Source organism: Ambystoma mexicanum, chromosome 9 (assembly GCF_040938575.1).
Source record: "Ambystoma mexicanum isolate Mex_15411 chromosome 9, UKY_AmexF1_1, whole genome shotgun sequence".
NCBI lineage: Eukaryota > Metazoa > Chordata > Amphibia > Caudata > Ambystomatidae > Ambystoma > Ambystoma mexicanum.
In genome coordinates this window covers 422,241,638-423,395,070 of record NC_090931.1, presented here as the reverse complement: position 1 = coordinate 423,395,070, position 1,153,433 = coordinate 422,241,638, and positions in this window count along the sequence as shown.

Here is a 1,153,433-nt window from a genome sequence, read left to right as displayed (position 1 = left end):
TCCTGCAGCATATGGGTCTGAGACAGTAGGCTGTGCTGCCTCCTCCACAGTGTCCTGCTCACCCTCCTGTTCCAGGCTCAAGTTTACAGCATGCCCATTCTCCTCAGATCCCCCACATGACCCTGTGAACAGTGCAACAATGGCCTCCTCTTCTACCACTACACCCAACCCTGACTCCTCAAATGAGACTTCCACGCTGAGTGGCTCCTCTGTGGGGATGTTGTAACTTCCCTGTCCCCCTGCGGTTTAGGTCTCCCCCTCCACACCCTTACCCACGTCATTAACCTCAACATCAGTACCATCAGACGAACTGCTTCCCCCAGCCACATGCCCCTCAGAGGTGGTGTATGATAGTGGGCATGGCCGGGATCTGCGTAGATGTCTGGAGGCCCCGACCCTCCTTTTCGGTAGTTCCCTCTTCAGTACCAGCGGATATTCTATGACAAAGAATAGAGGAGAGGAAGTGAGAAATATGTGTGTATACATGTGTAGTTCACACAATTGGCAAGGTAACATTCCACCATAAAATGGTGCAGTGCCACAGGCTCACACAAACACACACACACACACTCAAAATAATGCTACATCTGTGCACAGTATGTTCATGAAGTCCTTTGAAAATGTCAATTTACAATGATGAAGCCCACACATATGCACATGCTATCCTCACCTGTGACCACATTACCATGAAAAGTAAACCTTGCACATACATTTTCCAATGATGCCATGGCACTATTGTGTAGGCAGATTAACATAAATTGCACATGCCACAAAGTGTCCTTGACATTAAAATCATAGCTTAGTCACATCACAACTTGAATACATCATCCCTGACATTCCTACATGAATGCCTGTAATACATGAATCACTTGTCTGCATAGCATGTGCCAGCACCGCATCACCTTCAAAGTAGCTAGCACGGCCAGCAGTGCTTATTGAAGGGGCAGACATGAGTACTCTACCATGTAGCAAGTTCCGTAGACATGTACAAAAATACGACATAATAGTGTAGAGACAGTCTAGGGCATAAAAGGCATGGGGGTGCAGCACTGTTTGTGATAAAATAGCATAGGCAGCACCCCGTCCTGTGCACTCACAGGTTCACGTGTAAAACGAGTGTGTGTATGAACCTGCAACTATATCCTCCAGTAATCTATCACCTCATACATATTTGATTGTCATCAGAAGATAATTAGTGTCACCCTCCTACTCAATATTACTTCACAATTACCCCTCAGCTTGCCTCTAGCTCATCAAACGATGCATACATACTTCCACCATCAAAACATTTGAAAAATTGTCTAATTGACATAAACACACTATTCCTCTCTCAGCCACTGTTACACCCTCCCTTCACAGCGTCTTGTCTCACTGATGGCACATACAAATGATTGAATTCTTCAACTCCTCCTTCCCATTGCCCACTCATATTGCAAGCATTCGCCACACCTGTCACACCACATCAATGATGGTAAGCAATTGGACAAGGCAAGTGGCCAATCCTGGGAGGGAGTGGGACGTTCTAGTGACTGGGTGTGAGTGATACAGTGTGGGTTACTAGTTTGATGACTGGAGTTTGAGTAGTGTTAGGGAGAATTCTCTGTTTAGGCTGAATTTCCTAACCTAGTGAGTCCCCCAGCAGCTTTGCTGGATTTCTGGAGTTTGTTTTTTTCCATCCTGCCAAGAGTGAGACTCTTTTTCTCCCACTCTTGGACATAGATGTGTGTAATTCCTTTGAATGTCAATGTGTTCAATGGGCTATGGGGTCTTTTACTCCATAGGGTCTCATATGTTTTTCTATGTGTGTTACCCCGCACCCTCCGTGCCATAGCACTGGGGCGTCCAAGCGGACCTCCATCATAGACTCCATACCCGGGGACTGACTACTGTCTCCCCGGGCATGTAAAGTCACCATTGGCTTTACTAGACCTAAATTTACTAACAGAACTAGTACAAACCATCCTATTGTGGACGTACTAGTAGGGGTAATTCGATTACTCCTTGGCTCTGTTATTCGAGGGGGCACTGTCCCGTCCCCCCTCGTCGAGTTTTGGCTGGTGGCAGTGGAAACTACTTGTTATATTCGACCCCGAATATAACCTTATGGGATTCGTCCTCGTCCCATTGTTGGAGATTAATACTTTTTCTCGTTAATCTCTAACATACCACCGGTTTACTTATCTTAAATAAGTCTATCGGGTGGAATTTTCTGCCAGAACTCGGTTTTTGAAATGGCGTCTGTGTTCGTCTCTGTGACTCCTAAACCAAAGGTTGAGCCCTTTGTTCCACTTTTTGCGGGCCTCCGCACAGAGGCCCTCCAAAGTGGTGCCATTCTGTCTGGGTACCACAGGGGGTGTGGGAGGGGGTTTATGCACCCTGGACTGAGTTGCCTTGCCAACTCCAGTTGCACTCTGTTGTGATTGGCCCAAGTGGTGAGCCACCCCGCTCACCACTTAGCGTGTTTTGATTGACAGCTAGGCTGAATGAATGGGGGTTTTCTGCATAAAAGCAGGGCTTTTGGGACTGGATCTTCAGAAGTCGCCACAGGACCTAAGAATCCGACGAGGGTAAAGCTGAGCCGACCTGCAACAACAACACCTCCGGTGGAGTCCTGCAGAACTGACTCACCACTTCCCGATGACAGAGGAGATCTCTCCGCCAGAGAGTCTCTTCCCCTGACTGGTGGGAACAACCAGTCCCCTTTGCTTTTTCTTCGCTCCAGGAAGCAGTGGTCGAATTGCCTGTGAAGAGCACTCCGGCAACCGGATAGCCACTACCCCTGTACCGCGACCAAAAGGTGGTGCCTTGTCACGGAGCACTCCGCGGGTAGTCTCTTCCCTGGTGGTGCAACGATCTTCAACTTTCCTTCGACGACGAGATCATCTCTTCGCTTGGCAAAGACCCGACGTGCATCCACCACCAGGAACAACTGCCCCCGCCGGAGCTGTCTCTCCACAAACAAGGTACCGTGTACGCCTGGCTTCCCTTTCTGCCGGATAGAGTGAGGTGTCTTAATCCTCGCCTCTCCATTGGGTCGACTCCAAGCTTTCTTAATTTTCTGTTCTGAACTGGTCCAATCTTTCTATAACAATTTGCGATAAAGACTCGAAGCGCATTTCCACTGAGACACTTTTTGGGACATATCGCCTTGCCTCTCTCCGAGTGGGCCTGGCCTCTGAACTTGGAAATCTGCAGTAGACCCTGCCTTACTTGCCTTGCTTTTGTTCGTAAAAGTGTTGGTACCGAGTGATTTCATAACCTGCCTTTTCTCTCCCGTCCTAACGAATACTAGAGTGCCATCTAGGTTAAAGCATTCACCTCTGTCTGCAAATAAGTGGTGCAGTTGAACCTAGACTTGTCGAACTATTGTTAGGGGGATTGATCTTTCTCTTATAGTAATTGTGATTGAAGTTGTTTGCTGTATTAGTGCCAGAGTGTTTTTCATAGATGTGTTGTTATAAATAAATACTTATATATCTTTACACCGAAGCCTTGTTCCGTGTTTGCTTGTTCTACTGTGTAGATTGCCCTATGTTGTATACTCCACATACTGCCTAACTCTTCTTGAGGGAAGTCTGACTGCTCAGCCACAGCTACCAAGTGAATCTGTGTGGTACAGACTGCTACCAAGTGGGTTTACTGCCAAACACCTGTAGTCCTAAATCTTTTGCAGTGGTCCCAGAGGGAACTGCACAGGTTTCCGCCTAACACTGGTGTACAGCGGTGGGATTTGTATCGAGTATACAGTTTAGAGTGCTTTTCGACACTTTAGGATAACTAACCACAAAGCTTAGCACTAAAAAGCAACTTTCAAAAACATGTCTACTATGGAAGTTTACAGTCAAGAATCCTTGTCAGGTGAAAATACTGAGAGTTTACGAGCCCTCTGTAGACAAGAGAACCTTTCTGTAAAAGGCAAGAAAGTGGAACTGATAGCGAGATTGCTGGCGAACCAAAGTCTGGATACTGGTTCAGAGGAACCAACCTCTCCAGCAAATGTAGATAACAGTAATGGTGTTGATCTAAATCAAAGTGATGATAGTGATGAAGAGGCTGAAGAGGAAGAAGAGGCTAACGAAACTGTCTCCCCTGCTCCTCTGCCTGCCTTACCAGCTGTACCTACGGGGCCCATACCAGGTCCCACATGTAACCCTGCTTATTTTGAACTTGAAAAAATGAAGCTCGAATTAGAATACAAACGGTTCTTGGCTCAATCTGAAAGAAACCAAGAGCTCGAGTTCAGATGGATGAATGCCCAGGCTGAGCAGAAGCAAGCTGAGTTAAGGCTCAGAGAAATAGAACTTAATCACGAGTTAGAGATGAAAAAGTTGTCTGTGGAAAATGCTTCTCTCTCCTCTGATTCCTCTAGAAGCTCCAGTCCCAAAAGACCCCGGATGCCGAAGGAATTAGTGGGTATGTATGAACCGAGATTGGATGTGTTGGATTGGTTAAAGCTGTTTGAGTACAATCATGGGCTCAGGACAACACTGGGAATGATTTACTTCCCTGGTTGTTCTCTAGGCTCCCCCATGTTGCGACTGATGTGGTAATGGAGTTGGGGGAGGCGGATAAGACGGATTACGAAAGTGTGAAACTAGCTTCGATAGCTAGATTCGGGAAGACCACTTCCCAGTATCTTAAGAGGTTTAGAACCCTCAAAAAGCATGATGGTACCCCTTGGGCTACCTGGGAGAGTGAAGGGTTGAAAAACTTAGAGGGATGGATTAAGGGTTACAAAGTGAACACTTATGAGGGTATGAAGAATCTTTTTATGTTGGAGTCTATTTATGATGCCTGCTCTCCTGAGCTCAGACAGCACTTGGCTGATTCGAAGGAATTGGATTCCCGGAAGCTAGCTAAGGCTGCTGACTTATGGGTTGCCAACAGGGCTACTCATAAGGATTCTGGGGCAACTCAGAAAAAGGATGAGGGAAAACAGCCTAAGAAAGACTCAAAAGAGAATTCAAATAACTCAAATTCGAAAGAGGGCACCAAACAAAACCAGAAAGGTAAGCCACAAGGAAAACCGCAGCAGAATAGTGTGTCTTCTGGTGCCAAACCGGAAGGAGGCCAGAACAAGCCACCATTCCAGAAAGCATTTGGTAAATGCTTTGTTTGTGGCTCGACTGACCACTTGAAAGGAGATCCCAGATGTAAGGGTAAACCTTCAGGGGTCCAGCTTGTCTCCTGAGCCTTCGCTCCAGAGGGGGAAGTCCAAATGGCAAGTGGAAACTTTCTACTGCTAGCTGATGAACCCATTGGAGTCTCAGCCAGCGTTTCTTTAGTGTCTCTGGGGTTGTGCGAACAACAGAATTTAGATGTTTAATAATTCTATCTCCGATAATACAAGAGTATTATAAGGACAGTGTCCAGGTGAATGGCCAGGAGACTCCTGCCATTAGGGACACTGGGGCCAGCATAACTGTGGTGGATAAATCGTTTTTTCAGGCTGAGGATGTTGCTAAGGCACCCAAACGCCTCACCAAGTTAGCTGGAGGGCCTGTGCAGGTGCTTCCCCAATTACCAGTTCTCATCCAGTGTAACGACATGACTGTGAAGATCCCTGTCAGCATACAGAGTGAGGTACCAGGACGCGTTCTGTTGGGTAACGATTTGAAAACTCTTGGAGTTGTATCACACACCCCCAGACCTCCTAGTAAACGGTTACAGGAGCTAACCAGACCTGCAAGAGAGAGGACCATGCGCGGTACTCTCCAGGAGATAATGAAGAAAGAAATCACTCCTGCTCCACTGGAATTGTCGGCCGCTGTCTCGAAGAAATCAGAAGCGAAAGGGAAACCTAAGACTTCTACCCCGAAACCAGCAGCCAGCATTTCAGTGCAGCCAACAAGGACTTCCCCGCGGTTGTCCGAAGTTACACCCGTAACTCCACCTCCAGCTGAGGCTGAGAGGGAGGTACAACCCTGTGTGGTAGAATTAGACTCTGAGGAAGAGCTAATGGAAGGCCAGGACCTCATTGGAGATCTGGATCCTGTTGACCATCCTGAGCTGCAATCTTTACTGGCAGAAGGTGGACCCAGCAGGGCAGACTTCAGTAAGGGACAGAGAGAATGTTCAACTCTGGAAGGTCTTCGCCACCAGGCAGAAGCTCAGGCTGAAGGGCAAGAGCCTGGGAAATACAGGTTGCACTGGGAAGATGGCCTCTTCTACAGTGAACCGACTGAGTCTGCACCTGGAGACTACAAACGACTTGTAGTACCCCAAGAGAACAGACCACAGTTCTTGCAGTTAGCCCACGAGATTCCTTTGGCTGGTCACTTGAGTTTCAAGAAGACTAAGGAAAGGCTCTCTCTCTACTTCTATTGGCCAAAGATGGGGGCCGAAGTGGAAAAACACTGCAGGAGCTGCCACACCTGCCAGACCTCTGGTAAGGTTGGCTCCAAGAATGTGGCACCTTTAGTGCCTCTCCCAGTTCTGGGAGTCCCATTTGAGAGAGGAGGGATTGACATTGTTGGTCCCCTTGATCCTCCAACCTCCTCAGGCAACAGGTTTATACTTGTTGTAGTAGACCATGCTACTAGGTATCCTGAACCATTCCTATGAGGACTGTTACAGCTCCGGCTGTGGCTAAGGCCCTCCTTGGTATTTTTACCAGGGTCGGGTTTCCTAAGGAAGTAATCTCTGACAGGAGGTCAAACTGTATGTCCCACTACATGAAAGCCATGTGGAAAACCTGTGGAGTTACTTACAAGTTCTCAACGGCTTACCACCCACAAACCAATGGGTTGGTAGAACGGTTCAACAGAACCATGAAGAGCATGTTAGGCGCTTTAGAGGAACCCCTTAAGCGTAAGTGGGACCTTATACTGCCATGCCTTCTCTTTGCTTACAGAGAAGTCCCTCAGGAGGGAGTAGGTTATTCTCCCTTCAAGCTTCTCTATGGTCATCCCATCAGAGGTCCATTGGCCCTGATTAAGGAGGGGTTGGAGAGTGCTCCTTCCCCCAAGCCAGTCAGAGTGACTGACTACGTGATAGGTCTCCGGAGGAGAATGTCGCACATGATGACAGAAGCAAGCGATAACTTGAAAGCTGGACAAGCATTGGTCAAGCACTGGCACGATCAAAAGGCTAACATGGTTGAGTTCGCTCAAGACCAGCTCGTTCTCGTTATGAACCCAACAAGGCAGAGGGCCTTGCAAGACAAATGGATGGGACCTTTCAGAGTTGTGGGTAAACTCAGAGAGGTCAACTATCTGGTGGACTTGGGCAATCCCAAGGAGGCTCCGACAGTCTTCCACACCAACCGACTCAAAGCGTATGTCTCAAGACCTGATGTAGGAGCGTTGCTTCTAGCATCATCCGAAGAAGAAGAAGAGAGTGAAGCTCTTCCGGATCTCCTCAGAGGCTTACCTTTGGACGAAAAAATTGAAGGAGTAAATCTCTCTTCAAATCTGACACCCGAGCAACAAGAAGAGTGCAAATCTATGTTGAATCAGTTTGCCTCTATGTTCTCGCTTTCACCAGGCTTGACCCCTTGGGGCCAGCATGGTATACTCACTGGTGACTGTCTGCCAGTCAAAAGCAGAGGATACCGAATGTCAGAAAACGTACAAACCCAAATCAAAGGGAGGTCAACAAGATGCTTGATCTCGGGGGAATAGAGCCCTCTACTAGTCCATGATCTAGCCCAGTTGTGTTAGTACCAAAGGCCGGATCTAAAGAGCTTAGATTCTGCGTGGATTATAGAGCTCTTAATGCAGTCACCAAGACTGATGCCCACCCTTTGCCAAGAACAGATGAGTTGGTGGACAAACTTGGCGCAGCCAGGTTCCTCAGCACATTTGACTTGACATCAGGCTGTTGGCAAATAGCCCTGACAGACCATGCCAAGGAGAAAACTGCATTTTCTACCCCCGTTGGCTTATACCAGTTTAAGGTAATGCCTTTCGGACTGAAGAATGCACCTGCTACATTTCAACGGATGGTAAACCAGGTTCTGAATGGGATGGAGGACTTCTGCATGGCATACTTGGATGACATAGCAGTGTTCAGCAATTCCTGGGAAGAACATGTAACCCACCTGAGAGATGTTTTGCAGGCTCTTGGACGAGCCAATCTGACCATAAAGGCGAGTAAATGCCAAATTGTACAGAGTAAGGTAGTCTATCTTGGACATGAGGTAGGAGGTGGAGAAATAAGGCCTTTGCTCAGTAAGATTAAAGCTGTGCAAAATTGGACAACACCTACTACTCAAACCCAAGTGAGAGCCTTCCTAGGCCTCACTGGGTATTACAGGAATTTCATCGAGAACTATGGGACCATAGCTTCTCCACTGAATGTCATCTCCTCGCCCAAATTTCCTAAAAAGGTTAGATGGAACAGGAGTGCAATCAGGCTTTTGAAAACCTGAAAAAGGCTCTTTGCCAAGCCCCAGTACTCAGAGCTCCTGATTACTGCCAAACTTTCATTGTGCAGACAGATGCTTCAAATGTAGGAATAGGTACTGTACTCAGTCAACTGGATGGGAAAGGTAGGGAGCACCCCATTTGCTTCATCAGCCGCAAGCTGAAGGATCCTGAAACAAGGTGGGCAACAATCGAAAGAGAGTGCTTTGCTATCATGTGGGCTCTGAAGAAGTTTAGGCCATACTTGTATGATTCTACTTTTGTCATTCAGACTGACCACCAACCCTTGAGATGGTTAATGCAAATGAAAGGGGAAAACCCAAAACTATTGAGATGGTCAATCTGCCTGCAAGGGTTTGATTTCACCATTGAGCACAGGTCAGGGTGTCACCACCAAAATGCTGATGGTCTCTCTAGGATGTATGTCATCGACTAGAAATATGATATTCATCCAGGAGTGGATTAAATCCTCCTGTCCCTTAGTCTGGGGGGGGGGGGGTGAGTGTTAGGGAGAATTCTCTGTTTAGGCTGAATTTCCTAACCTTGTGAGGCCCCCAGCAGCTTTGCTGGATTTCTGGAGTTTGTTTTTTTCCATCCTGCCAAGAGTGAGACTCTTTTTCTCCCACTCTTAGACATGAATGTGTGTAATTCCTTTGAATGTCAATGTGTTCAATGGGCTATGGGGTCTTTTACTCCATAGGGTCTCATATGTTTTTCTATGTGTGTTACCCCGCACCCTCCATGCCGTAGCACTGGGGCGTCCTAGCGGATCTCCATCATAGACTCCATACCCGGGGACTGACTACTGTCTCCCCGGGCATGTAAAGTCACCATTGGCTTTACTAGACCTAAATTTACTAACAGAACTAGTACAAACCATCCTATTGTGGACGTACTAGTAGGGGTAATTCGATTACTCCTGGGTCTATTATTCGAGGGGGCACTGTCCCGTCCCCCCTCGTCGAGTTTTGGTTGGTGGCAGTGGAAACTACTTGTTATATTCGACCCCGAATATAACCCTATGGGATTCGTCCCATTGTTGGAGATTAATACTTTTTCTCGTTAATCTCTAACATACCACCGGTTTACTTATCTTAAATAAGTCCATCGGGTGGTATTTTCTGCCAGAACTCGGTTTTTAAAATGGCGTCTGTGTTCGTCTCTGTGACTCCTAAACCAAAGGTTGAGCCCTTTGTTCCACTTTTTGCGGGCCTCCGCACAGAGGCCCTCCAAAGTGGTGCCATTCTGTCTGGGTACCACAGGGGGTGTGGGAGGGGGTTTATGCACCCTGGACTGAGTTGCCTTGCCAACTCCAGTTGCACTCTGTTGTGATTGGCCCAAGTGGTGAGCCACCCCGCTCACCACTTAGCGTGTTTTGATTGACAGCTAGGCTGAATGAATGGGGGTTTTCTGCATAAAAGCAGGGCTTTTGGGACTGGATCTTCAGAAGTCGCCACAGGACCTAAGAATCCGACGAGGGTAAAGCTGAGCCGACCTGCAACAACAACACCTCCGGTGGAGCCCTGCAGAACTGACTCACCACTTCCCGATGACAGAGGAGATCTCTCCGCCAGAGAGTCTCTTCCCCTGACTGGTGGGAACAACCAGTCCCCTTTGCTTTTTCTTCGCTCCAGGAAGCAGTGGTCGAATTGCCTGTGCAGAGCACTCCGGCAACCGGATAGCCACTACCCCTGTACCGCGACCAAAAGGTGGTGCCTTGTCACGGAGCACTCCGCGGGTAGTCTCTTCCCTGGTGGTGCAACGATCTTCAACTTTCCTTCGACGACGAGATCATCTCTTCGCTTGGCAAAGACCCGACATGCATCCACCACCAGGAACAACTGCCCCCGCCGGAGCTGTCTCTCCACAAACAAGGTACCGTGTCCGCCTGGCTTCCCTTTCTGCCGGATAGAGTGAGGTGTCTTAATCCTCGCCTCTCCATTGGGTCGACTCCAAGCTTTCTTAATTTTCTGTTCTGAACTGGTCCAATCTTTCTATAACAATTTGCGATAAAGACTCGAAGCGCATTTCCACTGAGACACTTTTTGGGACATATCGCCTTGCCTCTCTCCGAGTGGGCCTGGCCTCTGAACTTGGTGATCTGCAGTAGACCCTGCCTTACTTGCCTTGCTTTTGTTCGTAAAAGTGTTGGTACCGAGTGATTTCATAACCTGCCTTTTCTCTCCAGTCCTAACGAATACTAGAGTGCCATCTAGGTTAAAGCATTCACCTCTGTCTGCAAATAAGTGGTGCAGTTGAACCTAGACTTGTCGAACTATTGTTAGGGGGATTGATCTTTCTCTTATAGTAATTGTGATTGAAGTTGTTTGCCGTATTAGTGCCAGAGTGTTTTTCATAGATGTGTTGTTATAAATAAATACTTATATATCTTTACACCGAAGCCTTGTTCCGTGTTTGCTTGTTCTACTGTGTAGATTGCCCTATTTTGTATACTCCACATACTGCCTAACTCTTCTTGAGGGAAGTCTGACTGCTCAGCCACAGCTACCAAGTGAATCTGTGTGGTACAGACTGCTACCAAGTGGGTTTACTGCCAAACACCTGTAGTCCTAAATCTTTTGCAGTGGTCCCAGAGGGAACTGCACAGGTTTCCGCCTAACACTGGTGTACAGCGGTGGGATTTGTATCGAGTATACAGTTTAGAGTGCTTTTCGACACTTTAGGATAACTAACCACAAAGCTTAGCACTAAAAAGCAACTTTCAAAAACATGTCTACTATGGACGTTTACAGTCAAGAATCCTTGTCAGGTGAAAATACTGAGAGTTTACGAGCCCTCTGTAGACAAGAGAACCTTTCTGTAAAAGGCAAGAAAGTGGAACTGATAGCGAGATTGCTGGCGAACCAAAGTCTGGATACTGGTTCAGAGGAACCAACCTCTCCAGCAAATGTAGATAACAGTAATGGTGTTGATCTAAATCAAAGTGATGATAGTGATGAAGAGGCTGAAGAGGAAGAAGAGGCTAACGAAACTGTCTCCCCTGCTCCTCTGCCTGCCTTACCAGCTGTACCTACGGGGCCCATACCAGGTCCCACATGTAACCCTGCTTATTTTGAACTTGAAAAAATGAAGCTCGAATTAGAATACAAACGGTTCTTGGCTCAATCTGAAAGAAACCAAGAGCTCGAGTTCAGATGGATGAATGCCCAGGCTGAGCAGAAGCAAGCTGAGTTAAGGCTCAGAGAAATAGAACTTAATCACGAGTTAGAGATGAAAAAGTTGTCTGTGGAAAATGCTTCTCTCTCCTCTGATTCCTCTAGAAGCTCCAGTCCCAAAAGACCCCGGATGCCGAAGGAATTAGTGGGTATGTATGAACCGAGATTGGATGTGTTTGATTGGTTAAAGCTGTTTGAGTACAATCATGGGCTCCAGGACAACACTGGGAATGATTTACTTCCCTGGTTGTTCTCTAGGCTCCCCCATGTTGCGACTGATGTGGTAATGGAGTTGGGGGAGGCGGATAAGACGGATTACGAAAGTGTGAAACTAGCTTCGATAGCTAGATTCGGGAAGACCACTTCCCAGTATCTTAAGAGGTTTAGAACCCTCAAAAAGCATGATGGTACCCCTTGGGCTACCTGGGAGAGTGAAGGGTTGAAAAACTTAGAGGGATGGATTAAGGGTTACAAAGTGAACACTTATGAGGGTATGAAGAATCTTTTTATGTTGGAGTCTATTTATGATGCCTGCTCTCCTGAGCTCAGACAGCACTTGGCTGATTCGAAGGAATTGGATTCCCGGAAGCTAGCTAAGGCTGCTGACTTATGGGTTGCCAACAGGGCTACTCATAAGGATTCTGGGGCAACTCAGAAAAAGGATGAGGGAAAACAGCCTAAGAAAGACTCAAAAGAGAATTCAAATAACTCAAATTCCAAAGAGGGCACCAAACAAAACCAGAAAGGTAAGCCACAAGGAAAACCGCAGCAGAATAGTGTGTCTTCTGGTGCCAAACCGGAAGGAGGCCAGAACAAGCCACCATTCCAGAAAGCATTTGGTAAATGCTTTGTTTGTGGCTCGACTGACCACTTGAAAGGAGATCCCAGATGTAAGGGTAAACCTTCAGGGGTCCAGCTTGTCTCCTGAGCCTTCGCTCCAGAGGAGGAAGTCCAAATGGCAAGTGGAAACTTTCTACTGCTAGCTGATGAACCCATTGGAGTCTCAGCCAGCGTTTCTTTAGTGTCTCTGGGGTTGTGGGAACAACAGAATTTAGATGTCTATAATTCTATCTCCGATAATACAAGAGTATTATAAGGACAGTGTCCAGGTGAATGGCCAGGAGACTCCTGCCATTAGGGACACTGGGGCCAGCATAACTGTGGTGGATAAATCGTTTTTTCAGGCTGAGGATGTTGCTAAGGCACCCAAACGCCTCACCAAGTTAGCTGGAGGGCCTGTGCAGGTGCTTCCCCAATTACCAGTTCTCATCCAGTGTAACGACATGACTGTGAAGATCCCTGTCAGCATACAGAGTGAGGTACCAGGACGCGTTCTGTTGGGTAACGATTTGAAAACTCTTGGAGTTGTATCACACACCCCCAGACCTCCTAGTAAACGGTTACAGGAGCTAACCAGACCTGCAAGAGAGAGGACCATGCGCGGTACTCTCCAGGAGATAATGAAGAAAGAAATCACTCCTGCTCCACTGGAATTGTCGGCCGCTGTCTCGAAGAAATCAGAAGCGAAAGGGAAACCTAAGACTTCTACCCCGAAACGAGCAGCCAGCATTTCAGTGCAGCCAACAAGGACTTCCACGCGGTTGTCCGAAGTTACACCCGTAACTCCACCTCCAGCTGAGGCTGAGAGGGAGGTACAACCCTGTGTGGTAGAATTAGACTCTGAGGAAGAGCTAATGGAAGGCCAGGAACTCATTGGAGATCTGGATCCTGTTGACCATCCTGAGCTGCAATCTTTACTGGCAGAAGGTGGACCCAGCAGGGCAGACTTCAGTAAGGGACAGAGAGAATGTCCAACTCTGGAAGGTCTTCGCCACCAGGCAGAAGCTCAGGCTGAAGGGCAAGAGCCTGGGAAATACAGGTTGCACTGGGAAGATGGCCTCTTCTACAGTGAACCGACTGAGTCTGCACCTGGAGACTACAAACGACTTGTAGTACCCCAAGAGAACAGACCACAGTTCTTGCAGTTAGCCCACGAGATTCCTTTGGCCGGTCACTTGAGTTTCAAGAAGACTAAGGAAAGGCTCTCTCTCTACTTCTATTGGCCAAAGATGGGGGCCGAAGTGGAAAAACACTGCAGGAGCTGCCACACCTGCCAGACCTCTGGTAAGGTTGGCTCCAAGAATGTGGCACCTTTAGTGCCTCTCCCAGTTCTGGGAGTCCCATTTGAGAGAGGAGGGATTGACATTGTTGGTCCCCTTGATCCTCCAACCTCCTCAGGCAACAGGTTTATACTTGTTGTAGTAGACCATGCTACTAGGTATCCTGAACCATTCCTATGAGGACTGTTACAGCTCCGGCTGTGGCTAAGGCCCTCCTTGGTATTTTTACCAGGGTCGGGTTTCCTAAGGAAGTAATCTCTGACAGGAGGTCAAACTTTATGTCCCACTACATGAAAGCCATGTGGAAAACCTGTGGAGTTACTTACAAGTTCTCAACGGCTTACCACCCACAAACCAATGGGTTGGTAGAACGGTTCAACAGAACCATGAAGAGCATGTTAGGCGCTTTAGAGGAACCCCTTAAGCGTAAGTGGGACCTTATACTGCCATGCCTTCTCTTTGCTTACAGAGAAGTCCCTCAGGAGGGAGTAGGTTATTCTCCCTTAAAGCTTCTCTATGGTCATCCCATCAGAGGTCCATTGGCCCTGATTAAGGAGGGGTTGGAGAGTGCTCCTTCCCCCAAGCCAGTCAGAGTGACTGACTACGTGATAGGTCTCCGGAGGAGAATGTCGCACATGATGACAGAAGCAAGCGATAACTTGAAAGCTGGACAAGCATTGGTCAAGCACTGGCACGATCAAAAGGCTAACATGGTTGAGTTCGCTCAAGACCAGCTCGTTCTCGTTATGAACCCAACAAGGCAGAGGGCCTTGCAAGACAAATGGATGGGACCTTTCAGAGTTGTGGGTAAACTCAGAGAGGTCAACTATCTGGTGGACTTGGGCAATCCCAAGGAGGCTCCGACAGTCTTCCACACCAACCGACTCAAAGCGTATGTCTCAAGACCTGATGTAGGAGCGTTGCTTCTAGCATCATCCGAAGAAGAAGAAGAGAGTGAAGCTCTTCCGGATCTCCTCAGAGGCTTACCTTTGGACGAAAAAATTGAAGGAGTAAATCTCTCTTCAAATCTGACACCCGAGCAACAAGAAGAGTGCAAATCTATGTTGAATCAGTTTGCCTCTATGTTCTCGCTTTCACCAGGCTTGACCCCTTGGGGCCAGCATGGTATACTCACTGGTGACTGTCTGCCAGTCAAAAGCAGAGGATACCGAATGTCAGAAAACGTACAAACCCAAATCAAAGGGAGGTCAACAAGATGCTTGATCTCGGGGGAATAGAGCCCTCTACTAGTCCATGATCTAGCCCAGTTGTGTTAGTACCAAAGGCCGGATCTAAAGAGCTTAGATTCTGCGTGGATTATAGAGCTCTTAATGCAGTCACCAAGACTGATGCCCACCCTTTGCCAAGAACAGATGAGTTGGTGGACAAACTTGGCGCAGCCAGGTTCCTCAGCACATTTGACTTGACATCAGGCTGTTGGCAAATAGCCCTGACAGACCATGCCAAGGAGAAAACTGCATTTTCTACCCCCGTTGGCTTATACCAGTTTAAGGTAATGCCTTTCGGACTGAAGAATGCACCTGCTACATTTCAACGGATGGTAAACCAGGTTCTGAATGGGATGGAGGACTTCTGCATGGCATACTTGGATGACATAGCAGTGTTCAGCAATTCCTGGGAAGAACATGTAACCCACCTGAGAGATGTTTTGCAGGCTCTTGGACGAGCCAATCTGACCATAAAGGCGAGTAAATGCCAAATTGGACAGAGTAAGGTAGTCTATCTTGGACATGAGGTAGGAGGTGGAGAAATAAGGCCTTTGCTCAGTAAGATTAAAGCTGTGCAAAATTGGACAACACCTACTACTCAAACCCAAGTGAGAGCCTTCCTAGGCCTCACTGGGTATTACAGGAATTTCATCGAGAACTATGGGACCATAGCTTCTCCACTGAATGTCATCTCCTCGCCCAAATTTCCTAAAAAGGTTAGATGGAACAGGAGTGCAATCAGGCTTTTGAAAACCTGAAAAAGGCTCTTTGCCAAGCCCCAGTACTCAGAGCTCCTGATTACTGCCAAACTTTCATTGTGCAGACAGATGCTTCAAATGTAGGAATAGGTGCTGTACTCAGTCAACTGGATGGGAAAGGTAGGGAGCACCCCATTTGCTTCATCAGCCGCAAGCTGAAGGATCCTGAAACAAGGTGGGCAACAATCGAAAGAGAGTGCTTTGCTATCATGTGGGCTCTGAAGAAGTTTAGGCCATACTTGTATGGTTCTACTTTTGTCATTCAGACTGACCACCAACCCTTGAGATGGTTAATGCAAATGAAAGGGGAAAACCCAAAACTATTGAGATGGTCGATCTGCCTGCAAGGGTTTGATTTCACCATTGAGCACAGGTCAGGGTGTCACCACCAAAATGCTGATGGTCTCTCTAGGATGTATGTCATCGACTAGAAATATGATATTCATCCAGGAGTGGATTAAATCCTCCTGTCCCTTAGTCTGGGGGGGGGGGTGAGTGTTAGGGAGAATTCTCTGTTTAGGCTGAATTTCCTAACCTTGTGAGGCCCCCAGCAGATTTGCTGGATTTCTGGAGTTTGTTTTTTTCCATCCTGCCAAGAGTGAGACTCTTTTTCTCCCACTCTTAGACATGAATGTGTCTAATTCCTTTGAATGTCAATGTGTTCAATGGGCTATGGGGTCTTTTACTCCATAGGGTCTCATATGTTTTTCTATGTGTGTTACCCCGCACCCTCCATGCCGTAGCACTGTGGCGTCCTAGCGGACCTCCATCATAGACTCCATACCCGGGGACTGACTACTGTCTCCCCGGGCATGTAAAGTCACCATTGGCTTTACTAGACCTAAATTTACTAACAGAACTAGTACAAACCATCCTATTGTGGACGTACTAGTAGGGGTAATTCGATTACTCCTGGGTCTATTATTCGAGGGGGCACTGTCCCGTCCCCCCTCGTCGAGTTTTGGTTGGTGGCAGTGGAAACTACTTGTTATATTCGACCCCGAATATAACCCTATGGGATTCGTCCCATTGTTGGAGATTAATACTTTTTCTCGTTAATCTCTAACATACCACCGGTTTACTTATCTTAAATAAGTCTATCGGGTGGTATTTTCTGCCAGAACTCGGTTTTTAAAATGGCGTCTGTGTTCGTCTCTGTGACTCCTAAACCAAAGGTTGAGCCATTTGTTCCACTTTTGGCGGGCCTCTACACAGAGGCCCTCCAAAGTGGTGCCATTCTGTCTGGGTACCACAGGGGGTGTGGGAGGGGTTTAGGCACCCTGGACTGAGTTGCCTTGCCAACTCCAGTCGCACTCTGGTGTGATTGACCCAAGTGGTGAGCCACCCCGCTCACCACTTAGCGTGTTTTGATTGACAGCTAGGCTGAATGAATGGGGGTTTTCTGCATAAAAGCAGGGCTTTTGGGACTGGATCTTCAGAAGTCGCCACAGAAACTAAGAATCCGACGAGGGTAAAGCTGAGCCGACCTGCAATGACGACACCTCCGGTGGAGCCCTGCTGAACCGACTCACCACTTCCCGACGACAGAGGAGATCTCCCCACCGGAGAGTCTCTTCCCCTGACTGGTGGGAACAACCAGTCCCCTTTGCTTTTTTTTCATTCCAGGACGCAATGGTCGAATTGCCCGTGCAGAGCAGCCCGGCAACCGGATAGCCACTACCCCTGTACCGCGACCAAAAGGTGGTGCCTTGTGACGGAGCACTCCGCGGCTGGTCTCTTCCCTGGTGGTGCAACGATCTTCAACTTTCCTTCGACGACGAGATCATCTCTTCTCTTGGCAAAGACCCGACGTGCATCCACCACCAGGAACAACTGCCCCCGCCGGAGCTGTCTCTCCACAAACAAGGTACCGTGTCCACCTGTCTTCCCTTTCTGCCGGATAGAGTGAGGTGTCTTAACCCTCGCCTCTCCATTGGGTCACCTCCAAGCTTTCTTAATTTTCTGTTCTGAACTGGTCCAATCTTTCTATAACAATTTGCGATAAAGACTCAAATCACATTTCCACTGAGACACTTTTTAGGACATATCGCCTTGCCTCTCTCCGAGTGGGCCTGGCCTCTGAACTTTGTGATCTGCAGTAGACCCTGCCTTACTTGCCTTGCATTTGTTCGTAAAAGTGTTGGTACCGAGTGATTTCATAAACTGCCTTTTCTCTCCCGTCCTAACGAATACTAGAGTGCCATCTAGGTTAAAGCATTCACCTCTGTCTGCAAATAAGTGGTGCCGTTGAACCTAGACTTGTCGAACTATTGTTAGGGGGATTGATCTTTCTCTTATAGTAATTGTGATTGAAGTTGTTTGCCGTATTAGTGCCAGAGTGTTTTTCATAGATGTGTTGTTATAAATAAATACCTATATATCTTTACACCGAAGCCTTGTTCCGTGTTTCCTTGTTCTACTGTGTAGATTGCCCTATTTTGTATACTCCACATACTGCCTAACTCTTCTTGAGGGAAGTCTGACTGCTCAGCCACAGCTACCAAGTGAATCTGTGTGGTACAGACTGCTACCAAGTGGGTTTACTGCCAAACACCTGTAGTCCTAAATCTTTTGCAGTGGTCCCAGAGGGAACTGCACAGATTTCCGCCTAACAAGTAGGATGTCTGAGAGACCACAGGAGGAAACAGCAAAAGGAGTGCAGAGCCATTTGGAAGGAGGTGGTTCATGGAGTGTATGTGTGCGAGAGGTGTGAGCTTAAGGAGCAGAGGTGGAGTAGGAAAAGCCGAATGGCAGTGGTGCTAGTGGCAGTGGTAGTTGTTAAGGGAAGTGGGGATGGTGGTTGCCGGTAGTTGCGGGTGGTAGTAAGTATCACTGAGATGAACTCGCAGTAGAGAGACAGAGAGCAGCAGTAGTGAGAAATAGTGTCAGTGGCAGAAAGGTAGTAGTAGTGAAAAGGTTTAGTGGTAGTGGAGGAGTTGTCGGAGCAAGGAGATATCTGAGGAGAAAGAGGTCTATTTGGAGGTGAGATCAATAGTGAGAACAGTGATAAGTAGAGGAGAAGTAAGATCAAAATGTGGAGGAGGAAAGACGGAGTTGGAGACTGGAGGGACATTAGTAAGGTGGGAGGAGAACAAGGCCAGTGAATTGAAGGGTAAGGTAATACAATGTGTGAGAGACAAGAGAGTGACACCAGACATAAGAAGGAACCATCCCTAACTCCCAAGAATACTAAGGGCGCTTGGTCAGGGATAGACTAGAAGGCCCAGGGATTGAGATAGCCATCACTTCAGGGAAGCCACTCACAGAAACAGACAGAACATCACACATATAGATGTCCCAACAGGCAATATCCTTACATTCCCGTGAATAACGGCTCAGCTAGCTAGGGGTTAAACAGTCAGGAATCAGATAGAGTGACAATCCTTGTGGCAACTTGGTTATATGTGATCTTACCACAAACAATTACAGAGTGGTACATTTCATTGCGGACAAAACACACACAAACACAGAATTAATCTTTAATTAGTAATGTTTGCACTGTTTTTCAGTGTTATTGTCTTCTCTGAAATGTACTACTCTGTTTTGTTTGCAATAAAATGACTAGATACCGGCAACTTCCCTTAAGACCCTTGTAGACCTTACAGTTCCACATGTGCACCCCTTTGGACTAAGTATTAGCAAAGTCCCACTTAATACTCTATGAACACATTTCAGATTCAGAATAGTCACTGGTGTTCAGCCCATCCCATGACAACATGTAAACAGTACCAATCAAATCCATAATGGCAATTAGTACCCGGCAAGGGCACAATCAGAATGAAAGAGCCATTCTGATTCGGCCTCACTGAGGCATTACCCGGCCGAGACGTCTTCGATTCTGGGCCAGGATTCCAGCTGCCTTGTCCTTGCCGGGGGGAATGGCAGCCCCTCAGCAAATGAGGAGGCTCGAAGTTGGGCCATCCCCGCTCCGAGCCTCCACACAGCTGAGAGGCTGCCTATGCCCCCTGCCGGGGACTCAGGTAAATCTTTTTTTCCCCTTTCCTCCCTCCTTCCACCTCCCTGCCCTGCCAAGCCCACTTACTTTCTATCCATTGGTCCCGGTGGGGGTTGATGGCAGCCTCCAGGCATGTGGATACTCGGATTGGGGCCATCCCTGCTCCGAGCCCCCATACGAATGGAGGCTTCAATCGTCCCCTGCCGGAGACCGCAGTAGATTTTCTTTTTCTTTTTTTTTCCTTCCCCTATCTTGGGAGCGGACACGTTGGGAACACTTCTGTTTCCAGCACGTCCACTCCCGATGTCGGCCATGGAAAGGGACAACGGGCTCTGTTTTCCCTTTCCCGGTGGCCATTTTCTTTGTCTTTTTTTTTTCCCGAAACACTGCAGAAAAAAAAGCTTTTAATGCCCCGGTCACAGAGTTCTTAACGGCCCTATAACTATGGGCCCGGGGCATTACCTGAGTCGGTAATGCCCCTGCCACTTGGGGCATATTGCTTTATTGTAACATTGGCTATACTTACTTTTCATTCAATGTCAAACAACCTCACAATATGCATCCTTTTCCATAGCATTCCCATTCCGCTCTACCGTTCTGTCTGTGCTGTGAGAACTTACCAGCAGCTTGGATCTGGACCTGCACATCAAAAACCTGGGCATGAAGCACTATATTGACCGTCTCCTGTATCCAGAGCTGAAGTGGCATAATGCGATGGCGGGTGGTAGAGAGCAAATCCGTGGTGGGTACTGCCTTAATGGCCACCCTCGCTTTCATCTGGCTCTGGATTTGCATGTTATGCCAGAGCTTATTGATGTTGTCTGGGGTACGGACTGCCACCCCTTCATGTTGATAGCAGCCACTATCTCTTCATAGATCATACAATGTCCAGTGGCCCCAGGCTGCTTCTGCGCATGGAAGTGGGACCCAAAATGTTTCAGGACCTGTTCACCTAGGATGCTAACTTCTGCTGCAGAGAATTCGGCAGCCCTCAGCCTTGCCACCTTGGGTTGCTGGGTGAGGTGGCAGACACGGCGGAGTTTAGGCTAATGGGGTGAAACAGGGTCCTGATTGCACCCGTAAAGAGGAGCTGTGATGTTGCTAGGGAGGTGTTGTTTTCCAAATTAGGCAGATGAGGTGGTCACAGAGTTTGCCAGGCAACACACAGAGGAACAAGCAGTGGACTTAAATCAGGCACTCCAAGGCAGTGGCAGTGGTCAGCAACCAAGATCAGGTTGCCACACAGAAGGAGTTGTTGCAGGCAGAAGGCAATGAGGAGTAGCAGTAGGCACACGACGTCAGAAAGCAGGATGAAAAATAAGGCACAGGTCTCATTGGGAGCTGAATGAGGCAGCATTGTCAGTTATCTAAAAGAAAGTCCCTTAGCGTGTATTTTCTGGGGGTTAGGCTGCACACGCTGCATGCACCGCGCATGAGTAATGCAAACGCAGAACACTACGAATAGGAGACACATGCAGACAGTGGATTTTCTGCCACTTAATCCTAATGGCACACATTCGCGGAGCATTTTGAATGACAGACACACAAAGGCAGGATGGCACACTTTCCATTTGAGTTACGCAAAGGCAGGGTCTGTGGAATTAAGGACATTTACTTATCATTCCACCTATCATGAGTGAGAGGGGATCTGATGGAGGTGGGGGACCAGGGAAGAAGAAGGGCCTACCTATGGTCATGGGATGAAATCAAAAAGTGGATCCTTCGTTTGACTTTTTTGGCAATCATTAATCTTTTAATTAGCCCAGGGACCCACAGCTATATTTTCTCGTATTGTGCACACATGGTGCAATTCTGACACACTGTAATCCCATCACAGTAGTCCAGTTGGGCTGCAGAATCTTATGTATCCCAAATGTTCTAATATGGCCGACACCATCTTTACTATTCAAGTGCATTGCCAGACTGCCCTGCAGTGACTGTGATTGGCCAGCTTGGGCCTATATAAACCAATCAGGGATTTGGCAGGCTGAGCTGGCCCTCTGACTAAGGCCCACCACTAGGCCCTCAAAGTCCTGCTTCTCCCACTTTTCACTAGCACCAACTGAGCCACAGCAGCTCCGGTGAGCCTTCCTACCACGAGGTGTTTTCTCAGACAACCACAGCAACGCTGTAATGCAAGTAAGCCCTGATGGTCATGGGGTGAATTCAAAAAGTGGTTCCTTCGTTTGACTTTTTTGACAATCATTAATCTTTTCATTAGCCTGAGAACCCACAGCTATATTTTCTTATGTTGTGCAAACATGGTGCAATTCTGATACACTGTAATCCCATCACAGTAGCCCAGTTGGGCTGCAGAATCTTATGTGTCCCAACCATTTGAATATGGCCAAAACCATCTTTACTATTCAAATGTCTCAGCAGCCCACCTGCAGTGACTGTGATTGGCCAGCCTGGGCCACTAAAAAGCAATCAGTGAGCCAGCAGGCTGAGCTGGCCCCCTAAAACCGCTAAGGCCGCTGTCTGGCCCTGTCTGGCCGGGGCCGCTGGGCCGCTTCGCTACGCCAGAGCTCTCTGCTGGTGTTATCATAACAGCAGCCTTGAGGTAAGATGTCTGTGCCCGCTCCTTACTGCCACCTCTCCTGTTCTCATTACTGGGACTGGGTCATGCCCCTTCCTCCTCTTCTCTCACCTCCCACACTGCCCCCCTCCTCTCACCTTCCTGCATTAGGGTCACAGCAGTCTGGCTGCCTTCTCGCTGATCCCTTGCCTCTCTACAACTTTTAGCTTGCAATCCTCTAACCTCAAAACTGCACTTGGAACCTTTACTCCCCACAATCCATCAGGAACTCACTGGACTAATCTGCCTATGACTCTCCTCTATGCCACCTATGTATCAAATGTCTATGTGCCTAGAAACACTTGTGTACAGACGCGTTATAAATGACATATTGTATCATATCATATCAGGCCCTGTTGCACCTTCTCTACCACTGCTTTACTTCTTCACCTGAAACTTACATCTTGCTAAACCTGCCCATTAATTATTTTGCTGAGTTTTTAGTGCTTTCCTGAAAAATCAAATTTAGATGGGTTTGTAATCTGCACACTGACTGTTTTTGCAGCATGTTAGTACTTTCCGGAAAATCTAATCTAGATGTGTCTGTAACCTGGGCACTGACTGTTTTTGCTGCATTTTTAGTGCCTTCCTGAAAATCAAATCTAGATATGTCTTTAATCCTGCGCACTGACTGTTTTTGCTGCATTTTTGGTGCTTTCCTGAAAATCAAATCTAGATGTGTCTGTAATCTGTGCACTGACTGCTTTTGCTGCATTTTAGTGCTTTCCTGAAAATAAAATCTAGATGTGTCTGTAACCTGCACACTGACTGATTTGGCTGCATTTTTGGTGCTTTCTTGAAAATCAAATCTAGATGTGTCTGTAATCTGCGCATTGACTGTTTTTGCTGCATTTTTAGTGCTTTCCTGAAAATCAAATCCAGATGTGCCTGTAACCTGCATGATAACTATTTTTGCTGCATCTTTAACACCCAGTGCATTTCTGGCTAAAAGCACCCCCTTCATCTGTGCCTGCTTGGCTGCTAGGCCATCCGGTGAGCCTATTTGTGATCTTTGTTGCCTCCCAGTCTATCGCTCACCCCGCTCTATGACCCTCTCTATCTCCCCTCTCTATTCCAACTGCTATTCTATAACCTATACTGTCTTTCTCCCAAAGTCTGAAAGTCTATCACTCACCCTTGTTAGCATCCGCAGGCCCCCCAGCCCTGTCTCTCTCTTACTCTCTGAATGCGCTCACCTCACCTCCTCCCACCTGACCTCTTCTTCCAAACTTCTCCTCCTCTGTGACTTGAACAACCATCTCGACTCTCCTGAATCAGACTCCTTACAATTCTGTGGCCTAAGTGATTCCTTCTCTAGCACTATTCTTTCTTCCGGTCTGACCCACTCTGCCGGATACACCCCGGATGCCCTTATCTATGGAGACATCCCTCTCTCTAACTTGGTCATCACTCCCTCTCATGATCTGACGACTTTCTGCTCTCCTCTCCTCCCTCTTGGGACCCCTCTGCCCTCTGTCCGGACCTTCCCCCAAACTGCCAGCATCCTTTTCCATCATTTGACCAATGAAGTGAGTGTCAGTCGCTGCTTTTGTTACCACTTTCATCCCCCTTCTCATCCCTGCTTCTGATATTCCCTCTCACTCTGTCCTCGCCAACCTTCACCTCTCCTTCTCCAACACCCTTGACATCCTTGCCTCTGTCATGAGGATCCGCCTAAAATATGCCTCCAAGTGTAACGGCTGGTATGACTCAGATCTAGCATCACTTAAACATAAGTGCAGAATTGCTGAAAGGAAGTTGCAAACTTTGCGTTCATCCTCTGACAAACTGGCATGTCACCTTCTCCGAAGGAAATATCGTTTCCCTAGTGCCAGAGTGTTTGCTGTGTGGGAAGCAGTCTGTTATAGCTGACGAACGGAGTGAGCAATCTGTTTTCAGTGAATACTAGTGGAGAGACAGAGCCTTATCAACAACGCACCTGCAACTCGCGGAGCGTGCAGTGCTAGAGTTTTTGGTGTTTGTGATGCAGTCTGTTAAATCGACGAATAGAGTGAGCAGTCTGTTTGCAATGACTACAAGTGGAGAGGCAGAGCCTTATCAACAAAACACCAGCCTCTCGCGGAGCCCACAAAGTGTTTGGTGTTTGGGAAGCAGTCTGTTACAGCCGACGAACGGAGTGAGCAGTTTCTTTGCAGTAACTACTAGTGGAGAGGCAGAGCCTTATCAACAAAACACTGGCCTTGCGCGGAGGGCGCGGCGTGCCAGAGTGTTTGGTGGTGGGTGCAGGTGCCTGACAGCAGAGGACTCCAGTGTGCACGTACAAGCAGACTACAATAAGTGTTTTGTCGCCCATCTATACAAATAGTGGTGCAGAATGCAGTCAAGCAGAGTGTTACGGTGGTGCAGAGTTGGGGAATTCGTGCCAGTCCGTGACACTTCGAAACAACAACTGCAGTGTTTGACATACTGGGAAAAGCGAATGCAATACCCAGGACTCAAAATTCGAGAAAGGGTACGCCTTATGTTAAATCAGTGACCCGTGCAGACACAAGCATGAGAAATGTTTTGGTACATAAAGCGGCCTCTCCAGGTGTTGAGGAGAAGGCAAATCAGGAAGTAAACACGTCCGCCTCGAAAGGGGGAAAACTCACTGATTATTACCCGGCTGATAAAGACCCTCTTGGCCAAGTTATGGTGATTGTAAATGAAGTTACTAGCGGTATCTGGAATGGCTCTTGTACCGACTTTGGCGGCGTTGACAATTCACTGCTAGCCAGGTTTTACCCGTTACAGGCAGCAGCCAGGGATAGTGGCGAAAAACCGGTAAACTAAACTGATGTGCAGAGCAAGGAACAAAATCAGGAGCCACCCCTGGTATTAGAGACTTCACCACCCCCCGCCCCCGTCACTCCCTCGCGAGTCCACGGCTCTCGGCATCGCCAGACTTATTCCATGCTTCATTACAGGAAGAAGTATATTCTAGTTTACCCCGCAGCAGTGATGCGCTAGAGCAAACAAGCTCAAATACAACAACCACTGGAGTAGTGCAGTTTGCTGTAAACATATTACTTAAGTTGTGTGGACTAATATTGGAAGGTGTACAAAGACACGGAATGTTCATTGTACAATGTACACTGGATGAAAACCGACTTGCAGAGTGCCAGCCCAGAGTCTGATGGCTGGCCCAAAGAAAAAACATCAAAACCCTGCCCCATTAGAAGCCTCGATCCACATGGACGACAACCTTCTCAACAATTTCATCTACTGGGCTAGAAAAGAGTGAAGGTTGGCAACGCGTGCACAAGCCTGTAATGGGTCGAGCCAAAACAGTGACTAATAAAGTCCCACCGCCCGAACCACTGAACTCCACCATCATTCCCCCAGTACCGTGGAACAAAAGAAGAGAGAAGAAGGAAATGGTGGGGAAGCAAAGGAGGCTGAAGAGATCCACAGGTACCTTAATAAGCCGATTAATGGGAGATGGAAACCAGCCAGGGGATTCAGAGGGAAATAAAGAAACAAACACCCCTTGTGCAGAACTATGTGACCAAACAAGCGAGGATCGAAGTGGTAACGCAAATACAGCAGCTGCCTGGGCCGAATACGGGTGGTCAGGCCGTCGCCCCCAAACAAGGGGGTATTTTAACAGAAGGTGCTCCCCGCACCTGGATGAAATGATATTCACTTTGGGACGTGGACAATTGACTTTTGCGGGAAATAGAACCAACTGATCGGACCTTTTACAAGTGTGTAATAAGGTCCTGGCCCTTAGAGTTTTGTCATCAGCTGATTTTAGTTTCATAGAACCTGTGGCCTCAGAGGCAGGAAATTATGGTTGGGTCCACTGTGTCTCGCCTGAGGTGACAGCTTTAGTTAGAGCACACCAAGTACCCATCGCCAGGACGGGTTACTTGGTTGATTGTGTAACACACGTCCCAGTGAAGAAACCAGTGGATATGCAGTCGTTCTCGCAGGTATTAAAAGGTGGCATGGTTGCTCAAACTAGCTTAGACAGAAGAGCTCAGCCGACATCAGTAATATATGAGGACCCAATGGGGTGGGAGTGGTTTAAAAAGTTCCTCATGGACAATTTGACTGAAAGCACATGAACATTCAAAGTGACGTCGTGGAACACCAGAGTCATGGCGACTTCTTGGATCAAAACGGTTCTTTGCCTTTATTCTGCCAGCATGATGTAATATTACTTCAGGAGACGTGGCTAATAAACCCAATCCATCTGGAGGGCTTGTTTGTTCTAGAGACTTGCTGACAAGGGCCCACGGGCACACCTGTACAGCAGACTGTTAGTAGGAATGAAACAAAGCCTATTGATAGAAAGTACAAATGTGCTGGCAGAAACAGAAAATGTGCACGCCATTAAGGTGATGGCAGTAAAAGGGAAATTACGCTTCAGTATGCTTTTGGTAAATGTATAATTACGAGTATGGAGGCAGCCATGCCCTTAACAAGGGCATGGCTGCCTCCATACCGAGTCCCAGTACCGGGTTGCTTCAATGAGGAATAACCGGGTCATTCCGACTTTGGAGGACCCGGTAATTCCTACTTGAAGGAACCCATCCCCGTTCCCATTTGAGCCCCCATAGGGGGGAGGGAGCTAATAGTGTGATGACAAAAAGGAAGGGAGACGCAAAAGGGAAAAACTAGCTATCGACTTTTCAGGAATGGGACCTAACAAGGTTGAATGGCAGAACATTAGGAGATAAGCCGGGGAAATGTATGTTGGCCATGAACAACACATCTTCCACTCTGGATTACTTCTTCATCAGTAATGAGTGTGTAGAGAGTGTAGTGCCCTTAGAGGTACGGGAGGCAAATTTCAGCGATCATTCCATGTTAGTATTGACTTTAAATATGGGTGAACCTGGACAAAGCCAAACGGGCGCTGGGGGGGACATGGATAAATAATTAGGGTTAGCTGGATGGCCGAAAATCGGATAGCGTGGACACAAAGAAACATTAGTTGGGCTGCTAGGGCGAAATTTCAACTATTTAGACACAAGTTGAATCAGTTTGCTATGTACAGTCTGGTTGAGATGGGCGACGGTTTGAGTTCACTCGCTTCCAAAGTCGTGTCTCTTGGAAAAAGGAATTTAATGATTTCACATAACAATCACAAGAACCCGTTTTACACAGCGTTGCAAGGGGAAAAACCACGACTACCTATAAATATCAGAAAAGTGATTCAGTTGTCGGGCCCCCATGTGAAAAGGAGGGCCAGTTAAGGATGTAACCAAGTGTATATAAAAAGTGGCTATCTAAATTGAGATTTTCCAATATAAATGCGCAGTGGCAGCAGATGCTAACTACCTTGTGCAGTAAAAACTCTAGAGACATCTTGCAAATACTGTCCAAAGCTAAGAGGGGTGGCCAACAGAAGTTAGTCAATCCAGTACTGGCATGGAAATGGAAAGACTTCCTTAAAGTTAAATACGTACAACCCAATCCTACGGCCTTTGAACATAACACTGGCTTTTGAACATTTCAGCTGAATATATCTACTTGGCCATAATACAACTAAAGGGCTCCCGTTCCTTAGGCCAAAACGGACTGTCAAACTCAGTCCTAAAGGAAAATCCAGCTGGTGTGTAAAAGAGGGTGGTGCCACCTTCATGGCAAAGTGCTATCATGCTACCAGTTCACAAAAAGGGGCATAGAGAGCAGCCTGAAATTTGTAAGAGGATTCAATTCAACACTACAGCTAAGTCAATGCCTAGTCTGGGATACTGAATGGAAACCCTTATTGATATATCTTTATGTCCAGTTCATGCGTTCTGGATGACTACCCCTATATAACACCCCTCTCTTGGAATCCCCCTGACCCCACTGAGCCAAGAAGTAGTTCTGTTTTGCAAGTTTAAAAGGTTTATTTGATAATTTAAAATATATATATATCACACTTTATAATAAATTAATAATTGAATAGCACACTTAATCTGATATGATAAAGATCAACAACGGAGAATCTGGCACTAGCACACTTCTTATAATCACTAATGAGTTGGCATGAAATGGATAAGGTAGCACACTGGTAAATAGGAACAAAAGTAGAAGGTGGTACAGAATGCTTTATGTAAGCTCAGGTGGATGCAATATTCAATGAATGCAGTACAGAAAATACTCAATATGATTTCAACCAAACAATGTAATCACTTTTCTCTGGCAATCCCCTCCCCCCCTTGATGCAAGGCAAGGAAATGGAAGGAAACACACAGTTCTCAGAAATGCAATCAAATGTGATTCAGTTCACCCCGGCAACTTGATTTTTACAGAAGTTGAAAACACAGGCCCAAATGCTTTTAAATGTGCTGGCAATGTAGAAAAAATATGCTAAAATGCTTTTAATTCCCTCTAGGAGGTTCAGGGTGAGTGAAATCAAGTTAATATTAGTCCAGGCTCACACTAGCAATGATTCCGGAATGATTGGCAGGTTGAACAAATTTCTGGCAAATGGAAGGCAAGCAGCAGCAGCTTTTTACACGTGAAGAAATTTGCAAATCGCGGCAAAATTCGCGAATGCGTGTTCCGCGATTGCGGTAAAACTATAAGGGGTAGGAATGTGGTTCTTGGTGCGATTAAAAGATAAGATTCTAAGCTTTCAGATGAAAGTTACTGCAAGTCTCTAGCACAAACGGTTGCGGAGATATGAGCGATTTTGTGAAGGTCGTTTTTCAGATTTGAAATTTTAAAGTTCAAAAAGACAAGTGCAGCTTGCGACTAGAAAAGGACAAGTGACAGCTTTACAAATGACAGGTGACAGGAGGCAGTTCTACTTAGATTAAATAGATTGAATTATATTATTTTAACTAAGAGATTGGTTCTGCACAGTTTTCTAGGTACTCACACTATATTCTTGAGTGAAATGGGCCTCGCCACGGATCTGGTCAGGGTTTTAGACTGGACTCTGGTCTGGTCTGGTCTGGCCTCTGCACTTCACAGTGATCTGGGTCAGCTCTCTCTGCTGGTCTGGGTCTCTCTGGGTACAGCACTGCTTTCTCTCTGGTCTGGTCTCTTAGTTCTGGATAGATTGAAGTATCTAGTTTGGCTCTCTGGAGGTTTGATGGAGGTAAAGTATGGATTTTTCCGGCAGAGCGTCCCGCTGCAGATGGAATTTGAAGGTCCCTATCTGTCCTGACTCTCTGCTTTTATGTGTTTTTGAGAGTGGGTGTGTGTGTTGCATCACTAGACTTGCCCCTCTCACTTGTCATTGGTCCAGCTTTCATTCCCCCCCTTGATTGGGGAATGAACTGTGAGTCAGAGTGATGTCATTTTATGGCTTGCAGAAAGTCCACTCCTCCTGTCAACTTACACACAAATCTAGATTTGAAACAAATACATATTTGCAGAGGTACATATTGTTTTAAAATCATATGCACCCATCATGCATTACAGGAGGTATCCCCTGTTCAAACTCTGCTCTTCCTGGGAGCTTGCATTCAGAAATGGCACATATTTCACTTTTTAACTGATTTTGCAATTTCTGACATTGACCCAACTTTACATACATGTGCGCAGGGAGTACGGACATTAACTGATGAAGTTTCAGATTTTTAACATGCATACATTTAGAGTTATCCCCACTTTTCCGCTGACACCCCCCTGAACATACCACCGGTTCTAAAAACCTCTTAAACTGTGGGCAGAAAAATCACAAGAATTATGGTATCATTTATAAATTTTCACATGTCCGCACCATGAGTTATTAATCTTTTTCTAAACAATATTCTGGCTACAAAGGGGTGTGGTTTTCTCTCAGCACAAGGTAGAAATACTGGTTAATCCAGTTCTGCCAAGCCAGCTTGCTCTCACAGGCAGTGCCCCTCCCAGCTCCTGCCAAGAGGAAGCTACATTTTACGACTGCGTAATAAAACCTTTGCCTGAGTGAAGAGGGCTTTGTTCACTCTCCTGCAGAGCACAGGTAATTCAATTATCAGATAGATGGCATATCCTTAGTGTGAGCAGCAAAAGGGCAGCTAGGCCTGGGAACACAGCTGTGACTCAAGTTTCACTCCCGATGGGGGTAGTTGCCAGGCAGAATTCAGTTCCTTAAGCCAGGTTTCAGATAAAATGTCACTTTTTGTTCCCCAGTTCCTGCATTCAAATAAAACTAAACATTTTCACATATGCAGCTAGAAGGCTGATTCTAAGTTTAAAACTATGACATCTAAACAATTGCAACCTATGTGACACTCAAAAGTAGGTCACTCATTTAATCTAAACATTTTCGATTTTAGTGTCTTTAAATCCAGTGCAACTTAAACTGCTGACTCCATAGCTCAGCCAGTTTTGTTATAAGCATTGTTCTGGGCTCTTCATTTCCCAGATTTTGTAGGCACACAAAACTCCATTCTACCAAATGTCTGCTGGTGTTCAGTGAATATTTTTCACATATTGCAATGTTTGAAATAGGCACTTTGGCTTGCCTTCAGAGAAACACAGGGTGGTTTTAAACTGCCGGCTTTTGGATAGTGGTGAGTACTGGTACTGCACCCATTTTTGGGATTTAAGAAAATGAATTCCCCACAATTCTAGGTTACATTTGGCAATCAGCATTGCCATTCCCAATGGTTTCAGACTACTGTGCGGGTAGTCCAATGGTGGTTTTAGGCAGTGTCCTTCTGTGCCCATAACATCGGCAAAAATGAATGGCAGCCTATTCTTCATGCATTTCCCTGTGCATTTTCTGGGAAGCTCTGGCCATCATGAGGTTTTCCATGTCAGTACTGCACAGTTTTGAGGTACGGCTCGGATGCATGGGTAAATACATCCCACAAGCCCCCCTCTTGCGATGGCCATTCTATTTCACGAATGGGACTCGCAAGACCTGGGATGTTTCCTCATCTTCTTCCAATAGATGGCACAGTTCAGCATCTTCTTCTCCATCCGGTACGGATCGATCGGTTCTCCTCGCCGGTCCTGATGGGAATATTGGGCGGTCCACTGGGCCCATTGGATCTTCGTTCCCGATCTCCGGATCGTCCTTCTTGGTTATTCTTCATGGTTTCATCTCTCCTAGGATGATAAAGCAAAAGCGGCAATATCTACTCATAGACGATTTTTTTTTTTCCACCACTGTTGAGATAGTGGGGCAGCATATGCATTTTATCATAACGAAACATTACATTCTTATTTTAATAAAAACAGTATGACTAAGAGACAGTTTCATACAAATCACAGTATGTTAGAGACTAGATGTGGTATGTTTTATGATTGGAACTGAATTAGTCTGATACAGTACCCGCTAGGATTCCAGAGGATTCCTCCAGTTGTTGCAGAGCGTGCCTGGGATGGCAACATTTCAACTGGTTTATGTGGACCCACTTGTCTTCCCCCGCTGCCGAACCGCCTTTGGGGATGCGGATCTTGTAGGCCACAGGGGAGATCTTGTCGATGATCTCAAAGGGTCCCTTCCATGTAGGCAAAAATTTGCGCTGCTTGGCCTGGTTCCTTTGGAAGTTGTATAGATAGACCCGGTCTCCCACCTGATATTCCTTCCTGGAAGTTTTCAGGTCATAATGGGTCTTCATGCTATCAGCTGATCTTTCTAGATTCCGCTGAGCATAAGCAAAAGCATGTTGGAGGTGTTTCCTTAAATTCTCCACATACTCATGAGTAGTGGAGGCATTTATCAGTGTCTGCTCTTGGGTCCTGTAGAGCAAATGCTGAGGAAGCACCATCTTGCGCCCAGTCATCAACTCAAATGGTGACATTTTGGTTGCAGATGAAGGGGTAGATCTGATAGCCATTAGGACCAGAGGTAATCGGATATCCCAACTTGGCCCAGAATCTGCCACAAACTTCTTTAATATGCTCACAATTGTCCGGTTATATCTCTCTACTGCCCCAGAAGAAGCTGGTCTTTAAGCAATATGCAGCTTTCTCTTGACCCCCAGTATCTCCCACATCTTTGTCATTACTTCACTGGTGAAGTGGCTACCTCTGTCTGACTCAATCCTTTGAGGTAGACCAAAACGGGAAAAGATGTGGTTAATCATCAAGGCAGCTGCAGTTTCTGCCTTGCAATTTGGGGCTGGGAGACATTCCACCCACTTGGTAAACAAGCATGTCACAGTCAACATGTACTTATTCCCCCTAGCCGAGCGAATCACAGGGCCTACAAAGTCGATTTGTAAATCTGACCATGGCAGTGTCATTCCCCTCTTTTGTAAAGGCGCCCGGTGTGTGAGGGATGTTGGCTGAAATTGTGCACACACAAGACAACCCTTCAAATATTGGTTGAGGTCCTGGCCCATGTGTGGCCAGTATGCAACCTCTCTTAAGATTTCCAGTGTTGTGTGAAACCCCCTATGACCGGCGGTGGCCGCATCATGGGCGTGACTTAACATCAGGCTTCGGAATGAGGTAGGAACCACCCACTGATCGTGGCCAGCTTTGGATTTCCTTACCAACAAACCGTCTTGGATTCGGAACATTTTTGGACATTTCATCAACACTCTTAGGTCCTCTTTCCCAATGTAATCGGTATCCGTCAGGGGAAAGTTCTCAGGGTCCTCAAGGTGCTGGTAAAATTTACCAATTATTGGATCCCCCTTCTGAGCGGTAATCAAATCAGCATCAGGGGTCTCCTGGCTCCATTGTGCAATTGAAAGGTCGTTGTGAGCATTTGTCTGGGACCTAGTGATAGCAGTGACCTGGATTTCCCCCAATAGGGACTCAATCTCAATTAGATCCCCTTGGATGGCCCCGGTTTTGGCCAGCTGATCAGCTAAGTCATTTCCAGTTTTGTCTGGTCCCTCTACTTTGGAATGACCCTTGATCTTTTTCCAGTAGATGGTCATCTCATTCGATGTGACCAGATCATCAATGTTTTGGATCAACTTCCCATGTTTCAAGGGTTTGTTGTTAGCACATAACATGCCTCTGGTTTTCCAATTAACCAGGTGCTCCACGAACCCGTTCCGTACATAATCCGAATCTGTGATTATGACCAGTTCGTGGAGTTGATGCTGGACAGCAGTGAGGATGGCCTGATGCACAGCCATCAATTCTGCCACCTGACTACTTCGGGGACCAATTTTGTATCCAGCGGAGGGTTCTGGGGACTCATTCACCCATGCATTCCCTACGCCAGCCACCAGTTCTTTCTCCCCGTCGTTGTCAACATGGTAAGAGCATCCATCCACATACACTGTGGGCATTCCCTCACACTTGTCCTCTTCAAAGACTTTGTGGGGGGAATTAAGGTATGCCTCCATGTTGTCCTTTATTTTTAGACTTTCGTCCTCGAGACAGTTTTCTCTGGCACAATCATGCAAGTCAGCCAGACCTTGCGCGAGGGGACTCTTCTTGTTTTGGCCATATCTGACCTCCACAGGAAAGCCTTGCATTGACAGAATCCAGGAAGTAATTCGGGAATTACTCACATTTCCGGCCCGGATTCTGTCACTTTGGAGATATTGCAGAGGCTGGTGTGGAGTCTCCACTATGATGTGTTCCCCCTGGATAAACGGGCGGTAATTCTTCAATGCCCACACCGTTGCCAGGAGTGCCTTCTCACAATCGTTGAATTTCTCCTCCACAGAGGATAACGTTTTGCTCGCATAGGAGATTACTTTATTGACCTTGTCATGCTTTTGGTATAATACTGCCGTCAAGCACGTATTAGAGAACCCTGTCTCCAGGAAGAACTCCTTGTTTCTGACAGGGTAAGCTAGGCAAGGCGCTTGTGAGAGGCTTCTTTTGAGTTGTTTTACCGCCTCGGCTTGTTCTGGACCCCATTCCCACTTGACCCCCCCCTTCAGGAGATGAATCAGGGGTCTGGTGATCTCTGCGTAGCCCTCAATGAACTTTCTGCTGTAATTAGTCAGTCCAAGGAGGCTCCTTAGTTCCCGCAGAGTTGTGGGGTCTTTCAGTTTCTGAAGTGCTTCCACTTTCTTTTCCTGGGGACAGAGACCCTGAGGAGTAATCTCATGCCCCAAGAAATTAACACGGGTTCTACACCACTGTGCTTTCTGAAAGGAAAGTTTTGCTCCGGCAGCCCTCAACTGTGTCAGAACATAACGGATCTCCGCTATGTGTTCCTCCACAGATGAACTTTTAATGAGGACATCATCTACATAAGCCAGGTTACCCCTCGCACCCAGGTCGGGCATGGCCTTATGTAGGAAAATATTGAACTCATTACCGGAGTTAAGGTATCCGAAGGGAGTCCGGGTCCATGTGTACTGCTGGCCCCCAAAGGTAAAAGCCAGCTTGTATTGGTCCTCCCTACTGACAGGCACAGTCCAGTATCCATTGGTCAGGTCTATTGCAGTGAATACCTGTGACCCCTGGATCTGGGCCAGCCCTTGGTCAATGTAGGGCAGAGGCCATCGGGAAGTATGGACCCGTTTGTTGAGCTCCCTGAGGTCAGCGCAGAGTCTCCACTGGCCGTTTGGCTTCAATATTCCCAGCACCGGATTATTGAAGGTGCTGTGGACTGGACGGATTATTCCCCGGGACTCAAGGTTCTTAATTATTTCAGTAAGGGACTCCATTGATGCGAGAGGCAAACGATATTGCTTCACAAACACAGGAGTCATGCCAGGGTCCGTGGGGATTGTTGTTGTGTGGATGTCAGTGCGACCACAGTCATATGAGTCTACCGCAAAGAGATCTTGGAAATCCAAGAAAACTTGTTTCAACTTTTGCTTTTGTTCCAGAGTCACACAGGCATCAGCTAGGTTGACTCTCTCTTCCACCATCTGCCTGAAGCCTGGAAAGACTTCTGGTTTGGCTATTTCCGCGGCCTCCTCCAGCTGGGTGGAGAAGTCCCTGGTCAGAGTGCTGATTTGGACCGGAGGCTTCAGGTGGGAAAGGCAGCCCTCATGTACCTGGAAAATCACCTCATCCCTCCTGAATTCACAAGTCACATCTTCCTTACCATAAGGGCAGGAAGTGTACACCAGGAAGTTCCCCCCATGCCGGGTAAAAATCCTGTCTGGTGTTGTATTGTCCTCACTGTCACTGTCAAAACAGTCCTTGGGGATTGGTCCTAACAGTTCATTTACTAAGTCGATGGAAAAATGTCGGTCATCGACCGCCATTCCAATAATGGTGCCTGCGGCTAGAGTAATACTCTTTAAGTCGCTGTTATCCACCTCTATTGGAATGGTGTCATGTTCTATGTTGACTAATGGTGTTGGGTTTACCCCCAACCCTTGCTGTTGGAGAGAAGCGTTTAGATGTATGTAAGCATCAGGGTTTTGCAGATATTGTCCTCTTTTAACTTTCACTTCCAGGGAGAATTGTCGGGTCCTTTCTGGGATGGTGACTTCCTCTTTAACCTGAATTTCAACTGCATAAGGTAGCAATTGAGCTGACCTAATTGCTTTTTCTGGATCATCAAAGCCCATGGGATTATCCGCTAATCGGGACCAAGCTTTGAAGTTTATTAGGTCCAAACTAATGGCAAAGCGATTGAGAATGTCACTGCCTAAGTAAAAGGCGGCAGTGACGTCTCGCACGACCCAACAATTATGGACTATGCTCTTGTTGCCAATGGAGATTTTGAGCATACACCTGCTTGGCAGGAGATGTTTGGAATTAGGTGCTTCCAGGTCCATTTCCCATTTGTCTATCAGTTTGAAGGGGGGAATGGCTGGATCTTTTGGGAGTTGGCGAAACATGGCTTCGCTGACGAAGCTCTTACCGTTGTTCACACACACTCGAGCGAGAACAGAGTCCTTCCCATCATTTAACTGAACAGGGATGAACAACTGCTCTCCAATTTGCTGAATATCAGCCAGGCTTTGAGCTGATTTCACATCTTTCTGGACTATAGGAGTGGGAGTTTCAGATTGTGGATTGGTATAGAATTTCAAAGTGTTTCCTTCCAGCGTGGAATACCACTTTAGACTGGAAGGAAGGTTGATTTTCAGAAATAGAGAGGACCCCCCATCACCAGTCTGTTGTCCTACTGCTATTACTGTCACGTCTGGAATTTGGTTATTCTGGAAGTGAAATTCTACTTGGTCAGATTTTTGTTCAACCATGTGGCAGGTGCCGTTTAAACTAACATGGTTGACACTCTGTTTTAATTTTATGGGTCGGCTAGTCTGGGTCCAGAGGACCTTGTTTACGCAATCAATTAGGGGTGACAACCTTCTCAGGAGGTCATTCCCTAGTAAACAAGGGGTGCCCTCTGGGGTCACAACTATAACCGGGTGTTTCAGCTTGTGTCACCCAATTTTAATGTCCAAATCTGCAGTCCCCTCAACGGGAATTTCCTTCCCGTCAAAGTTCTGTAGTTGTCCCGGAAGAGAGGTGAGAGGAATTTGGTAATTCTCTCCCCTTCCTGCATTCAGTTCGTCAAAGGCCCTTCTGGACAGAAGGGTAGCTTGAGATCCAGTGTCCACCAGTGCCGAGATTGTACCCTGCCCCTGTACTTGTACCGGGGCATAATATCTTCCCTCCTTCTCCTCAAGGGGGCACAGATAATGTACATTTTTGGACAACTGGTGGGCTAATTTTCTGGTTTTGGACATCGCGAGAAAAGAATTTTGGGCAGAATTCTGTGGAGAGCCTTGGGAATCTGAAAGAAAAAGTTGGCAACTGGAGATCAGAGCCATTGTGGGTTCCCCTGGTTCCGGTTCTGGGCCGCCCCCCCCTTTTTGGAGGCAGTCCCCAGGATGGGTTTGAACCAGGGGATTTTCTTGCTGTTGGTTCTGGGATGAGATGGTGGGCTGCGGTAGCTCAGTCTCCACATCTCCCCAGTCTGGATTTGCATTCCTAGGGACCCATTTTTCTTTGGGAGGAGTTCCCCCCTCTCTGAAGGAGAAGATCCTTTTCCCAGGATCCTCTGAGGATCCCTCTCCCTCAAATTGGAAGATCTGTACCTCCTCCTCAAACTGAGTCTGTTTGGGTCTTTTGTTTCTCCTACCCCCTCTCTGCTCCTTAGGAGGCAGACTTTCAGGGGCAAGAGATTTTGTTTCCGGTTCCTGGGTTTCCAGGGGCTGTGTACAAGTGAGGAAGGAAGCTTCCTCCAAGGCTTTACACCCCCCTTCCCCTTGTGCCTCCTCCCTGGGAACCGGTGAGTTATCGGGGTGCTGCCCCCGTCATTGTTCTGGAGCACCAGGTCCAGAGTTGGGTGCGTTCTGCGCCGGCACGCCCATCTGAAGGTTCTGCTGAGCCCTCAGTATGTGACCCAGATCCCGCGCCATGTTTTGAACCTGGCGCTCTAACTGGGAAACCCGCTCAGGCTGATACGGGGCCCTGTTTTCTCCCCTGGGATGATCCCGGGAAGGGTAGCTGTCCCTCCTCTGGTAATACCCCGGGTTGGGAAGATTTGGATACCCCTCCACCCTTGGCCTCCCCTCTCCCGGATTCAGTGGTCTGGGCTCAGGGAATTGGGGAAAGAAGGATGGATGGTTTTGGGGCTGAAAGTCGGGTGGATATCTGGGGAAAAAGTTCTGCCCAGGGTTTGGTAAATTTCTGCCCTCCTGTGGGAAGTTTGGAGGGAAGTTCCCTGGGTTAGGTGCTTGTCTGGATCCCCCCCCTTGGGCTGGAGGAGTCCACACATAACCCAGGATGGGTCGATTTCCCTTGTAACGGGGACTTACATAATCAGGAGAGCGAGGGACCCCATTTGTGGGGCTGCCTCCTTGGCTCCCTGTCTGTGACTGACCCGAGGACCTCCTGGGCCTAGCATTATTAGGTGCAGGCAGGTTTTTAGGCCCCCCCATCTCCAAATCCAAAACAGGGGTGACCTTTACCTCTGCCACCTTGGCAGCAGCAGGGGTGCTGTTGGCTTTGGGGTTTTTCTGGGCATTACTTTTACTATCTATCGGTTTCTGCACCTCATAGATCCGGGTAGCCTGTTCAATGACCCAGTCTAAAGATCTTTTCTCGTGAAAATCCCTCACGAGCTGGGTCATGATATATTTGGGCAAGGCATGGAAAAACGTATTTATAAATTCCCTGCTATCCGTGCGCACCCTTCTTGTGGTCTGTGCAAAAGCCCGCTTTAACTCCTGCACAAATTCTTGTGGGGCCTGATCCTCCCCACATTGCAAATTGTAGGCTGCCTTGCGAGCCTCTTGAGGATTTCTGTGAACAGAAAAATGTTTCAAGATGGCCGCCTTATAGGTGGACCATCTTAAATGATTTTGGTCCTCCAGCCCCGCAAAGAAACTGGAGTATTCCGGGGAGAAGGTCCACTTTACATATTGAATACAGCTTTGGCTGTCCTTCAAATGGAAAGTCTCCATCATTTGTTCAAACAACTCTAAGTGCTCCCAAACAGAATACTTAGCGTTCTTATGGTAAGGCGTGATGACGCTCCTGATCGCCTTAATCTGCTTTAAAGGGTCCTTAAGCAAGGCCCTTTTTGTCTTATTGGCCTTTTTGGTTCGGGTAACCCTTGTCCATTCTTCCTCGGACTCAGAGGCACTGCTCCCAGAGGTTCCCGTCTGTTCTTCCAGGTTTTCCCGGATTCTGCGAGCCTGGGAATGGCTGGCAGAATGTGAGGACCTGGTCTCCTGTGTCCTGCGCAGTTCAGAGGAGTCTTCAGATTCCTCCTTGCTGCCAGGATTTGATGGGTACCCCCTCCATTGACCTAACTGGGCAGAGGTTTTCAGGATGCCCTTAATGGGCCTACTCTCCTGGGGTTCCCCATTGAACTGTACTGTACTTGGGTGCCCATACCCGGATGCCCACCCCTCCATTCCTGAGTGGTACTGGCCTATGAGCCCCATACTCTTAGCTGGATAGTACTCTGCCATCCCTGTGGCCCTGTGCTCATGTGCGCCAGGGGACATGGGGGTGGTAGAGTCCAGGGACTGGGGGAGATGAAGGCCCCTGGGGTTAGGGCTCCTGCGGTTATGGTCAGGAGTCTCTCTTTCCCAGCGGACCTCATCTCTATCCGCCCCTGCTCCCTGTTGCAATGCAAGAGCCTGCATTTGTGCTTTCAGTTCCTCTGTTAAGGCCTTACTCGACTCTATCAGTTTCTCCTGCATCGCTACCTGTTGCTGGAGCCTCTCATTGTGCTGGCAGAGAGCCTCATTTTCCCTCTGTACTTCCTGGTTGGTCCTGGAGAACTGGGCCAGTCTTTGCTGCAGGAGGGTTACCTCCTGAGCTGTGTCCCTATTGGCCTGCTCCTTTCTTGCTAGAGCATCCTCCACCCTCCTGGTGTGCTCTAGCAAGTTCTGGTGTTCTTTTTGGAGGTCACCCAGTCCCTGGTGGGTCAGGTGATTTTCTTCCATTTTTCTTTTTAAATGGCAGACTTCCTGGCCTAAGGTATCCCTTTCCTGACTGAGAGCCTGCATCTGTGCTGCCAGGTCGTCCCTTTGCCGTTGAAGGGCACCAGCTTTTTGCCGCTCCTCATCAAACTCTGCCTGGGTATCCAGGTCTTTCAGAATTAGTTTGTTGCTCTCTGCCTTCTCTCTATCTAGGTGGCTTTGCAGAGTGACTACCTGCTCAGCACATGCCCTATTGAAGTCTAGCTGTTGCTCCAGCTTTTTCTGGCTTTGCAGTAGGGAGTCCAAACCTTCTTGGTGTTCCTTCTGCAAGGCCAGAAATCTGGTATCCTGTTCTGACTTTTCCTTTTGCAGCACATCCATATCCTCCTTTATTTTAGTGATGTACAGTCTGCTGTCATTTTCTGACTCCTGGCTCCTCTGCAGCCTCTGCTCAGAAGAGACCAGGTCAGATTGGACCTTCCCTAACACCATCTGTTGCCTATTTGCCAGATTTTGGCTTTCAGCACATCTATCCTGCATGTCTCCCATATATAGGTACAGGTATGCTGCTATCTTGGCAATCTTATTGTGTTCCTCTTTGGCTTTAGGAGCCATATATAGTTCGCTCAGGGCCACATGTAATGGACCCTGATCTCTATATATATCTGACCCTGTTTCAGTGACCTGTTGTGTGATTGCCTGCAACCACGTATCCTGGCCCTGTTCGGTCCATTCACCTCTCACAAATAGCTTATGCAAGAGGTGCTCTCTGGCCATTTTCATGTCTACTAAGGTCGTCATTCTAGAGATTGGTCTCTGTCCTGACTTACAGAAGTTTGTATTTTATTTTTGCAGAACAGAACTTTTCTTGGAGTGTCCCTTTTGAGGAATGCTTCACAGCGTAATGCAGCGTGGTGATCCGACCGGATGTATGTATCCCGCCAGTTAGCACACTGTATTAAGCTGCACAAGTGGTAAATCTAACCCAACGTCTCGGCTCGAGCCCCCAATTTGTAAGAGGATTCAATTCAACACTACAGCTAAGTCAATGCCTAGTCTGGGATACTGAATGGAAACCCTTATTGATATATCTTTATGTCCAGTTCATGCGTTCTGGATGACTACCCCTATATAACACCCCTCTCTTGGAATCCCCCTGACCCCACTGAGCCAAGAAGTAGTTCTGTTTTGCAAGTTTAAAAGGTTTATTTGATAATTTAAAATATATATATATCACACTTTATAATAAATTAATAATTGAATAGCACACTTAATCTGATATGATAAAGATCAACAATGGAGAATCTGGCACTAGCACACTTCTTATAATCACTAATGAGTTGGCATGAAATGGATAAGGTAGCACACTGGTAAATAGGAACAAAAGTAGAAGGTGGTACAGAATGCTTTATGTAAGCTCAGGTGGATGCAATATTCAATGAATGCAGTACAGAAAATACTCAATATGATTTCAACCAAACAATGTAATCACTTTTCTCTGGCAATCCCCTCCCCCCCTTGATGCAAGGCAAGGAAATGGAAGAAAACACACAGTTCTCAGAAATGCAATCAAATGTGATTCAGTTCACCCCGGCAACTTGATTTTTACAGAAGTTGAAAACACAGGCCCAAATGCTTTTAAATGTGCTGGCAATGTAGAAAAAATATGCTAAAATGCTTTTAATTCCCTCTAGGAGGTTCAGGGTGAGTGAAATCAAGTTAATATTAGTCCAGGCTCACACTAGCAATGATTCCGGAATGATTGGCAGGTTGAACAAATTTCTGGCAAATGGAAGGCAAGCAGCAGCAGCTTTTTACACGTGAAGAAATTTGCAAATCGCGGCAAAATTCGCGAATGCGTGTTCCGCGATTGCGGTAAAACTATAAGGGGTAGGAATGTGGTTCTTGGTGCGATTAAAAGCTAAGATTCTAAGCTTTCAGATGAAAGTTACTGCAAGTCTCTAGCACAAACGGTTGCAGAGATATGAGCGATTTTGTGAAGGTCGTTTTTCAGATTTGAAATTTTAAAGTTCAAAAAGACAAGTGCAGCTTGCGACTAGAAAAGGACAAGTGACAGCTTTACAAATGACAGGTGACAGTTAGGAGGCAGTTCTACTTAGATTAAATAGATTGAATTATATTATTTTAACTAAGAGATTGGTTCTGCACAGTTTTCTAGGTACTCACACTATATTCTTGAGTGAAATGGGCCTCGCCACGGATCTGGTCAGGGTTTTAGACTGGACTCTGGTCTGGTCTGGTCTGGCCTCTGCACTTCACAGTGATCTGGGTCAGCTCTCTCTGCTGGTCTGGGTCTCTCTGGGTACAGCACTGCTTTCTCTCTGGTCTGGTCTCTTAGTTCTGGATAGATTGAAGTCTCTAGTTTGGCTCTCTGGAGGTTTGATGGAGGTAAAGTATGGATTTTTCCAGCAGAGCGTCCCGCTGCAGATGGAATTTGAAGGTCCCTATCTGTCCTGACTCTCTGCTTTTATGTGTTTTTGAGAGTGGGTGTGTGTGTTGCATCACTAGACTTGCCCCTCTCACTTGTCATTGGTCCAGCTTTCATTCCCCCCCTTGATTGGGGAATGAACTGTGAGTCAGAGTGATGTCATTTTATGGCTTGCAGAAAGTCCACTCCTCCTGTCAACTTACACACAAATCTAGATTTGAAACAAATACATATTTGCAGAGGTACATATTGTTTTAAAATCATATGCACCCATCATGCATTACAGGAGGTATCCCCTGTTCAAACTCTGCTCTTCCTGGGAGCTTGCATTCAGAAATGGCACATATTTCACTTTTTAACTGATTTTGCAATTTCTGACATTGACCCAACTTTACATACATGTGCGCAGGGAGTGCGGACATTAACTGATGAAGTTTCAGATTTTTAACATGCATACATTTAGAGTTATCCCCACTTTTCCGCTGACACCCCCCTGAACATACCACCGGTTCTAAAAACCTCTTAAACTGTGGGCAGAAAAATCACAAGAATTATGGTATCATTTATACATTTTCACATGTCCGCACCATGAGTTATTAATCTTTTTCTAAACAATATTCTGGCTACAAAGGGGTGTGGTTTTCTCTCAGCACAAGGTAGAAATACTGGTTAATCCAGTTCTGCCAAGCCAGCTTGCTCTCACAGGCAGTGCCCCTCCCAGCTCCTGCCAAGAGGAAGCTACATTTTACGACTGCGTAATAAAACCTTTGCCTGAGTGAAGAGGGCTTTGTTCACTCTCCTGCAGAGCACAGGTAATTCAATTATCAGATAGATGGCATATCCTTAGTGTGAGCAGCAAAAGGGCAGCTAGGCCTGGGAACACAGCTGTGACTCAAGTTTCACTCCCGATGGGGGTAGTTGCCAGGCAGAATTCAGTTCCTTAAGCCAGGTTTCAGATAAAATGTCACTTTTTGTTCCCCAGTTCCTGCATTCAAATAAAACTAAACATTTTCACATATGCAGCTAGAAGGCTGATTCTAAGTTTAAAACTATGACATCTAAACAATTGCAACCTATGTGACACTCAAAAGTAGGTCACTCATTTAATCTAAACATTTTCGATTTTAGTGTCTTTAAATCCAGTGCAACTTAAACTGCTGACTCCATAGCTCAGCCAGTTTTGTTATAAGCATTGTTCTGGGCTCTTCATTTCCCAGATTTTGTAGGCACACAAAACTCCATTCTACCAAATGTCTGCTGGTGTTCAGTGAATATTTTTCACATATTGCAATGTTTGAAATAGGCACTTTGGCTTGCCTTCAGAGAAACACAGGGTGGTTTTAAACTGCCGGCTTTTGGATAGTGGTGAGTACTGGTACTGCACCCATTTTTGGGATTTAAGAAAATGAATTCCCCACAATTCTAGGTTGCATTTGGCAATCAGCATTGCCATTCCCAATGGTTTCAGACTACTGTGCGGGTAGTCCAATGGTGGTTTTAGGCAGTGTCCTTCTGTGCCCATAACATCGGCAAAAATGAATGGCAGCCTATTCTTCATGCATTTCCCTGTGCATTTTCTGGGAAGCTCTGGCCATCATGAGGTTTTCCATGTCAGTACTGCACAGTTTTGAGGTACGGCTCGGATGCATGGGTAAATACATCCCACAAAATTACCAGCTGCTCTCACTCCTAGATGTTTCAGGGAAGCTATTTTCATCATTCATTTTGGCGGAAATGCAGAGGTAGACCAAGGACCACAACATATTACACACTACATCGACAGGCTTTCGACCGGGATCGAGCACCAAGCATAGTGCGTGAGAAGGAAATTTAGGGCACTCCTGGAATTCACTGAAAAATACAACCTTACGGTAACAATGAACAAGACTAAAATAATTCTCGTAGCTGGGGGGGGAGAGATGAAGTGGGCACACTGGAATATGTGAGCAGCAACCCATACTTGGGGATAGAACCATCAGCCAGAGGTACTTATGATACGATCATAGAAGGGAACAGGCGAAAAGCGAGACAATTGACACATGTCATTAATAGATATGCCAGAGAATCAGGAGGATACACACCGGAGGGTATATTGAAGCTTTTTAAGCAGTGCTTCGTACCGGCAATCCTGTATGGACTCGAAGCATTAGCAATGGTGGACCTGGCCTAGCTAGGGGTACAGGAGGGGCTTTTCTTGAGGAAAATACTAAGCCTTCCTCCGGCGCGCTCTGTCGCTTTTCTGAGATTGGAATTAGGCCTGGGTTCCTTGAAGGCCCAGGAACAAACCTGCAGAGGTCTGCTTTACTTAAAATCTAGGAGTAACCGAAAGTGTTCCTTGTTGGACATACTGGGGAAAAGTTACAAAGTGGGTCACTGGGTACCTAAAAACAAATGTTACCGGATGCTAAGTGAGGAGTGTTTTCAACAAATTGATTGGTTTCTGGACTTCCAAAAGAGCTCCCAGTACGGGAAACAGAAGGGCATTTTTGTAAAGAAGATGGAAACGTGGGACTGGGCCAGTAACTATGTTGCACTCGAAAAATTACGAAACTATAAGCTGGTGTCGGGAGTCATGCAGAAGTTCCTAAAAAAACCTAGTTTTACGCTATAAAAAAACAGACTGCTGGTACGCAGTATCAGGATGCGACACAGGATAAATCAGCTCCCCCTGCTTCCCATGCAGGGGGTTTACACCCAAATACCAATCGACCAACAAATTTGTCGTACACGTAAAGATCCAGATAAGCCAGAGAATGCGAGACACATTTTGACCGAATGCGTCAAAATGAGCACAAGGCATATGTGCTCATTATGATATGGAGTCAGTATAGATTGCATTATAATGTCTCTGGTGAGAGATAAAAGTCCAACTCAGTATATAACTGAGGAATGTGTGAATGGGAATTTAATTTAGTTTAATCTTAGTAACTACTGTATATAGCGCAGTGTCAGAGCTCATGAAAATGCGTTGTATTGTATTATTAAAACTAGCACAGAAACGCACGTGTCTGATGACATCATTTTAAAATTGTTTGAAGAAAAGTAGCATTTTGTATTATATTTATTTTTGATTTATAGAATAATGTGACTGAAGCGGTACTAACTATTTTATAATTGACTTCATTTTTATGAGTAAATTGTTTAATGAAATGTTTTCTAAAAGTTCATTATTTTAGCTAAAAGCAAATAAATTATTATTATTACTGTCTATTCACTCCAAGAAGAGGGCCCCCATCCAAGCATCTACCTCTGGAGCAACTAACAATACGGCTGAACTTTTTACATTCTGCTAGGAATCCAACCACAGTCTCCACCTCTCTTCCTCCCTCCCATGCCCTCTGCACCGCACTGGCCTCCAATTTCTCATCTATAACTCAGGACATCCTGTCCTCACTTTCCTGCACCCCCACCACCCTCCCCCACACTCTCTTCCCTCCTGCCCATAGCACCCAATGAGGTCTCTAAATGTTTCCGCCCTATGAAGGTCTCATCCAAACAGGTGCTCCCCTGCTCCTCTAGAACTATTAAGGACAACATCTCCTCTCTCGTCCAGGCTCTGACCGATTTCTGAAACCACTCCTTCACCACTGCTTCTTCCCGCTATCCCTCAAGAACTACCTTGTGCACCCTCTCCTAAAAAGCCGTCTGCTGACCCTTTCTGCCCGGCTAACTATTTCCCCATTTCCACCACCCACTTCCTGGTTAAACTTCTGGAGCAGTCAGTCCTACCCCCACTGATCCTTCATACTGAACTTGCTGGTTGCCTCCACAATCATCAATCTGGATTCTGGGCATCCAGAGGTACAGAAACTGCTTTCCTGAGCATCCGTGAAGACTTGCTCACAAACCTTCACTCTAACTCTCCTGATGTTCTCATTCTCCTAGATCACTCCTCTCCCTTTGACACGATCAACCATTCCATCCACATAAAACATCTCTGTGAAAACCTTGGCATCACGGATTTGGCACTGGGCTGGGTGAATTATTTCCTCACTAACCGGCCCTCTCAGTTGCAGCTGGCCCCTTAGTCCTCCACCACTTCTCTCTCTACCTGCAGCGTCCGCCAGGTCTCTATCCTTTCACCATGGCTCTTCATTTTCTATCTTGCCCTTCTTGCTAATCTGATCTCCTCCTTCTCGCCTCATTTCCAGTGTTATGCTGATGACACAAAGCTCTCCTTCAAACTTCCCTCTACTACCTCCTCTTCCTCTTCCCTGATTGTCTGACCGCTATCCAGGCATTGTGTGTGACTAACGACCTCTGTCTTAATACCAGTAAAAGGGAGATCCTTCTTATTTTACTTTTTTCTTATACACCTGCACCCTGTTGTCCTCCTACCCTCTGGCTGCCCTCCTGGGCATTCTTTCTTCACCTTCCCTTGAGGCCAAACACTTTAGGGTGATCTTCGACTCCTCCCTCTACTTCACCCCTCACATCTTGGACCTTGCCAAGAAGGCCCACTTCTTGCTTCACCTCCTTAGAGGCAATATCCCTTTCCCCACCTTTACCGAGAAGCTCAATGTTTCCAGTGCTCTGGTCCTTTCTAGGCTGGACTGCTGCAACAGCCTTTTCCTCAATCTGACCCTTTCCTCCCTCCGCCCCATTCAGAAAATCCAGAATAGGGCTGCAAGCCCTATGCCTGGTCTCAAGCCCATGGGCTGCATCTGTCCAGCCCTAAAATCTCTCCAATGGCTCCCGGTGGCTGCAAAGATCAAATTCAAAACGCTCTGCATCCCCCACAAGGCTGTCTGGAGTCTGGGACCATGCTATGTTCAACTTTCTCTCTCTAAATACCTCCCTGCCAGAGCCCTCTGCTCTTCTAACTCCAATTCTCTGCTTGCCAAACACTTCTCCAAGCAGAGAGTTGGGGGAAGGTCTCTATCTTCAGCTGGTGGCTCTCTCTGGATCAGCCTCTCTGCCCCACTCAGACTTGAGCCAGACCTTCTTAAATTCTGGAAACATCTCAAAACTCTGTGTTTCTCTACTTCTTTCCCTCTCTCCCTCCCCTGCTAATCAACATACTGCCACAGAGACGGGTAACCAGGACCTTCATGAACCTCACTGATACCTGGCCCCTGCCCAGTCGACACCAGCACCCTCCCCCCCACACTACAATGTGGTCCCCCTCCTGGGCGGCTGTGCCCCCCACCCATGGGATTCCCCACCTTGCATTGAACCAGTGGTCCCTCCCCTTGCTTCTTCAGCACTTCATCTTCCAGGCCCTGACCAGAATTTACCCATTCCATCCCCCCTTTACCTCCCGACACGTTTTCTTCACAGCACATGCACGTCAGAATGCCACACGGCCTAGTAAGACCACAATTGTATACTTTCTTTCTTTATTATGTTTTTTCCTCCCCTGTTCCCTTCCCCATTTTGCCTTTTGGCACATTGAAACACTATTTTGTTGTACAGGCGCCTAACAAATGTTGAATAAATACATTTAATAAATGATGAATACATTATTTTTTAATTTTGAAACATCTGTCTAGCGTGATACTGTGATATTGTGTTCTTCTGAGAAGCATGTGGCATCCTGTTATTGCAACTACCTACACACACCTGACCTGCCAGTTTTGTGTGAGTGTAATGCTCACTCTACCACACAACATCTTAGAAAAGCCAAACGGGCTAATGGAGAATGCTACGTGCATGTCTCCAGAGCACAGTCAGTCGTCACCCAAAATATTGTGCAGCCTTTCCCGACATGTTCAAGTGCAATGAATACCTCATGACATTCTCATCAGGATTACCCAACTATCATGTATGTCACATGTGGTCTTTTAGTGATGGCATAGTGCCTCTGCAAAGGGTGACATGGATGTTGCGCATGACTGAATGGCCCATTTAAATGTCTGATGCATATGTAGCTGGCCAATTGTGTCTGCATGCAGTTTTGATTTGATGCATACATGTTTAGCTGGATAGGTCTCTGAGTATTGTTTTCTGACTTTGTGTGGGTGATGATGCAGAGGCAGGATGAGGAGGAGGAGCAACAACCAACCATCAGCACAGCCCAGGGTGCTGTGTCTGGTAGAAATCACCACCTGTTGCAGGCCGTCAACAGCAGGTCTGCAGACTCCTCTTCGGAGGATGCTGCCGAATCTGATGTTGAGGGCATACTGAGAGACATGGTGCAAGGATAATTACAGAGCACTACATCCAACCAGCGTATTGTATGTGTATCCACATTCAATCGGTTTAGTAACAAAGTCAGGGATGTCATAAATAAATCATGGTAAATTGTACAAACCAAATTCCCTTAATGGGGAAAACCTCTGCATGCATTCAAACGTGGAATAAACATTAAGGACAATTTGATGCATGCCTTATGTAGAGGACCAGTCCCTCCAACAAGCTTAACAGCTGTATGGGGCATGAATCCTGTGACGGGACACTTCCCGTGCGGCAACTGTGTATCTTGTGAATACACAAAAAAATACACTGAAGGTACATTTGAAAATCTTATGTGGAAACTCAAAAATTTCACAAATTGGGCCGCGAGGAATGCTGCCGCGGAATGAATGGTGCCAGTAAGGGACCGGCACCGTTCATTCCGGGCCGCAACATTACAAATTCTGCAGCGGGCCCCACTCTAGATGCCTGGCCAGACCAGACGTCCTTAGTGGGACCTGCTAGCAGACCAGGATGCTAACAACGGGCCTGTCATTAACAGGCCCGTTGTTTGCATCCTCCCCATGCCCATTGAGCCCTATCGGGGCTCAAATGGGAATGGGGATGCACCGGGTCCAGGTCCCGAGAGTGGGAATTACCGGGCCCGCAAAAGTCGGCATGATCCGGTAATTCCCTATTTCTGGGACCCAGACCCGGTACCCGGTTTGGGAGTAGCCATGCCGCTAAGAAAGGCATGGCTACCTCCAAACTGGTAATGAGGCCCCCATTGTCATTATAGAAACTGCACATACATGATTACATGTCCATGCAATAAAATATACATTGGCATGACAAGCTGCAATTCCACGATCATGATCAGAGAACACGGCTCCTGAATTTGTTCTAAAACGTTGTATCCTCCTTTGGTTTCCCATTACATGGACTGTGGCCATTATAATAAAGACATCACATGGATTATATTACAGATAGTCGAGAAGAATGTGTCACGACACATGACCTCCTATGTCACCTCGAACAAAAATGAATTTGGAAAACTAAGAGTCACATATCTGGCCTTTATGAGAACATCAATTGGGCACTATTGTAACTTGCAAATTCACCACAATGTAGTATGGCTTTGCCATTCTGTTATTACTGTATGGTATAGATTTAAGTGGTTAAACCATGGCAGCACTGAATGCCATCTAGCACACACACATTTATATTCAGAGATAGATATTGTGAATGTTAGACCAGTTTCTAATTCACTGCATTCATGCTTTGGTTAGTCCATTGCATCATTGTTTGTTTTTACGTGTGTATTTGTTGATTCATTTCATTGTTGTGCTTTCATTATTTCTGTTTATATTCAGGTTTCATTTTGATGTACATAATTCCATGCTCACTGTGCTCAGAGACAAAGCTTTACCTCACTGATGAGGCCCAACAAGGCTGAAACACGTGTATGGGGTTGCTTTTGGTACTCTTGTTCAGAGAGGAATTGCCATAGCATTTCGGTGCTGGACTGCCCATGTGGGCGGGACAAAGACTGATATGCAAATGCATATTTCACATCTGTAAAAAGTACAGTGAGCAAAAAGCGTGTGCTGCAAACTCTCATCTCAGAACAGGTTATCATGCCATGTTCTTTCTGGAGAGGAACGCCTGCTACCTTTATTGAAATAATTCCATGATGGGCTGTGCAGATGGGTTCCTCTAGTCAGAACCACTTGTGTTCATTACCTATTTCACATACATTACGATATTATGAGCAATTCAGTGTAATTCACGGGGTGAGATTAATCCGTCTCTACACTCTCTCTCTTTTATGGACATAATACAGATATTCTTGATTGTGATCACAGTTTCCATAGTTAGTTTACCATTGCCTCTCGCTATATGCATGAGCCGATGCTACGGGGGTATTTTGTATGTCCAATGCAACACTGCATTGCCACTTCAAAATGGCAGCCGGTGAGCCTCCACATATTTAACACCCACAATACAGTGTGGGTGGCTTCCACTTTGGTTTCCAGACTGTGGTCTCTGCACTGGCTGTGAACCACGGGTGCCCATGTTACAAACCGCACACCATTCATTTTCAGATATAGTGAGTAGATGTTTCTTGCTTTATTATTTCCTTGTCTATATATATTCCTTCATAAAACACAAAATACATAGTTGTTTTTGTGTTCTTGTTGCTGCTATGAATGATACGGATTGCACACTTTTGATGTTCAAATAATTGTAAGTATCTGTTCACCACTGGCAGATCATTTCTTTTTGTTTTCTTTTTGTTTTTTTGTTAACAAACATATATACCTTTTTTCGAGACACAAACACATTTTTGTGTGTTCTCGATGTATTTAACATTGCAGCTGCCATATTGTTGATGGTTCTATTTTGTCTGAGGTACCCATGAGCATCTTGTTCCAGTGTGCATGTCAGTATATTTACCCATGGCTGTGACTAATATATTCCTGCAACGCTTCCTTGAAACATTTCCTCAATCCTTTTTTAGCATCTTTTAATATGTTGATAAACCTGGTTTGTGTATATTTATTCTTGGTCCATTCCATTCATTTTATACATTTGTGGCATGTTTGAGGGTTTTGACTTCAATTTTATGATGGGCACATTGATAACATTGAGACACATGTAATAAGCTGACTTATAATATGATGAATATAGTATACTGAAAATCCATATGTTGTTTATACAGGTATAATAATTACCTACCCTGATGAAGGCGATAGTGGATGTTGCCGAAACTAGTTGGTGCTTATTGTTGCTACACTTCATATAAGCCTAAATGTTGACAAGCCTGGTTGCTAATTATTTTATTGTCTATAAAAGCCTGAATGTTGACAGGCCTTTTACGTGCATTGTACCTGGTGGTGGTACAGAATCCCACATATTGTTGAAGAAACATGTATTTGAGATTAAGCTATTTAGCTCAAATTATGAAATGTGAATGCATTTTAATTATGTTTGTATAATAATAAATTAGCCAGCTTCCACACACACTGAATGCGTTCAGCATCCTGTTTCTGAACAATTATATATGATAAATGCTGACCTTTGTTTAGGCATGTTCTTTATATTTTATGTTTTTAAATGTTTACATAATTTTTCTCCCTACAGAATCACTTTGTTTAGGTGTTCATAATAATCCCTGATATTGGGTTCAAGTTGGGTATCTCCCATTTCGATTAAGAAGGACTAGCACTCAGAAGTCCCATGCTATGGATCTCCTTGTGTTTCTTGAGGCTGCTGAGTCTGAGGAGGAGAGAATGGAGACTGTGCCCCTACCAGTGGAGAGCCCTCAATCAAGTTTGGCTACTGTGTCTGCAACATTGTCCTTTCCCATCCTGAAGGTAGCAGTGGGCGGTGATGGGAATGGAATGTATGTAGACCGCCAGACCATGACAGTGCACTCACTGAGACAGGGACGGGCTGTCTCACCCTGGCTTGTTAGGCCACCCATATATGGGAGACGTGTGCCTGCTGGCCACTTGGTGGAGGAGTTGCTGCATGCAAGTGCCCAACAGGGCGAAGTCCTGCAGGAGATGAGCAGGCACATTCATTGTCTGGCTGAGAATGTCATATCTTCTTTTTGCAATACACTTTATTTAGGCATCAGTAGGTACACAACATCAAAACAGTATCAATGCTAAATACAGCACTTCCTGTACATTATTGGTCTCTTCCACATTCTGTATCTCTAAAGTAGGTTGGCCCTCAGAAATGGTACATCGCTGAGGCAGCAACTCCAATAACCTAGAGGGTAGAGCATATCAAATCAAGCATTACCAGCATCAATGACATTTACATTATATGTAAAATATGTTGTCTTGGGAGATTGCTCAGGATAGCTCAGCGGCAATGTGCTCGCCTTGGAAACAAGATGACACGGAGCACCACAGGTTCTATCCCCGGGTCCGCACTTAGAAACCTCTGGTATTAAGCGTGTTACAAATAACCTATAATATCAAATATACATAGTTCCAGGTAGCTCTCTCATATGTTCTTATGGCTATAGGTCAGTGGGACTAACTCACTTAGCCATGCCTTGTGTGTAGGGGCTAAGTGTGATTCCAAAACCGCAAGGATACATTTGGAAACAACAACAAGGGAGTATGCCTGTCATTTCTGCCAGTGTGTCTGCGACCGTAGAGCAGTACTCCAACACGGGTGGACACAACCAAAACATATGCAGGAAGTCTGCTTGTGCCATATGACACTTAGGGCATGTATCAGTCGCAAAAGACGAGAATATGGCAACCTTTGCTGGTGTATAATGCAGCCGGTTGAGGACTTTAAACTGAAGCACGCACTATCTAGTATTTAGAGAAACTTCTTTGGTGCAGAGACAATATTGTGCCCATGTTGCGTCAGATAGGGCCTGACCCATGTCAGTTTCCCATTGGATGCGGATCCAGGAGTTAGTCCCCTGGGACTGTTGTGTTGTGCCATATAATGTCGACACCAGTCTATGACAAACTCTATCCTGTGTGATGAGTTCTATTAGTGTGTGCACCTTGGGGTCGCTTAGGGAATGATGGCCATGTACACCTGAAGGCTGCACTCTTATGGATGTATTGCAGCAGTGTAAATGTACAATTACCCAAGGCAGCAGTAAATTCAGGGATAGTAACAAACCTCCCCTCCAGGAACATATCCCCCATTGTGAGCTTGCTTGCAGTTTCCTATCTGACCTGTCTGACCTGCATGCACCTACCTTGATTACGAAGGATATCGGGAAAGACCCATAGGGGCGCTCTTCTACTTTATGGGGTCTCCAATCCCAGCCATTTAAACAGTCTAGACCAAGCACCAGCTGTCGTTTGGACAGGGTTGATTGTGTAATGATCATAATACTTATCATCAAATAGTAGAGTGCGCTGAATCTTTTTATCTCTACGTGCCGGTGGACAGGACACATTGCAATCCAGTGAGCTGCATATCAGGCTTGGGCAACCAAATAGTACAGCTCAAATTCAGGGGCCAACAGTCCTTCCTCGTCATAATGTTTAACCACGTCTGCCCAGGCCCACCTAGCGACTCCAGAACTGCAAACACATTTTGAGTCAATTGAGCAGATCGTGTTGAAGAACACCCTGCCCGACAGGCTGGTTATGTTCGTAAAGTAATAAAGCAGTTTAGGTAGAACCATAATCTTCTATAGCGACAAACAGCCATACAGAGAAAGTGGTAATCTACACCAAAGGTCCAGTTCTGTGAGAAGGGATGGGAGATAAGCAGCTAGCTTTGTTATCATATGGATACCTGAATACCCTAATCCCCAGGATATGGGCACCCTAATCCCCAAGTACATAATACTTCCTGGAGCCCATTAGATCCCTAATGTATCACCTTGCACATTTGTGTACACCGTTATGGGGAACAGTTCTGATTTGGCCCAGTTTATACGATACCTGGAATACTGCGAAAAGTCCTGTATTTTTTCAGTTTTGAAGCAGAGGTTTAATCTTGGATCATGAACGTAGAGCAAGACATCGGCTCTCATTACGATTTGGGCGGTAACCATGCCGCTATTGGCGGCATGGCTGCTGCCGAAATCGCGTTGGGGTCCGGGTCCTCGGAATGAGGTCTTACCGGGCCTTCCGAGTTCGGAAAGCACGGTAATTCCTCCCTCCAAGGACCCGGACACGGTCCTTCCCCATTCCCATTGCAGCCCCCAACGGGCCATTACGAGATGGCCCGTTGTTTTCTCCCTCTTCCCCTCGCGGGACCCGGTAAGCACGCCTGGTTTTCCCAGGCGTGCTTACCTTGTCCTGCAAGGGGAACTCGTAATGCGGCGGTACGGAGTGAACGGCACCGGCACCTTTTACGGCGCCGTTCACTCGGTACCGCCAGGGTCGTAATTAGGCCCATCATCTGCATATAAGGATATGATATGTGTTGGACCCTTAATATGCAGCCCAAGATGCCCATGCCTGGTGCAGATAAGCTACGCTAGGGGCTCAAAACACAGGGCAAAGAGAGGGCATAGCTCAGGGCAAGGCGTTTGTCTTGGAAGCAAGACAATGTAGTGCAACACAGGTTTGAATCCCAATGCTGCACTTGCTGGTATTAAGCATGTTATAAAAGAACAATTATATAAAAGAACAATTATATGGGGGGTCAGCTGACAAACTTCTCTCATACCCCTACACAACCATTTCATGGAGGACAACAAACCATTTACTTCCACTCTGGCTAACGGAAAATAATATAACAACCATACACAAAAAATAAAGAAATGCCCAAGTCCGTATGACTCCAGTACCGAGAATAAATAGTCACAGGAAACCGAGTGGAAAGCCTTCTCAGCTTCAAGAGTTGCGGCAACATCAAATTGTGATATTATACTGAATAGCTGTCTCAAATTCAGTGCCATCGACCTGCTGCGGATGAAGACTGCCTGGTCTAGATGGATCACGTGTGTTATCACTGGCAACAGACTACTCGCCAGAAGCCTGGCAAAAACCTTGATATTCATATTGGTGAGAGATAATGGCCTGTGAGCGCCCATACACTCCGGTGGCTTAGTCGATTTGACCGTTATGATTGCTTCGTGCAGGGTAGGAGGCAGTATGCCGCGCTCCATGGATTCATTCCATACTTGCAGGAGAAGCGGTGTAATAGCTTGTACTCCTCATAAAATTCTGCCACTAGACCGTCCGATCCAGGTGCCAGAAAGTCCTTGATTGTTACCGCAGTCTCTTCTACCGGGAATGCAGCATTCAGTGCCACTTCCTTTTTCACAGAGAGTGTCGATCCGTTTATTTGGGCCAGGTATACCCTCATATCTGTAGCAGAAGATCTATCGTGGTTTGAATACAAAGCCTCATAGTATCTAGCGAAGGCATCAGATATGAAAGTGCTGTCTGTATGGAGCCTGCCCGCATGCGTTTGGATTCCCATTATTGCCATGCCATTGGTACAAGACCTTATGGCCCGGCTAATGCTCTACCTGGTCTATCCGCCTCACTGTATTTTCGAGCCAATACGGGTTTGATAATGTCACGTGTCTCCCTCTCAGTTGTTATACGGAATTCTAGTAGTTCAGTTTTGATTTTTCCTTGAAGGTTTTCATCTCAATGTAATGTATGTCATACTGGTTTTCAAGGTTGCAGACCTTCATTTCCTTGCCATTCAGTTCAGCCCTTATCACCACCGCAGATGTGGACAGCGCCAATCCTCTAACAAACACCTTAAATGTTTTCCATAGGGTATAATGCGAGGAGACTGATCCCATGTTAGTTTCTATGAAGGTTGTGATATTATCACACAATGGCCCTCATTACGACCCTGGCGGAGGACCATGGTGCAATTTGCACCATGGTCCATGGCGCAGAGCTGCCAACTCCGCCATGGGGGTTGGCGGACTTACCGCCCCATTCCGACCTTGGCGGGGCGGTAAGTCCCCAATCCCCATTTACCCTTCCCCATTCCCATTTTTGCTCCATAGGGTATAATGGGAGTGGGGAAGGCGTTAATTACTCCACCGTAAATTACGGTGGCGTAATTAACAACAGGTCCCGTAGCGCCATGGATTTTTCCGCCCGGAAAAACCAGGCGAAAAAACCACCATGGCGCTACGGGAACTCGTAGTAAGGCGGAAAGGTACGCCATGCATTACGCTGGCGTATAACCCTTTCCGCCAGGGTCGTAATGAGGGCCAATGTCTGCACAGATGCATTATCCTGTAGTGCTGATGTGTCTAGATGCCATAGGGGATGAGGAGGGCGGTGCAAGCCTATACGAAGTGTCAGTACTATCAGTGAATGATCTGCGTAAGTTTGGGGCAACATGTGGCAGTCATCTATCAAACTAATCATAAAAGAGGAAACCAACATGTCCAACATGTCGATGTCAAGACATCATGTCATGCACCGAAGTGTAGTATGCTTAATCTATAATATTGGGATGTAGGATTCTCTAAGTGTCTGCCAGTTTGAACTGTTGCTTTCAGTGTTAGTTGGCGGTCTATTTGTATTGGTGCAGTAATCAGTGTCCATATTGAGGATAGTTTTGAAGTCGCCACCCCACATAATCGAAGGTTCTGCCGAAGCATCAAGTATCACAGCCAAATGTGTATAGAAGGAGGGGTCATCTAAGTTTGGGCCATATGCGTGGGCTAGAAGCACACCAAAGCCAGCTAATTTCCCTTGCAGTAAAACATACCTACCCCCAGGGTCCACGATGGATTGAACCAACTGGAAAGGAAGGGTATGATGGATAAGAGTTGTAAATAAAATCTTTATTTCGAAGTATCAAAGATTCATAAAAGGAAACATATGCAGACAATGCAATATACAACATCAGATTATACAGCTAATGATGAGTATAACAAAGAAATATAGTAAAATGGATCCCATAAAATGTATGACACTATATACTCAATCGTTGCAGCAATTTCTCCGCACTCAGCTGCAGCACAGCTTCTAAAAACATGTGCACAACTGCTGCAGCCGCTCCTGAACAAAGGGAGAGTATGAATCCAGATGCTTCTTTTATCATACAACATTTGTATTTCGTTAATAATAGAATTAAAAATGTTGACCAGGAATTATGAGAGAAATGGGCAAAAGAACACTAGATGGGCCAGGTCAACAGATAAAATAGCATTACAGAAACATTCAATGTTCAATTCCAGACCCGTACAGTTTCCATTCTGATGGGTGACACATGACATTATACGACTTGTCCTCTGATGGAACAAGACACTCCTTACTGGTTTGCAGCAAAACCAGTGCATATAATTAGCATTTAATCCACTGCAGCCATAAACACATTACTTAAGTTTTTTATTTTTTTTTATTTAAGGTGACCTCACCTAAGAAAATTCATGAATTTTTGCAGTACCCATGTGGTGTCGGATCTGATAACACTCGTCGGGGAGTCAGGAATCTATGGCATTTTGATGCTTTTGAATACCTTTTCCAAAGATAACAGATCTTGTATGATCTCGTGGGTTAGGTGATATTCAGTTTGAGACCATATTTGTTTCCAAAATATCAGAGGTTTAGAGCTAATAATATCATTTATATGCTCTAGTCATAGCTCTTGGTGTAAAAGATAAATTGGGGTGCTCTTTATGGCCCCCATTATGTTCTGCATAAAGCTATTTTGTTTGCCCTGAATCCGTTGTGAAGGGACAATCCCCACATCGCTACACTGTAGGTGCACAATGCTACAGGCTTAGCCCGATAGATGGTGAGCATTGGATTAATAGTTAGCCCACCCATCTCGGCTCCAAGCCTACATAGAGCACCACTTGCCTGTGTGAATTTCAGTGTTGCTGCAGAGATGTGGGCAGACCAATTTCCCCTGCTACTGAATGTCACACCTAAAAGTAGAATTTAGTCACCCACTCAGGTTTAAATCCAGATACATAAATATGTGGGAGATTCTTTGCCTGCCTGCTGACACTCATAACTTGAGATTTCTTTGTGCTCACCAGAAAGTCCCTGCAGTTCATGTATAATTAGCTCCTCTAGTGCAAGCAGAGTGCAGACTAATAGAACTGCGGCATCGGCATACGATAATACAGTGATATGTCTCCCTGCAACCTTTGGTGTATCCTTTGTGACTTTATTTAATTCAGTGGCTAAATTGTGGACATAAAGGATAAAAAATAAAGAAGCCAGGACACGCACTTGCCTGACCCCACATAACATGTCAAAAGGGGGAGATGTATTTTCCCCATTATCCAGCCTCACTGTTGCTTCAGAGAAATAAATGTGCTGAGGACAGGTGCCAGTAGGCCCTTTGTATGCAACATTTTCCACAGTTTTTCTCGATTGAGCTGGTCAAATGCTTGGCTGAGGTCCATGAACCCCAGATAGACTGGACAAGCTCATCCTTTGTTGTACTTATCCAGGATCAGACTAATGGATAAGTGTAAACACCCCACATGCCTGCAATTAATATAGGTACCCACTTGGGTGCAAATGCATAATGTACATTAGCTGTCGCATGCGTTTCTTGCAACATCAGTATTTGGGGTGAGTGCGGCTCGATTTAGGTTAACAGTTTCCTAGCTTTTGCTGGATTATTGATGCCCCTCACCTTCCAGCTGAGGAGCGTCATCGGAGCGTGCAGGAGCACAAATGACATTTTAGAGGGGTGTCAACATTGTGTCCCCCACCCATGCACAGAGCACTACAGTATTTACTATTTAGATAAGTTTACAGTCAACTTGATGCAACATATAACATTTGTAAAACCCAAACCCCCCACCCACACCATCAATCCCAATTTGACGGTGACACCCTGGTAAACCATAGACAGATGAACTTGAAAACCAAGGGGGCATAATGAGCATCGCTCCAACCTACCCATGCAGTGAGCTGGCAGCCCGACTTCTTGAAAACATATGAAGCACATACAAATAGCTCAACATAATTTTGGAACATTTACAGTCGTGTTACGTGTAGAGGGATGAAGTTGTGATACCCCGACCCGGTCGGCCATCCTATGCCCAACACAACTAAGATGCGTCCATGGGCATTGCCCCCTCCACCCCCACTGCTCTCAGTGTTCAAGACATACGCTTGGACCTGCCGCTGGGCCCACATCCAACACAGCACCACATTGGCTGGCAATACTGCCACACAAGACAGTGAATGACAGAACATCACCACAACCTCCGATCCCTCCACCACTGAGCACAGTAGAAGAAGTTGCCCCGGCAGCACCATTCAACTACGCCCCGCTGACAGGGCCTGTTACTCCACATGTTGTTTCCTCAATGAGTCACTCGTCCTGGGGTACCTAGGAGGTATTGTGGACTCGATGAAGGATCTGGCATCTTCAGATGACATGAAGAAATGTGCATGACCCCCAAACTGGATGCAGAGCTTTGATGCATGGCATATGGCACCTGTTGATCTTTTAGAAGCTGTTTAGCTGCATCGAACGATCTACGTGCTGTCTGGACGGCCGGCAAAATGTCAGGGTAGATTAACGTCTGGCTGGATTCAAAGCGTCGCTCGCCACTCTCCGTGGCCATTTTAAGGGTCAATTCCCTGTCTCTGTCGCTGTGCAAGTATGGTGTGATGTGGAGCCCCAGGCTTAGGAGGATGTTGTAGGGCCCTATGGGCTATCTCAACCAGGAACTAGGAGGAGAACAATGGTTTATTCAGGCTCACATGCAGAAGGCAATCGACAAACAGCTAAAACGGACCCACTGCAGAACCCTTAGGAACTCCAACAATGCGTATATTATTGCACCTGCACCAAGATTCAAGGTCTTTACACTTTGCACTTGGAGATGCCAGCTCCTTCTTGAGGGTCATTATTTTTTTTTATTTTTTTTTTATTCGTATATAATTGCATTCACAATTTTTACAAAAAGGTAATGTTGCTCAACTAACAAGAGCCACACGAAGAGCGACAGAGGAAAACAGAAAAGTGCAGCAGTCCCACAGTTGAAAACCAAACAGGGGGCGATTCCCGCCTGGTTTCCTCCTCTTCCCTGTTAGAGTGTTGATTCCAGGTCGGGGGCCTCGTCGTCGGTCAGCGTCGAGACTTTAGAGGCAATTGATTCTAATGCACATTCCAAAATTTTCACGGTCGCTATCGTCCATTTAGTTTTCTCCCCTGACATCAGCCTATTCCACCATGTTGTATCTGCATCTTCTAGTGTTCTAGAAAGATCTGTAGATAGGGTAGACAGGTATGTGGCTCTTGTATTACTTAACTCTGGGCAATATAACAGCAGATGTTTTATCGATTCAATCTCGTTTATTTGTTTGCAGAGTCGGCAGGACTTCTCGTTCGTTTGTCTTCTGATCGCCTGGATTTCCCGGGTTGGTAGGATATTGAAACATGCCCTCATGAACATTTTTCTTAGTTGCTTATTTGGAAGTTTGCTGCAGTATCTCATTGGTTCTTTTAACTTATTGAAGTTAGGAGGCAGATCTTTAGTCAGTTTGTTCTTCTGCGCTTTTTCCAACGTTTCTATCCAGTCTTGGTCTTCCAATTTTGACTTCACTCTTGTAGGGTTATTTATAAGGTCCTCTTCATTGCAGGCAATATCAGTGAGCTTTTATCTCAGATTGTTTGTCCAATTGTTTAAAGTAGCCAGGCTATGGTTTGCTATTTCGTCGGCCACTATCTTGTAAATAGGCAAGCTGTCCTTGATGAGAGTGTTTCTCCAGAGTTGCATTGCATTTAATTCCACCGTGGCTTCTAGAGAGAGTAGGCCTAAGTCTCTTCTGATAAGTTCCATTGCGGTCGCATTTGGCAGACCCAGGACCGTTTTCCAGATGTAACTCTCAAGTTTCCGCCATATGTTCTTAGGAATGTTCAGGGTCGCTCCCATGACATATGTCAAGGTTGACACCACCTTCCCTTTATAGAACTCAATCGTCGGGACCAGGGAGAACTTGCCATATTTTCGGTCTAACATTTTCATTTGGACCGCAAGATATTCTGTTTTTCCCCACAGGATCTGCTGCGTTGTATCTTCTTTTGCCTAATTATCGATGTGGACTCCTAAGTATTTGAAGCTTTGGACCACTTCAATTTCTACGTTGTCCAATGCCCACTTGTAGCCTGCAGATGTTTTCTTAGCCTTTTATCCAAATATCAATATTTTTGTTTTAGCTTTGTTTATTTTGAGGTTGTTTTGCTCCGTATATTGTGCCAAATTGGCGAGTTGTCGTTGTAAGCCGATTTGGGTTTGATCTAACAATATTAGATCGTCTGCCTATAGTAGACGTGGTATATTGGTCTTACCCAGCTTTGGAGGAAAAGCTCTTACTGCTTTGTCCGAGTCTTTAAGGTCCCCTAGAAAAGCAATAAACAATGCCGGGGCCAGAGGGCACCCTTGTTTTACTCCATGTTCCACCAGTATCTCTTGCGACAGCAGGCCTTGATTGTTTAGGCGCACTCTTAGCTTGGTGTTGGTATATAACGCCTTCAACGGTCCAGTATTTCCCTAGGGCAGTTCCATTTTTCCAAATTGTTCCACAGTCTCCGTCTGTCCACTCTGTCGAACGCCTAAGACAGATCCACAAAAGCCATGAACACAGTCGGGGCTCCTTGCTTGACCTTGGCTTTTATCAAATTTAAAATGAGGATGTTTACTGTAGTGCTTCCGTTCTTTAGGAACCCCATTTGAAACGGGTCATTTGCCAGTGATGAACTGGCCCAGCTACAAAGTGGGTCAGAAGGAGGGTGGCAAAAGTTTTGCCTATTATATCGAGTAGTGCAATTGGTCTATAATTACTCGGTTCTTCTCGATTAGCTCGTTTGAAGATTGGCACCACCACCGCGTTTACCCAAGACGGCGGGAGCGTTCTTGTCAGTCTACACTGTTCAAAGATGGTACTGATTAGGACTGCCCAGATCTCCGGGTTTTGTTTTAAGTCGATGTTACTTAATCCATCTGGTCCTGGGTCCCTGGATTTCTTTAAATTTCTTATGACGTTTTCTATGTCGACCTTTGATGTAATGTCGATCCAAGCAGTTTGCCCTGAGTTCCTGCTTCTTGGAAGATGTGATGGTTGTGCCTTGAAGAGATTTTCAAAAAAGTTCACCCAGGCCACTTCACTCACCGCGTTTACTATTTGGTTTTCCGCCTTCTTGTCAGATTTGTTAATGAGCGCCCAGAAGTCTCCAGTTTTTTTTGTGTTTAAAGCGCGCAGCATTTCCTCTGCATCTTTCTGGTACATCGCGTGCCTGTGACCACGTATCCAGTTTTTATATTTTGCACTTTCTTGTTTCAATGCGTTCCATGCTGTTGGCGAGTTCTCTTTTATGGTTTGTCTCTTAAGTTTTCTCAGGGTTCTCTTCCTTTCTATGACCTCTTTGTCATGTATATGTTTATTTGGCTTTTGCTTTTGGTTTTTACCCTGCGATTTCGTCCTGTACTACAATAAGAAAGGAACATAGTCCGAAGTTTTGTTCTTTTCTCCTCGTAGGGTGGCCTTCATTTTGTACTTTTCAGTTATGCATTCGAAGTTAGTTGCAGTAAGACGAATGCGGGTATGTTGGCTGTTTGCTTCAATGGAGTTGCTGTATCTCTCGTGATCCGGCCTTCTTGCTTGCCATTCTATGGCCACAAGATTATGGTCACTTTCTTTCGTTTTGGCCACTGAGTGGTCTTGAATACTTGCCACTAGACTGTTAGAGACAAATAAGTAGTCAATATTGGCTTTGGATGCGCCTCTTTCCCATGTGTGATTCCTTACCATCCATGCTTTCAGTGCAGCGACATTATGAAGATTTCTCACTTTCATAAGCCTCATCCTTGAATTTCCTCTGTCTTCTGCTGGGGATTTCAGCTTCTTACATTGTGTTATTACCTTATCCGTCCTGCAATTTGCGTTTAGATCTCTGCGGATTATTATATGCGCCGTAGGGTGATCCACCATGATGTCATCAATTGTTTTGCTACTAAATTGCAAAAATCTGCTGTCGTGGTTCTTTCTGGGTTCCAATATGCCGTTATTAGTGCGATTTTTGCTTTTTCCATTCCCTTTCCTCCAAGTTCTTCCTGCGCCCATGTCGCAAGGATTGCCAGTACCCCGTACGATTCGACTATGGTTTTTACTCGGGATATTCCGACCCCCGACTTTATGGCTATCAATAGCCCTGAGGATGGTCGTCCAAACAGGCCCTTTGAAGCTGGCGAGAATGTAATATCAAAGCCGTCTAGGGCCGGTTTTTTCGGTTAGCCAATGCTCCTGCAGGCATAGGATATCGAATGCCCCTAGATCCTGATTCTCTGGGTTTGTCAGGTGCCGGTGGCCCCTCGTGTTCCAGGAGGCCATGGAAAGAAAATCTCGCTTTATGGTCCCTTTCCTGGCTTCTTCCTTATTTTTTGGAGGCAGTGTATCTTTTGTCCCACCTCCTGGTGATTGCTATTTCTCGGTGTGTAGATTTAACGTTGCTTTTAGCCAGTTCCATGGACCTTTTGATGTTCTGTTTACTTGCGTCCCTCCCCTTGTTGTTTCTTGATCATTTTCTTTTCTGCCCTCTCGATACGGCACTTCTCTCTTTGTTTGGGGTGTCTGTGTCTTACTGGGCGATTCTTCTCTCCGGCGCTCCCTTCTGTCACGTGACTGTCCCCCCTTCTCCGTGTGCTTTTCCTTGCGATCTTCAGTTCCTTTAATATCTCTGCCTCTGTGTCTCTCATTCCTTGGTTCCCGCGTTTCCCACTCCTGGTGGCGACTGCTTTCATATCCTGTGCGGTACATCAGAAACTGTCTCTTTCTGTTATATAAGTCTCTCGTGCGGGATATCTAATGCACTTTATTTTCACAATTTTTCTTTATGGATAGCTCTTTCTGGTCTGTTTTGTTTAGTTCTAGTTCAGCCAGGGTATAACCTGCTTGCAGTAGGTCCTTATATGCTTCATCCGTGACCTCTTTTACAGCCTTACTTTTGATATGTAGATACGTTTTGGCCTTTTGGTCCCTATGGTATGGTTCTATTAATACAAAGTCGTCAGTCTTTAGATGTTGTAGACAGTGGATTCTACTTATTATCTGCAGTACTGTTTTTCTATTCAGCACTATGCATTTGGATTTACAGGACGTTTGCTCTAGTTTGAAGACTCTTAACTCCTTTTGGGGGTTAAGTTGGATCTTGGAGTGCTCTGTCTGTGTTTTGCTAGGATTTTCTCTGTTCTCCTTCTCGTCTCTTCTCCTTGCGATTTCTTCCTGCTGTTGCTGTTGTTGTTGTTTCACTGGGGTTGCACCCCGCTCGCAGTGTTTCTGGTTTTGTGGAGAGTCTTTCTCCTCAAGAGATGCTGGTGCAGTTTTTCCTGTCATCTTTTTGCCTCTTGTTTCTTTTCCCCTCGCCGGCTCCCATGGCTATTCTTCCGTCAGTCCATCTGCGCCTCTAGCGTTTTGTTCTCTTACTTCTGTGTCGCTGTAGATTGACAGGTTCACCAGGGCGCTTGTCCTCAAAAATTCCTCCGTCGTTTTGGGCGATGTTACTGTCCTTTGTTGGCTTTTCGCCCTGGGTTTGCTCCTGCAAGGTGGAGTAGTGGGGCTTTTTGTTAAATTAAAAGTTTCCACTTCCTTCGTTGTGATTGAGGTCTCGTTTTTCTTTGTATTCCTCGCCCCTTTGTTTGTGTCGTTTGCCAGCCGTAAACACAGTTTTTGCTTTTGTTTAGTCACTACTGGTGTGGTTTTTGCTTCCACCTTGGGGCTCTGGTTTTGTTGCGCAGATCGCTCACTTGTGTTTGTCGTTTTATGCTTAGTGAAAATTGGTTCCAATTCTCCACGCTCCTCCTGAGGAGTTGTCTGGGCGGCTCTATCCATAGTCTCTTTTACCGGCTGTTTCTCTCTTGTGACTTCTTTCCATTCTGCCTCTAGGGTGGCCCATTTTCCCACCCAATTTGTTTCCTGCTTTCTTGCCTTTGTCTCTATGGCCGTGATGTATCCCTCTAAGAAATCCATCTTAGTTAGAATTTTGCCTAGAATCGTTGTATTGTCTTTTGTTGAGTCTCCGATGGTTTCATATAATTTGCAAAATGGAGCAAGCGCGATTGTGAGCGCTGCCATAATTGTGGTCATATCTTGTTTTTTGTTTGGTGATGCTCTTTGATGGTCAGGTGCAATTTCACTGTATCTTCTGTGCTTTCCTGGTGTATTTTGGCCATCCCTGCTGGGGCAAAGGTTGAATTGTTGTGCTGAGATTGCTCCCAACGGTCGCCCACTTGTGCCTTCTACTGATTCAGAACTATTGAACAAAGGTCTGAAGGGATTAAAGTTTGGTGTTAATCCTTCCTTATCTGTTTTTTTTCTGTTTTTCTCCTCTTTCTATCATCTGCAGGTGGGCTTTTGTCCAAGATTGATTGCTCATTTGTGTTTTCCCATCTGAGTCTCGGCCATAGGTTTTCCTTTGCTCCAAGTTCATTCCAATCCCCCCCTTCTTATCAGCTCTTAAGTTACTTCTTTCTCGGACGTCGGGCTCATGTAGCACCCTCTGTTCAATTCTGGGCGCCTCGGGTGATTGGAGCTGTTTTTCGTATGCCTTCACCGATTTGGGCTGAGCAGTCCCCTCTTGTTGCAATTGTGGCTGGAGGCGGACTTCACTTGTTTCATCATTTATAACTGAAATCTCCTAACTAAACCTCTGCGATCGTTTTTCTGCCGATTTTCCCCTCCTCAAGATCGGACTTGCCGCTTGAGGGCATACCCCTGATACCGAGATACCTTCAGTGTTGCTAGAGTTCGGGCATGGGCAGCTTCCTCTAGTCTCTGTTGGGGGTCACCCTATAATTCGTCTCTTTTTGGGGAGATCATTGCGTCTTCATCTCTTTTGTTTAGGCCTCCCCTTGGAGTGCGTCTTACTCTATCGTCACCCGCTTGGTTTATCAAGCCGCTGGGCTCTGCGTTTTGTTTAGTATGTTTTTGGCTCTTGGAGTCTCTTTCTTTAGGGGTTAAGTGAATTCGTGTGGGTAATTCCACGAGGTTGGATTCATACGCTTCGCTTTCTACTGGAAGTGTCCCTCGCGTATCTCCTGTTGATAGCCCTCTCTCCTCATGTGTCATTATTGCTTCGGACTCCGTGTCTGTTTTTCTTGTGTTAATTTCCGGGAACGAGCCCTCGATTACCTCTAAAATATCAGCATCGGATATTTCATCGTCCGGGTCTAATTTTCATTTTTTCTGGTGGGTTTTAAAGAAGTTGAATACTGCATTAGCTAGTATGGGTTTCTGGGTCGTTCCCGTGCTCGCCCCCGGTTTTTTGACGCCCACACCTTTTAGTTTTTTTGCTTCTTTAGTACTTGAATTGGTCTCATTTTGCTTCGGCTTTCCTTCGTCTTGATGGTTTAGGGTTGAGGTGCCTCTTTGAGTTGTTTGATTTCCGCTTTTTTTCTTAATATATTGTCGTATTATTGCGATTGCCTTGTTGATCTTTTTTGGGCCATCGGGCGTTTCATCTCTCGAGTGGAGCAGATCCACCCATTCCCCTGGCTCTAAATCCTTTTCCACAGTGATGCTCTCAGAGAAGACGTTGTTTGAGGCCATGCTCAGGTTACTTTAGCCAGTCTTCCTCCATCCCGGCGCCCGCTGCTCTATTTTTGATTGCCTGGGATCTACTGCTCCCAACATTGTCTTTGAGTTTGAGTTCCATTTCTCGTTTTCTAATGCGGGCGTGCTAGTGTGGATTAATGCCTTGATCATCGACAGCGGTTTAACTGCCGGACCTGACTGCCCCCCTGCGGGTGTCCCCTTAGTTCCAGGGCTTTCTATTGTTCTTTTAATATCTATGCTTGGGGGTCTGGTTGGATTCGGGTCGGTTCTCCTTTAACTCTTGTGGTGCCGATCTTTCCGCTTGTCCTTCTTTTAATGGTGCCTCGATAGGTGTTGCTTGCACCTCCATCGCGTCTACTCCATTATTTCTCGATTGGATATTTTCTCCATGGTTCATTTCTTTGTAGACTTCCATGACCCCCCCAGCTTTGTTGGTACACATGACCAGAGCAAGGTCCAGGTCCGTCCACACTCCGGCAGGCTGAGCTGGAAGACCTCTCGCCCAAGCGGCGCTCTGGTCTTGTGTTATCTCCACCTCATCTGAGTGGTTCTGTCCGGGTACTACCTCAGACTCCTGCGGGGGGGTCATGTCTATTTCGCCCGTGTCTTTGGTCAGGTGTTGCTTTCCCCTGCCCTCCCCCCCTATACTGTGTCCAGGGGGTGGAGATGGGGCATTGTCTAACGTAAACTTAGTCTTTACGGATTGGATCTCAAGGTTCTTACCTCTTTTCCGCGGGGATCTTTTCTCTCGTTCGCTGTAAGAAGCTGACTTGACATTGCTCCACAGCACTCTTGTTGTGGGCGATGTTTCGGACGGGTCCACCCATTCTGCGTGCATCTCTGGCTCAGGCTCATTTCTCCCCGCTTTCGGTGGCGGCAGCCCTGCAGCCTGCATGACTGCAGGCCTGCCAAACTTTGCGAGCTTCGATGAGGCAGAATTAGATTCTTTAATGCGCTCCTCCAGCCCCAAACAGTCGCACAACAGTCCCTGGTCTTCACCCCTAACGGGCTTAACGCCGCGAGGGTGGAAGGGTCGGCGCTATAAGGAGGTGGCGGGTCACGTGATGAGTCACGTGTGTTGGTCGGGCCACGCCTCCTCCAGGAAGCGCCCAAGCACCGACAGAGCCCCTTCACGGCTCGTATGAAAAAAGAGCTGGAGAGCAGGTGGGTAAAGCGCTGATTCAGGGTCCTATGTTGTGTGCAGTCAAGCTGCACCCTTGCGGGTCATTATATCCATCTCCATTGCAGTCACCCTATCTTCTTTATCACTGATTCTGCTTTCCGCCTGAGTTATACACCCGCTCTACTTCTCGGGTTTGCTGTGGAAACAGCTGATATTGGCAGATAGGTCATCCAGTTTAGAATTCACAGAGGCAAATCAATACTGCATGGCCTCTACAATAGGATCCACTTGTTGTCCTGCCAGTGCTCCACCCCCCAGCAGTGTTTTTATTTGACCCCCTGCTGATGATTGATGTAGACCAGTAGCATGTGGAGACATCAATGAGGGCAGAGATGAGGACCAGAGATAGGGTTGATCCAGCTACGGGACATAGCCCACAGTCCACAACTCCACCAGATCCCTTAACGGAGTAGGCAGCCACCTCCTTTCTCTTCCACACTCACCCACATATATGGACTAGAACCTCATCACCACGCCCTCCCTTTTACTAGGAGGGTCTCTGTCTCTGCAGGGCTGGGAAGCACCACCCAGCTTACTGCGGCACTGCAGCAGCTACTTGCTGGCTTTCCCCCTGTCTTGTGGCCCTCCATCTTCTTGGGAAGCAGCATGGCCTGGATGTCAGGCCAAACCCCGCCCTGGAAAATGGTGTCTTTTCCCAGCAGCCTGTTGAGCTCTTCATTGTTGCCAATGGCAAGCTTTAAGTGTCTCGGGATGATGCAGGTCTTCTTGTTGTTCCGAGCAGCATTGCAGACCAGCTGGAGGATCTCAGCAGTTAGATTCTCGAGCACAGAATCCTGTTCAATGCAGCAGCTCCTCTTCTGCAGCAGCTGGTGCACACAGCCTGCTAGGCCTCCAGGGTTCCAGTGCACAACTCGCACAGTCGAGGATCGTGCACTGCCCTCATTGCCAGATCACAACCCTGGGAGAGACACAAGCAGGGCCAAGGAGGCAGGGGATAGCACAGCAACAGGTCCAGAGCCCAAGGGGCAGAAGCATCAGATGTGCCCAGCAACATGACCCGCTAAAACACATCCTGCCGAGGCCGTGAACAGCATGCCACGGCACAACTCTCCTCTTTCAGCTGGAGTGAGAGTAGAATATTCTGCCTGTCACCTCTTCCGGATCAGGGGAGCCCCCATAGAGGCTGCCAAAGTATATGTCCATACCCTGTGCTCAGGCTTCAAAGAAGGATTTATTACAAGTGCCGGAGCTCAACCTTCATACAGCCATTTTGTTTGGCACTCAGCAGTGCCCCCCAAGAATGTCATCTCTTCTAATGCCATGATGACTTCAAAAATCGGGCTATTGCGTGAGGTGATTCGTGAGAAGGTCCCTTCCTTGGGGCAATCTCTGCAGGAAGAGATGGTTACCTCAAGGGACCCCGGCAAACAGGAAATGTCTCACTTGAGTGTACTTCTGAATCTGCAGATGGACTCCTCAAGGGGGTGACACCGGCAGGCGATGTCCTTCTAGAGGGGCACTCTCAACTTGCAGATGGAGGCCTCAAAGGACAGCATGCATACTGACATGTTGGCCACTCCCAAAGTGGATCATCAGGGCCTACTTGCCATTGGCACACTCATGCATGCATCCCTCTCAAGAGTGGCCATGTCCAATGAGGACCAGGTTTTGGCCATGTGTGGTCAGAGTGCCCCATCAGTGTATCCTCTACAGGATGGGGCATCACATTGCAAGAGATGCCATTACCCATATCCCCACACACCCATCTCCTGTTGCCACCCCTCTTCTTCATGCCCCCAAATGACTACAAGGATGGGGAGTGTGGACTTTTTTTCTTTTTTAATAGCCCAGGAAGGACTTTTTTGTAGTTCAGCTGACTTTGCCACAGAGCTCTATGGGCAGTTGGTCGACTGCCTATGCTACTCTGCAAGTAATAGATCTGGTAGATTGTACATACTGACATGTTTAGTGAAGACAACTGACGTGGGTATTTTGCAAGGAACTGGCTTCCACATTCAGGTACACGTAATGTTGAACCATGATGTGTATGATATGTGTATTCAGTCTGCAGACTCCTTGAGCTATTGGTAATTAAATCCCCACTTTCATTTCAGATCACTTTGCACAGCCCAAACCCACACATCCTGCGAATACACCCAGGTCCCTCTCTTTCACTCCAAGTCCCCTCTGATGGACACTGGCCCTCCTAATGCAAATGCGGATGCACAGTGTTAGGTGGAGGTGGTGAGGGATTCACAACACACCAGCAATACCATGAAGTTAGGCTGTGCACTGTCATGCACAAGCTGACCTAGTCATTCAAATGGTTGCCTGACATGGCACGAGTAGGCTTGTGCATGAAAGTGCCAAACTGGTGATATATGGGTGATTGGCATTGTCACCAAAGATGGGAGTTCTCCTACATCATGGAATGGATTGTGGACTTTTGTTGCACCTCTGCTGCATGCTGGTTGTAGTTAGCCACCTCAAGGTGTTTATGCACATGAGTTTCTGGTGAAGGGACATGTACTGACTTATTTGTTGAGTGCCATAACATTTGCACTCCTGTCCTGTAAGACTGGCATGCCATATCCTGCCATGGTTGGGGTCAAGTAGCCACTCCATCATGCATGAGCATGCAGCACACCAGAATCTCAGATTCCACATAAGGGGACGATTCACCGAATTGCAGCACAATTAGTGTGTTTGACATGTTTGCATGTTGATGATGATTGAAGTATGCTGTGCATATCTGGGGAAATGCTGAGTTGCTATGTGTGATGTAGCTGTTGTGTCGCTTCTAGTGATAACTTAGTTGATATCAATGGGTGTGAGAACTTACATCACTTTGATGTATTTGGGTATTTAGTGTGTGTCAACATTTCTCCCTGGAAGCTACGGAGAACATCATGATGATAGGGAGATGGACATGTTTAGGATTGCTGAGACATACATGAGGTGTGAGGTTGGACGGGAGGGGTTGACTGGTGTATGCCCATCATGGGATGCACTGCCAATCAGGGAAGATTACAGGAGGGAGCTGCTCACACTGTGGCAGTTAGGGTGGTGAGTGGAAGGTGCATTGATTCTGGTGTGATGGATTACCTTTACCCTGGAGGGGAGACTCAATTGCAGTTGCAAAACTTTGACCGTGACTCTGCAGTGTGCAGTTTGGGGTACAAGTGTATTTGGACAAAGGCTGCAAAGGCTTATCTGCTGGTTTTTTCATTCATGTTCCAGCAGAGAAGTAGTATACTAATATTCTCACTTATGGTGTGTGATGGGCCTACTGAGATACAATATATGCAGTTGATCCATCTTTCTGATTGCAGGCTGACTGCCTTGTAGAAGAAGCTGCTAGATTTGGAAACGTATACAGACTTGCAATGGGTGACAGTGCAGGGCCATGAGGGTGATGTCACAAGGCCCCATTTGCTGGGTCCATTGATGGTCTGTGCATCTAGGTGGGGCACACATTTCAGGGGAAAGAGGTTAAGTAACTGAAGGCTTCAAAAACAAAGGGAAGAAAATAAGAACAGAGGGGAATTCTGCAAGTGGGTTGTCTATTTGCGAGAAGGCATGCAGTTCTGTGTTTTGTGCCAAATAGAAGATAACACAATCCAACGCTGGGTCCTGAGTTACATTTGAAGAAAAAACAGTGATTTTACCTTTCTTTGAATACATGAAGAAAGTTAGTTTAAACATGACATGTCCAGAAGTGAAAGAAAAATAGAGATTTGAATTATATCTACTTTAGGACAACGTGTGCACATTGAAAAAATATGCATATATTGTAGTGCGAGTTTACGTTCCAAAAGACACATCATTCCTTTGCCATGAAGCAGGCTAAGCTCTTCCAAGGAAAGATAATTGCTGACAAGGGTGAAAGAGTGAAGAGCCCTTGCAGGAAGCAGAGCAGCTTGCATTCCTAGTGGAGAAAAATAAAACAAGAGACGAGCAAAGGATTAGTTAAGTAGCTACATTTTCAGAGCAGTTGCAGTTTAGCTATGCATGAGCCATGAAGAACATGATATTATGACGTTTTTAAATGTTGTATGAGATCCCAGCAAAAGATAGTTAAGGTATTATGCATATACTTCTAGCCTAAATGCATTGTTTAGGTTTTAATTTTAGGCTGTTTTTTTTTTTTTTTACCAGTGACATCATTTTATAGACACCAGCAAAACTATGGGAAGATTAGAGAAATTATCTGTGTGTCTGTGAATTAAGGAGAAGCTTTGTGGTGTTAAAAGCTCAGAAAAAAATTAGTTTGATAGATGAAAACGATATGTATAAGTAGACATTGGATTCTTAAATAAGGTAGGAGGTGATTAGTGGATATATATATATATATATATATATATATTTATATATGAAACTTTTTGACTTGCTGAACACATGTAAAGATAAGGGACTACTAGAGAATGATATGTACAAGTACTTACATCCGAAATTTCCGGTGATGCCGACCATCTACTTTTTGCCAAAAGTACACAAGAATATGAGGAAGCCCCCTGGGCGCCCTATTGTGACACTCTCTGGGGCACTATATGAGAACACCTCAAAATTTGTAGATGAGACTTTGGTGTCCTTTGTGACGACACTCCCTTCTTATTTGAGAGACACTAAAGATTTTCTGAATAAAATTGATGGCATCAGCTGGGAACCTACGTACTTGCTTACCATCCTAGATGTGGTTTCCTTATATACCTCCATAAGACACGATGATGGGTTACGGGCCTGTGAATATTTTCTTCATACCAGGTCAATGAACTTTTTATCACACAGTGGCATGATACTGAACATGATTCACCTTTGCCTGACCAGTAACTGTTTTATATTTGATAAGGAGTTTTATGTACAGCTTCAGGGTACAGCCATGGGGACAACATCTGCTCCACCATACGTCAATTTATTAATGGGTTGGTGGGAGAAGTCTGTTGCATGGGGCCCAGAATACAACAGTTATACATCTAAAATAGTACTCTGGCTGCGGTATATAGACGATTTATTCATTATCTGGGATGGAACAAGCTCAGAGCGGTTGGATTTTGTTAAAAAACTTAACACCAATGAATTAAATCTTCAGTTCACAGAGAGCCACAACAAGACTGCTATCGTGTCTCTAGATGTTCTTGTTAAAGTTGCTCATGAAGAACTTGTGACAGAACTTTATAGGATTCCGACAAGTTCAAATATACCTCTACACGCTAAAAGCAACCACCCTACTTCCCTGGAATGGTCTATACCATATGGCAAATTTATCCGCATGAGAAGGAACTGTTCTAAGTTGGAGACCTTTGATGCAGAATGTGGGTATATGGCCCAGAAATTTAAACAGCAAGGTTACCCAAAGAAGATACTTGAACAAGCTTACCATAAAGCTAGGGACCAAGATTGCTCCTCATTAGTAACAACTAAAGTGGTGCCATTATCACAGGAATGTCAGAGTGAGACACGTCTCATACTTACCTATGGCACAAATTAACAGAATATACGCCAAATTATGCGTAAACACTGGCATGTTCTGCAACTGGATGAACACTTAGGGGCGATTTTGGGAGACAAGATGAATATTACATTCAGACGTTCTGCCTCACTTAAAGATAATCTTGTCTCTAGCTTCATGAACGCTTCCTCGCTTCCAAGAGGCTCTACTTGGCTTCACACATCAAATACAGACTTCCAAAAGTGTAGGAAATGTAAGGCCTGTCAGTTTGCCAAAGATGTCTCTAGCTATGACCACCCCATCTTGGCTAAAAGTGTTCCCATCGCATCGCAAATCACCTGTGACACTGAGTACGTGGTTTATGTGCTCGCGTGCCCTTGTGGTAAGTGGTATGTTAGGAGTACCATAGGAAGGCTCAAGCTGCGGATGTTGCAACATATTTGAGCTATTAAAAATGTTGATGTAACATACCCCATGGTCTTACATTTTAAAGAAGTACATGATGGAAAGCTGGATGGCTTTATATATTTTGGCATTCATATTATAGCCAAACACCCAAGGGGTGGGAACAGAGAATTGGCTCTGAGACAATTGGAAACCAAATGCATTCTTGATCTTGATACGAAGAAACCAAGAGGTCACAATTTAGATGAAGAACTCTATACCTTCTTAGGGTCTTAATTATAAACTTTTTTCTAAAATAATGCCATCTAGAGTTATAATGTTGTTCTTCCCTCTTGAAAATGCATACGAGATTCAGTTTCCTTCCTGTGCTCATCCCTTTATTTTCATTTTCCTTTCCCTCCCCTTCTTCTTTCCAACCTCAGCCATTATAAGAGCGCTTTCCTGTTAATTGCACTTCATTTACTATACCTGAGATTACATGGATACTCCTCTTGATAAACAAACATAGAAATAGTTTGAGATTATGGAGTTGACTGAGGACTTCTAATTAGATTTACAAAGTCTGGTGTAAGATATTTTTAGATGGCATTTGGAGATGATATTTCTATATGGTATTTTTATATGATCTTTTTTGCATCTCTCCCACTGATTCTTTTCAGCTCTCTCTATCCTCTTAGCTTTATTTCTACCGCTTCTTATTACACTTCCCTAATTCTATACCCCAGTGGTCACTAGGTTTCCCCTCAGGGTCTGTGGAAATGTTTGAGCTCGCACTGTTGATGCAAAGGGGGAACCTTTATGATTCAGTATATAGATTATTCTATAGGACTCATCAGAGTGTGATATTATTGCCCTACCCCTGGCATAACAGAGGAAATACTTCTGTTTTTAGAATTGTGATGTATTGTTTTTCATCAAAAAATCTTTTTTAACTTCTAATTTTGTTTCATGAAAGTGTGCCAAGGTTACATGTACAATAGGATATCTTTTATTCTGTCTCTTTGCCGTCATTCCTCTTCTTTTCCTGTCCTTGTATATATTCCTTCCGAATCCATAATTAGGATTTTTGTATTTTAGACTCATAAGTATCAAATGTTGTGTAATAATGCTGTTCTCTGTTATGTGGCTTTTGTGAATTATTTTTAGAGACTGGACTTTAGGTGCACTATGGATATCAGCACCTATTATTTGCTATTTTGCACAAGTCAAATGTTTACAGGCACTATGCACTTTATAGCTAGGTATGCACTTTGCACTTTATAGCAAAAAGACACTGAGCACTTTATAGGCTAAGATTAGTCTACTCAGAGTTATGTATCCGGGATGTTGCTGCTTTGCAATTTTGCACTAGGTAGTCAACTCAGTTTTAACGTCCAGCCTAATATCATAGGATATATTTAATATATGAATGCCAGAAACAGCTTTTGTTCACCTTCTGACGACAATTTAACACAGCATTTGGGTCTGTGCCAACATAACAACTACCGCAATAGATTTCAAATGCGGATGTTCGAGTAGCAAATATATAAAAGCTACTGGAGGTTTGAACAACTTTTTTTCGGAAGGCTCAGGGCAGAATTGCACGGCGTTTGAATATGCAGATATCTTGATGGCTGCTACAATAGTCACGGTAGCGATGAGACAAAAATGGCATGCATTTCGAGTTTAAATACGCTCAAAGTATGGTTGTCTTTTCAAAATGAATTCAATGCACTATGCGTACATTATTCTTGAGGTAATAACACCGACAACACGGGAGCTTACTAATTATTCTAATTTTCATTTCACTCTTAAACATGTGTAAAGAATAATTGTAAATATCGCTTAATAATGTGACTTGCACACAAAGAGGTACCTTTAATGTGCATAAATGTTGCAGCAACAACAAAGTTTTTTAAACATGTAAAGATGTCTGCCTTTGAACTGCAGCAAAAGCACTGTGTTATGAATGTATGCACTCAGTCCGACATGGATATCATAGAGACTAAATATCCTATTTAAAGTCACCTTGTTTATGTTTTCACTTTGAACGTGATCAATCGGTCTGTGTACCGTGAAACGCGTCGTTTCTGGTTTCTTTCCTTGCCATGCTGACATAGGAAATAAAGCACTGTCAGTCTGGTAAAACTTTGGATTGTGTTTTGACTCTGTGCAGAGAGTCACTATTGGCTTTCTCTGCTGTTCTTGGGAGTGCATTCCGCTGGCCTGCTTTTCCCGGTTCCATTGTGGATCTGGGGATTTGGTTTTCGTTTTTGAATATATATATATATATAATATAGGTAAATTAAACATACTTTGTGAAGAATAAGGAAGAAAAAAACTGTTACGATTGAAGAAAAAATGATGATGAAACGCTTTTTTAAAAGGTGTGATCTAAGACAGAAACAATAAAAATTCATGAATATGTGATCAAAATGAATAGGTATGGGTAGGGCTAGAGATGGTATATGTATATATATATTAGTGAAAAAAACTTTGTTAAAGGGACGTTATGGTTAAGTTGCGCTACTAAAAACCTATGAAATTCAGTGAAAAAACTTTGTTAAAGGGACGTTATGGTTCCAAGTAAAACCGAAAAACCCGTGAAATTCGCCAGTTATGGTAAGCTAAGCAACCATAACTCGCGCCACCACCGTGCACTGCTAAGACTAACGCCCAGGACATAAAAGATGACATCACAAATGTCATTGATGACATCACTGATGACATCACATGTGTATGTACCTCTCATGAAATATGTGTAGAAGGGATTCTTATTATGTTGCGAAAAAAGTGTCAAGAATCATTGCAAGAAATATACCCTAATAAGTGCATTGAACAATGCATTGATATAAATAGCATCCTATTATGGGGTTCTATCTAGTATACTAAGCTACTCATACAGAAACATAACATTGTGTGTAGCATACAAGATGAAGGTATGATATTCGTAATGTTAATATGTTGAATAATGAAATGATAATTGTTTTCTTAATAGATTTTTGTGTACTGTGAAATATGTAATAAGTAGCTAATAAAACCCATGTATTACATAATTGCATTACTATAGACAAAACACAAAGACACAAGAACACATACCAATATGGGTATATACAGGGAAAGTGAAGTTAGCAAATAAAGGACAAGTAGTAGCAGAAACAATTCATAACTTAACTGATTAGTTTCATGCAAATAAATGATTGTATACAAATATGACCATATATAGGGAAAGTACAGCCATAAAAAAAAACAACAGAACTATCAGAAAGTGCTCATAAGTCTAGTGAGTATCTTTATGCACAAAAAGGATTGCTGTCTTTCAAGCTTGTGTTTTCCCATATGTATATGTTTCATATGATGTGACTGTACTCTAAGGGAATTAGTGTAAGAACCTACTAGAAGGATATGTCTACAAATAAAATAAAATTCTTAGTTTCTGACTGTTACTAAAGAAAACCATGTGGCCTAGATATGTCAGCAAAAGAAAAAATAGTGAGCCAGACATGTGATGTCATCAGTGATGTCATCAATGACATTTGTGATGTCATCTTTGATGTCCTGGGTGTTAGTCTTAGCAGTGCACGGTGGTGGCGCGAGTTATGGTTGCTTAGCTTACCATAAATGGCGAATTTCAAGGGTTTTTCGGTTTTACTTGGAACCATAACGTCCCTTTAACAAAGTTTTTTCACTGAATTTCATAGGTTTTTAGTAGCGCAACTTAACCATAACGTCCCTTTAACAAAGTTTTTTCACAGAATTTCATACGGTTTTAGTAGTGCAACTTAACCATAACGTCCCTTTAACAAAGTTTTTTTCACTGAATTTCATAGGTTTTTAGTAATACTGTACACGTCTTCAAGATTTCTACTTGCAGCTCCATGCATATCCATATGCATGAACACAAACTTCAGGTATGCATATTTTCTGTATAGTAGATGAACACATTTTCAAACAGACTTTTACCTTGTAAAATCTGTAAAATCAATTTACTGTACTTTTTTCAATTTCCTAAAATCAACTATCACTTATAAACCTTTATACTCTTTACTTTCTTTATACACACACACTCAAATCATGTTAAACTAACATTTTTTAAATGAAATATATAGACTACATATATTCAAACAAAATTGCATGTAAACACAATCTATGTTTAAACCTTTATAAAAATACTTATACAATTTCATATTTTTTGTTTTTATTTATTTATTTACTTAATTACTTTAAATTAGACATGACATTGAGGCGCTATTATTTTTTTTTTGCTACAGTTAGTCATTCAATACAATTTGTTCATTAAGAACATATCATATGTACTGAACTGATGCAATGTATCTTATGTAAATAAATTAGTTTAATGGTTTTACAGAAGGCACTGAGGATTTCAATTAAAAAAATCAATATCTAAATTAAAAACACTGCTATATACAAACAAAGTTACTAATTTGAAGCTTTTACAATTGCAGTGAAGACCAGTTTCCTGAAAAGAAGCAGCCGAATTCGAAGAAGAAAGAAAAACTAAGAAGTTATCTGTTAATTTAAAAAAAAAGTAAGTAAAATTTCACCATAATATTTCTATTATTAATGAAATATACTATAACATTAATACGAGCTATTTTGGTTTCTAAAAATAGAGATTTTGTACCATTTTGTCCAAAAATATCCATGTCTTAAACAGCGATTTACAGCCAGAATGGCCCACAAGTTTCTATTTTTGGACACACAAATTAGCCAACTGAACCACTACAATTTTCATATTATAGAACAAACAACTGTTTAAATTGTATACATTAGATTTACTATTTCTACTTTTCCACACCACTAGCTTACTTTTTTTTGTCATCTGGACCCCAGTTTAGTAACACATAAATTCAAGAATACCTATCCCTACTAGTTTTAGTTCCCAATGCACAATCACACACCATTACATACATCTTTATCATCTTACTCAAACACTCATGCACACAGCACACATACATTCCAGAACACCCCAACCCATATCTTCTTTATTTTTTTCAACTGACCTTAAAGAATGCCTACCAAAAGTCAAGTCCGTAGAAAGCAACGCAAAAGTAGAGCAAATGAAAATAAATGTGTCCAACATAAGCATCCATCTCTAGCAGAATTTGTAAAAAAAGTTGAAACAAAACAGCTAATACAATCATTTAGTGAAACACAAGAAATTTCAAGTACAACAACTTCGCTTCCTCTATCGAAATGTAAAACAAACCAAAAAACAATTAACAGAAAATCAGCTATCAGTACAGAAAAAACTACTTCTTCAAATTTTAATGTAGTGCAAAGTAAGCATACCAAGAAAAGTATTTTAGCCAAAATATACCGTCACAAAGTCCTTCAAAATCTTATAAAAACAGGAGAGAAATCAGGTTCAAAGCTTAAAACCTATCGTAGGAAATTAATCTTAGAAGCATTGATGGACAGTGCAATTCTTCTAAAAAGAAATGTATTTATTTTACTGTTAAACAAAATGAAACCACTAACAAAACTAATAACTAAATTACAAAAAGACTTCTCAATAAGCGAAATGTCAACAGAAAGAACTTCTTAAGTATCTGCAGAAGTGAATGGAATCACACTACAAGCACAGAACCATATTTTAATGAAGAAGCGTACAAACAAAAGCAAACAAATACAATTGCCATAAATAGCAGTGGTCGAGGTTATGAAAAAGTGAATAATACCATAATGGAAAAAGAAGTACTCCCTGAAAACTTAGAATGGCCCCTCCATTCAACTGAATCAGAACGTCTAGTGTACAAATGGCCATGCACGTCAATGTGTAACATTCCCAAACAATGTTTCAAATCTTTACGCCAATTCCTCAATAAATATGTAAAAAGCAAAGACAAAATCAAAATTAAATTACTGCAAAATATAGATACCTGTCCAGTGCGCAAGTACACAGGACTACAAGGACATTCATTGGCCTGCATTACAGGACCTACTTGTAAAACCACTCTCCATGATATCAAAAGGATATCAACACATCATTCAACTTTAAGAAATCTAGTCTATAAACTGTACTATGCTAAAAGTCCTGCTTTAGCACTAGCAAAGTTAAATAACATCCTTCTACATGGTACAGCAAAAGACCTACTTGAAGAAATTCACTATATCCAGAAAAAATATTTTGGAAGTGAAAGCCATTTACAGAATGAAATAGCTTTAAACCAATTAAGCAACAATTCTACACATGGCAACCTTTTGGCAAACACATACAAAAAAGAAATACTAAAATTTAAAAGTACATCAGCTGAAGTACCAAACCATGTATGTGTATGTTGCCGTAGAATTTTTTATAAAAGTAACACAAAAACTGTGGACCTATCATACAAACTAGAAGACAATGAAGATTCTAAATGGTTTGAATTAGCTCTCTACCTTGTAGCAGAAAACAAATATGAAATAACTGAGCCCTTAATACTTTGCAGTTATTGCACTACAAAACTTGACAACAACCAAACTCCTTCCCGTTCTATCACAGATAATTTGGAATTATACCCAGTACCAAAACCTCTACAACAACTTAATTTATATGAGAGCATCATAATTCAAACAGTACACCCATTTCAAGCAATAATACGCCTTCAACCAAAAACAGCAAAATTACCTCCCTCTGAATTGGTAAAAGGCATTTGTGGAAAAGTAGTTTATTTACCATTAAATCTAAAAGAAAATGTGCATACTCTAGGAGTGCAACGTCCAATGCAGCAATCTTTAATTATATTAGTAAATGGAGTACCTACAAAGGACAAAAAAGTATGGCAACAGCTGGTAGATTTATATAAAGTTAGACAAGCCTTCCAATATCTTAAAGAGAATAATGAATATTACAAAGAAATTAATATTGAAGAAAACTTGAAAGATACAACTGAAATAATTCAAGAAACACAAGAAGCTGGTCAATTTGACCTACTAGATCCTGCTACAATATCAAATACTTTAGACCATTATACAATTCATCCTTTGCACTGTAATGACACCGTACAAGATGTACTGGAAACTTACCAAATGCGTCAAACAAAAGGATCGGCAATCAGTATATGGGAAAAAAGTATAGAAGCACATGCTTTTCCTCTACTCTTTCCTACTGGCAAAGGAGGAAGGTATGATGATAGACCTATTCAAATATCAGCTTCAGAATACCGCTCATTACGGATGTATTCTGAAGATCCCAGATTTAGACAAAATGTGGAATACATATTCCACCTACTCTTTGAAAGTGAACTAGCAACTTTATGTTACGGAGTTGCACACATATTAAAATCAGGATCACACTTTCAAAATATGACAGCTACACAATTATTAGAGAAAGTGCAACAAAAGGATGAGGTTTTACAATCAAATATTACAAATCTATTAGCAAATATGCGTGGTACTAAATAGTACTGGTTTTGACGTCATGGAGATGTACGTTGTATGATCAGAAACCTTGGCCCACCCATTTGGTTTGTTACATTAAGTTGTGCAGAATATGCATGGGAAGATTTGCATGATTTCCTACGCATATCAAATAAAAACAAAACAAACATAGATATTCTAACACCTAGAGAACTTTGTTCTTTGGATCCTGTTAATGTTTCAAGATATTTTCACCATCGCTTCATTGCTATGCTACATTTTATTTGTAATAAAACTGTTCCTCCCCTTGGAGAAGTGCAACACTTCTTTTGGAGAAAATAATACCAAGCCAGACGAGCACCACATATCCATATGCTTTTATGGATTAAAGATGCTCCTAAATTTGGTCAAGACAGTGATGCCACTGTTTTCCAGTTTATTGAAAAATATGTCACTTGTCAAATTCCATCAGAAGCCACAAATAGTGATCTTCGTGCACAAATTTTACAATTTCAAAGACACAAATGTGGAAAATATTGTCGTCGCAAATACAAAAACAAAGGCAAATACTACACCAAATGCCGATTTGGTTTCCCTAGACCAGTTACAAATACAGGTCAAGTAAACAACCTCATGTCTTCAGTTAGACATAGTGTTAAAGGTAAGTCACCTAAAAATACATATTACATAAAAAGAAAAGAAGAAGAAAAATATATCAATGATTATAATGCAATCATTGCCCACTTATGGAATGCAAACATAGATGTGCAGTACATTGCAGACAATTCTACTGCAGTTGCACGATATGTCACAGCATACTTAACTAAAGCAGAAAAGACAGAGCTCCAAGACCTCTGGAATGACCTGTCATCAGATAAAACAGTATCTCAGAAATTATACAGCTTGGGCATAAAAATGCTCACCCATAGAGAATGTGGATCTTATGAAGCAGCTGATCGTTTAACTGGTACTTCATTGTATGGTAAATCTGAAAATATAGTATGGCTAAGTCTTGGTCCAGCTAAATCTAGAAAAAGAGTTCTAAAATCATATGAAGATATAGAAACAATAGCCAAACATGATCCCAACAGCCAAGACATTTTAAAAAACAATTTATTGGACACATACTACCCAAACAGACGTAATACTTTGGAAAACATGTGTCTATACCAAATAGCCCAAAACTACACATACAAAAATAAAATGAAACCTGATGAAAAAAAAGGTAAATATAGAGTGACAGACTGTGAAGGCAGCTTAGTTAAACTCACTAAACCAAATTTAATTAATCATATCAAATTGTCATTGAAGACTCCTCAACATAAAGAAGTATATTACATGTTCCTGCTACAACTCTTCAAACCATGGAGAAAAGAAGAACAATTAGTAGATAACTATGACTCATATGAGGATGCTTTCAAAGCAAATGAAAGCACTTAACTGATGTAAACTTTACACAGTACAAAACAATGTTGCACAATGAACAGCAACATGAAGAAGAACTCCAAGCCCAACTAGATAAGGATACTCCTGACAGTAGTCAACCTTTTGTAACAGGAAGCCAAGAACCACTGGGAGAACCACTAATAACAAATGAGGCAGAATTAGCTATGATAGAAGTAGAAAACACCATGTGTCAGTATGAAGATAAGGAAGACTTAACTATACTACAATCAAAACTAAACAATGAGCAGTGAAGCATTTATCAGGAAGTAACAAAACAAATTTCACATGGTGTAAAACATGAAAATAAAGAATGTTCCTGCCATAATTATAAACCTATACTACTGTACGTCAGTGGTGAAGCTGGTTCTGGTAAAACATTCCTAATCAAAATCATTAGTAAGTTCCTTCAACAATTGACAAACAACAAACTGTCAGCTGTTGTCACTGCCCCCACAGGTTTAGCTGCCTACAACATAGGTGGTGTTACATTACACCGATTACTACTATTACCAGTAGAACACCAGAACAAATTAGACTATTACAAACTTTCTGCAGAAGCTGCAATGGAATTACGCAGAGTATTGAAACAAATGAAAATGCTACTAATAGATGAAGTGAGCATGGTCTCCAACCTGATGTTAGCTTTGATTCACCTCAGATTACAAGAAGTACTCAAAACAGACTATGAAGAGCTCTTTGCAGGAAAACTCATTATTGTTTTTGGAGATCTGCTTCAATTAACACCAGTAAAAGGTGAACCTATTTTTAAAACATTAGGGCACAAACTCTGCCGTAAAACTGTTGGCAGCATTGGAAGATTTCTGGTCAGAATGGTGCACAATCTCTATTTTTAGGCACAGAAATACCATGAATGCACCGTACAGTGCGTGTGAGTTATAAATCAAATATTATGGTAACAATCTACTTACTTTTTTTTCAAAAATGAGTAGTTTGCTTCTTAGTTGTTCTTTGTAAATCAAAATCAGCTGCTTCTATTCAGGAGAATGGGCTTCACTGCAATTGTAAAAGAAATAAATTAGTAATTTGGTTGCTATATAGCACTGTTTTCATTTTAGACATAGATTTTTTTAAATTGAAATGCTCAGCGCCTTCCTGAAAACCATTAAACTATATTATGACTAAGAGTAGGAAAGAAAATATCTTTACTATGGTTTGTGGAATTCATAATCTACCAACGTATACCATTATTCTTGTAACTAAGCTTTTCCACGTAATAATGAGTCATTGTCATCATAGCTCTCAACCATGTGTGTTGCAAAGGCAGGTGAAATCATCTGATTTTGTTTTTGGCGGGTGAGACGCCCATTGGAATGAATGGGCGTGCAGGAGGCTTGGCGGGTGAGTCAGTCCTTTACAAGGCGGATGACAACCGTCAAAAGCGTGTGAGTTGAGAGCTATTTGTCATAGCCTGCTTTTGCACGCAGCAGTGAGTGAATGTCATAGTCTGCTTGTCCTATATAAATGTATGTAAGTACTTATATAAACGAAAAAAATTAAAACCAATTATGTGTTTGTACAAATATTATTGTTTGAGATTTGATCATAGAGTGTATATGTTATTTTGTGTGATTATATGTCGTGTATATATTTTATTTCAAAAATGTTAGTTGAATAGTATTTGCATGTGTGTGTGTGTGTATGAAGAAATTAAACGATATAAAGGTTTGTAAGTGACAGGTCATTTTAGGACAATGAAACAATGATCGTCCATTCATTTTTTAGATTATAGAAGGTAAAAGTCGGTTAGAAAATGTGTTCATGTACTGTGTAGAAAATATGCATACCTGTACTTTCTGTTCATGTATATGGATATGGACCAAGCTGCAAATAGAAATATTGGAGATTTGTATAGTATTTCTCGTAGATTGTGGTTGTCAATGGTATGAGACTTGTGCTCCGAGAGATACACCGTACATTTGTAGTGCTGCTCTATGATGATGCAGTTACATGTAGAGTTATTGGATTTGATTGGTGGATGGTCATGTGATTGCTTAGCTACATCCAATGAGGGAATGGCACAGAGAGTGAAATCGAAATGGTAGTGTAACGCTCACCTGATTCCCACAGAGGCGCAGGTCTGGCTTCGAGTGCTGATGCTTCTTCAATGGTGAAGCGCAGGACTCTGAAGATGGACAGGAAGGGCCCTCTACTCTGGCTTCTCCGGCTCGCAGGAATATTCCCCTATGCGTGAAAAGGGAGTATAACCTACTGACTGAGTTATGCTCAAGCCTCCCACTCTCTTCCAACCCTCCACGATACCCTTCCACGATTCCCCGTGAAGTCCCACCTTAGGGTCAGGAAGGATGAGCTCTCCATCCTGCTTCTGATGCAGGGGCGCGTTGAAACCCAGTTACTTCACTGGATTGAGGATTGATGGGAGTTCAGGTAAGCTTGACTATTCAGGTAAGGCTCTGTAAAAGTTCTGTTGCAAGTTCAAAAGTCCAAGCTTAATAATAATGTTCATTGTCTTTTTGCAGCAAGCGCTAATGCTTATGTCTTTTTTCCCCTTAGGGGCCGGGGTTCGGAATGCCGGAGATATGGCACCGACCCGAAGTGACAAGTGCAGTTCCAGTTCCAGTAAATGGCAGGTTAGTTCTGGATGAGTGCTCGGGAACTGACTTTGCATACGCTCATTCAATGTCTTTGGGCCTCATTACGACTCAGGCGGTAAGGGTTTTACGACGGCGTAAACAGCGCCGACCCTTACCGCCTGAGTACGAGGTCCCTTAGCGCCATGGCGGATTTAACACCTGCTTATAGCAGGTGTTAAAATCCATGGCGCTAAGGGACCATGGAGTTAATTACGCCACCGTAATTTACGGTGGCGTAATTAACGCCTTCCCCACTCCCATTATGCCCTATGGGGCAAAAATGGGAATGGGGAAGGGGAAATGGGGATTGGGGACTTACCGCCCCGCCAAGGTCGGAATGGGGCGGTAAGTCCGCCAACCACCATGGCGTAAACATAGTTTACGCCATGGTGGTAAAGTCACGGCCCAGGCGGTAACTTACCACCTGGGTCGTAATGAGGCCCTTTGTCTTTTTTCCCCATAGGGGTCGGTGTCTGTAAAATGCCTGGAAGCGGCAAGACCCGAAATGAAATGGGAAAGACCCAACAGGTAAGTCGTATTCCCTTCCTTCTCTCACCTCTTATTCTTGTCTTTTTCTCTAGGCTCTGGGAAGTGGCTGTGTATCCGGATGATCACTGCTGAAGATGGAGGAACCCAGGAAAGGTGAGTGAAATGCAGCGCTGCAGCGATCGTAACGAAATGCTTTTAAAAATAATGTCTTCCCTTTCAGGATCGTCGGTGATGTCCCTGTGGTGCAGATTTAGCTGGTAAGGTCTCTTGTCTCCCTTTGCAGGTGACCCAGGATGCTGACAGGCGTGGCTGAAGTCCAGATGCAGGAGCTGACATGGTGAGCGTCCAGCTGCGAGGAGCAGAACAACGCGAAGCGTGAGTTGCTGATCGGGTGTGGTTCAAATAGCTTTGGAAGAAGTCCCAAGTGTGTATCCTTCCTCCGATCAGGTATGTATCCTTCCCCGACCACACCCGGGTGGAAAGTAGTCCCACAGGTAAAGTAGTTCCATTCAGGCCTCAAGAGGGCCTGGATGTGGCAGCATGGTCTGCATCAGGTAAGTGCACATTAAAACACTTGAACACATGTCTAGCTTTATGAGCCTGGCGCCTAAGGCGCCAGGACAGAGGTCCAACATGAGCCTGGCGCCTAAGGCGCCAGGACTGCGTCCAAAGGGCCCCAGCTTGGGCCCGCTGGCACTCCCCTGGGGGAAATGATGCCTGCCTCTGGGGTCGCTGGGTCAGACCTGGCTCCTTGGAGGTAGGCATCATGACAGTACCCCCCCTCAAGGCCCCTCCCAAGGTTCTTCCCTCCGGGGGTTTGGGCTTGTTCGGAAATCTCCGGTGAAACCTTTGTACTAATCAAGGTGCGTGGACATGGTTACTAGGCTCCCACAATCTCTCTTGAGGTCCATATCCCTTCCAGTCAACAAGATAGAAGAGTTTCGACTTAACCACCTTGGAGTCTAAAATGTCTTTAACTTCGAATTCTAATTCCCCTTCAATTTGAACTGGATCTGGAGGCTTGGACAATCGGGTTCCTGGTTGTACTGGCTTCAAAAGTGATGCATGAAAAACTGGATGAATACGCATGTTGTACGGTAGATCCAGTTTAAAGGCCACTGGATTCATTATAGCTTTGATGGGATAAGGTCCTATGAATCTGGGATTGAAGGTTCGCGGGCCCTTGAGGGGTAAATGTTTAGTTGCTAGCCATACCTGGTCTCCTACTTGGTAAGGAGGAGTTTTACTTCGGTGCAAATCAGCGTTTTCTTTATACTTTTTCTTGGCTTGCTGTAAATGAGTTGCAGCTTCTTTGAAGGCTCGGGTTATTGTGGAATGCAGATGATTTACTGCGGGCATTTCCAGGGTCAGAGGTGGATCTAGGTCAGAGGTCCGAGGATGGTGAGCATACAAAGTATAAAAGGGGGTTTGTCCGGTTCCAGAATGCACTGAATTGTTGTATGCATATTCTGCAATCCAAAGGATGTCTTTCCAATTTAACTCGGATTGGTGTTACATGCACCGAAGATATTGCTCGAGAGTCTGATTGGTTCTCTCGGTTTGTCTGTCGGTCTGGGGGTGGTGGCTGGTGGATAACCGCACATCTATTTGTGCTAGTTGGCAACACTTCTTCCAAAAATGTGAGATAAATTGACTTCCACGATCCGAGACTAATATGGAAGGGAAACCATGTATGCGAACTATATTCTCCAGGAATTCCTTGGCCAAGGTGGAAGCTGAAGGCAAACCCTTTAAAGGGATAAAGTGGGCCATTTTGGAGAATAGGTCCACAATTACAAGGATTGTGTTGTAACCAGCACAAGGAGGCAGATCTGTTATAAAGTCCAGTGACAGGGTGTGCCATGGCGCCGGTGGAATATCCAAGGGTTGAAGTAGGCCGGCTGGCCTTTTCGTTTGAGCCTTGTTTTGGGTGCAAATTCCACAAGACAGTACAAAAGACTTTATGTCTTTTCTCCAAGAAAACCACCAGAAGTGGCGTTTGATTTTTTCCTCCGTTTTAGCGATACCAGGGTGTCCTTCCATTAAAGATTCATGATGATGGGCAATAACAGGTTCTTGCAATTCTTTACTTGGCAGAAACAACCGCTCCTGGAAGTAGGGTAAGTCATCCTTAACGGTGTAATGAGGACCCTTTTGACTCCATTCCAGTAAGGTTGAAGAGTCTAGAAGTTGTTTTACTTGCGTTTGGATATCCTCAATTGTTTGCAATGAAGTTAAGCCTAAGATTCTTTGCTCAGGTATGATGGGCACAGGTTCTAAGCTCGAATTAGGTTCTTCCATGCCAATCCGGGATAAGGCGTTCGCTTTTCCATTCTTGCAGCCAGGGCGATAGGTAATTACAAAATCAAATTCCGCAAAGAATAGAGCCCATCGGAGTTGTCGTGAAGATTGAGCTTTGACCGTTTTTAAATACTGTAAGTTTCTGTGGTCCGTAATTACGGTGATGGTGTGTCTTGCCCCGAGAAGGTAGTGACGCCAAGCCTTGAAAGCAGATTTGATGGCCAGTAACTCTTTATCGGTAAATGCGTAGTTGATTTCAGGAGGAGAACATTTTCTGGACCAAAAGGCCACTGGGTGTAGTTGGTTAGTTTGTGGGTCTCTTTGCGACAGGACAGCTCCCGTGGCCGAACTGGATGCATCGGTTTCCACTATGTACGGGAGATCTGGGTGCGGGTGCTTCAATACAGGTGCAGAGGTGAATTTGGTTTTCAGGTCCTGGAAGGCTTGTTCGGCCTCAAGAGTCCATTCGAAGCGTTTGTTTTTCTTTAGGAGAGCGGTGATGGGTTGGACTGTTCGGGAAAATTCGGGATGAATCTTCGATAGAAATTGGCAAAGCCGAGCATGCTCTGAACTCCCTTCACCGAGCTTGTAGATGGCCATTTGAGGATGGCTTCCATCTTTCGCGAGTCCATTCGGACTCATTGAGGTGTCAGGATGAATCCGAGAAACTCAACTTCTGTGGTATGAAAAACGCATTTTTCGAGTTTTGCAAATAATCTGTGCTGGCGCAGTTTCTCAAGAACTGCCCTAACATGTTTTCTGTGATCAGATTCTGAAGAAGAGTACACCAGGATGTTGTCAATGTAAACAATGACACAGACATCGATAAGTTCCCGAAGAACATCATTCATAAAGTACTGAAAGGCGGCAGGTGCATTGCACAAACCGAAGGGCATCACCTGATATTCGAAGAGCCCAAACTTGGTGCGGAATGCAGTCTTCCATTCGTCGCCTTCTTTTATGCGCACCAGGTGATAAGCTCCTCGGAGATCTAACTTGGTGTACACACAAGCGTCTTTCACCTGGTCGATAAGCTCGGGGATCAAGGGCAGAGGATAACGATTCTTAATCGTTATTTGATTTAGGGCACGATAGTCTATACACGTTCTAAGGTCGCCTTCTTTTTTCGGCACGAAGAACAGAGCTGAAGAGACAGGAGACTTGGACGGGCGAATAAAACCATTGGCTAGCTACTGATCTAAATACTGACGCAAATGCAGGTTCTCAGGTTCCGTAAGAGCATAAATCCTACTACAAGGTAGTTGAGCAATGGGTACCAGATCGATTTGGCAATCATAAGACCGATGGGGAGGTAACGTGTTAGTCTGTTCTTTCTGAAAAACGTCTTGGAATTCTTGGTATTCTGACGGTAGCTTTACAGGGGTGGAAGTTGCTGAGTCTAGACCCATAGCTGGATTTCTTGGATAACAAGTTGGTTCACAATCAGGAAAACTTATCTTCTTTGCTCGCCAGTCAATTCTGGGATTATGTGTTTCTAACCAAGGAATTCCCAGAATTACTTTAAATTGTGGGGCCTTGATCACATCAAACACGATTGCTTCCCGATGTCCATCCTGACCCACCAGTGTCACTTCAACAGTGGAATGCGTTACAGGCCCTGAGGCTATTTCGGTTCCATCTACTGTAGTAATGACATCTTGGATTACTTTCGGGCGGAGAGGAAGCTTAATCTTGGAAGCCAATTCACGGTCTATGTAATTTCCAATAGCTCCACTGTCGATGTATGCTTTTATAGCATGCAACTGCTGAGGCTGTTTTGGGTCCACGAGCACCATTGGCATGACAAAATGCGAGGTCAAAGAGTTAATTTTCAAGCTCGGCAAGCGGACCCCTACGCTTGCCGGGCTAGGTCGTTTCCCGAATCAGGTGTCACTAATTCGTTATCAGTAGCTCCAACCACCTTCTTAAGTGGTTTAACTGGACAATTTCGAAGAAAGTGACCGGAAGTCCCGCAATACAGACAAAGTTGCATTTGCCGCCTTCTCTCTCGTTCTTTCTGCGTTAATGGTCCTTTAACACCACCGATTTGCATAGGTTCAGATACGTCGGTACTCTTGGAGTTAGCGTGGGTTTTGATCGGTGCTCGGTTTTCATACTTGAACCGATCTGCTTTTCTATTTTGAAGTCTGTGATCAAGTTGAACCACCAAGTCAATGTAGTCTGCGCAGACCTGGGGTGGGTTTACTATCTGAGCTAGAACATCCTTAAGCTCTCCGCGCAGGCCTCGATGAAACAATGTGATCCTTTTGCTTTCTGGCCATCCAGTTTCCACAACCAGTCTGTTAAAGGTGGCTATGTAGGACAGAAGATCCTGATTACCTTGTCGTAAGGATAGCAGTTCGTTATCAAGGGCCTGTCCTTGAGAGTGTCGAGCGAACAATCTTTCCATGCTGGCCTGGAAGCCCTGAAAATTCTGGAGAATGGGATCATCGTGATTTACCAATGGAATAGACCAGTCGGCAGTACTGCCACTGAGGTAAGATAGTATAAAGGCTACCTTGGTCTGGTCGTTAGGGAAGGCTCCGGGTCTGCATAGAAAGTGTAAACGACATTGGTTCATAAAGACGGCATATTTCTTGGGATCCCCCGCAAAACGTTCAGGCGGGGCCAAAGGCATGTGTCCAGGTAGATTAATTTGTACCGGGTTACTCAAACCCATTGATGTGGAAATGTCTCCGGAATTAGGTAAAGGAGTGTGCCCTGCCTGGGCCTGTAATAACCTTTTGGCTAGGTCATCTGTTCTTTCCTTGGATAAAATCAGTTCTCTTTTGAGAGCGTTAGTCTCCTGGCGGGCTGAGTGCACCTCTGCCCGTAATTCCCCCAAAAGCTGGGCCAGCTGGTCAGTCTCGGAAGTCTCCATAGCGCCCGGGTGGGAAATTATGGGTAGGCTTTGCGTTCTGTAACGCTCACCTAATTCCCATGGAGGCGCAGGTCTGGCTTCGAGTGCTGATGCTTCTTCAATGGTGAAGCGCATGACTCTGAAGATGGACAGGAAGGGCCCTCTATTCTGGCTTCTCCGGCTCGCAGGAATATTCCCCTGTGCGTGAAAAGGGAGTATTACCTACTGACTGAGTTATGCTCAAGCCTCCCACTCTCTTCCAACCCTCCACGATACCCTTCCACAATTCCCCGTGAAGTCTCACCTTAGGGTCAGGAAGGATGAGCTCTCCATCCTGCTTCTGATGCAGGGGCGCGTTGAAACCCAGTTACTTCACTGGATTGAGGATTGATGGGAGTTCAGGTAAGCTTGACTATTCAGGTAAGGCTCTGTAAAAGTTCTGTTGCAAGTTCAAAAGTCCAAGCTTAATAATAATGTTCATTGTCTTTTTGCAGCAAGCGCTAATGCTTATGTTTTTTTTCCCCTTAGGGGCCGGGGTTCGGAATGCCGGAGATATGGCACCGACCCGAAGTGAAACGTGCAGTTCCAGTTCCAGTAAATGGCAGGTTAGTTCTGGATGAGCACTCGGGAACTGACTTTGCATACGCTCATTCAATGGCCCTCATTACGACCCTGGCGGAAAGTGACTGACCGGACCGCCACAGCGTAAATAGCGTTTCCGCCATTGCACGAAGGAGCAAAGTGCGGCCCATTCCGACCCATCGGGCACGAGCACCACGGCATGGCGGAAGTGCAAAGTCCGCGATTGCGGAAATGACCCCAAAACGGCCCACACCGCCGCCGTACGGCGCCCTAGGTGCAATACCGCCACCCATCACAGCGGACACCGCAGTGTGCGCCTACCGGAAAGTACGGTGACCGTAAATATACGGAAACGGAAGTAAAAACATGGGCCCGGAACGGGAAACATCCCGCCGCACACCTATAAAACCACAAAAACCACACAACCACTAAAAACACTACCCCGAGACACACCCCAACCCGTCATCCACCCTAGCGAAACCAAGAAAAATGGGAAAAGTAGCGAAGAAAGCGTGCGACCGCAAGCGGCAGGTCCACTTCTCCCGTGAGGAACTCACCGTGCTAACAGAGACCCTCCAGGAGAATGCTGCCGTCGTCTTCTCCACGCAAATGACCAGGACGGCACTTGCGAACAAGAAGGCCATATGGGCTCTGGTGGCACAGCGGGTAAGTGCGATGGGGACCGCACCCCGCAACCCACAGCAATGCAGAAAGCGATGGGACGACCTGCGGATACGCTTCCGCAGCATACTCTCTGCCAACCGCAACATTGCCACAGCCACCGGGGGAGGTCCTGAATCACCCATCAAGTTGACCCCCTGGGAAGAAATCTGTGCCTCCACCATCGGAATGGAGAGCATAGAGGGAGTTGGAGGGATGGAGAAAGGAGTGCAGACATCCAAAGAATCAGGTAGGTGGGCCAGATAAAACAATGCTAAATCCACAATGTCCAATCATGTGAAGTACCATGTGTCCACATAGTGCAACAGAAACACATGTCCAGGAGAACGTCCACACACATCGCCCTGATAGCGCACTTTAAAACTCACAATAAATACATAAATAATCAAAAACCCCTAAAACACCCACTACACGTGCAGCAGGCACACCCTAACTGCAGGCTGCCAAACAACTGCACCCTCACTCCACACACAAATGAAAGCACCTCCAAGGCCCCGACCCTAATCACCCTCAGGTACCACCCCAATGCATGTGATACAATGCCATTCCAATACCCACAGACCCATTAATAACCCTCGCCCTCCTTTACTCCACCACAGGGTCCGATCCAAACAACGAGCATCAGGACACCCCTACCAGCACACCTGCAAAGAGGGCCAAGACCAACGGCCAAAGACCCTCCACCTCAGCTGCACGCATCAAGACACGGCAGCTGCACACATCAGGTGGCAGCACAGAGGAGGGAACATCAACAGGCACCCCAGCAGCCAGCATGCCCACAACACCACCACCACAGGTCCCCCCAACGGATGCCACAGAAGGCACTGCCTCTGGTGGCAGCAGCACCATAGGTGACACCCCATTGATGGCAGCATGCTCCGACACAGAAGACGGGGATGTCGAAGTCAGATCCATCCATGACCTGTCCCATTCCCCCTGTCTGTCCCATCCCGTACAACATGAGGATACCACGCAGGGGCACCCACAAGACGACGACTGGCCATCCCCCACAAGCCCTGTGGCAAGGCAACATGAGGTCAACAGCCCCTCTGTGACACCCCCGCAAATGGCCATGGCCCAGCAGAGGCAACAGTCCCTCGACCAGTTAATCGTGCAACAGCAGCAACTGGCCACGCTCCTCAAGGACCATGCTGATGAATGTGGGCGCACTAAGGCAGACATAGAAACATCAACTGAGACACTCAGGGCAGAAATGGAGAGAAGTACAGAGACACTAAGGGCACAAATGGAGAGTAGCACCGAGAGCCTGAGAGTCCAAATGGAGAGAAGCACCGAGAGCCTGAGGGGGGAACTGCATGCGACGTCCAAAGACGTATGTGCCGAACTTGCCGCAGTGCGCCGTGTGCTCACTGAGCTCTCACAAACCCTTAGGGACATGCATGGACGTGAGCAGGCAGAGACATCATCCGTTGCAAGTTCCGTCCAGGGCAGCCCCCAACGTAGATCTGGGAGGAACCTGCGCTCCACAGGCAGGGGTGCCCCTGATACCCACAGAGGGGGCTTGCAATAGCGACAGCCCACTGACAATGAGCATCTTTGGACACTGGTGTTCGGGGGGGAGGTAGGAGGGTGGAGGGGGTGTGTTGGGCTCACTTGGGTGGCGGGTCGATAGGGTGTTCAACATGATATCACATATGCCATAAACAGTGCACGATCAACCAATGAGATGTGTGGACAATGATCTTTGTGTACTAGGCCATCATAGGCGTACAGTCCATATTGTGCATGTACCAGACACACACAGTGCCACGAGTCCCGTGTCCATGTATCAGCCACCAGGCGTGAGTGCTAGAAGCATGCATCAATGAGATGCTGATGAATGTCACGGCCCTCCGGTGCCTCGCAGACTCCTTGAGGTGCTGCCACATCCCCACCCTCATCATGACCATCATCAGGTGCTTGCAGTTCTGCGTCAGGGGGCATGGGCACATTTCTACGTACGCACATGTGGAGCATGACACATGCCATGACCATCTTTGCAACCTTCTCATGGCGGTACAGGAGTGCCCCGCCAGACCTGCTGAGGCAGCGGAAACGAGTCTTCAGTAGGCCGAATGCCTGTTCAATGACTACACGGGTACGTGAGTGGGCATGGTTGTAGTCCTCCTCATGCTGGTCCCGTGGGTTCCGGACTGGTGTGAGGAGCCATCTCTTCAGTGGATACCCAGCATCACCTGTATGTGGACGATAAACGTATGATGTGGAATGCCATTGCTACGTACGCACACCCCCCCCCCCTTCCTGCCAGGTCATTGCCGCATCACATACCCCACATCATCATGCATGAAATGAGACTCACCGAGTAGCCAGGATCTGTTCCCTGCGTGTCGCTCCATGTAGCGTGGTATAGTAGAGTTCCTCAAGACCATAGAATCATGGGTTGATCCAGGGAATCTGGCACAACAATGTGTAATGATCCTGTTGGAGTCACACACCATTTGTACATTCAGGGAATGAAATTGTTTTCGGTTGCGGTACTGGGCCTCCATGGCATGTGGGACGACCAATTCCACATGGGTGCAGTCGATGGCACCAATGCAACCCGGTATGCCGGCAAGTGCATGGAATCCCACTTTTGTGTTGGTAATTTCCTGCTCCGAGCGTGGTAGAGAGATGTAGTCGTCTGCGTGCTGCAGGAGGGCATTGAGCACTTGCAATAGTGTCCGTGAGAACAGTGGCTGAGAAATGCCATGCAACTGTCCGACTGTGTGCTGGTAGGTGCCTGTGGCCAGGAAGTGGAGTACAGACACCACCTTCAGTAGGGGTGGGATGGCGGTTGGGCTATCTATCATGCTGACAAGGTCAGCGTGTGTCATGTCCACAATGGCGGCTATGGTGTCCCGGTCCAAACGGTAGAGGGTGTGGATCTGCTCATCAGTGAGGTTGAACGGATGTGCTCGGAGGCGTGGGATAGCGGGCTGCCTGCGTGGTGGTAGTGGCTGTGCTGGCGGCCCTTGCTGGCCCTGCCTTGGCCTCCTCCTCCTCCTGCGTCTCCTCCGTGCGGCCGGTTGTGGTTGGTGTTCGTCTTCTTCTTGGAGTTGGAGTACTTGCAGTGCTATCAGGTCCCCCAGGGCCAACATCGCGAGTCCTGCCGGTAGCATTTCGGAGTGGGTGTGGTTGTGGGAGGAGACTGGGTGTGCAATTTATTTGTTTTCAGGCTGTATGGCCTCCACCTGTGGTGATTCATTCCACCTGTGCAAGCTGCTCTCCCCTTTGGGCGAGCACGTCCCGCACACAACGCTGCAATTCGAGGAATGGCATCTTGCTATTGCAATCATGTATTTGTACCCGATGGCCAAGTAACATTTGTTGATATGTACATTCGGCTATGGTCCCATTGTTTCACATACAATCTTTGCAGTCACGAACAGACTTGTGATGGGTCAGTGGAACGTAGTACTCGAGTAACGGTGGGCCCTCATGCATCACTGTACCGAGTTGCAACGACGGGCGGGGCGTCCCATTAGTGGGTGAAGGCAGTTGCCATTTTCACACACAGCCGCACTAGATGGATTAATTTGTGATTTCAAACGGCCACAGATGCCTTTTCGACGTGATGTTGCAAATGAGGAATTCGAAGGGCGGCGCTTTCGGTTTTCAGCTAGCGGCGAGGAGATGCCCACAGGTCTGACTGCAAATATAACGTTCTATTGTTCAATGTCCTTGAGACAGGGGCCATGGCGAGGATGCAATGATTGATATGAATAGTTTGGGATGCGCAATAGCGACGTGGGCGATGAGGCCGGACGTTCCCAAATACATGTAACTTCACAACACTGGGATTACGGGCTGGGGCACTGTGGATTTTGCAGGCTGCATAACGCACAGACTCAATGGAAATTTCTAATGTTATGTGAGTAAATATTCAGGCGTTTTTATACCGGGATGAGGGAATGATGAATGGATGCATGGGCAGGTGATTTGATACAGGGTTTGCCATGTACAGGGCTTCTTGGAATCTATCCGCCTCCCCTGCGCTATGTGATGCAGGGCTGCCATAGTGGGACCATCGTCTATCTGGCCTTGTTGAGCCCTCCCTGTCTCGACGCGCCTTCAGACACTTGTGTCCATGCACGTTAACATTCCCATCTGATGGAATCTGTTTTGACAGACGCATGCACAGGTACACTCGTTTGTGATGGTGTTTACACCTCGATATAGATGGTTATGAGTCGCAAGTGGTTTTGGGGTGGTGATGATCCTTTGGAGTGGGCTAGCATGCATATGGCTGTGGATTTAGTGTGATCATTGAAGTGAGTTGTTCGAATGTAGTTCTGATGGGCATTCTGTTCTTTTTCTTTTCTTTTGGTTGACAGGTATCTCCTCCCCTTTTGCCACTGCCATCTGTATGCCACTCCTGCAGATGGCTTTTACTCCCGACACCTGCTGCTTCGTGTTAATCAGTGGAGCAGCATTACGATCTTATGGGACGATCGCCAATGGGCCACATGCCCTTACGCAGTACTAGTGGCTCGGAGCAACATTTCGGCCTTTCAGCTGGACTAGTGCCTCCCCATTGGGACGGCCCTGCGGTTCTGTGCGCTTCCATGTTGCCTTTTCGTACGTGAATGTGGCTCTGTGTACCATGATGGAACAGGGCGTCACACAAGTAGTAGCTGGTCATTCCTTGCGGATGCAGCCCACAATGGTGATATGTGTTTTGGAGTTCATGGACTAATGGCTGTATGGGCTTGGTGATTTTGTTGTGCATTAAATTTCTATTCTGATATGGGCCGTGTAGCGTTCTTCTTTGCGAGCGATGTGTCATATTCCTATTTGGGGAGCGATGTATTGTGAGGAGATCTGCATTGGGTTCCAGCTTCGGAGTTTAGTTGCGTGGTACTGTGCTGGGCGCGTTTGCCTACGGAGCCCAGTGAGGTCAGGGATGGGGGCTGCCAATATGACTGTTTGAATGTTGTCATGCTCAGGGGCGGGGGATTGGGTTTTGTGTAACAGATGCCGGTCAGCCAGGTGGACTGGTGGAATGTTGTGATTTTCGGAATATTGCTGGTCACAGGTGCCTGTGTTTGCGTGCGTTTCTGGGGGGGGGACTGTGGTCATGTCCATTGGAATGGCTTCTGTATTCGTGCCATCTGTGCCCTGCAGCTCCCATTGGCCCCTCTTGTGATTCTTTTGTTCGTTGGCATGCATGGGTGACTTGTACATTTCACTGGTTGCATTGTGACTTCATTGCACCTACGGGGAGTTGTACTTTGTGGGCAGGGAGCGGTGTACAGGCACTCAGTGGGGCCGTTTACGGTTGATTCGCGATGCCGTACTTCTCACCATGGCGGAATGGTACTTTCCGCCATGCTTGATGGCGTTAGGTACATGTCCGCTAGGGTCGGAATTCGCGTACCCTTGCGCCATGGTGGTATTTACGGTTTGGCATGGCGCGCGCGCGTACTTGGTGCAGTTAGCGTTGGCGTTCACTACGGTGTCGCTAATGGCTTCGTACTTTGCGGTGACGGGTCATAGTCGCACCGAGCGCTATTCGATGGCGTTATTGCATTTCCGCCATAGTTTTCCGATTTCCGCCAGGGTCGTAATGAGGCCCAATGTCTTTGTCTTTTTTCCCCATAGGGGCCGGGGTCCGGAAAATGCCTGGAAGCGGCAAGACCCGAAATGAAATGGGAAAGACCCAACAGGTAAGTCTTATTCCCTTCCTTCTCTCACCTCTTATTCTTGTCTTTTTCTCTAGGCTCTGGGAAGTGGCTGTGTATCCGGATGATCGCTGCTGAAGATGGAGGAACCCAGGAAAGGTGAGTGAAATGCAGCGCTGCAGCGATCGTAACGAAATGCTTTTAAAAAGAATGTCTTCCCTTTCAGGATCGTCGGTGATGTCTCCGTGGTGTAGATTTAGCTGGTAAGGTCTCTTGTCTCCCTTTGCAGGTGACCCAGGATGCTGACAGGCGTGGCTGAAGTCCAGATGCAGGAGCTGACACGGTGAGCGTCCAGCTGCGAGGAGCAGAACAACGCGAAGCGTGAGTTGCTGATCGGGTGTGGTTTAAATAGCTTTGGAAGAAGTCCCAAGTGTGTATCCTTCCTCCGATCAGGTATGTATCCTTCCCCGACCACACCCGGGTGAAAAGTAGTCCCACAGGTAAAGTAGTTCCATTCAGGCCTCAAGAGGGCCTGGATGTGGCAGCATGGTCTGCATCAGGTAAGTGCACATTAAAACACTTGAACACATGTCTAGCTTTATGAGCCTGGCGCCTAAGGTGCCAGGACAGAGGTCCAACATGAGCCTGGCGCCTAAGGCGCCAGGACTGCGTCCAAAGGGCCCCAGCTTGGGCCCGCTGGCACTTCCCTGGGGGAAATGATGCCTGCCTCTGGGGTTGCTGGGTCAGACCTGGCTCCTTGGAGGTAGGCATCATGACAGGTAGAAGGGCTGTACATGTTACGATACGTTCGCAGACATGGCGGTAGTTCTAGGACACCGCGTATTACATCCAGGGAATTCGGGGAGGGGAGGTATGGAAATAAGATTGGATGAAGCAAGGGATTGGTCAGTAAAGTTTAGTGAGTGTGTTGTGCTAGGAGAGGTTTTCTCAGATATTGTTTTTGCAGAGAGAAGAACAGATAGCTATGGCTGAGTGTTTCAAAACACAGATTGTATGGATTTTGGGAGACTCGTGGATTCATTGGTTGAAGGTGCATGCAGAAAGCTGTGGAGTATCTATAGATCTTGGATTCCCACATGTGGAAGTGCACTGGCATGGAGTGCGTGGAATGAAGTGGTTGGACTTACTACCTCTCTGTGCAACTTTGAAGATAGAGGAACATCCAGACCGAATTGTAATTCACTGTGGAGGGAACAGTTTAGGACATGTGTCTGGAATTTGTTTGCAATTTGCAATGAAAGAAGGACTTCAGAAGATAATAGACATGTTTCCAAATTCAAAAATAATTTTTTCACGGATTGCGCAGAGACAAGTGTGGCTTCGTTCTTTCTCACGTGGTCCACAAATGGAGAAAGCAAGGCGTAATGTTAATAAGGCTGTTTGTGCCTTCCTAAGAGATTTTGGCATGTCCTCTTTTAACAATGAAAATATTTTGTTTCGTAGTACATACATTTTTCGCAAAGCTGGAGTCCATCTTACTTTTGCTGGCAATCAGATTTTTCTGAGAAATGTACAAAATGCATTGCGACCTTTTTTAGAAATACAGCATTCGTTTTGAAGTACGTCTTACGTAGTTAAAATGCTTTACATTCAAACACCTCCCAAAGGCTCTTTTCAGAGCCACCACTTCCTGTTAGAGAAAAATGCATTGGTTTCAATAGGGTAGCAATGCAATTGTTTTTCTGTTTGCAGACCGTCCTCGGACTTTCAAGAAATGGAAATGGCTATGCTTTATGTATCTTCACTTCTATTTTTTAACTGTGAAAGGCGGCTCTGAAAAGAGCCTTATTTTTTTTTTTTGATTTTTGTTATTTTGTATTTTTTTTGTTCTTTTTTATACACGACACACTAGGAGAGGAGGGAAAGGAGGGTAAAGGGAGGGGGACACCAACCTAAGGGATAAGAAAGGGCGAGCTGAGAGTGGGTTTTATTTGGGTAGTGAGCAGGTCTTCTGGTGCTCTGAGACGATTGTCTCAAAAGCACTCCGAAGTCGCTCCCCCCTGCAGAGTACTGTGTCACAGTACACACATACAACTGTGACCCTCGAAAGGTAAGGGTCATCAGAATTCTGTATGGCCTCTGAGGCAGCTTGAGGAAGACGCTGTCCCACAGAGATGTTCCTTGTGGTGACAGGATCAGGAACGGAGGATGAAGTAGAGGCAATAAACCTACTACGCTTCTTGCAAGGTACAACCTTGCGAATGGCCCCAGTGTGGAATGAGCGCAGGTGTCGCTTCATGGTAGTGGTCCCAAAGCTATACGAACCATGCTTCCCGTGACTGAGTACCATTTTGCACTCATTACAGGTGACACGGTTCGCATGAGACTTAGTACCGTTTCCATGAACGGTAAACAACCGCCACACCCAAGATTCTTGCCGACGCCGGGTAGTAGGGATTTCCTCTACCTCATTCTCGTCATCCTCTTCTTCCTCCTCTGTATCCTCACTCCTGTTCCCCTCTTCAGGCCCTTGGCGAAATGGTGGTGGTGGAGGGGTTGGGGGTGGTGCTGAGGCAGATGTAGCACCATGTGTTAATAGTCGAGCCATGGATGTCATAGGATTGGAGATGGAAATCTCAAAATCTGCAAAGTATGCAGCAAAATGCAGTGTGCTCTGTGGAATAGTCAGAAACACAATGAGAATGTGCTCTAGGGCGTGGTCTTATATCGGGGTGCTTGTGCGCGGGTCGCAGACATGCGCGCCGTCCGCAAGACAGATCGAACATCAAAAAAGGTTCAAAAAGTTACAAAAACTGTGTGGAAAGTTAGGATTAGTATTTGGGATTTGTGGTATGGTGATTTTTTAATGAGAAATATTGTGGATTCCTTGGAAATGTACTTTTAAACTGGTCGGGGACACGAACAGTGTCCGCATTTAGTGCACGAGATGAGCGTGGGCGCGGTCACATGATTGTTTTGTGACCATGTTCGCTAAGGTAGCGGTTGTCCGCAGGACACCCAATGTATGGACATTGTTTTGCGCATGCGTGTTGATGTTCTGCGGACAGTGTTCGCGTCCTCAACTAATTAAAAGTGCGTTACATGTAAAACGAACAGTTACGGACAGACGTTTGTTCTTAGCACAGTTTAATTTATTTGCGACAATACGGACAGACATAGCATTTCAAGCACACCTCCATTTTCGTTTATTTACGAACAATTCAGGACACCACGAGTGTTCTTAGAACAGTTTCTGCTTGCTATCGAACAGTACGAATAGGGATAGCGTTCTCAAGGACACCTCCATTTTCGTTTATCTACGAACATTTCAGGACACTACGAGTGTTCTTAGAACATTTTCAACTTGCATGAGAACATTACGGACAGATGTAGTGTCCTCAGGACAGTCACATTTTTGTTTCTTTACGAACATTTCCGAACAACCGCGGTGTCCGTGGACACCTAAATTAGTTTTATCACAAGGAACCGAAAGTAATTACAACACAATATAAGAAAAGTAACTTTATTTCATATATATATATATAATTATGACTGGGAAGGTGGGGCAGAAACGGAAACAAAAACAGGAGAATTAGGGATTTCTAGATAACTGGGATCAGGTGAAGAAGGGAAGGAAAGCTCATCGAAACGCATTGGTCCATAGACAGGGTTTGGGGTTAACTGCGTGGGATAGGGTGAGGGGGGACAAGTGCAGGTTGGCCAATGGTGTGCTGTTGGGGGTTTCACATAATTTTCCACAAAGTTTTTCAAATCCATAAAATTTTGCATAAGGTAGTCCATTTTTTGATTAATCTGCTGTAGAGTGATATCCTCTGATTGTTGTTGTGAGATGCTTGGAATTTTTGTATGGCCTGTACTGAAAAAAATGTATATGTTAAATGTATACAAAATGATATTTATTCATTGGTTTATATAGTAAAGTGTGTACCATTAGGTGGACTATTTTCTAACATTTCCTCTCGTGGGAAATGCTCCTCTAGCCAGTCGAGAGTACTACACATTTCTATGAGAAAACAAAAAAGTAATATGTTTTTTTTTCTAATATAGAAAGTTTATAAATATATGAGTAAAAAGAAGTGCACTTACTATGTCTGGTGAGATATGTAATTAGTAGTGTATACGTCTGGTCTTGCTGTTGGTTGTGGAGCATCTGTGAGGTAATTATGGTGGAAGCCACTTTATCTTCTTTTGGTATATTCCATTTTAAAACATATTGTATTTACATTAATGTTTAGTGTGTTACATATATGGGTAACATTTTTTAAGTATTACTACATATACTTTGTATGTGTGCTGCTTTGTGAATTTGTTAAATGTTCCTATGTTATGATATAACTATTACACATACCTCCCCAGAGTTTTTAGGTGGTGGTACTGTTGTCCAAACATGTCTGCGGACCGTCAAATTCAGTAGAAAGGGTTCAGTATGTTCCATATTATATGTACATAAAGTCAAAGTTATTATTGTTAAGATGTGCTACTAAAAAAATATGAAATTCAGTAAAAAAACTTTGTTAAAGGGACATTATGGTTAAGTCGCGCTACTAAAAACCTGTGAAATTCAGTAAAAAAACTTTGTTAAAGGGACGTTATGGTTAAGTTGCGCTACTAAAAACCTATGAAATTCAGTGAAAAAACATTGTTAAAGGGACATTATGGTTCAAAGTAAAACCGAAAAACCCCTGAAATTCGGCAGTTATGGTAAGATAAGCAACCATAACTCGCGCCGCCACTGTGCACTGCTAACACTAACACCCAGGACATCAAAGATGACATCACAAATGTCATTGATGACATCACTGATGACATCACATGTGCATTTACCTTTCATGAAAAGTCTGTACAAGGGATTCTTAGTGTAATGTTAATAAAAAAAGTGTCAAAGATTATTGGAATAAATATCAAGGGCTAATCAGTGCATTAAGCTATGCACTGATATAAATAGCATTCTATTATTAACTTCAATCCAGTATACTAAGGTACTCATGTCGAAACATAGGCATTGTGTGCAGCATACATGATGGAGGTGCAATATTCATAAGCTTGCCATGTTGAAAATTGAAATGATAACTATTTTCATATTAGAATTTTGCGTACAGTGATAAGTAGGTAATAAAACCCACTTACTACATAATTACATTCTTATACACAAATCACAAAGAGACAACACCACATACAAATATGAATATATACAAGGGAATTGAAGTAGGAAAAAGAAACAGCAATAGTAGCAGAAAGTGTTCATAACCTAACTGATTACCTTTATGCAGAGAAATGATTGCTCTGTTTCAAAGCTGTTACTTACCCTATCTATATATATCACATGATGTGTCTGGACCCTAAAGAAAATAGTGTGAGTACAACATATAAAAATATGAGCATATACAGGGAAAGTACAGTAATAAAAAAACATCAAAAGTATCAGAAAGTGCTGATAAATCTACTGATAATTTTAATGCACAAAAAGGATTGCTGTCTTTCAAGGTTGTGACTTCTCCTATGTATATGTTTCATATGATATGACTGGACCATAAGGGAATTATTCTAAGAACATACTTGAAGGATAAGTCTACGAATATAGTAATTTACAATTTTTAGTTCCTGACTGTTACTGAAGAAAATCATGTGGCCTAGATATGTCAGGAAAGGTAAAAAGGGGGAGTTGGACATGTGATGTCATCAGTGATGTCATCAATGACATTTGTGATGTCACGGTGGCGGCACGAGTTATGGTTGCTTATCTTACCATAACTGCCGAATTTCAGGGGGTTTTCGGTTTTACTTTGAACCATAACGTTCCTTTAACAACGTTTTTTCCCTGAATTTCATAGGTTTTTAGTAGCGCAACTTAACCATAACGTCCCTTTAACAACGTTTTTTTACTGAATATATATATATATATATATATATATATATATATATATATATATATTCTTAACAGACCATACAAACATTGAAAATAGTACTCCAAAAGATACATTGAAAAAGACTCTCCAGCGCATGGAAGAAAAAATGGACATGCTCATGGCAAATTTCAACCATTTGAAATACTTTGTGCAAGACCACATAAAAAAAAAATTAAATACCATTGTCCCACATGTACCTGTCCTTCCTCTCCACATCCCAGTAAATTATCCCCAAACCCTCTCCACGAAGAAAAACGTTTTGATGAGACTTCCATCCCTTCATCTCCTCCTATCCATCCTCTTGAAACCCCCAATTGCCCTTTGTTTGTGTCAGTTTCTGCTTCCCCTTATCTTTCATAAATTGCACATCTTTATATAATGAAACAAAAATATTATATGCGTTTTAATTCAGTTCTTTTTTGTGTTTTTTTTTACAAAGGCAGATTGGGGTGTCCATAATTAACCAAAATGGGGTGAACTAAGAATACTATACCTGTCCGTACTGTCCGCAAGCAAAATGGAACCGTTCTTAGAACACACACGGTGTCTGGGATGTCCGCAATTAATCAAAATGGAGGTGTCCTAAGGACACTATACCTGTCCGTACTGTTTGCAGGCAAGTTGAAAATGTTCTAAGAATACACACGGTGTCCGAGATGTCCATAATCAAAAGAAAATGGAGGTGTTCTAAGAACACTACACCTGTCCGTACTGTTTGCAGGCAAGTTGAAACTGTTCTAAGCACAAACACAGTGTCCGGGATGTTCACATATATACAAAATGGGGGTGTTCTAAGGACACTACACCTGTCTGTACTGCCTGAAGAACATCTTCACACATGCACACCACATCCATAAATTCTCCGAACATCGTGCCTGTCCGTAACTGTTCGTCTCACTTGTGTCGCACTTTTAATTAGTTTCAGGAACCAAACACTGTCCATAGAACACCCGCGCGCATACGCATGACCGTTCCCGTGCATTTGGTGTCCTGCGGACACCTGTTCACTTCGCGGACATGTTCGCGACGCCATCATGTGACCGCACCCATGCTGAGCATGTGTCCTGAATTGAGGACACTGTCTGGGTCCCCAAACATTTTAAAAGTACCTTTTCAGGCAATCCACAGTATTTTATAGTATAAATTCACCAGAGCACATGTTGCAGAGAATGACTTAGACTTTCTACATACATTTTGGAACTTTTTGAGCCTTTTTGAGGTGTTCGATCTGTCCGCGACAGCGCGGGTGTCCACGAAGCATGCACCCGCACCCCTATAAAAGGCCACACCCCAGAGCTCATCCTCATTGTGTTTCTGGCTATCTGACAGAACACTGTGTACTTTGGCTGCCAATCTTCCAGATTTTTCTGAAACCTGATGGCATCCATGGCTCTTCTACTTACACCTGGTGCTACATCTGCCTCAGCACCACCCCCAGCCCCTCCACCGCCACCACCTCCCCAAGGGCCTGAAGAGGGGAAAAGGCGTGAGGATGTAGAGGAGGATGAAGAGGATGATGAGGATGAGGTAGTGGAAGTCCGTACTACCAGCACTCGCTGTGAGTCTTGGGTATGGCGGTTATTTACCATTCATGTTAACGTTCCCAAGGCGCGTAGGAACAAAGTCACCTGCAACAAGTGCAAAATGGTGCTGAGTCGTGGGAGGCTTCATTCATACAGCTTTGGTACGACAACTATGAAGCGACATCTAAGGTTGTTCCACAGTGGGGCCATTCGCAAGGTTGTACCGTGTGAGGGGCGTAGTAGGTTGAGTTCCTTTACTTCATACTCCGTTTCTGCTCCTCTCACCACAAGAGACACTCCTGTGGGAGAGCTCATCCCTCCTGCTGCCTCACAGGCCATTCACAATGCGGATGACCCTTACCTTTCAAGGGTCACAGTTTTGTGTATGTACTGCAACGCACTACTCTGCAGGGGGTAGAAACTTCGAAGTGCTTCCGAGACTATGGTCTCAGAGCACGAGAAGACCTGCCCACTGCCTAAGTAAGGCCCACCCTACATCTTCCTCTTTCCACCTGCCCTTTCTTATCCCCGTAGTTGGTGTCCCCCCTTAACCTCTTTTGTCCTCCTCTCCTAGTGTGTTGTGTGTAAAAATCCCAAAATAAAAAGCTCTTTTCAGAGCCGCCTTTCACAGTCTAAAATAAGAAGTGAGAAATAAATGGAACAGGGCCCTGTGCATTTATTTTTTTTAGAAGTCTGCGGAGAGTTCGCGAATATCTAAAATTTTGGGGTGCTGCCCTATCAAAATCATTGCACTTTTCTCTGGGAGGAAGTGGTGGCTCTGAAAAGAGCCTTTTGGTTGTGTTTTCTTGTGGTTGAAAAACTTGAAATAGTCAACACCTACTGCAAAATGGATGGCTGTAATTCCACAATTCCACAAAAGGACGCAATGCATTTTTTACATTTCTCAGAAAAAATCTGATTACCAGCATAAGTAAGATGGACTCCATCTCTGCGAAAAACGTATGTGCTAAGAAACATAATATTTTCATTGTGAAAAGAGGACACGCCAACATCTCCTAGAAAGGCACAAACATTCCGCCTTGCTTTCTCCATTTGTGGACCAAATGAAGAAGAACGCAGCCACATTTGTCTCTGCGCAATACGAAAAAATATTACTTGGGAATTTGGAAACATGTCCATGACCTTCCCAAGTCCTTCTTTTGTCGTAAATTGTAAAGAAATTCCTGACAAATGTCCTAAACTGTTCCCTCCACAATGAATTATAATTATGTCTGGACTTCCACATGAGGGAATCCAAGATCTGCAGCTACTCCACAGCATTGTGCATGTACCTCCAACCAATGTATCCATGAGTCTACCAAAATACAGACAATCTGTTTTCTGAAACACACAGCCATAGCTAACTGTTCTTCTCTCAGGAAAAAGACTTTCTGACAAACTCTCTCCTTACACAACACACCCACTAAACTTTACTGACCAATCAATTGCTCTGCTCTTTCTCATTTGCATGCCTCTCCACCTCAAAATCCCCGTATGTAAAACGTGATGTCCGTGGACTACCGCCATGTCCGCGGACATATCGTAACTTGGACAGCCCTTCTACCATTTCCACTTCACTCTCTGTGCCATTCCCTCATTGGATACAGCTAACCAGTCACACAACCATCCACCAAACACATCCAAGACCTCTATATCTAACTCCATCATCAGAGTTCAGCACTTCAAATGTACTGTCGATCACTCTGAGTACAAGTCTCATTTCATTGGAAAGCACCTACTACAAAAAACTACTGTACAAGTCTTCAAGATTTCTACTTGCAGCTGCATGCATATCCACATGCATGAATACAAACTACAGATTTTCATATTTTCTCTACAGTACATGTACAACTCTTATAAATGAATATAAACAGACTAACTGCCACTTCACCTGTATAGCCTATAAAATGAACTTATTGGCATTTTTCCCATCTGCTAAAATCAACTATCACTTCCAAACCTGTCTATCTATTTTCTTTTTTTTTTACACACACACCTATCTAAAAAATTATAGTATTAGAAGATGGAAGAAATAACAGTATAATTGTGGAAAAACACTTAGTAGTGTATCATAAAATCACAGCCAGTAAAATGTCATGCATCTTCATACACTCACACACATATACACGTTCATTGAAATGCTCCCACCTGCAATAACACCACTACCTGTAAATCACATCCTTCTACTTTATTACCCACAGCTTCAAAAATAGATATATTCCATGCTTTTCTATACAGTTTCTGTAATTTACCTAATAAAAATTGCAAAATAAATATGACATTATTTTTTCTTTCTCCAAACATTCTATAACACAGCTTTAAAAAACCAAGCACATTTCATACACTTAATATTCTACTCATTTACAAAGCATGTTGAACTAACATAATATAAATAAAATATAAAGGCTGCACATAGTCAAATGAAACTGCATGCATACACTATGTTCAGAAATCAAACAAGATTACTACTACAAAGACATAAAAATGAATCTCTCAATTAACATCACTGCTATAAACACACAAAATTACTGACGTCTTTCTTTTACAATTGCAGTGAAGACCACTCTCCTGGAAAACAGCAACATCTGAACTACAAACACCAACTACAAAGAAACCTACTCATTCCACAAAGAAAGAGTAAGTAGTTTATCTGCCTAGTCTTTAAATCTCTCCACAATCTTGCTCCCCATTATCTCTCCTCTCTCCTCCCTTTCTACACTCCCTCCCACTCCCTTCACTCTGCTGACCACTTTCTTCTCACTGTTCCTCCTTCCACTTGTGCCACATCCCGTTTCTGCTCCTTCCATCTCCTAGCCCCCCTGCACTGGAACTCCTTATCTCTCTTACTCCACTCTATTTCTACCTTTTCCTCATTCTACACTTTCCTCAAATCTCTTCTTCTCCATTCCCCAGCATGAAACCCCTCCCGCCTTTTTGCCCCCTCCGCCCTTGCCTTATCTCCTTAATCATCTCCCTCCCCTTGCCTCGCCTCCCATTCTCACCTTTAACCCCATCCGTTTCGCTCCTCCTCCTCTTCCCCACCCTTCCCTCTCTCTCACTCAACTGAACTACTCTCCTTCTGCCCTTCAGTTTAATTGGTCTACTTACTGTTTTCTTGGTCTGATTCTTAATTTTAAATTGCTTCCACTGTTACTGTTATAATGTTAATTGTTATATGTATCATCTTGTTATTAAAATATATTACTCAAACACACTGTGCAGGTGATTCATGTAATTTGTGCACCAAAAAAACGAAGATTTGTGTACCATTCTACCCACAAATCACCATTCATCAAACAGGGATTAGCATGCAGAATGGCACACAAATCCCCGTTTTTCAGAGCACAAATAACAATACTCAGCCCCTAAAATATTTGTATTACAAAACAAAGAATTGATTTAATTTTATACCATTTGATTTACTATTAGTGCTTATCCTCACCACTAGCTCACTTTCTACTGTCATCTGAACCACAGTATAGCAACACACAAATAGAAGAATAGCCTTCCCAACTAATTGTAGCTGCCCAATGCACAATCACACACCACCAGATACATCTTTACCATCATACTCAAACACTCATGCATACAGCACACATACATTGCACAACAGCCCAACCCCTACATTCCATGTTCTTGTTTCAACAGACCCCACAGAATGCCTACCAGAAAGCAAGTCCGTAGAAAGCAACACAGAAATAGAGCAAATGAAAATGAAAATAACCAAAATAAGCATCCATCTCTAGCAGAGTTTGTACAAAAAGTTCAAACAAAACAGCTAATACAGACATTTACCAAAACGAAACAATCTTCCAGTACAGAGACATTGCATCCATTATCAAAATGTAAAAGAAAACAGAAAATGATTAACAGAAATGCAGCTACCACTACTGCTAAAACTGCTCCTATAAATCTTGATATAGTAGGAAGTAACCATACCAAAAAAGTATATTAGCAAAAATGTTCCACCACAGAGTCCTTCAGAATCTTATAAAAACAGGACACAAATAATGCACAACACTTAAAAACTACGGTAGAAAATTAATCTTAGAAGCTTTGATAGACAGTGCAATCCTTCTCAAAAGAAAGTTATTTATTTACGTGTTAAACAGAATGAAACCACTAACAAAACTAAGTACTAAATCACAAAAAAGGCTTCTCAATAAACAGAATGTCAACAAAACTAACTTCTTAAATATCTGTGGAGGTGAAAGGAGTCACACCACAAGCACAGAACCATATTTCAATGAAGAAGCATACAAACAAAATCAAACAAACACAATTGCCATCCATAGCAGTGGACAAGGTTATGAAAAACTTAATAATACCATAATGGAACAAGAAATACTGCTTACGAAAATATCCCCAGAAAACTCAGAATCAATTCTCCATTCGACTGAACAAGAATATCCAGTATACAAATGGTCATGCACGTCAATGTGTAACATTGCCAAACAATCTTTGAAATCTTTATGCCAGTTCCTCAATTAGTATGTGAAAGGCAAAGACAAAATCAAAATAAAACTGCTGCAAAATATGGATACCTGTCCAGTGCGCAAATACACAGAACTACAAGGACATTCATTAGCCTGCTTTTCAGGACCTATTTGCGAAAGCAGCTTCCATCATATCAAAATGATATCAACACATCATTCAACTATGAGAAATCTAGTCTATAAACTGTACTATGCTAAAAGTCCGCTTTAGCACTAGCCAATTTAAATAACAATCTTCTACATGGTACAGCCAAAGATCTACTCGAAGAAATCAACCATATCCACAGTAAATATTTTGGAAGTGAAAACCACTTACAAAATGCAATAGGTTTACAACAGACTAGCAACAATTCTGCACATGGCAACCTTCTACTACACGCATACAAAAAAGAAATACTAAAATTCAAAAGTACATCCTCTAAAGTACCAAACCATGTGTGTGTGTGTTGCGCAGAACTTTTTATAAAAGTAACACAAAACCTATAGACATAACATACAAAATAGAAGACATTGAAGATTCCAAATGGTTTGAATTAGCTCTCTACCTTATAGCAGAAAACAAATACAAAATAACTGACCCATTAACACTTTGCAGTTACTGCACTACAAAACTTGACAACAATCAAACTCCTTCATGTGCTATCACAAATAATTTGGAATTATTCCCTCTACCAAAACCCCTGGAACAACTCAATATATATGAGAGCATCATAATTCAAACAGTGCGCCCATTTCAAGCAATAATACTCCTTCAACCAAAAACAGCAAAATGATCTCCCTCCGAATTGGTGAAAGGCATTCGTGGCAAAGTAGTATATTTACTTTTAGATCTAAAAGAAAATGTGCACACTCTCGGAGTGCAACATCCAATAGAACAATCTTTAATTGCCTTAGTAAATAGTGTACCTATAAAAGACAAAAAAAAATGGCAACAACTGGTAGACTTACATTAAGTTAGACAAGTCTTGCAATATCTAAAAGACAATAATGAATACTACAAAGAAATAAATATTGAAGAAATCTTAAGGGAAAAAACTGAAATAATTCAGGAGTCACCAGAAATTGGTCAATTTGAACTTCTAGATCCTGCTACAGTATCCAATATTTTAGACCATTATACAATTCATCCATTTCACTCTAATGACACCACAGAAGATGCACTCGAAACGTACCAAATGCAACATACGAAAGGATCACCTATCAGCATATGGGAAAAAAGTATAGAAGCACATGCTTTCCCTCTACTCTTTCCTAATAGCAAAGGAGGAAGGTACGATGATAGACCCACTCAGTTAACAGCATCAGAATACTGCTCATTACGAATGTATTCTGAAGATCCCAGATTTAGACAAAATGTGGAATACATATGAAAGTGAACTAGCAACTCTATGTTACGGAGTTGCACACACATTAAAATCAGGAACCCACTTTCAAAATATGTCAGCTACGCAATTACTACAAAAAGTGCAAGAAAATATGAAGTTTTACAATCAAGCATTAAAAATCTGTTAGCAAACATGTGTGGTATGAAAGAGTACTGGTTCCGATGTCACAGAGATGTACCTTGTATGATAAGAAACCTTGGGCCACCCACTTGGTTTGTTACGTTAAGTTGTGCAGAATATGAATGGGAAGATCTACATGATTTTCTTTGCATATCAAACAAAAACAAAACAAACATAGATATACTAACACCTGGAGAACTTTGCTCTCTAGATCCTGTGAATGTTTCAAGATATTTCCATCATCGCTTCATTGCTATGCCACACTTTATTTGTAATAAAACTGTTCCTCCCCTCGGAGAAGTGCAACACTTCTATGGGAGAAAAGAATACCAAGCCAGAGGAGCACCACATATCCACATGCTTTGATGGATTAAAGATGCTCCTAAATTTGGTCAAGACAGTGATGCCACTGCGCAAATTGTACAATTTCAAAGACACAAATGTGGCAAATATTGTCGTCGCAAATACAAAAACAAAGGGAAATACTACACCAAATGCCGTTTTGGTTTCCCTAGACCGGTTACAGAAACAGGTGAAGTGAACAACTTCATGTCTTCAGTTAAACATAGTGTTAAATGTAAATCACCTAAAATACATATTACATAAAAAGAACAGAAGAAGCAAAATATATCAATGATTACAATGCAATCATTGCCCTATTGTGGAATGCAAACATAGATGTGCAGTACATTGCAGACAATTCCACTGCAGTTGCACAATATGTTACAGCCTACTTAACCAAAGCAGAAAAAACAGAGCTTCAAGACCTCTGGAATGACCTGTCATCAGACAAAACACTGTCTCAGAAATTGTAGAGCTTTGGCATAAAAATGCTCTCCCATAGAGAAGGTGGTTGCTATGAAGCTGCAGATCGTCTAACCGGTACTGCTTTGTATGGAAAATCTGAAAATATAGTATGGCTAAGTCTTGGTCCTGCTAAATTTAGAAAAAGAGTTCTCAAATCATACGACGACATAGAAACAATAGCCAAAAATGATCCCAACAGCCAAGACATTTTGAAAAACAATTTACTAGTCACATACTACCCAAACAGAAGTACCACATACATTTTAACTATGTCATATGGGCACATTTTATGTCTGCGGACACCGTGTGTGATCTTAGAACAGTTTCAACTTGCGACAGTACGGAAAGGTATAGTGTCCTTGGGACACCTCGATTTTCATTTAATTACGGACATCCCGGACACCGTTTGTGTTCTTAGAACAGTTTCAACTTGCCTGCAAACAGTACGGACAGGTATAGTGTCCTTAGGACACCTCCATTTTCGTTTAAATACGGACATCCCGGACAACGTGTGTGTTCTTAGATCACTTTCAACTTGATGCAAACAGTACAGACAGGTATAGTGTCGTTAGGACACCTCCATTTTCATTTAATTACAGACATCCCGGACACCGTGTGTGTTCTTAGAACAGTTTCAACTTGCCTGCGAACAATACAGACAGGTATAGTGTCCTTAGGACACCTCCATTTTCGATTAATTACAGACATCCCGGACACCGTGTGTGTTCTTAGAACAGTTTCAACTTGCCTGCGAACAGTACGGACAGTTATAGTGCCCTTGGGACACCTGCATTTTCATTTATTTATGGACATCCTGGACACCGTGTGGGTTCTTAGAACAGTTTCAACTTACCTGCGAACAGTACGGACAGGTATAGTGTCCTTAGGACAGCTCCATTTTTATTTAATTACGGACATCCCAGACACTTTGTGTGTTCTTAGAACAGTTTCAACTTGTCTGCGAACAGTACGAACAGGTATGGTGTCCTTAGGACACCTCCATTTTCATTTCATTACGGTCATCCCGGACACCGTGTGTGTTCTTAGAACAGTTTCAACTTGCCTGCAAACAGTACAGACAGGTATAGTGTCCTTAGGACACCTCCATTTTCGTTTAATTCCGGACATCCCGGACAACGTGTGTGTTCTTAGAACAGTTTCAACTTTCCTGCGAACAGTATGGACAGGTATAGTATCATTAGGACACTTCCATTTTCGTTTAATTATGGACATCCAGGACAACGTGTGTGTTCTTAGAACAGTTTCAACTTGCCTACGAACAATACGGACAGGTATAGTGTCCTTAGGACACCCCTATTTGGGTCGATTGCGGACATTGAGGACCATGCGGCTGTCTGGGGACACAACGAACACAACAGGGGTGCCTGCCACCTAAATAGATACAATATTTGACCCATCTCTTACTCCCCCACCCTCTCCAAACAGTCTTACACGCCAACAAAATAATTGTATTTCACTACCATTTGTCACCGCGCTGTCCGCGGATGTCCGTGGATACAAGATGGTGGGAATTCCCAAAAATCCGACGCACTCCACGCTCTTCACCATCCAATCAGCGGACATGTTGCATGTCCGCGGACATGACGCAAGCTGATTAGCCAATCAGGACACTGTCCACGTGTGTCCGCGGACCGGACATAGATATCACTAATTCTTTGTGACCTACTTTTTGGTCCTTTTTTTAAAAACTACTGGACGGATTTTCACCAAGTTTACAAAAGCACACTTTCAGGACCAAGCCGCTGCTCCTGCCGCAAATTTGGTGAAAATCCATACAGCGTTTTGGGCTGTATGTGTGAGCAAAGTTTTTTCCCCATTCAGTCTATGGGAAAAAATACATTTTGGGACCCCCCCTATAACTTTGCCCCCCCCGGACCAAACCTCACCAAACTGTGCAATAAAATTCAGAGTGGGCCGTATACTTTTTTTGCAAAGTTTGGTGAGGATTAGTCCAGGAGGGGCGAAGTTATAAGCTGCCCAAAAAGTGCTCTTCCTATGGGAATAGCAACTTAACCATAACTACACGGCCACTACCGTGGCCGTGTTATATATATATATATATATATATATATATATATATATATATATATATATATATATATATATATATGAGAGTAAGTGGATTTTTGGGGATTATATATAAATGAAACATAAGCATACCTTGAATTCACAGGGCCCAAGAAGAGACAGGAAGGTTGCACACTATAAAACTCCATATAAGAGTGGTAAGGGTTCCTACTGGCAGGGCCTGGTAGAAGAGTGTGCATCAAATACCCAGAAGGGGTAATAAAAACAGAGGAGAATACATCCACTAAGACAGTCTAGGGGCACAAAGTGAAAGTGCACATATGTAAGGGATTATAATATGTTAGTATAAGAGTTTGCGTTGTGTCTAGACTAATAAATATAAGACCATTGTAACCAATTAAAACTAAAGTACTTAGTAAGAAGCTCCTAACCAAAAGATTGACGTCAATACAGGGGGTAAAATCAAATTAATTAATTAATAAATAAATGCAAGAACTTTAAAATATTAATATCAAAGCAACAATATAATACCAGTTGATAGAAGGTTTAAATAATGGAACAACAATAACATTATGACGTCAGGTTGATGGAGGAAGGTGTGGATAAAATATTCTGATTTTCAAATAATGAGCAGCAATGGATGGTGCCTGTTCAAATTGATCAGTGTAATATATTTGATAAAATAAAAGAAATGAATGAGAGGCCAGGAAAGTATGGCCAGCCAAGATTGACCTGTCAGTATGAGAGAATCTTTGTCAAAATTGCACAAATGAACATATGAGAGTACTAAGAACATTATTTTGTGTGTTTCGATGTAATCGGATAATCTAAATAACCCATAGAGGATCTTACTTGCAGTCTACAATTGCCTAAAGATCATTTAAAAGAGATGACTCATTTCTTTTTGCTCAGTATTATTATCACCGATTTCTGCAGGTTAACCATTCGATTATTGGCCTTCATGTAAGCAAGACCGGGAGGAGGAGAGTATTTAGAAATCTTTCAGGGTGCCAATATGTAGATGTGCAGGAGAGGTGTTCCTGTTTTGGGTAATTGAATCAGGAACAACTCCTTCCAATATCTAGCTGTAAGGAATAGGGGCATGATGTGTGGCCACCATGCACATATACTTAGGTGTGAATGCTTTGGTTTAAAAGGCAGGTGTGGCACTGATGGAGTGGTCGGATAGGGACATGTCGATATTGCTTAATTGTTGCCCATTGGCCAGGGCACTGTTCGGTGAACTCTCACCAAGACAGCAATGGAGGGGGGCCTTAGAAGTGGGTGCCATGGCAATGAATAGACAGACATGGAACAAGGTGATTCTGGGGTTAAGCTAGGTATGTGTTGTGCATGAGGTGCATGGCCCCAATATTATGTATGCATTGGTACATTGTTTTATGCAGGTCAGAGTTTGTTGTTCTATTTGGGATTAGAGTTATATGTTTGGACCTGCAGTTGGTAGTTCATAAGGTGGTAGTGGCCTTGAAAGGTGAAGGGGTGGTGAGGTAGTACTAGTTCCTCTGGACATAGTATTTTTTGGGAGTAGTCCACCGTCAGTTGTTTGAATATTTGGGTGAAGGTTAGGGTTTGGTATGTCATATAATAATATGTTAGGTGCTGTTCAAATGCCAGGCAAGGGGAGGGGTACTTCAACAGGGGAGGAGGCATTTCTGAGGATCATACTCCTGATTGGTAAGACAATCAGTCAGATATGTTTTACATATTGAGGGTTGATGAGAGGGTAATGGGAAATGGAAGCGAGTGAATGTGGGAGGGTGTGGCAGGGTATTTGCTTAATGATGTTCAATTGGTAATGTCATTGTGACTTCTTTGTTAGTCTGTGAGGCCATGTGAGTGTCCATGTTATCTGGATTTGTCCACTTGGAAAGTGACATTTTAAGTGCAATATCAAATCCAAATGAGTCGGCCCCTGTTTTCTGCACTTCGTGTAAAGGCTGTAGATGGGCAAAATGTGTGATATTTTGGTTATGGAGCACACGTTCTATGTCAACCCAAGAAAGTCTTGCTCCATTTTCAGGGTGTTGTTTATGGCCAAGCTACAGTTGTCATATTTTATCATAGAAGGCCATTGGGATGGGGGTTTGGTGTGTGTATTCCACACATTATGAACTTCATGTAAAGTATTCTTGAACTACATTATTGAGTGTGCCCTGTCCCTTTACTCTTTGGTCTGCTAAGGGAATGGGTACTGCCTGTGGATGCAGGCACCACCTCTGATGCACCTCTATTGGTATGCCACGTTGTGTGGCAATATTGTGCAGAATGCAGCATGCCAAAATCATTTTGCATATAATAGGTGGTGAATACAGCAATACTCCACCTTAGTGTTCGAGGGAGCGGAAGTGTGATTTCAGCACTCCAAATGTGCCCCTAGTGGCAATGTGAATCGTATTGTAGCCAACCTCAGCTGGGTTAGTGGGATTCCTGATGGGCATTATCATGAATGGTAATAGCAGGTAGGCACTTTGCCCTGAAAAATACTGAATTAGATTTTTTGTTATTTATGTGATTTGATAATTGTATGTATAGGATGTGACCAGATGGGTGTTTGTGCATGCGTTAAGGTTGATACTCATCAATGAGCCACTTGTTGCCAAAGGTTCCTGATGCCAGTGCCTGGTGGATGGGGGAATGACGTAATATGTAGCTGTCATGCTTACATCCTGGGTATTTGGCATTCACGGGCATGATGTGTCCCTTTGCATCACAGATGACCTGCACATTGAATGAATGCCATTTGTTCTATTCCGATATATGTAGTCTGTGTTTGTGGGGGTTGAAGAGCAACATGTGTGAGGTCGACGATTCCAAGTACCTATGAGAAGTGGGCAACTGCATGGAATTCCTGAGCCACTCTTTGCCTTGCCTGGGTGCACAGCATGTCTATATGGCTGTGCACATGTGCTCTAATGCAGTGCAAGACCTGGTTGCGGCTGCTTGATTCTGTGGGCTGGGAAATACCACAGTGGCCAGGAAGTGAAAGGCAGATATCACTTTCACCAGGGGTGGTACAGGTTATGAGCACATGGCGGATGACATCAGATCATTCTCCCTCTCTCTGACCAATTCAAGGATGACATGTGGGGGGAAGCAGTATGTGACATACATTTCCTAATCTGCCACCCCTAATATAGTTGTGCCTGTATGGAAGATTCTGGGCCTCCTTCTCCTCCTCTTCTCCCACCATTTAGTAATATGAGTGTGATCAATGCAGGAAGGGGCATGATCACATTATTTGCCTGGGATTGCATTGCCCTTTTTGGATTTAGGATTTAATGGATCAGTTCTACTTTACACCTGGTCACGGGTGGCAGTAAAATGTGTGGCCTTTCCAGTTAGCGCGGAACCACAATTTCATCTGTGAATGTGGGTATGTTTGCAATTGGTGGGACGTGTTTTCATGTACATTTGTGCAGTACCACCCTCCCCAAGCCCAACTTATTCTTCTTTTTTCTACTTTAATGAGGACCTTTGCATATTCAGCCCCTTCTTCCTCTTTGCGCTGATGCCTCCTTCGCACCTCGCGCAAAGCCTCAGAGCATTGCGCATTGTACGAAGGACCAGCGCAAAGTCTCGTCTATGAAACAGCAAAATTAGTTTTGCGTTGCACGTAGTGCACTTTTTAAATTTGCGCAGCTCAAAACTTTTTGTAAATAAGGCCCAATGTCTTTCTAGTATCCTAGAGCTGTTTCCAGAGGCCTGCTTCTTTTGATAAACATACAGAAATAGGCCTGTCTTTCGAGTCAGGGTAATCAAGGTGGACAAATATTTACTAACTGTAAAATTAAAGTCTCACTGTAACACATTAAGGGCCTAATTCATGGAACTTTTAGCACACTTTGCACTGCCAACAAACACGTTGAACTGGCCCTGATTCACAGAGTGGTGCAAAGTGCATTTTTGCGGAGCAAAGTCATGCCGCACTGCAAAAGTACTCTGCACCATGCTAGATGGGCAGTGCAAAGTTGCTTTTCTGTGCAAAAATACACTTTGCATCGATCTGTGAATCAGGGCTGGTTCAACGTGTTTGTTGGCCCTTCAAAGTCACTTGCATCGTGCTAAACGCTCCATGAAATAGGCCCTAAATTGGTTAGGAGTGCAGAGACAGACGCTGACTGTGAGATCCCAGAATGGTTGTGCCCTTGAGGGTCAGGCACCATGGAGATGCCAATGTATTCTAACCTGTTCTGCTCCTTATAAGCGACTACAACACATCTTTTCCTGCAGCCAAAACTCACTGGGAGAGGACATATATCATCTAGCCTGGCCATGCTACATCCATTGCTATCAATGGAAGTGGATAAATGATTCAGTATGTCAAGTTTTACAATGACTGCTTTACAGATACGTCCTAAGATTTCACAATAATACATTTGCTTTTCCAAGTTGTAGTCATACATAGGGAATTCTATTTTTAGATGGATGGCAGATCTTTTTATTAATCTTATTATACACATCTGATTGTTGTTAGTATTCTTGTCTATTATGCACTTTCATGGAGCTTGCCTTCAAAATAAAGCGCATGAACAGAACAGAAAAGACTTCTATACCCATGGTGAGAAGAGTCAACTAGCAAGACAGGACCGCCACAGCAGGCACATCTAGTAAGGAACCATTCACGGTCCTTTGTGTCCAGAGAAGTACATCTGCACCTGGAAGTTTGCAAAAGCTATGTGACGCCCTTAAGAGTCGATTACTTCTTCACCCCTTCCACCCCACCCTGACTCTCAAAGTGAAGTGAGAGCTCACCTTCTTTTTCCATCTCAGACTAGTCTCTGCTGACATTTTCTACAAGTCTCTGAGATCCTTCCAATCTCAGAGCTGGGCAAAGTCAGAGTGGATACATTGTGGATCGGCCCAAGTGCCCAGATGTTAACAGCTCTTATCAGCACATCTCTAAGCCAAGGCGAGGACATGCAAGGCTTCAAACATACGACTATTATGCATTTGCTTAAGGATTTAAACGCAGGCCGACATGCTCCTCTTTGGAATCCACTGTGTGTCCAGATGGCTTGAATCAATCATCACAGCCTAGCTCTTGACTCCCATAAAACAGTATTTTCTGCTAAGTGATGAAGTTGTGATACGCATTCTTAGAAGATGGCCGGGAGCCACAGGTACAACCTGAAGTATTTTTATTGAATTGTTTACAGATGTAGGATAGTACAGGCACCAGAAGTACCATAAGAAATACATTAGGTAAGGATCATCTACCACACACAAACACACATACACACACACACCCCGTTTCATACTCAGAACATTCATTCATGACATCACAGCATGCAAACAGGGAAGACAGAGTGAGAATAAAGCACATCATAGCAGATAGCCAATCGGGTTTGCACCCACAGAGCTGAGCCAAGACCATGGTAATGGACATCCCAGAAAAACTGCTCTCTTGAACATGCATGTCCATAACCTTCTTACCCTATTGACAGTCTTCAACAGTAAAGGTCGTAACTTTCTCATCATACAACTCCAAGAATCTATGGGATCCTGCGCCCCAACCTTATCTGGTTCTCATGATTCTTTGAGGCAGGATCTACCGTGTGAGGCTTGCCCCTTTAGCGTTCTGGGAGTTGCCTTCTTGGGTAATTGCAATTGGGCAGGCTTGACAAAATCACTCAATATCACCCCAGGCCTGTAAAAGTGCTGCTCGGTGACATGATACCAGACGTAAACCCTAAATCTAGGTTCATGTTTATTATTTCTCTCCGCACCATGGGGGCATTATGGAAGCACTTGCAGTGTAAGGTCCAATAACATAAAGTCTCCTTCTGCATGAATTCCCTCCCTGGGAGTGCTCAGGGACAGGATGACCCCAATGCATCATGCCTGATATATATAAACTAGAAATGTACAATATATTGATGTTCTCTTGAGGAGATAAGTGATTACTCAATGCTGTTTTTATACCACACACACACGTGCACTTGTATTTACATAATTACATATTTAGAAATGTGTGTTCCAGGCAAAATGTTTAATAATAAGACACATCATTATGGAAAATAATGTAAGGGAAGATAGCGAGGCACATTCATATTCACAGATGAATAAATCATGTAAATTATTTTTCAGAGAATAGAGTGCCGATGAAAACAGGTCATTTTAAAGAGCAAAGGAAACCGATCAAGCAACCTTTAGTTGTAAGGGTGATACTTTCATGAGGTCAGTGCATATTTAAGATTGTTGGGTTTCAGAACCACCTTTGCTTCTGTTTCAGGTTATCAGGCGGATGACAATTATTTAAGAAGGGGCCCCCTGTGATTGTGAAAAATAACACATTAAAAATATATCTTGACCTCAAGAACAGATCACTGCCGGAAGATATCTTTTTTTTTTTTGTTGGCTTTAGAGAGTCTGCACGTGTCATGCTGTAATCTTTGGTCTGTCTTGCCCCAGGTAAATTCTTTCACCAATCTTGGAGCCATTTAATGTATGAAAAGTTTTAAGGACATGACTTAGGGGCCCCAATTACAAACCATATGTTTCCTTGGCAAGCTCCGATAGATGTGCCCTTAATGGGATCTTTCGAGTCTCGCCCACCTGGCGACGGAGGAACCACCCTTGTGTGTACTGCCCTGCCCTGCAGGCACCACCATAGAAAGCAGCAGCACCAGTTTGGTGTAACCAGTTTTTGCAGCTGTGGCACCTCTGGTCCCCTTTGACTTTTAGACCTGCTTTTTTCGATGTGATCTTGAAGTTGTTTATTAGTTTAGCAAACACGGGAAAACAGATGTATCCATTTCTGGGGTGAATGGCTGTGTGGGGTCACTTCTTGTGACGTCCTTGTGAAATCCGAAAACAGAGGACAGGCTGAGCCAACGTTTCCGGGTCTTATGAGACATGTGGCCCAATTAACCATGTGCTTTATTTTCTATGCTGGGATGACGCTGCTGCCACCACTCAGCAAATTATGCACCCGGGGAAGAGAAGGAGGACACAAATATGGACCATAAACCAGAATCATCCAGGGGAATTACCAGTTCTATAGAAGTGTTGGCCAAATGGTGGATTGCAGAGCACCATTTGCAAACATGTTGGCTAAAGAGCCAGAGGCTTGAAAAACCTCTCTGAACAGAGCTCATTCAATATACCAAGATTTGAGGGTCTACCTATGGTTACCTGGCCACCCTCTCATCTGATATAAATGCTATATCATATCATATATCATATCATATCACATCATATGCATGCAGTGCATGTATTAGTCTTGAGAAGGGGGTCTGCAACCTGCAGATCTCCAGATGTTTTGAACTACCATCCCAATATCCCACACTGTTGAGCAAGTTGTCGAGGGATGATGGGAGCTGCAGTCTAGAACATCTAGCGATCCAAAGGTTGCATTTCTCTGCTCTAGAGCAGCCAATGCAACCTAAGTGCCCATCAAAATGTATGCCTCGTAGATGCACTGGATGCCCAACAGACACATGTTTGGGATTCAGGATTGACTTATAGTGTCCCAGATGAAACAAAATGAAAGCCAGAGTTAGAGTCCTCTGGAATTGCTCTTTCAAAATAATAAATGCTACTCTATGCCACAACCATAGCACATAGATAGAAGAAGGGGATGTGATGTTTATCTTGATATGAGTATCTACCTCATACCTCACTGACATAGACTAAAACTGGAGCATCTGTGAGATGCCCTTAAGAAAATCTTTGAGAATCACATTTACACGTGAGTCTCTCAGAGATGCTCCAGGCATCTGCAGATTGGTTCGAGTTTTAGGTGGTGCAGATCAGAAGTTCTCATATGCATCTTAACTTGCTCCAATGTAAATCTTTGAGAATCAGTCCCTTTGCTTTTGAACATGCTGGCCTGCCCTTAAGGTGTTCTCCCCTCGCTTACATGCTCTTAGAGATTTCAATTAAATGCAGCAGTGTCCTGATGAAGACTTACCATCCACACAGGTATCTCCAACAATACAAAATGTGTTGGAGATATAGAACGGGTTTTGGAGGTTAGGCCAATCAAATCGTCCTGCAAATCCCCACAAACCACCAACCCACATCCTCCATTCTGATCACGGGCCCTACACACATGTCAATGCTTAGATCCAGACTACCAGTCCCCTTAGTAACTACTCAAAACCACCTATCTCAGGTAAATTTAGATTACTCAGACTTGCCTCAAAATTGACAAATAGCTATACCTGTAATAGCTCAACCAACCAGCAGCACAATTATCAGAAACCCGTACGTGTCACTCAGCATCCTCCCTGCATAATAGGCTCAGCCAATACCCCTCCTCCACCATCCCCGTCACCACCTAAAACACCTCAACTTCACCTTCCACAATCTTCAGTCAATTACTCACACACTCTCAAAGGCGCACTTATTAATGTGCATTCCATAGGAGCACATGCCATCGAGACACACAACCTCATCTTAGACCATAAACTGGATTTTTTAATCATCACAGAAACTTGGCGCCACCAAGCATCAGGACCTCTACTAGCATTGGCTATCCCTCCAGAGTTTACAATACACAGAGCAGACCATATTACTGCTCAAGGAGAAGGCGTGGCTATCATTGCCAAAGATAGTTTAAACTTGAGAATATGCCCCATGGACCCTATAGAAGGCTAAAAAATGCTTCACGTAAAAATATTAATAGATCCTAAAACAACATTTAACTTCCTCGTCATCTACCAAGCACCTAACAAACCCAGCCATCCAGGGTCAGATATCCCTTTGGCAATTACCCCCTCCCTCAAACCCAAGACTAAGTTCATAATTCTAGGGACATAAATTTAGGGTTCAACGTCCCGCAAGATCATAAAGCAAGTGCATTCTGCTCAGCAATGCACGACATGAACGTCTCCCAACTGGTGACCGAACCCACCCATGACAAGGGCAGAATCCAGGACTGAATTCTGACCCTCAATGTTAGCTTAACATCTATCACCGCTATTAATTGGTCTGACCATCACCTTATTTTTTTCTTACTATCGACATCAGAGAAACTTTCCCCTTTCACGAACTCTATCAATCCCATAGAAACCAGAAACACACGTAACCTCACAGTCGAGAGCCTCACACTAGCGTTGGCAGAAACCCTATCCGGCACAAAACTCACAGACCCAATGGCTGATACTAACAGCATCGCCCGAGCCTACCACAATTGCTTAAAAAATATGATTGATCTCGTAGCCCCCCTCAGAACTAAAATTCCTTGCCAATTCAAATGCATCAATTTCTGGTTTAACCAAGATCTGATTTCCTTACAATGGCACAAAAGAGCATTAGAACATGCTTACAAGAAATCGCCAAGTGGAGAGTCGTATAATCACTTCAGGAAGTAAATGAAAATTTAAAAAAATCTGTTATTGAGCACAAGGCCAATGACTTGAACACCCATATTAATAATGCATCCTCCTACTCCGAAGAACTCTTGACGATCTTATGAGAATTGGAAAACCCTATTCCTATCACAAATATCCTGCCGATCAGTAAAGAATGCTGTGAGACTATTTAGGATGCGTTGACTGCCAAAGCTACAAGACGAAATCCTAGCCAAACAAAAACTTCTAGCCAACAACATTTCCTTAAAATTACCGCAGGACCCAAAGATAGGCAACCCAGAACTTCAATTCAACTTTTCTCAGGTCACCCAAGCACAAATCCAAGAGGTTATAGCCGGGCTCAAACCTTCGAACTGCAAAGGAGACTGCTTTCCAGCCAAATTAATCAAACAGTGTGCCTACTCACTATCCCCCTTCATAACAAATGTTGTCAGTGCCTCCTTCAGAACTAACTCTGTCCCTACCAGTATCAGGAAGCGTGTCACACCGCTCCTAAAAAAAAGTCCCTAGACCCCTCAGTGCCTACCAACTACCGCCCATCACCACAGTCCACTTTCTGTTGAAAATAATAGACAAAATCGCATATACACAAATCCAAGCACAATTAGAAGTTAATAACTTACTAGGAACCAGGCACTCTGGCTTCCGGCCCAATCATAGCATGGAAACAGCATTACTGGATCTTAAAATCCAAATGGATACCATCACGGATTCAGGCAACCTCTGTATTCTACTTCTATTAGACCTATCGGCTGCCTTTGACTTGGTGGACCATGACAAGCTATGCACCACACTGGCAGAAAACTTCCATCTTTTCCAAGATGCTAAAGCATAGGTGAAGTCTTTCTTAGCAGACCGAACTTCCAGAGTCACAATAGGCAAAGTTTCAGCAGATCCGATCCCAGTTCCCATCAGAGTTCCACAAGACTCTTGACTGTCACCCACACTATACAACGCCTATACCAAACTTCTCTTCGCTGCCCTCGACACCATGGGTGTCATCTATACAAACTTTGCTGATGACACCCAGATCCTAATACCTATTTCAGGGAACCACGAGCAAGACACAATCTTAGTAAACATAATCTATGCCATAATACAGAAGTGGATGGCAATCAACAGTCTCTGCCTCAATGATTAAAAGACAGAGATCCTCATTATTGGCTCTCCTCCAAAATCAACTGAATCCCCATTGAATACTCCACCATCACCATCGACGGCACTCCCATCCCCATCCTCAACCAGACCAAAACCCTGGGGGTGTACCTCGACTCAAACCTTACTATGACAAAACATATTAATGCACTCTCCTCATCTACTGCTGACACAGCTAAGCTAATCTCACTTAGTCGACAATTTCTGACCCCTCAAAACTGCATTACCTTCGTCCGTGCACTAATTCTGTCCAAACTGGATTATTTTAATGTACTACTCCTAGGCATGTCCAAAGCCAATCTGGATAAATTACAACTTCTACAAAATAAAGCCTTAAGAGCAGCCCTTGGCATTAAATAGCACAATCATATCTCAAAAATCAGAAAGAAAGCCCACTGGCTACCTATGAAATCTAGAATCCTCTTCAAAATGATGTGCATCACGCATAAATGCCTATCTCAGACTGCACCTATCTACCTATCTAACTCAGTAACGGCAAAGAAGTCGACAAGAACACTAAGATCTAATTACAATTCCCTACTTCAGGTTCCACAATTGTTTTTAAAGTGGGAGGATCAAGCTTTCAGGTCCTAGCACCGAAAACATGGAACTCCCTCCCAGTGCCAATGAGAGAGGAAACTGTGCACTCAAGCTTTAAAAAATCACTAAAGACATGGTTCTTTAACAAAGACTAGGGTAAAATTGCTCCCCTACCCGACACTGATGCAGATATAACCCATTGCCACCAACATTTAGGGTAGAGCTCTGTAGAGATCTATTGCGCTTGATCAATATATATGTATCCCCGCCTAATTTTGCAAACTGTTCTTGAATATCCATAGCTGTAGTTTTGATCTCATGTGTGTAACTTTGCCTGCTATGTAGCCAGAAATGTTATTCTCAAATGTAACTTACGCCGTGGTACCCAAGGGTTTGGGCGTATAACAAATGGCATACATAAATAAATAAATAAATAACGCGCTTAATACCAGAGATTGGTTTGTAAGTGTGGGATTGTGATGCAAACCTATGTTGTGCTCCGTTGTCTTGCTTCCAAGAAAAATGCATTGCCTCTGAGCTGTCCCCTCATCAAGGGGTTTTTACAAACTAATTATCCGAGGCAGTAATTGCTTATTTACCTGTGATTGAGGCTTTACTGTGGAGAACTGTTTTACGGCTACCATCTTCAATCCTGATTGCTGCCATGAGGAATGAGCTGGGAATGGTTTCATTAAAAGCCAGAGCTGACTGGAAAATACTATCCCTCTTTTGGAAAGTTCCTTGTCCCCCTGATCCCTCACTTTATGTGGAATTAAATAAGATGCTGGAGGCAAGAGGTAATACCTGGCATGTTATCATCCAAGATTACTGTAGTAGCCTCCTGGTAGGGATGGCAAGTTCAACATAAGACCTGATTTATTATCCAACTCAAAACAAATCTAAATCGTACGAGATGTATTGTATTGTATTGTATGGTACTGTAGCAATATTTATAAAGCGCCACAAAGGCCTGTTGGCATCTAGGCACTAATGGGACCAGAGAGGAGAGGAAGACGGCCACCTCTAAAAAAGCAATGTTTTGAGTTGTTTTCGGAAGCTTGAAAGAACGTGGTTGCTCCTAATATGGTATGGAAGAGCATTCCACCATGACGGGCCAACACGGAAAAAGATCTGCCGCCAACAGATTGTCACGATAGAGACCATGCATGCTTATGGTTCTCCTTAGTGCATCTTAGAGAAGAACGCAAGAAAGTGGGGACTTTGGCACAATTTCTTTGCAACTTATCCTTAGCCTGATAAGTCTATGAGGTCTATATTCGTCTGTTTTGGCTGGAATTTTATCTTGACTAAATCAATTCTGGTAGGGTATGGCATGCTAAATGAGGAGCACATTTCATGTTGCTTCTGTAATGAGATGCAATCTAGTGAAACTCTAAAGATCTTGTTATTAGTTTGCAAAAACCTGCAGGGACTGAGATGGAATTATTTTAAGAACTATCATGAAATGCTTTTAACTTTTTGCACTGAGTCACTTTGGTCAGCATGCATATCTGGATGCACTTCCTCAGTAGTAGCGGCTGTTACAGGTTACCTTAAAGCACTGAAGTTAGATGTGAATTTAATTCAGCTGGAAAATCCTGGTAATATGGCACGCTCTGTTCTTACGAGAATTTTAATCTAATTGGTATTTGAAATATTGTATTTGATAGACTTTTCCAAATGTGTATATTGTATGATTGTTGTATAAAAATGTAAAAGGTTGATTTTTTTTTCTCTAACTAAATAACTAAATACCATTTTGACAAAAAATTATCATCAACTCCCTATCAACAGAAATAAAACAATGTTATTTGTATCATTTCTACTTATTTTGCCATGAGGATTTGGAAATATTTGTCTCAGACTAGTGATGGGTCTTGTACCTCATCACACAGCTTGCCAGTGTGATTTATTCTTCACTGCAGTATACTAATACTCTATGAACTGAAACATATCATACCACATATCATACCATGAGGTGACATATTACAACATGATATGTCATGACATTATATATCATGGCGGCCTGGCATGAAACAGTACAATTTGATTTTTAAAATGTTTGAGAGGCCATCTACTAAGAACAAACTAAATAGCCTGTTCTATGGGATGGTACACACTCGGGAAGGACTACAATTATTCTTTTGATCTCACTATGTAACATCAGCGGAGGCATATCTATTGGTTAGTAATCTGGTGTTTCTCAGAAGGACAGTCAACACTGTAAAGCCTTACAATGATACAGCATATAATGACATATTATAACATAAATGCCAAGGTATATGAGGGTATATGACAAGGCAGATGGTGACATCAGACACAAGTCAGTATTCTTTCATTGAATAGAAAACAGGCATTACAAAACACCTAATGTTTAATCATCTCATAAAAATAAATTTATATAAACATTGAATCAAAGTGACTTCTCAAGTTAAACAAGGACATAACTCTTAAACAAACACAAAGATGTGGGAAGTGGAAGTCGAACCACCACACCCTCTAAACACATTATAATGTTAACCTTGCAGCCCCTTCCCCTTTAACTCACACATTCTGTAACACGTTCCGTCCCTGAAATGGAAGACACTACGGCTGGATCTACTACACGCTCCAAATGTCGTTGGCCACCGTAATAACCACTAAGGGCACTCTTGGCCATAGCAGCGATTCATAGTCTCTAAGTCTCTTAGAAGCTCTCCAACCTTTAAAGAGGGGTTTGACCTTCTTACGTCGCAGTACATTGGAAGAAAAAACTGAAATTGTACAACTGTTTCTTGGGCCTTCGATTCACACATGCAGGGTCACTTAACAGGTTCCAGTTTATTCCATTTATTTAAGGGGTGATATATACAAACAAAGCTTAAAAACTGGATGTGCATTGGTTGGCGGGGCATTTGCTCCTTGGCATATGCTGCGTTAGACTCCACATTGTACTGCAGCCTGGCGTTAAGACAGGCTGTGTGCAGAACCCCAATCTCCCGAAATCACAGTTTGCTTTGTATGCATCCTATCTGGGTACCTCACTGCGGTTGGCCAAAGCATATGCAATATCCAGTTTACACATCCAGAATGTAATAGGATTGAAGCAAGGTAGCCTCTTCCCTACTAGTCTATTTGCAAGTACCCAGAGATGATGCTTACAAACTGTGCTTGCTCCTGCTACCCAGGCACATAAACCACAGCAGAATCAGTGTTAACACTGCTTGCTTCTCTATGAGCCATTTCACAGCTCAACCTGTTTATTCAGTGAGGAACCTCCCTTTGGCACACCCAAAAGACCATATAAAAACACATTTCCATAGTAGCCAAAGGGCCTCCATTACGTTCTCCTCAATATGAATTCCTATAAAGGACTGTTGATACCTCTTTCCCCAAATGGCCACCAAATGACAATCATGGGTTTGGCAGGGAAATTAGCATTACCGCATCTCTCCCCTCAAGTAACTTGTTTCAGCAAAAGAGTACTCTTGACTGCTTGTGTGCACCACGAAACACGGGCTACAAAGCTTAATCCTATGCAGTAGAACGTTGCCACCTGCTGTAATTGAATCCCATCCTAAGTTAACTTGAATGCTACAGCTTTTCTTGGCACCTAACCATTATTTTCATTTTTGCCCCATTTATCACCAACCTCTTTCCTTTACAGTAGTCCTAAAAAGCCAGCTTCAGTGACATCAGACCAAATTCGGTAACACATTTGACCTCAGAGTTATCGTCAGAAAAGGAACACAACGCTGGTACTGCCCATTTTCACTGAGTCCACCATCCCACAAAGCAGGGTCCTGATTAATAATTTAGGAGTGCATTCAACAGGATGAGCATATGAACCTGTACCCGGCGCACCCACTTTTCATATTTCTAAATCCCTAGTTAAATTCCCAGCCTGGGTCACACCTCACCATCCCAACGTATCCTTATGAAGGGATCCTACTAGTGAAATAAATGCATGACCAAGCCCTTCTGTGTGCAATGCAGCGATTGGCACTGTTCCCTGATGGAACAAACTATGGACTTAAGTGATTACGCCTCCACTACCACCCCATTCCTGAATTCTAGACAAAATAATTAAATGAATATTTTTTCTTGCTTCAGCCTATGATCGAATTGGATAATAATTTGATAGGTCTGATGATGCTCTCTTTTTTGGTGATCAGTATAATAGCTGCCATTTAAAGGTGACCAAAAAGATCTGCAGGAATATTGTTGCAACCAGGCACATTACTGGACTTTTGCACCAAAATACCTTCTGTCACCCACCGCAGGGTAGCTGGCAATACTGCATCCAGAGCCCAGGGACCCTGCATTACTTAGATTATACAGATTGTCTTCTATCCTCCTCCCCCACTATTTCAACAACCTACATAAAATGTGTAAGCTAAGTATATTACTATTATTTGACATAATTGCATTTGCAGATAATCCCCATTCTACATATTAAGAAGCACAGAACCCCTTCACTGAAATTACATATATTGTGGTATAGCACAACCTTTCATATCATGATAAGTCATATCATGGCATGAGAAAGCAAAACATAACATGAAATCTCATGGCATCTCATGACGTAAAACATTGTATCATGAAATCTCCGACTGGGAGATGTGATGGCTTAGCATGACATGACAGAGCAGACACATCAAAAAAGGCTTTAATATTTCACATCCTGTCATGGCTTATTTTGATGTAGTTTGACATTAAACATCACAATGTATGACAGGGCATATCATGACAAACCAGGCCATTACTGATCATATTAGAGCATGACTTGACACCACAACGTGACATATCATGACATGTCATATCAAGACATATTGCAACATATCATGATTTGTCATTGGCTTGCCAATAAGTCATCCCAATAATATACTAGGACTACCTGTGGGACAGTCTTTGCTGCTCGGTCTATCCCTGCTTGGAGTCACACTACATGCCGAGTACCTGATTCACCATGGGGGAACATTAGCTTTCTTTCTTCCTGGCATGGCAACACAACGTAGAACCTAATGGGAGCGGCCAGTTAACAGTGGACAAAGATGAGTTAAGGCAACATAGTGGAAACCAGACATGATGTAGCACGTAATATACATTGGAAATTGTGTTCAAAGGGGACTAGTAGGGAGAATTCTCAAAATGTGCTAATTTCCCTTACTTTTTGAGACCCTCAGCATCTTTGCTGGATTTCTAGGATTTGATTTTTTTACCTGGGAAGAGTGTAAGCCTTTTTTTCCCACTCTTCCATGTATTTTGATGTGTGTTTTACTTTTATGTTCTTTGGTTGTGAGTTTTAAAACAACTCCATAGGCATCATCTTTTTCTGTGTGTCACACAGCACCTTCAGTGCAGTAGCAAAGGGATGTCTTTTAGACTTTCCAAGGTTTAAATACCTTCTCTGGGACTGACTACTGTCTCTTAGAGCATGTAAAGTTAAATTGACTTTACTAGTCTCTTTACATTTACTGACCCAGCACACACTATCTTCCCATAGAGTGCTGGGGGGGTTGCCTAGCTTCCTTTGAGTCAAAACACTCATGTAATAGTCAAATGTTACCCTTCCCTACTTTAAATGGCTGGTGGCAGTGGTTTAGATCAACTACCATGATTTTTCCCGACCGCTAGCAACGGTAGCTAAAAATCGGGTCAGCCATGTTTTTCAGTATGGCGCTCCAGACCTGTCTGTAAAAACAGACTCCGGTCAACTTTTTTCGCCATTTCTTTTAGGAAACGTCCTTCTTGTGTTTGTCTTTGTGCACCAAATCAGGTTTGGTCCCTTTGTTTGTTGGCCTTTGGCGGGCTTCAGTGCTGAAGACCTCCTCTGGCACCTGAGTGTCTGGGGTGGACAGGATGTGAGGGAGGTGCCCGAAACTCCCTGTGCTTAGTCTCCGAGTAGACCTGAATGCACTCTGGCTTCTTTGGCCGGCTGACTGTCCCGCAAGGACAGCCACTTTGCTTTGTGAGTGACAGCCAGGCTGGAATGAATGGGGGAAAACTGTTTAAAAGCAGGTCTCTGGGACTTGGAAAGCAGAGTCGATCACTGGAACAAAAGAACCGAAGACAAGCTAAAGGAACAGGACTGCTGCAACTCCTGGACCACTGGTGAAGCCCTGCTGCAGGTCTGAATTAACTGAAACTCCATCGACAGAGAAGCCCTTCAAAGTTAACTTCTTCCCTTGAGTTTGGTGGGGACAACCAACTCGCAAGCCACCTGGACACCGTCCCCATCTGGTAGAATTTTCATCAGAGTGCTGTTGAAAACCGGATAGCCAGTGGGAAGGAAACCAGCTCGTGGAGTTTAAGGCACTCACACCTTAAACCGACATCTTGCTAAGTTTTGGCCTCATCCTTGGGCAGTGCAGGAACCTCCTGACATCCTCCTTCTTGTCCCCACGACTGAAGCTCAGGAACAGCGAGATCTGCTCGAACTGCCAAGAAGAACTACCTCAGCTACAGCTCTTCTTCATTAACAAGGTACTGTGCAAACGCGGTCTGGAAATCTTTCCGGCCATCAAGAAAGTGCGTGAAACTTTCCTCAACTCCGAAGGCTTGTCCTTCCCTAAACATTCGTCAAAACTTTTGCCTAGCCAAATTCTCTAAACTCTGTGGCAAAGACTTAACCGTTATATACCAGAACTGTGCTATCCTATACAAAGACTCTGAACTATTGACTTTGTCCCAGGTCTGTTGAGAAGAATTGCTGGTTGTAGTTAACTGAAACCCTTTGCCCTGCCTATGAATGCATTCGGGCTGTCTATTCTTATAACCTTGTCTTTTTACCCCTTTATTAAGTATCTGAAGTGCCATTTTGCTCCCACTTCAGGGGAGCTAAACTTGTTCATTTACTTACCGGTTGTGTATTTGTGGTTTATTAGTGTGTGATATTGAGCTGCTTATGCTAGTGTAATGTTTTCCAACTGACTGAGTAAATACATGTATATTCTTTTACCAAGAAACCTTGAGTAAGTGTTTGTTTGAATAAAAGTATTTGTTGTTCCTTTGTGTAACTTCTTCTACTGCTCACTTAAACTCTTGAGATAAGTCTGGCTGCTCAGCCATCGCTACCACTTTACTGTGTAGTACAGGCTTGTACCAAAGGTGAAATTGTGCTTACACCTGTAGTCTTAATTGCATGTAGTGTTCCCAAAGGGTACTGCATGCGATTCTGCCTAACAGGGACCTAATGTAAACTAGAAAAGATGTGACAATGGGGCATAATTTAAAGATAACATCAAATTAGCTCATGCAGAGTAACTCACTGGAGAACTGTACATAATGAATGTGAATTGCTAATGATGTCCCAGCCAGGTTAAAGTATATGTACAAAAAAAAGAGAGAGAAACATGTTTATTCATAGAAACATTTGACACTAACTTGCCTCAAAATCGCACCCTTAAAATAGATTGACTAACACAATAGTCTCATCCAGTCTGATTTGGTAACAACAATGCCCGCGTCACCTTCCAATTCTCATTCAATAACATCATTAGTGCATGGATCGGTGTCATCACAAATGATATAATCACAACAGACACATTCTTTACACTGCTCTTGGATAATATGTACTGCAAACGTGTTAGTATTTCCAATTTATTTCGATTTCTGACAAGCTGCAAAGTTGTATGTATCTAAAAAGGAGAATTTCATGAGAGTGGTGACTACATTTCGGTGAAAGTGTTTAATACTGTACCCCTCATTTACTCATGCATAGTATCCATACACCAGGCCTTCCAGCTCCTACAACCCTCCTGAAAGCTGGCGGAAGGCTGGCGGGAAGGCAGAAATTACAGCACAGAGGGGATTTAGGACACTATTTAGATATGTGTATATCCAGCATCATTTGTTTCAATAAAGGGCAGGAATCATTCATTCTTAAAACACCTGGGGAAGTGAAATTGAAACAGGAAGCTATTAATGTCCTGGGATTTTAGCATTATTTAAATCAGCCTCTTCTTACATGAACACCGCGGTGTTGAGCATAACATCTAACATGTCTACTTTCTCGTGTTAAACAAGATACTGCAACATTAATAAAGATGACTTTAAGTCACAGTAGAGCTTGTTATTAAATCCTCCTAGACATCCCAAATTCTCTCCTTGGTAAGTGCCAGAAAAATAACATCTGCATGAAGATGTATTTTAAAGGCATCACTATACAGGAAACTGCAAAAGGCAATATTGTGACCAATACATAAAAAGTAGGAGAGATAGAGGGAGAGAGAGGTACTCGCTGCATGTACTCCACTCTCTACAAAGGCCCAACCCCAACTAGCTGTCCTAGTGTCAGCTTTTGCCTCCTCCTAAAGGCCGTGAAAATTAACCTGTGAACCGGGTTGGGAATCCCATCTTTGATAGAAATCCCATCTTCATTAGAATCATGCACAGAGCATCCAAATGCACTAGGTCAAAAGATGTTTGCTTGTTCAACATGGGTATTGCTGGTGGAATTTCTAAGGCACTGGCCTTCTCTGCTGAGTCAATCAGGTAATGTCTATGTAAGTTGCTGTCACAAAGCTCTCAATAATAGTCTCACACAGAATTGGATGGTTGAAGATAACCTTTGTTTAGGGATTGTTACACAAGCGGGACAATTAAGGAAATTAAAACTCACCAATGGGATGTATCCAGCTTGGATTTCAAAGAAAAAAAGTCTCAGCCATTCTTAATGTTCAACCCAGATATTCCTTAGCAGGAAATATGCTCACTCCTTACTCATTCACTCTTGGGGAAGGCGGAGTTTGAGTGTCCCATACTTATTTTGTGGCTCCACTTCCTTGGGTGGGGAAGGCAGAGTTTGAGTGTCGCATACTTATTTTGTGGATCCACTTTCTTGGGTTCTAGTTCTATGAATTCATGGTTCTCAACACCTGGCAGACCATTCACCTAGGCTTTGTACCCCAGGTGCACGTACACACCGGGTCAGTACAACAGTAGAGTACAACAGTAGAGATACTGGAAAAATATCTGAAGTTCCACAAAGATGCTGGGCTCCTGAGTTTCTATACAAGTTGGGATAGTGTGGCTTTGCCACCTCCCTGACTGAGGTTTTTGGCTTTAGTCCCCAACATCCCACTCTCTTCCACCACCATCATATGCTCAACAGTCTCATACCTAAGGGGACATTTCCCTTACCCCTGCCCTTCCCTTCCTCTCTCATTTCCATCTGCTTGATGCTTCACTACCTGTTTTTACCTCCACCCCTCCTAGGCTCACACCCCTCAGTCTTATGGTATGTCTTTTCCTCTCCCTCTTTCTTCTGGTCTTCTCCTGCCTCTTGACTGATAGTCCTCTCCTCCTTCTTAACTCCCCCTCTAGCCTCATTCTTAACACCGTCCTCCTCCATCCCCCATCTGATGTCGCCTCAATCTACCCCTGAACATACTCTTTCTCCTCTCCATTGATGATGTCTTCAACCTCCTCCTAACACACTCCTAATCCAATCCCTTAATGGCACCTCCAACCTTTTCTGTAGTTTCCTCCTTCCACACCGCCTTTAGATCTCCCTCCAGCAACTTGACTCCTTCCATTTTTTCCTCCTCAACATCTTCTTACTCTTTACTGCCTCATTCCTCCTCGCCTGTCATCTGGCCACATGTCTCCATCCGACTTCCTCCTGAGCCATCATTTTGTCTGACCCTTCAACTCTCTCCAAGTCTCATTCTCTGCTCTTGAAGCTGGTAGCATCACACAGCCCCCAGGTCCGCCCTGCCATCTACTCCAAGAGTCAGGCATACAACTTCTACATACTGCCAATTGTCATTCATTATTAAAAACTGCCTGATCCCACCCCACTAAAGATGGAATTATATCAGTCAATTGATTCAACATTTTCATTCAAATGTTCTGGTCAGAATTGAGACAAGTTATGGAGTGATTGATTAGGTGCTACACCCCACATTGCCTGCTACCCCACCAGTTTTAAATAATATTACTATCCTAACCATTTTGAATGATCCACATACACTTCACCCTGCAGCATTTCATCAAACAATTTAGTAAGTGGTTCATGCAGCTGGCCCCAGAATATTTTATAAAGCTCAATGCCAAACGATTCTAAAACACTTTGTGCAACTGGCAGCAGATTTCACTGTGCCTATCTTAAAAATAGGTATAAGGTATCTGTTGTGTGTGCTCTGGTGAATGCGTGGTTCATCTCCAAACAAACCTGATAAAAATACTTTTGTATGGTTAACAGCGCCTAAACGCCCATGTTATTATCATTTAATAATCTTGTTAATCTTGGTTTAATTGAAGAATATCATTTTTTTGTTTGTTTTCATATTGGTACTTAAACAAAGCCAGTGGCGGCTTGTGACTATCAAAGGTGGCGGGATGTTCATTTCTGTGGGTGAATTAGGGAGTGAGCAAGCACAGCGAGAGAGGTAAAACCCACACCAAGGGGGGTGAGAAGGGGTTCCCGTCCCCCGATGAGAACTTATGGTAAAAATGGCTTCCAAAATGTGCAATTTACTGTCCAAACCCACAGAAATATGACATAAAAAGCATTAGGTTGTGCCTCAATATCTTCTTTTGCTTTCACAGATGGCGCCCGAATAGGGACCCTCAAGATTGATGCCAGCTCGTTGAAGGTTGACACGGCTATCGGACCGAATCGGACGGTGACAAAAGGGGCCCCTTTCTGAATGAGAAGTGACACCTCAGCAGCGCTGCACGGCCCGATCCCTGGATGGTGAGAACGCAGACCGAGTCAGCATCTTGACAAGGGTCCACATATCGAGGCGGGCAGATTTGCCGAAATCACCAAACACGAGGTAAAATTTGTTAGATAAACTTTGAAATCCGATTGGACCTCCTTAGGCTTGATCAGGTGAGCGTGACCCGATTCTTAAGTATCCTGATAATTTGTTTTGGAGCATTGCACTCGCGAGTACAATTATTGACCAGGTAACACCAGTATTCTGACATGCCTGGGAAATTGTCTGCCTGCTTTAGGGCATTATTCCGCAGTGACAGACAATCTTTGGAATGTAGCCGTCCGGCGCCACAGGAAGGGTCGCCGGCTTGTACTACGTACTGTAAGCAGGGCATTGGTAGTATAGTGTTTAATGATATTTGGCACAGACAAACTAGACATGCTTCCAAACTTCAGTGGCCAATCAATGGTAGTTTTGAAATTCCTTGTATTGAATACTTAGAATCTATATTATTAAAGAAAAAGGCTAGACCTGCAGCATTTGACGTATTACAGAATTGGAAGAAAGAAGCGTTGCAGCAGCTTAAGAGTAGAGAAAAACATGTACGTCGTCATAAGACGAACGCCGAAAAAGCATTGTTGTATGACCAAGATAAACAGTCTGAGTCGGCTAGGAATATGGATAGGGTTTTCTCACTTGGTATCCAGAAAATCTATCCGTCTAAATATTTTCATGTTTCCGACAAACCTATCGATAAATTGTTAAATGAACGAAGGCCTGGTGCCACTGTGCCACCTCTGTATGTTCCTCTTCCTGCTGCTTTGCCTCTTCCTGCTACTATTCCTCCTCCTGCTCCTATCGTTCCTCCTGTCGTTCCTCTTCCTCCAGTCGTTGGTCCTCCTTTTGTTGCTGCTCCTCCGCCTGCTCCTCCACCTGCTCCTCCGCTCTTTCCTGTTGTACCATTGATAACACCTCAGTTGAACATGCCTACTCTCTCTCTTCCAAGTGGTCCTGCACCACTTGTAGTAGATCAGGGAGCGGGATCGAGAGTTGTCACTTGCAATACTGTACCTCCAGAGAAGAAACATGAATTGATTGCATGGGCTAAGCATTGTATGGAGAGGGATGATCAAGCTAATGTTTTTGCCACACTTTCTAATATGGACAATTTTCCTGAGAAAAATGTTTTCATTGAAGGATTAGGGATCCATTTGAGTGTAATGTGGGACAGATTAAACAATACAGATCTCCCACAAGGGTTGAGGGATCTGAACACCTTAGCGTTCTCTAGAGACACTGTGGAGAAGGTAAAAGAGCATGTTGAGAGGGTATTTGAGTATAGAAAGGAGTTGGAAAGGTTACAGAATGAGGATGAAGATGGAGATAGTATGTATGTGCAGAAACGGTTCCTTCCTTGTCGCAAAGTGATATCTGAGGAAATGCGAATTTGCATGAAGGACGCGATTAGATGGATCTCAGACGTGTCGATAACTCCAGTTGAAGTATATGACACGTATAGTCAGTATACGCTAGAAATGCAGAGGAAAGGGATACAGGTAATGGTAGAGTACCTGCAGGATGAATGTATAAAAAGAAAGATTTGTTGTCCCGCAGAATTATTAAATATTTATAAGAGGGCTTTTTTGTTTGACACTTCTCCAGCTGATTTAGCGCTCGATTTAGCTCTGTTGCTCAGTAAGCGTTCGGAGTTGCCTACTTCTCAGTTGCCTACGAGAGAGGTTCCTCCGACATTTGTCCCAAAAGGTGAGATTCCCGCTGATGTTGCAGCAGCTACACCTGCTCGAGATATTCCTGCACATTATGTGTCACAGTTCGTTCACGTCCCGTTCTGGAGACAGGAAGTGAACACCATTAAACAATCTATTCCCGATATCAGGGTTCTATAAAGAACAAGAGTCTGTTTTGCAGTCCTCAGTATTCACTTTAAGTGATATTGATCTGTTATTTCCCGTACTCCTCCCCATAGATTTGTGGAAACAGGTTAGGAGTATAGATGACGTACCAGGGCTAGGAGATACATGGGCTTACATAATTAGACTTGATGGAGAAAGGCCAGCTGGCGAAAGACCGCCTCAGGTGATACTAACTTTGCCTGACAGAATAGTTGCGAAATTGAAAACTATAATTCCTGAGAAGAGAATTATTTGGGACAAGCTTACCGCCTGTGTCTAAGGGAAGTCTGAGGGTGCTACCGAGTTCTTTAATCGGTTCGAACAGGTATTCTTGGATTTCAGTGGACAAGATTTAGGCACAGAGTTTGGGAAAAGATTATTTGTAGACAAATTTGTGCGTGGATTGCTGCCTGACATCCAGTTGCAAATTATGTCTTCCGAGAGCGCTTGGCAAGAGAAGTCTCAATCAGAAGTACTGCACATGGCTCAGTACTATGAGAATCGTGTCAATAATGAAAAAGAAAGAGTTGAAAAGAGAAAAGGTGATTTAAAGACAAAAGTATTATTACAGCAAATCGTTAGAGGCCCTAGAGGGGGTAATTCACAAACTAGAGGTCAGTATGTTCCACAAGGAAATGTGCCCTTGGGTCCTGTAAATATTAACCAGTGTGCCTATTGTAGGCAAGAGGGTCATGGCGTGCACAATGCCTGATCCTCCGACAGAGGTCAAATAACACATTTGGGAATATGGGTAGACGGCCTAGAGGTCTCCTGGGTGTAGGGGGCCCTAGTAGAGGTCAGTTTTCACAAGATTCACAGCAACCTTTATCACAGGATAATCAGGCAACAAGTGTGGATACTAGAAACATATTTGACCATCCTTCTGCTGCTTACCTCTCTGAAGAACTTCCTTTTGACGATATTCTGTTTCGTTAGGATTGCCCAAAGCAGGGTTTGGAACCTACGCCTATTCCCGTCAATCAGAAAGGTCCCTACGTTGAAATGTAAGTGGGAAATAGGAAACATCTATTCTTGATAGATACAGGGGCACAAAAGTGTTCCATTGATCATTCTCGGGTTCCAAACATTCCACTGTCAGGGCAAACCAATGTTTCTGTAGGGTTTTCTGGCACACCAGTTGTCTGTCTGGTTTCTTCACCGGTACCTATTTCTTTGGGTCTGTTTTATGTACCATTGTCCATTCCTTTTGACTTCGAATTGTGGAGAGAATTTGCTGGGGTTGAATCTGTTGAAGGAGTTAAATGCAGTAATTCATTGCTCCTCTGATGGAGTGTGTTTGACGATTTCACCACAGCAACTTTCTGTCTCTCAATTCTTGACTAGACCTTTGCCGCTGGAATTTAGTGATATTCCAGAGTGTTTATGGGCAGTAGACGACAATGATGTCAGTGTTTTGCAAATTGAGCCTGTTAAAATTGTTTTGAAACATGGAGTGAAGCTGCCGCGCATTCCGCAGTATAAGATTTCAGTTGATGGGGAACAAGCTTTGAAATGCATCATCTCCGATTTTGTACATCGAGGGGTGATTGAGGAAATTGCAGGTAGTTTATGGAATAGTCCGATTTTGCCTGTGTACAAAAAAGGCGATAATGCAATTTCTTTCCGTTTTATAATAGATTTACATGCCATCAATAAGATCGTTGCTCCGCAATTTCCAATTGTGCCTGATGTGACGACGATATTAACTATGATCCCGGCTTCAGCTACTCACTTTAGTGTTGTAGACCTAAGGAATGCTTTCTTTAGTATTCCTATACACAAGGACAGTAGATATTTGTTCGCGTTCACCTTGGGGGGACGCTCCTTCACATTTACCCGTGTACCACAGGGTTACACGGAAAGTCCTAGCATCTACAGTAGGGCTCTGAAAGAACAACTCGATACCCTTGAGTTGCCCTCTACTTGTACACTGCTTCAATATGTTGATGACTTGCTTTTAGATGCTGACTCAGAGAGTCCTTGTAAGGAGGGCACTGTGTTGTTACTTATTCACCTGGCTAAACATGGACATAAAGCTTCGCTTATGAAATTTCAATATTGTTGCCCAGAGGTCGCCTATTTAGGCTATCTCCTGTCAAAGGAGGTAAGAAGTTTGATGCCTGAATGGATAAAACTAATTTCTAGCATGTCTGTCCCAAATATGCAGAAAGAAGTTAGAGCCTTCAGAGGAATGGCTTCTTACTGTAGGCAGTGGATCCCCAATTTCTCGTTAACGATTAAGACAATATTGGCTCTGACGAAGAAGGGCATTTCTTCGCCATTGCCGTGGAACATGGAGCACCAGCGTGCATTTTATTTGCTCAAGACTGCATTGTGCTCGGCACCGGTTTTGGGCACACCAAATTATGAAAAGGCCTTTGTGTTGTTTGTGCATGAATGTGATGGATGTGCTTTGGCTGTGCTAATGCAGGAACATGGAGGGATGAATAGGCCGTGCGGTTACTTTTCTACCGTGCTTGATCCTGTAGCATGCGCTTTGCCAAGATGTTTGCGAGCTATCGCTGCTGCTGCGTCTGTAAAACAGAGTGAGGGAATGGTCCTAGGCCATGCTTTAACCCTGATGGTACCTCACTCTGTAGATGTTCTACTGAACAGAACTCAAACGCAACACCTCACTTCTGCATGGTTGACAAGATATGAATTGATCTTCTTTGCACCACACATCCAAATTAAGAGGTGTTGTGTTCTTAATCCGGCTGAACTCTTACCTTTTCCGCAAGGTACTGCTTGCAGTGACGAAGAGTCACATGACTGTCTTTACACTACCGAACAAGAGACAAAGGGTAGAATTGATCTAAAAGGTACTCCTTTGAACAATCCACAAGGGGAGCTGTTTTGCGATGGCTCCTGCTTCAAACTTCCGGATGGTACATCCACAGCTGCTTATGCAATCACTACGTTGAGCACGGTCGTGGAAACCAAGAGAATCACCCATAACTCCACGCAGGCCGCAGAGATTATAGCATTGGCCCGAGCTTGCGAACTTTCCGAAGGGCTTACCATGAATATATATACTGACAGTCAGTATGCCTTTGGGGTGGTTCACAACTTTGGGAGACTTTGGTCAGAAAGAGGGTTCTTAACTTCACATGGTACAAAGATCCAGCATGGCTCCCTGATAGTACGGCTACTCTCAGCGCTTGCACTCCTACTCAGTTAGCTGTTGTAAAATGTGCAGCGCATCAAAAGATTGTAGAAGATATAGGGAAAGGGAATGCTTTTGCTGACCAGATAGCTATACAGACTGCCACTGATCTCTCTTCAGACATGTTTACTTCAAGGGAAGCCACAAATGCCTGTGCTATGGATGAGGATATCGATTCTGTGAGGGATATCCAAGCCGATGCCACATTAGAAGAGTCTAACAAATGGGTTGAGGGCTTGGGGAAACTTGCCAATGATGGGTGTTGGGTCGACAGAGTCGAAGGGAAATGGCTACTTCCTGACGCATATATTATGATGATGGTTGTTATGGTTCATGGTCCCACACATATATGTGCCCGCAAGATTACAAAAATGTTGGAAAATGTATGGGTGAATGACAAAATCTCTAAGGTAGCTGAACGTTTTGTCCAAAACTGCATGATCTGTTTACACAATAATGTGGGAAAGGGAACGCCAACTCCTAGGGGAAGTTTTGGTCCACCTTCTGTCCCCTTCGAGGTTATACACTTTGATTTTATTGAAATGGAACGATGTAATAACTTGAAATACGTGTTAGTTGTCATTTGTGCTTTTAGCAAATGGGTTGAGGCTTTTCCTGTTAAAGACGCTACAGCCATGACTACAGCAAAGACTATGTTAAAAGAATATTTCCCAAGGTTCGGGCTACCAAGAATCATCTGGTCGGACAATGGTCCACATTTTATCGCTGCTGTAATTCTGCAGATATGTGCGGGATTACAGATCGATAAACGGTTACATTCGGCCAGACATGCTCAGAGAGCCGGACTAGTGGAAAGACACAACGGCATCATCAAAAACAAGCTTGCTAAGACGTGTGCCGGCACCAAAGTAAAATGGCCGGACGCCTTACCGATCGTGTTGTTTTCCATGCGTACAACCCCTCAAACTAAGACTGGGCTCTCTCCCTTTAAGGTGGTTATGAGGAGGCCTGCTAATATCTGGAACCTTCCGAAAAGCCGTTCTCTGCGAAATGTAGAAAATGTACTTCTTTCAGATTACTGTAACCAGTTGACTAAAAACTTGTATTTGATTTATCACCAGGTGCGAGAGGCTTTACCTGTACGATACGAGGACCCTGGTCACAGCATACGGTCCTGATAAAGGTATTCGAGCGATCCTCTTGCCTTGCACCTTGGTGGCGGGGCCCCTTTCAAGTCCTGGTGGTCACGCAGACGGCGGTGTGGGTGGCTGGCCAGAAAAATTGGATCCATGCAACGCACACTAAGAAGATTCCACACCCAGTGCCATACGATACAGAAGAAACAGAACCCCTCATCAGTACTGCAACCAACAATCCTGAAGCAGTAAACAGCATTGAGAGTGCTTCAGAGACTCTCCCTGAGCCCGTGGGGCCTGGGGAAACAGTCATGTTGCCTCCACACTCTCCAACAGTTTTGTTTCCGGAAGCTGTTGTTCCGGATCTTGCATCCTCTCTTGTTCTTGATACGTCACTTTGAACGGGAAGTGACAACACGTTGTTCTCAGATCACTAAGTACCACGAAGCACAATGTACGATCTGCGACCTAGGAAATAGACCTACTGCACGTTCGGCTGTGCGATCGAGGAAAATCAGCAAGGACTTGTGTTTTTGGCCTGATCTATTGTCTGTACAGGGATTCGGTTGGCTAGGGTTTGTGGAAGGACTAAGAAGACGCCTGGCCTGGAGGTCGCCAGCTAAAAACATTGGCGTGTTCATTTGAAGATTACAATGCCTGCCACCGCTACCGCTCGCACAGGACTAATAAGTGAACGTGTGACCAGCTGCGAAAAAGGACAGTCCGTAACATGGGCCCCGAAAACATATTCTGCTGTTTTTTGATAATATACATTGGTTTTATGATAGTCATTGTTTTAGGCTTCTGGTATCTAGAGGAAGTACATCCGCTTCAGAATTTGTTACCGAATGAAAATGTACCTACTGTTCCTACTCCTTTCATGCATCTGCACACTCTATCTCCTAGGGATTCTGAGCATAGACAGAGATATCGCAATGACACATTATTACTTATCATGAATGCTACACATGCCATCTCTAATAGGTCCAACTGTTGGGTCTGTCCGCATTTACCGCAACATGGGGATAAGGGGCTAGGTTGGTATATTCATTCTTTACCTTTGACAACTGCATGTTATGCTTCTCTTAGAGCACTATTCTTTGGTCGCTGGAACGATAGCATCTCAGGGAACTTTGATGGGACTAATTTGAATCAGTTTGAGAAACATGTTTTGACTCCCTTGGGAGGTTTGCTTTTTGCAAATAGGAGGAAGCTCAACGTTGCTTCTATTAGGCCTTCTGATAGACTGTCTCATCCTTTCCAATCTTTGATTTCCTCTAAAATGGCTCCTATAGGCAATAAGGATGCCACGCCTCCTTCTTACACTGTTAACCATAGCCCCGATTCAGTTTCTTTCTGCATACAGAGTAATGGTACTCAGTCAATGGGTGATTTTAAAGGTTGCGCCAACGTTGCAAATTTGGCTGGGGAAGACAGACCTTTGTATGTAGACGAACCTGTCTACTTTGTTTGCGGTAAAGTAGCATTTCCATGGTTACCCAGGGATTGGCAGGGAACTTGTTATTTAGGGATCCTGTTACCTGGAGTATTCATAGCCAGTACTGTAGAGGTTTCAAAGTCTCGTCCACGGCGGGACGAGAATGGTGACACTCCAGCACAAGTTCTGGGAGACGTAGCAAAATCCTTTGTGCCTTTTTGGAGATACAAATACTGAACTCAGAGGATATCAGGAGACTAGCGACAGTACTGGAGAGAACCATCAACCGGACCACTGACATACTCTATAATATGACTCTAGAACAGAAAGCAATAAGGTTAGTAGCACTTCAGAACCGGATGGCATTAGATGTCATCAGGCTGAACGTGGAGGGGTATGTAAATTAGTGGGGTCCGCTTGCTGCTTTTTCGTGCCAGATCCCCAACTATCTTCAAGGCAATACAGAATCTGCATGTCCTAAGTTCAGAAGTGCATGTTCCGGAAGGAAATTGGGATCTTAGCGCTTGGTTCTGGGACTTGGGGTTGGAAGGTACTTTCGTTCTTGCTGATCATTTTGGGAATTCTGTTGTTCCTTTGTTGCTGTATACAGTGTCTTCCTGGTATATGTTCGATGCTAGGGGGATGTTGCGCACGGTCGATGGGTACGTTATGATGAAAGGTATACGTCCCAGACAAAAACTCCAATGAATATGTTCTGAAAGAAATTCTGGTAACCGATCTAATGGCGATTGATATCTCCGATGGTGATTGAGGGTGTTTGGACATTGAGACGTGGAATTGTTCTTAAAGTGATTAGAAGTAGTTTAGCGCTTGGCATAGGCCAAAAGGAGGGTTTGTCGATCTGGAAAACATATTATACCCTCTAGATTGTGTGTATATATATATATATATTGGCCTAGGCCAAGTCGCTCTGCGAGGAAATCCGTGTTGCAAGGTCCTGACCTTAGATCTGTGTAGGCCGCCATTTTAGGTTCATCCGCCATTTTAGATTCTCTCTCTAAAGTCACCCTGTGTTCTAAGATGGTGAACAGTGTCGTTTTGAATGTAACATGGCCGTTCTGACCTCTGTGTGCAAGTTAATGTCTAAACTGCCTGCAGGCCAAATGTCAGGGTCATGTACTGAGACCTTGTCCTTCGTTGACCTGTGTATAAAGGATTACCTGTACCAATGTGATTAATCCATGAACATACATCATACACAATACTGTTTGAGCATCTTATGTGAACACATGTTTTACTATATTGTACAAAGTTATGTGCAGAGGCTCAACGCGAAATCCGAAGACACACTGTTGCTATTGTAACTTGTTTGTGAATATGTTAAGGATAACACCTAAATGTATAGCTGCATAAATTAGGGAACAAACTCGGCATGAACCCTAGATCCTAGATTCATTAACCTGCAAGTGGGTTGAACATCATATTTTGGGGTGTATAATAGGTACGACTATTCTGATGTACAGTCCCACTCACTTCCCACACCGAACGGGCTGGTATTCGCTGTGGTGAACTGAGGGCCTGATAGCTATCCGATACTCTGTTTCTTTGAAAACTGCTCAGTTACTTTGAATAAAGATCTGTGTATCTTTATAACTTGTGTTTGGTGTATTTCCTTTTGAAGGTACTCAGCCTCGATATCTACTTTTGCTTTCACATGACTGTACATCAGAACATTCGCTCTTTTATACAATTTTGTAACATGATGTCCAGCCCACCTACAGGTTAACCATTTCTCGGGCTAGAGGTTCATGCCGAGTTCGCTTCTAATTTATTCATCTATAGGCATATGGATTATTCCTAGTATATTCACAAATAGGTCAGAATGGCAACAGTGTCTTCTCTGGATTATCATTTAAGCCTTAGTACATGTTTAATACAATGTAGTTCAACAAGTGTTCATATTCAGTATTTAAACAACATTGTGCTTAATATATGCTCGCAGATGATTATTGCTGGCACAGGTAATCCTCGATCTACAGGTCAACGAAGGACAAGGTCTCATTTCATGACTCTAACATTTGGCCTGTGGGCAGTTTAAGCATTGACTTCATGTAGAGGTCTAGACGGCCAAGTTACAAACAGAAGAACACTGTCCACCATTTTAGAACACAGGGTGACTTTGGAGTGAGAATCAAAATGGCGGATGAACCTAAAATGGCGACAAAATCGATCTAAGGTCAGAACTTCGCAACGCAGATTTCTTCGCAGAGCGACTGGGTTTAGGCCAAGATATACAGTAAAGGAAGCACGATATGATATCCCGTTTAACAGGAGCACACGCCTGGAGCAGGTTAATATTAGCATCCTTGAGGGAGACAGATCAAGAAGATGACATGGACGTCCCGCATCATCCAAAGTATCGCTGTCAACGCACAGGAGTGAGAGTCGAAGAAACAGCAGTGCACAAAGAGAGACTCCAAGAAGTTTTACAGGCTGCCCAGTGCCTGAGTTTGACATCACAGGTGCGCCCCGCAATCCTCAGCCCTAGGTGGGACATGTGGGTGGAAAGACTAGAAATGTTTTTCGACACTACCAAGGAGACTGATGAAAAGACGATGTGAGCCATGCTCCTTTTCTATACTGGCAGGGAGATGCACTAGATATTTACAATGCTACGACCTTCTGATGACCTTTTTGTTGTGGCCAAAGAAATCCTACAAGAATTCTTCTGTCCACTGGTCAATCGCAAGCACGAGCGATTCTACCTGTGGCAAGCCCATCAGGAGCTGTCGGAGTCCCTTGATTCCTATCACCACAACACGCCAGCTGGCCATGACCTGTCGACTGGCGGATGCACAGATGAGATAAGGGCCCAAATTATAAAGCACTGTTCATCTGTGGCACTGCAGTGCCAAATAGTGAAGGAACCCCACATTGCCTTGAGCAGAAAACTAGAGCTTGGTCAGACGCAGAAATTGTTGGTGTCCAGAGCAGCGCAGATGGCAGAGGGGTTGAGAGCTGGCAGGCCGGAGGTGGTACATGTCATCACAGTGTAGGGGACATCAAAAGTCCAAGGGAGACACGACAGGCAAAACAGACAAAGCACACCAAGGCCACCAGAGGAACAACAGAAGTCCTGTGATGCATGAGGAGGGCTGTGTCCCATGATCAAGCATGCCCAGTGCTAGGGGCTGTGTATGGCCGATGCAGTAAGCTCAACCACTATACGTGGATGTGCAGGACCCGCTGGCAGGAAGCACAGTCGTCCTGCCCACACCCGACACCACCGAGACCAGGATATTGGCGTGGATGAGGACCAGCAGGCGAGTAGAGCAGTCCTGTTGAGTGTGAAAAATGCTGCCAAAATTGAGGAGGTGTTCTTCATTTCGGCCATCTGACTGGATGACAGGGGACAGCAGAGAAAGCCTTGCTGTTCCTTCTCTATCCTGCACACAGAACTGTCCATTCTTTTCGACACAGGAGCATCGGTTAACATGATACTGATGGCAAACTTCAAGAAGCTCAGCTCGATCCCCACGCTACAAAGGCCCAGAATCCAAATGTTCACATATGGGGGTTGTCTGCTCTCCCACTGGATGGCGTTTTCAATGGGATATTGAGCCATATAGGGGCCGCCACCGTTGCCTCTTCTATGTCACCTCTGTGGCTACAGACACATTGCTAAGCTGCTCAACAGCAGAGGTGTTGGGCCTGGTGCACTTTGCTTTCCTGATCTACCACCATGACATCAAAGGCCTGCTGGAGAGTTTCCAGGGCCTATTCAAGGGGAGGGATGCCTCAAGGGTCAGAAAGTGTGGCACACATGGACTCCACCATCCAGCCGGTCACTCTGCACCACAGGCGCATCCTGCTACATTTACAGAAGAAGGTGGGTCCGACGCAGTATCTGTCACCAATAGTGGTGGCAGCTAAGCCCAAGCATCCCAACGAGGTGTGCATCTGCGTTGATATGAGGTTTCCCAACCGCCCTATCAGGAGGGAGGGACACCCTATGCTGACTTTGGCTGACATCCTGGCAGACCTGCAAGGAGCGCAGCTCTTCTCGATGCTTGATCTCATAGCCGGATACCACCAGAGTCCCATGCACGAGGACTCCAGAGCTATTATGACGTCCTTGTCGCACATTGGCTTGTTCAGTTACAAGCACCTGAGCTTCATAGTATCTTCGGCGGCAGAAGTGTTTCAGCATGCTATCAGGGGCATGCTGGCAGGACTCACAGGTGTCCTGAATGTGAGTGACGATGCACTTATCTATTCACTATCTCCGATGGAGCAGTTGGTCAGGCTCAGGGCAGTACTCACTGGACTTTCCAAATAGGGTCTAACCCTGAACTGAAGGAAATGCCAGTTCAAGGAATACCGCGTGGAGTTCTTTGGATTCGTCTTCCATGAGGGAGGACTTTCACTGGACCCCAGAAAGGTGGAGGACATAAAAGTGGGGCCAGCACTCACCTCCCAGTCTGAAGTGCACACTTGCCTGGGAATGGTGAACTTTGCAGAAGATACATCCAAAATCTAACCAACATCACAGAACTGCTACATCTCCTGATAAAAAAGACCAGGATTGGCCGTGGGGAAAGGAAGAGCAGGTTGCATTTGAGGCCACCAAAGAAGCATCAATGTCCGACACCACAATGGCTTTCTTCAATCCAACCAGAGAGTCAGAGGTGATGGTCAATGCGAGCCCAATAGGGCTGGGAGTGGTGCTGCTGCAATTATCAGAGACAGGTGAGAGAAAACCGGTTGCCTATTCAAGCAAGGCGCTCACCCCGACTCAACAAAGATACTCACAGATCGAGAGGGAACCATTTGCGGGCCCGTGGGGGTGCAAGCACTTCCAGATCTACACATATGGGCACCCAATCACAGTGGTTACTGTTCAGAAACCCTTGGTACCAATTCTGGGTAGATCCACACTCAGGCCGCCCATCAGACTAGATCGCTGGCTCCTTCAGCTATAGGAGTAGAGAGTAACTCTGGTGTTCAGAGCAGGAGTGTACAATCCAACAGATTACTTGTTGTGCCAACCGAGGTAGCAGGAGACCCATGACCAGATGATCACAGATGACATCAAAGAGCTAGTGGCCATGGTAACACAGGCGGATGTCCCCGGCTCTATGTCAGTTGCCGACATCCCGAGGGCCACTCGCCAGGACACGAGAATGCAGGAGCTGATTGAGCAGCTGCGGGTGGGGCAATGGAAAGGATTCCTGGCTATGACACAACACCGGATGCCAGAAGCCCAAACATTCATCCAAGGGCTGTGGAGGGTAAGGAGCGAGCTGGCCCTTGGGCCTGAACAAGTCCTACTTTGAGGAACACAGTTAGTGATTCCCCTCACACTTTAGGACGAGGTACTGAAGCTGATGCACGACGGCCACCAGGGAACCAGTAAGATAGATTGCACGCCTGGGCAAGAAAGTGTGGTTCCCCGAGTTGAAGCGGATGGCGGAGGACGGGGTCGCCAAGTGCACGTGGTGTGAAGCGGCGAAACCACTGGACAAAGGGCGCCGCATTGTATTGCAGGAGCAAGCTGAAGCCCCATGGAAAGCGTGCAGCATGGATTTTGGTACTGTCCTCCAATCGCAGCACTTCCTGGTGGTGCTCGACAAGTTTTCGCAGTTCCAGGTGGTGCAGTTTGTGGACTCCACAGCGGACCGGGTGTTCATCCCTGTGCTAAAGGAAATATTTGCAGCATTTGGATTCCCCGAATTGGGTTGAACACCTTGAGCCAATGGGGATGTTGAGAGGTTTATGCAGACCCTCAACAAGTTGTTCCGCATTGCCCTTGAGGAAGGGTTGCCAGTCGAACCTGCTCTTGCTGACTTTCTGCTGGTATCGCACCACACCCCACTCCATGACATGTGTGTCACCAGTCAAAGCACTATTTGGCAGGAAGGTAAAATCAACCATTCTGGCACACATGTCCCGACAACCAGCGGTGGAAGACTCTATGACAATTCAAGCGAGGCACGAGCATTCCAATGCCAGGGAATCAGCTTGGCGAGGGTTGACGGCTCAGCCACTGGAGGTCGGATACTGAGTGCTGGCCAGAATGAGGAAGCCCAGGCACAAGTTGTGTCTGCTACATGATCGGGTCCCATGCACACTAAGTAACTGCTTGTTAGGGAAAGAGGATCACTGCAACCCTTGGGAGGGAGTCACTTGCCTGGAACAGCAGCTGCTTCACTCGCCTCCGGGAACCCTGAGTGGCAAAGATGCTGCAGGCAGTGGTCACGATGCTCCCGAGGGCCAGGGCGAGATTGAACATCCGACAGATGAGGAAACTGATGCCGGGGAAACCGGCCTGGGGTCCGAGGACAGCCCGGTCCCACCACCAGACTATGCAAGGTACACCCGACAAACCAATCACTGGCCTCCTGAGAGACTATGTGCTGGGTTGAGCATCGAGGACCCGCAAGTATCACTGATGATGTTATTATCTCCCCATGCTGCTGTTGTTCTTCTTGTTATGAGGGAGTTTGGAGGCGATGTTATGGCGCAGGCCGCCACCATGTCAGGTGGCAGCCACGTCATCAAGTGAATAAAGTGGGAGGTCTTTCCGCCTGTGCGGTAGATCCTCCCTGCAACCACTAAGACGACTTGGATCTCATTTGTGCTGCGCCGGTGACCCGGCCTACAATATAACAGCATCCAGTGTCAGAATGTCCTTGTGATTGCTTTCCAACTCTTGTTGTGGTATGCGTGGTGAGAGATGAATAGATCATTGAAGTGAATCATCTTTTGTGTTGTGAGCCACTTTAGTGTGCAGAGTGCTGGGTGGTGTGTTAAATTTAGGCTAACATTGTCTTATCAATCAACCCACACATTTGCCAAACGAACAAACTCCTAAAAACAACCCAGAGACTTGGAATTACCCCTCTGTACATGAAAACTCCAGTGCACACAATCCAATCACACTCAGAAAGCTGACACACACATATGCCAGTTGCTCCTGGTACTGCAAGCACCAACAGAAGAGCACAACCTCTATACTATCCAGTGATCAAAGTGAGTGGAATGGTCGTGAAAGGTGTTCCACTACTTTTATTTTTTTTCTGTTTACCATTCCTCTACTTTCTATGACCATATTCACCATTCTATATAGAGGAATTGCCCATTCATGTTCTTGTGCAAGTGTAAAGTTATAATAGGAGCCTTTATTACTAGTCACTTAGACTATTGGAATGCCCCAGCTGCAACACCTTGTCACATGTTGCACTATGCTTCCACCTACCCTCTCCCCTGCCGAGACCACAGCTTCATTAATTTTGTAGGTACACTTCTACCATTGATCCTATCCCTCTTCTCTGACTAACCTACCCTTCCAACTTTCTTACATACCGACGTGAGCGCCTACAGACCATGCAAATGGTAACAGTGCCAGGCATAAATTAACTTATCACAACATAACATAATAATTAATTACCTGAGTCTAAATGCACCACAGTGCATGGTAAACTTGACAAAGATTTTGATGGGGATTCATGGTTTGTCGATTGGGGACAGTCTGCCGCTCAATTCATGCGACTATCTAGTTATTATTTGGTCTCTGGAAACCAAAGATTAAAATGGACAGAGTACTTTGCCAATAATTGAATACAAAGAGCTGCTGTTCCACAGATCTCAAAGTTTTTTATTTGCCGACTCCGGCTATCTTTCCGAAAATAATATTGTTTTAAATCTCTGCAACACTTGCTCTGTCTCTTTTCACGAGTACCCTGCTGCTAGTTTCGATGGCCCGAAGCCCAGCCGAGTGGGCTATCCAGGTGACGTGGCTGCCTCATCAGGCCATCAACAACAACTTGTTCTCCCTGTGCTCATTGCAGCACACTGTGCTGTCTCCCTAGCGTCTCTGCTTTAAAACCAGTTCAACCTAGAGGTAATCTGCCACTAGCCTGCTAGAACCTTAGAGGAAAACATCAGCAGCAGTCCACACTAGCCACAATCCTTGGGCACCAAACTCTCTGCACAAAGCCTCCTCCATTACAGGTCACACCAAGGTTGTTCAGTTTTCCACCAGCATGCCCACTTTGATCACCCACCTTTCTTGTTCACCCACACTGAAGAGGCAGGATCAGGCATAGCTGGGTGTCTCACCACAGTTGTCTGCTTCCTTTTCCTCATCACCAAACGCCATGCAGCAGGCATGAAAGACTCTGGTGGGTATGGATTCTTCTGCAGATCATGGCATTGCCCATATGGCTTCAGTAGACTATGCTACGGGCAGCTTCAAAGATGGATGGTGCGTCTTACACGCACCCTGGATATTCGATACTGCAAGGCCACCAACTGTTGGCTAAGGCCATGCAGCAGGCAAGACATACTCTAGTGGGTGTGGATTCTTCTGCATATCATGGTATCACCCAGAAGTCTTCAGTAGGCTACGTTGATAGATCAGGATCATACCAAAATAAAGAATTAAATAATTTCAAATCCCAAAATACAGAATTTCGAAAAAAACATGTTACCCTATATATATATATATATATATATATATATATATATATATATATATATATATATATATATATATATATATATATATATTACACTACAAAAAAAACAAAAAACTTTGTTAAGGGGACGTTATGGTTAAGTTGCCCTACCAAAAACCTGTGCACTTCACTACAAAAAACTTTTCAACCTCCCCATTATGCTTCAAGGTTAAACCGAAAAAACCCTGAAATTCGCCAGTTATGGTAGGGCAACTTAACCATAACGTCCCCTTAACAAAGTTTTTTTTGTAGTGAATTTTACAGGTTTTTGGTAGGGCAACTTAACCATAACGTCCCCTTAACAAAGTTGTTTTTGTAGTGAATTTTACAGGTTTTTGGAAGGGGCACTTCACTTAATGGTTAGATTGTGATAATGAAGTTGGTGTGCTGAATATACACTGTTGTCATGTGATTTTGGGAGAAATCTAGGATAATGCACTTACTTGATGTACATGTATCATAGAACATACAGAACCCCCTCCCTATTGATATTAGAAAGGGACTGAGTGAGCACCTGTTTGCGGATGGGGCGGACGAGGTCAGCAGCACCCAAACAGGCAGGGAGTATCTGAAAATGTACTATTTTCTTACACAAAAAATGTTGAACTCAGAAAAAGGACTGGAAGACTTTAAGTATAAGTAAATAAATAAGGAACCTGAACGTGTGAAATAAAAAAGATGCATTTAATAGCCATGTAGAATGAAATGGATGGTACTATAAAAAAAAGCATGCCTCCATCGTAATTACTTCACAGAAACTCTGCAGCTGGACCAACAGTGGACGGACGCAGTAGGACGAAGGGAAATAACATCAAAATAGTAAGTGAAGGTCATTTTTTTGTATGTGTGTTTATTTTTTTTGGTATGTGGTGCAGAAATAATAATGCCTTTCTGTTGTTTTGACACAGAAATGACAAGTACTTTGGAGTGGTTGGAACAGTACTTTCCGCATGGAGAAATGTCAGAAGAGAGCGATAGCAATGGTACACAGCACTCTGCGTATGCAAAGTAATGGGCAGTATTTTATGGGCATTTAATAGATATATATTTATTTTTTTACAGACCAGGAAAGAAAAGAAGAAAGGCCAACAAACGAGACAGAAGAAGAGAGGATGAAAATGATTGAGCAGAAAATAGACACGTTGAATGAGAATTTTTAAATTTTAAGGGAGTTTGTGGAGGACTGTGTGAGAGGGAAAGTACGTTACCACTGTCCCACCTGTACCTGGCCCCCTTCTCCATTCCCTAATGAACCATCCCCAAACCTTCAAGAAGAAAATAGACGTTTCGACGAAACATCCATCCCTTCTTCCCCTCACAAATCTCCCCCTCATAACAAGCCCATGTTGAATCCTAATTCCCCTATATTTGTGTCAGTATCTGCTTCCCCCAGTATTTCTTTGGAATGAAAGGTGTGTGTGTGTTTGGAATGTTTTTGTATAGTAGTTGTAGTTAAAGAGGGTGAGGAATACATTTTTTTTTAAAAAGACTTAAAATGTTCGCGAACAGCGCGCCTGTTCGACTTATCCGTAAGGAATGGAATGTGGATGTTGTGAAGGCAGTACACCTACCCTTACTAATGTCAAGTGCGATGGAGTTGATGTTTGAAGGCACCATCTGTGCAAGTTGTGCGTACATAAACAGAAAGGGGTGTCCTAAGGACGTTATACCTCGCCATACCACTGACAAACGAGATAAAACATGTTCGTAGAACACACCAGGTGTCCGGGATGGAAGTGGATGAGCAAAATGGGAGTGTGTAAATGACAGTATACCTGTCCGTATGCTCTGGTGGCAAGATGGTGGGGTCCGTAGGACAGGCACGGTGGCCGGCAAGTTCGTAGTCAAACAAAATGGAGGTGTCCTAAGGACAATGGACCTGTCCGTACAGTGAGCATATCATGTACGCACATGCGCAGTGCAACCATAAGTACAGCGAACATCGCGCCTTACGTTAACTGTCCGTCTCACTTGTGACGCACTTTGATTTCGTTTGAGAACCCCAACACTAGCCTTAGGACACTTCTGCGCATGCGCAAGTTTGTTAGTCTGCATTTGCTGTCCAGCGGACACCCATTTCTGGCGTGGATGTGTTCAGGACGTCATCATGTGACCGCACCCATGCTGAGCATGAGGACTAATTTGCGCAGTTTGTGTGCTTCCACAAGAGTACAAAAGGAACTTATGCAAACAAGGCAAATTATTGTACAGTCTAAAAATATCATTTCACATATCCGAGACAATAGCTTACCTGTGGACATGTTGTGTAAAATTTTCAGAACGCTTTTCAATGATGAAGAAGGTCACGAGGCGCACCCCTACACCCCTATAAGTGGCCACACCCCAGAGCGCATCTTTATTGTCCTTCTAGCTATAGCAGATTGAGGTGTACTGCCTTTACTGCTGTAGTGACCAAAAGGAAAGTAATTGGTATGGCATCCATGGCTGCTGTTGCTTCATTCCCCTCTGCACCACCCCCAAACCCGGCACCACCACCACCACCACCTCCCCAAGGGCCTGCAGAGAGATATACGGGTGTAGAGATCGAGGAAGAAGAGGAGGAAGAGAATGAGGTGGAGGAAATCCGCACTACAAGCACTCACCGGGAGTCGTGGGTGTGGCGGTTGTTTTCCGTTTATGGGAATGTACCAAAAGCATGTGCGAACCTGGTGAGCTGTAACCAGTGTCAGGTGGTGCTGAGTCATGGGAGACCTAGTGCGTACAGCTTTGGTACGACAACCATGAAGTGACACCTCACTTCGTTCCACGGTGCAGACATTTGCAAGGTGGTGCCATGTGAAGAGCGTAGTCGATTGAGTTCCTCCACAGCATCCTTCGTGTCCGATCCTCTCACCACAAGAGACACTCCTGTAAGGGAGCGGCTCCCTCCATCTGCCTCACAAGCCATTCGCAATGCTGTTGACCCTTACCTTTCAAAGGTGACAATAGTGTGTATGTATTGTGACGCAGTACTCTTTCAGGGGGGAGAGTTTTCAAAGTGCTTTTGAGGCTACAGTCACGTAGCACCAGAAGATCTGCTCCTTACCTAAGTGAAGCTCACCCTATATCTTTCTCTGTGCACTTGCAATTTCTTATCCCCATGGTTGGTGTCCCTTCCTTACCCTCCTTTGTCCTCCTCTCCTAGTGTGTCGTATGGCCAAAAGCAGGAAAGTGGAAAACAACAAAAATAAAAAAAATTGCTCTTTTCAGAGCCGCCTTTCTCAGCTTAACAATAGAACTATCAAGTGACCGATGTAGGCCTCCGCACATTCGTGAAAAAGTTTGTGGACAGTCGTAGGACACACCAAAAAGGAGGGTGAAAGCAGAGCAAACCCAATGAAGTGGACGCTGGGAGTAAGTGGTGGCTCTGAAAAGAGCCTTTCGGTGGTGTGTTGTGTGGGTCAAAAACTGTGGATTGGAGAAAATGGATTGTCACATAGGTTATTGTGAATGCAAAAGAGGTTGCAATGCATTTTGTACATTGTGAAGAAAAATCTGATTGCCAGCATATGTGAGATGGACTCCATCTCTGCGGAAAATGAAAGAGCTGCCAAACAAAATGTTTACATTGTGAAATGAGGACATGCCAACATCTCTTAGAAAGGCACAAACAGCCTTATTCACATTGCGTCTCACTTTCTCCATTTGTGGACCAAATGCAGAAGAACGCAGCCATATTTGCCTTTGTGCAATACGGGAAAAAAGTATTTGACAATTTGGAAACATGTCCATGACCTTTGCAAGTCCTTCCTACATTGCAAATTGCAAAGAAATCCCAGAGACATGGCCTAAACTGTTGCCTCCGCAATGAATGATAAGTATATCTGGAGGATGCTCTGTCAGTAAAGTAACACAGAGAGGTACCAAGTCCAGCCACCTCATTCGATGCACGCCATGCCAGTGCACTTCCACATGAGGAAATCCGAGATCTGCAGATAGACGGCAGCTTTCTGCATGCACCTTCAACCAATGTATCCATGAGTCTCCCAAAATTCAGATAATCTGTTTTCGAGTACGCAGAGCCATGGCTGTGTGGTCTACTGTCAGGGAAAAGACGGTTTTACTGAATCTCGCCATTCAGAACACACCTACTGAACTTTATTGACCAATCCCTAGCTCCGCTCATTCTCATTTGCATGCGTCTCCACCCCAGAATCCCTGTTGGTGATATACTCAGCCTCCAAACTAGCGCCATATCCACGGATATATATGAGATCAGAGCGTGACAATGGTACGTTAAAGTATTATTCCCCTTTTTCCCCTTTAAGGCAGGCTCTGAAAAGAGCCGTTTTTTTTTTGTTCTTGGGCAGATGCCTTACAGACATCTGTGATTTTGTTTATTTTTTTGTATTTTTTGTGCTTACTGTACTCCGACAACCATTACAGAACCTTCTCTAAAGCAAGCCTTACATCGCAAAAGAATATGGCATTTCCAAAAGAAGATAGCGCAACACCATCTGCCTCAAAATAATCTGCATTACTTGGAACAATGTTATCGTGGCTGCAGAAAAACATACCAGCTCGTAACATGAAAACACGCATGCCGCGATTGATGATACACCTCCCAATACTTTGATATGGACAAAAACCAGAATTGTTGTCCCATTTTACTCTAGGGAGTAAATCAGAAAAAATTACTTTCGTTGTTGGGAAGATGTTCATGAGTGCTTCAACCAACTGTCCCAAATCTGCCAACAAAGTACGTGAACTCACGTAGCCCAAATGGAAAGCACCGTAGTGCAAATTACCACATGAGGAGTGGTCATCGTACGCATGTCTCTGCAAACTTGCAGAATTGCCGCAGCATTGGCATCAGTGTCAGTGCTCCACACCACCTCCACTCCTCTCACATCGAAATGGTGTGCCACATGCCTACTCTCGGCATAGTGTTGTAAGCCATGGACAAAAATGTCTCCAAGCACCAAAACCCTGACCCTCTCCACCTCTGCCATCTTCAGTATACGCGCTGTCTTTCGACACAAAAGAGTAATGTGAACATCTGATTGGCTGATGCCACCAGTCCCCTTTCAATGCAGGATTTGCTGTAGAAACCCGTATGTGACACGCCCTACCCATGGACAAGCATTGCCTACGTGCGGCACATAGCTCTTACACAGTCCTTCTACCCTTTCCACATCGGTAGCAAATCGAGTCCCTCAGTGGACACAACTAAGCAGTCACACAACCATCCACCAATCACATTCAACATCGCTAAATCTAACTCTGTCATCAACATTGCGCACTTCAAATGTGCTGTCAGTGACTTTGACTGGAAGTCGCATATCATTGCAAAGCACCTACTTCACAAACTACTGTACAAGTGCTGCGGATTTCTACGTGCAGCTCCATGCATGAGTATAGAGTACAGGTACGCATATTTTAATCAGAGAACATGTGCAACCCTTATGATGTAATTTAAATAAATGAATGCTGCTAAATGTGCATATGCAATACATGCCAACGCTCACCCTTTTAAGTGTAAGATGTCCGATTTATCATTGACAAACCGCACAACTTCTTACTGTCTTCCGCATAACCTATACATACATTACAAGCATGCCAGTTTAGGGCGAAACTGGATTTTGCATTTGAAAATGTCGGAGTTTTGTACTGTGTACGGCCTACAGTAATGGTATTTGCAATGTGATGGTATGAGAAAAATAAGCGCTCCCGATTGCTGTGGTGGTATCTCCCTCTGAGGGTCTTCCGATGTGTCAGCATCATGCTTATCATTTGGAAGTAGAACATTTTTAGAATGTTCAAGAAAAGAAGTTGCTGTTTCAAGTTTATGGCATTTCATTTACTAATAATGCTTCTCCTCACCACTAGGCCATTTTGTACTCTCTTCTGAAGCACATTGTAATAGTATACAAACAGTAAAATAGCCTTCCCAAATGATTGTAAGAGGCCAATGCACATTCACACACCATGACAAAGAGCTTCCCCATGAAACTCATTCACGCATGCACACAGCACACATACATTGAAAAGCAGACCAAAGCATGCCTTCTTTTTTTCAACAGACACCAAAGAATGCCTACCAAAAAGCAACTTCGTAGAAAGGAACGCAGAACTAGAGCAATTAAAAATAAAAGTGTTCAATGTAAGCATCCATCTGTAGTAGAGCTTGTAGAGAACGTTAGAACAAACCAGCTAATGCAGTCGTTTAGCAAAACAAAGGAAGCTTCAACTACTGAAACTTTACCTCCTCCATCAAAATGTGTCACAAAACACAAAAAACGTGGCTAAAAGTCAGCTACCAGTACAGCTAACAATGCTCCTAATAATCCTGATATAGTAACAAGAACCCATAGTAAAAAAAAGTATTATAGCAAAAATGTTTTGTCACAGAGTGCTTCAGAATCTACTAAGAAGAGGACCGAAATCATCCTCACCCCTTAAAGCCTAACGTAGAAAGTTAATCCTACAAGCTCTCGTGGACAGTGAAATCCTTCTCAAAAGGAAGTTGTTTATATTCGTGTTAAGTAGGGTGAAAGCACTAACAAAACTAAGTACCAAACTACAAAAGAAACTCAGCAATAAACGGAATGTGAACAAAAATAATTTCTTAAATGTTTGTGGAGGTGAATGGAGTCACACGACAAACACAGAACCATATTTTAATGAGGAAGCATACAAACAAAATCAAACAAACACATTTGCCATTCATAGCAGTGGACGAGGTTATGAGAACATCAATGGTACCATCATGGAACTAGAAACACTGCTTACAAAAGTATCCCCTGAAAACTCAGAATTACATCTTGATCCGACAGGACCACACCGTCCAGTATACAAATGGCCGTACACATCAATGTATGCCATTCCAAACAAAGCTTTCACATCCTTACGTCAGTTCCTCAATCTGTATGAATAAGGGAAAGACAAAAGTAAAATGAAAGTACTGCAAAATATGGATATTTGTCCAGTGCGCAAATACACAGTACTACAAGGACATTCATTAGCCTGCATTTCTGGGCCTATTTGTAAAAGCACCTTCCATGATATCAAAAGGATATCAGTACATCATTCAAATGTTAGATATCTAGTGTATAAAATATACTATGCAAAGTCCAGCTTCAGAATTAGGCAGTTTAAATAAAACTCTTCTGCATGGTACACCCAAATACTTACAAGAAGAAATTGACCGTATTCAGAGAAAGTATTTTGGAAGTGAAAGCCACTTACAAAATGCAATAGTTTTAGAGCATAGTAGCAACAAATTTGCACATAGCAACCTTCTATTACACATATACAAAAAAAGAAATACTAAAATTTAAAAGGGCATCGGCTGAAGTAGCAAACCATGTGTGTGTGTGTGTTGCCGCAGAACGTTTTACAAAAGGAGCACAAACAATGTGGACGTAGCATACAAAATAGAAGACAATGAAGATTCCAAATGGTTTGAATTAGCTCTCTACCTTTTAGCAGAAAACAAATATGAACTAACTGAATGCCTAATATGTTGCAGTTACTGTACTACAAAATTAGAAAACAACCACACTCCTTCATGTGCTATTACCAATAATTTGGAATTGTTCCCACTACCACAAATCCTGCAACAACTCCATTTGTATGAGAGCATCATAATTCAAACAGTTTGCCCATTTCAAGCAATTATACACCTTCATCCAAAAACAGCAAAATTACCTCCCTCTGAATTGGTGAAAGGCATTCGTGGCAAAGTAGTTTATTTGCCATTAGATCTAAATGAAAATGTACACACTCTAGGAGTGCAACTTTCAATAGAGCATTCTTTAATAGTCTTGGTAAATGGTGTACCAACAAAAGACAAAAAACATTGGCAACAACTGGTGGACTTACATTAAGTTAGACAAGCATTGCAATATCTAAAAGACAATAACGAGTACTACAAGGAAATAAATATTGAAGAAAGCTTAAGGGAAACAACGGAAATAATTCAAGAGCCATCAGAAACTGGACAATTCGGACTTCTGGATCCTGCTACAGTATCCACTCTTTTGGACCACTACACAATTCCTCCATTGCATTCCAATGAAAGCATAGATGATGCACTGAAACTTACCAAATGCGGCAAAACCAAAGGTTCACCAATGTGTATATGGGAAAAAAGTATAGAAGCACATGCTTTTCCTTTGCTATTTCCTACTGGCAAAGGTGGAAGATACGATGATAGACCCACTCAGATTGGGGCATCAGAATACCGCTCATTACGAATGTATTCACAAGATCCCAGATTTAGACAAAATGTGGAATACATATTCCACCTACTCTATGAAAGTGAATTAGCAACGCTATGTTATGGAGTTGCACACATTTTGAAATCTGGAACCCACTTTCAAAATATGTCAGCTATGCAGTTAATACAAAACGTACAGCAAAAAGATGAGGTTTTACAATCAAGTATAACACATTTGTTTGCAAACATGCGTGGTACAAAGGAATACTGGTTCCGACGGCACGGAGACGTGTGTTGTATGATCAGAAACCTTGAACCACCTACTTGGTTTGTTACACTAAGTTGTGCAGAATATGCATGGGAAGATTTACATGAGTTCCTACGCATAGCAAGCAGCAACAAAAGCAACATAGATATATTAACACCTGGAGAAATTTGCTCTCTAGATCCAGTTTATGTGTCAAGATATTTCCATCATCGTTTCATTGCCATGCTACACTTTATTTGCAATAAAACTGTTCCTCCCCTTGGAGAAGTGCAACACTTCTTTTGGAGAAAAGAATATCAAGCGAGAGGAGCACCACATATTCACATGCTGTTATGGATCAAAGGTACACCTAAATTTGGTCATGACAGTGATAGCACTGTTTTGCAGTTTATCCAAAAATATGTCACTTGTGAAATCCCTTCACAACAGACACATAGTGAGCTGCATGGGCAGATTGTACAATTTCAAAGACACAAATGTGGCAAATATTGTCGCCGCAAATACAAAAACAAAGGTAAATACTACACCAAATGCTGCTTTGGTTTCCCTAGACCAGTTACAGAAACAGGTGAAGTAAACAACTTCATGTCTTCAGTTCGACATAGTGTTAAAGGTAAATCACCTAAGAACACGTATTACATAAAAATAACAGAAGAATCAAAATATATCAATGATTACAATGCAATCATTGCCCTCTTTTGGAATGCAAACATAGATGTGCAGTAAATTTCAGACAATTCTACTGCTGTTGCACGATATGTTACAGCCTACTTAACAAAAGCAGAAAGAACAGAGCTTCAAGACCTCTGGGATGATGTGGCATCAGACAAAACACTATGACAGAAATTGTACAACCTAGGCATAACAATGCTTTCTCATAGAGAATGTGGCACTTATGAAGCAGCAGATTGTTTAACCAGTACTGCTTTGTATGGAAAATCAGACATCATAGTATGGCTAAGTCTTGCTCCTGCTAAATCTAGAAAAAGAGTTCTGAAATCATATGAGGACATAGAAACAATTGCCAGAAATGATCCCAACAGCCAAGACATTCTAAAAAACAATTTACTGGACACATACTATCCAAACAGGAGTAGCACTTTGGAAAGCATGTGCTTATACCACATAGCTCAAAATCTTGCATACAAAAATAAAAAATAAAACCCGATGCAAAGGTACATATAGAGTGACCGATTGTGAAGGGAACTTAGTGAAACTTACCAAACGAAGCTTAATTAATCATGTAAAATTATCATTAAAAACTCCTCAACAGAAAGAACTATATTACACGTCTCTGTTACAACTTTTTAAACCATGGAGAAAAGAGGAAGACATACTAGATAACTATGACTGCTATGAAGATGCGTTTAAAGCAAATGAAAGCGCTATCACCGATGTGAACTTTACGCAGTACAAAACAATGTTACACAATGAGCAGCAACAGAAAAGGAACTTCAGGCCCAACTAGACAAGGACTCTTCCGATAGTAGTGCTCCCAAAACGCTATGCCCTCCCCACAACCATCCTAATGATGTTGCATAGTACAAGTGTACCTACAGCTATGCTATGCTGCAGTAGTTTGTAGCCACAGGCTACAGACACGAGTGTGAGGCCACAGATTTATCAATGTATGGGTATACAGTATATAAAATCCATAGTTGCTTACAACTGCAGTGCTTATTGTTTTGTTCAAATACTCTACATCCTGCCCACTACTACCACACCATATGACATCCATTGGGGCATATAACTACACTATGTACAAAGGTGCTTTCAGGGGCATGGCCTTCGCCCATGCACCCAAGACTGCACACACTCCCCACAACCAGGCAATCGATATGCATTACTGCGGGTGTATCCAGGGGTGTGACATGCTGTGGTGGTTCTGGCCAGGGCCTACAGTCTTGGAAGTAAGGCCTTCGGCTTTCGGCAGACGGCCATACATCCAACACTCTAGGCCCTGGCCACAACCACCATAGCATGTCACACCCATGGCAGCGTACTAATGAATGCAATACCCGTAGGTAAAAGTAATGCAATTCTGGCATGTTGTCAATTTGTCCTTACAAGAGTTACAAGTTCCCTGTGCACTGCACGGACTGAAATGCTACCCTTATGACACCCCTCCTTTTCTGTGCGTACAAGGTCGCCATAGAAAATACAGCATGAAGAGGTTATAACTTTGATTTTGGGTGCATGGCCTTTGGCCATGCACCCAAGAGTGCAAAGTCTCCCCACAACCACCTCAGTGATGTGTGGTTGTTGGGGTTTTTCTATAGGTGTGGTATCCGTCAGTGCTTCTGGCCAGAGGCTGCACTCTTAGCTGTATGTCCATCGATATTACATGTGATGGGTGTGCAATGGCTTGGACGTCCAGTGCTAATAACTTTGTTCTTGGGTGCATGGCCTTTGGCCATGCACCTAAGATGGTACACACTCCCCACAACCAGCCAATCGATACGCAATACTACGGGTGTATCCATGGGTGTGACATGTTGCGGTGGTTGTGGCCAGGGCCTACAGTCTTGGAAGTAAGGCCTTCAGCCGACGGCCATGCATCCAAGACTCTAGGCCCTGGCCACAACCACCGTAGCATGTCACACCCATGGTGGCGTACTAATGAATTCAATATCCGTAGGAAAAAGTAATGCAATTACGGGATGTTGTCAATTTCAATGTTCGCTAACACCACGCGTGTCCGTACAACAGTTACAAGTTCCCTGTGCACTGCATGGACTGAAATACTACCGTTATTAGACCCTTCATATTCTGTGCGTATAAGGTGGCCATAGAAAATACATCATGGCGTACTAATGAATGCAATATCCGTAGGAAAAAGTAATGCAATTTTGGCATGTTGTGAATTTCAATGTTCGCTAACACCACGCGTGTCCATACAACAGTTAAAAGTTCCCTGTGCACTGCATGGACTGAAATACTACCGCTATCAGACCCCTCATGTTCTGTGCATACAAGGTGGCCATAGAAAATACATCATGAAGACCGACCGCCAGAACAAATGCATTCATCACCCAAGTCTTACTGTCTGAACCTTTCCCCGACGCTCTATGACACAGCAAAAGAGTTTTATAAATATAGCATGTTTCCGCTGGTTGCCGCTCTGCTATCGGCGGATCCAAGATGTCGGGTGCATCCAAACAATCTGACGCAGAACACGTCTCGCTGCAGCCAATCGGCAGAGACATTGCGTGTCCGCGGTCATGACGCCAGCCCCTTAGCCAATCGGTGTCTTGTCTGTGGACTGAACAGGGAAGTGTGAATGCGAAGCGGACATAGATATCACTAATTCTTTCAGACCTACTTTTTGGTCATTTTAATGATAAGTACTGCATGGAAGGTCACCAAATGTACACAATTTACAAAAGCACGCTTTATAGACCAAGCCCCTGCACCTGCCTCAAATTTGGTGAAAATCCATCCAACGGTTTGGCCTGTAGGCGTGCGCAAAGTTTTTTCCCCACTCAGTCTATGCGGAAAAAAGACGTTTTGGGACCCCCTCTATAACTTTTCCCCCCCTGGACCAAACCTCACCAAACTTTGCGAAATTCATAGTGGGCCATATACTTTTTTTGCAAAGTTTGGTGAGGATTCGTCCAGGCGCAGCAGAGTTATAAGCCGCTCAAAAAGTGCTTTTCCTATAGAAACAGCAACTTAACCATAACTACACGCACGGCCACTACCGTGAGCGTGTAATATATATATATATATATATATATTCAGTAAAAAAACTTTGTTAAAGGGACGTTATGGTTAAGTGGCGCTACTAAAAACCTATGAAATTCAGTAAAAAAACTTTGTTAAAGGGACGCTATGGTTCCAAGTAAAACCGAAAAACCCCTGAAATTCACCAGTTATGGTAAGCTAAGCAACCATAACTCACGCCACCACTGTGCACTGCTAAGACTAACACCCAGGACATCAAAGATGACATCACAAATGCCATTGATGATATCACTGATGACATCACATGCGCATTAACTTTTGATGAAAACTCTGTACAAGGGATTCTTATAATGTTGACCAAAAAGTGTCAACGATCATTGAAATAAATACCATGAGCTAATTAGTGCACTAAGCAATGCATTGATATAAATAGCATTCTATTCTGAAGTTCATCCAGTATACTAAGCTACTCATGTAGAAATATATGCATTGTGTGCAGCATACATGATGAAGGTGCAATATTCATAATCTTGCCATGTTGAATAGTGAAATGAATATCTGCTTTTTTATTAGAGTTTTGTGTACTGTGATACATGAGTAGCTAATAAAACTTAGTTAATACATAATTGCATTATTACAGACAAAACACAAAGAGACAACAACACATACAAATATGAGTATATGCAGAGAAATGATTGCTCTGTTTCAAAGCTGCTACTTACCGTATGTATGTGTATCACATGATGTGACTGGACTCTAAGGAAAGAAGTGTGAGTACAATGTATACAATATGGTTATATACAGGAAAGTACAGTATGACAGAGTGCTGATAATCCTAATGAGTATCTTCATGCACAGAAAGGATAACTTTCTTTCAAGCCTGTGTCTTCCGCTATGTATATGTTTCATATGATGTGACTTGAACCTAAGGGAATTATTGTAAGAACTTAATTGAATGATAAGTCTACACATATAGTATATTTTCAATGTTTAGTTCTTCACTGTTACTGAACAGAACCATGTGGCCTAGATATGTCAGTAAAGGAAAAAATGGGGAGCTAGACATGTGATGTCATCAGTGATGTCATCAATGACATTTGTGATGTCATCTTTGATGTCCTGGGTGTTAGTCTTAGCAGTGCACAGTGGTGGCACGAATCATGGTTGCTTAGCTTATCATAACTGGCGAATTTCAGGGGGTTTTCGGTTTTACTTGGAATCATAACGTTCCTTTAACAAAGTTTTTTTACTGAATTTCAAAGGTTTTTAGTAGCGCAACTTAACAATAACGTCCCTTTAACAATGTTTTTTTACTGAATTTCATAGGTTTTTAGTAGCGTAACATAACCATAACGTCCCTTTAACAAAGATTTTTTACTGAATTTCATAGGTTTTTAGTAGTGCAACTTAACAATAATACCTCTGACTTTATGTACATGTAACATGGAACATACTGAACTCCCTTTACTGAATTTGAGGTCCGCAAACTCTTCTAATGTCCGCGGACATATGCGGACAACAGCACCACTACCCAAAAAGTCTGGGGGGTATGTTTAATTGTTATATCATAACATATGAACATTTTACAAATTCACAAACCAGCACACATAAACATTATATGTAGTAATAAATAAGAAGTGTAACCCATATATATAACACATTAACTATTCATTGAAATCCAATATGTTCTAAAATAGAATATACCAAAAGAAGAAAGGTAGTCTTCCAACATGATTACCTCACAGAAACTCCACAACTAAAAGCAACAGCAGATCTAAAGACCAGTAAGAACACACCTTACCAGAAGCTAGTAAGTGTACTGCATTTTACTCATATATTTGTAAAATTTCTGTATTAGATACAAAAAAAGTGATATTATGTTTTTTTCTCACAGAAATGTCTAGTACTCTGGAGTGGCTAGAGGAGCATTTCCCACGTAAGGAAATGTCTGAAGATAGTGAACCTAATGGTAGACACTTTACTATATAAACCAATTAATACATATTATTTTATATACATTTAACATATACATTTTTTTTGTAGAGACCATACACAAATTGAAAATAATAAAGAAAAAGAAGTATTGGATAAGACTCTCCAGAACATGGAAGAAAAAATGGACCTACTCATGGCAAATTTCAACAGTTTTAAAAACTTTGTGGAGGATAACTTGAAACAAAAGACTAAATACCATTGTCCCACATGTACCTGCCCCCCCTCACCATATCCCAGTCAATTATCCCCAAACCCTCTCCATGAACCAAAACGTTTTGATGAGACTTCCATCCCTTCTTCACCTCATAAATCCCATTGAAACCCCCAATTCTCCTGTTTTTGTTTCAGTTTCTGCCTCACCTTCTCTGTCATAAATGTAACATCCATATAAAATAAAGTAAAATTATTATATTGTGTCCTAATTCATTTCTTGTCTTTTTTTAAAAAAAACAGTTCAGGTGTCCGCGGACAGCGCGGGTGTCCAGAATGTCCGTAAAGAAACAAAAATGGGGGCGTTCTAAGGACACTATATCTGTCCGTACTGTTCGCACGCAAGTTGAAACTGTTCTAAGAACACAGCAGGTGTTCGGGGTGTCCGCAATCAAACTACCACATGCGGTGTCCTGAAATGTTCATCAATAAACAAAATGGGGGTGTCCTGAGGACGCTAGACCTGTCCGTATTGATCGCAGGCGAGTTGAAACTGTTCTAAGAACACACGCAGTATCCTGAAATGTTCGTAAATAAACAAAATGGGGGTGTCCTAAGGACGATATACTTGTCCGTATTGTTCGGAGGCAAGCTGAAACTGTCCTAAGAACACACACAGTGTCCTAAAATATTCGTAAATAAACAAAATGGGGGTGTCCTGAGGAAGCTAGACCTGTTTGTGCTGTTCGTAAGCATGTTCAAACTGTTCTAAGAACACATCAAGTGTCCCGGGATGTTCACAAGTAAACAAAATGGGGGTGTGCTGAGGATTATATGCTTGTCCGTATTGTTTGCAAGCGAGTTGAAACTGTTCTAAGAACAAATGCCTGTTTGTAACTGTTTGTTTCACTTGTGACACACTTTTAATTAGTTTCAGGACCCGAACAGTGCCCGTAGAACACCAACGCGCATGCGCAAAACAGTTTCAGTGCATTTAATGTCCTGCGGACACCCGCTCCTTTCGCGGACATGTTCGCAAAGCTATCATATGACCGAACCCACGCTGAGCGTGTGTTCTGACTGCGAACACTGTTCGTGTCCCCGAACAATTTAAAACGACCTTTTCAAGCAATCCACAATATTTTTCAATAATAACTCACCATAGCACAAGTCCCACATAGTAATCCCGAGTTTGTATATACTTTTTGGGACTTTTTGAATCTTTTTTTGGTGTTCAATCTGTCCGCGGACAGCGCGCATGTCCGCGAACCGTGCACAAGCACCCATATAAAAGGCCACACCCTAGAGCTCATTCTCATTGTGTTTTTAGCTATCTTACAGAACACAGTGCATTTTGCTGCCAACTTTCCAGATTTTTATCTGAAACCTGATGGCATCCATGGCTGCAGTACTGCCACCTGGTGCTACATCTGCCTCAGCACCACCCCCACCCCCTCCGCCACCACCACCACCTCCCCAAAGGCCTGAAGAGGGGAACAGGAGTGAGGATGCAGAGGAGGATGAAGAGGATGATGAGAATGAGGTAGAGGAAGTCCCTACTACCAGCACTCTACTTCCTCTACTACATCCTCTGTTTCCGATCCTGTCACCACAAGGAACACTCCTGTGGGACAGTGTATTCCTCAAACTGCTTCACAGGCCATACACAATACTGATGACCCTTACTTTTCGAGGGTCACAGTTGTGTGTATATACTGCGACGCAGTACTCTGCAGTGGGGAGAGACTTCAAAGTGCTTTTGAGGCTCTGGTCTCAGAGCACGAGAAGATCTGCTCACTACCCAAGTAAGACCCACTCTACATCTTCCTCTCTCCACCCAGCCTTTCTTATCCCCTTGGTTGGTGTACCCCCTTACCCTCCTTTTCCCTCCTCTCCTAGTGTGTCGTGTATAAAAAAACAAAAAAAATATAAAACCACAAAAATAAAAAAAAGGCTCTTTTCAGAGCCGCCTTTCACAGTTTAAAAATAGAAGTGAAAATAAATGAAGCAGGGCCCTGTGTATTTTTTCGAAGTCAGCGGATAGTCCGCGAACATCTAAAATGTTGGGGTGCTGTCCTATCATAACCGTTGCAGTTTTGTCTGGGAGGAAGTGGTGGTGTTTGTTTGTGTTTGAAAAATTTGAAATGCTCAACACCTACTACAAAATGGATGCTGTAATTCCAAAAAAGGTCGCAATGTATTTTGTACATTTCTCAGAAAAATCTGATTGCCAGCATAAGTAAGATGGACTCCATCTCTGCGAAAAATGTATGTGCTAAGAAACATAATTTCATTGTGAAAAGAGGACATGCCAACATCTCTTAGAAAGGCACAAACAGCCTTATTGACATTGCGCCTTGCTTTCTCCATTTGTGGACCAAATGAAGAAGAACGAAGCCACATTTGTCTCTGCGCAATCCGTGAAAAAATCATTTGAGAATTTGGAAACATGTCCATGACCTTCCCAAGTCCTTCTTTCATTGCAAATTGCAAAGAAATTCCAGACACATGTCCTAAACTGTTCCCTCCACAATTAATTACAATTATGTCTGGGTGTTTGTTGCTCTGTCTCCAAAGTAGCACAAAGAGGTAGCAAGTCCAACCACTTCATTCCACTTACTCCATGCCAGTGTACTTCCACATGTGGGAATCCAGGATCTACAGTTATTCCACAGCTTTCTGCATGCACCTTCAACCAATGTATCCACGAGTCTCCCAAAATCCAAACAATCTGTTTTCTGAAACACACAGCCATAGCTATCAGTTCTTCTCTCAGCAAAAAGAGTATCTGAGAAACTCTCTCCTGGCACAACACACCCACTAAACTTTACTGACTAATCCCTTGCTCTGCTCATTTTCATTTGCATGCCTCCCCACCCCAAAATCCCCGGATGTAACACGCGATGTCCGCGGACTACCGCCATGTCCGCGGACATATCGTAACATGGACAGTCCTTCTACCATTTCCATTTCACTTTCTTTGCCATTCCCTCATTGGATATAGCTAAGCAGTCACACGACCATCCACCAATCACATACAAGACATCTACATCTAACTGCATCATCATAGATCAGCACTTCAAATGTACTGTTAATCTCTCTGAGTACAAGTGTCATATCATTGGAAAGCACCTTCTACAAGAAATACTGTACAAGTCTCCAAGATTTCTGCTTGCAGCTGCATGCATATCCATATGCATGAACACAAACTACAGGTATGCATATGTTCTGTATAGTAAGTACTAGTCTTATAGATTCAAATAAACAGATTAACTGACTTTTAGCTTGTATAACATATAAAATGAACTTACTGTCATTTTTTCCATCTCCTATAATCAACTGTCACTTCCAAACCTATCTTATATTTAATTTCTTTTTACACACACATTTGCAAAGCATGTTGAACTAACATATTAAAAGTACAATATAAAGAGTTAACATACTCAAACAAAATTGCATGCACACAATATGTTCAAATATCAAACAATACTTGTATAAAAACATAAAAATCAATGTCTAAATTAAAATCAGTGCTATATACAAACAAAATTACTAATTTGTTTCCTTTACAATTGCAATGAAGACCACTCTCCTGAAAAGAAGCAGCCGAATTTGAAGTACAAAGAACAAGTAAGAAGAAACCTGCTCATTCCAGAAAAAAAGTAAGTTAAATACCACCATAATATTTGTACTATTACTCAAACACACTGTAAGATTAATTCATGCTATTTATGCGCCTAAAAATAGAGATTGTGCACGATTCTGTCCACAAATCCCCATTTCTTAAACAGAGATTTACAGGCAGAATGGCACACACATTCCTATTTTTCGGCGCACAAATGACCCAACTCAGCCCCTAGAACAAACAACTGTTTTAATTGTATAGCATTAGACGTACTATTTGTACTTCTCCACACCACTAGCTTACTTTCTACTGTCATCTGAACCCCAGTTTAGTAGCACATAAATTCAAGAATACCCATCCCAACTAGTTGTAGTTGCCCAATGCCTACCAAAAATCAAGTCCGTTGAAAGCAACGCAGAAGCAGAGCAAATGAAAATAGAAGTGTCCAAAATAAGCATCCATCTCTAGCAGAATTTGTAAAAAAAGTTCAAACAAAACAGCTAATACAGTCATTTAGCGAAACAAAACAAGCTTCAAGTACAGAAACGTTGCCTCCTCTATCAAAATGTAAAACGAACCAGAAAACAATTAACAAAAATTCAGCTACCACTACAGATAAAACTGCTCCTATAAATCTTGATATAGTGCCAAGTAAGCATAACAAAAAAAGTATTTTCGCAAAAATGTTCCATCACACAGTCCTTCAAAATCTAATAAAAACAGGAGAGAAATCAGGCACAACCCTTAAAACCTATCGTAGGAAATTAATCTTACAAGCGTTGATAGACAGTGCAATCCTTCTCAAAAGAAAGTTATTTATTTTAGTGTTAAACAAAATGAAACCACTAACAAAACTAATGACTAAATTACAAAAAAGACTTCTCAATAAACGAAATGTCAACAGAAATAACTTCTTAAATATCTGTGGAGGTGAGTGGAGTCACACTACAAACACAGAACTATATTTTAATGAAGAAGCATACAAACAAAAGCAAACAAATACAATTGCCATACATAGCAGTGGACGAGGTTATGAAAAAGTTAATAATACCATAATGGAACAAGAAATACTGCTTACAAAAATATCCCCAGAAAACCTAGAATTACCTTTCTATTCAACTGTATCAGAACGTCTAGTACACAAATGGCCATGCACGTCAATATGTAACATTCCCAAACAATCTTTCAAGTCTTTACGCCAATTCCTCAGTCAATATGTAAAAGGCAAAGACAAAATCAAAATTAAACTACTGCAAAATATGGATACCTGTCCAGTGCGCAAGTACACAGGACTACAAGGACATTCATTGGCCTGCATTTCAGGACCTACATGCAAAACCACCTTCCATTATATCAAAATGATATCAACACATCATTCAACTATAAGAAATCTAGTCTATAAACTGTACTATGCTAAAAGTCCTGCTTTAGCACTAGCCAATTTAAATAACATTCGTATACATGGTACAGCAAAAGACCTACTTGATGAAATCGACTATATCCAGACAAAACATTTTGGAAGTGAAACCCACTTACAAGATGAATTAGCTGTAACAATTCTGCACATGGCAACCTTTCACTACACACATACAAAAAAGAAATACTAAAATTTGAAAGTACTTCAGCTGAAGTACCAAAATACGTGTGTGTATATTGCCGCAGAACTTGCTATAAAAGTAACACAAAAACTGTAGACCTATCATACAAAATAGAAGACAATGAAGATTCTAAATGGTTTGAATTAGCTCTCTACCTTATAGCAGAAAACAAATACGAAATAACTGACTTCATAATACTTTGCAGTTACTGCACTACAAAACTTGACAAAAACCAAACTCCTTCACGTGCTATCACAAATAACTTGGAATTATAACCACTACCAAACCCCCTTCAACAACTTAATTTATATGAGAGCATCATAATTCAAACAGTGCACCCATTTAAAGCAATAATACGCCTTCAACCAAAAACAGCAAAATTACCTACCTCTGAATTAGTGAAAGGTATTCATGGAAAAGTAATGTATTTACCATTAGATCTAAAATAAAATGTGCACACTCTAGGAGTGTAATGGCCAATGGAGCAATTTTTAATTATCTTAGTCAATGGTGTACCTACAAAAGACAAAAAAAAATAGCAACAACTCGTAGTTTTACATAAAGTAAGACAAGCCTTGCAATATCTAAAATACAATAATGAATACTACAAAGAAATTAATATTGAAGAGAACTTGAAGGATACCACTGAAATAATTCAAGAGTCACAAGAAGCTGGTTGATTTGAGCTCCTAGATCCTGCTACAGTATCCAATACTTTAGACCATTATACAATTCATCCATTGCACTCTAATGACACTGTAGAAGATGCACTAGAAACGTACCAAATGCGACAAACAAAAGGATCACCAATCAGCATATGGGAAAAAAGTATAGAAGCATGTGCTTTTCCTCTACTCTTTCCTACTGGCAAAGGAGGAAGGTACGATGATAGAACTATTCAAATAACAGCATCAGAATACCGCTCGTTGAGGATGTATTCTGAAGATCCCAGATTTAGACAAAATGTGAAATACATATTCCACCTACTCTTTGAAAGTGAACTAGCAACTTTATGTTACGGAGTTGCACACACATTAAAATCAGGATCCCACTTTCAAAATATGTCAGCTACACAATTATTACAAAAGTGCAACAAAAAGATGAGGTTTTACAATCAAATATTACAAATCTATTAGCAAACATGCGTGGTACTAAAGAGTACTGGTTTCAACGTCATGGAGATGTACGTTGTATGGTAAGAAACCTTTGCCCACCCACTTGGTTTGTTACATTAAGTTCACTTGGTTTGTTACATTAAGTTGTGCAGAATATGCATGCAAAGATTTACATGATTTCCTACGCATATCAAACAAAAACAAAACAAACATAGGTATACTAACACCTGGAGAACTTTGTTCTCTAGATCCTGTTAATGTTTCAAGATATTTTCACCATCACTCCATTGCTATGCTACACTTTATTTGTAATAAAACTGTTCCTCTCCTCGGAGAAGTGCAACACTTCTTTTGGAAAAAAGAATACCAAGCCAGAGGAGCACCACATATCCACATGCTTTTATGGATTAAAGATGCTCCTAAATTTGGTCAAGACAATGATGCTACTGTGTTACAGTTTATTGAAAAATATGTCACTTGTGAAATTCCATCAGAAGCAACAAATAGTGATCTTCATGCACACATTTTACAATTTCAAAGACACAATGTGACAAATATTGTCGTCTCAAATACAAAAACAAAGGGAAATACTACACCAAATGCTGCTTTGGTTTCCCTAGACCGGTTACAAAAACAGGTCAAGTGAACAACTTCATGTCTTCAGATAGACATAGTGTTAAAGGTAAATCACCTAAAAATACATATTACATAAAAAGAACAGAAGAAGAAAAATATATCAGTGATTACTATGACTCCTATGAAGACGCTTTCAAAGCAAATGAAAGCACTATAACTGATGTAAACTTTACACAGTACAAAACAATGTTGCACAATGAACAGCAACACGAAGAAAAACTCCAGGCTCAACTAGATAAGGACACTCGTGACAGTAGTCAACCTTCTGTAACAGGAAGCCAAGAACCACTGGGAGAGCCACTAATAACAAATGAGGCAGAATTAGCTATGACGGAAGTAGAAACACCATGTGTCAGTATGAAGATAAAGAGGACTTAACTATACTACAATCAAATCTAAATAATGAGCAACGTAGCATTTTTGAAGAAGTAACAAAAGAAATTGCACATGGTGTACAACATGAAAACAAAGAATGCACCTGCCAAAATTACAAACTTATACTACTGTACGTCAGTGGTGAAGCTAGTTCTGGAAAAACATTCTTAATCAAAATCATCAGTAAATTCCTTCAACAACTGACAAACAACAAACTCTCAGCTGTTGTCACTGCCCCCACAGGTTTAGCTGCCTACAACATAGGCGGTGTCACTTTACACCGATTACTACTCCTGCCAGTAGAACACCAAAACAAATTAGACTATTACAAACTTTCTACAGAAGCTGCAATGGATTTACGCAGAGTATTAAAACAAATGAAAATGCTACTAATAGATGAAGCGAGCATGGTCTCCAACCTAATGTTGGCTTTGATTCACCTCAGATTACAAGAAGTACTCAAAACAAACTACGAAGAGCTCTTTGGAGGAAAACACATTATTGTTTTCAGAGATCTTCTTCAATTAGGATACAAACTCTGCCGTAAAACTGTTGGCAGCATTGGAAATGTCAACCTTTGGCAACATTTCCAATACAGAGGATTAACAGAAAAGATGTGGCTATCTGCAGATCTCACTTATGCCAACATCTTAAAAAGTATTAGAGTTGGTATATTATCTCAAGATGCACAAGCAATATTGAAAACCCGGCACATTCCTGCACTTTATGGTGATAATGCATGTGCTACGGATGTTATGGAACAATTATTCCACAAAAATGTCAATTGAATGGCCTTAATGCCAACTCTTGCAAGCTGTTTCAAATTCAATTAAACAATGTTAAAAAAAGAAATGCAACCAATAATTGAAATTAGCGCCACAGACAAACTAGACATACATGGTATGACACTACTCATGTGTGAACAAGCCACAACGAGACTAAATAGTTTAGAACATTCAATCTCAACACAGCTGGATTGGAAAAAATATTAAAATTATCCTTAATTTGCAGAGTAATGCTTAAACGTAACCATGACGTGGATCAAGGACTAGTTAATGGAGCACTGGGTACAGTTGTTGGCTTTCAAACATACCCACGGGACAACAACATTCAGTTTGTCAATATTCTCTTTGACAAACTTTCAGAAGTGAAAAGGATAGGACGCTCAACAGCTCGATTCCTTCTCTTCAAAGACATGTATGTACGCAGAGAACAATTTTCTCTAACTCTTGCATACACAGTCACCATTCATAAATCACAAGGTCTTACCCTAGACAAAGTATTGATAGACATTGGTAACACAGTCTTTAAAGAACGCATGAGCTACTTAGCACTATCACGCTTATGTACACTTGAGGGTCTATTTCTAATCAACTTTGATGCAAGTAAAGTAAACGCTGATATTCCTTGCATTTTAGAATACAATAGACTTCGTTCAATATACACCCCCATCTAAAAACATATCCTGTTCCACAAAAAGTAAAATGTTCTAAAAGAAAACTAAATCAAACAGAAATGCAACAGGATGCCACTGCAAATCCTCCAAGGAGAATTTAAAAGAAACTAATACTTCATCAAGTACCACAATCAAAAAAGAAGCTATTAGGGAAAGTAAACCAGGTACTTCTTCAAAGAAGGAAGACAAACTCCAAAAAAAGCACTCAGATACAGAACTACCTGGTCCATTTAAACTTTCAAATGTCATTGGTGTAATTTGCTACACAAGGAAGCAATGAATATTCTATTTCAATTACCACCAATTATTGACAACATTTACTTACACAGTACAGACCAATTGTGTTTGCAAATGTTAGTACTTCATAGAAACGCAACAAACAATCCTGACAACACGTATAGTGTTTATGGAATAAGACAACAATTGGACTACTGTGCATATGGCCATGCTCCCAAGACTCTATGCCCTGGCCACAACCACCGCAGAATATCACACCCATTGAGTCAAACATTTTAACTATGCCATATGGGCACTTTTAATGTCTGCGGACATGATGAGTGTTCTTAGAACAGTTTCAACTTGCCTACGAACAGTACGGACCAGCATAGCGTCCTCAGGACACCCCCATTTTGTTTGTTTACCAACATCCACCGTCCTCAGGACACCCCCATTTTGTTCATTGACGAACATCCCAGGACACATGATGTGTTCTTAGAACAGATTCAACTTGCCTGCGAACAAAACAAACAGGCTTACCGCCCACAGGACACACCCATTTTGTTTATTTCCGAACATTTCAGGACACTGCGAGTGTTCTTAGAACAGTTTCAGCTTGCTTGCGAACAATACGTACAGGCGTAGTGTCCTCAGAACACCCCCATTTCGTTTATTTACAAACATCCCAGTACACTTCTTGTGTTCTTAGAACAATTTCAACTTGCTTGCGAACAGTACGGACAGGCATACCGTCCTCAGGACACCCCCATTTTGTTTATTGACGAACATCCACCGTCCTCAGGACACCCCCATTTTGTTTATTGACGAACATCCCAGGACTCATGATGTGTTCTTAGAACAGATTCAACTTGCCTGCGAACAAAACAAACAGGCTTACCGTCCTCAGGACACACCAATTTCGTTTATTTTCGAACATTTCAGGACACCGCGAGTGTTCTTAGAACAGTTTCAACTTGCTTGCGAACAATACGTACAGGCGTAGTGTCTTCAGAACACCCCCATTTCGTTTATTTACAAACATCCCAGGACAATTCATATGTTCTTAGAACAATTTCAACTTGCTTGCGAACAGTACGGACAGGCATACCGTCCTCAGGTCACCCCCATTTTGTTTATTTACGAACATCCACCGTCCTCAGGACACCCGCATTTTGTTTATTGACGAACATCCCAGGACACATGATTTGTTCTTAGAACAGATTCAACTTCCCTGCGAACAAAAGGAACAGGCTTACCGTCCTCAGGACACACCAATTTCGTTTATTTTCAAACATATCAGGACACTGCGAGTGTTCTTAGAACAGTTTCAGCTTGCTTGCGAACAATACGTACAGGTGTAGTGTCCTCAGAACACCCCCATTTAGTTTATTTACAAACATCCCGGGACACTTCATGTGTTCTTAGAACAATTTCAACTTGCTTGCGAACAGTACGGACAGGCATACCGTCCTCAGGACACCCCCATTTTGTTTATTTACGAACATCCACCGTCCTCAGGACACCCCCATTTTGTTTATTGACGAACATCCCAGGACACATGATGTGTTCTTAGAAAAGATTCAACTTTCCTGCGAACAAAACGAACAGGCTTACCGTCCTCAGGACACACCAATTTCGTTTATTTTCAAACATTTCAGGACACCGCGAGTGTTCTTAGAACAGTTTCAGCTTGCTTGCGAACAATACGTACAGGTGTAGTGTCCTCAGAACACCCCCATTTCGTTTATTTTCAAACATCCCCGGACACTTCATGTGTTCTTAGAACAATTTCAACTTGCTTGCGAACAGTACGGACAGGCATACCGCCTCAGGACACCCCCATTTTGGTTATTGACGAACATCCCAGGAGACATGATGTGTTCTTAGAACAGATTCAACTTGCCTGCGAACAAAACAAACAGGCTTACCGTCCTCAGGACACAGCCATTTAGTTTATTTTCGAACATTTCAGGACACCGCGAGTGTTCTTAGAACAGTTTCAGCTTGCTTGCGAACAATACGTACAGGCGTAGTGTCTTCAGAACACCCCCATTTCGTTTATTTACAAACATCCCAGGACACTTCATGTGTTCTTAGAACAATTTCAACTTGCTTGCGAACAGTACGGACAGGCATACCGTCCTCAGGACACCCCCATTTTGTTTATTGACGAACATCCACCATGCTCAGGACAGCCCTATTTTGTTTATTGACGAACATCCCAGGACACATGATGTGTTCTTAGAACAGATTCAACTTGCCTGCGAACAAAACGAACAGGCTTACCGTCCTCAGGACACACCCATTTCGTTTATTTTCGAACATTTCAGGACACTGAGTGTGTTCTTAGAACAGTTTCAACTTGCCTACGAACCATACGTACAGGCGTAGTGTCCTCAGGACACCCCCATTTAGTTTATTTAGAACATTTCAGGACATCTGCGTTGTCCGTGGACAAAGCGAACACAACAGGGGTTCTACTACCTAAATAAATACAACATTTAACCCATCTCTTACTCCCCCACCCTCCCCAAACAGTTTTACTCACCAACACACTCTACAAAATAGTATTTTTCCACCAAGTTTCACTGCGCTGTCCGCGGAGGTCCACGAATCCAAGATGGCGGGCGTTCCCAAAAATCTGACGTGCTTCACGCTCTTCACCGTCCAATCAGTGAACAAGTTGCATGTCCGCGGATAATACGCAAGCCGGTTGGCCAATCAGGACACTGTCAGTGGAGCAAACAGGAGTGTGTCCGCGGACCAAACATAGATATCACTAATTTTTTGTGACCTACTTTTTGGTCATTTTAAAAAAAAACTACAAGCTGCTGTTCCTGGTCCAAATTTGGTGAAAATCCTTCCAGCGGTTTGGGCTGTAGGCGTGAGCAAAGTTTTTTGCCCATTCAGTCTATGGGAATATGGGAAAAAAATAAGTTTTGGGACCCCCCCTATAACTTTGCCCCCCCTGGACCAAACCTCACCAAACTTTGCAAAAAAATTCTGAGTGACCTTTTTTTTGCAAAGTTTGGTGAGGATTCGTCCAGGGAGAGCGAGTTATAAGCCACCCAAAAAGGGCTCTTCCTAAGGAAACAGCAACTTAACCATAACTACACAGCCACTACTGTGGCTGTGTAATATATATATATATATATATATATATATATATATATATATATATATATATATATATATATATATATATATATATTCAGTGACAAAACTTTGTTAAAGGGACGTTATGGTTAAGTTGCGCTACTAAAACCTATGAAATTCAGTGAAAAAACTTTGTTAAAGGGATGTCATGGTTCTAAGTAAAACCGAAAAACCCTTGAAATTCTCCAATTATGGTAAGCTAAGCAACCATTACTCGCGCCACCACCGTGCACTGCTAAGACTAACACCCACGACATCAAAGATGACATCACAAATGTAGGAAGGAAAATCTTTTACCAAGATGGCCACCATGGAAAGCAAAGGCGGGTGTGTAAAGAGAACACAACAGGGCATCAGCGGGGGGTGGGGAGGAAAAGGAGGGAGGCACGGGGCATGAGCAGTGGGTGGGGGGAACAGGGCAGATACTGGGCATGAGGAGGGGTGGGGGGTACAGGAGGGAGACACGGGGCATGAGAGGGGGGTGGGGGTACAGGAGGGAGACATGGGGCATGAGCGGGGGGTGGGGGGAACAAGAGAGAGACACGGGGCATAAGCAGGGGGGTGGGGGGAACAGGAGGGAGACACGGGGCATGAGCGGGGGTGGCGGGTACCACGAGGGAAAAGCGGGGCATGAGCGGGTGGTGGGGGAAACACAAGGGAGACACGGGGCATAAGTGGGGGGTGGGGGCAACAGGAGACACACAGGTCATGAGGGAGGGTGGGGGGGTTCACGAGGAAGACATGGGGCATGAGCGGGGGTGGGGAGAACATGAGGGAGACACGGGGCATGAGCGGGGGGTGCGGGAAACACAAGTGAGACAAGGGGCATGAGCGAGGGGGTGGTGGGTAACACGAGGGAAACACGGCGCATGAGCGGGGGGTGGGAGGAACACGAGGGAGACACAGGGCATGAGCGGGGGTGGGGGGCAACAGGAGACACATGGGGCATGAGTGGGGGGTGGGGGAACACGAGGAGACACGGGGCATGAGCTGGGGGTGGGGGGAAAACGAGGCAGGCATGGGGTATGAGCGGGGGTGGGAGGGTAACACAAGGGAGACATGGGGCATGAGCGGGGATGGGGGGAACAGGGGAAACATGGGGCATGAGCGGGGGGCGGGGGGGAACGAGATGAAGACACGGGGCATGAGCGGGGGGTGGGGTGGAACACGGCACACACGGGGCATGAGCGGGTGGTGGGGGGGAAGGAGGGAGACACGGGACATGAGCGGGGGTGGGGGGAACAGGGGAGACAAGGGGCATGAGCTGGGGTGGAGAGGAAAAGGAGGGAGACACGGGGCATGAGCGGGAGTGGGGGGAACAGGGGAGACAGGGGCATGAGCGGGGGGTGAAGGGGAAGGAGGGAGACACAGGGCATAAGCAGGGGGTGGGGGGAACAAGAAAGAGACATGGGCCATGAGCGGGGGGTGGGGGAACAGTAGGGAGACACAGGGCATGAGCGGGGGTGGAGGTTTACAGGGGAGACATGTGGGCATGAGCGGGGGGTGGGGGGAAACAGGGGAGACACATGGGCATGAGCGGAGGGTGGGGGGAACAGGGGAGACACGTGGGCATGAGCAGGGGTTGGTGGGGAAAAGGAGGGGGACACGGGACATGAGCGGGGGTGGAGGTTTACAGGGGAGACATGTGGGCATGAGCGGGGGGTGGGGGGGAACAGGGGAGACACATGGGCATGAGCGGAGGGTGGGGGGGAACAGGGGAGACACGTGGGCATGAGCGGGGGTTGGTGGGGAAAAGGAGGGAGACACAGGACATGAGCGGGGGGTGGGGGGAACAGGGGAGACACGTGGGCATGAGTAGGGGGGAACGGAGGTAGACACAGGGCATGAGCAAGGTGTGGGGGGGAAAAGGAAGGAAACACGGGGAATGAGCGGGGGGTGGGGGCAACACGGGAGACACGGGGCATGAGCGGGGGGTGGGGGGGAAACGGAGGGAGACACGGGGCATGACGGGTATGGGGGAACAGAGCAAACACAGGGCACACACAGGGCATGAGGGGGGGTGGGGGGAACGGGGGGGAGACACTGGGCATGAGCCGGGGGTGGGGGGAAAAGGAGGGAGACATGGGGCATGAGAAGGGGGTGGGGTGGAAAAGGGGAGTCACGGGGCATGAGCGGGGGGTGGGGGGAACAGGGAAAACACGGGGCATGAGTGGGGGGAGGGGGGAATGGGAGGGAGATACAGGGCATGAGTGGGGGGTCGGGGGGGAACAGGGCACACACGGGACATGAGCTGGGTGTGGGGGGAACAGGGCACACGCGGGGCATGAGTGGGGGGTGGTGGGGAGCAGGGCACACACGGGACATGAGCAGGGGGTGGGGGGAACAGGGGAGACACGGGGCATGAGCGGGGGATGGGGGGTAACACGAGGGAGACACAGGGCATGAGCGGGGGGTGGGGGGTAACACAAGGGAGAAATGAAGCATGAACGGGGAGTGGGGGGAACAGGGGAGACACGGGGCATGAGCGGCGGGTGGGGGAACAGGGGAGAGAAGGGGCATGAGCGGGGGGGTGTGGGGGAAAAGGAGAGAGACACAGGGCATGAGCAGGGGGTGGGGGGGAATGGGAGGGAGACATGAGGCATGAGCGGGAGGTGGGGGGGTGGTTATTAACAGGGCAGACACGGGGCATGATCGGGGGGTGGGGGGAACAGGGCAGACATGGGGCATGAGCGGGGGGTGGGGGGAACAGGGCACACACGGGGCATGAGCAGAGTTGTGGGGTAACTCGAGGGAGACACGGGGCATGAGCGGGGTGGGTGGAACAGGGGAGACACGTGGCATGATCAGGGGGTGGGGGAACAGGGAAAACACGGGGCATGAGCGGGGGGTGGGGGTAACACGAGGGAAACACGGGCATGAGCGGGTGGTGGGGGAAACACAAGGGAGACACACTGCATGAGTGGGGGGTAGGGGGCAACAGGAGGAGACACACAGGGGATGAGGGGGAGTGGGGGGTACACGAGGAAGACATGGGGCATGAGCGGGGGGGTGGGGGGTAACACGAGGGAAACACGGCGCATGAGCGGGGGGTGGGAGGAACACGAGGGAGACACAGGGCATGAGCGGGGGGTGGGGGGCAACAGGAGACACATGGGGCATGATTGGGGGGTGGGGGGTACACAAGGAAGACACGGGCATGAGCAGGGGGTGGGGGAACATGAGGAGACACGGGGCATGAGTGGGGGTGGGGGGAAAACGAGGGAGACATGGGGCATGAGCGGGAGGTGGGAGGGTAACACAAGGGAGACATGGGGCATGAGCGGGGGTGGGGGGAACAGGGGAAACATGGGGCATGAGCGGGGGGTGGGGGAAACGGGATGAAGACACAGGGCATGAGCGGGGGGTGGGGTGGAACAGAGCACACACGGGGCATGAGCGGGTGGTGGGGGGGAAAGGAGGGAGACACGGGACATGAGCGGGGGGTGGGAGGGAACAGGGGAGACACGGGGCATGAGCTGGGGGTGGAGGGGAAAAGGAGGGAGACACGGGGCATGAGCGGGGGGTGGGGGGAATAGGGGAGACAAGGGGCATGAGCGGGGGGTGGAGGGGAAGGAGGGAGACACAGGGCATGAGCAGGGGGTGGGGGGAACAAGAAAGAGACACGGGCCATGAGCGGGGGTTGGGGGAACAGTAGGGAGACACAGGGCATGAGCGGGGGGTGGAGTGGTACAGGGGAGACATGTGGGCATGAGCGGGGGTGGGGGGAAATAAGGGAGGCACGTGGGCATGCGCGGGGGGTGGGGGGGAGCAGGGGAGACACGTGGGCATGAGCGAGGGTGGGGGGAACAGGGGAGACACATGGGCATGAGCGGAGGGTGATGGGAACAGGGGAGACACGTGGGCATGAGCGGGGGTTGGTGGGGAAAAGGAGGGAGACATGGGACATGAGCGGGGGGTGGGGGGAACAGGGGAGACACGTGGGCATGAGCAGGGGGTGGGGGGGAACGGAGGTAGACACGGGGCATGAGCAGGGGGTGGGGGGGAAAAGGAAGGAAACACGGGGCATGAGCAGGGCGGTGGGGGCAACAGGGGACACACGGGGCATGAGCGGGGGGTGGGGGGGAAACGGAGGGAGACACGGTGCATGACCGGGAGGTGGGGGGAACAGAGCAAACACAGGGCACACACGGGGCATGAACGGGGGTTAGCGGGGAACAGGAGGGAGACACGGGGCATGAGCGGTGGGTGGGCGGAAAAGGAGGGAGACATGGGGCATGAGCAGGGGGTGGGGTGGAACAGGGGAGACACGGGACATGAGTGGGGGGTGGGGGGAACATGGAAAACACGTGGCATGAGTGGGGAGTGGGTGGGAATGGGAGGGAGACACGGGGCATGAGTGGGGGTGGGGGGGAACAGGGCACACACGGGGCATGAGCAGGGGGTGGGGGGAACAGGGCACACGCAGGGCATGAGTAGGGGGTGGTGGGGAACAGGGCACACACAGGACATGAGCAGGGGGTGGGGGGAACAGAGGAGACACGGGGCATGAGTGGGGGGTGGGGGGTAACACGAGGGAGACACGGGGCATGAGCAGGGGTGTGGGGGGTAACACAAGGCAGACACGAAGCATGAACGGGGTGGGGGGAACAGGGGAGACACGGGCATGAGCGGCGGGTGGGGGAACATGGGAGAGAAGGGGCATGAGCGGGGGGGTGTGGGGGAAAAGGAGGGAGACACAGGGCATGAGCAGGGGGTGGGGGGAACGGGAGGGAGACATGGGGCATGAGCGGGGGGTGGGAGGGTGGTTATTAACAGGGCACACAAGGGGCATGATCGCGGGGTAGGGGGAACAGGGCAGACACGGGGCATGAGCGGGGGTGGGGGAACAGGGCACACATGGGGCAGGAGGTGGGAGGGAATAGGGCCACACGGGGCATGAGCGGGGGTGGGGGGTAACACGAGGGAGACACGGGGCATGAGCAGGGGTGGGTGGAACAGGGGAGACACGGGGCATGAGCGGGGGGTGGGGGGAACAGGGAAAACACGGGGCATGAGCGGGGGGTGGGGGGAACGGGAGGGAGACACGGGGCATGAGCGGGGGTGGGGGGAATAGGGCACACACCGGGCATGAGCGGGGGGTGGGGGGAATAGGGCACACACGGGGCATGAGCGGGTGGTGGGGGGGAACAGGGCACACACGGGCCATGAGCAGGGGGTGGGGGAAACAGGGGACACACTGGGCATGAGCATGGGGTGGGGGAACAGGGGAGACATGGGGGGTGGGGGGAAAAGGAGGAAGACACGGGGCATGAGCGGGAGGTGGGGGGGAACAGGGGACACACAGGGCATGAGCGGGGGCTGGGGGGTACAGGAGGGAGACACGAGGCATGAGTGGGGGGTGCGGGGCAACAGGAGACACACGGGGCATGAGCGGGGGGTGGGGGGATACACGAGGAAGACACGGGGCATGAGCGGAGGGAGGGGGAACACGAGGGAGACACGGGGCATGAGCGGGGGGTGGGAGGAACACGAGAGAGACACGGGATATGAGCGGGGGTGAGGTGTCATCTTTGATGACCTGGGTGTTAGTCTTAGCAGTGCATGGTGGTGGCGCGAATTATGGTTGCTTAGCTTACCATAACTGGCGAATTTCAGGGTTTTTCGGTTATACTTATAACCATAATGTCCCTTTAATATCCCTTTAACAACATTATATATATATATATTTCAAACTTTTATCACACCGACTGAACGGCGTGATGTTGAGCCGCACTCCCAGAGTGGGATTACGCTTTCAGGTTCCGAACTTGCATACCACAGATTGCACCGCAGTCCAAAAATGGTTAAAATTTCTTTATTAAAAAATGTGGTTAAAATTTGCATGGAAACTTCCAGCCCTCGCCCAGCCTGACGAAAGTCCTCCACAGATGACGCGTTTCGCTACTGCTTGTAGCTTGGTCAAAAGATCTTGCTAACATCTTAGACACACCTTTATTCCCTTTCCCTCGACGAACGTTGCTATTCTCACGTGATCAGGATGGAAACAGAGTACTGAATTAATTTTCAGACCGTCCTGCCCCAGATTCTACTGCCGCCATTACAGAGTGTAACCCACAGTGATCCGGCCTATAATCTACATATATGTTCCATTATGGAGTCTTATTAGTGACCCTGTTTGTTGCCGGCCTTATACGTTTTTTTGTTTTTTGGACCCAATGTGGTGGATACTGCATTGGCACTCTAGTTCCATTCCATTATATATCATATATTTCATTGAGGTGTCCGATGTGTTGTGACAGGTACCATACCATAATTCGGTTTGTGTCACATTATTCTTATATGTCTGAACCTCTAACACTGTCTTGCCATATTTTATTATCTAATCTATATGTGCAGATGTTATATAAAGTGCATAATGCAGATTCTTGTCGTGGATAGATTTTCTGCCTAACCTCATAGTTTCCTTATGTGCATAGTGCAATTCCGTACATCGGAAAAGAAAAGAAAAATGATATGGCGTTCTGTACATCTATACATCCAATGAACCATGTCAGTGTGGTAATGACTGATCTGGTACCTCAATGCTATCGTGCAGGGTGCACTCTGTCATGTGACATATCTCACATACCGACCTCAGGAATGAACAGGCTTAATACAGCCATTGTTCTTCATATATGTTTAGTGTAGAGTGCATGGTGCATCCCATAGTAGTTCTATGTTACTCATATTAATGTGTGAGCCTCTAGAATAAACTGGCTCAATCCAACCATTGTTCTTCATGTCAACTGAGCATATATATATATATATTACACGGCCACGGTAGTGGCTGTGTAGTTATGGTTAAGTTGCTGTTTCCATAGGAAGAGCACTTTTTGGGTGGCTTATAACTTCGCTCTCCCTGGATGAATCCTCGCCAAACTTTGCAAGAAAAGTATATGGCCCATTCTGAATTTCAAAGTTTGGTGATGTTTGGTCCAGTGGGGCAAAAGTTATGGGGGGGGGTCCCAAAACGTCTTTTTTTCCCATAGACTGAATGGGCACACCTACAGGTCAAACCGCTGGATGGATGTTCACCAAATTTGCGGCAAGAGCAGGGGTTGGTCCCGAAAGCGTGCTTTTGTAAATTTGGTGACAATACGTTCAGTAGTTCCTTTAAAACGACTCCAAAATATGTCTAAAAAAATTTGTGATATCTATGTCTGCTCTGCGGTCACACTTCCCTGTTAGCTCCGCGGACAAGATACCGATTGGCTAGGGAGTGGCGTCATTACCGCGGACAAGCAACGTCTTCGCCGATTGGCTGCAGCGAGCCATGATGTGCGTCAGAATGTGTGGATGCGCCCGACATCTTGGATCCGACGACAGCGCGGTCGCAACCAGAGGCGACATGCTGTTTTGGAAACTGTTTTGGTCTGCTACAGTGTTTGAGGAGGTCCAGAGAGTAAGAGATGGGTGAAATACTGTACTTGTTTAGGCGGCAGGTGTTAATGATGTGTTGCCAAGCCCACCTTGTCCGGGATGTTTGTAAGTACTGGAAATGAGGGGTCTCATAAGGATAGTACTTCAGTCTGTGCTGTGCGCAGGCAACTGCAAACTGTTCTAAGGACACGCGTGGTGTTAGCAAACACTACAATTGAGTACATGCTGTAATTCCTATTTTTGTTTGTATTGGTGTGCTACTAATTTATACACCGACATGGGTGTGATATGCTGCGGTGGTTGTGGCCATGGCCTAGAGTCTTGGGTGCATGGCCGTAGGCCGTAGGCCATACTCCTAAAACGCTAGGACCTGACCACAACCACCGGAGCATATCGCAGCTATACCTACACCCAAAGTCTCGCTTATTGATCAGGTGTTTGTGGGGAGGGACTAGAGTCTTGGATGCATTGCCAAAGGCCATGTACACAAGATCAAATTTGTACTTAGAGAATTTATAAGGCACTATGGGTGCGATATGCTGTGGTAGTTGTGGACAGTACGTAGAGTCTTGGCTGCATGGCTGAATGCCATGCACCCGAAAACACAGTTATAAGCACTGCAGTTATAAGCCACTATGGATTTCATATACTGGACACCCTTGCATTCATATATATATGGCCTTACACCCAAGAGTCTAGCCTCAAGCCACAACCAATGCACCATATCACAGCTATAGATACACCCGTAGTATCAAACATCAATTTACATAGTGGACTTAGAAGCCACAATGGGTGCAATATGCGTTGGTGGTTATGGCCAGGATGTAAGGTTTTGGGTGCATGGCCTTTTTACAAGCAGTGAAGTTATAAGGCACCATGGTTTTCATATAGTACATTGCTTGTGGCCAGGATGTACAGTTTTGGCTTCATGGCTGAAGGCTGTAGGCCGTGCGCCATACTTCCAAAGCTCTAGGCCCTGTCCACAACCACCACACCATAGCACAGCAATGCATACAACCGTACTATCGCTTATCGCTCAGATGGTTCTGGGGAGGGTGTACAGTCTTGGATGTGTGGCCAAAGGCCATGCACCCAAGAACAATCTTATAAGCACTGGCGTTATAAGCCACTGTACACCCATACATTGAAATATCTATGGCCATACCCCCAAAACTCTAGGTGTTAGGCAGAAACCTGCGCAGTTCCCTCTGGGACTACTGCAAAAGATTTAGGACTACAGGTGTTTGGCAGTAAACCCACTTGGTAGCAGTCTGTACCACACAGATTCACTTGGTAGCTGTGGCTGAGCAGTCAGACTTCCCTCAAGAAGTGTTAGGCAGTATGTGGAGTATACAAAATAGGGCAATTTACTCAGTAGAACAAGCAAACACGGAACAGAGCTTCGGTGTAAAGATATATAGTTATTTATTTATAAAAACACATCTTTGAAAAACACACTGGCACTAATATGGCAAACAACTTCAATTACAATTACTATAAGTAAATCAATCCCCCTAACAATAGTTCGACAAGTCTAGGTTTAACGGGACCACTTATTTGCAGACAGAGGTGAATGCTTTAACCTATATGGCACTCTAGTATTCGTTAGGACGGGAGAGAAAAGGCAGGGTATGAAATGAACTCGGTACCAACACTTTTACGAACAAATGCAAGGCAGGTAAGGCAGGGTCTACTGTAGATCGCAAAGTTCAGAGGCCAGGCCCACTCAGAGAGAGGCAAGGCGAAATGTCCCAAAAAGTATCACAGTGGAAATGCACTTCGAGTCTTTGGCGCAAATTGTCACAGAAAGATTGGACCAGTTCAGAACAGAAAGTTAAGAAGGCTTGGAGGTGACCCAATGGAGAGGCGAGGATTAAGACACCTCACGCTAACCGTCACAAGGTAAGCCAGGCGGACACGGTACCTTGTATGTGGAGAGACAGCTCCGGCGGGGGCAGTTGTTCCTGGTGGTGGATGCAAGTCGGGGCTTTGCCAAGAGAAGAGATGCTCTCGTCGTCGAAGGAAAGTTGAAGATCGTTGCACCACCAGGGAAGAGACCAGCCGCGGAGTACTCCGTCACAAGGCACCACCTTTTGGTCGTGGTACGGTTTAGTGGCTATCCGGTTGACGGGGTGCTCAGCACGGGCAATTCGACCACTACGCCATGGAAGCGAAGAAAAAGCAAAGGGGACTGGTTGTTCCCACCAGTCAGGGGAAGAAGACTCTCCAGCCGGGAGATCTCCTCTGTCGTTGGGAAGTGGTGAGTCGGTTCAGCAGGGCTCCACCGGAGGTGTCGTCGTTGCAGGTTGGCTCAGCTTTACCCTCGTCGGATTCTTAGGTCCTGTGGCGACTTCTCAAGATCCAGTCCCAAAAGCCCTGCTTTTATGCAGAAAACCCCCATTCATTCAGCCTAGCTGTCAATCAAAACACGCTAAGTGGTGAGCGGGGTGGCTCACCACTTGGGCCAATCACACCAGAGTGCGACTTGAGTTGGCAAGGCAACTCAGTCCAGGGTGCCTAAACCCCTCCCACACCACCTGTAGTACCCAGACAGAATGGCACCACTTTGGAGGGCCTCTGTGCAGAAGCCCGCCGAAAGTGGAACAAAGGGCTCAACCTTTGGTTTAGGAGTCACAGAGACGAACACAGACGCCATTTTAAAAACCGAGTTCTGGCAGAAAATACCAACCGTTAGATTTATTTAAGATAAATAAGCCGGTGGTATGTTAGAGATTAACGAGAAAAAGTATTAACCTCCAACAATGGGAAGAATCCCATAGAGCTATATTCGGAGTCGAATATAACAAGTAGTTTCCACTGCCACCAGCCAAAACTCGACGAGGGGGGCGGGACAGTGCCCCCTCGAATAACAGACCCAGGGGTAATCGAATTACCCCTACTAGTACGTCCACAATAGGATGGTTTGTACTAGTTCTGTTAGTAAATTTAGGTCTAGTAAAGCCAATGGTGACTTTACATGCCCTCGGAGACAGTAGTCAGTCCCAGGGTATGGAGTCTATGGTGGGGATCCTCTAGGATGCCCCAGTGTTACGGCACGGAGGGTGCGGTGTAACACACATAGAAAAACATATGAGACCCTATGGAGTAAAAGACCCCATAGCCCATAGAACACATTGACATTCAAAGGAATTAACCACATTCATGTCCAAGAGTGGGAGAAAAAGTGTCTCACTCTTGGCAGGATGGAAAAAAACAAACTCCAGAAATCCAGCAAAGCTGCTGGGGGACTCACTAGGTTAGGAAATTCAGCCTAAACAGAGAATTCTCCCTAACACTCGCCCCCCCCAGACTAGGGGACAGGAGGATTTAATCCACTCCTGGAAGAATCTCATACCTCTAGTCGATGACATACATCCTAGAGAGACCAACAGCATTTTGGTGGTGACACCCTGACCTGTGCTCAATGGTGAAATCAAACCCTTGCAGGCAGATCGACCATCTCAGTAGTTTTGGGTTTTCCCCTTTCATTTGCATTAACCATCTCAAGGGTTGGTGGTCAGTCTGAATGACAAAAGTAGAACCATACAAGTATGGCCTAAACTTCTTCAGAGCCCACACGATAGCAAAGCATTCTCTTTCGATTGTTGCCCACCTTGTTTCAGGATCCTTCAGCTTGCGGCTGATGAAGCAAACAGGGTGCTCCCTACCCTTCCCATCCAGTTGACTGAGTACAGCACTTATTCCTACATTTGAAGCATCTGTCTGCACAATGAAAGTTGGTGGTAATCAGGAGCTCTGAGTATTGGGGCTTGGCAAAGAGCCTTTTTCAGGTTTTCTAAAGCCTGATTGCACTCCTCGTTCCATCTAACCTTTTTAGGAAATTTGGGAGAGGAGATGACATTCAGAGGAGAAGCTATGGTCCCATAGTTCTCAATGAAATTCCTGTAATACCCAGTGAGGCCTAGGAAGGCTCTCACTTGGGTCTGAGTGGTAAGTGTTGTCCAATTTTGCACAGCTTCAATCTTACTGAGCAAAGGCCTTATTTCTCCACCTCCTACCTCATGTCCAAGATAGACTACCTTACCATGTCCAATTTGGCATTTACTCGCCTTTATGGTCAGATTGGCTTGTCCAAGAGCCTGCAAAACATCTCTCAGGTGGGTTACATGTTCTTCCCAGGAATTGCTGAACACTGCTATGTCATCCAAGTATGCCATGCAGAAGTCCTCCATCCCATTCAGAACCTGGTTTACCATCCGTTGAAATGTAGCAGGTGCATTTTTCAATCCGAAAGGCATTACCTTAAACTGGTATAAGCCAACGGGGGTAGAAAATACAGTTTTCTCCTTGGCATGGTCTGTCAGGGCTATTTGCCAATAGCCTGACGTCAAGTCAAATGTGCTGAGGAACTTGGCTGTGCCAAGTTTATCCACCAACTCATCTGTTCTTGGCAAAGGGTGGGCATCAGTCTTGGTGACTGCATTAAGAGCTCTATAATCCACGCAGAATCTAAGTTCTTTAGATCCGGCCTTTGGTACTAACACTACTGGGCTAGACCATGGACTAGTAGAGGGCTCTATTACCCCGAGATCAAGCATCTTGCTGACCTCACCTTTGATGTGGGTTCGTACGTTTTCTGACATTCGGTATCCTCTGCTTTTGACTGGCAGACAGTCACCAGTGAGTATGTCATGCTGTCCCCAAGGGGTCAAGCCTGGTGAAAGCGAGAACAGAGAGGCAAACTGATTCAACATAGATTTGCACTCTTCTTGTTGCTCTGGTGTCAGATTTGAAGAGAGGTTTACTCCTTCAATATTTTCGTCTAAAGGTAAGCCTCTGAGGAGATCCGGAAGAGCTTCACTCTCTTCTTCTTCCTCTGATGATGCTAGAAGCAACGCTCCTACATCAGGTCTTGAGACATACGCTTTGAGTCGGTTGGTGTGGAAGACTGTCGGAGCCTCCTTGGGATTGCCCAAGTCCACCAGATAGTTGACCTCTCCGAGTTTACCCACAACTCTGAAGGGTCCCATCCATTTGTCTTGCAAGGCCCTCTGCCTTGTTGGGATCATAACGAGAACGGGCTGGTCTTGAGCGAAATCAACCATGTTAGCCTTTTGATCATGCCAGTGCTTGACCAATGCTTGTCCAGCTTTCAAGTTATCGCTTGCTTCTGTCATCATGTGTGACATTCTCCTCCGGAGACCTATCACGTAGTCAGTCACTCTGACTGGCTTGGGGGAAGGAGCACTCTCCAACCCCTCCTTAATCAGGGCCAATGGACCTCTGACAGGATGACCATAGAGAAGCTCAAAGGGAGAATATCCTACTCCCTCCTGAGGGACTTCTCTATAGGCAAAGAGAAGGCATGGCAGTAGAAGGTCCCACTTTCATTTAAGGGGTTCTTCTAAAGCACCTATCATGCTCTTCATGGTTCGGTTGAACCATTCTACCAACCCATTGGTTTGTGGGTGGTAAGCCGTTGAGAACTTGTAAGTAACTCCACAGGTTTTCCACATGGCTTTCATGTAGTGGGACATAAAGTTTGACCCCCGTCAGAGATTACTTCCTTAGGAAACCTGACCCTGGTAAAAATACCAAGGAGGGCCTTAGCCACAGCCGGAGCTGTAACAGTCCTCATAGGAATTGCCTCAGGATACCTAGTAGCATGGTCTACTACAACAAGTATAAACCTGTTGCCTGAGGAGGTTGGAGGATCAAGGGGACCAACAATGTCAATCCCTACTCTCTCAAATGGGACTCCCACAACTGGGAGAGGCACTAAAGGTGCCACATTCTTGGAGCCAACCTTACGGGAGGTCTGGCAGGTGTGGCAGCTCCTGCAGTGTTTTTCTACTTCGGCCCCCATCTTCGGCCAATAAAAGTAGAGAGAGAGCCTTTCCTTAGTCTTCTTGAAACTCAAGTGACCAGCCAAAGGAATCTCGTGGGCTAACTGCAAGAACTGTGGTCTGTTCTCTTGGGGTACTACAAGCCGTTTGTAGTCTCCAGGTGCAGACTCGGTCGGTTCACTGTAGAAGAGGCCATCTTCCCAGTGCAACCTGTATTTCCCAGGCTCTTGCCCTTCAGCCTGAGCTTCTGCCTGGTGGCGAAGACCTTCCAGAGTTGGACATTCTCTCTGTCCCTTACTGAAGTCTGCCCTGCTGGGTCCACCTTCTGCCAGTAAAGACTGCAGCTCAGAATGGTCAACAGGATCCAGATCTCTAATGAGTTCCTGGCCTTCCATTAGCTCCTCTTCAGAGTCTAATTCTACCACACAGGGTTGTACCTCCCTCTCAGCCTCAGCTGGAGGGGGAGTTACGGGTGTAACTTTGGACAACCGCGGGGAAGTCCTTGTAGGCTGCACTGAAATGCTGGCTGCTGGTTTCGGTATAGAAGTCGTAGGTTTCCCTTTCGCTTCTGATTTCTTGGAGACAGCAGCTGACAATTCCAGTGGAGCACGAGTGATATCTTTCTTCATCATCTCCTGGAGAGTACCTTGCATGGTTCTCTCCCTTGCAGGTCTGGTTAGCTCCTGTAACTGTTTACTAGGAGGTCTGGGGGTATGCGACACAACTCAGAGAGTTTTCAAATCGTTACCCAACAGAACGCGTCCTCGTACCTCACTCTGTATGCTGACAGGGATCTTCACAGTCATGTTGTTACACTGGATGAGAACTGGTAATTGGGGAAGCATCTGCACAGGCCCTCCAGCTAACTTGGTGAGGAGTTTGGGTGCCTTAGAAACATCCTCAGCCTGAAAAAAAGATGTATCCACCACATTTATGCTGGCCCCAGTGTCCCTAATGGCAGGAGTCTCCTGACCATTCACCTGGACACTGTCCTTATAATACTCTTTAGTATTATCGGGGATGGAGTTATAGACATCTAAATTCTGTTGTTCCCACAACCCCAGAGACACTAAAGAAACACTGGCTGAGACTCCAATGGGTTCATCAGCCAGCAGTAGAAAGTTTCCACTTGCCATTTGGACTTCCTCCTCTGGAGCGAAGGCTAAGGAGACAAGCTGGACCCCTGAAGGTGTACCCTTACATCTGGGATCTCCTTTCAGGTGGTCAATCGAGCCACAAACAAAGCATTTCCCGAATGCTTTCTGGAATGGTGGCTTGTTCTGGACTCCTTTCGGTTTGGCACCAGAAGGCACACTATTCTGCTGCGGTTTTCCTTGTGGCTTACCCTTATGGTTTTTTTTGGGGCCCTCTTTGGAATTTGAGTTATTAGAATTCTCTTTTGAGTCTTTCTTAGGCTTTTTTCCCTCATCCTTTTTCTGAGTTGCCCCAGAATCCTTATGAGTAGCCCTGTTGGCAACCCACAAGTCAGCAGCCTTAGCTAGCTCCCTGGAATCCAATTCCTTCGAATCAGCCAAGTGCTGTCTGAGTTCAGTAGAACAGGCAGCATAAATAGACTCCAACATAAAAAGATTCTTCATACCCTCATAAGTGTTCACTTTGTAACCCTTAATCCATCCCTCTAAGTTTTTCAACCCTTCACTCACCCAGGTAGCCCAAGGGGTACCATCATGCTTTTTGAGGGTTCTAAACCTCTTAAGATACTGGGAAGGGGTCTTCCCGAAACTAGCTATCAAAGCTAGTTTCACACTTTCGTAATCCTTCTTATCCACCTCCCCCAACTCCATTACAACATCAGTCGCAACAGGGGGAAGCCTAGAGAACAACCAGGGAAGTAACTCATTCCCTGTGATGTCCTGGAGCCCATGATTATATTCAAACAGTTTTAACCAATCCAACACATCCAATCTCGGTTCATACATACCCACCTATTCCTTAGGCATCCGGGGTCTTTTGGGACTGGAACTTCTAGAGGAACCAGAGGAGAGAGAAGCATTTTCCACAGATAACTTTTTCATCTCTAACTCATGATTAAGTTCTATTTCTCTGAGCCTTAACTCAACTTGTTTCTGCTCAGTCTGGGCATTCATCCGTCTGAACTCGAGCTCTTGGTTTCTTTCAGATTGAGCTAAAAAACGCTTGTATTCCAATTCGAGCTTCATTTTTTCAAGTTCAAAATAAGGAGGGTTACATGTGGGACCTGGTATGGGCCCCTTAGGTACAGTAGGTAAGGCAGACAGAGGCTCAGAGTGGCTAACTTCATTAGGTTCACTTCCCTCTTCTGACTCATTATCAAGACTTTGATTCAGATCAATACAATCACTGTTTTCTACATTCGCTGCAGAAGTTGGTTCCTCTGAACCAGTACCCAGACTTTGGTTTTCCAGCAATCTCGCTATCAGTTCTACTTTCTTGCCTCTTACAGAAAGATTCTCTTGTCTACAGAGAGCTTGTAAACTCTCAGTATTTTCACCTGACAAGGACTCTTGACTGTAAACTTCCATAGTAGACATGTTTTTGAAAGTTGCTTTTTAGTGCTAAGCTTTGTGGTTAGTTATCCTAAAGTGTTGAAAAGCACTCTAAACTGTATACTCGATACAAATCCCACTGCTGCCATCAGTGTTAGGCGGAAACCTGTGCAGTTCCCTCTGGGACCACTGCAAAAGATTTAGGACTACAGGTGTTTGGCAGTAAACCCACTTGGTAGCAGTCTGTACCACACAGATTCACTTGGTAGCTGTGGCTGAGCAGTCAGACTTCCCTCAAGAAGAGTTAGGCAGTATGTGGAGTATACAAAATAGGGCAATTTACACAGTAGAACAAGCAAACACGGAACAGAGCTTCGGTGTAAAGATATATAGTTATTTATTTATAAAAACGCATCTATGAAAAACACACTGGCACTAATACGGCAAACAACTTCAATTACAATTACTATAAGTAAATCAATCCCCCTAACAATAGTTCAACAAGTCTAGGTTTAACGGCACCACTTATTTGCAGACAGAGGTGAATGCTTTAACCTAGATGGCACTCTAGTATTCGTTAGGACGGGAGAGAAAAGGCAGGGTATGAAATCAACTCGGTACCAACACTTTTTACGAACACATGCAAGACAAGTAAGGCAGGGTCTACTGTAGATCGCAAAGTTCAGAGGCCAGGCCCACTCGGAGAGAGGCAAGGCGAAATGTCCCAAAAAGTATCACAGTGGAAATGCACTTCGAGTCTTTGGCGCAAATTGTCACAGAAAGATTGGACCAGTTCAGAACAGAAAGTTAAGAAGGCTTGGAGGTGACCCAATGGAGAGGCGAGGATTAAGACACCTCACGCTAACCATCACAAGGGAAGCCAGACGGACACGGTACCTTGTATGTGGAGCGACAGCTCCGGCGGGGGCAGTTGTTCCTGGTGGTGGATGCAAGTCAGGGCTTTGCCAAGAGAAGAGATGCTCTCGTCGTCGAAGGAAAGTTGAAAATCGTTGCACCACCAGGGAAGAGACCAGCCGTAGAGTGCTCCATCACAAGGCACCACCTTTTGGTCAGGGTACGGGTTAGTGGCTATCCGGTTTCCGGGGTGCTCAGCACGGGCAATTCGACCACTACGCCCTGGAAGCGAAGAAAAAGCAAAGGGGACAAGTTGTTCCCACCAGTCAGGGGAAGAAGACTCTCCAGCCGGGAAATCTCCTCTGTCGCTGGGAAGTGGTGAGTCGGTTCAGCAGGGCTCCACCGGAGGTGTCGTCGTTGCAGGTCGGCTCAGCTTTACCCTCGTCGGATTCTTAGGTCCTGTGGCGACTTCTCAAGATCCAGTCCCAAAAGCCCTGCTTTTATGCAGAAATCCCCCATTCATTCAGCCTAGCTGTCAATCAAAACACGCTAAGTGGTGAGCGGGGTGGCTCACCACTTGGGTCAATCACACCAGAGTGCGACTTGAGTTGGCAAGGCAACTCAGTCCAGGGTGCCTAAACCCCCTCCCACGCCCCTTGTGGTACCCAGACAGAGTGGCACCACTTTGGAGGTCCTCTGTGCAGAAGCCCGCCAAAAGTGGAACAAAGGGCTCAACCTTTGGTTTAGGAGTCACAGAGACGAACACAGACGCCATTTTAAAAACCGAGTTCTGGCAGAAAATACCAACCGTTAGATTTATTTAAGATAAATAAGCCGGTGGTATGTTAGAGATTAACGAGAAAAAGTATTAACCTCCAACAATGGGAAGAATCCCATAGAGCTATATATTCGGGGTCGAACATAACAAGTAGTTTCCACTGCCACCAGCCAAAACTCGACGAGGGGGGACGGGACAGTGCCCCCTCGAATAACAGACCCAGGGGTAATCGAATTACCCCTACTAGTACGTCCACAATAGGATGGTTTGTACTAGTTCTGTTAGTAAATTTAGGTCTAGTAAAGCCAATGGTGACTTTACATGCCCTGGGAGACAGTAGTCAGTCCCAAGGTATGGAGTCTATGGTGGGGATCCTCTAGGACGCCCCAGTGTTACGGCACGGAGTGTGCGGTGTAACACACATAGAAAAACATATGAGACCCTATGGAGTAAAAGACCCCATAGCCCATAGAACACATTGACATTCAAAGGAATTAACCACATTCATGTCCAAGAGTGGGAGAAAAAGTGTCTCACTCTTGGCAGGATGGAAAAAAACAAACTCCAGAAATCCAGCAAAGCTGCTGGGGGACTCACTAGGTTAGGAAATTCAGCCTAAACAGAGAATTCTCCGTAACACTAGGCCCTGGCCACAACCACTGCAGCATATTACATAGCCACGGTAGTGGCTGTGTACTTATAGTGAAGTTGCTGTTTCCATAGGAAGAGTACTTGTTGGGTGCCTTATAACTCTGCTTCCCCATGGACGAATGCTCACCAAACTTTGTAAGAAACATTTATGGGCCACTCTGAGTTTCTTTGGAAAGTTTGGTGATGTTTGGTCCAGGGGGGAAAATGATATAGGGCGTAGTGTAAAACATCTCTTTTTCCTCATAGACTGAATGGGAGAAAAAGTTTGTGTCCGTTGACATGTGGCACTTTCCCAGATTAGTTGTGGAACAGTGTGAAGAACATCAGCTTTCTTCGGTGCCCCCGCCATCTTTTATTCATGTTTTGGTGTACGCGGAGATCACCAGTAACACATACAAAACAAGACAGCATTGCACTTTGCACACTTATGAAATACTATTTCAGAAGGTGACCTTTAAGGAGGCTGGGATGGGATGTGGCAGCACAAACTGAAAAAGTGGAGTTTTCTTGTCACCACAGTCATATGGTTAAATCGAAGTTGGTGCTCACTGTACCACTACCAATTAGTGCGTCTGGGTTACAATGTTTTTGGAATAATATTGCCGTCAGACTGGCGTATTAAGTTTTGAAAACTAAGCCCGCCATCTGCACTGTTTGCTGGAAACAGCGATTCAGGAGTTGTATGGGAGTAGCGGTTCTCATAATTGGATTTCAATATGTTGTTGCAAAGTAAGAATGTATTTGCCTTCTGAGTGAAGGTCACATGAGATGCTTTTATGGTTGCACGCTCAATAGGCCCACACATCTGAGTGAATGTATAAGGGGCAATTGTTTTTTGACCTTGAGCAAAAGGGAAACTTTAGAAGCAATTCAAGGAATGAAAGGTTAAAAAAAATAGCAATTGATAAGGTTATGTTTTAAAAACGTTTGTAAGGCACATGCAATATCAGTCCACAAAGATACTTCGGTGCAAATACGTTGGTGTCTGACTTGGCGAAAAAGAATGGAGGCAGTACATATTGTGTAAGTTTACTTTTCACCACTACACACCGACCCATGTTTTAATTTTAAATTACCGAAACTCTACTTGTGCCAATATAACTGAAGTATTATCTTTCTGAGCTGTTATATTTTTCCTCCAATAATGGAGAGTGCAGAGTTTCCGCATCTGCAGGTTATGACTACACTCACCCTTTTTTAGCGTTAATATTTCTTGTTTCAAATGTTATGTTTGCCCACTTAGCTTTGTGTATCACTTTGCACATTCTTTTGGTCTTGTTTGAAATCACGAGATGTAATTTTTCTTTTTTACGTGTCCATTCATTTTGCCTTCATAACTCATTTAAGGTCTTCATGTGTAGTTCCTGTTTTTTTTTTCCTTACGGCGCATGCAGAATCTCTGCGTTTGTAGCCTGTTACTATATTTACACATGGTCAATATTAACATTTCACTAAAATGTCATGTTTGACCACTTACAATCTGTATTAGAAATACAAAAAGTTGTGGGATCGCTAATAAGTTGCGTGCGCTCTTTTCCACTCTCAAATTTCAAAAAATAAATATAATGAAAATACGGAGGGGTCGGCAGCAAGTGATATCACTCCCTCAAACTTCCCACAAAGTTTGTACAAAGTAGACAAAGAAATCAGAGTTCGGGAGGATATCTCGCGCTCACACCAACAGCTTATTATAAGACCTATTATCATTAGTGCAAAGTTCTTCTGAAAAAGTACAAAAGTTCCTCAAATTACATAGCAATTGTCAAATATATTTTTTTAATTTTGATTTTCAAAGTGTAGAACAGCCGACACGTGTTTCGACCTTTGGTCGTTATCAAGGCTGTACAAATCATTACATTTGTTCAATATATCATAAAAAAGAAAGAGAAAATTCAAAAAACCATACCATACAGTGCCAACATGTCAGATCAGGATATGGGAAAATTCACGCCATAGGCAAGATATAAAATGAAAATTCAAAGAAAAATAAACAAAAGGCAATAGTTTAGTTTTTCCACCAAAATTATAAATACATAGATAAATAAATATAATAATTCTATATGTTCAACATAGTGTCCAATTGTCATCTAATTATATAGTAATACTCAAATCCAATATATTGGTTACACAAATTACTAGTTATCACCCTGTGACGCCATTCCAACATGACCAGAGAATATGTGAATGTTCCAAATACATCATTGCACAATAAAGTTGCAACTTACCCTCTCTATGTCAATAGGTTATATCATCTGTTTCTGTATAGTAGACCCTTTAGGTTAAAATTGAATAATATGAATTGCAAAAGCGTTTTATCCCATATTGTAACATGAATTAAAAATAAAAAATATAAAATATAAAATGTTCACCAACCTGAAAGTCTATGTTCCTAACATACCATATGTTCCAATGGTCTTAACACTCCAACATTTTTTTATCCAAAATTGGCTTTCTCCTACAAAAAATAATATATGTATTTTGGTAATAGTGCTTCCTAGGGTAAACTGGATCCCCCATGTGCTGTCATATCAAATATCTTATTGAGTAGGATAATATTATATTGTGTTCAGTTTCCATTTGCACATCATGAGTTACTAAAAGGACCTCCCTCAAACATACCAAAAGGATAGTTCAATATATCTTGTATTACAATTCTCCATAGGCTTACCTATACATGGGCTGGATCCCAGAACTTCAATATGCTAAGGGGGTCTCACAAGGTTGTCCTTCCATTTAAATGTATTGTCACTCGTGGAATCGCGGGCCGCAACGCGATGACGTCACGCGCACGCACGCGCGATGACGTCACGCATGCGCGATGACGTCATGCGCATGGCCGCGCGATGACGTCACGCGCACGTCCGCGTGACGGTGCCAAATGGACGCGCAATTAGCATGATACGGACAAATAGCATAGATTTTCCTAATTAGGAAAGCAACATCAAATTGCAAATAATTCTTATTCATTAACTATATTCACTAATGAGTGCATGGGATCCTCTATTTAAGCATTTATCACAGATTTCCCTGATTGGAGAAACATTAAATTGCCAATAGATCTTATTCTTTGACTGGTACCTATCAGTTACGACTACCCAATACTATAAATCAGTAAAGCTACTTCCACTCGAATTTTACTTGCCGTATTGATTAGTAGAAAATGATACAATAGAACCACACCTAATTCTACACTTAAATCCTCATGATGTGTAAACGTCCACCAAACACATAAGTTTCATTACAACCCTTAAATTATTTAAATGGTCTACACTTTCGCTAATGAGTACATGGGATCCTATAATTTCCGATCCCATATTTGCAAACCTCTGGTAAGGCTGGAACAACATCACAAGTTGCGATAATTACAATACGTGACATTACTAATTACGTTGGTTACATTGATTTATAAATCAGAAAGGAGAAAAATTGTCAATCAAATTACTTTATAAGAAAACATGCATTTCGTGGTCCTGATTGAGACCGACTATAGTACTCCTGAAATAACAAATTAATTTGCTCTCTTGTTGCCTGAGTTTGAGCCTACGATTTCCACCCCGTTTACCCAACTGCACTTGCATAAGACCAATAAATCTTATATCCTCCTGGCTATCCAACTGATGTTGCAACTGCCAATGAATGGACATTGGTGTCGTAGGATCACTACTTTTTAAACTAGCCAAATGTTCTCTTACTCGTATTCTCAGTTGCCGAATAGTACTACCAATATAAAGCTTACCACATGTACAAATAATGGCATAAACGACAAAACACGTTTTACAGTTAATAAACTGCTTGATCTTAATTGTCATTGCATTATCATCTGTAAAGGAGTCACAATTGACATGCGCATATTTACATTGGTTGCAATTGCCACATTTAAAGAATCCCTTCTTGCCTTTAAGCCAAGTACCTTCAGTATTATTTGTCTGAACATCCAAAAAGGAAGGGCTCAACTTCTGTTTGATACTGTGTGCTCTCGTGAAAATAAATTTGGGTTTCTCAGTCAAAAAGGGTAGTAGATCCTTATCAAGTCTCAAAATATCCCAGTGTCTGGACACCATTTTATACACCACGGATGAGTCTTGCGAAAATTGAGTTATTATTGAAATACAATCACTCTCAGGTTTCTCTTTTACACGGTCACATAAGAGCTCCAATTGACTACACTCTTTGTACTTGTCTGCCGCTTTCTTAATACATTTCAGGTTATATCCTCTCTTTTGGAATCTTTGCGTGAGCAGATCAGACTCCCTCTGATAATCCAAATCTGAACTGCAATTTCGCCTGGCCCGATAAAATTCCCCAGCCGGGATATTATCGATTGTTGATCTCTGATGACTACTTTTTGCATACAGTATTGAATTGACTTCTGTTGGTTTACGATATGTGTGTGTTTCAATTTGCCCATTATTCACAAAAATGTGCAAATCTAGAAAGTCAATGCTTTGTGGGCTCACTAGACCTGTAAACCTAATACCAAATTTGTTATGGTTGGTGTGTAGCACAAAGGTGTCATATGAAGCAGGAGACCCTTTCCATACAATTAAAATATCATCTATATATCTTCTCCATGCTATTAGATTCGTTTGAAAGATCTCCTGATTGTAAATATGTGTTTCTTCAAATTGGGCCATAAACAAGTTCGCCAAAGATGGCGCAAATTTAGCACCCATGGCCACTCCCTTGGCCTGTGCATAATACTGTCCATTGAAAATGAATACATTATTTCGCAAAGTAAATTCAAGAAAACTCTTAAGCATTTGTATATGCTGCATATAAGAAGCAGAAGAATTCCCAAAGGTGTAGTCAATTGTTTGAACTGCTAGATCATGGTCTATGCTAGTATAAAGCGCTGAAACATCAAGGGTAGCCAAAAGATAGTCTGATTCCCACTTAAAGGATTTGAAAAATTTCAAAACATGTGCACTATCTCTAACATAAGATTTCATTTTGAGAACATGGGGTTTTAAGGCTTCATCCAAATATTGGGACATACCCTCCGTGACCCACCCTATCCCACTCATTATAGGTCTGACTGCTGGTAAAGTTTCATACCTCTTGTGTATTTTAAGTGGGAATCAGACTATCTTTTGGCTACCCTTGATGTTTCAGCGCTTTATACTAGCATAGACCATGATCTAGCAGTTCAAACAATTGACTACACCTTTGGGAATTCTTCTGCTTCTTATATGCAGCATATACAAATGCTTAAGAGTTTTCTTGAATTTACTTTGCGAAATAATGTATTCATTTTCAATGGACAGTATTATGCACAGGCCAAGGGAGTGGCCATGGGTGCTAAATTTGCGCCATCTTTGGCGAACTTGTTTATGGCCCAATTTGAAGAAACACATATTTACAATCAGGAGATCTTTCAAACGAATCTAATAGCATGGAGAAGATATATAGATGATATTTTAATTGTATGGAAAGGGTCTCCTGCTTCATATGACACCTTTGTGCTACACACCAACCATAACAAATTTGGTATTAGGTTTACAGGTCTAGTGAGCCCACAAAGCATTGACTTTCTAGATTTGCACATTTTTGTGAATAATGGGCAAATTGAAACACACACATATCGTAAACCAACAGAAGTCAATTCAATACTGTATGCAAAAAGTAGTCATCAGAGATCAACAATCGATAATATCCCGGCTGGGGAATTTTATCGGGCCAGGCGAAATTGCAGTTCAGATTTGGATTATCAGAGGGAGTCTGATCTGCTCACGCAAAGATTCCAAAAGAGAGGATATAACCTGAAATGTATTAAGAAAGCGGCAGACAAGTACAAAGAGTGTAGTCAATTGGAGCTCTTATGTGACCGTGTAAAAGAGAAACCTGAGAGTGATTGTATTTCAATAATAACTCAATTTTCGCAAGACTCATCCGTGGTGTATAAAATGGTGTCCAGACACTGGGATATTTTGAGACTTGATAAGGATCTTCTACCCTTTTTGACTGAGAAACCCAAATTTATTTTCACGAGAGCACACAGTATCAAACAGAAGTTGAGCCCTTCCTTTTTGGATGTTCAGACAAATAATACTGAAGGTACTTGGCTTAAAGGCAAGAAGGGATTCTTTAAATGTGGCAATTGCAACCAATGTAAATATGCGCATGTCAATTGTGACTCCTTTACAGATGATAATGCAATGACAATTAAGATCAAGCAGTTTATTAACTGTAAAACGTGTTTTGTCGTTTATGCCATTATTTGTACATGTGGTAAGCTTTATATTGGTAGTACTATTCGGCAACTGAGAATACGAGTAAGAGAACATTTGGCTAGTTTAAAAAGTAGTGATCCTACGACACCAATGTCCATTCATTGGCAGTTGCAACATCAGTTGGATAGCCAGGAGGATATAAGATTTATTGGTCTTATGCAAGTGCAGTTGGGTAAACGGGGTGGAAATCGTAGGCTCAAACTCAGGCAACAAGAGAGCAAATTAATTTGTTATTTCAGGAGTACTATAGTCGGTCTCAATCAGGACCACGAAATGCATGTTTTCTTATAAAGTAATTTGATTGACAATTTTTCTCCTTTCTGATTTATAAATCAATGTAACCAACGTAATTAGTAATGTCACGTATTGTAATTATCGCAACTTGTGATGTTGTTCCAGCCTTACCAGAGGTTTGCAAATATGGGATCGGAAATTATAGGATCCCATGTACTCATTAGCGAAAGTGTAGACCATTTAAATAATTTAAGGGTTGTAATGAAACTTATGTGTTTGGTGGACGTTTACACATCATGAGGATTTAAGTGTAGAATTAGGTGTGGTTCTATTGTATCATTTTCTACTAATCAATACGGCAAGTAAAATTCGAGTGGAAGTAGCTTTACTGATTTATAGTATTGGGTAGTCGTAACTGATAGGTACCAGTCAAAGAATAAGATCTATTGGCAATTTAATGTTTCTCCAATCAGGGAAATCTGTGATAAATGCTTAAATAGAGGATCCCATGCACTCATTAGTGAATATAGTTAATGAATAAGAATTATTTGCAATTTGATGTTGCTTTCCTAATTAGGAAAATCTATGCTATTTGTCCGTATCATGCTAATTGCGCGTCCATTTGGCACCGTCACGCGGACGTGCGCGTGACGTCATCGCGCGGCCATGCGCATGACGTCATCGCGCATGCGTGACGTCATCGCGCATGCGTGCGCGTGACGTCATCGCGTTGCGGCCCGCGATTCCGCGAGTGACAATACATTTAAATGGAAGGACAACCTTGTGAGACCCCCTTAGCATATTGAAGTTCTGGGATCCAGCCCATGTATAGGTAAGCCTATGGAGAATTGTAATACAAGATATATTGAACTATCCTTTTGGTATGTTTGAGGGAGGTCCTTTTAGTAACTCATGATGTGCAAATGGAAACTGAACACAATATAATATTATCCTACTCAATAAGATATTTGATATGACAGCACATGGGGGATCCAGTTTACCCTAGGAAGCACTATTACCAAAATACATATATTATTTTTTGTAGGAGAAAGCCAATTTTGGATAAAAAAATGTTGGAGTGTTAAGACCATTGGAACATATGGTATGTTAGGAACATAGACTTTCAGGTTGGTGAACATTTTATATTTTATATTTTTTATTTTTAATTCATGTTACAATATGGGATAAAACGCTTTTGCAATTCATATTATTCAATTTTAACCTAAAGGGTCTACTATACAGAAACAGATGATATAACCTATTGACATAGAGAGGGTAAGTTGCAACTTTATTGTGCAATGATGTATTTGGAACATTCACATATTCTCTGGTCATGTTGGAATGGCGTCACAGGGTGATAACTAGTAATTTGTGTAACCAATATATTGGATTTGAGTATTACTATATAATTAGATGACAATTGGACACTATGTTGAACATATAGAATTATTATATTTATTTATCTATGTATTTATAATTTTGGTGGAAAAACTAAACTATTGCCTTTTGTTTATTTTTCTTTGAATTTTCATTTTATATCTTGCCTATGGCGTGAATTTTCCCATATCCTGATCTGACATGTTGGCACTGTATGGTATGGTTTTTTGAATTTTCTCTTTCTTTTTTATGATATATTGAACAAATGTAATGATTTGTACAGCCTTGATAACGACCAAAGGTCGAAACACGTGTCGGCTGTTCTACACTTTGAAAATCAAAATTAAAAAAATATATTTGACAATTGCTATGTAATTTGAGGAACTTTTGTACTTTTTCAGAAGAACTTTGCACTAATGATAATAGGTCTTATAATAAGCTGTTGGTGTGAGCGCGAGATATCCTCCCGAACTCTGATTTCTTTGTCTACTTTGTACAAACTTTGTGGGAAGTTTGAGGGAGTGATATCACTTGCTGCCGACCCCTCCGTATTTTCATTATATTTATTTTTTGAAATTTGAGAGTGGAAAAGAGCGCACGCAACTTATTAGCGATCCCACAACTTTTTGTATTTCTGTTCTGATTCGCTCTGTGTGCCTGCTGAAATCCACTACTGATGATGGCAGATTACATGTGTAATAGGGATGAAGACCGAGCAGCTCTTTTTGCACCAAGGGGGAGCATGTCGAACCCTTTTAAGAGTAGCTACACTACAGTAGAAACTCTCAAACAGAAATTTATTAGACTGGAACGTTTGTCGAAAAAAGAAATTAATAAGTATTGGGAACTTGCGTCTTTGACGAATTATTTAGAAAATAGTATTATCCCTCGAGGTTTGAGAGTTTTGATTTTTCCCAATTTTGACAATGATGAGGATGCTGATCTGGCAGATGATTGGGAGAAAAATCTAAATCAGAGTTCTAAAACTATGTTGGAATTACTAATTACCCATGCTACAAGAGAGCATAAAAGAGTTATAATATTAATTAATAAACTTAAGGAAGAAATAAAAACTATGCCAAATGCAGAAACTACTAAAATTAAAAATTATGAGAAAATGAATGAAATCTTGCGAGAATATCAAGATGATATTAAATTGAGGAAATTTAGAAAGTACTTCAGAGATGATAAGGATTACAGACAGGAACGTGTATATACTTTTCAAGCTAAATATGATAACATAATACCACAAACTAGACCTAGGTCTTCCAACACTACACCTGCCAGCTCAGATCCTGATTCAGAGGAAGAATTTAGAGAAGGTGAAGCTAATAATCAAGAAGATATAGAATCCACACGCAGTGGAGGCCAAAGTTTTTTAGAACAAATTCGCAGACACAAAAAGGGAAACATACGATTCATAAATTCAAAACAAGTCAGATTTACAATACCACCAATAGGCACTACACCAATACTAGGTGCCACACAAGGGGCAGGAGAGGGGGCAAGCGGAAGCGGGAGTGGAAACTCCGACGAAGATCAGGGTCGGCCAGGAATTTTGACCAGATCAAGCAGCAAGAAACGTCAGACGAACTAGGGAACTGTGACTTGGTTATTAATTTATCAGATAAATGTCTTTCGGAGGCTGAACATGCTGTGTTGAATAAAGGGTTTTCTTTTGCACCAGGTGTCAGAACGGATTTTGTGAATTTCCAGATAGATATTTTTAAATTTATAAGGAAATTGAAATTGAAAAAATTCTTTGCCACACAGGTACAAATATTTCAACCTAAGACCACTCTGAGCCCACTTAGTTCATATACTATTTCAGATATTCATAACATTACCACCTTGACTGCATTAGCTCAAGAAAGTACAGTGGATTTTGAATCTATTTGCACATCACTTGGTGTTAACACTAGACACCTTAATCTCAAAGAATTGAAGCTTAAGTCCAAATTTACACCTAATCTAGGAACAGAGAATGTAATTGAAACTTTCCATAAGGCAATCATTAAGGATATATACAAGCATATGGATAGCAGATCCAATAAAATAAAGCGACTTAAAACCAATATGAGTCAAGAGGAATTGGTAGCTTTAGAAGCTTTAATGAATGATAAGAGCATAACTATTAAAGAAGCGGATAAGGGGGGCAACATTGTGGTGATGAATACGCAGGATTATATAACTATGGCAATGTCTCATTTGAATACTCCACGATGTTACACCCCTCTAAAATCTAATCCAACGAAGAGAATTGTTTCTGAACATGTGGAACTAATTCAGCTATGGTATGATAGAGGCTTTCTAACAGAGGATGAAAAGAGTTTTTTGACCAATACGGAACCCACCATGCCCACTATGTATTTTTTACCTAAAATACACAAGAGTTATGAAACTTTACCAGCAGTCAGACCTATAATGAGTGGGATAGGGTGGGTCACGGAGGGTATGTCCCAATATTTGGATGAAGCCTTAAAACCCCATGTTCTCAAAATGAAATCTTATGTTAGAGATAGTGCACATGTTTTGAAATTTTTCAAATCCTTTAAGTGGGAATCAGACTATCTTTTGGCTACCCTTGATGTTTCAGCGCTTTATACTAGCATAGACCATGATCTAGCAGTTCAAACAATTGACTACACCTTTGGGAATTCTTCTGCTTCTTATATGCAGCATATACAAATGCTTAAGAGTTTTCTTGAATTTACTTTGCGAAATAATGTATTCATTTTCAATGGACAGTATTATGCACAGGCCAAGGGAGTGGCCATGGGTGCTAAATTTGCGCCATCTTTGGCGAACTTGTTTATGGCCCAATTTGAAGAAACACATATTTACAATCAGGAGATCTTTCAAACGAATCTAATAGCATGGAGAAGATATATAGATGATATTTTAATTGTATGGAAAGGGTCTCCTGCTTCATATGACACCTTTGTGCTACACACCAACCATAACAAATTTGGTATTAGGTTTACAGGTCTAGTGAGCCCACAAAGCATTGACTTTCTAGATTTGCACATTTTTGTGAATAATGGGCAAATTGAAACACACACATATCGTAAACCAACAGAAGTCAATTCAATACTGTATGCAAAAAGTAGTCATCAGAGATCAACAATCGATAATATCCCGGCTGGGGAATTTTATCGGGCCAGGCGAAATTGCAGTTCAGATTTGGATTATCAGAGGGAGTCTGATCTGCTCACGCAAAGATTCCAAAAGAGAGGATATAACCTGAAATGTATTAAGAAAGCGGCAGACAAGTACAAAGAGTGTAGTCAATTGGAGCTCTTATGTGACCGTGTAAAAGAGAAACCTGAGAGTGATTGTATTTCAATAATAACTCAATTTTCGCAAGACTCATCCGTGGTGTATAAAATGGTGTCCAGACACTGGGATATTTTGAGACTTGATAAGGATCTACTACCCTTTTTGACTGAGAAACCCAAATTTATTTTCACGAGAGCACACAGTATCAAACAGAAGTTGAGCCCTTCCTTTTTGGATGTTCAGACAAATAATACTGAAGGTACTTGGCTTAAAGGCAAGAAGGGATTCTTTAAATGTGGCAATTGCAACCAATGTAAATATGCGCATGTCAATTGTGACTCCTTTACAGATGATAATGCAATGACAATTAAGATCAAGCAGTTTATTAACTGTAAAACGTGTTTTGTCGTTTATGCCATTATTTGTACATGTGGTAAGCTTTATATTGGTAGTACTATTCGGCAACTGAGAATACGAGTAAGAGAACATTTGGCTAGTTTAAAAAGTAGTGATCCTACGACACCAATGTCCATTCATTGGCAGTTGCAACATCAGTTGGATAGCCAGGAGGATATAAGATTTATTGGTCTTATGCAAGTGCAGTTGGGTAAACGGGGTGGAAATCTTAGGCTCAAACTCAGGCAACAAGAGAGCAAATTAATTTGTTATTTCAGGAGTACTATAGTCGGTCTCAATCAGGACCACGAAATGCATGTTTTCTTATAAAGTAATTTGATTGACAATTTTTCTCCTTTCTGATTTATAAATCAATGTAACCAACGTAATTAGTAATGTCACGTATTGTAATTATCGCAACTTGTGATGTTGTTCCAGCCTTACCAGAGGTTTGCAAATATGGGATCGGAAATTATAGGATCCCATGTACTCATTAGCGAAAGTGTAGACCATTTAAATAATTTAAGGGTTGTAATGAAACTTATGTGTTTGGTGGACGTTTACACATCATGAGGATTTAAGTGTAGAATTAGGTGTGGTTCTATTGTATCATTTTCTACTAATCAATACGGCAAGTAAAATTCGAGTGGAAGTAGCTTTACTGATTTATAGTATTGGGTAGTCGTAACTGATAGGTACCAGTCAAAGAATAAGATCTATTGGCAATTTAATGTTTCTCCAATCAGGGAAATCTGTGATAAATGCTTAAATAGAGGATCCCATGCACTCATTAGTGAATATAGTTAATGAATAAGAATTATTTGCAATTTGATGTTGCTTTCCTAATTAGGAAAATCTATGCTATTTGTCCGTATCATGCTAATTGCGCGTCCATTTGGCACCGTCACGCGGACGTGCGCGTGACGTCATCGCGCGGCCATGCGCATGACGTCATCGCGCATGCGTGACGTCATCGCGCGTGCGTGCGCGTGACGTCATCGCGTTGCGGCCCGCGATTCCACGAGTGACAATACATTTAAATGGAAGGACAACCTTGTGAGACCCCCTTAGCATATTGAAGTTCTGGGATCCAGCCCATGTATAGGTAAGCCTATGGAGAATTGTAATACAAGATATATTGAACTATCCTTTTGGTATGTTTGAGGGAGGTCCTTTTAGTAACTCATGATGTGCAAATGGAAACTGAACACAATATAATATTATCCTACTCAATAAGATATTTGATATGACAGCACATGGGGGATCCAGTTTACCCTAGGAAGCACTATTACCAAAATACATATATTATTTTTTGTAGGAGAAAGCCAATTTTGGATAAAAAAATGTTGGAGTGTTAAGACCATTGGAACATATGGTATGTTAGGAACATAGACTTTCAGGTTGGTGAACATTTTATATTTTATATTTTTTATTTTTAATTCATGTTACAATATGGGATAAAACGCTTTTGCAATTCATATTATTCAATTTTAACCTAAAGGGTCTACTATACAGAAACAGATGATATAACCTATTGACATAGAGAGGGTAAGTTGCAACTTTATTGTGCAATGATGTATTTGGAACATTCACATATTCTCTGGTCATGTTGGAATGGCGTCACAGGGTGATAACTAGTAATTTGTGTAACCAATATATTGGATTTGAGTATTACTATATAATTAGATGACAATTGGACACTATGTTGAACATATAGAATTATTATATTTATTTATCTATGTATTTATAATTTTGGTGGAAAAACTAAACTATTGCCTTTTGTTTATTTTTCTTTGAATTTTCATTTTATATCTTGCCTATGGCGTGAATTTTCCCATATCCTGATCTGACATGTTGGCACTGTATGGTATGGTTTTTTGAATTTTCTCTTTCTTTTTTATGATATATTGAACAAATGTAATGATTTGTACAGCCTTGATAACGACCAAAGGTCGAAACACGTGTCGGCTGTTCTACACTTTGAAAATCAAAATTAAAAAAATATATTTGACAATTGCTATGTAATTTGAGGAACTTTTGTACTTTTTCAGAAGAACTTTGCACTAATGATAATAGGTCTTATAATAAGCTGTTGGTGTGAGCGCGAGATATCCTCCCGAACTCTGATTTCTTTACAATCTGTATTACTTTGCACTTTCTTTGTGTCTTTTTTTCAATTTTTTGCTAAAGGTTGGTTATTGACACGTATTTTCTGTTACGTTTTCTGCCCAGGTACATCTTGCTGTACTATCCGTGCCATGGTTTCCAGATGCCGAGTGACGGATTTTTTGGACGCCAAATACAACTGCTCATGAGCAGTTGCCTGTCCATCACAAGAATGTGGGAGGACAGCCCAGGGCCGCTTTGCCCGTACTCTGAACTCGCTATTCGGAGCAACATCACATCATTTATGGTGCTGTAGGCTGAAGGTCATGGCGCCTTCTTGGAAATCACTGTGGAAACAAAGCGGCTGCTTTAACCAAGAATGCATCATTTTTGTATGGGAAAAGACCAACTGTAATATTTGCAATGACGCCCTTAGAACCACTGTTAGCATTCCATTGCAAATGGGATTACTCCGGTGGTCTCTGACAGTTTCTTGTTAAATAAACCTACTTTACGAACTCCAAAATGTTCACGTTTTCTTTTACAATCCAGTCTATTGTTGCAAAATGTAAGTTACTACGTTGTACGCCACTGTGTGTTTATTTACAGGTTCTGCGTCACATCACGTTGTTGTGCTATTTGCAGGCTACCATGGAAAGGGAAGAGGGGCTATGTATGAAACAACCGCCTTCCCTTTCTATGGTGGCCATCTTGAAAAAGGATTTTGTTTTGTAATCTGACCCGCCAAAGCCGCGCCGGATTATAACCAGTAATCCTATTTTTTAGTAGCACACGTTACTGCTTTGCAAATCTAGACTAATACTGACAAAGATTATTGTGTCTATGTACTTTACTGAGAAATATGAAGTACATGGAGTGTATGCTATTTTTTAAAAATATTTATTTACACTGTGAAAGGTCGCTCTTAACGGAATATTTACTTTGTTTACAGGTGGCTTTATTTTTTGGTACAACAGCTAATAAGGCAATTTGCGAACGGCAATGAGCAAAGAGGCAACAAACGGTAATATGGGCCAGTAGAAGGACGGCGAAAAATGTTGTGCGTTTGTTATTTGTGAGGTAGCGGCACTGTTTCTCATGCTTCTTCATTATAGCAGTGCTGCTGTTTCTTGGGGAGGAGGGATGGCTTTAGCTGATGTCATTTTCAGATAAGTAGAACTTTTGGTAAAAATATATAATGTGTAGTGCATTGGTAATCGCTGCCTACCAATATGTGTTGGAGCTGTGTAAGGGAAATGTTGAAGGTGGACGTTCCTACATCAATATAAAATCTATTTCCACACTGTCATGAGGCATAGATCTTACAGTTAAGTGTGTACTGATTCTGGGACACGTCACCGTGCTGCACGCCAGGATATTGTAATGTGGCATTCTTCGCAAGGTGTGTACTGTTTAGCAAAAGAACCTTGTTAAAGGGATGTTATGGTTACGTTGCCCTACTGAAAATCTGTGACATCCAGTAAAAATGTCATGTCATCTTTGATGTCCTGGGTGTTAGTCTTAGCAATGCACGTAGGTCGTGCGAGTTATGGTTGCTTACTTTACTATAATTAGCGAATGTCAAGTGTTTTTCGGTTTTACTGTGAATCATAACATCCCTTTAACAAAGTTCTTTTACTGAATATATATATATATAAATATTACATGGACGCGGTAGCATCCATGTAGTTATGGTTAAGTTGGTGTTTCCATAGGAAGAGCATTTTTTGGGTGGCTTATAACTTCGCTCCTTCTGGACGAATCCTCACCAACCTTTGCAAAAAAAGTATATGGCCCACTCTGAATTTTTTTGCAAAGTTTGGAGAGGTTTGGTGCAGGGGGGGAAAAATTATAGAGGGTGGTCCCAAAACTTTTGTTTTTCCCATAGACATAATGGGAAAAAACTTTGCGCACACCTACAGCCCAAACCGCTGGAAGGATTTACACCAAATTTGCGGCAGGAGCGGGGGCTTGGTCCTGAACGCGTGCTTTTGCAAATTTGGTGTAAATCCATCCAGTAGTTTTTTTTTAAATGACCAAAATGTAAGGCGAAAAAATTAGTGATATCTCTGTTCGCTCCGCGGACGGACTTCCCGGTTCGCTCTGCGGACAGTGCCCTGATTGGCCGAGCGGCTTGCGTGATGTCCGCGGACATCCGAGTGTTCGCTGATTGGACGGCGTGGGGCGTGGAGCGCGTCAGATGTTTGATGGCACCCGACATCTTGCATTCGCGGACGACCACGGACAGCGAGGTGAAACTTGGTTTAAAAATTGTATTTAATGGAGTGTGTTGGTGTGTAAGAGTGTTTGGGGAGGGTGGGGCAGTATGAGATAGGTGCAATGTTGTATTTTTTTTATGTGCTAGACGCTTTTGTTGTGTTCGATTTGTCTGCGGACAACATGGCTGTTCTGAAATGTTCGTAAATAAACAGAATGGATTCGGTGTCAAGTTGAAAGTGTTCTAAGAACACTCGTGGGGTCCTGGAATGTTCGCAGGGGGTGTCCTGAAGACGTTGTCTGTATTGTTCATTGGCAAGCTGAAAGTGTTCTAAGAACACTTGCGGTGTCCTGAAATGTTCGTACATAAAGAAAATGGGGGTGTCCTGAGGACGCTGTCCGCATCGTCCTCTGGTAAATTGAATGTGTTCTAGGAACTTCCTTGTTTCCGCAGACATTAAAATGGTTGCAATGCTTGAATCTATCGGTGTAATATGCTGCGGTGGTTGTGGCCAGGGTATAGAATATTGGGTGCATGGCCATTTGGCCATGCACCGAGGACTCTATGCCCTGGCCACAACCACCGCAGCATATCACACTCATATGCCATGCACCCAAGAGTCTATGCCCTGGCCACAAGCACCGCAGCATATCACACTCATAGTGGCATATAACTTTGGGTCAAAAACAAATTTATAAGGAACAATGTTATAAGCCAGTATGGGTGTGATATGCTGCAATGGTTGTATTTATCATGTTATACTTACTATTTGGTTTAGTAACGGGAGCCAATGTTTTTCATGTTCATTTCTGTGATAAAAGAAAATAGCATGTTAGTATTAGTATTTTATAAAGACCTATTACATTGTACAATCAACATTGTCTTATTTTTTTTTACCAAACAGAGAAGAGAGTGGGCACCACCATGTATTCAAAAATGTTCAGAATATTCAAGTAAAAATCAAATGTTTCAAAAAAGAATATACATCCAATTGAAAAGGAGCTGGCTGTGACAAGTCTGGAGACACCCGGACTTATAATTGCAACACACGCTGGAGACCAAGTAATAATACTGGGTCACACAACCGCTCTCATATGGGGCCCAAGATGGGCACGTATTTATATCTGATTCACGACAATATGTTCAAGTATCCATAATATACCATACTTCTTAGAAAAAGGAAGATGAGTCTTTCTGATTCATATCAAAAATGATTTATCCATAGTAGTTCAAACAAAAAGCTATCACTAATAATCCTTAGTGAGGAAGCAATTGCCACAATCCACATGTATTAGACTAAAAAAGCCAATGCATTTCGGAAATTATTTCCTTCATCAGGGCGAGTCTAATTATATAAGTCCAGCAAGCAAGTATATAACATAACAAATGCAAGTATGTGACATACATTCATATAATGGTGACAATTCAAACAAAACATACATTGAAAAAAATGAAAGGAAACATACCAATCAGTAGATGTTTCATCATGGTAAATATCAATAGCAAAAAAGAAAAAAGAAAAAGAAAAATGCCGTAAGTGGTTTATAAGTTAAATAAATGAAACCAAAGAATATTAGGTGTGGATTTACCTCATTAGTGTGGTCAGTGGTGAAAAACAGAACGTCCTGTGTTCATGCCCACTCAGCAGTGGGTTGTAAATGACATTATGCACAAAGGCATGGAGAAAATCCACTCGTGCTTACAAGGAAACCAATCTGTGGATCATAAAAGATCCAATTATATACTGTGTTTTACACTCATACTTGGTCAAAGAGAAGGATTGTAATCAGATTCTTACCTTGTAATACACAGAGAGAAACGATCCTCCACTGTGAAGCTGCAGGGCAGTGACTCAGACTGCAGTGTGAAGCCGTTGTCTAGGCAACGGTTCTTTTGTTTAGCATGTGACCACCTCGTTTCTGTGAGATGCAGGTGGTCACAATTAATGATGTAAAATCGGCCAGGGCCCACAAAAATGACAAACCAAATATTTATGGGGCATCATCAATAGGTGCCCATAATTGTGATGATAAAATCCGAAAAAAATTTAACATTAGAATAATGAAGATAGAAAAAATACTGTCACAGGTCCTGTGGCTGTCTGGTCACAAATACTGCTGTAAAGTCGGCCAGGGCCCCCAAAAATAAAAAATGAGGTATTTATAGGGCATCACAAATGGGTGCCCATAATTGTAATAACAAATTCCCAAATTAAAAAAATTTATGAAAAAACAAAGTAGTAGTGATAGATTTATGCAGGTGGTCACAAATAATGATGTAAAATAGGCCAGGGCCCACAAAGATATCAAACCAAGTATTTGTGGGGCATCATAAATAGGTGCCCATAATTGTGATGATAAAATCAGAAAAAAATTTAACATTAGAATAATGAAGATAGAAAAAATACTGTCACAGGTCCTGTGGCTGTCTGGTCACAAATACTGCTGTAAAGTCAGCCAGGGCCCCCAAAAATAAAAAATGAGGTATATATAGGGCATCACCAATGGGTGCCCATAATTGTAATGACAAAATTCCAAATAAATATATGAAATAACAAGGTAGTAAAGTTACTACCTTGTTATTTCATATATTTATGAAACACAGAAACTGAGCAAATTGCACAATACTGTGGTTTGTCATCTACTAAATATGAGGGTAAAAAAAAAGAAACACACGCTGGAGACCAAGTAATAATACTGGGTCACACAACCGCTCTCATATGGGGCCCAAGATGGGCACGTATTTATATCTGATTCACGACAATATGTTCAAGTATCCATAATATACCATACTTCTTAGAAAAAGGAAGATGAGTCTTTCTGATTCATATCAAAAATGATTTATCCATAGTAGTTCAAACAAAAAGCTATCACTAATAATCCTTAGTGAGGAAGCAATTGCCACAATCCACATGTATTAGACTAAAAAAGCCAATGCCTTTCGGAAATTATTTCCTTCATCAGGGCGAGTCTAATTATATAAGTCCAGCAAGCAAGTATATAACATAACAATTGCAAGTATGTGACATAAATTCATATAATGGTGACAATTCAAACAAAACATACATAGTAAAGTTACTACCTTGTTTTTTCTTTTTTGCTATTGATATTTACCCATGATGAAACAACTACTGATTGGTATGTTTCCTTTCATTTTTTTCAATGTATGTTTTGTTTGAATTGTCACCATTATATGAATTTATGTCACATACTTGCATTTGTTATGTTATATACTTGCTTGCTGGACTTATATAATTAGACTCGCCCTGATGAAGGAAATAATTTCCGAAATGCATTGGCTTTTTTAGTCTAATACATGTGGATTGTGGCAATTGCTTCCTCACTAAGGATTATTAGTGATAGCTTTTTGTTTGAACTACTATGGATAAATCATTTTTGATATGAATCAGAAAGACTCATCTTCCTTTTTCTAAGAAGTATGGTATATTATGGATACTTGAATATATTGTCGTGAATCAGATATAAATACGTGCCCATCTTGGGCCCCATATGAGAGCGGTTGTGTGACCCAGTATTATTACTTGGTCTCCAGCGAGTGTTTCTTTTTTTTTACCCTCATATTTAGTAGATGACAAACCACAGTACTGTGCAATTTGCTCAGTTTCTGTGTTTGTTGCTAAAATCATTGGGTCTGTGGGAGAGAAAAAATCCATGGTGGATTAAAAAAAACGTTATCTGCTATGCTACAGTTTATTTGTTTGTTTGTTTTCAGTGTTTACTTGTTGTTTCTGGCTAATGCTTTATACATTGGATTGTTCTAGTTTTTGGGAGCAGTAAGATATTAGGTATTTGTTTGGATATTGTAAACATTTGGAGCAGTTAGATACCAGTAAGCGTATTCTAACTGTTTATTTTTTTATATAATTTCGTTGTGTTGATTTATCTGTTTGGATATTTCTAAATTTTGGGACAGTTAGATACCAATTGGCGTATTCTAACTGTCTATTTTTTTCTCTATTTGAGTGGTATTAATTTATCTGATTAGTTGTTGTAGCATCTTTGGGCAGTTAGATAGCTTTTGGAATATTGTGACAGTTTATATTTTTTTTACTACAAGTGTACTTAAGGTTTAAGTCCAGTTTAGTTATCAAATTTTGGTTTTAAGAACATTAAATAAGCATTTGTAAGATTTGCTGGTAATCTCTGCTTTAGAGTAACTGTACTATTATTACATTCAAACCATCCACATTTCTTTTTTATATATGTAGTGTAGTGCCGTGAATTGGTTGTGGCTCCTGCGTGGTAGATTATACCTATTGTTGTGAATGTTTTCCTACCAAGTGATATTTGACCATGTGTGAATCCAGTCAGCTTGCAGTTGTTTTTGGTACCATGTGCATTGTAATGTAGAAGCATTAGTATTACGTATTTACTATGTGTTTGTATTACTAACGTGGAGCGATTATCTGAATTGCAGGCCGAACATAATCTACCATGGTTTGCATTTTGTACACGTTGCTGAAATGGAACGGATTCACAATTAGGTATTGATATATACACAAAGCGTTCATTGGGGATTTGTTCTTGTGTCACATTGTTGCAGAGAGTGCATGTATGTTTCCACATGTATGAAATCTGGAAGATTTCATTTATAGGTATGTTTTTGTTTTCCAGTACTAATAGTAAGTACATTAGAAATTCTTGTTGATCGTCCTGTGAGTTTATAGTGAATTTCACCATTCCAGCACAGTAGTCCAATTGTTGTCTTATTCCATAAACACTATACGTGTTGTCAGGATTGTTTGCTGCATTTCTGTGAAGTACTAACATTTGCAAACACAATGGGTCTGTACTGTGTAAGTAAATGTTGTCAACAATTGGTGGTAATTGAAATAGAATATTCATTGCTACATTTGTGTAGCATCTTACACCAACTATATTTGAGAGTTTAAATGGACCAGGTAGTTCTGTATCTGACTGCTTTTTTTGGAGTGTGTCTTCCTTCTTTGAAGAAGTACCTGGTATACTTTCCCTAATTGATTCTTTTTTGCTTGTGGCACTTGATGAAGTATTACTTTCTTTTACTCTCTTTGGAGGATTTGCAGTGACATCCTGTTGCTTTTCTGTTTGATTTATTTTTCTTTTATAATGGTTTACTTTTTGTGGAACAGAATATGTGTTTAGATGGGGAGTGTATAGTGAACGAAGTCTATTGTATTCTAAAATGCAAGGAATATCAGCGTTTATTTTACTTGCATCAAAGTTGATTAGAAATAGATCGTCAAGTGTACGTAAGCATGATAGTGCTACGTAGCTCATGCCTTCTTTAAAGACTGTGTTACCAATGTCTATCATTGCTTTGTCTAGGGTAAGACCTTGTGATTTATGAATGGTGACTGCGTATGCAAGAGTTAGAGAAAATTGTTCTCTGCGTAGATACATGTCTTTGAAGAGAAGGAATCGAGCTGTTGAGCATCCTATTCTTTTTACTTCTGAAAGTTTGTCAAAGCGAATATTGACAAACTGAATGTTGTTGTCATGTGGGTATGTTTGAAAGCCAACAACTGTACCCAGTGCTCCATTAAGTGGTCCTTAGGTCCACGTCAAGGTTACGTTTCAGCATTACTCTGCAATTTAAGGATAATTTTAATATCTTTTCCAAGCCTGCTGTGTTTGAGATTGATTTTTCTAAACTATTTAGTCTTGTTGTGGCTTGGTCACACATGGGTAGTGTCATTCCATGTACATCTAGTTTGTCTGTGGCGCTAATTTCCATTATTGGTTGCATTTTTTTACTTAACTTTATTTCATTGAATTTGAAACAGCTTGCAAGAGTAGACATTAAGGCCATACAATTGACATGTATGTGCGCTAATTGTTCCATAACATCTGTAGCACATGCATTATCACTATAAAGTGCATGAATGTGCCAGGTTTTCAATATTGCTTCTGCTTCTCTAGAAAGTATACCAACTCTGATACTTTTTAAGATGTTGGCATAAGTGAGATCTGCAGATTGGCGCATGTTTTCTGTTAATTCTCTGTATTGGAAATGTTGCCAAAGGTTGACATTTCCAATGCTGCCAACAGTTATACAGCAGAGGTTGTGTCCTAATGTTTTAAAAATAGGCTCACCTTTTACTGGTGTCAATTGAAGAAGATCTCCGAAAACAATCATTTGTTTTCCTGCAAAGAGCTCCTCATAGTTTGTTTTGAGTACTTCTTGTAATCTGAGGTGAATCAAAGCCAACATTAGGTTGGACACCAAGCTCACTTCATCTATTAGTAGCATTTTCATTTGTTTCAATACTCTGCGTAATTCCATTGCAGCTTCTGCAGAAAGTTTGTAATAATCTAATTTGTTTTGGTGTTCTACTGGCAGGAGTAGTAATCGGTGTAAAGTGACACCACCTATGTTGTAGGCAGCTAAACCTGTGGGGGCAGTGACAACAGCTGACAGTTTGTTGTTTGTCAGTTGTTGAAGGAACTTACTGATGATTTTGATTAGGAATGTTTTGCCAGAACCAGCTTCACCACTGACATACAATAGTATATGTTTGTAATTTTGACAGGTGCATTCTTTGTTTTCATGTTGTACACCATGTGCAATTTCTTTTGTTACTTCTTGAAAAATGCTACGTTGCTCATTGTTTAGCTTTGATTGTAGTATAGTTAAGTCTTCTTTATCTTCATACTGACACCTGGGGGGTAATTCATAGAAATCGGCGCACAAGTGGCGCACGCGGCTGGCGCACAGTGTGCGCGTGCGGTAGTCTGCGCCAGCCGCGTGCGCCGAAACACATTCAGGCGCACAGCGTATTCATGGATTCCAACATCCACAACCAGCCGTGGCGCAGAGTGGCGCAGCGACCCTGCAGCAGCGTCAGTTACGCCCCCAAGAACGCCCCTCGCGCAGGGAAAAGCCATCAAAATCCCCAATCCAGCGCAAAGGGCAGCAGCAAACGCAGAGCGGGGAGCGTGTATTTCAGGGGTGTGCGGGTGTTCTCACACGCGATAGGCCTGGGTACGTGTATTACAGGGGTACGCGAGAAAATCCACACGCGATTGGGCTGGGTACGTGGATTTCAGGGGTGCGCGAGAAATGCTACACGCAATTGGCCTGGGTACGTGGATTTCAGGGGTGCGCGAGAAATTCTACACGCGATAGGCCTGGGTACGTGTATTACAGGGGTGCGCGAGAAAATCCACACCCGATTGGGCTGGGTACATGGATTTCAGGGGTGCGCGAGAAATGCTACACGCGATTGGCCTGGGTACGTGGATTTCAGGGGTGCGCGAGAAATTCTACACGCGATTGGGCTGGGTACGTGGATTTCAGGGGTGCGCGAGAAATGCTACACGCGATTGGCCTGGGTACGTGTATTACAGGGGTGCGCGAGAAAATCCACACGCGATTGGGCTGGGTACATGGATTTCAGGGGTGCGCGAGAAATGCTACACGCGATTGGCCTGGGTACGTGTATTACAGGGGTGCGCGAGAAAATCTACACGCGATTGGGCTGGGTACGTGGATTTCAGGGGTGCGCGAGAAATGCTACACGCGATTGGCCTGGGTACGTGGATTTCACGGGTGCGCGAGAAATTCTACACGCGATTGGCCTGGGTACGTGTATTACAGGGGTGCGCGAGAAAATCTACACGCGATTGGGCTGGGTACGTGGATTTCAGGGGTGCGCGAGAAATGCTACACGCGATTGGCCTTGGTACGTGGATTTCAGGGGTGCGCGAGAAATTCTACACGCGATTGGCCTGGGTACGTGTATTACAGGGGTGCGCGAGAAAATCTACACGCGATTGGGCTGGGTACGTGGATTTCAGGGGTGCGCGAGAAATGCTACACGCGATTGGCCTGGGTACGTGGATTTCAGGGGTGCGCGAGAAAATCTACACGCGAATGGGCTGGGTACGTGGATTTCAGGGGTGCGCGAGAAATGCTACACGCGATTGGCCTGGGTACGTGGATTTCAGGGGTGCGCGAGAAATTCTACACGCGATTGGCCTGGGTACGTGTATTACAGGGGTGCGTGAGAAATCCTACACGCGATTGGGCCTGTGCGAGTGGGGCAGTGTATTACGTGGGTGTGCGGGAAGTTGAAGAGGTGAATTGCCAGTGTGGGTCCTCCCAGGTCTCCCCTCTACCCCCTCCACGACCTCTGAAGGCAGCCCACACCACAGGGGACTACCCTGCACCCCTGGTCATGTCCCGCAGGCAGCCCATCCACCATGGGCATGCCCCCCAGCCAAGCCACATGTCCCCTTGCACCCCCACCCCCAGCACTGTGGGGCACCTGCCAGCAGGCCCCCAACCATGTCCCACTCATGTCCACTTGCACCCCCACGCCCCAGCAGGCCCCCACTCATGTCCCCTTGCACCCCCACCCCCCAGCACTGTGGGGCACCTGCCAGCAGGCCCCCAACCATGTCCCACTCATGTCCCCTTGCACCCCCACCCCCCAGCAGGCCCCCACTCATGTCCCCTTGCACCCCCACCCCCCAGCACTGTGGGGCACCTGCCAGCAGGCCCCCACCCATGTCCAACTCATGTTCCCCACCACCCCCACCCCCCAGCACTGTGGGGCACCTGCCACCAGGCCCCGACCCATGTCTCCCAGCACCCCCACACCCAGTCACCAGGGACAGCCTCCACCAGGCCCCCACCCATGTCTCCCACCACCCCCACCCCCCAGCACTGTGGGGCACCTGCCAGCAGGCCCCCACCCATGTCTCCCAGCACCCCCACCCCCAGTCACCAGGGGCAGCCTCCACCAGGCCCCCACCCATGTCTCCCACCACCCCCACCCTTCCAGTCACCAGGGGCAGCCTCCACCAGGCCCCCACCCATGTCTCCCACCACCCCCACCCCCCAGCACTGTGGGGCACCTGCCACCAGGCCCCCACCCATGTCTCCCAGCACCCCCACCCCCCAGTCACCAGGGGCAGCCTCCACAAGGCCCCCACCCATGTCTCCCACCACCCCCACCCCCCAGTCACCAGGGGCAGCTCCACAAGGCCCCCACCCATGTCTCACACCACCCCCACCCCCCAGCACTGTGGGGCACCTGCCAGCAGGCCCCCAACCATGTCCCCTTGCACCCCCACCCCCCAGCAGGCCCCCACTCATGTCCCCCTGCACCCCCACCCCCCAGCACTGTGGGGCACCTGCCAGCAGGCCCCCAACCATGTCCCACTCATGTCCCCTTGCACCCCCACCCCCCAGCAGGCCCCCACTCATGTCCCCTTGCACCCCCACCCCCCAGCACTGTGGGGCACCTGCCAGCAGGCCCCCAACCATGTCCCACTCATGTCCCCTTGCACCCCACCCCCCAGCAGGCCCCCACTCATGTCCCCTTGCACCCCCACCCCCCAGCACTGTGGGGCACCTGCCAGCAGGCCCCCACCCATGTCCAACTCATGTTCCCCACCACCCCCACCCCCCAGCACTGTGGGGCACCTGCCACCAGGCCCCCACCCATGTCCAACTCATGTTCCCCACCACCCCCACCCCCCAGCACTGTGGGGCACCAGCCAGCAGGCCCCCAACCATGTCCCCTTGCACCCCCACCCCCAGCAGGCCCCCACTCATGTCCCCCTGCACCCCCACCCCCCAGCACTGTGGGGCACCTGCCACCAGGCCCCCACCCATGTCCAACTCATGTCTCCCACCACCCCCACCCCTCCAGTCACCAGGGGCAGCCTCCACCAGGCCCCCACCCATGTCTCCCACCACCCCCACCCCTCCAGTCACCAGGGGCAGCCTCCACCAGGCCCCCACCCATGTCTCCCACCACCCCCACCCCTCCAGTCACCAGGGGCAGCCTCCACCAGGCCCCCACCCATCTCTCCCACCACCCCCACCCCTCCAGTCACCAGGGGCAGCCTCCACCAGGCCCCCACCCATGTCTCCCACCACCCCCACCCCTCCAGTCACCAGGGGCAGCCTCCACAAGGCCCCCACCCATGTCTCCCACCACCCCCACCCCTCCAGTCACCAGGGGCAGCCTCCACCAGGCCCCCACCCATGTCTCCCACCACCCCCACCCCTCCGGTCACCAGGGGCAGCCTCCACCAGGCCCCCACCCATGTCTCCCACCACCCCCACCCCTCCGGTCACCAGGGGCAGCCTCCACCAGGCCCCCACCCATGTCTCCCACCACCCCCACCCCTCCAGTCACCAGGGGCTGCCTCCACAAGGCCCCCACCCATGTCTCCCACCACCCCCATCCCCCAGCCACCAGGGGCAGCCTCCACAAGGCCCCCACCCATGTCTCCCACCACCCCCACCCCTCCAGTCACCAGGGGCAGCCTCCACCAGGCCCCCACCCATGTCTCCCACCACCCCCACCCCCCAGCACTGTGGGGCACCTGCCAGCAGGCCCCCACCCATGTCTCCCAGCACCCCCACCCCCAGTCACCAGGGGCAGCCTCCACCAGGCCCCCACCCATGTCTCCCACCACCCCCACCCTTCCAGTCACCAGGGGCAGCCTCCACCAGGCCCCCACCCATGTCTCCCACCACCCCCACCCCCCAGCACTGTGGGGCACCTGCCACCAGGCCCCCACCCATGTCTCCCAGCACCCCCACCCCCCAGTCACCAGGGGCAGCCTCCACAAGGCCCCCACCCATGTCTCCCACCACCCCCACCCCCCAGTCACCAGGGGCAGCCTCCACAAGGCCCCCACTCATATCTCACACCACCCCCACCCCCAGCACTGTGGGGCACCTGCCAGCAGGCCCCCAACCATGTCCCCTTGCACCCCCACCCCCCAGCAGGCCCCCACTCATGTCCCCCTGCACCCCCACCCCCCAGCACTGTGGGGCACCTGCCTGCAGGCCCCCAACCATGTCCCACTCATGTCCCCTTGCACCCCCACCCCCCAGCAGGCCCCCACTCATGTCCCCTTGCACCCCCACCCCCCAGCACTGTGGGGCACCTGCCAGCAGGCCCCCAACCATGTCCCACTCATGTCCCCTTGCACCTCCACCCCCCAGCAGGCCCCCACTCATGTCCCCTTGCACCCCCATCCCCCAGCACTGTGGGGCACCTGCCAGCAGGCCCCCACCCATGTCCAACTCATGTTCCCCACCACCCCCACCCCCCAGCACTGTGGGGCACCTGCCACCAGGCCCCCACCCATGTCTCCCACCACCCCCACCCCTCCAGTCACCAGGGGCAGCCTCCACCAGGCCCCCACCCATGTCTCCCACCACCCCCACCCCTCCTGTCAACAGGGGCAGCCTCCACCAGGCCCCACCCATGTCTCCCACCACCCCCACCCCTCCAGTCACCAGGGGCAGCCTCCACAAGGCCCCCACCCATGTCTCCCACCACCCCCACCCCTCCAGTCACCAGGGGCAGCCTCCACAAGGCCCCCACCCATGTCTCCCACCACCCCCACCCCTCCAGTCACCAGGGGCAGCCTCCACAAGGCCCCCACCCATGTCTCCCACCACCCCCATCCCCCAGCCACCAGGGGCAGCCTCCATCAGGCCCCCACCCATGTCTCCCACCACCCCCACCCCCCAGCACTGTGGGGCACCTGCCACCAGGCCCCCACCCATGTCCAACTCATGTCTCCCACCACCCCCACCCCTGAAGTTACCAGGGGCAGCCTCCACCAGGCCCCCACCCATGTCCAACTCATGTCTCCCACCACCCCCACCCCTCCAGTCACCAGGGGCAGCCTCCACCAGGCCCCCACCCATGTCTCCCACCACCCCCACCCCTCCAGTCACCAGGGGCAGCCTCCACAAGGCCCCCACCCATGTCTCACACCACCCCCACCCCTCCAGTCACCAGGGGCAGCCTCCACCAGTCCCCACCCATGTCTCCCACCACCCCCACCCCTCCAGTCACCAGTGGCAGCCTCCACCAGGCCCCCACCCATGTCTCCCACCACCCCCACCCCTCCAGTCACCAGGGGCAGCCTCCACCAGGCCCCCACCCATGTCTCCCACCACCCCCACCCCTCCAGTCACCAGGGGCTGCCTCCACAAGGCCCCCACCGATGTCTCCCGCCACCCCCATCCCCCAGCCACCAGGGGCAGCCTCCACAAGGACCCCACCCATGTCTCCCACCACCCCCACCCCTCCAGTCACCAGGGGCAGCCTCCACCAGGCCCCCACCCATGTCTCCCACCACCCCCACCCCCCAGCACTGTGGGGCACCTGCCAGCAGGCCCCCAACCATGTCCCCTTGCACCCCCACCCCCCAGCAGGCCCCCACTCATGTCCCCCTGCACCCCCACCCCCCAGCACTGTGGGGCACCTGCCACCAGGCCCCCACCCATGTCCAACTCATGTCTCCCACCACCCCCACCCCTCCAGTCACCAGGGGCAGCCTCCACCAGGCCCCCACCCATGTCCAACTCATGTCTCCCACCACCCCCACCCCTCCAGTCACCAGGGGCAGCCTCCACCAGGCCCCCACCCATGTCTCACACCACCCCCACCCCTCCAGTCACCAGGGGCAGCCTCCACCAGTCCCCACCCATGTCTCCCACCACCCCCACCCCTCCAGTCACCAGTGGCAGCCTCCACCAGACCCCCACCCATGTCTCCGACCACCCCGACCCCTCCAGTCACCAGGGGCAGCCTCCACCAGGCCCCCACCCATGTCTCCCACCACCCCCACCCCTCCAGTCACCAGGGGCTGCCTCCACAAGGCCCCCACCCATGTCTCCCACCACCCCCATCCCCCAGCCACCAGGGGCAGCCTCCACAAGGCCCCCACCCATGTCTCCCACCACCCCCACCCCTCCAGTCACCAGGGGCAGCCTCCACCAGGCCCCCACCCATGTCTCCCACCACCCCCACCCCCCAGCACTGTGGGGCACCTGCCAGCAGGCCCCCAACCATGTCCCCCAGCAGGCCCCCACTCATGTCCCCCTGCACCCCCACCCCCCAGCACTGTGGGGCACCTGCCACCAGGCCCCCACCCATGTCCAACTCATGTCTCCCACCACCCCCACCCCTCCAGTCACCAGGGGCAGCCTCCACCAGGCCCCCACCCATGTCTCCCACCACCCCCACCCCCCAGCACTGTGGGGCACCTGCCAGCAGGCCCCCAACCATGTCCCCTTGCACCCCCACCCCCCAGCAGGCCCCCACTCATGTCCCCCTGCACCCCCACCCCCCAGCACTGTGGGGCACCTGCCACCAGGCCCCCACCCATGTCCAACTCATGTCTCCCACCACCCCCACCCCTCCAGTCACCAGGGGCAGCCTCCACCAGGCCCCCGCCCATGTCTCCCACCACCCCCACCCCTCCAGTCACCAGGGGCAGCCTCCACCAGGCCCCCACCCATGTCTCCCACCACCCCCACCCCTCCAGTCACCAGGGGCTGCCTCCACAAGGCCCCCACCCATGTCTCCCACCACCCCCATCCCCCAGCCACCAGGGGCAGCCTCCACAAGGCCCCCACCCATGTCTCCCACCACCCCCACCCCTCCAGTCACCAGGGGCAGCCTCCACCAGGCCCCCACCCATGTCTCCCACCACCCCCACCCCCCAGCACTGTGGGGCACCTGCCAGCAGGCCCCCAACCATGTCCCCTTGCACCCCCACCCCCCAGCAGGCCCCCACTCATGTCCCCCTGCACCCCCACCCCCAGCACTGTGGGGCACCTGCCACCAGGCCCCCACCCATGTCCAACTCATGTCTCCCACCACCCCCACCCCTCCAGTCACCAGGGGCAGCCTCCACCAGGCCCCCACCCATGTCTCCCACCACCCCCACCCCTCCAGTCACCAGGGGCAGCCTCCACCAGGCCCCCACCCATGTCTCCCACCACCCCCACCCCTCCAGTCACCAGGGGCAGCCTCCACAAGGCCCCCACCCATGTCTCCCACCACCCCCATCCCAAAGCCACCAGGGGCAGCCTCCACCAGGCCCCCACCCATGTCTCCCACCACCCCCACCCCCCAGCACTGTGGGGCACCTGCCACCAGGCGCCCACCCATGTCCAACTCATGTCTCCCACCACCCCCACCCCTCCAGTCACCAGGGGCAGCCTCCACCAGGCCCCCACCCATGTCTCCCACCAACCCCACCCCTCCAGTCACCAGGGGCAGCCTCCACAAGGCCCCCACCCATGTCTCCCACCACCCCCACCCCTCCAGTCTCCAGGGGCAGCCTCCACCAGGCCCCCACCCATGTCTCCCACCACCCCCACCCCTCCAGTCACCAGGGGCAGCCTCCACAAGGCACCCACCCATGTCTCCCGCCACCCCCACCCCTCCAGTCGCCAGGGGCAGCCTCCACCAGGCCCCCACCCATGTCTCCCACCACCCCCACCCCCCAGCACTGTGGGGCACCTGCCAGCAGGCCCCCACCCATGTCTCCCAGCACCCCCACCCCCCAGTCACCAGGGGCAGCCTCCACCAGGCCCCCACCCATGTCTCCCACCACCCCCACCCCCCAGCACTGTGGGGCACCTGCCACCAGGCCCCCACCCATGTCTCCCAGCACCCCCACCCCCCAGTCACCAGGGGCAGCCTCCACAAGGCCCCCACCCATGTCTCCAACCACCCCCACCCCCCAGTCACCAGGGGCAGCCTCCACAAGGCCCCCACCCATGTCTCACACCACCCCCACCCCCCAGCACTGTGGGGCACCTGCCAGCAGGCCCCCAACCATGTCCCCTTGCACCCCCACCCCCCAGCAGGCCCCCACTCATGTCCCCCTGCACCCCCACTCCCCAGCACTGTGGGGCACCTGCCAGCAGGCCCCCAACCATGTCCCACTCATATCCCCTTGCACCCCCACCCCCCAGCAGGCCCCCACTCATGTCCCCTTGCACCCCCACCCCCCAGCACTGTGGGGCACCTGCCAGCAGGCCCCCAACCATGTCCCACTCATGTCCCCTTGCACCCCCACCCCCCAGCAGGCCCCCACTCATGTCCCCCTGCACCCCCACCCCCCAGCACTGTGGGGCACCTGCCAGCAGGCCCCCAACCATGTCCCACTCATGTCCCCTTGCACCCCCACCCCCCAGCAGGCCCCCACTCATGTCCCCCTGCCCCCAGGTCCTGACGAAACGCAATCATGGCAGTAATGGGCAGCATACCCAGCACAAACACCCAGCCAAGGATTGCATCCACCCACATAGTAGATGCAATTACATGATACAACCCCAATGGCAAGTATGTAAATGAACACATGTCCGTCACACACACATACACAATGGGTGCAAGTGAATGTCAAAACCCATATCATGACATGCATGAAACCAATGAGAAAATACCACAAATGTAAGTAATAAATATATGTATTAAAGATGAAAATGAAGTAAAGAAATAAAACACACAACAATGGGGATGACAAAACAAATGGTCCATGTCCGAGAACTAATAGAAAAAATCAAAAAACAAAGGAATCCAAAAACTAATGTAGTCCAAAGCAAAATAATGGGGGGAAAAATAAGGAAAAACCATTGCCTCATGGTGAACACAAATATAAATCCAACAAATGTTTTTCAAACATCAAACTATGCACAAGAATATCCCAGGGTCCATGAGCCCAACACCATAAATGAAACCTACTACTACTAACTAATAAAAAAAATATATACAGAAAAGTGGCCATTGTCCGAGCGGTCCAAAAAAAACTTAAAAAATAAAGGAAACCTAACACTAACTAACTAAAGAACTATATACAATGGCAGCGGGCAAGTCCTGCGGCTCACTCTGTGATGTTGCCGGCCAGGGCATCATCGAACTCCATGTCGATGTCCCGGAGGCGGGACTCTGTCCTGGCCCCGAGGTCTCGCAGGGACAACCCCGTGTTCACCTCAAACTCCCTGCGAGCTTCCTCGAGGCACTCAGCCCGCCTCAACGCCCGACGCATGGAGAACTCCGCCCTGACCATGGTGAGCCGCTCCTCTTCCGCCCGCTGCCGCTCCGCACCTATCCGCTGGACCAACTGCTCCCACACGGAAGACACTGCCATCCCAGGGTTCTCCTGCCCTCCGGCCGATGCCTGCCCCTCTGATCTTGATGGCCCCGAGCCATGATGCCTCCCACGTCGAGCCTGCTGCTGCCTCCGACGCCGCTGCCTCTGCCAGCACAACGGCATCCAGGCTGATGGAATCCACCGATGCCGTCGTGCACGTGCCCTGCCAGATGATGCCGGCACATCCTCCATCTGCAGGGGGACAGTTGCTGGTGTGTCCACCCCTGCTGGACCTTCGACTCCCGACTGTGGCAGGGATGGGTTGCCCACCGAGCTGGCTGCGTTGGTCGGGGCAGGTCCACAGGGGGCCCTGGTGGCATCTGGGCCGGAAGACGGCATGGAGCACGACTGGCGCATGACCTCCACAGAGGAGGAGAGGGTCGCCAGAAGGCCACACACATGTAGGAAACCCCCGACCATGGCGGCTCCCAAATGGTTCACGTACGCACGGTGCTCTTCGTGATGATGTGCATGCTCCTCCCGGGAAGCATGCACCTCATCACGAATGCCAGCCATGCGCAACGCGACACCAATCAGGACCCTCTCCACACGGCCAGGGGTCCCCTCGTCTGCAGAGAGAGGAGTGTCAGATGACATGGACATCTCCCCTACCTGCGGACGGGCCTGGGATGGGGCATCCCTGCTGGTGCATGGTGGTGCAGTCACAGTGTCAGGGACAGTGACATGCACAGGCCCCTCCACGGCGACCTGTGCTGCCTCCTGCCCCTGGCCCTGGACTGCACCACTTGCACCACCGGGGATGCCCCCACCAGGCCCCATGTGTGGCTCAGTAGCGGCCTCCTCCCCCTCTGTGGAAACCACCAACCTGGATGTCTCCACGCCGTCTTCCGCCGTTGCAAGCCCCTGTGGGGGCTCACCCACCCCTTCCGCTGCAGCCGTGGCGGCATCCCCGCCGCTCTGCTCCACAGCACCTTCTCCGCCCTCTTCTTCACTTGCCACTGTGTAGAGGGAGACATAGAACACAAGCATCAGGGTACTGTACAATGGTCCCCTAGACAGGAAGCAATAGCAGATGAGTGGCACTGTCATACATCACTTCCATCATGTCCCTCCACAACACATGGGTCAGTGCAGGCAAAACACATACAGTAACAGGCATGGCGCATGCCATGGACATTGGCATACATGACCAAGGGACTCATGATTCATACAATGTTGGTTTTAAACTCACATGCATCATGGGTCTTGCCATCACATGCACACACCTCACCGTAGTTCCATCCATCTGGCCTCGTACACCACAGACGCAGTGGATACAAGGATGACTAGGCTGCATCAGTGAATCTGAACATTGTCACAGACATGTGTCATGCATCCATGGCATTTACAAGTCACAGACACGCAGGTCAGACACACACACATGGACACCATACGTGTACATGGGACCAGCACCCATCCCTCACCCCCACCCATGTCCAGGAACAGAGACTGCCATGCTTCCATGTGTCCATTCCACACAGAGCCACCCATGTTGCAATAGAACACATGCACCAACCATGTGGTTCACACATCACTGTACTCACATGCCTGACCATGATGTCCCTGCACACACACATATGTACATGGCCTATGTCACACATACAGGCAGGTATCAGACAACCAGCACACTGCAACATGCCCTGTCTCACACAGCAATGCTTGGCCACTTACCGCTCAACTCCAGATGGGTCAGCCTCCGAAGGATCTGGGCGTGGAGCGCTGGGTCTACGCGTTCCAGGACCCTCATCTGGATGTCACTCAGGCGTGCCCGGCCCCCCTCCGCGAGGCGCCGGGCCTTATTGAGGGTCCTGGACCTCAAGTCCTCCCAGCGCTTCTTGATGTGCTTGATGTCGCGGGTTGCCACCCCCTCCGCGTTGATGGCAACCACTACATCGTCCCAGATCCTCTCCCGTCCTTCCTTGTTGGCGCGTGGTCTTCCGAAGAGGGCATCATAATGCCCCAGGACATGCTCCACCAGGACACCAACTTCCTTCTCACTGAAGCTGGTGGCCCTCTGCCTCTCTGGCTGGGGGTCGCCACTGGTCTCAGATGGTGCTTGCCCCGACATGGCGACCCCCGAGGCAGGCGTGGGTGGGCAACTGGGTCCTGGGGCTGGGCTGTGGAGCGATGGTATCCCAGTCGGGAGTCTACTGTTCCAGCAGGGGTGGACACAGCAACTGGACCCCTGCAGATGGCTGATGTGCAGGCACCAAATGGCAGGGCACGGTGGCAGCAGGCAGGCAGGCAGGCAGCAGCAGATGGCACGTGGGAGGCTGCTCGGGGCACTGGGGGGCAGTGATTCGGCCTTCTGGGCAGGAGCGTGGTCTTCCGTGTGTTTTCGCGTGGCCAGCTTGATACGGAGTGATTTGGCACGTGAAAAATCTGCACGTCAGCGTGTAATTCGAGGAAAGGCCCTTAGCGCGTAAGCGCGTCTGCACGCATACGCATTTTCATTGGACAGAAGGCCCCTCCAGCGCAAGCGCCCCTGTGACGTGACGCGTACAGACGTGCATGGGCATTACAGCGCGCGTGAAAAAATGCACGTCCGCGTGTAATGCGCGTAAACGCGCGTGAAAAACTGCACGTCCGCGTGTAATGTAAGCGCGCGTGAAAAACTGCACGTCCGCGTGTAATGCGCGTAATCGCGCGTGAAATACTGCACGTCCGCGTGTAATGCGTGTAATCGCGCGTGAAAAACTGCACGTCCGCATGTGACGTGACGCGCGCGTGCGTTTCCCTCAGCACGGGTTAATGGTGAGCGGGCCCAGCAGTTCGCTGTACGTGCCTTTCGTGGAGATCGACGTGTGTTGCTGCTTCCAGTTGTTTCGCGCGCCATCTACTTCACAGCTCTCAAGGACGTATCTCTTCTTTTGGCGGGGGTATTGGCTACGCGTGTTTTTCTGCATCGCGCTAGTCAGACGGTGAGTCGCAAACGCTCCTTTTCCCACTGCGGGTGCCCCTGTGTATTGCACCCATTTTCGATGTCATCGTAGCCTGCGTGTCCCATGCGTACGCGTTATTCGTGTTACTGGGTGCCACCGCGTACTGCGGGAGGTTAAATCCACGCACGTAGGCTGCAGGGTTGCGTGCACGGTTTTACTGCAGTTTTGGGGTGCCTGAGCGTTGCGTGACCCGTCACCACATCACCGGGGTCACATACAGCCTTGCAGTTGCAGGGGGGCTGTTAACATCTTGCTTCCCACCCCCTTCACCCCAATTGCCCAGGTCAATTGTGCTGTACACCTCCCATTGGCACCACTCCATCTGTGCCAGCACTATTACATCTGTGCCATGGTTGGGAGGCCACCAAAGGTGAGGGGCGCCTCAGCTGGGTGTACTCCTCGTGGCGGGCGTGGTCGGGGACGTGGCCGTGGTGACCAGGGAGTAGGGGGACTCCAGGGTGTCCAGGGCAGCCACAGAGGGGGAAGAGGCAGGGGTGCGCCACTTGAGCACAAAGTTGTGCCATGTGTTGGTGCAGCCATGCCACCACCCCCTGTGGTTCCGGGGGATGCAGCTCCTGCATCTGGCACTGGCACCCGTATGACCCGGCAGTCCGTTCCATCGACTGCCAGGGGCCCAAGGGTAGCGGTAGCTGCAGGTGCAGTTGTGGACACCGCCACCCAGGCTCAGGGTCTGCCAGCGCAGGCTGCGTTGGCACTTGAAGAGCCCTTTGTAGATCTCCAACAGGCCAGGGGGGAAACTATAGGGGCACGCCGGGCTGCTCAGACCAAGACACGTGTCCCTGGGGCAGTCATGTCATCTGCTGCCCCGAACAGCCGGGTGTTGGCAAGTGCAGGGGCAGATGCACCCAACAGCACCCCGGTTGTGAGTCTGCCAACCAGGACCGTTGCGGTCAATTACCCTGCCACAGCTAATGTTGCTGCGCAGGGTCCATTAGTGGGCACCGAGCTGCCACTGACACAAGTCAGGCCTTTGGTCATCCCTCCACCTGCCACTCCCTCGGCTCAATCCACCGAACCCACTGGCCATACTGGTCAGGGCGGCATTAGCCAGCCAGGGTCTGCGCCACAGTCCAAGAGGAGGAAGGTTGCACCTGCAGCACAGGCTGGGACCCCACACACAGCCACGACCTCCTGCACGTCGAGGAAGAAGCCTTTCTGTAAGCAGGAACTGGACTTCCTCGTGGACTACGTGCGGGGACACAGCCGTGACATGCTAGTGGGTGCCAATAGTCAGACTACGGCTGCCCAACGTGACACCCACTGGAAGCATGTTGCGGAACATGTCAGTTTATTCGGCCATGAGGTGCGCACGGTGCAGGAGTGCAAAAAGCGATGGAATGACATCAAGCGCAGCACTAAGGCTAAGCGTGCCTCAAATTACAACTTGACTCTGGTGACTGGCGGTGGGCCTGCACCAGAGGAGGAAGAACTCACTCCGCATGAGGCTCTCGTTGCGGAGTTCATACCACCAGAATTGGTCGAAGGTGTGGGAGAGATGCTGGACTTTGATGCCCAGTCCAGTGAGTGTTGATGCGTAGTTGTTGAGGACGTGTGTGTTTCACTTGTGGGATGTGTTGTGCATGATTGCTGCTACATGTGACGTGTACATGGTTCTGATGTGTAAGTAATGCAATGCTACCGTCATGCATGTCTCCTCTGCCTGCATGCGGGACTCCATGTGGGCATGCTCCCTTGCCCCTCCTCCGCCACTCTGCACCCCAGTTCCACCTTTGCACTGGTCTGCTACATTCTTGCCAATGTGTAGTTTCTTGTTCATGTGTCCTGTGTAGATGCTAACTTCCAGCTTAGAAACTGCCAGACATATGCCGTGTGGTACAGCCTTAGTACTCGATGCAGGGTATCCCACTTGTACTGTGCATGGGTCAGATGTCCCGCAGGGACATGAGTGCCCATTCATGCTCCATGTGCATTGCACGCATGCCCCTATGTGTCCTTGACTGGATGATCACTGTAAAATGAGTCCTTGGTTACATACATTGCCTGCCATATTATCGGCCTCCCCATGTCAACTGTGGCTCAGTCCTGCGTTGCACACATGTTTATGCTCTGACAATCTGTGTGGCTAACAGGCCTCAGCCTGTTCAATGGCCAATGACTCTGTCCAACTCTTGTCGTGTCTTCATCACACGTGGCCGGCCTCCGGATCTTCCATCATGTGTCCTGCCCACTGTCCCAGCATCATTTGCAGTGTTGTAATTTGAATCACATTAAGCTGTTGATGCCAGTCAACACTGCTTGTCAATACACAGGTGTATGGGCAGCCTTTTGATACCATGCTAGGCATCCCTGCTTTGGTACTGGGGTGGAGGGGTGCTTGGCTTCTAGACATGGTACACATTGAATACACAATGCACGTGATGTCTGAATTTGACATTGCACTGCCTTCACATTTCCTGGCACACACCATGGAGTGCTTGTACATGTAGGTAGTGAGTGGCGTACACATTTTCAGCACTGCATAGACCCACTTCCATGCAAACTGCCACCTTTCAACAGGTCTGATCACAGAAGCTATTCAAAGTAGACCCAGCATGCATGCCAGGTCATATGTTGTGTGTCACATGTCTGCCGGATGCCTTTGCTGTCGGTGTGTGTGTGTGTGTGTTGTGTGCTTCTGACATGTGTAGTGACCTTTTCCTCTCTATTTTTCAGGTGATGACGCAATGGATGCAGAGGATGGTGTTGTCATGCCAGACACAGGGTTGGTAAGACCACATCAACCCGGCACTAGTGGGGGTCGTGGGGTGGTAGGCCACGAAAACCCCCAAGTGCTGCAGTCCATCCTGTCTCTGGCTGCCTATGAGTCCAGCCTTGATGACGACTCTGACGTCCATGTTGAGTTGGATGAGCATCAAGTCCATGTGTCAGGGGTGAGTGATTCTGATGTGGACACTCCTCTGTCTGCGACACCTGCACTGAGGGATCAGACAGTCTTGGTTCCTCCGCCCGTGGTGGATCGGGACACAGGGTCACCCTCCACACCAGTCACTGATGTGCCTGGGACATCACGTCGACGGGGGCATGTAGTCGTGCAGCCGCAGGCGGTGCCAACACAGCGAGGACCCCCGGTCCTTGGGTCCCGCAGGGGTCAAGCCCGGCAACGCAGTCGCCGCGCGCAACCGCTGTATACTGAGTGGGAGCAAGACATGACTGCCAATTCCGAACGGCAGGGGGCAGCAATGGAGAACATCGCTGACAGCATGGAGCGTGTGGCCCGATCTGTGCTCCCCCCTGCTAGGCAGGTGCTTCTCCAGCAGCAGGCGGCACGGTCCACGGCCCGCTCGCTCAGGCTGGACATGGCGGCCTCAGACAGGGCACGCCAGGCTGAAATGTCGTCTCTGCGTCAAGCAATTGCTGCTCACGCAGAGGCGCACATGGATGCCCTGAGGGAGGAGTATGCCTCCCTCAGATCCACTCTGGGTGTCCTTATGATGTCCCAGAGGCAGAAGGCAGAGGAGAGGTTTGCACAGCTTGAGCGCACCATCTCGGCTGAGCTACAGGCTTGCCGGGAGGTGCAGCGGTTGTCCAGCCAGGCCTTGCAGGAGGAACTCCGTGTTACACGTGCTACCTTGCAAGAGGAAGCACGTGTATCACGTGAGGCTCTGCATGCAGACCTATGTAACATCGCCACACAGAACCAGGCTCACCTGTCCGGCAGACTTGCTGCCGACGAGGGGCAAGCTGCGGCTAGGCGTGGCCAGGCTACTGTGCCACGTCCTCCTTTACAGGATGAGCCAGACTCGGACGACCACCTATCTCCCACATAGGTCGTGCTGTGCAGGCGTTGAGCCCATGGAGGTATTTTTTTTTGGCTCAGCATCATCGCATGTGGATGTTGAGCAGCACCCTGTACCTCCCCCCTCCTGGGTGCCTCCCCTCCCCCCCGGGTCGTATGTGGCCATTTTTGATTTTTCTTTTAGTTTAGTTAGTTAAGTTTCTGTTTGATAGTTAGTTTAAATAGGTAATGTAGGTTTTCCATAGTTAGTGTAATTAGTTAATAGTTGAGTTAGTTTAAAATTTGTAGTCTATTGTGCTTTCATGTGACAGTGCGGTGCCTTGTGGTTTTTGAAGGCATCCACTGTCTGTTCCAGCTGGGCCCTTCATGGTTGTCTTGTGTATGTGTTTGCTGCTTGGGTTCCTTGACTCACATATGCCACTCCTGCCTCCCTTATCCATGGGCTCGCAAGGATGGTTCGGTGTTACAGAATTTTACACAAGGGCTTTGGACTGTCATATCTGTGGCATGTCTGGTGCTTTGTGACTTGTGTTGACACCCCTAGTGGGGATGATTTAGGTGTAATTGTCCACTGTTCAGCTTTTGCTAGATGGGGTGTGTCATGATTAATGTGGACATTGATTGCCATGCATTGTGTATTATGTCTCATATCTTTCCTGTACACGTGCTTGTTGCAATTCATGCTGTAGATAGTGTTCCACACTTTGGAAGTCAAAGACGGACTGATGGTGTGATTTGTGATGTGACTCTCTGACATGGTCAAGTAATGAGATGCCTGATGAGACACACACAGATCACTTTGATGCATTAATCATTTGTTTCATGCACTTTCTGCAGGGGGATGAGGCACCAGAGCACCTTTGCCAGCAGACATGGCCCATTGGACGACGGAATTCCTGACCCGTTTGTTGGTGCCCACATGCACATGTGTGCACGAGCAGAGCCACAGTGATTTCAGACCCACATCCTAGAACTGCTGACATGTTCCAAGGAACTCCAGGCAAGGTGAGCATCACAGGGGGGCCACGACACAGCAAAGCTTGCACCATGCGAGTGGCACATGCAGGCTTAGTCACAGCACTGAGGGTGAGCTTAGACGAATATTGGTGTTGAAGCACACAATGCAGCTCAGATGTGTTTGTGGACTGATGGCTGTTGATAGTAGGGTTGTCTGGGACACATGCAGGGGCAGTGGCACATTCCCTGCGGTACACCAAGGTTCATTGAGGCACTTGTATCAACCATGTAGCCTTCCGAGACATGGAAAGGGGCAGCTCACAGGGACATACAGCAAGGGACATACTTGGGTGCAGTGCATGTCTATTCCACGTACTTCATGTTAAATGCACTGCCAACTTTGTTTTGGTCATGGTGGTACGCAACTTGCTCTGTAGTCATGGCTTGCCATATGGGTCTGTCTGCTTACCCAGGGAACATTGCATGTTGTGTGAATTGTGACACATTGGTGTTCCATTTGCCACGCACCCACCAGCGCCTGTCTTACTGCATTGACTGTGTATGACCCGTCACAGGGGTGATGTTATATATGGGTACGAAGCATCGAGCACTGATTGTCTGTTTGTAGAGTAGTTTGTTGCTATGGGGCATGTTTGGTGTTGTGTTTTTGTGTAATTGGCACATACAGGTTGTTGACTTTGTCTCTCTTTGCAGCATTGCAGTGCTCCTGTAACCGGCCCTGAGAGTGCGCAGGCAGGAGGGCAGCACTCAAAACCAGAGCTAAGTGTCTTGTTGTTTTCCTTACAAACTGCCCTGCATAGGCTTGCTGGGGAGTGTACTGATGCATGGATGTATGTGTGGTCCTATTTGGTATGTTTTTTTCCCTAATCACCCGTGATCCTATGCAATTTTGAAACCTGTACCCTCTACCCGGTGTTCCTGCTTCCCGTGCCTATCCAAGCAACGTTCCCTGACCCTCTTTCACCTCTGGGGTTGCGGATGCCTGTGTAAGCCCCGAACTTGCAGGCGCCAAAACCCTCGAGGGGGTGGTTGGTTCGTACCACTCCTGAGCCTGGACTACAGAAGGCCATGACAATGATGTCCAAGTTTGTTTGGATTGTGTATGTGTTCATGCAGGTTGTACATTTTCGTGCATTCCCTAGTTTCATGTGTCATTCCTCCTCCCCTCACCTGCCACTCATTCCAGTCATCCAGTGTGTCTACACCTGTCCCGACTGCATATCCCTGAACCTCATTCCCCACCATGATCTTAGGGGCCTGTGTGAGTTTGACCTTGCAGGCACCCGGGACATGGTGTGGGTGGTTGTTTCATGAGACTCCCGCGCCTGTACAGGGGACCTGTGACAGTACACATCCATTCATGGTGCATCATCCTATGTCATGTACCACACATGTCTCACATCCTGTCGTGACATTGTCCTGCTGTGCTACCTTGGTTGTTGCATCATTGTGGTAGTACTTGGCGTTTGTGAGGTACTGCTACGTCAAGTCATCTACTGGACGGTGTTTGGGTTCGTTTTCATGCCTTGGATTTTGTGATTTTGAAAATGAGTGTGGATTCTGAGGGTTCAGGCATCTTTTTACACACAAGGTGGGAGATGGACACGAAGGGTAAAGGTGATCCTGTGGCCAGGTGGAAATGAGGGTTGGAGGCTCCATGACCCAGGTGCAGTTGTTCAGTGGGTCATGGTCATTTGCGAGTGAGGGGGGGGTTGTTGTTGATAGTTGCATTGCCCTGCAGTGTGATGGGAACTCTGACATTGTAATGTTGTTGTCCTATGTACATGTTGTGTTCTGCTGATCAATGCCTGTTCATGTGTTGTGTTTTCCTTTCAGGTGCGAGGGGATAGTTGTGGTTTGACATGCTGGGGTGTACACATGGTGGATGTTCACATGTGATGTGTAGGGAACACTGATGGTCACTTGAGTGCACATGCATATGTGGAGTGCATGTCCCTGCAGAACCACACACTTGCACTCGGATGCACTCCATGTACTCCCACCCTTGCATATCCACGTGTACACTGTTTGCCTTCTGGTGCCCACTGTGTCCCGGCAGCACATGTTCTGTGACCGATTATGGTTCCAGTACATGCCTAATTTGATGTTTGATGTAGTCTGTCACTTAGATGTGATGCTCAGGGTGTGCATCACACGCAATGGCTGTTCACTGTGCTGTGCGCTGAGCAGTGTGATGCAGGAGTAGGACACTGCACACATGAGCTGCAGTGTTGATTTTGCAATGCATAATGTGCATATAGACAGGCATTCATTGTGATGTTACGTCTACGACTGTTGCAATGCATTTGGAAACGACTTATTTTGGGTGGGACATTTTGTTGGTCTGTCATTTCATCTGATTCCGGGTCAGGCATCATTGTCCGATGCCACTGTACATTTAGGACATGGCAATGTGTACCTTATCGTTACTGCGTCGGTGTATGGGTATTGCTTGCCATGTCATGTTGATGTTTGGGAGGGTTTGACTGACATGACAGTGATGGCCATGGCCTGTTTTGCAGGTGTGTGTGATGCACACCTTGCATGTCCAGGTCATCCGCTTCTCAGAGCAACTAGCTGGGGGTAGGTTTCTCTCCGCAGCAGGGCCCTCCCCCTGGAACAGACTTCCTGCCTGACTTGAACTTGAGGGGAACCATCTCCAGTTCTGGAAGCACCTCATGACCTTCCTCTTTGCTTCTGCTTACTCTCTGCCTCTCCCTTGCAGAATTATTCACTGGAACTGCACAGGAGCTGCTACTGGGACACTCTCACCAACCTCGGTCCCTGGCCCAGCCACTGTCCACTTGCACTGCCACCCTGGCAACCCCTGCACTGCAGTACTGTCTCTCTATCCCTACAGCCCTCCCTTCCCAGCACTTGTCTGCACTTACCTTTGCAGTTGCCATCAGGCGACCTATGTATTATTTTTTTGGCCTACTTCCCCTGTTCTGGACTCCCCCCCACCCTTCCCCTTGCACTTTTCCCTTCCCCCTACCCCTGCACTTGCACAATCTCAATGACACCTGGCCTAGTAGTACCGTTCTCTGTGTTCCCTTGTTCCCCCCCCCTGCCTCATTGCGCCTTGGAATACTTGTGTATGGCCCATGTCATGTCACATGTCATATGTGTGCATTTTGGTTGCACAGGATAGCTTGTGTTTAAGTAGCTAGGGGTGCAGACGATGTGGCACTTCCATGGCAACTATCTCAGGGTGGTAGGATTGTGACAGTTGACTGTCACTTTGTCATCATCGATTGTCACCTGGTATGTGCCAGGCCTGTGTGCACTCCGCAGGGGTGGGAGTTTAGGTGAAAAATGTGGCCACAAGCTGGGTCCGGGCTTCCTCGCCACGTGCCCTGTCCCCTCCCATGGGCAGTGCCTGTGCGTGTGGTTGGGGATGTGGGGGCACCACCATGTCCACCGGGACGCCCTGCCGTGTTGCAACATTGTGCAGGACACATGCTGCCACAATGATCCTGCACACTACTGGTGGTGCATAGAGTAGTTGCCCACCAGAGCGGTCAAGGGAGCGGAAACGTGACTTGAGCACTCCGAATGTGCGCTCCACTATGCCCCTGGTTGCAATATGGGCGGCGTTGTATCTTACCTGGGGTGGTGTGGTGGGGTTCCGGATTGGCGTCATCATGTGGTTGCTCAGAGGGTAGGCACTGTCCCCTGGGGAGGTGATAATAATTGAGATTATTAGGGTTGGGATATTTGTCTGTGTGTGACTTGCATGCATGTGCAAGGGCATTTGTACTCACCTAGGAGCCATGTGTCGCCATGCTGCCCAGCTTCCAGGGCCCGGCTCAGGGCGGACATTCTGTATATGAAACTGTCATGGGTGGAGCCAGGGTAGTTTGCATAGACAGAGGTGATGATTCCCTTTGCATCGCATACCACCTGTACATTGATGGAATGCCAGTGCTTGCGGTTTCGGTAGATGTGCTCAGTGGCCCTAGGTGGACGTAGGGCCACATGGGTGCAATCTATGGCACCGAGCACTTTGGGGAAGTGTGCCACCCTGAAAAAATCCAGGACAACGGCCTGCCTTTCTGCGGGTGTTCTGGGCATGTATAAGTGCCTGCGGACTGAGGGGCGCGCTGTCATGATTGCCAGTACCTGGTGTAGGCAGCGTGACTGCGTGGCCTGTGAGACCCCCCCCACTATGGCAGTGGTCCGCTGAAACGACCCAGTGGCCAAAAAATGCAAGACATTGAGCAGCTTCTCCAAGGGGCTCAATGCTTGGGAGCAAAGGGTGGGGGATGTGAGGTCATCTTCCCACTCCCTGACCAGGTCTAGGATGATATGGGGTGGAAACCTATACCTGCCGTAGACCTGGTCGTCAGGCATCCCAAAAAGGCTTGTCCGTGGTGCAAGAATGCGTGCCCTGGCTATTCTCCTCCTCCTGCGGTGTCCCACGATCAGTGCAGCAACAAATGGGGCATTCATCGTCGCTGTATATACGCGTTTGTTGTTTGCGCGCACTTTTATGCTGTCCGCGGAACGCCTCCGTGTGGGCGGACTCGTTGACGCCTGTGCACGTCTTTTGCCGTGCACGGGTTTCCCGTATTCGGGTGTCATCGCGTGTGATCGGAGGGAGCGAGCGTACACGCGATTGGCCTGGGTACGTGTGTTTCCGGGTGCGCGGGTAGTTCCACACGCGATTAGCCTGGGTACGTGTGTTTCCGGGTGCGCGGGTAGTTCCACACGCGATTAGCCTGGGTACGTGTGTTCCGGGGTGCTGTGAACTTTCCACGCGATTGGTTGAAATCCACGTGTGTTCTGTCATCACGTGCAATGAGGGATGCACCCTCGCACGTCACGTCACAGACGCGCTCACGCGCTGAGGGCCTTTGGTCCAATGAAAATGCGTATGCGTGCAGACGCGCTAAGGGCCTTTCCTCGAATTACACGCTGACGTGCAGATTTTTCACGTGCCAAATCACTCCGTATCAAGCTGGCCACGCGAAAACACACGGAAGACCACGCTCCTGCCCAGAAGGCCGAATCACTGCCCCCCAGTGCCCCGAGCAGCCTCCCATGTGCCATCTGCTGCTGCCTGCCAGCCTGCCTGCCTGCTGCCACCGTGCCCTGCCATTTGGTGCCTGCACATCAGCCATCTGCAGGGGTCCAGTTGCTGTGTCCACCCCTGCTGGAACAGTAGACTCCCGACTGGGATACCATCGCTCCACAGCCCAGCCCCAGGACCCAGTTGCCCACCCACGCCTGCCTCGGGGGTCGCCATGTCGGGGCAAGCACCATCTGAGACCAGTGGCGACCCCCAGCCAGAGAGGCAGAGGGCCACCAGCTTCAGTGAGAAGGAAGTTGGTGTCCTGGTGGAGCATGTCCTGGGGCATTATGATGCCCTCTTCGGAAGACCATGCGCCAACAAGGAAGGACGGGAGAGGATCTGGGACGATGTAGTGGTTGCCATCAACGCGGAGGGGGTGGCATCCCGCGACATCAAGCACATCAAGAAGCGCTGGGAGGACTTGAGGTCCAGGACCCTCAATAAGGCCCGGCGCCTCGCGGAGGGGGGCCGGGCACGCCTGAGTGACATCCAGATGAGGGTCCTGGAACGCGTAGACCCAGCGCTCCACGCCCAGATCCTTCGGAGGCTGACCCATCTGGAGTTGAGCGGTAAGTGGCCAAGCATTGCTGTGTGAGACAGGGCATGTTGCAGTGTGCTGGTTGTCTGATACCTGCCTGTATGTGTGACATAGGCCATGTACATATCTGTGTGTGCAGGGACATCATGGTCAGGCATGTGAGTACAGTGATGTGTGAACCACATGGTTGGTGCATGTGTTCTATTGCAACATGGGGGGCTCTGTGTGGAATGGACACATGGAAGCATGGCAGTCTCTGTTCCTGGACATGGGTGGGGGTGAGGGATGGGTGTTGGTCCCATGTACACGTATGGTGTCCATGTGTGTGTGTCTGACCTGCGTGTCTGTGACTTGTAAATGCCATGGATGCATGACACATGTCTGTGACAATGTTCAGATTCACTGATGCAGCCTAGTCATCCTTGTATCCACTGCGTCTGTGGTGTACGAGGCCAGATGGATGGAACTACGGTGAGGTGTGTGCATGTGATGGCAAGACCCATGATGCATGTGAGTTTAAAACCAACATTGTATGAATCATGAGTCCCTTGGTCATGTATGCCAATGTCCATGGCATGCGCCATGCCTGTTACTGTATGTGTTTTGCCTGCACTGACCCATGTGTTGTGGAGGGACATGATGGAAGTGATGTATGACAGTGCCACTCATCTGCTATTGCTTCCTGTCTAGGGGACCATTGTACAGTACCCTGATGCTTGTGTTCTATGTCTCCCTCTACACAGTGGCAAGTGAAGAAGAGGGCGTAGAAGGCACTGTGGAGCAGAGCGGCGGGGATGCCGCCACGGCTGCAGCGGAAGGGGTGGGTGAGCCCCCACAGGGGCTTGCAACGGCGGAAGACGGCGTGGAGACATCCAGGTTGGTGGTTTCCACAGAGGGGGAGGAGGCCGCTACTGAGCCGCACATGGGGCCTGGTGGGGGCATCCCCGCTGGTGCAAGTGGTGCAGTCCAGGGCCAGGGGCAGGAGGCAGCACAGGTCGCCGTGGAGGGGCCTGTGCATGTCACTGTCCCTGACACTGTGACTGCACCACCATGCACCAGCAGGGATGCCCCATCTCAGGCCCGTCCGCAGGTAGGGGAGATGTCCATGTCATCTGACACTCCTCTACCTGCGGACGAGGGGACCCCTGGCCGTGTGGAGAGGGTCCTGATTGGTGTCGCGTTGCGCACGGCTGGCATTCGTGATGAGGTGGATGCTTCCCGGGAGGAGCATGCACATCATCACGAAGAGCACCGTGCGTACGTGAACCATTTGGGAGCCGCCATGGTCGGGGGTTTCCTACATGTGTGTGGCCTTCTGGCGACCCTCTCCTCCTCTGTGGAGGCCATGCGCCAGTCGTGCTCCATGCCGTCTTCCGGCCCAGATGCCACCAGGGCCCCCTGTGGACCTGCCCCGACCAACGCAGCCAGCTCGGTGGGCACCCCATCCCTGCCACAGTCGGGAGTCCAAGGTCCAGCAGGGGTGGACACACCAGCAACTGTCCCCCTGCAGATGGAGGATGTGCCGGCATCATCTGGCAGGGCACGTGCACGACGGCATCGGTGGATTCCATCAGCCTGGATGCCGTCGTGCTGGCAGAGGCAGTGGCGTCGGAGGCAGCAGCAGGCTCGACGTGGGAGGCATCATGGCTCGGGGCCATCAAGATCAGAGGGGCAGGCATCGGCCGGAGGGCAGGAGAACCCTGGGATGGCAGTGTCTTCCGTGTGGGAGCAGTTGGTCCAGCGGATAGGTGCGGAGCGGCAGCGGGCGGAAGAGGAGCGGCTCACCATGGTCAGGGCGGAGTTCTCCATGCGTCGGGCGTTGAGGCGGGCTGAGTGCCTCGAGGAAGCTTGCAGGGAGTTTGAGGTGAACACGGGGTTGTCCCTGCGAGACCTCGGGGCCAGGACAGAGTCCCGCCTCCGGGACATCGACATGGAGTTCGATGATGCCCTGGCCGGCAACATCACAGAGTGAGCCGCAGGACTTGCCCGCTGCCATTGTATATAGTTCTTTAGTTAGTTAGTGTTAGGTTTCCTTTATTTTTTAAGTTTTTTTTGGACCGCTCGGACAATGGCCACTTTTCTGTATATATTTTTTTTATTAGTTAGTAGTAGTAGGTTTCATTTATGGTGTTGGGCTCATGGACCCTGGGATATTCTTGTGCATAGTTTGATGTTTGAAAAACATTTGTTGGATTTATATTTGTGTTCACCATGAGGCAATGGTTTTTCCTTATTTTTTCCCCCCATTATTTTGCTTTGGACTACATTAGTTTTTGGATTCCTTTGTTTTTTGATTTTTTCTATTAGTTCTCGGACATGGACCATTTGTTTTGTCATCCCCATTGTTGTGTGTTTTATTTCTTTACTTCATTTTCATCTTTAATACATATATTTATTACTTACATTTGTGGTATTTTCTCATTGGTTTCATGCATGTCATGATATGGGTTTTGACATTCACTTGCACCCATTGTGTATGTGTGTGTGACGGACATGTGTTCATTTACATACTTGCCATTGGGGTTGTAAGATGTAATTGCATCTACTATGTGGGTGGATGCAATCCTTGGCTGGGTGTTTGTGCTGGGTATGCTGCCCATTACTGCCATGATTGCGTTTCGTCAGGACCTGGGGGCAGGGGGACATGAGTGGGGGCCTGCTGGGGGGTGGGGGTGCAAGGGGACATGAGTGGGACATGGTTGGGGGCCTGCTGGCAGGTGCCCCACAGTGCTGGGGGGTGGGGGTGCAGGGGGACATGAGTGGGGGCCTGCTGGGGGGTAGGGGTGCAAGGGGACATGGTTGGGGGCCTGCTGGCAGGTGCCCCACAGTGCTGGGGGGTGGGGGTGGTGTGAGACATGGGTGGGGGCCTTGTGGAGGCTGCCCCTGGTGACTGGGGGGTGGGGGTGGTGGGAGACATGGGTGGGGGCCTTGTGGAGGCTGCCCCTGGTGACTGGAGGGTGGGGGTGCAAGGGGACATGGTTGGGGGCCTGGTGGCAGGTGCCCCACAGTGCTGGGGGGTGGGGGTGGTGTGAGACATGGGTGGGGGCCTTGTGGAGGCTGCCCCTGGTGACTGGGGGGTGGGGGTGGTGGGAGACATGGGTGGGGGCCTGGTGGAGGCTGCCCCTGGTGGCTGGGGGATGGGGGTGGTGGGAGACATGGGTGGGGGCCTGGTGGAGGCTGCCCCTGGTGGCTGGGGGTTGGGGGTGGTGGGAGACATGGGTGGGGGCCTTGTGGAGGCAGCCCCTGGTGACTGGAGGGGTGGGGGTGGTGTGAGACATGGGTGGGGGCCTGGTGGAGGCTGCCCCTGGTGACTGGAGGGGTGGGGGTGGTGGGAGACATGGGTGGGGGCCTTGTGGAGGCTGCCCCTGGTGACTGGGGGGTGGGGGTGGTGGGAGACATGGGTGGGGGCCTTGTGGAGGCTTCCCCTGGTGACTGGGGGGTGGGGGTGGTGGGAGACATGGGTGGGGGCCTGGTGGAGGCTGCCCCTGGTGGCTGGGGGATGGGGGTGGTGGGAGACATGGGTGGGGGCCTTGTGGAGGCAGCCCCTGGTGACTGGAGGGGTGGGGGTGATGTGAGACATGGGTGGGGGCCTGGTGGAGGCTGCCCCTGGTGACTGGAGGGGTGGGGGTGGTGGGAGACATGGGTGGGGGCCTGGTGGAGGCTGCCCCTGGTGACTGGAGGGGTGGGGGTGGTGGGAGACATGGGTGGGGGCCTTGTGGAGGCTGCCCCTGGTGACCTGGGGGGTGGGGGTGGTGGGAGACATGGGTGGGGGCCTTGTGGAGGCTGCCCCTGGTGACTGGGGGTGGGGGTGCTGGGAGACATGGGTGGGGGCCTGGTGGCAGGTGCCCCACAGTGCTGGGGGGTGGGGGTGGTGGGAGACATGGGTGGGGGCCTGGTGGAGGCTGCCCCTGGTGGCTGGGGGATGGGGGTGGTGGGAGACATGGGTGGGGGCCTTGTGGAGGCAGCCCCTGGTGACTGGAGGGGTGGGGGTGGTGGGAGACATGGGTGGGGGCCTGGTGGAGGCTGCCCCTGGTGACTGGGGGGTGGGTGTGGTGGGAGACATGGGTGGGGGCCTGGTGGAGGCTGCCCCTGGTGACTGGGGGGTGGGGGTGGTGGGAGACATGGGTGGGGGCCTTGTGGAGGCTGCCCCTGGTGACTGGGGGGTGTGGGTGGTGGGAGACATGGGTGGGGGCCTGGTGGAGGCTGCCCCTGGTGACTGGAGGGGTGGGGGTGGTGGGAGACATGGGTGGGGGCCTGGTGGAGGCTGCCCCTGGTGACTGGGGGTTGGGGGTGGTGTGAGACATGGGTGGGGGCCTTGTGGAGGCTGCCCCTGGTGACTGGGGGTGGTGTGAGACATGGATGGGGGCCTTGTGCAGGCTGCCCCTGGTGACTGGGGGGTGGGGGTGCTGGGAGACATGGGTGGGGGCCTGGTGGCAGGTGCCCCACAGTGCTGGGGGGTGGGGGTGCAAGGGGACATGAGTGGGGGCCTGCTGGGGTGTGGGGGTGCAAGGGGACATGTGGCTTGGCTGGGGGGCATGCCCATGGTGGATGGGCTGCCTGCGGGACATGACCAGGGGTGCAGGGTAGTCCCCTGTGATGTGGGCTGCCTGCAGAGGTCGTGGAGGGGGTAGAGGGGAGACCTGGGAGGACCCACACTGGCAATTCACCTCTTCAACTTCCCGCACACCCACGTAATACACTGCCCCACTCGCACAGGCCCATTCGCGTGTAGGATTTCTCGCGCACCCCTGTAATACACGTACCCAGGCCAATCGCGTGTAGAATTTCTCGCGCACCCCTGAAATCCACGTACCCAGGCCAATCGCGTGTAGATTTTCTCGCGCACCCCTGTAATCCACGTACCCAGGCCAATTGCGTGTAGAATTTCTCGCACACCCCTGAAATACACGTACCCAGGCCAATCGCGTGTGTGACTTCCCGCGCACCCACGAAATACACGTACCCCGCTCAATCGCGTATTTAACTTCCCGCGCGCCACTTTTTTGATGCGCTGGGACTCTACCGCCTGCCTTCGTGTGGCGGCCGTGTTTCAGCTTGTGCGTGTCTTTGGCTGTGCGTGGCTTTGCCCTATTCGATTCCATGAATACGTGTGGTTCGAGTGCGTGTGGGCGTTCCGTCTGCTTCCCTGCAGTACATCCCCAGTTACGCCCTTATTTTCGAGTGTTGTTCCACATTCCGCGCGTTATGCCCCATGTCCCGCCCACTTTCTGGTGTGCGTCGCGCACGCCTTTCGCGATGTTGCAGTGACTTGTGCGCCATGCACGGGTTTGGCGCACATCCCGCGGTGAACACGCGCAGGGACTTCCATGAATCGCATGCGTGCGCGTGCGCCTGTTTTTTTCCGCTTGCGCATGCTTGCGCATGCTTGCGCGAAGATTTTCGGCGCACGTTTGTTCCATGAATCAGCCCCCTGGTGTTTTCTACTTCTATCATAGCTAATTCTGCCTCATTTGTTATTAGTGGGTCTCCCAGTGTTTCTTGGCTTCCTGTGACAGAAGGTTGACTACTGTTAGGAGTGTCCTTATCTAGTTGGGCCTGGAGTTCTTCTTCATGTTGCTGTTCATTGTGCAACATTGTTTTGTACTGTGCAAAGTTTACATCAGTTAGACTGTTTTCATTTGCTTTGAAAGCGTCTTCATATGAGTCATAGTTATCTAGTATTTCTTCGTCTTTTCTCCATGGTTTAAAGAGTTGTAGCAGGGACATGTAATATACTTCTTTATGTTGAGGAGTCTTTAATGATAATTTGATATGTTTAATTAAATTTGGTTTGGTGAGTTTTACTAAGCTGCCTTCACAGTTTGTCACTTTGTATTTACGGTTTTGTTCATCAGGTTTTATATTATTTTTGTATGTGTAGTTTTGGGCTATGTGGTATAGACACATGGTTTCCAAAGTGGTACTCCTGTTTGGGTAGTATGTGTCCAATAAATTCTTTTTTTAGATGTCTTGGCTGTTGGGATCATGTTTGGCTATTGTTTCTATATCTTCATATGATTTTAGAACTCCTTTTCTAGATTTAGCTGGACCAAGACATAGCCATACTATGGGCCTCATTACACGGAAGGCGGTGAGCCATAGCGCTATTAGCGCCATGGCTCATGCCGGTAAAATACCGGCACCGCCTTGGCGGAAAGGGGATTTACCGCCCCATTCCAAGGTTGGTGGGGCGGTAAATCCCCCTTCCGCCATTGCCCTTCCCCATTCCCATTTCTGCCCCATAGGGCTCTATGGGAATGGGGAAGGCGCTAATTACGGCACCGCAATTTTGCGGTGCCGTAATTAGCTCCGAGGTCCCTTAGCGGGCTGGTTTTTAACGCCTGCAAAAAGCAGGCGTTAAAGCACCAACCCGCTAAGGGACCTCGTAGTAAGGCGGTACTGGTTAACGGTCACCGTTACCATTAACGGTGGCCGTTAACCATTACCGCCTTCCGTGTAATGAGGCCCTATATTTCCAGTTAATCGATCAGCTGCTTCATAGGATCCACATTCTCTATGGGACAGCGTTTTTATGCCCAAGCTGTATATTTTCTGAGACACTGTTTTATCTGATGACAGGTCATTCCAGAGGTCTTGGAGCTCTGTCTTTTCTGATTTGGTTAAGTATGCTGTGGCATATCGTGCAACTGCAGTAGAATTGTCTGCAATGTACTGCACATCTATGTTTGCATTCCATAAGTGGGCAATGATTGCATTGTAATCATTGATATATTTTTCTTCTTCTTTTCTTTTTATGCAATATGTATTTTTAGGTGACTTACCTTTAACTCTATGTCTAACTGAAGACATGAGGTTGTTTTCTTGACCTGTATTTGTAACTTGTCTAGGGAAACCAAATCGGCATTTGGTGTAGTATTTCCCTTTGTTTTTGTATTTGCGACAACAGTACTTGCCACATTTGTGTCTTTGGAATTGTAAAATGTTTGCATGAAGATCACTATTTGTGGATTCTGATGGAATTTCACAAGTGACATATTTTTCAATAAACCGTAAAACAGTGGCATCACTGTCTTGACCAAATTTATGAGCATCTTTAATCCATAAAAGCATGTGGACATGTGGTGCTCCTCTGGCTTGGTATTCTTTTCTCCAAAAGAAGTGTTGCACTTCTCCAAGGGGAGGAACAGTTTTATTACAAATAAAATGTAGCATAGCAATGAAGCGATGGTGAAAATATCTTGAAACATTAACAGGATCCTGAAACAAAGTTCTCCAGGTGTTAGTATATCTATGTTTGTTTTGTTTTCGTTTGATATGTGTAGGAAAGCATGTAAATCTTCCCATGCATATTCTGTACAACTTAATGTAACAAACCAAGTGGGTGGGCCAAGTTTCTGATCATACACCGTACATCTCCATGACGTTGAAACCAGTACTCTTTAGTACCACGCATATTTGCTAATAGATTTGTAAGATTTGCTTGTAAAACCTCATCTTTTTGTTGAACTTTTTGTAATAATTGTGTAGCTGTCATATTTTGAAAGTGTGATCCTGATTTTAATATGTGTGCAACTCCGTAAGATAAAGTTGCTAGTTCACTTTCAAAGAGTAGGTGGAATATGTATTCCACATTTTGTCGAAATCAGGGATCTTCAGAATACATTCGTAATGAGTGATATTTTGATGCTGATATTTGAATAGGTCTATCATTGTATCTTCCTCCTTTGCCAGTAGGAAAGAGTAGAGGAAAAGCACATGCTTCTATACTTTTTTCCCATATGCTGATTCGTGATCCTTTTGTTTGACGCATTTGGTACGTTTCCAGTGCATCTTCTATGGTGTCATTAGAGTGCAATGGATGAATTGTATAATGGTCTAAAGTGTTTGATATTGTAGCAGGATCTAGGAGCTCAAATTGACCAGCTTATTGTGTCTCTTGAATTATTTCAGTTGTATCTTTCAAGTTTTCTTCAATATTAATTTCTTTGTAATATTCATTATTCTCTTTAAGATATTGCAGGGCTTCTCTAACTTTATGTAACTCTACCATTTGTTGCCATTTTTTTTTGTCTTTTGTAGGTACTCCATTTACCAAGATAATTAAAGATTGTTGCATTGGACATTGCACTCCTAGAGTGTGCACATTTTGTTTTAGATCTAATGGTAAATACACTACTTTTCCACGAATACCTTTCACTAATTCAGAGGGAGGTAATTTTGCAGTTTTTGGTTGAAGGTGTATTATTGCTTTAAATGGGTGCATTGTTTGAATTATGATGCTCTCATGTAAATTAAGTTGTTGAAGGGGTTTTGGTAGTGAATATAATTCCAAGTTATTTGTGATAGCATGTGAAGGAGTTTGGTTGTTGTCAAGTTTTGTAGTGCAGTAACTGCAAAGTATTATGAGGTCAGTTATTTCGTATTTGTTTTCTGCTATTAGGTAGAAAGCTAATTCAAACCATTTAGAATCTTCATTGTCTTCTATTTTGTATGATAGGTCTACAGTTTTTGTGTTACTTTTATAAAAAGTTCTGCGGCAACATACACACACGTGGTTTGGTACTTCAGCTGAAGTACTTTCAAATTTTAGTATTTCTTTTTTGTATGTGTGTAGTGAAAGGTTGCCATGTGCAGAATTGTTACAGCTAATTCATCTTGTAAGTGGGTTTCATTTCCAAAATGTTTTGTCTGGATATAGTCGATTTCTTCTAGTAGGTCTTTTGCTGTACCATGTAGAAGAATGTTATTTAAATTGGTTAGTGCTAAAGCAGGACTTTTAGCATAGTACAGTTTATAAACTAGATTTCTTATACTTGCTTGATGTGTTGATATCCTTTTGATATCATGGAAGGTTGTTTTGCAAGTAGGTCTTGTAATGCAGGCCAATGAATGTCCTTGTAGTCCTGTGTACTTGCGTACTGGACAAGCATCCATATTACGCAGTAGTTTAATTTTGATTTTGTCTTTGCTTTTCACATATTGATTGAGGAATTGGCGTAAAGACTTGAACATTTTTTTGGAAATGTTACACATTGACGTGCATGGCCATTTGTACACTAGATGTTCTGATTCAGTTGAATGGAGGGGTAAATCTACGTTTCCAGGGCATATTTTTGTAAGGAGTACTTCTTGTTCCATTATGGTATTATTCACTTTTTCATAACCTCGACTACTGCTATGTATGCCAATTGTATTTGTTTGCTTTTGTTTGTACGCTTCTTCATTAAAGTATGGTTCTGTGCTTGTAGTGTGACTCCATTCACCTCCACAGATATTTAAGAAGTTATTTCTGTTGACATTTCGTTTATTGAGAAGTCTTTTTTGTAATTTAGTTATTAGTTTTGTTAGTGGTTTCATTCTGTTTAACACTAAAATAAATAACTTTCTTTTGAGAAGAATTGCACTGTCTATCAACGCTTCTAAGATTACTTTCCTAAGATAGGTTTGAAGTGTTGAACCTGGTTTCTCTCCTGTTTTTATAAGATTTTGAAGGACTTTGTGACGGAACATTTTGGCTAAAATACTTTTCTTGGTATGCTTACTTTGTACTATATGAAGATTTATAGAAGAAGTTTTATTTGTAGTTGATAGTTGATTTTCTGTTAATTGTTTTTTGGGTTGTTTTACTTTTTGATAGAGGATGCAAAGTTGTTGTACTAGAAACTTCTTCTGTTTCACTACATGACTGTATTAGCTGTTGTGTTTCAACTTTTTTTATAAATTCTGCTATAGATGGCTGTTTATGTTGGAGACTTTTTTTTTCATTTGCTCTACTTCTGCGTTCCTTTCTACAGGGTTGCTTTTTGGAAGGCATTCTTTAGGGTCTGTTGAAAAAAATACAGAAGGTATGGGTTGGGGTGTTCTGCAATGCATGTGTGTTGTGTGCATGAGTGTTTGAGTAAGATGATAAAGATGTATGTAATGGTGTGTGATTGTGCATTGGGAAGTAGAACTGCTAGGGATGGGTATTCTTGAATTAATGTATTACTAAACTGGGGTTCAGATGACAGAAAAAAGTAAGCCAGTGGTGTGGAGAAGTATAAATAGTATATCTAAAGCTATACAATTAAAACAGTTGTTTGTTCTACAACATCTAAATTCTAGCGGCTGAGTTGGGTAATTTGTGTGTCAAAAAATAGGAATTTGTGGGCCATTCTGCCAGTAAATCACTGTTTAAGACAGGGGGATTTTTGGTCAGAATGGTGCAGAATCTCTATTTCTAGGCACAGAAATAGCATGAATTAATCGTACAGTGTGTTTGAGTAATAATTCAAATATTATGATAACATTCTACTTACTTTTTTTCTAAAATGAGCAGTTTGCTTCTTAGTTGTTCTTTGTACTTTAAATTCGGCTGCTTCTTTTCAGGAGAATGGTCTTCACTGCAATTGTAAAAGAAAGAAATTAGTAATTTGGTTTGTATATAGTACTGTTTTTAATTTAGACATAGATTTTTTAAATTGAAATGCTCAGCGCCTTCCTCAAAACCATGAAAACTATCTTATTACTAACTGTAGGAAAGAAAATATCTTTACTATGGCTTGTGAAATTCATAATGTACCACTGTATACCACTATTCCTGTAACTAAGCTTTTCCACGTAATAGTGAGTCAATGTCATAGCCTGCTTTTCCACGTAATAGGGAGTCAATGTCATAGCCTGCTTTTCCTATATAAATGTAAGTAATTATTTAAATTAAAAAAATTAAAACCAATTATGTGTGCATGTAATTTTGTTTGATTATATGTAGTCTATATATTTTATTTCAAAAATGTTAGTTTAACATTATTTGCGTGTGTGTATGAAGAAATTAAACGGTATAAAGGTTTGTAAATCACAGTTCATTTTAGGACAATGAAAAAATGATCGTAGATTCATTTTACAGATTATACAAGGTAAAGGTCGGTTAGAAAATGTGTTTATGTACTGTATAGAAAATATGCATACCTGTAGTTTGTGTTCATGCATATGGATATGGACGAAGCTGCAAGTAGAAATCTTGGAGACGTGTATAGTATTTCTCGTAGATCGTGCTTGCCAATGGTATGAGACTTGTACTCCGAGAGATTCACCGTACATTTGCAGTGCTGATCTATGATGATGTAGTTACATGTAGAGGTCTTGGATTTGTTCGGTGGATGGTCACGTGATTTCTTAGCTACATCCAATGAGGGAATGGCACAGAGAGTGAAGTGGAATGGTAGAAGGGCTGTCCATGTTACGATATGTTCGCGGACATGGCGGTAGTTCTAGGACACTGCGTATTATATCCGGGGAATTTGGGGTGGGGAGGCATGCAAATGAGATTGAATGTAGCAAGGGATTGGTCAGTAAAGTTTAGTGAGTGTGTTGTGATAGGAGAGGTTTTCTCAGATATTCTTTTTGCTGAGAGAAGAACAGATAGCTATGGCTGAGTGTTTCAAAAAACAGATTGTGTAGATTTTGGGAGACTCGTGGATACATTGGTTGAAGGTGCATGCAGAAAGCTGTGGAGTATCTATAGATCTTGGATTCGCACATGTGGAAGTGCACTGGCTGGAGTGCGTGGAATGAAGTTGTTGGACTTGCTACCTCTCTGTGCAACTTTAAAGATAGAGGAACATCCTGACATAGTTGTAATTCATTGTGGAGGGAACAGTTTAGGACATGTGTCTGGAATTTCTTTGCAATTTGCAATGAAAGAATGACTTCAGAAGATCATGGACATGTTTCCAAACTCCAAAGTAATTTTTTCACGGATTGCGCAGAGACAAATGTGGCTTCGTTCTTTCTCATGTGGTCCACAAATAGAGAAAGCAAGGCATAATGTTAATAAGGCTGTTTGTGCCTTCCTAAGAGATTTTGGCATGTCCTCTTTTCACAATGAAAATATTATGTTTCCTAGTACATACATTTTTCGCAGAGATGGAGTGCATCTTACTTATGCAGGCAATCAGATTTTTCTGAGAAATGTACAAAATGCATTGCAACCTTTTTTAGAAATACAGCATCCATTTTGAAGTAGGTGTTAAGTATTTATAATTTTTTACATACAAACACCTCCCAAAGGCTCTTTTCAGAGCCACCATTCCTCCCAGAGAAAAATGCAATGGTTACAATAGGGTAGTACCCCAATTTTTTTTTATGTTCGCGACCTGTCCGCGGACTTTCAAGAAATACAAAGGGCCCTGCTTTATTTATCTTCACTTCTATTTTTTAACTGTGAAAGGCGGCTCTGAAAAGAGCCTTATTTTTTTTGATTTTTGTTATTTTGTATTTTTTTTGGTTTTTTATACACGACAGACTAGGAGAGGAGGGTAAAGGAGGGTAAAGGGGGGGACACCAACCACAGGGATAAGAAAGGGCGAGCTGAGAGAGGAAGATGTAGAGTGGGTTTTATTTGGGTAGTGAGCAGGTCTTCTCGTGCTGTGAGACGATAGTCTCAAAAGCACTCCGAAGTCGCTCCCCCCTGCAGAGTACTGTGTCACAGTACATACATACAACTGTGACCCTCGAAAGGTAAGGGTCATCAGAATTCTGTATGGCCTGTGAGGCAGCTTGAGGAAGACGCTGTCCCACAGAGGTGTTCCTTGTGGTGACAGGCTCAGAAACAGAGGATGAAGTATAGGCAATCAACCTACTACTCTCTTCCCAAGGTACAACCTGGCAAATGGCCCCATTGTGGAATGAGTTGAGGTGTCGCTTCATGGTAGTGGTCCCAAAGCTGTATGAACCATGCCTCCTGCGACTGAGTACCATTTTGCACTCATTGCAGGTGACACGGTTCGCACGAACCTTAGGACCATTCCCATGAACGGTAAACAACCGCCACACCCAAGAATTATGCCGAGGGCGGGTAGTAGGGATTTCCACTACCTCATTCTCGTCATCCTCTTCTTCCTCTTCTGTATCCTCACTCCTGTTCCCCTCTTCAGGCCCTTGGGGAGATGGTGGTGGTGGAGGGGGTGGGGGTGGTGCTGAGGCAGATTTAGCACCAGGTGACAATAGTGGAGCCATGGATGTCATCGGCTTGGAGATGGAAATCTCAAAATCTGCAAAATATGCAGCAAAATGCAGTGTGTTCTGTGGAATAGCCAGAAACACAATGAGAATGAGCTCTAGGGCGTGGTCTTTTATAGGGGTGCTTGTACGTGGTTCGCGGACATGCACGCCGTCCGCAAGACAGATCGAACACCAAAAAAGGTTCAAAAAGTCACAAAAACTATGTGGAAACTTAGGATTAGTATGTGGGATTTGTGGTATGGTGAGTTTTTAATGAGAAATATTGTGGATTACTTGGAAATGTACTTTTAACTGTTTGGGGACACGAACAGTGTCCGCATTCAGAACACGCGATCACGTGGGCGCAGTCCATGATTGCTTCGTGAGCATGTTCGCTAAGGAAGCGGCCGTCCGCAGGACACCCAATGTACGGACATTGCTTTTGCGCATGTGCGTTGATGTTCTATGGACAGTGTTCGGGTCCTGAACTAATTAAAAGTGTGTCACACGTAAAACGAACAGTTACGGACAGCGTTTGTTCTTAGCACAGTTTAACTTACTTGCGAACAATACGGACAGTCATAGCGTCCCCAGCACACCTCCATTTTCGTTCATTTACGAACAATTCAGGACACCACGAGTGTTCTTAGAACAGTTTCAACTTGCTAGCGAACACTACGAACAGGCATAGTGTTCTTAAGGACACCTCCATTTACGTTTATTTACGAACATTTCCGAACAACCGCGCTATCCGTGGACACCTAAATTGGTTTTAACAAAAAGAACTGAAACTAATTACAACACAATATAAAAATGTAACTTTATTTGACATATATTAACAATTTATGACTGAGAAGGTGGGGCAGAAACGGAGACAAAAACAGATGAATTAGGGATTTCAACATAATTGGGATCAGGTGAAGAAGGGATGGAAATGTCATTAAAACATTTTGGTCCATGGAGAGGATTTGGGGTTAAATGAGTGGGATATGGTGAGGGGGGACAAGTACAGGTGGGACAATGGTATCTTGTTGTTAGTTTTAAGTGATCTTCCACAAAGTTTTTTAAATTAGTAAAATTTGCCATAAGTTGGTCCATTTTTTCATTTATGTGTTCCAGAGTGTTATCCACCGCTTCTTTTTCTGTTGTAGTTTCAATGTATGTATGGTCTGTAGAAAAAAAAAAAGTATATGTTAAATGTATACAAAATAATATTTATTAATTGGTTTATATAGTAAAGTGTGTACCATTAGGTGCACTATCTTCTGACATTTCCTCTCGTGGGAAATGCTCCTCTAGCCACTCCAGAGTACTACACATTTCTGTGAAAAAACAAAAAAGTAACATATTTTTTTTTAATCTAATACAGAAAGTTTATAAATATATGAGTAAAATGAAGTGCACTTACTATTTCAGGTGAGATATGTGATGAGTAGTCTGTACGTCTGGTCTTGCTCTTAGTTGTGGAGTGTCTGTGAGGTAATTATGTTGGAAGCCACTTTATCTTCTTTTGGTATATTCCATTTTAGAACATATTGTATTTATGGTTAGTGTGTTACATATATGGGTTACATTTCTTAAGTATTACTACATATACTTTGTATGTGTGCTGCTTTGTGAATTTGTTAAATGTTCCTATGTTATGATATAACAATTACACATACCCCCCCCCAGAGTTTTTAGGTGGTGGTACTGTTGTCCGAACATGTCCGCGGACAGTCAAATTCAGTAGAAAGGGTGTTACATGTTACATGTACATAAAGTCAAAGTTATTATTGTTGAGTTGTGCTACTAAAAAAACTATGAAATTCAGTAAAAAAACTTTGTAAAGGGACGTTATGGTGCAGTTGCGCTAGGAAAAACCTATGAAAATCAGTAAAAAATGTTGTTAAAGGGACGTTATGGTTAAGTTGCGCAACTAAAAACCTATGAAATTCAGTGAAAAAACTTTGTTAAAGGGACGTTATGGTTCCAAGTAAGACCGAAAACCCCCTGAAATTCGCCAGTTATGGTAAGCTAAGCAACCATAACTCGCGTCACCACCGTGCACTGCTAAGCCTAACACCCAGGACATCAAAGATGACATCACAAATGTCATTGATGACATCACTGATGACATCACATGTGCATTTACCTTTCATGAAAAGTCTGTACAAGGGATTCTTAGTGTAATGTTAATAAAAAAAAAGTGCTAATCAGTGCATTAAGCTATGCATTGATATAAATAGCATTCTCTTATTAATTTCAATCCATTATACTAAGGTACTCATGTAGAAACATAGGCATTGTGTGCAGCATACATGATGGAGGTGCAATATTCATAAGCTTGCCATGTTGAATAGTGAAATGATAACTGTTTTCATATTAGAGTTTTGCGTACAGTGAAACTTGTGATAAGTAGGTAATAAAACCCACTTACTACATAATTGCATTATTATAGACAAATCACAAAGAGACAACACCAGATACAAATATGAATATATGCAAGGGAATTGAAGTAAGAAAAAGAAACAGCAATAGTAGCAGAAAGTGTTCATAACCTAACTGATTACCTTTATGCAGAGAAATAATTGCTCTGTTTCAAAGCTGTTACTTACCCTATCTATATATATCACATGATGTGTCTGGACCCTAAGGAAAATAGTGTGAGTACCACATATAAAAATATGAGCATATACAGGGAAAGTACAGTAATAAAAAAAACATCAAATGTATCAGAAAGTGCTGATAAATCTACTGATAATTTTAATGCACCAAAAGGATTGCTGTCTTTCAAGGTTGTGTCTTCCCCTATGTATATGTTTCATATGATATGACTGGACCATAAGAGAATTATTCTAAGAACATACTTGAAGGATAAGTCTACGAATATAGTAATTTACAATTTTTAGTTCCTGATTGTTACTGAAGACAACCATGTGGCCTAGATATGTCAGGAAAGGAAAAAAGGGGGCGTCAGACATGTGATGTCATCAGTGATGTCATCAATGACATTTATGATGTCATCTTTGATGTCCTGGGTGTTAGGCTTAGCAGTGCACGGTGGTGGCGCGAGTTATGGTTGCTTTGCTTACCATAACTGACGAATTTCAATGGTTTTTCGGTTTTACTTGGAACCATAGCGTCCCTTTAACAAAGTTTTTTCACTGAATATATATATATATATATATATATATATATATATATATATTCAATGAAAAAACTTTGTTAAAAGGGACGTTATGGTTCAGTTGCGCTACTAAAAACCTATCAAATTCAGTAAAAAAACTTTGTTAAAGGAACGTTATGGTTCAAAGTAAAACCGAAAAACCCCTGAAATTCGGCAGTTATGGTAAGATAAGCAACCATAACTCGTGCCACTGTGCACTGCTAACACTAACACCCAGGACATCAAAGATGACATCACAAAATTATGTGGGGCATGAGAGGGGGGTGGGGGTAACAGGAGAGAGACAGAGGGCAACCACAAGTTATGGTTAAGTTGCTGTTTCCATAGGAAGAGCACTTTTTGGGCGGCTTATAACTTCGCTCCCCCTGGACGAATCCTCACCAAACAATTATATGGCCCTCTCTGAATTTTTTTGCAAAGTTTGGTGAGGTTTGGTCCAGGGGGGGCAAAGTTATAGGGGGGGTCCCAAAACTTTTTTTTTTCCCATAGACATAATGGGAAAAAAATGTGCTCACTCCTACAGCCCAAACCGCTAGACGGATTTACACCAAATTTGCAGCAGGAGCGGCGGCTTGGTCCCGAAAGCGTGCTTTTTTTTATTTGGTGTAAAACCGTCCAGTAGTTTATTTTTTTTCTCTCCTGTTACCCCCCACCCCCGGTCATGCCTGTGTCTCCCTGCTGTTGCCCCCCACCCACTGCTCATGCCCCGTGTCTCTCTCCTGTTACCACCCAACCCCCGCTCATGCCCCGTGTCTCCCTCTTGTTGCCCCCCATGCTCCGTGTCTCCTTCGTGTACCCCCCACCCCTCGCTCATGCCCTGTGTCTCCCTGCTGTTGCCCCCCACCCCCTGCTCATGCCCCGTGTCCCCCTCATGTTGCCCCCCACCCCCTGCTCATTCCCATGTCTCTCTCCTGTTACCCCCCACTCCCGCTCATGCCCCGTGTCTCCCTCGTGTTCTCCCCACCTCCGCTCATGCCCCGTGTCTCCCTGCTGTTGCCCCCCACCCCCTGCTCATGCCCTGTGTCTCCCTCATGTTCCCCGCACCCCCCGCTCATGCCCCGTGTCTCCCTTGTGTTCCCCCCACCCCCCGCTCATGCCCTGTGTCTCCCTCTTGTTCCCCCCACCCCCGTTCATGCCCCGTGTCTCCCTGCTGTTGTCCCCCACCCCCCAGTCATGCCCCGTGTCTCCCTGCTGTTGCCCCCCATGCTCCGTGTCTCCTTCGTGTACCCCCCACCCCTCGCTCATGCCCTGTGTCTCCCTGCTGTTGCCCCCCACCCCCTGCTCATGCCCCGTGTCCCCCTCATGTTGCCCCCCACCCCCTGCTCATTCCCATGTCTCTCTCCTGTTACCCCCCACTCCCGCTCATGCCCCGTGTCTCCCTCGTGTTCTCCCCACCTCCGCTCATGCCCCGTGTCTCCCTGCTGTTGCCCCCCACCCCCTGCTCATGCCCTGTGTCTCCCTCATGTTCCCCGCACCCCCCGCTCATGCCCCGTGTCTCCCTTGTGTTCCCCCCACCCCCCGCTCATGCCCTGTGTCTCCCTCTTGTTCCCCCCACCCCCGTTCATGCCCCGTGTCTCCCTGCTGTTGTCCCCCACCCCCCAGTCATGCCCCGTGTCTCCCTGCTGTTGCCCCCAACCCCCGCTCATGCCTCATGTCTCTCTCCTGTTGCCCCCCACCCCCCTCTCATGCCCTGTGTCTCCCTCGTTTTCCCCCCACCCCCCGCTCATGCCCCATGTCTCCCTGCTGTTGCCCCCCAGACCCCGCTCATGCCCCGTGTCTCCCTCGTGTTCCCCCACCTCCCACTCATGCCCTGTGTCTCCCTGCTGTTGCCCCCCACCCCCCGCTTATGCCACTGTCTCTCTCCTGTTACCCCCCCGCTCATGCCCCGTGTCTCCCTCGTGTTCCCACCACCCCCCCTCATGCCCCGTGTCTCCCTGCTGTTGCCCCCCACCCCCCGCTCAGGCCCCGTGTTAGCCTCCTGTTGCCCCCCACCCCCCACTCATGCCCCATGTCTCTCTCCTGTTACCCCGCAGTCCCCGCTCATGCCCCGTGTCTCCCTGCTGTTGCCCCCCACCCCCCTCTCATGCCGTGTGTCTCCCTGCTGTTGCCCCCCAACCCCCGCTCATGCCCCGTGTCTCTCTCCTGTTACCCCCCACCCCCCGCTCATGCCCCGTGTCTCCCTCCTGTTACCCCCCACCCCCGCTCATGCCCCGTGTCTCCCTCGTGTTCCCCCCACCCCCTCTCATGCCCCGTGTCTCCCTGCTGTTGCCCCCCACCCCCTGCTCATGCCCATGTCTCCCTGCTGTTGCCCCCCACCCCCTGCTCATGCCCTGTGTCTCCCTGCTGTTGCTCCCCACCCCCAAGTCATGCCCCATGTCTCCCTGCTGTTGCCCCCCACACCCCGCTCATGCCTGTGTGTCTCTCTCCTGTTGCCCCCCACCCTCCGTTCATGCCCCATGTCTCCCTGCTGTTGCCCCCACCCCCCGCTCATGGCCTGTGTCTCCCTCCTGTTCCCCCCAACCCCCGCTCATGCCCCGTGTCTCCCTGCTGTTGCCCCCCACCCCTGCTCATGCCCCGTATCTCTCTCCTGTTACCCCCACCCCCATCTCATGCCCCGTGTCTCTCTCCTGTCACCCCCCAGCCCCCTCTCATTCCCCGTGTCTCTCTCCTGTTGCCCCCCACCCCCTGGTCATGCCCCGTGTTTCCCTGCTGTTGCCCCCACCGCCCCGCTCATGCCCCGTGTCTCTCTCCTGTTACCCCCACACCCTGCTAATGCCCCATGTCTCCCTGCTGTTGCCCCCCACCCCCCGCTCATGCCCCGTGTCTCCCTGCTGTTGCCCCCCACCACCCGCTCATGCCCTGTGTCTCTTTCCTGTTGCTCCCCACCCCCCGGTCATGCCCTGTGTCTCCCTCGTGTTCCCCCCACCCCCCTCTCATGCCCCGTGTCTCCCTGCTGTTGCCCCCCACCCCCTGCTCATGCCCATGTCTCCCTGCTGTTGCCCCCCACCCCCTGCTCATGCCCTGTGTCTACCTGCTGTTGCCCCCCACCCCCCAGTCATGCCCCATGTCTCCCTGCTGTTGCCCCCCACCCTCCGCTCATGCCCCATGTCTCCCTGCTGTTGCCCCCACCCCCCGCTCATGCCCTGTGTCTCTCTCCTGTTACCCCCACCCCCATCTCATGCCCCGTGTCTCTCTCCTGTCACCCCCCAGCCCCCTCTCATGCCCCGTGTCTCTCTCCTGTTCCCCCCCTCCCCCTGGTCATGCCCCGTGTTTCCCTGCTGTTGCCCCCACCCCCTGCTCATGCCCCATGTCTCTCTCCTGTTACCCCCACACCCTGCTAATGCCCCATGTCTCCCTGCTGTTGCCCCCCACCCCCCGCTCATGCCCTGTGTCTCCCTGCTGTTGCCCCCCACCACCCGCTCATGCCCTGTGTCTCTTTCCTGTTGTTCCCCACCCCCCGGTCATGCCCCATGTCTCTCTCCTGTTGCCCCCCACCCCCCGCTCATGCCCCGTGTCTCCCTGCTGTTGCCCCCACCCCCTGCTCATGCCCCTTGTCTCTCTCCTGTTACCCCCACCCCCCGCTCATGCCCCGTGTCTCCCAGAGTTCCCCCCACCCCCCGCTCATGCCCTGTGTCTCTCTCCTGTTACCCCCCACTCCCCTCTCATGCCCCGTGTCTCTCTCCTGTTACCCCCCACCCCCCTCTCATTCCCTGTGTCTCTCTCCTGTTGCCCCTCACCCCCTGGTCATGCCCCGTGTCTCCCTGCTGTTGCCCCCCACCTCCCGCTCATGCCCCGTGTCTCTCTCCTGTTACCCTCACTCATGCCCCGTGTCTCTCTCCTGTTACCCCCCACCCTCCGCTCATGCCCCATGTCTCTCTCCTGTTCCCCCCTTGTTCATGGCCTGTGTCTCCCTGCTGTTGCCTCTCACCCCCTGCTCATGCCCCGTGTCTCCCTGCTGTTGCCCTCCACCCCCCGATCATGCCCCATGTCTCTCTCCTGTGACCCCCCACCCCCCTCATGCCCCGTGTCTCTCCCACCCCTGCTCATGCCCCGTGTCTCTCTCCTGTTACCCCCATACCCTGCTCATGCCCAGTGTCTCTCTCCTGTTGCCCCCAACCCCTCTCATGCCTGTGTCTCCCTGCTGTTGCCCCCCAACCTGCGCTCATGCACATGTCTCCCTGCTGTTGCCCCCACCCCACGCTCATGCCCTGTGTCTCTCTCCTGTTACCCCTTACCCCCCTCTCATGCCCCGTTTCTCTCTACTATTACCCACCACCCCCCTCTCATGCCCCGTGTCTCTCTCCTGTTGCCCCCCACCACCCTCTCATGCCCCGTGTCTCTCTCCTGTTGCCCCCCACCCCCGGTCATGCCGTGTCTCCCTTCTATTGCCCCCCACCCCCCGGTCATGTCCCGTGTCGTTGCCCCCCACCCCCCGCTCATGCCCGTGTCTCTCCCTTGTTACCCCCACCCCCCTCTCATGCCCCATGTCTCTTTCCTGTTGCCCCCCAGACCCCGGTCGTGCCCCGTGTCTCTCTCCTCTTGCCCCCCACCCCCTGGTCATGGCACGTGTCTCCCTGCTGTTGCCCCTCACCCCCTGCTCATGCCCCGTGTCTCCCTGCTGTTGCCTCCCACCTCCCGCTCATGCCCCGTGTCTGCCTCCTTTTACCCCCCACCACCGCTCATGCCCTGTGTCTCTCTCCTGTTACCCCCAACCCCCCTCTCATGCCCCATGTCTCCCTCATGTTCCCCCCACCCCTGTTCATGCCCTGTGTCTCCCTGCTGTTGCCCCCCACCCCCCACTCATGCCCCGTGTCTCTTTCATGTTGCCCCCCACACCCGCTCATGCCCCGTGTCTCTCTCCTGTTACCCCCCACCCCCCTCTCATGCCTTGTGTCTCTCTCCTGTTCCCCCCACCCTCCGGTTATGCCCCGTGTCTCTCTCCTGTTGCCCCCCACACCCCAGTGATGCCCCGTGTCTCCCTCCTGTTGCTCCCCACGACCCAGTCATGCCCCGTGTCTCCCTCCTGTTGCCCCCCCCCGCTCATGCCCCGTGTCTCTCTTCTGTTACCCCCACCCCCTCTCATGCCCCGTGTGTCCCTCATGTTCCCCCCACCCCCACTCATGCACTGTGTCTACATGCTGTTGCCCCCCACCCCCCGCTCATGCCCCGTGTCTCTCTCCTGTTACCCCTCACACCCCGCTCATGTCCCTTGTCTCCCTTGTGTTCCCCCCACCCCCCGCTCATGCCCCGTGTCTCCCTGCTGTTGCCCCCCACCCTCCGCTCATGCCCCATGTCTCCCTTCTGTTGGCCCCCACCCCCCCGGTCATGCCCTGTGTCTCCCTCCTGTTACCCCCACTACCCCCTCATGCCCTGTGTCTCCCTTGTGTTCCCCCAACCCCCTGCTCATGCCCCGTGTCTCCCTGCTGTTGCCCCCCACCCCCGCTCATGCCCGTGTCTCTCCCTTGTTACCCCCACCCCCCTCTCATGCCCCATGTCTCTTTCCTGTTGCCCCCCAGACCCCGGTCGTGCCCCGTGTCTCTCTCCTCTTGCCCCCCACCCCCTGGTCATGGCACGTGTCTCCCTCATGTTGCCCCTCACCCCCCAGTCATGCCCCGTGTCTCCCTATTGTTGCCCCCCGCTCATGCCCTGTGTCTCTCTCCTGTTACCACCCACCCCCCTCTCATGGCCCGTGTCTCCCTGCTGTTGCCCCCCACCCCCACTCAGGCCCTGTGTCTTTCTTCTGTTACCCCCCTCCCCTCTCTCATGCCCTGTGTCTCCCTTGTGTTCCCCCCACCCACCGCTCATGCCCCATGTCTCCCTGCTGTTGCCCCAACCCCCGCTCATGCTCCATGTCTCCCTGCTGTTGCCCCCCACCCCCCGCTCATGCCCCCTTGTCTCTCTCCTGTTACCCCCACCCCAATCTCATGCCCCGTGTCTCTCTCCTGTTACCCCCCACCCGCCTCTCATGCCCCGTGTCTCTCTCCTGTTACCCCCCACCCCCTCTCATGCCTCGTGTCTCTCTCATGTTGCCCCCCACCCCCGCTCATGCCCCGTGTCTCTCTCCTGTTACCCCCCACCCCCCTCTCATTCCCTGTGTCTCTCTCATGTTACCCCCCACTCCCCTCTCATGCCCCGTTTCTCTCTACTGTTACCCCACACCCCCCTCTCATGCCCCGTGTCTCTCTCTCCTGTTGCCCCCCACCCCCCGGTCATGCCCCGTGTTTCCCTGCTGTTGCCCCCCACCTCCTGCTCATGCCCTGTGTCTCTCTCCTGTTCCCCCCACCCCCCTGGTCATGCCCCGTGTCTCCCTGCTGATGCCCCTCACCCCCTGCTCATGCCCCGTGTCTCCCTGCTGTTGCCTCCCACCTCCCGCTCATGCCCCGTGTCTGCCTCCTTTTACCCCCCACCACCACTCATGGCCTGAGTCTCTCTCCTGTTGCCCCCCACCCTCCGCTCATGCCCCATGTCTCTCTCCTGTTACCCCCCACCCCCCGCTCATGCCCCGTGTCTCTCTCCTGTTGCCTCTACCCCCCGCTCATGCCCCGTGTCTCTTTTCTGTTACTCCCCACCCCCTCTTATGACTGTGTCTCCCTGCTGTTGCCCCCCACCCTCTGCTTATGCCCCGTGTCTCCCTGCTGTTGCCCCCCACCCCCCGCTCATGCCCCCTGTCTCTCTCCTGTTACCCCTACCCCCTTCTCATGCCCCGTGTCTCTCTCTGTTTACCCCCACCACCCTCTCATGCCCCGTGTCTCTCTCCTGTTACCCCCCAAACCCCTCTCATACCCCGTGTCTCGCTGCTGTTGCCCCCCACCCCCCGCTCATGCCCCTTGTCTCTCCCATGTTAGCCCCCACCCCCCGCTCATGCCCCGTGCCTCCCTGCTGTTGCCCCACACCCCCGGTCATGCCCCGTGTCTCCGTGCTGTTGCCCCCCACCCCCCGCTCATGCCCCGTGTCTCCCTGCTGTTGCCCCCCACCCCCCGCTCATGCCCCGTGTCTCTCTTCTGTTACCCCCCACCCCCCCTCTCATGCCCCGTGTCTCCCTCGTGTTCCTCCCACCCCCCGCTCATGCCCCGTGTCTCCCTGCTGTTGCCCCCCACCCCCCTCTCATGCCCCGTATCTCTCTCCTGTTACCCCCCACCCCCCTCTCATGCCCCGTGTCTCTCTCCTGTTGCCCCTGACCCCCGGTCTTGCCCCGTGTCTCCCTGCTGTTGACCCCCACCCCCCACTCATGCCCTGTGTCTCTCTCCTGTTACCCCCACCCCCCTCTCAGGCCCCGTGTCTCTCTCCTGTTGCCCCCCACCACCCTCTCATGCCCCGTGTCTCTCTACATTTACCCCCCACCCCTCTCTCATGCCCCGTGTCTCTCTACTGTTACCCCCCACCCCTGTCATGCCCCATGTCTCCCTGCTGTTGCTCCCCACCCCCCGCTCATGCCCTGTGTCTCTCTTCTGTTAACCCCACCCCCCTCTCATGCCCCTGTCGCTCTCCTGTTACCCCCCGCCCCCCTCTCATGCCCCGTGTCTCTCTCCGTTTACCCCCCATCCCCCGCTCATGCCCCGTGTCTCTCTCCTGTTGCCTCTACCGCCGCTCATGCCCCGTGTCTCTTTTCTGTTACTCCCCACACCCTGGTCATGCCCTGTGTCTCCCTGCTGTTGCCCCCCACCCCCCGCTCATGCCCTGTGTCTCTCTCCTGTTACCCCACTTCCTCCCTCTCATGCCATGTGTCTCCCTGCTGTTGCCCCCCACCCCCTGCTCATGCCCCTTGTCTCTCTCCTGTTCCCCCCCACCCCCCTTTCATGCCCCGTGTCTCTCTCCTGTTGCCCGCGACCCCCAGTCATGCCCCATGTCTCCCTGCTGTTGCCCCCCACCCCCCGCTCATGGCCTGTGTCTCTCTCCTGTTACCCCCACCCCCCTCTCATTCCCCGTGTCTCTCTCTTGTTGCCCCCCACACCCTGGTCATGCCCTGTGTCTCCCTGCTGTTGTCCCCCACCCCCCGCTCATGCCCCGTGTCTCTCTCCTGTTACCCCCCAGCCCCCGGTCATGCCCTGTGTCTCCCTGCTGTTGCCCCCCACCCCCCGCTCATGGCTTGTGTCTCTCTCCTGTTACCCCCACCCCCCTCTCATGCCCCGTGTCTCTCTCCTGTTGCCCCCCACCCCCCGGTCATGCCCCGTGTCTCCCTGCTGTTGCCCCCCACCCCCTCTCATGCCCCGTGTCTCCCTGCTCTTGCCCCCCACCCCCTGCTCATGCCCCGTGTCTCTCTCCTGTTACCCCCCACCCCTGTCATGCCCCATGTCTCCCTTCTGTTGCCCCCCACCGCCCGCTCATGGCCTGTGTCTCAATCCTGTTACCCCCACCCCCCTCTCATGCCCCGTGTCTCTCTCCTGTTGCCCCCCACACCCTGGTCATGCCCTGTGTCTCCCTGCTGTTGCCCCCCACCCCCCGCTCATGCCCCGTGTCTCTCTCCTGTTACCCCCCAGCCCCCGGCCATGCCCTGTGTCTCCCTGCTGTTGCCCCCCACCCCCCGCTCATGGCCTGTGTCTCTCTCCTGTTACCCCCATCCCCCTCTCATGCCCCGTTTCCCTCTCCTGTTGCCCCCCACCCCCCGGTCATGCCCCGTGTCTCCCTGCTGTTGTCCCCCACCCCCCGCTCATGCCCCGTGTCTCTCTCATGTTCCCCGACCCTCCGCTCATCCCTCGTGTCTCCCTCCTGTTACCCCCCACCCCCCTCTCATGCCCCGTGTCTCCCTCCTGTTGCCCCCCACCCCCCGCTGATGCACCGTGTCTCCCTCCTGTTGCCCCCCGCCACCCGCTCATGCCCTGTGTCTCTCTCCTGTTACCCCCCAACCCCCACTCATGCCCCGTGTCTCCCTGCTGTTGCCCCCACCCCCTGATCATGCCCCGTGTCTCTCTCATGTTGCCCCCCATCCCCCGCTTATGCCCCGTGTCTCTCGCCAGTTACCCCCACCCCCCTCTCATTCCCTGTGTCTCTCTCCTGTTACCCCCACCTCCCTCTCATGCCCCGTTTCTCTCTACTGTTACCCCCCACCCCCTCTCATGCCCCGTGTCTCTTTCCTGTTGCCCCCCACCCCCCTCTCATGCCCTGTGTCTCTCTCCTGTTGCCCCCACCCCCCGCACATGCCCCATGTCTCTCTTCTGTTACCCTCCACCCCCCTCTCATGCCCCGTGTCTCCCTCATGTTCCCCCCACCCCTGCTCATGCCCTGTGTCTTCCTGCTGTTGCCCCCCACCCCCTGCTCATGCCCCGTGTCTCCCTCATTTTCCTCCCACCCCCAGCTCATGCCCGTGTCTCCCTGCTGTTGCCCCCACCCACTGCTCATGCCCTGTGTCTCTCTCATGTTGCCCCCACCCCCCGCTCATGCCCTGTGTCTCTCTCCTGTTACCCCCACCCCCCTCTCATGCCCCATGTCTCTTTACTGTTGCCCCCCACTCTCTGATCGTGCCCCATGTCTCTCTCCTGTAGCCCCCCACCCCCTGATCATGCCCCGTGTCTCCCTCATGTTGCCCCTCACCCCCCGGTCATGCCCCATGTCTCTCTCCTGTTGCCCCCCGCTCATGCTCCGTGTCTCCCTTCTGTTACCCCCTACCCCCCTCTCATGCCCCGTGTCTCCCTCGTGTTCCCCCCACCCCCCGCTCATGCCCCGTGTCTCCCTGCTGTTGCCCCCCACCCCCACTCATGCCCCATGTCTCTCTTCTGTTAACCCCCACCCCCCCTCTCATGCCCTGTGTCTCCCTCGTGTTCCCCCCACCCCCTGCTCATGCCCCATGTCTCCCTGCTGTTGCCCCCCACCCCCCACTCATGCCCCATATCTCCCTGCTGTTGCCCCCCACCCCTCCGCTCATGCCCCCTTGTCTCTCTCCTGTTACCCCCCACCCCCCTCTCATGCCCCGTGTCTCTCTCCTGTTACCCCCCACCCCCTCTCATGCCCCGTGTCTCTCTCCTGTTACCCCCCACCCCCCTCTCATGCCCTGTGTCTCTCTCCTGTTTCCCCCCACACCCCGGTCATGCTCTGTGTCTCCCTTCTGTTGCCCCCCACCCCCTGATCATGCCCGTGTCTCCCTGCTGTTGTCCCCCACCCCTGCTCATGCCCCGTGTTCCCTCCTGTTACCCCCCACAACCCCTCTCATGCCCTGTGTCTCTCTCCTGTTGCCCTGCACCCCCCTTTCATGCCCTGTGTCTCTCTCCTGTTGCCCCCCACCCCCCGGTCATGCCCTGTTTCTCCCTTCTGTTGCCCCCCATCCCCCAGTCATGCCCCATGTCTCCCTGCTGTTGACCCCCACCCCCCGCTCATGCCCTGTGTCTCTCTCCTGTTACCCCCCAACCCCCACTCATGCCCCGTGTTTCCCTGCTGTTGCTCCCACCCCCTGCTCATGCCCGGTGTCTCTCTCATGTTGCCCCCCATCCCCGCTTATGCCCCGTGTCTCTCGCCAGTTACCCCGCACCCCCCTCTCATTCCCTGTGTCTCTTTCCTGTTGCCCCCCACCCCCCTCTCATGCCCCGTGTCTCTCTCCTGTTGCCCCCACCCTCCACTCATGCCCCATGTCTCTCTTCTGTTACCCTCCACCCCCCTCTCATGCTCCGTGTCTCCCTCGTGTTCCCCCACCCCACTCATGCCCTGTGTCTTCCTGCTGTTGCCCCCCACCCCCCGCTCATGCCCTGTGTCTCCCTCGTGTTCCTCCCACCCCCAGCTCATGCCCCTTGTCTCCCTGCTGTTGCCCCCCACCCACTGCTCATGCCCTGTGTCTCTCTCATGTTGCCCCCCACCCCCTGCTCATGCCCTGTGTCTCTCTCCTGTTACCCCCACCCCCCTCTCATGCCCCATGTCTCTTTCCTGTTGCCCCCCACTCTCTGGTCGTGCCCCGTGTCTCTCTCCTGTTGCCCCCCACCCCCTGGTCATGCCCCGTGTCTCCCTCATGTTGCCCCTCACCCCCCGGTCATGCCCCATGTCTCTCTCCTGTTGCCCCCCGCTCATGCTCCGTGTCTCTCTTCTGTTACCCCCTACCCCCCTCTCATGCCCCGTGTCTCCCTCGTGTTCCCCCCACCCCCCGCTCATGCCCCGTGTCTCCCTGCTGTTGCCCCCCACCCCCACTCATGCCCCATGTCTCTCTTCTGTTACCCCCCAGCCCCCTCTCATGCCCTGTGTCTCCCTCGTGTTCCCCCCACCCCCTGCTCATGCCCGTGTCTCCCTGCTGTTGCCCCCACCCCCGCTCATGCCCCATGTCTCCCTCCTGTTGCCCCCCACCCCCCACTCATGCCCCATGTCTCTCTCCTGTTACCCCGCAGTCCCCGCTCATGCCCCGTGTCTCCCTGCTGTTGCCCCCCACCCCCCTCTCATGCCCTGTGTCTCCCTGCTGTTGTCCCCCACCCCCCACTCATGCCCCGTGTCTCTCTCCTGTTACCCCCCACCCCCCGCTCATGCCCCGTGTCTCCCTGCTGTTGCCCCCCACCCCCTGCTCATGCCCTGTGTCTCCCTGCTGTTGCTCCCCACCCCCAAGTCATGCCCCATGTCTCCCTGCTGTTGCCCCCCACACCCTGCTCATGCCCTGTGTCTCTCTCCTGTTGCCCCCCACCCTCCGTTCATGCCCCATGTCTCCCTGCTGTTGCCCCCACCCCCCGCTCATGGCCTGTGTCTCCCTCCTGTTCCCCCCAACCCCCGCTCATGCCCCGTGTCTCCCTGCTGTTGCCCCCCACCCCCGCTCATGCCCCGTATCTCTCTCCTGTTACCCCCACCCCCATCTCATGCCCCGTGTCTCTCTCCTGTCACCCCCCAGCCCCCTCTCATGCCCCGTGTCTCTCTCCTGTTGCCCCCCACCCCCTGGTCATGCCCCGTGTTTCCCTGCTGTTGCCCCCACCCCCCGCTCATGCCCCGTGTCTCTCTCCTGTTACCCCCACACCCTGCTAATGCCCCATGTCTCCCTGCTGTTGCCCCCCACCCCCCACTCATGCCCCGTGTCTCCCTGCTGTTGCCCCCCACCACCCGCTCATGCCCTGTGTCTCTTTCCTGTTGCTCCCCACCCCCCGGTCATGCCCCGTGTCTCCCTCGTGTTCCCCCCACCCCCTCTCATGCCCCGTGTCTCCCTGCTGTTGCCCCCCACCCCCTGCTCATGCCCATGTCTCCCTGCTGTTGCCCCCCACCCCCTGCTCATGCCCTGTGTCTCCCTGCTGTTGCCCCCCACCCCCCAGTCATGCCCCATGCCTCGCTGCTGTTGCCCCCCACCCTCCGCTCATGCCCCATGTCTCCCTGCTGTTGCCCCCACCCCCCGCTCATGCCCTGTGTCTCCCTCCTGTTCCCCCCAACCCCCGCTCATGCCCTGTGTCTCCCTGCTGTTGCCCCCCACCCCCGCTCATGCCCCGTATCTCTCTCCTGTTACCCCCACCCCCATCTCATGCCCGTGTCTCTCTCCTGTCACCCCCAGTCCCCTCTCATGCCCCGTGTCTCTCTCCTGTTGCCCCCCACCCCCTGGTCATGCCCCGTGTTTCCCTGCTGTTGCCCCCACCCCCTGCTCATGCCCCGTGTCTCTCTCCTGTTACCCCCACACCCTGCTAATGCCCCATGTCTCCCTGCTGTTGCCCCCCACCCCCCGCTCATGCCCTGTGTCTCCCTGCTGTTGCCCCCCACCACCCGCTCATGCCCTGTGTCTCTTTCCTGTTGTTCCCCACCCCCCGGTCATGCCCCGTGTCTCCCTACTGTTGCCCCCCACCCCCGATCATGCCCCACGTCTCTCTCCTGTTGCCCCCCACCCCCCGCTCATGCCCCGTGTCTCCCTGCTGTTGCCCCCACCCCCTGCTCATGCCCCTTGTCTCTCTCCTGTTACCCCACCCCCCGCTCATGCCCCGTGTCTCCCTTGAGTTCCCCCCACCCCCCGCTCATGCCCTGTGTCTCTCTCCTGTTACCCCCACTCCCCTCTCATGCCCCGTGTCTCTCTCCTGTTACCCCCCACCCCCCTCTCATTCCCTGTGTCTCTCTCCTGTTGCCCCTCACCCCCTGGTCATGCCCCGTGTCTCCCTGCTGTTGCCCCCCACCCCCCGCTCATGCCCCGTGTCTCTCTCCTGTTACCCTCACTCATGCCCCGTGTCTCTCTCCTGTTACCCCCCATCCTCTGCTCATGCCCCATGTCTCTCTCCTGTTCCCCCCTTGTTCATGGCCTGTGTCTCCCTGCTGTTGCCTCTCACCCCCTGCTCATGCCCCGTGTCTCCCTGCTGTTGCCCTCCACCCCCCGATCATGCCCCATGTCTCTCTCCTGTGACCCCCCACCCCCCCCTCATGCCCCGTGTCTCTCTCCTGTTGCTCCCACCCCCGCTCATGCCCCGTGTCTCTCTCCTGTTACCCCATACCCTGCTCATGCCCAGTGTCTCTCTCCTGTTGCCCCCACCCCCTCTCATGCCTGTGTCTCCCTGCTGTTGCCCCCCAACCTGCGCTCATGCCCATGTCTCCCTGCTGTTGCCCCCACCCCACGCTCATGCCCTGTGTCTCTCTCCTGTTACCCCTTACCCCCCTCTCATGCCCCGTTTCTCTCTACTGTTACCCACCACCCCCCTCTCATGCCCCGTGTCTCTCTCCTGTTGCCCCCCACCACCCTCTCATGCCCCGTGTCTCTCTCCTGTTACCCCCCACCCCCCTCTCATTCCCTGTGTCTCTCTCCTGTTGCCCCTCACCCCCTGGTCATGCCCCGTGTCTCCCTGCTGTTGCCCCCCACCCCCCGCTCATGCCCCGTGTCTCTCTCCTGTTACCCTCACTCATGCCCCGTGTCTCTCTCCTGTTACCCCCCATCCTCTGCTCATGCCCCATGTCTCTCTCCTGTTCCCCCCTTGTTCATGGCCTGTGTCTCCCTGCTGTTGCCTCTCACCCCCTGCTCATGCCCCGTGTCTCCCTGCTGTTGCCCTCCACCCCCCGATCATGCCCCATGTCTCTCTCCTGTGACCCCCCACCCCCCCTCATGCCCCGTGTCTCTCTCCTGTTGCTCCCACCCCCGCTCATGCCCCGTGTCTCTCTCCTGTTACCCCATACCCTGCTCATGCCCAGTGTCTCTCTCCTGTTGCCCCCACCCCCTCTCATGCCTGTGTCTCCCTGCTGTTGCCCCCCAACCTGCGCTCATGCCCATGTCTCCCTGCTGTTGCCCCCACCCCACGCTCATGCCCTGTGTCTCTCTCCTGTTACCCCTTACCCCCCTCTCATGCCCCGTTTCTCTCTACTGTTACCCACCACCCCCCTCTCATGCCCCGTGTCTCTCTCCTGTTGCCCCCCACCACCCTCTCATGCCCCGTGTCTCTCTCCTGTTGCCCCCCACCCCCAGTCATGCCGTGTCTCCCTTCTATTGCCCCCCACCCCCCGGTCATGCCCCGCGTCTCCCTGCTGTTGCCCCCCACCCTCCCGCACATGCCTTGTGTCTCTCTCCTGTTACCCCCAACCCCCCTCTCATGCCCCATGTCTCCCTCATGTTCCCCCCACCCCTGTTCATGCCCTGTGTCTCCCTGCTGTTGCCCCCCACCCCCCACTCATGCCCCGTGTCTCTTTCATGTTGCCCCCCACCCCCGCTCATGCCCCGTGTCTCTCTCCTGTTACCCCCCACCCCCCTCTCATGCCTTGTGTCTCTCTCCTGTTCCCCCCACCCTCCGGTTATGCCCCGTGTCTCTCTCCTGTTGCCCCCCACACCCCAGTGATGTCCCGTGTCTCCCTCCTGTTGCTCCCCACGACCCAGTCATGCCCCGTGTCTCCCTCCTGTTGCCCCCCCCCGCTCATGCCCCGTGTCTCTCTTCTGTTACCCCCACCCCCTCTCATGCCCCGTGTGTCCCTCATGTTCCCCCCACCCCCACTCATGCACTGTGTCTACATGCTGTTGCCCCCCACCCCCCGCTCATGCCCCGTGTCTCTCTCCTGTTACCCCTCACACCCCGCTCATGTCCCTTGTCTCCCTTGTGTTCCCCCCACCCCCCGCTCATGCCCCGTGTCTCCCTGCTGTTGCCCCCCACCCTCCGCTCATGCCCCATGTCTCCCTTCTGTTGGCCCCCACCCCCCCGGTCATGCCCTGTGTCTCCCTCCTGTTACCCCCACTACCCCCTCATGCCCTGTGTCTCCCTTGTGTTCCCCCAACCCCCTGCTCATGCCCCGTGTCTCCCTGCTGTTGCCCCCCACCCCCGCTCATGCCCGTGTCTCTCCCTTGTTACCCCCACCCCCCTCTCATGCCCCATGTCTCTTTCCTGTTGCCCCCCAGACCCCGGTCGTGCCCCGTGTCTCTCTCCTCTTGCCCCCCACCCCCTGGTCATGGCACGTGTCTCCCTCATGTTGCCCCTCACCCCCCAGTCATGCCCCGTGTCTCCCTATTGTTGCCCCCCGCTCATGCCCTGTGTCTCTCTCCTGTTACCACCCACCCCCCTCTCATGGCCCGTGTCTCCCTGCTGTTGCCCCCCACCCCCACTCAGGCCCTGTGTCTTTCTTCTGTTACCCCCCTCCCCTCTCTCATGCCCTGTGTTTCCCTTGTGTTCCCCCCACCCACCGCTCATGCCCCATGTCTCCCTGCTGTTGCCCCCACCCCCGCTCATGCTCCATGTCTCCCTGCTGTTGCCCCCCACCCCCCGCTCATGCCCCCTTGTCTCTCTCCTGTTACCCCCACCCCAATCTCATGCCCCGTGTCTCTCTCCTGTTACCCCCCACCCGCCTCTCATGCCCCGTGTCTCTCTCCTGTTACCCCCCACCCCCTCTCATGCCTCGTGTCTCTCTCATGTTGCCCCCCACCCCCGCTCATGCCCCGTGTCTCTCTCCTGTTACCCCCCACCCCCCTCTCATTCCCTGTGTCTCTCTCATGTTACCCCCCACTCCCCTCTCATGCCCCGTTTCTCTCTACTGTTACCCCACACCCCCCTCTCATGCCCCGTGTCTCTCTCTCCTGTTGCCCCCCACCCCCCGGTCATGCCCCGTGTTTCCCTGCTGTTGCCCCCACCTCCTGCTCATGCCCTGTGTCTCTCTCCTGTTCCCCCCACCCCCCTGGTCATGCCCCGTGTCTCCCTGCTGATGCCCCTCACCCCCTGCTCATGCCCCGTGTCTCCCTGCTGTTGCCTCCCACCTCCCGCTCATGCCCCGTGTCTGCCTCCTTTTACCCCCCACCACCACTCATGGCCTGAGTCTCTCTCCTGTTGCCCCCCACCCTCCGCTCATGCCCCATGTCTCTCTCCTGTTACCCCCCACCCCCCGCTCATGCCCCGTGTCTCTCTCCTGTTGCCTCTACCCCCCGCTCATGCCCCGTGTCTCTTTTCTGTTACTCCCCACCCCCTCTTATGACTGTGTCTCCCTGCTGTTGCCCCCCACCCTCTGCTTATGCCCCGTGTCTCCCTGCTGTTGCCCCCCACCCCCCGCTCATGCCCCCTGTCTCTCTCCTGTTACCCCTACCCCCTTCTCATGCCCCGTGTCTCTCTCTGTTTACCCCCACCACCCTCTCATGCCCCGTGTCTCTCTCCTGTTACCCCCCAAACCCCTCTCATACCCCCGTGTCTCGCTGCTGTTGCCCCCCACCCCCCGCTCATGCCCCTTGTCTCTCCCATGTTAGCCCCCACCCCCCGCTCATGCCCCGTGCCTCCCTGCTGTTGCCCCACACCCCCGGTCATGCCCCGTGTCTCCGTGCTGTTGCCCCCCACCCCCCGCTCATGCCCCGTGTCTCCCTGCTGTTGCCCCCCACCCCCGCTCATGCCCCGTGTCTCTCTTCTGTTACCCCCCACCCCCCCTCTCATGCCCCGTGTCTCCCTCGTGTTCCTCCCACCCCCCGCTCATGCCCCGTGTCTCCCTGCTGTTGCCCCCCACCCCCCTCTCATGCCCCGTATCTCTCTCCTGTTACCCCCCACCCCCCTCTCATGCCCCGTGTCTCTCTCCTGTTGCCCCTGACCCCCGGTCTTGCCCCGTGTCTCCCTGCTGTTGACCCCCACCCCCCACTCATGCCCTGTGTCTCTCTCCTGTTACCCCCACCCCCCTCTCAGGCCCCGTGTCTCTCTCCTGTTGCCCCCCACCACCCTCTCATGCCCCGTGTCTCTCTACATTTACCCCCCACCCCTCTCTCATGCCCCGTGTCTCTCTACTGTTACCCCCCACCCCTGTCATGCCCCATGTCTCCCTGCTGTTGCTCCCCACCCCCCGCTCATGCCCTGTGTCTCTCTTCTGTTAACCCCACCCCCCTCTCATGCCCCTGTCGCTCTCCTGTTACCCCCCGCCCCCCTCTCATGCCCCGTGTCTCTCTCCGTTTACCCCCCACCCCCCGCTCATGCCCCGTGTCTCTCTCCTGTTGCCTCTACCGCCGCTCATGCCCCGTGTCTCTTTTCTGTTACTCCCCACACCCTGGTCATGCCCTGTGTCTCCCTGCTGTTGCCCCCCACCCCCCGCTCATGCCCTGTGTCTCTCTCCTGTTACCCCACTTCCTCCCTCTCATGCCATGTGTCTCCCTGCTGTTGCCCCCCACCCCCTGCTCATGCCCCTTGTCTCTCCCCTGTTAGCTCCCACCCCGCGCTCATGCCCCGTGTCTTTCTGCTGTTGCCCCACACCCCCTCGGTCATGCCCCGTGTCTCCCTGCTGTTGACCCCCACCCCCCGCTCATGCCCGTGTCTCCCTGCTGTTGCCCCCCACCCCCCGCTCATGCCCTGTGTCTCTCTCCTGTTACCCCCCACCCCCTCTCATGCCCCGTGTCTCCCTCGTGTTCCTCCCACCCCCCGCTCATGCCCCGTGTCTCCCTGCTGTTGCCCCCCACCCCCTCTCATGCCCCGTGTCTCTCTCCTGTTCCCCCCCACCCCCCTTTCATGCCCCGTGTCTCTCTCCTGTTGCCCGCGACCCCCAGTCATGCCCCATGTCTCCCTGCTGTTGCCCCCCACCCCCCGCTCATGGCCTGTGTCTCTCTCCTGTTACCCCCACCCCCCTCTCATGCCCCGTGTCTCTCTCTTGTTGCCCCCCACACCCTGGTCATGCCCTGTGTCTCCCTGCTGTTGTCCCCCACCCCCCGCTCATGCCCCGTGTCTCTCTCCTGTTACCCCCCAGCCCCCGGTCATGCCCTGTGTCTCCCTGCTGTTGCCCCCCACCCCCCGCTCATGGCTTGTGTCTCTCTCCTGTTACCCCCACCCCCCTCTCATGCCCCGTGTCTCTCTCCTGTTGCCCCCCACCCCCCGGTCATGCCCCGTGTCTCCCTGCTGTTGCCCCCCACCCCCTCTCATGCCCCGTGTCTCCCTGCTCTTGCCCCCCACCCCCTGCTCATGCCCCGTGTCTCTCTCCTGTTACCCCCCACCCCTGTCATGCCCCATGTCTCCCTTCTGTTGCCCCCCACCGCCCGCTCATGGCCTGTGTCTCAATTCCTGTTACCCCCACCCCCCTCTCATGCCCCGTGTCTCTCTCCTGTTGCCCCCCACACCCTGGTCATGCCCTGTGTCTCCCTGCTGTTGCCCCCACCCCCCGCTCATGCCCCGTGTCTCTCTCCTGTTACCCCCCCAGCCCCCGGCCATGCCCTGTGTCTCCCTGCTGTTGCCCCCCACCCCCCGCTCATGGCCTGTGTCTCTCTCCTGTTACCCCCATCCCCCTCTCATGCCCCGTTTTCCCTCTCCTGTTGCCCCCCACCCCCCGGTCATGCCCGTGTCTCCCTGCTGTTGTCCCCCACCCCCCGCTCATGCCCCGTGTCTCTCTCATGTTCCCCGACCCTCCGCTCATCCCTCGTGTCTCCCTCCTGTTACCCCCCACCCCCCTCTCATGCCCCGTGTCTCCCTCCTGTTGCCCCCCACCCCCCGCTGATGCACCGTGTCTCCCTCCTGTTGCCCCCCGCCACCCGCTCATGCCCTGTGTCTCTCTCCTGTTACCCCCCAACCCCCACTCATGCCCCGTGTCTCCCTGCTGTTGCCCCCACCCCCTGATCATGCCCCGTGTCTCTCTCATGTTGCCCCCCATCCCCCGCTTATGCCCCGTGTCTCTCGCCAGTTAACCCCCACCCCCCTCTCATTCCCTGTGTCTCTCTCCTGTTACCCCCACCTCCCTCTCATGCCCCGTTTCTCTCTACTGTTACCCCCCACCCCCTCTCATGCCCCGTGTCTCTTTCCTGTTGCCCCCCACCCCCCTCTCATGCCCTGTGTCTCTCTCCTGTTGCCCCCACCCCCCCGCACATGCCCCATGTCTCTCTTCTGTTACCCTCCACCCCCCTCTCATGCCCCGTGTCTCCCTCATGTTCCCCCCACCCCTGCTCATGCCCTGTGTCTTCCTGCTGTTGCCCCCCACCCCCTGCTCATGCCCCGTGTCTCCCTCATTTTCCTCCCACCCCCAGCTCATGCCCGTGTCTCCCTGCTGTTGCCCCCACCCACTGCTCATGCCCTGTGTCTCTCTCATGTTGCCCCCACCCCCCGCTCATGCCCTGTGTCTCTCTCCTGTTACCCCCACCCCCCTCTCATGCCCCATGTCTCTTTACTGTTGCCCCCCACTCTCTGATCGTGCCCCATGTCTCTCTCCTGTAGCCCCCCACCCCTGATCATGCCCCGTGTCTCCCTCATGTTGCCCCTCACCCCCCGGTCATGCCCCATGTCTCTCTCCTGTTGCCCCCCGCTCATGCTCCGTGTCTCCCTTCTGTTACCCCCTACCCCCCTCTCATGCCCCGTGTCTCCCTCGTGTTCCCCCCACCCCCCGCTCATGCCCCGTGTCTCCCTGCTGTTGCCCCCCACCCCCACTCATGCCCCATGTCTCTCTTCTGTTAACCCCCACCCCCCCTCTCATGCCCTGTGTCTCCCTCGTGTTCCCCCCACCCCCTGCTCATGCCCCATGTCTCCCTGCTGTTGCCCCCCACCCCCCACTCATGCCCCATATCTCCCTGCTGTTGCCCCCCACCCCTCCGCTCATGCCCCCTTGTCTCTCTCCTGTTACCCCCCACCCCCCTCTCATGCCCCGTGTCTCTCTCCTGTTACCCCCCACCCCCTCTCATGCCCCGTGTCTCTCTCCTGTTACCCCCCACCCCCCTCTCATGCCCTGTGTCTCTCTCCTGTTTCCCCCCACACCCCGGTCATGCTCTGTGTCTCCCTTCTGTTGCCCCCACCCCCTGATCATGCCCGTGTCCTCCCTGCTGTTGTCCCCCACCCCTGCTCATGCCCCGTGTTCCCTCCTGTTACCCCCCACAACCCCTCTCATGCCCTGTGTCTCTCTCCTGTTGCCCTGCACCCCCCTTTCATGCCCTGTGTCTCTCTCCTGTTGCCCCCCACCCCCCGGTCATGCCCTGTTTCTCCCTTCTGTTGCCCCCCATCCCCCAGTCATGCCCCATGTCTCCCTGCTGTTGACCCCCACCCCCCGCTCATGCCCTGTGTCTCTCTCCTGTTACCCCCCAACCCCCACTCATGCCCCGTGTTTCCCTGCTGTTGCTCCCACCCCCTGCTCATGCCCGGTGTCTCTCTCATGTTGCCCCCCATCCCCGCTTATGCCCCGTGTCTCTCGCCAGTTACCCCGCACCCCCCTCTCATTCCCTGTGTCTCTTTCCTGTTGCCCCCCACCCCCCTCTCATGCCCCGTGTCTCTCTCCTGTTGCCCCCACCCTCACTCTCATGCCCCATGTCTCTCTTCTGTTACCCTCCACCCCCTCTCATGCTCCGTGTCTCCCTCGTGTTCCCCCACCCCACTCATGCCCTGTGTCTTCCTGCTGTTGCCCCCCACCCCCGCTCATGCCCTGTGTCTCCCTCGTGTTCCTCCCACCCCCAGCTCATGCCCCTTGTCTCCCTGCTGTTGCCCCCCACCCACTGCTCATGCCCTGTGTCTCTCTCATGTTGCCCCCCACCCCCTGCTCATGCCCTGTGTCTCTCTCCTGTTACCCCCACCCCCCTCTCATGCCCCATGTCTCTTTCCTGTTGCCCCCCACTCTCTGGTCGTGCCCCGTGTCTCTCTCCTGTTGCCCCCCACCCCCTGGTCATGCCCCGTGTCTCCCTCATGTTGCCCCTCACCCCCCGGTCATGCCCCATGTCTCTCTCCTGTTGCCCCCCGCTCATGCTCCGTGTCTCTCTTCTGTTACCCCCTACCCCCCTCTCATGCCCCGTGTCTCCCTCGTGTTCCCCCCACCCCCCGCTCATGCCCCGTGTCTCCCTGCTGTTGCCCCCCACCCCCACTCATGCCCCATGTCTCTCTTCTGTTACCCCCCAGCCCCCTCTCATGCCCTGTGTCTCCCTCGTGTTCCCCCCACCCCCTGCTCATGCCCCGTGTCTCCCTGCTGTTGCCCCCACCCCCGCTCATGCCCCATGTCTCCCTCCTGTTGCCCCCCACCCCCCACTCATGCCCCATGTCTCTCTCCTGTTACCCCGCAGTCCCCGCTCATGCCCCGTGTCTCCCTGCTGTTGCCCCCCACCCCCCTCTCATGCCCTGTGTCTCCCTGCTGTTGTCCCCCACCCCCCACTCATGCCCCGTGTCTCTCTCCTGTTACCCCCCACCCCCCGCTCATGCCCCGTGTCTCCCTGCTGTTGCCCCCCACCCCCTGCTCATGCCCTGTGTCTCCCTGCTGTTGCTCCCCACCCCCAAGTCATGCCCCATGTCTCCCTGCTGTTGCCCCCCACACCCTGCTCATGCCCTGTGTCTCTCTCCTGTTGCCCCCCACCCTCCGTTCATGCCCCATGTCTCCCTGCTGTTGCCCCCACCCCCCGCTCATGGCCTGTGTCTCCCTCCTGTTCCCCCCAACCCCCGCTCATGCCCCGTGTCTCCCTGCTGTTGCCCCCCACCCCCGCTCATGCCCCGTATCTCTCTCCTGTTACCCCCACCCCCATCTCATGCCCCGTGTCTCTCTCCTGTCACCCCCCAGCCCCCTCTCATGCCCCGTGTCTCTCTCCTGTTGCCCCCCACCCCCTGGTCATGCCCCGTGTTTCCCTGCTGTTGCCCCCACCCCCCGCTCATGCCCCGTGTCTCTCTCCTGTTACCCCCACACCCTGCTAATGCCCCATGTCTCCCTGCTGTTGCCCCCCACCCCCCACTCATGCCCCGTGTCTCCCTGCTGTTGCCCCCCACCACCCGCTCATGCCCTGTGTCTCTTTCCTGTTGCTCCCCACCCCCCGGTCATGCCCCGTGTCTCCCTCGTGTTCCCCCCACCCCCCTCTCATGCCCCGTGTCTCCCTGCTGTTGCCCCCCACCCCCTGCTCATGCCCATGTCTCCCTGCTGTTGCCCCCCACCCCCTGCTCATGCCCTGTGTCTCCCTGCTGTTGCCCCCCACCCCCCAGTCATGCCCCATGCCTCGCTGCTGTTGCCCCCCACCCTCCGCTCATGCCCCATGTCTCCCTGCTGTTGCCCCCACCCCCCGCTCATGCCCTGTGTCTCCCTCCTGTTCCCCCCAACCCCCGCTCATGCCCTGTGTCTCCCTGCTGTTGCCCCCCACCCCCGCTCATGCCCCGTATCTCTCTCCTGTTACCCCCACCCCCATCTCATGCCCGTGTCTCTCTCCTGTCACCCCCAGTCCCCTCTCATGCCCCGTGTCTCTCTCCTGTTGCCCCCCACCCCCTGGTCATGCCCCGTGTTTCCCTGCTGTTGCCCCCACCCCCTGCTCATGCCCCGTGTCTCTCTCCTGTTACCCCCACACCCTGCTAATGCCCCATGTCTCCCTGCTGTTGCCCCCCACCCCCCGCTCATGCCCTGTGTCTCCCTGCTGTTGCCCCCCACCACCCGCTCATGCCCTGTGTCTCTTTCCTGTTGTTCCCCACCCCACGGTCATGCCCCGTGTCTCCCTACTGTTGCCCCCCACCCCCGATCATGCCCCACGTCTCTCTCCTGTTGCCCCCCACCCCCCGCTCATGCCCCGTGTCTCCCTGCTGTTGCCCCCACCCCCTGCTCATGCCCCTTGTCTCTCTCCTGTTACCCCACCCCCCACTCATGCCCCGTGTCTCCCTTGAGTTCCCCCCACCCCCCGCTCATGCCCTGTGTCTCTCTCCTGTTACCCCCACTCCCCTCTCATGCCCCGTGTCTCTCTCCTGTTACCCCCCACCCCCCTCTCATTCCCTGTGTCTCTCTCCTGTTGCCCCTCACCCCCTGGTCATGCCCCGTGTCTCCCTGCTGTTGCCCCCCACCCCCCGCTCATGCCCCGTGTCTCTCTCCTGTTACCCTCACTCATGCCCCGTGTCTCTCTCCTGTTACCCCCCATCCTCTGCTCATGCCCCATGTCTCTCTCCTGTTCCCCCCTTGTTCATGGCCTGTGTCTCCCTGCTGTTGCCTCTCACCCCCTGCTCATGCCCCGTGTCTCCCTGCTGTTGCCCTCCACCCCCCGATCATGCCCCATGTCTCTCTCCTGTGACCCCCCACCCCCCCCTCATGCCCCGTGTCTCTCTCCTGTTGCTCCCACCCCCGCTCATGCCCCGTGTCTCTCTCCTGTTACCCCATACCCTGCTCATGCCCAGTGTCTCTCTCCTGTTGCCCCCACCCCCTCTCATGCCTGTGTCTCCCTGCTGTTGCCCCCCAACCTGCGCTCATGCCCATGTCTCCCTGCTGTTGCCCCCACCCCACGCTCATGCCCTGTGTCTCTCTCCTGTTACCCCTTACCCCCCTCTCATGCCCCGTTTCTCTCTACTGTTACCCACCACCCCCCTCTCATGCCCCGTGTCTCTCTCCTGTTGCCCCCCACCACCCTCTCATGCCCCGTGTCTCTCTCCTGTTACCCCCCACCCCCCTCTCATTCCCTGTGTCTCTCTCCTGTTGCCCCTCACCCCCTGGTCATGCCCCGTGTCTCCCTGCTGTTGCCCCCCACCCCCCGCTCATGCCCCGTGTCTCTCTCCTGTTACCCTCACTCATGCCCCGTGTCTCTCTCCTGTTACCCCCCATCCTCTGCTCATGCCCCATGTCTCTCTCCTGTTCCCCCCTTGTTCATGGCCTGTGTCTCCCTGCTGTTGCCTCTCACCCCCTGCTCATGCCCCGTGTCTCCCTGCTGTTGCCCTCCACCCCCCGATCATGCCCCATGTCTCTCTCCTGTGACCCCCCACCCCCCCCTCATGCCCTGTGTCTCTCTCCTGTTGCTCCCACCCCCGCTCATGCCCCGTGTCTCTCTCCTGTTACCCCATACCCTGCTCATGCCCAGTGTCTCTCTCCTGTTGCCCCCACCCCCTCTCATGCCTGTGTCTCCCTGCTGTTGCCCCCCAACCTGCGCTCATGCCCATGTCTCCCTGCTGTTGCCCCCACCCCACGCTCATGCCCTGTGTCTCTCTCCTGTTACCCCTTACCCCCCTCTCATGCCCCGTTTCTCTCTACTGTTACCCACCACCCCCCTCTCATGCCCCGTGTCTCTCTCCTGTTGCCCCCCACCACCCTCTCATGCCCCGTGTCTCTCTCCTGTTGCCCCCCACCCCCAGTCATGCCGTGTCTCCCTTCTATTGCCCCCCACCCCCCGGTCATGCCCCGCGTCTCCCTGCTGTTGCCCCCCACCCTCCCGCACATGCCTTGTGTCTCTCTCCTGTTACCCCCAACCCCCCTCTCATGCCCCATGTCTCCCTCATGTTCCCCCCACCCCTGTTCATGCCCTGTGTCTCCCTGCTGTTGCCCCCCACCCCCCACTTATGCCCCGTGTCTCTTTCATGTTGCCCCCCACCCCCGCTCATGCCCCGTGTCTCTCTCCTGTTACCCCCCACCCCCCTCTCATGCCTTGTGTCTCTCTCCTGTTCCCCCCACCCTCCGGTTATGCCCTGTGTCTCTCTCCTGTTGCCCCCCACACCCCAGTGATGCCCCGTGTCTCCCTCCTGTTGCTCCCCACCCCCCAGTCATGCCCCGTGTCTCCCTCCTGTTGCCCCCCCGCTCATGCCCCGTGTCTCTCTTCTGTTACCCCCACCCCCTCTCATGCCCCGTGTGTCCCTCATGTTCCCCCCACCCCCACTCATGCACTGTGTCTACATGCTGTTGCCCCCCACCCCCCGCTCATGCCCCGTGTCTCTCTCCTGTTACCCCTCACACCCCGCTCATGTCCCTTGTCTCCCTTGTGTTCCCCCCACCCCCCGCTCATGCCCCGTGTCTCCCTGCTGTTGCCCCCCACCCTCCGCCCATGCCCCATGTCTCCCTTCTGTTGGCCCCCACCCCCCCGGTCATGCCCTGTGTCTCCCTCCTGTTACCCCCACTACCCCCTCATGCCCTGTGTCTCCCTTGTGTTCCCCCAACCCCCTGCTCATGCCCCGTGTCTCCCTGCTGTTGCCCCCCACCCCCCGCTCATGCCCGTGTCTCTCCCTTGTTACCCCCACCCCCCTCTCATGCCCCATGTCTCTTTCCTGTTGCCCCCCAGACCCCGGTCGTGCCCCGTGTCTCTCTCCTCTTGCCCCCCACCCCCTGGTCATGGCACGTGTCTCCCTCATGTTGCCCCTCACCCCCCAGTCATGCCCCGTGTCTCCCTATTGTTGCCCCCCGCTCATGCCCTGTGTCTCTTTCCTGTTACCACCCACCCCCCTCTCATGGCCCGTGTCTCCCTGCTGTTGCCCCCCACCCCCACTCAGGCCCTGTGTCTTTCTTCTGTTACCCCCTCCCCTCTCTCATGCCCTGTGTCTCCCTCGTGTTCCCCCCACCCACCGCTCATGCCCCATGTCTCCCTGCTGTTGCCCCCACCCCCGCTCATGCTCCATGTCTCCCTGCTGTTGCCCCCCACCGCCCGCTCATGCCCCGTGACTCTCTCCTGTTACCCCCCACCCGCCTCTCATGCCCCGTGTCTCTCTCCTGTTACCCCCACCCCCTCTCATGCCTCGTGTCTCTCTCATGTTGCCCCCCACCCCCGCTCATGCCCCGTGTCTCTCCCCTGTTAACCCCCACCCCCCTCTCATTCCCTGTGTCTCTCTCATGTTACCCCCCACTCCCCTCTCATGCCCCGTTTCTCTCTACTGTTACCCCACACCCCTCTCTCATGCCCCGTGTCTCTCTCTCCTGTTGCCCCCCACCCCCCCGGTCATGCCCATGTCTCCCTGCTGTTGCCCCCCACCTCCTGCTCATGCCCTGTGTCTCTCTCCTGTTCCCCCCACCCCCCTGGTCATGCCCCGTGTCTCCCTGCTGTTGCCCCTCACCCCCTGCTCATGCCCCGTGTCTCCCTGCTGTTGCCTCCCACCTCCCGCTCATGCCCCGTGTCTGCCTCCTTTTACCCCCCACCACCGCTCATGGCCTGAGTCTCTCTCCTGTTGCCCCCCACCCTCCGCTCATGCCCCATGTCTCTCTCCTGTTACCCCCCACCCCCCGCTCATGCCCCGTGTCTCTCTCCTGTTGCCTCTACCCCCCGCTCATGCCCCGTGTCTCTTTTCTGTTACTCCCCAACCCCTCTTATGACTGTGTCTCCCTGCTGTTGCCCCCCACCCTCTGCTTATGCCCCGTGTCTCCCTGCTGTTGACCCCCACCCCCCGCTCATGCCCCCTGTCTCTCTCCTGTTACCCCCTACCCCCTTCTCATGCCCCGTGTCTCTCTCTGTTTACCCCCACCACCCTCTCATGCCCCGTGTCTCTCTCCTGTTACCCCCCAAACCCCTCTCATACCCCGTGTCTCGCTGCTGTTGCCCCCACCCCCCGCTCATGCCCCTTGTCTCTCCCCTGTTAGCCCCCACCCCCCGCTCATGCCCCGTGCCTCCCTGCTGTTGCCCCACACCCCCCGGTCATGCCCCGTGTCTCCGTGCTGTTGCCCCCCACCCCCCGCTCATGCCCCGTGTCTCCCTGGTGTTGCCCCCCACCCCCTGCTCATGCCCCGTGTCTCTCTTCTGTTACCCCCCACCCCCCCTCTCATGCCCCGTGTCTCCCTCGTGTTCCTCCCACCCCCGCTCATGCCCCGTGTCTCCCTGCTGTTGCCCCCCACCCCCCTCTCATGCCCCGTGTCTCTCTCCTGTTACCCCCCACCCCCCTCTCATGCCCCGTGTCTCTCTCCTGTTGCCCCCGACCCCCGGTCATGCCCCGTGTCTCCCTGCTGTTGCCCCCCACCCCCCACTCATGCCCTGTGTCTCTGTCCTGTTACCCCCACCCCCCTCTCAGGCCCCGTGTCTCTCTCCTGTTGCCCCCCACCACCCTCTCATGCCCCGTGTCTCTCTACGTTTACCCCCCACCCCTCTCTCATGCCCCGTGTCTCTCTCCTGTTACCCCCCACCCCTGTCATGCCCCATGTCTCCCTGCTGTTGCTCCCCACCCCCCGCTCATGCCCTGTGTCTCTCTTCTGTTAACCCCACCCCCCTCTCATGCCCCTGTCGCTCTCCTGTTACCCCCCGCCCCCTCTCATGCCCCGTGTCTCTCTCCGTTTACCCCCCACCCCCCGCTCATGCCCCGTGTCTCTCTCCTGTTGCCTCTACCGCCGCTCATGCCCCGTGTCTCTTTTCTGTTACTCCCCACACCCTGGTCATGCCCTGTGTCTCCCTGCTGTTGCCCCCCACCCCCCGCTCATGCCCTGTGTCTCTCTCCTGTTACCCCACTTCCTCCCTCTCATGCCATGTGTCTCCCTGCTGTTGCCCCCCACCCCCTGCTCATGCCCCTTGTCTCTCCCCTGTTAGCTCCCACCCCGCGCTCATGCCCCGTGTCTTTCTGCTGTTGCCCCACACCCCCTCGGTCATGCCCCGTGTCTCCCTGCTGTTGACCCCCACCCCCCGCTCATGCCCGTGTCTCCCTGCTGTTGCCCCCCACCCCCCGCTCATGCCCTGTGTCTCTCTCCTGTTACCCCCCACCCCCCTCTCATGCCCCGTGTCTCTCTCCTGTTGCCCCCGACCCCCGGTCATGCCCCGTGTCTCCCTGCTGTTGCCCCCCACCCCCCACTCATGCCCTGTGTCTCTCTCCTGTTACCCCCACCCCTCTCTCATGCCCCGTGTCTCTCTCCTGTTACCCCCCACCCCTGTCATGCCCCATGTCTCCCTGCTGTTGCTCCCCACCCCCCGCTCATGCCCTGTGTCTCTCTTCTGTTAACCCCACCCCCCTCTCATGCCCCTGTCGCTCTCCTGTTACCCCCCGCCCCCCTCTCATGCCCCGTGTCTCTCTCCGTTTACCCCCCACCCCCCGCTCATGCCCCGTGTCTCTCTCCTGTTGCCTCTACCGCCGCTCATGCCCCGTGTCTCTTTTCTGTTACTCCCCACACCCTGGTCATGCCCTGTGTCTCCCTGCTGTTGCCCCCCACCCCCCGCTCATGCCCTGTGTCTCTCTCCTGTTACCCCACTTCCTCCCTCTCATGCCATGTGTCTCCCTGCTGTTGCCCCCCACCCCCTGCTCATGCCCCTTGTCTCTCCCCTGTTAGCTCCCACCCCGCGCTCATGCCCCGTGTCTTTCTGCTGTTGCCCCACACCCCCTCGGTCATGCCCCGTGTCTCCCTGCTGTTGACCCCCACCCCCCGCTCATGCCCGTGTCTCCCTGCTGTTGCCCCCCACCCCCCGCTCATGCCCTGTGTCTCTCTCCTGTTACCCCCCACCCCCCTCTCATGCCCCGTGTCTCTCTCCTGTTGCCCCCGACCCCCGGTCATGCCCCGTGTCTCCCTGCTGTTGCCCCCCACCCCCCACTCATGCCCTGTGTCTCTCTCCTGTTACCCCCACCCCCCTCTCATATGCCCCGTGTCTCTCTCCTGTTACCCCCCACCCCTGTCATGCCCCATGTCTCCCTGCTGTTGCTCCCCACCCCCCGCTCATGCCCTGTGTCTCTCTTCTGTTAACCCCACCCCCCTCTCATGCCCCTGTCGCTCTCCTGTTACCCCCCGCCCCCCTCTCATGCCCCGTGTCTCTCTCCGTTTACCCCCCACCCCCCGCTCATGCCCCGTGTCTCTCTCCTGTTGCCTCTACCGCCGCTCATGCCCCGTGTCTCTTTTCTGTTACTCCCCACACCCTGGTCATGCCCTGTGTCTCCCTGCTGTTGCCCCCCACCCCCCGCTCATGCCCTGTGTCTCTCTCCTGTTACCCCACTTCCTCCCTCTCATGCCATGTGTCTCCCTGCTGTTGCCCCCCACCCCCTGCTCATGCCCCTTGTCTCTCCCCTGTTAGCTCCCACCCCGCGCTCATGCCCCGTGTCTTTCTGCTGTTGCCCCACACCCCCTCGGTCATGCCCCGTGTCTCCCTGCTGTTGACCCCCACCCCCCGATCATGCCCGTGTCTCCCTGCTGTTGCCCCCCACCCCCCGCTCATGCCCTGTGTCTCTCTCCTGTTACCCCCCACCCCCCTCTCATGCCCCGTGTCTCTCTCCTGTTGCCCCCGACCCCCGGTCATGCCCCGTGTCTCCCTGCTGTTGCCCCCCACCCCCCACTCATGCCCTGTGTCTCTCTCCTGTTACCCCCACCCCCCTCTCATATGCCCCGTGTCTCTCTCCTGTTACCCCCCACCCCTGTCATGCCCCATGTCTCCCTGCTGTTGCTCCCCACCCCCCGCTCATGCCCTGTGTCTCTCTTCTGTTAACCCCACCCCCCTCTCATGCCCCTGTCGCTCTCCTGTTACCCCCCGCCCCCCTCTCATGCCCCGTGTCCTCTCCGTTTACCCCCCACCCCCCGCTCATGCCCCGTGTCTCTCTCCTGTTGCCTCTACCGCCGCTCATGCCCCGTGTCTCTTTTCTGTTACTCCCCACACCCTGGTCATGCCCTGTGTCTCCCTGCTGTTGCCCCCCACCCCCCGCTCATGCCCTGTGTCTCTCTCCTGTTACCCCACTTCCTCCCTCTCATGCCATGTGTCTCCCTGCTGTTGCCCCCCACCCCCTGCTCATGCCCCTTGTCTCTCCCCTGTTAGCTCCCACCCCGCGCTCATGCCCCGTGTCTTTCTGCTGTTGCCCCACACCCCCTCGGTCATGCCCCGTGTCTCCCTGCTGTTGACCCCCACCCCCCGCTCATGCCCGTGTCTCCCTGCTGTTGCCCCCCACCCCCCGCTCATGCCCTGTGTCTCTCTCCTGTTACCCCCCACCCCCTCTCATGCCCCGTGTCTCCCTCGTGTTCCTCCCACCCCCCGCTCATGCCCCGTGTCTCCCTGCTGTTGCCCCCCACCCCCTCTCATGCCCCGTGTCTCTCTCCTGTTACCCCCCACCCCCCTTTCATGCCCCGTGTCTCTCTCCTGTTGCCCGCGACCCCCAGTCATGCCCCATGTCTCCCTGCTGTTGCCCCCCACCCCCCGCTCATGGCCTGTGTCTCTCTCCTGTTACCCCCACCCCCCTCTCATGCCCCGTGTCTCTCTCCTGTTGCCCCCCACACCCTGGTCATGCCCCGTGTCTCCCTGCTGTTGTCCCCCACCCCCCGCTCATGCCCCGTGTCTCTCTCCTGTTACCCCCCAGCCCCCGGTCATGCCCTGTGTCTCCCTGCTGTTGCCCCCCACCCCCCGCTCATGGCTTGTGTCTCTCTCCTGTTACCCCCACCCCCCTCTCATGCCCCGTGTCTCTCTCCTGTTGCCCCCCACCCCCCGGTCATGCCCCGTGTCTCCCTGCTGTTGCCCCCCACCCCTCTCATGCCCCGTGTCTCCCTGCTCTTGCCCCCCACCTCCTGCTCATGCCCCGTGTCTCTCTCCTGTTACCCCCCACCCCTGTCATGCCCCATGTCTCCCTTCTGTTGCCCCCCACCGCCCGCTCATGGCCTGTGTCTCTCTCCTGTTACCCCCACCCCCCTCTCATGCCCCGTGTCTCTCTCCTGTTGCCCCCCACACCCTGGTCATGCCCTGTGTCTCCCTGCTGTTGCCCCCCACCCCCCGCTCATGCCCCGTGTCTCTCTCCTGTTACCCCCCAGCCCCCGGTCATGCCCTGTGTCTCCCTGCTGTTGCCCCCCACCCCCCGCTCATGGCCTGTGTCTCTCTCCTGTTACCCCCACCCCCCTCTCATGCCCCGTTTCTCTCTCCTGTTGCCCCCCACCCCCCGGTCATGCCCCGTGTCTCCCTGCTGTTGTCCCCCACCCCCTGCTCATGCCCCGTGTCTCTCTCATGTTCCCCCACCCTCCGCTCATCCCTCGTGTCTCCCTCCTGTTACCCCCCACCCCCCTCTCATGCCCCGTGTCTCCCTCCTGTTGCCCCCCGCCCCCTGCTGATGCACCGTGTCTCCCTCCTGTTGCCCCCCACCACCCGCTCATGCCCTGTGTCTCTCTCCTGTTACCCCCTTACCCCCACTCATGCCCCGTGTCTCCCTGCTGTTGCCCCCACCCCCTGATCATGCCCCGTGTCTCCCTCATGTTGCCCCCCATCCCCCGCTTATGCCCCGTGTCTCTCGCCAGTTACCCCCACCCCCCTCTCATTCCCTGTGTCTCTCTCCTGTTACCCCCACCTCCCTCTCATGCCCCGTTTCTCTCTACTGTTACCCCCCACCCCCTCTCATGCCCCGTGTCTCTTTCCTGTTGCCCCCCACCCCCCTCTCATGCCCTGTGTCTATCTCCTGTTGCCCCCACCCCCCGCTCATGCCCCATGTCTCTCTTCTGTTACCCTCCACCCCCCTCTCATGCCCTGTGTCTCCCTCATGTTCCCCCCACCCCTGCTCATGCCCTGTGTCTTCCTGCTGTTGCCCCCACCCCCTGCTCATGCCCCGTGTCTCCCTCATTTTCCTCCCACCCCCAGCTCATGCCCGTGTCTCCCTGCTGTTGCCCCCACCCACTGCTCATGCCCTGTGTCTCTCTCATGTTGCCCCCACCCCCCGCTCATGCCCTGTGTCTCTCTCCTGTTACCCCCACCCCCCGCTCATGCCCCATGTCTCTTTACTGTTGCCCCCCACTCTCTGATCGTGCCCCATGTCTCTCTCCTGTTGCCCCCCACCCCCTGATCATGCCCCGTGTCTCCCTCATGTTGCCCCTCACCCCCCGGTCATGCCCCATGTCTCTCTCCTGTTGCCCCCCGCTCATGCTCCGTGTCTCCCTTCTGTTACCCCCTACCCCCCTCTCATGCCCCGTGTCTCCCTCGTGTTCCCCCCACCCCCCGCTCATGCCCCGTGTCTCCCTGCTGTTGCCCCCCACCCCCACTCATGCCCCATGTCTCTCTTCTGTTACCCCCCACCCCCCCTCTCATGCCGTGTGTCTCCCTCGTGTTCCCCCCACCCCCTGCTCATGCCCCATGTCTCCCTGCTGTTGCCCCCCACCCCCCACTCATGCCCCATATCTCCCTGCTGTTGCCCCCCACCCCTCCGCTCATGCCCCCTTGTCTCTCTCCTGTTACCCCCCACCCCCTCTCATGCCCCGTGTCTCTCTCCTGTTACCCCCCACCCCCCTCTCATGCCCCGTGTCTCTCTCCTGTTACCCCCCACCCCCCTCTCATGCCCTGTGTCTCTCTCCTGTTTCCCCCCACACCCCGGTCATGCTCTGTGTCTCCCTTCTGTTGCCCCCCACCCCCTGGTCATGCCCCGTGTCTCCCTGCTGTTGTCCCCCACCCCTGCTCATACCCCGTGTTCCCTCCTGTTACCCCCCACCCCCCTCTCATGCCCTGTGTCTCTCTCCTGTTGCCCTGCACCCCCCTTTCATGCCCTGTGTCTCTCTCCTGTTGCCCCCCACCCCCTGGTCATGCCCTGTTTCTCCCTTCTGTTGCCCCCCATCCCCCAGTCATGCCCCATGTCTCCCTGCTGTTGACCCCCACCCCCCGCTCATGCCCTGTGTCTCTCTCCTGTTACCCCCCAACCCCCACTCATGCCCCGTGTTTCCCTGCTGTTGCTCCCACCCCCTGCTCATGCCCCGTGTCTCTCTCATGTTGCCCCCCATCTCCCGCTTATGCCCCGTGTCTCTCGCCAGTTACCCCGCACCCCCCTCTCATTCCCTGTGTCTCTCTCCTGTTACCCCCCACCTCCCTCTCATGCCCCGTTTCTCTCTACTGTTACCCCACCCTCTCATGCCCCGTGTCTCTTTCCTGTTGCCCCCCACCCCCCTCTCATGCCCCGTGTCTCTCTCCTGTTGCCCCCACCCCCCACTCATGCCCCATGTCTCTCTTCTGTTACCCTCCACCCCCCTCTCATGCTCCGTGTCTCCCTCGTGTTCTCCCACCCCGCTCATGCCCTGTGTCTTCCTGCTGTTGCCCCCCACCCCCCGCTCATGCCCCGTGTCTCCCTCGTGTTCCTCCCACCCCCAGCTCATGCCCCGTGTCTCCCTGCTGTTGCCCCCCACCCACTGCTCATGCCCTGTGTCTCTCTCATGTTGCCCCCCACCCCCTGCTCATGCCCTGTGTCTCTCTCCTGTTACCCCCACCCCCCTCTCATGCCCCATGTCTCTTTCCTGTTGCCCCCCACTCTCTGGTCGTGCCCCGTGTCTCTCTCCTGTTGCCCCCCACCCCCTGGTCATGCCCCGTGTCTCCCTCATGTTGCCCCTCACCCCCCGGTCATGCCCCATGTCTCTCTCCTGTTGCCCCCCGCTCATGCTCCGTGTCTCTCTTCTGTTACCCCCTACCCCCCTCTCATGCCCCGTGTCTCCCTCGTGTTCCCCCCACCCCCCGCTCATGCCCCGTGTCTCCCTGCTGTTGCCCCCCACCCCCACTCATGCCCCATGTCTCTCTTCTGTTACCCCCCAGCCCCCTCTCATGCCCTGTGTCTCCCTCGTGTTCCCCCCACCCCCTGCTCATGCCCCGTGTCTCCCTGCTGTTGCCCCCACCCCCGCTCATGCCCCATGTCTCCCTGCTGTTGCACCGACCCCCCGATCATGCCCCGTGTCGCCCTGCTGTTGTCCCCCACCCCTCCGCCCATGCCCCCTTGTCTCTCTCCTGTTACCCCTCACCCCCTCTCATGCCCCGTGTCTCCCTCGTGTTCCCCCACCGCCGCTCATGCCCCGTGTCTCCCTGCTGTTGCACCGACCCCCCGCTCATGCCCCGTGTCGCCCTGCTGTTGTCCCCCACCCCCCGCTCATGCCCCGTGTTCCCTTCTGTTACCCGCCACCCCCCTCTCATGCCCTGTGTCTCTCTCCTGTTGCCCCGCACCCCCCTTTCATGCCCTGTGTCTCTCTCCTGTTGCCCCCCACCCCCCGGTCATGCCCTGTTTCTCCCTTCTGTTGCCCCCCACCCCCAGTCATGCCCCATGTCTCCCTGCTGTTGCCCCCCACCCCCCGCTCATGCCCTGTGTCTCCCTGCTGTTGCCCCCCACCCCCTGCTCATGCCCCGTGTCTCTTTCATGTTGCCCCCCATCCCCTGCTTATGCCCCGTATCTCTCGCCAGTTACCCCCCACCCCCTCTCATTCCCTGTGTCTCTCTCCTGTTACCCCCCACCACCCTCTCATGCCCCGTTTCTCTCTACTGTTACCCCCACCCCCTCTCATGCCCCGTGTCTCTTTCCTGTTGCCCCCCACCCCCCTCTCAAACCCCGTGTCTCTCTCCTGTTGCCCCCCACCCCCCCGCTCATGCCCCGTGTCTCTCTTCTGTTACCCTCCACCCCCCTCTCATGCCCCGTGTCTCCCTCATGTTCCCCCCACCCCCGTTCATGCCCTGTGTCTCCCTGCTGTTGCCCCCACCACTTGCTCATGCCCCGTGTCTCTCTCATTTTGCCCCCATCCCCCACTTATGCCCTGTGTGTCTCTCCAGTTACCCCCGACCCACCTCTCATTCCCTGTCTCTCTCTCCTGTTACCCCCCACCTCCCTCTCATGCCCCATTCCTCTCTACTGTTACCCCCCACCCCCTCTCATGCCCCGTGTCTCTTTCCTGTTGCCCCCCACAACCCTCTCATGCCCCGTGTCTCTCTCCTGTTGCCCCCACCCCCCGTTCATGCCACATGTCTCTCTTCTGTTACCCTCCACCCCCTCTCATGCCCCGTGTCTCCCTCGTGTTCCCCCACCCCGCTCATGCCCTGTGTCTTCCTGCTGTTGCCCCCCACCCCCCGCTCATGCCCCGTGTCTCTTTCCTGTTGCCCCCCACTCTCTGGTTGTGCCCCGTGTTCTCTCCTGTTGCCCCCCAACCCCTGGTCATGCCCCGTGTCTCCCTCATGTTGCCCCTCACCCCCCGGTCATGCCCCATGTCTCTCTCCTGTTGCCCCCGCTCATGCTCCGAGTCTCTCTTCTGTTACCCCCCACCCCCCTCTCATGCCCTGTGTCTCCCTCGTGTTCCCCCCACCCCCCGCTCATGCCCCGTGTCTCCCTGCTGTTGCCCCCCACCCCTGCTCATGCCCCATGTCTCCCTGCTGTTGCCCCCCACCCCTCTGCCCATGCCCCCTTGTCTCTCTCCTGTTACCCCCCACCCCCTCTCATGCCCCGTGTCTCCCTGCTGTTGCCCCCCACCCCCACTCATGCCCCATGTCTCTCTTCTGTTACCCCCCACCCCCCTCTCATGCCCTGTGTCTCCCTCGTGTTCCCCCCACCCCCCGCTCATGCCCCGTGTCTCCCTGCTGTTGCCCCCCACCCCCGTTCATGCCCCATGTCTCCCTGCTGTTGCCCCCCACCCCTCTGCCCATGCCCCCTTGTCTCTCTCCTGTTACCCCCCACCCCCTCTCATGCCCCGTGTCTCCCTTCATGTTCCCCCACCCCCGCTCATGCCCCGTGTCTCCCTGCTGTTGCCCCGACCCCCCGCTCATGCCCCGTGTCGCCCTGCTGTTGTCACCCACCCCCCGCTCATGTCCCGTGTTCCCTCCTGTTACCCGCCACCCCCCTCTCATGCCCCGTGTCTCTCTCCTGTTGCCCCGCACCCCCTTTCATGCCCTGTGTCTTTCTCCTGTTGACCCCCACCCCCCGGTCATGCCCTGTTTCTCCCTTCTGTTGCCCCACCCCCCAGTTATGCCCCATGTCTCCCTGCTGTTGCCCCCCACCCCCCGCTCATGCCCTGTGTCTCTCCCCTGTTACCCCCAAACCCCCACTCATGCCCCGTGTCTCCCTGCTGTTGCCCCCCACCCCCTGCTCATGCCCCGTGTCTCTCTCATGTTGCCCCCCATCCCCCGCTCATGCCCTGTGTCTCTCTCCTGTTACCCCCACCCCCCTCTCATGCCCCATGTCTCTTTCCTTTTGCCCCCCACCCTCTGGTTGTGCCCCGTGTCTCTCTCCTGTTGCCCCCCAACCCCTGGTCATGCCCCGTGTCTCCCTCATGTTCCCCCACCCTCCGCTCATCCCTCGTGTCTCCCTCCTGTTACCCCCACCCCCCTCTCATGCCCCGTGTCTCCCTCCTGTTGCCCCCCACCCCCTGCTGATGCACCGTGTCTCCCTCCTGTTGCCCCCCACCACCCGCTCATGCCCTGTGTCTCTCTCCTGTTACCCCCTTACCCCCACTCATGCCCCGTGTCTCCCTGCTGTTGCCCCCACCCCCTGATCATGCCCCGTGTCTCCCTCATGTTGCCCCCCATCCCCCGCTTATGCCCCGTGTCTCTCGCCAGTTACCCCCACCCCCCTCTCATTCCCTGTGTCTCTCTCCTGTTACCCCCACCTCCCTCTCATGCCCCGTTTCTCTCTACTGTTACCCCCCACCCCCTCTCATGCCCCGTGTCTCTTTCCTGTTGCCCCCCACCCCCCTCTCATGCCCTGTGTCTATCTCCTGTTGCCCCCACCCCCCGCTCATGCCCCATGTCTCTCTTCTGTTACCCTCCACCCCCCTCTCATGCCCCGTGTCTCCCTCATGTTCCCCCCACCCCTGCTCATGCCCTGTGTCTTCCTGCTGTTGCCCCCACCCCCTGCTCATGCCCCGTGTCTCCCTCATTTTCCTCCCACCCCCAGCTCATGCCCGTGTCTCCCTGCTGTTGCCCCCACCCACTGCTCATGCCCTGTGTCTCTCTCATGTTGCCCCCACCCCCCGCTCATGCCCTGTGTCTCTCTCCTGTTACCCCCACCCCCCTCTCATGCCCCATGTCTCTTTACTGTTGCCCCCCACTCTCTGATCGTGCCCCATGTCTCTCTACTGTTGCCCCCCACCCCCTGATCATGCCCCGTGTCTCCCTCATGTTGCCCCTCACCCCCCGGTCATGCCCCATGTCTCTCTCCTGTTGCCCCCCGCTCATGCTCCGTGTCTCCCTTCTGTTACCCCCTACCCCCCTCTCATGCCCCGTGTCTCCCTCGTGTTCCCCCCACCCCCCGCTCATGCCCCGTGTCTCCCTGCTGTTGCCCCCCACCCCCACTCATACCCCATGTCTCTCTTCTGTTACCCCCCACACCCCCTCTCATGCCGTGTGTCTCCCTCGTGTTCCCCCCACCCCCTGCTCATGCCCCATGTCTCCCTGCTGTTGCCCCCCACCCCCCACTCATGCCCCATATCTCCCTGCTGTTGCCCCCCACCCCTCCGCTCATGCCCCCTTGTCTCTCTCCTGTTACCCCCCACCCCCCTCTCATGCCCCGTGTCTCTCTCCTGTTACCCCCCACCCCCCTCTCATGCCCCGTGTCTCTCTCCTGTTACCCCCCACCCCCCTCTCATGCCCTGTGTCTCTCTCCTGTTTCCCCCCACACCCCGGTCATGCTCTGTGTCTCCCTTCTGTTGCCCCCCACCCCCTGGTCATGCCCCGTGTCTCCCTGCTGTTGTCCCCCACCCCTGCTCATGCCCCGTGTTCCCTCCTGTTACCCCCACCCCCCTCTCATGCCCTGTGTCTCTCTCCTGTTGCCCTGCACCCCCCTTTCATGCCCTGTGTCTCTCTCCTGTTGCCCCCCACCCCCCGGTCATGCCCTGTTTCTCCCTTCTGTTGCCCCCCATCCCCTAGTCATGCCCCATGTCTCCCTGCTGTTGACCCCCACCCCCCGCTCATGCCCTGTGTCTCTCTCCTGTTACCCCCCAACCCCCACTCATGCCCCGTGTTTCCCTGCTGTTGCTCCCACCCCCTGCTCATGCCCCGTGTCTCTCTCATGTTGCCCCCCATCTCCCGCTTATGCCCCGTGTCTCTCGCCAGTTACCCCGCACCCCCCTCTCATTCCCTGTGTCTCTCTCCTGTTACCCCCCACCTCCCTCTCATGCCCCGTTTCTCTCTACTGTTACCCCACCCTCTCATGCCCCGTGTCTCTTTCCTGTTGCCCCCCACCCCCCTCTCATGCCCCGTGTCTCTCTCCTGTTGCCCCCACCCCCCACTCATGCCCCATGTCTCTCTTCTGTTACCCTCCACCCCCCTCTCATGCTCCGTGTCTCCCTCGTGTTCTCCCACCCCGCTCATGCCCTGTGTCTTCCTGCTGTTGCCCCCCACCCCCCGCTCATGCCCCGTGTCTCCCTCGTGTTCCTCCCACCCCCAGCTCATGCCCCGTGTCTCCCTGCTGTTGCCCCCCACCCACTGCTCATGCCCTGTGTCTCTCTCATGTTGCCCCCCACCCCCTGCTCATGCCCTGTGTCTCTCTCCTGTTACCCCCACCCCCCTCTCATGCCCCATGTCTCTTTCCTGTTGCCCCCCACTCTCTGGTCGTGCCCCGTGTCTCTCTCCTGTTGCCCCCCACCCCCTGGTCATGCCCCGTGTCTCCCTCATGTTGCCCCTCACCCCCCGGTCATGCCCCATGTCTCTCTCCTGTTGCCCCCCGATCATGCTCCGTGTCTCTCTTCTGTTACCCCCTACCCCCCTCTCATGCCCCGTGTCTCCCTCGTGTTCCCCCCACCCCCGCTCATGCCCCGTGTCTCCCTGCTGTTGCCCCCCACCCCCACTCATGCCCCATGTCTCTCTTCTGTTACCCCCCAGCCCCCTCTCATGCCCTGTGTCTCCCTCGTGTTCCCCCCACCCCCTGCTCATGCCCCGTGTCTCCCTGCTGTTGCCCCCACCCCCGCTCATGCCCCATGTCTCCCTGCTGTTGCACCGACCCCCCGCTCATGCCCCGTGTCGCCCTGCTGTTGTCCCCCACCCCTCCGCCCATGCCCCCTTGTCTCTCTCCTGTTACCCCCCACCCCCTCTCATGCCCCGTGTCTCCCTCGTGTTCCCCCACCGCCGCTCATGCCCCGTGTCTCCCTGCTGTTGCACCGACCCCCCGCTCATGCCCCGTGTCGCCCTGCTGTTGTCCCCCACCCCCCGCTCATGCCCCGTGTTCCCTTCTGTTACCCGCCACCCCCCTCTCATGCCCTGTGTCTCTCTCCTGTTGCCCCGCACCCCCCTTTCATGCCCTGTGTCTCTCTCCTGTTGCCCCCCACCCCCCGGTCATGCTGTTTCTTCCCTTCTGTTGCCCCCCACCCCCCAGTCATGCCCCATGTCTCCCTGCTGTTGCCCCCCACCCCCCGCTCATGCCCTGTGTCTCCCTGCTGTTGCCCCCCACCCCCTGCTCATGCCCCGTGTCTCTTTCATGTTGCCCCCCCATCCCTGCTTATGCCCCGTATCTCTCGCCAGTTACCCCCCACCCCCTCTCATTCCCTGTGTCTCTCTCCTGTTACCCCCACCACCCTCTCATGCCCCGTTTCTCTCTACTGTTACCCCACCCCCTCTCATGCCCCGTGTCTCTTTCCTGTTGCCCCCCACCCCCCTCTCAAACCCCGTGTCTCTCTCCTGTTGCCCCCCACCCCCCCGCTCATGCCCCGTGTCTCTCTTCTGTTACCCTCCACCCCCCTCTCATGCCCCGTGTCTCCCTCATGTTCCCCCCACCCCCGTTCATGCCCTGTGTCTCCCTGCTGTTGCCCCCACCACTTGCTCATGCCCCGTGTCTCTCTCATTTTGCCCCCATCCCCCACTTATGCCCTGTGTGTCTCTCCAGTTACCCCCGACCCACCTCTCATTCCCTGTCTCTCTCTCTCCTGTTACCCCCCACCTCCCTCTCATGCCCCATTTCTCTCTACTGTTACCCCCCACCCCCTCTCATGCCCCGTGTCTCTTTCCTGTTGCCCCCCACAACCCTCTCATGCCCCGTGTCTCTCTCCTGTTGCCCCCACCCCCCGTTCATGCCACATGTCTCTCTTCTGTTACCCTCCACCCCCTCTCATGCCCCGTGTCTCCCTCGTGTTCCCCCACCCCGCTCATGCCCTGTGTCTTCCTGCTGTTGCCCCCCACCCCCCGCTCATGCCCCGTGTCTCTTTCCTGTTGCCCCCCACTCTCTGGTTGTGCCCCGTGTCTCTCTCCTGTTGCCCCCCAACCCCTGGTCATGCCCCGTGTCTCCCTCATGTTGCCCCTCACCCCCCGGTCATGCCCCATGTCTCTCTCCTGTTGCCCCCGCTCATGCTCCGTGTCTCTCTTCTGTTACCCCCCACCCCCCTCTCATGCCCTGTGTCTCCCTCGTGTTCCCCCCACCCCCCGCTCATGCCCCGTGTCTCCCTGCTGTTGCCCCCCACCCCCGCTCATGCCCCATGTCTCCCTGCTGTTGCCCCCCACCCTCTGCCCATGCCCCCTTGTCTCTCTCCTGTTACCCCCACCCCCTCTCATGCCCCGTGTCTCCCTGCTGTTGCCCCCCACCCCCACTCATGCCCCATGTCTCTCTTCTGTTACCCCCCACCCCCCTCTCATGCCCTGTGTCTCCCTCGTGTTCCCCCCACCCCCCGCTCATGCCCCGTGTCTCCCTGCTGTTGCCCCCCACCCCCGTTCATGCCCCATGTCTCCCTGCTGTTGCCCCCCACCCCTCTGCCCATGCCCCCTTGTCTCTCTCCTGTTACCCCCACCCCCTCTCATGCCCCGTGTCTCCCTTCATGTTCCCCCACCCCCGCTCATGCCCCGTGTCTCCCTGCTGTTGCCCCGACCCCCCGCTCATGCCCCGTGTCGCCCTGCTGTTGTCACCCACCCCCCGCTCATGTCCCGTGTTCCCTCCTGTTACCCGCCACCCCCCTCTCATGCCCCGTGTCTCTCTCCTGTTGCCCCGCACCCCCTTTCATGCCCTGTGTCTTTCTCCTGTTGACCCCCACCCCCCGGTCATGCCCTGTTTCTCCCTTCTGTTGCCCCCCACCCCCCAGTTATGCCCCATGTCTCCCTGCTGTTGCCCCCCCACCCCCCGCTCATGCCCTGTGTCTCTCCCCTGTTACCCCCCAACCCCCACTCATGCCCCGTGTCTCCCTGCTGTTGCCCCCCCACCCCCTGCTCATGCCCCGTGTCTCTCTCATGTTGCCCCCCATCCCCCGCTCATGCCCTGTGTCTCTCTCCTGTTACCCCCACCCCCCTCTCATGCCCCATGTCTCTTTCCTTTTGCCCCCCACCCTCTGGTTGTGCCCCGTGTCTCTCTCCTGTTGCCCCCCAACCCCTGGTCATGCCCCGTGTCTCCCTCATGTTGCCCCTCACCCCCCGGTCATGCCCCATGTCTCTCTCCTGTTGCCCCGCTCATGCTCCGTGTCTCTCTTCTATTACCCCCTACCCCCCTCTCATGCCCCGTGTCTCCCTCGTGATCCCCCCACCCCCGCTCATGCCCCGTGTCTCCCTGCTGTTGCCCCCCACCCCCACTCATGCCCCATGTCTCTCTTCTGTTACCCCCCACCCCCCCTCTCATGCCCTGTGTCTCCCTCGTGTTCCCCCCACCCCCCGCTCATGCCCCGTGTCTCCCTGCTGTTGCCCCCACCCCCGCTCATGCCCCATGTCTCCCTGCTGTTGCCCCCCACCCCTCTGCCCATGCCCCCTTGTCTCTCTCCTGTTAGCCCCCACCCCCTCTCATGCCCCGTGTCTCCCTTCATGTTCCCCCACCCCCGCTCATGCCCCGTGTCTCCCTGCTGTTGCCCCGACCCCCCGCTCATGCCCCGTGTCGCCCTGCTGTTGTCACCCACCCCCCGCTCATGTCCCATGTTCCCTCCTGTTACCCGCCACCCCCCTCTCATGCCCCGTGTCTCTCTCCTGTTGCCCCGCACCCCCTTTCATGCCCTGTTTCTCCCTTCTGTTGCCCCCCACCCCCCAGTCATGCCCCATGTCTCCCTGCTGTTGCCCCCCACCCCCTGATCATGCCCTGTGTCTCTCCCCTGTTAACCCCCAACCCCCACTCATGCCCCGTGTCTCCCTGCTGTTGCCCCCCACCCCCTGCTCATGCCCCGTGTCTCCCTCATGTTGCCCCCATCCCCCGTTTATGCCCCGTGTCTCTCGCCAGTTACCCCCACCCCCTTCTCATTCCCTGTGTCTCTCTCCTGTTACCCCCACCACCCTTTCATGCCCCGTTTCTCTCTACTGTTACCCCCCACCCCCCTCTCATGCCACGTGTCTCTTTCCTGTTGCCCCCCAACCCCCTCTCATGCCCCGTGTCTCTCTCCTGTTGCCCCCCACCCCCCCGCTCATGTCCCGTGTCTCTCTTCTGTTACCCTCCACCCCCTCTCATGCCCCGTGTCTCCCTCATGTTCCCCCCACCCCCGTTCATGCCCTGTGTCTTCCTGCTGTTGCCCCCACCCCCTGCTCATGCCCCGTGTCTCACTCATTTTCCTCCCACCCCCAGCTCATGCCCCGTCTCTCCCTGCTGTTGCCCCCCACCCCCTGCTCATGCCCTGTGTCTCTCTCCTGTAACCCCCACACCCCTCTCATGCCCCATGTCTCTTTCCTGTTGCCCCCCACTCTCTGGTCGTGCCCCGTGTCTCTCTCCTGTTGCCCCCCACGCCCTGGTCATGCCCCGTGTCTCCCTCATGTTGCCCCTACCCCCCGGTAATGCCCCATGTCTCTCTCCTGTTGCCCCCGCTCATGCTCTGTGTCTCCCTTCTGTTACCCCCTACCCCCCTCTCATGCCTCGTGTCTCCCTCATGTTCCCCCGACCCCCCGCTCATGCCCCGTTTCTCCCTGCTGTTGCCCCCCACCCCCACTCATGCCCCATGTCTCTCTTCTGTTACCCCCCACCCCCCTCTCATGCCCTGTGTCTCCCTCGTGTTCCCCCCACCCCCGCTCATGCCCCATGTCTCCCTGCAGTTGCCCCCCAACCGCCACTCATGCCCCATGTCTCCCTGCTGTTGCCCCCCACCCCTCCGCTCATGCCCCCTTGTCTCTCTCCTGTTACCCCCCACCCCCTCTCATGCCCCGTGTCTCTCTCCTGTTACCCCCCACCCCCCTCTCATGCCCTGTGTCTCTCTCCTGTTTCCCCCCACACCCCGGTCATGCTCTGTGTCTCCCTTCTGTTGCCCCCCACCCCCTGGTCATGCCCGTGTCTCCCTGCTGTTGCCCCCACCCCCGCTCATGCCCCGTGTCTCCCTGCTGTGGCCCCCACCCCCACATATGCCCCGTGTCTCTCTTCTGTTACCCCCCACCCCCCTCTCATGCCCTGTGTCTCCCTCGTGTTCCCCCCATCCCCCTCTCCTGCCCCGTGTCTCTCTCCTGTTGCCCCCCACACCCCGGTCATGCCCCGTGTCTCCCTGCTGTTGCCCCCCACCCCCCGCTCTAGCCCCATGTCTCTCTCCTGTTACCCCCACCCCCCTCTCATGCCCCGTGTCTCTCTCCTGTTGCCCCCCACCCCCCGCTCATGCCCCGTGTCTCTCTTCTGTTACCCTCCACCCCCCTCTCATGCCCCGTGTCTCCCTCATGTTCCCCCCACCCCCGTTCATGCCCTGTGTCTTCCTGCTGTTGCCCCCACCCCCTGCTCATGCCCCGTGTCTCACTCATTTTCCTCCCACCCCCAGCTCATGCCCCGTCTCTCCCTGCTGTTGCCCCCCACCCACTGCTCATGCCCTGTGTCTCTCTCATGTTGCCCCCCACCCCCTGCTCATGCCCTGTGTCTCTCTCCTGTAACCCCCACACCCCTCTCATGCCCCATGTCTCTTTCCTGTTGCCCCCCACTCTCTGGTCGTGCCCCGTGTCTCTCTCCTGTTGCCCCCCACACCCTGGTCATGCCCCGTGTCTCCCTCATGTTGCCCCTACCCCCCGGTAATGCCCCATGTCTCTCTCCTGTTGCCCCCGCTCATGCTCCGTGTCTCCCTTCTGTTACCCCCTACCCCCCTCTCATGCCTCGTGTCTCCCTCATGTTCCCCCGACCCCCCGCTCATGCCCCGTTTCTCCCTGCTGTTGCCCCCCACCCCCACTCATGCCCCATGTCTCTCTTCTGTTACCCCCCACCCCCCCTCTCATGCCCTGTGTCTCCCTCGTGTTCCCCCCACCCCCGCTCATGCCCCATGTCTCCCTGCAGTTGCCCCCCAACCGCCACTCATGCCCCATGTCTCCCTGCTGTTGCCCCCCACCCCTCCGCTCATGCCCCCTTGTCTCTCTCCTGTTACCCCCCACCCCCTCTCATGCCCCGTGTCTCTCTCCTGTTACCCCTCACCCCTCTCTCATGCCCCGTGTCTCTCTCCTGTTACCCCCCACCCCCCTCTCATGCCCTGTGTCTCTCTCCTGTTTCCCCCCACACCCCGGTCATGCTCTGTGTCTCCCTTCTGTTGCCCCCCACCCCCTGGTCATGCCCCGTGTCTCCCTGCTGTTGCCCCCCACCCCCGCTCATGCCCCGTGTCTCCCTGCTGTGGCCCCCACCCCCACATATGCCCCGTGTCTCTCTTCTGTTACCCCCCACCCCCCTCTCATGCCCTGTGTCTCCCTCGTGTTCCCCCATCCCCCTCTCATGCCCCGTGTCTCTCTCCTGTTGCCCCCCACACCCCGGTCATGCCCCGTGTCTCCCTGCTGTTGCCCTCCACCCCCCGCTCTAGCCCCATGTCTCTCTCCTGTTACCCCCACCCCCCTCTCATGCCTTGTGTCTCCCTCGTGTTCCCCCCACCCCACGCTCATGCCCCGTGTCTCCCTGCTGTTGCCCCCACCCCCCGCTCATGCCCCGTGTCTCTCTCATGTTGACCCCCACCCCCTGCTCATGCCCCGTGTCTCTCTCCTGTTACCCCCCACCCCCCTCTCATGCCCCGTGTCTCTCTCCTGTTGCCCCCACCCCCCAGTCATGCCCTTTTCTCCCTCCTGTTGCCCCCCACCCCCCGCTCATGCCCCGTGTCTCCCTGCTGGTGCTCCCCACCTCCTGCTCATGTCCCGTGTCTCTCTCCTGTTGCCCCCCACCCCCCGGTCATTCCCTGTGTCTCCCTTCTGTTGCCCCCCACCCCCCGGTTATGCCCCGTGTCTCCCTGCTGTTGCCCCCCACCACCCGCTCATGCCCCATGTCTCTCTCCTGTTACCCCCACCCCACTCTCATGCCCCGTGTCTCCCTCGTGTTCCCCCCACCCCCTGCTCATGCCCCGTGTCTCCCTGCTGTTGCCCCCCACCCTCCGCTCATGCCCCGTGTCTGTCTCATGTTGCCCCCCACCCCCTGCTCATGCCCCGTGTCTCTCTCCTGTTACCCAACACCCCCCTCTCATGCCCCGTGTCTCCCTGCTGTTGCCCCCCACCCCCCGCTCATGCCACTTGTCTCTCTCATGTTGCCCCCCACCCCCTGCTCATGCCCCGTGTCTCTCTCCTGTTACCCCCCAGCCCCCTCTCATGCCCTGTGTCTCTCTCCTGTTGCCCCCACCCCCGGTCATGCCCCGTTCTCCCTCCTGTTGCCCCCCACCCCCCGCTCATGCCCCGTGTCTCTCTTCTGTTACCCCCCACCCCCCGCTCATGCCCTGTGTCTCTCTCATGTTGCCCCCCACCCCCTGCTCATGCCCTGTGTCTCTCTCCTGTTACCCCCCACCCTCCTCTCATGCCCCGTGTCTCTCTCCTGTTGCCCCCACCCCCGGTCATGCCCCGTTCTCCCTCCTGTTGCCCCCCACCCCCTGCTCATGCCCCGTGTCTCTCTTCTGTTACCCCCCACCCCCCGCTCATGCCCCGTGTCTCCCTGCTGTTGCCCCACCCCCGCTCATGCCCCGTGTCTCCCTGCTGTTGCCCCCCACCCCCTGCTCATGCCCCGTGTCTCTCTCCTGTTACCCCAACACTCCCCGCTCATGCCCCGTGTCTCCCTGCTGTTGCCACCCACCCCCCGCTCATGCCCTGTGTCTCCCTCCTGTTAAACCCTACACCGCGCTCATGCCTCGTGTCTCCCTCCTGTTACCCCCCACCCCCCTCTCATGCCCCGTGTCTCCCTCCTGTTGCCCCCCACCCTCCGCTCATGCCCCGTGTCTCCCTCCTGTTGCCCCCCACCCCCGCTCATGCCCCGTGCCTCTCTCCTGTTACCCCCCACGCCCCGGTCATGCCCCGTGTCTCCCTGCTGTTGCCCCCAACCCCCGCTCATGCCCCGTGTCTCTCTCCTGTTCCCCCACCCCCCACTTATGCCTTGTGTCTCTCCTGTTATCCACACCCCCGCTCATGCCCCGTGTCTTTCTCCTGTTGCCCCCCGCTCATGCCCCGTGTCTCTCTCCTGTTACCCCCCACCCCCTCTCATGCCCCGTGTCTCCCTCGTGTTCCCCCACTCCCACTCATGCCCCGTGTCTCCCTGCTGTTGCCCCGACCCCCCGCTCATGCCCCGTGTCTCCCTGCTATTGTCCCCCACCCCCCGCTCATGCCCTGTGTTCCCTCCTGTTACCCCCCACCCCCCTCTCATGCCCCGTGTCCCCCTCCTGTTACCCCCACCCCCCTCTCATGCCCCGTGTTTCTCTCCTGTTACCCCCCACCCCCCTCTCATGCCCGGTGTCTCTCTCCTGTTGCCCCGCACCGCCCTTTCATGCCCTGTGTCTCTCTCCTGTTGCCCCCCACCCCCAGTCATGCCCCGTTTCTCCCTTTTGTTGCCCCCCGCCCCCCAGTCATGCCCCATGCCTCCCTGCTGTTGCCCCCCACCCCCCGCTCATGCCCTTTGTCTCTCTCTTGTTACCCCCCAACCCCCATTCATGCCCCGTGTCTCCCTGCTGTTTCCCCCACCCCCTGCTCATGCCCCGTGTCTCTCTCATGTTGCCCCCCATCCCCCGCTTATGCCTCGTGTCTCTCGCCAGTTACCCCCCACCCCCCTCTCATTCCCTGTGTCTCTCTCATGTTACCCCCCACCTCCCTCTCATGCCCCGTTTCTCTCTACTGTTACCCCCCACCCCCTCTCATGCCCCGTGTCTCTTTCCTGTTGCCCCCCACACCCCTCTCATGCCCTGTGTCTCTCTCCTGTTGCCCCCACCCCCCACTCATGCCCCATGTCTCTCTTCTGTTACCCTCCACCCCCCTCTCATGCCCCGTGTCTCCCTCGTGTTCCCCCACCCCCGCTCATGCCCTGTGTCTTCCTGCTGTTGCCCCCCACCCCCCGCTCATGCCCCGTGTCTCTCTCGTGTTCCCCCACCCCCGCTCATGCCCTGTGTCTCTCTCCTGTTACCCCCACCCCCCTCTCATGCCCCATGTCTCTTTCCTGTTGCCCCCCACTCTCTGGTCGTGCCCCGTGTCTCTCTCCTCTTGCCCCCACCCCCTGGTCATGCCCTGTGTCTCCCTCATGTTGCCCCTCACCCCCCGGTCATGCCCCATGTCTCTCTCCTGTTGCCCCCCGCTCATGCTCCGTGTCTCTCTTCTGTTACCCCCTACCCCCCTCTCATGCCCCGTGTCTCCCTCGTGTTCCTCCCACCCCCCGCTCATGCCGCGTGTCTCCCTGCTGTTGACCCCCCACCCCCACTCATGCCCCATGTCTCTCTTCTGTTTCCCCCCACCCCTCCTCTCATGCCCTGTGTCTCCCTCGTGTTCCCCCCACCCCCCGCTCATGCCCCGTGTCTCCCTGCTGTTGCCCTCCACCCCCGCTCATGCCCCATGTCTCCCTGCTGTTGCCCCCCACCCCTCCGCCCATGCCCCCTTGTCTCTCTCCTGTTACCCACCACCCCCTCTCATGCCCCGTGTCTCCCTCGTGTTCCCCCACCCCCGCTCATGCCCCGTGTCTCCCTGCTGTTGCCCCGACCCCCCGCTCATGCCCCGTGTCTCCCTGCTGTTGACCCCCACCCCCCGCTCATGCCCCGTGTTCCCTCCTGTTACCCCCCACCCCCCTCTCATGCCCCGTGTCCCTCTCCTGTTACCCCCACCCCCCTCTCATGCCCCGTGTTTCTCTCCTGTTACCCCCACCCCCCTCTCATGCCCCGTGTCTCTCTCCTGTTGCCCCGCACCCCCCTTTCATGCCCTGTGTCTCCCTCCTGTTGCCCCCCACCCCCCGGTCATGCCCTGTTTCTCCCTTCTGTTGCCCCCCACCCCCCAGTCATGCCCAATGTTTCCCTGATGTTGCCCCCCCACCCCCCGCTCATGCCCTGTGTCTCTCTCCTGTTACCCCCCAACCCCCACTCATGCCCCGTGTCTCCCTGCTGTTGCCCCCCGCCCCCTGCTTCTGCCCTGTGTCTCTCTCATGTTGCCCCCATCCCCCGCTTATGCCCCGTGTCTCTCGCCAGTTACCCCCCACCCCCCTCTCATTCCCTGTGTCTCTCTCCTGTTACCCCCCACACCCTTCTCATGCCCCGTTTCTCTCTACTGTTACCCCCCACCCCCCTCTCATGCCCCGTGTCTCTTTCCTGTTGCCCCCACCCCCCTCTCATGCCCCGTGTCTCTCTCCTGTTGCCTCCTACCCCCCGCTCATGCCCCGTGTCTCTCTTCTGTTACCCTCCACCCCCCTCTCATGCCCCGTGTCTCCCTCATGTTCCCCCCACCCCCACTCATGCCCTGTGTCTTCCTGCTGTTGCCCCCCACCCCCTGCTCATGCCCCGTGTCTCCCTCATTTTCATCCCACCCCCAGCTCCTGGCCCTTGTCTCCCTGCTGTTGCCCCCCACCCACTGCTCATGCCCTGTGTCTCTCTCATGTTGCCCCCACCCCCCGCTCATGCCCTGTGTCTCTCTCCTGTTACCCCCACCCCCCTCTCATGCCCCATGTCTCTTTCCTGTTGCCCCCCACTCTCTGGTCGTGCCCCGTGTCTCTCTCCTGTTGCCCCCCACCCCCTGGTCATGCCCCGTGTCTCCCTCATGTTGCCCCTCACCCCCCGATCATGCCCCATGTCTCTCTCCTGTTGCCTCCCGCTCATGCTCCGTGTCTCCCTTCTGTTACCCCCTACCCCCCTCTCATGCCCCGTGTGTCCCTCGTGTTCCCCCCACACCCGCTCATGCCCCGTGTCTGCCTGCTGTTGCCCCCCACCCCCACTCATGCCCCATGTCTCTCTTCTGTTACCCCCCACCCCCCTCTCATGCCCTGTGTCTCCCTCGTGTTCCCCCCACCCCCCGCTCATGCCCCATGTCTCCCTGCTGTTGCCCCCCACCCCCCACTCATGCCCCATGTCTCCCTGCTGTTGCCCCCACCCCTCCGCTCATGCCCCCTTGTCTCTCTCCTGTTTCCCCCCACACCCCGGTCATGCTCTGTTTCTCCCTTCTGTTGCCCCCACCCCTGGTCATGCCCCGTGATTCCCTGCTGTTGCCCCCCACCCCCCGCTCATGCCCCGTGTCTCCCTGCTGTGGCCCCCACCCCCATATATGCCCCGTGTCTCTCTTCTGTTACCCCCACCCCCCTCTCATGCCCTGTGTCTCCCTCGTGTTCCCCCCATTCCCCTCTCCTGCCCCGTGTCTCTCTCCTGTTGCCCCCCACCCCCGGTCATAGCCCGTGTCTCCCTGCTGGTGCCCCCCACCTCCTGCTCATGTCCCGTGTCTCTCTCCTGTTGCCCCCCACCCCCCGGTCATTCCCTGTGTCTCCCTTCTGTTGCCCCCCACCCCCCAGTCATGCCCCGTGTCTCCCTGCTGTTGCCCCCCACACCCCGCTCGTGCCCCATGTCTCTCTCCTGTTACCCCCACCCCCCTCTCATGCCCCGTGTCTCCCTCGTGTTCCCCCAACCCCCCGCTCATGCCCCGTGTCTCCCTGGTGTTGCCCCCCACCCCCCGCTCATGCCCCGTGTCTCTCTCATGTTGCCCCCCACCCCCTGCTCATGCCCCGTGTCTCTCTCCTGTTAATCCCCACCCCCCTCTCATGCCCCGTGTCTCTCTCCTGTTGCCCCCACCCCCCGCTCATGCCCTTTTCTCCCTCCTGTTGCCCCCCACCCCCCGCTCATGCCCCGTGTCTCCCTGCTGGTGCCCCCCACCTCCTGCTCATGTCCCGTGTCTCTCTCCTGTTGCCCCCCACCCCCCGGTCATTCCCTGTGTCTCCCTTCTGTTGCCCCCCACCCCCCGGTCATGCCCCATGTCTCCCTGCTGTTGCCCCCCACCACCCGCTCATGCCCCATGTCTCTCTCCTGTTACCCCCACCCCCCTCTCATGCCCCGTGTCTCCCTCGTGTTCCCCCCACCCCCGCTCATGCCCCGTGTCTCCCTGCTGTTGCCCCCCACCCCCAGCTCATACCCCGTGTCTCTCTCATGTTGCCCCCCACCCCCTGCTCATGGCCCGTGTCTCTCTCAAGTTACCCCCCACCCCCCTCTCATGCCCCGTGTCTCCCTGCTGTTGCCCCCCACCCCCGCTCATGCCCCGTGTCTCTCTCATGTTGCCCCCCACCCCCTGCTCATGCTCCGTGTCTCTCTCCTGTTACCCCCCACTCCCCTCTCATGCCCCGTGTCTCTCTCCTGTTGCCTCCACCCCCCGGTCATGCCCCGTTCTCCCTCCTGTTGCCCCCCACCCCCCGCTCATGCCCCGTGTCTGTGTTCTGTTACCCCCCCACCCCCCGCTCATGCCCTGTGTCTCTCTCATGTTGCCCCCCACCCCCTGCTCATGCCCCGTGTCTCTCTCCTGTTACCCCCCACCCCCCTCGCATGCCCCGTGTCTCTCTCCTGGTGCCCCCACCCCCCGGTCATGCCCTGTTCTCCCTCCTGTTGCCCCCCACCCCCCGCTCATGCCCCGTGTCTCTCTTCTGTTACCCCCCACCCCCTCTCATGCCCCGTGTCTCCCTTGTGTTCCCCCCACCGCCCGCTCATGCCCCGTGTCTCCCTGCTGTTGCCCCCACCCCCCTCATGCCCCGTGTCTCCCTGCTGTTGCCCCCACCCCCTGCTCATGCCCTGTGTCTCTCTCCTGTTACCCCAACACTCCCCGCTCATGCCCCGTGTCTCCCTGCTGTTGCCACCCACCCCCCGCTCATGCCCCGTGTCTCCCTCCTGTTAAACCCCACACCCCGCTCATGCCCCGTGTCTCTCTCTTGTTACCCCCACCACCCTCTCATGCCCCGTGTCTCCCTCGTGTTCCCCCCACCCCTCGCTCATGCCCTGTGTCTCCCGGCTGTTGCCCCCCACTCCTGCTCATGCCCCATGTCTCTCTGCTGTTGCCCCCACCCCCTGCTCATGCCCCGTGTCTCTCTCCTGTTACCCCCCACCCCCGCTCATGCTCCGTGTCTCCCTGCTGCTGCCCTCCACCCCCCCGCTCATGCCCCATGTCTTCCTCCTGTTACCCCCACCCCCCACTCATGCCCTGTGTCTCCCTCCTGTTACCCCCCACTCCCCTCTCATGCCCCGTGTGTCAGGTATCTTGATTGTCGTGAAGAGTATGGAACCTCCGTCCCCAAGTACCACAAAGAGAGAATACAAGATCACTCCGTATGCGATCATTGGGGCCACAGGTGGGTAGTCCTCAAAGCCCGGATACGCGGAATGTTGATAACCCCAAGACCACTGCAAAGGAAAGCTTAGGTTAGCAATCAAATGAGCACAGTACACAAGAGAGACTTAATAAGTATACAGGGGCTTACCTAAACATGAGGTAGTTGTGACCCTATATCCTGTGCTTGGTGTAGTTCCGGCGAGCATGACACGTGAGCAGGCTCTCCCCGATGGTAGAGGGGAAAGGAGGAACAGCAGGTTGGGCGTGAACCCCAACCTACACGCCTGTAGTGACTGTAAGCGAGCTGGAATCACAAAGGCTGATGGAGCTTGAAGGCAGGAAAGACAAATCCAAAATAGGACAGTCCGAGGCAGTCCAAATAACAATCCGAGGTCAAGTAAACAATTCAAGCAGTTTAGGCAGAGAGCGTAATCCAAGAAGTCTGTGAAACAGTCCGTGATCAAAAGCCGTGAAACAAAGTATCCAAAGCGCCGTATAGAGTCCTCCGAAGTGAATAGCTGTGAAGCGCGGTGCCGCGGGAGTTCACTGCATAAATAGTCACTGCCCCCGCGTCACATGACCCGCGAGTGAAGTGGAATAGCGCGTCACGTGACCCGGGGTTGTGCCACGTGACCGCTGGATTCGTCCCAGTGATTGCCGTAGTGACCGCCCTCGCGCAGCATCCTGCAGACGCCACGGAAGCTGTCAGCGGACGAATGGGGAATCCGCGTGCCTGTGTGAGCAGAGCGCTCGGCCCCTGGGGTAAACCCACTCATGTGCCACTCCCCGAATGCGGGTAAGGGGTAATGAGGTTGGGGGCAAAGTGACTGATGCAGTATGAATGTTGCCTGGCCTAGATGTATGAGAGATGGGACGAGGTGGCCTAGATGTATGAGAGATGGGACGAGGTGAAAGCCTGACAGAGTCCCCCCCCAAGAGCCCACGACCCCGTGGGCTCAGGGGAAAATTCCTATGAAAACGAGAAACCAAACGAGGGGCATCAATATCCTTAGCAGGGACCCATGAGCGCTCCTCGGGCCCAAAACCCACCCAATCCACCAAGTACTGCAAACCACCCCAAAACACCCGGGACCCCAGGATAGCAGAGACCTCAAACACATCTGGAGAGGAGGGGGAAACCGGGGTGCCGGAGTGCGAAGGCAGGTAGGACCAGGACAGGGCTTGAGAAGGGACACATGAAAGACAGGGTGAAGCTGCCACAAAGCCGGAACCCGAAGGTGGTAAGCCACAGGGTTGATCAATCGGGAGACCACAAAGGGCCCAACAAATCGGGACAGCAACTTACGGCAGTGCTGCAAATGCAGATGATGGGAAGAGAGCCAAACCCTATCCCCCACTGAAAATGAAGGAGCAGCGGAACGTCTACGATCCGCAGCGGCTTTCATCGAAGCCTGGGCTTCCCTAAAAAGCAGCAGGGTCTGCGCATGGATGGCAGCAATATCACGGATGCAGGCATAAGTGGCCGGGTTACCAGATAGAGAGTAATCGGGAATGGGCAGGACTTTCGGATGCTGACCGTACATGGCATAGAAGGGGGAGAAACCAGTGGAAGAATGGACCACATCGTTGTATACGAATTCCACCAAGTGCAAGATATGAAACCAGGATCGCTGGTGCTGAAGCGTCAAACAGCGCAGGTACTGCTCCATGGTTTGGTTGACCCTTTCAGTCTGCCCGTCTGTCTCAGGGTGATAGGCCAAAGAATAACGTGAATCAATCCCCACCAACTTAGTCAAAGCGCGCCAGAAACGGGAAGTAAATTGGGGACCCCTGTCAGAGACCAAAATCGAGGGTAAACCAAAAAGGCAGGCGATGGATCTAAAGAACAGCCCCGCCAGGGCCGGAGCTGAAGGAATGCCCGAGCACGGAATAAACCGGGACATCTTGGGGAACGAGTCCACCACCACCCAGACGGAGTCATAACCCTGCACCTTTGGAAGGTCCGTCACAAAATCCATTGTTAAGGTATGCCAAGGCCTGGGCGGAATGGGCAAGGGTTGCAAAAGACCCAACGGACGTCCTTTCCGATGTTTGCATTGGGCACAAACAGCTCAGGTGTTGATGTAGCATTCTACATCCTGTCTCATAGAAGGCCACCAACACCAGCATTGTAGTAGAGAGAGAGTTCTTCATTGACCGGGATGTGCATGAACAGGAAGGTCATGAGACCATTCAAGGGCCAGATTGCGGGCGTCAGTGGTAGGCAGGAATAACTTGTTTTGAAAGAAAGGCAGACCGTCCCGCACCACTAAGTCCCAGTCTGGGAGCAAAGACGTGTGGGCAGTAGTCCATGTGCGAACCATATCCAGGAGGGGTAAAGACGGTGTACAAACACAAATGACATGTTTCTTGTCGAGTAGAGTCTCGCGGTAGGTGGGCAATGAAACCCCACCAGGAGAACGGGACAAAGCATCCGCCTTACCATGGGCCGAACCAGGACGATGCGTGATCTCGAAGTCATATGCGGCAAAGAATAAATGCCACCTGACTTGACGGCTATTCAAGCACTTGAGTGATGCCAGGTCGTGGAGATTCTGATGATCCGAGAAAACCGTCACCCGGTGTTTCGCACCTAAGTGATGGTGGCGCCAAACCTGGAAAGCCTCCTTAACAGCCAGGAGCTCCTTCTCGGTCACGGTATAGTGGCATTCCGTGGTAGTGAATTTCCGAGAATGAAAAGCGACTGGATGTAACTGTCCGGTAGCAGGGCATTTCTGGGACAAGATCGCCCCTAGAGCGAACGAGGATGAGTCAGCCTCAACTACAAAGGGGAATTCAGGATCCAGATGCTGGAGGACAGGGGCCGTGGTGAATGCTGCTTTGAGGGCGTCAAATGCGAGCTGCTGTTCGTCAGACCATTTGTACGGGACAAGAGGACTGGTGAGGAGAGGGAGTGGGGCTGTAATGGAGGAAAACCCGGAAATGAACCTTCTATAGAAATTTGCGAACCCCAGAAAGGACTGCAATGCTTTACGGGTCGTAGGGACCGGCCACTCCAAAACCGCCTTGACTTTGGCGTGATTCATAGCGAGGCCGTCAGGGACAGATATTGAACCCTAAGAACTCAATGTTGTCAGTGTGAAATTGGCATTTTTCGGGTTTTGCAAAAAGGGAGAAGGTGCGTAATCGCCTCAACACCTCCCGCATATGCAAGACGTGTTATTACTGAGAGCATGAAAAGATGAGGATATCGTCTAAATAGACCACCATGTAAACGTCCAGAATGTCGTTAAATATCTCATTCATAAACCGTTGAAATGTGGCAGGTGCGTTACAAAGGCCGAACGGCATAACGAGGTATTCATAAATACCGTAATGAGTGCAAAAGGCAGTTTTCCACTCGTCCCCTTTTCTCACGCGTACCAGATTGTACGCACCCCGAAGGTCAAGCTTGGTGTACACTGATGCATGCGTGAGGCGATCCAACAAAGGTGTGATAAGTGGTATTGGATAACAATCCTTTTTGGTAATAGCATTCAGGCGTCGATAATCGACACATGGGCGGAGGTCACCCTCTTTCTTCGGTACAAAGAAGATGGGACTGGCAGCGGGGGACGAAGATGGACGGATATGGCCCTTGCGTAAGGATTCTTGTATGTAGGACTTGAGCCCTTATCAAAAACGTCTTGGAAATCCTGATAGGCTTCTGGAACTGCCCCCGCTACCAGGCCCACTAAGTGTGCCTCGGTCGCAGAGAACGGAGGCGTCTCTAAGGACAGTTGTGCAACAGAGCTAAGAACCTGGGCTGGATTACTCCCACTAGGTGATGTCGAGAGGCAAAAGTCTTGACAGACATCAGATTCAAAGTGCACGGTACCCGTCTTCCAATTGATTAATGGGTTGTGTAACCGCAACCAAGGAATGCCCAGGATGACACCATATTGTGGCATGGTTATTAAGTCGAAACTGATGGTCTCCTTATGTGTGGTTTGTATGATCAATGTAAGAGGGGCTGTTTGTTGTTTGACAGGGCCGGAGACCAAGGAGCTCCCGTCTATGGATTGTACTGGTTCAGGTCGTGTCTTGGTAATGAGTGGAAGGTTGAATGAGAGGGCCAGAGTGATATCCATATAGTTACCAGTAGCACCAGAGTCAATGATAATGGTGAGTGGATGTGTGACATCAGTGGTGGGTTGTAGCAGCGCCTGTACTGTAATGGGTCTGATGGTACCGAAATCAGGTGCGAGATCCGGGGCTGGACAGGGGGTGCTCGATCCCATCCCCGGAACTATGATCGAGCCTCCCGAAAACCCTGGCCCTTGGGTTTCGGGCGTCGGGGACATTCCTTTACAAAGTGACCAACCAACCCACAGTAATAACATGCATTGTCCACCCTCCTGCGTTCCCTTTCGGTGGATGTTAACGGGCTACGGAGTCCTCCGACTTGCATGGGTTCTGTAACAGCCTCAGAGGGAGAGGATGCCATGGAGGAGGCAAGACCAGAAAAGCCAGTTTCGGATCTTCGTTCTGAACGTCTGGCGTTGATTTGAAGAGCCAGATCCACTAAGTCTGGGAACAACGTGGGCAAGGAGGGCACTACTGAGAGAGAATCTTTCATGGTATTATTTAACCCAATATAGAAAACAACAGCCTTCTTATTCTCTAGCCAGGAGGTGTCAGCAGACAATTGGTTAAATCGCGTGAGTTATTCAATGAGTGTTCCTCTACCCTGGTGTAATTCCAGCAGTTCCAGATCCCGGGATTGTACCTTATGGCGGGTGTCAAAGACGCGTGACATTTCAGCCACTAAAAGGTCAAAGTCATACAATGTAGGGCTGGCATTCTCAAGAAGGGTACTGGCCCAGGCTGCAGCCGTACCAGACAAGTGGGACAACAAACAGGCTGCCTTTGAAGTAGAGCCGGGGAAGGAAGTGGGACGAAACAGAAAGTGTAACTTGCACTGGTTGATAAAGGTGCAGAATTTGTTGGGATCTCCCTGAAATCTTTCGGGTGCAGCCAGGGGAAAGGGAGAAGGAAGAATCACTGGGCGGGAGATGCGGGTCTCGTGGCCTGGGGCACTGGGGCTGGTGGTATGGGGTCTCCGAATTCTGAGTCTGCGGGTAAAGGATGGCGGGCGCTCTGAATGGCATCCAGGCGTTGGTGAAGGGCTGAGGTTGCTGCGGCCATGTCTGCTCTTAGTACTGTGATCGCTTAAACCATAGCCGCCATGGGGTCATCCGTGGAGCCCTCCATACTCTGCACGACAAGAAGGCTTCACAGTCTGTCAGGTATCTTGATTGTCGTGAAGAGTATGGAACCTCCGTCCCCAAGTACCACAAAGAGAGAATACAAGATCACTCCCTATGCGATCATTGGGGCCACAGGTGGGTAGTCCTCAAAGCCCGGATCCATGGAATGTTGATAACCCCAAGTCCGCTGCAAAGGAAAGCTTAGGTTAGCAATCAAATGAGCACAGTACACGAGAGACTTAATGAGTATACAGGGGCTTACCAAAACAAGGGGTAGTTGTGACCCTATATCCTGTGCTTGGTGTAGTTCCGTAGAGGATGACACATGAGCAGGCTCTCCCCGATGGTAGAGGGGAAAGGAGGAACAGCAGGTTGGGCGTGAACCCCAACCTACCCGCCTGTAGTGACTGAAAGCAAGCTGGAATCACAAAGGCTGTTGGAACAATCCGAGGTCAAGTAAACAATTCAAGCAGTTTAGGCAGAGAGCGTAATCCAAGAAGTCTGTGAAACAGTCTGTGATCAAAAGCCGTGAAACAAAGTATCCAAAGCGCCGTACAGAGTCCTCTGAAGTGAACAGCCGTGAAGCGCGGTGCAGCGGGAGTTCACTGCATAAATAGTCACTGCCCCCGCGTCACATGACCTGCGAGTGAAGTGGAATAGCGCGTCACGTGACCCAGGGTTGTGCCACGTGACCGCTGGATTTGTCCCAGTGATTGCCGTAGCGACCGCCCTCGTGCAGCATCCCGCAGATGCCACGGAAGCTGCCAGCGGACAAATGGGGAATCCCTGTGCCTGTGTGAGCGGAGCGATCAGCCCCTGGGGTAAACCCGCTCATGTGCCACTCCTCGAATGTGGGTAAGGGGTAATGAGGTTGGGGTCAAAGTGACTGATGCAGTATGAATGTTGCCTGGCCTAGATGTATGAGAGATGGGACGAGGTGGCTTAGATGTATGAGAGATGGGACGAGGTGAAAGCGTGACACTGTGTCTCCCTCCTGGTCCCCCCTACCCATGCCCTGTTGTGTTCTCTTTATACACCCTGCCTTCCCTTTGCATGGTGTCCATCTTGGTAAAAGATTTTCCTTCCTACACCGGGACGCCGCAGGCGTTCCGGTTTGGGAAGAAAAATCTTTTTTTTACCACCCAGGGTTCCCACTTTGAGAACCTAGGATGCTAGTGGTCTTCATCCATTGAAAAGGACGTTATGGTTACGTTGCACTAATAAAAAACTATGAAATTCAATGAAAAAACTTTGTAAAGGGACGTTATGGTTAAGTTGCACTAATAAAAACCTATGAAAATCAATGAAAAAACTTTGTTTAAGGGACTTTATGGTAAAGTTGCGCTACTAAAAACCTATGAATTTCAGTGAAAAAACGTTGTTAAAGGGACGTTATGGTTAAGTTGCGCTACTAAAAACCAATGAAATTCAGTGAAACAACTTTGTTAAAGGAACATTATGGTTAAGTTGCGCTACTAAAAACCTATGAATTTCAGTTAAAAAACGTTGTTAAAGGGACGTTATGGTTAAGTTGCGCTACTAAAAACCTATGAAATTCAGTGAAAAAACTTTGCTAAAGGGACGTTATGGTTCCAAGTAAAACCGAAAAACCCTTGAAATTCGCCAGTTATGGTAAGCTAAGCAACCATAACTCGCGCCACCATCGTGCACTGCTAAGCCTAACACCCAGGACATCAAAGATGACATCACAAATGTCATTGATGACATCACTGATGACATCACATGTGCATTTACCTTTCATGAAAAGTCTGTACAAGGGATTATTAGTGTAATGTTAATAAAAAAAGTGTCAAAGACTATCGGAATAAATATCAAGTGCTAATCAGTGCATTAAGCTATGCATTGATATAAATAGCATTCTATTATTAACTTCAATCCAGTATACTAAGGTACTCATGTAGAAACATAGGCATTGTGTGCAGCATACATGATGGAGGTCCAATATTCATAAACTTGCCATGTTGAATAGTGAAATGATAACTGTTTTCATATTAGAGTTTTGTGTACAGTGAAACTTGTGATAAGTAGGCAATAAAACCCACTTACTACATAATTGCATTATTATAGACAAATCACAAAGAGACAAGACCACATACAAATATGAATATATACAAGGGAATTGAAGTAAGAAAAAAAAACAGCGATAGTAGCAGAAAGTGTTCATAACCTAACTGATTACCTTTATGCAGAGAAATGATTGCTCTGTTTCAAAGCTGTTACTTACCCTATCTATATATATAACATGATGTGTCTGGACCCTAAGGAAAATAGTGTGAGTACAACATATAAAAATATGAGCATATACAGGGAAAGTACAATAATAAAATGCTGATAACACTACTGATAATTTTAATGCACAAAAAGGATTGCTGTCTTTCAAGGTTGTGTCTTCTCCTATGTATATGTTTCATATGAAATGACTGGACCATAAGGGAATTATTGTAAGAACATACTTGAAGGATAAGTCTACAAATTTAGTACATTTACAATTTTTAGTTCCTGACTGTTACTGAAGAAACTCATGTGGCCTAGATATATCAGGAAAGGAAAAAAGGGGGCGTCAGACATGTGATGTCATCAGTGATGTCATCAATGACATTTGTGATGTCATCTTTGTGATGTTAGGCTTAGCAGTGCACGGTGGTGGCACCAGTTATGGTTGCTTAGCTTACCATAACTGGTGAATTTCAATGGTTTTTCGGTTTTACTTGGAACCATAACGTCCCTTTAACAAAGTTTTTTCACTGAATATCATAGGTTTTTAGTAGCACAACTTAACCATAACGTCCCTTTCACAAAGTTTTTTCACTGAATTTAAATATATATGAAGTGTTGCCATTGACTTAGTTAAGGGACTCCATGTTGGTGATTGTATTTATCATTGCCTAACTCTCTCCCCCTTACGTGATCAAGCGCTCAGTATAGTGTGAAACGTGTTGTTTGCAGGCTGCTTCACCTAGGCGTCCTGCTGTTCTGTCTTCTATTTGCTGCTCTGTGCCGTGCATTTGTTTTTTGCACGATGCATTTGGTTTTTTCTAAATATTTTGTATTAACATTAAAGACATTAGTAATTTTTTCGCTGTGTCTGCGGTGTTTCTTCTGACCCCTTACTGAACCTGGCACTTGTTCCTTTGTGCCCGCGGGAGTGCGTTTTCGCCTTTTCCTTCTTTTTTGCCATTTTATGTAACACGGAGCGTTCTGTGTTTGAAGTCGCACCGGGACCGTCACGTTGTGCGCGTCCTACTTTAATTCTTCGCTCTCTGAAGACGATTGCTGCCGCTGGTGGCAGATGATACTGCCTACAGGATTGGGATCTAATGCATGCACAGGAAGATAACAGCTGTAACTACCTTGCCGGCCGGCGCTTTCACGTGTGCCGGAGGACGCACAAGAGACCGCTGTAAGGTAAGCTTGTGTTGTCAGTTTGTTTTCACTTCCCTGTTGCTACACACGTACCTATTGCATTTTGGCTCCCAGCCCGCACCAGCTTTTAGGTCCTTTTTGTTGCCGTTCTTACCTTTAGAAGACGGTACTCCGCTCTCTTGGTTCTTCTTGGTCGGACTTTGTTGATAATATCCAGTAACTTTGCAGCCATAGCATGTCGAGCACGCAGGACGCCTGGGTAGCAGCCCGGCTACTCCAAGCCAAGGATTTATTTTGTGAAGAGCAGGAATCCAACTCTACACTGCCCACTATTGGGGCTAATAAAAAAGCTAGCAGCAATGTTAGCCAGGAAGTGTTCCTGTTGAGGGAATACGAGAGACTCCGACGAAGGGAAATATCTAAGTGGTGGGAGGAGCATTCCCTTCAAAAATATTTGGACATCGAGAGAATACCACGAGGTTTACGTATTATGACTACTCCGTCCTTTGAGGACCAAAATCCATTAATGCTCGAGGAATGGGGAGAAGCAAGCAAGGACTGCTCTGGCAAGTTTCTGACAGTGTTGGTAAAATATGCTAAATTGGATCGTGAGCAAGCACTCAAAGAATTGGGTAAAGTAGAGGTCGATCTTACCAAAGTCCCCACAACAGAGGAAGGTAAATCTTTACGCAAAAAAATTGATGAAGCTTTAATTTCATATGAAGATGAAATCAAACAGCGTAAACACAGGACATTTTTACGAGACAAAACAGACTATGAGATGGGTCGTGTCTTCACATTTGCGAAATGCTTCGACTCTCTCCGTAAAACCAATGCCACATAGTCTATGTCTGTTCCATCTAGTGACCTAGCCACGACCACCTCTGAGTCAGATATCTCTGCATCTGAGACTGACGAGCCCATTCCTAAAATGAATTTCCTGGATGAAATGAGACTTTTATGTCAGGATGGGAAAAATCAAAAAAGAGGCAGAGGACGTGGTAAGCCAAAAGGACGAGGAAGAGGTCAGAAGTCACAGGCAAAAAAGTCATCCGCCGAGGCCGACTTGGGAACCGGTCAAAAGGCATTGCAACAGGGCAGATCAACGCGCTCTGGGGCCAAAAATCAACTATAGACAATATGAAGATTTGCCAAATTATCAACTTGTCATCTCATGTCCTCACCAAATCCCAGACCTCGTTACTATCACTAGGTCTTAATTTTTGCCCCACTGTGAATTACGATTACGCTCAAATACGCATAGACTTCGACAAGTGTATGCGTAAAATCAAGCTAAAGAAATTCTTTGCCAACACAGATGCCACCATAAAACGTCCAACACCTCGTACTGGTGGCACCGATCTCTTAATTTCGGTCATTCCATCACTCATGGATCTGGCATGTCTTGATGATGACAAATATGATCCCTTGAACATTGAGTTTTCTGACTTTGACATAAATCCCAACTGGGATATACGGACCAAGCTCAAAAGTAAATCTAGATTTAATCCCCAATTTCCAGTTGGCGGCTGTATTGAGGCTTTCCATGATTTATGTATTGATGATCTCAGAAAACTTCGCCAAAAGGCAGGTACCACCAAACAGAATCTCACCATTGCCCAACGCCAAGCCATGAATGAACTCCAGCTGCTATCCAACATTGTCATCAAACCAGCTGACAAGGGCTTCAATGTTGTTATCCAGGACAGAACTAAATATGTCATTGAGGCTAATCGACAATTACATGACCGCCAATGTTATACCAAAATGTTGAAGGATCCTTCTGAAGAAATCAGGACTGATTTGATTGCTTTGTGTACCAGGTGGATGAGTGAAGGTCTACTGGAGGATGATCTGGTTAAATTTCTTACTCCTACATGCTATACAATACCTACCATTTACTTCCTCCCTAAAACATGCAAATGCCTTAGTAATCCCCCAGGCAGGCCCATTGTTACTCTTTGTGGCTCATTATTGGAAGATCTAGCCGAAACGCTGGTCAAATTTGTCACAGTGTTACCTTCCTACCTGAGGGATACTAAGGATTTTTTACAACACGTTTCTAATACACCCTGGAAGGAGGGTTTACTTTTGGCCACTTTAGATGTAGTCTCTTTATACACATCTATCAGTCATACCATGGGTATATCTGCATGCAAATATTTCTTGGACACTCGCTCCCTAAACTACCTCGGACACAGCTCTATGACTTTGGACATGCTCTCATTCTGTCTACACAACAATGTTTTTCTTTTTGAAGGACACTTCTATAGGCAAGTAAGGGGGACTGCGATGGGTAGCACCTTTGCACCATCCTATGCTAATCTCACAATGGGGTGGTGGGAGGCTACTTTCCTTTCTGACTTATTACTATCTTGCTTTCCGACACAGATTATTTCTTGGTGGCGGTATATAGATGATGTTTTTATCATTTGGAAGGGCACTGAAAGGGATTGGCTATCATTTGTTAAAAGTATCAACAATAACCAGGTCAATCTCAGTTTTACTGAATGCCATAGTCGTTCTAAAATTGTTTATCTGGATGTGACCGTCATGATGGATGACTCAGGTATCAGCACTGCATTATATAAGAAATCTACCAATACTGGTTTACCACTCCATGCCAACAGTTGTCATCCTACACCTTGCAAAAAATCCATCCCTTATGGCGAATTTATCCGGTATCGCGGTAATTGTTCCAACATTGCCTGTTTTGATCACTATTGAGCACAGGCAGCTATGGATTTCTTGAAACAAGGTTACCAAAAAAGAACGATTGAAACGGCATATCTCCGAGCCCGAGGCATGTCCAGGGATGCCTTACTTTATGATACTGGTCCCAAAACTGTGTCCAATGATGATCCTAGACTTATTATTACATTTGATACCTCGTCCAATGACATTCGAAAAATTGTGGCAAGACATTGGCATGTTCTTACCCTTGATAATGACTTGAAGCCCATCTTGGGCAACCGTCCAACTCTGACATATAAACGTGTTCCCTCTTTAAGGGACAAACTTGTGTCCAGTTTTTTACCCCCTGTGGGCAAGATCCAGCGTTCCAACACATGGCTTCCAGCTTCTTATACGGGATTCACCAAGTGCATGAAATGTAAAGCATGTGCCCATGCCACTGCTAAGAAATCCATTTTGCATCCAATCACACAAACGCAGCAGCTGATACGTCATTCAATTAACTGTGACACTACTTTCGTTGTTTATGTGCTTTTGTGCCCCTGTGTGCGTTGGTATGTTGGTAGTACTACCTGTAAACTGAAACTCAGAATTCTGCAACATCTGAGAGCCATTAAGAATTCTGATCCAACATATCCTATGGCTAAACATTTCAAATGTGAACATAACAATGATGTGAAAATGTTAACATTTTTTGCTGTGGCACATGTACCCCCTCATCCGAGGGGTGGTGATCGCGTTCTGAGGCTGAGACAACTTGAAACCAGATTTATCTTGGATCTTGACACTAAATTCCCCAGTGGTCACAATGTAGACGAGGAGTTGTATACTTTCTTGGGTACTTAATTCTATGCCCAAGTTTATTTACTTATTGTTTTTCCTGCCATTTATGCCCTGTTTTCCTTTGATTTGGGTCTTCTTGTTTTCCTGGTAGGACGCTTTCTTATTATGGTATTCCTGTCTCACGTTTGTTGGTTTTGTGCAGGTATTTATTGATTCAAATTTGTCTTTATACATATCATTATTGTTCTCCCTTTTTTTCTTTTTTTACCTGCCCGTCTTAGCTGATTATTTTGCAATATGGGGGGAGTGCTTTCTTAACTATGCCTTGTTTATTTTGGTGGCTTACTTGCAGCTTCTTTTCTTATATATCTGTGTTTTTCCTTTCATACTTTGACATTGTTTATTTGTTCCTCAATGCTTTGATTCTACTGGTCTAGCCGACTGTGTGCTCTGGATTTGTCATGCTGCCTTTTAGCCCTTGGCTTTATGTACCTTTAAATCATGGTCTGCGATTACTGCTTTTGCACTTTCTCTTTGATCAAATAGCTGCTATTTTTTGCTAACTTTGCACAGTCATGTTGATGCACTTGCACTTTATAACATCCTCTAATTTTGAGGTTAGTTAGGCACACTGTTGCCTTGCTGTTCCTTTTGCCTATTTGTACTGTACAACTGACATCTGACAATCTAGTTGCTATTCGTGCTTCTTGCACAAATTATCTGGCTGGCTGTATTACCATGCCGACATTTTATAATATTTAGGTCCAGTTCCACTGTTTTTAACCCAATTATCATCTTATTGTGGTTGACCAGGTTTTATTGCTATTGTACTGTATTTTCTACTTTAATGTTGGGATTGACTTGTTTTTTCGTAGGCTGATTGTACATCTACATGGGGTGTTTCCCAATGTTGGGTCATTTATCTTGAGTGTGGTCAATTACATCATCTATGTTTTGCGGTCATTATACTATAATGTTATGCACTGTGCATTTATGTCCAGTATGGCCCTCATATAGATACTCACATATGTACAGGGTTATAACTTATATTGAAACCATTATGTTTCACATTAGGTTTTACACCTTGGTCATTCCAACTGTATATGACTGATCATTAACAGAGGTTTTGTTTAGGCACTGTGCTTTCATCTCCCTGTCTTAACATGTATTCACACTCCTTTCCATCATGGCCGCTCTTGTTCCCTCATGTGCTGTATGAAGTGTTGCCATTGACATAGTTAAGGGACTCCATGTTGGTGATTGTATTTATCATTGCCTAACTCTCTCCCTCTTACGAGATCAAGCGCTCAGTATAGCGCGAAACGTGTTGTTTGCAGGCTGCTTCACCTAGGCGTCCTGCTGTTCTGTCTTCTATGTGCTGCTCTGTGTCGTGCATTTGTTTTTTGCACGATGCATTTGGTTTTTTCTAAATATTTAGTATTAACATTAAAGACATTAGTATTAGTAAATTTTTCGCTGTGTCTGCAGTGTTTCTTCTGACCCCTTACTGAACCTGGCACTTGTTCCTTTGTGCCCGCGGGAGTGCGTTTTAGCCTTTTCCTCCTTTTTTGCCATTTTGTGTAACACGGAGCGTTCTGTGTTTGAATTTGCACCGGGACCGTCACATTGTGCGCGTCCTACTTTAATGCTTCCTTCTCTGAAGAGGATTGCTGCCGCTGGTGGCAGATGATACTGCCTACAGGATTGGGATTTTTCGCTGTGTCTGCGGTGTTTCTTCTGACCCCTTACTGAACCTGGCACTTGTTCCTTTGTGCCCGCGGGAGTGCGTTTTTGCCTTTTTCTCCTTTTTTACCATATATATATATATATATATATATATATATATGGAAAAAACAAGGAAAGGTGCGCACTCCAATTCTCTGCATAACCTTCCAGGCCACTGGTGTACTCCTCCGACCGGTTTCTGTGCCAATACACGTCATCAGGGAGGCTGAGTGGACTTGCAGCTCACCGCAGGTGCAGGTGATAAAAATCTGCTGCAAGGGCTACTGGTAGATGTAGTCATCTGGTCAGCAGAGAAAACGCTCACGCCCAATCCCACAGTGGAGAAAGGGGGGGAGGGTAGCCACAAGTGAGGCACTCCGAAGCCGGGCATATATAACCCTGGTGCGACACCCTGTCAGTTCTTGAGGATTCCACCCCTCAAGATCCTGCAAAAAATGGAAAAAACAAGGAAAGGTGCGCACTCCAATTCTCTGCATAACCTTCCAGGCCACTGGTGTACTCCTCTGACCGGTTTCTGTGCCAATACACGTCATCAGGGAGGCTGAGTGGACTTGCAGCTCACCGCAGGTGATAAAAATCTGCTGCAAGGGCTACTGGTAGATGTAGTCATCTGGTCAGCAGAGAAAATGCTCACGCCCAATCCCACAGTGGAGAAAGGGGGGGAGTGTAGCCTCAAGTGAGGCACTCCAAAGCCGGGCATATATAACCCTGGTGCGACACCCTGTCAGGTCTTGCGGATTCCACCCTCAAGATCCTGCAAAAAATGGAAAAAACAAGGAAAGGTGCGCACTCCAATTCTCTGCATAACCTTCCAGGCCACTGGTGTACTCCTCCGACCGGTTTCTGTGCCAATACACGTCATCAGGGAGGCTGAGTGGACTTGCAGCTCACCGCACCTTTCCTTGTTTTCCACATATATATATATATATGGCAGTGAACAAAAACAAAGGGGCTACACATGTGATATCATCAGTGATGTCATCAATGACATTTGTGATGCCATCTTTCATGTCCTGTGTGTTAGTGTTAGCAGTGCACAGTGGTGCGGGCAGGTATGGTTGCTTAGCCTACCATAACTGGCGAATTTCAGGGGTTTTTCGGTTTTACTTTGAACCATAATGTCACATTTGTAAAGTTTTTTTAGTGAATTGCACAGGTTTTTAGTAGTGCAACTTAACCATAACGTCCCCTAAACAAGGGTTTTTTGTAGTGAATATATATATATATATATATATATATATATATACATATATATATATATATATATATATTACACAGCCACGGTAGTGGCCGTGTAGTTACGGTTAAGTTGCTGTTTCCGTAGGAAGAGCACTTTTTGAGAGGCTTATAACACTGCTCCTCCTGGACGAATTCTCACCAAACTTTGCAATGTATATGGGCCACTCTGATTTTTTTGCAAAGTTTGGTGATGTTTGGTGCAGGGGGGGAAAAGATATAGGGGGTGTCCCAAAACATCTTTTATTCCCATTGACTGAATGGGGGAAAAAGTTTGCGCATGTCTACACTCCAAACGGCTGGACGGATTTTCACCAAATTTGCGACACAGGAGCAGGAGTTTGGACCCAAAAGCGTGCTTTTGTAAATTTGGTGCCAATCCATCCAGTACTTTTCTTTAAAACGACCAAAAAGTACATCTGAAAAAATTAGTGATATCTATGTCTGCTACGCGGACACACTTCCCTGTTTGCTCCGCGGACAAGACACTGATTGGCTAATCCGTAGCGCCATGTTCGCGGACATGTGGCACATTCACTGATTGGGTGTTGAACAGCGTGAAGTGCGTCAGATTCTGTCGCTGCGCCCGCATTTGTGTTTTAGTGTATGCGGACATCGCCGGTAACACATATAAAACAACACAACAATGAACTTGTTAAACTTATGAAATATTGTATCGTAAGGTGAGGGTTAATGAGGCTGGGATGGGATGTGGAGCAGGAAGGCAAAAAGTGGTGTTTTCTTGTCATGTAAGTCATACGGTAAATAGCAGCGTACATTTTGAAATCTGAGGGAGCCACCTGCAGTGTTTGATGGAAAGAGCGGGTTTGCAAGTGTATGGGAGTACCACTTCTCATTAATGTGTTGAGACATGTTGTTGAAAAGTCAGAATGTATTTGCATTGTGAGCGAAGGTCACTTGCTTTGCTTTTGTGGTTGCGAGCTCAGTAGGCCCACACATCCAACTGAAACCCATAAGGGTCAATTGTTTTTTGACCTTGAGCGAAAAGGAAAAATTCAGTAAGAATGCAGGGAGTGCAAGTTTGGGAAAAATACCATTTGATAAGGTTATGTATTCAAAACGTTGGTAAAACACATGTAATATCAGTTGAAGACGATTCTTTGCAGCAAGTACCTCGCTGTCAGGGTTATAACGAAGACAATGGAGACCGTAAATATCGTGTAAGTTTACTTTTGACGTCTCTACACCGGAACAAGTTTTAATTTGTTATTACCAGAATAGTAATTTTGGCATTATAACTGAGGTACTATCTTTCTGTGTAGCTGTCCATTTTTTTTTAACGTTATGGAGAATGCAGATTCTCACCATTTGTAGGCTATCATTAGGTTCACCCATGTGCAACGCTATTATTTCTTTAAAATGTCATTTATGTCATGTAAAACCACATCGATTTGTGTATCACTTTCCACTTTCTTTTTGTCTTTTTTGCAATTGTTTGCTAAAGGTTGGGTATTGATACGTATTTTCTGTTACGTTTTCCGAACAGCTACATTCTGCCGTACTGTGATTGCCATGGATTCCAGATGCCAATTGATGGGTTCTTTGGATGCCAAATGCATGTACTCCTGACCGGCTGCCTAACCGTGACTGTATTGTGGGACGACCGGGCCCCATTTGTCCATACACTGGAGTGGCCATTAGGAGTAACATAACATCTTTTATGGTGGTGTAGTCCAAAGTTCATGTTGATGTCTTGGAAATCACTGTGCGACCCAAGTGTTTGCTTTATAGAAAGCGAATACTTTGTTTATGCAAAAAGATCAATGTGTGGCTCACGATGAACATTTTCGATGACGACGGAACAAACAAAGTTACTATTTCCTTGAAAATGGGAATAGTCTGATGGTCTCGGACAGTTTATTGTGAAATTAAAGTACTTTACAAATTCTAAAATTGTTAGTGTTTTCCTTTAAAAAACAGTTTATTATTTCAAAATATAACGTGCTACGTTCTACGTCACTGTGTTTTCATTTGCAGGTTCTGCGTCACGGCACGTAGGTGCTTATGGGCGCATTTGGCTACGCTGGAGAGGAACGTCATCCAGAAAGGTGTTGAATATCACTAGGGTTGGTTATGTGACGAGATGTGGGAGTGTTTTTGTATTACACAAGTTTCGTAATGTAGTTAAAAAACATTGCGGTATACGTTTATTGACTGAGGGGTAGGCTGCAGCCATGGGGACTGGGCAGAATGTCGGGGTCATGGTATAAGGTCATGATCCACACAATGTGGCTACTGGTCATGACTAGAAGGGAGAAAAGGTAGGATTACAGTGGCCATGTCCACCTGGGACTGGCTTTGTGGTAAAGTTGTTTGCCATTACAATACATTTGAAAGGGAGGAAAAAAGTGCTGCTGGTAATATGTTAACAGCGTTTACTTTGTTCTATTAGCAGGCTGCCAAGGAAAGAGAAGAGGGGCTATGTATAGAACAACCCCCTTTCCTTTCTATGGTGGCCATGTTGGAAAACGATTTTGTTTTGTGTGCAATTTTTTTTTTTTTTATTCTTAAACTGTGAAAGGTGGTTCTTACAGGAACATTTAATTTGTTTACGGAAGGCTTTTATTTTGGAAGGACAGCTAAGAAGGAAAGTTGTGGACGGAAATGAGCAAAGAGGCACCAAACAGTAATATGGGGGGCTAGGTGGATGGGGTAAAATGTTGTGCATGTGTTCTTTCTAGAGTAGGGGCAGTGTTTCTCATGCTCCTTCATTGCAGCAGTGCTGCAGTTTCTTGGGGAGGAGGGATGGCCTTAGCTCATGTCGTTTTCAGATAAATAGTATTTTTGCTAAAGGTATGTACTGTGTGCTACATCGTTAATGGCTCACTACGAATAGGTGTTGGAGCTGTACAAGGGAAATGTTCAAGGTGGCAGTTCCTACATCAGTAAAAAATGTACTTCCACACTGTCCATGCGGGATATATCTTATTGTTATGTGTGTACGGATTCTCGGACACGTCACCGTGCTCTGCGCCGATATATGATCATGTGCTGGGCCGGCCTTAGGCGCAGCAGCGCCCTGGGTGAATTGGCGCCCCCCGCCCCTCCCCGCGCACCCCTGGTCAACAGGGGCCGTAGCTACGGAAATAATTCTATTAATAGGGTGCATTAGCACCCTATTGTTCCTAAATGTGCTCTGCTGACGCGGACGCATTGACCAACAATGAGGCACCTGCCGCCTCTATGCCAGCTCGGGGGAGCCATTCAAAGACGCCCCCGAGCTGGCGTGGGGCTAACGGTCCCTATTCTTGGTTAAGGCGCCTGCTGCGCCTTCTGGCGCTACGCCAGCTTCACGGAGCACTTGAAAAAGTCCCCCGAGCTGGCGTGGCGGGGGGCTAATGGCGCCCTGGGGAGCGTGGCAACCCAGCCGGTCGGCGGCTTGCCCCCTTAAGGTCAGTTCTGGTCATGTGGCATTCTCTGCAAGGTGTGGAATGAAGTCAGATGTTCGTTTACATTATGGTTACCTGCCACTACTAAAAACCTATGAAGTTCACTAAAAAAAAATTGTTAACGGGACATTATGGTTAAGTTGCCCTACTAAAAACCTGTGAAATTCAGTAAAAAAAACTTTGTTAACGGGACGTTATGGTTCCAAGTAAAATCGAAGAACCCTTGAAATTCGCCAGTTATGGTAAGGTAAGCAACCATAACTCGCGCCACCACTGTGCACTGCTAACACTAACACCCAGGACATCAAAGATGTCATCAAAAATGTCATTGATGACATCACTGATGACATCACATGTACATTTACTTTGAATGAAAACTCTGTAGAAGGTATTATTATTATAATGTTCACCAAAAAGTGTTACGGATGATTGCAATGCTAATTATTGCATTAAGCAATGCGTTGATATACGTAGCATTGTATTATGAAGTTCTATGCAGTATACCAAGCTACTCATGTAGCAATATAGGCATTGTGTGCGGCATACATGATAGAGGTGCAATATTCATAAGCTTGCCATGTTGAACGGTGAATTGATAACTGTTTTCTTATTAGAGTTTTGGCTACTGTGAAACATGTGGTAAGTAGGTAATGAAAACCACTTACTACATAATGGCATTATTATAGACACAACACAAAGAGACATCATCACATACAAATATGAGTATATACTCAAAAATTGAAGTAAGGAAAAAACAGCGGTACTAGCAGTAAGTGTTCATAACCTGACTGATAATCTTTATGCAGAGAAATGATTGGTCTGTTTCAAAGGTGATACTTACCCTATGCATATGTATCACATGATTTGACTGGACCCTAAGGGAATTACTGTAAGAACATACTTAAAGGATAAGTCTACAATTATAGTACCTTTTATATTTTTAATTCCTGACTGTTAATGAAGAAAACCATGTGGCCTAGATATGTTAGTAACGGAAAAAAAAGGGGGAGCCAGACATGTGATGTCATCAGTGATGTCATCAATGATGTACTGGGTGTTAGAGTTAGCAGTGCACAGTGGTGGCACGAGTTATGGTTGCTTAGTTTACCATAACTGGCGAATTTCAAGGGTTTTTTGGTTTTACTTGGAACCATAACGTCCCGTTACCAACGTTTTCTTTAGTGCATTTCACAGGTTTTTAGTAGAGCAACTTAACCATAACGTCCCGTTAAAAAAGTATTTTAAAGAATATATATATATATATATATATATATATATATATAACTACATGGCCACTACCGTGGCCATGTAATATATTTATATATATATGGGGGTTAAGCTAATAAAACAGATGTAGGGGTATTGGGGGATGCAGGGGTCTCCCCCCATATATATATAAATATATATTAAAAAGGGGTACAACCCCCAAAAAATCAGTATTTTAGATTCAAAATGTTTTTTTGTAATATTACATAGATCCGCAAGATCAACACTCCCTAGAAGTTTCCAGCACACAGGCACATAGACAAGTGTAGTCAGTGCAGTACAAATGGAGCATGTGTGTGCTTTGAGCAACTAAGGGATTATTACAGCTGAATTGAAAAATCAACTCTTTGGCTCGCAACCTCCCCCTCTCAAGATCCTGCATCTGCTAAGAGGCTCATCATGAGTTTTGCGGTATTACCAATACCGCATGTTTTTACTCAACACCTGCTGATGAGCCAGAGACCACATGCAGAAATTACTGCACGCAGATTTCTTTGCCGAAAATCTGACAAACTCATGATGAGGGCCTAATATTGAAATCCATTATTAATGGACCAGGGCATTTTTCCCTTTCTCCCTACCCATGCACTTGCACGATCTGAATGACACCTGGCCTAGTAGGATCGTTGTCTGTCCTCCCACTGTTTCCCCTCCCTTGCCTCATCGTGCCTTGAAACACTTGTGTATAGACGCGTTATAAATGCCATATTATATCGTATCATATCATATCATATATCATAGATGCAAGCAAGATGTTCAGCACTCTGCAGTGGCTGGGAGGCGATGTGCAAATCTTCATGAAATTCTAAAATAAATAAATAAATGCGTGTTGGCAGTTAATCTATAATCACATTTTAAAATATATATCTCCATAGAGAATTATGAATAAAACAAAGTGTCCATATAATTACAAACATCATTGTAAATAATCAATCTCCCAGCTAATTCACGAGGGGATCCAGGGCTGTAAAAGCAACTGGGCCTCTATAACTAAAACATGCAATCCCATTCCAAGCGTATTGTAATTTTGATGTATTATTGTAATAAACAAAAGACTAAGACGCAGCGCAGAGAAGATATTTGACATCCAGAATTATTCTCATATGCGATTTCTGCTCATTTCGAAGGATATCGCATTGCATTTGTCAATTTGTTGTGCCTATATCGTGAAACACATGCCACATCGAATTACCCCCTTCTAAATTATTGTCCCTTTTAAGCATCCGGCTTTCCATAGCTGCGGCTGTCCCCGGGTTCACTAAACAATCATCTGCTCAGGGGTATTTCTGCGTTTGTATGAGAAAACAAATTATTAATTTCACAAAGTCATTATAGCAGCCTGAATTCTTTTCATGAACGATGTAACACAAAGGTGGCTCGCGAGGCTGGAGCCCAAGAGCTCCCCGCTGTCTAGAGTTCATCCTGTATGGCGGGTGGTCTCTGTGGACTGTGTGACCTCTGTTATAAGAGGCTTTATCAGAATTCTTGATACACTGAGGGCTTCTTCGGTCATTCGGTGCAGCGTGTATCGAATGATGACTCCCTTCTTTCACTCTATGCTATACAATATGTCAAGCTCCCCAGTTCAAGACTCCTTCCTCTCTTAAATTACTAAGGTACACACATTTAATGGACCATCAGTTTCGACGGCCTTTCTTATTGTTGTACGCCATGTTGTAAGATGTTGACTGGATAGACCATGCGCTCTGTGGTCCTGTGGGACAGCATGTTGTGGAGCACATACTCCACAGACCTTGTGTTGTATCAGTCTTTGTACTACTGTAGAACATTATGCTCTAGTGCCCTGCTCAACATGGCATGAGTCATATCTGTCTATGTGTGTTCAGTGGGTCACTGTGTTGTGGAGCACAGCCTGGTTAGACAATGAGTCCTGCATGTCCCTGTGGAACAATGCGTTGAACCATACCGTGGAGAAGACTTGATAGACCAAAAGTCCTATCTGCCTCTGTGTTGCTGTGGAACATCATGATGTGGAGCACAGACTTGCCCAGCACGTAGTCCCTTCTGTCATTTGCTTACACTACATGGCTATGAAGGGGACTAAATCAAGTCAGTCTATATTAATATAATTTCTGGCACAGGATTGCTAGGCCATGAGTTCCTTTTCTCTATACATGTGTGGTACACCATTACATGGCCATCAGACTTAATGGGCCTTAATGGGTGTTCCAAATGTTTCTGTTATCTGACATGCCATTGCATGGCCAAAGCTTTAGAGACCTATTGTCTTGAGGATGCACATCAGTGCAGATGCAACAAAGCCAGCAGAAACCATGCTTCTGCAGTCATACCAAATGGGTGACGTTTTAGATCAGATTCACTGTAGAGTACACGGGCCCCTCCGGGAGATCCATTCCCTGCATTTCCCCACTCAGTATGGTGATCGGAATGTGTCTCACCTACACCTGTATTCAGACTCTAGCTGCTTTTTGGAACATGATAACAGCAGGCAGAGACTACAGGGAACCACTGTAATGGCGGCCGCCATGCTTTTTTTCACGGTGGTAACCGTTACTGAATTCTGCCATAGGTGCATATGTACAGGGCAGAGGTCAGAGAATGTTATGATGTTCGACACAAGAAGCTGGGGCACAGGCAGGTTCGTGTGCTTGACACTGCATCATGCAGTGAACCATCAGAATCCTTGGTGACATAAAAGCTGTTAGGCCCCACCTGATGGATTCCACTCCTCCATACAAATGTGACTGCTAGTATCGCTTCTTTCTCTCTAATGGTGTGGGGCTCATGCTGTGACTTAATAGGCCGCCTATCCATAATTGCTCCTGGTTACACTACGTTGCTATCGAGTGGGTAAACCAGAACTCTACCATTCTCTAAAGGCTTGATAGGCTGAGAGTCCTTTTAGTTTCTTGGCTGCACTGGAGCAGTGATTCAACACAACATTAGGGGTAGTGGTTGTGAGATTAAATGACATTTAGCCTTCTAATAACATCAGAGGGAGTGATATCACTGTAAGTGCCCTCATATGACCATTTGACCTAAGTGACATCACAATCATTTACACCGCACATGCCTGATGGCATGCAACACCATTATTACTGGAGCCTACCCTGAGTGGTGCCTAACAGCAACTCCTCCTCTATGCAGTTTCCTTATCAGAGTGGATTGTCCGCCTGCACCCCTGGACATGAAGGATTTCCCCCCAGGGTCAGGCGTGGACCATGCTATGCTGACCCTTGTTCAGTGCCCTGTCCCGGCGTAGTGGAGGACATTTCTTTTGTTTCTGGTCTGGTAATTTAGTTATGGACTCATATCCACACAGTTGCATTGCAAAAACGGATAGCACACCAACAGCACCGTCAATCCATTCCCGTGGCCGGCTGTTTCTACTGAGAGATTAGGAGTGCGTCACTCCATGCGTACTCAGGTGCCTCTCGAACTAGCGGCACGTGAGTGTCAAGGATGTTACATTGCAGCACCTGAGGCTGCCCTTTCATGTGCACACAGCAAATGCACTGTGAATTCATCATTAATGCGGCAATGGGAAAGCACAGGCGGCCTGAGCGTCATCTCTCTTGAATTAAATGTGTTTCTTGGTTGAAGGTCTTAAGCCCTCTCATTTGATGCATGAAAGTGGAAGCCTATCGAAAACTAAACTTGACAGCTACATACAGTTTGTATGTGGGATGTTTAGGATCTATTCTCAGTGAGAAATCTCCGTGAATGAATGTCATTTAAAAAACATCACGATTTGCTTGAATGTGTATTGACTAGGAAAGCACAAGTTGATTGTTTTTGATGTAAGCTTTTTTTCTGTATGTGTTCTGCTTTTCTTCATGAAGTGTATTGTTTTTATCTATTTTCAATGCATATTTCATGAGGTGGTGACGTTGTTTGTGGTTATGTAAATAATTGTTGATTAAATATACTTTCCATAAAATAATCTTACACAAGATTCTTTAACATTTGGGACGTCCTATGGATTGTTTTTTGAAAGGTGGACACATCCTTCATGTAAGAAAGAAGTGTACTGTTTTAGATTAGTATGCATTATTGAAAGTAATCATCCTTAATGAAATGGTTTTGAGTATTTACCACTATATCCGGTGGAGATGAGGGTTTCCTTTTTTTGTGATGTGGCCTTATTCTGATATTCCAAAATGTACTATATCTGGTAACCTCTGTAGTATGAGATGAATTGGAACCTCCATCGAAGCACTGCCATTTGGCAACTGTTAGCTGAGTTCCCAGGTTGGCTGCGTGTAGCAATGTGCTGGTCTGCACATGCACTTTAAGCCTTTGGAAGATGGTGCATGGAATGTGCTATGGAATTGTAGTGGCTGGTTGAGCGTGTGTTCTGTCTAAGGCGATTGGTGGAAGCTGGCTTGGTGTATGGATGGGCCAGTTTCTGTGTCAGTATATCTACATGTATGTTACCGGTGTAAAAATCACTGACGTAGCATCCGGGGAATTGGGCATGGGGAGGGTGCCATGCAGTGCCCAGCCTTCAGAATCTTCTGAAAGAAATCGTTTCTTTCAGAAGTCAGAGCTCTTTTGAAAGATGATTTCTTTCAGAAAGAAACACGGCAGTTGCACCACGCGATGAAGGACCATTCCTCGGCGCAAACAGAGTAAGACAAAACAAGATTTTTTTAAAGTGTCTGTGAGTGTGTGCGTGCATGTGAGCGAGGCGGTTTTCATGTGTATGATGGATATGATGGATTTTTGTATGTATGTGTGCATGTAAGTGTGAATTATGCAATGTATCTGAGTGAGTGTATCCTGGCTCTTTGCGTGCATGCAACTGAACTAGTGGTGGAAGTGAAAGAACTAATTAGTACTCAGGCTGCATCCAAAAAGGAGGGAGTGTGATGGGCAGCCAAATGGAGGGGTTGGGGGTTGGGGAGTGACCAGGATCTCAGCTTTGTCTCAAATAGTTGAATTTCAAGGTCTACAGTCATAATGTCTTATACAGTTTACTTGCACAAATTACATAATAAAGCCACATAACACAATGTAAATCATTATAGTAACATGTTAAGCCAAAAAAAAAAATGTGACTTTAATTTTCACATCCTGAATGGTAAACTATAAGTCCCAGAATGCAATACAATACAGGCCCACCACCACCACAGCAACAACAAACTTCTGCGTCCGTGGTTTCTTTTTTGGACGAGCAAGAGGAAGAGAATCAGTGGGCAGCGGAGGAACGAAGGACCCGGAGCAATCACCCTTATTAGTCAACTTGTCTGGGGATAATCCCAGCACTGTTGAAATGACAGTTTTGAACCTTGGTTTGGGTTTCGTCCCTACCACGCATTATGACAAATTCCAAACTAGAATTGAGATTGAGCAGCTCCTTCGGAAGATCCATTTTAAACAGTACTTTATGGACAAAGAGTTCGAGAAAACTGTTATTGAGAGTGGTTTGAAAAAGAAATCTAATTTTGAGCCCCCGGTAGCCAGTTACACTCTTGAGGTAGTGGTATTTGTGAAGAGAGTTTAGCATGACTTAAGTGTTCTGGAGAAAAAGGATACTCCGTGTAAATTTCAGAATTTAAGTAACATCGAGAAGAAAGCTATAACATCTTTGGCTAAGTACCAGAGTATTATTATCCGTAAAGCAGATAAAGGAGGGGCAGTGGTACTGCAAGATAGGTCAGCCTACATTGATGAATGCAAACGACAGTTGGGTGACAGCTCCTACTATCGTAAGCTGAAGGACGATCCCACTGCAAGACTATCAGTACTCATCAGAGAAAAAGTCGAGAAAGCACTCGAAAGGGAATGGATTTGTAGACAGGAATATGATTATCTTATTGTACCTCGACCTTCTGTTCCGAAATTCTATACCTCACCCAAAATTCACAAATCAATACTCAAACCCCCGGGTCAACCGATAGTCTCTGGTACAGGGTCACTGCTTGAACCACTCCTGAAATTTGCTGACAAATTCCTTAAGCCTTTTGTCCTCAATATGTTCTCGTACTTACAGGACACAACCAAAGTGATAAACAGTGTAGAACATATGGCCTTGGATCCAGGAACACAATTGTTAGTGAGTCTGGATGTAGTGGCATTATGCACGTGTATACCCCAACAGGACATATTGGAGGTATTAGAGAATGTACTGCTCGCCAAAAGAAATTCAGGGGTTACACCGAATAGCTTTATTTTGTGGTGCGCCGAGATGGCCCTCACCGAGAATTATTTTATGTTTAACAATGAATTGTACCATCAGATTCATGGTACGGCCATGGGCTCCCCAGTCGCACCTACAGCAGCAAACCTTTATGTTGAACATTTTGAATTGCAGTTTATCTATCAAACTACTAATCCATACTTTTTGAATATCGCCTTACGGCGTAGATTTATTGACGACATCCTGATAATATGGGATGGCACAGCTGACTCGTTTTTAGAGTTTTTTGGGTGGATTAACCAGCAGAATCGATATTTACAGTTTACATGTACTTACAGCTCAGAAAAACATTGATTTTCTAGATATCACAATCGTGGTTGACAAAGATCAAAGGATTCTACAAGTTAAACCTTTTCATAAAAAAACTGACAAGAATGCCCTGTTGAGTTTTAAGAGTTTCCATCCGAGGCACACTCGTGAAAATTTACCATTTGGTCAGTTTATTAGGTTGAAGAGAAATAGTACGTTGAATTCCACTTTTTATACAGAAGCTGACCAACTGAAAGTGAAGTTGATTAACAGGCATTATCCTAAGAAAATCGTCAAAAAAGCGTTCAAAAGATCGACTCACAACCATCGTGAAGCACTGCTTGAATACCGTGCAAAAAATCAGGACAGTAATAACATTGTGTTTGTGAGCACTTTTAATGAAAAAATGAATGAGGTCATCAAAATTATTAAGAAAAACTGGCACGTTTTGACAGGAGGTGAGAACCCGTTAGACAGTCCAATGTGTGCCTATAAAAGAGCGTCTAATTTGAAAGAACTATTGACTAAAAATGATATTGCTTTAAAAAGGAAAGAACAGATCAGCATCACAAAAGCGTGGGGCATACCCTTAGCAGTTTTACCCTTAGCAGTAGGGCACGTACCTTGCGGGAAGTGTGTTAATTGTAAATACACCAGTAGAACAAGAGAGGTTGACTTGGGACTTACAAAGTTGTGGCAACAAACTAGTCTCACAAATTGCAATTCATCACATGTAGTATATTCAGTGTGGTGTCCTTGCCATAAAATTTATATTGGAATGTCTGAGCCCAAATTAACCATACGTATAGGGGAACACAGGAGTTGCATTTGCAACCAGAATGTGCAGGCTCCGTTGGTGAGTCATTTTTTGGTAATGCACCATGATGCAGATCAATTGAAATGGACTATCTTGTGGCGATTGAAGAGAACCAGTAATCCTGATGCGGACCTCAGAAAACTGCAGTATAAAGAACAATGGTTGATTTTTTTAACTAGGTCAACAGTCATAGGACTTAATGAAGAAATTAATTGGAGACATTGATTTTGGTTGTCCCATAGGTTCTTATACATAGGAGGTCGCATTGAGAATTAACGAGGATGGTCGTTTTAGTGTCATCAAAGATATACACATTAGCTGTAGTCACGGTGGAGCGCCGCCGCCAGAAGAGTGAGATTGCCAGCATAATTAAGACCGACACTATTGTGGGGGACTAGTACTCACAGTTGTGGAGCAAGGTTGTTTTGCCGTTGTGAAACGTACGGAGTTCGCGTCGCGTGAGGACGTGATTTGTTTTCACGTGAAACTTGAGACACAAAGAAACGTGAGATCGGATGCAGTCACGTGTCGTGTAAGGACATTCTTTGCTGTTACGATCAGACTTGTGATACGCAGCACGTTAGGTTGAATAGAATCACGTGACAAGCTCATGTGACATTAGATTGGTCATGTGACATAAACGTACATACATAAAGAACGCTCGGATACCAATCAGTTATAGAGCGACGTCGCACAGAGTGAGGAATGTGAGACGGAGAGATCAAGCACTAGCCACAGGAGGGGTGAGTCCATTGTGCTGTACCATTCCGTATGCGGTGTGTAGTCAGTGACTATGCGGAAAATTGTAGACACAGTGATATGTGAAACCTGATATATGACGGGTGTTTTTCTGTTACACAGGTCCCCTTAAAATATAGAATTCGGAGCGGCTGACTGTTTTACGCTGTAACGCGTACAGAGAACCACTCCATAAGTAGATAGCAGCGTAAGAAATTGGGATTGTGGTTGCCGTAATTTCTATGTTAAGAAGAATGGGACCTCCTATGAACAGGTATTGATTGCACCTTTGTGGTGAACCTTGTGAATGACCAGATTGAACATAATGGCGTCTAGTTTGATAGTAACCTAATCAGATGTAATTATCTTAAGATGACCTGTGTGAAAGGAGAGATAGGATGAGAGGACGAGAACTGAATGTAATTAGATCTTCTTCATTAGCAGTATATGTTATACTGTCAGAAATTGAAAGCGTTTGGTATATTGTCCAGATGTGATGTTACACACCATTTTGAGTCGTTTGGCATCTCTCGTGTTTTTCAGGATTTGAGCGGTCAGACATATTTGTTTGGATACTCCCCTACAGAAACCGTTGTTTAACTTATTATAACAAAGAATGATACGGTAAGCCCTAGTTATAGTAAACTTAGGTACTGGCTAGGAAGAATGACAGTGAATTTGTTGATACTGACTGTTGTTCCTTGTTATCTTCCCTCTTTTTGTTTCCCCAGGTCATGAATTGTGTGGCACAGAGTTAGTGGTGCACAGCTAAAAGTTCTTTTAAGATTGGATCTACCTCATGTGAAGAGATATTGTTTAAGGGCACAGATGGTCCCCCTGATGAAGTTCTTTAACACTTTGTCAAACGGAATGGTTTTGAACGAAACATGTTGGGCAATGAAGTATATTGTGATTGAGTTACAATATAAATAGTATACCGATATTTCGGATACCTATCCTCCCAAAGGTAGCATAGATGGGGTTAGGAGCACACTCAAAAGATAGATGACTTGAGAGTAGTATCCTTTATTAATAAGGAAGTAATGAGCTACCGACCGTTTGGTCTCTTTTTGATTAAGTGGTTACCCTAATGTTGTACATGATTAAGTTTTGTATAGGCAGATGATGCAGGGGTGAACAAGACAGAGGTGATTTACATATGGGAATTGTTTTAGTGGAATTTTTGTAAAAAGGTTTTTATGTATTTTTACAAATTTTAATCAATGATGTTTTATAAAGTTGAGTTGATTTGTGTGATGTTTATGAAATTAAAAAATGTGATTTATAAATGTTAATTTTGACTGAGTGCCTATTTGTTAAAAGCACTTAGGTGTTGGCTGACTTGGATGATATAAGAGGGAGCAACAGGGTGACGTGGTTTGACCTTTGGTGTTAGGATTGTCCCGAATTTGCATTTAGGAGCCTGGTCAGCACGTCTTTAAATTGGCTCTGTGTCTCTAGATGATGTTTGTATTGCAAAATAATGGCAACCTGAAAAATATAGTTAACCCCAATATACCTTCAGTGATTTAAGACATGTAATAAAATAAGTTGTGTAATAAACACAGATAGATATGCAGATTCATTGACACAAACTACCAGAAAATTGTTATTCATGATGTTGAAAACATTTGATTAGTGACTTACAGCAACTTTATTTTCTGTGCATGTCATGACAACCCTGATCTGGTATTTAGAGGTGCGAACAGGAGAAGGAGTTTGTAAATGGCAAGCTAACGGTTGCAGGGTTTGTTTATGGGGGCAAACCATGCTTTGAGTTCATTATCATTTTTGGAAGCCTGCATATCAATGGGTGTTTAGGTGGGAGTAGCATTATGTGGGGTGAAATCTGGCCCTTGTATGTCAGAAATAAAGAGGCCATCAGTTGGGTATGGGTGCTCACCAAAATAAAAGGCAAGCGCAGAAATTATTACTGACATACGGCCTAACGAACCCAAATCAAAATGAAAGAAAGTGGGCCTTAATTTTTTCATAAGGGAAAGAAAGACAGGTGGAAATGATGTTTGACAAATCTATGGAAGGCTGCACCGACAGATATGGAAACCGCAGTGCACCATATCTTCAATGGGATGCCAGAATTGTGTTTCAAACTGCCGCAGTGAAACAATGCATTTTACATGTAAATTAAATAAAATAATGTCATTTTGTTTTTCAACATGCTCAAGCTTCGGCATGATATTCTCATGTACATGTACCATTCATAAATAACATGCATACATTGTACATTGTGGGCCTTATATGTCATTTAAAATGCATTTATGTACGAGTTTACAGGCTGTTTGCTGAAAGGCCATGAACTACTGGCTATTTCTTCAGATGTAAAACTGAACTCGAGGACCTTCCCCTGTTGCCGTGGTGATTCAGGCCTGGTTGTCATCATCCATCAGAACCATTCCTTCAATATACAATAGTTACTTTTGAGATCAAAAATGCAAGGAAGACCAGATAGGGTTACCTCTGTTCTGCAGCCCTTGTGACTTCCAAGTCATAAGGCCCATTAAGAAAACCCATTAGGGGCCATTATGCAGCCCTGCTTACGTCATGTGCCTGAAAGAGGAGGTAAACTTAAAAAAAAGGTGGGGGTCCAGCAAATAAGGAGTGAGACTGCACATTGACTTAAAATAGGAGAAACACATATAAATGCATAAAATGGACATCGTACATCGCACAATGGTCATTGTAGGCTTTTATTAAAGATTTCAGTCATCCCATTCTAACCACGCTGATTTTGGTGGGATAAACACAACTGAAGTGATTAGTGAAATTGTGATTTGGATCTTCCCTTTTTTTACCAGCGATGCAAACATTGATAACAGCATGCGAATCATAATTAATATGGCACCCATAAAGTAGCATATTTTTCACTGATATGGTTCCTGAGTAAATGAATGTAAACTGTATCTCTGCACAGGAATGACGTGCAGACTCCTGACTAGTCACATCAGATTCACTTTAAAATGTAGATGTTGCAAATATAGTCATACTTATAAAGATTTGGATATGTAGGGTACTTGCCATGTAGTGAGACTTCGATGTCCACGAAGCATGCCGAGCCCACCTGTCAAATTGAGATGATGAAGCTCTTTCCTCCCCTTGCTGTCCCAAAGGGCTCACCCATCCCCTTATCCTATCAGCATACAGGTGGGAGGTGGGTAGTGAATATTAACAAATCCCTTTCGTGGGAATCATGACAAATTTGTGATGTCATGTGCCCTATAAATAAGCCAGTTTGCCTCAGAGCTGGAGTTCTTCCACTAATTCCAAGAGGTGACCTGCTGCCGAAATCTGGTGAGAAACATCCCAGCAGAGAGAGGCCTAATCTTGCAGTTAAGAAAGGAGCCCAGGAGACATAGAAACTGATTGGGACCCCCTTGGAGCAAAGAGAGAAGACCCTTGACTGACCCCTTGCTGCCCCAGTGGCGTGTTCTGATGCACCCTGATGGCCAGTCCAGACCTCTCCTGTAAGTAGATCTACCCCAAAAGCCCTAGATGGAATAGGTCCTATATTTTTCAGCATTGTGTTAGTTATTTCCCCATTGAAAAATCCCCTGGTTGCATGTGTAGATCCTTAGCATATTTATCAAAGTAAATCAATTAATTCCCCTATTGAATTAACGGGGTCTGTATTGGTGGTATTCAAAATCAACAATCTTTTACAAGTGTGTTGTGAGTCGGCATAGTCATAAAGATTAGCCAAAATAATGAACTCCCCAACTGTGCTTCCACGTGTGTTCGCAGAGTGTAAAACGAAATTCTCCAATGATCCTCGCCATATTATATCAGAATGGGAAACCTAGTAGTGCCTGTGCATATGCAAGATGCAAAACAACATTGTCCATGTGTTCCCATTACGCTCTGCAAAACAAAATTGACCCATGCTCCCATTGTGCTCTGCAAAAAAAATTTCCCATTTGCATTTTGGCTTACATTGCATCTGTACTCAACATCCCAAAATCGTTTTTCCCTTTGGGCCCTGATAAAAAACCCAAAGCCCTTATTGTTAGGGGTAGCAAAATGAAATGTTCTCATTTGCCTTTCTGTCTTCCCTATTGGTTCTGTGACCAATTATTCTAAAATCTGATTTTCCCATTGTAGATTGACTGAAACCCCAGAGCCCGCACTGTGCTTTGTAAGCGACTTCAATTCAACACTACAGCTAAGTCACTGCCTAGTCTGGGATGCTGATGGAAGCCCTTATTGATGTATTTTTATGTCCAGTTCGTTTACTCTGGATGACAACCCTTATATAACACCCCTCTCTCAGAATCCCCCTGACCCCGCTGAGCCAAGAAGTAGGTTTGTTTTGCAAATTTAAAAGGTTTATTTGAAAATTAAACAATATATATCTATCACAATTTTATAGTAAATTAATATTTTATAGCACACTTGTGAAGATGATAGTGGTCAACAATGGATAATGTTACAGTGGTACACTCTTTTTATGGCTTATAAGTGATATAGAGAGGATAAAGTAGCTGAGAATGCTTTATGGCTTCAAAGACAATGCAATGATGAATAAAATGCAGTACAGAAAATAAACTTGATATGATTTCAGCCAAAACAATGTAATCACTTTTCCCCCTGGTAGCAATTCACCCCCCCCCCCCCTTATGCAATGTAAAGAGATGGAAGGAAAGCACACAGTTCTCAGGAATGCAATCAAATATAATTCAGTTCCCCCCTAGCAAGCTTAGAGGAAAACAGGTAGGAGTTTTAAAAACAGGCAAAATCCTTTTAAATGTGGTGGCAATGAAGTGAAAAATATACTCAAATTGTTTTTAATTCCCTATAGGAGGTTCAGGGTGAGTGATAGATACTTTGAATCCGTTCAGGATCACTTTAGCAATGCTCTATAAATGATTGTCAGGTTGCAAACGAATTTCAGCAAAGGAAAGCAAGGACAAATCTTTTTACACATGGCTGAAATTAAGCAAAATGTCAAATCGCGGCAAATTTAGTCGCATGCGTCGAGCGCAATTCCGGAGATAGTATGAGGAGTAGCTAGTCGGTTTAGAGCCTGTTGGAAAGCTTAGAATCTCAGCTTCAAAATAAAAGTCTCGCTTCTATCACAAACAGTTCCGGGGATACGGCCGATTTAGTAAAGGTAGTTTTTCGGATTTGAAATTTGAAAGCTCAGAATGACAGATGACAGTTTTCAGGTTTAAAGAGATTGTTTTTTTGCACAGTTCTGGCGGTACTCACACTATATTTTGGACAGGATTGCGACTTCGCCACGGATCGGGTCAGGATTGGACTGCGGTTCCCTCGCCACGGACGGTCTCGGCCTGGTTCTGCTCACTGGATACCTTCTGGGTCAGCTCTGCTAGCGGCACTGCACAGCGGTCTGGATCTCTGGTTCTGACAAAAGTTCTCGGCACTGCACGGCGGTCTGGTCTCTGGTTCTGACAAAAGTTCTTGGCAAAAATTCAAATAGCTTGCCCGGCAGTTGAATAGTTTGCAAATGATTTGGAGGCCTGCTGAAAAAGGATTCAGCTTGTGGATTCAGGCCTCTCTGCTACAAATTCTGGAGTTAATTTCTGGTCTCTGGAGATTGATGGATTTGAAGTCTGGATCTCTGGATGTGAAGTCTGAAGTCAAAATGCTCCGCAGAAAGTGAAAAAGAAAAATTATCTGGCTTCCAGTGGCCCTTTTTATGTGTTTAGAAAGTGGGTGGGTCGGCTAATTCTGCATGGCCAACCCTCTCAACTTATCATTGGCCAGTTCCTCCTCTCTTCCTTGATTGGGGGAACTGGGTTGTGAGTCAGAGTGATGAGGTAGGTTTATGGTCAGAGGATCCTCCCCTTGTCAAATTGCACACAAATCTATTTCTGATCCAAATACATATTTATCTATGTACCATTTTTGTAATATTTTACGTCGAGTTAACATATTTTCTGTAGCACCAAACCATCCGATCCCTGTCTTTGTAAGATGTTGTGTCCACTTATGACAGAATTCTGCCCTTTTCATCCAGATCACAACCTCTAAACCTTTCCAGATTTTACACAAATGTGCACCAGGGATATGGGTTTCAGATGATAAAGTGTCAGATTTTTAACATGCATACATTTGGAGTAACAACCTTTTTTCTGCTACTATCCCCAAGAACACACCACGGGGTCCTAACACCTCTTAAAAGGTGCACAGAACAATCACAAGAATGATGATGTTATTTATATAATTTTTACAAGTCCGCACTATGAATTATCCATCTTTTTAAAATTAGGCTCTGGCCCCAAAGGGGTGTGGTTTTCCAAAGCACATAGTGGAATTTCTGGTTTATCCACTTCCCCCAAGCTCAGCTTGCTCACAGATGCAGTGCCCCTCCCAGTTTCTCCCAAGAGGAAGCCATTTTACGACCCCCCCAATATAACATTTGCCTGAGTCAGGACAGGGCTTTGTTCAATTTCCTGCAGTCTGCAGGTACCACTCCCCTAATTCAATCAGAGAGGTGTCATCTCCTTTTGACAGGGGCAGCAGGATGCAGCCAGGCCTGGGAACACAGCTGCTGAATTCCCTCTCCTGTCGGGGGTAGTTGTCAGGCAGAATCCAGTTTCATTAAGCCAGGCTTCAGCTAAATGTCACTTTTGTTCCCAGTTTTTCTTCATTCAAATCAAACTCACAATGTTTACACATGCAGTTAGAATGCTGATTCTAAATTCAAAACTATGACATTTAACAGTTGCAAACTATGTGACACTCAAAAGTAGGTCACTCATTTAATTTAAACATTTCGATTTTAGTGGTTTTAAATCCAATTTCAGTTAAGCTGCTGACATCCACAGCTCAGCCAGTTTTGTTATAAACATTGTTTTGGGCTCTTCATCTTTCCAGATTTTGTATGCACACAAGACTACATTCTGCCAAATGTCTGCTGGTGTTCATTGAGGTTTTTGAATATCCTGCAATGTTTGAAATAGGCATTTTGAGCTTGCATTCAGGGAAACAAAGGTGATTTTAAAGCGCTTTTTTAGCCAACCGGCACTGCTGTTTTTCCTTTCGCACACATTTCACTCATGGCACTCCTGTCCCATCATGCTTGCACTGGTGGGTGGCAGGTTAGGCAACCATTTTGGTGTGCGCACAAACTACGCGGTTTTCCCGGATTCTGGCGCAACTGTGGGCTTTTCCCCCATCTTGGATTTTCTAAACCCACAGCACCAAATGTTGCAGCTTAATTGTCCAAACGTGGGTCAGGACACCCAACAGCTTAGTAGGTGTGGCCAAACTAATTTCCATTGCTTTTCTTCTTTTCATATTGTTTCTGTGAGCTAGACCACAAATCCGATTTCCCATTGTGTTCCCACTCCATGCCACTGCCGTCAATTCGAATGAGTCAAGCATAATTGATGTTTGTAGGGTGAGGGTTGCTGGGAGAAAAGCATAACCCTGTTTGAAATCGCAATCTCCCATTTGTTCTTTCCTTGTATTGGTGTTTGATTTAAAAGGAAACTATTGTAACTGCATATGTTAGTGTAATCTCTGTGTTGGCACTTTCCAAAAAGGTTATTCTGTTTTTGTGTTGCCAAAACATTGGTGGCTGATGTAATTTATTTGTGATATTTGGCTAAATAAATAAATTAATACATATATTCTTAATACACACCAGCCTGGTTCCTAGTCCATTGTGGCACAGGTTACTTGTTGAGGGGGCGTGCGAGACGGGTTGGAGGCCTTACCACATTGAACTCCAACGCATTTTCTTGTGTCCCACATTCATTGTGGGGGCAGGAGCTCCCTGACTTCAGTGTGACCATGTAATAAACCTCGACAATTAATATTGAATTGGATTAAGCACATCCCCTGAGATGAAAGCGCCCGTGAAAATCAGAGACAGAAAAAACACTGAATTAATTGCCCTTCTTCCAAAGTACCTTAGAACAAATATGGCGCAATGAGCACATCACAATAAGGAGCAGACTCAGTGCCTCTCAGGATCTGAAATCTAGTTGAAGGGGTCTTATTTAATGCTATCTGTCACTGATGGCATTTTGTTTTGCTGAGTAGAACAGCCTGACCTGACCGCAGAGTTCAACTGTGCTGCTATTACTGCAGCCTGCAACCTTTGAACATGTGAGCACTGCCTAGCAGGTAAGGAGATGTTAAAAGCGCGGATGCCTGCTTGGAGCTGTAAGGCCACCCCCACAAGTCTGCTTTGGAAGCTGGTGCCTCAGAGACAGCCTCTGCAGTGCTTGGCCTACAAAGCCTTCCAGTCTCTTCTGCTGCCTCTTTAATTACAATGGGTGTGGTAACAATAGCTCCTGCGAGGGGCCCCTGATGCTACCTCTCTCCCTACGGAACAGCTTTCACGTGCCCGGAGAGGTCTGGGGAGACAAAAGGAAGACCTCTCTAATTGGATATCACCAGAGACAGTCTTGCAGGCGTTAGTCCTCAAACGGTGCGATGTCTGCCAGCAGCGCAAGGCAGCAGACAGGGCTAAAAGAATAGCCATTCTGGCGTAGCGAGATAAAGTGGAACTACCTCTACACTTAAAATGCCTGTCCATTTAGTGGGGCGTAATGGCAGCCAAAGTACCATAACGGGGGGGGGAGTGGTCTAATTGAAACTTGTGTTGGGGTTACCAAACAATATGCATCTTTCCTAGATTTACAATGCAGACAAGCCCAGTTACAAAATCTTTCGTTCAGTATATGAGTATATGGCTCAGATGTCTGCTCACTATAGTGAGGTTGACCAAGGACAACCTTTGCATGATTATTTTTGGTTGCTGGTAGTTCATCTACAGAAATTGAAGGGATCATGTTGCTAGTGTCAAATATGAACACATTTGTGACCATTTTCGGAACTGTTTCATTGTTACCAAGAACATCACGAAAATAAGATATTGAGGGTCTACAGGTCAGTTCTGGTTTTCTGCTGAGCATGCAGGTGCTGTTTGATTGTCTTTGCAGGGACAGCTATAAAGATAGAAGCAGGAAAGTGTAACCTGGGCACGTCAATGGACCATCAACGCACACTGTGCGTGCCCGTGTTCTTGGTACTCTTTAGGTCCTAATACACCCACTCAATCCTCTGTAATCCTCTGACGCCCATGTTTGTGATTAATTACTGTCCCTATGCTTCTGGGGGTAAGTCACAGGATTCGCGCATCACCTTTGGTGTGTGGTTGCCGGTGTGAATGGAGTAAATGTGAGAAAATGTTGTGAGAATGAGTGCCTGTGTGTGCTGTGTGTAGTGTAGTGCTGAAATGGACAAGGGTGAGATCATGTGAGGGAAGTGTATTGTCAGTGGTGTGGCTAGGACTGAGGGGCAGAGCTAGGTGTTGAATAATGTGGGTGCCTTGAATATTGGATGCTGGCTGCTTTGCATAAAAACAAAGTGCATTTTGGGAATATAAGAATGATCACCAATTTATCAAACATGTCTGTGAAAGTAATTAAAATTTGCATTCCTACTGAGCATGCAATGCACACTTGATATTATTCTAATTTCATCTGTCAGAATAGTCATCATGACTGCAAAGTGTGTACAAAACATGAGACAGATATACATCTTTGTACTGTTCCAACACTTGAGTTTGGGCTATCCTGATGATCAAAGGACAGCTTTCAGATGTTGTTTGTGAAGGTGATATCATTGCACGCATTAAGACTACAAATGCACATCGTTCTGGGTACTTGTGGCAGTCAGGGGCAGAGATAATCTGCAAATTAGGGGTGTTTGAGCCTCAGGTCTCCACTGAATGGCACTCCGGCAAGACCATTATTACCAATGCGCAGCTCCATCTTGTTTTGCCTAATGCATTCCCTATGTGAGTGAGTTTTTGCTGGGATGGCCGCTGAGGAGCTGATTTTTGCCAGGTGTGGGCTGAGGGGTGGACTTTGGTGGCGGTTGGGGAGGGATGGTGGGTTGCAGAGGATTTGTTAATTTTTGTTGCATCCACCCATGTTAAAGCAAGCTTGAAGCATGATATGTTATTATCTGGCTACACTGGCATCTGGGTGCAGGCAGTCTAGCCATTCCTTACTGTGGCATGACATTGTTTTACTGGCCATTTATGATAAAGCAAGCATGATTAGTGTTATTACTTCACTAGACTGGCACTTGGGTGCAGGTAGTAAAGCAATGTTTTACTTTGGCATGACCTTTTTATTGGAAAGCCATCCATGATTAAGCAATTATCATATGTTTTACATGATAAGTCGTATTACCTGAGTAGACTGGCATTTTTATGCAGCCAGTTTGGACACGTTTTCTTATTGTGGCATATATTGGCTGAGCCAGCCTGGACATATGTCCTTATAGTAATATTAGTGGCATTATGTGCACAGCAAAAATGAGTATGTTCTTTCTTATTTAGAAATACTGGCATATACATAACTGCTGCCAAAGTGGACACGTATGGGAAGACCCAGCGTGAACATGTTTTAATGCTGGCATTTATATGGAAATGCTGCTGTGCACTGTTGGTGAATTGCATCTGTTCGCTTTTTGGGTTAAAAGCAATTGCACTTTGCCTGGCTTTTTAATCACTTTTTCACTGAAAGTGTGCTATACAAGGCACCATTTTAACCTAGTATTTGCATATATTTCTCGGGGAAAGAGAGACCATTCCCCACCCCAAACCACTTTTGGTTGAATTGGACTCCCTCGCTACGCTCACATGCTTTGATATATTTGTGGGAAATGTTTACATCCCTCCAGTTAATGTAATCACCAGCAGCCAATGGGTGAGTAGCTGGTGGGTGAATGGTTTGGTTTTGGTTTGGTTTATTATTTGTAATGCGCCAGAATACCCTAGGGTAACAAGGCGCAGCAGATACATGAATTTTTTGCGAAACTTAGTTACAGACAATAAAATATAAGCATGGCATATACATGGCATATACACAGTAATAAAGAAGGAAAGCAGGAATATGGACATATATACAGTTAGCAGATGTGTGTCCTGGTATGTCAGGTGGCAGAAGGGAGAGGCGGAGCCTAGCCCACTATGTTTCAGACGGTGGCTGTCTTCAGCCAAGACATTATCTTGGAGCAGAAGTTTTGGTAGGGTAGGTCCATTCTGAGAGTAGGTGGTAGGGAGTTCCACAGTTTGGCTGCTTTTACTGGGAAACTATTACCACCTATGGTGGAACGTTTGAAGTTAGGGACTGAGAGGCAGTTTCTGTATGCTGTCCTTGTCGGTCTCAAGGATGTCAGTCTGTGAAATCTGTCGGTCAGGTAGGTGGGTGCCGCGTTATTGAGGGGCTTTTAGGTTAGTGAAGCAGTTTTTAGGGAGATTTTATCTAGGATAGGGGTCCAGTTGTTCTGCTGGCTATGTGCTGTAATGTGGTCTCTTCTTGAGACGCCCAAGGCCGCTCTGAGAGCATTGGTCTGGAGCGTTTGTAGCTTGCTGGTAGTAGCCTTAGAGCATGCAAGATAAAGGGCGTTGCAGTAGTCTAAACGGGATAGTATGAGGGCTATGGCAAAGGTCAAGCAGCTGGTGACGGATAGAAAAGGTTTGGCTGTACGGATCAGTTTACAAGTGTAAGCCGTGGAGGAGGCTAGTGAATTCACCTGTCTGTTAAAGGAGAGGTTGGAGTCCAAGTAGAACCCCAGTGTTTTGACTTCATGTCCCACTCTAATGGTGTTTCGATCAATTATGAAGGATGAGTAAGCTGGGCTTAGTTTCTTTAGGCTGGCGGTGGTACCCAGGGTGATAAGTTCAGTTTTATCATCATTCAGGCATAGACCGTTGATGGCCATCCATGCCTGGATGATGATGTATACTCTATTCACCAAGGCCAAATCCTTTCCATAATCTCCAGAAAGCGGAAGGAGGATCTGGGTATCATCTGCATAGTTAGTGTAGGTGATACCGAGATGATCCAGATCATCGAAAAGGGGCTTGGTAAATATGTTACACAGTGTAGGGGAGACACAAGAGCCCTGAGGTACGCCACAAGTGATGGGTATGGGGTCTGCAGCATCTTTAGGTGAGAAAACCCTCATGGTTCTGCCATCGAGGAAAGATCTAATCCATGTAATGGCCTCGGGGGAGAAGTGGGCAGCCGTGTGAAGGTGGGAGCAAAGGACCGAGTGGTCGACCAGATCAAATGCTGCAGAGAGGTCGAGGAGGAGGAGTAATGCTGCTTGCCATTATCTCTAAGCAGATCGATCTGTGTTTTAAGGTCGATGAGAGCTGTCTCAGTCCTGTGTTGGGGTCGGAAGCCTGATTGTTTAGCCCCTAGCAAGTGGTGCACCTCCAGGTGCTTCTGTATTTGAACATAGGCAACCTTATCCAGGATTTTCAGGAGGAATGGTACGGTTGTTATGGGTCTGTAATTGGTGGGGGTAGCTGGGTCAAGAGTGTTTTTTTCTAATAGAGGTAATACCCAAGATTGTTTTAGGTTGGTAGGGATGGACCCAGTGGAGAAGGAGGCATTGATTAGCTTTGTGATAAATGGGGAGATGTCACGGGCCGCGTCTTTTATGAGCTGTGCTGGACATAAATCTCCCTGGCAGTTGGAAGGCTTCAATGACAAAATGATTTTTTCAACTTCAAGTATGGTTACTTTGGTGAAATTGAAACGTGTATGTTCATTTGTGGTCTGCTTCTCGGGTGGCTTGGGCAAGGTTGTTTAAGGATGCGTTTTTGCAAGATATTTTGTTTTGTAGCGTGGCGATTATGTTAGCTAAGGCATTTTGGATGTCGGTGCACCAGTTCTTATCTTTAATGCAGGTGTCTGGTGGTGCTATGGGGGTTTCTATTTCTTTCAGAATGGAGAATAGTTCTTTCATGTTTGAACTGGCTTGGGTGATATGGGAGTCAAAGGAGGTACGTTTTGCTAGTATGATTTCTTTTTTTATACAGGGCCGCTAGTTTTGAGAATTTGATTTTATTGGCTACTGATGGGTCTTTTTTCCAGATAGTTTCACAATTTCTTTTTTGCTGTCTGAGGTGTTTGAGGAATGGTGTATACCAGTTTTTCAGGTGTGTTTTGGGCTTACTTGGCCTGAGTTTGAGAGGGGCAATTAGGTCCAAGGAAGTGGACATGATTTTATTATATTCCTCGACCAGGGTTTCAGGATCCAGATTGTCAGGGAGAGAATTGAGTGTGGGGAGTAGGTTGGGGATAAGTCTCTCCACCGTGATGCTCTTTTTGTTTCTCGTGAGTGTGGGTGGGGCCCTAATGGACTGCGTGGAGGAGGTCTAGTGGTGGACAGCAAGAATGATACCAAGTGATGGTCGGTCCAGGCTAATGGTGAGATGTCAGTGATGTTGGCTAGGCAATTGTGGTCAGCAACCCAGTCAAGTATTCTACCCTTGTCATGGGTGGGTTTTAGGCTTCTTTGAGTAAATCCTAATTCAGTGAGGGTCTTAATCATGGTAATGGCAGCTTGGTCTTTGGGGTAGTTGAAACCCATGTTAAAGTCTCCTAGGGTGAGCGCCTGTGTGGCATTTTTTAGATTAGTGGATAGGATAGTGTTGAGATCCTCATCGAATGTGCCTAATGGGCCTGGAGGGCGATAGATCACATGGATGTTGAGGGTTTGGGTATTGTTAATGGGAACTTTGGCTGAGAGTAGTTCGCAAGAAGGGACGCTGATGGTGGTAGCTGCTCTGATCGGAAGGCTACATTTATGAATGATGGCGACACTGCCTCCTCTAGCGTTAGGACGGTCTTGTCTCAGGATAGTGTAATTATCAGGGACTGCTATCACAAGCATGGGGCCTGCTGCCGGATGGAGCCAGGTCTCTGTGACTGCAAGGAAGTACAGGTTTTCATTGATGATTAGGTCTGCAATTTCAGTTGCGTGGGCTACTAGTGATCTAGCGTTGGTTAGAGCTCCCTTAATTTGGGGGCTCACTATGGATGTAGTAGTGATAGCGGCTGACAATTTCTGGGTAAGTTTGGTACTTCTCTGGTTAGTAGGATGAGGGGGATGTTTAGTATGGTGGTTCAGAGGTAATTCGGGTTTGTGGGTATTAGGGCTAGTGGGAATGGTTCTGGGCCTCTTGTAGGTAGGTATGGAACGGGCGAGTGGCTCGTTGATTTTGGCTAATCTAGCTCTGAGTCTTGTATTCCTGTCTATAGTAGGGCAAGGGATGCTAGTCAGTAGCACTAGAGATGCCTCAATTATCACTGGTTGTGAGCTATTGGATAAATTGGCGCTGGGTAAGGTCGCGCACGTGGTAATTGGATGTTGAGGTGGCATGATGGACAGAATTATGGTGATTAAGAGGAACAGGGAGCAGGCCAGGCAATTACTGAGCAGAGGAGGCATGCTAGTTGGTTGCAGAGTGCCAGATGCAAATACCGACGGGGTTCACCTAAATGCAAGGTACACACTAGGGCTAAGCTGCATGTGCAGGGAGGGTTCACTTAAATGCAAGATACACACTGAGGCTGAGATACATGTGCAGGCAAGGTTCACCTAAATGCAAGATACACACTAGGGCTGAGATACATGTGCAGGCAAGGTTCACCTAAATGCAAGATACACACTGAGGCTGAGATACATGTGCAGGCAAGGTTCACCTAAATTCAAGATACACACTAGGGCTGAGATACATGTGCAGGCAGGGTTCACCTAAATGCAAGATACACACTAGGGCTGACATACATGTGCAGACAGGGTTCACCTAAATGCAAGATACACACTAGGGCTGAGATACATGTGCAGGCAGGGTTCACCTAAATGCAAGATACACACTAGGGCTGAGATACATATGCAGGCAGGGTTCATCTAAAAACGGGGTACGCGGGCTGCTACTGTACTTTAAGCAAACGTATGCATATAGACAGGTGACAGCATAATCCAGGTACATAGCATGCCTATGCATGGTAAATGTCAAGTGGTAGTTCAGACTGACCTTGCGGACACGAAGTGAAAGTGCAGAAGTGTTGACCACCGTGTGGTGCTAGTTGGGGATACGTTGGGCAGTATTGAGGGCCCTGCGGCCGTGTCAGGCCAAGACAGGCACAGACAGGCGCTGCCCTTTGTGTAGGCCCTTCGTGGATGGCCCGGCTGACGCCTTCCGGCAACACGGGTGCCCGGAAGTAGCGTGCGGCGGCCAATCGGCGTTGCGGGCGTTGCGTTGCTTAGCAACATTAAGCAGAAAGCGATAAGGGAGCCGCCGTTACGCTCCTCATGTATGGCGGATGTTTGGGAGGCTGGGATCTCAGATAGATACGGATGAAGGGAGCGGGCTGCGGTTGCAGTTAGTGCTTACCCGCGGCTCCAATGCTCTTCATCCTAAGTGCGCAGCCGGATGCCTGCACGGTAGAGATCTTCTGGGGTCGGGTGGCTGCCTGGACGTGGCAAGCTGAGGGAGGCTCCTGCCTCATACGCGTGGAGCTGTTTTTCCTCCGGGGCCGGATGGCTAGCTGGGAGAGGCTCCTGCCTCATGGGCGCAGTGCAGACGAATGGGCACAGACAGGCGCTGCCCTTTGTGTAGGCCCTTCGTGGATGGCCCGGCTGACGCCTTCCGGCAACACGGGTGCCCGGAAGTAGCGTGCGGCGGCCAATCGGCGTTGCGTTGCTTAGCAACGTTAAGCAGAAAGCGATAAGGGAGCCGCCATTATGCTCCTCGTGTATGGTGGATGTTTGGGAGGCTGGGATCTCAGAGGGATAGGGATGAAGGGAGCGGCCTGCGGTTGCAGTTAGTGCTTACTCGCGGCTCCAATGCTCTTCATCCTAAGTGCGCAGCCGGATGCCTGCACGGTAGAGATCTTCTGGGGTCGGGTGGCTACCTGGACGTGGCAAGCTGAGGGAGGCTCCTGCCTCATACGCGTGGAGCTGTTATTCCTGCGGGGCCGGATGGCTAGCTGGGAGAGGCTCCTGCCTCATGGGCGCAGTGCAGACGAAATGAATGTGTGCATGCACAGCTGGGGCCCTGGCAAGGGGCATTGTATCATTGATGTTTACTTACATATTTTAGTGATATTATTGGGCAAAGCCAACTTGATTAATGTTATTACAAGGAGGAGGGAGGGGCAGGGGTTTATAGCACAATAGGGCTGGCAGACTGGACATTTTCCGTCTTTGGCATGGCATTTATTACTCACATAAGGGGCAAGATCAACATAATGTGTGTTCTTACATGGGGAAGTTGGAGGTACTGTTAAAGGGAAAGTCAACATGATGATTCTTCTTACATAGTGAGTGGAGGCACATCTGCAGCTAAACAAAGAAATGGATCCTTACTGCATGCTTTACAGGCATTGAGGGCAGAGTCAACATGAGTGTTCTTACATGGTGTTTTGGGGGTTGGGCAAGTAATTTGTGCAGCAGTAGTAACATATGTTCTTCTTGTGGCAGGAAAGTTTTACTGGCATTAAGGGAAAGACAAAAAGTGAATGTTCATACATGGGGATACTGGCACTTTTCTTATGGTGTCACAACTGTGCATAATATTAATGGCCACACACAGAGTTGGCTGGTATATTTGGGTGTCAGTACTCAGGAGCCAGGCGTAGCCCACTTGTTTGTAAGCTAGGTGAAATATTTAAGGTTTGATAAAAACACATACTTCCATCTATTCAATCTATTCACCTATTGCAGTGCATGGCTCACTCATCCAGAACAGAACTGCGAGACTTGTCCTTGGCCTCAAGCCCAGGGACCGTATCTCTCCAGGACTGAAATCTCTACACTGGCTCCCAGTGGCTGCGAGGATAAAGTTCAAAACCCTGTGCATTGTCCACAAGGCCTTCTGGGGCCTGGGTCCTAAATACCTTCAACTCTCTCTTCCCAAATATCTTCCTCCCCGAGCCCTTCACTCATCCGCCTCCAACTCCCTCATGGTCAGCCGCTTCTCGAAGCAACGAGCTGGGGGTAGATCTCTCTCCGCGGCAGGGGCCTCCCTCTGGAACAGCCTTCCTGCCTCCCTGAAACTTGAGGAGAACCACCTCCGGTTCCGGAAGCACCTCAAAACCTTCCTCTTTGCTCCTGCTTTCTCTCTCCCTCTCCCCTGCTGAACAGCTAATTAATTCTTCACTAAACTGCACTGATCCTGCAACTGGACCACTCTAAACTGCCTTCGGTCCTGGTCCCAGTCACTGATCCACTGGAACCCCTCTGCACCACTGGACTGTCTCTGTATCCCCACAGCCCCCCCCCCCTTCCCCAGCACTTGTTCTGCACTTACCTTGCACTTGCCACTAGCTGGCCCTTTTTTATTTATTACTTACGCCACTTACCTTTACTGCACTTCCCCCCCTCCCCTTCCCCTTGCACTTTTCCCCCCTCCCCCACCCCTGCACTTGCGCGATCTGAATGACACCTGGCCTAGTAGGATTGTTTGTTTTGTCTCCCCTTGTTCCTCCCCTCCCTGCCTCGTCGCGCCTTGAAACACCTGTGTATAGGCGCGTTACAAATACCATATCATATCATATCATATCATATCATATCATATCATATCATATCATGGCATTTGCTTCCAGCAGCATGATCATTCACATTGTACATGCATGGTGGTACAGGCATGCCCCAAGTGTAGTGTGGCCTATGCTTTGTTGTTGAGCTTGAAGGGGACGGGGGCCTCATCATGGCTCACACGGGGCCCCCTTATTTTGTGTTACACCACTGGACAGACTACACACACAAGTTACCTACTTATGTCTCCAGCCAGGTCTTTCAGGGAAGAATCCCCAGTCATTTCACTGTGCTATTAGCAAATGACGTTCCCCTTCACATTAGTGTGTCTGAAAAATGGATAGAACTAAGGAAGTGTTAGTCCTGTGTACCTTGACATGCGCCTGACTCCTTCCCAGCTCCAACTGCAGATTGGGAAGTCGATCAATTTCTCTCTCATTGTATTGAAGCACATTAATGTGCATTCACTAACAGAATGCATTTATTTATTTATTGGACATTTGTGAGGCGCCTATACAACAAGAGGTTTCAAGGCGCCAAGGCGTAGATTTGTACATCTGAGTGGTCTATGAATTTGCTTGTCAGCTGTGACAGTCCAATACCACAATCTGGAATTAGCACATCCAAAATAGGCGACCACAATTAAGCCTGTGAATGTATGATGTCCGTGGTTGCAAAGAGGGCTACGGTTGACTGTACATGATAAATATATACCCGCTCACCTTTCAACCCCTGCCTTCATATGGAGGCTGAGTTGAGGCACATTTCTTGCGCTGTGAGGGAAGCTGGCATGCTGCCTTATATTAAAACTCATCTGTAGATAGGAACTTTGGGTTTAATGCTGTACAATGGGCACCATTCACAAGTGCTACAGCACTAGGACAACTCATCAATGTGGTCATTTTGCCGCATGTTTTTGGCAGCATTTTCTATGGTGGCAAGCCCAACTTACTCCCAACCCTGCGCCCACTATTATCCTAAAAATCAATAAAGTATATACCCTGACCCTTCACACCCCATAAGAAATGCAGCAAAAATATCTGGTGAAAAAGCTGAAACGCCCCCCAGTGATTTGGGCAGACACCGGGTAGCACACGTTCAGTGCAACCCGTATTTTACACTATCGTTCTTCCCATACATCGTGCGTCGACGACTGGGTCATGGTGCCACTAGTAAAATGAGACAAAAACATTCACACTTGATTGAATATTATGTAGTATGAGAAGGGAAACGTGCTGATCTGAAACAATTTGAAATACGTCCTCAGAAATTCAAAGGCTACAATTTAGGAGGTAATACCTGCTTTTCACCATAGCTTGCTGCTTCTGCAATTAATACTCAATTGAAGCCAAAGGTGAGGAGCAGAAAGGCTGTTGAAGTGGGATGGGGAAGTTTTCCCCCTCCTCCCCCTCCTGAAAGATATATGACATGGAAGAAGGCCAGGAGATCTCGTGAACGTTCATACTATTTCGGACCAATTCCTAGTGCTCCAATGATAGACAAGAATATCGAGAGGTATCCCCTCAGCCAGCCCTTGAGGCCAGGTGCGCTACTAATCTATCCGAGAGTGGATGAGGAGCCTCAGGCTGCAACCAAAGACACTTCATTAGACAGTATTGACTAAAGTGCCCAGACTGATGTTGTTAGAGACACCACGACTTAGAAGTGTTAGACTGAAGCACAAGTGCCATCGGCACATTGGGACACAAACACACACTCAAATAAAGTCCCCAGACTGACTTCGTTAGAGACACCACGGTTTAGAAGCGTTAAACTTGAAGCACAGGTGCCATCCACCCATCAGGACACAAACACACACTTGAATACATGAAGAAAACGAGTGTACAGTTATATAGATAGAGGACAGATACATATACATACTGTCATTGCTTTGTTATTTTGTCATTAGCTAAACACAGCAATGCAGAAACTGCAAGAAGCAAGAGATCAGGAGTAAATCTTGCAGATGTTTATATGCAAATAACCTTATGGAGCTGCAGGAGCACCTATGGGACCTGACAAATCCAAGTGTGACTAACATAAGGAGAAAATAGAATAGCATGGACACTGTAGAAACCACATAATGGTTTAGGAATATTCCAGCAGGCCACATGCCTCTCAGCAAGAGCTGAGCTGAGTTGAATTCAGGCTGGACAAGAGCAAATGTGTAAAACAGGGCCTGCTTCCAAGGCCACCAGATACAAATGACATTCCATTCCCTGAACGACAGTAACACCAGTTGCAATAAATGCAAATAATTCTTCATAATTCAGAGCTGCACAGCTCCAAATCATGGTCTCTGAACATGTGACTCAGCTGACTCAGACAATAGACAGCAACCAGCGCTGGGCACGGGAGCCAATCCCACGCTGCCAGACAGGAGCTTGCAACAAAGATGTTGCAATGTGAGACAAGTGTTGCACGAAGCGAAAGAGCACTCTCATAGGCTAAGGTGGCACATAGATTTTGGCTCTATCCAACCACAGTTCAGTCTCCTAGGGGTGGGTAGCAACGGGCATGAACCAATGGTACGACTCTCACACTGCAACATTGCTAGAGATAGTGACTTGGCGATGGACCAGGCCAGCCACCTGACATGGGAGAGCCAGTACAATAACACAATGCAATGTTGGTGAATTGCATCTGTTCTCTTTTTGGGTTAAAAGCAATTGCACTTTGCCTGGCTTTTTAACCACTTTTTCACTGAAAGTGTGCTATACAAAGCACCATTTTAACCTAGTATTTACATATATTTCTCGGGGACATAGAGACCCTTCCCCACCCCAAACCACTTTTGGTTGAATTGGACTCCCTCTCTACGCTCACATGCTTTGGTATATTTGTGGGAAATGTTTACTTCCCACAAGTTAATGTAATCACCAGGAGCCGATGGGTGAGTAGCTGGTGGGTGAATGGGTATGAATGTGTGGATGCACGGATGGGGCCCTGGCAAGGGGCATTGTATCATTGATGTTTTCTTACATATTTTAGTGGTATTATTGGGCAAAGCCAACTTGATTAATGTTATTACAAGGAGGAGGGAGGGGCAGGGGTTTATAGCACAATAGGGCTGGCAGACTGGACATTTTCCGTCTTTGGCATGGCATTTATTACTCACATAAGGGGCAAGATCAACATAATGTGTGTTCTTACATGGGGAAGTTGGAGGTACTGTTAAAGGGAAAGTCAACATGATGATTCTTCTTACATAGTGAGTGGAGGCACATCTGCAGCTAAACAAAGAAATGGATCCTTACTGCATGCTTTACAGTCATTGAGGGCAGAGTCAACATGAGTGTTCGTACATGGTGTTTTGGGGGTTGGGCAAGTAATTTGTGCAGCAGTAGTAACATATGTTCTTCTTGTGGCAGGAAGGTTTTACTGGCATTAAGGGAAAGCCAAAAAGTGAATGTTCATACATGTGGATACTGGCACTTTTCTTATGGTGTCACAACTGTGCATAATATTAATGGCCACACACAGAGTTGGCTGGTATATTTGGGTGTCAGTACTCAGGAGCCAGGCGTAGCCCACTTGTTTGTAAGCTAGGTGAAATATTTAAGGTTTGATAAAAACACATACTTCCATCTATTCAATCTATTCACCTATTGCAGTGCATAGCTCACTCATCCAGAACAGAACTGCGAGACTTGTCCTTGGCCTCAAGCCCAGGGACCGTATCCCTCCAGGACTGAAATCTCTACACTGGCTCCCAGTGGCTGCGAGGATAAAGTTCAAAACCCTGTGCATTGTCCACAAGGCCTTCTGGGGCCTGGGTCCTAAATACCTTCAACTCTCTCTTCCCAAATATCTTCCTCCCCGAGCCCTTCACTCATCCGCCTCCAACTCCCTCATGGTCAGCCGCTTCTCGAAGCAACGAGCTGGGGGTAGATCTCTCTCCGCGGCAGGGGCCTCCCTCTGGAACAGCCTTCCTGCCTCCCTGAAACTTGAGGAGAACCACCTCCGGTTCCGGAAGCACCTCAAAACCTTCCTCTTTGCTCCTGCTTTCTCTCTCCCTCTCCCCTGCTGAACAGCTAATTAATTCTTCACTAAACTGCACTGATCCTGCAACTGGACCACTCTAAACTGCCTTCGGTCCTGGTCCCAGTCACTGATCCACTGGAACCCCTCTGCACTACTGGACTGTCTCTGTATCCCTACAGCCCCCCCCCCCTTCCCCAGCACTTGTTCTGCACTTACCTTGCACTTGCCACTAGCTGGCCCTTTTTTATTTATTACTTACGCCACTTACCTTTACTGCACTTCCCCCCCTCCCCTTCCCCTTGCACTTTTCCCCCCTCCCCCACCCCTGCACTTGCGCGATCTGAATGACACCTGGCCTAGTAGGATTGTTTGTTTTGTCTCCCCTTGTTCCTCCCCTCCCTGCCTCGTCGCGCCTTGAAACACCTGTGTATAGGCGTGTTACAAATACCATATCATATCATATCATATCATATCATATCATATCATATCATATCATATCATGGCATTTGCTTCCAGCAGCATGATCATTCACATTGTACATGCATGGTGGTACAGGCATGCCCCAAGTGTAGTGTGGCCTATGCTTTGTTGTTGAGCTTGAAGGGGACGGGGGCCTCATCATGGCTCACACGGGGCCCCCTTATTTTGTGTTACACCACTGGACAGACTACACACACAAGTTACCTACTTATGTCTCCAGCCAGGTCTTTCAGGGAAGAATCCCCAGTCATTTCACTGTGCTATTAGCAAATGACGTTCCCCTTCACATTAGTGTGTCTGAAAAATGGATAGAACTAAGGAAGTGTTAGTCCTGTGTACCTTGACATGCGCCTGACTCCTTCCCAGCTCCAACTGCAGATTGGGAAGTCGATCAATTTCTCTCTCATTGTATTGAAGCACATTAATGTGCATTCACTAACAGAATGCATTTATTTATTTATTGGACATTTGTGAGGCGCCTATACAACAAGAGGTTTCAAGGCGCCAAGGCGTAGATTTGTACATCTGAGTGGTCTATGAATTTGCTTGTCAGCTGTGACAGTCCAATACCACAATCTGGAATTAGCACATCCAAAATAGGCGACCACAATTAAGCCTGTGAATGTATGATGTCCGTGGTTGCAAAGAGGGCTACGGTTGACTGTACATGATAAATATATACCCGCTCACCTTTCAACCCCTGCCTTCATATGGAGGCTGAGTTGAGGCACATTTCTTGCGCTGTGAGGGAAGCTGGCATGCTGCCTTATATTAAAACTCATCTGTAGATAGGAACTTTGGGTTTAATGCTGTACAATGGGCACCATTCACAAGTGCTACAGCACTAGGACAACTCATCAATGTGGTCATTTTGCCGCATGTTTTTGGCAGCATTTTCTATGGTGGCAAGCCCAACTTACTCCCAACCCTGCGCCCACTATTATCCTAAAAATCAATAAAGTATATACCCTAACCCTTCACACCCCATAAGAAATGCAGCAAAAATATCTGGTGAAAAAGCTGAAACGCCCCCCAGTGAGTTGGGCAGACACCGGGTAGCACACGTTCAGTGCAACCCGTATTTTACACCATCGTTCTTCCCATACATCGTGCGTCGACGACTGGGTCATGGTGCCACTAGTAAAATGAGACAAAAAAATTCACACTTGATTGAATATTATGTAGTATGAGAAGGGAAACGTGCTGATCTGAAACAATTTGAAATACGTCCTCAGAAATTCAAAGGCTACAATTTAGGAGGTAATACCTGCTTTTCACCATAGCTTGCTGCTTCTGCAATTAATACTCAATTGAAGCCAAAGGTGAGGAGCGGAAAGGCTGTTGAAGTGGGATGGGGAAGTTTGCCCCCTCCTCCCCCTCCTGAAAGATATATGACATGGAAGAAGGCCAGGAGATCTCGTGAACGTTCATACTATTTCGGACCAATTCCTAGTGCTCCAATGATAGACAAGAATATCGAGAGGTATCCCCTCAGCCAGCCCTTGAGGCCAGGTGCGCTACTAATCTATCCGAGAGTGGATGAGGAGCCTCAGGCTGCAACCAAAGACACTTCATTAGACAGTATTGACTAAAGTGCCCAGACTGATGTTGTTAGAGACACCACGACTTAGAAGTGTTAGACTGAAGCACAAGTGCCATCTGCACATCGGGACACAAACACACACTCAAATAAAGTCCCCAGACTGACTTCGTTAGAGACACCACGGTTTAGAAGCGTTAAACTTGAAGCACAGGTGCCATCCACCCATCAGGACACAAACACACACTTGAATACATGAAGAAAACGAGTGTACAGTTATATAGATAGAGGACAGATACATATACATACTGTCATTGCTTTGTTATTTTGTCATTAGCTAAACACAGCAATGCAGAAACTGCAAGAAGCAAGAGATCAGGAGTAAATCTTGCAGATGTTTATATGCAAATAACCTTATGGAGCTGCAGGAGCACCTATGGGACCTGACAAATCCAAGTGTGACTAACATAAGGAGAAAATAGAATAGCATGGACACTGTAGAAACCACATAATGGTTTAGGAATATTCCAGCAGGCCACATGCCTCTCAGCAAGAGCTGAGCTGAGTTGAATTCAGGCTGGACAAGAGCAAATGTGTAAAACAGGGCCTGCTTCCAAGGCCACCAGATACAAATAACATTCCATTCCCTGAACGACAGTAACACCAGTTGCAATAAATGCAAATAATTCTTCATAATTCAGAGCTGCACAGCTCCAAATCATGGTCTCTGAACATGTGACTCAGCTGACTCAGACAATAGACAGCAACCAGCGCTGGGCACGGGAGCCAATCCCACGCTGCCAGACAGGAGCTTGCAACAAAGATGTTGCAATGTGAGACAAGTGTTGCACGAAGCGAAAGAGCACTCTCATAGGCTAAGGTGGCACATAGATGTCGGCTCTATCCAACCACAGTTCAGTCTCCTAGGGGTGGGTAGCAACGGGCATGAACCAATGGTACGACTCTCACACTGCAACATTGCTAGAGATAGTGACTTGGCGATGGACCAGGCCAGCCACCTGACATGGGAGAGCCAGTACAATAACACAATGCAATGTTGGTGAATTGCATCTGTTCTCTTTTTGGGTTAAAAGCAATTGCACTTTGCCTGGCTTTTTAACCACTTTTTCACTGAAAGTGTGCTATACAAAGCACCATTTTAACCTAGTATTTACATATATTTCTCGGGGACAGAGAGACTCTTCCCCACCCCAAACCACTTTTGGTTGAATTGGACTCCCTCTCTACGCTCACATGCTTTGGTATATTTGTGGGAAATGTTTACTTCCCACAAGTTAATGTAATCACCAGGAGCCGATGGGTGAGTAGCTGGTGGGTGAATGGGTATGAATGTGTGGATGCACGGATGGGGCCCTGGCAAGGGGCATTGTATCATTGATGTTTTCTTACATATTTTAGTGGTATTATTGGGCAAAGCCAACTTGATTAATGTTATTACAAGGAGGAGGGAGGGGCAGGGGTTTATAGCACAATAGGGCTGGCAGACTGGACATTTTCCGTCTTTGGCATGGCATTTATTACTCACATAAGGGGCAAGATCAACATAATGTGTGTTCTTACATGGGGAAGTTGGAGGTACTGTTAAAGGGAAAGTCAACATGATGATTCTTCTTACATAGTGAGTGGAGGCACATCTGCAGCTAAACAAAGAAATGGATCCTTACTGCATGCTTTACGGGCATTGAGGGCAGAGTCAACATGAGTGTTCTTATATGGTGTTTTGGGGGTTGGGCAAGTAATTTGTGCAGCAGTAGTAACATATGTTCTTCTTGTGGCAGGAAAGTTTTACTGGCATTAAGGGAAAGCCAAAAAGTGAATGTTCATACATGGGGATACTGGCACTTTTCTTATGGTGTCACAACTGTGCATAATATTAATGGCCACACACAGAGTTGGCTGGTATATTTGGGTGTCAGTACTCAGGAGCCAGGCGTAGCCCACTTGTTTGTAAGCTAGGTGAAATATTTAAGGTTTGATAAAAACACATACTTCCATCTATTCAATCTATTCACATATTGCAGTGCATGGCTCACTCATCCAGAACAGAACTGCGAGACTTGTCCTTGGCCTCAAGCCCAGGGACCGTATCTCTCCAGGACTGAAATCTCTACACTGGCTCCCAGTGGCTGCGAGGATAAAGTTCAAAACCCTGTGCATTGTCCACAAGGCCTTCTGGGGCCTGGGTCCTAAATACCTTCAACTCTCTCTTCCCAAATATCTTCCTCCCCGAGCCCTTCACTCATCCGCCTCCAACTCCCTCATGGTCAGCCGCTTCTCGAAGCAACGAGCTGGGGGTAGATCTCTCTCCGCGGCAGGGGCCTCCCTCTGGAACAGCCTTCCTGCCTCCCTGAAACTTGAGGAGAACCACCTCCGGTTCCGGAAGCACCTCAAAACCTTCCTCTTTGCTCCTGCTTTCTCTCTCCCTCTCCCCTGCTGAACAGCTAATTAATTCTTCACTAAACTGCACTGATCCTGCAACTCGACCACTCTAAACTGCCTTCGGTCCTGGTCCCAGTCACTGATCCACTGGAACCCCTCTGCACTACTGGACTGTCTCTGTATCCCTACAGCCCCCCCCCCTTCCCCAGCACTTGTTCTGCACTTACCTTGCACTTGCCACTAGCTGGCCCTTTTTTATTTATTACTTACGCCACTTACCTTTACTGCACTTCCCCCCCTCCCCTTCCCCTTGCACTTTTCCCCCCTCCCCCACCCCTGCACTTGCGCGATCTGAATGACACCTGGCCTAGTAGGATTGTTTGTTTTGTCTCCCCTTGTTCCTCCCCTCCCTGCCTCATCGCGCCTTGAAACACCTGTGTATAGGCGCGTTACAAATACCATATCATATCATATCATATCATATCATATCATATCATGGCATTTGCTTCCAGCAGCATGATCATTCACATTGTACATGCATGGTGGTATAGGCATGCCCCAAGTGTAGTGTGGCCTATGCTTTGTTGTTGAGCTTGAAGGGGACGGGGGCCTCATCATGGCTCACACGGGGCCCCCTTATTTTGTGTTACACCACTGGACAGACTACACACACAAGTTACCTACTTATGTCTCCAGCCAGGTCTTTCAGGGAAGAATCCCCAGTCATTTCACTGTGCTATTAGCAAATGACGTTCCCCTTCACATTAGTGTGTCTGAAAAATGGATAGAACTAAGGAAGTGTTAGTCCTGTGTACCTTGACATGCTCCTGACTCCTTCCCAGCTCCAACTGCAGATTGGGAAGTCGATCAATTTCTCTCTCATTGTATTGAAGCACATTAATGTGCATTCACTAACAGAATGCATTTATTTATTTATTGGACATTTGTGAGGCGCCTATACAACAAGAGGTTTCAAGGCGCCAAGGCGTAGATTTGTACATCTGAGTGGTCTATGAATTTGCTTGTCAGCTGTGACAGTCCAATACCACAATCTGGAATTAGCACATCCAAAATAGGCGACCACAATTAAGCCTGTGAATGTATGATGTCCGTGGTTGCAAAGAGGGCTACGGTTGACTGTACATGATAAATATATACCCGCTCACCTTTCAACCCCTGCCTTCATATGGAGGCTGAGTTGAGGCACATTTCTTGCGCTGTGAGGGAAGCTGGCATGCTGCCTTATATTAAAACTCATCTGTAGATAGGAACTTTGGGTTTAATGCTGTACAATGGGCACCATTCACAAGTGCTACAGCACTAGGACAACTCATCAATGTGGTCATTTTGCCGCATGTTTTTGGCAGCATTTTCTATGGTGGCAAGCCCAACTTACTCCCAACCCTGCGCCCACTATTATCCTAAAAATCAATAAAGTATATACCCTAACCCTTCACACCCCATAAGAAATGCAGCAAAAATATCTGGTGAAAAAGCTGAAACGCCCCCCAGTGAGTTGGGCAGACACCGGGTAGCACACGTTCAGTGCAACCCGTATTTTACACCATCGTTCTTCCCATACATCGTGCGTCGACGACTGGGTCATGGTGCCACTAGTAAAATGAGACAAAAAAATTCACACTTGATTGAATATTATGTAGTATGAGAAGGGAAACGTGCTGATCTGAAACAATTTGAAATACGTCCTCAGAAATTCAAAGGCTACAATTTAGGAAGTAATACCTGCTTTTCACCATAGCATGCTGCATCTGCAATTAATACTCAATTGAAGCCAAAGGTTGAGGAGCGGAAAGGCTGTTGAAGTGGGATGGGGAAGTTTGCCCCCTCCTCCCCCTCCTGTAAGATATATGACATGGAAGAAGGCCAGGAGATCTCGTGAACGTTCATACTATTTCGGACCAATTCCTAGTGCTCCAATGATAGACAAGAATATCGAGAGGTATCCCCTCAGCCAGCCCTTGAGGCCAGGTGCGCTACTAATCTATCCGGGAGTGGATAAGGAGCCTCAGGCTGCAACCAAAGACACTTCATTAGACAGTATTGACTAAAGTGCCCAGACTGATGTTGTTAGAGACACCACGACTTAGAAGTGTTAGACTGAAGCACAAGTGCCATCTGCACATCGGGACACAAACACACACTCAAATAAAGTCCCCAGACTGACTTTGTTAGAGACACCACGGTTTAGAAGCGTTAAACTTGAAGCACAGGTGCCATCCACCCATCAGGACACAAACACACACTTGAATACATGAAGAAAACAAGTGTACAGTTATATAGATAGAGGACAGATACATATACATACTGTCATTGCTTTGTTATTTTGTCATTAGCTAAACACAGCAATGCAGAAACTGCAAGAAGCAAGAGATCAGGAGTAAATCTTGCAGATGTTTATATGCAAATAACCTTATGGAGCTGCAGGAGCACCTATGGGACCTGACAAATCCAAGTGTGACTAACATAAGGAGAAAATAGAATAGCATGGACACTGTAGAAACCACATAATGGTTTAGGAATATTCCAGCAGGCCACATGCCTCTCAGCAAGAGCTGAGCTGAGTTGAATTCAGGCTGGACAAGAGCAAATGTGTAAAACAGGGCCTGCTTCCAAGGCCACCAGATACAAATGACATTCCATTCCCTGAACGACAGTAACACCAGTTGCAATAAATGCAAATAATTCTTCATAATTCAGAGCTGCACAGCTCCAAATCATGGTCTCTGAACATGTGACTCAGCTGACTCAGACAATAGACAGCAACCAGCGCTGGGCACGGGAGCCAATCCCACGCTGCCAGACAGGAGCTTGCAACAAAGATGTTGCAATGTGAGACAAGTGTTGCACGAAGCGAAAGAGCACTCTCATAGGCTAAGGTGGCACATAGACGTCGGCTCTATCCAACCACAGTTCAGTATCCTAGGGGTGTCTAGCAATGGGCATTAACCAATGGTACGACCCTCACACTGCAACATTGTTAGAGATAGTGACTTGGCGATGAACCAGGCCAGCCACCTGACATGGGAGAGCCAGTACACTAACACAGATAGGTGATTATTTAGGTTATTCGGCTTCTGACGACCAATCCAGTAGGCTAATAGGTTTTCTGGAGAGGGGCCCAGGTTGTGACATCATTCTGTCGCAATTTTAGGTCAAAACAGGCCTGCAAGCACAGAGATGTTGTGACGTCCACAGATTTCTTCTCTCCTTGTACTGGTCCCTGTTGGTTTTTGCTGTAATAAACCGCAGTTTGAACTTGACTTTGACTGAGTCTTACGTTCCTCCCGTGGAAGGAGTTGGGCCTGCAAACTCCTAGTGGCTGTCAGGCTTAACTGGGAGTTTGTCTAGAAGACAGGAAAACGCATGCCCGTTCTCAGTTCATCAGGAGCCCCTTGTGAATAATCATGCCCGAGTTCAGCGACTTGTCCAGGCAGACCAGGATGGGGAGATGACAGCCGAGCAGTGCTAGCACACCACAGAACGTACGTATTGACCCAGTCCAACGGCAACTGTGGGTGTGAGGAAGGGTACTGAGTATTGTGGAGTATTGTCATGTCCCTTTCCTATGTTTAGGGCACATCTGGTTTTAGAGGTAAAAAGGTTCTGGTGAATAACCTAGACGATTGACTCCAGGGCTTGGATGACAAAAGTTATGTAAATAAAATATTCCAGTGAGTTGGGCATTTTAGCTCAGGTCATAGATGATGGTATTCCTGTGAGGGTTAGCAAGGGAGCTAGCCTAAATTGTGGAAGGTGAGTCGACTGGTTAAGCCTCCTGGAGTAAGGCGTTTCACACATTAGGCGACGCATTGGGTGCAGTTCGATCACAAGAGAATATTGGTATACTCAGTCTGGAGTGCAGGAAGACAGCTGTGCACTTTTTGGGTGCGTTTGGGAGTAATGGGCTATTACAATGTGTGTGCAATATTTGATTTTCGTTTTGGTAGCTTGGTGACATCACCCTTAGTTTTGCATCAAGGACATGGAGAGCTTGAGACAGTGAAGAGCTAGTGTTGAGAACTTGGCATTTGCAGCCGAGATAAACCAGTGGCAGTGCATGGAAGAGGCATGCACAGGATTGTGGTTGTGTGCCTGAGGAGGCAGCGATTTTGAAGGAGGGGCAGTGTGTGGAGTACGCCTGATAAGTTGCAGAGCCAGAGAGGCTCATAGAAACTGGAAAGTATCATTATTGCATTGTGACTTTTAACCCTCTACTCAAGGTCAGGTAAAATGTATTGATATGTATCAAGGTAACAGTCAACCTTCAGCACCTGTGTAAGACACGTCCACCTTATAAGAAAAATATATTCAAATATAGCATAGAATGGTCCAAAAGTACAGAAGGTAAATTGACCAAACCATGGACACCTTGTGTAAGTTTCTCCAAAGACGTGCAGCAATCACTATTAACACACGTACAGGGTGCCTACAAGGAGACAAAAGTGACCAAACACACAAACACATGGCCATATTTGAGTTGTGGCACATGTTTCAGGAGGGAGAGGGGGATGCCGTGAGGCATCAGTGGATGCTAAGCCAGCAGGAGGTGAAGGACCAACGGACCCATCCCTCTGCACTTCCCTCTGTCCCTCCAAGTGTACTATCTGACAATACAGATGATGAACTGGAAATGTATCCAAAGAGGGAACTAAAGGCAGCAGAGGGGTATTCAAATCCAACATATAAGCCACCACCATACACTAAAGAGGATAAGCAGAAAGGCACAGGACAGCCAGCTAGTGTTCGAGGGGCGAGCGGTGAGGCGCAGCAACGCGCAAAAGAGGAGTTTGAGGACATAAGCACGAAGGAATGGATAGCAGAGCAGGTACTTTTAAAACCTCAAGGGAAGACAAATGGAGAGGCAGAAAGGGGGACTGAGGAGATAGAAAGCTTGAAGAGGGACATCAACACGACAGACTGGTCAGAACTGATGGATAGCGAGGTTAGGAGGGAGAATGACAGTGAAGTGAGATTAGAGAGTGAGGACAGAGAGAGGAAGAGAGAGAAGAAACTTGAGCGGAAACACAGGGATCGAAGAAGGGAAGAGGAGTAGGAACACTTGGAACGAGAGTGGAAAGAAAGAACAGAGAGGGATCTCAAGGAAAGGAAGAAAGTGGAAAGGGGGATGAGGGAGAAAAGGGAGAGGAAACTGGAGAAGGCAGAGAGACAGAGAGACATAGCAGAAAAATGCAAGTTAGAAGAGAGGGAGCAGAGAAAGCTGCAGTTTGCCAGATTGGCAAGAGAACGAGCATGCAGGGAGGAGGACGAGTTAGCAATAAGGGCAGTGAAGACACAGGCAGCACTGGATAGGGAAAGGATTAAACTTGAGGAGGACAGATGGACAGAACCTGACAGCGCAAACTCTCAGGGCAGGAGTTCAAATGAGGGAAGTGGAGCAGGATTAGGGGGTTGGGCAGGGCGTTGCAAGTATGATTTAGTAGAGATCGACCTTGGCATGCAACCCAACACAGGCTTGACATTGAGGAGACTGAGTTTTGCCAATGATTTTTGTAGAAACATGGACACAGGATCCGAAAATGAGGACAAATACAGCAAGGACGAGAGTGGGGAGCAATACTGATCACAGTCCATGGGGTTGGGCACAGACAAACAGGTGTCATGGTAGTTCGGAACACATTCACAGGGAGAAGTGGGAGGTGGCTCAGATGAGCAGACACAACAGACGGACTACCTTTGCACATCACACAGCATGTATGTTAGCAGACTGAGGAATCTCCCAGGACAATGGAGGGGGGAGACAGCCATAGCGTGCTCGAGAGGATTATTGTCCAGGGCTTATGACGATAACAGGAGAGTGCGCACTCCACATTGGAACCAGTAGATATACGCATAGACATTGAGGGTGAGAGAGGGCCTCAACAAATTAGATTGACTAGGAGGTCATTTGAGGAAAAGGTAGCATACACACTGATGCAATTATTGGAGAGGGGAGGGGTGAGACCTCAGTACGTGCCATGGAAGCACACAAACATGGAGAATGTGACTTGTAGGTTACCATCATTGAGCGTGGGAGCGGGGAAATGGATTTATGAGATGGAGAAGATGACAGCTGGTTATAGATTAGCAGTGGGTGACGTAAAAGGACTATTAGTAGTGATAGTAGAAGACAAAGCTGATGATGTATAGAAGAGGGCAGGGTTCCCAGGTGTGATGACCCAGAAGACAGCCTACAATGGGGCGCCTTTTGCCAATCGAACACAATACCCAGACACGTCAGACATTGGGGTGATTAAGTCACATAAAATGAGGTAAGGTGAACACCCTGTGCAGTACAATCAGGAGATTCAAGAGCTTTGGCGCCTCGAAACTCGAGAGCCTTGGGACAAAACAGTAGCAATATTTTATCACACAGTCAACAAGAAATGGTAAACTTTTCCCTGATTCTCTAAAGAGACAGTTCTGGTGGCTATCCAAAAACTCAAATCTTTTTGATTTTTGGCAAGGAACAGAGAGAACCATTTCTCTCTGTTCCTTGTCACCTCAGTTGTCGAGTGCCTCAGAGCTCCTCCCTGTCTCCAAACTTATTTAACATCTATATTTGTGCCCTTGTATGTCTGATCCATTCCTTCGGCATCAGATGCTACTCGTATGCCGATGACAACCAGATTTTGATCCGATTAGATCTCGATCAAGCTGAGGTGTCGTCATGCCTACTGGAGTGTCTGGTGGCCGTGGGAGAGTGGATGAACTGCAATTGGCACAAATTGAATGGAGACAAAACTGAGGTGATGGTCGTGGGTTGTCTTCCCAATACCACACTTTGGGTGTCCTCCTTCTGGCTCACATCTTTGGGTCCCCTAGCGGTTCCGGAGAGCAAAGTGAAAAATCTGGGGGTTATCCTCTCTGCTGCACTAACTATGAACAAACAGGTTGCAGCGGTCTGCCAGGCTTGTGACTTCCAGCTAAAAGTTCTTAAGAAGGTTCTTTCCATGATCCCAGCCTCACTACACCCGCCAGTGGTGGTTGCCATGATGTTATCATGACTACATTATTGCAACTCCTTGCATCTAGCCCAACCTAAGGGCCAGATTCAACGACTGCAACTTTTGCAGAATCTGGCGGCTCGTGTTGCAACTGGTACTCCTTTTGGCACACATATAACTCTGGTGCTTTGCACCGTCCACTGGCTTCTGGTGACTAAACGGATTGAATTCAAGGCATTTTGCGTAGTCCATCGTGCCCTCCATGGTCAGGGTGTTGAAAACCTTCAAGCTAAGTTTACCCAGTACCATTGGAGCCCCAACCTTCTCTCGGCTTCTGCTGACTGTTTGGTGGTACCAAGGTATAAATGGGCTCGGGTTGGCGGTCGGGCGTTTTCCATAGCTGCGGCGGCTCTATGGAATAACCTCCCGCTGCCCATAAAGAAACATAGAACTATCTAGCCTTTAGAAAGGCTGTTTAAAACTACTTATTCTAGGAATATCAGTGCTTACCTGGTTGAAACCCCCTCCCGCAGCGCCAAGATACCCTTGGGTGACAGTGCGCTCAATAAGTACTATTAACATAACAGAACATATTAGTGAAGGGACTACCAGAGCTGGTACAGAAGAGTTTGAAGAAACTGGTGGGGATGGAAGCGAAGGGATGGCAAGAAATACAGCTCAGAAGAAAAACAGCTCACAGTAGAGCATCATTGCAGATTGTGGCAGGAAAAAGTGAAGCAAAAAGCAGAAGACAGGAAGGCAGATGAGGCCAAACGAATGCAGCAAAAGTACGCAATGGAAGGTGCGTTTAGAACCAGCCCCACCCCGCAGGCAAAGCAGCAACCGCAGCATCAACAGACACAAACATTTTCACCGCCCAGGGGGGAGGGTACATGGGGTGAGGCAGCCCACAGCAGGGGTTGACAGATTACAAAGGGGGCGTGGCTTCGGGCCACAGATGCATCACAATCAAGGGGGGTTTTCAGGAAGGAGGGTTTAAGGGATATGGAGAACATATGCAGTAGAACCCAGGAGACATTCCGGGGGGATTTCCAGGACATGGGAAGGAGCTACAACAGTGCTGGACTTTCGGCCAGGTAGCACACATCTCAAAGCTATGCAGATTTAGAGGGACACAACAAAATTGGGGAGAGCAGGGTCAGAAACCATATCAAGGAGGCCAAGAAGACTATTATGTGCAAGATCAACAGTCACAAGGGCAGATGCAGGGTACATATCAACAAATGCCACAAGCTCAACCACACGCCCAGATGCAGGCACCACAGATGTCAGCATTAATAACACAGTATTTACAAGCACCACAGATCAGAGGCAACACACAGCAACTAGCACAGATACAGGATGACAGGGTACTGGCAAAGGTCTCTGACAACTGGGGGTATATGTAATGGTAGGGAACAACCCCTTTACAGGGAACGGTTTATCCATGTACCCTCAATAGGACAGCCCACAGACGAACTTGATGTGTCCCATCTTATCGATCACACCCAACCCTGCAGAGGAACCTCATATAGGGGTGGTGATAGGTGACAAAACTTTTCCTTTCTTGTTGACACTGGGGTAACTAGGTTGTACAGAGTAGCGGGGTTCCACTGATGGCCAATAAATCAGTGTGCACCCTCTGGTACTTTATAAGACAAGATAGCTGCACCATGTGAGGAATGGGGGTGCAGGATTCACTTACTCCAACACGACTCAATAATGAGGACTCAGTAATTTGGCAAAGGGAAGTCCGTTTAATGACAAGTATATCAAACAGGGAAGCAGTTAGGAATCAGTATTGTTGCGACCACCCGTCTCGCTCTTACTTCCTCGAACTTCAGTCGAAATAGTTATAGGCAAAACTCGTCATCACTGACGTCTAATTCTACAAAACTCGACATGAAATACAATTGGTTAGGAAAGGTAACTTAAGTATAGGTGCTATATCTGTATATGATAATAGAGTATGCGGATTAGATAATTCTTATCGGGTGGGCGTCTGAGCCCATCCCATTACATCACACGTGATTGACGTTACTACAAGTATGATGTCCTATTGGTTCTACTATCTATTGGACTCCAGATAACTTGGTCCATTTTGATTCGGCAGGTTACACCCCTAGACAAAAATCCCAATTTTAATTAGCAGCGTGCAGAATGGACACCCATGTGCCTGGTGTCCCAAGTTTCACCCTGCCTCCCTTCCATCAATCAGTATCTTAGGGCTATGTGTCAATTAATTGGCTGGGTATGGCCTCGAAACTGTAGCCTCTTATCGGGAAAAGTTATGGCATTCCCGGGTCCTGGATGACATCAGGCAGTGGTACTTCTTCGCACCTGCCTGGTCAAGTGTTAGTTCACCATGAATCTGCTTCAGTTTCCAGCTTTTAGTAAATTTAATTCTGTTTCAGCTTTGCCACCTGCATGGGCCCCCCTTATCTTGACCTTCATGGGGCAGGCTGGTATGCTCTGAAGTTTGAGTCTTGTTAGCTGACGCTCTCCTCCCCTTCTCTGGATGACATCGATTTCCTAGGCATGAGACGCTCTTTGTTGAGTTTCAATTCCGCTCTTTCTCTTGCCTCAGGCTGAGTTACGAAACTTGGGCTGTCAGGCCTCTGGCAACCTGGGTACATTTCTGCTTTTACAAAATGGAGTCGCACTTGTAGGATGTGCCTTATTGAGGTAGATATATAGTTGACGCTTGCCGCTCTAATCTTCTACTAAGCATTGCAAGCAGTATCGTTTCTTTAGCCTCTTGCGTTTCAAGCCTATTTGCACACGTTTAACAGGTCGGTTGCTCCCATCTTGTCTCGTAGCAACGTTTCCTTACATTTTAACATTGTCTCTTCTCTGTGTCCATTACATTTATTTTGGTAGTTACTCGCACTGGCGTGCTTGCCTTTGATAGGTGCTTTTGTTCATTTACAAGTCTGTTCAGGCCCTTCTGTAATTTCCACTGGCCTTCCATTATGGCTCTTTGGGTCTCTTCATGGACCGTCTGTAGGTACTCTTCGTTTCGTATCAGCGGCTGTCTGATGGGGTACCGTGCTGCCCAGGGTTGTCTGGTTATGGGTGCTTCAACAGGTATGGATCTTCTGATGTATACTGGGCAGAGTCCCAGTGCAGCTCTTTGTTGATTCATTTGCTCCTCATACATCACATACCTTGGCGAGTATGTGTTACGGCTGTCCATTGGGGTCTCGCTACTTCACTTTCCCGTGTGCCAATGCCCGCGGTTTTGCCCAGAATCGGAACTCGTAACATGGAGAAGCCCGATACTGTAAGCAGCACACTGGTGTTTCTCGCTCCTCAGACTGAGGGATTCGCCCCGTCCCGACTTCCGGAATTGTATATCCGGCTACTGGAACTTCGGTACTACGCGTTGCTTCTCTATTCAGAGTCGCGCTGCGCACTGTAAGTTTGTTACTTTTTCTATTCTACAATTGCTATCTAGAGTTGCTCACTTCGCTTCCGTCATTCATTTCTCTTCCCATTTCTCGTTCTGAACATTAGAATTCTCGATCCTTTTCTATGCGGTGTGAATCAACAGGAAGCCATCTCCTAGTTTCAACAGCCGCTCCTGCTGCCGTTAGTTTGTAGCTTACGTCTGTTTAGCTAGACAGAGTTTGTGATTCTCACGGGGATTTCCTCACATCTAATCCTGTTGATATTTGCAATCTACATTAGGAACCAGCCTTAGGCATCCTTTTCAGCCTTCTATTCCTTCGAGTTCAAGACCTGTAATCTGCTCTTTGCTATTCATCCCTGGGGCAACTGTTTGTGGGTAAGATCCCAATCACTTACTGAATTTCTCATTTTGCACAGCGCATCACAGGGTTTTTTCCCCTTGTGGGGTTTTCCATGGAGATTCCACTTTTACCTAACCTTACCTGGACATATTATTACTCCTTATATGTTCTATTAGGCGCCTTGCCAACATTAACCATCACATTGAGATACAAAGACCTAGTAGGGAATAGGCTTGTCAGGGTAAGCTCCTTTCTATACCCTCTGCAATTTCACTAGACATGGGAAACTATATTCTTACTTACCTGCATTTCTACTCTGTTTGAATTAGAATCCTTCCTGACAAGAATCCAGACCACATTAAAACTAGTGTGAGCCTTCACCAGCTGCTCGCAGGAACCCACGCACCCCAGCAGCGCATCACACGGTTTTTTCCCCTTGTGGGGTTTTCCATGGAGATTCCACTTTTACCTAGCCTTTTGGCTGGGTTTAAGAGGGGTTTTTAGGTAATTCTCTCCTTCATCGATTACGAGACTATTGACCATGACAGAGGTAGGTGTTATTTACAACTGCTGAGAGACATATTTGGTTTCCTGGTACCTCGAGCTGAGGGGATGGGGTGCAGGCCATATCCGGGACCTCCTCTACACTCCCCCCTCTGGTCGGTTCATCGACCACTTCTGCAATTTCTTTTGCACTTATTTCCTTTGGTTCTTCAGTGTCATGTTAATCGTCATCAGGGTTCGTACATGATGGTGTGAATGTGTGAGTCTTTGGAGTCCCTTTGTACACCCCTTTCAAATTCCCTGCTGTTTTCACATGTTCGTCTTTGTTCCATGTCATTAGCTGACATTGTCCATTTGGACTGCAGTAGTCCATTTCCTTCATATTGTATTCGTTTCTTAGGATATGTGAACTTTGATCCTTCTGGCGCAAATTTTCTGGCCTTCACAAAGTCTCTTATTTCTTCATCAGTCAGGTCTCTGGGCTTCTATCCTGGTTCGACATCAACCATTATTTTCATCCCTATGGCTTTCTTTGCCGATTTCTGGCATTGTGTGACAATTATTTTGATAACACAGGATCCTAGCAACACCATTGCTAGTTGGGCTCCCAAAAACTTGAATACGTCTGCCATCCATTGTCGGACCCATGATTATAGGTCTCCAAACCAGCTGTCATCGTCCACTTCATCACTTTCATTGCTCATCTGGTTTTTCAAGTTTGTCAACATACTTATGGCTTCTGTTAAGGTTCCATTTTCTTCATCGTGTGATGGTATAACAGTGCAACATGTTTCTCCAATTTTTGCACAAACACCTCCATCCATTGCTGTGATCATGTCAAGCACATATCCGTTCTGGAGGGTCATTAGTCAGATTGCTCTCAGCTCATCCTTGATTGCGTTAAATCCTTTTATAGTGGTATTGATGGTCTGCAATAACTCCCATCTGGTTATCTGCAACCATTTAGCATTCACTCCAATTTGGATGTGTGGCAAGAGCATTGTGGTGAATACTGTTGAGGTGAGGCTGAACAGTCTGTGTTTGTATGGGATTGCATGGAATGCCTCTTCTGATTTGGTAGAAAAGTAATTTTCTCTCTTCATTCTGGATGCCAGTTACACATATCTCCTTCTTCTTAGATGAGCATCTGCTTTCGGGAAACTGTCCAACTTCAGGTCATTCTTAGGAATCCCTAGCGCGGGAACGTGGACATTCACTAGTGTGCATATGCCTCACCAGTTTTTTGGCAGCCTTATGTATGCCTTGGATCCACACGCCCAGTAATGGTCCATAATAACTGCGGTTCCTTGTGTCATTCCTGGGGCTTCAAATATTCGTCCGCAGTTTAGATTCTCTCCCATCTTCCTTGTACCATCATTTCTGAAGCATAGTTTCGGGGCTCTCCAGTGGCACTATCTGCAGGGGTCCCCCTCTATCTTTGACCCATGTTAGTATCTTTACTAGCTTTGGCCTTAGGGGTTTGCACAATTTCTGTGAATTCTCTATTGCTTCCCGGCAGGCTCCAAAGACCATCCAAGCTCGGCAGATTACTACTCCTCCTTCCCATCCATTTGGGGAAACCACTGTTCCCCAAATCTGCATTTGGCCTCTGTTCTTCCAGATTTGAGCTTTGTCTGCAGTTTTTCCTTTAACGTTCAGTCTTGGGTTTATTTCCTATTTATCCCTGATCCTTTGACATCAGGGTTCTCATATTTTATCATGTGATTTTTTTGTGTGAGCCCTGTTTCTTATCTTAATATCCTGGACGTAGCCGTCTTCGTCCGGGTAGTTCTTTTCGTTGGCCCATATCAATGAGGCATCTCTCCCCATAAATTGTCCTCTGGTGTTGCACATTGCTACATGTGACACACATTGTGCTGTCTGGAGATCAATTTCTACAGCCACAAAGATCTTTGATTTTCCCATACTGTATAGTAGGAGTGCACAGACGAGGCATTCTCCTTCTGATTGCCTTCATCCTACTTCCTTCATGCCCTGGTACCATATGTTATTTCTGAGATGGGCTGTGCTGTCCAGATAATCGTTGAGCTCATTGTCATCTTTGTACGGGCTTCTCTTGATTCTCAGCGTTTTTCTATAGTTTGCTATGACAATGTCTCTAAATGCATCTGTGCTGCCTTTCCACTCTGTGCGTCTTTGTGGAGCAGGGTCCTTTGCTGCATTGCTGTGGTAGGAAAAGGTTTTTCATTTCTCTTCCTCTCCTCTTGTAGTTTTTCATCAAGTTTCTCTGGCCGCCATTGACTCACTCTCTCCTCAACGTGTGGCTGAGTCGTAGATCTGGTGCTTGATAGCAGTGTTCGAGCTGATGTGCTTGACGTTATAGTCTCTGCAGTTCTATGATTCAGCTCCTCGTGCAGTTTCTTAGCTCTGAATATGAATGGGAACAAGTAATCTATCAGCGTTTGTGTTTTCTCTGTGAGTTCCGTTGTGGCTACTTCTGTTCTTTCGAGGGATTTTTCTATGCCCCCTCTCTTGGGTTTTTTACTTGGCTTCTCTTGGTCACTTCCACTATTTTCTGGAACTGATTGTTCGGCAGGATGTCTCCCTTTATCTGCAGCCTTCGTTGGAGGCCCTGTAGCCATTGACACTTGCCCTTGTCTGCGTGTATCCTGTGTGTGGGTGCGTGCAGTGGTCAATGCTGCGTTTTCATTCATTACGTGCTGACCCTGTCTCCAGCTTTTCTCATCATCTGTTACCTCAAATGTGTCTAAATCACTGCTAATTATATTTAATTTTAGTTCATTACTTTTATCATCAGGTTTTCTTGGGACTAGAATGACTATATAGAGTCTAGGTCCTTTCGTAGGCACAAGACGTTCATCATCTGGTGGGTGCACTGAGATTGGGACACTTCGTGCACCAATAAAGAAAGCAGTTCTTATTGTTAATGACAGAAAAACAATAATAATAACTATGCATATGCACATAATCGTTCGGTCCGATAACTTGCAACATTTTCTTCCAGGGAAGTGGGGGCGCCCTTCTGTTGGGGGTAAAACCACATTACTGTTCCGGGCCCCCATTTCGAATGAGTTCATAGTCAGTTATTTATTCCTTCTCTTGCTCTGGTCTCGTAGTTCGAGAGTTCATTACTATTAAAGTGACAAGTGCTTTCCAAATGTCCCCCCTCTAATGGGTGATGACGGTAGTCTCTGCTATGCAGTACAGTTCCTGTGCTAGACTATGGAAAAGGGTTAGGATAGCAACTTTGGTACATCACATTCATTATGCATATCTATAGTAGGTAAGGTCCCAATGCACTCCTCGAATTTGTTTTGGTCCTGAGGACATGATGGAGCCTGTTCAATGCGAAGGAATGAAAAGATGGAACTGCTAAAAATCACACAAAAATAAAATGTTGTAAAAATGAAAATAAAAATAAAAACAAAAGTGAACATGAAAAATAAAAACAAAAATAAAAATAAAAATAAAACAAAAATAAAATAAGGAAAAGTAGTGGATAAGTACAAAGAAAAATAGGACGATGTAGTTCTTGTCTTTTGCTCTACTCGATCTGTCATGCCGCTGAAAATTGAAGAACTGTGTCTCTGTCCTTTGTTTGTTCCACGGTGGAAAGTCTTACTGGAATCTCCTAAGGTACTCTCGCTGGAAGTTGGATAGCTCCACCTGGAGCATTATGCCTTGGAGGAGTGTGCCCATGTGTGGGGTGTTGGCCGGATCTCTAAGAAAGGTGATGACGTCAACATCTGCAGGCCTCCCCACCATTTCCGGATAGTCTGTGACTAGTCTAAGGAGGACGTTGTGCGCTAGCCGGGTGTCCTCGGGTGATAGGGACATTTGTCCTGGTTGGCTGGGTCTTGGTAATGAGCTTTTCTTTTGATTTGCACAGTCTCTGTACCTTCCTGTTGCATGGACGACCACGTGGTGATTTAGTTTCATCCACAGCTGATTCAATTTAGCTAGATTTCTTGGGTCTCTGATGAAAGTGTGTGTGTCAGTTGTTCTCCCGACAAGTCCTGGGCATTTCTCGATTACTTGAAAGAACAAAGTAAATGTGAGTTCATCAATGTCTACTGGCGGTGGAAGCATTTGTGTCCTCCTCACTGTGCTCGGGTAGCTCGGCGAAGGCTTCCGGGATGACAGTCAGCAATCGCCTGATCACTTTTTTGTTGGCTGGATCTTGAATAAAGTCTGTGACACCGGCTCCTCTCCCTATGAGTGACGGTTAAGATAACACCACGAGTTGAAAATAGGTGAGTACATCCCACTTGAGACTTCTCCTGGAATGTACCATAGATTCTGTGAACAAAGTCTCGATACTGGTTGCTTCAGGATACTGTGTTACACTCTCAAAATGTTTTTGTTTGTAGCTATCAGAGTCTTGATTCTTTGCATTACTTGAGCATGACGTGCTTTCAAAAGTTTGTTTTATCAATGTTGTTGTGGCTTTGGATGCGCTTCTCTTTACCCTGCAACTGGGAAGTACAGAGTGTTCATTTTATGACCTTTATTATCTTTCACTGGTTTGAGAAAATGTCTTGTTTATAAGCCACAATTTAAATCACTGTTCCTTTTGCCTTTATTGTGCTGCTCATGCATCCTTCTTCCTCGCCATGGATCTTGTCTGCACGTGCTGAGGTTCTTCCCCGTTGTCTGTGGTTTCTTCGCAGTTGGATGCAGCAGGAGGGCTCTCCCCTATATAAGGTTTAATGTCATTTATGAAGATCCATGCCCTTCTGCCCTGGAGCTTGACAGCGGACGGGGTGCAGTCCTCTACAATGAAAGGGCCATTGAATTGGTGCTCATCCCACCTCTTCCTGGTAAAGTTCCTCACAAGCACGTTGTCACCAGGGAAGACGAGGGGCGCATGTAGACCTTGTGCGGGGGTCAGCTTCAGCACTTCCTGATGTGTTTTGTGCTGCACTGTCCCCTTTTCGCCGTTGCTGCAGCTGGCCTGAAATGACAGAGGCACTGGATGTCATACAGTTAAGGTACTCCTGCATCGCTGTTCCCAGAACCTGTCTAGTTGGCTGGGCATCACATATAGCTCTATCTCAGATGGTGAGAGGGGTCCTCATCCTTCTGTCTGTAACTATCTTGTGCGGCGTAAAATGATGGTCAGAGTGCATACAATGCCAGTAGTAGACAGTGCAGCCATCCCTTTCTTAATGTGAGCTTCAACTTGGCTATCCTCTCCTTTAACAGGCCATTGAGCCGCTCACATATTCCATTTCCCTCAGGGTGATACGCTGACAAGAACTTGCGCTTTATACCAAGTAATAAGTTGATCTTTTAGAAAACTGCATTTACAAAGTGAGCCCTGTTGTCTGATCTCATTACCTCGCACACCCCCATCTAGGGAACACTTCCCTCACTAGAAATTTAGCAGCACAGGTAGCATCTCGGTGTGTACAGGGACCTGATTCTATCCATCTAGAGAATGGACACACCACCACAATTAAATACCTGAACCTGTTGCATGCTTGAATCATGTCGACATAGTCGATATGTAAGTGCTGGAATAGCCCATTTGGCCGGGGGATAACTCCTCTCATTACTTTTAATGTGTGCCCAGCGGTGAATTGCTGGCAGATTATGCTGTTCACCATGAAGAACGTAACGTGCTCTGATAACTTCAGTGTAAACCAGTCTTCTGCGAGCGTTGCAGCAATATTTTCTTTAGACGTATGTATAGGGTAGTGTAGTTGTTCTAATGCTACTTTTAGCAGGGAGACAGGCATTACTGGTTTACCAGTGCTGTCTTGCCTCCACAACCCATCAGAGGGGTTTAAAGAACACCCTCGATGCTTCCACACATTTTTCTCCTCCTGAGGTGCCCCCCCTTGGAGTTACATTAGCTGAGTCTGCTCCATGTTACCATAGGCCTCAGGTGTGGCTCGCACTACCATCATGCTCTCATTGGTGCATGCCACCTCCACGTCCATGATTGTTTCATTTTTGGATGCCATGCGCTTGGCTTCCGTGTCCGATCATGGTTTCCACGTGACACAAAATCTGTCCCCTTGGTGTGGGCGGCGCATTTCACGACCGCTATGCCCACTGGGAGCTGTAGTGCTTTTATCAGCTTGTCCATAAAGGCTGCATTTTTCACTGGCGTGCCGTCCGCTCGGAGGTAGCCCCTCCTGTCCCAGCGTGCTAAGCCTGCGTGCACGGTAGATGTCACATAGGCAGATTCACTGTACACGTTACTTCCTGGTCTGCATGATTCTCAATGGCGAGTATCAGCGCCACTGGTTCTGCAGCTTGAGCTGAATAGTGAGATGGTATTCGCGCACTGATGAGTACCTGAAACTCCCCATTCGCCAGGTGTTTCACTACGGCCATGCCTGTGTATCTTTGTCCGGCTTCTTGGTCGATTCGTGATGAACTGTCAATGAACACGATTTCACCACCCACCAGGGAGTTTTCCTTTACCCCTGGGATTTCATCATAGAATTCCTCATAGTTTGCACAGTCGTGTATAGGTTCTCCTTCTGTGACTGGCTCAGCTATGCACCACACAGGCAGTTGCTCTCTGTGATGTCAGCGTGCCCTTTGGCTTCTCTAGTATGGCGAATAATGAGTGCTCGACGTACAATATCATGGAGCATCCCATCACAATAGATGACACCTTTTCAATGGCGAACACGGCAGCAGCCGGATTTTGTTCGCATGGGAAGTGGCCATTCATGACCGGGTCCAGACTCCCACTGCAATATGCTAAGGGCTTGTACCCCAGTGAGGATCGCTGCACGAGCACTGCCGTCATAAAATTACCATCAGAGTGTGAGAACAGGTAGAATTTCTCTGCATAATTAGGAATCCTGAGAACTGGGGCCTTACAAATTGCCCCCTTAAGTTCTGCAAACCCTTTGTCCATTTCCTCAGTCCATTCGATTGTTCCCTTGTCGCCTGGGCCTTTCTTAGGGCCTGGAGTAAGGGCTTGGTATACGAGCTGTAGTCGAAGACCCAGGCTCTGACATAGTTGCACAGGGCTAAGTAGCTTTGAATTTGTTTGATCTTGAGCAGTTTAGCCATGTTCATGATAGCCTCAGCCCTTTCTGGGGTTACCTTTTTCCCTTCGTGAGAGATTAGCTGGCCTATGTACAGCACCTCTCGCTAAGAGTATTGTAACTTTTCCTTATCAACTTTATATCCTTTCTCAGCCAGGATAGTCAATAGCTGGACAGAGTCGTGCCTGCATTGTTCCTCAATGATGCTGCAGATCAGAATGTCATCCACATACTGCAAAACAACACTGTCTACTGCAATATTGTTTAGGTCCATCTGCAGGACTCTGTTGAAAATGGATGGGGACTCACAGTACACAGACTCACAGTGTGGCAACATCGTGCTTTTCAGGCGCATTTGTCTAAAAGTAAATGACGTCAGATCTTGAGAGTCATGGTGCAACAGGATTGAGAAAAACACATTTTTCAGGATAATCACAGTGAAATATTTTGCCTCATTTGGTATGTTGGAGAGAATTGTGGATGGATTAGGGACTAGAGGGAATTCGGCTTCAACTATATTGTTTAATGCTTGTATATCTTGGATTAAATGCCAAGACCCTCCCTTTGATTTCTTGACAGGGTAGATCACTGTGTTGCAAGGTGATTCTAATGTCACTGGAATGCCCTGCTCCATCATGGCAGAAATTGTCTTCGCGATTCCTTCATCTGCCTCTCTGGACATAGGATATTGTCATGCTTTTGGTAAAATTGCTCCTGGTTTCAGTTTAATTTTCACTTCACCTGCCCCCCTCAGGAGGCCTACGTCACATGTCCCTGTAGTCCATACTGCGGCAGGCACTTGGGCCATGTCGTCATCAAAGTATTCTGGACGTATCAGCGCCAACATCATTCTCTGTGGCACCTCTCGTTTGATCATTTTGACACAAAATGTGAGACTTACTTCCACCCTCGTCTCTTCCAGGTCGGGGTGTTCTTCGAACAGATCGTCATCGGTGACATCAGTCACTCGATACCCTTATTTGATGGCGATAATCGCACACCATTGTCTGCCTTCGTCATCATATCCTTCGACCAATACCACTTTCTCTCGCACTGCGGCAGATTGTATCGTTAAGGGAAATACTTGTCCCTCCTCTTCGTGCATAGGTAATCTGGGTCTGAATAGAAACTCATCAGGTGTCCTCATAGATCTATCTGCGAGTCCTGGCAATCCTGCCATGAGCACCCGCATCCCATATGTGAAGACTTCTGGTTCTAACGGTATAGCTCTCATGGCTATGCGCTCTGAGTATGCTCTGATCATTTCGCACACATTCGAATAATTAATTCCTGGAGTGGAGCACACTATACCGTTCTCGGTAAACGAGATTGTCATATTCAACTTAGTCATTAAGTCCCAACCCAGGATGTTTACTGGGGTCCGACGTGAATATAATAAGGATACATTCATTTCGCACTCTCCCACAGAGACAGGGAGTGTGTCTGTAAAGGGAACTCTACTGTGAGCTCCCGTGAATGTGAGTATCTATGGCCTCGCCAGAGAGGGAAAATTTGCCTTCTCGTAAGCACGAGCGTGTCGCGCCAATGTCAACTAAGAAGGAATATTCTTTACCCCCTATGACGACATTCACCAAAACACATATGACAGACACTTGACAGACTAGACAGACACCAGCTGGTCATACATATACCTGCCTTCTAATCAATACCCCATCATGGAGTTTAAATGAACTCCTTTGATGTGTCTTTAAACGTCACCGTAGTCTATTTTTCCCTTATTATGTGGGCTATGAGTTCACGTTTCTTCAGACCGCTGTATTAAAGCGCAGGAACAAGGCGAATCCTTGCGTTTTTATCTCAGGTGCCCCCCTGGTAATCCTTCGTTTTTATCTTAGGTGTCCCCCTGGTATCCCTTGTTTTTCTCTCGGGTGTCCCCCCAGTATCCACTCGTTATCTCTTATGCTCGAGTCATTACCCCCTATATATATACAGTCTTCTCTACCTCTAACTTTTTACATTTTTTCTCCGCCAAGCACCGTTACCTTTCCCTTACTTGCTCTAATATCTACAAGACATTTGCCAAAGTAGCGAGTTTGTTGTTTCACTCACCAATCGCATCTTTTCCTCTCTGGGGCTTCGGGATCACCGCCCCTTCCTCTTCCAGCCTTTTAAGGGTTTTCGTCCGATTGGCTGCCCGTGGGAATGAGAAGGGTTATGCTTGGAAGACAGGTTCCTTCAGACCCACTGCAGTTTTTTAAGTTTTACTCCATCATTGTCCACGGGAAGCTTCTCATTCTACTCAGACGGAATGGCGAAAGGACTCGTGATATTGCCGAAGGCCCGGAGTTACTTTGTGCCGTCGGTCTAAGGTGTCTTAGTATTATATATTCAATAATTAATGTCCAAAACTATCCTCATGCTACCAAGTGTACAGAGCAGAGGGGTTATACTGACGGGCCCATAGATCAGTGCGCACCCCCTAGTACTTTGTAAGACAAGATAGCTGCACCATGTGAGGACTTGGGGTGCAGGATTCACTTACTCCAACACGACTCAATAATGAGGACTCAGTAATTTGGCAAAGGGAAGTCAGTTTAATGACAGGAAGAAAAATAAAGGGGTAGACCTGCGTTGTAGTCCCTGATCCTTCAGGTATTATGCAGCACAAAACTATATATTGGATCAGTAGAACGGGTTGACTCTGGCACAATTAGAACATATCACATTTTATTTCAAATATTTCATTACAAAAAACATATATATTTAAATTCTTAAATACTTTTAAAAATTCAACAATTCATCTCCTCATTCATATCCCACACACACTCACCAATCTATCTAAAAAAACACACACCATGTTATACCCCACACTCAATTTTTTGCAGAGCATCCACTCTATTATTGTATTTCATTAACATGTTCAACACTGACCCAGTCCATAATATCAGGTGTCATTATATGGCTGATATGGTGTTTAACCAGATGTCTTGCTCGTAGAAAAATGTCGACACGTGTTTCGGTCAAAGACCTTCTTCAGGACGTCGGGCAAGAAAACAGTGCTCCGCCCTATTTTAAGCTTGTATGGGCCAGAATTCGATCTAAAAACAATGCAAAGCCAGAATGTCAACCCTATTTCTTTTAGAAGGTGACACATTATTGTCACATATAAGTCAAAATTAAATAGAGACAACCGTCTTACTCACCACCAAGATGCAATTCTTAGGATCGTGACAAGAACCGAAAGGATTAATCCTCCACTGGCCTCGGTATTAATATCGAGCCTGTGGAACCAACACACCACAAAACAAAACACTTAGTACTTAATACATTGGCCAAGACAAGGCTTTTAACTGTATATATATCAACAATACAAATGATACAAAAACTTACATATATCCAATGGTAAAGAACACTTTATGCAGGACCTGCACGTTTGTAAAAGCAGGACGTACACTAATGTACTGGAGTCATTAGATCCTCGATGGACCCCCGACAACTGTAACAAAATCACATAAATCCGAATCATCACCCATAAATCACAAGTTGTCACTCCGTTCTCTCATAAAAATCACCATAGTGCTAACCCCATCTCTTCCCAACACTATACTGCAAGTGCCGTCACCTTAAACATCATAGCCTGCTCGTGATGTTCTTTAATACCACACGTGCAGACACGACATGAGTTCTGTATTTTTAACAATGCGTATACCCTAACCGTGCCACAGTCACCGCAATCGTACCTATTAAAGTTTCTCATATGCATTCATCTCTTACCTTGGTCCAATCGATCAAAAACCACGACCAAACAATCCACTACTCCGGACGGCGTTCAACTCGCGCGTAACCACCGACTATAACGAAAGCGATGGACATAAACAGGGGACAATCCAAAACCCTCAATAGTAAACACAAACAAGGGACTGGATCCACCAAAACGCTATCTAACCCCTTCATGAGTGGAAAGACGGACACGATTAAATGTGTGTTTACGCAAGCAGATATGTCTCTTTTTAATAGGTCATTGGAATGCGTGCATCCGCTGATGTAAGTAGAGAATCATACTATGGTTCCCCATAACAAATACTGTTCACGGTTCCACCACAATGTTTAGACAAAACTAAACCAACAAAAATAATTTGAACAATACACAAAAAAATCTTAGCAGAAAATCCTAAAGTAATACCTAGGGGGTCTGGCGTACCATGCCTAATTCCCTGGTACATCTCAGCCTGATTTTAGGAACTGGGTGCTTTGCTTGAGTCATCTACCAACTCACACCTATTACATGAATATATCTATATCCAGGTCCTACAGCGGACCTCTCCACCATTCGAAATATACCCATACCATTGACATAAATGTACAAATTTCTTCAGAGCCCATCTTTTTATGTCTATAAAAGTGTATATAACGTTCTGTGGGCTATATATTTTAGGCATCATGCAAACGGTTTTGAAAAACAAGTTAGAAAAACAAGTTAGAAAAAACAAATTTCAAGAGACCACAGTGGAAAAACCAAATAGAAGCATACACTGGGGCCACAAGGTAGTTACTTCTCTATCCTCTTTCAGTGTATGCCAACAGACACCAAATTAGTTTGTTTCTTTCCATCTATGCTTTCTAACATCCAGCACCATTATTAAGCAGCAGCTATAACGAGATGTCATTTGTTCGGCAAAAAATTAGACTCAGTATTATTCATATGGTACCTGGTCATATATTGCCTGTCAAGAACATACACTATTCATTGTAAGCAATATATATATAAATGATGATGAGAGGGGGGGACATCAGTACAATTTTACATCGCACAGAACAAAAATGGATCCATACTCTGAATACTGAAGGATTCAGGAAGAATTGAATGTTTCAGTTGAGTGGAACACTCTTGTTACTAGAAACTAATGTATTGTTTCCAGCATGCAGAATTGACACCCATGTGCCTGGTGTCCCAAGTTTCACCCTGCCTCCCTTCAATCAATCAGTATCCTAAGGCTATGTGTCAATTAGTTGGCTGGGTATGGCCTCAAAACTGTAGCCTCTTATCGGGAAAAGTTATGGCATCCTCGGGTCCTGGATGACATCAGGCGGTGGTACTTCTTCGTGCCTGGCTGGTCACGTGTTAGTTCACCATGAATCTGCTTCAGTTTCCAGCTGTTTCAGCCTCGCCACCTGCATGAGCCCCCATTATCCTTCATGGGGCAGGCTGGTATGCTCTGAAGTTTGAATATTGTTAGCTGACGCTCTCCTCCCCTTCTCTGGATGACCTTGATTTCCTAGGCATGAGACGCTCTTTGTTGAGTTTCGATTCCGCTCTTTCTCTTGCCTCAGGCTGAGTTACGAAACTTGGGCTGTCAGGCCTCTGGCAACCTGGGTACATTTCTGCTTTTACAAAATGGAGTCACACTTGTAGCATGTGCCTTATTGAGGTAGATATATAGGTGGCGCTTGCCGCTCTAATCTTCTACTAAACATTGCAAGCAGTATCATTTCTTTAGCCTCTTGCGTTTCAAGCCTATTTATACACGTTTAACAGGTTGGTTGCTTCCATCTTGTCTCGCAGCAATGTCTCCTCACATTTTAACACCGTCTCTTCTCTGTGTCCATTACATTTATTTTCGTAGTTACTCGCACTGGCGTGCTTGTCTTTGATAGCTGCTTTTGTTAATTCGCGACTCTGTTCAGGCCCTTGTGCCATTTCCATTGGCCTTCCTTCAGGGCTCTTTGGGTCTCTTCATGGACCAATTGTAGGTACTCTTCGTTTCGTATCAGCGGCTTGTACGGCTGTCTGATGGGGTACCGTGCTGCCCAGGGTTGTCTGGTTATGGACACTTGAACAGGTATAGATCTTCTAATGTATACTGGGCAGAGTCCCAGTGCAGCTCTTTGTTGATTAATTTGCTCCTCATAAGTCACATACCTTGGCGAGTATGCTCCTGGTACCTCGAGATGAGGGGATGGGGTACAGGCCATATCCGGGACCTCCTCTACAAGGTCATGCGTTAGGGAAGGAACATTGAAGTTGTTAGGCGATGCAATGAAAAATCAAGGAATCTCTGGGGTTTGAGAAGTAGTTCCTTTTACTGATAATATTTTACTATCTATAAGAGATCACAACTTATCACTACCTTTGCTTTACTCTCGATAGACACCTGTAAGCATACATGGGCGAGACATAATGAGCAGACTAAACATTACCATCTCATTCACAGGCAAAGGCATAGTATGCTTAACACTAGGCATAAACATGTTAAATGTAAAGCAGATTGTTCAAGCATATTGGGGACGCACGGTACAGAGGGGGGTGCCAGTGGACCCAGAGATGTTTCAATATGGGTCTTGCATTGCCATTGCATGGATGCCAAGCATTGCCGAGAAGGTGTGGCGAGTGCCAAATGAATACCTGTTCAGGCCAGATACACCATTGAACGGGCCTGAAGGAACAATATTGTCCATAAAGATAGAGGCAGTGTTGGCAAGGGAGGATTGGATTGCAGTACACAGAGTGGATGACACTGTGAGGGCATGGAGAGCAATAATTGCAGTTGCAAAGGGGTGCAGGCTGACCACAGTGACAGATGAAAAACTATTTCAGGAAGACAGACAGGAAATGGAGATGGTGTTCGAAATGAGTGTAACCTACTGGTTACAGATACATTACCGAGAGGCGCCACAGAGAATGGCTATGGCGCCGGAGGTGCCACCCTCATTTTCGGAAGACTGTATCTCAAGAGGAAATGAGGCAGCAGATTATCAGGCAAAATGTGCAGCATAATGTGGGCAATTGTTGGAACTGAAAGAGAGACCAAAGGCTCAGGGAGGAGTAAGAAGCATGGCGATGAAGGAAGGTTACAATTTAATACTAGAGACACAGATTATGGAGCTGCAGGGAGCTGAGCCCCAAGAGGAGAAGGAGTTGTGGATAAAGAGAGGATGTTCCATGTCTCTGACAGGTGCCTTATGGTGACAGAACAACACAGGGAAAGTGGCCATGCCACTAGCTTTGCTGAAGACAGCATTGGCACAATTACACTATCCAACACACACAGAGAAGAAGGTCATTGCTACACGCATTGGAGGGACATGGTTTGCCCAAATTTGAATGAACATGTAGCTGATTCTTTTAGCAATTGCATGACATGCCAGTAGTTTACAGAAGGACATAAATTGAGAGTTGTGAGAGCAGCCATACCAAAACCTGTAGGCCCATTTCTGCACCTCCATGTGGACTTCTTGGATATGATCCAAGTTTGCTAAGGGTACCACATGATAGTGGTTGTCTACCCATTCTCTAGGTGGATAGAGGCAGGGCCCTGTTCACGACGCCCTTAGAGCGGCCAAGTTTCTGGTCAGGGAAGTTTTCCCGAGATGGGGAGTGTTTGAGGTCCTGTGGTCTGACAACGGCCCTCATTTCACCAATGAACTATTCCAGCACATCACAACCCTGCTAGGCATTAAGGAGTGCATATACAAAACTCAGCAGAGCACCAAGAAAAACTGGCTGCATTGTTTACCTCTGGCTTTGTTTGAATTGCACAATATGCCAGGGTCCGACCGCCATTTAACACCACATGAGGTGATGACAGTGCGGAGCATGTATCTTCCCCGGCTCCTCCCACAAAAGCATTGAAAGATTTTGAGAAGAGTGTAGATGTGTTAGGACAGGAGATGTATGTCTACATTACTTCGCTGGTTGCTAGTGTCTCTTTTATCTCTCACCAGAAGATGGTGAGGAGATCGGCTGTGATGACGCATCACAAGACTGTGAACTCAAAGATTCTATGAAACTGGAAGATACTGTTCTCCTGCGGAATTTTGTGAGGCGCTGGAATGCGCCTAGCTTCACAGGACCTCACGTGGTTGAGGTCGTAGCAGACAGAGCTGTTAAGCTAGTCAAAAAAGCCACCTGGAATCACCTTCAAGACGTCAAGCCCTACAAAGCAGCAGACTCACCTGGCAACAGAGTATCTGTGACCGACAGGCCAATGTTTAGGGCCTAGATGAACTACAAGTGCCTGCAGATATTACCCAATTAGGGAGACAAAGACCCCCCATGGTCACAGGATTCCAAGCAGCAGAAGCAGCAAATGGAATACGTGTACACATCGCCTAAGGATACACTGTCTGTTTGTTATTTTCTTTTTGCACACGCAGGTCTATGTGAATGTCATGGGGAGTGTATAGTTTGTTTTCCTGATGCTACCTTCCACCCATCACCCTGAAGCTTTCTCTAACCAGTTTGTGCACTATATAAGGAGACCCAGACGATTCAGAGCTTGTGTAGAGTTCTTGGCCCAAACATACCCACAACTTGAACATAAGTGAATTCCCAGTTTTGCCTACATTGAGAGGCCCATCACTGAGAAAGGTCTGGGAGGAGGTCTTTGCCTTTGCAAATGGGGATTATTTGGTTTGCGGGGCTTGAAGGTACTGACAAATACTAACACAGTAATGCCTTCTTTGGGAATTTCAGGTGGGCACCTTTATCACCAGGCTCAAGGATCAAGCAACGCAAGTGGATATGAAAGAAACAATAAAGAACATTATTATTATCTTGTCTCTATTATTTCCCAGTGGCTTCATTGGATTTGTGTTTTGGCAATTATATGTTGTTGTTACCAAAATCACTGTACCCTATACTAACATTCCCCCGACCCAAGCAGGTGGGATGACCATGTTAGGTGGACGAGAAGAGACTGCTGATAAGATAAGGAGAGGTAAGTGCAGTGTTGACACATGTATGAAGGGAGTAGACATGTATCTCATTGACACTGCTCTAGTGTCTAACAACATGTGGTATAAACATATGACAAATGTAGATAAGGAAACCACTGGGGAGAGCTGTTATGTCTGCTCTTTAATCCTCTATGACATGACTGCCTCTAGAACTTTCACAGAAACTGATTGCAAATGCGAGGAAGATTCCAAGGGAAGACAGCAACATTGAGGTGGATGCCCAAAGGAACATTCCCATATGAAGATAATTACATAAAAACATTAGACATGATGAAAAATTACTGGCATCTAGATGAAGGTTTACAGTACATAACTGACAGACCCGAGATAGGAGAAACAAAGACTATCACACTAAAGGAATTGCCATGTCCCTGGACAAGAGTGAAGGAGATAGGAGGAGAGCCTGGATGCTGGAAACTGCCACAGATATTAGTTTATGGATGAGTGTACTCCAACAATGGTGGTAAAATGGAGTGGTGGTATGCAAGGCACTAACACTAGCCCAGTTGTCAGAGAACAAGGTACAGGAAGAACATTACAGGTGCCTGAAGTAGTGGGATGTGAGCACAAAGTTGTTGACATGAGTAGAAAATGAAGTTGCACCGATGCTAATAATCCCCCTGATGAGGCCCGTCCTGTGCTATCAGAAAAATGGCGATGTTGAAGTAGGCGAGAACATAGGATGCAAGACAATTGGACAACGCACAGCAATGAGAGCAGGAACGGTAGTGCTGATGGATCACTACTGGGCTTGTAGATCAAAGGTGTATGAGAAGCTGCCACCTGAATGGGTAGGAGTATACTCGTTGGTACACATCAACATGCCTTTGTTGGCTGTAACCAAAAAGGATGTAAACCTCAATGAGTTCCCAAAGATGAACAAAAACAAAAGAAGGAATATATCAGTCAAGGTGGCAGCAACAACCCAGGTAGAGAAGGAAAGGAAGGGGGAATTACTTCTCAGAGGCATCAGTAATGGCACTGGACGAGATCCTAGTAGAGCACAGACTGTTTAGTAGGACACAGATTTTCTCTGCATCAACAATACCAGGAATACAGATGTACACAAATGCCAAGTGGTTACAGATCACTCGTTGGGAGCTGATGGTAATGATTAACTCTACGATGAATGGGTTCAACACCATAAAAGAAGAGCTAAGAGCAATAAGGTTGGTGGAGCTCCAGAATAGATATGTTCAGGATCTCCTCACAGCTATGGAAGGAGGAGTTTGTGCAAAGATAGGGAGTTCCTGTTGCACATTTATAACAGCTAACAACGATGATAACGGAACTCTCTCAGATGCAGTAGCACAGTTGGGACAGATGCATGAGAAAATCGAAGATGAATCCTGAGGGACAGGGAAGGACAAGAGCTGGCTAGCGTATATACGGTCATGGATGCCATCATGGCTGTCAGGTGGACTGAAGGTGATAGCAGGAGCACTTGAGCTGCTGGGAACAGCATCAGTGTGTGGGGTCAAGATCTTCAGGACAAAATGCAAGAAAACCGCAGAAGAGGCTATCGGAATGCAGATCCTGATGGATGTGAACATAGGAGGAACAAAAGATGAGATTGTTGCAGAAAGTGACAAGCTGAGATCGAAGATTGCGCAGTGTGAACTATTTCCAGCAGGAACCATAAAACGCCACAATATGCATGACCCAAAGTTCTATGAAGGGAAGTGGATTTGGTGCAATCCCGAAGGAGTACGCCGTTATATGCAGTGGTCATTCAATGACCACACCAACTATTACAGACATGTCAGAGGAATAATGAAGATATGGCAGCCCAGAGCAAAAGAATTGTCATATAAGGATGTGGTTGATAAATCGACCAGAGGGGGACTGAAGAGGGATGGTGAAGTTCGCCCCATCCCATAAGATATATGACACGGAAGAAGACCAGGAGATACTCTGAACGCCCATACTATTTCGGACCAATTCCTAGTGCTCCAAGTGTAACATTTATCTCTGGTGCCCTGCAGGAGTGCCTGGCCCGGATCGCTGAATGTGTGATCCCTTCGTGGTATGGTGCTTAACCAAACCACTCCCTTCCCACTGTTCCGCTGAAAGGCTGTTTGCCTAGCATACGGTACTGTTGGGAGTGATTTGGTGGTTCTCTGTATGGTGGGGTTGATGCTGGAACCTCTGGGTGGACCTATGGGTGGACAAGAAAGAAAAAGGATAAGCCACTGTGTCCTCTGCTCTCCCCTCACCACCCTTACTCTCACCAGGGTATGCTGGCTGGCAGTGCAATTAATCCTGCTCACCTTTGTACAAAAGCTGTGACCAGGACATCACGCCAGCATTTGTCTCCAGTTTCTTTACTGAGATGGGTGGCCCACGTGATGTCTTCAGGTAAGTGTCCTCTCTTTGTGCAGCGCAGTAATCTTCTTGCGATGTCAGCGTGCTTTGTAGCACTCCTCAGTGCTATTTATATCCTCTCCTGCTTCTATAATGTCTTTGAACTTTGAGAAGATGTTGGTGCATGAGGCGCATTGCAATTTAAATTTGTCCTTTAATTGTTTGTAAACGCTCATTCGCCGTGCATGGTTAACGTGTCTTTTCTCTTTGCTTTCAGGTTTTCGGCAGCATGCTGTTTCCTGGTTGCTGAGCCCCTAAGAAGCACAGAGTGTCTGGACCAAGGGCGAATGTTGCCAGAGGTAAGTCTATCTGACGAGGATGAAGGAGCATGCTGGAGATGAACTCTGAATGCTGTTTACTGCTTACTTTGGTGGTTGTTCTTTCCCCAAGAGCTGCGGACCACTACAGTGGAACAGAGATCTTCAGGGAATCCATCTGCAGCCACAGCGAGTGTCCTAAGGGCCCAAACACTGCAGGATCTGGAGCAGGTAAGTGGGAGCAGATGAAGGGGTTAAGCCGTGGCTTGAGGAATCTAGGCTGGAAGGCAAGCATTACGCTGCTTCCAACAGAGCCAGAGAAAACAGAGAAAATGCTAAGCACTGGGTGTGGCCCAGGGTGGGATTGATATAGCCCTGAGCTACACCCAGCACCACTAGACCACCAAGGATTCTTTTGACATGGATTGCCAGGGTCCATCTTGGTTTCTTTATGGAATCCTGCTCTAGGAGCCATCTTGGAGGAGGCTGCTGCCACTGTTTGCAAACTGCAGCCTACGCCAGCCAGCATCCCTCAATGTCCAGACCTTGCCCACATTATGTGCCTGTGTTTTGCCATGGATCATGACAAAAGGTATGTTTAGAGGTACCCCCTCAGCCAGTCCTACAGGCCAAGTAAGGTACAAATCTACCCCAGAGTGGATTAGGAGCCCCAGGCTGCAACCAAAGACACTTCAATTGACAGTATTGACCAAGGTAACCAGAAGCCAAGTCACTGACATTGTTAGAGACACCACGACTTAGCAGCGTTAGACATGAAGCACACATGCCATCTGCACATCGGGACACAAACACACACTTGAATACATGAAGAACATGAGCGTACAGTTCTATAGATGGGGGACAGATACATATAAATACTGTCATTGCTTTGTTATTTTGCCATTAGCTAAATGCAGCAACGCTGAAACCACAAGAAGGAAGAGATGCTGAGTAAAGCTTGCAGAGGCTTAAATGCAAATAACGTTATAGAACTGCAGGAGCACCTATGGGACCAGACAGAGCCAAGTGTGGCTAACATATAGAGAATATAGAATAGCATGGACACCGTAGGAACTGCGAAATGGTTTAGGAAAATTCCAGCAGGTCACAAGTATCTCAGCAAGAGCTCAGCTGAGTTGAATTCAGGCTGGGCAAAAGCAAACGTGTGAGACAGGACCTGCTGCCGAGGCCACCAGAAAAGAATGGCATTCCATTCCCTGAACTAGAGTAACACCAGCTGCAATAAATGCAAATAATTCTTCATAATTCAGAGCTGCACAGTTCCAAATCATGGACTCTGAACATGTGACCCGGCTGACTCAGACAATGGACAGCAACCAGCACTGGGGACGGGTGCCGATCTGACGCTTTCAGACAGGTGCTTGCAATAAAGATGTTACAATGTGAGACAAATGTTGCACGAAGAGAGAGAGCACTCTCATAAACTAAGGTGGTACACACAAGTTATAATACAAACACATAGTCGTTTACATTATCTTGAAAAGGTACACCAAGAGCTGAGAACCATTGCGGATCCCAGGCCTGGGGACGTCAGCTCTAGACAACCACAGTTCAGTATCCTAGGGGTGGGTAGCAACGGGCAAGAACCAATGGTAACACACTGCAACGTTGTTAGAGACTTGGGGATGGACCAGGCCAGCCACATGACTTGGGAGAGCCAGTAGAATAACACATATCAGTGATTATATAGGTTATTAGGCTCCTGACAACCAATCCAGTAGGCCAATAGGTTTTCTGGAGAGGGACCCAGGTTGTGACATCATTCTACGCAATTTTAGGTCAAACCTGGCCTGCGAGCTAGTAGATGTTGAGCCTTTCACGGATTTCTTCTTTCCTTGTACCGATCCCTGATGGCTTTTTCTGTAATAAACCCCAGTTTGAACTTGCCGTTTGACTTATGTTCCTCCTGTGGAAGTTGCTGGGCCTTCCGGGAGTTTGCAAACTCCTAGTGGTCCTCTGACTTACCTGGGAGTTGTTTCTAACACTGTATTATTATTTATTATTATTATTATTATTATTATTATTATTATTATTATTATTATTATTATTAGCATAATTCATTATTTTTATGGGGAAGCAATAGAGCACTTTACATGTCATAAGGGGAAGGATGCAGTGATGGAAGTAGAAATAAGATACAAGGGAGTCAGGAGCTAACAGCGGGGCAGGTGATGGCGGCAATTTGGCAGCAAGGGATATACAAGCAACCAGGGATCTGCGTGAAGATACTGCATCCATCACTGCAAATGCGAAAATATCACATTTTCTATAAAAACATTATGTGAAAATAACTGCAGGGGAGACCCCTGCAGCACCACCCCACAACCCCCACTTTAATGAATACCCTAACCCAACTCCCCATCTATATTTGTGAGTAATTCCATTGTAAAACATGCAGTATTTTCACATTTGCAGTGACTACCTGTGCACTAATGGGGTGATACCAGCAACCAGTGGAGGAAACACGTGTGAGCAGATGACCGAGTCTCAAGTTATGAAGGGAGTATAGGGTGTGCACAGTTTGGTGTTAGGGAGGAGTCATTATTTGAAGAGGAGGGTCTTGAACTTCTTCCTGAAATGTGGAAGCAAGGGGACGAATCTGCTGTTTATTTTATTTTCACATTTATAGCAGCGCATAAAGCCTTGAGGCCTCTAGGCGCTAGTCACAGTTACAAGTAGGTTGCAGTAAGGTACAAGACATTGAGATTTATGTTTGCTGGATTTTCATACAAGACCTTCCAAGCTTTTGTTGATGAGGAGAAGGTTCCAGGGTCTGGGGGGGCATGGACAGAGAAGGCCTGTCTTTTGTGTCTTTCCTTCTTGCACTGATGAAGGGCAAGTCTGCGCATATTCTTTAATCTGAAAGCAATCGAGTCTCTAATGCGCCAGTACAAATGACAAAAATACAATGTAATTGAAACCAATTTAATTGGCAGAACAGAATTGGCAAGTTAAGCCATGAAATCAGGTGAACTGTAAGAGCTGACACGTGTTTCGAGAATATGATTCTCTTCCTCAGGGCTCACATTATCAAAATCAAAAAAAATGCTTTGTATTTGTTGAAAGCAAGCCAGAGTCCTGGTTCGTCTGAGTTAGATTGGCCCATGTGAGGCGGATGTTGGTGAGGTATTCTGTAAGAGCCTCTGCTGGGTTCTTTCATAATATATTTGGTATTTGGCCTTTATTGGAATTTATTAAGTGCTTTTACAAAAAACGCTGAACATACAGGACACAGGAAACAAAATGAACTAATTCAAGTCAATGGTTAGGAACCAGACAGACGGGACAAAAAATAAGCTTTGAGATGGGTCAAAATAATGGCATAGGTAGCAGATGAGTAAAAAGCAAGAGGGAGAGAATTCCAGTGACATGGGGCAAGTAGAGAGAAGGAGCAAAAGGTGGAGGAGTCACAGGGAGGTTTGGGATAACAAGACGAAAGGTATTTTGAGAGCAAAGAACATGGGAGTGAAAATATTGATGAGAGATCATAAAGACATTTGAAGATGATAGACAGACAATGAAAGAGGAGCTGCGATTCAAATGGTAAGATAGAAAAGGACACAAATAGAGGAGTTGTAAATGGAGCAAAGAGGGGCAAGTCAGGAGCCTGGAGAAAATTAGGGCAGAAATAAGAAGTTTGGTGCATGAAATGACAGAAAGGGATGAGTTTGATGGAGGTTAAAGAGAAGAAAAAGGTGGTTACTTGCAGTGAGAGAAAGTTGAGAGGAGAAGGAGAGAGAGAGAGAAGAAGGAGGGGAAAGATGTGGGGGAGAAGATGGAAGAAAAAAATAGTACCTCTGTTTTAGAAGGGTTAACGTGGAAGAAATGTGATCAAATCCAGGATTGGATGGTGGAAAGATGCACAGAGACTAGCGAGTGATAGAAGACAGTGAATTCAGAAAAAGAAAAGAATATTTCAGAGTCCTCTGCATAGAAATGACAGAATAGGATAAAAAATTAGATAAGTGAAGAGAGAGGAATGGTATAGAGGGAAATAAGTAATGGGCCGTGGACTAATCCTGGAGGAACACTGTAAAGGAGGGAAGGAGTTGCGGAGAGGAGAAACTGCCATACCAGTACACAGAATAGGAACGACAAGTGAGATAAGATTCAACTCAAGAATGGACAGAGTCAGAGATGCCCAGAGAAGAAAGAGAGGAGACTAAGACCTTGTGTCTACAGTGTTAAAGTCTGCAGATAAGTCAAGAAGAAAAAAGATCAAAGATTGTTTATTGTGGGGTGCAGAGAGAAGTGAGTTTGAAACGTGTAAAAGAGCTCTTTCAGTGGAGAGGGCAGGACCAAAACCAGACTGGAGACGGGGAGAAGAGAGTACAAGTGCAATTAGAAAGATAAATATGAGAAAACAATACGCTCCAGAAGTTTAGATAGGAAGGGGGGAAGAGAGATAGGGCAGACGTTCGAGGAATGTAAAGGATCGAGAGAGGGTTTTTTTCAGAATGGGAATGATGGTGGCACGCTTAAAAGTGGTGGGGAAAGTAGACGAGGAAAGAGAGAGGCTGATAACGGTAGTAAGATAGGGAAGGTACAGAGAAGGAATGATTGCAGAGGGGAGAGGTTTGGAAGGGGGGCTGTAGGGTGGGCACGAGTTAGTAAGTGAGCAGTGTCAAGGTCAGAAAGAGGAGAGAAGACAGAAAGAGATGGGAGGGATAGAGACTGGGAGGGGGAGCTCTGATGTGGGGTGTGATGGGAAGAGGGCATTGTAAAAGCAGAACTGAGGGTACCAACCTTAGAGGTAATGTAATCAGCAAGGTCAGAGGCCGATAAAGCAGAAGAATGAGAGGGCTCAGGGAGGCAAGGAGAGAGGAAGTTATCGAGGAATTGAAAAAGACAGTGTGTATGGTTAGGAAGAGAAAGAGTGAGTGAAGAAAAGTATTGTTTTTGCAGCAAGAAGAAGGGACTAATAGGAGCAGTGGAGAGGGGAAAGCAGGATAAGATCAGAGAGGGATTGTTTTTTTTCTCCAGCGAGGCACAGACCTCTAGAGAGAGGATCAGAGGGATCTAAGAGATGGAGTGAGACGCAACTTTGGGGACCAAACATGTTTGCCCTTGTTGGGGCTCATCATTGAGGGGATGCTTGTGGTCTCGTGCCGAAGGGATGTGACCTAGCAGTTCGGGCTGGACTGCCCCTTTTGGGGTGAGGCGAAGCCTGATTTGCATATGGTCTTTCCCCTTCTGTAATGGCTTGGCAGGCGAGGAATGTTGGTCTTGATGGTTGCCCAGAGCAATTCCGAGTGTTTAAGATTCATTCTAAACCTTCCAGCCATCACCCCTTTGTTTTTGCTTAAATTTCCACCATACATCATATGAACAAATCTAGGGAAAAGAAAAGAAAAAAAGAAACAGAAATGGAGGGGAAAAAGAAAATACCACAAGGGACACTAAAACACACTAAATAAGAAAAATAAATCCTTTTTGTGGCCAGGGCATAAGACAGTATTTTACAACACAAATCCAGATGAATTCCCTTCTGACCTTATCCCTAGTGAGGTAAGATTTGCATCAGTTAGAACATGGTTAAATGGGGTGCTTCCGGTTAGGCCAACAATTCCTGTGTGAGGATATGGGCCAATTACAATCCCACTAGTGGCAGTCCAACCATCACATCCCCGGGTCGACCCAGGACCTTTTTGGTCATTCTCTGGTTTCCAAAATACCAGTTTTATAGAGTCATAAAGGTTATCACCCCCTCCAGATAGTCTATAGCAACCCGCTAAGGCTTCACTGGATACAAAAGCGCAACCCCTAACAGTGCGAAGCCAATGCAAGCCTTTTTGTTATAGAGCGTCCCTTGCTTCTTGCCTATGAGCTGACACTTTGAGTACCAGGTGGAGGAATGCTGTTTTGCTTCTTAGCCCTCGATAGTCGTGGCGCTTAGTCATGCTCACCTTAGGACAATAACCAAGTTCTCTAGGTTCCTTTACCCTGGAGCCATGAGTTCCAGATACACATAGCTCACAGGCCTTCAGGGCGATATGCTTTACATAAGGATTAAGGACCTTGGTGAACATGATGTTCTGGGGGAGCTGGTCAGCCTGATACTGCTTCCTAAGGCTATAAACATTGGGGTCCTAGGCGCAATAGCCGAAAGTTGTCTCACATGGTCAGAGAAGAGACTATCGTCCTTGTCTACATGAGTCAGCGGGTCGAGTGTGACTAACTTGGTGGTGCATTCTGAGGTTGGTTAATAGGGCTCCATAACAACAGGTGAAACACTGGAAGGGCCCGTTGGAAATCCACTCCCCCCTCTCCTGGACATCCATCAAAACTAAAATCATTTTTTTTATGGCTGCCAGTTCAAGGAGCACCCGTTTACAATTGCATCCCTGGCAAGTAAAGACCTCCTTAGGTGGTAGGTCAGAGGAAGGTTGGGTGCCTTGATTAGTTAGCCCGGGAGCCTCAATGGAGTGAGTTGAAAGAAGAGATCAGACCTGAATGCACGGGGAACAAGTTCTCACTTCAGGTGCTACTAGTGAACCTGAGGTGTGACTTGTCTTCAGTTGCATTGCTGCATTAAGCATCTCCGTGTCCATCAGATCCATGGGGCAAGAAGCGGAAATAGGGATGGGCAAAGAATAATCTTTGGGGGAGCCAAGCCCAACTAAGGGATCGGAAACCAAGCAGTGTATTGCAGAAAGGGTTTAGGTGACAGGCCCCTCGCCTGGGATCTGTGGAAGGAACAACCAGCAGTGGGAGCAAAGGAAGCTGAAGTGGAATCATCCACCGCTAATAGAGGGGGGGGGTTCCCTACCTCAGAGACTATCAAATTGGGAGAACAATGAAGAGTGAACACAGGGGGGGGCTGGAGAGAGTGCAAGAGGCACACAATCCATAGGGGCTTCAGGTACATTTGAGAAGAAAGGATCATCTCCATGGGTGAATACTTTGGCATTGGTTCCAACAGTTTCCGTGCACACAGGATTCTTAGAAGTGAAATTCGGGCATCCTTTTGCAACTATTCCATCCCAATTTTTAACTGTGGGGCTTGAGTCAAAACTCAAAGCGAGCAGTTAACTCAAGCTAGTGGGTATCTCTCCCCTGTTGTAAGCACCTGTTACACTTCTTGCCCCTCCCGGGCAACTTGGTTAGACCCCAAGGGATGGGCTCTCTCTTTAATCTCAAAGTAAGCCCCCCTGTAAAATTGAAAGTCATGCTGGGTTTTCCTCCCAGAGCACATCCAGTTTCAGGGGCACGTTCCCTGCCATGCCACAATAAAGGGGCCCCCTTTCTTCCTTCTCACGGCTAGTATCTTGCGCTAAAACCTAGAATCAAAGTGCTCTGGCATGTTAGCCTGAATGGTGAATTGTTTACAGAAGAGTAATGGAGGGTAGGGGGAAGTGGCTGTGGGCTCCAGCACCTCCATTATAATGTTCCAGGGATACATTAGTATCTGGAAGCCAGACACCAACCACAGCAAACTCAGCAAACCCCCAGCCCAGCTTGGGACACTCTCACCGCCTTGATGCCGTGGGGTAAGCCTCTAGTAATGTCTTACAGTCCAACAATTCTGCACTTTGCTTCTGCACCTCACACTGCTTGTGTGGAACACCACAGTGATGTGAAGCACCCCACACCCTTGTCCTCTCGCGTGGGGGCCTGGCGCTCCGGCACTGCAATGAATGGAGGTTCTCCTGGGCCAAAATGTGGTGTACGCACCCCATGCCCTTGCCCCCTCGAAGGCCTTTGCCGTAGCGGTGACTGGAGCGGGGATATGGCGTGGGGGAGGGGCCAGGCGCTCCGGCGCTCTGGCGCTGCGATGAATGGAGGCCCTCCTGGGCCAAAATGCTAGTTACACACCCTGCGCCCTTGTCCCAGCACATTTTCTTAAGACATTTTTATTACAACAGTAGCGCGTTTACAGCTGCAACTAAGTCATTTACTTGCAGCAGACACCAACAAATAACACTGGCAGCCCAAAGTTAGATGTTACTGCTTGATGGCGTTACCTCAAAGAAATCCCAGAAGGAGGAATTGTGGGCAGAGAGGGGCCAGTAATGGGTGGGAATCACCCTAGGGTTTATAATGGACATGGGCAGACAATGGGTGCGTATATACCCAAACAACACAATAGTTGTCCCTCCACACATGCCCTCTCTCTTCTAGATGTACTCCAATGCAATAGTATAGGTAGCACTTCATGCTCCACCTAATACCCAAACCTAAAAATGGCTGAGCATGCCCTGATACACCACAATTTGGGATAACCATGACATTAGAACTGTGTAAGTGGGTAAAGCAGTAATGAGTGGGGCAATGGGATTACAAAGGAACCAGAGCAGGGGGTCACCAGGGTATAAAGGGCAGGTTAGAAAGAGGAAATGGAGGACCCGGAAAGAAAGAAACACAAGGCCAGTTTTGGAACTTTACTTTCCCAAAGATGGCAGCATTCAGGTGCACTTACCTTGTTTTCCTTAGACCTTTGTATGTGTCAGTTTTACCCTGGCCAAATCGACCTTTTACATATCGACTTGCTCTTAAGAAGGGGGTCCAGGACAAGCCACAAGGGTAGTAAAGACCAGCATGGTTGTGGATGCTAGTACCACTGGCTACTCCTTTTTACACATTGGAGCCTTTGATTGCTTAAACTGAAATTCTGTGGGTAGTATTACACAACCTTTGCACTGTTGTAAGTGCATCTAACACTAAAAAAACGTATTCTTGCAATGCATTTTTACTCGGGGTAATGTTTCACCTAGGTGTAGTTTTGCCCTTGTGCAAAAATGTGTTGACAGGATATGAGCCATATTACAGAAACGGTCTCACCACAAGCGCAGTTGTCACTAGGGCAAACGTTGCCATAGTGCAAGAAACATATATGCAAGAAACATATTTTTAATGTATGTTTGCACAAAGGAAAAGGACTTGACTAGGGCAAACGTTGCCATCATGCACACATGCAGCGAAAGAATATGATTTTGCACCAGGGCAACATTTTCTGTAGTGATAATTAAACGTTGCACTAGTGCAACGTTTCTGTAATGCTTCTGTGTGTTTTTTGCATTAGGGCAATTGTTGCCTAATGCTAATTGCACTTGCACCAGTGCAAAGTTTCTGCAGTATCGCCCTGAATGCCACGTATGTGTTTATATTACTTTTCATTGGTCATAGACTGAATGGGCCGTGATCCCCGTATGCCTCTATGCCCTAAATTATTGTGAAAAAACGCTTTTGTCCAAAGACCTGTTTCCAAGTCTTGCGAGTCTTGTTTCATGGGAGGGAATTATGGGGCCACAAACCCAAAGAAATGATTCTGATGTCACAGGGACTCCCTCTTTTTCGAGCCCTAGCAACAACAGCAACTGCCATGACCTGAAAACGTGCCAACCTACCTTTAGCAGCGCAACCACACAATTTCTTGCACGTATTTGCGCTGCCAGCAGTTGAAACACGGCCTGCAAGAATGTGTGCGGAACACCTTAAGGTTGGGCCACATGTTTGGTAGTGATGTGCAAATTCTAAGATCTAATAAACCTCACACAAATCTGTGGAGGGGAGCACTGGCTTTGCACACAGCTGAAAAAGGCCCTGAAGACGGGGTAAGGGGTATGAGATTCAATATTTAGCATACAATGGATACTGCGTCCTCCTTTGGACGTATAAGTAACGCAAAAAAGCTCATGCTCGGCATAGTGTGGAGTAATTTTAATAGGTACATTTTACACATTGATTTTGCTCCGTGGCATATTTTCATTCATGTGTTAGGTGGAGAGAAGACGCGGTTCATAGGTTACAATTTCGCCCTTACTCGCCACCATACACCGCCTGTCATGCGTAAATGGCAGGCAGCGTTGAATCATTTTGCGCGGTGGAGTGCAAAGGGTGGCATACTAGCTAGTGTGCCACTATTTTACAATTCACCTTGGCACTCCGCCATGCAAAACAGAAACACTTTGTGGCGGGAACTTGTTTACTGAAAAGTGCAATCGTAACAGGTCCTCTCCCTGTAATTTACGGGGAAATGGAAAATGAGCTCCAGAGATATTCAGAGATCGGAACAGTGACCCAGCCAGTGTCGCTCTTATTTCATAGTCATGAATTCAATTGACATGGAGAGCCTTAGTACAATCTGAAACGTATAGGGGGTGCACAGGCTCCTACCATCCCTCATCAGCGTGCAAAGATGCTCTCACCAGCTCCGCCCTGATGGCACACTCTTTCTCATTGTCTTGGTTCCGATAACAAATGTTCTCACAACCTCCTGTCCCATTCATAAGCTAATTTCTGTTTCCTTAACACTTTGCCCTCAGCACCATCGTTATAATGGCGTTCTAAGTTTGAACATATATGTGGAGCTCCACCTTCCAAGAAGATCCTAATTTGACATGATTTCCATCATTTCATAGAGCGATCTGTAGAGCAGTGCTGACTGTTTCTCCACTTACTTCTAAGAGCCTCTTATCCACCCCACACAGGCCAAAGGAAGAATTCTTAAATGATAATTCTGAGGCCGGGGTGACTTGAAGAAGTGACTTGAAGAAAATATTCGCTTGTACTCTGACTTGGGGTCAACGTGCAGGCAACTCACTGGACCTACCCGAAAAGGATCTGGAGGCTTTGGCTATCCGAATGTTTAGCACAACTCCCTGCAGCCTTAGACAGCAGAGTCAACAGTAAGGGATTATGGAAGTTGAAGTTCAATTTTGTTTCTAAAGACAAAGGTTTCAAACCCCTGTAATACTATTGGCTGTAAGCTGCTATTTTAAGCAAAAACACATGGTAGCCTGAAGCAAAAGTTATTACAATTTCCCTTAACTAAATGCAAAGCAGTGCTACTAGCAATGGGGTATAGTATCACATGTCCAGAGATGTGAAGGTAGTCTCCGTTCAGTGGTGATGTCCCTCGCTAAATCTCTGAATATTTACATTTATGGTGAAACATGTAAAAATAAATAGATACTCTTGAAGCAAAGGTGTAGGGGTATGTTTCCAATAGGTTTGTGACAGTTTTTCTTTTAAAATTTTAAGGAAGAAAATGTTCATACTTATTCTTGTTTTATTTCAAAATATTGAACACTCATAGCATGATTCCAATTCATGATCTGATCTTGCTTTAATTCTAAGCTGGGCAGTGGTGTCGCTAGGGGGAGGCTGGGGGGGCCGGGGCCCCCCTGTGAAACCATGTGCCCCACCTTGTGCCCCCCCACCTAAGATGAGCAGTGACCATGTTCTCCCCCTACTTTTGTCTGTGTCCCCCTACTTTGGTCTTTGGCCCCCTCTGTGCCCCTCCTAAATTTGATTCCTGGCGACGCCGCTGAAGCTGGGACTGCTCATCCAATGGGCAACAGAGTGGCGATCTACCAGTGCTGCTGCCCTTTATGCACGAGCAGAGCCAGCCCAGTGAAAAAATTGAGCACTCTTTCAGCTATTTGCTGCAGCTGAGAGAGTGCTCCTGGTCTGGATTTAACTGTCAAAAGGAATTGTAGTTTTCCTTTGACAGTTCCTGTTCCTCAGTGCACTTGTCCAATGGACCATGCAAGGCTGGGGACATTTTGCTTTCACATCCTTTCCAGCCTTGCACGGCTCATTGTGGATGCAATCGAGACAAGTCCGATCTATGAAAGTCTTGTCCAAACAGGTTCACCACTGTTCCTCCAAAACCATCAAGGACCACATCGACTCCCTGGCTCCTGCCCTGGCCGACTTCTGCAACCACTCCTTCACCACTGCAGTCTTCCCATTCCCCCTGAAGCACCACCTTGTGCACCCTCTTCTTAAGAAACCCTCTACTGACTGCTCCTGACCAGCTAACTATCGCCCAATCTCCATCACTCCCTTCCTGGGCAAACTCCTAGAAAAACTGGCCATCTCCCAATCGCCACACTGAATCTGTTGGTTGTCTTCATGATCATCAGTCTGGCTTCAGAGCTGCCAGATGCATGGAAACTGCTCTTCTGAACATCCGTGAAGACCTCCTCTCCAACCTTGATTCTAACACCCCCTGTGTTCTCATCTTGCTTGATCTCTCGTCTGCCTTTGACATGGTCAAATATGCCATCCTGCTCAAATGTCTCTGTGATAACCTGGGTATCACCGGTCAGGCCCTGGCGTGGCTGACTTCTTTCCTCTCTGACCGACCCTCCCAGGTACAATTCAGGCCCTTCCTCTCTGCTCTCTTTTCATCTACCTGTGATGTCCCCCAGGGGTCTAACCTTTCCCCCTGGCTGTTCAACCTATACCTTGCACTTCTTGCCCACCACATTGCCGCTCTCTGCCCCAACTTTCAGTGCTATTCAGATGACACTCAGCTCATTTTCAGGTTACCTTCGGCCACCTCTCCTCCATCTCTCATCTCTGACTGTCTGCTTTCCAGGAGTGGTTTGCCGCCAATGGCCTCTGCCTTAATGCCAGTTAGACTGAGATTCTCCTCATTGGCAAACGCGCTCCCTCCTTTCCTGTCGCTCTCTGGCTGGCCTCTCTTGGCCCTCCCCCTGCACCAACCTGCGAGGCTAAAAACCTTGGGGTCATCTTCGACTCCACACTCTCCTTCTCCCCTCACATCTCTGACGTCTCTAAGAAGTCATACTACCAGCTGCACCTCCTCAGAGGTATTCTACCTTTCCTCTCCTTCCCCCAGAAGCTCACTGTCTCCAGAGCTCTGGTTCTCTCTAGGCTGAACTACTGCAATAGCCTCTTTCTAAATCTGCCTGCCTCTACTCTCCGCCCTCTGCAACTCATCCAGAACAGGACTGCAAGAATTGTCCTTGGCCTCAAGCCCAGGGATCGTATCTCTCTGGGACTGAAATCTCTGCACTGGCTCCCAGTGGCTGTGAGGATCAAGTTCAAACCCCTCTTCATTGTCATCAAGGCCTTCTGGGGCCTGGGGCATCAATACCTTCAATTCCCTCTTCCTAATATCTTCCTTCTCGAGCTCTTCGCTCATCCGCCTCCAACGCCCTCAGGGCCAGTCACTTCTCCAAGCAATGAGTTGGTGGTAGATCTCTTTCTTCAGCTGGGGCCTCCCTCTGGAACAGCCTCCCCACCTCCCTGAAACTTGAGGAGAACCATTTCTGGTTCCGGAAACACCTCAAGACCTTCCTCTTTGCTTCTGCCTTTTCTCCTCCTTTTCCCTGCTGACCCCCTGGCTGAAACTGAATCTGCACTGGTTACCTGGCCACCCTCTGATTACGGGCCAAGGACTCTCCCCCACCAGTCACACACACCTGCACTGCCTGCATGGCAACCTCTGCACTTGGGGACTGTTTCTGTATCACCACAGTCCAATTACCAGCACTTGACACCTGATGTCTGCACTCACCGTTGCACTTGTCACCTGCTGGCCGTTACTTTTACTTATTGTTATTATTCTATTCCCATGTACTGCACTGTCCCTTCCCCCTTGCCCCTGCACTTTCCCCCTTCTCCCATCCGATGCACTTACGCGATATGAATGAAACCTGGCCTAGTATGATCATTGTCTGTCCTCGCTTTGTTCCTCCTCCCTTGCCTTGTCGCGCCTTGAAACACTTGTGTATAGGCACATTATAAATGCCATATCATATCATTGGGGATGCAGGCTGGGGAATCCCATGTCTGAATGTGCATATGGGGCAGTCTGGGACATTCTGTACAGTGCGCTCTGGCTCCTCCTCTCATGTTCTGGTACTAGGAAGAGCTCTATGCTTCCTGGTTCCTTCTCGTGCACATGGGAGCTGGAGGGCCTTTGTCTGAGGCGGCAAAGAGCCGAGTCCGTACCGAAGCTAAGAAGCGACTGAAGTTCTATGTATAAATGTTTGTTATGTGTGTATGTATGCGTGCATGAATGACTAAGTATCCGTTTTATGGGTGGCTAGTTGAACGTATGAATGAGCAAGTGTATGATCTAAGGATGTGCATCTGATTTAGTGAATATACAGTGTATATGTGGGCATGTGAATTAGCGATTGAATGCTGCATGAATGTGTGTGTGTTTGGCCCGGAACACTATATTAAGGAATGGCATTTTCTACTGGACATATATAATAAAGCAAGCAGGACTTTTACATGGCTAGACTAACATATTTCGTTGCAGCCACCCTGGCTATATTTTATTATTGTGGCATGTCATTTGTTATTTATCTATCTTAAAGCAAGCATATGTGCTATTAAGTGGCTAAACTGGCGTACTTTGGTGCACCCAGTTTAACTATAATTTCTTACTGTGGCATGGTATTTTTTACTGTGCATCTATGACAAAGAAAGCATGATAAGTGCTATCATGTGACTAGACTGGCATATTTTGGTGCAGGTAGCCTGGCTATAATTTCTTACTTTGGCATGACATGTTTTACTGGGCATCAATAATAAAGCAAACATGATAAGTGTTATTATGAGGTTAGACCGGTATATGTTGGTGCAGCCAGTTGGGACATGTTTTATTAGTGTTCTTACATGGGGATATTAGCATATAATGGCAGAGCCAACTTGGACATGTTTTCTCAAACTATCATGACTGGCATTATGTGCAAAGCAAAAAGGAGTATTTTCATATATGGGAATACGGGCATATATTGGTGCAGCCAGCATGGAAAGGTATGGGCACAGACATCTTGAAAATGTTTTTTGCGCAGTCAACTATTGTGAGAGAAGGCATCATGAAAATGTGATACAATGTGCTCTGGGACTCTGTTGGGTATTTGCATCTAATGTATTTTGTTTCATGAGTTACCCTACAAAACCAAATGCAAATTGTATTGATTCTTACCCAATTTTTCACAGAAAGTATGCTGTGTAATGCACCATTTTAAACCAACTTTCAAAAATGTTTTCAGGGGAACCAACTTCAAGTCCCCTTGTTTGGTTCAGGATCCCTCGCTATGCTCGGTCACTCTTGCATTTCTGAGGGATTTATTAATGTCCCTTCCATTAAAGAATTCAACAGCCACCACTGATTCTAAATAGTTGTCAATAATAGCGCAATCACATCTCATGAGCCTAGACGTGATTTGCTTTGTACCAAGTGCTCAGGAGTGCTCTTTGCAATGTTCTCCCCTGATGAGAGATGGCTGCCTTGCCTTCAAGTGTTTTTCATTGCCACTTATGATGTGATGTTATCCATTGTTTGCTTTTAAAATCAGGTAGAGTTTATGAGGAGTTCCAAAATGGCAGTCCTCTTTAATTAAACAGGAACGCCACGTGGTGCACGCATCGACTATGACAGGTGTTGAAAAAGCCTGAAAAGGGTGATTTGTGATTGGAAACTTAATAGCAAGAAAGTAAAGGATTACTGGTAACGTATATTGAGTTTAAATTCAAAGACAGGTAACACTTTCAAAGTGTAACAATAGGTCTTACACTAATTATTAGAAATGCAAAAGTAATGAACACAAAGAGAATCATGTCGGACAAATTCGTAATTCGCCACAAGGAGACATTATGTTTACATTGTAACGTAAGCCAGACCCTGCAACCAAATTTTCGTCATTTGCACTGCAAGGTGCAATTGTGTAGGGGAAAGAAAAGGAGGCTTTCAGGCATGCATGCCAGCTTGTGCCCTTCACATTTGCATTCTGCATTGCAAAGTGGGTAAATGCTGCTGGCATTCTGGCAAGCCAGGCAGCGTTTAGTTTTGTTAGCGCCCGCTGCTTGCCATGTGAGCATGGCAAGCAGCCCTGACAAATGAAATGAAACCTTCCTCAACATGCTCAAACGTAGAGGACAGTTTTATTTCAACTGAGAATACTGCGTACCATGCACCCATGGTAAACAGTGTGCCTAATCGAAATGAAGCCCTCCCCAACATCAATGTACATGATCCCAGCCATGCTCGCATGTCACAGAGTGTGTACAATGGATCCCTATGGCGTCCCCCTGATTTATGCAGGTGCATAAAGCATGCAGGCCCCATAGGCAACTCCATCATTTGCACCGGCATGAAAATCCATGCCAGCACAGATGCTGCAACATTTGTATGGTGGAGAGGAGAGGCGCAGTGGAAACACAGGTAGCGTTCCACCCCTCCTCTTTGCCATACAAATAATTGAAAATGAGCCATTGCGTGATTGCAAGGCGTTAAAACTAAGGATTTTACGCCTTCATAATACGGCTCAAATGACCGCTAGAGAAATCAAGAGGACTCCTTCAAGCCAATATATGAATATGGGTGGGTTTTGATTGAAAATCTTATAAGAGAATGAGAAAACATTGTTAATGATAAAAAATATTGTAAAACTGTAAAGACATACAACTTGTTGAAATTATTACAACAGACTCTGTATTAATTTTCAGAAATGGAAAGCCTGTGAATATAAGAACATTCAAAAAATAGGTTAATACATGTTATGCAAAGTGCAGGTTGGAACACGATATATGTGCTTACTTTGAAATGTTTTACAAGAAAATCAGCAAGCAGGTATTACAAAATATAGTAAATGCACATCGATCGATTTAAATCAACAGACAATAACAATTGTGTTCAAGGAATCCTGGATTAATTTTCCTTTTCTGTCTCCCTTTTTCTTTTACAATTTGGCTTTTGTTTACAATAATGTGTCTTTGCATGCTAAATATGTAGCGACCCGAAAATGAAGGAGATTTAAGTTGTTAGATATGAGAATTTATTGTGAAATTGCCAGGAAGAAGCTCACTGGAGATACTGTAATTGAACCAGTCTTAAGAGGGAAAGACGTGTTGGCAATGTTGTTTTCATCTTTAATTCATTGTTGGTAATAAAAGAGATTAGATTTTGTGTATGTACCAGAATTATAAAATTATGGGCCTCATTCCGAGTGTGGTGCAAAGGGATACCGGGCACCGGTAAGGACACCGGTGCCGGTAATCCCTTCGCGCCCTATTCCGAGTTCCCTTCCTTAACGCCTGGTTTTACCTTGCGTTAAGGACGGGGCCCGTTAAGGGACTTTAGAGCTAATAACGGTACCGCAATTTGCGGTACCGTCATCAGCACCTTCCCATTGAGCCCTACGGGGGCTCAAATGGGAATGGGGAATGGCTTTTTCAATGGGGAATTACTGGTTCCGCAAAGGTCGGAATAGACTGGTAAGTCCCCATTGAACGAGGGCGGACTCGGTACCGGTATTGGAGGTAGTCATGGCGCTAATAGCGCCATGATTACCTCCAAACTCGTAATGAGGCCCGATGTGTTAAAACACTGTTTTAAGTTGACAAGAAATTGTGAGCTTGAAATTTTCCTTGGAAAAGGGGATTCCAGGAAGATATAATTATTTTCCTTGGATTAGATGGATTAGAATAATTTAAATTGAATTGTTGCGTGACGCTCAAGGTTACATGTTGCCTAATTTACATTGCTGATACGTTTTGAATACAACATTTACGTGCCCACTAAGACAGTACTCACTGCTCCTTTGTGCTGTAGTAGTCTTAGCAGGATTGAGGAGGAAAGAAAGAGTGGTGAACATTGCGGGCGGAGCTGAAAGTCTGCTTGAGAGGATCGCAAGGATGGTCAGAAGAGGTGGTTATTCAGGGAAGATGGCAAGGTAGTCATTGGAGACCAACATTGAAGGGAATTGCCAGGTGCATCTTAATGACCAAAAACAGACTTACAAAAACATCTTTATTTTCCACATATATAAGCCCTTCATTTTGCTTCCGTCGGCAGAAATTTCACAGTGAATGTTTCCCCCCTCACTGTTTTGTTTTAAAAAGGCAAGATTACAGCTGTGGAAATGGCACAATGTATCGATATTAGGCTTCACTACAGAATAGACATTCTCCAACTCTGTGCATCATTAGCATGTTCAATGCCGTCCAGTGAGAAATGGTTGAGGGGTAGTGAATGAAAAGGGTTTAGAATGAGTAGAGTGGGGTAGGAGAAGAAGAGGGATTAAACAGTGGGAGTGTGGGAAGGGTTTAGGGATGGGTCCTAATTATTTCGATCTTCTTCAAGGAGAATGGTGCGAATTCAGTGGACAGGAGTGCAGATTGTGAGAATGTTAAGCTGTAGTGAATGTGTAAAATGTGTAATTTATGGATCTGAATCTTCAAAGCTGGATAGTTAGAATTCTGGGGTTCATTAACTGCACAATAGTACTTGTAAGGATTCTAATTTCGAAGGTTCTCTTAAAACCCAGAGGACCTCAACACACAACTAAGAGGGTCTCCTAAGCTTACTGGGTTATTGCTTTTAAAAAAGTTCCTGCTCAGACAGACATGGGGGAACATAATATAAAAGACCACAGTGAAATGGGTCCTCGCTCCAAAATAAATGTGTGCTTATGTTTCGGGGTCAGTGTGCATATCTTGCAGGGATGTTGGTTGTTTCTTTGACTGGGCAATAAAGAAGATTGTAGAGATGAATACCAAACCGCTGTAATGCACAGTTGTCCTGTTTAAAAAAAAAAAAACACACACACAAAAAACATCTGAGTGACCTTTGGCCTCTCTAATTCAAGACAGGAGCCTGTGTGCTGCAAAAATCAGAACTTTGTAGACCCACAGCTAATCACCAATAAGAGGCGCTGGACTCCAAAATATATGGATCACATCACTCTGGAACAACACACCCTTTTATTTTTGTATTTCACAATGCCTGACCTGGCACAGATTCACTCAAAAAAGTTGATTCTGTGACAGGGGAACAGTGGAAATTGTTCGGAATACTCTGAAACATTACTCGTTATATTGTTATGCATTTCGGCCCTGAAGAATGCCTTTAGTGCCTTCTGAGAGGCAAAAAGGTTGTGACACACCATCCTTCAAGACTGTATGTATTCAGGAAAGACTTCAACTTCTAGTCATCAGCAGCGTCTACCTGGACTTATATGTTCATTTGATATATGTATGTTCTGCAACACCTTGAGGTCCCTCCACATGCGATATCATCCACTGATCATACACCAATCCCATGCTCACTCTTTACAGCCTTAGGGCTCCCCCTATTCCTCTCTGCCACCTTAAACCTTTCAGGGCCTAACATGTACTTTCTTCAAATGTCCACCACTCCCTTACTGAAGGAACTCTTCTCACTCTTGCCTCTGTCCTCCAGTTGCCAATTGGTGGTACTCCTCTCCTCTCCCCTTACCCTCATCCTCTCTCCAATAGAAGCTCTGCCTCCTCTCCACTCTTTCACTCTCCTCCTCTCTCCAACATATGTTCGTCCGTTCCTCTCTTTTTCTTTTGTCACTGTTCTCTCCAACAGATGTTCCTTCTCCCCTCATTGCCCCTCTTTCACCTGCCCTCTCCTCCTCCTTCTCTACAACATTGTGCCTCCTGCTTTCTCTGTCTGCTCGCTGTGCAATCTCCTCCACATGCACCTTTTCAACAAACACTCTTCTCTTCAGCCTTTCCTCGTATCTAGGGCATTAGCATTGCCTCTAAGTACTGCCTGCTACAGGTTTCAGGCGTGTTTCATTCTCTCTCCTGTGATATGATTGGCTTGCTACATTCACTCATGCTTCCTTAGGGCAAGCCAATAAAGATTTTTGGCCTCATCTTGGATAAGATTCTCAGACAGGTGCAAGGAAAGTATATCACGTTGGAGCAAGCTTCACTGGAACCACCATCTCCCTCATGTGTCTGCCCAAACTAGCAATTGATGTTGTAGCAGAAATAAAATGGATGCTATGAAATGTCAAACTCTGATCTGACATGAACAAATGTGATGATGTCGTGAGTATCAAACCAATGTTAATCCTGCTATATTAACTCAGGCACCCCCGACTATAACTTTGCACTGGTCTGGTCAATTGGATCCATGCAAGATGTATTTCCACTTGGAACTCACAAGCGATAATATTAATTTTACATTACTCAGCGACAGTGAAATCGCTAATAGACACAGACATAGATTTGGGGACTCAGATGTCAAGGTTGGTCTGGCAAATTAATTTAATTTTGTAACTATATATATTGTTCCATTTATTGTGTCTGTCTTTGGTCAAATGAATTAGAGAAACAATATCCCTTTCTATCTAGAGCTCCTGTCTGGTTCAGAAAACAGTTGGCTGCCAGAAAATAAAATAATAATTGTAATGATTAAGCTTCTGCATCTACGTACTACATGATAGAGAGGAACACCCCAGTGTAGGCAGATAAGCTGGAATTCCTGTACAAATTACTCTTATACAAATGCGAGGTAAAACTGAAATGTGGGCCTCATCACGAGTAAGGCAATGTGGGAAAAAACTGTTTTAATGCAGTGGTAACTATGTTACCATTGCATTACCGCACGGCCATACTCCAACTTTGGTGTTAAGGTGGAGGATTTTCCTCCAGCAAAATGCTGGAAGTAAATCCTCCACCATACTACCAAAAAATGCAAAATCGGCAGTATTACCGCTGGCAGAATTATCGCCAGATGTAATTCCGCCAACATCCCCATGGAGTCCTATGGAATCCAATAAATGGGGACTCACACCGGCTACCACCACTTGTAATTCCACTGTAAATCTTCGGGGGTCAAGTGGCAGTAACAATATTTCAGTTTAGTGGTATCAGGCAGATTGACCACTGAAATTACACCAAACTTGTAATGAGGCCAATTGTATGTAAGATTTGTTGTCTGTGCACCCCTCCCGCATCCCTTGTACAGCTATAGAGCCTTTGCATTGCAAGTGTGGCTTTAGAGCAAACTTTCATATTCATCTCTTGATATCCTAAAAAACGAAAGTAATCAGGCTTAATTTCCGCTTTATATATAGCCAGGGGAATGCACAGGTAATACTTAAAATAAGAAACAAATGACAAAAAGGGGCGTAGCACCACCTTTGCACTACTGCAGAGTGCTGTATTTCCTAGCTGTCTCATGAGACATGTCAGGTTTGCCAGCGTCTTGGTGCTATAAGCACAGGGCATTGCATGAGACAGACAAGAACACTGAAACAAAAACATTCCATGTCTTACCCTTTGAGAAGTAGTTCAAGGATATCTGGACGAGTGCCTGTCTGGCCTACTTCATGTTCACACATTATTCTCCCAAAACATGTAGGTTCTGGACAAATGAAACCATTTTACTTGTTATGACCCCACAAAGCAATTTCTGGAAATAGGAACTTTTTTTAAAAAACTTTCTTTATTAGATTTTACATAACAAATAGGCCATGCACCGGCTGCAGTAAGGCCCCGCCTTTCACATCCCTCTCCCTCCCAAGCCTCCCCCAATCTACCCTTCAATAAAGGCAAGTTCAATAAATCCAGTTCACCATCACAATTGCGCGTTCGCGCTATTTCCGACATCTGAATGTGGCGGAGATTGCTGGTCCTGAGCCGGGGACGAAGACTGCAAATATAATATGTCACTGGTGGATATCAAATAAGCTATGTATGGGCCCCAGATGTCTGGTGGGCGAGCAGGCAGAGGTAGTGTCTTTATAAAGCTGGATTCCACATCTTGCCAATATGTGACGTTGTTTAGCCAGCGTTGCAGACCTGGTGGGGCTCCTCGTCCCCAGTTGCATACAACCCTTCTGCATGCTAAGACGAGCAATAGAATTGTTCCTTTTCAAACTGTGCCTGGCAGGTGTTTGGTTAAGCCTAGCAATGCTAATAGAGGATCGGTATCCAGTTGCATTCCTATGATTGATGAGATTTTCACCAGCACTGAGCTCCAAAATGTTGCAAGCATAGGGACATGACCATGCCAGATGCATAAAGTCTGCTTCAGGGGATCCGCAGCAATTGCCTGATGCAGATATTGCCAGTCGTTGAGCATGGAGTTTCGCTGGCGTATGATACACTTGGTGGAGGTAATTAAAGTGGATTTTCTTGTATAGTATTGATTGCTACCTTCTGAGTGAGTCAAAGTATATAGTTCCAGTCTCCGTCTGCTATTGTGGTGTTGAGTGTTTTCTCCCATCTCCTTCTGAGGTTTGGTTGTGGTGATGCCGTTTCAGACAGGAGTGACTTATAAATGTTTGCAACCAGCCAACCCTCTCCTTGGCTTGTATCACCCCATGAAGCAGTTGCCAGGTGGGCAGTTGTTGTTGAAGGTAGGGATGTTGGCTTGAAGAGCAAGGCGGAGTCTGAAATAGATAAATATATCTAAAGCATTGTTACAGCCCATGTCTCGAGCCTGTTGCGGCGACAGGAATGTGCCCTCCGGGAAGAGATCACTCAAGGTTCTTACTTGTAGCTTATCAGACCATTGTTGGAAGATCCTTTCCGAGGTGATGGGTTTTCCCGGTATGCATCTTACTGGGATGAGAGGGGAGAATCTAACTTGGACATCATTCTTCAGAGCTATCTTTTCCCAGATTGTGTACGTGGTAAAAACAATGTTCATAGGTGTGCGTGGTGCCTGTAATTGGCCAAAAATTATGGCACGTAGGAGGTAGGGAGATGCCAGAGCTCTCTCAATTTGGACATGAGGTCTGATAAAGTGTGTGGTATACCAATGGCTAAGGAATTGAGCCTGAGCGGCACAGTAATAACGCTCTAGATATGGGAGAGCGAGTCCTCCTTGCAACACTGGAAGAGTTAGTGTGGTGTAGGATACTCTCGCAATCTTGCCCACCCATAGTAGGTCAAGGATCATGCTTCTGATGCGTCAGAGAAACCGCTGTGTCAATACTATTGAGATGTTACTGCATTTTAGGCAGGATGGCCATCTTGACTAAGGAGACTCTTCCCCAGAGTGTGAGTGGGAGAAGTTTCCACCTGTTTACTTTGTTTTGGATAATTTCCACTGCATTCTCATTGTTGTCCTGCATGATGCCACTGCTAGATCTGGACCGAAAAATGCCCAAATATCTAACTTTTGACTGTGTCCTCTTAAAGCCGAAGTCATCAGAGAATTCTCGAGTAGAGGCAGTCAGGGGAAAGATTATAGATTCAAGTTGTTGATCTTTAACCCTGAGAAGTTGCCAAATGTAATCGTAGCGCGCATCACTGGGTTGAGGTTTTCAATGGGATTGTGGAGGAAGAGTGCGACGTCATCAGCATAAAGAGATATAATCAGTCTATGTGGCCCGAGGGAGAGGCCTCTGTTCACGTGCTGGAGATGAAGGTCTGAAGGGAAGGATTCCATAGCTAAGGTGAATAGCAATGCTGATAGCGGGCAGCCCTGTCTTGTCCCTCTTCGTAGGTAGATGTCGGCTGAGCGTATATTGCCCAGTGTGATGTTGGACGTTGGGTGTTTATACAGGAGAGCGACTAATTGTATGAAGCGTTTGCCAAGGCCCATGCGATCTAGGACTGTGAAGAGCAAGGGCCAACCGACTGAATCGAAGGCCTTTTCTGCGTCTAGGAGCACCACTACTGCCTGGTTTTCTGGGTCAAGGGCCTCCAAAATTCCAAACCTTCACCTTATGCTGAACGATGTGCTTCTGCCCGGGATGGAGCCCGCCTGATCAGCTAGCACCATGGCGGGCATCAGGGGGAGCAGCCTTTTTGTCAGGATGTTCACCAATATTTTATTGTCCAGGTTTAGTAGGGAGATGGTTCTATATGAGGTGCAGTCTTCTTTAGGTTTACCGGGCTTGAGGAGGAGAATAAAACGGTGAACTTCACTTAACTTGGCAACCCCCAACTTGCCTTTTATCGCCCACCCTTTCTCACGGGTAACCCCGAACATGCCCATTTTCTTAACCCTCCCTATAAACAACAAAGTAGAGTGTGGTAATAGTGCTGTGCTAGGGATGCTAGCGGCCTCGCAAGTTGTGCGACTCTGTAACATTTTCAAGGTTACGTGTCTCCGGTGGTAGTGCTGCTTTAATTGTACTCTGTCTCATCCTCTGATGCATGATTATGGCAGATTCATTCATGCCCTGTCACGTTGTGGCAGCCCTGGATTGTTACTGACGGGTCTGCAGGCGACCTCGTCAAGATAGGAGCTGGCTTCTTTGGGCGACTGGAAGAATCAGGCTTTCCTGTCATGTTGAACTCGAAGCCTGGCGGGAAAGAGCATCGAATAAGGTATCTGGTTGTCTGATAGCCGATGTTTGATTCTTGTAAAGGATCTCCTCTGCGCTTGGACGGCCGGAGAGAAGTATGGGTAGAAGTGGATGGTATCGCCGTCATAATGAAGCTCGCCTTTCTCTCTCGTGAGTCTTAGGATTGTGTCCCGGTCTTTGTAGTTAAGCAGTTTCACAATGATTGGACGAGGAGGGGCACCCGGAATTGGTTTGGTTGTCGGAATCCTATGGGCTCTTTCCATGATGAAAAGTCGTGACACTGCTTCTGTTCCGAAAAGTTCTGTACATATCTTTTCAATGTGGTCTTCCATTCTCAACTGTAGTTGTTGTTCTCTGATCCCGACTAGCCTCATGTTTTTCCTTTGGGAGCGTCCTTCGAGGTCTTTGTTCCTCGCATTTGCTGTTCTCATTTGAGTCTCCAAGGTTGACACTCTGGCCGTCAATGTAGTCCTGCCATCATGCAAGTCAGATACTCTCTGCTCCACTGTGTCTAGCCGTTTAGCATGTTTGTCGAGTCGATGCTGTAATTGATCCACTTTGGAGGAGAGACCGTCTATTTTGCTATCAAGATTCCCAATCCCAGCTTTCAGTTCAAGGAGGATTTCCCTGATGTAGAAGGATCGTGGGAGATCTTCTTCTTGGAGTGTGTAATGTGTGGGATTCCGCCCTGCTATTGGGTCAGGGTATTCTAGTCATTGTTCCGGCCTCAAAGTTTAGCTTGCTGTGTGACTTGTCAGTTTTCCCCATAATGAATTTGGGCGGACTAGGAGCCGAGTTTTGGGCAGCTGCTGGGGCAAGGTGGTGTTTAATACAGCTGGAGTGGGTCGGGCCTCAGGAGGCCTCCTTAGATTGGTTTCTTTGGGTGTAAAGAGGTGCCAATCTGACGGAGTGGGCTTGTGCTGGAATGCGCTGGTGGGTAGTGACCCCCTGGCTCCACTAATAGGTTATGCTTGAGGATTAAGGACAGTTTAGATAAGCAACTTCTCAGTAAGGAACTGGGATGTTACTACGTGAGGTGTCCAATGCTACTTTGGTTGTAAACTGGTATAACAGTCACTCTGTATCTTTTGCCCCCGCTTTTCAGTGACGGCGAAGCGGCAGCCAGTTGGCATTCAGTGAAATAGTGTTGTTATGTTCCCCCTTGGTTAATCACCTCTGTATGCGTGGTAGATAGGGCAGCGTGGTCTGCTGTTTTTTAATCCCTCATTGCCTTTGCATTCCCCTCGGTGTGTGTGATGTGCTTATGTGGGAGGAGGCAGGCGGCCTATGACTTGATAGTTAACGAAGCGCACCGTTGGTTGGGCACTTTTGTATTATGCCACTTAGCAAGGCGAATGGTGCCGGGAAGCAGAGTTCTCGGCACCCAGATCCACACACAATAACAATGTTTAGGTTTGTATGGGGCACAGTACCTTCTATTCGGACAGCAGTCACCTCGCCAGTAGCTGTGTGTCTCGTTGTCTGCTGCGAATATCTTCCGTGCAAATTTACTGCAGGATTACATGCCATTAGCGAATGTTCGAGGCAGGTTTGGTGCCTCAAGGACTCAGGGGTTGTGCTGCGCGGGGAACTCTGGTATCTCCGTGCCTGTTTTGAAGCTTGTTGGCATGGGGCGGTCTGCGCTGTCAGCATATGCCGCCTGTGGCCGCCACCTGTCTAGTTCCTGTGGTTTGGGGGCGCCAGGAAGGGGGACTCCACTCCTTATGAACACTGTGCGCAGGTTGTTGCCGCTGGGTTGTCGGCGGTGTAACTCCGCTATCTCCCTTTCATCTGGGACTAGGCACGGGATGCGGGGGAGGAGCAGGTCATGGCACCCCCACTAGCGGCTTTTCCCGGCTGGCTGACTCTCTGGTTGGGCGGTTGCCGATTAACCGACATGCGCAGGGGCCGCAACTCCTTGGTTGGGCTGAAATTTTCTTTGTCTTTAACTTGTAGCGGATACCCTGGTTGGTCCTCTCCAGTTTCGGGTCTTTCAGGTGTCGCTGGGGTGGGCTGGCTTCCGCCGCACGCAGCCCCTGGCTGCCGGCTGAGGGAGAGGGCCAGAGCACTCTTGCTGCAAGAGCACGGCTGGCGGACCCCCTGGGGGAGCAGGTGTAATCTCCCTGTGGTGCCAACCCCGAGCCGTACACCAGCAGTGTAGTTGGCTCCTACCAGGGGTCCGTCTGTCACTCAACAGGGGCTTTATGGCAGCAACGGTGTGGATGTGGCCCAGTAGCTTCTCTACCACACAGCTCCTCGGCGGGCCGGGCTCCCGGGCACAGGTGGCACTGATCTCCACGATTTTGGGCTCATTGTATACGCCGACTCTTATTTATGCATATGAACGAGCGAGTGGGTTATTTACCCACCGGAGAAGCTTCGATTGCTCAGGATTGATGTGGAGCTAAACGGGAGCTCACGGGGAGCAGTCATCTTGGTCGGCTCTCTAGCGCCCTCGGAAATAGGAACTTTTGACATGGACCGAATCATACACTTATGAGGTGTCTTAGACGCCAGAGATTTGAAGATAAACCAACAGCAATGCGACTCTTTCTTGTACTTGTATACAAAAGCAACTAAACAGCAGTATGAATAAAACAAACAGAGCCTTGAAAGAAGCCCAAGAGAAACTTTATGAACAGTTAAAAGAATTAAAAGCTGAACACTCTAATCAGGGAGTTCCAAAAAGTAGGATGCAGTTTGATAGACTGTATCCAGTTCTCCAAGGAGTGCCCCGATTGAAAGAAACTCCAGAGGATATCTTAGACTCATGCAACCCAGGCCATATTGAATGTTGTACCAGACCAGGCACCAGACCAAATTCAGGTTTCCTCCTCTGCTCTGTCCCTGCCGCAAGGCGAGCAAAGTGAAATTTGAGGTGCCTACTCAACCTTAAACAAACCACTAGCATATAGCCAATTCCACCTATATGATCACTGGGAATATCTAAACATTTGCTCTCTTCTATTGATGCTTTGTGCAATAGATGACAACTTTCAAAATTGCTTGCTCTCCACTTACTAACGCCTTTGTGACTTTTGAAGGATATCCAAACTCAGCACCTAAAAATGGCAACTGCAGTGTTCACATTAAAACAACTGTGTGGGGTAGGAAATGAAATAGTTATCGGGAATGCACCATGGAGCTCCACAGACTTCTTTAATATTGTACAAATGTTTCCTAAGATTCATGAAGACCCCACTAAATTTCAAGAGGAATTGCAAGTAATCATTATCTGCTAAAAACCTACATGTGCTAATCTTAACCAATTACTGAGTACTTCTCTCCCACCGAACACTTTGAGACTACCAAAACAAAAATGCAATTGGCCATTGCAGGAACTTCCTGAACAAGGATTGAAGATTTTCACATACAGACTACAACATTCCATTTTAGAAATCTGTCCCAAAAAGACTTACTCGTCCAAAATAGGCTGTAAATAGGCAAAAGGCAAGAACTCAGCAGACTATCTCGAAAAACGTACACAATGCTTTGTTCAATATTCAGCATTCCCAAATGCAACACGCACAACTCCCACAACTGTTGTTCCACAATTTATGTGGGACTCCAGCCCACCGGTGTGGATGGAATTAAAGCTGTACTCATTGGTTGGGAAAGAAAAAATAGAACTGAGGTATTGCTAGCTGCTCAGCATTATCATAACAAAGTAGAAATATAGAAAGAAAACACAGAAGTAAAAACGAACTAATTCGGCAGCTCCAGCCCTCACAAGGAAGGGGAAGCTACTGCGTGAGTGCCAGATTTAAAGGGTGGGTGTTGGCAAGAAGAAGAGGGAAAGGAGCACCAGCTCATCCGGGATGGGGAGGATTTCAGGAGAGGCAGACTGGGAATACATGTAATGATCAATGTAATTACTTTAAGGACTTTGGACATTGAACGTTTAAGTGTCTGAAAGAGCCAGCACAACAATCAGCATGACAGACCCAATTCACTTCATCCTTTTCTCAAGCCTTTACTCCACCTTCAATGTCTAATATGTTGAACTTACATTGGAAGGTACCAGTGAGTGTATAAAATCGTTTCCCCATTGATACCGCCTAATCCATCTGGCCCCTGTGTTAATTGTGCCATCAGCAGCCAAAATGTTTCATGTTTGGGTGAAATCGGAGCTTCCTACTACACGCTGAGAGCTTCTGAGGTGCCCTTTGTTCTGATGAAGTGATAAATGGTGTAGGCATTGGGGCTAAACCTACACCCCGTCCTGTTACTTGCCCCATGTCTGACACTCTGGGTCTTATCTCTGAAGACCATGCTTTTCTATTAAGCCCACGTACACCAGTGAGTTGATTGGGTTTGGATCTATTGTGAAAAAGTGGCTGTACGTTTTGCTGTGCCCCAGATGATATATTCTTGGATGTTCCTGTGCAAAGAGTATTTGCGTTTTTGTCTGTGTTACAAGAAACCCCAAATTCAAAACAGAACCTCAGAATGACACTCCCTCTGACACTCCCGTGTTGCAACAGGGACTGTTCATCCGAGTTCTGCCAACATTATGGTCCACTCCTGCAAATGATGTTTTATGTTGAATGTCAAACCCTTAAGAAAAACTTTAGACCTAGCCAAACCTCTCCAATTTGTTCCTCAGTATCCCATTTCAAAGCAAGCAAAGAAAGGTATATGACCTGTTATTGAATCATTACTCAAACAAGGTACTGTTGTTCCTGCTCACAGACCTTGTAATGCACCTATTTATCCTATCAAGAAGCCTAGTAAAGATGTGTATGATTTTGTTCAAGATCAGTGAGTCAATCATTCTGCAGTCTTGTCTACCTTTCCCATGGTTCTTAACACTGCTACTATTCTGCTTGTATTTCTGCTACTGCCAGACATTTTACTGCAGTAGATTAGTGCTCTTCTCTATATCTGTGCACTCTGACAGCCAATATTTTTTCTTCTTTTTGTAAAAAATAAAAGGCTCCAGTTTGTTTAACAAGATTTCCTAGAAGGTATGTGGAAAGCCTGACTCTCTTTTCAGACATTCTGAAGCAAGATCTTTCCCCACTGGTATTGTATTTAGAGGGTGGAGGGGTCCGTTTTGGGAAACTATGTCAATTACATCTTGTTGGCGTCTGCTTCATTGCAATCTTGTGAACAAGACTCAATCAATCTTTTGACAGCTCTTGGTGATAAGGGACATAAGACATCCAAAGGAAAAATGTTTCAGAGCTGAGTCCATTATATGGGTCATGCCTCTGCTGGGTTAAGATACCTTTCCCAAGATGGCATTAATGTAATTTTACAGATACCCATAACTCGAATCCGAAAGTAATTGAGAGAATTTCTCGCAATAGATGGATACTGCCGACAATGGGTTTTAGGACCTGCCTCCATTGTTAAAACCCTTCAAAATCTTACTCTTGATTGAGTTACTGAACAACTGCCCTTGTCCACTGAATCTGAGGGGCCTTCGTCAAAATTAAGCAAGAATTGTGAAAAGGTTTAGAAATCTATTACATTATTTTGTGATGAAGAAGATGGTTTTGCCCAAGGTCTACTGACCTAATTGCACAGTAATAAGCAACATCAAATCACACATTAAAGCACATGTCTATATTCGGTGGCTGCTGGCACACCTTCTTGTTTACAAGCCATGGCAGATAATGCATTTATAGTTGAGAAAGCAGAGGCTTTGGTTCAGGGACACCCAGTCAATGTCACAGTGCCACATTCTGAATTAGCTTTAGTTTTGGAGGGCAAGACCCAGTATATTTGCAATTCTAGGCTGACAAATCATGAACAATAGCTAAATTTCATCTGCTAATGTTACCCTCAGAAGATGTTCTGTTTTGAATCCAGCTTCTATGCTTCCAACCCCCTCTGATGGTACTCCCACCCTTAATGGAACATATGTTTCTGCTCTTTTGTAAGCCCCTTTACTCCTCTTGTTAAATGCTGAGGCCATGATGCTTCACAAAGCGTTGCTGCATCTTGAAACAATCTGGCTGATACATTAGCCGAAATACTGCATTAAAGTGCCCCGTTGGCTCCTAATGATGTCCTTGTCTGTTTTTTTAGTTCAACAGTCACTGATTGCAACTCTTTCCAAACTGGCTCTGATGCAGGATCAATTAACCTGCTTTGTGGCATTTGCAAGTTCATGATGGATTTTGTCTTGGGAACCGGTCCTGTTTAGTATGTGTTTGCTTTTACTTTGCTGCTATTAAAACATTGTTCCAAGTATACCTCATTGTATAGATATTTTATTTGTATCGCGCTCGTACACAAGTGTTTCATCATTTATATCTTTTGTTTGGATTTTTCTTCAGCAATGGTTTTCACCTACGCGATCCAGCACACTTTCAGTTGGAACTTCTAATATTTATAAAGTGTCCCTGGCTTCCAACTGGCTTGTGATTGCCCTGGTAAATAGAGCTATGAGTAAGAGCAACCGAGCAAACCCAGGATCCTATCATGGCAGGATTCCTTAAAAGGAAAGGGAGGCACAGCTTCACCTAACTGATGAGGCCCAACAAGGCTGAAACACGTGTATGTGGTTGCTGTTGGTACTCTTGTTCAGAAAGGAATTGCCATAGTATTTTGGTGCTGGACTACCCATGTGGGCGGGTCAAAGACTGATATGCAAATGGGTACTTCCCATGTGTGAAAGGTACAGTGAGCAAAAAGCAGATGGCTGCGAACTCTCAAAGTGGTTAATAACCACTGAACAGGTCATCATGCAGTGTTCTTTCGAGAGAGGGGCCCCTGCTACCTTTTTTGTATACATGTGTTTATTAATAGCACGCTCCTGGAAGCCCACTCGTTTAGCATCTTAAATGGTTCACAGATGAAGATGAGGAAATGTCTGTGCAGAGGCAGAATGAGTCTTGGAAAAACTCTTCAGTGAGTGCAGTCACTGATACCACCTTACTACACATATTAGTAAAGGTTGTTAGGGTGTGTGGTGAAAGACCTTCAGCAGCACATGATGTGCCACTAACATGTTGTCCTAATTTAAGCAGTGGTCTAAACTGAACAGTAGAGAGCAAGGCCAGAGCAACACCTAATTTCATCAAAGTTCCTTTTAGGGCTTTGTTAGGTGGGTGTGGCCTGCACGGGATTGTATGCTGCACATGTTCCCATGCCGCACTACTGGAGGTGGGGAAACCAATGGCTGGCTAAAGCCATATGTCTAGCTTTGGCTTTGATTCTGGGTAAGGTGTGTGAGGGGAGCCAAACGAGAACCAGCCAAAGACCATGGGCCCGTCTTATTCCTGATAGCTGCAGTTCTCCATTCAACTGTCATTTTGGATCTACTGCATTGCAGTTTACTTAAAGGTTAAACATTTTCTGCCCAGTGCCTACATCTTCAGATGATGCAGAATAAGGCAGCCTGACTAACCTTGGCTGAAACCTTGTGGTCACATCACACCTGCACTCTTTTCTCTGTTTTGACTCCTGGTTGCATAAGTTTCAAAGTTCTCTGCCTCATGCTCAGAGCCCATTGGAACTAAGGTCCTACCTAGGTAAGACTCAAGTTTAAGAAATTGCTATTGTCTATGACCCTGACCTATGTGTGTGTGATAGGAACTGTGAATGCTGCTTATAGATAAAAGAAGTTGGGTTCCAGGACTCTGTATACAGCCCGCCCTTTCCACCAGAATGAGCTTCCTGCTACCATTACATCTATTGAGAACAACCCCCAGGTGCTTAGAAAACCCAAAATGTTACTCTTCAGGAAATCTTTTGGTTTGGACTTGATCACTGATCTCAGCATGGATTAATGTACTGATTATTGTCTCCGAACTGAACTCACTGCTGTATTGGCACTCCTGTATCACTGTGTGCATTCACCCTTTCCTTGAATCGCCCTACCCTTGGATTGTCGATGACAGTTGCCTTTCTTTACTATAGCTCTGTGGTCCTGCACCTTGTATCCTCACCCTCGAAAGTAACTGATCTGAAGGTTTCCAAACCCTGTGGAAGACCAGCTCTCCTACTGCTGCTCCCTTTGCTTTGGAGGCTGTACGAAGAAACGGTGCTCCTACTTGACCCCTCAAATAAATAAATCCCTGCAAACATTTAGATGTGTCTCTCCAGGAGAATTATCAGTAAGTGAGTTAGTTAATCAAAGTTGAAGGAAACTTTCTTGGCTACGCAAGTGCAGGCGTCAAAGCCCTCCTAGACAATAGTAGGCAGGTGTTGTATACCTCATATCATCATCAAATGATCGCATGACTATCTTCATGACTGTGCTTCTTTATACATATTCTCCAACTGAACTCCCTCTTCCTTCCCTATTCCATTCCATCCCAAGTTCTACCGAGGACACATTCCACATTCCATTCAGCTACAACATGTCCCCCTTGCTTATCATATAACTTCACTCTCTCTGTCTGTACAGCAGAATCATATCTACATCTGCTCAAAACGATGTGATGGTTTGCGTATGGTCCTCTGAGGGCGACCAGGGGCACCTCAAGCTTCATTGCCATGCAAACATGGTGGAGAATGTCCAGAGTCCTTAAGTGACAGGAGACCAACAGGATCCTCATTTCTCCTTACCCCACAGATTTCTCCATCTGATTCATCCTGTGACAGGAAGCCAACAGGCTCTGCATTTCTTTTCTCCACATGTGTTTCTCCTTCTGAATCGTCCTGGAACATTTCATGACAAAGCAAAACATCCTCAGTTATCTCACCATCATCCTTTTTGGCCGTAGTGTGCCTTTTGGCCGTCGTGGCTATTAGTGATTCTGGTTCATAATTAAAACCCTTCTTTCTTCCCTGTTTCTGCCAGACTAGTACAGTTTCTCCTTCCTCTACGGGCATCTGATGCTCTTCAGCTCTCCTCTTGCGAGTTGTCCAATCTCTGTCCTGTTTTTTTCCTCACTTTATTTTTTTCCAACTTCTCCACCTTTTATGGGCTATGAAATGTGGATTCTGAGCTGATATTGAAGGCTTCCTGCATTGGCCTGCCCTTGACTTGCTCGGGTCACTTCACTTTCCGTTCTGGCTAGTCACTTCACCTTCCTCCTGTTCAAGTCCACCTCCCCCTTCTCAAAATGTTTCTTAGTACCATTGAGCCAAACAACTGTGTGAATAGAGAGATTACTCCTTTGCACACCAGGTAGTATGTTTGCTATTTCCCAGGATAGCTTTGCAGCAGGGAACTCTAATATGCCATGTCTGTCATTTGATATTACTCTGGGTCTGTATGCTGGCAACAATGAGGCCCCCTCTCTGCACACGGTCTGGAAGTGATTCCCTTGTCCACATCGCATACATATCCGACCAAGGGCTAGACATGGACCTTTGTGTGGAAATTCAAATCCACATCTATAACACTGTTTCTTCAGTCCACTTCCACCATGATCATTCCATGCACTTTGGTAAATCTTCGGTCCCTGTATGTTAGATCTGATGCCAGCTACGGTATTCAGCTCTTTTTTGTTTCCCATCTCGATCACTTGCCTCTCAATCCTGTCATACACTCTTGCCAATTCCCGGATATCCTTCAGCGGGAGGGGTGTCCTTAGACGATGTCTCCGAAGCCGTGATGATGTGTACCCTTCAATTATTCTTATCCTAATCGCCTCATCATTACTAAAGTTTGCGAATTCACAGTACTCTGCCTTTTTATGTAATCTTAATACAAATTTTGCAATTGTTTCATGTGACCGCTGTGTGCACTGGTTAAATACATAACGTTCATAATCTCAATTGGGAGGGAGCACCAATCGTTCGCTAACAGCAGTTATCAATTGTTGAAACGTTGCTTTTCCCCAAGTTGGAATGGCTGCAATAACATCTTTCATCTCTTTTCCTACCATATTTTTAGATATGTCTATTTTGTTCCGGGCATCCCGGTTTCCCGCGGCCCGCAGAAATCCTTTAAACTCATCCATCCACTCTAGCCAGCGCTGTCCTAGATCATCTTGTGGTTTAAGGCTAAAGGGATTAGGGCGGTAAATAACTAGTGAGGTCTGTTGATTGCCCAATCGTATTTTGATTTGATGTCGCATCACCACTTGAGTTACTGCAGGACACCATCATTTATCTCAATTCCTATATTTCTGTGTTACCTTGAGAGTGTGATTTATAAGTGTTGGCAGCTGACTGCTTTTGGAACTTTGCCTGGGGCAAGCACTCTCGTGAGGTTGTGTTTTTTTCCTCTAATTTCTCTGTACTTTTGCTTTTTCCAAATTGTGCACTTCAGTCAAGTTGTGAGCCTTCTTCCTCTATTTCTCTGTGCATGTAACCTTTGCCAATTCTGTGTGTTATTGCACCGCATTATCGTTTCTTAATTTTAATTTACATGCGTTATAAGAAACTCAATATGTGTTATTTTGGAGATGAACACACTTATTGTGATGTTTTGACTATTATCCGTGTGCGTCCTCTGTGACTTAAAGTGTTAAATAAGTTGCTGGTGTTTCCTTTGTTTTCTCTGCTATACTTCACTATTCTTCTTTTTTTTTCCACTCGTTGTGTTTGCTCAGCCCCTCACTGGAGAGTTATTCATGGTTGATCGCACTGTGGTATTGTATTACACTCGTTCATATTACAAGTCCGTTACTGTATCAGCCGTAGGGTACTTCAACATTTTGTAACTATGGTAACGTTTGCATTTCCAGAAATTTAAACCAAAATGGCTGCACGTTTTCCACGTTTCTTTGAGTCCTTACCTCTAGCAACGTACTGTTGTTGCACACTGCGTCGTGATCCCCTTGCAGTGTTGGAACCTTGGTTTTCATGCGCCACTAAGCAGCCCCTCTTTTAAATATTTCAAAAAATGTTCACTACTTAATGTTCACACTGTGGCATATTGTTAATTCTCCATATTACTGTGCATATTGCAGCAGCTTAGTGTTGTTTTTATTAAGACACAGTGGCATGTCATTTCGACTTCTGTCTTTGTTACACAGCGTGTCTTACCTTCTGCATTGTCGCTTGTTATTTTCTTTATGCGGCGGCGTTTGCAGCCATTCTTGCATTATCTTTGCATTATCTTTGCTCTGCTTTCCCAATGTCCAATGTCTGACCCTTTCTATATTCACTGCTCCTCTTTTCTCAGCAGAGGCATCAGTAGCCTTTTGTGTGTCATCTCTGCTCTTGTCCGCCGAAGGTTTGCTTTCAGTTAGTTTAGTTACTTTTTCTTTCTTCACCTGTTTATGTGTTATGTCCTTTGTTCTTTCGATTCTGAGGTAATTCACTTGCCCATTCGCCCGCTGCACTCAGACCTCCGCTTTAACTTTCGCCTGGTTGCATCCTAGTTTCCATTCCCTCTTCCTTTTACCTCTGCCGTCGCGTCAGCCACCTTCATGAGCTGCGCTCTCTTTAGCCACCTCTGTAGGCTGTCAGTATTTTCCAGGGTCCATTGTCCTGAATATCCTCTTCTCTTCTTTTTATTTATTTATTTATTTACATTTATATAGCACGCAAGCAGCCCAGGGGCATTGAGGCGCTGTTACTTGCAATAACTTAGTTACATGGTACAGGCATGGTAGCGATTGTTGACACATTATGAATGTTACAGGAAATCATACTGTTATTACATATATTGCTTTTGGTCATATAATACAGTATACATGAAAAGTATTTGTGCTGATGTGTCTGGCCTTATGTGAAGAGGGTAGTCTTCAGCGTTTTGCGGAAGGTGGTGAGGGAGGCCTCACCACGGATAGTGGGTGGTAGGGCATTCCAGTTAGAGGGCGCGAGATAAGGGAAGCTGGATTTGCCCGCTTTTACTCTTTTTACTAGTGGCACAGAGAGCATTTTGGTGTACGGTGATCTGGTTGGCCTGGTAGTGGAGACGGGGTGTATCCTTTGTGAGAGGTATGCAGGAGCAGTGAGGTGAATGCACTTGTGGGTCAGTGTCAGGGCTTTGAATATGATCCTTTCTTTTATTGGGAGCCAGTGGGCTAGTTTTCTGGCCTCAGAGATGTGTTCTCTTTTAGCAATGTCTTGGGCTGCCCGGAGAGCATTGTTCTGTATTACTTGTAATCTCTCTAAGTTTTTATTGGAGGTTCCTAGAAAGAGTATGTTAGAGTAGTCTAGCCTGGAGCCGGTGATGGCTCTGGCTATGTTGGTGCAGTTCTCTTTGGAGAGAAAGGGTCTGACTGCATTCATAAGTTTGGCATGATATGCAGCTGCAGAGGCTATTGCACTGACTTGTCTGTCCATGGATAGGCTGGAATCCAGATAGACTCCTAGAGTTTTGACAGAGTCGGAAACTAGAATTTTAATGGAATCAATGGTGAAGTGGCTGAATTGGGCATCTAGATATTTTAGAGTGTCGGGAGAACCTACCAGGAGGAGTTCCGTCTTGTCAGAGTTGAGGCATAGTCCGTTGTCTGCCATCCATGCTTGGATGGTGTTGTAGAGGTTGTTGAGGGTCAGGGAGTCAGTGTTGTAGTTACCTGTCAGAGTGAGGAGGATCTGAGTGTCGTCGGCGTAGTTGGTGTAGGAGATGCCCATGGCGTCGAGGATGAGGAAGAGGGGGAGTGTAAAGATGTCGTATAGCGTGGGGGAGAGGCAGGAGCCTTGGGGCACCCTACAGAGTATAATGGTTGGTGATGCGTCGGCTAGGTCAGAGAATACTTGCATGGTTCTGTCTTGTAAGAAGGAGGTGATCCACGCTGTGGCTTCTGGGGAAAATGTGGCAGTGGAGGAAAGATGGTGGCATAGGACGCCATGATCCACGAGGTCGAAGGCCGCTGATAGGTCGAGGAGTAGGAGAAGTGCTGGTTTACCCAAGTCTCTAGCATCGTCCATCTGCTTTTTCAGGTCAAGTAGGGCTGTTTCGGTCCCGTGTCTGGGGCGGAAGCCAGATTGGCGGAGTCCAAGGAGTTTGTTCTCTTCAATGAAGTGTTGAACCTGCAGGTAGGCTGCTTTGTCCAATATTTTGAGGAGGAAAGGGACAGTGGTGATGGGTCTATAGTTGTTGGGGGAGGTGGGATCGAGCGTTGGCTTTTTCAGAAGAGGGCGGACCCAAGCTTCCTTGGGGGAGGCAGGGACTTTCCCTGTGGTAAAGGAGGCATTTACAAAGGCTGTTAGGAAGGGAGCTAGTGTTTCCGTGCAGTCTTTGATAATGGAGGCTGGGCAGGCATCACCTTTGCAGTTAGAGGGTTTGATGTTCCTCATTATGTTGATGATGTCTTTTTCCTGAATGGGTTTGAAGGAGAAGGGTAGGGGGGGTCAGGGGGGATCAGGGGCAGGCGGTGGGACCGGGATGTGCTTGTTCGGTAGGGCTTGTTTAGTGGCTAGTCTTTTGTTTTTGAGGAGGCTTAATTTGGTTTGCATGGCCTTTTGCATTTCGTCACACCAGTCTTTGTCTTTGGTGAAATTCTGGGGGGCAGGAGTGGGTGTCTCGAGCTCTCTGAAAATGGTGAATATTTCTTTAGTGCTAGATTGGGCTTCCGAGATTCTGGATTCAAAAGATTTGGCCTTAGCTTGGGTGATTGCCTTTTTGTATTTGGTGGAAAGGGCTTTAAAGATCATCACTTTTTCAGAGTGGGACGTTTGCCACTGTGTGAGTGCGGCTTTTTTCTCGTTGCGGAGTATGAGGAAGTCAGGTGTGAACCAAGAGTTGGAATGGGTAGCGGGTTTGGATTTGCGAGGTTTGAGCAGGGCAATGGCTTTGATAGCTGCTTTGATGGCAGTATCATAGGTTGATGCGAGTGTTTCAGGGTCTGAAGAAAAAGGTGGTCTGAAGGCTGGACCTTGGAGGAAGGGCAGTAGCCTCTCCTTGGTGAGCTGGCGGGAGCTTCTAGCGAGGCAGGGAGGGAGTGGTTGAGGTGAGGGGGTAGCTGGGGAGCTAATGGTGAGGATGCTAAAGGTGATGATGTGGTGGTCAGACCATGGGGTGGGAGTGTTTCCTGGGATGATGAGTGGACAGTTGTGCTGTGCTATCCAGTCAAGCGTTCTGCCCTGGGTGTGAGTTGGGCTAAGTATGGAGTTCTTGTAACCTAGAGCCTTGAGGGCAGAGTCGAGTGATTTTGCTGTTACGTCCTTACTATCCCGGAGCCCTAGGTTGAAATCCCCAAGGAGAATGGCTTTAGACTGTTTTTTGAGGTTGTCAGAGAGGAGGTGGATGAGAGAAGCTTGAAAGTCTCCTGTTGGGCCTGGTGGGCGGTAGACAGTGTGCACAGTAATTGTGCATTGGGGGAGAGGGTTATTTTGACTTGGAGGTAGTCGCTGTTGTTGTTCAGGGATTTCTCTACCTTTCTGACAGGGAGGCAGTCTCTGGCAATAATTGCTACACCTCCACCTTTGGAAAGGCGGTCTTATCTAGTGATGGAGTAGCCAGCAGGTAGGGCGAGTGAGAGCGCAGGGCCGGAGGCCTCATGTAACTAAGTTTCTGAGATCATGAGTAAATCTAGGACTTGGGAGGTTACGAGGTTGTGGATGTCTAGAGATCTAGCGTTAATCATGGCGCATTTCAAGTGGGGTTCAGTAGTGGCAGGGGGGGGTTCATGATGAGAGAAGGTGGTGTGGAAGGGGTAGGTGCGCTGTGAGTGTTAGGGGAGATGCACATTACAGATTTTACACTGGGGGGTCATTTTCAGTGATGGTGGACACATGTGGCATAGCATTTGGCACAATAGAATTCAAAATGGTGGTAGAAGATTTGCACATCACAGATTTTACACTGGGGAGCTCATTTTCAGTGGTGGTGGACACATGTGGCATAGCATTTGGCACACTAGAATTCAAAATGGTGGTAGAAGACGCACATCACAGATTTTACACTGGGGGGCTCATGCTCAGTGGTGGTGGACACATGTGGCATAGCATTTGGCACAATAGAATTCAAAATGGTGGTAGAAGATTTGCACATCACAGATTTTACACTGGGGGCTCATTTTCAGTGATGGTGGACACATGTGGCATAGCATTTAGCACAATAGAATTCAAAATGGTGCTAGAAGATTTGCACATCACAGATTTTACACTGGGGGCTCATTTTCAGTGATGGTGGACACATGTGGCATAGGATTTGGCACAATAGAATTCAAAATGGTGGTCGAAGATTTGCACATCACAGATTTCACACTGGGAGGCTCATTTTCAGTGGGGGTGGACACATGTGGCATAGCATTTAGCACAATAGAATTCAAAATGGTGGTAGAAGATTTGCACATCACAGATTTTACACTGGGGGCTCATTTTCAGTGGTGGTGGAAACATGATTAATCACATTTGTTATGGGGGTAGTACAGTTGTGTGGAGGGTAAAGTACTTTGTTGGTTGCTGCATTGGTAATACTAGTAGTGGATGCGGCCTTTGAGGTTGTGCGGAGGAGCCTGGCCTTATCAGCGAATATAGAGGGTTGTACAGTACATGAGCATAGCCGTGTATTACGGGTGCTCGTGGGGGTGGGGTGTGAGCTGAAGGCGGCTTGCAAAGTACAGGCGCGCAACCTGAGAAGCCTTGAAGAGGCACATGGGTTGGAGAGAAGCTTGCTAGAGTAATGCTTCTTACCTTGTAGATGCTGCCAGGGCATTGGGCAGACGACAGACGAGCAGAGAAGAGCTGCAAAGAGCACCGGAGGCCTTCCCTTACGGCCTTCCCTGCTCGGCTTCGCCTCTCGGCCCTCTCCCCCTCCATATAAAGCAGGAGGGGAGGGACGGGTGGGGCGAGGCAGCGAATTGGGACACGGGCCCGCGGCGGTGATTTTCAATGCACATTTTGTTGATTGTGCAGCCATAGAAACGGGGGCCATCTTGTCTGGTGCTTCAGCGCACGCGGCATGTATCGTAGACAATGGGGAACACACGGCCGATCTGAAGTGATTCAGCGTTATGGGTCGTCCCTTCGTCGCCAATTGTTGTATACCTCATATCATCATCAAATGATCACAGGAGATTATCTTCATGACTGTACATCTTAATTCATATTCTCCAACTGAACTCCCTCTTCCTTCCCCATTCCATTGCATCCCCAAGTTCTACCCAGGACACATTCCACATTCCATTCAGGTACAACGGCAGGGACACATAAAATGCATGTTATTGCAAGATATGGTATTCCCATAAAACACCTTGTATCTGGGTTACAAATCTAATCCAAAAGGCACTTATTCTATCACTTTCTGGTGCATACGGAAGACATCCTGGTGTCCCTGAGAATGTGTCCGCTGTCCCTGAGAGCCAGAGAGGTGTTGGAAAGGGAGAGGTTTTAAGAAATGTATTGGTGGCATTTGGGCTGATTGATGACTGACCTCATCAGAGAGGTCAGGTTGTCTGTTGTGAAACTTTAGCAGATCATTAACTCCTGTTTTTTGCTTTCTATTCAGGGAATTGCAATACGACATTTATAATGGAAAAAGTCAAAATAAGATCCTGCAGCATATGAGAAAAAACAGGACTCTATACAGCACTAATATCAAAAAGGAGCGCTGGGTTATTGAGCCACCAAAAATAAGAACCTACAGAATAGTTTACTATAACGTATGGCAAATGTATGTGTGTAGCACTCACAAAACAGTCAGTGCCAGGTTAGGAAAGCTGCAAATGTAACCTACACGCACAAATCCAGAAATTCTCTAGTGAGGGAATTTCCTCCTATTTCTTGGCATCTCCCGTATTTTGACATTTCAAGAGCTCAAGTAAGTGGATACAGTCATGATTGATCTAATCAGTCTCACTTTCAGACAGCCATCTGTGTTTTAAAAACTTGTGTTGGTGGTGGTTCTACCCAGATGTGCCCGATCGCCATTGTGTGTATAAATGAACAATCCAATATCCTTTTATAAGGCACAATATATATATACTTACTGTTGTACATCAGTATTTGGCAAGTCAGCAGCTGTTAGGCCACACAGTACACAGCACAGGTATGCACAGCAGCAAATACACACATGCTTGAGTTGAGTAGCAGCCCATCGTTTGGGGTTGATACAAGGGAAACACCTTCCTATCAACCCAGATGTCTATTGGCACAGCATACCTAATTAAGTATTATAGGGTGAGGTAGAGTATGGTGTGCAATTACAGTCTTATGATACAAAATTAATTTTTAGTAGCAATGGGGCTACACTTTTAAAAGGCGCCCTAGCCAATTGTTAATTTACAAAGTGGAAAGCTGTTTTGGTTGGAAAACCTGCCATAAAGGTGCTAGCATTCGAAAACTCACACAGGACTTTTTTTGGAATACAAATGGGAATCCATATAATGACAAAAAAACAGCCATCACTCCTTAAATGTTAACTTCATCAACAAAGTAGCGGGGCTACAGTACTGTTTAACTTGGGGACAGTGCTAAAAAAGATAAAAGTCATCTTATTAAAAATGAGTGTTGCATGAAGTGATTACTTCTTCTTCTTCTTCTTGTTAGAGTTACTCCAGAAACAGGAAGCCGGCAAATTCCATCTATTGAGATGATGTTCGCCAAAATAAGCACCAATCAGCCATCCACCTCCACTAGATCTCATCCCACTTCCCTGTCTCCCGCACAAACTGAAGCAGGAGCCTACACTGTTCATCCACCCCCCCTCTTTTCCAACTGAGCAGATCAGATAACCCCTGTACAACCACCCCACTGCCACTCATCCTCAAATCCAACCTCACACGGTCCAACATATAATGAGACACTGGGCCTCATTACGACCCAGGCGGTAACATACCGACTCCGCCATGGAGAAAGGGGGAATTACCACCCCATTACAAGGTTGGCGGGTGGTAATTCCCCCTTCCTCCATGGCCCTTCCCCATTCCCATTTTTGCCCCATAGGGCTCAATGGGAATGCGGTACCGTACTTAGCACCAAGATCCCTTTGCGGGTCCCAACTTTAACGGCTGGTTTAGACCAGCCGTTAAGGTCGGGTCCCGCAAAGGGACCTCGTAATCAGGCGCTAATGGGTTAACGGCGCCGCAGCCTTTTACGGCGCCGTAACCCATTAGTGCCAGGGTCGTAATGAGGCCCACTGTCTCCGGGCACCCGCAAGCCTCACACGCCGCCGATGCAACTCTACCCATCAAACACTTCCATCCCGCCAACGATGCGTGACCCACCCTAAATAGTTTCCTCCCTTTTTGTCAACTCTACCCCCCTTAAACTCCCGAACCCGCACCTTCCTGCACACCGCATAAAACTGCCGTCCCTTTGAACTCAAATCCCACCGATCCTGCCACATATCCTTAATTTTTCCACGCACCATCACATGTACCTCAGCCACACTCAATTGGGCTTTCACATCCACCTCCACCTGCAACGTGGCTCCATACGCAGCCCGATCCACCAACTCATTACCCAAGACCACACAATGACTGGGAACCCAAGCCAACTCCACCACGGTACCCCCTGCAACACACTCCTCTAATCGCTGTCTATGAATTGATTACATTAAACAATAACATTAAACGGATGTATATGATTTGTTCATTACACAATTAATCGTGAATGAATGGCTCGCAGGTATTCTGACCTTTGGACCACCTGTTCGTATCTGTGCGATATATAATGTAGAAACACAACTTTCATTTTCATTTGTTTGTATACAAATACGAGTTAAATTAAATAAATGAACAATTAGAAAAGGAATTTACAACTGATTATTAGGCACGATTCATGGAATAAATGTGCGCCGAAAATCCCGGCGCAGAGGGGCCAATGCGTGCGCTGCGCCGAAAATCAGCGCAAAGCGCAGGGAAACCAGCGCACGTCGATTCATGGAAGTCCCTGCGCAAGAAAAGCAGAGGACGTGCGCGGAAATAACGCGCGGCGCAGGCCGGCGCACAGGTCAACCAACGTCGTGCGCCACGGCCACTGCGCCATCACTCCGAGCACAGCGCACAGCTCTAAAGTAGGCGGAACACAGGGCGGGACACTCGGAATGGGGAATAAAATGGGGCACAACACTCGGAATGGGGAAGAATGTGGGCGGCACGGGGAAAGTTCAGGAGGCAAGTGCGCGGAACGCCCACACGCTCGCATACAACACGTATTCATGGAATAGAATAGGGCAAAAAAGCGCACGCTCAAAGCAGCGCACAGGCACAAACAGGCACAAACACGACCGCCACAAGAAAGCAGGCGGTAGCGTGTCTGCGCCTGCAAGAAATGAGCGCTAAAAGGCGCGCCAACAAATAGCACCTATATACAGACATGACCAATGTACAATACTGTTGCCCTCCTGGACAAATGACGTACAAAGGGGTACCCACAAACACAGACACGCGCAGAGAGAAAAAATAAACGTGTGCGTGCATACCGGGGTGCGCGTTAAGTTCCACACGCGATATGGGCTGGGCTGGTACGTGGATTGCAGGGGTGCGCGGGAAGTTCCACACGCGATATGGCAGGGAACGTGGATTCGAGGGGTGCGCGGGAAGTAGCACACGCGAAATGGCCGGGTACGTGGTTTTCAGGGGCGCGCGGGAAGTTCCACACGCGATATGGCCGGGTACGTGGATTGCAGGAGTGCGCTGGAAGTTGCACACGCGAAATGGCCGGGTACGTGGATTTCTGGGGCGCGCGGGAAGTCCCACACGCGATATGGCAGGGAACGTGGATTCGAGGGGTGCGCGGGAAGTTGCACACGCGAAATGGCCGGGTACGTGGATTTCAGGGGCGCGCGGGAAGTCCCACACGCGATATGGCAGGGAACGTGGATTCGAGGGGTGCGCGGGAAGTTGCACACGCGAAATGGCCGGGTACGTGGATTTCAGGGGCGCGCGGGAAGTCCCACACGCGATATGGCAGGGAACGTGGATTCGAGGGGTGCGCGGGAAGTAGCACACGCGAAATGGCCGGGTACGTGGATTTCAGGGGCGCGCGGGAAGTCCCACACGCGATATGGCAGGGAACGTGGATTCGAGGGGTGCGCGGGAAGTTGCACACGCGAAATGGCCGGGTACGTGGATTTCAGGGGCGCGCGGGAAGTCCCACACGCGATATGGCAGGGAACGTGGATTCAAGGGGTGCGCGGGAAGTAGCACACGCGAAATGGCCGGGTACGTGGATTTCTGGGGCGCGCGGGAATTTCCACACGCGATATGGCAGGGAACGTGGATTTGAGGGGTGAGCGGGAAGTTGCACACGCGAAATGGCCGGGTACGTGGTTTTCAGGGGCGCGCGGGAAGTTCCACACGCGATATGGCCGGGTACGTGGATTTCTGGGGCGCGCGGGAAGTTCCACACGCGATATGGCAGGGAACGTGGATTCGAGGGGTGCGCGGGAAGTTGCACACGCGAAATGGCCGGGTACGTGGTTTTCAGGGGCGCGCGGGAAGTTCCACACGCGATATGGCCGGGTACGTGGATTGCAGGAGTGCGCTGGAAGTTGCACACGCGAAATGGCCGGGTACGTGGATTTCTGGGGCGCGCGGGAAGTTCCACACGCGATATGGCAGGGAACGTGGATTTGAGGGGTGAGCGGGAAGTTGCACACGCGATTTGGCTGTGAGCTCCCAGGCATTACCTGTACACCCTCCACGGCCCCTGCAGGCAGCACACACCACAGGGAACTACCCTGCACACCTGCTCATGTCTCCCACCACCCCCACCCCCAGCACTGTGGGCAACCTGCCAGCAGGCCCCCACCCATGGCCAACCCATGTCTCCCACCACCCCCACCCCCAGCACTGTGGGGAACCTGCCAGCAGGCCCCCACCCATGGCCAACCCATGTCTCCCACCACCCCCACCCCCAGCACTGTGGGCAACCTGCCAGCAGGCCCCCACCCATGGCCAACCCATGTCTCCCACCACCCCCACCCCCAGCACTGTGGGGAACCTGCCAGCAGGCCCCCACCCATGGCCAACCCATGTCTCCCACCACCCCCACCCCCAGCACTGTGGGCAACCTGCCAGCAGGCCCCCACCCATGGCCAACCCATGTCTCCCACCACCCCCACCCCCAGCACTGTGGGGAACCTGCCAGCAGGCCCCCACCCATGGCCAACCCATGTCTCCCACCACCCCCACCCCCAGCACTGTGGGCAACCTGCCAGCAGGCCCCCACCCATGGCCAACCCATGTCTCCCACCACCCCCACCCCCAGCACTGTGGGGAACCTGCCAGCAGGCCCCCACCCATGGCCAACCCATGTCTACCACCACCCCCACCCCCAGCACTGTGGGGAACCTGCCAGCAGGCCCCCACCCATGGCCAACCCATGTCTACCACCACCCCCACCCCCAGCACTGTGGGCAACCTGCCAGCAGGCCCCCACCCATGGCCAACCCATGTCTCCCACCACCCCCACCCCCAGCACTGTGGGCAACCTGCCAGCAGGCCCCCACCCATGGCCAACCCATGTCTCCCACCACCCCCACCCCCAGCACTGTGGGGAACCTGCCAGCAGGCCCCCACCCATGGCCAACCCATGTCTACCACCACCCCCACCCCCAGCACTGTGGGCAACCTGCCAGCAGGCCCCCACCCATGGCCAACCCATGTCTACCACCACCCCCACCCCCAGCACTGTGGGGAACCTGCCAGCAGGCCCCCACCCATGGCCAACCCATGTCTACCACCACCCCCACCCCCAGCACTGTGGGCAACCTGCCAGCAGGCCCCCACCCATGGCCAACCCATGTCTCCCACCACCCCCACCCCCAGCACTGTGGGCAACCTGCCAGCAGGCCCCCACCCATGGCCAACCCATGTCTCCCACCACCCCCACCCCCAGCACTGTGGGGAACCTGCCAGCAGGCCCCCACCCATGGCCAACCCATGTCTACCACCACCCCCACCCCCAGCACTGTGGGCAACCTGCCAGCAGGCCCCCACCCATGGCCAACCCATGTCTACCACCACCCCCACCCCCAGCACTGTGGGCAACCTGCCAGCAGGCCCCCACCCATGGCCAACCCATGTCTCCCACCACCCCCACCCCCAGCACTGTGGGCAACCTGCCAGCAGGCCCCCACCCATGGCCAACCCATGTCTCCCACCACCCCCACCCCCAGCACTGTGGGGAACCTGCCAGCAGGCCCCCACCCATGTCCCCCTGGCCCCTGGTCCTGACGATACACAATAATGGCAGTAATGACCAGCATACCCAGCACAAACACCCAGGCAAGGATTGCATGCACCCACATAGTGAATGCAATCACATGACACAACCCCAAAGGCAAGTAAGCAAAAGAACACATGTCCGCCACACACACATACACAATGGGTGCAAGTCAATGTCAAAACCCATATCATGGCATGTAAGAAACCAAAGAAAAAATGACACAAGTGTAAGATAATATCAAAATGTATTAAAAAATAAAAATAAAGTAAACTCTGACAACTATCTGGTAAAGCAAATAAAAGGTCCATGTCCGGGAACAAAAATGAGAAACCAAAAAACAAAGGATAGAAAAATGAATAGATTTTGTCCAAAGTAAACACATGTAGAATGAAATGAAAGATAAACCATTACGACATGGTGTGACCAATATGAAAGTTAAAAAATTTATCTCACAAAAAATAACTATATTTACAGGATTGTTCAAGGGTCCATGAGCCCAACACCACAAATTAAACCTAATACTAACTATTTAAAAAAATATGTACAAAGAAGTGGCCATTGTCCAAGCGGTCCAAAAAAAAAAAATTAAATAAAGGAAACCTAGCACTAACTAACTAAAAAACTATATACAAAGGCAGCGGGCTAGTCCTGCGGCTCACTTGGTGATGCTGGCCAGGGCATCCTCGAACTCCACGTCAATGTCCTGGAGGCGGGACTCAGTCCTGGCCCCGAGGTCTCGCAGGGACAACCCCATGTGCTCTCCAAATTCCCTGCGAGCCTCCTCGAGGCACTCAGCCCGCCTCAATGCCTGATGCATGGAGATCTCCGCCCTGGCCATGGCGAGCCGCTCCTCTTCCGCCCGCTGCCGCTCCGCACCTATCCGCTGGCCAAACTCCTCCCACACGGAACACACCGCCATGCCAGGGTTGCCCTGCCCTCCGGCCGATGCCTGCCCCTCCGATCTTGATGGCCCTGAGCCATGATGCCTCCCACGTCGAGCCCGCTGCTGCCTGCGACGCCACTGCCTCTGCCAGCACGACGGCATCCAGGCTGATGGTAACCACCGACGCCGTCGTGCACGTGCCCTGCCCGATGATGCCGGCACATCTTCCATCTGCTGGGGTCCACTTGCTGTGTCGTCCACCCCTGCTGGACCTCCGACTCCCAACTGTGGCAGGGATGGGATCCCCACCGAGCTGGCTGCATTGGTCGGGGCAGGTCCACAGGGGGCCATGGTGGCATCTGGGCCGGAAGACGGCAAGGAGAACGACTGGTGGATAGCCTGCACAGAGGAGGAGAGGGCCGTCAGATTGGCCAACACATGCAGGAACCCCCCGAACATGGCCGATCCCAATTGGGCCACGTCGGCACGGTGCACTTCGTGATGACGTGCGTGCTCCTCCCGGGAAGCACGCACGGCATCACGAATCACAGCCGTGCGCATCGCGACCCCAATCAGGACCTGCTCCACGCGGCCAGGGGTTCCCACGGCCGCAGGTGGAGGGGAGTCAGTTGACATGGACATCCCCTCTACCTGCGGACGGGCCTGGGACGGGGCATCCCTGCTGGTGCATGGTGGTGCACTCACAGGGTCAGGGACAGCGACATGCACAGGCCCCTCCACGGTGACCTGTGCTGCCTCCTGCCCCTGGCCCTGGACTGCACCACTTGCACCAGCAGGGATGCTCCCACCAGGGCCCATGTGTGCACCAGTGTCGGCCTCCTCCTCCTCTGTGCAAACCACCAACCTGGATGGCTCCTCACCGTCTCCCGCCGTAGCAGGCCCCTGTGGGGGCTCACCCACCCCTTCCGCTGCAGCCGTGGGGGCATCCCCGCCGCCTTGCTCCACAGCGCCGTCTCCGCCCTCTTCTTCACTAGCCGCTGCGTAGAGGGAGACAAAGAACACAAGCATCAGGCTACTGTACAATGGTCCCCTAGACAGGAAGCAATAGCAGATGAGCACCCCTGTCAAAGTACACTTCCATCATGTCCCTCCACAACACATGGGTCAGTCCAGGCAAAACACACACAGTAACAGGCATGGTGCATGCCATGCACATTTCCATGCATGTCCAATTGACTCTTGAAACATTCAATGAAATGTAACTCACATGCATCATGGCTCATGCATATCACATGCACACACTACACCTCAGTCACATCCATCTGGCCACAATCACACCAAACACAGGCAAAACAAGGGTAAGGTGGGTGCGTCACTGAATCTGTGCATTGTCACACACATGAGTCATGCATCCATGGCATGCACAAGTCACAGACATGCAGGTCAGGCACACAGACATGGCTACCATATATGTACCTGGCATCAGCACCCATCCTCACCCCCATCCATGTCCAGGTACAGAGACTGGCATGCTCTCATGTCCCAAATCTGCATAGTGCTCCCCATGCCGCATTTCTACACATGCAACAACCATGTGGGTCACACATCACTGGTCGCACATGCATTACCATGATGTCCCAGCACACATACATGCATACATGGCACATGGCACACATACAGGCAAGTATCATAGAACCAGCACACCGCAACATGCCCTGTCTCACACAGTGATGCTTGGACACTTACCGCTCAACTCCAGACGGGTCTCCCTCTCAAGGATCTGGGTGTGGAGCGCTGGGCGTACGCGTTCCAGGACCCTCTTCTGGATGGAACTCATGTGGCCCCGGCCCCCCTCCACGAGGCGCCGGGCCTTCACAAGGGTCCTGGACCTCAAGTCCTCCCAGCGCTTCTTGATCTTCAAGACGTTGCGGGTTGCCACCCCCTCCGCGTTGATGGCAACCACACAGTCGGCCCAGATCCTCTCCCGTCCTTCCTTGCTGGCGCGGGACGATCCAAAGAGGGCATCATACTGCCCCAGGACATGCTCCACCAGGACACCAACTTCGGTGGCAGTGAAGCTGGTGCCCCTCTGCCCCTCTGGCCTGGGGTTGCCACTGGTGCCAGATGTAGAAGTGCCCGACATGGCAACCCCAGAGGCAGGTGTGGGTGGGCAACTGGGTCCTGGGGCTGGGCTGTGGAGCGATGTAATCCCAGTTGGGAGTCTTCAGTTCCAGCAGGGGTGGACACAGCAACTGGACCCCTGCAGATGGCTGATGTGCAGGCACCAAATGGCAGGGCACGGTGGCAGCAGGCAGGCAGGCAGGCAGGCAGCAGCAGATAGCACGTGGGAGGCTGCTCAGGGCACTTGGGGGGCAGTAACTCGGCCTTCGGGGCAGGAGCGTGGTGTTCCGTGTGTTTTCGGGTGGCCAGCTTGATACGGAGTGATTTGGCACGTGAAATTCCTGCACGTCAGCGTGAAATCCGAGGAAAGGCCCTTAGCGCGTAAGTGCGTCAGCACGCATACGCGATTCTATTGGACCAGAGTCCCTCATCGCGTAAGCGCGTCTGACGTGATCCGCACGGGCGTTCCCCACTCAGCACGTGAAGACGGAGCACACGTGGAAATCCTGCACGTCAGAGTGTCATCGCGTGTAATTGGCCAAAAGTGCGCTTACACGCCATTGGCCTATGTACGTGTATTTCAGGGGCGCGCGGCCACTTACACAGGCAAGTACGTCAGCGCACCTGTATGCCTGCAGCGTGGGAATTTCCACACGCGATAGGAGTGGGAACCCGATTCCAGGGGTGCGAGGCTCACACGCTGCCTACTACACGCGCAAGGCATTAATTTGCGCACTTTTCAATAAACAAGCCAGATGCCAGGATGAACATACCGTTCCTAGCAGCAGTGGCAGTGGGCTACCAAAGGAGGATGAGGAGGAGAGTCAGGGCCAGAATATTCACACCCAGAACCAGCCTATTCGGGATGCCTGATGACCAGGTGTATGGGAGGTACAGGTTTCCAGCACACATCATACTGGACCTGGTCAGTGAGTGGGAGGATGACCTCACATCACCCACCCTGTGCTCCCAAGCACTCAGCCCCCTGCAGAAGGTCCTGAATGTACTGCACTTCTTGGCCACTGGATCCTTTCAGCGGACAAGTGCCATAGTGGGTGGTGTGTCACAGGCCACGCAGTCACGCTGTCTACACCAGGTCTTGAACATCATCACTGCACGGCCTTCAGTCCGCAGGCACATATATCTCCCCAGGACTCATGCAGAAAGGCGGACGTGCATCCAGGAATTCTATGGTGTGTCTCAATTCCCCAAAGTGCTTGGTGCAATTGACTGCACACATGTGGCTCTACGTCCACCCAGGGCAACAGAGCACATCTATAGAAACCGCAAGCACTGGCATTCCATCAACGTCCAAGTTGTATGCAATGCCAAGGGAATCATCACATCAGTATATGCCAACTATCCAGGGTCCACCCACGACAGCTTCATCTACAGAATGTCTACCCTATGCCGGGACCTAGAGGCTGGCCAGCATGGAGATACATGGCTGCTTGGTGAGCATGAATGCCACTCCACATGCATGCATGTCAGATACTGGGTCATGACACAACACCACTAATGATACCCATCACCACCTCCGCAGGGGACAGTGCCTACCCTATCAGCCCCCACATGATGACCCCAATCCGGAACCCCACCACGCCACCCCAGGTAAGGTACAACACAGCCCACATTGCTACACGGGGCATAGTGGAGCGCACATTCGGAGTGCTCAAGTCACGCTTTCGCTCCCTTGACCGTTCTGGCGGGCAGCTGTTATATGCTCCCCGAATAGTGTGCAGGATCATAGTGGCAGCATGTGTCCTGCACAACGTTGCAACACGCCGGGGCCTGCCCGTGGACATGGTGGTGCCCCCACATCCACAACCACATGCACGCCCGCTGCGCATGGGAGGAGAAAGGGCACGGGGGGAGGCAGCCCGTACGCAACTGGTGGCCAACTTCTTCACCTAGGAATCACAGTGCTGGCTAGTGCACACTGCTCTGGCACATACCATCTGACAATCAATGATGACTCTACCTGACAATGTCTGAAAATTACTTGACAATGAACTGTCAGATACACATCAGCCTGAGATTGTTAACATGGAAGTGTCAATATGTGTGCACCCCTAGCTACACATACACCAGCTATGCATCACAACGCAAAGACACAACTCCTTCAATCTAAAATGCATTGCCACGGGCGATTCACTACATGACAACATTGCCATGTCACCCACTCCCTTCACAGTCCCGCCACTGAGGACACCATGTCATGGTATGTGACAGCAAACAAACTGGCCATCACAACATGACACCAGTGTCACAAATAGCAGTGCCCCAAATGGAACATAGCCGCACTTGAGCAGCTAACCGCCCTGGAGCCACTACTACACACCTGTGTAAGAGTAATTTCTATCAAATTACACACCAACCCACCCTGAAGCCCACCCAAACAAGACACATTGCATGTAATCAATGGTAGTCTCATTACCTGATTCAGATGTACAGTGATGGCGCCATGCAAAAGTGTCAGTGCACATCTACCGACATGTAGTGTGACTCCAGAGAGTATGCCCTTGTGAAGATCTGTGTGAAATACCTGCAAAACATGAGCAACATATGTAAGTAGAGGCACATATCATACCATCATGCATAGTTAGGTGCAACAACAATGAACACTATGAATGTCTACACAGTATTGACTATGGACTGGCCAACAGCTCATGGGAGTCCAATGTCACCGTGTAATTTGCTGTCACTTGGGCACACCCTTTGCAAGCCCATGGAAAGGGAAGCAGGAGGGGTGTGGATGTCTGCTACCCAAGCATCGAAACCAAACTCAGGACAAGCCTGCATGTGCCCAGCCACAATACAGTGTATGCCCAGGTACCCACACAAGGCAACACTCTTGCAAAATAAAAATGAAAAAGAGAAAAAATGGCCATGAAAGGGCCGGCGGGGGGGGGGGGCCACCTATGAGGTCCGAGGACAGGATGCACGCCACAATCCACCTGTGTGGATCATGGGAAAGGAAAACACCCCATAGGCTCGTGGCCCACACGGCTACTCTGTTGTGGGAGATGAGTCGCTATGGCTCTGCCCAGACCCTGCAGCTGACTCTGGAGGTGGGGGAGCTGCCTCAGAAGATGGTGTGACAATGGGAGGCAGCCCACGCAAAGCACGAGTTTGCTCCTCCATGGCTGCAAGCAGGCGGGTCTGGTAGTTCTGGTTCTGGGTTATAATCATGCGGAGGTCCCCATGCAGTAACTCCCGGGATGACCTGACCTCCGCACGAGTTGCCTGCATCTCGGCCGAGAGCGTCCGTGTCAGACGCTCCAGCTGCTCCTCTGTCCTTCTATGGGATGAAGCCTCAAGCTCTAACAGGGTCGACCTGAGGTGACGGAGTTCTTCCCTCAGGGCTTCCCTGTGGCGCTGGGACTCCATGGAAAGTGATTCCCCCAGAGTCGCCAGTGCCGCCCGCCTGTCCATGTTGGACGCCAACATATCCTCCCTGTGTGCCTGGCAGATGGACTCTGTAGCCTGCTCCAGTCGCTCCATCAGCCTTTCTGGGGGGACAATGGAAGTGGCCACCCTATCCATGGCCTGTGCAATCATCTCGGATGATGCTGCCTGTTGGGTGGCCATACCGTAGATGGATTGCTCCCATACGGTATTGCCAGGTGGCATACGGCCACCACGTTGACGGGCACCACACCTGCCTGGGGCAAGGCGGACTGCGCCTTGCTGTGCCGGCAAGGCCTCAGGCTGCAGGACTGCATTCCCTCTCTGATCTGCAGCCCCAGGAACAGGATCAGAGATTGGGTGGTGTGGCCCTGCATCCGTAACCACCAGAGGCTGATCTGCCGACACTGACATCCCCATTGAGGCCAATGGCCTGGCTGCAGGTGGGTCGGACAGAGGAGATTCTCTCCCAAGAACACTCACCTGCGACTGCACATAGGTGTCATCCTCCGAGTCTACACCTGAATACTGCTCGGGGGAGGAACCCCCAGAGACACCCCTCGACAGCACGGCCTGCAGCACTTGTGGGTTTTCACCCACAAACACACCACGTCCCTCACTTGTGGTAGGTCGGCCCGGGTTGCCCTCCTGGGACGGCTCCACCACCACATCCCCAGCATCAACAAGTGCTTCGTCCCCTGCAAAGACATGAAAGAGAAAAATGGAAACAGGCATTAGCACCATGGCATGCAACAAGGGCTGATGAACAACATAGGCAGTAGTCCTACGACACATGTCCTACATGACTGGGAGTCCTCCTATGCATTCACCATCACTGGGTCTGTAGGGGAGGCTCAGGGCATACTATGTACTGATTGGAGAGCAACGCCTGCTCACCTTGATGCCTAGCACTGCCATCACACATTGGGCGGTGATTGCCATGTCAAAGGCACATGCCATCACACACATGGCATGTGACATAGCCACCAAGTGAAGAGGGAGAGGAGGGCTACTTTTTTGGATTTCAACCACTCTGGTCCTGACATTGCATCGTCACATCAATTAGTATACATGTTGTACATGGATCTGCTAGTCCAAATTGGCAACGATGCACAGTGCCTTGTCTACATCAACATAATGCAGTAAACATTGTGATTCCACCTCCCCAACACCTGTAACGGAATAATTTTGCATGCGTGAAGCACCGGTCAAGTAATGTTTGTAGGTGCAGCGGAGCACTGAGGGGTGGTGGGGCAGAAGGGGATGCCAGTCAACAATACTACTGGTGCTGGTGTCATTCATGTCACGCAAGTGCAGGGGTGGGTGGCACAATGAAGTGCAAGGGGGAGTGGCGGCTGGAAGTGCTGTACAAGGTAAGTAGGACTTGACGTCAAGGGCAGATGGTGTTAGGCGCAGACAAGTGCTGGGGGGGTGGCCTATAGGGGTACAGAGACAATCATGCTGTGCTGTGGGCTCGGAGGGGACAGGGGAGGTACACACTGCCTCTGGCTCGGCAAGGTCCTTTCAGATTTCTATGTGTCCTGCAGAGTTGTCACATGCCGCAGATATGTGCCCTTGGATTGGGGATCTCATCTTGGTGAGAAGGGTGAGGCGCTATTGCCTTTGGAGCATGTGGCAGGCCAGTTTGCCAGAGGATGGCCATGATGCAGGACATTCCCTCTCTGCCACCCGGCACCTGTGGTTTGGGTTCCCAAGATCCGAGTCATGCCAGGACTCTGCATTGGCATGGGGCTTCAGACAGGTGGTCATGACCGTGGCTAAGACATCCAGTGTACCTGACATGGAGTGGAGCATGGATTGGGCCCTGTCAGGATGGGAGTGAGCCTAAGGGGGAGCTGGATGGGGCGGAGATTTTGGCAGCATGAGCCTCGACTGACACACACTTCATGGGTCGGAATACCAAGAAGGTGTGTGACAGTGGTGAGGGTGGCTTTGCCTGTGGGGTGTTGAGGGTGAGCTGGGAGGAGAGGAGAATGTGATCACTCCAGGAGAGAGGAGTGCAGAGATGGACGGAGAGGGGAAAGTCAGATGAGATCAGAGCATCAAGAGTGTGCCCTGCAGAATGAGTAGGGACAGACGGGAGTCTAGAGGGTGAGAGGGAGTTGCTGAGGTCACAGAAAGGTCACGTGGGGGCGTCAACAGGCATGCAGGTGGATGCGTACCGCACCAAGGATGAGGAATTCTGTGTCTGGGGACATGAGTGAGGAGGAGAGGTGAGGACACTCAGAAAGGAAGTAGTACATTTGACCAGTTTTCCCAGACACAGTACGCACTGTTTGAGATTGTCAAGGTGTGGTGGACAGAAACCTCACACAAGCCATTCCAGAGTGGAGTAGGTCTAAGTAGGTGTGACAGTGGCAGGAATACCCTCAGGGAAGCCAAGGGCACACCCCCCCTGCACAGTAGTGGCGGGCCAAGGAGAGGGTCAAGGATGCAGACAGAGCTGGCCGTCAGACATGTTTCCATGAGACCAAGGATGTCAAGGTGCATAACCTCATGTAAGTGACAGTTATCGGAGGAATGCCTGATGCAGCCGCAGTGAGAGGAGTGTAATTGTGGAGGAGGTTGACAGCCTTGTAGGACTTACGGGGAGTGCTAGAGATCAGAGGTGCCGCATGTGTAGGAGTTGGAGTGGGAGGCGGAGAAGGTTCATGGGAGGGTGCAGGGAGGCAGTGCAGGATTGATGAGGAGAGAGGAGGGGGGACAGCAGGAGAGGTAAGGAAGTTGATGAGATGTGGGTAGCATTTCTCAAGGAGATTGAGGTTGGCCTAAGGGCCTTGGACTGAGACGCTCCCATTACCATGCACATCAATAGTGGTATCTGAGGATTGGAAGGAGGCCAGGAGTACACCCCAACGGGTCCCACCTATGATGGTGGAAGAGGAGCAAGGAGAGAGGACAGGGACCATGTGAAGGGTCTATGGGACAGGCAAAGGCATGTATGAGCAGATGTCAGTGAGAGTTAGCTTAGAGTAGGCTCAGATGCACTGGTCAGCAATAGGGTGGGTCGCATTGGAGGGCAGGCTGCCCTCATTTGACTTTTGGCAAGCAGGTGTCGTGCGTAGGGCACGATGGTCTGAACTGTAGAAGTCATGGAAGATAGACCATGAAGAGCAGCATGGAGTGTGAGGGAATGGGGCTTGGAACCAGACGGTACCAAAGGACCCAGGAAGGAGGTGGATGTCAAGGCTACATCCACAGTATGACTGCATGTTGGTAGGCATTTATATACAGAGGACGCATTAGCATGTGGTATCATTGCATGTCAGGCATGTGAAGATGAAACTTGAATGGCTGGGGGAAAGGAGAGGAATGGTATGTAAGACATCAGATGAATAGACAGGGGAGTATGAGCAACAATGTAGTGACAAAATTACTAATCAAGGGCGACTTCCATGGTGTTGGCCCATATGTGCACTGTTGCCAGTAGGGATAGTGCTGTGGCCAGATGGTGTTGCACTGAACATACTGGATGAGGCACATGGGTGCCACTATCAACTCTGCCACACACCCCCTTGACAGGCACCCAACATGAATGCTTCACACACACACCATGCACATGGATAATACACACATGCATGTGCACTCACCGGATGATGCCTCGTAATCAGGGAGGTCTCCCACACCTTGGAGTTGTCCCTCGGTGACGTAGGATCCAGCTACGGACTCGTGTGGTGTGAGTTCTATTTCCTGTGCTGGGGACCCACCTCCAGTCACCAAGGTTGCGGCATGACTTGAGGCCAGCTTATCCTTTGCCCTGCGCTTAAGGTCATTCCAGCGCTTCTGGCAATCACTAGCTGTGCGCCTCACTACTCCAAGGGCACTTATTCTGTCAGCAATGGTCTGCCAGTGTGCCTGGCGTCTGGCATGTGTGGTCTTGGACCCTGCAACGATGACCATTTCCCTATCATGATCTGACACATACTGAACAAGTGCATTAAGTTCGGCGTCTGTGAAGCTTGGCTTCCTTGATGGGCCGGACTGTGCAGCCGTGTCTGGGGCATCAGCCTGTGCCGGACGTGCACTCTTCCTCTTGCGCTTGGAAGGGGGTGGGGATCCAGAGTGTCCTACGCCGCTGTGGACACTAGGGGCAGGAGCCGTGGTGGACTCTGTACTGGGTGTGTGTGATTGCCCACTCAGCATGGGAGTAGGTGCAGGCATTGGGGGTAGTGGGATGGGGTCAGGCCTGATCTGAGGTGCATGAACTAGGACCGACACAGTCTTGGCAGGGTGTATGAGAGGTGGGGTGGATTGAGCCACACCCTGGCTACGGGGGCCAGCAGATGACCTATCTGGCATAGATGCGCGTGCCCTGATGACACCAATGTGCACCGGTGCACGTGCAGTGGACCTGCTGACCTGGATGTCAGCGATGGAATCACCCTCGGACAGGTCTGGTGCCACAATGGCCTGGTCCGACATGGGCTGATCAGGGTTGGTATCAGCCACATGACTCTCAACTGGGGGGGGGGGGGGGGGCATGGGTGTCCCTGACTGTTCCTCCAGACTGGGGGGAACAGGGGCGCCCTGCAAGTCACAACCACGTCCCCTGTTGGATCCTCCACGGCCACCACGTGTGGCTCGGCCACCTTTGCCACCCTTACGGCTTGCACGCCTCCCAACCATGGCACTGATGGTATTGTGCGTATGGGAGTGGGTGTGCACAATTGTCCTGGGCAATTGGGTGTCAAAGGGGTTGGGTACCAGATGGTATTCGTACCCTAGTGCAGTGGCAAGGCTATATGACACCCCTGGGGAAAGATGACGGGTCACGCAACGCACAGGCACCCCAAAAAAGTTAAGGAACGTGCACAATACCCCTCCTAGACCACGTGTGCTGATGGAAAACCCTGCCCTACGCTGTGGCATCCAGTAACACAATGAACGTATGCGTGTCACACGCGGCCTAGATTGACCTCTGAAGGGGTAGGCTACACACGGGGCAAGCACAGATGTTAGATACGTGCGTGACTCACCGTCTGCCAGGTAAAAGAGCGTGAAAAAATAGCACTTTTGGTTGGCAACACCCCCGCCAAAAGAAGAGGTGTACGCTGTCTGAGGAGACAGGACAACTGTAGAAGGGGACACTGTTTGAGGGAACAGGCCCAGGAAAACCAGTACAAGAGGAAAAAGAGAAAAGAGCTGTCAGAGGTAACAGGGAGTACGAACTGGAAACGCCGTGAAGTAAATCGCGTGTGAAACGACAAGAAGTACCGAATTCACCCACTCGCTCTCCACGAAAAGCACGTACAAGGAAATTGTGTTCAACACTACCTTTTATACAGGCCCACACGTACATCGTCACTTACGGCGTGTACGTGCTTGGCCCATTTTCACCAATCACACGCTTTGGCACTCCTGCGTGTAGGTATCTTTTCACCAATCACACGCTTTGTCACTCCTGCATGTGGATCCTTTTTCACCAATCACGCGCTTCGACACTCCTGCGTGTAGCTCACTTTTCACCAATCACACGCTTTGTCACTCCTGCATGTGGATCCTTTTTCACCAATCACGCGCTTCGACACTCCTGCGTGTCGCTCACTTTTCACCAATCACACGCTTTGACACTGCACGTGCAGGTAACTATTGACGCACATATGCTGGTGACGGGTTTTCGCGCGATGAGTGTGGGGTTTTCAGGTGCAAAATCACTCCCTATCAGGCTGTCCACGCGTTCTAACACGAAAGACCACGCTCCTGGCCAGGAGGCCGAATTTAAGTCCCCAAGAACCCTGAGCACGCTCCCACCTGCCATCGGCTGCTGCCTGACTGCCTGCTGGCCACGTGCCCCACAGTGCTGGTGGGTGGGGGTGGTGGGAGACATGGGTGGGGGCCTGGTGGAGGGTGCCCCTGGTGGATGGGGGTTGGGGGTGGTGGGAGACATGGATGGGGGCCTGATGGCAGGTGCCCCTGCACTGCTGGGGGGTGGGGGTGGTGGGAGACATGGGTGGGGGCCTGGTGGAGGGTGCCCCTGGTGGATGGGGGTGCAGGGGGACATGATCAGGTGTGCAGGGTAGTCCACTGTTTTGTGGGCTGCCTGCAGGGGCCGGGGAGGGTGTACAGGGTACACCTGTGGGGGCTCACCCAGCCTATTCGCATGTGATAATTCCCACGCACCCCTGTGATACACGTACCCTGGCCAATCGCGTGTTGAACTTCCCGCTACCCCTGTAATACACGCACCCTGCCTGTTCGCGTGTGATGATTCCCGCGTACCCCTGTAATACACGTTCCCTGGCCTATCGCGTGTTCTACTTCACGCGTCCCCCTGTAATACACGTTCCCTGGCCCATCGCGTGTTGAACTTCCCACTACCCCTGTAATACACGCACCCTGGCTGTTCGCGTGTGATGATTCCCGCGTAGCCCTGTGATGCACGTTCCCTGGCCTATCGCGTGTTCTACTTCACGCGTCCCCCTGTAATACACGTTCCCTGGCCCATCGCGTGTTGAACTTCCCGCTACCCCTGTAATACACGCACCCTGGCTGTTCGCGTGTGATGATTCCCGCGTACCCCTGTAATACACGTTCCCTGGCCTATCGCGTGTTCTACTTCACGCGTCCCCCTGTAATACACGTTCCCTGGCCCATCGCGTGTTGAACTTCCCGCTACCCCTGTAATACACGCACCCTGGCTGTTCGCGTGTGATGATTCCCGCGTACCCCTGTGATGCACGTTCCCTGGCCTATCGCGTGTTCTACTTCACGCGTCCCCCTGTAATACACGTTCCCTGGCCCATCGCGTGTTGAACTTCCCGCTACCCCTGTAATACACGCACCCTGGCTGTTCGCGTGTGATGATTCCCGCGTACCCCTGTGATGCACGTTCCCTGGCCTATCGCGTGTTCTACTTCACGCGTCCCCCTGTGATACACGTTCCCTGGCCCATCGCGTGTTGTACTTCCCGCTACCCCTGTAATACACGCACCCTGGCTGTTCGCGTGTGATGATTCCCGCGTACCCCTGTGATTCACGTTCCCTGCCTAGTCGCGTGTAGTACTTCCCGCGTACTCCTGATTTGGAGATTGCCCGCTTTGCTTTCCTTGTTTGCCTGCCCTGTGAAGTGGTCCGGGGTTAGCGCAGCCCTTAGCGATGATTTAGCGCTTTTGATGGCTTTTCCGTGCGCGAGGGCGTTCTTGGGGGCGTTACTGGCGCTGCTGCAGGCTCGCTGCGATTCTCTGCGCCACGGCTGTTTTGGGAGCTTGAAATCCATGAATACGCTGTGCGCGGAAATCTGTTTTAGCGCACGTGCCTGGCGCAGACTATCGCAGGCGCACGCTGTGCGCCAGCCGGGTGCGCTACTTGTGCGCTGGATTCTATGAATTACCAATGTCTCCGGTGACAGGTTTTATGAGATATCATATTGTGAGACCGGAATTTTACTTGCCAGATAATTGCTGATGTGGAGTCTGTAAACACTAGCATGTGTGAGGAGTTTGTACGCGCTGCGGTACCACACACAAAAAGCGAGTGACAAGATTTAAGGAAGAAGAAAATGTAAAAAGTGCATTGTTTTCAATCGTTGAACATGTGAAATCGGTGCATATATACACTTTGCCAGATGGTAAATGTGGTAATTTGAACACGAAAGGGACATCCAGATGAAATAGATATTATTGTTTAGGTACGTTTTTTTTCCTCATTTGCATAGATAGATATGAATATTAAAAGGAAGAACTAGTGAGATCCAACGTCTACTTTTCATATTTCGTTTATTAAGGTAAGTTTTGTTTCAAGAAAATAGAAAAGACAGACTTTGGGCCTCATTACGAGATTGGAGATTGGTGGTAGTCATGGCGCTATTTGCGCCATGACTGCCACCAATAACGTGTCCTGCACCGGTCTCGTTCAATGGGGACTTACCGGTGTAGTCTGACCTTTGCGGGACCGGTAAGTCCCCATTGAATAAGCCATTCCCGATTTCTATTTGAGCCCCCATGGCGCTAATATCGGTACCGTTATTGGCTCTGATTTCCCTTAACGGGTCCCGTCCATAACGACTGGTCAGACCAGGTGTTAAAGGACGGACCCTCTAAGGGAACTCGTAGTAGGGCGCTAAGGGATTACCGGCACCGGTCTCCTTACCGGTGCCCAGTGTCCCTTACAGCCCCACTCGGAATGAGGCCCTATGTTATATCCACAAGAGGAAAAAAACTGCTGAAAAACAATGGGTATATATAATCTGGAGAGAGTTACCAATGGAACAAGATGGTGGAAATGTATAGAGTACAAGAAAGGTAATTTTAGAGAAAGAGCTTGCACTAAAGGAGAATACCTAGAACATACTAAGAAACAAAACCACAAACAAAATGTGGCAAAAATTGAAGTACTAGAAAAACTTGATGAACTAAAAAAAAGGCAAAAAGTGAAGCGAGTACTATCAGGCAACTATTGAGGCAAATACTGGGGAAACTACCTCCGCATTTGGCTGGCGCAATGCCATGTGGAAAATTATTTAAAAAACTGGTATTGTACCAAAGAAATTTAGAAAATAAAGTTCTAAGACTGCCAAAAAAAGTCAGTTATATTGATATACCGGAAAAACGTCTTACACTTTGACAGTGGAAAATATGAAAACAGATATATCATTTTTGCGAATACTTAAAATTTAACAAGATTAGAATTATCCAAAAATTGGATGTTAGACAGAACTTTTAAAACATGCCCTAAACCATTCAAACAACTATGTACATGCTGAAGTAGATACAGAATTGTTCCCATTTATTTATATATTGATGTCTGATAAGAGTGAAAAGGTAAAAGAAGGATTACCCTAGCAATTTGAATCAAACACAACATGTAGCATGGAATACGAATTGGCAGCAACAGAAGCAATGACACACGTTTTCCCAAGTTTGAATATACAAGGTTGCTATGTTCATTACAACCAAACACTGTGGCACAATTTGCAAAAACATGAATTGGATAACAAATATTGCTCCGACAGTGGATTTCAGCACCATGTGCACAAACGTTGTGCTCTTACCCAAAGAGGATGGGATTACTGAATAGTTGACAATAGTAAATGACACATACTATAAAAGACATAAATGGAAATGGTAGATTTTCTCAACTACTATGAGGAAACATGGCTGGAGGCACAGTCACGTTTTGGACGTAAGATACCCAAAATCAAATTATACTACTGGAATTGCTTCTCTGACATATTGAATGGGTTGGCCAAAACAAACAACAAACTAAAAGGGTTGAATAATGGACTGAATGTGGCAAGGGGCCATGCCAAACCTACATTATGGAAATTCCTAAGCATGTTGCAAACAGAGCAGGGGATGCCAGAGAACACAATAATTCAAACATTGAGTGGAATGAATATGCAAAAATGAACCCTCAAAAGAGTGCAAAATATTAGAAAACAGAGAGAAATTGCAGAAATATGTACTTCCTTAAATTTAGCAGACTGTTTGACCAGCATGGCTTTCGCAGTTAGCTTTTTAAAGTTGTAGCGGTGGAGCATTTAACTGCCATATCTTTTACAGTTGGCTTTATGCCATTGTAGCTGACTTGTTCATGCAATGGTATCTGAAACATGTGGACATTAATAATTATATGAATTTGTTTACTATGTAATGTTGGTTTGTTTATGCTCATTGGATTGTAGAGACGCCTATAAAGTGTTCTTTTGAAAAACAAGCCTCATAATTGAAATTAGTTCATGGATGCTTTTACTTCCAAACATTAACAGAAGGAAAACGAATTGGCAGAAGGAGAAAAGCACCAAGAAAGGAAGAGAAAGAAAAACGGTAAGTGAGAATAGTACAAAGGAAAAAAGGAGAAGGAAAAATGATAAGTGAGAAGAGCACAAAGGTATATTTTAAATTAGGGCAAATGTAAAGAAGGTAAAAAAGGGCATCCGTTTTTTGGTCAAAGGGGGAAAAACAATCATTTGTAAACAATCAATGTGGGTACTTCCCATTAAACAATCAATCCCCAAATCCCACACTCTGAATTTCTTCTCTTGCCTATAGATGGAAGGGATATCTGCTGCAGGCTTCTGTCTTGAAAGCTACTCCCACAGCGCTGCCCCAGCTACACCCAGGGAACCTATTCTACTCTTAGTGGGAATTCCGATGCCACACCCAGTTTGGAGAAGCTGACTAACTCAGGGAGCAGGTCTGGGAACATGCACTGCAAGACCAGATAAGTTGCAGGATAAAAGGCAAATACTTGAAAGGGGATATATAGCAGGGAGATCCTTTTAGCTGGCAAAGCAAGGGTAAAGGTATATCCTGGGAAACCAAGAGGCCAGAAATCCCTCAAAAAGAAGACTTTGGCCATTTTCGATCTTAACACATCTTTCCAAACACCCCCACCACGCCGCCTGAGCACGCAAAACATGGATTCTTGGTAGAAATAGACGAGTACAAGGGATTGGCGTTCATCAGATGACTTGTAAAAGAACCAATGCCCTGTTAGGTTTTCCACTATGCATGGGGGTGAACTCCACCAAATGGGGAAATCATCTTTTGGAATTGTCCTAGAACAGATGATGGAGCCAGATAGAACTCTTTTTGGAGCTAAAGCAGCTCAAGGTCCTTGGACAAATTACCAGGAGAGCCAGCCCCTCTCTCCCTAAGCACTTCTGCGGGACAAGGGAAGTCATGCTTGAAGGGGAACTTGCCTCCTACCCACAGAGCTCTTTATAGTACTGGGCCAAGAGCATGAAAGCCCCTCTGAAGTAACTTCCCTGGTCTGTGAACAGAAGAACATGCATCATTTTCTTCTAGGAACCTTCTGAAACAAGCTACCTCGATGCTGCCTTTTATCAATGCAGAGTTCAGAATCCAGCATTTCCTGATTCAAGCTACATTGAACAGATCAAGCCAAAATTGAACTATTGCCACTGTCTTACTTCTACATCGCCTGTGCCTAGGGCTACCTTAGCCACGCTGATGCCCCCAAAGTGTGCTGGCCCCGTACATTTCACAGTGACTCACTGCATGAAACCATCATGATGGAAATGCATGATTTTTCATCTTCGAAACACCCGTCAAATGACTGAGCCACAACCACTGCAACCACCAGCACCTACCACTGGGCGCTATTAAGCAACTCGCTCGAGCCACCCGAGGACACCAATACACACAATGGTGCTTGAATGCAGTCGAATCACTCGCCTGCTTTGAACCATGACTCGCGCCATTGAAAGAGCAATAAGAAAACAAGCTTAATATTCACAAGCCACGTTCAGTAGACTACGATAGAGTTTCACTAATCTAGAGGCCACTAAAAGGGTTTTTTAGGTTCCATCCCTCTGGACGTTATCCCTTGAGCCCTATAAACTGTTAAGACACACATAACCCTTCATTTAAATACATTTCAAAGTAATCATTTTTGCGCACACTTCATTTTCTGCATTTATGCCTACTTTTCCTTCGTTCAGTCATTTATGCCCAGAGCGATACGCATGTATCTAAATTTGCCATAATCAGTGTATTTAGTTTACAGGTTTTTTTAATCAACAATTTCTGTTGAGGTCTAGTATCAATATTATGTAGTGGACCCTACTTTTATTTTGATACCACTTTACGATTGTTTGGATGTCTCCCTACTGCTTCAACCCAACGCTTGTGGAATGCAGCCTGCCTGCCTCGGCCCATGAGTGGCAAAGGAAGAATACATTTCATTTGGGCGCCTGTTTCACTGCTGAACTATAAGTAGTGCTGGATGCAGTATAAGGCTTAGGATTCATGGCTCTCTCCTGTACTGTTGCTGGGCAATAGCTAATCAGTCACATCTCTGCTGTATCTTTCTGTTTGTTTTGTTGAGTAGCGTTGCTCATAACATTTTAAACTCAGATATATAGTTCTTAATAATGTAAACTATTTCAGTGTGGTACAGCAAGCCGCAGTGAATGCACATTTCCTATGAACATCTGACCAACACAAAGCCAGGCATGCACTCTATAGGAGCATCTCTTCACCCTAGATTGAAGGCAAAGGCAAAAAATGTCGATGTGCACATTGCCACCACAGTCTTTGGGGCGGATTCATACCACAAATGAAGGAGGTGCTTGTGCATCTCCATTCCTTGCTTGCACATCTCCATTCCTTGCTTGTGCATCTCCATTACTTGCTTGCGCATCTCCATTCCTTGCATAGTAAGAAAGTGAAGCTGCAAATCTGGGACCACAGGAGGAAGTGTTTTCACATGTCTGTATGCATCCCTTGCTCGCAGATAGAATGCGCATCGAAATGCATGGAAACTCCAGATACAGGAAAATGTGCAGTGTACAGAAGGACCATTTCTCTGCTTATGTACTGCTGTCCCTCATATATTTATAGAGAATGTTGCATAGGGGTCGAAGAGTAGAAAAAAAAGCAGACCTATGCCCCCCTCTGTCCTCCCTGCATGCCCCTACCCCCCACTGACTCCATACTCGCCCTCACTCCCCCAATACAAATCAGATACCTTGGTCCTGCTTTTCCTCCCTTCAAACCCACCCCCCCAACAGTGTGTTTTAAAACACTTAAAGAAAAGGTGAAAAAATGCATCTTAAACGGCCACTATTACTTTCTTTTATTGTCCCCCACAGCATGCAGCTTTTTGTACTCACTCCTGTCCAATTACCCATCATTCACACCTCTTAAGGGGCATGCCCAGGTCTATAGCCACCCCTCTCCCGCATACATTACTTGCACACACAGCTGTGCCTGTAGAAACTCTAAGTAAATCATGCTTATCTATATAAGACAAATCCTGAACCCTGCAGTGATTGGCCATATGGCAGCTGGAGAATGGGCCTGATTCCCCAAAAAGGGTATTCGAATAAGGAGCAGGAAAGCTCTTGTGAGATAGCTCAGCCAGATCTGAGGCAAGATTCTTCAGAGCTAGGACAATAGTTTGAAAGCCCATTATGGGGAAGCAAAAAACACAGGCACTGTGCTTCAGCTTGAAAGAGGTAGGGGAATGATCATGGATTTTTTTAAAAAGTAGAGTAATGTCGTACCCTTTAGGTCTCGCCCACTTCGACTTCTGCTTTTGTAAGAGGAATACATATATGTATCTGTAACTTTGCAAACGAGAACGAGAAGCCCTTCAATGCCTGTCATTCTGAATTGGACTCCCTCTACCCATCTGGATGCTGGGAGCCAATGAATACCTTCGGTCAGGCGTGCAAGCCAGACACAACCAGGCAAAGTGGTTGTGCCACTAAGGAGCTCATTTTCAAATGAATCACAATTTCAATGGAAGATGTGAAAGCCCTGCAGTAGGCTTTTACTCATTCTATTGATGCCACGCTCAATTTCATTCAAATTGCAATTTACGTTTCAGCTGCCTCCCTTCCTCTCTGCCAATGCTGGCACAAATGCTGGTGGTCCTATGGGGTCTGCCGGCTTTATGCACCAGCATAAAGCAGATGGACTTCATATGGATGCATTGTACATGCTGACTGTCATGCTAGCATGGTAGGCATCATGTAAAATTAAACGCTGCATACTATGCTTGCATGGCAGGCAGTGTTTACAATTTCAATTAAATGATGCCTACCATCCACACATGGCAAAATGTGGCACACACGAGTGTACGCAGACTTTTCCCCTGCACATATTCAATTCGTCATGTAAATGACAAATATTTGGCAGCGGAGAGACACCTACGTGTATGTCTACATGTAACGGCTCCCTATGGCCAAATTAAGCTTTGAGCAAAATGAGCTCCCAAGTGGTTTGTTCTGCTGCCGTGGCCTTCCATGAACGTGTGATTTACCTTTATGAAACAGCCCGAAACTGGCCTCTCAGAAAAACCACAAATGGCATTTCTAAGGCGCCAAATTCTTTGTGAACTTGGCCTTCTATGTCTCAGATTCAAAGAAAAACAGCTAAAGTCAAATCTAAAAAGCAATTACAGTGCCACTTTAAATGCCACTGTCACATACCTGTAAAGAGTGCTCAAATATGTTCAGTAAGTAATCAAAGGCAGTTTCTAGCATATTTCGAGCTCATTAGTGTGATCTAGTGTGCATACTGGTTTGGGCTAATGAGTGCTCAGGAGGGATCACATTATAAACAATCTCAATGTCAGAGAGCAACTGGACTAGAGATAAAAGAAGGAAATACATGTACTGATTTAGCACAGGCAATACTAGCACACTGTGGTGTGACTAGGAGGGGTTGAACTGTTCGCAACATCAGAAATATTAAAGACCCATTTCACTTTTCAGTGACAAATACTGGTGGGTGTGGAGGTGTAGGGTTACAGACCATTCTCTGAAAGTTATCAAATTAAGCAACTTTACTTTTCATTCTTCGTCAATATGTCAGTTATCCGTGTGGCAGGAGTAGCAAGGTCGGATAACAAAGCGCCTGGACTTTTCGCTCTGTACACTGCCATTTTACCATCAGGAAATTGGCCTTCATTACGAGTTTGGTGGTATTAAGGAATTAGCATTACTGCCACTTGGTCAAGAGGAATAACCGCCGGATCACAAGTGGTGGTAGGAGGTGTCAGTCCCCATCAATTGGAGTCCATAGGACTCCATGGGGATTTCAGAGGAATTACTACTGGCGGCAATTCCATTGATTTTGCTGTTTCTTTGGCAGAAAAGTTGTAGATTTATCTCTAGCTCTTAGCGGGAGGTGAATCTGCCATCTTGCAGCCAAACTCTTAGTATGGCAGTATGTGAATGAGGAGGTAACATGGCAAAACGGAATTAACACCACATTACCACAAAATTTTCCCACGCCACCATACTCATAATGAGGTATATTATCCGTGGTGAAAAGTGTATTGGGACTCATTACAAGTTTGGTGGTGTCTCGGTGGTAAATCCACTGAGATACCACCAAGCAGATTTACAGTTACCACCACTTGTTCTGGCAGAATTAAGGGCAGATTACAAGTGGAGATAGGTTGTGTTAGTCCCCATTTATTGGAGTCCATAGGACTTCATGGGGATTTCATCATAATTACCACCAGTGGTAATTCCACCAGCAGGTAAATCTGACAATTTGGCCTTTTTTCAGCTATAAAGTGGAGGAATTACTTCCAACATTCTGTTGGAGGTTTTTCCTCTATGTTACCTCCAAACTCATAGTTCTGTGGTGTGGTAATAAGGAGGTAATTCAGAGGTAGTTCAGTTGCCACTGCATTACCCCAATTTTTGGCGACTCGTAATGAGGCCCATTATCTTGTTTTTGTTTATTTGCAACGGCTATTTTACTGGCCATAGGAGATCCCAGTTAATATGATGTGCCAATTGATTAGGTGTTGAATAGCAAATTGTGTGTGGTATTATAATAGCAATAACTGCACTACCTTCTATCATGCCTTGTCTGTGAATTACTAAATATTATTTAGCATTATTTATGCAGCTTTATTCAGTTGGCTTTTCTAGCTGGGCAAGAACTCTGGCTCGGCTCTCCCCGGAATTTTAAGGCTTGCCTATCAATTGGGGTCCCAGTAAAAAGGAACCATCACAAACATATCAACGTTTATGAACTTACTCACATATCAGACTGTGGGTACATGCACCAAGTATGGGGTAACGACTGTGATGATCCATGGAAAGGGATCGGAATGATGCCAATTGGGATGCATGAGAGAGGGTGTGATGGCAAGATGTCTCTAAATCCGAAGTGGGGCGCAGGGACTGAATTGGGAGTCAGTCATGACGTTCCCCAACTGATGTCCTTTTAAATGCTACTGTTCTACGATCAATTGCTGGGCTAAAACCTGACCTTTGTGATGAGGCTGTAATTGTATATGGGTGTGTAACCTCAAACAAGACTGTTGCGTCTTCACTTGAGTGTTTGCCATGTATGTGTTATTGTTTTTGGTCTTGCTGGCAAGGTGCTGCAATGAAGATACATGTTATGGAATGACAGCTCTGGAGAATATTGGATGCATTTGATGCATGTAGGTTTCCTTGAATGTTAGTTGGTCCCGATCTGCTATACTAAGGATGGCCGATGGGAGGTCTCAATGTCTTAAGCCTACATGTTTATCTGGATCTTCTTTAACATATGTATGGATAAAGCTATGTCCTGTCTACTTCCTGGCTCCTTGACTTGCAGCACCTGCCATCATTTCAACAAAGGTGAAAAAGTGTTCTACATCAAAGAAGCGTGATGGTGACGTGGAGGGGTCACAGCTAAATTAAGACACTGTCCATCTCCCACATGTTACCATCCATCTTGAGGAGAGCTGGGCTGCGATATGCTAGCAGATGAGGGGGCTGTGCTTTATGATTCTATTAATGCCCTAGCTCTGGTGAGCAATCTGCTTGTGGGCTGCAGTTGAAGCCATGGAAGGACTTGTGCCCTGTGTGGTGTGTGGCGCTGATATTGGGTTATCAGGAGAGGGTTAGCTAAAGAATAGAATTGCCTAACCTTCTGCTTCCTGAGAGTGTGCCCCCAAGACTTCTCTCACAAACCTACTTTTAATATTTCCATATCTGTGCAGGTGCCAAGTCTTCCACCATCATTCTGTGTGCTATCCTAACTTCCATTTCAAGTGCCCAGATGCATGTTTGTACCATGGATTGCAGGTGGTGATCTGGCAAGGTCATACATGAGCTTGCCCTTCCCTGTGGACCCAAAAGTAATGTTAAACTAGATTTCACCATGTGTTTGGGAGTTGCGCTATTATGTTACTGCAATTTGTCATTGCCCAAGTGTGGTGTACATATAACTCCATAGGAGCTAATTTTGCTCCATTTTGTAATTTGGAGTTGGGAAGCCATTACATGTAGACATACATGTAGGCCGCTCTGTACCACCACATTTGGTCATTTGCATGGCAGAGTGTAAATGTGCTGGGCAAAAGGCGGTGTACGAAGGCAATTCATTTGTGTTGCTTTTCTATGTTACCTAAAGCGCTCCTATTAGCAGATGATTTTGTGCAGGAAATCTTTTGGTTGCATGGCCAATCATGAATAATAATCTCAGACAGAGGTGCACAGTTTGTAGAAATGTTTTGTAGAGAAGTATATCAGGGTTTGCATATTTCAAATAATACATAATCTAGCTACCACCCCAAGTTAGATGGTCAGATGGGGAGGGTTAATTAAACTTTGGACCGTTTTTGGCATTTTTGCATTTGAATTCCAGAATGATTGGACATGTTGGGTACCTTTGACAGAATATTCATACAACAATCTGAGAAACACTTCTACTAAGTATATTCATTGTTGTCTTTGGATACTATCAGATGGATAAAGGGCTGTTTGAGGTTCTGGAAGCTGATTACTATTCTAAAAATATTCAGGAAACAGTAATAAATGTAATAAACCATGTACAAGAAGCTGAGGTCACCTGTAAAAGGTTCACAGAAAGGGGACAGGTGCATTGCCCAACATGTAAGCTAGGACAAGAAGTGTGGCTATCTACATAATACATGCAATTGGCCCGTTATTCCCCTAATATTACTCCTAGATTTATTGGGCTATTATTACCATTCAGGAGGTGCTCAGTCCAGGAGCTATGCACCAAGCTTTATTGGGAACAATGGAAGGTTCACCCAGTGTTTTATGTGTGATTACTAAAAGCTGCAGAGAAGGGGCAGAGGAGGGGGATAGTACCCATTCCAGTAATGATGGACGGAAACATGGAATTTGAAGTCCGAAGAATTTTAGATTCTCATTTACAGAGGAAAGAATTACAGTACCATGTGCAAAGGAAGGGGCATGTGTCAGGAAACAGCCCTGGAGAACCGCCAAGCTTTACACATGCCCTAATACTGCTAAAGATGCTACATATACAGTTCCCAATAACACACAAAAAGTTTTTGAAGTAGGAGATACTGTCTGATAAGGCCTTGAAAATTATGAGAAAATTGGAGCTGGGGAAATGGTTTGAAAGGTAGTGCATGAGGCCCTTCTCTGTTATGGCTGCCACATTGTGTGAAAACATAAAAATTGATATGAGGCTGGGAAGCCCAAAGGAAACACACCAACACAGGTTACAAAGGACATACAAGTGCTTTATTTAAAAGCTACAACAGTTACCAAAAGTCAATTGACAAACGGATAGCTATTCGGCTCTCAGAGTAACGTAACGAACTTCAACGAGGGTTCGATGCATTAGTAGAGAGACCGTACATTGGAATACTTGGGCTTTTATATCCTTTATCCAGCCCTTGGCCAACCACCTCGCGGGTTAACCATTCTTGGGACCAGGCCTAGGGTTCCTTGCCAGGTCAATCCTATAATGTATGCGTTTTGATCAGTTCCGCTGATACAGTTGTTCATTTACACATAGGTCAGTGGACAAGGTCTTAGTTCGCGACCCCGAGAAGTGGCCTGCAGGCATATTAATTATTCGTGTGTGCAGAGGTCACAATGGCCAGAATCTTACTCAGAATGTTATTCGGCCTCCATTTTGATGTTCAGGGTGACTTCCACTTTACAAGAGAACCTAAAATGGCGGCTAAATCCAAGATGGCGACTTACATAACTTTTCGTTAAGGTCAAGACCTTGCTGCGGAGTCTATTTACATGATATTTTAGACAACTTGGCGTAGGCCAATACACATTCAAATACTGGGATAGGAGGCGTAATATCATTTCAATTCCAAAAGACCCTCCTTTTGGCCTATGCCAAGTGCTAATATCATTTTCTAATACTTTTGCAAATAACTCCATGTGCTGTCATCCCGAATCATTGTCTGTAATATCTATAGCCATTAGGTCGTTCATCAGAACCTCTTGTAACACAAACTCTTTGGATGCTGTATCTGGGGCATATATTCTATGCCCTATTGTGCTCACTGCTTGGGCACAACATCCCCCTAGCATTCCACATATACTCGGAAGACATTGAAAACAGCAACAAAGGAATAGCAGGATCCCCAAAATAACTAGAATAACAGAAAGCACCTTCCAACCCCAAGATCGTAAAGAATCCCAGAACCAGGAGCTAAGATTCCAATCTCCTACAGGGATATGTACTTCAGAACTAAGGATATGCAAGTTCTGTATTGCTTTAAAAATTGTCGGCGAGGAATTTGGTACGAAAACACAGCAAGCGGACCCCACCAATTTGCATACTCCACCTTGTTCCGGCAAAATGACATCTAATGCCATCCGATTTTGGAGTGCTACCAATCTTATTGCTTTTTGTCCTAGTGTCATATTGTAGAGTATGTCCGTGGTCCGGTTGATCGTTCTCTCCAGTACCCTTGCTAATCCCCTAATGTTCTCAGAGTTTGTTATTTGTCCCCAAAAGGGCACAACTGATTTTGCTATATCTCCGAATACTTGCCCAGGGGTATCTCCGTTCTTGTCCCGCCGTGGGCAAGCCTTAGAAACCTCCAATGTACTAGCTACAAATACCCCGGGTAACAGGATTCCTAAATAACAGGTTCCCTGCCAATCCTTGGGCAACCAGGGAAATGCTAAACTACCACAAACAAAATAAACAGGCCCCCCCTACATACAGAGGCCCGTTTTCTCCAGTCGAATTTACAATGTTCATACAACCTTCAAAATCTCCCATTGGCCAAGTGCTGTTTCTTTGTACACAAAAGGGGACCGAGTCAGGGCTATGATTTATAGAGTAGGAAGGAGGCACGGCGTCCTTATTGCCTATCGGAGCCATTTTAAAGGAAATTAAAGTTTGAAAAGGAAGAGACAGTTTATCAGACGGCCTAATAGAAGCGACATTAGGTTTACTTCTATTTGCAAAAAGCGAGCATCCCAGGGGAGTTAATTCACGTTTCTCGAAATCATTCAAATTAGTTCCATCACAGTTCCCTGAGATGCTATCATTCCAACGGCCAAAGAATAGTGCTCTAAGAGAGGCATAGCAAGCAGTCGTTAAAGGTAAAGGGTGAATACACCATCCTAGCCCCTTGTTCCCATGATGCGGTAAATGAGTGCAAATCCAACAATTACTCTTATTAAAAATGGCATGCGTTGCATTCATTACTATCATTAGAGTGTTGTTATAATACTTTTGTCTATGTTGGGAGTCTCTAGGGGACAGAGTGTGAAGGTGTACGGAGGGAGTCAAAGCAGTTGGTACAATCTCGGTCGGTAGTAGAGGTTTTAGAGGATAGATTTCTTCAAAGTACCAAAGTCCTACAGCAGTAATCACAATAATAACAATTATCATTATCAAAACACAGCAGTACATTTTCGGGGCCCAGGCACATTGTTCATTGTCCAAGTTGGTCACCCCCTTATTCACAAGTCCAGTGCGGGGAGCTGCAGTGGAGGTGGCAGGCATTGTAGTTCCTCAATCGACAACCCCAATGTTCGTTGCTGGCGACGCTACGGTCGCGCGATTTCTTAGTCCTTCCCAACCCTAGCCAGCAGAATCCCTTTTGTTCAACAGAAACTTTCTTATACAAAAGAAAACTTCCAATCACTTCGCTTTCCCAAATGTACGGAAAACCCGTGCCGTAGTTCTATTTTCTTCTTCGAAGGTTGTACCTGGTGGTACCCAAGATTGTTTGATCCGAAAATAAGGTGTCTTCACTTCCTGAGGGAAGTGACATGTCGGAGGCGACGGAAGTCGCAGAGCTTGAAACAGTGTTTTCCAGAAGTGATTTTTCAAGAGAGTGCGGAGACGAAATGGACTGTTCCCCAAGCTCCTCTGTGGAAATCGAAATAATATCGTACCTCCTATCGCATTGCTTGAATGTATATTGGCCTACGCCAAGTTGTCTAAAAACATCGTGTACATAGATTCCGCGGCAAGGTCTTGACCTTAATGAATTGTGTAAATCGCCATCTTGGATTTAGCCGCCATTTTAGGTTCTCTTGTAGTGTGGAAGTCACCCTGAAATGGAGGCTGAATGACATTTCGAGTGGGATTCTGGCCGTTGTGACCTCCGCACACATGAATAAATAATATGCCCGCAGGCCACTTGTTAGGGTCGCGAACTGAGACCTTGTCCTATCCCTGACCTATGTGTAAATGAACAAATGTATCAGCGGAACTGATCAAAATGCATACATTATGGGATTGACCTGGCAACGAACCCTAGGTTTGGTTCTGAGAATGATTAACTTGCGATGGGGTTGGCCAGAGCTGGATAAAAAGTATAAAAACCCGAGTATCCCAATGTTCGCTCTCTCACACTAACACGGCGAACTACCGTTGATGGTTCGTCCTGTTACTCTGAGGGCCGAATAGCTATCCGTATGTCAATTGACCTTTGGTAATTTTTGTATCTTTGAATAAAGCGCTTTGTATGTCCTTTGTAACCTGTGTTGGTGTGTTTCCTTTGGGCTTCCCGGCCTCATATCAATTTTTCTGTTTCCACACCACGAGCTCAGAGAAATTCTCCGACGCACTCACAGCGCTGTTTGCTACTCCAAGATCAGAGACTGTAGCATCAGCGAGGGGTTCTGCTTCTTCTGTAACGTTTGGCATCGGGTGAGGAAGCTTCTTGACATGTGTCGCGTGGATCCAGTGTTTCTTCCCAGCCACCCGCACTGCTGTCCGAGTGACCAACAGCACCTGGTAGGGTCCCTTCCAACGAGGAGCGAGACAGGAAGACCTTTCGTAGGCCTTCACTAGGACCCAACTTCCAGGCTGTATATCGTGTCCTGGGCCCGTGAACCGTACAGGTAAAACTGAATGCACCTGGTGATAAATAAAATACAGGTTTTTAGTTAACCGGTTACAGTAGTCTACAAGCAATACATTTTCCACCTCTCTCAGGGCTTTAGGTTTTGGGAGACCCCAAATGTTAGCAGGTCTCCCCATCACTACCTCAAATGGAGAAAGCCCAGTCTTAGTTTGAGGTGTGGTACGCATAGCCAATAATACAATAGGTAAGGCATCTGGCCTTTTCAGTTTGGTATCGGCACATGTTTTTGCAAGCTTATTCTTTAAGATACCATTGTGTCTTTCCACCAACCCAACACTCTGAGGATGTCTAGCTGAGTGAAATCGTTTCTCAATATGTAAAGCTGTGCATATCTGCCAAATTACTGCTGCAACAAAATGAGGACCATTGTCCGACCAAATTACCCTTGGGAGCCCAAATCGAGGAAAGAATTCTTTTACCATAATCTTTGCAGTGGTCATGGCAGTAGCATCTTTAACGGGGAAAGCCTCGACCCATTTACTGAAGGCACAAATAATTACAAGAACATATTTCAGATTGTTATACCGTTCCATCTCAATAAAATCAAAGTGAATGACCTCGAAGGGAACAGAAGGGGGCCCAAAGCTTCCCCTTGGAGTTACTGTCCCCTTACCCGCATTGTGCTGTAAGCAGATCATGCAATTCCGAACATGATGTTTGTCAGTCTCCGAAATCTTGTTATTCACCCAAACTTGTTCTAACATTTTCGTGATCTGCTGAGCACACACATGTGTAGGACCGTGTGCCATCGTAACCATTGCCAGTACATATGAATCAGGGAGCAACCATTTTCCTTCAGATGTATCCACCCAACACCCATTATCATCTAGTTTCCCCATTCCTTCGGCCCACCTTTTAGATTCTTCTACTGTGGCATCAGTTTGAATATCTCGCACAGACCCAATACCTTCATCCATTATATAAGCATCTTTCATTTCCCTCAAAGCATACATGTCCGTGCTAAGGTCTGTGGCCGTTTGCCTGGCTATCAGGTCCGCAAAAGCGTTCCCTTTTCCCACATCATCTATAACCTTACGATGTGCTGCACATTTCATGATCGCTAACTGCCTAGGGAGTGAGAGTGCCGAGAGCGATTGCACTATCAAGGGGCCATGCTGAATCTTGGTCCCATGTGAGGTCAGGAACCCTCTTTCCGACCAGAGCCTCCCAAAGTTGTGAGCCACCCCAAAGGTGTACTGGCTATCAGTGTATATATTTACTATACGCCCTTCGGAGAGTTCACAAGCTCGGGTCAATGCTATAATCTCTGCGGCCTGCGCGGAGTTATGCAAAATTCTCTTAGTTTCAACAACTTTACTCAATGTAGTAACTGCGTAAGCAGCTGTAGATGTACCATCTGAGAGTTTGAAGCAGGAGCCATCACAAAACAGCTCCCCTTCTGCATTGTCCAAAGGAGTATCTATAAGATCTATCCTGCCCTTCGTTTCTTGTTCAGTGGTATACAGGCAGTCGTGTAATTCTTCGCCACCGCAAACAGTATTTTGCGGGAAAGGTAAGAGTTCAGCCGGATTAAGAACACAACACCTCTTAATTTGAATGTGCGGGGCAAACAGAATTAATTCATACCTTGTTAACCGTGCAGAGGTGAGGTGTTGTGTTCGGGTTTTGTTCAATAGGATATCTACAGAGTGAGATACCATCAAAATCAAATCATGGCCTAGGACCATTCCCTCACTCTGTTTTACAGACGCGGCAGCTGCAGCGACAGCTCGCAAACATCTTGGCAAAGCGCATGCGACAGGATCAAGGGCGGAGGAGTAGTAGCCGCATGGCCTATTCTTCCCTCCGTGTTCCTGTGTTAACACAGCCAAAGCACATCCATCACATTGATGCACAAACAACACAAAGGCCTTGTTATAATTTGGAGTACCCAGAACCGGTACAGAGCATAACGCGGTTTTGAGAAGCTCAAATGATCGTTGTTGTTCCGATTTCCATGGCAGTGGCAGAGAAATGCCCTTCTTCGTCAAAGCCACCATCGGTTTTATCACTAGCGAAAAGTTTGGGATCCACAACCTACAGTAAGAAGCCATACCTATTAAGGCTCTGACTTCCTTCTGTGTATTTGGAACAGACATGCCAGAAATGTGTTTTATTCTTTCAGGTGTCAATCTTCTCCCCTCCTTTGACAGGAGGTAGCCTAAATAGGCGACCTCCTGACAACAATATTGACATTTTTTTAGCGAAGCTTTATGACCATTTTTAGCTAGATGACCAAGCAACAGTACAGTGCCTTCTTTACAAGTACTTTCAGAGTCTGCAGCCAAAAGCAAATAATCAACATATTGAAGCAGTGTACAAGTAGGTGGCAATTCAAGGGTGTCGAGCTGCTCTTTCAAAGCTCTACTATAAATGCTTGGACTTTCAGTATACCCTTGAGGTGCCCTAGTAAATGTAAATGAGCGTCCCCCCAAGGTGAACGCAAACAAATATCTACTTTCCTTATGTATAGGGATGCTAAAGAAAGCGTTTTTTAAATCCACAACGCCGAAATGCGTAGCCGTAGCAGGGATCATTGTCAATATCGTCGTCACATCAGGCACAATTGGAAATTGTGGGGTGACAACTCTGTTAATAGCACGAAGATCAATTATGAACCGGTATGGCATTGCATTGTCGCCTTTCTTATATACAGGCAAGATCGGACTGTTACACAAACTACCTGTTATCTCCTCAATCACCCCACAATGCACAAAATCGGAGACAATGCATTTCAAAGCACGCTTGCCCTCAACTGATATTTTATACTGCGGAATGCGTGGTAGTTTCACTCCATGTTTCAAAACTATTTTAACGGGCTCAATCTGTAGTACCCCGACATCATTGTTGTCAACCGCCCATAAACATTCCGGGACAATGCTAAACTCGGGAGGTAAAGGTTGAATCAGAAACGGAGAATTAGGAAGTTGCTGTGGTGAAACCGTCAGCCGTACTCCATCAGAGGAACAATGAATTACTGCATTCAATTTCTTTAACAAATTCAACCCCAGCAAATTCTCTCCACAGTGAGAAGAAAAGGGCAATGGTCCGTAAAGGGACCCAAAGAAACAGACACCGGTGAAGAAACCGGACAGACAATTGGTATACCAGAAAACCCTACGGAAACATTTGTTTGCCCTGACAGTGGAATGTTTGGAACCCGAGAATGATTAATGGAGCACTTCTGTGCTCCAGTGTCTATCAAAAACTGATGTTTCCTATTCCCCACTAATAATTCAACATAGGGGCCTTTCTGATTTACGGGAATAGGTGAAGGTTCCAAACCCTGCTTCGGGCAGTCCTAATGATATAGAGTATCGTCAGAAGGAAGCTCTTCAGAAAGGTAGGCAGCAGAAGGGTGATTAAATATGTTCCTCGAGTCCACACTGGAGGTCTGATTTTCCTGTGAAAAAGGTTGCTGAGGATCTTGCAAAAACTGACCTCTATCAGGGCCCCCTGCTCCAGGGCAGCCCCTAGGTCGTCTACCCATACTCCCAAACGCACGGTTTGACCTTTGTCGAAGGACGGGGCACTGTGCTCGCCAGTGACCTTCCTGGGGGCAATAAGCACATTGATTAATATTCACAGGACCCAAAGGAGCATTTCCTTTTGGGACATACTGACCTCTGGTCTGTGTCGTGCCTCCTCTGGGGTTTCTAACAATTTGTTGTAATAATACTTTGGTAATTTGGTAATTTGGAAATCTCCTTTCCTCTTTTCTATTTTGTCCTTCTCATTATTAACACGGTTCTCATAATACTGAGCCATGTGCAAAACGTCAGATTGAGATTTTGCCTGCCAAGCGCTCTCAGAGGACATAATCTGTGACTGGATGTCGGGCAACAATCCACGTACAAATTTGTCCACAAACAACCTTTTCCCAGACTCTGTACCCAAATCCTGCCCACTGAAGTCGGAAAATACCTGCTCGAATCTGTTAAAGAATTCGGTGGCGCCTTCAGTTTTCCCTTGAACACAGGCCGTAAACTTGTCCCAAATAATTCTTTTCTCTGGAATTATAGTTTTTAATTTTGCGACAATTCTATCAGGCAAAGTAAGTATTACCTGTGGTGGTTTCTCATCTGCTGGTCTTTCCCCATCAATCCTAATCATATTAGCCCACGTATCTCCCAACCCTGGCACATCGTCTATTGTCCGAACCTGCTTTCATACATCTACGGGTAGGAGTACAGAAAATAGTAAGTCAATATCACTTAAGGTGAACACAGAGGACTGCAAGACGGACTCTATCTCTTTGTAAAACCCTGTCGGGTTTTTCCTGATATCGGGAACTGATTGTCTAATAGTGTTCACTTCCTGTCGTGAAAACGGGACGTGAACGAATTGCGATACATAATGTGCAGGGATATCCATGGCGGGTGCACCAGTCCCAGCGTTGGCGGGAATCTCAACTTTTGGGACAAAGGTTGGAGGAACCTCTCTCATGGGCAACTGAGATATAGGTACCTCCGGCCGCTTACTAAGCAACAGAGCCAGGTCGAGCGCTAAGGCAGCCGAAGAAGTGTCGGGTGAAAAAGCCCTTTTACAAATCCCCAACAATTCTATGGGGCAACTAACCTTCTTTCTTACACATTCTTCTTGCAGGTACTGTACCATTACCTGAATTACCTTTCTTTGCATTTCTACTGTATACTGACTATACGTGTCATATACTTCATCTGGCGGAATCGATGAATCCGAGATCCATCGAATCGCATCTTTGGTACAAATTTGTACTTCCTCTGGTGCCGATCTACGACACAGAAGGAACCGTTTCTGCACATACATACTGTCGTCTTCATCATCCTCATCTCGTGCTTTCTCAAAGTCCTTCCTATACTCAAACAATCTTTCAACATGACCATGTACTTTCTGCTCTGTGTCCCTCGAAAGTGCCAAAGCATTTAGATCTCTCACCCCTTGTGGAAGATCCGAATTTTGTAATCTACCCCACATCACACATAAATGAGTCCCTAAACCTTTGATAAAAACATTTTTCTCGGGAAAACTGTTCAAATTAGATAATGTGGAAAAAACATTACCTTGATCACCTTTCTCCATACAGTGCTTAGCCCATGCAAACAATTCCTGTTTCTTATCTGTAGAAACAGTATTACGAGTGACGATCTTTGATCCTGCACTTTGATCAACTTTAATCAATACGGGACCACTCGGGAGTGGAGGTGCAGGTAAATTTAATAAAGGTGCTACTATCGGCGCAGAAGGAAGGGGCGGTGCGATAGGTGGAGGTGTAACCCTCACCTGATTCCCACGGAGGCGCCGGTCTTGGCAGGATGGTGTCTGTGACTCGAAAAGTGAAGTGCAGGACTCGATTGGCTTCCGGGGCTGAGCCTCTTCGCACTGTGTGTCTAACTCGAAGAGTGAGATATCTGCAGGTGAAAGAATATGGGGTTAATGATCTGGGGTTGTCGGGTATCTCTCTCCCTTTCCCTTCCTCGCTTTTTCGTGGAGCCCCAAGGTCAACGTGCTCACCTTAGATAGGTGAATGCTGGACTCTCCATCTGCGTCTGGTGCAGGGTGCCGTTGCCAGTTCCTTCACTGGGTGAAACGTAGGCCTCTTGACATCAGAGGATTGCTACCGTCGTTAACTGCACGAACGGTGAGTTTCCGGACACCTTTTAAGTCCTTACAGTCTTTAGGTGCGTGGGCACGTTAATGTGGAACAGGGCTCTGTATAATGCTTTTTCTATTTGTCTTGCAGGGCTCTTGAGGTAGAAGATGGTGTGAAGAAAGCCGAAGTTCGAGCCAGAGTCTTGGAATGAAGCGCTTGGAAATGCGTAAGTAAATGCCGGTTGCCTGCTTTTCAAAAGCTCTCTAACTGTCTCTTTTCCCTTGCAGTTGTGAGTTCGGGTGTTGAAGAGATGCTGGAAACGCCGGAGTATTTGCAGGCACCCTATTGTGGCGGGCGCGATGGCGCGTAAGTAAAATACCTGTCTAATGTCTCTTCTTTTGTCTTTCAGGTGCAGGATTGCAGCGTTGAAGAAAACCGGAATTCGCGGAGTGCCGGTAAGTAATTCCACACAGGAATAACTATGCTTTCGTCTTCACAGGCGGAGGAGCAGCGTGAAGAGATGGTAGCTGCCGATGGATCAGGTGAGGAAAGCGCTGCGCGTGAAGGTTGCCGTGCTAACCTGTTGTTTCTTGTCTTTGCAGGTGCTACTGAAGGCTGGATACAGGAATGGTAAGCGTTTGTTCTTGCAGGTTCAGGATCGGAAAGAAGAAAACTGGAACAGACACGGTCAGCGTTCTGCTGCAGATGCAGAATAACGCGAAGCACGTTTCATCAATCGGGTGTGGTTTAAATAGCCTTGGAGTGATGAGGCGTCTTCCTCCACGGCCTCGCCTAGGTAAGAAAAGAGTTCCTTTTCCAGAAGAGTTCCAGTGTTGTATCCAGGGAGTGGAGCTTGCCCCACCCAGGTAAGAAAGTAGTCCCGGATCACAGAGGATTCCTATGTGGCTGGTAAGTAAGCAGCATGGTCTGCTGCAGGTAAGTACACCCAAGCATCTTCATACAAATTATGAGCCCGGCGCTTCCAGTGCCGGGACCAGTGACTTTGATGAGCCTGGTGCCACCAGCGCCAGGACAAGGTCCAAAAGGTCCCAGTGGGGACTGGCTGGTGCCCAGGATGAAGGTTAGGGGCCTGCTTCCAAGGACGTTGGGCTGGTCCTAGCTCCTTGGAAGCAGTGATCATGACAGCACCCCCCCTCAAGGCCCCTCCTAAGCGTGTCTTCTCCGGGGGTTTTGGCTTGTCGGGGTGATTCAGATGGAATTTCTTGACCAGACGAGGTGCGTGGACATGTTCCGAGGATTCCCAAGACCTTTCCTGGGGGCCGTATCCTTTCCAATCAACCAGGTAATATAATTTAGATTTGGAGATTTTGGAGTCTAGGATGTTCTTTACTTCGAACTCAAGTTCTCCATCCACTAGAACAGGTTCTGGGAGTTCGGTCAATCGGGTTTCTGGTTGTACTGGTTTTAGTAAGGAGACATGGAATACTGGATGTATTTTCATATGCGAAGGCAATTCCAATTTGACAGTCACCGGATTAATTATGGCAGAGGTGAGATAGGGTCCTAAGTATATCGGGATGAAGGTGCGTGGTCCTTTTAGAGGCAGGTGCTTAGTGGATAACCAGACCTGATCTCCCACTGCGTAGTGAGGGGCCTCTTTACGGTGTTGATCCGCTCCTTTCTTGTATAGAGCTTTAGCTCTTTGCAGATGGGCAGTGGCTTCTTTAAAAGTACGAGTGATCACCGAGTGCAAGTGATCCACAGCAGGTGTTTCGAATTCTTGGGGAGGATCCAGGTTAGAGGTCCTAGGATGGTTTCCGTATAGTAGGAAGAAGGGAGTCTTCCCGGTTCCAGACTGGGTCGAATTGTTATAAGCGTATTCAGCGATCCAAAGGATATCCTTCCGAGGGTTTTCAGTTTGTTGGAGCATGCAACGTAAATATTGCTCCAGAGTTTGATTTGTCCTCTCGGTTTGTCCGTCAGTTTGGGGATGGTGACTGGTTGAAAGTCTCACATCAATTTGGGCTAAGCGACAGCAACTTCGCCAAAAGTGGGAGATGAATTGACTTCGCCTATCGGAGACCAAAACCGAGGGAAAACCGTGTAACCGAACAATGTTTTCTAAGAATTCTCGGGCTAATACTGAAGCTGAAGGTAGGCCCTTCAGGGGAATGAAGTGAGCCATCTTGGAGAATAGATCCACGACTACTAAAATGGTATTATACCCTGAGCATGGAGGTAAGTCCGTGATGAAATCCATGGACAGGGTATGCCATGGACAGGGAGGGATGTCCAGTGGGTGTAAGAGGCCGGCTGGTTTCTCCTTCTGACTTTTATTCTGAGCACACACACCGCAGGAGATTACTAAGTCTCTAATATCCTTCTTCCATGATGGCCACCAGAAATGTCTTTTGACCTTTTCCATGGTTTTGGTAATGCCAGGGTGACCCTCCATTAATGAGTCGTGATAACAGGAGATTACCTGTTTTTGTATTTTCTCACAGGGCAAGTACAATCGTCCTCGGAAATATGGTAGGTCTTGGTCCACTGAGAAATCCTTCCCCTTGAATTGCCAGTCCTGTAATTCTGCCGGAGTTAGGAGTGATTTGACTGTAGTCTCGATGTCTTCAAAGGATTGAGCGCTGACCAAGCCCAAAATCCTTTGTTCTGGGATTATGGGTATTGGTTCAGGATTGGTCAAGTGTTCATCTATTCCCATCCGGGAGAGGGCATCTGCTTTTCCGTTTTTACTGCCTGGTCGATAAGTAATTATAAAGTCAAACTCAGCCAAAAACAGAGGCCAGCGGAGCTGCGTGGAAGACTGAGCTTTGGCCGTCTTCATATATTGTAAGTTGCGGTGATCTGTCATTACGGTGACTGTGTGTCTGGCTCCCAAAAGATAATGCCGCCAGGCTTTAAAGGCTGATCTGATAGCTAAAAGTTCCTTGTCTGTAATTGAATAGTTGATCTCGGGAGCCGAGAATTTGCGTGACCAAAAGGCTACAGGATGTAATTGGTGTGTGACCGGATCTCTTTGTGATAAAACTGCCCCCATAGCAAGACTAGAAGCATCTGTTTCTACGATGTAGGGGAGTTCTGGGCGAGGGTGTTTTAGAACAGGTGCAGAGATGAATTTAGCTTTTAAGTCCTCAAAAGCTTGTTCCGCCTCGGTAGACCACTCAAAACATTAGTTTTTCTTTAATAGAGCGGTGATGGGCTGGACTATTTGAGAGAATTCAGGAATGAACCTGCGGTAAAAGTTAGCGAAGCCTAACATGCTTTGAACTCCTTTCACAGAGGTTGGTGAAGGCCACTTGATGATTGCATCGACTTTCTTTGAATCCATATGGACTCCGTTTGGTGACAATATGAATCCCAGGAACTCAACTTCAGTTACGTTGAAAACGCATTTTTCAAGCTTAGCAAAAAGGTTATGTTGACGTAATCTCTCGAGGACCTCTTTAATGTGTTTCTGATGTTCCTCTTCAGATGATGAATAGACGAGGATGTCATCAATGTAGACAACAACACACACATCTATGAGTTCTCTAAGGACATCATTCATAAAATACTGGAAGGCGGCAGGAGCGTTGCATAGTCCAAAGGGCATAACTTGATATTCAAACAGCCCATACTTGGTGCGGAAGGCCGTCTTCCATTCATCGCCCTCTTTTATTCGTACCAAGTGGTAGGCTCCTCTGAGATCCAATTTTGTATATATACATGCGTCTTTGACTTGGTCCAGGAGTTCAGGGATCAAAGGTAACGGGTATCTGTTTTTAACAGTGATTTGATTCAGGGCGCGGTAATCTATACAAGTCCTAAAGTCTGCTTCCTTTTTCGGAACGAAGAACAAAGCCGAGGAAGCTGGAGATTTTGAAGGACGGATAAATCCGTTAGCTAGGTATTGGTCCAGATATTGTCTGAGGTGAAGATTCTCTGGCTCGGTGAGGGCATAGATCCTACTGCAAGGAGGAGTTGTTCCGGGTATCAGATCTATTTGACAGTCGTAAGACCTATGATGAGGCAGGGTGTTAGCTTGGTCCTTCCGAAAGACGTCTTGGAATTCCTGGTATTCGGGAGGTAGTTTGGGAACCTCAGAAGAGATTGCCGCCAGTGAAGCATCAGGCCGAGGATAACAAGTGGAGATACATTCTGGAAACTGAACCGTCTTTGCTCGCCAATCGATCTGAGGATTGTGCTTCTCTAACCAAGGAATTCCCAGAATGATCTGGAACTGAGGGGCCTTGATCACATCGAACACGATTTTCTCCCGGTGTCCCTTTTGGCTCACTAACGTCACTTCTTGGGTGGCGTGAGTTACTGGTCCGGAGGCTATCTCCGTGCCATCCACTGTAGTAATGACGTCTTTTACTGCCTTAGGGACAAGAGGTAGATTCATCCTTGATACCATTTCACGGTCCACATAATTACCGATTGCTCCGCTGTCGATGTAAGCTTCAATTGCATGCAAACGATCCGGACGTTCAGGGCTAATGAGGACCATAGGCACCACGAAATGCGAGGTCATGGAACAGATTTTAACGCTCGGCAAGAGGACCTCTACACTTGTCGGGCTAGGTCGTTTCCCTGCTCAGAATTTGTGGTACAGGTATCTGCGGCTCCTACAGCCTTCTTAGCTGGTTTCACTGGACAGTCTCGAAGAAAGTGCCCCGAGTTTCCGCAATAGAGGCATAATTGCAGCTGTCTTCTCCTTTCTCGCTCTTTTTGGGTTAAAGGTCCTTTCATGCCCCCTATTTGCATGGGTTCCACGGTGTCAGCTCCCCTAGTAGAGGTCTGCGGTTTAGAAAACACTCGGGTTCAAATTTGGAACGATCAGCCTTTCTGTTCTGTAATCTGTGGTCCAATTGAACAACTAAGTCAATATAGTCTGAGCATTCTTGTGGAGTATTCAAAACTTGAGCTAACACATCCTTGAGCTCTCCACGCAGGCCTCTGTAGAAAAGTGTTATTCTTTTATCCTCAGGCCATTGAGTTTCCATTATAAGTCTGTTGAATGAGGCAATGTAAGTCAAGAGGTCTTGATTACCCTGTCGTAACGAAAGGAGTTCATTGCCCAAGGCCTGCCCTTGTGCATGTCTTGCGAACAGTTTCTCCATGCTGGACTGGAAGGCCTGGAAATCATGAAGAACCGGATCATCCTGAGTGACTAAAGGGATCAACCAATCTGCGGCACTGCCACTGAAATAAGAAAGCACAAAAGCCACCTTGGCCTGATCTGTTGGGAAGGTAGCTGGTCTACATAAGAAGTGTAGGCGGCACTGGTTAATGAACACTGCAAATCTCTTTGGGTCACCAGAAAAGCGTTCAGGCGGAGCCAAGGGCACATTACTGGGTAGATTGATTTGCACTGGATTTGAGGAGGATGCTGAAGGATAATTTCCTCCTGGAGCGGGCAAAGGTGTTTGTCCTGCCTGCGTTTGTAGCAATTGCCTAGCGAGGTCCTCTGTTCGCTCCTTGGATATTATCAGCTCTCTTCTTAGAGCGTTTGTTTCCTGACGAGCTGCATGTACTTCTGCTCTTAGTTCCCCAAGCAACTGGGCCAATTGATCAGTATCCGAGGTTTCCATTGCGCCTGGGTAGGAGTTTTGCGGTGGGCTTCGCATTCTGTAACGCTCACCTGATTCCCACGGAGGCGCCGGTCTTGGCAGGATGGTGTCTGTGACTCGAAAAGTGAAGTGCAGGACTCGATTGGCTTCCGGGGTTGAGCCTCTTCGCACTGTGTGTCTAACTCGAAGAGTGAGATATCTGCAGGTGAAAGAATATGGGGTTAATGATCTGGGGTTGTCGGGTATCTCTCTCCCTTTCCCTTCCTCGCTTTTCCGTGGAGCCCCAAGGTCAACGTGCTCACCTTAGATAGGTGAATGCTGGACTCTCCATCTGCGTCTGGTGCAGGGTGCCGTTGCCAGTTCCTTCACTAGGTGAAACGTAGGCCTCTTGACATCAGAGGATTGCTACCGTCGTTAACTGCACGAACGGTGAGTTTCCGGACACCTTTTAAGTCCTTACAGTCTTTAGGTGCGTGGGCACGTTAATGTTGAACAGGGCTCTGTATAATGCTTTTTCTATTTGTCTTGCAGGGCTCTTGAGGTAGAAGATGGTGTGAAGAAAGCCGAAGTTCGAGCCAGAGTCTTGGAATGAAGCGCTTGGAAATGCGTAAGTAAATGCCGGTTGCCTGCTTTTCAAAAGCTCTCTAACTGTCTCTTTTCCCTTGCAGTTGTGAGTGCGGGTGTTGAGGAGACGCTGGAAACGCCGGAGTATTTGCAGGCGCCCTATTGTGGCGGGCGCGATGGCGCGTAAGTAAAATACCTGTCTAATGTCTCTTCTTTTGTCTTTCAGGTGCAGGATTGCAGCGTTGAAGAAAACCGGAATTCGCGGAGTGCCGGTAAGTAATTCCACACAGGAATAACTATGCTTTTGTCTTCACAGGCGGAGGAGCAGCGTGAAGAGATGGTAGCTGCCGATGGATCAGGTGAGGAAAACGCTGCGCGTGAAGGTTGCCGTGCTAACCTATTGTTTCTTGTCTTTGCAGGTGCTACTGAAGGCTGGATACAGGAATGGTAAGCGTTTGTTCTTGCAGGTTCAGGATCGGAAAGAAGAAAACTGGAACAGACACGGCGAGCGTTCTGCTGCAGATGCAGAATAACACGAAGCACGTTTCATCAATCGGGTGTGGTTTAAATAGCCTTGAAGTGATGAGGCGTCTTCCTCCACGGCCTCGCCTAGGTAAGAAAAGAGTTCCTGTTCAAGAAGAGTTCCAGTGTTGTATCCAGGGAGTGGAGCTTGCCCCACCCAGGTAAGAAAGTAGTCCCGGCTCACAGAGGATTCCTATGTGGCTGGTAAGTAAGCAGCATGGTCTGCTGCAGGTAAGTCCACCCAAGCATCTTCATACAAATTATGAGCCCGGCGCTTCCAGTGCCGGGACCAGTGACTTTGATGAGCCTGGTGCCACCGGCGCCAGGGCAAGGTCCAAAAGGTCCCAGTGGGGACTGGCTGGTGCCTAGGATGAAGGTTAGGGGCCTGCTTCCAAGGACGTTGGGCTGGTCCTAGCTCCTTGGAAGCAGTGATCATGACAGAGGAACAACAACTAGAGGAATAGGAACAATAGGTTGTACAGGGGGAACAGGAATAACAGCAGGAACAACAGCAGGAATGGGCAGAGCGCCCAAGAAAGGATCATACGGAGGCGGCGCAGAGGCAGCAGGCCTGCGTTCGTTTAACACTTTTTCAATAAATTCTTCGGAAACATGAAAATCTTTAGAGGGGTACATTTTCTGGATTCCAAGTGAAAAAGCCCTATCCATATTTTTACCTGATTCTGAATGTTTTTCTTTATCATATAACAACGCTTTTTTGGCATTTGTTTTATGACGGCGTGCATGTTTATCCCTACTTTTAAGCTGCTGTAACGCTTCTTTTTTCCAATTCTGTAAAACATCAAAGGCTGCAGGTCTAGCCTTCTTTTTTAGCAAGACCGATTCTAGGTATTCAATACGGGAGATCTCAAAACTGCCATCGATTGGCCACTGAAATTCAGAGGCATGTCTGGTCTGTCTGTGCCAAATATCATTAAATACTATACTACCAATGCCATACTTACAGTACATAGTACATGCCGGCGACCCCTCCTGTGGTGCCGGGCGGCTAAATTCCAAAGATTGTCGATCGCTGCGGAACAGAGCCCTAAAGCAGCTAAACAATTTCCCAGGCATTTCACAAAAAATTGGTGTTACCTGGTCAATAATTTTGTCTGCAGATACAATACGCCAAATTCAAATTGTCAGGGTTAAATTAAGAGCCGGGTCACGACTGCACCTGACCAAACCTAAGGAGGACCGTACGGTTTATCAAAGAACTTACCTAACAAATTTTTCCTTGTGTTTGGTGGTTTCGACAAATCTGCCCGCCTCAAAAATGGACCCTCGTCAAGATGCCGTGTCAGACCACACGACTATCGTCCAAGGATCGGATCGTGCAGCGCTGCCGAGGTATCGCGTCTCGTTCGGTCGGGCCCGCAGAATCACACCGTCTGATCCCGGTTCGATAGTCTGCGTCAACCTTCAAAGATCCGGCATCAATCTTGAGGGTCCCTATTCGGGCGCCAACTGTGAAAACATAAAAATTGATATGAGGCTGGGAAGCCCAAAGGAAACACACCAACACAGGTTACAAAGGACATACAAGTGCTTTATTTAAAAGCTACAACAGTTACCAAAAGTCAATTGACAAACGGATAGCTATTCAGCTCTCAGAGTAACGTAACGAACTTCAACGAGGGTTCGATGCATTAGTAGAGAGACCGTACATTGGAATACTTGGGCTTTTATATCTTTTATCCAGCCCTTGGCCAACCCCCTCGCGGGTTAACCATTCTTGGGACCAGGCCTAGGGTTCCTTGCCAGGTCAATCCTATAATGTATGCATTTTGATCAGTTCCGCTGATACAGTTGATTATTTACACATAGGTCAGTGATAGGACAAGGTCTTAGTTCGCGACCCCGACAAGTGGCCTGCAGGCATATTAATTATTCGTGTGTGCGGAGGTCACAACGGCCAGAATCTTACTCAGAATGTTATTCGGCCTCCATTTTGATGTTCAGGGTGATTTCCACTTTACAAGAGAACCTAAAATGGCGGCTAAATCCAAGATGGCGACTTACATAACTTTTCGTTAAGGTCAAGACCCTGCCGCGGAGTCTATTTACATGATATTTTAGACAACTTGGCGTAGGCCAATACACATTCAAATACTGTGATAGGAGGGATAATATCATTTCAATTCCAACAATTGGTGGACAAAAAGAAAGGAAACTGACTAGGCCAACGGTCAAGGCAGCATAAAAAGGGACAAAGGGAAATTAGACAGTCCTTTGGAACAAGTTGGTTTCAGTAGCTGTTTCATTCTTTTTATGGTGCTTTTGGATGGTGACTGGATTTCTGGATTGTTTCCTTCCCTCTTGTCCCGTTGCTTCTCGCTCCCAATTTATCTGTTTCTTCCATTTCCACTCAAGGTGGGTCCTGGTGCAGCATTTGTTCCTTGCTTGCTGTCCCTTTTCTCCCGGCCCTCACAGTGGTTAGGCTCTAGTCTGGTACCCCTTGCTCTGCACTTGTTTTCCCACCCTGCTGCAATCAGTCCTTCCTGCTAGGTTAATTCACACTCCCTCCTAGGCGGTCTGCCAGTCGCTGCTCATCTGGCTAACACGCAGGCATTCATCCCAGTTTTATGGCTCTGCTCCTTCTTGCAGTGCTTTATTAAGATTCCATCTTGTCTGTGTCCTTTAATCCATTATCCTTGCTGATTATGATTTAGTAAGAATTGATATCACCACTGTGACCATTATCACTCATCGATGGTCTATACTGGGAAGGAAGGAGACATCTCAGGATGCCAGAACAGGCATGAGGGTACTCAATGTGAGAACTAAGAGCAGGTACGTTGCCATGACTTCCTCCATTGGTATGCATGGTGAAAATCACAGAGACAGAGTGTTGTCTTCCAAAATGGATAATTTTGTAATATGTTCCTTCTTTTCCTATTGCTGTCCCATAAAGAACAATTTACTCTTCTCCTGTTTTGTGATTCTCACCTTTCCTCAAGAGGCTGCTCTATAAAATGGAGAAAACAGCATCTATTGAAGAGACCCTTGAGCAGAAGGTGTTGGTGCGGTGTCTGGTATTCAGCTCGGCGTGGATCTGGACAATTAGTTTTTGTTCTATTTGAAGGAATTCTTGATTTGGTCAGCAAGTGCTCATAATAATGTCACCAAAAAGTAATTGATATTGATAATTCCCGTTGTTGTTTTAATAAAAGTAAGAATCTTCTTCCAGAATGTCATTACACGTTGGATTCTAGAACTGTCAGCGCCAGAGATGGCAGCTTGAAGTCCGTGCTCCTGTGCCCTGTTCAAGACTACGGGCCTCATTACGACCCTGGCGATACAGAGTGAACGGTGCCGTAAAAGGTCCCGGCGCCGTTCATCCCGTACCGCTGCATTACGAGTTCCCCTCGCGGAACACGGTAAGCACACCTGGGAAAACCAGGCGTGCTTACCAGGTCCCTCAAGGGGAAGAGGGAGCAAACTACGGGCCATCTCGTAATGGCCCGTTGTTTGCTCCCTCTCCCATTCCCATTTAGCCCTATGGGGGCTGAAATGGGAATGGGGAAGGACTGTGTCCGGGTCCTTGGAGGGAGGAATTACCGGGCCTTCTGAACTCAGAATGGCCCGGTAAGTCCTCATTCCGAGGACCAGGACCCCAACGCGATTTCGGCAGCAGCCATGCCGCCAATAGCGGCATGGTTACCGCCAAACTCGTAATGAGGGCCTACCTCTCTCATTACAATGGCTGATCCCAGCCCAGCTGACACATCCCAGCCTGCAAAGAGACAGAAAGTGGAAGATGATACTGAAAGAAGAGATAACAAACTTTTGGATCTCCTGACAAAGGTGACTTTAGACATTGCAGAAATCAAAACAAAGCTGATTAGTGCAGAGGATATATACATGGATCTTACAACAAAGGTGGTAGCTATAGAAGTGCATCTTAATACTGTAGATGACAAAACTTTGGGGCTGCTGTAACAAAGTATATTTGGATGTAGTAAAGCTGGACTCGAGACACAGACCTGCTGTGGAGTCATTGTGTTTGATCCAGGCAGCTTTATTTACATAGTTACAGTTGTACATCATCCAGTTTCTCTTGAAGGTATTTATAGTAGATAGGAGACATGACTGTAGAGCAGAAAACCCAAAGGCCATCCTTCACACTCCAGCTCAGGCCCCCGAATGACACTCACAGAACATTAATTCACAGATACCCCCAACATTCTCCTGAGGTGCATTCATGCATCAACATTCTAACATCAAGCACTCCAGGCCAGTGACATAAGACAAGACTACATTATAACATCTCCCTTTCATACCCTGACACACCCTCACAACATCTCCCTTTCATACCAGACTCAACTGCAACTTCCTCACGGCATAAACCTTCCAACACCATAACATCCTTCCGTCCGGACCCGCCACATCCGGACACAGAGTCTGACACAATCTGGTACAAACCAAACCAATGGGGAACACTCCAAACATACAGATGGGGAACAGGAGGGGGGGACCGCAGGTTGACACATTACAGACCTGGATGCAACACAAACAGTGAGCAGAGCCAACAGAACTTTGTCCTGGGAATCCACAGACTAAGCTGCAGGAGAGGGGTGCTGCCATACCCAGACAACGTTTACAGGAGGGATGCATAAATCACACCCCTTTCACTCTCACAACCAAAACTCAATCAGCTACAACCGGCTCCCAGTTATCACCACACACACACACCACACAGAATCATAACCAAGTGAAAAGCAAGCCAACTTCCAACCATTCCAACATCAGACACATGCACACTGCATCATTCGCTCAGTGCAGACATACTCATACGGGGACGGTGGAACGAAGCACACACATACAGTGCAACCTCTCAACAACAGGCGAGCACATACATCTCACCCGCATCACGTACATCCTTACCAGTATACTCATGCATGCGTCAATCAAACCACAACCAAACCACAACACTATCAGACTCACTCCCAAAGAAACAACATTTAAACATATACATCTTGCTCCTGGTAGTACTGCAAACTTAAAATATTAGCTAAACTTCAAAAACCTAAACAAACTAAATAGAACCTGCAAGAGTTTACACATGTGTACATTTTCTTTTGTAATCCAATCTACACATCAGCATGGAATAAACATAAAGAGTCTGGAAATTCAAAATGAAAAGTTCACTCTCAAATTATCTGAGCACAAGATCTTTTCTAGGAGGAACAATATAAGAGTGGCTGGTTCCCTGAAAATGTGGAGAGGGGCACTACTATGGCATTCCTGGAGAAGGCATTGATTTCAATGCTAAACTTTGCCCCAACACCCCTCTGGAAATGGAAAGAGCCCACAGGTCTTTGGGGCAGAACCAGCGTTGGATCAGCGTCCAAGACATTTTATTGTGAGGTTTTTGAGATTTCCAACAAAAGAAATGATACTTAAAAAGTCACGTGCACCTGGTGATTTGTCATGGGGAGGAAATAGATTATGATATTTGGAGATTTAAGTAGAGATGTGCTGGAGAAAAGGAAAACATTTAGCACAGCAAAAGAAAAGGCGAAGAGTAAGAAGCGACAGTATTATATGGTGTATCCTGCAATACTTTGTGTGGTGATAGAGAGTCGGATTCATTCATTTACAGATTACAAGAGCGCCAAGGCTTTCTTGTCTGACTTAGACATTATGCCAATGGAGACTGTTTCCAGTTTCCATAAGAGCGCACCACTGAAGAAAAAAATATAATTTTATTTCAGGAACAACATTTGTTTATTTAATTGTTTTTCTTTGTATTATTTAAGGTGAGCGACTTTTGTTTATACAATACATAAAACATTAATGCATGCAGGATAGACGTTAGAACTAACGTTTCTGCAGGATTGGTCATTTTATCCTGGAGCTGGGGTTTTATGATAATACAACAGAACTCATTGGATACTTTATGACTAAAAAGGTTAAGATTGAAGGACAGCATTGCCTTAAGATTGGGGATTTGGGGGCACTTGGGTATTAAATGCGGGTTGGTGTGCATTTAAGTGGTAGAACAACAGGAGAATGAGGGGGGTGAGACCTATGGATATATTGATTTAATAGGCTAGTTTTGGCTGAGATATGTAATATTGGTAATTTACACAGTCATTACTACTCATTGTACAACAAATGAGTGTGTCTAGTTGATGCGCAGTTATGTAGGAAGGAACAGAATAATAGTAAGGGGAGGAGGATGATTTAGATGGTAGAGTTTTAGTGGGTAGTGTTAATATTGAAGTGCATCAATTCTGATGATTGCTCCTTTAATTAAGCAGTTTATCTGTAAGGTACTGTGGGATGTTCTGTCTGGAAATATTTTCATGAATAGTTAATTGTCATTTACGGCTATACAAATAAATATGTAGAATCATTTGTGATGGATGTCTTGTTGAAGAGGAAATGCATTAGAAAGGGGTGGGGCATATGAGTATAATGGAGGGGCTATTGAGATGAGCCTGACTGGTAATAGTTCTGTGTTAGATAGTAATGTGGCATACAATAGAATATAAGGTATTGGATTGGGCGTGAGCTTCTGGGAGCATAGTGCAGATTTGCAAATATGTTGTACATAATGGTTCTCTTAAAAGATCCATTGTTTTTTGGACAATTTTCAATCAAGATTAGTTTTTGTTTTTGTGTTGCATGGTCTGTGTATGGTGTGCAAGTTAGGGGAAAGGGGGAGTAACCTACTATGGTTTACCAACTGGTGGAATTAATATGGGGGGATAATAAGGGGTTCAAAATTGTGTTGGATGATATATTGCAATCAGATTTAGAAATGCATCTAGTGAACATTGTGGAATGGGATAATTAAATATCGCCACTTGGAATGTAAAAGGCTTACATTGTCCTAAGAAAAGAAAGAAAATACTATCCAGGCTCTGGAGGGAGAAGGCTGACATAATATTTTTGCAAGAAATGCATTTATTAGAACACTCAGAAAATGTATTCAATAATTCTAAATATATGAACGTTTTACTAAATTGTTATTCCTCAAAATAGAGAGGGGCAGGGATTTTACTTCACAAAAAGCTGGGTATGGCAGTAAAAAATGTGACAATGGATGATGAAGGTCGGATTATTTTGGCAGATGTTAGGTATGAAGGGAGATTAATTACTTTGGGTTTGGTATACGGGCCATGCCCTAGTAGGGATGTTTCTTTATTACCTTAGCCACAATTCTGTGGGGTATGAATGGTGATTGTGTTATTATTGGGGGTGATTTCAATTGTGTACTGGATCACAGATTGGACAAATCATCTGAATGCAGATTCACAGGTCAAAAGTTGAATAGGAGTTTTTAGGGCTTTGTTGAAGTGTTACATATGATAGACATTAGGAGGTTTTACACCCGGGGGACAGGGAGTTTTCATTCTACTCACCAGTCCATGATTCTTACACAAGAATTGATTATTTTGTAATTTTAGATAGGCTAGTAGAACAGGTAGTAGAGGCTAACATTGGTGAACATTTTCTTTCAGATGACTCCTTGGTCATACTAACATTGAATTTTGAACACAATCGGCCTAATTGTATTAAATGGCAACTTAAAACATTTATTTGAAAGGATGGGAAAGTGTCTGAGGCTATAGATAACTTTATTTAAAAAATGTTTAGGGAGAACAAGGCGTCAACTGATAATTGTATTGTCTGGGATTCTTTTACGGCAACAATTTTCGGTAAACTAATGAACTAAACATCCCAGGAAAGGCGGTCGTGAGAGACAAAGGTAAAATATCTAGAGACAGAGCTGGGGGTTCTGCCAAGGAAATATGCATTGTCCAAAAGGAGGGAACATAAAATATGCATGGATAGAGTCAGGGGAGACATTAAAGGGTGAAGTGGAAAGACAAGCTGAAAAGGATTTATATTTTATGAAACAAAATTCATGGGAGGAAGGGGAACCGGGGTGCCGACTTTTGGCAAACAGGTTAAAGAATTTGATAGAAAGAGTATATAGTCAGAAGATAGATAATGGAAGGGGTGAAATAGCAATCAAAAAAAGAGAAATGTGTGAGTGTTTTAGATTATTCTATACTTCCCTTTACTCAGAAGAATGTACCCCTCAGGCAACAGAATTAGCTAAATTCTTCGATAAGATATTCCTTGTTTATCAGAGAAGGGGGAAGTGCACTTGATGCACCAATCGCTGTATCTGAAGTTCAGAAGGAAATAAAACAACTTAATCTAGGAAAACCCCCTGGTATGGATGGGTTTGCGGTAGAATTGTATAGGTCCTTTAGTACCAAATTGGCATCAGAATTTTGTGATTTATACAATCAACTTTTAACAGATGGGATTCTATGCCCTTGTATGAGAGAGGCAATTATTACCTTAATTTCAAAATCAGGAAAGGAGACCACTAAATGCAGTAATTATCTGCCAAATTTACTTTTGAATGTAGATGTAAAAATCTTTACAAAGTTTTGGCTAACCGACTACATAAGTATATTGGTGAGTTAATTGATCACATCCAAACTCTATTAGACATTATGGGGTTGTCGGATTCAAAAACGGAGGAGTTGTGCTTGTTTTTCTGGACGCTGAGAAGGCTTTTGATCGTGTAGATTGGTCATTTTTTAATTATACGTTACTTGAAAATGGGTTTGGGCCACTATTTGTTAATGCTGTTGGAGCATTGCAGTTTGGAATTTCTACCAAAATTTGGGTTAATGAAGAGCTTTTATCAGCTTTTCAGCTATATAGAGGTACGCAACAAGGCTGCCCGCTTTCACCTTTTCTTTTTAATCTAGCGCTGAAACCATTACTTGCTTATATAAGACAGGAACTGGGCCTTTGTGGTTGGCATGTGGGAGACAGGGAGGTTAAAGTTCTAGCATATGCAGATGGTATGACAGTTGTGTTGGCGAATCCTGAGAAGGGAGGTACACTTTTGAAACACCTTATAGAGCAGGTGGGATTACTCTCAGGATATAAAATTAACTGGGGGAAAACTGTGGTTTTCACAATCAAAGAAAGCCCCTTAAGTAACTCTTTAGCTGATTGAAATTGTCAGTGGGCAAACTCAAATGTGAAGTATTTGGGGATCTATCTTCTTCGTGACACAAAGAAAATGGTGGACTTTAATGTTGTTAACTTGATTTAGACACTTCAAAGGGACTCTCGCAGATGGGAAATGTATGGCCTTGAATATTTGGGCTAAGGTAGATGCTATTAAAATTATGCTTTTGCCCAAAGTTTTATACGTCATACAGTTGCTCCCTCTGAAATGTATCAAGAAGGTGTTTAAGCGCATTGATAGTATTTCTGGATTATTTATGGGGCGCAGGAAAACATCAAGATTTCCCCGCTACATTATGACTCGTAAGGTTCGGGAGGGGGGCTTTGGATACCCAATTCTAGAAAATGATCACAGAGGGTTCTTGTTGACAAAGTCGGCTTGCTACTTTATGGAATGAAGGAGATGAGAACTATTGAGGATATCAATAGAAAGGGATAGATTAAAGCCTTACTGTTTAGGTAGTTTGTAGTCCTTTGGAAAAATGCCCAAATGCCCAAATCTTGGGTGAAACTGGAAACTATAGTCGCCATGAGAACCATGAGAACCGCTTTGGTGGAGTGGATTGTGGGGAGCGGCATAATACAGGGTTATAGATAGATAACAGAATGCTGAACTGGCATTCTTGGGCTAAAAAAGGTACTCTGAAAATTGAAGACGTTTTGGCAGGATGAGAAAATGATACCCTTCACAGGGCTTGCTTAGTGATTTGGACTGGGCTGTGTTATAGGGAGTATGGGAGATATAGGGATTTGGAGAAAATTATGGTTGAAAGACAGCGGATGCTAGATGCACCAATGGTTGGAAAGCCCAAAATGTCTGAGTTATTTGTTACGCTGCCCCATATGGTGTCAACTTGTACTAAATGAATGACAGCGCAGGGTTATATGCAAGAATCCTGGGAGAAATTACGACTGGCTTGGGCTACAGAATTAGGAAGAGCTGTATCGGTAAAAGAATGAGAGGGTTTATGGAGGGTTGCTGTTAAAGCCAATATGGACTTAAAGCTACACTATATTCATCAAAAGGTTGTAGGCAGTTAATATTGGACTCCAGGGCAGGCGAGTGAGAAGGGCTTGATAGATACTGATTTGTTTTGGGGCTGTCAACGAGAAAGGGGTGCATTACTTCACATGTTTTGGGAATGCAATAGAGTGGTTGACTTCTAAAGGGATGTATTACACAGAATTGATGCAATTTGGGGTATCTCTTTCTCGCATGCTTCTTTGGCAGTGACTTTACTATCAGCTGGGGGTAGATGTGAAAGTCCATGTGAGACATTGTGTTGGATTGAAAAATCTCTACTTATGGCAACTAACCAAATTCTGAAAGTGTGGAGAACAAGAAAGAAGCCTTTGGTAGAGGTTTGGTTATCAGATATGAAAATTCTTTCAGGTTTTGAACAATTTCGGTTTAGGAGGCAGAATCGAGAGGGAGAGTATTTAGAACGATGGGGCCCTTTAATGGTATGTATGGGTCAGTGTAGATTGGGGTATTAAAGTTTGAATGTACATGTGTTAGTAAGCTGGGCGGTATGTGTTAGGGGTGTGTTTGTTTGTTTCATGATTGTTCTTGCTGTTATATGTTGTCTTTTTTGCGTTTTATTACAACTAATAGGGTTTTAGGTTAGTGAAGAATTCTAAGAGCTAAATGGTGTTTCTGTATTTAAAATATGTGATGACCCGACTAATGGTTTATTTTAAGTTACAGTAGCTCAAATCTTTTAAAAGCAATGCAATGTACTGTTTATTATTCATTAAATCAAAATAAAGTGATGAAAAAAGAAAGATTGTCAATACACAGTATCTGACCTGCATAGACTCATTCTGAGCACAGAGGCATAGACACTCTGAGGATCTTCATTCCCCAGGGACCCCATGTCAGTCAAATCTAGCTATATCCAACCATTCTGAGCCTTCCCCACACTCATAAAATATGGCTAAAGTAGTCTTTGCATGATTGAAGGAACTCTCAGTTTATTCAGACTTTCACTGTACTACATAGAGCTTGCCCTAGGTGTGTTTGTGTAATGTGGGCTGTCATTGCAAATGCTCTTCTTCCCCTCCCAAGTGCAAATTATTGTTTTGATGTGGCTTGATCTGGCTTGCTGCTGTCACAACACAACCAGATCAAATCTGATGATTGCCACTAATACTGCACATTATTAAAGGAGAGTTGGAATCAAGCAGAATATCTTGTAAGGTTGCAATGAAGAGAATGTGTGCATGCAGTAACAAAATGGAGCACAGCCAATTTGACTGGATATTAACCACATCCTCAGACTCTAGATTTGAGGAGGGATTTTGTATAAGTTCTGTTTGCATAACTCTGTATCCTGTATCCTGCATTCTGTCTTCTGTATATTTATATACGCACACCAACGCAAAGCAATGTAACCAAGCTGAAAACCTCCTTACCGCTTTCTGCGCCCGGGTCCGGTGCGCAATATAAATAATAAACAAACAGACAAACATCAATACATAATACATAGCCAATTTTCTCAACATACTCCCTCCTGAGCGCAGCTAATAAAGCTTCATGGCATAGTGCACTCTGTATTATCACCCATTCCACACCCTATGCAAGCTACCAGTACATCAGTCCAAATTACGGTCCTCCAAAATTAATGTGATTTTTCTCCATAGAACCGAGAGAAAAATAATGCATGGCTCATTTTTCGCACTTATGACCAATGTCCACAACACCTCTCACTCCCCCCGGGCCACAGTGTTAACGGGACCCAATGCAGCATAAATGAGGGCCTTGGACCTCATTCCTGCCAAAGATTCACAGCTTGTTAAGAGCTGTTTAGCTGATTCAAGTTGGTTATCTCTGCACAATTGACAGAGGCAGAGGGTTCTTGTGATATTATTCCAGGCACAAGTTATTTCCAATGTCTTTATGGAATTCATTTTAATCTTAAAGTAATCCCAGACCAAGGGATTGCCCACAAACTGGCTAATATAGTTCGGGGCATACTCCAGAGCCTCGATGTATTCCATGATTAATCCACTATTTGTCTTAGTAAATAGATCAACAATTTGTTGTTTGCGATAACATGTCAGAACAACTCCTCTGAGTTTTATGGCACAAGAGTTTGTATTTCAATGGGTCATCCGATACCAGGGCAAGTCATCTGTGGGAAATAGTATTAATGTGAGCCAAGGCGCTATTTTGCATAACAATGGCTTTAAAATGGGAAAATTCATGGTGTCTGCCGGGGCATTAGTCAGTTTCCAGTAGGTATTGGGGCAAGATAAATGGAATCTTGCGAGACAAGGATCAATAGCAAATTCGAAGAAGATCATCTGACCTGGTTACGTACCGGGAGACAAAACAATGTCTTTAGCAGCATAGACCCCAGTTCAGCAACTTCAAAGATGTTACCAGCACCCCAACTTTCAGACCTGAACATAGGTATTATGCGAAGCTCAGTCAGGTATAATTGTGCCAATATCCCTATAGAGTAACCCCCACCGATACGGGCTAATTTTCCAAGGCTCTCAATAACCTGGGAACATTTTAGCTTGGCTTCTTCTGGGTGGTGAGTACCAAGTGACTTGCAGTCAAAGTAAATTCCCACATTTTTGTATTCATGGACCACCTCAAGGGTATTCCCCTACAAATACCAATGTGCTCTTTTCATTTTTACAACCGGGCGGAAGAAATGCCACGACCGTGGTTTTATTAACGTTATCAACAAGTTGATTGGAGTCCGAGTCTGAAGGCCAGACAGGGTAAGGTGCAGCAAAGCGATGTCATCTGCATAGCCTATCCACTGTAGGGGTGTGTTTCCCAGTTTCAGGTGGATCGATGTTGAATGAATTAGTGCCACTCCCATATCTACGGGATATATATTTAACTGTAGGGGTGTTAGAATGCATCGCTGCTTCAGTCACTATTCCTCCTCAAAAATATATCATGCCTTATTTCTTCCCCTCTCTCTCTCTCGTTTCCCTTTCATCAGGAGAGGTACAGTCAATTTTAGGTTCATCATCCGCTCTAAACTGCTTTAATGGAATCTGACTTGGGCCCTCATTACGACCCTGGCGGAGTTCCATGGTGCAATTTGCACCATGGACCATGGCGCAGAGCTGCCAACTCTGCCATGGGGGTTGGCGGACTTACCGCCCCATTCCGAGGTTGGCGGGGCGGTTAGTCCCCAATCCCCATTTACCCTTCCCCATTCCCATTTTTGCCCCATAGGGTATAATGGGAGTGGGGAAGGCGTTAATTACTCCACCGTAAATTACGGTGGCGTAATTAACAACGACTCCCGTAGCGCCATGGATTTCTCCGCCTGCAAAAAGCAGGCGTATAAATCACCATGGCGCTACGGGATGTCGGAATCTGGCGGAGAGGTACGCCATGCATTACGATGGCGTAAACCCCTCTCCGCCAGGGTCGTAATGAGGCCCTTGGTCTTTTCAAAACCCAAACCAGTAAACTCCACCTTCACCAAAAAACAGCCAACCATTTTATCTGCAGACTACTTGCCAGGATTTTAATTTACAAGCAATAAGAACCCTCCACTGGCTTCACAGTCAGTAGAGGACTATGCTCAAAGCATTATGCATCACCAGTTGTGCATAAAATGGCAAAATCCCTACATTAATCCTCAACAAATTTAAAAAAATCACACACCTAACAGAACACTGAGATCAGTAAATAGTAGGCAGTTGGTTTCACCCAAAATTATCTTCCCACGGAAAGTTGGTTTTGCTTCCCTAGTCCAGGCCAGCAATCTCTGGAACTCCGTTTCTTCACACTGCAATGATTTGGATGATCACCTAGCTTGCAAGAAGGAATAAAAAAACCTGACTGTTTCCAGACGCTGACTAAATATTTGGCCTACTTCCTTGGTCTCTCTCGAGTGCCAAGATATCTTACAGTGAACAATGTGCTTTACAATTATTAAATAAATATCATAAAATAACATGGCATATCATAACAAGAAATATCATGACATATCAGAGCATGCCAGCTCAAGATGTGGCATGTCATGTGCATAAGTGAAAATGAATTGTGTACTACTTTTTTGGTGAGTCTGAACTGCTTCTTGTAGATGCAGTTTAACAAATCAGATATACACTTGTCATCTGCATAGCCCATCCACGCAGATTGAACTGGCTCAATGAATGGATTTGCGCACATTTTAGGCTTGTGCAGTTACCACATTTGGGCTGCTGGTAGTTCAGTGTAAACACTGATACAAATGTTATTAACCTGGGTTTAGGACAACTATATTTGATCATTTTGCAGGGGCTACATTTAAAATTGCATTTGCTAACACCCAATTTTGATATTTTAGCACTGATGCAGATAGGTCTTGTGCTTCCAAGTGTGCAAATCCTGGAATTACACCAGTGTAAAACCCTTCATTGTTTAGTAATTTCTCTGGTACTGCAACAAGTGCAAATGTGCGCACTGTTCCAGCACTAAGACCAGTGCAAAGTGGGTCATTGCTGCGGTGATATGGCAAGTAATGTACACATGCCATGAAGAAATTCATAAAGGAAAGTGTTCTAAGAGGCCCCGCTCAGACCAGTCTGAATGTCTTCCATTATATGTGGCTGCCTACTTATATCAGAGATCTGTTGGACCTGGGGTATAATGTCCAATAACTTTAGGAAGCAATGTGGCAAAAGGGGTCACCAAATAAATGATAACTCAGAAGGAATCACTTACCAACCCTATCCTCTCAGGTAGCCAATAGAAGGTGGGTGTCCTAGTGCTTAAATGTAGTGTAAAGTTATGTTTTGGGAGGGTGTGCCACTAACCAAAATGCAACTGTAATTGGTGCTAAATAATTATTTTCACTCTAAAGAAATAATCAAGAAAAACATGGCCCATTACTTACTGAATATCCTATTGCCTAAAGCTACTATATGGCTTGGGTTTAATTTTCCGATGCATTGCAGTTGAGGTGGTTTCAGTGAATCAATAAAATACCTAACCAACCATCCAGCATTATCTATGGGGTGCAGAGCACAAATATGCTTGTCAGTCTGACAATCTTTATTGTCCATACTTCTCTTCGGATGATCCAATCGCACAGACATCATGCCCACAGGCCAAGCAGTATCTGATTAGTAGGAACTCAAAATCCTTCAATCGCCTGAAAAAGTGTGATCACTGACAGTTCCAGCTGCTGCGCTTCCAATACAGCCACTGTTGTCATAGTGCAGGAGAAATCCCAGACTCTTCCCGCAAGTTCTCTGGGCCAGGATTTGGCTTACATAACCTCACAAATCCATAGCAACTGCTCATTTGGAAATTCCTCAACCTCCGAACAGTTGACTTTCTAGTCCATTGCTTTGCCCACTGCTGTGATGTTTCAGATCAGGCTTGTCAGCAGGTCCTGACTAACGGTGCTCAGTGCAGAAACTCACAGCTCAGCAACATTGGAATTAATGTATTTATGTTACCCTATGTATAAGGCATATTTCCTTTTCTAGTGGACCCGAATGGTTGTCAAGTGATTGCCCCATGTACTGGATACAAGCACATATTTTGCTTATTCCACACCTGATCTTCTGCAACCTGCTTAATTCTCATGATGAACAGTACTCTGTGCTGTGCCTTATGAATTGCTGTACCATCTGAGCAGCTATGGGAATGGGAAGTCACCTGGAAGGCAAGCTGCTGTTTCGCACCACAGATCCTGGCTTATTACAATAGTAAGGCAGTGACATTTGATTGCATTTATAAGGTGCAATGGAGCTGCATTTTAGTTTTCAAAAACTGTGTAGTTATGGCATGTGGTACCTAAAACTCAAGTGGGGTTTCTAGAACGGCACATAGTTGGACTGCAGCTGCAGGGGCAGCGACAGACCTGAGAAAAGGTGGAAAACGTGCAACAGTTGTATCAAATGCTGTGATATTGTATGGAAGTTGATGGTGATTTTTAGCCCTGTTTTTGTGTGAGACGTGACAGTCAAACCCCATTCCTCTAGTAGAAATACAAAATTAACTCTTTCAATCTGGTAACCCCAGTGAAGGCTCTTTAGAGAGCAGATATTTTAATGGGGCGATGGACTATTGCGCTTCTGCTGACCATGACAGTGATTCTGGTGCATTTAATGTTGTTCATTCGAGTAAAACTTTGCCCACTGCTACATAACATGGTATCCATTGATGACGCTATATTGATATATCAGGAAACGTGTGGATCTGTGAAATTGTAGCTGGTTGTGGTACCTTTAATATGGCTTCAGTGCAATAGTTCATTAACAGTCAATGGGCCTCATTACGACCCTGGCGCTCCCGTAATGAAGGGTGCCGGTACGGGACCGGCACCCTTCATTAAGGGAGCGCCTACTACGAGGTTCCCTTTGCGGGACTCGGAACAGATGTCTGGTAAAACCAGACGTCCTTTCCGGGTCCCGCGAGGGGAACAGGGAACTAATAACAGGCCGTTATTTACGTGCCTGTTATTATCTCCCTCCCCATTCCCATTGAGCCCTATGGGGACTGAAATGGGAATGGGGAATGGTTCCTTCAAGGAGGAATTACCGGGTCCTCCAATGTTGGAATGACCCGGTTATTCCTCATTGAAGGAACTCGGTATTGGAGACCAGTATGGAGGCAGCCATGGTGCTAATAGCACCATGGCTGCCTCCATACTTGTAATGAGGCCCACTGTCCTGATATGATGTCATACCTTAGATAATGCACTCTTTCTCAACATACCTGTAGTTTTTTGTTTGGATACTTTGTAATGGAGTTGGCAAAGCTATTACATCTTTTTGGCAACCATAATCAGAGCTGAGACTGAAAGGAGATCATCTGCATATTGAACCAAGACAGACTTCCCTAGAAATGTTATATATATTGTTCAAGAGTTGAGAAAATAGGGTCAGGAATCTGATGACCCCGGTTGGAAACCTGTCAGGTGTATTGTAACCTGCTGGACCTAGAGATCCAAGCTACTACTCACTGATGAAGCCCAATGAGGCTGAAACATATCTGGGGATGCTTGTGGTCTTTTGCAGAAGGTATGTGACCTAGCAGTTTGGGCTGGACGGCCCTTTTAGGGGTGGGACCAAGCCTGATTTGCCTGTTTGGCATTTGGCCATTTGCATTTCTGTAATGGCTGGGCAGGCAAAGAACGATGGTCTGGAGGTTTGCTCAGAGTGATGTCAGAGGTCAAGATTAAATCTACACTTTCCAGCCATCACCTCTTTAGCTTTGCTTTAGCATTTTAACCCATGACATGAAAAAGTAAACAGATTTTGGCTATCACAATGAAATTGGATTATGACAAAAAGAAAACATGAATCCACAATGCTTAACAGGTAGCTGAGGGAGGGTGCAATGCATGACAATATGGCTTCAGTATTTTGGTCTATTGAGAAGGTTAGCTACTATTCCAAATTGACTGTATTATGTTCTTGTACTAAACTAGAAGTGTTCTTACTGGGCTTCCTCACGAGCAGGATAGGTGTATTACAAGTGTATTACAAGTGCTACTCATTGCATTATGAATCCATGCATTAACAATGACTTTATCATAGGGGCAATCTGTTGCTCTTCTTTGAATAGCTGGTACTGGGGAATCCTAGGTAATCACTTAGAAGGGTACAAGTGCATTCGGGCAGGCTCTGCATTGTGAGTATGCCCACCTTCATTGTTCTGTGAGGAACATAAACAACCTGGAACCTGAGGCAGTAACTCAGTGAACATCTTTCGGGTGTGGGGGTGGGGATGGAACTTCCTGTATGGTCGCTAATACAGCTTCAGTATTGTTGTTGGGAATCTCAAGGAACACTGGTGTCTAATATAAGGTGCAACTGAGTTTACATAAAAGGTCCCAAACCCAACAAATGAATAACCGGTCAGAGGGACTCAGCAAGGGTGCGTGTTTATCTATGATAGAACCTTGAGAGACAGATACAAATGTAGTGACAGGGTGTGTTACAGGTGTGTTAGAAATACCAAAAGCATCAATAGTGGACAAAAGAGGAATAGTTGGGGCAATTTCAGAATGTATTTCTGGCCGACTAGATTCTGGGCCTCATTACACGGAAGGCGGTGATCCAGGGTGCTATTAGCACCCTGGACCATGCCGGTAAATTACCGGCACCGCCTTGGCGGAAAGGGGATTTACCGCCCCATTCCAAGGTCGGTGGGGCGGTAAATCCCCCTTCCGCCATTGCCCTTCCCCATTCCCATTTCTGCCCCATAGGGCTCTATGGGAATGGGGAAGGCGCTAATTACGGCACCGCAATTTTGCGGTGCCGTAATTAGCTCCGAGGTCCCTTAGCGGGTTGGTTTTTAACACCTGCAAAAAGCAGGCGTTAGAGCACCAACCCGCAAAGGGACCTCGTAGTACGGCGGTAAGGGTTAACGGTCACCGTTGCCATTAACGGTGACCGTTAACCCTTACCGCCGTCCGTGTAATGAGGCCCTCTGTGTCAAAGAGGCATGAAATAGACTGCCCTTCAGTAATGCATTGCGCAGAGAGGCCATCTCGATGAACGGCTATCAGGGAATTCATGACAAAATGATCTCTCAGACTTTCCTAATACTGATCTTCATTTGGACGGCCAGGTGTCATGTTGTTTGACATAAAAGCTGGCGCACCTAGATAAGGGAATGAGGGTGAGCCTGGGAGTGGGGTATGAACGCTTTGTTAGGCACAGTCGAGGCATTTGTACTTGAAGTGACACACCTGTTTGCAATACGTTTAGGCAGTGGAGCAAACAAAATCTGTCCACTGGAAACTCTCTTCTGATCCCCTAAGCTTTCCTCTCCCCCCTTCCAGCTGAGACCCTTTAACTCTCTGTTGAGACATTAGCTCTTGGAGGTTCTGTGGCTGAAAGGCCATTCGTTTGTTCTTAGTATTTCCTTTCTTTGGTTCCTGGAATGTCTGACAGTGATTGGCCATGTATCCACCCTAAAAGAATAATTTGTATTTATTTGTTGCAGTTTTAAATTGTCCCAGAACAAAGGAGTTCCCCACAGCTTCTTGTGCAGCATCTGTTGGTTTCATTGTGCCAGAATGCTGGGGAAAAAAACGTAAACTGGTCAACGTAGCCCAGGATGGATTTCCTCTTGCTCTGTTTACAATTGTTATTTTTTTCCCAGTCCATTTATTTTGGAGCAGACCTCTGGACTAGTATTTAATAAATGGCCATGCACATACTAAGTCTTTGGCTACCCCAGGGCCAGCTGCTTTTCTGAGTGAGTCACCGTCTGACTTCGGCAGCCAATACATACAATATGCAGGTGTTGTTTCATGTCAGCCCATGAGGGATTATAACACTGTATGAATAATAAAGGAGAAACATATTATCAGTATACTCTACTTTTATTTACAATTCATCTTATTTTATTGTTGTTAGTTTGCTGTATTTTAGATTGCGAATGATAGATCGACAATTAATTGTACCATGTCTACTTTTGTCGGGTAGCTGGTCTCGTCACCGCTGGGCTCCTAGTCTTGACAATCGTTCAGGGCGAGGAAAACCAGGTTTTGATCGCCCTAGGAGATCCAGGGTTCCTTCAGGGCGTAAGTATAGCGAAGTAACCAGCGCCCGAGCCCCTCTGTCAGAGGTGACTACAGGACAGGCGCTTTGAACCCAGTTCCCTATGCCACAGTGCAGCTCCCCTGATTAACGTGGCGTAGAGACAGTGACAAGCGCTGGCCCAGGAGAGCTGAAAAGTAGGCACAGTGGCAATTGGAGGTGGTACAACCAGGAGGAGGACCACTGGGAAGAGGCAGGCCAAGCAGCCAGGCAAGAAACAGGAGGTGACTGGCGGGGCACTGGCAAGACAGGTAGAGGAGGACCAAGGCAAGGAAACAGGAACAGGTAGAGGAGCAGGGAAAAGGATTTACAAAGAGCAAGGCAGGTGAGGAAAAAAAAGTGAGGGGAGTCCCGAAGGACAGGATGGAGTATGCAGACAGGCAGACTACTAAGCATACGGAACGCATTAAGACGCATCCATGTTCCTTTTTTGTGGGTTTATATCCCCCGGTGTCCAGTATTCAGAGCCTACGGCTCTGGATGTCGTTGCCACAGCAACTGACAACACCTGCCAGACTGCAAATGCGTGGGAGTGTGAAACTGGGTCCTCACTCATGCGCAGTGCAGAGAACATGGCGGAGCCCATGGTGTGCCCACCAGACTTCTCTCTGCAATCAGGCCGAGGACTGGACCACCTCTGGCTGATGCAACTCTGCCCGCCAGTCCCCCTGCACTGCAGGCACCAGTGTGGGTAGACCCACCAGGTAAGATGCCACGGGCCGTGGCGGTGGCATGCACGAGGCAGCATGACAACCTTTCTATACAAGCATCGCATCATAAGTATTATATTTTTACTTGGTTGCTTGGAGCTTTGTAATTGTCTAGAGTCTACCTAGTCAGCAGCATAGCTGTATTGTTATTTCACCATCCTAGAAGGTATTTGTCAGGATCCATCCAGGGATGTCATTTCACCAAAATGCCAGGGGTAGCGAAAGTGACATCATATGACCCTTGACCCCCTGATGACATCACAGGAAGTGATGTGATTTGACCCCACCCCGAAGTGATATTGCGGGAAGTGATGGAACACGACCTTTCACACTTTGACAAAACAGGAAGTGGCATCACATAGCATTGTACACTATAAAAAATATGGTTACAATATAACTATAATGTGATGTACATTTCATACAAGAATGGATCACCATATGTATCGTTAAGATCAGTGTGTATAGGCCCATATTACCAAATTACTGTGAATGCAAGCAGACTTCCATGACCAAACGATAATGATGTGTTATCATATAGCACTTACGATTAAGCGCTTTATTTAGAAAAAATATACACCCAATATCACCCAACCTGTGTTGGTACTCATTTATCGACCTCAGAAGGATGAAAGGCTGAGTTGAGGCGTTTAAGAACAGACTAAATCAGCGACTCACTCCCTGAGGTGTGCCTGAAATAAACCTTCAATGAGTCTAGCAATTATTGTATAGAATTCAAGGAAGACACATTATTTGGTATTCCTATTCTTTCTTATTTAGGGTCAGTGTTGAAAGTGTTGGACTTGTGGCACTCCTGTTCTTATTTTTCTGGTTTTTTAAGGGGCCTGAACAAGAAAGCCAGCCACTCCAGAAGTAAAGAGCCACATGGTGCTGGCCACAGCGCAAGAGCTTGCATTACAAAAAAAAAAAAACGTTTTTTTAGAGGAAGCAAGGGAGACCACAGAGGTCGCAACTCCGACCTCTGGTGACCTTTAAATGACGTCCCTGGATCCATCCATACTTCTGCATGTGAATGCTGTTGAGATTCACAAATGATGCTCCCTTCGGTTCCTAATGCTCCTGAACACTGCACCTGAACACTGCACGTATCCTTGCTATCCCTAAGCTCACGGAAAGACGAAGTCCACGGAATGGATCTCGGTCACCATCCCCTGGCATGCTTTTCACAGCACGGTGCTCGCTCACAGCTTCCTTCATGTACCTCTTCACCCTGCAGCTTTTGGTTCTTGCGATTCGTGGATCTAAGTTCCTAATTCATTGATGCCTTGATATTTGACCTCGGTACTCCAGCCCACACTTGTTCATGATCAAGTGCAGCTGTCTTTCCTCTGAGTGTCCCTGAGGCCGGTGATGTATTGAAGCACCATCTTTTTTGTTTCATAATTGTTCTAAGTGCCATTATAACATAGAACAACTATCAGGTCCAAGTGTTAGTTTTATTATCAGAATACCAATCAATCATTGTTATTTATTTTTCAGCATATCCACGCTATTATAAAACACCACTAGACATCACAACACATTAAAAAGAACAATACAAGAATACAAAGTGACAATAATCCAAACAACCCCCCATGTGTAATATCAATATTTCCACTTATTAGTTAAATGTTCAGTTCAGCCCTTAATTTATTCTAGGCTTTTCCCTTTTAAGTTCGAGTTTTAATTCCTGTTTGAGAGATAGTGCTGCTGCTTCAGATTAATTTCTTTCTGGTCTATCTGCTCCCTGACTACCTCACTTTCCCTGGTTACAATTCTTACATCTAGGCTCAGCTGTGGCTCATTACAAGTGTGGTGGTGCGGGGAAAAAAGTGGCATTAATTCCGTTATCGCCACTTTTCCTGTAGCGCCAAACTACAAGTTTGACATTGGGGTGGCCTGATTCACATCCAGCCAAGAGCTGGCGGTAAATCAGACCCCCCACTGCCAAAGAATAGCTGGTATTATATGCACTAGTATTGTCATTGACGGCAATCCCCCCATGGAGCCCTGTGGAATGACGATTAAGTTACTGTTGCCGGTACCTGTAATCTGCCGGTAATACCAGCAGATCAAGTGCCGGTATCAGTATTACCACTTGCCTGTATCCTGGCGGTAGTACCTGTGGATTTACTGTGATTTATCCCCATTGGCTTTTTCCTACTTTGTTGCTGAGGAGGTGTTATTTTTATGATAGTATGTGTGCATCCTATGATTTTCAGAAATAATAGCATGCCAATTTTATTTAGAACTCTCGCACTAAAAGGCCTGTTTTGCGCCTGAAATGTATGGTCATTATAATAAAGAAAAAATGTATTTTAAAAAAAGGAAAGAAAGCCTGAAAGAAAAAAAGGAATAGAACTAAATAACTGAGACGGATGGACAGAAAAAGTAGGTAAACAGCATCTTAATCAAGGGGAATTGGATTGGGGAATTGTTTAAGAGAAGGATATATTGGGGGTCGGTGTAGAAGCGCATCTATTTGTACTGTAAGTTCCCTCTGAAAAGACAACTAATAAATTGCATGATGATTGATGAGGAGTGTTATTGGTGCTATATGAAGCTACCAATAACATTGATTGTATCTTTATTGAAACCAATTACTGCCTTGTCCTTCGGGAGGAAGGCCTTGGAAATGTCTTCAAGCGCAAGATGGACTGCTCAAATAATTTCTTTCTCTGGTCCAGCCCTTTTCTCTGTGCACTCCCGTCCCGACTGTGTGAGTAGGAGGCATGGTGGTGGAGCATGGTTATCGGCGACAGTCACATTACAAGTTCAGTTTTGGGGCAGTAAATCCTGCCACATTTGTGGTGGTAATGGAATTACCTCCACGTTTACTGCTCCACCAAATTCTGAGTTTGAACTTGAAGTTTAGGATTTACCTCCAGCATTTTGCTGGAGGTAAATCATCCACTTTAGACCAAACATTCACATATTTACTGCAGGGAATTACAGCATGGTACATCTGCCAAAATCCCCATGGAGTCCTATGAAATTCGAAAATGTGTATTAATACAACCGTGCCACCATTTTTAATTCTGTTCACAGAACCAAGTGGCCATAACAGTAAAAGAATTAGAAGGCACATCATCAGTAAATCCACCAAAACTCGTAATTAGCCTTGTGTTTCTTTGGGCTTGGTGGCTTCAACAGCTTGGACCACCTTTATTAATGTGCTGATTCATTATGTTGAGTCCATTGAGTATTATTCGGATGTGTAGTCTTTCTTTTTCGTGCAAATGTCGCTTTCTCTTGAAGTGTGCCCATTACCAAAATGTACTTTGTGAAGCCTATTAGCTTCATTACAAATCCAGCGGTATCCGTGCCGGTAAAACCGCCAGGCTACCGCCGTAGTTGTAATTTTTGTCCGGCACCTGGCTTCACGGAAACACTGGGGGTTACGACCCCGGTCTTCCTGGAAGTCAGGCGCCGGAAAATCGTTAATCCCCTTTCACATTTGAGTCCCATAGGACTCATTGGGAATGGGGATGAAGGTAGCACCGGCACCGTTAATAACGGTGCCGGTGCTTCGCAGAAAGTCTGCGGGTGAGTGCCGTCCCGCCCGACAGGTCAGACCTGGCGGCCGGGACGGCAGCCGCCTGCAGACTTGGAGTGTGCCGGTCTGGTAACAATAGTGCTAGCAGTCTTACCGGCACCATTGTTACTAGACTGGCACACTCGTAATGAGGCAGTATCAATTGGTGATAGGAGCAGCACACATACATGCACACATCACTATTTTCAAGCCTGGATATAATGTGTAATTTACTTCCTTTTTCAAATACAAAATATAAGTCCCTGCCTCCTCACCTGTACAAGGGTGCTATGCATGGGGTCTTGAGACGGGGATTTTAACACCACACTTGTGGAATCTTTAAGTGCGTTGTTGCACAGGGTGTTAACAAATGATTCATGCAAGTGAACTCCTGTCAACATGTCCTACAAAAGACTGGCCCATGGGGAAACATCATTGCTTCCTGCTGGGACGCCTAGGGTGTCGCCAGTAGCTGTATGTTAGGGGCGCCATGTTGGCCTTAACACATGAAATCTGGCCCCACTGTTATGGAGAGAGTTGGTTTCCAAAATTACAAAATGACAGAAGCAGGAAATGGAGCTAAACCTTGTGGCTTAACGTCCTCAGCTTTAGAGAGTCTGGGCTCATTCAGCAGAGAGTGGTTTAGCAGCCCATGATGCGGATGTCTAGCTCACCGTGCAAGGGCTCGGAACCTTCCAGTGGGGCTGAGCCCCTGCAAGGTTTGCTAGAATCCACAGGGAACCATCGGCCAGGTGTCAGTTGGGAGCCAGTCCAGATGTTGTGTGCAGAGTCAATTGTAAAGAATAAACTCCAGTTCAACTGTTATGTGTCTCCGAACTAGTAGTTTATTGTGGTGTTGTGGTACTGAACAGTAATAAAGCACATTCCAACCTTAAATGAGGTTCTGCCACTCTGACTTATACTGTCTATTTATTAATTACTACCCAATTTATGATGATAGAGGAGGCAACTGTAATAGCAAAGAAGTTAGAACAAACCAAACTGCGTGATAAGCTGTCAAGGAGAAGAAGACCTCCAGCGAAGAAAGTGAGAAGATGCCTAGGAGCCTAAAATAAATTGCCAAAGGCGGTGGAATCAAAGCAAAAGTACTTTATAGCAGTGGAGGTGGAAAAGTTGAAGTGCTTATCATTTGGCAAACTGGGGCACTTTGCTAATTTTCAGACATGTCCCACCATTTTACAATATTGAACCAATTGTGCCATTAAGGGACGCTACAATGGAGCATGGAAGAAGAGAAGAAAGCTTTTTGCATTCAACATAGCGATGAGTCAGATGAAGAGCTAGTGATGAATAGGCCTGGGTAACCTTTCTTCGTGAGGACCACAGACCACTCTACTTTTGAGTGATTTGACCATGTTTCGCCTCCAATTGCATTTTGCCATTAAGTAATTATTTTACCTGCTTTGACAATTATTAGGAGAATTTCGTTTTGCTGATATGTAATTTATTTTCATACAATTTATTTTTTAAGCCCAAAACGTTTCTCAGCCCACCCAAAAAAATATTGCATTTTTTTTTAGCATTTCTTTATATATACAGGAGGAACGATGCTCTTTTGATCACAAAAGAACGTACAATAGGTAAAACATCAGATTTGACTGGAAGCAGTGAGCTTATTACAAAGGGGCGAGTTTGGGGGACATTATGACTAGGTTGTGGAGGGGAGTAAATGGAACAGTCACCAGGGACAATACATAAGTGGACAATGCAGAGATTAAGGACAACCAACATTGGACATTTTTAAGTGCAGGTCGGTGGTACACCCAGCTGTGCTCGGGACGTGACCATGATGGGTGAAGTGCTAGAATGGAGGCAGAGGAAGTGAGAGACAGAGGCAGGTTATAGTAGAGGGATAAATGTTCGCTAGCAGGTAGATGAGAGGTAGATTAAGTGGGTAAATCAGAGGCGAGGAGGTAGGCTTTTAATTTGGTTTTGAACAAATCAGCATGTACTGTTTCGCGGATGTCTGGGGGAAGATAATTCCATGCAAGTGGAGCAAAAAGAGAGAAAGAACGGAAGCAAAAGGAAGCATAGGTAGGATGAGGAGCCACAAGGGTAGTTGAGGAAGCAGAGCAGATTTTCCGAGAAGGCTTATAGAATTGGGTAGAGAAGGATAGATACAGTGGTGCCTTAACATCGATATATTTGTAAACCAGGAGAAGAAATTTAAATATGGGCCTATTTTGCATCATCAGCCATCCAGCCTGGTGACAGTATGAGGAAGTAGGTGTGAAGTGAGGAAGTTTAAAGAGAGTCCTAGTAGCGAAGGTAATGATCTTGTTGAGAGGACAAAAAGCATATTTGGGGAGACAAAAGAGGATGCTGGCACAGTAGTCCAGTTTAGAGAAGACAAGAGTGGTTAAGAGATGCTTGGCGTTGCTGAAAGCAAGGAGGTGCCTGATTTTCTGAATATTTAGGAGGTTGAGGTGAGCTGCTGTTCCAGTTTTGGAGAAAAAGTACTGAAGGTGCGACAGGGGTCATAGATGTCACTGCAGGTTCTAGCTGAAGAAGAGTAGGAAAGAGATGAGAGAGGAATTTTGGCATGGAAGAAGAGTACTTCTGTTTTGGTCGATTTTAACATCAGAGTGTGCAAAGCCATCCAATATTTAATGGCAGAGAGGCAGTTGGAAATATTGATAGAGAAATCAGTGGAAAGTTTAGAAAAAGAGAAGAAGATTTGGGTGTTGTTCATGAAGAATTGGTTTGAGAACCCAAAGGAGGAGATTAGTGCCCCAAGAGCAGAAGTGTAGAGTGTAAAGAGGAGGTGACCCAAGACAGGGCCTCGTGGAACACCAACAGTTGTAGGAGTTAGTTGAGAGGTCTGCTGCTCCAGGAGACAGAGAATTGCAAGGTGCCAAGTAGGATTCAATACAGGTAAGGGCTTTATCGTGAATCTCAAGAAGAAATAGAGTATTAAGGAGATCAGAGTGATTGACAGTGTCAAAGGCAGCAGACAGGTCAAGGAGAATTAGGATAGAGGTTAGGTTTGAGTGCTTAGCAGAGGCGAAGAAGTTGGACACATTCATGAGAGCAATTTCCGTGGAGGGACAGGAGCGGAAACCTGCTTGTCGGGGGTCTCAAAGATTGTGGATGTCCTAGAAATTGGTAAGACGGTTGAACACAACCCTTTTTAGCACTTTAGAGTAGTGGGGAAGGCGAGCCACTTTGCAAAAGTTAGCCGGTCGGTTCGGGTCAGCCCATTGCTTTTTTTAGGAGAGGGATGACCGTGGCTGTTTTGAAAACAGAGGGAAAGCAAGAGGAGACGAAGGACAGGTTGAAGAGTTCAACAAGGTAAGAGGCCACTAAAGGGGCATTGGCCTTGACTAGCTAAGGGCCAAGAGGGTCTGATGGGGCTCAAGAGGAGTTAGCCTTCATCAATATAAATGGCACTTCATCAGTATTAATGTGACTAAGTGGGAGATGGAGGCAGAGGATGAAGGTAGAGTAGATGGAGTGCAAAATGTAGGAGATGGGAGTGTGAGGAAGGTCAGGAGAGAGTCTTACATTTTGGAAATGTTTGCAGTATTCCTGGTTATTGCATCAAATGCAAAAGCATTGAATGCAAAAGTTCTGAAAAAAAATGCATTGAAAAAAACATTTAAAAAAAAAAAATTCATGGCAGGGGTCCTCCTAATCCCTGTTTTTTTTTACCCCTTAAACACCATTATAGTAAAAAAAAGAAACTACCTACAAATTTTTTTTTTAATGCATTCTTTTTCAAAACCTTTGCATTCAAAACTATGTATGCAATGAAATGCCTGGATACCTTTTGCAGCAAAGTATTCAGCTAGGTCAATAGCTGTGAGATTGTAGTTGATAGTCATAGACTTAGGAAGAGTTAGGAGTGAGTTTAGGGTGCCCTGTAGCTGGTGAGGATGGTTCAAGTGAGAGTCAATGAGGGTTAGGGATAATTCCCTTTTAGCTCTATCAAGAGTGGACTTAATAGAGTTCTGGGTAGTGAGGTAGAGTTGCAGATCCTCATGCAAGTGCATATTCCTCCATTTGCATAGCAGGCGATGTGTGTCTGTGCAGAGAGAGCATGTGAATGGTGTGACCCATGGTTGAGGATCCTGAGACATAGGGGTGAAAGTAAGCAGTGGGAAGTGAGAGGAGAATGAGTCATATAGTACGGATTGGAAGCTGGAGAGGGCAGTGTTGGTGGAAGAGGTATCGGGTGTGAAGGAGGAGCGTGAGAACTGTAGTTCGGAGAGAAAAAGGGGAATGGCAGAAGGTTTACATTTCCATTTAGTAATAGGTGAAGCAAGTTGTGAGGAAAGGTCAGAGGGTGGAAACGAGACGGTAGTGGAAATAATTGAGTGGCAGATATGGATGGTGTGACAGTAGTAGTTGTGACTGCGAGTGAAGTGGAGATGAATAAGAGATCCAAAAAGTTACACCATGTGTGGGTAGGTAGTTTATGGATGGAGTGGAGAGCATGGCCACTAAGAAAAGACTGAAGGTCGGATTTCTGAGAAGTGGTTGGAGAGGGAAGATTAAAGTCACCCAAGGGAATGATGTGATGGTAAGTGGAAAGAGAATCAAGGAGTTGCCCAACATTATCAAATAATGGTCCAGTGGGAACAGAAGGGCGATGATGTGAACTATTTGAGGCAGAGCAATAGCAGAGATGGTGAATTCAAAAGAGGGAGGAGAGGACGTGACATTGGAGATTTGTGAGGCATTGAGGTCGGAAGAAAGTAGGTGTCTGATACCACCTCCTCTGCCAGCTAGTCGAGGAGAGTGAACAAAGGATAGTTTGGATTCATGTCGGGCTGCCAGAGTAGCAGTGTCAGATGGAAAAATCCTGGTTTCAGTGATAGCATGAAGATCTAGGGGAGGAGAGCTGGAGTGAAAGTAGTCAGTGATAAAGGATGTTTTGTTGCATGCTGACTAAACATTCGGGAATGCAAGGTTCAGTTGATGATATAAGGAATAGTAGAGCAGTTGAGTCTCAGAGAAAGATAGGCGAGGTGGATAGGTGTTAGAGGAGGTATGGTTAGCTTGCCGGCTTTGTTTGTTGGAAGCAAGTAGAAGAGAGATGGAGCAGTGGGAGTTTTGAATTGTGAATTTTCAAATAGGGCTATGAAAGGAGGAAGCTGTAGTGTGATTGGAGAAAGCATAGGGAGTGATGAGTAGGAGGAGCAGCAGAAGTGAATGCATTATAGATGAGAATCACTGTGTGGAAATACAGTGCAGTAATTAGGAAGCTTCTGGTGCTCACAGGTGCAACAGGGGATAAGACAAAAGCAAAGGCTCATAGGCTAAGAAGAAAAGAGGTTGGTCAAGGGCTGGTCTTCGCCCTTAACTGGGACGCCCCTGGCTGGATGCCACTAGGAGGTTCAGAAGGGATGACACAAGCTCTTGTTAAATGATCACCTAGTCTATCAGTGCTTGGTCTCTCTGAAAGTGTGCCTGCTGTTGCTGGGATGAGGCGATTTCTTCCTGATTGGTGTTGCCAGAGGAGCCTCTTGTGGCTTTCGTCTGGAGATTGGGTTGGTCCAAGATGCTCACAGGATGTGATGTCATGGATCCAAGAAGGTGCAGGGAGGGAGAGTCACATTGCTGCACTCAATGCAACCCCCTGACCTTGCGCGTCTGTCCCATTCTCTCTCTTGCACACGCGTTGTTTCTCTGCAACTGTTTAATGCTTCCGCTGCCTGTGTGTCCGCCTTCTCTCCTTCCCACACTCGCTCCCTTTGCAATTTAGGCCCCGCTCCCCATGTCTTGCATGCAACGTGCATTCCCTCTCAACTTAGGCCCAGTTCCCCCATCTTTGCTCCATGTGCGTCCCCACGCAGCCTGTCCCCGCTCCCCAACCTAGTGCATCCCTCTTGCATTGCTCCATTGTAAATTCTTCCTGTTCCTGCTGCCTTGTGCCTCCTTCCCAACATTGCTCCCCATGCAACTGCCTCTACTCATCTGACCTAGCACATCCCTCTCTGCATTGCTCTCCATGTAAATTGTCCCCGCTCCCCCAACCTAGCGCATCCCTCTCCGTGTTGCTCCCCATGTAACTTGTCCCCGGTCCCCCAGTCTTGCATACCCTTCTCAGTGCTGCTCCCCATGCAACTGCCCCTACTCCCCCGGCCTAGCGCATCCTCTCAGGGTTGCTCCCCACGCAACCTAGTGCATCCTCTCAGTGTTGGTCCCCACACAACCCAGGCCCACCTCCATCCTCTCCTTCCTCTTTTGGCTCCCCTGTGCCGTGACCAGTGTTTTGTTACCTGCCTGTGCTTGTGACTGCTCCCCCGGCCTAGCGCATCCTCTCGGCGTTGTTCCCCAGGCAACCTAGTGCATCCTCTCAGTGTTGCTCCCCACACAATCCAGGCTTGCCAGCCTCCTCTCCTTCCTCTTCTGGCTGCTCTGAGCCGCAACCAGTCTATTGTTCCCTGCCTATGGCCTTTCGTACTGTGACTATCATATTGTCATTCCACTGTATTGCGGACACTATTGTATATCATCCTTCCTTACTGACCGCTCTTCCCAAGTCATCCTGGCACCTTCTTTGTTTGTGGTGTCCCCCATGGTTCTATCCTCTCTTTAACATCTTCCATGCTCAGTTTTCACACCTCCTCTCCACCTTTTCCTCCAAATTCCAGTGTTATGCAGATGACCCACAACTCTCTTCCTGCTGCCCCTTGTGCACCCTTCATCATCCCTGACTGCCTATCTGCCATCCAGTCCTGGTGCACCTCCAATGATCTCTGCCTTAACGCCTGTATGAAACTGAGATGCTTCCGAATGGGACCCCTGCTCTCTCCTTCTTCCCTTCACTCTTGCCTTCCTCTTTGGACTCTCCCCTGCTCCTTCTTCTGAAGCCAGAAAACTTAAAGTCATCTTCCACTCCTCTCTCTCCTTCCTACCTCACACTCAGGATATTGCCAAGAAGTCCCACGTTTAGGTCTTCCTTCTCAAAGGAATAGTCTGCTCCCAAATCTACTGTTTTCTACTGTGCAACCCCTCCAGATAATCCAGAATAGGGCTGAAAGACTTATCCTTGGCCTTAAACCCAGGGACCGCATCTCTCCTGCCCAAAAAAGTCTTCACTGGCTCCTGGTTGCTCCACAGATTACATTTAAATCCCTCTGTATCATCCACAAGGCTGTCTGGGCCTGGAGACCTCACTATCTTCAACTTTATCTTTCTAAAAACTCTCCCTCTGGACCACTACATTCCTCTGGCACTAACTCTTTGTGTGTAAAGCATTTCACTAAACAGAGGGCTGGTAGTTGATCACTTTCCTCAGCTGGCTCCCACCTATGGAACAGCCTACTCCTCCAGCTGTGGCTTGAGTAGGACTTTCTTACATACTGGAAGCTCCTCAAGACTTTCCTCTTTACCTCCTCTTTCCCTTCTCCCCTCCTCTGCCAATCCCACAGTTGCTGTGATTGGTGTCTGGGGGCCCTTATGCATCCTCGGGCCCCTGACATTGCACACCCAATCGCCACAGCTCCTGTCTACCTACAGCACTTGGCTTGGCACACCCCCCTCCCTGGAGATTTGCACGTATAACTACCATGGCACCTGGCAGTGTAGCGCTCAACACTCCAAGCACTTCATCTGTGGCTATCCATGAGCTCGGACTCCCCAGCACTTACCTCCTCTTCCCTCTTCCTTGCTGTACTTGCACATAATGAATACTCACAAGGCATAGTAGGTGTGTTCACTGTTTTAATTATTGTGTTTTAATGTTTTTCACTCTCTTGTTCCCCCCTCGCTCTGTGTGTACTTTTTAATAGTATTTTACTTGCTGTATAAGAGCATAACAAGCAAACAACAAACTAATAAATACATTTCCTCTTACTTCCAGGTTTCCTTGGACTACCTCTAAGGCAACTGTGACTACCAGCTTTGTATTCAGTACTGTACTTGCATTCTCACGCCATTGAGTTCCATTGCAGTGTACATTTGTTGCTTGCACTGTTTTCCCCACTCACGCTAGAACCCCACAAGGTTCCAGTGTTCTTGTTATGTGGTGTACTTACTTGTTTGCCTCTCTTTGGCTTGACACCAGTGTGCCTCCCTCCTGTTTGCCCCTAGCATGTGACCCCTCTCCTGTTGTCTGGCCCCCACTCTTCCCCTTACTCTCTGCCCACACCCTCTATGGTGCTCTCTATCTCCCCTATCTTCTCTAACTGCTATTCTATCGACTGTCATATTCCTCTCACTAAGTCTGGCAGGAAGAAGCTCAAAGGTGACATCCTGGTCTCCAACCAGGGCCTCCCTATCGCTGATACCTACACCAGTGCTTCCTCCAGACAGGTCCTCACCGACATCCTCTTTGTCTTTCCCTCTCAAGGCCAATGGACCCCCATACTGTCTCTGTTCTCTCTCCTTTCTCCTCCTCTCCCATTAATGGTGGCACCCAGTGGGAGGCACTCGTGGCCCCTTTCACTCTTACAAGACCATTATTAATGTCTACTTAAATGGTACCATCTTGGCCCAGGGCCCTCAGACCAACCTCCTCCTTTTTGATAGATGCTTACTGTGTCTTATCAACTTCTTTCATTCTACTCCTACCTACCCTTCTCTGGCTCCTCTGCCGCCTCCTTCCGCTGCCACCACTTTAGCACTCTCTGCTGCTTCTCTGGCCACTCTGCCTTCTCCTCCCTCAACCAGCTCTCGGGCCCACTCTTCTTCCTCTCTGACTATTCTGCCATCTCCTCCTTCCTCCTCTGACCACTTTTGGGCACCTCTAACACTTATGCAGTGCATATCTCATACCTGTACCCATTCACAGAAGTCTTGCAAAGGTGGCAATGTGTTCCACGTCGCTACTCTTAACTCTTGCTTTGCTGTCAAACAATCCTCTGACATCTGCCATCTCCTGGAAGAGCTTGATTTGTATGTACTCTGTCTCACCGAGACTTGATTCATGGCTTGCTCTGTCACATGTTTTGATACTCTCCTCTCTGATGGCTACAAGATCCTATCCAAACCCAGAATCAACTGCCCTGGAGTGGATATGAGCATAGGTTATGCTGAAACAAGTAGCAGAGATTTAGGGAGGGAGGAGATACCATTCAGTGTCCATCCCTTGAAGTGGGTTTACAAGACAAGTGCCTTCGGGTGACATATATAGGAAGGAGCCGAACATCAATGAGGGCAGCTTGTCCAGCACTCACACATGAGTGATTCTTGAGGGTGAAAGTAGCCGAGCTGTAAGGAGAAAGGTGGCAACATTCAGTTTCCATTTCTTGAAGTGAGTGAATGGCAGACATGCCATTGAGTGACACTTGGAAGAAGCAGGAGGAAAAGAGAATCACTGAGGGCAGTTTTACAGAGACTTGCTCTATCATGATTTTTGTGCGAGAGAATAGGAGGGATTTATAGATGCGGGACATTCCATTCAGTGTCTATCTCAGAAAGGAGCCAATGACAAACATGAATTTTATGACACTTGAGGGGATGAGCAGGATGAGCAAAGTATCTCTTGCATGTGCAAGATTCACTTGTGCATATTTTTGGTACAAGAAATTAACAGAGATTCAGGATGGATGGAAAATGCATTCATTTGCTATCTTTTTAAGCAAGTGAATGAGACTTGTGCCATTGGATGACACTTGGGTTGAGGAGGACAGAATCCAGAGGACTGCTTGTTTGAGATTCACACTCACATGGTTTTTGTGTGGGAAAGTATCAGAGATCCAGGGTGGTGTGAGGTACCATTTTGTGTCCATCACTTGAATCGAGATGATGAGACATGTTCTATTCAGTGACATTTGGGAGGAGAAACAAGAAGAGCAGAGAATCCCTTGGACCAGCTCTTGAAAGCATCATCTTCACGTGAACTCTGTGGTGGAGATGTCAGAGATGAAGGAATGCAGGATATACCACTCAGTGTTCATCCCTTAAAATGGGTGAATGGCACAGGTGCCATGGGGCGGTGGGTGGGTCTTTGAAGGAATAGCAGATAATCTATAAGGACAGCTTGTGTGAGACCAACTCTCACATGATTTTGTGGGTGAAATTATCAGAGACACCAAGAGGTGTGCAATCATGTAACACTTGAGAGGAGGAGCAGAAGGAACCGATCATTCCTGAGGGCAACTCGTGCTAGACTCACATTACCTGGTTTGAGTGAAAAAGTAGGAGAGAGTTAGGGAGGTGGGAAATACCATTAAGTGTCAGTCCTTTGAAGTCAGCTTACAAGGCTTATGCCATCAGGTGACAATTTCAAGGAACAGCAGGTGGAGTAGAGAATCCTTGAAGACAACCTGTGCGAGATTCACTCTTGCAGGATATTTTTAGGAGAAAGTAGCAGAGATTCAGAAAGTGAGACAGTATCAGTCAGTGTCTGTTTCTTGAAGTGATCGAATGAGAAACATGCCATCTGGTGACATTTCAGAGGAGGAGGATGAGTAGACCATCCCTGTGGGGAGCTTCTTCAAGATTCCCACTTTTGTGTTTTTTTATGGGAGGAGAGAAAATCGTTGAACGAGGGAATATGGAGATACCATTCATTTTTCATCTCTTGAAATGAGTGAAGTAGAAACGTTCTTTTGTGTGAAACTTCGGATGGGGTGTAGAGAATCACTGATAATTTATTGTGTGAAGATGCATGCATGCATGATTTCTGATAGAGAAAGGAACAGAGATTCTGGGAGGCAGAAGGAGGACCAGAAAGGGCAGCTTCTCTAAGATTGATTATGATTTACTTTTTTAGGGATAAAGTAGCAGGACTACAGGGAGGCAAGAGATCCCAATTTCTTCTCATCTGCACTGGAAGCAACAGCAAATACCGCGCTCCTGCAACCCTACACTCTCCGTGCCCAGACAATACCATCATTGGCTCCTTGCTTGGGGTAAGGTTCTGCGCAGCACCATAAGTGGCGTGCATTGCCCCAGCTAAACTGAAATACATTTAAAAAAAAGAAACCATTAATTTTTCAGCATGCTGCCTTTATCATCAGCGACACGCATCGACAAAAAAGATCTGAAATCCTTTTTCACTGCTTGGGCCACTGTATTTGCCCTCTCAAGATGACCACTCGATTGTAGACCTTGGAAGTACCCAGTGGCCTCGGTCTGCTCCTCTCCCAGTGGTTGGCTAGGCTTACATTAGCCAATCACCAAAGCCAGGAGCCGGGAGCCGGCCCTTTCAGCTAGGCCTGAATCAAGGCCTGTTCAGAGTGTTCCTTTCTTTCTTCTTATCTGCACTGGGAGAAACAGAAAATACCACGCTCCTGCAACCATACACTCTCTGTGCCCAGACAATACCATCATTCACTCCTTGTTTGGGGTAAGGCTCTGTGGGGCACCAAGTGGCACGTATCGCCCCTGCTACGCTAAAATACTTTGTAGACCCTAGAAGCACGCAGTGTCCTGGGCCTGATCCCCTCCAAGTGGTTGGCTAGGCTTACATTAGCCAATCACTGAAACCGGGAGGCGAGGGACTCAGCCCTTTCAGCTAAGGCCCTGTCTGCTCCATGTCCATTGCCTGGCCGGGTCTGTGGGTCCTCTCCTACACCACCACCCCACGTGCCCATGGAGGCTGAGGAGAACTCCACACGTTCCAGACACACTGAATTAATGGAGCATCTAACATTTCTCTGAAGGTCAGTTCCCTTAACCAACTTCATTGACTCTCTTCCTTCACACCTGGGACTGTCACACCTCTCACTCCATCTCATCTGGACTCTTGCTAATTTAGCTGTGCCCAGTTGCTGCATGTGTTTTCACCTTGTCCTGCCAAAAATCGAATTTAGCTGTGCCCAGTTGCTGCATTTGTTTTCACAATGAACTGCCAAAAATCGAATTTAGCTGTGCCCAGTTGTTGCATGTGTTTTCACCTTGTCCTGCTGAAATCAAATCTAGCTTTTTGTCTAGTGGCTGCTTGGTGTCTTCATTAGCTGGGGCGCTACCCTCTGTTCTGCCCCCGCCCCCTTCCTCTGAGTTCATTAATGCTTCAGACTGGAAAGTGCCCCCCCTCCACAGCAGCCAACTATGTTGCTATATATCTCTTCTATCCTCTCCAATTGCTTCAAATTGTTACTCTGCCCCCCCTGCAATACTCCCTCCCTTTAAACGTGACTGTCAGGTGACGCCTGCAGATATTGTTGAACAAAAAACATACTGAAGGCGAATAGTATCAGCAGCCTCTACTTTCTGCCCCTTGTTTCTCCTCCTCCCCTCCCCTTCCCACTCTACCCGACCCTCTCTGCTAGCACTCTCCTCTTCTTCTATCCTCCTTGTTTGGTTGGTGTATTGCCCCCCCTTCTGTTTTCAACCACCCACACACCATCCTCATCTCCTCTCCTCCCTACTTGCCCATTCCCTTATTCCTTAAAACTGCTTAACTACTCGGAGCGTAGCAACGGCCAGGTGTCTACTTTTCCTACACTCCCCTTCCCCCCACTTTCACCCACCCCCCCCTCCACTGTCTTATGTCATGCTGCTATATATTTGTATGATCCACTTTGACTTAGCTTTACCCTATTTGTGTAAGGCACTTGAAAAACAGCCCCCCCCCCTTCCTGGAGCGCTTTGAAACACTTTTCTGTGTATAGGCACTAGAAGACAGTTGGGAGGAGGCGCAGAAGAAACAAAGGGTCCAGGAGGGAGTCTTGTGCCTGACTCACACTTTTAGTGGGAGAAAGTAGCAGAAATGTGTGGAGGTGGGAGTTCAATGTCCAGTTTCTGAAGGGAGTGAATAGCAAAAGTGCTTTTAGGTGACAATTGGGATGAGGAGCAAAGAACTGCTTATGGCTGTTTGAGTGAGAATGAAGCTCAAATCAATTTTGTGGGAGAAAGTAGCAGGGATTGAGTGGGCAGCTGGTAACATACTGTTTCTGTCTCTTGAAGTGAGTGAATGAGACACATGTCACTGGGTGACCCTCGGTAGGAGGATCAGAGACACACTGAGGGTTCCTTTTTATTGTGAAATGCACGCTTGCTTGATTTTTGTGGGGGAAATAACCACAATCCTGGATGGATAGAGAAACCATTCAATGTCAGTCTCTTGAAGTGAGGCTACAAGACATGTGGCATCATGTGACAGTTGGGAGGAAGAGTATGAGGAACAAAGATTAATTTTCGGCAACTTGTGAAAGCACCATGCTTGCATAATATTTTCAGCGGTTCAATTGCACAGGTACATGGCGGCACAAGATACCATTCAGTGGCCATCTCTTGAAATGTGTGAGTGGGACACATGCCGAGAGGAGACACTTGGGAGGAGGAGGAGGAGCTGAGGCTCCTCGAGGGCAGCTTATGTGAGACTCACACTGAAATTATTTTTGTGGAAGTAAATACCAGAAATTCATGGAGGTTGGAGATACCATATGGTTTTTCCTCCTTAAGTGAGTGAATGACATTTGCCGTTGGGTGACACTCGGAAGGAGGATCGGGAGGAGTAGAAAATCCCTGAGGACAGCCTGTGCTAGACTACTGCATTTTCGTATGAAACTGTACTAAAAATGCAGGGAATTGGGAGATGCCATGCAGTGTTAGCCTATTGAAGTGAATTTACAAGACAGATGACATTGGATGACACTTGGGAGGAAGATCAGGAGGAACATAGAATCACTGATTGCAGCATGTGTGTACTTCTGGCTTGGTTGATTTTTGAGGGCGATATTAGAAGAGATTCAGAAAGGTGAGAGACAGCATAAAATGGAAATATGCCATCGGGTGACGCTTGAGAGGAAGTGCAGGATAACCAGTGAACCCCTCTGAGAAGATTGTGTGAAACTCACGCTCATATGAGCTTTTTGGAGTAAAGTGTAGTGATCCAGGTAGGCAGGAGATACCATTACATTTCCAACTCTTGAAGTGAGTGAGACACGCAGCATTGGGTGACACTTGGGAGGATTACCAGAGGATAGCTGAGGGTAACTGTTTAAGGAGAACACTTCCATATTTTTTGTGAGATGAAGTAGTAGAGATTCATGGAGGTGGGAGATGCCGGTCAGTTTCCAATTCTTGACGTGAGTGAACAACACATGTGTCATAGCATGACAATTAGGAGATGCAGTGAATCTCTGATGGCAGTTTTTGTGAGCCTTACGCTTGCATGATTTTTGTGCGTGCTTGTAGCAGAGATTCAAAGAGGCTGAAGATAGGATTCAGAGTAGGGCTTCTGAAGTGAGACATTGGGGGATGTATTCCAAAGTCTATATACCTATCCCATTAACATTGCCAACATTTATACATGGACACATTAAATACACAGGGGGTGATTATATGTGTCTGGCTGATCATTCCGGTGGGATACTGGGGAACAGAGCTATTGTTACCTGCGCCTGATATCACAGTATTACTGGGATATTACAGGTGCAGGCAATGGCAGTCATTCCTCATTCCATGAAGTCCCATAGGACTCCATGGGGGGGAATTGCCAGTATTTCCAGCATTGGTAATACCAGCAGTTTTTTGCTGGTGGGGGCCTGATTTACCTCCAGCTCTGTATTTATGCAAATTATATTGAGCGTTTGTTAGGTACCTATGCAACAGAAATGTGTTTCAAAGTGCCACAAGGCTAAATGGGAAGGGAACAGATGAAATAATAACCATGGCAAATAAATAAATGGCATAGAGTCATGGTACTACTAGGCCTTGTGGCATTAAGACATAAAAGTGCAGTGAGGAGACGTGCAGGAGAAGGGGAGGCAAGAGCAGGGCTGTGGAGTGGGCAAGTGCTGGTGGAGGGCCGGCATTTTAGTGCCAAGAGGATCCGAGGAAGAGAACCTCAGGGTAAGTGCAGGTGACTCCCAGAGGTGGGATCCAAAGCCACCAAGCAAGTGTCGACTGGGAAGAAAGGCCTGGAATACTGTGATATTCATGAGGATCAGGCCACCGGTCACAGTTGCAGTGGGGTGTTTAACAGGGAAGGGAAAGAGGAAAAGAGGTAGAGAACAACTGAAAAAGAGGTAGAGAACAACAGAGTTTTAAGCAGTTTCCGGAACTTAAGGAGATCCAGCTCAAGTCTGAAAGGGGCAAGGAGGCTATTCCAAAGGGAGGTGCCAGCTGAAGAAAGAGACCTGCCACCCACTCTCTGCTTGGAGAAGCGTTTGACAGTCAAAGGCCCTCATTAGGACTCCAGCGGAAAACCATGGTGCTATTAGCACCATGGCTGATGCCGGAGTCCGCCATGGCGGAATGGGGAATTACCACCCCATTCCAAGGTTGGTGGGGCGGTAATTCCCCATGCCACCATGGCCCTTGCCCATTCCCATTTTTGCCCCATAGGGCATAATGGGAATGGGGAAGGCGGTAAGTACGGTACCGCAAATTGCGGTACCGTACTTACCTCGAGAGTCCCTTTGCGGGCCCCTACTTTAACAGCGGTCGGGTCCCGCAAAGGGACCTCGTAGTAAGGCGTTAAGGGTTTAACGGTGCCGACACCTTTTACGGCGCCGTTAACCCCTTAACCGCAGGGTCCTAATGAGGGCCAAAGAGTTGGGGTTAGAGGAGTGTAGAGCTCTAGCAGGCAGGGGCAACGACTTCAGGCTTTTCCGGGGGGTGCCGCGCTGGAAAAGAAAAGTCCCAATTAAAGTATAGGGATTTTACGCGGATGGACTTTCCCGGGGGTGCCCGAGCCTCAGCGCCCCTGCTAGCAGGGGAGTATTTAGGAAGCAAAGAGTTGGAGAAAGCATGGTCCCAGGCCCCAGTAGGCCTTGTGGATGATGGAAAGGGTCTTGAATTTCATCCTTGTGGTCACCGGGAGTCAGTGGAGAGTATTTAGGGCTGGAGAGATGGTGTCCCTGGGATTAAGGCTAAGGCTAAATCTTGCAGCCCTATTCTAGATTAGCTAGAGGGATGTAGGGAGGAAAGAGGGAGATTTAGAAAGTGGGTGTTGCAGTTGTTTGGTTGCAGTTGCTCTTGGCTAGAGGTAAGTCAGTGAACCCCCCACCGGCAAACTTGCAGTTTGGCAGTGCAGGAAAAGCAGTGGTCACGGAATTACTGCCACTTTTTTCCTAAACCGCCAAATTTATAATGACCCCAATAGTCTTATTTTCAGCATAAGGCACTTGGCCAAAGGATGAGTGCTGCATTTGGATCAAAGCAATTTTTTGTCATTGTTCTATTGTGATGACTGCTAAAATAACCCATGTGTCAGTTACAAACTGTTCATAACACCATGGCCAGCGTCATAATCCAAGTCAGGAGGTGAGCATGCATCAATAGAGTGCTGAAACAACCACACTTGCTCCCTAACATTATGCAAATCACATCTACACTGCTAACCACACTTGGGGCCTCATTCTGAGTTTGGCGGTAATTCTGTCGAATTACGGCTAAAATCAGTTATTGTTACCACCACTTGGTCCCATGGGTTTACCAAGGATTTATAAGTGGGGGTAGGGCAGTGTTAGCCCCCATATTTGCCATCCATAGGACTCCATTACGTTTTTTGAGACATTGCCGTGATTCTGCCACAGTAATTCTGCCAATTTCTTGCTTTAAAGAGGAGGATTTACCTCCAGTATCATGCTGGAGGTAAATCCTCCACTTCAACGCCAAGCTTGGGTTTTGGCAGAGTGATAAAAACAGTGGTAGTTCCGTTAGGCCACACAAAAAAAGTAGCAGTAACGGAATAACTGCTACTTTTTTACTGCTTCACCAAACTCGGAAATGACGCATCTTGAACAGTACTTCAGCACAAAATAGCACAGTTTCCACTCCTCCATATCAACTGCAGAGAGGACGCTGCGCATTGTTCATCTGAATAAATACAAGGGGTGCGTACCAAACCTGTCACCGATTTTGTGCATGTGATTCTGGCAGTCGGCCATGTGCAATCGAGTCAGGGAGGAATACCAGTCGTTTTTTATGCATTAAACATTGGTCCGCCAATTCTAGTTTTCTTAATTTGTAGATGGAAATTATTGAAAGTGACATTAGTTATCAATATTTTATTTCGAGGTACACATAGCTCCAATGTGCACTAAGCGTGCGCACTGGTGTGTATTTATGGAATATGATGGTAATTACAATTTCTTTGTTATGTTATGAGATAAAACAAATGCACATATCGTGTTTCACATTTCTTTTTTGTGTTCTCCAGGCGGTGCTAGTGGGCCCTAGGGGGTTATAGCCCTGGGTTTTTCGGTTGTATCCCCGGATAGAAGCTCAGGGCTACAACCAAAAGGATATAGCTAGCCCCTAATCCCACCAGTCCAGACATTAGCTTAGCCCCTGATCGTTTCCAGACCTAGCAACACCCCTGCGATATTTGACACAAATCTATCATTCTCATTAATTAGCAATTGGACAAGGCTTTTTGTCCACTGTTTCATGCAAGAACTATCAGCTCCCTTCTTCTCCCAAAAGCGGAAGCAGACATTATGAGGGCGTGCTGTAGAACTATTGGTGGATGGAGTGATACACCACTAGGATGTTCTCTTTGGGGCAAAGATCTATTCCGCACCTCTGTAAAAAAACAATAAGATTTGAAACAGCACCTTAGCATGATCAGTGCCATGTCCTCATCAATGTGAGCCACTGAAGAACAGAAAATTAAATGGTAAGGCGTGGAGGCAAAAGTCTGTTCCAAATGCCTTGGGGCAAAAGAACAAAGCACAGAAGCTGGGAGAGTTCTGTGCTTACACCCCTTGTACTCACCTATAGAGCTGACAATCGTGCCAATCTGGAATCCAGGCAGCGTGCCGGGTATTGGTGGTGTGGGTACAAGCATGGATGACTGAAGTAATCTACTACTTATAGCCCAATTCAGGGAATTATTTGCGTGGTAAATCGGGACATTGCACACCAAACCGGGCACGCAACTCAGTTTCTCGATTCATGGAATCATCTGCGCAGCACTTTTTCGTGCTGTGCAAGGACTTCAAGCAGGAGCTGCACATCACTGCGAGCGACCGAGTGCCTTCCGCGAGACACCTCTCAGAGCGTAGGGGTGGCCTTTGGATAGACCGGTGCTGGGAGCGGAACAAGCATAATGGAGAACAACAAGGGAAAATGGGGGCGTTACGAAGGACGGCCCGCAGGCAGTCCATCACACGCCCACTATTGCGTGGAACGATACGTATTCATGGACCTGACCATGCACACTCTCGACAGGATAATGGCCACTTGAACTATCCGCCACACAAAGGCAAGCGTACAGACAGTTGCGCATAGGAATCTCCACGTAGAAGTAAGATCGGTCAACTGATTTAGGGGTGCATGCATGCAGTTGGGGTTCTGATCGCACTTAGGGGTACTCGTAAGCAGTGTGATAGGTTGCAGGAACCGTTTATGGGGATTCGCACGCATGTGTATGGGAAAATGATGATTTTTACGATGCATGGTGTGCATGCTGAGGGGTTGCTGGGAAAAGTTATGGGGGATCCCACGCACACCCGCCACCCTGCTCGCCTGGTGGGGTGGGGGTAGGCAGGCTGTTTTTCCAGAGAGCATTGCTACTTGCATGAGGGGTGCGCAAAGTTCCGTTTCCATGGCTGGAATGGTTCTGCATGTGGGCTTGTCATGGGCATTCTGTCCAGCGCTTGCACATGGGGTTACTTTGCATGGACAAGTGCATGAATATGCGTGGCACTCAGAATTTTCTTATGCGCAAAGGGCTGTGCAGGTTCGTTCTCGGCGCACTGGCTTTGCTGGGTCTATGTGCACTTTTCCGTGAAAAAGGCCCTTCATGTCAAAAATGGAGTGAGGTATTGGATGCTGTTCTTTAGTTTTGCACTTTCCTTACTCTAACATCCTTTTAAAGCACATGTTGAGGTAGACAGCTGCAGATCTACCAGCGGGAGACGTTCAGCTGCAAAAATATGCAGAGCAGATGCCAGAACATTCTGAAAGCAGAGGTGGAAAGTAAAATAAGAAATATTGATCCTTCCATACAGGAACAGAGCATATTTCTATCAATACAAGCAGCTGTATTGGCCAGGTGGTCATGAGGGACAGTCTGGGTCCACGTGTTCCTCACAGGACATTTTGAACACTGTGGACAGGGATGTGCATGAGGAGGATATTGACGGTGACACTAATTTGGATGTCATGGATGTTGTGAGACATATACATGCACATGACCTAATTGATGATGTAGTTGCCAGGAGGTCTGATGCAGGGAGAAATACTCATTCATGTAGAAGGCAACAATTCTAATGCTTCTAGCACTGCCGGCAGTGAGGTCAGCTGCATTCAACATGGACAGGAGGGTGTAATTAATGGCAGGGCACGGAAGTGCAATTAGAGTGGTCTGATAAGGAGAAGCACAATGCCAATACGAGGAGTTCTACAAGAGCAAACATTGACAGTCTCTATCCTTCATGAATTGATGTAGCTATGGAAGTGTAGAGGATATGTTAAGGAAAAGTGTAGTCAGGGTTACAACATCCTGGGAAAAGGGAATGCAGAGATGAAGGATTCTTATGGTGATAATTTCACATTTTCTAATGCAACGGTGGCTGGGGTGCAAAGTCAACACCAATAGTTTATAAAATAAAGACTGCGCCTGCAGGCAAAGTTAAAATAGCAACAAAGTCTGATGTTGGTGGTTCTTCGAAACAAACAGCTGTAAGGGATTTCAATCAGGCACACACCCAAGTCTCGCCTAGCATGTAGTGCGCAAATGAAACCCTTATTTTATGTTTGTCTATAAATTCAATATCCTGAATGATATACCACTTATATCACACCCTTCTCAAAATACCCCCCAGGTCACACTGAACCAGGAATCAGGCTAGTTTGTAAAGGTAAATATGTATTTATTTATTTTAATATTCAAAACACACATAGGTTTACTATAAATATATATATATATATATATATATATGGAGCAGCAATCACCCAAAGGGTGACAATACAATTCAAAATAAGCAAAGTAATTGAATTCCCTTATTCCAAAGCAGAATAGAAACACATGGAAAAAAACAGTTTTGTTTTGCACACAGATAGCGTTTAGGTTAATGTTCCCCCTGCAAAGTTTTGTTTAAATACAAATGAGCAATCCTACACCAATGTGAGTAATCAGGAGGTTTTCAGGAATGAAATACAATGCCTAGAGTGATAGGCAATCCCCCCTCCCAAACAAGAGAAAACCTTATTTTGCCAAATGACACTTTGAAAATGACAGGTGAAAAAGTATTGGTGAAATACTGCAAAAGGGTGCACAAATGCTTAAATGGATGGACATTCTAGAAAAAGCAACCCTAATCAGGTCCTAACATACATGAGCTATAATATAAACAATAATACACACTTGAGATTAGGATGGGATGGAAAAAACACTTTGAAATGGGGAAAGTACATGTGTTGAAATTTTGCAAATTTGCAGCAAACTTGTACTGTGCGACATTGAAGAAAAACGGGTCAAATACAGTTTTGTTTCTATCTTTAAAACTGAGGGAGTTATAGAGGTTTTAGTGAGAGGCGTTTTTGCAAAATAGGCGCGGAAATTAAAACAGAAATGCGCTTTTGAAAATGACAGATGGGTTTGATTATACTATATTATTACTATAAAAAAGAGAATGCCACAGATGGATCTCACAGTCACGTGATCAGCGTAACCTGCCCTGTTGTGGATACTCTACTTTTTCCTAGGATTTACTTTAGTTATTCAGAATCACCGTGGAGTTATGGTTTTGGAACATGGGTAAAACAATCAGCGCAAGAAGGATTCTAACACTACTGGAGTTCTGAATTAAAGATGGGATGGGTTGATAGGGATAATACAATGCAGATATACTAAGGGTCACTGTTCTTCCTGTTAATACTTACAGAAAAAGTTTTTAAATTGGACAATCCACTCTGCTCAATAAATTGGATATGGTCTACCGGCAGCAAGGCACGTCTAGCGGGATTGGATCAGCAATCCGGTTCTGTCAACTAGACTTCACCTCAGCCTTGATTTGGAAGGGCTCCTTCTGGTTACTGGACACGGTAGATAGCAGGATGCAAGTTTTCAGCGGGCAAACCTTAGTGGTAGCAAGCCAAGCTGAATCAGAATTAAATCCCTTCAAGTTTGGGATGTTTGCAGTTTGGTCAGGCTAGCATTAATTTTGCAATGCTAGAGTCTGGATTCTGCAATGAAATCTGGATCTTTCAAAGATTTCTGGAGTCAGCTACAAGATGAAAAATTCTGCAATAAGGTGATGCATGGTCATCTGGATGGGTTCGGGAAGCAGTGTGTTCTGGAAGCAGTCTGTCTTTTGTGTAGTGAAACTTCTATATTTATACATTACAAATGCCATTCCACAGTTTATGGTGTGGGCAGAACTTCAAAACACACCCCATGTCTGTGAGTGGCAACTGGCGTGTGCTTTGTCCTGGTTGGCAGTCCAAACAGAGCTGTCATCTTAGGACAGGATTTAGGAACTCCCACCTGGAGTTTTACCCAAAACATACTTTTGCAGAAATGTACATTTTTAGCATTATGTACCCTCATAAAATTGTTCACATATACTTTATACTCTATTATCTACATTTACATACCCTTCCTATCTTTGTGAGAGCTGTATTGGTCGTTCTATGGATTTTTATCAATTCTACCCATAACACTTTGGATTAATCATTTCTAATTAGATTCATCTCTGTGCGCTGATCAGGGGATTATGTACATACAATTTTAAGCTTGCAACATTTATAGTTTTGCCACAATCAGTGTTTTAGTGTTCCTTATGTAGTACAATCTCCTACCACATCTTCAACTTTCTAGCATGAGTTAAGATTTATAAGTTTGTATTTTTCACTTATCTACTTATTTTGGCTGTCCTGTTAAATGTCATAAAGTTCAGAAGCAAAAACAAGTAATTTCCATTCAAAATCTAGTCCAGGTTTTTTTTCCTACTTTCAAAGTGAGCAAATGGCCAGTCCTTTGAAGTTCACTGAGAAACCTCCTCCACATCCGGCCCCTCCTTTAGGAAAGTGGGTGTCCAAGCCTTCCTTTGTCCTTGGGTCAGCTAGGAGACAAATGGCTGAGGCTTTCTTTGTTTTCATTATGTGGGAACCATTAACAGCCATTAGCCTTCCTTTTCTCAAGGAAGTGTCAAGCAGAGATGTCAGTTTTCCCAGGCCAGGCTATCAGATGAGAATTACATAGAGGATTGATCCCAGACTGGGCCCTTTGACATTAAAGTTTTTTCATTTCCTATATAAAATATAGGCTCAGTTTATAAAGGATTTAAACATTTTAGAAGAATTAGCCCTTCACCAACAGAGGCGATTTTTGACATTTTAATCAGGAAATAGAAACACTTTTAAACAGGGTTTGACAGCTAATTTTATGATGTAGCTGTCAGTCAGTGAGGCCTGGATTTCTCTGACTGCCTAGATAATCCATGATTTCAGCACACTTTCCTTTCAATAATTCACTGGGGAAAATGACTGAATTTAGCGCCAAAACAGCACTTTGCAGGTTGCCATTGATTATGAAACTGTATTTAAGAGAATTTTCAGATTTTAGCCCTTCTGTTGCCTTTTTTCAAGTGGCAGTGACAGATGACAGATTACAGCAGTGATTCCTGTTTTTACACCAACTTTTCCAGTGTATGTGGCAAGGTGTGCAGCTCTTTGGTGGTTTATGCACCATGTACAATTTTTCAGATTTGGCATGGACGGGTTTATTTCCTCAATTTTTGACAGTGTTCTTTCCCCATCGGCAAAGGGGTTCAGTGTGGCGCAGTGGTGTGGATAAAAATATTCCACATATTCCCCTCCAACTCCAGCATGATGTTCAGTCGTGGGGGAGTTGGGCAAGTGGGATTATTTTTCTTTCGGTTCATGTGAAAAATACAGTTGCTTCTCCCATCAGCGATAGATGCGACACGCTCTCCTTGCTGGTTCTTGTTGGGAGTTTGGAGCAACACTCCAGGCCCTTGGTTCTTTTTCCTTTCCGGTCCCCGAGGAGACCTCCTTGGTGATTAGCTGTGTTTTAGTTCCATTGCTAGAAAACAGAACATAGCATGGTTATGGAAATTTCCCCACTACTACTCCCCGAGGGTGTAGTGGGGCAGATGCATGCATTGAATACAATTTACAATATTCCCCGCCTATGTTTAATACTGGTCTTAACACTCTTTCCTAGTACGTACTCCATGAACCTTTAATAATTATTTTTCCCCCTTGGGTTTCTGGTTGGCGCCTCTATTTGCCACAAAGTATGCCTGGGATGGCAACTCTTTAGCTGGTTTATGTGGACCCACTTGTCTTCCCCTTCTGTCAAACTGCCCTTGGGGATGCGGATTCTGTAGGCGACTGGTGAGATGCTGTCCACAATTTCAAAAGGAGCCCGCCAACATGGGAGGAATTTGCGCTCTTTGGCTTGGTTCCTTTGGAAATGGTACAAGTAGACCCAGTCTCCTGCTTGATATTCCTTTTTAGTTGTCTTATGGTCATAGTGGGTCTTCATACTGTCTGCAGATCTTTCTGTATTCTGCTGAGCATACGCAAAAGCATGTTGGAGATGTTTTCTTAGATTCTCAACATACTCATGAGTTGTGGAGGCATTTATCAAGGTCTGCTCTTGGGTTCTGTAGGGCGGATGCTGGGGTAGCACCATCCTTCATCCAGTCATCAGCTCAAATGGAGACATTTTTGTTGCAGAAAAAAGAGTAGATCTGATGGCCATCATGACAAGGGGTAATCAGATGTCCCAACTTGGCCCAGAATCTGCCAAAAAAGTTTTTCATATTCTCACAATAATTTAATTGTACCTCTCAACTCAACCACTAGAGGACTGCCGGTAGGCAATGTGTAGTTTCCTTTTTACCCCAAGTATCTCCCACATCTTTGTCATCACCTCGCTAGTGAAGTGACTACCTTGGTCTGACTCAATCCTTTGGGGTAGTCAAAAATGCGAGAAGATGTGATTGATCATCAGGGCAGCTGCTGTTTCTGCCTTGCAATTTGGGACCGGGAGACATTCCACGCATTTAATAAACAAGCATGTTACGGTTAACATGTACTTGTTCCCCCTAGAGGAGCGAATCACGGGCCCGATGAAATCGACTTGCAAATCTGGCCAAGGCAGTGTCATCCCCCTCTTTTGGAGGGGAGCATGGTGTGTGAGTGATGTTGGCTGAAATTGTGCACACACAAGACACCCCTTCAAGTATTGGTCGAGGTCCTGCCCCATGTGTGGCCAGTATGCAACCTCTCGTAAGATTTCTAATGTCGTATGAAACCCCTGATGACCGACTGTGGCCTTATTATGGGCGTGACTTAGCATCAGGCTTCAGAATGAGGTAGGTACCACCCACTGGTCCTGGCCAGATATAGATCTCCTCACCCACAAAGCGTCTTAGATTCGGAACATTTTTGGACATTTCATCAACACTCTGATGTCCTCTTTCCCAATGTAATCAGTATCCGTCTGGGGAAAGTTCTCAGGGTCCTCAATGTGTTGATAAAACTTACCAATTATTGGATCCCCTTTTTGAGCTGTAATCAAATCAGCATCTGGGGTCTCCTTACGCCACTGGGCAGTTCAGAGTTCATTGTGAGCATTTGTCTGGGACCTAGTGATAGCAGTGACCTGGATATCCCCCAACAGGGACTCGATCTCAAGTAGATCCCCTTGGATGGCTCCGGTTTTGGCCAACTGATCAGCTACGTCATTTCCAGTTGTGTCTGGTCCCTCTACTTTAAAATGACCCTTGATCTTTATCCAGTAGATGGTCATCCCATTCGAGGTGACCAGATCATCAATATTCTGTATTCATTTTCCATGTTTTAGTGGTTTATTGTTAGCACCTAGCATGCCTCTGGTTTTCCAATTAACCAGGTGCTCCACAAACCCGTTGCATACATAATCTGAATCAGTGATTATGGCCAGTTCATGGAGTTGGTGTTGGACAGCAGTGAGGATGGCTTGATGCACAGCCATCAACTCTGCCACATGACTACAACGGGGACCGATTTTGTACACAGTGGAGGGTTCTGGGGCATCCTTCACCCATGCATTCCCCACGCCGGCCACAAGTTCCTTTTCCCTTTTGTTGTCAACATGGTACGAGCACCCACCCACGTAGACAGTGGGCATTCCCTCACACCTGTCTTCTTCATAGACTTTGAGTGGGGAATTAAGGTATGCCTCCATGTTGTCCTTGATTTTAAGACTTTCGTCCTCGAGACAGTTTTCTCTGGCACAATCATGCAAGTCAGCCAAACCTTGCGCAAGGGGACTCTTCTTGTTTTGGCCATATCTGACCTCCTTAGGAAAGCCTTGCATTGACAGAATCCAGGAAGCCATTCGGGAATTACTCACATTTCCGGCCCAGATTCTGTCACTTTGAAGATATTGCAGAGGCTAGTGTGGAGTCTCCACTATGATGTGTTCCCCCTGGAAGAATGGGTAGAAATTCTTCAATGTCCACACTGTTGCCAGGAGTGCCTTCTCACAATTGTTGAATTTTTCCTCCACAGAGGATAAAGTCTTACTCGCATAGGAGATTACTTTATTGACCTTGTCATGCTTTTGGTATAATTCTTTAGTCAAGCATGCATTTGAGAACCCTGTCTTCAAGAAGAACTCCTTGTTTTTGACAGGGTAAGCTAGGCAAGGCGCTTGTGAGAGGCTTCTTTTGAGTTGTCTTACTGCCTCGGCTTGTTCTGGCCCCCACCCCCACTTGACCCCACCTCAAACAGATGGATCAGGGGTCTTGTGATCTCTGCGTAATCCTCAATGAACTTTCTGCTATAATTAGTCAGTCCAAGGAGGCTCCTTAGCTCCCACAGAGTTGTGGGGTCTTTTAGTTTCTGGAGTGCTTCTACTTTCTTTTCCTGGGGACAGAGACCCTGAGGAGTTATCTCATGCCCCAAGAAGTTGACACGGGTCCTATACCAGTGTGCCTTTTGGAAAGAGAGTTTTGCACCACCAGCCCTCAACTGTGTCAGAACATAACGGATCTCTGCTATGTGTTCCTCCAAAGTTGAGCTTTTGATTAGAACATCATCTACATAGGCCAGGTTACCCCTTTCACCCAAGTCGGGCATGGCCTTATGCAAAAAGATATTAAATTAATTGCTGGAGTTGATGTATCCAAAGGGAGTCCGGGTCCAAGTGTACTGCTGACCCCCAAAGGTAAAGGCCAGCTTGTATTGGTCCTCCCTACTGACAGGTGCAGTCCAGTAGACCATGGTCAGGTCAATGGCAGTGTACACCTTTGACCCCTGGATCTGGGGCAGCCCTTGGTCAATGTAGGGAAGAGGCCATCGGGAAGTGTGGACCGGTTTGTTCAGCTCCCTTAGGTCAGCACAGAGTCTCCACTGGCCATTTGGTTTCAAAATCCTCAGCACCAGATTATTGAAGGTGCTGTGGACTGGTCAAATATTCCCACGGGGCTCAAGGTTCTTAATCATTTCTGTAAGAGACTCCATTGATGCAAGAGGCAAGCGATATTGCTTCACAAACACTGGAGTCATGCCAGGGTCCATGGGATTTGTTGTTATGTGGATTTCGGTGCGGCCACAGTCATATGAGTCCACCGCAAAGAGATCTTCAAAATGTAAGAAAACCTGTTTCAATTTTGCTTCTCACAGGCATCAGCTAGTTTGACTCTTCAACCATCGGCCTGAAGCCTGGAAAGACTTCTGGTTTGGCTCTCTCAACGGTCTCCTCCAGCTGAGTGGAGAAGTCCCTGGTTAAAGTACTACTTGGACTGATGGCTTCAGGTGGGGAAGGCAGTCCTGGTGGACTTCAAAGATCACCTCATCCCTCCTGATGTCACAGGTCACCTCTTCCTTACCATAAGAACAGGAAGAGTACACCAGAAAATTCCCCCCATGTCGGGTGAAGATCCTGCCTGGTGTTGTGTCATTGTCTCTATCACTGTCAAAACAGTCAATGGGGATTGGTCCTGCCAGTTCATTACCTAAATCTATGGAAAAATGTTGGTCATCAACCACCATTCCAATAACGGTGCCTGTGCCCAGAGTGATACTCCTAAGGTCGCTGTTATCCACCTCTATTGGAATGGTGTTGTGTTCTGTATTGACTAGTGGTGTTGGGTTTAACCCCAACCCTTGCTGTTGGAAATGGGCATTGAGGTGAAATATGCATCAGGATTTTGCAGTTTCTGTCCCCTTTTAGTTTTTACTTTAAATGTGAATTGCCAGGTCCGTTCTGGGATGGTGACTTCCTCTCCAATCTGAACTTCAACTGCATATGGCAGCAATTGAACTGACCAAAATGCTTTCTCTGGGTCATCAAAGTCCATGGGATTACCTGCTAATTGGGACCAGGCTTTGAGGTTTATTAGGTTCAAACTAATGGAAAAGCGATTGAGAATGTCACTGCATAAATAAAATGCGGCAGGGACCTTTCACACAATCCAACAAGTATGGACTATGCTCTTGTTGCCTGTGGAAATGTTGAGCATACACCTGCTAGGCAGGAGATGTTTGGAATTGGGAGTTTCCAGGTCCATTTCCCATTTGTCTATCAATTTAAATGTGGGAATGGCTGGATCTTTTGGGTGTTTTTGGAACATGGCTTCGCTGATGAAGCTCTTACTGTTGTTCACGCACACTTGGGCGATAACGGAGTCCTTCCCCCCATTTAACTGAATGGGGATGAACAACTGTTCTCCAATTTTCTGAATGTCAGCCAAGCTTTGAGCTGATTTCTCATCCTTTTGGACTATAGGAGTGGGACTTTCTGATTGTGAATTGGTATAGAATTTCAGAGTATTTCCTTCCAGTGTGGAATGCCACTTTAGACTGTAAGGAAGATTGATTTTCAGAAATAGAGAGAACTTCCTATCACCAGTTTGTTGTCCTACTGCAATGACTGTCACATCAGGGATTTGGTTGTTTTGAAAATGGAATTCAATTTGGTTAGGTTTTTGTTCAACCATGTGGCATGTGCCATTTAACCTAACATGGTTGACTCTATGTTTTAATTTTATTGGTCGGTGAGTCTGGGTCCAGAGGACTTTGTTTACACAATCTATTAGGGTAGACAATCTACGCAGTGTGCCCTCTGGAGTCACAACTATGACCGGGTGTTTCACCTTGTGTCACCCAATTTTAATGTCTAAATCCGCAGTCCCCTCGACAGGAATTTCATTCCCATCGAAGTTCTGAAGTTTTCCACGAAGAGGGGTGAGAGGGATCTGGTATCTCTCCCCCCTTCCTGAATTCAGCATCAAAGGCCCTTTTTCACAGAAGGGTGGCTTGGGATCCAGTGTCCATCAGTGCCAAAAATGTACATTACCCCTGTATTTGGACCGGGGCATGAAATCTTCCGTCCTTTTCCTCATTGGGGCAAAGATAATACACATTTTGGGCCAATTGATGGGTTAACTTCTTTACTCTTGATTCTGACAGAGGGGTAGTTTGGGCAGGATTCTGTTTGGGAGCATGAGAATCTGTAAGAAAAAGGTGACAGTTGCATATTGGGGAAGTTTTGGGCTCCTCTGGTTCTGATTCTGGGCTGTCCCCACCTCCCTTTTGGAGGCAGTCATCAGAATTGGTTTGGGCAAGGTGATTTTCTGGCTTGTCATTCTGGGTGTCGATGATGGGCGGTTTGGATTAGGAGCTCTCGGGACCCATTTTTGTTTGGGAGGAGTTCCCCCATTCCTGAAGGAGAAGATCCTTTTCCCAGAATCCTCTGAGGACCCCTCTCCTTCAAATTGGAAGACTCTAACCTCCTCCACAAAATGGGTCTTTTTAGGCCCTTTATTTCTCCTACCCACCCTCTGTTATTTAGGGTGCAGACTTTCGGGGGCAGGATATTTTGGTTCTGGTTCTTGGGTTTCCAGGGGGTTTTCACAAGTGAGAAAGGAAGCTTCCTCTAAGGCTTTACACCCCTCTTCCCCCTGTGCCTCCTCCCTTGGAACCGGTGGATTCTCAGGGTTCTCTCCCCGTCATTGCTCTAGAGTACCAGACCCTCGATTTGAGGGGTTCTTGGCCGCTATGTTCATCTGAGGGTTCTGGTGAGCCCTCAACATGTGACCCACATACTGTGACAAGTTCTGGACCTGGCGGTCCAGTTGAGACACCCGCTCTGGCTGGTACAGGGGTCTCTGTATCATCCTAGGTTGATCACCGGAAGGGTAACTGTCCCTTCTCCCATAATACCCTTGGTTGGGATAGTACTGGTACCCCTCCACCCTTGGCCTCCCCTCTCCCGGATTGGGTTGTCCGGGCTCGGTAAAGTGGGGAAAGAAAGAAGGGTTGTTTTGGGGGTTGATGTTTGATGGGTACCGGGCAAAGAAGCTCAATCCAGTATTTGGGGGATTACTGCCCTCCTGCGGAAAGTTAGGAGGGAAGTTTCCTGGGTTTACAGCTGCCTGGTTGGATCCCCCCATTGGGCTGGGGGAGTCTACACATAGCCCAGGATGAGTCTGTTGCCCTTGTAAAGGGGGCTGATATAGTCTGGGGAGTTAGGGGTCCCATTTGTGGGATTACCTCCCTGACTATCTGTTTGGGACTGGCCCGAGGGCCTTCCGGGACTTTGGTTAGGAGGATTTTGCACAGGAATATTTTTAGGCCCCCCGATCCTCAGATCTAAAATGGGGGTAACCTTCACCTCTGCCACCTTAGTAGCAGCAGTGGTGTTGGCTGGTTTGGGGTTTTTATTTGTATTTTTGTTCTCTACCAATTCTGCACTTCACAAATGTGAGTCGCCTGTTCAATGACCCAGTCTAGTGATCTCTTCTCATGAAAGTCCCTCACCAGCTGGGTCATGATGAATTTAGGGAGTGCATGAAAGAAAGTATTAATGAACTCCCTACTGTCTGTGATTCTCCCCTCACTGGAGTCTTCCTGATCAGAGAGGCTAGCACTAACATTTGGGAATCGGTACAGGTACACCCGCCCGTCCATTTCTGGGAGGCGCTGATCTGTCAGTCCCATATTTCCCATTCTGCTGAAGTCTACCATCCCCGTGGCCCTTGGTTCACATGAGCCAGTGGACATGATGGTGGCAGAGTCCATGGAACTGAAGGGGTTAAAGTCTCTGATGGCAGGGGTCCTGAGGTTATGCTCAGGGGTTTCTCTGTCCCTTCTTACCTCATCTCTTTCAGCCCCTATTCCCTGGTGACAGGCTAAAATCTGACCCTTTTGCTCCTCTATTAAGGAATTACTGGTCTCAATGCTTTGCTCCTGCGCGGCAATCTGTTTGTGAAGCCTGTAATTCTTTTCACAGAGAGCCTCATTGTCTCTCTGTGCTTCCTGCCTGGATTGGGAATACTGGGCCAATTTGTGCTGAGTTTGGTCCTTATTGGTCTGAGTGTTCTTTGCCAGAGCATCCTCCACCCGTCGAGTGTGCTCTAGTAGCTTTTCATATTCAGTTTTAACTTCACTAAACTCCTTAAGAGCCAGCTTTCTTTCTTCCAACTTAGTTTTTAATTGACTGACTTCCTGGCCAAAGGCGTCCCTCTCCTGAGTTAGAGTTCCCCTCTGTGCAGCCAGGTTGTCCCTTTGTCTTTTAAATGCATTGGATTTCTGGCGCTCCTCATCAAACTCCTCTTGAGAGTGGATGTCTTTCATAATAAAATTATTATTTTCCTCTTTGAAGGATTCTATGGGGTTCTGTAACGTGACTTCCTGTTCTGCGAAGGCTCTATTAAAATGTAATTGTTGTGCCAGATTTTGTTGACTCTGTTGTAAAGAGTCAAGCCTTTCCTGACATTCTTTTTGCAGTGTCTGTACTTGGGTATTTTGTTCTGCATTCTCTTTCTGTAAGAGAGACAGTTCTTCTTTTAGTTTGGTGACATACTGCCTAGCCTCTGTTTCTGATTCTTGGCTCTTCTGGAGGTACAGGTAGGCCACTATTTTGGCAATTTCACACTGTTCGTCTTTTATTTTTGGGGCCATGTACAGTTTGCTAAGCTCTTAATGTAATAGACCCTTGTCCTGCCATGTATTCAGGTCTATTGCAGTGACTTATTCTTTTATGCCCTGAAACCACACCTGTTCATCCTGTTCTGGCCACTTACCCCTGATGAACATTTTGTGAAGGAAGTTTTCCCTAGCAATATTAATTTCCACTGGGGTCGCCATCTCAGAAATGTCAATTTCCTTATGGCTTATTTCAGGGTTAATTTACTTTTGCAAACAGGCCCAATTCTTTTGAGTATTTCTTTTGAGGGGTGCTTGCACAGTGTAGCACAGTATGCCAACCCAGCAGGGTGTCTGCACCCTGCAGGCTAGTATACTGTGTTAGACTGTCACGGGTGGTATTTCAATTCAGAATCCTAGTCGAGCCCCCAAGCTGTAAGGGATTTCAATCAGGCACACACCCAAGTCTCGCCTAGCATGTAGTGCGCAAATTAAACCCTTATTTTATTTTTGTCTATAAGTTCAATATTCTGAATGATATGCCACTCATATCACACCCTTCTCAAAATACCCCCCAGGTCATACTGAACCAGGAATCAGGCTAGTTTGTAAAGGTAAATATTTATTTATTTATTTTAATATTCAAAACACACATAGGTTTGCTATAAATATATATGTATGGAGCAGCAATCACCCAAAGGGTGACAATACAATTCAATATATATATATATATATATATATATATATATATATATATATATATATATATATATATATATATATATATATATATGTATATATATATATATATATATGTATGTATATATATATATATATATATATATATATATATATATATATATATATATATATATATATATATATATATATATATTACATGCTAGTGGCCATGTAGTTATGGTTAAGTTGCTTTTTCCATAGGAAGAGCACTTTTTGGGCGGCTTATAACTCCGCTCCCCCTGGACGAATCCTCACCAAACTTTGCAAATAAAGTATATGGCCCACTCTGAATTTTTGGTGAGGTTTGGTCAAAGGGGGGCAAAGTTATAGGGGGGGTCCCAAAACTTCTTTTTTTCCCATAGATATAATGGGAAAAAACTTTGCTCATGCCTACAGCCCAAACCGCTGGACAGATTTACACATAATTTGCAGCAGGAGCGGCGGCTTGGTCCCAAAAGCGTGCTTTTTTTTTTTTAATTTGGTGTAAATCCGTCCAGTAGTTCTTTTTAAAATGACAAAAATGTAAGTGAGAAAAATGTGTGATATCTATGTCCGCTTCGCAGACACACTTCCCTGTTCGCTCAGCGGACAGGACAGGGATTGAGCAAGCGGCTTGCGTGATGTCCGCGGACATGTGACACGCTCTCCCATTGGCTGCGGTGAAGCGTGCAGTGTGTCGTATTTTCAGAGACGCCCACCATCTTTGTTTATCGTTCGTATCAAGACAATGCATACAACCAGTCCTGGGCTGCTGCGGACTGCCAGGAGACACGCCATCGCGCTGAGGAGCAGGATCTGCTGCCTGCACAGAAAGTGTCTACCTCCTGTTCCCCCCACCCCCGCTCATGCCCCGTGTCTCCACTCATGCCCCGTGTCTCCCTCCTGTTCCCCCCACCCCCGCTCATGCCCCGTGTCTCTCTCCTGTTCCCCCCACCCCCTGCTCATGCCCCGTGTCTCTCTCCTTTTCCCCCCACACCCCCTCATGCCCTGTGTCTCTCTCCTGTTCCCCTACCCCCCGCTCATGCCCCGTGTCTCTCTCCTGTTCCCCCACCCCCTGCTCATGCCCCGTGTCTCCCTCCTGCACCCCCCAACCCCCGCTCAGGCCCTGTGTATCTCTCATGTTCCCCCACCCCCCGCTCATGCCCCGTGTCTCCCTCCTGTTCCCCCACCACCCGCTCATGCCCCGTGTCTCTATCCTGTTCCCCCCACCCCCTGCTCATGCCCCCTGTCTCTCTCCTGTTCCCCCCACCCCCGCTCATACCCCGTGTCTCTCTCCTGTTCCCCCCACCCCCTGCTCATGCCCCGTGTCTCCCTCCTGTACCCCCCATCCCCGCTCATGCCCCGTGTCTCTCTCCTGTTCCACTCACGCCCCGCTCATGCCCAGTGTCTCCCTCCTGTTTCCCCAAACGCCCCGCTCATGCCCCGTGTATCACTCGTGTTCCGCCCACCCCCGCTCATGCCCCGTGCCTCTCTCTTGTTCCCCCCACCCCCAGCTCATGCCCCGTGTCTCCCTCCTGTACCTCCCCACCATCCGCTCATGCCCTGTGTCTCCCTCCTGTTCCCCCCACCCCCGCTCATGCCCTGTATTTCTCTCCTGTTCCCCCACTTCCCGCTCATGCCCTGTGTCTCTCTTGTTCCCCCCACCCCTCTGCTCATACCCCGTGTCTCTCTCCTGATCCCCCCGCTCATGCCCCGTGTCTCTCTCCTGTTCCCCCCACCCCCGCTCATACCCCGTGTCTCTCTCCTGTTCCCCCAACCCCTGCTCATGCCCCGTGTCTCCCTCCTGTACCCCCCACCCCCGCTCATGCCCCGTGTCTCTCTCCTGTTCCCCACACTCCCCGCTCATGCCCCGTGTCTCCCTCATGTTCCCCCCACCCCCTGCTCATGCCCCGTGTCTCTCTCCTGTTCCCCCCACACCCTGCTCATGTCCCGTGTCTCCCTCCTGTACCCCCTCCCCCCGCTCATGCCCCGTTTCTCTCTCCTGTTCCACTCACGCCCCGCTCATGCCCAGTGTCTCCCTCCTGTTTCCCCAAGCCCCCCCACTCATGCCCCGTATATCTCTCCTGTTCCCCCCACCCCCCGCTCATGCCCCGTGTCTCTCTCTTGTTCCCCCCAGCTCATGCGCCGTGTCTCCCTCCTGTACCTCCCCACCATCCGCTCATGCCCTGTGTCTCCCTCCTGTTCCCCCTAACCCCTGCTCATGCCCTGTGTTTCTTTCCTGTTCCCCCACTCCCCACTCATGCCCTGTGTCTCTCTCCTGTTCCCCCCACCCCTCCGCTCATGCCCCGTGTCTCTCTCCTGTTCCTCCCTGCTCATGCCCCGTGTCTCTCTCTTGTTCCCCCCACCGCCCGCTCATGCCCAGTGTTTCCCTCCTGTTCCCCCACCCCACGCTCATGCCCTGTGTCTCTCTCCTGTTCCCCCACCCCTCCGCTCATGCCCCGTGTCTCTCTCCTGTTCCCCCCGCTCATGCCCTGTGTCTCTCTCCTGTTCCCCCACCCCCCGCTCATGCCCTGTGTCTCTCTTGTTGCCCCCACCCCCCGCTCATGCCCCGTGTTTCCCTCCTGTTCCCCCCACCCCACGCTCATGCCCCGTGTCTCTCTCCTGTTCCTCCCACCTCGAGCTCATGCCACGTGTCTCTCTTCTATTCCCCCCACCCCCTGCTTATGCCCCGTGTCTCTCTCCTGTTCCTCCCACCCCGCTCATGCCCTGTGTCTCTCTCCTGTTCTCCCCACCCCCTGCTCATGCCCTGTGTCTCCCTCCTGTACCCCCCCACCCCCCGCTCATGCCCCATGTCTCTCTCCTGTTCCCCCAACCCCTGCTCATGCCCTGTGTCTCCCTCTTGTTTCCCCCACCCCCTGGTCATGCCCCTTGACTTCCTCCTGTTACCCCACCCTCCCGCTCATGCCCCGTGTCTCTCTCCTGCTCCCCTACCCCCGCTCATGCCCCGTGTCTCTCTCCTGTTCCCCCATCCCCCGCTCATGCCCCGTGTCTCCCTCCTGTACCCCCCACCCCTGCTCATGCCCCGTGTCTCTCTCCTGGTCCCCTCCACCCTCCCCGCTCATGCCCTGTGTCGCCCTCCTGTTCCCCTCACCCCCGCTCATGCCCCGTGTCTCTCTCCTGTTCCCCCCACCCCCCGCTAATGCCCAATGTCTCTCTTCTGTTCCCCCCACCCCCGTTCATACCCCGTGTCTCTCTCCTGTTCCCCCCACCCCCTGATCATGCCCCATGTCTCCCTCCTGTACCCCCCACCCCCTGCTCATGCCCCGTGTCTCCCTTCTGTTCCTCCCACTCCCCGCTCATGCCCTGTGTCTCCCTCCTGTACGCCCCCACCCCCGCTCATGCCCCGTGTCTCTCTCCTGTTCCCTCACGCCCGCTCATGACGTGTCTCCCTCCTGTTTCCCCCCAACCCCCGCTCATGCCCCGTGTCTCTCTCCTGTTCCCCCCACCCCCCGCTCATGCCCTGTGTATCTCTCCTGTTCCCCCCACTCCCCTCGTCTCTCTCCTGTTCCCCCCACCCCCAGCTCATGCCCAGTGTCTCCCTCCTGTACCTCCCCACCATCCGCTCATGCCCCGTGTTTCCCTCATGTTCCCCCCACCCCCCTCTCATGCCCCTTGTTTCTCTCCTGTTCCCCCCACCCCTTCTCATGCCCCGTGTCTCTCTCCTGTTCCCCCCGCTCATGCCCTCTGTCTCTCTCCTGTTCCCCCACCTCCCGCTCATGCCCCGTGTCTCTCTCCTGTTCCCCTCACTCCCCGTTCATGCCCAGTGTCTCTCCCCGTTCCCCCAGCCCCCGCTCATGCCCTGTGTCTCTCTCCTGTTCCCCCCACCCCCCAGTCATGCCCCGTGTCTTCCTCCTGTTCCCCTCACCCCCTGCTCATGCCCCGTGTCTCCCTCCTGTACCCCCCATCCCCGCTCATGCCCCGTGTCTCTCTCCTGTTCCCCCCCACTCCCCGCTCATGCCCCGTGTCTCCCTCCTGTTCCCCCCACCCCCCTCTCATGCCCCGTGTCTCCCTCATGTTCTCCCCACCCCCTGCTCAAGCCCCGTGTCTCTCTCCTGTTCCCCCCACACCCTGCTCATGTCCCGTGTCTCCCTCCTGTACCCCCCACCCCCCGCTCATGCCCCGTGTCTCTCTCCTGTTCCACTCACGCCCCGCTCATGCCCAGTGTCTCCCTCCTGTTTCCCCAAACCCCCCGCTCATGCCCCGTGTATCTCTCGTGTTCCGCCCACCCCCGCTCATGCCCCGTGTCTCTCTCTTGTTCCCCCCACCCCCAGCTCATGCCCCGTGTCTCCCTCCTGTACCTCCCCACCATACGCTCATGCCCTGTGTCTCCATCCTGTTCCCCCCCACCCCCTGCTCATGCCCTGTATTTCTCTCCTGTTCCCCCGCTCCCCGCTCATGCCCTGTGTCTCTTTCCTGTTCCCCCCACCCCTCTGCTCATGCCCCGTGTCTCTCTCCTGTTCCCCCCCGCTCATGCCCCGTGTCTCTCTCCTGTTCCCCCCACCCCCGCTTATACCCCGTGTCTCTTTGCTGTTCCTCCCCACTCCCCGCTCATGCCCCGTGTCTCCCTCCTGTTCCCCCCACCCCCCGCTCATGCCCCGTGTCTCCCTCATGTTCCCCCCACCCCCTGCTCATGCCCCGTGTCTCTCTCCTGTTCCCCCCACACCCCACTCATGTCCCATGTCTCGCTCCTGTACCCCCCACCCCCCGCTCATGCCCCGTGTCTCTCTCCTGTTCCACTCACGCCCCGCTCATGCCCAGTGTCTCCCTCCTGTTTCCCCAAACCCCCCCGCTCATGCCCCGTGTATCTCTCCTGTTTCCCTCACCCCCCGCTCATGCCCCGTGTCTCTCTCTTGTTCCCCCCACCCCCAGCTCATGTACCGTGTCTCCCTCCTGTACCTCCCCACCATCCGCTCATGCCCTGTGTCTCCCTCCTGTTCCCCCCTAACCCCCGCTCATGCCCTGTGTTTCTCTCCTGTTCCCCCACTCCCCACTCATGCCCTGTGTCTCTCTCCTGTTCCCCCCACCCCTCCGCTCATGCCCCGTGTCTCTCTCCTGTTCCCCCTGCTCATGCCCCGTGTCTCTCTCTTGTTCCCCCCACCCCCCCGCTCATGCCCCGTGTTTCCCTCCTGTTCCCCCCACCCCCCGCTCATGCCCTGTGTCTCTCTCCTGTTCCCCCACCCCTCCGCTCATGCCCCGTGTCTCTCTCCTGTTCCCCCGCTCATGCCCTGTGTCTCTCTCCTGTTCCCTCAACCCCCGCTCATGCCATGTGTCTCTCTCTTGTTCCCCCCACCCCCCGCTCATGCCCCGTGTTTCCCTCCTGTTCCCCCACCCCACGCCCATGCCCCGTGTCTCTCCCTGTTCCCCCCACCCCCCGCTCATGCCCCTTGTCTCTCTCCTGTTCCCCCCCCACCATCCGGTCATGCCCCGTGTCTTCCTCCTGTTCCCCCAACTCCCCGCTCATGCCGCGTGTCTCCCTCCTGTTCCCCCCACCCCCCGCTCATGCCCCGTGTCTTCCTCCTGTTACCCCCACCCCCCGCTCATGCCCCGTGTCTCTCTCCTGTTCCTCCCACCTCGAGCTCATGCCACGTGGCTCTCTTCTATTCCCCCCACCCCCCGCTCATGCCCCGTGTCTCTCTCCTGTTCCCCCCACCCCACTCATGCCCTGTGTCTCTCTCCTGTTCTCCCCACCCCCTGCTCATGCCCCGTGTCTCCCTCCTGTACCCCCCCACCCCCAGCTCATGCCCCATGTCTCTCTCCTGTTCCCCCAACCCCTGCTCATGCCCTGTGTCTCCCTCTTGTTCCCCCCACCCCCTGGTCATGCCCCGTGTCTCTCTCCTGTTCCCCCCGCTCATGCCCTGTGTCTCTCTCTTGTTCCCCCCACCCCCAGCTCATGCGCCGTGTCTCCCTCCTGTACCTCCCCACCATCCGCTCATGCCCTGTGTCTCCCTCCTGTTCCCCCCTAACCCCTGCTCATGCCCTGTGTTTCTCTCCTGTTCCCCCCACCCCACGCTCATGCCCTGTGTCTCTCTCCTGTTCCCCCACCCCTCCGCTCATGCCCCGTGTCTCTCTCCTGTTCCCCCGCTCATGCCCTGTGTCTCTCTCCTGTTCCCCCACCCCCCGCTCATGCCCTGTGTCTCTCTCTTGTTCCCCCCACCCCCCGCTCATGCCCCGTGTTTCCCTCCTGTTCCCCCACCCCACGCTCATGCCCCGTGTCTCTCCCTGTTCCCCCCACCCCCCGCTCATGCCCCTTGTCTCTCTCCTGTTCCCCCCCCACCCTCCGGTCATGCCCCGTGTCTTCCTCCTGTTCCCCCAACTCCCCGCTCATGCCGCGTGTCTCCCTCCTGTTCCCCCCACCCCCCGCTCATGCCCTGTGTCTTCCTCCTGTTACCCCCACCCCCCGCTCATGCCCCGTGTCTCTCTCCTGTTCCTCCCACCTCGAGCTCATGCCACGTGTCTCTCTTCTATTTCCCCCAACCCCCACTCATGCCCCGTGTCTCCCTCCTGTTCCTCCCACCCCCCGCTCATGCCCTGTGTCTCCCTCCTGTACGCCCCCACCCCCGCTCATGCCCCGTGTCTCTCTCTTGTTCCCTCATGCCCGCTCATGCCCTGTGTATCTCTCCTGTTCCCCCCACTCCCCTCGTCTCTCTCCTGTTCCACCCACCCCCAGCTCATGCCCAGTGTCTCCCTCCTGTACCTCCCCACCATCCGCTCATGCCCCGTGTTTCCCTCCTGTTCCCCCCACCCCCCTCTCATGCCCCTTGTTTCTCTCCTGTTCCCCCCACCCCTTCTCATGCCCCGTGTCTCTCTCCTGTTCCCCCCGCTCATGCCCTCTGTCTCTCTCCTGTTCACCCACCTCCCGCTCATGCCCCGTGTCTCTCTCCTGTTCCCCTCACTCCCCGTTCATGCCCAGTGTCTCTCCCCGTTCCCCCAGCCCCCGCTCATGCCCTGTGTCTCTCTCCTGTTCCCCCCACCCCCCAGTCATGCCCCGTGTCTTCCTCCTGTTCCCCTCACCCCCTGCTCATGCCCCGTGTCTCCCTCCTGTATCCCCCATCCCCGCTAATGCCCCGTGTCTCTCTCCTGTTCCCCCCACTCCCCGCTCATGCCCTGTGTCTCCCTCCTGTTCCCCCCACCCCCCTCTCATGCCCCGTGTCTCCCTCATGTTCTCCCCACCCCCTGCTCATGCCCCGTGTCTCTCTCCTGTTCCCCCCACACCCTGCTCATGTCCCGTGTCTCCCTCCTGTACCCCCCACCCCCCGCTCATGCCCCGTGTCTCTCTCCTGTTCCACTCACGCCCCGCTCATGCCCAGTGTCTCCCTCCTGTTTCCCCAAACCCCCCGCTCATGCCCCGTGTATCTCTTGTGTTCCGCCCACCCCCGCTCATGCCCCGTGTCTCCCTCCTGTACCTCCCCACCATCCGCTCATGCCCTGTGTCTCCCTCCTGTTCCCCCCACCCCCTGCTCATGCCCTGTATTTCTCTCCTGTTCCCCCACTCCCCGCTCATGCCCTGTGTCTCTCTCCTGTTCCCCCCACCCCTCTGCTCATGCCCCGTGTCTCTCTCCTGTTCCCCCCCGCTCATGCCCCGTGTCTCTCTCCTGTTCCCCCCACCCCCGCTCATACCCCTTGTCTCCCTCCTGTTCCCCCACCCCCCGCTCATGCCCCGTGTCTCCCTCATGTTCCCCCCACCCCCTGCTCATGCCCCGTGTCTCTCTCCTGTTCCCCCCACACCCCACTCATGTCCCATGTCTCGCTCCTGTACCCCCCAACCCCCGCTCATGCCCCGTGTCTCTCTCCTGTTCCACTCTCGCCCCGCTCATGCCCAGTGTCTCCCTCCTGTTTCCCCAAACCCCCCCGCTCATGCCCCATGTATCTCTCCTGTTTCCCTCACCCCCCGCTCATGCCCCGTGTCTCTCTCTTGTTCCCCCCACCCCCAGCTCATGCGCCGTGTCTCCCTCCTGTACCTCCCCACCATCCGCTCATGCCCTGTGTCTCCCTCCTGTTCCCCCCTAACCCCCGCTCATGCCCTGTGTTTCTCTCCTGTTCCCCTACTCCCCACTCATGCCCTGTGTCTCTCTCCTGTTCCCCCCACCCCTCCGCTCATGCCCTATGTCTCTCTCCTGTTCCCCCTGCTCATGCCCCGTGTCTCTCTCTTGTTCCCCCCACCCCCCGCTCATGCCCCATGTTTCCCTCCTGTTCCCCCCACCCCACGCTCATGCCCTGTGTCTCTCTCCTGTTCCCCCACCCCTCCGCTCATGCCCCGTGTCTCTCTCCTGTTCCCCCGCTCATGCCCTGTGTCTCTCTCCTGTTCCCCCACCCCACGCTCATGCCCCGTGTCTCTCCCTGTTCCCCCCACCCCCCGCTCATGCCCCTTGTCTCTCTCCTGTTCCCCCCCACCATCCGGTCATGCCCCGTGTCTTCCTCCTGTTCCCCCAACTCCCCGCTCATGCCGCGTGTCTCCCTCCTGTTCCCCCCACCCCCCGCTCATGCCCCGTGTCTTCCTCCTGTTACCCCCACTCCCCGCTCATGCCCCGTGTCTCTCTCCTGTTCCTCCCACCTCGAGCTCATGCCACGTGTCTCTCTTCTATTCCCCCCACCCCCGCTCATGCCCCGTGTCTCTCTCCTGTTCCCCCACCCCACTCATGCCCTGTGTCTCTCTCCTGTTCTAACCACCCCCTGCTCATGCCCCGTGTCTCCCTCCTGTACCCCCCCACCCCCAGCTCATGCCCCATGTCTCTCTCCTGTTCCCCCAACCCCTGCTCATGCCCTGTGTCTCCCTCTTGTTCCCCCCACCCCCTGGTCATGCCCCGTGTCTCTCTCCTGTTCCCCCCGCTCATGCCCTGTGTCTCTCTCTTGTTCCCCCCACCCCCAGCTCATGCGCCGTGTCTCCCTCCTGTACCTCCCCACCATCCGCTCATGCCCTGTGTCTCCCTCCTGTTCCCCCCTAACCCCTGCTCATGCCCTGTGTTTCTCTCCTGTTCCCCCACTCCCCACTCATGCCCTGTGTCTCTCTCCTGTTCCCCCCACCCCTCCGCTCATGCCCCGTGTCTCTCTCCTGTTCCCCCCGCTCATGCCCCGTGTCTCTCTCTTGTTCCCCCCACCCCCTGCTCATGCCCCGTGTTTCCCTCCTGTTCCCCCCACCCCACGCTCATGCCCTGTGTCTCTCTCCTGTTCCCCCACCCCTCCGCTCATGCCCCGTGTCTCTCTCCTGTTCCCCCGCTCATGCCCTGTGTCTCTCTCCTGTTCCCCCACCCCCGCTCATGCCCTGTGTCTCTCTCTTGTTCCCCCACCCCCCGCTCATGCCCCGTGTTTCCCTCCTGTTCCCCCACCCCACGCTCATGCCCTGTGTCTCTCCCTGTTCCCCCCACCCCCCGCTCATGCCCCTTGTCTCTCTCCTGTTCCCCCCCCACCCTCCGGTCATGCCCCGTGTCTTCCTCCTGTTCCCCCAACTCCCCGCTCATGCCGCGTGTCTCCCTCCTGTTCCCCCCACCCCCCGCTCATGCCCCCTGTCTTCCTCCTGTTACCCCCACCCCCGCTCATGCCCCGTGTCTCTCTCCTGTTCCTTCCACCTCGAGCTCATGCCACGTGTCTCTCTTCTATTCCCCCCACCCCCCGCTCATGCCCCGTGTCTCTCTCCTGTTCCCCCCACCCCGCTCATGCCCTGTGTCTCTCTCCTGTTCTCCCCACCCCCTGCTCATGCCCCGTGTCTCCCTCCTGCACCCACCCCAACCCCAGCTCATGCCCCATGTCTCTCTCCTGTTCCCCCAACCCCTGCTCATGCCCTGTGTCTCCCTCTTGTTCCCCCCACCCCCTGGTCATGCCCCGTGTCTCTCTCCTGTTCCCCCCGCTCATGCCCTGTGTCTCTCTCCTGTTACCCCACCCTCCCCCTCATGCCCCGTGTCTCTCTCCTGTTCCCCTACCCCCGCTCATGCCCCGTGTCTCTCTCCTGTTCCTCCATCCCCCGCTCATGCCCCGTGTCTCCCTCCTGTACCCCCCCACCCCTGCTCATGCCCCATGTCTATCTCCTCTTCCCCTCCACCCCCCGCTCATGCCCTGTGTCGCCCTCCAGTTCCCCTCACCCCCTGCTCATGCCCCGTGTCTCTCTCCTGTTCCCCCCACCCCCCACTCATGCCCCCTGTCTCTCTTCTGTTCCCCCTACCCCCACTCATACCCCGTGTCTCTCTCCTGTTCCCCCCACCCCCTGCTCATGCCCCATGTCTCCCTCCTGTACCCCCCACCCCCTGCTCATGCCCCGTGTCTCCCTCCTGTTCCTCCCATCCCCCGCTCATGCCCTGCGTCTCCCTCCTGTACGCCCCCACCCCCGCTCATGCCCCGTGTCTCTCTCCTGTTCCCCTCACGCCCGCTCATGCCCTGTCTCCCTCCTGTTTCCCCCCACCCCCCGCTCATGCCCCGTGTCTCTCTCCTGTTCCCCCCACCCCCCGCTCATGCCCTGTGTATCTCTCCTGTTCCCCCCACTCCCCTCGTCTCTCTCCTGTTCCCCCCACCCCCAGCTCATGCCCGGTGTCTCCCTCCTGTACCTCCCCACCCCCCTCTCATGCCCCTTGTTTCTCTCCTGTTCCCCCCACCCTGTTCATGCCCCGTGTCTCTCTCCTGTTCCCCCCGCTCATGCCCTGTGTCTCTCTCCTGTTCCCCCCGCTCATGCCCCCTGTTTTTCCTGTTCCCCTCACTCCCCGCTCATGCCCAGTGTCTCTCCCCGTTCCCCCAGCCCCCGCTCATGCCCTGTGTCTCTCTCCTGTTCCCCCCACCCCCCAGTCATGCCCCGTGTCTTCCTCCTGTTCCCCTCACCCCCCGCTCATGCCCAGTGTCTCTCCCCATTACCCCAGCCCCCGCTCATGCCCTGTGTCTCTCTCCTGTTCCCCCCACCCCCCAGTCATGCCCCGTGTCTTCCTCCTGTTCCCCCAACTCCCCGCTCATGCTGCGTGTCTCCCTCCTGTTCCCCCCAACCCCTGGTTATGCCCCGTGTCTTCCTCCTGTTCCGCCCACCCCCAGCTCATGCCCGGTTCTCCCTCCTGTACCTCCCCACCATCCGCTCATGCCCCGTGTTTCCCTCCTGTTCCCCCCACCCCCCTCTCATGCCCCTTGTTTCTCTCCTGTTCCCCCCACCCCCCGCTCATGCCCCGTGTCTCTCTCCTGTTCCCCCCGCTCATGCCCTGTGTCTCTCTCCTGTTTCCCCACCCCCCGCTCATGCCCAGTGTCTCTCTCCTGTTCCCCTCACTCCCCGCTCATGCCCAGTGTCTCTCCCCATTCCCCCAGCCCCCGCTCATGCCCTGTGTCTCTCTCCTGTTCCCCCCACCCTCCAGTCATGCCCCGTGTCTTCCTCCTGTTCCCCCAACTCCCCGCTCATGCTGCGTGTCTCCCTCTTGTTCCCCCCACCCCATGGTCATGCCCCTTGTCTTCCTCCTGTTACCCCACCCTCCCGCTCATGCCCCGTGTCTCTCTCCTGTTCCCCTACCCCCGCTCATGCCCTGTGTCTCTCTCCTGTTCCCCCATCCCCCGCTCATGCCCCGTGTCTCCCTCCTGTACTCCCCCATCCCTGCTCATGCCCCGTGTCTCTCTCCTGTTCCCCTCCACCCCCCCGCTCATCCCCTGTGTCGCCCTCCTGTTCCCATCACCCCCCTGCTCATGCCCCCTGTCTCTCTCCTATTCCCCCCACCCCCCGCTCATGCCCCCTGTCTCTCTTCTGTTCCCCCCACCCCCGCTCATACCCCGTGTCTCTCTCCTGTTTTCCCACCCCCTGCTCATGCCCCGTATCTCCCTCCTGTTCCCCCCACCCCCGCTCATGCCTTGTGTCTCCCTCCTGTACGCCCCCACCCTCGCTCATGCCCCGTGTCTCTCTCCTGTTCCCCTCACGCCCGCTCATGCCGTGTCTCCCTCCTGTTTCCCCCCACCCCCCTCTCATGCCCCGTGTCTCTCTCCTGTTCCCCCACCCCCCGCTCATGCCCTGTGTATCTCTCCTGTTCCCCCCACTCCCCTCGTCTCTCTCCTGTTCCCCCCACCCCCAGCTCATGCCCGGTGTCTCCCTCCTGTATCTCCCCACCATCCGCTCATGCCCCGTGTTTCCCTCCTGTTCCCCCCACCCCCTCTCATGCCCCTTGTTTCTCTCCTGTTCCCCCCACCCCCCGCTCATGCCCCGTGTCTCTCTCCTGTTCCCCTCGCTCATGCCCTGTGTCTCTCTCCTGTTCCCCCACCCCCCGCTCATGCCCCGTGTCTCTCTCCTGTTCCCCTCACCCCCCGCTCATGCCCAGTGTCTCTCCCCGTTCCCCCAGCCCCCGCTCATGCCCTGTGTCTCTCTCCTGTTCCCCCACCCCCCAGTCATGCCCCGTGTCTTCCTCCTGTTCCCCTCACCCCCTGCTCATGCCCCGTGTCTCCCTCCTGTACCCCCCATCCCCCCTCATGCCCCGTGTCTCTCTCCTGTTCCCCCCCACTCCCCGCTCATGCCCCGTGTCTCCCTCCTGTTCCCCCACCCCCCTCTCATGCCACGTGTCTCCCTCATGTTCTCCCCACCCCCTGCTCATGCCCCGTGTCTCTCTCCTGTTCCCCCCACACCCTGCTCATGTCCCGTGTCTCCCTCCTGTACCCCCCACCCCCCGCTCATGCCCTGTGTCTCTCTCCTGTTCCACTCACGCCCCGCTCATGCCCAGTGTCTCCCTCCTGTTTCCCCAAACCCCCCGCTCATGCCCCGTGTATCTCTCGTGTTCCGCCCGCTCATGCCCCATGTCTCTCCTGCTCCCCTCACTCCCCGCTCATGCCCAGTGTCTCTCCCCGTTCCCCCAGCCCCCGCTCATGCCCTGTGTCTCTCTCCTGTTCCCCCCACCCCCCAGTCATGCCCCGTGTCTTCCTCCTGTTCCCCTCACCCCCCGCTCATGCCCAGTGTCTCTCCCCGTTACCCCAGCCCCCGCTCATGCCCTGTGTCTCTCTCCTGTTCCCCCCAACCCCCAGTCATGCCCCGTGTCTTCCTCCTGTTCCCCCAACTCCCCGCTCATGCCGCGTGTCTCCCTCCTGTTCCCCCCCAACCCCTGGTTATGCCCCGTGTCTTCCTCCTGTTCCCCCCACCCCCAGCTCATGCCCGGTGTCTCCCTCCTGTACCTCCCCACCATCCGCTCATGCCCCGTGTTTCCCTCCGGTTCCCCCCACCCCCCTCTCATGCCCCGTGTCTCCCTACTGTACCCCCCACCCCCCTCTCATGCCCTGTGTCTCTCTCCTGTTCCACTCACGCCCCGCTCATGCCCAGTGTCTCCCTCCTGTTTCCCCAAACCCCCCGCTCCCCCCGCTCATGCCCCATGTCTCTCCTGTTCCCCTCACTCCCCGCTCATGCCCAGTGTCTCTCCCCGTTCCCCCAGCCCCCGCTCATGCCCTGTGTCTCTCTCCTGTTCCCCCCACCCCCCAGTCATGCCCCGTGTCTTCATCCTGTTCCCCTCACCCCCCGCTCATGCCCAGTGTCTCTCCCCGTTACCCCAGCCCCCGCTCATGCCCTGTGTCTCTCTCCTGTTCCCCCCACCCCCCAGTCATGCCCCGTGTCTTCCTCCTGTTCCCCCAACTCCCCGCTCATGCCGCGTGTCTCCCTCCTGTTCCCCCCCAACCCCTGGTTATGCCCCGTGTCTTCCTCCTGTTTCCCCCACCCCCAGCTCATGCCCGGTGTCTCCCTCCTGTACCTCCCCACCATCCGCTCATGCCCCGTGTTTCCTTCCTGTTCCCCCCACCCCCCTCTCATGCCCCTTGTTTCTCTCTTGTTCCCCCCAACCCCCGCTCATGCCCCGTGTCTCTCTCCTGTTCCCCCCGCTCATGAGCTGTGTCTCTCTCCTGTTTCCCCACCCCCCGCTCCTGCCCCGTGTCTCTCTCCTGTTCCCCTCACTCCCCGCTCATGCCCAGTGTCTCTCCCCATTCCCCCAGCCCCCGCTCATGCCCTGTGTCTCTCTCCTGTTCCCCCCACCCTCCAGTCATGCCCCGTGTCTTCCTCCTGTTCCACCAACTCCCCGCTCATGCTGTGTGTCTCCCTCTTGTTCGCCCCACCCCATGGTCATGCCCCTTGCCTTCCTCCTGTTACCCCACCCTCCCGCTCATGCCCCGTGTCTCTCTCCTGTTCCCCTACCCCCGCTCATGCCCTGTGTCTCTCTCCTGTTCCCCCATCCCCCGCTCATGCCCCGTGTCTCCCTCCTGTACCCCCCATTCCTGCTCATGCCCCGTGTCTCTCTCCTGTTCCCCTCCACCCCCCCGCTCATCCCCTGTGTCGCCCTCCTGTTCCCCTCACCCCCTTGCTCATGCCCCCTGTCTCTCTCCTATTCCCCCCACCCCCGCTCATGCCCCCTGTCTCTCTTCTGTTCCCCCCACGCCCGCTCATACCCTGTGTCTCTCTCCTGTTCCCCCCACCCGCTGCTCATGCCCCGTGTCTCCCTCCTGTACCCCCCACCCCCTGCTCATGCCCCGTGTCTCCCTCCTGTTCCCCCCACCCCCCGCTCATGCCTTGTGTCTCCCTCCTGTACGCCCCCACCCCTGCTCATGCCCCGTGTCTCTCTCCTGTTGCCCTCACGCCCGCTCATGCCGTGTCTCCCTCCTGTTTCCCCCCACCCCCCTCTCATGCCCCGTGTCTCTCTCCTGTTCCCCCACCCCCCGCTCATGCCCTGTGTATCTCTCCTGTTCCCCCCACTCCCCTCGTCTCTCTCCTGTTCCCCCCACCCCCAGCTCATGCCCGGTGTCTCCCTCCTGTACCTCCCCACCATCCGCTCATGCCCCGTGTTTCCCTCCTGTTCCCCCCACCCCCCTCTCATGCCCCTTGTTTCTCTCCTGTTCCCCCCACCGCCCGCTCATGCCCCGTGTCTCTCTCCTGTTCCCCTCGCTCATGCCCTGTGTCTCTCTCCTGTTCCCCCACCCCCCGCTCATGCCCCGTGTCTCTCTCCTGTTCCCCTCACCCCCTGCTCATGCCCAGTGTCTCTCCCCGTTCCCCCAGCCCCCGCTCATGCCCTGTGTCTCTCTCCTGTTCCCCCCACCCCCCAGTCATGCCCCGTGTCTTCCTCCTGTTCCCCCAACTCCCCGCTCATGCCGAGTGTCTCCCTCCTGTTCCCCCCACCCCCTGGTTATGCCCCGTGTCTTCCTCCTGTTCCCCCCAACCCCCGCTCATGCCCCGTGTCTCCCTCCTGTTCCCCGCCCCCGCTCATGCCCCATGTCTCTCTCCTGTTCCCCCCACCCCCCGCTCATGCCCCGTGTCTCTCTCCTGTTCCCCTCACCCCCGCTCACGCCCTGTGTCTCCTTCCTGTTTGCCCCACCCCCCGCTCATGCCCCGTGTCTCTCTCCTGTTACCCCCACTCCCCGGGAATGTCCCTTGTCTCTCTCTATTCCCCCACACCCCACTCATGCCCCGTGTCTTCCATCTGTTCCCCCACCCTCTGCTCATGCCTTGTGTCTCTCTTTTTCCCCCCACCCCCTGCTCATGCCCTGTGTCTCTCTCCTGTTCCCCCACCCCCTGCTCATGCCCTGCGTCTCTCTCCTGCTCCCCCCACCCCCCGCTCATGCCCCGTGTCTTCCTCCTGTTCCCCTCACCCCGTTCATGCCCTGTGTCTCTCTCTTTTTCCCCCCACCCCCCGCTCATGCCCCGTGTCTTCCTCCTGTTCCCCCGCTCATGCCCCGTGTCTCTCTCCTGTTCCCCCCACTCCCGCTCATGCCCCGTGTCTTCCTCCTGTTCCACCCACCCCTCCTCATGCCCCGTGTCTTCCTCCTGTTCCACCCACCCCCGCTCATGTCCCGTGTCTCTCTCCTGTTCTACCCACCCCCGGGTCATGCCCTGTGTCTTCCTCCTGTTTCCCCCACCCCCCGCTCATGCAGCGTGTCTCTCTCCTGTTCTCCCCACCCCCCGCTCATGCCCCGTGTCTTCCTCTTGTCCCCCCCTCCTATGATGCCCCTCGATGACCTCTTGTTCCCCCCACCCCTTCTGATGCCCCGTGTCTTCCTCCTGTGCCCCCGACCCCTCGCTTATGCCCGGTGTCTTCCTCCCTTCCTCTGTTCCCCTCCACCCCCCGCTCATGCCCCGTGTCTTCCTCTTGTTCCCCCCACCCCCCGCTCATGCCCCCTGTCTACCTCCTGTTCCCCCACCCCCTGCTCATGCCCCCTGTCGTCCTCCTGTTCCACCCACCCCCGGTCATGCCCCGTGTCTTCTTCCTGTTCCCCCCACAACCCGCTCATGCCCTCTGTCTCTCTCCTGTTCTCCCCACCCCCGGTCATGCCCTGTGTCTTCCTCTTGTCCCCCTCCTATGATGCCCCTTGATGACCTCTTGTTCCCCCACCCCCTGCTGATGCCCCGTGTCTTCCTCCTGTTCCGCCCACCCCACGCTGATGCCTTGTGTCTTCCTCCTGTACCCCCATACCGCCTCATGCCCCGTGTCTCTCTCCTGTTCTCCCCAGCCCCCGCTCATGCCCCCTGTCTTCCTCCTGTTCCCCCACCCCCTGCTCAAGCCCCCTGTCATCCTCCTGTTCCCCCACACCCTGCTGATGCCCCGTGTCTTCCTCCTGTTCCCCCCACCCCACACTGATGCCCTGTGTCTCTCTCCTGTTCTCCCCACCCCTGCTCATGCCCCGTATCTTCCTCTTGTCCCCCCCTATGATGCCCCTCATTGACCTCTTGTTCCCCCCACCCCATGCTGATGCCCTGTGTCTTCCTCCTGTTCCCCCCACCCCCCGCTCATGCCCCGTGTCTTCCTCCTGTTCCCCCACCCCACGCTGATGCCCTGTCTCTTCCTCCTGTTCCCCCCAACCCCACGCTCATGCCCTGTGTCTTCCTCCTGTTCCCCCCACCCCACGCTGATGCCCTTTGTCTCTCTCCTGTTCTCCCCACCCCCTGCTCATGCCCCGTGTCTTCCTCTTGTCCCCCCTCCTATGATGCCCATCGTTGACCTCTTGTTCCCCCCACCCCCTGCTGATGCCCCGTGTCTTCCTCCTGTTCCCCCCAACCCCCGCTCATGCCCCGTCTCTTCCTCCTGTTCCCCCCACCCCCGCTCATGCCCCGTGTCTTCGTCCCTTCCTCCTGTTCCCCTCCACCCCCCGCTTATGCCCCGTGTCTTCCTCTTGTTCCCCCCACCCCCACTCATGCCCCCTGTCTTCCTCCTGTTCCCCCACCCCCTGCTCATGCCCCTGTCATCATCCTGTTCCCCTCCACCCCCCGCTCATGCCCCGTGTCATCCTCCTGTTCCCCCCACCCTGTTCATGCCCCCTGTCGTCCTCCAGTTCCCCCGCCCCCCGCTCATGCCCCGTGTCTTCCTCTTGTCCCCCCTCCTATGATGCCCCTTGTTGACCTCTTGTTCCCCCACCCCCGCTGATGCCCTGTGTCTTCCTTCTGTTCCCCCCACCACCCGCTCATGCCCCATTTCTTCCTCCTGTTCCCCCCACCCCCCGCTCATGCCCCATGTCTTCCTCTTGTCCCCCCTCCTATGATGCCCCTTGTTGACCTCCTGTTTCCCCCACCCCCCGCCGATGCCCTGTTGTGTTCTCTTTATACACCCCGCTTTCCCTTTCCATGGTGTCCATCTTGGTAAAAGATTTTCCTTCCTACACCGGGACGCCGCAGGCGTTCCGGTTTTGGGAAGAAAAATCTTTTTTTTACCACCCCAGGGTTCCCACTTTGAGAACCTAGGATGCTAGTGGTCTTCATCCATTGAAAAGGATGTTATGTTTGACGTTATCAATGACATTTGTGATGTCATCTTTGATGTCCTGGGTGTTAGTCTTAGCAGTGCACGGTGGTGGCGCGAGTTATGGTTGCTTAGCTTACCATAACTGCCGAATTTCAAGGGTTTTTCGGTTTTACTTGGAACAATAACATCCCTTAGACAAAGTTTTTTCACTGAATTTCATAGGTTTTTAGTAGCGCAACTTAACCATAACGTCCCTTTAACAAAGTTTTTTCACTGAATTTCATAGGTTTTTAGCAGCGCAACTTAACCATAACATCCCTTTAACAAAGTTTTTTCACTGAATTTCATAGGTTTTTAGTAGTGCAACTTAACAATAATGACTTTGACTTTATATACATATCATATGGAACTGACTGAATCTCTTCTACTGTACTTGATGTCCGCGAACTCATTTAATGTTCGCGGACATGTTCGAAGAATAGTACCACTACCTAAAAACTCTGGGGGGGTATGCTTGATTGTTATATCATAACATAGGAACATTTAACAAATTCAAAAAGGAGCACACTGTCAGGTTTCCTTCCCCTATTCAGGCTATTTTCCCTTATTCAAGTTTCCTTCCCATTATTTCTCTTTATTTATCCTTTTTAGATTAGCCTTGTGTGGGTGGGAAGTTTTCTATTGTAGTTGGTTTGGCCTTAACTTGCTGATTCAGAATCCTGGTTCTGACCCAAGGCAAAATGGAGTCTCACAGTGACTGCTCTGATTGGTTAGAAGACACTGCTGAACAACAATGAACATTCTAAACTGTCACTCTTTGCCTTTCATCATCTAAACCCGAGCTGAGAGGACGTGTTTAGTGGCTGCTCCTGCTTTAGACTTGGGCCTGGTGGATTTTATCCTTCAGGCGTTAGCAGTTGAGCGGCTACTTTCTTGGGGGTTTCAGGAGAAGCTATCAGCTGTCAGGAATTCGTTTTGAAGACAGGAAACTATGAAGATCCTTAAGAAATCGTTCTGGAGATAAGTGACTTTGTTTTAACTGCTGGTCAGTTTATCTTACTGACATTTACTTGAGAAATCGTAAAATGTTACCTTTGAATTGATATTATTGAACTCTCTGAGTGCGCTTGAACGTATTTGTAAAACGCGTACTACGTGTAATCTGAAACTATCGTTGTACCTTTGCGCCTGCAAGAGTATTCAACTGCGCGTGTGTTTTCCAGCGCGTGTGCTTCTCAGCGCGAGAATCTGTTCGTCGCGTGAGAACTCTATAGCGCGTGTGTTTTCCAGCGGGTGTGATTCCTAGCGCGAGAATCGGCTCGCCGCGCGAGAACTCTAAAGCGCGTGTGTTTTCAGCGCGTGTGCTTCCTGGCGCGATAATCTGTTTGCCGAGTGAGAACTCTATTGCGCGTGTGTTTTCAAGCGCGTGTGCTTCAGCGCGAGAACTCAACTGCGCGTGTGGTTACTTACGCGTGTCCTTTTTAACGCGTGTACTCGATCGCGTTTGAACTCTTTGCACATGGGTTATAAGGCGCGTGTGAATAGGCGCGGATATTCATCAGCGCGGGAATTTACTAGCGCGTGTGTTTTCTGCGCGTGATCTCGTTTGCTCGTGAATTCTGCTTGGCGTGTTTTGGCAAGCGCGTGTGTTTTCTGCGCGTGGACTTTGCTTACAGTGCGCGTGTTCTTCAATGCAGGAAGTTTTCAACGTGCAATTCATCTGTATTGAAATAATCCTTGTGTGTGTGTAGCACGTGTTTCTTCAAGAATTCACAAACTTTATTGAATTGTAAAAAGTTTGAAAACAAAAGAAAAGTTTGAAAGAAAAAGAAAGAAACAATAAAGACAATTTAACTGGACGACTAGTGAATTTTGGAAAAAAGGCAAAGAAAAAAACTTTCTAGATTTGCCCAAATTAAGAAGTTGCTGTGAATTTCAAGAGTCTCAAGTAAGAGAGATTTTCAGCTTCTTTACAAGCTTCTCTAAGAAATTTCAAGAGAAGAACCAGGTATGATTCTTAATTATTAGTTAAGGATTTAAAGTCTTTCCCACTCCTAAGGTTAAGTAAGTAATAAAAGGATTTGCATCTGCTTTTCTTATATCCTCTGCAGGTTCAGCTTTGGTTAGCCTTGACGCAGTCCGCCTGGGGTTGTTTTGTTATCCACTTCCCCCTTTCCCTTTGGGGTGTAGTTTGCAGAGCTGAATTGAAATCTAGTTCTGGGAATTACATTTCAGGGGGATTGTCGGGGGTTCAGCAGCTTCCGCGGACACAGGACCTCTCAGCCTGACACACACAAACACATTATATGTACTAATACATAAGAAATGTAACCCATATATACAACACACTAACCATTCATTTAAATAAACTATGTTCTAAAATGGAATATACCACAAGAAGCTAAATTGGCTTCCAACATAATTACCTCACAAACACGACAGAACTGAGAACAAGAGCAGACCCACTGAGTACATAGGACATATCTTACCTGAAATAGTAAGTGTACTTAATTGTATTCATATATTTATAAACTTTCTGTATTAGATAAAAAAATACATTATCTTTTTTTTTTCTCTCACAGAAATGTCTAGTACTCTGGAATGGCTAGAGGAGCATTTCCCACATGAAGAAATGTCACAAGATAGTGAAACTAATGGAAAACACTTTATAATATAAACCATTTAATTATTATTATTTTGTATACATTTAACATATATATATTTTTTTTTGTACAGAGCATACCAAAATAGAAAATACTTCAGAAAAACCTGTTATGGATAACACTTTTCACAGTATAGAAGAAAAAATGGATTTATTGTTGACTAATTTTAATAATTTGAAAACTTTTGTGGAAGATCATTTTAAACCAAAAACCTTGTACCATTGCCCCACATGTACTTGTCCCTCCTCACCATATCCCAGTCAATTATCCCCAAACCCTCTTCATAACCCAAAACGTTTTGATGAGACTTCCATCCCTTCTTCACCTAATAACAATCATGTTGAAACCCCTAATTCTCCTGTTTTTGTTTCTGTGTCTGCCTCACTTTCTCTGTCATAAATTATTAATATATGTTAAATAAAGTTTAATTTTTATATTGTGTTGTAAATAGTTTCATTTTTTTTTAAAAAAAACAATGTAGGTGTCCGCAGACAGTGCAGGTGTTCTGAAATGTTCGTAAATAAACGAAAATGGAGGTGTCCTGAAGAACACTATACCTGTTCGTACTGTTCGCTAGCAAGATGAAACTATTCTAAGAACACACGCGGTGACCTGAAATGTTCGTAAAAAAAAAAAATTAAAGTGTCCTAAAGAACACTATATCTGTCCGTAGTGTTCGCTATCAAGTTTAAACTCTTCTAAGAACACAATTGCTGTCCTGAAATGTTCGTACGTAAACGAAAATGGAGGTGTCCTCAAGAATTCTATACCTGTTCGTAGTGTTCGCTACCAAGTTCAAACTGTTCTAAGAACACACGCGGTGTCCTGAATTGTTTGTAATTAAACGAAAATGGAGGTGTCTTAAAGAACATTATACCTGTCCGTACTGTTCGCTAGCAAGTTGAAAATGTTCTAAGAACACAATTGGTGTCCTGAAATGTTCATACATAAACAAAATTGGACGTGGCCTGAAGAAAACTATATCTGTCCTTACTGTCCGCTAGCAAGTTTAAACTGTTCTAAGAACACACGCAGTGTCCTGAAATGTTCGTTTCACGTGTGATGCAATTTTAATTAGTCCAGGACCCGAACAGTGTCCGTAGAACATCAACGCGCATGTGCTAGCCAATCTCCGTGCATTTGGTGTCCTGCGGACCTGCGCTTCCTTCGCGGACGTGTTCGCGAATGGATCATATGACCACGCCCACGCTGATCACGTGTTCTGAATGCGGACACTGTTCGGGTCCCCGAACAAAGTAAAAGTACATTTTCAATTAATCCATAATATTTTTCAATAAAATCTCACCATGGCACAAGTCCCACATAGTAATCCTGAGTTTTTACATACCTTTTGAAACTTTTGAAACTTTTTTTTGTGTTCGATCTGTCCGCGGACAGCGCGCATGTCCGCGGACCGCGCACAAGCACCCCTATAAAAGACCACGCCCTAAAGCTTATTCTCATTGTGTTTCTGGCTATTCTTCAGAACACAGCGATTTTTGCTGCCACCTGCAGATTACACCATCATCGAGATGGCATCCCTGGCTGCTGAACTGCCACCTGGTGCTGCACCTGCTTCAGTTCACCCTCACCCCCTCCACCACCACCACCTCCCCAATGGCCTGAAGAGGGGAACAGGAGTGAGGATGCAGAGGAGGAAGAAGAGGATGATGAGAATGAGGTAGAGGAAAACCCTATTACCCGCACTAGGCGTGAGTCTTGGGTGTGGCGGTTATTTACCATTCATGGGAATGTTCCTAAGGCTCATGCGAACCGTGTTACCTGCAATGAGTGAAAAATGATACTCAGTCGCGGGAAGCACGGTAAGTACAGCTTTGGGACCACTACTATGAAGCGACACCTGAGGTCATTTCACTCTGGGTCTATTCGCAGGGTTGTACCTTGCGAAGAACGTAGCAGGTTAATTTCCTCTACTTCATCCTCTGTTTCTGATCCTGTCACCACAAGGACCACCTCTGTGGGACAGCGTCTTCCTCAAGCTGCCTCACAGGCCATACAGAATGCTGATGACCCTTACCTTTCGAAGGTCACAGATGTATGTATGTACTGTGACACAGTACTCTGCAGGGGGGAGCGACTTTGTAGTGCTTTTGAGACTATCGTCTCAGAGCACGAGAAGATCTGCTCACTACCCAAATAAAACCCACTCTACATCTTCCTCTCTCAGCTCGCCCTTTCATTTCCCTGTGGTTGGTGTCCCCCCTTTACCTTCCTTTCCCCTCCTCTCCTAGTGTGTCGTGTATCAAAAACCAAAAAAAATACAAAATATCAAAAATCCCCAAAAAAATAAGGCTCTTTTCAGAGCCGCCTTTCACAGTTAAAAAATAGAAGTGAAAATAAATGAAGCAGGGCCCTTTGTTTTTTTTAGAAGTCCGCAGACAGTTTGCGAACATTTAAAAAATTGGGTTGCTACCCTATCACAAACATTGCAATTTTCTCTGGGAGGAAGACGTGGCTCTGAAAAGAGCCTTTGGGAGTTGTTCGTAAGTCAAAAATTATAAATGCTTAACACAATACTTAGAAATGGATGTTGTAATTCCAAAAAAGGTCGCAATGCATTTTGTACATTTCTCAGAAAAATCTGATTGCCAGCATAAGTAAGATGGACTCCATCTTTGCGAAAAATGTTTGTACTACGAAACAGAACATTTTCATTGTGAAAAGAAGACATGCCAAAATCTTTTAGAAAGGCACAAACAGCTTTATTAACATTGCGCTTTGCTTTTTCCATTTGTGGACCAAATGAAGAAGAACGAAGCCACATTTGTGTCTGCGCAATCCATGAAAATATCAATTGAGAATTAGGAAATATGTCCATAACCTTCCCAAGTCCTTCTTTCATAGCAAATTGCAAACAAAAAAATTCCAGTCACATGTCCTAAACTGTTCCCTCCACAATGAATTACAATTATGTCTGGATGTTGCTCTGTCTCCAAAGTAGCACAGAGAGGTAGCAAGTCCAACCACTTAATTCCACGTACTCCATGCCAGTGTACTTCCACGTGTGGGAATCCAACATCTACAGCTACTCCACAGCTTTCTGCATGCACCTTTAACCAATATATCCATGAATCTCCCAAAATCCATACAATCCTTTTCCTAAAATACACAGACATAGCTATCTGTTGTTCTCTCAGCAAAAACAGTATATGAGAAACTCTCTTCTGGCACAACACACCCACTAAACTTTCCTGACCAATCCCTTTTAGTACTCATTCTCATTTGCATGACTTCTGAACCCAAAAATCCCCGGATGTAACTCCCGATGTCCGCGAACTACTGCCATGTCCGCTGACATATCGTAACATGAACAGCCCTTCTACCATTTCCACTTCACTCTCTCTGCCATTCCCTCATTGGATATAGCTAAGAAATCACATGACCATGCACCAATCACATTCAAGACCTCTACATCTAACTGCATCATCATAGATCAGCACTGCAAATGTACTGTGAATCTCTCTGAGTACAAGTGTCATATCATTGGCAAGCACCATCTACCAGAAATACTGTGCAAGTCTCCAAGATTTCTACTTGCAGCTCCATCCATATCCATATGCATGAACACAAACTTCAGGTATGCATATTTTCTGTACAGTAGATTAAGACATTTTCAAACAGACTTTTAGCTTGTGTAATCTGTAAAATGAATTTACTGTATTATTTTCAATTTCCTAAAATCAACTATCACTTATAAACCTTTATTTATTTATTTTTTTTTTTATTTAGATGTTTTAGTTTAATAATAAACTTTTACATCATTGCGATTTTTATAAAGAGGCAGGAATAAAAAGTGTCGTCATGTTTAAGTTTTTCTTCGATTGAGGTCGAGGATAGACGTTAGAAAGAGAACAATTGTGAATGTGTATTTGTTATTATTTCCACTAAGTATGGCATTCCATCTTTCGGATGTGGTCATTTGTTTCGTGTCTAAGTCAAAGTAAGAACCAAAGTTTTTCCGTTGAACTGCCAGCGCCGTGCATTCCATGACTAGGTGGAAGATAGTCTCTGGGATTGTTTCTATTTCACAGAATCGGCAGTGATTGTTTGTTTTAGAGATTTGATTTGTGATGGCAAGATAACAGTTTGTCGGCAGTATGTTCAATCTAATTTTCAGGAATGTTGATCTGATCACTGGGTCAGGGAATAGTTGCAGGTACGGTTGTGGTTCATTTAGTTTTCTGTTGTCCTTATTGCAATATAATGTCCTTTTATACGAGTTTGTCTGTTTCATAGTTTGGATCCAATCGTTTTGTAAAAGTTTCACTTTGGCGTATTGAGGTCGGTTGATTAATAAATCATGAGATATTTCTTCTTTTTCCATTTCGATTACGATAGATTTTTTCCATACTACTTTTTTTTATACTATTTACTTTCTTTAAACACACACACTCAAATCATGTTAAACTATCATTTTTAAATGAAATATATAGACTACATATATTCAAACAAAATTGCATGCAAGCACAATCTATTTTTAAATCTTTAAAAAAAATACTTATACAATTTCATATTTTTTTGTTTTTATTTATTTATTTACTTAATTACTTTAATTTAGACATGACATTGAGGCGCTTTTACCTAGAACAGCTTAGTTACAGAAATAGTGGTATTCACTGGTATATTATAAATTTCACAAGACATAGTAAAGATATTTTATTAGCTACAGTTAGTCATTCAATACAATTTGTTCAATAAGAACATATCATATGTACTGAACTGATGCAATGTATCTTATGTAAATAAATTAGTTTAATGGTTTTAAAGAAGGCACTGAGGATTTCAATTAAAAAAATCAATATTTAAATTAAAAACAGCGCTATATACAAACAAAGTTACTAATTTGAAGCTTTTACAATTGCAGTGAAGACCAGTCTCCTGAAAAGAAGCAGCCGAATTCGAAGAACAAAGAAGAACTAAGAAGTTACCTGTTAATGTAAGAAAAAAAGTAAGTAGAATATCACCATAATATTTGTATTTTTACTCAAACATACTATAACGTTAATACAAGCTATTTCTGTGCCTAAAAATAGAGATTGTGTACCATTTTGTCCAAAAATCTCCATGTCGTAAACAGCGATTTACAGACAGAATGGCCCACAAATTCCTATTTTTGGACACACAAATTACCCAACTGAACCGCTACAATTTTCATATTATAGAACGAACAACTGTTTTAATTGTATACATTAGATTTACTATTTGTACTTTTCCACACCACTAGCTTACTTTTTTTTGTCATCTGAACCCCAGTTTAGTAACACATAAATTCCAGAATACCTATCCCTACTAGTTGTAGTTCCCAATGCACAATCACACACCATTACATACATGTTTATCATCTTACTCAAACACTAATGCACACAGCACACATACATTCCAGAACACCCCAACCCATATCTTCTTTATTTTTTTCAACAGACCCTAAAGAATGCCTACCAAAAGTCAAGTCTGTAGAAAGCAACGCAAAAGTAGAGCAAATGAAAATAAAAGTGTCCAACATAAGCATCCATCTCTAGCAGAATTTGTAAAAAAAGTTGAAACTAAACAGCTAATACAGTCATTTAGTGAAACACAAGAAGTTTCAAGTACAAAAACGTTGCCTCCTATATCAAAATGTAAAACAAACCAAAAAACAATTAACAGAAAATCAGCTATCACTACAGATAAAACTACTTCTTCAAATTTTAATATAGTGCAAAGTAATCATACCAAGAAAAGTATTTTAGCCAAAATGTACAGTCACAAAGTACTTCAAAATCTTATAAAAACAGGAGAGAAATCAGGTTCAAGGCTTAAAACCTATCGTAGGAAATTAATCTTAGAAGCGTTGATGGACAGTGCAATTCTTCTCAAAACAAAGTTATTTATTTTACTGTTAAACAAAATGAAACCACTAACAAAACTAATAACTAAATTATAAAAAAGACTTCTCAATAAGCGACATGTCAACAGAAAGAACTTCTTAAGTATCCGCGGAGGTGAATGGAATCACACTACGAGCACAGAACCATATTTTAATGAAGAAGCGTACAAACAAAAGCAAACAAATACAATTGCCATACATAGCAGTGGTCGAGGTTATGAAAAAGTGAATAATACCATAATGGAACAAGAAGTACTCCTTACAAAAATATGCCCTGAAAACTTAGAATTACCCCTCCATTCAACTGAATCAGAACGTCTAGTGTACAAATGGCCATGCACATCAATGTGTAACATTCCCAAACAATGTTTCAAATCTTTACGCCAATTCCTCAATAAATATGTAAAAAGCAAAGACAAAATCAAAATTAAATTACTGCAAAATATGGATACCTGTCCAGTGCGCAAGTACACAGGACTACAAGGACATTCATTGGCCTGCATTACAGGACCTACTTGTAAAACCACTTTCCATGATATCAAAAGGATATCAACACATCATTCAACTATAAGAAATCTAGTCTATAAACTGTACTATGCTAAAAGTCCTGCTTTAGCACTAGCAAAGTTACATAACATCCTTCTACATGGTACAGCAAAAGACCTACTTGAAGAAATTGACAATATCCAGAAAAAATATTTTGGAAGTGAAAGCCATTTACAGAATGAAATAGCTTTAAACCAATTAAGCAACAATTCTACACATGGCAACCTTTTGCTAAACACATACAAAAAAGAAATACTAAAATTTAAAAAGTACATCAGCTGAAGTACCAAACCATGTATGTGTATGTTGCCGTAGAACTTTTTATAAAAGTAACACACAAACTGTAGACCTATCATACAAAATAGAAGACGATGAACATTCTGAATGGTTTGAATTAGCTCTCTAGCTTGTAGCAGAAAACAAATATGAAATAACTGAGCCCTTAATACTTTGCACTTACTGCACTACAAAACTTGACAACAACCAAACTCCTTCACGTTCTATCAAAAATCATTTGGAATTATACCCAGTACCAAAACCCTTACAACAACTTAATTTATATGAGAGCATCATAATTCAAACAGTACACCCATTTCAAGCAATAATACGCCTTCAACCAAAAACAGCAAAATTACCTCCCTCTGAATTGGTAAAAGGCATTAGTGGAAAAGTAGTTTATTTACCATTAGATCTAAAAGAAAAGGTGCATACTCTAGGAGTGCAACGTCCAATGCAACAATCTTTAATTATCTTAGTAAATGGAGTACCTACAAAAGACAAAAAAATATGGCAACAGCTGCTAGATTTATATAAAGTTAGACAAGCCTTCCAATATCTTAAAGAGAATAATGAATATTACAAAGAAATTAATATTGAAGAAAACTTGAAAGATACAACTGAAATAATTCAAGAAACACAAGAAGCTGGTCAATTTGAGCTACTAGATCCTGCTACAATATCAAATACTTTAGACCATTATACAATTCATCCTTTGCACTGTAATGACACCGTAGAAGATGTACTGGAAACTTACCCAATGCGTCAAACAAAAGGATCGCCAATCAGCATATGGGAAAAAAGTATAGAAGCACATGCTTTTCCTCTACTCTTTCCTACTGGCAAAGGAGGAAGGTATGATGATAGACCTATTCAAATATCAGCTTCAGAATACCGCTCATTACCTATGTATTCTGAAGATCCCAGATTTAGACAAAATGTGGAATACATATTCCACCTACTCTTTGAAAGTGAACTAGCAACTTTATGTTACGGAGTTGCACACATATTAAAATCACGATCACACTTTCAAAATATGACAGCTACACAATTATTAGAAAAAGTGCAACAAAAGGATGAGGTTTTAAAATAAAATAGTACAAATCTATTAGCAAATATGCGTGGTACTAAAGAGTACTGGTTTCGACGTCATGGAGATGTATGTTGTATGATCAGAAGCCTTGGCCCACCCACTTGGTTTGTTACATCAAGTTGTGCAGAATATGCTTGGGAAGATTTACATGATTTCCTACGCATATCAAATAAAAACAAAACAAACAAAGATATACTAACACCTGGAGAACTTTATTCTTTGGATCCTGTTAATGTTTCAAGATATTTTCACCATCACTTCATTGCTATGATACATTTTATTTGTAATAAAACTGTTCCTCCCTTTGGAGAAGTGCAGCACTTATTTTGGAGAAAAGAATACCAAGCCAGAGGAGCACCACATATCCACATGCTTTTATGGATTAAAGATGCTCCTAAATTTGGTCAAGACAGTGATGCCACTGTTTTACAGTTTATTGAAAAATATGTCACTTGTGAAATTCCATCAGAAACCACAAATAGTGATCTTCATGCACAAAGTTTACAATTTCAAAGACAGAAATGTGGAAAATATTGTCGTCGCAAATACAAAAACAAAGGGAAATACTACACCAAATGCTGATTTGGTTTCCCTAGACCAGTTAGAAATACAGGTCAAGTGAACAACCTCATGTCTTGAGTTAGACATAGTGTTAAAGGTAAGTCACCTAAAAATACATATTACATAAAAAGAAAAGAAGAGGAAAAATATATCAATGATTATAATGCAATCATTGCCCACTTATGGAATGCAAACATAGATGTGCAGTACATTGCAGACAATTCTACTGCAGTTGCACAATATGTCACAGCATACTTAACGAAAGCAGAAAAGACAGAGATCCAAGACCTCTGGAATGACCTGTCATCAGATAAAACAGTGTCTCAGAAATTATACAACTTGGGCATAAAAATGCTCGCCCATAGAGAATGTGGATCATATGAAGCAGCTGATTGTTTAACTGGTACTGCATTGTATGGTAAATATGAAAATATAGTATGGCTAAGTCTTGGTCCAGCTAAATCTACAAAAAGAGTTCTAAAATCATATGAAGATATAGAAACAATAGCCAAATATGATCCCAACAGCCAAGACATTTTAAAAAATAATTTATTGGACACATACTACCCAAACAGAAGTAATACTTTGGAAAACATGTGTCTATACCACATAGCCCAAAACTACACATACAAAAATAATATGAAACCTGATGAAAAAAAGGTAAATATAGAGTGACAAACTGTGAAGGCAGCTTAGTTAAACTCACTAAACCAAATTTAATTAATCATATCAAATTGTCATTAAAGACTCCTCAACATAAAGAAGTATATTACATGTCCCTGCTACAACTCTTCAAACCATGGAGAAAAGAAGAACAATTACTAGATAGCTATGACTCATATGAGGATGCTTTCAAAGCAAATGAAAGCACTATAACTGATGTAAACTTTACACAGTACAAAACAATGTTGCACAATGAACAGCAACACGAAGAAGAACTCCAAGCCGAATTAGATAATGACACTCCTGACCGTAGTCAACCTTCTGTAACAGGAAGCCAAGAACCACTGGGAGAACCACTAACAATAAATGAGGCAGAATTAGTTATGATAGAAGTAGAAAACACCATGTGTCAGTATGAAGATAAAGAAGACTTAACTATACTACAATCAAAACTAAACAATGAGCAAAGAAGCATTTTTCAAATAGTAACAAAACAAATTGCACATGGTGTAAAACATGAAAATAAAGAATGTTCCTGCCATAATTATAAACCTATACTACTGTACGTCAGTGGTGAAGCTGGTTCTGGCAAAACATTCCTAATCAAAATCATTAGTAAGTTCCTTCAACAATTGACAAACAACAAACTGTCAGCTGTTGTCACTGCCCCCACAGGTTTAGCTGCCTACAACATAGGTGGTGTTACATTACACCAATTACTACTATTACCAGTAGAACACCAGAACAAATTAGACTATTACAAACTTTCTGCAGAAGCTGCAATGGAATTACGCAGAGTATTGAAACAAATGAAAATGCTACTAATAGATGAAGTGAGCATGGTCTCCAACCTTATGTTAGCTTTGATTAACCTCAGATTACAAGAAGTACTCAAAACAGACTATGAAGAGCTCTTTGCAGGAAAACACATTATTGTTTTTGGAGATCTGCTTCAATTAAAACCAGTAAAAGTTGAGCCTATTTTTAAAACATTAGTGTCAGGACGAGGTGGGGGGGGTCTGTACTTCCGCTCTCTATATGGCAGAGGAAAGGCACAGAGGACCCCAGCCAAGATTCTCTGATATGGTAACGATGGACGAGCAATCAAGGCCTAGCTTCTCAGGAGGTGATGCAGGCTGGTTCTTAAGTACAGTGTATCCCCAAGCCCCCACAAAGGAATGTCCACACACTGTATTACTGAAAACACAGTCTTTATATAATTAATATTCAAAGGTTATGTACACTTATCACAATAATGCACTTTGTGCTCCGGAAAATCAACAATGGTAAATATCTACAATTCTAAAGTGGTACCACTAATATTCGATTAGAGGGCATCAACAAGGCTGTGAAAATGCCACACGGATCAATAGCAATGAAACCAGCAATAGAGAGAAGAGAGAAAGCAGACGGATGAAACAATAGGCAGACGACTGGTCCTTGCTACTGGACACAGCTCTGAGTGGAGATCCCCCCACCTGGGCAACCTGTAAAATAACGATATATAAAACAAGCCCAGTCCATATATTGTTCAGGAGTCTCGTTCTCTCCTACAATGTTTTACCCCCCCAATGTACCTGGTGGAGTAGAGTTCGTCGGCGAGGCGTCGACCGATCCTTCTGGAGTGACTCCCTTTAAGGCAGGAGCCACGGATCGTCGAGAGGCGTCGCGGACTCGGGGTTCGGTGTCGGGGAATCGGCGGCCCTTCTTGAATGTCGCCCCTTTCAAGCGGGAGACACGGGGCGCCGAACGTCCGACCGTGAACCGGGTAGAACGACGTCGATGAGGCAGCAGGCTTTGATCCGAGCGGTGCTCGTCGACGACGGAGCGTTGGCGTCCTGCAAGGAAGAGGCGTGCGGGGCACCTCGGTGACGATAGTTCTGGACCGCAAAGAGATGAAGAAGAACTGTGGCCCAGCAAGGGCGTCGAGTCGTCGGCGTCTCTGCGGCCTTTGGGTGGCGGGAAACCCACCGGTGGATACTCCTCGGCGCGTCGACGGTCAGGCCTTCTCCCACAGGAGACGGTACGGCGATGCAGACGAGAGCGTCCGTTGATCAAGTTAAAGTTCTTAGGCAAACGGGAGCGCGGCGGCTCCGGTCGGCGACGGCGGTCGTCGACAGTGACGGACAACAGTCCGGGCGCTTCGCTTTGGGATTCCTCAGCAGTCCCCGTATCGGGTCGGCAGCCTGTCGTAGGTCTGTCTACCAGGGAGCGTTGGCAAAGGTCAGCTGTGCACGATGGTCCCTCGTAGCTCGGGAAGAGGGCGCCTTACCAGGTCCTCTCTGGGTCAGTCCTTGGAGACACGGCAGCCTTTAGATCGTGAAGGAGAGCCACGGCAATCCTTCTCTTCCAGCAGGGCCTCAAGGTCAAGCGTCAGTTACTCCAGTTACTCGTCGTAGTGGACTTCAGCTTCTGAACAATTTCCAGTGGTGAGAGGTCCCCAGATATACTATTTGGTCTCTCATCCACACTGCTGGCACACACTCAGCAGCCAATCGTACAGAAGGGCATTCATGCAGTCGGTCAGCCAATCAGGCACGCAGGGCATTCAGGCCACTCTTCTCCCGCTCAGACACTCACAACAAGGAATGTGGATTGAGACAAGTACTCAGCCATTCAACTCTACACACTGCATTCAGTCCAGTTTCGGGCAGGGCTGTCTCAGTCTTTGTCTCACATGGCAGAAACCAGACAGCCACAACACGGAGTGCATATTGGTCACACTCCCCATTCACCCAGGTCCCACCCACAGGAGGTACCCACAACATACAGTCAGCGGGAAGGCTCCAGGAAGTCTAGCTGGGCCTTCACAACAACACCATATACGGAACTTCCACCCAACAGCCAGTCAGGGGGAAGGGACAGAGTCAGGGCTTCCCAGGACTTTGGGAAAACAAGGTATCAGGGGATAGAAAGCAAGAGGCCACCGGGGCCATCTTGTTTCCTATCAGGAATCAACTGATTCCAATGGCAGGGCCGGGGTACCCCAAAATGGCGGATACCCAGCGCACCTGTCAAATTCAGCATGTAGCTGCCACCAGCCCATACCCGGCTCTGTGGGCCACCCACGGGTGCCCAAAAACATACACTAGGGGCTCAGGGTTGTACCCCTACCCATGGGTGCCATAAGGGTATCCCATGGGTCTGTTCACCAAACCAAAAGAGAGAGCTGCACCGCCAGGAGTCCCGCGTGGACTTCTGCGCGGAAAACACGACAGAACACACGATAAGAACAGAAAAAGGACAAGGATACGGAGGCCCTGTCCCTCCGATGCATTTCCAGCATCACAGTGGCCCCCCCCAGACTGAGGTTAGGGTGCCTAATCTCCCACGGGATAGACACCCTCATCCAGACGGTCAACATACCTTCTGGAAAGGCCATCTGCATTATCGTGACTCTTCCCTGGTCTGTGCTCTATGGTGAAGTCTAGCCCTTGCAGGCTAATGGACCACCTGAGCAGTTTCGGATTTTCACCCTTCATCTGCATAAGCCATTTCAGGGGCTTATGATCGGTTTGGACCTTGAAGGGGGACCCCGTAAGGTAGGGCCTAAAACGCCTAAGGCTCCAAACTATACTAAAACATTCCTTTTCAACAGTAGCCCACCTAAGTTCTCTACCCTTGAGTTGTCTACTGATGAATATGATAGGATGTTCTCTCCCTTTGTCATCTAACTGGGACAAGACAGCTCCAATTCCGGTGTCGCAGGCATCCGTCTGGACGATAAAGGGTCGGCTGTAGTCAGGTGCACACAACACGGGTGCCCTGCACAGACTTTCTTTCAAGCCATCAAAGGCCCTCTGACAGTCTTCAGTCCAATTAACCTTCCTAGGCTGTTTGGGTGAAGTCAGAGCTGTCAGTGGTGCGGCTATGGTCCCATAGTCCGCCATGAAATTGCGATAATACGAAGTGAGGCCCAAAAAGGCTCTCACCTGGGTTTGAGTAGTGGGAGTCTCCCAGTTCTGTACGTCCTGTACCTTACTGGAAAGAGGCTGGATTTGACCCCCTCCTACCTCATGACCAAGATAGGTAACTTTCCCCTGAGCTATCTGGCACTTGGTAGCCTTGATAGTGAGGTTAGCCCTTTTCAAGGCCTGCAACACTTTATCCAGGTGTGTCAAATGCGCTTCCCAGGTGGAACTGTAGACGGCAATGTCGTCTAGATAGGCCACACAAAAGGCCTCCAGCCCACTGAGCGCATGATTGACCAACCTCTGGAAAGTGGCAGGGGCATTCTTCAACCCAAAAGGCATGACCCTAAACTGGTAGAGTCCCTCTGGTGTGGAGAATGCCGTCTTTTCCTTGGCATGGTCCGTCAGAGCTATTTGCCAATAGCCTGAGGTGAGGTCAAAGGTGCTCACAAATTTGGCAGCACCTATGGTGTCCACGAGCTCATCAGCCCTGGGCAATGGGTGCGCGTCAGTTTTGGTGACGGCATTGACTCCTCGGTAGTCCACACAGAACCTCCAATCTTTGGTACCCGCCTGGGAACTTGCCTTGGGGACAAGGACCACTGGACTGGACCAGGGACTGGTTGAGGGTTCAATTACACCCAGATCCAACATCTTGGCGACCTCAGCCTGGATGTGGTTCTTAACGGTATCTGACATACGGTAGCACCTGCTCTTGACAGGCCCGCTGTCACCAGTGTCAATTTCGTGCTTACACCACGGTGTAAGGCCCGGTGTCAGCGAAAACAGAGAGGCATACTGCTGGAGCAAAGCCCGGCAGGCCCTCTGCTGCTCTGTTGTCAAATCGGGAGAGAGCTGTACTCCCTCCACTGAGCCGTCCTGAGGGTTGCTATGCAGCAAATCAGGAAGGGGCTCACTCTCATCCTCTTCTTGCTCTGAAGCTAGCAAGAGACATGAGACTTCTGCTCGCCGGTGGAAAGGCTTGAGCCTGTTGACATGGAATACCTGAGGGGCTACCCCGGAGGCACCCAGGTCAACCAGATAATTGACTTCGCCCATCTTGGAGATTATCCTGAAGGGTCCAGTCCATTTGTCTGCCAACGCTCTAGGCTTGGTAGGCTCCATCACGAGGACTTCCTGTCCCGGAGTCCAATCGACCTGCGAAGCTTTAAGGTCATGCCAATACTTATTCAATTCTTGGCTGGCCTTGAGATTTGCTGTTGCCTGACCCATCATCTGTGTCATCCTCCGTCTGAGGCCTAACACATAGTCCCCCACTTGCTTGGCGGGACCTGGAGGGGTGGCTTCCAAGCCTTCTCGGATCAAGGCGAGGGGCCCCCTCACGGGATGTCCAAAGAGTAACTCAAAGGGGCTGAAACCAACACCCTCTTGAGGTACCTCTCTGTAAGCAAACAGCAGGCATGGCAGGAGGAGATCCCATTTCCTCCGTAGGGGCTCTTCCAAAGCACCTAGCATGCCCTTGAGAGTTTTGTTAAATCTCTCAACCAGACCATTGGTCTGGGGGTGGTAAGAGGTGGAGAACTTGTAGGTTACCCCGCACTCTTTCCACATGGTCTTCATGTAACTCGACATGAAGTTGGATCCTCGGTCGGAGACAACTTCCTTGGGGAATCCAACACGGGTAAAAATGCCCAGGAGAGCCCGGGCAACCACCTTGGCAGTAATAGTCCGAAGGGGTATAGCCTCAGGGTACCTGGTGGCATGATCAACCAAGACCAGGATGAACCGATGTCCACCTGAAGTGGGAGGGTCCAGGGGACCGACAATGTCGATGCCCACCCTCTCAAACGGTGTGCCGACCACTGGCAATGGCTGCAGTGGGGCAATGACCCTGCCTCCAGTCTTGCCAGATAACTGACAAGTGGGACAGGTCCGGCAGTGGGACTCCACTTCCACTCCCATCCGAGGCCAGTAGAAGTGGGCAGAGAGCCTCTGCTTAGTCTTCTTGGTACCAAGATGACCAGCCAAGGGCACCTCATGCGCCAACTGCAGTAGGAAGGGCCTGTAAACCTGGGGTACCACCAACCTCTTGAGGGCACCAGGTTCAGGCTTAGTGGGCTCACTAACAAGGAGCTCACCCTCCCAATAAATCTTGAATGCCCTAGGCACTTCACCTTGTGCCTGGGACAGGGCCTGCGTCCGCAGACCCTCGAGAGAGGGACACTCTCTCTGCCCTTTACAGAAGTCCGCCCGGGAGGGTCCCCCTTCAGCTAACAAGCATTGAAGGTCGGGATGATCCTCCGGGTTGAGAACCTCTCCCACAGGAGAGTCTTCTGTCTCTTCTCCCACAGGAGTTGAGTCCGGGTTTTCCACTGGACCCAGCCCGTCCGGAGCATGGATCCCAATGGGTGCTGTCGGAACAGCAGGAAGAGAAGGTGTTCCTCCCACAGAGGTGGCCTTCTTGGTCTTCCTTCTTCGTGCCTTAGGCCTCGCCTTTGGCTCGGGTACCTGACTCACAGCCAGACCCGGTGTCACCTGTGACCTAGTGACCGCAGCAGCAGTCATGGGAAGACCATCCGAGATCAACCCCAACTCTACTAGATCATTATCTAACAGAATGTTAGCAGGGACATTGTCCTGAACCAGGACAGGAAGCTTTGCTGTCTTGTCTCCAATCATGAGTGTGACTAAGGCTACAGGCGATAATTTGGGAGGCCCACCAGCTAACCTGGTGGTTCTCAGAGGAGCACTTACATAGTCCTCTGGCTTGAGCAGGGTCCTGTCCACCACTGTCATGCTTGCCCCAGTGTCTCTCAAACCAGTAGAAGGCTGGCCATTCAAGAGGACACTTCTCAAAAACCTTCGGGTGTTCTGCGGGATAGTCGCCAGTACTTCTGCGTACTGGTCCCAGGCCGCAAGGGACACTAAGGAAATCTCTACTGGAGCACCAAATGTGATTCCGGTAGAGGAGGGGAGGACGGTGGCCTCCACCTCAGACACGGGGTAAGGGTAGGTCAGGCTGACAGCCTGTACTCCAAGTGCCTTACCTTTACACTTGGAGTCACCCCTTCGGTGATCCAGAGCCCCACAATCCCAACAAGTGCTAGGAGTGCGAGGTACGGTACTGGAACCACTGGGAGCCTGCTTTGCAGCAGGTGGACCACTACTCTTATTCCCACCCACAGAGGACTTATCCCCACTAGATTTTTGGTTCTTAGGAGAGGAAGGTTTGGTTTTATTCCACTGTGACTGCTTGGGGGACTCCTCAGCTTTCTGAGAGGCCCCCTTCTCTTTATCCTTGTCCTTCCCACTGGAGTCCTTAGGGGACACCCGGTGGGAGACCCACTTGTCAGCCAACCTAGCCAGCTTAAAGGGGTCCAAAATGTTCTGGTCAGCAACATACTGACGCAGCTCTGGCGAACAGGCTTCAGAAAAATGCTCAAAAAACAACAGGTGGGATAATTCAGCAAAAGTTTTCACCTCGTACCCATTAATCCACCCCATCATGTTCATGTGCGCAGCACTCACCCAGTCAACCCAAGACACATTCTCTCGTTTCTTAAAATCCCTGAACCTTTTAAGATATTGGGTAGGTGTCTTGCCAAACTTGGCAATTAAAGCAGACTTCATACACTCATACTGACCCCTTTCTTCCACACTCAGTTTCAGAATACAGTCATATCCAGTTTGAGGCACTCTGCTTAACAAACACTTAGCCCAATCTCTTTTATCCACATCATGAATTGCACAAGCCATTTCAAACGCTTCAATCCATTGGAGGATATCTGAACCCTCCAAAAACACACCAACCAAATCTTTCATAAACTTGGTGGCTGGGGACCTGCCACTCTCAATTGGTTTAGCTGAAGTCTCCACTCGAGCTTTCTCTAACTGGATTCTCTGACATTCAGTGTCCTTATCTTTGAGCGCAAGATCCCTATTCTTGAGTTCCACTTGCTGTGCCAGCTCCTCTTTCTTAAGCTCGGCTTCTATTTCCAACTTGCGATATTCAAAGGCCAATTTCATCCTTAATAACTCAAGTTCCATGGAATTGCTGGGGTTCGGAACAGAGGCAGCAGGAATGGCGGCATTCCCAGAAACAGATTCAGCGACAACCCCAGGGGCAGAGTCCTCACTGGTTGCATCCCCCCCTTCATCAAGAGTTTCACCATCAGTCTGGTAGTCCACCAGGGCAGCTATCAGCTCAGCCCTAGACTTATCCACAAAGTCTAACTCCCTGGCTTCACAAGCACTCTGGAGAGCCTCTAAGCTCATCCGAGTCAATTTACCATTCGCAATGGTCTCCATTGCTTGTAATGCAGTTATTTGGAACACACCTAAACCTTAATTCAATAAAGTGCAGATATTTTGTAAGTGGCACGGTTATACACTGATTCTTAAAACCATAAGCATCCCACCGCTGCCACCAAGCTTGTCAGGACGAGGTGGGGGGGTCTGTACTTCCGCTCTCTATATGGCAGAGGAAAGGCACAGAGGACCCCAGCCAAGATTCTCTGATATGGTAACGATGGACGAGCAATCAAGGCCTAGCTTCTCAGGAGGTGATGCAGGCTGGTTCTTAAGTACAGTGTATCCCCAAGCCCCCACAAAGGAATGTCCACACACTGTATTACTGAAAACACACTCTTTATATAATTAATATTCAAAGGTTATGTACACTTATCACAATAATGCACTTTGTGCTCCGGAAAATCAACAATGGTAAATATCTACAATTCTAAAGTGGTACCACTAATATTCGATTAGAGGGCATCAACAAGGCTGTGAAAATGCCACACGGATCAATAGCAATGAAACCAGCAATAGAGAGAAGAGAGAAAGCAGACGGATGAAACAATAGGCAGACGACTGGTCCTTGCTACTGGACACAGCTCTGAGTGGAGATCCCCCCACCTGGGCAACCTGTAAAATAACGATATATAAAACAAGCCCAGTCCATATATTGTTCAGGAGTCTCGTTCTCTCCTACAATGTTTTACCCCCCCAATGTACCTGGTGGAGTAGAGTTCGTCGGCGAGGCGTCGACCGATCCTTCTGGAGTGACTCCCTTTAAGGCAGGAGCCACGGATCGTCGAGAGGCGTCGCGGACTCGGGGTTCGGTGTCGGGGAATCGGCGGCCCTTCTTGAATGTCGCCCCTTTCAAGCGGGAGACACGGGGCGCCGAACGTCCGACCGTGAACCGGGTAGAACGACGTCGATGAGGCAGCAGGCTTTGATCCGAGCGGTGCTCGTCGACGACGGAGCGTTGGCGTCCTGCAAGGAAGAGGCGTGCGGGGCACCTCGGTGACGATAGTTCTGGACCGCAAAGAGATGAAGAAGAACTGTGGCCCAGCAAGGGCGTCGAGTCGTCGGCGTCTCTGCGGCCTTTGGGTGGCGGGAAACCCACCGGTGGATACTCCTCGGCGCGTCGACGGTCAGGCCTTCTCCCACAGGAGACGGTACGGCAATGCAGACGAGAGCGTCCGTTGATCAAGTTAAAGTTCTTAGGCAAACGGGAGCGCGGCGGCTCCGGTCGGCGACGGCGGTCGTCGACAGTGGCGGACAACAGTCCGGGCGCTTCGCTTTGGGATTCCTCAGCAGTCCCCGTATCGGGTCGGCAGCCTGTCGTAGGTCTGTCTACCAGGGAGCGTTGGCAAAGGTCAGCTGTGCACGATGGTCCCTCGTAGCTCGGGAAGAGGGCGCCTTACCAGGTCCTCTCTGGGTCAGTCCTTGGAGACACGGCAGCCTTTAGATCGTGAAGGAGAGCCACGGCAATCCTTCTCTTCCAGCAGGGCCTCAAGGTCAAGCGTCAGTTACTCCAGTTACTCGTCGTAGTGGACTTCAGCTTCTGAACAATTTCCAGTGGTGAGAGGTCCCCAGATATACTATTTGGTCTCTCATCCACACTGCTGGCACACACTCAGCAGCCAATCATACAGAAGGGCATTCATGCAGTCGGTCAGCCAATCAGGCACGCAGGGCATTCAGGCCACTCTTCTCCCGCTCAGACACTCACAACAAGGAATGTGGATTGAGACAAGTACTCAGCCATTCAACTCTACACACTGCCTTCAGTCCAGTTTCGGGCAGGGCTGTCTCAGTCTTTGTCTCACATGGCAGAAACCAGACAGCCACAACACGGAGTGCATATTGGTCACACTCCCCATTCACCCAGGTCCCACCCACAGGAGGTACCCACAACATACAGTCAGCGGGAAGGCTCCAGGAAGTCTAGCTGGGCCTTCACAACAACACCATATACGGAACTTCCACCCAACAGCCAGTCAGGGGGAAGGGACAGAGTCAGGGCTTCCCAGGACTTTGGGAAAACAAGGTATCAGGGGATAGAAAGCAAGAGGCCACCGGGGCCATCTTGTTTCCTATCAGGAATCAACTGATTCCAATGGCAGGGCCGGGGTACCCCAAAATGGCGGATACCCAGCGCACCTGTCAAATTCAGCATGTAGCTGCCACCAGCCCATACCCGGCTCTGTGGGCCACCCACGGGTGCCCAAAAACATACACTAGGGGCTCAGGGTTGTACCCCTACCCATGGGTGCCATAAGGGTATCCCATGGGTCTGTTCACCAAACCAAAAGAGAGAGCTGCACCGCCAGGAGTCCCGCGTGGACTTCTGCGCGGAAAACACGACAGAACACACGATAAGAACAGAAAAAGGACAAGGATACGGAGGCCCTGTCCCTCCGATGCATTTCCAGCATCACAATTAGGACACAAACTCTGCCGTAAAACTGTTGGCAGCATTGGAAATGCCAACCTTTGGCAACATTTCCAATACAGAGAATTAACAGAAAACATGCGGCAATCTGCAGATCTCACTTAAGCCAACATTTTAAAAAGTATCAGAATTGGTATACTTTCTAAAGAAGCAGAAGCAATATTGAAAACCCAGCACATTAATGCACTTTATGGTGAAAATGCATGTGCTACAGATGTTATGGAACAATTAGCCCACAAAAATGTCAATTGTATGGCATTAATGCCAACTCTTGCAAGCTGTTTCAAATTCAATGAAATCATGCAAAGTAAAGAAATGCAACCAATCATGGAAATTAGCGCCACAGACAAACTAAATGTACATGGTATGGCACTACCCATGTGTGACCAAGCCACAACAAGACTAAATAGTTTCAAAAATCAATCTCAAATGGGGCGCTGTTGAGCAGCCGACAAATGGCTGCCTAGCCTTTCAGCTCCGTGTGCCGCTGCTACGAATCTGGCTCCATCTGCGGTTTGCTGTTCTCCCCCGATCTGAGACCTGGCTCCCACCCTGCTGATACTCGGAGCCACCTACCTGCGAAATTTGGCCCCGATTCGGACCTTCTGACTCTGGGTTCGGCCGCGGGCTCTGCCCCCCGCGCTGGTCCGCTCTGGGCCCTCGCACTTCTGACGAGCGGGGTGTGTGGCGGCGCTGAGATACCCCTGCCGTAACTGGCGGCTCCGCGGCTCGCTTGCCTGTCTGGCCCTCTATCTGGACCGCCGCGGCCGGCTGCCCTCGGCCGGGCGCCTGAGCTGATGCGAGGGGGCTGTCTGTGTGACCCACGCCGGCGGAGCTGATCCGACGTGGGGTACCGGCACCTGCTGCCTGGATCTCCCTGCCCGCTGCCTTGCGCTCTTGCGGTGCCTCTGCCTCGCCTTGCTCTACGCCGCGGCCACTGGGGCGCTGCGGCTCGCCTGGAGGACATCGCCCGGCGGCCGGGGGCCTCGCTGGACGTCGCTGGAGCTGGGTTGTCGGCCGCGTGTGACGGCCGCGGGGGCCCTGCGTGGTCTCGCTGGGACTCCGCCATCCTGTTCCTGCGTGCGGCCGGGCGGCCGCTCCTGAGGTGAGGAGTTGCAATTCCCTGGCCCGACCCGGCTGCTGCCCCCCGCTTCCTCGCTAGGACTGGGCCCCGCGGCGCGGCGTGTGCCCATTTCACCTCCTGAGACCCACAGGAGCCAACTGCCTGGTCAATCCCGGCTCGGGGTGACCCTTCCCTGATAGCTCCGCCCGCCGACAGGATAGCGGCCCTCCACCACGTCCCTGTGACCGCACGGTGCTATTGCACCCACACTAGTCTTACCACGGCACTCTCAGACTCCGCACCACACGATGTCCAGCAGGTCCAGAAACACCAGCAAGACCGGGGCCATGGACAAATTCGCAAAAGCCACCCCAAGGTCTGAATCGCCCCATGCATCGTGCGTCCAGGACGAACCACCACCCCCTGCAGAAGGGCCCCCTGCAGACCTGACGATCATGATGGAGTCAATGGCTAGAAATTTTGCAGCCTTTCATGAAAAACTGGACGACATTAATGCAAATGTGGCGTCTCTAAAGGCTAAACTGGATCAACAGGGGATGCGAATCACCGAAACTGAACACAGGATCAGCTCTAATGAGGACAATATAGTCACACTGCAGAGTACAGTATCTACCCTTGTCGCAGACATGAAGTCGGTAAAGGCCAAATGTGATGACCTCGAATCCAGATCTCGTAGGAACAATATACGCATTATTGGTGTCCCGGAAAATGCACTGAAGGGCCGACTTGAACTGGCTGTTGAGATCCTCTTGAAGGAACTTTTAGACAATCCTGATTTGTCCCCCTTCTTCACTGTCGAAAGGGCCCATAGAGCACTGGCTCCGCGCCCCAAGCCTGGGGACTTCCCGAGGCCCATTATTGCGAAAATTCTGAGCTTCAGAGACCGTGACCAGATCCTCCGTCTTGCACGTGAAAAAGGCGAGCTCAGATTGGACTCGCAAGTGATTCGAATTTTCCCTGACTTCTCGATCGGAGTTCAGCAGGAGCGTTGCCAATTCATTGGCGTTAAAAAGCTGCTCAGGGAGAGAAGTATTCCTTATGCAATCCTATTTCCTGCGCGTCTAAAGTTCACATTTAACAATAAACTTTACTTCTTCACCGTGCCCTCGGAAGCGGTGAAATTCATAGAAGCACATATTCCCCCTCTTCCGCCCGCTGACATGATGGGGAATGACTAAATTTTGCTTGTGGCTTGCCCTTGTTGATCAGCTTCTGGTCGGGCGCTTTAGATGGTTCCACTGCTCATTAGCCTCCTCTACAACTATTCTGCTGTTACGTTCATGTTTCTCACATGTTCTGGGCTACACTCGCTGCACCTACTCTCTCAAATAAGCTCCTGTAAGTTAATATGCTGCTGAACTACTCATCCTGCCCATGTTGACTTCCTATTATTGCTGAGTGGAATGCTTCTTGGATTCGCATGCAGGCTCGACACGGCCACTTATAGTTGCAGCGTCCTACATTACCAAACCGCACACACTGCTTGTTTTCTCTCGAATTCCTTTGGTTCCAAGCATGCTAGCACACGGCAATGGCGTACCCCACTGCGATTGCACTGTTCTTCATAATTTTGTTTTGGGTTAGCCCCTGTTGGGCTCTTGCACAGGTTGGATCATGTTGGGGTCGACCCGACTGTGCACTGGTTGGGATGGGTTGGGTTCACACTGCTAAACTTGGGTTGGTGGTGAGGGTGGGGGGAGGGAACGGGGTGTTATCTACAAAAGGCACACGAGGTTGCATGAGGCGCGCACTAAAAGGCCACGACTGCAAGATTGATTCTGAACTTTGGAGAACGCACTATTGTTGGGTCCGTGATGTCCATTGAGAATATGTGTTATGTAATGGAATATCTGGCACCGCAATGTCTACCGTCATAATGTCATGGAATGTCCGGGGGTTAAGTAACCATACTAAGGCCCATAAAATAATGGCCTATTCCAACAGACATGGTTGTAGAGTAATGTTCCTACAGGAGACCCACTCCGATGGCCACATCCCTAGATCCATGGCTCCGAACTGGGGGCCGGCAAGATTCTTCACCTCCTATTCCACTCAATCCAGGGGGGTTCTAACTATGATTCATAAGTCCATTAGGTTTACACTACACAAAAGTTACATTGACCCTGAGGGACGCTATGTAATACTACACTGCACTCTAGTTAACAGAGAATATTTACTTGTCAACACCTATTGCCCCAATGTGGACTCTCCTGGATTTTTCGATTCTATTGCCTCCATTCTGTTGGGATATGTGGGCGTACTGATCCTCTGGGGTGGAGATTTGAATCTTATTCTGGATACGGTCCTGGACAGAACTGGTGCTGCTCCCCGTCCCCTGTCCAGTGCCGCACGCAGACTGCACTCCCACACTAAGAACCTTGACATCTGTGACGCCTGGAGATCGCTACACCCCCAATCAAGGGACTACACTTACTACTCATCAGTGCACGATAGCTCCTCCAGGATAGACCTATTTCTTGTGTCAAGGGGAATCATGGGTGGAGTGGTGGACTCCCAGATCCTACCCCGCACACTGTCTGATCATTCCCCTATTACACTCTCGGTGAGGCTGGGTGTGCCTGCCCCGACATTTAGCACCTGGCGTTTCAAATCGGATGCCCTTAGGGACGTGGTGTTTAAGGCTGAAATACTTGCTGACATCCAGTCTTTCTTTGAACACAACACTCTCCGGGATACCTCGGCTGCAGTCAGATGGGACGCCTTCAAAGTGTATATTAGGGGTATGTCCATCTCCCGTGAGGCTGGAGTGCTGAAAACGATTAGAACCGCACTGGGTCGATCTGAAGCCAAACTGAAACAGCTGGAACTGCAGTGTGCCGCCAGGGCTGACCCTGCCACACTTGCCCAAGTCTCCGATGAACTCCGGGTGTTCAACACGCTTGCCGTCAGCGAAATACAATACCTTGGCCGCCCTCAAGCAGCCAGGAAATATGGGGAGGGGGACAGGCCCGGGAGAACGTTAGCGTCACTAATTAAATGGGAATCTGGCCGAAAGCGAATCACCTCCATTAAAGACAATCTTGGCAATGCTCAATGGGCTGACCAACAAATCCTGGACACATTCACTGACTTCTACAGGTCCCTCTACTCCCAACCCGCTGAACACACTGAACAATATATGCGAGAACTTCTCAGCCAGATCCCCACCACAGAGATTTCCTCCACTACTCGAGACGGGTTAGACTCCCCCATTACACGTGATGAGATAGTGACAGCCATCTCCGACTTGCCCAAAGGCAAAGCCCCGGGACCTGACGGCCTAACTGCCGCCTTCTACCAAGAACACGTCGCCATAATAGCCCCCAGGCTACTTGAGGTCTGGGAAGAATCGCTCCGATTATCCATCCTCCCTCTCTCCATGCGCGAGGCAGCTATCATTGTGCTGCTCAAGCCCGGTAAATCGGAGGATGAGTGTGGGTCCTACCGACCCCTCTCCCTTATGAATATAGACACGAAGATCTTTGCGAAAATCATTGCGAATCGTTTTTTGCCCATTATGACGTATTTGGTTCATGAGGATCAGGCCGGCTTTGTACCTGGTAGGTGTCATGATCTCTGCTTCCAAAAGGTCAGGGTTTTCCCAACTCCCTTGGAAGCAGATCCATAACCCAGGTTCCGAGTGCCAACCAGTCCCAATTGGGACCTTTTGGACCCAGTCCTGGCACCAGTGGCACCAGGCTCATAAATATGCCCAGTCCCAGCGCTGGAAGCGCCGGGCTCATAATGCTTGGGTGGACTTACCTTCAGCAGACCATGCTGCTTACTTGCCTGCCAGTTGAGCCTCTGATCCTCTTCTGTTTGGAACTACTTTTCCTGTTGGGTGGGGCTGGAGCCACTCCCTAGATTCAGAACACTGGATCTCTTCTGGAAGGCAGGAACTCTTTTCTTACCAGGAACTCTTTTCTTACTTAGGCGTGGCTGTGGAAGGAGACACCTAAGCACTACAGGAGACTATTTAAACCACACCCGGTGGATGAATCTTGCTTTGCGTTATTCTGCAACCTCTGCAGCAGAACGCTCATCGTGTCTTCTGCATCCGGTCCTGGGCCTAAGGAAAAAGGCTTACCATCCTGAATCCAGTCTTCAGCAACACCTATAAAGACAAGAAAGAACAGGTTAGCATTCCGGTATCTGAAAGGCAAAGGCTTACCTACTCTTCGTGCGCTCCGGAGGTCTTCACACTGCATTCCGGCATCTGAAAGACAAAAGTTTACCAACTCTTCGCACGCTCCGGAGGCCTTCGGCGCTGCATCCCGCATCTGAAAGACAAAACAAGGTGCGTTTAAAGACATTGGGGAACTTTAATACTCACGTGCCATTACTCCTTTCCACATCTAATCCAGTGGGTATCCCGGCACCCTGCAGCCGCTCCGAACTCGTACCTGCAAAATAAAAAGACAGTTAGAGCGCATAGTGAAGCAGGCAACAAGCGCTTACTTACGTGCTTCCAGGCGCTTCTATTCATCACACGGGCTCCATCTTCAACTCACTTCAGCCCGTCATCCGCCATCGCCGGAACCCTGCAAAACAAGAGACATCATTACTAAAGACTTTAAAGACATTTGAATGACTCGAAACTTACCGTTCGTGCAGTAAACGACGGACAGCAGTCCTCTGAAGTCAAGAGGCCTGCGCTACCTATCCAGTGAAGAAACTGGTTACAGCACCCTGCCCCGAGGCAGATGGAGAGCTTGGCATTCACTTACCTAAGGTGAGAGCGTTAACCTTTGGGGGTCTACAGGAGAGGAGAAGAGGAAAGAGATAGGGACACCCCAATAACCCCAGTTCATTAACCCCATATTTTCTATCTGCAGACATCTTACTCTACACGTCAGGCATACAGTGCACAGAGGTCCAGCCCAAAGAGCCAACCGGGTGCTACACATCACCTTTGAATTTACGGTAGTCGCCCAGTCAAGACCGGCGCCTCTGCGAGAATCAGGTGAGCGTTACAGTAGGTCTACCTCCCATAATATTAGGAGACTGTTTAATGTAATGTCCCGCATCGATCAGAATACGCAAGCGGTGGCGGTCACACTGGACGCCCAGAAGGCCTTCGACATGGTCTCCTGGAAATACACATGGCTCGTTCTGGAGACTATGGGCATCGGCCCAAACATGATCAGGTTCATTAAATTGCTATACACCTCTCCCGTGGCGAGGGTGAGGACCAATGCGTTGACGTCCGACCTTTTCACACTCTTTAGGGGTACCCGACAGGGTTGCCCCTTTTCCCCAATACTGTTCGCTCTAGCAATTGAACCGATGGCGGACTATGTCCGTGCTCATCATGCCCGCAAGGGGATAAGATTGAAAGACAGCCCTGAGATTATATCTCTATATGCGGATGATGTTTTGCTATACATCAGAGACCCCACGGTACATCTTGACCCAATATTAAGAGATATCACCCGTATTGGCACCCACTCCGGCTTCACCATTAACTATTCAAAATCTGAGATCTTTCCGCTCACTCAATCCACCCAACAACCCACCACTGAATACCCCCTCCGTTGGTCACCGAAGGGTGTTAGATATCTGGGTGTGCAAATATCCTTAACTAAATCCACCCTCCTTGCTGATAATTACTCTGCGGTAGCACAGATAGTCGAGACTAAAGTCCAACGGTGGCGCGCCCTTCCGTTATCCATCGCGGGTCGGCTTTCCCTCATTAAAATGATCCTTCTTCCCAAACTTCTTTACACTTTTGGCAATATACCTGTGTGGCCCGGGAGGGACTACTTTGCTAGACTACACATAATTTGTGCACAGTTCCTCTGGCACTCTGGTGCAGTGCGCAAAAAGTGGACGGACATGACACTCCCATATAGACTAGGGGGACTCACGGCTCCGGAGCTATCACTCTACTGGTACGCGGCCCAGGCACAGTTTGCCACTCACTGGTACCCTGGTACTCCAGTGCGTCCCCATGTCAAACTGGAACGGCTGGCGGCGACTGGCACTGACCTAATGTCCATCATACTAAATCGGCAATACACACCCGACTCTCCCATTGACCCACTCAACACGACCCTACTAGCCTGGGCTCGCCTTCTGTTTCAGACACCGGAGGCCTCCCCGTACTACAAATGGCTTCCTGTGTGGGACTTTCCCGGCCTAGAACCCACTCATGATGCGTCGTTGGCTCGACACTGGGGGGAGCTGGGATACCAAGCACTGACGGACTTCTACCCCAATGGCAGGTTTATTGACCCCCAAACTTGGAAATCGGGCCACACTGGGTCCGCCTTGGAGACCCTTCAATACTTTAGATTAAGGGCTGCGTTCCGCACCAAATGGCCCTCATTTCCTGAAGAGCCCCCTGACAACTCGGCCATTGCATATATCGCTAACTCTGGTGGTGCCCGCGGAATAGTCTCAGCACTTTACAAGATCCTTCAGGCCACTACCCCTACACCCACCCTCAAGGCACGAGATGAATGGGCCGGCGAACTAGGCCTGGAGATATCAGACGGGACCTGGTGGGCTATGTGCCTACACACCCAAAAAGTCTCCCTCAATTTCCGTTTCCGCGCCATGCAGTACAAACTCCTAAATAGACTTTACTACACTCCGCACAGGACCTCGAGATTCGCACGAGCTGCAGTGCACCCCTGCCCCCGCTGCGGGGCTATAGAGGCTGATCACTTACACATGTTCTGGTCCTGTGACAAATTGCTTAGATTTTGGGAAAGTATCCTAGAAACACTCACGGCCATCACTGACACTGTAATTGACCCCGACCCGCTGGCTGTCCTATTTGGTGCCTGGAAAACAGAGGACACCAGGGGCTCGGCTAGATTCCTTAATATTGGTTGTATGATAGCCAAGAAATGCATTCTTCAGAGCTGGAAAAGTCCCTTCCCCCCGACCCACCAGAAATGGCTTCACATGCTAACTTGGTCGCGCAACTGTGAGGAGGAATTTATATCTATGCTCCCCGCCACCTCTCGTCCCAGAAACATCTGGACGGAGTTCAACTCATACCTGAACTGTCGAGGGGAGGGCACCTCCAGCTCTGTTTCGTCCCCCACTCCTTCAGTGACCATTCTTACTACATGAACCCATACCTTCATGATTCCCTTTTGTCTATTGTCTGACGCTATTACCACCAATGTACTATGCTTCATGTATTGCTTCATCTTATACCGTCTAAATTGTGATTGTTGCCTGGATGTGTGTACCATGCTACCTCTGCCGCCAAAAATAAAAGTTTAATAAAAAAAAATAAAAAATAAAAAAAAAATCAATCTCAAACACAGCAGGCTTAGAAAATATATTAAATTTATCCTTAAATTGCAGAGTAACGCTTAAACGTAACCTTGACGTGGACCAAGGACTAGTTAATGGAGCACTGGGTACAGTTGTTGGCTTTCAAACATACCCACGCGACAACAAAATTCAGTTTGTCAATATACTCTTTGACAAACTTTCAGAAGTAAAAAGGATAGGACGCTCAACAGCTAGATTCCTTCTCTTCAACGATATGTATGTACGCAGAGAACAATTTTCTCTAACTCTTGCATACGCAGTCACGATTCATAAATCACAAGGTCTTTCTCTAGACAAAGCAATGATAGATATTGGTAACACAGTCTTTAAAGAAGGCATAAGCTATGTAGCACTATCACGCTTACGTACACTTGATGGTCTATTTCAAATCAACTTTGATGCAAGTAAAATAAACGCTGATATTCCTTGTGTTTTAGAATACAATAGACTTCGCTCACTATACACCCCCCACCTAAACACATTTTCTGTTCCACAAAAAGTAAAACGTTATAAAAGAACAATAAATCAAACAGAAATGCAACAGGATGTCACTGCAAATCCTCCAAAGAGAGTAAAAGAAACTAATACTTCATCAAGTACCACAAGCAAAAAAGAATCAATTAAGGAAAGTAAACCAGGTACTTCTTTAAAGAAGGAAGACAAACTCCAAAAAAAGCAGTTAGATACAGAACTACCTGGACCATTTAAATTCTCAAATATAGTTGGTGTAAGTTGCTACGCAAATGTAGCAATGAATATTCTATTTCAATTACCACCAATTGTTGACAACATTTACTTACACAGTACAGACCCATTGTGTTTGCAAATGTTCGTACTTCACAGAAATGCAGCAACAATCCTGACAACACATATAAGGTTTATGGAATAAGACAACAATTGGACTACTGTGCTGGAATGGTGAAATTCACTATAAACTCACAGGAAGATCCACAAGAATTTCTAATGTTCTTACTGCAAGTACTGGAAAACAAAAACATACCTATAAATGAAATCTTTCAGATTTCATACATGTGGAAACATACATGCACTCTCTGCAACAATGTGACACAAGAAGAAATCCCCAATGAACGCTTCATATATATATATCAATACCAAATTGTGAATCCATTCCATTTCAGCGACTTGTACAAAATGCAAACCATGGTAGATTATGCTCTACCTGCAATTCAGATAATCGCTCCATGTTAGTAATATAAACACATAGTAAATACATAATACTAATGCTTCTACGTTACAATTCTGATGGTACCAAAAACAACTGCAAGCTGACTGGATTCACACATGGTCAAATATCACTTGGTAAGAAAACCTTCACAACAATAGGTATAATCTACCACGGAGGAGCCACAACCAATTCAGGGCACTACACTGCATATCTAAAAAAGAAATGTGGATGGTTTGAATGTAATGATAGTACCATTACTCTAAAGCAGAGATTACCAGGAAATCTTACAAACGCTTATTTGGTGTTCTTAAAACCAAAATTTGATAATTAAACTGTATTTAAACCCTAAGTAAACTTGTGTTAAAAAAATATAAACTGTTAGAATACTCCAAAAGCTATCCAACTGCTCAAAGATTCTACAACAACTAATCAGATAAATGAATACCACTAAATTAGACCAAAAAATACACAGTTAGAATACGCCAATTGGTATCTAACTGTCCCAAGATTTAACAATATCCAAATAGATAAATCAATACCACTAAAATATATAAAAACAAATAGACAGTTAGAATACGCCAATTGGTATCTAACTGCTCCAACATTTTATAATATCAAAACAAATAAATAATTTGTTACTGCTCCAAAAAAATCCAAAGCCAAAGTATAAAGCATTAGCCAGAAACAACAAGTGAACACTGAAAACAAACAAACAAACAAACAAATAAACTGTAGCATTACAGAAAAAGGTTTTTTTTAATCCAACATGAATTTTTTTTTCTTCCACAGACCCAATGATTTTAGCAACAAATACAGAAACTGAGCAAATTGCACAGTACTCTGATTTGTAATCTACTAAATATGAGGGTCCAAAAAAAAAAAAGTATATTGATTATACAATGTAATGATTCATTACAAAATACATACACTAACATGCTACTTTCTTTTATCACAGAAATTAACAAGAAATACATGTACTCTGGTTACTAGACCAAACAGTAAGTGTACAATAATAAGGAGAACACATCATATCATATCACATCCATAGTATCTAATACCTTTGTTCCTTATACATTTGTTTTTCACCCAAAGTTATAAGCAAATATGAATGTGATATGCTGCGGTGGTTGTTGCCAGGGCATAGAGTCTTGGGTGCATGGCCATGCACCCAAGACTCTATGCCCTGGCAACAACCACCGCAGCATATCACATCCATAGAGTCAAACATTTCAACTATGGTCTATGGAAACTTTTAATGTCCGCGGACATTATGAGTGTTCTTAAAACACTTTCAACTTGCCAGCGAACAATACGGACAGCGTTTTCAGGACACCCCCTATGAACATTTCAGAACAATGTGATAGTTCTTAGAACACTTTCAACTTGACAACGAACAATACGGACAGTAACCTCAGAACACCCCCATTTTGTTTATTTGCGAACATTTCAGGACACCATGAGTGTTCTAAGAACACATTCAACTTGACAGAGAACAATACGAACAGCATCTTTAGGACACCCCCTAAGAACATTTCAGAACAACGCGAGAGTTCTTAGAACACATTCAACTTGACAGAGAACAATACAGACAGCGTCCTCAGGACACCCCCATTTTGTTTATTTGCGAACATTTCAGGACACTGCAAGTATTCTTAGAACACATTCAACTTGCCAGCGAACAATACGGACTACGCCTTCAGGACACCCACTACGAACATTCCAGGACACCGCGAGTGTTCTTAGAAACGTCTTCAGAACACCCTAATTTTGTTTATTTGCGAACATTTCAGGACACCGCGAGTGTTCTTAGAACACATTCAACTTGACGGAGAACAATACGGACAGCGTCCTCAGGACACCCCCTACGAATATTCCCCAGACACCGCGAGTGTTCTTAGAAGCGTCTTCAGAACACCACCATCTTGTTTATTTGCGAACATTTCAGGACACCGCGAGTGACAACGAACAATATGGACAGCGTCCTCAGGGCACCCCCATTTTGTTTATTTGCGAACATTTCAGGACACTGCGAGTGTTCTTAGAACAGTTTCAGTTTGCTTGCGAACAAAACGGACACATATTGAGTCCTCAGAACACCCCCCATTCAGTTTATTTAGAACATTTCAGAACACCAGTGATGTCTGCAGACAAATCGAACACAAAAAGAACGTCTAACACATAAAAAATCACAACTTTTATCCTATCTCATACACTCCCACCCTCCCCAAACACTCCTACACACCAACACACTCTACTAAATACAAATTTTGAACAAAGTTTTACCGTGCTGTCCGCGGACGACCGCGAATCCAAGATGGCGGGCGCTACCGAAAATCTGATGCGCTTCACGCTCCACGCCGTCCAATCAGCGAACACATTGCATGTCCGAGAACATCACGCAAGCCGATTGGCCAATCAGGACACTGTCCGCGGAGCGAACAGGGAAGTGTGTCCGCGGACCGAACACAGATATCACTAATTTTTTTTACCTACTTTTTGGTCATTTAAAAAAAATCTTCTGGACGGATTTTCACCAAATTTGCAAAAGCACACTTTCGGGACCAAGCCGCTGCTCCTGGTCCAAATTTGGTGAAAATCCGTCCAGCGGTTTGGGCTGTAGATGCGAGAAAAAAGAAAGTTTTGGGACCCCCCTATAACTTTGCCCCCCCTTGACGAATCCTGACCAAACTTTGCAAAAAAAATTCATAATGACCCAAATACTTTTTTTGCAAAGTTTGGTGAGGATTCGTCCAGGGAGAGCGAAGTTATAAGCCGCCCAAAAAGTGCTCTTCTTATGGAAACAGCAACTTAACTATAACTACATGGCCACTACTGTGGCCATGTAATATATATATATATATATATGGGGTAGCAATCACCCAAAGGGTGACAATACAATTCAAAATATGCAAAGCAATTGAATTCACGTATACTGAAGCAGAATAGAAACACATGGAAAAAAAACAGTTTAGTTTTGCACACAGATAGTGTTTAGGTTAATGTTCCCCCTGCAACGTTTTGTTTAAATACAAATGAGCAATCCTACACCAATGTGAGTAATCAGCAGGTTTTTAGGAATGAAATACAATGTCTAGAGTGACAGGCAATCCTCCCTCCCAAACGAGAGAGAAAACCTTATTATGGCAAATGACACTTTGGAAATGACAGGTGAAACTGGCTTTGTGAAATACTGCAAAAGGGTGCAAAAATGCTTAAATGGATGGTAATTCTAAGAAAAGCAACCCTAATCAGGTCCTAACATACATGAGTTATAATATACACAACAATGCACACTTGAGATTAGGATGGGATGGAAAAAGCATTTTGAAATGGGGAAATGACACGTGTAAACCTGGGAATTTTGCAAATTCGATGCAAACTTTTACTGTGCGTTATTGAAGAAAACGGGTCAAATACACTGTTCTGTGATGCTTTAGTTCTGGAGATAGCTAAGGATGTTAGGTATCAGTGAGAGTTGAAATTACGTTTCTATCTTTAAAACTGAGGAAGTTTTAGAGGTTTTACTGAGAGGCGTTTTTGCAAAATAGGCACAAAATTGAAAACAGAAATTTGCTTTTGAAAATGACAGATGGGTTTGATTATACTATATTATAACTATGAAAAAGAGAATGCCACAGATGGATCTTACAGTCATGTGATCAGCATAACCCGTCCTGTTGTGGATACTCTACTTCTTCCTGGGATTTACTTTAGTTATTCAGAATCACTATGGAGTTATGGTTTTTGAACACAGGTAAGACAATCAGCGCAAGAAGGATTCTAACACTACTGGAGTTCTGAATTAAAGATGGGATGTGTTGATAGGGATAATACAATGCAGATATGCTAAGGGTCACTGTTCTTCCTGTTAATACTTACAGAAAAAGTTATTAAATTGGACCATCAGCTCTGCTCAGTAAATTGGATCTGGTCTACCGGCAGCAAGGCACCTCTAGTGGGATTGGATCAGCAAGGCGGTTCTGGTCAACTGGACTTCACCTCAGCCTTGATTTGGAAGTTCTTCTAGTTACTAGACACGGTAGATAGCAGGATGCAAGTTTTCAGTGGGCAAACCTTAGTGGTAGCAAGCCAAGCTGAATCAGAATTAAATCCCTTCAAGTTTGGGATGTTTGCAATTGGGTCAGGCTAGCATTAATTGTGCAATGTTAGAGTCTGGATTCTGCAACGAAATCTGGATCTTTCAAAGAATTCTGGAGTCAGCTACAAGATTAAAAGTTCTGCAATATGGTGATGCCAGGACATCTGGATGGGTTCTGGAACCAGTGTGTTCTGGAAGCAGTCTGTCTTTTGTGTAGTGAAACTTCTATATTTATACATTACAAATGCCATTCCACAGTTTATGGTGTGGGCAGAACTTCAAAACACACCCCCATGTCTGTGAGTGGCTACTGACGTGTGCTTTGTCCTGGTTGGCAGTCTAAACATAGCTGTCATCTTACGACAGGATTTAGGAACTCCCACCTGGAGTTTTACCCAAAACATACTTTTGCAGAAATGTACATTTCTTCCAATATATACCCTCTTAAAATTGTACACATATACTTTATACTCAATTATCTACATTTACATACCCTTCCCATCTTTGTGAGAGCTGTATTTGTCATTCTATGGATTTTTATCAATTTTACCCATAACACTTCGGATTAATCATTTCTAATTTGATACATCTCTGGCCACTGATCGGTGGATCATGTATATACAATGTTTAGCTTGCAAACTTTGTGGTTTGGCCACAATCATTGTTTTAGTGTATCTTTGGTTCCTTATGTAGAACAAACTCCTACCAGATCTTCAACTGTCTAGCATGAGTTAAGTTTTATAAGTTTGTATTTTTCACATTTCTACTTATTTTGGCTGTCCTGTTAAATGCCATAAAGTTCTGAAGCAAAAACAAGTAATTTCCATTCAAAATCTAGTGCAGGTTTTTTTTTCTTATTTTCAAAGTGAGAAAATGGCAAGTCCTTTGAAGTTCACTGAGAAACCTCCTCCACATCCGGCCCCTCCTTTTGGAAGGTGGGTGTCCAAGCCTTCCTTTGTCCTTGGGTCAGCTAGGAGACAATTGTCTGAGGCTTTCTTTGTGCCTCATTACGACCCAGGCATTAAACCATGGCGCTATTAGCGCCATGGTTGATGCCGGATTCCGCCATGGTGAATGGCAGAATTACCGCCCCATTCCAAGGTTGGCGGGGCGGTAATTCCCCATTCACCATTGGCCCTTCCCCATTCCCATTTTTGCCCCATAGGGCTCAATGGGAATGGAGAAGGTGGTAATTATGGTACCGCAAATGAAGGTACCTTAATTACCTCCAAAGTCCCTTTGCGGGTCCAATCCTTAACGGCTGGTAAAACCAGCCATTAAGGTGGGAACCCGCAAAGGGACCTCGCAATTAGGCGGTAAGGGGTTAACGCATCGCCGCCTTTTACGGGGCTGTTAACCCCTTACCACCTGTGTCGTAATGAAGCCCTTTGTTTTCATTATGCGGGAACCATTAACAGCCATTAGCCTACCTGTTCTCAAGGAAGTGTCAAGCAGAGATATCAGTTTCCCAGGCCAGGCTATCAGATCAGAATTACATAGTGGATTGGTCCCAGACTGGGCCCTTTGATATTAAAGTTTTTCATTTCCCATATAACATATAAGCACAGTTTATAAAGGATTTAAACATTTTAAAAGAAATATCCCTTCACCAACAGATGTCATTTTAATCAGGAAATAGAAACACTTTTAAACAGGGTTTGACAGCTAATTGTCTGATGTAGCTGTCAGTCAGTGAATCCTGGATTCCTCTGACTGCCTGGAAAACCCATGATTTCAGCACACTTTCCTTTCAATAATTCACTGGGTAAAATGACTGAATTTAGTGCCAAATCAGCACTTTGAAGGTTGTCATTGATTAGGAAACTGTATTTAAGGGCATTTTCGGATTTTAGCCCTTCTGAGGCTTTGTTTCAAGTGACAGTGACAGATGACAGATGACAGCAGTGATTCCTGTTTTTACACCAACTTTGCCTGTGCGTGTGGCAGGGTGTGCAGCTCTTTGGTGGTTTATGCACAATGCACAATTTTTCAGATTTCGCACGTACGGGTCCTCAATTTTTGACAGTTTTCTTTCCCCATTGGCAAAGGGGTGCAGTGTGGCGCAGTGGTGTGGATACAAATATTCTACACATCCTCCCCTGTGTTTTCAACAGAGGACAAAGATGACAATGTGAATGATAGCTCTGTAGGCATGACCAGGCATCCACTATGCAATATGCCACGAGAGGAGAAGCTGCCTGTGGCAAAACAAAAGATGATAATAATCCAATAGGCTTGCTTACTTTAGATAGGGCATGGCGAGTAGATGCCAGCTTTATCGAACATTATCATTAGTCAAAGGAGCGTATTACCTGTACCTTATTCGGTTACACGGCTAGCACTAATTTGTTCATGTCAATCAACAAAGTCTTTACTTTTGGAAATTGATTTTACATTCAAACATAGTAGCATATGTTACATTTTACTGTTTCGTGTCACTATGAAAATTATGAATGCAGTTCAAGGTTTCTCAACGTTCCTTACTCCAAATCAGAGGTGTTGTTGGGGGAAGCTGAGGGGGCGGTTATAGTCCAGGATAGAAGCCCCAGTTCTTTTCCAGACCTAGCAACACCCCTGTTCCGAATGTTTCAACATGACACAATATAAGTGCCCCAATACATAGAGTACATGAATCACAACACGGATTTCTTTTCTGGTTACAAATGTCACCCATTGACTAATATTGTCAATGTCTCACTAGGTAGTGCAACCCTGCAAAATAATATGACACATGTTTCTCGCTTCACCTGATCTCCCAACAGCAGAGCTCACCTCCTCTTCATCATCGTCCACTGACAGCTGATCATCACCTGGTAGTGGAGTGTTCCTCTTAGGGGCCATGTCATCTAACATGCTGCACAATGCCATTATGCACCAACCTTTTTCTGGAGCACACAGTAGCCTCCCCCATCCCCCATCCATGCAAGCATCTGACTCTTCATTTCAGTAGCCCACATCTCTGTGCAATGGTGTGGCTGGACCCAAAGGATCCGCAGCATTGTGTGTATGTAGCATTGTGACCGTGTGCCATGATGGGAGAGTTTAGGTGCAAACACCTGTGGAGGACAATACCATGCGTATGAGTATTCCACGGGAGGTACTTTAAGCTACTCTTACATCATGTGTTAGCACTAATCACTCCAGCATACAAATTCCTATGTACATTACAATTCAAGTATTGACCACATAGTATTGACAAGTGCAGCATCACATGTTTCCAAATGCACAAGTCTAGGCTTGTGATGTTTTCACGGCCCATGCTTCCTTTTAAGATGGTAATGAACACGAAACATGGGGCTCACAGTCCTCCAGCAGGTTTCAGAGGGTATACGAATCATATGACATCCACTGGTCCCATGAGGGTGTGGGGGTTCTACTATTCAGACAATAATGCAGCACGTGTTCCATGTCTTGGCATGCCTCAGATAGGCCAGAAAAGGCGTACATTCTGGAGTTAGCACTCGTAACTGAAGAGCCCAATGACAGTGCAGTCAATAGTTTTTACATTGAAATGTGTTCGAAATATGGTTAGTCAAATTACATCACACAGTGATGAAGAGCCATGTGTTGACATGTCCACTTACTAAGCAATTAGCCTCTACCCTGGGGCGAACTGCATGACCTCTCGAAGTCTGCTGCTTCACGTGACGAAGGCCTCGTGGGCTGAAGCTGGTGCATGTCTGTGGGCCTGGATGGTGATCCGCAGTGCTGTGCATGCACACCATTTACACACTGATGCAGTCCTGCATGTTTCGATTACGAAAGCTCTGCTCATTGTCGTGCGGTGGACGCACATGTATGATGGGCACTCTGTCTACTGCACCAGGGAATGAAGCAGTGCCATGGACATCACGTATCACCTTGGTGGGCTCTGCACGGGTTTGAGGGAACACAGTTCACGTGTTCAGTATGTTAAGCATTTCACTTAGCACCTGCTGCAAAGCCCTAGAAAATGCAGCTTGACACCCAGCAGAAGCCTGTGCTCCTGTACCTTGGGAAGCGTTTGAGGGGTGGAAGTGCAGTACTGCGCATAGGTTTGACAATGCGGGTACAGCAGTATGGATTGCAATGTTCGGCTTGATCAGATCTAAAAGAAATATAATGTTCTCGCGGTCAAGTCTGTACGCCTTCAGAACATGCCCACCTAACATGTCTAGTAAGTTGACATGAGGACCAGGCATGTCTACTAAGTTGATCTGACGCCTATACATCTTTGTATTTATTTATTTATTTATTTATTTATGTTGCCATTTATTACAGCGCACAAAACCCTGAGAAATCTAGGCGTTAGTTTCAGAAAGTGCAAGTTCGCATTTGGTCAATCTTTACTTCCTAGGGATGTTTTCTGCGTTCTAGCAGCCGTTGCTGTGGCCCAGGAGCTTCTCCTCTGAGCTGCACGGCAGGGCCCACTTGATTCCCAACATGTATTTATTTATTTATTGTTGCATTTAGAAAGCACGCATGAACCCACAGGCATTGAGGCGCCATTTACAAAGAGGGGTATAGAAAAGACGCAGGGGAGAAATGGGGAGATGATGTTTCAGCCCTCAGATGAGGCAGCACAGCTTTCCCGAGATGGGCTGCAGTGGCTGGCGAGCTAGTGCCTCCGGCTTTCATGCGTATGCATCCCACCTCCCCCTGCTGCAATGCATGCATATGTAGAACTTAGGAAGCTGCAGCCGAGTTTGCCCTTGTGATCTTTGAAATCATTAAATGATCCTTCAGAACATGAAATCCCTGGTGTCTGTACCTATCTACCCTGTGTTCCTAACTAATAACGACACCCGCTGTGTGGAGAGGAACACTGACAAATTAACACTTCAACCGTGTCAGAAAATGCCTTCAACATCACTTCATGTTTCCACATTTAACGATGAGGACTCCTGAGTCAGTAAATAGGCGCCTGTGGCCGTATCCGGAGGGAAGACACGTTCAGTTGCCTTCTCTGTATTACTGATTCGGAAAATGATGGCTATGTGCATTTACGGACAATTATTTTATCATCGCTCAGACACACAGGTTCTGTGTGTAATACGATCTTTGCGACAATACCGTCAACTGCATGAATACTGACTCCAGCCTCCAGCCCTTGCCACCATGAGTCATTTGCTCTGGAACTCCAAAAGCAGCAAATAGCCCAAACCCAATCTTGTGGGCCTCATTCCGAGTCGGGCGGTCTGGTTAAGAATTGCTGGTATTTGCGGTAGCAGCTCTTTACCGGACCGCCCATCTACGGGTTTGCCGTTGTGGCACCTTAGCTTACCTCAAGCTTGAGGTAAGCCAGGCGCCCTACCAGCAAACAAAGCCCTCATTATCAGCATCGGCATTGTCGGTGCCGGTAATCACGGCAAATCCCCTCATGGGGTCCTATGACCGAGTGCAGGAGACGGCAACAGCCTTTGCCGGTATCCTGGAGGGTTTGCCGTCAGGATACCAGCAAGGTTTTAATGAGACCCTTTGTCTCCAAATGCTAAATCTACAGATTGCAATAGTCAGAGTCCTGGAGGAGACTTTGCTGTTCTACAAGTGCTCCACGCTTCAATTTTTCAAATTCAAATCTATGGGCCTCATTACACGGAAGGCGGTAATGGTTAACGGCCACCGTTAATGGTAACGGTGACCGTTAACCATTACCGCCTTACTACGAGGTCCCTTAGCGGGTTGGTGCTTTAACGCCTGCTTTTTGCAGTCGTTAAAAACCAACCCGCTAAGGGACCTCGGAGCTAATTACGGCACCGCAAAATTGCGGTGCCGTAATTAGCGCCTTCCCCATTCCCATAGAGCCCTATGGGGCAGAAATGGGAATGGGGAAGGGCAATGGCGGAAGGGGGATTTACCGCCCCACCAACCTTGGAATGGGGCGGTAAATCCCCTTTCCGCCAAGGCGGTGCCGGTAATTTACCGGCATGGTCCAGGGTGCTAATAGCACCCTGGATCACCGCCTTCCGTGTAATGAGGCCCTATATATAACCTTTTCTGTGTCTGTTGGATTCTACAATGTTTTAGGGGTTAGGGTGGGTTAATAACACTATTGAAGCGGGGGGGCTTGGGAGGCGACCCCCAAACTGAAAAACACACACAATTGGATATGTGTTCATTATTTTTATTCACTGAAAACGTTTTTGTTACTAGTGAATGTGTTGCAAACACACTGAATGAACCTTTTGCTCCATTTTACAATCTCAATCTCAGAAACTCACCCATTTTTTGTTTTGCTATTAGATGGTGCAAAAATGCCACCTTTAGGTCAAAACTATTGCATTAGAGTGCAAATAGGGTGAAATGGGATATGAGGAGGGGCAGAAAGCTTGTAGGTGTTGTTGGGTCGTTTACCCATTAATTGACTGCCCATGGCCATGCTAACTCCTATGTCCATCCCCACCCACTTCCTCCCTCTCTCAGCCCAAAACACATCCTCCTGTGATCTCTTTGAGCTAGCTTTTTTCAAGCCTAATATCAATCTTTATGCTCACAGGCCTGCCAGTGTTTTTTCAAAGCAGTCTTCTTAGAGTTATTGATTTAATTTGAGCTGTTATAGTGCTGCTGGTGTAATCAAAATGTTTGCCTCCAGCCATTCGATGTACAAGCACTATGTGGGTGTCCTTCACTGAAATCCTGTTAAAAACAAGCTTTGGTAAAGCCAACAGTTTTGGCTTGTGAATACGTGTTAGGCATTTACCAGGCACTGCTATTATATGCCCCAGTGCGTGCATTATTTTAAGGCTGCAACCATTGATGGACAGTTAATACCACTACGGCATCGTCCATTTCCCATTCCTACAGAAAACTCGAAACTGTTGGCGTTGCCAATGCTTGCCAGTTCCTCTTTTCTCTCCTTTGACTGTCCACTGTTCCAACTCCCACCGACTCACACCCCTCTTTCCTTGGCCGCTGCCACCCCAACATTTTCATTCCGAGTTTCAAAGCTTGTTTATTTCGCAAGTGGAGTTCAGACAGACAGAGACCATCAAGGGCTGGTAACAACTTCTAAGGCAATAAAAGCGAATTATATTTGTATTGACTGAAGCCCCTTCAGCGAGCGAGAGGGAGCGTGAGCGCGCAGGAGTGGTGGAGGCAGGGCGTCTACGTACGTGCTGAAGGATAGTGCACAGGGCCCGTGTACACAGCCTTCCCCCTGGACTGCTTAAGTTTGATGGAGCCCAGAAGACGGCTAAACTGTGCACGCCTGCCTTTAACCCGGCGATGGACGGGCTGATAATTGAGATTCGTGAGGAGCCATGGAAATTGATAGGCCGATGCAGAGGGCCTATCGATTTTCTATTTTCTTTCCTTGGGAGATGGACTAAGGCAAGGAGTAAGTGGCAGACACTGAGGTTATTTGCTCCCTCTTACTAGATCCTGTTTCTTAAAGAGGTTGTTAGGACGTGGAGCTCGATTTCCTATCGTTTGTGGGAGGGGCGACACGGGGGAGGGAGGGCTACATCTCTCCTGTGGATCGATGAGAAACAGCAGCCGGGAATCGGGAGCAGCTCTTTGTTAAGGCGCAGCTGGGCCTTTTAAAAGGAAATGTGTCACAAAACGCGCTTTTTTGTTTATGACTTTTGGCAAATGACCCCATATGGCACTAGCCCATATGCGTCATCAATTCTGCCTTCTATTCCGAGCAGTCAGTGAGAGCACTTCATATCGCCCCGGAAGATCAAGTGCCGGATTGCGCGCGCTGGAAACCCATCCACTCATTTGGCAAGTGGTTAGTTACAGAGGCGTATACAGGGTAGGGCCTGAGCGAAATGCCCCCTGAACACACCTTGGAGTTGCACGTTTCTGGCGGGACCGGGGCCTCTAGCGTGACATTGTCATGTCATGGGATTTTACCTGGTACCCAGAAGTGCTACCAAATAGGTCCTCATTCCACTGTAACCATGGCAACTTTAGGAGCAGTAAAGGAAGCTCCTGGGCACCACACATTCCCAGGACACATTCCCTTGCGATGATTGTTAGAGTCTCTGTTGGGAACCCTTTCTGTGGACGTTTTCTGCCCCTCCACCCCCAGGGCTCCCTCATATTCCATTGTCCCGGCTGGCCTGGGTGCACGTGGGTCACGTGGGTTTACGGCATGGTAGCATCCATTTATTGGTTGAGGTGAAAAAGATTCAGAGAGTAAGAAGTCCTGGTATTTTACAATCTTCACTATTTTTATGCATGCATTATAAGAAAGAAAGCAGTGTGGTTTTTCAAGGTTATTGGTTTATGCACAGTAAGAGATGTTGGACCTGATTCATGGAAAAGTGTGCATTTCTCACGCATTTGGTGCACGCCGAACGACATGGTGTGAGCCTGTGTGCAGGACAAAAAAATGCACGTCGATCTAAACGCGCATTTCTAGCAGACATGCAAAGGGAATTGAGCTGCGCGAGAAATGCCCACAACACGTCGCCACACAAACCAAAAAGCCAACCTTTCCGCAAAGCTCTGTGTCCACCTCCGACACAACATAAAGCAGCACAGCTACTCTGCACAAGGCCCTACATAAGTAATGGCTGCACCCCAACGGCTGCACCCCAGCTATTCCGCGAGAGGTTCCACATAAATAATGGCTGCACCCCAGCTACTGTACCTGAGGCCCCCGTAACTAATGTCTGCACCTCTGCGAACCGTCCCCCGCTACTCCCATCACACACAGAGTGCTGGCACATTCCCTGGCTGCACACCAGCCCTCCTCACCTCAGCCACTACCCCAGGCAGCCCTCACAACACCCACCAGACCCCATCACCTCTGACACTACCCCAGGCAGCCCTCACACCACACAACAACCCTCCTCACCTCTAATACTAACCCAGGCAGCCCCCTGACAGTGCACTCCCCGCCCCACTCTGCCCTCAACTCCAACACTACCCCAATCAGCCCTCACACCACCCACTACCCCTCCTCACCAATGCCACTACCCCAGGCAGCCCTCACACCACCCACCAGCACCCCTCACCTCTGGCACTACCCCAGGTAGTCCCCTGACTGTACACTCCCCTCCCCACACTGCCCTCACCTTCGACTCTACCCCAGGCACCACCCTCACAGTATTCCAAATTCCCCACACCGCACTCACCTCTGACACTATCCAGGGCACCACCCTCACAGTACTCCACCCTACCTACATTGCCCTCACTTCTGCCACTGCCCCATATAGCCCCCTAACAGTACACTCCCCTCCCCACACCGTCCTCACCTCCGACACTACCCCAGGCAGACCCCTGACAGTACACTCCCTTCCCCACACCACCCTCACCTCCAACACTACCCCAGGCAGCCCCCTCACACTATTCCACTCTCCCAAAACTGCGCTCACCTCTGACACTGCCCCCAGGCAGCCCCCTGACAGTACACTCTCCTCCTCACACCACTCTCACCTCTGACGCTATCCAAGGCACCACCCTCACAGTACTCCACCTTCCCTACATTGACGTCACATCTGACACAACCCCAGATAACCCCCTGACAGTGCACTCCCCGCCCCACTCTGCCCTCAACTCCAACACTACCCCAGTCAGCCCTCACACCACCCACTACCCTTCCTCACCAATGCCACTACCCCAGGCAGCCCTCACACCACCCACCAGCCCCCCTCACCTCTGGCACTACCCCAGGTAGTCCCCTGACTGTACACTCCCCTCCCCACACTGCCCTCACCTCCGACACTACCACAGGCACCACCCTCACAGTATTCCAAATTCCCCACACCGCACTCACCTCTGACACTATCCAGGGCACCACCCTCACAGTACTCCACCCTACCTACATTGCCCTCACCTTTGCCACTGCCCCAGATAGCCCCCTGACAGTACAATCCCCTCCCTACACCGTCCTCACCTCTGACACTACCCCAGGCAGCCCCCTGACAGTACACTCCCTTCCCCACACCACCTTCACCTCCAACACTACCCCAGGCAGCCCCCTCACACTATTGCACTCTCCCAAAACTGCGCTCACCTCTGACACTGCCCCCAGGCAGCCCCCTGACAGTACACTCTCCTCCTCACACCACTCTCACCTCTGACACTATCCCAGTCACCACCCTCACAGTACTCCACCTTCCCTACATTGCCCTCACCTCTGACACTGCCCCAGATAGCCCCCTGACAGTACACTCCCCTCCCCACACCGTCCTCACCTCCAACACTACCCCAGGCAGCCCCCTGACAGTACACTCCCCTCCCCACACCACCCTCACCTCCAACACTACCCCTGGCAGCCCCCTCACACTATTCTACCCTCACAAAACTGCCCTCACCTCTGACACTGCCCCAGGCAGTCCTCTCAAGTCCAGACATCACCAATTAGCCCCTCTCAACCCTGACACCAACCCAGCCTGGCCTTGCCACATCACCCTTGTAACAGTCAATAGTGCACAACTTACCTCAATTCTACTGGCCTGCCACTGACAAGAAGCACACAGGCCACATACCCACCCATATACCCAACAACTGGGTGCTCTGATGCAGAATACGGGCTTTTACCTCATCACAGGACTCCCTGGTAAATCACAACCAGTGGCACAGAAACAGGACAGCTGAATTTAGCAGCAGCTACTCAGTGAAACCACCATGTACATATCACACAGTAAAGCAATGTGTTTCAATGTGACGTATCATTGTGCACATGTTTCATTTCAATTGCCTCAAATTGCTGTAGGTGAATGACCTAGGAGGACACAAGTCCAAGACATAACTGACAGGACAGTGGCACATGGGATGTCAGTGCATAATAGCAAACAACATGCAATGAATCAATGGACTGAGGCCGGAAAGCACAGCATTCTAAGCCTGTGCAACAAACATGATTTGAACAGGCATGTTTTGTGGTGATACAAAGGAATTCTGAGAGTGTGTGAGCCAAGCAGACATAGGATGTGTGCAGCCACATATAACCAAACTCACATGTGATGAAGAAGCAAAACAGTGGCAGTGAAATGCTGCATGACATGAGACCACATTGTTTGGAAGTTTCTGTGTGTTGGTGGAAGACCATGCATTCTGAGGCAACCCAAACACCACCCCCATACATATTTCTAGAGCCAATGCCAGCCTTCCATAGTTTGTCCTCTAACCCACGCGAGAGTCACACAAGAAATGCATAGCAAAATAAAACTAAAAGACATGAACAACGAGAAAACAGAAATTGTGTGATGAACAACGAGAAACTGTGTTAACAATATATAGGCCCTCATTACGATACTGGCGCTAAACCATGACGCTATTAGCACCATGGTTGGTGCCGGTATCGTAACGAGTCCACCAATGTTCAATGGGGAATTACCACCTCATTCCAAGGTTGGCAGGGTGGTAATTCCCCATTGGACCTTCCCCATTCCCATTTTTGCCCCGTAGAGCTCAATGGGACTGGGGAAGGCGCTAAGTACGGTACCGCAAATTGCGGTACCGTACTTAGCACCAAGGTCCCTTTGCGGGTCCCTACTTTAACGGCTGGTCTAGACCAGCCATTCAGGTCGGGTCCCGCAAAGGGACCTCGTAGTAAGGCGCTAAGTGTTTAACGGCGCTGCAGCCTTTTTACGGCGCCATTAAACACTTAGCGCCAGGGTCCTAATGAGGGCCATACACTAGCAAAAATTTCTATGTGTAAAGGGGGAAATGTCCAAGGAAAATAATTAACCAAAACAAAATAACACAAAATCAAATATTTACATGGGCAGCGGGCTCAGTACTCTGCAATTACATCCTCCAGGGCAGAGTCACATTCATCGTCCTCCACTTGCAGGCGGGTCACTGTCCGGTCCTGTATGGCTTGCAGGTAGTCACTCATCCTCCTCTCCTCCTCCCCCGCATCTCTGCAAGCATCCCCCAGAATCTCAATCCTCCTAAGTGCCCTTCTTTCCACCACATCTGCCCTGGCAACGCATGCCACTTTAGCCTGCTGCCTCTCCGCAATCAGCTGCATTCGTAAATCTATCCGGACGCACATCATATGCCTGAACCAGCAGCGCTCCAACTGCCAATTGTCTAAACGTTGCTGATTCGCTTGACTCCCCGATGTTGTTGGGCCCTGTGTTGCTTGCCCATGGACCCATGGACAGTCCTATAGTTCTGCTGCCTGGCCAAGCATACCCTGCACATGCACCCCGTCCATCTGGATGTTGCATGATGGGGGCTACAGTACCAGCACTGTCATGATCTGCCAGCTGCCCCACTGATGTCTCTTCCTGGGCATGTGCCTGGGCAAGCACAGCAACCACCTCTGCTGTACTTTTTCCGACTTCCACCTTAGGCAGGGATGTGCTGACCACCAGGCTGGGTGGTGTGTGTAGGACAGTAGGAGAGGGGGCCATGATCGGAATTGACAAGGAAGGCCCCCAGAGGATGACTGGGGCACAGAAGAGGCAGTGGAGTAGGGGGAAGCTGAATGTGCCAGCACACAGAGAAGCAGTTTTGTGAAGCTGGGAGAGGAGGTCCCGAATCTCTCTCACATCATTACAAATCCCACACGTATGCCTCGTAATCCCAACCAACAGGGCATGCAACATCTCAGGGATAATCTCCATGGCCGTAAACGAGGGCCTGTCCTGGGTGGAGGCATCCATGATAGTGGTCCCGGCTACATCAGATGGAGCAGGGAACAGGAGGTTGGTCAGCTCCCTTCATGGTGCTCTGCACATCCTCCTGTCCCTGGCCCAGGGGTGCAGCCTGAACACCCTCTTGGATGTCCCCACCTGACTTTGTTCACTGGCCTTCATCTTCCTCCTCCTCCACCACCACTCCATCTCTCTGGATGATTCCAGAGAGCCTTCCTCACTGGACTACCCCTCCGTTCCTGCACCCTGGCCCACAGCCACTGAGGATTCCCCCTCCACAACAACCTCCTGGGACATATCCCCAGCAGCTCTGACCGATGCAACTCACGCTCCCCCAGCCAACTCACCCTCTGATGATGTAGACTCCAGTTGGGCTGGCCGGGGTCTGCGCTTTTGCCTTGTGGCTTTGTCCCTGCTCTTCTGCTCCACAACGATGCTGCCACCCTCTTCACGAGCTGCAATAACTGTAGAAAATTCCCAAAAAACGATTGATGACAGTAAACGTCATCAATGGATGTCTTGCATACATATAATTAACAAGTGGAATCATGCATCATGTCACAACCATGAAGTGTCACACACACAATGCACACATACATGTATGTGCCCTGGCAAACAGCATTTAAAATGTGGCATGATTGTAGTATGAAGGCTCAATCACAGTCATGACCCATGCACATGTGAACAACGCACATTGTACAGTGCCCAACACCACATCCCCTACAACAGGCAACATCGCCATACCAATCATCAACCAACACAAGAATGACCTTCAGCCATGGTCATGCAGACAGCACCAGGTCACCTGCCCGCACAAACCCAGTCACCGATTTCCACATGCCACAACATGACCTTCCAGCAAGCAACATGTACTGCCAGCTATGTTGGACATCAAATTGCACATGTCAGTTGGCCAACCATACTATTATTGCATGTACACACACAATGCACAATCCAGCAATCGGCATGCAAACAACAGCATACAATGTCTGACATCACAAATGGCTGGTAAAGAGACAGGAGAGGATGTCTGGATAGAACCTATCAAGTACCTGCAGCTGTATCTGGCTGAACCGGTGGCAGCCAGCACAATACAATTTCATGGTGGGTTTAGTGGAGAGGGATGCCAGCGCCTTGCTATGGCTGCGAGTCTTGAGATCGTCCCAGTGTTTCTGGACCATTTCCTTGGGCCAGACTGCCCCCACTCCTTTGCCTTGCATTGGTGCTCAGCTGTGTAGCTGGGTTCTAGAGGGCATCATAGACACCCATGACCGGGGGGCTTGGCCTGGAGCTCATGGCGCGCAGAGGCTGAATTGCCGAGCTCCGGCCGTGGCGCCGTTTCTAGATCCTGTTGCCGACCTGATTTACACCCTTAGGGACAAAAAGTGACTGCGAGGACAGAGGAAGCGGTCCCCGTTCTCGACTGCTTCCAAGATGGCGGATCGCCGATAAATACAGTTTCTCCTAAGGAGGCGAAGCCAACCGCTGCGGCTCCCGTGGGCGCTCCTCCCGGAGCTTACAGGAATACACTGGGTCCCGGTGTTCCATATGGGAGCCCAAGAGTGCCGGTGAGACACGCCCTGGCGCCCCTTGCCGCGCTGTGGACTGCTGCGGGGTCCCTGCCCCGATTGGGATTGGGGACGGCGCGGATCGTGAGCCGCCTGGAACGGAGGGAGCGGTTCGAGAGGCCAGGAATCAGCCATCCGGGACTCCTTCCCATCGCTGCCCGGGGGCCCGCAGCGAGCTTGGAGACGCCAAGCACACTCGCCCGGATACCCGGGGGCTCGAGCCTGGGACCAGGGAGAGGAGCGGCGGGGAAGCATTGAGGTGGCGGACTCCTGATCACCCGACCTCATTGAAGCGGAGGCGGACAGTTCAGGTGAGGAGCTGGAGGGAATCACCCATTGCGCCCACCACACGTGTTTGGGGCAACACAATCAGTAGAGGCGAATGGCCCCCGCCCCAGTAACTGTCCACCGGATATAAATGGACAACGGACCTTTGAGGACCACGCACACGCAATAGGGTCCGGGGCACAAGACAATTAACTCCCAACCACTTTGTGTTGACGGCCACAATTCTGCCCCCTGGCCCCAACGTATAAAGACTGGCACACCCGTCCAGTCCTGAATCTATCCGGATTGCTCCATAAATTGCACGCCTTGCCCCTGCAGCAAGTTGAACAACGCACGACTTGAACATGGCTGCCAGGAACAAAGGGAAACCAGCTACCATGGACTTGTATGTTTCCACTAAATCAAAAACCCCTACGCATAGTCGCCCTCCAACCCCGGAACCGGCACAGGCAAGAGAGGGAGAAACAGCTGACAACCATACCCAAGTAATGGAGGCTATAGCTTCGCTAAGAACACACATAGACACTAAAATGGATGAATTCAGATCCGACATCCAACTCATACGCCAAGATGCCAGAAACTTGACTGAGAGGGTGAAAAACGCCGAGACAACCATTTGTGAAACGACCGAAGACACCGTAGCCCTGAAAGCCAAAGTCATAGACCTAGAGAGGAAGGTGGCAGCACTAGAGACAAGATCTGAGGAAGCTGAAGGTCGGGCCAGAAGGGGAAACATCAGAATACTGGGAGTGCCTGAGGGAAGCGAAGGCCCGAATCCAACGGCCTACACTGAGTCTCTGATACTACAGGATATAGGCGCCGAGAAGCTAACCCAAGGATTCTCAGTCGAAAGGGCACATAGGTCCCTCCAAAAGAGGCCCCCACCTGGTCCGCACCATCGCCCCATAATTGCCAAAATACTCAACTTTCAAGACAGAGAGACCATCCTGAGGTATTCCAGAGAGGAAGGTCCAATAGAACGAGGTAACTCCAAAATCGCTATCTACCCTGATTATACCCAGAAAGTTCAGAGGGAAAGAAACTCATTTGTACCAGTGAAAGCAAGACTAAGACAGCTAAACCTGAAATACATGCTCCTCTACCCCTCGAGATTGAAGGTCATCTTCAAGGGACGGGCGATATTTCTGGAAAATCCAACAGCCGCTAATATGTGGCTAGAAGATAACAACCTCCCAGAAGGGACAGACGCTCCCCAGACCGCACGAGACACAACCCCATAGAAGGACACAACAAGCACAAGTGGCCGGACCATGGAAGGTAATCCAACTAACAGTCAGCTACACAGAAACGGCCCTCGTTCGGCCTCGCCGCCAGACACCAGCCCTATCCCCCGCAAACAACCTAGGTCGGGCCAACCACCTGCCTAACCTACCTCACGCCCGATACCCGGATGGGTCTAGACGGCTCGAGAGTGCCTGAGCACCACAATGACGATGTAGTCACTGGGCGCACCAGTTTGAGTTCTGTTAATTGTTTTGTTGGTTACACAGTCTACATATCACTGACGCTGAAAAAGCACAAGAAGGATGTATGCTACGACTCAGAGGGTGTGGAACCTGAATACCCTCGCCTGCTGCATCGTAACTCACGATTGAGATCGCTCCAGACTCCCGACGGGGAGCGGCCTGCTGGGCCTGAAGCATTGCTCCAATGGCGTCACATCTTAAAGTAATGACGTGGAATGTGAGGGGGATGAGCTCATACCTGAGACGGAATCGAATACAATCCTACCTCCGCAGGAAGAAAATATCAATTGCAATGTTGCAAGAGACACATCTCACGGAAGAAGCCATGTCTAAACTAGCGGACAAATGGGCTACTTGAGGGGAGTGTTCACCTGGGTGAACCCGAATGTACCCTTCCAATTACAAGGGTTTGAATCTGACAAGGAAGGAAGGTACGTAATAATGTGGGGCACTATTGAGCAGACTCCAATTTGCTTAGTCAATTCGTACTTCCCGCAACATGGAATACCTTCACACCTCAAAGCAATATGCTCACGGATGACACACCATCGAAACAAGACCTTCATATGGGGAGGGGACTTCAATTGCGTCATTGATGGCTCTAAAGACAGGTCTATAAAACCCCCCCACCCAAGCAACCCCGCAACATCTGCTCTGACAGACGTGCTGGAACACCTCGACTTGGTTGACATCTGGAGGGAACAGCATCCCGAAGAAAGGAACTACTCCAACTATTCGGCCCCACACAAGGTCTACACAAGAATCGACCACTTGTTTATCGACAGAGAACAAGCCTCATTGGTTGAAACCACAATGTACTTGGGAAGATCAATCTCTGACCATTCCACACTGGTCATGCAATGGCAAGTCAAGGGGCCTAGACCACCAATCTCCATGTGGAGAATGCCCACTGCGACCCTCGCCAACCCTATGTTCAGAGAGGACCTCGCCGAAAAACTAGAGGAATATATTGACATTAACAAAGGCTCAGTATCCACCTGGAGCACACTGTGGGAGGCCATGAAGGTAGTAGTCAGAGGAGAAATAATAGCCAAAGCTGGGGGCACTTGTAGGCAACTGAGGGCCGAGCTCGAAGCACAGGAAGAGGAGATCTTCCGACTGGAATCCACCTCATGCACTACACCAGAAGTTGAAGGGAGATTGAAGTAAGCCCGCGAGAAATGCCAAGCTTCCTGGGATAGACTGGAGAAGTTTGATTTTGCAACATACACCACTAGATCCCACTGGGAGTCCGACAAACCCGGAAGACTGCTGGCTTGGTTGTGCAAGCGAGAACGCCCCAAACACCTCCCAATGGAGATACTCGATGAAAAGGGGATACGGCACAGGACACAACTGGGTATTAACGAAGCGTTTGCCAAATTCTACTCCACGTTATACTCCCATGACACACAAATATCCAGGGAGGATATTAGAGACACACTGGAAGAGATAGGCCTCCCCAGAATATCCAGCGAACAAAGAGAAGCATTGGAATTGGCAATCACGGCTGAATATGTGACAGCAGCAATCAGATCACTGGCCACCAGTAAGGCCCCAGGAAGCGGCGGCCTTCCGCCTGAATTCTACAAAACTTATGAAACCACTCTCACCCCAATTCTCCTTGGGGTCTATCAGGAGGCTTACGAAAATGGGGTCCTACCTAACACCATGAAAGAGACGATAATAATTCCCATGCTTAAACCGAACAAACCACCCAACGATTGTGACTCCTATCGCCCTTTGGCCATGTTAAATTACGACAGCAAGATTCTTACCACCATACTGGCCTGCAGACTAGCTAGGGTGGTTGGGTCCCTAATACATGAAGATCAGAATGGCTTTGTTCCAGGACGCAACACTACGGCCAACCTGAGACGACTCCAACACATCATGGCCGAAACCTATGAGAGCGAAGAGGACCTAGCGATTTTATCGCTTGACGCCATTAAGGCCTTTGATTCCATCTACTGGGAGTGGCTTATCGAGGTACTGAGAGGGTTTGGGTTTGGTGAAGGCTTCATCAGATGGATCACAGTGCTTTACAATTCTCCCGTAGCAAGAGTAAAGACCGGCGGAATGGTGTCCGAATCCTGGAAAATACAGAGGGGCACCAGACAAGGGTGTCCGCTGTCGCCCATGCTATATATATTGGGCCTGGAGCCGATTGCTATATACTTTAGGAAGCAGTTTTTTGATGCAGGCATCACGGTAGGCAACAAACACAATATAATATTGCTGTACGCGGATGATGTGCTACTATACTTGAGGGACCCCCAAGCCAACGCACCAATCATACTGGAAGTACTGGACAACTTCGCAAAATACTCTGGGATCAAACTCAGCAGACTGAAATCCTCAGCCTTCCCTTTGGCCAGCTTGAGAGGCCTTGACGAGGCAGAACTCCCGAATATAGGGAGTGCAACTGGACAAGTTCAGGTACTTAGGAATCAATGTGGGCCACACCCTGGAGATCACACACGAATACAATACTGAAGTAGCAATAACCAACCTCCGCAGATCCATGAAATTCTGGTCAAGACTCCCACTTGCGATGGTAGGAAGAGCAGCAATTATCAAGATGATAGTTCTCCCCCGTTTTTTATATTTCTTCGCCAACATATGCCACTACGTCAGACCGCCCTTCTTTAAGAAACTGGAGTCACTCATCAGGGGCTTCCTGTGGGGACCTACAAGGCACAAATTGTCTTCAGCTACCCTATCCCTACCGCATAAGGAAGGAGGAATACAACTCCCAGATCTCCAGTTGTATTATCTTGCGGCACAGCTTAGCCATGTGACTAAGTGGCTCTCGGATGATCCATCGGCTGAGCTGGGACTGATACGACAAGCTTCCTCCAAAGTACTCTCCAGAGAAAGGCTTTGGAACCCTTTACAACAGAAATCCGATGCCCCCATGATTGTCGAACTTGGAAGGCAGATCTGGTCCAGAACTTGCTACATTAGGCAAGTGAAACATCCCTACTCTCCAGACAACCCCATCCTGGTTGACATATGCAAAACACAAACAGATCTCTCAATAGCCAGGAGATGGGAGGACGTTGGAATTTACACATGGGGAGATATGTTCGAGGATGGCGAGTTCAGGGACTTCGAATCTTTACAGACCAACGAAGGGTTATCGAGTGGCCAATTTCTCTGGTATCATCGCATCAAACAAATCGCTAAGAAAAATTGGAGCAGCTGGCCAGAGGAACCCACCTCGGACCCACTGTTACAAGAAATGCACGACCTTACAGATAGCTGGAAACCTGTTTCTCGACTATATAAAAGACTCAATGACAAACCCAATCCCAAAAGTCCGGCACTAAAGGCGAAGTGGGAAGTAGACCTTGAAACTGCACTCACAAACAAAGAATGGGAAAGAGTACTTTTATACCCCAAGAAGGTCTCGAGGAACTCTAGATTTGGTCAGATACAACTAAATGTTCTTTACCGGACGTACATGACCCCACACAGGGTGGCCTCCTTTAACAAACAGGCCTCCTCAGCATGCCCATGGTGTGGGACCAACAAGGCTGATCTCATCCACATGTTCTGGACTTGCACCAAGACAATGGCGTTGTAGTCCAGAGTACAAAAGACCTGCACAGACGCCGGAGTAAGCAGATATGCATGGACACCCGGAGAATGCCTATTAGGGACTTACCCTAGACCAAGCAAATATAAACACGTCGTAAAGTTGATGGATATCGCATGCATACTGGCGAAGAGAACCATAGCCATGGCATGGAAGACACCAGGAGGACCGAGGCATGAACGCTGGTTGAGAGAACTAGAAAGATGGACCACAGCCGAAACCAGAGCCTGGCAAGATGGAATCATCCCTGGTGGGGACATAGCGAGTGGCACCCTTGACTCTTGGAAGGCCCTCCTGCGAGACATACACTTCAGCGCAGATCATAAGCCCCCCTGAAGAACTTTATCATTATTGCTATACCCGAACCTAAGCATTGAAACAGAGACGATGTCCCCTCGACCACTGCCCCCTTCACTTCCTGAGACGTTGTACCCTTAACTGTAACCATGCCCATCTGAGCCGGACGATCCTCCCATATGTAGACTGTCGTTGTTTAGTTTCAGACGTTTTATTTTTGGTAACTTCATACATTTATATGCACCTAATACAAAAGCTAATGGAATGCGTTACAAAAATGACCCCACTCTAAGGGGATGTACACTAATAGGACGAAACACATTTGGAGACAGTTACTGTTGGTTATTGTTCGGTTACAATGTTCTTAAATTTGTGTTATATGTTATATGATGGCAACTATACATATTGATGGCACTATGTTAATTTAAGAAATGCCAATAAAAACATTTTAAAATAAATAGACACCCATGGCCTGATCTGCCAGGATTCCAAGCTCGGTATTGCTGAAGTTGGCAGCCCTATGCCTCTATGTGTTGGTGCGGCCCTCCCCAGATGATGCGGATGGGGCAGACATGGCACACCAGAGACATGTATGGGCTTCCTGGGTTCTGGATAGGTGTAGTGGAGTAACAGTGGTGTTGGTAGAGTTGGAAGTCCCAGAAAGTACAGATGAGGTGGTTGTAAGGCCAACACAGGAGTCCAGGCAAAAGTGGGGTAGATGGCACACCAAGACAGTGCAGGTTTTAGGCAGGCACTCAATCTCAAACAGGCGGCAGCACTTTAGAACTGAATGAAGCCAACCAGAGCCAGAGGTGGAAAAATCAGCAGCAGTTTAGGCAGGAGGAGCAATGGTGTGTCCCTTGCACCCTCAGCAGCCGAAAGCAGAGTAACAGTCCTAAATGCATAAGTTACGTCCTGTGTGCGGTGACGCTGAGCACCTACCCAACATGCCTACGCAGCTCGCGGCAATGACGCCATTAGATAAGTCAAGCGACGTGCATCAATAGTTGTGCACGAAGGTTACGATCCGGAGGAGTTACAGAGTTGTATTTGTATTTTGCTGCAAATACCTTACTCTAGATATCGCGTACCCCATTTTCTTTGGGGAGGGTGTTTGACTCTGCGCATACATGCATGTTTTTGTCTACTTTCTGAGGCATACAGTGTGTCGTGTACGCACATTTTTGATATCTGGGTGCCACTGCGTATCGCGTACCACTTTTTCAGTTATTGGAAGTTTTTCGGTTACCGTGTACACAATTTATGTGTTTTGGGGTGCCACTGCATATTGCATACCATTTATTTCCCTTTTGGGATACATTTGAGCCTTGCTTAACCACACATCTATGTCAGACATCACATAGACTGTTCCCTGACTCACATTGCCCAGGACAATACCTTGGTATGCCTCCCATTCATCCATTACACCTGTGAAATGAGTGTGTAGAGGAGGTCCCAGATATGGCCTGCACCCCTGCCCCCCATTGCGAGTTGCCAGTAAAATACTCGCCAAGTTATGTGATGTATGAGGAGCAACTGAACCAACAAAGAGCCGCATTTGGCCTCTGCCCAGTGTACATTAGAAGATCAATACCTGTTGAAATGCCAATAAGCAGACAGCCCAGAGCAGCACGGTACCCAATCAGACAACCATACCAGCTGCTGATGTGAAACGATGAGTATTTACAGACTGTCCATGAGGAGACACAAAGAGCCCTGATGGAAGGCAAACGATGAGAAGAGGGCCTGGACAGACTAATGCATGAGGAGAGACAAGCTCTCCAGTGAGAGTAACTACGGAAATAAATGCAATGGACGCAGAGAAGAGACAATGTTAAAACGTGAGGAAATGGTGCTACGTGACAAGATGGAAGCAACCGACTTGGTAAACGTGTGTAAATAGGCTTGAAATGCAAGATGCTAAGAAATCGACACTGCTTGCAATGCTTAGTAGAAGATAGAGCGGCAAGCGCCAACCATATATCTACCTCAATAAGGCACAACGTGTGACTCCATTTTGTAAAAGCAGAAGTATGCCCAGGCGGCCAAGGCCTAACTGGTCGGGTCTCATACCCAAGCCCGAGCCAGGGGAAAGAGCGTAATCAAAACTCAACAAAGGATGGCTCAGGCCTGGGAAATCGAGGTCAACCCAAGAGAGGGAGGCAAGCGTTAGCTAAGGAGAATCGAAACTTCAGAGCATACCAGCTCGCCTGTGAAGGTCAAGATAAGAGAGGCCCAGGCAGGTGGCAGGGCCGAAGTAGAATTAAATACAAGAAAAGCTGGAAACTAAAGCAGATTCACGGTGAACCAACATGTGACCAGCCAGGCGCGAAGATGAACCACCGTCTGATGTCACCCAGATCTGAGGGGTGCCATAACTTTCCCTGATAAGAGACTACAGTTTCGAGGCCTGCCTTAGCCAACTAATAGACACATCGCCCTAAAACCACTGCTTGATGGAAGGGAGGCAGGATGAATCTTGGGACACTAGGCACCTGGGTGTCCAGCCTGCTTGCTGCTAATTAAAGTGGAGATTTATGTTTAGGGGTGTAACCTGCCCAGTCACAATGAACCAAGTTATCTGGTGTCCTATAGATACTGTAACCAATAGGACGTTGTACTTATGGTGACGTCAATCACGTGTGATGGAGAGGGATGGGCGTAGACGCCCACCAGATAAGAATTAACCAATCTGCATGCTCTATTGTCATATATAGATATAACACCTATACTTAAGTTACCTTTCCCAACCAATTATATTGCGTGATGATTTTTTGTAGAATTAGACGTCAATGATGACGAGTTTAGCCTGTAAAAGCGGCTGTTCGGCTGAAGCTCGAGGAAGTCGGAGTGAGACAGGTGTTCTCAATGCCACTGATTTCCATATGCTGATTTATGTATTATTAAATGGACTTCCCTTTGCCAATTTATTGAGGTCTGATTTTTGAGATGTGCTGGAGTATGTGAATCCTGCACCCTGTCCTCACATGGTGCGGCTATCTAGTATTACAAGTTCTCGGGGGTTGAGTACTGACCAATGAGCCCATCAGTAATTTCCTCTCCTCCTGAACACTTGGTAGTGTGAGGATGGTTTCGGCCATCGATTATTGATAATCGATTGATATAGTTATAAGAAACCCTTAGACCGACGGCACGAAGTATCTCTGGGCCTTCGGTTACATCACGAGTCCTTTCACCATTCCGGCTGAGTAGGCCGAGAAGCTCCCCGTGGACAATGATAGAGTAAACAATTTCAAAAAAATCTGCAGTGGGACTGAAGGAACCCGCCTTTCCAAGCACAACCCTTCTCATTCCCATGGGCAGCGGATCGGACGAAAACATTAAAAGCGGAAAGAGGAAGGGGCGGCGATCCTGAAGTTCCAGAGAGCAAAAGAGGCGATCGGTAAGTGAAACAACGAAACTCGTTACCTTGGCAAATGTCTCATAGGCATTAGAGCAAGTAGGGGAAAGGTAACGGAGGGTGGCAGAGAAAAATAAAGTAGCTAGTGGTAGAAAAGACGATATATATTTAAAGGGTTAATGACTTGAGTATAAAAAGAAAAACATATATAAAGAGGAATACCAGGGGGGCACCTGAGCCAAAACGTTGAAGAATACCAGGTGGGCCCCTGAGCCAAAATGTAAAAGAATACCAGGGGGGCACCTGAACCAAAACGTAAAAGAATACTAGGAGGGCAACTGAGGCAAAACGTAAGAGAATACCAGGGGGGCACTTGAGCTAAAACGTAAGAGAATACCGGGGGGACACCCAAGAGAAAAACAAGAATTTGCCTTGTTCCTGTGCTTTAAAGAGTGGTCAGAAGGAACGTGAACCCAGAGCCCACAGAAGGGGGACAATTTAGGCTACGATTACGTTTAAAGACGGAATTAACGGGGTTCGTTCAAATCCCATGGTGGGGTATTAATTAGAAGGCAGGTACATGGATGACCAGCGGTGTCTGTCTAGTCTGTCAAGTGTCCGTCATATGTGTCCTACTGCATGTTAAATGTTCAACAATTGTATTGGTGATTGATTGAAATGCATTTTGGCCTTACGCGATTCTGTAACAAGAGGGAATCGCCAGTGAATTGATGGTTTCTTTTGAATTAATTGATAGTATAAATTTTGACGGGAAGAAGTGGATTGGAGCTTGCGGTTGTGGTGCTCGCTCATACTAGTGGGAAGATTAAAAGATTGTGTAAATATTGTTGGTGTAGGAGTTAAGAGAATGGAAGAGGTTACCCCAGTTGCGCACTTGTGCAAGCAACTGCCCAAGCATGCAACAAAATTGAAGAAATATAGCCAGGAGTGGGTTAAGGGTACTGCCAATAAGATGTTTATGCCTTGGCCCCAGAATGGGTCATTGTCTAAGGCTGTTTTACAGCACATGACAACCTTCCTACATGCCACATATACTGGCAAGAAGCTTGAGAAACGCCTTGCTGTTCTTGGGCTTTGGAAGATGTTTGAGCAAACGAAGGAAGAAGAACAACCTGCAGACTGGATATTAAATGTATGTACGGAGGGGGGTGAGACGCCTACCGCGCCAGCAGCCCCGCCAGAATTAGTCATTGAGGGAAGCAAATCAGAGGGTCTTTACCCATTACGAGAACCCAAAGCAGCCACGGGGTACAGTAACCCTGCATATGAGTCACCTACATGTAGTAGTGACGAAACTGAAGAACAGGAGCAGGAAATTGATGTGGCCTCCACAGTCCCGAGGGACAAGGAGAGGCGCGGCGATGGTAGTAAGGATCAGGCACAAGCGATTGCACCTCTCGATAAAGAGAGAGAGGGAAAGAAGCGGAAAGGAAGTGATGAGACAGCATTCGTGAAAGACGAATGGATGGGAGGACAGATACTATTAAAGCTAGATGGAAAGGGAAGTGATGATGTGCGGACGAGAGGAAGGCACGATGAAGAGCAAAGAAAGGAGAAAGAACCAAGGGATGAAAGGACGAGAAAGAAGGATAGATTAAGGCGAGAACAACTATATCGCAAAGGGCAAGGAATACCGCTCAGTCGCACACAGTATGCAGCCTATGAAAAATACAGGGTGAACATGTTAAAATTGGAGGAAGAAAGCAGAGTGCACGAAAGGAAGGTGAAAAAGTGGGAAGTTGAGGAGAGTAGAAGGGCAAAGGAAGGTAGAAATGAACGAATGAGAGAAGTAGATAAGGCTAGAGAAGAAGCGAAAAGGCGAAAGGAGATAGATGAGGAATGGAATGAAAACGCAGACAAAGGGCATGAGATCTTGAGTATTTGGAGCGGGTAGTCGTTAAACCCAATCCTACAGTAGAGTGGGAAGACATAGAATAATTCTTTCCTGCAAGCGATGCGGTACCAGGTACAAGCGGGATGAATGTTGACGATGACTACGATACCAGAAGCATCGGGGAAACGATTGATAAAATATATGGCGAGATGGGACTAGAGGAAGCCCACCAAGGGGGAAGGGAAGATGAGCGCTTAGAGAGCACTCAGCTATATGACATGGAGGATACCTCCCAAGGTAGTGGGAGCAGGGGACTGTCCCTTGATAGACTGGAGATCAGGCAAACCAGAGAGGATGGAAGGAGTTGCATAAACTGGGATTGCTCAGGATCGGACTCCGGTGGGGATACGCAGGATGAGGCATAGGAGGAAGGGAGACGATGTGAAAAGCCGCTCCCTTGAGGCCAAGGGGTACAATGGTCCGACGCCACTGAATCTGAACCTAGGACATCGAAGCCTACCAAGGCACATGGAAAATGTGAGGGAACACCCCGAGATCAGAGGGGGGAGCCAGCATCCACCTATACAGGCAGATTAAGGGCATTGCCGGGTAGACGGCAAGATGGTAATTGTGCCCCGCCAGTAGATGGGAGGAGTGGGGAAAAGAAAAGGAAGATTGTGCCTTTCAATTCCCGCTGCTAGAAAAAGGGGGAGTGAGGCCACAATACATTCCATGGCCACACATGGACCGAGAAAACTTAAAAAATAAGCTTCCACTGCTGACATCGGGGGCTGAGAAATGGATACACGAGTTAGAAAAGATGACCAGGGGAGTCACCTTAGCTATAGGGTACATCAAGGGCCTCCTGATCGCCATACTTGGTGAAAGGGCTGACGATGTGTGGAAACGGGCTGGATATCCAAGGGTAACGATAACTAACACTACCCATGATGGAGCACCGTTTAATAATTGTACAGCAGCAGTGTGGAAAGCGCTGCAAACGCTATACCCAGACACCACAGACATGGGAGCTATAATGACTCAGAAAATGAAAGAGTCAGATGATCCGTTGATTTATATCCAAAATGTTCAAGACGCGTGGGTGCTCGAAACGCATGAGTCTTGGTCACAGTCTATCCCTGTCTTCTACCACATAGTGTGTCAAGGGTTTCCTGAACCGTTGCAAAAACAGCTCAAGAAATTGGTACGTATCGAAGCCAAACCGTGAGCTGAAATTCAATTGACAATTGCACACTACTGCAGATTGTTACAAGAAAAGAACTGAAAAAAGGAAGCAACCCATAAGGGGGAGGAGGCGAGGCTGGTACAAAAGAAGCTCTCGAAGTATACTCTCGAGGGAGCCATGTTGACCAGCCCAGCCGAGACCAGCACGCAGCAAGTAAATAACCAAGCTAATACGGGATATTAACCGAGGGGTAGAGGATTTATAGGAAGAGGATGGCAAAGTGGCCAGGGAGGTTTCCATGGTAATCAGGGAGGTCTCCATGGTAATCAGGGAGGTTTTCAAAATAACCAAGGCGGATTTCAGAATGAACAGATGAACGGTCAAACCATGCCAGATGGGCAGATTGTCCGACCGACCACTGCTAGTATGCTGGCTGTGTAGAATGACAGGACATGTGGCACGCATTTGCAGAAACCAAGGCATGTGGCAAAATGGCCAAGGAATGGGAGCAGGTATGGTGAATCAGCCTGCCGCCCCGCAACAAGGCAGTGCGCAGGGCCACATAGTACAGAAGGAGGCAGCAAGCTTGCAGCAAGGTGCACAACAAGGGTTTCAACCCTCAAACATGGGGAACTTGCAACAGGGGCAGCCCCAACAGGCACCACCGCCGGTGCCACAAGGAATGAACAATGGAGGAGGAACCAACCCCGGGAATGGGGGTATTCCACAAAATAACAGTGGGCCGAACCTATACATAAAATAGGACAGCTCACGGGAAACTCTGATGTGCTCTATGCTATCGGTGACACCAGACCTTAATAGGGAACCCAGGGTAAATGTCACCATAGGGGGTAAAGAATATTCCTTTTTAGTTGACACTGGTGCAACGCGTTTGTACATACGAGAAGGCAAGTTTTCCTTGTCCGGCAAGGCTATAGATACTCAGAGTTTCACCTGAGCTCATAGCAGAGTTCCCTTTACGGACACACTCCCAGTCTCAGTGGGAGAGCGTGAAATGAATGTGCCCTTATTGTACTCACGTCAGTCCCAAGTAAACATCATGGGTCGAGATTTGATGACAAAGTTGAATATGACAATCTCGTTTACTGAGGATGGTATAGTGTGCTCCACGCCAGGAATGCACTATTCTAATGTGTGCGAAATGATCAGAGCATACTCTGGACATGCAGCCATGAGAGCTGTACCGCTGGAGCCAAAAGCTTTCGCATATGGCATACGAGTGCTTATAGCGGGATTGCCAGGCCTCGCAGACAAACCCATGAGAACCCCTGACAAATTTCTATTTAGACCAACAATACCGATACATGAGGAAGAGGCACAAATATTTCCCCTGGAAATACAATCTGCCGCAGTAAAGGGGAAGGTGGTCCTGGTAGAAGGATATGATGACGAAGGAAGGCAAAGGTGCGCTGTTATCGCCATTGAAGAAGGGTATCGAGTGACTGACTCACGGATGACGATCTGTTCGAAGAACACCCTGACTTAGAAGAGACAAGAGTGAAAGTAAGTCTCATATTCTGGGTCAAACTGATCAAATGAGAAGTGCCACAGAGAATGATGCTGGCGCTGGTACGTCCAGAATACTTCGATGAGGACTTGGGCCAGGTGCCTGTCACAGTATGGACAACAGGGCCTTATGACGTAGGACTCCTGAAGGGGGCGGGAAAGGTGAAAATCAAACTAAAGCCAGGAACGATCCTACCAAGAGCACGACAGTATCCCATGTCTAGAGAAGCGGATGAGGGGATCGCAAAGACAATTTCCGCGATGATGGAACAGGGCATCCTAGTGATGTCAGAATCACCATGTAACATGGTGATCTATCCCATCAAGAAATCGAAGGGCGGGTCTTGGCGTTTAATCCAGGATTTAAGGGCATTGAACGACATTGTTGAAGCCGAGTTCCCTCTAGTCCCTAACCCATCTACAATTTTGTGTAACATACCCACTGAGGCAAAATATTTCACGTGATCGATTTGAAAAATGCATTTTTCTCAATTCCGTTGCACCATGACTCACAAGACTTGACATTGTTCACGTTCAGGCAAATGCGCCTGAAAAGCACAAGTATGCCACAGGGGTATTGTGAGTCCCCATCCATTTTTAGAGTCCTGCAAATGGACCTAAGCAATATTGTGGTAGACAGCGTTGTTATACAGTATGTAGATGACATTCTGATCTGCAGCACCACTGAGGAGCAATGCAGGAGTGACTCTGTCCAGCTACTAACGATGCTAGCTGAGAAGGGGTACAAAGTTGACAAGGAAAAGTTGCAATACTGCTAGCAGGAAGTGCTGTACATAGGGCAAATAATCTCGCACAAAGGGAAAAATATAACCCCAGAAAGGGCTGAAGCCATCATGAACATGGCCAAGCCACGCACAATCAAGCAAATGCAAAGCTTTTTAGGCCTGTGCAATTATGTCCGAGCTTGGGTCTTTGACTACAGCTCATACACCAAGCCCTTGCTTCAGGCCCTGAAGAAGGCCAAAGCGACAAAGGAAGAAATAGAGTGGACCGAGGAAATGGAAAAGGGTTTTTCAGAACTCAAGGGGGCAATTTGTAAGGCCCCAGAGTTCTTGGGATCCATAATTATGCAGAAGAATTCTATCTATTCTCACATACCGATGTCAATTTTATGACGGCAGTACTTGCTCAACGAACATCGCTGGGGTGCAAACCTCTAGCGTATTACAGCGGGAGTCTGGACCTGGTTATGAGGGGCCACTTCCCATGCGTACAAAATCTGGCCGCCACCGTGTTTGCCATCAAGAAGGCATCTTCCATTGTGATGGGCTGCTCCATGACATTGTATGTCGAGCACTCACTGTTCGCCATACTGGAGAAGGCAAAAGGCACATTGACCTCACAGAGAGCATCCGCCTATGATATAATAATCTCTAATCCATCAATCAAAATAGTTCGATGTAAAACGGTGAACCCTGCAACGTTCATAATAGAACCATTAACCGAGGGTGAACCAGTCCATGACTGTGCAAACTATGAAGAATTCTACGATGAGATCCCTATGGTAAAGGAAAACGCCCTGCCAAGTGGGGAGGTCATCTTCATTGATGGGTCTTCTAGAATCGACCAAGAAGACGGACAAAGGTATACAGGCTTAGCCGTGGTAAAACACCTGGCGCATGGTGAGTTTCAGGTACTCGTCAGTGCGTGAATACCCTCTCACTATTCAGACCAAGCTGCAGAACTGGTGGCACTAATACTCGACATCGAAAATCATGCAGATCAGGAAGTAACGGTGTACAGTGACTCTGCCTATCTGACTTCCACCGTGCACGCAGGTTTAGCATGATGGAAAAGGAGGGGTTACCTCCGAGCAGACGGCACGCCAGTGCAACATGCAGCCTTACTGGATAGGCTGATAAAAGCACTACAGCTCCCAGTGTGCATAGCGGTCATGAAATGCACCGCTCACACCAAGGGGACAGATTTCATGTCACGTGGAAACCATGAAGCAGACACGGAAGCCAAGCGCATGGCATCCAAGAATGAAACAATCATAGACGTGGAGGTGGCACGTACCCATGAACAAATGATGGTAGCACAAGCCACACCAGAAGCCTATAGCAATATGGGGCAGACTCAATTAATGGAGATCCAAGGGGAGGCACCTCAGGAGGAGAAAAATGTATGGAAGCGTCAAGGGTGTTCTTTAAACGCCTCTGACGGATTGTGGAGGCAAGACAGCACTGGTAAACCAGTAATGCCTGTTACCCTTCTAAAGGTAGCGTTAGAACAGCTCCATTACCCCTTACACATGTCAAAAGAAAATCTTGCTGCAACGCTTGCAGAAGACTGGTTCACGCCGAATTTAGCCTAGCATGTTGCATTTTCTATAGTCAACTGCATAATTTGTCAGCAATTCACCGCTGGGCACACATTAAAAGTAGTGAGAGGAATCATTCACAGGCCTAATGGACCATTCCAGCACCTACATATCGATTATGTCGATATGATTCATGTGTGTAATGGGTACAGGTATTTAATTGTGGTGGTGTGTCCTTTCTCAAGATGGATAGAAGCAGATCCCTGTACACACCCCGATGTTGCCTGTGCCACAAAATGTCTGGCGAGGGAAGTGTTCCCTATGTGGGGAGGGTGCGAGGTAATGAGATCAGATAATGGGCCCCATTTTGTAAACACAGTGTTTAAGCAGATTAGCTTGTTTCTTGGTATAAAGCACAAATTCTCGTCGGCGTATCACCCAGAGGGAAATGGGATATGTGAGCGGCTCAATGGCCTGTTAAAAGAGAGAATAGCTAAGTTAAAGCTCACATTAAAGAAAGGATGGCTGCACTGTCTACCACTGGCATTGTATGCTCTTCGGAACCAACCAGGCTCCGACCATCATCTTACGCCGCACAGAATTGTTACTGGTAGAAGGATGAGGACCCCTTTTACCCTCCGAGACAGGGCTAGATGTGATGCCCAGCCTGCTAGGGAGGTTCTGGAAGCAGAGATGAAGAATTACCTTGACTGTCTCACATTCAGCGCCACTGTCATTTCAGGCCAGCTGCAGCGACGGCATAAAGGGAACAGCACAGCACAAACCACAACAGATAGTGCTGATGCAGGCACAGCTCACAGCTTTCGTGTGCCCCTTGTCTTCCCTGGTGACAGCGTCCTCTTACAGAATTTTACAAGGAAAAAATGGGACGAGCCAAGGTCTAATGGCCCTTTCGTCGTAGAGGACTGCACCCCGTCTGCTGTCAAGCTCGAGGGCAGAAAAGCCTGGATCTTCCTAAATGACATCAAACCATTTATAGGGGAGAGCACTCCTACCGCATCCACCTCCGAGGAATCTACAGGCAACAGGGAAGGACCTCAGCACGTGCAGACAAGAACTATGGCAAGGAAGAAGGACGCATGAGCAGAGAAGAAAAGAAAAGAGCCCGTTTGTGAAAATCGCGTCCACACTGAACTTTTCCTCTATGCAAAAAAAAAAGACAAAACCAAGCAAACAAACACTCTGTGCAGCCAAAGGTACAGGGTAAAGGGAGAAACATATATTCTGGAACCACAGTGACACTGATAACTCGAAGACGTTGAACCATACGAAGCATTGAACATGAACTGATAAGTAGTAAAAGAAGACATTTCTGAGAACCAAAAATGTTATCCTAAAGCATTCAGTACCAAGACTTTGTGCACAGAACTTATGGTACATCCCGGCAGAAGTCTCAAGTGGGATGTACTCACTTACCTTCAGCTCGTGCTCCTAACATATCCGTCACTCATAGGGAGATGAACGAGTGTCACATAATACATTCTAGATCCAGAAAATAAGAAGGTAATCAGGCAACTAGTGACTGTCATCACAGAAGTATTCGCCGAGTTGCCTGAGCATAGTGAACAAGGGAGTAATGTTCCCACCCCAAGTGATCATTGATGAAATAATGTATACATTATTCTTCCGAATCATAGAGGAGTGCCCAGGACTTGTTGGGAGAACCACAGATACACTGACTTTCATCAGAGATCCCCGAAACAAGGACTTTTGAACCAAGTGTGGTATAAACTGAACCATATGGTAGCAATCCACGCAGCAGGAACGTGCAAAAACTGCTCACGACAAAAGAAAGACTTGTGATCGGGACCCAGCAAAACAAAACAAATGTCCCTGTCCCCTGCAGACACACAGCTAGCCCACAATGTCCTGATTAGACTAGTCACAGACTATCCAGAAATGGTGGAAAGGCCTGCTGATGTTGTCACTTTCCTCAGAGATCCAGTCAATTTCCTACACAAGAAGACTCTTTTCCACGGGATTATGCTCCAAGTGGAACTGTCCAACTTCCAGCGAGAGTTCCTAAGGAGATTCCTGTGAGACTGTTTGCTGAGGGACAGATCGAGGGAAGTACAAAGACTGATAAAAAAAAAGGGGGGCCTGTGATCTAGAGGCCAGAAAGTAAGAGCAAATGTCGTTGACATCAGAAGACAGCAGATACGCATTCCGAGTCTTCTTCCACCTCATTGAGAACTTTCCAGAACTAGAGGGTAGACCCATCACTGTCGACGTGCCCTCCTTCCTCAGCGACCCAACAAAGAACACACAACTTAACAGACTCCTGAGAGTTATCTTCTCGCAGCTGAGAAGCAATTATGGACATCCATTGCTGAGGAGAGCCTTAGAAGGGGGAGATCCACGATAAAACTTTTCATCATCCTTCCACCAAGGAGAGAGTAAGAAAACAAGGACAAAGTTCTCCATTCTGCTAACATAGGACAAACCGAGAAGAGCAGAAACAAGGATAACCACTTTGTGCTTGTATTTTATTTTTATTTTTATTTTTATTTCCTGTATTTTTCTTTTATTTTTCATCATCTTTCTGCCGTGGCGCAGATGCAGGAGAGAATTGGACAGTACGGACATGAGAATTTCACCATCGTGTTTTCTGTTTTCACATCTTTCTTATTTTTTCCTACCTTCCCATATGTTCACTTTTATTTTTATTTTTATTTTTTGACATTTTATTTTTGCGTGATTTGTAGCGAATCCATCGCTTCATGGTGTCATTGCGAACAGATTCCTGCATGTCCTCAGGGCCAAGGTGAATTGGAGGTGTGCCCTGGGACTGTGTTTATTATAGAATTATGATATGATAAAGACGATAGTCTAACCTTTCTCCATAGTCTAGCTAAACCGTGCTGTGCCGCATATCTCGAGAAGACTGGTTACACCCCAAAAGGGGACATTTGAATAATACTCGTCACTTTAGTATTTGCTGAACCCTTTGAGCAACGAGATCAAAGTAAGAAAGGAAATAAACTATTGACTATGGACTTGATCGGCATGGGGGCCCAGAACAGTAACCTAGTTTTGCCACGCGCAGATTGGCGCCCCCGCTTCCCTGGAAGAAGATGCTGCAAGCTATCGTTCAAAGCCATTATATGTATATGCATAGTGATTATTATTGGGTTTTTGTCTCTAACTATCAGAACTGCATTTTTTATTGGTGCACAGAGTGTCCCATTGTCTGTGCGTCCACCAGATAACGAATATCTGGGACCCACAAAAGCACCCAGACCATATATTGTCATCCCTGTTCCAAGAATAGCTGGTGGTAAATCAAACAAACTGAAACAGAATGTAATAAATAGTGACAGCTACTGGGTTGATGTTATGAATGATGAGAAAAGCTGGAGACAGGGTCAGCTCAGAATGAATGATAACATAGCACTGTCCACGGCACGCACCAACACACTGAATGCACACGAACAAGGACAAGTGTCAATGGCTAGAGAATCTCAGACCAAATCAACAGTAATAGAAAAACTGCCCAAGGAACGACCAGCTCCAGAAACTAGTGGAAGTAAACAAGAGGAGACAGGTGAGAACCCAAGCAGAGGGGGCATGACAGAATCCCTCAAAGAACTGGAAGAAGCCATGAAAGAACTTATTGCGAAAAGACATTTGTTGGTTGAGTAAGTGTTTCCCACTCATACTAAGAGCAAAAAAGCTACATGAGGAGCTGAGCAACAAAACCAAAGAAACTGTAATAATGAGCACGCCTGCTCCAACTCCAGAAATGAGCATCAGGCCTACAATGCTGCCACGTATTGGGAAAATGATGAGCCAATGGTGATGGGAGGAGGTCTACAAAAAAATGCATGAGGGAAGGAAAAGAGACGCAAAACATCCCCCTATTACTGCAGGGCAGGAGATGAAACCTGCCTCAACAAGGATAATACCCGAAAACCTACCCGAACGGTAGAGCAGTACAGACGCATTCAGGGACATAGTGATAGCCAATTACAGAAAAACGTTAAGAATCAAGAGAAGCCCTTATGAAACCGACAACGAACTGAACGATTACTTGGACAGTACAGCCCACCTAGGAAACAACATTTGGTACCAACACATGAAGGAAGTTGGAAGGAGAAATCAGAAGGGGAATGTTTCGTTTGTGCACTCCTGCCATACAGCATGGGCAAGTCCAAAATCTTTGTAGCGATAGAAGTTGATTTCGCCCCTGCACACTGCATGTCACACGTAGCAATGTGCAACACTAGAGGGCAGTTTATGGGGAGAGACGCCTCCCTGATATTGGCCAATGAAAAGGATTTCCCTGATGAAGACAGTTTTGTTCAGGACATCAAAACAAGAAACAGGGCACACACCAAGAATCATGTGATTAGATATGAGAACCCTGACGTCAAAGGATCAGGAATAAGATGGGAAATAAACCCGAGACTGAATGTCCAAGGGAAAACAGCTGAAGAAGCTCAAGTCTGGAAGAACCAAGGCCAAATGCAGATCTGGGGATCAGCAGTGTCCCCAAATGGATGGGAAGAAGGGGTCGTGATCTGCCGAGAATGGTTGGTCCTTGGAGCCTGCCAAGAGGCAATAGAAAATTCACAACGACTATGCAAACCATTGTGGCCAAGATTGGTAAAACTGCTGACATGGGTCAAAGACAGAGGAGGACCCCTGCAAATAGTACCACTGGAAAACCCAAAAACTGTGCTTCAGAAGTAATGGCTCAAGGAAAATGGAGGAGAATCAAAACTGTGGGCGAATATATGAAGCCTCTGGGATGTTGCAAGGAACTGCAGCCCTGATGGACCATTATTGGGCATGTGGATCCAAGGCATTTATACGACTACCAAGGAACTGGGGAGGCATATGCACACTGGTGCATGTCCATGTTCATGCACTGGTAATTCCAAAAAATGAACTGAATTTGGACAGTTCCTGAAAGCAGATGCTCATCTAAGAAGAAGGAGATCTGTGGAACTGGTATCCAGGATGAAGAGGGAAAATTACTTTTCTCCCAAATCAGAAGAGGCATTCCATGCAATCCCGTACGAAAACAGGCTGTTTAGCCTCACCTCAACAGTATTCACAACCCTACTATTGCCCCACATCCAAGTTGGAGTGGATGCTAAATGGTTGCAGATAACCAGATGGGAGTTATTGCAGACCATTAATACCACTATAAAAGGATTCAACGCGATCAAAGAAGAGCCAAGAGCAATCAGACTGATGACTCTCCAGAATAGATATGTGCTTGACATGATTACAGCGACGGATGGAGGTATTTGTGCAAAAATCAGTGAATCGTGTTGCACATTTATACCATCGCACGATGAGGAAAATGGAACCCTCACCGAGGCCATATACATGCTGACAAGCCTAAAGAACCAGATGACTGAGGAAACAGATAAAGTGGACAATGACAGCTGGTTTGGGTCCTTATTCTCCTGGGTCCCGCAATGGATGGCTGACATATTCAAGTTTCTGGGAGCCTTACTAGCTATGGTGCTGCTAGGATTCTGTGTTATCAAGATAATCATCACACAGTGCCAGAAAACTGCAAAGAAGGCCATTGGGATGAAAATTATGGTTGATATCGAGCCAGGTTGGAAGCCCAGAGACCTGGCAGTCGAAGAGATAAAGGACTTCGTGAAGGTGAGTGAATTTGCCCCAGAGGGAACAAAATTCACTTATCCCAAGAAACGAAGAAGGTATGAAGGAAAATTGATTTATTGCAGTCCAAATGGACAATGCCAGCTGATGACCTGGAACAAAGATGAGCATTTGAAAACAGCAGGAAGCTTGAAAGGGGTGATAAAGATATGTACACCAAAATTGCATACATTCACACCATCTTGTGCAAACCCAGAAGACGATGAACAAGACATTGAAGAAACAAAGAAACTAAATATAAAGAGGGAAGCAGAAGTGTTCGATGAACTGACCAGAGGGGGGAGTGTATAGGAGGTCCCAGATATGGCCTGCACCCCTGCCTCCCATTGTGAGTTGCCAGTAAAATACTCGCCAAGGTATGTAACGTATGAGGAGCAACTGAACCAACAAAGAGCCGCATTGGGCCTCTGCCCAGTGTACATTAAAAGATCAGTACCTGTTGAAATGCCAATAAGCAGACAGCCAAGAGCAGCACGGTACCCAATCAGACAACCATACCAGCTGCTGATGCGAAACAATGAGTATTTACAGACTGTCCATGAGGAGACACAAAGACCCCTGATGGAAGGCAAACGATGATGAGAAGAGAGCCTGGACAGACTAATGCATGAGGAGAGACAAGCACGCCAGTGCGAGTACCTACGAAAATAAATGTAATGGAAGCGGAGAAGCGACAATGGGCCTCATTACACGGACGGCGGTAAGGGTTAACGGTCACCGTTAATGGCAACGGTGACCGTTAACCCTTACCGCCGTACTACGAGGTCCCTTTGCGGGTTGGAGGATTTAACGCCTGCTTCTTGCAGGCGTTAAGGTCCAACCCGCTAAGGGACCTCGGAGCTAATTACGGCACCGCAAAATTGCGGTGCCGTAATTAGCGCCTTCCCCATTTCCGTAGAGCCCTATGGGGCAGAAATGGGAATGGGGAAGGGCAATGGCGGAAAGGGGATTTTCCGCCCCTCCAACCTTGGAATGGGGCGGTAAATCCCCTTTCCGCCAAGGCGGTGCCGGTATTTTACCGGCATGAGCCATGGCGCTAATAGCGCCATGGTTCACCGCCTACCGTGTAATGAGGCCCAATGTTAAAACGTGAGGAAACGGTGCTACGTGACAAGATGGAAGAAACCGACCTGGTAAACGTGTGTAAATAGATTTGAAATGCAAGATGCTAAGAAATCGGCACTGCTTGCAATGCTTAGTAGAAGATAGAGCGGCAAGCGCCAACCATATATCTACCTGAATAAGGCACAATGTATACGTGCGACTCCATTTTGTAAAAGCAGAAGTACGCCCAGGTGGCCAAGGCCTAACTGGTCGGGTCTCATACCCAAGCCCGAGCCAGGGGAAAGAGCGGAATCGAAACTCAACAAAGGACGGCTCAGGCCTGGGAAATCGAGGTCATCCCAAGAGAGGGAGGCAAGCGTCAGCTAAGGATAATCGAAACTCCAGAGCATACCAGCTCGCCCGTGAAGGTCATGTTAAGAGAGGCCCAGGCAGGTGGCAGGGCAGAAGCAGAATTAAATACAAGAAAAGCTGGAAACTAAAGCAGATTCACGGTGAACCATCACGTGACCAGCCAGGCGCGAAGATGTACCACCGTCTGATGTTACCCAGATCCGTGGGGTGCCATAACTTTCCCTGATAAGAGACTACAGTTTCAAGGCCTTCCTTAGCCAACTAATTGACTCATCGCCCTAAAACCACTGCTTGATGGAAGGGAGGCAGGGTGAATCTTGGGACACTAGGCACCTGGGTATCCAGCCTACTTGTTGCTAATTAAAGTGGAGATTTATGTGTAGGGGTGTAACCTGCCCAATCACAATGGACCAAGTTATCTGGAGTCCTATAGATATTGTAACCAATAGGACGTCATAATTATGGTGATGTCAATCACGTGTGATGTAGAGGGATGGGCATAGACGCCCACCAGATAAGAGTTAACCAATTTGCATGCTCTATTGTCATATATAGATATAACACCTATACTTAAGTTACCTTTCCCAACCAATTATATTGCGTGATGATTTTTTGTAGAATTAGACGTCAATGATGACGAGTTTAGCCTGTAAAAACGGCTGTTCGGCTGAAGCTCGAGGAAGTCTGAGCGAGACAGGTGTTCGCGAGTCTACTGATTTCCATACGCTGATGTATGTATTATTAAACAGACTTCCCTTTGCCAATTTATTGAGTCCTGATTTTTGAGATGTGCTGGAGTATGTGAATCCTGCACCCTGTCCTCACATGGTGCAGCTATCTAGTATTACAAGTTCTCGGGGGTTGAGTACTGACCAACGGGCCCGTCAGTAATTTCCTCTCCTCCTGAACAAGTGGAAAGGCCCCAAGAGAGAAAGGGTGCAGATGGGGTTGGGGTGGGGGCGTGGTGGTGAAACACCAGCCCAGCCCCAGGGGGTTGGGGACATGGTGGTGAAATACCTGCCCCAGCCCCAGGAGGACGTGGCAGGCCCCAGTCCAAAGGTGACCTGCACCTGGATGCCAAAGTGGTTCCAGCCAGATGGGGGCAGCTCCAACACACCTGCCACTGATGGCAGGAAGGGACACCCTGCACAGCAGGTTGAGGCTCAACCCCAACACATGGTACATAACATTGGCCCACAGAGGAAGAAGAACTTCACTGAGGAGGAGCTCCATATCCTCACTGACTACATTACCAGTCACCATTGTGATATGTGTCTGTATGCGGGAGCACACATAAATGTGCACAATGTATGGTGCATTGGCAGCATTTCACGGGCAAGATAAATGCCTTAGGGGAGGAGATGCATACAGCGGAACAGGTTGTGAAGCGCTGGAATGATCTCACCTGTTGCACCAAGCAAAATCTGAATGTCAACATGGCCTCTGCAATGGCAACTGAAGGGGGTCAAGCAGAGGAGTAGCAACCGACACTGCATCAAGAGGCCACAAGTCAATTCATCCTCAATGAGCAGGTACAAGGCATCGGAGGTCTGGAGAAACATGAGGATACACCAGGTGAATGTCTGTCATTGTGCCTCCTGTGTTTTGCCCGTCATGCATCACCCATATCATTTGTTTATTGGCACATCTGACTGAATTTGTATGACATCCCTGGGTAAAGCATGTCCTGTGACGTACAGACTCATGTCAATGGGCCATCATTCTGGGCATAGTCCATGTGGCAGCCATTTGTGGACCCATGCATGTATATGATCATCCACTCCCCAGAGCTTGTCTTCATCTTTTCTCGCAGTGCGAGTTGCAAGTGCACCCTGGAATCCATACACACTTCCTGGGACAGTCTCAATCAAGGTGTGTGGGGTTTTGTGGGGGCGTGAGGGAACAGCTGCATGTTGACCATCGGTCCATTTGCAGTTTTGTAGTACCGGGGTGTATGTTTGGTGTTGGGTCTGTGTATATGGTTGGAGTGCCTTCTTTGCAGGGTTGTAGCATGCATGGGTATTTGGGTGATTTATATGTCATGGTGTGTATAACAGGTGTTCTTTCTGATGTAGAGCTGGTGATTGACCTTTGACATGTGCCCATTCTTTGCCAGTCTGCCCTTCACCATCTCCCACATGTGTCCTCCATGTACCACTAGATGTGGTTCTTGTCCATCTCTGTTCCTTTTGTGCTCTCCTATCAGGAGGCTACTTAAAGAGGTGTTCATGTCTCAATATTCTTCCGTAGGGCAGATTATCGATGCCCTCACACACTGTGATGTCAGTCACGTCCGTCCTAATCTCCGCTCCAGCCAGGCTCTTCCTTGCAATGTTTTATCCTGTCTCTTTCTTTCACTCTGTCCCGCTCCACTCCACTGCTCGTCAATCGTCACTCTGTGTCCTGTCTCCCTCTTTCACTCTGTGATCCTTGTAAACTGGGTGGTGCCTGCCTACTTTTGTGTTCCCTACATGTGTTGTCATGGATGGGCAGTACCTTGAAGTAGTGTGATTTGCAAATGCTTTTGCAGGTGGGATGCAGTGGATGCAAGCACAGTGGATTACATGTGCAGGTCAGTGAAGTCCACTCAGGGTTTGACTTGTGTTTTATGGTATGGAGTCTTGTACTATCTGGGGTTGCTTTTATTTCACTTGTTTGGGGGGGACAGTTCCAGCTTCATGGGTGCATGTGACACAGGTTGTTGTTAGGATGGTTTGTGTATGCATGCTGTTTTTTTACCGATGATCATGTTGCCACTGGTTGCGGGATCATAGTTGTAGGGCCTTAGTTGGTGAGATGTCATGAGGATGGCTGCCCCAAGTGTTTATGTGCTGTGACACGGCTTTAAGGTGTTATTGGTGTTTCCTTGCTCTTAACACATGTGTCTTGCCTGTCACATGTCTTCCCCTTAGAAGATTTGTTTTAATAGTAATTCCTACCCACAGAGGCAGCCCAGTCGTGGCGCTTCTTCCCCTTCAGGGGTTGCTGTCCCTAAACCAATACACACACATACCAACATTGCTGCACATTGTTTTGATGCAATGTACTCCACAGACACCTGGCACACATGGTTGTCCATGCTTTGTTGGTTGCCATACAGACCATGCAGGGTGCACCTTCACTTATTATGAGGCATGTTGGCCGCAGCTGGGTGCATTTCAGTGCTAACTTCAGTTCAATTCACATTTAATAAAACTCAGTCCTTTACCACTGAAGTCGGACTTCCCTTGAACTTTCCTTTTGCATGCTCCCATTTGTGTGTCTTTTTCCTTGGCCTCTGTCATTGCTTTTTCATGTCTGCTTGTCTGTTTCATGTCACTTGCCTTCCAGTCTAAAAGCTGCCTCTATGAAGTGCTGCCTTCTGCACAATCAAGTTTGTGTGAAATTGGTGAGATTTTAGTCTCACTTTTTCCTGGGCTCAGCCTCATCGTCTATGCTGCCTGTGTTTACTGCATTGTCACACTGCCACATTGATAAAGGGATGTTATATCATGGCATTGACAATACTACAAATGTGCTTCTGGGTTTCCAATCTCTCAATGTTCTCTTTTTGTGGGTTATCTCAGTGTCATGCTGACTGTGGCAAGATGCATGTGTTAGGAAGGTATCATCAGCATGATGATGGCTAAGTGTAACATGGTCATTCACTGCTTGTCACACCGGGGTGGGGGGAACTGTGTGGGTCATTCATGTTGCATTTGAGTGAGGTGAGTGGAGGTGTGCCAAGATACATGGTGATGGGTGACTGGTGAGTTGGTGTGTGCATTTGTAGCATGTCACTCAGGGGGGCACATGGTGGTGTATGTTTTGGTGGATGGATGTGTTGCCGGCATTCACATTGATTTGTTTTTCTAGACAGATGATTTTGGGATGGAATGATGGATTCAGGAATTGTGATGGGAACAGGATCTCTATGCATGCACAGGAAACATCCTGAGGATTTGGTGGTTTCCATGCCGACAGAGGGGGAGTTTAGTGGACTGCACAGTCTCGATGATGCAGCTTCACATGAGAGGTAAGATGTGCATTTCTCTTGCAGTGCATTTTATTTTCTGGTTTCAACATGACTGCTTTGATCTGAATGTGTATTGTGGGCATAGTGGTTGTTAGAGAATGGTTTGGCCATTGAACCAGTTTATTTTCGTGTGACACGCATTGTGGTTGCAGGGATGTCCTTGCATGACTTTTTTGCATCAAATTTGTAGTATGCTTTCCTACTTGTGGTCTCATCTGTGTGGTTTGGTGTCTACATGCAGTCCAGTTGTTGTTGTTCTACAGGTGACGGCGCTCTAGGACTTTGTACCTTGTGCTGTGTGCTTTTGGGTGTACTAAATGGAGACTGTTGTGTCAAGTTGATCTGCCTGGTATACTTCCACTTACAAGTATTTTCATGGCCCTCTGATTGGCCATCTTTTTTTTATGTCTAATGAACCGACACAAATTTGCACTCCCAGTGGCACATTCCTATGGTGTTGTTGTGGGTACACAGGATAGAGACCAATTCATCATTGAATGGCACATAGGAGGTGGCTTCACAGTGTGTACTCCACAGGGACTGGTATTTAGGTGAAGTATGATTTTCACCAGCTGTGTGCGTGCAGTCTCTCCATGTGCCCTTTGTACAGGCATGGCCAAGGGTGCTGCCTGTGGGTGCAGGTGGTGTTCCACCTGCATATCCACTGGTACACCGCGCCATGTGGCAACATTGTGCAGGATACATGCAGCCACAATTATTCGACAGACTACTGATGGTGCATACAGCAACACCCCCCCAAAGAGGTCAAGGGAGCGGGACATTAGCACTCCAAATGTGCACTCCACTATGTCCGAGTGGTTATATGTGCAGTATTGTACCTCACCTGAGCTGCTGTTTTGGGTTCCTGATGGGTGTCATCATGAATGTAGTCAGTGGGTATTCACTGTCCCCTGTAAATGTCGACATGGTTGTTATTATCATTTTTTGACAGTGTCTTTTGTTCAATGTGTGATGTGCATGCCTGTGCACAAGTGTTCATACTCACCAATGAGCCATGCATTGCCATGTTTTCCAGCCACCAGAGCCCGGTGCAGTGCTGACATTTGGAAGATGTAGCTGGCGTGTGTGCTGCCTGGGAAATTAGCATAGACATCCATGATGATTCCCTTGGCATCACACATGACCTGCACATTAATGTAGTGGCAGTGCTTTCTGTTCCTGTACAAGCGCTCTGTCAATCTGGGTGGCCGTAGTGCTACATGGGTGCAGCCTATGGCACCTAGTACACAGGAATGCGTGCCACTGCACAGAACTCTTGCAAGACTGCCTTTCCGCCAGTGTTCGGGGCATATATATGTGCCTGTGCACACATGCACGTGATGTTATACAGGACAGCATCTGGTATAGGCAGCGTGACTGGGTTCCCTGTGATATCCCACCAACTACTGCAGTGGTCTCCTGGAAGCACCGGTGGCAAGGAAATGTAGTGCTGTGAGCACTTTTTCTAGCAGTTCAAGGGCCTGGGAGCAGATGGTGGGTGATGTTAGGTTAGCTTCCCACTACCTGACAAGGTCTAGAATTATGTGAGGGGGGACCTGTACGTGCCATAGGCCTGATCATCGGGCATCCCAAAAAGTGTGGTGAGTGTTGCAAAGATCCGGGCCCTGGGCATCCTCCTCCTCCTGCGGTGTCCATGCACAATGGCTCCTAGGACTGCTGGCTTCATCCTGGCAGTAGATGTTCGTTTGGTGTGTATTGTGTGCTTTATACACATTTTTCCTATGTGTGTTGATGTTTACGCCTGCTATCATGTGGCGTATGGGTTCCGAGATTTGCGTGCACGTTTTCACAAGCCGATGTTCCCAGTTCAAATCCATGAATATGGTTATATTTGCGTGGGGATGGGCGTGCAATTGCTTGGCCGTGTACATCCCTCGAAATGCCTACATTTTTTCATGTTCTTTCTCATTCTAGTTGTTTTGGCCTTATTTTGGTCTATGCGCAGTCCCAGCCCATACTCTGCGTGGAGTCTCGAGCAAGGCGCACAGCGACTTGCACAGACGTTCTGGGCCTGCGTGAACTCCACACAAGTCCCAAGAAAGTCCAGCGCTGTCATTTCCACTAATTGACAAATGCAGATTTATGTTCAGTTCGGTGCGCATATAATTCCATGAATCAGGGTCTTTGACTCAAACGTTGTCCCATCCTTCGAATTTGAAAAATGGAGATAATGTTTAACCTCAATATCATGGAAGAGCCATAGCAAAAATAATGCCAAAGTAGTTTTCACTTCTTTCTCCTGATGAAATATGCTTCAGTGGGTTAGAAATTCAATTGAAAGAACCACTTGCACCAAAAATCGCATGTCCATAACCCTTTCTGTGAAATTAGTTTTCTTTTCTGCAGGGGAGCGGGGGGGGGGCAGTGTAGGATGGCTAAGGACAAAATGGGTGGAAATGTAGTTACGATTGGATTTCATGCCTTTTTAAAGCCTCTCATGGGAGTAGGGTCAATAGACCCAGGAAGCCAAGATCTAGGACTGCAGGTTTTATTTTCTTATATACAATAAAAAGTAAGGGATTAGGTTTAAGGAAGGTCACATGGTGAGGTTTCAATAAAACACAAACTAGTCAGACTTTTCTTTGGGACCGTGGCCACCAGTTCCCCCAGCGCTCTTCCTAAGCCTTTGCCTGACATGGGACCAAACGTCTCTGACAATCTTGGGTTTTAAATGCCCTGCATGTATTCTTTGGCCTGATGTGATGGCTTGCTTAGCTTTCATAGAAGGAGTCCGGATGTTGCACTCCTCCGCATCTGCTGTAGCAAAATGTTGCACTACCCATAGTGCCATGGATCATCTGAATGTGGATTAGATGTGAGATTCTTTAAGAGCATGAAAATATGACATTGGCCCCTGGAATTTTCAGACTTAACCCAATCTTAAATCTGTTATGACATATCCTAGGTGCTGTTTCTTCACCAAGCAAGACAACTCTGCAGGAGCTCTGATCTACACATGGAATCCTCCTCTGCCCCTCTTCTTGAGCATCTCCTCCTCTTTCGGACTGAACATTTTGGGAACTATTAAAAAGTTAAAAAGTTATTAAGAAAGCAAAAGAAAATGCTGTTTTCGGCCTACTCCCTTTCATTTTCCCATAGAGAAAAAAGTCCCAATTTTTTGTGTGCTGAAGCACAAGAACCACTGGAGGGAATCGGAACTAATACGCAACAACTTGGGCATGACGCCTTGACTTCCGGGACAGGTTTGAGGTTGTTCCATACAGTAGTTTTTAAAATATTTGATGGGGAAAGGCGTGCCTCCTTATCCCAAAATAATAGCTGTATCTCCAATGGTGCTTTGTTGCAGAGAGGCTTTCAAAAATTGAATTTTTCCAATGAATATATATTGCCTCACAATAGTTAAGTTGATTATTGCGTTACATAGAAAATCCCAGAAATGAATTACTAACAACTTTTGACTCGTATGATGGATTTGGCTTACATTTTGCAAACAAAATTGTACTCACTCATAATTTTGGGAAAGATCCATTAAAAAAAAATAACAACGTTATAAAGAAAGTAAAAACCACAGTTTAGGACTCGTCTCCATTCATTTGCACAAAGAAAAAAAGTAAAATGTATGCCCAAGTACACAGCCAAAACCACTTGACCGAATTGGACCAGGTATGAAAAAATGTGGGCAGGAAGAGTTCACTCGATTTCCGAGAGCGGTCTGGGGTTATTGGATACAGTAGTTTTAAAATATTTGAAGGAGAATGGGGTGCTGCTTTCTCCCAAAAGTATAGATATATCTCCCATGGTGAATTGAGGCAGAGATACTGACAGGGAAAAGCAGCCATTTTCCCCCTTAAAATTCTATTGCTAATATCATTTGACTTGCTGGATGGATTTGGATGAAATCTTCCAATCAAAAAGATTGGCAAGGGTCCCCCCTAAACGCAAATTATTGGAACAATAGGCTAGAAAATGAAAACGTTATTAAGAAAACACAACAGTTTCACAGTTTTCAGCACTTTCATTTTCCGATAGAGAAAAAGTGCAGTTTGTGAATAGCCATAGCTGGAAAGCTGCTGGGCAGATTTGGACCAAATAAGAAACAACTTGACACAACGCAATGACTTACGTTTCTTGACTAGTTTGGGGTAAATCCATCCAGTAGTTTATATATATTAGACACAGAAGAGTGTGACCTCTGCTCCTTAAAACCTCTATATCAGTCTTGGTGATTTTTATAGCAGAGAGACTTAGTGAGGCTAATAACCTTTGACTTGCTGGATGGATTTGGATGACATTTTGAAAAACAGTTTTTCAAGACCCCAAATAAACTGGACATTCTGGGAACGATTGATTAGAAATTCAAAATGTTACTAAGAAAACATAAAAACGCTATTTTCAGCTTACTTGCATACATTTTCCCATAGAGAAAAAGAGTAGCGTGAAAACCACTTGGCAGATTTGGACCAAATAGAAACAATTTGGGCACAAAGTGTTCACTTAATTTCATTGACTGGTTTGGGGGTAAAATCATCCTGTAGATTTTAAAATATTTGACAGGGAATGGGGTGCCCCCTATGCCTTAAAACCTTTATATCAGTATTGGCTCTTTGCAGCAGAGAGGCTCTGATAGGCTAATAACCTTTGACTTGATGGCTGGATTTGGATGACATTTTCTAAACCAAGGGTTTGTCAAGCGCCCCCCCGCACCCCCCAAAAAAAATAACTACATTTTGGGAACAATTTGTCAAAAAACAAAAAAGATATTAAGGGGATGAGTAGGTGGCGCTGTTGAGCAGCCCAAGATGGCTGCTTAGTCTCAGAGCTCTGTGCGGCCTGGCCAAAAATCCGACTACAACTGTGTTTCCTGATGAATTTGCAGCCCTATATTTAGAGGAATCACCACTGTGCTCCAGCTGCCTCCTTCGCTCTGATCCCAGCTCGAATCGGCCACGGGAAGCCTGGAAACGGTCGGCCCACTGCCTCCTGCTTGCTGGCTCTCTATTGGGGCGATTGGCGACCGTGAGCCTGGGTCCCCTGAGCCGCCGGAAACAGCTCCAGTGATGGCCAACAAATCCAGAGGGAGCTCGAAGGGGGGGGCATGGACAAATTCGCTAGGACCTTCCTGAGGGCGGAATCTGGCCCCTCCTCATCTCTACAGGAGGACTCTGACCCAGACCCTCACCCCTGCATGGTGGCCCCTGACTTGACCACACTAATGGAAACTATGGCCAAGAACTTCACTTCATTCCACGAAAAACTAGATGACACTAATGCCAATGTTGCCTCCCTGAAAACGCGTGTGGATCAGGCGGCCATCAGGATCACAGATGCAGAGAGTAGAATATCTGCGACCGAGGACGATATCCAGACCCTGCAGACTACAGTTGCCTCCCTATCACACAACATGAAAACCGTGAAAGCAAAATGTGATGACTTGGAGTCACGCTCTCGTAGGAACAACCTACGAATTATTGGGCTCCCTGAAAACGCCCTGATAGGGCACATGGAGGTCGCAATTGAGGCCCTGCTCACAGAACTCCTCGGCAACCCGGATGTCTTACCCTATTTTACAGTGGAGCGTACACATCGAGCCCTTTCACCACGCCCCAAGCCGGGCGACATCCCGAGGCCTATCATTGCTAGGATTCTAAACTACTGCGATAGGGACCTCATCCTCCGTCTGGCGCGTGAAAAGGGAGACCTAAGACTTGAGGCCAATACCATCCGAATTTTCCCTGATTTCTCAATAGCAGTGCAACAAGAGAGACGCCAATTCCTCGGGGTCAAGAAACTACTTCGGGAACGGAAAGTCCCATATGCCATCCTGTTCCCCACACGACTTAAGATTACACACAATGGCAAACTGTATTTCTTTACTGTGCCTGAAGAGGCAGTGAAATTATTGAAGCACACATTCCGCCCCATGCTCCAGATGGTGCCTGCGATGGTGAGGACTGACCTCGTGCGTGGTACCCTAGGGCGGTCTGATCTATTTAGTAATTTCCTTCTCTCAACTAGTATGTGTCAATGGCAATAATGTACTACAACCTCAGCGATCTAAATCCTGTGTATGGTCAGCCGGCCTGGGGTTGTCCCTTGGACATCAATCTTCGTTCTTCGTTCAGAGCATGGGACTGACCAAGACCTTTTGCCACTCCATCATTACCATCTGGTCCCATCAGTGAACTGCTGAAGTCGAGACCTGACCTGTGATCCGGTTACTGCAGAACCTGACCTGACGGCTACTGCCGTCCTACGAAATATTCAAGTGGTCGTCCGCACGGCAATAGCACACCTCACTGCGATTGCAATGTTCATGTTTGGTTTGGTATTATTGTTGGTTGGCCCCAGTTGGGAGCCAGAATATGGGCATATCCCCGTTGGATAGTGTCCTCTGACCTCCCTTGCTCAAGGAGTGTCGAGTAACCTGGTGGCACCTGCACTGTTTCAGTTGGTGGCACATGTTTTTGGGGGGGTAATTCCCACTGCAAGTTGGGGGCGGGCAGTGAGGGTGGGGAGTGGTAATGTTGGGTATTCGGGGAACTGTATTATAAATGACCGTGGCGGTTTGGCGGACCACATGACATCGGGGCACCCGTGCGGGGGCTTTCTTAATCCACTGTGTAAGTTTCGACAAAGGTTGTGGGATATACCCTAGTCTTCTGAAATGGCGACAATAGTGATGTCCTGGAATGTCCGGGGTTTGAGCAACTACACCAAAGCCCATAAAATCATGGCCCATGCCAACAGGCACGGCTGTGAAATTCTGCTCTTGCAGGAAACACACTCTGAGGGCCATCTGGCTAGGTGCATGGCACCGTCATGGGGTCCCCATAGATTTTCACCTCCTACTAGTCCCGTGCCAGAGGGGTATTGACGATGGTCCATAGGTCACTCAGGTTTGTACTCCACAAGAACTTTATAGACTCAGAAGGAAGATATGTTATTCTACATTGCGCAATAGCTAACAGGGAATACTTGCTGGTTAACAGTTATGGCCCCAATGTGGACTCTCCCGACTTTATCGACCGGGTGGTATCTATATCATTGGGATATGTGGGAGTGCAGATCATCTGGGGTGGAGACATGAATTTCATATTGGACACCACACTGGACAGAACAGGCACTGCCCCCAGACTTCTTTCTAATGCGGCGCGTAGACTCCTGGCGCACAGCACGACTCTTGAATACACTCATTATTCCTCTGTGCATGACAGCTCCTCCAGGATCGATATGTTCCTTTTGTCTAGTACGCTCCTGGGGAGGGTGGTTGAAACTCAAATTTTGGCACGCACCTTATCGGACCACTCACCTATTCGGTTATCTGTAGATTTAGGAGTCCCTGCCCCCACTCTTAACTCATGGCGTTTCAAGTCTTTGGCCCTGCAGGACATAGTATTCAAGGCGGATATTCTGTCCGACATATAGTCCTACTTTGAGCTTAACTCACCCGAGTCCACCACCCTGGGGGTCCGTTGGGAGGCCTTCAAAGTCTTCATCAGGGGAATGTCCATATCGAGGGAGGCGGGAGTTCTCAGAGCCATAAGAGCACTCTGAATCCAAATTACGAGACCTAGAGAGCGTGCACCCTACATCCGTTGACCCGGCCACTCTCTCTCGAATCGGTGAGGAGCTCCAATTCTTTAATGAACAAGCCACCAGGGAAGTTCAATACTTCAGTCGCCCACAGGCGGCTCGCAAATATAGAGAAGGGGACAGGCCTGGCAGGACGCTGGCTGCAGTGGCTAGGGGTGAATGGGATCCAGTGCAGATCACTAGCGTGAAGGACAGCTTGGGATCGGAACAATGGACCGATCAACAAATTCTGGAAGTCTTTGTGGACTTCTACGCAGAACTATACTCCCAGCCCCCTGAGCATAGTGAGTCCCAAATGCGTGACCTCCTTGAGCAGATCCCTACGACAATCATCTCCCCCGCTACCAGAGACCAACTAGATTCCCCCATACTGCTTGATGAAATAGTTGAGGTGATATCCAAATTCCCCAAAGGAAAGGCCCCCGTCCAGACGGGCTAACAGCAGAGTTCTACCATGAGCACGTGGCCATTCTGGCCCCCAAATTGTTGGAAGTTTGGAACAAATCGCTCCGGTTGGGCACCCTTCCTGCGACACTGCGTGAGGCCGTCATTACGGTCCTGCTTAAACCTGGTAAGCCTGCAGATGAGTGTGGATCTTATAGCCCCCTCTCATTAATGAATCTGGACACTAAAATCTTCACCAAAGTTATTGCTAGCCACTTTATCCCATGGTACATGACGATCAATCAGGGTTTGTTCCAGGGAGATCGACTTCCCACAATATTAGAAGGCTGTTCAATGTCATGGCCCGCATTGACCTGAGCACAAGTGCAGTGGCGGTCACGTTAGATGCCCAAAAGGCTTTTTATATGGTGTCTTGGAAATATACTTGGCTGATATTGGAGACTATGGGTATAGGGCCAAACATGATAGCATAATATTAAGTTGCTGTACACTTCCCCGGTGGCTAGGGTTTGAGTTAACTCCCAGACGTCCGCTCTGTTCCCTCTTTCTAGAGGCACCCGACAGGGATGCCCGTTTTCCCCAAATTTGCTCGCCCTGGCAATAGAGCCAATGGCCGACTATATCAGGGAACTGCACGCATGCAAGGGGATACGGCTGAAAGGCACCCCGGAGATTGTCTCGCTGTACGTTGACGATGTGTTGCTATTCATAAGGGACCCAGCTGTTCATCTAGACCCAATCTTACGTGATATCACCCGCATAGGTACATACTCCGGGTTCACCATAAACTATACTAAATCTGAGATCTTCCCCCTTACTAGCTCCACGATACAAACCGCCACTGAGTACCCGCTCCGTTTGTCCCCGCAAGGAATTAGGTACTTGGGAGTCCAGGTGTCCCTGACCAAAGATTTGTTACTCGGAGACAACTATCGGGCTGTGGCGGAGCAAGCTGAGGCAAAAATTGCGCGCTGGCATGCCCTTCCACTGTCACTAGCTGGTAGACTCTCACTGGTGAAGATGATCCTACTTCCCAAGTTACTATACATTTTCGGTAATGTCCCCATCTGGCCGGGTAGGAGATACTTCGCGAACCTGCACAAATTGCTTGCCCACTTCGTATGGCACTCTGGTGCGGTGCGTAAGAAGTGGTCAGACGGTGCAGGCTTGGGCCCAGATGTTTAAAACCTGTGACGAACAGTACCCGTATTACAAGTGGCTCCCCGCCTGGAACCTTCCTGGGCTGGAACCCACACATAACATCGCCCTGGCACGACACTGGGAGGCCCTGGGATACCGTGCCCTCACTGATCTTTATCCAGAAGGGCGGTTTTTAACACCACAGACGTGGAGGCCGGGACACTCGGGTTCCGTTATGGAGCTTCTGCAGTTCTACAGGCTCTGACCTGCTTTCCACAGTGCGTGGCATGACTTTCCCGATGACCCCCAGGACTCCCCTGGAATTGCTTATATAGCCAACTCGGGTGGCGCCCTAGGGGTGGTTTCTGCATTGTATAAACTGTTATTGACTACTGCCTCTCCCAACCATCCAGGGCCCGGGACGACTGGGCCTCCGAGCTGGATGTGGAACATACTGACCAACTGTGGGAAAGGATGTGCTCTCATACTAAGAGGGTGTCACTGAACTTCCGTTACTGCACCATACAATATAAATTGCTCAACAGGCTGTATTACACTCCATGTAAAATTTCGAGGTTTGCGCACTCTGATCCACAGCTCTGCACCCACTGCAGTGCGAAGGGTGCGGACCATCTTCACTTGTTTTGGAACTGTCCTGCGCTGGCCACATTCTGGAGTAAGATCATAGAGACACTGTCTGCAATCACTGATTCTGTTGTCGAGCCCGACCCGATGGGGGTCCTGTTTGGGGGGTGGGGACCTGGGGGGCCTAGGAACATGCTTAAGTTCTTGAACGTGAGCTGTGTGGTGGCCAAGAAGTGTGTTCTTCAAAGTTGGAAGAGCCCGACCCCCCCTACATACCAGAAATGGTTGAATCTGCTCACATGGTCTCGAAACTGCGAGGAAGAATTCCTGGGTATGCACCCGACCCGTTCCCGTCCCCATAATATTTGGTCTGCTTTCAACAGCTATCTGAATAGCCTAAATGAACTTCCTCTGTGGACGAGTCCTCCCAGCCCTCTCCGTTAACTGTTTGAGATGTTGGTGCTCCATGATATGTCGCTACTTGACCAGTGTTGCCTTACTCTTGCATGTAAGCCCATTGTATTCATGTATATGTGTACCAAATTTGTTATTACTGCTCCGATGTATCTGTGTATGCTATCTGCCTCTGTCAACAAAAAAAAAGTTAAAAAAAAGTTAAAAAAAAAAAGAATGGGATGAGTAGTGTATAGTGGCCATGGCATGTGTAGTGCTGGGTGTAAAAAAAATATTTTGGGGGAACATATACATTGGACACGGTTGAGGGCCATGGCTAGTGGCGAGTAAAAAAATGATGGTATAATAAAACCCTTGAAATTCACTGAAAAAACGTTAGTTGAGTTGCAGTTAAATTGACCAGATTTAAAGCAAAAAAAAAACTTGAAATTCAGCAGGTGTGGAAAGTCATTAACAGCTTAACTCGCTGCGTTCCCATTGCAAAGCCCATGAGCACATACATATTTTAAGAGAAGGGATTCTCAATGAAATAGAAAATTGTATTATGTGAGACCTGGAATTATGGGGGACAGAAAACGGAATGTGCCGAGTTAAGAATTGGGATTTTCAGATTGGGGATCAGTATAAAATTCCAAAGTATTTCCAGTGTGGAATGCCACTTAAAACTGAAAGGAAGTTTGATATTCAGGAATGGAGAGGAGTTCCCATCACCAGTTTGTTGTCCTACATCAATTACTGTCACACCAGGTATTTGATTGTTCTGGAAATGAAACTCTATATGATTAGGTGTTTGTTCAACCATGTTGCATGTGCCATTTAAACTAACATGGTTGATACTGTGTTTTAATTTTATTGGCCTGTTAGTCTGAGTCCAGAGGGCCTTGTTCACACAGTCTATTAGAGGGGACAACCTGTGCAGGATGTAATTCCCTAGTAGTCAGGGTGTGCCCTATGGAGTCATGACTATGATAGGGTGTTTCACCTTGTGTCGCCCAATTTTTATTTCCAAATCCGCTCTCCCCTCGACAGGAATATCATTCCCGTCGAAGTTCTGGAGTTGTCCAGGAAGAGGGGTGAGAGGGATCTGGTATCTCTCCCCCTTCCTGAATTTACCTGCTCAAGGGCCCTTTTTGACAGAAGAGTGGCTTGCGATCCAGTGTCCACCAGTACTGAAAATGTACATTGCCCTTGCACTTGGACCGGGGCATAAAATCTACCCCCCTTCTCCTCAAGTGGACAAAGGTAATGTGCATTTTGGGCAAGCTGGGTGGTCAATTTCTTTATTTTGGACTAATTTCTGTGTCAGAGTCTGGGGATCTGTAATGTGACATCCTGAAATAGTGGACATTTGGGAATCCCCTGTTTCCCTTAGCTCTGTGCTGTCCCCACTTACCGGGTGGCAGTCACTACAACCAATTTGTGGCGAGGATCCCTCTGTTACTATTTCTATCTCCGGAGGACAATTCTGGGGTTCAGGGATGGGTGACTCTGAATCAGTCCCCACACCCACCCAGTCTTCATTTAGATCTCATGGGACCCATGGGAGAAGATTGTTTTCCCGGAATACTCTAAGGATTCTTTCCCTTCAAATTGGAGGACACTAACTTCCTCCCCAAAATGTGCCTTTTTGAGGTCTTTATTTCTCCTGCCTTCCCTCTGTTCCCTGGGTGGCAGATTTTCAGGGGCAGGAGATTTTTGTTCTGGTTCTAGGGTGTCCAGGGGCTTTTCACAGGTGAGGAAGGAAGCTTCCTCTTGGGCTTTACACCCCCCTTCTACCCATGCCCCCTCCTCTGGAACCTAAGAATTGTCGGGGTTCGCTCCTCGTCATTGTTCTGGGGTGCCAGACCCTTGGTTTGTGGGGCTCTGAGCTGCCATGATCATCTGAGGGTTTTGTTGAGTCCTCAACAAGTGACCCAGATACTTGGTAAGGTTCTGGACCTGGCGCTCCAGTTGAGACACCTGTTCCGGCTGGTACTGGGGTCTCTGCTCATACCTTGGTTGTTCATGGGAAGGGTAGCTATCCCTCTTCCCGTAGTACTCTGAAGATGGTGGATTCTGGTAGCCCTCCCCCCTTGGCCTCCCCTGTTCCGGATTCGGGTTGTCTGGGCTCCTGTAACTGGGGAAAGAAAGGCGGGTTGCCCTGCAGGTTGGGGTTTTGAGGGTATTGGGGAAAGAAACTTAACCCGGGATTTGGGGGATTACTGCCCTCTTCAGGGAATTTAGGAGGGACGTTTCCTGGGGGCGTACATTACTTTACGATGCAGGTCCCCCCCTTGGGCTGGGGGAGTGCATACATACCCCAAGATAGGCCGGTTTCTACCTTGTATCTAGGACTTCAATACTCAGGAGAATTAGGGGTCCCATTAGTGGGATTACCTCCCTCATTGCCACCTGTCTTTGATAGGCCTCTGGTTTTGCTTTTTTGGGATTGGTGCATATTTAGACTCCCCCATTTCTAAGTCTAGAATGGGGGCAACCTTCACCTTTGCTACCTTAGTAGCAGCAGGGGTGATGGCTGGCTTGGAGTTTTTACCCAGATTTTTATTTGCGGCGATTTTTGGACTTCATAAATGCCGGTTGCCTGCTCTATTACCCAGTCCAGAGATCTTTTGTCATGGAAATCCCTCACCAGCTGGGTTACGATATACTTTGGGAGCGCATGAAAGAAAGTAGTTATAAACCCCCTGCTATCCGTGCACACCCTCTTAGTGTATTATGCAAAGGCGTGTTTTAGCTTCTGCACAAATTCTCTTGGGGCCTGATCTTCCCCACACTGCAAATTGTAGGCCGCTTTATGAGCCTCTTGGGGGTTTCTGTGGACGGAAAAGTGTTTCAAGATGGCTGCCTTGTAGGTGGACCATCTTGAATGGTTCTGGTCCTCCAGTCCAGCAAAGAAGATGGAGTATTCTGGAGAGAACGTCCACTTATCATACTCTATGCAGTTCTGGTTTCCTTTAAGGTGAAAAGTGTCCATCATTTGCTCGTAGAGTTCCAAATGTTCCCAGACAGAATATTTGATGTTTTTGTGAAATGGGGTTATGAAACTCCTAATGGCCTTAATCTTCCTAATGGGGTCTTTTGTCATAACTCTCTTTAGTTTATTTGCCTTCTTTGGCTATGCCACCCGAGTCCACTTGCCCTCAGCCTCAGAGGCACTACTGTTGGAGGACCCCTCCTGATCTTCTAGGCGCTCCCTGATTCTTTGAGGTTTGGAGAGGCTTGCAGAATGGTGGGGTCTAGTTTCTACTCCCCTGTGGCGAACAGGAGAGTAGTCCTCTAACTCCTCCCTGCTTCCAGGGTTGGTGGAGGATTCCCCCCACTGCCCTGATTGGGTGGAGGTTTTCAAAATGCACTTTTTGGACCTCATTTCATTCTGTTTTTCACATAATTGAACCGACTGGTCCCTAGGTAGGTAGTATTTTTGTAGATCTAATTCCATGACTTTCCCCTCACAGGAGACTTCCTTGTCGGAGACATCAGCCTTGATGTTTTGGTATATATACAGTGTTGCCCGTCCATCAATTTCTGGGTGGCACTGGCCTGTCAGATCCATCATACTGAACCTATTTAATTCTGCCAACCTCATGGTTTCTGGTCCATATGGACAAGTAGACGGAAGTCAGCAGTGTTTAATATATTAAATGGGTTTGAGTCCCTTAGTACAGAGGTCATCATACTATGATCAGGGGTTGCCCTGCCCCTCTCTACCTTTGTGAGGTCCTTCCAGTTTGTAGTAGATCTAGGATACTCTTTCTCCAACCTTGCTAGTTTTTCCTTCTCAGCCCCTATCTCTTGATAATAGGCAAAGATGTGAGCCTTTTGTTCGGCTACCAGGGCTTTACTGGCCTCTATGACCCGCTCTTGAGCTGCCACTTGTTTGTGGAGTCCATCATTCTCCTCACAGAGGGCCTCATTATCTCTTTGGGATGCCTGTATAGTTTGGGCACCCTGAGCCAATTTTTGTTGTAGGAGGTGAGCCTCTCTTTTCTGGACATTTAGAGCCTCTATGGCCTGCTCTAACTCGAGTTCTATTTGTCTCCTATGTCCTATTAATTTGTCATATTCTTCTTTAAGGCCGGTCAGTCCCTGAAGATCTGACTCCCTTCTCTCCAGATTGGTTTTTAAATTACACCTTTCCCGGTGCTGGGCCTCTTTCTCCTGACACAGGGAGGCCCTTGGTTCAGCCAGGTCATCCCTTTGTTTTGTTATGGAGCCTAATTTCTGGTGCTTTTCATCAAATTCTGATTTTGCGCAAGAGTTGTATTTTCCTCATGCTTTTCCTGCATCACTCCCATATGAAGGTTCATATAGGCTGCAATTCTGACAATTTTAGTCTGCTCCTCTTTAATTTTCAGAGTCATGTGTAATTCACTCAAAGCTTGGTGTAATAGGCCACTGTCCTGCCATCTATCCATGTCTATGGCGGTGACCTGTTGCGTTATTTCTTCTAGCCAGACTTTTTCATCTTGTTCTGGCCATTCCCCCCCTGTCAAATAGTTTGTGCAGAAGGTTCTCCCTAGCTATGTTCATCTCTAGTGTGGCCATTTTGGAAAGTGTTCTTTCTTTATTAATTTGTTTATGTAAGTGTAATCTGTATTCTATAACTTTTTGTCTATTTTTGGGGTTGATTTAGCTTTAGTTTTGTAAACACACTTGGCACTTAGGATCTTTGTTTTGGGGAGGCGCTTCTACAGTGTAACCCAGTATTCCAACTACACAAAGTATTCCTACCTTGGAGGTTAGTCTGCTGTGTTAGGCTGTCACGTGTGAATAAAAAAACTCAATCCCGGACGAGCCTCCAATTTGTTAAGGATACCAATCAGGCGTCACATACCGGACCAGGACACTTGGTCTTATCCTGTGTTATGGCACTCAATAGGAATGCTTTTTCTTTAATTTCAATGAATTCAAATTGAGCCGATACCCGACCCGTCTCAACCCCATTTTACAAATATCTCGGGTCACAAAGGACCATGAACCTGGCCGCTTGGTGAAAATACAATATTTATTTATTTATATGTATTTATTTTTAGAATTCACAAAAATCACAGACATTTTAATATTGGGCAGCAATCACCAATGGGGTGATAATTACAATAAAATCTACTGAACTACACTTGGTTAACCTTCTATATGAACATATCCAAACCATAATTGAATAGGAGCACTTTTTGAATTAGGATAGATAGCACCCAAGTTAAGTTTCTCCCCTGCAATGTGTCCTCAACCCACAAATAATCAAACTTCCCTCACAAAATAAGAGGATTTAAAACCCTTTGCAATAGCATGAATTGACACTCGGAAATTGACAAATAAATGATTAATCTGCGGTTAAATCTTTGAGACGAATATGATTTCTCATTACAACAGGAATGCATAAACACTAGCAATCACAAGGCAAGGGATGAACAAGAGGCATACAATTCAAAAACAAGTGAAAAGTTAAAACATGCTGCAGCCAAATTCACACGTTGGAAAGTTGCATTTTCTCAATTCCTGTTTAAATTGACATAAACACATTTTATGAAAAACAGGTGAAATACTTGGATTTTCAAAGTGTTTTTTTTACTGGGGAATATATATATATATTTATATATATATATATCATCACAGGGACAATATAGAGCTTAAAGGAGGCTTATAGCTGGTGAATTGAGAGATTTGGAAGGTAGAGTGAGGTTTGTTGTTAGGAAAATAGAGCAGTGAAAAAGTGAAAAACAGGTTTTAAAATGAAAGGCAAATTTTACTTAAACTATATTTAATGGCTAAGAAAAGAGGAACGCCACCCCTGAATATAAAACTTACACTGCAGTTGTAACCCTTCATGCATGCAGTGTACCCCTTTTCTTTGGGGAAAATTAATGTATTTAATCAAAATATCGCTAATAACTTATGATCTATGCCAGACAGAAATGAAGAGAAAAGTGGCGCTAATGCTTGGAGATAAAGGACAAGATGCAGTGAGAATTCTGACAGTTGGACAAGTTATCAGGATATGGATAGAGTTGCTTAGAGAGGGGAACAAAGACAAAAATCAAGATGGGGAGACTATGTGTTTCTTTGGGATGGGAAAATACTCATAGTCCACGCTTGAGTTTTGGGATTTTGGAACGATCAGGGTTCTGGTCACAAAAGCTTCTGTTCACTGGATAGCGAACTCTCCTGTCAAAAGACAGCTGGGCAAAGGTATGGTCACCGGATGGCAATTACAGCTGGATGCAGGCAGTGGACAAACCAGTCTGGTCTCAGGATGCTAAAGGTACCACAGCTTTTCCCCTGGTTAATGGTATTTTAGTGGGATTTCCGGATTAAGGCCTTTGCTGAGATGGTTCAGCTATGCTTTGGCCTAGCAGGGTTAGGGTCCGCTCTGCTTTTGGCTTTGCAGTGGGATCTGGAGTCTGGCAGGATGAATGTGAAAGATCAGGAATGTGGGCGAGTGAAATTCAGGAAAGAGTCTCTATTTCTCTCAACCACTCTTTATATTGAGCATGGTGACATCATAGAATTATATGCTAGGGCAGGCTTAGCTAAGAATGCCTCTAAACCACTGGATTGGTCAGGGGTAATGGTTGACACCTTGCTTTCTGCTGGTTAGGTTTCAACAGCTTGATGTCAGATTTATGATGTGAGTTTTACAATGTTCAAAACCTCCCACAGTTAATTTTGCCACAACCCAGTTTTGCCATAAATGGCACATTTGTACAGTAGTAGCATGTTAACAAATTACATGAGCAGATTACATATTTTGTGCAGTTCATGATAGTCCAAATCTACAGTTTGTGGGACCATGTTTCGTCCGTTTAACAGTTGTTGGCATTTTTAGTGAGAAATCATCAGCCTAAAATTCCATATCTGTATACACGGGTGTGGGTTATCATTAAGCATGTAAGTATTAACAGTTGCAATGGCATCATGGACACTTTCTTTATAATACCCAATTCATTCCCATTTCTGTTCCCTATGTGGCAGTGAAGTCTATGACGTCTTAAATTAAAGCCCAACAAATCACATTTAAACTGTTAACATTTCATATTTTTGCAAAGTCCTGTTACAAAGATAAAGGTCTGAAAAGTTACTTAATAAAATAGGTTTTTAAACCAAATGGTCAGCATTGTCCTCCAAATATAGTCATACCTTTCCAGGCCATCCCCCTAGTCCAGGGTTTGTAATGGAGTTATTCTTTGAAGCTTCTTGTAGAAGTCCCAGGGAGGTGCAATTTTCTTTTTCACATCCTCGTGTCCCAGAATTTCTATTGTAAGAGCCCCTTGCCCAGACCAAAGTCTGATGAGTATGTGAACTTTCTTTGACTTGGTCAGTCAAATTATTCTAACCTAGTAATTATCACTTTTGTGTCCTTGAAGTTTATGGTGGTTCCTTTTGGGGGAAGCTTTAGCTTAGCCAGCAGGGCAAAACCTGTTCTGGAGCTTTCAACATTCAGCCAGTGCAGTTTAATTCCTTTTAGTTTATTTTATTTTGTCCTGGATCAAAACAAACCTGTTCGATAAAACATCCCCTATATGTTTCTCAGCTAGAAATCCCTTTACATTGCTAGGCACAGACACGTTTTTGTTCATCATGGTACTTTTAAAACAGGCATTTTTTTCTGGTTTGCAAAAGCCCATTTTTCCATGTGTAAAGCCATCTGGCATTTTCCTTGCAAATTTGGTTTGTCTCTTCCATCTGCACTTCCACATTGTTTTTTAGCCATAGTTAGCTTCCTGGACACAATATTCTGTACAAGGCAAAGGTCTCCTGAAATGTACATGTGCACAGAAAGATAGAAATTCTTTTCAAGCAGTGATTTTTTGACATTTTGTAACAAATGTTTTAGAATTTTTCCATGCAGCTGAAGTAAAGCTTTTGTTGTATTTTTTTAACAGATTTGGCTGGCAGAGCCTGCCATTCAGGAATAAGGCTCTTTTCTGATGGAGCACAATGTGAATATGGCTGGGCATGACAGTGTCTTTTTGATAAAGGTAGTGTGATGAAGAACAGGGAAAATTAGTATCAGAGCAGAATCATTTTAAAGGTGTAATACTCCCTTTTTCAAAAGGAACTTTGGGCTTGCAGCAAAGCAGCACTGCTTTTCACTCCATTTCTTTAAGACAAACAAGAACACACCCTAGTAGCCTTTCTAAGGGTGCTTCCTGTTCCATCTTGCCCAATGGTGCTTGGCAAAACAGTGCAGCCCTCTTTTTGTCACTGCAAAATGAAATGCAGTTTGGATGTAATGGTACTCACAGGAGCCAGCACTGCCATTTTGCTGGTTCGACTGAAGTGCAACTTGGTGATGTGGAAAAGTATTCTGTGGAGTGGGTCAATGTAGCCCACACATTCTTGTAGATATTTTAGCAGAGAGTGAAAAGACTTGTGGAGAGTTCCAAGAATTTGGAGATGAACTTTTAGAAATACATATTGAAGCATCAGAATTATGCCTAAAAATCAGTTCTTGATCAGAAATTTGAAACGAGAACAGTATCTGGATTCATTTAATGGAGAATATCTGTTTTAAGTAATTAAACATATGGTAACGTTCATCGGCTTGTGCTAGCTGTCTTTGTGTTCATACTTCTATCTTACTCTGCTCTTGTTAGAAGTGACGTTAATATTCACACTTTCTTGCAGGATGCTAAACATGGGCCAGTGATAAGAAGATTTCTTATTGCTGTAATTTAATTAAACAGATTTGACAGTTACAAACATAAATGCATTTGATGATTGTATTAATAATTATTAAAGAAACATGTGGCACGGTTTTAGAAGATGAACAAGTGCAACAAGTAGTAGGATGGTGTGAAAGATGGATGCCTATGTTCTTATGCATAATATATGCTTGCATGATTGTTCTATTTGTCTTTCTGTTCCTCATCTTTCACAGCCTCTATCATGTTAGTACTTCTGCTGAAGGAGAAGTCCCTATGGTTCTCCCTACTATGAAAACTGCTTTTGATTTACTCCATGATTATTACACAAACTTTAGGAGATTCAAAAGATAAGCAGAGGAAGATAAAGAAGGGAAAAACACCTATCTAGATAACACAGCACATTTGGGGAATAACATTGCATCATGCTCTGGAACCTCTCTGGCAATTAAAGTTTGTACTGAATTCATGGCATAGGAATGATGGGTTTTTGAAGTCATGAGCTAAACACATCAAAATACTGATGTAGAAGAGAAATCAGGCCCAGTAGTTGTAATCTGGCTGGCTAACACAACACTGTGTTTCCGAGGACACGGAAGTAATCATGTGGAATATAATAAAGAATGCAAAACTACAATTGACGTTCAAAAGATGGGAGAAGGAACAGATGTCCTCATGGACCGATATAGGACTTGTGGATCTAGAGCATACATTAGGTTGCCCAAGGATTGGAGTGGAATATATTCTTTGGTGCTCATCCATGTTCCTGCATTAGTGATTCCACAAAGCAACCTGAACATTGGTGAGTTTCCAAAAGTGGATGCCCATTTGAGAAAACAATCGCTTGAACTCCACCGTCAGACAAGAAGAGATAATTATTTCTCAGCAAAATCAATAACAGCATATGACTCCATTCCTGATGACCACAGGTTATTCAGTAGGGCAGCCACAATATTTATGACTATATTAATGCCTGGGATCCAACCAGCAGCAAATGCCAAGTGGCTACAGATAATCAGATGGGAGCTTCTGCTTTCAATTAATGGTACCATAAAAGGATTCAACACTATCGAGGAAGAGCTGAGGGCCATACGACTAATGACCCTCCAGAACAGGTATGTCCTTGATATGATCACAGCGATGTAAGGAGGAGTTTGCACCAAAATTGAGCCATCATGTTGAATATAAATGCCTTCTCATTGTGAAGAAAATGGGACCTTGACAGAGGCCATAACGATGTTGACAGACCTGTATAACAAGATAGACGATGAGACAGATGACATTGAAGATGACAGTTGGTTGCGTCCCTGTTCTCATCGATTCCACATTGGTTGGAAAATATATTCAAGATTCTTGGAGTAATATTAGTGCTGGTGATATTCTGATTCTGTGTAATCAGGATAGTTATTGCCCAATGCAAGAAAATAGCAAAGAAAGTGGTAGGAATGAAGATCAATGTCGAATCTGGACTAAGACCCAAGAAGCTGGTTGGTGAATCTGTCAGAAAATATATAGAGAACAGCATCATAGCACCTGAAGGAACGAAGTTCCTCTATCTGAAGAATCATAAGAAGTATGTTGGACGATGGGTCTATTGCAATCTGAATGGGCAATGTAACTACATGACCTGGAGTGTAGATGAACATGTAAAATCAGCTGGTTTTAGAAGATGAACAAGTGCAGGTGTGAGAGATGGATGCCTATGTTCTTATGCATAATAAACACTTGCATGATTGTTCTATTTGTCTTTCTGTTCCTCATCATTCACAGCCTCTATCATGTTAGTAGTTCTGCTGAAGGAGAAGTCGCGATGGTTCTCCCTGTAAAGGACCAGAGGGGGGTGTCTGTACTTCCGTTCTCTATATGGTAGAGAAGAGGCACAGTGGACCCCAGCCAAGATTCTCTATTATTGGTACGTGGTCGAGCAATCAAGGCATAGCTTCTCAGGAGGTGATGCAGGCTGGTTCTTAAGTACAGTGTAGTCCCCAAGCACCCACAAAGGAATTTCCGCACACTCTATCAGTTAAAACACAGTCTTTATATAATTAATATGCAAAGATATATACATTATCACGATAACGCACTTTGTACTCAGTTATCTATAATGGCAAATATACAGCTCTACGTGGTACCACAATAACTATTAGACCTCTTTAAAGTGCATCAATGGTACGGTTAAATGGCACACAAATCCAGTCGTAAAGGAACCCAACAGTAGAGAAAAGCGGAAAGCAGTTGTTGAGCAATTGGCAGAATACTGGCCTCGTTACCTGGACACAGTTCTGTATGGAGATCCCCCCACCTGGGCAACCTGTAGAATAAAGATACAATATCAAACAACCAAGGTCCACAACAAACTACCTACTAATGTCGTATCTGTCTGAAGATTGCATGGCACCAAAGGCAGGAAAAACAACTATCATCTTTTGGAGCAAATATTAAGACGATAGGGTCGGATTTAGCAAAAATATATATCAGTTTTAATTTTTAACACATGATAAAAACTGGACAGAAAGAAAAATGCCCATTTAGTAAAAAAACTCAACAACAAATAACATGAGAATTACAACAAAAAACACATAAACTGGTATTTTATACCACAAACAATGCTTCTCCTAGACCCATAGAGTGGTGTTAGTAGTTAACTATTAACACCACTCTTTCTGTCCAGTTTTTATCATTTGTTAAATATTAAGGGGTCGATTCATGGAAATAATGTGCACCGAAAATTCCTGCGCAGAGGTGCCAAAACGTGCGAATTGCAGTGCAAGTGCGAAAATCGCAGGAAAACCAGCGCACATCGATTCATGGAAGTCCGTGCACGAGAAAAACATTGGATGTGCGCTAAAAATGTGCGCCGCGCATGCCGGCGCACAGGTCATACAACAACGTGCGCCACGGCCACTGCAAACTCGCACATAGCGCGGCGCACATCACAAAAGTAGGTGGAACACGGGGCGTAACACTCGGAATGGGGAACAATGCGTGAAAATATGGGCGTCACGGGGGAAGTACAGGAGGCAAGAGCGCGGAACGCCCACACGCTCGCCTACAACCCGTAATCATGGAATCGAATAGGGAAAACCAGCGCACGGTCAAAGACGCGCACAGGGCCAAACAAGTATGCCACAAGAAAGCAGGCAGTAGCGCCCCTGCGACTGGAAAAAATGTGCGCCAAAATGAGCGCTAACAAAAAGCACCCATATACAGCCATGATGAATGGGCCATACAGTGGCCCTCTAGGACAAATGAGGTGCAAAGGGGTACCGACAAACGCAGACACCCGCTGTGTGAAAAATAGCGTGTGCGTGTGTTCCTGGGTGCGCGGGAAGTTCCACACGCGATTGGCCTGGGTACGTGTACTTCGGGGTGTGCAGGAAGTTCCGCACGCGATTAGCCTGGGTATGTGTACTACGGGGTGCGCGGGAAGTTCCACACGCGATTGGCCTGGGTACGTGTACTTCGGGGTGCGCGGGATGTTCCACACGCGATTAGCCTGGGTACGTGTACTACGGGGTGCGCAGGAAGTTCCACACGCGATTGGCCTGGGTACGTGTATTCCAAGGTGCGCGGGAAGATTCACACGCGATTTCAGCAGGGTACGTGTATTTCGGTGGTGCCGGGGTATGCCACTCGTGATTTGGCTATGTGGGTCCTCCCAGGTGTTCCCTCTACACCCTCCACGGCCCCTGCAGGCAGCCCACACCACAGGGGACTACCCTGCACCCCTGCTCATGTCCCATAGGCAACCCATCCACCATGGCCATGCCCACCAGACAACCCACATGTCACCTTGCACTACTGATCACCAACACATGTCTCCCAGCACCCCCACCCCCCAGCATCCAGGGGCAGCCTCCACCAGGCCCCCACTCATGTCCCACTCATGTCTCCCATCACCCCCACCCCACAGCCACCAGGGGCAGCCTACACCAGGCCCCCACTCAAGTCCCCCTGCACCCCCACCCCCAGCAGTGCAGGGGCAGCCTCCACCAGGCCCCCACTCATGTCTCCCACCATACCCACCTCCCAGCAGTGCAGGGGAAGCCTCCACCAGGCCCCCACTCATGTCTACCACCACCCCCACCCCCCAGCAGTGCAGGGGCAGCCTCCACCAGGCCCCCACTCATGTCTCCCACCACCCCCAACCCCCAGCCACCTGGGGCACCCTCCACCAGGCCCCCACTCATGTCTCCCACCACCCCCACCCCCCAGCCACCAGGGGCAGCCTCCACCAGGCCCCCACTCATGTCCAACTCATGTCTCCCACCACCCCCACCCCCAGCCACCAGGGGCACCCTCCACCAGGCGCACACTCATGTCCCCCTGCACCCCCACCCCCCAGCAGTGCAGGGGCAGCCTACACCAGGCCCCCACTCATGTCCCCCTGCACTCCCACCCCCCATCAGTGCAGGGGCAGCCTCCACCAGGCCCCCACTCATGTCTCCCACCACCCCCGACACCCAGCCACCAGGGGCACCCTCCACCAGGCCCCCACTTATGTCTCCCACCACCCCCAGCCCCCAGCAGTGCAGGGGCAGCCTCCACCAGGCCCCCGCTCATGTCCCATTCATGCCTCCCATAACCCCCACCGCACAGCCACCAGGGTCACCATCCACCAGGCCCCCACCCCCCAGCAGTGCAGGGGCAGCCTCCACCAGGCCCACACTTATGTCTCCCACCACCCGCACCCCCCAGCAGTGCAGGGGCAGCCTCCACCAGGCCCCCACTCATGTCCAACTCATGTCTCCCTGCACCCCCACACCCCAGCCACCAGGGGCAGCCTCCACCAGGCCCCCACACATGTCCCCCTGCACCCCCACCCCCCAGCAGTGCAGGGGCAGCCTCCACCAGGCCCCCACACATGTCCCCCTGCACCCCCACCCCCCAGCAGTGCAGGGGCAGCCTCCACCAGGCCCACACTTATGTCTCCAACCACCCCCACCCCCCAGCCACCAGGGGCAGCCTCCACCAGGCCCCCACTCATGTATCCCATCACCCCCACCCCCCAGCAGTGCAGGGGCAGCCTCCACCAGGCCCCCACCCATGTCCAACTCATGTCTCCCTGCACCCCCAACCCCCAGCCACCAGGGGCAGCCTCCACCAGGCCCCCACTCATGTCTACCACCACCCCCACCCCCCAGCAGTGCAGGGGCAGCCTCCACCAGGCCCCCACTCATGTCCCCTATCACCCCCACCCCCCAGCAGTGCAGGGGCAGCCTCCACCAGGCCCCCACCCATGTCTCCCATCACCCCACCCCCCAGCAGTGCAGGGGCAGCCTCCACCAGGCCCCAACCCATGTCCAACTCATGTCTCCCTGCACCCCCACCCCCCAGCCACCAGGGGCAGCCTCCACCAGGCCCCCACTCATGTCTACCACCACCCCCACCCCCCAGCAGTGCAGGGGCAGCCTCCACCAGGCCCCCATTCATGTCTCCTATCACCCCCACCCCCCAGCAGTGCAGGCGCAGCCTCCACCAGGCCCCCACTCTTGCCTCCCATCACCCCCACCCCCCAGGAGTGCAGGGGCAGCCTCCACCAGGGCCCACCCATGTCCAAGTCATGTCTCCCTGCACTCCCACCCCCCAGCCACCAGGGGCAGCCTCCACCAGGCCCCCACTCATGTCTCCCACCACCCCCACCCCCCAGCCGTGCGATTTGCCTGGGTACGTGTACTTCGGGGTGCGCGGGAAGTTCCACACGCGATTGGCCTGGGTACGTGGACCTCGGGGTGCGCAGGAAGTTCCCCATGCGATTGGCCTGGGTACGTGTACTTCGGGGTGTGAGGGAAGTTTCACACGTGATTAGCCTGGCTATGTGTGTTTCGGGGTGCACGGGAAGTTCCACACATGATTGGCCTGGGTACGTGGACCTCGGGGTGCGCGGGAAGTTCCACACGCGATTGGGCTGTGTATGTGTACTTCGGGGTGCGAGGGAAGTTCCACACGCGATTAGCCTGGGTACGTGTACTTCGGGGTGCACGTGAACTTCCACACGCAACTGGGCCTGTGAGAGTGGGGTACGTGTGTTACAGGGGTGGGCGGGAATATTTACTCGCAACTGGGCCTGGGAGAGCGTGCTACGTGTATTCCTGGGGTGGGCGGGAAGATTCACAAGTTCGCCTACGACGCGCAGAAAAATAAATGGTCCAATCCTGAAACATGTACGCCAGCATGAAGCTGGCGTAGGTCGACCCGCGCAGCATAAAAGTGCGCGCAAACAACAAACAAGCTCAGACGCCAGGATGAATATACAGTTCCTAGCAGCAGTGGCCGTGGGTTACCAAAGGAGGAGGAGGAGGATAGTGAGGGCCCGAACTTTCACTCCCAGAACCAGCCTTTTTGGGATGCCTGATGACCAGGTGTGTGGGAGGTACAGGTTTCCACCACACATAGTACTGGACCTGGTCAGTGAGTGGGAGGATGACCTCACATCACCCACCCTTTATATGCCAACTATCCAGGGTCCACCCACGACAGCTTCATTTACCGAATGTCTACCCTAAGCCGGGACCTAGAAGCTGGGCGGCATGGCGATAAATGGCTGCTTGGTGAGTATGAATGCCACTGCACATACATGCATGTCAGATGCAGAGTTATGTCACTACCCCACTAATGATACACATCACCTCCTCACCAGGGGACAGTGCCTACCCTCTGAGCACCCACATGATAACAACAATTCGGAACCCCATCACGCCTCCAGAGGTAAGATACAACACAGCCCATATTGCAACCCGGGGCATAGTGGAGCGCACATTCGAGTGCTCAAGTCACGCTTTCGCTACCTTGACCGTTCTGGCGGGCAGCTATTATATGCGTCCCCAGTAGTGTGCAGGATCATAGTGGCAGCATGTGTCCTGCACAATGTTGCAACATGCCGGGGCCTGGCTGTGGACATGGTGGTGCCTCCACATCCCCAACCACATGTGTGCCCGCTGCGCATGGGAGGGGAGAGGGCACGGGGTAAGGCAGCCCGTACGCAGCTGGTGGCTAATTACTTCACATAGAAATCACACCCCAGTGGAGTGCACACAGCCCTGGCACATACCATCTGATAAGAAATGATGACTTGACCTGACAATTAAGACGAACAAAGGGACAGTCAACTGTCAGAACCATAGCAGCCTGAGATTGTTCATGTGGAAGTGTCACAATGTGTGCATCCCTACCTACACAAACACCACCAATGAAGTGTCATCAAAAGACACACTTTCATGCTGCAGAAATGAATACCCACTCGCAAAATAATACATAAAAACAGTGCCATGTCACCCAACCCTTCCCCGGCACGGCCACACAACACACCATGGCATGTCATGCAATGTGAGAGGAAACAAATTAATCCCCACAAAATGCCCCAAGTGTCACCAGCTACAGTGTCCCTAATGGAAACATGGCCACACATGAAGTGCTCACAGTGATGCAGGACCTACAACACACATTACCAAATATTTACCAAGAATGCCAATCACCTACACAACCTCCAACCTACCTTAAACATGACATTACGGACTTAAAAATTTGCTAGCCTCACTACCTGATGATGCCAGCCCTCCGAACACTTCAAAGTATACAGTGTTAGCGCCACGCAAGAGTGTAGGTGCACTTCTTACAACATGGACTCCAGTTCCTAGGTGGACCGCATTGTGAAGACATGAGGAATGGACCTGCAAATTAAGAGGATAAGATGGATGCAGAGGCACATATCAATACACCATGCAGTGTACAATACAACAATATGCACTATGAATGTATACACAGTATTGACTACAGACTGCCCACACATCGAATGAGAGTCCAATGTGACCATGTACGTCAATGTCACTTGGGCATACCCTTTGCAAACCCATGGAAACAGGAAGCAGGAGGGGTGTGTGTCACAAAAACCCAAGCATCTGAACCAAATTTATGACAAGCCTGCATGTGCCCAGCCACAATGCAGTATATGCCCACGGGAGCCACACAAGGCAACACACTGTCCCAAAAAAAAAAAAAAAAAAAATGGCCATTAATGGGCCCGGGGGGGGGGAGAGGGTGGGGGAAGCCACCCAGGAGGTCCGAGGACAGGGTGCACACCAAAACCAACCTGTGTGGATCTTGCGAAAAAAAAAAACACCTCCATGGGCTCATGGCCTACACGGCTACCCTATTGTGGGAGTATCACTGCTGTCGCTCTCCTCACCCTTTGCAGCTGCATCAGGAGGTGGTGGCACTATGGGAGGCAGCCCACGCAAAGCCCTAGTCTGTTCCTCCATGGCTGCAAGCATGCGGGTGTGGTAGGTCTCGTTCTGGAGGATAAGTGTGCGGAGGTCCCCATGCAACAACTCTCGGGATGCCCGGACCTCTGCCCTAGTTGCCTGCATCTCAGCTGAGAGCGTACGTGTGAGACGCTCCAGCTGCTCTTCGGTCCTTCTGTTTGTTGAAGACTCAAGCTCAACAAGAGTTGTCCTGAGGTGAAGGAGTTCCACCCTCAGGGCTTCCCTGTGGCACTGGGACTCTATGGAAATGGCTTCCTGCAGAGTCATCAGTGCCGCCCGCCTGTCCCTGTCGGACGCCAACATGTCCTCCCTGTGTGACTGGCAGATGGAGTCGGTTGCCTGCTGTAGTCGCTCCATCAGCCTTTCGGGGGGGACAATGGAAGTGGCCACCCTATCCATGGCCTGAGCCATCATCTCTGATGATGCTGCCTGTTGAGTTGCCATACCGTATATGGATTGCTCCCATGCGGTATTGCCAGGTGGCTGACGGCCACCACGTCGGCGGGCACCACACCTGTCTGGGGCAAGGCGAACTGCGCCTTGCTGTGCCGGCACTGCCTGAGGCTGCAGGACTGCATTCCCCCTCTGATCTGCTGGCCCAGGAACAGGATCAGATGTCGCGGAGTGTGACCCTGCATCCGTAACCACCAAAGGCGTACCTGCCAACACTGACATCCCCATTGAGGGTTCTAACCCTGGTGCAGGTGGGTCGGACAGAACAGAATCCCTCCCAGGAAAACTCACCTGCGACGACACATAGGTCTCATCATCCGAATCGACACCTGAATACAGCTCGGGGGATGTGCAGCCAGAGACACCCCTTGAGAGCACGACCTGCAGCAATTGTGAGTTCTCACCCACCACCACACCACGTCCCTCACTGGTGGTCGGTCGGCCCTCAGACCCCTCCTGGGTCTGCACCACCTCCACAACCCCAGCAGTATCAAGTGCGTCATCCCCTGCAAAGACATAAAAGAAAACAAATGGAAACAGGCATTAGCACTATGGCACACAATTAGGGCTGAGAGGCTACAGAAACAGTACTTGATTGACACATGTCCCACATGACTAAAACCCTCCCATGCATGCACCGTCACTGCGTGTGAAGGGTAGGCAGATGGCACACATTGATGACACCAAGATGGAAGATGAACAAATTTCCTTCATGCTGCCTAGCAGTGGCATCACACATTGGCCAGTGATTGGCAGGTCAAATACACAGGCCATCACACAGATGGCATGTACCCTAGCCATGAAGTGAAGAGGGAGAGGAGGTCACCAATTGTTCATTCAGTCCAGTTTGCTAATGAAATTGATTTTTTCATTCACATGGTTCAAATTGTGAACCTGCAGCTGCCAGTCCAAAATGGTCCTATAGCACAGGGACATGTCTAAACAAATCATGTCCAGGAAACAAAGCCAGTCCACTGTATCATAGCCATGTCAGACATGTGACAATAGGACTGAGAAATCCCAAGTAAAAGTGGTGGCATGCAAACAATCTGCCTGAATAAACAGAGGTAAATAACCAACAATGTTGTGGCAAGATGACACTCCAAGGGCAACTGGCGTGGTGTTGGGCTGGATGTCTAATGTTGGCAGAAGGGATGCTGCTATACCGAAATGCTGGTGCACAGAATGTATAGGAAGAGGCACATGGGTGACCCAAACCACTCAGGCACACACACCCTCACCTGGCACACAAACAGAAGCCCTCCCACACACACCATGCACATGGATGACACACACATGCATGTGCACTCACCGGACAATGCCTCGTAATCTGCCACTTCTCCCACGCCTTGGATCTGTTCCTCCGTGACGTAGGTCCCAGCAACCTGCTCATGTGGAGTGAGTTCTATGTCGTCTGCTGGAGACCCACCTCTAGTCACTAGAGCTGCGGCATGACTTGAGGCCAGCTTATTCTTTGCCCTGCGCATCAGGTCATTCCAGCGCTTGTAGCATTCAGTAGCTGTGCGCCTCACGATTCCAAGGGCACTTATGATGTCCGCAATGGTCTGCCAGTGTGCCTGACGTTGTGCAGGTGTGGTCTTGGATCCTGCAACAATCACCATTTTGCGGTCATGTGCGGACACATACTCTACAAGTGCATTCAGTTCGGCCTCATTGAAGCTGGGCTTCCTTGATGGGCCGGAATGTGTAGCCGTGTCTGGGGCATCAGCCTATACTGGACGAGCACTCTTCCTCTTCCGCTTGGAAGGTGTTGGGGATCCTGAGTGTCCTACGCCGCTCTGGACACTAGGGGCAGGAGCCCCGGTGGACTCTGTACTAGGAGTGTGGGATTCCACACTCAGCATGGGAGTTGGTGCAGGCATTAGCTCAAGAGTGATGGTGTCAGGGGGAATGTCAGCATGATGGACTTGGACCGACACTGTCCTGGCTGGGTGTGTGAGAGGTGGGGTGGATGGAGCCGCAGCTGCCCCTGCAGCCTCCCCAGCCTGCCTACGCGGGGCAGCAGATGACCTAGCTGCCCCTGATACACGTGGCCTGATGACACCAACGTTCACCGGTGCATGTGGCCTAGACCTGCTGACCTGGAAGTCAGCCATGGAGTCACCCTGTGCCAGGTCTGGTTCCACAGTGGGCTGGTCCAACAAGGGCTGAGCATGGATGGTGTCAGCCACGTTAACCTCAACCAGGGGGGGGGGCATGGGTGTCCCTGACTTCTCCTCCACACATGGGGGCTAGGGGCACCCTGCAAGTCACGGCTACGTCCCCTACCGGATCCACCACGGCCACCACTTGCGGCTCGGCCACCTTTGCCACCCTTACGGCTTGTTCGCCTCCCAGCCATGGCACTGATGTTATTGTGCGTATGGGAGTCGATGTGAACTATTGTCCTGGGCAATTGGGGGTCAAAGGGGTTTGGTACCAGATGGTAATCGTACCCTAGTGCTCTAGCAAGGCTGTATGTCACCCCTGGGGAAAGATGACGGGTCACGCAATGCACAGGCACCCCAAAAGAGGGAAGTAAGGTGCACGCAACCCCTCCTAGACCATGTGCATTGAAAAATAAACCTGCACTACGCTGTGGCACCCAGAAACACAAGAATGAACGTATGCGTGTCGCACGCAGCCTAGGATGACCTCTGAAGGGGTACGCGACACACGGGGCAAGCACAGATGTTAAATACGTGCGCGACTCACCGTCTGCCAGGAACAAAAGCGTGAAAAATATGCGCGTGTGCGCGTTGGCAACACCCCCGCCAAAAGAAGAATTGTACGCTGTCTAAGGAGACAGGACAACAGTAGAAGGGAACGCTGTTTGAGGAAACAGGCCCAGGAAAAAGAGGAAAAGAGAAAAAGCTGTCAGAGGTAACAGGGAGTACGAACTGGAAACGCCCTGAAGTAAATCGCGTGTGAACCCACAAGAAGTACAGCTTTCACCCACTCGCTCTCCACGAAAAGCACGTACAAGGAAATGGCATTCTACACGTACCTTTTATACACACGTCACAGACGCGCATACGCGATGAGGCCATTTCCACCAATTACGCGCTTTGACACTCGGACGTGTATCTCTTTTTTTTTACACGCGCCATTCTCTACGGCCATGCGCATGACGTCACAGCTGCGCATGGGGGCCTTTGGGGCAATGAAATCGCGTATGCATGCAGACGCGCTTACGCGCTAAGGGCCTTTCCTCAAATTACACGCAGACGTGCAGGACTTTTCACGTGCCAAATCACTCCGTATCAAGCTGGCCACACGTAAGCACACGGAAGACCACGCTCCTGCCCAGAAAGCCGATTTACTGCCCCCCAGATCCCCGAGAACGCTCCCACCTGCCATCTGCTGCTGCCTGACTGCCTGCTGCCACGTGCCCTGCCATTTGCTGCCTGCACATCAGCCAGGGGTGCTGTTGCTGTGACCACCCCTGCTGGAACCTAATACTCCCGACTGGGATTCCATCACTCCACAGCCCAGCCCCAGGACCCAGTTGCCCACCCAGTCCTGCCTCTGGGGTTGTCATGTCGGGCACTGCAACATCTGGCACCACTGACAACCCCCGGCCAGAGAGGCAGAGGGGCACCAGCTTCAGTGCCAGTGAAGTTGGTGTCCTGGTGGAGCAAGTCCTGGGGCAGTATGATGCCCTCTACATAAGTGTGCGCGCCGACAAGGAAGGAAGGACTCGGATCTGGACGGACATCGTGACTACCATCAATGCGGAGGGGGTGGCAGTCCGCGACTTCCAACATGTCAAGAAGCGCTGGGAGGACTTCAGGTCCAGGACCCTGAACAAGGACCGGCGCCTCTTGAAGGCAGCGGATGCTAAGGGGCGCCGGGGCCACTTGTCGGAAGATCAGATGAGGGTCCTGGAACGCATATCCCCAGCGCTCCACGTCGAGTTCCTTGAGAGGCAGACCCGTCTGGAGTCGAGCGGTAAGTGTACATGCATCATGATTGTAAGCTGGCCGTGTGGTGATGTGCCAGTAGCATGCCGGTTGCACATCTGTTTGTATGGGGCCGAGTATGGGTGGGGGTGTACAGGACCGTGAGGCTAACACATGCGAGCGCTGTCATGTATGAGACATGGATGGTGCTTGTGTGTGTAGGCTTGCATGCCAAATGCAGTTGTGTGGGCACACAAGTTTGTATGAATGTGTATGTAAGTAGGCATGTTTGTGATGTCACGCATGTATGTTGTTTTTAGCTGCTTGTATCAGCACTGTGTACATGTGCATGTGTGTGTATTTGACAAGGGTTCAACAGTGATGCAACATGGATGCATGTGACAGCCAGATGTGGAAGCCTGATTGGCAGATGTGACATGGATGCCCATCGGGACACTGCGACAGTTGGCTGAGGTGTACACATGCATGCAAGTGTGGTGGTGTGCCTGCATGTGTAGTGCACTCCCTCTGTTACATGTGATGTCTGGCTCACCTTTGCCTGCTCATGCTGTTGTATGTGTATGGATGGTGCTGGCAGTTGCGATGTGGCTGTGGTATGGCTCATGTATGCATGTAGAAATGACATGTGTGTTGCCAATTGTGATGCCATGTCTGAGGTTTGCCAATGCCACTCATGTGCAACTGTCATGTGTGTATGTGTCCATTGTACAGTGCCCTGATGCCTGTGTTTTATTTCTCCCTGTCTGCAGCGTCAACTGATGAAGAGGGCGGAGAAGGTGCTGTGGAGCACAGCGGCGGTGATCGCACTGTCAGCAGGAGACGCAAGGCCCGGCTCCCCTCCCAGGTTGTGATCTCGTCGGGGAGTGAGGAGTCCGGTGCCGCGTCCCAGGCCGCAGCTGCCAGGGGGAGGTCCAAGAGGCAGAGGTCGGAGTTGGACTCCTCGCCAGCAGAAGGGGCAGCTGGGACCCCACAGGGCCCAACGGGGGAAGATGGCAGGGAGTCATCCAGGTTGGTGGGGGGTTTGGTGGAGGAGGAGGCCGTGCAAGCAACAGAGACGGGGTCTGTGTTAGGTGGAAACCTGTGCAGTTACCTCTGGGACCACTGCAAAAGATTTAGGACTACAGGTATTTGGCAATGAACCCACTTGGTAGCAGTCTGTACCACAGAGATTCACTTGGTAGCTGTGGCTGAGCAGTCAGACTTCTCTCAAGAAGAGTTAGACAGTATGTGGAGTATACAAAATAGGGCAATCTTCACAGTAGAACAAGCAAACATGGAACAAGGCTTCGGTGTAAAGATGTAAAGGTATTTATTTATAACAACACATCTATGGAAAACACTCGGGCACTAATACGGCAAACAACTTCAATCACAATTATTATACGAAGAAAAATATCAAACCCCCTAACAATAGTTCGACAAGTCTAGGTTCACCGGCATCACTTATTTGCAGATAGAGGTTTATGCTTTAACCTAGATGGCACGCTAGTATTCGTTAAGGCGGGAGAGAAAAATAAGGCAGGTTATGAAGTCAACTCGGTACCAATACTTTACGGACAAATCCAAGGCAAGTAAGGCAGGGTCTACTGCAGATCACAAAGTTCAGAGGCCAGGCCCACTCGGAGAGAGGCAAGGCGATATGTCCCAAAAAAGTGTCTCAGTGGAAATGCGCTTCGAGTCTTTATCGCAAATTGTTATGGAAGATTGGACCAGTTCAGAACAACACGTTAAAGAAAGCTTGGAGGCGACCCAAATGGAAAGGCGAGGATTAAGACACCTCACTCTATCCGGCAGAAAGGGAAGCCAGGGGGGTATGGTACCTTGTTGTGGAGAGACAGCTCCGGCGGGGGCAGTTGTTCCTGGTGGTGGATGCCCGTCGGGTCTTTGCCAAGAGTAGAGATGATCTCGTCGTCGAAGAAAAGTGAAGTCCAGTGCACCACCAGGGAAGAGACCAGCCATGGAGTGCTCCATCACAAGGCACCACCTTTTGGTCGCGGTACAGCGGTAGTGGCTACCCGGTTGCCGAGGTGCTCTGCACGGGCAATTCGACCACTGCGTCCTGAAGCGAAGAAAAAGCAAAGGTGACTGGTTATTCAGTTTACAAACTGTAATTCGGAATATGTCCTATATATGATCACTTGCCCTTGCAACAAACACTATATAGGAAAAACAAATAGAAAAGCAAAGGTTAGAATGCAAGAACATAAAAGCTGCTTTAAAAACAAAACAATAAATGCCCCTCTAGTAAAACATTTTCTAGAAGCTAAACATGGATATGAAGATTTCAAATGGACCATACTGCTAATGATTAAAGGGAATGACCACCTCACTAAGAGCAGAATCCTTTTCAAAAAAGAACAAAAACTTATTTTCCTGACACAAAGTGACAAGAAAGGGCTAAATGAGTCCATTGAATGGCTAAAAATCTAAAAAAGTTTTTTTAAAAAATCTTTATATTTTTTATATCTGCTATTGTAGAAATATGAAAAAACATGCACTTTTGCAGAACATCTAAAGGTTCTCATAACAACGCACTCAATTGTCAGCACAAATAAAATACTAGTCGAACAATCGACTGGTAAATAACGCCGTCCCTGAGGAACGGTTCAACACCAAAAAACAAAAAAGAAGGACTAACAGAGAATTAGGCATATACACATTTATACACCTAAAATGGCAGCCGACCCGGGTTTACCTTCGACATCAATATACGTTCCGCGATCCACTAACAAGACCGCGTAGCAGACTTTTCTTCGCGTACTAGAAAAGGCATTCACGAGCTCCATCATCTTGAAACAAAGGTAAATAGTTTCTCCACATGAACAGGTTTCTGCATTACAATACTAAACACTACGGCAACATTAACGGCTCCTATCGATTTTTTAGGTGCTGTGCACAAGCTGTGAAAACTAGATGAGCTCTTTTACCAACTACGAGATTACTCTCAAGCGATATAAATCCATACGAAGTTTCCTGCCTACGTTTGAGAAGGTAGGTAGGCTAGGCAATACATACTTACTAAATAATGACTTTTTCTTAATCCTTAAATTAACATCTAATTTATGCAAACGTTTTTGTAAATCCCGACCTAGATAGGAAAAACAGATTTTTCTGACTCCCATATCTAATCCCTTTTAGGCACTCAAGGAATAATACCCATAGCCCAAAAGAGAATTGATCCAACTAACGTGGATTTCTTTCTACCATCTAAGGGAGTCTCTACACGAAAACGGAAAGGTAATTTATCTATCTTACTCCGTTTCATAACACCTTAACCGTGTTACCAGAATACTACATAATATTGATTCTGGTTGTTTGGTTCTGTCAACAGTTACCTCGCTTTTGAATTAAAGACTCTTCACCTAAAGAAGACTCTATATCACTCGCCTGACTACTCTATCTGGATGTTAAAGACTACTCCTGAAGAAAGTCCCAACACCCGTTACAGAGGACTGAAACATGTTGAGTTGGCAATCTACGAGTCTACTTAGATTGTATTAATTTACCTAGAGATCTAATAAGATCTAACACCTTACGAAAACTATAGGATTTACAATCAAGGTTAAAAACAAATGGCTACACCATCATATGCCCCTAATCTTTTTTAGATCGATGAGTCTCAATTAGTCTTTGTTTATGTCTTGATCATGCATGCATTTTAGAGTGTCTAAAATTGAAATTATAAATGAATTTTTATTGTATTAATATATGTACGATGTTGAATTCTAAAACCATCACTATTAAAGTCGTTTTATATTTTTCTTAAATGCGATCTAATCATTAAGAGAAGAGGTGACTGTTGACAATCCCTCTGTCCCTACCTTTCTTATATTGCAAGTCTTTCAATTTTCCCCAAATTCAAGGTAGGACTCCACATACAGTGGATGTTTGGGATCTCCCCCCTGTTGTTCCTTCGACTGGTTATTCCCACCAGCCAGGGGAAGAGACTCTCCGGCAGGGAGATCTCCTCTGTCGTCGGGAAGTGGTGAGTCGGTTTAGCAGCGCTCCACCGGAGGTGTTGTCGTTGCAGATCGGCTCAGCTTTACCCTCGTCAGATTCTTAGGTCCTGTGGTGACTTCTGAAGATCCAGTCCCAAAAGCCCTGCTTTTATGCAGAAAACCCCCATTCATTCAGCCTAGCTGTCACTCAAAACACGCTAAGTGGTGAGCGGGGAGGCTCACCACTTGGGCCAATCACACCAGAGTGCGACCGGAGTTGGCAAGGCAACTCGGTCCAGGGTGCCTAGACCCCCTCCCACACCCCTGTGGTAACCCAGACAGAATGGCACCACTTTGGAGGGCTTCTGTACAGAAGCCCGCCAAAAGTGGAACAAAGGGCTCAACCTTTGGTTTAGGAGTCACAGAGACGAACACAGACGCCATTTTACAAAACCGAGTTCTGGCAGAAAATACCATGCGACAGACTTATTTAAGATAAGTAAACCGATGGTATGTTAGAGATCAACGGGAAAAAGTATCAATCTCCAACAATGGGAAGAATCCCATAGGGTTATATTCGGGGTCGAATATAACAAGTAGTTTCCACTGCCACCAACCGAAACTCGACGAGGGGGGACGGGACAGTGCCCCCTCGAATAACAGACCCAGGAGTAATCGAATTACCCCTACTAGTACGTCCACAATAGGATGGTTTGTACTAGTTCTGTTAGTAAATTTAGGTCTAGTAAATCCAATGGTGACTTTACATGCCCGGGGAGGCAGTAGTCAGTCCCCGGGTATGGAGTCTATGATGGAGGTCCGCTAGGACGCCCCAGTGTTACGGAAATTAGGGTGCAGTGTAACACACATAGAAAAACATGTGAGACCCTATGGAGTAAAAGACCCCATAGCCCATAGAACACATTGACATTCAAAGGAATTACACACATTCATGTCCAAGAGTGGGAGAAAAAGAGTCTCACTCTTGGCAGGATGGAAAAAAACAAACCCCAGAAATCCAGCAAAGCTGCTGGGGGACTCACTAGGTTAGGAAATTCAGCCTAAACAGAGAATTCTCCCTAACACTCGCCCCACCCCCCAGACTAAGGGACAGGAGGATTTAATCCACTCCTGGATGAATCTCATACCTCTAGTCGATGACATACATCCTAGAGAGACCATCAGCATTTTGGTGGTGACACCCTGACCTGTGCTCAATGGGGAAATCAAATCCTTGCAGGTAGATCGACCATCTCAGTAGTTTTGGGTTTTCCCCTTTCATTTGCATTAACCATCTCAAGGGTTGGTGGTCAGTCTGAATGACAAAAGTAGAACCATACAAGTACGGCCTAAACTTCTTCAGAGCCCACACGATAGCAAAGCACTCTCTTTCAATCGTTGCCCACCTTGTTTCAGGATCCTTCAGCTTGTGGCTGATGAAGCAAACGTGGTGCTCCCTACCTTTCCCATCCAGTTGACTGAGTACGGCACCTATTCCTACATTTGAAGCATCTGTCTGCACAATGAAGTGTTGGCGGTAATCAGGAGCTCTGAGTACTGAGGCTTGGCAAAGAGCCCTTTTCAGGTTTTCAAAAGCCTGATTGCACTCCTCGTTCCATCGAACCTTCTTAGGAAATTTGGGCGAGGAGATGACATTCAGTGGAGAAGCTATGGTCCCATAGTTCTCTATGAAATTCTTGTAATACCCAGTGAGGCCCAGGAAGGCTCTCACTTGGGTTTGAGTAGTAGGTGTTGTCCAATTTTGCACAGCTTCAATCTTACTGAGCAAAGGCCTTATTTCTCCTCCTCCTACCTCATGTCCAAGATAGACTACCTTACTCTGTCCAATTTGGCATTTACTCGCCTTTATGGTCAGATTGGCTCGTCCAAGAGCCTGCAAAACATCTCTCAGGTGGGTTACATGTTCTTCCCATTAATTGCTGAACACTGCTATGTCATCCAAGTATGCCATGCAGAAGTCCTCCATCCCATTCAGAACCTGGTTTACCATCCGTTGAAACGTAGCAGGTGCATTCTTTAATCCGAAAAGGCATTACCTTAAACTGGTATAAGCCAACGGGGGTAGAAAATGCAGTTTTCTCCTTGGCATGGTTGGTCAGGGCTATTTGCCAATAGCCTGACGTCAAGTCAAATGTGCTGAGGAACTTGGCGGCGCCAAGTTTATCCACCAACTCATCTGTTCTTGGCAAAGGGTGGGCATCAGTCTTGGTGACTGCATTAAGAGCTCTATAATCCACGCAGAATCTAAGCTCTTTAGATCCGGCCTTTGGTACTAACACAACTGCGCTAGACCATGGACTAGTAGAGGGCTCTATTACCCCGAGATCGAGCATCTTGCTGACCTCACCTTTGATGTGGGTTCGTACGTGTTCTGACATTCGGTATCCTCTGCTTTTGACTGGCAGACAGTCACCAGTGAGTATGTCATGCTGGCCCCAAGGGGTCAAGCCTGGTGAAAGCGAGAACAGTGAGGCAAACTGATTCAACATAGATTTGCACTCTTCTTGCTTCTCGGGTGTCAGATTGGAGGAGAGATTTACTCCTTCAATTTTTTCGTCTAAAGGTAAGCCTCTGAGGAGATCCGGAAGAGCTTCACTCTCTTCTTCTTCCTCGGATGATGCTAGAAGCAATGCTCCTACATCAGGTCGGGAGACATACGCTTTGAGTCGGTTGGTGTGGAAGACTGTCGGAGCCTCCTTGGGATTGCCCAAGTCCACCAAATAGTTGACCTCTCCGAGTTTACGCACCACTCTGAAGGGTCCCATCCATTTGTCTTGCAAGGCCCTCTGCCTTGTTGGGATCATAACGAGAACGAGCTGGTCTTGAGTGAACTCAACCATGTCAGCCTTTTGGTCATGCCAGTGCTTGACCAATGCTTGTCCAGCTTTCAAGTTATCGCTTGCTTCCGTCATCATGTGCGACATTCTTCTCCGGAGACCTATCACGTAGTAAGTCACTCTGACTGGCTTGGGGGAAGGAGCACTCTCCAACCCCTCCTTAATCAAGGCCAATGGACCTCTGTCGGGATGACCATAGAGAAGTTCGAAGGGAGAATAACCTACTCTCTCCTGAGGGACTTCTCTATAAGCAAAGAGAAGGCACGGCAGTAGAAGGTCCCATTTACGCTTAAGGGGTTCCTCTAAAGCACCTATCATGCTCTTCATGGTTCGGTTGAACCGTTCTACCAACCCATTGGTTTGTGGGTGGTAAGCTGCTGAGAACTTGTAAGTAACTTCACAGGTTTTCCACATGGCCTTCATGTAGTGGGACATAAAGTTTGATCCCCTGTCAGATATTACTTCCTTAGGAAACCCGACCCTAGTAAAAATACCAAGGAGGGCCTTAGCCACAGCCGGAGCTGTAACAGGCCTCATAGGAATTGCCTCAGGATACCTAGTAGCATGGTCTACTACAACAAGTATAAACCTGTTGCCTGAGGAGGTTGGAGGATCAAGGGGACCAACGATGTCAATCCCTACTCTCTTAAATGGGAATCCCACAACTGGGAGAGGCACTAAAGGTGCCACATTCTTGGAGCCAACCTTACCAGAGGTCTGGGAGGTGTGGCAGCTCCTGCAGTGTTTTTCTACTTCGGCCCCCATCTTTGGCCAATAAAAGTAGAGAGAGAGCCTTTCCTTAGTCTTCTTGAAACTCAAGTGACCAGCCAAAGTAATCTCTTGGGCTAACTGCAAGAACTGTGGTCTGTTCTCTTGCGGTACTACAAGCCGCTTGTAGTCTCCAGGTGCATACTCAGTCGGTTCACTGTAGAAGCGGCCATCTTCCCAGTGCAACCTGTATTTCCCAGGCTCTTGCCCTTCAGCCTGAGCTTCTGCCTGGTGCAGAAGACCTTCCAGAGTTGGACATTCTCTCTGTCCCTTACTGAAGTCTGCCCTGTTGGGTCCACCTTCTGCCAGTAAAGACTGCAGCTCAGGATGGTCAACAGGATCCAGATCTCCAATGAGTTCCTGGCCTTCAATTAGCTCTTCCTCAGAGTCTAATTCTACCACACAGGTTTGTACCTCCCTCTCAGCCTCAGCTGGAGGTGGAGTTACGGGTGTAACTTTGGACAACCACGGGGAAGTCCTTGTTGGCTGCACTGGAATGCTGGCTGCTGGTTTCGGTGTAGAAGTTTTAGGTTTCCCTTTCGCTTCTGATTTCTTCAAGACAGCTGCCGACAATTCCAGTGGAGCAGGAGTGATTTCTTTCTTCATCATCTCCTGGAGAGTACGCGCATGGTCCTCTCTCTTGCGGGTCTGGTTAGCTCCTGTAACCGTTTACAAGGAGGTCTGGGAGTATTCGATACAACTCAGAGAGTTTTCAAATCGTTACCCAACAGTACGAGTCCTGGTACCTCACTCTGTATGCTGACAGGTATCTTTACAGTCATGTCGTTACACTGGATGAGAACTGGTAATTGGGTAAGCATCTGCACAGGCCCTCCAGCGAACTTGGTGAGGTGTTTGGGTGCCTTAGCAACATCCTCAGCCTGAAAAAAAGATTTATCCACCACAGTTATGCTGGCCCCAGTGTCCCTAATGGCAGGAGTCTCCTCCTGACCATTCACCTGGACACTGTCCTTATAATACTCTTTAGTATTATCGGGGATAGAATTATAGACATCTAAATTCTGTTGTTCCCACAACCCCAGAGATACTAAAGAAACGCTGGCTGAGACTCCAATGGGTTCATCAGCTAGCAATAGAAAGTTTCCACTTGCCATTTGGACTTCCTCCTCTGGAGCGAAGGCTAAGGAGACAAGCTGGACCCTTGAAGATTTACCCTTACACCTGGGATCTCCTTTCACGTGGTCAGTCGAGCCACAAACAAAGCATTTCCCGAATGCTTTCTGGAATGGTGACTTGTTCTGGCCTGCTTCTGGTTTGGCACCATATGACACACTATTCTGTTGCGGTTTTCCTTGTGGCTTACCCTTCTGGTTTTGTTTGGGGCCCTCTTTGGAATTTGAGTTATTCGAATTCTCTTTTGAGTCTTTTTTAGGCTGTTTTCCCTCATCCTTTTTCTGAGTTGCCCCAGAATCCTTGTGAGTAGCCCTGTTGGCAACCCACAAGTCAGCAGCCTTAGCCAGTTTCCGGGAATCCAATTCCTTCGAATCAGCCAAGTGCTGTCTGAGCTCAGGAGAACAGGCATCATAAATCGACTCCAACATAAAAAGATTCTTCATACCCTCATAAGTGTTCACTTTGTAACCCTTAATCCATCCCTCTAAGTTTTTCAACCCTTCACTCACCCAGGTAGCCCAAGCGGTACCATCATGCTTTTTGAGGGTTCTAAACCTCTTAAGATACTGGGAAGGGGTCTTCCCAAATCTAGCTATCAAAGCTAGTTTCACACTTTCGTAATCCATCTTATCCGCCACCCCCAACTCCATTACCACATCAGTCGCAACAGGGGGTAGCCTAGAGAACAACCAGGGAAGTAAGTCATTCCCGGTGATGTCCTGGAGCCCATGATTGTACTCAAACAGTTTCAAACAATCCAACACATCCAATCTCGGTTCATACATACCCACTAATTCCTTCGGCATCCGGGGTCTTTTGGGACTGGAGCTCCTAGAGGAACCAGAGGAGAGAGAAGCATTTTCTATAGACAACTTTTTCATCTCTAACACGTGATTAAGTTCTATTTCCCTGAGCCTCAACTCAGCTTGCTTCTGCTCAGCCTGGGCATTCATCCGTCTGAACTCGAGCTCTTGGTTTCTCTCAGATTGAGCCAAGAACCGTTTGTATTCTAATTCGAGCTTCATTTTTTCAAGTTTAAAATAAGCAGGGTTACATGTGGGACCTGGTATGGGCTCCGTAGGTACAGCTGGTAAGGCAGGTAGAGGAGCAGGGGAGACATTTTCGTTAGCCTCTCCTTCCTCTTCAGCCTCTTCATCACTATCATCAGAATTATGATTTAGATCAACACCATCACTGTTATCTACATTTGCTGGAGAAGTTGGTTCCTCTGAACCAGTACCCAGACTTTGGTTTTCCAGCAATCTCGCTATCAGGTCTAACTTCTTGCCTCTTACAGAAAGATTTTCTTGCCTACAGAGAGCTCGTAAGTTCTCAGTATTTTCACCCGACAAGGACTCTTGACTGTAAGCTTCCATCGTAGACATGTTTTTGAAAGTTGCTTTTTAGTGCGAAGCTTTGTGGTTAGTTATCCTAAAGTGTCGAAAAGCACTCTAAACTGTATACTCAATAGAAATCCCACAGCTGTACACCAGTGTTAGGCGGAAACCTGTGCAGTTCCCTCTGGGACCACTGCAAAAGATTTAGGACTACAGGTGTTTGGCAATGAACCCACTTGGTAGCAGTCTGTACCACACAGATTCACTTGGTAGCTGTGGCTGAGCAGTCAGACTTCTCTCAAGAAGAGTTAGACAGTATGTGGAGTATACAAAATAGGGCAATCTTCACAGTAGAACAAGCAAACACGGAACAAGGCTTTGGTGTAAAGATATAAATGTATTTATTTATAACAACACATCTATGGAAAACACTCGGGCACTAATACGGCAAACAACTTCAATCACAATTATTATACGAAGAAAAATATGAAACCCCCTAACAATAGTTCGACAAGTCTAGGTTCACCGGCATCACTTATTTGCAGACAGAGGTGTATGCTTTAACCTAGATGGCACTCTAGTATTCGTTAGGGTGGGAGAGAAAAATAAGGCAGGTTATGAAGTCAACTCGGTACCAATACTTTATGGACAAATGCAAGGCAAGTAAGGCAGGGTCTACTGCAGATCACAAAGTTCAGAGGCCAGGCCCACTCGGAGAGAGGCAAGGCGATATGTCCCAAAAAAGTGTCTCAGTGGAAATGCGCTTCGAGTCTTTATCGCAAATTGTTATAGAAGATTGGACCAGTTCAGAACAACACGTTAAAGAAAGCTTGGAGGCGACCCAAACGGAAAGGCGAGGATTAAGACACCTCACTCTATCCGGCAGAAAGGGAAGCCAGGCGGGTACGGTACCTTGTTGTGGAGAGACAGCTCCGGCGGGGGCAGTTGTTCCTGGTGGTGGATGCACGTCGGGTCTTTGCCAAGAGTAGAGATGATCTTGTCGTCGAAGAAAAGTGAAGTCCGGTGCACCACCAGGGAAGAGACCAGCCGCAGAGTGCTCCGTCACAAGGCACCACTTTTGTTCGCGGTACAGGGGTAGTGGCTATCCAGGTTGCCTAGGTGCTCTGCACGGGCAATTCGACCACTGCTTCCTGAAGCGAAGAAAAAGCAAAGGTGACTGGTTGTTCCCACCAGCCAGGGGAAGAGACTCTCCGGCAGGGAGATCTCCTCTGTCGTCGGGAAGTGGTGAGTCGGTTTAGCAGGGCTCCACCAGAGGTGTCCTCGTTGCAGATCGGCTCAGCTTTACCCTCGTTGGATTCTTAGGTCCTGTGGCGACTTCTGAAGATCCAGTCCCAAAAGCCCTGCTTTTATGCAGAAAACCCCCATTCATTTAGCCTAGCTGTCACTCAAAACACGCTAAGTGGTGAGCGAGGAGGCACACCACTTGGGCCAATCACACCAAAGTGCGACTGGAGTTGGCAAGGCAACTCCGTCCAGGGTGCCTAAACCCCCTCCCACACCCCTGTGGTAACCCAGACAGAATGGCACCACTTTGGAGGGCTTCTGTACAGAAGCCCGCCAAAAGTGGAACAAAGGGCTCAACCTTTGGTTTAGGAGTCACAGAGACGAACACAGACGCCATTTTACAAAACCGAGTTCTGGCAGAAAATACCATGCGATAGACTTATTTAAGATAAGTAAACCGATGGTATATTAGAGATCAACGGGAAAAAGTATCAATCTCCAACAATGGGAAGAATCCAATAGGGTTATATTCGGGGTTGAATATAACAAGTAGTTTCCAATGCCACCAGCCAAAACTCGACGAGGGGGGACGGGACAGTGCCCTCTCGGATAACAGACCCAGGAGTAATCGAATTACCCCTACTAGTACGTCCACAATAGGATGGTTTGTACTAGTTCTGTTAGTAAATTTAGGTCTAGTAAAGCCAATGGTGACTTTACATGCCCGGGGAGACAGTAGTCAGTCCCCGGGTATGGAGTCTATGATGGAGGTCCGCTAGGACGCCCCAGTGTTACGGCACGTAGGGTACGGTGTAACACACATAGAAAAACATATTAGCCCCTATGGAGTAAAAGGCCCCATAGCCCATAGAACACATTGACATTCAAAGGAATTACACACATTCATGTCCAAGAGTGGGAGAAAAAGAGTCTCACTCTTGGCAGGATGGAAAAAAACAAACTCCAGAAATCCAGCAAAGCCGCTGGGGACTCACTAGGTTAGGAAATTCAGCCTAAACAGAGAATTCTCCCTAACAGTCTGGAGGTGGGGATTCCACTGGTGCTAGTAGTGCAGTGCAGGACCAGGCACAGGAGGCAACACAGGTCGCCGCGGAGGTGCCTGTGTGCATTCCTATCCCTGATCCTGTCACTGCATCATCTTGCACCAGCAGGGATGCCTACGTCCAGACCCGTTTTCAGGCAGGGGATGAGCTCACGACAACTGGCCTTCCTCTGCCTGCGGACGTGGCTATCCGGGTCCGGGTGGAGCCTGTCCTGACTGGTGTGGCGTTGCGTCAATGGGCCATGCGAGGTGACCTGCAGTCTTTTCATGAGGAGACTGCATGTCATCTCGAATGGCTCGTTGACCGCGTCGGCCTACTGGGACAGGTCACCCAGGCTGGATTCCTCCGTTTGATGGGGCTTGCTCAGACCCCCTCCTAAACTGAACCCCCAATGCGCCAGTCGTCCTCCGTGCCATCTTCCCACCCATCAGTCACCTGGGTGCCCTGTGGAGCTGCCTCTGACGGTGCGGCCAGGCTGGTGGAGGAGGCATCCCTGCCACAGTCGGGAGTCGGACGTCCAGCAGAGGTGGCCACATCAACAACTGCACCCCAGCCAGCGGAGGATGTGCAGGCAGCAGGAGGCAGTGCACGGGCAGAGGCGCAGCAGCAGCAGCAACGTGGTGGGAGCCATGATGGCTCGGGGCCTTCGACATCAGAGGGGCAGGCATCGGCCGGAGGGCAGGAGGACCCAGGACGGGAAGTGTCTTTCGTGTGGCAGCGGTTGGACCCCGCCGTAGATGTGGAGCGGCAGCGGGCGAAGAGGCACGACTCACAATGGTCAGGGTGGAGAACTCCATGCGGAGGGACCTGAGGCGTGCCGAGTGCCTCGAGGCAATCCGCAGGGAGTTTGGGGGGAACACGTGGATGGTCCTGCGGACCCTCGGGCCATGGAGGAGGAGCGCCTCCGGGACATTGAGCAGGAGTTCGATGATGCCCTGGCCCGGAACATCCCGAAGTGAGCCGTCGGACTAGCCCGCTGCCCTTATAAATAGTTCTGTAGTTAGTGTTAGGTTTCCTTTGGTTTAGCATTTTTTTTGTACCTTTTGGACAATGGGCCAGATTTTTGTATATATTTTCTTTTTTTAGGTAGTGTTATTAGATAGGTTTCATTTCTTCTGTTGGGATCATGGACCCTGGATTGTTTAGCTGTATATAGTTGACTTTTGGATTTTCATTTTTTTTAATGATTTCCCCATGGAGCAATGGTTTTCAATTTTAATTTTCCATTGGTTTTACTTTAGTGGACTGTGACTTTGGACACCTTTCGTTTGCATTATGATTTTTGGTTTTGCATTATTTCACGTACCTGCTTTTTTATTTCCATAATTTGTTTTTTTTTGGTTCAATTTATGTTGCGTTTAATACATATTTTTCTTCAAACTTCAATATGTAGTATCATCTCATTGGTTTCATGCATATCATGATATGTGTTTTGACATTCACTGACACCCATTGGGTGTATGTGAGGGACATGTGTTCATTTCCAAACTTGCTTTTGTGGTTATATCATGCTTTTGCCATTTCTAAGTGGGTGGATGCAATACTCAGGTGGGTGTTTGGTATTTGGAGGCTGACCATAAGGGGCAGGGATCTAGATTGTGTTGACATGTTGGCTGGGGCACATGGGTGGGGGCCTGGTGGAGGCTGCCCCTGCACTGCTGGGGGGTGGGGGTGATGGGAGACATGAGTGGGGGCCTGGTGGAGGCTGCCCCTGGTGGCTGGGGCGTGGGGGTGATAGGGGACATGAGTGGGGGCCTGGTGGAGGCTGCCCCTGCACTGCTGGGGGGTGGGGGAGGTGGGAGACATGAGTGGGGGCCTGGTGGAGGCTGCCCCTGCACTGCTGGGGGGTGGGGGTGGTGGTAGTCATGAGTGGGGGCCTGGTGGAGGCTGCCCCTGTACTGCTGGGGGGTGGGAGTGGTGGTAGACATGAGTGGGGGCCTGGTGGAGGCTGCCCCTGGTGGCTGGGGGGTGGGGGTGCAGGGAGACATGAGTTGGACATGGGTGGGGGCCTGGTGGAGGCTTCCCCGGCACTGCTGGGGGTGGGGGTGCATGGGGACATGAGTGGGGCCTGGTGAAGGCTGCCCCTGCACTGCTGGGGGTGGGGGTGCAGGGGGACATGAGTGGGGGCCTGGTGTAGGCTGCCCCTGCACTGCTGGGGGGTGGGGGTGGTGGTAGACATGAGTGGGGGCCTGGTGGAGGCTGCCCCTGGTGGCTGGGGGGGTGGGGGTGCAGGGAGACATGAGTTGGACATGGGTGGGGGCCTGGTGGAGGCTGCCCCTGCACTGCTGGGGGGTGCGGGTGATGGGAGACATGAGTGGGGGCCTGGTGGAGGCTGCCCCTGGTGGCTGGGGGGTGGGGGTGCAGGGAGACATGAGTTGGACATGGGTGGGGGCCTGGTGGAGGCTGCCCCTGCACTGCTGGGCGGTGGGGGCGATGGGAGACATGAGTGGGTGCCTGATGGAGGCTGCCCCTGGTGGCTGGGGGGTGGGGGTGATAGGGGACATGAGTGGGGGCCTGGTGGAGGCTGCCCCTGCACTGCTGGGGGGTGGGGGTGGTGGGAGACATGAGTGGGGGCCTGGTGGAGGCTGCCCCTGCACTGCTGGGGGGTGGGGGTGATGGGAGACATGAGTGGGGGCCTGGTGGAGGCTGCCCCTACACTGCTGGGGGGTGGGGGTGATAGGGGACATGAGTGGGGCCTGGTGGAGGTTGTCCCTGGTGGCTGTGGGGTGGGGGTGATGGGAGACATGAGTGGGACATCAGTGGGGGCCTGGTGGAGGCTGCCCCTGCACTGCTGGGGGATGGGGGTGGTGGTAGACATGAGTGGGGGCCTGGTGGAGGCTGCCCCTGGTGGCTGGGGGGTGGGGGTCCAGGGGGACATGAGTGGGGGCCTGGTGTAGGCCTCCCCTGCACTTCAGGGGGGTGGGGGTGCAGGGGGACATGAGTGGGGGCCTGATGGAGGCTGCCCCTGCACTGCTGGGGGGTGGGGGTGCAGGGGGACATGTGTGGGGGCCTGTGGAGGCTGCCCCTGCACTGCTGGGGGGTGGGGTGGTGGGAGACATGAGTGTGAGCCTGGTTGAGGGTGCCCCTGGTGGCTGGGGTGCGAAAACAAGGAAATAATATGAGGCAGCGTAACCAAAAAGGAAACACACCAAACACAGGTTACAAATGAGCATACAAAGTACTTTATTTTATACTGAATCAAGTTACAAAAGAACAGAACGAAATTCAAATAGCTATCGACCCTCAGTACAACACAGCGAACTCCGGCGTGGTTCGGTGTGCTCAGTGAGTGCAAATATTCATTGAAACAGTCAGGCTTTTATACATTTCTCCAGCCTGTTGTCCAGCCTTTCTGCAGGTTAACCATTCCATAAATAAGTTACTGCTCTAGGGTCCCTTGCCAGGTCAAATCTAGTTCATCTTAGGTTTATACATTAACAAGAAGAAATGGTAATAATGTATGCTCTAGGCCTAACATTAGAATTTGACCTTGTGTATGGTGATTTCGGCAAATCTGCCCGCCTCAAAAAATTGACCCTCGTCAAGATGCCGTCTCAGACCACACGGCTATCGTCCAGGGAACGGATCGTGCAGCGCTGTTGAGGTGTCGCGTCTTGTTCAGTCGGGCCCGTTATGTCACACCGTCCGATCGCGGTCCGATAGCGTGCGTCAACCTTCAATAATCCGGCATCAATCTTGAGGGTCCCGGTAACCAAAAAGGAAACACACCAAACACAGGTTACAAAGGAACATACAAAGTACTTTATTTTATACTGAATCCAGTTACAAAAGAACAGAACAAAATTCAGATAGCTATCCACCCTCAGTACAACACAGCGAACTCCGGCGTGGTTCGGTGTGCTCAGTGAGTGCAAATATTCATTGAAACAGTTAGGCTTTTATACATTTCTCCAGCCTGTTGTCCAGCCTTTCTGCAGGTTAACCATTCCATAAATAAGTTACTGCTCTAGGGTCCCTTGCCAGGTCAAATCTAGTTCATCTTAGGTTTATACATTAACAAGAAGAAATGGTAATAATGTATGCTCTAGGCCTAACATTACAATGCAGGAATTAGTTTATACAATGTAGTTAAGCAGGTGTTCTCATTCAATTATAGATCAGTTTCGGTGATACAGGTAATCCATTGCACACAGGTCAGCAGAAGGACAAGGTCTCAGCTCATGACCCTAACAAGTGGCCTGCAGGCAAGTTATACATTAGCTGTACAGAGGTCATGACAATCAAGTTCTGTTCTGAATAACATAGGCTACCATTTTAGCTCACATGGTGACTTTATAGAGCAAGAAAACCTAAAATGGCGGCTTGACCCAAAATGACAGTTTACATGGTTTCTAAGGTCAGGACCTTGCAATGCGAGTTTATTCACATGTAGTTTATAAGCAGCTTGTTAGCAGCTTGGCGTAGGCCAATATACATATATTCATAGCAATAGGAGGCACAATATAATTTCTAGTTTGACAGGGGGGTGGGGGTGGTGGGAGACATGAGTTGGACATGAGTGGGGGCCTGGTGGAGGCTGCCCCTGGTGTCTGGGGGGTGGGGGTGATAGGGGACATAAGTGGGGCCTGGTGGAGGCTGCCCCTGCACTGCTGGGGGGTGGGGGTGGTGGGAGACATGAGTGGGGGCCCGGTGGAGGCTGCCCCTGCACTGCTGGGGGGTGGGGGTGGTGGTAGACATGAGTGGGGGCCTGGTGGAGGCTGCCCCTGCACTGCTGGGGGGTGGGAGTGGTGGTAGACCTGAATGGGGGCCTGGTGGAGGCTGCCCCTGGTGGCTGGGGGGTGGGGGTGCAGGGAGACATGAGTTGGACATGAGTGGGGGCCTGGTGGAGGCTGCCCCTGCACTGCTGGGGGGTGAGGATGCAGGGGGACATGTGTGGGGGCCTGGTGGAGGCTGCCCCTGCACTGCTGGGGGGTGGGGGTGGTGGGAGACATGAGTGTGGGCCTGGTTGAGGGTGCCCCTGGTGGCTGGGGGGTGGGGGTGGTGGGAGACATGAGTTGGACATGAGTGGGGGCCTGGTGAGGGCTGCCCCTGGTGGCTGGGGGGTGGGGGTGCAGGGAGACATGGGTTGGACATGAGTGGGGGCCTGGTGGAGGCTGCCCCTGCACTGCTGGGGCTGGGGGTGGTGGTAGACATGAGTGTGGGCCTGCCCCTGGTGGCTGGGGGGTGGGGGTGGTGGTAGACATGAGTGGGGGCCTGGTGGAGGCTGCCCCTGCACTGCTGGGGGTGGGGGTGCGGGGGGACATGAGTGGGGGCCTGGTGTAGGCTGCCCCTGCACTGCTGGGGGGTGGGGGTAGTGGGAGACATGAGTGGGGGCCTGGTGGAGGCTGCCCCTGGTGGCTGGGGGTGCAGGGGGACATGCGTTGGTGGGCAGTAGTGCAAGGTGACATGTGGGTTGGCTGGGGGGCATGGCCATGGTGGATGGGGTGCCTGCAGGACATGTGCAGGGTAGGCCCCAGTGGTGTGGGCCTGCTGCAGGGGCCGTGGAGGGTGTAGAGGGAACACCTGGGAGGACCCACACATGCAATTCACGTGCACCCCTGTAATACACGTACCCTGATGGAATCGCGTGTGATACTTCCCGCGCACCCCTGAAATACACGTACCCTGCTGATTTTGCGTGTGATACTTCCCGCGCACCCCTGAAATACACGTACCCTGCTGCTTTTGCGTGTGATACTTCCCGCGCACCCCTGGAATACACGTACCCTGCTGTTTTTGCGTGTGATACTTCCTGCGCACCCCTGACATACACGTACCCTGCTGCTTTTGCGTGTGATACTTCCCGCGCACCCCTGAAATACACGTACCCTGCTGCTTTTGCGTGTGATACTTCCCGCGCACCCCTGAAATACACATACCCTGCTGTTTTTGCGTGTGATACTTCCTGCGCACCCCTGGAATACACGTACCCTGATGGAATCGCGTGTGATACTTCCTGCGCACCCCTGAGATACACGTACCCTGCTGCTTTTGCGTGTGATACTTCCCGCGCACCCCTGAAATACACGTACCCTGCTGCTTTTGCGTGTGATACTTCCCGCGCACCCCTGGAATACACGTACCCTGATGGAATCGCGTGTGATGCTTCCTGCGCACCCCTGACATACACGTACCCTGCTGCTTTTGCGTGTGATACTTCCCGCGCACCCCTGAAATACACGTACCCTGCTGCTTTTGCGTGTGTTACTTCCCACGCACCCCTGATGCACACGTACACAGGACAATCACGTGTGGAACTTCCCGCGAACCACTGAAATACACATTCCCCGCTTGGCGTTTGCTGTTTGCCAGCCCTGTGAACTGGTCCAAGGTTAGCGCAGCCCTTTGCGATGATTTGGGGATTTTGAAGGCTTTTCCTTGCGCGAGGGCCTTCTTGGGGGCGTAACTTGCGCTGCTGTAGGGTCGCTGCGCCACTCTGCGCCACGGCTGGTTTCGGAGGCTAAAATCCATGAATACGCTGTGCGATGAAAAGGATTTTTTCGCAAGCGGCTGGCGCAGTGTATCGCACGGGGACACTGTGCGCCAGCCGCGTGCGCCATTTTTGTGCGAATTTCTATGAATTACCCTGTTAAACTGATATATATTTTTGTTAAATCCGACCCTATCGTCTTAATATTTGCTCCAAAAGATGATAGTTGTTTTTTCCTGCCTTTGGTCCCATGCAATCTTCATCCAAATACGACATTAGTAAGTAGTTTGTTGTGGACCTTGGTTGTTTGATATGTTACTGAGTCCTCTCCCAAAAGCCCTAACAAAAAAGAGCACACCCCATTGTTCTGCTCGTTTGACGACTACATTGAATAAAGATACAAGCCCAGTCCATATTTTGTGCACAATAGACTTCCCAATAGTTCTGCAACCCCAAAGTACTTGGTGTTGTAGCGTTCCTCTGTGAAAACAAAATCAAAATATCGAGGCTGAGTACGCCAAAAGGAAACACACCGAACACGGGTTACAAAGGAACATACAAAGTACTTTATTTTATACTGAATCCAGTTACTACAAACAGAGCAAAAAACAGATAGCTATCGGCCCTCAGTACAACACAATGAACTCCAGCGTGGTTCAATGTGTTCAGTGAGAGACCCTGTACATTAGAATGCATTGGCTTTTTATACTTTTTGTGAGCACGATGTCCAGCACCACTTCGGGTTAATATTCCACTAATACATCACTGATCTAGGGTTCCTGCTAAGTCTCGCACATCCGCATAAAACTGGTTTGCTTTTAATACATATATCAACAATCCTATACGGCAACTGTGTATTCTGGAATTTCCCATGTACGTCTTCTTAAACATTAATACAATGTCGTTAAACAAGAGTTCTACGTTCAGTATTTGAATACATTGTCTTTACAGTATACTCGTAGATTGGTTTCATTGCACGAGTAATCCTTTACACACAGGTCAACAAAGCACAAGGTCTCAGTTCACGACCTCAACACGTGGCCTGCAGGCAAGTTACACATTAGCTACGTACAGAGGTCAAGACGGCCATGTTGTATTTTGGAATGACATCATCCACCATTTTAACTCACAGGGTGACTTTACAAAGCGAATCCTAAAATGGCGGATTGACCTAAAATGGCGGCTTACATTGATTTTAAGGTCAGGACCTTGCAACACGGATTCCTTCGCAAGCGACTTACAAGCAGTTTGGCGTAGACCAATATACATATATTTATTGCATTAGGAGGTACGATATAATTTCTCTTTTGACACCTCAGCGGGGAATCGTTCTTGAGTGCCCTCCCTTTAAGGCAGGAGTCACGGGTCGTTGAACGTCCGACGGAGAACAGGATGAGCTACGAGGGTGAAGTGGCAGCTTCGTTCCTAGCGGTGCTCGTTGACGGGGAAGTATAAATGTCCTGCAAGGAAGAGGCGTGCGGGGCACTTCGGTGTCGATAATTCTGGACCGCAAAAAGTTTGAAGAACTGTGGCCCAGCAAGGGCGTCAAGTCGTCGGCGTCTCTGTGGTCTTTGGGTGGCGGGAAACCCACCGGCAGATGCTCCTCGTGCATCGGCAGTCAGGCCTTCTCCAGCAGGATACAGCGGTGATGATGCGGATGAGAGTGTCCTTCGATTCGAAAGTTCTTAGGCAAACGGGAGCACGGCGGCTCCGGTCGGCGACGGCGGTCGGCGACAGTGGCGGACAACAGTCCGGGCTCTTCTCTCTGGGATTCCGCGGCGGTCCCCATGTCGGGACGGCAGCCTGTCAAAGTTCTGTCTACCAGGGAGCTTTGGCAAAGATCAGCTGGTGCACCATGGTCCCTCGTAGCTCGGGAAGAGGGCGCCTTACCAAGTCCTCTCTGGGTCAGTCGTTGGAGACGCAGCAGCTTTCAGATTGTGAAGGAGAGCAACAGCAATTCTTCTCATCCAGCACGGCTTCAAGGTCAAGCTTCAGTTGTCATACTGGACTTCAGCTTCTGAACACGATTCCTAGCAGTGAGAGGTCCCCGGATATACTGTTGATCTCCCATTCATTCTGCTTGGTCATACTCAAGCATCCAATCACGGCGAAGGGCATTCATGCAGGCAGGCAGCCAATCAGGCACACCGGACATTCAGGCCATTCACTTCTCTCCATACACTCACAACAAGTTATGTGTATTGGGACAATTACCCAGCCATTCAACACCCCACACTGAATTCATAGCGGTTTCGGGCAGGGCTGTCTCAGTCAGTGTGTCAAACATCAGATACTAGACACCCACAACATAGAATGCGTATTCGTCACACACTCCATTCACCCAGTTCCCACCCACAGGCGTACCCACAACATACAGTTGTTGAGAAGTCTCCAAACAGTCTGGTCAGCACTTCCCTACACTACTATATATGGAACTTCCACCCAACAACCAGTCCGGGGGAAGGGACAGAGTCAGGGCTTCCCGGGACTTCGGGAAGATCAAGGTAACAGGCGATGGAAGGCAAGAGGCCATGGGGGCCATTTTGTCTCCATCAGGAATCTACCGATTCTAAGGACAGGGCCTGGGCATCCCAAAATGGAGGACGTTCAGGGCACCAGTCAATTCAGCACGGAGCTGCCACCAGCCCGTACCCTGCTCTGTGGGTCACACACAGGTGCCCAAAAACATACACTAGGGGCACAGGGTTGTACCCCTACCCATGGATGCCATAAGGGTATCCCATGGGTCTGTTCACCAAAACCAAAGGAGAGAGCTGCACCACCAGGAGTCCCACATGAACTCCTGCATGGAAAACACAACAGAACACATGATAAAAAGCAGTAAAGGACAGGGATATGGAGGCCCTGTCCCTCCAATGCATTTCCAGCATCACAGTGGCCCCCCCATACTGAGGTTAGGGTGCCTAATCTCTCATGAGATAGACACCCTCATCCAGACAGTCAACATACCTTCTGGAAAGGACATCCGCATTATCGTGACTCTTCCCTGGTCTATGCTCAATGGTGAAGTCTAGCCTTTGCAGGCTAATGGACCACCTGACCAGTTTCGGGTTTTCACCCTTCATCTGCATAAGCCAATTCAGGGGCTTATGATCGGTTTGGACCTTGAAGGTAGACCCAGTAAGGTAGGGTCTAAATGCCTAAGGTCAAGGTCTTCAAGGTCAAGCTTCAGTTGTCATAATGGACTTCAGCTTCTGAACACGATTCCTAGCAGTAAGAGGTCCCCAAATATACTGTTGATTTCCCATTCATTCCGCTTGGTCATACTCAAGCATCCAATCACGGCGAAGGGCATTCATGCAGGCAGGCAGCCAATCAGGCACACCGGGCATTCAGGCCATTCACTTCTCTCCATACACTCACAACAAGTTATGTGTATTGGGACAAGTACCCAGCCATTCAACACTCCAAACTGCATTCATACCAGTTTCGGGCAGGGCTGTCTCAGTCATTGTTCAAACACCAGATACTAGACACCCACAACATAGAATGTGTATTCGTCACACACTCCATTCACCCAGGTCCCACCCACATTCGTACCCACAACATACGGTCGTTGAGAAGGCTCCAGCCAGTCTGGTCAGCACTTCCCAACACTAACATATATGGAACTTCCACCCAACAGCCAGTCAGGGGGAAGGGACAGAGCCAGGGCTTACCGGGACTTCAGGAAGATCAAGGTAACAGGCGATGGAAGGCAAGAGGCCATGGGGGCCATTTTGTCTCCATCAGGAATCTACTGATTCCAATGACAGGGCCTGGGCATCCCAAAATGGAGGAGGCTCAGGGTACCAGTCAATTCAGCACAGAGCTGCCACCAGCCCGTACCCTGCTCTGTGGGTCACACACAGGTGCCCAAAAACATACACTAGGGGCACAGGGTTGTACCCCTACCCATGGGTGCCATAAGGGTATCCCATCGGTCTGTTCACCAAAACCAAAGGAGAGAGCTGCACCGCCAGGAGTCCCACATGAACTCCTGCAGGGAAAACACAACAGAACACACAATAAAAAGCAGGATAAGGATACGGAGGCCCTGTCCCTCTGATGCATTTGCAGCATCACACTCCCTACTATGAAAATTGCTTTTGATTTTCTCCATGATTATTACACAACCTTTGGGAGACACAAGAGAGATGCAGATGAAGATAATGAAGAGATAAACACCTATCTAGATAACATAGCACATTTGGGGAATAACATATGGTACCAGCACATGAGAAAAGTGAGGGAGAAAGCATTGAAAAAGGGTTGCTACATCTGCTCTCTCATCTCCTATGCCATGAATATAGTACAAACTTTCATTGCCAGAGAGATTCCAGAGCGCGATGCAAGGTGGCTCAGTCATCTATCAACATGTACAACTCTAGGACAATTCCAAGGAAGCTGGGCAACTTTGCGATGGAGATCGAAAGGGTTGTTTCCATAACAGGATTACTACATCAAGACCCTAAAAATGGAAAAGGCACCTGGATGGAAGAGCAAGATGCTTGTGTATCCTGCTGCAGGACAGGATGAGTGATCATTGAAGAGATGAACAGAATAAACTGCCCTGATGTGACAGAAATAGCTGGTTCACCTGGATGTTGGGAGCAAAGTCCATTTGTGATCTATGGATGAGTGAAGTCCAAGAAGGGATGGGAAGAAGGAATGATGTCCTGTGCAGCTCATTTACTTAAAACAGAATACGTACATGAAGTGCAAAGGGTGAATGATGGGTTTTTGAAGTCATGAGCTAAACACGCCATACTACTGAAGTAGAAGAGGAATCAGGCCCACTAGTTGTATTCCGGTTGGCTAATGCAACGCTGTGCTTCCGAGGACACAGAAATAATCATGTGGGATATAATAAAGAATGCAAAACTACAATTGACGTTCCTAGGATGGGAGAAGGGACAGCCGTCCTCATGTACAGATATTGGACTTGTGGATCTAAAGCATACATGAGGTTGCCCAAGGATTGGGGCGGAATATAGTCTTTGGTGCTCATCCATCTTCCTGCATTAGTGATTCCACAAAGCAACCTGAACATTGGTAAATTTCCGGAAGTGGATGCCCATTTGAGAAAAAAAAGATTGCTTGAACTCCTCTGTCAGACAAGAAGAGATAATTATTTCTCAGCCAAATCAATAACAGCATATGACTCCATTCCTGATGACCACAGGTGGTTCAGTAAGACTGCCACAATATTTATGACTATATTTATTCCTGTGATCCAGCCAGCAGCAAATGCCAAGTGGCTACGGATAACCAGATGGGAGCTTCTGCTGACAATCAATGGTACCATAAAGGGATTCAACGCTATCAAGGAAGAGTTGAGGGCCATAGGACTAATGACCCTCCAGAAAATGTATGTCCTTGATATGATCACAGAGTTGGAAGGAGGGGTTTGCGCCAAAATCGAGCCATCATGTTGCAAATTCCTGCCTTTTCATGATGAAGAAAATGGGACCTTGACAGAGGCCATAACGTTGTAGACAGACCTGCATAACAAGATCATGAGACAGATGACATTGAAGATGACAGTTGGTTTGTCTCCCTGTTCTCATGGATTCCCCAGTGGTTGGCAAATTTATTCAAGATTCTTGGAGTAATATTAGTGCTGGTGATGTTCGGATTCTGTGTAATCAGGATAGTGATTGCCCAATGCAAGAAAATAGCAAAGAAGGTGGTAGGAATGAAGATCATGATTGATGTCAAATCTGGACAAAGACCCAAGGAGCTGATTGATGAAGCTGTCAACAAATATATAGAGAGAACTAAATACATCGGCTCCCGGCGGCCGCTACTATTATCCTAAATTTTCTTCCCTTACGAGAATTAATCACGCCTCAGCCGCCCACCAGCGGAAGCGGACCCAATGGAGCTGCTGTCGCTGCACTCCGGAGAAGAACCGGAGCGGGGGACACCAGAACCAGCCTGCAGACCGCTGGCGGATGACCCGCAGCCTTCGCGGCGTGAGCGGGAGAAGTTGAACGCTCCACCCTCCCCCCCGAAGCGCTGCGAACGCTGTGGCTCCCAGGCGAGGAGACGCGCCTGTGACAAGCCAGAGGCTTGCACACGTGACCCCGCAGCGCTCCCCTGGCACCGACGAGCGGCTGCTGAGGTCCCCCCCACCTGCTCCACCCTCGGGAAAACGCAGAGATACAGTCCGGGGGCCGAAACACCCAGAGTTGTTCGCACAGCACCCCTCCCGATCCACGAGAGAAACGCTTCGCCACATCCTGACAGACCTGGGGGCCACTCTGCGGGCCTGCTCACGGCCTGGGCTTGCACCGCCAGCCTTTCCCCTGGGGGTCTCCTCCTTCCTCCCCCCCCTTCATCAGTGGGACTGCAACACCTGGGGTCGCGTGGCAGCGCGGCAGGGAGAGCCGCGAGCTGCGCTCCCCCGCTGAGGGAGGACACGCTGCAAACGGATACACCTGCAATAAGGTACACGTGTGTGGGAGGTGGATGTTTTGTCTTGTCCCCCCCCCACGGCCCTTTTTGCAACTAGCCTGCTGCAGAGACCATGAAGCCCGCGAGGGCCACTGCTGCGCCATAGACCAGCACCATACCAGCGCTCAGAACGCTGTCATGGCCCACGAGACACATACACAGCAAAACGACACTGGGAGTGTGGGGAGGAAAGGCTCCTCTCCTCACATCCAAGTGAGCCCCCCCTTGTCCACGGTGGACCCCAGGACTTGGCGCGAACTGTGGAACTGCCCTGTCCCCCCCTTGGGACCACCCTGGTCGACCTAAACCATTGCTGGAACCGCAGAAATCACGGGGGCCACCCTATGCAGTGAAGATAGACACTGGTCAGCCCCACACCAGCGGATGAACAGGGGCACGGTCCTCCCCACGAGACCCCTACACAACTTGGCTAAGATCCCAGGAACCACGGGGGCCACTCTATTTGTCGGGGATAGGCACGAGCCAGTACCACGCCACCAAGCGAGATTGACACCTGCAGCGATGGCGCTGCTGCCACCCTAAACGTGACTTTTGCAGAGGCTCGCAGTGTGCACCCTACGCAGCCTATACACAATCATCTGCCCCATACAGGACCTCTCCTGACCCTGCATTTAACCCCGGTGCACGGACGTGGAGCACCCGGATCAATGCTACACAGAGCCACTCGACCAAAAGCATGGGAAAGGAGAAAACCAAGAGGCAAACGCTACAGAGCAAGATGGACCGCTACACCGTGGGGGCCCCTCCCCAGCGCGAGCCTCAGCCCCCAGAAGAAGTGGCAACCCTGGAGAACCCTGCAACCCTCCTATCTCTTTGTCAGACCTTATGAAAGCGATTGGGGACTCGAGGACATCCTTGGAACTTAAAATGGGCGGCCTATCCTCTGAGGTGTCCCTTATACCCCAAGACCTCCACAATTTATCGACCAGGGTGGGGGAGGCGGAACAGAGGGTGTCTGACACTGAAGACGCGGTCCACCACATGGAACAGCAGCTCACCACGATTGCCCAAAAAGTGACCCAATTGGAAAATCGCGCTGAGGACAGTGAGGGGAGGGTGCGGCGCAACAATCTCAGGATCCTCGGTATACCAGAGAAGGAGGAAGGCCCCAGCGCAGAACTCTTCTTAGAAGACTGACTCACCCATGTCTTTGCCCCTAAGAAGCTATCCAAATTCTTTTCCATGGAAAGGGCACACAGAGTCCCCACCGTCCGACCTACACCGGGAGCCCCGTCCAGAACAATGATTGCACGTCTACTGAACTACCGCGACCGGGACGCGATCCTACAAATGGCAAGGGCCACGGGCCCGATCACATACAATGGCTACAAGGTCGGTTTCTATCCCAATTACACGAAAGAAGTCCAGAAAGCCTGCCAGTCTTTTGACTCCGTCAAGAAGAAGCTCCAGTTGCTATCCATCAAATATGCTCTCTTCTTCCTGGCATTGCTAAAAGTCCAGTATGAGGGCGCTACTCACTTGTTTTACAACCCCAAAGATGCATGGGACTGGCTTGAAACCCAAGTCCTCACGGGCTCCAGCGGGAGGCGTGTGCCATCGGGCCCGCCCATACAACGACCTCAGCCTGGGAGACCCTCGCCCCCTCGTTCTCTGACCAATGCGGACGTCGATGCGTCGAGGACCCCTACGGAAAAGGGATGAAGACCCCGTACTAAGGGGACCAAACTGCAGATGGATAGAATGGGAGTGCTCACTTAGCGGTTGCCACCCCTAATGCGGTGTGCGCGTTATCACAGCCGGGTTATCCCGAAGAAATTTATAAAGTTATAGGTTTAATGTTTGGGCGACAGGTGCTCCCAGTTGGGGGGGAAGTACAGGGTGGGGGGGAGTGTAAGGACTGTAAAGAAACACAATCAAGAGACAAGAAGGCACGATACAAGAAAATGCTGGCAAAGGAATCAAGCACTGTCTATGGGCAAGACCGCGGACACAATCACCATCCAGGCAGCAGATACACCGACACGAGACGACTCCCAGACGTCTCCCCGAAAGTACAGCGCTGCACACCTCCCGAAAGTACACGACTGCCACTGATCCTCCCAGATGCCCTGATAAGAGACCCACGCAGATAGAATGAACTCCAACAAGGTAACCGTGCTCTCCTGGAACGTTAACGGCCTCGGCTCCAGCATAAAGCGAAGACTGGTGCTCCAGTACCTTAACCGTTACTCGCCGGACATTGCCCTTCTAAACGAAACACATTTGCTAGGCACGAGCACTAACTTCTTCAGAAGACCCAACTACTCTCACAAAGGCCGGATTCACGACAGGAGCTAGGGGCACGATGATACTCGTCCACAAGCGAGTCCCCCTGCAGGTTAGGAAGGTCAAAACTGACCCCCGGGGCCGCTATGTTATGATACTGGCTGACATCTGGGGCGAGAAATGGGGCCTCGCTGCAATTTATGCCCCCCACTCACAGATAAAAGAACTGCTCTCCGAACTACGGAGCTGCTACTGGAAGACGAGGCCGATGTATGGGTGATTGGCGGGGACTCTAATGAAGTGATGAACACTGCAGTCAATAGATCTCATAGGAGATCAGGTAACTGCCCTGCCCCCACATCACTCGCCATGTTCGCCGAAGCTCTGGGAATGACGGACACATGGCGCTCACTCCACAACAATGAGGCTGGGTTTTCCTTTTTCTCTGGCGTTCACAAGTCATTCTCCAGGATCGATTATGCCTTCATCCCCCGCAGAATAAATCACAGGCTCCTCGACGCTGAATTCCTCGCAAGGGGTATTTCAGACCACTCTCCGCTCCTACTGTCCATGAAGAACTCCTGCCGTGGTCCGGATCATAACTGGCGCCTGAACACATATCACCTATGTCTCCCTGAAATTGCGGAGGAACTGGAAAAGAAGACGACAGAATATTTCGAAAACAACGAAGGATCAGTAGATTGCCCGATCTCGCTCTGGGGTGCGTATAAGACTGTCCTCTGCGGGGAAGTTATCTCGGAAGTTTCAGCCTACCAACGAAGACAAGTCCAAAAGATCAAAGAGGAAGAAGCATGTGTCCTGGAGTGCGACCGGCAAACCCTAGAACACTGCACCCAAGAGGCGAAAGAGGCTCTGCTTAAAGCACAAGACGCCCTTAGCAACCTGGCTCAAGACAATGCACGGACAGCCCATCAGTTAGTCCGGAGCCAAATCTATGAACGAGGCGACAAGGCGAATAAGACCCTGGCCTGGTTGGAGAGGCGCGAACAGACCAAGGGACACGTACGGGCAATTGAGTCTCCAGACGGAACACTCTTCACAGACGACTCCGACATTGTTGCGGCATTTGCCGCCTGCTATGAGAAACTCTATATCCCACCTGCCGAAAGCCCGCCTTCCGAACCCTCACGCTACCAGATCGAGATCCCGAAGCTCTCACAGCACCAAACAGACCTCCTGAACGCCGAAATCACTGTAACCGAGGTGCAAGAGGCGCTCGCACAGCTCCAACCCGGGAAAACCCCGGGCCCTAATGGGTTCCCTACAGAAACATAGAAATGCCTCGGCGGTACACTACCCACCCACATGCACCATATGTTTCTACGCAGCAAAGAGCTGGGGGCACTCCCCCCGGACCTCAGAAAGGCATGCATAATAGTCATACATAAGCCCGGGAAACCCCCAGAGGAATGTGCCTCTTATCGCCCCATATCCTTGATCAACAGCGAAGCCAAGGTCCTCGCCAGAACACTTGCCAACAGACTACTGCAAGTTATAGAGACCCTTGTCCACCCCGACCAATGTGGATTCATGCCCAACAAATCCACCCGCATGAACCTGCGAAGCGTTCAACTAGCGCTGAGTAGAGCCAAGGAAATACCAGCCCCACTGGCCCTCCTGGAGGTGGACTTTAAAAAAGCATTTGACTCTGTGGAATCGGAGGCTTTGTGGGCGATCATGGCTCGGATGAACCTGGGGCAAACGTTTATATTGTGGGTTAAACTCCTGTATGCATACCCGGGGGCCATGGTAAGGGTGAACGGCAGGTCTTCTGGATCATTTCCCTTGAGTCGAGGTACGAGACAGGGGTGCCCGCTCTCCCCGCTTCTTTTTCTCTTGGCCATCGAACCTCTCGCAATTGAGCTTAGAGCTAACACTAATTGGACAGGGTTCGCCTGGCATGGGGGGAGAGGACCGACTATCGCTCTACGCGGATGACCTCCTCATATACCTCCGTAACCCACGCACTTCCTGCCCGATTGTCTCCCTCATCCTTAGGGAATATCAGAACTTTGCGGGCCTTAAGGTAAATGAGACCAAAACTATTTACTTCCCGATCCAGGGCGGCGAGTCTGCGATAACTGAAACCTGCCCATATCATGTCTCTATTAGAGAACTGAAATACCTGGGTATACGACTCGATCCAACACTGGGTGGGTTCCTGCAACTTAATTTACAACCAGTAATTGACCGGTTCAATAGAGACACCTCCCATTGTCAATCACTCCTCCTATCACTAATGGGCAGAGCGGCGTTATTCAAAATGATGACCCTCCCTAGACTGCTGTGCGTACTTCAAAACACCCCACTTGCCATTCCCCGAGACACCTTCGCACTCATTGACAGACGCCTTCGCACACTGCTGTGGGGAGGGAAACAACCCAGGATTGTCCTTGACACGCTTCAGCGATCAGTGTGGGAGGGAGGCATCGGTCTATCATGCATACGCACCTATTACCTTGCAGCCCAGATCGGGGTGGTAAACGACTGGATACACGCAGACCCCACACTCCCCCACAAATCCACCTTGAAATAGAGATCATGACCCCGCTAACCCCACTGCAGATCCTGTACGCCACCCACGACTAACCCCCGATGTTACCCGAAATGACACACCATATTTGGCGGGATGCGCACAAACTAATTGGCTGGAAAGGTAAACCAACACTATCTCAACCCCTATGGCACAACGCGCTCCTCCCGGAAATAGTAAAGATGGGATCCTTCGGTCACTGGTGCGCAAAAGGGATACACACATTAGCGCACGTGATACAAGAGGGCCACCTCCTTGACTTCGAGGCCATGCAAGAGCAATTCGACCTCGCACCCATGGACCGGTTTCGACATGCGCAACTGGCCCACGCCATCCGCACCCAATTCCCTGATACGACAACCATACCCCCCTGTACTCCCATTGAGACCAATATCCTCCCGCAAAGCATTGCCTCCAAGGTCACTTCCACGCTCTATCAAGCCCTTAACTCCTTTGGGGCTGCGCAGCTTGACGGGCTCAAAGAAAAGTGGGAAAGGGATATAGGTCAAATGGAACCAGAAGACTGGGTAGATGCATTAATGTCCCCTAGAGAAATTGGTATAGACTCTAAACTCAGACTAATACAACTGAGGATCCTTCACCGCACATACTATTCACATACTGCCATGGCCAGGTGGGGGGGACTGGAAGACGGGACATGCCTCAGATGCAAAACGGAACCTGCCACCTTCTACCATATGATATGGGACTGCCGAGTATTACAGGTCTTCTGGGAGAGCTGTATTAACACGATCTCTGCCACCCTGGCGAAACCAATCCCCAGGGATCCCAAAATGATACTCTTGGGAATCGGGGGTTTAGTTGATCTCTCGAAATATGAAAAGATGTTTTTGGCATTGGCATTTGGGGCAGGCAAAAGATGAATCGCGACTAACTGGGGTTCTGCCGACCCTTTGTCTTTGAACCGCTGGAGTAATGAGCTGGACAGATGCGCGGCCTCGGAGCGCCGGATTTATAATGCACGGGGTTGCCCCCGCAAATTCGAAAAAATATGGGGTAAATGGCTTGATGCTAACTGAGATTCGCTGATGAAAGTAGATCTGTACTGCTGTTAACATTGGTTACCTGCCTCATCCCACAAACGTCTGATGGCTCTCGCCCTACAGAGCTCCTTTTGCATTTTGAAATTGCCTTACTACCATGGTCAGATGTATGCCTATGATTCATGTTTGTTTTGTTGTTGTGTTATTAAAACTTAATAAACAGAATTATAAAAAAAAAACAAATCTATAGAGGCCAGCATCGTAGCACCTGAAGGAACGAAGTTCCTGTATCTGAAGAATCATAAGAAGTACGTTGGATGATGGGTCTATTGCAATCCAAATGGGCAATGTAACTACATGACTTGGAGTATAGATGAACATGTCAAATCAGCCGGTACCCTGAGGGGGGTGATGAAGATATGGATGCCAAACAAACAGTTCCTCAAGAGAAAATATCAGGATGTGGAAACAATTGAGGAGGTGGTCGTGGACTCGACCAGAGGGGGAATGTAGAGGAGCAGGTGCATGCCTCTTCAGGAAGTCCTACCCCCTACCTCCTATATGTTGGATGCCTGTGATTGTGCCGTGTTTGACACCTGCATTTTTACCACTACTGCAGCAAATATTCGAAAGATACTCATTGAGACAGCCCTATCGAATGTATCACTGAAGAGACAACAATCTGAGGGAGCAACTCCCTCAGGGAATATGAAAAAGAGAAGAAAAAGTATCTAGTGACATCACAAGAGACATGTGTGACTACCCGAGATACTGGCTGAAGAGGATGTATGCAAACTATAGAAACTAATGACGTAGTAAAGAGTAAAGTGAACTTTTAAATATGAAAAAGAAGATAACACAAGCACGAAGTTCTGCAGATAATCAACCATTGAATAATTGTACCTATGCTAAGACGCAAGGTAGACTAATTCATCATAGAACCTGGCTATATGTAGTGAATAGAATGCAGGCGAAACCGCCACTGCATAGAAGCTGGACATTGATATCAGGAATTTTAGTAAGCCAGGATCCATGAAGAAGAAGGGGAGAATTGTGTCGCAGCAAGAGTAAGCTCAAATCATGAAGCCGCATGGTGAGGCTTTGTGGCCTGGTATAAAAACTGGAGCAGCCAAGGTCAGCTATCTATTCTTGAAAGCAGTGAATGTGTGAAGGATGAATCATCTCTTGTTAAGGTGCAGAGAAAGAACACCAGGAGTGCCAAGTTTTATTCATTTAAGACATTGAAAATTTGGAAAATTGACTAAGTCGTGTTCTCCTGTCAAGTGAAGTGAGGATGAAATAGAGTCGAACTTGGAGTCCTCGAACAACAATAGTGATTGCCTGCACTCCCATGTATTCCCAGATACAAGGATACTTTGCAAAGCCAAGTTCAAAGATAGTCTTGATGGTAGAAAGCATGGGTGATGAGAGATGTTGGGCTTTTTGGGTGGGGAGATAGGCCCACCTACTTGCACTTAGGTCTGGGCTTATACACTGCTAAGTGAACCGAATGTTCCAGACATGGCACAAGCATGGCAACCAATTGTAGAGGTCCGTATAACAAAGGACCTTATAGTTTGATGGCCAATTGAAAACAGTGTACTTAATGATTTTAAAGATGACATGTTTTAGAGGTAGGCATATATTGTCCACCTGGCACTGGGAAGACAATCACAATCCTAGTTCCAATGTATTCCTAAGTAATGTATACTTGGATGTTCCCCCTAAGCCTATCACAATCCCTAGTAGGTTTTCCATTATTTGCGACATAGTATGATGTCTATCTATGTTTTGGGAAAAGATCGCTGAGAGAAAGTGAGAGAACATCCGTGGATGTCCATTGTAACTCCCTGTTTTAGATAATTGATAATAAAACAGTAATTTGCCATCTTCCTGAGTTGGTTCAGTTATTTGGACTTGGAGTTATTCTACAAACCCATCCATTGCATGCACTTTACTAAAGGGACCTAAGCTCATGGGTGTCTTGCCACCAATGTGTTCCCAGCAGTACCCCAGACCATCTATGCTTCCATCCATTCTGTGGCTGGCCACACTAAGAGGTGACTCCCTGCCCTCCCCTTTGCCCCTGTACCCTGACTTCTGGGCAATGCAGCAGGTTACAATTGGGTCACTTTGGCATTGCTATCGTGACATGTCATGTTACTTGCAATGTGTTTGTGGACTGCTGGATGTGCTGTGTTGACATGTGAATGTGTCATGACTGTGACTCATCTATACACAAAAGGGGTAACCTGTAACCAACCCTGGTCCTTCAGGTAAGATGCACATGAACATAAGTTGGACAATTGGATATGGGATGACACAACTCATTACCAACATTAATACATATCACCTATTTTATTAAATAGTTCCAATACAAAAATAAACATACATCTGTATGTCCTACTTAAAAAACATTAATCCTACTAAGAAAATCACAAATCATAATTCTTCACAACTCATATCCAAATACTCTCCATCCCTCATTCATACATACATACATACATACATACATACATACATACATACATACATACATACATACAACCAAGACAGCTTACTTATTCATAGAGCAGCTATTATTAGATGTTACACTTCATTTTTTACAAATATATTTTTCACATATATTTCTCTGACCCTGTCCATAACAATGGTGTCATAATAAGTTGATTATAATTTCCAAACAGTACATATAGAGGACACATGTTTCGGTCATTGGACAACAATACTGTCCTTTTCTTCTTGGGACCTTCTTCAGGACGTAAGGCAAAATATAGATGTTTTGCTTCTCATGGACTGGAGTAAGCCAATTCACATCTAAAACGACATACAGAAAAATAAAACCTGTCAAGGTCTAGTGTCATCCCCATTACTTTGTCAAAATGACTATTACTGTCACCTATGCAACTCTCTAACATAGATGAAACCTGTCTTACTCACCCCCATGTATCAACTTTGGAGATGTAGAAAGATGTGATGGACTGATTCCCTCACTTGAACCTAGCATCCTATTTGAGCAGGTCCTGTGAATACAATGGGACAGAAAGACTGTTCTCTATCCTACTTATTTTTATGGACCATATTATTGTCATATCCACAATATACTTACACCTCTATATTCCAAATATGGATGTTTTCCACACAATCTCGTATTCTCAAGATAGTCATGTTCCAATCACCCTTTCTTATTATTATTCATACATATGCAGCCTCTTCCTCTGTATCCTGTAAACATGGGAAACTAGTATGTTTCTAAATTCTTTCAGAACAAGTTGTCACATCATATAGGGAAATACTGACCACACGTTTGTGATCCATTTGGGTGGTAAGTTATGCTGTGGAGCAAGGACACAGGGACCGAGCCACCTGACCAAGGTGCAGACCCCAGACATGCCCCAGTAATACCACCTCCTCGGAAGTTGATGTGGCTGAGGTAGCGCCTGGACCATTGGGTGTGGCTGCTGGGGGTACGTCCCAGGAGGTGAAGGAGGCAGGGGACACCTCGGCAACAGTGGGACAGTGTGATCATTAAGGGGGAAAGACACCCTGGAGTCATCCAGGAGGAGGAAGCCATTGCAGGCTAGCCCCAGGGGTCAGGTGGCTGCATCAAGGAGGGTGTTCATACTGCAACCCTTTCCAAGGGGCATGAGGATGTGAAGGCCACTGTGGAGGTTCCTGCACAAAATTCTGCCCTTGGGCCATCTTCTGCAGCAGTGACCACCTTCCAGGATGCCTCCACACAGACAATCATCCTGATGCTAGCCGATGTGCTAATCTAGGATCATGTGCTGCCCCTGCTGGCTGTTCTTACGAGGTTGACGCAGTCATTTGGGATTATGTAGAGGCAACTCGGCATCAGCCTGTATTTCATCACAATGAGCTGTGCTGCCTCATGGCCATTATGGCAACAGCACTGCTCTCTGGTAGGCTGTGTGGTCTGTTTTGTGTAGTGACTTTACTTTTATTTACTTAAGTACATTTGTATTGCACACTAAGTAGCCCTGAGGCATACGCGCATAGAACAAACAGACAAAAAACTATGAACAAGTAGTACAAGAATGTCACAACTGAAAAACACCAGGTACACATTGTCAACTAATTAGAAATTAACAGCTATCTAAAGAACAATGTTTTAAGCTTCTTTTTGAGCATTTCAGTGGATGTCATTGCCCTGAGATCCGGGGGTATCATGTTCCAGGTTTTTGTGCCCCCCTCCTCTGTGCACCAGTCATCCTCCAAGGTGCCTTCTGGACTACATTCCAGCACCGCCCCCTGTGCACCAGTCTCACCTCCGCTGCCCTGCCTTGTTTAGCTTTCATCCCTGCCCAAGGTAGGAGTTCCTGAGAAGGCAGATAGGGTGGTCACTGTGCCTACCAAGGCACCAATACAGGCACAGGCAGTGGATGGTCACGAGGCACCTCACGGCAGTTCAGGTGCCATACGCCGATGACGACAGCCATCAGGTCAGAGGGCGTACCTCCACAGCTTGCACTCTGCACGGCGGCAGCAGGTGGCGACCATGAGGTGGCAGAAAGTTTCAGGAGCTTCAACCCTGAGGAGGCAACTGGCATCAGTGAGGCAGGAGGAACAAAGGGGGGTCATGCAGACATTGTCCTCAGTGTTTCGCAGGTGCCAGAGACAGCTGGTGGCAGAGAGGCAGCTGGCACAGGAAACAGCTGTGATGATGGCTAGGGCTGAGGTGGTGCTGAGGGGGGCAAGGAGGCCGGCGGCCATCCTCAAGGCTACTTGCAGGTCAGCAGAGGAGGCAGAGAAGCATCCTGGAAGGTGGTGGCCTGCATTAGGGAGGAAGACATTGCATGTGACTCAGCACTTGTTGAGGCATTGTCAGAAATTAGAGAGGACTAGCCCTCTGCTTATGTATATAGTTAATCAGTTTTGAATTTTATTAATTTGTTATCCCTGGACTTTTTTGAGATTCCCTTCATTTTATTGTATATAGTTCTATTTTAATACAGGTGTTTAATCAGTTCATTCCATGTTTTATGCAGTCTATTTGTATATGTGTGCATTTAAATTGTTCATGTTCTACCAGTGAATCAGTGTTCATTGTCGGTCATGTCTATTGTGGCCTCACAGTCTGTGTCATGTTGACACTGTTATGTTCGCTGAGGGAGGTGTACGTATGTGCCTGACATGTAGGGGTGTGGCCATCAGCCAGTTTGAGGGTGCACTTGATATTTTTTCGATTACATTCTGTTGCTGGGTGTTGTTGGAGTGAAGGCTTTTGCTATGTGTGTGATAATGTACATACAAGTATGATTGTGGTGATTTGTGAAAATCTCATGATGGTGTTGGTAGTCTCTCATTGGGGATGGATTGCAACGTGTTTATGTGTATTGCCACACGTTCACATGTTTTCATTGTGGGTTGTATACACTTCATTCACTGTTGTGGGTATTTGGCATTGTAGGTGTTGCAGTGAGATGTGGCCTCAATCTGGATGGGTGGCCTATACATATCACTTGTGCATTAGATGGATGATTGGTGTGTCACTCCCATGTCATGGTCACCCACGCATACAGATCCACAATCACACTCTACCTGCTCTCATATCATGCATCACCTCTGCCACTGGACTGCAGGTGAGTTCCATGATTGATGTTTCAGTCTGGCAAAACAATGTTCCTGTCTCCTTGAGTCACCCACTCTCTGACTGGCTTCCCACCACCCATACACAGGCCTGTCATTATCTTTCCCCTGACGGGGACTTTTCCACCCATAACTCCCTGGATACTTTTACACAGGCTGAAATACACCTAGTCATTCTGTATGATTATGACCAATCCGCAATTCTTTGTACTTCTGTCCTCCAAGGGCATTAACTTGCTGTACTTTGTGGCCATTGCAATGGCACATGGGCACTACACACATACCACATTTTATTCCATTATCAAGTCACACGTACATGGGGTGGCCACAGTGTAGGTGGTGCAAGAGCATGCTGTCCAGTTGAGGTGCTGGAGATTCTGTTCTATGCAGGAGTGAAATGAGATGCTCCAGTCCTGGATTCAACTGCAGTGCCCCCAGTTGATCATCGTGTTGGTGTAGGATATTTAGCAGGTATACTTCATGGTGGAGGCAGCTCCACATTGGACTGGTAGGGGGTGTACTGTCAGCGGCTGCCTGGTGGTTGTGATGGAGGTCAGGGGTGTGTGTGGGGAGGGGTGTGCTGTCAGAGGGCTACCTGTGTGGTGTGGCATAGCTCAGGAGGGCATAGGGAGGGTGTGTGTACTGCTAGGGGGTTGCCTGGTGGTTGTGGCAGAGGTCAGGGGGGTATGCAGAGGGTGGTGTACTGTCAGGGACTGCCTGGGTGTTGTAACGGAGGTCAGAAGGGTGTAGGGAGGGGGTGCACTGTCAGGGGGCTTCCTGGGGTTTGTGGTGGAGGTCAGAGAGTGGTGGGAGAGGCGTATACTCTCAGGGGGCTGCCTGGGGTAGTGGCAGAGGTGAGGAGGGTGTGAGAGGGGGGCATACTACTGTCAGGGGGCTGCGTGGGGGTTGTGGCAGAGGTGAGAAGGGCGTGGGGAGGGGGTATACTTTCAGGGGGATTTCTGGGGGTTGTGGCAGAGGTCAGGGGGTCAAGGGAGGGTGTGTTTACTGTCAGGGGAATGCCTGGGGGTTGTGGCAGAGGTCAGGGGGGTATGCAGAGGGGGGTGTACTGTCAGGGACTGCCTGGGGTTGTAACGGAGGTCAGGAGTGTGTAGGGAGGGGTGAACTCTCAGGGGGCTGGCTGGGGGTTCTAGTGGAGGTCAGGGAGTGGTGGGAGAGGGTGTGTACTCTCAGGGGGCTGCCTGGGGTTGTGGCAGAGGTGAGGATGGTGTGAGAGGGGGGATACTGTCAGGGGGCTGCGTGGGGGTTGTGGCAGAGGTGAGGGGTCTGTGGGGAGGGGAGTGTACTGTCAGGGGGCTGCCTGGGGGTTGTGGCAGAGGTCAGGGGTTTGTGGTGAAACTGGATGCCCTGTTAGGGGCTGCCTGGGGGTTGTGGTGGAGGTCAGGGGTCTTTGGGGAGGTGGTGTACTGCCAGGGGACTGCCTGGGGTAGTGGCTGAGGTCAAGTGGGTGTGGGGAGAGGGTATACTTTCAGCGGGCTGCCTGGGGGTTGAGGCAGAGGTCAGGGGGTGTAGGGAGAGTGTGTGTACTGTCAGGGGGGATGCCTGGGGGTTGTGGCAGAGGTCAGGGGGGTATACAGAGGGGGGTGTACTTCCAGGGGACTGCCTGGGGGTTGTAACAGGGGTGAGGAGGGTGTAGAGAGGGGGTGCACTGTCGGGGGGCTTCCTGGAGGTTGTGATGGAGGTCAGGGAGTGGTGGGAGAGGGGTGTACTCTCAGGGGACTGCCTGGGGTAGTGGCACAGATGAGGAGGGTGTGAGTGGGGGACATAGTGTCAGGGGGCTGTGTGGGGGTTGTGGCAGGGGTGAGGGGTCTGTGGGGAGGGGAGTGTACTGTCAGGGGGCTGCCTGGGGCAGGGGCACAGATGAGGAGGGTGTGAGAGGGGGACATAGTGTCAGGGGGCTGTGTGGGGTTTGTGGCAGAGGTGAGGGGTCTGTGGGGAGGGGAGTGTACTGTCAGGGGGCTGCCTGGGGGTTGTGGCAGAGGTGAGAGGGGTTTGGTGAAGCGGGATGCACGGTCATGGGGCTGCTTAGGGGTTGTGGTGGAGGTCAGGCTATGCGGGGAGGGGGTGTACTGTCGGGGGCTACCTGGAGTAGTGGCAGAGGTCAGGGGTGTGTGGGGGGTTGTACTTTCAGGGGTCGCTCCCTGGGGCTTGTGGTGGAGGTGAGGGGAGTGTGAGGACAGGGTACACTGTTGGGGGGCTGCCTGGGGTTGTGGCAGAGGTCAGGGGTGTGTTTACTGTCAGGGGGCTGCTTGGGGGTTGTGGTGGAGGTCAGGGGAATCTGGGGACGGGGAATTGTACTGTCAGGGGTATTCCTGTGATAGTGGCTGAGGAGAGGATGGTGTAAGGAGGGGGTATACTGTCGGGGGGCTGCTTGGGGAATGTGGTACAGGTCAGGGGGTGTGTGGGGAGGAGGGTGTACTTTCAGGGGGCTCCCTTGGGGTGGTGGTGGAGGTGAGGAGAGTGTGAGGAGGGGGTGTACTGTCAGGGGGCTGCCTGGGGTTATGGCGGAGGTCACGGTTGTGTGTACTGTCAGGGGGCTGCTCGGGGGTTGTGGTGGAGGTCAGGGGGTTGTGGGGAGCGGGTTGTACTGTCAGGGGGCTTCCTGGGATAGTGGCTGAGGAGAGGAGGGTGTGAAGAGGGGGTAATACTGTCACGTGGCTGCCTGGGGGTTGTCGCAGGGGTCAGCGGGGTGTGGGGAGGGGGATATACTGTCAGGGGGCTGCCTCTGGGTTGTGATGGAGGTCAGTGGGGTGTGGGGAGGGGGGTGTACTGTTAGGGGGCGACCTCTGGGTTGTGATGTAGGTCAGGGGTGTGTAGGGAGGGGGGTGTACTTTCAGGGGGCTACCTGGGGTAGTGGCAGAGGTGAGGAGGGTTTGGGGAGGTGGTATACTGTCAGGGGGCTGCCTGGAGGTTGTGGCGCAGGTGAGGGGTGTGCGGGGATGGGTGTACTCTCAGGGAGCTCCCTGGGTGTTGTGGCAGAGGTTGAGGGCATGGGGAGGGGAATGTACTGTCAGGGGGTTGCCTGGGGGTTGTGGTGGAGGTCAGGGGGTGTGGGGAGGGAAGCATACCCAGGGGATTCCTGGGGTAGTGTTGGAGGTCGGGGGTGTGTGGGGAGGGGTTGTGGCAGAGATCAGGGGTTTGTGGGGAGGGGGGTATAGTTTCAAACGGCTTCTTGGGGGTTGTGACGCAGGTCCGGGGGTGTGTGGGAGGGGGTGCATTGTCAGGGGACTGCCTGAGGGCTGTGGGGGAGTTGAGGGGGCACGAGGAGGGGTGTATACTGTCAGGGGGATGTCTGAGTGTTGTGGCAGAGGACAGGGTTGTATGCACTGTCAGGAAGCTGCTTGGGGTAGTGGCAGAGGTGAGGGTGTGTGTGTTGGGAGGGGGGTCTACTATTATGCCTTGAGAGTAGGGTTGACAGTACGTGCTTTTGCCGGGTTGCAGTCAGGATTTACGGGGGAGGGGTCCATGTGCAGTTTCACTGGCATGCACCTTTGACCTATGAGGGACCGCGTGCAGTTTCACCGGGGTGCAGCTTTCACTTCTGTGGGGACCGCATGCAGTTTATCCAGGGCGCAGCCTTGACTTACAGGGGGGACCACACAGAGTTTTGCTGGGGTGCTCCCTTGACTTACGGGGGAACGCAGGCAGTTTCGCCAGGGTGTAGCCTTGACTTCTGGGGGGACCGCATGCAGTTTATCCAGGGCGCAGCCTTGACTTACAGGGGGACCACACAGAGTTTTGCTGGGGTGCTCCCTTGACTTACGGGGGACCGCACACATTTTTGCCAGGGTGCTGACTTGACTTATAGGGGGATCGTGCACAGTTTCACTGGGGTGAAGCCTTGATTTACAGGGGGCTAAACACAGTTTTGCTGGGGTGCTGGATGGTGGGGCAAAGGTAGACGCAAAGGTAGTCACAAAGGTCATTTGGCAATCATTTTTGTCTGCGTGGGGGCGTGTTGTGGGCGTTCCAGGTGCAACTCGATTTTCTTTGCGCATGCGGTTACTTTGCGCTTTGAAATACATAAATACGTGGAACGTGCAAAGGATCTTTTGTGCGCAAGTAGGCGCAAAATTGCTTTAGGGGCTAGGTACTTTGTAGGGACTTTACACTTCATCTATGAATTAGGCCCAAAATGTATTCACAAATGAGCCGAGGCGAGCCGTGGAGCTAGATGTAGAATGAGAGAAGGGCACGCTTTTGAGCCTACAGCTGAAAAGAGCAGTAGAGATGGGAAGAGAACAACAATTAAACGAAGTGGTGAACATTAAGGAAGCACACACTACTACAATGAGGTTGGTGGAGTGTCCATGGTGCAACAAAGGTACAGAAATAAAAGGTGGAGTATCATTCAGTGTAATGGCCAGGGTATATATACTCTGTTTATTCATTAAGGTTTGCAAGCTATGCATGAAGTTTAGCATGTTTAGTAGTTCAAGTTTTCTTAGACAATATAGCCATTCTATCTTTTGTGATGTTCTGATTAAAGGTAGTAGTGTTGTAGGAGCTCGGTAGAACAATACAGTTACACTATAGGCGCAGGTGATACAACAAGGAAGCAGTAAAGCATTTTATTATAAAGCGACGCTTACATCGTGTTTGCAGATTATGCAAGGTTGATGATGCATTAGGCATCAAGTTCATGTTTAACAATCTTAATATGACACAAAGATCAGAAACAGCTGTGCTTAACCAACGTAAATATAAATAAAAGACTTAAGGTCAGCAAGTGCTTTAATCATTTATGATAAGGAGCAGGCAACTGCGGGAAAGCTTAGTTAACTACAGTATATGGTAACATCTTTTAAATTATATATGGAGGGAGATTGTATTGAAATGCATTTTTTGGTAGGGTTTAGGAATAGCGATGCATAAACAATACACAGTTCACGAATTCTATGTACATGTAGAGGCTCATTGGCAATGCACTCTCCTTTAAGATGCTACCACTGCCTAAGTGTGTAAGTCCAGGCTTGAAGTCATGAGGATGGCATGGTATCCTCAGTGACAAATGGTGCTCCTGATTTATTTCAAGTTGACACAGCTGTTCGGTTCCTAGTTTGGGGATGAGAGCAGGGCTCAAGTCCAGGGTACACGCAGGGGGACGGAGTCCACACACTTTATTCAGAGGGTGGACTCAGTCCTCCCCCAGCTAAAATGAGAAACATTGAATAACCTCTTTGAATTTATGGATTAAAGCGGACCTCAGGGATCAAACCTAAGTTGCCAGGTTTGTAGGCCAGGCACTTCACCAATGCACTATATAACCTGAGGGAAAATGGCAAACAATTAACGGTGAAATGTCTAATTTCGGTACTGTAAAACCCTGGGAAAACATTTGTATTGGCTCTTGGAGTTTAAAACATGCACGCCTTTTTAAAGTTTCCAAAAACCATATAAAAGGAAAATATCCTCTCTTGGTTTTGTGTGTGTGTTGATTTTATGAAAGGCAAATGCCATTCGTCCTGCTCAATTTGGGTGGTTATGCAAAGCCAATTTAATTAAATGTGCATTTTTCACCTTGATATGGCAACGTCACATTCCATTGCGTTTGTTGATGAGTCCCCCCACTTTAATGTTTAGGACTTCACCCCTGGATGAGAGTCTTGAGGACAGAATCGTATCTTCACTGGCAGCTCCTGCATTAGAAATGTGGACAGATGGATATCCTTGCCTTGCTAATGGATTGGGCAGATTGGGAATTTGTGTGAAGGAGTGTGTGGGTGTATTGCATCAGTTCAATTACAATGTGAGGATTAGGGAGGATCCTCAGTTTAAACATCGGACTATTGCTATGGTACGTTATGATATGTGTAGCAACTTGTGACGATGGTGCTTCGTTCTGTTCATTGTGTTGGTGTGTGTGGTGGCTAGTGTGGAGTTCATGAGTGTGCCATGTATGGTTGTGCCCGGATGTTCACTGCAATGCAGATGTGTTTCCCTCGTTCTTGTGGGATCACTAGAGTGCACTGTGCTGTTGGTCCACTTATTTTCTGATGTTACTGTGGCTGGGAGTATCTGTGCATGGGTGGAGTTTATGAGATGGCTGGCGTCTTATTGTGCTGTGTCTGTGTGTGTGGGTGCTGGAATGGTCATGTCAATGTAGGATTGGTGCTTCATTCTTGTAGGGTCACCAGTGCGTGTTTTGCTGTTGGTTCGGTTGTTTCCTTGTGTTACACCTGGACTGGTTGTATCTGTGCATTAGTGGAGCGGATGTATACGAATTGTTTGAACTACAATTGTTCGAATTCCAATTGACCTTTGCACAATTGACCAAATTGTGAAGGTCAATTGTTACATATATGCGGGGGAAACCCCCCCGCAACCCCCCATTATATATATATATATATATATATATATATATATATATACATATATATATATATTACCAAACCAATATATATATATATATATATATATATATATATATATATATATATATATATATATATATATATATATATATATGTATGTGCGGTCAATTGTGCAAAGGTCAATTCGGACCCTCGACTTTCGGTCAATTTGGTAATTCGAACAATTCTGTTCGAACAATTTGGGTAATACCTAGTGGAGCCTGTGAGATGGGTAATGGCTGGCTTTGCTGAGCGGGTTCTATTCTCCTCATGTGAGTATGTACTCAGGAGTTTAAGATGCGTTTCCTTATGTTTGTCTCTGTCTCTCTCTGACTTCCCTTTTGTATTGTCTCGCGCTTCCCTTGCCTTGCCTCTGCATGAATGCCAGGTGGAATGCATGCTTGTGAAATGTTGTGGTGTGAGTGTCCCTGTAAGTTCCAGGATTGTCCGTTGGAGTGAAGCAGCTTGTGAGAGTGGAGGCCGGTGGGCGCCTTCCTGTACCTTCCTACTTACCTACCTTTGGATGTACCTACTGTGTCATCTTGTAACCCGGGACCCAGTAAAGAAGTTTACTTCCCTACCAGTGTCTCTGGAGTACTTCTTCGGCACCTAGAGCATATCTTAACACCTATCTTCCCTGGTGTGAAAGGGAGATGTGTAGTATCTGGTGTGCTTTCCCCAGTGTTAGGTTGTGTGGATGAATGTGATGATGGCATGAGTGAGTGTGCTGTCATGCCACAGTGTTCACTTACCAAGGGTTCCGATAGTGTTAGTTGGGACAGGCCTGCCTGGTGGGTGCCAGTGGGTCCATCTACTGAATTACGTATCTGAGAAACTGGAACTGGAACTTAATATAGACGGTATTATCTGAAGAATTACCTGACTGCTTGCTGAGTGATCATTAAGTGAACATTATTACAGAACCTCCTCTGCCCCCCTGCCATTTTCCTCACGCCCCTTGACCTTTCTCTTGCTCCCCCTGCCTGTTATTTTGCCCCCCCTGTTCTTTCGCTCAGCCCCTGTCCTTTACTTCGCTCCTCTTGTCCGTTCTCTATGTTCCTGCCCTTTCTGTCACTCCCCCTGCTATTTCTCTTGCCCCCTGTCCTTTCTCCCCCTCCTTTCCTTTCTCTCTCTCCTGTCCCTTTTCTCACTGCCCTGCCCTTTCTCTCACCCCCACTGTCCCTTCTCTCACTACTGTCCTTTCTCTATCCCAGCGGTCTTTCCCTCGCTCCTCCTGTGTTTTCTCTCTGACCCCTGTCCTATTGTTCACCCTCTGTCATTTCTCTCACTCTTCCTGTCATTTCCCTCTCTACCCTGTCATTTCGTTTCATCTGTCCTTTCTCTCAATGTACCTGCCCTTTCTCTTTGCTGCATCTCTCCTTTTCGACACTTCTCCTATGCTTTCTCTTTCTCCCGCCTGTACTTTGTCGCACTCTCTCATGTCCTTTCTCTCGGCCCTAGCTCTATCTCTCGCTTTCACTGCTCTCTCTCTCTCTCTCTCTCTCTCTCTCTCTCTCTCTCTCTCTCTCTCTCTCTCTCTCTCCCACCTGCACTTTCTCTCAGCCCCGGGTCTTTCTCTTGCTACCACATGTCCTTTCTCTCTCTCCCACAAGCCCTTTCTCTCGCTTCCACTGCCCTCTCTCTCACTCCCCGCTGCCCCTCCACTCGCCCCTGCCCTTTCTCTCCCTCACCTGTCCATTCTTGTGCTCTTCATGTCCTTTCCCCCACTCCCTCTGCCCTTTCACCCAATGTATGTGCCCTTTCTCATTCTATGACAAGACAGGAGGCGAGCATTATGCTTCATCTTCTTTTATTACTACTCCTCAGCAGTTCAACAACATATATATAAAACCATGGAAAATACCCAACAAACTTTTCCATTTTTATTTTTTTTTTAACTACAACCCCCATGAGTCTCTGTAGTCCGTGCTCATTCCAACAGTCCTGATCTCCTTCCTGTACTTAGGCTCCTCCTCTTCTTTTACTGCTCTTCAAGCAGATAAGTACCTTTTCTCCACTCTCTGTACGACTGGGGTAAAATGTCTGTGTGAGAGTGGGTGATTATACAAATAAGTTGAGACAGTGTGGAGGAGATAGTAGTTTATGGAAAAGAAAAAAAAAAAAAACATTTTTGGTATAAAATAGTAGTTTGTTGATAGCACGCTTAGGCGAGTTTGCTTCGAAGGGAGCTCGCGTACGCGGGCAGCCGATTCAGGGGTTCACCTTAGACAAGCCGGTTCGCGAGGCGGACGGTCCCGTGTCGCATACCCGGCACCGCAGGGGCTCAGTCAGGCCTCGCGAACTACGCGGCTGAGGCCGCGGGACACTCGCGAGCCGGCCCCCGCCCTCGGGTAGGGGAAGCCGGCGCTCGCGAATCATACGAAGCCGCCAGACGGCTCTCACAGAGGTAGCTCCCACCCGCGGGTGGGCGGAGCTACCGCGTGAGGAGCGCGAAGAGCGACGCTCTCAGAGCAGCCCCCACCCGCGGGTGGGAGGAGCCTATCAAAGACGTGCCGCGCAGTACATTCTGCGTCGGCTTCGAACTTCGGCTCAGTTTTAAAAACGCCGCTAGTTCGGACAAGTTTCCCCTGATACAAGGGAAGCGCCAGGCCGTAGCGATCGGATCGCTCGGGAGCTCCGTGCCTAAGAAAGACATTACACGGCAGCTTACGGGTATATAAAAAAAAAAAAAAAAAAAAACGCTACTGCTCCTAGCAGAAAACCGGCGCTACTGAGGAGAGAGAATACCTCTCAAGAGCCACTGAGCTGTGGACAAGCAAGGTGCAGCCACTGGAAAATAAAATAGAATAAAAACATAAGAGAATACAAGTAGGGGACCCTACTATCTCTAGACCATCAGGAGGGAGCAGTGGGCGTGCTAAGACACCTGATCCAGGTAATTTGGCACACAGCACTGTTTAAAAAAAAAAAAAAAAAAAATGTCAGAATTTGAGTGGAGCGAGGAGGAACAATCACATGACCTCGCTGCCAGCTTCAAGAAAGTGCTAGGGAGCTCCCTCATTGATGCAGTGGCGGAGGGCGTTAGGCCCCTTCAAGAAAGGCTAGAGACGCTGGAAGCTATGCTTTTGCAGCCTGAGGACAGCACCACAGACCGCAAGCGCACGCCCACAGATCCCGTGATACAGGGACACAAGGGGAGTAAGTTAGCCCTTAAGAGGAAAGCCTCTGTCGACCCCCGGGGCTCTTGGGACGGGGCAGAAGATGAGGCCCCAGAGGTGCCTGATGCGTTCGCAAAGCTGAAGGAAGCTTATCTACGACGACAGGCAGTGCCAGACCTCATGACCCCCTCTCCAGGGGAGGACAATACTGGAGATGACCCAGGCTCGGAGGAGGAGCAAGGGGAGGATCAGACCTCACAAGGAGACGAGGAGAGCGAGGTAGACTGGGTCCAGCCCAGTGGGGGCAAGAGAGCTCGGAAAGAGAAACACTTGACTGGGGGCCAAGATGATATGTTCGACCCGGACAGCATCAGGAATCCAAGGTCCACCGAGTGGCAGCCATCCCCCCGAGTAGCTCAGTACATGGCGGCTAGGCTGCGCAAGCCATTAGACAAGGAAGTGAGACAACGGCTGCGCGCAGAGTGTCCGCGACCGGATCTCCCGGGCAAAGTAGCAGAGGCCCCCGAGCTCGACCCGAAAATGCTGACCTTCGTGTCAAAGACAAATAAGGACCCCCGCAAAGGTATCGATAGGTCCTGGAAAAGTTGTCAGGAGAAGATCCTAGACCTGTCAGGACCACTGGCAAAGATAATGGACCTCGCAGAGAGGTTCAAGGACACTGGTGAAGCAGTGGACCCGGAGGCTCTCGCCGGATGGGCGCAGAGAGCGGTCTGTCTGCTCGGGAATGCGAATTGCGCCATAGCCTCAGAGAGGAGAAAGGGGCTTCTACTCAAGATTGATTCGAAGCTCATCGATCTATCATCGTATGAAGCGGGAGAAGGGGCGCAAGGCCTTCTATTCGGAGAGACTTTTGGGAAGGAGATGGGCCGATTCGTCGGAACATACGCATCCCTGGAGAAAGCCCAAGCATCGATCCGCAAAATCTTTCCGAGTAGAGTTTTTGGAGGGACCGGCCGCGGTCGGGGTCGCGCAGCCGGTCGCAGTCACGGAGGAAGAAGACCCCATAATCCCAGAGCACAATACTGGGAGAACAAGGGCCAGGATACTTTCTTCCCGTCCAGAGGAAGATTCCCGAGAGGTCGCAGATCCAGGGGATCAGGCCGAGGCCAAGGATTTACGCCAGGTGAGAGCGATTCAGTATCCTCCAGTTGGTGGGAGGACGCGCATGTTTTTAGAAAATTGGCGCATGATTTCAAGCGATTCCTGGATATTGCAGACCGTCAGAGGACTGCAGCTAGATTTTATAGAAACCCCAATTCAGCAGCACAGGCCACGGGGCCAGAGACTAGCGCAAGCGGAGCAAGCATGGCTAGACAGCGAGATCGCGCAGCTAGAGCACAAACAGGCGATAGAGAGATGCGCGAGGGAGCCCAAATTCGTAAGCAATATGTTCCTAGTGCACAGGAAAGAGAAGGTGCGTCCAGTTATAAATCTCAAGGAGCTGAACGGATGGATCGTATACCGCCACTTCAAGATGGAGGGCATACATCAGCTCAGAGACTCCCTAAGGGAAGGAGACTGGCTGACGCGTTTAGATCTGAAGGATGCCTATCTCACGGTTCCGGTACTCGAGGAGTACAGACCTTACCTAGCTTTCCGCTGGCACAGACAGTTCTGGCAATTCAAGACGATGCCGTTCGGGTTGGCGTCGGCTCCTTGGGCATTTACAAAGCTAATGAAACCCGTAGCAGCAGCAATCAGAGAGAAAGGCGTCAGGTTGATCATCTATCTAGACGACCTTTTGCTGCTAGCGGAAAATCGAGAGGTGCTGCTATACCAAACGAGATGGGTACAAGACCTTCTGATATCGCTAGGGTTCCTAGTGAATATAGAGAAATCGGATACCATTCCAGAACAGAGATTAGACTTCCTAGGGTTTGTGCTAGACACAAAGAAAGCGACCCTGGAACTACCAGCGCGGAAGATGAGAGATATAAAGAGAGAGATCAGAGTATGCCTAGAGAGAAGGCTTATATCCCTCAGGACATTGGCGAGGATAGTCGGACTATTAGCAGCATCCATTCAGGCCATATTCCCTGGGCCTCTACACTACCGTGCACTGCAGAGGCTGAAGATAAAACATCTTCAACAGGGTCTGAAATATCACCAACAAGTACCTCTAGATCAAGACTCCATTACAGAGCTGGAGTGGTGGTTAAAGAATATGGACGCCTGGAATGGACGTGCCATATTCGGAGACAAGCCAGATCTGATCATAGAGTCAGACGCCAGCCGGCAGGGCTGGGGAGCCAGATGCGGGAGTTTACAGACCGGAGGCAAGTGGAGCGAAGAGGAGCTCCTGCTTCACATAAACTGTCTGGAACTCCTAGCGGGATCGTTCGCGATCAAGGCCTTCACGAGAGAGAGAGTGAAGTCTTGTGTGCTGCTGAAGATGGACAACATCTCGGCAGTGAGGTACATAAACCACTTAGGTGGCACGAGGTCCAAGATGCTGGCGGAGTTAGCGAAGGACTTATGGCACTTTTGCCTTCAGTCAGAAACGTCAGTGACTGCAGAGTACCTGCCGGGTTCACTGAATGTAGTAGCGGATTGGAACTCCCGTTACCTGACAGATTCCAGCGATTGGAGACTGGATCCAGTAGGTGTCCAGTCATTTGGTCGACTACAAACTGGTCGACTGCAATTTGGTCGACGTCATTTGGTCGAAAACCAAATGGTCGAATTTTTTTTTTTTTATTTATATATGTGTTTTGTGGGTTTTCGTGTTAAAAAAAAAAAAAGAAAGAAAAAAAAGGGGGTTGGGGGGGGGACCCCCCCCAAAAAAAAAAAAAAAGGGGTAAAAAAAAAAAAAAAAAAAAATTCGACCATTTGGTTTTCGACCAAATTGATTCGACCAGTTGTCCAGTCGACCAATTGATTTCGACCAAATGACTGGCAACCGATCCAGTAGTGTTTCAGAGACTAGACAGGAAGTGGGGTCCATTGCATACGGACCTTTTCGCCTCCCGGCTCAACGCTCAGACGAGCTTATATTACAGCTGGAGGCTGGATCCGGGAGCTCTAGGGACGGATGCGTTTCTGCAAGAGTGGACAGGAGGTCCGCATTACGCTTTTCCCCCCTTCGCGATGCTGAGCAGAGTTCTAGCGAAGTGTCGGAGGGAGAAGGCAGAACTAGTATTAGTAGCACCCTTGTGGAAGTCTCAAGTGTGGTTCCCAACGTTAATGGAGCTAGCAGCAGACGTTCCCAGAGTCCTTCCCGAAGGAGAGCGACTGCTCACGGACCCAGCTGGGTCGTGTCATCCTCTGAGAGTGAGAGGGACACTCCCATTAGTCGCGTGCAGGATATCAGGAGACGCTGGGCTCTGCCAGGAATTTCGGAGCAGGCTGCGCAGCTTATCGCTGAATCCTGGGCTCCTTCCACTAGGAGGAGCTACGACGCAGCTTGGGCAAAATGGACGAGTTGGTGCAAGAACAGAAGTGTTCATCCCGTTTCAGCACCTGTAGTGGAGATCCTAAATTTCCTAGCGCATCTATTGCAGAATGGGAAAGCTTTCCGTACGATAGGAGTGTACAGGTCGGCTATATCAGCGGGACATATGTCAATTGAGGGAGTACCGGCAGGGGAACATCCAGCGGTAGTGAGACTCATCAGAGGAGCGAGATTTAGAGCGCCTCCAGGGCCTAAGTATAGTACTACATGGGACGTGGCGACAGTGCTACGATTACTATCAGACTGGCCAGCAGATAGATACCTTTCTCTCAAACAACTATCGGGTAAATTAGCTATGCTATTGTGTCTGATCTCATGTAAACGAGTGTCAGACGTCAAGGCGCTAGAGATTAATAGACGAATCTTCGGACCGGAGGGGGTTACGTTCTCCATAGTGAGGAGGACTAAGACAGGCACCTTCGCAGTCCATTACCCTTATTTTCCGGACAACTCGAAATGGTGCGTAGCTCGATGCATTAAAGAATACGAGAGCAGGACAGCAGAGAACAGAGCAGCTAGCACTACTCAGTTGTTAATAGCGCGTAGGAAGCCTTATCACGCTGTGGCATCCGCCACCATAGCCAGATGGGTCAAAGAGATTATGTGCGCAGCAGGAGTGAATGTGGACACATATGGAGCTCATTCAGTGAGAGGGGCGATGGCTTCATCAGCCGCGAGAGCAGGAGTGCCTTTGAGTGAAATAATGAGAGCAGCAGATTGGGCGAGCGATCGTACATTTAAGGAATTTTACTTTAAGCCAGCAGAGGGTTTGGCTATTACAGTCTTGGGGAAGCTTTGAACAAGCATAATGCTCGCCTCCTGTCTTGTCATAGAATGTAGATTACCCCTGCTATCTGCGCAGGGAGTATTAATTCTATTAAAGACTAGGAGGCGAGCATTAAATTCCCGCCCGATTGGATGTACTGTATAAAATGTTGAGAAATTTATATGTGAGAGTACAGTACATGCGCACCACCCTAAGATTTATGATTGTGTCTTCATAGGGGAAGAGCAGAAGAATAACTGAAGAAGAGAAGACCATCAGGAGGCCGGGAGCGCACCGGCAGTTGAGTTAGAGTTCTGAAGATTCTTCGCACCGTTGACGAGGATCAGTTAATGGACAGGAGTGAATATCAGAGCGAGTAAAAGCAGAGGAGGAGCCTAAGTACAGGAAGGAGATCAGGACTGTTGGAATGAGCACGGACTACAGAGACTCATGGGGGTTGTAGTTAAAAAAAAAAAAAAAAAATGGAAAAGTTTGTTGGGTATTTTCCATGGTTTTATATATATGTTGTTGAACTGCTGAGGAGTAGTAATAAAAGAAGATGAAGCATAATGCTCGCCTCCTAGTCTTTAATAGAATTAATACTCCCTGCGCAGATAGCAGGGGTAATCTACATTGCTACTCCTCCATAGCATTTCTCTTATGCCCAAAGGCATAGGCGACACTAGCCCCTGGCTAGGGAGGGCTGAATCCCTCCCACTTTGAAGCAGGAGGCAATTCTGATGTGACGCCCAGTCCATAGTGGAAAAGTTGCGTTTGCTTATGTTTAAACAATCCTTAACGTGTGACAGCATCATCAAATGTGCCGAGGACAAAAACCTGCCCAACGCCCATGCGATATCAACAGACCCACTTTGAAGAAGCCAACGTCTTAACTGCTGGGCTCAGCTTTTGGATGGCCCACACCTCCCAAGATCAGTATGGCATTATGATGGTAAATAGCCTCTGAATTGGGGTACAAGCTGCAACTAATTGGCGAAAGGAAGGCAAAACAGCTGTTCAGCCTCCCAGCTGGTCTCAGAGGAATTCAGAGGGAAGTGGAGGCCAAGCTGGCTGAAGATGTGTCCAGGCTACTGAGCGCCCATTACTTGTTTATATTTGGGACGGGGCGGCCTTGCCTTACAGTTTGGCAAAATAGACTGAGACACCTGTGGCGTGCTAACATTAATAATGAAGTCAAACGAAAGCAGCAATCTGGTTAATAGCTGCAGATTATAAGTATGTGTGTGCTATAAGACTGCTAAGATGGGGTTCCTGCTTGGGGGCCCATTTCAACTGTAAAAGTTGAAAGGCCCAGACGCCATACCATACCCCGGTGGGGAGACAGACAACACTATGGGTTTATTGGCCCACCTCACTACCAGCTTTTAAAACTGTCACCCAACTCCCCAAAATATTGAGGCTGACTCCGCCCTGCCCTTGGACTTTCTGTCGCTACCACTGCCCTTTCTCTCCTTCTGCCCTGTCCTTTCTCGTCCCCTGAAGCCCCCAGGCCTTCTCACACCCTGATTCCCCCCTCCCTGTATCTTTGACATGGATTGTTCTGCAGTAGTGCATCAAAGAACCGCAGTAGATACTTGCGATGGAACAGGAAGAGACGCCCTTTCTGTTTTGCGTGCAGTGATGACCAAATATGTATTCATTTTGAACACGTTCTTCAATGGCAGAACGCGCCACCTTTCTTTCATTAGCTGGATCTCGTGTTTGGCTCTCTTTTCCTCCTCCATATTTGTGTGCTTTGTTTATTTTCCCGTATTTGCAATGCTCCGCAGCCCACGGCGCTGCACACAAATTAGCAACAGAAGTACACCATTACAGTATTTAGCAAATAAAAACCTCGGGGGTCGGCTGAGCCAAGCGGGGAGTTAGGGGGGAGTGGAGAATCTCACGAGACGGGCGAGCTCGTCAAGGCGAGGGCAGCAACGTTTGCCATTTTGTTTTTATGTTCACATTCTTGCGAGCTGTCTAACACAGGCATCGCGGGTTTTGTAGGAACTTCAGACGTGTCAACAGTAAACACAATTTAGAAAGGTAATTAAGACAAATCCTGTCAACGTTGCTGAAAACAAAAGGAGAACTCAGGTGTGTAAGAACATCTCTTCGTAAACTTGACAAAGAAAGTTCAGGTGTACATTGTTTACTGAAATTGTGCCAAAAGGGCAGACGTTTCTATAGAAATAGGATTTCAATGTAGGTACCATGGAAGACGTCTGTGACAATCATTGAAGCTCAGATTCTCAAAGGAAACGTTAAAGAATATAGAAGACAACTTCAACAATCACCAGTGACAACCAGGGTAGCAATGGAGCCTGAACAAACCTAGAGGTGTCAGGAGTTTCTCCCCCGACACATTTTTTAAAAACAATGGATTGAAATGGTGTATTTTCTAGCGAAGGTGTTTTGAAATCTTGGTAAAAAGCCATACAATTTACAATTTTTCTATAGCAAAACACATTAAAAAATGCAGTAGATAGAGGTCAGGTCTCCAGCAGTACACAGGTGCAATATACACAATTTCCCCAATGTCTATGACCACAATATATGCCAGCACTGCCACTGTAAAATACTTCTGTGATGGTGCACTTAAGACATTCTAGCACTGCCATTGAAAAACACATGTTAAAGACGCCTCACTCTACTATGTATGCAAGCATCACCCTGCAAAAACGCATGCCCGTGCTGGCTATACGCAAATATATGCTAGTATTGCCACTGTGAAACTTTTTCATGATGGTACCTGCAGTAAATGTCAGCACTGCTACTATGAAGCACACGCATATGGTGCCCATGTCTCCAAAATGACCGTGGAACTTCCCTGAAAAAAAATCTTTTAAGCTGCCTTTGTTCAAATATATCTTACATTATGTTATGTGATATTTACATCATGCTCAACTGACATTGTCCTGGCCACAAATCACTTTGTCTGAACATAGATGATAAACAGTAATTTGCAACAGAAAATACATTGCAGTATATTGTACATTTCCTATTTTATGCATTAGGTGTGGAGTGCATTGCGATTTGCTTTGTTAGTAAATACGTGGCGGCAGGCATGTAGTGAATTTGGTGTGGGTTTCAGCCAACTAATATGCAGACACTGCACTAAAAGTTGGTGCAAGCAATATGCATAGATGCCTTTGTTTATCTTTTGAAGAACTGACTGTCTTTGAGGGATTTGAATTCGTTTATGCACATTATTTGTACACTACAGGCCTGATTCACAAAAGTGCTTTATAAAGGCGCAATCCCATTGGAAAACACTCTGCGAATCAGGCCCCACTTTTTAAGTTAGCTACAATTACATGTGCGTGTGGTCAACATTACATTTTTAAGTAGTATGCTACTTGCATGCATACTCGAAAGACTCAAGGAAGTCATAGAATTGCAGGGGAAAAGGGTAATGCTATTTTATAAATGTCACACAGGTTGCGTGATATCTGTGCAGTGCCCAATCACCACCGCCAAGTCCTAAAGCAGCCCAAGATACCCTGGAGCTCAGCTGACTAGATTCTGAACATACATGGTAAACAGCACATCGCACTGCAGAAGGACTCAACACGGCACAATACATTTACAACAGTATGCAACTGGCAACACTTGACAGGGATGACCAGCAGTGCAAGTCCAGCCCCAGCCATTGAAAGTGCCGGGTGCAGTGCACACTTGCCATGAAGACACCCGAACACACCTCTGTGTTGTACCGCTTTTTTGCTGCCATGAGCATGAAGGACTGTACTGTGGCTCGTGAGGTCCAGATACCTAATCACGCATGCCCTCTTGGTGAGATTACTGCCCATTCCCTGCGGGACATCCTGCAGGCCGGTGGGAGGGGCAGTTCCTATGGCTTCAGCTGCTGGGGGGGGGGGGCTGAGGGGGCTATAGCCCCGGATCTTTTGGCTGTAGCCCCGGATAGAAGTTCAGGAGCTACAGCCAAAAGACATCAGCGTAGCCCCCAGTCCTGACAGCCTGGACATTAGCTTAGCCCCGGATCTTTTCCAGACCTAGCAACTCCCCTGGATGTAAGTATGAGAACATACATCTGACAAACCTGACACGTGGTGTAGGTAAGTGTGGGAGGGGAGTTATAAAGTATTATTTATGAGAGTTTCCCTGTGAGAAGGTTTTTTTATTTCTTTGCTAGGGTTGTGGAAGGTTTAACTTTAATAAGTTTTACAGAAAAAAACAAAAAGTATATAAATACGAAGAATAAGTATCCTTTGTCTAGGTGTAGAAGAAGGGCCTCACCACTAAGGGGCAGTTACATAAAATAAGTAGCCCTTGTCGAAAGAGAAAGGCAAGAAGATGGCTGTGGGAATATTGTTTTTTTGCGGGGGTATTGTGACAGTTTAAGAGTGCACACATATGTTTTACCCTGGATAGAGGTTATTGGCACTAGTGAAAAGGGATGAGGTTAAGTGGTGGACGGGGTGTCCACCAGTAGGAAGTTGTGAATAAGATTTGGAGGAGTAAAGAAAGAAGTTTTGTTTGTTCATGACAAGGGGCACAGAGATTGTGGGGGTGGGGGGCGAAAAGAGTTGATTTTCTAGAGGTGTGAAGTAATAACTGGAGGATGAGGAGTTGGCCTGAGATGGGGATCAAAGAAGAGAAGAGGACTATGAAGCAGGACAATTAAAAAGGACAGATCCCTTTTAAGTGGTGTGATTTTAAGCACATGAAGTAAGTGCACCTGAATACTAGTTTGAGAATGCATGGGATTTGGACTAGAACCTAAAGGAATGAGTAAGGTTAGGGCTTATATATATGTATATATAAATTACATGGCCTGCAGTAGCGGCCCTGTAGTTATGGTTATGTTGCTCAACCCATTGGAAGAGCACTTTTTGGGTCGCTTATAACTTCGCCCCCCAGGACAAATCTTCACGAAACTTTGCAAGGCAAGTATATGGCCCTGTCAAATCGAAGTTTTATAGAGGTTTCATCAAGTGGGGGCAAAGTTATAGGGGGGTCCCAAAATCTGTGTGTTTTTCCCATAGACGCAACGGAAACAAAATGTTGATCACGTCTACAGCTCAATCAGCTGGAAGGATTTTCACCACATTTGCAGCAAGAGTGGTGGCTTGTCCCGAAAGCGTGTTTTTGTAAATTTGGTGTAAATCTGTCCAGTAGTTTTTTTAAAATGACGAATAAGTAGGTAAACAACGTGAAGTTTGCAGACATCGGACGTATCTGCTGATTGGATGGTGAAAAGCGTGAAGTGTGTCAGATTTTTGGAAACGCCTGCCAAGTTGGATTTGCAGACATCCATCCGCAGATGTCTGCGAATATTGCAGCAAAAGCATATTGAAAAACAGAACATTGCACTTGTCAAACTTATGCAACAATGTTTGGGGAGTTGAGGGGTGATGAGGATGGGATGGGAGATGGCCTTAAAAAGGCAAAAAACAGGCGTTTTTCTTCTCCGATGTCCGCAAACATCTAAGATGATAGTGGGCATCTCTGTCTATTTCTGCAATACAGGGTTGGTGAAAAGCAGTTTCTGGATGGCTTATAACTTTGGCTCCACTCAATGAAACTGCATAAAATTTTGGAATTTCATTCTAGATCTGATTCTGAATAGTTTTGAAAAGTATGTTGCTGTTTTGTGAAGCGGGAACAAAATTCGAGGGGGCTCCCAAATATTGTAAAGGCTTATAAATGCAGTGCCATTTGACAAATCTGCACAAAGGTTTGCAAAGAGATTTTAGATCTAAATATGAATGTTTTTCAAAGTTTGGTTGGATTTTGTCAAGAGGGGGATAATTTAGAGGGGTCTCAAAATATTGTTAAGGTTTACAAATGTCATGCCATTTGACGAATCTGCACACAAGTTTAGAAAATGATGATTTGACATATTAGATTAATTTTAATAAACAGTCCCTACAAGAGGTTGAATTTATAATGTTGGAAACAAGATGTTAGGGGTGATTGGGAGAACGATTGTGAACTTATTTGTAAAGAATGTACTCATGCCATGATGATTAACTCTAATGCTGTTGTCATTTTTTGGTGCTTTTGTTTCTTTCTTCTTTACTTCAGTTTCCCTGTGTGTACCTCTAATTTGTATGCATTGTACATTTTGATATGTATTCTTTCTACTAACACAAGTGTGTTGTAAGTTTTCAATTGTTTCGCATTTATTCCATGTTTATCATCACAACTCTTATCAGGTAGCATTTATTATTTTACTATCGGAGATTACCAGATTAAAAATATTGTACTTCTATGGTGTATGCTGCAACCATTGCCTATATGTATGTATGATTAGGTTGCTCTACTGAAAACAACATTTTTGTGTGTTTGAGGTGTGCTTATTGCCCCGTGTATGTGCACTATGTGCTCAAATTAAACTCTAAGGAAAGACCTTTTTGAACACATAAAAAGGTTAATGTGTAGATATATAGCACCTTTTAAATTTTGGAAATTCTCACTGTAAGTAAAAACAAAAAAACTAGCCTAATCATGTCAATAAACAAAAAGAAGTAGTCCAAATATGTGATGTCATCAGTGATGTCATCAATGGCATTTTTGATGTCATCTTTCATGTCCTGGGTCTTAGCACAGTGCACAGTGGTGGTGCGAGTCATGGTTGCTTAGCTTACCATAACTGGTGAATTTCTGAGGTTTTTCGGTTTTACTTGTAACCATAATGACCGTTTAACAAATGTTTTTTCCATTTAATTTTATAGGTTTTTATTAGTGCAACTTAACCATAACGTCCCTTTAACAACGTTCTTTCAATGAATACATATATTTGACTGGCAGAGATTGTTGAATAAGATAAGCATTTAGGATTTTATAATTTGTATAAATAAGCCACTTAAAGCAAAACATATATTGTAGCAGAGTGGTTTTGGACTGGCATCGCCAGCATAGAGAGTTTTAAAATGATTGTCATTACACGTTTTGAAAAAATGGACTGGTAATGCAGGCCTTTAAGTGGCCCAGTCGCGGACTTACACTGAACATGACAACGAGGAGTAGATACTCCGTGAGGATCCACCTAAAGAACCCTACAACTGGGGGCACAATACGCTGTGGCGCTATCCACTTCCCGCACTCAGAGGCAACTGGAGCAGATGCTACGAAGGTGAGGGCTGGTGCAGAGTCAGGAGGATAAGGCCCAAGGAGTGAAACTACGCCATGGCGACAAGCAAAGAAATATAAAGACGATGGGCATGGGGTTAACATTGTGCTGCTGAAGGTACAGTGAGCTTAAGGACAACGCCGGCCAGGCCTCCTGAGGGTAACGTGGAGACTGAAACAAGGTCTTCTACTGCCTGTTGATCAGCAAGGGACATCTAGCACGCCACTAATCCGGCCACACAAGTATTAAACAGACCAACACACTCTCACCCAGGAATGCGGACGGCCCAGCTCAGTGCCCGGAGCAGCCCCTCATGCAGTGAAATGCGAATTACATACATGTGCACTGTGCCCAAAAACTGTGCATATACAGTACAGTGAGAGGTGGGAGCAATCTGAGACCGGCCAGGCTGGCTATCATCCACGGTGGCCCACAACCAAGCACAAGCCTGATCCACTAAAGAAACACAGCACCACGACACTACCCAGATGCTACTCAAGGCTCCCTGATGTAACAAAGCCACGAGAAATGACAGTGAGAACACCACCGCCACAGAGAAGCGACATAGGCTCTGGATGCATAGGGCACAGGGGTGGCAGACCACACCTGAAGGACACCGCCTACACCGAAAACTGCTGGCACCCAACAACTAACTCCAGCCTATTCGCTACACATAACCAAAACACAGACCCCGGCGGTACATTGGGTAACCCCAGCCTGCTGATCAGCAAGACTGTTGCCCACCGTTGGTAGCCATGTCGACTAACAAGGGAAAGAACAAGACCACCATCATGGAGTTATTCAATGCAGCCAAACATAGAGAGACAGACCAGGAATCCAAAGGGACCTGCACTGAGTTGCTAACATCAAACGAAAATAATAAAGACAAGCAGATACTAGAAGCCATTGCCGGGCTACGCTCCTTCATAGACACTAAAATAGAGGAGGTGCGATCCGACATGCAATTAATGCGGCAAGACATGCGCAACCTCGCAGACCGAGTGACTACCACTGAATCTGCACAACAGGAGACAGCCGACACCCAAAAGACATACAAAGCAGAGTGCAAGAACTTGAAAGTCGCAACACGATCCTAGAGGAGAGACAGAGGATGCTGAAGGGCGATCGAGGCACAATAATGTACGCCTACTCGGAATTCCTGAGGGAATGGAAGGCTTCAACCCAACCAACTTTATAGAAACCCTCCTGCAGCAAGAAATAGGAGCCAGTCGTCTTTCACAGGGGTTTGCTGTCGAGAGGGCCAGAAGAAACCACCACCTGGATCGCACCCACGCCCGATGATAGCTTGAATCCTGAACTTCCAGGACAGGGAGGTAATTATGCGTTACTCATGTGAGGGGGGCGAAATCAAGAGAGACAATGCTAGGATTGCCATATATTCAGATTACACACTGGCGGTACAAAAGACAAGGAACTCTTTCGTCCCAATTAAAGCCAGACTGCGACAATTAAACCTTAAATATATGCTGATGTACCCCTGAAGGCTCAAAATACTACACAAGGGTAGGGCACTCTTCCTAGAGTCGTTGGCAGTGGCCAATATGTGGCTAGAACATAATAACATGGCGGGAGGCGAAGAAGAAGCACCATAATCCGCACACTGGAGCCCAAAAGAAGGACCACTCAAAGACACACCAATGATAAAGAGCAATCCATAGTTAGCCTAAAGGACGGGAAACAGACAGGCGGTCTAATCCGTGCCCAAAGACACTCCCCACAAATTGACTGGTGTCAGCCTGTTGCTGACGTGCTACACCCGGTCAAGATGACCTGGGAGGGCCGAGAAGGAGCAGGGGCACCTGAGCATTGCCTGCATTGTGCAACTGCTGGGTGCAGTTGGTTGAGCTTTCTTTGTTCTTGTTTGAACAATTCTAAAGTCTTCACTATATCTAACACATGGGGACAATGGGCACAGCACAAACTGAATTGGACATTGCTGAACAACAATGGCGGCTGATATAAAGATACTGACATGGAACATCAGGGGGATGGGCACCTATAGGCGCCGCAATAGCATCAAATCCTTCCTGAGGAGGAAGCGGGTCTCCATAGCACTACCACAGGAAACACACCTTACTGCAGACAATAACTCAATGGTAACGGAGTGGTGGGGAGGTCAAAGTTTTGGAGCCACGTACTCTAAATCTGCTCGCAGAGTGTATTCATGGATAAGCGACACTGTACCCTTCAAACATTTGTCAAAAGAGGCAGACTCTGAGGGCAGATACCTGATACTCCGGGGAAGCATTGAGCAACGCAAAATCTGCCTATTCAACACATACCTCCCCAACTGCAGAACCTCAACATACCTAACCCAACTGGGCGTGAAGAGACTGCTTCTTCATCTGGGGAGGCAACTTTAACTGTATACAAGACGACGTCCTCGACAGATCCACTCCTCCAACGCAGCTGGCCAACCCGACCCACTCCACATTGGACAAAGTCATAAAGGACCTGGGTCTGTCGGAGGTGTGGAGAGAGCTACACCGAGAGGTGGGGAATGTTCTTATTACTCATCCCCACACCAGCTATACACCCAAATTGACAACCTACTGATAGACAGAGTGTACCTACCCCAGATGGAATCAGCATCCTCCTGTTATATCCCATAGATGTTTCAAGAAACGCAAGATTCAGGCTAATCCAACTAAAGGTCCTTTATAGAACATACATGACCCCGAGCAAAAAATCAAAATTCAACAAAACCACGATCCCACTGTGCCCTTGGTGTAGCTCTGAAGAGGCTGGAACGGCGCACATGTTCTGGGGCTGCCCAAAGATACAGCTCTTCTGGACCAAATTTGAACTAGCCTGCAAAAAAGCGGGAATAGCCCGATACGAATGGACACCAAAAGAATGCCTGCTGGGGGCCTACCCGTGAGTAAGCAAAATCAGACATATTGTTAAATTCATGGACATGGCCTGCGTGCTGGCCAAAAGAGCCATTACAATGGCATGGAAAACAGTGGGCGGCCCACAATACGCCAAGTGGCATAGAGAGCTGGAACACTGGTCGGAGGTGGAAACCAGAATCTGGGGCGATGGGGTAGCCAAAGCAGGAGACGACTCAAGCTTGGCCTTCGAGGCGTGGAAATCCCTAACAAGGGACCCTAGTACACAGGGACCAAAATGGGTTCATGCCAGGGCGAAACATGGAGGCAAACTTGCATAGGCTGCAGCACGTCATAGCACAAACAACAGGCTCACAGGAATCATATGCAGTAGTTTCCCTCGATGCTATAAAAGCGTTTGACTCCATATACTGGGAGTGGCTCCTTGCTGTCCTGAAACAATTTGGGCTGGGTGACTACTTCATCCAATGGATTGAAATCTTATATAAGGCGTTGGTGGCCAGGGTAAGGATCGGGAGAACGGTGTCAGCGCCATGGGACATTCAAAGAGGCACCAAGCAAGGCTGCCCACTGTCACCAGTGCTATATAACCTAGGGCTGGAGCCACTGGCAATATTTATCAGGAAACATTTTTTTGATGCAGGCATCAAGATGGGGGAAAATACCACATGATCTCGCTATAGTCGGATGACGTGCTGCTCTACCTAAGGGACCCACAACTCAACATACCTATTATCCTGGAGGTATTAAAGAATTTCGCACAAGTATCGGGGATCTCCTTTAACCCAGTGAAGTCACGTATATTCCCACTAGTGGGGCTGGCTGAGACCAAGGGGACAGACCTCCCAGAAGTAGGGATCCAGTGGGTGCCGCACTCGTTTAAATACCAAGGGATTAATATCTGGCACACACCTGAACAGACGCACAGGGGCAACACCTTACTGGTGGTCCAGGGGCTCAAGAAGTCCATGAAGTTTTGGTCCAGACTACCACTGTCAATTATGGGCCGAGTGGAAATCACCAAAATGATTGTGTTACCACGGTTCCTATACTTTTTCCACAATGTTCATTATTATGTACTGGCCACCTTTTTTTGGTTGCTGGAGAAGCTGCTGAGAGAGCAGGTATGAGAAAACACCAGACATAAGCTCTCATTAATACACTAACGCTACCATACAGGGTGGGCGCGGTCCAACTACCAGATCTAGCGAGGTACTACCTAGCAGCACAGCCTAACTTCGTACCCAAGTGGCTGGCAGATGAGTCTACTGGGGCAGATGATAGCACTGGCGCGCATGAAAGAAATACCCTGGGTGAAGCGGGAATGCCGGGGGGGCACCTCTGATTGTACAGCTAGGCCGGAGAGTTTGGGACAGGGCCCAGAAATTGCTGGGGCTCAGGTGTTCGTATTCCCAAGAAACACTGATTGCCGCTAACGCCTGTACTAATAAGGCAGAATTGGCATCAATAAGACTATGGGAGGGGCACGGCATCTACACTTGGGGTCGATGTATACGAAGAGGGCATCTTCAGGGAATTTGAATCTATGGGAGCAAAAGAGGGGCTACCCAAAGGCCAATTCCTATGGTACCGGAAGATCAGGGAGGTGGCAAAAGCAAAATGGAGGGAGTGGCCAGACGAACCAGAAGCAGACCCCACTCTAACACTAATGTACAACCTGGGAGATGGCTGGAAACCAATTTCTAGGCTATACACCCAACTCACAGACAGGCCCAACCCCAAAAGCGACACCCTAAAGAAGTCATGGGAAGCGGACTGCATGACCTAAAAGGAATGGGGGAGAATCCTGATATATCGCAGAGAAGTTTCAAGAAACACAAGATTCAGGCTAATCCAACTAAATGTCCTTTATAGAACATACATGACCCCGAGCAAAATAGCCAAATTCAACAAAACCACGATCCCACTGTGCCCTTGGTGTAGCTCTGAAGAGGCTGGAATGGCGTACATGTTCTGGGGCTGCCCAAAGATATAGCTCTTCTGGACCAAAATTGAACAAGCCTGCAAAAAAGCGGGAACAGCCCAATACGAATGGACACCAAAAGAATGCTTGCTGGGGGCCTACCCGTGAATAAGCAAAATCAGACATATTGTTAAATTCATGGACATGGCCTGCGTGCTGGCCAAAAGAGCCATTGCATTGGCATGGAAAACAGCGGGCGGCCCACAATACGCCAAGTGGCATAGAGAGCTGGAACACTGGTCGGAGGCGAAAACCAGAATCTGGGGTGAAGGGGTAGCCAAAGCAGGAGACAACTCAAGCTTGGCCTTCGAGGCCTGGAAATCCCTAATATGGGACATGTTTCATCCATCCGACGACAGACCCCCATTAGGAACTGGAGCCCACTCATAGTAGAGAAGGCGACCATTGGGAAATAGACGCTCAGCGATAAGGCGACCAACCGCCATCAGCCTGACTCAATAAATGCCCAGCACTATCACAGGTGCTAGCTCCACCTATAAGGTGGGACCACCAACCCTTAGGCGGTGAAGACTGTTTGTTTGTTTTAATGTTAATGTATTGGTTACATGTTCACACTAATACATGTTGTTTGACAAATACAAAATGCAGCGAACGTGCACTATAAATGCCAGCACAAATATTTTAAAATAAATTAAGTGGCCCAGTCCTAGCAGTATCTAAATACTGCCCCAGAGCCAGAACTCATTGAACCAACTTCCTTAATCAAGATTTTTATGAGATATCTGAGTAATAATATTGTTTTTTTATCAATGAATATCACCTTTGGTGACAGTTGGGTTGACAACAACAGTTAAACGAATTTGAGAGCAGGTGGTTTTCAAACAAGAATTGTATTAAAGTGGTTAATGGTATTCTATGGGGCATGGACCCCTTTTGACTTTATGATTCGTTTATATCTGGATATTTGCATGTTGATCACAAATGTATGTATACATTAACAATATATTTAATACATTTTTTCAAACTAGAGTTCATTCCGTTTCAGTGCACATATATAAATTAGATGGGCCCCATTAGATTGCTCATTTAATTACACAGGCAATTCCCTGGTTTAAAAAAAAGAAATGATAAAATATTAGCTATTTGAGATTTGTGGTTGTGCCAGACATTTTTCAAGCCTTGCTCACAAACATTGCATTATGACGCATTAGAGCCCCCCTCCCCTGATTTTTTAAATCTTACTTCACCTCTCTAGGACTGCAAGGGCTCCTGGATGTGTCAACACATTAGGTAGCAAGCTAGGGCTCCTGTGACATATACAGGCATAGCTATGGAAAGTAAATTGCCCAGGATATAGATGCACATAGTTTAGTTGTGAAAAATAGTACACTAGAAAGAAGAAGGCAAGCATGTGGGAGAGAGTGAAAGCAAAAGAGTGTAACAAGAGGACACCCTTTCCAAGCATGCAGGAGATAGGGAGGTATCTAACAAAATTGGCAGGATGCAATAGGGGGATTGGCACACCATCCACAATACAATGCAGAGCCACCTGAATAGTATGCCCAAGATCGCACACAGTATCAGACGTATGCACCGCAAACACAACCTGCACAGCAGACACAAGTGCCACCAACAGACACAGATGAAATTTCAAGCACCTATGCAACAGAATACAATGTCACCATAGAACCCAATAATACAGCTATAGACACACACACACAGGCTAGGGGGTGTGGCAGTAATGAGTGGGGAGCCCTTTTAGGAAAGCATGACCATTTCATACCATTCATGTCAGCATTCTCTCTTCCAAAAATGTTGCCCCATGCTCTTTCAGAACCACCAAGGACAATATCTCCTCTCTCACCCCTGCTCTTGCTGATCTATGCAACCACTTATTTGCTATTGGTTCCTTTCCTTGCTCCCTCGAGCACTCCATTGTGAGCCCCTCCTTGAAAAACCCTCTGCAGACCCCTCCTACCCAGCTAACTACCATCCCATTTCCATCACCCCCCTTCCTGGGGAAAATACTTGAGAAGTTGGCTCTCCTCCAACTCAACTCTAATGCCGAACTTGTTGGTGGTCTACACGACCACCAATCTGGATTCCCAAGCATCGAGAGGCACAGAAACTGCTCTTCTGAACACCTGTGAAGAACTGCTCGCATCCCTGGACTCCAACTCCCCATCTGTCCTCATCCTCCTTGATCTCACTTCTGCATTTGACACAGTGAACCATTCCATCCTCGTAAAAAGGCTCTATGATACCCTTGGTCTTGGAGAGGGCACTGGACTGGCTTACCTCCTTCCTAACTGACCATTCCTCCAATATCACTCTGGGCTCTTTATCCTACCCTACCCCCAACTCCACCTGTGTCATCTCCCAGGGCTCCTTTGTTTCACCCTGTCTCTTTAACATTTACCTCTTTCTGTTGGCACACCTTATTTCCTCCTTCTCCCCAAACTTCCACTGCTAATGACCTCTGACTCCAGAAAAACAGAGATTCTCCCAATTGGGTCCTCTGCACCCTACTTATTCTATTCATTCTGGACTTCCTCCATGGGTTCCCTGCTGCCCCTCCTCTGAAGCCAGGAATCTCTGAGTTATCTTCAAGTCCTCCATTTTCTTCATTCTTCATATGCAGGACATCGCCAATAAGTCCCACTTTCAGCTCTTCCTTTTCAAAGGAACTATACCCTTCATCGTCTTCCCCCAGAGACTCAATGTTACCCGTGCTCTGGTCCTCTCAAGGCTAGACTCTTGCAGTACCCTCTTCCGTAATCTTCCTTCTTCCACTGTGCGACCCCGCCAGCTAACCCAGAAAAGGAGAGCAAGACTTATCCTTGGCCTCAAGCCCAGGGACTGCATCTCTCCTGCCCTGCAAAGTCTTCACTAGCTCCAAGTCTCAGCACAGATTAAATAAAAATCCCTCTATATCATCCACAAGGCTATCTGGGGCCGGGGACCACTCTTCAATGCTTCCTGACTAAATACTCCCCTTCTAGACCTCTACATTCCTCTGGCACCAACTCACTGTTAAACAGAGAGAGCTGGTGGTCGATTACTTTCTTCCGCAGGCTCCCTTCTGTGGACTAGCCTCCCTCTCCCTCTGCGACTTGAGCAGAACCTCCTTAAGTTCTGAAAAGGTCTCAATACCTTTCTCTTTACCTCTTCCTTCTCCTCCTCTCATCCCTGCTAATTATACAGTAGCGTGACTAATTTGTAGGGCCCTTATGTATCCTCAGGGCCCTGACCCCCCTCATCTCTCATCCCAACCGCTGTCTACTTTTTTTTACTCCACTTACTTAGACTCCCACGTGAGGTTGCACTTAAGTTCTTCTCTTCTTATGCACTTCACCTCGAGCACTTCAACATGAGTACCAGAGCACCTATCCCTTACCCCCTCCCTTCTGCACTTGCACGTTCTGAACACTCACAAGGCATAGTAGGTTTGTCTGCCCTCCCTGCTATTTGCAGTATTTGTAGGACTATTAATTCAACTATTTATCTTGGTTGTAGTTCATTTTCTACCTTCGCCTGTCCCCACCCTTTCGCCCTGTGGGTGCTTTGAAACAGTTTTTGCTAATTCTATAATCACCTAACAAATGACCAATACATACAAGTACATACTTTTTATAGCTAGAAAAACACTGTGGCTTGCCATTAGAGGTTGAAGTATTCCCTTATGAAATGCACATGCTGTTAGCATGGCTGGCAGGAAAAAAGGGCAGACTATTAAGATTACCCACAGAGTTTTAATTCCGATATAAAATACCCATAGACAAAGAAGAAAGACAAGTTCTTACAAGTGAACCAAAAGCTTCAACTTTGAGAGAAGACATAGTGATTTTACACAGGGCTAATGATGAGGGAGTGTTGTGGAGAACGCAGCAGCTCTTGATGAGGGGCACAGGCTGGCTTATTCGATAGATGTAGATATGTTTATAACAGGTGAATGAGTATTTAACATAAGTTTCATTTCTCAGCTCAAAATTGAAAATAGAGACAAGGAGGATTTGGCAAGAGTACCAAGCAGATTTTGACTAGTAGCACACACGATGATCACTCATTAAAGGGAGCAGGGGCATTTGGGAATAATATAAGAAAGAATACTAACAGATAGAATAACTGGGGTATAAGAGAAGGAGAGGACAATAGGTATTATGCCAATTAGAGAGAGAGTAATTAAGAGGTGGTAGGGGAGATGAATTCAGGTGGATATGTGTACATACAGAGACAGGGGGCCTCATTACGAGGTGGGCGCAAAGGGATACCGGGCACCGCTAAGAACATCTGTGCCGGTAATCCCTTTGCGCCCTATTCCGAGGTCCCTTAGCGGGTCCCTTCCTTAACACCTGGTTTTACCAGGCGTTATGGACGAGGCCCGTTAAGGGACTTCAGAGCTAATAACAGTACCGCAATTTGCGGTACCGTTATCCTTCCCCCTTCCCATTGAACCCTATGGGGGCTCAAATGGGAATGGGGAATGGCTTTTTCAATGGGGACTTACCATCCCGCCAAGGTCGGACTGGATCGGTAAGTCCCCATTGAACGGGACCGGAAATGGTCCCGTTATTGGTGGTAGTCATGGTGCTTATAGCGCCATGACTACCACCAACCTTGGAATGAGGGCCAGAGTGAAGACAAGGGGCCTCATTACAAGTTTGGAGGAAGTTTGGAGGAAGTTTGGAGCTATTAGCTCCATGGCTGCCTCCAAACCGGGCTCCATTACCGGGTTCCTGCAATGGGGACTTACTGGGTCATTCCGACATAGGAGGAACCGGTAAGTCCTCCTTGCAGGAAAAATTCCCCATTCCCATTTGAGCCCCCATAGGGCTCAATGGGAACGGGGAGGGAGGTAACAATGGGCACATTACAAGTGTCCCATTGTTACCTCCCTCTTCCCCTCGCGGGACCCGGAAAAGACGTCTGGTTTTACCAGACGTCTGATCCATGTCCCGCAAAGGGAACCTCGTAATCAGCCTTGAGGGAATGAAGGTGGACGGTCCTGTACCGGCCCGCTCCATTCCGTCAGCACAAGCCTCTTAATGTTGGATATGTGCAAAATGCGGCATCGTGCACCAGATATGCAAACGCACAGCGATATCACGGTATGGTTGTGTCACTTTATGGCCACAAGGGGGAGTGAACACCCACTGTACATAAGGATCCCCAAAAATGTCAGACACTATTCCTGCAATATAAGCATAGTATCAAATTAAGTAATCGGAACAAAAAGCCTTACTAGCACAACACAAAGGCACATGGAGAGTGAGGACATGTCACCTATACAGTATATTTGATGCACTTTGAGATTACCGAAGGAGGGGCGGGGACTACAAGAAACAAAATGGCACATAGAATGACATGCAAGTGTCAGGGCCAGCAATGAGGGGCTGTGAGAAAAACCACAATGTGCAGGATGGAAACACATCTGCCAGCACAAGGAAGTAACATAAAAGAGTAAGTAACAAAATATTTAGCATATATTAACAGTCACTGTTTGTGTCATGAGATCAATGGATACTATTCTCTTACATGGTCTTATAGCATGTAGCCTATTGATGTAGTCAGAAGGAGCAACATAAGAGGAGGTAAGTACTTGTAGGTATGAAGGAGAAGTGGATAGGGATAAAAGGTAGGTATTCATGGAAGCAAGGGGAGTGTGTGAGTTTCTCTACTGGCCTTCCTTGAAGGAAGAGGAGAAAAATGACACAGCCAAGACATCCCAAGCAGGCCTGCCAACACGTCAGAAAAAACAGTGCGAGATAAAGAAGAAGAGCAAGGAGTGCAGATGCGGTCCATGGCAACAAGCATATTACCATTCACAAAGAATGAGTGCGGGCACACTGTTTTTCTTTACACAAGTGACCAACATTCTCACATGAACTGCATCTTTGGAAGAGAAAAAGGGAATAATGATGCATCGAGTTGTAGCTTACAGACAAAAAATGGGTGTGCACACTTGCAACACATGGATTGCACTGTGAAGACAATTGTAGCTGGTTTTGCATTCTGCTGTCTCTACCTCTTTACCCTCCTAGCGTTACAGAAGGCAAAACTATATTATGCACCTGAACCAGTATATGTTAATGTGACACCTGTTCCATTAGTAAATGAAGAAATGGCCCAACCCCTTGCTAGCATCACGAAAGAGATAAAGAGACTCAACTGGAGCTTCACCACCCATTTTGAACATGTAAATGCTCACATGACGAATTTGGGCCACATCACTAACAACATGTGGTACCAGCACATGACCCATGTGGGCAGAAAGGCGTCAGGGGAGAGCTACTAAGTAAGCTCTCTCTTTCCCTACACCATGAGCACCTCCAGGACTTTAGTAGCCCAAGAGATCCCAACAGTTAGGGCAGTGATTATTGCACTTGGCACTTTGCACAACCAGGGGCCGGTTCCAGTGGAAGTGGGCAACACTACAATGGATGTCACAGAAGGCCATGCCCTATGTGGATAGTTATATAAAACCACAGACATTGATAGAAGATTATTGGAGATAAAATTATACAATATACACTGGACCGCCCAAACAGAGCGGAAGCTAAAAGAGTAACACAAAAAGAATTGTGGTGCCTGAAAACAGGAAGAAGAGCGGTAAGGGGAATGCCTGGATGCAGGCAGAGGCTCCAACTGCTAGTGTATTTACAGGAGAAGAATGAGTTTCAAGGGCTGATTGAATGCAAAGCACACACGCTTCTGACATTCCAGTAAAGTGGTGCTGAAAGAAAATGATGAGTGCCTCAAAAATTTGGCAGAAAATTAAGAATTGCTCCCATGGGTAGAAAACGAGACAGGCACATTACCCATAATATCCCTCAAGAATGCATCACTATGTTACCAGAATGATGGTCCAGTAAAAGTTGGGGAAAACAGAGAGTGCAAATACATTTCGAAAATACTTGGTATGAGTGTCATCCCAGCAGTACTAATTGACCACTATTGGGCATGTGGTGCCAAAGCTTAGATGCAGTTTCCCCGAATTGGGGAGGATTATGTTCTCTGGTGCTATTGAACACACCAGCCTTGGTGGTACCCAAGAAAGACATAAAGACATATGGTTCCCCCAAAATGGATGTTCACCAGAGGAACAAAAGGTCACTGGAGATGAGCAGAGTTAAGAGAGGGAATTACGTCTCCAGTAAGATGGAAGAGGCACTTGACATGATACCAGTGGAACACAGGCTAGAGCAGAGATTTTCTTTGCCTCTTGTTTCTGGAATACAGGCGAATAGTGCAAGCCAGATGGGGAGTGCTGCCAAATAATCTGGAGTGTGGAAGAACATGTGAAGTATCATGATGATCTGAGGTGGGTGGCATTAGTGGGTAAGGGCCCCCAGTAAGTGTGGTTAATGACTCAACCCGAGGGGAGAATGAAGAGAGGAAGATTGCATCAGCTCTTCTCCCATTTAGGCATTACAGACATGAACGGCATCTATCCCCCCAACATTGCACCGCCAAAGTGAGAGATGCTACTCACTGAGGAAGCCCCGCAGACCCTACCCAGATAGCGTCACCAAGGCAATAAACCTGCAGACGATGGAGCAACTAAATGAGCTGTAATCATGAAGAAGGCAAATGACATCATGGGTGAGGCCAGCACACGTAGGTACATTAAACATTAGGTAAATACACACCCAACATAAAGATACACAAACACTAGGTCAAATTGTACTTAGGCACGAAGATCATGCTTGCATCCACTAGGTTAGAAGACATATACACTCTTTTCCATGATGAAATGTAAGACACGCGTGAATACACATAAAGCTTGCTCAGTACAGAATGCAACTAAAATGAGTGGCCATGTAAACCAAGATGAAGGGGACAGCCACACGTAGGTAAAGGGGGGACATTGAGAAGCCTTAAGACTGTAGAGGGACCCTTTTTTGTAGAGCCAGCAGAAAAGCATCCACTACTGACAATGTGTCCTGATGACATGTTTTCCCATGTATCTTTTTGTAGGTGGTCCCAGGCGGAGCTACCAGATATGGCACAACCAATTAAACTACTAACCCCATATAGGATCCATACTTAGACAAACTATTCACCCAATCCCTTCCCACCTTAGGTTTCCTCACTGTGACATGTCACTCACGATGTCACATCCCTTCAAAATGGCTTCAGAACGGTGCGTGACATGGAGATTTCTGCCTAATGTTCATGCTGTCCCTGTTTTATATGGCTTTTGTAAAGTAGTGTGTCAATTGTTTGGTCTCCTCCATTTTGGGCATGGAATTTCCCCTAGGAAGCCATCTGCAGATCCACTGGGGTCCCTTTTTTCTGACCTAAAGGCCAATGCAGACTCAGACACAAATGCAGCTCTTGTACTCCTGGCTCTCTCTGCAGCATTTGGCAAGTCAACCATGACATGCTCATCAGGAGATTGGAAGAATTAGGAATCACCGACCGAGCCTTACTCTGGATTAAACCCTTCCTAACATATAGAACTGAAAAGGCATGGATCAAACCTTTCAAATCCACTCCAAGGCAATCCACCTGTGGAATACCACAAGGATCCTCCCTATCCCCACTGATTATCAACATATACCTGACCCCACTAGTCAAGCTCATAAAAAGACACAGCCTTACATGCTACAACTACACTGATGACACAGCGATCATCTACAAAGTACAAGACACACATTAAGAAAACACAACGCTGGAAGGCTGCCTACAAGAACTCTATGGGCCTCATTACGAGGTAGGCGGTAGCCATGGTGCTATTAGCACACCTTACCGCATTCCAGGTCTGGGTTGGTGAAATAGGGACTTACCGAGTCATTCCAACCTTGGATGACCAGGTAAGTCCCCATTCCGAGAACCATTCCACATTCCCATTCAAGCCCCCATAGGGCTCAATGGGAATGGGGATGGAGCTAATAATGGGCCCGCTAACAGCTGCTGCTGTTTCCTTGTGTATCTTGCCTCGCTCAGCATGTGCTCTCGTGCTCCGCCTTTTATCCATGTGGGGAAGCTTAATGGAAGTCAGGTGTGTGTGATGGTTAGTAATTGCCTGACCTCGCCTGACTATTGTCAGGTATACGGCTTGGGTTTTAGTCTGTTTTCCCTCATCGCAGGATGTCCGTGTGAAAGTGTTCATGTTATAAAAGTGGGTGGGGGTACAGTTCCTAAATATTGGTAGGATGGGGTAAAGGTGTTACAGGGAAGGGGATACCATGTCTCTCAATCGGTGGCCCACTCCTCCAAGACCGCTAAACCCAGGTGATCCTCCCCCACTGGTCCATCCCCAGGAACTGGATCCAAAAGCGTTGGCTATGTCCTGGCCACCTGGATGACAGATCCCTAGGGACTAGTGGGAGGACAACTTCTTGTTTCTCACACCTCCCAGGTGCATTTAATTTTTACACATTTTAATTGTTGCACTTTCAAAATCCCTAGATGGCAGCTATTGCAAATTTACAGTTAAACTTAATAATATTTACATGACTAAAATGATCCGCCCATGCTGGTTCTAATGAATCATGCACCATCTCTGCACAATGTTGCGTGTGCAACTGTTATTTCGTGTTTTACTCAAAACCTACTCAAAACCTAGAACAGTTCTCAACATATAAGTTTAGAAACAGACATCTAATTTATTTAGCTATGACCTCTCTGAATCTCAGCTTTTTGAAATTTTCTGTGGAGTTAGCATCCCATTTTAGGTTATAACTTTGTTCCCAAAGTTGAATTGTTTTGGAGTGCTATCACTAGAATGATCTGTTCATTAGCTTTCCTATGAGATCTAGGGTATCTTCCTATGAATTACCAACAAAATGTGGTACTTAGTACAACTCTCTGTCAAAATGATCACATGCATATTTCAATTTTCACATTATAACTCTTCCAGCCTTAATTAGTGGTCTGGCCACTGACTTCCTTTGTCAGTGTTCCTGCAATAAAGTCCATTAGCATTCTTGCAAGGTCAACGATCAGGCCATGGTTCTGCTTGTCTTGAAGAGCATAGCAGATGGCTCCACTGCCATTCTCAGGGAAAATTCATTCGGGAACAAGCCTGTGATCAGTATCTCTGAGCTGACCACAAATCATTTAAATATATATATTTCTAAGAGTTAAACCCATTTGATGGTCACGGACTGCCGCAGACTTGCTGGTGTGCCTCAAGCTCTCCCTTATCGTGACTGCAGCTCATGTGCAAGAGGTAGAGTAGCTGCATCGAAACATTGGACTACGAAATCAACAATTCTCTGTGGCTTGGACTTTGGACCCACCCCCTGACTTTCCGCCTCCTGCCGCCCAACCAGCCTACGTAGCACTAGGGGTGCGCGCATCCCGGAAGTGCTCCAAAAGTGCTGTTGTGCTGAGAACCCTTTGCCACAGACTGCCGCAGACTTTATGCTGTGCCTCGAGCTCTCCCTTATCGTGACTGCAGTTCATGCGCAAGAAGAAGAGTAGCTGCATCGAAATATTGGACTACGAAATCAACAGTAAATATCTGGCACACTTTGAACTAACTTTCCAACTTGCTACTCCATTTCATTTATCTTGTTCCTTGCCTTTGGAGACCTGGGACTTATTGGACTGGGACTTGGGACTCTGTACTCTGTCCATGTGTGAGAGCGAGAGTTGAGTTATTAGCAACTGTTAAACGTATGTTCCGATTTTGTTTTACTCTCATTTAGATTCTCTGCGGCTTGGACTTTGGACCCGCCGCCTGGCCTTCCGCCTTCTGCCTCCCAACCAGCCTACTTAGCACTAGGGGCGCGCACCCCCCGGAAGTGCTCCGAAAGTGCTGTTGTGCTGTTAAGCTGGGGAGTGTGAGCAGTGTGGCGGTAGGGGTAAGCTATCCATTTGAAATTGCATGGAGATCTTTTGGAAATTGATTTGCTACATTGCTATTTGGGTAGGCGAGTGGAGCATGGGTACTGGAGTCTAATTCTCATGTATACTTGGCAAGTGGCTCCGCTATTTACCTTAAACGAGTATTCCACTAATAGATCATAGTACTTGAGACACAAATATTCTACAACTAAAAAGTCAATAGTGGCTATAATACTTTGTTAGCATGGCTGCGTAGTGGGCGTATGGAGAGTCAACCCTCATTTAAGCCACAAAAAGTTGACACTCAGAGGGAAAAGGGCACTGCCACCTCTCAGACCAACGTGCCTACTGTAAACATCATGGAGCAAAAATTATCAATTCCTTGCCCTCTAAAGAATAAATCTCATAGCAATGCACTCGCCAATGTTGATACAATATGTCACAAAGTTGCATTTGCTTATATGAAATACTCCTTCAATGACCCATCAGCCCCCCCTGTTGGTTTACTGATGACAATTACAGCAAAGGATCTAGCAGGCAACTCAAGGAAAAGTTTCCTGAGTATGCGCAATGTGGAGGAGGCCATAGATATAACCAACGTAGATGACGCCTCCTTTTACCCTCCTTTAGATATTTCTATGTTGGCCCCTGTTGTGCTCACCGAACTGGAAACAAGCGTAAAACTTTCAGTAGGGCCCTCCACTCCAGTCACCGACCACCTGGGCGCATTGCTAAAGTACATTTACATCTTAGTGAGCATATTTCTGCCATCAGCACACTGAACAAGTATAAGGATACTTTTGATCAGTTATCCAATGATCTATCCAGCTCACGTGATATTCAAGAGGTGGCATTACAGAAGCCTCCCAATCAGGACTCCTCTTTTCCTGAGGAAGGCTTTACTAAGCCTTCAATACCTTTGCATGTAGAGCATATTCTGTCCTTGGGATCTGATCTACCACTACCAGTGGAGGATTTGCCAACGCCTGAGTCTACTTATCCGGTAATGTCTAGAATTCTCAACCTCCTAGATAGAGGCCATGATTACACACATTATGAGCTCAGGGATATCAAAACTATATAGGCACAGATCCTATCGAAGCTAAACAAACTGGAGGGATTTATTTTCGGAAAAAATTACAAACGCAAAGGGCGTTGTAAATCACCCCAGACTAACATTGATTGGAAACATTCGATAGCTACTCAAACAATGATGCCTATTGAAAAAGAACCCTCAGGCACCAAGCACACAGGGGGGATTCTTGTTTTCTCCTTCCCTCAATCATTTGACCAAACGGTAAATGAATCTAAACCAGGGGAGGTGTAACACTTACCTTTGATTATCTTTGATTTCTTCATGCAGCGTTTCCAGTGTGGTCTGGTGGTCACTCATTAATCCGATGAGTTTCTCTTCTGGTATGATGGGCTGAGGAAGAGGAGATGCGTAAGCGTCTTCTTTTTCGGTATTCCAACGATCCGTGACAGCGCATCTGCTTTTCCATTTTTTACTCCGGGACGATAACTCACTGCAAAATCGTACTCTGAGAAGAACTGGGCCCATCGCAAATGTCGTGATGTTTGTGCCCTGGCTGTCCTCAGAAACTGCAGGTTGTGATGGTCAGTAAACACAGCAACTGGATGTCGTGCTCCTAAAAGATGGTGTCGCCACTCTTTGAAGGCTGCTTTTATGGCAAGGAGTTCCTTATCGGTTACTGCATAGTTTAGTTCTGTAGGATTGAACTTCCTTGACCAAAAGGCCACTGGGTGTAATCGGTTGGCATCTGGGTTCCTCTGGGATAATATTGCCCCCATTGCCACATTGGAGGCGTCTGTTTCAACCAGAATCAGAAGGTCTGGATTTGGATGACGGAGTATTGGCGCTGTGGTGAATCGAGTTTTTAGTTCCTGGAAAGCCTTCTTGGCCTCTTCAGTCCATTGAAAGATACAATTGTTCCTGAGCAATGATGTAATTGGATGGACAACTTCTGAAAAGTCCACAATGAACCTCTTATAGAAGTTTGTGAAGCCCAGAAAACTCTGGACTGTCTTGATTGAAGGGGGCGATGGCCATTGCAGAATCGCTTCCACTTTGCGTTTGTCCATCTGGATACCCTGGGGGCTGAGTATATATCTAAGGAACTCCACCGTGGTGACATGAAAAGCGCATTTCTCAAGTTTTGCAAACAGGTGGTATTGACGTAACTTAGTCATGACTGCTCTTACATGTTGTACATGCTCTTCGTAGGTTCCGGAGTATATCAGAATGTCGTCTATGTAGACTATAGCGCAAACGTCCAGGAGTTCTCTTAGTACATCTGTCGTACAATACTGAAAGACTGCTGGAGGGTTGCATAGCCCAAAAGGCATGACAGTGTACTCGAATAGCCCGAACTTGGTGCGGAAGGCCGTCTTCCATTCATCTCCAGCCTTAACACGAACCAAGTGATAGGCTCCCTGCAGGTCCAGTTTTGTGTAGATCTTGGCTCCTTTAACTTGGTCCAGGAGTACTGGAATCAGGGATAGAGGGTACCGTTTTTTTTATAGTGATTTTATTAAGCCCTCTGTAGTCTATGCACGTTCTCAGGTCTCCCTCCTTCTTGGGGATGAAGAAGAGAGCTCAGGAATCCAGAGATTTGGAAGGGCGTATGAACCCATTGGCTAGATATTGGTCCAGATTTTCGCGCAAGTGCTGATTTTCCTTCTCCGTTAGGGCATAGATACGACTACATGGTAATGGAGCTCCAGGGATCAGATCGATTTGACAGTCGTAGGGCCTGTGAGGTGGCAATGTATTGGCCTGTTCTTTGTGGAAAACTTCTTGAAAATCGCTGTACTCATGGGCAAGTGCGCTACGATCCCCAGGGCAGTTCCTGATGTCGGTACCGTCGACGGAAGTTCCTTGTGAGGTGTAACTAAAGTTGAGTAACAGGTTTGAGCACATTCGGGTGAGAACCTCACTTTATGCTTTTGCCAATCTATGGCTGGGTTGTGGTATACGAGCCAAGGCATTCCCAGAATTAACTGGAACTGAGGAGCGTTAATAAGGTCGAAGATTATGTTCTCCCGATGACCGTCGTGGCATAGCATAACAACAGTACCAGTACAGAGGGTCACCGGCCCCGAAGTCACCTGAGTTCCATCCACGGACAATACGGTATCTGCCTTTTCCCTTTTCTTGGTAGGCACCCCTATCCGTTGAGCCAAGGTGATGTCCATGTAGTTACCTACTGCTCCGCAGTCGATATACGCTTCCAAGGTGTGCATCCGATGTGACTGTTTAGGGCATAGTAGGATGACTGGTGATAAATGCGAGACTGCTGATGCCTCTTTCTGTCCGGAAAAGCCGGTCTCTACTCTTGCTGAGCTTGGTAGTTTTCCGACAGCTCCTGCGACTCTGCTGTGGCTGCTGCTGTAGTTTCTATAACTCCCAAAGGCCTTTGTGCTACCTTATTCGGGCAGTCTTTTAAGAAATGTCCTGCTTTGCCACAATACATACATAGTTGTTGCTTCCTGCGTCGTTCCCTTTCCTCCTTGGTCAGTGGCCCCCGAATACTCCCCAACTGCATTGGTTCTGGTGCGTTGTCAGCGGCCCGAGGTGGCTCCCAGGGACGGACGTATAAAGTCCGATTGTCAAAACGGGCTCGGCGGGATCTCCTCTCCTGCAGTGGTCAAGCTGGACTACCAGGTCTATATACTCAGCACAACGATCGGGTGGATTCACGACCTGTGCAAGAACGTCCTTCAACTCATTTCGTAGACCTCGATAGAACAGAGAGGTCCTCTTGTCTTCTGGCCAGTTGGTCTCAGCCACCAGGCGATTAAAGGTGGTAATATATGCCAGAAGATCCTGAGAACCCTGTCGAAGACCTACCAATTCAGCATCCAAGGCATGTCCCCAGGTACGGCGGGAGAAGAGCTTCTCCATCTCTTGCTGGAACTGTACAAAGTTATGCAGAATAGGGTCATCTCGATCAACCATCGGAACCAACCAACTAGCGGCATGCCCCCTGAGGTAGGATATTATAATGGCGACTTTTGTTTGGTCCGTCGGGAACGCACCTGGTCGGCATAAGAAATGGAGCCGACACTGAGTCATGAAGACTCTGTACTTCTGTGGGTCACCCATGAATCTTTCCGGCGGGGCCAAAGGACGGTAACAGGAGTGGTCACCTGTATCTGAGGGGTTGTTGCAGCTGCCCCATCCGCTGAACCTGGCAATGGGGTTTGTCCTGCTTGAGTGCTGATGAGGCGTCTTGCCGGTTCTTCGGTTCAGTCACAGTTCGCTACCAACTCCTTCCGGACAGCATTTGTCTCTGAGCGTGCAGCATGCACGTCGGCTCTCAGTTCACACAGTAGGAGGGCCAACTGGTCAATCTCTGAAACCATGGCACTCGGGCAGAGCAGGAACGTGGTCTTAGCGTTCTGTAACGCTTGTCTCTGGGGCCCTGCAGGAGTGCCTGGTCCGGTCTGTCGGTGAACTCTGGTCTGCTCTGTGAATGCCTTCCGTTGATGCCCAAAACGCTCCCTCTGCTCTGCTCGCTGCAGGTGAACTCACCCAGCGGTCAGAGGGGCAGGAGTGATCTGGAGGTACAGGAATCAGGATCAATGATCACCTTTATGTTGCGCCTCCGAGGCGTATTGCACCAAGTGTCTTTGTTTCTTTACAGCCCGGTTTCCTCACAGGGCTGGTAACAGTCCAGCTCAGTTCCTACCACTGAGCTCTGTAGTTCCCCGGTACTCTCCCCTCAAGTTCCTTCACTGGGGCGTGGCGGTTCCAGTTGCTCCACTGGTGAAATGGGCGCCCAGACCTGCTGCGACCCCCTTATTCGCCGCCTGTAGTATTATTGTTTTTAGCTCTAAGTAAAGTTCTTGTTCCTTGCCTCAGCGCTGCTTAGTTCTGCACCTCGATGGGAAAGTGAGGCGTAGATGAAGACAGCGCTGCTGCTGGTTCAGGTAAGTGTCACGAGGGTGGCGGGTGGGTTAATGACATGACTGCCACTTACCGTATGTCTTTTTGTCTTTCTTTGTTTCTTTTCAGGTGAGAGGGATGCGGAACTCCGTCGCACGGGTGGAATCCAGCAAGCGCTGCGGAGCGGGATGCAGAACTCCTTTGTGTAGGTGGAAACAGCAGGCGAGTTGCAGAAGAAGTCCGAAGAGTCCCGCGATCCGGATTCAGGTAAGGATTTGACTCGCGTAGTGAAGACTCAGCTGTTCTGAGAGATGTCTTGACACGTAGTGCTGATAGAAATCCGGAATCTTGATCCGTCTTGCAGAATAAAGCAGGACTGTGACAGGCAAGCATCACGCTGGCAGCCAAAGAAAATGCTAAGCACTGGGTGTGGCTCAGGGCGGATTTATATAGCCCTGGGCCCTCCCAGAACCACTAGACCACCATGGAAATCAACACGGTGGCCCTCTAGGGGCCATATTGAATACTACTGTTGGGTTCAGCCTGGGGGCCATCTTGGAAGGGGCCAAAGGCCTACAAAAGCCTATGCCTGTGCCACATAGCCAGTTTCTCAGTCCAGGTGCTTCTCTGAATCCGAGGGGGCCCTGGAATCATGACAGCAGGCGATTCAAATTTACACTCATGCCCAATTGTGACAGATGATAACAATACACTCTGAAAAAATCTATAAATTGCTATTTTTTAATCTGCCCAATGAGGGGGAACCAGTGGCAGTTAATATCAAGGAGGGCGTGACCCCAAATTAGGGTACATTGAACATCCTGACAGCCCATCTGCCTTAACAGCGCTCATTGTTGAGGAGAATAGTCTTAAAGAAGTGCAAGCTAAGTGTGATGTTGTTAGTGAAAATTCTCCAGAGATCTCTCACCAAAAATATTTTGCCTCAAGGAAAGAAAGACGACTATATACGCGTGAACTTAAAAGACTTGAACTGTGTAAGGCCGCACAAACTGAGGCAGGCAAAAAAATAAAAAAAAGAGATTAAACACAAAAAAAGTCCTGAAAAAGAAACTCACATCGAAAAAGGGGAAGCGCCAAAGAAGGTTCCAGCCACAAATACTTCAAGATCTCAGAAATCCTCTTATCTCTGAATCAATGTGGAGGAACTTTCGATAGAAAGTAGATTGGCCCTCAAACTCGATTCGGGGGGAAGTAGGAATCTCCACCTTACCAATGCACCAATTCAAGGTGCATCGACGACAAAGAAGCTTCTTAGTGATGGGGCTGAGATAATCTTGGAAAAACAAATGTGCTTCCTCTCTTACATTACCTCAACAAACCTTACTGTCTACCTACTATAAACCTATTCCCAACAAAAGATCTAATGGGGGGAAAGCCTTGGTTGACAATAGGGGTACAAATGATCCTGCGAGATCAGGGACAGAAATACGAGAATCCATTTCTGAGTGCAAAGGGAGTATTGAGGAGAATCAGAGCCTGGAAAGAGAAACAACTATGACTGCCCCTCTGAGCTCCGATGAGCAGTTGTGTATGGAGAAGTGCTTATCTGAAGTTAGGATTCCTCATACCCCTCCTCCAAATGTAGCTACTTGTCGACCACCAAGCCAAATACCAGATGGTGTTCCGCTTGATGATCAAAAACTACCAATAGTCGCTTCACACGACAAGCTGCCTACTTTGGGGGATGTTAATCTGGAAACTTCCCCTCAGATCTCATGAATCTGTTATGCTCACCTGGTCTCTGTGGAGGCATTGGGGCATGGTTGCAGCCCTCCCTGAACTTGAATCACCCCCTTCAGGACTCTCCCTCAGTAGAAAAACTGTGAGCGGTGGTACGTGGTGATACTGCTCCTGCGTGGCGATAAGAGTGTGTGAGTGTGCCAATCTGTGATTGTTGTAACTCTCGAACCCTTCACCCCAAAGTCCAGTTTCTGTGAGCATACGCCGGCCCATAAAGCTCACCTCTGAATTATGGAAGATAAGCTCTCCGTCCTGCTACTTCTGGCAGGGGTGCGTTGAATGGGATCTAGTTCCTTCATTGATCCCTGATAAGGATTAGTCCAGTCCAGCTGCGACTATGCTTCTCCTTATGATTGGTAAGTCTTTCTTGAGCTCTTGTGATGCTGTTCATTCTGTTTAATGTCTTTATATGTTGCACCTATTTGTGCCTGCAATACTGTCTCTCTTCTGTTTTCTTCCCTTAGATGGAAATGCAGCCTCAATGCAGTTGCCAGACGCGAGACACGGCCGGTTGGAAGATGGATGCTACCACAATGTTCGACAGCAGGTGAGTGATGGTTTAAGGAAAGCGCGAAGTATGGCGAATCGTAAGCTTAAACTGACTGTTTTTTCGATGTCTAACCTTGTCTTCTGTTTTTCCTTGCAGGCGCTGCTGTCGACGATGGAGCGTGTCATGCTGTGGTGCCAAGATGAAGATATCAGCGTTCCGGAAAGTGTAAAGATAAATACTTGGTTCGCCGAAGAGATGTGCAGGTAAGAACAGCTTCCCCCAGTTGGTAAGTATGCTGGCAGTAAGCAGGATGTCCAGTAAGTAGGCTCTTCAAAGGTAAGTCTGACCTCAGGCGACAGTGAGAGTTACGCTGCTTGCAAGTGCAGAATAACGCAAAACGTCTGTCATGAGGATCGGGCAGTTTATATAACTGAGATGGGGGGTACAGCCATTAGGCCGGCTTACCAGCCACACCCTGCCACTCCTAGACAGTGTCCACCCAGGTCTCCTGTGCATGCAACCCCTGCATGCCTGTGCCCATGACTACATGACCATGACAGTATCTTGGGATGGGTTAGCTCTCCTGAGATTAATGAAGACAAGAGTTTAAATCGTTCTTTCATGCTTCAAGCATTTCAGAAAATTCCTGCACTAAGAACACTAGCATCAAGATACATTGGGCCTCATTAGGAGAATGGAGGTAGCCATGGAGCTATTAGCTCGATGGCTGCCTCTGTTACGGGCTCCATTACCGGGTTCCTGCAATGGGGACTTACCGGGTTACTCCAACATAGGAGGACCTGGTAATTCCTCCTTGCAGGAACCCATTCCCATTTGAGCCCCCATAGAGCTCAATAGGAATGGGGAGGGAGGTAATAACGGGCAGATTACATCTGGCCCGTTATTGCCTCCCTCTTCCCCTCGCTGGACCCAGAAAGCACGCCTGCTTTGATCCGGGTCCCACGATGGGAAGCTCGTAATCGGTGCTCCCGGAATGAAGGGGGCCGGTCCATTACCGGCCCACTTCATTACGGGAGCACCAGCCTTATAATGAAGCCCATTGTATGGATAACACTTCCACCAATCAATAATCATAGGATAGTCTTCCAAGTGCAATCCACAATAATTGCAGAATTACTCTGGATTCACAGAAGAGAACTTAATATGATAGGGTTATCCCCCTATCACTGACAATCCATTGAAGAGGCGTTTGTATTTCATGAGAAGCCTCTAGAAACTCAAAAATCCTCTGTAAATACAATTCTGGGAAACCAATCCACACAATTTCCAGAAGCAGCTGTTATAGCACAACTAGCCACCATCTCTGCGAATAGTAAAGATTGGTCTTGGCTGTCGGTGCTACTAACTACCCCTAAGGAAGCAAAGGATGTGACTACCACATGGTAACAAAACTCTGCTTAAGATGATGTCCTGGAATTTGTGTGGGACAAAAAAATCTCTTACTTTGGGCCACTATCACTAATCCTCACAAAAGCGTGCATATCATGTGACGTCAGGAAACAATGAGCACAACCCCATTTCAGATAAAAGGCTTTAGTGCAATCCATATGGCAGCACTTCATGGTGTCCAAAGAAGGCCCTTGGAGGGGTCTCGTAATTTTTCTTAACAATGACCTGTCTTTCTTTATTTTTAGGTTCTACAAAGAGCAGCCCTTTGTGGCTGTTGTAATCGAAATGGGTGTAAGCGTGAAGGATTGCTTTTTGATTATCTCATTGTATCATAACCCTTCTTTTATGACTATGGAAATTATAATGGAGAAAATTGTTGTAATGTTTGATGAGGTATTGACCCAGTGGCCAAACTGCATATTGATTATGGGAGGCGATTTTAATGCAGATTGTACGGGGCACTTATACCCCAAGGCATACTTAGATAATCCTTCTAAAAATTCACCCACCACTAAGTGAGGCGCACAATGGTACTCATTCTTGACACAAAGGGGAGATTTACTTTGTGCCTTTTCCGAACAAAGTACTTGCTAACACTTGGAAACGTAACCATATGAAATCTTGCATTGATTACTTTGCAGTATCAACAGAAATGTGTCATTACTGCAATGAAGTTGAGATTCTCTCATTGGGCTACAGTGATCATAGTATTTTACAACTAACATTAGAATTTGAGATCTCCTACATGTGGAAAGACCCCCTCCAAGTTGTATTATCGAGTGATCGCCCAGGGGCTTCCTTAAAGTGGAGTGTTTGTACTTGCGGCAGGCTAAATTCCTTGATTGCTGACGATGTAAACAGATTACTATGGACTGGAACTTCGAACAATGACTCTCAACTAGGACTAAAGGTTTTTTCTGCTATAATCAATGCAGCAATCAAAAAGCTCATCAAAAGTCAAATAGAGACTAATGAAACAATACATTATGTACATACCCCTAGCAGAGAACTGAAAACAGCAAAAAAAAAAAACCAAAAATGTGGAGATTAGACATCTAAAAACCCTGTATTTGAATGATTTGGAATTTCAAAAATGCAAAAGAAATATATGTAATCAATATAGAAATGAAAAAATACAAAGTGCATTGTCACCATATCGTCAATCAATCAATGATTACTAGCATGTGTTGCAATGACAGACACTCCACCTGGGCTGTATTGCGTCCTGAGAGTTCAAATAATAAATGGGAACAAACTTCTAACATCAATGGAGATGCATGGACCCAATTTTTTAAAACAAAATTTCAATTGCCTGAAAGATTTTCCAAATTAGTCTCTAAATTTCCATCAGGTAATTTGAGAAACTTTCAGGGATGGTGCCTCTAAGACATTACCTTAGCAATAGTTAAGCTTAATAGTTCCAAACCCCCTGGGCCTGATTGCATTCCCCGCTGTGCTATTAAAAGGCACCCTGCCTTGTGGGCAGAGATTTTAAACACCCAATTTGAAGAGATATTAAAAACCTCCTCAATTCCATAATCATGGTTGAAATCCATAGTAGTACCAATTCATAAAAAGGGAATTAAAACCAACCCTTCAAATTTCAGATCAATTGCCCTCATTGATTCGGGGGCAAAAGTGTTTGCCATTCTGATTCTGCAAGATCTTCATGTACACTTATGCCAATTTAAAGTACTATCTCGCTTTCAGATTGGTTTTCGCGCCCAAATTGGCACTACGCTGAATACGTCCGTTTTAGCTCATCTTTTGTTTAAAACAAAAACGTCTAATACAGGAGCATTATATATGGCATTGGTTGATCTATCCGCAGCTTTTGATTGCGTGGTTCGTAAAATCCTATGGGAGAAATTGGAACGCAGGGGTATTCCCCTGCATCTGATAGTGTTAATGTACAAATTACACCATGCCACCTCATATCTTGTGAGGACCAGTAGCTCGGGTGCCACCATGCAGCCAATACCGATGGAGGTGGGGGTTAAGCTCTACCTCTGCGACATTGGCGAAATATGGATGAATGAGATCTCTTATCCCACAAGGCTGGGTCATTTGAAAATCCAATGGCTCGCCTTTGCGGATGACATCCTCATTTTCGATCCGACTCCCTATGGCCTGCAATTAAAGCTCAGCATATTTGCAGATTACTTATATAATCACAATATTCAATGTAATGTGTATACATCAAGAATATTTATATTCAAAAATCTCAAAAAGCAAGTGCACACTATGAAATGGTGAATTGACCGTATTACAATTCCTTTAGATACTACATTTAAATATCTTGGATATGACATCTCCGATACCAATTCTAAAACAATGTGGAAGGATGGGTTGAATGTCAAAATCACTGCATTGGGGACCCAAATGAAGATCATATATGCTAAATTTTGAAAATTCTGGCTGAGCCCACTGCTTGAATTTTATATGCTCAAAGTGGAAGCATCTATCCTGTATGGCTTGGATCTGTGTCTGTTGAACATTGATTCCATTCTTGATCAGATTCAAGGAAAACTATGGAAGAGTACCTTTCGGTTAGCACAATCTCTATCTAACTGTGTCCTGTTACAGGAATTGGGCCTTATGGCCCTATCTGTAAGATTCCACTGGTGTCAATTACTGAATCTCTCAAGGATGTTATATCCACCAGACAATTCACTTTATGAAGACTTTCGCACAATGATCTTTGAAAGTAACCCACCATCAGTATTAGGTTTCTATAACTCTATGGTTAAACTGCTTGATGAGATGGCCCTACGGCCTGGGGAGTTGGAACATCATGTCCTGTATGTAAAAAAAACATCTCTTTGAGCATGATTGGGCAAAGACGCTAAATGAAATGTGTTCCAAGACACAATACAGCAAAGCATCTTTGTTCTCATCAATGAGGTTGCCACGTACAATGTACCTTTTGAAATTTCCCTGTTCCAATTTAAGAGATCTATATATGAGATTTAAACTTAATTAGTTACATACATTAGAAAGAACGATAAAGTGGGATAAAGGAAAATCAACTGATGAGAATATAATATGTCGTTTTTGTTATGAGAAGTCTCAAAGAGTGACCTTGAAACATCTGATAATATTTTGTAGCTACTTTGAATTAGATCGCATGGCTCTTCCGGGAGCTGAATTACTTGGAGTTACACTAAGCGCTAGAGAATGGTGCTAAATGACACTGATGTGGGGATTATCCACTAAAAGTATACTGGTATTAAAAAAATGTGTTAGATTTCTTATGGGTGAATTATAAAAAAAAGATGTACCAAATGAAGTATGTCAATAATAATCATTCTCAATTTTTGAGAAAGTTGTATAAAATGTGATGTATATGACAAATGTTTTTTATATGAAAAGTATATAATTTCTTATCTAGAGATGATGCGTTGCGTTGTAAAAGTCTGTTAATCAAACTAATAAACAACCTTTATCATAAAAAACATTTGATGGCAGTCGAAAAAGCACACCAACAAATGTCTCGGTCTTGCATGAATACCGCTCTTCTCTCTGGCCCTACACTTCAAAGGAATGTCTTTCGGATGGAGAGCCTGAGCAGAGCATGCTATGGGGGAAGGTCACTGTTTTTAACTTTCTGGGGACGTCTCTTTACACTCACACAAGCCTTCTGTGTTCTGAATAACAGAAATACTTGCTTTCCAATCTGCTGCATTTACTCTCCAAGTGAGGTCTTTTAATATCTCGCATAATTCCGTCAATATTCATATTTATATCCTCATTTGTATATTCACTGGACTCAGGCCATGGTGATTTGTTTTCCTGTGTGTATATTGCTCATAGCTGCACATGCAAGCCCGTCCATGTTATCTGCTTCTGGGTTGGCAAATAACACCCTTTACGCTTGTCTTTAGAATCAGTCACATGTTGAAGAGGAGGCCTGTGTTTTTAACTTGCATGGAAGGCCCTTGTAGTCTTGATGTTCAATGTATACACTCTTTCAATGTGTGTCAGTGGAGAATGAAATGCTTCCCTTTCAATTTGGTAGTCATCTCTGTCTGTTTTAATGCACTGCATTTTAGGCCCACATTTCCATGGCCTGCTTGAACACAACACTTTCTTGTTTTTGTATTTGAGAATAAACAGCTGGTCTTTTTGTTGGGGAATCACATTTTTCCATATATCTTCTCTGCACACTTTAAGCCTAACCTGGCCTTTCAGTTCATTTGATCCTGTGGCTGCAATTAAACTCCACAAGTCCCCACCCACTGCCCTTGATTCTCACTATGTTGCTGGTGTGAAAGGGCAGAGTAAAGTGAGGTTTATTTCTCTAATCAAATTCTTCAATGGAGCTGTCCCACTCTCTCTTCTTACAAAGGGAGTAGGTGGTCTAGTCCCCACCTCTTAACTTTGAGTTCCAGGGGTTTGGTAATGGACCCCTCCCTCTTCTCCCCTTGTTTCCTTTTCAGGGTCCCCAGCAGTCCTCCCAGGACTCCACTTCCTTACATCCCCCTGGGTGGAAGGACGGATGTTCATAATGATCTAAAGAGGGAAGTAAAAGGAATTGTCAAGTATTTTTGTTTAAAACTCCATTCCCTGGATAATATAACACAGAATTTTAGAGCCAACATTGCATATCTATTAAAAGACATTTATCTTCATATTTTTTTCTCATTTGCGAGACAATCTTTTTTTCATCCTTATCAACATTTCTGATGAATATCACTTAATTTACACACTTGGTTTATATATAGATAACACCAAAAAGCTTGGATGGAAACTAAAATATATATATATATATTTTAGTTTCCATCCAAGTTTTTTGGTGTTACCTTTTATTCCTTTGTTGGTTGTCTGGCTCTAACTTCAGTGTGCTCCTCAATTACTCAATAAGCTTGTCTGGGAGGACAGCTTTTTAATTGATTAATGTGGATCCATTTCTCTTCTATCTGTTCTTGTTTTGCAATGTGAGTCTTGTAGGCAATAGGTGAGATTTTATCCACAATCTCAAAGCTACCATGCGAAGAAAGACGGAAGAAATGTAAATTTCTTGGTCTGATTTCTCTGAAAACTGTACTGGTAAAACTTTTCACTCCTTCTTCATGGTCTTTAGGTTGTAGTATGATTTAATTCCTTCAGCCGACTTCTCTACCTGGTGCTAGGTGGTAGTCAGTCAAAATCTCGAAAAAAAATCTCGAATGCCAATAATGCCGAAAAAAAAATCGAAAAAAAAGTCAAATTACTCTTTTTTAATTACGAATAAACACGGCATAAAAATAATGCGACTTTTTTTTCGACTTTTTTTTTCGACATTTTGACTTTCGAGATTTTAACTTTTGATTTTATCACTATAAACCGTGCTAGGCATAAGCAAAACAATGCTGGAGGTGCTTCCTTAGGTGTTCAAGAGTAGTCGACACATTGATCAGCATTGCTCCTGAGTTCTATAGAGCAGATGCTGAGGTAACACCATTTTATGTCCAGTCATATGCTCATGGAGACATTTTTGTTGCTGAAGATGGTGTAGACCTAATAGCTATCAGGACAAGCAGTAAACAAATGTTCCAACTGGGTCCAGAGTCAGCCACAAACTTCTTCAATATGCTTACACTTGTTTTATTGTGTCTTTTAACCCCTCTGCTTGATGCCCGGCGGTAGGTGATGTGGATTTTTCACTTTGCTCCTAGAATCTTCCACATCTTTGTCATCACCTCTCTGGTACAATGACTTCCCCAGTGTGACTCAGTCCTTTGTGGGAGGCTGAAAGAAGAGAAGATGTGATTGATCATTAGCGTGGCAGCTGTCTCCACCTTACAATTCAGGTCAGGAAGACATTCTACCACTTTGTAAACAAGCATGTTGCAGTCAACAAGTATCTGTTTCCTGTAAAGGAGCGAATCACTGGCCCAATGAAATTCACCTGCAAAACTGACCAAGGCAGTGTCATTCTCCTTTTTAGTAGGGGAGCTCTGTGTGTGGGGGAATTTGGCAGAAATTGTGCACACACAAGCCACCCCTTTAGCTATATATTGAGGCCCTCGCCCATGTGTGGTAAGTATGCAATCTCACTGAACATTTCCAATGTTGTATGAAAACACCTGTGATCCCCATTGCCCACATCATAGGCGTGATTCAACATCAGGCTCCGGAATTAGGTAGGTGCTCACTTTCAGATAGGGATCTTCAAACCAACAAACTGTCTTGGATTCAGAAAAATTTACAAAAATGCCATCAACACCCAAAGATCCTCTCTACCAGTATACTCCTATTCTGTTAGAGGAAAACTGACTTGGTCTTCAATGTGTCGGTAGAATTTTACAATGATCGTGCCCTCTTTTTATACAGTGATCAATTCTTTATCTGAGATATCTTTTCTCCACTGGACAGCTGACAGTTCACTGTTTGCATGTGTTGGTGACCTGGTCAGAGCTGTAACTTGGCCCCTCTATTTTGGAATGACCTCTTATCTTCTTCCAATAGATGGTCATCCCATTGGAGGTCACCATCAACAGACTGGATCATTCTTCAATTTTTTAATGGTTTAGTAGCACAAAGCATGCCAGTGTTCTTCCAGTTTATGAGGTGTTCCACGAACCCATATATCACATAGCCAGAGTCGATCATTAAGACCAGTTCTTCGAGTTGGTGGTGTAATGCAGTGAGGATGGCTTGGTGCACCGTCATCAACTCTGCCATCTGATTACTTTGGTGGCCTATTTTGTAACTATTTTGAGGGCTCCGGGTTATCATTCACCAAGGCATCCCTAATTCCAGCCACTAGTTATTTTTCCCCGTTATTGCCAACATGGTAGGAGCCCTTGTCCACATAAACTGTGGGTATCCCTTGGCATGCGCCTTCATTCATAGACATTGTGTGGGGAAGTTGGGTACGCCTCCATATTATATTTGGTCTTTAGACTTTCATCCTTGAGACAGTTTTCTTTAGCACAATCATGTAAGTAAGCCAATTATTGTGCAAAAGAACTTTTTGTTTTGCCCATATCTGACCTCTGCAGGAAAGCCTTGCATTGACAGAAACCCAGGAAGCAATTCTATAATTATTTACTTTTCCTAGCCAAGAACATGTCACTTTGTAAGAACTTCAAGGGTTAGTGAGGAGTCTCTATAATTATGTACTCTCCCTAGATTAACGGGTGGTAGTTTTTCGATATCCATACTGTTGCCAGGAGTGCCTCTTCACAGTCATTGAATTTTTCCTCCAAAGAGGACAACGTTTTGCTTTCATTTAGAGATAACTTTGTTAACCTTGCCGTGCTTTTGATGCAATACTGCTGTTAGGCAGGTATCTGAAAACCATGTCTCCAATAACTCCTTGTTATTGATGGGATAAGCCAAACAAGGAGCTTGGAAAAGGCTACTTTTCAGTTGTGTAACTGCCTCATATTGTTCTGGACCCCACTCCCACTTGACCCCGGCCTTTAATAAATGGACCATGGGTAAAGTGACCTTTGCATTGTCTTCAATGAACATTGAACTATAATTAGTCAGCCCAAGAAGGCTTCTCAACTCTTGCAGAGTAGTAGGGTCTTTTATTTTCAGTAAGGCTTCCATTTTCTTCGCCGGGGATGGAGACCCTCAAGGGTGATTGTGTGCCCTAAGAAGTTCATGCAGGTCTTACACCACTGTGCTTACTGAAAGAACAGTTTTGCTCTGGCTTTCTTCAGCTGGACCAGAGCATAGCACATCTCTGCAATATTCTCTTCCACAGTTAAGCCCTTCATCAATACATCAGCTACACAGGCCAGGTTTCCTCTTTCACCTAAATTGGGCATGGCTTTACACAGGAAGATATTGAACTCATTTCTGGAGTTTATGAATCCAAAGGGTGTTCTAGTCTTCCGTACTCACAGGTACCATCCAGTAACCGTTAGTCAAATCAATGGCTGTATACACTTCTGACCCTTGGATCTGTGCCAACCCCTGTTTGATGCAGGTAAGTGCAGGGAAGTGGCAACCTTGACATGTGGACCTGTTTGTTCAACTCCCTATAATCGGCACATATTCTCGATTGGCCTTGGGGTTTTAGTATACTCAGTACCGGGTTGTTAAAGGTATTGTGGATTGGACAAATCATCCTATAGGATTCCAAAATCTTTATAATGTTCGTGAGTGACTCCACGGACACGAGAGGTAACCAGTTAACTCTCGTGTCCATGGAGTCACTCACGAAGATTGATCTCTGGATCCATGGGTATGGTGGTTGAAGTATGTCCACAATCATATGAGTCTACTGAAAAGATATCATGGAAGTACAGGAATACCTGTTTCAGTTTCTGTCTTTGTTTCTCGGTCTCACAAGCATCAGCAAGATCGATCCATTCTTCAACCATCTGCCTGAAACCTGCAAAGACCTCAGGCATTGAGATTTCAGCTGTATTATCCAGTTGGGTGGGGAGATCGCTTTTTATGGTGTTCACCTAGACAGGAGGTTCCATGGATTCAAATCAGCTGTTTTTTCACTCTAAATACCACCTCATTCTTCCTGATGTCACAGATTACCTCTTAAACCGCATAAGGGCATGAGTACATCAAGAAATTCCCCCCATAATAGGTACAAATATTCTCTGGAGGAATACCGTTACTGGTGTTGAAACAGTTATTTGGAATTGGTCTGATGATTTTGTTACCTAAATCAATAGAATAGTGTTGGGCATCAACCGTCATTCTGATAAAGATGTCTGCACCCAAAGTGATACTTTGAGGGTCGCTGTTATCCCTCAATATTCCAATGGTGTCATTATTTGAGATCCACTTTAACTTTTGGATGTAAATACAAACCTTGTTGTTGGAGGTAAGAATTCAAATGTATACAGGCGTCCTGATGTTTGAGGTTCTGACCTCGCTTAATTTTTAGGGAATCATAAATTGCTGCACCTGTCCTGGGATGGTAACCTTTTCTCACACTTCAAATTCAACTGCATAAGGCAGCAATTGACCTGACCGAAATGCTCTTTCGATGCTCTCAAAGCCCATAAAGTTACCGCCCATTCATGACCATGCTTTGTTATTAATCACATCTAGACTAATTGTGAATTGATTGAGAAGGAACATCTCTAACAACCCAACAATTGTATTCTATAGTTTTACCACCAATGTACATTTTTATCATACACCTGCTACCTGCTAAGCAGGAAATGTTTCGAATTTGGTGCTTCCAGACCTTCTTACCATTTATCGATCAATTTAAAGTTGGGAATATTCTGACCTTTTGTAAGTTTCCTGAATAATCCTACATGGATGAAGCCTTTTCTCATTACTCAGACATACTCTGGTGAGCACTGGCTCCTCCTCCTCATTTATCTGAATGGGGAAAAATAATTGTTTGCCCTTTTTCTGAATATTGTCAGACTTTTAGCTCATTCTTCATTATCCTCTTTCTTGAGACTCAGGGTTTCTTCGGGATTCTGATTTGTATACAATCTCAAAATATTTCCTTCCAGTGTGGAGTACCACTTAAAAGTGGGAGGAAGGTTATTTTTCAAGACTTGAGAAGGGGTCCCATCACCACAATTTGTTTTCCTACAGGGATGATGGTAATGTCTGTGACCTGATTATTCTGGAAGTGAACTTACACTTTCTCTAAACATTGTTCGATTACATGGCAAGTTCCATTCAAGCTCACATAATTAATACTCATTTTTAGTTTTATAGGCCTGCTACTCTGGGTCCAGATGACCTTGTTCACACTGTAGATCAGAGGTAATAACCTCCAAAGGAGATTGTTCCCAAGTAAACAAGGTGTGTCCTCTGGAATCACAACTATCACTGGATGTTTTAAACAATGTCTCCCAATTTTAATTTCCAGATCCGCAGTCCCTGCAATGGGAATATTCCCATCGATATTTGGAGTTGTCCGGAAAGAGGTATGAGGGGAATCTGGTGACCCTCTCCCTTCCCATATCAGTTGGCTGAATGCATATTTGGACAGAAGAGTAGCTTAGGATCCAGTATCCACCAGAGATGGTAATTCACACATCCTGTACCTTTGCTGGGGCATAGAATCTGCCCTCCTTTTTCCTCAAGGATGTAAAGAAAGTGTGAGTTATTTGCCAGCTCGGCTGTCATTTTCTTTACTTTGACCTGTGACCCTGTGTGATCTTGGGACATTATCCATGGCAGAGATCGGTAATCGGTAGGGAGGACTTGACTATTCTCTATGCACATTGTTGGGGAAATCCTCTTTCTCCCCAGATTATTTGCTGTCCCCCTTAACATGAAGACAATTCTCAGAACCTGTTTTTGGGGAGCATACCTCTACAGTTTCTTTATAATCTGGCTTGCATTTATGGGGTCTAGGAATCTCTCGCTCTGAATCGGTCTCCATACTTACCCTGTCAAACTCAGAGTAGCTGGGGACCCTTTTTTGGGGGGAGGTAACCTCCTTCCTGAAAGAGAATGTCTCCTTACCTAAATTCTCAGGGGATTCTCCTCTTTCAAACAGGATTATTTGATTTTTGACCTCCACAAAGTACGTTTTTCTTTGACCACTTCTACTAACCATTTCTTCTTTGGGTTCTAGCTTCCCATCCCGAGGAACCAGTTGCTTGTTTTTGGACCTTTCCTTCAGTCATTTCCCCCTCTGTGACCTCAGACCCAGGTGTTGGGGTGTTCTGGGGAGCCTAAACAGGTTGGGGCTTCAACTGAACCCTCAGCATGTGCCCAAGTCATCAATCAATTGTTGGACCTGTCCCGCCAGTTGCGTAACATTTTCTAGGTTGTAGGGAGGTCTCTGCTCATACCTATGCTGCTCCCAAAAATTGTAAATATCCATTCTAGCAGAGTAGCTTGGGTATTGGAAATTTTCCCCATAATTTTCAGTTCTGATTCTCCCTTCTCGCTTGTTCAGACATCTATTGCCCTGGAACCGGGGAGAAGGAGGAGGGCTGTTCTGGAAGTTCAGATTTTGTTGGTACCTGTTGAAAAAATTCAGGTTGGGAGGTGGAGTGGTACTTCTCTCCTGCGGGAAGTTTGGAGTGACATTTACTGGGGGATTACTTACCTGGTTTGACCCTCCCTTTGTGCTGGGTAGTGTATACCTACCCCAGGATCAGTTTTGTACCCTTATATCGAGGAATAATATAGGTGGTGGTGTCAGAGGGGTCATTGTTCAGGAGTCCTGCCTGATTACTGTTCGATTGGGTCCGAGCAGATGGTCCCCTCTGCCTTTGATTCTGCTTGTTGGCAGGAGGAGTATTTTTTGGCCACCCCATCTCCAGGTTCAAATGAGGGGTCGTTTTCACCTCTGCCACCCTCGCAGCAGCATTTGTGGTAGATGGTTGTGAGGTTATTTTTTTCAGTGGGTTTCTGGACTTCATAGATCCTGGTGGCTTGCTCTATTGCCCTATCCAATGTCCTGTGCTCATGGAAATCACACACTAACTAGGTAATCATACATGTGGGTAGCACATGGAAATACGTGGTCACAAATTCCTTACTTTTCATGGTCACCTGCTTTGAAGTCTGCGCAAATGCACATTTTAATTCCTTTACAAACTCCCTAGAAGCCTGATCTTCTCCACATGGCAAGTTATATGCAGCCCCTTACAGGCCTCTTGTGGGTTCCTATGAGTGGAGAAGTGTTTCTAAATGGATGCTTTATAGGTGGAGCATTAATCATGATCCTGGTTCTCCAGTCCTGCAAAGAAACAGTAATCCAGAGTAAATGTTAAATTTGCAAACTCCATGTAATTGACATAATTTTTTATCTGAAATGATGACATTATTTGCTCATAAAGTACAATGTGCTTCCATACCGAATACTGACCATTCTTATGATATGGAGTCAGGAAGCTCCTTATGGCTTTGATTTGTCTGGTTGGGTCTTTAACAAAACCCTTTCTCTGTTTTGTTGTCTTTCTATGCCTTTGCAATGGAGTCCATTCACCTTCTGACTCAGAGCTACTATTTGGACTCTATTCCCTGTTGTTTAAGTGCTCCCTATCTCTCTGAGATTGGGAATACCTCCCAGAATCACGGGGTCTGGACGCCTCTCGCCTGTGCCGCCGTGATCTCCTAGGTTCACTTTCCCTGTCATCACCACTTTTAGACCCACGATAGAACACAGTCTCTTCTTCAAACTGTTGCCAATGGGTGCTATCCCCCTTCCAGGTAGTCTAGGGAAATCCCCCCATTTGCCTGAATACATGGAGGTTTTGAGAATGCCCCTCCTATGATGAGGCTTTTGTTTTTCTCTATCCACGAAGCCAGGTGGTCTCTTTGCAGTCTCATTTTCTGTAAGTATAATTCTTTGATCATCTCATCATATGTGTTTTCAGAGTCAGAAGGACTCCCAGGATTATTTTTGGTATCCCAGAACACACTGGTCTGGCCACCTTCTCTTCTGTTTGGGAATGGGGAATATTCATCAATGTCAGATAAGGACTGGGCTTCCTGATTCGGTTGGCTAGGAATAGGTAAGGTCCCTGCCTCATGCTTCCCTGTTCTCTATAGGTGGCATGCATGAGAACAGTTTCAGTCTATACCTGGGAATTTGTAGGTAACTCGCATGAGGTCCTTGATGGGAGGAGCATCTCCCATTTATCATAGAGCCCAGTCCATTCCCGGATTCATCAGGGTGTCTCAAGGCCTGTTTGTATCTCTCTATTTTATTGGTTGATCTCTCACATGTGCTCTCTCTATCCTGATTTCCTGTTTATATTCAGAGAAATCTGACACAGAGGCTTGCATAGCTTCAGGCACACTGCTCTGAGCCATCGATTGATCCTTTATTCTCTGTACTTCATCTTGAAGGATTTCATATTCTCTCTGAGAATCTTGCTTTATGTGTGTGTATTCTTGCCGCTTTTCTTTTAAACTGGCCAGTTCCTTCCCTTGAGCGTCTTTACTATGTGCTGCCTGTGATAGGTCAGCCTCTGCTTGTCTCAAATGCCCCTTAAACTCTATATTATTTTCTCTAAATTTGGTCAGTTCCTGAAAACCTGACTGACCCTTTTCTGCATCCATTTTCAACTGATTTATTTTTTGTAAGAGGACACTGTTATCCGGGTTGGAGAGGTATTTTTCCTTAACAAGTTGTATTTTCTGTTGTTTCAGAGTATTTAAATCTTGGTGTATCTGATCAAAGCCATTTTGGGAAATAATCCCTTTTATAATTAACCAACTGTTTTTACTTTTTAGTTAATTTATGGTATGTTTAAAGGCCATAATCTCATCCAGCAATGCTCTACTGTAAGTAGTTTGATCGTTCATCTTATTGCAGTGTACTACATTTTCCACACACTCTTTATATGCATTTTGCAGTGTAGGGAACTTGCTTCACTTTCTCACCTATTTAGTTTGGATGGAAAATTGACCGTTCAGAATGATCTCTGGATTTGTGCATAGGAAAGGATAGCCAGGTCATCAGGGCTCCCTAAATCATCTCATGGCCTCACGGAATCAGATAGACAGCATCTCCTAGCGAAAAATTCCAGCCTCTCCTTACTCCTGGTTTACTCCAGTAATTGCATCAGAGGTTTCAACCCAGATGATATCAGGCAGCTTCCTCATTCCTTCATTTCACAAACAGATCTCCATTGTGTGACTGATCATATACCCATAATCATACCCTATCTAAATGTTATCATATGGCAGCTTATTGGCTATATATTTTCATTGTTTAACTAGTTTCAGTCCCCTTATCCAGGGGCTGGTCTATTTTCTCTGATCGTTCCCTTCAGTTGACCAGGGACACATGTGGGGGGTTCAGTCCATCCAGGTGCATTTACTTTTTACACATTTACATTTTTGCACTTGAAAAGACACTACATGGCAGCTATTGTGAATTTACAGTTACAATTAATAATATTTACATGATTACAATGGTCTAATGAAATGTGTCCCATCTCTGTACAATGCTGCACATGCACATGTATTTTGTGTGTGTTTTACTCCAAACTTATAACAGTTCTCAGCAAAGACATTTCTATAGAAACATCACATTTATTAAGCTATCACCTCTCAGAATCTCTGCTTTTTGACATTTTCTGGGGGTTATCATCCCATTTTAGGTTTGTTATGGGCGTGGTGTCACTTGAAAAAGGTATGTTTATTAGCTTCCAATGATATCTAGGTTATCTTTGTACGACTTACGGCTCTTGAGTAAACCAACAGAATATGATACATAATACAACACTATGGCAAAATAATTGCATGTATAAACCAATGTTCACATTACAGCTCTTCAAGCCTTAACTAGTGGTTTGGCCACCAGCGTCCTTTGTTAGTGTTCCTGCCATAAAGTCCATTAGGATTCTTGTAAGGTCAAAGATCATGCCATGGTTCTGCTTATATTGAAGAGCATAGCAGATTCCCCAGCTCCATGCTCAGGGAAAATTCCCCCGGGAACAAGCCTGAGATCAGTATCTCTGAGCTGACCACAAATACAATTTAAATACAATATTTTTAAGAATTCAACCCATTTAATGGCAGTCTTTCTGTTGACCCAGCACACCAATAAATTGGTCTGTCATGCATGTCTACGGCTCTTCCATCTTGCCCTGACACTTCAAAGCAATTTTCTTTCAGGTGGAGAGCCTGAGCAGAGTATGTGATGGGGGAAGGTCACTGTTTTTAACTTTCTGGGGAAGAGTCTTTACACTTACAGAAGACGTTGGTGCTCGGAATAAAAGAAATACTTTCTTTCCAATCTTCAGTATTTACTCTGCATGTGAGGCCTTTTAAAATCTTGCATCATGCCTCAGTGTTCACATTTGTATACCCTTTGTTTTCGTTCACTGCCATACATATATATGTCCATTCAGTAAAAAAACTTTGTTAAAGGGATGTTACACTTCAGATTGAAACCAAAAAACACTGCACATTCCACAATTATGGTAAGCTAAGCAACCATAACTCGCACCAGCAAAGTGCATTGCTAAGCCTAACACCCAGGACATCAAAGATGACATCACAAATGTCATTGATGTCAATTCCAGTAACACACCAGGTTTCCGGGATGTCTGTAAATGAGCAAAATGGGAGCGTGTTAAGGACACTATACCTGTCCGTATCGTCCGCAGCCAAGATGGTACCGTCCGTAGAACAGGCGCGGTGGCCGGCATGTTCGTACTCAAACAAAATGGAGTTGTCCTAAGGACACTGGACCTTTCCATACAGTGAGCATATCTTGTACGCACATGCGCAGTACAACCATAAGCACAGCAAACATCGTGCCTGTCCCTAACTGTCCGCCTCACTTGTGTCGCACTTTGAATTAGTTTGAGAACCCGAACACTGTCCGTAGGACACTTGCACGCATGCACACGTTTGTTAGTCTACATTTGCTGTCCAGCGGACACCCATTTCTGTCGCGGATGTGTTCAGGACATCATCATGTGACCGCACCCATGCTGAGCGTGTGGACTAATTTGCGCAGTTTCTGTTCTTCCGCAACAGTACAAAAGAACTTATACACATAAGGCAAATTATTGTACAGTATAAAAATATCATTTCACATATAGCAGACAATAGCTTACCTGTGGACATGGTGTGTAAAATTTTTGGAACGCTTTTCAGTGATGAAGATGGTGATGAGGCTCATCCCTGCACCCCTATAAATGGCCACACCCCCGAGCACATCTTCATTGTGCTTCTGGCTATAGCAGATTGAGCTGTGCTGCCTTTACTGCTGTAGTGACCAATAGAAAAACTAATTGTTATAGCATCCATGGCTACTGTCGCTTCATTAGCCTCGGCAACACCCCCAAACCCTCCACCACCACCACCTCCCCAAGGGCCTGCAGAGGGATATATGGGTGAGGATGTAGAGATCGAGGAAGAGGTGGAAGAAGAGAATGAGGTGGAGGAATTGCACACTACAAGCACTCGCCGGGAGTCGTGGGTGTGGCGGTTGTTTTCCGTTTGTGGGAACATACCAAAAGCATGTGCAAACCAGGCCAGGTGTAACCAGTGGCAGTTGGTGCTGAGTCACGGGAGACCTGGTGTGTACAGCTTTGGTACTACAACCATGAAGCGCCACCTAACTTCGTTCTACAGTGCAGACGTTCGCAAGGTGGTGCCATGTGAAGAATGTAGTAGATTGAATTCCTCCACATCATCCTCTGTGTCCGATCCTCTCACCACAAGAGACACTCCTATGGGAGAGCACCTCCCTCCAGCTGCCTCACAAGCCATTCGAAATGCTATTGACCCTTTTCTTTCAAAGGTGACAATAGTGTGTATGTATTGTGACGCAGTACTCTGCAGGGGGGAGAGTTTTCAAAGTGCTTTTGAGGCTACGGTCACAGAGCATCAGAATAACTGATTCCTACCCAAGTAAAGATCACCCTATAGCTTTCTCTCTCTACCTGCCCCTTCCTATCCCTGTGGTTGGTGTCCTTTCCCTACCCTCCTTTGCCCTCCTCTCCTAGTGTGTCATGTGCCCAATAACAGGAAAGTGGAAAACAATAACATTTTTAAAAAATGGCTCTTTTCAGAGCCGCCTTTCTCAGTTTAACAGTAGAACTGGCAAGTGACCATTGTAGGCCCCCGTGCATTTTTTAAAAAGTCTGCGGACAGTCGTAGGACACAGAAATGGAGGGTGCACGCAGAGTAAAACCAATGGACTTTATGCTGCGAGTAAGTGGTGGCTCTGAAAAGAGCCTTTGTTGGTGTTGTGTGTGCTTCAAAAACTGTACATTGGGAAAATCGGATTGGCAAATAGGTTAGCGTGATTCCAAAAAAGGGCGCAATGCATTTTGTACATTGTGAAGAAAAATTTGGTTGCCAGCATATGTGAGATGGACGCCATCTCGGCGAAAAATGAAAGTGCTTCGAAACAAAATGTTTTCATTATGAAATGAGGACATGCCAACATCTCTTAGAAAAGCACAAACAGCCTTATTCTCATTGCATCTCGCGTTCTCCATTTGTGGACCAAATGCAGAAGAACGCAGCCATATTTGTATTTGTGCAATACCGGAAAAAACTATGTGGCAATTGGCGAACATGTCCATGAACTGTGCAAGTCCTTCCTTCATTGCAAATTGCACAGAAATTCCAGAGACGTGGCCTAAACTGTTTCATCCGCAATGAATGATAAGTATATCAGGATGACGCTCCGTCAGTAAAGTAACACAGAGAGGTGCCAAGTCCAGCCATTTCATTCCACGCATGCCATGCCAGTGCACTTCCGCATGAGGCAATCCAAGATCTGTAGATAGACAGCAACTTTATGCATGCATCTTCAACCAATGTATCCATGAGTCTCCCAAAATCCAGATCATCTGTTTTCGAGCACACAGAGCCATAGCTGAGTGGTCTCCTGTCAGAGAGAGGATGGTCTCACTAAATCTCTCCATTCAGTACACACCTACTGAACTGTATTGACCAATTCCTAGCTGCGCTCATTCTCATTTGCATGCGTCTCCACCCCAGAATCCCCGTTGGTAATATGCGCTGCTTGCACACTACCGCCATGTCCGCACAGGATCAGAGCGTGACGACTGTACAGTTAAGTAATAATCCCCTTTTCCCCTTGAAGGTGGGCTCTGAAAAGAGCCATTTTTTATTTTTATTTTTGGGCAGATGCCTTACAGACACCTGTTATTTTGTGTTTTTTTTTAAATTTTTGTTCTTACTTTCCTCCTACAACCATTACAGAACCTTCTCTAAAGCAAGCCGTACATTCCAAAAGAACATGGCATTTCCCAAAGAAGACAGTGCAACACCATCTGCTGCAAAATAATCCCATTACCGGGATCAATGTTGTTGTGGCTGCAGAAAAACATTCCAGCTCCTAACATGAAAGCATGCATGCAGCGATTGATGTTACACCTCCTAATACTTAGATCTGGACAGAAAACAGAACCGTTGTCCCATTTTCCTCTAGGGAGTAAACCGGAAGAAATTACTTTCGCAGTTGGAAAGATGTTCATGAGTGCTTGAACCAGCTCCCTTAAATCTTCCAACAAAGTACGTGAACTCACATACCACAAATGGCAAGCACCATAATGCAAAATTACCACATGAGGAGAGGTCATCGTACGCATTTGTCTGCAACTTGCAGAATTGATGCAACATTGCCATCAGCCTCAGCACTCCACACCACCTCCACTCCTCTCACATCAAAATGGTGTGCCACGTGCCTACTCTTGGCATAGTGCTGTAAGCCATGGACAAAAAAAATCTCCAAGCACCAAAAGGCTGACCCTCTCCACCTCTGCCATCTTCAGTATACGCACCATCTTTCGACACAAAAGAGCAATGTGAACTTCTGATTGACTAATACAGTCCCCTTTCCATGCTGGATTTGCTCTAGAAACCCGTATGTGACACGCCCTACCTGCGGACAATCGTTGTGTATGTGCGGCACGTAACTCTCACCCAGTCCTTCAACCCTTTCCACATCAGTCACAAATCCAGTCCCTCATTGGACACAACTAAGCAGTCACACAAACATCCACCAATCACATTAAACATCGCTAAACATAACTCCGTCAGCAACATTGTGCAACATTGCCGCAACATTGCGCACTTCAAATTTACTATCGATGACTCTGAATGGTAGTCGCATATCGTTGCAAAGCACCTACCTCACAAACAACTCTGCAAGTGTCGTAGATTTCTACGTACACCTCCAGGCATGCGCACATGCATGAGTATAGAGTACGGGTATGCATATTTTAATCAGAGAAGATGTGCAACGCTTCCCATTTTAAGTGCAACATATCTGATTTTTCATTGGCAAACCGCACTATGGCTTATTGTCTCCCGCATAACCTATGCATACGTTATAGGCCTGCCTATTTAGCGCGAAACTCGAGTTTACATTACAAAATGTCTGAGTTGTGTACTGTGTACGGCCTACAGTAATGCTACTTACCATGCGATCTTATGGGAAAAATAAGCACTCCCGATTGCTGTGGTGACATCTCCCTCTGAGGGTCTCCCGATTTTTCGGCATTGTACTTATAATTTGAAAGTAGAAAATGTTTTCCCATCTACTATAATGTCCTATCGCTTATAAACCTCTCTCCTATGGATAAAATAGCTTTAAAAAAACAAGGCATTTTCATAACCTTAATATTGTTCTCATTTCTGAAGGACTTGCAAGTAACATACTGCAAAAAACATACAAAGACAGCAAAAATTTAAGTGAAATGCACACATGCACTGTGTTGCAATACGAAAAGAGAATACTCTGACAAATGATGCACAATCCAAAAATATGTCACTTGTGAAATCCCTTCACAACAGACACATAGTGAGCTGCATGGGCAGATTGTACAATTTCAAAGACACAAATGTGGCAAATATTGTCGCCGCAAATAAAAAAACAAAGGTAAATACTACACCAAATGCTGCTTTGGTTTCCCTAGACCAGTTACAGAAACAGGTGAAGTAAACAACTTAATATCTTCAGTTCGACATAGTGTTAAAGGTAAATCACCTAAGAACACGTGTTACATAAAAAGAACAAAAGAATCAAAATATATCAATGATTACAATGCAATCATTGCCTTCTTATGGAATGCAAACATAGATGTGCAATACATTGCAGACAATTCTACTGCTGTTGCACGATATGTTACAGCCTACTTAACAAAAGCATAAAAAACAGAGCTTCAAGACCTCTGGGGTGACCTAGCATCAGACAAAACACTATCACAGAAATTGTACAGCCTGGGCATAAAAATGCTCTCTCATAGAGAATGTGGCGCCTATGAAGCAGCAGATCGTTTAACCGGTACTGCTTTGTATGGAAAATCAAACAACATAGTATGGCTAAGTCCTGGTCCTGCTAACTCTAGGAAAAGAGTGCTGAAATCATATGAGGACATAGAAACAATTGCTAGAAATGATCCCAACCGCCAAGACATTCTAAAAAACAGTTTACTGGACACATACTATATCGAACAGGAGTAGCACTTTGCAAAGCATGTGTCTATACCACATAGCTCAAAACTTTGCATACAAAAATAATATAAAACCTAATGAAAGCAAACATAGATATAGAGTGAACGATTGTGAAGGGAGCTTAGTGAAACTTACCAAACAAAGCTTAATTAATCATGTAAAATTGTCATTAAAAACTCCTCAACAGAAAGAACTATTTTACATGTCTCTGTTACAACTTTTTAAACCATGGAGAAAAGAGGAAGACATACTAGATAACTATGACTGCTATGAAGATGCTTTCAAATCAAATGAAAGCAAATGAAAGCACTATCACCGATGGGAAAGATCAGACCACCATTTTTGAAGACGTAACAAAACAAATTGTACATGGTGTACAACACGAAAATAAAGAATGTAACTGCCAAAATTACAAACCTATACTGCTGTACGTGAGTGGTGAAGCTGGATCAGGAAAAATATTCTTGATCAAAATCATCAGCAAGTTTCTTCAACAATTGACAAACAACAAACTGTCAGCTTTGTAACGGCACCCACAGGTTTAGCTGCCTACAACATAGGCTGTGTCACTTTACACCGACTACTATTGCTTCCAGTAGAGCATCAAAATAAATTACACTATTACAAACTTTCTGCAGAAGCTGCAATGGAGTACGCAGAGTATTGAAACAAATGAAAATGCTACTAATAGATGACGTGAGCATGGTCTCCAACCTAATGCTGGCTTTGATTCACCTCAGATTGCAGGAAGTACTTAAAAATAACAACAAATAACTCTTTGCAGGGAAACACATTATCATTTTCGGAGATCTTCTACAATTGACACCAGTGAAAGGTGAACCTATTTTTGAAACCTTAGGCCACAAATGTTGCTGTAAAACTGTTGGCAGTATAGGAAATGTCAACCTTCGGCAACATTTCCAATACAGAGAATTAACAGAGAACATGCGGCAATCTGCAGATCTCACTTATGCCAACATCTTAAAAAGTATTAGAGTTGGTGTACTGTACTAATCTATGGTGATAATGCATGTGCAACTGATGTCACGGAACAATTAGCGCACAAAAATGTCAATTGTATGGCCATAATGCCAACTCTTACAAGCTGTTTCAAATTTAATGAAACAATGTTAAATAAAGAAATGCAACCAATAATGGAAATTAGGGCTACAGACAAACTAGACGTACATGGTATGACAGTACCCATCTGTGATCAAGCCACAACAAGACTAAATAGTTTAGAAAATCCAATCTCCAACACAGCTGGGTTAGAAAAAATGTTAAAATTATCCTTAAATTGTAGAGTTATGCTTATACGTAACCTTGACGTCGAGCAAGGGCTAGTTAATGGAGCACTGGGTACAGTTGTTGGCTTTCAATCATACCCATGTGATAGCAATATTCAGTTTGTCAATATTCACTTTGATAAACTTTCAGAAGTGAAAAGGATAGGGCGCCCAATTGCTCGATTCCTTCTCTTCAAAGACATGTATGTACGTAGAGAGAAATTTTCTCTAACTCTTGTATATGCAGTTACCATTCATAAATCTTACCCTAGACAAAGCATTGATAGATATAGGAATCACAGTCTTTAAAGAAGGCATGAGCTACGTAGCATTATCACGCTTACGTACACTTGACACTCTATTGCTAATGAACTTTGATGCAAGTAAAGTCAAAGCTGATATTCCTTGCAGTCTAGAATGCAATAGACTGCGTTCACTGTACACCCCCGTCTCAAACAATATCCTGTTCCAGATAGAGTAAAAAGTGGTAAAAGAAAACTAAATCAAACAGAAATGCAACAGAATCCAAGAGCAAATCCCTCAAAGAAAACAAAAGAAGCTAAAGCTTCATCAATTACCACAAACAAAGAAGAACCTATTAGGGAATGTGAACCAGGTACGTCTTCAAAGAAGGAACAGAAACTCAGGAAAATGCACTCAGATGGAGAATTAGCTGGTCCATTCAAATTTGCAAATGAAACTGGGGTAAATTGCTGAGCAAATGTAACAATGAATATTCTATTTCAATTCCCACCAATTGTTAACAATATTTACTTACACAGTACAGACCAATTGTGTTTGCAAATGTTAGTGCTTCATAGAAACGCAACAAACAGCCCTGACAACACATACAGTGTGTATGGAATAAGGCAAGAATTGGACCACACAGTGCTAGAATGGTGATAAACTCACAAGAAGATCCACAAGTATTTCTAATGTACGTATTACTAGTATTGGAAAACAAAAGCATACCTGTAAATGAAATCTTCCAGATTTCGTACATGTGGAAACATACATGCACTCTATTTAGCAATGTGATACAGAAACAAATCCCAAATGAGCGATTTGTGTATGTTTACATACCCAATTGTGAATCTATTCCATTTCAGCAACTTGCACAGAATGCAAACCATGGCAGATTATGTACTATTTGCAATTCAGACAATCGCTCCACCTTACTGATGCAATCATATAGTGCCTACATAATACTTATGCTTCTATGTTATAATGCAGATGGTACTAAAAACAACTGCACACTGATTGGATTCACACACTGTCAAGTGTCACTTGGAAAGAAAACCTTTACAACAATAGGTATTATCTACCATGCAGGAGCTACAACCAATGCAGGTCACTACACTGCATACATTAAAAAGAAATGTGGATGGTTTGATTGTAATGATAGCACCATTACTCTAAAGCAGAGATTGCCAGCTAATCTTACAAATACGTATTTAATCTTCTTAAAGCCAAAATTTAATAAATTATGTGTACTTCAAGATTACCAAAAAATTATGTGAACGACTACAAACAGTTAGAATATGCCTACAGGTATCTAACAGCCCAAGAGGATATAACAACGTCACAAATAAATGAATATCACAGATCTGTAAGAACAAATGCACAGTTAGAATACGCCTACAGGTATCGAACTGTTGTTAAAAATCGGCAGCAAGGCAAGAAACATAACATTAATCAGAAAGAAGAAGGAAGCACTCAAAGGAAACAAGGAAGTAGTTAGTACCATAGCAAATACAGTTTTTTTTTTTAATCTGACAAATATTTTGTTTCCCCAGACCCAAGGATTAGAAAAGCAAACACAGAAACTGAGCTGAATGCACAATACACTGGTTTGTAAACTAAATATGAGGGTAAAAAAAAAGGTTTACTGTCTATTATGCAATGTAGTAAGTTTTCATAAAATGCAAAGACTAACATACCTTTTTAGTTTATCACAGAAATTAAGAAAGGATACTTCCGCCAAGTACTAAAGGCATTTTAAACATATATGGATTCTGAACAAAGTAAGGCGTAAGTATATTAGCAGTCATTTTGTACACGTGAACCTACATGTCAAATCAATGGTTGCAATATGCTGCTGTGGCTGTAGGCTGGCCCTTGCATCGTGGTTGTGTAACCTACCACCTACGCCTTACGACCAAGGTACAAAGAGTATAGTTCCTACCCACAACCATCGCTGCATATCAAAACCATGGTCCTTGTTAATTAACTACTTTTAAGTTAACTTTTGGGACCATCACCTGCAGCCATGCAGCCAAGACGCTAGGACGTGTACCCAACTACCGCTTTACACCACACCCATATTCGCTTATAACCCCACTGCTTATGACTTCAGTCTTGGGTGCATGGCATTTGGGCATGCAGGCAACACTCTGGGTTCGGGGCAGAAACACCACAGCATATTGGAACCATCGTGCCTTGTAATTTTCCTACGTACAAAGTTGGTTTTCTGAGTATGTCCTTCGGCCATGCTCCCAAAACGCTACCCACTCCCCACAACCATCTTAATGATGTTGCATAGTACAAGTGTACCTATAGCTGTGATATGCTGCAGTAGTTTTTATCCACAGGTTACAGACGTGATTGTGAAGCCATAGATTTATCAATGAATGGGTATACCGTATATAAAATCCATAGGTGCTAACAAATGCAGTGCATATTACTTTGTTCAAATACTCTACATCCTGGCCACTACTACCACACCATATGACAAACATTGGGGCATGTAACAACACTGCGTACAAATGTGATTTTGGGTGCATGGCCTTCGACCATGCACCCATAACTGCAGCCCCTCCCCACAGCCGCCTGAGTCATGCAATACCACACCATATCACACCCATTGTGCCTTGTAAGTACACTACATATAACTGTGCTGTTGGGTGCATGGCCTGCAGCCATGCATGCATGACTGCAGAACCTCCCCACAGCCACCTGAGTGATGTTCAATACTAGGGGTGTCTCTGTATCTGTGAAATGCTGCAGTGGTTTTGAGCAGGGCCTAAATTCTAGGTGTATGTCCATACATTTCAATATATGGATGTGAAGTGGCTTATAACTCCAGTGCTTAGAAGTTTCTTCTTGGGTAGACTGTAAACACACCCCACAACCATCTGATCAATAATGAATACTACAGGTGTACCCATTGCTGTGACATGCTGCGGTGGCTGTGGCCAGGGCCTACAGTCTTGGAAGTATGGGGTCCAGCCTACGGCCATGCACCCAAGACTGCCTGGCCACAATCACTGCAGCATATTACACCCATGGTTGCATAATAATCAGTAGCACGCCCATAGAAGGAAACATTGTAAATGTAGCATGTACTGAATTTGTACCCAAAACTCTGGGAGCTGGCCACACCTGCCAGATACATAATTGATTGTGTAGGTGTGAAGTATAAATGTGATAAGCTGCGGTGGTTGTGGCAGTGTGTACATGCTTTGGGGGTATGGTATACAGCCTGCAACCATGCACCCAAAAGTATACATCTTGGCCACAACCACCGCACTAGATAAAACCCATGTTGGCTTGTAAGTGAAGTGGTTATAACTTTGTTGTTGGGTGCATGCCCTTTGGCCATGCACCCAAGAATGCAGGGTCTCCCCACAACCACCTCAGTGATGTGTGGTAGTTGGGGTTTTTCTAAAGGTGTGGTATCCTTCAGTGCTTCTGGTCAGAGGCTACACTCCTAGCTGTATGTCCATAGATATGACATGGGATAGGTGTGCAGTGGCTTGGACGTCCAGTGCTTATAACTTTGTTCTCAGCCATGCACCCAAGAGTGTACACACTCCCCACAACCAGGCAATCGAAACGCAACACTATGGGTGTATTCATGGGTGTGACATGCTGCGGTGGTTGCGGCCAGGGCCTACAGTCTTGGAAGTAAGACCTTCGGCCTTCGGCCCACGGCCATGCATCCAAGACTCTAGGCCCTGGCTACAACCACCGTAGCATGTCACACACATGGCGGCGTACTAATGAATACAATACTGATAGGAAAAGTAATGCAATTACGGCATGTTGCCAATTTCAATGGTCGCTAACAGCACGTGTGTCCTAACAACAGTTACAAGTTGCCTGTGCACTGCATGGACTGAAATACTACCGTTATTGGATCCCTCATTTTCTGTGCGTACAAAGTCGCCATAGAAAATAAATCATGAAGACCGACCTCCAGAACAAATGCATTGATCACCCATGTCTTACTGTCTGAACCTTTCCCAACACTCTATGACACAGCAAAAGAGTTTTGTAAATATAGCATGTTTGTGCTGGTTGTCGCTTCGCTATCGGCGGATCCAAGATGTCGGGCGCATCCAAACAATCTGACGCAGAACACGTCTCGCTGCAGCCAATCGGCAGGGACGTTGCGTGTCCGCGGTCATAACGCCAGCCCCTTAGCCAATAGGTATCTTGTCTGTGGACGGAACAGGGAAGTGTGACCGCGAAGCGGACATAGATATCACTAATTTTTTCAGACCTACTTTTTGGTAATTTTCATGAAAAGTACTGCACGGAAGGTCACCAAATTTACAAAAGCACGCTTTATGGACCAAGCCCCTGTACCTGCCAGAAATTTGGTGAAAATCCATCCAGCTGTTTGACCTGTAGCCGTGCACAAAGTTTTTCTCCAATTCAGTCTATGGGACCCCCCTATAACTTTTCCCCCTGTGGACCAAACCTCACCAAACTGCGGAAAATAGCAGAGTGGCCCATATACTTTTTTTGCAATGTTTGGTGAGGATTCATACAGGCGTAGCAGAGTTATAGGCCGCCCAAAAAGTGCTCTTCCTATGGAAACAGCAACTTAACCATAACTACATGGCCACTACTATATATATATTCACTGGACTCTGGCCATGGAGATTTGTTTTTCCATGTGTATGTTGTTCTAAGCTGCATATCTAATTATTTCCATGTTATCTGTTTCTGGGTTGGCAAATGGCACCTTTTATGCGTTGCCCTCCATGTCAGCAAGGTTACACTTTATCACCAGTCACTTTTTGAAAAGCAGGCCTGTGGTTTTAACTTGCATGGAAGGCCAATGATGTATTCTTGATTTTCAATTTATACAGCCTTTCGAAGTGTGTCTGTGGAGAATGACATGCCACCATTTCAATTTGGCAGTCATCTCTGTGTGTTTAGTTGCACTGCATTTTAGACACACATGTCCATGGCCTTCTTTACCACAGAGATTTCATGTTTTGTAGTTGACAATAAACTGCTGGCTTTTTCATTGGAGAATCAGATTTTTCCATACATCTTTTCTGCACACTTTAGGCCTAACTTGGCCTTGCAATTCATTTCATCCGGCAGATGCCATTAAGCCGCACATCCCTCAACCTTTCTGCCTTCAAGAGACTCTTGCAGGAGCACTCACGCTACTCACTACTTCACTGCCTCCATTAGTGAAGATGTGTCTCCCAAAAGTGTCTGCTTGTACTGTGTCTCTTGCAATTAATCTGTGAATGGATTATTGTACTTACCTGCGCTGTTCTCTTTAAGTTCGGCTCTTCCCATCTTCCCTACCCTTACACCTATCTGATCTGAACCGTAAAAATGACCTCTGATGGTTTTCCCTTCTTCTCTTCTTGTCTTCGTCTTCTCGTCGCTTCTTTCTACCGGTATGAACTGTGCTCTTAGTTACTACTTTATAAAGCACAAAATACATCAATAAATATGCCCATCTATATCAATATTCTCCCATGTTTGGGTATGTACAGGTCACTCCTATCTGGCAAACTCAGTTTACTCCCATTTCCCAATGCAGAGAAAACAACCATAGTCCACTATGCGCATATCCTCCATTATATATTGCTTGATTTGTTTCAGCTAGAACCACATGCATTCTGACATACTCTAATATATCGGGCCTGAGGGTAGACTGTGAAGTAGGGCAGAGCTTGGATGGGGTGTGTTAATGCCTGTCTGCAGAAAAGGTAGCTTGGCACACCACAGAGAGGATTCCTTCGGAACATGAAGACTCTGATTATTTCTCTCCTCCCTTTAAAAGGACAAGGCACCCCAAGCACTTGTTTCTTTAATACCACACTGAATACTCTAGATTGGGGGTATAATGGACTTGCCTGTTGTTTGATACCCCTGTGGTTTCCTTGAGTAGAGAGCCTCACAGAGGGAACTGTTTCATTAATACATTATGGCTCTGATGAGCAACATGGAGAAGAAGCTTCCTTGATATGTCTATGATGATTCTGATAACTAATGACTTTAGGAGGGAGATGTTTCACTGATGCCCCTGTCAATCCGATGAGCTGTGTGATAACTCTAGGAGAGATATATTTCCCTGATAAACCTGTGATTCTGATTAGGAGTGTGACTCTAGGGTGAATATCTCTCCTTGATACTCCTGCCTTCTTATTTCGAAGAGGCAGCAAATGAGAGCAAACAAAGTCTCTGATAGGGATGCGGACTGCCAGAATGAGAAACCAACCAGAACTCTTGGACAAAACATTTTCACACAATTGCTTCACACAATTCAGAAGATCAATTTGTACTGCCAAAATCTTCCTAAACAGCATTGAAATTAGCACTGAATTTCCAACACCAAATAAATTGCTTCCAGATTGCTGAACACACTTTGATGGAAACTACATGGTCACATTAGACAAGCAGCAGGGACGAGAGAGAGAGGGAAAAGGGTGTTTCTCATCCATATTTAAACGAGAAGAATCAGATATTGGACATATATATATATATATATATTCAGTGAAAAAACTTTGTTAAAGGAACGTTATGGTTAAGTTGCGCTACTAAAAACCTATGAAATTCAGTGAAAAAACATTGTTAAAGGGACCTTATGGTTCCAAGTAAAACCGAAAAACCCTTGAAATTCGCCAGTTATGGTAAACTAAGCAACCATAACTCGCGCCACCACCGTGCACTGCTAAGACTAACACCCACGACATCAAAGATGACATCACAAATATCATTGATGATATCACTGATGACATCACATGTGTATGTACTTTTCATGAAATATGTGTACAAGGGATTCTTATTATAATGTTGCGAAAAAAGTGTCAAGGATCATTGCAATAAATATCATACCCTAATTAGTGCATTGAACGATGTATTGATATAAATAGCATTCTATTATGGGGTTTTATCTAGTATACTAAGCTACTCATGCAGAAACATAGCATTGTGTGCAGCGCACAAGATGAAGGTATAATATTGGTAATGCTAATATGTTGAATAATGAAATGATGATTGTTTTCTTAATAGATTTTTGTGTACTGTGAAATATTTAATAAGTAGCTAATAAAACCCATGTATTACATAATTGCATTACTATAGACAAAACACAAAGAGACAAGAACACATACCAATATGGGTATATACAGGGAAAGTGAAGTTAGCAAAAAAGCACAAGTAGTAGCAGAAACAATTCATAACCTAACTGATTATTTTCATGCAAATAAATGATTGCTCTGTTTCAAAGCTGCTGTTTACCCTATGTATATGTATCAATTGATGTGATTGGACCCTAAGAAAAGTAGTGTGAGTACAATGTATACAAATATGACAGGGAAAGTACAGCCATAAAAAAACAACAGAACTATCAGAAAGTGCTGATAAGTCTATTGATTATCTGTATGCACAAAAAGGATTGCTGTCTTTCAAGCTTGTGTCTTCCCCTATGTATATGTTTCATATGATGTGACTGGACTCTAAGGGAATTAATGTAAGAACCTACTTGAAGGATACGTCTACAAATAAAATATTTTTTTTAGTTTCTGACTGTTACTGAAGAAAACCATGTGGCCTAGATATGTCAGCAAAAGAAAAAAGAGTGAGCCAGGCATGTGACGTCATCAGTGATGTCATCAATGACATGTGTGATGTCATCTTTGATGTCTTGGGTGTTAGTCTTAGCAGTGCACGGTGGTGGCGCGAGTTATGGTTGCTTAGCTTACCATAACTGGTGAATTTCAAGGGTTTTTCGGTTTTACTTGGAACCATAACGTCCCTTTAACAAAGTTTTTTCACTGAATTCCATAGGTTTTTAGTGGTGCAACTTAACCATAACGTCCCTTTAACAAAGTTTTTAATTGAATTTCATAGGTTTTTATTAGTGAAACTTAACCATAACGTCCCTGTAACACATTTTTTTTTACTGAATTTCATAGGTTGTTATTAGTGCAATGTCACCATAACATCCTTTTCAATAGATGAAGACCACTAGCATCTTAGGTCCTCAAAGTGGGAACCCCGGTTGGTAAAAAAAAAAAAAATTCTTCCCAAATCGAGACCCCTGCGGCGTCCCGTTGTAGGAAGGAAAATCTTTTACCAAGATGGCCACCATGGAAAGGGAAGGCGGGGTGTATAAAGAGAACACAACAGGGCATCAGCGGGGGGTGGGGGGAAAAGGAGGGAAACACGGGGCATCAGCAGGGTGTGGGGGGAACAGTAGGGAGACACGGGGCATGAGCGGGGGGTGGGAGGGAACAGGGGAGACAAGGGGCATGAGCGTGGGGTGTGGGGGAAAAGGAGGGAGACACAGGGCATGAGCAGGCGGTGGGGGGAACAAGAGAGAGACACAGGGCATGAGCAGGGGGTGGGGGAACAGAGGAGACAAGGGGCCATGAGCGGGAGGTGGGGGGGAAAAGGAGGGAGACACAGGGCATGAGCAGGGGGTGGGGGGAACAAGAGAGAGACACGGGCCATGAGCGGGGGGTGGATGGGAACAGGGGAGAAACGTGGGCATGAGCGGGGGTGGGGGGGAACAGGGGAGACATGTGGGCATGATCGGGGTTTTGGGGGAACAGGGGAGACACGTGGGCATGAGCAGGGGGTGGGGGGAACAGGGGAGACACGTGGGCATGAGCAGGGGGTTGTGGGGAACAGGACACACACGGGGCATGAGCAGGGGGTGGGAGGAGCAGGGGAAACAAGGGGCATGAGTGGGGGGTGGGGGAAAAGGAGGGAGACACAGGGCATGAGCAGGGGGTGGGGGAACAAGAGGGAGACACAGGGCATGAGCAGGGGGTGGGGGGGAACAAGAGAGAGAAACGGGCCATGAGCGGGGGTTGGAGGGGAGAAGGAGGGAGACACGGGGCATGAGCGGGGGAACAGGGGGAACAGGGGAGACACGTGGGCATGAGCAGGGGGTGGGGGAAATGGAGGTAGACACGGGGCATGAGCGGGGGATGGGGGAAAAGGAAGGAAACACAGGGCCTGAGCCGGGGGTGGGGGCAACAGCGGAGACATGGGACATGAGCGGGGGGTGGGGGGGAAAAGGAGGGAGACATTGGGCATGAGCAGGGGGTGGGGTGGAACAGGGGAGACACAGGGCAGGAGCGGGGGGTGGGGGGAACAGGGAAAACACAGGGCACACACGGGGCATGAGCGGGGGGTGGGGGGAAAAGGAGGGTGACACAGGGTATGAGTAGGGGGTGGGCTGAACAGGGGAGACACAGGGCATGAGCAGGGGGTGGGGGAAACAGGGAAAACACGGGGCATGAGCGGGAGGTGGGGGGAACAGGGAAAACACAGGGCATGAGCGAGGGGGGAGGAGAATGGGAGGGAGACATGGGGCATGAGTGGGGGGTGGGGGGGAACAGGGCACACACGGGGCATGAGCAGGAGGTGAGGGGAACAGGGGACACACGGGGCATGAGCAGGGGGTGGGGGGGAACAGGGGAGACGCAGAGCATGAGTGGGGGGTGGGGGGAAAGGAGGGTGACATGGGGCAGGAGCGAGGGGTGGGGGAACAGGGGAGACACGGGGCATGAGTGGGGGGTGGGCGGTACAGGATGGAGACACAGGGCATAAGGGGGGGTTGGGGGAAACGGAAGTGAGACACGAGGCATGAGCGGGGGGTGGGGGTGAACAGGGGAGACACAGGGCATGAACGGGGGGTGGGGGGAACAGGGCAGACACGGGGCATGAGCAGGGGGTGGGGGGTACAGGAGGGAGACACGGGGCATGAGCGGGGGTGGGGGGAACAAGAGAGAGACACGGACCATGAGCAGGGGGTGGGGGGAACTGTAGGGAGACACGGGGCATGAGCGGGGGTGGGGGGAACAGTGGAGACACGGGGCATGAGCGGGGGGGTGGGTGGAACAGTGGAGACACAGGGCATGAGTGGGGGGTGGGGGAAAAAGGGGAGCCACAAGGCATGAGTGGGGGGTGGGGGGTAACACATTGGAGACACGGGGCATGAGCGGGGGTTGGGGGGAACAGGGCAGATACTGGGCATGAGCGGGGGGTGGGGGGTTCAGGAGGGAGACACGGTGCATGAGCAGGGGATGGGGGTACATGAGGGAGACACGGGGCATGAGCGGGGTGTGGGGGGAACAAGAGGGAGACACAGGGCATGAGCGGGGGGTGGAGGGAACAAGAAAGAGACACGGGGCATGAGCGGGGGCTGGTGGCAACAGGAGGGAGACACGGGGCATGAGCGGGGGTGGGGGGTAACACGAGGGAAACACGGGGCATGAGCGGGGGGTGGGGGAAACATGAGGGAGACAGAGGGCATGAGCAGGGGCTGGGGGCAACAGGAGACACACGGGGCATGAGTGGGCGGTGGGTGGGTACACGAGGAAGATACGGGGCATGAGCGGGGGTGGGGAGAACATAAGGGAGACACGGGGCATGAGCAGGGGGTGGGGGGAACACGAGGGAGACACGGGGCATGAGCGGGGGGTGGGGGTAACATGAGGGAAACACGGGGCATGAGCGGGGGGTGGGGGAACACGAAGGAGACACGGGACATGAGAAGGGGTGGGGGGTACACGAGAAAGACACAGGGCATGAGCAGGGGGTGGGGGAACAGTGGAGACAGAGGGCATGAGCGGGGGGTGGGGGATTAGGGGAGCCACAGGGCATGAGCAGGGGGTGGGGGGTAACACATTGGAGACACGGGGCATGAGCGGGGTGTGGGGGAACAGGGCAGATACTGGGCATGAGCGGTGGGTGGGGGTACAGGAGGGAGACACGGCGCATGAGCAGGGGATGGGGGTACAGGAGGGAGACATGGGGCATGAGCGGGGTGTGGGGGGAACAAGAGGGAGACACAGGGCATGAGTGGGGGGTGGAGGTAACAAGAGAGAGACACGGGCATGAGCAGGGAGCGGGGGGTGGGGGGAACAGGAGGGAGACACAGGGCATGAGCGGGGGTGGGGGATAACATGAGGGAAAAACGGGGCATGAGCGGGGGGTGGGGGAAACACGAGGGAGACACAGGGCATGAGCGGTGGCTGGGGGGCAACAGGAGACACACGGGGCATGAGCGGGGGGTGGGGGTACACGAGGAAGACAAGGGGCATGAGCGGGGGTGGGGAAAACACAAGGGAGACACGGGGCATGAGCAGGGGGTGGGGGAACACGAGGGAGACACGGGGCATGAGCGGGTGGGTGGGGGCACGAGGGAAACACGGGGCATGTGCGGGGGGTGGGGGGAACACGAGGGAGACACGGGGCAGGAGCGGGGGTGGGGGGAACACGAGAGAGACACGGGGCATGAGCGGGGGGTGGGGTGGAACAGGGGAGACACGGGCCATGAGTGGGGGGTGGGGGGAACAGGGGAAACACGGGGCATGAGGGAGGTTAGGGGGGAACAGTGCACACATGGGGCATGAGCGGGGGTGGGGGAGAATGGATGGAGACACGGGACATGAGCGGGGGGTGGGGGAACAGGGGAGACATGGGGCATGAGTGGGGGTTGGGGGAAGGAGGGAGACACGGGACATGAGCGGGGATGGGGGGGAATGGGAAGGAGAAATGGGGCATGAGCGGGGGTGGGGGAGAATGGATGGAGACACGGGACATGAGCGGGGGGTGGGGGAACAGGGGAGACATGGGGCATGAGTGGGGGTTGGGGGAAGGAGGGAGACACGGGACATGAGCGGGGATGGGGGGGAATGGGAAGGAGAAATGGGGCATGAGCGGGGGGTGGGGGAAAAGGAGGGAGACACAGGGCATGAGCGGGGGAACAGGGGAGACACGGGGCATGAGCGGGGGTGGTGGGGAACAGGGGAGACACGGGGCATGAGCGGGGGGTGGGGGTGAATGGGAGCGAGACAAGAGGCATGAATGGGGTGTGGGGGAACAGGGGAGACATGGGCCATGAGCAGGGGGTGGGGGGAACGGGAGGGAGACACGGGCCATGAGCGTGGGGTGGGGGGAAACAGGGGAGACACGGGGCATGAGCGGGGGGTGGGGGAACGGGAGAGAGACACGGGCCATGAGCAGGGGTTGGGGGGAACGGGAGAGAGACACAGGCCATGAGCGGGAGGTGGGTGGAACAGGAGAGAGATACGGAGCATGAGTGGGGGGTGGGGGGAACGGGAGGAACACACAGAGCTTACTGTGCAATGCTCTGATGAACCGATGAACAAAGATGGTGGGCGTCTCTCACAATACTATGCACTGCACGCTTCATGGCAGCCAATAGCAAAGCATGTCAGATGTCAGCGGACATCACACAAGTGCTTGCCCAATCCCCGTCCTGTCCGCGGAGCGAACAGGGAAGTGTGTCCGCAAAGCGGACACAGATATCACTAATTTTTTTCACTTACATTTTTGTCATTTTTTAAAAAAAACTACTGGACGGGTTTACACCAAATGAAAAAAAAGAATGGTTTCAGGACCAAGCCACCTCTCCCGCCACAAATTCGGTGAAAATCCGTCCAGCGGTTTGGGCTGTAGGCGTGAGCAAAGTATTTTCCCATTATGTCTATGGGAAAAAAAGAAGTTTTGGGACCCCCCCTATAACTTTGCCCCCCGGACCAAACCTCACCAAACTTTGCTAAAATAATTCCGAGTGGGTCATATACTTTATTTGCAAAGTTTGGCGAGGATTCTTCCAAAGGGAGCAAAGTTATAAGCCGCCCAAAAAGTGCTCTTAACTACACGATAGTGGCCATGTAGTTATGGTTAAGTTGCTGTTTCCATAGGAAGAGCACTTTTTGGGCGGCTTATAACTTTGCTCCCTTTGGAAGAATCCTCACAAAACTTTGCAAAATAAGTATATGGCCCACTCTGATTTATTTTCCAAAATTTGGTCAGGATTCGTCCAGGGGGGGCAAAGTTATAGGGGGGATCCCAAACCTTTTTTTTCCCATAGACTGATTGGGAAAAAAATGTTCCTCGCGTCTACAGCCCAAACCGCTGGAAGGATTTTCACCAAATTTGGACCAGGAGCAGCAGCTTGGTCCCGAAAGCATGCTTTTGCAAATTTGGTGAAAATCCGTCCAGTAGTTTTTTTTTAAAATGACCAAAAAGTAGGTAAAAAAAAATTAGTGATATCTGTGTTCGGTCCGCAGACACACTTCCCTGTTCGCTCCGCGGACAGTGTCCTGATTGGCCGAGCGGCTTACGTCATGTCCGCGGACATGCGGCGTGTTCGCTGATTGGATGGTGTGAAGCGTGAAGTGCGTCAGATTTTCGGTAACGCCCGCCATATTGGATTCGCGGACGTCCGAGACAGCGCGGTGAAAGTTTGTTCAAAATGTGTATTTAGTACAGTGTGTTGGTGTGTAAGAGTGTTTGGGGAGGATGGGAGGGTATGAGATAGGTTAAATGTTGTGCTTTTTTATGTTGTAGATGTTCTTTTTGTGTTCGATTTGTCTGCGGACATCATGGGTGTTCTGAAATGTTCTAAATAAACTGAATGGTGGGTGTTCTGAGGACTCAATATGTGTCCGTTTTGCTCGCAAGCAAGCTGAAACTGTTCTAAGAACACTTGCGGTGTCCTGAAATGTTTGCAAATAAACAAAATGGGGGTGTTCTGAGGACGCTGTCCGCATAGTTCTGTGGCAAGCTGAATGTGTTCTAAGAACACTCACGGTGTCCTGAAATGTTCGCAAATAAACAAAATGGGGGTGTTCTGAGGACGCTGTCCGTATTGTTCGTTGTCAAGATTAAAGTGTTCTAAGAACTCTCGCGATGTCCTGAAATGTTCATAGGGGGTGTCCTGAAGACGCTGTCCGTATTGTTCTTTGTCAAGTTCATTGTGTTCTAAGAACACTCGTGGTGTCCTAAAATGCTCGTAGGGGGTGTCCTGAAGACACTGTCCGTATTGTTCGTTGTCAAGTTGAAAATGTTCTCAGAACACTCACGGTGTCCTGAAATGTTCGCAAACAAACAAAATGGGGGTGTCTGAGGACGCTGTCCGTATTGTTCGTTGTCAAGTTGAAAGTGTTCTAAGAACACATGCAGTGTCCGTATTGTTCTTTGTCAAGTTGAATGTGTTCTAAGAACACTCGCTGGGTCCTAAACTGTTCGTAAATAAACAAAATGGGGGTGTTCTGAGGACACTGTCCGTATTGTTCTTTGTCAAGTTGAATGTGTTCTAAGAACACTCGTGGTATCCTGAAATGTTTGCAAATAAACAAAATGTGGGTGTTCTGAGGACGCTGTCCGTATTGTTCGATGGTAAGTTGAATGTGTTCTAAGTACACTCGTGGTGTCCTGAAATGTTCGTAGAGGGTGTCCTGAAGACGCTGTCCGTATTGTTCATTGACAAGTTGAAACTGTTCTAAGAACTCTCGCGGTGTCCTGCAATGTTTGCAAATAAACAAAATGGGGGTGTGTTCTAAGTACTCACACGTTGTCCTGAAATGTTTGTAGGGGGTGTCCTGAAGACGCTGTCCATATTGTTCAATGGCAAGTTGAATGTGTTCTAAGAACACTTGTGGTGTCCTGAAAATGTTCGTAGGGGGTGTCCTGAAGACGCTGTGCGTATTGTTCGCTGGCAAGTTGAAAGTGTTCTAAGAACACGCGCGGTGTCCGTATTGCTCTTTGTCAAGTTGAATGTGTTCTAAGAACACTCGCGGTGTCCTAAAATGTTCGTAAATAAAGAAAATGGGGGTGTTCTGAGGATGCTGTCCGTATTGTTCTTTGTCAAGTTGAATGTGTTCTAAGAACAATCGTGGTGTCCTGAAACGTTCGCAAATAAACAAAATTGGGGTGTTCTGAGGACGCTGTCCGTATTGTTCGTTGTCAAGTTGAATGTTTTCTAAGAAAACTCGTGGTGTCCTGAAATGTTCGTAGGGGGTGTCCTGAAGACGCTGTCCGTATTGTTCGATGGCAAGTTGAATGTGTTCTAAGAACACTCACTGTGTCCTGAAATGTTCGCAAATAAACCAAATGGGGGTGTTCTGAGGACGCTGTCCGTATTGTTTGTTGTCAAGTTGAAAGTGTTCTAAGAACTCTCGCGGTGTCCTGAAATGTTCGTAGGGGGTGTCCTGAAGACGCTGTCCATATTGTTCACTGGCAAGTTGAAAGTGTTCTAAGAACACTGGTAATGTCCGCGGACATTAAAAGTTCCATAGGCCATAGTTGAAATGTTTGACTCTATGGGTGTGATATGCTGCGGTGGTTGTGGCCAGGGCATAGAGTGTTGGGTGCATGACCATTTGGTCATGCACCCAACACTCTATGCCCTTTGTTTGGATATTATGAAATTTTGGAGCAGTTAGATACCAGTAGGCGTATTCTAACTGTATATTTATTGATATATTTTAGTGGTATTGATTTATCTGTTTGTATATTGTTAAATTTGTGGACAGTTAGATACCAATTTGCGTATTCTAACTGTCTATTTTCTTATATATGTTAGTGGTATTGATTTATCTGTTTCGATATTATTACATTTTGGGACAGTTAGATACCAATTCGCGTATTCTAACTGTCTACTTTTTGCTCTAATTTAGTGGTATTCATTTATCTGATTAGTTGTTGTACAATCTTTGGACAGCTAGATAGATTTTGGAATATTCTAACAGTTTATATTTTTTTACTACAAGTTTACTTAAGGTTTAAGTACAGTTTAGTTATCAAATTTTGGTTTTAAAAACATTAAATAAGTGTTTGTAAGATTTGCTGGTAATCTCTGCTTTAGAGTAATGGTACTATCATTACATTGAAACCATCCACATGTCTTTTTTATATATGCAGTGAAGTGCCCTGAATTGGTTGTGGCTCCTGCGTGGTAGATTATACCTATTGTTGTGAAGGGTTTCTTACCAAGTGATATTTGACCATGTGTGAATCCAGTCAGCTTGCAGTTGTTTTTGGTACCATATGCATTGTAACGTAGAAGCATTAGTATTACGTATTTACTATGTGTTTGTATTACTAACGTGGAGCGATTATCTGAATTGCAGGTAGAACATAATCTACCATGGTTTGCATTTTGTACAAGTTGCTGAAACGGAATGGATTCACAATTAGGTATTGATATATATACGAAGCGTTCATTGGGGATTTCTTCTTGTGTCACATTGTTGCAGAGAGTGCATGTATGTTTCCACATGTATGAAATCTGGAAGATTTCATATATAGGTATGTTTTTGTTTTCCAGTACTAGTAAGTACATTATAAATTCTTGTGGATCTTCCTGTGAATTTATAGTAGATTTCACCATTCCAGCACAGTAGTCCAATTGTTGTCTTATTCCATAAACACTATACGTGTTGTCAGGATTGTTTGCTGCATTTCTGTGAAGTACTAACATTTGCATACACAATGGGTCTGTACTGTGTAAGTAAATGTTGTCAACAATTGGTGGTAATTGAAATAGAATATTCATTGCTACATTTGCGTAGCAACTTACACCAACTATATTTGAGAGTTTAAATGGACCAGGTAGTTCTGTATCTGACTGCTTTTTTTGGAGTTTGTCTTCCTTCTTTGAAGAAGTACCTGGTTACTTTCCCTAATTGATTCTTTTTTGCTTGTGGTACTTGATGAAGTATTAGTTTCTTTTACTCTCTTTGGAGGATTTGCAGTGACATCCTGTTGCATTTCTGTTTGATTTATTTTTCTTTTATAACGTTTTACTTTTTGTGGAACAGAATATGTGTATAGATGGGGGGTGTATAGTGAGCAAAGTCTATTGTATTCTAAAATGCAAGGAATATCAGCGTTTATTTTACTTGCATCACAGTTGATTAGAAATAGACCGTCAAGTGTACGTAAGCGTGATAGTGCTACGTAGCTCATGCCTTCTTTAAAGACTGTGTTACCAATATCTATCACTGCTTTGTCTAGGGTAAGACCTTGTGATTTATGAATCGTGACTGCGTATGCAGGAGTTAGAGAAAATTGTTCTCTGCGCACATACATGTCTTTGAAGAGAAGGAATCGAGCTGTTGAACGTCCTATCCTTTTTACTTCTGAAAGTTTGTCAAGAGTATATTGACAAACTGAATTTTGTCGTCACATGGGTATGTTTGAAAGCCAACAACTGTACCCAGTGCTCCATTAACTAGTCCTTGGTCCACGTCAAGGTTACGTTTAAGCATTACTCTGCAATGTAAGGATAATTTTAATATCTTTTCTAAGCTTGCTGTGTTTGAGATTGATTTTTCTAAACTATTTAGTCTTGTTGTGGCTTGGTCACACATGGGTAGTGTCATACCATGTACATCTAGTTTGTCTGTGACGCTAATTTCCATTATTGGTTGCATTTCTTTACTTAACATTATTTCATTGAATTTGAAAAAGCTTGCAAGAGTTGGCATTAAGGCCATACAATTGACATTTTTGTGGGCTAATTATTCCATAACATCTGTAGCACATGCATTATCGCCATAAAGTGCATTAATTTGCCGGGTTATCAATATTGCTTCTGCTTCTTTAGAAAGTATACCAACTCTGATACTTTTTAAGATGTTGGCATACGTGAGATCTGCAGATTGCTGCATGTTTTCTGTTAATTCTCTGTATTGGAAATGTTGCCAAAGGTTGACATTTCCAATGCTGCCAACAGTTTTACGGCAGAGTTTGTGTCCTAATGTTTTAAAAATAGGTTCACCTTTTACTGGTGTTAATTGAAGCAGATCTCCAAAAACAATAATGTGTTTTCCTGCAAAGAGCTCTTCATAGTCTGTTTTGAGTACTTCTTGGAATCTGAGGTGAATCGAAGCCAACATTAGGTTGGAGACCATGCTCACTTCATCTATTAGTAGCATTTTCATTTGATTCAGTACTCTGCATAGTTCCATTGCAGCTTCTGCAGAAAGTTTGTAATAGTCTAATTTGTTCTGGTGTACTACTGGCAATAGTAGTAATCGGTATAAAGTGACACCACCTATGTTGTAGGCAGCTAAACCTGTGGGGCAGTGACAACAGCTGACAGTTTGTTGTATGGCAATTGTTGAAGGAACTTACTGATGATTTTGATTAGGAATGTTTTGCCAGAACCAGCTTCAACACTGACGTACAGTAGTGTAGGTTTATAATTATAGCAGGAACATTCTTTATTTTCATGTTGTACACCATGTGCAATTTGTTGTGTTACTTCTTGAAAAATGCTACGTTGCTCATTGTTTAGTTTTGATTGTAGTATAGTTAAGCCTTCTTTATCTTCATACTGACACATGGTGTTTTCTACTTCTATTATAGCTATTCTGCCTCATTTATTATTAGTGGTTCTCCCAGTGGTTCTTGGCTTCCTGTTACAGAAGGTTGACTACTGTCAGGAGTGTCCTTATCTAGTTGGGCCTGGAGTTCTTCTTCGTGTTGCTGTTCATTGTGCAACATTGTTTTGTATTGTGTAAAGTTTAGATCAGTTATAGTGCTTTCATTTGCTTTGAAAGCATCTTCATATGAGTCATAGTTATCTATTATGTCTTCTTCTTTTTTCCATGGTTTAAAGAGAAGAGTTGTAGCAGGGACATGTAATATACTTCTTTATGTTGAGGAGTCTTTAATGACAATTTGATATGATTAATTACATTTGGTTTAGTGAGTTTAACTAAGCTGCCTTCATAGTTTGTCACTCTGTAATGACCTTTTTTTTCATCAGGTTTTATATTATTTTTGTATGTGTAGTTTTGAGCTATGTGCTATAGACACATGGTTTCCAAAGTATTACTTCTGTTTGGGTAGTATGTGTCCAATACATTGTTTTTTAAAATGCCTTGGCTGTTGGGATCACGTTTGGCTATTGTTTCTATATCTTCATATGATTTTAGAACTCTTTTTCTAGATTTAGCTGGACCAAGACTTAGCCATACTATATTTTCATATTTACCATAAAATGCAGTACTAGTTAAACAATCAGCTGCTTCATATGATCCACATTCTCTATGGGAGAGCATTTTTATACCCAAGCTGTATAATTTCTGAGACACTGTTATATCTGATGACAGGTCATTCCAGAGGTCTTGGAGCTCTGTCTTTTCTGCTTTGGTTAAGTATGCTGTGACATATCGTGCAACTGCAGTAGAATTGTCTGCAATGTACTGCACATCTATGTTTGCATTCCATAAGTGGGCAATGATTGTATTATAATCACTGATATATTTTTCTTCTTCTTTTCTTTTTATGTTATATGTATTTTTAGGTGACTTACCTTTAACACTATGTCTAACTGAAGACATGAGGTTGCTCACTTGACCTGTATTTATAACTGGTCTAGGGAAACCAAATCGGCATTTGGTGTAGTATTTCCCTTTGTTTTTGTATTTGCGACGACAATATTTTCCACATTTGTGTCTTTGAAATTGTAAAACTTGTACATGAAGATCACTATTTGTGGCTTCTGATGGAATTTCACAAGTGACATATTTTTCAATAAACTGTAAAACAGTGGCATCACAGTATGACCAAATTTAGGAGCATCTTTAATCCATAAGAGCATGTGGATATGTGGTGCTCCTCTGTCTTGGTATTCTTTTCTCCGAAAGAAGTGTGGCACTTCTCGAAGGGGAGGAACAGTTTTATTACAAATGAAATGTAGCATAGCAATGACGCAATGGTGAAAATATCTTGAAACATTAACAGGATCCAAAGAACAAAGTTCTCCAGGTGTTAGTATATCTATGTTTGTTTTGTTTTTGTTTGATATGCGTAGGAAATCATGTAAATCTTCCCATGCATATTCTGCACAACTTAATGTAACAAACCAAGTGGGTGGGCCAAGGTTTCTGATCATACAACGTACATCTCCATGACGTCGAAACCAGTACTCTTTAGTACCATGCATATTTGCTAATAGATTTGTAATATTTTATTGTAAAATCTCATCCTTTTGTTGCACTTTTTGTAATAATTGTGTAGCTGTCATATTTTGAAAGTGTGATCCTGATTTTAATATGTGTGCAACTCCGTAACATAAAGTTGCTAGTTCACTTTCAAATTGTAGGTGGAATATGTATTCCACATTTTGTCTAAATCTGGGATCTTCAGAATACATCCGTAATGAGCGGTATTCTGATGCTGATATTTGAATAGGTCTATCATCGTACCTTCCTCTTTTGCCAGTAGGAAAGAATAGAGGAAAAGCATGTGCTTCTATACTTATTTCCCATATGCTGATTGGTGATCCTTTTGTTTGATGCATTTGGTATGTTTCCAGTGCATCTTCTATGGTGTCATTAGAGTGCAAAGGATGAATTGTATAATGGTCTAAAGTATTTGATTTTGTAGCAGGATCTAGGAGCTCAAATTGACCAGTTTCTTGTGTTTCTTGAATTATTTCAGTTGTATCCTTCACGTTTTCTTCAATATTAATTTCTTTGTAATATTCATTATTCTCTTTAAGATACTGCAAGGCTTGTCTAACATTATGTAAATCTACCAGCTGTTGCCATATTTTTTTGTCTTTTGTAGGTACTCCATTTACTAAGATAATTAAAGATTGCTGCATTGGACGTTGCACTCCTAGAGTATGCACATTTTCTTTTAGATCTAATGGTAAATAAACTACTTTTTCATGAATGCCTTTTACCAATTCAGAGGGAGGTAATTTTGCTGTTTTTGGTTGAAGACGTATTATTGCTTGACATGGGTGCACTGTTTGAATTATGATGCTCTCATGTAAATTAAGTTGTTGTAGGGGTTTTGGTAGTGGGTATAATTCCAAATTATTTGTGATAGAACGTGAAGGAATTTGGTTGTTGTCAAGTTTTGTAGTGCAGTAACTGCAAAGTATTAAGGGATCAGTTATTTCGTATTTGTTTTCTGCTACAAGGTAGAGAGCTAATTCAAACCATTTAGAATCTTCATTGCCTTCTATTTTGTATGATAGGTCTACTGTTTTTGTGTTACTATTATAAAAAGTTCTGCGGCAACATACACACACATAATTTGGTACTTCAGCTGATGTACTTTTAAATTTTATTATTTCTTTTTTGTATGTGTTTAGTAAAAAGTTGCCATTTGTAGAATTGTTGCTAATTTGGTTGAAAGCTATTTCATTCTGTAAGTGGCTTTCACTTCTAAAATATTTTTTCTGGATATAGTCAATTTCTTCAAGTAGGTCTTTTGCGGAACCATGTAGAAGAATGTTATTTAAATTTGCTAGTGCTAAAGCAGGACTTTTAGCATAGTACAGTTTATAGACTAGATTTCTTATAGTTGAATGATGTGTTGATATCCTTTTGATATCATGGAAGGTGGTTTTAAAAGTAGGTCCTGTAATGCAGGCCAATGGATGTCCTTGTAGTCCTGTGTACTTGCGCACTGGACAGGTATGCATATTTTGCAGTAGTTTAATTTTGATTTTGTCTTTGCTTTTTAAATATTGATTGAGTAATTGGTGTAAAGACTTGAAAAATTGTTTGGGAATGTTACACATTGACGTGCATGGCCATTTGTACACTAGATGTTCTGATTCAGTTGAATGGAGGGGTAATTCTAAGTTTTCAGGGCATATTTTTGTAAGGAGTACTTCTTGTTCCATTATGGTATTATTCACTTTTTCATAACCTCGACCACTGCTATGTATGGCAATTGTATTTGTTTGCTTTTGTTTGTGCATTTCTTCATTAAAGTATGGTTCTGTGCTCGTAGTGTGATTCCATTCACCTCCGCATATACTTAAGAAGTTCTTTCTGTTGACATTTCGTTTATTGAGAAGTCTTTTTTGTAATTTAGTTATTAGTTTTGTTAGTGGTTTCATTTTGTTTAACACTAAAATAATTAACTTTCTTTTGAGAAGAATTGCACTGTCTATCAACACTTCTAAGATTGATTTCCTACGATAGGTTTTAAGGATTGAACCTGGTTTCTCTCCTGTTTTTATAAGATTTTGAAGGACTCTGTGACAGAGCATTTTGGCTAAAATACTTTTCTTGGTATGCTTACTTTGAACTTTATCAAGATTTATAGAAGCAGTGTTATATGTAGTGATAGCTGATTTTTTGTTAATTGTTTTCTGGTTTGTTTTACATTTTGATAGAGGTGGCAAAGTTTTTCCACTTGAAACTTTGTTTCACTAAATGACTGTATTAGCTGTTTTGTTTCAACTTATTTTACAACTAGATATGGATGCTTATGTTGGACACTTTTATTTTAATTTGCTCTACTTCTGCGTTGCTTTCTATGGACTTGACTTTTGGTAGGCATTCTTTAGAGTCTGTTGAAAAAAAATAAAGAAGGTATGGGTTGGGGTGTTCTGCAATGTATGTGTGCTGTGTGCATGAGTGTTAGAGTAAGATGATAAAGATGTATGTAATGGTGTGTGATTGTGCATTGGGAACTACAACTAGTAGGGATGGGTATTCTTTTATTTATATGCTACTAAACTGGGGTTCAGATGACAGAAAAAAAGTAAGCTAGTGGTGTGGAGAAGTACAAATAGTAAATCTAATGTATACACTTAAAACAGTTGTTTGTTCTTTAATATCCAAATTGTAGCGGTTGAGTTGGGTAATTTGTGTGTCCAAAAATAGGAATTTGTGGGCCATTCTGTCTGTAAATCGCTGTTTAAGACATGGGGATTTTTGGACAGAATGGTGCACAATCTCTACTTTTAGGCACAGAAGTAGCATGAATTAACTTTACAGTATGTTTCAGTAATAATACAAATATTATTGTGATATTCTACTTACTTTTTTTTAAAATGAACAGGTTAATTCTTAGTTCTTCTTTGTTCTTCAAATTCGGTTTCTTCTTTTCAGGACAATGGTCTTCACTGCAATTGTAAAAGAAACAAATTAGTAATTTTGTTTGTATATAGCACTGTTTTTAATTTAGACATTTATTTTTTTAATTGAAATCCTCAGCGCCTTCCTCAAAACAATTAAAACTATCTTATTTACATAAGATACGTCACACCAGTTCAATACACATGATATGTTCTTAATGAACAAATTGTATTGTAATGACTAACCTTAGCAAACAAAATATCTTTACTATGTTTGTGAAATTCATAATGTACCACTGAATACCACTATTTCTGTAACTAAGCTCTTCCAGGTAATAGTGTCTCAATGTCATGCTTAAATGAAAAGTCATTGAATAAATAAAGAAATAAAACAAAAATATGAAGTCAGTTTGAAAATGTGTTCATGAATTATACAGAAAATATGCATACCTGTAGTTTGTGTTCATGCATTTGGATAGGCATCAAGCTGCAAGTAGAAATCTTGGAGACTTGTACAGTATTTCTTGTAGATGGTGCTTGCCAATGATATGACACTTGTACTCAGAGAGATTCACAGTACATTTGCAGTGCTGATCTATGATGATGCAGTTAGATGTAGAGGTCTTACATGTTATTGGTGGATGGTCATGTGACTTCTTAGCTACATCCAATGAGGGAATGGCACAGAAAGTGAAGTGGAAATGGTATAAGAGGGCTGTTCATGTTACGATATGTCAGCGGACATAGCGGGAGTTCGCGGACATTGGGTGTTACATCTGGGGATTTTTGGGTTCAGAAGTTATGCACATGAGAATGAGCACTGAAAGGGATTGGTCAGGAAAGTTTAATGGGTGTGTTGTGCCAGGAGAGCGTTTCTCAGATACTCTTTTTGCTGAGAGAACAACAGATAGCTATGGCTGTGTGTTTCAGAAAACATTTTGTTTGGATTTTGGGAGATTCATGGATACATTGGTTGAAGGTGCATGCAGAAAGCTGTGGAGTAGCTGTAGATCTTGGATTTCCAAATGTGGAAGTACACTGGCATGGAGTACGTGGAATGAAGTGGTTGGACTTGCTCCCTCTTTGTGCTAGTTTGGAGACAGAGCAACATCCAGACAAAATTGTAATTCATTGTGGAGGGAACAGTTTAGGACATGTGTCTGGAATTTCTTTGGAATGTTCTATGAAAGAAGGACTTGGGAAGGTCATGGACATGTTCCCTAATTTCAAGTAATATTTTCACGGATTGCACAGAGACAAATGTGGCTTAGTTCTTCTTAATTTGGTCCACAAATGGAAAAAGCAAGGCGCAATGCTAATAAGGCTGTTTGTGCCTTTCTAAGAGATTTTGGCATGTCCTCTTTTCACAATGAAAATATTATGTTTCGTAGTACATACATTTTTAGCAGAGATGGAGTCCATCTTACTTATGCTGGCAATCAGAGTTTTTTGAGAAATATACAAAATGCATTAAGACCTTTTTTAGAATTACAGCATCCATTTTGAAGTAGGTGTTAAGTATTTATAATTTTTCACATACAAGCACCGCCCAAAGGCTGTTTTCAGAGCCACCACTTCCTAGAAGAGAAAATTGCAATGGTTATGATAGAGTAGCAACCCAATTTTTTAGATGTCCGCGGACTGTCCGCGGACTTCTAAAAAATACAAAGGGCCCTGCTTCATTTATTTTCACTTCTATTTTTTAACTGTGAAAGGCGGCTCTGAAAAGAGACTTATTTTTTTTGATTTTTGTAATTTTGTATTTATTTTGGTTTTTTATACACGACACACTAGGAGAGGAGGGGAAAGGAGGGTAAAAGGGGGGGACACCAACCACAGGGATAAGAAAGGGCAAGCTGAGAGAGGAATATGTAGAGTGGGTTTTATTTGGGTAGTGAGCAGGTCTTCTCATGCTCTGAGACGATAGTCTCAAAAGCACTGCGAAGTCGCTCCCCCCTGCAGAGTACTGTGTCACAGTATATACATACAACTGTGACCCTCGAAAGGTAAGAGTCATCAGAATTCTGTATGGCCTGTGAGGCAGCTTGAGGAAGACGCTGTCCCACAGAGGTGGTCCTTGTGGTGACAGGATCAGAAACAGAGGATGAAGTAGAGGAAATCAATCTACTACGTTCTTCGCAAGGGCCCCAGAGTGAAATGACCTCAGGTGTAGCCTCATGGTAGTGGTCCCAAAGCTGTACGAACCGTGCCTCCTGCGACTATCATTTTGCACTCATTGCAGGTGACACGGTTCGCACGAGCCTTAGTAACATTCCCATGAATGGTAAACAACCGCCACACCCAAGACTCACGCCTAGTGCGGGTAGTAGGGATTTCCTCTACCTCATTCTACTCATCCTCTTCTTCCTCCTCTGCATCCTCACTCCTGTTCCCCTCTTCAGGCCATTGGGGAGGAGGTGGTGGTGGAGGGGGTGGGGGTGGTGCTGAGGCAGACACAGCACCAGGTGGCAGCAGTGGAGCCACAGAAGCCATCAGGTTGAAGATGGAAATCTGCAGGTTGCAGCAAAAATCTCTTTGCTCTGTAGAATAGCCAGAAACACAATGAGAATAAGCTCTAGGGCGTGGTCTTTTATAGGGGTGCTTGTGCGCGTTCCTCGGACATGCGCGCTGTCCGCGGACAGATCGAACACAAAAAAAGGTTCAAATGGTTTCAAAAAGTATGTATAAACTTATAATTAGTATGTGGGACTATGGTGAGTTTTTATTGGAAAATATTGTGGATTACTTGAAAATGTACTTTTAAATTGTTCGGGGACACAAATAGTGTCCGCATTCAGAACACGCGATCAGCGTGGGCGCGGTCACATGGTCGCTTCGCGAACATGTTCGCGAAGGAAGAGGCTGTCCGCAGGACACCAAATGCACCGGCATTGGTTTGCGCATGCGCGTTGATGTTCTATGGACACTGTTCGGGCCCTGAAGTAATTAAAAGTGTGTCAGACGTCAAATGAACAGTTACGGACAGGCATTTGTTCTTAGAACAGTGTCAACTTGCTTGCGAACAATACGGACAGAAATAGCGTCCTCAGAAAACCTCCATTTTCGTTTGTTTACGAACATTTCAGGACTCCGCGTGTGTTCTTAGAACAGTTTCAACTTGCTAACGAACAGTACGGATAGGTATAGTGTTCTTCAGGACACCTCCATTTTTGATTATTTATGAACATTTCAGAACACCAATTGTGTTCTTAGAACAGTTTCAACTTGATAACGAACAGTACAACAGGTATAGTGTTCTTCAGGACACCTCCATTTTCATTTATTTACGAACGTTTCAGAACACCAATTGTGTTCTTAGAACAGTTTCAACTTGCTAACGAACAGTACAGACAGGTATAGTGTTCTTCAGGACACCTTCATTTTTGTTTATTTACGAACATTTCAGGACACCGCGTGTGTTCTTAGAACAGTTTCAACTTGCTAGCGAACAGTACGGACAGGTATAGTGTTCTTCAGGACACCTCCATTTTTGTTTATTTACGAAAATTTCAGGACACCGCGTGTGTTCTTATAACAGTTTCAACTTGCTAGCGAACAGTACGGACAGGTATAGTGTTCTTCAGGACACCTCCATTTTTGGTTAATTACGAACATTTCAGGACACCAATTGTGTTCTCTTAACAGTTTCAACTTGCTAGCGAACAGTACGGACAGGTATAGTGTTCTTCAGGACACCTCCATTTTTGTTTATTTACGAACATTTCAGAACACCCACGCTGTCCGCGGACACCTACATTGTTTTGTTTTTAAAAAACAGAAACTAATTACAACTCAATATAAAAATGTAACTTTATTTAACATATATTAATAATTTATGACAGAGAAGGTGAGGCAGAAACGGAAACAAAAACAGGAGACATGATTGGTATTAGGTGAAGAAGGGATGGAAGTCTCATCAAAACGTTTTGTGTTATGGAGAGGGTTTGGGTATAATTGACTGGGATATGGTGAGAGTACATGTGGGGCAATGGTATGACGTTTTTGTTTCAACAAAAGTTTTCAAATTATTAAAATTGGTCAACAATAAATCTATTTTTTCTTTTATGCTGTCAAGCGTGTTTTCCATAACAGCTTCTTCAGAGGTATTTTCTATTTTAGTATGCTCTGTACAAAAAATATATATATATGTTAAATGTATATAAAATAATAATAATTAAATGGTTTATATTGTAAAGTGTTAACCATTAGTTTCACTATCTTGTGACATTTCCTCATGTGGGAAATGCTTCTCTAGCCTTCCAGAGTACTAGACATTTCTGTGAGAAAAAAAAAGATATTATATTTTTTTTAATCTGATACAGAAAGTTTATAAAAATATGAGTAAAATGAAGTATGCTTACTATTTCAGGTAAAATATGTTCTAAGTACTGTGTAGTTCTGGTGTTGTTGTTAGTTCTGTAGTGTCTGTGAGGTAATTATGTTGGAAGCCAATTTATCTTCTTCAGGTATATTCCATTTTAGAACATATTGAATTTAAATGAATGGTTAGTGTGTTACATATATGGGTTACATTTCTTATGTATTACTACATATAATGTGTATGTGTGTTGCTTTTTGAATTTGTTAAATGTTCCTATGTTATGATATAACAATCAAACATACCCCCCAGAGTTTTTAGGTAGTGGTACTGTTCTCCGAACATGTCCGCGGACATTAAAAGAGTTTGCGGACATCAAGTTCAGTAGAAGAGGTTCAGTATGTTCCATATTACATGTACATAAAGCCAAAGTTATTAATGTTAAGTTGCGCTACTAAAAACCTATGAAATTCAGTGAAAAAACTTTGTTAAAGGGACGTTATGGTTAAGTTGCGCTACTAAAAACCTATGAAATTCAGTGGAAAAAACTTTGTTAAAGGGATGTTATGGTTAAGTTGTGCTACTAAAAACCTATGAAATTCAGTGAAAAAACTTTGTTAAAGGGACATTATGGTTAAGTTGCGCTACTAAAAACCTATGAAATTCAGTGAAAAAACTTTGTTAAAGGGACGTTATGATTAATTTGCGCTACTAAAAACCTATGAAATGTGATGTCATCTTTGATGTCCTGGGTGTTAGTCTTAGCAGTGCACGGTGGTGGCACGAGTTATGGTTGCTTAGCTTACCATAACTGGCGAATTTCAATGGTTTTTCGGTTTTACTTGGAACCATAACGTCGCTTTAACAAAGTTTTTTTCACTGTATATATATATATATATATATATATATATATATATATATATATATATATATATATATATATTTAAAACCTTTTAAATATCACATGCCTACACTGCAACTGCATCAGATTCTAAATAGTAAATTTAGAAAGATGTCCCAATAGTGGAGGAATATACATAGTGCCACTCATCTGCCAAGTGAATGAAGAAGGCTAAGTACTAGGTGATGCATGGCTTGTCCCATTAGGTCCACTAGTGAACACATGCAAAAGTGTAGGCATCTGCATCTAGGCCTCTAGGTGTAGTCCTGTTGCAAGATCCCCCTTTGCCAAACCAGATAGGGGGAGCACTCTGGTGAGTGGACTACCACCACAGAAAAGACTATGGGCCTCATTACGAGGTTGGAGGTAGCCATGGTGTTACTAGCACCATGGCTACCCCCTTACCACGTTCTGGGTCCGGGTTCTCGGAATAGGGATTTACCGGTCATTCCAATCTTGGAGGACCCAATAAGTCCCCATTCTGAGAACCATTCCCCATTCCCATTTGAGCCCCTATTGGGCTCAATGGGAATGGGGATGGAGCTAATAACGGGCCCGCTAATAGCGGGCCCGTTATTAGCAATCTGGTCCCTCAGCGGGACCGCCAAGGGACCTCGTAATGTGGCGGTTAGGGGTTAAACATTGCCGTTAAACCCTTACCGCCGACCTCGTAATGAGGCCCTATAAGTCAGTTGAAGAGCTCAGTCCCAGAAATGCAGGTGGACATCAAACACAGTGGCCTCATAGTGACAACACATTAGCAGAATCTATATGAAGTGGAATTTAGTTGGTTGTTCAGTTGCCCAAGGAAGGGCGGGAGGGACGGAAAGAATGAGGGATGGAGAGAGGAAAGACAAATTATCTCATTGTGGTGAGGAAAAGAAACAGATTTTCCTCAAAGTACTTAACTATACTAAGCATTAGATGGTGTTACTGAATACCGAGATTTTTCTTTTGAAATGTGGACCTGAAATCACACTATACATAACAATACGATGAAAGAGGATATGAAGCAAGAAACAGCTGATGTTACTTTGATGTGGGAGTACCTCTAATCAATTCAGGAGAATCTAGGGACTCTTCTGTCTATACTGTAATTGGATAAAGTAGTGGAGAAGATCATGTAAAAATGCACAATGGCAAAATATGACAGCTGTATTAAGAACTGGCAGATGTGTGTGGCAAATGCTTGGATTAGCAAAGGGATCTATGGTTAGGAAAGTTACGAATCCCATACATGAAGAATATTGGATTGGCGTGAATGTTTTGTTAAGAATTTCCCACATAGGGCTCCTATTTTTTAATTAAGACAACAAATGCTCCTTTAATACGTCAATTCACTTTCATAGGTAAAGTATCGAAGCAGCAATTAAGAAGCTAAAAGTCTCTAAGGCACCCGTCCCAAATGGCCTTGCTAATGTAGTTTTCAAGAGTGATCCAAAGTTTTGGCTCAATGTTTTAGAGATATTGGGCCTCATTACGAGTAGGGCGGTAAGGGATACCGGGCACCGTTAAGGAGACTGGTGCCGGTAATCCCTTACCGCCCTTCTACGAGTTCCCTTAGCGGGTCCCTCCTTCAATACTTGGTTTTACCAGGTGCTATGGACGGGACCCGCTAAGGGACTTCAGAGCTAATAACGATACCGCAAATTGCTGTACCGTTATTAGCTACTTCCCCATTCCCATTGAGCCCTATGTGGGCTCAAATGGGAATGGGGAATGTTTTTTTCAATGGGGATTTACCGGTCCCGCAAAGGTCGGACTACACCGGTAAGTCCCCATTGAAAGAGACCGGTGCTGCTACCGTTATTGGAGGCAGTCATAGCGCAAATAGCGCCATGACAACCTCAAATCTCAGAATGAGGCCCATTGTTTGATAAGGTATGTATTTATATTTTGTATATTACTGAATTTATAAAGTGCCTTTTCGCAAAAAGGTTCTAAACAATAAAACGGTATCCAAAAAATGGTACAATTCAAAGTGGTACAGATTGAAAATAAGTAGAAGTTACATCAGCAGAGAAAAAGTGCATAGCATTTAGGAAACAAGAGACAATAGACAGTAGAGTTTAAGATTTGTTTGGAAGATGCAAAGAGATGAGGAGCGAAGTGAGTGGGGAAGAGTGTTCTAATGTTTAGGAGTCAGAGGAGAAAAGGAGGGGAAAAGAGACGAGGCACAAGGAGGCTTGCGAACAGTTAAAAGAAATAGATTCTGTGATCATAAGGGACACAAAGGACATAGAACGGGAGTAGGGTGTAGAGATAGGGTGGGGCCAGGCCATGAGTGCATTTGAAAACAATCAAAGGAAACTGATAGACAAGATGAAATTCAAAAGGAAGCAATAGAATTGGGAGCACGGACGGTGTGATGGGGACCAAGGGGGTAAGGAGAATAGAAGGTGGACAGAAGAATTGTAGATAAAGCAAAGAGGAAGAAGGCGGGAGGCAGGGAGACCAAGCAATAAAGATGAACAATAGTCGATGAGGGAAAAGACAAGAGAAAAGAGAAGGAGTTCAGAAGCATGAAAAAAAGATAGGAAAAAGCACAGCAAATGTAAAAGAAAGCATAGCGACAGGAATGGGCAATGGATGAAATATGAAGAGAGAAGGGGAGGGAAGGATAATGATAACACCCAAGTTGCATGCTGAAAGTGAAAAGGAAAGAGAGGATGCAGGAAAGAAGAGGGAAGAGGAGGTGGGATGGGAAAAATAATTGAGCGGGAAAAAACCGAACCTCTGTTTTTGAGGGATTAAAATGTAAAGAATTAGAAGACATCCAGTTCTGGACAGGTGAAATACAGTTTGAAACAAAACAGTGTAGAGCAGAATCAAAGGAAGAGAAGGAGAGAAAGATCGGGGTGTCATTGGCGTAAAAGTGAAAAGAGAGATGGAGGGAAGAGATGAGGGCAGAAAGGGGAGCAGTGTAAAGGGAGAAAAGAAGAGGCTCGGTACCGAGCCTTGAGGGACACCATAAAGAACAGGGAGTGAGGGAGAAGAGTGTACAGCCCAGGTAACAGAAAAGATGCATTTCAAAAGGTAAGAGCAGCTCCAGAGATACCTGAAGTAGAACGAGAGGAAATAAGAAGAGAGTGGTCCACAGTGTTGTACTCCACAGACAGATCAAGATGAATAAGAATAGAAGAAAGTTTGGAGTGGTGAGTTGTGAGGAGAGAATCTGAAAATATGGAGAGCAGTTTCACTTGAGTGAGACGGATGGAAATCTGACTGCAAAGGAGGAGAGAGTGAGGTTCAGATAATGAATTAACTGGGTATAGGCAGCCCATTCAAGAATTTTAGAGAGAAAGGGTAGAAGGGAAATAGGTCAGAAATGAGCAGGAACAATTAGTCAAGAGAAGATTTTTTTCAGGATAGGGAGAATAAGAGCATGCTTAAAAGTCGCAGGAAAGCACAAATGTATAAGGGAGGAATTAATGTGAGATGTAAGATACAGAAGAAGATGTGGGTATATTTGGGAGATAAGAGAAGAGTGGAGGGGGTCAGAAGGAGAGACAGTAGGATGAGCATGATTTAAGAGAGAAGAGGTGACAGAGGTCATACTAGAAGAGAATGATGAAAAGGAGTGTTGTGATGAAGGAGAAAGAGGAGGGGAATGAGTGGTAGAGGGGATGAAAGCTTGAAGAAAGTTAGCTACTTTAGATGTAAAGTAGTTTGCAAAATCAGAGGAAGAGAGGGCAAGAACAAGGATGGATCAGGGGTTTTCGAGAGAGGATATTGAGTAGAAGCTGATAGAGATGATGAGGGTGTGAGATAGGGAAAGTGTGAGTTTGGAAAAGTAGTATTTCTTAGCAATAAGTAAGGCAGAGTCAAAAGTAGTGTGCAACATGGAAAGCATAGAAAGATGAGAAGGGGTGTGGTCATATTCCCACAGCAGCTCAGCTTTGCACTGACTGTGGTGAAGAGAAATAAGACTTGGAGAGAGCCAGGGCTGTGAAGTTTTGTTAGTGAGAGAGAAAGGATGTAAAGGGAAAGTTGAGACAAGGACAGATAGCACAGAGGAATGTAGAGTACTAGCAGCTAGGTCAGGATAAAGGAAAGATAAGAGGGAGATTGAAAGAATGGACTCTCAATGTTTTTTTTAGCTAAGAACCACAATACTCAGTTTACCCCTTAACTGAGGGGCGACAACATCTTCAGGCAATTCGTCCCTATGAGAAAAGGTATTTCATTGATGGATGTGATCAATATTTCCTTTCTCATTCCATGCTTCCCTTATCTTAATGTCAACCTCAGTGACACCTTTGATAGGTATCTCTTCCTCATTGAAATTGTGCACCGGGCCTTTAGTTTTGCATCACCTTTATGTGATTTTGTGGGATCTCCCTCCATTGATACTTTTCACTAGTTTGTATTTTTTTTTATGTGTATAGCGCGCAAAACCCTGAGCTATCTAGGCGCTTAAACTTAGTTTTAGTGTTTCAGGTTACACAGTGGGAAGCGTAAGAAGTAAATTACAACATCACAGAATATCTAAAGTAGTATATAATATGCATAAGTGCAAACAAGGAGTATTGCATGAATTGAGTCTGGCGGGAAGAATCAAGCGAAGAGAGATTTCTATGTGCAAAGATAGTCAAGAGGGGACAGAGAAGGCAGGAGGTGAAACAGAGAAGGAGAGAAGTAGGTGATCAGAAGCATATAAAAAGGAAGAGGAAACAGCAGATAGGGGGGAGAAGAAATGTTTAAGTCTAATACTGATGAGAAGTAGGAGAAGGAATGAAGTGTAGGTGATAAGAGTCAGTGAGTGAAAGCAGCATAAGGAATGATGAGTTAGTGGCAGGGAAATTAAAGTCCCCAAGAAGAAAGAAAGGGGAGGAGGATGGAAGAAGATGGGATAGGAGAAGAACAAGATGTTCAAGAAAGTCAGCAGGGAGCACAGGGGATGATACAAACCAAGGAGAGAGACAGGGAAAGGATAACAAAAGAGCAAAAGTGTAATTCAAGGCAAGAGAAGCTTGGGAGATTAGAACCGGGAGGAAGAAGAGTCCAGGAAGAATTAAAGTGAATTCCTGTGCCCCCTGGCATGCCTAAGTGGGCGGCTGGTATGAGAGAAGGAAGTAGAGGCAGTGTGAAGGGAAGCAGGAGTAGCAGAGTTATTAGTGGTGATCCAAGTTTCAGTTAGACAAAATAAATTGAACATTAGAGTGAAGAAAGAGGTCAAGAATAGAATGTGATTTATTGCAAATAGAGTGAATGTTTAAGAGACCAATGTAAAATTGAGGGAGTGCATTCAAAGAAATGGGAGGACAGGAAAAGTTAGTTTCATTGCGTAAGTGAGCAAAAGGTAGCACAGCAGGAGTGTGATAGGTTATCCTAGATGGGATAGAACAAGGCATAAAGACAGAGAGAAGAATATGAAGGAGAAAGGTAGACAAATAAATGACTAGACGGCACATGATCTGCCACATGCAAGAATAAATATTGAAGTTTGAAGCTTTTTAAGAAGGTCACTCTTTGAAAAGGGAGCCCAGGGCTGCAGCTGTCCAACAGGGCTCAGAGAGTAGCAGTCACGTGGAAGCATGCAACTGTGCCAGTCACTAAGCATGGGGAACGGGACAAGGTTGTGGAATTCACTGCAGTGGCGATGTAAAGGCCATGATGGAAGCCCATATGTGCTGAACTAAATATTCCAAACTCTTGGAGGTACTCAATATTGATCCCATTCATAAAAAAAGAATCAAGATTATTGCCCTCTAATTATAGATTTTTATCTATGTTAGATACTTAGGGCAAGCTGATTGCCTCATTTCTTTTGTAAGAGCTACAGAGAGGGTTCAACTATTACATACCTTCTGGACAGGATTTTTAGCTGGCTCTGCTACAACTCATAACCTAAGGCTCGCTGACGCATTAACCAGAAAGGGCAAAATTAAGAGTAGTACGGTTAGCTATGCCATTTTTGTGGACTTTTGAGCGGCCTTTGATTCTGTCAATGGCAGAAACTGGAGAAAATGGGCTGCCTGAGGGGCTTCTATATATGTTGAAATTGTTGCATGTAGATACCCACATTCAGGTGAGGCTGAGTAGCAGAAGGTTGATCACTAACCTGATACCCCCCCAGCAAAGGCCTTAAACAGGGTTGTCTCTTGGTTCCTGTGTTATTCAACCTATGTTTGGTGGATGTGTCCACCGAGCTGCAATTAGCACAAAACTGCCCCCATACCTCCGATTTGGAAGGTTGCATGTTGTCTGTTTGGCATATGCTGATGACCTGGTTCTGTTCGATCATACTTTGCAGGGATGTCCAGACATGTAAATAAACACTTTGGTCATATGAAAATGACTTAGTAATAAACATGGGAAAAACTAAATTCATCTCTAGACCGAACTCAATTCTGACTGCTGGTCAAATGGAGTATGCTGAAGCTATACATATCTTGGAATTGGGATCAGCACATCGAAAGGTTATCCGGAATTGATAAGTGCAAAAATCAGGAAAGCAGAACAGCATAAGGGCCAATTCATAGAATTCGGCCCACAAGTGGCACACGCGGCTGGCGCACAGTGTGCGCGTGCGGTAGTCTGCGCAAGCCGCGTGCGCCGAAACACATTCAGGCGCACAGCGTATTCATGGATTCCAACATCCACAACCAGCCGTGGCGCAGAGTGGCGCAGCGACCCTGCAGCAGCGTCAGTTACGCCCCCAAGAACGCCCCTTGCGCAGGGAAAAGCCATCAAAATCCCCAATCCAGCGCAAAGGGCAGCAGCAAACGCAGAGTGGGGAGCGTGTATTTCAGGGGTGTGCGGGTGTCCCCACACGCGATAGGCCTGGGTACGTGTATTACAGGGGTGCGCGAGAAAATCTACACGCGATTGGCCTGGGTACGTGGATTTCAGGGGTGCGCGAGAAACTCTACACGCGATTGGTCTGGGTACGTGTATTACAGGGGTGCGCGGGAAAATCTACACGCGATTGGGCTGGGTACGTGGATTTCAGGGGTGCGCGAGAAATTCTACACGCGATTGGCCTGGGTACGTGGATTTCAGGGGTGCGCGAGAAAATCTACACGCGATTGGGCTGGGTACGTGGATTTCAGGGGTGCGCGAGAAATTCTACACGCGATTGGCCTGGGTACGTGGATTTCAGGGGTGCGCGAGAAATTCTACACGCGATTGGCCTGGGTACGTGGATTTCAGGGGTGCGCGAGAAAATCTACACGCGATTGGGCTGGGTACGTGGATTTCAGGGGTGTGCGAGAAATTCTACACGCGATTGGCCTGGGTACGTGGATTTCAGGGGTGCGCGAGAAAATCTACACGCGATTGGGCTGGGTACGTGGATTTCAGGGGTGCGCGAGAAATTCTACACGCGATTTGCCTGGGTACGTGGATTTCAGGGGTGCGCGAGAAAATCTACACGCGATTGGCCTGGGTACGTGTATTACAGGGGTGCGCGAGAAATCCTACACGTGATTGGGCCTGTGCGAGTGGGGCAGTGTATTACGTAGGTGTGCGGGAAGTTGAAGAGGTGAATTGCCAGTGTGGGTCCTCCCAGGTCTCCCCTCTACCCCCTCCACAACCTCTGCAGGCAGCCCACACCACAGGGGACTACCCTGCACCCCTGGTCATGTCCCGCAGGCAGCCCATCCACCATGGGCATGCCCCCCAGCCAAGCCACATGTCCCCTTGCACCCCCACCCCCCAGCACCGTGGGGCACCTGCCAGCAGGCCCCCAACCATGTCCCACTCATGTCCCCTTGCACCCCCACCCCTCCAGTCACCAGGGGCAGCCTCCACCAGGCCCCCACCCATGTCTCCCACCACCCCCACCCCTCCAGTCACCAGGGGCAGCCTCCACAAGGCCCCCACCCATGTCTCCCACCACCCCCACCCCCCAGCACTGTGGGGCACCTGCCAGCAGGCCCCCAACCATGTCTCCCAGCACCCCCACCCCCAGTCACCAGGGGCAGCCTCCACCAGGCCCCCACCCATGTCTCCCACCACCCCCACCCCCCAGTCACCAGGGGCAGCCTCCACAAGGCCCCCACCCATGTCTCCCACCACCCCCACCCCCCAGTCACCAGGGGCAGCCTCCACAAGGCCCCCACCCATGTCTCCCACCACCCCCACCCCCCAGTCACCAGGGGCAGCCTCCACAAGGCTCCCACCCATGTCTCCCACCACCCCCACCCCCCCAGTCACCAGGGGCAGCCTCCACCAGGCCCCCAACCATGTCTCCCAGCACCCCCACCCCTCCAGTCACCAGGGGCAGCCTCCACCAGGCCCCCAACCATGTCTCCCAGCACCCCCACCCCTCCAGTCACCAGGGGCAGCCTCCACCAGGCCCCCACCCATGTCTCCCATCACCCCCACTCCTCCAGTCACCAGGGGCAGCCTCCACAAGGCCCCCACCCATGTCTCCCACCACCCCCACTCCCCAGTCACCAGGAGCAGCCTCCACAAGGCCCCCACCCATGTCTCCCACCACCCCCACCCCCCAGTCACCAGGGGCAGCCTCCACAAGGCTCCCACCCATGTCTCCCACCACCCCCACCCCCCAGTCACCAGGGGCAGCCTCCACAAGGCCCCCAACCATGTCTCCCAGCACCCCCACCCCTCCAGTCACCAGGGGCAGCCTCCACCAGCCCCCACCCATGTCTCCCACCACCCCCACTCCTCCAGTCACCAGGGGCAGCCTCCACAAGGCCCCCACCCATGTCTCCCACCACCCCCACTCCCCCAGTCACCAGGGGCAGCCTCCACAAGGCCCCCACCCATGTCTCCCACCACCCCCACCCCCCAGTCACCAGGGGCAGCCTCCACAAGGCCCCCACCCATGTCTCCCACCACCCCCACTCCCCCAGTCACCAGGGGCAGCCTCCACAAGGCCCCCACCCATGTCTCCCACCACCCCCACCCCCCAGTCACCAGGGGCAGCCTCCACAAGGCCCCCACCCATGTCTCCCACCACCCCCACCCCTCCAGTCACCAGGGGCAGCCTCCACCAGGCCCCCAACCATGTCTCCCACCACCCCCCAGCAGGACCCCACTCATGTCCCCTTGCACCCCTACCCCCCAGCACTGTGGGGCACCTGCCAGCAGGCCCCCAACCATGTCCCCTTGCACCCCCACCCCCCAGCAGGCCCCCACTCATGTCCCCCTGCACCCCCACCCCCCAGCACTGTGGGGCACCTGCCAGCAGGCCCCCAATCATGTCCCACTCATGTCCCCTTGCACCCCCACCCCCCAGCAGGCCCCCAATCATGTCCCCTTGCACCCCCACCCCCCAGCACTGTGGGGCACCTGCCAGCAGGCCCCCACTCATGTCCCACTGCACCCCCACCCCCCAGCACTGTGGGGCACCTGCCAGCAGGCCCCCAACCATGTCCCACTCATGTCCCCTTGCACCCCCACCCCCCAGCAGGCCTCCACTCATGTCCCCTTGCACCCCCACCCCCCTGCAGGCCCCCACTCATGTCCCCCTGCACCCCCACCCCCCAGCACTGTGGGGCACTTGCCAGCAGGCCCCCAACCATGTCCCCTTGCACCCCCACGCCCCAGCAGGCCCCCACTCATGTCCCCCTGCACCCCCACCCCCCAGCACTGTGGGGCACCTGCCAGCAGGCCCCCAACCATGTCCCCTTGCACCCCCACCCCCCAGCAGGCCCCCACTTATGTCCCCCTGCACCCCCACCCCCCAGCACTGTGGGGCACCTGCCAGCAGGCCCCCAATCATGTCCCCTTGCACCCCCACCCCCCAGCAGGCCCCCACTCATGTCCCCCTGCCCCCCCACACCCCAGCACTGTGGGGCACCTGCCAGCAGGCCCCCAACCATGTCCCCTTGCACCCCCACCCCCCAGCAGGCCCCCACTCATGTCCCCCTGCACCCCCACCCCCCAGCACTGTGGGGCACCTGCCAGCAGGCCCCCAACCATGTCCCCTTGCACCCCCACCCCCCAGCAGGCCCCCACTCATGTCCCCTTGCACCCCCACCCCCCAGCACGGTGGGGCACCTGCCAGCAGGCCCCCAACCATGTCCCCTTGCACCCCCACCCCCCAGCAGGCCCCCACTCATGTCCCCCTGCACCTCCACCCCCCAGCACTGTGGGGCACCTGCCAGCAGGCCCCCAACCATGTCCCCTTGCACCCCCACCCCCCAGCAGGCCCCCACTCATGTCCCCCTGCACCCCCACCCCCCAGCACTGTGGGGCACCTGCCAGCAGGCCCCCAACCATGTCCCACTCATGTCCCCTTGCACCCCCACACCCCTGCAGGCCCCCACTCATGTCCCCCTGCCCCCAGGTCCTGACGAAACGCAATCATGGCAGTAATGGGCAGCATACCCAGCACAAACACCCAGCCAAGGATTGCATCCACCCACATAGTAGATGCAATTACATGATACAACCCCAATGGCAAGTATGTAAATGAACACATGTCCGTCACACACACATACACAATGGGTGCAAGTGAATGTCAAAACCCATATCATGACATGCATGAAACCAATGAGAAAATACCACAAATGTAAGTAATAAATATATGTATTAAAGATGAAAATGAAGTAAAGAAATAAAACACACAACAATGGGGATGACAAAACAAATGGTCCATGTCCGAGAACTAATAGAAAAAATCAAAAAACAAAGGAATCCAAAAACTAATGTAGTCCAAAGCAAAATAATGGGGGGAAAAATAAGGAAAAACCATTGCCTCATGGTGAACACAAATATAAATCCAACAAATGTTTTCCAAACATCAAACTATGTACAAGAATATCCCAGGGTCCATGAGCCCAACACCATAAATGAAACCTACTACTACTAACTAATAATAAAAATATATACAGAAAAGTGGCCATTGTCCGAGCGGTCCAAAAAAAACTTAAAAAATAAAGGAAACCTAACACTAACTAACTAAAGAACTATATACAATGGCAGCGGGCAAGTCCTGCGGCTCACTCTGTGATGTTGCCGGCCAGGGCATCCTCGAACTCCATGTCGATGTCCCGGAGGCGGGACTCTGTCCTGGCCCCGAGGTCTCGCAGGGACAACCCCGTGTCCACCTCAAACTCCCTGCGAGCTTCCTCGAGGCACTCAGCCCGCCTCAACGCCCGACGCATGGAGAACTCCGCCCTGACCATGGTGAGCCGCTCCTCTTCCGCCCGCTGACGCTCCGCACCTATCCGCTGGACCAACTGCTCCCACACGGAAGACACTGCCATCCCAGGGTTCTCCTGCCCTCCGGCCGATGCCTGCCCCTCTGATCTTGATGGCCCCGAGCCATGATGCCTCCCACGTCGAGCCTGCTGCTGCCTCCGACGCCACTGCCTCTGCCAGCACGACGGCATCCAGGCTGATGGAATCCACCGATGCCATCGTGCACGTGCCCTGCCAGATGATGCCGGCACATCCTCCATCTGCAGGGGGACAGTTGCTGGTGTGTCCACCCCTGCTGGACCTTCGACTCCCGACTGTGGCAGGGATGGGGTCCCCACCGAGCTGGCTGCGTTGGTCGGGGCAGGTCCACAGGGGGCCCTGGTGGCATCTGGGCCGGAAGACGGCATGGAGCACGACTGGCGCATAGCCTCCACAGAGGAGGAGAGGGTCGCCAGAAGGCCACACACATGTAGGAAACCCCCGACCATGGCGGCTCCCAAATGGTTCACGTACGCACGGTGCTCTTCGTGATGATGTGCATGCTCCTCCCGGGAAGCATGCACCTCATCACGAATGCCAGCTGTGCGCAACGCGACACCAATCAGGACCCTCTCCACACGGCCAGGGGTCCCCTCGTCTGCAGGTAGAGGAGTGTCAGATGACATGGACATCTCCCCTACCTGCGGACGGGCCTGGGATGGGGCATCCCTGCTGGTGCATGGTGGTGCAGTCACAGTGTCAGGGACAGTGACATGCACAGGCACCTCCACGGCGACCTGTGCTGCCTCCTGCCCCTGGCCCTGGACTGCACCACTTGCACCAGCGGGGATGCCCCCACCAGGCCCCATGTGTGGCTCAGTAGCGGCCTCCTCCCCCTCTGTGGAAACCACCAACCTGGATGTCGAAACCACGCCGTCTTCCGCCAGTGCAAGCCCCTGTGGGGGCTCACCCACCCCTTCCGCTGCAGCCGTGGTGGCATCCCCGCCGCTCTGCTCCACAGCGCCTTCTCCGCCCTCTTCTTCACTTGCCACTGTGTAGAGGGAGACATAGAACACAAGCATCAGGGTACTGTACAATGGTCCCATAGACAGGAAGCAACAGCAGATGAGTGGCACTGTCATACATCACTTCCATCATGTCCCTCCACAACACATGGGTCAGTGCAGGCAAAACACATACAGTAACAGGCATGGCGCATGCCATGGACATTGGCATACATGACCAAGGGACTCATGATTCATACAATGTTGGTTTTAAACTCACATGCATCATGGGTCTTGCCATCACATGCACACACCTCACCGTAGTTCCATCCATCTGGCCTCGTACACCACAGACGCAGTGGATACAAGGATGACTAGGCTGCATCAGTGAATCTGAACATTGTCACAGACATGTGTCATGCATCCATGGCAGTTACAAGTCACAGACACGCAGGTCAGACACACACACATGGACACCATTCGTGTACATGGGACCAGCACCCATCCCTCACCCCCACCCATGTCCAGGAACAGAGACTGCCATGCTTCCATGTGTCCATTCCGCACAGAGCCCCCCATGTTGCAATAGAACACATGCACCAACCATGTGGTTCACACATCACTGTACTCACATGCCTGACCATGATGTCCCTGCACACACACATACGTACATGGCCTATGTCACACATACAGGCAGGTATCAGACAACCAGCACACTGCAACATGCCCTGTCTCACACAGTAATGCTTGGCCACTTACCGGCCAACTCCAGATGGGTCTGCCTCCGAAGGATCTGGGCGTGGAGCGCTGGGTCTACGCGTTCCAGGACCCTCATCTGGATGTCACTCAGGCGTGCCCGGCCCCCCTCCGCGAGGAGCCGGGCCTTATTGAGGGTCCTGGACCTCAAGTCCTCCCAGCGCTTCTTGATGTGCTTGATGTCGTGGGTTGCCACCCCCTCCGCGTTGATGGCAACCACTACATCGTCCCAGATCCTCTCCCGTCCTTCCTTGTTGGCGCGTGGTCTTCCGAAGAGGGCATCATAATGCCCCAGGACATGCTCCACCAGGACACCAACTTCCTTCTCACTGAAGCTGGTGGCCCTCTGCCTCTCTGGCTGGGGGTCGCCACTGGTCTCAGATGGTGCTTGCCCCGACATGGCGACCCCCGAGGCAGGCGTGGGTGGGCAACTGGGTCCTGGGGCTGGGCTGTGGAGCGATGGTATCCCAGTCGGGAGTCTACTGTTCCAGCAGGGGTCGACACAGCAACTGGACCCCTGCAGATGGCTGATGTGCAGGCACCAAATGGCAGGGCACGGTGGCAGCAGGCAGGCAGGCAGGCAGCAGCAGATGGCACGTGGGAGGCTGCTCGGGGCACTGGGGGGCAGTGATTCGGCCTTCTGGGCAGGAGCGTGGTCTTCCGTGTGTATTCGCATGGCCAGCTTGATACGGAGTGATTTGGCACGTGAAAAATCTGCACGTCAGCGTGTAATTCGAGGAAAGGCCCGTAGCGCGTAAGCGCGTCTGCACGCATACGCATTTTCATTGGACCAAAGGCCCTCAGCGCGTGAGCGCGTCTGTGACGTGTCGTGCGAGTGTGTATCCCTCATTGCACGTGATGACAGAACACACGTGGATTTCAACCAATCGCGTGTGAAAGTTCACGGCACCCCGGAACACACGTACCCAGGCTAATCGCGTGTGGAACTACCCGCGCACCCGGAAAAACACGTACCCAGGCTAATCGCGTGTGGAACTACCCGCGCACCCGGAAACACACGTACCCAGGCTAATCGCGTGTGGAACTACCCACGCACCCGGAAACACACGTACCCAGGCCAATCGCGTGTACGCTTGCTCCCCTCCGATCACACGCGATGACACCCGAATACGGGAAACACGTGCACGGCAAAAGACGTGCACAGGCGTCAACGAGTCCGCCCACACGGAGGCGTCCCGCGGACAGCATAAAAGTGCGTGCAAACAACAAACGCCTATATACAGCGACGATGAATGCCCCATTTGTTGCTGCACTGATCGTGGGACACCGCAGGAGGAGGAGAATAGCCAGGGCACGCATTTTTGCACCACGGACAAGCCTTTTTGGGATGCCTGACGACCAGGTCTACGGCAGGTATAGGTTTCCACCCCATATCATCCTAGACCTGGTCAGGGAGTGGGAAGATGACCTCACATCCCCCACCCTTTTCTCCCAAGCATTGAGCCCCTTGGAGAAGCTGCTCAATGTCTTGCATTTTTTGGCCACTGGGTCATTTCAGCGGACCACTGCCATAGTGGGGGGGGTCTCACAGGCCACGCAGTCACGCTGCCTACACCAGGTACTGGCAATCATGACAGCGCGCCCCTCAGTCCGCAGGCACATATACATGCCCAGAACACCCGCAGAAAGGCAGGCCATTGTCCTGGATTTTTTCAGGGTGGCACACTTCCCCAAAGTGCTCGGTGCCATAGATTGCACCCATGTGGCCCTACGTCCACCTAGGGCCACTGAGCACATCTACCGAAACCGCAAGCACTGGCATTCCATCAATGTACAGGTGGTATGCGATGCAAAGGGAATCATCACCTCTGTCTATGCAAACTACCCTCGCTCCACCCATGACAGTTTCATATACAGAATGTTCGCCCTGAGCCGGGCCCTGGAAGCTGGGCAGCATGGCGACACATGGCTCCTAGGTCAGTACAAATGCCCTTGCACATGCATGCAAGTCACACACAGACAAATATCCCAACCCTAATAACCTCAATTATTATCACCTCTCCAGGGGACAGTGCCTACCCTCTGAGCAACCACATGATGACGCCAATCCGGAACCCCACCACACCACCCCAGGTAAGATACAACGCCGCCCATATTGCAACCAGGGGCATAGTGGAGCGCACATTCGGAGTGCTCAAGTCACGTTTCCGCTCCCTTGACCGCTCTGGTGGGCAACTACTCTATGCACCACCAGCAGTGTGCAGGATCATTGTGGCAGCATGTGTCCTGCACAATGTTGCAACACGGCAGGGCGTCCCGGTGGACATGGTGGTGCCCCCACATCCCCAACCACAGGCACAGGCGTTGCCCATGGGAGGGGACAGGGCACGTGGCGAGGAAGCCCAGACCCAGCTTGTGGCCACATTTTTCACCTAAACTCCCACCCCTGCGGAGTGCACACAGGCCTGGCACATACAAGGTGACAATCGATGATGACAAAGTGACAGTCAACTGTCACAACCCTACCACCCTGAGATAGTTGCCATGGAAGTGCCACATCGTCTGCATCCCTAGCTACTTAAACACAAGCTATCCTGTGCAACCAAAATGCACACATATGACATGTGACATGACATGGGCCATACACAAGTATTCCAAGGCGCAATGAGGCAGGGGGGGGAACAAGGGAACACAGAGAACGGTACTACTAGGCCAGGTGTCATTGAGATTGTGCAAGTGCAGGGGTAGGGGGAAGGGAAAAGTGCAAGGGGAAGGGTGGGGGGGAGTCCAGTACAGGGGAAGTAGGCCAAAAAAATAATACATAGGTCGCCTGGTGGCAACTGCAAAGGTAAGTGCAGACAAGTGCTGGGAAGGGAGGGCTGTAGGGAAAGAGAGACAGTACTGCAGTGCAGGGGTTGCCAGGGTGGCAGTGCAAGTGGACAGTGGCTGGGCCAGGGACCGAGGTTGGTGAGAGTGTCCCAGTAGCAGCTCCTGTGCAGTTCCAGTGAAGAATTCTGCAAGGGAGAGGCAGAGAGTAAGCAGAAGCAAAGAGGAAGGTCTTGAGGTGCTTCCAGAACTGGAGATGGTTCCCCTCAAGTTCAAGTCAGGCAGGAAGTCTGTTCCAGGGGAAGGGCCCTGCTGCGGAGAGAAACCTACCCCCAGCTAGTTGCTCTGAGAAGCGGATGACCTGGACATGCAAGGTGTGCATCACACACACCTGCAAAACAGGCCATGGCCATCACTGTCATGTCAGTCAAACCCTCCCAAACATCAACATGACATGACAAGCAATACCCATACACTGACGCAGTAACAATAAGGTACACATTGCCATGTCCTAAATGTACAGTGGCATCGGACAATGATGCCTGACCCGGAATCAGATGAAATGACAGACCAACAAAATGTCCCACCCAAAATAAGTCGTTTCCAAATGCATTGCAACAGTCGTAGACGTAACATCACAATGAATGCCTGTCTATATGCACATTATGCATTGCAAAATCAACACTGCAGCTCATGTGTGCAGTGTCCCACTCCTGCATCACACTGCTCAGCGCACAGCACAGTGAACAGCCATTGCGTGTGATGCACACCCTGAGCATCACATCTAAGTGACAGACTACATCAAACATCAAATTAGGCATGTACTGGAACCATAATCGGTCACAGAACATGTGCTGCCGGGACACAGTGGGCACCAGAAGGCAAACAGTGTACACGTGGATATGCAAGGGTGGGAGTACATGGAGTGCATCCGAGTGCAAGTGTGTGGTTCTGCAGGGACATGCACTCCACATATGCATGTGCACTCAAGTGACCATCAGTGTTCCCTACACATCACATGTGAACATCCACCATGTGTACACCCCAGCATGTCAAACCACAACTATCCCCTCGCACCTGAAAGGAAAACACAACACATGAACAGGCATTGATCAGCAGAACACAACATGTACATAGGACAACAACATTACAATGTCAGAGTTCCCATCACACTGCAGGGCAATGCAACTATCAACAACAACCCCCCCTCCCGCGCAAATGACCATGGCCCACTGAACAACTGCACCTGGGTCATGGAGCCTCCAACCCTCATTTCCACCTGGCCACAGGATCACCTTTACCCTTCGAGTCCATCTCCCACCTTGTGTGTAAAAAGATGCCTGAACCCTCAGAATCCACACTCATTTCCAAAATCACAAAATCCAAGGCATGAAAACGAACCCAAACACCCTCCAGTAGATGACTTGATGTAGCAGTACCTCACAAACGCCAAGTACTACCACAATGATGCAACAACCAAGGTAGCACAGCAGAACAATGTCACGACAGGATGTGAGACATGTGTGGTACATGACATAGGATGATGCACCATGAATGGATGTGTACTGTCACAGGTCCCCTGTACAGGCGCGGGAGTCTCATGAAACAACCACCCACACCATGTCCCGGGTGCCTGCAAGGTCAAACTCACACAGGCCCCTGAGATCATGGTGGGGAATGAGGTTCAGGGATATGCAGTCGGGACAGGTGTATACACACTGGATGTCTGGAATGAGTGGCAGGTGAGGGGAGGAGGAATGACACATGAAACTAGGGAATGCACGAAAATGTACAACCTGCATGAACACATACACAATCCAAACAAACTTGGACATCATTGTCATGGCCTTCTGTAGTCCAGGCTCAGGAGTGGTACGAACCAACCACCCCCTCTAGGGTTTTGGCGCCTGCAAGTTCGGGGCTTACACAGGCATCCGCAACCCCAGTGGGGAAAGAGGGTCAGGGAACGTTGCTTGGATAGGCACGGGAAGCAGGAACACCGGGTAGAGGGTACAGGTTTCATAATTGCATAGGATCACGGGTGATTAGGGAAAAAAACATACCAAATAGGACCACACATACATCCATGCATCAATACACTCCCCAGCAAGCCTATGCAGGGCAGTTTGTAAGGAAAACAACAAGACACTTAGCTCTGGTTTTGAGTGCTGGCCTCCTGCCTGCGCACTCTCAGGGCCGGTTACAGGAGCACTGCAATGCTGCAAAGAGAGACACAGTCAACAACCTGTATGTGCCAATTACACGAAAACACAACACAAAACATGCCCCATAGCAACAAACTACTCTACAAACAGACAATCAGTGCTCGATGCTTCGTACCCATATATAACATCACCCCTGTGACGGGTCATACACAGTCAATGCAGTAAGTCAGGCGCTGGTGGGTGCATGGCAAATGGAACACCAATGTGTCACAATTCACACAACATGCAATGTTCCCTGGGTAAGCAGACAGACCCATATGGCAAGCCATGACTACAGAGCAAGTTGCGTACCACCATGACCAAAACAAAGTTGGCAGTGAATTTTTCATGAAGTACGTGGAATAGACATGCACTGCACCCAAGTATGTCCCTTGCTGTATGTCCCTGTGAGCTGCCCCTTTCCATGTCTCGGAAGGCTACATGGTTGATACAAGTGCCTCAATGAACCTTGGTGTACCGCAGGGTATGTGCCACTGCCCCTGCATGTGTCCCAGACAACCCTACTATCAACAGCCATCAGTCCACAAACACATATGAGCTGCATTGTGTGCTTCAACACCAATATTCGTCTAAGCTCACCCTAAGTGCTGTGACTAAGCCTGCATGTGCAACTCGCCTGGTGCAAGCTTTGCTGTGTCGTGGCCCCCCTGTGATGCTCACCTTGCCTGGAGTTCCTTGGAACATGTCAGCAGTTCTAGGATGTGGGTCTGCAATCACTGTGGCTCTGCTCGTGCACACATGTGCATGTGGGCACCAACAAACGGGTCAGGAATTCCGTCGTCCAATGGGCCATGTCTGCTGGCAAAGGTGCTCTGGTGCCTCATCCCCCTGCAGAAAGTGCATGAAACAAATGATTAATGCATCAAAGTGATCTGTGTGTGTCTCATCAGGCATCTCATTACTTGACCATGTCAGAGAGTCACATCACAAATCACACCATCAGTCCGTCTTTGACTTCCAAAGTGTGGAACACTATCTACAGCATGAATTGCAACAGGCACGTGTACAGGAAAGATATGAGACATAATACACAATGCATAGCAATCAATGTCCACATTAATCATGACACACCCCACCTAGCAAAAGCTGAACAGTGGACAATTACACCTAAATCATCCCCACTAGGGGTGTCAACACAAGTCACAAAGCACCAGACATGCCACAGATATGACAGTCCAAAGCCCTTGTGTAAAATTCTGTAACACCGAAACATCCTTGCGAGCCCATGGATAAGGGAGGCAGGAGTGGCATATGTGAGTCAAGGAACCCAAGCAGCAAACACATACACAAGACAACCATGAAGGGCCCAGCTGGAACAGACAGTGGATGCCTTCAAAAACCACAAGGCACCGCACTGTCACATGAAAGCACAATAGACTACACATTTTAAACTAACTCAACTATTAACTAATTACACTAACTATGGAAAACCTACATTACCTATTTAAACTAACTATCAAACAGAAACTTAACTAACTAAACTAAAAGAAAAATCAAAAATGGCCACATACGACCCGGGGGGGAGGGGAGGCACCCAGGAGGGGGGAGGTACAGGGTGCTGCTCAACATCCACATGCGATGATGCTGAGCCAAAAAAAAATACCTCCATGGGCTCAACGCCTGCACAGCACGACCTATGTGGGAGATAGATGGTCGTCCGAGTCTGGCTCATCCTGGAAAGGAGGACGTGGCACAGTAGCCTGGCCACGCCTAGCCGCAGCTTGCCCCTCGTCGGCAGCAAGTCTGCCGGACAGGTGAGCCTGGTTCTGTGTGGCGATGTTACATAGGTCTGCATGCAGAACCTCACGTGATACACGTGCTTCCTCTTGCAAGGTAGCACGTGTAACACGGAGTTCCTCCTGCAAGGCCTGGCTGGACAACCGCTGCACCTCCCGGCAAGCCTGTAGCTCAGCCGAGATGGTGCGCTCAAGCTGTGCAAACCTCTCCTCTGCCTGCTGCCTCTGGGACATCATAAGGACACCCAGAGTGGATCTGAGGGAGGCATACTCCTCACTCAGGGCATCCATGTGCGCCTCTGCGTGAGCAGCAATTGCTTGACGCAGAGACGACATTTCAGCCTGGCGTGCCCTGTCTGAGGCCGCCATGCCCAGCCTGAGCGAGCGGGCCGTGGACCGTGCCGCCTGCTGCTGAAGAAGCACCTGCCTAGCAGGGGGGAGCACAGATCGGGCCACACGCTCCATGCTGTCAGCGATGTTCTCCATTGCTGCCCCCTGCCGTTCGGAATTGGCAGTCTTGTCTTGCTCCCACTCAGTATACAGCGGTTGCGCGCGGCAACCGCGTTGCCGGGCTTGACCCCTGCGGGACCCAAGGACCGGAGGTCCTCGCTGTGTTGGCACCGCCTGCGGCTGCACGACTACATGCCCCCGTCGACGTGATGTCCCAGGCACATCAGTGACTGGTGTGGAGGGTGACCCTGCGTCCCGATCCACCACGGGCGGAGGAACCAAGACTGTCTGATCCCTCAGTGCAGGTGTCGCAGACAGAGGAGTGTCCACATCAGAATCACTCACCCCTGACACATGGACTTGATGCTCATCCAACTCAACATGGACGTCAGAGTCGTCATCAAGGCTGGACTCATAGGCAGCCAGAGACAGGATGGACTGCAGCACTTGGGGGTTTTCGTGGCCTACCACCCCACGACCCCCACTAGTGCCGGGTTGATGTGGTCTTACCAACCCTGTGTCTGGCATGACAACACCATCCTCTGCATCCATTGCGTCATCACCTGAAAAATAGGAAAAGGTCACTACACATGTCAGAAGCACACAACACACACACACACCGACAGCAAAGGCATCCGGCAGACATGTGACACACAACATATGACCTGGCATGCATGCTGGGTCTACTTTGAATAGCCACTGTGATCAGACCTGTTGAAAGGTGGCAGTTTGCATGGAAGTGGGTCTATGCAGTGCTGAAAATGTGTACGCCACTCACTAACTACATGTACAAGCACTCCATGGTGTGTGCCGGGAAATGTGAAGGCAGTGCAATGTCAAATTCAGACATCACGTGCATTGTGTATTCAATGTGTACCATGTCTAGCAGCCAAGCACCCCTCCACCCCAGTACCAAAGCAGGGATGCCTAGCATGGTATCAAAAGGCTGCCCATACACCTGTGTATTGACAAGCAGTGTTGACTGGCATCAACAGCTTAATGTGATTCAAATTACAACACTGCTAATGATGCTGGGACAGTGGGCAGGACACATGATGGAAGATCCGGAGGCCAGCCACGTGTGAAGAAGACACGACAAGAGTTGGACAGAGTCATTGGCCATTGAACAGGCTGAGGCCTGTGAGCCACACAGATTGTCATTGCCTAAACATGTGTGCAACGCAGGACTGAGCCATAGTTGACATGGGGAGGCCGATAATATGGCAGGCAATGTATGTAACCAAGGACTCATATTACAGTGATCATCCAGTCAAGGACACATAGGGGCATGCGTGCAATGCACATGGAGCATGAATGGGCACTCATGTCCCTGCGGGACATCTGACCCATGCACAGTACAAGTGGGATACCCTGCATCGAGTACTAAGGCTGTACCACACGGCATATGTCTGGCAGTTTCTAAGATGGAAGTTAGCATCTACACAGGACACATGAACAAGAAACTACACATTGGCAAGAATGTAGCAGACCAGTGCAAAGGTGGAACTGGGGTGCAGAGTGGCGGAGGAGGGGCAAGGGAGCATGCCCACATGGAGTCCTGCATGCAGGCAGAGGAGACATGCATGACGGTAGCATTGCATTACTTACACATCAGAACCATGTACACGTCACATGTAGCAGCAATCATGCACAACACATCCCACAAGTGAAACACACACGTCCTCAACAACTACGCATCAACACTCACTGGACTGGGCATCAAAGTCCAGCATCTCTCCCACACCTTCGACCAATTCTGGTGGTATGAACTCCGCAACGAGAGCCTCATGCAGAGTGAGTTCTTCCTCCTCTGGTGCAGGCCCACCGCCAGTCACCAGAGTCAAGTTGTAATTTGAGGCACGCTTAGCCTTAGTGCTGCGCTTGATGTCATTCCAGCGCTTTTTGCACTCCTGCGCCGTGCGCACCTCATGGCCGAATGAACTGACATGTTCCGCAACATGCTTCCAGTGGGTGTCACGTTGGGCAGCCGTAGTCTGACTATTGGCACCCACAAGCATGTCACGGCTGTGTCCCCGCACGTAGTCCACGAGGAAGTCCAGTTCCTGCTTACAGAAAGGCTTCTTCCTCGACGTGCAGGAGGTCGTGGCTGTGTGTGGGGTCCCAGCCTGTGCTGCAGGTGCAACCTTCCTCCTCTTGGACTGTGGCGCAGACCCTGGCTGGCTAATGCCGCCCTGACCAGTATGGCCAGTGGGTTCGGTGGATTGAGCCGAGGGAGTGGCAGGTGGAGGGATGACCAAAGGCCTGACTTGTGTCAGTGGCAGCTGGGTGCCCACTAATGGACCCTGCGCAGCAACATCAGCTGTGGCAGGGTCATTGACCGCAATGGTCCTGGTTGGCAGACTCACAACCGGGGTGCTGTTGGGTGCATCTGCCCCTGCACTTGCCAACACCCGGCTGTTCGGGGCAGCAGATGACATGACTGCCCCAGGGACACGTGTCTTGGTCTGAGCAGCCCGGCGTGCCCCTATGGTTTCCCCCCTGGCCTGTTGGAGATCTACCAGGGGCTCTTCAAGTGCCAACGCAGCCTGCGCTGGCAGACCCTGAGCCTGGGTGGCGGTGTCCACAGCTGCACCTGCAGCTACCGCTACCCTTGGGCCCGTGGCAGTCGATGGAACGGACTGCTGGGTCATACGGGTGCCAGTGCCAGATGCAGGAGCTGCATCCCCCGGAACCACAGGGGGTGGTGGCATGGCTGCACCAACACATGGCACAACATTGTGCTCAAGTGGCGCACCCCTGCCTCTTCCCCCTCTGTGGCTGCCCTGGACACCCTGGAGTCCCCCTACTCCCTGGTCACCACGGCCACGTCCCCGACCACGCCCGCCACGAGGAGTACGCCCAGCTGAGGCGCCCCTCACCTTTGGTGGCCTCCCAACCATGGCACAGATGTAATAGTGCTGGCACAGATGGAGTGGTGCCAATGGGAGGTGTACACCACAATTGACCTGGGCAATTGGGGTGAAGGGGGTGGGAAGCAAGATGTTAACAGCCCCCCTGCACCTGCAAGGCTGTATGTGACCCGGTGATGTGGTGACGGGTCACGCAACGCTCAGGCACCCCAAAACTGCAGTAAAACCGTGCACGCAACCCTGCAGCCTACGTGCGTGGATTTGACCTCCCGCAGTACGCGGTGGCACCCAGTAACACGAATAACGCGTACGCGTGGGACACGCAGGCTACGATGACATCGAAAATGGGTGCAATACACAGGGGCACCCGCAGTGGGAAAAGGAGCGTTTGCGACTCACCGTCTGACTAACGCGATGCAGAAAAACACGCGTAGCCAATACCCCCGCCAAAAGAAGAGATACGTCCTTGAGAGCTGTGAAGTAGATGGCGCGCGAAACAACTGGAAGCAGCAACACACGTCGGTCTCCACGGAAGGCACGTACAGCGAACTGCTGGCCCCGCTCACCTTTAACCCGTGCTGAGGGAAACGCACGCGTGCGTCACGTCACATGCGGACGTGCAGTTTTTCACGTGCGATTACGCGCATTACACGCGGACGTGCAGTTTTTCACGCGCGATTACGCGCATTACACGCGGACGTGCAGTTTTCCACACGCGATTAGCCTGGGTACGTGTGTTTCCGGGTGTGCGGGTAGTTCCACACGCGATTAGCCTGGGTACGTGTGTTTCCGGGTGCGCGGGTAGTTCCACACACGATTAGCCTGGGTACGTGTTTTTCCGGGTGCGCGGGTAGTTCCACACGCGATTAGCCTGAGTATGTGTGTTCCGGGGTGCCGTGAACTTTCACACGTGATTGGTTGAAATCCACGTGTGTTCTGTCATCACGTGCAATGAGGGATACACCCTCGCACGACACGTCACAGACGCGCTCACGCGCTGAGGGCCTTTGGTCCAATGAAAATGCGGATGCGTGCAGACGCGCTTACGCGCTACGTGCCTTTCCTCGAATTACACGCTGACGTGCAGATTTTTCACGTGCCAAATCACTCCGTATCAAGCTGGCCACGCGAATACACACGGAAGACCACGCTCCTGCCCAGAAGGCCGAATCACTGCCCCCCAGTGCCCCGAGCAGCCTCCCACGTGCCATCTGCTGCTGCCTGCCTGCCTGCCTGCCTGCCTGCTGCCACCGTGCCCTGCCATTTGGTGCCTGCACATCAGCCATCTGCAGGGGTCCAGTTGCTGTGTCGACCCCTGCTGGAACAGTAGACTCCCGACTGGGATACCATCGCTCCACAGCCCAGCCCCAGGACCCAGTTGCCCACCCACGCCTGCCTCGGGGGTCGCCATGTCGGGGCAAGCACCATCTGAGACCAGTGGCGACCCCCAGCCAGAGAGGCAGAGGGCCACCAGCTTCAGTGAGAAGGAAGTTGGTGTCCTGGTGGAGCATGTCCTGGGGCATTATGATGCCCTCTTCGGAAGACCACGCGCCAACAAGGAAGGACGGGAGAGGATCTGGGACGATGTAGTGGTTGCCATCAACGCGGAGGGGGTGGCAACCCGCGACATCAAGCACATCAAGAAGCGCTGGGAGGACTTGAGGTCCAGGACCCTCTATAAGGCCCGGCGCCTCGCGGAGGGGGGCCGGGCACGCCTGAGTGACATCCAGATGAGGGTCCTGGAACGCGTAGACCCAGCGCTCCACGCCCAGATCCTTCGGAGGCAGACCCATCTGGAGTTGGCCGGTAAGTGGCCAAGCATTACTGTGTGAGACAGGGCATGTTGCAGTGTGCTGGTTGTCTGATACCTGCCTGTATGTGTGACATAGGCCATGTACGTATGTGTGTGTGCAGGGACATCATGGTCAGGCATGTGAGTACAGTGATGTGTGAACCACATGGTTGGTGCATGTGTTCTATTGCAACATGGGGGGCTCTGTGCGGAATGGACACATGGAAGCATGGCAGTCTCTGTTCCTGGACATGGGTGGGGGTGAGGGATGGGTGCTGGTCCCATGTATACGTATGGTGTCCATGTGTGTGTGTCTGACCTGCGTGTCTGTGACTTGTAACTGCCATGGATGCATGACACATGTCTATGACAATGTTCAGATTCACTGATGCAGCATAGTCATCCTTGTATCCACTGCGGCTGTGGTGTACGAGGCCAGATGGATGGAACTACGGTGAGGTGTGTGCATGTGATGGCAAGACCCATGATGCATGTGAGTTTAAAACCAACATTGTATGAATCATGAGTCCCTTGGTCATGTATGCCAATGTCCATGGCATGCGCCATGCCTGTTACTGTATGTGTTTTGCCTGCACTGACCCATGTGTTGTGGAGGGACATGATGGAAGTGATGTATGACAGTGCCACTCATCTGCTGTTGCTTCCTGTCTAGGGGACCATTGTACAGTACCCTGATGCTTGTGTTCTATGTCTCCCTCTACACAGTGGCAAGTGAAGAAGAGGGCGGAGAAGGCGCTGTGGAGCAGAGCGGCGGGGATGCCACCACGGCTGCAGCGGAAGGGGTGGGTGAGCCCCCACAGGGGCTTGCACCGGCGGAAGACGGCGTGGAGACATCCAGGTTGGTGGTTTCCACAGAGGGGGAGGAGGCCGCTACTGAGCCACACATGGGGCCTGGTGGGGGCATCCCCGCTGGTGCAAGTGGTGCAGTCCAGGGCCAGGGGCAGGAGGCAGCACAGGTCGCCGTGGAGGTGCCTGTGCATGTCACTGTCCCTGACACTGTGACTGCACCACCATGCACCAGCAGGGATGCCCCATCCCAGGCCCATCCGCAGGTAGGGGAGATGTCTATGTCATCTGACACTCCTCTACCTGCGGACGAGGGGACCCCTGGCCGTGTGGAGAGGGTCCTGATTGGTGTCGCGTTGCGCACGGCTGGCATTCGTGATGAGGTGCATGCTTCCCGGGAGGAGCATGCACATCATCACGGAGAGCACCGTGCGTACGTGAACCATTTGGGAGCCGCCATGGTCGGGGGTTTCCTACATGTGTGTGGCCTTCTGGCGACCCTCTCCTCCTCTGTGGAGGCTATGCGCCAGTCGTGCTCCATGCCGTCTTCCGGCCCAGATGCCACCAGGGCCCCCTGTGGACCTGCCCCGACCAACGCAGCCAGCTCGGTGGGGACCCCATCCCTGCCACAGTCGGGAGTCGAAGGTCCAGCAGGGGTGGACACACCAGCAACTGTCCCCCTGCAGATGGAGGATGTGCCGGCATCATCTGGCATGGCACGTGCACGACGGCATTGGTGGATTCCATCAGCCTGGATGCTGTCGTGCTGGCAGAGGCAGTGGCGTCGGAGGCAGCAGCAGGCTCGACGTGGGAGGCATCATGGCTCGGGGCCATCAAGATCAGAGGGGCAGGCATCGGCCGGAGGGCAGGAGAACCCTGGGATGGCAGTGTCTTCCGTGTGGGAGCAGTTGGTCCAGCGGATAGGTGCGGAGCGGCAGCGGGCGGAAGAGGAGCGGCTCACCATGGTCAGGGCGGAGTTCTCCATGCGTCGGGCGTTGAGGCGGGCTGAGTGCCTCGAGGAAGCTCGCAGGGAGTTTGAGGTGGACACGGGGTTGTCCCTGCGAGACCTCGGGGCCAGGACAGAGTCCCGCCTCCGGGACATCGACATGGAGTTCGAGGATGCCCTGGCCGGCAACATCACAGAGTGAGCCGCAGGACTTGCCTGCTGCCATTGTATATAGTTCTTTAGTTAGTTAGTATTAGGTTTCCTTTATTTTTTAAGTTTTTTTTGGACCGCTCGTACAATGGCCACTTTTCTGTATATATTTTTATTATTTGTTAGTAGTAGTAGGTTTCATTTATGGTGTTGGGCTCATGGACCCTGGGATATTCTTACATAGTTTGATGTTTGGAAAACATTTGTTGGATTTATATTTGTGTTCACCATGAGGCAATGGTTTTTCCTTATTTTTCCCCCCATTATTTTGCTTTGGACTACATTAGTTTTTGGATTCCTTTGTTTTTTGATTTTTTCTATTAGTTCTCGGACATGGACCATTTGTTTTGTCATCCCCATTGTTGTGTGTTTTATTTCTTTACTTCATTTTCATCTTTAATACATATATTTATTACTTACATTTGTGGTATTTTCTCATTGGTTTCATGCATGTCATGATATGGGTTTTGACATTCACTTGCACCCATTGTGTATGTGTGTGTGACGGACATGTGTTCATTTACATACTTGCCATTGGGGTTGTATCATGTAATTGCATCTACTATGTGGGTGGATGCAATCCTTGGCTGGGTGTTTGTGCTGGGTATGCTGCCCATTACTGCCATGATTGCGTTTCGTCAGGACCTGGGGGCAGGGGGACATGAGTGGGGGCCTGCAGGGGGGTGGGGGTGCAAGGGGACATGAGTGGGAGCCTGCTGGGGGGTGGGGGTGCAAGGGGACATGAGTGGGACATGGTTGGGGGCCTGCTGGCAGGTGCCCCACAGTGCTGGGGGGTGGGGGTGCAGGGGGACATGAGTGGGGGCCTGCTGGGGGGTGGGGGTGCAAGGGGACATGGTTGGGGGCCTGCTGGCAGGTGCCCCACAGTGCTGGGGGGTGGGGGTGCAGGGGGACATGAGTGGGGGCCTGCTGGGGGGTGGGGGTGCAAGGGGACATGGTTGGGGGCCTGCTGGCAGGTGCCCCACCGTGCTGGGGGGTGGGGGTGCAAGGGGACATGAGTGGGGGCCTGCTGGGGGGTGGGGGTGCAAGGGGACATGAGTGGGACATGGTTGGGGGCCTGCTGGCAGGTGCCCCACAGTGCTGGGGGGTGGGGGTGCAGGGGGAAATGAGTGGGGGCCTGCTGGGGGGTGGGGGTGCAAGGGGACATGGTTGGGGGCCTGCTGGCAGGTGCCCCACAGTGCTGGGGGGTGGGGGTGCAAGGGGACATGGTCGGGGGCCTGCTGGCAGGTGCCCCACAGTGCTGGGGGGGTGGGGGTGCAAGGGGACATGAGTGGGGGCCTGCTGGGGGGTGGGGTGGTGGGAGACATGGTTGGGGGCCTGGTGGAGGCTGCCCCTGGTGACTGGGGGGTGGGGGTGGTGGGAGACATGGGTGGGGGCCTTGTGGAGGCTGCCCCTGGTGACTGGGGGGTGGGGGTGGTGGGAGACATGGGTGGGGGCCTTGTGGAGGCTGCCCCTGGTGACTGGGGGAGTGGGGGAGGTGGGAGACATGGGTGGGGGCCTTGTGGAGGCTGCCCCTGGTGACTGGGGGGTGGTGGGAGACATGGGTGGGGGCCTTGTGGAGGCTGCCCCTGGTGACTGGGGGAGCGGGGGTGGTGGGAGACATGGGTGGGGCCTTGTGGAGGCTGCCCCTGGTGACTGGAGGAGTGGGGGTGGTGGGAGACATGGGTGGGGGCCTGGTGGAGGCTGCCCCTGGTGACTGGAGGGGTGGGGGTGCTGGGAGACATGGTTGGGTGCCTTGTGGAGGCTGCCCCTGGTGACTGGGGGGTGGGGGTGGTGGGAGACATGGGTGGGGGCCTTGTGGAGGCTGCCCCTGGTGACTGGAGGAGTGGGGGTGGTGGGAGACATGGGTGGGGGCCTGTTGGAGGCTGCCCCTGGTGACTGGGGGTGGGGGTGCTGGGAGACATGGTTGGGGGCCTGCTGGCAGGTGCCCCACAGTGCTGGGGGGTGGGGGTGGTGGGAGACATGGTTGGGGGCCTGCTGGGGGGTGGGGGTGCAAGGGGACATGAGTGGGACATGGTTGGGGGCCTGCTGGCAGGTGCCCCACAGTGCTGGGGGGTGGGGGTGCAGGGGGACATGAGTGGGGGCCTGCTGGGGGGTGGGGGTGCAAGGGGACATGGTTGGGGGCCTGCTGGCAGGTGCCCCACAGTGCTGGGGGGTGGGGGTGCAGGGGGACATGAGTGGGGGCCTGCTGGGGGGTGGGGGTGCAAGGGGACATGGTTGGGGGCCTGCTGGCAGGTGCCCCACAGTGCTGGGGGGTGGGGGTGCAGGGGGACATGAGTGGGGGCCTGCTGGGGGGTGGGGGTGCAAGGGGACATGGTTGGGGGCCTGCTGGCAGGTGCCCCACCGTGCTGGGGGGTGGGGGTGCAAGGGGACATGAGTGGGGGCCTGCTGGAGGGTGGGGGTGCAAGGGGACATGAGTGGGACATGGTTGGGGGCCTGCTGGCAGGTGCCCCACAGTGCTGGGGGGTGGGGGTGCAGGGGGACATGAGTGGGGGCCTGCTGGGGGGTGGGGGTGCAAGGGGACATGGTTGGGGGCCTGCTGGCAGGTGCCCCACAGTGCTGGGGGGTGGGGGTGCAAGGGGACATGGTTGGGGGCCTGCTGGCAGGTGCCCCACAGTGCTGGGGGGTGGGGGTGCAAGGGGACATGAGTGGGGGCCTGCTGGGGGATGGGGGTGGTGGGAGACATTGTTGGGGGCCTGGTGGAGGCTGCCCCTGGTGACTGGATTGGTGGGGGTGGTGGGAGACATGGGTGGGGGCCTTGTGGAGGCTGCCCCTGGTGACTGGGGGGTGGGGGTGGTGGGAGACATGGGTGGGGGCCTTGTGGAGGCTGCCCCTGGTGACTGGGGGGTGGGGGTGGTGGGAGACATGGGTGGGGGCCTTGTGGAGGCTGCCCCTGGTGACTGGGGGAGCGGGGGTGGTGGGAGACATGGGTGGGGCCTTGTGGAGGCTGCCCCTGGTGACTGGAGGAGTGGGGGTGGTGGGAGACATGGGTGGGGGCCTGGTGGAGGCTGCCCCTGGTGACTGGAGGGGTGGGGGTGCTGGGAGACATGGTTGGGTGCCTTGTGGAGGCTGCCCCTGGTGACTGGGGGGTGGGGGTGGTGGGAGACATGGGTGGGGGCCTTGTGGAGGCTGCCCCTGGTGACTGGAGGAGTGGGGGTGGTGGGAGACATGGGTGGGGGCCTGTTGGAGGCTGCCCCTGGTGACTGGGGGTGGGGGTGCTGGGAGACATGGTTGGGGGCCTGCTGGCAGGTGCCCCACAGTGCTGGGGGGTGGGGGTGGTGGGAGACATGGTTGGGGGCCTGCTGGGGGGTGGGGGTGCAAGGGGACATGAGTGGGACATGGTTGGGGGCCTGCTGGCAGGTGCCCCACAGTGCTGGGGGGTGGGGGTGCAGGGGGACATGAGTGGGGGCCTGCTGGGGGGTGGGGGTGCAAGGGGACATGGTTGGGGGCCTGCTGGCAGGTGCCCCACAGTGCTGGGGGGTGGGGGTGCAGGGGGACATGAGTGGGGGCCTGCTGGGGGGTGGGGGTGCAAGGGGACATGGTTGGGGGCCTGCTGGCAGGTGCCCCACAGTGCTGGGGGGTGGGGGTGCAGGGGGACATGAGTGGGGGCCTGCTGGGGGGTGGGGGTGCAAGGGGACATGGTTGGGGGCCTGCTGGCAGGTGCCCCACCGTGCTGGGGGGTGGGGGTGCAAGGGGACATGAGTGGGGGCCTGCTGGAGGGTGGGGGTGCAAGGGGACATGAGTGGGACATGGTTGGGGGCCTGCTGGCAGGTGCCCCACAGTGCTGGGGGGTGGGGGTGCAGGGGGACATGAGTGGGGGCCTGCTGGGGGGTGGGGGTGCAAGGGGACATGGTTGGGGGCCTGCTGGCAGGTGCCCCACAGTGCTGGGGGGTGGGGGTGCAAGGGGACATGGTTGGGGGCCTGCTGGCAGGTGCCCCACAGTGCTGGGGGGTGGGGGTGCAAGGGGACATGAGTGGGGGCCTGCTGGGGGATGGGGGTGGTGGGAGACATTGTTGGGGGCCTGGTGGAGGCTGCCCCTGGTGACTGGATTGGTGGGGGTGGTGGGAGACATGGGTGGGGGCCTTGTGGAGGCTGCCCCTGGTGACTGGGGGGTGGGGGTGGTGGGAGACATGGGTGGGGGCCTTGTGGAGGCTGCCCCTGGTGACTGGGGGAGTGGGGTGGTGGGAGACATGGATGGGGGCCTTGTGGAGGCTGCCCCTGGTGACTGGGGGGTGGGGGTGGTGCGAGACATGGGTGGGGGCCTTGTGGAGGCTGCCCCTGGTGACTGGGGGAGTGGGGGTGGTGGGAGACATGGGTGGGGGCCTTGTGGAGGCTGCCCCTGGTGACTGGAGGGGTGGGGGTGGTGGGAGACATGGGTGGGGGCCTGGTGGAGGCTGCCCCTGGTGACTGGAGGGGTGGGGGTGCTGGGAGACATGGTTGGGGGCCTTGTGGAGGCTGCCCCTGGTGACTGGGGGGTGGGGGTGGTGGGAGACATGGGTGGGGGCCTTGTGGAGGCTGCCCCTGGTGACTGGGGGGTGTGGGTGGTGGGAGACATGGGTGGGGGCCTTGTGGAGGCTGCCCCTGGTGACTGGGGGGTAGGGTGGTGGGAGACATGGGTGGGGGCCTTGTGGAGGCTGCCCCTGGTGACTGGGGGCTGGGGGTGGTGGGAGACATGGTTGGGGGCCTAGTGGAGGCTGCCCCTGGTGACTGGAGGAGTGGGGGTGGTGGGAGACATGGTTGGGGGCCTTGTGGAGGCTGCCCCTGGTGACTGGGGGGTGGGGGTGGTGGGAGACATGGGTGGGGGCCTTTTGGAGGCTGCCCCTGGTGACTGGGGGAGTGGGGGTGGTGGGAGACATGGGTGGGGGCCTTGTGGAGGCTGCCCCTGGTGACTGGAGGAGTGGGGGTGGTGGGAGACATGGGTGGGGGCCTGGTGGAGGCTGCCCCTGGTGACTGGAGGGGTGGGGGTGCTGGGAGACATGGGTGGGGGCCTGGTGGAGGCTGCCCCTGGTGACTGGGGGGTGGGGGTGGTGGGAGACATGGGTGGGCGCCTTGTGGAGGCTGCCCCTGGTGACTGGGGGGTGGGGGTGGTGGGAGACATGGGTGGGGGCCTTGTGGAGGCTGCCCCTGGTGACTTGGGGGTGGGGGTGGTGGGAGACATGGGTGGGGGCCTGGTGGAGGTTGCCCCTGGTGACTGGAGGAGTGGGGGTGGTGGGGGACATGGGTGGGGGTCTGGTGGAGGCTGCCCCTGGTGACTGGGGGTGGGGGTGCTGGGAGACATGGTTGGGGGCCTGCTGGCAGGTGCCCCACAGTGCTGGGGGGTGGGGGTGGTGGGAGACATGGGTGGGGGCCTTGTGGAGGCTGCCCCTGGTGACTGGAGGGGTGGGGGTGGTGGGAGACATGGGTGGGGGCCTGGTGGAGGCTGCCCCTGGTGACTGGAGGGGTGGGGGTGCAAGGGGACATGAGTGGGACATGGTTGGGGGCCTGCTGGCAGGTGCCCCACGGTGCTGGGGGGTGGGGGTGCAAGGGGACATGTGGCTTGGCTGGGGGGCATGCCCATGGTGGATGGGCTGCCTGCGGGACATGACCAGGGGTGCAGGGTAGTCCCCTGTGGTGTGGGCTGCCTGCAGAGGTCGTGGAGGGGGTAGAGGGGAGACCTGGGAGGACCCACACTGGCAATTCACCTCTTCAACTTCCCGCACACCTACGTAATACACTGCCCCACTCGCACAGGCCCAATCGCGTGTAGGATTTCTCGCGCACCCCTGTAATACACGTACCCAGGCCAATCGCGTGTAGATTTTCTCGCGCACCCCTGAAAATCCACGTACCCAGGCCAATCGCGTGTAGATTTTCTCGCGCACCCCTGTAATACACGTACCCAGGCCAATCGCTTGTAGCATTTCTCGCGCACCCCTGAAATCCACGTACCCAGGCCAATCGCGTGTAGATTTTCTCGCGCACCCCTGTAATACACGTACCCAGGCCAATCGCGTGTAGAATTTCTCGCGCACCCCTGAAACCCACGTACCCCGCTCAATCGCGTATTTAACTTCCCGCGCGCCACTTTTTTGATGCGCTGGTACTCTACCGCCTGCCTTCGTGTGGCGGCCGTGTTTCAGCTTGTGCGTGTCTTTGGCTGTGCGTGGCTTTGCCCTATTCGATTCCATGAATACGTGTGGTTCGAGTGCGTGTGGGCGTTCCGTCTGCTTCCCTGCAGTACATCCCCAGTTACGCCCTTATTTTCGCGTGTTGTTCCCCATTCCGCGCGTTACGCCCCATGTCCCGCCCACTTTCTGGTGTGTGCGCTGAGGTTGTGCGCTTTCACTGTGCGCGTCGCGCACGCCTTTCGCGATGTTGCAGTGACTTGTGCGCCATGCACGGGTTTGGCGCACATCCCGCGGTGAACACGCGCAGGGACTTCCATGAATCGCACGCGTGCGCCTGTTTTTTTCCGCTTGCGCATGCTTGCGCATGCTTGCGCGAAGATTTTCGGCGCACGTTTGTTCCATGAATCGGCCCCTTAGTGTATTGGTTGCCAAGTGTGCACGTCAAACAGTGGGGTATAGTTTGGAAGGCGTTATCCTGCTTTACAAACAGTGTTTTTATCTTGTGAAATTATATGGTATTGAGGCACTCAAAGTGAAGGACTTGAATTGGCTTAATATTTTAGAAGGCAGATTTTGGCGCCAGCTACTGGGATTATCTCCTACTGTGCCTATGGAAATTCTTAGGCTTGTATTAGGGTGGATTTCTTTGGGTGGGCTTGTTCTGAAGAGACAAGGGTTTTTTTTTATCTAAGGGCCATGAGTCACCCAAAATGTCCATTGTTGATCTTGATTGGTAAGGCTATGAAACTGGATGAATCACAGGGATACAGTAGTTTGAAAGACATGAATAAAGAGATGTTGTAAATGATTGGATTGCATCCTGAATGGGATAAGGATTTCTCAAGCTTAAGCAGGCCTTGTGAAAGAAAAATTGGTAAGTGGGATTGGAATCAGAGCTATGAACACTTAGTAAACCTATATACATATTGGGGTATTATTAGTGTTGTACATAGAGTTAAGACTACCGAACCGTATTTACATCTGTGCCTGTCACCTGCAGTTAGGAGGTTTATCTTGTTGTTACATATAAATCAAATTCCGGTACCAAAATATACCAGGGATAAAAGACTCTGTCAAATTTGTCAACTTGAACATATAGCTGACACTATAAAACATGTTGTGACAGAATGCAAGGTATTAGGTACAACTTATGTGTACAATTTGGAAAACTGTGTGCATCTCTATGATGTGATAAAAAGTAGTGAAATATTCCTAAATTGCCTGAACTCAGGAAGTTTTTATTTGCACATAGCAATTTATAGAACCTGATTGCAGTCTGTTAAGGAAATGGAAAAGGAATGAAATGGTATTTTAGATTGTGTGTAAAAGATGGTTGTTGCAGTTTATTGATTGGGACTGCACTTAATTTCTTTATATGACTGTGAAATTCTGATGTAGTGTATTTTAGATTGTTTATTTTACAGTTTTAATAGTTGATCTGTATATATGAATTTATAAGTTTATCTTTCATTAGTACAATATATTGTTTGAAACAGTTCAATTAAAATGTTGCCTCTCTTTCAAATGCAGTCTCAGGATCACTGATGCAGAACCTGGTAGTATGATTGGAGCTGCACAGACTAGCTTTGTGCCAGGGATTCCCTGTGCCCGCCCGCTGAGGTCGGATGTGTGGAGTGTACAAGGGGGGATGCAGCCAGGGACCAATCTGCATGAAAGGCTAAAGCCCTCTTTCAAAGGCCAAAAGCTCACAGGATATAAACAGTGGTTGGCTTGCCTAAATGCTTAATCACTACATTGTAAAACTTCTACTCATGAGGGATTGACAAAGGCATTGCACATGCTAGATGGAAGCAGTCTCCTCTTACTGCTTGGAACTCTGACATATTGAGTGGCAAAATGGGATGTGGTGGTAGGGTATACTTTAAGAGGGTTAGAGGGAGGTTAATTTGGATGAGGAGCCATTGGGTAGATGGTGAAGTATCTGGGCACCTCTAATGATCAGTACCCGACGGACACACAGCAATATCTATAAGTGGCGCTCCTAATGGATAAACCATTATGTTGCACCTCCTGAAATTCAGTTTATAATATGTGGCTTGGTGTTGTCTTTTCTGGACGCTCTTGTTGATGTTCTTTTTAGAATTCCATATTGAACTCTGCTGCCAGACATTTGTATAGTTAAACAGGGAGAAATGGGGCCCTCTGCTCGGCTATTGTAGGTTAGCTACCACATCCAAACAGAGAATCTCACTGCTCCCACTTATATAGCAACAAATATAGAGCCCCACATTTATTGTGTTCCATCTCTGAATACATCTTTCAGAACCCAAGGAACCAGTAATATTCTGCAGACAAATTTCCTCTAACTCTAACTGAACAACGTACTCTTACCTGACCTATTTGCTATAATGTCAATGCTGTGAGGAAGATAGGTGAATGTAATGACTTTAATCTAGAGAATATATTTCAATTTCTGTTTAAAGTTCTAATATCTAGAAATGTTCCAGATCTAGGAATCTCACACCATGGCAATCCCACCCCAAAATCTCAAACAAGAAACAGGTTGTTGTTAATCTGAAATTTCTGTGTTATTCAAAATAATAAATCAAGAAATTAAGCATGGTCCCCGAACCCTGAATGTCGGGGAAGCCACCCACAATATTCCACATATGTACAGGCATATTTCTTCAGAAAAGAAATGCAATCTACCTCACTAATGTTTATATTCACAATCCACACAAGACACAACCATCCATTTCTATAAGAGCAAATCTGAATACTATTGTAGGAAACAAATGTGAGCTTCTGCAATATGAACATTCAAATCTGTGATCAGATTCAAAGAAAGTACAAAAACATTCTTAGAGTCAATTTACAGGAATAGCATTCACTTAATTTTCTATGATTCCATCAAGAAGTGTTGGCATCAGAGAAAAACACTGGGGTCACATAGAATTATACATGCAACTCTAAGAGACTAATTGTTTCTACCTTGGACATAGATAAAAGATGTGTTTTGGTCTCAGATCTTTATCCCCATGCCACGTGGAATGCACATTGGAACTTACACCTTTAATTTCACTGAGGAGCAACTATATGCTCACAGCCTAACAACTACCGACCAATAACCACTGTTCCATTCCTCCTAAAGATCTTAGATAAAGCAGCGCATAGCCAAATCCAACACTTCCTTGAAGCACACTCCATCCGTGGTTCAAGGCAATCCGGCTTCCGCAATGGACACGGCACGGAAACAGCTTTAGGAGATCTAAAGAACCAGATCACCCAGATCATGGATAATGGGAAGCCAGCCCTTCTGCTACTCGTAGACCTCTCTGCTACTTTCGATTTAGTGGACCACAATACTCTCACTTTGCACCTCACCCATTCCGCTAACTTCTCCAAAGAAGTAGCACGATGGATCCCCTCCTTCCTGGAAGGTAGGGCAATGAAAGTATTCTCCGACCTAGCTAACGCAGCCCCCGCCACCATCCACTGCAGATTTCCACAGGGCTCTTGCACAGCACCCACTTTGTACAACTTGTTCACAAAGCCCCTCTTCGACAAGCTTGACGCACTTGGTATCACATATACTAACTACGCTGACAATACCCAGATACTCCTACCCCTCACTGGACAATATAACAAAGACACCGAAGCACTCCACCAAATCTACTCCACTATCCAGGCCTGGATGGCGACCAATGTCCTATGCCTCAACGGTGACAAGACTGAGGTCATCATATTAGGTCAAAAAGCTACACTAGCAAAACTTGACAAGCTCTAGTCAAACTTCACCATTGATAACACGGTCATCCTTGTCTTGACATCTGTGAAAACCCTAGGGGTATACATATATTCCACACTATCCATGGCTAGGCAGGTCAGCACCATCACCTCCGCCTCAGCACACATGGCCAAGCTTATAAACGCCATAAAACCTTACCTATCCAAACCCAAATGTCTTTCAATAGCTAGAGCAACCATTGGTACAAAATTAGACTACTGTAACACCCTTCTAGCTGGTACTTCTGAAAAAGACTTATGCCGACTCCAAGTCACACAAAACAATGCACTACAAGCAGCCCTAAGCATCCCTAAAAGGGAACATATCACACAGGCAAGACAAGCAGCTCATTGGCTCCTGGTTAAAGAGCGCGTCGCTTTAAAAATCCTCACCCTTACCCATAAATGCCCCACCCTCAGAGCACCATCCTACCTATCAGAGACTATATCCAAACAAACGTCCACTCGACCAACCAGGAAGCACTACACAAACCAACTGCACACCCCCCGCCTCAACAGATCCAAAGATGGCAGGCTAGGTTTCCCCCACATCGTAACCAAACTATGGAACGCACTACCCACTGACATCAGAGCAGAAAACTCACTCCTTGCCTTCCGTAGAAAACTCAAAACCTCCCTCTTCGCCTTATCTTTGTGCTACTATTCTCTGTCACTTGCCTGTACTGTAAACTGCTTTTGTCTAAAAAACAAAAATTCTGTAACTAAGGAAACTGTCTGTAACTAGTGCCACGATGCCTTTGGGCTGCTGCGCGCTATACAAATATGAATAAATAAATATATGTAATCTATTATAGACATCCTTAAAAAACTGCGATAAGATTCACAAAATTCAATTCCCAGAATGGAAGCCCGATATCATCTCAAATGATACATCAACAAAATGCATCTTGTTTAAACGTCCCTGAGGAAACATGTGTAGGCCTACAATAGCTAATTGAAAGCAAAATAGATGTTAATAAACACGTATTCTATTTAGATATTGAGAAGTTATTATTTTTCTACACATGTAATAGTGGCTCATTTCTTAATGTCTATCAAACCATATAGTTAGATTTTCGTATCATCCCACATTAGATAACATTAAAAGATGTACCAAAGGTGTTGGTGCATGAAATCACCTCAGTGTATTACATTTTCATGGATACAATGATGTTTGGTATGGTTAGTTTGGCTATTTTCTCTACAGGCTTGGGTTTGGAGAAACATTTATTATTGAGAGCAACATATCTTGAATAATTGAAAGAGCAGACATAGAAAAGGAATCATGACTTCCTTTTAATTGCCATTAGAGGTCCACATACGCAGAATCCTTCTATCTTTGTTCAATGTAATCTGGAAAAAAGTTATTGGTTATTTAAATTGCTTATTGTTATTTAAATATTTTCTTTTCCACTTTGAAGGGTAAACATCTCTATTCAGGATTTTTCTTTGATATAAACTATGGTTGTCATAGGTCAAGAAGTGTATGAATCCCATACAATCTGTGAATCACATTGCCTTAATTTGTAAAACAGAAATATGCTGCCAATTTGAAAACTTGGGTAATTAATTCATACTTGGCTATTGTCAGACATTTGCCACACAATTATAGGTTGTAGGGCATTTCTTTTTTTTTTAACAAGTTATTTTTTATTGACATCTCGATCAACATGAAATACATCACTTAATGTAAATCAATAATAAAGCAGTAACAACAGGCATGCGTCATTGCATCAGAACTTTATTATAACTGAGTAACAGCATACCTGTTCTTCTTAAAACTATGTTCACGCTAGTGAGAACAGGTTAGGAGTAACTAGTGTAAGTCCGGAAATATAGGAGAGGGAAAAGAGATGAAGAAGAGAAAAAAAAACACAACCGAAAATACTCTTCTTGCAACTTTAAATACACCCTATACAGGTCATGTTCAACATATCAATTATCACGGATTCAGAAGATATTTCACAATTGTTTGCTGGAAAAACATATGTTCCCTTTTGTTGTGTCTTGACTGTTGTGTAGCCGAAGAGTCCTCTGTCCACAAGTGCCGCACAGAGAGAATCAAAGTCACTCTCTGTGCTGCCCTTGAGGCCACAGGTGGGAGATGTTCTTTCTGGAACTGAGGTACTCGTGGAACCCCGAACCACTGTAAAGGAAACACCGGTTAAGTGTCAAGCCAAAACAGAATCAACAACCAATCAACAAGTAAGTGGAACAGGCTTACCAAAAGGTGTCTGTGGAGTGGCGGTTGTACCTATGGGGGAGGTTCCGAGACCCAGCAAGGCAGTTCTTTCAGTATGTAAGTATCCCAGCAAGGTTGCAAGTGCCAGGCCCACCTGATGCCAGAATCCGCACAAGAAGGGCGGAACGTAGTAGGAGTCCGTGAAGCAGTCCGTGATCGTAACAATGATCCAAAAGCAAGTACCAAAGCCAAGGGTTATCCGTTGCCAGTCCGTGAAACAAATCCGAGGTCAAGATCCAAAAAAGGGATGAAACAAAAGGTATGTAGCGCCGTACAGGAATCCGAAGAAACAGCTGTGAAGCACCGAAGCACCACAACAGAGCCGTTTAAATAACTGGCGCTGTTATTTCCTCCCGGTCACATGACCCACGAGCGCATCACGTGAGTGTTGTCCAGAAACACGTGAGTGAAAGGCGGCGGTCATGTGACGCAGAAGAAGTCGGTCTAGCAGCCGCCACGGAAGATGCCAAGGGGGCAGACGTCTCCGCGGACAAAGAGCATGCCGATCCCAGCTTTGCGGCAGTCGGCGCCGTGGCAACTGGGGCGAAGAGAAAACCTGTGAGTCCCAGAACCAGGCAAGAGGGCGAGCGGTGTTCGGGGCATGGGGATGAGGAATGGGATCCCCAGAGGGAGTGGAATGCGTGACAGAGCCCCCCCAAAAGGCCCACGACCCCGTGGGCACGAGGGATGGTCCCTATGGAACCGTGCCACCAAACAGGGAGCCTGGACATCAGTAGCCGGGACCCAGGACCGCTCCTCGGGGCCATACCCGGACCAATCTACAAGGTACTGGAGACACCCCCTAGAGATACGGGAACCCAGAATGGCAGAGACCTCAAAAACATTTGGAGTGGATAGAGACACCGGGGCCCCAGGAGTGCGAAGCCGTGTGGGAGCGGGACAGGGCTTGAGCAGAGAAACGTGGAAAACAGGGTGAAGCCGCCAGGAACCCGGGAGAGCAAGTCGATAAGACACAGGGTTGATAACACGAGTAATCGTATAGGGACCCACAAAGCGAGGTAGAAGCTTGCGACAACCCACCAAATGCAGATGTCGGCTGGATAACCAAACGCGGGATCCCACAGTATGCAACGGGGCCATCACCCATTTCCTGTCTGCCTGCGCCTTCATGGACGCCAGGGCCTCGACAAGATGAGTCGACACCCGAGCGTGGATGGAGGCCAGGTCCCTAACACATGCAAGGGCAGCTGGATTGGCAGAAGTAGGCAAATCCGTGAAGGGCAGAACACGAGGGTGCTGACCATAAAGTACGTAGAATGGGGAGAAACCATTGGAAGAATGGACAGCATTGTTGTACGCGAATTCCGACAGATGCAGTAAACTCAACCAGGAAGACTGCAGCTGTAGGGTCAGACAACGTAAGTACTGCTCCCGCGTCTGGTTCAGTCGCTCGGTCTGACCGTCCGTCTCAGGGTGATATGCTGAGGAGAAACGGACGTCCATTCCGAGCAACCTAGTTAGGGCCGCCCAGAAACGCAAGTGAACTGCGAACCCCTGTCCGAGACGAGAACCGAGGGAAGCCCGAAAAGACAAAAGACATTCTCGAAGAACAACCGGGCCAGTGTATGCGCCGAGGGCATGCCCTTACAAGGGTTAAAACGAGCCATCTTAGAAAAGGAATCGATGACCACCCACAAGGTATCGAAGCCCCGGATCCGGGGTAGGTCAGTGACAAAATCCATGGTCAAGGTGTGCCACGGTTTGGGAGGGAGAGGTAAAGGAAGCAAGAGACCCACAGGGCGACCCCTACGGTGCTTACACTGTGCGCAAACCGCACATGCGTTAACATAAGATTCAACATCCTTTCTCATAGAAGGCCACCATGACCACCTTCTCAGCAGCGCCAAAGTACGTTTCTGACCAGGATGACCATGAACCGGGGCGTCGTGAGACCATTCCAAGGCCATGTTGCGGGTGTCTACCGTGGGCATGAATAGACAATCAGAAACAAAGGGGAGACCATCGTGAACCACCAAATCCCAATCGGACAACTAGCCTGGGTGTGAAGTAACCCAATCCCGTATCGTGTCAAGTAAGGGCAGGGTTTGAGTACACAAACAAACCACCTTGCCGACGTCCAGAAGGGTGTCTGGAAACATCGGCAAGGCCACCCCCCCAGGGGAAGGCGATAAGGCATCGGCTTTGCCATGGGTATTACCTGGGCGATGTTTGATCACAAAGTCGAAGGTCGCAAAGATGTCATGATCTCTGCTTCCAAAAGGTCAGGGTTTTCCCAACTCCCTTGGAAGCAGATCCATAACCCAGGTTCCGAGTGCCAACCAGTCCCAATTGGGACCTTTTGGACCCAGTCCTGGCGCCAGTGGCACCAGACTCATAAATATGCCCAGTCCCAGCGCTGGAAGCGCCGGGCTCATAATGCTTGGGTGGACTTACCTGCAGCAGACCATGCTGCTTACTTGCCTGCCAGTTGAGCCTCTGATCCTCTTCTGATTGGAACTACTTTTCCTGTTGGGTGGGGCAGGAGCCACTCCCTAGATTCAGAACACTGGAACTCTTCTGGAAAGCAGGAACTCTTTTCTTACCTAGGCATGGCTGTGGAAGGAGACACCTAAGCACTACAGGAGGCCATTTAAACCACACCCGATGGATGAATCTTGCTTTGCGTTATTCTGCATCCTCTGCAGGAGAACGCTCTTCGTGTCTTCTGCATCTGATCCTGGGCCTAAGGAAAAAGGCTTACCATCCTGAATCCAGTCTTCAGCAACACCTATAAAGACAAGAAAGAACAGGTTAGCATTACGGTCTTCAGTGACAGCTCTTCACTTACCTGGTCCATCGGCTGTCACCAACGCCCCGCGCTGCATTCCGGCATCTGAAAGACAAAGGCTTACCTACTCTTCGTGCGCTCCGGAGGTCTTCACCTGCATTCCGGCATCTGAAAGACAAAAGCTTACCAACTCTTCGCACGCTCCGGAGGCCTTCGGCGCTGCATCCCGCATCTGAAAGACAAAACAAGGTGCGTTTAAAGACATTGGGGAACTTTAATACTCACGTGCCATTACTCCTTTCCACATCTAACCCAGTGGGTATTCCGGCACCCTGCAGCCGCTCCGAACTTGTACCTGCAAAATAAAAAGACAGTTAGAGCGCATCGTGAAGCAGGCAACAAGCGCTTACTTACGTTCTTCCAGGCGCTTCTATTCATCACACGGGCTCCATCTTCAACTCACTTCAGCCCGTCATCCGCCATCGCCGGAACCCTGCAAAACAAGAAACATCATTACTAAAGACTTTAAAGACATTAGAATTACTCGAAACTTACCGTTCATGCAGTAAACGACGGACAGCAGTCCTCTGAAGTCCTGAGGCCTGCTCCCCTTATCCAGTGAAGAATCTGGTTACAGCACCCTGCCCCGAGGCAGATGGAGAGCACGGCGTTCACTTACCTAAGGTGAGAGCGTTAACCTTTGGGGTTCTACAGGAGAAGAGAAAGGGAAGAAGAGAGAGACATTCAATAACCCAGTTCCTTAATCCCATATTTTCTATCTGCAGACATCTTACCCTTCGAGTCAGACATACAGTGCACAGAGGTCCAGCCCAAAGAGCCAGCCGTGTGTTACACATCACCTTTGAAGATACGGTATACGCCCAGTCAAGACCGGCACCTCTACGGGAATTAGGTGAGCGTTACAGAACGCAAAGCCTACCACAAAACTCCCGTCCAGGCGCTATGGAAACCTCGGATACCGACCAGCTAGCCCAGTTACTTGGGGAACTAAGGGCAGAAGTGCATGCAGCCCGTCAGGAAACGAACGCTCTAAGAAGGGAACTGATTATTTCCAAGGAGCGAACAGATGATCTCGCTAGACAATTGCTACAGTCACAAGCCGGACAGACCCCGTTACCCACATCTGGGGGAAATCTTCCTTCTACATCCTCTATGAATCCAGTGCAGATCAACCTACCTGGGAATGTACCTCTGGCTCCGCCCGAACGATTTTCTGGTGACCCAAAGAGGTTTGCAGTATTTATCAATCAGTGCCGGTTGCATTTCTTATGCCGGCCAGCAGCCTTTCCAACTGATCAAGCTAAAGTAGCTTTCGTGCTTTCGTACCTTAGTGGCAATGCGGCAGACTGGTCGATCCCTCTAGTAAATCAAGATGATCCGGTCCTCCATGATTTTCAAGCTTTTCAGCTCAGTATGGAAAAACTGTTCGCAAGACATTCACAGGGGCAGGCCTTGGACAATGAGCTTCTTTCGTTGCGACAAGGTAATCAAGACCTTTTGGCTTATATTGCGTCTTTCAACAGACTGATAGTGGAAACTCAATGGCCTGAGGACAAAAGGATTACGCTGTTTTATAGAGGTCTATGTGGAGAGCTCAAAGATGTGTTAGCCCAAGTAGTTAATCCCCCACAAGATTGTTCGGACTATATAGACTTAGTCGTTCAAATAGATCACAGACTGCAGAACAGGAAGGCCGATCGTTCCAAGTTTGATGCTCGAGTATTTTCCAAACCGCCAACTCCTTCCAAAGGAGTAGACTCCGGGGAACCCATGCAAATAGGGGGTCTGAAAGGTCCTCTAACACAAAAGGAGCGGGAAAGGGGAAAACAGTTGCAATTATGCCTCTATTGCGGAAACTCAGGGCACTTTCTTCGAGACTGTCCGATGAAACCTGCCAAGAAGGCAGTAGGAGCAGCAGTTACCAAAGTTACAAACTCTGAGCAGGGAAACGACCTCGCCCGACAAGAATAGAGGTCCTCTTGCCGAGCGTGAAAATCAGTTCCGTGACCTCGCATTTCGTGATACCTATGGTCCTCATTAGCCCTGATAATCCGGATCGATTACATGCAATTGAAGCTTACGTCGACAGCGGTGCCATTGGCAATTATGTGGATCATGAAATGGTTTTGAGGATGAATCTAACTCTTTGTCCCAAGGCTGTAAAGGACGTCATTACTACGGTGGATGGTACGGAGATAGCCTCCGGGCCAGTAACGCATACCACTCAAGAGGTGACGCTAGTAAGTCAAGATGGACACCATGAGAAGATTGTGTTCGATGTGATCAAGGCCCCTCAGTTTCAGATTATTCTAGGAATACCTTGGTTAGAGAAACACAATCCTCTGATCGATTGGCGAGCAAGAACGGTCCAGTTTCCAGAATGTGTCTCTACTTGTCACCCTCCACCTGGTGTTGCACTGGCAGCAATTTCTTCAGAGACTCCCCAGTTACCTCCCAAATACCTAGAATACCAAGATGTTTTCCGAAAGGATCAGGCTAACTCTCTACCTCCTCATAGGTCTTATGACTGCCAGATAGACCAGATACCTGGTTCTACTCCTCCTTGTAGTAGAATTTATGCCCTCACCGAGCCTGAGAACCTTCACCTTCGACAATACCTGGATCAATATCTGGCAAATGGGTTTATTCGTCCTTCCAAGTCCCCTGCTTCTTCAGCTTTGTTCTTCGTTCCAAAAAAGGAAGGAGACCTTAGAACTTGTATAGATTATCGGTCCCTGAACCAGATCATCGTTAAGAATAGATATCCGTTACCTTTGATCCCTGAACTTCTGGACCAAGTCAGAAAAGAATGCATATATACAAAGCTGGATCTTAGAGGAGCTTACCACTTGGTACGAGTAAAAGAGGGCGATGAATGGAAGACGGCCTTCCGCACCAAGTGTGGGCTATTTGAATATCAGGTCATGCCCTTCGGACTTTGCAATGCCCCGGCCGCCTTTCAATATTTAATGAACGATGTCCTCAGAGAGCTCATAGATGTGTGTGTTGTTGTTTACATTGACGACATCCTCGTTTATTCTTCATCTGAATCTGAACATCGGAAACACGTGAAAATGGTCCTCGAAAGATTGCGTCAACACAAACTTTTCGCTAAGTTGGAAAAATGTGTTTTCAACGTGACTGAAGTTGAATTCTTGGGATTCATATTATCACCTGGCGGAGTGCGTATGGATTCAAAGAAGGTTGATGCAGTTCTCAAATGGCCATCACCATCCTCCGTAAAAGGTGTGCAAAGCATGTTAGGCTTCGCTAACTTTTACCGCAGGTTTATCCCCGAATTCTCGCGAATAGTCCAGCCCATCACTGCCTTGTTAAAGAAAAACAAACGTTTTGAATGGTCTACCGAGGCGGAACAAGCTTTCCAGGATTTGAAGACTAAATTTATCTCTGCACCAATCTTAAAACACCCTCGCCCCGAACTCCCCTACATCGTGGAAACTGATGCTTCAAGCCTTGCCATGGGGGCAGTTCTATCACAAAAGGACCCGGTAACCAATCAGTTGCATCCCGTGGCATTTTGGTCTCGCAAATTCTCGCCTCCTGAAATCAATTACACGATTACTGACAAGGAACTTCTGGCTATCAAGTCTGCCTTTAAGGCTTGGCGGCATTATCTGCTGGGGGCCCGACACACCATTACTGTGATTACGGATCACCGAAACCTGCAATATTTGAAAACCGCAAAAGCCCAATCCTCTAGACAACTCCGTTGGGCATTATTCTTTGCCGAGTTTGACTTCATAATTACCTATCGACCTCGTACAAAGAACGGTAAAGCTGATGCCCTTTCTCGGATGGGAGTGGAAGAACACTTGATCAACCCTAAACCTGTACCAATCATTCCCGAACAAAGAATTCTGGGTGTAATCGCCACAGAATCCATAGAGGAAGTTAAGGATAAAGCCAGGCAACTTGTAACTCCAGCAGACATACAGAATTGGCATCTGCAGGGAAAGGACTTTGCAGTAAAGGACAACTTATTGTATTTCCAAGAACGATTAGACCTACCCAGCACAGATTTACAGAAAAAAGTAATCTCTTGTTATCACGATTCTTTAATGGAAGGACATCCCGGTATGGCCAACACCTCAGAAATGATCAAGCGCTACTTCTGGTGGCCGTCTTGGAAAAAAGATATCAGAGACTTTATAATGTCCTGTGGAGTATGCGCCCAAAACAAGAGTCAAAAGGAAAGACCAGCAGGCCTCTTACGCCCTATTGACATCCCACCTCGCCCTTGGCATACGCTTTCTATGGACTTCATCACCGATCTACTTCCATGCTCCGGATAAAATACGATTCTAGTAATCGTGGACTTATTCTCCAAGATGGCGCATTTCATTCCGCTCAAAGGCTTGCCAACAGCAGCAACTCTGGCCCGAGAATTTCTCGAAAACATCGTCCGACTGCACGGTTTTCCTTCGGTTCTAATTTCGGATCGAGGTAGTCAATTTATTTCTCATTTTTGGCGAAGTTGCTGTCGGTCGGCTCAAATTGATGTGAGACTATCGACCAGTCACCACCCTCAGACCGACGGACAAACCGAGAGGACCAATCAAACTCTGGAACAGTATTTACGCTGCATGCTGCAACAAACTGAAAAAACTTGGAAAGACATCCTTTGGATAGCTGAATATGCCTACAATAACTCTGTCCATTCGGGAACTGTGAAAACCCCGTTTTTTCTTTTGTACGGCAGTCACCCTCGAACCTCAGAGTTGGATCCCCTCCAAGATCTTGAAACACCAGCAGTAGACTACCTGCATTCTACAATCACCCGAGCCTTTAAGGAAGCTGTTTCTCACCTTCAAAGGGCTAAAGAACAATACAAGAAAGGAGCAGATCAACATCGGAAGGAAGCCCCTCAATATCAAGTAGGGGATCAAGTCTGGTTATCCACCAAATATCTACCTCTAAAAGGGCCACGCACATTCAACCCAAGATACCTTGGTCCCTATTCCATCACTACCATAGTAAACCCAGTAGCGGTCAAGTTGGACTTGCCCCCGCACATGAAGATACATCCGGTCTTCCTCGTCTCTCTATTAAAACCCGTGCAACCTCAAACCCGACTAACTAAATCTCCAAAACCTATCCTAGTTGATGGAGAACTCGAGTTTGAAGTCAAAAGCATTCTGGACTCCAAGATCTCCAAATCTAAACTATTTTACCTAATTGACTGGAAAGGCTACGGCCCCCAAGAGAGATCCTGGGAACCTGCTGAATATGTCCACGCTCCTCGCCTAATCAAAAGATTTCACCGAACATTTCCTGACAAGCCAAAACCCCCGGAGAAGCCCGGTTTGGGAGGGACCTTGATGGGGGGTACTGTCATGATCCCTGCTTCCAAAAGGTCAGGGTTTTCCCAACTCCCTTGGAAGCAGATCCATAACCCAGGTTCCGAGTGCCAACCAGTCCCAATTGGGACCTTTTGGACCCAGTCCTGGCGCCAGTGGCACCAGGCTCATAAATATGCCCAGTCCCAGCGCTGGAAGCGCCGGGCTCATAATGCTTGGGTGGACTTACCTGCAGCAGACCATGCTGCTTACTTGCCTGCCAGTTGAGCCTCTGATCCTCTTCTGTTTGGAACTACTTTTCCTGTTGGGTGGGGCAGGAGCCACTCCCTAGATTCAGAACACTGGAACTCTTCTGGAAAGCAGGAACTCTTTTCTTACCTAGGTGTGGCTGTGGAAGGAGACACCTAAGCACTACAGGAGCCTATTTAAACCACACCCGATGGATGAATCTTGCTTTGCGTTATTCTGCATCCTCTGCAGCAGAACGCTCATCGTGTCTTCTGCATCTGATCCTGGGCCTAAGGAAAAAGGCTTACCATCCTGAATCCAGTCTTCAGCAACACCTATAAAGACAAGAAAGAACAGGTTAGCATTACGGTCTTCAGTGACAGCTCTTCACTTACCTGGTCCATCGGCTGTCACCAACGCCTTGCGCTGCATTCCGGCATCTGAAAGACAAAGGCTTACCTACTCTTCGTGCGCTCCGGAGGTCTTCACACTGCATTCCGGCATCTGAAAGACAAAAGCTTACCAACTCTTCGCACGCTCCGGAGGCCTTCGGCGCTGCATCCCGCATCTGAAAGACAAAACAAGGTGTGTTTAAAGACATTGGGGAACTTTAATACTCACGTGCCATTACTCCTTTCCACATCTAACCCAGTGGGTATTCCGGCACCCTGCAGCCGCTCCGAACTTGTACCTGCAAAATAAAAAGACAGTTAGAGCGCATCGTGAAGCAGGCAACAAGCGCTTACTTACGTGCTTCCAGGCGCTTCTATTCATCACACGGGCTCCATCTTCAACTCACTTCAGCCCGTCATCCGCCATCGCCGGAACCCTGCTAAACAAGAAACATCATTACTAAAGACTTTAAAGACATTAGAATTACTCGAAACTTACCGTTCGTGCAGTAAACGACGGACAGCAGTCCTCTGAAGTCAACAGGCCTGCTCCCCTTATCCAGTGAAGAAACTGGTTACAGCACCCTGCCCCGAGGCAGATGGAGAGCACGGCGTTCACTTACCTAAGGTGAGAGCGTTAACCTTTGGGGTTCTACAGGAGAAGAGAAAGGGAAGAAGAGAGAGACATTCAATAACCCAGTTCCTTAATCCCATATTTTCTATCTTCAGACATCTTACCCTTCGAGTCAGACATACAGTGCACAGAGCTCCAGCCCAAAGAGCCAGCTGTGTGTTACACATCACCTTTGAAGGTACGGTATACGCCCAGTCAAGACCGGCGCCTCTACGGGAATCAGGTGAGCGTTACAAAAGAAGAGATGCCACCTGACCTGCCTGCTGTTGATACACTTCAGAGATGCCAGGTCTTGTAAGTTCTGGTGATCAGAATAAGCCGTGACACGGTGCTTAGCACCCAAGAGGTGATGCCTCCAAACGCAGAAGGCATCCATGACTGCCAGTAGTTCATTTTCAGTCACGGTATAGTGTGATTCGGCATCTGTGAATTTACGGGAATGGAAGGCCACAGGGTGAAGGCGACCAGAGGTAGGGCAGGTCTGTGACAATACAGCACCTAGGGCAAAGGATGAAGCATCAGCTTCCAATATGAATGGCAGTTCTGGGTCTGGGTGCTGCAAGATGGGGGTAGTAGTGAATGCTGCCTTAAAAGCCTCAAAGGCCTGTTGATGTGTTTCTGTCCATAGAAAAGGTGTGCGAGTGCTAGTTTGGGAAGTGAGGGGAGCCACCAAAGAAGAAAACCCAGAGATGAATTGCCTGTAAAAGTTAGCGAAACCAAGGAAAGACTGGAGCGCCTTAAATGAATTGGGAACCGGCCAATCCAGCACTGCGCGAACCTTGGAATTGTTCACAGCTAGCCCTCCAGACGAGATGTGAAAACCAAGAAACTCTACGGAGTCGGCATGGAACTGGCACTTCTCGGGTTTGGCAAACAAGGAGTGCATCCGTAGACGAGACAACACTTCTCTGACGTGCTGTACGTGGTCCTTCATGTTCTGGGAGAATATCAGGATGTCATCCAAGAAGACCACAACAAAAACGTCAAGGACATCAGAGAAGATATCGTTCATGAACCTCTGGAACGTGGCCGGAGCATTGCACAAACCGAACGGCATGACCGTATACTCATACAAGCCATAGCGAGTAGAAAAAGCGGTCTTCCATTCGTCCCCGGAACGCACACGAACCAGATTGTAGGCACCGTGGAGGTCTAATTTGGTAAAGACTGTGGCATGTGTGAGACGGTCCAAGAGGGGCGTGATTAGTGGAATGGGGTAGCGGTCTTTCTTGGTGATGGCATTGAGTCTGCGGTAGTCCACACAAGGCAATAAGTCACCCTCCTTCTTGGGGACAAAGAAAATGGGACTCGCCGCCGGGGATGTCGAAGGACGTATCTGGCCCAGACGGAGGGACTTTTGAATGTATTCCTTGAGGGCTAGATCTTCAGTAGGTGACAAGGAGTAGATACGACCTGTGGGGATAGTGCTGTCCGGAACCAGATCTATCGGGCAGTCGTACGGGCGATGTGGCGGTAAAACTTCTGATGAACCATGGTCGAACACTTCTAGATAGTCTTGGTATTGGGCCGGAATGAGTGTTGAGACCAGTCCAACCGTGTGGTGTTCTGTGGAGGGGACAACGGGATCCTCTAGAGATAATTGAGCCATGACCCCCAATGCTTGTGCGGGTGTCTCAGTAGTGGTGGCTACGGTTAATCAGAAATGTTGACAGAGATCGGATTCGAAATTCACCAAACCCTCTTTCCAGTCAATTAAGGGGTTGTGCTCCCGTAGCCAAGGTATTCCCAATATTACACCGAACTGGGGCATTGAGATGAGATCGAAACTCAGGGTCTCCCTGTGTATAGCCTGTATGGTCAAGAGCATCGGGGCGGTCTGCTGTGTGATTGGTCCGGAAACCAGAGCAGTCCCATCCACTGCCTGTACTGGTTCCGGCCGGGTTTTGGCTAGAAGAGGTAGATTCAGGTTTTGGGCCAGTGTAATGTCCATATAATTACCTGTAGCCCCGGAATCTATGACAATCTTAACTGGGTGTGAGATGTCAGGTGTGGGTTGTAGAATTGCCTGCACATATATGGGTCTCATGCGGCCGAAAGCAAACACAGGGCTCGGGATATGACAAGGAACGCTCAACCCGGTCCCCGAGTTTAGGGTCGAGCACTCCGAAAACCTGATGGTTTTAGCTTGGGGCGACAGGGACACTCCTTCACATAATGGCCAGGTAGACCACAATAATAGCAAGCATTGTCCACCCTTCTACCTTCCCTTTCTATGGGTGTGATCGGGCTCCTGATGCCCCCAATTTGCATGGGTTCGGAATTGGTGTTTGAGGGGGCCGAAGTGGAAGGAGATGGGGCAGTGGTGTGCAGGAAACCGGCCTCAGCCCTACATTCAGAACGTCTGGTGTCCAATTGCAGAGTTAAATCGACTAGATCATGGTAAGAGGTCGGTAAGGAGGGAACAACCGCAAGGGCATCCTTCATGGCGTTATTTAAGCCGCGATAATACACAACAGCTTTTTTTGGATTCAGGCCAGGAAGTCTCGGCTGCAAGCTGATTGAACTTAGTGATGTATTCGATCAAAGACCCCCTACCCTGCCCCAGGTCCAAGAGTTCCAGGTCTCGGGGCTGGACTTTATGGCGTATATCGAACACTCGGGACATCTCAGTGACCAACAAATCAAAGTCGTAAAGGGCTGGGTTATCGTTTTCCAGGAGTGGATTGGCCCAGGCAGTGGCAGTACCTGCTAAATGAGAAAGAGTAAAGGCTGCCTTAGAGGTGGAGTCTGGAAAAGCCATGGGTCTACACAAAAAATGCATTTGCATTGATTCAAGAAGGTTCTGAACTTGCCGGGATCCCCATGATACCTCTCAGGGGCAGCCAAAGGAAAAGGAGAGGGCATTACTACGGGGATGGGGTTAGGAATGGGTGGAACGGGAGGTTGGACGGGCAGAGGGCCTGGTGGGGTATCCCCAAATTCAGAATCTGAGGGTAGAGGATGTCTAGCACTCTGGATGGTATCCAAGCGTTGGTGAATGGCTGTATTTGCTGCGGCCATATCCGCACGTAACACGGTTATGGCCTGAACCATAGTGGTCAAGGGGTCATCCGCAGCTCCCTCCATTGCTACACGACAGGATGGCTTCACAGTCTGTTGTGTCTTGACTGTCGTGTAGCCGAAGAGTCCTCTGTCCACAAGTGCCGCACAGAGAGAATCAAAGTCACTCTCTGTGCCGCCCTTGAGGCCACAGGTGGGAGATGTTCTTTCCTGAACTGCGGTACTCGTGGAACCCCGAACCACTGTAAAGGAAACACCGGTTAAGTGTCAAGCCAAAACAGAATCAACAACCAATCAACAAGTAAGTGGAACGCTCTTACCAAAAGGTGTCTGTGGAGTGGCGGTTGTACCTATGGGGGAGGTTCCGAGACCCAGCAAGGCAGTTCTTTCAGTATGTAAGTATCCCAGCAAGGTTGCAAGTGCCAGGCCCACCTGATGCCAGAATCCGCACAAGAAGGGCGGAACGTAGTAGGAGTCCGTGAAGCAGTCCGTGATCGTAACAATGATCCAAAAGCAAGTACCAAAGCCAAGGGTTATCCGTTGCCAGTCCGTGAAACAAATCCGAGGTCAAGATCCAAAAAAGGGGTGAAACAAAAGGTATGTAGCGCTGTACAGGAATCCGAAGAAACAGCTGTGAAGCATCGAAGCACCGCAACAGAGCCGTTTAAATACTGGCGCTGCTATTTCCTCCTGGTCACATGACCCGCGAGCGCATCACGTGAGTGTTGTCCAGAAACACGTGAGCGAAAGGCGGCGGTCATGTGACGCGGAAGAAGTCGGTCTAGCAGCCGCCACGGAAGACACCAAGGGGGCAGACGTCTCCGCGGGCAAAGAGCATGCCGACCCCGGCTTTGTGGCAGTCAGCGCCATGGCAACTGGGGCGAAGAGAAAACCTGTGAGTCCCGGAACCGGGCAAGAGGGTGAGGGGTGTTCGGGGCACGGGGATGAGGAATGGGATCCCCAGAGGGAGTGGAATGCGTGACACCTTTTGACTACCTGTTCCAAGAATGGCCCCCATGTGCAGGAGGATTTGGGCAGCTTTTCTTCAATCGTTGCTGTATGTTTTTCCATCCCCAACAGTTCCCAAACTTTTACCAACCAGTACACTATATGAGGACCCTTCACATCTTTCCAGAAGTGGGTCTGTGTGAGTCGAGCGGCCATGAGTACTTGAGGGATCAGTTCAGCTCTAGGGCCAGACATCGGGAAGGATCCATACTCAGGAGCGGCGCCCAGTAACCGGATTTGTGGGTCCATAGGGAGCAAGGAGCCAGAGATCTCTCTGATCTTCGATCTTATCTCCAGACAAAAGCATTGAATGATAGGGCAGTACCACCACAAGTGACCCAAGTCGCACTTCCCCCCACATCTGTGCCAGCATGTCTGGGTAGTCCGGGTTCATTGCATGTAGTCTATGTGGGGACAAGTACCAGTGGAAGCAGAGTTTAACTGCCCCTTCTCTTATGGTAGTGTAGTGTGAAGCCTTTGAGCTCTACGCAATATCTTTTGTCAGGACTCCTGGGGAATCCACACCCCCAGTCCCCTTTCCCACAACAACATGTAGAGGAGTTTTTTGTCCAGCGGAAGGTTCTCCAAGAGACAGTAACAGGTGGCTATTTTGTGGGATTGTTGACTCTCTAGGGCTGTTAGTTCTATTCCCGTTAGGGGCCTAGTGGCTGCCTGTATTACGCTTGTATTAGTTACCCAGTGGCAAAGTTGTATGTATTTGATTCTCTCAGTTTAAGGGAGTTTTCATTTTTCTTTGCACTGTTCGAAAGTTAGGAATAAGTTGTTATCTTAAAGGTCTTGTAGTCTTAATGGTTTCCCCATTCACGAGAGATGGTAGGACTGGGTTGGAGATCTGGGGTGAAGGCTGGGTTCTGTGTGATAGGGGAGAGTGGGCCAAGACCTGATGTAAAGCCTCTTTGTGCACTGGCTTTATCCCAACATCGGAGTGTTGTTGCCGTGGTGGGAAGGAGAGGGCCTTGCTGATTACCCACTTCTCTTGGGAGAAATGGCTGATATTTCAAGGGGAAATGGATTGATGTCTGCTCGATGTCATGCCATTTGGGAGATTCTGTTCGGTCGGTCCAGCCCAGTATTACGGCTATTTGGGCCGCCCGATAGTACCGCTGGATTGAAGGGAGCCCCAAGCCTCCCTGCGCTTTCCCCCTCGTGAGAAGCTTAGGCAGGAGTCTGTGTTTTTTCCCTTGCTATATAAACTGGCCCATTTCCTTCTGTAACTCAAGAAGGTCCCGCTCTGGGATCATTTTTGGTAGGGCATGAATTGTGCATAGGCGTCTAGGGAGTAGGGACATTTTAATTGCACTGATATCTCTTGTGAGGCCCACATTTGTAAGGAATCTTTGGATTCCTTTAAGAGATTGGGAATACTGGCTTTCATCAGCCCAGCATACGTTGGAGTCAAGCGCACACCCAGGTCTGTGGTCTTCCATTGGAAGGGATATGCATACTGAAGAGTAGATAAAGTGGCAGGGGATTCTGATAAGCCCATATCCATTGACTTCGCCATGTTTATCGTGAATCCGGAAATCTTTGCGAATTGGGCCAGCAAGTCCATAAGGACAGGAAGGGAGCTGGGAGCCTCCTTCAAGGAGCAAAGCATGTCATCAGCATATAGCGCAATTTTGTGACACTGCCCTCCAAATTCGAATCCATGGATCTTCGGGTGAAGGCGAATCAGCTGGGCTATGGGTTCCATCGCCATTGCGAACACCAATGAGAATAAAGGGACGCCTTGCCTAGTTCCCCTACCTAAGGCTGAGTGCCCCCACTGCGAATTGACCCGCACACGAGTTGATGGGATCTGGTTATTTGAAAGAATCAGTCTGTAGAACTTCAGCCAAAAACCAAACCCCTTTAGGACTAGGCCCAAATATTCCCACAACTTGCTGTCAAAAGCCCAATGGGCATCTAGGGACTGGAGCGAGAGGGTGCCCGGGATAGTTGTTACGTTTTAGGGGGGAATTAAAGCCTTGGACGTTGAGGGTGACACATTTAACATCTGGGGTAGCCATGCTGAGACCGCTTGAGCTCTTGTGATCTTCTGAGTGACATTATTACTCCCAGGCACGGAATACCCCCCCCCCTCGCCTCCAAGTTCTGCCAGGTTCACATATTACATGTGTGTAGCAATATAGAGTAACATGACTAGGTGGCAGGGGGGTCCAGCTGAGGGTTTTCCCCAGGGACCAAGAGTTGCTCCATGAATTATGAGTGGCAGGGAATGTGTGAGCCTATAAGACAGGCCTAGTGGTAGTGTGCCTAAAAAACATCATGAGAGTAAAACAAACAAAAATAACACATGTAAAACATTGTAAATGAGGCTCCTAGTGGCCCAGCTTTTTTAACCAGTATTGACAAACCGTCAATGGTAACAAGCGCAATCCGTCTAGGGCGCCCGAACATCACTGTCCTCCGCAATTCCCGATCTACGTGGGTTCCAGTTGGAGTCTGGCATTCGATATAACATTCTTCCTCGATGAGTAGATTTCGCTTCCGCTTCTGGTTTATGTGTGGATAATGTCTTGCCTTGAGCGAGTCAGTAATAGTTTTCGCAGTATCGAGACTTGAGGATAAATCGGGTAATTGAGGGGCACTAGCCTCTCAGCTGTTTCCATGGCTTCTAGCACCCATTGGAGGGTAGGGCTGTCTGGGATCATTGAGGGGTCCAATTCTCTGCAAGTTTGTTACTCGGCTTCTCTCAACTGTAGAAATGTCCATGTTGCCTAGCACTTCTTGCAGAGTTCTGTTCAGCTGGGCAATTCCCCATTGCAGCACTTGAGCAGCTCGTGGGAGCAGTAGTGTACCCCCGGGCCCGCCCCCTGTGGGAGTTTCAGGCTGAAGACCCACAACGAACGCTCCACAGTTCCGTGTTTCCCGGGTCTTACTGTAAAGTAAGGCAGTCAAAGATTTACGTCCCTCATTATAGTGTTCAAGCCGTAGAGGATCTCAGCAATGCCAGATCTCAGGGAACCATATGAAAGTCCCTTGGCCCGAATTTGCCAAACTTGTCATTTATTTTCAATCAGCGAGGCATCTCCGGGTTCTCAGCCGTTTCCGTGGCTATCATTTCCTGGTGAAGATGGGGTCACCTGGCGATTGTTTGTGGATCAGTTCATTCCGTGGTTTCTGTTTCCTGGTGAGGTGGTCGTCCCAATCGCTGCCAGCCCCTGGGCTTCCTTCGCTTATCTTTTGGCATTTTTTTGTAGCATTTTTAAAATATGACCCTTTGTCCTGAATAACCACAACTGTGCCCGTTAAGCTCAGCTTTTTTTAATAATTGCTGGTCAATGGTGGGAGCCGTGTGCTGGATAAATACATCTTATGTTAAACCATCATTTAGCTGTTTCAAAGATATATGTAAAAGGGGAAATAACTTGTTTGTATAAATGTATGTGTCATTCTTGTGAAATGGCTGCACACATAAACACTGTTTGCATTAGATATTTTGCTGGGAAAAGAACCATCTTGTTTTAGTTTATTAAATATTAATTATATCATACTAAATACAAATGTGTATTGAAATGTGTAACATGCTGACATAAATCAACAAATGAGATTAATATCTAGCCATTGTGCTTGCCTTGAATAAATATAATTACAAACAATGAGCAACCTTCTCCTCAATAAACCCCTCATAAGAACTATGCACAAAAGCTGTCTCACTCAAGTTTGTTTACACAATTGATGCTGGGTGTACTGCATGGAGTTTACAGATCATTTCTGAGGTGTTGAATCCTTACTATTGCTACTGTCATGTAACTGCATTTTTCATAATGTGAATCCATATATTGTCAAAACAGAGGTATTTCCATGGGTGCCAAATATGCATCTCCATGCCATTATATAAATGCAATTGTTCATGCAGTCTAAAATTCTTTCCTCTTCTTATTGGAAATCCAAAGGCCAACATTGGACTTGCTTTATCAGTGACCTTTTCATCGTATGGCAAAGCACAATGAGTGAATTTGAAGACTTTCTGAATTGGCTTCATTCTTTGCATATGCACATTAAACCTAGTTTGACTAGTTTGACTAGTGTTCATTTTTTGTTGGGAGACCACCAAATGTTTCAACAAGTTTGTTTTCCTTCAGATTCAGCAAACCCTCAATACACTGTTACACTTGCAGTTTGATTAATCTATCCCTCTCAAGAAATTCCTTCTGTTCTCACAGTTGTTAAGAATGGATACACCTACTCTGTTGACGATTAAGTTGAGGCAGTAACTCAAAATATGTTACAAAAATGAACAATGAGAAAATATTATCGGGTGATCTTCGTGTGCTTTGCTTCATCAACAGACCTTCCTTAACAAATCTTATAACAACAATATCCTAAAGAAACAGGGCCCGATTCATGGAATTATCTGTGCAGAAAATCGGGACTTTTTGTTCCAAACTGCGTGCAAAATCCCATTTGTTGATTCATGGAATTGAATGCACTGCACTTTTTTGTACTATGCGTGGCTTCGCGCAGGCTCGGCACGTTACTGCGAGAGGCCGAGTGCCTTGCGCAAGAGACCACACAGAGCGTGTGCAGAGGGCGGGTTAGGGGGCAGAACATGGAAATTGAGGAAGTACAAGGGAAAATGAGGGCATTACAAGGGACGGCCCACAGGCAGTCCATCGCACGCCCACTATTGAGAGGAGTGATACATATTTATGAATCCTAGCATGCAAACTCTTGGCGGGGAAATGGCCACTCAAAGCCGTCATACAATCCGCCACCCGAAGGCAGGCATACAGATACTTGCCCATAGGAATCATCACGCAGATGTCAGATCAGGTGTCGTATTTAGGGGTAATTGTAATTGTTTATTAATAACGTGTTTAATACCCAGACGTTTATATGCGCAGACCCGGGATCAAACCTGTGTTGTTCTGCATCGCCTCGTTTCCAAGAAAAGTATGTTTCCTCTGAGCTATTCTCGTCCATGCAGTCGTGGTTCTGATCTGACTTAGGGGTGCATGTACCCAGTGTAGCGGGGTTCAGGAATGGTTGCACGAACATTCCTGAGTTTTAACCGAGTTACAAATTATCATACACATGTTGTCGGGATGCTGGTAACAGTTACTGGGTACCCCACGCAAGGTCCCCGAGATGCAAGACTGCTTGCGGGGGACCCCACGCACTGTTTGAAGTGTGCATCTATTTGCGCCCAGGGGAGCACACAAAGGTGGCGGTTCTTGCTGTTTTTGATTTGCATGAGGAAGGTTTCAGGGGCGTTCCGGCCGTGACTTGCATATACGGTTACTTTGCTTAAACAATTCCATGAATATGCGGAGTGCACAGCATTTATTCTGTGCGCAGGCTCGCTCAGTGTTGTTCTCATCGCGTGGCCTTTGCAGGATGACTGCAAACTTTTCAATGAATCGCAACCTCACCCTTAACAGGATAACATGTTAATTTAACCCGTACTTCCAAGTCTTCTGTAGTTAAAAAAGTTACAAAGTATATTGTTCATTGCTCACATCGCATACAGGTCTCTAGGATAACAGAATTTGCCATCAATGTCAGAGGCATACATCTCTAAAGAGGAACACACATGATTAAGGTCAGTGTAACGTGTCCATGCTTAAAGTGCAGTGATAGTAATGATGTCATTAAATTCTCAGAAATGTCATACTTTGTGGCATGTCTTACAGAATTTCTTGTTAAGTCTATTAAATGCCCTGTTACCGGGGTATTTCTCAGATAAACCACTGGAATGATTAAAGATTGCATAATGGAATATACAAATGACTAAGGGCGCAAACATGTTCAATAAGCAGTGGACAGACATCTTGTCGAACTAGCGCACAGCATGTCATGACTAAAATTTCAAGTTATGGAAGCAGCTCTAAAATAGCTAAGACATGGTATTGTGGAAAAAGAATAAAAAACACGCAATATTGCGGGTTAATTAAGTCTTATAAACGGAGGGGTCATGGTTGCAGGATAATGACCTTATTCTAAGTTATTGTCCAAGGTAAAGCAGAACGCTATAAATTGGGGAAGGTCGTTACCAAAGCAATCACGACCCCTCCCAAGTTATATAATTTTATCAGCACATGGAGTTGTGCAACTAAAAATACAAGTGAATAATTTTGGGCTGCTGCTCAAGTCAGAATGCTTGGAATGAGAACCTTGAAGCCGCCTTAATGAACTGCCTAAAGAGCATAGCCAGCTTTGAAAAGTAGATGTATTCAAAACCCTTCTCAATTGACCACAGCAACACACCAGGATGAACCAGGCATGCATAGCAATGTTTCACAGTATCACGATTATCTTTAAGGACGTCTTCTGTTCTCATGGAATGCCATTCTTGTGACTGTTTTAAATGGTTACAACCAGGAGAAGGGTTGGATTAATGTCTGGCAAGTACGGTACTAGCAGGTAAATCGTTTATTAGACTCGAGTTTCAGGACCCTGACACTTAAACGTATTGCACTGATGTTTTGTGCTGAAATGTTAGTTAACATGCAAAGGACTGTTGCAGATAGTTTGTTACGGTATTGTTTGCGCTGTGTGAAAATAGAAATCTCTGCACACACACCTGGTGGAAACTTTCCTCCTGGGTTTCTTTGAAGACATCAAACAATTGTGAGTAGGGCGCCACACTGAACTTCAGCATTCATGAGTTTTGAACAGTGACATCTGCGCTTTTTATTTTTAGTAGAGTTAGTGTTATAACTGAAGTTTACAACACACGAGAAGGTTACATTTATTTTGAATACATGATTACAGCTCTTCTGAAGAGAATTCATTCAGTAAACGTTATGCAGACGCATTTTCCATGTTGTCCCTTGTAAAAAATGTGTAAAATAATCTAAGAAAAGCACTGATTGACATGCACATTTACTTGGAAATAAATACCATCTCTTTCATGGTGCATTTGAAAACAGGAAAGAAATTAAACTATACATTTATCTTGAGAACAGAGTAAACCATTTCAGCTAACAAGCAACAAACTTCACAGCGCCACGTAGTAGCCACTTCTGGTATTCACCTACTCAGAGGCACAGAGCAATGCATTATGGGTAAGCGCATCAACTGAACAGGTCTCATTTTAGATCAGTGTGATAAATTCTCATTGTCTTATAGGACTGTGCCATGTTATACCTAGGTGTAGTAGAAATACAAATATGGGACTAAAACGTATTTGAATTTCTGTAAACCCTTGTCCTTTCCAGGTACACAGCACTTTTCCATCATCTCCTTGCTTGATGGCCTCTGACCACCCATCTCCTTACTTTCCCTCACCCTGGCTCCTTACGTTGGATTACCTCTCTTCTGAACTCAGACAATGCGGAGAAAGACAGGTTCGATCCCCGGGCCCACGTTTCAAAGCCTCTGGGTATTAAGCGTCTTATAAATAACCCATTACATTACAACTATATCTGCTGACCTCACCACCTCACTCTCTCGGTACCATTGCTGCCTGTCGAAATAGATAAGGGACTACCAGCATTTACTTTCCACATTTCCATGGTAGCCATCTTGTTTTGGTTGTTTATTTTAACTTGAGAAATAGCCAACACACTGTTTATCAACTTTTTCAAAAAGTTAGCACTTTGGCACGTTGGCTGGAGTGCAATTTGCAAATAGGTAGTAGCAGATGGATTTCATTATGTTCCTTCTCTCAGTCAATAAGACATCCTGCAAAAAAGGTCACAGGATGCGTATGCTGCCCCCCTTCTGTACCCCAGTAAATATGAAGTTCTAATGAAGCCCCCTTTTAACAGAGGAGGGAGCACAACTCCTTTGAGTCCCGGAGAATAAGTGTGTCCCTTAGCCAGTAGAAAGGAAAACGTTATACATATCATACCGCGTCTACTCCTCTCATTGGCGAGAAAGTTTCCTGTGCCGCTCTCATTGTTGTCTGGATATAATCACATTTCTCGTTGTTCATACGTGCATACGTGCCCTTTTTCATTCAGTATATCAATAGGCCAGTCCTGCAGGTTTGGAGGTCGCCATTATAATTCTAGGATTGCAATCCCATAATGCAAAGAAAACCAGACTAGTATTTCCGGTAAGTAATGGGGCACGTTGGCATTTCTTTTTTTTTGTTTTTTTCTCAAATGATTGCAATCTATTTTGTTAGTTTTCAATGTGTTGGTATTTCGTGCTATGGTGTTTCGTGCTTCACCGCAGTTGTAGCCATATATTTCAGAACAGCTTCCTTAGAGACAGCATTTCAGTGTTTCAACGTCCTGGGGTCGGTTGCATAGCTATTTATATGTCTTCTTCTAAAGGATAATAATGTAGTACTATTTTTGGTGCAGCTTTCCTGAAAGCAAAAGCTGTGTGTGACAGTCTGTTAACGATAAACACCTGCCTGCACATATTTGCATACATGCACTTTTGGCCTGCTTCCCACAGAAATAAAATCCAGGTAAAAAAGAAACAGAAGTGGGAATGCATCTGCTTTGCAGAATTACCTGAAACAAACAAACATATGTGCAGAAATTACGATTCGTTTTTTAAACAGGAGGCATACAATGTATGCCTAATAGTTTGGAAGACAACTCTTTTTCATGAAAATGAAAACATTTCCATGCTTAAAGCTTTTGCAGTGGGGGCCGCGTGATTCACACAATTTGGTGAGGACTGTCTGGGAAGAGTTCCCTCCCACTGTGGGCAGTGATTAAATAAATACAGCGGCTGTACCAAGCAACACACACAAATATGGAAACAGCCACCGGCGGCGGCATGTATGCAGACCAATCTACCGCGGGACTGGTGGCTCTGAGAACTGAACACGAAAAAAACCTCTGAAGAAAAGCTGTGATCCACTGCGTCAAGATGGTGACCAACATCCAGCACCATTGAGCGTGAGACCCAGTTATTAAGGAGGGTTCACTGTTCCCTGAAACAGTGAGGTAGGACTGAGACCGAAGTCCCACGAGGAGGGGTTTCGGTATACATACTTGTGGTGGAGGCAGAAGCAAAGAGACAGTTTGGGTTGAGACACTGTTTATCTGGAAGCTCAGCCCTGAAAGCAGACCAGGAATAGGAGTCATTCTTGAGATCTAGGATGTTGACATAGTGTAAGGCCACAGGCAAAGATGAGGAGGAGGTGGGGGAGAGTTGCCATACTCAATAAGAGATAAAAGTATGCACTTTTTCTGCAATGCCTGCGTACCGATAACGACCCTGCATGACTCGGCGTGCAGAAGTTACACTCCACGCTCCACGTAGTCATGGAATCCCTCACGCGAATAAACTGTAATCGCAAGTCACGGCCGGAACGCCCCAACACGCCCCTGTGCAAACCCAAAACAGGCAGAAATAGCTACATATGCGTGCTCCTCAGATGCGCATGCATGCACCTTGAAAACAGTGCGTGGGGTCCCCATTAGCAGGCCTGCATCTCGGGGACCCTGCAGTCCCCGAGATGCAGGCCGGGAATAGCATCTCAGGGACTGCGAGTTACTATTCCCGGCACCCCAACAACATGTGTACGAATAATCTTAACTCTAGTAAAACTTGGATAATCTGCATGCAAACCCCCGTAAACTGTTCCTTCACCCCGCTACACTGCGTGCATGCACCCCTAAGTTAGATCAAAACACTGGCTGCATGCACGCACCCCTAAATTCAACATGGAACCTCACCTCCAAAGTTGGGAATCCTCTGCGAAAGTGTGTACACCTGCTTCAGGGTGGTGCAGAGATTTAAGGCTTTCCAGTGGGCATTTCACAGGCGAGAGGTTGCACGATCACATCCATAAATATGCTTTACCATTCCCATTGGTGGGCGTGCCATGGACTGCCTGCGTGTCGTCCCTCGTAACGTCCACTTTTTTGCATGTTCCTCAATTTTTGTGTACCGCCCACAAACTCCGCCCTCTGCGTAGACCTTGCACACGCCCTGCACAGTATCTAGCCAATGCACTCGGCTGCTTGCAGAGACACGCAGAGAATGCTGGTAATCCACGCAAGTCGGCAAAATATCCTGCGCAGTCGATTACATGATTCAATGGATGGGATTCCACATGCATTTTGTCATGCAAATCGGGTATTTTACACTGAAATAATTCCATAAATTGGCCCAAAAGGCTGGATATAGGCAGCCTGAGAGCAGTTGCACACAGATGAATGTGGGTTTTTGTAAAGCAAGTGGAAAAGCAAACATGGGGCTGGCTGTGGTGCGGGAATGTTGACTGTGTGAGTTTCCTCTCTTGGATGCTATCCCGATGGAGTGGGAACCATAGTGGTTTGACCCACGAGATGCTCTGTTCTCCTGATTCTCCACCGAAACATAAAGTTACCTACATATTTGGGCCATGTCCAAAAAACATAAACACAACAATTTAAGCCATAAAAGCAAATGAATATGAGCCAATGCACAGTCCAGAAACTGGAGGAAGGGAAGGACGAAGTGGCGAAATGACCATGGGGCATGCAGCAAATTCTCGCAGGGATGGATCCTTTACCATGGTGGAAATTATGGCAGAATTTAAGTCAAGTCATACAGAACTTGGCTCGAAAATGTATAGCATTGTTGTCCCACTCGACACCATTCACGCAAACTTAAAGGGTAAGTTTGCTCAAAAATTGTATTGTGCCAATCGTTCGGGCATGTATTTTTAAGCATACTCTAATCGATCTTAAAAAATGTTCCTATCCATCTTACCTGTGAGACTTGTCCTTGGGGAAACTTGCCCTTAGCCTCAAGCCCTGGGATTGTATCTCTCCAGCCCTGAAATATCTTCATTGACTCCCAGTGGCTGCAAGGATTACATTCAAGACCCTTTGCCTTGTCCACAAGGCTTTCTGGGGCCTGGTTCCACAATACCTTAAACTCTCTCTCCGTAAATACATTCCTACTCCAGCTTTTCGCTCCTGCACCTCCAACTTCCTCATGGTCAGTCACTTCTCCAAGCAACGAGTTGGGGGTCGATCACTTTCCTCGGCTCAGGCCTCCTTCTAGAACAGCCTCCCTACCTCTCTGAAACTTGAGGAGAACCATCTTCGGTTCAGGAAGCACCTCAAGACCTTCCTTTTTGCTTCTGCCTTCGCTCTTCCTCTCCCCTGCTAATCTGTTTGCTTTGGCACCAGGCACCTGGTTGCCCTCTTATTTTGGGCCCAGATCCCTGCTGTCACAGCCTCATACCCGCACTGCCTCCAGGCAACCCCTGCACTTAGGTCTGTATCTGCAACCCTACAGTCTCCTTCCAGCACTTATCAGACACCTGTTGTCTACACCTTATTCCTGCACTTACCACTGTTGGCCGCGCTACACGTTTTTTGTTATATCACATGTTCAGCACTTTCCACTCCCTTGCCCTCCTCACGTTCCCCCTTCCCTGTCCCTTGCACTTGCACGTTCTCAATGTCACTGGGCCTAGTAAGATTGTTGTTTTTGTCCTCCCTTGTTTCCCCTCCCTTGCCTCGGTCTTTGAAACACCTGTGTAAGAGCGCGATACAAATAAAATACCATATCATGGCATAGCTTAGTTTTCCTCACTTTTACACATGTGAAAACAAGGGGCCATCTTGTGCTAATCGTATCCGTTGCTGCACCTCCCTTAGTTCAAGTGCACTCGTGGAAAGAATACAGATCGCCCGCCCCTGAAGCTGACATCACTAGATGCATACTGCCCTTTTCACAATGCTAATGCATGTCTCGTGTCAATGTTGTCTGTGCACAAGCTATTGACGGGTCTCCATGGAAATGACAGGTCACCTCTTTCCTCAACAATTATAAACAGACCTTTGTTGTTAAAACAACATTGGAGTTGGTTTTTCAATCGATTTTCTATGTTTTATTTAGATCGCCCGTGCCTTGTTTCTGCTCTGTTCAGCTATCTTCCTAGTACGAAGCCCCTGAGGACAGGTACTTACACTAACAGAACTGATTTCAATTGTTACTTGCATTTTATTTCAATATTTGTTGTATCCTCGCAACAATACAGCCTTACCAGTATGAGCCTGAGCATCATGCGGAGGAACTAATGGAAAGTAAAGATGCAGAAACGATGGGGAATCGACGACATCAGGGAAGATGGATCACCGGAGCTTGAGCCTGAGTCTAGTCTCATGTAAGACATTTCCACCTGGTGTACCTGCAATCGTTGTGAGGTCATGCTAACGGAGGTGGAGAACTGCTTCTGCCAAGAAAACTCTGGATGCTTTGCCTACATAGCCAAAGAAGGCACACCACCGCTATGCGTTACCGAGCTGCATGACTTTAGGGCAGCCTGCCTCATAAGGTCCGTGTTGAGGATTTTGAAGGTGCTTATGCAAAAAACTTCGCTCCCATGTTCGCCCTCGCAATCCAAATAACGAGTAAGTATACTCTAGATGTCATGTCATTTTGACCACTGCGAGGACGACCATTTCATGTTTTTCTCTCTACATTGTCGTATCTTTGATCGATCACTGACAAATGAATTTAGTCTGCAAATTGAATACATTTCTCTCACTTTTTGAAAATCAGAGTGTTCATCGATTAAGTGTCTTTCACTTTCAACTAAAAAACAATATTTCTCCACGGCCCAAACTGTTCTGGCTTGAATGGGTGATCACTTTTGTAATGTGTTGAAACTTCAAAGCCCAAGTTAATTTTTCCATAAAGTTACTTTTTTAAGGGCAAATAAAATATGTATGTTTCTCTTTCGCAGGTGATACAGGCTTGTGGGCTACCGTTTGTTTACATGGTGGCTTTATGGGAGGCATGGATTCTTCATTCGACGAGTAATACCCATCTGTGTCGTTGGAGCCATTTCTCGCCAAATTCCCCAGTGACAGCGGACAGTATATGCGAATAGTTGTTTGAATTTTTCAGTGAGTCAAGAACACGCTCAATCGTCTATGAGGGTCATGAAAGAATGGTTGGTGCCCTTTTGCGCTCACCTCATCCCCATCCATCCCCCCTCTAGTATCCCCCCTTCGGTACTGGGCGGATGGGAATGGCCAAGATGCCAAACACAATGTAAAATTATATGATATGATAGTTTATTTATATAGCTCCTATACACAATGGCCCTCATTACGACCCTGGCGGAGAGGGGTTTACGCCAGCGTAATGCATGGCGTACCTCTCCGCCAGATTAGGACTTTCCGTAGCGCCATGGTGATTTTTACGCCCGGATTTTCCGGGCGGAAAAATCCATGGCGCTACGGGACCCCTCGTTAATTACGCCACCGTATTCTACGGTGGCGTAATTAACGCCTTCCCCACTCCCATTATACCCTATGGGGCAAAAATGGGAATGGGGAAGGGTAAATGGGGATTGGGGACTTACCGCCCCGCCAAGGTCGGAATGGGGCGGTAAGTCCGCCAACCCCCATGGCGGAGTTGGCAGCTCTGCGCCATGGTCCATGGTGCAAATTGCACCATGGATCTCCGCCAGGGTCGTAATGAGGGCCAATGTGCTTCAAAGCACTTTTAGGCAAGGGAGGGAACAAGGGAAAATGCAATTACATTTGTACAGGCCATGAACAGTAAGGATGTGAAATTAACTATCGTACTCAGCCTGACGACATTTCAGATAGTGCAAGAGCTAAGACAAAGATAAGGAAGGGAGGGGGAGAGTGGGAAGGACAATGAAATAGACAGGCGTCTACCGTACAAGGCCTGATGACATTTCTGGTAGAGCCGGAGAAAAACAAAAGGTGAGGGAGAGGGATGCAGAAAGTGGGGGGGGACAAAACAAGCAACTATCGTACTAGGCCTGACAACATTTTTCAAATAGTGCTGGGGTGGGGGGAATCAAGTAAGGGGAGGGGGGAGGAGACAGATGGGGTTGCTATCATACGAGGCGCCAAGTGGGCGGTGCTTAGGCAAGGTCACCTAGATCCACTTGCACCTGCTCCCCATCTGCAAAGGAAAAGAGGCTGCAGGGCTCCTTAAGTAGGGAAGAAAGAGCGGCAACCAGGAAGTCACCAGGTGACCGGGGCTTGCTAAGTGGGGAAAAAGAGCGGCAACATGGAAGGTGCCAGGCGGGTGGGGCTTGCTATATGGGGAAAAAGAGCAGCAACCTGGAAGACACCAGGTGGGCAGGGCTTAAGCCAGGTGACCTTGATCCATTTGCACCTACCTGCTCCCCATATGCAAAGGAAATGATACTGTAGGGCTCCTTAAGTCGGGACAAAGAGCGGCAACCAGGAAGACACCAGGTGGGCGGTGCTTGCTAAGTGGGAAAAAGAGTGGCAACCTGGAAGGCACCAAGTGCAAAGGGATCCTCCAGGCTACCCTCTTCAAAATCATGCCCAAGCAATCAACATAAGTTTGTGTCCCTTCAGCAGTGTTCGGGCCTTTTGTGCTTGCCTCATGCCCATCCATCCCGCCCACCAGTATCAATGGCAGTTCACACCTATGGCCATGCGCTCCCAAGGGGGCTGGATGGGTGGGAACACTCTAGTTGCTAAACACCATGTACACTTCAAAGGGATCTTCTGCATGGTAATTGATCATTGTTCACATGACTACCCCTGACCCAGTGTTTCCAGACTCCCCTCTTCAAGACCCCGCCCCTGCAATCAACATATGTTTGTGTCCCTCCAGCAGTGTTCCGTGCGTTTTGCGCTTGCCTCATGCCCATCCTACCACCCTCCAGTATCAATGGTAGTTCACACCTTTGGCCGTGTGCTCCCGATGGGGCTGGGTGGGTGGGAACACTTTAGTTGCCAAACACCATGTACATTTCAAGAGGATCTTCTGCACAGTGATCATTGTTCACATGGCCTCCACAGACACAGTGTCTCCAGACTCCCCTCTTGAAGACCCTGCCACTGCAATCAGCAAAGTTGTTTGTCCCTTCAGCAGTTTTCTAGGCCTTTTGCACTCGCCTCATTCCCATCCATCTACCTCCCAGTATCAACGGCAGTTCACACCTATGGCCGTGTACTCCCAAGTGGGCGGGGTGGGTGGGAACACTCAATTTGCCAAACACCATATACACTTAAAGGGGATCTTGCGCACAGGGACCATTATTCACATGGCCTCGACAAACCCAGTGTCTCCAGACTCCCCTGTTCAAGTACATCCATCCCCCTCTCTTCCTCCCCAGTATCGATGGCAGTTCACACCTAAGACCATGCCCTCGAAAGGCACCTGGGTGGGTGTGGACGCACAAGGTGCCACAAGCTGTTCAATATCTAGCCTCTGTGTAACATTCAAAATATACATTATGCATCATAAAGAATTATGCAGACTCTTTGTTTTTGTTTTGGAAATAAAAGTCTGTGGCTTTTATTAAACATAATAATTAACCAAACAAGATTACTGTGTTTGAGACAAATCAACAGGTGTGCATCGTTATCATAGTTCCTGTACTTTGGCCTCCTTAGCTCACCGACTTCCCCCATTGTGGGCTCTGAGGTCCAATTGTGCTGGGGAACTAACATCTTGTCTGGTGAGCTCTCTTGCGCTTACAGGCAGCTTCTTTCCAGGCCCATGATATCCATTGTCCACATGGCCAGGCCAGACCCACTGTCTCCTAAATCCCCTCTTCAAGACCCCGTCCCTGCACTTAACATATGTCTTTGTCCGTTGGGGAGTGTTCCGGGCCTTTGGCGCTAAGCTCATCCCCATCCATCCTCCTCCCTAGTCTCAATGGCACTTGGCACCTTTGAACAGGGTCGTACTGGGTCATAACATTCTCGGGCACCGATGAAAACATTGCAGACAGTTCAAAGTCACTATTCATTCCTTTTCGGGCACCATTTGAATATTACCCAAAGGTGAGTAGTTTGATGAAAAGGTGATGCAAATTGTGCATTTAAAATAATATATATTCAGAAAGAGTGTTCACTAATACTAGCCGCTTATTGAAGTAACTCATCAAAGTGGCACACATCGCCCAAAAAATGAAGCCACATTCATTAACAAAAAAGACCCACACGAGCATTTTGTGTTTGTGTTTCAACCATGGCCCTATTTACCTACAGGCTGTACGAGCAGCCCTATGCCTATTCGCTCGCAAGGGTGCTTGGTGGGTGGGTATGGCAGATGTGAAACATTGGCATTGAGGTTGAGTGGGTGTCAAAGAACGCGTCACACATTCACATACACATCCATTTTTCTAAGCCTTTATAAACAACTTGACATTTACCAGGAGAACATCTCTGCGATATACAAGGAATATCGCCGTCGACCTAGCTGTTCCCCAGATACCTGTTCCATGTCTACTTGCTCCCCTGCTTGCTGAATCTGCTCATTTGTTTGTTCAAGTAAGAGTAAGTCAGCTATTTGCATCTCTATGTTCATGGATCACTGCTGTGAAAGTTTCTATCGATTTCCACCTAATGTACCCAGTATTGTTATGTTCATTTGTCTCAAAGACTTCACCATTATCGAATGTTTGATGTATTTAGATCTCGGTAAATAGCACATTGCATCACTGTGCATTGCAATAGAATGGAATGTTTCATGGTCCTTCTTTGCAAGATTTCTATTGATGCTTGAAAGTTTGTTCAACGGATGAGTAACACTACGATTTGCAGTATATCAATCAATTCTGTAAGAAAGTTATCGCCATGTTCACTCGACTAGGTTACACAGGTTTTCTTTCTTTATTTTAAAAAAACTTTGCAGACAAAGCTGGGTTATAATTCCTTTATTCACATTCATACAGTATTATTTGTTATAAATATTTATTTTTTTATATACAGCTCTTACGGACTATTCAAGAATGCTTTCCTGTATTGTTATCGGTTACCCTTCTGTGAGCCATGCCAAAACTCAGGGCCCAGTCCTGCATTCATTCCTGAAGGATATTGATTTAATAAGAAGATGGATTACAAATTGCGGTTTTCCATTAATCGAGATTGAAAGTAGAGCCCAACCTATCTTGGACGACGTGAGGGCCAATCGATTCTGCCTCTGCAGTCTGCACTTCACCGACTATGCGTACAAACAATCAAAGTCCACCAAAAAGAGTCGACCCAGAATTCTTCACAAATTGCTTCCAAATGCAATTCGGACACAATTTTGTCGCAGGCTGGCTCAGGTGAGTGGTGGATGATACATTTGTTATTGTTTGTGGTATGTAGGATGATGGTCTGCATAAATAAATCGGTGAACTGTGACCCATAGTAAAAAATGACCATATTGCCCTTTACAAGTCGCATAATGTTTTCGAAATGTGTTGGTTGACATATCCTTCTTTACGTACAGCATACTGATGGAAGCACAGACCCTCACCAGTGACAAAACCACTGACACATCTAGTATGCCAATGGTGAGCAGTACCGACTTGCACAAAGGGATATTTTAGAGCATTGGATGTGGCCACATTTCTAATACTAATTTACCTTTTCCATTGTACTATTTTATGACAATGTACTGAAAATGAAGGATCCTGATTCTGCATCAATTACTTTTCCGGAGTCGACATCAACCACACTTGACTATCAAGTAATTATATTGTATTGGTCCTTTATATGCAAACGAACTATGTGCATTTGCTATGCTTGGAATTTTGCAAAATGTTTTGTATAGTATTGGTTATTTACAAAAAGTGGCATGTATGGGTGTCTCTCTGTATGTACCATAATCTGCACCTCATTATTTCAGTTTCATTTTGCTTTTTCATCCGTATTAAAACAAGTACTGCTTTACAGGGGGATGCTGGCACTTCAACTACAATCACCTCCTCCTTTGCAACAGGTCCAGAGTAGGAGCTATGAGTACTTACAGTTCCCTTGCTAGAATGAAAGTAAATCCTACAAAGGATGTACTTTGAGACTGAAATGCATGTAACCTTGCACTGTTTCAAACTTTTCTGATTTTGATTGTAACATTACACGTCCTCCCTAATGTAGAATAGATTACAAATCAAACATTTTAAAGCAAACTACTTTTGAAGGTGACATAACAATCACTATGTTTTGCAGGGTGATCTCAGATCAAGTCCATTTGTCATCTCGGAAGGTTATCAGGTGAAATCGAAAATGTATATTATGACTAAATTACAAGGGTATGTTCATAAGAACGTTCTATTTGTGTTGCAAGAACAAACCTGAAAGTATATGGTTCATAATCCTTTTAAACTACTTTGTGCAGAAGTTCTCTGTGTAATTAAAGATATTAATTTTCAGTACAATAGACCTTTTTTATTTTTAATGATTATTTTATTGAAGGAATGTACTCAAGATGTGGAATTAGAAGAGGCACATGGATCAGAGGTATTCATAAACTAATATGAAATACAATTTGGCATCACATTGTATTAGGAATATTTTTATAATGTTGTAATGTTTCAAGTCTGTCAAGTTGGATCGGTTTGTAGATCTGTGCATATGTGTGTTTTCGTGGAAATGAAATTTGCTTGATTTGAACCATATAAAAACAGTGTTTTTTCAGCTTGATGTTGCGGTCGGCAAAGAGAAGGGAACGGTTTCAAAGCAAATTAAGAAAACAGGGGTATAGAACAAAATAGTTTGTTTTGGAGACGTTTTTAAGCGGATGCTTTATTCATATACTTTTTTTTACTTGGAAAATTGTATCTTCTGTATGTATGCGTTACATTGTGCATGTTTTTCTATACATCTGCTAGCGGCCCAGAAGGAAGAGGAGTGTAAAGAATCCGACAACAAGTGAAACCAAAGATATTGCTTGCCAAACAGATTTTCCAATGGTGCAACTAATATTTGAGGTGCAGCATGGTCCAATCAATTGTCAAACTTGTGATGCATATGTCCAGTGGCCAGAAAATGAATGGAATCTCACCTGTGAAATGTACAAAGTTATCATGGACCATTGCTACCTTGTGCTAACTCAACCAGATGAAAGTGAAAACAATGAAGATGGATTTCAAATGCTCGTGGACCATTTAACACAATCTACACCCTGTAAAAATGTTCCACCGACAAAACATTCAATGTTACGTGTTTCTCCAATTCATGTTGACATATCACTGCCTGAACTAAGAGAGGCTGAATTTTCAATGCAATTGACTGAGGAATTTGTTCAATATCTTGACTTAAGTATGCCTAGTTTAGGGGAATTGCCCACCACTGTCGATACACAAAACCCATACTGCATGATGATAGGCTTTTATGGGAACATAAATACATTGTATTCAACAGCTGCCTGCTAGAGATTGTACACATGCTGAAATGTGTCCATACATTAAATGGGAACATATGCAGGGAGCCATTGATGAACGTGTCTCATGGATTACAAGGCACCAACCTGAAAATCCAAGCCAGCTGTGTCCACCTCCATAATACATTTTCATGGTCTGCTCAACCAATGCTCGGCAAAGTGCCTGCAGGAAATATACATTGTTCAGCAGCTTTACTGTTCGGCAGATCAGCTTTCAGTAAGATTTTTGTCCATTTTTGGACTTGAGTTCCTTGCTAAAATCCAGTACTACAAATATCAAAGGGAATTCGTATTCCCCGCTATAAGTCATGGCTGGAAAATTGAACAAATGTCAATGGACAGTACATTCTCTGGCAAACGTTTCAGGCTAGCTAGCGATGAACAGTGTTACAGCTCAGGATTTCCACTAAGTACTGCACCTACCGCTTTCAAGACATGGAATGCAAACAAATTGTGAGTTCAGTAACTGTGCAGGGGTCTGAATGTACATCGTCTGTGGCAATGGAGAAACATGGTTTCATGAAATCCGTCAAACATCTGGAATCCAAGGGAATGCAAATAGACCTGATAGCCACTGACAGGCACATTTCAATAGCCATGGCCATGGAGAGCAGTTTCCACACAATCGGCATCAATTTTATGTATGGCACATTGCCAAATCAGCCAATAAAAAAGTTACAGCTGCTGGTAAAAAAAGGGTTCAGAATATATTTGATGGTGGAGCTCCAAATCCTTTGATGGATCTTTAAAAATTCTACGTGAAAAAGGGCGTTCATTGATGCACCATTGTTCAAACATACACTAATGGACAGAAAACCAACATTTCCATGAATGTGCACATGCACCTTTATCAAAGGAGCAGGAGCCCAAGAAAAACTGGTTGGTTCCATGTTCCCCTCCACACAAAGCACTTGAGAAGGTTGTGTCTGATAAAACACTTTTAAGAGACCTGAAGGGACTCGCAGAATTCTGTCATACTGGAGATTTGGAGGTGTTCCATAATTTGTGCCTAAAGTACAGGCCCAAAATATGGCATTTGGAGGCCAGAACAAGACTAGCTGTACTTGCGCACACGAGAACGTAGGGAGGGAACAAGCGAAAACTGCAGGAACATTTGGAATGCTTTGTTACCTCTTGGCCTTTACAAAACAAGCCAAACAATTGGTGGCCAAGCCAATATACCAGGAAATGTAATTTGAATTTGTGAAAGATCTGACATTGACTGTGTTGGTCATGCATACTCATGGAATGGATTCTGATTTTGTTCCTAGGACACATACAATGCCACAAAACATTGCAAAGGAGCCTTGTCCTCCGAAATCAGAACTTGTGGAAAGGTTGACTGCCAGATTTAAATGATTCGTAGCTGTCTTAAAAATCTGCTCACAATAACATTTTAGATATGTTCCCCAGTGTTTGGACATTGTACATAAACAATCAAATGCTATTACGGTTGAATTTTCAATGCTAGATAATGTATTACAAAGTATGCATTTATTTTGATATAATCGGGTTTATGATGCATGAATGCATATCTTTTACCTTTCATCATTTATATTACTTAGTCTCTGATGAGAAGACACATGTCTGTGGTTGCTATTGGTGCTATTTCTTAGGAGAGAATTGCCCTAGCACATCAGTGCTGCACTGGCCATTTGGGTGGGAGAAAGAGTGATATGCAAATGGATATTTAACATCTGTGAAAGGTAACCTGGGGCTTGGTGTCCGTCATACCCTCTGCTAGACCCACCCAAACCCCTATCAACACATGCAATCCATGGCACCTGCACTGATGGCCAATGTTTGGATAATTGTGTAAGTGTCCCCCAATTGGGTTTTGCTTGCCCTGACTTGCTGGTAGCCTGTCCAGAAAAAGTTTGCCTTACGTTTACCTACATAGAATAACTTTGGGTCATTTATACAGTGCAACACTGCGTTTTGCTTTGCATGGTCTGTTCCAGAAAAACAAAAGGAGTTTTAGGTTACACCTGCTTTTCAGTTGCTTTTAGTATTGGTTTTACTTACCTTGCGTGTAACTGTGCTTTCCTTAAATCAAGTTATTTATTTATTCATACTGGTAGAGCACGCAACAACCCGTAGGCATAGTGGAGTTTGCTACAGACAGCATTCTTAGTTACAGAAAAGGATGACCTTTACATGTTTCAGTACAGGCATGAAAAGAAAGGGAGCAGTGCAATCAATGTATCAGTTGAAGAGTGAGGTCTTAAGTTTTTTTATATGTTTTTTGCTAAGTATGACTTATTGCTTCCCTTAGTCTGTGAACAGAAAAGCAACTGTAATTGAATATAATACCCTCAGCTTCAACTCCCCTAGAATAACTGTGTTATACTGAATAAAAGTTGTAGGTTTATACTGTGCCTACTATATGAGTATCACTCGATCAGAAAAATATATTGTCCAGTTTGTTAGAATTTTGAGCTGAGCGTCACAGTACAATGGATAGTGTCTACTACCCAGGTATTACTGAAATGATATGGCATTTATAATGTGCTAATACACAATTGTTTCAAGGTGTGACAAGGCAAGGGAGGGGGACAGAGGGAGGACAGAGACAAACAATCTTACTATGCCAAGTGACATTGAGATTGCACAAGTGTTGGGGAGAGGGTTCTGCTCATGTTTCAGGGAGGCGGTTCCAGAGGGAGCCCACAGCCGAACAAAGGGATCTACCACCAAATCGTTGCTTGGAGAAGTGACTGTCCCTCAGGGAGTTGTAGGAGAGAAAGAGGTTGTTGCGGAAGTCTAGCTCCCGCTCTGCTTTCCCATTGGTTGCCTTTGGTCTTTAAGCCAATAGCTGCAAGCGGGAGGGTGGAGCCAGCCACACCACATAAGGCCCACAACGGGGCCTTGCCTCCATCCAAGCACATTCTGCCCTCACCTCTCTTCATGATGGAGTCCCTTCCTCCTGCCCCCCAGCACCCTCCATCTGCGCAGGACTTTTAACTCACAGCACACTGCTGGGGGTAAGGAATAAGAGACACTAATTGACTTTTTTTGAGCTGCAACAATCGTCCTGCATTTTGGTTGGCAATTTACATGAACCGGTTGTGTATGTGTTCTCGAGCTGCTGTTACCTTCATGTTGCACTCCATGCTTGTTGTACCTGGCTATTCTCATTGAAATATGCATTGCCCTGCCTATTCCACTTTGTCCTAAGGCACTCTAAGATTGCCGTTCTTCGTGCTTGCAAATAATTTCAAGAAATGTTTCCTTTTGTACTGGGCCAGTCCCGCCCCCCTTTCCCATTGGTTGGCTTTGGCCTTTAAGCCAATAGCTGCAACCAGGAGGTAGGAGCCTGCCACCAGGGTTTGCCTTGTGCTCCCCTCTCCCTGCCCTTATGAGCATGTATGGTGCCCCCCTGCCTCCCCCTGCCCCCCTTGAGCATGTATGGCGTCCCCTTGCCTTTCCCTGCCCCGTGAGCATGTTTGGTGTCCCCCTATCTCTCCCTGCCCTTTGTGAGAATGTATGGTGTCCCCCTACCGCTCCTGCCCCCCTGAGCATGTATGTTGTCCCTCTGCCTCTCCCTGCTCCCCATGAGCATGTATGGGGTCCCCCTGCATCCCTCTGCCCCCTGTGAGCATGTATGTTGTCCCCCTGCCTCCCCCTGCCCCCCCGTGAGCATTTATGATGTCCCCCTGCGTCCCCCACCCCCCATGAACAAGTATGGTGTCTCTCTGCCTCCCCCTGACCCTGTGTGAGCATGTATGGTGTCCCCTTGCCTCCCCCTGTCCCCGTGAACCTGTATGGTGTCCCCCTGCCACACCCTGCCCCCCGTGAGCATGTATGGTGTCCCCTGCCTCCCCCTGCCCCCGTGAGCATGTATGTCACCCCCCAGCCTCCCCCTGCCCCATTTGAGGATGTATGGTGTCCCCCTGTCTTCCCCCATCCCCCGTGAGTGTCCCCTGCCCTCTCCTTTCCTCCCCTGCATTTGTGTTTCCCCCCCTATGCCTCCTTCTTTTCTGTTCTGCTACCCTCCCTCCCTCCCCATCCGCCTTTCAAACTCTCTCCTTCCCTTTTCTTCTTCCCCCTCCCCTGCAATGGCCTGGCACTACCGTCAATTGCTGTTAGGCATAGTAATCGTAGCCACTTGTTCTACGCAACCTCTCCCCTGCACTTTCCTCCCCCTGCTAGTCTTCTGCCCCTCTCCCCTCTGACGCCACTATTCCTATGTCCATTAGCACGTATTCCTATCATTTGTCTGTCGACCTTCTGATAGCAGCTTGTCTATCTGCCCCCTTCCCTCCTTGTTTTTCTCCAACCCCCACACTACTCTGAACCGTCTCTGGACCTACTATGATAGTCACCTGTCTGTTCCTCTCCTCCTCCCTCTCTCCACTTCCCATCCCCCTTACGTTCCCCCTTCCTCTTATTATTCGTGCACTACAACAATTGTCGTCAGACATAGTAATATTACTGCTTGTTTGTCTCATCTCTTTCCTCCCCACCTTCTCTCCCTAATTGTTTTACCTGCACTTGTAGTATCAGAAATTTCATCAGGCCTATTATGATAGTTATTTGTTTTACATTCTATATTGTTTCAAGGACTCTTAGGAATGTATTGTTTATTTCCCCTTGCTCACACCCTCCTCAAAGCACTTTGAAACACATTGGGCCTCACTATAAGGTTGGCGGAACGGGTTTACCGGCACCATTAAAGGTGCCGGTGTCGGTAAACCCGTTCCGCCCTACTACGAGGTCTCCTCGCGGGACCCGCAATGGGCGCCTGCAAAAACCAGGCATCCTTACCGGGTCCCGCGAGGGGACCTGGGAGCTAACAACGGGCCCGTCATTAACGGGCCTGTTGTTAGCTCCATCCCCATTCCCATTGAGCCCTATGGGGGCTCGAGTGGGAATGGGGAAGGACCGGGTCCAGGTTCCTCAGATGGGAATTACAGGGTCCGCCAAGGTTGCGATGGCTTGGTAATTCCTCATTTGAGGAACCTGGGCCCGGATTGCGGTATGGAGGCAGCCATGGCGCTAATAGCACCATGGCTACCTCCATACTCGTAATGAGGCCCATTGTGTATGGGTGCTAAACAAATAAACAATCAATAAATCAATCAATCAGCCTAGAGAGAACCAGATTTCTAGACACATTGAGCTTCTGCGGAAACGTGAGCAAAGGAAGAATACCTCTGAGGAGGTAAAGTTGGTAGTTTGACTTCTTAGAGATGTCAGAGATCTAATAAGAAGAGGGAAGTGTGGAGTAGAAGATGACCCAAAGGTTCTTAGCCTCACAGGTCGGAGCAGGAAGAGGGCCAAGGGAGGCTGGCCAGTATGGCCAGTAGTAAAGGAGTTATTTCAGAAGTTGGCCAAGGCAGGAGCAAGTGTGTCATTTTGTTCCTTGATGGTTTTGGAAGAGCAGGGTAAAAAACACCTCACCCGGATTAGCCCCCCCCCCCTTTTCATGATCTTTTACAAAAAAATTATCTGTTTCGTTCGATCCTTGTTAGATCTGGTTTGTTCAACCATTTTTGACGTTAGATCCGCTACAGAACAGGAGTTATACGCAATTCTTTAGTGGGTGGGCTAACCTGTAGCTAGCCCCCCCCAATCACAAAATGGACCAAAATGTATGTCATTTGTTAGATCTTTGTTAGATCTGGTATTATCAACCATTTTCAACATTAGATCCGCAACAGAACAGGAGTTATAGGCATTTATTTACAGGCGAGCTAACCCGTAGTAAGCTAGTCACCCCCCTCAATCAAAAATAATACAAAACAGATGTAATTTGTAAGAGCTTCGTTATATCCATATGATTAACCGTTTTCAACATTAGATCCATTACAGAACAGGAGTTATAAATAATTATTAAGGGGGGCTAACCCGTAGTCAGCTAGTTATCCCCCCCAACCAAAAAATGCCCAAATGTCATACTATGGACCATTATACCTATACTTACAATAACAGAAGAAAAACACTTCTGTGTGAAGCGCAAGGACCACCTTTGCTACCTGGCTGAGGGAAGAGAAACGGCACACTGCTGAATCCATCTAGTTGTCCCGGGAGGATAGCTCAGCGGCAGCGTGCGCGTCTTGGAAGCAAGACGACACGAAGCAACAACAGGTTCGATCCCCGGGTCCGCGCTTAGAAACCTCTGGGTGTTTAAGCGCGTTATAAATATGTAACTAAGACAAAAAAACAACACAATTACAAAACTAAGAACAACAAACAATTCCTGTAACAGCGCCTCGATGCCTGTGGGCTGTGTGAGCGTTAAATAAATTAAATTAAATTAATTGATTTAGGTAATTAATCTCTCCTTGCTTACACTTTCGTTGACTCAAACCTCCTCCAGCATTGGTTAGAAAAATATCAAGTGGCTCGGAAAGGTCCACAATGCGAAGTTCAAGAAATGTTACTGACACAACGTTTGAAGAATTACTAGCACAAAGTGCTCAAAAATCATGAATTACTATATTTATTCAGAGCATTATTTTACATTGAAACCAAGAAGGTAAGCTCTTTCCTTCACAATTGTGCTGCATTGAACCCTCAGTAACTTTCAACACAATTGTATTTTTACTTTTTTTAAATGTCTTAAGAACACATCACTACTATGAAGGTTGAGTTAAAATGTTATGAATGGTATTTAAGCAAGGGCATAGCTACCTGCACAGCAAATGAGATGATACTCTCTAGGGCTCCCTTCAAAAATGTATTAGGTCAGGATCGTCTAGCAGTCTGGCACGTAGAAGGGAAGGGATATGGGAGTGTGGTCACGCCCGTTGCCATGCCTACTTGTACATTTAAAGAGGAAATGCTCTTTTTTGGAAGAAAAAAGGTTCCAGTCCCAGTCGCAGGGAGTGACGCCCATACAGTATGGAGGAAAGGGGACTGGGAGTTTGTTAGTCACTACAGTGAGTAACTTTTAATGTGTTCTGCCTTCAGTTTATATCACTAAGTCAAGCAGAATCAACATGGTTCGAATCAATAGTTTCTGATGGTTACAAAAGTCGAATCTGTATAGGCTGTGTGATGAATCCTTATGTGTCGCCATTTCTCCCTGAGGGCAGGGAGGTGAGGATGCTCCCTGATTGTCCCCCTGATTGTCCCCTTGGGGGTAGTAATCAGAGGGGGGATGTCATGGGTAGAGACTCCAGCTCTAGGGACAAGGACAACCATCTAAGGAAAACACAGTATGACATCCCTCACCCAACATCCTCATATATCCCTAGCCCTAATCTCCGTTCCACACACCTCCCTTCTATACCACAGACATCCATGTGTCTCTGCGAGACCTAGTATTTAACTTCCACCAGGACGAGGAAGAGTAGGAGCTACCCAAGAGAAACAACCCTGGCTCATACTGGGATAAAGAAGAGCAAAGACTACCCAGAACAAATACAATGGGGAAGTAATGGGACAAGGAGGCGGTTCAGAGCCATACCGACTATTCCTTGAATCTCCAGTGAGCCTTTCAGTGGTTCTCTATCTCTGATTGGAGAAGCATGCATCGAAATAGAGGAAAGATTATGGAAGAGGAGCCCTCCAGGGAGGAGCCATGAGATTCGAAGCTGGCGAGTGAGGACAGGCAGGGAAAACCGGAGCCAAGACCCTCGCAGGTCCACCGTGGATAGATAGTCAAAAAAGGAGGAATAACAAGCATCCAGCCGACTAAAGAACCTGCCACACGCAGTGAGTTGGAGAAGCAGATCCCAAGAAGGAGAAGACGTGGCGGAGCCACCGCGCTGCCAGAGAAGCAGCCAGAAGCAAGAGAGGGAACATTGAGAAGACCACAACCAACCACAAAGCACTGGCAATTGCTTTGCAGGTATCTGGGTTGCCGGGACAGTTAGTGGCACACCAGAAGGGCTGAAGAGTGAGGCCTGGGACACACACCCAATAACAAATAGCCTTCTGGGCAATCTCTTTCGTGGCAGTACCTGGCAGGGTTGTGAACCAGGTCTGCCAAAGCGAAGAGAAGAGGAAAGCCGGTTTTGGTACCCATACACAAGAACAAGAAAAAGTCTTAAACCATCATCTTCATGGCAGTAGCTGACAGGGTAGTGAACCAGATCTGCCAGAGCAGAAAAGAGAAGAAAGATTAGGGGGCATGAGTCATTCCCCCTGATGTTGTTTGTCTATAGGCTCAAGCCAAGAGAGTTATTGGGACTTTTTGCCTTTTTGATCTGAAAACACAATATTTATCTAAGGAGAAGAAGCAATACTGAAAGAATCATCCAGAACCCTGAATCGAACTGTGATCCTGCAGTCCAGAAGAAGGGAGCCCTTCTACTAGACCAAGAAGCACTGTCTTCCTTAGTTAAGTGTATAAGTGTAAGGGACAGAATTAGACTTTTGACACAGGACGGTGGACTCTTTAATTTATTTGTGTATTCAGACATTACAATTAGCATTTCAATTGAGGCAGAGAAACCCCTCATAGATATAGGGAGGGTTAGGCTTACTTTATATTCATCTCAAATATTTTTTTAGCAATCACCATTCACCCTGTGTGCCAGTGCCCGCCTTCTGCACCCTTATAGTTGCTTAAAAATGTCCCCCCAGATTGAACCATATTTAGCTATTGGAGTGAACTGGATCAAGCTGGTTTGAGCCCTATATGAGTCAAACCGGACATTCACTAAATCGGCTCGATTACACTTACAGCCATCCCTGAGGAGGCTGGAATAGCTTGTGCCATATTTACATTTTTGTTGGGACTGTTCGAACTGGCATGTGTGTATGCTTGTGTCAGACCTTTTGCATTATTTTGCTTTGTGTGCTGGATTCCCATATTCCATGATCACCGGCACACTCAGGTACTCAACTAATCAGGAAATCACAGAGTCTCTTGGGTGACATCAAAGTGATGAATTATGGAGCATCCTTCCATGTCTGAAGACACTTATCTGAATTGTATTCTGAGAAAGATCTGGAGTATAACCAGAAAACGCATACTGCTTCAATTTGAGGCAGGACAGAGCCCTACTGATAATATAATTGTTCAGGTGGAAAGGAGGAAAGGTAGATTGATGCACACATCCATATTCAGATGACGCTTGCATTGGGAAGGGAGGTTGTGGATATTTGGAAGCATCAGATGATCTTAAAAAATAAACGACAGTATAATGTTCTTAACACTTACAATCTTCCAAGGGCAACAAAAGGAAATTATGCTGCTTAATAGGAAGTAAGGACTCTATGTAAATATGTTGCCATGACATCCAAAACTCCAACGAGCCTGAAGCTTTCACCCCTATAACTGATATACATCTTCAGACCTGAAGGAGGGAGGTTTAATAATGTTGTTCCAGCAAAACACACACATAATGGAGGTTCATGTGCCTTTAAAGTAAAGTGCAAACAGATGATGATATCTGGAATATCAAAATATTTAAGATCTCTCCAAGAATAAGAATAAAAAGAGAAGGAAGGCTTTCTTTGCTGTAAGTGGATGTTTAACATGGGCCTTACCACACTCAGCACTTCAAGGCGACTGTTATTCAAGTAAATTCCTCCTAAAAAAGAGTCAGAGAAATGTGCTCTATTTATTTATCAACTAAAGGTTTGTAAGGATCTAAGCCTATTGTCAGATCTAATTCCTCCGGTTGTATAGCAGTGATTTAAGGCAAAGCTTGGTGACCTCATCACCACACGCAACCTAGATATACTCCACACATACAGAGCACATGCCTACCTCCACACACAGTTTGGATGTCCTCCGCCTCGCAGCCTCAATACTCCAACTAAAGTCCCTCAAAGGGAAGACTGGCAGAAGGTTCACTACTAGCCAGAATACCTTATGGACATGCATGTGCATACATGGAAACCCTGATTTGTCACTTCCCACTCACAGATGCTCAGAGACATACCTGATATACTGACAATCCCAATGATCTAACAAATGACATCCGTTTTTGTAATATTTTTCATTGAGGGGGTGACTAGTTTACTGTGGGTTAGCCCCCCCTCTCTGAATAATATAACTATGGTTCTGTAGCGGAACTAACATTGAAAATGGTTGATCATACCGGATATAATGAAGATCTAACAAATGGCATACAATTTGGTCAAATTTGTATTGAGGGGTGCCTGGCTATGGGTTAGCCCCCCTGTAAATAATTGCTTATAACTTCTGCTATGTAGCGCATCTAACATTAAAAATGATTGATCTTACCGGATCCAACGAATATGTATTTAAATAAATGACTTTTTTCACCAAATTTTGTTGATGGGGGCCACCCCCCTCCTTTGCACCCAAATATTTCAGCACCTGTGTGTGACCTAACAAAAGAAATTCCTGATCATACCGGATCTAACATATATCTAACCAATGACATCAAATTTTGTTAATTTTTTGTTTGATTGGGGGCTAACTAACTCACTACAGGTTAGCCCCCCTCTAAGTAATGCTCATAACTCCTGTTCTTTAGCAGATCTAATGTTGAAAAGGGTTGATCATACCTGATCTAATGAAGATCTAACAAATGACATATGTTTTTGTAATATTTTTGATTGAGGGGGTGACTAGCTTACTACGGGTTAGCCCCCCTTCTCTAAATAATTGCTTATAACTTTGGTTCTGTAGCAGATCTAACATTGAATATGGTTGATACCGGATCTAACCAACATCTGACAAATGGCATACATTTTAGTCAATGTTTTGATTGAGGGGGGCTGGCTATGGGTTAGCCCCCCCTGTAAATAATTTCTTATAACTCCTGTTCTGTAGTGGATCTAATGTTAAAAATTGTTGATCTTACCAGATCTAATGAATATTTTTTGAAATGAATGACTTTTTTCGCCAGATTTAGTTGTTGGGGAACAGCCCCCCTTCTTTGCAGCCAAATATTTCAGCACCTGTGTGTGATCTAACAAAAACAATGCCTGATCATACCGGATCTAATGTATATCTAACTAATGACATCCAATTTGTTAATTTTTTGGTTGGGGGGGCTAACTAACTCACTACAGGTTAGCCCCCCTCTAAGTAATTACTTATAACTCCTGTTCTGTAGGAGATCTAACATTGAACATGGTTGATCATACCTGATTGAATGAAGATCTAACAAATTACATATGTGTTTGTACTATTTTTGATTGAGGGGTGTGACTAGCTTACTACGGGTTAGCCCCCCTTTCTAAATAATTGCTTATAACTCCGGTTCTGTAGCAGATCTAACGTTGAAAATGGTTGATCATACTGGATCTAACAAAGATCTAACAAATGACATACATTTTGGTCATTTTTTTGATTATGGGGGGATGGCTATGGGTTAGCCCCCCCTTTAAATAATTGCTTACAACTCCTGTTCTGTAGCGGATCGAACTTTAAAAATGGTTGATCTTACTGAATCTAACGAATATGTATTGCAATTAATGACTTCTCATCGCAAATTTAGTTGAAGGGGGCGAGCCCCCGCTCCTTTGAAGCCAAATATTTCAGCACCTGTGTGTGATCTAAGAAAAAAAATGTCTGATCATATGGGATCTAACGTATATCAAATTTTGTTAATTTTTTGGTTTGGGGGGGCTAACTAGCTCACTAAGCGTTAGCCCCCTCTAAATAATTGCTTATAACTCCTGTCCTGTAACAAATCTAATGTTGAAAATGGTTGATCAAACTGGATCTAATGAGGATCTAACAAATTACATCAATTTAGTAAATGTTTTGGTTGAGGGGGGTGACTAGCTTACTATCGGATAGCCCCCCTCTAAATAAATGCCTATAACTCCTGATCTGTAGCAGATCTAATGTTGAATATGGTTGATCATACCAGGTCTAACAAAGATCTAACAAATGACATACATTTTGGTCCATTTTTTGATTGAAGGGTGGCTAGCTACGGGTTAGCCCCCCCACACTAAAGAATTGCTTATAGCTCCTGTTCGTTAGCGGATCTAACGTCAAACCGGATCTAACAGAGATCTAACGAAACAGATCAAACCTGTTTTGACAAACTTTCATAGATTGGACTTCTCTAGGAATCTCATCAGGGGAGAAAAGGGGAAAGGAAGAGAAATAGGGAGGAGAGGTGGCCACACTGGGTCCAGAGGTAGAAGACAGAGCAGAGGGAGACGGAGGAGAAGATGAGAGAGTGGACAGGATGTCCTGGGTTTTAGAGATGAAATGAGAAGCCTGAGCCATGCCTAGGGAGGGCCTGAGAAGGGACAGGAGAGGTAGAGATTGCAGTTGAATTGGCCAGCTCCTTGCGGATTTAAAAGAGTTTGGCCGAGTTGTTGGTAATCTAAACATTTATATTGGTTTTGACTTCCCAAGAACTCCTTTTCGGTGTTCCAAATAAGGTTGTATGCTTTGGTTTGTGTACCTTCAAGCATAGTGTTGTGTTTTTATAAATGTGGTTATATGTAATGTGGTAGTACTTTTTTCGCTCAAAATGTAAACGGGCCTACTCTTATTTAAGTAGACCATTTATTTTCTGTGTTTCTTTGGACCATTTGAATTGCAAGTTAATTTATACTGATTCTAGAGCCCTCTCTCCCTCCTAAGACAAGCCAAGCTGTTCTGTCTACACTAACTAGTAATGAGATGGTACAGAATTATACTAAGTTTGGAGTATTGGACTGCCTCAGTTGTATGTTTATACTAAGCCCTTATTTGGACTTTAGAAAAACTGTCTTGCCGTAGCAGACACAATAAGTTGTTACAATAAGGTATATGTTTTATATTTGTACGTGATGGAGGTGCTTCCCATCTACAATAAATCTGATGAAAGGGTAATTGAAAGGGTTAAGAAGCATGTTTTCGTAGACATTAAATCTATCCCATGGCTCCAGTTGGCTACCTGCATCTAGCCCTTGCATCACTTGAGGATTTCAGACCAGCACACCAAAATCTTTTACGCCATAAATGTATTCGATGTTGGCTGGGTTAGCCTCCACCCCCAGCAATTCTCAGCTTTTGAAAACTGCTCTGCCGCCTAGGGCACATCCTACTTGAATAGTGGGAACCAATTCTTCATTGCCTCAGGCCCCTTCCTGACTTGGTGCAGTCTTCACAAGAAGAACCCTTTCTTGCTTCACCTGCACGATTGTGTGTTTTTACGCACTACTGCAATGTTGAGCACAAAGCTACCCACTTCTCAGGGCTGGACTAGAAAGTTAGGGAACAACTCCGAAAAAATGTTCTAATGCTCCTCCTTGTTTACCTTATGCACTAGCACGGCCGATTGGCACAAGGCCTAGTCAGAGCATGAATGTAGCTTATTTGGTATGGACACACAATATCACCGGTCTCACATGAAGGAAGAGAGGGCTGCCTCAGGTGCACAAGGGAGTGTGAACAGACATGCATGAATTATAGTATGCAGCATGCAATTGATGGCTGTCCCCTGTTACTCTCACAACCGAATGAATACATCGCTCTAGGGAAACAAGCCAAGAGATACCTTGCAAGGATAACAAGGTTTAATTGTACAGAATACCAGAAATATCTGCAATGTTCTCTGCTGTTGGAGAACGTTTGTACTCCAGAATGAATGATGTGCCTTTTGAGAGGCCACAGCGTCAGTAATGACATCACATATAGTGTCTGAACCGCACTGTTGATTGGTAAAACAGTATTATGATTGTGCTCCATATGGGATGCCAGCCTACAAATGGTTTGTTTCTCAGCCGTCTGTTGATTCCCAAGTGGGTCAACTGGGCTCATCTCTCCATGGAGTGAAGTTCAGGCCTCTCATAAATTACATGGTGAAAATTGCGAGACTATGCTAAGTCTATTACTACATATCTACGGAATGCAACAGGTAACCTTGTTGGCTAGTGCATGTGGGAATGGAGGAATAAATCCAGTCACACTGACACGTTGTCCGGTTTGTATTATTTTTGTGGCATTCTTTCTCAAAATCGAAAACCTACCCGTCTCTGGCTTCAATCACTGAAAACAAGCTGCTATAGTTATTTGCCCTTGAGCGGAAGTCAGCAACTGCATGAAGGAAACAAGGTGTCGAATACCCCAAAAAATTGATAACATTTGCTTTATTGAAAGTCAACATACTAAAATGTAGTTTCCATATATGCGATCTGTTGTTCGGAGCGATTACTCAGCGTGACACAGAGAGAATGGAACTTCCTGGCATTATGTAAATTCAACTATACATAATATTTTTGCGATTAAAAATGACATGTCTGCTGAATGCATAATAAATAATTCAGTGACGTACGAATTTGCGATTTGATGTAAATAATGGACACAGTCGATTATTTTATGTTGAATTACATTTATACCGTGCACTGTTAAAAAAAACGAGTGCGTAACTCACGGCTTGTTTATCTGTCTAGTAATGATTGTTATTTGTGTATAGGAGTGAATACAGGTTTAATTTTTTTGGCAGTATTGCTTACTGGCCTTGTTATTGGTTGTTAGCTGGATCATATTGTGATGATTATTCATAACCTGAATGCAGGATAGTGATATCTAAATAGCTTTGTCCCGTGGAATATCGAGGTCTGCTGTCACCGTTGCATCCTTGTGCACCATAAAGTAGGGGTGGTGGGGAACGGGTGGGGGCTGAACGTTTTCTGTGGTTTACTTTTCTATCAGTAATCTTCACAGTTCCGTTATAATGCCAAATGTCTGTGGTTCTCCATCTCCATCTGGTTCTCCATCCCATTGGGTGCTATAACATCTTCACAGCGCTAACCTTTCATGTACATCGTGGTCTCAAATGCTCCCCTTTGTTGTCATGTGTATGTTCATTATGTGTGGTTTGTGTTTATGATTATGTTTCATCCGGTTCTGAATTCTACAATAACTTGTTATATTTGATTACAGAACAGCAACTAAAATATATTTTTATTCTGTTATCTACACAGATATATTGGGCCTCATTACATGTGTGCTAGTCCGGAAACTCCAGTGTCGGTAAGTCTACCAGCGCCCTTGTTTCTGGAGTGGCACACTATGTGTTTGCCTGCCAGAGCCGCTGTGCCCGACAGGGCAGACCCTGTCGGACACAGTGGCCATGGTAAGCAAACCGCAACAGAAGAGCCGGCACCGTTATTAATGGTGCCGGTGCTTCTGTGTTCCCCATTCCCATTAAGTCGTATGGGACTCAGTGGGGATGGGGAATTACAATTTACCGGCACCTGACTTTCTGGAACGCCCAGGTTGTAACCCCCTGGCAGGGTTACCACCGGACTTGAAATGAGGCATAGTTTCCAGCTACCATTGGATGAATTCTTCAATCAACATTGGCGGATAAGCATAAACAGTGCTTTTTACATAACTGTTATGTGGGACGACCGACAGGGACCAATCTGCCCTTTGGGGGTACCAGCGATAAGGAGCAGCCTGTCAGCATTCACGATGTAACAATGTGCTGAATCAAGGCGTTGCGCTTGAAAGTTCAAATAAGTCATATCTTCTCATGAAAGGAACACCATATGCGTCATTAGAAAGGTTTGCTGGGGTAACATAAGGACACACAAGAATTGGAGTACCCAGATTAATCGATCGCAATTAGCGTATCATGAAGAAGTTATAAAGAACATTTGAAGCAAGCGATGTTCGCTAGCTATAACTTGTATGGGAAAAAATATAGTTCATATTGTGGACTTAATAATCTCTTGTGAGAGTTCTTTGATAAATAAAAGTACTTGGTACATTGCAGACTATTGAAGTTTTCTTTAAAAATAATGTTTTCCTTTCCTATTTGGGACAAGAAAGAAAAGTTACTCGATGGGAGAGGATGTGTATGTTTATCTTCCTGGTTCTACGTTAAGTGACGTTATGGCATGGGTGATGACTTGGCACGTTTGGCTACGCTGGCCACGAACGTCATGAAAATAGGTGGAGCATATCGTTTGGACTAGTGATGTCAACTTCAGGGTCAGGCGATCTGTATTTTTGCCATGAGCGCAATTGAACTTAGGGAAATGCAGCAACGGATATGATTAGCACAAGATGGCCTTGCCCAAACAGTTGTTTTTGCATGTGTAAAATTGAGGAGAACTAAGGTAAAATGCATAGCAAAAATGTTTAAGATTGATTACAGTATGCTTAAAAATACATGCCTGAACGATCGACACGATAACATTTTTGAGCAAACTTCCCTTTTAAGTGAATTTGGAGGGCACCCCAGAATATAGAAAAGTGAGTGAGAACAGCAGAGGATGACAAAATGGAATGGCCAGAATAAGTCAAGAAATTGGAACATGATATCAAGGTATTTCAAATTAAAACTGAGGACTTGGAAGGGAGATTGCAACAATTGAATTTACAAATTGTCATCTCAAAAGAGGAAGTTGAGACTGCTCAAATGGAAACATTTCTCCTCCTTCTCCTTGACCTATCAGCTGCATTTGATCTGGTAGACCACTCTACCCTTACCAGTCACTTGACACACTCTGCACATTTTTCAAAGGGCGCAGCATCCTGGGTAACATCCTTCTTAGAGGGAAGAGCAATGAAAGTATTCTCCAACACAGCACATGCAGCACCATCCATCATCCACTGTGGTGTTCCACAAGGTTCCTGTACTGCCCCCACGCTCTACAATCTTTTTACAAAGCCACTATTTGATAAACTAGATTCACTGGGGATCACTTACACAAACTACGCCGACGATACCCAGGTTCTCCTCCCCTTGACAGGGAATTATCACCAAGACACCAACACCCTACAGCAAATCTACGCTACCATACAAACATGGATGGCCACTAACGGCCTCTGTTTGAACGGGGATAAGACCGAAATCCTCATTTTTGGTCAGAAATCTACCCTCTCCAACCTCAACCCCCTATACACCAATTTTAACATCGACAACTGTATCATCCCAGTCCTTTCTTCAGTCAAAACACTGGGGGTCCACATAGATGCAACACTATCCATGGACAAACAAGTAAGCGCAATAGTCTCGGCCGCAGCATTGAATATTAAACTTATTAACGCAATAAAACCCTTCCTAACCAAGGATGGCTGCCTGTCCATCGCCCGAGCAACTATTGGAGCCAAATTAGACTATTGTAATGCACTCCTAGCTGGCACTTCCCAAAAAAATTTATCTAGGCTCCAAACAACCCAAAACAATGCTCTCAGAGCAGCCCTCAGCATACCCAAAAGAGAACACATCACACAAGCCAGAAAGGCAGCGCACTGGCTCCCAGTCAAAGACCGTATATCCTTCAAAATCCTCACAATCGCTCATAAATGCATCAACCTCACAGCTCCCTCTTATCTATCTGACACAATAGGTAGATCTCAACCCACAAGACCTAGAAGAGTCCAATACACGAACCGGCTATCAATACCTCGCATCAACAGAACTAAAGCAGGAGGCATAGGCTTCCCCTTCCTCGCACCTAAGCTATGGAATGCCCTACCTACTGACCTCAGAGCGGATGCCTCTCTCTTCTCTTTCCGAAAAAAGCTCAAAACTGCCCTTTTCAACTGAACCATTTCTCACTTGCTTTCCTGCTGCTCATGCATATATGAAAAAAAGTATATCTCGTCCAATGTAACCTCACGGACATATACTCACGGATATTAGCTGTATGTAACTAAGAATAAGCAACACTGTAACTAGCGCCACGATGCCTTCGGTCTGCTGTGCGCTCAACAAATGTGAATAAATAAATAAATAAATAAAACATTCGCTGACAAACGGATACCTCCAACTCTGCCTAAGGAGGCACTTTACCACTCTCTTTATTGTTGAGTGAGCACATGGATCCTTAGGCCTGCAACTGGTCACTGAGGTCCCTTCTAGGCCAATAATATTGAAGTTTCTGTATTGCCAAGATTGAGATGAAATCCTGAGAGCAGCAAGGGAGTCTGGTGATATCACGTATGCAAACTCAGCACTATGGCAATTCCCAGACTTCAGCCCAATGGTATAACAGATTACAATTTATAACTATCAAAAATCTTATGAGAATGACAAAAAGGCAGTTTATCAGTGCAGTTTCCAGTAAATCTTTGTATTGTTGTGAAGGCAAAACATACTTGTAGACTGACCCTGAAGCCACAAAGTTTTGTTGAGTGGTTACCTGGAACTGATATCCGGTTGGAGGGCCTGCCCTGCAAATGGCAGGAATTCTTGATTGGTGTTTGCTACCACATTGAAAATGGTGATTACAACACTGAGGCAGAAATATACCCCTGACCAGGACTCTGCTATTGTTTGATTAATATGGTTTTGATTAATACAGATGTATTGGTGTGATGTAACAATAGTTTATTGGTCGCTGTAGTCAGCCTAAAGCGTCTGATGTTAATAGTGGAGCCTTAGTGATCCAGCAGTTGAGGTATCTCTGAGCTGAGCTATCTCTGGGCTAGCATGAGGTGACCTCTGAAGGTTCTGGGATTTTCGGTGTTTGTTCTGCTTCAGCTTAGAGAGTTGGAAGGGATATGAATCAACGAAAAGTTAGAGTGTTGCTGAGAGGCATTCGCTCTCTTCTATGATTAGTTGCTAGTAGGTATAAAATACAATTGTTGGTTAATCAGAATCGCAAAATGTCACACACAGTGGATATTGGGAAGATGCAGATGTTTCAAACGCAAAACATCATGGCACGATCAGGGTCCTATCATCAAAGATATGAGAGGTATTCAAATCACAATACATACGTGGGATACAAATGGTTTGAGCACCAGTGACAAAGCCATTCAGATATCAGCCTATGCATAGAGGATTTTTGCAGAGATTGTTTGTCTGCATGGAACAAATTTAACACCGATAACACAAGGCGCAATAGCTAACGACATGGCCCCAACATAGGGACTAAGTCTCTTACTCCTCTTATCCAAGGATAATGTTAGTTCTTATGTATAGGTGCCTACATTTCACATTCATAGCTTCAGTACATGGCCCAGAGGGATCATTTGTGGTCACACTAGGTCGTCAAGGGTACTTTAGGGTCCTAATACTAAACACATATGGCTGCAATGTAGATTTGTCTGGATTTTTGATAATATTTCGCGAATTAAGGGTAAATGGCCTGGAATGATAATTTGGGATGGAGACCGAAATTGTGTCATAAACATGAAGCTTGCCTGGTCCAATGTCGCACCCAGTCCAGAATGGCATGTATGGTTCAGGAGCTGAATCAATGTTATGGACTAATTAATGATAGAAGGCTTTATCACGGAGGGGACTGGGAGTGCCCCACAATTCCGGAGCTCACGATTCATCTGCCAGGACGGACTATGGATTTATGTCCGGTAAAGCTGTCACATCGGTACAGGAATGCAAACTAATGGCTCATACGTTATCAGACCATTGTCCAGTCAGCTTGGTTCCAACCTTCCCCTCTAGGGAGACTCGGTGTAGCTTGTGGCGATTTAAATCACGTGTCTTCGTAGAACACGTCAGGGGTATGAAGTACAAAAGAATCAGGCATCCTAAAAATGTTCAAGAACAGTATGACAAGGATAGAACTACAAAGCAGAAAGGCCTGGAAGGGCCCTCTCTTGGGCAGGTAATTGCGAGATTGGCAAATTAGATATGAAAAGAGTACAGCGACATAGAAATGGGGGCGATAAACGCCATATTTTACAGTTACTACCAGTCACTCTATAGTACAAGAACACCTTATATTGAGGGAGACCTACATATTGTTATGGGCTCGTTGTGGTTCCCACGACTGGCACAAGATGCAGGGGTGGCTCTGAACACTCCTTTTGAGTTAAGAGAGCTATGAAAGGCAATCCCAAATATATCCGGCCGCAAATATCCTGTTCTGGATGACATAACTGTACATGCCTAAAGAGATATCTGTATATCTTAGTACACATCCTACTTAGGGTATATAACCCACACATGCTGTTTGACATCATGGGTTTGGTGTTACCAGAGAAAAACTCCATTGTGGCCTTTTTGGATGCTGAAATGTTTTTTGACTTAATTGAGTGGCCAGACTTGTGGCATGTACATGTGTCTTGGGTTTGGAATGGAGCTGATAAGATGGATTTTGATAACATATTGTAAACCCTGTGCTAGGATCTTAACTAATACAAACATATCAGACTCAATTCAATTGGAGAGAGACACGTGTCAATGGTGCAGACACTCACAATTATTATTTGCCCCATAAATAGAGCCTTTAGAGAATGCACTAAGGCATGCTCATCGGGGTACTCAGTGACTGCAAGCTGTGGATTTACTCTCCATGTATGCAGATGACGTGGTGCTACACATAACTGACCTGGAACAAAACCTGCAACCCACAATCACAGAAGTATCAGCCTTTGGATGATATGTTTTCCGTTGTCATGCATACTGTAAACAGCCAATATGCTTAAAAAATTGTAATCTGTCAAACCCCTAGTCCATATAATATATGAATTGGAATGAAAGGTGTGATTGATGAATGAACAATCCTATGAATGTTTTTATGTCAAGGTTTTATGTAACTATTAAAGTGATTTACAATTTTGTATTCATCGGACTCAGTCACATAACTGGCTCACTAAAGGTCTGTGGGACTGTAGAAATATAAAACAGTTCTATTGCACTTTCACCTGTGTCATCGACAGGCCGTAGAGAGAGGGGTAGTCAGTCTGGTTTGTTCCTTGTTCTGATATGCTGGATTTACATTAATTGATGTAAATCAGGAACGTTCCCATCAACTGCTAAAACTAGAAAGTTCCAATTACATTTTTGGATTTCGTCGGTCCCAAACGGTGTAAAATATTTGCAAAATAAAATTGCTTATGGTGAGCATTGGGGATGAGCTGTACAAACACAATTATACTCCTATACTCAGATATATTCGGGATAGGGTGGATAGTGTAAAAAGGTACTCTTGATATTTGCGGGCCCGGTGGCCATTGGTAAGATTGTTGCTGTCTCCCAAATTCCTATACCTATTCTGAGGCCACTAGCTGAAGAATTCTCCATCAAATCAAAAGAATAATGACAGAGCTGTGGTGGCAAGTCCGCTGGGCTAAGCTGGGAACAGGTAGCTCGGCCCTATGATCAGGGTGGCCTTGCTGTCCTCTATTTATACATATATTATCTGGTAGTGCAAGCATGTTTTGCTTACTATGGGTTCCAAGAGGCAGATAATTACCCACACGTGCAAGCAGAGAAGGGACTATTGATTCCAAATGCCCTCAATGCAACTGTGTGTGCGCACCGAAGATAGGAAGGAGTAAGCCCAGGAATCCAGAATGCATGACACATTCGGTTCGAAGGAAGTCAGAGGACGATGTAGGCGACAACGTGCTGCTGTCCCCGCTTTATAAAATAATGAATGCAGATGCTTTGGCATTTGCTGAAGATGAAGAGTGTCCAAAAAATGGCATGAACCTGGAATAGACTACTGGAGGGATATGTGAGTAAATGATGATTTCCAGCCCTGGGTCGTTTGGTTGTAGCCCCTGATAGAATCTCAGGGGCTACAACCAAAAGGCAAGCTAGCTTGCCTGACTGTCCCGACATTAGCGCAGCCCCATATCTTTTCCAGTCTTAGCAACACCCCTGATCATAGAGTGCATATAATGACATTGATGTGGCTAGCTTTTTCCAAACCGTCCAACATTTGTAAAGTGATGCACCTGGCTATAAATGCAGTATCAGGGCCTTAATTAGCATTCAAAATGTACAGGCAAATTCAGCAGAGCAGGGTTATGTGCATGAATTAAGCATAGTTAGGCCGAAAGACAAGCTGAAATCGCCTTTATGTAGGCAGGTCTGCATTGCAACTTGCAGTCTAACTAGGGACATATGACTTAGCCCGATGATGTGTGCACTGCACCATACATACATTCACAGGGTATATTATAAACTAACATAGTCAAACCGCACACTTGCCTGTGATGCCCACATCTGATGGGGTGGTATGGATCTGCCCTCCACTTCTGACATTCTGAAAATATTTAACACCTGATTTGATGAACATACGGGGAAGGGAAATCCCTTCCTATGTAGGTTGCCTGCTGGGATAATTCTCTGGGAAGGAGATATTGAATATTCAATTCTGTTGGGTGGTCCTGTTACTGATAAAACGTAGAGTATCAGCATGGATAAAAAGGCAGCTGCTGAAAATAGAGGTCTAGTTGAGAGATATGGTGTATGTCTAGACTACTGAACAAGATTTTTGTAGCCTGAGAGGAGTATTGATTTGAACTAAAAGAATCAGGTTTTGGAGTAAATGGCTTCCATGCCAAACAACATGGAGGTCAATAGGTGAGCTGATTGGTAGAAAGTTCCAGTTTTCTGGATTTGTTTAAGTGCCAGAACAAATGGAATACATACAAGCAATTGGATTTGTAAACGTACCCTTAAGGCCACAGGAATAGAGCGAAGGAATCTTTACAAAGTTTAATAAAAATGAAAAAATCCCCATTAGCCTGCCTCTTCCACGAGTTCCCCCGCCTCGGCCACGATCTCATGAAATTGGCCGGACTATTTATGTTGCTGGCAATCCGTTGTATTTTGCTACTATGGCTTCGCCCCAGAGCTCCCACACACAACCAATGGCTTCAGGCTTTTACCTGGGCCTCCGATACCGGGGAACGCTGGGCGAGTCTGCAGAAACATCTGGACCCTCTTCCGTTCTTATCTGTTCTCCCTATCCAGTGATGATGACGATGACACCAGTGACCCGATGTCCCCTGCTCCTAATGCAGGATAATTGTTTGGCTGGCAGGTTACCTATTTTATTGGTTACAATGCTCATATTTACTCTTTCCCGGTCCTGTGAGACCATTTTACCAGACTCTGTACCTTTCATGTACAATTACTGATTATTCACATGTTGCTCGCTCTTCTCTGTTGTATTGTCAAGAATAATAAATAAGAAAAGAAAATGTTTAATGGAGCAAAAAAAATGAAAAAAATGCATCAGCAGTTTTAAGACCACTTCTGAGGCTACAAAGCTCAAAGTCAAGTCACATTTTAAAAACAATGCGGTTTGTGGAAGTTTGAAGGCTCCTGTTTTGTTACACTTTCTGGCCTTTTCTGGTCTAAAAACGTCCAGAAAGCGTGTAATTGAAATAGTTGAAATATGCACTGGTTTGCATGTACCCCGAGCCTTTAAGTGGTTCTATGTCTCTGATTGGAGAAGCATGCATCGAAATAGAGGAAAGGTTATGGAAGAGGAGTCCTCCCTGGAGAAGCCGTGAGATTCGAAGCTGGCGAGTGAGGACAGGCAGGGAAAACCGGAGCCAAGACCCTCGCAGGTCCACCGTGGATAGATAGTCAAAAAAGGAGAAATAACAAGCATCCAGCCAACTAAGGAACCTGTAATGAGTTAGTTAGCCCCCCTCCGGGTAATTGCTTATAACTCCTGTTCTGTAGCAGATCTAACATTGAACATGGTTGATCATACCTGATTGAATGAATATCTAACAAATTACATATGTGTTTGTACTATTTTTGATTTAGGGGGGTGACTAGGTTACTATGGGCTAGCCCCCCTTTCTAAATAATTGCTTATAACTCCGGTTCTGTAGCGGATCTAACGTTGAAAATGGTTGATCATACTGAATCTAATGAAGATCTAACAAATTACTTACATTTTGGTAAATGTTTTCATTATGGGGGGCTGGCAATGGGTTAGCCCCCCCTGTAAATAATTGCTTATAACTCCTGTTCTGTAGCGAATCTAACGCTAAAAATGGTTGATCTTACTGAATCTAACGAATATCTATTGAAATTAATGACTTCTCATGCCAAATTTAGTTGAAGGGGGCAAGCCCCCCTCCTTTGAAGCCAAATATTTCAGCACCTGTGTGTGAGCTAACAAATAAAATGCCTGATCATACTGGATCTAATGAAGATGTAACAAATTACATCAAATGTAGTAAATTATTTGGTTGAGGGGGGTGACTAGCTTACTATGGGTTAGCCCCCTCTAAATAAATGCCTATAACATAACTCCTGTTCTGTAGCAGATCTAATGTTGAATATGGTTGATCATACCAGATCTAACAAAGATCTTACAAATGACATACATTTTGGTCCATTTTTTGATTGAGGGGTGGATAGCTACAGGTTAGCCCCCACACAAAAGAATTGCTTATAACTCCTGTACTGTAGCGGATCTAACGTCAAACCTGATCTAACACAGATCTAACGAAACAGTTCAAACCTGTTTTGACAAACTTCGATAGATTGGACTTCTCTAGGAATCTCATCAGGGGAGAAAAGGGGAAAGGAAGAGAAAGAGGGAGGAGAGGTGGCCACAGGGGTCCAGAAGTAGAAGACAGAGTAGAGGGAGACAGAGGAGAAGATGAGAGAGTGGACAGGATGTCCTGGGTTTTAGAGATGAAATGAGAAGCCAGAGCCATGCATAGGGAGGGCCTGAGAAGGGACAGGAGAGGTAGAGATTGCAACATTTATATTGGTTTCGACTTCCCAAGAACTCCTTTTCGGTGTTCCAAATAAGGTTATATGCTTTGGTCTGTGTACCTTCAAGCATAGTGTTGTGTTTTTATAAATGTGGTTGTATGTAATGTGATAGTACTTTTTTCGCTCAAAATGTATACGGGCCTACTCTTATTTAAGTAGACCATTTATTTTCTGTGTTTCTTTGGACCATTTGAATTGTAAGTTAATTTATACTGATTCTAGAGCCCTCTCTCCCTCCTAAGACAAGCCAAGCTGTTCTGCCTACACTAACCAGTACTGAGGTGGTACAGAATTATACTAAGATTGGAGTATTGGACTGCCTCAGTTGTATGTTTATACTAAGCCCTTATTTGGACTTCAGAAAAACTGTCCTAACAGTCTCGCCGTAGCAGACACAATAAGTTGTTACAATAAGGTATATGTTTTATATTTGTACATGATGGAGGTGCTTCCTATCTACAATAAATGTGATGAAAGGGTAATTGAAAGGGTTAAGAAGCATGTTTTCATAGACATAAAATCTATCCCATTGTCCAGATGGCTACATGCATCTAGCCCTTGCATCACTTGAGGATTTCGGACCGGCACACCCGAAACCGTCGGCGGCCCCCTCGCCCTAAGGGTCCAGGCGGCGGGGTGGCTGCGGATCGACACGTGAGGCTGCAAGACTACATTATAAGACATATCATAGACCCCATTTTTGTATTAAGACAACTCCATTTTGTGTAAAAAGGGCCTAAAATCCAGTCCATGCAAAGTTGCTCGCACACTCACACACACACAGAAAGCTGCCGCCTGACCCCTGCTTGACTGCGCTCACAGGAGTATACACTCCCCCCAGCCTCCACCTCATGGTAGATCCGCTGAAGGCCTGTTCTCACAATCAACCAGACACAAACAAACAACAAAATAAACACTGTATCACTTGGCCATCCGCAGTACATCATTTGCCCCAGCCGTGACCGGGCTCTGTAGAAAGTAACTGAAACCAGCCCAACCCTGCCTGACCTGACCCTGTACCCTGCCCCAAGGAATATGTGGCGCCCCCCACCCCTCACCCCCACCAAGCCCCGAGGCACCTTGTATAAATAAATAAGCATTTGTGTAATATATGTCGTGTTGACTAACGTTTGCTGCTATTATGGAGCCGTGTGGTTTAAGAGTAATATGTGATCGCTCCTGTACATGATGTAACAAAGCACATTTGTAATGCAGGATGATCAGCCGAGGCAGTGGAGCCAGATTGTACTGTGAAGAAATATGCGTTGCTCTCTCTTACACGCAACCCAACCTAATGCTAGCTCCTGTGTGTATGTCAACTACTGATGTGAAATACTGTAGTAAATGGCAAAACCCTCTACAGACTGTGTTCCCATATTAATGTAAATATATGTGTATAATACCAGAAGCTCCAAGGGTTGCCACCCACCCTTGCCAAAAGTACGATGCACTGCCCCATGCAGGGAAGCAGGTCCAGAGCGGCAAGGTCGTCTCCCCCTCCTCCTCTCCCAGGCCCACCAGGGATAGCTGGTGTTCGAACAGCACAGCCTCGCCTCCCCTCCCAATCTCGCTGGGCCCGCTCCAAGCATCCACCTCCCCCATGGCAGAGACCGCCACAGCCAGGCTCTATGAGTTATGAGCTACCTGGTCCTAAATCCCACCGTCTCCAGGGCACCAGCTCCATGCACCCAATGGCCCATTGGTATCCCCGCTAACCTCAGGTTAATGGCCCTCGAAGGGGGGCGTCCACCCTTGTACTAACAGATCATAATACCGTCCTTCATTGTAGCCACCAGGACAGGGTGATCGAATAACCCCCCTCTGCACCCCTGGCCCTGCACATGGACTCGTGGGACTACCATACTTGAACCCAAGGTGTCACTACAACAGATGGATAGGGATACCCCCTATCAGATATCCATGTCCCTGTCTCCCCCTTGAGCTAAGTTCAATGTATTGCAGGATTTACAAGACACCTGACATTGTAGAATGCGAGTGTGTGGCCACAAGGGCAAGTGTTAGAGCAGCTGCCAATCATCAATACAAGTTGTGTCCGGCCAGCAGCTCCACCCCGAAGAGCCCAGCTGACCCGTCTAACCCACGTGGCACCGCACCGACGTCTACCAATCCTGGAGAAGCAACTATAAACATTGTATAGTATCTAGTCAACGCCACCCAATCCCTAAAACTATGTGCCCACTACAGCTAGTGACATGTATGACGTAGTTTTGTAATAAGTAGGACTGTCTTTGATATTGTCAGACAGAGCGCTCTCGGAGTCTGCAGAATTCTTTGTATGCCCTATTTTGGTTTAGATAAAACTCCTTCTGATCTTACCCGCACTTGGTCTCATTCCCTTCTGGGGTGTGTCCTTTATTGCCTCTCATTAAAGGGGGTACGCTTTGGGGACGTTTACTTTCATTAGGATTAATTTATCATCTCTGTCCACCAACCTTTCACGCTTTTAACACCTATTTGTGCCTCTTTTGGAGATTTTTTTCCATTACCCAGGACTTAACTGACACCTGAGCATTTTTTCGCGGCTCAATAACTTCTATTCCTGAATGTATAAATTCTCCACTGGTGTCTGCTTTCGGCCAGCATTAGACAGTTGTTTGGACTCACCGGTGAACTGTGCTCTTAGTCAGCCTTCAACTATTTGCTATTAAGTACCAGTTTGAGTAGCACTTTGATTTGGGGCCCATTACTAACTACAGTATTTACATTGGCTACTTGCAGATGCTTCTTTGAATGGACAGATTTCTGATTTAGAATGAATACAATATCTGCTGCTTGCCTTTTTTCCCATAACGTTTGGAATCTTATAACTTGTCGCTCCTCTGTTACTCTAATACTTGGGACAGCAACATTCAGGCTAATCGATGAGCAGTTTATAGGGTTGTTTATGAAGTTACACCGATTCTCTCTTCTTCAACTTAATACACAGACACATTGTGTTCATGGGATTACTGATGCTATATCCAACTCCCCATCCAATCTGTCTGCCTCTGCCAGCTGCACAGTATTTTGTTTCACCTCTTCTGCCATGTTTTTCTTTTTATTTAATGTCCTACAGCTTTTCTCGCTTTGCCCCATTATTTAGATCGTTTCCATTAAATTACGCAAGAATCTTCTGGAATCATTTGATATTAAAATGAGCTGAGGTTTCTGTTTTATTTTTTTTTATTTTACCAGCTGTTGAGGTCTTCCATTTCTTTTCCTTAATTTTCACCCAAAGATTGGGTAGGGCGTTGATGTTTCTGGAGAGTCTTGGACTAAGCAATTTTCTGTGTCCTTTATCTTCTTAGTACATGATTATGAGATGTTCTGTATGCAATCCAATTGGACCCCCTGCACGCTAGTATCTAGCGGTTGTTCTTCCTGTAACGACTCACTGAATTGCACTAGTGAGGGTTCCTTCTCAACATGAGTCCTGATACCCTTTCACTGTTGGTGATCAACGTCAGTTCCAGTAATGGTGTTCTTTAGTGACACTGATGACTTTAGACTGCCCTCGTCTGTGTATTTCATTCTCAGGTTAATACAGACGCATTATCTAAGAGTTGCTTTTTCTCTTACGTCTCACAGGGACGTTTCTCTATTTTTAAACCTCTGTTCAGCTACATCCTTTGCAGCAGTAATATATCCCTCCATTAATAGAACTTTGGAATGTAACATTGCCATTAAAGTCAGTTGGTCTTTCAAATTATCATCAATGGATTTGCAAAGTTTCAGAAACGGGGCCGGGGCGATAGTGAACATTGATGGGAGCCAAACAAATCGGGCGTGGAGGGAGGAAAAGCCCCACCTCGTCCTCTACTCTCTGTCAGTTTTTTGCCCCTTGTTCTTGTATTGATTACGAAGAACCTGATGATTAAGTTGAGGAATTTACTGGGGATAGGCCGCCCTCGTCCGCGTCCTTCCTCTTGTCTTGGTTAATAGGTTGTATGTCTTTTCCAAGGGTCTCCAGTGTTTCTTCAGATGCATCACAAATTGCTACAATTTGCACATCACCTTTCTTCACTTTCGCCTTCAGTGGTAAACTGTCCAATTTAGGCAGATCCTCAGAGAGAGATAGACATCCAGAGTAAACCATTTGAATCATTTCTTCGATTCTGGCTATATCTTTCCTTAAAGATGTCTAACCAGCACTCTCTTTCACTTTTACTGCTGAGTAGACTGCGTGACCAGGAGTGCTTGTGTGCACCGCCGAAAGTGCCTCGAATGCCCTCCTCAATGAAGTAATTCCTTCTTGCAAGCTTTGAAGGTCATAGTAATTTCTGCCGCCCCCTACAACCTTCTCCAAGTGTGCCAACAATAGTCTGGAGTTGGTAGATTCATTATGGGGGTTCAACGGTTCAGCCACCAACAGGCTCTTTTCTTTTTAAGTGTATGGGGACCTTTTCTTCACTCTTCCACCCCTTCCAGAATTTCGCCATCTGTAACCTCACCTATTTCTATAGCACATTAGTAAAATTCAGTTTTTTGCCTCCTCCACGTTTTTCAATTACAACTGGCTTTGAAATATATTTTTTCTGGCATTCCACAGGAGTCATGATTAACTGATAGAAATTCCTAATTTTCTCCCCTGTGGTGCCCTCAGGCACCTTTGGCATTGGGCTTTTCCTGACTATCAGGTTCACAACTTCGGTTTGGAGGGCAGTTGCTTCTTCAGTAATGTCGGAATGAGTGAATGCTGCCTGCGCCTCTAGCCGTTCCATTGTTGTCTTGTCAATTGGCACAGTACAATGACTAGGTTCGTCAATACCCTTCCCCCCACAGTGCCCCTCCCAACTCAACAATTTCCACATCTGTTCAACACTTCTGGGGGTCTCCCTGCCCCATTGCTGTTATTGGGGGGCGGGCATCCCCTGCAAAACACTGGCCTCCAGGTTTTTATTCAGCTTAGGCAGGTTATCATCCGTTATTAGGACGTCTTTAATTGTCCCAGAGTCTGTCATATTTAGTAAACCTGGCCTGGCCCTGTGTCTCAAGGCCTTTACAATCCTTACAGTCTGTGGACCTTCTTGAGGGTAAGCCACCTCTGTTGTTGCCTCATTTAAATAAGTATGACTGTGGGGAGGCCCTCCTCCACACTCTCTGCCATCACATCTACTTTCTCCTTTGACACCTCTACAACGGTCGTATGTGCACCACTACTCGTTACGCCCTCCACCAATTGAGGGCACAATGTTTGCAAAGGTATAAATCCTATAGTGCACGTGATTGGCGAGTGGGAATTGTGGTGGTGGTGGGAGGGTGTCATAAATTTCAGAAGGCTCACAAGGAGACGGCAGGGAATTGCTGGTAAAGGCATAACAAATCTTACCTCTCGCAACCCCACTTGAGACAGCCATAGGACACGGCAACTCAGAAACAGTTCCTACTCCTGCTTCTGTGCCACGCTTCTAACCAGAGTGTGTGATTCCTCCATTGAGGTGTCTCTGACATCCCCGGCCTTCGACTGGCATGTGACTGGACACTGCTCTGGACTCTATGCTTGCACTCCACACCTCTGTGATGAGTATGAAAGGTTGCTTAAAGGCACAGCTAATGCTCCAGTACACCAAAATACACGACCTTCAGGCAGCAACAGGCTATATGGCGTGTGACTGGACTCTGCTCTGGACTCCGCGATGGCAATCCACACCTCTGTGATGAGTATAAAAGGTTGTTTAAAGCCCTAATAATTAGCAAGGACCAATCATTGGCACCAATTTCCCAGTCTAAATTAATTCCTCCCATCTTTCAGCCTATCTCGGTCTAACCCCTCTCTGGCACCCCCTCTTATTATCCTCCTCATTTACAATCTACAATGCACGCTCAACCTCTTTTTTCTGATCTTAACCCCTTTCTTAAAACACTCCCTGCTGATGTCCCTGCAATCATAATGGTTGACCACAACTTTTCCCATATGGCTAAGGCCAACAGCTCTGACTTGATTCTACTATCTCTGACAACTCAGTGAACCGACATATTCTTCTAACCTGCAAACCAAGCATCTCTTTTGATCTAATTTTCCTATCTTCCACCCTAGTCCGTTCTGCTCTCACAATTGCCCCCCTTTGACCATTCTCCCATGCTACCCTTATCAAATGCAAATTCAAACCAGACTCCTTTGTCCCCTACCTTGATCCAGTCAACATCTTGCATCAAGCTCTCTCTCCTCTACTTCTTTACTTCATTGAACTCACCTTTACTAAATACAACTCTTTAGCCCCTTGAATGAGCATGACCCTGCCTGCTCCTTCGCACCCCACTCATGTCCTTAGCCTTTTATCTCCACATGCAGCCAGCTGCTGCGGAGAACAAAGAATTGCTGCATTTGCTGTTGGCACAAAGAGCAATCCCTCACTCATCTCACTGCATACATGCACTCTCTACTGACCTTGACCATAGCCTTTGACACAGCTAAATCATCTTAATACAATAATCTTGAGTCTCTCTATGCCCGTACCATCTCAAACTAGTCATGATCCTCCAGGCCATTTTCCCCTCCTAAGATTTGCTCCATTCCTTCCTTCTTCACCGATAACTTTGCCAACCACTACTCCCCTAAAATCTCCAAAATATAGGACAACTTGTCAACTCCTCCACCTCTCCAACACATCACTCTTTCTCCTCACCCCCCATTTTCCCCACTCTCTCCTGTCTATTTCACTTCTCCCCCACCTCCCAACTCCCAAACTGAATTTCTATCTATCCCTCACTCTGCCCCAACCCATCCTTGGCTCCAATGTACCCCTTTGAATTACAAATTGTTAAGGAACTTGCACCCATGACCTGTGCTTACTTCTCTATCTTATTCAACATATTTATCCTAACTGGTATCAACCCAGCCTATTGCTAAATAGTCACAGCCATACCTCTCCTAAAAAAAACAAGTACTGACGGCAACAACCCCTCATTAGATAGACCTGTCTATTTTCTGTTCATACTGCTCTAAAATCCTTGAGAGTTTTTTTTTCAATTGCATAGTCAACTATCGCATGGGAAACACTATTCTGACCCACTACAATATGGATTCCAGTCCAATACGCGACTGAGACTGCACTCATCAATTCTTGTGCCAGTGCCCACCACTCTCACCTTGCCTCCATTCTGATCCTTTCAGACCTGTCTGATGCCTTTCACACTGTTATTCCTTCCTCTTCCAAACTCCCTTCCTCCTTGACTTGAAGGTAACTGTACGAAACTGTCCTCCTACCTCACTGATCGCTCCTTTTCCATCTTAAGGAACTCCAGCACCACCTCCTCAACACCATTTCCTTCTCTTCACCCAAAGCATCTCCTCCCTTGCAAACTCTTTTCATCTTTTGGTTTTAACTATGACCTATTCGCTGGTGATACTCAGCTATTTTTCTCCTTCCCCTCCATCAACCCTGTAATCTCTGAAGGCGTAACCAACTTCCTAGCTGTCACTGAATGGCTCTATGGTGCCTCATGGCAAACTGGAGGCCATCTTCCTCTCTGTCTCCAAGGCTAGCCCCTTTACCCACTACCTCTTTCTGCCTGATGACAAACCTTGTTACCCATGGTTCACAACCTTTGGTTTCTCCTTGAAAGAAACCTGAAATTCTACAAGTTCATTATAGCCAACAGGGTCCTCTTGCCCTTAATGGATGACAGGGCATCGACCCATTCATTTTGGAGGAGCCGCTGCCGAGCCAGCCCAGTCAAAACACTGCAACTAGCACCTGACAGAGTGCTCCTAGGCTGGCTTCTTGTTTGTATCCATGCACGCATGTCCAATGGGCCATGCAATGTTGGGGTGTTTTGCTTCTGAGATTGCAGGCTTGGGTGCTGCAGCTCTAAATGTGTGAGGCAGTGATCCTGCACCTCTGTGTATGCACAGTGCTGTTGGGATATCCTCCAGGCCATGCTCCGCCTCCTGCATGCATGTGCAGGAGCCACCCTATGCTCGATTGAAAATTGTCTGGCTTTTTACCCATTTTTTCTTTGAAACTCTGCTGTATAATGAATCATTTGAACTTGCTATTCAAAACATTTTCTTGGGGGGAAGAACAAACCTGAAGCCTTCTTGGTTGTTTTGGGCTCACTCACTATGCTCAGTCGCTCACACATATTTGTGGCAAATATTTACGCACCTCCAATTAAAAATTATCCAGATAACATTGATGGCTACTGCCACAGCAGCCAGACTCAACCTCCTAAACATTAGAAAAATCCACCAACATCTCATGTACCACTTAAATGAAACATGCATCTCCACTCTTTTGCCCAACAAACTGGGCTACTCAGTGAGGCTACATCTTGGCCATCCCTCTGCTCTCTTTCTTCTCTCAACAAAACCTGCCACTTTGCGACACACACACCGTTCAACATACCATGATCCTCCCACAAGCTCTACCTTTCGTCACCATGGTGGATGGCTCAACATGCAAAATCACTCTCTCATTAAATCATGCAACTTGTTTATAAATCCATCTATGGCCTTGCCCACCACCCTCACTAACTAACTGAATGCATCACACTGTACCCTTCCTTTGGGACCCTAGGCTCCTTGTTTCTTCAAAACGTATCAGTCCCGTGTCCCTCATCCCGCTTTTTCTCCTTTTCCATACATTCCCCACTCCACTATGGTCTCCCTCAGCCATCTGTGCGATGGAAGGCTTAGAAATGATTCTTATCTTTATTCTGGTATTTGTTGAGCGCAGACCTACCTTCAAGAAGCAACAGAGCGCTTTACAGAGGTATGCAACAATAAAGATACACAACAGGGAGCTGTACAGGGGTATACAACAGTACAGATGCATAACGTAATTCTTTTCAGAGGTAACAACAGAACAGATATACAGCGGGCGGGGTAAGGTACCCACCTTGGACTTACCAGGACCCCCCTTGTTTTTTTGCATATGATGGCATCAGAACAATGTTCATGGGACCTCTCCTGTGATGCTGTTAGCTCAGAAGTCATGTGGCCTGATGTCACTTGCTGTGATGTTACCTGGTATGATGTCACTTCCGTTTACCATTTCATTTTGCCGCACAACTTTTACGGTTTTATCTAAAGGGTTTATCCTGGACGAGCTGGCTGGTAAGCATCATACGCATTGAGACACATGCATTGCAATGCGCCCAGCGAAAGCAAGCAGGCATGCAGACATGCTCGCCAACAGCAGCCGTCCCCCTGGAGCCGGACAGAGATATTTAATTGGCAGTAGCTGTAGGAGTAAGGGGAGTTGCAGGGCAGATCAGGCGAAGTACGGGTTTTTTTCTAGCCAAAGCGCGCGGGAGTCCAGAGCACATTCTGAGTGAACGCATCACACGAAATGAAACCTCTTTAACACTGGAACTCGATGATTCCGGCGGCTGATTACATGGATAAAGCAGTTATAAATAGAAGCGGCGCCCCGAGGGTCTCTGCGGGAGGAATTAGGAATTCTGATAGGCAGAACCGAGAGAAATTGAGGGAGGGAAAGAGAGAGAGGCAGGTAAAGACGGATGATGATAGTGCAGAAGAGGCGGGAAAACATGCTCAAAGGGAGGCATGAGATCTCTCAGGAAGTGGGCGGGTGGGGTAGAGTGATAAAGGGAAGAAAGGGGGATAAGAACACAGGGAAGAGAGGCGTTATACATTATGCTGGTGGAAGGCGAAACAAGAGAGGTAGTGGGAAGAAGACAGACCAAAGGGGGAAATCAAACAGGTCATAAAAAGGTGAGCAGGGATCCATTTCTAGATGATGCTTGACGCCCCAGATACCCCACTCCTCTCCCTCCATCGACTACTACCCGATGCCCCGTCACTGAATCCTCTAGCTCTTCGGGTACACACATACCACAACTTCTAATTAAAATGAACGCAAATCACCCCAAATCACCAGCAAATACATGCATCTGTAAATCAACTATAGATTTATATAGATTACATCCTATGTGCTTCCCGCTTTCATCCATCGGAAAATGAATAAACACACATTGGGAATTAAATACATTTTAGCAAGACCGTGTGCAGATTAGAAACAATGGCTCTCATTCCGAGTTTGGAGGTAATCGTGGCGCTATTTGTGCCATGACTACCTCCAATCCCGGTACCTAGTCCGCCCTGGTTCAATGGGGATTTACCAGTCTATTCCGACCTTTGCAGGACCGGTAAGTCCCCATTGAAAAGCCATTCCCCATTCCCATTTCAGCCCCCATAGGCCTCAATGGGAAGGGGGAAGGCGCTAATAACGGTACCGCAAATTGCGCTACCGCTATTAGCTCTGAAGTCCCTTAACAGGCCCCATCCATAACGCCTGGTAAAACCAGGTGTTAAGGAAGGGACCCGCTAAGGGACCTCGGAATAGGGCGCAAATGGATTACTGGCACCGATGTCCTTAACAGTGCCCGGTATCCCTTTGCGCCCAACTCGGAATGAGGGCCAATGTATTAAGCCTGATACATGGGGAGTTCAGCCAGAAGCAATGATTATAAAGGGCGAGGATGTCGAGGCACAGAAATGTGGAAAATAGCGACTTTGCTTGTTCTTGACTTAAAGCCAGGATTTTACTGAGGCACACAGGTGAGGATAATGCTCTCTCTAATCTTTTATGTTCACACAGCATCAAGAATAATGTATTTACAGTAAAAATCACCAGGACTAAAAATCCCATAATCCCTTAACTATGATCCTGTTTATACCCGCCCCTTCCGTGCTCCATTCATAGACTGTCTTTGCCCTGCATCGTCCTCTTCTCTTGATTACCCTAGACCCTCCGAGACTGTGATTCGGATCAGTGCCACTCATGCCACCTAACCACCACCACTGGAAGCTGAATGCACCATATGAATGGTGTCATGGCTGGTTTTAATGTGTTAAAAATTCTAACGGCGGAATAATCCTCACCTCTGTTCCTTAAAATAACACTTGTCTGGAAGTTGGCATATTCAGTCCCTGCCAGCGGTAGGCTGTCAACAAAGAGGAAACGGGATAGAGGGGTCGGATAAATTGTAAAGATAACATGAATAGGGGTTGAAGTAGAGGTGAAGCAGCCTAAAGGGGGAAGGCGCAATGTTGTTGATAGTGTGGCTGCAAGTTGATCCGGCCAAGGTGGATCATGGATCAAGAGTGGAGAAAATGTGGAGGGTAAATTCAATAGTGTCTGTAGAAGCAGAATGTATTTACAGGTTTAAGAAAGATACATATCTATTATTCGGACCCGGGAACGGGCGCTCTGCCAATCAGGTTGCTGGAAATGAAGGCAAGAACACACATGAACCCCCTGTAAGGGGTCGCTAGCCAATCTAGGAGGTGAATTGAAGCAGAGCAGCAGGAGTGAAGAAAAAGCATGATCTTCAGGATTGATGGACAGAAGACTGAGTGCCACGAGATTTCCAATGTGAAGGATTTCCATCTTGCTGTGGGATAGCCAGCATTGATGCACAGAAGACGGATCACCTCTGGATTTCCAATGTGAAGGATTTCAATTTTCTGAGGGGTTCATCCCACCGGAGTCACCTTTCTTCCTCCTCTGCTGCTGGAGGAGCGCAAGATCCCTATTCTGCGTCTGTGTGAGGTGGGGCACCTGATTATTTTTGACAACCTGGGACATCTCATGCACATGACTGGTCTGCAAATGTATTGCTGCTAGGCTGTCTGGTGAGTTTGTCATGCATTTTGCAGTTTCTCTGTGCATTTACATTTCTCTCTCTCTCTCTCTCTCTCTCTCTCTCTCTCCCTTCCATTTCTCTGCTCTCTCCCTCTGTGCTGCTCTCCAACTCTCTTGTTTACTCTAACTGCCACTTTATCACTTAACCTACCCCTTTTTCTAAGCCTGGAAGGACAAAGTTCAAAAAGATCTCCTGGTCTCAAATCCAGGCCTGCACATCTCTTACACCTATGTCAATGCTTCTTACAGGCAGATTATCACAGACATCCTCTTTGTCGTTCCCTCTCTGGAACTATCGACTCCCCACATGGTCTCTGTGCTCTCCCCTTTATCATTGTCTCCCATTAATGGTGACAGCAAATGAGAAGCACTCTTGACATTATTCTCAGCCTCTAGGCGCATCGTTAATGTCTATCAGAATGGCACTGTCATGGGCCAGGGATCTCAGCCCAACCTCCTCCTTCTTGCTAGCCATCTTCCGTCTCTAATCAACTTCCTTGCTTCTCCTGCCACTCCTCTGTCTGCTACCCCTCTTGCCCCTTCTCCACCACTGACTGGCATACAACATCCTGGTACCCCTCCTCTGAAGACCTTCAAAGGTGGCAACCAGCTTCACCTAGCTACCCTCAACGGTTGCTCTGCTGTTAAATACTCATCTGATATCTGTATCCTTCTTGAAGACTTTGACCTTGACGTTCTCGCTCTCACTGAGACGTGGTTCACTGCCAGCTCTCTCACTGCTTTTGACACACTACTCCCTGAGGGATACAATATCCTCTCTAAGTCCAGGCCTAACCGGTCTGGAGGTGGAGTGGTCTTGATCTTCCCCAAATGGGTCCCTGCTACTATCATTCCCACTCAGACCAACTCTTCCTTCAAATGCCTCATCTGCAGGGTTGGTGTCTCTCCAACCCTTTCTGTGACTCTCGCCACCATCTACAGGACTCCTGGTCCGGTCTCACCCTTCCTCCCTTCTTGCCTCCACCTCCAAGCTAGCTTCTCCTCCTCTGAAACTTCAGTATTCACCTTGACTCTCCTGATTTGGCCACTGGACTGTTTCACAGCCTGTGCGACTTTCTTTCCCTCACAATTCATCTCTTCAGTCTGATGCACTATACCAGGCATATCTTGGATGCTCTCCCCGCAGCAGACTTCCCCATCTCCAAACCTCTCACTACACTTCTCTCCTGGTCTGACCATGCTCTCCAGTCCTCTCACCTGGATCTCCTAGGCTCCCCCGCTAAGCCTCTACCTGCACTGCCAGTGTCCTCTCCATCATTAGACAAATGAAATGAGTGCCATTTGCTGCTTTTGCCGCCACTTTTATTCCACCTCCCACTCCTGACATGGACTCCCACACTGAATCTCCCCATGCTAATCTTCACCTCTCTATCACCAACCCCCTGGACATCCCTGCTCCTGTCATTAAGATCCATACAAGGCCTGCTTCCAAGCCCAACACCTAGAATTACACCGACTTAGCCTCTCTGAATCACAAGTGCATCCTTACTGAGCAGAAGTGGCAGGCATCAAGCACATCCTCTGACAGACTGGTCTGCTACCTGCTCCAAAGAGAATCTAGACTCTCCATCCGCTTGAAGAAGAGGACCCATTTCCAAGAATGCATCTCTGGGGCCACAACCAACACAGGCAAACTGTTTAAAGTCTGCAAGAAACTCAGCAATCCTACTGCAGTCTCCACTTCTCCCCTTCCATCCCTGACCCTCTGCAGTTCACTGGCCGGCACTTTTTAACCAAAACACAGGAAATCCGGTTGTCATTCGCCTCTACTTGCCTCCCTCTTCGCTCTCCAGCTCTCAGTCTTGCCTTGGCCCCCCTTTCCACCTACTCTCATCTTTCTTTTCCATAGCAATGGATACGGTCTCTAGTCAAGTCCTTGCTATGAAAGTTTCCTCCAAACATGTGCTCCCCTGCTCCTACAGAACTATCAAGGACAACATTGCCTTTCATGTGCCAGCCTTGGCCAATTTCTGTAATCACTCCTTTGCCACTGGCTCCTTCCCGCTACCCTCAAGCACTCCCTTGTGCATCCTCTTCTCAAAAAGCCCTCTGAGGACCCCTCCTGCCCGGCTAACTACCATCCTGTCTCCATTATCCCCTTCCTGGGAAAACTCCCGGAGAAGCTGGTCATCTCCCAACTGATCTAACACACTGAAGATATTGGCTGGCTCCACGACCACCAGTCTGGCTTCAGAACAGTCAGAGGCACGGAAACTGCTCTACTGAACACCGTGGCGACTTGTTCTCAAATCTCAATTCCAACTCTCAATCCGTTTTTATCCTTCTGGATCTTTCCTCTGCCTTCAACACAGTAAATCATGCCACCCTAACAAATCGGCTCTGTGACACCCTGGGCATCATGGGCCTGTTACTGGACTGGTTGACCTCATTTCTCTATGGCCGACCTTCCCAGGTTCAACTGGTCCCCTTTTCTCTCCCCTATCACAATCTGCACCTGCGGCATCCCTAAAGGCTCTATTCTTTCGCCGTGACTCTTCAACATCTACCATGCCCCTCTGGCCCACCTGGTCTCCTCCTTCTCTCCTCACTTCCAGTGTTATGCAGACGACACACAACTCTTGTTCACGATTCCCTCTACTGCCTCCTCTTCCACCTCTCTCATCCCTGACTGTCGGATTGCTATTCAGGCATGGTGTGTTGCCAATGATCTCTGCCTTAATGCCAGTAAGTGTGAGACCATTCTCATTGTGACCACAGCTCTCTCCTACACTCTGGCCACCCTCTATGTGTCCCCTACCCTCACTGTCTTGTGAGGATAAAGACCTTCATGTCATCTTTGACTCCTCTCTCTTTTTCTCCTCACATCACAGACCTCACCCGGAAGCCCCACTATCAGCTGCACCTCCTCAGAGGCATTCTCCCTTTTCCTCACCTTCCCTCAGAAACTCAATGTTTCCAGATCTCTGGTCCTCTCTAGGCTGGATACTGTAACAACTATCCATGACCTCAAGCCCAGGGACCGCATCTCTCCAGCATAAAATCTCTTCACTGGCTCCCGGTTGCTTCCCAGATCAAGTTCAATACCCTTAGCATCATCCACAATGCTTTCCTGTCCTGAGACCCCGCTACATCCAACTCTCTCTCCCTAAACACCTCCCTGCTAGAGCCCTCCGCACTTCTAGCTCCAACTCTCTTCAGATCAGGTGCTTGTCTAAGCATAGAGTGGGGGATAGAACTATTTCCTCCGCAGGAGCCTCTGCCTGGAATGGTCTCCCTGCCCCTCTCAGGCTTGAGCCAGATCTCCTTAAGTTCCAGAAGCTCCTCAAGAACCTCTTTTCACTTCTTTCTTCTCTCTCCCCTCTCCTCCCATACTAACACCCCTGTCTGCTGCAGCGACTGGCTGCCTGGTTCCGTCTGAGTTTTACAGGGCACCAGGTCCACCCGCCCAGTCCACACTCCTCCTCGCATTCAACCCTAGCATTTGCCCTCCTGTCCTCCCCTTAGCACCCTCCTAGCCCCTGTTCCCTTCTTCCCATCTCCCTCCCCCTTTCCCTTGCACCCTCTCCTCTTTACCCTGCACTTCCCTTCCTAGCACTTTACATTTGCACAGACTGGCACTCCCCTCACTCTCCCTCACACTTCTTGTTACTGCACTTGCACAATCCGAATGTCACAAGGCCTAGTAGGATGCTATTGTTTTTGTTATCTTTCTCCCTTGTCCCCCCATTTTTTGTCCTGTGGCACCTTGAATCACCTTTTGTTTCAGAGGCGCCTTACAAATATCCAATAAATAATAAATACAATAAAAATCAGGATGCTCAGCACGCATGCTGTATTGTGTGGTACAAGCCTGTATTCCGAGCACCCTGGCTGCTGCTAGCCAGCGTCCCTTCCCTTCCCTGCTACTCCTTCCCTTCCCGTACCACCCACACCTCTCAGCACCTGTGTAGTTTCCTACATGGATGCTAAGAGTGCGTATTTAAAAAAAAAGACATTTACCTTGCTGCGCGGTGCCTCACTGTGGTTCGCTGAGTCCGTTTTCAGTGTCAATGAATGTGACATCACCAGAATAAAAAAACAGACTCCGGGAACCATGACACAGAGCCAGGCCACACAGCAAGGTATGTATTTTTTTTAAAATACACACCTAACACCTGTGTAGGGAACTACATGGGAGCTAATGGCTGTATGCCCCCCAACCGGTGGCCCGACCTTGTCGGTAACGGCACCGCTGCCCACATTAAACAACTCTTGCTTCTCTCAGGTCCTTAACTCGGGTGGTGGGCTGTTTGTGACAGGGTCAGCCCCCACCATAGATCATATTGCCCCAGCATACCGCCCACATTTCTTCAGCCACCTGAGGCCCTCCTCTGGGTGCCACAATCTTTATTGCGGGGAGGCCATAGGGAGCCTCTCCTTGTGGCCTCACCCACACCCCCACCATCCCTCCCAATATCCCAAGGCATGCCACACCCTTCTCCTACCCCTCCCTCCCCACTTACCCACTGGAACAGAGTTTTGTGCTCCTGTCCTGGCGCAGTCGCCATAGGAACATAAAAGGGTTTGGGCAATACACGTAGCGCCCCCACTCTAGTAAAAGGTTATTTGTGCCCGTGAACCATGTTATTAACCGTGCACACCCCCCTAAGTCGGGGTGATTGCTATAATAAGTGTAGTGATGAATTCCATGATTAGGGCCATCATATTGACATGGGAGTGATCTCTCTGAGGCTGTTAATGTTAGGATAGTGTGAGACAAAGAAAGGGGAATGATTCCCTTCTGGATTTTAAAATCCTTCCTTTCTCACTGATCTTCCAAGTCATACTCTCACTGGGCCTTGAATGGTACACCCACTCCTCACTGCCACTGATGTGATGCCATCACCCCATCCCAAGCAGGAGGCTGGATTGGTGCAGCCAGAAATGCCAGATGGTTAGCAGAAAGCTTAGTCAAACTGTGACGAATCAACTTCCTGGGCACCAGTGGTCCAGGGATGAATATCGGATTCTAAACCATCAATCAGCCCCACACCTCTAGTAGACCAGAAGGGATCCAAACAGATTGGAAACACAAGAAAATTAAAAACCTCCTCGTCCAATTTTGGTAACGTGGTCGGCACATCAGGCTTATCTCTGCAAGGTCGTGCATCGTAGGTTAGATGCAACACAGCGAAAATACTATTAATATCCTACGATAAAAGGGATTGTACAGTCAAGATTGTATTAAAAATATCTACTTTATTATCATTCAACAAACAGTTCTTAGCACACTACAAAATACAACCCGCCCCGTCAAGGAATGCAGAGGACAGACAGCTTCAAGAAGGAAAAGGGATGCCCTCTCGATACTGACAGGAGGGTAGTCAGCAAAGAAATGAATTGCAATAGTTCAAGGATACTCGGTTTCAGCACAAAGGGAGCAATGGGTCATAAAGTGCCATAACGGGCCTTCAGAGAAGTGTTAAACCGTAATTATATAGTGCATCCTTATATTTAATATTGGCTTAAGCCCATTCACGTTACACGGAAAACCGCATTGCAAAGTTCAGATTTTTTAGTTTAACTTCACCGCCATTTTAAGATACGTCCGCCATTTTGATTTTCACTTATGTTCCATATTCTAAAATGGTGGTCTGTGTTTTCATCTTGTAGTCGAGCTGACCGACCTTAGAGATCTGTTAATGTTTATGTTGTCTGTGAGCCGATGTTTAAGCAAAGCAAAGAAACTTTGTGCTTCGTATAAATTGCTATTCGAGTATTGTCTGCGCTCACAAGCCTCATCCTTGTATAAACACTTAAACAATGAAAAGTAAATGGCAATCGTATGTTTTAGTTGCACTACATTGTAAGAGATTCTTGAAACAAGGCTTACTGCAGGTCCGAGAACTTACACCACCATTGTGTTGTCATGGAAATGTAAATTAATGTAATCTTTTGCATAATATTGTAAAATCTGTTATATGAACTAGGCAAAAACTCTAGACCACGAATTATTAACATGAAGAGAGGCTGGACAGTATTGTAGGAAATGTATAAAAATGCCAGTGTTCAGATGCCCAGTACCTCACTCTCCTCACTGTGTCGGCTGGTACACACTGTGAGGTGTTGGGGCCAGATAGCTATCTGTTTTGCTTTGTAAACTGTACATTAATAAAAGATACCTGTATCTTTTCAGCCCGTGATTGGTGTATTTCATTTGTGGTACTCAGCCTCGATATTTCTTTGTTCTTTCAGAAGGATCAGGGGAACAGAACCACAATGTACTGTGTGCTTGTAGAAGGTGTTGGTGCTCAACAGGGTCGAGTCGGTTTCAGGGTGGTTTTCAGCTCCTATGACAGAGTTCAAAATGGGAGACAGCAGCGGGGATTAGGTGGCAGGCATATTAGTGAGCGAGGCTGGACAGACGGCTGCACGCTGGCCTGCACGGCAGCTCGGGGTCAGGAATCATCTGCTGGTTGGTGAGTAAAGCTTCTCGGATGATGTTAGCGACTGCGGTGTGACAATATTCAGTGATGCAGCTGGTCGCAGCTCCAGTGGCTCAACTGACTTGAACATTTCCTTTGAGGCGGATGCTGGTTGATGCTTGTCGATGAACTCCTCCTAGCTTTTTCTCTGGGCTTGTGTCATCTGTTAAGACGGAAGGCCCAAAGCTGAGGAGAGTGTTTAAGGAACTGGCCTTGTCCTGGGTTTGGTTCAGAGGATCTGGCACTTCCCGCCTAGGAAGCTTGCTTGCAGAGCCTAGAAGGGCACGCTGTGTGCTGGCTGGGTACAAGTTCTGCAGCTGCTAGAGGGTCCTTTGTATTCATTATCTCCATCTGTTCCCTGGGCGATGTTTACGGGAGGGATCTTGCTTCCCTTTTTTGGAAATCCTGGCCTTACTTCACGGGCAGAACCTGTAAGGCAAACTGTACCTTCAACCAGGGTCCACATGAGTTATTCTTGTTACTCCTTGCAAAGTCTTGAGATGATCTGCTCAAAAGAGGGGCTCAGCAACTTTTAAAGCCAAATGGGCCACAGTGATTGGTGCAGGCTAACCTACCTTCATGAACCAATCCTGGGTTCCCACCAACAATCTCCTGTATGCCTGAGGTCATACCAGAGTGCTTCGCAACAGAAAAAAAAGGTGAAAAGATGGAATACTAAGTCCCACCCATCTTCCTGCCTGTTGTGGATCAAAGGGTCTCTGGTTAAGTTAGCTGACTATGTTTCCTCATTAAAGCGGCAGGTTTCCCTTGAAGGTTGCAGCAAGAACAGACTTTCTGACTTCATCAATCCACATACCCATACCTTCTGAATGGGGACCCCCTGTGGGGGCTGCCTGCTGTAAACACATAGTCCCAGACATGACAGGCCACTGCGATTTATACTGAGCGGCGGGAGCTGGCTTCAGGTTGGCACAGTGCAAATCATAGGTTGCTGGAGCTTTCTGTCTCCTTTGTTAACCTCTGCAGCCAGGCCCCATGTGAGCCCACTTGAAGTATACTCTATTAGCATGTTAACTATGTTAATTGCTGCCACCATCTACAGAGGGTAAATGAACGGAGAGGGTGTATCCGATAGTTATTTAGGCTCGCTATGGCAGGAGGAAGGTTTTACCTTCCCCCTTCTCAGATGCCTGTCATGTCCATGAAGTCAGGGGCACAGGCATGCAGGGACCGCATGCACATAAGACCTGGGTGGACACTGTCCTGGCACCTTTGGCACCAGGCTCATGAACAAAAGTAAACAAGAACATCCATTTAACACCAAAAAGTTTTTATTATGGACATAGCACTATAGATGCATTAACCCTGAACATTCCATCCATTAAGCAGCATGCATTAACCTTGAACATTTCATCCTTGGATGCAAGGATTAAATTCAAAACCCTCTGCATTGTCCACAGGGCTTTCTGGGGCCTGGGTCCAAAATACCTTCAGCTATACCTCTGCAAATACCTCCCCTCTCGAGCTCTTCACTCCTCTACCTCTAACTCCCTCAGGGTCAGTCGTTTTTCAAAGAAACGAGCTGGGGGTAGATCTCTATCTTCGGCTGGGGCCTCCCTCTGGAAGAGCCTCCCTGCCACTCTAAAACTTGAGGAGAACCATCTCCAGTTCCGGAAGCACCTCAAAACCTAGCTCTTTGCTTCTGCCTTTGCTCCCCTTCTCCCCTGCTGATCTGCTCTCTTGGCACTGTGCACCTGGCCACCCTCTGTCCCCTGGGCCCAGGTACCTGCTCACCCTGCCACCTTCCTGCACTGCCTCCTGGCCACCCCTTGCACTGGGGACAGAATCTGTACCCATACAGCCCCCCACCCATTTTTCTTCTTTTCTGCACTTATTCAGACTTACCCAGTCTGCTACCTTAAACACAGCACTTGCCACTTGCTGGCTGCACTACCACAGTTTGCCTCAATTTTCTATTTATTTTATTTATCTGCGCTCCTCGGCTTCTGCACTTTCCACTCTCCCTCTTCCATGCACATTTTTCCCTTTTCCCTTTCCCATGCACTTGTGCGTTCTCAATGTCACTGGGCCTAGTAAGATCGTTTTTATGTTGTGCTGTGTTCTCCTTTGTTCCCCTCCCTTGCCTAGTCGTGTTCTGAAACACTTGTGTATGAGTGCGATACAAATAAAATATAATATCATATCATATCCATTAAGCAGCCCCAAGTGTATTCTTGGGTGTGGCTGCTAATGGATTGCCTTGGCACATCCTCACTCTCTAGGAGTGGCAGGGTGTGGCTGGTAAGCCGGCCCTAATGGGCGTGCCCACGATCTCAGCTATATAAGCTGCCCCGATCCTCAAGACAGACGCTTTGCGTTATTCTGCACTTGCAAGCAGCGTAACGCTCACTGTCGCCTGAGGTCAGACATACCTTTGAAGATCCTGCTTCCTGGACATCCTGCTTCCTGCCAGCATACTTACCAACTGGTGGAAGCTGTACTTACCTATACATCTCTTCAGTGAAGTATTCATCTTTACACTTTCCAGAATGCCAAAATCTTCATCTTGGCACCGCAGCATGACACACTCCATCGTCGACAGCAGCGCCTGCAAGGCAAACCAGATGACAAGGTTAGACATTGAAAAGTCAGTTTAAGGTTGTGCTTCACCATCCTTCGTGCTTTCCTTAAACCATCACTTACCTGCTGTCGAACATTGCGGTACCATCCAACTTCCATCCGGCCGCGTCTCGTGTGTTTCAGCTGCACTGAGAACGCATTTCCATCAAAGGGAAGAAAACAGAAGAGAGACATTATTTAGGGCATAAATAGGAGCAACATATAAAGACATTAAACAGAACGAACAGCATCACAAGAGCTCAAGAAAGACTTACCAATCATAAGGAGAAGCATAGTCGCAGCTGAACTGGACTAATCCTTATCAGGGATCAGTGAAGGAACTAGATCCCATTCAACGCGCCCCTGCCAGAAATAGCAGGACGGAGAGCTTATCTTCCATAATTAACAGGTTAGCTTCATGGGCAAGCGTATGCTCACAGAAACTTTGGGGTGAAAGGTTCGAGGGATACCACAATCACAGACTGGCGCACTCACACACTCACACACTCTTATCTCCATGCAGGAGCAGTATCACCACGTACCAGCGCTCACAGCTTTTCTACTGAGGGAGAGGCCTGAAGGGGGTGATTCAAGTTCAGGGAGGGCTGAAACCACGCCCGAACGCCTCCGCAGAGACCAGGTGAGCGTAACAATTCCTTGATGTACTTGGCTGTTATTTTCCAACTAAATATGACAGGGGGGATGGCGCCTGTAGGCTGGGTCCACTCAGAGTAGTCTATGTGTATGTTGTTCGGTGAGCATAGGAAAGTGTGTGTGGATTATTCCCATACATTTTCTGGAGGTTGATCTACCATCATTCAATTTAATTTAAAATGACAAAAAAGCCTAGACGAACGCACACCCACTATGTGGATGGTCAAATTCTTCACACAAACTGAACCTCACTGCTCCCACTGGAGCTCTCATCCTAGGCCCCATGCTGGTAACAGTTCGGCTTCACCACCCTCGCCACATGTTCAGTCATTGCTGTAGTGACTGAGCAAGGAACAAATGGAGCCAAGGACAGCAAGTAAATTACTTTACTGTCTGATCCCTATCCACATCCCTGAAAACATGGCAAACAGTGCTTTTTAAAGTATAAATCACAGAGGCCTGCCACTGTTTTTAATAATTAAGGGTCAATATATCCTGCCAGGATGGTGCTAATCAAGGGCCTTGACAAAATGTGAAGGTTGTGGCCCAGCAGGGGCTTCACAAGGGGCAGGTATTCTTTCATCCCACTCATTGTTTTCTTAAGCAGCACGTTTGGCATATCTGTTATTGCAGGCTGCAGCAGACACAAGCTTGAACCTTTGAGTGGGTATAGCCCATTTGTAGGTGAAGTCACAGCTGACTGGTTGGCCAATTATCAGCATTGCAAAGCACCACAATCTGCGCATACTTCAAAGTAAATACCTTCAGGACATTACCAACGTTTTACACTTAGCAGGTGTTTTTTCGCCCCACTACTTTCTTTATGCCGTACACTGTGTTATTGGTTGCTATGATAACGTGTTCACCATTTTTGGGGGATTGTACAATTTAGTACTTGTGAGGCCCAATTTATATTAGAACCCTCTTGAGAACTTCCGGTTGGTCCAGCCAATCAAAAGAACATATTTTGAAGAAATTCTGGGCACCCTGAGACGGTAGTTGTTCGACAACACTAATTTCTGTTCGTTCTGGCTGCGCCTCAGCCCGGCCTCACCGTCTCCAGTGGCGGCTGCTTTACTGATCTTGTATTTGCCTCTACCACCCATCTGCCTCTTTCTTTGTCAGCCATGGCTGGATGCACCGACTGACAGGACTTCCGATAACAGCACTGCGCATGCCATTGCCCGCTGCGGCGGACGACAGAGCATCCCACAGCATGGCCATATTGCCATGGCGGCATCGACTATTGGGGACACCGCAGTCGGCAAGGAAAGGGTTTCCATTATGTTTTGTAATGTGAGGCTCAGCTTAAATGATGAATACTACAAAGATACAACAATGAAAGATTACATGGATTTAAGAGGATAGGACTTATAGTAGAGGGTGTAAGAGTTATTCTTCTGCATATTTGAGAAAAAAAGAGTGTGACTGAAATAATAATATCAGGTGAGCAAAGTGTGCAGTGGGGCTGTCTGCATTGCTTGCTTTAGACAAGTAGTATTGAAACATTATTGCACTGAATCCCTCCTCCCCCTTCTGTAAAAATATTGTTTCTGCTAGGGGGATGAAATGAGGTCCAGAGAGGCCCCAAGCTCTTTAAAATAAAAGCAGATTGTCTACTGCTTATATTTTCTATTAAAAACAGCCACCTTAATCCTTATTATATTAAAAATAGTAATCTTAAGCCTTTTTAAAAAGTCTGGGTCCACCCCGGACATCCTTTGGGCCCCCTAGGGAAACCAGGCCCCTCCAGTCTGACGACCACTGCTTTAGACTTTTTTTTAAAAGAATGATGGCAAGGCCGCATTCAGCCTTTGTTCGTCTTCTGGGTTAGCTCGAGGCGAAATGATAGAGCAGCCAAATGGAGACCGGTACAAAGGTAAGATTCCAATGACAGGACTCACAGAAAAGTTCCATTTACCCCCTTTCCGAAACACACACTTTTTAATAAGAAAGAAGACTGAATTTTGGGATTGATTTGGTGGTAAACTGCATTTTCAAGCATATGGGGCTATAATGGACTTTACCGACTCATAGGTTTTAGATGTAAGGGGTGGGGTAAAATGAATGTCATAAACAAAGAAAGTAGGAGCTTTAAAAAAATGGGGAAGAGAATGATACTACTTGATTGAGAGGGCCGCCACTGGCTCTTAGCCCGCAAGCTCTTCTAGAGAAAGAGCCTTTTCCAAGCTGCAGTGTGGGGTTGGGCAAAAGCATCTCATGTTCTACCATAGCGTTGTGTGCTTTGTGGCGTGGCCTGGTCTGTTCTTCCCAATATCACTGAGGGTCACATGCCTAGTGTGCTATGGGAGAGGTCATAAAGGGGAAAGAAGGCCGAGCAAGCAAACAACCCGTTGACTCTGTTTATGTTTGAAAACAATGAACATATTTTCAATGCAAATGGAAGCCGGGGCTACGAGTGAAGCCTCTCTTCCATTTCCATGGCATGGATGTTAAAGTGCCAATGAGAGGGAGGATGCTGGACATTGAAGACGCGGCCTGCAGAGTTTAGAATAGATAAAGATGAGGTGGGGGACGGCGTGTCTTTATTCCCTGGTTGCTTATGACAAATCAGCTGTGCTGACACACCATTCCATTTTGCTGATTTCACATCACTTCTGGGGCCCCACCAAGGAGACTTGTTCTTGGCCTCAAGCCCTGGGATCGTATCTCTCCAGCTCTGAAATATCTCCATTGGTTCCCAGTGGATGCAAGGATTAAATTCAAAACCCTCTGCATTGTCCACAAGGCTTTCTGGGGCCTGGGTCCAAAATACCTTCAGCTATCCCTCCGCAAATATCTCCCCTCTCGAGCCCTTCGCTCCTCTACCTCTAGCTCCCTCAGGGTTAGTCTTTTTTCAAAGGAACAAGCTGGGGGTAGATCTCAAGTCTTTGGCTGGGGCCTCCCTCTGGAACAGCTCCCTGCCACTCTAAAACTTGAGGAGAATCATCTACCGTTTCCGGAAGCACTTCAAGACCTTCCTCTTTGCCTCTGCCTTCGCTCCCCCTGTCCCCGGCTGATCTGTTCTCTCTTGGCACCATGTACCTGGCCACCCTCTGTCCTCCGGTCCCAGGTACCTGCTCACCCTGCCACCCTCCCGCACTGCCTCCGGGCCACCCCTTGCACTGGGGTCTGTATCTGTACCCATACAGTCCCCCCTTTTTCCTCCTGCACTTATCAGACCTACCCTGTCTGCTGCCTTAAACCCAGCACTTGACCCTTGCTGGCTGCACTACCACTGTTTGTTGCCTTTATTATTTATTTATCATTATTTATCTGTTTCTACTTTGCTCCGCACTTTCCACTTCTCCCCTTGCATGCACTTTTCCCCTCCCCCTCTCCCATGCATTTGCGCGTTCTCAATGTCACTAGGCTTAGTAAGATCGTTGTTTTGTTCTCCCCTTTTCCTCTCCCTTGCTTTGTCGCGCTCTGAAACACTTGTGTACAAGCGCGATAGAAATAAAATATCAATGTCAATATCAATACATTTGTGAATTTGCCACCCATGGGGAGCAGAAGAAGACACAGCAAACAGCCCAGTGCTGTGCAAGTGTGCGATTCTTAGCTACTTCCAATGTTGTATGGAGGGCTCTTATATTGCCGCTGTGGAGAACCTGGGCAGTGACCTCTTGCGGAGGTTCTAAGGGCAGCTTGGGCTGCACGCCTTTCAGAAGCAGCAACCTCAGAACGGCCTCATAAAAGCAATATACCTCTCAGAAGGTGGCACCTCCTGAATACTTAAAAGCGGACGCATGTAACTCTTTCCATTTAACTGAAGCCAGTGACAACCACTCAACGCTAAGACACACACACACCAGAAGGTTCCCCTTTCAGAACACACGGGCATCCACGTACAAAAGGACGGAATAATGGGACATCACTGTGGATGATATGTATGCATACATATTTGCATCTACCACTTTTCACACAAATTGTTTTTGGCAACAAAGGTGTTGCTAAACCTAAGAGCCAAAATCGCAGAAATCGATAATGTGAGGTGGAAACCTATGAGAACCTGCTTGTAGGGAGACAGTTGTTTAAATAAAGAATCGTCAATTTAATTCAAATCTTTATTGTGGATAACAAGATCATCCATAAAAACTATTGTAAACAATTACGTCATAGAATAAATACAATACATCAAGTACACACAATCTAGAATAAAAACATTTTAGGAATGTAATGTCCAGTTAACTGAAATGAGCACATCGTTAGTTAAGACAGAGCCAGTAACTTATGTTAAATACATGTTACCTCTACATTGTTTTATTTGTGTGCCCACATTGGCTGGGATATGTTGAGTTCCGCCCTACGTGGCGTTGAGTAGTGCCACATATCCAATGTACTCGTGTACACAGGTTATTTTGGTGAAAATAATCACAAAAAACCTTCTAATTACTCGAAGAGAGACAAAGACACCAAGTAAAAAGGCAAAATGCAAAACTGAGCATGGACATGTAAGGTTAAGGAAGCCAAAAGAAATTAAAAAAGGAAGCTGCAGGAAAAGTTGAGGTCAGCAGGCAGAGCTTTTTAACACCTAAAAAAAGGTTGTTTTGAAATCTGCTCTTAAAGTCAAGATGTTGCCGCCATGAAAACATAACCTCGTGCAGGCTTTTCAGGCATTCAAATAAAAAAAAAATCCTGAGAAAGACTGTTTTAAATATATATTATTACTGCATAGCAATTTCATTCATAAACAAGTGTACAGAACCACAGATGCATAACAACCAATGTGTACCCAGGATATGAGGGTCGTAAAGTGGTCAAGTTTTAAGCAGAACAGAGGGTGTAAGCAGGGATATAATCAGAAGTTGACATACAAAATTGTAGCCTAGAAAGAAAAAAAGAAAACGCATTTCATAGGAAGAAAAATCTACACACGAGCAGGATAAAGCATGATAGAGACACAGAAAAAAGGAAATGATATGGGAGTTATTGTTTTGCCATGTCTCTGTGCCCGGTCTCATTAAAGAACTTACTCAGACAGCAAGACAACCATCAATAGTGCTCTACAGCTTTCAAATATAAAGGCCAATGGACCACCCATGTTCCTCTCATGCGATCTGTTGTTTCTAGTATTACCATCTAACGGTGGCCAACTGAAGAGGCTGCTAACCAGGTCCTGAGCTGAGTGAAAGCTGTGCCTTCAATCCTAGAAGTAGCCGGGGAAAAGCAAGTCAAGGTCACCACACCTCCTTTTTGGAGAAGGTAGGCCTTCTAACCCAGCAAAACAGTTTAGTGAGTGAAGCGCTTTCCAGAGGCATCTGAGTTCTGCTTGGAGACCACATGTTCACATCCCAGTAGGGTAGACCTTCATCCTTCTAAAGTTGATAGCATGATTGTCAGTAAATTGAGTGATAGTAACATATAGCATTAAAATGCTAGAGGAATACAGCAAACAGGGTTATATAATAGCATACGAATGCCCAAGAGTCACCAGTTCCAAAGCATATACTTCTTCAGGTAAGTTTGTATAGAGATTTGGCATGCCAGTGATTATGATTAATACAAGAGTTCCAAAGTAAGATAAGGGTCCAAGTAAAGTTCAGCTAAGTACTCAACTCAATCCAACACACTAGGAGAGGCCCATGGAAGAATCCTTAGTCCAGGTCACACCCCCAAAGGTTGTGCACTCTCAAAGCACTGAGAGATTGTCCTTAACAGGCATGCCTGTGTGTATGGGTCTTGGTGAAAAGGTGTGTGGTTGAAGTGTGTTATTAGTGTGCTATAGTAGATGTTGCTTGTGAGGGACAGATATTTACTTCAGTCATGGCGCTTTGTTATTGTAGCTGTATTTAAGGCATGCTGTTTTACTAGCAAAAGGTGTTAGGAGCAGGCTCATAGTATAGTGCCTTAGGACCCTAAGGGGTAACCAGGCATGGTTAGAAAGCATGTGGTGTTTGAGTTGCCTGTGTGTCAAGAGCCAGTATTTCACGCAATGGCCAGAAAAGAGCTCTGATCATGGAGTTGTGAGTGTGCCACTGTGGTCTAGGAGGGCATGCGGCTGCATGCTTAGGATGTGCAGAGCTTGCTCTTACTTACCAGGTTTTGCTCCATGTCATTCGAGTTGGTGAGGAAATGCCTGAAGTAGAAGAATGTCCCTTTCTTGTTTGGCTCATGATACCTGTAATGGCAGGACCTATTGACTGGATGGTGATATTCTTACATGCCGGAGGTGGGGCTAGCCAGGCTTTAAAGTGATTTCAGCAAGCAAAGTGCTCCTGGAAGTTATGGATCTCATAGAATGCTTGCACGCAATTATCCCATAAGTGATACATTGGGGCAACACACATTTCATAGAGGCATAGGTGTACATTGAACCAAACAACATATACAAACAAAAGAGAGAAGGAGGAGGCGAATACGAGGCCAGATCTTCCATAGTCATGTGTGTCAGAGTTAGAGATTATTGTGTGCAAAGTAAAGAAAGGTTTGGTCCGCTCTTATTAGGACCAACATTGAAGACCCTTTTGGAGATCTCGCCACCAATCAACTATGAGATATACATTTTTCCGGGCATACACTTAAATATGCTGAACAGTCTGTGCTTGCAAAGGGCCTAACCTTCTTCCCCAGTCAAGAAATAGACACAATTCAACATGAGGGGGTGTTGAATACAACATACAATGCTTGCATCTCAAAGAATATGTCCATGGGCAGAATAATGAACAGAGGCTTGCCGAGATTATGATAGAAACAATAAAACACTCGAATATGGCCATTGCTTAAAACCTGAAACCTATATTGACTGTCTCAGAAAATGGGTGCGACCTGACATACTCAACAAACAACAGGATGACCAAAGAGAACCTTATTCCAACAGAGAATGGCTATATGAACGCTCAAAACAAACAAGGACAGCATAATACAACCAGCTGACAAGTTCTGTGCAGTTGTGGTCATGGATACACAGAAATACCAAAGGGAAGCACACAGAAAGCTCCTTCACAACACTAATTACCAGGAACTTAGAGATGACCCCACCATGGAAAGCAAAACAACTCTGGAAAAAAGGATCAATTCCATGTCATGCAGCACAGAGGAGCACATCCAGCATCTGATACCAAACAATCCACCTCCTGGGATTTTATATTTGCTCCCAAAGTTCCACAGTGCAGGATATCCAGGCCACCTGATCATCTCACCAGTGAATGCATTAACAAAAGCCATGTCTGATTATATTAAATCCATCCTAAAGCCTTTGGTGATGGACACAGAAAGATTTATTCAGGATACAGCACACTTCCTCAGAAAGATTCAAGAGTTAGACAGTGCATTTCTGGAGCAATCAAGTCCACATTGACTGCCACCTCACGTTATTCCAATTTTCCAGGAACATGGAATTACTACAGGCCAGAGATTGCTGCAAAATGTGAACAGTAACATAGACACCCCAATCAAGGCACAGATCTCATGAGATTCATACTCACACACATACATTTTTGCATCAATGGAAGACACATCCTTCAAAAGACCAGAACTGGAATGAGGACAAATATGGAACCTCACTACACTAACATCTTCATGGCAGACCTAGAACAGGAGTTCTTACAACAACAATCCCTGAAATCACCAAGATACATGTGTAACATTTATGATATCTTCTTGAACTGGACAGAGGACGAAGACTCTCTTAAACAATCCATGAATCAATAATTGGTTAAGACCAAAAAAACAAGTTCATAATGTAATACTCCAAGAGGATACACTTCCTGGATACTATCTCTGTTGGACGGAATGGACACCTAGAAATAGAAAACCACGGACAGGAACAAATACCTGCACAGGGCAGGTTTCCATCCAAGCCACACAAAATTGTCTCTTATCTACAGCCAGGCAATCTGAGACCAACACATATGCTACAAAAAGAAAACAGGTGACCATAAATTCTGTGCATCCTTCTTTTAAAAGGGACACTTAGCCAGACAAATTGACAGGGAGCATGATCATGCATTGTCTTGGGTGGCCAATTAGGTTTTGAATCTGAGGTGCAGTGGATAAAGAAAAGAAACACCTTTACTGGTTGGAACTTTCTTTTCCAGCAGCTGTCAAAAATGCACATGCCAATATACTAAAGGGCACCCGGCATTTCTCTGATATGTCAGAGCGAATTAGTACTGTGTATTGTTCATATACATGTAATGTATGTTATATATTTTCCTGTGCTACACTCTGAATGTATTGTAACACATTTGTTTGTTGAATCCTCATGTTGACTGTTTTTATTGTGGTAAATGAATTAACAGAGTGGGTCACATTATATTCCGGCTCGCCCTGATCCTTTCTCTGGTATAAGAATGCACATGTGGCATTTGATCCTGCCCTTCTGTCACTGCAGGGCAGTTGCTAGAGATGTCAGGAGACGTGCAAACGCTCATGAGTGCACTATGTTTTTGGTATGGAGGATTAGGAAAGGGGACTCTGATTAGTACATAATTTCCTGCATCATTTTATTAATAATCAAAAAAAGTTCAGGCTATTCCACCCTCTCAGATGGCATTCTGCCACACAGTGGAAGTAAATAACCCTGGTTGTCAACAATTATCCAGCACTAACACAACTAAATAGAATTGTTAATGGCCTACAGCCAATATTTAGCAGGGATGATGAGCTAAGAGATATTTTCAAAGCTCTCCTAATTGCATACAAACAACCAAGAAATCTGCACATTCTCTGACCAGCAGTACATTTCCACTAGATCAGGAACAAGGAAGACTAGGAACATATCCATGCCATGCTGGGAGATGCAAAATGTGCCAACAGACCTGCACCGCTTCTCCATAACAGCCCGATAGAATCGAACAATAGAGATACCAGCGACATACAACTGCGGGTTGTCAAATGTTGTATACCTAATCCAATGCAATACATTCCCACATGGAAAGTATGTAGGTGTGACTTGCCAGGGAATACATGAAAGAATGACCCTTCATAGATCTGAAACCAGAAAACAAAAACATATTTGGTTGCCACTTTACCCAGGATGGACACACATTGTAAGTGATGCTTTTGAAAGGTGACTTCTCAAAATACCTCAAACAGAAGAACATGAGAGTTCAAGTAACGAAGATTGTTAACCTAAAAGACAGAGTTCTGATCATAGCTATAGGTTTTATGACACACTGTGGTCAATTTTGAGACCAGGAATAGCAAGGCAGTCACGTCAACAAAATGAGAAGACAACCCTCCACTACCAACTTCCACCTATAGCTGTTGGACGCTATTATTCAGAACTCCTAATCGGTGAGGACACAGACATTGACAATGGAAATCTTGGGTGTCTAAGCTCAAAAGAGATGGCACCAAGTATTCTGCATGATACACACTGAGATAATAGTGGGCATTGCACTGTTAAAAAATGGGTAAAGTATATCAGCCTCATTATAAGTTGGGTGGGTTGGTAAAAAATGGCTGCAATGAAGCTGTAATTCTGTTACCACTGCATTATTGCACCCCAACTAAAAGCTTGGTGGTGTGGAGGAGGATTCACCTCACCTTTCCACCCAAAAATGGCAACATTGGCAGAATTACCACCAGTTGAATTACCGCCAGGGGAAATTCTGCCAAAATCCTCATGGAGCACTATGGACTCCAATTAATGGGGACTAACACCACCTACCACCACCAGTAATCCATCTGCAATTCCACGGGACCAAGTGGCGGTAGCAGTAATTCCGTTTGGTGGTATATTGACAGATTTACTGCCAAGATACCACCAAACTCATGATGGGGCCGATTGTATTTGCGACATTGTACACAATCAAGGAAGCCATTGTGATGCTTGAGGCATAGTGAAGTAACACTGGACATTTCACCAATTAAACCTGGTGAACATATGTCGTAGTTTCACATCGTATACCACGGTCATCACTCTACATAAAGGCTGCAAAACAGATGTTTACGCTCTGTGCGATGAAAATGCAACACGCTCTCTGCTTTATAATTATGTGTGTGTTTCAAATCTTTAATTTTAATGTTTTTATAAGAACATCAGTAGTGTTAGTAAACTACTTTGGCCCACTTTAAGAATACCTGTGCCTAACTTTGCGAAATTATTGCATTGAACACGTGTGCTTGAAACAAGATTTAATTTTCTTAAAATGTAACTCAGCTAGAAATGTTGCCTGTTTTCAGTGAAAACTGTTATGTGTTCAAGGCTTTCAAGTGTTTCATAGTCCTTTGTATAAGAACAGCCACACCAGACCTGCATTTCATGCATACTATTTCTTCAACTAATGTGATTTAAATTGGAAAAGCTATTTTTTTGTTTTCGCTTTGAGAATGATTGTAATGTGGATGCTTCATTGCTAATCATTTCACCCTGCACCATCTGATGAAGAAATCTATGGGACTTTGAAAGATCATGCATTGTTCTATTTCTGCAGAAAATGTCTGCTTAGTCTAATAAAAGGCATCAAACATGCATTTATGTAAGCAGTATACAAACGGAGCATACATGGACATGTGGTTACACAAGAAGAACCATTCTCCGACATCCAAACAATATCCAAAGGGAACATGCAGAGTCCAAGAGTACCACTTTAAAAGGCAGTCCCTTATAGGTATTGATGGTGAAGCAAAGACTAAAACAAAGAGGGACACAACACAATGTTTACAAGTTGTATACAAGATATTGGACTCCTTTCCTTATAGACACTAACAACTACACTGTGGTACACATGAATAATATCAGTGTTGTAAGATAGTTTTGATTACTATTTTAATTCAAAATAGGTGGTCATTACCAATATAATGCCCACTCATATACAGCCCAATTCCACAATTCTTAGTCAACAAACATACATTGTTCTCAAAACTCAAATTTATTTAAATACAAATTAAATGCTAAATCAAGACAAATTTGGTACCCAGCATTTTGAAAGAGAAGTCATTAAAATGGTGCTCAATCACAGGCAGCTTATCTAAAAAAACGTAATTGACCTTCCTGCTTAAATCCCAACCACATTATACACATGCATCCTGTAATAGATTTTGGTTTATTGGGTAAATTTGGGATTTGGTGGTATTTTCTTACTGTAAAAACATTGGCGGTAATTTGGTGGTAAATTAGTCTTGCATTTAGATTGGGTTTGGCCTCACAGTATTTTAGTGACCATACATTGTTAGCTTATATTGGTGGTAGTGTTAGTGATATTTTGTTTTGCGGTAATTATTTCTGTGGTATAGTGGTGAGCATGGTCTTCTTCTTTATACTATAACCCCATCATAAAACAAAACTTTCCTTTCTATTAGAATACCTCTTAGTTGTCTGTAGAGAGATCCAGACCTATGCACTTCAGAAAGACCCAATGATTTTATTCAGAGCGCCACCTACAGTTAGTGGCTAGTGCCACTGGCTTATGGACATCCAGTAACCTATGCGCCGTTAGGCATTACTGGCTTATGGACATCCAGTAATCTAAATGTCCATTCAGACACCTTCCCATCAGCATGCAAGGAAGGCACACCACACAGACCTGTGAGCTTTCTCTGGTTTGTTATTTTACCTGCATTGGTAAATTGATAAATACACTACTGCACTGATATGAGCCTCCCCTGTATACATTAATGATGTAAATAAATTCACAGATGCATAAATGACACAAAATCCCATTTGTTTTCAGATATACTTTTTATATTGAATCTTATTTACATGTCATAAAGTCAACACTGTATTTACCACAACTTATTAAAAAATGCTGCCATCATTAGAAAAACTTTTGATAATAAGCTTGAAAATTCTACAGTAATTAGACAATTAAATGAGGATATGGTCAAGGCAATTTTTCCGCTAGTCACAAAGGGTAGGAAATACATAGAGAAACACTCAATCACACCTATTAAATGGTTCGATTATGCGTGTAGCGAGGCATAACATTCTAATTGAATTAAGGAATCTGCAAAGGACCACTACAGAAGGGCTACGCCTATTAAAGGGGAAGCTCGCTCAAAAATGTTATTTTCCTGATCGTTCGGGCATATATTTTTAAGCATACTGTAATCGATCTTAAAAAAATGTCCTATGCATTTTACCTTAGTTTTCGTCACTTTTACACATGCGAAAACATCGGGTTAGGTGCAGACATCTTGTGCTAATCTTATCCGTTGAGGCATCATACTAACTTCAAGTGAGCTCGCAGAAAGAATACAGATCGCCCGCCCCTGAATCTGACATCACTAGAAGCGTACAACGCTTTTAACAACGCCAATGGACGTCTCATTTCCATGTTCTCTGTGTTCAAGCTATTGACGCGTCTCCATGGAAATGGCAGGACACCTCTCTCCTCAACAAGTATAAACAGACCCCTTCTCATCAGACAGCATCAGATTTGCTTTTTTCAATCGTTTTACTGTATTTTGTTTGTATCGCCTGTGACTCGTTTCTGCCCTGTTCAGCTATCTTCTGAGTATGAAGCCCCTCCGAACAGATACTTAGACTAGCAGAACTGATTTCAATCGTTACTTGCATTTTATTTAAAAATGTGTCATATAATGGCCACAAAACAGCCCTACCAGAACGAGCCTGAGTATGCCAAGGAGGAAGTAATTGAAAAAGAAAGATACAGAAAAGGTGGGGAATCGAACAATAGTTGGGAAGATGAATCACTGGATCATGACCCTGATCTTAGATGCATGGAAGAATTTTCACCTGGTGTACCTGCAATTGTTGCAAGGTCATGCCAACCGAGGTGGAGAATTGCTGCTGCCAAGAAAAATCTGGTTGCTTGGCCTACATATCAGAGGAAGACACAACACCGCAATGCGTTACCGAGCTTCATGACTTCAGGGCAGTCTGCCTCACAAGGTCCGTGTTGAGGATTATGATGGTGCTTATGCATGAACTTCACGCAACAGTTCACCCTCGCAATCCAGGTAATGAGTAAGTGTACTCTAGATATGATGTCATTTTGACCACTGAGACGTCTTACATTTCATGTTTCCTCTCCTACATTGTCGTAACTTTGATCGATCACAGACAAATTCATTTAGTCTGCAAATTGAATATATTTCTTTAGCTTTTTGGAAATCAGAGTGTTCATTGCTTACGTGTCTTTCACTTTCAACTAAAAAATTATATTTCTCTGTAGCCCAAACCGTCATGGATTGAATGGGTGTTCACTTCTGTAATGTGTCGAGACTTCAAAGCCAATGTTCATTGTTCCATGAAGTAACTTTTGTGGGGCAACTATGCCATAGCATTTAGCATGTATTTTCAAGTAAGGGTGGTACACTTATCAGATTCATTCAATTAAAGTAAGTATGTTTCTCTTCCATAGGTCGTACAGGCTGGTGGCCTACCATTCATTTACATGGTGGCTTTATGGGAGGCTTGGATTCCACGTTCGATGAGTAATACCCGCCTGTGTCGTTGGAGCCATTCACGCCAAATTCCCCAGTGACAGCGGACAGCACATGTGATTTTCACACACTGTGCTGCAACCTCAAGTATTCAATTTGTAGTTTGCTTGTGCCATCAACATCACCAAATTAAATAAAATACAAATGAGCATATACAAATAGTTGTTTCAATGTTTCAGTGAATCAAGAACACGCTCAATTGTCTATGAGGGACATGAAGGAATGGTTGATGCCCTTTTGCTCTTACCTTGTCCACAACAATCCATGCCCCCTCCATTATACCCCACTCTAAGGTACTGAGTGGGAGGGAACGGCTAAGGTGCCAAACACCTTGTACAATATAAAGGGATCCTCCAGACTGCCCTCTTCTAGACTCCGTCCCTGCAATTCACATAAGTTTGTGTCCCTTCAGCAGTGTGCCGGGCCTTTTGCGCTCACCTCATGCCCATCCATCCCCCCCAACGGTATCAATGACAGTTTGCACATGTGGCCATGCGCTCACAAGGGGACTGGGAGGATTGGAATGCTCAAGGTGCCAAACACCATGTACACTTCAAAGGGATCTTCTGCACGGTGACCATTGTTCACATGGCCTCCCCAGAGCCAGTGTCTCCAGACTCCCCTCTTCAAGACTCTGCCCCTGCAATCCACATATGTTTTTGTCCCTTCAACAGTGTCTGGGCCTTTTGTACTTATCTCATGCCCATACATTCCCCCTCCAATATCAATGGCAGTTTACACCTGTGGCCATGTGTTCCCAAGGGGGCTGGGAGGATGGGAACGCTCAAGGTGCCAAACATCATGTACACTTCAAAGGGACCTTCTGCATGGTGACCATTGTTCACATGGCCTCTCCAGATGCAGTGTCTCCAGAGACCCCTCTTCAAGACCCCACCCCTGCAATCCACATAGGTTTGTGACCCTTCTGCAGTGTTACGGCCAGTTTCACTCCGGTTGTCTCCATCCATCCTCCTCCCTACTAGCAATGGTAGTTGGCACCTATGCACAGGGTCTCACTGGGCCATAATATTGTCTTGGACACCAATGAAAATGTAGCATTGAGTTCAAAGTGCTATTCATTCCTTTTCAGACACCATTTTAACATTAACCAAAAGGTGAGTATGTTGATGAAAATGTTATGCAAATTGTGCATTTAAAATAATATACATTCATCCACAGTGTACAGTACTACTAACTGCTTATTGAAGTAACTCATCAAACTGGCACACATGGCCCAAAAAAGTAGGCCACGTTCATTAACAAAAAAAGGCCTATACAAGCATTTTGCGTTTGTGTTTCAACCTTGGCCCTATTGCCCTGCAGGCTGTACGAGCAAGCCTATTCATGTGCGCTTGCAAGGGGGCAGATGTGAAACATTGCCATCGAGGCTGAGTGGATGTCAACAAACACATCACACATTCACATACACACCTACTTTTCTAAGCCTTTATTAACACCTTGACATTGAACAGCAGAACATCTCTGAGATCTACAAGGTATCTCATCATCATGTTACCTGTTCCCTGGATACCTGTTCCAAGGCTAATTGCTCCCCTGCTTGCTTGCTGAATCAGCTCATGTGCTCGTCCATGTACGGGTAGGTCAGTTATTTACTTCTCTATGCTCATCGATCGCTGAGCTGAAAAGTTTCTATCGACTTCCACCAAATGTACCAAGTACTGTAATGTTCATTTATCTCAAAAACTTCACCATTATCTAATCTTTCAAATATTTTTATCTCAGTAAATAGCACATTGCATCACTGTGCATTGTAATAGGATGGAATCTTTCGTGGTCCAAGTTTGCAAGCATGTTTTCTATTGATGCTTGAAAGTTCATTCAACAGAAGAGTAACACGTTACGATTTGCGGTATGTCAATCAATTCTGTAAAAACGTTATTGCTGTGTTCATTCATCTATGTTACACAGGTTTTCTTTCTTTAAGTAAAACAAACTTTGCAGACAAAGCTGTTTTATCATTTTCTCAATCACATGCATACAGTATTATTTGTTGTAATTATTTCTATTTTTTAATACAGGTCTTACAGACTTTACAAGAATGCCTTCATGTATCGTTATCGGTTGCCCTTCTGTAAGCCATGCCAAAACTCAGGGCACAGTCCTGTATACATCCCGAAGGATATTGATTCAATAAGAAGATGGATAAAAAATTGCTGTTTTCCAGTGGACGAGATTTAAAGTAGAGGCCAGGCTGTCTTGGACAACATGAGGGCCAATCGATTCCGCCTCTGAAGGCTGCACTGTACCGACGGTATGTACGAACAATCAAAGTACACAAAAAAGCATTGACCAAGAATTCTTTGTAAATTGCTTCCAAATGCAATTCCAACTCAATTTTAGCACATGCTGGCTCAGGTCAGTACTCGATGATGAATATGTCATGTTTGTTGGTATGTAGGACGATGGTTTTCATAAATAAGTATTCTCTATGATCTCTTAATTTATTTAAAGTAGTGTATTGAAAAGGTAACTTCATGAACGGGTTGGAGCTTTCAATGTGTATTTACTTAACATGTGTCTTACTCAAGTTTCCATAGTTACCAAATTCCAATTAATTTTAAAATGTTTTACTTCACTATACTACATCTGTCCCGCTTTCCAGAGCCTCTAATAAATCAGTGAATTTGACCATTAGTAAAAAATGCCATTGTGCCCTTTAAAAGTCACATGTTTTCGAAATCTGTTGTTTGACATGTCCTTTTTTACGCAGAGCACACTGATGGAAGCACAGACCATCACAAGTGATGAAACCACTGACATGTCAAGTATCCCAATGGTGAGGCCTACCGACAAAGGGATAGTTTAGAGCATTGGATCTGCCCACGTATCTAATACTAATTTAACTTTTCGTTTCTACTATTTTCTGACAATGTACTCAAAATGAAGGAGCAAGATACTGCATCAATTACTTTTCCGGAGTCAACATCAAGCTCACTCGCCTATCAAGTAATTATATTGTACTAGTCCTTTATGAGAATGTTTTCTGCTTGAAATTTCAAAAAAATTGAAAATGTTTATGTATAGTATTGGTTATTTACACAAAGTGGCATGTATTGGTGTCTCCCTGTATGTACCATTTTCTGCATCTCATTGTTTCAGTTCCATTTAGCTGTTTTCATTCGTACTAAAACAAGTACTGTGTTATAGGGGGATGCTGGATCTTCGACTGCAATCACTTCCTCCTTTGCAACAGGTCCAGAGTATGAGGTATGTGTACTTACAGTTCCCTTGCAAGTATGAAAGTAAATCCTACAAATGATATCATTTGAGACTGAAATGCATGTAACCTTGCACTGTTTCAAACTTTTCTGATTTTGGTCCTAACGTACCACTTCCTCCCTAATGCAGAATAGATTACAAAGCAAACATTGCAAATCAAACTACTTTTCAAGGTGACATTAAAATCAGTGTGCTTTACACACTGATCTAAGCTCAAGTACATGTGTCATCTCGGAAGTTTATCAGGTGAAATCGGAAATCTATATTATGACCAAATCACGTACACTGTTTTCGAGGGTATGCTCATACAAATGCTCAGTTTGTGTTGCTACAACAAATCTTATAGCATATGGTTCATAATCATTTCATACTACTTTGTGTGTAAGTGCCCTGTGTGATGAAAGATTATAATTTCCAGTAAGATTGACATTTTGTTTTTTTAAATTAATATTCTATTCAACAAATGTACCCATGCTGTGGAATTAGAACAGGAGGCACATGAACCAGAGGGATACATAACCTAATATTGAATACAATTGGGCATCACATTGCATTTAGAGCACGTTTTTATTATGTTGTAATGTCTTCAAGTCCGTCAAGTTGGTTCTGTTTGTAGATATGTACATTGGTTTGTTTGTGTCGAAATGAAATTTGCTTTATTTAAACCTTATTATAAAACACTGTTCTTTTCAGCTTGATGGTGCGGTGGGCAAAGAAAAGGCCACAGTTTCAAAGCAAATTAAAAAAACAAGGGTAAAGAACTAACACGTTTGTTTTGGAGAAGTTTTTAAGCAGATGTTTTATTCATATTAGGTTTTTAGTTTGAATATGGTATCTGCTGTATGTGTGCTATACATTAAGCATGTTTTTCTATACATCTGTTAGATGCCCAGAAGGAAGAGAAGTATAAAGATGCAGAAAACAAATGAAAACAAAGATGTTGCTTGCCAAACAGATTTCACAATTGAGCAACTGCTATTTGAGGTGCAGTGTGGTCCATTCAATAATCAGATTCATGATGCATATGTCCAGTGGCTGGAAAATGAATGGAATCTCACCTGCAAACCCTACAAAGTTTCCATGGACCATTGCTACTATGTGCCAACTCAATAAGATGAAACTGAAGACAATGAAGATGCATTGCAATTGCTCACAGACCCCTTGACACAATCTACACCCTCTAAAAATCTTACACCCAAGAAACATTCAATGTTACCTGTTTCTCCAATTCATCTGGAAATATCACAGCCTGAACTAACAGAGGCTGAAGCTTCAACATATTTGACTGAGGAATTTGCTCAAGATCTCGACTTCAGTTTGCCCAGTTTTGGGGAATTGTCCACCACTGTCGAGTCACAAAACACAGTCATGCCGGACGATTGGCTATTAAAGGTGCAAAAATACATTTTATTCGACATCTGCCTGCTAGATATTGTACAAATGTTGAAATGTGTCCATACATTAAGAGGGAACATATGTGGGGAGCCATTTGTGAATGTCTCTCTCGTATTGCAAGGCACCAACCTGAAAATCCATGCCCAGCTGTGTCCACCTCGATAATACATTTTCATGGTCTACTCCACCGATGCTGGGCAAAGTGCCTCCTGGAAATCTACTATGTTCAGCAGCTTTACATTTCAGCGAGTATACATTTGGTAAGATTTCCAGTTTATGTTAATTTGTGGGACTTGAGTTCCTTGCCAAAACACAGTACTACAAATATGAAAGGGAATTCTTATTCCCGCTATTAGTCGAGCCTGGAACATCGAACAGATGTCAATGGACAGTACATTCTATGGCAAACGTTTCAGGCTAGCTAGTGACGGAGAGTGTGACAGTCCAGGATTTTTCACAAAGTACTGCACATACCACTTTCAAGACATGGAAAGTAAAACATTGTGAGTATGGTGATCATACAGGTGTCTGAATGTACATCGTCTGTGGCCATGAAGAAACATGGTTTCATCAAATCCATCTAACATCTGGAATCTAGGGGAATGCAAATAGACCCAATAGCCACTGACAGGCACGTTTAAATAGCCAAGGCCATGCGAGAGCAGGTTCCACACATTCAGCATCAATTTTATGTATGGCACGTTGCCAAATCAGTCGATAAAAAAATGACAGCTGTTGGTAAAAAAAAGGGTTTGGAAAATATTTTAAAGTGGTGTCAGTCTATCAGCAACCATCTTTGGTGGAGCTTCAAAACTTGTGATGGATCTGTAAAAATTCTACCTGAAATGACGTTCATTGATGCACCATTGTTCCAAAGTACACTCAATGACAGAAAACCAACATTTCGACAATGTGCACATGGACCTTTATCGAAGGAGCAGGAACGCAAGAAGAAGTGGTTGGTGCCATGTTTCCCTCCACACAAAGTACTTGAGAAGATTGTATACAATAAAATGCATTCAAGAGACCTGAAGGGACCAGAATTCTGTCTTATCGGAAATTTGGAGGTGTTCCATATTATGTGCATAAAGTACAGGCCCAAAAGGTCGCATTTTGGCATAGACAATATAAGGCCAGAACAAGACTAACTGTACTTGTGCAAAATGAGAATTTTGCAAGGGAACAAGTGAGAACTGCAGGAACATTCGGGGTGCTTTGTTGCCTCATGGTCTTTACAAAACCAGGCAAACAATGGGTGGCCAAGCCAATATACCAGCAAATACCAGGAAATGGTATATTCTTAAAAAATATTGCTTTCCTATCCGATTTGGGACGCGCTATGAGAGGATGTGTGTGTTTATATTCCTGGTTCTGGGCGCATTTGGCTACGCTGGCCACTGACGTCATGAAAATAGGTGGAGCATATCGTTTGGAATAGTGATGTTGGCTTCAGGGGCGGGCAATCTGTATTCTTGCCACGAGCGCACTTGAAGTTAGTGCGATGCTTCAACGGATAAGATTAGCACAAGATGGCCACACCCAACCGGTTGTTTTTGCATGTGTAAAAGTGACGAAAACTATGGTATGAAGCATAGGAAAAGTTTTTACGATCGATTACAATATGCTTGAAAATACATGCCTGTACGATCAGGACGATAACATTTTTGAGCAAACGTCCCCTTTAAGGCACGATTATAAGGCTCCAATAATCATTCAACAAAGAGAATATGAAACTAAGAAATGGCAAGCACTGAAGGAATCAGTTGATAGCACTGACAGTACAACCTTTAGTAAACTTGACACTTTAGGTAACTAGTAGCAACAACATCCAGGGGAATATCATGCAAGGTGTTTGATATGGATATTTCTCAAATTATGCAAGGAGACAAGGCAGCCCTTTATTTTGTCCAATATTATCAATGTGAGCAATGAACAGGGTGAAGATACCGTACCTTCTAGTGTTTGCCCGGAGTGAGATAAGGGAGATTATCTCCTGCCAAAAATCTGGGAAGGCCCTAGGCCATATAAAATACCCATATAACTATTCAAGGAAGTTATTGAGGCCTGCACACTGGTTTTTCCTCTGCCTGTGTAATGCTGTGGTTGCAGAATCCACGGTACCCTCATCCTGTACTAGTGCGGAAAATATATCACTTCCTACAAAGGGAGGCAGCAACGACTCTTTTAATTACCGGCCTATTTACCTGCTTGACTTGATCGGAAAAATATATGCAAATGCAGTGTTTTCCCATTTGTCCGATTGGATTTCGGAGGAGCAGGCCTTGAGTCATCTACAGGCAGTGTTCAAATCGTGCATGAGTGCAATTGATCAGACACTTAAGCTGCTTGTTTTGGTTGAAAAGTATGCATTAAGAAACATTAATCTGTATGTGAATTTTATAGACCTCAAGACAGCATTTGACGGTGTACCCAGTCAAACTCTGGGAAGCACTGAATAAAGCAAGAGTCCATCTGACATTCTTAGGGCAATTCAAATGTTATATTCTAACAATACTGCCGTCAGATGGAGTCTTTCTGGGGATATATCTGCCCATTTTTATATTGAAACATGTATCAGGCAAGGTTGTGTACTAGACCTGACTTTGTTCTTCATCTATATAAATTAATTAATTGACTGCATCACAGCCTTGGAAACTGATGCCCCAAAATTGGATGGAGGTTTCTTCTTCCGCTGTTCACAGATTATGCTGTTTTAATATCCTTAACTCAAGTTGGCATCAGGAAAGAACTGATTGCCTTTGACAAAGAATGTAAACACACTGGTCTAACTATTAATATGGGGAACAGTAAATCTATGGTGTTCCGTCTACTTCATAAAAACACACCTCGCCTGGATCTGACTCTAGATGGCAGCAGTATAGAACAGGTTTATAACTGACTATTTGGTCGTTTGTTTTACAGGACACACCACATGGTCTAAGCAGGTGGACAAAGCCAACCTTACTCTTAAAAGGAAAAGCAATGCCATTTTTTTATTCGCCAACTCACATGGCAATCACACCTGCACAGACTATTTATACCATGAAGGCACAAAAAGAATCACTATATAGTTCAGAACTCTGGGGTTTCCTCAGGTGTATAAACGTTATACAACAGATTTTTTTTTTAAAAAAGCTGCTACACCTTCTATCTAGTACGGCTAATATCATCATACGGCTTGCGGTAGACCACAGCCAAATGAGTGACACTATCACATCCTTTATTGGGTAAGATTGTGATGTTCGCCTACCTTGGGAAAATATAAGGACATCTTATGTGACCTCCTATCACAGGAAGGAGGTCGAGATTTACCCTGGTGCATGCATGTTAAACAAAACATATATATATAAGTGATCTGGGATCTCTGCATCTGTAGCACAATCCGTGCAGTATAGTAGCAGACTCGATGGCTACACTGAATTTACTTTTTGGGTGACAAGACATATTGTAGAAACAATACACTTGCTAGTCTTTATATATGCTGCAAACCAAATTTTCAATACAAAGTCTATCTTGATGAATTGGCCCCTGTTATTATGTGCATACTGTTCTTGAAATTACGGTTTTACCATTAGTCTATAACCAACAGGTATGGAAAGTATGTGTCTCTGATATGAGTCCCGTATTGAGTTGAATATGTTCTCTTTTCCTGGCCAAACTATGCTCAGGTGTGATCTGCTTTCTTGAATCCAATACTGATAATTTTCCATTTGCACATATTATACAAGACCTTGCAATCTAGGGTAGTGGTGCTTAGTCTGTATTGTATTCTTTCACATTGAAAATGAGCTCTCCTTCACAAATGGGTCCTCCTATGCAATTTTAGAATGTATGGTTGCCTGGGGATTTCCATTCAGTTTTAGGTTTATGGAAAAAGAGATGACCCATTGATCTTCCTTCTATGTATGCATATCTGTATAAATAACTTCAGCCTCCAAAGGCTGTACATTATCAATGAATCTGTATTAGTCTATGAAACTTCATGACTGGTTCAAAGTCTGAATGTTCAACTATGTCTGTCGAAACAATTGAGTTTGATTTGTGTGGACTTAATTTACAAAAACAAAACTGCACTTAGATTGCACGGAATTGCTATGAATCTACTTGCATGTGGAGTACAAAATGCAGTTTTATCTGAAAGAAATGTCACTTTGTTCTTAATAACAATGAACGCATAATGCATTTTAACTTATAATGCTCCTGTGCTCTATTGAAAATGTGCATCCCCTAGCACTCCCAGAGCACCCACGCTTGGGATTTAGCATGGAAAGGACTGAACAGTAATTTTGATTTACATTGGGGATTTATATATACCCATTACACGTGTAATCAAAAAGCTAGCACAGTGCAGCTAGTAGGACACAATCTAAAGAGGACTATTCCATCAAATGCTTTCGCAGTAAATGTAAATAGCACCTTGCTGAAAGGTGGTAATACTATATTGAATCTGGATGCCGCAAACAACATCTAGCAATAACCCTCTACTCGATATAGTCAAGGCATTAGAGATCAAATCTTACTCAGGTATTGAGAGCCACTCCCCTCTAAATAGAACAACATTCATGCAAATCTTACATACCATCATACCACTTAGAATGATCTCATAGATGACATTTTGATTGTTGATCAGCTTGAAGATAAACATCAAGTGACCTCTCAACTCTGGTTTAAATCAAACTTGACTATAGCCTATGTATTAAAATATGAAAATGATCTGTTTAAAATAGGCTATAGATGCCCAGAAATACACATGCTGAGGAATAAATATCTGCTGGAAACCCTGAAAGTGAAGTCAGTAGCTCAAAAAAAAAAATGTAGAGAAGAACACACCTCCTCAGCACACCCCTTGCTTAAAAATAACAAGCACTGACAGTCTAGAGGTTGCTTCTGCGAAAAATGCAACTCAAGTAGGTGAACCGGAAAATAATACCCCAGTACTGGCAATGGTACCGTCTATTTTTAAATCACACTTCACAGGCACGTTACCATAAGTGTTGCTTCTTGTGCTCATGGAACACAAGAGGTTCTAACCATCTGTCTGCAGATGATGGCTTATTGGAGAATATCGATCTCTTCCAAATAATTGCATTGCAAGAGACATAGATTTGGGACATATGCGAGATTGATGGGCGCAGTAGTGCACAATTGTCGGTGACCAAAGGTCAGAAAGGCAGACCGAAGGGAGGTCTGCTTACATCGGTACGTCATCCCTGGTCAATAACAACTCTGCACTCGTCCACAGTGATATTAGCTGTTCTAGCCAAAACAGAGAATGCATCCACACCAGAGATCATTATTATAAACATATATGATCCCCCAAATCGAGTGGCCACAAAAATCAACTGGGGTTTAGTGAAGCAAATGTACTCTAAGAAGCGTGATATCCCAGTGTTTGTAGTTGGTGACCTTAACGCGCAAATATATGATGACATTGTCTGCTATGACAACCTTCCAGAGGCTGGGCCAGTGCCTTATATGAAAAGTGATCAGCAGGGAAAAGCGTGGTCTACACTGTTGACAGTTTCAATCTCACCATGTTAAATGGTATATGTTAAGGCAATTCATCTAGAGCATTTACCAGAATTAGTGGTAAATCCGCTACTACTATAGATTGTGTTTATGAATGAATTAGCTAATACCATAATTAGAGATATGTCTGTCATCTCTCGCAAAGTAAGTGGTCATCTGCCTTTATGTGCAGTGTTAGAGTTAGTACCCTCTGCACCAACCATTCTTGAGACATGCAATGTATTCCTCAATGCTGCCAGAAATAGAATTGGTTGGAATCCTACTAGCCTTGATGTGGCAAATACTGTTGCTACTGAAGGACTACAACTGTTAGTTGGTAAAAGCAAGGACTCTATGGGCCTCATTACAAGTTTGTTGGTCCTGTAACTACGGTGCCGGTAAACTTGCCGGTACCGTAGTTACCGGACCGGCAAACTACGAGTTCTGCTTGTGGGTGCCTTTTTTCCCGCCAGGACGGACCTGGCGTGCAGACCGGCACCTACAAGCAGAGCATGTCGGATGCACCAGCACCATTCTGAATGGTGCCAGTGCATCTGGCCTCCCCATTCCTATAGAATCCTATGGGGCTCAATGGAAATGCGGAGCATTTTTTACCGGTGCCCGGGAATGGGCAAATACCGGGTCTGGCGGGGCCGTAATGACCCAGTAATGAACCATTCCATGGCACCGGTAAAATTCACAAGTTCGGCGACAGCCTGCCGGTTTTACCGGCAAGGCTACCGCCAAACTTGTAATGAGGCCCCTATGAATCACATTAGCGATGTAACGAAGAAAAAATCTAATTGTCATTGTCCTGATGAATGATGGACTAAACCAGCTACAAAGTATTTGAGATATGATCAAAACAATCAAGCTGCAAAATTAGAGATGAGAAAGGATATAGCCAAGGCCGTCCATAAAACTGGCAGTAATGCTAGGAATATTGATGTGCCAAAAGGGTGAAAGAGATTAAAAATCATTTTTGTAGCTTCTTTCAAAGCTATATAAAGAAGCAACAGCACACCTTGTGGCTGACATTTGCTTCTCATGCCAGAGATAATAATAAAAGAGGGATTTGGTGTATTCTTAAGGGGCAGCAAAAAGAACTATACCAATTAATTGTGTCCCGGAAGGTAGCTGGCGACAGCACATGCAGAATACCTTGGGATCATCATCTCCATGTGCTGAATGTCATTCACAGAGGGAAGTTACATGGTGCTCTAGTCAGTCAGTCGAACAGCTCTCCACAATGATAGCCAAATTACCGTCTTCACAAGACCCTGATGGGACATGTAATGCCTTGCTTAAAATGTCGCCAGAGGCTTGGACGGCCACTTTGCACCCACTATATAATAAAATAGGGAGTAGTGGCACATTACCCGACACCTGGAAGGAAAGCATTATACTCCCTGTGTACAAGAAAGGAATGTGGGAACTACCTACCAACTACAGAATGCTAGCTATGCAAGACATTCCTGCAACAATGTTTGTATGTGCCTTGCTAAAAGAGCTAAATCAGTGGATTGACAATAATACCATTCTTCCAATCAATCAGACAGGTTTTAGACTAAAATCTAGTAACAGTTATAATTTGATATGTCTAGTATCCACAATAGAATATGCATGAGAGAGTCATCAACTGCCAGTGTATGCAGCCTTTGTGGATTTGAGAGCAGCATTTGACACGGTCATGAGGAACAAACTATGGAACAAGTTAGTTGCATGGAATGTTCCTCGTGGCCTGTTAAAAATGATTCATGTTGTATTCTGGCACCAAGGTGCGAGTAAGAACAGACAACACTGGTCATCTCTCAGATCCATTTGTAACTGTGCAAGGAGTGAAACAGGGCTGCATACTGGCAGGTACACTTTTCAATCTATACCTTGCTGATTTGGTGTTAATCTTTAACTGCTTAAATGCTCACCCAGTAACATGTGTCTCTTTGAACTACAGTGGCTAGGCTACGCTGACGATTTGTTAATTGCGGACTCTACACCTAAGGGCCTACAGGATCTTTTAGATGCCCTGAGTGAGTATTTGATAGTGAATGGGCTATGAAATAACATTGATAAAACAAACATGTTAACCTTTTTGAGTAAAAGTGTGATGGGAAAGATCTAGAACAGGTTAAAAGTCGTTGCTACTTGGGCATTGTAATTGATCAGAGGCTATGTTGGGATGAACAACTGAAAGCCAATGAAAGCAAATGTACCCAATGAAAGGAAATGTATGGTGATTCCACATACAGTAAGCAATTTTATCGGTCCCCAAAGTGGCATCTCTATCAAGACTCAGATAGGGACTCTAGGTTGTCTTTTCGTGAAACTTAAGAAATGGATTAAAGAAAATCCGAACATAAACAATTCTGTGTCCCTCTGCCAAATAAAACATTGCTGTAAAAACAGCATACAAGAGCATTATCTTGAGAGAGACATGATACATCTAGCATCATTGGCTGATAGCGGAACATTCAGGGCCTATTGGTTAGAGAGTTCAAGCCAAGGTACATACATTGATGCTTATATCAATAGTGAAAGCATGAATTACTACTTGTTGTGCAAATTTAACCTGAAGTATTGGAAATAATAGGAGCACGTAAGCACTTGAAATGCGAGGAGCGTCATTGTCGTTTATGTGGCAATAATGAATTATAATCAGTTGAACACATTTTATGCAGATGTAGTAGTTTTCAAACCTTGAGAACAATAACAATGCAAGCATGCACAAATAGGGGTTTATATCTTTCACCGTCTGACATGTGGTGTATGTTGATGAGTGGCAATGATGTCAATCTAATTCATCATGTAATGCAATGTTTTAAAGAGATTGTGGTGATTTTTAAACTCCTATCACAGTGAATCAAGTTTTAATGATGGTAGAAAAAAGTTTTTCTTGTTGTCACAAAGCTTCTATTTCTAAGATGTATGTCTGTGAGTTGTATTGTTGTGTGTTCTTGTACAAAGCCCTGTGTGGCTATATGTATTGAAATAAAAATAAAAATACCCATTTTCAATGATGTTTCCAGTTTTTGGAAATCAGCCTTGGGACTGTAGGTTGGAATCCTTTAATTAGCATGGCTCCCAAGCTGAATTACACAGGATCTCGTATGCACTGGGCTCATCTCCTTAGATTAGAGATCATCCTTTCCGCAGTCCCCATGGAATCCCAGCTTTCCAGTTAGTGTCTCTCCTCAACCCATCCTCAACCCATCCATAACAATCATAATATCTGTCTGCAGCCAATTTTATGATAGAAATCCTCTACCCCTGTGTATTTATGATCCTGCATATTTTTCATACATTATGTCCTTTCATTGACTCGCTCCATAATCAGACACTCCCATTAAATACACCGCCAATCTTTCATTGGATAATAACAATGTCTATATTTTTAACATCAGCCGGTGGGAGGGGTACGCCATTCACTGGTCATGGTACACAACTGTACACAACTGAATTCTATGTCTTTAATAAAAAAAATGAATTTCTGATAGGTAGATGCTCGATTCAACAAAATCAAAACCATAGCCATCTTGTGCTGCAAACAAATGCTTCGATATGTGACAAATCTATTTGGCATATTTATTTATAATTGTATGCTATTTTCCCATTTTAATGAGTTCTAATTAATGCACCCAGCTCCAATTTGATATTGAATGAACAAGAAGTTTTTGATCTTCAAATTCATTATGTTTTCTTGTTCATAAGCCTGGCAATTCAGGATTTAGGAATATGATTCATTTTTTAATGTAGAATTTATGATAATACATAGAGGCTCATTGATATTGACAAAATGCAGTACACTTCTGGCATGTTTTGTTTTTTCACATGAGTACTGTAGCATCGTTTAGCCAGGTTTGTAAGTGGTTTCTACAAGTCCAGATATGTCTTGTGAATAACATATTGTGCTGCAGCCCCATGACTCAACGAAAAAGACCTATATGAAGGATTGGGGGAATGATTTGTGTGACCGGCCTCATTGTTCTCATACATTAGCTGGATATCTGGCTTGATTTATTATCAGACAGGGTTCACATTGTCATTTTGAATGGGTCATATTGCTTTAGAAACTTGCAATTAATGCTGGTCTGTGTATTTTTCCTGAGCAAAATATACCATTTAAGTCTGAACTTTTGATTGTTTAAACATATTTGGTCATGGTAATCTCTCAGCCATTCCCCAGGGTGGGTTAGCTTGCTCCAAGTTCAGAACCAGTTCAACTTTCAATCAGCACAATAGAATGAAATGAACAATGCAATACACAGGTTTTTCAAATGACACGACATATGTCTTTTAAAATCATGCGTAGAGATAATATATTAACTTTAAGCAGTTAAATGTGTCATTATGGCTTTGTAAAATAATTTGACAGTATTTGAATAAAACATGATTTACATGGAAGTATTTTCGAAATAGTGAAGGCTTTTACTCCACATGTCAGAACTGTGCACCTTTTGAAATATGACCATGTTCTTTTCTTCTTAGAGAATATTTTTCTAGCTACTGTGCATTTTGTCTGATATTAATAGTTCTGCAATGCAGGCCTTCATTTCCTTGCTTAACCAAGTGGTGAGGTTGAGCCTTGGTGCTCTTTTGATGCAAAGGGACATTCTTAATTCTTCTATTGTTACAATTAAAGTTGACTAAAACCCATTCTTTTTGTGCTTGCTTGCATAAATGGCCTAGGTGAGTGTTTGTAAATATCAGTTTATGGGGTATCTTCACATCTCTAATTGTTTTCTGGCGTAATAGTTTAATATTTCAGTTTGCTTTATGGCTATATTCTAAGTTTCTGTGTATTTACACAGCATGCCCAAAATAACACATACCCAATGTTGCACACTTAACATTGATACCAGCACAAAGACTGATTGATGTTACGCATCGAAAGGGACACTTGATTAACATAACCAGAAAATTGCTAGGCATACGCAATAATATATGGAATTCTGCACTCAATTGAAACACCATGCATTCATTCCTGTCATACACTGAACATTACTGGGAACTATACAGGAAACACAGCGTATAATGATGTATGCTTAAAATAAAAAAATAAAAAATGCAACATTTGTTATTCTTAAATGTACCACAACCAGAAATGGCCCAAAACATCACAAACATTCTGAGTTGTTTCCATCTTCAACTCATTTTAATCAGTCTAAAGCACAAAGCAATGCACATTTCTGATAATTGACGCTCACGGGGCTGGTGTTCCAAATCCCCACATATCATTTAAATCAAGGATGCAACTCTGTAAGGGGTTGTTTTCTACGAGGTGGCACATTGGGAACATCAGAAACAGATCTCTAGTAGTTTAGTAGCTACCTATTTCCAGTTTAATTAAGCACAAATCCTCAATATTTTCATAATTGTGCCACAATATTTCTTTTTTGTTGCACAACATTTAGAAACCAATGCCACTATATCCTGGGGGTCTGACTATGTAGCCCACAGAAACACCATGCTAATCCAATACACTGCTGTCACAATATGCTCTCTCATCGTAAACCAACAAAAGTAATCATGTCACTCTCACGCAATCACATGGAATTTTCAAACAATTAAACTTAATTCTTGATATTAGTGCCCACTCCGATACTGTCTAGTTTCATACCAGTATGTGGGGTTAAAACCCACTCACATATAAATACTTGCAATTAGCACCCACTTTCACATGCCAATACTTGGGTTCAGAACCCACTTGCATATCAGTACTTGGGATTTACGCCCACTGTCATATCAGTGATGTGGGGTTAGCGACCACTCATGCAATAATTATTTAGATAAGTGCCCACTTAGGTACTAATAGTTGGGAATAGAACCTACTTCCATAACAGTATTTGGGATTAGTTCCCACTCACAACTTTAACGAGATATAATTACTATTGAACTAACAGCGTTCCTGTAACATTCAAAATGTAACCACTGACAACTAGGATGCAGTGAAAATGGCAGACAGCCCCCCATCTGTCACACTTTGCCGTTCACATCCTGCACTGCTTCCGCTTCCGAACAGAAGGGTCCACTATAAGAGGAACGCTCACAGACCTGTTATCCTCCCTCATGGTGTGCAGCATTTTTTTCTCTCCATAAACTGCCCGATGGAAGTTACAGTGGAGAACGGATTGAATGGACTACATTTCCCATGCCGCTCCTGGTGTGTTTTCATGTCACCGGCTCCTCCAATCATGTCACTCTGGCACACTTCCTGGTTGCGGCTGCTTCTGCTTTCTTTTCATGAGAGAAGCTGTGTTGCTTGGTTCGGCTCTTCTGTTTGAAGTTAACTCCAGCCTTTTGAAGTTCTGTCTTCTTTGTATTGTATTATTGGTATCGACAATCGCCTGCTTCATGACCGCTTTTTACCATTCGTTCTTTTGTTCCTTCCACCAGTTTGTGTACCAGGACTCTTGCACGCCTCCAGGATTGCTCTTGCCTTCTGTTTGGTCCCGACTCTGCCAGCCCGTGTTCAAGACACCTTGCCTATTTCCTGGGTTGCTTTTGCCTATCGTTTTGGTTTCTTAGCTGCCAGGTCGTGTATCAGGACTCCTTCCTTATTCACAGACTCGTGCTTCAGGCACCCACTTGTTTAGCTGCCTGCAGGTATTTCTCTCCATCAACCTGCGTGCAGCTCAAGTCTATTCCTTGAATTCCGTCACTGCACAGCCTCCCACAAGACACGTCTGGACAGTGTTCCTTCACAGTGAGTTAACACGTGTATTTCGTGCTTTCTGTGGGATTTGCATTTGACGTCTTCTGTTTACTCTGGGTCATTCCCTCTACTATACCATCCGAGAACGCACCTTACCAGCCTTTCTGAACTCTGCAATTACTGTGACTTAACATCCTCTGTTTCTTCAAGTGCACAGGTGGACGCTACGCAGTCTGTGCACCAACCCATATCTAGCGCGCCCGTTGTGCTGATCGGGATTAGTACCTTTACTAACCACCCTGTTCATTGTTTTATACTGTCATTGTCTTCCTTGGAGAAATCCCAGTACACCAAGTGGTAAGACTAACTCCTCTCCTTTGATACATCTGCTGGTTTCCCGATAGATTTTATATCTGCACTTTTTATTATAAGTAGAAAGATCTGTTCCTAGTAGCAAATCAGGAAGAGAACATACCAGGTATATCCTATATAGTCTTGAGTATTACTGTCAGCATACCTGTCACTTGTATCTCATTACTTCTTCTTTTATTGCAGCTGGTTTTGTGGCCGTGAATTCTCCCCACTCGTTTGAGTGATTGGACTCTTTGTACTGTTTCATACAGTAGAGGGTCATATCATTAAAAAGATCTTATACCCTCACAGAGAGGAGGCTCGGTTGGAGGCTCCAACCGAGCTCTTCAATCAAAACTCCGAGCAACACAGACGTGGTCTTTTACCTTGACTCATCCATCATCCATCAGTTGGTGAGTAAGACTATCATACCAATATTATTCAAATGGACGAGCACCATTACCGCTCACGAGAGGACTCATCAGTAAAGCCAGACGAGAGTAAACGTGCACAAAAAAAACATTAGAATTGGGCAAACCACAAGGCCCCTGGAATTGGCTAAGATCAACGTGGAACATGAACAGCAAAAAATAGCAACGACGCGGGCCAGCCCTCTCAGACTGCCACGTCTCTAACGCTAAAGAGGAATGGCCCACAAAAGAAGTTTTCTGCCTGGGATCGTGGAACACTCGAGGCCACGCACACCTTACTCAGCTGAGCGACGTGAACCTGGGCACTTTTGACATAATATGCTTACAAGAGACATGGTTGATGGCCAAACCAACACTTGATGGCTTCACAGTACAAATCTCACCAGCAGTGAAAGGTCTGTTGGGAAGACCATCAGCGGGCATATTGACGGCATTCAAAATAGGTTTGGGCCTGGAAGAACCGAGGAAGTGGAAAGAAGCATACGAAATGCTGGTGTCTTTGACCACTTGGTCCTGACAGGGCATCAAACACGGCGGAGGTCTCGCAAAAAAGTTAGCCATCATCAACTGTTACTGGAATCCACACCGTATGTCAACTGAAACGTTTTGCTCAAACATTTTTGAAAACATTGAGATCATAATCTGCGGAGACCTTAACGCAAACTGCAGCAACCTCCAAAAGCCAAATCCCCCTACTGATAAACACTCTACAATATCAGACCCCACCAGGAAGAGAGGGAAAGCTTGGCAGGAGCTGATTGGAGGAAGAGATATTCAAAACATTGACACCCTGTTCCCAAACCAAATAAATATCCCAACCAACGAGCGATACACTAGACAATATCTGTATTTCGTCAGGCCTAATTGAATTCATAACAAGGTTCCGAGTTGAAAGAACCAACAATAGCGACCACAATCTGATCACATGCTCTTGGCAGGGATTGAGAACAGCAAAACCGATATACCCTTTAGAAACAGAAGTTAGCAGCCAGAGTTCTCGACTAAGGCTAACAGAAAACAACATTCTGAAAATCAGGCTCGCATGGGAGAAGAAAGTTTGGTCCGACAATCAGAATAACATAAGAGAAAGACCGGACTACACTCTGCTCCTATTGCCATACAAAAAACCTTGGGGAAAAAAACATAAAATAGCCCAGCCATCCCACGCCTTTAACGAAGAAGTGGTCAAACAAAGAAAAAAGAGTCGCAAGAAAAGAAGAGAAAAAAAATCGAACAGCATAGAGGACTGGGAGATCTGGCAGCGGGAGATGAAAAGGTACTGCAACTGGCTAAGACAACATAAAGCTCTCCAATACCAACATGACGCAGAGGATATGATGAAAAGACTTGCATCGAAAAAATCAAGTGATTTCTGGTCATTGATAAAAAAGTCGGCCCATTCACAGACCTCTCAACTGTGTAACACAATTGATGAGAAGAAATGGATATCCTACATAACGTCAGAATTCAAAGAGGCAAAAAAAACATCACTGCCAAAACAAACAAACACAAACTTAAGCTGGGTACATTTAACTAATCAAGAAGACATAGAAGTAAAAATCAAGAAATTAAACTCTTCCAGAGCACCCGGCCCCGATGGCCTGACAAATGTAAGACTGAAGCAAATTTCCCGACCATTGGTCCGTGGTGATTAGCAAAATGTTTGCCCAATGCGAGAACAAAAAGCAAATTTCTTACTCATGGCTGAAAGCAGTAATCGTGCCAATTTACAAATAGGGTTGCCGTGAAGATCCGGCTAACTACAGGCCTATCGCCTTACTGGACGTCATTGGCAAGATTTATGCTTCCCTTCTCTTGGATCATTTTAAAGTGTGGGAAAAAAGCAGCCCATTGAAAGACAATCTCCAAACGTGTTTTCAAAGAAACGGATCCACCTCGCTTAACATCATGATTATTAATATCCTAACGGCCAAGGTAAAGGAAGGGGCTCCAAAGATCGACCTAGCCTTTATTGACCTATCCAAGGCTTTCGACAAAATTGACCGCAACACTCTGTGGGCCAAATTACAGGCTTGGAACTGCCCTCAACCAGTTTTGGATCCGATTAAAGCACTTCACTCAGAAAACACTGTAAGAGTGAAACTCAGCCAACAAGGAACTCTATCTGAAGAGATTAAGGTAGCCCGCAGGGTCAAACAAGGCTCCCCCTGGCACCAGCCCTTTTCATCTCTTTCTTATGCGACTTCCAATATTCCGAAACTGAAGTCAGGTGCTTCCCGCCTAAAATAGGCAATTTAACCATACCGAGAGTCCTATACGCAGATGATATCATCTTAATCGACCAGACCATAATTGGTCTACAGCGAAAATTGAACAACTTGGCCAATTACATCGCCAGAACTGCCTCGTCATCAACAAAAACAAAACCAAATTTTTGACGATCGAGAAAGTGCCGAACAAAAAATAGAAGAAACCAGCATGGTTCTTGGAAAACGTCAAAATCGAATCAGTAAAATCCATCAGATATTTGGGAGTTGACCTGGACAGTTCAAATACATCCTTGACGATGCAAAAGACCCTATGGGACAAAGCAAAAAGACTAACAGCGCAAATGCGTCTCATCAATAAAAAGTTTGGCAAGTTCTCCCTGACTCTTGCCATAAACTTCTACAAGGTTAAAGTGGCCCCTGCCCTGATCTACGGAATGTGAGTCTCGCTCTCCATCCCAGCCAAAATTTGGACAGGATTAGAAGGCCTAATTTGGAAAGCAGTGTTGGGAGTTCCCAAATCAACTTAAATGGCGGCAATCAGAAGGGAGCTAGGCCTAGTATCTCTAGAATCCATGGTTGACCAAGCCGCCATGAATTTCTCTAGGAAATCTATCTTAGAAGAGTCCCTGCCAGCCTTCAACATTATCAAAGACGAGATGAACAACCCAAAATGCGCAGCCCTGGAAAAATGGACGAATAAAAGGAGAGAGAAACTGCAGGAAATAGCGTGCTCAGTTAAAGGGCTCAAAGAAAACCCTGACAGAATTAAGCAAAAAATCGTAATGACGGATTGGATATGAACTCTCGATCTTGCATCAAATAACAAACTCCTTACTCATCTCCCTCCGGCTTTCAACAAAGTAAAATCCCCAATTAAGTACTGTAAAAAAATTCCCGACAAAAGAAAAAGAAAGCTGCTCATGAAAGCAAGACTAAACCTACTTCCGACTCAGGAAATAAAAACCATCAGAGCCGCCTCTGACAACTTCGAATGTCGACTATGCAAAAAACCAGAAGTGAAAGAAACTCTGAAGCATTTAATACTTGACTGTCAAAACAACAAACATAACAGAACAATTCACCTACTACCGTTGATGGAGAATCCATGGATGTTCCAGGAAAACGAGCTGTGGAACAGATTAATATCAGCGGAATCCACTAGGTGGTCGGTGGCAATGGTGAATCTAATTGAGGCAACGTTCAGACAGTTCTGCGACAGAACCTCACCCACGTAGGAAATCAACAGAGTCCAGACTATAGGGACAGAGGCAAGGTCTTGATGATCCCAGATCTGTCATCTGTCACGTGGAAGTCAAAAACACAGCACACCTGGGAATCACAAAATGCAGAAAAGCGACGCTCGCTTAACTAGCAAAGCACTGAAGCTTTCGATAAATTTAACAAGGATCCCCTGAATAAAAAAAAGTCGAAAAAAAATGTTTTTCAAACAACACTGCAACACTTTAACATCAGTACAAGAAAGGGGTACAACAACAGAACATGCCACAAGACATGCCATTTTGTATTTACATATTTGGTTTCTTGTAGTGAGACAAGGCCTTCCTAAGTAACCTTGAATCACTAGGAGGGAAAAGGGGTGGCATACAGTGGGTTGTGGTCGAGGGAATTATATAGTATAATATTACAATGAAAGTTAAGCCTATGAGTCATAGAAATTCCAAGATTTGCTTTCCAGATAAAGAGGTTACTTACTGATCTAGATTGTGGCTGTAGCTTCAAGAAAGTGATTTACAGTGATCAAACTGGCATCAATTTTGTGAAAGTGATAACTGAAAGTGATTTATAGTGTCAATAATGGCATACATCGTGGCCGCAACATTAAAAAGATTTATACTGGGGCATTTATTATGAGTACGCTTCAGGAAGTGATTTATAGTTGTATATATACATACGTGCAGCAGCATGGCTCCTTCAGAGTCTTACAGGTCACCAGGCCCTCCTCGACCAGGCTACCCCTGCACTTGGTCTCCCCTGACCCCCATTGCACCCTAACCTGTACTTGCCCTTCTGGGCTCCCTCCCCCTGCATTTGCCTGGCTGGGGCTGATTCCTATCGTGTCCTTCCCGCCCTGTACCTGGCACTTAGCACATGGACCTCTTTCCTTGCACGCTCTGCATTCCCTGGCACTTGTCCACCTGGTCTCCCCTTGGCACTCACATAACACATGGGCCCTCCGGCCCTGACTGGCACTTTCCCCTCTCCTCTCCCAGGCACTTCTTGTTACTGCACTTGCACGATCCGAATGATACGAGCCTATTAGGACCATTTGTGTTCTTTGTCACCCCTGTACCCTCCAGCCCCCCTGTGTATTGTTGCACCTTCAAACACCTTTTGCTGTATAGGTGCTTTATAAATACCCAATAAATTAATAAAATAACATAAGTGTAAAATAATATCGTCATTGTAAATCACTTTCACAAAGGTGTCGCCAGAATCTACTCCAGTATGATTACTGTAAATCACTCTCATGACTCTGCTGCCACAAGGTATGTCAGTATATTCACCGATAATTACTTGCATATAACTGCAGCCACAATCTTTGCCAGCATTGAAACTGTAAATCAATTTCTTGAATATGCATCCTCAATCTATGCCAGTATGCTCACTATAAATCCTGAATGATGAAGCTGCAGCCATAATCTCCAGACCTCTTACACACAAAACTCAAGTCACAGAATTTCAAGAAACAAAATAGGACTGATGGCACCACGGTAACTGTAAATTACTTTCAGAAAGCTGCAACCCGGATCTTTATCACATTTCCAACTATAGCACTTTGAAGAGTTAGCACAAGCTTGCACTTTCACTCTAAATAACTTGAATGATTCAATCCCATTGCCTGCTCCACACCCGGCAAACCCATGCACACATCTCTCTTACACACACACCAACGCACACACACGTGAACACACACACACACACACGGAGACACACACACGCATACACACATACACAGTCAGTGTACCAAAAGCAGATTGACTCACACATATGCACATGCATTCAAAACATATTGCACACATAGCTTGCAATACATTCTGACATTCATAAACACATTTTTATTTTGTTTACCTTGACATGGCACTTGGGGGCCTTCTCGTGGTCTCTGTGTCTGCATATTGAGCCCATCTCACAATTGCTGCGGGTTTGCATGTGTTGTAGTTCTCTATCTAAGAGAATTTTTGTTACTGCCTTTTCATGGAAGCAGGCCCAAATTCCCTTAGAGAGAGGCACGACACAGGCATAATGATATGATATTGAGGGCCTTGTTGCAGATATTGTGGGGGTACTGGCATAGCACAGGGTGTGATTGTCCAGCATCAGAAGCCCTCCCTTGCCAGTGCTAGCAGGGTAGTCTCAGTGCTTCTGCACAGTCTGTCACCTATCTATTGTTGCATAGGGTGTTAGCTTCATTGTGCTCTTGCAGCTGTCTTGTGTCCAGTTTTTCAATTCATTTAGCATCAAATGGTTGATTTGTATTTGGTCTGTATTTTGACATGTCTGATGCGTCTGCATTGTGTTTCTTGAGGGATGTGATGAATACTTATTTTAAAGTGTTTGAAAGCAGGTCTGTTTTCCGGATTGTTCCTAGTTCAGCAAGGGCTGGTGTAAGCATGTTGGTGAAGTTCTTAATTAAATGTGCAGAGCAAGGTTGGCCATGGGCTGCAGAGTTCTTTGAAAAAACCCTCTTTTAGATGTCTTCAAGGGTGAGAACACTGAATGCAATGAAAAGGGGTACCTTTGGCTGCAGGGTGTGGTCTAGAGGTGGTTGGTTTTAGATATTATCTGTGCATGAGAGCAACACTGTGCCTCTTATCACTTCAGAATAGCTCCCTTACATGTTGCACATGGAATGCAACGGAAATAGGAAATGTACTGCCTACAAAGTCAGAAAGCAGTGAACCAATTATAAAGACACCACGGGCTAGACATTTTCTTAATCCTTCATAAGTGTGTGCACCATCAAAAATCAACGCGTCTTGCGCCTAGAAACACTTGTGTACAGGCGTGTTATAAATGACATATCACATCATATCATATCATTTAAAGTAATCGGAGAATCCTTTAGGTCTCACCAGTCTGACCAAAATGCAAAACCCTTGTTCAGTCAGCTTCCAAAACACTGCTGCATAGCATTGCCCTCTCATCCTGCATTTAAAATGTGTTTAGCCCACCTGAACTTTGGCGCTGCCGCCTAACGCTCTGCTCCCACGCCAGTGTCATTTAGTTTTCTTCTAAACCAGCGCCTTCTGTACTGATTCTTTCCCAACCCTTGCACTGTTCTCCAGTGTTCTATTGTTCTCTTCCCGTCGGTGTTTTCTCTGCCACTATACCAAAGAGAACCACACAAGGTGGGAATTCTTCTGTTTCTAGGAAAACTGTGACACTGGCTTTTATCTGAGCCTCTTTACTCCACATACTTGAGTCAATTGAGTAACCTGTCAATGTGTGATGCGGGTGCCACTCAGTTCCATGCCTGCTGGCATTTCCTTTGGATTCCTTTTCTAGGCATTGAATACCCGGTGTTGCTCAAACCCACAGTGCTAGTGACTCTACTTGTATTCCAGTGCTTCTGTTGCTGGAATGTTTCACAGTTGACCTCAAGAGCACACCAACTCTCATAGACAGTCCAAGGGTTTTTACTAACATTTCCAAGGGGTTTCAACTAAGGGCCACCCCTCTATCTCTCATCTTCCCATTGGCTTCCTCCACCCTAGACCATATTTCCCAAGTCCCCAAGACGATGGTTGCTTGGCGATCAGTCACCCTACTGTTTAAAGCTTCATGGCTATGGATCGCGGGCTAAAGGCAACAGCCTCCACTATCTGTCTCCATCCGGTGGCTTCTAAATGGACAATATATCCTAATAATTCCCAGGATTCTTCAAAGCTAACAGTGATGGTTGTTTTATGCCAATCACACACACCCTTCTCCTTTCTCGCACATACGTCCTCCCCTTCTCTCCTATCCGTGATCCTACTACTTCTCTCTTCCCCTTCTTCTACTCTATTCCAATACACCCTTCCCCTCGTGCTCCCTCTCCTTCTCACCTTTAACCCCCGCTCCTGTCCCTTTGATGTTCTGCATTTTCCTTCTTACCCCTCCTTTTCTGTCATCACTCCTTGTTCGTCTCTTCTTACCCCTCCTTGCATCTCTACTTTCATCTCCTTCTCACTCTGCTTAATGGGTATTTCCTCACTCTCATACTCTCACCCCTCCTCACTCTCACTATTCTCTCACCACCTTCACTTTTCACTTTCACCCTCTCAATGCACTCCTATGCCCCCCTCTACTGGTCTTACTCTCTCCCAAAGCCCAATCTCTCTCAGTCTGTTACCCTTCCTCCCATAGTACTATTTCTCTCTCCAGTACATTCCATCTTACTAACACTCTATCACTCACAGTGTCCGATTCATACACACAGTACCACTCCCTCTCACAACAATACCTCACCTTTAGCCTCTCTAAATTCCGACAGCCACTGCCATCCCTTTCTCCACCTAGTACACTCCTTGTTGATCTCTTGGTCCACTGCCTCTCTACCTGGCCCCAACCCAACAACCCACACCCTGCCTTTCACTAGCTTTTCTTTTATACTATAAACTTCTTAAAGGGCCATTCTGTTTCTGTCTTTTTCTCCGGGGTTGGGTTACACATGGAAAAAGCTTTGAACCCCAGTTAAGCTCCTCCACCTTCTCAAGTACTGATTTGGTTGCAACCACTAATAGCTGTTCTGTGCTTTCCTCGGCCCTCGGCATGATGTCTGTCTTGAAAATTGGTTTCAGGTTGCTACATTGACTTATTTGCTTTTTTGATGTACTGTAGGCTCTCTGTGCCTGAACTTGGTCAACGTCCATTCGAGATGTCACGTTTCAAATCTCGTGTTTGTTTTGTACTGGACTGGATTTTCTTAGTTGCTCTCTAGTGCATTCTAGCAGTTGTGGCTCTGCAAAAGAAAAAATAGAATAATGGCAAGAAACAGGAGGTGTAGGGCGACAGAGGGTGGTCCCAACAGCCACATTCAAGGCACACAGTACGGGAGATGGAGGGGCTGCAGCCGCCTCTCCCACTCTCCCTGACAGAGTCAAGTCCCTGACACTATCACATATGTCCACATTTTCCCTGCAAGACCATCTCTTCTTTAGACTTCCTAACAGACTGAAGTGGATCTTGGCAACTCCTCTCACTGCAGCTTTTGAATCGTTCTCATTCAATGGTAAACATGTGGGAAATCGGTTCCCAGGAGCAGCTCTTTGAGTAATCCTGGCATCACTATCATCATACTCAGAGCTTCTTCCCCAATATCTGGATTCCCACCTTTGCTTGAAGATAGAGGTCGGCGTCCCCATGTACGCATATTATCTCAGACGAGAGCATGAAATGAGTTACTCCTGGATCATTAAATCTGAGTGGATAGCTGTTATCTGGCTCCCTGAATCAAATAAAGGGCTGGCCTGCATCCTGGCCCATCGCTGGTAGATTGAATTTTTGGACCACTTCTCCAGTATTGTATATACTCCAGGCTAGGGGTTGGGCTCTTCCTCTTCTTCAGGGAACATGTTTGGGAGAGACTCGAAGTCTTGTGGATTCATCCTCCTACATTGGTGCTATTTTCCAGGGAATATACCTCTTGCATGAGAGGATCAAGAGTCCTATGTCCCTGGGCTCCTCTTTTTTTTTTCTTGTGGGCAAAAACTGGCAAAATGTACATTTTCCCACAGCCATAGCATTTGAGTATTTTGGGTCAAGTGCTTGATTGAAGTTTGCCGAGTTTGGCTAATAAGGAATGCCTCCTCTTCACCTTCCTGGTTGAGGTTGAACAGGACTGAGTTCCATTGAGGAGAGACTCTCCTCTCTCCCCCAAGACTCTGGTCTGGCTTTCCTCCACCCCAGAGCTAGCTCCCAGGAGTGCATAGCCCACTGAAGAACATAAGCCATTTGAATGGCGTCTTCAGACGTTAGCTCATGCATTTGATGAACCACTGTCTGAAGATATTGGTGGCAAGGAGCACACAAGTTCGTTTAGGACCAGCATTTCCTTCTCCTCTTCATAGGTCCGGTCTTTTAGTCATTTGTTGAGTAGGCATCTTATCCAGTATTACATCTGACGAGGAGATTCGTCCTGTAGCAGGTGAGGCTGTCAGAGTCCGATCCATTAATGTTCTCTGCTTGTCCAAGTTAGTCCCATCTGGGTTTAATGTTTCGAATGCATGTTGTGCTTCTCCCATTATTAAAAGGGCCATATATTGAGCCTGTTCTTCCCATTGCCAGCCAGCTGTTTCTGATACTCCTTTAAAGCTGAGAAAGAAAGCAATGGGGTATTCCTAGAAGCTCTCCTCATGCAGTATTTTTATTGGTACTCTGAGTTGTCCTTGCCTCTCTCTTAAGACTCTTTGTTGGGTCTTTAGAGTTGCCTGGTGTTGTCGGCTTATGGCCAGTTACCCTTCAACCAAGGCCCTCAAAAACTCCAGCATAGTCAGACAAGTAGATTAGAAATAAGAGGAGTCTGGTTCTTCTGATGGCTGGACTGCAGTGTCTGACTCATCTCTGGACTCAGGATTTTTCCACTCCAGGAAGGTTGGATTGCTGTGGATGGTAACCCAACCACTCCCACTGGCCCTCACATTCTTCAGTTGGCTTGTTTTCTACCAGGGCTCTCAGTTCATTTCCAGCATCTCACTCATTGAATCCTAGGGCAGGATTGTAGGTGCCTCCCGACCGTCAACCTCACTTGGGGTATTGCCAGAACTGGCTGATTCCCAGGAGTTGTCTGGCTTCTCTGCCGGTACCTACATGCTAAGGAGCACACTTAGCACAAATTCTGAGCACACTTCAAGTTCTCAGATTTCTCCTTCGAGATGTTGAGTAGATGTGGTTACCCAAGAGTATCATGACCTAGATTTTTCCATCCAGTTTAGTTGCGTGAGTGTCCTCTATTTTGGGCCCAAATTAATCCCACAATGACATTACGTGTCGCAGATGGGGCCTCAAGAACAAACCAACTCTCAGAGACAGTTCAAGTGTTTTATTATAATTTCCAAAGGTGTCCAACTAAGGGCTGCCCACAGGCTCTCTCTTGCTTCCCACAGACTTCCATCACCCTAGCTCAGACTGCCCTAATCCCCACAATGATGGTCAGGAGAGATTAGTTAGTAACTCCTACTATCTAAAGCTTGCTGACAATGGATGGAGGCCTAAAGACAACAAACATATATATCTTTCTCCCTGCGGTTTCCTTCTAAAGTGACAACTTATCCATAGTATTCCTCTCTCCTCCCTCATCTACTGTACTCCAATACACCCTTCTCCTCCCTCTCGCATGCCTTCTCAACTTCCATCCTCAAGCTCCTATTCTGCACTTTCCCCAGCATCTTTCCCCTGTTTGTTTGTTTGGTTTTGGTCCTTATTTTCTTGAAATGAGTTTTGACTATGAGATGGATCCTCAAAATTGTCAAGACCCTAATGACACATCTACATGTGGGTCACCTCCAAAATGTAGCAACAGCGCTCCTTTGATCTCCACATCCTCTCTGCTTATTACAGTGCAGCCCTGCCCGTCTTTACAGATGAAACTGCTGCAGTGTTAGTCCTAAAACAAATCCTATTATGATCTAGCCCCCCTTGGGCAATCATGCACCGATCTTAGACAATCTTAGACAAACTCCTAGGGGGTGTGGATCTCTATACCCCCCTGCTTTCATATCTCAGGGCCTTTGTGCACTGTGTTACTTCTAGATTACTCTTAACATACACCTATAGACACAATAACATAAGACACAAAGAAAACACATGAATCGATTCAATTATAACAATAGAATACACGTATTCATACATAACAATGCATGATGCAAAAACTACCAAAACTATGCAAATATCGAATTTGTACCTTTATACTTTTGGTTAAAATCTACCATGCAAAGTGATAACTATCAGCCTTATAGGCTTCTAATGCAAGCTTGTGAGTAGCTGGATCTATCAGTGTGTAATACGATATACATATGGCAAGTGCCAGCATTCAGCATTCTTCTCCATTCCACACCATGCTTCACACTCACCCTCTTAGACAATCCCTGTCTGATTACACCTTTCCCAAACTCAAAGCTCTTTGTGTGAGTCTGTTCTAATTCCTCCATGCACCCATGTCTTTTTCAGCAATACTCCCCTCTTACTCTGTACAACCTTTCCACTCCTGCTACTCCTGCAATCAGTCAGTCAGGGCCAGGCCTCGGTCTCTCTCTGCCAGATCGATCTCATCAAGGCCTCATCAGAATGCTTTCCCAAAGCCATCGGATTCTGCTGCAATAAGACACATCCCTCTCATCGAACTCCATCAACATCTAGCACCTTCTAGAACCAGCTCGAAAAAACTCTGAGTGGAGCATACCTCTGGTTATACTATTCCATGATGTATACAAATCCCTATGGTTAATTCGTTCTCTAAGCTAAGAATGTCTCTTTCTCTGTCTGCATTGCAAAGCAATGCCTCAAAGTCTGTTTGCATGTTCTTTCACTCCATGTTCTGGTGAAACACTGTGTGTTCTGTCAGCGTGACATTTCAAAGCATATCTCCATCTCATGGCCTTCTATCTGCCACCATCTATTCCTCCTATTTCTCCATTCACAAACCATGAAATCCCTCTCTCCTTCTCGTGCATGCAAAGCTCTGCAGAAGTGCCTCTCCCATTCTGCATGCAAAAGCTCTCCTTCCATGTGGACCCCACCTTTTCTGTCTCTGCGCGGCACACACGGCATGCTGATAAGCCAGGCCGTCTCTACTAAGGCAAAAGCGACCTCTTATCAACCAAACTGTTTATGAATTCCTTCTTCACAGTGTACCATAACATCTTCGCAGCGCCGCAGTGCAAACAACTCCTATGTGTCTCCATTCAAAATGGCTTTATAATGCCAGCTAAATGCTTTCCAGCGTTTACGCTTTCTATCGCAAACCCAAGTGCTACATAATGCAAACATAGTCTAAGTGCACACTCAGTATGTGTCTCTACAATGCATACATGTGTACATGTAACTACAAAACATAACGTGTCTCTAAATGGCTCTTCATGGCTCTTCAAATATGACAGTGTGTCATTCATTCTCTATAGTGCCTATCACGTTTCTCTCTCAGCCTAAGCGCTATCTAAATGGCATAATACATCATTCTAAAAGCATCTCTTTCAACATATAAGGCAATAACATAACTAAGCAAACCCTTCATATAACAGGGCCTATTTCTCTCTTCAAATGCAGGGTAATAATGTGAATAGTATAATGTTACTATTTCATGTACTCCTAATCAGTACAAATTAGATGATGGATAACTAAACAGGATGCGTTGTTTCCTAAACGGGGTAATACTAATTAATGGTTCTGTAACAGTGAGTCTAATGATTCCATAACAGAGTAATGATGCCATAATGATAACAATCCAGGCCTCTCCATTCTATCAGGTTCTACAGCTGTACTTGGAGTTTCTTCACACAGAAGCCTTACTGTTGCACTTCTTTTGAATGATGGTTTCGATGTTGGCAGGGTGGTTTCCACTTGCATTCTGTTCATGTTTCATGTCATTGCTAATAAAATATAGAATATATGGAGGTTGCATTGTCACACAAACCAGACTGGGCCCATATTAGTACAAATGTAAGTAGTTCTTCTTGTCATTACTAGTTAGAACCATTGGAAGAGACAACTACCTGACCATCTATCTATCTACAACTCTTCAGATTTCGACTACAACTCTTGTGATCCCTCCCCTTTGAATATGCAAGCTTTGGCTAATGGGAGTTGCAGTCCAAAACATTTGACGAGCCAAGGGTTGCAGATCCCTGATTTGTAAGGTAGGCCAAACACACACACCACATTCAACAGTCCATTAAATGATAAAAACTACAATTACGTCCCTCGGGCTGCAGAGGAAACTGTAAACATTTGGCAAGAGAGGGATAATAATGTGGTTTGCTGACTATCATCAGGTCTTTATCCCATGAAATTAACCAGGTGATATAAGCAGTCTCTCTTGTATGTCGATGTGACTGTAGTCTCCAGATCCACCTCAGGTGTCAGATGATGGATTCAACCTTTGAAGGTATTGTTTACCATTGACTTAAGGAAGAACACTTGGACTAATTGGGTATATGCCACATTGGTGATGTAGGGTGACATGATGGGACACTGCATTGACCTGGTAATGGGTCTAACAATTCATGCCTTTAAATTTAGGTTATTGCTTCCTGTGGGCAGGTCATTGTTGATAAATCAAATGTAATCTCCAGGCAGAAATTATGGGTCTGAGATTTCCAGGGAATCAGCAAAATACTTGTGTAATGATTTTGGCTGTGATAGTGCAACATGATAACCTTGTGCTATGGAACATCAGATTCGCTAATACAGAAATATTAAACAAATTGTTTTCAGACAACCAAACTTCAAAAAACAGTATTGTAGACTTCCCTCCTACCCCCCCCAGAGACAGCCATCACACAGAATCTTACTGGATCCCCCAAAGAAAAAGGTTTCATCTAAATAAGTATTGCAGAAAAGATTACCAGCGAGCGAGGAATCTTCATTCTTTCACACAGCAACATAACTCCTAAAAGGATCCCAGATCCCACCACGAGATCATGTAGGATTTCAGGAGACCCACCATGCCTAGAACTATACATGTGTTGCCTGAATTTTTGGAGTGCCGCTTGTGAATATTCATAGACCACTTTTGGGTTGGGAAAGCGAACAAAGTAATGTTTATATTACTGCTGTCTTTGTGCAGGGCATTAGCACACGTTGTGCCTAATTTACACATCGTTCAGCACAGATTAAAGTGACTTTGGACTACAAAAGTACTCTTTGCACCACGCTAAATTAACCTGATTTTTTGTAAATAGCGTCTGCTTCTGCCTCAATTCTCTGATCAAAGTTCTTTGTAGCCCAGGCTTCAGATATCAGATTTCTTGCATTGTTGCAATTGCAATATTACAGGGTATTCGGACTAGGGCAAAAATTGGACCGGTGCAGAAAACATATAGCTTCAATGTCTTTTTGCACCAGGGCAAACTTTGCCCCACTGCTACCACCATTCCTCATTAAGACTAGGGCACACTTTTCCCTGGTGCAAAAAGAAATTGAAAGAATATGTTTAAGCCCCAGTGCAAACATTTCCTTACTGCTGATACTGTGCAAAATTGCACTTGCACCACTGCAAAGCTGGCACCAGGTTGCTTCTATTAAGCCAGCGGGGGACCAGTACATTAAAACCCCCCACTTCCAAAAACATGCTGCAAAGAGAAGAATAGGTTAAGCAAAAACATTAAACGTGTTATTACCACAAGAAGGGTTGCAATCCTTAGTTCTAGCTATACATGTTCCCACATGTGACCTGGTTGACATTGCACCCCGGCCCCCTGCCCCTTCGAAGAGGTCTCTTTTAACTACGAACAATGTTGACATTATGACCTACTACCTTTTGAATATAATCGAACAATGGTATAACACTTTGGATGGAGATCCACCATGGTATGTCCACCCTACTTCATGCCACATTTCCAAACTGCACTCAGTGAGTGCAATGAAGGCAGATCCAGGGTGGGGGAATGCACACCCTTAATTCCCCCCATAAAGCATTGTACCCTTATTTTCTTGCCCCAGCTACTCAGATGGTAAGCACATGTTTCACTTACTGCTTGCGATAAGAGCCCTAAATGTATCTTCCATCCCAGTCACCTATGCATTTATGGAGGCCCGAAGAGAGCCCAAATAGACTGCTAGAGTGGACATTCAATCTGCAAACTCTTTAAGTCTGGCATGAATTCATATCCGCAAATAGGCAACTTCTGACGGCTGACCCTTCTTATGCTTTATAATCATCACCTAAGGGCTTGAATATAACACATACCTGCTACAGACTCCCTGATGAACATTAGTGTTCTGCAGCTACTCATGGTACTTGGTAGGGCCACTTGATTACTAGAGCAGACAGTATTGGCTGGTTTAGGCCCCCAATTCCTCTCTGCGGCAGGTGGCATACTGGCAGACTTCTCCTCTGGGGTCAATGAACCCTACAACTATTCTGTTCAGTCCACTGCCTAAAGCGCACTCTTGCGACCATTCTGAAAGGGCAAGTGTCTAAAGAGCTACACACCAATCTGCAGAGCCCCTTCACATGAAGACTAACTGCCCCACATTCATGGAAGAAGCAAAAGCTTGAGGTCCTCCTCCACCGTGCATCATGCCAAGAGTGTGGGGTGGTCTCCGCTCACACACTTGACACATTTTGCTTCACTTTGCGATTCAAGGACGGAGGCTGGCATGCACCATCTTCTGCTATCTCCACAAACAGGGGGGTGGGCACAAGTAAATGCTACACTTGTCCAAGCGCTGCTTCCCTTCCCTTGAGCCTTGGGCTGTTCCTATGGACTGGACTCTGGTGCCACATGGGGAAATCTCTTCTATCTCCTTCACCCCTTCCAGATGCTCCAAAGACACCATGCACCAGGGTGGATACTCCTTGCCTGGACTCAGTGCTGCCCCACTGACTCCCAGCATGCATGGCCCTCACCTGTATTGTGGCCCTTTTCACGGTGCCCAGGACCTCCACTTAGCCCTCTCTCCCCAACTGTTTAACCTGTAGACCATGGGTGCCCCCTCTGTCAAGGTCAGATGAAGGGGCTCTCGATCAAGGGAGCAACAGGCTGCTGCTGAAGGTGGGTTTGACCACCATGACCAATCAGTTTTATCCTCTCTGTGCTCGTTTCTGTGCCGCTTTCATGACCAGACGCTGCAGGTCACCGGGTCTGGCTTCCCAGGCCCCAGTTGTTTTTCCGGCATGCCAGACCACTTAGGGACATGCTTCTTCTCCCTTCCCTCCAACTGTCAGCCCCCAGCCATTGGAGACTCAGCTCATTTGCCACTCTCGGACTTAAACATTCTGACCACATCTGAGCAGTCAGATGTGAAGCTCAGTGGTTACCCATCAAAGCCTGTGTTGACATTAAAACATTGTCTATTGCCCACCGGTGCATCTAGAAGGAATCTCTTCTTTATCTCAACAACTTCATTTCACAAAATCTCCCAGTACATACTCTAAGATCGAGTTCCAGCATCCTGCTGATAACCCCACGCTACAAGAGAAAAAGAGGTGGAGGCATTAGCTTTTGGGTCGTGGCTATCGCCCATTGGAACAGACTACCACCGGCTAGCAGAAATGAACAGTTGCATACCATTTTCAAAACACTCCTAAAAGCCTGGCTGTCTGATACATTTGACTGACACTGATTATTCATAAGTATTGCCTGTCTCTGCTTGTATATCCTATGTATCTGCTTTTTATCAAACGCTGTGAAACACTTGGGTCTGGGCATTACAAAAATGTTATGAATAAATAAGTATATCCATCGCCATCAGCCTTTAAGGGGTGCCATTGCTATTGTCCTCCCCAACATTCTACATGTCTATCGCAGAGAAGACCCATCGTATAGCCCTAAGTACCAGATACATGACATAATTGCAAACCGCATATGGATTTCACAATGCATGCATCACATTTAAACAGCCCAAGATATGTGTGTGTTTATTCCTATTTGCTGTAGCTTTGCTAACAATGTAGCTGTTTGAAAGTAGAGGAGAGCCAACCCAGGCTCGATAGTTGGTCCTTGTTGGGATCACTCTGGTGTCAGAGGGGAGGAGATGATACCACTTACCAAGCAACTGCATGGGCCTCATTACAAGGATGCCGGTCTGGTAAAACCGATGCCGGTATGACTGTACCGGCATTGTTTACCAGACCAAAATGTTACGAGCAGTGACCCATTGTGACCGGGCTCATCCTTGCCGGTATGAGCGCGGACACGCGGCAGGCGTGCCTGTGACACCGCCATGCCCCTGCGAAGTGCGCTTTAAGTCATACTGACATGCAAATACCGGCATGTAGATGCCAGCAATGACGGATACCTCGATGCCGTTAACACCGGCATCACAGAGCAGGCATTAATAGCAATCTGCTATGTAGAAACCTGCCACAGGTGCACACAATCAGCACATGTGGAGCCAAATGAGTCTGGCACAGCACAAAAGGAGCACTCCCACACACCACACCCCTCCCAAATCCACAATGCTACTATTGCCAGTTGCAATACTGGGTCTGGAGGAGAAGGAGGACGAGACTGGGCGAGCACATACCAATAGCATGGGCAGTTGTGCCCCACAGGCAGTCACCAATCCCTTGCCAAAGGGCCAGTCCATTTGACCTAACCCCTGCACAGATCAACACCCTGTAGCGCCTGGACAGGGACACCATCACCACAATAGTGGACCTCATCGATGATGACCTGGTGAGCCTCATAAACATCCGGAAAGCCACCCCTCCGCCCCCTTACTGAAGGTAGTTTCTGTGCTACACTTCCTTGCCACAGGCCCCTACCAACACACAGTGAGGCAGCTGCATGGAATCTCACAACCCTGTTTCTCCCGTGTGCTCAACCAGGTGGTAGATGCACTCCTGAAACATGCCAGGGACCACATCAAGCTACCACGGACCGCGGAGGAGGTGAATGCAACCAAAATAGCATTCCATGCACTGGCAGGTATGCCAAACGTCATTGGTGCCATCGACTGCATCCATGTAGAGCTGGTATTCCGGCATGCCGTGGAGGCAGTGTACCGCAACAGGAAGCTCTACCATTCCAGTCCAGACACCTTATTGCACACTTCCAAATACAATGGGTCAAGCATGATAACTGTTGCAATCATCAATCAGTTACCACCACTAACATATGATTGAGTGGTGCAGGATTAATCCACGTTACCTCATTTCCACCATGCCAGTACCCCCACAGCCTTACCACAGAAACTTTACCCTTCACCGGCGGACCATACGACCAATGTGAATGTGCCTTAGTCATATGGGGGAAAGCGTTGATGGACATGTACATGGTGACATGAAGTAGTCGAATGCATGATTTGGAAACCACTGTGTATCATGAAGCACATCAGGCAAAAGGGTCATGATGCACTGTACATGTATAGTGCATTTACATTGGCAACACATCCATCAGATGTGAGGACATCATGGACCTTTGCCTTCATTTGTGTGAGTGCTGTTTCTGATGGGAAAGACCCTGAGACGTGACCAGCACCCATTCCCCCAACCATGGGTCATCCCTTAGTACACTTACCTGGGTCTTTCAATAAGGAACATGTCAAGTGCAGTCATGAATGATCTGTTGCATGTAATCATGAACACTGTACAGGCAGTGGTCACAAGGAATGACCAAATAAATCACAAGTACACATTCTATTGCTCCCATGCAAGTGATGCTGGGTATCCCCTGAAGCCGTAGCACCTGACCCCCAACAGGCACTAAGAGGACTACAACCGTGCACATGCACACACTCGTGTCACAATTGAGCAGATTTGTCGGCTGTTTAAGGCCCGGTTTCGTTTCCTCAGCAGATCGGGTAAGACACTCATTTACGGGCTGGAGAAGGTGGGCAAGGTAGTGTTGGTATTTGCCATGCTGCATCCGGTGCAACGTACCCCTGCCCCTTGACATGGACCTGATGCCACCTGAAGATGAGGATGAGGATGGGGAAGATGCTGGAAATCACCGGCGGCACAATGTGCATGAAGGTCATGCGGCACACCAAGATCTAATGGCACAATACTTCTGATGGACTGGGGAACACAATGCACTGGAAATGGGGCACACTGGGCACTGTACAAAATTAAATTGACACACACTCAAGAAACAGTGTCCAGTCATGTGTTCTCCTTACTCACACCAGCTGCATTGAACAGAAATTAACTATGTACATATTGCCATTGCTGAATGTGCACCACTATCCCAAAAAATGACCCTCACCCCCACAACCCCCACCCCTACCACCCACAACCCCACAACCCCCAACCCCACTACCCCCAAACCCACTACCACCACACACTATGCCCTAAATACTAATACCCAAAAAAATAACAACCCCACCTCCCCACAACTGCCCCCAACACAACTTCAGCACTACTCCCTCCCAACATGCACATGTCAGTACAACTACTCACGCCCCCTTTTTGGAGGAGGGGGTTGAGTGTCTGTGCAATGCATACTTCTCAGGGAGCGATGCACCAGGCTTGTCTGTGTGGAGATTATCGGTGTCATGCTCGATGATGAAGCAGGTTGGGGGTTAGTGTTGGCATTCATTTGCTCTGCCATGGCGATGGCCAGCTGCATGGTACACGGCCTGGCTCACCACCCTGGCATTCTCCTTCAGGGCTTCCTGCATGGCCTGCCGTGTTGCTTCGCCATCTGCGATATACTGCCTCACCATGGCCTGCATGGCCTGCTGCCGCCCCTCCTTGAGGGACACCCGCCCCTCCAGATCCTGGATGTGTTGTGGAGCAGGTGGCTGCACTAGAGGTGGGGTATGTGGGCTTCTGGGGCTGTACACAGCTGCCTTCATGTTGTTGTTAGGGACACTCTCCTCCACCGTGCTGTGTCCACCTGAGCTATGTACCAGACAGTAACGTGGGGTTGCCTGCATTGGTGGCATAATTTTGCTGTCGTCATGCGTGCTGTTGTCTTGTGGGTCTGCCACCTCCTACCTCCTCACTTTGTTGGGCGGATTTGGCTGCCTCAACCAGCTCACTTGTGACTGCTGATTGTGACTCCTCCACGTCACTGAGCACTGGGGATCCAAGCTCTTCCACCTGAAGTGAGTCCTGTGCCCGAGAGGTGTTTGTTTTATGTGGAGCCTTCATGCCAGGAGTGGCTTTTGGCTGGTGTGCCTTGCTGGCAGCAGTGGGTCTTTGCTGGGGGGCCTTGGTGGGGGTAGGTTGTTCCTGCTTGGCCTGCCGGGCATCCTGTGTGTCCTTTTGGCTGGGGGGCTGTGTTATGGAAGCTGTGGCATGCTTCAGTCCTGCCCTTGAGGTCAAAGGCCCCTGGCTAGAGGCGTTGTCGTCACCATGGCTCCATCATGCAGCAGCTTTTTTGGGTCTTAGGGCATGTTCTGCCTCGCTGTCTGTTCCTGTGCCTGTGGGGGACATTGAGGCAGGGCATCAGTCATGGGTCATCATACATCCTACACACATCGATGCTAGTACATTCTGAGTCCTGCGCATTCCCATGAAGATGTTGGAGGGGCAGGCATGGTGCATACAGCAATGGGGGGTGCAGTGTTTGGGCATCCCTCTGGTGCAGCCAGGTTCTGCATGATGTTTGTTGGATGGTCTACAGGTGTCTTGTGGTTTGCATGTTGTGGCCATGCCCCAGGGGCTGTGTGCCATGTGTTGTTTAGATGTGGGACAGATGTGCTCACATTATGTGCGTAGAGGCATTGATGTTTACACTGCGTGCATGGTCATTGTGGGTGGGTCAGGTGTGCAATTGGCGATGATGATGTGTTCACCATGCCATGGGATGCCACAGTGGTCAGGCCTGCATCTGTACGGTGATGTGTATGTGTGTGCGCATGCAGGTGGTGCTTTTGGGGACTCAAGTGGGATGTGTCAGTGGGGTTTGTTGGGTGTATTCATGGCAGGGACATTGTGGTCATGTCGGGGGTGGATATAGGTGGGAGGTGATGGGGCATGTGTTTGCTCTCATCTACTTACCATTGGGACTTTGCCATTGTAGTTTGGGTTGGAGGTGGGTGTTGTGACTTAGGTATTACGCTAATGGTCACTCACCGCCATCGTCCGATGTTTGGACTCCTGTCTCGGCACCACCGATGCTCTCGATTCCCTCCATATTCATCACTGTGCTGCACATCTCCTCCCATGTGGCAAGTTTTATTGGGGATGGTGGTCCACCTCCTGTGCCCAGAACCTGGCTGCGATTAGCAAATAGCGGACCCGCCACTGGAGATCATCCCACTGCTTGGGTGTTAAACTGTATTCGTATAATACCGCCTTGATATGAATATTGGCCCAAGCCCATTCACTTTGCACAGAAAACCACGTTTGAAATGCTCCTTCTAATCGACTTCGCCGCCATTTTAAGAATCATCCGCCATTTTGATTTGAACTCTTGTTTTGTGTCCTAAAATGGTGGACTGTGTTTTCAACTGCAGCCGAGCCAAACGACCTTTGAGTTGTGTCAACATTTCGACTGACCAAGAACAGACTATTTGTTCTATGCAAAGAAACCTTGTGACTTGTATGAACTGCAATTCAAGTGTTGTCTGCGCTCACAAGCCTCATCCTCATCTTAACAATGGAACAATTTAGAGCAAACTCAAACCGTGTGCTTTGGTTGTAATATATTGTGTTCTTTCTTGAAGCTAGGCTTACTATGAGCCGGAGACTCAATACTACCATTGTATCTTCATGGAAAAGCACACTTGTTAAACCTGTTAAATAATATTGTCATATTTGTCATATGAACTGGGCATGAACACTAGCATGTAAATTATTAGTTTGGAGATGGGCTGGACAATGATTGGAAAAATGTATAAAAGAACCTGTGTTAAGATGTCCAGCACTCTCACCCCTCACTGTGTCTGCTGGTACACACTGTGAGGTGTTGAGAGCCAGATAGCTATGTGTTTTAGTTTGAATTCTGTACAAAAATAAAGATACTTGTATCATTCGACCTGTGATTGGCGTATTTCATTTTGTCGTACTAAGCCTCCATATTTCTCTGGTCTTTCAGAGGCAGTCGCTGACAGTTCGGTGTTTTGTCCCCACCACAGATACCTTTTGGGCAACCTCTCACACAGCTTTTTTGTGCAGTTGTGCTGCCTGATGCTGGTCGGCTCAAAAAACAACATCAGTATGTTCCACCAAGCTGTCAGCCAGCATACTGAGCTCTAAGTCGCTGAACCTTGGCTTTCTGCGACGGACTGTGCCTTGCCTAGCTGCCATCATACTGAGCATGCTTCCTCACTGCTCTTTTCTCCGGTCCAGGTGCTGTAGGTGGAGGATTGCAATGGATTGCATTTTTAAAGATGGCTGCTGGTGCATTTCCCATTCTGGCGCGATGACATTGCTTTCGGTGCTGGTATTACTGGCATCGCCGTACCAGTATGTAGGGCATCCTCGATGCCGGTGCTGGTCTCTGTGGCATCGTGGATGCTGGTATCGAGGGTTTGGGGGCCGTTACCGGCATGCCGGTGCTACCGTTCCGGCATGCTGGAATGCACATGCACACTGACTCAGAATCTACTGAAGATGCCGGCAGCAGTGCTACACAGACACAGTAGCACCGGTATGCTGGTAATTAAATTTGTTACCGGAAAACTCATAACAAGGCCCCATGTCTTTTTTTAGTACACAGTGGGCCTCATTACAAGTTGCTGGTCCGGTAAAATTGATGCCAATGTTACCGTACCAGCATTGTTTACCGGAGCATTACGACCTGCGATGCTGGTGTCACCAGCATCAGCAGGGACCCGCCGTGACCGGCCTCCCCCTTGCTGGTATCAGCGTTGACATGTGGCAGCTGTGCTAGTGACACTGGCATGCTGTAGTTAAGTGCACATTAAGAGGTGCACAGACATGCTCTTACCGGCATGGACATGCCAGTAATAATGGATACAACAATGTCGTTAACACCAGCATTGCGGTGGAGGCGTTAACAGTAATAGGAATCTGGTGTGCAGAAACCTGCCACAGGTGGCCACAATCAGCACAGGTGGAGGCAATGGAGTCAGGCACAGCACAAAAGGAGCACACTCACACACCACACCCCTCCCAAACCCAAAATTCTAACATTAGCACTAGCTTTACTGGAGCAGCAGTACATGCATGAACAGCTTCTCTATGAGGAGGCAGTGAGCCAGAGCATACAGCGTATGCGCAGGAGGAGAAGGAGGGCGAGAATGGGCCAGCTCCTACCCAATGTGCAGGCAGTTGTACCCCACAGGCAGCCGACAATCCCCTGCCTAAGGGCCAGCCCATTAGCCCTGACTCCTGCCCAGATCCACACCCTGTACCGGCTGGACAGGGACACCATCACCACAGTAGTGCAACTCATACACGATGACCTGGTGAGCGTAATCAACATCCAGACAGCCATTCCCCCCATGCTGAAGGTAGTGTGTGTGCTAAACTTCCTGGCCACAGGCACTTAGCAGCACAAAATGGGGAAGCTGCATGGAATATCACAACCTTCCTTCTTCTGTGTGCTCACGCAGGTTCTAGATGCACTCCTGAACCATGTACCCAACCGCAAAAGCCTGCCACGGACTGCAGAGCAAGTGAATGCCACCAAGTTGCATAACATGCAATCGCAGGCATGCCCAACGTCATAGGAGCGCTCGACTGCACACATGTTGAGCTGGTGGTCCGGCATGCTGTGGAGGTAGTTTACTGCAAAAGGAATCTGTACCATTCCCTGAATGTACAGTTGGTGTGTGATGCACGCAAAATAATAATGCATTGCTGTGCAAGATTCCCTGGCTCCACACATGACACCATGGTGCTGCGGAACTCCATGTTGCCCCGCTACATGGCACGGCACGCTGGGCCTCGTAAATGGCTGTTGGGTGAGTCTAACCAGAGGGGCAGTTAACAGCATAGGCAACCTGTCTGTTGGGTGGGCCCTGAGGGGTGTGGGAACATAGCATAGTATTGCATCAATGAGGAGCACAAGTGCACACTGCTTGCATTAATGCATCGTGACTCAGGGCAAAACCCATTAACATAACCAGGAATGCAATGAAGTACAGAGAGAGTGGGTAGGCCAATTGAATGCTCAGTCAGATGTGGAAATAGACCAAGCAACCTCAGCATTACCATCATACACACCATGAACCCGCACACATTGATCAGTTTAAGATCACACACAGTCACGTTCCCTGAAGCATGATATCTGTAATTTCAAAAATTCTACAGCACAGCTGATGCGCGCAGATATGCAATGCCTTCACAGCTGTGTCTACAATCAAAAAACAGACCGGACGCCCACACCAGCACATGTATCAGGCACATCAGAAAACTTGTACCACATGTACCGTAATGCAACACTCTGTACTGACAATGCATGAAATGGGAAGTCTGGAAATTAATTCACGAGTCAGGATGCTCCACCAGGAAGAAAATCATCATTCACACACACAAAATCAGGGGCTGCACTCAGTCCACGGGTATACCGTAGATCAGTAAGCCAGTCCTGTTACCTTAAGGGACACCCACAAGTAGAACGGTTTGAATATAGAAACACAGAAACGCACTATTCTTCACTACACCCAGATATGGTAGTGAGGTGCGCAACAAATCGAATATAGCACCATTCCTCCATGCTAGCACCCACCCGGATGTACTAAAGTACCGTCACCATTCACCCGTGCCACATACGGGCCTTGGGCCTCAATACCTTCAACTCTCTCTTCCCAAATATCTTCCTTCTCCAGCTCTTCGCTCATCCACCTCCCTCAGGGTCAGTCACTTCTTCAAGCAAGGAGTTGGTGATAGATCTCTTTCTTCAGCTGGGGCTTCCCTCTGGAACAGCCTCCCTGCCTCCCATACACTTGAGGAGAACCATCTCCGGTCCCGGAAGCACTTCAAAACCTCTTTGCTTCTGCTTTTTCTCTGCCTCTCCTCTTCTGAACTTCTGGCTGTAACCGGTACTGCACTGGCTACCTGGACACCCTCTGATCACGGGCCCAGGTCCCTCCCCTGCCAAGCGGCACACACCTGTACTGCCCACCTGGCAACCCCCACAGTTGGGGACTGTTTCTGTATCCCACCAGTCCCCCTTCCAGCTCTTGACACCTGATGTCTGCACCTTCCCATGCACTTGCCACATGCTGGCACTTACTTATTGTTATCATGTATTCCCTTGTACTGCACTGTCCCTGCCTCCCACCCACACACTTGCACGATCTGAATGACACCTGGCCTAGTAGGATCGTTGTCTGTCATCCCTTTTTCCCCTCCCTTGCCTCATCGCGCCTTGAAACACATGTGTATAGGCGCGTTATAAAGGCCATTTCATATCATATCATAATACCTATGGACATCTGACCTAGTCACATGTGTGTTGATGCATATGTACATGGAGGCTTGTGTATGTATAATGCATAATGGGGAAAGCCCTATATCACGACGATGAGAGCAGGCAAATGTTGGAGTAGACACTGTATATGCACACTCCTTTTCCATTGGTAAGACAATCCTGAAAAGTGAGACCACGGTGGTGTGTAGGACATGATTTGTGCATGTGCAGGTCCCCATTCATAGGCCATGTGGCAGCAACGTCACCTACCTCATCCCCCACAAGGATCAACCCTACGTACACTGAGGGTTTTCTCTCCACTAGCAGCGGCTGACCCATCCCACGTCCCTTGTGGAGTCCCTCAAGGATCCTGTGTTTCTCCCACACTTTACAATGTGTTTACTAAACCACTCTTTGATATCCTTGACTATCTGGGTGTCTCTTACACTAATTATGCGGATGACACCCAGATACTCATCCCTATCACGGGTGATTTTGTAACCGACTCAAAATCTCTCAATACAGTCTACACCGTCATCCAGGCCTGGGTGGCTAATCACGGGCTCTGCCTTAACGACGAAAAAACTGAGTTAATCATCCTGGGCTCCCAAACTAAACTTTCGAAACTCGACACCAACTATAAATCCTTCACTATTGACGGGAATGACATTAAAGTGGCCAATGTCACCAAAACTCTAGGAATTTACCTCGATTCCACACTGTCCCTCATTCGACAAACTAATTCAGTTGTTTCTGCATCCTCGTACACCTGCAAATTGATCACAGCCTGCAGACCATTCCTGACTCCGGACAATTGCCTGACCCTCGCGAGAACCCTCATCCTGTCCAAAATCGACTATTGTAACGCCCTCTACCTTGGGACCAGCCAAAGAAATCTGGACAAACTCCAGGTCACGCAAAACAACGCCATAAGGGCAGCACTCAACATACCTAGACGGAACCACATTTCCAATTTTAGACGCAACATTCAATGGTTACCTATCTCCCACCGCATATCACTCAAATCACTTGTGCTCACACACAAGGCTCAGAACAATGCAGCTCCTGCTTATTTAGTATCACGCTTCTCGCAACACACAGCCATTAGACCCTTGAGATCAGCCCAGATTCACACACTGGACATCCCCAGCTTCAAACTACGCTCGGCGGGAGGGTCGAGTTTTCCGGTCCTTGCTGCCAAGCTTTGGAACTCACTTCCTAATGCCCTAAGGAACATTCCGCACTGCCTCGAATTTAAAGCCAAAGCTAAACTTTGGCTACGAGAACAAGATACCTCACCTTCCACCCCTGCATCCTTCAGCGGCTAGTGTTTGTTTCTGCACAGCTGTCTGCACATTGTCACTCCGGCTCTCACATTTGCCTAACGCGCTTAGGTTCGCCTGCCTGGCGATTCTGCTGTAATTTAAATGGATCTGATGTATACTTATCTTGCTACTTGTAACTGCTCACAGATTGTACCCTTCTCCTGTAACCGGGTGCTGCTACTTTGTTGTTACTATCTATGTTAATATCACCTGTAACGGTATACTGTATCACCCCTTCTGCAAACTGTAACCTCCTTTCTGTAACTTGTAACTTCCTCCTAAACATGCGCCCGCAAGCCTCTGGGCAAGGTGCAAAATATAAATAAATAAATACAAATACTTTCCAGGCAACAGAGAATGAGAATTGACATGTACTATCATGTCATCCTGTGTTTCTGTGTTTTTTTGTGAACAACATTGTATAGCCTGTGGTAAAATGGAATGACCAACATTATCACAAGTACCCTTTCCCTTGCGCACATGCAGGTGATGCTGGGTATCCCCTGATGGGTTGGCTCTTGACCCCATCAGGCAACTACACAACAGACATGAGGAGGCCCACAACCTCGCACATGCTCGCACTCGCGTGACCATTGAACAGACATTTGGCCTGTTGAAGGCCCAGTTCCGCTGCCTCAGCAGGTCGGGCAGAGCATTCATCTGCGGTCCCGAGAAGGTAGGCAAAATTGTACTAGTATGTGTGATGCTGCACAACATGTGCATCCGGCGCAACATCCCCCTGCCCCCTGATATGGACATGATGCCACCTAAGGATGAGGATGAGGATGATGAAGATGCTGGTGTTCCTCAGCACCACCATGGCCATGATGGACATGCCACACGGCAAGCATTAATTGACAATTACTTCTGATGGAATGTGGAAGACATGGATCTGGGCATGGTCATACTGGGTGCTTTACGCTGTGCATAATAAAATTGTACACACTCAAGAATCAATGTCCAGACATATGATTTTTTGCAACAACAGGTGTATTTAACGATGAAGAACTATGTACAAATTATATTTGTTGAACCTGACACCTCTATCACCCTGAATTTTGACCACACTCCCTCCCCTACACCCAATGCCCCAACACGCCCTCCCCCACTAGCCCCACACCCAATGCCCCAACACCCCTTCCACCACTAGCCCCACACCCAATGCCCCAACACCCTCTCCCCCACTAACCCCTATTCCACCACCCCCACCCCCACAACCACCACCCATATGCCCGCTGCCATCTCCCACATGACTCCCACATCCCCTTCCCAATGATCCATCCACACATGTACTGGTTACATGGCCTATTTGCGGCCCTTTTTTTGTGGAAGGGGTGAGGCCCCTGTGGCTGATTCAATCTCTGCATGCAACGCACAGGGCTTCCTTGGGTGGAGCTGCTTGGTGTCGCACTAGCAGATGGGCCAAGGGGTGTTATCATGTGCCGTTGCTGGGCAATTGCGGTCACCCTCATGTTTATGAACTCTGCCATTGATGGCATCACCTTATTCCCCTCATGCACACTGCTTGCCAGTTAGCATATGCCCTCCGTTGCCCTGCCGAGCATACGTGCATTGTTGCGGCAGGTGTCTTGCATTGTCTGGCATGTCAACTCAGCCTCGCTGAGGTATCGGCTGAGCAGGGCATGCTTAGACTCTTGACGCTCCTCCGTTCGACTGAGGCGGCCCTCAATGTCCCTAATGTGGTGCAATCCGGGCAGTGGCAAGGGAGGTGGGCGGCGGGGTCTGGGGGTGTGAACGCAGTTTCTTCATCCTGTGCTACATCGCTCTGAGTGCCTGCCCCAGTGGCCTCAACAGTGCTGCGTGCTCCTGTGTCATCCATTGGACATTCTTGTTGGGGCACCTGGCTGGGTGGGGAGGAATCCAAATATTGGGGCAGGCTCCGGAGAGGGGATTGTGGATCTTCTGGCAGGCTCCGGACAGGAGATTGTGGGTCTTCTGGCAGGCTCAGGACTGGGGAATCTGGATACTCCTGGTGATGTGCTGCCTTTGAAACAGGTGTTTTCAGCTGATGTGCCCGCTTGGCCACTGGTGGTGTTGGTTTGCGGGTATGGTTGCCCACAGGTGTCATGGACTTGTGGGGTTGCTGGCCAGCAGCTGTATGGTGGTTGCGGGGGGTGGTGAGCGGTAGATCTAGAGGCACTCTGGTCTTGTGGCACTGGGGCATGGCTCCTGGCTAGTGGTGGTTGATTTTGTGTGCCTGCCACATGTTGCAGTGGAGGTGGGTGTTGTGGCTAGTTCACCCTCGGATGATGTGCCTGTGGGGGATAGTGAAGCAGGCATTATTGATGTGTTTGAATGCATGTGACATACATCAAAGCTAGTACATTCATAGTCATGTGCATTGTCCTGGTCATGGTTTAGGACATGGCATGGTGCACACATGATCGTGTGGGGGAAGCAGTGTGGGGATATATTTGCAGTGTGGACATGAAGGGCGCATTGTCTGTTGGCTGGGGTCCTGTGTGTAGTGGCTTGGGTGTTGTGGCCATGTGGCAGTGGCTCTGTTTTATATACAGTTTGATTGTGATAAGGATGTGGTCAACTTGTGTACTTTGCTGAATTCATGTTGAGTCTGCGGAAGTGACATGGTGGGAGTGACAGGTGGGCGACTGGTGTCAATGATGTGTGCATCTTGCCATGAGGTGCATTGGTCCATGTGGTGCCACAGCGCTGATGGCAGCTGGTGGACAGTGCAGTGTGTCTGTGCATGCTGATGTTACTTATGTGTGAATTACAGGAGATATGTGGGGTGTGTCAGTGGGGTTTGTTGCCTGTCTTCCTCACAGGTACATACTTGCGTGCAATGAGGCTTTCAGTGTGTGGCAAGGCAGCAGGGATCTGTTGGCACTCACTTGTCATTAGGACTTCACCATTGGCATTGGGGATACATTTGTGTGATTTGGGATTAAAGTTATGGGCATTCACTGGCATCTCCTGATGGTGCTGCTCCAGTCTGTGTATCTCCGACCCCCTCGAAACTCTCCATATGGATGACGGTGCTAATGGTTTCCTCCCGTGGCTGGAGTTTTATTGGGGATGGCACACCGCCTCCTGTGGCTTCCTCCTGGCTGTGCTCGGCTGCAAGGAGGTTTCGGACCAAGAGACGTTAGTCGTCCCACCTGTTACAGTAGTCTTTCACAGTCCGGGGTGTTGTCCCCACCACAGACACTTTGGTGACCACTTCCACCCATATTGCCTTCTTCCTAATCTGTGCTTGAGGTGCAGATCTCCTCCAAACACAACATCGGCATGCTCTACTAGTGTGCCCGCAAGCATATTGAGCTCCTGCTCACTAAACTGGGTTTGCGCCAACGGACGGTACCTCGTGTCGCTGACATAATCCTCAGTCTAGCTGTGCACTTGGAATTTCAGTTGCACTGGCCACCAGTGGATTTCCTGTTCCAGCACAATGATGTTGCTTCCGGTGCCAGTATTACCGGTATCATTAATTGGGGCCTCATCGGTACTGGAGTCAGTGTCTGCAGCATTGAGAATGCCGCTATCGGGGGTTTAGGGGCTGTTACCAGCATGCCAGTACTACCATTTCTGGCATGCCAGAATGCATGTGCACGCTGACTCGGAATCTACCGTAGATTCCGGTAGCAGTGCTACACGAACACGGTAGCAACTGAATGCCAGTAATTTTCTTTTTTTACCAGCAACCTTGTAATGAGACCCATTCTTCCTAAGGACCAAACTGGAAAGTAAGACCAGTTTATCAGACCCCTCATATAACTTGGTAAATACAGCCTTTATGAAGGGACTTGAGGTTTGTTGTGTGTGTTGAGGTTCAGCTGCATGCATGGATATAGGGGGCCGAAATAGTTCTCCTTATTCATAACAAGCGGATTCCAATTAATATTCATCAAACCATTGTATTTGTCTACCTTACATCTTATAAGTAGCACCTGAAGACTCCCAAAGTCCAGTATCATTTCATTGCTCTTCAAGCTTTACATTGAACCATAGAGGTTGTCGGTAGCATCCTATCAGAGATCTGATCCCCACTGTTTCCTCCCTTGGTTGCTTGCAGATCCGTTGCAGACAAATTGTCCACCTTCCCCATCACCTGTTATTAGCTCCCCAATACCTTGTTTCTCTGCTCTCCTTGCCATGTTCTTCCCCCTATGATTAAAAAGTGTTCTGTTGCTTCTCCCTAGGTCCACGCTCAATAAATACCCTAATAATACGTACAGTAGCCCATTGATCCAAGCAGGTGAAAAGAATGATCATGTTACCGCCCACCTAATCAATTTACTCCAGCCACCCATGGACGAGGGAACTAACTTTAAGATCTGCTTAATCAATAAGACACTTTAGCTGCAGCAACACAATGATCATTATTAAAAGACCCTAATCGCTGCCGCCGATTGATCGATGCAAAACAGTTCCAGCCCAGTTTGAAATTAACCACCTCAAAGATAGTCTAAACATCAAATCAAGCCTTTTAAGAGTGTGCCCAAAATATTTGAGCTTACTTCTCAAAAAACTTGCTCATGATCTTCGTGGGAGAGTTGAAAGCCCATGTATGTGCATCATCATTTGGCATTGTCACTAATCGTACCTAATTGAACTCCACGCGCTCTGCTCAACTTCCCATAACTTCTACTAATACTTCCCAAACAGTGGTTGAAGTGTACGAAAAGAAGTAGTGGAACTATGTTCCCTGCGGGTCTGTACCTGCTCCACACAAACCCCATTGCTACGCCCTATTCCACTCCTATTACAAATACCCAAACAAATGCACCGGATGTTTAAGGGAACGTTCAGTGCAGTGCATTGAAGTGCAAGTTTCAATTTCTTAAAATAAAAGTATAGGAACAGTGAAACATCTTCAAAATAAGTAGAGTAGCACCATTCTCAACCGCTCCAGTCCATTTAGACCACTGGATGTAAAGCATTCTCTTACCATTCTTTTAGCACTGGCCACTGGGCGTATCAAATGACGATCTAGCACCACCCCTCTCTCTCAGCATACGTGTTATGTCATGGCATGCAGTGGAGTAACTTTGCTGAAAATCTTGGGGGGGGCAGGGGTGGGGTGGACGGAGGGCGGGTAGTGGCTCTTAGGGATAGTTTCAGCCAAATTGTTCAATACAATTTGGTTGAATGGTAGATTTGACTGAATTCAGTCACCACCATTAGTTCGAAGCCGAAGATACCAAACTTGAAGAGCTGGGGTTGCGTGGGGTAGAGGGGGGTCCCCCGCTCCCCATGTTCGGTATTTTTTACTTCAGCGGTTGCTCAGCATTGTTGGCAGGGGACCCAACAAAAAAAAGTAGAAAAAGTGACCCTTCACCGTTAGATACGACCTGCGTTAGATGGATGGATCTGACGCTGCAGGGTACAGGAGAAGCGGCAGATGGAGAAAAGGTAAATAGGGGGGTTTATGGGCATACTGGCGGTTTGGGGGGACATGGGTTTTGTTTTTCATACCGAAGTAAAAACATATTTGCAGTGAAAATGACTATGGTCAATTTCGCTGTGATTTTGTACCTCGGTCAAGCAACCTAAATCCCTGAGGGATAACACTAGACTACTACACCACAAGAGTCCATTGCTGACGCTCTGTTGTAACTTTCATAGGACTGGTGGCAATCTTTAAAATTCAATTGGGCCCCCACACATCTCCTTTCGGCCTGCCATGCACCCAGTGACACAACATATCATTCACAAACTTAATTACAATAGAACATACAAACAATGCATTATTTTTCATTCATTCAGACGCAAAAGTCAACACATATATGCTTGCATACACTCTCACTCACACACAAATGCACCCAGCACCTCCATTGACATACACTGTGTGCATACAACATTTAAATGTACATATACAATAATACATGGAAACAGTGGCTCAACGTCCATTGAGCAGACCAGACTTTATCACCCCTGATCCCTGAAATGTTGGGCTAAGTTGACTTTACCTAGCTGAACTATAAAGCCATGACCGAAATGAACAGATTCACTGGAATGTCAGCAATTCTCTTGATTTTTCCTTTCATTCAAAGGCAGAAGCCATTGGTTAATGCAGTGCAGTGGGTGACCAAGTATACTTGGTATCAATTTTTAAATGCCATATATCTCCAAACTTGGGTTCTGCACAGCACCTTATATGTGTATTTTGCTGGCTGATTAAAATTAAGTTATGTTTGCCTGTGTTCAAATGGCTCCAAGCAGTGGAGTACCAAGCGGGAGAGGCAGGAGGGCAAGCTTCCCCCCGTGGCTCTTTTAAGAGACATAGCAGGAAATCTTTCTTTGGGAAAATTCCCCCATTCGGCACATCAAAGAGGTCGCCCAACGGCAAAGGTGTCCCACTGGCAGGACAATATGTGCTGAGCAATTCCTGCTCAGCACGCTCATTGTCCTGGCAGCAAGACACCTTACCTATTCCGAATGGTAGAGTTGTCCTGCTGCCAGGACAATGTCCCAAGGAGCTCTGGGCAGCAGAGGGTCCTCACGTTGCTCTGTATCAGCAGAGCATTACAATGCAAGCGATTAGGCACTGATGGGAGGAAGGGGGGGAGTACTATTAGCAGGGACTTTTGTCCCTTTAGAAATATAAATGGGAGGGAGTGATCAGAAGTGAGAACGGTGCATAATGTTGCATGCTTTCTGGAATAATGACTATGGCTTTAAAACCCAAGGGGGATTTGTTAGGCTCACATTAATTTACATAATGCTATTGTGACTTTGCATGAGGAATGAGGAGAATAGAACTAAAGCCATACTCCCATTGCTCAACATATTTCTATGACAATGTATATAGTGTATGGTTAGTTTACTATGACAGGCTAGTTTATTGTGTAATGTGGTTTGCTTCCAAGGCTTTGCTATAAATAATTATTTAAGCACATGAACTGTAAAGCACAACCTCAATAAATATCTATAACAACTAAACCTGGAAAGATGTGCGCAGTCGCTTAAATCGTCCATATCCCAGCTTCACCATTTTACCAAGTGTGTGATCTTGAGCAAATCATTTAATCACATGGTGCCTTAGCTGCAGCTCTGCAAGTGACTCTGATTCACTTCAAAGCTTATGTTAATGTATCATGGTATTATAATGGAAAAGCCTAATGACTATAGAGTTGCTCCACATAGAACAAAAGTGCAATTTAGGTATTACTGCTGCCACCTCTGATCCCATCCCCACTTCCCTCATCCCCAAAATTGACCCTCTCCTTATCCCCTACCTAACCACCTTCTTCAACATCTGTTTTTCCTCCACCACCTTTCCTTAAACTTTCAAACACACTACCATAATCCCTATCCTGAAGAAACCTTCTGATAGCCCTCTTCTTGCCTCCAACTTCAGACCAATCTCCCTTCTCGCCTTCATCTCAAAGCTCCTTGAGCGCCTAGCCTACTCTCAACTTTCTACCTTCGTCTCATCCCACTCCCTCCTCCTCACCTCTCAATCTGGTTTCCGCCCTAAACACTCCACTAAGACTGCCCTCACCTATGTCCTCAGCTCTCTCCTCACTGCTCGCTACGCTAAACAATCTTCAGTTCTCATCCTACTTGACCTCTATGCAGCTTTTGATACCATAGATCATCCCTTACTTCTTAACACTCTGTCCTCCTTTGGCTTCAAAGGCTCTGTCCTCTCCTGGCTCTCCTCTTACCTCTCCAATCAATCCTTCACTGTCTCCTGGGGTGGCCACACCTCCTCCATCATTCCCCTGAACTATGGCATCCCCAGGGATCCGTACTTGGATCCTTTCTTTTCTCTCTCTATACCTCCCTTCTCGCCCCAGTCATCTCTTCTTTCGGCATCTCTCACCACTTCTACGCAGATGACACCCAACTCTTCCTTTCCTTTTCTTCCTTCACATCAGACCTCCACCACACTCTTTCTTCCTGCCTCACGGCCATAAAAAACTGGATGTCAGCTCACTTTCGTTCCCTCAATACTGAAAAGACTGAGGTACTTTTCTTTCCTCCTAACACTCTCTCCCCTTCCCCCCTCCTTTCATTCACTTTTCACCCTCTAACCTCCCCATATCTACCCATGCCCGCAATCTCAGCCTCCATCTCGACTCCTCTCTCTCCTTCTCCAACCACATCTCTCTAACCTCTTGTGCCTGTCAGCACCACCTCCTCAACATCCGCAAGATCTGCTCCTCTCTCACATTCCATGCTTCCAAACTCCTAATCTCCTCCCTTATTTTCTCCCGCCTCTTCTACTTCTCCTCTCTCCGCTTTGTACTCCCTGTCTCTCACCTGGCTCCCCTAAAATCCATCTACCACTCCTCTATTCATACTCTGTCTTCTCGGCCCTCGAGGCTCTATTTCTTCCTCTCTCTCTCAACTTGGCTGGCTTCCCTTCCTTTCACAACTGAAATCTCAATTCCTCTGCCTCGTCTACAAATCTCTCCATGACCTGCCCTCCTACCTTTCCTCCCCCTCACTCTCTCTCAGCTCAGCAGACCTCTACATTCTCACTGTACCCCCACGGCCAAATGCTTTCTCACGCTTCCGCTCCTTCCAACTCTTGGCCCCCCTACACTGGAACTCCCTACCGCTCTCCATCTGCTCCACCCCCACCTACTCATCCTTCCGCTCCTCCCCGAAAGCCCTTCTTCTTCACTCCCCCCAATCCCCTTTCCCTACGCCTCTCCCCTCTAATCTCTGCCCCCTTCCTATACCCCCTCCCCCCTTCCCCAATGCCCTCAATTGATCACTGAAACCACGTAGGGCATTGGCGGTCACCAGACAACTCCCCCTTCCCTTCCCCTTCCCTTCCTCCATCCTCCCACTCCTCTGACCTCAAAACAGACATTGTAACCCCCATTATCTACCCCCTCTCCCCTCCCCTTCCCCCAATCTCCCCTTCCTTTTAGTAAAGTGTTCTACATATTGTTCTAATGACTTGTTTCATGTTTGTAAATATGCTTCACTCACTATTTTACCTGTTGTTAAACTGTAAAGTGCTTTGGCTTAAAGCGCTATATAAATTCAAGAATCATAAACATAAACAAAGTTATTTGTCCCTTGGCTTATTTATGGCAACTTATTCTAAAGTCACTTCCATTGTACCTCTCATTATCAAGGACGGATGATGTGCCTTGCAGTGTCCTTTTCTGTTGAGTCACTTCTGTTGGTGCGATCCATGTAATATTTAGGAAGTTTGCATGCTTTTTGCCTCTGCAGGCTTGTACAGAGCTCTAGTAGATGAGTTTCATGAATCAGGAATGATCCTGCAGTTTTATTTTTGATGTGTGTTAAAATGCCATTTTCCACTAATGCTACCAAAAAAAAGTAAATTGGGGCATGGGTGGGCAGTCTGGGGGGCGCCAATGAGACCATGTGGAATTCCACACAATGCATTTCGTTGCTCACCCCTCACCCCCCACTCTTACAATGCTGGATACTCCCCTGCTTAGTTTGGTAAGTGAAGCAGTTTTTGGTGCCTGTAACCAGAACCATGACACCCATTTACTAATTTACACCAAACCGTCCTGAAAAAGTGTCTGCAAAACTAGAAATACTTTTTGCCAGTATGGTGAAGATTATTTTTGGCAGCAGGGGGGAAGGTTATACAGGCCTCCTAAAAGTGTGCTTTTAACACAAAATCCCATACGGTTCCTTCTGCGCACCTAGAGCAAATTAGGCTTAACAAAGGTTCACCATGTTTGGAAGGCTTATAGCACTCAAATGCATTTCACAGAATTTGCAGAGTACGACAGTTTTGGGTCACAGGTTTTCTCAGCTTGACTCTTTCCACTCTACATGGGGAGGGCACACCTTCCGCCAACTTCATTTTAAAATTAGGATGGTGGTGCTTTAGTAGCATCTGAAAAGTGGCAAGACTAATGTTAGAGCTGGTGCAGAGCTGTGGCTGCCACAGAGAATGCACCATTTGTTATTGTTAGTGTGTCTTCATACCTGAGGACTTAATGTGTACTGTGAGCTCTGCTCACATTGTCCAAATGTGACACATGCCCTCACTAGGGTCAGTCCACAGCCCAGCCTCCCAACAAAAATACACAAACACAATTTAAAATTATAAAAAAATGTAAAAAGTACCTTTACTCTACTTTCAAATGCCACCCGGGCCAGGTCTCATGTTACACAGACCTAACCTCTTCGCACTCATGAGCTTCCTAGTTCCTGTCTGTGTGTCACACGAACACAAAGCCGGAAAGCGATTCTCTGTGCTGCGGCCCCTGGAAGTGCTGCTGCTAGCGCGGCAGCACAGGTGCAGGCGCTGCAACACCCAGTTCAGCAGCCTGGCTACTGACTTTGAGTCAGGCCAGCCAGGGTGAGGGACTGAGCCATGCAGGGCATCCCAGCCCTGAATGTGTTGCTGTGCGGCTGCCAGGCATCTCAGCATTATGTAATGAGACAGCGGAAGCCTTGCTGGGCACCCCAGCTGGGCTTGCACTGTCCAATTACATAATTGATGATTGCGGGCCCCTGCCATCCCTCCAAAAGATGGGGGGACAAAAAGGCATGCCACAGAAGTTGGGCGAGACAAAACCCCATGTCCCCGCCTATAATTATGCCCATGACTGCTTTTTTTCTCTCTGAATACAAACATGTATCTGTCTCTTTTTTGTGGGCAAGAGTTTACAGCTCCAAGTAAGCCATTAACTCTAAGAAGGCTGCTTTGAAATAATACAGCCCCAAAATGAATAAAAAGGTTCATTGTACAGCTTGATAAGCTCAAAGAGATCCCAGGAGGATATGTTTTGGGGCAGAGAGGGGTCAGCAGTACTACGAATGATCATAGGGATTACCATGTCCTTGGGCAGTCAATGGGTGGGTAAATGACCAAACAACACCTACAAACTTTGTGTCCCTCCTCATATGTCATTTCCCCCAGCTGTACTCCAATAGAATAGTTTTGATTTATAGGTGACAATTTAGTGCTTCTTAATACCAACACTTAATGTAAAAGAAAAAACATTGATTATTTTCTGATTCATTTTAAGCGTTGCCTTGAAGAAAATGCAGATTGCTTAGCTAAAAAATGTGAAGCTGATGCACCAATATATGTGCTAATTACTTATTTACACTATGCAGGGGGACTTGTGAAGTACAAGTATCATTCTAATGATCCATTCCCACTGACTGTTGCAACCTGAACTCTTTCACTATAAGGAGCTAGCCACATGAATGTACAATGGTCCATTCCCCACACAGAGTTATGTTTCCTGCCCTCTTCCACTAGAAGAGGAAGAGGGCTTCTTTCGGCTTGTTACTCCCATGTTGTCATCCTAATGTGCAGTGCTTCCTAAAACCCTTTGCTAACATCCGATTCCAAGATTGAAAAGTTAAATCTTGCTGTTTTTGCTTTGTGATAAAATGTCAAATCTTGCTGCCCATTGTGAAATTCTCTGTATTTTCCTTGTATAGTGTTGCTTCTCTGTAATTTGCCAGCCCAGTGACCTTGCCACCCTCTTTTGTCCCACACCTACCTGCCTTAGCCCCCCCAGTATCTCCATCCTCTGCTCGCTTCCACCCCAAAGGTGCTTTCTGTTTCTCTTATCTTTTCCAACTGCTTTTCCATTGATTATCCTTCCCTTCTCACTAAGTCTGGTAGGAAGAAGTTCAAAAAGGATATCTCGGCCTCTAACCCTGGTCTTTCTATCACCGACACCTACTCCAATGCTTTCGCCAGACAGGTCCTCACCAACTTCCTCTTTGTCGTTCCTTCGCCAGATCTATGGACTCCTCATATGGTCTCTGTGCTCTGCCCTACCTCCTCCTCTCCCATTAATGGTGGCATTCGCTGGGAAGTTCTCATGGCTTCCTTTGACTCCTCTAAAGTTATCATTAATGTCTACCTAAATGGCACTGTCTTGGTCCAAGGCACTCAGGCCAATCTCCTCCTCTTTGATAGGTGCTTCCCTCGCCTCATCAATTTCCTCTCATCTCCTGCTGTCCCCTCCTCTCCCCCCTTAGCTACCTTGCCCTCTCTCTCCTCCTCCTCCTCTGCCCCTCCTAGGGCTCTTTCTCCTCCACAGGGCGTACCTCTGATCTGTACCCCTCCCCGGAAGGTCTTTAAGGATGGCAACCTTCTTCATATTGCCACTCTCAACTCTGGCTCTGCTGTCAAACACTCCTCCGACATCTGCTACCTCCTCGAAGAACTAGACCTTGATGTCCTTGGTCTCACTGAGACATGGTTCACGGCCAAATCTGTCACAAGCTTTGACACTCTCCTCCCTGATGGCTACAAGATCCTCTCAGCACCCAGATATTACCAGTCCAGTGGGGGCGTAACCCTGATCTTTCCTGAGTGGATTCCTGCTGCTATCATTCCCACTCAGACCTACTCCTCTTTTGAATGCCTTGTCTGTAGGCTTTCTCTCTCGCCTACACATTCTCTTACTGTGGTTACCATCTACCGGCCTCCTGGTCAAATCACCTAATTTCTATCTGAGTGGGCGGACCTCTCCTCCTCCCTCCTGGCCTCTACCACTCAACTCCTCCTCCTCGGTGACCTCAATGTACATTTAGACTCTCCTTGCTCCTCCTCTGTACTCTTCTGTGACCTCTGTGACTCCCTCTCCCTGTCCATCCTCCCCTCTGGCCCGACTCACTCTGCAGGGCACACACTCAATGTCTTGATCTCCTCTGACCTCCCCCTCTCCATCTCCCTGACCACTCCTCTCTCCTGGAGCGATCACTCCCTCTTCTCCTCTCCTCTCTCCCTCTCTTCCTCCTAAGCCAAGCCTACCACAAGAATCCACCTACCTTATCAGACATCCGGAACATTAAGTGCGTCAGTTGAGGCTTTTGCCACCACTTTCTCACCCCACCCACCCCCTTCAACTTCGGCAGTCTCACATCCTGACACAGCCCTGTCTCTGCTCTATTCTTCAATTTCTGATATGCTTGGTGCTCTTGCCCCTATCACGAGGATCCGTTTGAAGTCCAAAGCCAAGTGCAATTCCTCGTATGACTCTGACAAAGCTACACTTAAACGTAAGTATAGGGCGGCTGAGAGGAAATGGAGGACTTCCTGTTCATCCTCTGACAAACTGGCCTGTCGCCTGCTACAAAGGCAATACAGACTCTCTCCTCACCAAGATGAGAGTCCACATTCAAGCTCGTGTCTCTGCGGCATCTAACAACTCGGCAGTCTCTACCCCTCCTGTTGCCTCCCAGGCTCTTTGCAATGCCCTTGCCTCGCACTTCATTTCAAAAACCCAGGACATCCTGTCCACTCTCTCCACCCACACCCCTCCTCTTCCCTCTTCATCTGCGCTTGCTGACCCTCCTTTAGCCACCCCCACCATCCTTCTAGTCCTTTCCTCTTTACTCCCCTTAGAAGGTCGCTAGACAAGTCCGATCTATGAAGGCCTCATCAAAACAGGTTCATCTCTGTTCCTCTAAAACCAGCAAGGAACACATTGACATCCTCACTCTGGCCCTTGCTGATTTTTGAAACCACTCCTTTGTCTTGAGGTCCTTCCCCTCACCTCTGAAGCACTCCTTTGTGCATCCTCTTCTCAAGAAACCCACAGCTGATCCTTCTTGTCCAGCTTACCATCGCCCAATTTCCATGACTCCCTTTCTGGGCAAACTCCTGGAAAAGTTGGCCATCTCTCAGCTTAACCTTCATTCCAATTCTGTTGGCTGTCTCCATGACCACCAGTCTGGCTTCAGAGCTGTCAGAAGCATGGAAACTGCTCTCCTGAACATCCGTGAAGATCTGCTCTCCAACCTTGACTCTACATTCCCTCTGTCCTCATCCTCCTCGAACTCTCTTCTGCCTTCGACACGGTCAACCATACCATCCTGCTCAACCGTCTCTGTGAAAACCTGGGTATCACTGATCAGGCTCTGGCCTGGCTGACCTCTTTCCGATCAGATCGACCATCCCAGGTCCAACTTGTTCCTTCCTTTCATCTATCTTCCTCTCTACCTGTGGTGTTCCCCAGGGGTCTAACCTCTCGCCCTGGCTTTTCAACCAATACCTGGCAACTCTCATCCACTGCATTGCCTCTTTCTGCTCAAATTTCCAGTGCTAGGCTGATGACACTCAACACATTTTCAGGCTGCCCTCTGCCACCTCCTCTCCCTCTCGCATCTCTGATTGCCTAACTGCCATTCAAGATTGGTGTGCCGCCAATGATCTTTGTCTGAATGCCGGCAAGACTGAGATCCTCCTCATCGGCACACCTTCACCATCCTTTCCCCACACTCTTTGGCCGTCCTCCCTTGGCCCTCCTCCTACCCCCACCTGGAAGGCTAAGAACCTAGGGATCATCTTTGACTCCACCCTTTCCTTCTCCTCCCACATCTCTGAGGTCTATAAAAAGTCAAATTTCCTACTGCACCTCCTCAGAGGTACTCTGCCTTTCCTCTCCTTCCCCCAGAAGCTCATGGTATCAAAAGCTCTGGTTCTCTCTAGGTTGAACTATTGCAACATCCTCTTTCTAAATCTACCTGCCTCTACTCTCCGCCCTCTGCAACTAATCCAGAATAGGACTGCAAGACTTGTCCTTGGCCTCAAGCCCTAGGAATGTATCTCCCCAGCCCTGAAATCTCTCCATTGGCTCCCAGTGGATGCAAGGATTGAATTCAAAACCCTCTGCATTATCCACAAGGCTTTCTGGGGCCTGGGTCCAAAATACCTTCAGCTATCCCTCCGCAAATACTTCCCCTCTCGAGCTCTTCGCTCCTCTACCTCTAACTCCCTTAGGGTCAGTCGTTTTTCAAAGAAACGAGCTGGGGGTAGATCTCTGTCTTCGGCTAGGGACTCCCTCTGGAACTGCCTCCCTGCCACTCTAAAACTTGAGGAGACCATCCCCGGTTCCGGAAGCACCTCAAGACCTTCCTCTTTTCTTCTGCCTTCGCTCCCCCTCTCCCCTGCTGATCTCTTCTCTCTTGGCACCGTGCACCTGGCCACCCGTTGTCCTCCGGGCCCAGGTACCTGCTCACCATGCCACCCTCCCGCACTGCTTCTGGGCCACCCCTTGCACTGGGGTCTGTATCTGTACCCATACAGCACCCCCCTTTTCTTTCTGCACTTATCAGACCTGCCCTGCCTGCTGCCTTATACCTAGCACTTGCAAATTGCTGGCTGCACTACCACTGTTTGTTGCCTTTATTATTTATTTATTGTTATTTATCTGTTTCTCCTCTGCTTTGCACTTTCCACTTCTCCCCCTTCCATGCACTTTTCCCCCCTCCCACTCTCCCATGCACTTGCGCGTTCTCAATGTCACTGAGCCTAGTAAGATCGCTGTTTTGTTCTCCCCTGTTCCCCTCCCTTGCCTTGTCACGCTCTGAAACACTTGTGTACGAGCGTGATAGAAATAAAATATCTATCAATATCAATAGTAAAGAACTGCTTACATTAATGCACATTGGTCCAAGCCCCACTCAGTGTTGTCTGTGTTGCAGTCTTTCAATAATGAAGAGCTATCGATATAGATGTACTACACAGGATGAAGGGAGTTGGTGAAAAAAAATTTGCCAGCATGAGGACCTGCTGAAGTGACTCCTGTGGAAATGATGCCTCGAGGATAAACGAGCACATAGCTAAGAGAAGGGTGGCAGCAGTCTTGCTACAGTGCTCCCTCCCACGGTACAATGTGCAGAGACAGAGAACACTGCATTAACCTCCTAAATGCGGGTATGGTGCTGCAATGGAGAATGAGGGCTTGAGTGGCACAGGAGTGCCTGTCCATGTGGAGCTGCAAACTCTTTTGTGACAGACCATGTCAATTTGAGGGGGCAGGTCGAAACTTTAGTAAGTTGACTTGAAAGTCGGCGACTAGGCTTTCCTGATGCCACTGACTTTCACTTTGTTTAACTAGCATTGCAAATAGGTGCTTGCGGCAATCCGCCACTGGGACATATTTGTACGTTAATGAAACTAAGTGAAGTCAGCGGCATCTGGAAGACAATGGATGGGAATGGGAGGAAATTCCTATAGATTTCACTTAGCAAGGGGAGTTAAATGGGTGGGACACATAGTTAAACTACCATGTATCCGTCCTCATATGCCAACTTGCATTGAAAAGAATTACAATAAACCTTATTTTAATGACAATAGTTTTGGCTTTATAGGTGGCACTTTCAGCACCACCTAATAGCTAAAACTAACAGCTCATTTGTTTTAATCTGAGCGTGACCCTTTTCAAGATGCAAGGACATTTTGAGAAACAAAATGGTGTGTATTCATAATGAAAGAAGGTAATTGGAAAAGAAATATGTTTGTGTACTATCTTTTCAAAAACTAACTTTAAAAAAAAAAAGTTGTCAGTGTGTTAATTTCTAATGTTTCTCTCGGTGATAATAAACATTTCACACTTGTCTTTCTGAAAAAAGCACACCATCAAAACCCAGAATAACCGTATAACATATTTCCTATTATTCTCTTTTGAAATAATCCTATTAGAAAGGAGAGTGAGGCAAGAAGAATCAATGAGGGTTCCTCCCTGCTTTGCATAAAATCAAAGAGCATTTTGTGAACACACAAACGATCACATATCGTTATATTTGACATACATTACTGTGATCAAATGGCAATATTCCTGAATCACTAACTGGGCTTTGTACTTGTAACCTCTGACCCAATTAGGGCACGTTCAGGAGGGTTACATTGCGTATCCCCTGTGGGGAAAAGACATGGACAGCAGGGTTGATAAAAATTATATATATAAAAAAGTATGTATGTTTTACTTCTTTAACCTTTTCCATCAATGGACATGGACTGCACCATCCAGCCCTCCTGAGGGGACATCTGGAAACGGACGAAAGGAACATGGACTGGCTTCCCCATCCAACAACAATAGATTGGGTTCAGATGACTGATGGAGTGTTGGGGAAAAAAAAACGGTTAGATTTAATGGTTGGAGAGCGAGAGAGAGAGATGGCGAGCAGGAGACCAGCTGGACGTTTCTGTTAGGGGTGCAGCATCGGGTAGTCCCCCAAGGACTGTAAACCAGGCTGCCTATGTCGGGAGGGCTCGATCGGAAGTGCGAGCTCTGGGTTTCATGTCCGGATCAGCCCGGGCGCCCAAATGACCTTGGTAGCAGTTCAGCGACTCAGGGGCCAGACCAGGGTAGCCCAGATGAGCATGTCACCTGTTCTGCATGTGCATGGAGGCCCAGGAAGGCTGTGAGGCATATTGGACTGACTCAGGGCCAGACGGGTATGCCTAAGAAGAATTAAGCACCAGGACACATATGACATAGTGGCCCAGCTGAAAATAGCTGCCCAGCCCATGTCCGCGTAGGTGGTGTGGACCATGGCCATGTGGCATGGCCTGGGAGCCAAGCTGCCCACCCAGGGACCAGACCATGCAGGCCGGAGAAGAGCAAAGGCATGGGCTATGGTGTGGCCTGGTTGAAAAGGCTGGACAATGGAGGCGTACTGCAAGGAGTCAGTCAGCACCCCCCCCCCCCCACACGCCCCAGAGGCAGTGAACAAGTGCGGCCAGGCCACAGCAGTGACAGCGGTACCACATGTGGCCACAGGGTACCACGCATAAAACACATATCCCTGCTGCACGGGCAGTGATGGTGGCACACCACATGGGCATGGGGCACCAGAAGGTGAGAGAGCAGCACACGTGGCAAGCCAGTCCCACAGAAGGAGCCACAAGGAGAAGGCCCCTTCCAGAAAACATCAAGGTGCTGTACTTGAATGAGGCTGTAAGAGCCCAGAGGCAGGGACTGTGGGGTCATTCTGGTGTGGTTGACTGGTTGACTGCAGCAGCCGCACCTTCATGTAAATAAATATATATTTTAAATGGCTTTACGAAAAAAAGGCAAATCGTTGTGAGCAAGCGGCGAGTTAGCCGCGGAACGTGTGAACGCCTCAGCACGAGGAGTGCTGCACTTTGGGGGACCTAATACTTTGGTCTTTTTTCTATTTGAGGAATACATTTCCATGTTTTTAAAATGCTACGTATTTTCCCTGAAGTATAAATAAAGGAAGAATTTGAAGACAAACATTGGTGTGGACCCGGATTTTTCTCTTTCCACACTTGGACGGACTGTGAATAAACTGTGGAGAGTGCAGCTCGAATTTTCCACCTGAAAGGTTGAATTGTTAATATATATATATATATATATATATATATATATATATATATATATATATATATATATATATTACATGGCCACAGTAGTTTGTGATGTCATCAGTGATGTCATCGATGACATTTGTGATGTCATCTTTGATGTCCTGGGTGTTAGCCTTAGCAGTGCACGGAAGTGGCGCGAGGTATGGTTGCTTAGCTTACCATAACTGGCGAATTTCAAGGGTTTTTTGGTTTTACTTGGAACCATAACGTCCCTTTAACAACGTTTTTTCACTGAATGTCATAGGTTTTTAGTAGCGCAACTTAACCATAACGTCCCTTTAACAAAGTTTTTTTCACGGAATATATATATATATATATATATATATATATATATATATATATATATATATATATATATATATATATATAATTTGTGTATGTAGTTTAAGTAGTTGGTATGCATGTATTTATTCTTATTTACTTGCTATTATGACCCAGGTTGGATATATATGATATGGTATGATATGGCATTTGTAACACGCCTGTACACAAGGGGGAACAGAGGGAAGACAGAGACAACCTATCTTACTAGGCCAGGTGAGATCGAGATTGCACAAGTGCAGGGGAGGGGGGGAAGGGGAGAAGTGCGGGGGAAAGGGGGAGGGCCAGTGCAGTGCATAGGATAACAGTCAAATAAATAAGACGCTAAATAATACAAGTGCAGCCAGCTGGTGTCAAGTGCAAGGGTAAGTGCAGACATCAAGTGTAAAGTGCTTTTAGGGGGCTGTAGGGATACAGAAACAGTACCCACATGCAAGGGTTGCCAGGGGGGAAGTGCAGGTGTGCAACTGGCGGGGAGGGGACCTAGACCCGAGATCAGAGGGTAGCCAGGTAACTAGTGCAATTTCAGGTTAAGCCAGGAGGTCAGCAGGGGAGAGGAGGAGAGAAAGCAGAAGCAAAGAGGAAGGTCTTAAGGTGCTTCCGGAACCAGAGATGTTCTCCTCAAGTTTCAAAGAGGCAGGGCGGCCCCAGCAGAAGCAAGAGATCTACCACCAACTATTTTCTTAGAGAAACAACTGACTTGAAGGAGTTGGAGGTGGGTGAGCTTGGGAAGGAACATATTTAGGAAGAGAGAGTTGAAGGTATTGAGGTCCCAGGCCCCAGAACTCTCCGCCACTGGAAGCCAGTGCAGAGATTTCAGTCCTGGAGAGATACGATCCCTGGGCTTGAGGCCAAGGACAAGTCTCGCAGTCCTGTTTTGGATGAGTTGCACAGGGCAGAGAGTAGTGGCAGGCAGATTTAGAAAGAGGCTTTTGCAGTAGTCCAGCCTACAGAGAACCAGAGCTCTGGAGACAGTGAACTTCTGGGGGAAGGAGAGGAAAGGAAGAATACCTCTGAGGAGGTGCAGCTGGTAGTGTGACTTCTTAGAGATGTCGGAGATGTGAGGAGAGAAGGAGAGTGTGGAGTTGAAGAAGACACCAAGGTTGTTAGCCTCATATGTGGGAGCGGGGAGAGGGCCAAGAGAGGCTTGCCAGTGAGTGACAGGAAAGGAAGGAGCAGGTGTGCCAATGAGGAGAATCTCAGTCTTACTAGCATTAAGGCAGAGATCAATGGCGGCACACCACTCCTGGATAGCAGACAGTCAGTCAGAGATGAGAGGGGGGAAGAGGTGGCGGAAGGAAGCCTGAAAATTAGTTGAGTGTCATCCGCATAGCAGTGAAATTTGGACAGAGAGCTGCAATGCAGTAGGCAAGAAGTGCCAGGTATTGGTTGAACAGCCAGAGAGAGAGTTTAGACCCGTGTGGAACACCACAGGTAGAGATAGAGATAGAGACAGAGGAGAGGAAGGACACAAGTTGGACCCAGGGGGGTTCATCAGAGAGCAAAGAAGTCAACCAAGCCAGGGCCTGTTCAGTGATACCCAGGTTATCATGGAGATGGTTGAGCAGGATGGCATGGTTGACCATGTCAAAGGCAGAAGAGAGATAAAGTAAGATGAGGACCCAGGGGGAGTTGGAATCAAGGTTGGAGAGCATGTTCAGGAGAGTAGTTTCCGTGCTCCAGGCTGCTCTGAAGCCAGACTAATGGTCATGGAGACAACCAACAGATTCAGTGTGAAGATTGAGCTGGGAGATTGCCAACTTTTCCAGGAGTTTGCCCAGGAAAGGATTGATGGAGATTGGGCGATAACTATCCGGGCAGGAGGGACGGCAGAAGGTTTCTTAAGAGGAGGGTGCACAAAGGAGTGTTTCAGAGTGGAAGGGAAGACTTCAGCGGTGAAGGAGTGGTTTCAGAAGTCAGCCAAGGCAGGAGCCAGTGTGTTCCTTGATGTTGTTGGAGGAACATGGGTGAACCTGTTTTGAGAAGACTTTCATAGATCAGACTTGTCTAGAAACCTTGTTAGGGTAGAATAGGGGAAAGGGAGAAGAGGAGGGAGGAGAGGTGGCCGAAGAAGGGCCAGAGGAAGAGCAGGGAGTAGAGGGAGGGGGGAGAGAGAAAGGACAGGATGCCCTGCGTTTTAGAGATGAAATGAGAAGTCGGGGCTGTGCAGAGGGCCTGGGAGGGGACAGGAGAGGTAGAGGCTGCAACAGGATTGGCCAGCTCCTTGCAGATTTTAAAGAGTTTGGCCAAGTTATTAGATTCCACAAAGACCTGGTCTTGTATGCATGCTCTCTTCTTGGTGCGGACAGAGAGCCGTTATTGCCTTTGGAGCAGGTGGCAGGCCAGTTTGTCAGTGGGTGTACCTGAAGCACGCCATTTCCTCTCAGCCACCCTGCACTTGCGTTTAAAGGTGACAAGGTCTGAGTTATACCAAAAGTTGCACTTGGCTTTGGGCTTCAAGTGGATCCTCATGACAGGGGCAAGAACATCGAGAGTAGCAGATATAGCAGAGTGGAGCATGGAAAGGGCTGTGTCAGGGTGTGAGTCAGCCAAGGGGGGAGTAGTGGGTGAGAAGATGAAGGCAGAAGCCTCAACTGACACACGCGTCATGGGTCGGGTAGCCAAGAAGGTAGGTGGCAGTGCTGGAGTATACTTGGCTTGAAGAGTAGAGAGGGTGAGGCATGTGGATGTGGAGGCATGGTGCCTAGCTAACGTTTTCATTGGGTAGGATTTATAGGTAACAATTGCGAAAGCTGGGCCGCAGGGGTAATAGGCATGTATGAGGGCCTGTCTAAGCCCCAATTGAAGGGGCTTATATAGGTGACATATGAGCAGTATGGGAGGGTACTTGTCCAGCTGCCTATCCCAAGGGTCCCTCTATGACTCTTTTGAGAGAGGGTTGGGCTGACATATCTGGATCTCTAGGAGAGGACATGCCCAGACTTGGAAAATTAAGAGGGTATGCATATAGTAGCAAAAGGTTGGAGTAATAATGTTCATGGTTATTTTAATGCAGCTCACCGGTTGGGACTAAAACATACCCTGGTGTCGTGTGGTCGTTTAGTGTCATTATCAGTGGTAGAAACTCAGGTGGTAACCCGTCTCCTGTTTGTCAAGTTAACTTCTTTGTTTGTAGATTTTCTACTGCCACTTCCTTTGCTACTGGACTGTGGAGGAGGGGGAGCATAGAGTGGCCCCATCCTGGGGTAGTAGGCCAGGGACAAAATACCATAAGGACTACATACTAATTTCATTTTTTTTACAACACTCACCCTAACATTAAAACGTTTGAAACCTTAGACATATATACTTATTATCATTGATGTGAGGGTGAAATGGCTGAACCGTGTGTTACTCTACTGGGACCCATAGGTTCACCCTACTTCTCGTTCCTGAGATGATGTTGTCTCCCCTCTCTCCAGGGCTGAATTTTAGTGGAGGAGGAGCTGAGAGGAGAAGCCTTATCAGCCTGTGTTCTCTAATGCACAGACATACTTAAAGAATTATACACACAGGGCATGTTTTACAATCCGTTTTTTTACATGTCAGTCCTGAATGGAGAGAAAAAGGGTCTTGCTTTGCTTCTAGGGTGTGTGAATACATGGTGATTTCTCTTTCAAGCCTAACTTGAATACAGTTGCAGTTCTTGTGTTATTTCTGATGTTGACCTTGGCTTTGTATATCCAAATCAACGTCTGCTGTGCAGCTAACTCTGTAATTAAGTGCTTGCTACTGATATGTGGACTGACACTAAAGAATGCAGGTTCAGATCCCCAGAGCGCACACTCAGCATTTTGCCTCCCCAAGATCCATACATGTACTCCCATTATATTGAATAATAGTCACAACTATTAATTACATACATAAAAGATACCAAATATAGCCTCTGTCCCCATGGGAGCATCCCAGCCCTACCTGACAGTCAAAGTTGAATTAGAATATAATAAAAACAAATAGCAAATAATTTTGCCATGCATCTTGCAAGACTGAAGCCCCCCCGGATTTTGTTGGCTATTAAATATTGTAGTTTTACTCGAAGACATACAAATGTGGTTGTATCTTCTTTCATTGACACTCTTTTTTCTACGGCTGTTTTCCCCAAGTTTTTCTTTGAAATCAACTAATTGAAATGTGTATATGTATTTCTGGGGTTTTCCCCAAATTCCCCATCCCATATTAATTGTACAGTGTTCCCTACCCCTATCCAGCCCCATATTTATTAAATGACTTTTTTCAGAGAAACACAATTTGATAAACATGACTGTGAATAAATATTATACCAAAAATGTTATAGATTTGGGCAATTTAAGCCAATTTCAATATAATTGCACCAAGCGCAAATGTTTGTGGTTCACAATCTTACTCGAGCAGGGACGTCATTTAGGAGTTGCCAGACCACCCTTGCGACCTCTGTGGTTTCCCTTGTGACCTGGTCTTAAAAAAAAAAAAAACGAAAGAAATAAACGTTTTTTTTTTTGCGTTGGTAATGTAAGCTCCTGGGCTGTGGCCAGCACCATGGGGCTCTTTACTTCTGGAGTGGCTGGCTTTCTTGTTCAGGCCCCTTTTTTAAAAAAAAAAGAAAAATAAGAACGGGAGTGGCACATGTCTAACACTTTCAGCACTGACCCTAAATAAGAAAGAATAGGAATACCAAATAATGTGTCTTTCTGGAATTCTATACAATAATTGCTAGACTTATGAAAGGTTTATTTCAGGCACACTTCGGGGGGCGAGTTACTGATTTAGTCTGTTCTTAAATGCCTCAACTCAGTATTTCATCCTTCTGAGGTTGATAAATGAGTACCAACACAGGTTGGGTGATATTGGGTGTACATTTTTTTTATATAAAGCGCTTAAGCGTAAGTGCTATATAATAACACATCATTATCATTTGGTCCTGGACGTCTGCTTGCATTCACAGTTATTTAGTAATATGGGCCTATATACACTGATCTTAATGATACATATGGCGATCCATTCTTGTATGAAATGTACATCACATTATAGTGATATCGTAACCATATTTTTCACAGTGTACAATGCTATGTGATGCCACTTCCTGTTTTGTCAACGGGTGAAAGGTTGTTTTCCATCGCTTCCCGCAATATCACGTTGGGGTGGGTCAAATGACATCTCTTCCCGTGATGTCATCAGGGGGTCAAGGGTCATGTGATGTCACTTCCGCAACCCTGGCATTTTGGTGAAATGACGTCCCTGTACTCGAGGCAAACTAGCATACGTTTTATGTAGAACAATATTCTTCTTAAGACATGTATGCACTTATCCTGTGTCACAATAAGGTTTTGACAATAGAAAATATGAAAAAGGGAACAGAAAAGAAAAAAGGAAACCGTTAGCGATCACGAAACTTGCGAAGATGCTAAATTAGTATGTAATGCATTCTCAACGAATACAAAATATATGCACACAAAAGTCATAAAACACACGTTAATGTCAATGATTTACTCTGCGCAACAAAATCTTTGTAATCTAAACTAAAATCTCTCAGTTCGAACTTAAACATGCTTATAATGATATTGCAGAAGTTGATAGCTAGAGGGTTTCCTGTTTGTAATTGTGGGCTAGCAACATACACAAAAGCACTACATATTCAGTGACATCTTTTAGGGATGGCCAGGTGTCACACCTGCGACCCGTGTGGTCTCCCTTGCTAGCCTTAAAATAAAAATAAAAGGAACATCTTTTTTTATTTTTTATTTTTTTAATTGCTGCTCTTGGGTTGTGGCCAGTGGCATGTGGCTCTTTGTTTCCAGAATGGTGGGATTTCTTGCCCAGGCCTCTTTAAAAAAAACAGGGGTGTCACAAGTGTAACTCTGAGGAACTTGACCATCTGCACGGTGGGTGTGCGCTCACCTGGGCTTTTTTGAAATGTTATATAAAATTGAATGATGGTAGATCAACTTCTGGAAAATGTGTGGGGCTAATCTGCACACATTTTCCTACGCTCACTGCACGACACACACATAGACCTGTGTACTCTGGGTGGACACCGCCGACAGGCACAGTCCTCCCTATCATATTTAATTAGGATCTGATAGGTGGAGTACACAATGCATATCAGAAAGGGGAGGATCAAAACCCCCTCCTGCCATGGTCAGCCTTATTTAATTACAAAGCCTACATGGATCGGCCCTGTTTGTTTGTTTACCCTTTGCAGATGGTGGCAGCAGTTAACATAAATGACATGAAGTATACTTCAAACAGGCCCACAAGGGGGCCTGGCTGCAGATACTAAAACAAAGAAGACCTGAAACCCCAACACCCCTTTCATATGCACTGTGTCAACCTGAAGGCAGCTCCCACCCTAAAGTATCAATCACAGTGACCTGTCATGTTTGTGACTATGTGTTTGCAGTAGGCAACCCCTGCAGGGAGGCCCCATTCAGATGTTACGAGTATGTGGATTGATGGAGAAAGTCTGTTCTCGCCGCAGCTTCAAGGGAAACCTGCCACTTTAATCAGGAACCACAGAGAGCTCCATCAACTAGAGAGACCCTTTGATCCACAACAGATAGGAAGATGGGTGGGACTTAGTACCGGTCTTATCCAGGCCAGTAAGGGTGCTTGGGTTATAATATTTATTGAATTGGTGTTCCTCTAGTCACTGAATACTGGATTTTTACAATGACAGCTGCAATTTAAGGCTTATGTAGGCTATACCACAGTGCACTGCTAAGAGTGAAACCCGGGACATCAAATATGACATCACAAATGTCATTGATGACATCATTGATAACATCACATGTGAAATTAATTTTGATGAAAAGTCCCTACAAGGGGTTGTGTTTATAATGTTGGTTACATGATGTCAGGGGTGATTGTGTAATGTTAAACATGTCATAACTAGCTAACAACTCAAGACTTACTAGACACTTGTGCTAGTACAAACAATACATATGAAGACCAACAATGCATACAAATTGGAGGCACAAACAGGGAAACTAAAGTAAGGAAGAATGAAACAGAATCATCAGAAAATGTTAATAGCATTACAGTTTATCTTCATGTATACAAATGAATTTTGTGTTTGAGGCCTGCCTATTGCCCCATGTACGTGCACCATGAGCTGAGATCAAACCCTAAGGAAAGTACTTTAGGAATATATGACAAGGTTAATGTCTAGATATACAGCACCTTTTTTAGATATTAATACTCTGACTGTCAGTTAACAAAACCACCTGGCCAAGATATTTCAGTGAACAAAAACAAGTGGGCCAGAAATGTGATGTCATCAATGATGTCATCAATGACATTTGTGATGTTTGGTTATGTTGTTCATCTCTTAGGAAGAGCACTTTTTGGGTGGCTTATAAATTTGCTTCCTCTGGATGAATCCTTACCAAACTTTGCAAAAGAAAAGTATATGGCCCGCTATGAATTTTTTTGGTAAGTTTCGTGAGGTTTTGTCAAGAGAGGGCAAAGTTATAGGGGGGTTCCCAATTTTTTTTTTCCATAGACGTAATGGAAAAACATTTTGCTCACGCCTACAGCCCAAACTACTGAACTGAATTTCACCAAATTAGCAGCAGGAGCGGCCGCTTGTTCCCGAAAGTGTGCTTTTGTAAATTTGGTGTAAATCCGTCCTGTAGTGTTTTTTAAAACAGGCACAATGTAGGTGCCCAAAAATTTTTGATATCTGGGTTCGCTCTGTGGATCCATTTCCCTGTTCACTCAGCGAACAGGACTCTGATTGGCCCGGAGGGCGGTGTGATGTCCACGGACAACCAACGCACCCGCTGATTGGCTGGACGGAAGCTGATGTGCGTCCCATTTTCCCGTAAAATGCCCGCCATGTTGTATCGACAGATATCTGCAGATAGTGCAGCAGCAAACAAGGCTGGGAAACATGTTTTGGGGCAGTTGGTGTTGGGAAGAGAGGCTAGAAAGGGTGGGGGAGTGAAAGATGGTTCATATTCTGTATTTGTTTAGGTGGAAGAAGACTGTGTTTTGTCTGCGGCAGTTCATGGACACTACGGCAGTTCGCGGGTGTGTCCTCAGGCGAGCAGCTTATCTGCTGACTGCGGGCAGGCTTTATTAGGGTAGGGGAGTGGAATGTAGATGATATGAGGATTTTTGTATAGGCTGTATTATGCTGTGGTGGTTGTGGCATGCTCCTAGACTCTTGGTTGCACCCAAGAGTCTGCCCACTGGTTACAAGTACTGTACTAGTATGTGCACCAAAGTGGACAGGGCCTCAGGTGGCTGCCTTATGTGTGTGGCTTGTGGCCACTGGGCAGCTTATTGGGGGCATAGGTGTATTTTGCTGTGGTGTTTGTGACCAGCCACTAGACTCATGTATCCAAGAGTCTGCCCACTGGCTGTAAGAACTGTAACAGTATGTGTAGAGAAGTGCAGAGGGCCTTGGGTGGCTGGTTTATGTGTGTGGGTTGTGGCCACTGGCCAAAGTCTTGGCTGCATGGCTGTATTATGCTGTGGTGGTTGTGACCAATCATTAAGACTCTTGGGTGCGTGTCCGGAGGGTATGGGAGTGGAATGTAGATGATATGAAGATGTTTGTATAGGCTGTATTATGATGTGGTGCTTGTGTCAGGCCCCTAGACTCTTGGGTGCACCCAAGAGTCTGCCCACTAGTTGCAAGTACTGCAATAGTATGTGTACATAAGTGGACAGGGCATGTGGCAGCTGCTTTATTGGACTGCCCCAAGATTATTGGGTTTATGAGAGTCTGCCCACTGGGTGCAAGAATTATAATAGTATGGGCCTCATTACGAGGTAGAAGGTAGCCATGGTGCTAATAGCCCCTTACCGCATACCGGGTCCGAGTTCTTGGAATGGGTACTTACCAGGTCATTCCAACCTTGGAGGACCCGGTAAGTCCCCATTCTGAGAACCATTCCCCATTCCCATTTGAGCCCTCATAGGGCTTAATGGGAATGGGGAAGTAGCTAATAACGGTACCGCAATTTGCGGTACCGTTATTAGCTCTGAAGTCCCTTAGTGGGTTCCGTCCTTAACACCTGGTCAGACCAGGCATTAAGGAAGGGACCCGCTAAGGGACCTCGGAATATGGAGGGAAGGGATTACCGGGACTGGCACCCTTACCAGTGCTGGTAATCCCTTACCTCCTACCTCATAATGAGGCCCTATGTGAACAGAAGTGGACAGGCCCTCAGGTGCCTTCCTAATGTGTGTGAGTTGTGGCCACTGGCCATATTCTTGGGTTTATGGCTGTATTATGCTGTGGTGGATGTGGCCTGCCCCTAGACTGTTGGGTGCATTAGAGTCTGCCCATTAGGTGCAAGCACTGTAATAGTATGTGTATAGAAGTGGGCAGGGCCTCAGGCACCTGGATTGTGTGTGTGGGTTGTGGGCATTGGCCAGATTCTTGGGTGCATTGGTGCATTATGCTGCAATGGTTGTGGCCTGCCTCTAGCATCTTGGGTGCATGGCTGTATTATGCTGTGATGCTTTTGGGCTGCTCCTAGACTTATGGGTGCATGACAGTCTCCCCACGGGTTGCAAGAAGAGGAATTGTATGTGTACAGAAGTGGATAGGGACTTAGGTGTCTGGATTATGTGTGTGGGCTGTGGCATCCAGCCAGATTCTTGGTGCATGGCCGTATTATGCAGCAGTGGTTGTGGCCAGGCTTTAGACTCTTGTGTGCATGGCCGGAGGCCATACACCCAAGAGTATAAGGGCTGGCCACAACCACTGCAGCATAATATGGCAATGCACTGAAGAATGCACACACTGGCACAATCATTGCACAGACATGTGTATAGAAATGCAATTTGCCCATTACAAAGAAGCATGGCACCAATAAGCGTATACTCAATGTACATATTGTTGAGGCACTCTATAACTTTTTGGAACACAAGTGACAGAATACCGTTGAAGTGGAAATTGCACATTTAAATATTGTGGCACTGCGGGCACACATTTTCTTTGTTGCACTTACAGGAATGTTTAAGGTGCACATCTATGTGGTCTTGCTGTTTAAGCACTGTTGCAGTAGGTGTAATTGAAATGATGTATGTGTTTTGCTTTTTGGAAGTGATGGTGCTATGGATGCAGTTAGATAACAGTTGGCGTATTATATCTGTTTATCTTTTTCCTCTTTCTAACAGTAAACCTTTATGCTGTTTGATTGCTGTTGGTGTTAGTGATTTCTAAGTACTATACTATTGACTAATATTGCAGTATTGTGGTGGCAGTTAGATACATGTTGGCATATTCTAACTGTTGGTAGTTTGAAAGTTGTTGAATGTATGTTTTGTAGCAGTTTGATTGTTGAAGGTCAATTTTAGCAGTTTGACTGCTGGAAGTAACATTGTAGTACTGTGGGTGTACTGAGATACCAGTTGGTGTATTCTGGCTGTTGATACTTAATAAGTCTTGATGGGCTTTATCAGAAAAACGTGTGTTATTGCTGGTGGATTATAAACTGTGTAATAATGGGAAGAAATATTGCAGTATTATGGTTGCAGTTAGATGCCAGTTGGTGTATTCTAACTGTTTACAGTTTCACCGTCTTGCAGGGTATGTTTTCAAGCACCTTCATTCTTGTTGGTCGATTTCCATTTTCCACTATTGCCAATTGCCATTGCAGTATTATGGGTGCAGTTAGATACAGTTGTGTATTTATTGCAGTGGTATGGGCAAAGTTAGACAGCGGTTGGCTTATTCTAACAGTTGGTAGTTTTACAGGTCAGTGAGGATAGTTTGTAGACCCTCATACTCAGTACTTTTCTTTTTAAGTACTATGGGTGAAAAAATATTAGTGTGTGTTTTCCACAGTTGTTGTTTCTGTGCCTATAACATTTTGTCATTGGGGATAAAACTGTATAGCAGCGCAACTGATGTACTCATGGGCCAGTTGGTAAGAATTCTAAGTTCTTACAGTTTTACAGGGCAGAGGGTTATTTTTCATTTGCAGTTACATACCTATTGGTGGCTATTGGGGTTAGCCTCTGCTACTTTTGTACGTCAGTTGGTACATTTTGGTTTCAGGAATATTATGTAGGCATTTGCAAGATTTGCTGGTAATCTCTGCTTCAGAATAATTGCAGTATAATTGCATTCAAACCACCCACATTTCTTTTTATGGTATACAGTATAGTGACTTGCACTGGTTGTGGCACCCGCATGGTAGTTTATGCCTACTGTTGTGAAGGTTTCCTTGCCAAGCGATACTTACCCGTGTGTGAAGCTAGTAAGCTTGCAGTTGTTTTTGGTACCATCAGCGCTGTATCGCAAAAACATTACTATAATGTATTGGCTATGCAAGTTTATCGGTAAGTTGGAATGATTGTCTGAATTGCAAGTAGTACATCATATGCCATGATTTGCATTTTGCACCAGCTGTTGAAATGGAATGGATTCACAATTAGGTATAGATACATACACAAATCGCTCATTAGGGAATTGTTCCTGCACCACATGGCTGCAGAGAGTGCATGTATGTTTCCACATGTATGGAATCTGGAAGATTTCATTTAGAGGTGTGTTTTTGCTTTCCATCCTTGCAGTAAGTACATTAGACATTCTTGTGGATGTTCTTGTGTGTTTAAGGTGAATCTCAGCATTCCTGTACAGTAGTCCAATTCCTATCTTATTCCCGAGTCACTGTAAGTGTTGTCCTGATTGTTTGTTGCATTTCTATGAAGGAGTAGCAGTTGCAAACACAACTGGTGTGCCTCGTTCAAGTAAATGTTTTGAACAATTGGTGGCAGTTGGAATAGAACTTTGATTGCTACATTTGCATAGCAATTTACACTAGTTGTGTTAATAAATTTGAATGGACCAGATAGTTCACTGTCTGATTCATTCGGTGGTACTCCACTTGCTGTTTTTGAAGAGATACTTCTCTTTGTGCAGTTGGATATGCATTTGCCTTTTCACTACATCCTTCTGTGGTTGTGCTAATTGATGGAGTAGAAGCTGCTTTCAATTTCTTTAGTGGCACTGTTGGGAGATCATTTATAAATTGTGTTTGTGCTAGTTTTCTTTTACCAAGTTTTTCTTTTTGAGGAACAGGGTACATTTTGAGATGGGGTGTGTCGAGTGCACATAGTCTGTTGTACGCTACAATGCAAGAAATGTCAGCCTTGACTTTGTTTGTATCAAAATTGACTACAAATAGTCCTTCAAGTGTACGTAGGCATGACAATGTTATGTAACTCATGCCTTCTTTAAAGACTATGCTGCCAATGTCAATCAATGCCTGATCTAGGGTTAGACCTTGCAATTTATGAATGGTGACTGCATATGTAAGAGACAGAGACAACTGTTATCTGCGTACATACATGTCTTTGAAAAGAAGGAATCTGGCTGCTGAGAGTACTAGCCTTTTAACTTTTGAAAGTTTGTCAAAGCGAATGTTGATAAACTTAATGTTGTCTGGAAGCCAACAACTGTATCAAATGCTCCATTAACTAAACTTTGCTCTACGTCAAGGTTACACTTTAGCATGACTCTACAGTTTAAACACAATGTTAAAATGTTTTCCAAACCAGCTGTTTTGACATCGAGTTTTCTAAGCTATTCAGTGGCGTTGTGGCTTGTTCACACATAGGCACTGCCATACCGTGCATGTCCAGTTTGTCTGTGGAATTAATTTGCACTATTGGTTGCATTTCTTTTTTCAACATTGTTTAATTGAATTGTGCATAGTTTGCTAGGGTTGGCATTAAGGACATACATTTTACATTTTTGTGTTCTAATTGTTCCATGATATGAGTAGCTCGTAAGTTATGGCTGTATAGCTCATGGATGAGTCTGCTATTTAAGATAGAATGTGATTTCTTAGAAAGCACACCAATACAAATGCTTTTCAAAATGTTAGCATAGGTGAGATCTGCAGACTGATGCATGTTTTGAGTTAGTTCTCCTTATTAGAAATGTTGCAAGAGATTTACATTTCCTATGCTGCCAAGTGTGTAACGGCACAGTTTGTGTCCTGTGGTTTTAAAAATAGGTTCACCTTCTACTGGTGTTAATTGAAGAAGATCTCTGAAAACAATAACGTGTTTTCCTCCAAAGAGTTCTTTGTAATTCATTTTAAGGACGTCTTGCAATCTGAGGTGAATCAAAGCCAACATTAGTGTCGTAGTTCACAGCTCCAAGGCATAGGAGTGGCACAAACCAACCCCCCCTGCTATGGTCTCGGGATCTGCAAGACACAGTTTACACAGGTATCCTTGACCACTGCAGGGAAGGAGGGTTAGGGTATCGATGGTTGAATATGCGCAGGCATTTTTAGGAAAACCAGGTAGAGGTTTAGGGAGAGGTGATGGATAGGACTGGGGGAATTTAGGAAAGGCTCAGATCCTTGCACATGTTTCTTCAGATTCTGCACCGTGTTGCTCTAATCTTTTTACATGCCACAATACCCTCTCAATTCAACAATTAGCATACACCCATTCAGTAAACAGTTTTGGTACAAACATGCCAGTCAATACCACTATTGTGGTTACATAAGCATGCACACTTAGCTTTTAGAGAGTATGGTACCTAAGGAGTGGTCCCCTGTTGTCTCCTCCAATGGTCCGTCAAGTCCTGTGATACGTCAGTTTACAGGAGCAGATTCATCCGGAAAAAAGAGCAACAGCATTAGTGTGTGCTGAACTCTATTGAATCTGTGGTCATCCACTCTTCACACAACACTCATCACAAACTACACCATTAGTGCCCTACAACATGCACTGCTGCATGTGGGTTATTCCTAAATAATAATAATAGCTTACAGCAGTAATTAGGGTCTACAAGTAGGACGCTGCATGTGGATTTCTGTCATTTGACCCATGCAGACAAATTCTGTCCTCAATGCGTGCGTTGCCGTACGCGGCTTTCGTTTTAACTTTGCGAACTGTGCATGTTTGTTTTACATATCATGTGCCTGATTGGTCTTTTGCATGAGAAGGGAAAAACCCAACTGCATTAACATCAAAGCAAACTATGATTAGCTGTGATGTATTCTTCCCAGTACGGTAAGCATGGTGTCAGATGAGTAAGGGTTACTATATATCAGCACGGTAATTTAGCTTAGAGTTGAGCGCAGGGGCTGAGGGGGTGGCTGACTTTAGCCGCCTGCATATTTTCCCCGGGTCCCTATGCATGTAGAAAAATGCTGCAACACTTATCTGAGTGTGGCCAGGGGCCGGGCTTCTGCTCCATTGGGGCTGGGCCCCTCGCCTGTGGTTTGGCAGTGTCAGGTACTGTTAGGATACAGTGACATAATCTGAGACATTAGGTCTGGGGAAAATTAGTATAGAAAGGTTTTTGGAAGTTATTATGAGTTTAATTTTAAAACAGCCAATTTTGCCCTTAACATTCATTGCAGTCTATGGAGAATGCCCCAAGCCAAGATGGAGGTCCTCAGTCTAAGTTCTGATTGGCTGGTGATTGTTTATAGGGAAGACAATGAACATTCTAAACTGCCTTTCATCGTCTTTGCCCAGCTGAGAGGTCGCGTATTAAGCTGCTCCTGCTTAACTTGTTCAGGGGTTTCAAGTTTCAAGCGGTCGAGCGGCTTATTTGGAAAAGCAAACAGGAATCTTGCGGAGATTCATTTTGGCACTGAACAGGAGTAAGAAGATTTCGAGTTATCCAAGAAAAAAGAAAGGTTTCAAAGACTCTCCACAAGATAAGTCCTTTTAAAACTCAAGACTCTTTCTATAATGTCATTGTAGAAGATTTAATCTGATTTTCAAGTTCATATGAAAAATATTTACTAAGAACTTTATTGCTGTCGCATGTTTGGCTTTGTTACGCTACGTTTTCTATCAAGCGCGTGGTTTTTCCGTTAACAGAAGCCTGCGCGTGAGAGACTTCGCTTGAGTATCTAGCGCGAGCTCTTTGGTGTCGCGTGATACTCTTGTGCGTGTGTTTTGTACCCGCGGTTGAACTTCAGCGCGTGTGCTCGCATATTGGATTAAGCGCGTGTGGATTTTTACCCGCGGTTTGTCGTCAGCGCGTGTGCTCGCATATTGGACTAAGCGCGTGTGGATTTTTACCCGCGGTTTGTCGTCAGCGCGTGTGCTCGCATATTGGATTAAGCGCGTGTGGATTTTTACCCGCGGTTTGTCGTCAGCGCGTGTGCTCGCATATTGGACTAAGCGCGTGTGGATTTTTACCCGCGGTTTGTCGTCAGCGCGTGTGCTCGCATCTTGGACTAAGCGTGTGTGGATTTTTACCCGCGGTTTGTCGTCAGCGCGTGTGTTCGCATCCTGGACTAAGCGCGTGTGGATTTTTACCCGCGGTTGAACTTCAGCGCGTGTGCGTGCTTTCGTTTAATCGCGTGTGGATTTTTTCTGTGGTTTAATCTACAGCGCTTCAACGATCTTCACTCAGTTTGGATCCCTATGCGAGTTCAAGAGATTTCTATGTGAGATTTTTGACGCAAGTTTCAAGAACTGTTAATTTAAGTAAAAACACTCTAAAAAGAAATTTATAAGAAGAAATATAAATACTTTCCAGAAACACTAGAACTTCCATTTACTTTTAATGAACTTAAGACTTTGTTCAAGCTTCTTGAGTTTAAAGAAGATTACCTGCAAAGTTAATTTCACATTCATGGACCTACTAAGAAGGCTGAATGATCGTTGAGATTCAAGTCAACTAGTAAGGAAGTCTAGTCAGCTTATCACTTCTCTGGGCATATTGTAGAGAAGTTCCAGGTATGGTTTTTACTTTATTTGGTAAAGGATATTGATACTTAAGGTTAGTATAGTGCCTCATGAATAACAAGGTGTATTATTTGTTTATGTTTTACCACAGGTGAAGAACCAGCTAGTCTTAGCTTCCAGCCTGGTGTTTGTTAATTTGTCCCTTCCCCCTTTCCCCTGGAAGTGAGGTAAACTGAGCAGTTTATAGTATCAGCTCAGAGTGCCACATTTTGGTTGGATTGTCGGGGGCTCAGCAGCTTCTGCAGACACCAGGATCTCAGCCTGACAGGCAGGAGCTGCTTGATGTGCATCCTCTCCAAATGGATTCTCAAGCACAAGCCCCGTGCTTTGAGTCACGCGCATGCACGTTGGTGTGCCCCACCCGATTCAGGCTCTCTTTGGTTTCTGGGTGCCCAAAGCATGCTGGGAAATGTAGTTTTGATACCCGTTTTTCCCAAGCAAAGGGCAAAGCTTTCTTCTATAAGGATGTATGCCCTTTAGAATGGGTTTAAATGCATTCTTAGGTGTTTTGGTTAATGTTGCTGCTATTCCTTTGTGTCTTGTTGGCTTTTTCTGTCCTTTTGTCCGTTTGCCCTGATCATTAGGTTGGAGACCATGCTCACCTTATTCATTAGGAGCATTTTCATTTGTTTCAGAATTATGCATAGCTCCATATCAGCTTCTGCTGAAAGTTTGTAGTACACTTATTTGTTTTGGTGTTCTATTGGAAGGAGCAGCAATTGGTGTAAAGTAACACCACCTATGTTGTAGGCAGTTAAACCTGTGGGGGCAGTTAAAACCGCTGAAAGCTTGTTGTTTGTCCATTTTTGGAGGAACTTGCTGATGATTTTTATTAAGAATGTTTTGCCTGAACCAACTTCTCCATTTACATACCATTTACATACAGGAGTAAAGGTATGGGGGCCGATTCATGGAACAAACGTGCGCCGAAAATCTACGCGCAAGCAGGCGCAAGCGGAAAAAAAGAGGCGCACGCGCACGCGTGCGATTCATGGAAGTCCCTGCGCGTGTCTTCCTCGGGATGTGCGCCAAACCCGTGCATGGCGCACACGTCACTGCAACATCCCGAAAGACGTGCGCGACGCGCACAGTGAAAGCGCACAACCTCTGCGCATACACTAGAAAGTGGGCGGAACATGGGGCGTAACGTGCGGAATGGGGAACAACTTGCGAAAACAAGGGCGTAACTGGGGATGTACTGCAGGGAAGCAGAGGGAACGCCCACACGCACCCGAACCACATGTATTCATGGAACCGAATAGGGCAAAGCCACGCACAGCGAAAGACACGCACAAGCCGATACACGTCCGCCACACGAAGGCAGGCGGTAGCGTCCCTGCGCATTACAAAAGTGGCAACATACAGCAATTGTGCGAGCGGGGCACGTGTATTTCGGGGGTTCGCGTGAACTTACTCACGCGATCGGGCCTGGGGGAGCCGGCTACGTGTATTACAGGGGTTCGCGTGAACTTTTTCACGCGATCGGGCCTGGGGGAGCGTGCTACGTGTATTTCAGGGGTGCGCGGGAAGTTCCACACGCGAATAGCCTGGGCGCGTGTATTTCAGGAGTGCGCGGGAAGTTTTACACGTGATTTCACCAGGGTACGTGTATTTCAGGGGTGCGCGGGAAGTTTTACACGCGATTTCAGCAGGGTACGTGTATTTCAGGGGTGCGCGGGAAGTTTTACACGCGATTTCAGCAGGGTACGTGTATTTCAGGGGTGCGCGGGAAGTTTTACACGCGAATAGCCTGGGCGCGTGTATTTCAGGGGTGCGCGGGAAGTTCCACACGCGAATAGCCTGGGCGCGTGTATTTCAGGGGTGCGCGGGAAGTTTTACACGTGATTTCACCAGGGTACGTGTATTTCAGGGGTGTGCGGGAAGTTTTACACGCGATTTCAGCAGGGTACGTGTATTTCAGGGGTGCGCGGGAAGTTTTACACGCGAATAGCCTGGGCGCGTGTATTTCAGGGGTGCGCGGGAAGTTCCACACGCGAATAGCCTGGGCGCGTGTATTTCAGGGGTGCGCGGGAAGTTCCACACGCGAATAGCCTGGGCGCGTGTATTTCAGGGGTGCGCGGGAAGTTCCACGAGCGAATAGCCTGGGCGCGTGTATTTCAGGGGTGCGCGGGAAGTTTTACACGTGATTTCACCAGGGTACGTGTATTTCAGGGGTGCGCGGGAAGTTTTACACGCGATTTCAGCAGGGTACGTGTATTTCAGGGGTGCGCGGGAAGTTTTACACGCGATTTCAGCAGGGTACGTGTATTTCAGGGGTGAGCGGGAAGTTTTACACGCGAATAGCCTGGGCGCGTGTATTTCAGGGGTGCGCGGGAAGTTCCACACGCGAATAGCCTGGGCGCGTGTATTTCAGGGGTGCGCGGGAAGTTTTACACGTGATTTCACCAGGGTACGTGTATTTCAGGGGTGTGCGGGAAGTTTTACACGCGATTTCAGCAGGGTACGTGTATTTCAGGGGTGCGCGGGAAGTTTTACACGCGAATAGCCTGGGCGCGTGTATTTCAGGGGTGCGCGGGAAGTTCCACACGCGAATAGCCTGGGCGCGTGTATTTCAGGGGTGCGCGGGAAGTTCCACACGCGAATAGCCTGGGCGCGTGTATTTCAGGGGTGCGCGGGAAGTTCCACGAGCGAATAGCCTGGGCGCGTGTATTTCAGGGGTGCGCGGGAAGTTCCACACGCGAATAGCCTGGGCGCGTGTATTTCAGGGGTGCGCGGGAATTTTCTCACGCGATCGGGCCTGGGGGAGCGGGGTACCACTCACCGTCTGCCTTGCGTGTAGTAGAACGCGTAGCCAACACCCGCTGTGAAGTAATAGCGTGTGAACCCCAACGGATGGAAAACACACGCACCGCACGAAAAGCACGTACAGAACATAAAGGCACGCGGGATCTCCAAGCCCTGCCAGGGCAACGCCCGTGCGCAAAACGTCACAGACGCGCTTACGCTGTAAGGGCCTTTGGTCCAATGAAATCGCGTACGCGTGCTGACGCGCTTACGCGCTAAGGGCCTTTCCTCGAATTACACGCTGACGTGCAGATTTTTCACGTGCCAAATCACTCCGTATCAAGCTGGCCACGCGAAAACACACGGAAGACCACGCTCCTGCCCAGAAGGCCGAATCACTGCCCCCCCAGTGCCCCGAGCAGCCTCCCACGTGCCATCTGCTGCTGCCTGCCTGCCTGCCTGCCTGCTGCCACCGTGCCCTGCCATTTGGTGCCTGCACATCAGCCATCTGCAGGTGTCCAGTTGCTGTGTCCACCCCTGCTGGAACAGAAGACTCCCGACTCGGATAACATCGCTCCACAGCCCAGCCCCAGGACCCAGTTGCCCACCCACTGCTGCCCCTGGGGTTGCCATGTCGGGCACATCAACATCTGGCACCAGTGGCAACCCCCAGCCAGAGGGGCAGAGGGGCACCAGCTTCACTGCCACCGAAGTTGGTGTCCTGGTGGAGCAAGTCCTGGGGCAGTATGATGCCCTCTTCGGATCGTCCCGCGCCAACAAGGAAGGACGGGACAGGATCTGGGCCGACTGTGTGGTTGCCATCAACGCGGAGGGGGTGGCAACCCGCACCATCCAGAAGGTCAAGAAGCGCTGGGAAGACTTGAGGTCCAGGACCCTCAGGAAGGCCCGGCGCCTCGTGGAGGGGGGCCGGGGCCGCATGAGTTCCATCCAGTTGAGGGTCCTGGAACGCGCACACCCAGCGCTCCACGCCCAGGTCCTTGAGAGGGAGACCCGTCTGGAGTTGAGCGGTAAGTGGCCAAGCATTGCTGTGTGAGACAGGGCATGTTACAGTGTGCTGGTTGTCTGATACTTGCCTGCATGTGTGACATAGGCCATGTACGCATGTATGTGTGCAGGGACAACATGGGAATGCATGTGCGACCTGTAATGTGTGAACCGCACGGTTGTAGCATGTGTTTGAATGCGACATGGGGAGCCCTGTGCAGATTGCACACATGAGAGCATGGCAGTCTCTGTTCCTGGACATGGGTGGGGCGAGGGATGGGTGCTGATGCCAGATACATATGTGGTATCCATGTGTGTGTGCCTGACCTGCGTGTCTGTGACTTGTGAGTGCCATGGATGCATGACACATGTCTGTGACAATGTACAGATTCTCTGATGCAGCCTAGTCATCCTTGTATGCACTGTGATTGGGGTGTACGGGGCCAGATGGATGTGACTGAGGTGAAGTGTGTGCATGTGATAGGCATGACCCATGATGCATGTGAGTCCCATTACATTGTATGATTCGAGAGTCCATTGGACATGCATTGAAATGTCCATGGCACGCACCATGACTGTCACTGTGTGTGTTTTGCCTGGACTGACACATGTGTTGTGGTGTGACATGATGGAAGTGTACTTTGACAGTGGCACTCATCTGCTATTGCTTCCTGTCTAGGGGACCATTGTACAGTACCCTGATGCTTGTGTTCTATGTCTCCCTCTACGCAGCGGCTAGTGAAAGAGAGGGCGGAGACGGCGCTGTGGAGCAAGGCGGCGGGGATGCCCCCACGGCTGCAGCGGAAGGGGTGGGTGAGCCCCCACAGGGGCCTGCTACGGCGGTAGACGGCGAGGAGCCATCCAGGTTGGTGGTTTCCACAGAGGAGGAGGAGGCCGCCACTGAGGCGCACATGGGGCCTGGTGGGGGCATCCCTGCTGGTGCAAGTGGTGCAGTCCAGGGGCAGGGGCAGGAGGCAGCACAGGTCACCGTGGAGGGGCCTGTGCATGTCGCTGTCCCTGAACCTGTGGGTGCACCACCATGCACCAGCAGGGATGCCCCGTCCCAGGCCGGTCCGCAGGTAGAGGGGATGACCATGTCATCTGACTCCCCTCCACCTGCGGACGAGGGGACCCCTGGCCGTGTGGAGAAGGTCCTGATTGGGGTCGCGATGCGCACGGCTGTGATTTGTGATGCCGTGCGTGCTTTCCAGGAGGAGCACGCACGTCATCACGAAGAGCACCGTGCCGACGTGGCCCAATTGGGATCGGCCATGTTTGGGGGTTTCCTGCATGTGTCGGCCAATCTGGCGGCCCTCTCCTCCTCTGTGGAGACCATACGCCAGTCGTTCTCCTTGCCGTCTTCCGGCCCAGATGCCACCAGGGCCCCCTGTGGACCTGCCCTGACCAATGCAGCCAGCTCGGTGGGGATCCCATCCCTGCCACAGTCGGGAGTCAGAGGTCCAGCAGGGGTGGACAACACAGCAACTGGACCCCAGCAGATGGAGGATGTGACGGCATCATCGGGCAGGGCACGTGCACGACGGCGTCGGTGGTTTCCATCATCCTGGATGCCGTCGTGCTGGCAGAGGCAGTGGCGTCGGAGGCAGCAGCAGGCTCGACGTGGGAGGCATCATGGCTCGGGGCGATCACGATCAGAGGGGCAGGCATCGGCCGGAGGGCAGGAGAACCCTGGGATGGTAGTGTCTTCCGTGTGGGAGCAGTTGGTCCAGCGGATAGGTGCGGAGCGGCAGCGGGCGGAAGAGGAGCGGCTCACCATGGTCAGGGCGGAGTTCTCCATGCGTCGGGCGTTGAGGCGGGCTGAGTGCCTCGAGGAAGCTCGCAGGGAGTTTGAGGTGGACATGGGGTTATCCCTGTGAGACCTCAGGGCCAGGACAGAGTCCCGCCTCCAGGACATCGACATGGAGTTCGATGATGCCCTGGCCGGCAACATCACAGAGTGAGCCGCAGGACTTGCCCGCTGCCATTGTATATAGTTATATAGTTAGTGGTAGGTTTCCTTTAGAATTTGATTTTTTTTTTATTTGGTTGCGATTGGACAATGCGCCACTTTTTTGTATATAGTTCAGTTTTTAGTTAGTTGACATAGTTAGGTTTCATTTGGTTGGGCTCATGGACCCGGATTGTCTTGTATATAGTTCTTCTATGGATTTTTGGATTATTTGGATTTTTTTCATTCATCTTCTTTTTGTTGTTTTGCTTTGTGGTTTTTCTAATTTCATTTCCATTCTTGTTGATTTTCAATACATTTTTATTTTCATCCTTCAATGTGTCGTATCATCTCATTACTTTCATGCATGTCATGTTGGGTGTTTTAACATTCACTTGCAGCCATTGTGTGTGACAGACATGTGTTCATTTGCATTATTTACATTGGGTGTGTAACATGTAATTGCCTTTGATATGTGGGTGGATGTGATAGTTGGTTGGGCCTTTTGGCAAGGGAGGATGGCCATTACGGACATGATTGGGGATTGTTGGGACCCAGGTGCAGGGGGGCATGGCTGGGACATGGGTGGGGGCCTGCTGGCAGGAGCCCCACAGTGCTGGGGGGTGGGGGTGGTGGGGGACATGAGTTGGTGTTCATTAGTTCAAGGAGACATGTGCCTTTGCTGGGGGGCATGCCCATGTTGGGTGGGCTGCCTGCGGGACATGACCAGGGATGCAGGGTAGTCCCCTGTGGTGTGGGCTGCCTGCAGGGGCCGTGGAGGGTGTACAGGGAACACCTGGGAGGACCCACACTGTCAAATCACATGTAGGACTCCCCGGCACCCCTGAAATACACATACGCTGCTGAAATCGCGTGTAGAACTTCCCGCGAACCCCTGAAATACACGCGCCCAGGCTATTCGCGTGTAAAACTTCCCGCGCACCCCTGAAATACACGCGCCCAGGCTATTCGCGTGTAGAACTTCCCGCGCACCCCTGAAATACACGCGCCCAGGCTATTCGCGTGTAAAACTTCCCGCGAACCCCTGAAATACACGCGCCCAGGCTATTCGCGTGTAGAACTTCCCGCGCACCCCTGAAATACACGCGCCCAGGCTATTTGCGTGTAAAACTTCCCGCGCACCCCTGAAATACACGCGCCCAGGCTATTCGCGTGTAAAACTTCCCGCGAACCCCTGTAATACACGTAGCCCGCTCCCCCAGGCCCGATCGCGTGAAAAAGTTCACGCGAACCCCTGAAATACACGTAGCCCGCTCCCCCAGGCCCGATCGCGTGAAAAAGTTCACGCGAACCCCTGAAATACACGTAGCACGCTCCCCCAGGCCCGATCGCGTGAAAAAGTTCACACGAACCCCTGAAATACACGTAGCACGCTCCCAGGCCCGATCGCGTGAGGAACTTCACGTGAACCCCTGAAATACACGTAGCCCGCTTGCCATGCTGGTACAGGGTTAGCGCAGCCTTTTGCGCTGGATTGGGGATTTTGATGGCTTTTCCCTGCACGGAAGGCGTTCTTGGGGGCGTAACTGGCGCTGCTGGAAGGTCGCTGCGCCACTGTGCGCCACGGCTGGTTTTGGTGGCTGGAATCCATGAATACGCTGTGCGCGGAAATGGGTTTTGCGCATGTGGCTGGCGCAGGGATTCGCACGCGCACACTGTGCACCAGCCGCGTGCGCCACTTGTGCGCTGAATTCCGGTATATTTGTGCACTGGACAGGCGTCCATGGTAATATTTTCATTTTTAATTTGTCTTCAGGTTTCACATACTGATTGCGGAATTGCCATAAAGATTTGAAGGATTGTTTTCATATGTTACACATTGATGTGCACGGCCATTTGTAGACGGGGCGGATTGGTTCAGTGCAATGGAGAGTTGACTGTAAGTTTGTTGGGGATATTCTTTCAATCAGCATTTCTTCTGACATAATGGTGCAGTCTAACTTTTCATACCCTCGGCCACTGTTATGTATGGCAATTGGGTTTGTTTGCTCTTGTTTGTATGGCTCTTGATTGAAATATGGCTCAGTGCTGGTTATGTGAAACCACTCACCTGCACAGAAGTTAGCAAAGGTATCTATGTAGATATTGGCCCTCATTACGACCCTGGCGCAAAGCGAAAAACGATGGCGGTAAACGATTACCGCCATCGTCTTCCGCTCGGGCCGATTACGACCCGTGACCGTAAACTACGATGTCACTAGCGGCATCGTAGCTAACGCTGCCGCTGACTGCGCCAAGGGCGCGCGCACGCGAACATCCACACCGTACTTAGCGCCATGGCGGAAAGGTGCGCGAATGCCGACCCAAGCGGACATGCCCCTAACACCATCACCCAGCCCGTTAAGTACCTTACCGCCATGGTGCTAATTACGCCATCGCGAACCAAACGTAAAGGGCCATGTAAAGTGAATGCAGCTGCCACAGGTGCACAGAAACAGCACAGGTGAAGGCAATACAGACTCAGGAAGTACAAAAAGAGCACACCCCACCCCTTCCCACACCCAGTCACACTCCACAATGATACCAATAGGACTAGCAATGTTGGGGCTGGAGGACCTGATAGCAATGCGAGTGCTACAACAGCAACTACAACAACAACAACAACAACAACAGGCTGCACAGAGGAGACGCAGGAGGAGAAGGAGGGCAAGGCAGGCCCAGCAAGCCCCACCAGCATAGCCAGTGCCACCACACAGGCAGCCCCCAATCCCACGCATCAGACCCAGCCCATTCAACCTCACCGCTGAGCAGATCCACACCCTGTACCGACTGGACCGGGACACCATCACCACCATTGTGGACATGATACAAAACGACATTGTCAGCATGATTGAAACACCCACTGCCACCCCCCCCCTACTGAAGGTAGTGTCCGTGCTCCACTTCCTGGCCACAGGCACCTACCAGCACACAGTGGGGCACTTGCATGGCATATCACAACCATTATTCTCGCGTACACTGATGCAAGTGCTCGATGCCCTCCTCAAGCACACAGATGACCACATCTCATTACCACGGTCTGCCCAGGAGATTGCCAACACCAAAGTGGGTTTCCATGCACTGGCCGGCATACCTGGTTGCATTGGTGCCATTGACTGCACCCATGTTGAATTGGTGGTCCCACATGCCATGGAGGTACCGTACCGCAACCGTAAACATTTCCACTCAATCAACGTGCAAATGGTCTGTGACTCCAACAGGATCATCACACATTGTTGTGCCAGATTCCCCGGATCAACCCATGATTCTATGGTCCTTCGGAACTCAACAATACCACGCTACATGGAGCGACATGCAGGCCCAAGATCCTACCTACTCGGTGAGTCTAATGACATGAGCATGGAAATGCAAAGTGGGTGTTGAATGACGTACCAATGCATATTACATCTGGCAGATACAGGGGGGTGGGTGCAACTAGCAGTAGCCAGATCATTCCCTGTGGCAGCACTGACGTCAACAGAGTAGTGTACACATCATGCCTGACCTAATCATCCCAACATGTGAATGAAAGTGCATCCCAAAAACGACACAACCATTTGCAAGTGCATTGTGCAAATTGTGGCCGCATTGACCCTAAAGAAAAACACCAACATGCACGTCACCATGCACCAACTACTGAAAGGCCTGTCCCCCACAACTGCGCACAAAGGAGGCACATGACAGACAGGGACATCAATGCACCACTACAAGACCCACAAACTGTCCCCATTGACACCAGTAATGCTCACTGGGGTCATAATGAGCCAGACATCAATGTTGCTATCATGTGAGCTTCAAGCTCACAGGACACGTGCAAGGTCACATGAATGACGTCCTGAACGGACACAGTGGATGGCCACTCACAAGGCAATCGTCCCCCCTGCATTGTGTTTTTGCATGCAAAACAGTACATGAGAGCCATGAACACATACTGGTTGCACAGTGTAAATCCATAACCACAACTCCAATTGGTGCACAGTAACAGTCAGAATCAAGGCATGGTTGTGCGTCATGTTCACATATCAATCTCGTTCCTGACACATTCTTTTCTCACATTTTACAGGTGATGCGGGCTATCCCCTGAAGAGGTGGCTCCTCACACCAGTGCGGAACCCATCGAACCAGCATGAGGAGGACTACAACCATGCCCATGCACGTACCCGTGTGGTGATAGAGCATGCTTTTGGCCTACTGAAGGCACGTTTCCGCTGCCTCAGCAGGTCTGGCGGGGCACTCCTGTACCGCCATGAGAAGGTTGCAAAGATCGTCATGGCATGTGTCATGCTACACAATATGTGCATCAGACGAAACGTGCCTCTGCCCCCTGACGCAGAACCACAACCACCTGATGATGGGGATGAGGATGATGGGGATGGGGCAGAACCTCAGGGAGGCAACGATGCACAGGAGGGCCATATAATGCGTCAGAATGTCATTGACCGATACTTCTAGCACACACAGCGAGTGTGTGACATATGGATGGCACTTGGGGCACTGTGTGTGTCTGGTATGTCAACACTGTGGACTGTAACAATAAAGCACACATACGCAATGAGCAATGTCCACACTTTTCGTTTGTGAGAAAAGAAAAAGTGTATTGTTCTACTGAATAGGTATAACAGTACCCCTCCACCTCACCCCTGAACACTCCAACACACCCAATTCCCCCCTCCCCCTCCCCCTGAACACTCCAACACACCCAATTCCCCCCTCCCCCTCCCCCTGAACACTCCAACACACCCAATTCCGCCCTCCCCCTCCCCCCTGAACACTCCAACACACCCAATTCCCCCCTCCCCCTCCCCCTGAACACTCCAACACACCCAATTCCCCCCTCCCCCTCCCCCCTGAACACTCCAACACACCCAATTCCCCCCTCCCCCTCCCCCTGAACACCCTGCAAACATGTGACAGTGCCCGTGGTGAAGTGTGTATAGTTCAGCACACTATTGACTGCCCCCTCTCCCGGAACCTGGGGCCCCCCTGCCTGTGCTCCTCAGGGTCCTGGATGACCTGCGGACGGGAGAGGCTTGTGCTGAACTTGCAGCTGAGGATGTACCGGGCTGCTCAGTACGGCATGTGTCCAGAATTGTCTGGATGAGCTGGCTCATCATCTGCCGCACTGCAGCAAGTTCGGTGCATATGTCCCTGCTGGCAGTTTGGATGGCAGCCCTGATGCCATCAGCACTCCTCTCCATGGCTGCACTGGTACTTCCACATTCTGCAACATGCTGCGTGAGGAGTGTGCCCAGTGCTTCCTGCCTGTTGGCAATCTGCTCCAGCGACAGCTGGAATTCTGGCCCAATGGAGGGTGCCAATGGGGGACCAATAGGACTACTCCCATCTTCCACAACTCCCACTGGGCTTGGAGTTGCTGGCCATGAATTAGCTGGCGATGGGCCCTGGGTGTCATCTCCATGATGGCTGATTGGGGATAGGTGTGGTGAGTGCAGTTCCGTGTTGTGGTCAAGTCCAGTGTCATCCTCCACATCACTGTCGGAGCAGGCAGCGATGGCTGCAGTCTCCCCAACAGTACTGCTCCCTGCTGACACATTGCCCTCAGTGGGCAACAGTGGGTGTGGTTGGGCTGCAGGTGCTGTCACAACCCCTTCCTCGGGGGACTTTGCTGCCCTGGGCTCTTCAGCCTGGCGTGGATTCTGCCTGGGTCCAGCAGAGGTGGATGCATGGTTCCCTTCTCCCACTTTCCTGGCCTTCTTGGCTGGGGTGCTGGTGCTGTCGTCCCTGCCAGTGTCCGATTGCGAGCCTGTGGTGGAGCAGAGGAGGGTGACTGTTATTGATGGTTCAGCGGACATTGAGCAGGCATTGTGAAGAGTGTAATGGATAGATGGTGGAGTTAGTAGCCCGTGACATACAGGTTGCCTCCCTTTAGGTTCGGTTTTGCATGCAGGTGTGTGTCTGCCTACTGTACAGTGTACATGCCATGCTGCATGTGCGCAGGGCGTGGCTCATCTGCTGATGTGTTGCGTCTGCCACATTGTGATTGTCACGTGCAAGTGTATCAGGGTGTCTTGCAAGGCTGGATATGAGGCACCTACCTGTGTCTCCAGATCTCGGGGCCCCTCTCTCCATCTCGCCGACACCTTCGATGCACTCAATGCCAATCAGAGAGGCACATGTCTCCTCCCATGGCTGCATCTTCAGTGGGGAGTCTGCTCCCCCGCCAGTTCCCAGGGCCAGGTTACGGTTGGCAGACATAATGCCCCGGACCCTGATCCGCAGGTCGTCCCATCTCTTGCGGCACTGTTTGGAGGTGCGTGGGGTGGTTCCAACAGCACTGACACGTTGTGCCACAAGTTCCCACACCTCCTTTTTGCGGCCTATGGCTGTTCGGGTCATCTCATTGGAGAAGACAACATCGGCCTTCTCCTGGAGCGTGTCTGCAAGCATTTGCAGTTCCTCTCGACTGAAGCGCTCCTGCCGCTGCCTGTCACATGCCTTCTTGACAACTTTAGGCATGGTTGGCTGAGGAAATGGGTGGGTTATGGGAATGTCAGGGTTTGAGGGTTGGTTGTGGTGTGGTTGGGTAGGATGGCAATGGATTGTGTTTTTTAAGATGGCCGCTGTGCTGTTTTCCGTTCCGCCGCGATTACGCCATTTCCGGTTCCGCCTAATTGCGGTCACCGCTAATTACGGTGACCGCTGACTACGGTCGGCGCAATGATGGGTGGCGGTAGGTCACCCTGCGCTGTTAACGAGGGCGGTAAGGGCTGTTTACGGCATGGCGTAGTTTACGTTACCGCCATGGCGTAATGCTCGTGCGCGATGGGTCGTAATATGGCGCTCTTATCGCCATCGGACCATGGCGTTAACGCTCATTACGCCATGGCGGTAATTTCAATCACTTACCGCCTGAGTCGTAATGAGGCCCATTGTGTATGTTGCGAAGTACCTTTTGTAGTTTGCTAATGAATTTTGTTAGGGGTTTCATTCTGTTTAAAGGTTTTAAGGGGTGAGCGTGATTTCTCCCCTGTTTTTATGAGGTTCTGAAGAACTCTATGGTGGAACATTTTTTGTAAAATACATTTTTTGGAATTCTTACCTGTGGATACGTTAACATTGGTAGATGCAGTGTTAGCACTAATGGTAGTTGCATTGTTCATAATACATTTATTTTCAGTTTTACATTTTGCAAGAAGGGTCATACTTTTTTTCCTGCTACCTGTATTAGAAGTTTTGTTTGAAATTTTCATACAAACTTTGCTAGAGGTGGATGCCTATTTAGCATGCTTTGAGTTGTATCTGCTCTATTTCTGCATTGTTTTCTATGGAGTTTCTCTCTGGTAGGCCAAAGTAAGCGCAGTACTTTAGCACTTTTTTTGGTAGGCCTTCTTTTGTGTCTGTTGGAGAAAAAAGGAAAGTGTGGGTTTGGAAGTTGTGCAATGTATTTGTGTGCACTGTGCATAAGTGTCTGAATATGAGGGTATGCATGCATAGAGTGGTGTGTGATTGTGGAAAGGGCTGTTAGTTTTGTTTGGGAAGGTTGCACTGGTATGTGTGTGTGTTCCTGTGTGAAAGGTTTGCTTCAGTGCAGATGACAGTGTACAGTGCCTGAAGAAGTAAGGATATTACAATGTTGCACAAAACTAGTGGGTGTTACCATACTGGTGTTCAGATGACAATACAATGATTGGACCTGGTAAGAGTGAAGGAAGTGCTGTTGGGTTGAATAGGATTTTCTAGGCTACACTACATAAACACTGCACTGTCTGAGTAACAGGCAGAACACTACTAAAGTACTGCACTTACTTTGTTGGTTGTGATGAGTAGGTTTCTTCTGGATGTTATCTTCCAGTAGAGACGTCACTGGCTTTTAGGAGGCTGGTCTTCACTGCAATTGCGTAAGAAGGAATTTAGTGGGTATGTATGTTAATAGCACAGTAATATCACTAGGAGAACACATTATTTTAGATTGTAGGAGGATTTGTTGGCAGGAAGAGTTAGTATGTGTGTCCAATTATAAAGAACTGCATAGGAGTTGGGACGCGGGACCATCAGTATCGTTGCTATGGGGCCAGTGATGTAGTGATAACTGTACCCTATGGGGCTGCACTTTTACAAGTGTGTGAGTGTGTGAGATGCTGTTGCACTACTTGCTTTGGAAATGGATTAGTGCAAGTCCTAGTCGGGTGAGAAAATGGGCAGAAAGATGTACAGATTGGAAAGGAGAATGTTTGCGTGTGTGGAATTTTATTAAGTTTCCCCACATATAGATGCTTGCTACATGAGTGGAGAAATGTTTTTCTGTTCTTGCATTTATTTATTAAAATGTACCGATGGCACGGTTGCCAATCTATACATGCATTTCTTTGTTTTCTTTCCAATGGTGCATTTTGGTAATTTTGCAATGTATGTACTTGCCATGCTTTGCTAACATACATGCATTTCCCTTTTCTGTGTGCATTCTGGGCATTTAACATAGCATCTTCCACTTTATTTTGCTGTGCAAATGTTCCCAATATGGTTTTCTTCTTTTGTTTTACAACAACAGAGAGAGTGCTGATAACATTAAAATATGTGGTTTGCAGCTGTTCTGTAAGTGGGCATTAAAAGACAAATTTGAAAACATACAACATTGTAAGTAACTGGCACTTGAAGTCAGGAGATGGGACAAATGAGAGTACAATTATTTAGTAGGTTATGCAGGATAAGTGGCAGGCAGCCTGTTCACATGCATTTGTGACAGAGTTGCAAATGTACTCTACACAATATATGCATACCTGTAGTTTGTGCTGGTGGATGCAGAGGTGGATGAATCTGGAAGTAGAAATCTTGGAGAGTTTTGCAGTACTTTTTGATGGAGGTGCTTTTGAATTACAGGAGTTCTGTACTCAGAGTGTTCAACAGTACATCTAAAGTGTTGAACTATAATGACAGAGTTAAATATAGAGTTCTTGTTTGTGATTAGCGGATGATTGTGTGACTGCTTAACAGTAGCCAATGAGGGAGTGCTGCGAAGAGTGAACTGGAAAGGGAAGAAGGGCTGCTCCTTTTGTTACGCGGTCCGTGGACACCACGGTAGTTCGTAGATAGGGCATGCCACATCCGAGGCTTCTCAGCATGCCTGGCATGGAAATGGACTGTAGGGATTAGCCAATCAGGTGTTCAGGTTTGTCTTTACAGGAAGGGTCATACTTTTTTTCATTGCTTTGTTGGTTGTGTAGTGAAGATGGCTGGTGGTGTAGAGAGGCAGAGATATATTGTATGGATAGTGGGAGATTCATTTGTGTATAATCTGGAGAGGTATGCCCAGACAAGAGGTGTTTCTGGTGATCTTGGGTTTCCAGGCCTGCAGGCTTTGTGGTATAGTGTGCCTGGCCACAATTTGCAGGCACTGCTTGTTCTTTGCAGAGGCATGGGTACTTTTGGTAGTCCTGATGTTTTGGTGGTGCACTGTGGAGGAGAGCATTTGGGCTACATCAGTGCTCCAAGTTTGATTCCTGTACTGAAGTTGTTGGTGGAAAACTGATGCTGTTTTTCCCTACTGCAAAGGTGTTTTCTTTTCTGAAATACCACCTACAGCACAATGGAACAACCCCAATGCCGTTAATCCACAGCAAAATGCTGGAAGGTGCCACGTTAATAGAGGTATGGATGTAGTTTTGTGACATGCTGAGATTGACTTTTTTCTAATGACAACATTGACTCCCTTAGTGTGCACTATTTTGCCCCAGACAGAGTTTCATTGCCCATTCTTGGAAATGCTCTTTTTTATTGCAATGTAAGGGATGCTTTGCAAAGGTTGATGTAAGGCAGTAAGAAGGAAAAGAAGAGCACCCCCCAAAAAAAGAATAGAAAACAAAAGGTGTTTGATTAGTAGCACCTAAAAATTCTTTTTTTTTAAAAGAAAATCTCTTTTCAGAGACACCACAATAAAGGAAATCTCCTACCCTGGGTTAAGTTTCTCTCCCCACCCCTTGATTTAGACAATTTATCCACGAACACTGCAGTAGTTCGTGGATCACACATGCCACATCTGGGACTTTTAAGGATGACAGGCATGAAAATAGGACTGTGGAGGCCAGGGGATTGGCCAATAAGGTTCGCTAGGTGTGGTGTGCAAGGATAGAGTGTGGCAGAGACTCTGTTTGCTGCGAGGAGTGCAGATGGCTATGGCTATGTGTTTTAGGAGCCAGAGTGTCTGGATTTTGGGGGACTCTTGGATACGTTGGTTTCAGGTGTATTCAGAGCACTGTGGATTTTCCCCTTTGTGCCACTTTAGTGATGCAGCATCATCCAGCCATTATTATTGTTTATTTTGGAGGGAACAGTTTAGGGCACATTACTAGAATCTCTCTGCAGTTTGCGATGAAGGAGGCACTTGGGAAAGTCATAGACATGTTTCCAAACTCTCGAGTAATTTCCACAAATGGAGAAAGCCAGGAGCAATGTCAACAAGGCTGTTTGCGCATTTTGCGAGATGTTGGTATGTCTTTCTTCCACAATGAAAACATTACATTTCGTAGCACCAACATTTTTCGCAGAGATGGCGTCCATCTTACTGATGCTGGCAATCACCTTTTATGTGAAATATCCTAAATTGTTTGCAGCCCTTTTTCCAAGTATAGCAGCATTTGTGCAGTAGGTGTTGGCCACTTCAAACCTTCCAAAAACAACAAAAAAAACAAAAAAAATGCTCTTTTCCGAGCCACCACTTTCTAAAGAAAAATAATGAAATGGTTTACATGCTGTGACCACATGCATGCTTTGGAAGTCTGCGGACTGCCTCGCTGTCCATGGACTTCATGGACTGCGCAGGGGCCTCCAACATTTTATGGGCACTTCTATTTTTAAACTGTGAAAGGTGGCTCTGAAAAGAGGTGTTTTTTGTGGGTGTGTTTTCTTGTTTTATGTATTTTTTAACATGGCACACAAGGCAGGGAAGCGAGGGTAGGGAAGGGGCACCAACCACAGGGACGATGGGGCAGGTGGAGAGAGGAAGATGTTCGGTGAGCCTCATCAGGGTAGGGGGCACTTTCCTTCGTGCTCCCGGACAGTAGCCTCGAAAGCACTCTGGAATTTCTCACCCCTGGAGAGTACCGCGTCGCAGTACACACACACAGTACACTGACCTTTGAAAGACAAGGGTCTACTGCAATGCGTATGGCCTGCGCGGCTGGCTCAGGGATCTGCTGCCTAACAGGAGTGTCCCTTGTGGTGACAGGAGCAGATATGGAAGGTGCTGTTGAGGAACTAAACCTACTACCTTTGTTCGAAGGGGACGTCCCTCCGAACTGCTGCCTTGTGGCTTGAGCTCAGGTGTTGCAGCATTGTGGTGGTCCCATAACTGTACAGCCCAGGTTTGCTGCGACTCAGTACCATCTCTTACACATTGCAGTGAACCTTGGCTGCATAAAAGCCTTGTGTACCCTCCAATGGTCGTAAAAAGCCTCCACACCCATGACTCACATTGGCAGCTGGTAGTGGGGACTTCCACTACCTCATTCTCCTCTTCTTATTGCTCCCCCTCTGCATCATCACACTTGTTCCCCTCCCCATGCCCCCCAGAAGATGGTGGTGGGGGTGATGTTGAGGAGGCAGCAGCAGAAGAGGCAGCCATGGATGCCATCTTTCAATCAATTAGAGTTCAGAAACAGGAAACCAGGAAGCAGCAATCTGGTGCAAGCAGTAATCTGGCAAAGTGCTCTGTTCTTGAAATCCAAAAATGGAATGAGGAGCAGCACTGGGGTTTGGCCTTTTATAGGGGTACTGGGGAGTGCTCTGCAAACAATCGCACGCTCCGCAAACACTTCAAAACCCAAGTTGGGCCTGCATCATTCCAAATAAGCAATTTTTAGTTGTTACAGGGTCCTGGACAGTGTTCGTGAATAAGGATCGACGCTCAGCGTGGTGCGGTCACATGGTGATGTTGCAAACTTTCGCGAATGGGACGGCTCTCCGTAGAACAACTATTGCACGGAATGTGGTGTGCATGCGCCTAGGTGTCCGCAGGACAGGGCTGGGATCCCTGAACTAATTAAAAGTGCAACACATGCTGCGGATCATGCAGACAGGCGTGTTGTTCAGAGGGCATAGGGGATCTAATGCGCATGCGGCCAGATGTCCATAGGACAGGGGCGGGACCCACAAAAAATTTAAATTGCAACAACATTTTATGGACTTTGCGGACAGGCGCAGTGTTCTGAGGGCACTGGGGATGGGATGCACGTGTGCCCAGTTGTACGCAGGCCAAGGCCTGGGCCCCCGAATCATATAATGGTGCATCATGGTTTTACAGATATGCCCGGACAGGCGCGCTGTCTGCAGGACACCTCCATTTTGATTGGTGACAGCCCGGACAGGTGTTGTGTCCGTAGGACACATAATTTTGATTACAGACAGGCCAGAAAGTTGCGCAGTCCGCAGGCTTCTAACAGGGCTTAAAAAAAAAAAACAACACTGACACAGACAACAACAGTAACCACATATAATATGATGTCATCAGTAATGTCATCAATGACTTTTGTGATGTCATCTTTGATGTCCTGGGTTCGTTTTAATAGTGCACGGTGGTGGCACGAGTTATGGTTGCTTAGTTTACCATAACTGGCGAATTTCTGGTGTTTTTCGACTTTACTTGTAATCATAATATCCCTTTAACAAAGCTTTCCCACTAAATTTGATAGGTTTTTATTAGTGCAACTTAACCATAACGTCCCTTTAACAACATTTTATTCAATAAATTTGATAGGTTTTTATTGACGCAACGTAACCATAACATCCCTTTAACAATGTTTTTCCACTGTATATATATTCATCTTTGCCTAACAAACAATTGCTTCTTATTCAACAGAGAATTTTATGTGCAGCTTCAGGGCACAGCCATGGGGACCCCATTTGCTCCTTTTTACGCCAATTTGTTTATGGGTTATGGGTTGGTGGGAAAGGTTTGTTGTTTGGGGCACAGAGAACAATTGCTATACAGCCAAAATAATACTCTGGTTGTGGTATATAGATGATTTATTCATTATCTGGGACGGCACAAGCTCAGAGTGGTTAGAATTTGTTAAGCAACTTAATACCAATGAATTAAATCTCCGGTTTACAGAGAGCCATAACAAGACTGCTATTGTGTATCTGGATATTCTTGTTAAGGTGGTCAAAGAACTTTATAGGAAACCGACTAGTTCGAATATGCCGCTACACGCTAAAAGCAATCATCCCACCTCCCTAAAATGGTCTATACCATATGGCGAATTTATTCTTATAAGAAGGAACTGCTCTAAGTTGGAGACATTTGACACAGAATGTGCATATATGGCCCAGAAATTCAAACAGCGTGGATATCCAAAAAGAATACTTGAATGAGCCTACCACAAAGCTAGGGACCAGGATCGCTCCTCACTTTTAATAACTAAAGTGTTGCCATCATCAGATGAGTGCAATAGTGAGAATCGACTCATTCTCACTTATGGCACAAATTCCCAGCATATACGACAGATCATGTGCAAACATTGGCATGTCCTACAGCTGGATGAACACTTGTCGGTGATTTTGGGAGACAGGATGAATATCACATTTCGACGCTCTGTCTCCCTCAAAGATAATCTTGTCTCCAGCTTTATGAGTCCATCCATTCCATCTATTGGCTCAACTTGGCTCCACACACCAATTGCAGGCTTCCAAAAGTGCAGGAAATGCAAGGCCTGCCAGTATGCCAAAGATGTCTCCAATTATGAACATCCAATTTTGACAAATAATATTCCCATCGGATCACGATTCACTTGTGACACAGAGTACGTGGTTTACGTGCTCGCGTGTCCCTGTGACAAGTGGTACCTTGGCAGCACTATAGGAAGACTTAAGTTACGCATTCTTCAGCATATTCGACCCATTAAAAATGTGGATCCAACAAACCCTATGGCAGTGCATTTTAAAGAAGTACACAATGGAAAGCTGGATGGGTTTACATATTTTGGCATCCATACCATAGCCAAACACCCAAGGGGTGGGAACAGAGAATTGGCACTGAGACAATTGGAAACTAAATACATCCTGGATTTAGAAACGAAGAAACCAAGAGGTTCCAATTTAGACGAAGAACTCTATACTTTTTTAGGGACTTAATTATGATGAACTCTTTTAGCAATAAGATCTTTTTTAGTAATATAGAAGTTCTTCTTTCCATGAGATGCAATTTTGTCGATGCCCTGTCTCTTGCTGTTTCCCCCCCCCTCTTTATTCTTTCTAGGTGTTTCCCAGACCACAAGGTTTAGTGTATAGCTTAATGCCTTGTTGCACATACTAACTCTAGTTTAAGTGTTTATTTAGAGGTTATGTTGTCAAACTGTCAGGTTATTTTTCACTTTTATTTCTCACTCTCATTTTCTCTCCTTCTTTCCTTCTTCCATTTTCTCATTTTCTATGGCTGAGTTTCTAAATGTCCTGGGTCACATAGGTTTATTCTGATCTGGTGTTTTGCTTGTGGTCGCATTGTTTATGAATAGAGGTAACCTTTATGATTTACATTTCAGGTTGATTCACAATGATCATTTTATATTGACATTATTGCTATACCCCTGTCATATCAGAGGATATTGTCATGTTTAGCTTTTAGAATTGTGGCACATTGCTTTTTGTCTGATTTTATTTTCTAATTTTGTTCCCTTGGAAGTGCATAAAGGCCACAAATACACTGGGACATTTACACCAGTGATTCCTCCCCCTTCTTCCCTCCTTGTTCTTAAAAAAACACTCCTTTAGATGAACAAGTTACTCTCTTACCTGGTAACGTTCTTTCGATGGGATGGTCCGACAACGTATTCCATATCTATGACAGTAATCACTACAGCTGTGTTGCTTCAGAAAATCTTTCGGCGTCTGCGTCCTGCGTCGATGACGTTGATACGCCGCCCTCGAGGACCACCTCCGATGGCCGACGTCACTGGATGTTATAAGTAGGACGCACGACGCCCGTAGCCTCAGTTGTAGTTTTTTCCCAGAACGTGTGCCACCAGTCTTCTGCCAGTCTGACACACAAAGCCTTGCGGAAACGTAAGCTGCAATCGCATAAGAAATTCTGTAGCGGGGAAGGTAGGGAGGGAGCGATATGGAATACGTCGTCGGACCATCCCATCAAAAGAACGTTACCAGGTAAGAGAATAACTTGTTCTTTGAGGGAATTGGGTCCTTCGATGTATTCCATATCTATGACAGACTCCCAAAGCAGTACCAATGCAAAGAGGTGGGAAAAGAATTTAGAAAACAGAAATTTAGCATGCCCAATCAAATTGCGGAGTAAAGGACCGCCTTGCCAAAGGCCAGATCCTGCCCCCGAAGAAATCGAGGAAATAGTGACAGACAAAAGTATGTACCGAAGCCCAGGTGGCTGCATCACAGATGTTTCGAATAGAAACACCCCTCTACAGGGCAGTAGAGGCAGCCATACCCCTGCTAGAACGGGCCCGTAAGCCGACCGGTGGGTCCTTACCTGCCAAGCGGTAACACTCAGAGATAGCCGAAATAATCCAGCGAGACAAAGTCTGTTTCGTAACAGCCTGTCCCAAACGCTTTGCAGCGTAACCAATGAAGAGCTGATCATCCACTCTGACCCGGGACATGCGTGAAATATAAAAGCTTAACACTCTCCTAGGATCAAGCATATGGAACCTCTCCTCTTCCTTACCAGGATGTGGAGGAGGATAAAATGCTGGAAGAACAACCTTCTGGCCTAAATGAAATTCCGACACCACCTTCGGAAGAAAAGAAGGACGAACTCTAAGGACAACCCTGTCCTTATGAAACACACCGAAGGGTGGCTTAACTGAAAGTGCCTGTAACGTACTTGCTCTGCGAGCGGAGTGATCGCAACTAAAAATACAGTTTTAAGAGTTAACAGTCTCAAAGGGCATGAATGCAAAGGCTCAAACGGAGCACCCATCAGAAACTTGAGAACAGGGTTCAAATCCCAACCGGGCACCTGGAAAGGCGACGGAGGGAACACATTAGTGAGCCCTTTCAGAAACTGAGAAATTAAAGGAATTTTAAAATAGGAACACTCTTCAGACGAGCGCTTAAATATGGACAGCGCCGCCAGGTAACCTTTAATGGTACCCACTTGAAGGCCCCTGTGGGCCAAAGAAAGCAAAAAAGACAGAACCATTGGAATTTCACCTGCAAAAGGATCCACATTCTGAACCCTGCACCAGTTGCAGAACTTTCTCCAACGGCAACGGTACAGGGACTTTGTTGCTGGCCTTCTGGTCGAAAGCAACACCTCCATCATGTCTTCAGGGAGGTCCCAATCCTTATACCTCAACCTTTCAGAAACCAAGCATGAAGTTTGAGGGATCTGACCTCTGGATGGAGAACCTGACCCCCCTCCTGTGAGAGCAGATCGTCTCGGTAGGGAAGACGACGTGGAGGGTAGATGGACAAGTCGAGAAGGTCCGGGTACCACGTCCTCCGGGCCCACGCCGGAGCAATGAGGATCATCCAGGAACCGAGCCTCCGTAACCTCCGCAGTACTTGTGGGATGACGGGGACTGGAGGAAACGCGTACAGCAGTGGAAATGACCATTCCACCACAAACACATCTCCTAAGGCTCTGTTTGGAGGAAATTCCCGCGAGCAGAACCTCTCGCACTTCCGGTTGACACTGGAGATGAAGAGATCCACTTGAGGGGTCCCCCAAAGGGCGAAGATCTCCAGGAGAATCTCCTGAGCCAACTCCCACTTGTGAGAGATCGGGCTCTGCCTGCTCAGGGCGTCCGCCGTCTCGTATTCGTCTCCTGCCAGATGAATTGCCGAGATCGAAACTTCCTGCTGGATTGCCCAGAACCAGAGCTGCATCGCCTCCCTGCACAGAGGAAGCGACCCTGCCCCTCCCTTTTTGTTGAGGTAGTGCATGTCCACCATGTTGTCTGTCAGGATCAGGACATTCTTTCCTCGCACAGTCGGCACAAAAGCCTTCAGGGCTAGCCCAACAGATCCAACAGATTGATATGGAGTCTGGACTCCGACGGAGACCAACGACCGCTGACTGTCAACTCGTTGGCATGAGCTCCCCATCCCGTGAGGGATGCGTCCGTCACGATCGTCACCTCCGGCCAGGGCAGCCAAAATGGAGCCCCCCTCATCAGATTGCCTTCGTCGGCCCACCACAGAAGGTCTTGGGTGACCGAAGACGGCACCTGAGCAGGGTCCGACATCCTGCCGGAGGACTGAGACCACTGGAGCTTGAGTGCCCATTGCAAAGATCTCATCCGCAACCTGGCCTCTGGCACCAGAAGAGTGCAGGATGCCATGAAGCCGAGCAGTCTCAAGAACTCGAACGCTGAGAGAGTCTGGGCAAGTTGAAACTTGTGCACCATCTGCTGAATGTGATGAGCCCTCACCTGGGGAGGAAAACACTGCCCCAGGCACGTGTTGAGCACTGCTCCGATGTACTGGAGCCTCTGAGTTGGTGTCAAATGGGACTTCTTTAAGTTGAGGGAGAAGCCCAGCTTGTGAGGGAGTGGCAGGTGACAGACAGATGATCCAGGACTTGCTAGGGAGAGCACGCCCTGATCAACCAATCGTCCAGGTAGGGGTAGACGTGAATCCCCCCTTTCCTGAGGTGCGCTGCCACCACTACCAGGAGCTTGGTGAAGACCCTCGGGGCGGAGGTCAATCCGAATGGCAGGACCTGAAACTGAAAGTGCGAGTCGCCAACCACGAACCTCAGGTACTTCTTGTGCTTTGGATGGATCGGCACATGAAAATAAGCATCCTTGAGGTCGAGAGACACCAACCAGTCCTGAAGTTGAAGGGCCTGGAGGACTTGAGGAAGAGGAACTTGTCCTTCCTGAGGAGTTTGTTCAAACCGCGCAAGTCCATGATGGGTCTCAATCCCCTGTCTTTCTTGGAAATCAAAAAATAAGGGGAATACAATCCCTTGTTCCTCTCTGCTACAGGCACCAGTTCAATGGCACCTTTCTCCAGCAGGGATTGACTTTCCTGCGCAAGGAGCGGATCCGGACTCTTCAAAGAGAGATTCCCCTGTGGATTGTCTTGAGGCCTCTGCCGGAAAGGAAGACAGTAGCCGTGGGTTATGATCTCCAGAACCCACACATCTGAAGTAATGGCGTGCCACTCTGCAAGATGCTGTGCCAGCCTTCCCCCAACCGGCGAACCATGGGACATGGCCTCATGACTGAGCGGAAGCAGCTGCGGCGTTGCCTGAGGGCAAAGAGGCAACAGCCCGAGCGTCCTTGGCACCTCGAGTACCTTGTTTTCCACCTCTGGCACTCCTACGGTGGCCCCTTTGACTGGCAGCTCCTCTCGCTTTCCCATTTTTTTTACTAGCTTTTAGCAATTATGTAGTCATTTGCATGTGTAAAGATGTCTGCCTTTGTGGAACTGTAAAAGCATTGAGGTTTCAACAGAGAAACTCCATCTGGATTGAAGGGGAAAGAGACTAAGGAGCCTTTTAATAGTCACCTTGTCTTTGTTTACACTTACAACGTGACCAAGCGGTCTGGGCAAAGCGAAACACGTCATTTTCTGTTCTTTTTCCTTGCCATGCGGGCTTAAAAAATAAAGAATTGTCAGTCTGGAGGAACTTTGGAGTTTTTGTCTCTTTGTGGAAAGTCACCTTGGCTTTCTCTACTGTTCTTGGGAGTGAATCTCCGTAACTTTCTCCCGGTTCCATCTCAGATCTGGGAATATATATATATATATATATATATATATATATATATATATATATATATATATATATATATATATATATATATATATATATATATTACATGGTTATGGTTAAGTTATTGTTTCCATAGGAAGAGCACTTTTTGGGCGGCTTATAACTTCGCTCTCCCTGGACGGATCCTCACCAAACTTTGCCAAAAAAGTATTTGGGTCACTCTGAATCTTTTTGCAAAGTTTGGTGAGGATTCGTTCAGGGGGGTAAAGTTATAGGGGGGGTCCCAAAACGTTTTTTTTCCCATTTAGACTGAATGGGAAACATTTTTTGCTTGCGTCTACAGCCCAAACCGCTGGACGGATTTTCACCAAATTTGGACCAGGAGCAGCGGTTTGGTCCCGAAAGCGTGCTTTTGCAAATTTGGTGAAAATCCGTCCAGTATTTTTCTTTAAAATGACCAAAAAGTAGGTAAAAAAAATTAGTGATATCTGTGTTCGGTCCGCGGACACACTTCCCTGTTCACTCCGCGGACAGTGTCCTGATTGGCCAATCGGCTTGCGTGATATTCGCTGACATGCAACGTGTTCGCTGATTGTACGGAGTGGAGCGTGAAGCGCGTCAGATTTTCGGTAGCGCCCGCCATCTTGGATTCGCGGTCGTCTGCAGTGAAACTTTGTTCAAAATTTGTATTTAGTAGAGTGTGTTGGTGTGTAGGAGTGTTTGGGGAGGGCGGGAGTGTATGAGATAGGATGAAAGTGGTGTTTTTTATGTGTTATGTGTTAGACGTTCTTTTTGTGTTCGATTTGTCTGCGGACATCACAGGTGTTCTGAAATGTACTAAATAAACTGAATGGGGGGTGTTTTGAGGACTCAATATGTGTCCGTTTTGTTCGCAAACAAACTGAAACTGTTCTAAGAACACTCGCAGTGTCCTGAAATGTTCGAAAATAAACAAAATGAGGGTGTCCTGAGGACGGTGCACATATTGTTCTCTATCAAGTTGAATGTGTTCTAAGAACACTCGCGGTGTCCTGAAATGTTCGCAAATAAACAAGATGGTGGTGTTCTGAAGACGCTTCTAAGAACACTCGCAGTGTCCGGGGAATGTTCGTAGGGGGTGTCCTAAAGACGCTGTCCGTATTGTTCTCTGTCAAGTTGAATGTGTTCTAAGAACACTCACGGTGTCCTGAAATGTTCGCAAATAAACAAAATGGGGGTGTCCTGAGGACGCTGTCCGTATTGTTCTCTGTCAAGTTGAATGTGTTCTTAGAACACTCATGGTGTCCTGAAATGTTCGCAAATAAACGAAATGGGGGTGTTCTGAGGACACTGTCCGTATTGTTCGTTGTCAAGTTGAATGTGTTCTAAGAACACTCGCAGTGTCCTGAAATGTTCGCAAATAAACAAGATGGTGGTGTTCTGAAGACGCTTCTAAGAACACTCTCGGTGTCCGGGGAATGTTCCTAGGGGGTGTCCTGAGGACGCTGTCCATATTGTTCTCTGTCAAGTTGAATGTGTTCTAAGAACATTCGCGGTGTCCTGAAATGTTCGCAAATAAACAAAATGGGGGTGTTCTGAAGACGTTTCTAAGAACACTCCCGGTGTCCTGGAATGTTCGTAGGGGGTGTCCTGAAGGCGTAGTCTGTATTGTTCGCTGGCAAGTTGAATGTGTTCTAAGAAAACTCGCAGTGTCCTGAAATGTTCGCAAATAAACAAAATGGGGGTGTCCTGAGGACGCTGTCCGTATTGTTCTCTGTCAAGTTGAATGTGTTCTTAGAACACTCATGGTGTCCTGAAATCTTTGCAAATAAACGAAATGGGGATGTTCTGATGACACTGTCCGTATTGTTCGTTGTCAAGTTGAATGTGTTCTTAGAACACTCGCGGTGTCCTGATATGTTCGCAAATAAACAAGATGGTGGTGTTCTGAAGATGCTTCTAAGAACACTCGCGGTGTCAGGGGAATGTTCGTAGGGGGTGTCCTGAGGACGCTGTCCGTATTGTTCTCTGTCAAGTTGAATGTGTTGTAAGAACACTCGCGGTGTCTTGAAATGTTCGTAGGGGGTGTCCTGAAGGCGTAGTCCGTATTGTTCGCTGGCAAGTTGAATGTGTTCTAAGAACACTTGCAGGGTTCTGAAATGTTCGCAAATAAACAAAATGGGGTTGTCCTGAGGACACTGTCCGTATTGTTCGTTGTCAAGTTGAAAGTGTTCTAAGAACTATCGCGTTGTTCTGAAATGTTCGTAGTGGGTGTCCTGAAAACGCTGTCCGTATTGTTCGCTGGCAAGTTGAAAGTGTTCTAAGAACACTCATAATGTCCGCGGACATTAAAAGTTTCCATAGACCATAGTTGAAATGTTTGACTCTATGGATGTGATATGCTGCAGTGGTTGTTGCCAGGGCATACAGTCTGGCCATGCACCCAAGAATGTATGCCCTGGCAACAACCACCGCAGCATATCACATTCATATTTGCTTATAACTTTGGGTGAAAAACAAATGCATAAGGAACAAAGGTATTAGATACTATGGATGTGATATGCTGCTATGTTTCTCCTTATTATTGTATACTTACTGTTTGGTCTAGTAATGGGAGTCCATGTTTTTCTTTTTCATTTCTGTGATAAAAGAAAATAGCATGTTAGTATTAGTATTTTGTAATGACTTATTACATTGTATAATCAATATACTTTTTTTTTTTTCGGACCCTCATATTAAGTAGATTACAAATCAGAGTACTGTGCAATTTGCTCAGTTTCTGTATTTGTTGCTAAAATCATTGGGTCTGTGGGAGAAAAAAAGAAAAAAAAATCCATGTTGGATTAAAAAAAAACCTTTTTCTGTTATGCTACAGTTTATTTGTTTGTTTGTTTTCAGTGTTCACTTGTTGTTTCTGGCTAATGCTTTATACTTTGGCTTGTTATATTTTTTTGGAGCAGTAACATATCTGTAACTGTCTATGTTTTTGATATATTTTAGTGGTATTGATTTATCTATTTGGATATTGTTAAATTTTGGGACAGTTAGATACCAATTGGCGTATTCTAACTGTGTATTTTCTGGTCTAATTTAGTGGTATTCGTTTATCTGATTAGTTGTTGTAGAATCTTTGAGCAGTTAGATAGCTTTTGGAGTATTCTAACAGTTTATATTTTTTTAACACGAGTTTACTTAGGGTTTAAATACAGTTTAGTTATCAAATTCTGGTTTTAAGAACATCAAATAAGCATTTGTAAGATTTCCTGGTAATCTCTGCTTTAGAGTAATGGTACTATCATTACATTCAAACCATCCACATTTCTTTTTTAGATATGCAGTGTAGTGCCCTGAATTGGTTGTGGCTCCTGCGTGGTAGATCATACCTATTGTTGTAAAGGTTTTCTTACCAAGTGATATTTGACCATGTGTGAATCCTGTCAGCTTGCAGTTGTTTTTGGTACCATCTGCATTGTAACGTAGAAGCATTAGTATTATGTATTTACTATGTGTTTGTATTACTAACGTGGAGTGATTATCTGAATTGCAGGTAGAGCATAATCTACCATGGTTTGCATTTTGTACAAGTCGCTGAAATGGAATGGATTCACAATTAGGTATTGATGTATATATGAAGCGTTCATTGGGGATTTCTTCTTGTTTCACATTGTTGCAGAGAGTGCATGTATGTTTCCACATGTATGAAATCTGAATGATTTCATTTATAGGTATGTTTTTGTTTTCCAGTACTTGTAGTAAGTACATTAGAAATTCTTGTGGATCTTCCTGTGAATTTATAGTGAATTTCACCATTCCAGCACAGTAGTCCAATTGTTGTCTTATTCCATAAACACTATACGTGTTGTCAGGATTATTTGCTGCATTTCTGTAAAGTACTAACATTTGCAAACACAATGGGTCTGTACTTTGTAAGTAAATGTTGTCAACAATTGGTGGTAATTGAAATAGAATATTCATTGCTACATTTGCGTAGCAACTTACACCAACTATATTTGAGAATTTAAATGGTCCAGGTAGTTCTGTATCTAACTACTTTTTTTGGAGTTTGTCTTCCTTCTTTAAACAAGTACCTGGTTTACTTTCCCTAATTGATTCTTTTTTGCTTGCGGTACTTGACGAAGTATTAGTTTCTTTTACTATCTTTGGAGGATTTGCAGTGACATCCTGTTGCATTTCTGTTTGATTTATTTTTCTTTTATAACGTTTTACTTTTTGTGGAACAGAATATGTGTTTAGGTGGGGGGTGTATAGTGAGCAAGGTCTATTGTATTATAAAATGCAAGGAATATCAGCGTTTATTTTACTTGCATCAAAGTTGATTAGAAATAGACCATCAAGTGTACATAAGCGTGATAGTGCTACATAGCTCATGCCTTCTTTAAAGACTATGTTACCAATATCTATCATTGCTTTGTCTAGGATAAGACCTTGTGATTTATGAATCGTGACTGCGTATGCAAGAGTTAGAGAAAATTGTTCTCTGCGTACATACATATCTTTGAAGAAAAGGAATCTAGCTGTTGAGCGTCCTATCCTTTTTACTTCTGAAAGTTTGTCAAAGAGTATATTGACAAACTGAATTTTGTTGTCGCATGGGTATGTTTGAAAGCCAACAACTGTACCCAGTGCTCCATTAACTAGTCCTTGGTCCACGTCAAGGTTACATTTAAGCATTACTCTGCAATTTAAGGATAATTTTAATATCTTTTCTAAGCCTGCTGTGTTTGAGATTGATTTTTGTAAACTATTTAGTCTTGTTGTGGCTTGGTCACACATGGGTAATGTTATACCATGTACATCTAGTTTGTCTGTGGCGCTAATTTCCATGATTGGTTGCATTTCTTTACTTAGCATGATTTCATTGAATTTGAAACAGCTTGCAAGAGTAGGCATTAAGGCCATACAATTGACATTTTTGTGGGCTAATTGTTCCATAACATCTGTAGCACATGCCTTATCGCAATAAAGTGCATTAATGTGCCGGGTTTTCAATATTGCTTCTGCTTCTTTAGAAAGTATACCAACTCTGATACTTTTTAAAATGTTGGCATAAGTGAGAACTGCAGATTGCCGCATGTTTTCTGTTAATTCTCTGTATTGGAAATGTTGCCAAAGGCTGACATTTCCAATGCTGCCAACAGTTTTACGGCAGAGTTTGTGTCCTAATGTTTTAAAAATAGGCTCACCTTTTACTGGTGTTAATTGAAGCAGATCTCCAAAAACAATAATGTGTTTTCCTGCAAAGAGCTCTTCATAGTCTGTTTTGAGTACTTCTTGTAATCTGAGGTGAATAAAAGCTAACATCAGGTTGGAGACCATGCTCACTTCATCTATTAGTAGCATTTTCATTTGTTTCAATACTCTGCGTAATTCCATTGCAGCTTCTGCAGAAGGTTTGTAATAGTCTAATTTGTTCTGGTGTTCTACTGGTAATAGTAGTGATCAGTGTAATGTAACACCCCCTATGTTGTAGGCAGCTAAACCTGTGGGGGCAGTGACAACAGCTGACAGTTTGTTGTTTGTCAATTGTTGAAGGAACTTACTAATGATTTTGATTAGGAATTTTTTGCCAGAACCAGCTTCACCACTGACGTACAGTAGTATAGGTTTATAATTATGACAGGAACATTCTTTATTTTCATGTTTTACACCATGTGCAATTTGTTTTGTTACTTCTTCAAAAATGCTACTTTGCTCATTGTTTAGTTTTGATTGTAGTATAGTTAAGTCTTCCTTATCTTCATACTGACACATGGTGTTTTCTACTTCTATCATTGCTAATTCTGCCTCATTTATTATTTGTGGTTCTCCCAGTGGTTCTTGGCTTCCTGTTACAGAAGGTTGACTACTGTCAGGAGTGTCCTTATCTAGTTGGGCTTGGAGTTCTTCTTCGTGTTGCTGTTCATTGTGCAACATTGTTTTGTACTGTGTGAAGTTTACATCAGTTATAGTGCTTTTATTTGCTTTAAAAGCATCCTCATATGAGTCATAGTTATCTAGTAATTGTTCTTCTTTTCTCCATGGTTTGAAGAGTTGTAGCAGGGACATGTAATATACTTCTTTATGTTGAGGAGTCTTTAATGACAATTTGATATTATTAATTAAATTTGGTTTAGTGAGTTTAACTAAGCTGCCTTCACAGTTTGTCACTCTATGTTTACCTTTTTTTTCATCAGGTTTCATATTATTTTTGTATGTGTAGTTTTGGGCTATGTGGTATAGACACATGTTTTCCAAAGTATTACTTCTGTTTGGGTAGTATGTGTCCAATAAATTGTTTTTTAAAATGTCTTGGCTGTTGGGATCATGTTTGGCTATTGTTTCTATATTTTCATATGATTATAGAACTCTTTTTCTAGATTTAGCTGGACCAAGACTTAGCCGTACTATATTTTCAGATTCACCATACAATGCAGTACCAGTTAAACGATCAGCTGCTTCATATGATCCACATTCTCTATGGGTGAGCATTTTTATGCTCAAGCTGTATAATTTCTGAGATACTGTTTTATCTGATGACAGGTCATTCCAGAGGTCTTGGAGCTCTGTCTTTTCTGCTTTAGTTAAGTATGCTGTGACATATCATGCAACTGCAGTAGAATTGTCTGCAATGTACTGCACATCTATGTTTGCATTCCATAAGTGGGCAATGATTGCATTATAATCATTGATATATTTTTCTTCTTCTTTTCTTTTTATGTAATATGTATTTTTAGGTGACTTACCTTTAACACTACGTCTAACTGAAGCATGAGGTTGTTCACTTGACCTGTATTTGTAACTGGCTTAGGGAAACCAAATCGGCATTTGGTGTAGTATTTCCCTTTGTTTTTGTATTTGCGACGACAATATTTTCCACATTTGTGTCTTTGAAATTGTAAAATTTGTGCATGAAGATCACTATTTGTGGCTTCTGATGGAATTTCACAAGTGACATATTTTTCAATAAACTGTAAAACAGTGGCATCACTGTCCTGACCAAATTTAGGGGCATCTTTAATCCATAAAAGCATGTGGATATGTGGTGCTCCTCTGGCTTGGTATTCTTTTCTCCAAAAGAAGTGTTGCACTTCTCCAAGGGGAGGAACAGTTTTATTACAAATAAAATGTAGCATAGCAATGAAGCGATGGTGAAAATATCTTGAAACATTAACAGGATCCAAAGAACAAAGTTCTCCAGGTGTTAGTATATCTATGTTTGTTTTGTTTTTATTTGCTATTCGTAGGAAATCATGTAAATCTTCCCATGCATATTCTGCACAACTTAATGTAACAAACCAATTGGGTGGGCAAGGTTTCTGATCATACAATGTACATCTCCATGACGTCAAAACCAGTACCATTTAGTACCACGCATATTTGCTAATAGATTTGTAATATTTGATTGTAAAACCTCATCCTTTTGTTGTACTTTTTCTAATAATTGTGTAGCTGTCATATTTTGAAAGTGTGATCCTGATTTTAATATGTGTGCAACTCCGTAACATAAAGTTGCTAGTTCACTTTCAAAGAGTAGGTGGACTATGTATTCCACATTTTGTCTAACTCTGGGATCTTCAGAATATATCCGTAATGAGCGGTATTCTGAAGCTGATATTGGAATAGGTCTATCATCATACCTTCCTCCTTTGCAGTAGGAAAGAGTAGAGGAAAAGCACGTGCTTCTATACTTTTTTCCCTTATGCTGATTGGCGATCCTTTTGTTTGACGCATTTGGTAAGTTTCCAGTACATCTTCTACGGTGTCATTACAGTGCAAAGGATGAATTGTATAATGGTCTAAAGTATTTGATATTGTAGCAGGATCTAGTAGCTCAAATTGACCAGCTTCTTTTGTTTCTTGAATTATTTCTGTTGTATCTTTCAAGTTCTCTTCAATATTAATTTCTTTGTAATATTCATTATTCTCTTTAAGATATTGGAAGGCTTGTCTAACTTTATATAAATCTACCAGCTGTTGCCATATTTTTTTGTCTTTTGTAGGTACTCCATTTACTAAGATAATTAAAGATTGCTGCATTGGACGTTGCACTCCTAGAGTATGCACATATTCTTTTAGATCTGATGGTAAATAAACTACTTTTCCACAAATGCCTTTTACCAATTCAGAGGGAGGTAATTTTGCTGTTTTTGGTTGAAGGCGTATTATTGCTTGAAATGGGTGTACTGTTTGAATTATGATGCTCTCATATAAATTAAGTTGTTGTAGGGGTTTTGGTACTGGGTATAATTCCAAATTATTTGTGATAGCACGTGAAGGAGTTTGGTTGTTGTCAAGTTTTGTAGTGCAGTAACTGCAAAGTATTAAGGGCTCAGTTATTTCGTATTTGTTTTCTGCTACAAGGTAGAGAGCTAATTCAAACCATTTAGAATCTTCATTGTCTTCTATTTTGTATGATAGGTCTACAGTTTTTGTGTTACTTTTATAAAAAGTTCTACGGCAACATACACATACATGGTTTGGTACTTCAGCTGATGTACTTTTAAAGTTTAGTATTTCTTTTTTGTATGTGTTTAGCAAAAGGTTGCCATGTGTAGAATTGTTGCTTAATTGGTTTAAAGCTATTTCATTCTGTAAATGGCTTTCACTTCCAAAATATTTTTTCTGGATATAGTGAATTTCTTCAAGTAGGTCTTTTGCTGTACCATGTAGAAGGATGTTATTTAACTTTGCTAGTGCTAAAGCAGGACTTTTAGCATAGTACAGTTTATAGACTAGATTTCTTATAGTTGAATGATGTGTTGATATCCTTTTGATATCATGGAAAGTGGTCTTACAAGTAGGTCCTATAATGCAGGCCAATGAATGTCCTTGTAGTCCTGTGTACTTGCGCACTGGACAGGTATCCATATTTTGCAGTAATTTAATTTTGATTTTGTCTTTGCTTTTTACATATTTATTGAGGAATTGGCGTAAAGATTTGAAACATTGTTTGGGAATGTTACACATTGACGTGCATGGCCATTTGTACACTAGACGTTCTGATTCAGTTGAATGGAGGGGTAATTCTAAGTTTTCAGGGCATATTTTTGTAAGGAGTACTTCTTGTTCCATTATGGTATTATTCACTTTTTCATAACCTCGACCACTGCTATGTATGGCAATTGTATTTGTTTGCTTTTGTTTGTACGCTTCTTCATTAAAATATGGTTCTGTGCTCGTAGTGTGATTCCATTCACCTCCGCAGATACTAAAGAAGTTCTTTCTGTTGACATTTCGCTTATTGAGAAGTCTTTTTTGTAATTTAGTTATTCGTTTTGTTAGTGGTTTCATATTGTTTAACAGTAAAATAAATAACTTTCTTTTCAGAAGAATTGCACTGTTCATCAACGCTTCTAAGATTAATTTTCTACGATAGCTTTTAAGCATTGAACCTGATTTCTCTCCTGTTTTTATAAGATTTTGAAGGACTTTGTGACGGTACATTTTGGCTAAAGTACTTTTCTTGGTATGCTTACTTTGCACTATATTAAAATTTGAAGAAGTAGTTTTATCTGTAGAGATAGCGGATTTTATGTTAATTGTTTTTTGGTTTGTTTTACATTTTGATAGAGGAGGCAAAGTTTTTGTACTTGAAACTTCTTGTGTTTCACTAAATGACTGTATTAGCTGTTTTGTTTCAACTTTTTTTTACAAATTCTGCTAGAGATGGATGCTTATGTTGGACACTTTTATTTTCATTTGCTCTACTTTTGCGTTGCTTTCTATGGACTTGACTTTTGGTAGGCATTCTTTAGGGTCTGTTGAAAAAAATAAAGAAGATATGGGTTGGGGTGTTCTGGAATGTATGTGTGCTGTGTGCATGAGTCTTTGAGTAAGATGATAAAGATGTATGTAATGGTGTGTGATTGTGCTTTGGGAACTACAACTAGTAGGGATAGGTATTCTTGAATTTATGTGTTACTAAACTGGGGTTCAGATGACAAAAAAAGTAAGCTAGTGGTGTGGAAAAGTACAAATAGTAAATCTAATGTATACAATTAAAACAGTTGTTTGCTCTATAATATGAAAATTGTAGCGGTTCAGTTGGGTAATTTTTGTGTCCAAAAATAGGAATTTGTGGGCCATTCTGGCTGTAAATCGCTGTTTAAGACATGGAGATTTTTGGACAAAATGCTACACAATCTCTATTTTTAGGCACCGAAATAGCTTGTATTAACGTTATAGTATGTTTGATTAATAATACAAATATTATGGTGATATTCTACTTAGATTTTTTCTTAAATTAACAGGTAACTTCTTAGTTCTTCTTTGTTCTTCGAATTCGGCTGCTTCATTTCAGGAGACTGGTCTTCACTGCAATTGTAAAAGCTTCAAATTAGTAACTTTGTATATAGCGCTGTTTTTAATTTAGATATTGATTTTTTTAATTGAAATCCTCAGTGCCTTCTTTAAAACCATTAAACTAATTTATTTAAATAAGATACATTGCATCAGTTCAGTACATATGATATGTTCTTAATGAACAAATTGTATTGAATGACTAACTGTAGCAAAAAAATATCTTTACTATGTCTTGTGAATTTTATAATATACCAGTGAATACCACTATTTCTGTAAGTAAGCTGTTCTAGGTAATAGCGCCTCAATGTCATGTCTAAATTAAAGTAATTAAGTAAATAAATAAAAACAAAAAAATATGAAATTGTATAAGTATTTTTTTAAAGATTTAAACATAGATTGTGCTTGCATGAAATTTTGTATGAATATATGTAGTCTATATATTTCATTTAAAAAAATATTAGTTTAACATGATTTGAGTGTGTGTGTATAAAGAAAGTAAATAGTATAAAGGTTTATTAGTGAAAGTTGATTTTAGGAAATTGAAAAAAATACAGTAAATTCATTTTACAGATTACACAAGCTAAAAGTCTGTTTGAAAATGTGTTCATCTACTGTACAGAAAATATGCATACCTGAAGTTTGAGTTCATGCATATGGATATGCATGGAGCTGCAAGTAGAAATCTTGGAGACTTGTACAGTATTTCTGGTAGATGGTGCTTGCCAATGATATGACACTTGTACTCAGAGAGATTCACAGTACATTTGCAGTGCTGATCTATGATGATGCAGTTAGATCTAGAGGTCTTGAATGTGATTGGTGCATGGTCATGTGATTTTTTTAGCTACATCCAATGAGGGAATGGCAGAGAGAGTGAAGTGGAAATGGTAGAAGGGCTGTTCATGTTACGATATGTCCGCGGACATGGCAGTAGTTCGCGGACATCGGGAGTTACATCCAGGGATTTTTGGGTTCAGAAGTCATGCAAATGAGAATAAGCACTGAAAGGGATTGGTCAGGAAACTTTAGTGGGTGTGTTGTGCCAGGAGAGAGTTTTTCAGATACTCTTTTTGCTGAGAGAACAAAAGATAGCTATGGCTGTGTGTTTCAGAAAACAGATTGTTTGGATTTTGGGAGATTCGTGGATACATTGGTTGAAGGTGCATGCAGAAAGTTGTGGATTAGCTGTAGATCTTGGATTCCCACATGTGGAAGTACACTGGCATGGAGTACGTGGAATGAAGTGGTTGGACTTGCTACCTCTCTGTGCTACTTTGGAGACAGTGCAACATCCAGACATAATTGTAATTCATTGTGGAGGGAACAGTTTAGGACATGTGACTGGAATTTTTTTGCAATTTGCTATGAAAGAAGGACTTGGGAAGGTTATGGGCATGTTTCCTAATCTCAAGTGATATTTTCACGGATTGCGCAGATACAAATGTGGCTTCGTTCTTCTTCATTTGGTCCACAAATGGAAAAAGCTAGGCGCAATGTTAATAAGGCTGTTTGTGCCTTTCTAAGAGATTTTGGCATGTCCTCTTTTCACAATGAAAATATTATGTTTCGTAGTACATACATTTTTCGCAGAGATGGAGTCCATCTTACTTATGCTGGCAATCAGATTTTTCTGAGAAATGTACAAAATGCATTGTGACCTTTTTTGGAATTAAAACAACCATTTTGAAGTAGGTGTTAAACATTTATAATGTTTGACTTACAAACACCACCCAAAGGCTCTTTTCAGAGCCACCACTTCTTCCCAGAGAAAATTGCAATGTTTGTGATGGGGTAGCAACCCAATTTTTTAAATGTTCGCGAACTGTCCGCGGACTTCTAAAAAATACAAAGGGCCCAGCTTCATTTATTTTCACTTCTATTTTTTAACTGTGAAAAGCGGCTCTGAAAAGAGCCTTATTTTTTTTTGATTTTTGATATTTTGTATTTTTTTTGGTTTTTTATACACGACACACTAGGAGAGGAGGGGAAAGGAAGGTAAAGGGGGGACACCAACCACAGGGATAAGAAAGGGCGAGCTGAGAGAGGAAGATGTAGAATGGGTTTTTTTGGGTAGTGAGCAGATCTTCTCGTGCTCTGAGACGATAGTCTCAAAAGCACTACAAAGTCGCTCCCCCCTGCAGAGTACTGTGTCACAGTACATACATACAACTGTGACCCTCGAAAGGTAAGGGTCATCAGCATTCTGTATGGCCTGTGAGGCAGCTTGAGGAAGACTCTGTCCCACAGAGGTGGTCCTTGTGGTGACAGGATCAGAAACAGAGGATGAAGTAGAGGAAATCAACCTGCTACGTTCTTCGCAAAGCACAACCCTGCGAATAGCCCCAGAGTGAAATGACCTCAGGTGTCACTTCATAGTAGTGGTCCCAAAGCTGTACTTACTGTGCTTCCCGCGACTGAGTATCATTTTGCACTCATTGCAGGTAACACGGTTCGCACGAGCCTTAGGAACATTACCATGAATGGTAAATAACCGCCACACCCAAGACTCACGCCTAGTGCGGGTAGTAGGGTTTTCCTCTACCTCATTCTCATCATCCTCTTCTTCCTCCTCCGCATCCTCACTCCTGTTCCCCTCTTCAGGCCCTTGGGGAGGTGGTGGTGGTGGAGGGGGTGGGGGTGGTGCTGAAGCAGGTGCAGCACCAGGTGGCAGTTCTGCAGCCAGGGATGCCATCTCGATGGTGTAATCAGCAAGTTGCTAGAGAAATAGCTGTGCTCTGAAGAATAGCCAGAAACACAATGAGAATAAGCTCTAGGGCGTGGTCTTTTATAGGGGTGCTTGTGCGCAGTTCACGGACATGCGCGCTGTCCGCGGACAGATAGAACACAAAAAAAAGTTTGAAAAGTTTCAAAAGGTATGTAGAAACTCAGGATTACTATGTGGGACTTGTGCCATGGTGAGATTTTATTGAAAAATATTATGGATTAATTGAAAATGTACTTTTAATTTGTTCGGGGACCCGAACAGTGTCCGCATTCAGAACACGCGATCAGCGGGGGCGCGGTCATATGATCCGTTCGCGAACAAGTCCGCGAAGGAAGCGCATGTCCGCAGGACACCAAATGCACAGAGATTGGCTAGCGCATGCGCGTTGATGTTCTACGGACACTGTTCGGGTCCTGAACTAATTAAAATTGCGTCACACGTGAAACAAACATTTCAGGACACTGCGTGTGTTCTTAGAATAGTTTAAATTTGCTAGCGAACAGTAAGGACAGATATAGTGTTCTTCAGGACACGTTCAATTTCGTTTATGTACGAACATTTCAGGACACCAATTGTGTTCTTAGAACATTTTGAACTTGCTAGCGAACAGTACGGACAGGTATAGTGTTCTTTAAGACACCTCCATTTTCGTTTAATTACGAACAATTCAGGACACCACGTGTGTTCTTAGAACAGTTTGAACTTGCTAGCGAACACTACGGACAGATATAGTGTTCTTTAGGACACTTTAATTCTTTTTTTTTACGAACATTTCAGGACACCGCGTGTGTTCTTAGAATAGTTTCATCTTGCTAGCGAACAGTACGAACAGGTATAGTGTTCTTCAGGACACCTCCATTTTCATTTATTTACAAACATTTCAGAACACCTGCACTGTCCGCGGACACCTACATTGTTTTAAAAAAAAAAAACGAAACTATTTACAACACAATATAAAAATTAAAGTTTATTTAACATATATTAATAATTTATGACAGAGAAGGTGAGGCATAAACAGAAACAAAAACAGGAGAATTAGGGGTTTCATCATGATTGTTATTAGGTGAAGAAGGGATGGAAGTCTCATCAAAACGTTTTGGGTTATGGAGAGGGTTTGGGGATAATTGACTGGGATATGGTGAGGAGGGACAAGTACATGTGGGGCAATGGTACGAGGTTTTTGGTTTAAAATGATCTTCCACAAAAGTTTTCAAATTATTAAAATTAGTCAACAATAAATCCATTTTTTCTTCTATACTGTGAAAAGTGTTATCCATAACAGGTTTTTGTGAAGTATTTTCTATTTTGGTATGCTCTGTACAAAAAAAAAATATGTATATGTTAAATGTATACAAAATAATAATAATTAAATGGTTTATATTATAAAGTGTTTACCATTAGTTTCACTATCTTGTGACATTTCTTCATGTGGGAAATGTTCCTCTAGCCATTCCAGAGTACTAGACATTTCTGTGAGAGAAAAAAAAAGATAATATATTTTTTTATCTAATACAGAAAGTTTATAAATATATGAATACAATTAAGTACACTTACTATTTCAGGTAAGATATGTCCTATGTACTCAGTGGGTCTGCTCTTGTTCTCAGTTCTGTTGTGTTTGTGAGGTAATTATGTTGGAAGCCAATTTATTTTCTTGTGGTATATTCCATTTTGGAACATAGTGCATTTAAATGAATGGTTAGTATGTTGTATATCTGGGTTACATTTCTTATGTATTAGTAGATATAATGTGTTTGTGTGCTCCTTTTTGAATTTGTTAAATGTTCCTATGTTATGATATAACAATCAAACATACCCCCCCAGAGTTTTTTAGGTAGTGGTACTGTTCTTCGAACATGTCCGCGAACATTAAATGAGTTCGCGGACATCAAGTACAGTAGAAGAGATTCAGTCAGTTCCATATGATATGTATATAAATGAAAGTCACTAATGTTAAGTTGCACTACTAAAAACCTACGAAATTCAATGAAAAAACTTTGTCAAAGGGGCGTTATGGTTAAGTTGCGCTACTAAAAACCTACGAAATTCAGTGAAAAAACTTTGTTAAAGGGACGTTATGGTTAAGTTGCGCTACCAAAAACCTATGAAATTCAGTGAAAAAACTTTGTTAAAGGGACGTTATGGTTTCAAGTAAAACCGAAAAACCCTTGAAATTCGCCAGTTATGGTAAGCTAAGCAACCATAACTCGCGCCACCACCGTGCACTGCTAAGACTAACACCCAGGACATCAAAGATGACATCACAAATGTCATTGATGACATCACTGATGACATCACATGTGTATGTACTTTTCATGAAATATGTGTTCAAGGGATTCCTATTATAATGTTGCAAAAAAAGTTTCAAGGATCATTGCAATAAATATCATACCCTAATTAGTGCATTGAACGATGCATTGATATAAATAGCATTCTATTATGGGGTTCTATCTGGTATACTAAGCTACTCATGCAGAAACATAGCATTGTGTGCAGCGTACAAGATGAAGATATAATATTTGTAATGTTAATATGTTGAATAATTAAATGGTAATTGTTTTCTTAATAGATTTTTGTGTACTGTGAAATATGTAATAAGTAGCTAATAAAACCCATGTATTACATAATTGCTTTACTATAGACAAAACACAAAGAGACAAGAACACATACCAATATGGGTAAAGGGAAAGTGAAAGTGAAGTTAGCAAAAAAGCACAAGTAGTAGCAGAAACAATTCATAACCTAACTGATTATTTTCATGAAAATAAATGATTGCTGTTTCAAAGCTGCTATTTACCCTATGTATATGTATCACTTGATGCGATTGGACCCTAAGGAAAGTAGTGTGAGTACAATGTATACAAATATGACCATATACAGGGAAAGTACAGCCATAAAAAAAACAACTGAACTATCAGAAAGAGCTGATAAGTCTATTGATTATCTTTATGCACAAAAAGGATTGCTGTCTTTCAAGTTTGTGTCTTCGCCTACGTATATGTTTCATATGATGTGACTGGACTCTAAGGGAATTACTGTAAGAACTTACTTGAAGGATACGTCTACAAATAAAATACAATTTTTAGTTTCTGACTGTTACTAAAGAAAACCATGTGGCCTAGATATGTCAGCAAAAGAAAAAAGTGTGAGCCAGACATGTGATGTCATCAATGACATTTGTGATGTCATCTTTGATGCCCTGGGTGTTAGTCTTAGCAGTGCACGGTGGTGGCGCGAGTTATGGTTGCTTAGCTTATCATAACTGGCAAATTTCAAGGGTGTTTTCGGTTTTACTTGGAACCATAACGTCCCTTTAACAAAGTTTTTTCACTGAATTTCATAGGTTTTTAGTAACGCAACTTAATGACGTTTTTTCACTGAATATATATATATATATATATATATATATATATATATATATATATATATATATGTATATATATATATATATATATATATATATATATATATATATATATATATATGAAGAGGTAAATTGTGAATGTGCTGGGATAAGCACAGTATTTTCTGGCACCCGACAATTGGGTGAGAATTAGTATTACATGTTTTACCCCTTTACCTTGTCTGTTGCATAGCACCCTGGTTACAACTTCATGCATACACAAGACTGTTGGTGGGGACCCAGGATTGTTCATTAAGGTAGGCTTAGCCTACACCAATCACTGTGGCCCTCTTTTGTACAGATAATCTGAAGACTTTGCCAGGAATAACAAGAAGAACTCAGCATTGGATACTGGTTGAAGGTACATTCTGCCTTTCAGCTACCGCCAGTGCAGGAAGGTCAGGATTTCCATTAAGGAACCAAGATCCCTCCCCTACACATCTCCCATGGAAAAGAGGGGGTACTGAATCTAGAGGAGCCTCCAGCAGCTCCAGAACTAGTACCCAGCCAGCACACAGCATGCCCTGCTAGGCTCTGTAAGCATGCTTCCTAGGTGGTAAGTGCCTGAGAGTCTCTGAACCAAACAAGGGCAAGGCCGTTGCCTGCAACACTCTCCCCAGCTTTTGGCCATCCGCCTTAAAGAACGGCACAAGCCCAGTGAAGAAGCTGGGAGGAGTGCATTGACAAGCATCCACTAGTGTCCGCATCAAAGGGCATTTTTGACCCTGTCTTGCCCCACCAGCTGCAACCGACTGCATCGCTGACTGTTGTCATGCTGCAGTCGCTAACATCATCCGAGACACCTCAACTAGTACTCCAGACCCACCAACCAGCACTGACACAATTCCTGACCCTGAGCATCCATGTAGGCCAACCTGCAGCCGTCCGTCCAGCTTCACTCTCCAAACTGCCTGCTGCCTGATACCTGCTGCTGTCTCCCATCTTGAACTCTGTCACAGGAGCTGCAAAGTGCCCTAAAACGGACTCGATCATGTCGAGCACCAAGAACGTCTACAAGCACAAGGTACATTGTGGTTCTGTTCCCCTGGTCCTTCTCCGAAGGCCTCTAGTGATATTGAATGACCCATTGTCCTCTTTGTGTTGAAACCAAGTATCCTTGAACTATTGCGATTAATTACTTTACCAACTACCCTCCTGTCAATCCAAAGTGCATCCCTTTTCCTTCTTGAAAGTGTCTGTCCTCTGCCTTCCTTTGAAGGGTGGGTTGTATTTTGTAGTGGGCTACAACTGTCTGTTGTGATAATGATGAAGTAGATTTTTAAAAACATTCTTTACTGGACACTCCCTTTTATCATTGGGTAATAATTGTATTTGCGCTGTGTTGCAACTAACCAACGATCCACGACCTTGCGAAGGTACTCCTGCCATTACATCCATATTACTAAAATGGGACAAGGAGGTTTATAATTTGCTTTTGTTTCCAAATTGTTCGAATCCCTTCTGGTGTAGTAGAGGTGTGGAGCTAATTGATGGGTTAGAAACTGGTATTCATCCCTGGACCACTGGTGCCCCCGAAAGTTGATTCGTCACAGTAACACTTTGAGCAGTGACCCTAAATAAGATTGAAGATGAATAACAAATCATTTGTCTGTCTGGAATTCTGTACAATAATTGCTAGATTAATTAATGGTTTATTTCAGGCACCCTTGAGGGGATGACTCACTGATTTAGTCTGTTCAAAATCATTGTGCCTAAAAGCTTGTGTACAGTGTAGAACTGTTTGACCATACACATAACGTGGCCTTTGATTTCATTGTGCCATATTTAATGCTTTATTGTAATGTGTCTATCTTTCCTATCTCCATGGCAAGCTTTTCAGGATGTTTGTTTACATGTATGAGGTAACAAGTGCCCAGAGTATGGGATGCCGTGTGAGTGTGCTGCTTTCCCTGTGCTACTCTAAATTCTTTAATACACAGTTATGAACCCCCCCCCAACGATATGTATTTTGCCAACCTCTGAATCCCGAAAAGTAGAACCAGGCAGGCTTCACATGTGGCCAACTTTGCGGCAGACCTGCAGATGAACTTGCCTGCTCTTAAATCTCAGTTACCAATAAAATGGTATCCACTACAGAGTTTAATTTGCTTTCTGACTTTGAGAACATTCAGACATGTAATTGCTCATTTTACTGTAGCCGGTAAAATAGCTCAGTGGGTTGAGCGTTTGCTTCTGCGATGTATGTGTGATCTGCAAGTTACAGGTTCAAATCCTGGCAAGGCCAACACAGCCTTTCATCCTTTGAGGTTAATAAATGAGTACCAACGCAGGTTGGGTGAAATTGTATGTATTGTTCTTCTATATAAAGCACTTAATCATAAGTGCTATATAATAACACATCATTATCATTTGGCCTTGGACATCTGCCTGCATTTGTAGTAATTGGGTAATATGGGCCTATACACACTAATATTTATGATACATATGGTGATCCATTCTTGTATCAAATGTATATCACCTTACAGTGATATAGTAACCATATTTTTCGTAGTGTACTTAGGAGCAATGTTATATGATGCCACTTCCTGTTTTTTGAAGGGTTGAAAGGTTGTGTTCCATCGCTTCCTGTGATGTCACTTCATGGTGGGGTCAAATGACATCACTTTCTGTGATGACATCAGAGGTCAAGGGTCATGTGATATGATATGATTTGATATGGCATTTATAACGCCTTTACACAAGTGTTTCAAAGCGCGACAGATGTGATTTCACTTCTGCTACATGCACCAGTGAACAACTCAGGGCAATGCAAATGTAAGTATTCTATATCCACTTGCGCTGCATTGGTCAGAGGCACATAGCAATGACATGTGTGATGGTATCTGATTTCTTGTTATCAAGAGATGCAATATTGTTGATGGTGGAGGAAATAGGGAGCTTCAGCTGTATTAAAGGGAATCAAAGTGCATTTTTTAATTTAACGTTAAATGAAATGGTCTGTATAAGGAAACAGAGCTCACAGGAGCTCATTCTGATTAATGTGGTGGTAATTCCACTGAATTACCACCAAAATTGGATACCATTACCGCCACTTGGTCCCGTAGGTTTATCACAGGATTACAATTTGGTAAAGCATTGTTAGTCCAGGACTCTATTGGAATTTTTTGGCTCCTCCAATTTTCATCCAAAAATGGGCAGAATTACTACTCAGTAATAGCGCAGTGGTAATTCCACAAAAATGTATAATTTGGTGGTGTGGCACCATAAGTGAGTGGGCATGGCCATATGGATTAGCATGGCCATGGGCAGTCAATGGGTGGGTAAATAGCCAAACAACACCTTCAAGCATTGTGTCCATCCTCATATGCCATCCCTTGCTAGCTGTAGTCAATGCATTCGTTTCAGCTTACAGGTGGTGCTAGGGGACCACCTGTTGTAGCCAAAACTAAAAATGTACAATGCTAACAGTTGACCCTTATCACCCTCAACAGTTTTTCAGTCATACCAAGGTGTATTACTTGTAGACATTTAGGGGCCGATTCATGGAACAAATGTGCGCCGAAAAAAGAGGCGCAAGCTGGCGCAAGCAGGCGCAAACGTGAAAAAGGAAGCGCACGAGCACACGTGTGATTCATGGAAGTCTCTGCACGAGTTTTTATTGGGATGTGCACCAAACCCATGCGTGACGCACACGGGCGCACACGTCATTGCAACATCCGGAATGCTGTGCGCGACACGCCCAGGGAAAGCGCACAACGTCCGCGCACATACCAAAAAGGGGGCGGGATACGGGGCGTAACGCACGGAATGGGGAACAACGAGTGAAAAAAAGGCTAACTGGGGAAGTACTGCAGGGAAATACACGGAACGCACACACGCACGCAAACAACTCGTATTCATGGATTTCAATACGGGAAACAAGCGCACGCTAAAAGACACGCACAGGCGTCAACATGACTGCCACAGAAAGGCAGGCGGAAGCATCCCCGCCTGCCTTTCTGTACAAACAACAAACACGTACATACCGCTACGATGAATGCCCCATTTGTCGCACCACTGATCGTGGGACACCGCAGGAGGAGGAGAATAGCCAGGGCCCACCCAGGGCATCCCAAAAAGGCCCGGACTAGCCTTTTTGGGATGCCTGACGACCAGGTCTATGGCAGGTTTAGGTTTCCACCTTGTATCATCCTAGACCTGGTCAGGGAGTGGGAAGATGACCTTACATCACCCACCCTTTGCTCCCAAGCATTGAGCCCCTCGGAGAAGGTGCTCAATGTCCTGCATTTTTTGGTCACTAGGTCATTTCAGCAAACTACTGCCATAGTGGGGTGGTCTCAAAGGCCACGCAGTCATGCTGCCTACACCAGGTGCTGGCAATCATGACTGCGCGCCCATCAGTCTGCAGGCACATATACATGCCCAGAACACCCGCAGAAAGTCAGGCCATTGTTCAGGACTTTTACAGGGTGGCACACTTCCCCAAAGTGCTCAGTGCCATAGATTGCACCCATGTGGCCCTACGTCCACCTAGGGCCACTGAGCACATTTACCGAAACTGCAAGCACTGGCATTCCATCAACGTGCGGGTGGTATGCGATGCCAAGGAAATCATCACCTCTGTCTATGCAAACTACCCTGGCTCCACCCATGACAGTTTCATATACAGAATGTCCACCCTGAGCCGGGCCCTGGAAGCTGGGCAGCATGGCGACACATGGCTCATAGGTGAGTACAAATGCCGTGCACATGCATGCATGTCACACACAGACAAATACACAAACCCCAATAATCAGAACCATTAATACCTCTCCAGGGGACAGTGCCTACCCTCTGAGCAACCACATGATGACGCCAATCCGGAACCCCACCACACCACCCCAGGTAAGATACAACGCTGCCCATATTGCAACCAGGGCCATAGTGGCGCGCACATTCGGGGTGCTCAAGTCACACTTCCTCTCCCTTGACCGCTCAGGCGGGAAGCTACTCTATGCACCCCCAGTAGTGTGCAGGATCATTGTGGCAGCATGTGTCCTGCACAATGTTGAAACACGGCAGGGCGTACAGGTGGACATGGTGGTGCCCCCACATCCCCAACCACAAGCACAGGCGCTGCCCATGGGAGGGCATAGGGCAAGTGGCGAGGCAGCCCGGACCCAACTTGTGGCCACATTTTTCACCCAAAGTCCCACCCCTGTGGAGTGCAAACAGGCCTGGCACATACCAGGTGACAATCGATGATGACAAAGAGACAGTCAACTGTCACACCCTTACCACCCTGAGAATGTTTCATTGGAAGTGCCACATTGTGTGCATCCCTAGCTACTCAAACCTAACCAATCCTGTGTGACCAAAAGGTACACATGCAAGGTGTGTATCACAAAGACTTGCAAAACAGGCCATGGCAATCACTGGTATGTCACACAAAGCCACCAAAACCACAACATGACATGGCAAGCAATAGCAAAACACTAACACAATAACAATAATGTACACATTGACATGTGAAAAATGCAAAGTGGCGTCAGACAATGATGCCTGACATGGCATCAGATGAAATGACTGACCAACAACCTCCCACACAAAGCAAGTCATATCCAAATGCATACCAACAGTTGTAGCTTGAACATAACAATGAATGCCTGTTCACATGCACATTGTGCACGGCAAAATAAACACTGCATAATACGTGTGCTGTGTCCATCTCCTGCAACACAGTGCTCAGCACACAGCATAGTGACCAGTAATTGTGTGTGATGGACACCCTGAGCTTCACATGAAAATGACAAACTAAATATAAAAACAAATCACGCATGCACAGGATACACAAATGGTCATAGATCATGTGCTGCAGGGACACAGTGGTTCCCAGAAGGCTTACTGTGTGCACATGTGGACATGGAAGGGTGGTTGTACATGTTGTGGATCATAGTGCGAGTGTGTGTGTCATTAGGGACATGCACTCAATACATGCATGTGCAATCAAGTGACCATCAGTGTCCTCATCACATGGGAACATTGCCCATGTGTACACCCCAGCATGTCAAACCACAACTATACCCTCACACCTGAAAGGTAAACACAACACATGAACAGCCATTGATCAGCCGAATACATCATGTACATAGGATACCACAACTTCAATGTCTGGGTACCCATCACACTGTGTGGCAAGGCAACTGTCCAACAACAAAATACCCCCCTCCCTCACATATCACCATGACCCACTGAAAAACTGTGCATGGGGTATGTAGCCTTCATCCTTGAAGTTCACCTGGCCACAGGATCACCCTTCTCCTTTGTCTCCATCTTCCACCTTGCATGTAAAAAGTGTACAGCACCCTCAGAGGCCACCTTGACTTGCAAAAACAACACATCAAAGAGAACTCAAAGCAGGCCAACACATAAGCCAAGCAAAAAGCCTGCAGGCAGCAAAACAAACCAGAAGAGCCCCCAGTAGATGTCTTGAAGTAGCAGTACGTCACAAAGCCCAAGTACTAGCACAATGATGGAACAACCAATGTAGCACAGTAAAACAATGTCACAACAGGATGTGTACCATGTGTAGTACATAATATCGAATGATGCACCATGAACTGATGTGTACTGTCGCAGCTCCCGTGTACCGGCACAGGAGTTTGACAAACCAACCACCCCCACCGTGGTCTGGGTGCCTTTAAGGTAAAACTCACACAGGCCTCTGAGACCCTGGTGGGGAAGGAGGGTCAGGGATATGCAGTCGGGACAGGCATTGGTATGCTGGATAACCGGAATGAGGGGCAGGAGAGGGGAGTAGGATTGACAAGGGAAAGTAGGGAATGTACAAACACATAATAATCAAATTAACACATACACAATCAGACCAAACGTGTACATCATGCACATAGCACCAAATTACTCAAATTGAAGTCAAAGAGAAACTTATCTGTGGGGTGAGTGCTGGCCTCCTGCCTGCACACTCTCAGGTCCGGTAACATGAGCAGTTCAATGCTGCAAAGAGAGCCAGAGTCACTAATCTGTGCATGCCCATACACACACACACACCACCATGCATGCCCTCAAGTAACAAGAAACTCTACAAACTATCTGGTGTGGTGCTTCGTACCCATACGTAAGATTCCCCCCGTGATGGTACATACACAGTCAATGAAGTAAGTAAAGCGCCGGTGGGTGCGTGGCAAATGTAAGACCAATGTGTCAAGATTCACACAACATCCAATGTACCCTGGGTAAGCATCCAGACGCATTTAGCAGGGTATGACTTCAGTACAAGTCGTGTTCCAGCATAACCTAAATAAAGTAGGTAGTGCATGTGGCAATTCAAACCTATAAATTAAATGCACTGCACACGAGTCTGTCCCTCGCTGTCTGTCCCTGTGAGCTGCTTCTTTCCCTGTCTTGGAATGCTACATGCCTAATACAACTGCCTCAATGGACCATGTTGGACCGGAGGATATGTGCCACTGCCCCTGCATGTGCCCCTGACAACTTTCCCATCAACTATCGATTACTCCACCAACACATCTTAGCTGTACTGTGTGCTTCAAAACCAATATCTGTCCAAGCTCACCGTCAGTGCAGTGGTGCTACTTAGCATGCATGTGCAACTGTCCTGGTGGACGGTTGGCTGTGGTGTGGCCCCCTTGTGCTGCTCACCTTTCCTGGAGTTCCTTGAAACACGTCAGCTTCTGTATGATGTATGAGCGCAATCCCTGTGGCTCTGCCTGCGCACACATGTGCATGTCTGCACCACCGAACGTGGCCAGCTTCCAGACATCCAATGGGCCATATCTGCTGGGAAAGGTGGTCTGGAGGCTCATCCCCCTGCAGAAAGGGCAGAAAAAACATTATTAATGCATGAAATTTCCCTTTGTGTCTCCCCTCAGGCATGTCATGAGTGGACCAATCACTCCATCAGTGCAACTTTCCCAGCCAAAGTGTGTCAGCCACTGTCTACAGCATGAATTGCATGAAGCACATGTACAGCAAAGATAAGAAACAAACTACACAATGTATAGCAATTAATGCACACATGAAACATGAAACCACCCATCTAGCATAGGAATAACTGCAATCAAAATCACCCCTATCATCCCCACTAGGGGTGTCAACACAAGTAGTACAGCAGCAGACAAGCCACAGATATGACAGTCCTAAGCACTTGTGTAATAGGCTGTTACACCGAACCATCCTTGCGAGCCCATCGATAAGGGAAGCAGGAGTGGCATATGTGGGTCAGGACCCCAAGCTGCAAACACATACACGAGACAAGCTTAAAGGGACCAGCTGGAACAGACAGTGGATGCTTTCAAAAGCCACAAAGCACCACACTGTCACATGAAAGCACAACAGACAAGCAATTTTAAACTATATTAACTAATTAAACTAACTATCAAAAACCTACATGACCTAATTAAATGAACTATCAAATAGAAACTTAACTAACTAAACTAAAAGAAAAATCAAAAATGGCCACATACGACCCAGGAGGGGGGAGGTACAGGGTGCTGCTCAACACCCACATGCGATGATGTTGAGGAAACAAAAAACCTCCATGGGCTCAATGCCTGCACAGCCCGACCTATGTGGGAGATACCTCGTTGTCCGAGTCTGGCTCTTCCTGGAAAGGAGGACGTGTCACAGGAGCCTGACCACGCCTAGCCACAGCTTGCCCCTTGTCAGCAGCAAGTCTGCCGGACGGGTGAGCCTGGTTCTGTGCGGCAATGACACGTAGGTCTGCACGCAGAACCTCACGTGATACGCATGCTTCCTCTTGCAAGGTAACACGTGTAACACAGAGTTCATCCTGCAAGGCCTGGCTGGACAACTGATGCACCTCCCGGCAAGCATGTAGCTCAGCCGAGATGGTACGCTCAAGCTGCGCAAACCTCTCCTCTGACGGCTCCCTCGGGGATATCAGAAGGACACCCAGAGTGGATCTGAGGGAAGCATACTCCTCCCTCAGGGTCTCCATGTGTGCCTCTGCGTGAGCAGCAATTGCTTCACGCAGAGACAACATTTCAGCCTGGCGTGCCCTGTCTGAGGCCGCCATGCCCAGCCTGAGCGAGCGGGAGGTGGACAGTGCTGCCTGCTGCTGGAGAAGCACCTGCTTAGCAGGGGGGAGCACGGATTGGGCCACACGCTCCATGCCTACAGCAATGTTCTCCATTGCTGCCCCCAGGCGTTCAGAATTGGCAGTCATGTCTAGCTCCCACTCACTATACAGCGATTGCGCGCGGCAACCGCGTTGCTGGGCTTGACACCTGTGGGACCCAAGGAACGGGTGTCCTCGCTGTGTTGGCACCGCCCGCGGCTGCACGATTACATGCCCCCATCGACGTGATGGCCCAGGCACATCAGTGGCTGGTGTGTAGGGTGACCCTGTATCCCGATCCACCACAGGCAGAGGTTCCAGACTGTCTGACCCCTCAGTGCAGGTGTCACAGACAGAGGAGTGCCCACATCAGAATCACTCACTCCTGACATATGGACCTGATGCACATCCAACTCGACATGGACGTCAGAGTGGTCATCAGGGCTGGACTCATTGCCAGCCAAAGACAAGATGGACTGTAGCACATGTGGGTTTTCGTGGCCTACCACCCCACTACCCCCACTTGTGCCGGGTTGCTGTAGTGATAACAACCCTGTGCCTGGCATCACAACACCATCCTCTGGCTCCATTGCATCATCATCTGAAAAGTAGAGAGAAAAAAGGTCACTACACATGTTAGAAGCACACAACACACACACACACATAGATATCACACAGACACCAAACACATGAAGCAGACATGTCACACACAAAAGAGGACCTGCCATGCATGCTGGGTCAACTTGAAATTGTTTCTGTGATTAGGCATGTAGAAGGGTGTTATATCGCTCTGAAGTGGGTCGATGCAGTGCAGCACATTTCTACGTTACTCACTATCTACATGTACAAGTACTTCATGATGTGTATCAGAAAATGTGAATGCAGTGCAAGGTCCATTTCAGCCATCACGTGCAATGTGCATGCAATGGGTAGCATGGCTGCAAGCAAACCACCCCTCTCCCCAAGTGCAAATGCAGGGATGCCTTGCATGGCATAAAAAGGATGACCATAGACCTGTGTATTGACAGACAGTGTTGACTAGCATCAATTGCATCATGTGAGTCAAGTGACAACACAGCAGATGATGATGGGACAATAAGCAGGACACATGATGAAACCTCAGGTTTACACCCACGTGTGAACACTACACCAGTTGGACAGAGTCAATGGCCATGAAACAGGCTGAGGCCTGTGACCCACACAGACTGTCACACCCTAAACATGTGTGCGACACAGGACTGAGCCACATTGGTCATGGGAAGGTTGATGAAATGCCATACAATGTAGGTCACCCTGGACACGTACTACAATGATCATCCAGTCAAGGACACATAGGGGCATGCATGGAATCCACATGGTGCATAAATGGGCACTCATGTCCCTGCAGGGCATCTGACCTCTGCACAGTCCAAGTGAGACACATTGCATCAAGTACAAAGGATGTACCCCACAGCATATGTCTGGCAGATTGGCTGGTGGAAGTTAGCATGTACACAGGACGCATGAACAGGCAAGTACTCAACAGCAAAATTGAAGCAGACCAGTGCAAAGTTGAAATTGGGGTGCAGAGGTGGGGTGGAGGGGCAAGGGAGCATGCCTACGTGGAGTACCCGCATGCAGGCAGAGGACACATGCACGTCAATCATGCTATGACATAGTCCCAGGGCTGAGATTAATGTCACCCCAGGCTACATGCAGAAGGGCCAGTGAGCTGGAACATGGACCGGAGGGGCATCCTGGTGACCAGCATGAGAGTAGGGTGCAATACTGGTGAGGCGGACAGTCGCCGTCCGCGCCACATGTCCACCATCCTGCAGAGCAGTCATGCATCAGTGAAGCATTGCATTACTTGCACATCAGAACCATGTACACATGACATGTAGTGGCAGTCATGCACAACACATCACACAAGTAAAACGCACATGTCCTCAATAAACACGCAGCAACACCCACTGGACTGGACATCAAAGTCCGGCATCTCTCCCACTCCTTCGACTGATTCTGGTGGTATGAACTCTGCAACGAGTGACTCGTGTGGAGTGAGGTCTTCCTCCTCAGGTGCAGGCCCACTGCCAGTCACCAGAGTCAAGTTGTAATTTGAGGCACGCTTAGCCTTAGCGCTGTGTTTCAGGTCATTCTAATGCTTTTTTCACTCTTGCGCCGTGCACACCTCTTGGCCGAATGCACTCACATGTTCCTCAACTTGCTTCCAGTGGGTATCACGGTGGACAGCCGTAGTCTGACAATTAGGCCCCACTAGCATGTCACGGCTGTGGTCCCGCACGTAGTCCACGATGAAGTCTAGTTCCTGGTTGCAGAAAGGCTTCTTTCTAGACATGCAGGCGGTCGTGGCTGTGTGTGGGGTCCAAGCCTGTGCTGCAGGTGCAACCTTCCTCCTCTTGGATTGTGGCGCAGACCCTGGCTTGCAAATGCTGCCCTGATCAGTATGGCCAGTGGCACCGGTGGATTGAGCCAAGGGAGTGGCAGGTGGAGGGAAGACCAAAGGCCTGACTTGCGTCAGTGGCAGCTGGGTGCCCTCTAATGGACCCTGCGCAGCAACATCCGCTGTGGCAGGGTCATTGGCCGCGACTGTCCTGGTTGGCAGACCCACAACCGGGGTGATGTTGGCTGCATCTGCCCCTGTACTTGCCAACACCCGGCTGGTCGGGGCAGCAGATGACATTACTGCCCCAGTGACACGTGTCTCGGTCAGGGCAGCCCTGCGTCCACCTACGGTTTCCCTCCTGCCCTGTTGGAAATCTTCCAAGGACTCCTCAAGTGCCAACGCAGCCTGCGCTGGCAGACCCTGAGCCTGGGTCCACAGCTGCACCTGCAGCTACCACTACCCTTGGGCCAGTGGCAGTCGATGAAACGGACTGCCGGGTCACCCGGGCGCCTGTGCCAGATGCAGAAGCTGCATCTCCCGGAACCACAGGGGGTGGTGGCATGACTGCACCGACACATCGCACAACATCGTGCACAAGTGGCACACCCCTGCCTCTTCCCCCTCTGTGGCCACCCTGGACACCCTGTAGTCCCCCTACTCCCTGGTCACCCCGGCCACGTCCCTGACCATGCCCGCCACGAGGAGGACACCCAGCTGAGGCGCCCCTCATCTTTGGTGGCCTCCCAACCATGGCACAGATGGAGTAGTGCCGGCACAGATGGAGGAGTGCCAATGGGAGGTGTACACCATAATTGTCCTCGGCAATTGGGGTGAAGGGGGTGGGAGGCAACATGTTAACAGCGCCCCTCCACCTGCAAGGCTGTATGGGACCCCAGTGATGTAGTGACGCAAGGCTCAGGCACCCCAAAACTGCAGTAAAACCATGTGCGCAACCCCTGCAGCCTACGTGCGTGGAATTAACCTCCCGCAGTACGCGGTGGCACCCAGTAACACGAAAAACGCATACACGTGGGACACGCAGGCTACTATGACCTTGAAAATGGGTACGCGATACACAGGGGCACCCGCAGTGGGAAAAATAGCGTGCGCGACTCACCGTCAGACTAGCGTGATGATGTAAAACACACGTAGCCAATACCCCCACCAAAAGAAGAGATACGTCCTTGATCCGCTGTGAAGTTGTGATGGCGCACGAAACAACACGAAGTAGCAACACACACATCGGTCTCAATGAAAGGCACGTAGAGCGAACTGCTGGCCCCGCTCACCTTTAACCGTGCTGAGGGAAACGCCAATGCGCATCGCGTCACTTACACACTTAGGCCCTTTCCTCGGATTACACGCATTCACACGCGGACGTGCAGTTTTTTCACGTGCTGAACCACTATGCACACGTCACGAGGGAAACACCCGCGCGCGTAACGTCACAGATGCACTTACGCGCTAAGGGCCTTTCCTCGGATTTCACGTGCCAAATCACTCCATATCAAGCTGGCCACGCGAAAACAAACGGAAGACCGCGCTCCTGCCCAGATGGCCATATTCCTGCCCCCCAGAACGCCGACCACGCTCCCACCTGCCGTCTGCTGCTGCCTGCCTGCTGCCCACGTGCCCTGCTATTTGGTGCCTGCACATCAGTCAGGGGTGCAGTTGCTGTGACCACCCCTGCTAGAACTGAAGACTCCTGACTGGGATACCATCGCTCCACAGCCCAGCCCCAGGACCCAGTTGCCCACCCACACCTGCCTCTTGGGTTACCATGTCAGACACTACACCATCTGGCACCACTGGCAACCCCCAGGCAGAGAGGCAGAGGGTCACCAGCTTCAGTGCCAGTGAAGTTGGTGTTCTGGTGGAGCAAGTCCTGGGGCAGTATGATGCCCTCTTTGGAAGTTCACGCGCCGACAATGAAGGACTGAAGAGGATCTGGATGGACATCGTGACTGCCATCAACAAGGAGGGGGTGGCAGTCCACGAGATCAAACATGTCCGGAAGCGCTGGGAGGACTTCAGGTCCAGGACCCTCAACTAGGTCTGGTGCCTCCTGAAGGCAGCGGATGCCAAGGGGTGCCGGGTCCACCTGACCGACAACCAGATGAGGGTCCTGGAACGCATACACCCAGCGCACCAAGTCCAGGTCCTTGAGGAGAAGACCCGTCTGGAGTCAAGCGGTAAGTGTACATGCATACTGATTGGACGCTGTGCTTGTTGTGGTGTGCCAGGAGTGTGCAGGTTGCACATATGTCTTTGTAGGGACATGTATGGCTGCGTATGTTCACGGACGTGAACCTGCCACATGTGATTCCTATCAAGTGTGAGACACACTGATGGTGTATGTGTTGGTAAGCATGCTGTGCAAATGTATGTGTGGGTGCACTCATGTAATGTATTATGAGTATGTACTGTGGCATGGTTGTGGTGTCACACATAGATGCTGGTTCATGCTGGGATAGCGTGTGTCAACGGGGCATGCAAGATGACCTGCAGTGTTTTTGTGAAGACACTGCAGATCATCTCGGATGCATCGTTGACCGCGTTGACCTACTGGGACGGGTCACTAGGGCTGGATTCCTCTGTATGTTGGACCTTCTTCCGACCCCCTCCTCACCTGAACCCCCTATGTACCAGTCGTACTCCATGCCATCTTCCCACCCATGCATCACCTGGGTACCCTGTGAAGCTGCCTCTGAGCCTGCGGCCAGGCTGGTGGAGGACACATCCCTGCTACAGTCGGGAGTCGGACGTCCAGCAGGGGTGGCCACCACAACAACTGCACCCCAGCCAGAGGAGGACGTGCAGGCAGCAAGAGCCAGGGCACAGGCACAGGCACAGCAGCAGCAGCAACAAGGTGGGAGCCATGATGGCTCGGGGCCTTCAACATCCGAGGGACAGGCATCGGCCAGAGGGCAGGAGGACCCATAATTGGAAGTGTCTTCCATGTGGCAGCGGTTGGGCCAGGCCATAGATGCGGAGCGGTGGCGGGCGGAAGAGGCACGGCTCACAATGGTCAGGGCGCAGAACTCCATGCGGAGGGCACTGAGGCGGGCCGAGTGCCTCGAGGCAATTTGCAGGGAGTTGAAGGTCAACATGACATCCCCTCGGGGCCATGGAAGAGGACCACCTCCAGGACATTGAGCAGGAGTTCGATGATGCCCTGGCCTGGGAAATTGGAAAGTGAGCCGTCGGACTAGCCCGCCGCCATTGTATGTAGTTTTTAGTGTTAGGTTTCATTTTCGTTTAACTTTGATTTGGGGTGTTGTCATGATCCGCCGCGACTGGCGTGCATGGAGCCGATGGCGTTGGAGCGGCCATTAGCGGTTCCGCCACGTCTCCGTGCAACGCACGGTCACGGTCTAGTCTTCCGGCCGGCTGCCGGGAGGTGACCGCTTATTAGCCGCTCCTACCCGGAAGTCTGCGCGTTGCAACCTATTCGCGTCAGGCTTTCGGGTTGAAGCGCTAGTAAGTTTTCTCTCCCTCTGTGTGTAACTCGGCGCCTTTTCTCGGTGCCGGAATTTCTCCCTTCTGCTTTCCCCTTCCTTTGGAATTTTCCTTCTGCCCTTGTTCCCGCAGGCTCGCGTCAGGTTTAGCAGGGAGCGCAGCATTTTCCCCCCTCTCCTCCAATTTTCACTCCCTTTCTCACTTCAGTATTTCTTGCGCTCTGATCTCAGGTTCGCCAGCCCTCGTATTCTCTGCCTGCCTCTTCCATCCGGCTTATCAGACAAGGACTCACCTTCTGCCGATCTCATCTCAGTACTTCACCTAGGGGTTTTTTATGCCTACGGCTTTTTCCCCGCTGGTCTGAACCGGAGGAGGGGCCCCCCCCAGATCTTCTATTCAGAAGTCAGGGTGGCTTCCCTTTGGGGCAGATCCTTTCCACAAAAAAAAGGAAAGAGGAAAGAAGAGCTGTGGAAGAAACGGTTCGGGGGAACCCTACATTCGGAACTCACAGGTGAGGAGGAGGGGGATTGGAGTGAATCGGAAGGGGCGAAGGAATCATCGGAAGTTGACAGATTGCAACGCCAAAAGATTCAGATGGCTACCCCGGAACAGTTACAAGAGTTGGTAGCCGCGGTTCAGGCTATGAACACAGAACTACAGAACGTCAAATCTGAGAATGCCACCCTGAAGCAATTGTTTACTCACCGAGAAACACGGGAGTTTGATTTGCCTCCCATGGTCTTGTCCTCCGGCAAGTTCGATGGAGCCCCTAAACATTTGAAGGAATTTTTGGAAGCATGCTCTGTCCACTTTGCCTTTCGTCCACAGACCTATTCCACAGACCACATAAAAGTGGGATTTATGGTGTCTAATATGACAAGCAATGCCCTGGCTTGGGCTACACCTCTTGTCACATCCAACGACCCAGTTCTTCGGAATTATGATGCCTTCTTGACTGTGCTGAAACAGACATTCGAACAGCCCGACATAACACTTGTAGCGGCTGAACAGCTACTCGAAGTACAGCAGGGATCCAGCGACCTGCTTTCCTACGTTTCCTCGTTTAAACGGTTGTCTACAGAAGCAGGGTGGCCGGAACGGGTTCAGTATACCTTCTTTCGTCGAGGTCTTAGGGAAGAACTCAAGGATGAGCTGGCTCGCATAGCTCGACCCACAACCTTATCAGACCTCATGTCGATAGTTCTGCAGATAGAATATAGACTCACTGAACGAAAGGCTGAAAGGAGGAAGCAAAGGACCCCAGTCACCCATTCCGCTGGAGCCTCCTCTCTACCATCCGTCCCATACTTGTGCCATAAGGAAGAACCAATGCAGATCGGAACAGCTCGGCCTCCGTTGACACCAGAGGAAAGAAGACGACGGAGAGAATCTGGCCTATGCATGTACTGCGGTTCTAATACCCATCTATTAAGAAATTGCCCAGCTGTACCACCTAGACGGGCGGGAAACGATCAACCTCGGACCTAAAGGGGACCAGTGTCCGAGGTCTAAACTTTAGTCCCTATGTTTCTGTTACCGTATCGCCCCAAGTCCCAGCAACGGATGCGCGTCTCATGGTAGTAGCTATCCAGTTGAAGATAAGACACGTAGACCTTACCACTATGGCTTTGCTTGATTGCGGGGCCGCGGGGGTGTTCATGGACACTGTATGGGCCAACCAGCAAGGTCTCATCCTCTTGCAACGTGAAGACGCTCAGAAGGTGGAAGGGGTGGATGGTACCCCACTCTCCTCCGGACCAATTACTCAGTCCACGGAATTCCTAACTGCAACCATCCTTCAGCATTCCGAACTGATACAATTCGATCTCATCAGAGCGGCTCATTTCCCTATTATTCTCGGGATTCCATGGTTCAGGAGACACAATCCAACTATAGACTGGAACCGTAACACTATGGCTTTCGAGTCAGACTTTTGTAGACAGAAATGTCTCGTTCAGCTGCAGGCCGACACTGTGCAAATCATTACTACGGAAGATAAGAACATTTGCACCGTGTGTCGGATCCCCCCAGAATTGTCGGAATACCAAGAAGTGTTCAAGGAAACTCCGGTCCTGGACCTGCCTCCTCACCGGCCAGAAGATTGCGCCATAGAGCTGATCCCAGATGCTCTAGTACCCTTTGGGCGCATGTTTTCGTTATCCATGACAGAGAAGAGGGCCCTTCGTACCTATTTGGACACCCATTTGACTAATAGGCTCATTCAACCTTCACGGTCTCCTGCGGGAGCCTCGTTATTTTTCATACCCAAACGGGATTCTCAGGAACTAAGACCGTGTATAGACTACCGTGGCCTTAATAAAGTCACTATCCGGGATCGCTACCCTATGCCGCTTATTTCAGACATTCTTGAGGCCGTACAAAACGCCTCGGTCTTCTCCAAATTGGATTTACGAAGCGCCTACCATCTCCTCCATATCAAAGAAGGGGATGAATGGAAGACGGCGTTCCGAACACCTTTTGGTCTGTATGAGTATAGGGTTATGCCCTTCGGACTCGTTAATGCACCAGCCGTTTTCCAGCGCTTTATGGACCGTCTATTCTCGGATTTACTTTTTCTGAATACCATCGTTTACCTGGATGACATCCTAGTGTTCTCGACCTCTCATCAAGAACATACTCAGCACTTGAAGACAGTACTCAACCGTCTTCGTTCTCAACACTTAAAGGTCAAAACAGAGAAATGTCTCTTTAAAGTCTTGTCCATGCCATATTTAGGGTACATCCTTTCCTCTGAAGGCATCACGATGGATCCCAGGAAGGTGTCGGCTATCCTGGACTGGCCAGCTCCTACTTCCCTTAAGGAGGTTCAGCGCTTCCTAGGTTTGGCGAACTTTTATAGGAAGTTCATAGGTCAGTTCTCACAAATTGTTCTACCCATCACCGCCCTTCTCAAGAAGGAATCACGACCTTTTCTCTGGACAGAACAAGCGGACCAAGCCTTTATTACACTCAAAGAGAGGTTCTGTACTGCTCCGATCTTAAGTCAGCCAGATCAAACCAAACCTTTCATCGTAGAAGCAGACGCATCAGCGAGAGCCCTAGGAGCGGTTCTTCTACAGACTAAAGACGGGAAGGAACATCCTGTGGCTTACCTCTCAAAAACCCTCACTATCAGTCAGAAGAATTATTCGGTGATCGAGAAGGAATTATTGGCATTGAAGGCTGCTTGCGAGGAATGGAGACACCTATTACAAGGAAGTCTGCATCCTTTCACTTTACGCACGGATCATAAAAACCTACGGATCCTCAGGAACATGGAATGTGTGAACTCTCGACAAGCACGTTGGGCTCATTTCTTTAGTCAATACGATTTCATCATTACCTACATACCTGGAACCTTGAATGGTTTGGCAGATGCGTTATCTAGGCGCAACGTCCCCGATCTACTACCAGAACCCACACCTGAGTTTATGTTTCCTAGGAACCGTCTCGTGGGTATGATCTCCGCCTTTCTTCAAGAGGTCAGAACGGTTACTACGTCTGAAACAGAGACTCTGATACCTCGGAACCAACAACACCAGGTCCGATGGTCAGATGGTCTATTGCTGGTGGGTCAGAAAGTGTTCATCCCCACCAAGACCCTACAATCTGGGATCCTACGTTGGGGCCACGACCATGTGACTGCAGGTCATAGAGGGATCAAGGGTACCCTAGATCTTATTTCCCGATCCTTTTTCTGGCCCACTCTTGCCCAGGATGTCAAGAGACATTGTAGAGCTTGTTTGACCTGTGCCAAGAACAAAAATCCAACTCATAAACCTTATGGCCTCCTCGAACAATCGGAGACCCCTGTACACCCGTGGTCCCATATTTCTACAGATTTTATTGTAGATCTACCTCCGTCTCAGGGTTGTACCTGTCTGATGGTTACTATAGATTCTTTTACCAAAATGGCTCATTTCTCCCCTCTAACCGGAGTGCCATCTGCCTCGGTCATGGCGGAAGTTTTTCTTAGGGATATTTTCAAGTTACATGGGTTACCTGAGAAGATTACCAGTGATAGAGGAAGTCAGTATACCTCTCGATTCTGGGTGGCACTATGTCAGCGTTTGTGAATCGAACGTGCCCTTTCCTCGGGGTTTCATCCGCAGACAAATGGGCAGACTGAGAGACTTAATGCCTCACTCGAACAATATCTCAGATGTTATGTTAACAGGGTACAAGATAACTGGGTATCCCTCCTACCTACTGTGGAATTCGCATATAATAACTCCTTGCACTCAGCCACAGGTTTTAGTCCTTTCTTTTGCACTTATGGTATACACCCACGAGGACTGCTTCCCTCTTTCAAATCCTTTTCCAATATACCTACGCTTGAATCCCATTTAGCTGTGATAACCACCGCACACAAGGCTGCTCATCAAAGTCTGCTGCAATCCCGCAGTAGGTATAAGGAGCAGTCAGATCGATCTCGCCTTCCTTGTCCCGAGTGGAAGGTAGGAGACAGAGTATGGCTGTCCACCAAATATTTACCACGATGGGTTCATCCGAACAAACTTACTCCCCGATTCCTGGCTCCATTTAAGATCGTCAAGCAGATAAATCCGGTGGCCTTTAGACTACAACTCCCCAGAAATATGTACCGGATTCATCCTGTATTTCACTCTTCCTTACTCCGACCGGTGGATTCTGGTACTCCTTGCAAACGAAAGCTAACCTTACCTGCAGCCCAACCACCTCTCCCAGAGGAATACGAAGTTTCAAGTATTCTAGATTCCAGGTATCGACGAGGGCGGCTGGAGTATTTGGTCGCCTGGAAAGGGTTCCCCCATTCTGAGGACTCTTGGGAGCCTGGTTCTTATGTACATGCACCCAGGCTGACTCGGCGGTTTCACCGACTCCACCCGGGTAAGCCGGGGGGTGTGGGCCGTGGAGGGGGGCATACTGTCATGATCCGCAGCGACTGGCGTGCATGGAGCCGATGGCGTTGGAGCGGCCATTAGCGGTTCCGCCACGTCTCCGTGCAACGCACGGTCACGGTCTAGTCTTCCGGCCGGCTGCCGGGAGGTGACCGCTTATTAGCCGCTCCTACCCGGAAGTCTGCACGTTGCAACCTATTCGCGTCAGGCTTTCGGGTTGAAGCGCTAGTAAGTTTTCTCTCCCTCTGTGTGTAACTCGGCGCCTTTTCTCGGTGCCGGAATTTCTCCCTTCTGCTTTCCCCTTCCTTTGGAATTTTCCTTCTGCCCTTGTTCCCGCAGGCTCGCGTCAGGTTTAGCAGGGAGCGCAGCATTTTCCCCCCTCTCCTCCAATTTTCACTCCCTTTCTCACTTCAGTATTTCTTGCGCTCTGATCTCAGGTTCGCCAGCCCTCGTATTCTCTGCCTGCCTCTTCCATCCGGCTTATCAGACAAGGACTCACCTTCTGCCGATCTCATCTCAGTACTTCACCTAGGGGTTTTTTATGCCTATGGCTTTTTCCCCGCTGGTCTGAACCGGAGGAGGGGCCCCCCCCCAGATCTTCTATTCAGAAGTCAGGGTGGCTTCCCTTTGGGGCAGATCCTTTCCACAAAAAAAAGGAAAGAGGAAAGAAGAGCTGTGGAAGAAACGGTTCGGGGGAACCCTACATTCGGAACTCACAGGTGAGGAGGAGGGGGATTAGAGTGAATCGGAAGGGGCGAAGGAATCATCGGAAGTTGACAGGTGTTTGGACTATGCCCCACACATTTGTATATAGTTCTTTTCTTAGGTAGTTTTTTGGATAGATTTAATTTCTTTCGTTGGGCTCATGGACCCTGGATGAACTCTGTGTACATAGTTGAACAGTGGATCATGTGAGGATTTTATTTTATTTTATCACCATGGATCAATGGATTTTTCAATTTACGTTTCCTTTGGATTTCATTTGGAGGCCCGTGAGATTGGACACATGTTTTTTTTCATCACTTTGGGTTGGTTCTTCATATGTTTTTTTATTCTGTTTCGGACATACATTTCATTTCATCGTTTGAAATATGTTTTATGTTTTCATTTCATTTCATTCATTTTGTTCATAATACATTTTTGTTTCTTACTTCCATGTGTGGTATTCACTCATTGGATTACTGCATGTGAAAAAGTAGATTTAGACAATCACTTGCACCCAGTATTTGTGTGTGAGGGACATGTTTTGATGTACATAGTTGACTTTCGGTTTGTGTCATGGAATAGCCATTTCAGTGTGGGGGGATTGGGGACTTGATTGCCTCTCAAGACTGGGGTGGGGTGCTGTGGGATTTTGGTGCACATGAGGCCCATGATTGTGCATCTTTATGACGTGTTGGGGGGACATGAGTCGGGGCCTGCTGGCAGTTGCCCCACAATACTGGGTGGGTGGGGGTGCTGAGGGACATGCATCGGGGCCTGCTGGCAGGTGCCCCTCAATGCTGGGTGGGTGGGGGTGCTGAGGGACATGAGTCGGGCCTGCTGGCAGGTGCCCCTCAATGCTGGGTGTGTGGGGGTTCTGAGGGACATGAGTCTGGGCCTGCTGGCAGGTGCCCCTCAATGCTGGGTGGGTGGGGGTGCTGAGGGACATGAGTCGGGGCCAGCTGGCAGGTGCCCCTGAATGCTGGGTGGGTGGGGGTGCTGAGGGACATGAGTCTGGACCTGCTGGCAGGTGCCCCTCAATGCTGGGTGGGTGGGGCTGCTGAGGGACATGAGTCGGGGCCTGCTGGCAGGTTCCCCTCAATGCTGGATGGGTAGGGGTGCTGAGGGACATGAGTCGGGGCCTGCTGGCAGGTGCCCCTCAATGCCGGGTGGGTGGGGGTGCTGAGGGACATGAGTCGGGGCCTGCTGGCAGGTGCCCCTGAATGCTGGGTGGGTGGGGGTGCTGAGGGACATGAGTCCGGACCTGCTGGCAGGTGCCCCTCAATGCTGGGTGGGTGGGGCTGCTGAGGGACATGAGTCGGGGCCTGCTGGCAGGTTCCCCTCAATGCTGGGTGGGTGGGGGTGCTGAGGGACATGAGTCGGGGCCTGCTGGCAGGTGCCCCTCAATGCTGGGTGGGTGGGGGTGCTGAGGGACTTGAGTCGGGGCCTGCTGGCAGGTGCCCCTCAATGCTGGGTGTGTGGGGGTGCTGAGGGACATGAGTCGGGCCTGCTGGCAGGTCCTCCTCAATGCTGGTTGTGTGGGGGTGTTGAGGGACATGAGTCGGGGCCTTCTGGCAGGTGCCCCTCAATGCTGAGTGTGTGGGGGTGCTGAGGGACATGGGTCAGGGCCTTCTGGCAGATGCCCCTCAATGCTGTGTGGGTGGGGGTGCTGAGGGACATGAGTCGGGGCCTGCTGGCAGGTGCCCCTCAATGCTGGGTGGATGGGGGTGCTGAGGGACATGAGTCGGTGATCACTAGTGCAAGGTGACATGTGGGCTGGCTGGGGGGCATGCCCATGGTGGATGGGCTGCCTGCGGGACATGACCAGGGGTGCAGGGTAGTCCCCTGTGGTGTGGGCTGCCTGGCCGGGCTGGGGAGGCGGTCAAGGGCACACCTGGGAGGACCCACACTGGCAATTCACGTGTGTAACACCCCGCACACCCCACTAGATAGACGTACCCCGCTCTGCAAGCAAATTCACGTGTGAAACTTCCACGCACCTCTCAGAATACACATACCCCGCTGAGACAGCGAAATCGCATGTGAAAGTTCCCGTGAACCCCTGGAATACACGTACCCCACTCACCCAAGGCCTATCGCGCGTGAAACTCCCCGCGCACCCGTCAGAATACACGTACCCCACTTGCCCAAGGCCGATCGCATGTAGAACTTCCCGTGCACCCCCGAAATACACGTACCCCGCTCGCACAGGGCCAATCGCGTGTAGAACTTCCCGCACACCCCAGTAATACACATACCCCACTTGCCCAGGGCCTATCGTGTGTGAAACTCCCCGCGCACCCCTCAGAATACACGTACCCCACTCGCCTAAGGCCAATCGCATGTAAAACTTCCAGTGCACCCCCGAAATTCACATACCCGCTCGCACAAGGCGAATCGCGTGTAAAACTTCCCGCGCACCCCAGAAATACACGTACCCCGCTCGCAAAGTTTCTGCACACCCCCGAAATACACATACCCTGCTCGCACAGGGCCAATCGCGTGTAAAACTTCCCGTGCACCCCAGAAATATACGTACCCCGCTCGCAAACTTCCTGCGCACCCCCGAAATACACGTACCCCGCTCGCACAGGGCCAATCGCGTGTAAAACTTCCCACGCACCCCTGAAATACACGTACCCCGCTCACAAACTTCCTGTGCACCACAGAAATACACGTACCCTGCTCGCAAACTTCCCGCGCACTCCAGAAATGCACGTACCCCGCTCACCCAAGGCCAATCGCGTGTAGAACTTCCCACGCAGCGGGGTACGTGTATTCAGAGGGGTGCGCAGGGATTTTTACGGACGTTTTCGTGGTTGGGGGGCTGAATGCTGGTCCTCTGGCCTGTGCGCCATGTACGGATTTGTGCGCTGTTCATGGAGCATGGGGAGGGGTTCGGGGCGTAATTGGCGCAGCTGCAGGGTCGCTGCACCACTCTGCGCCACGGCTGGTTATGGATGTTAAAATCCATGAATACGCTGTGCGCAGAAATGGATTTTGGCGCATTCGGGTCGCGCAGACTGCCACACGCGCACACTGTGCGCCAGCCGCGTGCGTCACTTGTGCGCTGAATTCTATTAATTACCCTCATACTCACTACGGCTCTCCAATTGTGCTATGCAGCCATCTAACACCACGTTGCAACACAAATGTTATTTAAGCAAGCTCAGATGGCTCTAACATGCCACCAGCTCTTGGACAACACAGCGAACACCCGCACCCGTTAACTGGTGATTAAAGGTTACAAAAGGCATGGTAAAACATGTGAATATCATATGCAATACATGTAACACGCACAATGGCCTGGGAATCAAAGGAGGCACTTGATTTTATTTTCAAAGTGGCACCATACTATACTGCGCAAGCACAAATCGCATCCCAATTGTGTGTGTTGATGCAGCATTGTAAACCTGTCGCTGTGTTCTCAGAAAAGAAGCCGATGGTGCAGGGGTCCCCAGGAAATCTCCAGATTTAACTGTAGGCCAGTCCACTACTGGTAACACTCCAATCACGTCCCTAAATAAGACCCGGTCATTTCCGTAACAGCTTGCAGCAAAGCTAGTTTATCATATTACAGAATATAACTATGACAAAGGTCCCTAACTGCAAGTGGCACACAAAGCTGAAGGAAATGTATTGCTAACTATATCGCTAATGAGAAACCTTTCGGAGCACAAATTCCTCCTCGTTATGAGGTTCAAAATTCATGATAATTCATCCCTGGCATCTTCGCAAATTTCCTGGTCAACTAATGGTTTACTTTTTTTTTTTTTGATTCACCCATTATAATTCTATTGTCAGACCATAGTCCTCTCACATGATCACTGCATTCATGTATCAAGAAGAATATTGGGTTTGGGTCTATTTGACCTAAAACATTTGACCTCATCACATTTGATCACATTTATTTGACCTTTTATTTGGTTTAAATTGCGGGGGAGACCACCGTAACACCCCCACTTCGCCTAGATCTATACCCTTACCCACCCCCATATATATATTTTATTAAATTTGACCAAAATAAAGTCCAAAAAAATTGATCAAATGTTTTAGGTCAAATGTTTTTAGGTCAGTTATGCTATTACCGAATAATTGTGCAACATAAACCATGTTTTCTTTTTTTTTTGCATTGAGATAGCTTGTACAACATGAACGCACGTGTCTGGCGCAGCTGCATTGAACGTGGCCAAAATTGTCCAATTATATAAAATGTTTGTTTCCATTATATTAGAATTCTACTTGGACCTTCACATAGAGCTGGATGCCCCATTGGGACAGAGGCTATTTTGGCAGATTTTATGAATGCATGTTAGGCATATGGCGATATCCTGGCAGTGGAACCTATTTCATATCCTCTTAAGAGTTTAACAAAAACATATTAGATTTGTGCACAAAGGATGTAATCGCCAAAACACCCTTTGGGACAGATTGTTTACAGCTCTAAAAAATGAGAAAAACTGCCATAGCAATCTCTCTACGCAGGCTTGATATTCTATTTTGTGTTCTGGAATCAAGGACTAGACACAATGTAGACACAATCACGGTGCAGGAGACATCAATCTCTCATATTGTTCGAAGCCGTACTGAATTTATGCTTGTTTATTCTGAACACGATCACAACAATATCTCCCGAAACATTATTTTACAGGAAGGGGTGCAAACAATTTGGAAGACAGATGTCAGAGTTTAAAGGGGCCACGAGCCTCCCGTCCATTATGGAGGAGCCGAACCAGCCCAGTGTTAACAGAGAGAGCTCCCTCAGCTGCTTGCTGCATCTGCTGCATCTGTGGGAGTGCTCCTTGGCTGGCTTAAACTTTCAGAGTTTCCCTTTGGCATTTTCTGTTCCCAAGTGGGCATGTTCAATGGCCCATGCAAGGCTAGGGCATTTTGCTTCCTCAGCCTTGCATTGCCCATTGGGGATGCAGGCTGGGGAGGTGCATCTCTGTGTGCAGGGAGCTTTCTTACATCTCCCTGCACATTCAAATGTTCTGGGCCACTGTCCTTTCAGTTCTCTGGTTCCTGCATGCATGTGCAGGAACCAGGAACCGGTTTTCGGTTCTGGGTTCCTGTTCATGCTGCACAGGAGCCAGGGGGCTTTTGGGAGCTGCTGAGCAGAGTCTGGGCCGGGGTTGAAGGTTAAGATTGATTAACTTTAATCTATGTTATCTGTGCATGCTTGAGTGTATGATTGAGTGAGTGTAGGATGTATAGATGGCTGGGTGTGCATTTGGCTGAGCACATGTATGTTGTGTGGGTGAGCGTGTGAATATGTGAGTGAATGCTGTGTTTGAATGAGTGAGTGAATGTTGGGTTAATGTACGTATGCTTGTCTTTGTGAAATTGTACTGGTGCAGTGATTTGCACAGGAGCGGGGGTGGGAGGGTTGCAGCATGGCATTTTAATGGGCATCTATGATAAAGTAAGCATGATAAGTGTTATCAGTTGGTTAGACAGGCAATTGGGTGTAGCCAGTCTAGCTATTTCTTACTGTGGCATTGCATTTTTTTACTGGGCATCTAGCAAAAAGCAAAAAGCAAGAATGATACGTTTTATTACATAGCTAGACTGGCATTTTGGTGCAGCCAGTTGAGCTATTTGTTACTATGTCATGGCATTTTTTACTGAACATTTATGATAAAGCAATCATGGTATGTACTATTATGTGGCTAGACTGGCATTTTGGTGCAGCCAGATTAGCTATTTCTTACTTTGGCATGGCATTTTATTTTACTGGGAATCTTGGACAAAGTAAGCATGATATGTATTATTACGTGCCTAGACTTGCATTTCCACTGTGACGTGACATTTTTTTACTGAGCATCTATGATAAATCAAGCATGATATGTGTTATTACGTGGTTAGGCTGGCATTTTGGTCTAGCTTTTTCTTACTTTGGCATGGCATGTTTTACTGGGCCTCTGTCATAAAGTAAGCAGGATATGTGCTATTACGTTAAAAGACTGCCTTTTTGGTGGAGGCAGTCTTGCTATTTTGTACTGTGGCATAGCATGTTCTGTCTAACAATCTTTGATGAATTAAGCATAATAGTTGTATCACCTGACTAGAGAGGAATATTTTGGTGCAACAAGCCTAGCGCTAAGTTATTACTGTAGCATGGCATTATTTACTGGATGTCTTTGATTAATCAAAAATACGTCTTATTACATGCCTAGACTGGCATATGTTGGTGCAGCTAGTCTAGCTATAATTCCTTTCTGTTGCATGGTATTTTTTGCTGCACATCATTGGTAAAGCGAACACACGATAAGTGTTATTATGTGTATGGGCTGGCCTACATTGTCGCAGCCAGTATGGACATCTTTTCATATTGTGTTAAGGCATTTTTAATGGCAAAGCGAACCAGGTTTTTTTATTATGTGGCTATACTGCCATATAATGGCAGAGCCAGTGCGACTATTCTTTTTATAATATCATTACTGACATATGAGCAAAGCATATGGTAATTAATACTTGCTTATATTGGTGAGACCGCTATGGGAATACATGGGCATAGACAGAATGAACATGTTTTTATGCTGGCCCATGTTGTGGGCAAATGCATCATGAAAATGCATAGGGAAATTCTCCTATATACTGTTGGTGAGTTGCATGTTTTCGATTTGTAGGAGTTACCACACACAACCAATGACAAACTGTCAGGCATTTTACCCAATTTTTTACAGAAAGTATGCTGCAAATGCACCATTTTAACAGATTATTAAAACATGTTTTCGACAATGAACTCCTCAGAATCCTGCTTGGTTGGTTCTGGCACCCTTTATAAAATCTGTCACTCTGTCACATTTCGTAGAAATATTTACACCCCTCCAATTAGAAAATGCATCTGTTCCCATTGCTGCCAATGATACCAATGTCCCCAGTACATGCACATAATGATATGAAAGAAACCCCTCTGTCGGAGCTCACTTCTACTCAGGGGAGAAGGGTGCAGACATTTCTGATATAACTCTGTCTAGTAACTACATATCCCTATTTAAGCCAAGTATAGATACCACAGAAGTCACAGTTGTATGCTGCAATGTTTAGTATTTTCCTAGCCACACATTTTTTAAATCAATGCCCCTCTCTGCTGGCAGGTCTTTATACTTCTTTAAACCTGGTTGACATGTCCAAAAATAGCCTCTTCTTGCTAATCCACAAGGAGGGACATATCTCAACACCTCACCAGATCTCAACACCTAGGCCACCAAGTCGCCTCTGGCACCACCTGACTCGCTAGATGCCACCCACACCTCTCCTCACACCCACCCGGTACAGCTGTACCCCTCTGTATCCTACCTCCCGCTGTATATCTGTTCTGTTTTTACCTCTGAAAAGCTCTCCGTTATGCATCTGTAATGTTGTAAACCCGTTTTGGCCAAAATGGCCGCAAAAAAAGTCAGAATGCATGATTTGGCCGATTTTCGGGCGTTCGAAAATTTCGAATACCCGGAAAGTTTGACCAGATCATGCATTCAGTGCTGGGGGCTGCGGGTGTCCCCCCGCAACCTTGCTCACTATATTGTGAGTGGGGGCTGTGGGGGTTGCAGGGGTGTTTTCCACTGCAACCCCTGCTCACTATACTGTGAGCAGGGTTGCGGGGGTGTCCCCCACAGCTGTCCTGCAGTCCCCCATGCAGAAAAATATAAAATGTTGCGGGGGCTGTGAGGGTGAACGCTGCAATGCCCCGCTCACTATATTATACAGTATAGTGACCAGGGGTTGCAGCAGACACCCCTGCAGTTGTCCTGCAGTCCCACAATAAAAAGCTGTGTCCCCCGCAATGCCCCGCTCACTATACTATACATTGTAGTGAGCAGAGGTTGCGGGGCACACCCCCGCAGCTGACCCGAAGAAAAAAAGAAAAAAAAAGGAAAGGACCCTGCAGCACCGGTTCCCGGTTGAAAGGGAACAGGCGTCGCACGGACACAGTGAGACGGAATGCAAGGTAAGTAAGGGTGTGGGGGGACGCAGGGGTGTGTTTTGGTGTGGGTAAGGGTGTGGGGGAGGATGTGGGTAGGGTTTTGGGCACCTCGGGAATGTTCAGGGGAGAAAAGACCGAAGATTTTTTCAAACAAATAATCTTCGGTTGATTCTCCCTCAAATATTTCATCCTCGGTAAAACATCTCCAAATCTGTACACCCCAGTAAAGTGCTCCATTGCTTTTCGAAGCAAGGTCCTTGTTGAATAAATATCATAATAATAACGCTAACAATAATAATAATAAAAAAATGATCTCAGCGTTACCAGAGAAGTGTGCACGATAGAACCTAGTTTTGCTGTTTTGTGTTTTTGTCACGGCTCGCTCCCTTCGCTCCCGTTCTCGCTCCCTTCGTTCCCGTTCCCGCCACTTGGGGGCATGTTTTGGGGTTTATTCCCTACTGGACATTTCCTTTGAACCTTATGCCACAGTGTTCTGATGAATTGGGAGCGTTAAAACCTTATTTTCCAAGTTACTTCCCTTCCGGATCCATTCCAGGTTTTTGGCAGCCAGCATGCTACTTAAATCAAATGACTATGCTTCCCAGAATGCCTTGGCTCACTGCTTCACCTCCTGCTTCCCAGAATGCCTGGCTCACTGCTTCATCTCCTCCCTTGCAGGACAAGGCTGGGTGGAGGATAGGCAACACCTGTGGCTGCAGGTGCAGCAGGCGGCACGCCTGAGGGGTGTGCTCGTTAAGCAGCCTTAAAAGCCTCAGTTTGCTTCAGTCCTCCGCTGGTCATTGTAGCAGTGTTCCTGTTGTGACTAGTCTCTGTTCCTTGTTCCTAGTTTCTGTGCCTTGTACCTAGTTCCAGTTCCTTGTTCCTAGTTTCTGTGCCTTGTACCTAGTTCCAGTTCCTTGTTCCTAGTTTCTGTGCCTAGTACCTAGTTCCAGTTCCTTGTTCCTAGTTATTGTGCCAAGTACCTAGTTCCAGTTCCTAGCTTTTGTGGCCAGTTCCTAGTTCCTGTATCTTGTTCCTCTGTCCTGGATTTCGGATTTATGTGCTTAGTTGATTTATGCTTTCTGAATTTCCCTTTCTGTCTTCCTCTGTCTGCAGACAGCCTTTCTCTGTGCTTTACTCTTTGATGCAGCCCAGTTTGCCGGAGCATTCTGTCTCTTTATGCTGTCCTGGTTACTGAAAAGCTTGATGCATTAATCTTTACTTTTGTAGAATTAGTTTACTGCCTTTTCTCCTTGGATGGGTGGCAAAGGGTTCCTTTTGTGATATTATTTTCCCTATTCCTGATCCTACTTTATTGAGATTCCATTCCATGTTTTCCATTGCACTTCTGCATTTATTTTCCATTGATTATTAGGTGTGGGTGTTGTTGAAACTAGTTTCAGTGTGTATCCCCTTTTTGTTTTCCTCACAATTTATTATCACAATTCATACTTTCCCTTGACTAGGGTTTTATGTATTTTGTTATCTTTAACCCTTTGCTTTTACAGCCTTCTGGGTCCCTGTTTGATCTACAGGGTTCTTGTAATTACTGACATTCAAGTGGTCTTTCCGGTCCTCGTGAGTACTGTTTCTAAGTTCCTTATTCAGTATTTTACAGAGTGTCAGTTCACAGAATCTGTCCTTGCTTGCCCGCTACGTGGGTTTAGCGCTGTCAGTATCTGTAATAGCATAGTGGGTAAAGAGGTTGCTGACTTTCCTTTCAGTCATAAGGAGGTCCTAAGTGCTTACCCCACATCCCTTTTCATATACTGGCAATATTGTTTTACTTTATTTGCACTCCTGGGTTTTATATATACACAAGTCTTGGGTATTATATGCACGTTGTTAGATTCAAAGTTGTTCACTGTGCAATTCTGTGCACTTTTCCCCTTGCCACAGTCAATGCCTTCTTCCTTTCTTAACAGTTTTGTTTTAGGCTGGTGTATATCAGTGTCTGGCAGCCTGAAGCAGATTACTCACATCGTGGTGTGTTATAGACCCTCATTAAATAAGTAAATGCAAGGGATCCTCTTTAATTGTTTAGGGATGGAAACTTTTTTGGTCATCATATCCTCATAGTATTTTGTAAAGACTGAGATACACGAAAAGTACTGTACACCTTTAAAATAGATTTGTAGACTGAGGGAGGGGTCATTATTGTGCGATAATTAATTGCATGTTCAGGAAGGGTCAGTATCCCAAGCACTTCCCATAGCCATAGGCTATATCTCAGTCACCAAAGGTATCTCACTATTGTTTGTACCTACATTGTGACACTTGTCAAAAAATAAATCACGGGCACATTTGCAAAACCATGCTTTCAGGTCCTTGCTAATGCTCCTTACACGAGTTTGCTGGAAATCTGCACATGTTTTATTTTTTTCAAAAGTGTCAAAATGAACGTACATACAATAGTCATTAACTTTGCCCCCACTTGACAAAATCCATTAAGACTTTGCACAAATATTCAAGGTTGGGTCTCTAATCTTTCTGAAAACCTTTGTCCAAATTTGTCAAATGACAACAAAATAAGTTAAAAGCCATCTAAACGTGTTGAGACCCCCTCTCTAATTTAGCCCCTTCTTGACAAAATCCCACCAAACTTTCCCTAGAACTAAAATCTTTTTGCAAACTTTAGTGCAGATTCATCAAATGGCACCACATTTATAAAACTTTACAATATTTGGGACCCCCCCCTCTAATGTTGTTCCCTCTTGACAAAACAGCACCCCACTTTCCCAAACCATTCAGAATCAGGTCTAGAATGAAATTCCAAAATTCCATGCACTTTCATTGAGTGGCACCAATGTATAGGCCATCCAAAAGCTGCTTTTCACCAACCCTGTAACAAACAAACAAGCATAGATGCCCCAGAACATCTAAAATGTTCGTGGACATTACAGGAATGCCCAGACTGTTCGCGTACATTGGCGTAGAAAACACCTGTTTTTTTGCCTTTTTAAGGCCATATCCCATCCCATCCTCATCAACCCTCACTTCCCCAAAGATTGTTTGATAAATGTGACAAGAGCAATGTTGTGTTTTCCAATATGCTTTTATCACGATGTCCGCGGACAACCGGTGCTGTCTGCGAATCCAACATGGGGGATGTTTCCAAAAATATGACGCACCTCACACTTTTCATCATCCAATCAGCCAGCACGTCCGATGTACGTGGACATCACGCTGCCTGCTGGACAAATCGAAGGCCCATCCGAGGTCCGAACAGGGAAGTGAGTCTGTGGACTGAATCCCGATAACATACATTTTTTTACCTACTTTTTGGTCGTTTTAAAAAAAACAACTGGACGGATTTACACAAAATTTTCAAAATCTGCTGCTCCTGACGCAAATTTGGTTAAAATCCATCTAGTGGTTTGTGCTGTCGACGTGAGCAAATGTTTTTTTCCATTGCATACATGGGAAAAAACACACACTTTGGGACCCACCTGTAACTTTTCCCCACGCCCTCCCTTGACGAAACCTCACCAAACTTCACAGGATCAATCTGACTGGGCAACATACTTTTGCAAAGTTTTGTGAGGATTTGTTCAGAGGGGCGAAGTTAAAAGCCACCCGATAAGTGCACTTCCTATCGATTGAGCAGCTTAACCATAACTACAGGGCCGCTACTGCATGCCCTGTAATATATATATTTAACAGCAAGAAACTCTAGATTCCCTTCAACAGCTGTCTGAAGTTATCTTCAAACCTTCTGACAAAGGTTCCAACATTGTCATACTTAATCGATGTGATTATGTTTTTGAAGCTAATCGACAATTTGAGAGATGTTTCATGCTATCAAAAACTAGGGGCTAGTCCTTTCTCTGATACACAAACATGTTTGCATCTTTTGTTGAAGAAATAGACCCATATTGGCATCCTAGACCTTTGTATGTGTATGTTTTTGTCTTCTTCCTCTTTTGTGATCCCTACCATATACTTCTTGCCCAAAATGCATTAATCTATGATTAGGCCGCCTGGTAGACCCATTGTCACCTTGTCTGGGTCTTTAATTGAGAAACTTTGTTGATGAAATATTGATCACGTTTGTCTCCACTTTTCCATCTTACTCTACTGCCACTTTCTCTCCTCACCTGCCCTGGTAACCTACCTATTAGCCAGTACATCCCCTGCACTGGACTAGAACACTACATAGCTCCTATCTATACTGTCGTATACCTCTTGTAATTTTGTGACTTAATATGTAACACAAATCTATTGTAATTTTGTGACTTGATATGTAACACAAGTCTACTACCTTGCTTAACACTGCCCTTTCTCTGCCACTTTTTGTCTTCACCTGTCCTGGTAATTTCTGTTATCAGTCTCTTGTAACAAGTGTTGTACATTCATGTAAAAGCACCCAGATACCTTAGGATTTTATCAAACACATCATTGAGGTACCCTGGGAGCCTGGCCTTACTATGGCCATTGTAGATGTGGTTTCCCTTTATACCTCTATTGACATCAGGTTGGTATGGAGGCTTGCAAATATTTTCTTCACCAGTGTTCTTTAAGTTTTCTGTCGCTCACTGAAATGATTTTGGAAATGTTGGAATTGTGTCTCACCAACAGTTTCTTTCTTTTTGAATGTGCCTTCTACCATCAATTCATGGGTACCGCTATGGGTAGTACATTTGGCCCCACCTATGCTAATCTCACCATGGGGTATTGGGAAGAGACTATAGTATGGTAGAAGTCTAATACTGGTTTCACTGATCAAGTGGTTTCCTGGTGGCGCTACATTGATGACTTGTTCATCATTTGGAAAGGGGTTATAGTTCTGGGGCAACATGCTCCCCTTGGAAGCAAGACAACACAAAGCACCACAGGTTCGATCCCTGGGTCCGCACTTAGAAACCTCTGGGTATTAAGTGTGTTACAAATAACCTATCATATCCTATCAGAATGGATTACATTTGTGAAACATCTTAATCACAACAGTATCAACTTACATTTTACTGAAACAGAGATTCTGAGGTCATATTTCTGTGTACTGTTGGACATTACAGGTTTCAATATTTCTTTCTACACTAAACCCATCAGTTCAAACAACCCCCTTCATGCCTCTAGTAATCACCCTGCCAGCTACAAAAGAGGCATACCATATGGGGAGGTTGTCAGATACCGCTGTAACTGTACAGACCTGGCCAGCTTTGATATAGAGTGCTCCAAAGCAGCTGGTAGATTCAGGTTGCAAGGATATGCCACTCATATGATTGTTCAAGCCTATGTGAAAGCTAGAGGTTTGAGTCACCAGAGCCTGTTAAGTGACTCTTTGGCTCTAAATGAGGAAGAGGTGAATCGGATTTGAATTGTATTGACATATGGCCTGACGGCTCACCCTATTAGAACTATTGTCCAAAAACAATGGCATGTTCTTAAATGAGATCATTAATTGTCCCCCATACTAATGTCTAATTCCTGTCTTACATTTAGGAGGCCCCTTATCTCAAATATACATTGCTTCTCAGTTTTCTTAATCCCCTCACAAACAGTGACACATCAGGCATGTGGTTATCTAATCCTGCCAAAGGTTTTTTCAGTGTATGCACTCCAAGGTCTGTATCAATGCATTGCCCACCAAAGCTTGCGTAGATCCAGTATTGGGCACTTCACGGAAAATGCCACATCTGATTACGTGTAACACCATGGTCGTTGATCATGTGTTTTGATGTCCTTGCGGAAAGTGGTATGTGGGAGCACCACATGCAAATTAAAGGTCCACATACTCCAACACTTAAGAATCATTAGACGTGTGGATCCTGCGTACCCAATGGCTAAACACCTTTTTGAAGACCACAATAGAAAGGCTGACAAATTGTCTTTCTTTGGATCAGCACATGTACCGAAATACTCCAGAGGAGGAGACAGGAAACTTAAACTCAGGCAGTTGGAGACTAGAATGATGTTGGACTTTGATACCAAATATCCCAAGGGGCAAAATGTTGATGAGGAACTGTGTACGTTTTAGGTGTCTAGCCACTTGTGTTCCACCAAGAATGGTACCCTCTATTTCTCCTAGCATATTTTCCCACAGTGCACTGTTTTTAATTTTGTTAATGTTTTAGTTTTGGGCATCAGCTTTTATCTTATGTGTACATTGCGGTTGAGTGTCTTCTGATTATCATTTGTCATCAGTTTTCGTTGTTCACTGTGTCTAAAGTTAAGATTTGGATCTATTGTGGAATAGCAGGGTTGTATCCATCTGCCAACACATTCACGTGGCATGGAGATGTGAGATTGGTTTGTTTGTAAGTAGATTTACCCAGCATTTCACTACCCATCACCATTCTTACTCCATTGCTACTGTGTGAATACTTGCAGAGAGTTTGCTTTCTTTTTATCTATGAATTACAATCTTTTCAGTAGAACAATTGCAAATTTGGACATCTCCTTTTCTTTGGTATGCCCTTGTCGTAATGGTGCCATTTTGAGATTGTCATCAGCTGATCAGCAGGGAACATAGCAGGACAAGTGTACATGCAGTTGGCACACAGAGCATTTTAGTGGCCTTCCCCTAAGAGTGCCTGATATATAGCATATAATAGGCAAACACTAATATGTTCTAGCTCTTTCACAATGGGGGGTGTTAATTGGAACAATATTGCAGACATTTGGAAAGAACTGTCGACATCTCACTTGCCACCTTGTGACCCAGTCCTGCAGGGACATCATGTTGTATTATGGATACGCGGCATTCCTAGAAACCCTACTGTTATCTCCCATATATGGTACTAATGCTACACCTGCAGAGAACACATGGAAGAGAAGGTCTCCCACGTCATCTGTCACAGGAGGGGATTTGGGCATGTCAGGGGTGTTGCGTGCAGAAGAAGCAGAGGGAGGTGTCATGGTGGGTCTGAGGCCCAACTTTATGGGAGAGTCTAGTGTAGCATACCAAATCATAGCATTACATAACATAGCATTGCATAGCATGGCATTGCATAACATAGCATAATAATAATCCTACATAACAAAGAATAATAATAATCCTGCCACATCACCATACATATACCACAAACATTCCTCACACTTGAGGGTTTTGCATAATTTGACTTTTTTTGCTTTGCATATTTTGAATACTTGTTTCTACATGCCACTTGCACTTGAGTATTTTGTCACCTAGATGGGTCAGCCGTTGCATCATAAGCGGGGCTGCTGATTTTTTGCACATGTATATTTCTACCTCGTAATTGGCCCTTTGTAATTAAATGGTAGTTCTAATACTCGGCAGGCAATGTTTTGCACCCATCATTTTCAGCTACCTGCTCTTCCTTAGGGGTTGTGCCGGCTATTAATTTTAGTGATTAGGCATGCATCAACATGGATTTTCTCTCTATATTTGTATTGTTCCCCGGTAGAACCCTGTATGTAGGTGCTTTGTTTTTCTGTGACACATTGGGCCTCAATACGAGGCTGGCGGCCGCGGAATGAATGGTGCCGGTAAGGTACCGGCACTGTTCATTCCGGGCCGTCACATTACGAGTTTGCTCGTGGGTGGCGGTATGCACTTCTGGGCCAGATGAGACGTGCATACTGGCACCCTCGAGCAGACCAGGATGCTAACAACGGACCCGTCATTAACGGGTCCGTTGTAAGCAGCCTTCCCATTCCCATTGAGTCCTATGGGGGCTCGAATGGGAATGGGGATGTACCGGGTCCAGGTCCCGACAAAAGGGAATTACCGGGCCCGCAAAAGTCTGAGTGGCCCGGAAATTCCCTTTTTTTGGGACCCGGACACGAGTTTGGAGGAAGCCATGCCGCTAAGAACGGCATGGCTACCTCCAAACTCGTAATGAGGCCCATTGTATTTTGGTGCAGCTGACAATACTGCAGGTATGTTTAGCAGCCAATGTTACCATCAGAGCACTGCTGGACATTTTGCAATATCTTTTTTGTTAGTTTGCCTCACTAGTAAGGGTTTTGCCTTTTATCCAACCGCCTTTTCGATTTATGCATTGCTTCCACCCACCTTTCTCGCAGCATCATTTCGTGATGCCTTTTTTTTTATCCATTACTCGCTTGTTTTAACTTGACATCACACAGCTGGGGCATTTGTCTATACATACATGTTGTTATCGGTGTTGGCCCATTTCCATGCGACCACAACGCTAGCCAACCTGTATTTGGACATGTTTTATTGTTACACTCTGCACTTTAAACATCATTGCTGCTTTGCACTTTCGAGAATGCATTTATTTTGGTTATGTACTCTGTTATGAGGTCTTCATCACCCATGACATTCTCCACGGGCAGTACTATCCAAAGTGTCATTGTGTTGCCAGCAGCAGTACAGGCACATTGTTTGTGGTCTGTTGCATTGTTGTTCATAATTTGGAACTTGTTCATCTAGAATCGAAATATGCATGTTATGCAATGTGTGGCCTAAAGCCATGAATGCATGCGAAACAGAATTTCTCTCTATTACATGCTCTGCAGCTTTGCACATATTAAGCTGGCCGACAGCCTTGTAACATTTTAAGGTCCGGCTGCACTAAACAGAGAAACTGATGATGAACAAACTATTGACATGAGCTGTCTCTGCCCCATACTCGCTGTGTGATCAAGCACCAAAACGGTGTGAAACCCATAATGGCTTTTATTCTGCCTCTGTGAGGCTTTTTTGGCTATAATAAACTATGTTTAAATGTTCACCTGGTTTTATATATATATTCACTACAAAAAAAACGTTGTTGAGGGGACGTAATGGTTAAGTTGCCCTACGAAAAACTTGTGCACTTCACTAAAAAAAGAAAATGTTCACGCTCCCCATTGTAGTTCAAATTAAAAACAAAAAAAACCCTGAAATTCGCCAGTTATGGCAGACTGAGCGCCCTTACTTGCCATCGCCACTGTGCACTGCTAACACCCAGAATATATATATATATATATTGGCAGGCAACGAAAACAAATAGGCTAAACATGTGATGTCGTCAGTGATGTCATCAGGGACATTTCAGAGGACAGCTTTCATGTTCTGGGTGTTAGTGTTAGCAGTGCACAGTGGCGATGGCAAGTAAGGGGGCTCAGTCTGCCATAACTGGCGAATTTCAGGGGTTTTTCTTTTTTAATTTGAACCACAATAGGGAGGGCGAACATTTTTTTTTGTGAAGTGCACAAGTTTTTCATAGGGCAACTTAACCATAACGTCCCCTCAATAAAGTATTTTTTGTAGGGAATTTTACAGGTTTTTGGGAGGGCAATGTAACCATAACGTCCCTCTAACAAATTTTTTTTAACTGAATGCCATAGGTTTTTAGTAGTATAAATGCATCATAACATTACTTTAACAAACATTTTTGACTACATTTATCAGGGTTCTAATAGTAACACGTAAGCATACGACTGTAAAGGAACATTTGAAGTAACTGCCCACCTTTTAAAGAATTCCACATTATCATACGCTGATATATTGCATGGGGGCGTATTCGAACAGTCATACACACTACACAATGACATGTGTAACTGGTTGATAGTGCGAAAGTACATTGGGTATTGTTGTAAGAACTTCTAACAGCAAAATTTCCGCCGCACAACTCCACAATGCAAGTGTGCAACACAATATAAGCAAGAGTGCATACTGATGTTTCTGGATCATTCACCCCCATTCCTCCCCAAAGAGTGGAGAATGAATGCCATTGGCAATCGAGATTTTACAGCAGTAATTCATGGTACCAAGAAAGAGGATTCTTTTGTCTTCAACCGGAACGCCTCCGGCGTTCCCGGCTGAAGAAAACAAATCCTTTTCAAGATGGCCACCATACAAAGGGAAGACGAGCATTGGATAGAAAGCCTTCTTCACTTTCCATTGCAGGCTGCAGAAAGCAAAAAAGAAACTGTGTTACCGTTATGGCATCACCACATTTGTGTTCCTTGATAAATGTGTGGTTATGAGCAAGACGTTTACCAGAAATGCAGTCCCTGGTGGACATGGCAACCTCAATGCATTGTTTTCTCCCTTGCAGTAAAGGCCAGTGGGCATATCCCTGACATTGTGGGCACTACCCATACATAGAGGCTACCCCTCAGAGACGGAAGCTGTACCGTTAAATATGAAAAGGCTATCACATGCACAACACAAAGCTTTTCAGTCGTTGTCAATGACCTTTACATACATGTGTTGTTCATGTACTAATTTTTTTCTGTAAAAATGTGTGTAAAAACAGCAAAGGAGTAGTGTACTTACGTTGACATAAAATGCCGAACAAACTCTGTGATGCGAAGCGCAATGACGTCAGAAATACTGGATGCAACACCATTACCACTCACCTTTCGTCACATCATTTTGTAAGTGACACAGGTGGAAAGGTGTGAAGATATGTGTATTGGGAGGGTGTAACCATATATTATTGTACACGCATTTCTGTGCAGAGGGCATCTGGGTGACAGAAATTGACCTGACGGTGACAGAAATTGGCCTGACGGCACTAATGCATATGAGATGGGCCTGACCCTCCCATAGCCAATGCAAGTGGTATGGAGTACCTTTCTCCATAATGTTCCTTGACAGCTTAATCAAATGCGTCCATATGGACGTACGTGCCGTGATGTAGCACCTACAAAAGAACACATTACGACCTGCAAAGTAGCATGCCACATTGTGCATACAGAGAGTACATTTGTAAAGAAAACACTAACATTTAAAAATGTATCCAGTAGTTTGATTTCACAATAAAGGGAGCGAAAGCATTGCCCTAAGCAAGTAGTAAAGTAGTTTTGTTTCACAATGAAGTGTGCGAAAAGATGGCACTATTCACTTTTCCATAGAAGTATTAAGTTTGTCTCTTTGGTCGACAATGACAATGTTAAAGGTCACGTTGTTTTTTTCACACACAGAAAGTAAGTGTTGCCGCCACAATAGTCGTTTTCCTCCCACATTGATGTGCAAGACGACGTCACCCGCAATGATCTACAGCACCAGAAAGGATGGAATGTTTCTTCTTATAGCGACAGCAGCGTAGGGACACAGAGGACCCACACAATCATCCCAGTGAATTATAATGCTGAGACAGCCAGTTATAAACACTTGCATTTGACGGTTAAAGAACCCGTCACTTGGCATCTGTAATCCTTGACAATCACAATAGGGAAGAAAGGATCTGAGGAGGAAATGTGAATTAAAAGATGTACGAATACGCAACCTTTGGATAAACCACAGTTGTACTACATAACATTTTCAGTAAAAAATGTATTCAATAGGAGGAAATGTAGTGGGACCCTAGGGACGGCGACAATGTGCAATGTCCATAATTGGAAAAATAAATCGAACGGCACAGAAAGCTGGAACGTCGTTATTGATAATACAATTTGTCTTTGGAAGTAGCTGCGCCGTGGAAGTGGAAATACAACGTGTATCACTGCACAGCCTGTGCACAAAAAAAAATTCTAACACATACCTTTCTTATTAAATATTATTTTAATTTGGGTAAATGTAGTGGCACCCTCCAAACGGCGACAATGTGCAATGTCCATAATAGGAAAAAAATTACAATGGCACATAAAACTTGTAAAACATTAGGGAAAATATTTTTTTTTTTTACAAACTGAAACATAACTTCAATTCGGAATATAGGCGGCAAAAATACACATACATGATGTGGAGCGCCTCCATTGCGTTCGATGTAGTCAAACACTAGTGTATGTCGAAGACTGCTTGTTCGAGAACTCATTTCTCATGGCCGGTGCAAAAGTTTTTGAAGCATAGCCTTATCAAACAATATGTTTTTCAAACTGTTACTCCCTACATTCTTTCTACTCTTTCCCTGTACCTCAAGGTTAAAAAACAAGGGACCCTAATGGGTGTCGACAAATATGCGGCCGTACAGAGCATGTGTTGAAAAAAGAAAATGCAGTGGCCTTCACTTCGAATGCAAATACATTCTCATTTTGCAACAACATATCAGCATCTATTTATGAGAACCGCTACTGGCGTACACGTGCAGTAGGGCTGTGTGTACGAAATGGAGCAGGTGGCTGCCTCAGATTCCCGCCAGTCTGACTGCAGTAATGTTGGTTATGGATTGTAAAATGGACGCAGTAAGTTTATTTCATACAATGAGTAGCAAGTTCCACTGTACCGTATGACAGTGCTAACAAGAATACTTCAATGTTTGACTTTCTACTACCACGTCTCATTAACGCTCACCTTTCATAACAGTGTTCCGTAAGTGTTATAAGTGCATTGGTGCCTTCTTAGTTTAGGTATGTTAGCGCCGATGTTCGCCTTCAACAGAAAACAAAGTAAAAATGGCGGACGTGTCGAAAGATTACGACGCACTTCACGCTGTGCCACAACCAATTGGTGAAAGCGCAACATGGTCGAGGGCAGCACGCCATGGAATAGCCAATTGCAATCTTATCCACGACTTGAACAGGGAAGTGTGACCGCGGAGCGGACATAGATATCACTAATTTTTAGAGACATGCTTTTGATCGTTATTAAGGGAACTAAAGGATGGATTGTCACAAAATTAGCAAAAGCAAGCTTTCATGCCCAAGCCCCTGCCACTGCCTCAAATTTGGTGCAAATCCATCCAGCGGTTTGGCCTGTATCCGTGCGCAAAGTTTTCCCCCATTCAGTCTATGGGAAAAAAAACATTTTGGGACCCCCTCTATAACTTTGCCCCCCCCTGGACCAAACATCACCAAACTTTGCAAAAAAATTCAGAGTGAGCCATATACTTTTTCTGCTGGTGAGAATTCGTCCAGGTGAAGCGAAGTTATAAGCCACCCAAAAAGTGCTCTTCCTATGGAAACAGCAACTTAACCATAACTACACAGCCACTACCATGGCTGTGTAATATATATATATATATTTATTTTTTTCACTGAAAAAAAGTTGTTAGAGGTACGTTATGGTTACATTGCACTAATAAAAACCTATGAAAATCCATGGAAAAATATTGTTAAAGGGACGATATGGTTACAAGTAAAACCGAAAGACTTCTGAAATTCGCCAGTTATGGTAAGCTAAGCAACCATAACTCGTGCCACCACTGTGCACTGCTAAGACTAACACACTGGACATCAAAGATGACATCACACATGTAATTGATGACATCACTGATGACTTCACATATGACATTAATTTTGATGAAAAGTCCCTACAAGGGGGTGTGTTTATAATTTCGGTGACAAGATGGCAGGTGTGATTGGGAGACCTATCCTGAACTACTTAATGTATGGAAGAATGTACTCATCTAAACAAAAAAGTAGATTGGAGTGTTGCTGTTAATACAGCAACCCAATGATACAGACACATGGGCAATGGCGGCAGCATTCATCATAGAAGTACAATATTTATAATCTGTTAATTTTGAAAAGTAAAATAATGAATGGTACCTTATCAGAGTTTTCAGTAATGTTAAACATGGAATAAATAGCTAATAATAAATTAGTACATACTTGTGTTAGTACAACGAATACATATAAAAACCCAGATGGCCTTCAAATCAGAGGCACACACAGGGAAACTAAAGTAAGGAAGAAAGAAACAACATTGCCAGCAAATGTCAATAACATAAAAGTTTATCATCATGTATACAAATGAATTTTGTGTTTGAGGCGTGCTTATTGCCCCATATATGTGCACCCGGAGCTGAGACCAAACCCTAAGGAAAGTATTTTAAGAACATACAAGATGGTTAACGTCTAGATATATAATACATTTCCAATTTTCATATTTTGACTGTCAGTGAACAAAACCGTGTGACGTAGATATGTCAGTGAACAAAAAAAGTGACCCAGATATGAGATGTCATCAGTGATGTCATCAATTACATTTGTGATGTCATTTTTGATGTCCTGTGTGTTAGTCTTAATGCACGGTGGTGGCACAAGTTATTATTGCCTAGCTTACCATAACTGGCAAATTGTTAAGGTTTTTTGGTTTTACTTGTAAGCATAACTTTCCTTTAACAAAGTTTTTTCATTGAATGTCATAGGTTTTTATTAGTGAAACTTAACCGTAACATCCACTTTTTTCTGTGAATTTCATGGGTTTTTGTTAGTGCAACTTAACTATAAAATCCTTTTGACACTGTTTTTTTCAGTGAATTTCATAGGTTTTTACTAGTGGTCCTTTAATCTGCTACAAGTTACATATATTTTACAACCCTCCCACTATATTAACTATGGAGTCCGTGGACAGCGCGGTAGTCCGTGCACTTCAGGCAACATTTACATGGCTCAGAATAATAGGGGAGACCAATACCAATCAACCAACAAACAGGTGTACATAAAATCACAACTGATGTTTACACAAAGCAAATATACCTTTTTGTACAAACACATACGTTAACAAATATGATTTTTTATTTTTTTATTTAGCACACTTTACAATGGAATGCACCAATCACAAACCATAACTGTACACTTCATATAAACTCCTCACTACAACTCTGCATAGAGATTGAGAAACACCAGCTGCTTATTGGACAACATAATCTCACTAAATAGTAAGTGCATTCTATTTATTTTTCTATTATTAGCTTTCATTATATAAACATGTGTTATAAAACTGAATCCCTTTTTTTCTCATAGAAATAGAAAGTACACCTGAATGGTAAGAACTACCCAAAAGATGAAATGAACGACAATAACATCTCCAATGGTATACCATAGATATTTAAATGTAAGCAAATAATGCATTTTGTACACACCTGACTAAAATAATAATTTAAATTTTCCTTACATTACATAGTTTTCATGAAGAAACCATGCGCCAGTTATATTACACCCAATCCCCAGAATCAAAAACAGGAGCCATAGCCCCGATTGTAAATAATCAAACCATGAAGTTGTCCAACAAATTAGATGAACTTAGTAATGATTTCAGAGAACTTTTATATTATGTGAACAATCATGTGCTTAAAAATGTTCTCTATCATTGTCCTTCTTGCGCCTGTCCCCCTTTTCTCCAGCAATCATCCCCAGCAAATTCTGAACATTTTACTGAAAGACGCTTTAATGAAACCTCACTCCCTTCCTCCCCTCATAATTATGGTACAAAATTTCCTGATTCTCCCATTTATGTTTCCCATTCGATACCCCATCTCTTTCTTGAATATATATATTTTTTGTACTATAAATGTTTCGTTTACTGTTGTGTGATTTGTTTTTAAACTCCCATTATGAGTCAGCGGACACTACGACTGTCCGCACTCAAAATGGAGGTGCCCCTGGACCGGTGCGATGTTCAGACATATCCGTTGTTGTGTGACGCCCTTTAAATTAGTCTGTGGATACTGCACCTGTTCTACAGACAAACAGTGCATAAGCCCTGTGATTCCTGCCCGAAGGGGTCCACGGATGGCCACCAGGGCCGCGGATGGCTACAGATGTCATCATGTGAGCAGAGTGACAGTGGTGTCTGTGAATGGTGTTGATGGCTGTGGACAGTTTAAAAGTGTTTTTGAAGCCAATCTAGTGTGTTTATCAAGGCTTCATTTCTTCTCAGTAGTCCGCCGACAGCTTGACTGTCCACCGACGGTTCCTCAGAAGGGAACCACCCATTACCTCATTCTCAATCTGGCTATCCCAGAGAGAGCACCTGTTTCACTGCTGGGCAAATTTATTTTGCAGAAAAAGTTTTTGGATACCATGGCATCTCTTATGGCCATTGCTTCTTCCCAGTCACCCTCACCACCATCATCATCTAGAGGATCTGGAGAAGGGAACATGTGCAGTGATACAGGGAGGATCAAGAGGAAGAAGAGGATGAAGTGGATGAAGTCCCTGTCACCAGTACTCGGTGTGAGTCCTCGATGTGTCAATTTTTCACGACTGTTGGAAATGTGCCAAAGCCTTGTGCAAGCAAGGTTTGATGCACTGAGTGCAAAGTTGTACTCAGTCACTGGAAACCTGGCTTGTATTCTATGTCACCCAAAATTCAAACACACTGTCTGCTGAAACACATTGCCATACTACTAACACAACTCCTGCTACCCTCTTTTCCTGTACACCACACCCAGGAAGCCTGATTGGCTGATCCTCTGATATCTGCTGACAGCTGGCCGTGGTCTCTGCAGTCCCCTTTCCATGCCAGGCATCCTCAAAAAACTTGGTTGTGACATGTGTTGTCTGTGGTCTACCACCCTGTCCGCAGACATCCCGGCCACTCAAAGGGTGTGGGTGGTAACATTAAACACAATTTAAGTTATTTAGGGGGTAATTCATAGAATTCAGCGCACAAGTGGCGCACGCGGCTGGCGCACAGTGTGCGCGTGCGAATCCCTGCGCCAGCCGCGTGCGCCAAAACCCATTTCCGCGCACAGCGTATTCATGGATTCCAGCCACCAAAACCAGCCGTGGCGCACAGTGGCGCAGCGACCTTCCAGCAGCGCCAGTTACGCCCCCAAGAACGCCTTCCGCGCAGGGAAAAGCCATCAAAATCCCCAATCCAGCGCAAAGGGCTGCGCTAACCCTGTACCAGCACGGCAAGCGGGCTACGTGTATTTCAGGGGTTCGCGTGAACTTTTTCACGCGATCGGGCCTGGGGAGCGGGCTACGTGTATTTCAGGGGTTCGCGTGAACTTTTTCACGCGATCGGGCCTGGGGGAGCGGGCTACGTGTATTTCAGGGGTTCGCGTGAACTTTTTCACGCGAATAGCCTGGGCGCGTGTATTTCAGGGGTGCGCGGGAAGTTCCACACGCGAATAGCCTGGGCGCGTGTATTTCAGGGGTGCGCGGGAAGTTTCACACGCGAATAGCCCGATCGCGTGTAAAACTTCCCGCGCACCGCTGAAATACACGTACCCTGCTGAAATCGCGTGTAAAACTTCCCGCGCACCCCTGAAATACACGCGCCCAGGCTATTCGCGTGTAAAACTTCCCGCGCACCCCTGAAATACACGTAGCACGCTCCCCCAGGCCCGATCGCGTGAAGAAGTTCACGCGAACCCCCGCCCCGCTCGCACAATTGCTGTATGTTGCCACTTTTGTAATGCGCAGAGACGCTACCGCCTGCCTTCGTGTGGTGGACGTGTATCGGCTTGTGCGTGTCTTTCGCTGTGCGTGGCTTTGCCCTATTCGGTTCCATGGGTGCGTGTGGGCGTTCCCTCTGCTTCCCTGCAGTACATCCCTAGTTACGCCCTTGTTTTCGCAAGTTGTTCCCCATTCCGCGCGTTACGCCCCGTGTTCCGCCCACTTTCTAGTGTATGCACAGAGGTTGTGCGCTTTCACTGTGCGCGTCGCGCACGTCTTTCGGGATGTTGCAGTGACGTGTGCGCCATGCACGGGTTTGGCGCACATCCCGTGGTAAACACGCGCAGGGACTTCCATGTATCGCACGCGTGCGCGTGCGCCTGTTTTTTTCCGCTTGCGCCTGCTTGCATCTGCTTGCGCGAAGATTTTCGGCGCACGTTTGTTCCATGAATCGGCCCCTTAATCTTAAGTGGTGACCCTTAAAAAAACTTTCTTTTTGGGGGGCTGTTAACAAACACCTTTTTTCCCTTTGTTTGCTTTTATGTACAGTTGCACTGTACACTCTACATCTTCCTTTGCAGTTTTCTTACAGGAACGAGTTCAATGCATTCCTAACAGTGTAAAGGAAAATTGCATTTCTGACATGTGTGAAATTAACTCCATCTTGACAAAAAATAATCACACCATCAGAACTTATATTGTCATTCCCAAAAGATGACATTCCTGAATCATGTAAAAAAAAAGCAGATACAGCTTTATTGACAAGGTGTCTTGATTCTTCAATTTGTGGACTGAAAACATTTGTTAGACATCTCCATGTTCGCCTCTGGTTTATTTCAGAAAAAAATAATCTGAGCAGCAGGAAACAGTTGCATTAGGCTTTTAAAGAAATCCTTCAGGGTAACCTGCAAAGAGACTGGAGTCACAAACCCCAACCTGCCCCCTTCACAATGTACAATCACAATGTTTGGACATTTAACGTGAGCGATACTCTCACAGAATGAAAACAAGCTTGCTCAGTTTTAGCCACAAGCTGCATGCCACAAAACCTCGACTTCTGTCAAGCCAATATTTCTAAGAAAGCCATGATTTTCAGCATACACCTTTAATGACTGAACTGAACTGAACTGAAGAGTCACCCAGAATCCATGCAGTCTGCCTTCTCAAACACATAGCAATAGCCATTGTCAGTGCTCTCACAACTCCCTCAAACAAAACTCATGCAACACTCTCTTCCTGTACACCACACCTAGAAAACCTGATTGGCTAATCTGCACTGTCCCCTTTCCATGCCAGACATCCACAAAAGACCTTGATGTGGCACATGCCATCCATGGACTACTGCGAACCCGTAGCACAGGAGCACTTCCATGTTCACAACACTCCATCATTGGCTGCTTTCAAAGAGGAAAACATCCATCCACCAATCACATCCAAAACCTCTACACCTAACCCTGTCATCTCACTTCAACACTTCAGATGTACACTTGAACTCTCAGAGTACATATCTCCTGCTAATGAAAGGCACCTGCATCAAAAACTACTGTGCAACTGTCCAAGATTTCTATTTGCAGATTCAACAAGATCTTCTTCTAACAAAACATAGTACAGATATGCTTATATTTAAAAACATGTTTTCTTCAACTCTATCACAAATAATATATATATATATATATATATATATATATATATATATATATATATATATATATATATATATATATATTCAAAGAAAAAACTTTGTTAAATGGACATTATGGTTTCAAGTAAAATTGAAAAACCCCAGAAATTCGCCAGTTATGGTAAGCTAAACAACCATAACTCGCGCCACCACTGTGCATTGCTAAGACTAACACCCAGGACATCAAAGATGACATCACACATGTCATAGATTTTGCAAATTTGGTGAAAATCCATCCAGCGGTTTGGGCTGTAGACGTGAGCAAAGTTCTTTCCCCATTCAGTCTATGGGAAAAAAAAGACATTTTGGGACCCTCCCTACATCTTTGCCCCCCTAGACCAAACTTCACCAAAAAAATCAGAGTGGGCCATACACTTTTTTTTTGTTGCAAAGTGTGGTGTGGATTCGTCCAGGGGGAGCGAAGTTATAAGCTGCACAAAAAGTGTTCTTTCTATGGGTTTAGCAACTACCGTGGCTGTGTGATATATATATATATATATATAGTCAAAAACCACTTGGCGAACTAAATGAAGCAGAATTAGCCATGACCGAGGTAGAAAATACCATGTATCAATATAAACAATCTGAGGAAGACTTGCCACTGCTGGAATCACAGTTAAATGATGATCAACTAACCATTGATCTAAAAGTAACTCAAGAAATTGCATATGGTTTTAAACATGAAACTAAAACCTTTAGCTATAAAAATGACAAACCTCTGCTCTTGTATGTAAGTGGTGAAGCTGGTTCTGGGAAAAACATTCATTAATTGAAATAATCAGCACATTGCTACAAAACTTGACAAACAACAACCTTTTGGCTGTAGTAACAGCCCCCACAGGTTTAGCTGCCTACAACATCGGAGGTGCAACTTTCCACCGACTACTGCTCCTCCCCGTAGAACACAAAACAAATTAGAATACTACAAATTATTAGCAGAAGCTGCTACTGAAGTACACAGAATTCTAAAACAAATGAAAGTGCTCATGAAAGATGAAGTAAGCATGGTTTCCAACCTCACGTTGGCTTTAATTCATCTCAGAATGCAAGAAGTCCTGAAAACTAACTATGAAGAATTGTGTGGAGGAGAACTTGTTATTGTTTTTGGAGACCTCCTACAGTTAGCACCAGTGAAAAGTCAACCTATTTTTAATAGGACCCAAACAATGCCGCAATATACTCAGCAGCATTGGAAATGTAAATCTCTGGCAACATTTCACTACATAGAACTAACTCAAAACATGCACCAGTCTGTAGACCTCACTAATGCTAACATTGGTCTGCTTAGTAAAGATGCAAAATCCATCTTAAATAGTACACTTATCCATGAGCTACATTGATGAAACACATCTGCTCCTGATGTCATTGAACAATGAATTCAACAAAATCGAATATGTATGTCCTTAATGCCAACTCTTGCAATTTGTAGTCAATTCAACATGAACTTGAAAAAAGAAAGGGAACCCATACTTTATATCAGCTTCACAGAAAAACTAGAGGTGCACGGCATGTTGCTTCCTATGTGTCAACAAGCAACAACACATCTAAATAGCTTAGAAAATTGTATCTCCAACTAAGCTGGATTAGAGAAAATATTGACTTTGTGTCTAAACTGCATAGTAATTCTAAAACTTAACCTTGACCTAGAACAAGGTTTAGTCAATGGAACAATTGGTACAGTTGGTGGCTTCCAAACATAAGCGCATGACAACAACATTCAGTTTGTCAACATCCACTTTGACAAACATGCAGAAGTTAAAAAAGTGGGACGATAATACCGCGTTTCCTTCTTTTCAATTACATGTTCTTATGTAGAGAGCAATTTTCTCTATTTTTTATTTATTTATTTGTTTATTTGTAGAGCGCCGAACTGCTCGCAAGCATCGAGGCGCTTACATGGAGACGTGGACAAATAGTGGGTTGTCCATCAGAGGTCGTAAAGCTATATCTCGAATTACTTAAAAAGCAAGGTTTTAAGTTTTTTACGGAAGGAGAATAGATTTGATTCCAGTCTAAGGCTAGTAGGAAGTTTGTTCCAGAGTGCTGCCGCACAAGTGGGGAAAGCTCTTCCTAGACCTAGTTCTTTTTTGAATTCAGGAGTTGTTATCAATCCCTTGGCTTCAGATCTTAATGTTCTGGTAGGGTTGTAGGGTGTACGTTTGGTCTTAAGGTAGGCAGGTGCTTTTCCATAGAGGCATTTATGGGTTAGGCACAAGGACTTGAATTGTACACGGTCTTCCATTTTTAACCAATGTAGGTCGCGTCTGGCTACGCTGATGTGATCTCTCCTTGATTTTAGTTTGATGACTCTTATCGCCTGATTTTGAATCAGTTGGTACTTATGTAAGCTTTGCTTGCTGGCACCAGCAAGGAGCGCATTGCCATAGTCCAATTGTGAAAGAATGGTAGCTCTAGCAATGGTGGCGCAATTTTTTTCATTGTGAAGGGGTCTCATTGTTTTGAGAAGACGAATGTAGTAATTACAGTTTTTGCTGACATGCATGGCTTGAGCATCTGCATTGAGATTGGCTTCTATCTCTTGCATAAGCTATAACTATTCACACATCACAAGGTCTAACCCTAGATCAAGCATTTATTGACAATGGCAGCACAGTCGTTAAAGAAGGTACAAGTTACAGAGCACTTTCTCTTCTGCGTACACTCAATGGTCTATTCTTAGTTAACTTCGATGCAAACAAAGTCAACGCTGACATTCCTTGCATCCTCAACTACAACAGGCTAAGGGCACTATACACCCCCATCCAGATATGTACCCCATACCTCAAAAAAAGAAACCTTTAAAAAGACAAGTAATACAAACAGAAACTATAGCAGATCTCACAATACCGCTAAAAACACAACAATCAACTCCTTCTGTATCAAACAATACAACCACAAAACTGCCTAGTACAAAGTCATCTGCAGGTCCATCAGAAAAGAAAGACACGAATGTCTCTTCTCCAGAAAAATCTGCAGGCCCATCAAATGATCTGCAATCAGAACTTTCTGGTCCATTTAAATTCAGCAGCACAACTGGAGTACATTTTTATGCAAATTTAACAATGAATCTTCTCTTTCAATTGCTAGTAATTGTTCAAAACATTTAATTAAACGGCTCAGACCAGTTGTGTTTACAAATGCTCATCCTTCACAGAAATGCCACAAATAATCCTGACAACACTTACAGTGTCTCAGTTATAAGGCAAGAATTGGACTACTGTGCAGGAATAGAGATATTCAACATAAACACACAGGAAGATCCACAAGAATTCCTAATGTACTTACTACAAGTACTGGAAACCAAAAACATCCCTATAAATTAAATAGTCTAGATTTCATACACATGGAAATATACATGCACTCTTTGCAACTATGTTTCACAAGACCACATCCCGAATGTATGATTTGTATATGTATCCATACCAAATTCTGAATCCATTCCATTTCACCAGCTTCTGCAAAATGCAAGTCATGGCATATTATGCCCTTTTTGCAATTCACACAATCATTTCACAATACAAATAAACTAACATAGCCAGTATGTCATACTAATGCTTCTAGGGTACAATGCAGATGGTACCAAAATAACTGTAAGCTAACAGGATTCACACATGGTCAAGTATCTCTTGGAAATAAAACCTTCACAACAGTAGTTATAGTATAGCACACTGGTGCCACAAACACTTCAGGGCACTACACTGCATATGTAAAAAAAAAGAAGTGGTTGGTTGGTTTGAATGTAACAATACCTCATGACTAAACATCTAACCTCTAATGTAGTTAGAATACACCAACAGGTCTCTAATTACTTCAAGCATTCCCTTAATCACAGTATTCTTCAAACAAACATACTATCACCCTTACACTCACGTATCTGTAATCATTTCTTTTTAAATGCAGTATGGATCTTCTTTCCCCAATGACTGTTTAATGTCAAAACAAAAACAGTGTGCCATACACTAATATTGTACCCAACATAATACTTAGAATGTACTGCTCATGAGGGTCTGATCAAAATCTATATATATACGTTTATAGAACTACAGCTTTTAAACAATCCTGCTTAAAACATTGTACAGTTTGTTTCCACAGTAAATAAACCAGATATTCTTCATAACACTATAAAACTAAGTAACCATAGCAATTATGATCAAATATATATTCTATGAGCACTATCGTCAATTGTACTACAATCATAAGTACCATATACAGTTCAATTACATGATTCCTCCTTATTACAAACACTTTGTACTCCACCAAATTACCGATAATTACTATACACATATTACTACTATAGTGATTCTGGCCATACTCCTACTACATTACCTATACTTACTATACACATATTACCACTGTGGTGGTTGTGGCCAGTGAACATATTCTTGGGGCCATGGCCTGAGGCCATGGCCCCCAGAATATCTGGTCACTGGCCTCAGCCACCACAAAACAATTAACTATGTAAGAAGTACGTACCATACACCATCAAGTAATAAAACTCACCTGACCCCCCTGCAATTGAAATTATGTCCGCGGACAACAAAATTGACAGCGGACTCGGATGCATTTCCAAACCCCTTTTGTCCTACAAAAACAGCTCCACATTACCTTCATTCTACTTCCCAACCATTTCTACACCCTCTTTCAGCCATCACATAAAACCAAATGTCTTTTCCAAGCCGCCCGTTCACGGCACTGTCCGTTAACTGCTGCAGTGTCCTGGGGCAGCTACAACACATGCCCAACCTTTTTCCACCTACAAAAATAGCCCCATAACATCTTTTTTCCACTCCCCCACCCTTCCCAGACCCTGTATCCACCACCAAATAAACCCAAATGTGTTTTCCAGATTTTTCCCTCTCAGCGCTGTCCACGGACAGCCACCTTGTGTCCGGGGATCCAACATGGCGGGAGTTTCTAAACATATGACACACCTCATGTATTTCACCATCCAATCAGCAGGTGCGTCTGATGTCCACGGATCTCTCATCATTCTCTGGATCAATCGGAGGCCCATCCATCATAATGGGGTGACTGCTGCAGTCAGTCACCCCTTCACAGTACCATCAGGTCTGTCATTGGTGGTGCTGGCTCAGTGCTGGCTGTGATGGTGACTGCTGGCATTGCTGGATGGAGGGCTGGCTGCAGACAATGCTGGATGTTGGGCTGGCAGAAGCTTGCTGGGGCATTGTTCTCTTGCGGCAAAAATGGTTGGGGTCTGGCCCCACTGTTCATTCTTCTGGGTGGCCCCGTCCACCACATCTGGCCACCCACAAGCAATGTGGTCTGTGTAAAGTCCTGGGCGGCCACCTGCAGAAGTCAGGGTCCGCCCATGCTCACCACCACACTTTGCAGCCCTTTTTGATCTGCAAGGTGGGCACCATTGGCTGTGGGCCCCACATGTGCTCCTTGCTTCACCTGCAGCATTATCAATATATTCTGGGGGAGCCCTTTTGGCTGGGAGATCACCCAACTTCACTGCTGCACCCACATCACTTTGCAAATCTTTGGGCGGCCCTGTTAGCGTGGATGCCCCATGCCACCAACACGCAGAGCACAGCAAGCCTTTTGATTTAGGGCGAGTTTGTCGCCATGCTCCGTGGCTTCATTTCAGCTTCTGGTCCACCCCCTCTGCAAAGCGTTCCAAGACGTATGGGGCCAGACACTGCCTTCACCCGGACTGATCCGCTGGGTGGCCCAGGGCTTTCTTCACCAAGGCCACTAAATGGAGAAGCTTGGGGATTCCTCCTCCAACTCTCTCCTCCCCTCCTCTTCACCATTGTTGGCCGGTGAGGTCAACCCTGGCGTTTTTCGCTGCTCTACTCTCCTGGGTGGAGCCAGCATCGGCGCTCTCCTCGCTTCAACTCCCAGAATGTGCCCAGCATATGCATCCCGGAGGACTGCAATGAAGGGCCTGCCTTACTGGCCACAAGGCAGGTCATTAGGGGCATGGACGGGCAGCCTGGTCTGAGCCGCCCCCCACACACGGCCTGGGCTGCTCTTCATTGGCACAGACATCACCTGGCATGCTGCCTGGACACTGGACAGTGCTGGGCCCGTTCAGTTTGGTCCCCAGGTGGGACAACATCTGCAACGGCCTGGGTGGTTGAGCTGACCCTGACTTCAGCAGCTTGCCCCCCTTGTATCTGGGAGGATTTACCACAAGCTAGATGGCACCATTAAATGGATTTTGGGTCTGAGAGGGCTGTTCAAGGCAGTGACCCCTCTCCACCACCCCAAAGCTAAGCCTTTACCCTTTCTTCTCTCTCTTCTCAAACAGTGTTTTTTGTTTTAACTGTGATTTTCTTTTAAACCCCTCTTTCGATTCTTTACGCTCCCCTGCCCAGCCCATTCCTGGGCAGGGGAGTTCTATTCTATTGTATTAGAGTTCTATTGTTCCTTTCTTCTTTTATGTTTAAGCAATCCATGGGCTGGATGGTTTAGTCCAAAACACACACACACACACACACGCACGCACGCACGCACACACACACACACACACACTTTCATTTAGCACACTAGCTGAGCCACGGGCTACAGGTGGCAAATGGCAATGACAGAAAACGTGATAAAATGGTTTGCAAGGAAATAGGGATGAAAGGAAAGTACGAAATATCCAGCTCCAGAGTTTGTACGAAAATGATTTGCCTGGTGGCCATGGTGAGACGACCAAGACATCAGTAAAGTAAGACATAGGATTACGTTTCATATTACTCTATATTGTTGTGGGACCAGTGGATACTCAGTATTGCCATAGTTGGTAAAATGCGTGTGCGCATGAAAGGCTGAAGCATGATCCCGTTGCGTATTTCTGGTCTAGAAATAGCTCCAGCTGTGTGCATTGGCAATGCAAACAGTTCTGTGCAGTGTTACAATGCCCTTTATGTTAGCTCTTTGCAAGTGTACAGGGTAGGTAGTCTCATTCAGCAGATTAGTGGCGATCGGTGCTTCAATCTGGATGTCTGTGTTTTATAGCCTGCTTTCCAGCAAGCTTTCTGCCGGCCGCCATTCCGACTGATCCCTCTGCTCTCCCCAGAGGCAAACGCGGACGTTCTCTGAAACCGCTGGAAATTAATTTTGAAAGCTTGCTTTGAATTAAAATGCCCTGAAACCCATGCGGAAGAGTGTTTGGCACCCTTTTGTGCCTTTCTACACTCCCATGGAAAACATAAGGACGCATGTACCTTTGGTCATAGGGTGACAAATCTACCACCCTCTATAATATTTAGGGGTGGGTGTTTAGAAGAGTTCCAAGCCACCCTGTTCGCACCAAAAGGAAATACATTTGCTCCCGTTTTATTGTGGGCCTATCCTATGTTTTTAACCACAGCTGAGGGCATGGGCCTGATTGCCTGGCCCTTTCCTTCAGATGGGCCCACCCGCAACCTGGTGTAAAGCTAAAATGCCCGCTATCGCCAGTCGTTTTGGCCCACACAGAGAGTACACCGGGATCTGCGTTTCTCTTCGATTCAATATACCGAGGCACATCTGGGCAGCATGGTTTACCTATCATGTATATAGGTGCCGTCTGCCGTACGGCATGCTCCGGGAAGAAGACACAGTGCCTCGTGACATGTGCCTGCGGCACCATAGCTCAGCATGTTGGCTCTGGGACACATCGGGGCAGCATGGTTTACCTATCATGCATATAGGTGCCGTCTGCCGTACGGCATGCTCCGGGAAGAAGACACAGTGCCTCGTGCCATGTGCCTGCGGCACCATAGCTCAGCATGTTGGCTCTGGGACACATCGGGGCAGCATGGTTTACCTATCATGCATATAGGTGCCGTCTGCCGTACGGCATGCTCCGGGAAGAAGACACAGTGCCTCGTGCCATGTGCCTGCGGCACCATAGCTCAGCATGTTGGCTCTGGGACACATCGGGGCAGCATGGTTTACCTATCATGCATATAGGTGCCGTCTGCCGTACGGCATGCTCCGGGAAGAAGACACAGTGCCTCGTGCCATGTGCCTGCGGCACCATAGCTCAGCATGTTGGCTCTGGGACACATCGGGGCAGCATGGTTTACCTATCATGCATATAGGTGCCGTCTGCCGTACGGCATGCTCCGGGAAGAAGACACAGTGCCTCGTGCCATGTGCCTGCGGCACCATAGCTCAGCATGTTGGCTCTGGGACACATCGGGGCAGCATGGTTTACCTATCATGCATATAGGTGCCGTCTGCCGTACGGCATGCTCCGGGAAGAAGACACAGTGCCTCGTGCCATGTGCCTGCGGCACCATAGCTCAGCATGTTGGCTCTGGGACACATCGGGGCAGCATGGTTTACCTATCATGCAAATAGGTGCCGTCTGCCGTACGGCATGCTCCGGGAAGAAGACACAGTGCCTCGTGCCATGTGCCTGCGGCACCATAGCTCAGCATGTTGGCTCTGGGACACATCGGGGCAGCATGGTTTACCTATCATGCATATAGGTGCCGTCTGCCGTACGGCATGCTCCAGGAAGAAGACACAGTGCTTCGTGCCATGTGCCTGCGGCACCATAGCTCAGCATGTTGGCTCTGGGACACATCGGGGCAGCATGGTTTACCTATCATGCATATAGGTGCCGTCTGCCGTACGGCATGCTCCGGGAAGAAGACACAGTGCCTCGTGCTATGTGCCTGCGGCACCATAGCTCAGCATGTTGGCTCTGGGACACATCGGGGCAGCATGGTTTACCTATCATGCATATAGGTGCCGTCTGCCGTACGGCATGCTCCGGGAAGAAGACACAGTGCCTCGTGCCATGTGCCTGCGGCACCATAGCTCAGCATGTTGGCTCTGGGACATGCTGCATCTTCATTTTCCCCTTCTAAGAAATGGCCATCAAATGATAGGTCACCGGATTAGGTAGTGCCTTTTGTCATTGCAGGATATGAAAAACTACCTTCTTGATAATGCAAAACAGGACCTGCCTTGTAACACCTCTATTGCAAAGGATTTCCTATCAATAGTCTGATCACTGTCTAAGTAGAGTAACCCTAGAGCTCAAGGGATAAGCTCTCCTCTAAGTAAGCCAATAGGAATTGAGCAATTCGTTTGGAAGGCTTTCATTAGTGTTTGTTTCTTCAGACATTGCCATTTGAATTGTATGCCCAAGAATCAAGTCATGAAATTGTTGACCAGAAATCCACTATGCTTGAACAGAACGTGCTGACTAAAGTTATTGTTAATATTATTATATATTAAAGCACAAAACTAGCTCGGGTGCAACTGAGCGCTGTACAGGCGTTGGAGCAAAAACACTAGAAGCAAGAATTAACAAGTCATCAAGTAAACCCTAGCGATAATTATCATAGTACAATATACAAATGAGGATTTGCACAAGAAGTGCTAACTGTTCAACATTACTGCACTTTCAGGACTGGACTGTTTATCCCCTCCCACCGTCACCCCTGTCTGTTACGTATGCATGACCTAAATGTACAAGGACCAGTAAGTTTGTCTGCCCTGCCCTCCCACTATTTTCCACCCCTCCTCTCCCGAGCTTGGTCTCAACCGTACAACTCCATGCACTTGCACTAGGATAAATGTTGTCAGGATGAGTATGCTAGTTTTCTGTTTAGATTTCGGAATCTTCAAGGCCTAAGAATGATTACTGTATTCCCTTCTTCCTTTCCCGCCTTAAAGCACTTTGAACCACTTCACCTGTGTATAAGCGCCTTATAAATAAACAATCAATCAAAATAAAAGGAACCTTGGAGAAGTTCCTGAATGCCACCGAGATGGAGGCCCGTAGGACCGGAGCAAAGCATGAGGAGGACTGTTTCCTAATTTTCTCCTTGCAAGCCAAACTAATTTTCAGTCTGGCATTTGTTTTACTGCAAGATGACTGTGTGGTACCAAAAGTACAACAGAGAACCAGGAGGAAGCACAGTCAGCCCCCATTCGGCAACGGAGTATTCGGACAGAACTTCCCCCGTATAGAAGAGAGACCTGGAAGGGGCTGCACAGCTGCAGGCGAGATGGGGAAAGGCCCCCTCCTCACTTTGGAACCACTGAGAGTAACATTTCCACAACCGGTAGGCAGAAGATGTTTTTTTCAGCCTCACCCACCCTCAACGGTAATGCCCAACACACCCACTCATGTGTGTCCAAATCATTCTCCAAAGGAGATAAACCTTCCAGTAACATGAAAAGAGAGAGCAGTACCTGCATCACAGCAAGCAGCAAGAACAGTCTGGAAAGGGGGTCAAGAGAGCAGCAGACTATTTGAAGATTTCACCCACGCCACTGAGCAGCAGATTCACATCTAGAACATGACGCCTCAAGCAAATCAAGTTGAAGGCATGTCCCAAGTCCTATATCTCTCTGCGCCATCTAACAACTCAAGCAAACTCTTTAAAATCTGCAAGGAGCTGGCCAACACTGCTGCGGGCTCTACACCTCCTGTCGCTTCCCAGGCTCTATGAAATGCCCTTGCCTCTCACTACATCTCAAAAACCCAAGACATCCTGCCCACCCTCTCCTCGCCTGCCCCTCCTATCCTGTTGCCTTCTGTAAATGCTGACCCTCCTTCAGCCACCCCCCATCCTCCTTCTCGTCCTTTCATCTTTTCTCCCCTGACAAGGTCGCTAGACAAGTCTGATCTATGAAAGCCTCGCCAAAACAGGTTCACCCCTGTTCCTCTAAAACCATCAAGGACAACATCGACACCTTTTCTCTGGCCCTTGCCAATTTCTGCAACCTCTCCTTTGCCTCAGGAGCCTTCCCCAACCTCTGAAGCACTCTCTTGTGCATCCTCTTCTCAAGAAACCAACAGCTGATCCTTCTTGCCCAGTTAACTATTGCCCAATTTCCATTACTCATTTTCTGGGCAAACTCCTGGAAAAGCTGGCCATCTCTCAGCTTAACCTTCATTCTGATTCTGTTGGCTGTCTCCACGACCATCAGTCCTGCTTTAGAGCTGCCAGAAACAGGGAAACTGCACTCCTGAACATCTGTGAAGATTTGCTCTCCAACCTTGACTCTAACATTCCCTCTGTCTTCATCCTACTCAATCTCTCTTCTGGCTTCGACACGGTCAACCATACCATCCTGCTCAACCGTCTCTGTGACAACCTAGGTTTCACTGATCAGGCTCTGGCCTGGCTGACCTCTTTCCTCTCTGATCGACCCTCTGAGGTCCAACTTGGGTACTTCCTTTCATCTATCTCCCTTTCTATCTGTGGTGTTCCCCAGGGGTCTAACCTCTCGCCCTGGCTTTTCAACCAATACCTGGCAACTCACGCCCATTGCATTGCCATTATCAGCTCCAATTTCCTGTGCTATGCTGATGTCACTCAACTCATTTTTAGGCTTCCCTAGACTACCTCCTCTTCTTCTTCTCTCATCTCTGATTGCCTAACGTCCATTTATGATTGGTGTGCCACCAATAATCTCTGCCTTTATGCAAGCAAGACAGAGATCCTCCTCATCGGCACACCTTCACCCTCCTTTCCCCTCACTCTCTGGCTAGCTGCCCTTGGCCCTCCTCCTATCCCCACCTGCGAGGCTAAGAACCTCGGGGTCATCCTTGATTCCACGCTTTCCTTCTCTGCCCACATCTCTGATGTCTCTAAATAGTCAAACTTCCTACTGCACCTTCTCAGAGGTACTCTGTCCTTCCTCTCCTTTCACCAGAATCTCACGGTCTCCCGAGCCCTGGTTCTCTCTATGTTGGACTATTGTAACAGCCTCTTTCCAAATCTACCTGCCTCTACTCTCCGCCCTTTGCAACTCATCCAGAACAGGACTGCAAGACTTGTCCTTGGCCTCAAGCCCTGGGATTGTATCTCTCCAGCCCTGAAATCTCCCCACTGGCTCCCAGTGGATGCAAGGATTAAATTCAAAACCCTCTGCATTGTCCACAAGGCTTTCTGGGGCCAGGGTCCAAAATACCTAAATCTATCCCTTCGCAAATACCTCCCCTCTCGAGCTCTTCGCTCCTCTACCTCTAACTCCCTCAGGGTCAGTCATTGTTCAAATAAACGAACTGGGGGTAGATCTCTGTCTTTTACTGGGGCCTCCCTCTGGAACAGCCTCCCTGCCACTCTGAAACTTGAGGATAACATCTCCGGAAGCATCTCAAGACCTTCCTCCTGCTTCTGCCTTTGCCCCCTCTCCCCTGCTGATCTTCTCTCTCTTTGCACTGTGCATCTGGCCTACCCACTGTCTTCCGGGCCCAGGTACCTGCTCACCCTGCCACCCTCCCGCACTGTCTCTGGCAATCCCTTTCACCGGGGTCTTTATCTGTAACCATACAGTCCCCCATCCCTTTTTCCTGCACTTATCAAACATACCCTGTCTGCTTCCCTAAAGCCAGTTCCTGCCACTTGCTGGCTGCACTAACACTGTTTGTTGCCTTTTATAATTTATGTATTGTATTATTTATCTGTTTTTCCTATGCTCCACACTTTCCACTCCCCCCCCCCCCTTCCATGCCTTTTTCCCCTTTCCCTCACCCGTGCACTTGCACATTCTCAATGTCACTGGGCCTACTTAGATTGTTGTTTTTGTTCTCCCTTGTTCCCCTCCCTTGCCTTGTCGTGCTCTGCCACACTTATCAATATCAATATATTGGAGCACAGCAGGCAGAAGAAGTGCAAGAGGTGCAGAGTGCACTTTCAGAGGTAGTGAAGGAATGTTCAAGGAAACTATAGGCAAAGACAGAAGAAGGTGGAGAAGGATGAGGATGATAAGAGGTGACCAGTGGGTAGGGTAGGGGGTTGGAGCTGTTGAAGAAAACAGAAGTACTAAGAGAAGGCCTTTGGAGGAGTTTGGAAGAGGACAAGGGGAAAAAGAGTCTACTAAGGATAGAGATCAGTAAAGAAGAGGTGTACATTGACAAAGTGTTGAGGATGAAAAGCCAAAGACCACTCAAGGGGAGGAAAAGAGTGATAGAGGTGGGGAGTAGGAATTTCAGGTGGAAAAAGGAGGAAAGTAACAGACATGAAGAGAAGGATTAAGGAGAAGAGAGGTGGAATGGTTTGTTCAGGAGGCGGTTCCAGGTGACCACAGAGGAGGAGAGCGGGAGAGTAAATTAAGTCAGGAAAAGAGGTTGCTGTGGAGACCCAGGTGTCAGGAGGTGGTTGAAAGAAATATTGTAGGAGAGGCCGAAGAGCATAGTAAGATCAAGTTGAAGTGAGAGTTAATGTGAGGAACTGTATTCAGAAGGTGGTTAGAGGGTTGGACACCTAAGGATCAAGGAGGCAGAGGTCTTAGAGGCAACACCTAACCCTAGAAATCGGACCCTAGGAAGGGTGGATGAACACTTGAGTTGCAGAGTGGTGAGGAGGTGCACAAGAAGCACAAGTCTACTGAGGAGACAAACAGGTTTGCAGCAGTGGGAAGTGGAAGAGCAGCAGACGCAGCCTTGATAGAGCCATGTTCTGAGGGGAGTGAGTGATGGAAGGGTGGAGGTGCGAGCACTTGGTGGAGTGTCGAGGGTGTGGAGAGGAGAAAAAGCGCAGAGGAGAGAATAGAAGCTGAAAGAAAGACCTCCTGATGCATGAGATATGGGTGACTGAACAAGAATTGTATGAGGATGAGGTGAACTTGAGTCAGGATCTAAAGTCAGGGAGGCCCTCTGATTTGCACATGTAGAGAAACACATGTGACCACCCTTTTGGTGGAAACTCTAGGGCTCACTTTTTCCTTGCCAAGCCCTTGCTCTTACTACAGTCTGAGCCCTGTGACACAGGAGAAGGAAGTCAACTGGGAGACAAGGAAGAGAATCAAAATACTTGAATGAATAGAAAAAGCCAGAGACGTCTGTGGGAACCCAGCGATTTGTGTTGGTCACCGTAGATGTTTGTTTGAACCCTGCAACCTTTGTGTTGGAATCCAGAGTCTTTGTGGGAATTAATAAACTGTATTATTGAACAGAGGGAAAAGCCATTATGTACAATGCTGGATAGGAAACACACATCCTCCCACCAACTTAACAAAGTCAAATAAACAACATGGACTGTACTTTGCTTGTTGTGTTATGTGTAGCATTCATTAAAGACATTCACCAAGCCCCATTTCATAGTGGCTGTGGCACCTTGTCTAGGCTCCCAAATCTTTGGGTATGAGCTGCTGTCACTCTGTGGACTGGCGATGCTTTCGTGCAACATTGATGGTTCTGGTCATTGCTTTTGAGTTGTGGGGCTGGTCATCTGGTCAGTAGAGATGGCTGCACTGTACCGGAACTTCTCAGCACATTCCAACAACGTGACCACAAGCTTTGCATGAGTCCCACTGGTTCCATCGATCCCCCAAATCTTTACTTGTATGACCCTTTAGAGATCTCCTATGGTTTCTGAAATCCCCCTTCAAAATTAAGCAGCAATTGGTGGTATACAGGGCAACATTAATATGTTTTCAAACATCTGCACCTGATTGTGTTGCAGCCTCCATACGTGTCTTGCTCTCTTCACACATGCCCTTTATCTTTTTTTGCACTCAGCAATGCTGACTTCCATGAGTGGTGCTCGAGGCTCCAGCAAATGGACAAGTTCTTCACTTCCTCGGTCCAATGACACAAAGTCAACCTGACCAGGACCGTCATGCTCCATGATCCATGGCCGGTTATCGCTTGGGAAGAGATGCCCTGAAATTAATTTTCCTTCATGGGAAAACTGTGGGAATTGACAGGAAGCTAGTGAATAATTGTATTTGCTTCGATTGCCTTCTCTATTGCATAGTAGTTTATTTAAAACAAACGTGGAGCTAAAGGGTCGTTCAAGAAGATCACGTGATTTGATTGTTCTGTATACGTGGTTTTGGGAGCTGGGCTCACGTCAGGCTGCCTGTGAAGGAGGTAGCAATGTAGGACATTAGAGTGCATTTAGATTGGCTCAGCAGCATCTGTGTGTGCACAGCGTGGGTTTACTGTCCCTAACCATGGTCTGGTGGGCGGAAGGACGTTGCCACCACTGTATCTTTCATTTATTTCATTTACCTGAGACTGGCAGTGCACTAATGGAGACAGGATAATACTTCAGAGGGCGAGTATAACGGGGACCTGTCTGCATGCAGCGATCAAGTACATTGCTGTGGAAGATTATTGTCTGAATTGAGAGAGGAAGGAACTGCATTAACAATAATGAAATCCAAAGTATAGGATGAACAAGTGTGTTCTCGGGGTTCAGACATGATTTTATTTTTTGCCACTAATATCGGTGCAGCTTACTTTTTCTTTGCCATGCTGTGTGCCATTGTTTTTTTTTGTTGTTGTCCGGTTGTTGGCTTGCGCAGGCCACTTGCTCAAGGTCAACCCTTTCTGCCTAAAATATCACTTGTCTTTTTTAAATCAGGTGTCTCTTGAGCAAACTCAATTTGACACCAAACATTGATTCTTGCCAGGAGTTCTTATTGGATGCATGGGTAGGTACGGTTTGGTTCTGGAGTGCGCACCCAACTTTTACTTCAACACAGAAGGAGCAGGTTACATTCATTTTACTAGTGTTCTTTTTTTCCAGTTAGGTTTATGTTAGTGCAGAAGGCAACTTCAGGTGTAACATCTACCGAAGGACCCCTAAAGGAAGGCGGCGGGGGGGGGCTCTAGCATCTCAAGTGTTACAATGTAATCTAGTGTTGGGTCCTTACTGACCCCTCTGTGCATTTAAAACATAATATATATATATAATGGATGTACCATTGCATTTACACTCGTGCAACAAGGGTGGAAATTGGATACAAAAGTAAAATAGGAATGTGGATTTCTGGAAATAATATATGCGATATATCTGAAAATCTACATCTGTTGCTGCAATATTGATTTCATTCTCATACTCAAGCAGATGCCCAACCTCATATGCATGCTACTCTTAATGTGTTTTCTGTGTACCAATCCATTACTTGCATTGTTTAGGCTAGACAGTCAATGAAAACTGTAACAAAGGATGCTTGCAAGCTTGAATCCGCCATGTCATATCTACATAATCATCTCCTCCACAAACATTTTCCGATAACATATACAAATCTCTATTTGTCAAGAAACAACACACTTTTAAGGAGCTTGTGTTCTGGGGAAATGGCTGCCTACATGGAAATGCTGGCTCGTATTGGACTGGAAAAAATACAGCTGAAAAGGCTTACAAATATCCTTAATACAACTGATAAATACTGGTTTCAATATCTATCATCACTTCCCGATTCGTTCCCGTTCCTTGCTCTCTTTACACTAGATGCCAAACCTATTGTGAGAAGCATCCAAGTGAAATTACTCTTCCAATTCAGGTCCCGTTCAAATTATGTCATAGTCGCAAATCTTCATTTTGCATTTTCAAGGGCTTTGCTCCTTCTCACTCTCAATATTGCATGTTTACAATTTACCTTGATGTCCACTTCATCAGGTGGAGCAATCTACATGAACAGTTTCTTAATAGTAGCAAAGCCTGATATCAGAGTTCGTTTTTCGGAAGACTTTGCCTTATTAACCCAACCTCTCTCATGGTTGAGGGTTCATCCAAACATACAAAGTTAAAAAGCCTCATGTGGACTGGATGAATACTCAGTTTGACTTGTGAGGGAGATAATAATGTAATTTTACTGTCATCCTCCAGCTTTCTAAGATATGTATTTGTGCAGCTATTACAATAGACCCACGTGTTTTAACTCTTGCCTCTTGATGCTGTTGGTACACTTACAAAGAGGTGATTTGCTTATCATTTTGGGCTGCACTGTCCTGATGTGCGGCATGAGACTTGCATGCAATTGGATAATCTCATGTTGTATGGCGCAGACATCTAAAGCCTGATCAACGTCATTTCCTAATTGGTCCTTTGCAGTAGAAGACCCCCAAAGCTGGATAATCAAATTATGTTTCACGTGATGCGAGTTGGATAATCCAGATGTGGACCCCTTGCACTGTGTGCTAGGGAGGGAGTTGCACATCACTGATGCTGTCCAGTGAGGCAGATACACGAGTCTATATTCGCTGTTGGTCTTCTGTGAAGAGGTAATTGGTCTGTGAGCTTGGGCCGGTCTGCATTTATGGGTTGGATGAGATTGATATGAACAGAGAGTTTCTTCTATGCTGTGGTACAGACAGCTAAAATATAATTGAGCTCCTCCCGAGTTACAGTCTCTAGAACAAGCTTCTTTATGTGCTTTCCTATGTATAATTGTGCTTGTTATTTCACTCCTAAGGTTGGAAGTCTGTGTTCCTCTATTCTCCTAATCCTGGAGTCTGCAATTTTTGGCTCTCCAGATGCTTTGGACTATAGCTCCCATGAACCCTCACCACTGACTTTGCTGGCCGAGTCTGATGAGTTATTGTACAAAACATCTGGAGAGCCGAAAGTTGCAGACCCTGAGTCCCAAACTTCCCCCACTACACTGTGTATTTGTGTTTGCATTTTATTGAGTCTTATATAACATTTTTGTGCAAAGCGCTGCACAAATTTAAAACCAACGGTACAAAAATAATGAATTGGAAAATAAATCAAATATCAATTCTGATAGCGAACAATCAAGGACAGTGAAGAAGATGATTTTTCCAAAGAGACCCGAAAGAGAGAGTAGACTGTAATAGACCGAAGAGATAGAGGAAGAGTGTTCCAATGAAGAGGAGCAAGAAGCATGAAGGAATGAAAACGGGACTGGGCACAAGGGGGATGGAGGACGGTCAACTGTAAAAGACTGGAGGAGTAAAGGGAGCGAGAGGGATAGTCTGGAGCTAGCCCATAAAGAGATTTAAAGACTAACCACAGAAAATGAAATTTAAGTTGTGAATTAAAAGGTAACCATCCGGGAGATGCAAGTGATGCTGAGATAGAATTACGCTAGGAGAGAAGACAGAGTACACAAACAGAGGATTGGTAGATTGATTTCAGAGGAGCAAGGAAAGGGGAAGGCAGACCAAAGAGTGTGACAGAACAATAGAAAAGATGGCAGAAAATAAGAGAAGAGATAAGAAGTTTAGTCGCATGGAAAGTGAGAGAGGGGCAAACTTTATGAATATTCTAAAGATGAAAGTGGCAAGAACAGGTTGTGAGGAAAATATGATGGGAAAAATAAAGATTAGAGTCCAGATAAAGACCAAGATTGCTTGCAGTAGCGGAAATAGAGAGAGTAGAAGGGGGAAAAGAGATAAGACAGTGGTGAGCTGTGAGGGGGAATTGTGTTGGCAGGGATGCATAGAACCTCTATTTTTCCTGCATTTAGGGTGAGTAAGTGAGATGCCTTCCATGATTTAATGGGAGAGAGACAGGTTGTAAGAGTGTGGTGAATTTCCGGCGTGAAAGATGAAAAGGATAGAAAAAGTTGTGTGTCGTCAGCATAAAAGTAATGAGAGAGTCCAAAGGAAGAAATGACAGGAGCAAGTAAAGAAGTATAGAGTGAAAATGGAAACTGGCCCAAGACTAAATCTTGGGGAACACTGTGCTCAAGAGGGAAAGGTGAGGAAGTCTTTCCACCCCAAGAGACGGAAAAAGTTCTGTTAGATAGATAAGAAGAGAACCAGCAAAGGACAGAACCCCTAATACCAAATGAAGAGAGAGAATACAAAAGCAAAGTGATCAGCAGTGTTGAAAGCTGATAGATCAAGAAGAATAAGAAAAGAAGAGTGTTTAGAGTGGCGAGCTGACAGAAGAGAGATATGCACACACATTAAAGCAGTCTCTGTAGAGTGACGTGGACGAAACCCAGACTGAAAACGTGGGAGAAGAGATAGATCATTAACAAAGGAAGAAATCTGAGAATAGACGAGGTGCTCCAGAAGCTTAGATAAATAGGGTAGAAGAGAAATAGGGCGGAAATTAGAAATGATGAGAGGATTTGCTGAAGGTTTTTTTAAAATGGGAATGATGTAGCATGTTTGAAAGCTGTAGGAAAGATAGATGTGGAAAGACAAATATTAGAGAATGAAACAAGGAATGGTACAAAGGAAGGATAGATTTGGGGAATAAGAGGAGGTGGGATAGGATCCACAGGAGCTGCCGTTGGATGGACTTTGGCCAACAAGAGTGTTACATCAGAGTTGGACACAGGCGCAAGCGGGAAAAAAGTTAGAGGTTTAGGTGGGGGAGAAAATACAGTACTAGAGGAAGATGAGTTAACAATGTCCTGACGAAAAGAATAGACCTTAGAGGGAAAAAAGGAAGCAAAATCAAGAGCAGAAAGAGTAGAATTAATAGAAAGATCAGGGGAAAGAGGAGAGAGAAATGAAGACACGCCTGAAAAAGCAAACACAGCCTCCCTGAAGATTGATGGAGTGATGAAAACGTGCGTTTGGAGGAGAAGCTAATGCAGGAAAACTTGACTGGCAACAGAGCGCCTGCCTTGTCACCAATTTTTAAACATTAAGTCATAGCCACAGGCGCATAATTTATATTAATGGGCATACATTGTATATACACCGTCAGAAAAATGCTATTGTCGAGGCTATAAATCATATTAGTGGTCGCCAAGCTTATGAACATGCATCCTTAATGGTAATGCGCATAGAAGTTGCGTTCGCTTTGAGCCAGCGTGAGCTTAGTGAGCCAAGCATCAATTTCATATACTTGCAACTTGTATTATCGCTCACTGTATTCATAATAGTAGTCAAAAGTTCTGTTTATTTTATTCGGACTGTGCGTCCTTTAACACAGTAATACAACAATCCAAAAAAATGATCAACAAACACCATCTAATATTAGCTTCCTTAAAATATTTGACACTTTCAAAGCATCCTTAATAAAATTGACGACATCAGATAACAATGTTACATAGTTGGTATACTTAAAAAAGTTAATTGTCCTTGAGCAGGTGTGTATATTATTCTGGTCAAAATGCAGCATCAGCCAGCGTTTCCTCATATGGATTGTAAACCTACATACTGTTAAAAAATAAATCAGATCCCCATTCGCCCTAAACCACAGGAACAAGTTTTCTCTAACCTCAGCCATGGCACTCTTGCTTGCAATGGTAATACATTTATTTGTCCCATAAGTAGAGAGTGTATTCCTACTATTGTTGATGAGGATTTTGGAAACATTGAGACAGGGTCATAGAACCTTAAGGTCCCCCATTTGCCACCTCCATGGGTAGTATCACGGAACATCTGTCTTATCTGACCCCCGAGGGACCCAATCGCTCCTCGCTAACTTGGCCCCCGGTCCTTTCTCACACATGTTGAGACGTTCCTTTTATTGGGTACATCCATTGCATTTCAAATGTGTCTAATACTCTTTACTGCAAGTTTAGAAGACAAGATAAAACAAACGTTTACCACCCTTTCAGGCTGATAAAATTCCCCTGCTCTATGTAAAACCAACCGATTGTCCACAAACTTGTGGAACTCTCCCTTCCCCTGCACACTCTTTTAGCTGTAGAGACAGTCAAAATTATTATACAAAGATAACAGTTGATTACTTTAGGAAAAGAGAGGTTAGTGAGAAAAACCAATTTTTAGACACTGTTAATATAAATAGGTGATGGTAACCATCAAGTTTAATTTTGTTCTGAATCATCTGTTTTTAGAATGGAGTTTCAATTCATTCACCATCCATTCTTAATGCACATGTAAATATAAACATACTTATTTAGAAAACACATTCAGTTTTAACAAAATATAATTTGTGGGCATACAATGTGTTCATCACACTTTCTACAAAGTTCACTTTTGGCCATGTAGAGTTCATAGGAAGTAATGACACATTTTTTATCGACGCGTTTTGGGGTTGTTGGTGTCCCCTTCTTCAAGATTTGTTGGCCCTCTTTGTTCCGTTTATTCTTGATTTGCCTACAATACATGATACAGTAATCAAGTTTTGGAATCAAATTGAAAGCTGTCATTTCACTCTTGAGAGAAATTTTTAATAATCACCTGGATGTCCAATGTGGAATATCCTGACTGGATTTATTATTTGTAATAATGTCAACCCAATGGTTGATGGAATTCCCAGTTGCTATGCAACCTGTGGATATAATAGAAAAACAAATGGAAAGAGGAATCTGGTTTAGAGTCGTTGTGCGAAAGAGAACCTAGTCATGTGCGTGGGAGAATTAAAATCTTTACCTTGGTTTCTTAGATGATTAATAGCTACTTCCTCAAATAGAGCCAAAATGCTGTAGTGCGCTGTGAGAATCCTCAGAAATGGGGAATTGCAGCGTGGGAGATCCCTCTGCTCGTGTCTGTAAAACACATATAATTGTGTTGTGTTAAGAAAGATAGCCACGTATAGCCCATATGTTAAAGAATAGGCGGGAGTCTCTAGAATCCTCTATATCTTAGGCCATAGCCAAGGATATTAATTTAAGTCAAAAAATCAAACTGCTTGTAAGGTCAACTTAGTTGGATTCCCTTACCTCTTACCTACGAGGATGTTCCGGTAGCTGGTGCTAAGACTCGAACCGTTCCTCACGGTTCTCGTCAAAGATGGTCGCTATTTACATTGTGATGCCATCACGTGGAGACGTGATGACGTCACGGTGTTTACAGCGTTAACGCGTGACGAAAAAACGTCATGCGGACGTATGTGGTGGCACTGCCCTGTTCCTCAATTTAGAAGGGTATGAAATATTTATGTATTGGTGCCATCCAATATTTATCCGAGTTTGTAGAAATAAATAAAGATAAAATAAACTCCCAATTGTATGCGGGAGATGCGTATCCATAATGCTTCTTGCTGCTTGTAGTTAGTTCGCCAAATCGTGTGCATTGAGATAGTTACATGAGTCCTTGCTTTCCAAAAAATGTGTAATGGCAACTTTACTTGTGTGTATAAGACCCACTCGTATGGGATAGTTTTGGACATCCATGTGTTTACCATACCAAGAGGGGCATGCTCAAATTCTCGGGTTAGCATCTTAATACCTACATCATGAGTCGATCACCTGACAATGTTGGCATGAAAATTCTGTATACATCAAGTTTTGAGTATGAAGTTAGAAAAACAGTATGAATCTAAAAAACAGTATTACGCTACCCTGCTTGGGGTCTGTTCTAGATCTAGAGGAATGAGGATAAACTGTATTCTTCAATCATCCCATTAGGGGCTAGGCTGTTTAATTTCTCTATCCAGAAGATCTCTCTCTGGTTCATGCGTCTGGCATGATTGCCACCTCTTGGTGCCTTATTCACAATTTCCAAAATTACCACCTTAAGTTGGGAAATATTGTGTTTTTTTATGGCAAAATGTCTTGCTACTGGTGAATTGGTACTGTTAGTTCTTATGTTACTTTTATGTTCATTCCAGCGCTCTTTTGCTTTCCTTTGTGTGTGTCCAACATAGTAAATGCCACATGGGCAGCTTAAGCCATAAATTATCGATTTCGTGTCACAGGTTGCAAAATCCTTCAGGGGTTTTTTTTGGCCATTTGATGGATGTCGTACATAGCTTCCTTTCATTATGTTGTTGGAATTGCAACAACTAAGGCACGCATATGTGCCTGTTTTCCTTTTGGTGAGGGTTCTTTGGTTGTCGACTCTTGGCCTTTCAGCTTTTATTAAGCTGTCCCTAAAGTTCCGGCCCCTCTTATAGGCAATAATAGGAGGTTTTGGGAATAATCTTTTCAGTTGTGGATCCAGATTGATTATTCTCCATTTCTTCTTAATTTTTCATGCCAACATTGTCAGGTGATCGACTCATGATGTAGGTATTAAGATGCTAACCCGAGAATGTGAGCATGCCCCTCTTGGTATGGTAAACACATGGATGTCCAAAACTATCCCATACGAGTGGGTCTTATACACACAAGTAAAGTTGCCATTACACATTTTTTGGAAAGCAAGGACTCATGTAACTATCTCAATGCGCACGATTTGGCGAACTAACTACAAGCAGCAAGAAGCTTTCTGGATACGCATGTCCTGCATACAATTGGGAGTTTATTTTATCTTGATTTATTTCTACAAACTCGGATAAATATTGGATGGCACCAATACATAAATATTTCATACCCTTCTAAATTGAGGAACAGGGCAGTGCCACCACATACGTCCGCATGACGTTTTTTCGTCACGCGTTGACGTTGTAAACACCGTGACGTCATCACGTCTCCACGTGATGACGTCACAATGTAAATAGCGACCATCTTTGACGAGAACCGTGAGGAACGGTTCGAGTCTTAGCACCAGCTACCGGAACATCCTCGTAGGTAAGAGGTAGGGGAATCCAACTAAGTTGACCTTACAAACAGTTTGATTTTTTGACTTAAATTAATATCCTTGGCTATGGCCTAAGATATAGAGGATTCTAGAGACTCCCGCCTATTCTTTAACATATGGGCCATACATGGCTATCTTTCTTAACACAACACAATTATATGTGTTTTACAGACAAGAGCAGAGGGATCTCCCACGCTGCAATTTCCCATTTCTGAGGATTCTCACAGCGCACTACATCATTTTGGCTCTATTTGAAGAAGTAGCTATTAATCATCTAAGAACCACAAGGTAAAGATTTTAATTCACCCACGCACATGACTAGGTTCTCTTTCGCACAACGACTCTAAACCAGATTCCTCTTTCCATTTGTTTTTCTATTATATCCACAGGTTGCATAGCAACTGGGAATTCCATCAACCATTGGGTTGACATTATTACAAATAATAAATCCAGTCAGGATATTCCACATTGGACATCCAGGTGATTATTAAAAATGTCTCTCAAGAGTGAAATGACAGCTATCAATTTGATTCCAAAACTTGATTACTGTATCATGTATTGTAGGCAAATCAAGAATAAACGGAACAAAGAGGGTCAACAAATCTTGAAGAAGGGGACACCAACAACCCCAAAACGCGTCGATAAAAAATGTGTCATTACTTCCTATGAACTCTACATGGCCAAAAGTGAACTTTGTAGAAAGTGTGATGAACACATTGTATGCCCACAAATTATATTTTGTTAAAACTGAATGTGTTTTCTAAATAAGTATGTTTATATTTACATGTGCATTAAGAATGGATGGTGAATGAATTGAAACTCAATTCTAAAAACAGATGATTCAGAACAAAATTAAAATTGATTGTTACCATCACCTATTTATATTAACAGTGTCTAAAAATTGTTTTTTCTCACTAACCTCTCTTTTCCTAAAGTAATCAACTGTTATCTTTGTATAATAATTTTGACTGTCTCTACAGCTAAAAGGGTGTGCAGGGGACGGGACAGTTCCACAAGTTTGTGGACAATCTGTTGGTTTTACATAGGTTAGAACAACCCAGTGTCAAGGTTGTTATTCTCCCCGGCACCCCGCTAATTTTCTATAAAATTCTATAACAATCTTCAATTTAGGTGTGCGCTAGGCAACACAAAAAATAAAATTCCCCTGCTCACCAGTCGTTTTCTCTGTGCACTGAATCAGAAACTTTTTATAGGAGCCTTTGTCACATATATCAGGAAAATAAACACACCCCCAACAACGGGTAAATTGCAGTATCAAAGGATATTATACTCTTTTTCTTTATTTTAATTTCAAACCTGTAATGATATCAAACATTTGTCTGAATTACAAAATCCCAGTGATAATCCTGAGGCTCCTGAGAGGAACTGGGGCACTCATGGTATTCATACTTAATCAGATTGCTTCTTGCTGGGGCAATTAATATTTGGCTATAGTCATGACTCTAAATAGTCCACCTTAAAGTTAGGCTTGCCCAGCCTCCTTTCATCCAAGATCCAATTAGATGTTTTCTGTAAACTCCAAGGGTTCTATTTACCCAAATAAAATGATTTATTGTAATCTCCAGTTTAACAAATAGATTTTTCCCAATATGAATAGGATGGTACATAAACAGAGTACAGGTGGGCAACAGTATTTAATAGTCTGTTCAGGAGTTTTTCAGAGTTACTTTCTCATAGATTTAGTATTTTTTCTGAGCAAAAAAGTATCAGCTATCTCTTGTACTGTTAATTGAATCACAGTTTACAGACTATATGGATTTTTCCAAAGGTTTTATTTAAATCATAAAGTAGTGGGGTGGTATGATCCAGATGACTAGGCGATAACTATGGCTCATCAGTGTACAGTGGAATTTCCTTCATAAGCAAATCGGTATATATCTTTAGCCACCCAAATATGAGGTGAAGTGCTCCAAGAATATTGTGAACAGATGTGTTGACATAGTACCTACATGCCTGCCTAGTCTGCTTTGCAAAGGTCATCAAAGGTACACATTTGAATTATAGTTAATAATGGGGTAATAGCAGAGGAGCATAATGTTCACAGTTGTCATTCCCAATAGTTATTCTTTAGCATACTTATCATGATTCAGGGCTCTACGAGGGCCTGTGTTAACAGGCATAGTTATTGAACAATTGTTAAAGGACCTGTGATGAGATGAGATTTACAGCCTCATTACGAGTTGGCTGGTCCGTAAATAAAGTGCTGGTAACAACATATAAACGTAAACTGAAGGCCCCGACTGCCAACACGCTATATGATCTGGCTGGCAATAACATCTTCCGATCCGGATTTTTACACAAATTTGCTATGCTTTGTGAAGATATTCTGGCCAATATCGGCTCAGATTTAGAGCAACTAATCACTAATCCCACTAAAACCAAAATGAAGTTGTGGGACTTTGACTGGTGCCGGACTGTGGATGCCCTTCATGCATATACTTCAATGTCACACTTGGCTCATGAACATAAAAAAAGAGGTACTCTTTCTTCAATACTTAAAATCTTCCCAAATCGGGAACACAGACACACACTACTCAAACTACGGTGGAATATCCTACCTACTTTGGATACTAAACTGAGGTGGAAACAGATTACAGTGGCTAATAGTTTCTGCAGATTTTGTGGCTTAGTCCCTGAAACGGCTAAACACCTCATTTTGTTCTGTACCCATCTCCATGTACTAAGAGACTCCTGTTTGAATGCCTTGAAATTACAACTCCTAGGCCTCTCGACTGACCTAGTATGGCAACGCTGTCTGTGTATTGGAACAACTAGGGAAGGGTTGGCCTTATCTAGTTTTATCCGGAACCTCCATCTTGAATAGATATATATCTGCTGTTACCATGATGTCACAAGATATATATATATGTTAAAGATATAGGTTAATTTGCTGCTACTGCGCTTGCTCCTGTTTGTTCTTGTAATTTTTAATCCTCTTAACCCTTTGTAATACTCTAAATATGTAATTACGTAAATTTATAATTGTGTATCTATTTATACTATGTGTTGATTCTATGTGTTGATGTTTTTTGTAAAGGTTTAATAAAACCATATACAAATTAAAAAAAAAAAAAAAAAAATAACAACATATACTAGCACCTTTCCGGACCGGTCATCTCCAAGTCTGTGAGTAGATAAATGCCTGAATCACCGGCACAGTCACTAACGGTGCTGGTGATTTAGTGAAGCCCATCCCATGGGACTCCATGGAATGGGGAGTTACCGACATCTCCACCGCCTGTAATATCCTGGTAATACTGGGATATTGGGCAGCAGAGACGGTACAAGAGTTCCCCAGTATTCCGCCGGAATTACCCGTAGGATACTTGGGAACTCATAATGAGCCCAAAGATGTTGGTATGGGGTAAATTAAAGAGTTGTGTTTTCATGAGCGTCAGGATTAGGAGATGGTTCTTTTTTTTATAGTTTGTATACCAGTGGTAAGCAGTTGCAGTCATACCTGCCTAACCTCCAGATTTTTCCAGGAGACTCAGGAATTTTAGCCATTTCTCCGGGTCTCCGGGAAAGACCCTGGAATCTCAGGAATTTTTATGGGGGAAATCTTTCACTGATCGTTTTTTTATGCTTTGCCACCACAAACTCCCTGACTGAGTGTGGCTTTGTCTATGCAGGAATGACTGTAACGCTTCCAGCGCATTGGCAAAAAGAATGCAGGTGAAGTAAAATAACGTGCGTTTATTTTGCTTCACCTTTCATTCTTTTTTGCCGACTTTCAATGCGAACGCGCGTATCTTTTGCTTTCTTTTTTTGACCAGATTAGGGTCTACTCAGCCCCATTGAAGCACAGCCATCAGGTTTGCAGGCTGGACAACTCACCACAACATAACCTGATGAAATACAACAATGGTGAAATGTCCAATTTCGGTACTTTAAAATTCAGGGAAAACCTTTGGTTTGGTTCTTGGAGTATACATATGCACATTTTAACGTGTTGATTTTATGCAATTTGGGTGGTTGTGAAAAGGCAATTTAATGAAATATGCATATTTCACATTGAACTGCAAATTTCTGACGTCACATCACATTACAACAGAGCTTACCTTTTTGACATGTGGGCGGAGCCATGTGAAAATGGCCGGAGTTTTGTGTGACTGTGGGCGGGGCATACATTTCAGGAATTTTGATTTTCAAATGTAGGCACGTATGGTTGCAGTGTCAGGGTGCTGTTTTGCAGGTTGACACGTTTTTTTAACTAATTTTTGGTGGAAATGTTGAGCATTTCCTATTCCTGCAACTGAGATGATCTATATGTTACTCAAGTAGCATGGATGCTTATTGGCTAAAAGGCAAATGTGTGGAATGTTGGGCTCTGACTTCCCCAGACAGTCAATATAGGATGGGTAGGCATATTGCTGTGTGATTAGAGCTGGTAAATCAGGCATGTTTTTAAGAAGGGGGAGAACAAACACTCCCTTGTGTGCCCCCTCCTTAAAAAAACATCATCAGACCCTTTCTGTCCAGCCAACTATGGCCAATTGCTATCACCCCCTTCCTGGGGAAACTGCTTGAGAAGTTGGCCCTGCCCCAACTTAACTCTCACACTGAACTTGTTGGCGGTCTCCATGACCATCAAGAGGCATGGAAACTGCTCTTCTGAACACACGTGAAGAACTGCTCACATTCCGTGATTCCAATGCACCTGCTGTCCTCATCCTTCTTGATCTCTCCTCTGCATTTGACAAGGTCAACCACTCTATCCTCATAAAAAGGCTCCACGACACCCATGGTATCTCGCAGCGGGCACTGGACTGGCTGACCTCCTTCCTAACTGACCGCTCATTTCAAGTCATCCTAGGCACCCTCTCCTTGCCTACTTCCTTCTCAACCTGTGGCATCCACCAGGGCTCTATTCTCTTGCCTTGGCTCTTTAACATCTACCGTACTCTGCTGACACGTCTAACCTCCTCCTTCTCCCTAACTTCCCGTGCAGTGCTGATGACACACAACTGTGCTTCAAACTTCCTGCAGACGCCCTTGCACCTTCTATCATCCATGGCTGCCTCTCTGCCATCCAGGCCTGGTGCACTTCCAATGATCTCTGCCTTCATGCCAGCAAAACAGAGATCTTTCCTATTGGGACTCCTGCACCCTGCTCCTTCCCTTCACTCTGGCCTTCTTCCATGAGCTCTCCCCCTGCTCCCTCTTCTAATTGTAATTGTAATTGTTTATTTATATAGTGCCTAAACACAGGTGGTGTTTCAAAGCGCTCAAGGAGGGTGGGAACAGGGGGAAAAAATAACAGTCGCTCAGAGCCCTTGAATTTTTTAGATGATAATGGTCTGCACAGGCAGAGTAAGCGCGTAACATATTTTTAACAATGGATAAAGAAAATAGGCCTGGCGGCGATACTGCAGTTTTACCAGTGCAATTAAGGGGAGAAGACAAAGGAGAACAGACAGATGATCTTCAGTCAAGTTGCATTTGAATCATGCAAGTGTGTAGACTGTGACAGGGAGGGGTAGGTACAAGTGCACCCAGTTGGTGAAGGCTGGGGTAAGTGCAGAGATATACACTCTCTTGGGTTATGTCTAGGTGCCATGAAACTGGGTGGTGTATGGCCCCAAGGCAAGTGCGAGAGTGACTGGCGGATGTGCCCGGGACCTGTGAGACTCTGAGTTACACCAGGCGGCCAGTTAGCAAGCAGTAAGGAGGAGAAGGGAGAGATGCAGGGAGCTAGGTTAACAGGGTTTAGGGAGAGCAAAGGAAGAGGAGAAGAGGATGGTCTTGAGGAGTTTCCAGAACTTAGGAATCAGGCTCAAGATGGAGGGTGGCACGGAAGATATTCTAGAGGGAGACACGTGCTGAAGATATGGATCTCCTTCCAAATCTATGCTCGGAGAACCTTCTCACTCGTAGAAAGTTGGAGGTAGATGAGCGGAGGGCTCATGAGGAACAGTATTTAGGTAGACAGCATTGCAGGTAGGTAGGTCCCAGGCCCAGGAAAGCCTTGTGGACAATGCAGAGTGTCTTGAACTTGATCCTTGCAACCACGGAAAGACAGTGAAGGGATTTCAGTGCCAGAGAGATGTGGTCCATGGGCTTGAGGCCAAGGATAATTCTTGTGGTTCTGTTCTGGATGAGTTGCAGATGGTGCAAGGCTGAAGAAGGGAGTTTGAGGAAGAGGCTTTTGCAATAGTCCAGCCTAGAGAGAACCAGGGCTCTAGAGACAGTGAACCGCTGGGGGAAAGTGAGAAAAGGTAGAGTACCTCTGAGGAGGTGTAGCTGATAGCGGGACTTTTTTGAGATGTCAGAGGTGTGAGAGGAGAAGGAGAGACTGGAGTCAAAGATGACCCGGAGGTTTTTTACCTCGCATGTGGGTGCCAGCCAGAGTGAAAGAGGAAAAGCGGGAGCAGGGGTCCCTATGCGAACGATCTCAGACTTACTGGCGTTGAGGCAGGGGTGGTTTGCAGCACACCATGAATGAATAGCGGACAGACAGGCAGATATGAGTGAGGAGGAGGAGGGGGCTGAGGGTAGCCTGAAAGATAGTTGCATGTCATCCGCGTAACACTGGAAGTTAGAGGTGAAAGTGGCCTGATGCCAGAAGCCGCAGAGTCATCTTCAACTCCTCTCTCTCCTTCCTCCCTCACACTTAGGACATTGCCAAGAAGTCTCACTTTCAGCTCTTACTTCTCAAAGGAATTCTACCTTTTCTCACCTTCCCCCAGTGGCTCAATGTTACACAGGCTCTGATTCTCTCTGGGCTTGACAATTGCAATAGCCTCTTCCTGAATATACCTTTGTCAACTCTGCGACCCCTCCAGCAAATCCAGAATAGGGCAGCAATACTTATCCTTGGCCACATCTCTCCTGCCCTACAAAGTCTACACGGGCTCCTGGTTGCTGCATGGATTAAATTCAGATCCCTCTGATCATCCACAAGGATGTCTGTGGCCAGGGACCACACTATATGCAACTCCTACTAAATATTCACCCTCTAGACCTCTGCACCTGTCTGGCACTAATTCCTTGTGTGTAAAGCGGTTCGCTAAACACTTTCCTCATCTGGACCCCTTCTTTGGAACAGCCTCCCCCTCCCTGTTCGTCTTGAGCCGAAGCTTTTTAAATTCTGGAAGAGCCTCAAGACCTTCCTCTTTACTTCTTCCTTCCTCCCTCTCGCACCTGCTAATCACACAGTAGCTTGATTGGTGTGCAGGGCTCTTATGCATTCTCGGGGCACTGACCTCCTACATTGTATCATTGCAGCTGCTGTCTATCCTCAGCACTTGCCTTGGCTCAACATCCACCCTTGGAGGCTTGCACTTAAGTTTCATTGCACTTCACCTGCTGCTCACCCAAATGCACCACAACACCTATCCCATTCCCTCTCCCTTCTGCACTTGCACGTTCTGAACACTCACAAGGCATAGTAGGTCTGTCTTCCCCTCTCCATTGGTTTCTCTCATATTTATTATTTTTATGTATTGTAATTTTAATTGTGTATCATCCCCTCTCCCCTCCCTGTTGCCCTGTGGGCGCTATGAAACAGTATTTGCTTCCAGTATAAGCTCATAACAAGCAAACATTGAATACAAAAAATAAAAATAAAAACATTTTCGGCATGGGTTGCTGAGGGGCCACATGAGATCTGTAGAAGTCATAGCATAATCATGTTTTTCTTTGTGTAAACAGAACCGAATTAGCAGCTGTGCCCACATCCAAGCTGCACAAGTATGATTTTTACTCTAGGATAATGATCTGATTGAGGACATTTTGCCAGAGATTTCTGTGTGTTTTATGGGGGTAGGTGTCTAGGAAGAACCACATGGTTTCATAATTATTGTCGTGGTTTTACAAAATGCCATGCAGCCCCTTAATGGCTACATCAGAGATTAATGGGCCCCTGTTTAGCCACAGAGAAGAGGCAAGTACAGAAGATGGAGTGCAACCAAATGTAAAAAATGATCACCTACCTGGTAGTTTGCAGTCTCTGCCTTTGTGCCATATCACAGGAGGAACGCCAGCGGATGGATTTACATTTTGGAAGGGCTTCCTGGCTGAAGCCTTGGTAATATGGTCTGCCACTATAAGAAATCAGCCATCTTGCTTTGCACATTTGATGGATCACTGATAGCTCAGAACCGAGGTGAATTACTGAAGGTGTCTAACTGGTATTTAGGGAGCAATGTAAGCAGATAGGTCGGGCCTTGTCTCCATTAATCTCTATGCCGAGGCAGCGTATCTTGAATGTCCTCCATGGCTCCACCGGCCGGCCATCGCGTACTCTCAGGCCTGATTTCCAGCTGTCACGATTGCTCAGGTTCAGACTGAATGTGACACCCAAAGAATCATGCTCAATCAGGTACCCAGATTTCATAGCTTCTCCATCCTTCCGGTGGTCTTGTTTTGGTTGAATGTGTAGATTGTGTTGCAGTTATCAAACCTCAGCATCACTAACACTATTGTTAGCTCCACAAGCTATGTGACCATGTTGAAAGCGCTGAACAGGATTGCCCGAGCATTGATAGTTGTAAAATGTATACTTGACTACAGTTTAAATTTGAGTGGCAAATGAAATGCAGAAAATAAATGTGATTCCTAGACGTTTGGTGTTTTGTGATTTTGCTGGGTCTTCGCCAGTCGAGTAAGTCATTCCAGCAGGAGCGGCTTGATATCTTTTCCGTGCCTACAATGTTAGAATTGCAGTTTTGTCTATGTTGACGCTGGGGCAGCTCACTCTGTCTATCTCCACACCACAATCTACCTCCATGCCCCATCTCCGCAAAACTGCCTCACAAACTCCAACACTCTCACTCTGTGCTCACTTGGGTATGAAAACCCTTTCACCTCTGTGAACAATGAAAATAATACACCTTGTGCTTGAAATGGTTAATCAGCCTCCTCAACTTCAAAAGTGACCTGTTAGGGGACCCTGTTCATCTTTGCATCCCATCCAGTTTATAACCACAGGCCCAATGGTGTCCTGAGGTCCAGATAGAGCTTTGTTGGTGTCAGTGCTACTTAGCAATGTTCACCTTGATTCTAATTCCATCCTTGAATCCATCCACTACACGCCTTTGGCTACCACTTTTCTTAACCACTCTTTTCTCTTTTGACACAGTTGTTATTATTTGTATGTTAGTGGTTTTACTATGAATAGTGCTCTTTTGTTCCCGTATGTTAGGGTGTTCTAAGAATCAGATAATCCATCCAATTACAATTCATTCAAATCTCAAGTAAGTGTAAATGCCTCTATTTTCTCTTCCAGAAATTGGTGAATCAATTGGTGCACATATAGAATGGCTGCACAAGAAAATATCAAAATGTGTACATTTTCACGATCTAACAAAAATCAAGTGCAATAAGTCGAGGAATTTCTTCTGTTTCCTTAAACAATTCAGTTAGAAAGAACTCCTGCCTATCTTCTGTGAAGTGCAGGTTAATTAGATTTATTCATGTCAGAAAGGGCACACTCTGCGCCTCAGTCTGAATAAATGTACATTCTAATTTTAAAAGCCTAAAGGATTCTCTTATCAATTCTGCATCTGGCTCGTTCCCTTTCAAGACATGGAATCTTAATTAAGCTTTCTGGTACGCATCATAACCTCTTCCTTCTGGGCCTTTTCTTCCTTTATTCAACTCGTCTTTTTTCTGTCTCCGGCAGCTCATGCAGAGGCAACCTCTATATCTCGTTTTTAATTGTGCTATAGTGGCCTAACAGGGGCAAAGATACGCCTCAGCATGTTGTCGTTTCCAAGCAGGCTTTCAGCTACTTAAAGATTGTACTCAATGGATGCTTCTTAAGGTCTTCTGTTTCACGGAGATCAAATGTTTGGGCAATTCGGCTCCCTATAAAGAGAGCCATGAGCATGATGTCAGCTGCATGGTTCACACCTCTCTGCTCTGCTGTGCAAAGGCCCCAGATCCTTCTTCCACCCCTACTTCTCCCAAACCATAACATGTGAAAACGTCACACCTATTTAACATGCCCATGAGAAAGTATGTTCTTTCTCTAACAAGTGCTACATATTCCAGTGCTGGAGTTAGTTTATATAATTATACCAGCCTGAGAATATGTTGACCTAGAGGAATTAATGTTATGCCACCAAGTGCCCAGGCACCTGAAAAGACCTCCAGAAGAGCATTACCAGCATTCCAGCCAGCTAAACTAGAGTTCTGGTCTAGCGGCTCTGTTAATGACTCTGGAACTAGGAGACGTAGGTTTGAAACATGGTTTCAGCATGTTATAAAAATCGTGCACAGCAATATTTCCCAATGCTTTTTCATGTCTTTCCCCACAATACATGCCAGCATAAAAAACATGTTCACGCTCGCTGTGTCCATAGATTTCTAAGCTGGCCCAGGCAATATATGCCAGTCCCCCACTTAAGAAGGTATTCATGTTGGCATCACCATTAAAAATGCCATTCCACACTTACAAAGCATGTCCAAACAGGGTCCAATGTAGCCCTGTCTCGACATTTAAGTACAACTTGGCTTGCTTTATCATATATGTTCACTAAGCAAACGAAATGCCACAGTAGGAAACAGCTAAACTGGTGGACTCAAAATGGCAGTCTAGCCATGTACTAACACATATCATGCTTGCTTGCTTTATCATAGATACCAGGTACAACATGTCAAGCCATATTGTGATATGGCTAGACTAGCTGCACCAAAATGACAGTCTAGCCAAGTCATAACACATATCATGCTTGCTTTATCATAGATGCCTAGAACAAAATGCCATCCAAAGTATGCAGTGGCAAAACTGGCTGCACCAAAATGCCAGTCTAGCCTCATAATAACACAGAACAATGTGGCTTTGTCCAAAAATGCCAGTAAAATATGCAATGTAATTTAAGGAGATGTCTACATAGCTCCTGCGCCCCCTGCCCCTCCCCATATGATTCACACACACACATAATCACATTCATACCCATTCACCCACCAGTCACTTACCCATACATCTTCTCTCACATTCACTCCCCCCATACAGAACATGTATAGTCACATTCATACCTAATCACTCATTGGTCACTCACCCATACACTTCCTCTAATATTCAATCACACTGCATTGTCCACATGGCACTCACCAGTATTCCAGTCACATTCATACCCATTCACTTACTATACACATTCTCTCATAGTCACTCACAATGCATTCTCCACATGAGCACCCACCGACCCAGAACATTCACAGTCACATGTCTACCCACGTACCCATCTGTCACTCACCCATACACCTGCTCTCATAGTCAATCAAACTGCATTCTCCACATGGTACCCACTCACCCAAAACATCCACATTCAAATTCATACCCATTCACTCACCTATCACTTATCTATTGACAAATGCACCCATCCAGAACATTCTCTCTCACACACACATACAGATATATATACACACACACACACACACACACACACACACACACACACACACACTAATATCCATAGCCATTCACTCACACATACATCATCTGTCACATCCACTCACACTGAATTCTCCAAACATGCACTCACTGAACCAGAACATTCAAACTCACATTCATACCCATTCACTCACCAGTCAAACATCCACAGTCACATTCTTACCTACTCAGTCACTCATCCATACACCTTTCACAATCACTCACACTGCATTTTATGCAGGCACCCACCCAGAACATTCAAACCCATTCACTCACCAGTCACTGACACATACACCTTCATTCATAGTCACTCACACTACATTCTACACATGGGCATGTGCATCCACCCACCCGGAACAATCACAGTCACATTGATACCCATTCATACACTTGTCAGTCATCCATACATCTTTCACATTCACTCACAGTCACACTGTAATCTACACACTGGCACCCACCCAAAATATTTAGACCTGCACAATCATGTCCATACCCATTAACTGACCAGTCATTCACCCATACACTTCTCATGTTCACCCACACTGCATTCTCAACAGGAGCACCCAGAACATTCATCCACTCACACTGTATTCTCAATCACGTGACAGGCACCCACACCACCCAGACATACATCCATAACATACTTACATGCACAATCACAACAGACACTCACTCACACATTCACACATACACAGTTCAACAAAAAAAGGTTCCTTACCTGTTCTGTGTGAACTATGCTCCTTCCTCTCTGTGTGCCTATGGCTCACGTGGGGCATGCAGACAGTAAGCATGAGCCCTGCGCTCTGTCTGATGTGCCATTGAGCGAGCTGAAGATGGCAGGGTGCCTTGTTATCAAGTCACCTGCAGAAGGCCCTGGTCCAGCCTTCACCCTGACTTAAAGTGAAGGCGATAGCTGGACTGACCTGCCCTGGATCTGGGATAGCAGGGGGGCCAACACTGTGGATGCTGCAGGATCCCCATTAAGCCAGTGCCTGGAAGGCCCATGATAAGTACTTGATGACATTCGTCCTTGCTGTACTCTCTCAGATGGGAAGGAATTCAGTATTCTGTGAACCTATGAGCCCTCATCCAATTTGACAATGGCCTAAAATACCTTACAAACTCAGTTGTGAGTGGGTGGCAGGGTCGAGCTTGATAGGCCAATTCAAAACACCAAGCCCATCAGATATTTGATGGGTGAATCAAAGCTCTAGACTTTCTCTGGAGGCCATATACATGTTTCAGCTATATTCCACGTTCTGTGGTTGGCTGTTAAATGGAGACGCATGCATGGCCACCTCGAGCAGACAGGATGTAACCTTGTGCCTAAGTCATTCACACAAACCATTTTCTGTGTCTTTCAAAAAATATTTAATATCCTGTTTGGAACACTTTATTTTTGCAAAGCCCCTTAAATTCTTACTTCTACTTACACAAAACACTTCCACGGCCATTTTAAATCAAATGCTGTTTGCAAGCATTGGACCACCAGTATCTGAACTTGGTGGTGTTGGGTAGCCTGCACGCAATAATTATAAACTGTTGCAAGGTGGAGGGGAGAAGGAAAGAATAAAAGCGAGGCCATTTCACTTCCCCCTCTTGCTTTCACTTTCCCCTCTATCTTGCAAGAAAAGCAAATGTTGCATGCACATTTCCTTTGTATACCAATGGATTGCAATGGAATATGCCTGCTTTTGATCAGGTGCAAAACCAAGACAGATTTCATAGGAATCCATTTGTTTCACAACTGCATTAAAATGTCATGCAGGTGTGAAAGGAAACACACTGACAAAACAAAGAAAAGTGCACAGCATTTATCGTATCTCTGCTCCCTGAGCCTCCCACGCCTTGTTACTGCATCAAAATGGGGTGGAGCAGTAAATCAAGCATAAAAGCATTACGTCTTGCTCTTATGCCTTTGTTTAACACTCCACCCCATTGGCTATTCGTGCAATCTTCTTCAAAACCTTGATGCCTGATTTTGCATTCTCTCACCTTTCCTTGTTTCTCTTCCACCAAAAAAAGAAAATCATGAAAAAAAACATTGATGTAATCTCCTCCCTACAACCGATCCCAGAATCTCCCTAGTCACCAAAAAGAACTGTCACGTGGGTGTATATCATGGATTGTGGTCGCTGGGATTCTTTCCTCTCTAGTCTAGCCACACAAAGATGGCATGTGTGTTGCACACCCAGTTAGAGCCCTGAATGCAATCTCCTGCCTCATCCCAGTTCTAGGATTCACCTCTAGCAACTGACAATACATTTTGCATGTGTGTATCTAAGGCAAAGAGTTTACTGGGATTCTCTATTGCACCGTATTGACAAAAAAGAGGGACTATCTTAGTTCAGTTTAGTTTATTATTTGATAATGCGCTCCAAACCCAGGGGTAGCCGTGTGCAGCAGTTACACGAATACTTAAGCTTAGGTTACATACATGCAAAGGATACAAACAGGAGAAACATTATGTTGGTTATTAACATATTTACAATAAGAACAGAAGAGAAGACTTGTGTGAATCTCTCACATCACGGGCGCGAAGAGATAGAGTGCTTCGGAGGTTCCGGAAGTATCTGGTAATTATGTGTGGTGATTAATCGGGGCCTAGATCAGGGGATCAGTATGGTGGTCGTTGTTGGTCCAAAGCCAGTTTTTCACATTCCCTCTGAATCTGGAGTAGGGTCGGTTAGCTCTCAAGGTAATGGGGAGTGCATTCCAGGCTCGGGCAGCTCTAACAGGGAAGCTTGCTCCACCTGCTTTGGTTAGTCTGAACCTGGGAGTTTCAAGTAGGAGGTGGTTAGATGCTCTTGTGTGATGAGTAAAGGATTTTCTGGTAAGTCTTGCCGAGATGTAAGGGGGCGCAGTATTATTCAGACCTTTATGGGTGAGAGAGAGCGTTTTGAGGAGAACTCTGTCACTGATTTTTAGCCAATGATGGTCTTTCCTGATATTGGAGATGTGTGCTCTCCGAGGTATGTCCAGGGCTGCTCTAAGAGCATTATTTTGCAGTGTTTGCAATTTGTTTATGAAGGTTTTACTAGCACCCGCATACAGGGCGTTACAGTAGTCCAATTTAGACATAACTAGGGCATTGGCTAGTTTGATACAATTGGTTTTGGAGAGGTACGGTCTGCAAGCCCTGATTAATTTGCAGGTACAGGCTATGGAGGAAGCCAGGGAGTTAACTTGTTTTTTGAGGGATAGGGTAGAATCGAGGCAGAAACCTAGTGTTTTTAACTCGGTTGCCACTTTGATTGTGTTGCCATCTATGTTGAAGGCGAGATAATTAGGGCTGAGTTTTTTGAGATTAGAGTCGGAGCCCAGGACCAGTAGCTCTGTTTTGTCGTCATTCAGGCAGAGGCCATGGGAGGCCATCCATGCCTAAATGATGAGGTAAATCTTGTTTACTAAGGGTGTGTCTTCGACAATCTTATTGTACTTCAATGTTCTACCTCACCCCCAGTCAGTTAAACCCAATTTCCTTTTTCTGTCTCAAAATTGCAGAAGCTGAACTATAGCTTTTATAATTTGACATTACTCTAAAAACCTCCTCCCTCTGCCTATAAGACTAATCACAAACCCCAACCATGCATGCCTTATAAAACCTGCGCAGCCAAATGTACTCAAACCATCCCAATCAAAACCACAAAGGAAGCTTGGTTCTGCCTAGTCAGTGGAAATTCAGGGTATCCATTGAAAATGTAGTCAACAAAAATGGAGTCAGTGAAAAAGTCGTGGTGAAAATACCTCTGCAGTGAAAAAGTTGCCAAGTAAATAGTAATAGTAATGCAACTGAAAAGTAGCCAGAAATGAAGTACGGATAGGGTCATTGTAAGGGTTGAGAATGGTTTAGTGGGCGTTCTTTTCAGGACAATGTTTTAGGGGTCACGGAAGAGGGAGAGGTACCATTTTAGTGATGATAGACCTCTCTGTGGCCTTTGATATGGTTGACCATCATACCTTGTTGAATCGTTTTGAGGGTAGTAGGCAATGTCTCTGACCATGCAATTAAATGGCATGCATCTTTCCTGGCTGATCGCCATCAACAGGTCAAACTAGGGGGACTTATTTTAGACCCTATTTTAATGGGCTGTGGAATACCACAAGGGTCATCATTGTCACCTCTAATTTTTAATTTGTACATTCAGCCATTGATGGAGATTTTGAGGCGTCATGGAATTAATTATCAATTATATGCTGACTTTCATTAAAATTGGGAATATCTAGGGAAACTATTCTCACGGTAAGACAGTGGGCCTCGTTACGACCCTGGCAGTAGCCGTGACTTTTTAAGGGCATGGCTGCCGCTGGTAATTAATTTTTACCAGAGCCCAGAAAAGGGCAATAATCGGATCATGCCGACCTTGGCAGACCCGGTAATTGCCCTTTCCTGGACTCCGGTAAAAGTTAATCCTCATTCCCATTTGAGCCCAATAGGACTCAATGGGAATGGGGAGGATGCTAACAACGTTAGCATCCTGGCCTGCTAGCAGTTCCCGCTAAGGATGCCTGGTTTGGGCAGGCGTCCTGAGCGGGACCCGAAGCAGACCTCGTAATGAGGCAGCCTGGAATGAACAGTGCCAGTCCCTTACCGGCACTGTTCATTCCATGGCCGCCAGGGTCGTAATGAGGCCCAGTTTCTTGATGATGTTAGTAGGTGGTTGTCGGAAAATCAGCTTTTGCTCAATCCAATTAAAACTGAGCTGGTGCTGTTTGGACCTCTGCACCTCCTCCAGACAGCAAAAGGTTCTTTCTCCCCCAGCCTCCTTTCCTTGTCGCTGACCTCAGGTTTGGCTCTAGGATAAAAAATCTAAGTTGTAGCTGGCAAGATAATCTCCAAAGCTAGGGCCAGATAAGTGCCAAGGTGCAGCTATCTATTATTCTCTGCGACTCTTACGTCAAGTCTTGCCTTTTATTCCAGGTGAAGACCATGCTGTTGTGGTGGAGGCCATGTTGAATGACCATTTAGAGTACTGTAACAGCCTTTTGGCAGGCATCACAGCCAAGCAGCTGCAAAGCCTGCAAAAAGCCCAAAATACGCCTATTAGAATGGTCTGCCGATTAAGCAGATCAGCTCATGTTTCGCCCGATTGCTGATCACTTCACTGGCTGGCCATAGAGGACAGAATGAAGTTCAAAATGACATGCCTGCCTTTTAAATGTGTAGATGGACTTGTTCCTGACTATTTGAGGGATATAGTTAGTCATTATCATCCTATCAGCTGGTTACAATCAGAAGACCACTAGCTGCTGATTGACCCTCCATCAACGTTTGTCTCAAGGGGAGACAGAAGGTTTGCCGTCTTTGGCCCGAGGCTATGGAATAGTATCCCTCGAGACATCAGAGCCATGAAATCTCTATATTAGTTTTGCAGATCTCTTAACACCTTCCTTTTAAAATAGGGGGCCATGAGGGGAACATGAATTGGGGTGGGGGGACATGTTGTTTTGTCAGGAGGGCTGCCCTCTGTACTGTTCTTCCGTGACTTGTTTATGAATCATCTCCACCTTTGTATGGTTTGGTCCGTTCCAAGCACAATTTAAATAATCAAAATCAAATCTTGTTATTGCTTGGTTTAAGTTTAGGATAGGGGTTGGGATAAGGATAGGTGTTACAGTAAAGCAGATGGGGGTTGGCTAGTCAGCAGGGTAGATTAAGTGTCTGGATTAGTGTTAGGGCTTATTGTAAGGCTTGGGCTTATAGAGTAATGGTTTGGGTAAGTGTTAAAGAAATGGATAGGAAGGTTGAAGAGAGCTGGTGATGTTGGCGTAGGATAGTGGTTAGGACAAACCACGTGAATAGGGTAGAGGAACATTAGGGGAAGTGGTAGAGCTGCAGTTACAGTAAGGCTAATGTTAGTGTTAGAGCAAAGGTTTCAAATAGGGTAAGGGCTATGTACTTTGTGGTGAGCTGGGGATGGGGTTGGAGATAGGTTACACTGTTCATTTTCTGTTTATTTTGTATTCAGTAACATGCAAATGAAATGCTTTAGCGCACAGAAAGGTTGGTGCTCTGTAAGAGCTCTGGGTAGAATAAGGGTTGTAATTAGAGTTAGGGGAAGGTTTAGGAATGGAGTTAGGGTGATTGTGGAGGGGCTGTTAGAGGTTTAGGTCATATTTAGGGTAATCGCCTGGTACTTTGGTGTTGTTAAAAACAGCTTCCATGGCGACCTTAATACTGTCAACCTTTTCACAGTTTGGATTGTTTGTAGTGAATTACTACATTTTTAAAAATGACTTTTTACTTACTACAGTTTCACATAGAACCTAATTCAGGTGATGTGGCATATACTCAAATAAGGATTACACAAGATAGCAGAATTGGTTACATGTGTTATTTTGTTTTGCGAACAATGACCTTTCAATCTTTGAGTATGTACCATTGACTCACAAAATGACAGAATGTCAATATATTCCTTTAACCTCCATTAGAACAGGGGAGACGTTCACACAGTGGTGTAATGAAGGCTCTTCCCTCCTGAAAGTAAGCCATTTTAGTAAGAGGTACTTCTTAGAATGCAGGCTTCCTTCGCCTCCTCTCACCCTCTGCCTCCTTATGTAATGCTCTTGCATCCCAAGCATACATCCAACATCCAAAACATTGTCCCTCTCTCGACCGTAAGCCAAATGTCCTACTCTTCATTCTGCAGTCATAAATGCATTTTCATGGCCCGGCATACTGTGGGTGAGCCATTACACAATGATAGTTTCTTGGCAGAGTGTGTCTGCCTTACTGACCTTTTTATACTAGTACTTTTTTTGAATGACTCAGTGCCCTCCAGTCATCCTTTCCTAATGCCAATGCTATTCAGCATTGTAATGTTCATTCAGTGATTACTACGTTTTTATACAAAACTGTAATTATATATTTTCCTTACTGATGTACAGACGGTCTGACTGAAGCATGCAAAGGCTCTTCTAGAACCCATGTCTACCCGCGGCTGTGGAAGCTGTGCCGCCCTCTTGGCCCGCTGGAGACCTAAGGCAGGGCAGCTAAGGGTGGGGTAAATGTGAAGCATAACACATGTCATTGGGAGCAGCTTGACGTTTAAGACCTAGCTTGAAATATTTGAAGCACATGCCTGCGTATTGAGCAGCACAGTGGCCTGTTGAACAACACTGTGGCATATTAAGCAGCACTATGGTATACAGTGCAGCATTTTGCTTAATTGGCAACACCCGAGCAATTTGAGTGACACTTTGGCCCTTTGAGCAGCAACTTGTAATTTTTGCAAAATCTTCACATATTAGGCAACACTCTGGCAAGATGATACCACACTCTTGCTTATTTGGCAGTACATAAGCATAGTTGATTATCAATGGCAGATTAAACAGCACATTTATTTCTTAGGCAGCCCCTTGCCATAATTTGTTTACCAAGAGGCTAGTATATTAAATAGTACGTAGCCCAGACATTAAAATACACCCAAATAATTTGAACAGTACCGTGACTCCTGACTTAAAGTGTTCTGGGTGTGCCAGCAAACCCAGTTCTAGCTGCTGGAGGACTGTAGTCTAGTATATTAAAATTGAAGGTGCACTGATTAGGACATTGCGAAGATGGAAGACATTTGCCCCATTTATGCATTGACATTACCCTTAAGGTAACATTGCTTGCAGAATGGCATTTCCATATTGGAAAGTGCCAGATACCTTCTTGGAGTGGCTGAGCTGCTGCTGATAACAGCAGGAGAAGTATTAAGAGCCTCCTTATGTATGTGTTCATAGTTCTTTTGGAGAAGTGTATCTTGTGTTGGTCCTTCATTTGTGGACTCCAGAGGCGGAGGCCCACCACATTGATGTTTTTTTTCTCCTTCGAAAGTGAATTCGGCCTACCAGAGTGTGTACACTACTTCTTAGCAGATGTCACTGAATGTTACAGAATCTTTCAGAACTGGAATTTCAATTAGAGATTAATTCAATAGTTTGTTAGGCTATAAGGATCCAAAAGGAGGATTGCTGAAATTCAATAATCCTACGTGTTTAAAACAGTTGAGGCTTACATTCTGACAACCTCCTAGACAGATTGTAAAAATGTCAGTCTCTGGAACTGCATTACCATTATTAAGTATTGACTAACTACAATATGAAAACAAATACAACCGAATTTTGAACTGATAGGTCAGTTGTTTACTGAGCATTGTGGCGTGCTGGAGTGAGGAGTCAGGGACAGAGGTGGCAGTTCAGTATGATTGTTATTTAAATAAAGAAGAAAACAGTTCTAGAGCGTTGACCCTACCAAAACAATGAATAACTGGGCTGATCGTCCTCAGGTGAAAGTCCTAATGAATAGCCATCCTCTGTCCTAAAATCTTCTCTACTCGAGCCCTACCACTAAACAACATAAAGAAACCTAAATAGTACCAGTAGAATGACCCCCGTCTCTTGGTTCTGCAGGGATCAGCCCTAGGGGCAATGTTCAAGAGTCTTTATTTCAGTTCAGTTCTTCTTCTTGTAGAGAAAATGCCAGGAAAATGACTTCCTTCTCCTGGCTCCACAAGTTCATCCTTCTCTTGACAGTCATTTGCAACCTTTAACTTTAGCTCCTGATTCAACCAATGCAACCCAGGAGAATGACTCCCTTCTCCTGGTTTTGTAACTCAAAGTGCTCTTCTAAATGGTCAACACAATAGTTCTTATGAGCCCTTCTAGTCTTCTCTGAGGGATCTTGTCACTCACAAAATCACTGGCTGGGGCGTTGGGAGTCGTACTACAAGGATTGCCAGATGGATAGGTGAAGAACAGCAGTCCCTTGGTACTCGAACCATGAGCCCAGGTTTCCCAAAACATGGGTCTCCTCAACTTGAGTTAGCTCTTTTCTATGATACGCCCCTCTGCTGGACGTAAGAAACAGAGGGGTAAATCAAATAAAAGGGCGGGGAACACACGCACTGCCAGAAATTAAAGCTGTAAGGGAAAAAAACAACAGGTTAAACAAGGCGGGAAGTTGAATGTACTAATATCCCCTAATCCTCTCTAAGTAGTACCTGAATTAGCATAGGCAGGGCTTGGAGGAATATGGTTCCTATGAGGATGAACAACAACCTAAATTACCCCGTGATACTAGGAGAAGATGCTGAATGAGAGAATAAGGAGACAAGCTTACCACTGTAGGAAAGGGATAGTCACAGAGATGGCTAATGAGTCTGGTAACAACGGCAGGGAGAAAATAACAAACAGGAAGGTTAGTAGGTTGGATACCTCGGGCGGCACGAGGGCCACATTAGATCTGGGTTGGTGCACTGGTTCTGCAAAGTGTTCTGAGTGCATGCGTTCTTGCACTGTAGGCTGGTAGAAAATATTCCTTGTTTGTGGAGTCCAGAGAATAGCAAGTTTGGTACTGGTATGTTGAGCAGCGTGGGTTGACAATAGAGGAGAAGGAGCGCATATCAGTATGCAAAACAGAGGAAGGTAAGGAGTATGTGAACGGTGTCCAGTCAACTCGTCGAAAAAAAACTGGTCGACTGCAATTTGGTCGACGCAATTTGGTCGAAAACCAAATGGTCGAATTTTTATTTTTATTTATATATTTATTTTTCGGGTTTTCGTTTAGTTACAAAAGGGGCTTTTAGAGAAAAAAAGGGGGTTGGGGGGGACCCCCCCCCAAAAAAAAAAAAAAAAGGGTTAAAATAAAAAATAAAAAAATTTCGACCATTTGGTTTTCGACCAAATTGGTTCGACCATTTGTCTGGTCGACCAATTTTTTTTGACGAAATGTCTGGCAACCATGTGAACCCCTGTAGGGAAGAGAAAGCAGGAAGTCTGTGGGTACACCAGAGCAGTGCAATGAAGGCTTAGCAGGTACCTGACGAGTCACAGTAATCCGTAAGGCAGTCCGAGGTCGGCATAAGGCAGGTTCCAATGAGGCAAAATGCTAGGCAGAGGAATCAGGGTTTCAGTCTCGAGTCGGCAGCGACAAGGACCAAAGGAGCAAGGCATAAGGCAAAGCCAGTCCAATTAGCAGTCTGGGTCAACAACAGTGGGTCAGTACGGTACACAACAAGAGGCAAAAGGGAAATCTAAACGACGTGCAAGGTCGTACCAGAGATAACTAGATAAGGTAAGGTGAAGTAAACTCTACAAACAGAAGCAGAGATTGTAAGGAGAACGCTGTATTTAAACGCCCTTTCTGAGGCAGAGCTTGTGAGGCCGAGTAGTGGCTGAAGTCACATGACATGCCACGTGACACGCCGTCTATGGAAGCACCATGGAAACGGACGCTGCGGCTCATTGCCATGGCAAATGCCACCGCTGCAAAAATGGTGCAGCCAGGCGGCGTGATTGAAAGAATGCATGTACACGGGCAAGGGTACAAGAAGAATTCTAGGCACCCATGGATGTAACAGATCTCCTGAATGTATCACACTCTTTATCTTTGCTTTTAACAATCTTGTCCCACTTACTGAGACGAGGGATACTGCTCCTGAGGCTCTGTTCACTTTGGTTACTGTTGAAACTGTTATTTAACTGAAGGAGATTCCTTCCAAGGCGTTCTTCCCAAATGTTCTTATCCTTTGTGCAATTCCTGGAACAAGGGAATTCATTCCTGAGGCTTTCTACACAACTCTAATTCTCAATGTGTTTACTGAGAAGAGGCAAATCACACCTGAGGCTTTATTCACAATTCTTATTTTCAATGCAATTACTGAGATGAGGGAGTTTGCTCCTGACACTTGCTTCACAGTTCTTATTCTCAATGCTTTCTTCACAATTCTTATTCTCAAAGCAATTACTGAGATAAGGGAGAACACTTCTGAGGCTTGCTTCATACGCCCCACACCCCCACCAGATCTCCCATAGCTCCTGTGACCTTTACTTCGGTTGGAGCAAGCAACCAGTTCTTGCTGAGGAGTCGGGCTTCTGCGTTCCCAGTGTAAGCTTGTTCAGCTTTGCTCTTCTCTCTCTACAGTCCCGCTATGTCTCTGCGTGCATTATGGGCACGCGGTATTGGCGTAGTTGTGGGACTACTCAGTCTTCTTCCTCTGCGTCAAGCCTCAGTCTCCCAGATTCCAGTTTTCAGTTCGGCTTGCTTTCGTTCAACCATCGAAGGACTCTTCTGGTATGTGGCCAGCATTCTTCCAGCATCTGGGTTGCTCCTGCAACGTCTCAGTTTTTCTCTCGGGCTGACCAGGCGTTGAACCTGTTGCTCCCTATTCTGAGCACTTCTTAGCTTTTCATCTTGTTGGTCTGGGACCTCCCCAGCGGAGTGTCATAGTATGTTGTTGGGCTTGGTTGTGTACTCCTCTTGCTTCCTCAGGGCCATCTCATCCGAGTATCTTTCACATGAGTGTTCTGTATGAATCTGTGAATGTTCTTCTTCTTCTCTTCATGGTACAACTCCTGTTTAGAGCGAGTGTTCATAATAAAGGTAAACCATTTGTCATCCAGCTATGGTCCCCTTGCTCTCTGTGCTCAGGGAGACACAGCTCCACCTCACTGTTGAGGCCCAACAAGGCTGAAACATGTGTCTGGGCTGCTGTTAGTACTCTTGTTCAGAAGAAAATTGCCATAGAATTTTGGTGCTTGACTGCCCAAGTGGGTGGGACAAAGACTGATATGCAAATGGATATTTCTCTTCTGTGGAAGTTACAGTGAGCTAAAGTGTGGCTACGGACTATCAAGTGGGTACCTTCCCAAAGAACAGGTCAATTGGCCTTGTTCGGTCTCATAGAGGGGCGCCATTGACTTTTTTTTCATTGTTTAAGGGATTTAGGTTTAGTCACGCTAAATTTCCTAGGGTCATCCAGATGTGGACCCCTTGCTCACTGTGCTCAGCGAGGCAAAACTCCTCCTCAATGATGAAGCCCAACAAGGCTGAAACACATGTCTGGGGTTGCTGTTGGTACTCTTGTTCAGAAGAGAATTGCCATAGCATTTAGGTCCTGGACTGCCCATTTGGGCAGAATAAAGACTGATATGCAAATGGATATATCTCCTCTGTGAAAGGTACAGTGAGCTAAAGTGTGGCTGCGGACTTTGGAGTAGTTACCTTCCCAAATAACAGGTAAATTGGACTTGTTCGTTCTCGTAGAGTGACACCCATGACTATTTCATATTCACATTAAAGGGGTCTAATCTTAAAAAAAGTATCACAATAGTACACAGTAGTACCGTCAGCCTGAACCTGATCTTAAAGGTTTGATAGTTTTTAGGGAAGGAGGACTAGGGAATTCCATCAAGGAACAAGAGTCCTCGTCCCCAGAGGGGAGTCTCTGTCTGTGAGGTCCTCCTGCTTTTTACAACCCTTAGTGGGACTACCGGGTAGCAGCCTCACCTCCCTAGCCTCATAGGGAAGGGCTCCCCTTGGGAGAAGTGAAGTGATCCCATGAACCGTCACAACATGTATTTTATCCGTGCAAATGAGAAAGGAAGCAAATGTCATATTACCAGCTTTCAATATCAACAGTGGATACGGGTAAAAGCTTCTTTCAGAGGAGGTAATATAGTAGACTATTTCATACATCACAAGATCACACACTACAGCATTATATAATATTGCGATCAGAAGGTTAAAGAAAGTAAATATCATGATTGGTGGACTGAGGAGATGGGTTTGAGGAAAGCATTAGGAGCTGCCTCAACGCCAACTAAACAGCCTTATATTCAAAGCAGGCTTTATTATTCTCCTGTATATTTCTTTAACTATGGGCACAATGGAAAGTGGGCAATATTTCCACTGTGAAAAAGGCATTGATACTTTACCACTTTCAATAGCCAAATGTTTACAAATATCGGCAGGATATCTGAAGTCAACTAAATACAGGAGTGTATCCCAAACAGATTAAGTCAACTGATCAATTAATTTACCTTGGAATTGTACAAGATCATGAAAACGTAAAGGTATGAGAAGAAAACATGATTCTTCAACTTAATAACTATTACACAGAATCAAATTATGAACACCTGACTTAGAGAAGGGAGTCTGATTTGGAAAGAGTTGTGGGTCAAGGCAAATATATAGACTGGAGCAGGCAATATCCTCAAGTAGAACATCCCAGGGAATTGCTTCTGTTCAAATTAAAATGTCTTTCTGGTTAATTATGAATGATTTCCTTTGTGGAGTAAAATCAGGATTTTACGTATAACAAATATAATGTGAAGTGCTTGGGGACTTGCTATAGAAGCACAAAGTCTAACTGAGTTGGAAAACCTCTAGAATTGATAAAAGGTAAGTTGTAAATGTGTTATACTCTGCTGCGTTTACAGAATTATTCCTGTAGACTGTTTGAATGCCAGGATACTAAATATGCTGATAATGCTGCCAGCTTTTTCTAGTTTGCAAGGAATGGCTTACAAGTCAACTATGTTACTTCCCTGCTCGTTTTCACGTTTTATCTATCCACTAACTGGACATTCAGCCTTGGGTGCCTGGGTTTGAATGGGCACGCAATGCAATAGTTAAGACGAGAGTTTTACTTTGATGTGAGGATGGAAACCTCCATTCACTTGCATTGAATCCAATACAATCACACATGTTTACAAGGTTGCTGGACCCTGAGGAATGAACTTATTATTTTCTGTAAAGTGATGTCTCTGTGCATTTTGAGTCTGTCTCACGCTGTGCTGTTGAGTAAGGATCCTCCTGAATTTGTCTTACCCAATCTCTGCATTTGATTTACATAAACATTCTGCTACCTGAATGCCTCAGATCTATTAGACAGAAACAGCTCAACCGTAGATGAGAACTGGTCCTCACGCAACTTCCCTTAATGCCCTACAAACAGGACAGGCAACGTTTGTATATTTCCGAATTTGCTGGAGGAACTATCCTCCGGCCTTGGGAAGCCTCCTGGTTCACTGGAAAATTACGTTTTTTTTTCTTCGAAGGGTTAATTCAGAAAAATAAAATATGAATACTGGTCTATTTGTCTTGTCCATTCTTTCTTTTGATAGTTTGATATTTTCTAGCAGAGCATTCTTGAAACCTCACCTGAACATTTAACTATTTACAATTATCTAAGCTCTTGCATCCAGGTACCAGACTAAAAGTTTCTTTTTTTTTTTTAGTGTAGGAAATCAATGTTGTTATATTGACTGACACATGTGTTCCTCTGATTGAATAAGTTTGTTACTTTTTTTTTGGATTCATTGTTTTGAAAAAATATGGTACACATTGTCAAAGCGTGCATCATTTTACTTCTGAATAGCCATGGCCGTAAATGAGTCATAGACAGAGTAGAACCGAAGCCACACCTGGAGGATAACACAGTGACCACAGCCAGCCATGTTTGGGGAGGAGGCGCTATAAGAGATCTCATTCGTTGGTTCGCACATACAGACCAATAAGGCCATACAAGCATAACAATAGGTACTGCCCAAGGTGCAACGTTGACCATGAACACACTCTACGTATACTAATGAGGGCTTGTGAAACCACCTGTGAGCCGGAACTTGGCCCATGTTGGCAGTGTGCTCCGGATCAGGTCTTATTATGTGTAATAGAAAGACCTGCTAAAGGGAGTTGTCTGTTTGACGTGTATAGGCAGAACTTAATTATACTGGTCTTGAATGGTGCTGTAAAGTCATGCCCTTCAATACTGGAGGATGCTCTGTTAGGAAGTTTGTGGTTAATGCAACTGACTACTTGTATCATAAGGACTCTTCTGTATAAGGCCAATTGTGTAAAATCCTATACAAACAGAGAGGTGTCTGTATTCGGGGGCTGCACTTTTGGGTTGGGGATGCTCCACCAGTTTCGCTGTCCATTTCTGAACAGCTTTATGGAAATAAATCTTGTCTCCACCTATGTAACAGGAGGTTCCTTATTGTATCACTTGCTGATTGACTTGAATTTCAACAATGTATTACCTAAAACTGTCCACCAACCAGTGCATCCACCATGCACGTCCCACACAGCATAATAACGAAGGAAAGATTGTCACACAGGACCGGCAGCAAAGAAAATTGCACGAGGAACAGAAAGAGACCAATTCTTATCCCCATCGCTGCTGGCTGATAGCTGATAGCTTTGCCTCTGAAAGATAGTGTTGGAAATGATGACGAAGTGGCAGCCACAAACTGTTGTTGACCCTGAAACCATGTCTATCCATATTAGCATGAAGAATTGTGAAGGAGCGGCCTGGGATCCTGTACAAGTAATTCCTTGCCTTAACTGTGCGATAAGGGGAAAAAGTCAGTCAAAGCAAGTGCCATTCCCTCTTAAATGGGCCCAACTTATGTTTAGAAAGATACATTATGCGCCCAAGACCTGCAAGCTTCTTGATCAATTGCACTATTTACCAGAGATGGCGTGACTTTCAATCTAGACAAAATTGTTCATTTAGGCTTAGTTCTAGTGTCCATTTTTAATGAGCTCTGGAGTGCAAAAGACCACGTTCAAGAGTAGAGCACTGGAAGACGCACAGGCAGACACTACATAGGGGGTAATGCATGGATTATTTGCGCCGAAAAAAACGGCTTTTGTGCACCATTCTGCCCGCAAATCCCTGTTTAACAAATGGGGATTTGCAAATCCCGTTTTTATCGGCGCAAATAATCCATGAATTACCCCCATAATCTATTGAAAGAATTGAAAGACTTGTGATGCCCCAATAAATAAAACATGTAATAGCCAGATGCATCACTGCAAAGGGTGTGACGACCAAACGAATCCCCAAAGACATTCCTGTCTCATACAATAATCACAGGCATCTGCACTTCTTTACTAGACTGATGAACAGGCCGAGTTGCATAGCCCAGCTTGTACTATGAGTGAACCGCCAGCGTACAGCCAGTCTAGCCCTATGCAATCACAAACGAGCCCTATCATAGCTTCACTGTCAGCCTTCTGCTTCACCTTTGGCAGGAGCATCTTCTCCTTTCAAAGAATTCACTGTCTCCACACTCCTATTACAACTACCTGGCACCGGGAACTAATTAGGGACGTGTTGCACTCCACGTAGACATACAGATCTTTTTAACATTGTCCAACACTTCCATAAAATATCAGATGAACCAGTTACATTTCCAAAACCCCAGAGGGTAACAGACTGTTATAACCTCACTTGTTCTAATGTGAACCAGTTGCACCTAGTTGCTATTCCCCCAAACACATTTACCCTAATCTGGCAAAGATGCAACTGGCCCTTACAAGAACCTCCGAGAGGAAACTTGGAAGAATATACTGACGGATTTCTCCACATAATTTTAGAATTCTATCCTCAGAAAACGGACTGGACTGGTTTAATTTACGCTCTGCACGCAGCGCGCCTACACGCCAAACGCTGTATATGCTATGCACACCCTTGTGTATGCACTGCCAAAGACATTAAGGAGCTGCAACGCACATTTTCTGTCTTGCATGGAGACGGAGACAATTAGGAGTTTGACCATGTAGCACATTTCCTGTTGCACTTGGAGACAGAGAAATGTAGGGGTTTGGGTGCATATTGCATGGAAAGAGTTAGGGGTGTTCCTGTTGTGTGCGCTGACAGGCATTGATAGGGGTGCCATGTACAATCTGCAGATCTAGGTATATTGTTTGGAGGGTGACAAGCAGATTTTTCAGCCAGATTTAAGTCTACCTTGTCCTAACCACACCATGAATAACAGGGCTCTGCAGAGAGGGAGCGGACGAGGAAGAGGGCAGAAGAAGTATCCATTTTCTACACATGGTGGTGATCCTACATGTCCCCTCCACCACAAAGGGCCACCAGGGCCAAGAGGGGTCAGCCTACAGAGCAGGACATGGCAGAATCTCATAAAGAGGCATAGGTGAAGGAGAAAGGGCCACCAAGAAATAAGACCTTTTCAGATGAGGAGCTAGCAATGCTCACTGATTACATAGCTGAAGACCAGCTCCATCTGTATCCTTGGCCTGGCAGCACCCTTCCTCTGAGTCAGTGGTGGAGGATGTAGCAGGAGGTCACAGATCACATCAATGCCTGTGGCGTGGAGAGGTGCAATGTGGTAGAGGTCCACAAGGGGATGGGGGGCCTCATGCAATGGACCAAGTAGAAGCTTGGCAGCAATGTAGCCTCTGCTCAGGCCTCTGGCGGCAGATCACCACATAAGGATGGGCTGACTCCATTTCAAGAGGCCATCTGCGGACACATCAGAAGTGAGAGCAGATGCCTGCCGTGTGAGGCATGGTCACCTATGCAGCCAAATCAGGTGAGTGCCATGTGTGCATGTTATATGTGCTTACAGCTATGCATGAAAAGCTGTCAAATGTTGTGGTACAGTTGGATAGGGTGCACCTCACCCATCCACTGGTACTGCAGGAATTCTACCATGGTCACTGCCATCACATGTTCTGCATTCATGGTGGTGGATGCTTGGTGTCTGTGTGTGGTTGACATTGATTTCATAGTACACATACTGTGTACAGGATTTTACAGCTACACCAATACACCTATGTGTGGCAATGGCATGCAGGACACATCTCATCGGACATTTTCACAGTATCATGTGTGTGGATAGTTCATTGTGAACGCAAATTATGACTCGCACAGAATGGCACCAAGGTGTGGATAACGCCAGAGTCATCCATTCCATGGACTTGAACACCAGTGGGCATGGATGAGCGACAATGTCAGTGCAAAAACACATTAGGCTGTGTTCCAGAAAGGAGTTGCAGTGGCTGGCCAATAGATGTTTGAGTGATGTTCATTGCACATTTGGAGTGTCAGTGGTCCAGTGGCCGTGTAAGTGTGCACCGGTCATGCCCATGTCACACTCTCCTCACACATGGTTGAGATGCATGTGAGCGTGGCTAACCACTTATCTGGCTGATGGCAATGTGTTGATGGGGGTTAGGGGAATTATGGCAACACATATGCCGACATGCATAGTTGGTCAGCAGAGGTAGAGGTCAAATTCCACATGTTGCAAGAAGACCAGGTTGGAGTAGAGTAGGGGGCTCAGTAATGATGCACAGACCTCCATCCATCCACTGGTGGGAATTCCACTCTCATTCACATCTGTATGTTTTTTTTTTACTAATCCTTCAAACCATGCCATGTTGCAGGGCCTAATATGCACTGACACGATTGCACATGTCATCAAATGCCAGTCATCTGTGCCTTATAGGTCATGTGCCAATGTGTGATGTATGTGTGGCTGGTCTGTATGCATTGTAAGTCACAAATGCATGTTCTGTCAGGTTGTTACTCACTGACAGAGGAGTATACGATGGATAATGACAGGTGAGTGCTGGACTCCTGTCTAGTTATTTGTGAGTGAAGACCCTGGGTTACTCCTTAACCCAGGCCTCCTCACTTGAGGGAACAATTTCCCTTGATACACCCCTCTGCTGTATGGAAGGACATGCAGAGGAGCAGGTCAAATGAAAGAGCAGGGAGAACACACCACCACGATACCAGGCTGCAAAGGAAATAAAACAAAGGTTATTGGTGTTTAATGAGGATAACATCTAACTACCCATTGTACACCAAATAGTGACCTGTTTATGTTCTCTCGGGTGTTCAGAGAGAAGAAGGTAGATAACTGTCTTAGGAGCCCAGTTCCTAGTCCAAATAAAGGATGAATTACTTTGGGGCTCAAGAACACTGAATAAGGTATGGGTGTTTGGAAGGTATAATGTGTTTCTTACCAGTGCCAATTGAGGAGTAGGAGGACTGTAGAAGGAGGTAATCCAGTTGACCAAAAATGAAGGAGAAAATAATAAAAAGGAGGGTTAGTAAGGTTCTGAGCCCAGCCGGCACTGGTGATGGCAGCAGAGCATCCCAAAAGTGCACAATGTCCTGAATGCAAAGTATCTCAACAATGAGCAGTAGGAGTCTGTGAGAAAGAGCTAGTCAGCGAAGGCATGGCAGGAATTGTTCAAATCAGCAAGCAGAGGGAGTCCATGAGTCAGGCAACTGTCGGCAATGGCTTGGTAGGTAAGGCTTAATTCAGAAGGCGGCAGGAGTCCGTGAGGCAGGAGTGAGTCAGCAACAGCGTGGCAAGGAAGTCCAAAAACAGTTTGCGGAAGGAGTTGGGAGGAATGCACGGGTCGGCAACGTCTTGGCAGGTAAGTAAGATCAACAGGTGGAAGAAGTCAGGTTAACTAGCCAGGAGTCAAGAGGATTTAAGCTGGAGTACCAGAAGCGAAGAAACTCACTGTGGTGAGCTAGCTACAATCAGAAGCAGCGTTTGCTAAGTTTGACAGAGCTTTGAACAAACGCAGGAGGCAGGGCCTGTTACTCTTATCAGCTGACCCAATCACATGACTGCCTACAGATGTACACAGTGATACAATGGAGATACGCTTCGCAAAACGGCGCATTGCCACTGCACGTTTCCAAGGTAACCGTCAGCGGTTGTAAAACGGGGCAACAAAAACTGTCAACTCTTCAGATGATGATGCCAAATGTGATGTGGAGGGCAAACTGAAGGACAGAGTGGAGGGTGCGCCATTTGTAGTCTGGATGCCATCGAGCTCCTTGGGTTCCTTGAGGCTGCTGAGTCTGAGGAGAGCCAGGAGGCCTTGGGCCCAGCCATGAAAAGATCTGAATTAACGGTGGATTCAGTGTCTGAAAGATTGCCTTTGCCCATAAGGGACATAGACGTATAGGCTGGTGTCAATTGGAGGGTTTCATACCGCCAGCCAATGACAGTGCACCCACTCCGATGGGCACAGGCTTTGGCATTCCGGGCTTGATAGGCCCTGCACACATAGTGGAAGTGTGCCGACAGGACACTCAAAGTGGAAGGAGGAGTGGTTGCATGCAAGTGCCCAAGGCTGAGGTCCTGCATGTGATGGCCAGGGATATCCATCGCCTGGCTGAACATGTCATATCCTCAAGTGCTGCACACACTATTGAACAATGCCTACTGCACTGTGAGGTGAGATAGGACATTCAACAAACCATGGAAGGTCATTAGCAAGAATGGTTTGGCTCTACAGCAATCCCTGCATGATGAGACTTTGGCCTCCATGGTCCAGCAGCAGCAGGTGATGGACACTCTTAGGGAAACACTGCATGCGGATATGACAGCCTCAAAGGTATCTGAAGGTCAAGATGCAGATGCCCATAGTAAATGCCATCAGGAAGAGATGCAGTATGTGAGGGAATCCTTACGTCAAGACACAGATACCTTGAAGCAGTCTCTGCATGATGAAATTTTTGCCAAAATAGACCTCCACCTCCAAGAAATTCTTGAGACAATCTCTCAATGTGCAGCAGTTAAAGACGTCAAGAGTGAGCATGCATAATGACGCTGTGACCACTTGCAATGTACATCACCAGGACCTTGTAGTGATTGGGACATGCACGCATCACACACACACACACACACGCGCGCGCGCACACACACACACACGCACACACACACACACACACACACACACACACACACACACACACACACACACACACACACAGACACACTCTCTCTCTCTCTCTCTCTCTCTCTCTCTCTCTCTCTCTCTCTCTCTCTCTCTCTCTTCTTCAAGTGCCCTGGTGTCCATGAGCAAGTGGAGGGTGTATGTATTTTGATATGTTTATTCTTTCACATTTTTTGACACCCCCCACCAAGGTGGACTATTTATGTTCTTCTTTTTTGATATTGGCCCTCTACAAGGTGGACTTTTTTTATTCTGTGTCTTCATCTAGGGTGGCTTCTATTTGATTTGCACCCCCTTTAAAGTTGGACTATTTTATTTTGTGTCCTTGTCCATGGTGGACTGTTTTTTTCAGTTTTGTTTCCCTCATGTCAGGGCTGCTGCCCTGTCAAGGGTATTTTGAGTTGGAGGACTGGACATGCAGCCATGCGCAGTGGAGTAAACCGACATGGTGTTGTGGACTGCTACAGCCTCCCACACACAGGTGCACATCCCATTCTACATTGATTCTCATATGCACAGTCTGTATGACTGACTCCTTTTGCTGGTCCAAACCAATGTCCTACATTGTTACAGGTATCTTGCCTCATCCATTGACCGCACTCCCAGATTGGACCACCCAGCCCCCTATTTCCACCCTAGTCCCCATTCCCTCTGCTGGACTCTGGCCCTCCTTAAACCAATGTGGAGGCACAGTGTTAGGTTGAGGAGGTGAGGGATCCACAGTATAACAGCTGTACCAGCAGGGAAGGTTGTGCACTGTCAGTCTTGTTCATGGCTATTGACACATGCACCCCAATAGTGGCATGTTGTGGTGTACGTAGGGTTTGCATGGATGATGTGAATTGGTGATGTTTGGGTGATGGTCATTGTTGCTGAAGATGTGAGTTTGCCTACATGTCTGTGTGTGTGCATGTCTCCTTGATCAGCCATGCATGTGCTTTGGGTTTGTGGTTGCACATCCTCGACTTGCCGATTGGAGGCAGTCTCTTTGGGACGATCCTGTGCATATTCTTCTGGTGGGACCTGCTGCAGTGGCTTAATTTCATGTGTGGCATTCCATTTGCACTCCTATCATGTCAGCTGTGAAGCTTCCTTTCCTCTCCTTCCCCCAAGCTCACTGTCTCTAGAGCTCTGGTTCTCTCTAGGCTTGACTACTGTAACAGCCTATTTTCAAATCTGCCCGCCTCTACTCTCCGTCCTCAGCAACTCATCCAGAACAGGACTGCAAGACGTGTCCTTGACCTCAAGCCCAGGGATTGTATCTCTCCTGCACTGAAATCTCTCCATTGGCTGACAGTGGCTGCAAGGATCAAGTTCAAGACCCTTTGCAGTTTTCACAAGGCCTTCTGGGGCTTGCAATCAAATATTTCCAGCTTTTTCTTCTGAAGTATCTTCCTACTCGGGCACTTTGCTCCTCCACCTCCAACTCCTTGAGGGTCAGTTATTTTTCCAAGCAACAAGCTGGGGAGAGATCTTTCTCTTCGGCTGATGCCTCTCTCTGGAACAGCCTCCCTGCCTCTCTGAGACTTGAGCAGAACCATCTCTGATTCTGAAAGCAGCTCAAGACTTTCCTCTTTGCTTCCGCCTTCTCTCTTCCACTTCTCTGCTGATCTCCTGTCTGATACTGCACTGGTTACCTGGGTACCATCTGAACCACAGGCCCAGCTTCCTGCCATCCCAGTTGCACACCTGCACTGTCTCCTAGCAACCCTGAACTTGGGACTGCATCTGCAACCCTACAACACACCTACCTACCTGCCCTATCTAGCACTTGCTGTCTGCACTTAACCCCTGTACTGCCACCTGCTGCCCACATTTCTTTTTTCAATCTTTTGATACTATGTCTTGCACTTGCTCTTCCTCCCCTTCCCCCTTCCCCCAGCACTTTTTCCCCTTTCCTCTCCCCTGCACTTGTGTGATCTCAATGCCACTGGACCTAGTAAGATCGTTGTCTTGTCCCCCTGTTCCCCTGCCTCGTCACGCCTTGAAACACTTGCCTATAGCCGTGTTATAAATAAAATATCATATCATATCATGCTGTCTCCTGTCATGTGTCATATCCAGTGTCCACTCCATGATCAGGGGTGGACTGGCCTATTGGTTACTCTGATGAATGCAGAGTAGGCCTCTGCACCCTGGACCTTATTTGTGTGGTGTTCCAGATTTTCACAAGGGAATATGGTTAGCCTTGTAGTTAAAGTGTGATATGGGGTCACTCAAAGTAAAATTTCCAGGGCTACTTTTCTTTCCCACCGCACCCCTGCCCATGTCGCATATGCATGCAAAACACCTGAAAGCCTCTTTACATAGGTGGATGACATGTATGCATATGGGTGATGTGTGGAGTGTGTGGTGCAGGTGTCAGGTGCCAGTATGCCTTTCTCATGTGTCATGTGTCATGTTGCTGATGTTTTCCCATTAGTATGGTCAATGAATGTTGAGGGAGAGGGTTGTGTTACCTTACCTTTTAATTCATGTTTGTGTAGCCTGTGGTGGCTAGTTTGCTTTCTGGTATTCCTGGAGATCAACTTCATGATTGGACGGGGGACATGTTGAGGTCATCAGAGACATGCATCTGGAGGGGATGGGTGGGCAGCTGTTTATTTTCCCCATTTTAGGAGCATGTACATGGCTGTGGTGTGTGAAGGTGAGCTGGTCCAGCAGCAATGGTGTGGAAGGAGACATCATAAAGATGGCAGTCAGTTAAAGCCTTTGTTGCAGGTGGTGCATGCCACTCAGGGGAGCAAATGGTATGGTGACATTGTGACATTGTGTCTGGGGATGTCTTCACTCTGATATGAGATTTGACCTGCATTGGGTGGAGGTGAGCAGGTCAAGCAGCAATGGTGTGGACAGAGACATCATGAAGATGGCAGTCAGGTGAAGCCTTTTTTGCAGTTTGTGCATGCCACTCAGGGGAGCACATGGTATGGTAACATTTTGTCTGGGGATGTCTTCACTCTGTTATGAGATTTTACCTATGTTGGGTAGAAGTGAGCAGGTCCAGCAGCAACCATGTGGAAGGAGACATCATGAAGATGTCAGGCAGGTGAGGCCTTTGTTGTAGTTGGTGCATCCCAACAGGGGTACACATGGTATGGGGACATTGTGCCTGGGGATGTCTTCACCTATGCTGGTTTAGGTGGTTTTTGCACTTGACGTGATGGATGTGGATGGGGTGCCATTGTAGTTTTCATGTTAGGGGGCACACACAGTTTGCCCTTCACAGACGCACATTCTCAGGGTGTTGTTATGAGCAAGTCAGATTGGCCCTATTGCATCATTTAAGGGCATCAGGGATATGGCTACACTGTGTGTGATCCACAGGGGTTGCAGTTCAGGTAATGTGTGTTTGTACAACCTGATTGCGTGTTTCCTATCCCTGTGCCCTTTGGCCTGCTAAGGGAATGGGTGGTGCCTGTGATGAGGGTGGTGTCCCTTCTGCAGCTATACTGCTATGCTACGACGTGTGGAAATATTGTGCAAAACACAACATGCCAGGATGATCTTGCATACTACATACTACAGGGTGTGCATATAGCAATAAGCGACCTGAGTGGTCAAGGCAGCGGAAGTATTACTCGACCACCCCGAATCTGCGCTCTACTATGGCCCCATGTAGCTTGCCTCACCTGGGATGGCTGGATTCCTGATGGGTGTCAAGAGGAATGGTAAGAGCGGGTAGGCACTGTCGCCTGAAAAAGGGGAGATGGTTGTTGTTTGCTTTGATCTTCATTGCTTGTTTTTCTGTGTGTCATGTGACTGCTTGTTTATGCATGTTAGTTGATACTCACCAACCAGCCAGGTGGTTTCCAAAGGTTTCTGATGCCATAGCCATGTTATATGGGGCAATGTCAGAAGATTTAGCTGTCATGCGTGAATCCCAGGTAATTTGCATTGACATGCATGATGTGTTCCTTGGCATCACAAATCACCTGCACATTCATGGAATGCCAATGTTTCCTGTTGTGATAGATGTGCTCAGTCTCTCAGGGTGGGGGGCTGGAATATTACATGTGTGCAGTCAATGACTCCCAGAACCCGTGAAAAGTGTGAAGTTGCATAGAATTCCTGGCACACTCTCTACCTTGCTTATAGTGTGTGTGGCATGTATATATTATGTTATGTTAAGTTTTCTTACGCCGCGCACCATTAGCATTGGCATGGTCTCCAGGTATTTATGTGGTTCTATAAGAAAGTGGATTTGGTTGGGTAGGTTAGTGAGGGAAGAGGGAGTAGGATAGAGGTTGTGCTTTTCTCTGGGTGCTTTTAGAATCAAGTGGAATTGGCATCTACTGCAGGTCTGCTTCCTAGGTGTGTTTGGATTGTGCAAGCAGGGCTATTGTGTCCGAATTGCCAGCATCCAGTGTTTGAGTGTTTGTTGGTGGTGTTTAGTTTAATGGTGGATGTGTGGGTTGTGTGTTTCAGTTGGATTAGACTGTTCCGAGGGATTGTGTGAAGTAAGTGTGGGGTATTCTGGAGGGGAGTCAGAAGTGGGAGAGTTAGTCGTTGGGGGCTTTTCTTCGGACCCTATTGCTATTCCTGGCAGTGTCCATTTTGTGCTGATCATTGTGAGTTGAATAGCCATGTTTTCAGTCATTTTCTGACGGTGAGGTGGTCCTACGTCATTCCAATTTCCTTCGATATTGTGTTGCATAGATTAGCAATTAGACGTGAGAATGCAGTTCCTCCAAATTTCCTTTCTTTGTAGTGTTTTGTTTCACTTTGGATGTCGTCGGGGTCATTACGAGTTGGGCGTTAAGGGTTAACGGTCACCGGTAAGGAGACCGGTGCCGTTAAATCCTTACCACCCTATTCCGAGGTCCCTTAGCGGGTCCCACCAGGAACAGCTGGTCTGACCAGACGTTCTTTGCGGGACCCGTTAAGGGACCTTGGAGCTAATAACGGGCCCACAATTTGCGGGCCCGTTGTTAGCACCTTCCCCATTCCCATTGAGTCCTATGGGGGCTCAAATGGGAATGGCGAATGGCATTTGGATTGGGGACTTACCGGGTCCGCCTAGGTCGGAATGTCCCGGTAAGTCTCCATTCCACCAGACTGGACCGGGACCCGGGTTTGGAAGCAGCCATGGCGCTAATAGCACCATGGCTACCTCCAAACTCGTAATGACCCCCAAGGTCTCTTCCTGGTTGGTTCTGGTTGATCCTGGCCTGGAGGAATCCAGCTCCATGATTTGTGGGCAATGCAGAGTGCTTTGAAAGTTATTGTGTTTTTCTTATTAGGAGCCAATGTAGACTTCACAGGGCTGGTATAATGTGGTCTATTCTGTTTAATCTCACTAGTATCCTTGCTATAGAGGCTGTTTGCATAGTCGATTCTTGACAAGACTAAAGAGATGATTGCGATGGTTCTGTGTGGGAAGGAGAAGTAGGGGAGGATCCCTCTAGGAACTCTCAGGAGGTAGAAGCATTTATTTGTAATAATGTTGACATTGGGTTCAAGTGAGAGTCTGTTGTCCATGAGTATTGCCAGTTTTTTTTTTACCATGGCCGATGTCTCCGGATGGGTTCCCATGCCAAACAGCCAGTCCAGTTGTGAGTTGGCTGTGTTGCCCTCCGGGGGTGAGATCATTATTTCTGTTTTGGTCAGGTTTAATTTGAGGTTGTTGGTTGCCATTCAACTGCATACGTCAGTGAGGCAGTTTGTGAGGGTTTCGGTTGGGTCTTGAGTCGTGTCTATCTTGACGATGAGTTGTGTGTTGTCTGCATAGTTGTAGGTCGTCAGTAGATGGTTTCAAATGATTTTGTGGGGACATGTAGATGTTGAAGACGAGAGGGGAGAGGCTAGAGTCTTGTTGCACTACACAAGAGATGTTTTTGGTGTTTGAGGTAAAAGGCCATAGGTAGAGTCTTTTACACCTCATTCCTCAAGTCTCTCGATTAGTGTTGTGTGACTGATAGTGTATAAGTCACTGATATGTCTGGTGAAATGAGTGCAGATTTTGTGATGTTGTCTGCATTTATTTTTAAGTTATCGCATATGGATAAGAGTGCCGATTCTGTTCCTCTCATGTGTCTAAAGCCGACTTGCAAGTGGTTGACTATTCTGTTAATTTCTACGTAGTTAAGTAGAGTTTTGTATACATGGTTCTCCAATATTTTAGCTGGGTAGGGTAGGGTAGGTTAGATATAGGTCTGCAATTACTGGGGTCTTCTGTGCTTCCTGTTCAGATTTTTATGAGTGGCTTTATGTAAGCTAAGATTTCAGTACTATTCCTGTGCTTAGCGATAGGTTCATCAGAAGCCAGATGTATGAGGCTGGGGTGCTGTCGTTGAGGATTTCTTTGTAGGGCAAGGGTACAATGGGTAGATTGGGCAAGGGTACATTGGAGATACAGCAAGGTTGGTGTCCATTATTAATGTGGAGAAACGTCTTCGTCTATTGTTTCAAATCGGTTGTGGTTGGTGGATCGTCCGTTTCGGGTGTTTCTGTGGTTGTAATTGTGTTTATAGTCGCGCGGCTTGCTTCAATGCTCTGTTGGAGTAATTCTTTTTTTATTCTATTGTAGTTGGTGATGTTGTCCCATAGTGCTTGTTATGGGGTGTTGCCTCTGGTGCGGGATGTAGGGTTTTTGATTGCTTGGGTGAATGTTGAGGGTTTGTTGCCGATTGGATTCTTGTGTTTTGAGGACTGGCTTTTTTTTTATATACTTAGAGGTCTTCAGTACTTTATTTTGGCTGATTGATTGTAATGGTTTTTACATAGTTTTCCCAAAGTTCAGGTTGTAGCATGGTGTCCTGTAGATCAGAAGGAACACTATTTTGGCTTGCCCGTTGAGTTTGATCTCTATGTGGAGAGATTCACAGTCTTCTATGTCTGTTGAGGGGAGTGACGTAGTGACAGTCGGCCTCATTACAACCCAGGCGGTAAGTTCCCTACTTTACCACCATGGTGTAAACTCTGTTTACACCATGGTGGATGGCGGATTTACCGCCCCATTCCAAGGTGAGTGGGGCGGTAAATCCCCATTCCCCATTTACCCTTCCCCATTCCCATTTTTGCCCCATAGGGCATAATGGGAGTGGGGAAGGCGCTAATTACGGCACCGTAAATTACGGTGCCGTAATTAGTACCAAGGCGGGTTAGCGCCTTGCATTTTAACGCCTGCTAAAAGCAGGCGTTAAAATGGTAATCAGGCGTTAAGGGTTAACGGCGCCGACGGCGCCGTTAAACTCTTAACGCCTGGGTTGTAAATGTGTTCTTTGTGCACCATTGCGATTCCGCATACACTCCGGTTTTCTTTATTGGTGTGTATTAGTTTGAAATTGTCCGGTATGGCTTCATGTGTGATTGTCTTGTAGTCTGATAGCCATGTTTCCATAAAGAAAAGTTTGTCTGTACCTCTCTCACTTAGGAAGTCATGTATTCCTGCTTTGTGTTTCGCCACTACAGATCTTACATTGAGGAAGCTACAGTGCAGTGTGCCTATTTTCCATTGTGGGTTGTTATCTATCCTCTCCTGAGTCACATCAGGTGTGATGTTAGTTGGGTTTCCATTTCTTGGGATTCTCTCTTAGGTGGGGCAGTTTGTTGAGGTTGTTGTTGTGTACTCTGTTTCTTCATTGAGGAGTTCAATTAGGTTGAGGGCAGGGTTGCTTAGGTCTGGTTTGTAGTGGTTGGTTGTTTGATTGTGCATCTGGATTTCTTCCAGTTTTTGGTAATGTAGGTAGAGTTTTTTTTTGGTTATGGACTCAGGTTTGGCCCTAATTCTTATTGGGGTTTTGTCAATGGTATTTACGGTTTGCGATGTATTGTGTTTTGGTGTATTTGGTTTGGCATCCTGTTGGAGTCCAGGTTTGTTTGGTTTCTTGCTTGTGGGTTATTTGTTGACTGTTTGTTATCATTGAGTTGTAGTCGTAGGTAGAGAGGTAGCGTGAGATGTATCCTGTGTTTGCTCTTTTCTGGGCCCGTACCCTTAGTCCATTTAGTGATGTCTCTATGGGGTTCCTGGGTGTTGTGTATTCTGGTGTGTAGGTTCTGTCTTGTTGGGTTGCAGTTTCCTTCCAGTTTTTTGTTTTCCTTTCTTGTTTCTTTGTCTTTCTTGTACCGGGGCATGTAGGGGGTTTGTGTTTATTAATTTGGGTTGAGTTTGTGATGTAGCTTTTCAAGGGGCAGGTGTCCTCTTGGGTCAGTTGTTTCCTGGTCCCCATTTGAGTTTCCAAGCTTTCATGGTCTCCTTTTAATTTTGATGTATGTGTGTTATCTTCCAGGGCTTTGTGCCCTTTTGGTTTGGTTGTTTCCTGGTCTTCAGCTATGTTTTCATGATTTCCCGGTTTCCTTTTAAATTGGTGTGGTGCGAATGTGCAGTGCTGCATGAAGCTCTGCCGCACAGCGGTGCAGGCCTCTCTAGGTGGTTGGGTTTTGTACTTAAGTTTGTATTTAAGTCAGGATCACAGTGGCAGAGACCTCCCTGTGGTGTCCCACAATTGCTTGTTAGCTGGGTTATGTGCTAGTATCGGGTTCTCAGAGGCAGAAGCCTCTCTATGGTCGCCTGGCACGGCATCACAGTGGCTTGCCCTTTCTGTGGTGGTCAGATTTAGTGCCTTTTTCAGGTTCACTGTGGCAGAAGGTTCCCTGTGGTCACCCAGTACTGATTCACAGTGGCAAATGGCTCTCAGCGAAGGTTAGGTCTGTGGTCGGTTGTGGTCACTCCGAGGTGGTTGGGTTTTGTGCTTTTATTGGGTGTACCGAGCTAAAGTACGAGCATAGTACAATCATGTAAGATTCAAGCCCATCGTTGGGTGGGGATTGAGCTGTGGGGGAATTCAGCATCGTGAAGACTCTGATATCAAGACTCTGAAGAGTGTAACCTACCTCTGTTGTGGGGGAGTCTTACCCAAGAGCACAGATAGAATCAGATAGACACAATGGGCCTCATTACGACCCTTGCGTTCCCGTAATGAATGGTGCCGGTACAGGACTGGCACCGTTCATTACGGGATGCCTGATTACGAGGTCCCCTAACGGGATACGGAACAGACGTCTGGTCAAACCAGACATCCTTTCCGGGTCCCGCAAGGGGACCAAGGAGCTAATAACGGGCCGGTTATTAACGGCCCGTTATTAGCTCCATCCCCATTGAGCCCTATGGGGGCTCAAATGGGAATGGGGAATGGTTTTGTGCATGAGGAATTACCGGGTCCTCCAAGGTCGGAATGACCCGGTAATTCCTCATTCACAGAACCCGGTATTGGAGCTCGGTATGGAGGCAGCCATGGCATTAATAAAACCATGGCTACCTCCATACTCGTAATGCGGCCCAATGTGTTATTCTCAGTGCAGAAAGATTCAAACAGTAAGAAGAATCAACAGCACCTTAAACCTTTGAGCGGAACAGAATTCAAAGCTGTCACAGTGTGTGTGGCTCTTGAGTGCAGCAAGATTAAACAGTGGTGGGAGAGAGTGGCAGTTTAAACCTTTGAGCACATCAGAATTGATAGCAGTCACAGTGTGTAGCTTCTGAGTGTGGCAAGATTCAACAATGAGAGAAATCAACAGCGCCTTAAACATTTCAGTGCAACAGAATTTAATACAGTCGCTGTGTGTAGCTTTTGAGTGCGGCAAAATTCAAACAATAAGAAGGGTCAACAGCACCTTAAACCTTTAGGTGTAGCAGAATTTAAACAGTCACAGGGTGTAGCTTCAGAATGTAGCAAGATTCAAACAATGAGAGGAGTCAACAGCATCTTAAACCTTAAATCTTTGAGCACAGTGGAATATAAACAGTCACAGTGTATAGCTTAATAGTGTGCCAAGATTCAAACAATGAGAGGAGTCAATAGCACCTTAAACGTTAAACGTTTGAGTGCAGCAGAATATGAAGTAGTTGCAGTGTTCGGCTCCTGAATGTGGCAAGCTTCAAACAATGAGAAGGATCAACAGCACCTTAAACATTTGAACACAACAGAATTTAAAGCTGTTGCAGTGTGTAGCTTTTGAGTGTGGCAAGATTCAAACAATGAGAAGGGTCAACAGCACCTTAGACCTTTGAGCTCAGCGTAAGTTTACCAGTCACATTGTGTAGCTTCAGAATGTCGCAAGATTCAAACAATGAGAGTAGTCAACAGCACCTTAAACCTTTGAGTGCAGTAGAATTTAAATAGTCACAGTGTGTAGCTTCAGAATGAGGCAAGATTCAAAAGTCAACTGCACCCTGAACCTTAAACTTTGAGGGCAGCAGAATATGAGGTATACGCAGTGTGCGGCTTCTGAGTGTGGCAAGATTCAAACAATGAGAAGGGTCAACAGCTCCTTAAACTTGTGAGACCAACATAATTTAAAGTAGTCACAATGTGTAGCTTCGAAGGGTGGCAAGATTCAAACAATGAGAAGTGTCAATAGCACCTTAAACCTTAAACCTTTGAGCGTAGCAGAATTTAAAGCAGTCACAGTGTTTTGCTTCTGAGTGTAATGAGAAGTGTCAACAGCACCTTAAACCTTTCAGTGCAGCTGAATTTAAAGTAGTCACAGTGTGTAGTGTCTGAGTGTGGCAGGATTCAAACAATGAGAAGATCAACAGCACCTTAAACCTTTGAGCGCAGCAGAATTTAAACAATCATGGTGTGTGATTTCTGCACCCAGCAGATATAAACAGGGGTAGGGTCAACAACCGCAAGAGCCATGAGCGTCACAAGTTTTAAATGGTGGAACTTCGGAATGCAGGCAGCAGAGGCAGCAGCATAAACCAGCAGCTCCTGGCCCTCTCCTTTTATATGGATTATTGAAGATAATGAACTCCAAAAAGAAAATTGAAACTGTTGATAACCCTGTCCCGAAAAAGACCAAATCAGCTGCAGACATGGCAGAAATCCCAAGTCCACAGGACATCTACTCTCTACTGCTGAAAGTGGCACAAGACTTGGGTAAAGTTGCTCAGGATGTGACTGGTGTTAAATCATCTATGGAGTATTTGTCTATGAAGGTGGCTCAAGTGGACAGCCATGTTTCAGCTTTGGAAAGCAGCAGTGCCTCTATGTCATCTGAAATTTCGGGGAGCTTCAGAGCCTACATGAATTTGAAGGATGACTTCCATAAAGGGAGAGTTAAGACATTGGAGCTGGATTTGAGGATTAGGTGCAGGAACATAAGGATCATTGGGTTGGAGGAGGAGGAAAATGAGGACTTGGCCCAAAAAGTGCTGGATGTTTTGAAGGGTTCACTCAAATATGGACAGATTACTCTAATGAACATTGATAATGCATTCAGGATTGGCAAGATGTTGGGCCTTCAAGGCAAAGCCAGGCAAGTCCTGATTTATTTTGTGTGCACCAGGATCAAGGAAGAAGTGTTGAAAGCTGCAAGACATCTTGAAAAGATTTACTACAAGAGAACAGAGGATTTTCATTTACCCATATTACCCAAAGGAGGTTGTGGAGATAAGAAAGTCCTTTAAAGAGCCCAAGGATCTGGCAAGGTCTTTGGGGGTGAAGGCCTTCATCAACAGGGCTAATTGGCTAACTTTGGTGTTTCCTGAGAGGAAGAAAATCACTACAGATCCTAATGAGGCTCTCAAATGGTTAATGGCTCGGGAGACTCAGTCTGGATTGATGGAAAATTGATTTTTCACAAATGTTATTTTTATGGACTGTGTATTTGGTTTTTTAAAACAAATTTATTTTTTTAAATATTTTTTTTTTGGCATTGTAATAGCATTGAGGAAAATGGCGCTGACTCAATACTTCAGTTAAACGTTTTGTTTTTGAACAATGCGCTCTCACCGTTCTCACCATTCTGGCCGTCATGTTTCAGGCCGTGCAGCACGTTATCTGGGAGGCTAGAAGAAAGGACCATGCGTTAGCTGCACAATCATGTGCTCGTGTCAGCCGACATGTGACCAGAGCATTGGGCAATGAAGCCAGCCGCGTATCATTGATACTGATATGGGAGTTGTTGTGTACACAACATGCACTTGATCTACCAGGTAAGATTGTGCCCTTATCTGTTCTGCCGCTGGATTGTTGTGAGGGTGCTCGCTGCATGCGGATTTGCTTTTCTCCGCGGCTCCTTTGTTCTGAACTCCCGTGGTGATCGCGTTCCAGCGGCTCCTCATCTGACACGTCTCATACTTGCCGTTCCTGCCCCCTGCACCGTTTCGCATTGCAACTACTCGCTTCCCTGCTCCTTTGTTTGACCTTGTGTTCCCGAAGCCTTCTTCCCATGTTTGCCACCGCTGAATAGACCATGAGAGGAACAATTGAACTCAAGAGGCATTATTTGCATGGCTTTCTTTTGTAGTGCCAAGCAGCGCATGTTAGTGGATGGCAGCCCGTCTTTCATTGTTATTCAGTCCACTCCCCAAGTACATACATGTGCGCAGTAGGCTGTGAGAACTCGTTATTCAACATATAGTTGAACGCTCATCACCAGTAACAACGCTTGCAATGTGAACTTTCCTCATGTTTTGGCAGATCGGTATGTGCTGTGGTTCACGGGATGAACTGATACTGCTCCAATCTTCAATTCATTGTGCTCTTTGCTGAGTGGATTTTGAGTGATGACATTTCTAACGTGTTTGGAGTGTTTTTTGGACATAGCCGGCAGACTATTTTTACATCTATTTCTGCAGCTATCTTCCTTCCTGCATGTTTACCAACGCTTAATTGGTTAAGAGATGAACAATGAGCTCCAAAAGACTTTTAAGTGCCCAGTATGTTTAAAAAAAAAAACATTATTTGCAATGTAGCTGTTAATCACTAGATGAGTTGAAACGTCATATTCACTGGATTTAACAGCTTGTGCATGAACTCTTCTCATGTTTTGGTGTTTGGGATTCTGGTGGGTTCCAAAATTTTGAACTGGGAGTCCGTGAGTTGGGTCATTTGAATATTGATGTATTTCACAACTTTTCCCCACTTAAGGCAGGATAGAAATAGTACTGTTGTTCACGGTATTGCTTTCAGCATAATAAGTTATATGTAACTTGTTGGGATGTTGTACCCATATTACTCCCCCTGCACTGGGACACTGAGGCTCATGGGTGCTGGTTTCGCTATGGTGAATGGTGGATGCAGGCGCTGGTATCCCTTAGGGTGTCTGTATGTGTGCCAATGGTCATGGGCCTGCACAGCTATGATGCGATGGTGAGTCGGTATTTGTGGGTACTGTTGCACCTACAGTAATGTGATAGTCGGATATTGGAGGGAGCTGGTGGAACATTCATATCAACGTTTTCTTATGTGCAGATGGCTAGCCTTTACTGTCTAGAGGTCATGGATGCTTTAGTGAGGCAGTACACTGTGAAATATTCTCGAGTGCTAATTATATGTGGAGCAGATTTTGTTTGGTGAAATCATTGCTCCTGTCCTAGACAGTTCGTCAATTTTGACGCACACTGGCCATCTGCACATGGTTATTGTAGGCCTCGTTTTCTTTTAGTATCTGCGGCAGTGGAACTGGCATCAGAAAATCAGACAATGTGCTACTCTTGAAGTTGTTCATTAGTATTTCTCTCCCCATCCAAAATGGAATGTTTGGGAGTGCTTGTACCCGTCATCTGTTACTGGGTTGAGTCATGCTCATGAGATTTCGTTGTGTTACTGATGGTGCTTATATATGCAATGTGATTCCTGTTTTATGATGACATTGACTGATAATTCTAATTGCAGTGGGGTGGGCAAGCTGCATTTAAGCGACACGGCAGTTTGAATGCCTTGTTTTATCGGAGATATTGTCAGTAGTTGATGAATACATCCGATGCATATTTGCTGTTTCCCCCTTTTTTTTTCTTTTTTTTTTAGATTCATAAACTTAGTAGGCCTAGTGGGGAGGCGGTGTATTTCTATGTGGGTTGGGTTGTGGTGGTGGAACTGTTGTGGTCTTACGTTGAGGTTATTGCTGTGAATATTGAGTTTTTGCAGTATTTTAATTGAGTTAACTTTATGGTTACCCATTTTTGGGTTGCAGGTTTTTTTTTTGGGGAGTTCAGGTTATTTAGGAGAGGAGTCCAGGGTGTTGGACTTCTTGGAATGTGTTTTAGAATGTTTTTTCTATAGACTGTTCCTGGTGTTTTGCATCTGTTTCAGAAGTGGGAGGTTGTGGTTTTCAGTTGGGGTTACAAATAATTTTGAAGGTTGGTTGCAGGGATCACTTTTGCTTTGGGTAGGGGTGGATAGG